The 1,085,156-nt window shown below is 45.0% G+C and overlaps 156 protein-coding genes, 2 long non-coding RNA genes and 4 other non-coding genes across 303 annotated transcripts; 79 read left to right on the top strand and 83 right to left on the bottom strand.

The window, feature by feature from the left end:
* Positions 1 to 10,784: 10,784 nt before the first annotated feature.
* Positions 10,785 to 11,570, bottom strand: LOC6609451. The gene is made up of 3 exons (XM_002034100.2): positions 11,296 to 11,570; positions 11,065 to 11,241; positions 10,785 to 11,010 (listed from the first exon to the last, which is right to left on the bottom strand). Exons 1-3 carry the CDS (start codon positions 11,539 to 11,541, stop codon positions 10,831 to 10,833), a joined length of 603 nt encoding a protein of 200 aa, XP_002034136.1. The 5' UTR covers positions 11,542 to 11,570; the 3' UTR covers positions 10,785 to 10,830.
* Positions 11,571 to 12,194: 624 nt separating this feature from the next.
* Positions 12,195 to 13,819, bottom strand: LOC6609450. The gene is made up of 4 exons (XM_002034099.2): positions 12,806 to 13,819; positions 12,563 to 12,739; positions 12,344 to 12,508; positions 12,195 to 12,278 (listed from the first exon to the last, which is right to left on the bottom strand). Exons 1-4 carry the CDS (start codon positions 13,061 to 13,063, stop codon positions 12,270 to 12,272), a joined length of 609 nt encoding a protein of 202 aa, XP_002034135.2. The 5' UTR covers positions 13,064 to 13,819; the 3' UTR covers positions 12,195 to 12,269.
* An 18,354-nt stretch (positions 13,820 to 32,173) lies between these two features.
* On the bottom strand, positions 32,174 to 33,700 carry LOC6609449 (protein mono-ADP-ribosyltransferase Parp16). The gene has a single exon (XM_002034098.2). The coding sequence runs from the start codon at positions 33,414 to 33,416 to the stop codon at positions 32,337 to 32,339; it is 1,080 nt and encodes a 359-aa protein (XP_002034134.1). The 5' UTR covers positions 33,417 to 33,700; the 3' UTR covers positions 32,174 to 32,336.
* Positions 33,701 to 34,795: 1,095 nt separating this feature from the next.
* On the bottom strand, positions 34,796 to 36,517 carry LOC6609448. The gene is made up of 3 exons (XM_032715840.1): positions 35,923 to 36,517; positions 35,545 to 35,759; positions 34,796 to 34,999 (listed from the first exon to the last, which is right to left on the bottom strand). Exons 1-3 carry the CDS (start codon positions 36,428 to 36,430, stop codon positions 34,892 to 34,894), a joined length of 831 nt encoding a protein of 276 aa, XP_032571731.1. The 5' UTR covers positions 36,431 to 36,517; the 3' UTR covers positions 34,796 to 34,891.
* A 7,215-nt stretch (positions 36,518 to 43,732) lies between these two features.
* On the top strand, positions 43,733 to 45,904 carry LOC6609447 (NADP-dependent malic enzyme). Its single transcript, XM_002034096.2, has one exon. The coding sequence runs from the start codon at positions 43,958 to 43,960 to the stop codon at positions 45,857 to 45,859; it is 1,902 nt and encodes a 633-aa protein (XP_002034132.1). The 5' UTR covers positions 43,733 to 43,957; the 3' UTR covers positions 45,860 to 45,904.
* A 669-nt stretch (positions 45,905 to 46,573) lies between these two features.
* LOC6609446 lies at positions 46,574 to 47,543 on the bottom strand. Its single transcript, XM_002034095.2, has 2 exons — positions 46,843 to 47,543; positions 46,574 to 46,739 (listed from the first exon to the last, which is right to left on the bottom strand). Exons 1-2 carry the CDS (start codon positions 47,434 to 47,436, stop codon positions 46,626 to 46,628), a joined length of 708 nt encoding a protein of 235 aa, XP_002034131.1. The 5' UTR covers positions 47,437 to 47,543; the 3' UTR covers positions 46,574 to 46,625.
* A 426-nt stretch (positions 47,544 to 47,969) lies between these two features.
* LOC6609443 (semaphorin-2A) lies at positions 47,970 to 93,024 on the bottom strand. 5 transcript variants are annotated; one of them, XR_004361381.1, is made up of 16 exons: positions 92,810 to 93,024; positions 79,915 to 80,507; positions 59,281 to 59,368; positions 57,912 to 57,963; positions 56,872 to 56,940; positions 56,501 to 56,611; positions 56,049 to 56,186; positions 55,492 to 55,624; positions 55,037 to 55,393; positions 53,716 to 53,944; positions 52,674 to 53,177; positions 51,804 to 51,956; positions 51,178 to 51,286; positions 50,888 to 50,981; positions 50,244 to 50,375; positions 47,970 to 50,144 (listed from the first exon to the last, which is right to left on the bottom strand). XR_004361381.1 is itself a non-coding variant. In XM_032715381.1 (15 exons), the coding sequence occupies exons 2-14, from the start codon at positions 80,240 to 80,242 to the stop codon at positions 50,895 to 50,897; spliced, it is 2,358 nt and encodes a 785-aa protein (XP_032571272.1). In that variant the 5' UTR covers positions 80,243 to 80,507; positions 92,810 to 93,024; the 3' UTR covers positions 47,970 to 50,144; positions 50,888 to 50,894. The 5 variants fall into 5 exon arrangements, 2 of the variants coding, with proteins under 2 accessions (XP_032571272.1, XP_032571271.1); XR_004361380.1 differs by having other exon boundaries at positions 47,970 to 50,127; XR_004361382.1 differs by having other exon boundaries at positions 47,970 to 50,127; positions 56,501 to 56,608.
* On the top strand, positions 60,394 to 62,454 carry LOC6609445 (NADP-dependent malic enzyme). Its single transcript, XM_002034094.2, has 4 exons — positions 60,394 to 60,610; positions 60,664 to 61,863; positions 61,921 to 62,215; positions 62,273 to 62,454. The coding sequence occupies exons 1-4, from the start codon at positions 60,440 to 60,442 to the stop codon at positions 62,437 to 62,439; spliced, it is 1,833 nt and encodes a 610-aa protein (XP_002034130.1). The 5' UTR covers positions 60,394 to 60,439; the 3' UTR covers positions 62,440 to 62,454.
* On the top strand, positions 62,428 to 64,813 carry LOC6609444 (NADP-dependent malic enzyme). The gene is made up of 4 exons (XM_002034093.2): positions 62,428 to 62,672; positions 62,734 to 63,930; positions 63,998 to 64,292; positions 64,369 to 64,813. The coding sequence occupies exons 1-4, from the start codon at positions 62,526 to 62,528 to the stop codon at positions 64,524 to 64,526; spliced, it is 1,797 nt and encodes a 598-aa protein (XP_002034129.1). The 5' UTR covers positions 62,428 to 62,525; the 3' UTR covers positions 64,527 to 64,813.
* A 4,449-nt stretch (positions 93,025 to 97,473) lies between the features above and the next one.
* On the bottom strand, positions 97,474 to 98,981 carry LOC6609442. Its single transcript, XM_002034091.2, has 3 exons — positions 98,764 to 98,981; positions 98,521 to 98,659; positions 97,474 to 98,459 (listed from the first exon to the last, which is right to left on the bottom strand). Exons 1-3 carry the CDS (start codon positions 98,953 to 98,955, stop codon positions 98,353 to 98,355), a joined length of 438 nt encoding a protein of 145 aa, XP_002034127.1. The 5' UTR covers positions 98,956 to 98,981; the 3' UTR covers positions 97,474 to 98,352.
* A 16,286-nt stretch (positions 98,982 to 115,267) lies between these two features.
* Positions 115,268 to 116,080, top strand: LOC6609441. Its single transcript, XM_002034090.2, has one exon. The coding sequence runs from the start codon at positions 115,361 to 115,363 to the stop codon at positions 115,919 to 115,921; it is 561 nt and encodes a 186-aa protein (XP_002034126.2). The 5' UTR covers positions 115,268 to 115,360; the 3' UTR covers positions 115,922 to 116,080.
* A 17-nt stretch (positions 116,081 to 116,097) lies between these two features.
* LOC6609440 (trehalase) lies at positions 116,098 to 119,806 on the bottom strand. Its single transcript, XM_002034089.2, has 4 exons — positions 119,648 to 119,806; positions 119,397 to 119,580; positions 118,037 to 119,317; positions 116,098 to 117,849 (listed from the first exon to the last, which is right to left on the bottom strand). Exons 1-4 carry the CDS (start codon positions 119,695 to 119,697, stop codon positions 116,224 to 116,226), a joined length of 3,141 nt encoding a protein of 1,046 aa, XP_002034125.1. The 5' UTR covers positions 119,698 to 119,806; the 3' UTR covers positions 116,098 to 116,223.
* A 4,341-nt stretch (positions 119,807 to 124,147) lies between these two features.
* LOC6609439 (testisin) lies at positions 124,148 to 125,197 on the top strand. Of its 2 annotated transcripts, XM_002034088.2 has the most exons (4): positions 124,149 to 124,381; positions 124,451 to 124,496; positions 124,566 to 124,720; positions 124,784 to 125,197. In XM_002034088.2, the coding sequence occupies exons 1-4, from the start codon at positions 124,180 to 124,182 to the stop codon at positions 125,170 to 125,172; spliced, it is 792 nt and encodes a 263-aa protein (XP_002034124.1). In that variant the 5' UTR covers positions 124,149 to 124,179; the 3' UTR covers positions 125,173 to 125,197. The 2 variants fall into 2 exon arrangements, with proteins under 2 accessions (XP_032571248.1, XP_002034124.1); XM_032715357.1 differs by having other exon boundaries at positions 124,148 to 124,496.
* A 5,435-nt stretch (positions 125,198 to 130,632) lies between these two features.
* On the top strand, positions 130,633 to 131,789 carry LOC6609438 (zinc finger protein 646). The gene is made up of 2 exons (XM_002034087.2): positions 130,633 to 130,670; positions 130,865 to 131,789. The coding sequence occupies exons 1-2, from the start codon at positions 130,667 to 130,669 to the stop codon at positions 131,743 to 131,745; spliced, it is 885 nt and encodes a 294-aa protein (XP_002034123.2). The 5' UTR covers positions 130,633 to 130,666; the 3' UTR covers positions 131,746 to 131,789.
* A 176-nt stretch (positions 131,790 to 131,965) lies between these two features.
* LOC6609437 (U3 small nucleolar RNA-associated protein 18 homolog) lies at positions 131,966 to 133,639 on the top strand. The gene has a single exon (XM_002034086.2). It carries the CDS (start codon positions 132,054 to 132,056, stop codon positions 133,572 to 133,574), a length of 1,521 nt encoding a protein of 506 aa, XP_002034122.1. The 5' UTR covers positions 131,966 to 132,053; the 3' UTR covers positions 133,575 to 133,639.
* On the bottom strand, positions 133,625 to 134,947 carry LOC6609436 (nuclear pore glycoprotein p62). Its single transcript, XM_002034085.2, has one exon. It carries the CDS (start codon positions 134,863 to 134,865, stop codon positions 133,684 to 133,686), a length of 1,182 nt encoding a protein of 393 aa, XP_002034121.1. The 5' UTR covers positions 134,866 to 134,947; the 3' UTR covers positions 133,625 to 133,683.
* Positions 134,948 to 135,300: 353 nt separating this feature from the next.
* Positions 135,301 to 138,185, top strand: LOC6609435 (alpha-N-acetylgalactosaminidase). 2 transcript variants are annotated; one of them, XM_032715754.1, is made up of 8 exons: positions 135,301 to 135,432; positions 136,125 to 136,354; positions 136,414 to 136,443; positions 136,664 to 136,711; positions 136,780 to 136,957; positions 137,019 to 137,590; positions 137,652 to 137,953; positions 138,013 to 138,138. In XM_032715754.1, exons 2-8 carry the CDS (start codon positions 136,263 to 136,265, stop codon positions 138,042 to 138,044), a joined length of 1,254 nt encoding a protein of 417 aa, XP_032571645.1. In that variant the 5' UTR covers positions 135,301 to 135,432; positions 136,125 to 136,262; the 3' UTR covers positions 138,045 to 138,138. The 2 variants fall into 2 exon arrangements, with proteins under 2 accessions (XP_032571645.1, XP_002034120.1); XM_002034084.2 differs by lacking the exon at positions 135,301 to 135,432 and having other exon boundaries at positions 135,923 to 136,354; positions 138,013 to 138,185.
* A 3-nt stretch (positions 138,186 to 138,188) lies between these two features.
* On the bottom strand, positions 138,189 to 142,700 carry LOC6609434 (hydroxymethylglutaryl-CoA synthase 1). 2 transcript variants are annotated; one of them, XM_002034083.2, is made up of 2 exons: positions 142,578 to 142,700; positions 138,189 to 139,986 (listed from the first exon to the last, which is right to left on the bottom strand). In XM_002034083.2, the coding sequence occupies exon 2, from the start codon at positions 139,951 to 139,953 to the stop codon at positions 138,556 to 138,558; it is 1,398 nt and encodes a 465-aa protein (XP_002034119.1). In that variant the 5' UTR covers positions 139,954 to 139,986; positions 142,578 to 142,700; the 3' UTR covers positions 138,189 to 138,555. The 2 variants fall into 2 exon arrangements, with proteins under 2 accessions (XP_002034119.1, XP_032571644.1); XM_032715753.1 differs by lacking the exon at positions 142,578 to 142,700 and adding an exon at positions 141,034 to 141,165.
* A 91-nt stretch (positions 142,701 to 142,791) lies between these two features.
* LOC6609433 (V-type proton ATPase subunit C) lies at positions 142,792 to 154,227 on the top strand. Of its 4 annotated transcripts, none has more exons than XM_032715749.1 (11): positions 142,792 to 142,951; positions 145,994 to 146,136; positions 146,222 to 146,375; positions 148,919 to 149,906; positions 150,405 to 150,778; positions 152,154 to 152,340; positions 152,404 to 152,502; positions 152,565 to 152,820; positions 152,883 to 152,980; positions 153,040 to 153,178; positions 153,246 to 154,227. In XM_032715749.1, the coding sequence occupies exons 2-11, from the start codon at positions 146,002 to 146,004 to the stop codon at positions 153,342 to 153,344; spliced, it is 2,529 nt and encodes an 842-aa protein (XP_032571640.1). In that variant the 5' UTR covers positions 142,792 to 142,951; positions 145,994 to 146,001; the 3' UTR covers positions 153,345 to 154,227. The 4 variants fall into 4 exon arrangements, with proteins under 4 accessions (XP_032571640.1, XP_032571642.1, XP_002034118.1 ...); XM_032715750.1 differs by lacking the exon at positions 142,792 to 142,951 and adding an exon at positions 145,454 to 145,639; XM_032715751.1 differs by lacking the exon at positions 150,405 to 150,778 and having other exon boundaries at positions 142,793 to 142,951; positions 148,919 to 149,080.
* On the bottom strand, positions 153,798 to 157,127 carry LOC6609432 (transcription factor grauzone). The gene is made up of 4 exons (XM_002034081.2): positions 156,988 to 157,127; positions 155,533 to 156,889; positions 155,080 to 155,470; positions 153,798 to 155,017 (listed from the first exon to the last, which is right to left on the bottom strand). Exons 1-4 carry the CDS (start codon positions 156,989 to 156,991, stop codon positions 154,811 to 154,813), a joined length of 1,959 nt encoding a protein of 652 aa, XP_002034117.1. The 5' UTR covers positions 156,992 to 157,127; the 3' UTR covers positions 153,798 to 154,810.
* Positions 157,128 to 157,191: 64 nt separating this feature from the next.
* LOC6609431 lies at positions 157,192 to 158,495 on the top strand. The gene is made up of 4 exons (XM_002034080.2): positions 157,192 to 157,339; positions 157,410 to 157,450; positions 157,505 to 157,753; positions 157,812 to 158,495. The coding sequence occupies exons 2-4, from the start codon at positions 157,427 to 157,429 to the stop codon at positions 158,196 to 158,198; spliced, it is 660 nt and encodes a 219-aa protein (XP_002034116.2). The 5' UTR covers positions 157,192 to 157,339; positions 157,410 to 157,426; the 3' UTR covers positions 158,199 to 158,495.
* An 88-nt stretch (positions 158,496 to 158,583) lies between these two features.
* Positions 158,584 to 163,018, top strand: LOC6609430 (inhibitor of Bruton tyrosine kinase). Of its 2 annotated transcripts, XM_032715748.1 has the most exons (9): positions 158,584 to 158,840; positions 158,907 to 159,172; positions 159,232 to 159,805; positions 159,854 to 159,981; positions 160,035 to 160,178; positions 160,235 to 160,833; positions 160,896 to 161,704; positions 161,764 to 162,649; positions 162,705 to 163,018. In XM_032715748.1, the coding sequence occupies exons 1-8, from the start codon at positions 158,673 to 158,675 to the stop codon at positions 162,643 to 162,645; spliced, it is 3,570 nt and encodes a 1,189-aa protein (XP_032571639.1). In that variant the 5' UTR covers positions 158,584 to 158,672; the 3' UTR covers positions 162,646 to 162,649; positions 162,705 to 163,018. The 2 variants fall into 2 exon arrangements, with proteins under 2 accessions (XP_032571639.1, XP_002034115.1); XM_002034079.2 differs by having other exon boundaries at positions 161,764 to 163,018.
* LOC6609429 (NADPH oxidase 5) lies at positions 162,829 to 169,769 on the bottom strand. 2 transcript variants are annotated; one of them, XM_002034078.2, is made up of 14 exons: positions 169,107 to 169,769; positions 168,198 to 168,292; positions 166,987 to 167,101; positions 166,708 to 166,926; positions 166,461 to 166,611; positions 166,191 to 166,401; positions 165,906 to 166,135; positions 164,611 to 165,838; positions 164,219 to 164,555; positions 163,982 to 164,155; positions 163,781 to 163,891; positions 163,520 to 163,725; positions 163,367 to 163,463; positions 162,829 to 163,304 (listed from the first exon to the last, which is right to left on the bottom strand). In XM_002034078.2, exons 1-14 carry the CDS (start codon positions 169,767 to 169,769, stop codon positions 163,107 to 163,109), a joined length of 4,035 nt encoding a protein of 1,344 aa, XP_002034114.2. In that variant the 3' UTR covers positions 162,829 to 163,106. The 2 variants fall into 2 exon arrangements, with proteins under 2 accessions (XP_002034114.2, XP_032571637.1); XM_032715746.1 differs by lacking the exon at positions 163,982 to 164,155 and having other exon boundaries at positions 163,107 to 163,304.
* LOC116800486 lies at positions 163,235 to 163,910 on the top strand. Its single transcript, XR_004361429.1, has 2 exons — positions 163,235 to 163,307; positions 163,499 to 163,910. It is a non-coding gene; the product is annotated as an uncharacterized LOC116800486 (long non-coding RNA).
* Positions 169,770 to 182,454: 12,685 nt separating the features above from the next.
* Positions 182,455 to 185,287, bottom strand: LOC6609426 (autophagy-related protein 9A). The gene has a single exon (XM_002034075.2). The coding sequence runs from the start codon at positions 185,172 to 185,174 to the stop codon at positions 182,637 to 182,639; it is 2,538 nt and encodes an 845-aa protein (XP_002034111.1). The 5' UTR covers positions 185,175 to 185,287; the 3' UTR covers positions 182,455 to 182,636.
* A 288-nt stretch (positions 185,288 to 185,575) lies between these two features.
* Positions 185,576 to 187,436, top strand: LOC6609425 (RING-type E3 ubiquitin-protein ligase PPIL2). Of its 2 annotated transcripts, XM_002034074.2 has the most exons (4): positions 185,577 to 185,689; positions 185,749 to 186,703; positions 186,758 to 186,909; positions 186,968 to 187,436. In XM_002034074.2, the coding sequence occupies exons 1-4, from the start codon at positions 185,658 to 185,660 to the stop codon at positions 187,380 to 187,382; spliced, it is 1,554 nt and encodes a 517-aa protein (XP_002034110.1). In that variant the 5' UTR covers positions 185,577 to 185,657; the 3' UTR covers positions 187,383 to 187,436. The 2 variants fall into 2 exon arrangements, with proteins under 2 accessions (XP_032570907.1, XP_002034110.1); XM_032715016.1 differs by having other exon boundaries at positions 185,576 to 185,689; positions 185,749 to 186,909.
* Positions 187,355 to 187,907, bottom strand: LOC6609424 (probable peptide chain release factor C12orf65 homolog, mitochondrial). The gene has a single exon (XM_002034073.2). It carries the CDS (start codon positions 187,882 to 187,884, stop codon positions 187,444 to 187,446), a length of 441 nt encoding a protein of 146 aa, XP_002034109.1. The 5' UTR covers positions 187,885 to 187,907; the 3' UTR covers positions 187,355 to 187,443.
* On the bottom strand, positions 187,835 to 188,283 carry LOC6609423 (MIEF1 upstream open reading frame protein). Its single transcript, XM_002034072.2, has 2 exons — positions 187,980 to 188,283; positions 187,835 to 187,925 (listed from the first exon to the last, which is right to left on the bottom strand). Exons 1-2 carry the CDS (start codon positions 188,151 to 188,153, stop codon positions 187,887 to 187,889), a joined length of 213 nt encoding a protein of 70 aa, XP_002034108.2. The 5' UTR covers positions 188,154 to 188,283; the 3' UTR covers positions 187,835 to 187,886.
* Positions 188,284 to 188,407: 124 nt separating this feature from the next.
* LOC6609422 lies at positions 188,408 to 190,370 on the bottom strand. Its single transcript, XM_002034071.2, has 3 exons — positions 190,073 to 190,370; positions 188,955 to 189,754; positions 188,408 to 188,777 (listed from the first exon to the last, which is right to left on the bottom strand). The coding sequence occupies exons 1-3, from the start codon at positions 190,307 to 190,309 to the stop codon at positions 188,495 to 188,497; spliced, it is 1,320 nt and encodes a 439-aa protein (XP_002034107.1). The 5' UTR covers positions 190,310 to 190,370; the 3' UTR covers positions 188,408 to 188,494.
* Positions 190,366 to 191,445, top strand: LOC6609421. Its single transcript, XM_002034070.2, has 2 exons — positions 190,366 to 190,706; positions 190,767 to 191,445. Exon 2 carries the CDS (start codon positions 190,789 to 190,791, stop codon positions 191,425 to 191,427), a length of 639 nt encoding a protein of 212 aa, XP_002034106.1. The 5' UTR covers positions 190,366 to 190,706; positions 190,767 to 190,788; the 3' UTR covers positions 191,428 to 191,445.
* A 58-nt stretch (positions 191,446 to 191,503) lies between these two features.
* On the top strand, positions 191,504 to 192,112 carry LOC6609420. The gene has a single exon (XM_002034069.2). It carries the CDS (start codon positions 191,558 to 191,560, stop codon positions 192,050 to 192,052), a length of 495 nt encoding a protein of 164 aa, XP_002034105.1. The 5' UTR covers positions 191,504 to 191,557; the 3' UTR covers positions 192,053 to 192,112.
* Positions 192,113 to 192,156: 44 nt separating this feature from the next.
* On the bottom strand, positions 192,157 to 196,154 carry LOC6609419 (dynein-1-beta heavy chain, flagellar inner arm I1 complex). The gene is made up of 6 exons (XM_002034068.1): positions 196,091 to 196,154; positions 195,337 to 196,038; positions 194,905 to 195,244; positions 193,330 to 194,848; positions 192,590 to 193,271; positions 192,157 to 192,536 (listed from the first exon to the last, which is right to left on the bottom strand). The coding sequence occupies exons 1-6, from the start codon at positions 196,152 to 196,154 to the stop codon at positions 192,157 to 192,159; spliced, it is 3,687 nt and encodes a 1,228-aa protein (XP_002034104.1).
* A 479-nt stretch (positions 196,155 to 196,633) lies between these two features.
* On the top strand, positions 196,634 to 197,932 carry LOC6609418 (isocitrate dehydrogenase [NAD] subunit gamma, mitochondrial). Its single transcript, XM_002034067.2, has one exon. It carries the CDS (start codon positions 196,691 to 196,693, stop codon positions 197,825 to 197,827), a length of 1,137 nt encoding a protein of 378 aa, XP_002034103.1. The 5' UTR covers positions 196,634 to 196,690; the 3' UTR covers positions 197,828 to 197,932.
* Positions 197,933 to 197,947: 15 nt separating this feature from the next.
* On the bottom strand, positions 197,948 to 198,666 carry LOC6609417. The gene is made up of 2 exons (XM_002034066.2): positions 198,266 to 198,666; positions 197,948 to 198,043 (listed from the first exon to the last, which is right to left on the bottom strand). Exons 1-2 carry the CDS (start codon positions 198,560 to 198,562, stop codon positions 198,011 to 198,013), a joined length of 330 nt encoding a protein of 109 aa, XP_002034102.1. The 5' UTR covers positions 198,563 to 198,666; the 3' UTR covers positions 197,948 to 198,010.
* A 456-nt stretch (positions 198,667 to 199,122) lies between these two features.
* On the bottom strand, positions 199,123 to 199,600 carry LOC6609416. Its single transcript, XM_032715741.1, has one exon. It carries the CDS (start codon positions 199,394 to 199,396, stop codon positions 199,241 to 199,243), a length of 156 nt encoding a protein of 51 aa, XP_032571632.1. The 5' UTR covers positions 199,397 to 199,600; the 3' UTR covers positions 199,123 to 199,240.
* A 1,512-nt stretch (positions 199,601 to 201,112) lies between these two features.
* LOC6609415 (protein lin-32) lies at positions 201,113 to 201,768 on the top strand. The gene has a single exon (XM_002034064.2). The coding sequence runs from the start codon at positions 201,202 to 201,204 to the stop codon at positions 201,766 to 201,768; it is 567 nt and encodes a 188-aa protein (XP_002034100.1). The 5' UTR covers positions 201,113 to 201,201.
* Positions 201,769 to 202,229: 461 nt separating this feature from the next.
* On the bottom strand, positions 202,230 to 207,360 carry LOC6609414 (putative uncharacterized protein DDB_G0282133). 2 transcript variants are annotated; one of them, XM_032716334.1, is made up of 3 exons: positions 206,885 to 207,360; positions 203,029 to 206,821; positions 202,897 to 202,975 (listed from the first exon to the last, which is right to left on the bottom strand). In XM_032716334.1, exons 1-3 carry the CDS (start codon positions 207,212 to 207,214, stop codon positions 202,971 to 202,973), a joined length of 4,128 nt encoding a protein of 1,375 aa, XP_032572225.1. In that variant the 5' UTR covers positions 207,215 to 207,360; the 3' UTR covers positions 202,897 to 202,970. The 2 variants fall into 2 exon arrangements, with proteins under 2 accessions (XP_032572224.1, XP_032572225.1); XM_032716333.1 differs by having other exon boundaries at positions 202,230 to 206,821.
* A 202-nt stretch (positions 207,361 to 207,562) lies between these two features.
* LOC6609413 (kinesin heavy chain) lies at positions 207,563 to 212,569 on the top strand. The gene is made up of 4 exons (XM_002034062.2): positions 207,563 to 208,186; positions 209,264 to 209,723; positions 209,877 to 211,756; positions 211,823 to 212,569. The coding sequence occupies exons 1-4, from the start codon at positions 208,040 to 208,042 to the stop codon at positions 212,261 to 212,263; spliced, it is 2,928 nt and encodes a 975-aa protein (XP_002034098.1). The 5' UTR covers positions 207,563 to 208,039; the 3' UTR covers positions 212,264 to 212,569.
* Positions 212,566 to 214,841, bottom strand: LOC6609412 (protein arginine N-methyltransferase 5). 2 transcript variants are annotated; one of them, XM_032714307.1, is made up of 6 exons: positions 214,390 to 214,841; positions 213,886 to 214,345; positions 213,667 to 213,832; positions 213,444 to 213,606; positions 212,874 to 213,385; positions 212,566 to 212,808 (listed from the first exon to the last, which is right to left on the bottom strand). In XM_032714307.1, exons 1-6 carry the CDS (start codon positions 214,763 to 214,765, stop codon positions 212,653 to 212,655), a joined length of 1,833 nt encoding a protein of 610 aa, XP_032570198.1. In that variant the 5' UTR covers positions 214,766 to 214,841; the 3' UTR covers positions 212,566 to 212,652. The 2 variants fall into 2 exon arrangements, with proteins under 2 accessions (XP_032570198.1, XP_002034097.1); XM_002034061.2 differs by having other exon boundaries at positions 213,886 to 214,330; positions 214,390 to 214,840.
* Positions 214,842 to 214,900: 59 nt separating this feature from the next.
* LOC6609411 (coiled-coil domain-containing protein 93) lies at positions 214,901 to 217,228 on the top strand. Its single transcript, XM_002034060.2, has 7 exons — positions 214,901 to 215,095; positions 215,151 to 215,359; positions 215,419 to 215,548; positions 215,605 to 215,904; positions 215,968 to 216,326; positions 216,383 to 216,496; positions 216,565 to 217,228. Exons 1-7 carry the CDS (start codon positions 215,012 to 215,014, stop codon positions 217,151 to 217,153), a joined length of 1,785 nt encoding a protein of 594 aa, XP_002034096.1. The 5' UTR covers positions 214,901 to 215,011; the 3' UTR covers positions 217,154 to 217,228.
* Positions 217,229 to 219,775: 2,547 nt separating this feature from the next.
* LOC6609409 (cyclic nucleotide-gated cation channel subunit A) lies at positions 219,776 to 236,481 on the top strand. 2 transcript variants are annotated; one of them, XM_032715962.1, is made up of 9 exons: positions 219,776 to 220,379; positions 224,172 to 224,387; positions 224,692 to 225,196; positions 231,048 to 231,299; positions 231,640 to 231,802; positions 232,630 to 233,169; positions 234,378 to 235,043; positions 235,286 to 235,436; positions 235,514 to 236,481. In XM_032715962.1, exons 2-9 carry the CDS (start codon positions 224,287 to 224,289, stop codon positions 235,662 to 235,664), a joined length of 2,529 nt encoding a protein of 842 aa, XP_032571853.1. In that variant the 5' UTR covers positions 219,776 to 220,379; positions 224,172 to 224,286; the 3' UTR covers positions 235,665 to 236,481. The 2 variants fall into 2 exon arrangements, with proteins under 2 accessions (XP_032571853.1, XP_002034094.1); XM_002034058.2 differs by lacking the exons at positions 219,776 to 220,379; positions 224,172 to 224,387; positions 224,692 to 225,196 and adding an exon at positions 229,707 to 230,040.
* A 1,135-nt stretch (positions 236,482 to 237,616) lies between these two features.
* LOC6609408 lies at positions 237,617 to 238,618 on the top strand. Its single transcript, XM_002034057.2, has 2 exons — positions 237,617 to 238,011; positions 238,068 to 238,618. The coding sequence occupies exons 1-2, from the start codon at positions 237,744 to 237,746 to the stop codon at positions 238,541 to 238,543; spliced, it is 744 nt and encodes a 247-aa protein (XP_002034093.1). The 5' UTR covers positions 237,617 to 237,743; the 3' UTR covers positions 238,544 to 238,618.
* Positions 238,619 to 238,674: 56 nt separating this feature from the next.
* On the top strand, positions 238,675 to 241,319 carry LOC6609407. The gene is made up of 2 exons (XM_032715979.1): positions 238,675 to 240,492; positions 240,563 to 241,319. The coding sequence occupies exons 1-2, from the start codon at positions 238,905 to 238,907 to the stop codon at positions 241,213 to 241,215; spliced, it is 2,241 nt and encodes a 746-aa protein (XP_032571870.1). The 5' UTR covers positions 238,675 to 238,904; the 3' UTR covers positions 241,216 to 241,319.
* Positions 241,320 to 241,923: 604 nt separating this feature from the next.
* On the bottom strand, positions 241,924 to 242,656 carry LOC6609406. Its single transcript, XM_002034055.2, has 2 exons — positions 242,373 to 242,656; positions 241,924 to 242,315 (listed from the first exon to the last, which is right to left on the bottom strand). Exons 1-2 carry the CDS (start codon positions 242,564 to 242,566, stop codon positions 242,060 to 242,062), a joined length of 450 nt encoding a protein of 149 aa, XP_002034091.2. The 5' UTR covers positions 242,567 to 242,656; the 3' UTR covers positions 241,924 to 242,059.
* Positions 242,657 to 244,817: 2,161 nt separating this feature from the next.
* On the top strand, positions 244,818 to 245,557 carry LOC6609405 (thyrotroph embryonic factor). Its single transcript, XM_032716050.1, has one exon. The coding sequence runs from the start codon at positions 244,875 to 244,877 to the stop codon at positions 245,451 to 245,453; it is 579 nt and encodes a 192-aa protein (XP_032571941.1). The 5' UTR covers positions 244,818 to 244,874; the 3' UTR covers positions 245,454 to 245,557.
* A 227-nt stretch (positions 245,558 to 245,784) lies between these two features.
* On the bottom strand, positions 245,785 to 249,617 carry LOC6609404. The gene is made up of 3 exons (XM_002034053.2): positions 249,531 to 249,617; positions 247,017 to 249,113; positions 245,785 to 246,886 (listed from the first exon to the last, which is right to left on the bottom strand). The coding sequence occupies exons 1-3, from the start codon at positions 249,564 to 249,566 to the stop codon at positions 245,867 to 245,869; spliced, it is 3,153 nt and encodes a 1,050-aa protein (XP_002034089.2). The 5' UTR covers positions 249,567 to 249,617; the 3' UTR covers positions 245,785 to 245,866.
* A 385-nt stretch (positions 249,618 to 250,002) lies between these two features.
* Positions 250,003 to 253,352, bottom strand: LOC6609403 (transferrin). 2 transcript variants are annotated; one of them, XM_002034052.2, is made up of 4 exons: positions 253,120 to 253,352; positions 251,909 to 252,276; positions 251,540 to 251,842; positions 250,003 to 251,475 (listed from the first exon to the last, which is right to left on the bottom strand). In XM_002034052.2, exons 1-4 carry the CDS (start codon positions 253,211 to 253,213, stop codon positions 250,096 to 250,098), a joined length of 2,145 nt encoding a protein of 714 aa, XP_002034088.1. In that variant the 5' UTR covers positions 253,214 to 253,352; the 3' UTR covers positions 250,003 to 250,095. The 2 variants fall into 2 exon arrangements, with proteins under 2 accessions (XP_002034088.1, XP_032571926.1); XM_032716035.1 differs by lacking the exon at positions 251,909 to 252,276 and having other exon boundaries at positions 253,120 to 253,200.
* LOC6609402 (major facilitator superfamily domain-containing protein 6) lies at positions 253,110 to 256,625 on the top strand. Of its 2 annotated transcripts, none has more exons than XM_032716038.1 (4): positions 253,110 to 253,199; positions 254,500 to 254,716; positions 254,911 to 255,056; positions 255,118 to 256,625. In XM_032716038.1, exons 2-4 carry the CDS (start codon positions 254,656 to 254,658, stop codon positions 256,525 to 256,527), a joined length of 1,617 nt encoding a protein of 538 aa, XP_032571929.1. In that variant the 5' UTR covers positions 253,110 to 253,199; positions 254,500 to 254,655; the 3' UTR covers positions 256,528 to 256,625. The 2 variants fall into 2 exon arrangements, with proteins under 2 accessions (XP_032571929.1, XP_002034087.1); XM_002034051.2 differs by lacking the exon at positions 253,110 to 253,199 and adding an exon at positions 253,586 to 253,801.
* A 434-nt stretch (positions 256,626 to 257,059) lies between these two features.
* LOC6609401 (lysozyme P) lies at positions 257,060 to 257,747 on the top strand. Its single transcript, XM_002034050.2, has one exon. It carries the CDS (start codon positions 257,205 to 257,207, stop codon positions 257,649 to 257,651), a length of 447 nt encoding a protein of 148 aa, XP_002034086.1. The 5' UTR covers positions 257,060 to 257,204; the 3' UTR covers positions 257,652 to 257,747.
* A 438-nt stretch (positions 257,748 to 258,185) lies between these two features.
* LOC6609396 (dnaJ homolog subfamily B member 6) lies at positions 258,186 to 276,397 on the top strand. Of its 6 annotated transcripts, XM_032716045.1 has the most exons (8): positions 258,186 to 258,307; positions 258,802 to 258,845; positions 273,703 to 273,881; positions 273,940 to 274,049; positions 274,184 to 274,438; positions 274,703 to 274,909; positions 274,978 to 275,290; positions 275,355 to 276,397. In XM_032716045.1, exons 3-8 carry the CDS (start codon positions 273,817 to 273,819, stop codon positions 275,437 to 275,439), a joined length of 1,035 nt encoding a protein of 344 aa, XP_032571936.1. In that variant the 5' UTR covers positions 258,186 to 258,307; positions 258,802 to 258,845; positions 273,703 to 273,816; the 3' UTR covers positions 275,440 to 276,397. The 6 variants fall into 6 exon arrangements, with proteins under 6 accessions (XP_032571936.1, XP_032571939.1, XP_002034085.1 ...); XM_032716048.1 differs by lacking the exon at positions 274,184 to 274,438; XM_002034049.2 differs by lacking the exons at positions 258,186 to 258,307; positions 258,802 to 258,845 and adding an exon at positions 269,460 to 269,627.
* On the bottom strand, positions 259,833 to 259,904 carry Trnae-uuc. Its single transcript has one exon. It is a non-coding gene; the product is annotated as a tRNA-Glu (tRNA).
* Positions 260,155 to 260,226, bottom strand: Trnae-cuc. Its single transcript has one exon. It is a non-coding gene; the product is annotated as a tRNA-Glu (tRNA).
* Positions 260,419 to 260,490, top strand: Trnae-uuc. The gene has a single exon. It is a non-coding gene; the product is annotated as a tRNA-Glu (tRNA).
* On the bottom strand, positions 261,196 to 264,823 carry LOC116800540. Its single transcript, XR_004361469.1, has 3 exons — positions 264,500 to 264,823; positions 261,676 to 261,948; positions 261,196 to 261,595 (listed from the first exon to the last, which is right to left on the bottom strand). It is a non-coding gene; the product is annotated as an uncharacterized LOC116800540 (long non-coding RNA).
* On the top strand, positions 272,103 to 272,174 carry Trnaq-cug. The gene has a single exon. It is a non-coding gene; the product is annotated as a tRNA-Gln (tRNA).
* A 404-nt stretch (positions 276,398 to 276,801) lies between the features above and the next one.
* On the top strand, positions 276,802 to 280,245 carry LOC6609395 (tyrosine-protein kinase Shark). Its single transcript, XM_002034048.2, has 5 exons — positions 276,802 to 276,946; positions 277,055 to 277,551; positions 277,614 to 278,135; positions 278,189 to 279,389; positions 279,449 to 280,245. The coding sequence occupies exons 1-5, from the start codon at positions 276,868 to 276,870 to the stop codon at positions 279,940 to 279,942; spliced, it is 2,793 nt and encodes a 930-aa protein (XP_002034084.1). The 5' UTR covers positions 276,802 to 276,867; the 3' UTR covers positions 279,943 to 280,245.
* A 53-nt stretch (positions 280,246 to 280,298) lies between these two features.
* On the bottom strand, positions 280,299 to 281,914 carry LOC6609394 (lipoyltransferase 1, mitochondrial). The gene is made up of 3 exons (XM_002034047.2): positions 281,340 to 281,914; positions 280,732 to 281,193; positions 280,299 to 280,671 (listed from the first exon to the last, which is right to left on the bottom strand). The coding sequence occupies exons 1-3, from the start codon at positions 281,895 to 281,897 to the stop codon at positions 280,501 to 280,503; spliced, it is 1,191 nt and encodes a 396-aa protein (XP_002034083.1). The 5' UTR covers positions 281,898 to 281,914; the 3' UTR covers positions 280,299 to 280,500.
* Positions 281,915 to 281,966: 52 nt separating this feature from the next.
* On the bottom strand, positions 281,967 to 282,612 carry LOC6609393. Its single transcript, XM_032716054.1, has one exon. It carries the CDS (start codon positions 282,340 to 282,342, stop codon positions 282,160 to 282,162), a length of 183 nt encoding a protein of 60 aa, XP_032571945.1. The 5' UTR covers positions 282,343 to 282,612; the 3' UTR covers positions 281,967 to 282,159.
* Positions 282,613 to 282,715: 103 nt separating this feature from the next.
* On the bottom strand, positions 282,716 to 283,277 carry LOC6609391. 2 transcript variants are annotated; one of them, XM_032716052.1, is made up of 2 exons: positions 283,062 to 283,277; positions 282,716 to 282,972 (listed from the first exon to the last, which is right to left on the bottom strand). In XM_032716052.1, exons 1-2 carry the CDS (start codon positions 283,191 to 283,193, stop codon positions 282,862 to 282,864), a joined length of 243 nt encoding a protein of 80 aa, XP_032571943.1. In that variant the 5' UTR covers positions 283,194 to 283,277; the 3' UTR covers positions 282,716 to 282,861. The 2 variants fall into 2 exon arrangements, with proteins under 2 accessions (XP_032571943.1, XP_032571944.1); XM_032716053.1 differs by having other exon boundaries at positions 282,729 to 282,972; positions 283,092 to 283,276.
* On the top strand, positions 283,275 to 285,466 carry LOC6609392 (ubiquitin carboxyl-terminal hydrolase calypso). Of its 2 annotated transcripts, none has more exons than XM_002034045.2 (3): positions 283,275 to 283,606; positions 283,698 to 283,945; positions 284,005 to 285,466. In XM_002034045.2, the coding sequence occupies exons 2-3, from the start codon at positions 283,753 to 283,755 to the stop codon at positions 285,225 to 285,227; spliced, it is 1,416 nt and encodes a 471-aa protein (XP_002034081.1). In that variant the 5' UTR covers positions 283,275 to 283,606; positions 283,698 to 283,752; the 3' UTR covers positions 285,228 to 285,466. The 2 variants fall into 2 exon arrangements, with proteins under 2 accessions (XP_002034081.1, XP_032571931.1); XM_032716040.1 differs by having other exon boundaries at positions 283,673 to 283,945.
* Positions 285,467 to 286,147: 681 nt separating this feature from the next.
* Positions 286,148 to 293,051, bottom strand: LOC116800537 (protein clueless). The gene is made up of 7 exons (XM_032716032.1): positions 292,502 to 293,051; positions 289,876 to 290,962; positions 287,504 to 289,778; positions 287,319 to 287,444; positions 287,041 to 287,256; positions 286,769 to 286,980; positions 286,148 to 286,700 (listed from the first exon to the last, which is right to left on the bottom strand). Exons 1-7 carry the CDS (start codon positions 292,713 to 292,715, stop codon positions 286,478 to 286,480), a joined length of 4,353 nt encoding a protein of 1,450 aa, XP_032571923.1. The 5' UTR covers positions 292,716 to 293,051; the 3' UTR covers positions 286,148 to 286,477.
* Positions 293,052 to 293,497: 446 nt separating this feature from the next.
* Positions 293,498 to 294,508, top strand: LOC6609390 (PRKR-interacting protein 1 homolog). Its single transcript, XM_002034043.2, has 2 exons — positions 293,498 to 293,751; positions 293,816 to 294,508. Exons 1-2 carry the CDS (start codon positions 293,578 to 293,580, stop codon positions 294,422 to 294,424), a joined length of 783 nt encoding a protein of 260 aa, XP_002034079.1. The 5' UTR covers positions 293,498 to 293,577; the 3' UTR covers positions 294,425 to 294,508.
* A 1,122-nt stretch (positions 294,509 to 295,630) lies between these two features.
* On the bottom strand, positions 295,631 to 300,786 carry LOC6609389 (lissencephaly-1 homolog). Its single transcript, XM_002034042.2, has 8 exons — positions 300,645 to 300,786; positions 297,504 to 297,611; positions 297,136 to 297,436; positions 296,915 to 297,071; positions 296,675 to 296,852; positions 296,474 to 296,609; positions 296,055 to 296,406; positions 295,631 to 295,986 (listed from the first exon to the last, which is right to left on the bottom strand). The coding sequence occupies exons 2-8, from the start codon at positions 297,539 to 297,541 to the stop codon at positions 295,913 to 295,915; spliced, it is 1,236 nt and encodes a 411-aa protein (XP_002034078.1). The 5' UTR covers positions 297,542 to 297,611; positions 300,645 to 300,786; the 3' UTR covers positions 295,631 to 295,912.
* Positions 300,787 to 301,288: 502 nt separating this feature from the next.
* LOC6609387 (phosphatidylinositol phosphatase PTPRQ) lies at positions 301,289 to 308,429 on the top strand. 2 transcript variants are annotated; one of them, XM_032716033.1, is made up of 18 exons: positions 301,289 to 301,432; positions 302,853 to 303,003; positions 303,127 to 303,262; positions 303,324 to 303,436; positions 303,500 to 304,012; positions 304,078 to 304,230; positions 304,290 to 304,577; positions 304,642 to 304,952; positions 305,015 to 305,183; positions 305,242 to 305,364; positions 305,419 to 305,736; positions 305,800 to 306,141; positions 306,213 to 306,816; positions 306,876 to 307,075; positions 307,152 to 307,222; positions 307,283 to 307,417; positions 307,475 to 307,849; positions 307,917 to 308,429. In XM_032716033.1, the coding sequence occupies exons 2-18, from the start codon at positions 302,874 to 302,876 to the stop codon at positions 308,232 to 308,234; spliced, it is 4,299 nt and encodes a 1,432-aa protein (XP_032571924.1). In that variant the 5' UTR covers positions 301,289 to 301,432; positions 302,853 to 302,873; the 3' UTR covers positions 308,235 to 308,429. The 2 variants fall into 2 exon arrangements, with proteins under 2 accessions (XP_032571924.1, XP_002034076.2); XM_002034040.2 differs by having other exon boundaries at positions 302,850 to 303,003.
* A 169-nt stretch (positions 308,430 to 308,598) lies between these two features.
* Positions 308,599 to 309,914, top strand: LOC6609386 (splicing factor YJU2). The gene is made up of 3 exons (XM_002034039.2): positions 308,599 to 308,722; positions 308,777 to 309,345; positions 309,406 to 309,914. The coding sequence occupies exons 1-3, from the start codon at positions 308,699 to 308,701 to the stop codon at positions 309,812 to 309,814; spliced, it is 1,002 nt and encodes a 333-aa protein (XP_002034075.1). The 5' UTR covers positions 308,599 to 308,698; the 3' UTR covers positions 309,815 to 309,914.
* Positions 309,915 to 310,312: 398 nt separating this feature from the next.
* Positions 310,313 to 333,368, bottom strand: LOC6609385 (leucine-rich repeats and immunoglobulin-like domains protein 3). The gene is made up of 9 exons (XM_002034038.2): positions 332,420 to 333,368; positions 314,455 to 315,472; positions 313,890 to 313,961; positions 313,616 to 313,825; positions 313,407 to 313,550; positions 312,519 to 313,342; positions 312,100 to 312,456; positions 311,756 to 312,037; positions 310,313 to 311,696 (listed from the first exon to the last, which is right to left on the bottom strand). Exons 2-9 carry the CDS (start codon positions 315,330 to 315,332, stop codon positions 310,600 to 310,602), a joined length of 3,864 nt encoding a protein of 1,287 aa, XP_002034074.2. The 5' UTR covers positions 315,333 to 315,472; positions 332,420 to 333,368; the 3' UTR covers positions 310,313 to 310,599.
* Positions 320,741 to 322,285, top strand: LOC6609384. Of its 2 annotated transcripts, none has more exons than XM_002034037.2 (2): positions 320,741 to 320,907; positions 320,981 to 322,285. In XM_002034037.2, the coding sequence occupies exon 2, from the start codon at positions 321,015 to 321,017 to the stop codon at positions 322,137 to 322,139; it is 1,125 nt and encodes a 374-aa protein (XP_002034073.1). In that variant the 5' UTR covers positions 320,741 to 320,907; positions 320,981 to 321,014; the 3' UTR covers positions 322,140 to 322,285. The 2 variants fall into 2 exon arrangements, with proteins under 2 accessions (XP_002034073.1, XP_032571935.1); XM_032716044.1 differs by having other exon boundaries at positions 320,959 to 322,285.
* Positions 325,709 to 328,009, bottom strand: LOC116800538. Its single transcript, XM_032716037.1, has 2 exons — positions 326,428 to 328,009; positions 325,709 to 326,052 (listed from the first exon to the last, which is right to left on the bottom strand). The coding sequence occupies exons 1-2, from the start codon at positions 327,935 to 327,937 to the stop codon at positions 325,781 to 325,783; spliced, it is 1,782 nt and encodes a 593-aa protein (XP_032571928.1). The 5' UTR covers positions 327,938 to 328,009; the 3' UTR covers positions 325,709 to 325,780.
* A 372-nt stretch (positions 333,369 to 333,740) lies between the features above and the next one.
* LOC6609383 (ATP synthase subunit s, mitochondrial) lies at positions 333,741 to 334,653 on the top strand. Its single transcript, XM_002034036.2, has one exon. It carries the CDS (start codon positions 333,865 to 333,867, stop codon positions 334,471 to 334,473), a length of 609 nt encoding a protein of 202 aa, XP_002034072.1. The 5' UTR covers positions 333,741 to 333,864; the 3' UTR covers positions 334,474 to 334,653.
* Positions 334,654 to 334,759: 106 nt separating this feature from the next.
* LOC6609382 (exostosin-2) lies at positions 334,760 to 337,390 on the top strand. The gene is made up of 3 exons (XM_002034035.2): positions 334,760 to 336,321; positions 336,384 to 336,543; positions 336,599 to 337,390. The coding sequence occupies exons 1-3, from the start codon at positions 334,830 to 334,832 to the stop codon at positions 337,098 to 337,100; spliced, it is 2,154 nt and encodes a 717-aa protein (XP_002034071.1). The 5' UTR covers positions 334,760 to 334,829; the 3' UTR covers positions 337,101 to 337,390.
* Positions 337,391 to 337,567: 177 nt separating this feature from the next.
* On the bottom strand, positions 337,568 to 340,230 carry LOC6609381 (cysteine--tRNA ligase, cytoplasmic). The gene is made up of 6 exons (XM_002034034.2): positions 340,052 to 340,230; positions 339,497 to 339,986; positions 338,755 to 339,441; positions 338,555 to 338,699; positions 337,894 to 338,492; positions 337,568 to 337,829 (listed from the first exon to the last, which is right to left on the bottom strand). Exons 1-6 carry the CDS (start codon positions 340,228 to 340,230, stop codon positions 337,704 to 337,706), a joined length of 2,226 nt encoding a protein of 741 aa, XP_002034070.1. The 3' UTR covers positions 337,568 to 337,703.
* A 337-nt stretch (positions 340,231 to 340,567) lies between these two features.
* Positions 340,568 to 341,309, bottom strand: LOC6609380 (DNA-binding protein SMUBP-2). The gene is made up of 2 exons (XM_002034033.2): positions 341,193 to 341,309; positions 340,568 to 341,133 (listed from the first exon to the last, which is right to left on the bottom strand). The coding sequence occupies exons 1-2, from the start codon at positions 341,197 to 341,199 to the stop codon at positions 340,655 to 340,657; spliced, it is 486 nt and encodes a 161-aa protein (XP_002034069.1). The 5' UTR covers positions 341,200 to 341,309; the 3' UTR covers positions 340,568 to 340,654.
* A 182-nt stretch (positions 341,310 to 341,491) lies between these two features.
* LOC6609379 (aspartate aminotransferase, cytoplasmic) lies at positions 341,492 to 346,552 on the bottom strand. Of its 3 annotated transcripts, XM_002034032.2 has the most exons (5): positions 344,923 to 345,271; positions 344,486 to 344,603; positions 342,996 to 343,103; positions 342,861 to 342,934; positions 341,492 to 342,800 (listed from the first exon to the last, which is right to left on the bottom strand). In XM_002034032.2, exons 1-5 carry the CDS (start codon positions 344,974 to 344,976, stop codon positions 341,841 to 341,843), a joined length of 1,314 nt encoding a protein of 437 aa, XP_002034068.1. In that variant the 5' UTR covers positions 344,977 to 345,271; the 3' UTR covers positions 341,492 to 341,840. The 3 variants fall into 3 exon arrangements, with proteins under 3 accessions (XP_002034068.1, XP_032571933.1, XP_032571932.1); XM_032716042.1 differs by lacking the exons at positions 344,486 to 344,603; positions 344,923 to 345,271 and adding an exon at positions 346,045 to 346,552; XM_032716041.1 differs by lacking the exon at positions 344,923 to 345,271 and having other exon boundaries at positions 344,486 to 344,883.
* A 122-nt stretch (positions 346,553 to 346,674) lies between these two features.
* Positions 346,675 to 360,087, bottom strand: LOC6609378 (protein spinster). Of its 4 annotated transcripts, none has more exons than XR_004361468.1 (9): positions 359,304 to 360,087; positions 353,111 to 353,468; positions 352,379 to 352,705; positions 351,906 to 352,167; positions 348,837 to 348,935; positions 348,600 to 348,773; positions 348,394 to 348,535; positions 347,898 to 348,093; positions 346,675 to 347,722 (listed from the first exon to the last, which is right to left on the bottom strand). XR_004361468.1 is itself a non-coding variant. In XM_002034031.2 (8 exons), exons 1-8 carry the CDS (start codon positions 359,707 to 359,709, stop codon positions 347,673 to 347,675), a joined length of 1,818 nt encoding a protein of 605 aa, XP_002034067.1. In that variant the 5' UTR covers positions 359,710 to 360,087; the 3' UTR covers positions 346,675 to 347,672. The 4 variants fall into 4 exon arrangements, 2 of the variants coding, with proteins under 2 accessions (XP_002034067.1, XP_032571927.1); XR_004361467.1 differs by lacking the exon at positions 351,906 to 352,167 and adding an exon at positions 351,317 to 351,578; XM_002034031.2 differs by lacking the exon at positions 347,898 to 348,093.
* A 202-nt stretch (positions 360,088 to 360,289) lies between these two features.
* On the bottom strand, positions 360,290 to 361,539 carry LOC6609377. Its single transcript, XM_002034030.2, has 3 exons — positions 361,254 to 361,539; positions 360,798 to 360,965; positions 360,290 to 360,735 (listed from the first exon to the last, which is right to left on the bottom strand). Exons 1-3 carry the CDS (start codon positions 361,465 to 361,467, stop codon positions 360,473 to 360,475), a joined length of 645 nt encoding a protein of 214 aa, XP_002034066.1. The 5' UTR covers positions 361,468 to 361,539; the 3' UTR covers positions 360,290 to 360,472.
* A 624-nt stretch (positions 361,540 to 362,163) lies between these two features.
* On the bottom strand, positions 362,164 to 365,669 carry LOC6609376 (venom carboxylesterase-6). 5 transcript variants are annotated; one of them, XM_032714726.1, is made up of 7 exons: positions 365,385 to 365,669; positions 364,289 to 364,543; positions 364,081 to 364,224; positions 363,822 to 363,972; positions 363,013 to 363,755; positions 362,550 to 362,839; positions 362,164 to 362,487 (listed from the first exon to the last, which is right to left on the bottom strand). In XM_032714726.1, exons 2-7 carry the CDS (start codon positions 364,508 to 364,510, stop codon positions 362,298 to 362,300), a joined length of 1,740 nt encoding a protein of 579 aa, XP_032570617.1. In that variant the 5' UTR covers positions 364,511 to 364,543; positions 365,385 to 365,669; the 3' UTR covers positions 362,164 to 362,297. The 5 variants fall into 5 exon arrangements, with proteins under 5 accessions (XP_032570617.1, XP_032570615.1, XP_002034065.1 ...); XM_032714724.1 differs by lacking the exon at positions 365,385 to 365,669 and adding an exon at positions 364,997 to 365,122; XM_002034029.2 differs by lacking the exon at positions 365,385 to 365,669 and adding an exon at positions 364,997 to 365,122 and having other exon boundaries at positions 364,289 to 364,531.
* Positions 365,670 to 365,766: 97 nt separating this feature from the next.
* LOC6609375 (esterase-6) lies at positions 365,767 to 367,829 on the bottom strand. Its single transcript, XM_002034028.2, has 6 exons — positions 367,629 to 367,829; positions 367,427 to 367,570; positions 367,220 to 367,373; positions 366,980 to 367,165; positions 366,076 to 366,925; positions 365,767 to 366,010 (listed from the first exon to the last, which is right to left on the bottom strand). Exons 1-6 carry the CDS (start codon positions 367,812 to 367,814, stop codon positions 365,851 to 365,853), a joined length of 1,680 nt encoding a protein of 559 aa, XP_002034064.1. The 5' UTR covers positions 367,815 to 367,829; the 3' UTR covers positions 365,767 to 365,850.
* A 99-nt stretch (positions 367,830 to 367,928) lies between these two features.
* On the bottom strand, positions 367,929 to 374,430 carry LOC6609374 (aspartyl/asparaginyl beta-hydroxylase). 10 transcript variants are annotated; one of them, XM_032714715.1, is made up of 15 exons: positions 374,261 to 374,423; positions 373,367 to 373,420; positions 372,996 to 373,181; positions 372,782 to 372,940; positions 372,391 to 372,728; positions 372,203 to 372,325; positions 371,947 to 372,127; positions 371,661 to 371,738; positions 371,037 to 371,144; positions 370,442 to 370,885; positions 370,051 to 370,145; positions 369,344 to 369,584; positions 369,180 to 369,285; positions 368,402 to 369,127; positions 367,929 to 368,345 (listed from the first exon to the last, which is right to left on the bottom strand). In XM_032714715.1, exons 1-15 carry the CDS (start codon positions 374,310 to 374,312, stop codon positions 368,195 to 368,197), a joined length of 3,042 nt encoding a protein of 1,013 aa, XP_032570606.1. In that variant the 5' UTR covers positions 374,313 to 374,423; the 3' UTR covers positions 367,929 to 368,194. The 10 variants fall into 10 exon arrangements, with proteins under 10 accessions (XP_032570606.1, XP_002034063.1, XP_032570605.1 ...); XM_002034027.2 differs by having other exon boundaries at positions 372,203 to 372,328; positions 374,261 to 374,422; XM_032714714.1 differs by having other exon boundaries at positions 372,203 to 372,328; positions 372,391 to 372,725; positions 374,261 to 374,422.
* A 469-nt stretch (positions 374,431 to 374,899) lies between these two features.
* On the top strand, positions 374,900 to 377,449 carry LOC6609373 (GTP-binding protein Rit2). Its single transcript, XM_002034026.2, has 3 exons — positions 374,900 to 375,267; positions 375,466 to 375,522; positions 375,611 to 377,449. The coding sequence occupies exons 1-3, from the start codon at positions 375,048 to 375,050 to the stop codon at positions 376,126 to 376,128; spliced, it is 795 nt and encodes a 264-aa protein (XP_002034062.1). The 5' UTR covers positions 374,900 to 375,047; the 3' UTR covers positions 376,129 to 377,449.
* A 191-nt stretch (positions 377,450 to 377,640) lies between these two features.
* On the bottom strand, positions 377,641 to 382,049 carry LOC6609372 (ras-like GTP-binding protein Rho1). 2 transcript variants are annotated; one of them, XM_032717149.1, is made up of 5 exons: positions 381,856 to 382,049; positions 381,033 to 381,196; positions 379,655 to 379,804; positions 379,048 to 379,128; positions 377,641 to 378,985 (listed from the first exon to the last, which is right to left on the bottom strand). In XM_032717149.1, the coding sequence occupies exons 2-5, from the start codon at positions 381,186 to 381,188 to the stop codon at positions 378,794 to 378,796; spliced, it is 579 nt and encodes a 192-aa protein (XP_032573040.1). In that variant the 5' UTR covers positions 381,189 to 381,196; positions 381,856 to 382,049; the 3' UTR covers positions 377,641 to 378,793. The 2 variants fall into 2 exon arrangements, with proteins under 2 accessions (XP_032573040.1, XP_002034061.1); XM_002034025.2 differs by lacking the exon at positions 381,856 to 382,049 and having other exon boundaries at positions 381,033 to 381,327.
* LOC6609371 (polynucleotide 5'-hydroxyl-kinase NOL9) lies at positions 381,514 to 385,438 on the top strand. Its single transcript, XM_002034024.2, has 5 exons — positions 381,514 to 381,743; positions 382,065 to 382,698; positions 382,758 to 382,970; positions 383,024 to 385,048; positions 385,107 to 385,438. Exons 2-5 carry the CDS (start codon positions 382,281 to 382,283, stop codon positions 385,370 to 385,372), a joined length of 2,922 nt encoding a protein of 973 aa, XP_002034060.2. The 5' UTR covers positions 381,514 to 381,743; positions 382,065 to 382,280; the 3' UTR covers positions 385,373 to 385,438.
* On the bottom strand, positions 385,404 to 385,831 carry LOC6609369 (39S ribosomal protein L34, mitochondrial). The gene is made up of 2 exons (XM_002034022.2): positions 385,736 to 385,831; positions 385,404 to 385,663 (listed from the first exon to the last, which is right to left on the bottom strand). Exons 1-2 carry the CDS (start codon positions 385,756 to 385,758, stop codon positions 385,441 to 385,443), a joined length of 246 nt encoding a protein of 81 aa, XP_002034058.1. The 5' UTR covers positions 385,759 to 385,831; the 3' UTR covers positions 385,404 to 385,440.
* Positions 385,832 to 386,175: 344 nt separating this feature from the next.
* On the top strand, positions 386,176 to 402,882 carry LOC6609368. Of its 4 annotated transcripts, XM_032714711.1 has the most exons (15): positions 386,176 to 386,618; positions 394,652 to 394,990; positions 395,328 to 395,522; positions 395,576 to 395,707; positions 395,783 to 395,925; positions 396,081 to 396,164; positions 396,248 to 396,308; positions 396,888 to 397,670; positions 398,298 to 398,534; positions 398,956 to 399,009; positions 399,084 to 399,409; positions 399,477 to 400,627; positions 400,684 to 400,884; positions 400,956 to 401,117; positions 401,174 to 401,295. In XM_032714711.1, the coding sequence occupies exons 2-15, from the start codon at positions 394,880 to 394,882 to the stop codon at positions 401,293 to 401,295; spliced, it is 3,762 nt and encodes a 1,253-aa protein (XP_032570602.1). In that variant the 5' UTR covers positions 386,176 to 386,618; positions 394,652 to 394,879. The 4 variants fall into 4 exon arrangements, with proteins under 4 accessions (XP_032570602.1, XP_032570603.1, XP_032570604.1 ...); XM_032714712.1 differs by lacking the exon at positions 398,298 to 398,534 and having other exon boundaries at positions 386,177 to 386,618; XM_002034021.2 differs by lacking the exon at positions 386,176 to 386,618 and having other exon boundaries at positions 394,880 to 394,990; positions 401,174 to 402,882.
* An 18,170-nt stretch (positions 402,883 to 421,052) lies between these two features.
* Positions 421,053 to 433,793, bottom strand: LOC6609366 (membralin). Its single transcript, XM_032715139.1, has 13 exons — positions 433,515 to 433,793; positions 433,371 to 433,453; positions 433,160 to 433,306; positions 433,009 to 433,101; positions 432,746 to 432,948; positions 432,522 to 432,687; positions 432,295 to 432,457; positions 432,180 to 432,237; positions 432,032 to 432,115; positions 431,830 to 431,962; positions 424,996 to 425,095; positions 424,023 to 424,695; positions 421,053 to 423,153 (listed from the first exon to the last, which is right to left on the bottom strand). The coding sequence occupies exons 1-13, from the start codon at positions 433,641 to 433,643 to the stop codon at positions 422,300 to 422,302; spliced, it is 2,886 nt and encodes a 961-aa protein (XP_032571030.1). The 5' UTR covers positions 433,644 to 433,793; the 3' UTR covers positions 421,053 to 422,299.
* Positions 433,794 to 434,201: 408 nt separating this feature from the next.
* On the bottom strand, positions 434,202 to 449,589 carry LOC6609365 (pikachurin). The gene is made up of 15 exons (XM_002034018.2): positions 449,357 to 449,589; positions 442,969 to 443,374; positions 441,185 to 441,301; positions 439,748 to 440,549; positions 439,421 to 439,539; positions 439,009 to 439,355; positions 438,762 to 438,951; positions 438,569 to 438,705; positions 438,290 to 438,507; positions 438,143 to 438,218; positions 437,930 to 438,082; positions 436,451 to 437,865; positions 436,289 to 436,390; positions 436,084 to 436,187; positions 434,202 to 436,023 (listed from the first exon to the last, which is right to left on the bottom strand). Exons 2-15 carry the CDS (start codon positions 443,099 to 443,101, stop codon positions 435,869 to 435,871), a joined length of 4,068 nt encoding a protein of 1,355 aa, XP_002034054.1. The 5' UTR covers positions 443,102 to 443,374; positions 449,357 to 449,589; the 3' UTR covers positions 434,202 to 435,868.
* Positions 449,590 to 451,483: 1,894 nt separating this feature from the next.
* Positions 451,484 to 453,140, bottom strand: LOC6609364. Its single transcript, XM_002034017.2, has 6 exons — positions 452,761 to 453,140; positions 452,561 to 452,686; positions 452,358 to 452,504; positions 452,156 to 452,273; positions 451,923 to 452,092; positions 451,484 to 451,780 (listed from the first exon to the last, which is right to left on the bottom strand). Exons 1-6 carry the CDS (start codon positions 452,957 to 452,959, stop codon positions 451,596 to 451,598), a joined length of 945 nt encoding a protein of 314 aa, XP_002034053.1. The 5' UTR covers positions 452,960 to 453,140; the 3' UTR covers positions 451,484 to 451,595.
* Positions 453,141 to 453,585: 445 nt separating this feature from the next.
* On the top strand, positions 453,586 to 456,970 carry LOC6609363 (FAS-associated factor 1). 2 transcript variants are annotated; one of them, XM_032714659.1, is made up of 13 exons: positions 453,586 to 453,672; positions 453,823 to 453,891; positions 453,983 to 454,211; positions 454,285 to 454,413; positions 454,482 to 454,671; positions 454,726 to 454,927; positions 454,991 to 455,198; positions 455,257 to 455,402; positions 455,460 to 455,614; positions 455,673 to 455,818; positions 455,880 to 456,154; positions 456,218 to 456,337; positions 456,394 to 456,552. In XM_032714659.1, the coding sequence occupies exons 1-13, from the start codon at positions 453,634 to 453,636 to the stop codon at positions 456,550 to 456,552; spliced, it is 2,067 nt and encodes a 688-aa protein (XP_032570550.1). In that variant the 5' UTR covers positions 453,586 to 453,633. The 2 variants fall into 2 exon arrangements, with proteins under 2 accessions (XP_032570550.1, XP_002034052.2); XM_002034016.2 differs by having other exon boundaries at positions 453,634 to 453,672; positions 454,270 to 454,413; positions 456,394 to 456,970.
* LOC6609361 (putative ferric-chelate reductase 1 homolog) lies at positions 456,923 to 463,727 on the bottom strand. 2 transcript variants are annotated; one of them, XM_032714660.1, is made up of 8 exons: positions 463,604 to 463,727; positions 459,155 to 459,642; positions 458,753 to 459,087; positions 458,542 to 458,693; positions 457,859 to 458,480; positions 457,685 to 457,797; positions 457,330 to 457,485; positions 456,923 to 457,274 (listed from the first exon to the last, which is right to left on the bottom strand). In XM_032714660.1, the coding sequence occupies exons 2-8, from the start codon at positions 459,625 to 459,627 to the stop codon at positions 457,155 to 457,157; spliced, it is 1,971 nt and encodes a 656-aa protein (XP_032570551.1). In that variant the 5' UTR covers positions 459,628 to 459,642; positions 463,604 to 463,727; the 3' UTR covers positions 456,923 to 457,154. The 2 variants fall into 2 exon arrangements, with proteins under 2 accessions (XP_032570551.1, XP_032570552.1); XM_032714661.1 differs by having other exon boundaries at positions 457,330 to 457,458; positions 463,604 to 463,726.
* Positions 463,728 to 464,324: 597 nt separating this feature from the next.
* On the top strand, positions 464,325 to 465,382 carry LOC6609362 (ER membrane protein complex subunit 7 homolog). The gene is made up of 4 exons (XM_032714664.1): positions 464,325 to 464,727; positions 464,789 to 464,935; positions 465,000 to 465,128; positions 465,187 to 465,382. Exons 1-4 carry the CDS (start codon positions 464,392 to 464,394, stop codon positions 465,310 to 465,312), a joined length of 738 nt encoding a protein of 245 aa, XP_032570555.1. The 5' UTR covers positions 464,325 to 464,391; the 3' UTR covers positions 465,313 to 465,382.
* Positions 465,371 to 466,513, bottom strand: LOC116800349 (exosome complex exonuclease RRP42). The gene is made up of 4 exons (XM_032714663.1): positions 466,391 to 466,513; positions 466,137 to 466,333; positions 465,920 to 466,085; positions 465,371 to 465,865 (listed from the first exon to the last, which is right to left on the bottom strand). The coding sequence occupies exons 1-4, from the start codon at positions 466,445 to 466,447 to the stop codon at positions 465,395 to 465,397; spliced, it is 891 nt and encodes a 296-aa protein (XP_032570554.1). The 5' UTR covers positions 466,448 to 466,513; the 3' UTR covers positions 465,371 to 465,394.
* A 137-nt stretch (positions 466,514 to 466,650) lies between these two features.
* LOC6609360 (proteasome subunit beta type-6) lies at positions 466,651 to 467,639 on the top strand. Its single transcript, XM_002034013.2, has 3 exons — positions 466,651 to 466,786; positions 466,850 to 467,324; positions 467,393 to 467,639. The coding sequence occupies exons 1-3, from the start codon at positions 466,742 to 466,744 to the stop codon at positions 467,545 to 467,547; spliced, it is 675 nt and encodes a 224-aa protein (XP_002034049.1). The 5' UTR covers positions 466,651 to 466,741; the 3' UTR covers positions 467,548 to 467,639.
* Positions 467,617 to 472,993, bottom strand: LOC6609359 (monocarboxylate transporter 12). Of its 2 annotated transcripts, none has more exons than XM_032714662.1 (4): positions 472,887 to 472,993; positions 469,364 to 469,479; positions 468,821 to 469,294; positions 467,617 to 468,762 (listed from the first exon to the last, which is right to left on the bottom strand). In XM_032714662.1, the coding sequence occupies exons 2-4, from the start codon at positions 469,439 to 469,441 to the stop codon at positions 467,899 to 467,901; spliced, it is 1,416 nt and encodes a 471-aa protein (XP_032570553.1). In that variant the 5' UTR covers positions 469,442 to 469,479; positions 472,887 to 472,993; the 3' UTR covers positions 467,617 to 467,898. The 2 variants fall into 2 exon arrangements, with proteins under 2 accessions (XP_032570553.1, XP_002034048.1); XM_002034012.2 differs by lacking the exon at positions 472,887 to 472,993 and adding an exon at positions 469,596 to 469,743.
* LOC6609358 (transcription factor grauzone) lies at positions 470,002 to 472,035 on the top strand. Its single transcript, XM_002034011.2, has 4 exons — positions 470,002 to 470,213; positions 470,275 to 471,218; positions 471,279 to 471,660; positions 471,717 to 472,035. Exons 1-4 carry the CDS (start codon positions 470,094 to 470,096, stop codon positions 471,987 to 471,989), a joined length of 1,719 nt encoding a protein of 572 aa, XP_002034047.1. The 5' UTR covers positions 470,002 to 470,093; the 3' UTR covers positions 471,990 to 472,035.
* A 716-nt stretch (positions 472,994 to 473,709) lies between the features above and the next one.
* LOC6609357 (ubiquitin-fold modifier-conjugating enzyme 1) lies at positions 473,710 to 474,497 on the top strand. Its single transcript, XM_002034010.2, has 3 exons — positions 473,710 to 473,930; positions 474,002 to 474,301; positions 474,363 to 474,497. Exons 1-3 carry the CDS (start codon positions 473,808 to 473,810, stop codon positions 474,432 to 474,434), a joined length of 495 nt encoding a protein of 164 aa, XP_002034046.1. The 5' UTR covers positions 473,710 to 473,807; the 3' UTR covers positions 474,435 to 474,497.
* LOC6609356 (transmembrane protein 131 homolog) lies at positions 474,481 to 479,684 on the bottom strand. The gene is made up of 3 exons (XM_002034009.2): positions 478,914 to 479,684; positions 475,143 to 478,860; positions 474,481 to 475,084 (listed from the first exon to the last, which is right to left on the bottom strand). The coding sequence occupies exons 1-3, from the start codon at positions 479,478 to 479,480 to the stop codon at positions 474,642 to 474,644; spliced, it is 4,728 nt and encodes a 1,575-aa protein (XP_002034045.1). The 5' UTR covers positions 479,481 to 479,684; the 3' UTR covers positions 474,481 to 474,641.
* Positions 479,685 to 480,172: 488 nt separating this feature from the next.
* Positions 480,173 to 487,620, top strand: LOC6609355 (ATP-citrate synthase). Of its 5 annotated transcripts, none has more exons than XM_032714656.1 (9): positions 480,173 to 480,259; positions 481,417 to 481,582; positions 483,187 to 483,372; positions 483,440 to 484,166; positions 484,225 to 484,548; positions 485,079 to 485,277; positions 485,346 to 486,579; positions 486,640 to 486,980; positions 487,052 to 487,620. In XM_032714656.1, exons 2-9 carry the CDS (start codon positions 481,424 to 481,426, stop codon positions 487,218 to 487,220), a joined length of 3,339 nt encoding a protein of 1,112 aa, XP_032570547.1. In that variant the 5' UTR covers positions 480,173 to 480,259; positions 481,417 to 481,423; the 3' UTR covers positions 487,221 to 487,620. The 5 variants fall into 5 exon arrangements, with proteins under 5 accessions (XP_032570547.1, XP_002034044.1, XP_032570549.1 ...); XM_002034008.2 differs by lacking the exon at positions 480,173 to 480,259 and adding an exon at positions 481,136 to 481,313 and having other exon boundaries at positions 485,130 to 485,277; XM_032714658.1 differs by lacking the exon at positions 480,173 to 480,259 and adding an exon at positions 481,136 to 481,313 and having other exon boundaries at positions 485,127 to 485,277.
* Positions 487,621 to 487,882: 262 nt separating this feature from the next.
* Positions 487,883 to 488,819, bottom strand: LOC6609354 (transmembrane protein 208). Its single transcript, XM_002034007.2, has 4 exons — positions 488,711 to 488,819; positions 488,490 to 488,645; positions 488,294 to 488,430; positions 487,883 to 488,236 (listed from the first exon to the last, which is right to left on the bottom strand). Exons 1-4 carry the CDS (start codon positions 488,714 to 488,716, stop codon positions 488,011 to 488,013), a joined length of 525 nt encoding a protein of 174 aa, XP_002034043.1. The 5' UTR covers positions 488,717 to 488,819; the 3' UTR covers positions 487,883 to 488,010.
* A 214-nt stretch (positions 488,820 to 489,033) lies between these two features.
* LOC6609353 (peroxisomal membrane protein 11B) lies at positions 489,034 to 490,062 on the top strand. The gene is made up of 2 exons (XM_002034006.2): positions 489,034 to 489,319; positions 489,373 to 490,062. Exons 1-2 carry the CDS (start codon positions 489,142 to 489,144, stop codon positions 489,924 to 489,926), a joined length of 732 nt encoding a protein of 243 aa, XP_002034042.2. The 5' UTR covers positions 489,034 to 489,141; the 3' UTR covers positions 489,927 to 490,062.
* Positions 490,063 to 490,123: 61 nt separating this feature from the next.
* Positions 490,124 to 491,780, top strand: LOC6609352 (palmitoyltransferase ZDHHC3). Its single transcript, XM_002034005.2, has 4 exons — positions 490,124 to 490,569; positions 490,786 to 491,007; positions 491,076 to 491,288; positions 491,361 to 491,780. The coding sequence occupies exons 1-4, from the start codon at positions 490,282 to 490,284 to the stop codon at positions 491,517 to 491,519; spliced, it is 882 nt and encodes a 293-aa protein (XP_002034041.1). The 5' UTR covers positions 490,124 to 490,281; the 3' UTR covers positions 491,520 to 491,780.
* Positions 491,781 to 491,993: 213 nt separating this feature from the next.
* LOC6609348 (myosin light chain kinase, smooth muscle) lies at positions 491,994 to 533,159 on the top strand. 12 transcript variants are annotated; one of them, XM_032714645.1, is made up of 28 exons: positions 492,007 to 492,572; positions 493,763 to 493,940; positions 495,751 to 496,042; positions 496,171 to 496,655; positions 496,799 to 496,890; positions 497,256 to 497,468; positions 497,533 to 507,398; positions 507,594 to 511,401; positions 517,643 to 518,353; positions 518,414 to 519,157; positions 519,283 to 519,990; positions 520,054 to 520,226; positions 520,591 to 520,678; positions 521,113 to 522,436; positions 522,500 to 522,632; positions 523,618 to 523,786; positions 525,533 to 525,578; positions 525,638 to 526,509; positions 526,574 to 526,985; positions 527,230 to 527,611; positions 528,940 to 529,248; positions 529,906 to 530,180; positions 530,240 to 530,758; positions 530,819 to 531,160; positions 531,222 to 531,323; positions 531,379 to 531,556; positions 531,654 to 532,353; positions 532,731 to 533,159. In XM_032714645.1, exons 1-28 carry the CDS (start codon positions 492,542 to 492,544, stop codon positions 533,102 to 533,104), a joined length of 23,526 nt encoding a protein of 7,841 aa, XP_032570536.1. In that variant the 5' UTR covers positions 492,007 to 492,541; the 3' UTR covers positions 533,105 to 533,159. The 12 variants fall into 12 exon arrangements, with proteins under 12 accessions (XP_032570539.1, XP_032570538.1, XP_032570537.1 ...); XM_032714644.1 differs by having other exon boundaries at positions 497,533 to 511,401; positions 531,654 to 532,200; XM_032714642.1 differs by having other exon boundaries at positions 497,533 to 511,401.
* Positions 493,366 to 493,764, bottom strand: LOC116800350. The gene is made up of 2 exons (XM_032714666.1): positions 493,525 to 493,764; positions 493,366 to 493,478 (listed from the first exon to the last, which is right to left on the bottom strand). Exons 1-2 carry the CDS (start codon positions 493,699 to 493,701, stop codon positions 493,374 to 493,376), a joined length of 282 nt encoding a protein of 93 aa, XP_032570557.1. The 5' UTR covers positions 493,702 to 493,764; the 3' UTR covers positions 493,366 to 493,373.
* On the bottom strand, positions 523,775 to 525,383 carry LOC6609349. The gene is made up of 3 exons (XM_002034002.2): positions 525,165 to 525,383; positions 524,903 to 525,096; positions 523,775 to 524,845 (listed from the first exon to the last, which is right to left on the bottom strand). Exons 1-3 carry the CDS (start codon positions 525,299 to 525,301, stop codon positions 523,809 to 523,811), a joined length of 1,368 nt encoding a protein of 455 aa, XP_002034038.1. The 5' UTR covers positions 525,302 to 525,383; the 3' UTR covers positions 523,775 to 523,808.
* LOC6609347 (probable cytochrome P450 4aa1) lies at positions 533,094 to 537,480 on the bottom strand. The gene is made up of 4 exons (XM_002034000.2): positions 537,287 to 537,480; positions 534,961 to 535,144; positions 534,509 to 534,892; positions 533,094 to 534,448 (listed from the first exon to the last, which is right to left on the bottom strand). The coding sequence occupies exons 1-4, from the start codon at positions 537,302 to 537,304 to the stop codon at positions 533,502 to 533,504; spliced, it is 1,533 nt and encodes a 510-aa protein (XP_002034036.2). The 5' UTR covers positions 537,305 to 537,480; the 3' UTR covers positions 533,094 to 533,501.
* LOC6609346 (cytochrome c oxidase subunit 6A, mitochondrial) lies at positions 535,786 to 536,909 on the bottom strand. Its single transcript, XM_032714665.1, has 2 exons — positions 535,926 to 536,909; positions 535,786 to 535,875 (listed from the first exon to the last, which is right to left on the bottom strand). The coding sequence occupies exon 1, from the start codon at positions 536,262 to 536,264 to the stop codon at positions 535,980 to 535,982; it is 285 nt and encodes a 94-aa protein (XP_032570556.1). The 5' UTR covers positions 536,265 to 536,909; the 3' UTR covers positions 535,786 to 535,875; positions 535,926 to 535,979.
* Positions 537,481 to 538,725: 1,245 nt separating the features above from the next.
* LOC6609345 (trypsin) lies at positions 538,726 to 539,622 on the top strand. The gene has a single exon (XM_002033998.2). The coding sequence runs from the start codon at positions 538,741 to 538,743 to the stop codon at positions 539,521 to 539,523; it is 783 nt and encodes a 260-aa protein (XP_002034034.1). The 5' UTR covers positions 538,726 to 538,740; the 3' UTR covers positions 539,524 to 539,622.
* Positions 539,623 to 540,149: 527 nt separating this feature from the next.
* LOC6609344 (myeloid leukemia factor) lies at positions 540,150 to 544,318 on the top strand. Of its 11 annotated transcripts, none has more exons than XR_004361529.1 (6): positions 540,150 to 540,303; positions 540,956 to 541,176; positions 541,235 to 541,763; positions 542,327 to 542,521; positions 542,880 to 543,191; positions 543,630 to 543,719. XR_004361529.1 is itself a non-coding variant. In XM_002033997.2 (5 exons), the coding sequence occupies exons 1-5, from the start codon at positions 540,248 to 540,250 to the stop codon at positions 543,748 to 543,750; spliced, it is 1,122 nt and encodes a 373-aa protein (XP_002034033.1). In that variant the 5' UTR covers positions 540,150 to 540,247; the 3' UTR covers positions 543,751 to 544,318. The 11 variants fall into 11 exon arrangements, 7 of the variants coding, with proteins under 7 accessions (XP_002034033.1, XP_032572617.1, XP_032572622.1 ...); XR_004361530.1 differs by having other exon boundaries at positions 543,627 to 543,716; XM_002033997.2 differs by lacking the exon at positions 542,880 to 543,191 and having other exon boundaries at positions 543,630 to 544,318.
* On the bottom strand, positions 544,269 to 545,392 carry LOC6609343 (thioredoxin domain-containing protein 15). The gene is made up of 2 exons (XM_002033996.2): positions 545,285 to 545,392; positions 544,269 to 545,227 (listed from the first exon to the last, which is right to left on the bottom strand). The coding sequence occupies exons 1-2, from the start codon at positions 545,310 to 545,312 to the stop codon at positions 544,368 to 544,370; spliced, it is 888 nt and encodes a 295-aa protein (XP_002034032.1). The 5' UTR covers positions 545,313 to 545,392; the 3' UTR covers positions 544,269 to 544,367.
* A 113-nt stretch (positions 545,393 to 545,505) lies between these two features.
* On the top strand, positions 545,506 to 547,913 carry LOC6609342 (death-associated inhibitor of apoptosis 2). The gene is made up of 3 exons (XM_002033995.2): positions 545,506 to 546,010; positions 546,394 to 547,429; positions 547,493 to 547,913. The coding sequence occupies exons 1-3, from the start codon at positions 545,639 to 545,641 to the stop codon at positions 547,579 to 547,581; spliced, it is 1,497 nt and encodes a 498-aa protein (XP_002034031.1). The 5' UTR covers positions 545,506 to 545,638; the 3' UTR covers positions 547,582 to 547,913.
* A 373-nt stretch (positions 547,914 to 548,286) lies between these two features.
* LOC6609341 lies at positions 548,287 to 557,184 on the top strand. Of its 2 annotated transcripts, XM_032716724.1 has the most exons (8): positions 548,287 to 548,473; positions 552,590 to 553,469; positions 553,533 to 554,719; positions 554,783 to 554,950; positions 555,013 to 555,292; positions 555,351 to 556,135; positions 556,206 to 556,441; positions 556,504 to 557,184. In XM_032716724.1, exons 2-8 carry the CDS (start codon positions 552,659 to 552,661, stop codon positions 557,030 to 557,032), a joined length of 3,996 nt encoding a protein of 1,331 aa, XP_032572615.1. In that variant the 5' UTR covers positions 548,287 to 548,473; positions 552,590 to 552,658; the 3' UTR covers positions 557,033 to 557,184. The 2 variants fall into 2 exon arrangements, with proteins under 2 accessions (XP_032572615.1, XP_032572614.1); XM_032716723.1 differs by lacking the exon at positions 548,287 to 548,473 and having other exon boundaries at positions 554,786 to 554,950.
* An 897-nt stretch (positions 557,185 to 558,081) lies between these two features.
* Positions 558,082 to 615,864, top strand: LOC6609339 (protein slit). The gene is given in 21 exon segments (XM_002033992.2): positions 558,082 to 558,579; positions 594,548 to 595,532; positions 599,544 to 599,615; positions 599,689 to 599,760; positions 600,204 to 600,275; positions 600,373 to 600,516; positions 601,309 to 601,544; positions 602,904 to 603,045; positions 603,128 to 603,271; positions 604,303 to 604,518; positions 605,801 to 605,958; positions 606,028 to 606,181; positions 606,264 to 606,482; positions 606,761 to 606,832; positions 608,222 to 608,590; positions 608,656 to 608,727; positions 609,362 to 609,505; positions 609,571 to 611,095; positions 611,158 to 611,317; positions 611,909 to 612,051; positions 612,121 to 615,864. Coding segments are annotated over 20 exon segments (6,477 nt in total). The 5' UTR covers positions 558,082 to 558,579; positions 594,548 to 595,212; the 3' UTR covers positions 614,164 to 615,864.
* Positions 588,962 to 590,001, top strand: LOC6609340. The gene is made up of 4 exons (XM_032716211.1): positions 588,962 to 589,311; positions 589,373 to 589,528; positions 589,580 to 589,747; positions 589,823 to 590,001. The coding sequence occupies exons 1-4, from the start codon at positions 589,258 to 589,260 to the stop codon at positions 589,979 to 589,981; spliced, it is 537 nt and encodes a 178-aa protein (XP_032572102.1). The 5' UTR covers positions 588,962 to 589,257; the 3' UTR covers positions 589,982 to 590,001.
* Positions 615,865 to 616,484: 620 nt separating the features above from the next.
* Positions 616,485 to 621,295, top strand: LOC6609337 (telomere-associated protein RIF1). Its single transcript, XM_002033990.2, has 4 exons — positions 616,485 to 616,704; positions 616,790 to 619,268; positions 619,330 to 619,616; positions 619,708 to 621,295. Exons 1-4 carry the CDS (start codon positions 616,603 to 616,605, stop codon positions 621,070 to 621,072), a joined length of 4,233 nt encoding a protein of 1,410 aa, XP_002034026.1. The 5' UTR covers positions 616,485 to 616,602; the 3' UTR covers positions 621,073 to 621,295.
* Positions 621,296 to 622,911: 1,616 nt separating this feature from the next.
* Positions 622,912 to 627,856, top strand: LOC6609336 (glycerol-3-phosphate dehydrogenase, mitochondrial). Of its 3 annotated transcripts, none has more exons than XM_032716208.1 (8): positions 622,912 to 622,987; positions 624,925 to 625,077; positions 625,148 to 625,301; positions 625,374 to 625,483; positions 625,559 to 625,671; positions 625,739 to 626,598; positions 626,737 to 627,440; positions 627,594 to 627,818. In XM_032716208.1, exons 2-8 carry the CDS (start codon positions 624,976 to 624,978, stop codon positions 627,726 to 627,728), a joined length of 2,178 nt encoding a protein of 725 aa, XP_032572099.1. In that variant the 5' UTR covers positions 622,912 to 622,987; positions 624,925 to 624,975; the 3' UTR covers positions 627,729 to 627,818. The 3 variants fall into 3 exon arrangements, with proteins under 3 accessions (XP_032572099.1, XP_032572098.1, XP_002034025.1); XM_032716207.1 differs by lacking the exon at positions 622,912 to 622,987 and adding an exon at positions 623,623 to 623,786 and having other exon boundaries at positions 627,594 to 627,856; XM_002033989.2 differs by lacking the exon at positions 622,912 to 622,987 and adding an exon at positions 623,821 to 624,029.
* A 235-nt stretch (positions 627,857 to 628,091) lies between these two features.
* Positions 628,092 to 629,950, bottom strand: LOC6609335. Its single transcript, XM_002033988.2, has 4 exons — positions 629,777 to 629,950; positions 629,137 to 629,250; positions 628,463 to 629,076; positions 628,092 to 628,392 (listed from the first exon to the last, which is right to left on the bottom strand). The coding sequence occupies exons 1-4, from the start codon at positions 629,946 to 629,948 to the stop codon at positions 628,150 to 628,152; spliced, it is 1,143 nt and encodes a 380-aa protein (XP_002034024.2). The 5' UTR covers positions 629,949 to 629,950; the 3' UTR covers positions 628,092 to 628,149.
* A 2,538-nt stretch (positions 629,951 to 632,488) lies between these two features.
* On the bottom strand, positions 632,489 to 636,408 carry LOC6609334 (protein N-terminal glutamine amidohydrolase). The gene is made up of 5 exons (XM_002033987.2): positions 636,326 to 636,408; positions 633,380 to 633,533; positions 633,100 to 633,248; positions 632,913 to 633,037; positions 632,489 to 632,854 (listed from the first exon to the last, which is right to left on the bottom strand). The coding sequence occupies exons 1-5, from the start codon at positions 636,382 to 636,384 to the stop codon at positions 632,724 to 632,726; spliced, it is 618 nt and encodes a 205-aa protein (XP_002034023.1). The 5' UTR covers positions 636,385 to 636,408; the 3' UTR covers positions 632,489 to 632,723.
* A 2,097-nt stretch (positions 636,409 to 638,505) lies between these two features.
* LOC6609332 (facilitated trehalose transporter Tret1) lies at positions 638,506 to 641,961 on the top strand. 3 transcript variants are annotated; one of them, XM_032716210.1, is made up of 5 exons: positions 638,506 to 638,800; positions 638,872 to 639,019; positions 639,763 to 640,261; positions 640,333 to 640,641; positions 640,934 to 641,961. In XM_032716210.1, the coding sequence occupies exons 3-5, from the start codon at positions 639,799 to 639,801 to the stop codon at positions 641,728 to 641,730; spliced, it is 1,569 nt and encodes a 522-aa protein (XP_032572101.1). In that variant the 5' UTR covers positions 638,506 to 638,800; positions 638,872 to 639,019; positions 639,763 to 639,798; the 3' UTR covers positions 641,731 to 641,961. The 3 variants fall into 3 exon arrangements, with proteins under 3 accessions (XP_032572101.1, XP_032572100.1, XP_002034021.1); XM_032716209.1 differs by having other exon boundaries at positions 638,506 to 639,019; XM_002033985.2 differs by lacking the exon at positions 638,872 to 639,019 and having other exon boundaries at positions 638,508 to 638,800.
* An 8,940-nt stretch (positions 641,962 to 650,901) lies between these two features.
* On the top strand, positions 650,902 to 659,180 carry LOC6609331 (paired box pox-neuro protein). The gene is made up of 5 exons (XM_002033984.2): positions 650,902 to 651,244; positions 654,429 to 654,893; positions 655,461 to 655,601; positions 655,671 to 655,750; positions 657,821 to 659,180. The coding sequence occupies exons 2-5, from the start codon at positions 654,881 to 654,883 to the stop codon at positions 658,862 to 658,864; spliced, it is 1,278 nt and encodes a 425-aa protein (XP_002034020.1). The 5' UTR covers positions 650,902 to 651,244; positions 654,429 to 654,880; the 3' UTR covers positions 658,865 to 659,180.
* Positions 659,181 to 664,823: 5,643 nt separating this feature from the next.
* Positions 664,824 to 667,252, top strand: LOC6609330 (transmembrane protease serine 9). Its single transcript, XM_002033983.2, has 8 exons — positions 664,824 to 665,029; positions 665,064 to 665,096; positions 665,149 to 665,312; positions 665,385 to 665,609; positions 666,083 to 666,382; positions 666,433 to 666,481; positions 666,561 to 666,688; positions 666,746 to 667,252. The coding sequence occupies exons 1-8, from the start codon at positions 664,827 to 664,829 to the stop codon at positions 667,111 to 667,113; spliced, it is 1,470 nt and encodes a 489-aa protein (XP_002034019.2). The 5' UTR covers positions 664,824 to 664,826; the 3' UTR covers positions 667,114 to 667,252.
* A 2,065-nt stretch (positions 667,253 to 669,317) lies between these two features.
* Positions 669,318 to 723,885, top strand: LOC6609327 (PDZ and LIM domain protein Zasp). 22 transcript variants are annotated; one of them, XM_032716195.1, is made up of 16 exons: positions 671,380 to 671,571; positions 682,881 to 683,007; positions 702,936 to 703,087; positions 703,158 to 703,314; positions 704,513 to 704,646; positions 705,317 to 705,411; positions 706,733 to 707,120; positions 707,857 to 708,051; positions 709,108 to 709,216; positions 710,906 to 711,997; positions 712,459 to 712,609; positions 713,177 to 713,383; positions 721,191 to 721,320; positions 722,638 to 722,821; positions 722,878 to 723,117; positions 723,185 to 723,885. In XM_032716195.1, the coding sequence occupies exons 2-16, from the start codon at positions 682,897 to 682,899 to the stop codon at positions 723,260 to 723,262; spliced, it is 3,423 nt and encodes a 1,140-aa protein (XP_032572086.1). In that variant the 5' UTR covers positions 671,380 to 671,571; positions 682,881 to 682,896; the 3' UTR covers positions 723,263 to 723,885. The 22 variants fall into 22 exon arrangements, with proteins under 22 accessions (XP_032572077.1, XP_032572079.1, XP_032572076.1 ...); XM_032716198.1 differs by having other exon boundaries at positions 671,382 to 671,571; positions 711,668 to 711,997; positions 721,002 to 721,320; XM_032716200.1 differs by having other exon boundaries at positions 671,383 to 671,571; positions 711,668 to 711,997.
* A 501-nt stretch (positions 723,886 to 724,386) lies between these two features.
* Positions 724,387 to 759,373, bottom strand: LOC6609325 (actin cytoskeleton-regulatory complex protein PAN1). The gene is made up of 7 exons (XM_002033978.2): positions 758,883 to 759,373; positions 753,893 to 754,793; positions 749,965 to 751,862; positions 730,410 to 730,594; positions 728,496 to 728,724; positions 727,824 to 727,916; positions 724,387 to 725,682 (listed from the first exon to the last, which is right to left on the bottom strand). The coding sequence occupies exons 2-7, from the start codon at positions 754,715 to 754,717 to the stop codon at positions 725,178 to 725,180; spliced, it is 3,735 nt and encodes a 1,244-aa protein (XP_002034014.1). The 5' UTR covers positions 754,718 to 754,793; positions 758,883 to 759,373; the 3' UTR covers positions 724,387 to 725,177.
* Positions 759,374 to 774,045: 14,672 nt separating this feature from the next.
* On the top strand, positions 774,046 to 775,122 carry LOC6609324 (CLIP domain-containing serine protease B15). Its single transcript, XM_002033977.2, has 4 exons — positions 774,046 to 774,289; positions 774,348 to 774,393; positions 774,454 to 774,590; positions 774,652 to 775,122. The coding sequence occupies exons 1-4, from the start codon at positions 774,061 to 774,063 to the stop codon at positions 775,092 to 775,094; spliced, it is 855 nt and encodes a 284-aa protein (XP_002034013.2). The 5' UTR covers positions 774,046 to 774,060; the 3' UTR covers positions 775,095 to 775,122.
* A 9,730-nt stretch (positions 775,123 to 784,852) lies between these two features.
* Positions 784,853 to 785,605, top strand: LOC6609323. Its single transcript, XM_002033976.2, has 3 exons — positions 784,853 to 785,041; positions 785,098 to 785,291; positions 785,347 to 785,605. Exons 1-3 carry the CDS (start codon positions 784,995 to 784,997, stop codon positions 785,454 to 785,456), a joined length of 351 nt encoding a protein of 116 aa, XP_002034012.1. The 5' UTR covers positions 784,853 to 784,994; the 3' UTR covers positions 785,457 to 785,605.
* Positions 785,606 to 785,706: 101 nt separating this feature from the next.
* LOC6609322 (serine protease grass) lies at positions 785,707 to 787,253 on the bottom strand. The gene is made up of 6 exons (XM_032716568.1): positions 787,135 to 787,253; positions 786,926 to 787,083; positions 786,660 to 786,873; positions 786,562 to 786,601; positions 786,243 to 786,436; positions 785,707 to 786,190 (listed from the first exon to the last, which is right to left on the bottom strand). Exons 1-6 carry the CDS (start codon positions 787,229 to 787,231, stop codon positions 785,781 to 785,783), a joined length of 1,113 nt encoding a protein of 370 aa, XP_032572459.1. The 5' UTR covers positions 787,232 to 787,253; the 3' UTR covers positions 785,707 to 785,780.
* A 1,067-nt stretch (positions 787,254 to 788,320) lies between these two features.
* Positions 788,321 to 788,769, top strand: LOC116800597. The gene has a single exon (XM_032716408.1). The coding sequence runs from the start codon at positions 788,416 to 788,418 to the stop codon at positions 788,551 to 788,553; it is 138 nt and encodes a 45-aa protein (XP_032572299.1). The 5' UTR covers positions 788,321 to 788,415; the 3' UTR covers positions 788,554 to 788,769.
* An 860-nt stretch (positions 788,770 to 789,629) lies between these two features.
* Positions 789,630 to 790,855, bottom strand: LOC6609321 (melanization protease 1). Its single transcript, XM_002033974.2, has 4 exons — positions 790,628 to 790,855; positions 790,528 to 790,573; positions 790,273 to 790,451; positions 789,630 to 790,210 (listed from the first exon to the last, which is right to left on the bottom strand). Exons 1-4 carry the CDS (start codon positions 790,845 to 790,847, stop codon positions 789,732 to 789,734), a joined length of 924 nt encoding a protein of 307 aa, XP_002034010.2. The 5' UTR covers positions 790,848 to 790,855; the 3' UTR covers positions 789,630 to 789,731.
* Positions 790,856 to 791,107: 252 nt separating this feature from the next.
* LOC116800693 (serine protease grass) lies at positions 791,108 to 791,967 on the bottom strand. The gene is given in 5 exon segments (XM_032717083.1): positions 791,108 to 791,400; positions 791,403 to 791,599; positions 791,601 to 791,648; positions 791,747 to 791,868; positions 791,962 to 791,967. Coding segments are annotated over 5 exon segments (648 nt in total). The 3' UTR covers positions 791,108 to 791,125.
* On the bottom strand, positions 791,857 to 793,047 carry LOC6609320 (transmembrane protease serine 3). The gene is made up of 4 exons (XM_002033973.2): positions 792,843 to 793,047; positions 792,745 to 792,787; positions 792,531 to 792,682; positions 791,857 to 792,459 (listed from the first exon to the last, which is right to left on the bottom strand). The coding sequence occupies exons 1-4, from the start codon at positions 793,030 to 793,032 to the stop codon at positions 792,023 to 792,025; spliced, it is 822 nt and encodes a 273-aa protein (XP_002034009.1). The 5' UTR covers positions 793,033 to 793,047; the 3' UTR covers positions 791,857 to 792,022.
* Positions 793,048 to 793,308: 261 nt separating this feature from the next.
* On the bottom strand, positions 793,309 to 798,118 carry LOC6609319 (transmembrane protease serine 9). The gene is made up of 12 exons (XM_002033972.2): positions 797,072 to 798,118; positions 796,971 to 797,016; positions 796,701 to 796,879; positions 796,211 to 796,635; positions 795,594 to 795,759; positions 795,495 to 795,534; positions 795,258 to 795,433; positions 794,854 to 795,193; positions 794,356 to 794,606; positions 794,249 to 794,288; positions 794,012 to 794,190; positions 793,309 to 793,737 (listed from the first exon to the last, which is right to left on the bottom strand). Exons 1-12 carry the CDS (start codon positions 797,286 to 797,288, stop codon positions 793,340 to 793,342), a joined length of 2,457 nt encoding a protein of 818 aa, XP_002034008.2. The 5' UTR covers positions 797,289 to 798,118; the 3' UTR covers positions 793,309 to 793,339.
* Positions 794,752 to 795,842, bottom strand: LOC6609318 (serine protease grass). Its single transcript, XM_032714731.1, has 4 exons — positions 795,591 to 795,842; positions 795,495 to 795,534; positions 795,258 to 795,433; positions 794,752 to 795,193 (listed from the first exon to the last, which is right to left on the bottom strand). Exons 1-4 carry the CDS (start codon positions 795,820 to 795,822, stop codon positions 794,796 to 794,798), a joined length of 846 nt encoding a protein of 281 aa, XP_032570622.1. The 5' UTR covers positions 795,823 to 795,842; the 3' UTR covers positions 794,752 to 794,795.
* On the top strand, positions 798,102 to 799,707 carry LOC6609316 (protein Cep89 homolog). Its single transcript, XM_032714730.1, has 3 exons — positions 798,102 to 798,340; positions 798,406 to 798,915; positions 798,972 to 799,707. Exons 1-3 carry the CDS (start codon positions 798,125 to 798,127, stop codon positions 799,674 to 799,676), a joined length of 1,431 nt encoding a protein of 476 aa, XP_032570621.1. The 5' UTR covers positions 798,102 to 798,124; the 3' UTR covers positions 799,677 to 799,707.
* Positions 799,688 to 804,349, bottom strand: LOC6609315 (importin-11). 2 transcript variants are annotated; one of them, XM_002033968.2, is made up of 2 exons: positions 802,130 to 804,347; positions 799,688 to 800,886 (listed from the first exon to the last, which is right to left on the bottom strand). In XM_002033968.2, exons 1-2 carry the CDS (start codon positions 804,245 to 804,247, stop codon positions 799,777 to 799,779), a joined length of 3,228 nt encoding a protein of 1,075 aa, XP_002034004.2. In that variant the 5' UTR covers positions 804,248 to 804,347; the 3' UTR covers positions 799,688 to 799,776. The 2 variants fall into 2 exon arrangements, with proteins under 2 accessions (XP_002034004.2, XP_032570620.1); XM_032714729.1 differs by lacking the exon at positions 799,688 to 800,886 and adding an exon at positions 801,986 to 802,073 and having other exon boundaries at positions 802,130 to 804,349.
* Positions 801,189 to 802,134, top strand: LOC116800355 (serine protease 7). The gene is made up of 3 exons (XM_032714732.1): positions 801,189 to 801,376; positions 801,434 to 801,615; positions 801,680 to 802,134. Exons 1-3 carry the CDS (start codon positions 801,318 to 801,320, stop codon positions 802,075 to 802,077), a joined length of 639 nt encoding a protein of 212 aa, XP_032570623.1. The 5' UTR covers positions 801,189 to 801,317; the 3' UTR covers positions 802,078 to 802,134.
* Positions 804,350 to 804,639: 290 nt separating the features above from the next.
* LOC6609314 (serine protease 53) lies at positions 804,640 to 806,600 on the bottom strand. The gene is made up of 5 exons (XM_002033967.2): positions 806,267 to 806,600; positions 805,470 to 806,206; positions 805,369 to 805,414; positions 805,165 to 805,295; positions 804,640 to 805,098 (listed from the first exon to the last, which is right to left on the bottom strand). Exons 1-5 carry the CDS (start codon positions 806,527 to 806,529, stop codon positions 804,707 to 804,709), a joined length of 1,569 nt encoding a protein of 522 aa, XP_002034003.2. The 5' UTR covers positions 806,530 to 806,600; the 3' UTR covers positions 804,640 to 804,706.
* A 341-nt stretch (positions 806,601 to 806,941) lies between these two features.
* On the top strand, positions 806,942 to 807,586 carry LOC6609313 (V-type proton ATPase subunit F 1). Its single transcript, XM_002033966.2, has one exon. It carries the CDS (start codon positions 807,027 to 807,029, stop codon positions 807,399 to 807,401), a length of 375 nt encoding a protein of 124 aa, XP_002034002.1. The 5' UTR covers positions 806,942 to 807,026; the 3' UTR covers positions 807,402 to 807,586.
* A 502-nt stretch (positions 807,587 to 808,088) lies between these two features.
* Positions 808,089 to 809,815, top strand: LOC6609312 (mannose-1-phosphate guanyltransferase alpha). Its single transcript, XM_002033965.2, has 4 exons — positions 808,089 to 808,453; positions 808,513 to 809,215; positions 809,276 to 809,540; positions 809,593 to 809,815. The coding sequence occupies exons 1-4, from the start codon at positions 808,206 to 808,208 to the stop codon at positions 809,691 to 809,693; spliced, it is 1,317 nt and encodes a 438-aa protein (XP_002034001.1). The 5' UTR covers positions 808,089 to 808,205; the 3' UTR covers positions 809,694 to 809,815.
* Positions 809,816 to 810,331: 516 nt separating this feature from the next.
* LOC6609311 (RNA-binding protein fusilli) lies at positions 810,332 to 829,675 on the top strand. 8 transcript variants are annotated; one of them, XM_032716467.1, is made up of 13 exons: positions 811,007 to 811,438; positions 814,667 to 814,960; positions 819,103 to 819,336; positions 820,973 to 821,249; positions 821,462 to 821,551; positions 821,615 to 821,669; positions 822,532 to 822,642; positions 822,776 to 823,046; positions 823,168 to 823,494; positions 823,588 to 823,734; positions 823,805 to 824,051; positions 828,140 to 828,378; positions 828,602 to 829,675. In XM_032716467.1, the coding sequence occupies exons 2-13, from the start codon at positions 814,832 to 814,834 to the stop codon at positions 829,037 to 829,039; spliced, it is 2,565 nt and encodes an 854-aa protein (XP_032572358.1). In that variant the 5' UTR covers positions 811,007 to 811,438; positions 814,667 to 814,831; the 3' UTR covers positions 829,040 to 829,675. The 8 variants fall into 8 exon arrangements, with proteins under 8 accessions (XP_032572356.1, XP_032572355.1, XP_032572358.1 ...); XM_002033964.2 differs by having other exon boundaries at positions 823,168 to 823,734; XM_032716468.1 differs by lacking the exon at positions 828,602 to 829,675 and adding an exon at positions 828,440 to 828,551 and having other exon boundaries at positions 823,168 to 823,734.
* Positions 829,676 to 836,535: 6,860 nt separating this feature from the next.
* On the bottom strand, positions 836,536 to 876,992 carry LOC116800604. The gene is given in 5 exon segments (XM_032716470.1): positions 836,536 to 836,829; positions 848,844 to 848,997; positions 855,980 to 856,023; positions 856,025 to 856,045; positions 874,078 to 876,992. Coding segments are annotated over 4 exon segments (240 nt in total). The 5' UTR covers positions 874,137 to 876,992; the 3' UTR covers positions 836,536 to 836,829; positions 848,844 to 848,881.
* A 38,372-nt stretch (positions 876,993 to 915,364) lies between these two features.
* On the top strand, positions 915,365 to 916,635 carry LOC6609307 (zinc finger HIT domain-containing protein 3). Its single transcript, XM_002033961.2, has 4 exons — positions 915,365 to 915,686; positions 915,742 to 915,902; positions 915,961 to 916,200; positions 916,266 to 916,635. Exons 1-3 carry the CDS (start codon positions 915,619 to 915,621, stop codon positions 916,161 to 916,163), a joined length of 432 nt encoding a protein of 143 aa, XP_002033997.1. The 5' UTR covers positions 915,365 to 915,618; the 3' UTR covers positions 916,164 to 916,200; positions 916,266 to 916,635.
* LOC6609306 lies at positions 916,205 to 919,933 on the bottom strand. Of its 2 annotated transcripts, none has more exons than XM_032715061.1 (3): positions 919,846 to 919,933; positions 916,622 to 917,701; positions 916,205 to 916,566 (listed from the first exon to the last, which is right to left on the bottom strand). In XM_032715061.1, exons 1-3 carry the CDS (start codon positions 919,867 to 919,869, stop codon positions 916,453 to 916,455), a joined length of 1,218 nt encoding a protein of 405 aa, XP_032570952.1. In that variant the 5' UTR covers positions 919,870 to 919,933; the 3' UTR covers positions 916,205 to 916,452. The 2 variants fall into 2 exon arrangements, with proteins under 2 accessions (XP_032570952.1, XP_002033996.2); XM_002033960.2 differs by lacking the exon at positions 919,846 to 919,933 and adding an exon at positions 917,771 to 917,883.
* Positions 917,959 to 919,852, top strand: LOC6609305 (cyclin-dependent kinase 5 homolog). The gene is made up of 4 exons (XM_002033959.2): positions 917,959 to 918,222; positions 918,289 to 918,476; positions 918,646 to 919,010; positions 919,073 to 919,852. Exons 1-4 carry the CDS (start codon positions 918,055 to 918,057, stop codon positions 919,234 to 919,236), a joined length of 885 nt encoding a protein of 294 aa, XP_002033995.1. The 5' UTR covers positions 917,959 to 918,054; the 3' UTR covers positions 919,237 to 919,852.
* Positions 919,934 to 919,986: 53 nt separating the features above from the next.
* Positions 919,987 to 923,089, top strand: LOC6609304 (flotillin-1). 2 transcript variants are annotated; one of them, XM_002033958.2, is made up of 8 exons: positions 919,987 to 920,264; positions 920,554 to 920,629; positions 920,847 to 921,201; positions 921,525 to 921,536; positions 921,652 to 922,122; positions 922,193 to 922,336; positions 922,398 to 922,562; positions 922,774 to 923,089. In XM_002033958.2, the coding sequence occupies exons 1-8, from the start codon at positions 920,213 to 920,215 to the stop codon at positions 922,789 to 922,791; spliced, it is 1,293 nt and encodes a 430-aa protein (XP_002033994.1). In that variant the 5' UTR covers positions 919,987 to 920,212; the 3' UTR covers positions 922,792 to 923,089. The 2 variants fall into 2 exon arrangements, with proteins under 2 accessions (XP_002033994.1, XP_032570951.1); XM_032715060.1 differs by lacking the exon at positions 921,525 to 921,536.
* A 392-nt stretch (positions 923,090 to 923,481) lies between these two features.
* LOC6609303 (solute carrier family 35 member F5) lies at positions 923,482 to 926,634 on the top strand. Its single transcript, XM_002033957.2, has 7 exons — positions 923,482 to 923,706; positions 924,229 to 924,549; positions 924,610 to 924,750; positions 924,807 to 924,860; positions 924,921 to 925,524; positions 925,584 to 925,995; positions 926,054 to 926,634. Exons 2-7 carry the CDS (start codon positions 924,460 to 924,462, stop codon positions 926,100 to 926,102), a joined length of 1,350 nt encoding a protein of 449 aa, XP_002033993.1. The 5' UTR covers positions 923,482 to 923,706; positions 924,229 to 924,459; the 3' UTR covers positions 926,103 to 926,634.
* A 193-nt stretch (positions 926,635 to 926,827) lies between these two features.
* On the bottom strand, positions 926,828 to 933,614 carry LOC6609302. 16 transcript variants are annotated; one of them, XM_032715218.1, is made up of 7 exons: positions 933,505 to 933,614; positions 933,348 to 933,438; positions 933,005 to 933,079; positions 932,884 to 932,947; positions 932,711 to 932,739; positions 932,552 to 932,651; positions 926,828 to 927,452 (listed from the first exon to the last, which is right to left on the bottom strand). In XM_032715218.1, the coding sequence occupies exons 2-7, from the start codon at positions 933,360 to 933,362 to the stop codon at positions 927,043 to 927,045; spliced, it is 693 nt and encodes a 230-aa protein (XP_032571109.1). In that variant the 5' UTR covers positions 933,363 to 933,438; positions 933,505 to 933,614; the 3' UTR covers positions 926,828 to 927,042. The 16 variants fall into 16 exon arrangements, with proteins under 16 accessions (XP_032571109.1, XP_032571116.1, XP_032571117.1 ...); XM_032715225.1 differs by lacking the exons at positions 932,552 to 932,651; positions 932,711 to 932,739 and having other exon boundaries at positions 933,505 to 933,613; XM_032715226.1 differs by lacking the exons at positions 932,552 to 932,651; positions 932,711 to 932,739; positions 932,884 to 932,947; positions 933,005 to 933,079 and having other exon boundaries at positions 933,505 to 933,613.
* A 5,883-nt stretch (positions 933,615 to 939,497) lies between these two features.
* LOC6609300 (putative cyclin-dependent serine/threonine-protein kinase DDB_G0272797/DDB_G0274007) lies at positions 939,498 to 945,113 on the top strand. Its single transcript, XM_032714557.1, has 3 exons — positions 939,498 to 939,720; positions 943,542 to 943,994; positions 944,056 to 945,113. The coding sequence occupies exons 1-3, from the start codon at positions 939,716 to 939,718 to the stop codon at positions 944,888 to 944,890; spliced, it is 1,293 nt and encodes a 430-aa protein (XP_032570448.1). The 5' UTR covers positions 939,498 to 939,715; the 3' UTR covers positions 944,891 to 945,113.
* Positions 945,024 to 946,771, bottom strand: LOC6609299 (translation initiation factor eIF-2B subunit gamma). Its single transcript, XM_002033953.2, has 4 exons — positions 946,544 to 946,771; positions 945,982 to 946,490; positions 945,786 to 945,926; positions 945,024 to 945,685 (listed from the first exon to the last, which is right to left on the bottom strand). Exons 1-4 carry the CDS (start codon positions 946,692 to 946,694, stop codon positions 945,119 to 945,121), a joined length of 1,368 nt encoding a protein of 455 aa, XP_002033989.1. The 5' UTR covers positions 946,695 to 946,771; the 3' UTR covers positions 945,024 to 945,118.
* A 174-nt stretch (positions 946,772 to 946,945) lies between these two features.
* LOC6609298 (V-type proton ATPase subunit D 1) lies at positions 946,946 to 948,015 on the bottom strand. Its single transcript, XM_032714558.1, has one exon. The coding sequence runs from the start codon at positions 947,909 to 947,911 to the stop codon at positions 947,171 to 947,173; it is 741 nt and encodes a 246-aa protein (XP_032570449.1). The 5' UTR covers positions 947,912 to 948,015; the 3' UTR covers positions 946,946 to 947,170.
* Positions 948,016 to 948,080: 65 nt separating this feature from the next.
* Positions 948,081 to 949,458, top strand: LOC6609297. Its single transcript, XM_002033951.2, has 3 exons — positions 948,081 to 948,737; positions 948,797 to 948,980; positions 949,034 to 949,458. Exons 1-3 carry the CDS (start codon positions 948,177 to 948,179, stop codon positions 949,405 to 949,407), a joined length of 1,119 nt encoding a protein of 372 aa, XP_002033987.1. The 5' UTR covers positions 948,081 to 948,176; the 3' UTR covers positions 949,408 to 949,458.
* On the bottom strand, positions 949,422 to 951,258 carry LOC6609296. The gene is made up of 2 exons (XM_002033950.2): positions 949,918 to 951,258; positions 949,422 to 949,859 (listed from the first exon to the last, which is right to left on the bottom strand). The coding sequence occupies exons 1-2, from the start codon at positions 951,121 to 951,123 to the stop codon at positions 949,500 to 949,502; spliced, it is 1,566 nt and encodes a 521-aa protein (XP_002033986.1). The 5' UTR covers positions 951,124 to 951,258; the 3' UTR covers positions 949,422 to 949,499.
* Positions 951,259 to 951,704: 446 nt separating this feature from the next.
* On the bottom strand, positions 951,705 to 955,888 carry LOC6609295 (nose resistant to fluoxetine protein 6). Of its 2 annotated transcripts, XM_032716312.1 has the most exons (6): positions 955,691 to 955,888; positions 953,889 to 954,246; positions 952,991 to 953,828; positions 952,560 to 952,925; positions 951,954 to 952,500; positions 951,772 to 951,897 (listed from the first exon to the last, which is right to left on the bottom strand). In XM_032716312.1, the coding sequence occupies exons 2-6, from the start codon at positions 954,217 to 954,219 to the stop codon at positions 951,772 to 951,774; spliced, it is 2,208 nt and encodes a 735-aa protein (XP_032572203.1). In that variant the 5' UTR covers positions 954,220 to 954,246; positions 955,691 to 955,888. The 2 variants fall into 2 exon arrangements, with proteins under 2 accessions (XP_002033985.1, XP_032572203.1); XM_002033949.2 differs by lacking the exon at positions 955,691 to 955,888 and having other exon boundaries at positions 951,705 to 951,897; positions 953,889 to 954,219.
* A 1,240-nt stretch (positions 955,889 to 957,128) lies between these two features.
* On the top strand, positions 957,129 to 974,598 carry LOC116800635 (kinesin-like protein KIF13B). 9 transcript variants are annotated; one of them, XM_032716629.1, is made up of 20 exons: positions 957,129 to 957,259; positions 957,986 to 958,246; positions 962,640 to 962,727; positions 962,894 to 963,057; positions 963,124 to 963,640; positions 963,775 to 964,351; positions 964,408 to 964,980; positions 965,039 to 965,353; positions 965,467 to 965,508; positions 965,631 to 967,293; positions 967,349 to 967,494; positions 967,902 to 967,931; positions 968,270 to 968,372; positions 968,434 to 968,532; positions 969,282 to 969,302; positions 969,901 to 969,963; positions 970,044 to 970,454; positions 970,511 to 971,104; positions 971,172 to 971,483; positions 971,546 to 974,598. In XM_032716629.1, exons 2-20 carry the CDS (start codon positions 958,192 to 958,194, stop codon positions 971,623 to 971,625), a joined length of 5,853 nt encoding a protein of 1,950 aa, XP_032572520.1. In that variant the 5' UTR covers positions 957,129 to 957,259; positions 957,986 to 958,191; the 3' UTR covers positions 971,626 to 974,598. The 9 variants fall into 9 exon arrangements, with proteins under 9 accessions (XP_032572520.1, XP_032572519.1, XP_032572524.1 ...); XM_032716628.1 differs by having other exon boundaries at positions 968,431 to 968,532; XM_032716633.1 differs by lacking the exon at positions 965,467 to 965,508 and having other exon boundaries at positions 968,431 to 968,532.
* Positions 974,599 to 974,773: 175 nt separating this feature from the next.
* LOC6609294 (polypeptide N-acetylgalactosaminyltransferase 1) lies at positions 974,774 to 978,717 on the bottom strand. Its single transcript, XM_002033948.2, has 4 exons — positions 978,665 to 978,717; positions 977,632 to 978,582; positions 976,114 to 976,635; positions 974,774 to 975,980 (listed from the first exon to the last, which is right to left on the bottom strand). The coding sequence occupies exons 2-4, from the start codon at positions 978,291 to 978,293 to the stop codon at positions 975,359 to 975,361; spliced, it is 1,806 nt and encodes a 601-aa protein (XP_002033984.1). The 5' UTR covers positions 978,294 to 978,582; positions 978,665 to 978,717; the 3' UTR covers positions 974,774 to 975,358.
* A 3,348-nt stretch (positions 978,718 to 982,065) lies between these two features.
* LOC6609293 lies at positions 982,066 to 983,850 on the bottom strand. Its single transcript, XM_002033947.1, has one exon. It carries the CDS (start codon positions 983,848 to 983,850, stop codon positions 982,066 to 982,068), a length of 1,785 nt encoding a protein of 594 aa, XP_002033983.1.
* A 617-nt stretch (positions 983,851 to 984,467) lies between these two features.
* Positions 984,468 to 986,187, bottom strand: LOC6609292. The gene is given in 4 exon segments (XM_002033946.2): positions 984,468 to 984,527; positions 984,529 to 984,821; positions 984,824 to 984,906; positions 984,908 to 986,187. Coding segments are annotated over 4 exon segments (1,716 nt in total).
* A 584-nt stretch (positions 986,188 to 986,771) lies between these two features.
* Positions 986,772 to 990,188, bottom strand: LOC6609291. Its single transcript, XM_032717079.1, is given in 3 exon segments — positions 986,772 to 987,532; positions 987,535 to 988,487; positions 989,047 to 990,188. Coding segments are annotated over 3 exon segments (2,856 nt in total).
* A 772-nt stretch (positions 990,189 to 990,960) lies between these two features.
* Positions 990,961 to 992,760, bottom strand: LOC116800670. The gene has a single exon (XM_032716916.1). The coding sequence runs from the start codon at positions 992,758 to 992,760 to the stop codon at positions 990,991 to 990,993; it is 1,770 nt and encodes a 589-aa protein (XP_032572807.1). The 3' UTR covers positions 990,961 to 990,990.
* A 371-nt stretch (positions 992,761 to 993,131) lies between these two features.
* On the bottom strand, positions 993,132 to 1,000,490 carry LOC116800468. The gene is made up of 2 exons (XM_032715629.1): positions 999,158 to 1,000,490; positions 993,132 to 993,621 (listed from the first exon to the last, which is right to left on the bottom strand). The coding sequence occupies exons 1-2, from the start codon at positions 1,000,465 to 1,000,467 to the stop codon at positions 993,132 to 993,134; spliced, it is 1,800 nt and encodes a 599-aa protein (XP_032571520.1). The 5' UTR covers positions 1,000,468 to 1,000,490.
* On the bottom strand, positions 997,208 to 998,868 carry LOC116800469. The gene is made up of 2 exons (XM_032715630.1): positions 997,444 to 998,868; positions 997,208 to 997,388 (listed from the first exon to the last, which is right to left on the bottom strand). The coding sequence occupies exons 1-2, from the start codon at positions 998,803 to 998,805 to the stop codon at positions 997,377 to 997,379; spliced, it is 1,374 nt and encodes a 457-aa protein (XP_032571521.1). The 5' UTR covers positions 998,806 to 998,868; the 3' UTR covers positions 997,208 to 997,376.
* Positions 1,000,491 to 1,002,943: 2,453 nt separating the features above from the next.
* On the top strand, positions 1,002,944 to 1,014,214 carry LOC6609290 (bromodomain-containing protein 4). Its single transcript, XM_032716143.1, has 5 exons — positions 1,002,944 to 1,003,049; positions 1,003,136 to 1,003,201; positions 1,010,259 to 1,010,610; positions 1,010,808 to 1,013,643; positions 1,013,711 to 1,014,214. Exons 2-5 carry the CDS (start codon positions 1,003,181 to 1,003,183, stop codon positions 1,013,904 to 1,013,906), a joined length of 3,405 nt encoding a protein of 1,134 aa, XP_032572034.1. The 5' UTR covers positions 1,002,944 to 1,003,049; positions 1,003,136 to 1,003,180; the 3' UTR covers positions 1,013,907 to 1,014,214.
* A 3,308-nt stretch (positions 1,014,215 to 1,017,522) lies between these two features.
* Positions 1,017,523 to 1,028,214, top strand: LOC6609289. 3 transcript variants are annotated; one of them, XM_032716446.1, is made up of 5 exons: positions 1,017,523 to 1,018,117; positions 1,023,991 to 1,024,403; positions 1,026,305 to 1,026,525; positions 1,026,662 to 1,027,230; positions 1,027,422 to 1,028,214. In XM_032716446.1, the coding sequence occupies exons 1-5, from the start codon at positions 1,017,913 to 1,017,915 to the stop codon at positions 1,027,817 to 1,027,819; spliced, it is 1,806 nt and encodes a 601-aa protein (XP_032572337.1). In that variant the 5' UTR covers positions 1,017,523 to 1,017,912; the 3' UTR covers positions 1,027,820 to 1,028,214. The 3 variants fall into 3 exon arrangements, with proteins under 3 accessions (XP_032572337.1, XP_032572338.1, XP_002033979.1); XM_032716447.1 differs by having other exon boundaries at positions 1,026,662 to 1,027,261; positions 1,027,473 to 1,027,563; XM_002033943.2 differs by having other exon boundaries at positions 1,017,524 to 1,018,117; positions 1,027,473 to 1,028,214.
* A 291-nt stretch (positions 1,028,215 to 1,028,505) lies between these two features.
* LOC6609283 lies at positions 1,028,506 to 1,083,806 on the bottom strand. The gene is given in 19 exon segments (XM_032716444.1): positions 1,028,506 to 1,033,536; positions 1,033,612 to 1,033,806; positions 1,034,594 to 1,034,689; positions 1,034,844 to 1,034,977; positions 1,035,649 to 1,035,864; positions 1,041,043 to 1,041,438; positions 1,043,537 to 1,043,692; positions 1,043,793 to 1,043,917; positions 1,046,538 to 1,046,594; positions 1,047,310 to 1,047,461; positions 1,075,552 to 1,075,698; positions 1,076,769 to 1,076,894; positions 1,076,967 to 1,077,146; positions 1,077,706 to 1,077,951; positions 1,078,261 to 1,078,377; positions 1,078,956 to 1,079,061; positions 1,079,128 to 1,079,236; positions 1,080,363 to 1,080,563; positions 1,083,027 to 1,083,806. Coding segments are annotated over 19 exon segments (5,886 nt in total). The 5' UTR covers positions 1,083,709 to 1,083,806; the 3' UTR covers positions 1,028,506 to 1,031,091.
* On the top strand, positions 1,068,680 to 1,072,915 carry LOC116800602. 2 transcript variants are annotated; one of them, XM_032716451.1, is made up of 4 exons: positions 1,068,680 to 1,068,740; positions 1,072,159 to 1,072,429; positions 1,072,483 to 1,072,606; positions 1,072,658 to 1,072,915. In XM_032716451.1, the coding sequence occupies exons 2-4, from the start codon at positions 1,072,241 to 1,072,243 to the stop codon at positions 1,072,771 to 1,072,773; spliced, it is 429 nt and encodes a 142-aa protein (XP_032572342.1). In that variant the 5' UTR covers positions 1,068,680 to 1,068,740; positions 1,072,159 to 1,072,240; the 3' UTR covers positions 1,072,774 to 1,072,915. The 2 variants fall into 2 exon arrangements, with proteins under 2 accessions (XP_032572342.1, XP_032572341.1); XM_032716450.1 differs by lacking the exon at positions 1,068,680 to 1,068,740 and having other exon boundaries at positions 1,072,050 to 1,072,429.
* Positions 1,075,773 to 1,076,626, top strand: LOC6609284. 2 transcript variants are annotated; one of them, XM_032716449.1, is made up of 3 exons: positions 1,075,773 to 1,076,224; positions 1,076,293 to 1,076,407; positions 1,076,464 to 1,076,626. In XM_032716449.1, the coding sequence occupies exons 1-3, from the start codon at positions 1,075,853 to 1,075,855 to the stop codon at positions 1,076,604 to 1,076,606; spliced, it is 630 nt and encodes a 209-aa protein (XP_032572340.1). In that variant the 5' UTR covers positions 1,075,773 to 1,075,852; the 3' UTR covers positions 1,076,607 to 1,076,626. The 2 variants fall into 2 exon arrangements, with proteins under 2 accessions (XP_032572340.1, XP_002033974.2); XM_002033938.2 differs by having other exon boundaries at positions 1,075,778 to 1,076,224; positions 1,076,284 to 1,076,407.
* Positions 1,083,807 to 1,085,156: the final 1,350 nt, after the last annotated feature.

Here is a 1,085,156-nt window from a genome sequence, read left to right as displayed (position 1 = left end):
ATCGACAGTTATTGTATAGTTTCGCAACAATTTATGTAATCAATTAATTCTCTACCGTTAAGTTTAGTCATCAAATTTAATGATTGTCCGCGAAGGACAGTTTTAAATTAATATATCCAAAAAAAAAAAAAAAAAAATCACAGTGGCACGCGAACCAGAAACCCCCAGCCTGCTGACAGTGCACTTTTTTCATCGAATCCCCCCGGGGGTTCGAAAATCGGACAGGTGGGCGGAGAAACTTTTTTGGACTGGACGGGGTACAACTATAATTGGCAATTCATGCAGGAAACAGGCCATTATGCCGCTGTTAACTTATTAGCCGGCCATGAAAACGGCTCTCCCGGTTCGATCAGCTAGTGCTGCGTCACTGCATCCGGAGCTGTCACCTCCTCGAGTGGAGACCCCGGAAGTGTCCGTTGCTCTTTTATCGAATACAATTAGCATACCGCCTGGAGTGGGATAGTGGGATAGGAGACCCTTTCCAGTCCACCCACAAAGCTTGCCCCAAACACAACCAATGTCTTTTGGTGAGCCTGCGGCTGCCATTGTACATGTTTCACTGTACAATACACTCGTACACAGGTGCCACTTAATTAAATGATGATTTCTCAAATTTTAAACTATAATAGCTAAAGTAATTTCTCAGTTAGCGATTAAGTATGTTTACACAAACAAATAATTTTATTGATAATTTGAATATTATGGCATGGAATGCTCGTGCCGTTAGAAACAAACGTATAGAACTGATCAAGTTCTTAGAAAATAATCACATTCACATAGCACTTATAAATGAAACGTGGCTGACTCATAGTGACCGTTTTAATATACCCGAATACACTATATACAGAAATGACAGGAAGGAAAGTAGGGGAGGCGGCGTTGCCATTGCAGTTAGTAACACATTGATACATGAACAAATACCCTGCATTAAAAGTCATGTTATTGAAAATGTAGGTATACAAATCAACACTGACTCTAATTCCAGTCTAAAAATTTACTCTATTTACTTTGCTGGAAATACTTCAAAATGTATTCCTAGTTCATGTGATTTATCTTGGGACCATAATCATTTAAAAAGTTTGTATAGATCTGATCTCCTTAAGATCTCACAAATAAATGGAAATTTTCTAATTTGCGGGGACTTCAACTCGCGCCACAGAGCATGGAAGTGTACCCGAGCCAATGGTTGGGGCAAAATTCTCAATGAACTTTCAGACCTGGGAAAATTCAGTATTTTGTACCCTACGCAACCCACATATATTCCGCATAACCATAAAGCAAAAGCATCAACATTGGACCTATGCCTCACTAATATCCCTAACCAGCTGGCTAATCCAGCAGTAATGCAAGAGCTTTCCTCTGATCACCTACCAGTGGTTATTAAATACTCTACAAATCTTATGCGCAATGTAAAAACATATCCGATTTTGGGAAGGGCAAATTGGGCGCTTTTTAAGAGAATTATAAATGAAAGGCTGATGGTTGAAGAGGTGGTTGTCAACTGCTCACAGATATCGACTTTGGATATTGATAATTTAATCGGCTCTTTCACTAGAGTAATCAATTATGCCTTTCTTAAAGCAGTCCCTCATAAACCTATACATCACTCCAAGCTTACACTCCCTGTACATATAACTGAATTATTTAAAACAAGAAATATTATCCAAAGACAATGGTTTAGGTCACGTCATCCATTACTAAAATCAAGATGTGATCATTTAAATTACATCATACGAAAAGAGCTTTTCATTTATAATAATGCAAAATGGAACAATAAACTTCAAAAGCTGGATAAATGCAGCAAACCCTTTTGGAATATAACCAAAGCAATTAAAAAAAGAAAACAAATTGTTCCGTGTCTAAGTAAAGCTGATGAAATATACGCTTCTGGAAAAGAAAAAGCGAATATTCTTGCTGATGTCTTTCAACTGAAGCATAATCTGACACATTCATATTCAAACCAAAATACAATTGACCAAGTCAAAATATCTTTACAATCTATAGCTGAAACCCCAAACAACATCGCAGAAATTTGTAGAGTCACTTATCCAGAGGTTTTTTCAATTGTAAAAGCTCTCCATACTAGAAAATCTCCTGGAATTGATGGAATACCTAATATATCCTTGAAAAACCTTCCTACAAGCGCCATTAATCATATTGTTAACATTGCCAATCACTGTCTTCAGGCAGGCTATTTCCCACGGGATTGGAAGATAGCAAAAATAGTTCCAATTCTCAAACCAGGAAAACCTCCTGATAACCCTGAAAGCTACCGACCAATAAGCCTATTAAGCGGATTGTCCAAGATTCTGGAAAAATTAATTAAATTGAGATTGGTGAAATTTTTGGACATACACAACACACTACCAACGGTACAGTATGGTTTTAGAAATGGTCTAAATACCATACTGCCGACCTTAAAACTAAGAAATTATATTAAAGAAAGTATCCAATCCAAACAATCTGTAGGGCTGGTTACACTTGATATTGAGGCTGCATTTGATACTGTATGGCATGACGGACTGTTGCACAAACTAAAGATGATTGGAACTCCCATATACCTCATTAAAATAGTTCAAAATTTTTTGACACATCGATACTTTAGCGTTAATTTGGACAGTAGTCAATCTGCTAGACGAATTTTAAATGCAGGTGTGCCACAGGGTTCTGTCTTAGGACCTACATTGTTTAATATTTTTACACACGATATTCCACAAGCTACAAACTGTGTACTTTCACTGTTTGCTGACGACGCCGCTGTCTACAGTGCTGGTTTCTCGTACAGCGAGATAAATCAATCCATGCAGAGTTACTTAAATGAATTAGACATATATTACAAAAAATGGAAAATTAAAATTAACCCTAATAAAACGAATGCTATATTTTTTACAAAAAGAAGGAAACCTCGTTATCTTCCTGATAGACAGTTGCGAATACTAGACTCTCCAATACAATGGGTTGACAACATTCGATATTTGGGTATAATTTTTGATAAAAAACTAACATTTAAATACCACATCAACAACACAATTATGAAAGTTAATAAAATTATTTGCACACTGTACCCTCTAATAAATCGTAAATCTAAATTATCAATATCCAATAAGATCATAATTTTTAAAACAATTTTTAATCCAATATTAATGTATGGGTCACCTGTTTGGGGTAGATGTGCTCAAACTCATATCAAAAAACTTCAAATATGCCAAAACAAGCTGTTAAAATTAATAATGAACTTACCTTATTACACAAACACTAAGTACCTACATATAAAAGTAGGTGTACAAAAAGTTCAACAAAAAATACAATATTAACAATCTTTTGTTTCAAGTCTTAGTTTTTTAAGTTAGTTGTAAGTCAATTAAGGTTTTTCTTCTCCCTTGTTTTCCTTAATAAATAATAAATATTGTTATACAAAAAACTAAAAACAGGTCAACTAGACATAATTAATAAATATTTCAGATGAAAGCCTTAGCTAAACACTGTAAATACCAAATTATACCATTAGCTTTAATGAAATGTACATATATATATAAGGGATAAAGCACAAATAAATTAATTAATAAATTAATAATAGCTAAAGAAATTAAATTATATGATATATTTACATGTATGTATAAATCTTTTTTATATATATAATATAATAAGCATTGTACGTAAAGGATAAATGAATCCAATGAGCTCGGAGACAGTAATTTAAATCTATAATCCTTAAAAATACTCTGTGGTTGAGTTCCCCTTGGGCGTGGCGTTGGAGGATCTTACGGGCTTAACTCTTTTTTTCTCTCTGTAACAATAAGCGGCTTGATGCGAATGCAGCTGCAACTGCAGCACCAACACACACACACACACAGGATCAGGTGAATACTTCAGGCGCTGGCATAAATACATGCACTCGGATTCGCATTAGAAACACGTCGTGTCGGAAGCCTGTTAATTACACTCGCAGAATGCTTAGGGCAACTGCATTCACATACCACACACCTACCACACACACCATGCTCCACCGCCCATTATCGCCCATCCATTATGTTATATAATCAAAGACTGCCTTCAGGCGGCTCTGTTTATGGCGCCATTAAGGAGCAGCGCCAGGGCACCGAGCAAATGCAGAATTTGCAATGTTTGTGCTGGAGCACATAAAAGTACAAAATCTTGGAGCCCCGAATTAGCAGGGCCCAAAATGCCAGGACATGTGCCAATTTCTGATGTGTTCGGCGCTGGCAGTTCAAACACAATAAAAATTATGCGTGTCATAAATCCAACTGATGAGATTTGCATTTGGCCGCGCCACCACCCCTCCCGGCCAAGCGCCCTTTTTGGCCAAAGTCGTTATGCCATCAAACTTGAGGAGTGACGATGGCTTGGCAGGGGCAGGGAAAATGGGATGTAGATGCCGTTTGATATCCAGCGGGTGCCATAATAATTTTCGCCTAATAATGATGCGCGTTATGGCTTGACGACAACGGAGGAACCTTCCTCACCGCCATAACTTTGCATGTCTCCCTGTTCCACGACATTGCAGGGAAACAAATGACGCTATTCAGCGCGGATGTCCTTTGTACACTCAGAAAAAAACCAGTATATGTAGCTTAGGAAATTCATAAGAAAAAGAGGAACAATGCGATATTGTCCTAGCATGCGTCATGATGCAACTTCCAGAACTTGATTTATTCTCATACCTTTTTTGGCCAAGTGTATGTGTGTGCAACAAACTCAATCATAATCTGTGGGCAATGGCACTCCCCTACTTGCGAATACGACGTTGTCATGACAACTTTCCGCTGAGGCAACGAACGCATTGCAATAACTTTTCGTTTTTTTGGCTGCTGGTTGGGCGGGTGGCTGCTCTTCTTATAGAGCTCTTCCCGGTCTGAATCTTCATCTGGCTTGTGCAGTTGATAATCAGTGGCATTGGCATCATAAACATATCAGCAGGAAGTAGATAAGACACTTGCCACAAACCCACACCCATGCAAGCCACTCTCCACTCCAATACAGTCAAACGCACTGGCTTAGCCTGCCGCCTCTTAATGGGCTTTTGGCAGTGGGCGGGTGTGTGTGATTAGGTTTCATGAGCATAAAAAGAGCGAATTTCCTACAATGTTTACTCACACACACACACTGCCAATCTGAGGAATATAAATACATGCATGTTGCGCAGCTCACTCAGAAAATAAATCGTTCTAAAATCATGATAAACTTCACAAAATCAATGGAAAAGCGATTCACAAGAATGAATTCATATTGAATATTACAAAAATCTCGAGAGAGGTTATAACGATTTTACATATCATAATATAAAAGATACTTAGTCTATATCCATCATTCCAGACATGCCAGATTTATAATATTACATTTTAATTATTGTAAAATATGTAATTACAAATTTTTTAGGCAGCGTTTTGAAATGTGTGCTCCATTACCACAATGTGCTCATCTTAGATCAACAATCTTAGTTTTCCTGCAGTGTGTTAAACTGAGTGTAGGATTCATTGGAGCATTTCGTTTTGGGCTAAGCATGGCAAATTAGGCTTCTGATTGGGGACCCGAAAATGCAGCCATGAATAATTTATGTCCTTGCTTATGCCTCTTGTGTCCATTCGACAACACCGCAAAAAGTTGTGAGTTAGGGAGACAGCACTCACTCTGCATAATTGCCTTTAAATGTCTGGCAATTTCAAGAAGCTAAAACATTCAAGTCTTTGTTTCGACCCACACACACATACTGTCGAACACACTTTCGGCCACGTTGTGCATTTCCCGTCCAGAGCATGTTGACAAGAAATTGCATAATTATGGCTTGCCGGACAAGCGGTCAGATCAACTCAACCGCAAGTGCTGTCTTTACACGACAAGGGCAAAATAGGGTAAAAGCTGGAGGGAAAGATACCAGGAAAATCCTGGGAAAAGCTGCTCGAAAGTCGGGGGGGGGGAAACACGGTGTAGCTGCCAGGGGATGCAACCATCTGAAACTGTGGCTCAGCTCTCAGTTAGGAGCCAGCAAACGGGGCTTTCGCCACAGGCAGCAGCTGGAGGCGACCACAGGTACGTTTAGCTGGCCGTAACAGGTGAACAGGTGAGCAAGTGTGCGGGTAAAAAAAGAAAGGATAACGCCGGCCAGGCCATGTCCTGTGTGCATATGCATATGCGGGCAAGGAAAGCCTTGCGCTGCCCTGCGACCGGGCAACTTGGGCAATTCAATTGCATAACATGAATAGAAATGAATTGGCAGGCTCTGAGAGCTGGCTTTTGCGGCTGCCCAGCGGAACTAGTTCCACGAATGGATTTGCATATCTGGAAGTGGAGTGGTGGGCAGTGCCCAAAACAATCTCGAAGAGTATTCACCAATGCACTCCAACTGCAAGTTATATCACACTTAATAGTAGATAAAGCTAGAATTTATTTAACACGATTAAACTCTAGAACTAATACTTTTAATTAAGCACTTCTTGCTTATGTTATTTTCAATTGTCAAGGAAAATGTTTAGTCGAACTATTAGTTTCCTTCAACTCCACACCGTTCTACATTTTGTTTTCAGATATATGTACATATATAGTAACTACCGCGGCATATTAAAGCACAGATTGGAGCTAAACTTTAAAAAGCGAATTCTTGGGGCAGCCCAGAACGATTTTCACACTCGATTAGCTGCATTTGTGCACGTGCCAAACCAAACTCGAATAATACCCAATATCGACGGCAAGCCGGGTAAAATAAAACAAAACAAAATTGAGGGGAAAAAGTGCCAGAGAAAAACAGAGAAAAAATTACAATAAACGTTAGATTTTCATTAAAAGCAAAGGGAATCCTGCGTGTGTGTGTGTTGCGTTTCAAGAAAACGTTGCCTACTTTGCAGCGCACACAGCGAAATGGAAAGTTAAGCACTTGAGACGACGACAAAGGGGATTTCCGAAGGGGTGGTTGTGGGTCCCCTGCACCCCCTTGCCAAATCGCACAATACACGACCCCCTTTCACTGAGCCCTTTGTTTGGGTTCGGTTTATTCGTTTTTTTTTTCTCTCTCTGCACTGAGCTGCACACAATAATGAAAATGTTGTTGTTTGTTAAATTCCAACAGCCGTTGCTAGAACACACTCCAGCGCTCACACACACACACGTAAAACGCAGCCACCCAGACACATACTCACACTCACACATATGCACGCGGCTACATTGCATTACTTCCGCCTCAATGGTAATAATTTTAAAATCAATACAATTCAATAAAGTTTTATTACTAACGCTGACAAGGGTGGCGGGCTGCCTCTTTCATTTTTCCGCAGAATCCAGTGAGTGCGGCGTGCTTGGGGATTTGGTTGGGTTAAGTCCGCTGAGCGATTAACCCTCGACTGCCGCCGACGCAACGAGAAGGAGCTCCACCTGCACCTGCTCCTGTCGCCGCGTCGAAATTGCTGGCAATTAGAATACGTTTTATAAGCAAATTGCCAGCGAACTTATGCGTCAAAGTCCAACGCCCATTTGTATGCAAATGGCGAGCAGGCACTTGGCAAAAAAACTTATCTTATTACATTAATAATTGATGAAGAAAAAGTTCTGTTTTGAGAGGGAGATACTCTGAGTATTTATTTTTTCCTATGATTAAATACATTATACATTACATCATATAATATACATATATCTTGCTTGTTTATTATTATAGTTGTGTTATTACTCGTAGGCTAACAGATTTTCCCAGATTTCTTTGGCAGTGCAGGTCAGCGGCTGTCGCAGGTTCCCAGCCACTTTCCCTCCTGGTGAATCAAAGTCATAACGTGGCTCAAACGGACCACCCCGCTCCTCCTCCTACTCCTCCTCCTCCTAGCTCGACGGTTACGCATCGTTATGCACAGCGGCAGCGGATGACTGTTATTAAAATCAGTTGTTCGGGGGTACTGTCTTCTTTTGGCCAGACAGCCATGGATGGTGATGGGATGTACGGCTGGTCGGAGGCTGGGAAGTGGGGGATTTGGCACAGCTGTGCCAGCCCCAACTTCATTATAAGCCAAGGGGCGGGGGACAGTGCGACGCATTCGTTTAATGTCTTAATTCTGCACTCAGCCAAGTGAAAAATTAAAATGGTGTGGCTCCTTTGTTCGGGCTGAATCCTCATCAGTAACAGCAGCCGGGCCAGGTGAAATGAGGTCCTGTCTTTTTTTGGCGAGGCATGAGGCAAGGCACAGTTGAGCACAGCGGTCATAAGTCTAATGTTTGCCTTGTTTAAATATTAATAAAGTCCGTGGAGAGGCCTTGGCCACAAATTGTTAAATTGAAGCTAATAAAATTTGGCTATTACGCTTGGCCAGTGTCGATTTTATGGCCCACAAATTTCATGGCGATTAACTGTGATGGTGGTGCATGCATCAAAGCTCCCCTAACCCAGCCAAAACCACCGGTTCGCCTTCATTGCGTAATTGTGGCCAAACACTTTGGGGCGAAGGAACAATGGGGCTTGAAAATATTTCTAAAAAAGATGCGGCAAAAAACTGAAATGAAATAAAGTTAAAATTAAAGCGCGCAAAATGCAAATGTGCGGTGGGGGAGGCGCTGGGAATGGGGGCGTGGCTCTTTGCCTGATGGGCGGCGGGCCGTGGGCGGTTGGCTCAGCGAAGCGTTTGTGCAAATTATGGTTTAACACCTCATTGAACTCGCTGGCTGCAGCCAGGATGCCAAGGGGAGAAGCTGGAGCTGCGAAAATTTGATTTTGAATATGAATTTCATATTCAAATGAGTTTTCAAAGACTTTATGCGGCGCCAAGCTGGGAATACAGTTAATTATATAAAAATTATGGCTTATTGTTTCCATTTCTGGCATGCCCAAAATATGCAAATTGGCCACACAAAATGCCATTTAATTTGAGACCAGATCAAAGTGAGCATAGCTAAGCCGGATGAAAAGTACTGCCTAGATTAAATCGAAGGGCTAAGACAACCGGCCAACTAATTGGGAAATTAAAAGGGCGGTATTATTATATGCCAAGAAAATCAACACAATCTCAAAAAAGGATAAAAGGATATATTATAACAGCTTATGAATTCTTTCAGCGAGGCTTTTGCCTATTTTGGGGTAATTTAATTTCAGCTCCATTGCAATGCGATTGCCCGAAGATTAATCCATCGATTAATGAGAAAAGGGCGCCGGCCACGCCCACTCACTTTCTGAGCAATTGTTTTACGGTTGGTGTGCATATGTAAAACCTAATTACAACTAATTAGTATTTGCACAAGTGACAACCTTTGACCCAATGTAAACAATGGCGGACAACAACAACAGCGTGCGGCGGGCAGTCAACAAGCCAAACAAAACCGATTCGACCAAACAGGAGCCGAAGGATCAGCAGGAGCGGCAGGAGGCGGAGCGGCATGACCAAATGCAAATAAACAAAACGCTTTGATTAGAAAATTTCATTACACCAAATCGAACGTTTGCCAATGGCACACACACGCACCAGCACACACACGAATGCAAATACAATCAGTGCCAGAGCAAACAAATAAATGCACAAAGGGGCAGATTCGGGCCGAATGCAGCTGGCCAAATGCATCAGTTCATTAAAATGCCAATGGCGCCCCTGCCAAAGTCCAGTCCTCCAGTTTGCAGCATCCGTTCGGTTCCATTTGAAAAACGCAATTTAATAACGACTGCAAATGAGCAACGCTTTGCCCAGCACTCGCACTAGCCCTCCCACTCCCAATCCCGCTACCAATCGTCGTCCTGGTCCAAGGACCTGCTCCTCATCCTCTCGTAATCCGGCACTGGGCCCAGTGTGTGTCCTGCGTTTGTGTCAAATTTTATGGCCAATGGCCCAAGGGCGCATATCAAATGAAATCGACAGGCCCGTTACCAGCTATTGTGCATATGTGTGCATGGGTGCACTGCAAGCAATGCATTGTGCATTGTGCATGGCAAAATCAATAAAACACGCTGCATTTGGGCACTTTAATACTAGGTATTAGCGGTTAAGATAATGTTTTATCTTGGCAATTAAAAATCACAATATATATTTCATACTTTTCCAAATTTTTCACTGTGTGTAAGTCGGTTGTAGTTGCAAGCTGCACTATGGACCCAACTCAATTTATTAATGCACCCGCACTGCCGACCTTTGGATGCAGCGCTGCTAAGTCACTGGGATTGCATTCACGGAGGATAACCAGGAAAGTGGCATCACCATGGTAGCAAATGGCGGCTGATCGCCGGACAAAAAGGGTTGTGGACCAAAATTTGCAGCTTCTTCGAGGCTTCCGGCAGAAATCACGGCTTAGATTTTTGGGCTGTGGCCCAGAGGCCAGGAGATGGCATATTTCATGGGTCGCGGCACCAGGCGGCCGCAAATGTTTTAACACTCAATTAAAATGCCAATGCAAATAATTGCAGCGCATTTAAAGGCTATCGCCGCGCCCTTCTGCACACACACACACATGCACATTTAATGCATTTTTGTGGTAATGGCAGCAAATTAAGCGGAAATTACATGGCCAGCGAGATATCGATACTTGCCGCATGGCAGGCAGTGTTACGTGCCACGGTGCACGTTGCTCAAATGCTACTGATTTATATATAATTTCTGTTTAATTTCATTAAGAAATGCAAATTGCACATTAAATGCAATAAATATTGATAAATGAATGCGCACCATTTGCGGGAATGCCAGCGAAAAATGGCAACCGGTGCGCAGAAATGAACAGTTTCTGTTTTGTACTTAAAAAAATTTTAGGGTATTTAGGTGACCTAATTTGTGATTTACTTAATTATAGAACAAAGGCCACAAAAATAGAAATATTAAGTTGTTCCAAGGTAATGCAATCGTTTTATTAATCATTTCCGTTTTAGCCAAAACTTTTCTTAGAGAACTGACCCTTGATTTCAAAACAAATTTCATTTGGCCTTATCTTTCCGTCTTTATCAAACGCCCTGAACTTCAAACGGATTGCATAGCGGCCACTTTGCAATGACATTCCACTGCCGAATTCCAAACTGATCGTATAGGTTTCAAATTCGATGACACTCTGCAACGAAAGGTGTTAGTTGTATCTATTACATTGTCTTGTATTATCACTCACCCCTTTGACTCTAAAGCAGGTGTCATTGATGTGTGCGGAATTGGTTATATGCTTACTATACGCATTGTACCACATCTGCTTCTTATCGAACAGAACGTGGCAAATGTTCTTGACCAACATGTTGAGCGTGGTCGGTTGCCAGGTGCCACGATCGTAGTGCTGAACGCTTCCTTGTAGCTAAAAAACACCCTTCTATGAGTAGTACTATAGTAATATGACGGATATTTATACTTCAACTCGATCTGTTGGCTGAATATCCCACACGACGGTCTTGTATCCAGATAGTGTCACTCCGTCCTCAGCCATTTCAAAGTTCATATTTGACATGTCGAACATTCCATCGATGTTCAGTGTTTCGGGAGGTTCGTTTTGGCAATCACTGGTAACACGCTCATCCTCCAATGAAAACTCGTAGTTCACTCCAATTGAATGTGGGATAAATGCCATCAGGACTAGAAGAAATAGCTGTTGATTCATCTTCGATTTAGAAAACAGTAATGGGTAATTTGGAGTAGGGTCACTTTTAACGCTATTTATATAATCCAGCAACGTAAATTTAATTATTATTATTGTATCAGCGCCGTTCAAAATCGTTTTCGGAAGTGGCGGACCTGTAATTAAACGCCCTTTTCATTTATATAAGCCGACAACGTACAATTTTCTGATAACAATCTTTAAATTAATTGTACCTACAATATATAAAAAATAAACTAAAAGATTACCGATAACCTTGAAAGAAAATACTTGATATAACTTTGTTAATTGACAATTTAAGCTTAACTAAATTTAATTTAAGCACATGTACTTCTAAACGAGGTAATCATGACAAAAATGTTTGATTTTATGTTTTGAGCTTGTGGAATAAAATGCGAAAGTATGTGAAGTTATTGTAAGTTTGACTTCTTAATATCTTTGGATAATTATTTTTACATATTTTTTATAAACTCAAATGAACCTTGTTCTAAACATGTACAGCCACATGTATATGTAAGCAAAAACAACTGAACGGAAAAGTAGTTCAGAGTTCTTATGATTCTTTTTATTTGTGTTTTAATAATAGCATTTAATATATTTAGCATGTTTTTAATTTATTAGTATACATATTTTGTTTTAGAAATAAACATTTAGATTTATAAAAGCAACAAGTTTACATTTTAATATTTTTTAATATATATTTCCACGATTTGCACAGGACATCGGAGTTCCTAGGTTCTCTGCAAGTACATTAATGGTAATTAATATAATTAACTATTTCGATATACAAATAATTCGTTCCCACCTTATAGAAACTTCCTTTAACTTCGTAGCAGACATCATTGGGACGCTTTTTGCCCTTCTGGTCATATGCAAACACCTGCACACGAATGCTGTAACGGCCAGTACCTAATGGTATGCCACTGCCAAAAACTAGCTTCAGTTTATAGGTTTCTATGAGGAATAGAGTCTGAAAAACAAAACATATTACACAATGCAATTATGGCCTTGATATGTTACCTACACCGGGCACCTTGATGCAGTTGTCCTTGATCTCATCGCTATTTGCAACGTGGGAGGACCAATCTGAGTACCAAAGCTGCTTTTTGTCATACATAACTGCGCAGAAATCGCGCACCATCATATTCAATGCGGTCGGTTGCCAGGCACCTCGGTCGAAATAGAGCAGGTTTCCAGTCAACTGAAATGAAAAATAACATAAATATTAATTATGAACTTAGATTTTGATATTACCCTAGGCAAAAACCTCGATGCGATCCGTTGGCTCGGCCTTAAACACGGATGTCATGTTTCCCGACACGGCAATTCCATCCGGTGTCAATGTGGTGGTGTAATTGGTCAAGTCGAACAGCCCGCTTATGTCGAGAGTTCCGGGTGGAACGTCGCTGCATTCGGAGTAGATGGATTCATCCTCAATCTCGAATTCGTAGCTGATTTGCATCGATAAGTGGACCACTTTCAATATCAGTATTAGATGCAACATCCAACATGTTCTCCACTTCATTTTTCGACTGATCTTCAAATAAGCTTCTATTTTCGATATGCAACCGCTTTTATTTCGTTTTATTGTTATAAAACAGCTTCTGATTAAAAAAAAACACGATTTTTCCGGGCTTATAAAAGCCAAACGTATAATTTGCAGATTGATTAAATGGCCATCACTACAATCACTTCTGTAGAAAACACATTTTCAGGTATATTTATTATTTAATTCTTATTTTCTATACAAGCAGATGTTATGATGATGATTAAACGTAATGTACTAAACTGTTGCTATATAAATTATTAAATATATTACAAGATGACCAGGAAAGTTATACTTTACATATTTTTTGCTTAGCCACATTATATTTTATATTTCTAATATGCGCTTGAATCAATTACTACTCACACACATGTGTTAAGCAAGCAAGATACTTAGTTATTATTATAATCTTTTTAATTGTAAGCAACGCTTAGATGAAAGTTTCAAATACTATATAACTGGCTTTAGACCCAAACCTTTATTAACATTATCAACTATTAATAAATGATTACCCCAGCAGAACAGGGAGCCGCCCTGCCGCCGACTCATGTGCGCTAATCTCCGACTGACCTCAACTACCAACCGCTGGGCTTTAAACGGGTTGCAGAGCTTGTTAGCCTGGTTTACACACTTCTGCGTGGCAAGGCACATTTGGTGTTTTATGGCTATTTGGGAGTCGAGGCGGCAAGTCGCAGCACCAGTAGATAACGCCCCTTGCTCAACACTTTGAAAAAGTTTAAATATAAATTTAAAAGTTTTCCCCCTTTTTTTTGTGTTGTTTTTGCAGCTGCATGGCTGGTGTTGTTGTTCTATTTGGTATGTATTTTATGTTCATGCAAAGTGAAAAGTTTGCTGGACGACATCGAATCCAATGGCTTGCTGGTTTTCGGGTGAAACGGAAAGGGGGATGGGAAGAGGGGAAAAAGGGGTTCAAACCCAACCGATCAGCCTAATGCCGCGGCAACTGTTTAGGCCATTTAATCCCCTACCAATTTCCGCACTTATTTCGTTGCCTTCAGCAGGCAATTTATGCATTTCTTCGGCCATTGTGGTATTTGCAATACATTATTGCTGTCAGATGAAGTTGTCCTTTTGCGAAATTAATTGCATCCTTTTTGTGGGCGTCATAGTAAACTGGCGGGCTGGCGGGCTGTTGGGCGAGTCTGTGGTCCTCTGGCCACAAGCAGACTTCAAGGCTGGCATTGTTGTAATATTTTTGTTAGCAAAATGTGGTCAAACTTTGGCTGCCATAAAGGCGCAAACAAGTTTGTTTGGGTGTGCCTGTACGTTTGCGGACTGGGGCTCGCCGCAAACATCTGACCGTAATGCAAACGCATTTGCTGCGTGCCACGCTCAAAGCCAAAGCCCATGGTACCCGAAAATGCTGACCATCTCCATTGCTTCAATCCTGCCAAAGGACCCCCGCTCCTCCACTGCCAACCCCCCTTTCGTCTATTTGCCGATCGTTAGCCAGCTTTGAAAGGCATCGCATTTGGCTGCTTGCGGCTTGCTTGAGGCACTCAACCTTGGGCTGCAGCTCCGAGTGCACTAAAAATCACTGAGTGTGTGTGCACTCAAAAAAATATATTTTTTTATATTGAAAAAATTGCTATATATACTTAAAAGACTTAGAAGCTTCAGAATTAGATTAAATATTATCAAAAACAGATTTTTAAATATTTAAAATTAGTTCATTGAGGTCTGAGGTTTCCCAATTTCCACACATGAATCTTTAAACACTTTAGTTTTTTCACTCCTATTCCTTAACGAGTATACTACTACTACTACTACTATATATACTACTACTACTTCTATTTAAAATCTAAACATTTCTAAATACTTCTAAGTTTTTCTTAGTGTCTGCACTAAATGTAATCTTTGACTGCGGTCATATATCTCCTTTGTAGCGGCTTTTACTTTGCTTTGCTGCTGGAAGCTCTCACAAAAAAAAAAGGGGAAATTAAGTTCAATAAAAGGAACATTCGTAATTTATTAGGGTGAACCAGTTGGTAACCAGCCTCCCCCATTTGGGCCATTCAATATTAAAGTTTTCGGCAGAAACCCACTTACTTTGCGAGTGCGAACTGCCATGTTGCTCGTTTCAGTTTTGACGATGGCACCGAGGAAAGTTATCATTTTGACAAGTTCTTAATATGCAATTCCATTAAGCTGCAACCAAAGTTGAACTGCTGGGCTGTCCCACTTTGCGATGCCATTCATTCGTTCATTTATTCGCACATTCAGTTTGCAGCGCATAAAAAAAAAGAAATGCGGAATAAGCGACGGGAAGCATAATTGCATTTCGTGGACAATTAATTCCTTTTCTATTGCCCATTTCGTCGTAATTTAATTGCAAATTACTTCCCCTTTTATGTGTATTTGTAGACGTAATTGTAGCTTCATTTGCCTTCAGCTTGTGCCTGGACACGCAAGGCGCTCCCAGTTGGCCAAGACTAGCTACGCTTTTGGTCAACATTGTTGGCCATCCCGCCATTCGGCGTTCGGTATTCAGCATTCGGTGCTGAATTGCCAAAGTTTCACGCAGCAGTAAATTCTGGAAAATTGCATGTGAGCTGCTGCAACTTTGCTCGGTGGTCACACGAAAATTTATTATTAAAATTCACTCCGCTCGGTGGAAAACCGGAGACGAGAGCCCCATTGAGCAGAACATTGAATCTCATTTGACAATTCCGTTCTTCTATTTGTTTTGTGTTTCTTTCCCGTTTGCCCGCTTCTGTGTTTTGCATAATTCGAAGCAAAGTAACTCCAACAGAGTGGAACGATAGAGGGAACTTTGGGTTTGGGCGAACCTTGAGTGGGAGTGGGAGTACTACGGTTGGAGTGGGTGGGAAATGGGCAATGGGCGATGGGAAATCGGGCTGGGTGGCAAGGGCGTTGGTCAGCTGGGTGACACGAATCAAACAAAAGCGTCAACTTTGCGCAGAGCAAATGGAAGCGGAAAGCCGGATTGCTGAAGGGGCGAGGTTGCTTTGCTTACATTGCCAACAAAGTAGAAAATCCGTAAGAATAACACAAAATTCTCGGCTCCTTCTCTCCATTCCGCGGGCTCTGTGTTTTTGGACCCGCTCCCTGTACTTCGATTATCCTGCGACGTCTTTCCTGGTGATTGTGGCACCTGAAAACGAGGCGGGCAACGGCAAGCGGGCCGTCATGTGGCACAGACAAAGTAAGCGCCCCAAACTGCAGTTTTCAGCTGCATCTGCACTCAGAAAAATGTACGGAAGTAATAAATTCAACTATTTTTTTTAATGTTGAGAATGTTCGTTCTTGACTATAATTCGATCTAGTTCGATCTAAGACTATTTTATTGTAAATATAAAAATAGTCTTTTAGCATATATTTAAAATATTTTTAAAAATTATCTCCGATAATTTTATTCATGTAATGGACATATTTTGATATCAACTCTTCTTTATCTGATTTTCCAACCAGTTTTATTGTTGCACCCACATTTTTGCGCAGTGTAATTTTGGCTCTGCTGCTGCTTCATCAGTGGCAATTGTTTAGCTGCGCTTTCTTGGCCATTGGATTCATTTGAAATTTATGCAAATTAAGTGCGGCACACAGCAGCAAAGGCAACAGCGCTGCGCAGCAGACTGCAGTTGCATAATCCTTGGAGCGCAAAGGATTTACACTTTTGCTTTTGCCAGATAATTATCTTAATTGCAATTTTCGCTGCTCTCTCGACTCGACTTCCTGCTGGCTAAACGGGAAATTTACAATTTAATTAAAGCTACGCAAAATGTTGCCAGCTAAACCAATTAGTCGTTCGGTGTGTGAGTGTAGTTAGCATAACAAATTAAATGGCAATTAATTTGCGAACGCTTTCCAAATACATTAATAAATGCAGGCCCCATTCATTATTTTGCAACCTGCACTTGCCGACCGAAACTTTCATTATTTGCCATCGGTTTCCGTTTCCTCTTGGCCCGTTCGGTTTGCAGGACTTCAGGGCTGCATCATTTTTCAAGCGAAGGCAAATGAAAGCACTTAATCTTGCTCCCTGAACTTTGCCACAAACTCGACTCAACTCAACTCAACTCGGCCCAGCTCAGCTCAGCTCGACTCGACTCAACTGAACTCAAACCGAAGCCAAAGCAAACACTCTGCACTCTGGTAATTTTAATCAATTCATCTTAATTTCGTTTGAAGTGCACATTAACCTAATGGACAGACATCCTGGGAGAGGCGTGGCAGTGGGCGAGGCCCCAAGGACCTCGCTCACCTACCCACTCGCCAATAGGTGGCGCTGCCCTATTAAAATGTTATCTTCTACTTGGGTAGTTGGGCAACAGGATGAAATATAAATACTGAATATATCTTGGCCCTGTCCTGTGGTCCTTAGGGCTGAAAAGGGCAGGCCGGCAAGGTGATGTTTCATTTTCACATTTCCCATTTATCTTGTTTAACCGAGAAGATGCCTCAAGGTGGCCAAGCTCTCCGCCTGGCAAGGTGTTCAAATGAATAACATCTGAGAAGGCATTCTCCAGCTTAATCTGAACTCAAATGGAATGTTCGCAAAACCTCTTGGGTCTAAAATCATGTATTGCTCTTGCGTTTCCAAAACCAGTTTTAATCCTCCATATGTGTTCAAAACTCTATGGCCAGATCTCTGGGGTTTCTCTCCCTAAATGGCAGAGTTCCGAAGGTTTATAAATCATACCTTTAAATATATATATATATATAAAATATATAATTAGGGCAGCCCCAGGTTAAAATATATATTCAATAAAAAGAACTTTACGGCTGTAAAGTTATACAAGCCTGGGAAATTTTCCGCAATAAAAGCTACTTGAAATATACACTTAATGCAACTTTCTTTTGGTTTTGGAAAATATGGAAATTACGGATGCATTTGTAAGCAATAACAAATCATTTTTTGATTAACTCATGCGTGTCAATTTGACGTAAATCAAATATTTTCCCAACACACACACTCAGCAAGACACACACAGACAGTTGCACAAATAGCTAAGAGAAAGGAGTTCGAGGAGGAAAATGCAAGGAGGAGGCAAAAAAGAAATGTGGAAATCATGCCAAGGAAATTGCAGTCAACAACTAAAAAAGCATTTTGCCTCCTTATTTGCCTTCCGTCTGAGATTCCCCGCTCGAGAATTGAACTCACAAAGATGTATGCAAATGCAGCATAAACAAAATTCAGCATATTTATTTCTGTGGAGCAAAAGGAGCGAGGTAAGACGTATTTTTACGCTTCATCGGAATAAAGAATATATAAATTCTGCTGAGTGGAGGAGCCAGCGCACACGGATATCCGGATGCATTGACAACGATTTCCGCTGAGCAGGAAGGTATGGTATTCCACTGATCCCAAAAAGGGAAGCGATTAAGGTGCATCCACGTTAGCCAGGCCTCACTGCACTGGCTTCGCTTACCGAACCTGGCCAAATCAGATCAAATTAAATATGCCCGCTGATTAGATGGCTGGGCTGATGTGAAAGTAGCACAATCTACGAGTACTACCACCCGCAAGCCAACTTGGCCAAAAGGAAGAGCGAGCGACGGCAACGTCAAATCTAAATGACGTTATAATTAAAAAAGTTTTCTTATTTGCTGTTGCTGTAGCTTCTGCTGTTCCTGTTGCTGCTGCAAATGAAGAAACAAGTAATTCGCCTAATAACGAGCTTATGTAATTAGCTCATAAACAACACAGAAGCAGGTCCAGCAATTGCAGCCGAAAAAAAAATTCAAGAAAAACAACAGCAGATAGAGAATCGTACCAGTCAAAATGTAATGAAAAAGTTCTGGCAGCGAAAAAAGTTTGAGGAAATTCGAAGGTAAGCTGAAAGCAGCGCAAAAACCTGTCGCCTGTCCTTCCGAAAAAAGTTCCGCAACGCCCACACCTACTTCCGATATGTATATATATATGGTATATAGATAAATATGTTCATATATAGCTATGCGGAAAATGGAGCCCAGTGTACATGTGCGATTCGATAATTCGTTCAGCGTTATTCAAGTAAGCCAACTGCTACGGAAATTATCAAATTGAAATTGGTTGGAAAATGTTGCCAGTTCTAAATGCGACAAGTGATTACTGATGAAAAAGTTGGAAAGTAGAGGGAAGTTTCTGAAAAGAAAATTGTAAATATGTGCAATAAAATATTTCAACTTTTCTTAAGGTATTTATACCCTATGCTTTGATTTATTCACAGTAAATTAATATTGAAATAAAATATTATTTAAATAAAAGAGTGAAAAACAAAGCACTTGAATTCTTCTTAGAGGCAAAAGAAAACATATATTATGTACATTTTTATACAATTTTCTAATGTTATAAATTACGACTTTCCCATAGCCGAAACATGATCAAATGGGGGATCACAATTCGTGGATTATAATCGCTCCTCAGGACCGACTGGTGCGACTTGAAATTGCGCGACCACAAAAGGCCCCAATTCCAACATAATTAACCACTACTGGGCTCGTTAATGCTCGTTACGGTCTCCTATATCCGGTGGCCCCATGGAAACGCTTCGGTCAGGCATGTGGAAATGTGGAATCACTTTTTCAGAGACTGTCTCCTGGCGGCGACTGGGCCCATCTCATCTGAATCCCCTGGAACCGCAGGCTGTGTGTGCGGCCAGCAACACTTCCGCTGACATTTCAATTACCTCCACCACTTAATAACCCTGGAAAGGAGTGCGGTGGGGGCGGGAGGAGTGGACAAAGCCTGTCCAGCGGCAGTTGACCAATGCCATTTGGCATGTGTGACTGACTAGAGAGGCAGGCCTCGTGGCGAGTAGCAGTTTTTTGATTAATGTGTCTGTTGCAAATTACAAAAAACGACCAGAAGGACGGACAATACGTGCTAGCAAATGCAAACCCATTCGCATCCGCACATGCAGCCACCGGATGCCCCCGTTGGGCGCCACGAAATGAAATGAAATAAACTTGGCTACTAATGTGGCAACACCCAAACTAAATCTGCAGACAACCCAATGTGATTTGTGCTTGGGAAAATTTACTTTATAAATTTCTGGCAAAGTGGCAAAGACAGCGGCAGTCAAAATGATTTTCTAATTAAATTGCCAGAGCAGAAAACTTTGGCGGAAAAACAAAAATATTTCGTCTTTTGGCTTGGCGAAAAACTTTAAAATTCAATTAAAAATAATGCGGGCTCTCTGGCAGATTGGGGGATTTTCCGATGTGGCAGGAGAGCGTGGAGCCGAGGCATATGGCATAAGCTGACTGGCCGCATGCAAAATGAAAAACAAGCCAGAGTCGAGCATTAAAAAGACTAGCAAGCTTGCAGCAGCTACTGTCTCGCCAGTAATTTTGTGCAAAATTGTACTAAAAATTACTGCCAAAGAAAATTTGCACATAATTTGATTAAAAAGTTACACGCATTTGCTGTGGCGTCAACGTCAGCGGCAACTTTGTAGCACTTTATGGGAAAACGAGTAAAAAAATTGGCGAAAATTAAAAGTGCTGCGGCTGCTGTGGCAAAGACTGCGGCGTGCGAGGCCTTGCCGCACAAACAGTTATGCCTCAAAAAATAAGATAAACAACGGATTTATATATCCTCGAAAATTTCAAAAACATCATAGGTCGTCTCATGCTTAAACTTATAATTTTGATGTTGGTATCTTAAAAAGATACGGTACTGCATAATTTGTTTGTAATATATATGCTTTAATTGCTACAATCCGGTTTCCCTGTATACATCTTACTTCGTAATATTTTCCCCTGCTTTCATATTATTTATAATATATCAGCTAGACTTATGCTAAACTAATGGATTCGTAGAAGCGGCTTTCTTTCCTAAATATATATGTCTGCGTAGAGTGCGGCGTCTGGAGACTTATTGCGGCTTTAACGCTTGAAAAGTTGTCTTAAGAAAACTTTCGAAATCATTTCCCAACTGAAACTCGAGATCTTGGCGAACAACGGCCTACTACACATTAGTTCGCCAAACTGCCAACTCTCAAACTCAGCTTAGGAGTCCAACTTTGCGAAAATAATTTGCCAGCAACTCGCACCGAGTGTCTCAGATATCCGAGTAAACATTTCGGGATCCAATCCGTAGTCTCTTCATCAAATGTCTGCCAAAGAGTGGCAACTCTGACAGGCGGGATCTGTCATAAAACGCACAAAAAAAGAAAATAGTAACGAAGAGCTTTAAAGAGTGGGAAAAGTTGGCAACTTTTGTCTAGCTAATCAAATATTTGCAGCCAGCTAGCTATGGAAAAAGGGAACATTTTCCGAGGGGCGCAGCGATGACAGAAGGCATTCGTGCGAGGTACGCTGAAGGACTCAAATCCTTTTAGGCACGTGTGTGTGTGCAGAGTACCGTTAATATGACAGGAACACCATGCTCAAGCGTGCGTATGTGTGTGACATGCAAATCTTGTTTGTCAAGTGCCACGTCACAGTACCCGAAAAATGAGTAACAAAACTCGCTGTTGTTTCGTTGCCCGGGGTTGAAGTGCGTTTTTTAATTGAAAATTATTACGGAAAAGTTGTTAATCCCTCTTATTAAGCGAGTTGGGTGATTTGGTGGGGGGATTGAGGAGTGTGCACTGAGAAAAAAGCATGCAAGAAACATAAATAAAGCCAAGGGATCTTACATAATTTAGAGTACAATTTTAGCAACATATAAAACTTAAAGCACGTGGGTTTAAATACGTTTTGAGTTTACACGTTTTTCAATATTTAAAATATTTGGAATATTTTTTTTCAAGTGTGGCATTTACTCAGTCACATTATTAGAGGGGCCAAAGGTGGTCGTCCGTATACAGCGGATTGATGTTGTTTAATTAAATTAAACCGCCACGGCGCCACACGTCTGCCCCATCATCGCATCATCCCAACTTTGACCCAGCTCCCAGCCCCAACTTCCAACTCGCAGCTGCCTTTGTTGCGGCATAAAGGCGTTATTAATATGCTTATATGCTGCGGATCGTTGCAGTATATGTATGTGTGTTTTTTGAGTGTGGGTCGCGTCCAAAAGGGTTGCATTCGGAGCCAGGTGCTTAACATAATGCCACACACATTAAATTTTAAGTGTCAATGGCGCCGCTTCTTTGTTGCCTTTCATTATCATAATGCTGCTAGCCATAAAAATGCTTAACTTCTCAGTCCTTTCGGACCCTCAAGTGTGAGTGGCTTTGTGTGGATGTCCTTATACAGTTTTATGCCTTGCAAAGGGGCCAACAAAATCCTATCTAATAAAAAATGTAATTGTCCAGACTAATTCCACTTGTAATATGAAACCCCAAATGATTATTACATTTTATAGAACAGATATTAAAGCGTTTATCCTTAAATTGATTAAAATACGTCAGTGACGCAATTAAACTCAAAATTAATTTCTTTGACCTAGTTAGATTGCCTAGTTTATATTTACAGAATCCTAAATTTTGTGAATGATTATTTTAACACTAGATGTGACCATTTTAGACAAATTTTGAAATGAAAAAAAAAGGAATTTTGACTTTTAATATTGACTAGAGAACAATGTTTGCTTAACATAATAGTTTGAACAGTTTTGGTAGCTTATTTTTTTTAGTTTCACATCAAACTGCTCCAAAACTTGTAGTGATTGAATATTGCATTCAAATAGCCAATCGATTTAGTGACTGTCTTGCAGATACATCCATTAACAGTGCACTCTAGTTGAGTGCAGATTGTTTACTGACTTCCAAGTGAGTGGTGCCGCTTGTCCAGTCTCCACTGTACTCCGATTGTTCGCTTGGCTGGCTTTGTTTGTTTGTTTATTTATTTGCTTGTTTGTCTATTTTGATTTATTTCATTTGGAAATGATGCAGTGTCTCCGTGGTCGTCGTCAACCCCTGAACTCAACTGAGTTTAGCTAGTTGAGGGTTAGCAACTGCTTGCCAACTCAAGTAGTTTGCCGGCATATGGCTCGGAGCTATTTTTATTTAATTTTTGTTCCAGCCGAGCTGCTCCAGTTTGCCAGCCCAGTTTAGGGCTTCTTATTTGTTCATGAAAATTGCGATTGCTGTGATATTTACTCGGAGTCCATTCGACATTACCCTCGTTGGCCAAAGGTACTCTCTTACTCTACAATAATTTCACATTTCTATTTCATTTTATTTGTTTATTCTGTTGTCACCCAGGGAATTTCATATCCTTGGTTTCGAGGGCCTTGGCAAGCTTCTTATAAGTTTTAAATACCTTGCTCTCAATCCCCTTTGGTTTGGTCAAAACTTTTTAATTAGCCTGATCTTGAATAAAAAGCGAAAATTTTTAATTACGCCCAACTTTACGCCAAAGAAAAACTTATTTGAAAGGAAAGTTTCCAGAGCGAGTAACGTTAAAAAAAAAAACAGCAAAAACAAGAGAGAACGTCATAGGTAAGTGTCGCGACTATTAGATACCCGTTACTCAGATAGTCAAGTGCTAGATATATAGAGAACATGCACAGCTGGGGGATACCCTGCACGCTGGGTATCCACTCAGCTAATGCTGAACAAGAGTATGTCTTCTCTACGTCTTTGTCTTCATACGGACAGACAAACGGCTTTACACGGCTAGTGATCCTGTGACATACTTCTTAACGAATCTAGTATACCTATTTACTTAAGGGTATAAAAATGTCACACAGATCACAGAGCTTCATATAGGAATTGTTTGTATGCATAATGAGCGTAATAGAAAGGACGAAAAGCTCAGAACTGCTGAAACAAAACATGACGCCATCCAAAATGAATTTTGAAGTCTTCGCACGTTTGCAAATTGCGCTCATTAAATTGCAAATTTAAATTTAATTAGTTATTTATGCAATTTGATATTTTCGCAGGCTGTTTTCTGTTTGTTTGCATTTTGCGGCCATTTCAATGTAAATTTCATCACGATTTGTTATTCATATTGAGTTGAATATTTTTTCGGGCGCGCATTAGTTGTTTTTACGCCTTTAATTTTCGTTTCGCTATTATTGCATTTGTGCGTAATTTTTTCTATAAATATTCAGTGGCCATTAAATGCAGTTATACATATTAAAAATTTGTACTGCATTTGTGATTTTTTGCATTTTGTCTGTGGCAAATAAATATTTGATTGCCCATTTGTCACACATTGACCCGAATGGAATAATTTCTGCGCATAAATATTAATGAGTTTCGCTTGGTCTGTTTAAACTTAGTGCTCATTTAAATGTCATTAGCTGGATGTCATATCTGTTTTGGTGAATGCAGTAATGGCATAATGTCAACCATTATCATATTTTGTGGCACTGATTCGAAGCTATGTAAATTTGGAAGTACTTATAAAGCAATAAACGTGGCTAAGTGCAAAATAAAATCATGTTTTGAACACATTTAACATGAAAGGGTAAATCTAAATTAATCGAGCAGCTTACACCATAACCATATTCCTCAAAAAATACTTAATCATTTTTATTAATTTTACAGCTCTAGATACTTGATAATACAATTATCACCCCAATTTTATTTAAATTCGGAGTCACTAGTTATTATTGCCACCGCAACAAAACTACCAAGTTGATAATAGAATTCAGAGAAGCATTCGAGTGTAAGTTGAATTCCACTTATCTGCTTCTTAAGTTCCATTTTAATTTAATATTTCAATTTGGGGCAGTCAATCGAAGATTCTCGGAATCAAGTCGCCCTTAAAGCCGCTTTCCCCGACCATAATCCATCCCCACTTATCGCAATCGCTTGTCATGTGCAAATTTGCTTGCGAATTTGTAAATAATTCCAAATTCATTCACTCGACTTTTTTCTAGCATCGCCATGCTCCTTTTTCTATGGCCACGCATCAAGTTGATTTATTTGCATGGAAACTTTCTTCATTCCCGGTCCGTCGGTTTGTCTGTCGTGAAATGATTTACATAGGGATAATAGAAAAAAATAAATTGATTTTAAATCATTTCAGCAGCGTGTAGGCAGCGCGCAAACGCCATTGCCAGGGTTGCCAACTCAGTCCGTCGCATTTGTATGCAAATACGCGTGAAAATAAAAAAAAAATAAATAAGGCAAGAATAACAAAAGGCAAGTTAACGAGTATTCAAAAACGAGATTAAAATAGGAGTGCTTCGTGAGTGCCGCCTGCTGTGATTTATACGCCTCGTTCCCATTTGGCATCCATCCTCCGACGTCCAACCTCCAAGCTCCATCATCCATCCTCATGATGTCACATCAGAGTTGCCCCGAGCCAGAAGGGCAGGAAAGTATTCAATTTTTTGCGGGGGATTCCCCCACAGCTGGACAGGGTAGCTCAAGATATTATTAACATGTTGCTGCACACTCTTTGGCCAAAATTGATTCGCAACTTTGGGAGTTTTGTGTGTGTGTGTGTGGAGGAGGAGTGGGTGAGTGGGTGCAGCGGAAGTCAGCTGTGCTCAACCCCGTTTACATTCTTGTAATCTTTGGCAAGAGGCATTTTGCCATTTTGCATAGTTCGACGGTGTAGAGTAGTCTGTGTAGTGTCGCCTGGATCCTGGCCCATGATTTACTCGCTCAGTCACAAAATATGGAAATTGCTCATGTCTCAGCCTAGGACATGTCACCATGTCCCACCTCGTTTCTCACCTGCAGTTGCTGTTGCGGTTTTTGTGACATGCCGCATCAATCCATCGCCATTTTGCTGTCTCTCGTGTTTGGGCCTCGATGTGGTGATGCTGCCTGCCAGGATTTGGTAGTCCTGTTCGATCTTTTACCAGCCATGTGGACTGCGATGCTCCTGCTCCTGCTGGCAAATTGAATAGATTGCTAGGTGGACCAGCCGCAGACGCAGTCGCTTGCTGGCAGCATTTTGGCCCGAATTTTGCATACATAAATATTTATGAATTTATTAAAAGTGAACCACACACACTCGCCCGCTCTTTTGCACGCCGGGGCATCCTGGCGGCTGGCTGGATGGATGAATGCATAAGTCAGCCGCTCACGAGTGCCGTGGAAAAGGGGTACAAACACTGAGGGAAAATATTCCGATTTGTCATTATAACATTCATCATTCTTCTCAGAAGCAACTTTATGTTTTATTCCTATACAATTTTAATGTTATTATATTATTTTCGACAAAATGATGTGACCTTACTATACTTTGCATGTCTAAATTAAGCTGATTTCTCAAAAGCGATGCTATACTTTACACTGCAATTTGTTTATTAAAATATTTTGCTAAATTTTTTCATAGTAATATAGCTCTCTGTAAAAGGGAAAGCCTTCTGACGTGCATTTGGTCGATGGTTTGCACGGCTGAAATGGTGAAAGGGCGTGGAAATGGGGGCTGCTGGGCCATCCAGCCGTCAGCGGCAACGCCTGCACACATGCCACAGGATCGGAATGACAAGGAGGAGGTGCAGAGCGGAGCGGGTTGCAAGCACCATGCTCGATGTACAGCGAAATGTTTGGTACATTTTTGTGAAAATTTGCACCACATAGCGCCATCAGCCGCCCGCCATCCCCCGTACACCTCGTCCAACCCAGGGGGATGCCCCCTTAACGAAAAAATGAACGAACTGCACAAACTGGCGCGTTTCGTTGGCTCTGGGCCTGGGCATTCGCGGGATAGGGGTTTTCTGTGGGGCTCCGGTCCCAAACCCGGTCCCGGAGATTCGGGGGGTCCATTCATTTGCACCAGAACAAGGCAATCGCATATTTGTGGGATGAGGACGGTGAACGAAATTGTCAAGTTTTTGAATGCTTCAGTGGCTCAGCGGCTGTCGCTGTCGTTCAAACTGTGGACGAGGTCCTTGGTCCTTGGTCCTGGGTCTGGGCCCATGGTGCATGGTCCATATGTCCGTATTCCCTGTGCCCCGGGGGCAGGCATAATGCATGAAGTTGTCATTATCAGGGCCAATTCAATTGAGAATTTTTGTGCCTAATTCGGCACAGAGGCGGCAGCAGCGGGTGCAACAAAAGAAACCAAATTTCGCATAATTGAAAATTTTTGGTGGCCCAAAAAAGGGGAAAGGCCACGTTGATTGCGAAAATTGTGTTTGACCATTGACGTGGCACTTGATTATACCCCTGCAACTTTCGAAAGTGGTTGTGTCTGTGTGTGGCTGAGTGTGTATGTGTTGCCAAAGTAATTTAAACTTGATGTCAAATTCAGCAGAGTCATTCAATTTCAATGTCGATGCATAATTTTGTGGGCCTTGGCGTGAGTGTGAAGGACACTTGAGGCTGCCAGTTACGTAATTACCTGAGGCCCTGTAATTGCCAAGGACGAGGGTTCTCCCGAATGACGCGTCGTTTTTCCGGCTCCTTACTCATCACTTTCGAGTCCCCATGACGGTGGCTTCCACGCCAAAAACCCCAAATTCGACTTGAACGCAATTTATGCAAATTCGCTGGGAAAGACAACGCACATGGCAATCAGCAGAATGTGTGTGTTGACAGCCGGGTCGGAACTGAATTCAACTGAACCGAACCGAACTGAACTGAACTGAACTGATCTGAGGCCGAGCCCCTGCCATCGGAATTCCTATTCTACGGACACGTCCAGCCTTGGCACATTTAACAAGGCAAGCCGCATCGAAATCCGCTCGATTAGCATAAACGCATTAAAAATATGCCACCCCCATGGAGCAACGCACATGGGCTATGTGGTTGGAAAATGGGATGGATGGGTTCGGGGTGGAGTTTATGGATTATAATGTTTGTTTTGACATGCTCGATGACAGCGCCGGTGGTCGTTTGAGTTTTCAACAGCAGGAGCATGGGAAAAACATCAACAAAATTTCCACTAAAGTCGAAAGTTTTTATATGCACCTTAAAGCTATGCAAATTGTTAATTATATACTTTTGAATTAGCTTAAAGATCTTTAAATGATATACGCCAGAGTTAAAAAGTAAAATATATGTATATATTTAAAATGTGGCGGAATCTACTAAATACCATGCAATCTATATGCAAATGCTGTACAATAATTTATTTTTAATCGGTTCAAGAGCACCATCAACTGCGGCTGCACATATATGTCATTTGCGAGAATATATCTATAAAACCAGAGAGGTTGAGAAACGCGTGTGGAAGGGGCAAAAGGGCACGGGGCACTAAATGCAATCATAAATAAACAGCACGCATCTAGAATACTTGCATGCAAATTGGGGGCCAAGAACCAAACCGCGACACAATGGGATTTTCCCCGCCCACTGCCCGCGTTGTCAACGTAATTTACCATTTTTCCTTCAACTTGCATCGTCTACGGTATGCATCACTCACTCACTTAGCACCCCACGCTCCCTTCTTTAGGGCCTTTGTTTTCACTGAGGAAAATAATCTGGTTCTTCTGTCAGATATCTCTGGAACTATAAGAAGTGTACTATGAGCATGGATGATGTTGGATTGTTGGTTTCCAAATCCCTCCCACGAAAACTACCTTTTTTATTTTTACTTTAAATTTTCAAATTTTTGAAAATTTCCTTTGAAATTTCCCTCAGTGTGATGCAAATTGCGTTTGCGATCGGGCTGCGCTGATGAGCTCTGTGCGTTGCATACTTCGCGGCGCAGACTTTTCAACCTGCCACGGACGCCGCCCATCAGTTATTTGACTCGCGTGGCATTGTTTGTCTTGCGAGTTTGGAGCGCTGCAAGCTCGGCAGCTGCCTCGTTCGCCGCCGCCTCTTTAATGTGTGGGTAAATGCGACAAAATTAAGTTAACTGCCCGCATTAATGCACATGCCACAAACCGAGAGAGCGAAACTTTCGACGCAACTCTGCCAACTAACTGGGTTTGCAGCGCAAATGAAATTCACCAAAATGTTCCTCCTCCGTCCGACAGCGAATTATGCTGCCATCAGGCGGATTTTAAATCAATTGGGTAGCCAAGCTGCGTGACAAATAAACCTAAGCGGAGCGACCACACTGCGTATGCGCAATCTGCAGCTGTGGCAGCTGGTCCATATGCTCCTGGCGATGCAATTAGTTGGCCCAGGCCATCACAAGACCACGACCCTTTGTGTCGGGCATTATCTGCGTGGCCACTTGAGCGACTCAAAGGGGCACTTTGATCTCAGCACCCCACACTTCCATCAACCTGAGATTCAACCAATCGCAGGCCCAGCACGACACCGAGCAAAATACTAAACTATTTGAAGAAGTCCATGATTAATAATAAATATAATAATTAATACTTAAGAATGCCCTCGACTAGTAAGGCATTATTAATTAAAGGAAATACATAAATTTAATTATTGTTCAGCTTACTTTAGTATCATACGAATGGCTACTTTTCTTTTCACTGCTTCATTCCAGTGGAATCTTGAGTGAGCTCGGCCGTCGAGCTCTTCATGTTGTGGTCACTAAGCAATGGATATGGACAATTGATTAAGGACCAAGTACTTGAAGTTTGCATTTGGCCATAATGGCGGATGCAGCTAATGCACTGATTAGCAAGGTGCACACACACGCGCTGGAGGTGGGGTATCCTTTGAGTTCGGTGCGAGTATTTCCAATAATTAAACAATTCCCCAATACGGAATTGGATACTCCCCCACTTGAATCCATTGAATCGCACCGACCGAATCCCATTGAATTGAATCGAAATGGAGAACTTGGCAGTTCGTTGGGGGAGCTTCCTGCGCGGGGCACGTTGCACTTCAGCCGGATTTCGCCGGCAGGGGTTTGTCGCTGCCCACTGACTATCGGTGGCCACACTTTATGTTTTTTTCTTTTTTTTTTTTCGTTAGCCACGTCGGTACAAATCAATTTATGCCCGGCCAACGTTTGAACAATTTCTGTTTCTGTTTCGGTTTCCGTTTCTGGTTCTCTTTGTGCAATTGACGGGCCAATAATTAAGCAGGAGCCCAGGGAAAACGCTCGGAAAACGCATGGAAAACTCATGGAAAACTCATGGAAAACTCACGGAAAACGGAATGTACCACTGTCCCTGCAGACCGGCTGTCTGGCCCGGTTATGTGGCCTGTTCTTATGACTCTGCTGTCGTTGCAAAGTCAATTTCCTTGCTTATTTAAATTTCAAAGCAAATGACAGAAGGTGTTGTTGCGCTGCCACAAACTGGATTAAATTTCGTTTAAAATGTAAATGGAAAAAAGCGTGATAGACAGGTTGGGCTTTTGCCGCCTGAATCGTATCCAAATTGCGTTTACAACGGCGTAACATCAAAAAAAAAAGGAAACGAAAAAAAAACCGAAAAAGAATCACCGAACGCTGGGAAAACTAAACAAACACCTCATCAAAGTACATCAAAGGACGCCCCCCAAAAATAAAAAACAGTAAAAACCCCAAAAATAACCAGGAGGGGAGGAAAATCAAAAGCGAGGCGAAGGAAAACGGTGGTTCGAAGAAAGAAAAACATTTTGCTGTGCACGACGCAGAAAATAAAATCAAGAATTTCACACCTTATCAATTTTGCTAGATTAACAAAACGAACAATGGGGTGGGCCGTTCACCACCCACTCCGGCCAGGGAAATTGCATCATCAACGTCCTTGCCGCATTGTGATCGACATCATCATCATCAGCTCCATCGTCTGGATGCAGGGAAGCCAACGTCACCACACTTTGTCATTAAGCAAGTCAAAAACTTCGACATCAAGCGGTGAACTGGGCAAAATCGGGGGATGCTACTACCTTTCGCTCCGGAAAAGCTCGGAAAATGGAGAGAGCGGTGGAGAAATCGGTTTGGCTTTGTGTGACAGCAGCGTTGACATTTATTTTGATTTCAGTTTCGAGTGCAGAACCTAAGTGGGTAAACTTTCTATTTTCCTTCATCTGTTATCCACTCCAACCTGTTCAACACCCCCCAGCCCCTTGATACACTGAGCAAAAACCAAAATCCTTTATTTAAATATTTTTAAATTGCCGAATTTTAGTATTTGTGAGATAAGAAAAAGTGCGTTATAATCATGATGTCAAAAAATGCATTTATTTATTATAAATAATCATATTTGAAATGAGGAAGTTGAACTTTACCTACTCTTACTTAGTTTTATAAAGCTGCAACATTTTCTTTCTGTGCTCTCATGCTAATGTGCATCTCGGCTTAGCTTTCTGCTCAGGGGATGTCCTTTTTATTTTGGTGTTGCTGCCACTAAATTGAATTTTATGTGGCGAATGCCAACTTTGATGTGTGCCTTTATTAATGGTAGCTGCGAACTGTCGGCTGAAGTGGGCTTAGGTTGGGAGAAATGGGGTCTAAATCAGCACTGATAGAGCGTCGGCTGAGAGTTTACGGTAATTGCAGCACAAACAGGGCCGAAAACTCCCTTCGAGCTCGGGGATTGTAAATTCAATGAAATATGGCTTGCAAAAATGCCTCGCACAAGCAACGCCTCAAAATGCCAGCAATGCGCCGTCCGTTCCTCCCGCCGACGAGCTGAACATCTGAACGGACGACCATGTGGCCATGTGACCATGTGACCATCTGACCAGCGGCGGAAAAGTCCGGCCATCGAACGGCAGCTTGGAATTCCAGGCATAACTTCTAGCAGCAACGAGCAGACGAGCATATGTAAAAAGCGGAGCCAGCCAGCGACACATAAGTACACACGAACACACATTGCTGGCGGGTTTCCATGGCACAAAAAAAAAAGAAAAGTGGGAAAAGCGTGCTAAAAAAAATGGAATGGAAAATCTAGCCCAGCCAAGTCTCTAAATTGTGTGGCCCTAAAAGTGTCCGGCGGCACATAATGCTCACAGAACGTGCACATAAAGCAAAAGTGATGGTGAACTTGAATTTAGATAGTGGAAATATGGAAATAGTAAGCTAACTTTGATAACTAATTTTAATAAGACCAGCTAAACATTGGTACAGGTAAATATTGCACTTTAAATGCACTTGTGCTTGCAATAGATAGTGTGTTATTTCTCCAAGTGCAGTGCCCACTCACACGCACACACACAAATCTGTCTGTGTCCTTGCCACATGCAACGTCTGCTGAAGCTGCTGCTGTTGCCCAATGGCCGCAAGGAATTTCACACAATTGCTAGAAAAATTGCAGAAAATTGAAAATGTGCGAGAGCGCATAAATTTTTACTGCGTCACTTGTGAATGCTAAATTGTTGTTATTTATGTGGCCACTGAAACACCAAGGCCAACTTTATCCCGCCCACCCCCTTGAAATTTCCACCGAGAAGATAGAATCTCTGAGAAGAGTTAAGACACAAATCGATTTCATTTCACACATTACAGATGCCTGTCACTGAGTCCTGTTGCCGACTGCAGTGGGATATCAAACTGAAGTCGGCAACAGAGATCTGCTGCAGTTCAAGGTCACAGGATATGGATAGTAAAAGATAACGATTATCACTTTTTGGATTTACAGAAGACCTCGCTTGAATACGTGGAAGCCAGTGCGAGCAAACAGGCGAAAGAAAGTGCTTCCGAAATGAGCCATCGAGGAAACGATCAGCAGGCCAACGCCCAAGGATATGGCTTTTTCGTGGTATCTTTCCAGCCAGATGAGCAGTTCTCGAGCTGGCTCCGCCATCAGCTTAACCTGCCGCTCCATTTCGTATTCTTTGCAGCTTTGGCCATACAATAGTAGATACGACACCTGCATGGTGTTCGCATCTTTGATGATCACTTGCTTCCTATCGCGGCTGGTTTCATTGTCCTGGAAGACGAACTCCACCAAAGCCACACATCGCAGGATCGATCCGCAACGGGAGCCACCCACACCAGCCTGGGGCTTACTCCTGGCCAGGGCCTCATTGATGTCGCAGGTTAGCTCCAGATACTTTCCATTGTCCATGGAATCCTGGGAATTCAGAAGCGAATAGACCTTCTCCAGCTTGCAGCCATAGAAGCCCAGGCGAACGGATTCCTTGTTCTCCTGCCGCAAACGGGCATATGCCTCCCCCTTCTCGTTGCCCTTGCCCGTTCGCACCTCAAAGATCTGGGTGGGTGACCGCTTGGGAGGCGACATGCCCAGGTGAGCGTACAGCTCCTCGAATTCGCAGGGTCGCAGGGAGCTCAGGGACACGCGATCGGCCTGATCCACCAGGATGTCCGTCAGCAAACGAACCACGTTGGGGGAGCAGGCCTGATAGTCGCAGTGCATGAGCTGCTGCTGCAGCACCTCCAGTCTGGGTGCATCAGCCAGCGTACTAAAAACCAAATCTATGGTATTCCAGTGGCTGGGCAATGGTCTCAGCCGCGTTCTGTAGCGATAACTCCAGGCGGCTGCCACAAAAATCGTCCACAGAGCCTCACAGCCTAGAAAATCCTCCTGGAGGCGGCGCTGGACGAGATGTAGGTCCCTCAAATGAGGCGTCACCGGTTTTAATGACAGACCTATGGAATTCGGCAGTAGTGCCGCCAAACGCCGCCAGCTGATCCTTTTCGCCGGCATTTGACTGGGATACCCCACCGAGGTGGCGCTCGATAGCCGAGTCATTTCCCCTGGATTTCGATTTCCTTCCCGAGACTGAAATTTGGAAATTGTAGTTCTGCAGAGTTTTCGGCAAGCCGTCGGGCATCAATCTAAGCCTCCGAAAATCTCGACAATCGAATGAAGTGTGTCGCTCAGGTCGCAGGTCGGATGATTGCCCCGGACTGGTTGCAGGAGATTGAATTTCGTCCTCGAATGCACTCGAAAAAATAACAATGGGATTTTGTATTTCACTTTAGCTGTAAATAATATTGGAAAAATAAACTTATACAGCTAATTTTGACAATAAAGTCTTTTTTATAGTACTCACTTCGAAGTCATTCAAGAAACTTCGCTTCGATATACTGATATAATGAGTATTTTTTTCGAGTGCATGCATAGTAACAGTTGGCAAGTGTGATCTCTGGATGGGTTATGGTTGGGTGGCTGGCTGGTTGGTCTGTAATTGATTAATGGAGCCTGATGTCGAATGCCTGATGCCTGCTGTCTGCCGCTTGATGGCTGACGCTCACCTTATGTCGGGGGTGACTTAACCTGGGTCGACCCGAGATGAGATGGGACACCCACCACCCACCCACCAGCTACCGACCAACAACCCCACTGCCTCGCCAACGGAGCAGAGATGGAATGGTCAAAGTTGCATCATAGCTACGCAGTTAATTGGATACTTTTTCAATACTTTTATCTCCGGCAGCAACCCCATTGGTTGGGTTGGCTACTCCACCTGCTGCTGCATGCGTAATTTATTGATATACTCGGGCTAAATTATGAGTCTCCTGGGGGGCGCGAGAAGGAAATAATTTTTTGTTTTACCCGCTCCGCTTCTCGCGCCGCCCGGAAAAGCGGAAAAGCGCGAGCCGGCTGCAGGTGTGGGTCTGTGTGGAAATCAGTTAACCGAAAAAGTTTGCAACTTTTTGCCGTGCTCGCTGCCTGTGAAATCAAAGTTGGAGTTTATTCAAATAAACGCCGACATTAAGAGAGTTGCAACTGTTGCGTTGCGCCGTTGAAGGCGTCTCCTGGCATTCGGCGGCATAAATCAGGGCCAACAGCCGTGGCAACTTTTTTCGCAGATAAACTTTTGACGTCATTTAACCCTCTTGTTTTTGCCTGCCTTTTCGGGGATGCCTGCAATGTTATTAATATGCCCAAGTTTCTTTTGGCGTTGTCAATTCCCCGGAGGCCCTCGAGCTTGCTGCTAAATAATTCCACTTCCCATCGATTTCCCGCCACCAGGACAAACGAATGTCTTTAAAGGATTCCCCTTCCGTTTATTACACACTAAATGGGGGCACATTTTCATATGCTCGTGGTGGGCAAAAAGTGGCAGATAAACGGGACACTCAGTGATAACATACTTACCAAATTGTTAGTCAACACAATTAGGGTGAAATGATAATTTAAAGTATATTCAGTAGGTCATATTCTTGAGTTAGTTTGTCTAATTCATACAGTTTATTTGCCACATTTAAGACTTAGGCAAACTAAAAACTGGAGATGGATAGATACGATTTTACGGACTCCACAATCCGCTCCACATAGATACTGTTGTTGTGCAGGACAAATAGCAGATTTCGCAGCGGCATTGAGTTCTGAAATGAAGAGAATGAGTCGTGAATCAGTGCGGCGAAATCAATTATCAGAAACACTCTCCATCGGAATGGCTGATAAATATATATGGTTACGGGGCTGGGAAAAATAAATATAAATTGCCTGCTGGCTGTCGATTTGATTTCATAAATATGTGCCTCACGTAGGCCAGCTCAATTGCCAATTAGAAGCGAGGCGAAAGGAAAAGAAAGCACTGGGAAAAGCGGCCGAAAAAAGCATAAAAAGAAAAGGCGGTGGCACTTGAAAATTCGTAGGCATCAACGGAAGTTGATTTGTATACGGAATCGCATATAAAGGTTGCCCACTTTTAACCTATACCTTTCTGGCCAAAACTCAATAAAGCAATCGGGAATTTTTCTCACGTCCCTCTTGGAAATTATTATGGTGCTGGCAGTCGAATGGCATTCCTTTAAACAATTTTCCCCCAACACACGCGTAGCCAGGAGTGGGGCCAGCGAGCAAACAAAGCGTGTCCCCTGGCTGAAATACAATTACCACATGGTGGACCCGGGATTTCCCAGCTCACCTGCAAACCGCTCAAAATCTTGGCAAACTTTGGACTGCTAATGCTGTCGACAAATGCTGCGAACTGTTTGTTGCTCTCAAACTCGTCGAAGAATAGGGCGTACAGTTGGTCCTGCGGCAGAATTTCCAGGACCCTCTCCACCATTCCATGCAGGCCAGTTTGTGCCTCTCCAGCGGCGGAGCTGCCATCTTCGGTGGTTGTGGCTTTGGTTGGCTCTGAAAAATGCGGAAATAGTACTCATTAAATTTCAGACAATAAGATAAATGGTTATTAAATATTTAATAGAAAATACAGGTTTCATTGTAAACTATCGTATTCATTTTCTCTTTTGTTGATGATGTGGACTTTAAACAGACAAACATTAATACTCATACGCACCGTTGACCGCTGCGGAGCTCAGAATGGACGGTTTGAACACCCCTGCCACCGAATGCATCACCTTGACCACATCTAGACCATTGGTACGCAGATAGTTGGTGAACTCCAGCACTTCCGGCAGCTGAAGTATTTTCCGCTTGATGTCCGCAAAATCGCTGCTGGCGAGAAAGGCATAGGCCCTTTGAAACTCCGCATCGTGGTGATAATAGTGGGCAGCAATGGACTGGACTTCTTGCAGGGGAATCAGTGCCACAAAGGCGCTCAAATCGACGGAATTGTTGGCCGGATTTGGCTTTTGGCGACTCAAAAATATCAAATCATCGGACGCATTGCCTTGGTCGCTTTCGTCACTCTCTTCGCTGGCGGTTCCGTCGAGCGTAACGAAGCCAATGCCACTCACGTCCGATTCGTCACTACTCGGCTTAATTAGATCGTCCTGGGGAAACCCCATCGAAAGGGAAATTGCAGTGGCAAAAATGGCCAAAACTAACAGCTGGCCGGGATTCATACTGGCGATGTGAGCTTCTGTACCGATTCCGAACTTCTGACAGTCTCTTCTCACGGTACTTTTTTCGCCCGCAGATTTGTGGAGACTTTGGAGACCATTCCAGACTGTGACAATCGTTTTGTCCGAGCGATTATTTAATTTAATCAGTAACGTTCAACGAAAACACTCAGTTGTTTGGGGGAATTCATGACCGAGGTGCAGCTAAGTGAGGTCACAACACTCGGAAAATAATATTCAAAAAATGTGAGTGCGTGTAGTTTAAAGTTATGAAACGAAATAACATTTAATTTATAAAAGCTAACAGAGGGAAAGTGCAAACATAATTAACTTTTTAATGTATTTTTTACTGCTACCAAATGTAATGTTACTTGCAATTTTTTAAGTGCATGCTATAGCTTAAGTATATAAAATATTGATTTATGTGGCTTATCGTTCGCTTCGAATAGGCCATAAAACACGACTGGCTGCCTTAGGAGCCCGCGGACTCGTAAATTATGGAAATGGGCGGGAATCCTGTGGGCGGTTTGGACCACTGCATTTCCGCCGATGCAAATCAAAGAAAAGCGCACCCGAAACACACCCCTATTTAGCGGGTGTTTGAGTGTGATACTACTCACACTTTGACAGCTGGCGGGAATGTCACCCGGTTAGTCACTGTGTGTGTGTGTGTCACTCAGTCATTTTGTCATTCAGCCAACCAGCCAGTCAGCCAGTCAGTCAGTCAATCGCTCATTCAGGCGCCCATTCAGGTCTCGTTTCCAGCTCGCTCGCTTGTCAAACTGTGCATAAAATATGTGAATACATGCATATGTGCCCGCACACTCACATTCCGGCTGATGTATTCATTTGCTCATTCAGCAAGTTAAGTAGGAATAAAATTGTCAATTTTCATGTCATTATTTCATGTCGTCGTCGCCGTTTGCCGTATGTGTCAACTGTGACACACTCTCCACACTCGTCGCAACGCGTTTTCAGATATGATTTATTCACTTGGCTTGATTTATTACAACCATCCCATCCCAACAGCCGCAGCCTGTAAATTGTTCTGCCTACAAACCATAATTGTATCCCATCGTCGTCAACGTCAGCCGGCCGAACTTTAGTTGCACCGCAATTTTTTACATAAATTATTTGACTAAGCCGCCAACTTGATTAAAACTTGGCCCAGACTAAGGCACTCCACCGACTCCACCGTAACGTATGACACTTTATGAATTTGGAGCGCAAAGTTTCGAGGGCTCAAACTTTGCCGGTGTCGGTTTGTCGGTGGGAGCCGTAAACAATTGGCCATGCCAGTTATCCTGCACTCCGAGAAATTGCAGCTAATTCGATTTAAGTCGCTCATAATTGTTTAATTAGTCGAGACCATGTGATCGTGATCTAATCCAATATGCTCCACCTGAGCTAGTGAAAAGTTGCATGAATAAATATAAATCAGTACAATTCAATAAGCATTCACAGGAAAGCACATATCTTTATTATCGCTTAACTATTTCATGTTAAGTTAATTTATGTATTATTTTTGATTTTTTAATCATCCCTTAAAATCCCAAATTCCTTGCTGATAAAATGTTTTGCTGGCTAAAATGTTAATTGGCTTAAAGAGGCTTTGTAAACGATAAATGCTGTTTTAAATTTATTAGGCACAGAATGTTTTTCCAAATTTAAGGCAATAAAAACCGATTTAAAAGACAATGCCATTTTAAGAGCTAACGTATTTATCTGCTAAATTGCACATATATGTATATATCCTAGCCACTTTAATAGAGTTTTTCCCAAGTGTGTCGAGCGGACCGAACTTATAAATTAATTTTGGCCCAACCAGAATACTTCAGCGAGCTCCTGGCATACCTCAGCTGCCATAAAGGTGGCTTCGGCCCAAGTTGGCGGCGACTTAATTAACTGCAGTCCGGCGAAGTCAGCGGTACACACGCACCTGGGGCCGTCGCAGAGGACGATGGGTATGGGTATATGGGCAAGGGTGCAGTGCATCCTGGCAGGACGCGGAGGCCAGTTAATTTCATGCTGCCTGGCTTTAGCCCCCCGACGCCATGTGTTTTAAAGTGATTTTCTTGGCCAGGCGCCCTTTGTTTATGTTGCGGCATAAGAGCGCCGCTTTACCGCAAGTGTCAACATTTATTTCCAACTTAACACTTTTGGCGTAACATGGCGCTTAATCCGCAGCGCCAAGTCGACTTGGCCGCGCCAAGAACTTGACTAATTTTGTGCAAAGTTCAGCATTAACATTACCGCAAATTAGCAAAAGTTTTCGCACAAACAGCCGCAGCGCAGGAAAACAAAAAACAAAAAATGAAATAAAATCGTGGAGCAGGGAAGAGTGGCGGGGCAAAGTGGTAAATCCGATTGCAGGGATTGCATGGTGGGAAGGCCCAAGGAAAATGGAGGGGAGCCAACCGGGCTGCAGGGAGCACTTTGAGTTGTGGCATCAGCAGACGTTGCCTGTAGTATCTGGGATGGTTCACTGACTGCCATAAATTAACTTGTCTAGGCCCGATTCCTTGCCGGGCGGCGGCCTGTCCCCAAAACTTCTTGCCACATTCAGCAGCTGGAGCAGCCGCATGCCTCTTTTATTTTGGGCGCCTTGTAATCTGTTTCACACTTAATGTTTTCGTTTGCCAGCTTGGCTTCCACTTTTGTTGCACGTCGCAAAAAGCGTTGTTTAATTGGGTACATGTCCCCGAAATCGAAACGTCAGCAGTTTAGTAAGATACTTAAAGCAAGATAAAGATACATAGATACAGTCGAATACCAATGCTCTTTCAATCTTACATAATTGCCTCTAGTAAGTTAAGTAAATGTCAGTAAATTTAATAATGTCAAAATAAGGAAGAGTTCATTATTATTCATATGCTTTGTGATGCATATGAATAACAGAGTTCATGCTACTTAAACTCCACCACCAATTGCATTAATTGATTTATTTTCTTGCGCGGTAGCTAACTTTAATAAATGCCTATTTATCTGTGACATTTTTCCCCGCACCGTGACGTTTTGATTACGATATTGGTTATTTATAGACGGACAGATCAATCGATATGCGCTTTATCCGCGCTTGTCCCACCGTCACTTGTCAATCAATATTTCGGGCTTGGCTTTGATTTCCATCTCCTGTCCCAGCGAAGGATGTCAGTAAACCGTAACAAAAACAGAAATTATGTCCTTACACACAGATCATCGGCGACTGATGACTGCTGACTGCTGCCCCCGCCTGCGCAACCTTCAATCAATTGGGGTTTTCGCTATTTTCGGTGGTAGTGGGCTATGCCAAAGTGGATAACTGGGGATGCCCCCATGCCATTCCATGCCATCCCAGTACGGTCCGGTCAGGTCCTTCGAAGTGGAGAGCAGAGTGTTCCGGCGCTTTTGACACGTTTGGCAAATATTTGAGCACGTCTAAAAGCGCGTTTCGGTCTCCAGAGCGCAGGCAGGCGTTCAATATTTTCCACGACAAGCGCCGCAGCCTCAGATGACCGATTTCCACCGCTTGCCACCGCCACAGCCAACTCAACCCCCCGCCCCCTGATTTTCCCCAACCCCTTCCATCGCGTGGCAGTGCGTGCTTTGCCCTTGGCCTGTGGCTTAATTAATTTTCGCTTCCGTTAACAATTTTTATGCGGACTTGGCTCCTTGGAAGCGCTTGGCATGCGCTGATTCCGTGTTTATGGGTCCTTTAATTCGCCACTAATGCGGCTCCGTTTGCGGCGGAATTATTTGCCGGATACATGCGATTAGTTTTGCCCAGATTGCGAATAGTTTTCGCTCTCCATTTTGCAAGCGTGCAACAAGTTAATTACATAATTCAGCCTGCACTCGCCTTTCCTGCTTTCACCCGCAATATTTATGGCGCGGGCATTGGGACTTCCGATATAAACCAAATAAACACTAAATTCCGTCTAAATAGGCAACGATAGCCGGCCACTCGGTTGCAGCGGAAACTTGGCCAAAAGAAGTATATAAAATAAAATAAAATGAAATAAAATAGCAGAAGCAGAAGCGGTAGCAGCAGCATCGAAAAGAAAGAGGGGACTTAAAAAATAAGCTAAAAGTCTTTTGAAGTTGCCAAAGTAAAAGCAGGGGTAAAAATGGGAAAGGAGGTTGGGAAAAGCGGGCATATAGCGCGATATAAAGTTGGGCTTTTTGGCTTTGACGCACGTAGCTCCCAATTTGAAAGTTTGTCGTGTGTGCTGCGTATATGTTTATATACACACACACATATATATATATATATATACATATATAGGAACAACAAGGAATCGACAGAAATTCGCAGCACTGCGCGCCGAGCATCGGAGTTTGCTGCATCGCTTTTATTAAGCTTATAAATTTTTTATTTAAGACTTTTCACTTTGAGCCGTTTGGTGCGAGTCCTGGGGGCCCAAAGGCAAACAGGAGCAGCAGCAGCGACAGTCATGTGACATTTATTTGAGTGTTGCGCCAGGAGCATTTCAATTTCGCATTTTAGTTAAATGATTTAAGCGCCAGACTTTAAGCCAACGCTTGCGACTGCCAACCCGTCGAGGCCCATAAATTATCCAAATTGTTAATGCCGAAATTGTGAAATAGTGTGACACATTCATTAAATGCCCAGAGCGCTGGATAAATGGGAATTTCAATAAAAATGCCAAAATGCACTGGCCACGACATGCGATGCGAAAACATTTGATAAACTGCAACAATTTTCCCAAGGGCTTACCACTTTTTTCTCCTCCCACTTTTTTCTGTTTTTTTTTTTTTTTTTTGCCTGTATTAGGTTGGCGAATATTTTAGCTGGAAATGCGACTAAATCCATATGGAGTTTATTCGATTTGATTTGTGGCCTGCTAAAGTTTTCAAAGTAAAAATTTTACCGATTTCGACCATTTCGATAATAAGATGCCGGCCAGCTTTTGTTTGTGTGCAAACACACGGAGAGAAAATTATAGCTGATTCAATATTAAATGGCATTAAAATTAAGATAGATAATAGAAGTTTACTTAATAAGTTTATGGAAATAAATATAAATATTATCAAGTATATATGCCACACTTTGAAGACTATTCATAAAGTCATTACCTAAAATGAATCATATAATATATATGTAATATATATTTTCAATTAGTTTCTAATATATTTTTATTTGTATTCTTTTTTGGTTAATAATTTGAAATAACCATTTTTTTTTGTGCATTTTGTGAGCTAGTGGGTCTCTAAAAAAGCGCCACGTGGTGCATATAAATTGCCAGGTCTCGCAACTTTTTCGTAGAGGTGCAAATTACTTTTGTTCTTTTTTGTTTGCTCTCGGCGTATATTTGCCTTTTTTCTATTTGGCTGACAACTGTCAAGCGTCGAATTGACCAGAGTTTTTGGCATTGCCTAAGCGTGCGTGTGAATGACCAAAAACTGGACATGGACATGGAAATGGACGCACAAGTATTTATAGCAGGACTATCGACTATCGCATGCACGGGTACTACGGGTATGTATGGTCAAAGGAAATCAATTTCCATATGCAAAACTTTTTTAGTGCACGTACTGGACGAGAGGGAGCCGAAATCGAATTTTGTCCATAAAATATTCAAATTGTTCGGTATAAACGACGCATAAACATTCTTTGTGCAGGACCTGCACCTGCAGCCCCACTCCCCACATCCCCACATCCCAAGTCCCCAAACTCACACCCACATTCACCGACCATTCCCATTTCGATCCCGCTCGAATCGCATAAATTTTTATGTTCAAATGCCAAAGGCCGTAGGCAGGCGATCGCTTAATGTGTCCCGCGGCAGAAATTCAATTTGTAGCACATCCGTGGCCGAAAGCGGAGGGATAAAAAAAAAACAAGCCACTGGAACTGCAAATGAGAAAAAAGTGCAAATGTCCGACTGGCCAAAGGACCAAGGACGCAGGAAGCAGAAGGACGAAGGAGCAAGGAGCAGGCAGTCAAATAAACCAATACAAGCCAGGAGCAAACGAATCCCCCAGGAGAGCTGGGAAGAACACAACCTGGCTGCTGCTGCTCCTGCTACTTTCCAATGCGAACGATTGATTGAAAATTGATTTCATTATGAACTTGTGATGCACATTCATTTACCCACCCAAGCCACCAAAGCCACCAGAGCCACCCCCAACCTCCGGCCCAACCACATATCCTTCAACACCAGCCGGCTTTCCTTTCCTTTCCCACAGAGTTTTGTGCATCTCAGTAGATAATTGGATTTCGGAAGGACTCCAGTCCGTAGTGTGTATTGTGCTTTTCCACTTCCAATTAGTTATGGAATTTTGCTGTATTTAAATTTTTGTATTCCCCCCAGTTAGTCTTATCGGAATGTGGAAGTGGGGTGTGGTGAATAGGGGAATGGGTGGCAACTGGGTGGCTGGACAACCCCAGATCCAGACATTTTCCCAGGAAATTAAGCCGCTTATGGCCGGGCCATTCGGTTCCTTTTGTTTTTTAATGCTCAGCCATGCTCCCCAGCTCGGTTTCTGTTCAAAACCCCCTCCCTCTTTCCGTTTGGGGCCAAAAAATATTACTCGGTTGCCATTCCACTTAAGATTCCGCTGGCCAAGTGCACTTCTGATGCCCACAAATGGCAATGGCTGTGTTGTCTGTCGCGCGTATTTAGCATAAAAGGTGCGGCCAAGACTTTGGCACGGTCTGCGGGCTTTTGATGTTACCCCAAACCCCTCCTCACCTCCCCAAAGCCCACGACATTGTTGATATTTTGCATCAAAATTCTGACAAACTTGTCCGTCACAGGGAAGGGGAGTGGCAAAGGGATGGGGGTCTAGATCCGAAGCGGAAGTGGCGACATTTTAGGATGTCACTCCGAGTTTGAGGTCGCCGCAAAGTGCGCAACACAATTTGCATAATGCCCGGTGGGTCGGATGGATGTGGCTGCGGATGTGGATGTGAATTTGGATGTGGATGCGGATGTGGATGTGGACGTGGATGCGGCGAAGCGCGGGAATGACGATGCTGGATGCGGTCTAGAATTCGGTCTACGTTTCGGGTTGCTGCACTGGGGGAAAATATAAATTAATTACATTTAAAGTGGTGATTCCATTACGAGCGTGCATTATTAAATCTTTCATTTGTAAAGTATGTTGATTGCACTTAATCTAGCTTTAAATAATTCATATTGCTAAGAAGATAATTAACTCAAAAGCTGTAATAATCTCAACTACAATAGGATTAGTTTGACTAACAAACTTTTGAAATGAAACTTTTAAAACTGAACTATTTCTGTTATTTTTAAAATAATATCCCTCCGCATAAGGACATTCTGGAATACCTTTGATTAGAAATGCTGACACCCGAAGGCACTGCAAAATACTTTGTACATTTATTTGCTCAGTGTATGCAAATGAGCGGGTGTTGAACAAGCAGGCGACCCTATCTTAGTCAGTATTGGTTCAGGTCTTGTTCGGACAGTAATAACCCACACGCAGACACCTCCCCGTTTTCGCTGGAGCCTAAATATCCAATAACACATCCCAGCCTAAAACATCGTCCTGCCCAAGGACACCATGCAGAAGTCGCCCAGGATGAGCCGCCTGTCGGACGAAAAAAAGAAAATGAAGGAGGATGAAAAGAAGGAGGAGGCGGAAGTAGACTTGGAGAAGAACAAGGAGCTAAAGTGCGTGAGCAACTATGACAAGACCGAGATACTCGACTATATGCCCCGATATATGGACACCTTCTGGAAAATGGACACCCGGCTGAGCGGATCGAAGGTGAATGGTCTATGGATGCTCAACCAGTCCAACTACAACAAGGGACTGGCCTTCACGCTGAACGAAAGACGTGTGCTGTCCATTCACGGACTACTTCCGGTGGCAGTGCGAACAATGGGTGAACAGGTGCAGGTCTGCAAAAATCTCCTCGCGACATTTACCGATAACGTGCAACAGTATATATATCTGACCTATCTGTCTCGTCGAAATAGGCGACTATTCTACTTCCTTTTGCTGTCCGATCCCGATCGCTATGTGCCCATGACGGATGCCTCGGGCTCGTTAGATCTGCTAACGGTCCACAGGATGCTCCACTCGATGGGTCAGGGTCTGTACATTTGCATTAAGGATCTGGGGCACGTGTCGCAAATCCTGTGCAATTGGCCACACCGCTGCGTTCGCTGCCTGCTGGTGAGCAATGGTGCCTCTGTTCTGAGTGTGGGTGACTTGGGTGTCGATGAGATGCCCATACTGTTCTCCAACTTGCACCAGAATGTGGTCTATGGCGGCATTCATCCGGCTTATTGTTTGGCCGTAATGTTGGATGTGGGCACCAACAACGAGGAACTGTTGCAAGATCCGATGTATACGGGCCTGAAGGAGCGCCGTTGCTCAGAGAAACTGTACGACCAGCTGTTCGAGGAATTCACACTGTCCGTGATGCAGCAGTATGGACCACGTGCCCTGATCCTGTGCAAGGACTTTGAGGCCCAGAAGGCCAAGAAGCAATTGGAGCTGTACCGCGCACGCCAGTGCATCGTGGACGTGGACTTTCAGTGCTTCGCTGCAGTTGCTCTGGCCGGCGTGATTGTCTGCAACCGATTGAAGAGAGTCTTCTTCTCCTCCAACGTATTCCTGTTCTACGGCGCCGAAGCCATAAACATTGGCATGGCTCGATTGTGTATGGTCCTGCTGAAACGTGAGGGTCTCATCGAAATGAAGGCCAGGGAGAAGATTTGGTTCTTCGATGCCAACGGATTGATAGTACTGGGCAGGAAGGACATACCGGAAGAGCTGCTGGAATTTGCCAACCAAAGGGATCCGATCCTCGATCTGGTTGAGGCCATTCAGGAGCTGAAGCCCAACATACTGGTGGGTGGGTCATCACTGCCGAATACTTTTACCCCCGATGTCCTGCGTGCCATGGAGAAGAGCGCCGATCAACCTGTGATATTTGCATTATCAAGACCCCTAGAGCAAGCCGAGTGCTCTGCGGAGGATGCCTTCTCCTACACGAAGGGTCATTGCATCTTCATCTCGGGTTCGAAGCTTCCCCCGCTGAAGTATGCCAACAAATGGTATCAGCCGGGTCATTGCACTAGTAGCTATTTGGTAGCTGGAATAAGTTGCGGCGTGATCTTGGCCGGATTCACCACCATTCCGGATGAGGCATTCTGCGTGGCCGCCGAGCGTTTGGCCAGCTTGGTCTGGCCCTGTGACCTGGAGAAGCGGAATGTGTATCCGCCGATGAGGAAGATCCAGTGCATCAGCCTGCAGATTGCCGAGGCCATATTCACGTACGCCTTTGGACGCGGCCTGGCCACTTTGTATCCGCAGCCGGAAAACCCAATGGAATACATCAAGAACTCGATGTACAACCCGGAGTACCGAATGAACATCGTTGACGTTTACTGCATGCAAAACCGTAGTATCGCCACCACGGAATCCCGCAAGTACTACACGCTTGATATCTAGGACCTGTACTTACGTTTAGGCCATTATTAAATGAACTAAACCATAGGGCTGAAGGCTGGGATTATGGGCCAGTAACTGGGGGTCAAATTGCATGGCATATCATGTCTAATAACAGTTGTTTGCCCTGTCTGCATATTGATTTCGATTCGAACCAAAGTCGGAGTACAAGTACGCCAGCGGGCAATTAATTGCATGCAATTTTCATGTGTCAACTCATGCTGTGTGACTAAACTCGCATATACTACGTACATACATATATGTATGTACGTATGCACGTACATGGTCTACGGTTGCATGTGTGGGTGGTGTTTCGGGATGGGTTTCAGAATTCTCGGGGGAGTGCATTCGAAACTATCGCAGTACGACAATAAAATAATTGAAACAACCACCATGAAATGGCAGGAAACATAGCCACAGCAAAAATGCAGACAAATTAAATTGCACGAGTGTGTGCGTCTGGCTTTGACAGGTGTGCGTCTGAGCGAAAGCAGCGATATTCCATTCCATTTATCAATACGGAAAATGAAATGCAACCCGGCATTGTATCGGTTTGCTCTTTGTCATATTGAATGATTTGCTTAGGTTTTTTACTGCACTTTCCGGCTAACGTTTATCAGTTGGCCCTTTGGCCAGAACGGAGCTCAGCTGGAGTTTTGGATAGCCACATATACATATAGTTTTTGTACTAGCCAATAGAACTGGACCGTTCCCAAGTCGTTTTAGCTTCACCGCAAAGTTTTATTGGCCTTAACTCGAAGGGAATTTCTCACACTATGTTCGGACCCCACGAGATGACTTCGTAGCCAATGGTTTTCAGATCCTGGGCATCGATGGAATGTCGCGAGAGTTCTTGAACGACGCTCTGTACATTGCTGGTTTTCTAAAATAAGGAAAATGAAGGAATTTTTAAAAAAATACTTCCAAAAAGAAGACATTCTTAAAGCTCATACAAGCAATATCTTATTTATATTATCTCATCTTACCCATGCCGCTTCGGATTTCGCCTTGAACTCTGCACTTTTCAATGCCTGATAGAACTTGGCGAATAAAGCACTCTTCTGCCGCTTTTCATTTATCAGGGCGACAAATCGATCACGGGGCAAATGCGTCAGTATTTCCTGCACGAAACTGGTGAACGAACTCAACTGTCTGACCTCTGAACCCGATTCGAAAAGCACCAAGACAATCTGCTCCCTAAGGTCGTGATAAAGCGACCTGCGAAGCCTGTTGTATGTATTATTACGAAACCAGTACTTCTCCACAGTTCTTTGGGTCGTGTCATTGAGGTGCACGAAATTAATTAGATCCACAACTTCTGGCAGAGATTCAATGCGCTGTTGCAGCCTCTTGAAATCGGAGCTGCGCAAAAACTTAATGGCCTTGCGGAATCCGGAATCCGTGATCATATGCTCGGCGACCACTTCGTCGATGGTAACCGTGGGAATCAGCTTTTCGAAGTCTTTCAGTTCGGCTATCAGCTCCGGGGAGTATTTGTATCTCCGGTGATAGAGAAACTTTCCCGAAACCAGCACCAAACTGAGCAGCAGGAATTGCAGCACCAGTCTCAAAGTACTCATATTTGTGGCCTTTTTACTTGTACAGCGGTTTGTTTAATACTACACAGTAATATTGAAAATGAGATTAAAATTTGTATACGGCATGCATATGTTATAGTATTGCTCTTACTCGTTGAAGTTTGGATTAGCCTACTATAATGAAGCGTTTGTCGCATTGGATACTACATTTTATAAACTGTCTAATAATTTTTATTCTTAATTTTAATCAACTTAATATTATATGATATATGAGCAAATGCAATGCTTGTTGAAATGGTTGCGCTAGTAGTCTCTTTAAAATCCTTTGACTGTTACTTACCAATGGAATCTATATTTGTAAAAGGGTATCAGAAAGTCGACTAGTGAAACACAATGTTCATTTCAAGACTCTCTTGTTATCGCTGTGACTTACTGCTCTCCAGAAAACATTGCTCGTTCGAAATGAATAAATGCTGTGTTTTATGAGCATTCGAAGTCGAATTCGACTAAGAACAGTTTCCCTTGCTTCCCCTTCTACAGTCGCCTCCCGAAATAAAAGTCCACACCAGTTTCAGTTTTGCTTATTAAAGAATCTTATCACATTTATTTACTGCATTTTACTTTTTATGTGTTTACACCTAATTTGTTTTCATAATTTCTTTCATTTTTTCTGATTTGTGGTTCTCCGAAATTATTTCAATAGTTCGGGAATCTGCGTTTGAAATGATTCAAATGGAACCTTGAACTTGGTATATTCGAATGATGGTTAAGCGCAAATCTTCTTTTATTGTATGAATACTTTGTAAAAGTCGTTTATCTATTTATGTATATATATATTTACCGCGAATATTTATTTACTTTGTTTTAATATTTTTACAGTGAATGTTTCGTTAAGTACTCAATTAATATTTATTTTCATTCTTAATTGCGCACTGGCAATTGGATTCATATTTTTTCCGTGTTTTTTTCATTTGTTTTTAGAGTTTTCATTCAATTTCCTCATTTGCTTTGTTTTTGTTATATTTTTTACTCAACATCATGTGATTGTCATACAAAACATTTCACATAATCTTTAAATTATTTACAATAATCGTCCAAACCAAAAAAACACTACTAAAGGCAACGCAAAAACATTTCATCCATTAAAGTTAGAAGCTCAGAGCCTTAGTAGCTTTTAAATATCTGTTGTTTAATAGTTATTTTTCTGTGGTTTCCGTTTAGTTCATTTACAATGGCAATGCCAGTTTGCAATGCTAAAATGTTTATTTTTTTCCTTTTGTTGTCCTAAGATGAAAACATTAAAAACTTTTGCAGAGAAAATCCTTAGAAAAATATTTAGAGTGTGTGTGGGTGAGAATAATGCTTAAGATTTTCGTTCCATTATTCCCCATGTTTTTATTTAATTTTATTTTTCTGTTGAACAAACCTATTTTAGATTCGGGCTGAGTGAAGCGTTTGGGTTTTCCTTGATTTTTGCTTTATTATGGCAGTTTTCGCGGATATAAATATGTTTACTAAATGCAACGAGTCGTGTTTGAGTTTTTTCAATTTTTCTTTTTGTTTCGTGAGAATGAATTTCTGCAATATTACTAAAAAAAAATTACGCGCCACACCAACTTACCTACGCTAAGTACGGGTAAGTAACCATGAGCATGTTGGTCTCAATGCAGTAACTTCATGTGTCCTATATTTATTTATAATTACGCATATGCATATATAACTATGTATTGCTTATCGTAAACATTAGGCCAACGCACAATCTATACAAGAGCGAGTTAATGCCGAATAGAGAATTCCAAATCATAATCGGAGCCAAGTAAAAATCAAAACTAACGCTGGTTCATACTTATCGTCTAAAGCTCTTCTATGTACAAGTCGCCCTAAGTTAATTAGTTTCATATCCATATAGCCGTTCATGCTGTGCGTCATTTGTTTTCCGAAACTTTATTTCCGTTTCTGGTTTTGGCTATCGTATTAAGTTGGTTCGGTACTTGTCTATGACCTAAACAGGGACTGCTAATCGTGTATATGTATATCTTAGGCTAGTTTAGTCGAACAAATATGGCTAAGTAATATACAAATTCGTTTAAGATCTTCCCAACCCCAAACCCGAAATGGCCAAGCGACGAGTTGCCGGAAACTGAACCAAATGGAAAACATAATCGAATCGTTGCGTTGCGCCTCATGAGCTTGGTAAATACATTGCCTTAGGTCAGATTCTCACTTAGGTGGTTGCAGTTCCATCTGTGTCTGTATCTCAATCTGTATCTGTATCTTTTTTCGCTTTCTGTATGCGTATCCATATCCATATCCATATCTGTATCCGTATCGTTAGATTAGCTTAACCTTAGCTCGAAATAGAAATAGTTTCTTCTGTAGGTGTGTCTTTGTGTGAGTGTAAAACCGTAATTTCCATTTGACTTATGGCAGGATCCTTTTGCTAGTAACTTTTCTCGTTTACTCCATCTTTGTATATCAGTTAGTTAATGTCGAAAATTATTCAGTTTGACGCTGACAACATCTCAAAACGAAACGAAAGCATGACCAAAAAACGCATCGAAATTATCAGAAATATTGTCGATTTTAAAAGCTTAAAAATTTCAGTCTTTGTAGTGGTTGTTTTTCCATTCCATAATTATTTTCTTTACTCATAGTTTTTCCTCAGCCCGGCTCTTGTCCCATTTTCATACTTGTTTTTCACATTTTTCTCGGTTGCTTACTGCTTTTCAGCGCCTGCAATCAGAATAAGCCTAAATAAAGCAAATATGTTTAGATATATGGAAAGTGAGATCGGAAAGTGGAGGAAAGGGAGGTTCGTGTGGGTTGTCTTACATGGGCACTCAACTTACATTTACATTTTAACTAGAAACTTTAGAAGCGAGCAAATATGGTAAGCACGAACACGAAAATGTACAATTTGCGGTGGGCGCTGGCCACGCCCTCCGTCGCCGACGACAAGAACTCAAAGCTGTACAAGTACTCTGGGCAGCGGCAACAACAACAAGTTGTGGGGCGCATCATCAGCAGGAGCAGCGGCCGAAGAGGGGTGGCGGGGGGGATGGACAAAGGACATTTTTGGTTAGATTTCGTCAGGGTCTACTACTGCTAGAACTACAACTACTGGTTGGTTATGCGGGGACAGTCGATGATGGGTGGGTGTACTGCGAAAAAACACTGCTAATATCAAGATTTTCAAAAATTATGTATGTAAAATATATTTACTTTCATTTAGAAATTTAAACAATAATTGTCTTTTAGTAAATTTAATATTTAAATGATTTAAAATGTTTCGAAAAGAGTGTCTAAACGTATGCAGTGCATATTTTGGAAGTATTCATTTTATCTCGAAATGCAAAATTCGGTTATTGATTTTTTACCTTACATCTTAAAAGAACTTATTCTTGATTTAGAAATGTTTTTTCCAGTACTCTGATTATGCAGGGACCAAAGATAGCATGTGTTGTCCTATTTTCTGTGACTCAAGGATACTCACTTCTGGGTCAGACCAAAGCATCGTTGCTGAACACATCATTCACATGCTTTCCATTGCTGCTGATTGGTCCTGTTTTGTCCTTGAGGCCGCATTGCTAGTAAGGCGCAAATCGAAAGAGAGCGAGAGGAAGGGGAAAAAACACTTAGATCTCTGCCAGCGAATTACAAAATAATTAAAACTCAAAAGGCACCCCCGCACCTGACGCCGAAAAATTAATTAAAACAATTAACGGCAGCTGGCGCCCAAGCCCAAAATATATATATATATATATATATTCCCAGGATACTCACCTCCTGTTTGGCCTGCCACTGCTTCATGGCCGATTTGTATTTCTCGAACTCGTTGCACCAGTGCGAGTAGATTTTCTGGTAGTCCTGCTTCTGCGACGGCGGCGAGCATCTGAATGGGAAAAGCGAACAATAAGTTTCTGACATTTCGCGGAAATTAGGCTTGGAGATGGGAGTGGGAAATCACGTGTCGGAAGGGTTGCCAAGTTGGATATTTTCCTTTCCGAACATAGCTTTATTCTAATATTAATATGGTTAAAAGTGCCTAGAATATGGTAAATCAATTCTGTGACTCTATTCATTCACTTTTTATACAACTAAAAGCAAGTGAATGAATTTGAATATTCAAATATTCATGATATCAAGATAGGGCTAATTTATTATTGTTTATAACTATCTTGTTATAAAATAAATTGTATTGAAGTAGTTCACAAGTAGATATTTTTACTGTTTTTATACTAGAAAGATATAGTTCAACTATATTTAATGTAAGCTGGTAATATGTCATTAGAACTCATGAATTTGTTAGTTTCTCCAAAGTATCTTATCATTGGCATTTCCAACCCCGTCTTGGCCAGCCCCAGTTGGCACCACTGGCCACCTCACTAGCGATTCCCGAGCTGACTCACCTGTGGGCGTCCACGGTGACGCCGTAGCTGCAGAGCAGGGTGCCGTCCAAGTAGCTGTCGTATCGCCCGCCGTCGCCCTCGTTCACCGCCAGGAGGACCAGACCGCCCTCGTTGGTGTCGATGTACTTGGTGGGGGTGTAGCGCACCTCGTAGCTGCCACAGAGAGAAAAAGAGATGGGAGACAAGAGATAGAGACAGATGTAGAGAGATGGCTTTTCAGATGGCTGCTGCGATAGCGCAGGGGATTTTCCAATTTCTATTCGCATTGAGAGGACGCACAATAAAAATCAATATAAAGTGTGTGCGCGAGACACACAGACTTCGACTTCAACTTCGACTGCGTCGACAATTCAGTTGGAAAGTTGAAAGTTTTTCCATTACTTGGGCACCGGCAGCGGCGAAAACGCCAAAAAGCAGACTTCGAGCGCATTTTAAAGTGTCAATTTACCGCAGCATTGGCGCGGCTAAGTGAGATGAAGCGGCGTATCGCTTACACATTTTCCCCGCCGTTATTCGCTTTCAATTTTCCCAGAGATCTGCGATTCGGATAAGCGCGAATGGTGTAGGGTTCCCCCAAAAATAGCTCCAAATACGATGGTCTTCGCGCTTTAAAGTTATTTGTGTTTGAAATGTTCCCTATTGTTGAAACTAATGGGCTTGCACGTCATGAAACAGTGTTATATTTGTCTCATATCATATTTCTAAAAAATGTTAGTGTTAAACAGATATCAATAGATATCAAAGAATGTGCCCCAAATAACATAGATCCTATTTAGATAGTGGAAATCCTGTGTAATCTTTAATAGCCATATACATTTATATATATATAGTACCAATACTATATGAAAGATGCTATTCCGCAATACTCACCGTCCTTTTTCGGTGGAGTGATGGTACCAGCGTGTCTGCTTCTTCCGCAGCACTTCCGGCATTTTGACAAAGCAGGAGAGGTGCAGGGTTTGGCCGTAGGAGGAGGTGACCTTCTTGCGCAGCACACTGGTGTCGCAGATCCCGGACGTCTCGTTGGCCACATCCTGCAGCAGACCCAGCTGGTAGGGTCGGCAGGCATTGACGTCCTTGTCCCAGCCGCAGTAGGGATCCGAGACGCAGCGGAAGCAGCTGTCGTAGCGGCGGGCGCACATGGCAATGTCGATCTGCTTCACCTGGTGATCGGTGGCCACGTACAGGGATCCTGTCTTGTGGCTGAGGGTCATCTCCCGGATGGGTTCGTTGTGCGGCGAGGCCTCGAATATGTCCACTAGGTTCGAGTGCCGCTGGCCGTAGTGCATGAACTGCACTATCTTGTAGATGTGGCCAGACGTCGTGGCCACAAAGTACACTAGGAACTCCTGGTTCAGCTTGTCGATCCGTATCCTGCGGCGAAAAAGAGCGAGGCGAAAAAAAGAAGACAAGAATGGCAGCGTCAGTGGAAAGCGCTTAGCTGAAAACGCATCCTGCGGCACTTTGTTCACAAGTTCCGGCCAAGACAAAACATTTTTCGCTGCCAGAACAACTGACAGCACACAGCCAGCCCAGGATGCTGTGCACTGAGAGAAAAACAAATGAAGTTTTAACATGTCGAGCTAAATAAATCTGCCAGAAGCTCAGTATCTTGCTAAGTATCTTTTAGATCATTTTGAATTTTTAACTGTTATATTTTGGATAAATAAACAAGGCAATAACTTCATTCAATTTTTGTGAAATGTTAAGCCTTACTGGCTCATGCTCCTTATGAGCAAATTATTATTACTTTTTTAATGAATTGATTTTTTTTGCTGTCAGTGCACACATACATTGGTCGGACGAATGTCAACAAGGATACGGAGTAGCCGTGCTCCTGGCTCCTTGCCAGACCGACCGACAGTCAACTGGCAACTGGCTGGCGGCGCTAATGAATACAGTTCTCACTTACTTGTCCACCACCAGCTTGGTGAGTATGACGTCCCGCTTGAAGAAGACCGGATTGCCAAATTCATGATCGACCGCCTTGTCCATTAGCGGATGCTTGCGAATGAAATTCAGTACGGAGTCCGGCAGCGTGGCGGTGTCGTTGTGGCAAGTGCCAGGACGTGGCTCCGGCACTTTGGAGTTCAGCACGGGCAGCCAGGCGCTGTTCGAGGTGGCCTGCTCCTTGAATTTGCCTGGATGGGGAGTGGAATATACGGAGAATGGAGATGGGCGCATCAGTACGGAGTTGAGTGCCGGGGAATGCTGCTCTTAATTTATGTGTGTCAGTACTGCGCGCCAGCTGATTTGTGGCACTCGCACTCGCAGTCGGTAAATAAAAATACAATTTAAGAGACACGAACAGTGCTTTAATGTTCATGCAACAACGCGGCAATCGGATTGTAATATTTAAAAACTTTTTCTGCCGCACATACGGAACAAAGTTTTTTTATAAACTTTCTTAGCTATAAAAACATGAGAATTTGATATATTATAGACAGCCCATTTACATAAATAAAATCAAAAAGAAAACGATTTTTTTTCCTACTGCACTACAAGTTCACATTTTTTCGTTAAATCTCGCAGTGTTTCCCTGTGAATATTTGCATATTATTATTTTCAGATTCCCGCAAGAGCATGATTACGCGGCAAGCATGGAATACAATTTAAGAATCACATTCTGGCCTTCGAGAGCGGCTCCATAATCGTTTGTGGCCATAATTAATTGCTGTGGCTTTCCACATTTTTTTTTATCACACTCGCCGTTGTCTGTACAACATGCCCGCAAACTTTTCGTAATGAATTTTAAGTGTATGCCAGATTTTTTGCACCACTTTGCCCGGTGGCAGTGTCTGTGTGGCAGGATCTGTCTGCCCGATTGTCTGCATGTCAGTCTTGGCACCGCTCCACACTTGCAGCCAGAGCCCGACTTTATGGTGTTAATGAACTTTCCGGGGCAAGTTGGGCTGGGCAGAGAGTGTTGACTGTACTCATTACTTGGACCGGAGGTCCTGCAGTTAAAGAAACTCAGCTGCCAGGCTGTTTCCATGAAAGAAGTGGGCGAGGGTGGGCGTTTGCGACTGCCACCATCAATTCAATGCGCACCATTTAACGCTCAAATTCCAGGGAAAGGCCTCCACCTGTGCGCGTAATTCCATCCGCATCCGTCGCCGGAGAAAAGGAATCCCGCCGGAGAATTATGGACACTGCAATAAATCACACGAGCATCCCACACACCCCACACACACACACACAGACACCGACCTATATCTACAGTGAATACTCACCGTCGAAGGCCGCATTGATATCCCGGATGTCGTAGCTGCACACAGCCGATCCAATCAGACCATTCGTATTCGTTGTGAACGTGGCATAGAACTTGGTATCGTCCGTTGGCATCTTGTAGACGGATTGTATCTCGTTGAAGTAGAAGGGAAATTCGCTGGAGATGCTGCAGTTCATCCGCGCCTTCAGATACGTGGCCCAATTCTGGCTCATCATGTACTTGCCACCGCGGTCGTTCTTGCACACCCGAGCCACGCGGGAGTAGACTGCTTTTCCGCAATTTATATACTCAACGGCATGTTCGCGGAAGAAGAAGTACACAAATTCACCAATCTCAAAGGAGCCGACGAAGTTGGGCTCTGAAAATGAAGCGAATAATGTGTGAGATTTGTTACATATTATTTGAATTTCATTTAAAAGTACTCTTAACAATATATGATTTATGACCACTACTTACTGTCCAGCAGCTTGGAGTCGTACTTCACGGTTCTCTTGAAGTTGGCCTCCTTGCGTCCATTCGTCAGGTTATACAGGTCCGAGCGGAATATGACGGAATCCGCTTTGGTGAACTCGGCATTTGTGCCGGCGTACTGCATTTTGGGTTAAGGCGGGGGAGAGAAATGACACAGACATTGTTAGCAAGGGGGCAACTGTTGATAAGGCTCGAACATCACGCATACGCCCAGTAAGCCAGGGCACGCACGCACACAATTACGCATAAAGTGTACGCACGTGCCTCCCTCTCTGAGTGAACTCATCTGCTCATGTGTATGTGTATGTGTGTGTGTGTGCCTTGTGCTCTAATTTAATTTGAGCTGCTTTATTGCTGCCTTTCTCTGTTTTTGCCGTCTTTAAAATTTTCTTGCCTCGTCCCAAACACAACTTTGCCAACTTCCTTCGTCTTTGGGCCCCGCTTTACTTTTGTAATTTTATTACAATTGACATTTTTCTTTTTATTTGCGCCTTCCTTTATCCGTACTTTTATTCCACTTCCGCTTTTCGGGTCGAACTTACCAGGGCGGGCAGGCCGAAGGGATTTCCGTTCTCCACATAGACGGCGGTTGAGTTGTCAGCAGGATCGTAGGGACACTTGCCAATGCCCAGGCCAATGCCGGGCACGTACTGGGATCTGGGTAAATGTGTTAAGTTTGCCTGCGGGTCAAATGAGCCGGTGGTTCAGTAGCGGGTGGATTGGGGAGAGAGAAAAAGCAAACGAACGAAAAGCGCATTAGTTGACTTTAATTTTGGTCGCCCGCTGGGCTGAAATGAACTTCAAAAACTTGACTGACATTCCCAATTAGGCACATTGATGAAGTCGCTGGAAAACCCCTTTTTCCCACATCGCGAAAAAAGGATTTTTAATTTATGCCAAAGGACTCAGAATGCCCCCAAGGTTTGAAATTCATTTCTTGACTATTTAAGCAGTCTTTAATGGAACATTATATCCATCTTTTCTGTGTACTTACGTTTATTACGTAATCCTTGGGATTGTGGGCGTTGGTCCCGCAAACATATAGCTTCTGGCCATTGAAGTTCATCGGCTGGATAACCCTTATGTGATTTCGGCATTCCACCTTCTTGTCAAGCGCCAGAAAATGCAATTGCATTCGATTTGTAGTTTTTTTGTTTTGTTTTGTTTTGTGTAATTGTAATAAATGTTAGAAAATAATAGCCGTAAGGAAATCATATGGTGGTTTTTGTGGAAATGCAAATGGAAATAAAGTGGGAAGGACGGTGGCATGAGTTAAGTTCACAAATTCGTTGATATCGATAGAAAATTTTGCACATGCTTTGAAAGGATTTTAATGGTTATAGAAATTGACGACGAGCCACTCACCTCCCGTTTTCCTTTTGACACACAATTCAGGATATCCGATCCGGTGGGCTCCAGTATGAGGACATCGCGCTGGAAGCATGAGAAATGGCATTCGGTTTAAATTTATGTTGGCCAAGTTTATTGAAAGCGTGCTGGAATGCGTCCCCGGCAATGGAGCATGTTCAACTGAGAGCACGCGCCACAATTTTTTGGTATACCCGCATGTCGCGTTTTCATCCCGATTGTATTGTGTATGTGGCTCACGTTGGACATTTGTTTATTTAATTCGATTCTTTCTTCCTTTTTTTATTTATTTTTTTTTTGGTCGGCACTTGAATCGACAAGGAATCTGCTTTCTGTGTTTGTATTGCTGCACATACTTTTGCCTAAGTGAAAGCCACAAATCAATGGCGGAAAAGCAAAAGCCATCGACTGACAATTTTTATGCTTGACATATAGACACAATATCCGGTGGCTCTGTGAATGCACTTTCCACTTTTATTTCCACTTGCCCCAAGTGTCAGTTCCTTTTGGCCGGCGTATAAGGTCTAAGTGCTGGGAATCGACTTGAAATGGCCCTCCTTTTTGCCCGCCGCTCGCCCAGAAGTCAGCACAAATAATTGCTGTTAAAAGCATTTGCTACGTCTCAGGAGGTGGCGATAGTGCACTGGGCTCCATCCTGGACTGCAGCTTCCAAGGACAAAAAAAAAAACGGCGGAAAACGGTTGAACGGACAGAGGCGGATATTGATAGTTGAAGATGGAATCATTAAAGAGCAATTGCGAGCTGTCAGTGACAAGTTGGTCACTCAGAAATGCAAAGGGTGGGTTTCAAGGCGTTTCTTCTTTTATCTCCCATCAATGGCCCGCGAATTTATCGATTTTAATATTTAAATGTAAGCAGGCTAAGTAAGTGTTCATTTATGGAAAAGTTTCTTTACTACCAACAAATTGACTAGCATTATATAAATTTGCACCTTCCTAAATACTTTTGTAGCAAGATTTCTATTTAGCTCCACATTTTAAATATGTATATTTTTAGTTAAATGCAGCATTTCTTACCTCACAAATCGATTGACTGATGTTGCGCAGATTGAGCCGAAATATGCGATCCCTGGAAGAGAAGGGGCAAATAAATGAATTAGCATGGTAAAGAGGAAAACTTTGTCATCCCCCGGCACTCGAGTTAATCCCCGAGTCGTGCCCCCTCATGCGATAAGTTAATGCCACACCAGTTGCCAGTTGCCAGCTGTCTGGCCCCGGTAAACTTCAGCTCATTGACATTTTTTCTGTGCCCGTCTCTGTGTTCTTCTGGCTTGAAAAATCGTTGTCAGCCGCACACACCTGCTGTGCACTGAGCTGTCAGGGGGCCTGCCAGCGTACTTATTGCAGTCAGTGTGCCTTGATTGATTGATACGTCGAATGTGGCAATAATGCCTGCCACACAGACAGAACACAACTGAAAAGAACAGAACGGAACTTTAAGCGGCCCAACGGCGGCACATCTCTCGCCATTTTCCGGCCACTCGAAACTTTTGTGGCGCCGTGGAAAACAAAAGGAAAACGCAAAGGGGCAGCGGCGGTCTAAAGTGTGTTTTATGTAGTTACTGGCAGAGTTTTTGGTAGCTTTCCCTCGACAACTGCGAGACCATTAATCTTCATTTCCCTGCCGGCTCTAGGAGCCCCACAATCGCTGACGAGAGCCGCCAGCTGTGGTTGCGTGGGGTCGTCGTCGTTGCTGGATTGCCGGTGGTTCGCCGGTTCGTTGGGATCGGTGCCTCTCAAGTCAAGTGGTAATTTTGGTTACTTTGTTTGCCCGCTTTTAGGCGCACCCCCGAATTTTCCTTGCGTTTTTCCGAAACTCCTCTCCCGGCAGCCGCAAAACTGTAAAAATGCGGCCGTGTTCAACTTGCCGCAGACAAATGAGCAGACGGGTGCGCTCCCTGTCAAATTGCAGAGCCCAGAACCTTCAGACTTTGCCCCCTCGTCGGTGGCATTAATTCATAATTATGTATGCCGACAGTGTGGCCAAGAGCTTGCTGGAAAAATGAAATATGCAGCCCCCAAATGCGTTCGGGTTGCCAAGTAGGGAGCCACATGCTGCCCCAAGCGGAACTTTCTAATTGTCTGCAACCGGAAAAGAAAGTTTCCCCAAATTATGGGATATTTCTCAACATTAAAAAGGTCTCACTAAGCCCTAAATATTTATTGCGGCCAGCTGAAAACTATTTGTGTTAATAATACATGGACTTGTTTCAAGATAAATGCCTTACAACTGAAGTGAACTGAAGTGAACTGAAACAAAGTGTAACTTTCAAATTCATTTTCATTTTATGAGCCATTTTAAAAGATTTCGTGAGTTACTTATTCTTTAGGGTTTATAAATATTTCATATATTTTCGAGTTTCCCAAAAACTCTAGATGTACTTACATGGCACCCACATACAGCGCATTGTTGCGCTCATCCATGTAGAAAGTCTTGTAGTGCAGCGGCCCGCAACTGAAGTCCTGCACATGTTCTGCAAAAGATGAGGAAAGAGACGATATTGAGTATACGCAACGTGTACTTTGTACATTGATTAACAAAAGTTGAGACAGTTAATTAAAGCCTAATGAAACTGTCAGCAGCAGTTGGATGGGCCAAAAAAGCGAAATGAACTAATTAAACTATTATAATTTCGGCTCAACAAACACAAAGTTAATTTATGGGGGCCTGAGTAAATACAACAGAGCATAAGGACACGGCATCTCGTCCTCATTCTCATCCATGTCCTTGCACATTTGACACTGACAGTGTCACGTACTCCAGCCAGCGATGTCACGTGCTCAAAGCCGGAGCTTGGACCCCAAAAAAAAAGAAGAAAAAAAAAAACAAAAACAAGTCGAAAAAGTTGCACCGCTGTCAATGTCATTAACAAAAGATTGAGGCATTTAGCTGAAATTTTTACGACATTAAGTTGTCAACTAATTTGGCACAATTAGTGAAACAACAAGAACACAGTGCACACAAACAAACCCAGTGAGACACACAAACACAGAGGCATACACTCACACACACACACACACAAACATTAGGACAAAGGAAAGGACAGTGGGCAAGGACAAGTTTTTATTTTTGGGCCAAAGCCCGAGCAAATCCTTTGATGGCCGCGCTAAGAGTCATTTGTGCTGACTTGGCCCGCTCCTTTGTCCTTCGGCCTCTCGCTCTGGTCATTGACAACCCTAATGGCCGGCCAACAACAATAGCAGTTACAAAAGTGATTTCCATAATAATGCATAATGAGTGATAGATACGGAACTGCCTGTGACCTCATGCAAATTAGCCCAGTGTCGCTTTTTTGGCGCAATTTACCCCGAAATAGCCAGGAGTTTTGTTGTTTTGTTTTTTGTTTCCTAAACACAAATTATTCCATTAGTTTTAATGGCTGTTTTATCTGGTGTATCTGCTGCTTTAAGGAGGTCACATCTAAAGAATTAAAATTAATTATTGCCATAGCTAAAAATACCAAAAGCGGCTGTGAATCAAAAATCATTTAATTTTCTGAAACTAAACTACCTGTAATTTTATTAAATTTGTAGTCCCTTTCAAGATGAGTCTCTTCAGGTTATTGAACTTTGGCATTTCACGAGGAACTTCGATGTCGAAGACACATCAATCAAATTGCGAGTGTAGTCCCAATTTAATTAAAATTCGTCCGTCATCATCCCACGACACAATCCGAGTTCCCATAGAGGTGGTGTTTTCCGACAAGTGCAATAAGGTAATTTATGCTGAGTTCCATGCTGACTAAGTCATGACAATAGCTCCTGATAGGCCTTGGCCTTCACTTTGGAGGAACGCCAGCGTTTGTGTATCCATGGACTCATGCCGGCCTGCGTGCGAACCTACGATGAGCAGATGCTGGCCATCGAGTCCAACTTTCACTCCTTCGAATCGAATGTGAGCAGATATCGCTATTTGAGGGCCCTGCGCCAGGGTTACGAGAGGCTGTACTTTCAATTCGTGTCGAAGAACGTTAACGCGGTGCTGCCCATTATCTACACGCCCACTGTGGGCTTGGCCTGCACGGTGTACGGCATGTTGTACCGCGGCATGACCGGGATTCACATTACCAAGCATGATCGAGGACACATGAAGCAGATCCTGTTCAACTGGCCGATGCGGAGATCGGTTAAAGCCATCTGTGTGACCGACGGCCAACGTATCCTGGGATTGGGCGACCTGGGAGCCAATGGCATGGGCATAGCAGTGGGAAAAATGGAACTGTACACAGCCCTGGCCGGAATTCCCCCGAGTATGTTGTTGCCAATTTGCCTGGATGTGGGCACAAACAACAAAGCGCTCCACGAGGATCCCCTGTACATCGGTCTAAGGGATGAGCGCTTAAAGGGCGATGAGTACGTGTGCTTTGTGGATGAGTTCATGGAGGCAGTGGTATCCACCTTTGGAGATCAAACGCTCATCCACTTCGAGGACTTTGCGACACCCAATGCCTTTATGTTTCTGAATAGGTATCAGAATTGCTACTGCCATTTCAATGACGACATTCAGGGCACTGCCGCTGTGGGCTTGGGTGGATTGCTGGGCATTCAGAGGATCACCAAGAAGCCGCTGGAGGAGCATGTCATTCTCTTCGCCGGAGCGGGAAGCGCTGCCATGGGCATCGCCTATTTGCTTAAAATGGAGCTGATGTCCAGGGGTCTCTCCGAGGCTGATGCTGCCAAAAACATATATTTTTACGATCAAGACGGGGTATTGACCACAACCAGGAAGAGCATACCGGACATTCTGTGCGTTTTCGCCAAGAACATGAAGGAAACCAAGTCCCTGGAGACGTTGGTCGAGCAAGTGAAGCCCTCAATTATTATGGGTGCCACCTCGGCACCAGGACTTTTCTCAGAGAAAATAATACGCACGATGGCGGCGAGTCACGAGCGTCCTGGCATCTTTGCCTTCTCAAATCCCACCATCAAATCTGAGTGCACTGCCGAACAGGCCTACAAATTCTCAGATGTAAGTGTTCTAAATACTTGCGGAATATTTCCCATTTTATTTTCGGCATTTGTCTAGGGAAAGGCTATATTTTCGGCAGGATCTCCTTTCCCGCCCGTGGAGTTCAATGGCAAGAGGCTAACTCCTGGTCAAGCTAACAACTGTTTTGCTTTTCCCGCTTTGGTTTTGGCCACCATGACTGTTTTGGCCACTCGAATGCCAGACGAGATATTCCTTTTAGCCGCCCACGAGCTCGCTGAGTTCCCAACAAATGAGGAGATACAGAGTGGACGTATCTATCCTCTGGTGAAGCAGGCCAATGAAGTGGCCTACAAAATAGGCGTGAAAGTGGCCAAGTTTCTGATAGAAAACGGTGAGAGCCTACACTTACATGTATGCCCATATTAATATCTTAATATGGTTAATTTAGGTTATGCTAAGCGCGCTTTAGAGCCAGAAGATGTTGAGGAGTATATCGAAAAGAATAGCTATGAGCTGACCTATGGAAGTTCGCTGGCTGAGACTTGGGCGTATCCAAAGATGAAACCGCATCCAAGTACAGCGGGTCATGAGAATAAAGATCAAAAGAAAAAGTAGGCGTTTCGGTGAAAATTTAACATCTCAAAATACCCAAATGAAAAAGTATCCATAAAAAATTCGGAGTTGCAAAAAAAATTTTAGCCATGGAATTTCGCCGGTTGCATCCATTGCTGCGCCTTGCATCCCGTCCCCTTTTGGGTTCGTGCAGGCGGGCCAGCGTCTATGATGACGAAATGGATCAAATAACAAGACCTGACTGGCATGTTGTTATGAATGGAAAGTATAATAAGGTGGGTAAGGATCCCTATGCCATGGAATGCCCAAAACTAATTGTATATATATGCCTTCTAGGGCCTTGCGTTCACCATTAAGGAACGGCAACGTTTGGGCATCATGGGATTGATGCCCTGCTCCGTGCGCTCCATGGATGACCAGATGAATGCCGCCCTGACGAATTTTGAGGCCAGACCCACCGATATCGCCCGATTTACATACTTGAGCGCTGTCCACCATCGACACCGGCGACTGTACTACCGGTTTATCAAGGAGAACATCGAGAAATCGCTACCCATTGTTTATACACCAACGGTGGGCGATGTGGTGGCCACCTATGGGCTGAACTTCCAGCAGGCCACCAGCCTGTTCATCAGCATTCACGACAAGGGACACATCCGGGATCTCATGCACAACTGGGTGGACGAGGGCGTTAAGGCCATCTGTGTGACGGATGGCGGAAGGGTCCTGGGTCTCGGGGACATGGGTGCCAATGCGATGGGCATTAGTTTGGGCAAAATGATCCTGTATACGGCTTTGGGTAGCATTCCGCCGAGCACACTAATGCCCGTTTGCCTGGACGTGGGTACCGATAATCAGGCCCTACTGCAGGATCCCCTTTATGTTGGATCACGAATACCGCGGGTCACGGGACCGGAATACGATGAACTGGTGGATGAATTTATGGAGTCGGCGGTTAAATGCTTCGGAAACAACACCTTTATCCACTTCGAAGACTTTGCCACTCCAAATGCCTTGAAGTTCTTGGAAAAATACCAGTACAAGTACTGTTGCTTCAACGATGATATCCAGGGAACGGGAGCCACTGGTCTGGCCGCGTTCATCAATGTGGAACGCATCACTGGCCGTAAATTGGAGGACACCGTATTCCTCTTCGTGGGAGCTGGGAGTGCGGCATTGGGTATCGCCAATATGCTGGAAATGGAACTGGAGGTACGCGGCATTCCTGCCGAGGAGGCAACCAAAAACATCTACCTAATGGATGTCAATGGTATTTTGACCCCGGAGTCACCTAATCCACCGGAGATGGGTAAAATATTTATAAAGCCCATGGAGCCCATGAAGGATATTATGGCCGTGCTGGAGAAACTTAAGCCATCCGTACTTGTTGGAGCCACTGGCGTGGGTGGTATTTTCAACGAAGAAGTACTGAAAACCATGGCAAAAAATCACGAACGTCCTGCAGTTTTTCCGCTCTCGAATCCAACTGCCAACTCGGAATGCACCGCCGAACAGGCCTTCACACACACTGAGGTTAGATTGAGTATCTGGGTGATGTGTCCTTTAATTATGTAAGACCTATGTTTTGTATTTCATACAGGGTCGCGTGCTCTTCGGTTCCGGATCGCCCTTTCCACCAGTGGTCATCAATGGCAAAAGATATCGCCCCGCCCAGGCCAACAACTGTCTGACTTTTCCGGGCATCGCATTGGCCGCCATTACGGCCAAGGCGCGATATCTGCCAAACGAAGTATTTTCCGTAGTGTCGCACGAGCTGGCCAGGAATACACCTCAGGAACTGCTCGACGAGGGCACTCTGTTTCCGCCCATCAAGGATGCAAACAGAGTGGCCTTCAATGTGGGCGTTGCCATGACTCAGTATCTAATTGATAATGGTAAGATATCTTTGGTCCTACAAACTGCGCCTAAATGTCCTTACTTATCCTCTGATTGCTAACTGTGCTCTCGCAGATCTTTCAAATATTTACCCAAAGCCCGATGATATCTGTGAGTTTGTCAAGAGAAGTCTGTATAGTTTCGATTACAGAAACTCCCTGCCAACTACTTGGGATTATCCCGAGGAACCGCCAGCGCCGAAACCCAAACCCAAATCGAAGCCGAAGGAATAAAGCACGAAGTGAACTTGGCCGGGATTCATTTTCATCGAACCCTTTTGACCTGATTCTCAGCCGAGAATGGAGTCCTGCGTATAATTAGTTGCAGATGCAAGCGTACAAAGACCTACATACACAAAGACATATACAAGCTGGCACGATAAATGCCCGACATTTTAACGTTATTATTGTCCTGTCAACGGGAAGCCAGTTGACATGCTCGTGCGCCTGTGTGTGTGTTTGTGTATCCAGCTGATTTGCATATAAAATAGGACGAAATGTCTGCTCACCAAAAATGTCAATCAATTTCTTAGCCTCCTTTGCGCTCCTTTTAGACATTTTTTCTCCTTTTTTTTGGGTGGTGAGGGGGAGTGATGGGGGCAGGACGAGAGAACGTGCATGCATTAAAAAGCAATTGGTGTTAAAAGAGCAGTCAGGCGGGAGTCGCACGTTGTCTGCCTGTCTATCAGTTTGGCATTGGCATGTGCCCCACCCATTCCTTCGGCTCCTCCTCGATTCTCCCTACGAGCTGAGAGCTTTTCCTCGGGAAACTTGCCCCTAGCCGCCGCTTTCCCCATGCAAAGAAGCCCCGGGAAAAAGTGGAAGCAACAGAAATGCGAAATCATTTCCCTCGACTGACAGCTGTCAAAATATTTGCTCTCTGTCGATGGCTGCGTGGCTTCTGCCGCTGCGTGTGTCCTTGTCCTCTGTAAATTTCATTTTAATATTCATTACTTCACACTTAACACTCGGCAAAGGAAATCCATGTTGACCACATTCGACTCTTTAATCGATGGCAGCGGGAAAACTTAAGGCTAAAACGAGATCTTGAGGCGACGGTCGGTTTCGTTACGGTTAGCCTGGCTTATGGAATTTAATTGGCCATAAAAATGTATGCGGCTTGTTGAACGTGGCAAGCTGTAGCCGTAAATCGTAAATTTCCCTCCTGCCAGTTTTCCGCATCGATTTACGCCCCACGATAGGGCTCTAAATTTAAATGCCAGCGGCAAAGGTTAAGGGTTTTCCTGCTTTTTTTTCCCCCTCAACTCTGGGATAAAGATTATATGATGCGTCACCATATAAATTATAGGGCAGATAAGCCAGATAAAAGGCAGCTAAACAAAGTCAGTTGAAGGGAAACTTAAGGTTTTTATGTTTTATGTTTATAAGCACGTTTAACTCGGTTATAAAATGACAAATAAATTGCACAAGGCAATGAATAATATTTGATATCGAGAGATTTACAGCTGAACAACAAAATAAATATTTATTTGCCATGCTTTCATTGTAATCATTGACCTCAAAATATTTGCTTGGCTTTTCCTGATAAGTGCAAACCTAGTTTAGTTCAATAAACGTTTTCAATGCCTTTCTTTGCGGTTAATTGAAGGTTTGTTTTTTTGCTCAGGCCTCCATTTGAATTGGTTTTGCCTAAGCCTCAGTGTTATCTATCTGGCCAAGACTAGGACCCAAATGGGTCAAAGTTGGGGGCCAAAGCTCACTTGACTGTGCTCAGTCGATAAGTAGCCCCAATAAACACAAAAGTCTACTCAGCTCGGCCTCTGTTGCTTTTCGCCGACCGCTACTTCATCTTTTTGAAGATTTTCATTTATCTGCTGGCCAAGATAAAACAGGCAGGCAGGCCAGAAATAAAAGTAAGGCAAGAAAAAAAAAATCGGCAGAAAGCACAAAAAAAATGGGAAGAGAAAGCGGCACTTAAATCCATTTAAGCGAATTTTTCAAGCATTAAATTTGCGTTTACGTTACGTATACTTAACTTCCAATGGCAACGGCAAATGGTGGGGTGGCAAGGATGCAAGGTGGAGGGGAGGGGATGCTGGGGCAAGGACGAAGGACGAAAGTCTGAGCCTGGCAGCAGGTAAATGAAAAATTTGCCTCAATTTTCGTGGTGCGCGGTGTCCAAATGTATTTTGCATCATTTGTCTTAGCCAGGCCAAAGATCTCCTTTCCTATCTCACCCACACCAAACACACAGCCACCCACCCACCCACACACACACATACATAAGCACATACATACGCAGAAAACACCTGCCTTTATGCATATGGTCACAGTTTTCGGTTTAACTTCTGTTTCACACTACCCATATGAAAATTGTGGTTGTACTCTCCCCCCTCACACACGCACACAGTGAAACGTTTTGTTTGGCTGCGACTTCCATTGTTGTGTTTTGCGGCCATGTAAATGCCCTGCCACGCCCACCTCCCGCCCACGCCCCGTGACGCCGCCGCATTGTTGTTGTTCTTGTGAAGCATTTTTTCTTATCTCCACTTTGCATGCCGCACACTGTTTTGCCTCCGTTTCCTTTTCTCTTTTTTTTCCAGACGAACTGAGTCAGCACTTAATTTTTATTTGATTCTGTCTCAGTTGCGTTGCGGTTGCTGTACTTGGCTTCACTGTACTGCGCTACACTTCACTTCACTCCACCGTAGATGGAAGCCGAGTGGCAGGCAGTGCGTAATTTTTTATGGCGTTAATTTAACAATGATTGGCTTTTCAACAGCCGAAAGGAAAGCAAATCTGTGCTGCTATGTCAGTTGTTTTCTGCTCTTGAGACAAATGAAATATACTTCTTATTTACGTTCGAGAAAGAACTAGCATCCTTCTTCAAAGGCAAAATAATCATCAGGAAGTACGTTAAATTTCGTTCGTGTGCATTATGTAGTTTTGTGGATCCGGAAATGTAAAGCTCGGGGTCGTGGCCATGCATCAAGCTTATCTCGCTTCCAGCAGCAGAAACTGTCGCACAAATCTCGAAGCCATTTGCCAATGTCCTGGCCGCAGCACCTGCATCCTGGCTACATATAAATATGTGTTCGATATTTAACAGCTTCCAGTTGAATGCGCCGGCCAAGCAGACTGCGACTGCTACTGCCGGCGGAGAAGTAGAAGGAGATCCCGGAGTCGCCGATGCAGACGAGACATATGTATGCAAAGTGAACTGCCGCCGCTGTTGGCCAGGCTTAAATTTGGCTCAGGCTTTAGGGCAAGTTTGCGCACAGAACTCGCCCAAAGGCCACGAACAAATAGCAGGCGCACTGAGCGAAAAAGTATAGCAAGTTAAGTGAATTTGCTTATTATTAGTTGTAAGGTATCATACTTTCTGGCATCATTCTGTTTGAGTGTTCAGCTAGCACACATATTTTTCTGTTTTTGGTTAAGCAGCCATGCTTAATAAGCTTACCAAAATAAACAATGCAATTACCACGTAGGTTGCCAGCCGCATTAATGCTACTGCACTACTACCATAGTTTTTTGTTCGGTGTGGGCTGTAAAAACCCAATAAGGTAAACGGCAAACAGCCTGCCATGCCACAGTGTGTGTGTGTGTGTGTTTGTGTAAGCACCTGGCATTTGTGTTGAGCACGTTCGTACCTTATGTGGGATTTAGCTTAGACTTCATTTTACTGGGCTGCGCTTTTGGTTTCATTCCGTGTGTCTCTTCAGGCCCTTCTTTATGCCAGTTTATGATGGCAGCGCCGTAAAAAAGCGAGAAAGAAATTGGGCACCGCGAAAGAGACAGAGAAAGAAAAAGAGAGAGAGAAGAAAGCGCGACACATATAGTACGGTGTGGTATAGTAAAAATAAAGCCATAGACATGGCTGGCACCGGCACTTGAGTCCCCTGCAGGCTCACCAGGACTCTCCGATGTCCTGGATAGCCAGACAATGCTGTAATCTAGAAACACAAACGTGCAATTCTCTGCTCACTGCAAATGTGGTTGAGCACACAGTACGTATACGTAATGTGCATGTGTGTGTGCACACTCTCGACCCGAAATGGCGTGGGAATATATTACAAGTTGGTTTACAAGGGAAGTGTGTCAGTGGCTTCGGGAGAAGCGAAGGGAAAAGCAAGGATATACCAACTTAAAGCACTCAACGAGCTACCATTTTTAAAGCCAAATCCCAGGGATATGCTCTGGGATGCCGAAGCTGGTCAAAAATTGAGGCAACATAATTCAGCGGATGAGTTTTACGACTCCATCGGAAGCTGCATGTTGCAACTGCAGCAGCGAGAGGAAACATTAGCAAGTCTAGACACCTACGTCATGCGTCAGCAACACTGGCAAGTGCGGCAGCGAAGTGCAGGCGGTGCGGCGGGGAAGGCCGAAAAAACGTGCAGCAGGACCAAAAGGATATGTACTCGAACGAAAGGAGCCGGAAAACTGAGAAAACTGGGAAAAAATGAGACGTCAAGCAGACGATGAAGTCGACGTGGTCTGACAGCCCGGCAGACAGCCAGCGAACTCCCAAAAGGATCTGAGCCAAAAAAGGAGCAGAAACAGGACCACGACCATCAGGAGCATTTGAACCTCTTGGCTTGTTTAATATGCTGAAAAATACGCGTCTCGACTTACTTCTGCCCGAATTTTCACCGCCTTCCCCTTGGCCCGCGCCACTTTCCTTCCACTTGGAATGCATTTCCGAGTTTTACATTTCCATTTCAATGTAACGACACATGTATTTGTGGTAAAAGCTTATGGGGAAAACCGTGAGAGGGCGTGTGGAGTAGCGGAAAATGGCGAGAAAAGCCGAAGAGTGGGCGCACTAAAATTTCCCTAGAATTCATCAAGCGATCTGCGCTTTGAAGCGTTTTTAATTACAGCGCATAATTGGAATTCGATATCTAACAACGTCGGGGTCACCACCTGAAATAACAACAAATACCAGTGCTACACCCCGGGGCTTGTGGTTCGAGTGTGTGGCAAAACTTTCCACCGCCATGATAAAAATTTTCCAATTACCAATTTTCCATATTTCAAAGCGCCCGCATAAATATTTATGGCGAAAATTTATGAAAACTAAACGTGAGAGCCACACAAAGTGTGGGTGCCTGGCATTCGCATAGCTGCAAGTCACACACGTCTAAGTACACTGAAACACAAAATGATAATGATGATATGTAAGGTATACTATATAAGGAAGTATTTATATATACCAAAATAAACAAATCTTCATTTAAACTTGAGTCTAAAATGCAGTTTTAATCTACTTTAGTACTTGATTAGATAAACCAAAATTGAAATTGTAGCGAACTGAATATTTTGTGCAGTGCTCAAATATATTTACATTAAGCTGCGAGTGCAGTGGATAAGCTTTTACTATGTACATGGGATGGAGGATAAATCTCTTGCATATTTTTTAGGTGATTTGAATTTTTTAAAGAGGGAAGGGGAATGGCACTAAATTTTGCCCAGCTTATCCCCGGGGCTGTGTGTCAGCGTGTTGAGCAAGCTTCCAGCTGAATATCTCTGGCCATGAATGTGGCCCAGAGAGCACTTTCCCTGCTGCCCACCAAATCCCTGCGGCCACGTGACATTGGAAGGCAATGCCACGTTTGCATGCCGAGCCAAAGGACGCCATGTGAGCTGGATGAGTGAAACGGGCGGGTGGGAATAAAAAAAGGAAAGCTGAAAGTAACCAGAGCGGCGGCACTTTACCTTGATTTCCCCAAAGCTCAGGCCAAGCCGCCCAGCAGCCCCGCCCATCACTCACCCACTGCGCAATTGGCCGCAATTTGTTTTCAGCTGCTAAACAAGTCGGCGGATTTGGGTCTAAAGGGGGCTTTTCCTCGACACCTTCGGTGCGTTGCAAGTGCCAATTAATCTTAGGCCAGGTACTACTACTACTTCAGCGATATGAAGTGACTGGAAGTGACTGAAGTGAGTGCTCACACCCCCGGCGTTCAGGATACAGGACTACTACCCCTTGCCCTGATGGCCATTAATTAAATTACGCAGAGGAAAAAGTTCAAAAACACATAAATCAGTCTGAATCATTGGGGCTGTCTCTACGCGTTCATGTCCTTTGGGCCAGATGGCTTTTTAGTGCCCTTGCGGGACTCAACATAAATATTTGTACTACTTTCCACTTTCCACACCCCACTTCCCGCTTCGCGCATCCCATTTGCGATCGCACACGCACTGATAAACTCATTTAAATGTTAATGCAGCGTCAAAAGTTTCTCGAAACGTAGGAAATTGCATGCATTTTATTGGCCATTATGTGTAGTCCGTATTGAGACGTGGTGGTGGCTCCGCATTTGGGTGGTGGTGCACTCTCACCCGGTTTGAAGTGCTTCCCATCTTGGTTTAATAACTGCAACATTGTTGCCTTAACCCCTGTCGTTGGTGTGGCAAGAGGCAAGCGGACGTGGGTCACGAGTTTGTAGAACGGGTGTGTGCCTGTCTGCATGTTAATTATGTGGCGAAAAGGAAAAACTAAACAACAACACACGACGAGCTGGATTTTCCACAGGGTCGTGTGCCAATAGAGATGTGCCAATGGGGGTCGGAAATGTGGGACAGGTGAGTAATTTCGTTACAGTTACGTATATACATTTAATATAATTTATACCATAACAAAATTCTTCTGCTATTGGCACTAGTGAGACCATGTAAATGTAAACTTTGTCCTTATTATATTTATTTATGCGACTTTAGCCTCTTTTGCACACAAATTTATAAACTATCCACTTACTAAGCGCACGTGAAAGTTTTGCTAATTAGTTGAACGAATGCAGATGCGGTTGAAACTTCACCCGGAAAGAACCGACAGAGCACCCTGCTCAATCCTTTTCACAATGTCCCGTGTGGCCCACTTCATGTTACTGTTTATAACACATTTGCTCATCATAATAGGCAACATTTTCGTAAAAACATGCCAAGACAGTGGCGGCGCCATTAACCCTGTTAATGCTGCAATTATGCGGCAAGAATTATGTTCGGGTAGCAGGTGAGCTGCCAGGTGAGGTGGCAGTTACCGGGGCCGCACTGTTACAGTGGGTAACAGCCATAAATCCACACCGCCTTGCCGAAACTTCGAGCGTCCTTTAGTGTGTGTGGCATAATGATAGCTGTCTGGGAGGAGCACTTGCAAAAGGAGTGAGCTCTCCTGCTGGCAACACAAATACAAAGTGAGGATGGAGATGAAGCTGGAGCTGGAACTGGAGCCTTAGATGGGCACTATATACATACAATGGCACCAAGTTGTAAGTTTAATTACCCACATAACTGAGACATGAAGTCGCAGGAGGGAGGCGGGGGTTAGCAGCTCTCGTCTAATTAGACAGACACGCTCTGACACAGTTGGTCCGCCGGCTTGATATATAGAAGTCCGATTCTCCTTTACGATCGTTTTATTGTGTTCGGTGTCCGTGCGTGCACTATAATTGCATTCGGAGCACCGAACTACTTCCACTGGCTGTGCTGCTACTGCTGCTCCAGCTGCTCCGGCTACTACCATCATATAAATCGTAAAAATGTTGAAAAATAATCATCATAAAAGACAAACAAGAAGCCATTCGGCACGCAAGGTGAGCTCCTCCACCTCTGTATCGTAGATATTATTTAAGTTTTTATGTCCTTTCTTCGGCTGGCGGGTCCTTCGTGTCCTTTGCCGGGTGAGCACATAAATCATTTGACTTGTTTGCCCTGCCCAGCACGGCCCTCTCTTCATTTACTCATTAGATTTGGGCCATTCGCACAGTGTCTCTGTTGGCGCCCGGCTCTCTCTCGCTTTCATAACACAAAGGACATAATAATATGCTTATTTCCAGGCTACACCTTTTGTGTCAACAATGTCCCCTGATTCGGTTACTCTCCTCCTGCGTCAGCACAATTTTCTCCGGCCAAATGGAAGCAACAGCAACTGGCCTCGACGTTGATTGGCAGCTTGAATTTGGGGGTTTTTTCGGCTGGTTGCCTGCTATTTTCTTAATTTTCAACACGTTCGCCGCTTTCCCTTTGAGGCATTTCTTTTCCGGACACGCCTTTCCCTTCGGGTGCTCCGACAAAGGAGTATCTATTTCGTGACAAAAGGCAACTTTAACTTTCCCCACTATAACTTCACTTTGGACCAAGACGACTACGACTACCTGGCAAAAAAAAAGGAGGAAAAAAGTATGCTAACGCCATGCAGCACGCACATGTCGTGGAGTGTTAAGGACGAAGTGGAGTATCCTTTGAGCCTTTTTGCGTTTCGTATGCGCATAACTTTGCACCTCGACCAGACGCCGCCAAAGTGCGTGCGACACACATTTTTACAGAGTGAAAAAATATCATACAAAAGGGTTGGCAATTCGATTTTATGGCCGTGTGACGTATATCGCAAAACGATTAAATAATAACAGAGAATTTTAATAAATTGCTTTATACATATAAATATTTGTTTTTATAAATATTATTTATGGTTTTATCGAACAATGTAATGAACTTAAAGCTACACTACACCGTGTTCGTTCTCATTTTGCTCAGATCTTTTTCTTCCTGTTGAACAGGACTCAAAGAATTTCCTTAAAGCAATCACACGCAGCTTCCTTTGGGCCTTCATCTTTTTCTCGGAATAAGGAGGATGAATTGGAAGCATTTCTTTGACGACGCGTGGCCTAAATTGTTTCAAATTACAGAACAGCACCTTGCTGCCCTAATCCGCAACTGTGCCGTGTGTATATGTGTGCGCTTGTGTCTGTATCTCTGCCTGTATATGTGTGTGTGTGTGTAGGTTTGCCGTTTCCGGCAGCTCATTTCCGTTTCACCTCAATTGGGTAGACCAGAAAAAATAAAAGCTTCTTCTATAAAACTCGTGTAGCACTAAAAAATCGTATAAAGGCAACTCCGAGGGGAGCACATGCAACGCAGCAGGTTGCGCCGTTGCTTTCAGAAGGGTGCATAAATTAGAGAGTTAGACGAGGGGGTGGAATGGGAATGGGGAAATGGGTGGTTTCTGTGTAATGGCAAGGTTGCAGTTGACCGTAGACAGCTGGCAGCAAGGCAGAAGGGCAGCAGGAGAAAACAGACCGGCGGAATCCACCCCCTGGGAGGAATATCGGCCAACACCTCAGCACTTATTTATGGTGGGGCATTTTAAATTCTACCCACCTTCGCTGCACACAGCGCAACACCGCGCCACTGCCTCCCCTTGTATCTCGCCTAATTCGAAAGTGTGGCAAATTGCACGGCGGAAAGAGACGGCCTCCGCTCCTCTGGCCCACAGAAAACGCGCAGCACCCCTGAAGGAAATTTGGCCCAAAAATTGCACGGTAATTGTAGCCGCTAAATTTCACTTTTGCTCGGGCTTTGCGCCAAAAGGTAGCAGCCAGCAATTGAGCGGTTACCACGGCGGGAAGCAACAAAAACAACGCACACACAAAAAGTGAATTATGCGGCAGACTGAAGTTTTCCCTCCCCCTCCACCCTTGTTGGAAAACCCCCATCCCACGGCCGCATCTCATGACAGCCTGGCCGGCAGTTTTCATTTTTAAATTGGCGGTTTTATGTGCAATTCGAAATGGCAATGTATGCAGGATGGCTCGTGTGGGTGTGTGCGCTGTGGCATGACTAATATTTGCACACACCCGCAAACACACCACTACAGAGGCATACGCACACTCACAGCCACAGACAGTCTGCTTGTTGTACGCATTAGCCAAATTTTATTGCATACTTTTGTGCGCTATTGCAATTTAATGTGCCCCCACCCATGTCCTTTTTGCCATCTGCGCTCCGTGTACGGTTTTATGCTCCACGCATAATTTTTGCGTAACAATTGAAATACTCGCAATGCGAATGCAAAATATCCACGAACCGAGTTGAGATTTATATTTTGCTATTAAGCCACATTTGCCGGGCCAAACAAGGCGCGTCGCGCGTCCCTTTCCCCCCCAGCAAACACACACACCTCTGCTCACCGCAGAGGGAAAGTTCATTTTTCATGGAAATGACTTTATATGATTATATGTGTCGGTCCTTATAAGCGAACGGTGCGCCACGCCGCATTGAGACGCTTTCAGTGCCAGCGGTCGATGGGTGCTTACTGAATTATTGGAATGGTTGTGAAGTTCTCCAAAAATTGAAGTATAAATCGGAAAGTCTTTTAACTTGTGAGGGTGGATATTATTCTGTGTTACTAATTTATATTTAAAGATATCAATCCGCTTTCCATAAATTTACGTCATGTGCAGTACATATAAGAACTTATAAATGTCCCATTTCATTAGAAGCCTGCCGCAGAAAATGTGAAAAGTATTTGTTTATCATAAATACTTTGTCTTTCTCTTTTGCGCTCGCTATCTCGTGCTCTCTCTTTCTCTCCGCTGCAAGTGCTGTATATACAGATGAAGTGTATATTTTCTCGCATTGATTTCAAATAGCGTGACTGCAGGACGCCACAGTACCACACGGCGTATGCGTAATAAATATTGAATATCCATATGAAGAAGTTGTTGTTTGGCCATAACTTTCCTTTGTCTGCTGCTTTGTGCGTGCGAGTGTGTGTGTGTGAGTCCTTTGTTTCAGGTTTATTATTTATTATAAATGACTGCACACACGGACAGGGCAGAGAATACCGCTTAAATACCGTTATTGAGTTGGGATCCGACTCCGTTTCAGAACCTTCAGTTAGGATTATCTGTAGCTGTATCTGTAAGGGAAACAGGTCAATCGATTCCATTCTTTTTTCCTGCCTGGTGCTCCCGTTTCTGTCTTCTCTGCCACTTCGTAGGCGTTTCATTGTGAACACAATTTTCAAACACAAACGCACGGACAAGCTGTGCTATCTGAGCATTAATTAGAAATGGGCTTTCCACCCACATACCCCTGCAGTGAAACTTCATCCGTCTGATTGCTTTGTTATCGCTTTCCATTGTGCGTCGATTAAATGATGTGTTAATTTTTCACCCCTCCCTGGCATTCCATCCGGAATACACATATATATCATGCAAAAAAGCTCCGATACATCCATTTAAATCAGACAATTCCCATGCAAGTCGAGTCCGAAAGGGAGAAAGGCTGCACTTAATGCAATTATTTGGCATGGCACAAAGTTATTTCTGTGTCATAAAAATGGACAATAAACCAATTTAACTTTTGCAATATGCTGGACAGCAGCAACCCCCGGGAAAATGCCGTCAGACCGCCCAGTCCCCCAAACTTTTACCAGCCTTATGCTTTCGGTCAAAATAGTTCGGTGTCCACTCTAAAAATCCAGCACAAACGAACTCGTGCGGCGGGTCTTCCCCCAATTTCACGCTATTCCATATATAAATTCCCCAGAAAACAGAAAAGGGGGCAACTCGACCAACCACCACCACCAGACCACCACATGTGCCCGGGGGTCAGGCCATAACTTTAATATATTTCACTACGAATTATTTCTGACGGACACACACACACACCCTCATCCCTTCTTTCTCTCTTAATGAATGAACATATTTCGGCTGTTCATATTATTTCTCGATGCCTTTGCCTTTTCCCTTGTTGTTATCCTTGTGGTTGGTGTATCTAAAAACGAGCAGATAATTGAAATCGAGTGTAAGTAAGTGCACGGAGAGGTGTTCGTGTGTGTTCGAGTGTGTACAGTGCTTAGCGAAACGTTAATGCCATGCCTGAAGATCAAAGTTTGCAATTTATGTCTAGTTTTAATGATTATTTATGTTCATAACATCCTGGCGAGGACTGAAGTTTCCAGTATGCTTGTAATGGCCATCACTAATGAGTGAAGGTCCTCGGGCGATACTTGTTGAGGTCATGCGAGGTCAAGATGCATCATGATAATAGCCAAAAATTGGGTCTAACTTAACCATTAAATGTTCAAGAGTGTAATTCTGTTCTATGCTAATACAAAGCATAATAATTACATTGGCAAGCCAGAATAGTTAGAGTTTCTGCTTAATAATTGCACTTTGAGATAGGCTCTTCTGTTAATTCTTTATAATTAAAAGCTGTTTAAGCCTCGTCCTTGCGGTTTAAAGTGTTTAATTAAAAACACACGGCTGACAACAATAGCGGCGTAATATTGTCAGGTCTGGTGTTATGGCCATCGGGCTTTCGCCCATCATGTGTCACCCGCAGCAGCAGCAGCAACAGCGCAAGTTGCAGCTGCAGCTGCAGCAGCAACAGCCACGGGAGCAACGTCGGTCGCTGCAGCAACATGGTGCATGCAACAAAAGCCGCAACGGTCATGTAAAGTTAATTAAATCAAGCGACATGTGTTTTAAATAAATTGAATAAACTCGGCATTAACATAAAACGAAATTAATTTTAATAGGCTTGCCGTAAGTTGTTAAACCAAAACTATAAACAAGTTGCCATTGTCGTTTGAAAGGCCCCAAAGAAAAGTTGAAAGGCCAAAGTTTTAATGCGTATTTGTTTGTTTGCTGTTTTTTTTTTCTTTTGTGTGTTAATGCGTACAAGTATAGCATCATTATGTTAACGAATTTATGGCAAAAGCCACACACTCAGCCACAGTCGGAGGGAAATTGGAATGGAAAACGTAAACTTTTATAATCAAATTTAGTGGCGCAGACATTTCTGGTTTAATTAATTTGTCGTCATTAACTCGAGTCGAAATGAGAGTGGCTTTGAAACGTGAGGAGAGCTGGCCGGAAAAGTCCTCGAGTAGGCGCATCCTTGGCTCCTCCTTTCGTTTGCGGTCGAGGAGCCCTATCCTTCGAGGTGTCGATTCACACACAAACAGAAACACATAAACACACACACACACTCGTCTGGCTTTTGTTCGTAGGGAACAAGAGACCGCAACCCGTGTGGGTGCTGGTGTATTTATATCCGCACCATTGTATCTTTGTATCTGGTTCTGCCGCATCTGATCCTTGGGAAGGTCACAGGCGCTACGACTCTGCTTTTTGCATTAAGATAAATTACACACTCTGTGTGTCAAACAAGCATTTGTACTTGCGGCCAAGCGAACTGAATTATGGCACTTGGAGTTGCAGTTACAGTTGGCACTGGCTGGCTAATGAATCCTCAGGTCGGAAATCAGGTCAATGCGATTGTAAATTATGGCTTAGTCGGCTTTGGATTTGGCCCAAAAACCCAAACACACAGGTGAATCTGCTATTTATGGCAGCTACACACATGAAAGGGAGCACAGACCTGTATTGATTTTCTTAAATTCCGGCCCCGAGCTAAATCATCCCCCCAAATTGCGTATACGCCCTGTTGGTGGCACATTCATTGATTGTGCTTGCGTGTGTGCTTTTCGTTCGCTTTTGGCCAATTGTACCTTCGACTTGACTTCAATTGTGTGAATTTGCTGATGGACTTATGAAATGCCTGGCAAGAAATCTTGCCAAAAACTTTTAGCCCTCCTTTGGCGCTTACAGCTGAAAATTGCTGCTTAATTGCTGAGCTGGGTTGGCTAATTTAGCCGACGATGGCTGCCCTCAGCTCAGAGTACTACATCCACCTGCTGGTCGAACGTAAAAGTTTCCTCGTTTTCGGCCCCAAAACAGAAAAAAAAGGGAAGTGCTGGGTGAAACAACAAAGTTTTGTTGGCTGCCAGCGCTAAATGCTCGAAATTCTTTAAGTTTACGAGAGGAATGAACATTTGTGAACAGTTTTCATTTCCCTGCTTTACGGCTCCCCCGGCCATTTTCCTGTTTTCCCGCTTTTCCTGTTTTTTGTGCTTTTTTTTCGGCTTTGCGTGCGTGAGGAATATAAGGAGCAAAGTTTCTGTGTGTGTGTGTGTGCCTTTGCACCCCTTTTGTGCTGTTTCTATTTACGCAATGTCCGCAACTTTGGTCCAAAAACCAGGTGGATATCGAGGTTGCGTCTGGGGGCTTTTCTGGTGGTCATTTCAGCGGGGGAGCGCTAATATTCGCCATTAAACTTTTGCTTGTTTTTCTTTAATTAACAACGCAAACATCTGATATGCTATCCCAACGCTTTTCGCCTCGTACTTTCCTTCTTGTTTTCCCTTTTCGGTTTTTTTTATTTGGTCTGGTTTTTGTTGCTTACTTTGGCGTCTCGGAAAACCTTTATGAAGTTGAAAATATCCCTCTTTCCCTTTTTTTTTATTTTTGTGGGTCGCCGGAAAAGTTTGAGCGCTTAAAACTCGTTTCTGTTTACATTTCTGCGGTTGGAAAATCCCTACCCAGATTGCAATAATTGTAAGGATGAGAATCTTTGCGTAAGCCCAAATTGTTTATGTAAATAAAAATGCGAGACAAAGGCGAATTTTCACACATAATAGCCCCGGCTAATCATAATTTCTGATGAGCATTAAAAAGTTTTGCATTGCTGCTGCGAATAGTATTTCCTGCACTTTGTTGGTTAAAGCGGATTACTTACTCACATTCATCCGATATGCGAAATGAGTTTTAATTATTCAGCGACAGCTCAGTAAAACGGGAATCTGTGTTGGGCTTAGCTCGGCTTTCAGTCCATAAAAAGTCCACTTGAAAACTAATTAAACACTAATAGTTGGGGTGCAGAAAAAAAAAACGCCGCACAGCTCGGGTAAAATAAAACACATCTTAAGTGGCGGAAGTGACGGTCAAGATGGGGGTAAGTCGGGCGGTGGGGCGTTGGGTCGGTTGAGAGGTCCTGCCGTTGAACAAACAACGAAACGAAGTCCGTGCAGCCGGGCAAAAGTTTTTAATTTTGCTCGAGTACTGGCGGAAAAGTAAAGTACAAGGAAGCACAGGCTGCTGCGCGCGAATGAGTCTATAAGTTCTGGAAAAAAACCCCCCCTACCTCGCCGATTCCCTGAAAGCCCCTATCGACTTCACACAATGCGGAAGAGAAATGTCTTGCCGATGAAATAAAACAATGGCAAAACAATAGCAATGCGAACGAGTTCTGGATGCCAAATGGCCAGAGAGCCGGGTGAAAAAGGATAACAGACGTCGCCGACGGAAGTGGACCGAAATGGCAAATCAAGAAAAGGAGCATGGGGCGTGGGCGGCAAATCCGCTTAAAGTGAAAATTATTCCTTTCGGCCATAAAAAGGGAAACCCCCGCGTCCCACACACACACACATACACACACAGACACTCGCAGCCACATCTATTTCGGCTTCTTGGCATTCGCGGCTATGTAAGCTGTTGACTTATTTCCCAAAACTTCGATTTCGGCCCTCAGCCCATTGTTGTGAATAGTTTTGTTTGCCGGGGCTTAGCTGGCTGGGAATTCGAGGCCGAACAAAGTGAGGAAAACGTTTAAGCCATTCTATTTGTATTTCGTATATCTTTGGACGAGGGCACTAGAAAAAATATCTCATTTTAACGCTCCTACAAGATTTTTTTTAAGGAAAATTGCTTGTTTGATGTTGCATTCTTTTTTGCTATGGTATGGTATAGACCACCTTGCACTATACAGAATAGCTTAAAAAAACACTGCCTAGTAATATATTATATTATATAAACTATGATCTGGAGAACCAAACACTCAGCACAGAGACTGTCTTTATCTCGCAGTGCAGCACGCAGTCAAAGTGAATTTAGTTGCCATATAAACCCACCCTAATCCGGCAACAAATTAGTCGGTACTCCTTAGCCTTGGCCACCACTTAGACTTACCTTGACTGAAACAGCGGGTTGAGATGGGTGAAGGAGGATGGCACTGAGTTACTGGAGGGACTTACCTTTGTGGTGGCGCAGATGATGGGCAGCAGATGAGCCCGTGCAGCAGGGCGGCTCGTAATATAGATTCCAGGTGTTCTCATAATCCGCCCCGGCGTATTCCACGTGCACTGTTTGGGCGACCAGGACGAGGAGCAGGACACTGAGGCTACAGAGCCTGTGCTTACCCTTCCCCGTGGCACACATGCTGCCTGCCTGCCTTTTGGCCTGGCTAAAGTCGGCAATAGAGTATTTTTGTTGTTTTTTAGCACAGCAGTTTGAGTCACTGACTTTCGCGGATTTCACTTTGTTCACTGATTGAGCAATCTTTAACTGGGCATTGAGCGGCATTGGCTGCGATCTATACGATCTATTCTAGATTCGGGGAGCAGAGATCTTCCCGTCACACACACATGTTCCTTCGCTTCCGTTTCCGCTATCGCTTGCGACGCACTCGTTTCCGTTTCCGCTTTCCCTCTTCACTGTGGCGCGCACTTCGCGAGCAGCAGACACGAACTGAAGGCTTTCGCCACGAGGAAGTGTGTTAAATAAACACACTCGCTTTGGGCTTCGCTCGTCTTGGCAGCGATGGTTCGGCTGTGAGTTCGGTAAAAACCTGAAAGAGCGAGAATGTCGAGAGCATTATTAGTTGGGCAATGCGACGCCGGCGCAGTGGGAAATGTACCGCGCGATGAGTGGATTTCCCAGTAATGTTTGTGTTTATGCCAAGTGTATTGAACTCATTTGCAACGGGCAATGTGCAACGTGCAACGTGCAGCGGAGTCTGCAGCGGCTACATTTTCAAGGGTAAATGCAGCAGACACTTTTGAGCGAGCAACTGAAGTGCATACAAGCCACCCACTGCCCAACTCCTGGAAAAACCGGACAGCCCAAAGCGAGAGCAGACGGCTAGACGAGTGAAGGGTTTTCAGATGGAAAGGGCACCGGGATCGGGAGTGGAAATGGGAATGGGTATGGGCTTGGTAACTTCAACCGGAATATAACAGAGAATCGGGGCTTTGAGCCTAGCAGACGCCTGCACTTAAAGTATGCTCGTGCATTATTATTTATGCATATGCCCGTAGTTCCGTGTGTTTGTGTGTGTGTCTGGGAAATTCTCTTCTTTTTTTCCCAATGCTCCGCATCGCGTAGCGTCGCGTGTTTCAATTTGCAATGCAACATTGTATGCTGCAAAAAGTTCTCTAAAGCCAGACATAAGTCACTCAGACAGGCCCTGAGGGGGCGGGGCGAATCGGTGCTGTGCGGGAAAAGCGGAAAATAGGGGGGCGGCGGTGGGGCAGGGGCCGTCGGCCAGACAGAGTCGAGCCCAAAGACAATTAGGCATTGTGTGAGTGTGCGGTAACCTTCAGACAGTCGGCTCTTTGGAATGTCTTGCAGCTTACTTTTGCTGTCCCAGCCCTTCGACTTGGTTCCACTGGCAGAGCAGTATAAATAGGAGTTAGCAGGGGAGGGAGTTGGAAACCAGAACTCTTGTCAGTTCTCAGGGAACGAGAAAGTTTTCAGGAATTTTCGGAGACTTTTGTTTGACAGGTTTGTCCAGCTGCACTGTGGCAAAGAATTAGCTTAACGGGAAGTCAAATATAGAATCATTGGAGTAGTAAATGTATTTGGGCTTACAAAACTATCGATTTAGTAATAAAAGAGATTTTAAACTTCCAAAATCCACATAGTACAACATTACATTTACTATTCAATGAATCACCACCCTGTAAAATAATGAAAGTATATTCTAAGTTGTAAAATGGGAAGGGCTCTTTAACTTTCCCACAACTCTTTTGATGTATTTGTTGAAAAACTAGCTAATATTCATTATGCCTTATACCTTCCTCTTTTCTTATCGCGCTCCTGAATGTAAGGCCACAATGCCATATGGCTTCAATGTCCAATGCAGCCGTCAAAGAAACGGGCCAAGTAGCCGGCACCCACACACACCTGTCGTGGCCAACGAAACGAGCTCCACAATTGCCTTATAAATGCCCTCAAACTTCGGCTAAGCCCGGCGAAAAACTTTGATTAATGTGCGCTTAAAGAGGAACCAAATACGTGGAAAAACCTGAACAGCGAGGTGGAGAAACATAGCGGCAAAAGAAAAGGCGGGCAGGAAAAACAACGACAAAAGTTTTCATAACTTAAAGCCAGAAAGCTGGAGGTGGAGTAGGAGTAGGAGCTGGTCTAAACGGCGTGCAGCCAGCGGCTTCTTAGCCAAAGCGCAGTACAAAAACTTCTGCAATCAAGACGGGTTAGCAGGGGGTGGCTGTGTGCCACGGGTTGGGGATTGCGGCTTGGATGGAGAATGCGGGGCTCAAGGACCAGGGACTGCAAAAGGTTCAAGGCGCCGCACAACAATGTCAGGGACCCGATGGCAGGACGAAGGAATCACAGCGCGAAAGCGTTAAAAAAGCGAATTGTAAAACAAGCAGCAAACAAACGAGCAGCATTCGCTCAGGGCTGGCACAACAGGACCCCCATTTAGCCTCAAGCCCTCTCCCCCTTTTCCACACACAAAGTAGCCACACGATCCCAAACAACCAGCCCGCCCCTCTTAAAGTTGGTTAATAGAAAATGTAATTCGATGCATTTAATGTTGGCAACGGTTGCTGAATGGAAATCAGTCTATGGCAACTGGTCGGGGAGTTTGCTCAACTTGCCACCGCACCCCATACGCCCCTGCTATCATTTTCCCACTGAAAATTGGCAGGCCATGTCTTTGTCTATTTTTATGAGTTCGCATTGCATCCTGGCTGGCTGGATGTCCTGGGCGCTCGCTCTTGTTTGAGTTGCTTACCTAATCCTTGCAAACAAGTTAAAAACGTTGTAAAACAAACAGCAGTACAAAGTGGGTGGGTTTGGTGGGTGGTATGGTGCATACTTTTTTGGGGTTACGAATGGAATGGGTTTACAGTCACAGTTCCCTAAGTTGAATTCTCTGCAGCTCTAACGAAAATTGTGTGGCAATAGCGTTTTATAGTTAAACTTTACAGACTTTTTTCACAGCATATAGATGTCCTTTAAACGTAATTTAAGTGGAAAGCTTGTGATCCATTTATTCCATTTAATGAAATTTCAAATGGATATGATCAAATGAATTATCTTTGAGTAAAAAAAGAATTTCAAAAATAATGTTTTTCGTAGAATTAGCTTTGTAACTCCCTAATCCAATGTGGTTCGATCTGTGCCAGCTTGACTGTTTTGAAAGTGGGGGAAAACGAAGCGATTTTGACTGACATCGAGTGCCATGAGAAATACAAACAATCAAGCAGGGCAGACAGTTGCATTCCCTCAGCGTTCCCCGGTCACCTTGCCACCTAGCCACCCCTCACCCACTAATTCACCCCTGCAGCAACTTTCGCAACCCCGTCCAACCCTTGGGTAACCTCAGCAACCTGCGGAGCGTGCCGCAGCAATGAAAACGAAGCGACAGCAATGCTAATAGAAATTAAGCGAATGTTTGTGGGACCAGAGAGGGGCGAGGAGAGAGGGTTTTCCCAGCAACCAACCAACCAACCAGCCACCAACCACCCCCACCCCGCCCAATGCAACCACCTGCACCACACTGCTGAAGGTCGCATTTGCAACGCTTGCTTTCATTTCGTTTAGCTGCTTTTTATTTGCGACTATTTACATTTGCTTTTATTAATCATAAAAAAAAGCATGGCTACAGAAGAACGAGAGCAATATTTCGCCGAAATTGCCAAAAACGTTGACGCGGCTCGTGACCTCCGTCGCTTCGCCACCCCGCTGCCCATTCCATACCCTCTCCACCCGATTTTCCGGCTTAGTATCCTGGCCTGTGCTGCACGAAAGTGCAATTTGATTTTAATGGCGGCAAAATGTTGAATTCTAGTCGCATAGCCAGACAGACGAAGAAACCCCTTTATCCCCGGTCCAACCGCCACATCCCCTTAGCTGTTGCTTCCTGCCTGCAATCAGGAGACATTTGTGTTTGTCGTTGATCCTCCTGGTGCAAGGCTCACGCACGTGCACTGAGAGAAAAGGATCAGGGAGTAAGGAGATGCACTACGACATGAAGTTCTTGTTGAAATTAAAGCCAAGAGCTTGAGCTGAGCTACTTCTAAGTTCTAATCAAGTGCACTCCAACATGCAAAGTTATAACTATAACTTGTACACAATTTTTCTTGCAGTGTACCTACACACACATGCATACACGGAGTCTTTCCCCATGGAGTGTCGTCTGCCTGGTTCCGTTTTGCATTTTGATTGTTTTTTATGAGTGAGTGTGAGTGTGCGTCGCACGGCGTACGTGCGTGCATTTGTTTGTTTGTTTGTTTGCGCCGAATGTTTGGTCGAGAACTGAAGCAAACAACCGCTCGTCACTGTCATTAACGTCATTGTGGCTCCGGTCAGGAGCAGGACTCCAGAGCCCACCGCCCACCATGCACCGCCCGGTGTCCTGTGCTCCTGATGTTCCGATGTCCTGTGTCCTGCGTCTGGCAATCGAACGGCGAGCGCGTCTAACAGTTTAAATTATTCAAATGACATTCTTCCACTGGCTGTGCCGTCGACTCTTCCCCTAATTACATTTGGCCAAGGTTTAGTTCAAGTTGTACGAGAGCCATGAAAACTATCAATAATTCATTTATTTTCATTTAATTGACTGAAATTTCAGGCGACACACGCACAAATGCCATTTGCATTGGATACTCCCATTTTTTTGAAGGCACGCCCTCAAATGAAATTTATTGCCAAAGCATTGACCTTTAGTTGGGGGTATAAAAATCAAATAATAGGTAACGCATAAGAGTGAAGTTGAAAGAGGGTGAACATATATTATTCTATTATTAAAAAGTGTAAAGGTTTCCATTCTTGCAAATTGTTCGACCACATTAAAGGATTTGCCCCACTGTCCAAGGAAAAATCCTAAGAGTGAGGTGTTGGAGTGAGCCTTCCGCTTTTGTTTGCTGATGTTTGCAGAAAGTCAAGTCGGGGTTGGACCTGCCTGGCGCTGTTGGTGAGTCCTTGATAAGGGTTTCCCAGCGGCACGCACATTTGCCCAAAGGACAGCGACCACCGACAGCCACCCAGCCACCCAGCCACCCAACAACCCAACCGCCCAACCACCCAACCACCCAACCACCCACCACCCCATCACAATGCAATGCTGTGTGTGCATGGACTGAGCTCTAGTTTATTTGTTAATGGTTTATTTATTAATTCCTGCGGATTATCACATCAGACAGACATTGCCAATGGCAATGAGATAAGGCACGAACGGACAACGGAAATCCATATGCCATTTAGTCGAAGTTGGAGGGTGAAATTGGCGAAGGGAAATGCTTATCGGGCTGGCCGGGCTAATTCACTCCCCCACCCCGCCACCCAGCGAATCTTGAGCAAATTGCAAATTTGTGTTGAACACTTTGGGCCGTGTATTAATAATGGATAAGGAGCAGACTTAGCTGGCGGAATAGTTTCCCACATATACTATATCCGCTTAAAAGTGCCAGAAACATGCGTAGACAATTTCCTTCGGTGCGGCGGAGTGGGCGGGCCGGAAATTTGAAAATTTTCAGCCAACTTCGAAAGGGAAAACTGCAAGGGGATTTTCCAGCAGTGCGTGTGACAGGCTCTGAGTGTTCAGGCGTGTGTGAACTTCCGCACATGCACACACACACACACACTCGCACGGGCACTCATTGAAGAGAAACTAATTTCCCCAAAATATGTACGCACATATACAGCAAATTCTGAGCAATTAGTAAATAAAATGTTTCAACTAGAATTTTACCAACCCCAGAAATCCACAAAGGACCCGGGAAACAGGACTGAAAATTGAGAAAGATTCGAATTTTCGGAACTGTATGGGGTGAAGGGGGAGGGTTAGTCGAAAAACCTTTTAAAGTATTCAATAACATGAAAATGCCAACCCTGCTCCACAAAATAACTCCCGCCACTTTCATTTTAACCTGATGGACGTGACAACAAATTGAATTTCTCACGCCTTCTCATTCGGTTGCTACAATTTTTTCGGTATTTTTAAACTCGATATGAACCCGGCGGCGAACCCCCTTAAAAGCATATAAATGTCATCAAGTTCATGTTAAGCGAAAGGTTATCGCAGGAATTTCATAAAATGAAAAGACATCCTAGAACTCGATTTTTGTGAGCGCATCGAATTACTGGAACTTCGGACTTAATCTTGAAATGGTTGGAATTTTGAATATTTAAACCCTGTCCCCAGCCATAATCATCAAAAATAAAGCCACTTAGCCCACGATCCTTTCCCCCCAACTCATAAAAAACAAAATTGAATGTCAAATTCATACTCGAGTTCAAATTCAAATTCAGACTGAGTCTGACATTGAAATTTGCATATGCCATGGCGGCGCTTACGTGTTTTGTTTGCTCTTTGTTTCTCTGTGCTCCCCATCCTCACCCACACCCCACTTCCCACCCCCAAATATTTTGCGATGGAAAAGCGTGGCGGCCTTTGAAGTGTGCCAGCATGGCGCTTAGCTGCTGATAATCCTTTTTAAATAAATTTGTTGGCACAAATCGTTATGCCAGCCCACTCAGAGGGGGGTTCACAGAACGCACCTTTTCTGGTTTTCAATTTTTGCAACCCCTTTTTCATATCTGCAATGCGTTTTGTAGCTTATTCGCTTCTCTCTGTTGTGCTAAGCATGTTAATACACAGGAAATTAAACACTTATGCGGAAGTCATTGAGGAGGTAACTCCTACACATATGCACAGAGAAAAATGAGGTAGTGAGTTAACATAGCTAACTTTGCCTTGTTTTAGATAATAATAGAATGTTCTATTGAATATATTTTACTATGCCGTATATAGATAGCTGATTTTTCACAATGTAACCATACATATTGCACCCCGGGAATTAAGTGGAATTTGAAAAGCGTCTGAGCATTCAATTATGCACAGGACAATGGCAATGGGGCCAAGGTAACGGCGGCAAGTACAACTACAACTACAAATGCAGCCACCACACCGATGGTAATGATGATCACAAGGACGTAACGATGATGAGAATGATGTCTGTCCTGATGTACATGTAGCACCCTTAATAGACACCCCCAAACACATTAACACACAGCCGACACAGAGCCATGAAAAACGTGGGGGGAAAAACAAAAACCCACAAAGCTAGAGCATGAAGAAAATTTCATTTAGTTTCCACTAACACGCTGTCAACAAAAAGGGGCGGCTGCTTTGGGGGGGCGGGGCAGCTGTGTGCTTCCCCTGCCGGCGAACTTAAGCGATTTTGCATTTCATTACGGCTTTCTATTTTTTTGCCCCTTTTTTTGTGGTAAGCTCTCTCTCTTTCGCAGCAGCGGCAGCAAAACAGAGCAGACAAAAACTGAAGATAAACACAAATACATAATCCAGGAGGGCAAACAAAAAGGGTTAACCCCGTCCCCACCTCTGGTCCAATCCCGAGCTACCAAATCCCATAGCCACTATCCGTTCTCCTTCAGCCAAATCTGTTTTGTTGGTAACGGCTTGAGTTACTTAAATACTTTGTGCGGCGCATTCGAGCGCAAAATGAGGCACGGATTGACCCCCACAGGATTGTGTTATAAGATAATTGCTTAAAAGGATCAAAATCCTTGGGCGGAGTGAGTCGCAATCTCCGCTCCGAACGACACCACCAGCAGCCCCATCAAGATGGACAGGCAGCGCATGTACATACATATATATGGAGCACTTCTGATTGCCGGCTGAATAAAGTTTCATTAAATCGCAAATTGCCATAATTCAACGCTTTACATTAGCCGCTCTTTAAAATCAGGGATCAGGAAACGGGGTGAAGTGTAGTGGCGTGGAGTGGAGTAGCGCAGTCAGCCCAGCAGCCAGACATCGATTAAATTGCGCAACAGAATGAACAGAATGAAGCAATAAACATTTAGGGGGCTCAGGACTCGGAGCTCGGGACTCAGGACTCAGGGCCCAGGACCCAGGACGATGTGAACTGGAGCCATGAGCAAAGCCAGGGCACACGACAAAGCAGAAAAATTATCGCAGAGTGTGTGTGCTGCTCACTAAAGTACACTGCTAGAAAATAAGCACACAAACTGCAATCTTGGCGAAAGCTATACCGAAACTTACATACCGTATATACGTATACGTATATGGACTAGACTACCTTTTGTTAATTATCAGGAATTTCTATAACTCGAAATAAAAGTTTTTTCATTTTAAGAAGTATCTTTTTTAAGCCATTTAAGCTGTTTTTATTGAGATACATTAATATCGAATAGTTTAAGTTTTTGAAAGTTCCAGATAAGTTCAGTTTCGAATGTTATAGTTTTTGAGGTATTTTCAGCCTGCAGCTAAAATTGACAGTCTGCGATTGAAAAGGTTTACAAAATGATAATATATATTTCCCATTTTTGATTCCTTATCTCTTGCACAATCTTTTTTTTCCGAGTGCTCCGTTTGTGTGAATACTTGCCAGTGGGTTAAACGTGTGCACATCGATGTCCGCATCAAATGGCCAAGCGACGTTTGGCAGTCGATAAAGTCATTCGGTGCAGCACGTGAATGCCGGCTAAGTTATGCATGTGTGCGTTAGCGTTTGTGTGTGTGTGTTAGTCCTCTGCCGTTCGGCCCCTCATTTTACGCTTTTGTGATAAAGTAATCAGCTGATGCCGTCGGCCAAAGTCCAGAGTCCAGAGTGCGATAGCCATCGATGGATGTCAACTGGGGCCACGACACTGACCGTCGGTAACCGCAAAATGTTTATTGATTATTTACGACACACACGCACGCACGCACACACACACACAGAGCGATGTGAAATGCATTTTATGTGGTTAAATATTGACGAAAATTGTATGGAAACTTTTAGATTTTATTTACCCAACAAATGGCAAATAGAAAAAATATGTAAAATAAATCAAACCGAAAGCAGTCATGCCGAATTGGCCAAAACAAAACCGACTGTAGCCAAATAATAGGAAAAATAGGAACATCAAACGATTGGTTCGGGCTGTTGGGCTGGCCCCCGAAAAGCCTCTCACTGGACAAACGCGGCGTCTAGACGGTATTGCATTTCGGCCATGGCCAATAAAGCAAATGCGAACATTCGTCCTACACTAAAAATTAACAACAGCGACGACACGTTTTGGCCAAAAACCGGGGGGAAAAATGTGGGAAAAATGGAAAAAGTGAGAGAAAGCAAAAGGCATAAACCAAAAGACAGACAACTGACAGACGGCCAAATGGAATAAGAAATGGCAATGAAAATAATAAAAGTCCCGAATGAAAGAACACGGTCGAAAAAGGATGAAACGGGAAACGGTGCGGCTATGAATGAAAATCGGAAAATGCTAAGCAAACAGACACTCACACATACAAGCACAGAAAAAAAGGCATAACTCCAAGTGGATTTGTCTGTGTGTGTGTGTGCGTGTGAACAGGTTGTGCACTGAAATAAAAACGCAACAATGCGCAATCATCATTATCGTTAAAAGAGGCGCTTACAGAACTAGACAAATTGCCACTTTAGAGAGCTGGACCAGGCCAAAAGCCAAAAGGCTCAAAGTGGCAACAGCAACAGCAACAGCAACATCAGCAACACTTGCAGATGCCACAACAGCAACATCAAGAGCAACAAGACCGGAAGTTGGCGGCCACAACGTGCCGAGCGGACCAAGGAAGCGTCTATAATGACCTCTGGGCAAATGGGCCAACACGCACACTCACACTCGCACTCGCACACACACACACTGGCACCGACCCCGCATAAAACCAAAATGGCGCACATTAGAGACCCTCGGCGCACAGAAGTATGCTACGCTCGGCCATTTCAGGCTATGTTGGCTAACCGAAAACGACCAAAGAGCAAAAGAGCAACAAGCCAGCTCGCAAAAACAGCCAGCAAATAGCAAATAGAAACACGAAACAAAAAGCAAAAAAATAACACTCATAATCAACTGCCGCCGAGTGAACAATGAATAGAATCAAACAAACCCAAATAGCAACCGAGTTCAGCAGCACCATCCACATCAGCGGCGGCAAGTTCAAGGTTCAGCGTCTCATTGCTGGCTTTTGTTTAGACGGTGGCATAGCTTAGGCCAGCACTTTTTTCCATTTCGCCTTTTTGGCCTTAATTATAGACACGCACACGAGCACACTCAGTCGCAAACATGAAGCGAACAATTATGCTGCCTTCTGCACAGCAGCAACAGTCGAGCGCAGCAGAAACATGAGCCTCAAATTTGTTGTAATGCACAGAAAGAAAAAAATATTTAATTTCAATTATAAAATAATGCATTTTGTGTAATATGTGTAAATAGCTATAATTGATTATTCAAAAAGTCAGGGCTTTGGAAAGTCTCAAACTGTGACAAAACTCTTTAGATTCAAAAATCCCAAGTATCTAAGTATCTTTTAAGTTTATAATATTTAAGTAATATCAGTAATTTTGGGACATTGATTTTAGGTAAACTTTTAAGTTGATTATTTTTTGAATATTTAAAGAAAAGTGCCTACAAGGCATTCATGAAATAGAAATCAGTACGCCATTTATTTATGTTTTTCAATCTACAAGAAACCATGATAAATGATTAGTTAAAAAACGTGAAAGAATTCCAAAAACGCATATTTCTGATTATTTTGCCAATTTATATCACATAAATACCCATTTTCCTTATATATAAAAACATTTTTCCCTACTGTATGAGTGCCTGGCAATTTGCAGAGGCATCTAAATGATTTCCAAGAGCTCTCATTAATAGGATGGTCACATGCCTACCCCCCGGCCATTTTCACCCTTCTTAAGGGCTCTGATTGCTGCTGCTGCCACTGCTGTTCATGCAATGGCGACGGCAATTATTGTTACAATTAAAAAACCATTAGGCGTAATTTGGTTGCTTTGTGTGGCTCCTTTTTCTCGGCCATGTTTTTTTTCTCTCGGAGTATGAGGATTTGTTTGATTGGGCCACACGACACTTCCGTTGGACAGGCGGCGGAGCACGGAAAACGCAATGAAAACATTAATTTGCCGCCTAAGAATCAATAAGAATAAAAGTGCGCAAGTAAAGTCAGGGCATAACTAATCCCCTGGCTTAGGTATTTGCCTCCGATTTCAAATATTTATGGTAATAACGCAGAAATTGCTTAATTCCATTTAATAAGCTGAAAATGTCTCTCTCTATCCGGCAATTGAGTGTGTGTACACACGGTGTGTGTAATTTACTGACTTTTCCTCGGAGAATGTAACCAACTTTGAAGTTAACTATTTATGAAATTGAACTTTGGCTGCCATTAGCGCATAATTTCCTCATTGCCTGGCCCAAAAGGGAAGTTCGAAGCGATTTCTGAAAACGTTTTCCCTCTTCTATTTTCCTTTTTCGATTTTCTCGTGGCTTTTGTTTTATTTATCCGTTTATTTTATCGATTGTAACACACATGCAACATGCCACACGAGGCAAAATGGCCGCAAAGTGATGGGCCTAGTCTGCCATTGATTGGCAGCTGTCTCACATGACCCACCAATCTCCTAATCCAGAAGACCATGCCCCCTTTTTGTGCCACCAGCTGAGTGTCAAAGGCGCTTAAACGCTTTGAGCCTGCCGCCTGCCCCGCTTCTTCTTTGGCCAACGAGGCACTTTCTTCTTTTTGGTCAGGTTCTTTGGCCACTTTTTTTGGCTCTGGCCAATCTTCTCAGGTTCCATTGTGCGCCGCGAAACGAGCTGAAACGCTTTTTGTGACCCCTGCATTTAATACCCTAACTGACTGCGGCAGAAATTCCATTGCGTTTTTAACCCTTTGAAAAATAATTACGCCTCTGTCTTAAACGGGGAATTTCATAAAAAAAAGTTTTGATAGTAGCACACTCTTTAAAAAGGCGCCACTCTTTAATTATATGCAATTACAAAATAAATAAATAAAATAATGCGGAATGTTTAATTGAGACACTCAAACATTATGAAAATAAGACATTCTATAAGTCTCTACGTTTTTTAATGGCGTCTTACCGATTACCTAGTAAATTGTCTGTATATAAATAGCTTAACTATATTTAGAACCAGCTTAAAGTATTTAGATCCGATAAACTATTAGTATATTAAATATATGAAAACATAAAGAACCACAATGAGTCAACCTAACAATTTTTTTTAGTATTTCAAGATATTTTGCTTTCAAAATGTTAGGTCATCCAACTGGCGACTTGGCTGCACTTTTTCTTGACCCTATGCTGCAGTTCTGCGCTCATAATCACCAAAAAACAGACGGAGGGTCGGAGTGCTTTTGAAGTTCTTTCTGTTCGCATTGTTGCTGGGCTCTTGGGCAACCCAAGGGGGGTATGCAGAGGCGTGGTGGGTCATGGAGGGGGCGGTGGAGGGGCAAGGGCATGCGAAACAACCTCGACATGCGATGCAATCGCCAGCACTTTTTTCAACCAGCTTTTGTGTCTTGGTGGTTCTCAATTTTATTTTTTTTTCTGTTGGTAGCCGCGAGTCGCAAATCGCGAATCGCTTGCTGCAAGTTGCGACCAGGTGGCTACTGTTACGGCCAAGATATTGCACACTTTGCTCGGAACGAAAAAAAGGCGAGAGAATTGCGCTTAGAGCTGTTCTAAGTGGCAATAACAATTTGGCCGTTTGCATTCGCAATTTATGTGCTGAATGGGCCAACTTGGCTGGCTGCACAAATGCAAATGGCAAACTGATGGCCAAAAATAACTCCTTTGTCTTCTTTCCACACGCTGCACTCCGCATTCCGCATCCGCACTCTTTTCTGCAGCCACGAAAGAGAACGGGTTGCAAACAAGTTGGGATCAACTGGTCAGCGCGGGTAATGCAAAGTGAAACACGCTTGGCAGGTAGCGCTCAGCTCAGGTGGGATTCTGATTGGATTCGGATTGGAGGAGAGCGTTGCACAGTCGTTTTGGGGATCGAGATTTGTATATTCACCTCACTGCTGCCGAGAGTTATGTTGCACACTTGTTCACTGAAACTGAAGCCTGTGTTTTTTATAAATATTTCGCATTTATTCTTCTTGTTTGTTGTTTCTGGGCACTGCTAGCGAGTTGCACGAGTTTTCTCAGCTGGGTTTTTCTGACTGCGCTTTTCCGCTTTTCCACTTTCCGGCTCAACATCCGCACACGATAACCGTTCGAGTCGCGATTTCAAGACAAACTGAACAATCCGTCGCTGTTGCTTCGCCGCCGCCGAAGTTTTCTCGAACTTCGTAACTTCGGCTTATTGGGCTTTCGGCTTCGCTCTCATTCGTTTGGCAGTCGCTGAAGTTCGTAGAAACAACGAGTTTCGAGCTGGCAATGCCGTTGCAACTGTTACTGGGAACACTTCTCAGCGCCTACCGGCATTTTTAACAGTTTGTTTTGCTGTTGAGCCTACAGACATGCACTGTGGGAACAGTCTAAAAAATGTTAACATTGTCCCTGAAAAATTGTTGGTTTCAAGATGAATTTGTTTGTAAAATATTTTTAAGCTTATTGTACAAAAATAAAATGAATATCAAAGAGGGGATTTTTAAAATAATGTTTTCTGACCATATTTTAGTTATTTTCTCAATTTATTATTGATTCTATGTTTGTAAGCTGTTAACAACTTTTTATCTAGACTAATACTTTTAGTGCTGATTTATCTCAAACTTGAATAATTGCAACTTAAACATTGATTTTAACAGTATACTTTGTTTTTAGCAGTTTTTATTTGAAATATACATATATATTGCGAATGCTGCTTAAAACGTATTTCATGTACACGGATAATTTCGAGTCAAAATCCAAATTGCAATCCACAAGGAAAAATGACAACTGCCGCACATTCGCAATTAGCCCTGGTTAGTAATTGATGTGGTGAGCTGCAAGAGTCCTTTCTCCAACACCTTCTTTGGCGATTATAGAACTTTCACTTAATTGACATAAATTGGAAGTGCCAATACGTGTTGCATTAAACTTTCAGATCCATTCGTTGAGCGGCCAGCCAATCAAGTGATTGACCACAGATTGTGCGGGGGCGGGGGGTGGTAAAATCGTTTGGAATTAGGGCATGTGGAATAATTTATGCTCGAATTAATAATGGCACGTAGCCAATCATTTGAATGCGATTTAATTAATTTCCCATGCCGACATTCACCTGAAACTGGTATCGTTCCGTAATGACAGGACGGCAAGGACTTAAGCCACTCGTTGGCCGAGATGGATATGCACTACTTACGCCCGCTTGTATATCAATAAAATCAAATAAATATATCGTTTGAGGCCAGGGCCATCCACCTGAGATCCGCACGCATATAAATAACCAATGATGCGGCATTTATCTGCCCGCCACTCCCACTCCTGCCACCAGCTCCTCGTATTCCACTGCTGGCCATCAGTCTCGGCTTACGTTCCATTTAAAATGGTTTTCGGTCCGTCGTGGGGCCCATTGAAACTAAAGACGAAGAAATTGTTCTTTCAGTGCACTGGAAAAAATCCGAGGCACTGCAAAATATAACTAAATATTTCTGTATCTTGTAGCCAAGTTGTTTCGAAACAACAAATATTCCAGAATAACTCACTTTCCTAATCTACTTCAACTTCTCTTTACGGTCTAATAAGAATAAGGATTTTACTTTATTTTTCTCAGTGTCTCGCCGCCATTGTTCTGCGGGAGCTGGCAGGACTCCTCCAGAGCCGAACTTGGGGCTAAAAGGGATAAACGTTTTTAGCATGGCCTGCACGATTTTTATGCAAGGAACGTGTTGTTGCTGCCCCAGCCCCTTTTGGCTCAGAGGCTCTTGGCCATGTCCGTGCGACTGTTTCGCGTCATTTGCTCTCTGCTGGATCGTAATTTTATGGCTGCCAGCAGCTTCTTGGGTCTCCAATTGCCGGGGTGGCCAAGTGAAGGCATAGCAGGCAGTCAAAGCAAACGGAAGTAAGCTGAAGCCAAAAATTCTCGTTTTTATTTGACGAAGCGTTCAGTTCACAGAGCATTCCTCCAGAAGTTGTCAAAACAAAGCGAGCGAAACTAACAATAAGTGAGTGGAGAGGCAGACATCTACGGCTGGCAAAGATGGAGTCGGTTTGGCCAAGGTGGGTTCGGGCCAACAATGGCCCAACTGCATCACCTGGCATCGGACCAAACGGCAGGCGGAGCCGAGAATATCGCTTACCAACTCGTTTGGCAATTTTTCTCAATTTTCACATTGAAAACTAAGCGCCGGAGGAACGATAGAGCCGCCCCTCAATAGTATCATCCGTCCCTAGCCAAACCCTTTTAAACCCCCTCCCCCCTACACACTTTTCGACTTCATATTTGGGCTTCCAATTTGAGTGGGGCCACGGGGAGAGGGGATGTGGGATGGTGCCTCCGGTGGGAGGTGTCAGCGGCACAAAGCCAACTGGATTTCCGCAGGCCAACTCGGTTTCGCTGGGCACTGGAATAATAGGTATTAGTGTTGTGTGCCACAAAAAGAGTGTTGAGTAGTTCAATGTTACTGAAATATTTCATTTTGATATCTGAGTTCCTAGGTACAAAGTAATTGTTGTACTTTTTGCCTTGAGTTCCTTGTGATTTCTTCGAGTGCATTTACAGTATCCACCTCCATCTTGATTCCGCTGGCCATGTTGCTGCTCCACGATTGCTCTTTGGTGACTTGGATTCCCTGCCACGCACACACACACGCGGCCAAACAAAGCACAAATTGTTGTATGTAATTGTGCGTTGGCACACACGCACACACACACACTCACGCTTGTTCGCATTAACACAACAACAAGTGGAGCAGCCACACGAGCTCACCTGCCGCTGCGTGCGCCGAATTCCATCGCATACTTGGCGGCGCCTGCTCCGGCATTCCTTCCCCTGCCACGCCCACCGCTGCAGGGTTACCTTTCGCCCAGAAAACTACGACCCTGTGCAAATAAAAAGTGATATACGCGCGACACTGAATGAATATTAATCGCTTTCTTTTTGCAGCTCCCATTCCGTTTGGGGGCACCTTTCTCTCGCTGCTCCCTGGCCTTTTGTTTGGACCATCTGGCCGGCTGATTTGGCAGCTTAAATGATTTCCGCTTCGACTCGACTGCGTGCGGAATTCACGGGAATTTATTAGTTAAGTCTAGCTGATTGTTCCTGGTCCGCCGTTTGGAATAACTCGGGCTTCCTTGATTTTCCGTCTGGGTTTCATTTCCTTTTTTTTAGGGGGAAAATTCATATTGTTTTTTTGCGTGGTCGCACTTCTGCAAAACAAAACACCAAGCGAATTAATATAACTAAGAACGCTATAGCCGTTACTCCTGGACAGATCTTCTCGGATATTGATCCTTATCAAGAATATATATATTTTACATGGCCGAAAACGCTTCTTCATTACCTGTTACATACTTTTCACCAAATCTAGTATAAACTTTTACTCTACCGGTAAGGGGTATAAAAATGCCTGTCCTTGCTCATTGGGTACACTCAAGAAAATTAATGAATGCTCAAGCATTGTTCAACATCATTGCCTCTAATACTTATTAACAAAGTTTTATCTTCTACTTTTATTTAAAATATTAATGTTCTAAACTAGTTTGTTTTTTTTTTGAGTGCACAATCCCCTTGAGCTCCAACTTGTCATAAAGGTTAACACCCTGGCTTGTTTTTTTTTGTCTCCCCTTGTATGTACTTAGCACCTTTGAAGGGCTTCACTGTACAGCCGAAAAAAAAACAATCACAAATTTTGGGCGATTCAATTTGGGTTCCCGGTGGATTCAAAGTTTGTTTGCTTTTTTTATTTTAATGAGTTTTTCGCATTAAATTTCGCAACAATGAATCGCTTTGTGTGGAGGGTTCGATGTCACCAAGGTGTTTGCAACGCTTGACACCTCGGCTGCTCGATTGTGCCCCTCCCCTGCCACCTCACCTGATCTTTCTGCACCGAAACCCCCACCCCCTGGTTTGACCCTCCTGAGTCTGTCAGGTATTTCCGCAAACATTTTTCCATGTTTTGCCACACAGAATTTATAGTTAATTTTCAATTTTGTTCAACAAGCTGCACAGACACTAACGCTCACAGGCTCACATAGATTTGAATGAATGGATTCCATTTTGCCGGCATGCCAGGTGGCTGAGGATGGGGATTGGGGTTCCAAAAGGGGGCGGATCTGGCACCCAGTGTCAAAGGCAAACTTTGCAGACAACAAAAGCCCATCGCAGACTGGGAGGGAAGATGCAAGGATCTGAGGACAAGAACACGACACAGGAGCTGAGAAGGGGAGGACATTCAAACTTTACGCTCTCCATTCTAATTGCCAGTGCTCCACACCCCTTTTTTAGGTGTCACTGACTACGCCCATGCGGCTTTTGATTCTCTGTGGTTGGTGCGTCTGCAAAAAAAGGCAACTAAATAATACAAAAATAAAACTCAAAAACATACTCGCAACGAAACTAATCTGCTAGTGAGCCCCAGCATGACACGCTCACTGGAAAAACCAAAGTTGCTCAATAAATGTAAGTTTAAAAAATGTTTTTTTTTTATAAGTTGAATTGATTTGGGTACCAAATCCAGAAAAGCTTATCAAAGTTTACGTATGCGTATTATCAATTAAGACTTTTTTTTTAAAGTTTTATGAAATTTATAAATCAAATAAATAATAAATATTAATCCCTCGTGAATGCGATTACTACCAATTAGCTTAAAAATAAACAATTGCGTTGTTGTGGAATAAATACAATATTATAACATTATTACTAATATTTTCTTACTTAAATGATTAATTTCATTCACAAAATAGATTGATAATGCTAGATTTTAAATATCTTGTTCTTGTATTTTGTATCTTGTTATTTATGATATATAACTTATTTTTCCCCTGTGCACTCAGCTCCCTGTACTCCAGTGTATACATAGAAAAGCAATTTGTTTGCGGCTCTCACTATTGTTGCATGATTATTGTTTGTTTGGATGCGTCTGTTTCCCAACCGAATCGCGCGACTCGAGTCGCCTCCCCAAATATCCGCCCATTTCCCGCCAGTTTTCCCCACCATCTTTGTCACACTTTTTTCCAGCAGCCGCACTGTATGTGTGTGTGTGTGTGTGTGAGTCTGTCCTTGCGGTGTATTTAACCTGTCTGCTTGTTGGATTACGACAACCAGTCCACAGACAGGCGGAGAAGGGGCTTGTGGGATGGCAAACAGAACAAAACGGGCAACAAAACATGTATCTATTCATACGCCACTTTGTGCCAAAGGGGGTGGGCCAATGGGTTGGGGGTGGTTTGTTGGTTGGGGACCGGAGACGGGTAATGCAATACGCATGCAACGATACCGCAAAAGCCCCAGAAGAGACCCGGAACCCATACCCACACTCCACCGACCAGTCTTCCACTGGGTTAGCAGACATTTTAACGCTTATTTTACTTTTGGCTACGAAAGCACACCCCGCAGCAAACACCATGTTCACACTTAGTTGCCCCATACACTCGGCTCAACTGCTTTTCACTGGGCTAGAAAAAAAGACAAACGCACTAATATTCCGTTTGCAACGACTCCATTATGGCGATGGTTCGATGCGATTGAGTGTGCATTTGAAGAAAGTCCCGGAAGACATCGTACATGAAATAGGACCAGAAACCTAATTAAAAACAGATTCCATAAACAGAAAAATTCTTTGTGAAAAGCCATAGGAAAAGTACCTGCAATGGATTGAAACAGGGGAACCACGAATAACACTCTGCCCTCCAGATTGTAGAAGTACACGATGGATTTGTACAATAGCGTGTAGATAAATATGCATGCTGCCAGCAGCCAGGGCAGGAAAAGCCAGTGATTACGCTGCAATTTTATTTAGTATTTTATTATTATTATTAAACTTATTATTTTAATAAAGAAATGTCATACCTTTTATAACCTTTTATAAAATAAGGTATTTGCCTTACCTTTGAGGAGCCCACGAATAGAAATATTCCACCGACGATCTGCAGCAGGCAAACATGAGGCCACACAATGAATCCCCAGCACTTATGAATCTCCACCCAGGTGGTGGTGAAGCCCGATATGAGGAGCGAAACAACTACGGAGGAGCCAGCAATGACCATCCGCACGTAGTTGGCATTCAGCGATCCGAACATTTCTCCAGCTCAACAGAACGCGACGAGCAAACCAGGAACACTGATCAAACCTCCAATTACAAAACACTCACAACTGGAAAAGGCTTATCTATAAGCTTATTCAAAGAAAATATAATAAATCGATAAGGGGTATATCGAATTCTACAAACAGAAGCCACATACCCTTGCGGCTTACATATAAAAAAAATATTTTATTTTATATTTTTAAACAGACAACTTATGAGAGATAACTTAAAGAGATAACTTATATTAACTTAAAATATTTGTGTGGACTGGAATCAGCTTGCAAACAATTTATGAGGTCATCGCAAACATTTACTTATCTGCATATTATTTTTATTTTCAGTACACTAGTGCTTCTATTTCAATTCTTTTGTGTCGTTGAATTACCGTGAGAGCTGCTGATGAGAAACTTTAACCAGAGTGGAGGTTATGGGGCTTGGGCCGCGATGAATGTTCCTCTTAAGTAGCTGAAGCTTTTCGCGTAAATTAGCGAAGTGTAGACTTCATTAAGTTGGGCCAGTAAATTAAGTGCTAATGTCGAAAGTTTTGACCGACAAAGTGCGCAATGAAACGGGCTGTAGTTGTTGCTGCCATCCGAGGCGATGTTGTTGTGCCTGATATTTTTGCGCCACTCCTGCTGCGGAAACAGCCAGCGGCGATGGGAAAGCAAAAGCAGGAGCAGCTTCATCCGAATCCTCATCCGCATCGGCAGCCTCATACCCATGAAACCGCAACAACAACAGCGGGAGCAACACCAGATATTAGGGTCAACTTCTGGCATCGAATGGTGCAATACCCTTTAAAGTGATTAATATCAAATAGCAGGAAAAAACCACAATACTGCTCAGTGAGTCAAACTTCAGTTAATCAAACTTCTGTAGTTACAACATGCTTTATATTATTCATTTAATATAAATTAAACTTACGATTGCTAACATTGTAAATCATCATCTATTTCCAGGGTATGCGAAATGGAGAAGTGGTTAGAAGGCTAAATTGATGATGTAGACCAGCGAAGGAAAATTGCACTCACTTTCCACGGCTGCCCCGGCCATCCCCTTACCCCCTTCTCGACCAAAAAATGAGAGGGCAGCTGCCACGCCCCCCAACCACCCACTAATTCTGCCCGTAATGTCTGCGTGAGGCAAAAACAGTCTGCAAATTTTTAATGCTTTAATCTTGATGCTAATAAATCTTGAAGTTCCCTGGCACTTTTACATTACTTTTGGGGCGCCAAAGGGTTGCCGAGGCGCTGGTGGCAAATACAATTAGACAGCTGCACGCTTAACGTTCTTAGTTTAAGCCAATTTGAATGCACTTTGGACCCCTTCCAGCCCACGCCCCTGGGTAATTGCAAGTGACACTTGAGGCGAGCGAGCGCCTTGCTGACATCGCCTCTAATCGAATTCCGAGCTGTTCGGTGCGTGCGGCCTGGCCATTGATTAACCCTACCAGTTTTCCATCAATCTATGTAGGTATGTATGTGGAGGGGGTAGGGTGGAAGAACTTTGGGCATAATTTTCCCTGGCAAAAGTTGGCCACAATGTCATCAGCGGCACTTGCCAGTTTTATTTTGCGGCAGAGGGATGGATGGATCACAGACTTACATACTTCCGGTGACACAGAACTGTCAGGATGGCGTGTGACAAATTTTCGTTATTAGAAGAGGGCAAAACTCGTTTTATTAACTTGAAATTTATGGCCAGCCATTTGGCAAAGACAAATTAATCAAAAAAAAAAGGCGCTGCTTGGCTTTTATTTCCGTGTACATAAATTTGTATTTAAAAATGAGTTAGACGCGGAGCTTTGGCTCAATTTCACGCCAACTCAGCGTCCCAGATTCTCCCACCTGCCAAATGCCAAATGGAGCCCATTTCTCTTCGCCCTTCCAGACTTTTCTTATTATGTACGAATTTGTCATTTCCCCGAGCTGAAATGCAATTTAAATGCTGCCGGTTAGCGAAAAGGAATTTTAATGTTCTCCATCTTAATGGCAAGACTTTCCAGTTAAACAATCCCGATGTCCTTGGAGTAACCAGCAAACAGCAACCAGTGCGCCTCCTCATCATCTCTCTCTTTTGTATTTGTCCAGCAGATGGAGCATATGTTGACCACTTTGGCTTCTGCTGGCCCTTCTTTATGAGGTGGACGCTTAGTTGCCTCACTTTATGCTGCAAAGGGCGGGGAAAAAAGTGCAAAAATATGTTGCACATAAATTCGTATTAAGTTTGGCCCGCTGTCACTTTTTCTTCGGCCGCCTAAGCAATGCGGGCAGACAGAATAACGACATAATCATAAATTTAAATATGCAACCCAGTGTTCCTGCCCCTTACATCTCTGCCAAAAAAAAAAAGAAAACAGAGCGGAAAAGAAAGGCGGCTGGGTAGAAAAAACGCAGAGGAAAACCTTGTCAGTGACAGTTTCACTTTGGCTGGCATAAGGAATTTCCCCGGCTTGCCAGGCACACATGTTGCCCCAGCTTTATGCGTCCTAAATGGAGTTGTTTTCCAGCCGTCGAGTTGGGAAACTGGGGACTGGGAAATCGGAAGCGGCACTCTTCGCTGAAAAAGGTCTTTATTACCCAAAGATGGAACTAACCTGGAGTCAGATTAAGATGGCCACTTGGGGTTCAAGTGTCACCCCTAATGTGCAAAAGGCAATGCCATTATTATATGTGTATATACATGATTTAAATTTTATGGAAAAAGTTATTCAATTTATTTGAAGCCTCTAATTCCTTTATGTTCATGCAAATAGTTTCTCAGTGCAGGATCTTAAAATTAATGATCTGAAATATACTGAGGAGAAACTTAGTCATCCTGCTAGGCTCCAAAATTCTATCTAGCTATGAATTAAATATTTAAGCAGCCCCTAAGTTGACAATACGCAATCGTAGATCTTGAATTATGGCCAACTGTGGCACTATTAGGCACTATTCCCTGTTCAATCAAGTAATTTCAAGCGATTTACCCAAGAAAAATGGCAGGAAAATCGCACGGAAAAGTTGGAGAAATCCAACACCTGGACACCCTTTTTTTAGTCCTTTTTTCCCCCGCCGACAAACCCACGACCCCCATCATCATCTTCATGCCGAGTCCCCAAAATCTGACGCAAACATTTTCGAGTAATCCGAGTGAGAAGGAGCTGGGCAGAAACGACAAATAAAATGTTTCGCAAAGCAAACTGTGGGCCAAACTGTGTGGATCTGGGACTGCTAGCATTGCCACTGGGAGGGGCACAGAAAGGAGTTGGCCCCAAAGGAGGGACATTAGTTTATTAGAGTGTGCGAGAAGCTTTAATGCCCCAAAACCTAAACATGAGATAAGGAGAGCGGGTATATGGGAATATCCTTGGCAGGACGAGACAGGTCAGAGAACAGAGAACAGAGCGAGTGACATGGCAAATGCATGTTATTGTGTGTACTTAAAAATAAGAGAGAGAGAATGAAATCTACTTAAATGGTGAAAAGTTGCGGACATGGAAGGTGCTTCCGGCTCAAGGATATACGCAAATAATGTTTGTAAACAATTTTTATTGCTTTCTGGTTGAGATGCGCCCCGTATTTGCTTACAAAAGTAAAAGTTGTTGATAGAAATCACAGAACATAAACACAACAGAGAGATGCCAGCAATAGATTGAGATACAGATACAGATCGGGGGGTGTGTGCACACAATAACATAAATTGCAGAATGTGACAAAGGGTTGTCCTTTGGCCCCGGCTACCCACTACCCACTTCCCACTTTCACAATCGGTTCTTTAAGTTGAGTGGGTCAGCAGCCCGAGGAATATAAATAACAAAGGCCGGAGAAATTCCCCCGCACTTCTGTCGATGACATCCGCAAACATTCGAAGAAATTGAAAATCCAATCCGAGTTGGCCACATACACGAGTAGTTCCCCAGCCACAACAGCGACTGACATGGCCAAAACCAAAGACAGCGCCGAAACCAGCCAACCAATTCGCCGGCAAAGTTGGGACTTTAAAGTTAAAGCCAAATCGGAAAGGGGAATTAGATGGTGTGGGTATACTCGTATGCACACACACACACACTCACTCACCTAGAGAGCAAGCCAGAAAGCAGACGAGGAGGAAATTGCTTGCCTTTCCTAACTAAAACTTGGGGAAATTATGAAATTCATACAGGAAGACAATTTTCTTCAACATCTAATTCGCTTGCTGCAGCCCCAAATATGGCTACAGTCAAAATAGTGAATAAACTACATAATTCAAGCTGCACAAGTAAATGTGCAAAATATTTAATCAGATCAGCGAGCTGATTACAGTACTATATAAAAGCTTATCCCAGGGCTTAAATAGTAATCGAACAATAAAAGTGATAAATTACCAAAATATTAAGTTGCTCTAATTCTTATAAAACAAATATTCAGATGTATACAATTTCAAAAAATATTTCCTTTTAATATTGATTTAACCCATATAGAAGATGTCCAGCTTAGCGAAGTTGCACCGTACAACTTTAGCTACATTGCATCAGCCCGAAATTTGTTTGCGGTCTTAGCCATAAGTTTGTCCGTCGACAGGCAACTTGTGGCGGCTGCTGGCTGTTGGCTGCTGCTCCTTGCGAGCTTTTGACTTTTGACAGCGGTAGCTATCCAATCCCGAATCCTGAATCCGGAATCCTCACGCTTTTCCCCACCGCCCCAAGGATTCCCTGCGCGAAATCTTCGGAAAGCCTTGGTAGTGAACACACTTTAGGGACGCGGTTGATGTGCTCAAGGGCTAAACTCGTTGCATTTATATACTTCACCTCCATTTAGCCTCGCCCGCGGCAGGATTTGCTTGTAAATAGATATGAAATCCTGGCGAAAGGATAACCAGAGTTCGTTGCGTGCTCTTGGCCTGGCTGTGTGGCAGTTTTGACGGAAATCCTTTACCGCTTGCCTTCCGCAATCCTGACCAATTCGGTTGGCTTTATTTAAGTTGCAATTTGCCAACAACTGATAGGTAGCCAACCGCCAGTTGGCCAAGCTCCGACATCTTGACTTTCATTAAGATTCTGCATATTTGGCAGTGTCTCAGTTTCAGTTTCAGTTGCAGTTCAGATAGCTGGCCGGGCTGCCTGGTGGTTGGCTATCCAGGCAACAGGTTTAATTCATTTTGGTTTTCCTTATTTTTTATGCCAACCATGGATTTCACTACGGCCAATGAGCAGGAGAAGGAAATCTAAAAATTACATAAGGGATCAGGGGAATTTTCGCTGGCACGGCCTTGTCGCACGCCAAAAGGAACAGGAGCCACAAAGCTCCTCGGCTAGATTCATTTGTTATTGTGCTCCGGCATCAGCATCAGCTCCAATTGCGACTCCATCTAGTGCTCCGGCTCCAGCTCCTGCTCCTGTGTTTAGCTGCCGGCCGATTCCCAATGCAATAACTTAAAAAACACGAAGACAGCCTGACAGCCGTGCTCCTCCAGCTCCTCGGGATTCTGCTCAGGATTCAGCATCCATTCCCTCCACGACTCCTGCAACAATGGACGGCTGGCAGCGCCTTTGGGCCGGAAGTGCCGCCATGACGAGCATAATTTAACAAGGCCAACGCAGCAGCCGTTGCCAGTTGCCATTTGGCCAACAAAAGGGCCAAAAGCAATAGCAGCACCGCCCAAATGGCCAATGCCAGTGGACACAACGGCCCAGGTCGCCGAGCTGGCAAAAAAAATCATATTTTCCCCCAGCTATTGACAGCGTAATCAGCAGAGTTGTAATAAAAATCCAAATACAATTTATTGTTGTACAGAACCAGGTAATTCATTACTTTATCGCTGCGAGTAGTTCACAATGCAGCAGCTGCGACCACACACTGAGCGAAAAAATTGCTATTTAAGGGTTAATAAATCAAGCACTCAAGCTTATTTTCAAATTCATCAAATATTAAGTTGATTCATCGCTATAAATTCCATCATGTTTACCTTGGGGCTCAAATAACTTAAATATTTGTAATTAATTTGCGGGTAATGTTATAATAGTTATTATTGCTTTTTTTTATTATTGCATTATTGCTTGTAATCCATATATGATTTATGCCAAAGGGATTATTTTCAATTTAATTTTGTAATATTTATGCTAGTGATTGATTCAGTTTTTGATTTAGGAATTCCGCTCAGTGTCCCCGACTTGCAGACTCCCACTAAAGCCGGAAATTTATGGTCTCTAGCCGGGCTTGTGTATAAGATGGTCTAGATTGTCGCAACCGGGGCGATGCAAATGGTAGTATTTCGATATTTTCCTTAGGCTCCGGCCGCAGACAAAGCTAAGACAAACAATCAACAAGCCAACAAACGGTGGACAGTGTCAACAGTCGTGTTTGGAGAAGATCAATAAACACCTCTGAGCAAATAATAATAATGGAATTTCTGGGCCCAGCTCTTTGTGAACAAATTATTGCTGATACCGAACATGTATATATTTTATATATAAATATCCGCATCCCGCCAAACAACGAGCACGTACCAGTTTCCTCATTTTCCTCGCTCTGTGCATGTGTGTGTGTGTTGGGTGCTGCCCGCAAAAGTATGCTACGGAAATGCGAGTGGGCGAAAATAAATAAGCATAAATGGTCAACCAAGCGAGGGAATAACAATAATGCCAGCCATAATAACAAAAGGCCAAGCAGCTTATGCGACAACCAAATCAAGTTAAAACACAAGCGGCCACAGCTGGTGAAAAAGGCCTGCGCGAGAAGTCTCAACTCAACTCGGTGAATATTTTAAAAATAATGTCGCCCGGCGGCCAATTGAAAATTAAACGAAAAACTTAAAAATAACTATGAAAACAAAAAAAAAATGAAAATTATTTGGGCCAAGGAAAAGTTGCACAGCTCGCCGCTGACCCCAAATTGTAGGCACAGGCGGTATTTTCCATTTGCCAGTTGGCTGTTGGCTGTTGTGCAAGTGTTGCCAACTTAATAAAATGAAGCTCAAACATGAAAAGTTGACCAGGCCAAGAGCGCGCGGTCCGCCGTTCGGGCAACAAGAACAACCCGCGGCCAACAAACGCGGCAAGTGCATGTAGAAGTTGTGCCAAAAAATATATTTTCCCTCTGTTGTTTTTCTTATTTTTGGGGACTTTTCCTGCTGTCACTAAGTTTTCCCTTACCCCTGTAAGTAGTCTCTGAGGTAAACAGATGCGGTAAATAATATATAATTAATTATAATATTTGTTTTATTTTGATTATTATGGTGCTACTTAATTAAAGTATTTTAAAGTCAATATTTGATTCAATGTCATAATTTTAAAATTATTTAAATTTAGTTAAATTAGTTCAAAACATTTAAAGAATGATTAAAGGGTCAAGTATTTGTGTTTATGCTACCATAATTTGTATTTCAGATTTTCCATTGGTACAAACGAACAATTTGCTTGTAAAGCAGCTATTATTTTGACCACAACTGTTGGCGTGAACACTGCCTACGTGGGTCAGGTCATATTTTTCAGTGGCTGCCTCCATTGTGAGTGCGCGAATGTGTGGAGCTGGAGGCTGGAGGCTTAGTGCCAGAAGTCTCAGCGGAGTGCCTAAATTGAATATCATCAAGGCTCAAATTAATGTCTTCAACAGCCAAAACTTTGCCACTTGGACCACCGGCCCATGGATCCGAGGACCACAAGGATTCGGCGGCTACTCGCCCGAGAAGTTTTCCACTTTTTCCCTTTGCGCTTTTCTTTTCTTTTCTATTCTTTTTATTCTTTTCTTTTTGCTTTAGGTTTTCTTCGTTCTTTTTCGCTTTTCCTGCTGTCCGCACATTTTGCGTTATTCCAAAGTTTTCGGGTGAGTTCTGACGCTCCGAAGCCGGAGCTTCTGGCTCCTGGTTGGTTGCCTCTTCCCGGAAAGTTTTATGCGCCTCAAATTGAAATATTTCCATAGAGCTTTGCACACACTAACGTTATGGGGGTACTTTCCACAAATGACCCATCCTGGAGTTAGAAAACAAATGCCAGCATATGATAGTTTTGGATGGCAGCTCTTTAATTGGAGGAAATTTTGTAGGTGTGTTCAAAGAAGTGTTAGTTTGGAAATTAATTCCTTAGAAAATTCTTTTGTATTCCTTAAGTCAAACTGTTGCCTTGAGTATTCATTAAAAGTGATTCTTTATGATAATTTATATTATGCCCCCATCTGAACGCAGTTACCCCACGCCTCGCATCATTCGTTAGAGTATCCCAAACTCATCCTCCATTAGCCAGATTCCCTTCCATCACTCTTGGCTAATTGCACGCATTGCCACCGCCGCCAATTTGGTCAGAGATTTGCCCCCTATACCCCCTAAGCCCCCATATATCCTCCACCGATTTCCGATTTCCAGGGGCACGCGTCGAGGCGTAAACCGCGCAATGTGTTATGCATCCCTTGGGCCGACCAAGGAAACCAAAACTAAAACCCAATACCTGCGGTCACCCCCTGGACCCCATTAGCCCCTGTACTATCCGGGTCGTCTATATGGGCGAATGCGTGTGTTATTAATCCCAGGCAATCTATTAAAAATGTAAAATGCATGAAGCCCGCCGAGACAATTGCAGTGCAGGGCGAGCGGGCAAAAGTCTGCTCACCAGGGAAATGTCTGAATGTCTGGCGCACCGCACGTAGTCTTTAAACAGGGTGGAACACTAGACCCACAATACACTGGCGGAAACATGGAATTAAACTATCTAGAACCCATCTAATCGTAATAGGGAATCAAATATACTTGTTTCGGACTTACAATGTAACAAAAAACCGGTCTTGTATAACTGGAAAACTATAATGGATTGTGTTAGAATAGTTTTGTATAAACTTCAATAATCGAAACATTTAAATATTTTGCTATTTTGAGTTTTAAGTAGTTCCATTGGAGTCAAGAAGATCTGCTTTAAAATGATGCTTTAGTGCATTTACATTCCTGAATGCCTTCATAGTTTGAAATGCATGATAAGGATGGGTATTTTTGGGCAGTGCATAGATGACTTCTCGGGGTTCCGGAGACGATCCGTGCGTGCTCGGTGACTGGTGACTTTCGGCGGGCGAACAGGCAAGTCAGTCGAACTGAGCAGCGTCTCCGGGTGCTGCATTATTTACGCGACGGTTCTTGTTTATTGATGTTTGTCTGTCTCGGTCGGTGGGTCGGGTGATTCTGGTGTGGTGCCACCACTATATCTTCGGTGCAGGCTGGTCTTGCTTGGCTGGGCAAAGCCCACCCCGAGCTAACGGGCTTAACGTTACTCCAAAGGTTGCCTGCCCACCTGGACGGATCTTCGTGGGGACGGCGTCACAGCGAGTGCTTACATATTCATGAGGGTTGCGGCAACAAAGTAGCCAAAAAACGTGGGGCAAAAGGAATGTTTTGGGGAAAAACGGAAATGTCTTAGCATGTATTGCCAAATAAAAATTGCGGTTCAAGTTCGTTGGCTGCGTTGTTGAGTCCTCTCGTTACCCTTGTTATCCCTCGGTGATGCAGCCACTCTGGGGAATTGAGCTCCTTCTTTGTTATTTTCCCTTTAGCTTTTCCCTTTAACCATTTTTTTTTTTTGGGTTTTGGTGGCGTCGAACCGTGTACATATTTGCCAATTGCGATGCAGCAATTTCATGTTTAAATATGCCCACTTAATTGAGTTTAATTGTGTGTGCGCTAAGCGGGCGGAAATATTTTACAAAAATTGCAAATGCCCGCTCGCATTAATTCTCTAGGAATCGATATCAAATAACAGGCTTACTTACGCCGCTGGTCGGCAACAAAAGGGCAGAAAAGAGCTTATTAAAATTTATACATTTAAATAGCATTTACCGCCCACCCCCACTCATAACCCCCTGTTATCCAATCCTCGAATCCCTTGCAATTTGCTGTGGCCCAAGGCGGCATAGATGAAAGTTTTCCAACTGCCCCCTCTCACACTTACCAGCGCTTTTTGCACATACTTCAGCGCTGAAATTGACAAAGGGGTAGTTGACACACACACAAGCACACACGCACACTTATGTACTTTGCAAGGGGCGGGCTAGACAGAAAAAACAATTTCACGGTTATTCCTGGCAAATATGAAAAGTAAAATGTAATAGCCCCAACCTCTGACAAACATGACAACAACTTCAACTCTAACTTTTGTGGGTTGTGGAGTGTTTGGTGGGTGACGAGGGGAGTGGAGGGGCGGAAGCCAACCCCCAGCGGGATATGGCAGCATCGTAGCTTGTCAAGCGGAAACGGAAGTCAGACACTTACATATGCGCGCGTAACTTTACGCCCATCGTCGTCGATGAGTTGTTGCTGCTGATTTGCCATTTCTCGTTTCTCCTTTGTGCTGATACCCTGAAGTAGAAGGGTAATCAGGATTTTGATGGAGCTATCACTGATCAGTTCTCAATCAAGTGTTATCAGCTCGAAATCAAAGCAGTATTTTATGAACTACGATGCTACGTTATATTCTTTTCCTCTTAAACTTCTAAAGTAACTAAGTTGTTTATTTAATTTTTGAACATTTCATATACATACATAAAAAACTCCCGAAAACTCAAAAATTGCATTTCAATTTCATTTGTGTTTATTTTCTTAAGTTAGATTACAGCACAATTTCCAAACTCCCCCAAAGCTGAAACTTCGAAAGGGTATTTCCCACTAAGCATTTCCAAAAACTTATTTCTCCATTGAAATTTTTTCGATTCCGTTTTCGGTTCTCGTGGCCCAGGGCATATTTCAACAGTTGCCAGTTATGTTGCTGCTGTCATAATATTGGCATGCATATATCATTCTGACGGTCTATAAAAGTATCCACACCCCGCCGAAGGAGGCCAAGGGTTGATTCCAGTTGTCGTCGCACTGTTGCACTTGTCATAGATATGCTATTTCAAAAGGGGCTGGGAAAATGGGGGTTCGCTCGTTTCATTCCCGCTCTTTGGAATCTAATAAGCCTCGATGGACTATCGCTTATTCCGATCCTAAGTGGTTGATAATAAATTGTTAGTGAAAAATGCGCACATTTCCCATTTTGGGGGTGCAAAATATGAGGGGTAGTCATCCCTTTCTCGCGTTTCGAAGTCATTCCAAGGATTAGAAAATCGGGACTAGAATGCCGACAAATCACGATGGATATTGGCGGGGCAGGCATTTTATTAGGCACGTTCTCAAGCCAGAGACACCTCCAAATCCACCGCAGACGTGCAGTTACCTGCAAGTCCCCGAGGTAGCGTTTTTATTAATATTTAATGCGAGTCTTGGCAACTTTCTCCTAATCCCCGCACATCAACCCTCATAAAACGCAACTTTTCGCACAACTGACAACTCAATTCAGCATCACTTGGAGCGCAAAAGCCCCCCATCCCCCAGCACGTGCCAAGTATTTTGGCCAATCTCTCAGTGATGCCCCATCCCCTCATGCAAAATTTGCGGACTCTATTAGATGTCACTCCTCTTTGGGTTTTTACTTCAACTGCCTTGCTTATTGCGTTGACTGCATAGCTGTGTAATGAAAAATTTTCCAGCATTCGCCATGGCCACGCCCACCCCGTGCCCAAGCCCATCGCGCCCACGGACCACAGAATTTTCGGGGGTGTCCTGCGATTCCTGCGATCTCGTGTCCTTGTGTCACCCCCAGCAGTCCAAAGGAAACTAAACATAAATCATAAATATTTTAAAGTTTCAAATTACCAGTGGCAAAAACAATCAATGCAGCCAAACCACCCACAGCCCCACCCACACATCCGTGTGCCCAAGGCCTTTTTAAGGGCGTTCCCCAAGCGCTGTCACACAGCTGTCAGCATTTGGCGAAAAACCCCCTTTGTAGCTGGCTGACTCAGTGGTTTGGGTGGCTTGGGGGGTTGGGCGGTGCGATGAGGTCGAGTGGTTGCGCAATCAGCGCTAATCTAATGAGTGTCACTGTTGCAAGCGCGGCAAGTGTGACTAGTACATTGTTCGCCATTGTTCAGCAGGTGTTTGGTGGCACCCAAATGGGGAAGCATTGCAGTACGCACTAGTTGTTAAACATACAAAATATAAGTAAATTTAAGTATGACATTACCATTGACATTACCATTTACATTGCTAGAAATTTGCAACTCTACTTTAAATATCTTAAAGATACTTTCAGAAATAATGTCATAATTGGGGTATCTCTTTTTATATGATTTGAAACTTAAATATTTAAAGAAGCTAGCTGTATATTTAACTACAATATTAGTAATGATTAAGCGAAATAATACTTATTGAATGAAAATTACCACCCATTTTTTAGCAGTGTGCTCGAGGCAGTTATGAATATTGCAGGATGCCGAAATGACATCTTGTAACTTCTCAAGTATGTAACGGGGCTTTTATGTGCAGTTACCGTTACCGCTGGCAACCGGGCAAGAAGAAGCAGCGCAAAAGGACGAAGACGCAGTTGGAGCTGGAGAATTCTGCAGAAGAGCGGCAAAGAGACAGCCGCCTGTCGCAGTCAGCAGTCATATAAAAATAATTGTTTGCCAGCGCATTCATTACCCATGACAGTCAGCGATCCTTGCCAAGGATATTAAAAATGCAATTTCTGGCCGAAAAAAAAAAGTGGGGAATGCAGAACAAAAGTAAAAATGAGTAAAAGAAATATATAAAATAAGGAATATGAGCAAGGGAAAAGTGCGTCGTCCACCGCAATTCGTGTGCATTTGCAAATTGGTTCGCCGGACGGATAAGGACAGCTCGAGTTGCAATTCCATTTAACGTCTCATCATTTGGCAACTTGGACGCGGACATCAAATTAAACGCTCGAAATGCAATAAACATTAATAAGAGCGAGAATCAAGGTGCTGCAGCCAGATCCAGATGGGCATGCCATTCGAATGGCATGGAAATGGCTCATAAACAAGTCCATCAAATAAAGTGCACACAGACGGGCCAAATTTTTTCGCTTCGCGTCGTCGTCCATCGGTGACTTTTGGCGTAAAAACCGCAGCACAATATTAACAATGACGCATGGAGCACACACGCACACACAGACATACACCCACACACAAGTAAAAAAAAACACAACAACAGACACACATGCACACGGAGCAGACTATCAAATTTTAATACGCCATCGTGGATGTGCCTTTATTTCATAAATTTTTAATGAAATTAAGCGGCAAAGCTTTTTGGGTTTTCGGGTTTTCTGCCGCTGGTGTCTGAATGTGGCCAGAGTATTTCGAAATAAATCATAAAGAGTGAAATACATAAGTAAGACCAAACATCCAGACATCCCGACATCCGGACAGCCAGAAACCCAGACGGACAAACATTGTTTGCATACCTTTTTAAATGGTTTTTCAACTTTCGGCTCTCGTTTTGCCAACCAGCCGCAACTAAAAGTGCGCCCAGTTAAATTATGAATTAAGCGGTTTTGTGCGTCTATATATATGTATATGCACACAGCACACATTCAGGATTTAATCTTTTGTTTTTAATGAGAGCGACTGCAGGCGCTTGAATTTTTAAAAAGGTCAACTAGAACACAATGGGCACTTCCGGCAAATCCCACTAGTGGTGAACAAAAACTACAAATTTCACTTGGCATTTGCCTAATGTGGTCTGTACATAACTTAAAATGCAGTTTGTTAAGAATAACAAAGGATTGGAATTTTTCTGCATATTATTATGTGGTTAACTGGGTTAGCTTTTAAGTTGCATACATTTCAACTGGTGGCCAAGTAAATATTGTAAAGTTACTGAGGAATCAAGCTTTTACAAGTATCAACAACCCTAGATGAAAATTCGTCTGAATAAAGAAAAAACTCCTTCGTGTCACGACCGCCGCGATCACGACTCACGCACCCCTCTCTAAGCCGATCCCCAAATGCACCCCAAAAAGTATGCAACGCCGAGCACAAAAAGGAAAATATAAAAAATAAGACACAACCCCCCAGAAACCGGAGGACATGACTGCCATATGCGAAATCAAAAGTTGTTTATGACTCAATTTGTAGTTTTGAACATGAATTATTGCAGCTGTGTGCGAGGGGCGAACGAAAAAAAAGAGACTTATACAGTGAAAACGAGAGAGAGGGGGAAGAAAGGAACGAAAAGGAGAAAATATCGACAATCACGAATATGTGGTGCACACAAATTTCGGATGAGGAAAAACTAATTTCGCAAAGAGGAAATTAAATATGGCAAAGTTTGACATATGACAGATTTCTCGTTGTTGTTGCAGCTGCTTCTGCCGCTTGTTTCGATTTTATATTCATTTTAGCATGCGAATAATTGAAACATTTCTGGTGGCAAACATGCAAATTTCAATTTCAATTTGCAGCCAAACAAAGACTCAACTCGGCTATCTGGATATATTCTCAGCAGGACAACTCAGGTGGATAGCACTTTTTGGCAGTTCAAAGTGAAGGTATTTGTATTTGAACTGTTGTCATCCGATATAATGCCAACTGAGCCAAAACCCCTCTCCATTTCATTTGGCTACGGTCTCATTTCATTTCATTTCGTTTCATTTCAATTCATTTGGATTCGCATAGTTTGCTTTGTGTTTCGTCTGCTCGTCTGCTGCTGGCCAATTTCGCATATTTTTACAACTTTAGCTTGCCACTTAATTTAGTCAATAACATGCAAATGATTCGCCCAGAGTCTAATTGGAAACGCAACTCAGCAGTCTGCGAAGTCGCTAGACTGCAACTTTTTCCACAGTTCCCGAGTCCTTCGGTTCTAGTCGCGGTATCCACATTAAAGGCTGCGGTGCGTCAAACTTATAATCAAGAGGGGATTTCCGCCGAAGGACTTCTGACGACTCGGCGGTGGCCAGATGGGCGGGGATTGGGAGTCGCACTACCCGAAGACTGATGAGCTACAGCATTTCTGCATTTCATCACTGCCATTTGACTAGGGACTCGGTTTGCCCACTCTGGGAATACATCAAACAAAAGTGCGTCGTACAATAGTTTTTGGTTTTATGAAGTGTAATAGTTACGCATTTACTTTTCTATTATACGTTTTGGAGTCCCACCTATGATATTTTGATTTATATAAAGAATTGTCAGTATCTCTGCTTAATTTATTTGAGGAAAATTCAACTCTAGCTTGTCACTTACCTATTGTCTGAAGGTGCGCGGTATTTTTCTCAGTGCCTCAAGTGGCATGTGCAGGCGCTGCCAAGGATGCTCACATTCTTCATCATCAAGTGCTGCTCAGTTGCACGTCTGTGATATGACTCGGTTATTCGGTTGCGGTTACGATTCCCTCCCTGAGTTTTCCCTGTTTGCCTGCCAGTCTGTCTGTCAGCCTTGGGTTTTCCTTTCGGGCGTTTCGCCTCTTATTTCCCAGCCCAAACTCACATACACAGACACAGAGTGCCGCGGCACTGTTGACACTTTCCACTGACAAATGGCCATAAGTGTATAATTGGATAAGAACTCGGAAGCGAGAGGCCATTGGAATTGGGAATCGGGAATGGGGTATCCTCCATTGCTCCTATTTAAGCTGCCAGGCGAACTCTTTTATGCATACCCTTCCAGTCGGCGCCCATTCAATCAAATTAGCGAGCAGTGCAATCACCGGGCGAACAAACTAATATCTGTGGCCAAAATGCTTCATGGCTGACTACTTATCGCTTAATCACATCAATGGAACCATGGCCTGCTATCGGCGCATCTGCATAAAACATTTAGCAACATCAAATCGTTACTCGCCCATCCATCCATCCACACACATCAAAGCCAATCAAAATGGCATTTCAATAATATCAGAGCCGTACAATCGCGTCGACAGGGGGCTTTCCGGGATGGGTGGGAATGGCATGGTATGGTATGTCATGTCATGGTATGGGGGTTCTGTTGTAATGGAGCGCGCATATTTCGGCTCGAATCTGTGTGGGTGAGCTTATGAGTCAGTGAGCAGCTGAACGCATATGTGTGAGTGTGTGTGTGTGTGAATACATCAATGAATCCTTCGCCAATATTACAAGCCTGAGCACACAAGCACACACAGCTAGAAAGAGAGCGAGATAGCGGAGTAGACGGAGACAGAAGCTGGCGGAAATTGTGTCAAAGGATACTTTCGCTTTCCCCCAAAATGTGTCCTTGCCCAAATGTACATACACCCATGTCGTTGGGCGGGTGGGCGCGTCATAAAGATATTGACAGGCCCATAAAGATAACCGTAGTGGATTGCGAATGACATGTCATGGAAGAAATTAGGCGATGTTTCTCTGAAACATTTTGCCAAGGGCCAAATCTTATCTAATAAGAAAAGATACATGGTGTTATCTGGTTAGCCCATTTTAATGACTATAACATTAGATCTTAGCGTATAATAGTACGACTCTTGGACGATGTGCGCAACTAACTATTTTAACTGGTTTTTAAAGCAGGCCACGATTGGTCAGTTTTGGTTTTTTGGCTACACAAACCCGTCGACTTCGAAATTCCAAATTTGACCCCGGTTTCGTTGACTCGGTGATCCTTCTATCGATGATCATGTTGGTGGCCACCTTGCAGCCAGAATATGTGCCTGTTGGTATTACGCCACTCTTGAACTGGACAGAGCCATCAAGTCTAAAGCACTGTGATGAGGATTATCTGATCGTTGTCCTGGCATTGTCCATGTGCACCCAGTTCTTACTGATGACCTATGTGAGCTTCGCAATCATGCAACCGTGTTCCATGCGAAGGAAGCAGTTGATTGAGCGCCAGCAAAAGACCTTCGCTAGCTTCATTTTCCGAAGGCTACTCTTTCAGTTGGACGAGGCATTACACCCTTCGTTGGGGGCGGAGCGATTGGACTGCTGCTTGAGGTCTAGTGAAAAGGTTATCCAGGCCATTCAACTGTTCCGGCGAGATGCTCTCAAGGTCCTTCAGCCAGTACATAATCTCTCATCCGCACTGGCCAGCGATTTGTACTATGTGCTGGACGAGGAAGAGGATGAACTGGATTCCAACGGCTATGGGTGCTCCCACTCAAATGTCGAGGTCACCGAGGAGCTATTGGTGTGCCTGCTATATCCGGAACGAAAAGTGTCCGGGAAGAAGTAATACGTCGGACTGGGGAACCTAACTTTTTGGCTCAAATTGATTTGTATTTTTGTATACCCCTCCGCAAAGTGCACTAAATTCATTAACTAAGTAACTGATTATTCGGATGCAACTTTTTAGATAATTTTCAATACTTAATAAAGAAAAAACGTCACTGTCCTTGCAGGTTTTAGTTTAAAAGTACTCCAAATAAAAATACTTTTTATTCAAAAGCACCACAAATTTGACACACTTAAATTTAGTTTCAGTTCACTTGGCCTTCGCATGTTCTTCCAGGGCATTGATCCATAGGTGAAGTGGATCTATTCCCCATCCTCCTTTTCGTCGCAGTTGCAGCATTTGTTCTTCTTGTTGGTCGCATCAGATGCTCGTTTCGGTGGACAAGCGTCGAAGTTGCTCACAGGATCCGCCAGTGGGAACTGCTTGTTGAATAGGGGCTTTGGTCCCTGGCCAGCCGGAAAATCTGCGGTCACGTGAGCCTTGCACGGAGCACACTCGGCACCGGCACCGCCGGCAGCCACCTTGCTGTGACCACTCTGTATACCCTTGCTGGCAAGCCCACCTAGTGGCTGACCCGCTGCTCCACAGTCGTTCTGCGGCCCCATGGTTCGATTGGTGCCTATTGTGTGGGTGGAAAGGAACGCTTCGGATGTTACGCCTCCACAATGTGGGCATATAAAGGTGGGCGGTGGTGCGACTGAAGCGGCTTTGCTCTGACTCTTACCCACCGCGCAACTGCAATCATCGGGTGCTGCAGGCAGCGGCGCTTTCGTCTGAGGAGCACATTCGGCGATGGGTGTCTGCTGTGGCTTAGCTACGGGACCGCAACCGCAGTCTTCCTGCGGAGGATCCGGGCAATCATCCCTGCCACAACCGTCGCATCCCGACTCCCTTTGTGGCGATTTGCTCTCCTGTTGATAGGCGTCATCCGAGTCCTTGTCGGCCACTGGAAAATAGTGTCCAGTTAGCGCGTCGTGCCGATCCTCATCGTCGTCATCCATGCATCCACAGCCTCCACTGGACTTCTTCAGATGCTGGGAGCAGTCCTGCGTCTGTGGCTTGGTGGTGCCACAGTCCTGTTGCTGTTCAGATTGGAGCTGTTGCTGCCGCTTCTGGTGCTCCTGTTGCTGCTGCTGCTGCTGCCGCATGCAGTCCTGTTGCTTCTGCTGCTGTTCCATCTGCTGCTTCTGTCGTTCGTCCATGGAGCACTCGCAGTCGGGATCGGTATCCGGCACTTGCCCTTGAACGACAATAAGTCCTGCTCCTTTTTGCTGTTGTCCGGCACATGGACAATCTGGATCGTGCTGTATCCCCAGGGTTCTCTGATTTTGCGATTGAGATTGCTGTAGTACTTCTTTCCTAGAGCAAGTACACTGGTCGTCGTCCACTTTTTGCTGAGATCTCTGCATTTGAGCTTGTGATGGCTGCTGTTTCTGGGATCCACATATTCCACAACTGGGGGCATCCTTTGGCTGCATTTGCTGCTGGGACTTTTGTGGCGCTCCTGCGCCACATGAACATTTGCCATCCTCTCCTGGTTGCGTCTGTGACCGTTGTTTCTGGGCAATGCCACATGAGCAAGCATTCGGCTCCTGCGGCTGTGTCTGCTGAGCAAAGTCGCTGGTTGCAGTTGTGGCAGTCGACTTGTGCGACATGGTTCCCACCGTGGAAGGAGCGCCACATACGCACCGCCTATTGGATGGCTGATCGTCCATATTGGCCTCACTGGTAATGATGTATTCGTATTTTCCGGATGGCTTTGATCCTCTGGATTTGCTCTTGCTGCCCTCGTCGCTGGTGTCGGCCAAGCTTATCTCCTTGCCGTACTTGCAGAGAAACTCGATAATCACGCCGTTTGTCCAGCCGTAACCCAGCGGAGTGTTTTCCGGCGAAGCTCCGCCGGAAGTGCCGAAGTCCTCGCAGTAGTACTGCAATAAGGTGGTAAAAACCGGATTAGGAAACTGCCATGTTCGTGCGAAATATGTTTTAAGGCCGATTGTTCACTGTCAGGTGTTAGAACCTGTATGACAATCTAGTAAAAGTTAAACTTGATGCTTGGGTCCTTAAATATATTTTTAAAAACAACGATACCAACACGAATATATAGTAACTTACCTTCTCGAACATAAAGCTCTCGTACTTGTATGCCGCATAGTTGGACTTGACCCATCGATGCGCCCATCGCTTGGACATGGCTTTGGCCGGCGGAGTGCCCAGATTCTCCAGTCCCTCGATGATCAGGAACATCATGGGCGGAAAGACATTGGGGTGATCCCAGTTCTGGCCCGACTCCTTATTCATCGTGTACGGCACCCCACCGTATTGCGCATCTAAGTCGTTGGTCTTGATGTACTCCATCACTCCCTTGGACACCTTCTCGGTGTCCACCAAGGGAAAGGCTCTGGCCCACAGCGGAGCAAAGTTTGTGCAGCAGAAGTAGTTGCGTGGCTTGTTGTTCACCAGATCGTAGTCCAACCAAATGCCGGCTTGGGCGTTCCACAAATTATCCCGAATGGCTTTCACTAGGACACATGCTCTATCTTGATACTCAACGGCTTTTTTGGTATTACCCGCTTTGCGATTGAATTCGGCCAGGATCTTGCCACTCCGGAAAACGATGCAGTTCAGCTCGACGGGCACAATGGCAGAGGTTTTGATGTCTCGAAAGGATCCTTTATTGGAACCATCGACGGTTACATACCAGCGGGAACTGAAGTTCGTACCCGATTCAGCAGCCGACTTGAGTTCGGTGTACATAACCTCTCGGACCACAGGACTCTTGATGCTTGCCACACACTCCAGATCTTCTCGGTAGGCCTCGGGCCTGGGTCCTGCCGAGGAATCCCGATACTGATACATGGTCCTGCCCTTCACCTGCACCGAGTGCTTGCTGATGAAGGTATCGTACTCGGTTTCCAGCAGCGGCAGTGCTTCGAGGGCGTACTGCTCGTCCTTGGTCACCTCCACATAAGCCTTTACCATCATGATCAAGAGTGGAGGGTTCGATCGACCCGAGCAGTATATCCGGCCACAACCAGGCACAAAGCCATACTGCTTAACCAATTCCAAATAGTTATCGATCATGCCACGGGCTGTTTGATGCATGCCACACTGCAGCAAGCCGCGAATGATCCAAAATGATTCCCAGTAGCGATACTCGCGGCAATTCGAGGAGGGAACAATAAAGGGATTCGGTACGTAGATTATGGAATACTGATCAGGCTTCTCCTTGACCTCATCCTTAATCCGCCGACCCAACTCCTTCCAAAGTCCATTGACATCCGAACCGAACTGCTTGATTTCCGGGTCACAGATCCTGGCAAGAAACGAAGGCTGTGCTTTCCAATCCGCCGGTGTCCAGTGTTCCAGCTCCGAGCCAGGATCATTGAAGTGCTTCTGCAGTAAGAAAATATTTCTAAAATTATATCTATCTTATAGTCAAATTATCTTTTCTTAGGGTTTTTTCACATTTTACCTCCACAAACATTTGCAGGAACCTTAGAGATCCATCGTTCCTGCGGCAATTGCTGAACATATCGAAGTCGGCCAAAGTTTGTTCGGGTGTAAAAATGCAGCTCATGTCCACAAAGTGTTTGCAGTCGGGAAACATTTTCGATCTCTGGACAGCATCCAGCAAGGGACCCTCGCAGAAAACACCTCTATCTCAGGCGGAATAGAACCAATCAGTAGAAATTCCAAGTACCAGGATCTGCCTCCAGGACTCACCTGTTTTCTCCGCCCAGGACCTCAGCACCGCAGCGGCACTTATTCGCCATCTTCGACGAGTTGTTGGGTTTTTTTTATACCGAGCGATGTTCAGGCTGAGTGACTGATAACCGGTCCAAATTCGGGTTTCAGCCTAGATGTGAATCCCAGGCGACTGTGTTTTTGGGGCATAAATCAAAAAACCGAGCAGCAGCAGCCTCTGTTATATTGACCATTAAAGCAAATTTGTCGACATTTGCCATTAAGAGTCAACAATGCTCGGCCATAAATCAGCGTAAATAGACAGGAAGCGCCTGCGAATCCTCAGCTCTCCTTCCCGGCCACACATTTATTTTAAATTACCATAAATGCCCCTGACCGAAAACGAAACCAAAACAAGAGCAGCGTGGCGAACTTTGCCTAAAAGCTATTGGCCCCTGTGTCCATTTGTAATTTCCAGACAATTTATCAAACCAGCAAAAGCAGTGAAAGCAGCAAAGGAACAGCAAAAGGCAAGGGGATGCCAAGTGCCGAAGGCCAGAAGTCGGAATGGAAATGGCGCAGAAAATGCGCTTCAAGTGGCCATGGCCATGACCATCGACTGGATGGCTAGATGGATGGATGGATGGATGGAAAACCGGGGGGCAGCGAGTTCAAATAAAGTAAAAATTCTTCGATTCCTGGACAATCAAATTGGGATGGTGGAAAATGGAATAGTGGACAATCAGCCGAGGGCGGGTACTTCATAAATTTCTTCGACCGATCCACTTTAATGCAAGTTTTTGGCATCGGCATCTGTGTGGAAACTTCTTCAAGTACGAGAATTCGAAGGAGTACGGAAATTAGCCTTGTCGCAATCGCATTCTCTGTCGTCTGCAAAGTTTCAATTGAATTTTCGTCCGGCATAAAAATGCCAGCAACTTGAACATTTCGCCGTGTTCGAGAAGCGATCATCCACCAAGTAATTAATTTTGCATATGTGAAAGTGCAGCCAAAGGATGGGCATGGATGGAAGTCCTGACACTTGTCGCTACCCCTTGACCCCTCGGCAATGTGATCAACTTAACGAGGTGCCGCCAGTGAGGAGTCATGGAGCCAGTGCACCGACAAAAAGTTAATAGAGGTGAAGGTAGAAGAAGATCCTGAATGCAATCTTTTCTCATCATCATCGTCATCCGCATTCGCAGCTAATTGAGTATTCTTCCCTTAAGTGGACACAGCCGCCGCTGGCGCCTTTCAGCCTCATTTGCAGGCACGCACATAAATCAATAAGTTGCATTCGGCCTTAAATTAATTAAAAGGAAAATTCGCAAAGAGCAGTTGGTGTAGTTTTCCGAGTTTACTTTACTTCCGGCTGGCAAATACGTTGCAGTCCTTGCACTTGCAGTCTGTGCTTAAACACTCCGCCAGCTGACAGCAATCAATCAAAAATTGCACTGGCCTTAGCGCGACGGGTGGCGCCGGATGTATCACGTCCCAGCACCACCCAACCAGCACCACCCAACCAGCACCACCCACTGACCACCCACTTCCAACTTCGACGGAGCAGGAGCATGATAAATTGTCAACACGCTGACGTTTGTCTGCAGCGATTTAAAAACTACTTAAAATGTAAATGTTGTTTCCCTGTTGCTGCTGCTGTGTTTCGGTTTTATGCACACGTCGCGCAGCGTAGACTGCGAAAATCATGTTGTTGACTTTGAAAAAATATGTGTAAAAATGCGCTATTGTAAATAACAGGAGCATAAGCCCCCGGGGTGAGTCAGGATGCGGATAGGGGCGCCCGGCGAAGTGCCTCCAACTTGACTGACTGTCTGAGCGAGAGTGATGACATGGCAATGTCAACGTTAGCTGGGGCAGCAACATGGGTGGCAACATTCGTGGCAGTAACACCACGCGTACAGCGACTCCATGAAGATGCCTCGCCTCTGTGATTGCATTTTTACACTTGTCATGGCGATTTGGACCCGTGTTGCCTTTGCTTTGTCAGCTCGAGTGTTTGCAGCTTACACTGTGCAACACACAAGCAGCAGCCGCAGCAACATCCTGCTTCCACTTTGGAACTGCTGCTCCCCAAATGAGTTATAAATTCAGCTGTCAAGTATTTTGACAATTGATTAATTGAAATCGACTTGGAAAGTTACTACAGTTGATAAGCGGGCGCACACACACACACACTCGCACTCAACCGCCGCCGGAGGAAACGGAAGTGGGCTGTCAATCACTCCGCTCACCCCGCAGCCAGCAGCAACATCCATGGATCATTTGTTGATGAGCTAAACTTTGACCCGGTCAGAGATCAAACAAAAGGGGCTAGGGACTACGGGGCAAGCCGCAGACGCTCAAATTAAGCAAGAGTCTAGTTAAACAGAAAAGTTTTGCACCACCCCACCCCACGATAGACATCTCCGGCTGCCCTTCGAGTTGACAACCTAAATTGTTAGTTGGCTGATAAGCCGCCAGTCGACTGCCGACTGCCCCGCCCCCCATTCGCCGGAGTGGGCGTATATAACATTTTTATTTATATCACTATTTTTTATACAGTGGGCCAGGGGGTGGAACCAAAACCGAACGGAACACGCGCCACATGCCAACGACAAACAAATAAATAAAATTCCTCTTTCGGTATGAATGCCACCACCCCGCTGTAACCAAGGTTTTTTTTTCCAGGGGTCAACACTGCAGAGAAGTGTGTGTGTTTTACAAGTCTATTAACTTGTGGCGCTTATCTAATGCTGACAGCAAGTTTTTCACTTTGCCAAAGTTTTGCCCCGGAAAACGCAACTTCCCCTTCGGCTGCGGGGAGTGGGAAAATTGTGGGAGGAACTGGAGGAGTTTCGAGGCAGCTCTGATGTCAATCATTTGTTGATCATTTTTCTTTTTAGCCCATGCATAATATATGGCCGGCATTTGCAGATGACCACAAACATCTCCTCGCTGCACTGCGAGGAAAATTATGTAAGAAGAGTTTATGAAAAAATAAAAATAATAAATATTTCCAAATGTAACGATGTACGAGTAACTACAAATTCTGTTTAATTAAAGTTTTTTTAATCTTAATCTTATTATTTCCTTGTAGACAACTTAGAAACCTCTATTCTCCAGCGGCGAAAGGAAAAGTGCCAGACTGTCGGAGGGAAACTTTTGCTTCGGAAAACTCTTGATTTCCTTGGCCATAAGGACAGGGAATTGGTCAAGCTAGTGGCCGCTTCATTAAATGCGACGCTAAAAAGTTGCATCCGTGGAGCTGCTGGAAATATTTATGAACTGTCCGACTGCTGCCGTGTCATATACTATATGGTATGTTGGTGTGCGCGGTGAAGCATAGTTCTGGCCAAGTTCGAGTGTCACACCCCACCTGGCCACCTTTTTTCAATAAACGTTAAGCATTACTGTTATTAGTTTCCGGACGGGCACATAAAAACTTCAAGCCAAGTCGAGAGGAGACACCAGACACGAGACTCTGTTGCCCGGCGAACGGGGACAACAACTTTGTGTTGCTACTTTGCCGATGCTATCGACTCATGCTGTTGCTGTTGCTGTTGCAGTTGCCACTCTGTAGCAGCAACATGTTGCAGATGGCGATAGGGGCTGCGTTGACTAGTTGACTATGTTGCCATTCTGGAAATGGCTGAATGGGACCTATGGAAATTACGGAAACCGTGATAATTCCAAGTGCATTACATCCAAAGTCCTTGCGGCAGTGACAACAGAAGCAGGAGCACCAGGAGCAGCAGTTGCAACAGCAGTACAACAGCAACTTATTAACGCGCAATCTGAGCTCTGCAATTGACCGCAATGGAATGGAGCGGGGTGCTCTTTGGGGGCCAGTGGCGGATTCTGAAGCAGCGGCGATGACGGCCACGACGACAGACGGAAGCGGAAACGGCAAATAAACGCACGAGCGCTGACGTGCGGGCACCAGCGTGTCAGCGTCCGTGTCTTTGTGTTGCCGCTGCATGTACGTGTGTGTGTGTGTGTGTGTGTATTTGCTGCACTTGTTTGCATGCAACGTGGCAACATGGCAACGACAATGGCAGGAACAACAGCAGCAACAGCAGCAGCAACGGGCATTTATCTGGCTGCCCAGACCTGCCACGCCCCTCGTAATACATTGCGGTCGGGATGTTGCATGTTTGTGGGCGCTCGCCTGCGTTTGTATTTTTTTAATACCCATGCATTTTTAGGCTGAAGGGCATGCCCTTTTTATAAATGCTTTTCTAGAGTATATTTCAAGTTATGACATATAAAGAGTAAATAGAAAGTATAAGCTTATTAATGGTCTGATAACATTTTAATACTCATTGGGTTATTATTAGCAAACATTACAGCTCTCGTTTAATGTACGTAAATTGAACATATTATTCACTTTAATCAACTTTTGTTTATATTTTTAAAAATAACCTCCCTTATCAACGCACTGTTTGTTTATAAAAGTTCTTAGGAAATAGTGACTTTTCTGTTTTTTTTTACTGCTCTTTTTGAGCATTCGACTTTTCGTTGAAATAAATCTTACAAAGTGAATTCAGTTTTGCTCCGCTGTTTCAATTGAGATGACGCCTGCGGTCGTTCTGCTGACTTTTTTAGTAATCCTAAGCTTCGGATCTTATGGATATTCGCAGCTATTGGATTCAAATTGCATTGCATCGCACCGAATGAGAATAATTGGTGGTCAGGATGCTCAAAGGACTCCATGGATGGCTTACTTGATACGAGATAACACTTTCGCATGTGGCGGCTCACTGATTGCCCACCGTTCGTACTTGCAACTTATTAAGTATTGTATTTATAATGGTTTTTTTATAACTTTTTTATTTATTTCAGGCTTTGTTTTAACCGCCGCCCATTGCACGAAAGTCAACGACAACTTGTACGTTCTTAACATTCTTTCCTTAACTTTCTGTTTACTAATATTGTTTTTTTTTTTTTTTTTTTGCAGATTTGTTAGATTGGGTGAATACGATTCTTCGAGGACAACGGATGGCCAGACTAGACACTACAGAGTTGTTTCAATATATCGGCATGAGAACTACATAGATTTTCGGAATCATGATATTGCTGTGCTCAAACTGAGTCGGAAAGTCGTCTACGATGGTAACTTACTACATTTCTATACATATACTCTATACTCAATCTATATCTATACTTAATTTACAGCTTTTATCCGACCAATTTGCATTTTTTTTAATTCCGGCTATCAGTCCTTTGCAAACAGCATACAGGACTTTATTTTAACTGGCTGGGGTCAGATGGCCCACAACAAGATGCCCACTACACTGCAGAAAATGTCCCTGCGTCGTGTTAGTAATGAATATTGTGGTGTTCCAGGTCTTTCCATATGTTGCTGGAATCCCTTGCAGTACGCCTGCTTTGGAGATTCGGGTAGTCCATTGATGTCAGTTGTGAAATACGGACAGAGTACCATATATGTTCAGTTTGGGGTCACTAGCTCCGTTACCGGAAATTGCGATGGCTTCAGCTCATATTTGGATCTCACGAGCTATATCCCTTGGCTTTCCCAAACCTTGTCAAGAAACTGGGCCTAAATAGATCTAGATTGAAAGTTGGAAAGTCTTATTTCTATTTTTAATGGGTAGTAACTTAGTCTATAGGGCAAGTTGCTGATTTTGTTGGAATTTTCCACAGGCGCCATCGTTCGCATGCACGGCAAGGATTTCTCTGCTTAATTTGTGGTTTTCAACCAAACAGAGAAACGATGGTAGCAATGGACGATGGACATTGGACATTGGACGTTGGCAGATGGCGGAAAAGTGGCGGACGAGTCCACAGCTAACCAACTGTTCAACGGCAATTGCAATTGCAATTGAGGTTGCAGTCGCACGAATGTTCCAGGAAACCCTTAAATATGATTATGGCATACGAAAGGCCTACGAGCAGAGCGTCACTTTTCATGGTGGCGCTGATTTTTGCTTTTGGCCATCTTCGCTGGAATCTTTGCGGCATTCGCTCGGTAGCTTTTTGGCCAAGAGATTTCCACGAACTGGATTTAATTGTCACACATTACGGAACCACAATTACATAGAAAAATGCGCCAGCCAGCCAGCGGAAATGGCAACAATGCAAATGCAGCCACTGCAGCAAATAATAACCACCGACTGTGGCCAGCAAGGACCTTCACCTCCTCCTCCTCCTCCTCCTCCTCGTCCAGCCCTCAAATAAAATGCGCCATTTGCAATTGTAGTTTATTTTAATACCGCAATTAGTGTTGTTCTCCGGGCGGAGTGGTGGAGTGCTGGAGTATTTGTGGTTCGGTGGGTTGAGCACGCAATTGTTGGAAAGGTGGAATATCCTGGCGGATCCTGCCACGTTGCCATGTTGCCACACCATTTGAGGTGGTCGCATAAATATATATATGTATATGATGTACGTATATAATACAAGGTATGCAAAGTTTTTCCGGTATAAATGTACGATTACCAGTCTTTTTGCACTAACGCAATTGAAAAGCTGTCCATTTGGAAGCTCGGCCATTTGGAATTATTTGTGCCGCAGCCGCTGTTAATTGATTTTTAAGTGCCAACTGCAATCAGGTACTTCGATATGCATCAGGTGACACATGCAGGCTCAAATTATTTTCATCCAGCCTCGGAAAAAAGCATTAATGTAATCAGCGAAGAAAAAAATGTTTGCACAATACCCTTTTTAAGCAAAAACGAGGTGAAAAACCTTAACGCTTAGCAAATGAAACCACTTTGTTATTAATCTCCACTAACATTAACTATTCAGTAATAGCTTTTTATGCTAAATAGATTTTTTAATCATGATATGAAATGCATAAAAATTAAGTAAAATGCTTAAAGTTAAACACAGCCCACATCTAAATTCTCTCTAAATTCTTACTATGATTTTCTTGTATTTTTTAAGTTACAAAGTTGGCTTAAAATTAATTATTAATTTTTCAGTGGTATATAAAAATCTCTTAGGATTTTGTAGCACTCCATATCATGAGGCATATCAATCCGATTGAAAGTTAATTGCTCACCTCGCTGATCCCCTCGATTGGTTTTCCCCTTCTCTTTTTTCCTGTTTCTATGTGCAACGGGTGTAATCACATTTTATGTTGAACGCACTTAATTTTTTGCCCCAACTAAATGCCAATTAAAATACGTAATTATTTTTTAATGGCATTTTGTGGTCAATATCGGGCGATTGACGATGATTGCACAGCGGTGGATCTGCGGAGTTGTGGAACTCCACTACGATGACGGGATGCCGTCGTGACAATCCACATTTATGACGAGCAAATGGCCAGTATCCATATCAATTACATGACTTGTCAAAGCGGCGCCCGCCTAAAAGAAAAGTGCCTCACATGGGGTCGCATGTGTGTGAAGGGGAAGGGTAATATCGCCAGCAATTGCAGTTCAAGCAAGAATTCGCAATAAGGACTTCGATGTCCTGCAGCCATGTTCCCTGGCAAATGAAATTCGAGCAATCATCGCCATCAACATTTCGCTTTACTTCAAAAGGGACACGGCAGCAACATGCCGCAAGTGACAATCATTTATATTTAATAAACAACTAACGCATGCAGGACACACAGCATCGGCCAAGAAAATAACACTCAAGACGTGAACGAACAAGTTCAGTTTAAGTTCAATTCACTATTTTAACGATAATATTTATATTCCATTTGGAAACGATTGGTTTTTATATCTTTTAGTGATAAAATTGAATAATTATGGCAAATTTATAGACTGTTGGTTTTCTTAAAAAAATATTTGTATATAAAATATTTTTCAATATATTTATTTCCCAATATGCTTTGTATTTTTATGGCTACTTGCAATTACAAAATAAAGGTAGTGAATTGTGAAGCACTTATTATTTTCCTTTGTTTTTAAGCTAAATAAATTCAAATTCCAATTGCTTGCGAGTTGCTGTAAGACCTGCGATTGATGGCGGCGGGAAAGTGGGGAAAAGCCGGTCGGAAAAACAACAGCAAGATGACGAGACTAAGCGGCCATTGTCTCCGCCCCCCTTCGACCCCCGCCCCCCTTTGCAATGGAAATTGTTTACCATGCATTTTGTTCGATTCCGAGTCGAGGCGTCTGAATAATGCAGCAGGTAGTATCCTCTGATGGAAAAGCGGAAAAGCGGGCGTGGAAATTGGGGGGCGGTCAAGTAAATAAGCGAGCATGAAAGCGAAGACGAAAACAAAATGGGGCAGATAACAACAACAACAAGAACAACAACAACGCCAAAAGGACAACAATGCTGCATACACAAAACCGCTTGGAATCGCTTTGGGCGGCATTCAAATTGAATATTGAAAGCATCGAGCACAAAACTGCCAAACGCTTGAATTATGCATTAATGATGTCTGCCACACTGGACAATATAGTGGGTGGGGGGAGGAGTAAAGGGGCAAGGATTGAGGGGCGTTTGCAGGACACAAGGGTTTTTTTTTTTGATGCCAGGACAAGAACAACGGCAATGCGTCGTCCTCGTCGACTGACCACCGCTTATTAATTTTTTATGCGTCTGCTATTTTTATGGTCGACATGAAAGCGTTGGCCGCAAGCCTTTTATTTTCCTGGCCATTTTCGTCTAGCTTTCAATAGTTTTTCACCGAAATTTCCATTTCAACCAGACACGAGTTTGCGTTGGAAAAGTTACTAAAACTTATCTTAGATGGGAGGTTTTATTAAAAGAGATATACTAGAGTTTAATGTCAAAAGCTTAGCAGCAAAGATAAGAATTAATCATGTATAATATTTATTACTTTATTTCTAGAATCATTAATATAGAAATGTCATAAAAGTTCTATAGTTACTTCTATAAATGACAGTCAAATACATACATGTACACATCCAATTAAAGCAATTCGAAATCGCATGGTGTGCTATTATTGCCATGTCGCGTACTGTCAATATGCATTGTTCGCTAATGTTTCGCCAACTAAGTATTACGCTTTTTGTCGCCAGATTTTCCCTTTGGCTTAATTCCGTTTGAACGACGAACGTTGCGTTGGACAGGATTTCGTCCTGCAAATAAAACGCGCCCTTGACAATGGCCGTCAATATGCCGATATCGGTGGACAGAAAGACGTTAATTACCAACATTACCTCGCGCCCAATTATCAACCGCACAAATCAGCGGTGATGTAGGTACGGGTTACCTGATGCACCGTGTGCGGGGCAATGGAAAACTCATTACATGCCACAGGAGCCATCATCCGGGATTCGAAAGATAGCACATAGTGGGAGAGGAGAACTTGGAGCACGGGGGCGGGTGGCCAGGCGCCACGCCCACCAGGAGCGACCGCAACATGCTGTAATGCGTGGCTCCATCAGCATTTGCATGTGCAGCTGGAGCTGGAGCTGGAGCTAAATGCGCCCGATACTTAAAGCCAACTAAAGGCCATATGTTAGCCTACACTGCCAAAGGACAAACTTAATGTCAACACGCTAATCTGTCAGTCGGCAGGAGTCGCAGCGCAGGATGCGTTATGCGGGATGCTGGGCGGGGGAATGGGGGAATCTGTCATGGCGGGGAGTTCGGTCGGGGAGTGCGACTGCAAAGGATCTGCCACAATGTCGGGCCACTTAAGGAGCGCTGAATCGCAGCGCCTCGCTGCACAGGAACTCGAGGATATTGGAAGTGGGTGGTGAATGGGCGGGGAACACTCCTAGAAAATGCAGCGATTCTTAGACGAACTTCAATCCTTGGAACTTGATTTACTATTATTACTTAAGGCACTGTAAAACAATAAAAAATGATTCTTCTTAAAGGATTTATAGAAAGATATAAGGATACCATGGTCACTTAATCTCAAGTCAACAGCTCTTAAAATGAAAGATATTCTTATTTAATATAGTTTACTTTAAATTAATTTAGTACTGAATATAATATCTTAAAGGCCTTGAAAAGCATATAATACATTCAAGAATAGTGCGTACTTGTTAAATATTTTAATTTCGCAATCTTTTGAGGAAATACCAACAACCCAACTTCCCGCTGCTTAAAATTAATAATAATAAGGATGTTTAATATTTATAGAAAATTATTTGCTAGTGTATCGCCGCCTGGATGGCGCAACAATAATGCTGGACCCTTTGAAATGACAAAAATTGGTTGCTCTCCGTGCGGCTTGACGCTTGACTTGCCAGGAGACACTCGAGGGCACCACAAATGCCAAGCCGTCACCCGGCTACCCCGCTATCCAAGCACCCAACTAAACACCCACTGCTCCAACAACCAACTCCCACCCCCCGCGAAGGACGCGTCTTATCAACTATGCAGGGCTTTGTCTCTAAGCGATTGCAGCCGCCCCCCTTTTTTCCCATCCCACCTGCCCCTGCCCCCTTTTCGTCCTCGTAGCCAGCGTCTTTTGTTGCGCTTAATGAATTTTACGTAAATTTTACGAGCGCTGATTTCTGGCAGCAGCAGCACCACCCCAGCTATTAATCCACACTTTGGCGAGAGCACCACCCCCAGTGGATGGGTAAATTAGTGGGTGGTTGGGTGGTTAGTGGGTGGATGGATGAGACTGGTGCTCCCCTGGTTGTGCGTGTGTAATGACAAGTTCAACAACAACTCGACATTGTCGACTGGTGACGAGAACGACGTGCTCCGACATTTGTTTGCCCAAGTTATGCAAATATTTTTCCAGTCAAGAAGTTTTTGTTTAATTGCATATTTTGACTCGCATTACGCGTGTCATAAAGCAGGGATCCGGAGCTTACCACAATGCCAGAAGTTGGGCGGGGATTAGGGGCACTCGAAAGACATGTTCCTGCATTTTAGAATTCAAAGTTCAAAGACGAACCCATCGCCAAACTAAACAATCAGTTTTACGAGTATAGATCTCATTATGCCCAGACTTGCAATTGAACTATAGCAATCTTCCTTAGAAATAATTCTGAACACTGACAAAATCATGGAGGAGCCTTCAATATTGTCCATAAAATATAATTTATACTTTGAAGCTGACTTCATTTATACAGCAAGCTGTTTAAAAATTAAATTAAACAGGATTTATAGAATGGATGAAACTTTCTGCTTTAGACAGTAAAAATGGGTGAAGATTGTTTGCTTAATTGGTTACACGAAATGATGGCTAAGTATATTACCACCTCATATATGGTAAACCAAATAAAACTTTTACTTTTTTCGGAAAAAAGCGATGGATTCGATTTTCATTGCCTGGACAAATTCAAAAAGTTCACATTTTTGAGGCATACTTATCGCGTATACGCTTTCCTTCTTTTCCAGCCCTGACAGTTTCCGAATATCGGGTATCGAGTATTACTTTCTACCTTTCAATGACAATGACCGGCGACTTTCTCACTTTCTTCGTACGCTTCTTACTGTCGGAACACAAGAGCTCACAAAGGATTATGACAAGTGCTGGCGACTGGATCGAGGAGCTGGAACAAGCTACTCTACTGTCGATTCAGGAGGATAATGGTATTGTTACCAAGGTGTACGTAGCGCCCTGTTTGCAGCCGAGAATAAAAAAGAATGTTTTCCCGGTGGACAACACGCAACTCTTCCACTGTCCGTTTTGCTCTATTGCGATTCGCACGGCCGGTCCCTACAAGGTCCATCTGATGGCCTGCAAAAGACGCTGGGCACGCATGATGAAGGATGCGCCGGACGTGTCCCAGCAGCCGTGCAGCATTTGCAAGAAAACCTTCTCATCGGTGGATGCCCTGGTCAGCCACAGGCTCCTGCATGGAATTCCATCATTGAATCGCACCTGTGCAGCCTGCAATGTCGAGTTCGAGACGGATCTGGAGTATCGCACCCATTTGGAGAGCCATCTAATACCGTCCGAGTCCACGGATGAGTCCGACGAAGGGACGTACACCATCACCAAGACCTTCACTTGCATTTTCTGTCGCACGGAATTCGAGGCCAGCTTTAAGCCTGGCCAAGTGACCCGCCGATACGGGTGCGACGCATGTGTCGTAAGGCTGAAGGCCCAGGAGGAGGAGAAAAAGATCTTTGGGAAGAGAAGGGCCCAGTTAAGCTGTGATCGTTGTGGGAAAAAGTACAAATATGAGGGTTTCCTTCACCGTCATCTGAAGATTTGCCAGATGCCGGATAAATCCAAAAGAAAGCGTGAGATTGAAATCAACGAAGCCAGTTAACCTACAGAGAATTTATACAAAGTTTTAATAATTGATTATACACATTTGCACATTTTAATTTTAAACTAAATAAATATATTTTTAAAATATAATATTTTTAATAATTTTCAAATTATGGCGCCCGTCCCACCGATATCTATTCCGATTTACTTTCGATGTGGTCACACTTATCGATAATTCCACCGTGGCGTGGTATTTTTGATTTAAAGCGTTAATCGATTTCCCACCCAGCTGCACGTGTAAATTTTTTTGCAGTCTACAGAAAAGTTCGTAAATAAACGAATTTTAGTGCATTTCCAGCGAACACGATGAGTTCAGACGAGTCCAGCGATGGATTTGAGGAGCTGCAGAGTCTAAAGGCTCTCTACGGCCAGCAGGAGAAAGAGAAACCGAAAAATATCAAAAGGGAACGCTATATCCCAAAGGCCTCGCAGGCCAAAGAGCTGAACTATGTGGAGGTGCCCATGGAAAAGGTGCTCTTCGGCGACAGGCAGCGACTGCTCACCAATCTAGCCAAGTCCGTGGGACACAAGTTACCGAACCATGACGAGGATGAGCAGGAGGGAAATCCCGGCCAGGCAAAGGCAGGCGACAAGCGAAAAGCCGCCTGGTCGGATTCCGATGACGAGGACCTGCAGGTGGGCGATGTCAAGAAGGCCACGAAGCACACGGGTCCACTGAATCACCTGCGAAAGGATAAATCGTACAAGGAGTACCTTACGGCGCGATTCCAGCGCACGCTCAACCAACCCAAGTGGGCCGAGAAGAAGGTCAAAAACGAGGACGACGAGGACGAATCCTCCGACGAAGAACTGCTGCGGACGGTTGGCTTCATCGATCGCAAAGCCCGGAACAGTGATCTGCCCCAGAAGACTCTGAATTTTAAACGGGTCAAAGACCTCAACAGGGCCACATATTCCGAGGGTAATACCACCAGCATTCAGTTTCATCCAACCAGTACTGCTGCTCTAGTGGCGGGCATGGACGGCCTAGCCACCATCTACGCTGTGGACGGGCAAAAGAACGAGAAGTTACACAATATGCGCTTCAAGAAGTTCCCGCTGGCCTGCTCGAGGATTGCTCCATGCGGCACAAGGGCGTTCTTCGGTTCCGTGAAACCATACTACTACTCCTACGACTTGCTGGAGGCCAAGGAATCCAAGCTGAAGGTGCCGGGTGCAATGTCGTTTATGCACCGCTTTGAGGTGTCTCCATGTGGCAAATATATCGTCACTGCTGGCAAGTATGGAGCCATTCACCTGCTCACGGCCAAAACAAATGAGCTGCTGCACAGCTTTAAGCAGGAGGGCAAAGTGAAGGGATTCACTTGGTCTGGTGACTCCAAGAGGATCCTCGTCTGCGGTTCCACTTGCAATGTCACCGTGCTAAACCTGCGCCAGAACCTCATCGAGCACACCTTCATGGACGACGGCTGTATACATGGAGAGTCCATTCAACTGTCTCCCAACCAACGCCTACTGGCCACCGGCACTCAAGAGGGCGTGGTCAACATCTACGACTACGAGAGCGTTTTCGCCTCCAAGGCCCCACAACCCGAGAAGCGCTTCATGAACCTGCGGACTGCCATCACGGATCTACAGTTCAATCACTCATCTGAACTGCTGGCTATGTGCTCCAGTGAGGCGCCAAATGCTTTTAAGCTGGGCCATTTCCCCAGCGCTACTGTGTACTCCAATTTCCCGGCACAGAACGAGAATGTTGGCTTTGTGACCTCCATGGCCTTTTCGCCGCACAGCAGCTTCCTGGCCTTTGCCACTAGGGGCAAACAGGTGCCGCTCTTTAGGCTTAAATACTTCAAGGGTTATTAATTGAAGGCGATATGATGTTTACAATAAATTCTTATATAAAATCATTACTCTTTATGTCGTTACAATAGAACCATCTTTATTTAAGTTAACAATTTAAAGGGACTTATTTTTAGAAAGGAGCTCGGAAAATATCGCGTTTCTGGGAGTCTTGAATCTTGCCAATGTCTTCCAGCTTCTTGCTGATGTTCGTCGACTGCGATTCGATCCACTGCAACGAATTCATATGGGCATTAAGGATTTTTCCGATCTGTATGATGGGATCTGTGGTGTCCTGGCCCTTGTTGGCCTCGTTCAAGTTGTCTATGATCTCCTTTAGGTCCTCGGACATCTGCTTCAGTTGCGTGTCCAGATTCTCCACCATCAGGTAGGTTTGGCTGCGTTCCATGTCCACTCTCGGGAGATTAACGAATTCCTTCTCAAGCGGTCCCAGGCTGTCCTCAAGCTCTTTTTGCTGCGTGGCTATAAACTCCAGCTCCTGGTCCAGCACTTGCTGATCGGTTTTCACTTTTTTGACGGCATCGTTAAGCTCGACGATCTTCTGGTTATTGCTGATGAGCAGTTTGTCCCAGGCGTTGATCTGAGTGGCCTGTTCGGTGAATACCTTTTCCTGTTCCTCGAACTCCAGAGTCCACTTGTTGATATGCTCCTCCAGTTGGTGGTAGGACAATTGGGATGCCGCGGAAACGGCCGATGAGTCTGTGGTCTTGGTCTCGGTAGTGAGATTGGCAAAAGCACCGCCAGTACTTAAAGTTGGGGCCGGTGCAGCTCCTTGCGTCGGCGCTATGGCCGCCGGAGCTGCAGTCAGAGTTGTGGGCGCAGCGGCAGTGGTCTTAGGAGCTCCCAATCCAGACCCGCCCAGCAATCCAGTTGTGGTAGCTGCGGTGTTCGGTGCACTGGTTGCTATAGTTGGCACCACAGATGCCGCTGGCTGAGCCGTAAAGCCTCCGAAGGCGGCAGGAGCAGCAGAGGTTCCAGTCGCGGTCGCAGAAGTGGTGGAAGCTGGATTTGCGGCTTGAGTGCCCAGCGTGAGGGGAGCTGAAGCAGTGCCGGATGCCAGGCCAAATCCAAAGGCCGGTGGAGCCTGCGCCTTGGCGTTGTCTGCATCTCCGCCACCGATACAAGCAGCAGTTGCCGGTGTTCCGAACGAAAATGTGGTTTTTGTGGCGGGAACCGTGGTTGCTGCTCCTGCAGCTGGTGCTGCGGCTGGTGTTCCTGTGCTGAGGCCGAACGAAAACGACGATGATGCGCCTCCGGTCGGGGCGGCGGTTGTTGTTGGCAACTGGAATGCCATGCTTTAACTTAAGACAAAAAATATAATTTCAATCAAACGAAAATAACACGCCAAAATCAACTAGTGTGACCCTTCCTTGGAGTTCTGCAATGTTGTCGGTGTTGGAAATCAACTAAATTTGAGATCAAGTTAGCTATTTTCAAGCCAAACTATTTGTAGTTTAAAGATTGGGCGGCAAAATTAAATTTTAAAATTCTTTGAAATGGGAATACAAGTGAAGTTCTTTGCTGAGTCAGCGATACATTTAAACTAAAACATGCTAGAAACCAAAACATTTCTGTTATTCTAACGTTTTCAATTACCTTTTACACTTTTAAAATATATTTAAGTCTGTGTCCGTTTTTTTTAACCAGCGATCAGCTAACTTGGGAAATCGACAAACAACACTGGTCGTGAGCTATGTTTTAGCTCCAGTTTTAGTCGTACATGGAAAATTCATTGCGTGCAACTTAAATAAGAAAACTAATGAAAATCAAATCAGAAAGAAAACGGAGTCAAACGTACAAACAAGTTGAGGACAAAATCAATAACGAAACACCGGCTTTAATTAGTCATATTTTGCTATCTGTAAGTGGAAAGGCGATAAGGTAACATTTGGGTCAAAAGAATTCAATTACAAGCCCAAAGTGCAGCGGCACTCAGTTCAGTAATTGCATTTTGCTAAATCAGCTAAACACATGTGTTCTTCCTATCAGAAGGTTCGTTCTGCGTACCTGTGTAGGTTCTCTTCAGAGCTGCGCCAGCCACAAAAGTAGAAAAAGTACCTAAGGTACAAACGACTTGCCGTACAACAATTACAGCTCGTCTTTAACCTTCGTTTTTTTGTTTTAAATTAAATTCTTTATACGATTTTTATAAGATCTAAGATCTGATCCTTAAAAACAGAAATTTTAAATTATTTTTAAAAACCAGTTCGAAATTTCTTAATCAAAAGACCATAGTTCTAATATTATGTTAGTATTTCCCATCACTCCAGTCTACTAGGCTCCCAAATATTTCCTTAACTTTGTAGGCCAGTGTAGCTGGCAAACAGCAGCAGAATTGAACAACAAAAGCATATCAGAATCAGAAGCCACTATTCTCGGTCTCTCCTCGATTTTCGCTGTTTGCTCCCTGTGATCGCTGTGAACTTGGCGTGATAAGGGGCTCCGGCTCCTCCTGCAATCGAGAAAGCCCGCTGTTTGCGCCACCCGGCGAACACCAATCAGTCGATGGGAGTGCTCCGCTGCAATAGCAATTAGCCACTAACCTTCTGCCAGCTCTTCAGGTGCCATTCCCCTTCCTCCAGCTCCTCAGGTGCCCCGCGCAAACAGAGTTATCTGGAGTGCCGCCCGCTGGAGAATATAAATTCCCTGGGTGCCCAAAGGCCAGGATTCAGTCGGTGCCACTAGCTCGCCATGTACGGAACGTGGGGCGTCTTTCTGGGCGGGATTCTCCTGCTGCAGGTTCTGCAATTATCCATGGGCCTCGATAATGGCCTGGCACTAAAGTGAGTATTAAATTTTGATTGGATTCTTGGCCACTTAATTGAAATTGTATCGATTTTAGGCCACCTATGGGCTGGATGTCCTGGGAACGGTGAGTAATCTTTATCAGCATCTCTCAACTAGATTAGATCATAAAGAATTATCATTACGTCTAACATTTAAAATGAAATTAAAGTAAAAATTAGGCCTTGGCATGAACTTTTACACGCGACCTGCACTAACGCATTAGTTTACTCAATTTCACTCACTAATATAAATATAGTCTATTTATAGTTTCTTTGAATTTTTCATTACACGTGTTTTACTTACAGCTTCCGTTGCATTACCGACTGTAAACTGTATCCGGATGAGTGCATCAGGTAAATACCCAAACCCAACTTAGCTCCTTAAGTGTTCCATTACTCCTTGTTCATTTCACCTGTTTCAGTGAAAAACTATTCCGAAGACATGCGGATCTTCTGGTTTCTGAAGGATATGCGGATGCTGGCTACGAGTACGTCATCATAGATGACTGCTGGCTGGAGAAGAATCGCGACAACGATACCCAGAAGCTGGTTCCGGACAGAAAGCGCTTTCCCAACGGCCTAAATGCTTTATCCGATCATGTAATTTATAATATATAACTCTAGCCCTCCAGGCTGCCATACTAACACAAATGACTTGCAGATCCACTACCAGGGTCTGAAGTTTGGCTTGTACCAGGATTACGGCACCAACACCTGCGCTGGCTATCCCGGAGTGATCAAGCACATGAAGCTGGACGCCCAGACCTTTGCGGATTGGGACGTGGACTACGTGAAGCTGGACGGCTGCTATGCGAATATCAGCGACATGGCCACGGGCTATCCGGAGTTCGGACGCCTGCTCAATGAAACTGGTCGTCCGATGGTGTACTCCTGCAGTTGGCCCGCGTATCAGGAGGATGCAGGAGAAATGCCCGACTATGAGTCACTCAAGCAGCACTGTAATATGTGGCGCAACTGGGACGACATCGAAGACTCGCTCGAGTCCCTCATGCAGATCATGGACTACTTTGCTAAGAATCAGGACAGGATTCAGCCGCATGGCGGACCAGGACACTGGAACGATCCCGATATGCTGCTGTTGGGAAACTACGGCTTGAGTTACGATCAAAGCAAGCTGCAGATGGCCATTTGGGCCATTATGGCGGCACCTCTAATTATGTCCAATGATCTGGCTGCAGTTCGTCCCGAGATCAAGGCTATACTGCAGAATCGGTTGGTTCAGCTTCGATATCTTATCTTTTTAGACTCATTGGTAAACTATTGCTCATTGCAGTGCGGTTATTGCTGTGGACCAGGATGAGCTGGGAATCCAGGGCCGTCGTGTTTTGTCCCGCAACCAAATCGAAGTCTGGAAACGTCCCATTACGCCAGTAACCAGGAGTGGACATCACTCCTATGCCGTCGCCTTCGTCAGTCGCCGAGATGATGGCGCTCCCTACAGGATCCCCTTCACGGTCAAGGAGTTCGGACTGACGAATCCAAATGGTTATAGTGTGCAGGATCTATACGATGTCAGCAACAAGTTGGGCATCTTCCAGTCGGAGAGTCAGTTCATCACACGCGTCAATCCCAATGGTAAAATCCGTTGCAAAACCTTATCTAGCCCTGACTTACTTAATTTTCCCCACCCCCAGGCGTAACTTTCTACAAGTTTACAGCGTTGTAAGCCCAAGATATGCAAATCAGCCGCTGCCATTAAATCGAATATGCTCTTATATACACACTATTTCCACATTGTCCAAGGACGTTGCATCGATGATCTGTGTAATAAGTTAATCCCGACAATAAATAACAGGTAATCACAGAAGAGTTCGACTTTGTTGATTTTTATTGTTTGTTAAACAATTGATTGTGTGCATTACACACAGGTATAAGTATTGTACAATTATAGGCATAGATTGCAGTACCGACGCTAGTTAAGACTTGTTCCATTATATAAATAAGGTCTGATTGGATGAAAGAGTTAATTCGCAAGCTTGTATAAATAAGAAGTGTAGTAGTATATACGCGACAAGGACCCGGATAAGAGCAAAAGGAATGCGATCCATTGGGATCACACCAGTTATAAATAGATACCATCTACAGCTACAGCTTACATGGGTTTGGTCGAGAGAGTTAGAGTTATTGTCAAGTTGTAGGCGAAACCGAAACCAAACCGAAGGAACCATAGCCCGGGGTTAGTGCACCCCATTGCTGATGGTCGGCGTGCGCTCGTAGGTGCGTCGATGCAGCGCATCCACATCCTTCAGATAGTAGGTACCGGGAAACAGTGCAGAGATGCTGCCCGTAGGCGTGTAGGGCGCCGCATGGTTGTTCTTCTCCCGCACCTCCATCAACGCGGAGAACTGCTCGGGCGCAACCTTCTCCCGTGAATTCAGCAATGGCTGCACGTATTCCAGCTTCGAGACAAACTTTTCGAAAGCAGCCGCATCCTGGGTCACGCTTATCGAGTACATGGAAGCAGCCAGTCCGGATCCGTAGGAGAACAAACCAATGCGCTTTCCGACCAGCTCATTGGCTGGTCCGCCAATCAACAGAGACACCAAGCCGGAGTACACCGAGGGGGTGTACATATTGCCCACTTGGTTGGCCAGCAGCAGCGATTTCTTGGTCTTGCTAGCAAAGATGTCGGCGGACTGCGTCATGAAGGCCTTCTCCACATCGCGATCGAAGTAGGTGCTCTCCAGGGTGGCGGTATTGAAGCGTTCCAATTCGGGAAACTGCTTTGTTCGCTCCTCCTCACTGCTCAGCAGGAAATCGTTGAAGCTCAGGCGACCCACAGATTTTTGCACCAACTTGCAAAAGGGTGTGTGGAATAGGATAGCATCGAAGGTGCTCAGGCTGGCCGGCTGCTTGGAACTATCCTTCTGCTGCTGGTCGAACTTCTTGCGATACAGCCTGTAGCAGGTGTCCAGAGCAGAAAGGTAGCACTGAATAGAGAGCTTTCCATCTACCGTGGGATATTCGGAGCTGAGGTCCGGCTTGTAAAAGTCGTAGGCGTGCTCCATGTGCGTGGCGCGTAGTCCACGATCGAGGATAAGCGGCGCATTTGGACCCACCAGCATAGCCACAGCACCCGCACCGCCAGTTGGGCGCGCTGCACCCTTGGCGTACACGGCGATATCAGCACAAACGGCCAAAGCCAGGCGGCCGTCCCAGCTGGAAGATTCCACCCAGTTGACGGCATTGAAGAGCGCCGCCGTGCCGCCGTAACAGGCGTTTGTGGTGTCGATGCCCTCGATGTCCGTGTTTCCGCTCTCGGCGAACAGCTGCATCAGCACGGACTTCACCGACTTGGACTTGTCCACAATGGTCTCGGTACCCACCTCCAGTCGTCCGATCTCCGAGTGGTTCACATGGTGTCGCTCCAGCAGGCGACTCACAACCGTCAGGCAGAGAGAGTTAACATCCTCGCGGTCCGAGCAGAAGCCCATCTTGGCCTGGCCCAGGCCAATTGTGTACTTGCCCGCGGAGGCACCATCGAAGGTCTCCAGCTCCGTCTGGTCCACGTACTGGGAGGGGAAGAGAATCTCGATGGCGCGTATGCCAACGTTCTCGGGCCAGTGGGATGCCATGATTGTATCCGGTTATCTATTTAATCCTGAGCTCTGTAAGAGAGACAATCGGGATACTTTTAGTGGAAGCTTTGGTATGAGATTAAATATTTAATTCAATATCTTTGTTATTAACAACTATAACAATCACTATTTGCGTTTCGAAATTGCTGCAGTAAGTTGAAGCTAAGGCCTTGTTTAATTTAATTTAAGCAGAGTTCTCGATGTGGCCCGAATTCCACTGCCAATTGGCATTGGGAAACTTTCTCCCCGCGCAATCACGGCGTATTTATAATGCTTACAAATTGTACGAGGCAGAGACAACCTGTTGCACGCTCGAGCTGCGTTGGACGTGTGTAAGCCAGTGACTTTGGCTGCGGCTGAAGAAGTCATCAAAGTCTGCCAGCCAGAGGCCCCCGTCTTGGGGGCCAACTGATTTCCCTGGCTGAGAAACTGAGCAGAGAGAGAGAGAGAGAGCCGCCGGAGCGGAGAAAGTTTCCCCCGCTCAGGCGAGCTCCACAAAAGAGAACACTAAACCGCTGTGAAGTAAGCCAAAACACACGCATCGCAATAAATGTAAGCCAACAAGACAAGCCTAAAGAGCCAAAGGGACAGGGGCGTGGATGCTGCGGCTACACGCAGAGAATTTATGATGAAATATATAGATTTTACAATAGATAATCATTTCTATTAAACTTCTGTTGTCGGAGAACAAGCTACAAAATATGTTTCCTTCAAGAGAAACATCTTAATAATTATTACTTTAGCACAATAACTCGTTTTTCAAAACCGCTTCCCTTGAAACTTCTAAATTTTCACACATTTTAATTTCAGTTAGCCGCAAATTCTAATTAAAGCAAAATTATAATCTATTACTATTATAAAACTATTATGTTTTTCAATCGAAATAGAATGGAATTTTGCTCGGTGGAGCATTGTGGGACAGCCTGGGAGCGTCTTCACCCATAAGTGGGTCATGCCCACCAAGCACCAAGCACCAAGCACCAACCACCACTCTCCCTCAATCACACGCGTCCATATTGTATAACCGATAAGAGGTGCGAGTGTGGCCCAAACCCGAAAAGCGGTTGACATGTTTACCGTTACGTTTAGCACCTGCGACTACTGGCCTATTGACTATAGGTTTTCACTTTTCGGCCCGGAACTTAGTGGATTTGTGGAAAAAAGGCTGGGTAGCGCGAAGCTCACTCGATCGGATCTCTCCGCGGACTGACGGCACTCGAGGCGCTGCACTGGCATATGAATATGACCATGACGACGGAATTGGCAGTGGAGAAGCCACCTAGCCACCGAGCAAACACAGAGGCAAGAACTTCGGGGGAATAGGCGCTGTAAGTCAATGCCAATTGCTGAAAGCGCTCGGCGAACAAATAGCGATCGTGCATAATTACGGGAAATATTTATCGCACAGATACGGCCAGCGAGCACGAAACACAATCGTCGGGGGCTAAGAAGCCGCCGGACTATATATGTAGATATGCACATGGATGGCCTGTTGCGATGGGGTAAAGATCAAAGGCTGACTGACCATCGCTGATAAGGCCGGAACAAAGCGGCTTCCTTAAAAATGCCACCGAATGGATGGGACACTATTTCCATTTCAGTGACAAAAGCTGGGAAGTGACTTCCACTAGCTTTTCTCGATTCATTACTTAAGGCATGCCTTTAGGAATTAACAACAGAATTATATTTATAATTAAAATCTACTAATTTTCTTACTGGTATAACCTAAATTGGATTATCATCTTTTGCGAACACTATCTTCAAACGTGATTCCAAAGCACATAAACCCAATTGGTAATTGATAAAATATTCCATAGAAATCACTTAAAATAAGTTCATAACAAGAAGTAATTGTGATATTACTTGAGTGGTAGTTAAGTTAATTAATACCGTTTAGTTAAAGTAAGCAAAATTAACAAATAAGAGAATATTTTGTCCTATTGTGCAAGAGTATGAATCATTATCTAAAGTCATGAAACTCTAATTTCAAGCAATTTGAGCCATTTAAGTCATTAATTCCTCGAGTGCCTGCGTGGAATAAAGCCCACCCGGTGTTCCTAAGCAGCCCGTGGATTTAAGTATGGAAATGGATGCACTGTTTATGCGGAAAAGGAGCCATCGAGGGGATGAGTAAGGGGCACTGTTGTGGTTTTGTGCTCTTATTTTTAGCACTTCGGTAATGGGAAATCTTTGAATAAACATTTCCTGGAACTGCTGCGCACTTGGCTAATTGTTTACTCTTGAGTCATTCTTTTTTTTTCGGCTGCAGGAGGGTGTGGAGGTGGGGGAGGAGGAGGTCAAAGGTCGGGATGCGCCCGACAGAAATACACGTGTATTTGAGAGCCGGGAGATAAGCATAGTTTAGGGGTCAGGATTATGAAACTGGTCTATGGGGCGAAACATATCACTGGAAGTTGATAATTTCCAGATCTACACTATTACACACGGCTGGAAAAACACTGTGAAACAGCTTTTCTCGATTTACAATAACCAATCCTAGTTGCACACATATTATGTTCCTCCGACTTCTGGTTACATCAGCGTCCAAGCTGACCACCTGCCACGCCCACAGCCCTTATCCAGCGCAACACGAACAGTACTCGCACTCGCAATTAACTTACTTGCTAATATCAATGGTCCAGGGCGGGCGATATGTTTAAAACTAAACTAATCTGGAATAAAAGTAAGCAATGAAACTGCGGCACCTTAGCCGCAGGCAGTGTTGGAGAGCGCGCGGCTCTGGAACAGCTGCTGGCGGAGTCAGCTGTTTGGCTCGCTGGCTAAGCAACACTGGCGCCATCACGTGAATCTCGTGGGCATTGTGAACTGTCACTTTTTTCGCCAGCGCTTTTCTCACCACACAATTTCGTTCGCATTTGTGGGTGGCGGCGGTCGATTTGCGCTGATTTTTTGGCAAAGAAAAACGCACTTGCTGTTTTCAGATAGCACAAAAAGCACACCAGTTTCGTTTGCAATCAACCAGAGTCGCTGAAAAGTAAGTGCCAACCGTAAGGAATAGTTAACTCGGCGGGTTTTCCACGTCGCCGTGAAAAGTGCAAAAGTTACCCCCCTGACTAAAAAAGACCGATTACTACATCGCAGTAGGTCTGCTGACCAGGGAAAGTGCGCAAATCTCTTGTAGATTATTGAAGATAGTGAGAAAATTAGTTTTTGCAATGTGGCTATGATTTTTTGTCGAAGCAGTGTGACCCTGAAAATAAGAGTTCGCCAGTTTGTTGCGATTCGTTCCACGGCAGATTGTCGCAAGGTCTGCGGATGTATCTGGAAATATCCAGCTGATGATCGTGTGGGCTAAGGGCGGGGAGTCGGGAAAATGTGTGAAAAGTGTTTTGGTTTTTGTGCTTAAATGAAAAACCCGTGAGCAGCGGAAAATTATCGATCGAAAAACTGTCATGTGACTGTCAACGAACAGCTGACATTGCGAGAGCAACTCACCACAGCAAGTGGTGAAAAGAGCGCAAGAGTCGATTGGTAATTTGAAAGAGAACACAAAATTCTCTTTCGCTCTTTGGGTAAACAAAATAAGTTGGAAAATTTTGTTTAAAAATTGAAATACTTTTCGGTTATTTTGCCACAAGGCACGTATTTCGCTGATTAATAGATCGTGTTGTGCGAAAACAAGCAAATACACTTTGATGCGCTGCACGAGGATTAATAAATAATCATATTGCGTGCAACAAGGACCTTGATGAAAACCAAGCACATTTATTCTACATGATATATATACTCTACGAAACTGTAGGCAAAACTCAAACACGGCCAATGGCCAATAAGGCGGAAATTCAAATGGCCAAACAGCTGCTGGAATTCCAGCGCGTGCTTATCTGTATGTCTGTGTGCAAGGTCTCCCGAGCCACCCACTTTCACCCACCCGTTGCCAGCCACCCACCCACATTCCACCCCCCGGCAAGCACATTATTATTAATTAATTTGGGCGCACACCCACTGCGGCGAGGATATCGTCAAAACTTTGTTTTCCTCCTTTGTTCCATTTTTTATTGTCTTTTGTTTTCGTCGCTGCAATTTCCTGTATTGGATTTGGACTACCCCAACTGGATGTGTATCTAGATTTGGATATGGGTATGAGTATGGGCTTGGGATCGGGATATGGATTAGGTCCTGGACCCCAGGCCCTCTCCATTAGCGCCAGCCGTTGGCCAGTCAGACTGTCTCCATTCGCCTGGCGACGCGTTGGCTGGAGCCCTCCGCTCATCGTCCCTCAGTCCTCTATCTTCGCATTTCCCTGGGACTCGGGCCAATCCACGTCATCAGTTCAACATGAACATGGCAGCATAACAGTCGGTAACTCCTGCTCGTCGTCCTCCCTATCGGCCCATATATCTATCTATCTATCTATATGTGCTTCCCTTTTGGCTCGCAGAAACTTGACTTGCGCTGCTAAAAATAAACATATGTATGTAGTTGTGCACTGGAAACAAAACGTGCCTAGTTGTCTGTCATTGCAATTCCGCAAGTCACCTTATGGAGTACGAGTATAATGAGCATATGTTACAACCTAAACATGAGGGGTTAATTATCATGGGCTACATTCTGCCATTAGATCATCACTACAGCCATTACTAAAATCTGAACTTTTATACCTAGATAAATTAGATAATAATATTCACATATCAATTTCGTATCATTTTACATGTCACTGAATATCCAGTTTGAAAGCATTTGGACCTTTGATTACGCTGAAAAGGATGCACCACATATATATATATGTTTATCTCCGAATTGAGCATATAAATTTATTTTTAATACATGTACCAAATGATCTTGCAAAAATGAACTTTTAATTTGACTGATCACCTGGTTATGTCATTCTTAACCTTCGTTTTGATCCCAAATTATACTTTATAGCCTCGGGTGATATTTTTTCTTTGCGTGTTTCCATATCCCATTTACCATTCCTCGTTGTCTGTTGCCAGGATTGTTGCTGTTGTCACTCCCGCCCCCTCCAGTTGTTGTCCTTGTTGCTACTCCCGACGCTTCCTGGGCGAGGACAATGCACTGCCTTGACTTTTGATGGGGCAGGAGGAGGAAGGCGGATCTGGAGACGGAGCCGGGGAGCTGGGCTGTTGTCACTCCTTGGGCTCGTGTTTTGTTTTCGTGTCTCTTTATGAAGGCCATCATGGTGGTTATGTAATAACAGTGCCGACCATAGGCCGAAATTGGGTAAAGTTAGATTTATATCTCGTGGCGTTTGCTGTGTGATTACTCATACGCCCTGTGGCAGGAGCAAACAGAGGAGTAGCGACGCTAGGAGTCAGCGACACTTGCCCAAATTGAGCACTCGTTTTGGTTTTGGGCCTTGGCGCCTTTTTCCTTTACTGCTTTCCGTGCCTTCCGTGCGGCTTCGTCATCACAACCGGACGGATTCGTGTTCGGCTGACGAACCGGATCGCAGATACTTCGGCCGTTGGTTTTTTCGACTTTCATGGCATCTGGTCGTTAGGCCAGCCGTCATTCGGCAACGAACCCCCGACATAGAAGCACGTCAGCATGTGGCACAACCGGAGAAAGTAGGAAAAACAAACGGAGTAGAGGAAAAGCCCAAAAAAACGAACGACGGCCAGGGAAAAATGCCAAAAAACCTGGTGGAAAAGTTCCTAACCATTCTGTTGAGACGCAAGGAGTGCTAGGATCAAGTGTTTGTGTAAGCAACGAGGCCTGTACAGTGTACACATGTACATATACACCATCGAAACATAGACAAACTGGCGCTGGACTGTCTGGCGCCAGAGTTTGGGGTTGTGATGGTTTCATTCGGGGAAATGGTTCCTTTGTCTGGGGAAAGTGCACTTTTCAGGGCTCGATCACATATACATATATGTACGATTCAGTTGCCCGATGGACAGTGTTAATTAAATTTTCATCGGCAGAAACTTTCGAGTCATTCAATCGATAGGAGGAGTTACATAAATTGGGAGGGGGTAATCGATTTAGCAAGGTCACAGACAAATTGACTCCGACTTTTACTCACTCCCCAATTTATTCACCCCTCAAATAGCCATCAAGATGATGTCTGAATACTGGATTATCTCGGCCCCTGGCGACAAGACCTGCCAGCAGACATACGACACGATGAACAACCTGACCAGCAAGCAACACAACCTGTGCAACAACTACAAGTTCCATATTCCAGATCTTAAGGTAAGTTCATTGCATAATTACGTAACGGTTGTGGAATATATTTGGATGTACTCAACATCTAACCATTATTATTAAATCATTAAAGGTGGGCACCCTCGACCAACTGGTGGGCCTCTCCGACGATCTGGGCAAACTGGACACCTATGTGGAGCAGATCACCCGCAAGGTGGCCAACTACCTGGGCGAGGTGCTCGAGGATCAGCGGGACAAGCTGCACGAGAACCTGATGGCCAACAACAGTAAGTCGTCTGCCTGCCACCACTTAAGTTGTATTAGCCTAGCTTAGTCTAGCTTAGCTTAGTTCCGTTTAGTTTAGTTTATATCGAATCTATATCGTTTTGGTTCTTTAGTTATTTCTAAGCAGTTCTTCTGACCGTAGTCACTTTTGAATCGGAATGCTCAGATATAATCGTACCATGTGTATTGCCCACATCTATTGTTTACCCACAACTATTCTGTACTAACTAACAAACAAAAGTGAGACCTTAATCGAAATCCTCCTTTCCCAGCCATCGAGGGGCTGCAAAGAACTCGGTTACTATGGAATGTTTTGATCTATCTATGTCTCCATGTGAGAAAAGCTCAACCTGACTAACACGAATACCGTCTATTTCAATCATAATAATATACCTTTCCAGTAGTTCAAGATTATGCGAGAAACAGATTTAAAAACTAATCGATTTTCAGCCGAAGCCCTTCGGCCCTACATTTATTTGGTTCGAGTTTCTAGTTTCTAGGCCTTTTACTTTTTTCGTTCCCTAACATTTATTTTCCTTTACACTCCTGGGTTTCTTTTGATTTTGATTTGATCCGTTTCGTTTATGTTATCTTTTGATTTCTATTGAACTCATGCGCACAATCATCACCACTGAAAAAAAGAAGGATATTTCTTAGGCATCTAGCTCAAGTTGATTGAAAAAGATACAGTGCCATCAAACAACAATGGAATTAAACTTTGCGGCCAACAAAAAACTACAAAATAGTTGAAATTGAAACGAAAGAAAAAAAAAGAGAAATGTTGAAATTAGCCGAATGGGAATTTGCGTTGTTTATTTTGTGTTGCGTTTGTTGTACAATTTAATGCGCACCGACCTCACACACTATATAAATCTAAAACTATTCTATACTATGCCAGCTAAACAACACACACAGATACACACACAGCGTAATTTTGACCCCACTCAAGGGCGCCCAAATCCCCGGTCAACTACTCGATGCGTTGGTCGAAGGTTGCCCCTGAAAATGAAATATATACATATATAATATATCAAAAACCATGACAAACAATAGAAATACACTCACTCACACACGCTGAAGGAGTACAGTGAACACTTTGTATATTTTACATGAATTGTTGTACGTTTCTTTTCGGTTTTCGATACGATTGAGTTGGACAAGTTATTTGTGGTTTTCCGTCATTTGAAAGCCCATTAGTTTTTAAATCATTCACCGCAAAAAATAGAACGATAAAAACGATACAATGAAGATGAAGGAAAGCTAATGTGTAAAGATATAGACCCATAAACTGCATATATAAAAATCTATATATATATATAAATACTTGACTATGAACTTTTGCGCGAGTGTCGTTCCCTCATACATATTTCTTAATTTTTATTTCGAGTTTATGATTTGTATAAATAACTTTGTAAGTGCGAGCGTCTTAAAGATGCCCGACTTTTGTACTGTACATATATGTTTTAACTATATAGACTGTTGTAATTGTTGTCTGTGTGTGTGCGCGTGTGTGCCTGCAGTGTGTGCGTGTGTGTATCTGTGTTGTCTCATTTCCTCACCTGCATCGAATCGCTTGGAAAAACGCTTATTTCTGTACCATTTTCCACCCGAAAAACCCACTCACACACACAGCCAAAGTGCGGAGATGCACCTCAAAGGACCTTTTTTCCGCCGAACAAGTGTGTGTGTGTGCGGGCGTCAGTGTGTCTGTGTGTGTGTACCCCTGCACCTCTTCATACGCCTTTCACATCCACCGCAATTCGCTAATTGGGAAAGATGGGAGATACTCGCAATTAGAGCTAATTGGTAAAGTGTGGAGCACACGAAAAAGTTGACAAAGAAACGCTTTTACACTGCAAACAAAATAATCGAGTACCAGAAAACGCCCAAAATGAAAGCACAAAATGAGACGCAAACATCTATCAGCCCTGGGATCACTGAATTCCCCCAATTACATTTTTTTTGTTCCACTGTTGTTCATGGGATGCCATTCACTTCCGTTTCCGTTTCGCACACATATATACATCTCCAAGAAAACCAAAACCCAATAAGCACACATGAGTTTCAAGTTATTTACATTTTTCTCATATGATTTTCCTTATTTATTTATACGATATTTACAAAACGATAAGTATAATTTTGGTTTCGCTTTTGGTTGATGGATCGTAACGATCGTAGCGATGATTACCCAGATATCTTCGATTTTAGAGTTATGTTAGCAGTTGATCGTGATATTAGATAGGCAGAGCGTGAGGTTTAGCCCCTAAATGTATGCTACATAGTTTTACTTATAATTTATTTCGACCGTCCCGCCCGAAAAATGAGCCGAACCAATCGGAAGGGAAACCCTAACTAAGACTAAGTCTGCAACCAAATCTAAATGCCTTGTGTTGTATTGTCTGTATCGGTAATCGAATCGCCAACAAAAAAATAAACGACACCCAAACATCATCTCAAACCGAAACCCGATCGCCATCCGAATGAATCCTGTGAACCGCCCCGAATTCCGGCACGCGAATCCCGAACGAATCTTGCGCGGATGCAGGTCCTGGGCCACCCGACGACAGCATGCCGTGTCGCCACCACCAGCGCATCAAGCATCTCAGCCTGCGACACCAGCGAAAACACCAGCACACGCACCACCAAAACAAACCCCAACACTACCATCACCACCACCATCACCACCAGCTGCCGCAGGATCTCAAGGGTAAATCCGCAGCCACCTGTTCTCCCGGCACTCCTCCTGCGCCTGCGTCTGCACCACCCAATCTTCCGCCTGCCTGTGCCTGCGATGTCCTTGCGCCAGGATCCCTAACCGGCGGCAGCCTGACTAACCTGTCCACGGGTCACGAGCCGGAGACGGAGCCGGAGTTCGACGCCTGTCCGTGCGATGAGTGCTTCGCCTGTGCCCCGCCCAGCACAAGTGCCACGGCCAGCACGCTGCTGGCGGATGAGTGCTACTCCCAGACGGCCTCCTCCATGCTCAGTGCCACCCGGTGTGCACTGTCCACGGTGGCGGCGATAGCCACTGGGAGCGGTTTGGGCAATGGCCCGAGCACCAGTGCCGCGGCCGCTGCAGCTGCATCCAACTCCTCCGGCGGCGGCGGTGGAGGAGGTCCCGCCTCCTGCTCGACGCTCTGCTCCTCGGCATACTTCTCCACGTCGGCGCCCACGACCAGCAGCTCGGTGCACAGCAGCATGTCCCGCTCTAACAGCAAGCGGCTGAATAACAACACTTGCAGCATCAACAATAACAAGCTCAGCTTCCGCAGCGGCAGCCATGTGAGCCAGCTGCATTTGGCCACGCAGCAAACGCAGCATCATCATTCGCATTCGCATCAGCAACCGCATACCAATCCGCTGCAGTCGCCCGCACAAAAGTCCATGTCGGAGGACGAGGGCGATGCGTCAAATGCCCCCGAAGATGGGGAAACGGACGAGGACCCCAAGAGTCCGCACAGTGTGCAGTCCGATCTGTCGGACGCCTTCGACTGGTGGTTCAATAAGCCCAAGCGTAACTCTAAGAAGAGCAGGTATCTTATCATCGCATTACCTACTTTGTAGAACGTTGCCAAATCGCCAGCACCCCAGACAAAAAAAAAAAAAACAAAAAACCAAACCAAAACCAGAATATGTAAAAGCCAGTCACCCGCTGTCATCCCGCTAAAGCTAAGCCAAATGAACACCACCTTCACAACCAACACCCAACTTATACAAAAGCCTCACACCAAACACCCTGTAAAAACACAAGATACAACACCACACACACACTGAAAACAATGGCGCACCCGCTTTGCCTGCCCTCATCCAAAAACTAAAAAACCAAACACCACACCACACCAGCAATATGAAACCCAGAAAATCCATATATGTTTGAGTTGATTAAGAACCAAGAACCGAGTCAAGTGCAATAATAATGTATTTCTTTTTTAAATCACTCCCCATCGACCATCGCACATTCGCATTTGCCTACCCATGATCACCATCACCATCGCCATCGCCATTTCGCCACTCGCAATCCACATTGACAGTGCACAACAGCAACACGAGACAGCACAGCTGCAACACCAACAGACGACACAGCAACATGCAACACCACTGACCCCACAGAACCACAATCAATACCAAAACCAATACCAAAACCAACACCTATCCAAAGCAATGACATTTTGGCATCAAGCATCGACCACACCGCGCTCTAGTTATCGCTCTTTCTTCAATTCTCTTGCCGATCAAATTTATAGCAAACGTTCTACACCGAGTCAATTAAATATAAACAATGGATTTAATTTAACACCAACACATAGATCGTCTCCAGTGAGTAGTTGTTGTGGCAGTAGTAGCCAGGGGCGATCCAGTCCGGACACGGATCCCGCCGAGCCGCCCGAGTTTCCGCTGAGTCCAGGTTAGCATGCCCCGGGTTGGTCTCGTTCCCATCCGAACCGAACCGACCCAATCCCTCTTCTAGTTACATATATCGTCTATGCAGATCTCTTGATCTCGACGTTGACATATACCTACTATGTGTGTACATGTTGATGTTGCCGTTGCTCTTCCGTTTCCGTTTCCTTTTAGTTCATCCTTATTTTCTCTGATTATGATTATGATCTGAACTGATTCTGATTTCTACTTATTGTTTGTTGAGCAACTTGATGTTTCCCGACACCACCACCTATCTGAACCACTCCACCTTCTTTGATCGTCGTCCACTGTCGGAAGTTAACTGCAAACGCAGACGAGTTCTCGTTTCCGTTTCCGTTTCAGTTTCGATCTTTTTGTTAAAGCAACTATTTCTCCCAGTGATCGTATCGAAGTTCTTCCTTCTTTCGCCACTTTTGATTTGCCTTTCTCTACTTTCTCTGTGGTATTTGCAAACGCCTTTTGTTTGCGCTTTCGTTTTGCTTTCCCGCGATTTGACTATGAATATTTCAGTATATATGAACACACGGATCTGTTGATTATTTGTACCAGTGTAAAAGTGTAAAAGCGATTATGTTGTTCTTTCAGTGTACGCTCACCAAATCACCAAATGTTGTTCTGCGCTCCACATCATAACAGCCACGACTAACGCCGATTCCCATTAAGCTATATATTATACTCAGTCAGCTATGTCACCTCAAAAACAAAATAAAAATCACGATAATAATTTCTAAAACTGCAGCTTTGCCCAGCGCCAATTGTTGATCAATCTCTGAGTTCCTGTTCGTTTTGTTTTTGCATTATACTTTTGTCTCTTGAGTGTCTATATACATATATATATATACTTGTCACAAAGCATTATGTTTTCAAAGTCCAGCTAACGTGTTGTGCCGTATGACACGCAAGGTATTTCCAATTGCGACTAATATGCGTAGTCCAAAATTCCCCGTAACCTCGTAGCCTATGTAAATGCATCCAAAAATTGCTCGTTCCTTGTTACTATAATCCTTATATGTATCCTGTACGTGTGTGTGTATGTGTGTGCCTGTGTGTCTGAGTAAATTAATGTATTTTATGTGTGCGTAATAACTAACTAATCTGCATTTTTCAGTTACCTTATTTACTTTACTTATACTTGTATAACTCTAATTTAAAATAGCTTTCGAGCCTAGTTTCCTTCAAACTAATTCAATACGATTTTTAGATCAATTACTATTACTATGTATTTTTTCAATTTCGTTTTGTACTTAAACATTAATTGAACAACCCGTTTGTTCAGCTAGTCAATTAAGAAAATTAGCGTTCTTTGTGCCAGTCAGACTTAACTAATACCGATTTCCCATCGCATCGATCATCAATAGCCGAACTACCCCAGTACTTGACCCGCTTCCAATGGGACATGGCCAAGTATCCGATTAAGCAGTCGCTGCGCAACATCGCTGACATTATCTCCAAGCAGATCGGTCAGATCGATGGCGATTTGAAGACCAAGTCGCAGGCCTATAACAACCTCAAGGGAAATCTGCAGAACCTGGAAAAGAAGAAGACGTAAGTGGCGATAAATAAGTACATAAACTTTATGTATATTATATTAATATCCGCGCTTTATAGTGGCAGTCTGCTGACCAGGAATCTGGCTGATTTGGTGAAGAAGGAGCACTTCATCCTGGACTCGGAGTACCTGACCACCCTGCTGGTCATTGTACCCAAGTGAGTGTCATACATATCACTCCATTATAAACTGATGATATTTATCACTAATTCACGCACAGGGTCATGGCTAATGACTGGCTGACCAACTACGAGAAGATCACCGACATGATCGTGCCCCGCTCGTCGCAGCTCATCCAGGAGGACGCCGACTACTGCCTGTTCAACGTGACGCTCTTCAAGAAGGTGGCTGAGGAGTTCAAGCTGCACGCCCGCGAGCGCAAGTTCATTGTGCGCGACTTTGTATACAATGAGGAGGAGCTGGCTGCTGGCAAGAACGAGATGACCAAGCTGATGACGGACAAGAAGAAGCAGTTTGTGCGTAGCCCACTGGGAGTGTGTGCCATGGGAAATCTGTTCTAATCTCGAATCCATTGCAGGGTCCTCTGGTTCGTTGGCTGAAGGTGAACTTCAGCGAGGCCTTCTGCGCCCTCATCCACGTCAAGGCGCTGCGCGTGTTTGTGGAATCCGTGCTGAGGTATATCATCGAGTTATAGCCATATTGCAATGATTTATATGTAATTTGTGAACCCACAGATACGGACTGCCTGTTAACTTCCAGGCCATCTTGATCGAGCCCAACAAGAAGAGCGTGAAGCGTCTGCGCGATGTGCTCAACCAGCTGTATGGTCACTTGGATGGCGCCTCCGCCGGCGGTGCTGTCAGCAGTGCTGATGTGGGTTACACTCGATACCCATTATTATCAGCTAAACTGACAAGATTTTATTCCATTCTCTCCACAGAACGTAGACATCCCCGGCCTGGGCTTTGGCCAGTCCGAATACTTCCCCTATGTGTTCTACAAGGTCAACATCGATATGGTGGAGCAGGCCAAGGTCTAAGATCGCCCGTCGCCCCCAACATTGCATACATCCAGCCACACAAAATACACTTTAATACAAAAAAAAAAACAACCAACTTAAAAATCAGCTGAACCATTCGCAGACATCTAATGAAACAAAATTAATAGATTACTTTAAATAATTTTAGTCATTGTTATCTAATTATTGTTGTTATTTATGTTGCGCGTTGCCGATATCTGTTTGAAATCTACTTCCGGTTCGAGAAAGCGAGGCGCGCCTAAATCAACCGAAATAAGTCCTTAAAGAAAAAAAAGAAAACTTTTGCAATAATCCCAGATCTTGTGGAACTTTCCGATTGTTCTTTTGTCCCCCCTTCAGTTAGCAAAGCAGTATTTTATGTTTTTCTTATGCCTTATATATGTTTATGATATGATGGAAGACCAGAGTGTTTAACCCGCAGCCAAATTTACATGCATTCTCCTTTTTTGTTCGTTTTTTGGTAGCTATACAATAAACATTTGAGTTACATTTTGTTTTACAACATTTTCGTCTCGTTTCGTGCTTGTGCTCCACCACTTGGTATCTGTATCCGTGACTAACAGCCAACATACAAACAACATGCCCAAAATAAATTTAAGCCCAAAAATGGTGTCGCAAATCGCAAACCGAACGTGCCCACGGAGCTAATTGTGCTAACAAATTTCCGATGCTATGGTACGTTTCGACTAAAGACAAACTAATAACCAACGGAAGTATTGTATTTATATAAATGTTGCCTAGAGATATCGATCGAAAATCTATAAGCAAAAAAATCTGCGCGCTGTTTGCATACATTAATCGCTGAGAAGATCCGCTCGAGCCTGTTTGGTTAACCCGGCGTGTGCGTTAGTTAACCCCATAAAACCCAAAAAAAAAAAAAAAACAAAAACCATCAGCAGCGATTGAGGGTCTACCACATGAGATATGAACAATAATATTCTATGCGTATGTAAAGTTTTTCAATAATTCCTATTGCTAAATCGAGAATTGTGTACCGAGTTGTAGGCGAAACGTGAGAGAGATACAGTATCTATATATAAATATTTTAAAGTTATGCATATTATGTGTAAAAATGAAACGAATGAAACCATGTAAATGTCATTGCGTTATATAAGGTGCAATTAAGCCATCCTTGTAAATAATTATAAAGAAAGAAAGACATTCCCAACTTTGTTTTGTTATCAATTATTTGGATCGGAGACGAGTCCAGTTCGCATTTATTATTTAAATACTTTCAGCTTAGGACTAAGGTACAAAACGCCCTTTGAATATCAACTTTCACAGATTTCATTCGAAAGAGATGGTTTATACAATACGTTTAACTCTACGTTTTATAGACAAATAATTAAAAACTGTTGTGCGAATGTGTCATAATTTATAATATTGGACAATTTGAATTCAACTCGAGCTAATTCTGTGAAAGTGAAGAAAGGCGTTCGAATATTTTAAGCAATTCTCTTTCGGTGCTAGATCTCCTGTTTCGGCTTGTTTTGCGTCGAGGCGTTGCGCGAAATTTTCAGGATGTTGGGTGGCTTGGGCTGGTTTTTGTCCGCCTCGTATTGGGCGCGATGCAATCGCTGGCGATGCTTGTACATGTTGGCGGAGCAGAAGAATGTCATCGGGCAGTTGGGACAGGTGTAGAGTACTTCACCCGTATGAGTGGATGTGTGTTCCTACAAGAGGGTTTATACAAGTTTATCAAATCCCTTCAACAGGTCATGAGTTTCGAACTTACCTTGAGTTCCTGCGGCCGCTTGAAAGCCTTTTCGCACATGGTGCACTTGAACTTGCGCTCGCACTCGTGATTGTGGTAGATGTGACGCCGGAGAGCCCTTGCATTTGGGGACACCTTGGCGCATATGTGGCAGCGATGCTCGCCGGCACTCTCTACGTGTATGCTCTTCATGTGCTGCTTCAGGCCGGTCATGCCCTTTAGCCAAGCGCCGCATATCTGGCACTGTTGCAGCTCCGGTTCCGGACGTGGCTTATCCGAGTGCATCAGCTCCTGATGCTTCTTCAGGATGATCTTGGTGCGCATCTGCTTGCCGCACTTGTCGCAGATTATAGTACTCTCTGGGTCGTGCATAGAGCTCATGTGGTTTTTCAGCTTGCGCTCGGTGAGGAATCTGTTGTGGAACAGTAAACAAAAGGTGAAAAAGACGTATACACGCTGAATGGATAAACCCACTTTTTGTTGCACTCGGAACAGGTGAACTTGAACTCGGACTTGGGCACATGCTTGTTAAGCTTGTGGTAGTCTATGGCCGTCTTGCTGAGGAAGGTCTTCGAGCAGAGGTCGCAGCTAAAGGTAAGTTTGACGGCGGGATCCATGTGCACCTGCTGGTGCGACTCCAGGTGACGAGAATTTTGGAATGACTTCTCACAGACGCTGCACTTAAAGTGATCAGGATTCCAGTGGACGAGTACATGCTCGGCCAGAACTTTGCGCTGCGTGAACTTGCGGCCGCAGCACATCATGTAGCCGGGATCCACTTGATGGGTCAGTCGGTGATGACGCTGCATCTCGGTGAAGTTGTGCACCAGCAGATTGCAGATGGCACACGGCAGTACGCTGGTAAAGAACTTAGCGATGATGACGTCGTATTCTTCCTGCTGCTTTTTGCGCTGCTCCAGCAGCTCGCGGGACATGCGGACTTTCGGCTCCGCCGGTTTCGTCCGCTTCTTGTATTTCTTGGGGCGTACTACTGTTCTTTTCGGCAGCACGGCAAACTCTTGCTTTCCATTGTCTAGTTCAAAGTCTGAGTCTGAGTCGAAGCCATCGCTGCCTCCATCGTCCTCGGAGGAGTTATCGCTAGGCACCAGGCATGAGAAGTCAGGGTCCGTCTCCTCATCTCCGAACTCGTCAAGCTCTTCTGCCTTAAGGTCAAGTTGAATGTCTTCTTTAGGTTTTTGGGGCGGGGCAACGGCAGCATCTGATTTCCTTGGGCGACCACGTCGCTTTTTAGGCGGCGCAGGTTCTGCAGTCTCTTCTAATCCATCCTCGTCCTTATCCTTGTCTACACTGGATCCATCCTCTGCCTTCAAACGCTTCCTAAGGCGTCTGGCTGCGCCCTCAAGTTGGTCCTGGTTTTCCTGGGTGTTGGCCGAAGTCTCCAGGATCTCAATGCGGGGAAGAGTATCCAGTTCATGTTCCTCAATCTTAATCTCTGGGTAAAAGAAGTTCCGACCGCCAATTTCCGGTGGTTCCGGTACCCCTTCCTCCTCCTGAGTTGCTAGTTTTAGAATCTCCGGAAAGGACGTAGTTTCCTGTGTTAGGGGATCATCCTCCATGAGCGCCACTTTTGTTTCCTGCAAAGAGCTCTGCGCTGCACTGACGAACTCGTGTAAAGTGTGGAAGTCGGAGACGGTTTTCCAGCAGCGGCCGCATATCCTTTCGTCGCTTTCCTTGGAGATCTGGACGGGGAAGTGTTGGTTGACGATCGTAGTCACCTCCAATTGGTCGCCGCGCGCGGAGTGTACATCTATATAGTCCCCCATCATGGCCGTATACTCGCACATGCAGAGTAAACAGCTAGGAGAGCAATCTATTATAAGAGAAACAAAAAGTTTAACAATTAGGACCACCAGCTTTAGGGGGAAATTCGATGCGGTCCAGTCGATTCCTTCACTGCCGCTAGCTTACCCATTGCGATTTGTAGACTTTGTTACAGGTAATAAAAATCCATCTAAGTGTTTGGGCGTAAAATGCTGTTTTTATTTACTTTAATAATTTGTTTAAAGCCGCAGTGCAATCAAAACGCCAGCTGTTTTGCAGTTCACAATATCAGTGCAAGCTGCGGGGCCTTTACCAACACTGCCGATAACGATAGGCGATATCGAATCGGATTGTGGTCACACTAAGCGTTCAGCATTAAAAGTTATTGTTATTATTTACAATTTCAAAGAAAAATGAACTGTTAATGAAGTGAGATTAAGTTTTTCCAACATAAATTATCAAAGAAAACCATTCTTAATCAATACAACACAAGAAGAGGGTGAGAAGTAGTACATGCTATGAAATAAACGAATCGACCATTTGTTTACGTTTTACTTTCTTATTTGCAGAATATCCGAATTCCAGCATGTCGGATTTGGGGAAAGATGTGGTAAGAATACTACAAACCGAATGAAAACAACTTGTAAGTCCTTCGTATCCTTAGGCGAGCGAAGAAGGCTCCAATGGAAGCAGGGAAACCATTTGGTACACCATCGGAGAGCTTGTGGAAATGGTCGAGTGTCCAGGTTGCGGAATATCTATGGTATCGTTCAAGAACCGTTTCGCCCACATCAAGAAGTGCTTCAGCATCAAGAGACGAGGTCCTTTGTACAGGATCCACGGATATGCGGAGTGCAAGTGCGGTTTCCTCATAGCAGACACGGAAAAAGCCCGGAAACTGCATTGTTGTTCGGTAAAAAAGCAGAGTGCATTCAACGTTAATAAGTAATATAAGGTATCTGTTCATTTAGGGAAAACTTCGCCCTTGCAAGCCAATCATACCAACTGAGCCAAAACTCCCCGCGACAAAACATGCCGAAGAAGTAACTACAACTAATAGGGAACAGGCTTTGCAGCCGTTGATTCTCAATTTTATCAGCCCCATCAAACAACAGGAGTTTCCATCTCTGGATATATCACATTCCAGCAATCCTAATCCTAAACCAACATCAAGGCCACGCGTCCGTAACTTTGATAGACCACATAGAAGTCAAGCTCCAAGGGAAGTCTGTGTGTACTCTATTATTCGGAAGAATGGGGCTATCTTAGTGACAGGAAGATCCATCGTTAGGTACCGTGGGGGCAACGAAAACGTTGCCTTACTTAAAAGGCGAGAGTTGAAAATGAAAAGCGTATAACATAGTTATGTATAAGTAAACTAAGCTGTAGATAAGTCTGAATATTATGAATGTAAATTAAGTCTCTTTTCTTTTTTTTGCCTTTATTCAATCTTACTGGTTACCTTATCTTATAGATAAGACTTATAGATAGACTTATAGATAAGTAATTTTCTTGATTCATTTAAACAAAAAAAAATTAATTTTGTAAATCAGAAGCATATAATATGTAATGGTTGAAAGAAACAAAGTAATAAGAAAGGAGTAGCACTTAGAGATAGAGTAATAATAAAAGTCTAAATGAAATTAGATAAAGAAGGCCATAATTTATGAAAGTTCTATTGCATTTTAAATTAAGCGCCACATTTCAGTTGAATTAAATTAGTTGGGTTAGGTTACAGTCACTTTTCACACCTGGCCACACTGCACTGCGAGCAAAACAAAATAATCCACGTAAAAAACGTAATATCCCGGCGTTCATTTTTAAAATATCCGATGTCAGCCGCCAGGACCCAGGAATACGATTGCACCGTCAAGTGCAGACACCGCCAGCATGGAAACGCCATTACAGCCGCGCTGACAAAGCGCTCCATTGACTACCAGAAGCTGGCGGCTTTTATTTTCAAGACTTGCGGAAATTTCGCCAATATTTTAGACGATCTGGTGGGTGGTGAAATTGGACAAGACCTAGAAGGCAATTCATATGTTATCTGCATCTCGAAATTCTAGGGCCGCTCGGCGGTGCACATGTCCGCCTCCACGGGCCGGTACGAGATTCTGGAGTGGTTGCTCAACCACGGAGCCTACATCAATGGCCAGGACTACGAATCGGGAAGCAGTCCGTTACACAGAGCCCTCTACTACGGCTCTATAGATTGCGCCGTACTGTTGCTTCGTTACGGGGCTAGTTTGGAACTGCTGGACGAGGACACAAGGTGTCCACTGCAGGCAATCTGCCGGAAGTGCGATGACGATGACCTCGCGACGGATTCACAGTGAGTGGGGTGCACGACGCTTTTGATTTCACCCACTTAACTTATGTATCTTCCCATAGAAACGATGTCCTAGTGTGGGGCTCGAACAAAAACTACAATCTGGGCATTGGCAACGAGCAGAACACCAATACACCGCAGGCGGTAGACTTCTTTCGAAAGTCTATCCTTTGGCTGGAACAGGTGGCACTTGGAGCTTACCACAGTCTGTTCTGCGACAAGAAGGGTCACCTGTATGCTGTGGGTCATGGAAAAGGCGGTCGCCTGGGGATCGGAGTGGAAAACAGTCTTCCAGCGCCCAAGAGGGTAAAGGTTTCGTCCAAGCTGAGCGGCGACTCCATTCAATGCATCAGCGTGTCCCGCCAGCACTCACTGGTGCTCACACATCACTCGCTGGTATTCGCCTGCGGCCTTAACACAGACCATCAACTGGGCGTGCGTGATGCCGCCGAGCAGCTCACGCAGTTTAAGGAAGTGGTCGCGTTGCGTGACAAAGGTGCCAGCGATCTGGTGCGCGTGATCGCCTGCGATCAGCACTCTATCGCCTACGGCAGCAGGTGTGTCTACGTCTGGGGGGCCAACCAGGGCCAGTTTGGCATCAGTTCCAACACGCCATCCATCACGGTGCCCACATTGGTGAGTTTTTAATATTGCTATACGTAGTCTCTAACCTATTTTTTTTAGATCAAGCTTCCTGCGAAAACTACAATACGCTTTGTAGAAGCCAACAATGCAGCCACGGTAATTTACAACGAGGAAAAGATCATTACCCTTTACTATGCAGACAAAACTAGATACATAAAGACACCCAAGTGAGTTTACTAAATTATAGAAAATTATATCACAACCATTTGTTGCACACCAGCTACGAAGATCTCAAGAGCATATCGGTGATGGGCGGCAATCTTAAGAACTCCACGAAGGGCTCCGCGGCAGCGCTCAAGCTGTTGATGCTCACTGAAACCAATGTGGTGTATTTATGGTACGAGAACACTCAGCAATTTTACAGGTAAGCCATTCCCGCCTGTTTTTTCGGTTATACTCTTTTCATATACTCTTTTGCAGATGTAATTTTTCACCCATTCGTTTGCCTCAGATTAAGAAAATACTCTACAAGTGCAATCAGGTTATGGTGCTTTCCGAGGATGGTTACGTTTATCGGGGAAAGTGCAATCAGATCGCCTTGCCAGCCTCAGCACTGCAGGAGAAGTCTCGGAGCAGCCTGGACAACTGGCAGGACAACGATCAAAACAAAACGGAAATCTCCCGGGAACACGTTATCCGGATCGAGCTGCAGCGAGTTCCGAACATCGACCGTGCCACAGACATATTTTGCGATGAGGGCTTCTCGTCCTTTGCCGTTCTGCAGGAGTCACACACCAAGTACTTTCGGAAGCCAACACTGCCACGCAGGGAGCACAGCTTCAAGAAGCTGCTGCACGAGACTAGCGACTGTGATGCTGTCCACGATGTGGTTTTCCATGTGGACGGAGAGAAGTTCGCGGCCCACAAGTTTATCATTTACAGTCGGGCGCCAGGTCTCAGAGATCTTATACGTTGTTATCTGGACAAGGATATATATTTAAATTTGAGCCATTTGACGGGAAAGATGTTTGAATTGATATTAAATCATATCTACTCGAGCTACTGGCCAACAGAGGATGGTGAGAAAAAAATAGTGTTAAAAAGTGATTTTCTTAAATAACTCCATAAATATCTTATTTAGATATTGACTGTATACAGCAAAGTTTGGGACCTGCGAATCCTCAACAGCGAACTCGCACCTGCGAGATGTTCCTACCTCACCTGGAAAAGTTTCAACTAGTCGAGCTGGCCAAGTACGTACAGAGCTACGTGCGTGACCATCAATTTCCACTGCCCAATGTTCGCAAACTTTTCAATCGCTTGTATCGCTCCGATCATCCAGAGTTGTACGATGTGCGAATTGTCTGCAACGACGGAAAGGTACTAGGGGCTCATAAATGTATGTTAGTGGCACGGTTGGAGTACTTTGAGATGATGTTTATGCACTCGTGGGCGGAACGCTCGTCTGTCACCATGGAAGGTGTACCCGCGGAGTATATGGAGCCGGTTCTTGATTACTTGTACAGTCTGGACAACGATGCTTTTTGCAAGCAGGGCTATCTGGAGACGTTCCTCTACAATATGATAACCATTTGCGACCAGTACTTTATTGAGTCGCTGCAGAATGTGTGCGAGTCTCTAATCCTGGACAAAATCAGCATAAGAAAGTGCGGCGAAATGCTCGAGTTTGCCGCCATGTACAACTGCAAAATACTACAGAAGGGCTGCATGGATTTTGTTTGCCAAAACTTGACCCGGGTACTTTGCTATCGCAGCATTGAACAATGCGATGGTGAGACTCTGAAATGCCTAAATGAGCACTATCGAAAGATGTTCAAGAGGGTGTTTGACTACAGACAAATAACTCCATTCTCAGAGGCTATAGAAGATGAGTTGCTGCTCAGCTTTGTGGACGGATGTGATGTGGACTTAAATTATAGAATGGATGCGGTTTGTGCTCAACAATTCTATCATTGATCTCGGTTTAAAGACAGTTTGTTTCTTTGTAGGAATCCAAGCTTCAGCAGGCCGCCAAACACAAACAAAAGGATATGCGCAAGCAAGATGCCCGGCACCAGTATGAACAGCAGGCCATATCAAGCATGATGAGAACTCTTAGCATAAGCGAATCGGCTCCAGGGGCAGAAGTGCCATCATCGCCCCAGGATAGCGCTCGCAGCGAGGACAAAAACTGGTCTCGTGTGGTGGACAAAAAAGATCAAAAGCGAAAACTAGCCGAAACCGCATTAAAAGTGAACAACACACTTAAACATGAGGATCCACCGACCCAAGTTCTGGTACCCATTGAAAGGAAGCCCCTGAAGGAGCAAACACCTCCGCCGCCATCACATGAAACTGAGCCCACTACACCATTGAGCAAAAGCTACAACCTCGATTTTAGCTCCTTGACTCCTCAGTCGCAGAAACTTTCCCAGAAGCAACGGAAGCGTCTTTCTTCCGAGTCAAAGAGTTGGCGGACTAATAACGCACCCCTGGTGGAACAATCCCCCACTCCAGTGGCCGTTCCGAATGCCTGGGGAGTAACAACCACTCCATCGGGTTCATTCAATGACTCATTTACTTCTCCATCCACTGGAAGCATCACGGATCCCACTTCATTTGCCAATATGATGAGGGGGCATTCAACCTCTTTCACCACACCCACGGACCAAGGCCAAAGCTTCTCGCGCATCTTGGCGGATGAAAAAAGACAGAGGGAATCCTATGAGCGCATGCGAAACAAATCTTTGGTACACACGCAGATTGAAGAGACGGCAATCGCCGAATTGAGGGAGTTCTACAACGTGGACAACATTGATGATGAGACTATAACCATTGCCCGAGTGTCCAGGCCCAGTGATATAAACTTTAGCATATGGCTAAGGCAGTAAATTGGTACAGGTAGCTTATTAGTGTGGAGTATTTGTCCTATAGTTTTTGTTTTTATTAGAGTGTCCGGACTGTTTGTGATTTTAAAGCGATTTACTGCGACCGGGTCATCAAATGTAGAACTCGGAGCCGCCTGCAAAGAAGCTCTTGCTATATATTTATATTCAAAACCAAATGCAATAGGATATTGGACGGCACATTGGGTAACAAAGTTTATTGCATGAGCATATAGATTATACAGATAGATATAGATATTTACAAGCTGGGGACACACTCAACAATGAGGCAACAAGACAAGTGACGAATAAATAGCCATCTAAGCTAAGCTAAACCGAACCGAACCCGAAATAAACCCGTTGCTTATGCAAATGAGAACACGATGAACGAAGGGGATTGACACAGAGCGAGTGGTGTGGAGATGAAACTGGACGAGAAGATGTGGGCGATGGATGTGGCGGCTTGTTCAGAAACACTCCTTACGAAAGGCAAATCCGTACTGATCGCACTTGTATCTCAACGTTTTGGCCAACTGTGGTGGGCCGCAGTAGAAGACGGTGACCTTCCCCTTTTGCTGGGCCTGTAGCTGCTTGAACACCTTATCCCAGTTGGGTCTGCCGGCATTGGTGCGGGTTTTCAGACCCGTGATCAGATCCCGCTTGCCCTGGTAAGGAAATTTAAGATTTTAGAATAGCACCGATATTGAGGCGTATGTTTTGGGCCTACCTTCTCGTGCAGTAAGTCCAAAGCTAGTTGAAGACCCACTGCCTTCATGTCGGTTCTTTGCAGCGCACTTGTTATGTACATGTGCATGTCCAGGAATCTGTGGATAATCCATTGACAAACTCGACACAATAGATACTTTCAGCTGACACTCACCGCTCCATGGCACCGCCCAGCTCTGCCTGCTCGATCTCCAGTTGGGACAGCAGATTGACGAACCACTCGAAGGATCTTTGATCCCTGTTGATCCAGAAGAAGTCTACCTTCCGCAGATTCATCACAGACTTGGGTATCTCGCTGGCCCATTCGAATTGGCATCTCGGGCAACTGTGCCGGGCTTTCCAGTACCGATGCATGATGGACTATTTAGGATTACACTGTTAGATGCGTTCATGGACTACACAAGATCTATTATACCTGCAGAATGGAGGCAAATGGTGTGACTCCAATGCCCGTGCCAATTAGCACCGCGTGCTGAGCGCCAAAGATGTGACTCGACGGTGCTCCATATGGGCCATCAATAAAAATCTGTGTGGAGAATCAGAAAGTTAGCATTAGGATTAGGTTAGTGGGTTAGCCCTTGTTGGCTTTTGGTATGTGTGTTGGTGTAACCCGCACCTCCATGACTCCCGCATCAAGTGTCACTTTGCCACCGCTGTTAGTTGTAGAGCTACCAGTTGATCCCCCACCACCTCCTCCGGTTCTGTTATTTATGGAGGCGGACAGGGAGCGCAGGAATGTGGGTCGTCGCAGAATAGATTTTCTGCTAGGCGATCCCGTCTGTGTTTGGTCCTTCGGTTGGAGCAATTAATGGTTTAGAAGAGTTAGTTGGTAGGTCAGTCACCGAGTACTTACCTCCAATGGCTTGGATGCCCCCTCGGCGGACAAGCTTAGCCTGGCCACCTGCAACTTGTCCGCTGAATCCATCTTCGAACCCAGTTGACCCTGTTCGGCTCGGCTAGCTGGACTTGATCCGTTGACTTCTCCTGCCGCCACCTGATGCTCCCGCTCCTCAATGCTGGGCGTCTTGAAGGCGATGATAGTGGGCTTGGTACGCATGTATCGGAAACTCTGCGCCAGCGACTTGTTTTGCGGACTGAGGTAGGCCAATCCCACGCTGTTGTTCCTGGCGCGGCGCACACGCTTCTCATCAAAGGCAGACTCCGATTCAGAACGACCCAAAGCTCGAAGTCTGTGGATTAGGATGTGAGTCTAGAAAATGTACCATATCTAAAGCATATACTTACGCCTTGAGGCGACTCCGCTTTTTGGTCTTCACACTGATGTCCGGCAGAGAAATGCTCTTCTCCAGCGGCCTCTGCTTCAAGTTGGAGTCCTCCCGCTCGCCATCAGCAATGAAAGCTCCGTTTGGGATGCCCTTCTTTGGGTCCACTGCCTCCTTTCTGGAGAATGTCCGCTGCAGGCTCTTCTTGATGCTGCGTATGCGGTTAACACCCGTGGCTGGAGTATCGGTAGGAGCTCCTGGCGCGGGCTTGCGGTTCTGGCGGGGCGGACGCACTGGCGGCACAGCCTGCACGCCCAAATTCTTGGCCAGGAAATCAGTTTGCGGCGTAGCTGATCTTTCTCCGGCTATCGCAGGGTTGCGAGCTTCGTTGAGAAGCATGAAACTGGGCGTGGGAATGGCGTGCATGTGCTGGGGAATCTCTTGCGAGGAGCCACTTTGCTGCAGCTTTTGCTGCTCCCGCTCAAAGTAGCGGTACAAGCGATTGGTCCACTCGCCCACGGTGCGTATGTGTAACCACATGTAGTCCTCCTGCTCGGGCGCAGAACTAATGGTAAAAGGATGCCACTCATAGTTGGCAATGGCCGGTATGTTCACGAAGACATAATCGCCGGGACGGAAGTTAAAGTGATGTGGTCGCTTGATCACCAGATGCACCACCTTGGAAGGCAGAAGCAGCCCGGAGCTGATGTACGTCTTGCCATGCTCTCCCCTCATCCAAATGAAGCGAAGTGCCCTTTCCACTATGTACACGAGTCCTGGGAGCATGAACCACTTCCAGAAGTTGGGTCCATGGAAGAGGCACAGTATCCAGAAAGGCACATAAAGCAGATGCGTCCAATAGAAGACTTCGAAGCTGCCTTTCCGCCGCACAAAGGGCTGTGAACACACGAACATCACCACCAGGATGGCCAGTAGCGCTACTCCCGTGGGATTGGCACATCCTGGTATCAGGCCAAACAAACCCGGACGATCTGTGAGTAGCCATTCCCCTATGGTGTAATGACCCGCGTTGATGTTTGGATCGTTGATCACGATGATGGAAAAGTTGAACAGATGCATTATCGTATGAACCAAGCTCAGTACGGAGATGGTGATGCCCGTCAGTTTGTGCAGATAGACGTGGTGATCCAGTGGCAGGTACGAGGACAACCCACGACCCCTGAGGTAAGTCAGTGAGTGCCGCAGCATTAGTACAAGGACCCAGGCACAGTTGAAGTTCAGGCATTGTCCTAAAAGTAAATTAGTAAGTGTAGTTAATTATATCTTCCTATCAAATATTTCCAGATCAGTACTCACCACAAGCTCTAGCTATGATGACGAAACCATTACTGGCACGATACTGGATAGCGCGGGATATGAACAAGCACAGGTTGACCGTGATGTAGAAGAAGAGGTATGTGACGAACACCTGGTTGTTCTTCATGTAGGCCAGCGAGAACTGATGTGGCAGGGAGTTCCAGAAGCCGCTCTTGGCTGCTCCTCCCGCCTGCCGATCCTCTGCGATGGGCACCAACCAGCGATCGATACTACGAAATGGAATTTAGTTAGTTAAAAGATATTGTATCTTCAGGCAGATCTCACGTTATGCTCAGATTCTCCAGTAGGCCACCGTGCTTATGGAGCTGGTTCTTTAGTGCCTCGTACGTGATTTCACCGCTGTTGTGCGGATCAGCATCCTCGAACATGGCGCTGGTGAGATCCTCGATCTGGTCCTCGGAGAACTCCATGCCGTTCTCCTTGATGCAGTGCCTTATAACATCGTGCAGCTCCTTGTGCTGAATGAGCCCGTCACCTGGTAGATTGAAGATGGATGGTTCAGTAGAGATTCTCTAGTTTATTCTGCAAACCCACCATCTATATCATAGACCTTGAACAGAAAGCGAATCTTGTCATCTGCCGACTGACCAGAGAACTGGTGTATGGCATCAATGAACTCCTGCAGCGAAATGGAACCCGAGTTGTCCTTATCGAAGATTTGGAAAACCCGCTCTGTGAAGAAAGGCTAAATAAAATGAAAATGGCATTAGTATTAACAATAAGCATTACTGTTAAAATTCATTTCAAATCACTTTTACATTGACTTGTTTTGCTAACTTACATTCTTTGAGGTAACTATCTTCTGGAACTCCTCCCGCCGAATCTCCTGCTCGTTGCCCACGGTAGTACGGAAAAGCTGTTCCAGCCGGGCCAGCGAGCTCTTGTCGAATCCGGTCCTTGGCCGGGAGTTGGTCAGGTGAGAGATGAACTCCATTACCTGGTTGGTGGATACCAAGTTGCTTCCATCCAACTCAATCAGGCGGTACAGCTTGTCAAGGATCTTGTCGGTGAATTTGGGAAAGGATCACAATAAATTCCGAGTATTGTGGAAACTACTTACCCCTCTGGTATGCCAGATGTCGCGGAAGTTCTTGAAGGAAACCCTCTTGTTCTCACCGCAGATCACATAGGCCACCGATTCAATTTGCTCGGCAAAGTCCATCTGGCGATCGTCCCTGCAAGATCCACAAGATATGTATACCTCAATATGGGTAAATATACATTGGTACTCCCACATATCTTGGCACTGCTACACAGAAAAAACATTTACCCAGAATACGATATTCTGAAAATCCATCAAAGATCATTTTGAGTCATCCTACTGGTTAATTGGTTTTCAAAACAATTAATGCTTTCATTGATAAGAAGCATATTAAACTGAATCACTCAATGAGATATTATCGAAAATATTACCGAGAGAACTGGATTTCACATTAAATTGTCTTCGCATTCAATTGCCTCCTTCCACTGATACATATTTTCCACCTATTTTCCATCTTTACTGATTCCATTTGCTGATTTACATGTGTACTCCATCAGCACTTGGCAGTCGCGAATGCCAAATTATTTTGATTAGTGTTTGCGTTGAAAAAATTAATATATTTACAAAGTGCGATGATGTTATTCACTTCGATGATGTCGTATTGGGCTCTTAATTGTTTAAAGCACTTGATAAAAATCCGTGTCAGCGGTTTCGTTATTTTCTGTGCACAAGATACGTCGGCTCCCGATCCCGATACCGATCCCCATTCCGATACCGATCCCTAACCCGCATCCCCAGATATCGCTGCTGCTCGCACTATATTTGTATTTGAATGACTTCATTACGACAGGCAGCCAATGACAGTTTCTGGCTGCAGAGCCGTCCAGGTGCCCAGTTCCGATCCAGAGCCAACTTTAGAGGCTGTCGAGGCACGCGGACTATGTTAGCTGTTGTATATGTTAACACACGGCGCAGATAGCATCGCCATGGGCAACGTACATCGGCATCGTCTGGGAACGGAGCTGGCATCTGGCATCTTGGCCTGCGATGTGATGTGGCATGGGGCTTCTGGTCGGCGCAGCTGGAATGGAATGCCTGGAGCACGCCAGCCAGGTGCGTGTGTGGATCGGACTGGATCGTATGGCTATTTTTTCATTATTTTTTTTTGCTCTTCCGAAGGCGAGCTAATTGTTTTGGCACCGTCGCAACATCATCAGCAGCGATCTCAGAGGAGCAGGAGGATACCAAGGAAGCAACTCCACCTCCGCCACCAAGCAACCCACACTTACGTTAGCCGACCCTTGAGGTGCTCGATCCAGCGATCTTGCAGGAGATAGCCATTCCGCTCGAGATCAAACAGCTGGAAGAGCTTCTGCTGGAATTCCTGTAAGCAAGACCGAAAAACAAGTTGTAAACCGCTGGGATTTATGCGTCTCCCGTTTCTGGGCAAGTGTTAATTAATTTACGTTCGCATTGTTTGTAGAAGCATTTGTTTATGCCCCGCACCAAAGATTTATATACATACATGTGCACGGAGCACAGTGTTTACCCAGTGGCTGACCCACGTAATGAGCATAATCAAGAGTGTTCTGGTCCCACGACTGGGAACTATGGGATTCGAACTATGGGAATCGAACTATGCGGCAGTGATGAAGACGAATGGCATAAATTAGCCGCTTATTAATATCTTAATGGCATTCGAGCTCACGATCATGAGCGCCCAGCATTGTCTGCAAATCGAAGCGCAGCACTGGGTCTTTTGCATTTGGTCACAGTTGTTGTGGCGATCTCCCATCTTCCATCCCCCGGCGATGATGAAAAATGTGCATATTTAACGGATGAGCCCTGACTGGTTAAACGGCTTTCGGGAAGCCCATAAAAACAAAATAAACACCAGCTCACCAGCCAAAGCTGAGCCCATCAAGCAACCCAAAACGGGTTTGGCGATCGACCAGCGATCGGGTAAAGGACCACAAAATAAGTGGCACAAGGTCAGGGCGCTCCAGAGCGTCACTTTCCGAGACCCATATCCATTACCATTCCCATAAACTTGCATCCATTCGATGATGTAATTAATGGCGGAGCACACGAAACCAAGTTGCCCCAAATGCTTTTCAGCAACAGAACATAAATTTAATTAAAATGGTAAAAGGAAACAGAAAGTATCAACACCATAATTTTGACTCGAAAGGACTCACCTCGTCCAGGAATAGCTTGCGGAAGGCCTCCCTGGTGTGTTTGCCCTCGCCCTCGTCGAAAAGTGCACTGCACTCGGATATGAGGAGCCAGCGCTGCTTCTCCCGGCGCGCCTCCAGCTCCATGGAGCTGCAGTTCTTATCTAAATTGAGGTTGTATCGTTCCATGTACAAATTTGATTGCCGCTGATTCGGATTCGCATTTCCATTTCCATTTCCATTTGCACTGCCAATCGCTTCCTGCTTGCCAACGCTGGCAACTAGAATACTTGGCGAGCTGGACACGATTGGGCCAGCATTTGCCGCCGGTTCATCAGCACTTGCATCCAGTGCATCCAAATCGAGAACGGCCGCTTCGCTGGTATCGCTGCTATCTCTGATATCAGCTCTCTCACCATCTGGCTGCACTTCCTCCGTCTTTTCCTCGACGGAATCGCGTGCTCCATGCAAACGCTCCAGATACTGGGCAGCCTGCTGGAGCACGTGACTCACAACCGTGGACGCTGGCTGCTGGTTAATGGGTTGCTGGGCAGGAGTTTGCGACTGGGGCAGCTCATCTGAGAAGGACACTTTTTTGGGCGAACGCGAGGGCGTGGCGGGAATCTCCAGGGAACGACTGGACGACACTGAACCGCGATGGTTGTTCGACTCCTGGTCCGCGTCCATGTTTTTCGAGGGGGGGAAATAAGCTAGCCAAAGGGGAATCACCTGAATCACGTGACACGCACTTTTAACACATGCCAATGAAAAGGGCTACTTATAAGGACACACGATTACATAGGAGCAACACCGCGATGAGATTTGGGTAAGTAGCAACTCCAACTTGGCACTCAAGTACTCCACCAGCCAAAGGAGAGGCAACTATATAATCTAGACACTGCTTCTAGGTGTTATCCTCGCGTCGGGTTTTAAGATATAGCAAGGAGAGTATCGCACTTCACTTTCCAGCTCACCACATGCCAAAGGTGTGGGAGTGTTCACTAATGGGTGGGTGATCCTTGCGTCGGAGTTCGAAACACGGCGGCAACACGACGACGCGACACAGGTAAGAAGCAACACCAATCGGCGGCAGCGGCGAGCAGCAACTGAAAGCGAAAGCCAGGCAGGTGAGGTGAGGGCCTCGGATCGGATCGGAGCGCTGTGGCTATGGGTCCGCTGTATTGGTGAGCGGGACTGATCGCTCGGATCGGACTGAGCCGATCGGTGGTGGTCGACGCTTTGGAAAACGCGTTTGCCCAATATCGGTTCAATATTTCAGGCTTCTGCCAGCCAGCCAGCCAGCCAGCCAGCGAGTTTTAGAATGGACATGCAATGTCCCAGCCGACACAGTACGCACTATGTGCGAGTGTGTATCTTTGCATCTGTATCTCCATCTTCGTACGACTCATAAAATGGCTGCTCAGATAGATGATTGCCCCGAGTGTTTGCCAGTGTGTGTGTGTTCGTATGCGATTGATATTCTAATTTGGTTTTTGCGACTCATACCGCGAGTTGTGTGTACTTATTCGATAAGGGCTGCAAATAATTCAGGTGTCGCGATCTCGACGTCTTCATTTTTTAATTTCAATGCCCGTGTTTCGTAACAATCAAACTTGTTTATGTGCCGCAGCTGTCGAACGTGTCTATTTCCGAATTCCCGCCCAGAGTGCACGGCACATACCGCCGCTTGTGTTACGAACTGCAATCGGAATTGGGTTTAAGTTGGGCTTGCGACTTGGGATTTGGCACTCCTCATCGCATAATGGGTCAATGGCAATGGGTCACGCCAGTCGGTTGGCCAGGAAGTGATTGCGTGATTGGGCCAACGTAGCCAGCCACTTGTGGCCAATTCAATCGAATTCGAGTGCTCTACGCGGTCAATCCGGCCCAAGGTCGGGCCAACACTTCCCCACCCGACGAATATTGGATACTTTCAACATCTTATTGTTATCGAGTCGTTGAACTGCCTCCTCCCTTCCCACCGATTCCCCCACCCACAGCGATTGCAGCGCCTTGAACGCTAGTAAAGTTGAAGTTGAAGTTGATGCTGGAGCTGTGAAGTCTCCGCCAAAGGGCAATAATATAGATACTTTGTAGAGCAACAGCTATGACTCGTGTCTTGTTTTCCTAAATGTTGCTACTTTGTTGCCACACCGAGAGAAAAGTTGAATAGCTGGCATATGAATGGTTTCTGGAAGCCTTTCAGTTGGAAAATATACTATAATAAAGCTCGTAAATGAATTAAGATATGTATTTTTCGAACCTAATTCAATATTACTGAATATAACTACCTAAAGGTTAACTAATAGTTATTTTGGTAGCAGTAAGCCATAATTCAACCGAACTTAATTTTTGCTGGCACTTGAAGTTTTCTGTGTTCTCTTATCTGTTTATTGAATGCTGTTGGAGCATCTTCAACAAAATTATAGCACAGCAATTGTTATAAATCATAAAGCCCATAAAACTGATGACTAATTAGGCAATATATTTTTCTGCGTGCATTAAGCGGGTCGATCTGCTGATTAATGTTCGACAGCGGCCTTTGGCTTTTGTTTACGGGTTAGTGCCCCACACTGAATCGGATTGAGATACATATTTAGCATCGAATTCGGATACGGACTCAGATTCAGATCGTTTCCGCCTCCGCTTCACACTCTGCTAATCCACGGTGTGCTGCATGTGTAAGCCCCATGTATGCGGTATCTGGTATCTGGTATCTGGTATCTGGCGAGTGCTATCTGGTATCTGAGATACTTAGTATCGCACATCCGCTGCGCTTAAGACGGCTTTACTCACCTGTCGGCCAGGCTTTTATGGCCATTGTTAATTGCTGAAATTGGCATTCCCAATCACAGCGGGCGACACTCTTGGTCAGCAAGTCGCATTCGATGCCCGCTGGTGGCCAGGGAATTGGCCACTGGCCATTAGACATTAGACACTATCCACTGCCATCCACTAACCACTTCCAGCCACTACTGGTCATTGGTCCCTCATTGTGATGGCAGTGGTGGCGCTGCAATTGACACCGCGGCGGCCAATTAAGCCCGCAGTTACAGCTGCAAAAGATACAAAGACAGAGACAGGAATAGAAACAGAGATAGAGACGGAGACAGAGACAGAGACATCCGCGAATTCGTGCGCCGGGTGGTCCATCTGCAAAACGAATCCCCGACTGCTGGCATGCAGATTGATTTGCTCGGCAAACGTTCGCCGCTTGTGGGCAATTTTCCAAGTGGCCGGCGACGAGAGCAGTGTCATCAATTTAAATTAAGTTCCAGCTTTTTATCGCCACTCGGCGGACCAGTCTCCACGCCATTCTCCAACTCCAACTCCAGTTGCCCAGGTCTTTTGCAGACTCCTTCTCCAGCACCGTCATCATTATCCAAAACATGTCATTAGGCGGCCGCAAGATGCCCGAGTACCAGAATCCTGTTCTGCCGGCGACTGTCTTCGCTATCAACTTGGAATTCCAGCTCCCAGCTCCGTGGCAGCGACGCCAGCGGCGGAGCAGCAGCGCAGCAGAGCGTTGCGTGCAGCGGAAATTGGCCAGATACAGATACACTTCAACTCGGTTTCAGACTCCGCAGAGCCGCAGACGCGCTTACATCGATCGGTTTCGCCTAATAAAGCGACCGCGATCGCCACGCTAATTAAAATAATTGAAATTTCTCACGGGAAACGCGCATCGCGACACTTGCAGGGCATCCTATGTCCACTCTATATATCCCCATACCCATTCCCCATACCCCATACCCCATTCGCCATCCCAATGCCAATTCCCATCCCCATTCTATATCCCCATCCTCTGCGATATCCGTTGCTAGTGCGGCTAATTGCAAATTGCAACATGGACATGTGGACATGTCCAACAATCGAATTGACAGCTGCTTTACCCCTGGCACATTTGATGGACATTAACATGGATCATCGTCCGTTGTCCCATTCGTGCTCCTCCGCTTGCTGGCGCTGGCGAGGATTCCAGCATAAATGCATAAATTTCATTAGTCGCTGACAGGACGGTTCCCGCTAGTGTTGAGTCCCTAAATTAAGTGGACGGGTCAACTGAGTTATTCCTAGCGCTGATTTATACCATTAACCCATTATTGGCCATATTCCTGGGCATACTTATGCATTTAATATATTTAAACTTTCATTTAATATTTTAAATGGCGCTATTTATTTATGTCAGTAAAAGATTATTTTGAATCAATTGGGGTTGAGGAAAGTCTTAGTTTCTTCTATATCCTGTGAATATATAAATAACAATAAATATAAATCAAAAGTACCATTTTCTGTCACTTCCATTAAAAATATAAAAAAATATATATGGATAGTAAAAATGTTAATTAAAATATTCCTAATAATCTTTTTTGATTTTTCTCGAAAGAAATTCTGAACATAATAATAACATAATATTATTATTAACGAAAAGTGAGCATTAGTATATTGTAAAGGAAGAATTGGTAGTGGAATATTGTTCAAATAGGCTTCAAGGATTATTCTACTTCAGTGTGTTTGTTTTGAAACCAAATCTCTTTAGTTCTTCCCTCAGAAAATGGGTTAATGGTGCCACAGGAAATGGCGACCACAAATAAAAGTAACTAGCGCAGAGTTCCACAAAATATTGTTGCCTGCGATCGTGGATAGTGGCATGCGCACTCTGATCGAGATCGCAGCGACAGATAGCGGAGCAAAGTTACGATCATACATATGCATATAGAGTGGTGCCTCGATGCCCCAAAAACCCCACCACCTCCTCCATATCCACGCCTCTGGGGCCGTAAAGTTGTCGAAAATGATTTGCAGATCAAGATTTGTGCGCACAATTTATGTGATAACCCACTAAGAGCAGTGGAGTAAGAAAAAAAAAGTTGCAATACCATGGTCCAGATCGGTCCACTCCCGAGCCAGGTCCTGCTCCTTCCCATCCTCCGACAGCGTCCAATTAGTGCGCGGACACCAGCTTCATTCGAAATTCATGGACAATTGTTAGTGCCTCCGTGTAGCCGCTAATAATGACGCCTTTAAATGTGCAATAACAATTTTTGAGGCGCGCAAAAAGTGACTACTATATATATTATTATATATTATACACTGCATTCGTGTGCGTGAGCTTAAGTACCGCCCATAGGCCGGCAAACCAGCTACTGCTGCAGTGACTCCCCCTCAAAACCCCCCAACTTCGCGTTCCAGGCGATCTACAAAAAAGTTGCTCATGAGCTACGTGAGTTTTTTACTGATCAGCTAGCCGAGACCAGAAGATTAACTTTGATCTGTTGGTGGTAATGGGTAATGGGTAATGGATAATGGGCCAGCCTGAGTGCACTTTTCACTTAGCCTGGCCAATTGGCATCCCAAATATGACTCATAAAGTGTGGTATCTACAAAGTCGCTTAAGTCACGTTACGTATACGCACCGTGTGCCCACAAACATCTCAGCGGAATTCAATGATAATATGATAATGAGCACGTTGATAGATTGCCTTGACATTTTATCATCGACTCAACTTCAAATGGAGCTGTTAAGGAGAGAACTTCATTTACTCGAGATTTTGTTAGCAGATTGCAAAATCAGGGGGAAATCCATGCAACAACATTCAATGTAATGCAGTGGGTGGAGTAAACATGGGCTGTCATGGGAATCACACCACCCACGACTATTGATAAAAGTTATCTGCGATAATGATGAATCCCATAGGAAATTTCTTTGTTCCCTGCTCACATTAATGGGAATGTAGTTAAGTCATTGATTGAACCTTTCAGCATTGCTAAACAGAGAAAAAGTACAAGAATATGTGACGTTAAGTAGTAAGCATAATTAAACAATATCATGCTGTTGTAGCTTTATAAAAAAAAAAACGGAAAATGAAAGGTAAATAAATTTGTATAAAATTGTTGTAACCTTTTCTTCGCCCTGAAAGATTTATGACCGTGCTCCAGTCAAATGAACTGCCAATCTTGCGGTCGTAATCATTAATCAATTTAATGCACTGCGTTTGGCTGATTAAAATTGGGTGCATGTCGCCTACAGTCAACCAAATTAAGCCCTTGGGAGTGGCCCCAGCCGCCCAATTGAAATGCCAACTCATGTCCGGGGACATGGGATTTGGAGTTGGAGCTGGACCACGAGCTTGGAGGTTGGAGCTGAAAAGCCAAGACCGCCCGGTCGACAGGCGAACAAAGTGTGTGTCAGTTGCAGTCAAGTGGAGCCATAAAGCTCCACGATCCCACAGATCGACGGTGGCGATGTCAGCTACTGGCGATCAGTCACCGGCGAACGGGAATTGGATTGGGATTTGGATATGGATATGATTGTGGATTTGGTTTTGGATTTGGATTCGGTTGTGGGCGGTTGTTCGGTTTTGGATTTATGGCCTGCCCAACGTCAGCCTAATGAGCAGCCTGCATCCATAATGCCGGCCCAAAGAGACGTGAGCATTGGAAAAATAGAGTAAAAAATATATGGTTAAAATAAAGAAAAATAAAGAAAAATAGAGAAAAAGTCAATTGGATTAGATTAGACGGCGCAGCTGTCGTGACAGGTTGAGCGCTGAGTTTGGAGCTCGGAGCTTGGAGCTTGGAGTTTGGGAAACGGGCACGAATGAGAATTTATGGCCAATGCCAGCCGAGCTGGATCTTGGCCAGATTCAGAGCTCTGGCTGCGTGCAGGGAACGCAATATGTTATAATGACTTCATTACACACAAAAAATAAGCAACAGGAGTCGCAACGGAACGCTGGCTGGAAAATTGCAATAAAAAACGCGGCTCTATTTTGACTTTTTCCCTGCCAAATTTGGCCGCCTTGATTCGTCGCATAATTGGCAATTATCGTGGCAGATCGAGACGTGGGCGATATACCCGCTATCCTCCATTTCAATAGCTCTTTTTTTTTGCAGCTTTTCCCTCGATATAGGTGGCACGCAATCCCTGCGGGTTGTCTTTGTATCTGTCAGGATTTATGCACTAATGCACTACATTTCGGCTCATTGTTTATTGTGGCTGTGGGCATGGTCAGGTGCGGTTAGCGGCCATTTATTAATTGCAAAACCCATTCACTTTGCCTCCAGTTGCGCCGATTTAGCTTTAGGCCTCCAAGTGAATGGGGCCGAAAAAGAAAAAAATATGCAACCAAACTCCTGCACGCACATTTGCATTTTATGGCTGAAATTAGCGTCTAATTGGAGTTTACACGCTGCATATTTTATTCGCAAATAAATTGTGTTTTTGCAGCGCCCGCTTTTTGGGGATTCGATTCGATTTGATTTGATTTGATTTTTCTATTTCGCTGCTTTTTGCCTTTGCCAATTGCCATTTGCCGAATTTGTGAGCGTTTCTCGCTCTCTCTCAATCTGAATAGGCCCCAAGTCAAGTGCTGCGGTCCGTTCACCACGCACCAATATTACTAAATCACAGCGCAAACACCTGCAATGGCTGCTCGACTTTGGCCTATGCGGCGTATGCGTGATTTATAATTGCGAGCCACTAACACCACTGCGACGCACACACTCGCGTGCATTTGCACACACTCACACACACACCTGCACAGGTGCACGCAGGTAGGCGTGTTCATTAGACGGCCTTAAAACGCACACACTCCAAAATGGCGACCATATCGCCATCGTACCCCACAGCCAACTTATGAATTGAGCAACCAAGAGCCAATCTCGCAAGTGACACAAATCGCACGGGGCGCAGGTGGCTATTGCCCAGATTCATTCGATGAGATCACCACAAGTTCCCAGGAGTCCAATCGGATTCGCATTCCATTTAAACTTTATTGAATGATGATCTTAAATAGGTAAAGAAAGATTTAAGTCTAGCCTAAGTCTACTAATAGAGTTTTCAAGATAAAGATCAGCAAAAGCAGATTTTCGAACGAACTTAATTGTTTAATATTATTTAAAAATATCATACTAAAAGTATAAGTATTTAATGATCCTAAAATTCGTGATATACAACCGAAATCCAATGCAAGAGACTATTTAGTTTAAACTTTTTGTATTGTATTAAATGTTAATTGGTTAGCACATTAAATCCATTCAATTCTTAGCATTCCTTTTCGCTGTTTTGAAAGATATATTATTTAAAGTTTTTTTTATTGAAAATTGCCAGGGCTTGCAAAGTATCTAGCTGGAATCTGGAATCTCAGTTGGTTTCATGAGCACTACAGTTATTTGTGAAATTCAAACTCAGCTACAAGATACAAAGATACATTTATGGAATTCGCACCTGCACAACGTGGATGTATTTCAGAGATATTCCCCCGAAATCGGATACGTGGCATGTCGCCAGCAGATGGAGGCATCTTAAGCATCTCCAGTTACTGCTGCTCCTGCTTCGCTTGCTGCATGTTGAACAAGTACTTGGGATTCGCAGTGAAGTGAAGTGGAGTGCATTGGAGTTATCTCTGAGCTGTGCTTTCGGTGGCTTCAGTTCCACTGGCGAGTGACAGGCGGTGGCTACCAGCGGGCAGCTGGAAATTCGATACGCCATTTGCTGCTCCGACTAATCCCGACGCGATTCGGGATGCACTGCCCACTCTGGGCTGGCATTTTCCAATTAACTTCGCATTAGCCACCGCCCAAAGATGGGTTCCTCGCAAATATTCATATTCCACTGCTGCCGGCTGTCAGTCGGAGACATGTAACGTCATCCGGGAACATGACAGACGCGGGCTAATCCCGCATCCGCGCCAGCGTTTGACCAGCAAAATTATTAACGCCATTAACGGCAATAGAAATATTTGTGCAGGCCACTCGTAAACCCCCAGCCCCCCATTCATCGCAGACCCCCCCGCTTAATAATATCCAAACGAGTTCCTCGGAGGAAGGAGGAGAAAATTACAAGTCATGGCTACAAGCGCCTGCGACTGTGGCCCACAAATGTGACTAATGGCATTTCTGAATGCAGATTCAGCCGGGGGATATTCGATGGTCGCCAAGGGGGTCGGTGCAGCCAACTCCTTTGCAGTTCTTTAAGTTTATAGGCAACAATTTTTAACGCCTTGCCAGGGAGACCAAGGTTACACTTGCAAAAAACTATGGAACTTGCAATGTTGTAGAAAATGCAGATAGACCGGAAAGACTTGAAGAGGTTCTTAGGTGACCAACCAAAATATTCGACTTTATCCTTTGAAACCAATCATCAAATACAACTCACTCATTTAGCATACTTAAATTCATATATTCATTAAGGTCAAGTAGTTTCTCCCAGTGCAGCGGAATCCGTGTGCGTGTGCTTTTCTGCAGCGTCATTAATTTTGCCATGAATTGACAAAAACATCATAAACTACTTGTTGAACAGAAAATCCACTTCGGGCGACAGCATCCCAGCATCTCGGCAATCCAGCCCACGCGCCAATGGAGCCAATATATAGGCCGGCGAAGCCAGAGATCGGGAGTTGGGAGTTGGAAGTTGGGATTTGGGAGGTGGAGATGGGAGATGGAAGATGCAAGATTGGAGACTGTTGCCGCCCGGCAGGCTCATGTTCGACGCTCCGTCTGTGGGGAGCGGCTGGCTCATAAATATGCCAATGACTTGGCCCCCATCCGCCGACTCCTCCGATCTCCGCCAAGTGACCTGCAGCTGGAGGGCTTATGCCAAATTAATGAGTCCAAAGAATGCAATCTCCGCCAGATCATCGTGCTGTGTTTCAGGGAAGGAGTGGAGCAGATTGCGGTAGTAAATTGGGCGAACCTATAAATGTAACTTACAGTCTTACTTACAAATAAGTATTTTGAATCTTTGTATCTTTAGCTTTTACTATTTAAGGACTGAAAAGAACACACTGCCTTAAAAAACCCTATCTATGAATACCATAACATATAACTGAGTATTTACATTTCGAAAACCATTTGAGATAACCTATCTATAACATAACTTTTTATACTTCGATCCATTAGATTTAAGATGCAAATTTCACTGTTTTATGGCAGTTGATTAGAAATATTAGTGCTATTTTAATGTGACTTCATTCGCTTTGCACAAAATAAACCATTAAAAACAAACGCTTAGATTAATGTGCTCTAATTTGCATAACTCGAGGATCCAGAAGATGACCACTTGGCCGAGCCACACGATCCTGCTGACCCACACGGCGTATGCTCAACGTTAATTAACGTAATGATGGCTGGGGAAACAAACGCAGCACAATTTAAGCCAACAAACATTTACAAACAGGCAACAGCAATTGGATGTTTAATGGATAGCGAGCTGCGATCAATACCCTTGTCCCCCAGCACCAAATCCACCGGCGGATCCCCAAATCGCATCTCGAAAAACAAGTAGCCGACAGAGAGTCGGGCAAAAGGTAAATCGAAGCCGAGATTAATAGCGATAAGGCTATTGATTAGCATTTTAGCCACCGCCATTAGGAGGAGGAGCTCTGCCAGCGGAGGCAGCACAAAATCTGTGGCCGTTGTAGATGCTATCTGCTCCTGGACGAGAGGAGGCGGGATCGGTATCGCTGCATCGCTGGATCGTTGGATCGTAAGGTGTTGCAGGCATGCGATGTGGAGATAATTCAAGCGGATGCTACATAGTCCAAAAACCCGACTCCCTGGCTGATCGCAAAATTAAGCGCATGCCGGCAATTTGCATAAAAGCAGTATAATGTTTAAATGTTTTATTGAATCGGGGCTCGATTACAAGATCAGGGGGAGAAAGCAGCAATGGAGGCGACTCTAATTTGCAATGCAAATACAGTGTTGGTGCTGCAACTAAACCATTTGAACCGAGCCCAATCCAATGAGATCCTCCAGTCGCGATGGCTATTTGTAAGGAGCCATCGCAAGCCGGTTTTTTAATTATGAAAAAAAACAGATAAGTTATCATGGGGAGAACGTGCATGCACCAAAAGTGGGAAACGTTGCTCCAAAACGCTGATCAGTTGTCAATCAAAGGGGACGCTGATGCTTCACACTCGAATCTGGAGGAGATCGGCGGGGAGGGTTGGTGGTCGGAGGACATGGAACCATCATCATTAGTCGCTGCCGGAGACATTGAGACACGTTTGATAGCAGCCGACGTGCAGCAGCAACAGATGCAGGAACAGCTCTAATTGCGGAATGGCAGCTGCGATCTGGAGTCTAAAGTCTGGAGTTCGGAGCTCACAGAGCGCGCTGCTCCAACTCCAGCTCCACATCGCAGTCGAAACCTTATCCAACTGTCAGTGGCAGTCAGCGGCGCAAAGTGACGCCTGATCTTGAACTGGTTCTGCTGGCCGAACGCTACGCGGTGGTCCACGGCCATCAGAATCCCAGACAGCCAGCCGCATATGCAAGTGGCTCCCGTCGCCGCACGATCATATCCAATCCATATCCATATCCATTCGCATTTCCATTCCCTCTTGGCCATTCCAATTCTGATATTTCGTTACCAATTTTTCTGGCCCTGCTGTGACCAATTGCGTATCGAGTGATCACCAGATATCCAGAGATTCGGGGTCCGCCGGGGTCTACCACATGCAGTGTCATTACTCGATTGGCGCAGGAAATCATAAATTAAATTCGATTGTTTGACAAGGCTCGCGAAATGTTTCCATTTGAGCCATAAGCGTCGCCCCACTCCAATGCGTTTATCTACACCGAGGAAAATCTATTACCATTAGTTGGGAATTTAACAGAATTATTACTCATGTACATATAATGGATATGGGCAGGCATATAACGTTATCAACTGATAAGTGTACCACCATTCACACGATATCTATCTATCTATCTATCTATCTATCTATCTATCTATCTATCTATCTATCTATCTATCTATCTATCTATCTATCTATCTATCTATCTATCTATCTATCTATCTATCTATCTATCTATCTATCTATTCTATCTATCTATCTATCTATCTATCTATCTATCTATCTATCTATCTATCTATCTATCTATCTATCTATCTATCTATCTATCTATCTATCTATCTATCTATCTATCTATCTATCTATCTATCTATCTATCTATCTATCTATCTATCTATCTATCTATCTATCTATCTATCTATCTATCTATCTATCTATCTATCTATCTATCTATCTATCTATCTATCTATCTATCTATCTATCTATCTATCCATCTATCTATCTATCTATCTATCTATCTATCTATCTATCTATCTATCTATCTATCTATCTATCTATCTATCTATCTATCTATCTATCTATCTATCTATCTATCTATCTATCTATCTATTATCTATCTATCTATCTATCTATCTATCTATCTATCTATCTATCTATCTATCTATCTATCTATCTATCTATCTATCTATCTATCTATCTATCTATCTATCTATCTATCTATCTATCTATCTATTATCTATCTATCTATCTATCTATCTATCTATCTATCTATCTATCTATCTATCTATCTATCTATCTATCTATCTATATGTCAATCTATCCATCCATCTACGAATCTATTATCTTATCAATTGTCGAACTTATGGTTAGACTATTTCAATATTCTTCAAAACGATGATACATTTTTTCTCTCTGCCGGATCGGATATCGCGGGCTCTACAATTAGTACTACATGCAACTGCAACTGCATCTCCAACGTCCATCGGACTGCGAGAGTCGGAGGATGGATCCAAAACGGGCAAGTGGCCGTCTAGCAGCTCGTACATTCGTGTAATGTTGGCCAATGCTCCCCCCAAAATTGGCGTGCAGCGGAAAAATGAGACAACGTGATCCAAAGGCTCTCCAGCGATCCAGCCTCAGATTCCAGCCAGAGCTACAGCTCCAACTCCAGCTCCATGCAGCACGCACATAATTCATAAATGTTGCCACAGCTGGCGGGGATCGGCGGTATCTGCATCTGTATCGGTGTCTGCCGGCTTCGGAGCTTCATAGCCACGCACTTGGTCGGTCCACTCTGTGCGCCCCGATCTCCTCCAGTCTTTGGTCTCTGCTCGCCCCATTGGCCATCAACACCAATCGCCAAATGGCGTTCGTGTGTGGCAAGTGACACACGAGGCGCTGCAGCACAGCTGGATGCGTTCTCCACAGCCACTCGCATCTGGATCTCTGGACCAGGTGGATGTGGTGTGCCAACAATGCCTACAAATGGGGACCATCCATCAGTGCTGATGGAGCTGGCATTCCCACATCCCGGAGAGCTAAGATCGGGATAAGCCGTAAAGCCATTAAATATAATCTTCACAATGAAAATGGAATTCTTTATGGTGTCTCCTTTCAGTTGTTGTATACAGGATACACAACGGATGCAATTTCAGATTTACAAACCATTTTGGATAAACCTTGAAGATAAAGTAAGTAAATAGTTTATATATATAATGGGTAATCCATTTACACACTAATAGATTTAGTAAAAATCTAGCGAAATTTCCTTTGAAATAATAAAGCTGATCAATAATGCATTTATGTTTATTGCTTCTCGTTTAGTTTAGCTTAGTTTCAGATTAGTTTAGCTACGCACTAGACGACGTCGTTCGCTCGTTCGTTCGTTTACACTTTAAAACTTAGGTTAATCACTAATAGCAGAATGGGTGGTCCTTAGCTCTACAAGTGGTTAGATCCACTCTGGCCGCTGCTATGAGCGGATGCTACCCAAAAGCGGCGTGCTCTCGGCAGCCTTTGAGGTAATCACGGTATGGCGGGAGCCGGAGCCAGCAGCAGCCGACGGAGCAGCCGGTGGTCGCGGTGGCCAATGGCTCGGACCCGGACGCTCGTCCTCGGCCTCGTCGATGCGAGACTGACGCGCTTGGCGCTTCTGCTGGTTCAGCTCGTGCAGATAGAGGGCACTCAGGCACATGTCGGCCACGCCCACGTTCAAGGGAGTGCTGCCCACGCGCGGGTCCACTCCACAGAGTCCGTAGAGCAGTGTATCCGTCGGTCCTTCCAAGCGGCCTTCAGCCCGGCTGAGGCGCAAGCGGCGCATACTGTCCAGCGGGCCGACGCTGGCGGACAGATTCTGCTGCAACATCTGGCGGAAGTCGCTGGCTGCGACGGGGAATCCTCCAGATACCGGTCCAAGACCCGGACGCAGCGACTGCGAGATCTCCAGTTGATGGGGCGTCACCTGAGCGGTCAGCACAGAGTTCGCAATGGAACAGTAGTCCGCTCCCATGGTACCAAATGAGATGAGGCTGTTGGTCAGCGGGTTCTCCTGCACCATCGACGTCTTGGCCTGGACTAGTTCACCCACGGCGTGCTCCCTGACGCCGCGCAGGAACTGCTTTGCCTCCTTCGGCATCTGCCACTCGGGATTGTTCAGGGTGAAGCGGAGAAGCGACATCTCTGTTTTTCCGCCGGCCAAGCTTTGCTGCTGTGGCTCCTGCTGCGGCTGTTGAGCTGTAGCCCGGGTCATCTCCTCCAGCTCGCTGGTTAGCTGCCAGTCGGGATTGCCGTGCTTGCGAACATCCATCTGGGCAAAGGAGCATACGTTGCCCACTCCTCGCACGGATACGGTGAACGTCCTGAAGAAACGCACCAGCTCTATGGCCTTTGGCCTGAACACAAAGATCAGCACGAAGGGTGTGACGAAGGGACTGAAGATTTCGCTGAGTAGGTAGCCAGCCTTAAACTGAAAGAAGTTGCTAAACTCCTGGCGTACCTTTGTCGTGTGCGCCTGCTGCCGCCATTCGGAGGGCAGGTAGTGAACGTGCGCCAGAATGGCGGTCATTAGCTGCTCCGGGCACCAAACGAGATTCTCATCCGGTATTAGAGTTCTGCAGACCACACCTATGGCACCGAGGCCTGCAAGGATGACAAGCAAATGCTCCACTTGGAAGACGTGCTCCTCGTAAATGCCCAATGCAAGGATTAGAAGTAGTAGACCTCCACTGATAAAAAGCAGGTTTTTGGCTATCACAGCGGCCAGTGGCGAGAAAAAGGAGTTAAGGTAGCGGTCCGCGTAGTCATATGCCCGATTCAGCCTGGCATCTAGTTCGTGGTCCAGCTCATTAAAGTGGCGCAGGTAGAGGCGTCCGTAATTGGACCATGTACGCAGGCCAAGGGCACCAGGCTCCTTACGAAGAATGTTCGCATAGGAGAAACTGAAGTAGATAAGCTGCCATACGAAGATCACAGGCGCCAGGACCAAATTTAACAACGCCACTCCCAATATCAGTTTGGAGAGTCGCTGCGCCAGCTCCGTTTGGTTGCTCCTTACCGCAAACTCATCGCGCAGCTGCCAGTTGTTCTGGAAGGGAGATCCCGGGCCGCGAAAAAGGATGAAGTCAATGTTGAACAACATACCTCTACTCAGCGAAACTACTTCGCCATACAGCGGTATGTGGAACCTTACAGGCAGCAGTTGCTTGTTCATCAGTGCCACTAAGTAGTTCTTGAAGCGCAGAACTCGGTGATAGATGTCCAATTCCGTGAGCGACTCCTTGTCGATGCACATATGCTGTTCAGCCTGGACGCGACGAATCCGCTGTTGCACCTCGTGCCACGTAAAGTTGTCCAGATCCGAATCCTCGATATGAAGCGCAGAGTTGTAGAATCTCCTTATATCGGCGTACTGGGTAATATGGTACACCATTTTCAGCAGCCTTATGCCCAAGTAGATAGCGGCTATGAACACAACCAGGTACGTAACCCAAGTAAAGTTGGCTAAGCACTCCCCTGTGGGGTACATCACATCGGATAGAGTTGTCTTGTTGGGATTAGGTCCCCCTGGAGGGGTATCCCCAAAGAGCACGTCAAAGCGGACGCAGTGCATTACAAAGGCAAGTAGCCAGACGACAAAGCCAAACTCCAGAACCTGTAGCATTTCGTCCACTACAATCACTGTGAATCCGTGCTTCTGCTGGTACTGATACATTCGCGAGAAGAACGAGTCAAGGTCCTCGATGTGGTTCCACCGCGCACGCCCCGTCTCCGGAACCATGTGGATCATGACGCCACTGTTTCGAGGCGTGTCCTCGCCCTCATGTTCGGTGTCGTGCTCATCCAGCGGCTGCTCCAGCCCGTGTTCACCGAGGGGGTCTAAATGCGCAGCAGCTGCGTTCGCTTTTGCGTCTTGTGTTTTGGATGGGCCTTGGCCTGTGGAGGGATGGTGCTCCAGGAACGGGCTGGCCGCCTCCTCGGCCAGGGAGCGGTAGTTGATATGTGGGCTAGACATCGCCCAACGTCAAGGTCAAGCGTTCTGACTATTTATATCGCTGTATAGTATAAGTTGGAAAATTCTTTGTTGTTTGATTCTGCTGAACCTTCTCAGCAAACAGCTGACTCTCCTAAGAGAAGTGTTGGCCAACGTCAAAATACTGGTTAATGAATAAGTAAGGCGGACCTCTGGCAGTGCCCAAAGTGCAGTGTTCACACTTGCAGCGCATCACTATATAACACATGTAGGTGAAACAGAGGTACTTTACATATGAGACTGGATTTATAAATAATTAAATTAGCATTTTTCTTGTTTTTTCGTAATTATATATTCGTTTATAACTTTTTGAAATACTCGATACTTTTGCGCGAAGTGTGAACAGCCTAGATATCATTCAACATATATCTGCACAGAGTTGGCAGTTCCCTACCGCATTTGTAAACAAACTATTTGTAGCTCTTACTTTATTGCAAATTAAATTAAAAAAAAAAAACAGTCAAGATGGGTAAAAGGCAGCATCAAAAGGATAAAATGTAAGTATTTAGCACATCCAGCGGGTTATAGAAACAAAGTCTACCCATTGCTTTCACAGGTACCTCACGTACACGGAGTGGAGTGAGCTGTATGGCGGTAAAAAAGTGGAATCCTTGGAGAACGACCATGTCAAGTTCAAGCGGCTGCCATTCGAGCACTGCTGCATTACGATGGCGCCATACGAGATGCCCTACTGCGATCTACAGGGCAATGTGTTCGAGTACGAGGCCATTCTTAAGTTTCTCAAGACCTTTAAGGTGAACCCCATCACCGGGCAGAAGATGGACTCCAAGTCATTGGTAAAGCTGAATTTCCACAGGAATGCCAACGATGAGTACCACTGCCCCGCCTTGTTCAAGCCCTTCAGCAAGAATTCGCACATTGTGGCGGTGGCCACAACTGGAAATGTATACTGCTGGGAGGCAATCGACCAGCTGAACATCAAGACAAAGAACTGGAAAGATCTGGTGGATGACACGCCATTCCAGCGTAAGGACATCATCACCATACAAGACCCTCAGAAGCTGGAAAAGTACGACATCTCGACCTTCCATCACATTAAGAAGAACCTACGAGTTCTGACGGAAGAAGAGCAGCAAGAGAGAAAGAATCCAGCCAGCGGGCGCATTAAGACTATGAATCTGGAGACCAAGGAGACGCTGGAACAGCTGCAGCAGGACTATCAGCCAGCGGAAGAGGAGGCCTCCACTTCGAAGCGTACAGCCGACAAGTTCAACGCAGCTCACTATTCAACTGGAGCGGTGGCGGCCAGTTTTACGTCTACCGCCATGGTGCCCGTTTCCCAAATAGAGGCGGCAATCATAGATGATGATTTGGTCAAGTACGAGCGGGTAAAAAAGAAGGGCTACGTTCGTTTAAATACGAACCTTGGCCCTCTCAACCTGGAGCTATTCTGCGATCAAACTCCTCGAGCCTGCGATAACTTCATCAAACATTGTGCCAATGGTTACTACAATAATGTTATGTTTCACCGGTCCATAAGGAATTTTATTGTGAGTACGATCTCTGTTGAGGAAAACCTTAATTTATTATGGTTTTTGCTGCAGGTGCAAGGAGGTGATCCCACTGGAAGTGGTTCTGGTGGCGAGTCCATTTGGGGCAAGAAGTTTGAGGACGAGTTTAAGCCAAATCTTACGCACACGGGCCGAGGAGTGCTATCCATGGCCAATTCGGGACCAAATACCAACGGCTCTCAGTTGTAAGTACCAAGAAGTATAATTTTTTCAATGCTTTTGCAAGTATACAATATTTTGTAGCTTTATCACCTACCGCTCTTGCAAACATCTCGACGGCAAACACACCATCTTCGGAAAGCTTGTCGGTGGATTAGACACTCTTCAAAAAATGGAGAACATCGAGGTGGATAACAAGGACAGACCAATTGAGGACATCATCATTGAGTCCTCACAGGTATTTGTGAATCCATTTGCTGAGGCAGCTGAACAGTTGGCCAAGGAGCGCGAGGAGGAGGCGGCCGGCAAGGAGGAGATTGTCAAGAAGGAGGAGCAGCAAAAGCGAATGAAGGAGCCACTGAAGGTGTACAGAGAGGGCGTGGGCAAGTACCTGAAACTTCAGACAGTGGCTAAAAAGCCAGAGGCGCCACTTACATCCGCTCAAGGAGCCAAGAAGAAGAAACTGGCGAATGGTTTTGGAGATTTCTCCAGTTGGTAAACCCTTGTTCTCCAAAAATAAAAGTTTAAAAGACAGTTTTAGAAGTAAAAGTAATTCATAATCACTCTTTATCGGTAGATTTGGTTCCCCCATCTGTGCGCTCTCTATCCTGCCAGCTTTTCTTCATTTCCTGCAGCTTTTCCTGCCGCCGCCGCCGCTCAGTGGACTTTCTCTGCTCTTGTGCCTTGATTTGCGCGGCAATCGAATGCTCCCCGTTTAGATGCACGTCCAGTTTTTCCAGTAGAAGTTTACGAGCCTCCACTCGATTCTTTGATGCTAGACGATGTGTGTGACACTTGACCGTGATATTGGTGGGTAGATGGCGCAAGAACACGCAGTTGGAGGTCTTGTTTACAGCCTGGCCGCCAGGACCACTGCCGCGCATGAAGGTCTCCTCGATATCGGACTCCTGTAGTGCGGGAAAGCGGGAGTAGTCCAGATTGGACTTGCAGCGCACAGCGGGCGGAGGCAGAGCCAGGAATCGCACCAGAACTCGCAGCATTCCTACAGAATGCGTCCCTTCTTCAGCAGGGTCTCTCCGCGCTGAAATATAAGCCCATTTTGTTATCTGTTATGAAATATGAAGGTGGTACTTACCTTAAAGCTGAATTCCACTTCCACCGGATTTGTAAGGGAACGGTTGTCCCGAAACTCGTGGCGAACTCTTCCCAGAAAGTAGTTCTTGTCGGTCAGCTTTAGGTGATTGCCGTAACGAATTAAATGCTTGTATAAACGCAAGATTTGCTGCCGCGAAGGTTGAACCATTTTCATATTTTACTCTCACATGTGTGGCAGTGTTTGTTAACGCAGAACTATAACAGGTTGGCAGTTCAGCAAAAACACAATCAGCTGTGGCTTTGTGCGATCAAAACAAAAGCAAAAGTTATAAAAATAACATTTGAAAAAACGCAATGATAAGATTAAAAATCTCAAGTGGCCCACAATTTAAGCTCCCCGCACAACTGTTAAAAATTCCTAGTCACGGTTATACAGTGTATTAATCTCTAAATAAGTAATGCATGTCATTTTGACATATCTACTTTATTATCTACGGTTACGCTATACCTGAAATGCCTGATTACTTTTACATCCACGGTTAGAATATCAATTGATTACTCCTTGGGCAACTTGTCCAGATCAATGCCGTCATCAATGGACACCCCTGTCGCCTGGCTCAGCTCCAGCATTTCCTTAACCTGGTGGGCAACCTCCCTGTCCACTACTTCTCCGCCTTGATTCATGGAACGTTCGATGATCTCCTCGTCAGACCATTGCAAGGCGAACATCTCCTCGGGCGAGATGTCCAAGGGATCCACCAAAGTCATGAGGAAACTGGCCGATATCGATAAGCTGTACGGCAGGAAACGCACGTACTCCTTCAGAAGCTCACCGCGACTAAAAATTAGCATAATTAATATCATAAAAGATAATGTTTTGGCAGTATAAAGCTCTACAGGATTATCTTATCTTATCATTTCGAGCAACTAATGAGCATTTTTAGATTTATGAATTGCATTCATATCGCTTGTTTGACGAAACATTACATTAGAGTAAACTAATTTTAAAACTCACCTTAGGAAATCCGGAACCTCCTCCTTGGCATGCTCCCTATAGCTATTATGAAGCGCCAAAGTATATTCACAGAAGATGGCCTCGAAGTTTGGATCGCGCACCTCGGCATAAATGGACACGGCCAGGAAGACGTTGAGATCGACCATGGGAGAGGAGACTCGCAATGTCTGGTAGTCGAACATCATGATCTCCTGCGGCTCCTCCTTGTCATCGTACCTGTAGGCCACATTATTCCTCACATAATCGCCGTGGCACAGAGTGGCCAGTGGCTCTCTGGGCGCCACCCGTTGCCTACCGTAGTGCGTGTAGTCCCAGATCATGAAGCAGAACTTCTTTACAAACTCCTCGTCGATCTGTGGCTGATAGGTGGCCACCGCCTTGGCCGCTCGATCGATGCTCGCTTTCATAATCAGCTTCCATTCCGGTTGAATGTTATCATTGGCATAGCGAGATTCCTTCAGATTGTCGGTCAGCTGGGCAAACTTCTCCGGGTTCTTGTGCTTCATGGCGTACGCAAAGCCATGGAACCTTCCCAGGTAACCTACGGCAATCAGGGCGTGCTGCAGACTCAGACCCACACGATCCTTGGTGACCCGCCATCCCTGCTCCACGAAATTCTCCAGAATGGCCACAGCCGAATGCTGGTTCAACTCACTGTAGTAGTACTTGGGAGCGGCAAACTTGCCATCGGTGAACTTCTGAATCTCTGGCAGAATTTCCGTATAGAAATTGATCTCGTTGGTAAAAAGGGCCCCAAACTGTATGGATTCATAAATTTCTGGTGGCATCGCTGGTGTTTTCTACAAAAAACAATTAAGTATTGGTTTTCTGGCATGTCAAGGTAAGCTTCATCATTAGATGTGATCTATTTTGGATTCAAAATCAATTCCCTTTGTTCGTGTGTTGAGATGCCTCCCCTTATTTCACAATGTTTGCCATGAAACCCCCACTCTTGACTAAGCTATCTGAGTTTGCCGGAAAACCAAACTGGTTAGTAGTACGCAGTTACGGCAGTTATATAATATAATTTAAATTCCGCGACTATAGTTAATCTTCTCGTTATGTTTTAGGTAGCTTTTCTAACATTTAGTTATACTATGTGAATGGTATACACGTACCTTAACCACCATTTTTCGCTGGAACTTTTGGCCGTCGTATTCAAAGTTAATGGTTGTCCGATAGCAAAAAGTCAGCATAAAGGCCTCCGAGTGGCCAATTACATCAATGTCGATGTCGCCTACATGGAATGAGTTCACCTTGGACTCGCTGTAGTTGTCCACCAGACGCCCGTTGCTCAGAATCGACGGAAGAACCGTGTATCTCAGCCACTGCTTCTCAGCCTCGATCTTCTCCATTCCGTCGCTACACTGGATTGCTTGACGATAACAACCGCTTCGCTTCTGGATAGCGAATGAGCATAAACAAGTTCATATAGCGTATTTTGTACTCTCCGAAAGCTCATTCGTTGTTAGAGATTACACGATAAGAGTGAATTGTAAATGAAAAGCTTTCTAATCATTAAAAGCGCTTTATGGTTTATAGAGAAACAATATCTAATGATTAGCATGATGCAATTTGGTATGTTAGAATGATATGATATGATATGATATCTTGACCCAATGATAGGGATACCTTAATTTTGTATAGGGAGTTTTAATTTGTTTTTTCTTTTTCTGTTTATTGTGTGTTATCTTCCATGTACATATACTAAAATGATTCCTTTGGAATAAGTTCAATTTCCCATAATCACAGGTATCGATATATTTTTAGTCAAAATTTCCAGTTTTCGAAAAAGTTATCCTACCGTTGCAGTTCGACTAACGACCAACTACCAATGGGCCTCAACTGGTATTTACTAAAAACGACCGGGTCAATGACCAGGGTCAACACATACGTTCGAAGGTTCACGAATGGATCGCAGCGAAGCCGAGATCTCAACATGGTATCCAAAGTGCCAAAGAGGACAGATGCCCCGATAAGAATCACGGATTTGGATACCATGTCATATATGTCCTCTTCTTCACGAAAGGCCAAAATAACGAGCGGCCGACCGTCGAAGAATGCTCAAGACGACGATGTCGTCTGTCCAATGCAAACCAGTAGGAAGCCCATCGAGGAGCCCGCTGTTCGGGACTCGCCACAAATGCGCGAGTTCTTCGAGGAAGTGCGTCGGCGAAACCTCAAGGATTACTATCTTCAGATGAAGGCTGCTCAAAGAAATACAGCGATGTCCCATATGTGTCCGGATTGTGGTTTTGTGAAGCGGGATAAGAAGGATCTCAGCAAGAATATTTACTGCACGGGGGATAAAAGATTGAGGATAAAAGATTGTGATCGGCATGGGGATCTCACCTGGCTGTGGAACTCCTCCGCCGCATATCCATACTCTGCACTGAGTTGTGGATGCAGCAGAGGTGTCTCCAGCCACTTGGAAATTTTATTCAAGCTGCACAATATAAAATGTTTAATTTAAAATTTGTAATTCTTGATATCTAGTTGCCAAGGAGTTTGCTGATAATCCATCCGTTTTTCTCCGAGCTTCAGTTTCATTTTGCAATCCAAATCGTTCGTACCTTTTTGATTTGAACCCCATTCTTTCCACAATGTTTTCCGATCCCGCCCAGGAGTCGGTTGCCACGCAGACGGAGGCACAACCGATTCCGTCGCCCATCTGCACCCCACTGCTGATGGTGGACGAGGATGGACGGAAGCGGTACTGCTACCATGGTGGAAAATGCAAGTGCGCCACTTGCGCACAAATTCGTGCAGAGCAGGCAGTGAAACTGGACCAGGAGCTGCTGTCCTACATACCACACTCGAAGCTCCACCTTGAAGTTCCGATGCGCATGGCCAAGCCGAAGCAGTATCGCCTGGAAGCTCGACGGGCTACTCCCGAGCTGGCTAAATTTTTGCGGGAGGACCACGAGAGGCTCAGGGCGGAGTATCCAGCGTACTACCTTCCGGATCGGTACTTTGGTGTGAAATTCTACGAGTTGCCAGGACCGCAGCACAAGGAGACCCAGACGGACATCCCGATTGGGCGATACGGCATCGATGGTTGTCCCTGTCCCAACAAATCGCTCTGCTATGACTTGTAATCCTGGGCAGGACTCAATTGGGCATAGAGGGTTCAATAAAAGTTCGGAATGTGAGAAGTATTCGTATGTTTTACATGTAACTTATGATAATAGTTATGATACTCCTATTTCTTGGGTAATTTGGAGTAGAAATCCTCCAGGAATTCCTTTAATATCAACTTGAACTTTTCGCCGTGCCTGGCCAATAGCAACTTGGTCTCACTGTCCTCGTTGTCCAGCATCTCATCCGCATTCTCCAGCACTTGGAGGTAGTGCAGCCAAGCCGTTTCCAATCCCATCACCTGCTCAAATGTTTCCTCGCTAAGCTGCACCTGATATTTGTGCAGCAGAACGAAGAGTTCCAACATCGGAGTAAATGCAGACTGCTTCACTGGCACATCCTTCAGGAGTCGTTCAAGGAGCTGTTTGGCAGCCACCGTTTCACGGATGGTACGAGGAACCTTCATCACATTTCGCTCGTTGCGTTGCATGTATCGGTAAACAGCTAAATTTAGATGAAATATAAAATAGATCCCAGTATGTTGTTGATGTACTTACCACTCATCAAATTGCTACCATGATCCAGCAGCATTTTAATATTGAGAGCCTGCCACTTATCGATCCAATCCAGCATGGTGCTCTTCAGCGCATTCTGATTGATCAGGATAAAGTAAACGTTGGTGATGGCATCCTCGAAGATGACCTCGTCCGCCAGGGCACTGTAGTGTTCGATCCCGCCTTCAAAGACGCCAGCCGTCCGAGACTTGGACATAAGGCGTTGCCGGAATTCCTCCTCTGTCGTTTCCCAAAGGACACGATTCTTATTCCACACCGATTCGTACTTAGCAAGTTCCTCCCGCTGAATGCCAATCTCCGCTTGAATGCTTCTCATCAATTCAGAGCACTCCTGATCCTCCCGGAAAACGCTAGCGAATCCCTGGCGTTGCTGCTTCTTTGGGAGCTTTAGTTTATAACCCAATCGCGGAAACTGATCCAACATGCTGCGTATACTATCCACAATTCCATTGATCATATCGCCAATGGCATCCATGTCGGGAGTAAAGACAATCCGACCATCTTTCACATCCGATTCGACGACAATAATGGGAGCGGATGCCATATCCGCATCGCAATGAAGGGCCTCATAGAGCTTGTTTAATGATCCACGAGCACTGGTCATCAAGGAACTGGCTAGCATGTCATCCATATCGTTCACATAAGCAATCCACTCCGCAGACATCTGGCATATAACTAAGTTGATAAAGATATTCAATTTTACTATATTTAAAGCCACTGACCTCGTCATCCACTGATTGAAATTGCCGACTAAAGGCTGAAAGTAGCTCCACTACATGGCTGTAGTACCTCCTTAAGATGTCACCGGAGGAGCTCAGCCTGCTGGACAACTGCTGCTGGAACACAGATATATCCACGGAGCCGGAAAATGCAAAGTGCAGCAGGCAAGTGCCGCAGATCTTCTCACAAATCCTGGCCACGCCGCGATTAGCTCGCTTGAATATAAGAACTAACTCCTGGAACTCCGCAATGAACTCTGTGCCATCTTCAAAAAATTCCTCGTTGAACTCGGAGCCATAGGTGATCTTAAATACCCCAGGAGCGAGCTGGCGATCACACGCTTGGATCAGAGGACGAAAGAGTTTCCGTTCCCTATCGCTCAGAACAGCCAGAATGCGATTGTGACTTAGGGCCAGTTTGATTATACCATTGTATAAGGATCTTATAGTATCGTATCTTTCGTAAAGTTTTTTCATTGTGCTGGGAATGGCGAAGCCCATTCGCTCAAAATGCTGGGCTTGCTTACACAGTTCCAGAACGGAGGCATCGATATTGCACTCCAAGAGTCCCTTGAATTTCTTACTTCGTACCACTAGATAGCGATCCAAACGCTGGCAAAGGTCTCCCGAGAAGCCACAGCACTTGGCCACCCAGTCATCGTAGGCCAGTCGAATTTCCTTTTGAAATTCGAAACGCAGTGCATCAAATTTGGCCAAGGCCGGAGATGATTCCTTTACAGCCGGCAACCATTCGGAGTTCTTCAACCGATCTCTTAGCCATGTCAGGCGTTCAAGATTAATCCGATAGCCGAGAGCTATGGATACGTGTTTTGATAACCAAGATTCCCGGCTTTGCTCCTCTAGCAATTTTCTCGACGTGGCATCCATTTCCTTGGAGAACATCCTCCACAGACTGCTTGTTTCCTTTAGGTATGTTTTTCTCAGGGTTCCCCTCTGGCGGTAGGAGTAGAATAGCATGGCCTGCAGAGCCTCCAACATTTCCTCAACATTGGACACTTGCTGGAATACATTGAAGATCAGCCTCTGGACAGTCTCCTCCAGTTTCTGCATGTTTTTGCGAAAGGTTGCCACATCCGCATACCAATCCGAACGATGTACATTCAGGATATATGCCTGCGAATTTTGCTGAAGCTTGTTCAAGGTGTCCAAAAACTGCTCCTCCACACTTTCCGCAATCTTCTCCAGCTCCTCGCCACAGGTCCCGCCAAAAACGGGCTTGGATATGCTTCCGTTTTCATCCAGTCGGCCAAACACAATCATGGACTCACAAATGTCAATCACATCATTGAGACGTTCCACAAAGGCGTCGATGTGGTTGAAGATTAGTCCCTCATCCAGCTCCCACGGCATTTGTGTGTGTTTCTGGGCAAGATCCTTGGAAATTGTATCATAGATTCCCCTGTAAGTCAGGCAGCACTCGATAGCCACGTTGCATATCCTAATGCCGAAACGTGGTTTGCCCGAGAGGATCTCCTCCACTTTGGTTTGCTCTGTGCAGAATCTGTAAGGAGCAATAATGTATATATTATCCACTTGTGTGATTCTTGTTATACTCACCTTATGATCTGATTACTCAAATTCCGAAACAATGCAGCAATTAGCCTAGTTGTATTGTAGTATTCCGAATTCAGCCAAATGAAACGTATGAGGTGGATAATGCCAGGTAAAAGTTTCGTCAAGTCCGCCGGGCTTGTGGCCGCATCGATTTTGGAGCAGGGCTCAATCAGCAGATGAAGGAACCTAATGTTCGACAGAGATTTGAGAAGCTCCTCCCTGGCCCTCTCAATAAGTCCATCCATTTGTGGCATGTGCACGGATTGGGCATTGTGCAAGAGCAACAAAACCTTCTGGACATCCGAATGAGCCAATTGATAATTGATTCCTTGAAGGACTTCATCTAAATTGGAGAACATGGATGAATAATTACGAAAGTTAAGTGGATTTACTTGTTTGAGACCACCTTCAATTTATATACAGATATACACTTACAGCGATATTCCCAGAACTCAAACTCATCCCGCACAGTGGCCAGATCATGTGGAACCGTCAACGTATCGTCTGCCAGCAAAGTTCGAATCTGTGTGGTCCAGTAGAGAGCGATGCCCTCAAGGCTGCCGACCAAGTACCTATCAACGGGACCAGCCGTCAACTCCTTGATGACAAAGGGGACGTACATCACGGACATCCCAGCGATTTGATGGTGCATTCCGCTGAGAAATGCCAGGAATCTGTCCATGCTGGAACAGAAACGGTTCCGCACCGTGGCATTCCATTCGAGATAGTTCCGGAAGAAGGGGACGTACAATCGATCGAGTAGCTCCATCAAGCAGCCATCCACATCGCTCGTCAAGGTGCCGAAGTTGATCTCATCGTGAAATCCCTCCACGCTGAAAATCTCATTCGGTTCGCGGCGAAAGTAACTTAGATCCGAGACACACATGGTGGGCGGCATGCCCAAGCAGGCGGCTAGGCCATCCCTGTCGTAGTAAATGGTTAGCAGGGGCTCGTGAACCTCCAGTAGCCAGGCGCGGATGATGTCCAGAGTTCCCTCCTGCCAGTCCCTGTGATCCAAGCAGCTCAACACACTCATCCGCTGAATGTAGCAAACCAGTTGGTTCAGTTCCTCGTCGCTATACGATGGCTTTGGGGTCTCCGGACGGAGCTCCTCCTGACGAGGTTCAACGCTGCGCTCTGGGATCTAGGATTAAGAGGAGTTCTAGGGGAAATACTGACACAAACTCACCCTCATCGTCGGTTAAATCGGAATCCGTTAGATGCTCATCTTCTACAGCGCTGGAGGAGGCCATTTCACGGAGTTTTCACTCACCAAACGTATAGAAAACTTTATGAAAATCCATGGCAACCGGAAGCCGGCCTTACCGTTACTTTTAGTTTGAGCTGAACAACTGCATTTCCGGCGGGCTTTTTAAAAATATAATGAATATTGCAGTTTAAAATACATTTGCAATGATTCTTTTATGGTCTTAAAAAATGTTTAATTCAAAAATGTAGATTTTGAAAACTTTTCTACATCATTTTACATAGCCACCGGGCTATGGCCACATAAGTTCGGTGGTGGAATCTTAGGCGATTTTTGGGGTAGAAAGCCCTGGTCACACCAATCTGATACGAAAGCGGCGCTTAGTTCAAAAACAAGAGAGAATGATAAAGTCGAGTGCATCGACTATCAGATACCCGTTACTCAGCTGAAAAATAGCAATAAAAATTGCATTCTTTGAATCTAATTTAGGAATAGGCTCTCTAAATATTTGTGTATACAGTTGCGGGGGCGATTTGTGTCACTTAACAGATAGATACATTCTTAGGATTCATCTTTAAAACAATGCTGAGATGCCCAAAAGTGACCCAGTCGATGCTGGCCAGGATCAGCATCCGTCACTTCGCAGACGATATCCACGGCAGCGTGCGAGCGGCCTACGCAAAGGGAGACGCTCGAGCTGATCCGGTCAATGTGCTGCCGAAGTCCAAGTACGGTGGAATCAATACGGTCTCCCTGGTCACGGGCACCACCATCATTGGCCAGCAGGGAGCCCAATTCGTGTCATCCCTGCTTTCGAGCAGCCGCGTCCCTGTGGAGGTCCAAGTAATAGAAGCTGGCCAGGATGACGAGTACTTCCACTCGGTGCTCCGGAACAGAACTGCCGTTCATGTGGACAATCAGGCGGACGCGGAAGCCAAGCAGAAGGCGCTCAAGATCTGCAATGATCTGGACTTGTACGTCTTCAAGACCCGGACACGCAGCTTTCCCGGCTTCAAGTGCCGCTTTCCGGACGTGGATATCCAGTTAATCGGTCAGAACAACATGGGCATTTTCAACGAGCTGGAATATTCACCCGTGGAGGGAGTGGTGGAGGCACTGTCCGTCGTCTCCCAAAAAGCCAATGACAAGTACCTGCAGTACGCCTTTAAGGCGGCTGCAAAGGCGGGTCGGAAACGGGTGACGCTGATCAACAAGGCCAAGGAGTGGGCCATTAGCGATGGCTCACTGGTGGAAGCCGCCAAGCGAATGCACTGCCACTACAAGGATTGCCTGGAGCTGGAGCTCATGGAGGTGGAGGAGGCCATCAGCCGGCTGGTGACGGAGCCCACCTACTTTGACTGCCTCTTCGCCAGCGAGCGCTATGCCACATTCCTATCCGCCATCTGCAGTGGAGTCTGTGGCGGGGCTAATCTCTTCAGTGCGGTGGAGATCGGAGATCACCATGCCGTTTTCAAGCCCCTCCAGACGAAACTATCGCTGACCAACTATGCCAATCTAAGTGCCTACGGCATCGTGTCCACCATTGTGGATCTCTTCGAGCATCTGGGCCACGATAAGTGCGCCGATGCTCTGTGGTGCGAGTTGAAGCGCACCATGGACGAGGGCATTCGCACCAAGGAGTTCGGTGGCCAGGACACCGGCGAGTACGTCATTTGCAACATCATCAACCAGCTGCGATGCCGAGCATTGGGTAAATAGAGATCCTGCCATAAAATATATGAACGAAAGCACAAAAGTGTTCTAAGAATCTTATTAAATTGCCTGTGACCATTATTTTTCGAAAATAAAAACCAACATTTTTAAACGTTTCGCTCGAAATACTTTTTACCAATACATAACAATTTATTTGCTTACAACGAACAATAATTTGAAGGGGAATTGTCAGTAGTTGCGATATTTTTGGGAGTTCTTCAGCTAAAATTTAAGATTAAGTGAATAATTAGATTGTAATATAACACACTGAAAATATAACTAAGAATAAATCTGATGCATTGGAAAACGTATCAAAAAGTTAAAGGCCGCATTTTATTTAAATTGTTCTAGTGAAACTAAAATTTTTGATAGGCTTGTTCAAATGCATCAGAAATACGTGGTGCCCGAGTATCGGAAATTGGACCTTAGCATCCGTAACCACACCTGCTCATCCTCCGACCGGAGCCTGCTCTCGCTCATCTTCATCTTCCAGTTTTCCGAATAGGTAACCAGCTCCACCACCGCCTTGAAGGTGACACTTTTCAGTGGTTTAACGCATTTCAGGAGTTTTGCCTTCTCTTTGTTGCTGGGGTACTTCATGTAATCGTACTCAGCCGCCTGATCCGCTACCTCATCGATGATATCCTTTTTGAACTCGACCTTTTGAGTTCCCTGATCTTCGTCCAGCTTGGATTGGTCCAGGTTCTTGGGTTTCCGGTGCTGTTTTACTGGGCTGTCCATGTTCAGAGGAGAATTTGGTATGATTTTGTTGTTCAGCTATCAAAAATTGATCAAAACTTGAGTTGTGCTTGCTAAATATCAAATTTTAAGTGCCTGCTGCGGGTGTGTGTAATAAACATGATGTCCTCCCATTTGCACGTACAATTTGAATGGATTTATGTTCCATGCCGGCGGCTGTAAACAACTACATAAATACCGGAGCAGGACCTATGAAATGGATGGGGGGGGGGGCAATAAAAAGGAGCATATTTGCAGGCGCCAAAAACAAAAGCCCCAACACACAATTGCCCAGCATGTGGGCATGGAAGGCCCCCAGTCGATACTTTATCATCATGCAAATGGGCATTGTACTACTACCCATATAATCCCCTCCAGGGCTAATAAGTACCATGAACGGAGTCCGCCGCACAAAAACAAAATCCCACAATGAAAGCTGAAGGATAAACAGCAGCAAAAATTCCTGCCAGCCCCTTTGGCCACATCCGTGCCGTGGGCCATCTTGAGTTATGGCTCAATTCCAATGGGCCAACCAACGGGAGGAAAAGACAATCCTTTACACGCACATATGAGTTGTAATTTATTCGCCACTAGAAAAGTTGCCTTTATTAAATTTTACACACCCACACCCACACACACACACACGCGCGCATCCTTTTAGCAGCACTCCTGGTGTCCTGGTCATTGCTCGAGCTCGTTGGTGGGTCCGTGTGACAGCTTGGCCCTCATGGAGCCGCAGACCATCATGCAGGCGAACAGGGACAGCTCCAGGACACGGCACATGCAGTAGGCCACCACATCCAGCAGGTGCTCCACCACTCCCAAGTACAGACACATCCGTGGCTGGGTGCTTCGCTAGACCAGTGATTCCCTTGCTTATTTCAGTTACTTCCGCTCCTAACTGAGCTATCCACCAATGTGTAAGCTGGGTGCACTCCTATATCCTGATAAGCTTAAACCTCTTATGCTTAAGTTCACCGTGTTCACAGGCGACCAACTCTTTTCTTCAAATGATAACACTGCGCTGCTCGGTTCACCATATATATTTAATCCTGTTGCTGTATCGTCCGCGTCTCGTGTTTACCCATAAAACCGAATGGGAGCCGAACACAAGCCGCCGAGAGAGAGAGATTTCCATGCAAGGAGTGTAAGGATAACATGGAGATGGGGTTCTGCCACAGACAATTGCCTATGCTTTAAATATATTCAAACTATAAAAAACACTTAAAAATATATTTTCATTTTAAATAACAAGCCGCTATTTTTTGAATGAGTGTTGAGTTGAAAAACTACAGTCAAAAGTAAGTTTAAGTTTATCATTTAAGATAAGCTTAACTGATCTTAGCAACACCTTTAATTACAATCATTTAATCTTTGCATAATCAAAATGTTAAGTAAGCATTTTTAAAATAAGAGTTTATGCCAAAAAAACTTAGTTTCGCTCAATGTGCAGTGTTGGTACATGCGCAAACTGGTTTTCAATCCACAGAAAAGAGCCAGAGATAAGGATTAAAATTAAAGGATATTGAGAGCAGAGAAATATCATATTTAAGATTTTCGGCCAGCAAACAATAGAAATTACTTTGTACTAATCATACATACTCGTTTTCACATAAAGGTTATAAGTATTTGTATAATTTTGGCGCACATATGTAAAAGTTTTGGAAAAACTCACTTTTTAATTAATGCAATAATATAAAGTTGCCTTTCGAAATTAATTTTATTCGACATATGTACGAAGCATGTATTACAATCAATAATTGACAATTCTTTTAAAGAAGAAACAGAAGATAATATATATGGTATTATTATATTATCCATAGCCACTTAAAAGTTATAGTAAGATCTGTTTGGTCGTCAAACATAAGGCAATTATCAAACGCATCTATGGAATATTTTTCATAGCCACTTAATAGTAATGGTAAGATCTGTTCAATTCGAATTAATAGTTTGATTCGACAATTGGCTAGACGGCAAATGTCGTGTGCCTGCCAAGGACTCCGAATTTCCAGGACCAAAGGCAACCACTGAGTGCCATGGGCATCGACCATATGTTGGTTCCTAACCGAAGTCGAAGTCGGGTCGGTGCAGCACTGCACAGCACAGCAGAGCAGAGTACAGCATATGGTCACTAGACGCGAGCCACAATGCAGTTCGCCAGCGGGTTAATTGATGGCCCATGCCGACCAGTACAGTAGCTCATCCTCGCGAGAGCCGAGCCCCCCACCCCTCCACTCGCTCGTGTGCCGTTGAGCGTGAAAGTCACAAATTATGGGCGACAGAGAGAGAGGGGAAGATCCCATGGCATGATAGTACCAATTTGGCAAGATATGACGCGTGCCTGGCGCGAAAGAGATGGCAACAGGCGAAGTGTAGGCGTTTCACCACCGAGCGAAAGGGAGGGAAACACATCTAACCCCTAAGTCACCCCAGCTCCTCGAGGAGATCCTTTGGCCGGGCCATGGTAATAGCTGCGAGGATCCTGGGGCCAGGGGTCATTTGCGGGCCATTTACACAAACTTGGTCAGAACGGCGGTGAAAATATTTGTAGAATGCATCTCGCGGGGGTTGACCGTAGTCAAGTCTGGATCCGATCGGATCGTTTCAGTTGCATCGAAACTTTCAAGCCGCGCGGATCTGCCATGAGCTACTACTACTCGTCTGCCTCCGAGGAGGATGGCAGTTCCCAGTACCTGGGCAGCCCCAACTACAACTTGACCCAGCTGCCAGTTTCTGGCCAGGATTACGGACAGGGGGCTTTCTTATCGCCGGAATGGCAATTCCTGGATGCCGCAGGCGGAACTCAAACGGAACTAGGACCCATCATGGCGGTGCAAGGACAGCACACCCAGCCGCAGACCAAACGGCGGAGTAACAGCTCCACGGGATCGGACGGAAGGAAGAGCAGTCCAGAGCAGACCAATCTCAGTCCCACGGTCCAGAAGAGGAGACGACAGGCCGCCAATGCGCGGGAAAGGAAGCGGATGAACGGATTGAATGCGGCTTTCGAGCGGCTAAGGGAAGTGGTGCCCACTCCGTCCATCGACCAGAAGTTGTCCAAGTTCGAGACTCTCCAAATGGCCCAGTCCTACATCCTGGCACTGTGCGATCTCCTCAACAATGGGGACGTGGAGGTGGATGCCGCTGCATACACCATCTTCGGCGACAGCGATAGTGGATTTGGATTGAGCGGAGGATCCTTGTCATAGATGGATGATACTAGACTAAAGTTATGTGATTTTCTTCTTACTGTAGATTAAGTTAAATATGTAATGAAATAAATGGAATATTAAACAAAATTGGTCAAGTTAATTGAATGCAAAAATAATTTCAATTTCAAAGGCATTATTCATGAAATGCATCGCTTGATTATGAACCAAGTGATAATTCCAAAATGAGATACTCATTTAAACCTTTCTAGCAATTATAACCAGCCCACTATTCCCAGATCCCCAGATTCAATTGGCCATCGGATCGTTTGGCTACGCCTCAATGGTTTCGAAAACGATCATAAATTAATTACTCAACAGTTCATTGATAGGCGTACGTCAAGTTTTGGTCTAACCCCGAACAATTCCGAAACTGCGAAGCCACCACAGTGGGCGGTGAAGCGTGACACCCCTGAACTCCTGGCCAGAACTCCTCTCATTGAATAAAAAAGGCAGCTGAGTCCTTCGGCTCCGGTTGGGTGCTGTTTTTTATATGACGAGCGGGCAAGTTTGTGTGAGGACATTACAGCTATGGATTGATCACCGATGTCCTTTTGGGTTTTGTGGGCGGCGTGGGAGGCATGGGCTTCACAACGGTGTCTTCGTTGGGCACTGTGATGTGCTGCACCTCCACTTCGCCCTTGCTGAAGGAGTTTTTCGAGGGTCGAAATCCGGGATCCGGCGGATGCAGGACAATAACATCACGATTGTGATCGCTGAAGCTTAGGTTTTGAAAGGGATTGTTGGTGAGCAGCAGGGTCCTGTTCTCCTGCAGGATGGGAGCATTAGCTTTGTGGGATGGACGAAGTACTGGTCTTCTTGGCCTTGAAATCGGTCTGGTCATAAGAATGCGACGCATCCGTTTGGGTGGATATACCGCTTCTCTTTCTCTGGCATCTGGATTTTGAAGAACGGTATTCCTGTGCAGATGATCTTTGATGATGCCCAGCGCTGTGCTGGCCAGCACTGGTGGAATCCTAAAGGAGCCCAGTATGGAAAGGCCTCCACTCGCCTGGGATTGCAGAGGTGGCTGGGATCGGGTTGCGGTCACCGAATCGTCCCAGGACAAGCTCTGAAAGCCGGAGCACTGCCTTGGGCAGTGTAGCTGCTTCACAGACTCCTGTCCTGGGGCCTTCCGGTGGCCATCGGGTGTTTCAATCGGCTTCTTGGGCACCACGAGCAGGTACTGATGGTTGTTACCTTCATCCTGTAACTTGCAAATAAAATAGGCGGCAGAATTTAGATCAAAGGGCAACTTGCTGTTGGCAGCTGCATGAGTTTCCATGGTTCTCTTGGCGGCGTTCTGGACAGGACTTCTATTCGTCGCTCGTCTCTTGATCGGCTCTCCTGGCTGGATCTTCGGAGCTCCTGCTTGGCGAACGGGACTGGTGGATCTCGATTGCACTCTGGGGGATATTCCAGTTTTGGCGCGGAGATTCTTCTTGGCGGAGGACGACTGATTTTCACTGGTGGATACTAGCTTTGTCTTGCCCTCCTTTTGTTCCCTCAATCTGTTGGAGGCAACTAAAGATTTAGGTGCCATAACCGTTGGTTCTGCAGTTTTCTTGGCTTTTCCAAATGACTCCGTCTTATGTCCTTTGTCTTCCACTGATGTGCTTAGATTTATGCATATACTGCCAGCCTGATTTCGTTTTTCCGGCCCGGTTGACTTCGGATCTTTCGGATCACTTTCCACGTCGCAAATACAATCATCGTCAGGGACTGGGCTCACGATACCTTTATGATTGAAGTCCCTGTTGTCGTTCTTGGAATATTCACCTATGTCGTATGCATTATTAGGATTTTTTATTTTTTTTATATCCCTATTCGAAGGAAGAGATTCCGGGGCCCTGTCACTATCCCTTGGTTCATTTCTTTGGGATTCGATAGTTTCGGATCTTCTGGATCTATCTTGTTTTCCATTTTTGGCAGGACCAGATGACCTGCGATCATTTCTACTCGACCGAGAGCTCCTATTTTGTGTTGCGTGGGGGATTTCCTCATCACTGCAGAAGCAGCCATCCTCTGAATTGTACGGATCAGTTTCTCTGGAATAGGATGGATTCCTTTTCTGGGTTATATTGTCTGTATTATGATTTCGATTAGTATTTTTGCCATTTGACTTAATGTAAGGCACATCCTCGCTCTCCGAGTTATCATACTTCGAGGGCCGTTTGGGTCTTCTAGAAGATTCTTCCCTATTGTACTCCATTGGTGCATTTCGGTTTCGATTAGCGTTCTCCCTTCTAGGATAGGCATCATATGGATTATTGGCACCATATTCATCAGATTCAAAATCGTCACAATAACAATCGTCTAAAGTATGGTATTCACCTCGGTAATCTTCACGAGGTCTTTCAGCATATCTAGGAGCTGAATTTCTGTCCTCCCGTGTGGAATTCTTGTTTCGCTTTTCTATAGAAGTACGATATTCAGGTTGATTATCACTATAGCGATTTATATATCTTCTCTGTCCATATTCCTTGTAATCTGAATCATTATCAGGATCTCCATTTTCAGCCGGCTCTTCTCTTCTTGGTTTCCTATATTTATCGCTTTCTCTTCTATAGCTTTTTGCGGAATCTTCATAATCATCGTTTTCCTGCCTTCTTGATGAGGATTCACTCCTATATCTCCTTGCTATTTTTTCCTCCTCGTCATTCTCTTTAGAATAAGATCGATCGATATGTTTTCTCGTCCTGGCCATGTTAATTTCCAAGGAATCGGCATATGGACAAGTGTCATCATTGCACGGATCTTCATTATCTCTTCCTTTGGAACGCAGATTCGTTCCATTGCCGTATCTAGAGTACTCCCTTTCCCCACTATTTCTTGTTCGACGTTCGGATCGGTTTTTATTTTGCCTAGAGGAAAAGGCCGCAAATTGACACGTTTCGTCATTGCAGGTTTCATCGGATCTTCTTTTCGATCTTTTAGTTTCTTCATTTGATTTTCTCTTTGTCCTAAAATTATCCTCCCGACCATGACTACTGGATCTTTCCCTGGGACCCTGCTGCTCTTCTTCATCGTAAGTATTTCTCAAAGGACTGCTCCTCCTAGACTTGGAGGTTGGTTCATTATTCTCCTCGGAGTAGCGATTTCTTGAGTTCCGAGCTGTTCTTTCTTGTCGGTGTCTTGGACTAGGACATTTTAAATGGGGACATTCCTTGGGATTACGACGATCATACGCTGGACATGCCATTAACTGGGAGTCATCTGTTTGAAGTTGGAAAACTTTTTGATTTTTTGCTTCATCGGCATAACCTTTGCTTCGTCGTGGGGGAGGTGCATCTTCATAATTGGAATTACGGTTACTACCAACTTTATCATCGTTGCGAGATCGCCTTTCTGAAGGACGCTCCTCGTTTTGACGCCGTTTATTAACTGGGCAATTATCATCTTCACATACATATTTCTTCTGGTCAGGGCGATCAGGATCGTCCCTGCGAGATCGTTCCTCATTTTGAATCCTTCTTTGGTTGTAATTGCCATTTTCGGATCCGTAAGATTTTCTTCCCACGTTAGATCGTTCTCCTTGATCATTCGATTTTTGCACGATCCTTGATTGAAATTCCTCTGGCATCGATTTAGTTCGCTCAGTTGAGATAAGATTCTGTCCAGACTGCTCATGCTTTTCTAATGCACTAGCTCTTGAAGGATATGTCTTCACTGGATCCTGAGGTGGCGGTGCTGTGCCACTGCCTTTTTTGGCTGGCTGAAGCGGCCGAGTTGCCGTTTCCTGATTCCAAGACTTTGAGAGCGGAGCCATGGGCATCTGGGATGGGTTATTAGAGGCATCTGGAGACTGCGTCTGTGCCCACACATCTGTGGGCACATTCTCTGCATTGATGCAGTACACATGCTGTTGCTCCGGATACATAGATCGTCCGTAGTCATTCAGGTAAACCGTTTCATCATATGGAGCGTCTGGTGAAGCTGATCGAGAATAGTTTCTGGCATTCTGATCGACATGCTGCGGTTGGTAGTAGTTACCGTGGGCAGGAGGCACAATTTGATTGCAGTAAATGCACTGGCATCCATGGATATTGCAGCGCTGTACTTCTTGATTTACTTGGTTATAAGTGCAGTAACAACAGTTTGGAACTGGATGGCTAGTGTTATAGTAAGTTTGATCCGACATCGGTTGAGTGTTGCTGTATTGATCGGTGGTAGGATTGTTTGCATTATTCGAAAAATTCCGATCCCTGTACTTCTTCTGCAACAGCATCACGTTTAACTGATCCTCGCCAGACTGGCGGCGATTCTTCGTACAGCCGCAGTTTCGGTTCCGAACGGAGTCTCCATCGTCGGAGTAACTGCCGGGTTGGTTCTGTTGCTTGGCCAACTGGTCTAGAAGCCTCTGGCACACGGCATTGTTATTTCGCTTCCAGCTGTCGCAGCACGACTTCCGATATTCCTCGCCTATTACTTTACGGTATCTGGGCTTCCACTCTCCGCGTTTTTGGGAACATAGTCTGGGACCTGGCCACCCATCGCTACGTAAGCCATTGCCGATGGACTCGTCACCATCCCAGTTGTCAGCACCCATGTACACACCATTTTGTTGTGTTTGCGATGAACGCTTTTCTGGATTGCCTTTCGAGGGGCATGAACATGGTTTCCCAGTTAAATACTGGTTGCTATCACGTTTTTGGAATTTCTTTGACTGATCCTGTTCCTGATACTGATTAGATATCCTTGGGTTGGTACTGCTGCTTTCTCTGCCTTCTAAAGAGCTCTTACTTCCGGATTGGGGACGACTGCTTTGACCTCTTAGCTCGCACGCTTCACAGGGATCTTCGTCTTCCTCGGGCTTGCACCGAACACAGTACGCAGTGGGATACCAGCGATCATTGCCGGAAGTAGATCTTTCCTTATGTCCTTCTAAGTACTCTTCATTTGGTGGCTCAGGTTCTAGAATCATTTTGTAGAAGGTGTACCCGCACTTGGTTTCGCTGCAGCAGGGACTCAAGAAAGCTAGCGGAGATATGAATGTGCCATCAGAAAAATTGGGTGGGAAATGTCCTTCCTTCATGGCACAGTTATCTTCCTCCTGTGTGAAAATAGTAGTTAATGGCTTACTATTCAATATCTAGTGCAAAAACCATCCACTCACCTCCAAGTTTCCCAAAAAATGCAAGTCCTCGAAGTAGGAGTATCTTGGATTGTAACTATAGCCCTCAAGTTGACTATTTCGGATGGCGGCCAATTCCTTGGAGTAGTAGTGCCGCAGACCGAGCACCTGTAGCTTCACCTGGTCAGGAGTCAGGCCGCAGTTCATCCGCCGGGTGATTCGTCGCCAGGCGTCATCCTTCGCAGAACCACTGTGGAATCCAGGTGACTTCGGATTCCAAAGGCACTCGTTCGATCGATAAAGTCGGATGAGCTTCTGCGTCTTCTTCAATCGCTCCAAATTCAAATAGGACGTAATATCCTTCTGTGCCATCTTGCCCCTCACTTCTCCACAATCCTTTCCAGTGACTCGGTGATCAATCTTCCATAGCGTTTTCCTATTGAACCTACAGAGGTTGTATGCCCAGTTTGGAGCTATATATTGCACCCAAGCCGAAATATTTGGACAGGAAAAACAAAACTGACAACAAACAATCAATTTTGAATAATTTTTGAATGATTTTTAAACGGTATTAGTTAATTAAGAATTTTATATGCCGTTACCATTTATAAGATCTGCAGGGTGTCTCATGCAAGAGAAGCTTTTGAAAGTATTAATTCGGTATTATTGTGCAGTGAAATTGCGATTGGTATTTGGCTGGAAGAGAAGAACGGCCACACTGGCGCCCAGTAGCGAAAATAATAGTCGAATAATAAAATAGTTTTGAGTGCATCTAATTCCGACCCACTAACGTATGCGAGTGCATTTAGCGGCTGCACTTAATCATTCCGGGCAAAAAAGTGCAAACAAAACGACGCGGAGCAGCCAGAATCGAGATTGCGCTCCAGCGATATCGCCATTTGACCAATTCGACTTTTGTGTCTGGTATAACCACAAAATTTTCACTGCATCTTCTTATTTGAGCCGCCCCCAACCCAATTTTCGCGAGTGTGTCGGAATCAGCAGAGAATCGGAACAAAAGGAGCCAAACGGAGTACCAGAATCGACACAAGCACACAGTGAGCAGCAGATAGTGCGGACGATAGTGAGTCGTTGATTATCCACGTAAACAGAGAGCTGCATGCGCAGAGGTCGCGCCCAGAGCTGCAGAAATCCAACAATCTCCGCCAGAAAGATCCATCTCCGCCCCCGTAAGCAATGTCCGCGGAACGAGAGATTCCCGCCGAGGACAGCATCAAAGTGGTCTGCCGATTCCGACCGCTGAACGACAGCGAGGAGAAGGCCGGCTCCAAGTTCGTGGTCAAGTTCCCCAACAATGTGGAGGAGAACTGCATATCCATAGCGGTATGTGTTCCAGATCTATAGTTTTCGCCAGACCCCACTGCCTTTTCCCTATGTGTTATGCATTAATCTCGGCATGCCGCGCCATGACGTCATGCCTATTAGCGTACATTACCCTTCCCCAAAATTGCCGACCAATTGGAATGCTAGGCGATAAAAAGAGAGAGGCACTAAAGTTACCCATGAATAATTGCACAAAACAAAACTAGATGTACATATACATATGTACGTATGATGAAACCAACTAACTTTACTCCAAATCAATATTGCTTTGCACCAAATTGATTTTCCCCCAGTCGGAAAAGAATAGGGTGTGTGAATCGAAAGAAGCGCGTTGACGGGGTGGAGAAATGCCACCCACTAGACGGTTTTCTGCTAAAAGCGGGTGTTCCATTCTTTTGGGCCGCATAAATATGCGCTTTTCTAGAGTTTCCAGTCCGCCTTCAGTGCTTACCTCACTTACATTTCCACACAAACACATACACACTTTGACGGTAGCCCCCGCTCCACTTCCACTCCTCTGCCCGCGCGCCAATGAGTCATGCACGCAAAGCATACAAAAAAAAATGAAGGAAAACAATAAGAGCAACTTTGGAGGCAATGGAATTTGGCTGTATTGCCTTTATGCCACATGAAATGTTATTGCTTTGTATGCTATGCTGAGTTTCCCGCTTTTCCGCCAGGTCTAATCCGTCATTTTCCTGGTAAAGCTTGGGCAATTGAACCAGTTCCAAAAAAGTCAGCACTAATATAGTGCCTCCATACACAGACATTATCATTGCGCTCTGCCTCTCCCTCTCTCTCTCTCTGACTAACTCTATCTATCTCTCTTTCGCTGTGGCTTTCTTCTGGCGCTCGTTATTCACTATTCTTCCCCCTTCCACTTAACATGTCTTAATGCTCATAATTACAATCTGCTTCGCGGCCATGCGTTGAAAATGATTCAAAGGCAGTCAGCGGGAAAAGATCGGGGACAGGGGGAATGAATCTCCGAAAGAAATTTCACCGCAACTGACACTAGTTTATAGCTATGTACTACAAGAAACACATTATACTAACCCTAATCTCCACCGTCTGCAGGGCAAGGTGTATTTGTTCGACAAGGTCTTCAAGCCGAATGCATCCCAGGAAAAGGTATACAATGAGGCGGCCAAGTCCATTGTTACGGATGTCCTGGCCGGGTACAATGGAACGATATTCGCATATGGTCAGACGTCCTCCGGAAAAACGCATACGATGGAGGGCGTGATCGGGGACTCCGTAAAACAGGGTATCATACCGCGTATCGTCAACGACATTTTCAATCACATCTACGCCATGGAGGTGAACCTGGAGTTCCACATCAAGGTCTCCTACTACGAGATCTACATGGACAAGATTCGCGATCTGTTGGACGTCTCCAAGGTGAACCTTAGCGTGCACGAGGATAAGAACCGGGTGCCGTACGTCAAGGGGGCCACGGAACGGTTCGTCTCGTCGCCGGAGGATGTTTTCGAGGTGATCGAGGAGGGCAAATCCAATCGTCACATCGCGGTGACAAGTGAGTTCTAATTGAAATCGATGGTCAGGACAAGTTCAGCCAAACATGAAATCTCAAAACCATATATCAAGAGTTATTCCTGCCTTCGCTCTGACCTCGATTGTAGTTTCATCTTCCAGATCACCTTTTATAACGATTTATCCATCCTTTCAGACATGAACGAGCATTCTTCGCGATCACACTCAGTATTCCTTATCAATGTGAAGCAGGAGAATCTGGAGAACCAGAAGAAACTATCCGGCAAACTCTACCTGGTGGATTTGGCCGGTTCCGAAAAGGTTTCCAAGACTGGAGCTGAGGGAACCGTCCTTGATGAAGCCAAGAACATCAACAAGTCGCTGTCGGCCTTGGGCAACGTAATCTCTGCACTGGCGGACGGAAACAAAACGCACATCCCCTACCGTGATTCAAAGCTCACGCGAATCCTTCAGGAGTCGCTGGGAGGTAACGCACGCACAACCATCGTCATCTGCTGCTCTCCAGCCAGCTTCAACGAATCTGAAACGAAGTCAACGCTGGACTTCGGTCGTAGAGCCAAGACAGTGAAGAACGTGGTCTGCGTTAACGAGGAGCTTACTGCCGAGGAATGGAAGCGACGCTATGAGAAGGAGAAGGAAAAGAACGCCCGACTAAAGGGTAAGGTGGAAAAGCTGGAGATCGAGCTTGCGCGCTGGAGAGCTGGTGAAACCGTTAAGGCGGAGGAGCAAATTAACATGGAGGATCTCATGGAGGCCAGCACGCCCAACCTGGAAGTGGAGGCAGCACAGACGGCGGCGGCCGAGGCCGCTTTGGCCGCCCAGCGAACGGCTCTCGCCAATATGTCCGCATCGGTTGCCGGGAACGAGCAGGCAAGGCTGGCTTCAGAGTGCGAACGCCTCTACCAGCAGCTGGACGACAAGGATGAGGAGATCAACCAGCAGAGCCAGTACGCCGAGCAGCTCAAGGAGCAGGTGATGGAGCAGGAGGAACTCATCGCTAACGCTCGACGTGAGTATGAGACTTTGCAGTCGGAGATGGCGCGAATCCAACAGGAGAACGAGTCCGCCAAGGAAGAGGTTAAGGAGGTGCTCCAAGCTCTCGAAGAGCTGGCTGTAAACTACGACCAGAAATCACAGGAGATCGATAACAAGAACAAGGATATCGATGCCCTCAACGAGGAGCTGCAGCAGAAGCAGTCTGTGTTCAACGCCGCCTCCACGGAGCTACAGCAGCTCAAGGACATGTCCTCACACCAGAAGAAGCGCATCACGGAAATGCTAACCAACCTACTGCGCGACCTCGGCGAAGTCGGCCAGGCCATTGCCCCCGGTGAGTCCAGCATCGACCTCAAGATGAGTGCTCTGGCTGGCACGGATGCCAGCAAGGTGGAGGAAGATTTCACCATGGCGCGTTTGTTTATCAGCAAGATGAAGACGGAGGCCAAGAACATTGCCCAGCGTTGCTCTAACATGGAATCACAGCAGGCTGACTCCAACAAGAAGATCTCCGAATATGAGAAAGACTTGGGCGAATACCGGCTACTCATCTCACAGCACGAGGCTCGCATGAAGTCGCTGCAGGAGTCGATGCGGGAGGCAGAGAACAAGAAGCGCACGCTTGAGGAGCAAATCGATTCGCTGCGGGAGGAATGCGCCAAGCTCAAGGCCGCCGAGCACGTTTCCGCCGTTAACGCCGAGGAGAAACAGCGGGCTGAGGAGCTGCGCTCCATGTTCGATTCTCAGATGGACGAGCTACGCGAAGCCCACACCCGCCAGGTGTCCGAGCTCAGGGACGAGATTGCCGCCAAGCAGCACGAAATGGACGAGATGAAGGATGTCCATCAAAAGCTTCTCTTGGCGCACCAACAGATGACGGCCGACTACGAGAAGGTGCGCCAGGAGGATGCCGAGAAGTCCAGCGAGCTTCAGAACATCATCCTCACCAACGAGCGACGAGAACAAGCGCGCAAAGACCTCAAGGGCCTGGAGGACACGGTGGCCAAGGAGTTGCAGACGCTACACAACCTGCGAAAACTTTTCGTTCAGGATCTACAGGTAAAGTTTAAGCAATCTTTCTATTGTTGCTTAAGACCCTAAAATGTATTTCACTTGTGCCAACAGCAACGAATCCGAAAGAATGTCGTAAACGAGGAAAGCGAGGAGGACGGTGGATCACTCGCGCAGAAGCAGAAGATTTCCTTCTTGGAGAACAACCTCGACCAGCTGACCAAGGTGCACAAGCAGTTGGTGCGGGACAACGCCGATCTGCGGTGCGAGCTGCCCAAGCTGGAGAAGCGTCTACGCTGTACCATGGAGCGGGTGAAGGCTCTGGAAACAGCGCTCAAGGAAGCGAAGGAGGGCGCAATGCGGGATCGCAAGCGCTACCAATACGAGGTGGACCGCATCAAGGAGGCGGTGCGACAGAAGCACCTGGGCAGACGTGGCCCACAGGCACAGATCGCCAAGCCGATCCGCTCCGGCCAGGGTGCAATTGCCATTCGTGGTGGTGGCGCCGTTGGCGGACCATCCCCGCTGGCCCAGGTTAATCCTGTCAACTCGTAGATCCAATCACCACCTGTCGCCGCCCAGTTCAGCTCCGCTTTAAACTAAACTAAATGGATTACGTTATACATACTTAACATAACTGATAATTGCCTTCGCTTAGATGAGATGTGTCGCGATCATGTGCAGCGCTTTAAATATACATACATATAATTTAATTAAATAAATGAAAGGAAACCGGAAATTAACTAAATTTTACAAACCGAAAATAATAAAACCCACAGATATGTAAGGACATCTATATACGTTAAGAGTATTTATAAACTTTTCAAACATAAACCTAAATAAAAGTCGCAGACAAATTAAGGTCTCTTTAGTTTGATTCTATTTGCAATTCAAAAAAAATTTGACAATTATTTGGCTATTGGTTGTTGTTACATCGTCTGCTGTTACAATCGCATGTTGTAACCTGTCCCGCCTGTGTTATGGTGCTCCCAATCGTCTGGAGAATTGACCACCTGCCATTCGTACCACACTTTGGTTGCATCCACGCATCGCCAAAACTTGATGGATATAGTCTGTCCCTCCCTCAGAGTTCGTGGACGCTGAGTAGTAAAAGTATATATTAATGTAGCAGTTATCAAAGGCAAACTAATCACTTCACACTTACCGTTGGGAAGAACATGGGGAACCAGGAGAACATGCCAGGCGTATGGGTCAGCGGATTGATGCTCAGGCAGATGTCCTTGTACAAATGGGTATCAAAGTATCCGCCGATTCCGTGCAGCACACAATCTTTTTTGACTTGAAATGAAATCGCCTTGCAGCGGGTATTGTCAATATTTTCCGCTCGATTAGGATGTTCGAAATCAAACAGAGCCTGCGGCTCATCAATATGGTAAATATTCTTTAGCAGCGACACATAGCCGTAGTCGAAGGCAGACTCGGTTGGTAACGCTTGGCAGACATTTTGGTGCAGCACTGTTGACATCAGTGGATTAATGTAGGAGGTGGATTTGTAGGGTATGCTGATTCCATCCGGTTTGAGCAGTTTCAGTGCACCATCAAGGCACTCGGGCGAAAGTTCATTATCGCCAAAGGAACCAAGTAACTCCGAAACCATGATGTCTGCCAGCTCTGGAGGGGAAAAGTCTCGCATGTCCTTCGAAAAAATGTGAACATCTGAAGAATATGTTCCGGATTAGGACTGGTTCATGGAAGTTATTTTTGTCATTCTTACCCTTATCGGCCCAAAGCATCTTAACCATATTGGAGAGGGTACGAATGGCATTGGGATTTTTTTCGATGATGTATAGGCGAACTTTGCGCTTCGACAACTCGGCAGCATTGAATACAGCCCTCGCTAAAGGACCTCGTCCTCCACCCAGTAGCATTACAACTGTCTGTAGGTTTGAACATACAAATGTTAATATATATCTTATAGGTGGAGAAGAGCACCTTACCAGTTTCGTTTTAGCCTCCGCAGCGCTCACTCGATCCAACAAGGCCGCCTGTACGGCATCCTGGTAGAGTCTGTACTTAACAGGATCGTTTTCGAATACCTCATAGGTATACGAGTCCAGATTTTCGCAAAGAGGCTGCAGTGGAATTTCCAGCATGTTTTCATAGCTAATGGAACAATTTATATTGGATAATTCACGAATCTAATGCATTGAACCAACCTTTTTAGCGCGTGCTTGTCGCAATTCTCATTAATTAGCTTATTAACGTAATCCGCGTACTGGCACAAAGCCTTATCGTTGGGGTTCGTGGAGATGATGATGTTGGCTCGCACCGAGATGAAGTGCCCGACGATGATCTGCCACTCCTTCTTCAGCACACAGTAGTTGGAGCGGTTCCTGACGAACAGGGACGATGGAATGATGATTGCCTCGATGGGTTCGCCCAACCAGCGACGCACTGTTTCCTTGCAGGGTCGATCCGCATCGTTTAGCTCTACCACAACTTTCAATTTGGTGCTGTGTTTGGTGACCATGCGCAGGTTATTCCACCAGTTCCACGGGTCATTGGATTCCGTTTCAGACACCTCCTCGGCGGTGGCATCCTTTCGGTGCTCGAATGTGGCCAGCTCTGGATTGGTGATGGGCACTTGGATTAACCATCGCCCTAAAGGAAAATCATCTAATAACAAATTTGAGAATCCACTTCTTAATTTAGATGCCTACCCTTTGTTTTGGCCAGCACGATGGAGGCTAGATTCTCGTTTTCCGGACCGCGCAGTCGTACCATCACATTGCCCATATTCTGCAGGTGCTCCGCCCAGGTCACGTCCCGCATAAGTACCTCCTTTGCGTGTTCGCGCAGTTTGGCATTCGGCGAGTCCACATTCACGTCGGACAAGGTAAATACCACCTTGGAATTCCAGTCGCTGGCGCTCAAAATTGTGGCCGGATATGTGGGATCCGATTCGTGTGCTTCGAAGGGCAACATATTGGCGTTAATAGAGGTGGACACTGCATTATAGTTGTTTGCGAAGGCCTTTTCGATAAACTTGGGTATACTACTAACACCCTCCTGGTGCAGACAGACGTAGTAATTCATCTTTCAATGCAAACACCACCTCTTCAAAAAGTCCAAAAAATGCGGTGACCGGCAGCAGTGTGACCGTATGCGGGGGCAATTCAAATGGACCGATTGGTGTGAACGCAAGGTAATTGCCGAAAAATCACACATTTTAGCCAATGTTGTTGACAATTTTTGTGTCGCTTGCCAATTTTTGTGTTTTCCCGACTTTGTAAGATAAGCAATAGCTTCCGGGCCTTTAATAGCATGTAATTGTGATTGTTCATGGCTAACCGCGATGTATTCTCAAAGATCCTGCCAAATGTCAAGTTGGGCACCCGCTACGACGAGGATGGGCGTGAAGTTCAGGTGAGTGCATCCCATCCTGCTGGGAATTCCCAGCTCAATTTGATTTCCATTGCAGGTGGAACGTCGCGAGGACTCGGATGCCACGGCCAAGGAGCAGGACACCTTCGACATTCTAGTGGCAGCCGGATATTATCGTGCCCGCATCAAGGGCTTATCCGCGTTCGATAAGGTGGTGGGCGGTATGACCTGGTGCATCGAGTGTTGCGACTACGATGTGGACGTGGACCTCCTGTTCCATGAGAGCCTCTCCATTGGGCAGAAGATGTAATGTATTTCACTGTAAGCTTAAGCATATCATTATTTATATGTCCCCATATCTACAGTGCCTTGGTGGAGAAGATCGTAGCCGTTCTGATTGACATGAAGTGCCCACACAGCCTGGAACCCCATCAAGTGCAGGGTCTTGAATTCCTGGCCATATATCCCGTCATCCAGTGGCTAGTTAAGACCTCTGTGAGTAGTCGGAATAACGTACACTTCGGACGATATAATGGAAACTCCTTATTTAGGTGGAAAACCGAGCGGAGCGTGGGCAGCGCTTGAAAAGATTTGCCATCGGCCAGTTCCATAATCACTATCAGTACAAAAGCGACAAGGACAATCTCACTAAAATACGCCTGGCCTCCACAAACATTAAGGCTATACAGGATCTGTACGGCCCCAGGAGGCTGTACGAGCGCCAAGAAGCTCCTGGTGATGATGATGTGTCCAGGGTGCGTCTTACTCTTTTAGAATACGGAGATCCAGGACCGACCTTTAAACGCAGCGCCGAAAAAAAAGCGGAACGGGGTCCTGGAGAAAAAGATGAGGTGGGTCTTAGTTTAAGGTGCGCAATATGCATATACATATGTAAAAGCATTCTTAATTTTCAGCTCGATCTGGAGGAGTATCTTCGCAGCTTATCCCTCATCAAAGATGACCCAACGGGCACTCAAAAGCGCATTGATCTCGATCCTACAGCACGGCAAGAGCTTCAACAGCACTATGCTGAATTCAAGCTGGAAATGGAGACGGATGCCCAAGAGCTGAAATCACAAAACCAACAAAAACGTCTCGAGGCGGCCAAAATTGCTCTGGAACATAAGATAAGACGTTACTGCAAGGAAAACGAACAGCTGCAAGATGCTGAAAATGAGCAGAACCAAAAGACCAAGGAAGTGGAGGACCAATTGAATACCTTAAATACTGAGCTCAAAGCACACAAAGATACACAGGATAAAGCCGATCCACAGTGAGTTGATTACAACAAGATATAGTACAGTCTTTTAATTTAATGTATATTTTAAGGCTCCTAGAAAAAATACAAAGTTTGCTCCAGCAACATGAAGAGCTGAAGAAAAGCGAGGCAGAATTCAAGGAATCCTGTCGCACCGATTTGGCCAACCTACAGCTGCAAATCGAGTAAGTTTGCAATATTTACGTAACAACTAATTATATATAACTAATTATTATTCTCTTGTTTTTCAAAGCGACCTGGAAGCATTTAGTGCCCAAGACGCGGAAGCACAAGCTGCGGCATTGGCCGGTGAGGAGCAACGTCTGAAGGAGCTGCGCCTGCAATTGGCCAAGAGAAATCGCGGAATTGTGGCCATTGAACGAAAACTTGATGCCATTCCTGATCGCACAGAGCTGGCCCAATACCAGCGACGCTTCCACGAACTGCACAACGAGATGAGCGGCAAGCATCTGGAGACCAAGCAATATTACACCCTGTACAACACACTCAACGACAAAAAGCGCTACATGGAAAAGGAACTGGCCCTACTGAACTCCATCTGCGAAGCGTACAACGAGGGCATGATGAGTCCGCACGGTCGCGAGGACTTTATCCGCCAGTTCGAGTCCATCGTGGACGGCGTAAAGAGTGCCCAGGACAAGGTGCGTCACAAGTACAACGAGGAGCGGATGCGGCGTGACGAGCTGAACGAGGAGCTGCAGTCGCTGCTGGAACTGCAGCGCCAGTATGCTCTGGCTGTCAAGCAGCTAACCCGCGAGTGCCAGCGCTGCGAGCAGCTGCAACTGCAGCTCAGGTCAATTAGGGGCAGGACCCAGTCCTAGCCCGTTTTAACTATTGATTACTAAACACGAAACACTCTTAGCGAATTCGTTCAATAAATTATAACGCTCCAAATAGCCGTGCAATTATCCGGGAATCCAATCAAGCAATCTAAGGTTAGCCAAGGATTTCCTTCGAGCTCGATTCAAGTGCGCACATTTGTCAAGCTCAAGTTCGACCTTTAGCTCTCTTTTGACTCTCATATATTTCACGTTCCAACATATTCGAGTATTTATGGAATTCCTGTCAGTGCGCTGGGTCAGCAGTTTATTTCCATATAGCGCATGCACATGGTACTCCCACTGGCACCTAGAGAAATTTGCATATTTGCGTTGCTGGCGGCAGCACACTATATTCCATTCCATTTGGTGCTCTAATTAATATGCGGCCCGCTTAGTGGCATGCCGAGCAATCAGAGCCACTTCAGGATCCCCATGGTCCAGGGGACTGCAGCTGCTGCTTGCGGTTAATTAATGTCCTTGCACCTTAACATTGAATTCAAGCTGAGCCAATGCAATTACTTTTTATTGCGTGGCAATCAATTCCATTCAACAAGTGACATTGAGACGGGTAGCATCAGCATGAGCATGAAAAAAGCGTTGGAATTGCGGCCCACTTCCTGTCTCCATTCGTCCACTCAGCCTTCGTCCATTCGGCCAAGATGAATTTGCACCGTATGACAAATACTTAAAGCGCTAGACCTTCGGCAAAGGTTAAACCGCAGTCCTTGACAGACATTTCACAACTAAGTTTATGAGAACTCTGCTCCCGGCTGCCAATGCCTGCTCATTCCACGACCGAATCGGCCTTATCGAACTGGAAACAGACCCATATAGAGCCAGTCAGGCATTCCGCCCATCTACTATATAGCCAGTATAAATATGTGTAAAGTGGGTGTTGGTGGGTTGGGTGGTTCGTAGGTTGGGATTCCCCGACTCTGGATAAAAGTGAAAGCCCATATCCCCGTATCCCGCGTTTCCTCATTTGTATTTGCTTTGGCATTTGCGCCCCTGCAGCACCCAAAGGATGAATGGGAATGGAAATGGGATCGAATGGGGATTGATTGGGGATGCGACAAAGGGGCCACGCACATGAGCCTTGACAAAAGTCAATCAGCATATTTGCTCGATTGGAGGGAGCATGCCAAGCGTATAATCGATTCGCAATGTGTTTGAATAACAAATTACTGGAAATTGTGAATGCGAGAGTCATTGTAGCGACCCCAGGCACCTAAATATGTAGTTCCATCGAACATGGAGTACTTTTTCGGCGAAATCGAGGGATTAAAATGTATATGCAGCTGTCAGTGTCGCCGGATTTCGATTCCCAGCAGCCCGACATCCCAACATCCTGTCATCTTGGAAATCCCGATGCCACTTGTTGGCCTCTGCCATCTTGTTTGGTGAGTGAACTTGCGACTCGAACTATTGAACTTTGGGCTCAAACAATGAACTTTCCTTACTATTTGCTCCTTCCAGACTCTTCAGCATACACTTGAAAAAACTTTCGAAATTTTAGTTTTATAATAGAACTGTTGGAAATAGTAGTTGGAAATATTGAAGGAATTTGATAAAGCTTAACTTTATTGTACTTATTAAAATTAAAACATCGAGCTGTTATAAAATTCATATTTTAATAAAAACTTTTCTAAAAATTCTAAGATTATTTCCCAATAATTTTCATATTTAAGAGTGCTAGTAAATAAAATGAGCTCATAAAAATTTTAAATTAGGAATCATCCAAGTTCCATCATATTTTATACTAGTTTCCCCAGTTTTCAAAGCATTACTTGATATTAAACATTTTAGATATCTCTAACCTGCCCACCCAAGAATTCGCTGAGTGTAATAACACCAAATGCAATAAACTGTGAATCCACAGATGTTCGAGCAAAAACTTTATCCCCCAAGTTTTTAAGTGAGGGGAGCAAGCCAATGGGGCAAGCTCGACCAAATAATGTTCTGGCCGAGTTTAATCTAATTTCTGTGGCATGTGTATAATCGTGCCGAATTAGTTGTGTTCGATTTGGTCAGATGTCAGTGCACCTACATATAGTGTCAACAAAGAAAGTGCCCCATCCACATGGTCGCATCCTTCTGCTTGGAGGACAACATGTGTGGCAGACAAGTTTAAATCACGGCAGAACAAAAAGCGAGCACTGCATGCATTAATCAACTTCAGCAAATGAACTAAGCTAGCTCCGGGGCCGAAACCCAAAACGGCACTAGGAATCAATGACCCTGACCCCAGAAGAGCCCATTCCCACATCACCCACGACCCTCAATTTGTCAATGTGTCACATGATCAACCGAAACGAGCATCGGAGCATTGATTTAATTAATTTATGTTTCACGGGCCCCACGGGCCTGGCAACAGTCGTCTCTGCGAAACTCTGGCCAGGATGCCGGCCAGTTGGCGTCCTGCTCGCCACCCAGGACATATTCAACAGGTTGGCCAGCTTCCGTGGCGCGTGGAGCATGAAGCGTTGAGCTTTTATGCGGGAAAAGCTCAGCCGAGCCGATGGCAGCACACTCATGAATGAAAAGCAGACGGACGCGGACTCGGCTGCGAGCAGCTTCAGTTTTAGTGGTCGCCTCTGGTTCTCGTACTCGTTTTCTCGTTCTGGTTGTGCTTCTGTTTTCAGTTTCCGGAGCTCTCATTGCGCCGCCAACCGGGCTAGCGAACGTACACGGCGCGGACTCCTCCGTCGAGATCCCCAAGCACATAGGATAGAACACGAAATCCTCTCGAGATCCCGTGCGCGGCTACGGCACCATTCAAATCGTGGCACACCGAACCGAAAAGGGACAGCCGTCACATTTGATTTGAATTTTAATTCAATAAAAAAAAGTGCAAAGTCAAAAAAAGAAAAAAAGTAATAATAATCGTATAAAAAAGGATATCGCAGCAGGCAGCAACAAATGTAAATGCCTGTCATTTCGAGTCCTCCCCCAAGTTTTCTGTGCGTTGTTCCTCTGCCGTGCGGTGTTTTGTGAAGTCGCGAGGCGTAAAAAATATTCAAATTTCATGTTGAAATTACTGCACGCATTCTTAAATAATCCAATGCCAACACAAGTGTGCAAAAAGTAAGGAGACTCGACTCAAAAGGCGACGCCAAGCGTTTGCTAATAGGATTACGCATCATCAACTCCCCAGCTGACAGGGTCCAGGATTAGCAGGATCCACTCGCGGCAGAGCGGAGAACACCCATACCAAAGGATAGAAAAGGTACAGCCGACGGGCAACAGGCTGTAATAACAATTACCGAACTCCAATCCAAGCCACATCACATCACCACACGGCGTATGCGTGATTTCCATGCCCATTCCGATACTGATATCGGTCTGCCTAATTGTTAACTACAGCCATAGGACACACACAGAGCGGCGAATTAATAACGAACTTGGTGCCATATTAATTGGCATCCACGGGGGAGGAGCAGCGATTGGTTGGGGGGTTGCTTCGAGAGGAGCAGTAAACTCCATAAATATCACATTTTATTAAACAAAGCCCGAATCCATTTGCGTTATTGCCTTTACGTGCACGAATGTTAATTGAAGTCACCTCACCTTTTCGGGATGGTGCCAGGTCCACCTGTGCCCCCCGCCCCGCCAGCCACTCCATAGCCCCCTCTCCTTACGTTTTAGCCCCCCACTTGGAACACTTATCATCATGGCAGCAAAACCACCAAAACAGATTAGATAAGTCGATGGTTGCGGGAATGATTAGCGAACAAAGGGGCTTTGCTTGGATTTGGTTGGGCCTGTGGATGTGGAGGTGCCTCTGCAGGATGGGAGGAGGAGCACTTGTATGCGGGAAATGAATATTCATAATGAGGCGCCAGTTACACATTTCCCGTCGAAGCATGAAAAGCAAATTACGCACAAAATAATTGACATTAGCATATTTTGTGCATCGCGTACATTGAGTGTATGTATCTGTATCTGTGTGCGTGCGTCTACATCCTGTTTTAGAACATTTCTTTCAACTTGGTTTTTTATTTTCTATACTGTTCCGTTCTGTTCTGTGCTCCTCCTTTCGGATTGCCCCATCGTTTTGATTGAACTTGAAATGCTCCCCTGCCGCAGCCACATGGCGTATACGTGATGCGTCTGAGAGGATTAAACTCAGCTAGCTGGCGAATGGCAAACAGGGGGTGCACAATATATAATACAGCGCTAAGTGTTCGGAGTGGGAGCACCGCTTCGCTATACATATTGAATAAACATTTTTATTCGTTTTTTTTTTTTGTGCTCTGTGGGAAGCTCCTTTTCTAATTGATACCCCCAGCTGACAGGCGGAAATGGACAGAAGAGGAACGCAGCGAAATTTGTTTTCAATACGGACATGTGTTTACTTATTTAGGGCTCTTGGTCCCTTGCATCCTCGTCTCCAGCCACTCGGACAATATCATAATCCTGCGCCAGGGGAGCCGGGAGCGAGTGCCCACGATTCCATGGGGCGTAAACTTCACACGTTCCCTCAGTTTCGCTTTACTCGCCCCCATGGTGCCACTAAATCATTTCAAATAAGACACATCGATGCAGAGGGAGAAATGGTACAAATTGGCTGGAAATTTGGATTAGAAATGTGAAAAATGGGTAGAGCCTTCAAAGTACTCAAAATTCCAAAAAACGCATTTATGTCTAATGTATTTAATAGAAAAAAACTTAATTCCATATGGATTGCTCTTAAATGAATTAATGCTAAAAGTAAATAAAATATACTTATGATTTCCATTTATTTCTTTCTAAACAAGCTTAATGACCTTTTATGTGAATAAACTTTGCGCTCAATCTGTTTTGATTACAATTAATTTGGTTGTAAAATACTTTAATGCTTTTTTTTCCGTGTGCACACACAGTAGGCGAAATTTATGGCTCGTTAGCAATTTATCCCTTGGAGGAGTCGGAGATCGGGGAAAATTATGCCAAGGGCAGGACGAAAAGTTTGCCTAATTTTGAAGTTGCTGCCAATGCGGTTGCGTTTGACTTTGAGGTTCATGGGTTAATTGCCAAGATATTTTGCTGCAGGACGAGATCCCCTCTTCATCCTGCCACATTTGATTCGCTGGCAGAGGAGCAAAAGGATGATGCAAACATCTAAAGTGGCTTTCCAGCCACATTTTATCAAAGTCAATTCTTATCTGCACGAAAAATTGTTTGCAGCTGAAGTTGATAAATGGATTTACTTTGATTTCATGGCTAAAAATCGATGCAGCCCGGTTGGGTAGCCAGCTGCCACGGTACAAAGTACTTGTGCTATTTGAATCCCTTTTGGCCAGAGTCAAATTCGAGACAATGGACCACCAAACTGGCGGTCAAAGACAGTGGGACACCCCTACCCTACTCTGACTCATCGAAGGATGCCACTTGTGCTGGCCAAAAACCAAAATTGCACTTAAAATTGAATGCTTGGCTGGAGGAGCGTGCAGCTCGCAGATAATCTATGACATAAAATCACGCGACAGTAAGCGCTCCGTAATGCCAGACAAAGGAAAAGGACAAAGGATCAAGTGCAGCTTGTCTATGTCCATGTGGATACATACCTTCTTTGTGGCAGCCACTCGACTGGAAATTACATAAAAAAAAATGTTCGCATTGCCGCTACGTTTTTGCGCTCGTTTTGATTATCAGCCATTGCATTTGCATTTGCATTTTCATTTGCAGTCGCGTTTGAATTTCCATTTCCATATTCAGTGCGAAAAACCCCCATTCGTTTTTTTTCATCTTTTCGTGACTCACAGCTGCAATTTATCCGCAAATGTTGAAAATCTCGCTAGTATTTATCATTTGCGCATCATTAGCTCGCCTTTAAACGGAATTCCTTTTATTCTTATTTATTTGCCTTCGTTTGCCGAGTGAGAACTTTCTTTACTTGGACAGCTGCTGCTGCTGTCCTTTGAATCCTTGCAGCTTCTCAATTAACACTAGTTGAAGTGCCACGAGTTTGGTGCTAAGGCATTCAGCTTGATTCGTATTTGTATTCGATTTTCTACGAAACAAATTTAAGTTTTTCCTAGAAAAATAGTTACTGGGCACTTTAAATGCATCTTTTAATGTTTGGAGAGTTGATTTGAAAATATATTTTATGTATAAAAATGAGCAATATTTCAATTTACTTTTTACTTTACACACGTAAAACTTGTTTTAATTTTATTACATTTATGTAGTTTCAAAAAGCTGTTTATTTAAACGTCATGAACATAATTAAGCCAGGGCTTCCCCAATTTATTCCCAACTTGCATGTGAACTGAGTACATACCTAAGTACTGTTGCCAATTAACACTTTACGCAACTAATTCAAAAAGTTGCCCATATTGAATGGGTTTCCCAAAGGGTCGAAAGTTTTCCAGAACAACAAAAAAAAGCCAGCAGCACACGAGTCCCTTGAGTATTTAAAATGTGTAAAACAAGTAGTTCCCTAAGCATTGCCCATCAGCATTTGGGGCTCCTCTCTGATTACCTGCGGATAAAGTTTTATGCATCAAGCAGCTTTGCCAGGCAATCCTATATCCTTGTTGCTTACCAAATCCTTGCTCTGCAACTTTTGCACATAAGCTACGAGCAGGAGGCGTCCATTGAAAAATTTCTGTTGCCTATCTCGAGGGGCAATGTTGAAATTGGGAACCACAGGCTGTGTGTTTCGTAAGCCAACAATTTTGCATTTAATTGCTTAATTACTGCAGCACGGCAGACATCCCAGAGGCACAGCCCCGAAGCCCAGAATCCGACTCCTTCTGCTGCTCCTCCTCCTTCTCCTCCTCCTCTTGGCCACTAAGCGGCTGGCATTTATGTTAACGTCTCTCCAAGTGTTTTATGGCCGTGCAGAAAGAAACATTTATGACTGCTCCGGTCCCCGGAGGTGCTGCCTTGGGCCTTTTTCCAGCTGGAGTGGGCGTGGCCAGACCACAATTGCCGCCAAGTGGGCGTTTAGGCACTGGGGCCACAAAAACAACTTAAATTCTCGGCCGGATATGAGTGCAAAAGTTGAACTCCTCCTCCTCTGTCCTCCTTGCAGAATCCACCACTTCCTTCGCGTCCGCTGCTCGTGGTGATGATGGTAGTGATGGGCTCGTGCCTTGCGTAGCTGCATTCCCATCCATCCCAAGTCCAGACGTCGCTCCAAGCCAGCTATGTGGACCTACATGATGGCTGCCGCCCGCGGAGATCGGGTCAACACGATGATGTCCAACAGGCGACGCCCCGAAACCGAGTCTCCAAAATATGGCTACAAGTAAGTGGGATTCCATTTGCATGGAACTGTTCTGGGAGAATTACATATTCATTGAAACCATGTTACCTACAAATTCTATACCTTACTTTAGAACTCCTACTTTCTTTTATTTAACACATTCCAAGAACCTATAGCATTAGCATAGTTAAACATTTAGAGTAGATAGTATTCAAAGATGCTTCTAGGAACTACTTTATTTCGATACTTAGTACGTTTTCATTTATTCCCCTCATGGAATGCAGTAAGCTTTTACTATTGTTAAACGACATTTCATCTAATTTTACTCGACACTTATCCCTATTAGCCTCTCCAACCGTCCCATGTACCGCACCACCCGATTGGTGGGCCCCGCCTCCTCGGCGCCCGCCCAGCTGCAGTTGCCCTGCGGCTCCCACCAGGCGGCGTTGGGCGTGGCACCACCGCCGCTGGAGGAGATTAGTGGCGGTCTGTTCGCACCCTTCGCGCCCACGGCAACAATAACGGTGGAGCAGGCGGCCACCTCGATTCCAATGGCAGTGGATGGCGAGGTGCATCACCTGCACTATCCGCGTCGCAGTTGGCAGCGAAAATATCGCCAGGGGATTCATCGCCAGCCAGGTGGAGGAGCCGAGGAGGATGAGGACGAGGAGGAGGACGACGACGACAACGTCGACGACGAGGATGACGAGGATGAGTTCGGTGCTTCCGTTTGCGAGGATAACCCGGAGGAGGCCATTGCACGCGCTGACCACGGCACGCAGCAAAAACAGCACTACCAGCCAAATGCCAGCGATTCCAGTTATGTGGAAAATGGCAGGAAGCTGATACAGGTGAGATTGCTAAACGGTGGCCAGCTAAACTTTTCAGCAGATGAGTTCATTTGGACCAGGTAATATCCCTTTAGTTTTTTAAAGCCATCACATTACTGTGAAAATAAAGTACTCTTTTTAAGGATATTAAAATATTCATTACAAATATAATAAAGCGATAGTGTCGCGTCTGCAAATCAATTTACCTGCGCGGCCAACGTGGCGTATGCGTAATTTGATACAAATTTGATAAGCTCGCCGATAAACTATGGCCAATAACTGATACATTATGCTCTGGCCGTGCTGTCTCCGCTGTCCCTGGCCACATTTCAATTATGTGGAAATGAAATTAAGTAATTGCTCTAATTGATTGACGCGCCGTCCGTCCTCTGGAGGCGGAATTGGCCCAGTTTTTTCCGAGCTGCGGGCCATGGCAGCTCCGCATTGTCTGCATAGCTCCCCGCAGACTTGGCCATTCCAGGCCATTCTATTCCGCTCCAGACAAATGCAAATGAACTGGGCGGACCTTCATAAACTTGACCTTGCCGTAAATCGCGTTTTAATTACTTCCTCTATTGTCACGTAGCCGTGCCATCGCCCCAATAAGCCCTTGGGCCCCCCAACCAGCTGAATGAATGCCATTTTTGGCTACCCGCAGAAATTTTTATTAGCACGTGTCAATCGACTTAAAATACGCACAACAAAAAAGCGAAGGGAGGCTTTATATGGAGTTGGGGTATTCATTTTGTGGTCTAAACAGAGCTTGGAGTGATAAGATTTGTGTGGTTTAATTTAGCAAAGTTCATTGTTCTTTTTAATGGTTTCAAAGCATTTTTTTAAGCATTTTTAAGACATTTTAAATTTAATTAAGTGCTCTCTGCGTTGGGATTGAATATTTAATAAGGCAAAACTAATTTTAGTTGATATAAAGTTGGCTCAAAATGAAGGCATTATCTCAATCAAGCTGTCACAACTGATAAATATTATTAGAGCAGCTTTATGCAAATTCCTAATAGGCATTTCCATTTTCCACTTTGAAATGCAAAGCTTTTGGAACAACAAGCAGCTGAGCTGGTGTCCTTTGACTTCCGTATCTTTAATCTCCAACTAGCTCCAACTCTCGCCTTTCAAATCCACTCCCTCTCTCTTAAGTTTTGCTGCACTTCTCGCTTCCTCTGCAATCCTCATCCTCATCAGCAAGTCGGAGATCTCTCATGTCCTGTCGAGGATAATGGCATTACTTAGGTTTCCTTATAAAAAGCAAAGAGAGAAGGAAACCAGACTTATTCCGACCCGCAGGGCTATAAATAAGTGAGTGTGTATTTCGGTCAGGGGAGTTGGGTGCGCTTAGCCGGTATGTTGGGGGGAACTCATCCTCCGCCATCGACAGTTGGCCAGCTGGAGCACCCACTAGTGGTGCAAATGGAGGGGAACCGGAGCGCCAAGGGCGCCAACCAATTTGATAGATAAGAGACTCGAACTCGAGAGTTCCTTTCGCCTCCGCTCAAAGTGAATGAAACCGAGGGCAGAAAAACCAGCAACACAGCACTGTTTCAATGTCATTTCATAAATGACAAGAGCAACAGCAATACCAATACCAGTACCGAAAGAAAAAAACAATGAAATAAATACAAATGAAAGGCCCTCGAAAAGCCCCAACCCCCCCAGTAGTGTGCCCTCCATTTCCCGGACTTTTCCACTTTCATTCCATGCCCGCATATCGTTGTGGTTGACAATGTCGATGGCGATGGCGATGGCCATGGCGTCCAAATATTGGCTTGGTCGCTTGTTGTTAATGCTTTTGAGGTGTGTTCCGAGTGTTTGTCCAGCAGCAGCGGCACAAAAAACAGCACAAACAACACAAACAGCTGAGGAAAAGCTAAAGGAAACCCCAAACTGCTGGCATAGTCATTATATAAACGTCCATTACTCAAAAATTGGGCTGGCAGGGGGCGGGGGGGCAAAACTTTATAGAATTGGCATTGAAAATATGGCAAGTCTCGTGCCAATCCAAAATAGTTACAAGACCTCGAGTTGAACAGCCCCGATGGAACGGCGCTGTGTATCCTTGTCAGCTGGTTCGTCCAGTCATTCAGTCATCCAGTCGTGCCATTAAACCGATTAATGAACTCTATTTGCCTGGCCATACCTGCGTACGTACACTGCGCGAAATGGCTTAACGAGAAGCAGTTCATTCAATTCGAAGACTAAAATGAAACAAAACATTTACATACATATGTACTTCTACTTCAATAAAAAAGAATACTGAATGCGAATACTTAATATTTAAATAAAAAACCATGCCACTGAATGGGTATCTCCTCGTTTGCCTACACTGTAAATACATTAATTGTTAAATTAGTCAACGATTTTTCTGCCAGTGTCGATGTTGGTTCGATTGTCTTTGTCGCTGTGCAATTTGAGAAGGCGGCAGGACACTCAACACGATGATAATGGCAATTGGAGAAAGTGCGGGCGGGATGGGAAATGGATAAAGTCAGGGAAACGGGGGGTGGAGAAGGGCGAATGGTGAGCGGAGAAAGGAGAAAGGAGCGAGAACAAACAGCGAAAGTGCGGTCTGTCTGCGGACTTTCCGCTTATTCAAATTTTTTTGCGCCATCGGCAGTTACGAAAAAAACGCGTTCGCAGGCGGCAGCTCAGCTCGCAGGCAGTAACTTTGCAATAAATAAATTTAGTAAAGACAAAATAAAAAAACAGAAACAATGCTCGTCAACTAATGCGTTCGGTAAACAATCCAAAAACAAGGCTTAAAAATTGAAGCGGCAATAACGGAAAATAAAGCAAAGAAAAACCCAACAACGACAATTGGGTTTCCATGTTGATAAGGGTCACTCCCTATTCCCCTCATCTAACTTTTGAGGCTAAAACACAACAATCAGGACAACGGATTACACATTTTGGCCAGCATTAGTCAGTTTATTAAACGGACCCTGTTGTTTTCGTTTGGTCCCCCGATAAACAGCCAGCTTATGGTCATCGTCATCCAATCTGCGCCGCAATTTGCATAATTTCCCACGATCCCATCGAAATCACAATCAATATGAACAAATATACAACTAACGGCTGTATCAATAACAAACTAGTAGTGATAAAGTGCAGGGGTTTCGAAAAAAGCAATGGAGTTAAGACCATTGAATCCATCAAGTGATAAGATATCGATTTGCTGTTGTTCATCCCAACGCGTATTGAATTTCAACCATTTTATCCCCGGAAATAACTACAAAGCGTTTGCTTTTAGTTTAGTAGAAAGTACACTAACGATTGGATTTCGTAATAACATAAGCTAATCAAGTAATTTGATAGCAACAAGCTTGAATGCAGATCCTAAGTGGAAAGTTGCCTTACAAGTGATATAGTGGGCTAAAACCCATCAAAAAGCTCTTTTCCATTAAAATTTCCTTTAAAAGTAACTTCCAAACGAAGCGTAACCCTTTAATAACACACGTTTTACAACACTGCAGCTTGATTTCCTCGATTACGGGTCAGTTATTTGGCCGTTTCCAACTCGATTTTTATGGTGCAACACCTTGGCTAAGCAATGCTCATATGGGCCGAGCATAAAACGCCGTGGCGCGTGTCATAAACGTTTGATTTGCTTAGCGTGGAGAGCAGCTACCTGGTCAGGTGTTAAATTCCAGTGGAATGGGAGATTTCGGCCTAACGGACTTGCAATTATGGAAATTTATTGTGAGTTCCACGCGGCGCCATGCCACATGAATGCCAATCAGGGCGATGGTTGGATGATAATGCCAATGCTGCTTCGCTGGTTCAGTGTTTCGATTTCAAGTACAAGCGAAAAGTAAAAAAAAAAATAATATATAAATAAATAAATACGCCGAAAAGCCGTTCGAATTTTGTGCATAACCTTGCAACTGGTGAATCGCAATCTGCTGATGATGAGCTCATTGAAAATCAAAACTATCGACTGGCTATCAGCAGAACTAAACGATCTAACGCACCGGCTATCCGTCAAATTAATTGCAATTAATTTATGGCCAACGGTAGGAGCAATGCGTCGCCTATCAGCCTAATTGAAACCGCGTTGCCATGGCCAATTAAAAAGCGTTTAGACCAAAAAACGACAAACGCCGGCCGGCATCATCAATCTTGTCGATTCAGTTTGCCACCAACAGCTGAGGCAGCTGAAGGACCAAAGTCACTTGAGATTTCAACTTCATCCGCGGCGTCGACGGTGCAAGTTAATTAATTAAAAAGCGGCAGCGCGATGAGCGGCGATGCAAATTAAGAAAATTGCAAAACAGCATTCCGAATTGAATTGACAACGCCAGCTAGCAAACAAGCCACACGCTTTTAACTATTGTGCGGTACAGTGGAACTTGCGCAACACGAACTCATTACTTTGCTCGCATTTCATTTATAAATATAATGAATATAAGAAAATTCGTCTAAAAACGATTCTCTTAAATTGTCAGTTTCCCCAATCACTCGTCACAGTTCGTGCTACGCAGTTTTCACTGTACTTTATTGTGTATGGATGTCGTGGTTTGGTCAGTGGCGACTGCGCTGCCGGCGTCGCTGCTTCGCCTTGGCCAAGTCGAGTGTTTTGGCGGCAGTTATCAGTGCGGGCAGTGTGAACAGTTTGAGAAGTCCGTTCGACGCAACGCAGCGCATGCGCGACGCTGTTGACCAAAAAAACTAACCGTTATTGCCGCCCGTTATTGTTATTTGCCGCAGGCCAAAATCGGAGGTTCTAAGGTGCAAGTGAGAGGGAAGAAAGCAAAGAGCGCAGCGAACGCAACTCGATTTGTATGCGACATTTCAAAGTCAAAGCCATGGTGCAGTCGCTGGATATATCCGCCATAACGGGACAGCAAACAGATGCGGTAAATCCACCTACTCACACACACACACAAGCACATAAGTATGTGGCCTTCGAACCTACTCACATACTTGTATACACACACACACACACACATACGCAGCGGGGGGCGTGGCATTGCATTGTCATTTGCCATTCGCCGCTCAACGAGGCGTATGCGTCATATTTTACCCGCTTTTCCCATCCCCTTTCCACCGCATTTTCCCTTTTTTTTTCTCGAACTAAAGATGGCTTAATGGATTAACCGCTGCCGGCAACTGATAAGCGTTTATTAGACTGTCAAGCACACGCCCTTAATGCACAGAAAGTGGGTGGGAAACTGGAGCGCAGGCATCTTGGAACGTTTAGACTAGTTACACTCCTGGGGAGCATTTTTACATTTTATCTGATGTGTCCTTCAATGCGATCAGTTCTCTTTAAAACCAGCAAGAAGAACCAAAAAATATTGAAGCAATTTATCCCACAAACTAGATATACTTTATAACTTATAATCAATTTGCATGTTTTTTAGGATAGTTGAGTGAAAACCTTAAGGTAGTTACTAAACTTTTAGTACTGATTTCAAGTGAATACTATGAGTGCTAGTGCATTCCATTAATTTCCTTTGCAAACAGCATGAAATCTGTACATTATTGGTTTTCCAGTTGGCTTTAAATACTATTGCCACTGGCAGACATAACATAACAAAATTTAAGCACCAAACTTGGATGCTGACCAAGTTTTAATGCGGTTAGAGGTTAAGAAGAGCCAGAAAAAAAGAGAGAGATACCCATAACCCGAGCACTAAAACGCTTCAATTAGCGAACGTTCGGCGAAAGTTTTCGCCAAACTTATGCCAGAACGGCACGCCCTTAAACTACACACGAGTACACAGAGAGAAATTCCGAGGGCATTATGCAAGTCTCAAAATAAAGAATAAATACTAATATATTTTCATAAATATCCCTAATTGTCATACATATTTTAAATTTTGTAATTACCTTTATTTTTGAAATATTTTTCACCGTGTAGGAGCCAAGCAAACGGAGCAAACCCTCCGCTTTAAGACGCACTCTGCAGGCACTGCGCCAGCGTCTGACTAAAAGGAATCGCCCCAAACCGCCGGACTGGTTCCTCGAGAAGTTCTCCAATACCACCAACACGGACAAGATTGGCAAGGGTTGTCCGGCGATGGAGGATGCGGCGCTATCCAGCGAAATACGTGGCTCCAGTGTCCTGTGCAACCGACTGTCCGTCGATCCCACCCTGCAGTCGCATTACAGAGTGAGTGGAGCTTCGGCACAAATAAAAACTTACTACATTGCCATGCTTGATTCCTTTCTCGTAGTCGTAGGTAATTGAGAAAGTTGGCATGCAAAATATAGTAAATATATAAAAAAAAAAAACATTAAATAGCTTGAGTTCAATATAATTACAGTTTTATACGTTCTCTTTAAGTAAGTAAAGGCTAGAATTAGCCCCAAACTAACTTTAAACTCGCCTAAGTGCATGCAACGAAATATTTCCCTTCCAGACATTTTAATTAGTTATTTCTAGTCTCTAGACACTTTAATTATAAATGTATATATTAAGTCATTATTTTTAAATGCACATCTTATTTTAGTGGCTGGCCATCGTTTCACTGGCTGTGCTTTACAACATCATCTTTGTGGTGGGACGTGCGGTCTTCTGGGAGATCAATAAGAGTGCTCCCGCCGTTTGGTACACGCTGGACTACCTGTGCGACTTTATCTATCTGCTGGATACGCTCGTCCACATGCACGAGGGTGAGCCACTGACATCCACATCCACATCCCTCCAACCCCTTCCCCCGTTTCCCCGCTAAGGGATCTAGATTTTTGCGCTTTACCTATGCAAATGAGACCCGCAGTAAGCCGCCTTCAGACAATAGCAAGCAATGCTGTCGACAAAGCCATTTGGCACGCATGCGAGTCCCATATCTGTCCATGATTCCACACACACACAAACGCACACATACTCACACTTACACACACATATGCTGGTGAGCTCTGGATTGTGGGTGTGGTCGTGCTGCCAAATGCAGGGGATAAGCCAACCTTGACATTTTGTACAATAGCAACAAACGCTCTGGTACCGCTTAGTTTCATACGCTACTCCAGCATGGTGCTCCTCATCTTGGCAGGGGTATGTGACAGGATGAAGGATATATGGGGATTTATTACATCATGCTACAAGGAGTTGAAGCTAGTTGTCCCAAACTTTTGCGGATGGTGGTGGTAGCAAACTAACTTGGGCAACTGAAATCAATACAAGCAAATCATCTGAAGATATAATCTGCTATGATTTTGACAGTTCTATACAGTAATTTATGCTTTTCAAACAGAAATAACATTTGTATCTGCTACGTAGATATATCAAGATATCAAGCCAGTGATTTCTTATATAGGGTACTCCTGTTCTGGCCAGCAACCCGTTTAAAATCCAAAGAGCAAAAAATAAACGGTCGCCAAATGGCGTAGCCAAAAGCCACCACTGAGACAAAGCCGTAGTCGCCACACGGAGCAAATCTCTAGGTCACCTCACAGCCATAGAACTATGTAAATCTCATTGTTTCCGCTCTCATGCTCCGCAGGCTTTCTGGACCAGGGTCTGCTCGTGCGGGATGCCTTTCGGCTGCGCCGGCACTACTTCCACACCAAGGGCTGGTACCTGGACGTGCTGTCCATGCTGCCCACGGACTTGGCCTACATCTGGTGGCCGCCGGAGACCTGCTCCAGCCTGTACCTGCCGTGTCCCGTGATAGTGCGTCTAAATCGTCTGCTCAGGATCAATCGGCTGTGGGAGTGGTTCGATCGAACGGAGACGGCCACAGGATATCCGAATGCCTTCCGCATCTGCAAGGTGGTGCTGGCCATTCTGGTGCTGATCCACTGGAATGCCTGCATGTACTTCGCCATCAGCTACGAAATCGGCTTCAGCTCGGACTCGTGGGTGTATAATCTGAATGGAACAAGGAACAATACGTTGCAGCGGCAGTACATCTATAGTTTCTACTGGTCGACGCTAACGCTGACCACCATTGGCGAGACTCCAACGCCGGAGAACGATGTGGAGTATCTGTTCGTGGTGGCCGATTTCCTGGCCGGCGTCCTAATCTTCGCCACCATTGTGGGTGAGTTGTGAATGGAATGGGTCAATTAACTGGGTTGATAACCTAGAAAATCCCTTTCGGGCTCCCTCAGTTTGCTCGTGTTTACGCAAATATTTCGCCTGATCGTTTAATTGGTTCCAGAGTGACATCTGTGACATCAATGGGTATTAATTTACAGCCACGCACGTCAAGGACCCACACGTACACCCCGACCTTCGCCGACCCACCGACCCACATTATTCATTACGCCTTCAGTTGTGTCCTCTTCGGTGGTTCCATGCCATTTTGTTTTGTTTTGCCGGGTTGATTTGTAGCCGTCACCCGCCATCCCTGGAATCATCATCTCCCGCCCATTCTGCTTCTGTTTTTTTTTTTTTTTTTTTTTTTGGCAAACGTGCCTTTTTATCATTTTTGTCGTCCTCCTTATCGCCGCCATTACCGCCGCCCAAATGGGCTAGCGATGTCAAGGAGTAAGGCACATTCCCGCATTCCCAGCAGCTGCTAGACTCCCCAGATCCCCATCATTTAACTGCCCCATCCCATCGACCTTTCTCTGGAAACAAATTTACTTACTGTGATGAATGCCGAGTTCGTTTGGACAGGACAATTTGACGGGCACACTCGAAGAAATAGATTAATAATACCAGGAAATTAGGCAGGAAATCACAGAAAAAAAGTATTAGCTGATATGTGAATTACATAGGCACAAATCTATTATTAAATCTATTTTAAATCAAAACAACTTTCTTAGTACATTTGAATTCCAAATAATTTTTGTTGTGCTAAGTAAAGCCGTTCATAGCAGACGATTTTGCTTTTAATAGCTCCTTATGTTACTCATTATTTTATTTTATCATGCCAAACATTTATGCAAGTCAAAAATATGACTCAATTAATTAGAGCCTTAAAGTCGACAAAGTGAGATTGAAATTATCTTGAGCTAGGGATTTGTTTTTCGCTGAGTGCCCCTAGGCATCTCCGCCATTTCGTGGAATCGGGCATGTGTGTGTGTGTGTGTGCATTTGACTCCGGCACCGGAAGTGCCGCCATTAGTCGCCTTTGTGCCACGTTATCCGCACGCCGGAATCCATGAGTGAAGCTCCGGCCAGCTTCGGTTTCACTGCGTACCAAGTGGGCGGGCGAACCGGTTATGAAATGGCCAAGATGAATTGCTGCCGCTCCGCTCGTTCATTAACCAAGTTTCCCTAACACACTGCGCCCATTTCCAGGTAACATTGGCTCCATGATCTCCAACATGAATGTGGCCCGCGTGGAGTTCCAGAATCGCATGGACGGGGTCAAGCAGTACATGGCCTTCCGGCGAGTGGGTCACGAGCTGGAGGCCCGGGTGATCCGCTGGTTCGCCTACACGTGGTCGCAAAGTGGTGCGCTGGACGAGGAGCGTGTGCTGGCCGCCCTGCCGGACAAGCTGAAGGCGGAGATCGCCATCCAGGTGCACATGGACACGCTGAAGCAGGTGCGCATCTTCCACGACACCGAACCGGGTCTCCTCGAGGCACTGGTGCTGAAGCTCAAGCTGCAGGTCTTCAGTCCCGGCGACTACATCTGTCGCAAGGGTGACGTGGGTAAGGAGATGTACATCGTGAAGCGGGGCAAGCTGTCCGTCGTCGGCGATGATGGCATCACCGTGCTGGCCACCTTGGGCGCCGGTTCGGTGTTCGGCGAGGTTTCCGTGCTCGAGATTGCGGGCAATCGAACGGGCAATCGGCGCACGGCCAATGTGAGATCCCTGGGCTACTCGGATCTCTTCTGTCTGGCGAAACGGGATTTGTGGGAGACCCTGTCCGACTATCCGGAGGCCAGATCCACGCTCACTCAGCGAGGATGCCAGCTGCTGCGCAAGGATGGCTTACTGGATGAGCAAATATTCGCTGGTAAGTTCGATTGCCACATGTATGTATCAAATATTACGTATACGTCATGTTGTTCAGAATGTAAATAGAAGGTACTTTAGACTCCTGATTGTTTCTGTTTACACTGCAATTCGATTGTTTAAATTACAATCTTAAAATTATCACAAACACTTTTATCCTTTAAGATTCAACATAAGCTTAAATATTATTTAACTTTAAGATACCTGAAGATTAATATAAATTCCAACCGATTCCACTTCCAGATTCGCAAAGGGTACACGACAGCATCGAGGGTGGCATCGAAAAGCTGGAACTCTCAGTGGAGAACCTCAACATGCGGCTGGCCCGCCTCCTGGCTGAGTACACGGCCAGCCAGGCCAAGATCAAGCAGCGCCTCGCGAAGCTGGAGATGAAGTGAGTATCTATGGCCATCCTCGCACCTTAAACTTTATCCCTCCAACCTTAACCCACCCCCTCTCCCCCCTTTGCAGTGGCGGCCCTGGCACGTGGCGATTGGAGTGTGAGCCCCAAAGTCGGGCTCGCAGCGGACGACTCTATTCGCTGCAGCCCAAGCGGCGCCCACGTTCGCGACCCGACGCGACTGCCAAAAGCACCGATGCTGCCAAGCAGAACACGCTGTAAGTCGCCGGAAAACGCGCTGGAAAAGGCTCCGAACCAGTTGCCTACCCCCGCCGCCGCCAGTTCATATCTCCAGCCGAGGCCGGAAAATAGTGATAAATGCATTAAACTTGCAGGAGTTGTCTGGGCGGGGAGATAACCCTTTTGGCCCGCAGCCAGCAGTTTTTTGGGCTACAAAAAGCGGGTAAATCAATTTTTAATTTTTACAATTAGTCTATAGAGCTATAAAGCTGGGAATGAAAATGGGGTGTGGAAGTGGTGCGAGGGAGTTGTTTGTTGCAAACTTTATAAATTTATTAGATGATTCAAAACTGAATGTGCCTCAAAAAGTGTGTGCGTGTGTAAGAGTAAATGGGGTAAATTGGTAAATTGGAGCAGCAGCAGATTATCCCCAACTGCGATTCAGTGTATGTACATAAGTTAAGCATAGTCCAATTTTACATACCTAGGCTAGGTTGATTTTTACACACACCGAACCATGACCATGGATTTGGCGCACCACGATGCAACCAACTGACCGATCCGACGAGTAACATTTCACCTTAACTGACCAAGAACCGATGGACATTGCTGAAATAATTGAATAATGGGCGCGGGTGATGCACACCACAAATCGAGAATCGAAGAAAGAAAACGTTAACAACCAAGCTTCCAAAGCTTCCAAACAAAATGCAGAACGCGAAACACAAGGAAACAAATTCAAGAAACAAATGAAATGTATTTTTATATTAGTCCTAGACATTGAGTGTACGATGTATTGTCTATGTGTAAGAAAATCTAAAGCTAACGCAACAGAATAAACGAGAATCGAGTCAAATTATTCGGAGCACTTGTGTCAGCGAAATTCGTATCCGCCGCAAGACTTTGCCCATTTCCACATTTTTCCAGGCGGCGCTTTAATGCAAATCGCCCACCGGCTCCGGCCACGCGTGTTTCTTTCCAAAGGATTCTCTTCACAGGATTCCTTTTACTGGCTCTAATGACATCTTCGAGGGCGTTCGGAAAAACATATACCGAATGGGAACCAGCACCAGCAACAAAGTCAATAAGTGCAGACGCATTGGGGAGAATGACAGCGACACGCGTTGGCTTTTTAGGTGCGACTTGCCTTTCTTTGTGCGTACAACGCGGCGTATGAGCAATGCCAGTGCCAGTGTTAAAAAGGTAAAATGGGGCAGCAGAGGTGTTACGTGGCTGATTTTACACAGAGAAGTATGTGCCAATACTTAAGTATTACATATTGCTTAGCATTTTTAAATAAATTATATTTTGTTAGAAGATTCTAATGCATTTAAATGGTTTGAATTTGACTTTGCTCGCATTAAATGCTTATTTGATCTGATATTATATATAATAATATTAAGTTGCTCGCATTCTAAGCTTCCCACTGTGTATGGGGCACACGGAAGCATGTGGAGCCATGTGGAACCCCAAAACGGTCGCATCATGCCGTAAGTGCAGTAAAAAATCAATTTTGACAAAATGTTGAAAAACACACTCAAAGCATTAAAAAAAAAAATGGAAATAAGTGTAGGCGAAGTTTGGCCCCTGATGAAAATCATTTGGGCGTTGGGATAAGGGGGCGTGGCACGTGAACGAAACCGATTGTGCGGATGAAGGGGACGGCGGGGGGTGTCGGAAAATGACTGACAATAAAATGTTGACGCAGCCAAAGAGCATTATGGATACAGGGTGCTCGAAGGCGATTTGATTAAGTCGACAAGTCCACGGTTGGGTGGCTCAAGTGGCCCCACTCCAAAGATTCCATTTCACAATAGCACTGGGGATACCTGCTGTTCTCTGCTGGTCTTTATTGAAGGCGGGAGAACCCATATACCATATACATTGGCTTAAGCTGATTGATGCCGAGGGTTTTTCAATTCACACATCTGCATAAAATAAATCCTAATGCGTGTGTGCGCCGATGTTGGTTTTAAGTTTATGGAAAACGAGTGAGTGAGCAGTTTTCCTTCAAGGATTCTCGCATCAAAAAAATAATGATAACAGTAACAAAACCCATTCGTCGTCTAATGTTTTCCACTGTTGTAAAAGTATCTCTAGAGTTATAAAGCGAATAGGGCCATGTCCCAGACAAATCCGAAACCAAGTGATACGCAATCACTGCGTTGTTTGCACTGCATGAAGGTGATCCGTTGCTCCCGCTACGACACCAGTGAACTGGTGCGCCACATCGAACAGGATCATCCGGAGATATACGCAGTAACCACGGATAAAATCAAGAATCTGCACAAGCTGGCCGCGGATCACGGCATCAGTGAGGAGCGGCTCTCGAAGATTAGCAAGATGACGGGTCTGTCCGAGTCCCAAATGGCCGAAAAGGCGGAGAAATGTGAGAGTTCTTTGCATTTGCCTATGATTGTCATTCAGTAACTTCTCCATCGATAGATATGGCCAAAAAGAAGAGTTCTGGTCGCAGTGGTGGGTCTGTCGCCGGTGACCCTGCTGCCGGCAGTGAAGCCTCTTACAAAGCTGAGAAGCCCAGCTGCTCGTGTTCACGGCCGGTGGAGAAGTCGATGGCGCATCGAAGGAGCTGCTATCGCGCCTCCATCGAACGCTGGACTCCGGCGGAGGGGCGCATCTTTTGTCCGTGCTGCGCGAGCAGCAGGCGGCCGCTCATCAAGGCTGCCACGGAGATCTCGAACAACGGCTGCTGTGCCGCCTGGGTGGTCTCCTGCTGGCCTCTGTGCTTCCTGCCCTGCCTCATTTCCGCGGACAACAATGAGTACCTGTACTGCTCCAATTGCCGCGCCTTTCTGGGCATCTACGATCGCGAGAAAAGCTGTGTCCAGCCCAGCAAGGAGTTTGTGTCCTGCAGCAAGTCGGTCACGGCACCGCTCAAGAGTCCCACTGAACACCTGTGAAAGGACTTTGAGTGGGCGTAGTACTTATTAAATTGTTTGTGTATACATTTGGCTATGTTTTTTTAATAAAAACAAGTTATTCGATAATATCTACGTCTTAGTATGCGTGGTTTTTTATAGAAAATTAAACTGAAAACCAAACTTCATTTGGGAACATCTGAAAAGTCGATGAAATTGTTGAACAGCCGCCAAATTCAAGTAAATTAGCCAATTCACCAACCATACCATCGTCATCGACCACGCATTTTGTTAATCGAAGCTTTCATCGCCACAACATCTGGCAACGCTTGCCTTCTCTTCCTCTTGCTTCTGCGCGAAGAATTTTCTTTAAATTGTTTTCGTGTTAAATTGTTTGTTTAACATGAATCTAGAGGACATTTCGATGATAATGAAACTGTTTGATAGCAACATGCACAAGCTTCAGGGGAATCTACGCTCCTATCAAACCGAAGTCCATCAAATTCACACGGAGCTCACAGAAAAATTGTCGCATGCAGATCCGCAGTACAGGAGTCTCATTCCGCTGCACGATCACTTGGTGGCCAGTCTGAGCGAAGTGAATGCACACGTAATGAAGCTGAATCTGCAACTACACATCAACCGCCAGTCTGCCAGATTGGGGGACCATGAATATTCCGAGAAATCCATCGACAATCCAGATTCGAAGATTCGCTCAGGTTTACAAGCGGATTGTCAGTCCTCGAAGCCGGCCTTCGTGGAATGTCTGCCCTCCTCCGCTTCGGAGGACTGCGTGACTGTGCAGGAAGCCTCTTCGACAACCCAGCTCGACGCGATTACAGTAGTCAATGAAAACCTCTCAAAAGAGTGTAAGGCTGCTACTCCGCAGCCTTTGGAAAGTTCCAAGAACATGGAACTACAAGTAAAGGAGACTATGCCTTTTCACAAACAGCTTGATGAGGGTCGTGGTGGTTCCCAGTCTATTGAATGTGATCTCCTCCAACTACAAAAAGAAGAGATCCCAGTGGGCTCGAAGATTGTCGTGGAAACTTTAAAGACTAACAATACAGTGCGTCCCGAAGCTTCCGCTTCAGAAACTTTTGACAATCAGTCCCTTCTGGCTGCGAAACAAAGAACTCAAAAGATTGGAACTGGTATCTGCAACAAGGTCCCCAAGAACACCACTAACAGCAATCCTCCTGAGGTCCCTGCTGCAGCCATCGAAAAAGTTCACGAGCAGCTCCCAAAAACTCAGAAAAACCTATTCCTATTGCCTCCCAAAGGCGGCACTGAGACGACCAGTCGTGGTATCTACAATCAAATCTTGAAGAACACGGCTGCATTTCCAGAGAATACTGTAGTTAATGCCGTTTTAGTGCACGTGGACGAAACGGATAATTGCGTCTATGTGGCTAAATGGGATTCCACTTGTGAAAGGATTAAGAAGCTGCTCCAGCGACAACGGCCATTGAAGGCGTTGGACCAGCTGCCCGACTACGGAGACATTTTTGCTGTTTACGACAGTACCGACAACATCATTTTACGGATCACCATCAACTCAAGTAATGCGGGTGGAGGATATGATGCGTACCTTATCGACTTTGGCAATCACATTCACCTTGTCGGCAACGAAACAATATATAAACTGCCGAACGACATCAAGCAGTGGCCGGCACTGGCCATTAGATGCGATTTAATCAACTGTGATATCGACAATATGCATCGCTTCGTTAACACGTTTATTAAGATTCGAGTGCACGAAAACAATGATAATACACTAGTGGCCGAAATGGTCATGGATAGATTATGCAGACCTACAAAAACAACCACCACTAAATATCGCGCTGGAATAACCGAGGAAGACATAGCCATGCTGAATGAAATCGATGAGAGCACCAGTGATCCTCTGAAGGCAGTTCTTGGATTTCGTCCCAAGGACGAGCAACGCATTTGCCGGCACTACGATCCCAAGCTGAATGGCTGCTTTAAGGGTAAGTTACAGATAATGAAATGAAAATTTGGTTTAAAAGGTGAAGGTTTAATTATTTGCTTATTTGCAAGGTAACAATTGTCGTTTGGCTCATGAGCCCTTTGCTCCAAATGGCGCCACCAAGGATGTGGAACTAGCTAGAGCTCTTCCGGAGACAATCTTTGATACACCAGTGCCTGTTGAAATCGGCAGCACTGTCAGCATCCAGATCACCTTCATTAATGGACCCACCGAGGTTTATGGCCAGTTTTTTGACGGATCTCCGCCGTTGGTGTGGGACAGAAAGGATGTGCCAGTTAACAAACGGACCTTCAAGTCGAAACCGCGTCTTCTCGACACTGTACTTGCTCTCTACAGTGATGGTTGCTACTATCGCGCCCAAATAATCAATGAATTTCCCAATGAGTACATGATCTTCTATGTGGATTACGGCAACACGGAGTTCCTGCCCCTGATCTGCTTGGCTCCATGTGAAAACGTGGACAGCTTGAAGCCCCACCGCAGCGTTAGTTTTCACATTGAGGGAATTGTAAGGTCAAAGTATCTGACACACCAAACGACAATGGATTCCATTGAGTATCTCAAGTTAAAGCTGCTAAACATGGTGTTGAATGTACACCTGGTACAGCGCCTGCCGGATGGCTTCCTAATTCGCTTCCTGGACGATTGGAAAGATATACCTAAACAGCTAGTGCGACGCAACTACGCCCAGGCTAGCAAATAAGTCGTGACGATAATGTTAATAAAATGTAATAAAATTTTGAATTATCGCTACTTCGGAGCGATCCCAATAAACTGACTATGTTCCAACATGTTATCCAGATGTCACATGGCTTGATTAATGTCCTATCTTGGGGCTGGTTCAATTATGAGCGCGGAACAGCCATTGGCAAATGACAAACACAAAACTGTCTCGGAACTAAAACAATAAAAATAATTGCCTTTAATGTGCAAAAGCAAAAAATCAAGGGACACCGTTTTTTACGTGGAAGCGCGGATCTGTCGGGTGGGGTGCTAATAGATTATGCCGCAACGATTAGAGAGGCAATAAATACCACCTGGCCGGGATCCCATGCGTGTTTGCTTCGCGGGCGCATATGCAGACTGCGATGACGACAGGTCCTCCTTGTGTCCTCCATTGTCCTGGTGTTGACAATCTAAACGGTTCGGCCAAAAGGGTAATGGGCCTGACCAAGGGTCACTTTGGAGCACAGTTCGTCGGGGATGTACTCCAGATCACAAACAGGGATAGTTGGCCTTCACAATGGTAATACTGAAATCAGTTTCGGAAGCATTTCCCCTATAAACACCTGCGACATTCCAACCCCTGACAATAATTAGCCTGGTTAAGTGTCAAAAGGATGGCAGACCCCGCGACATGTGTTCCCAACATAATGATGATTATGACCACCCGTACTCAACTACCCCGAAACTTGGATTTGTAAGCATTTTACTAGACGATTACAATTTGGAAGAAGTGTGGACTGTGTGTAGCGCGTTACTCTGCTGATCTGTAAGGAACTGAACTCAATAAACGAAATGGTGAACACAACAAACAGCGAAATCATTTAGTAGTTGGCTCCGCGCTGGGTGCAGAGTCCGCTGGAGATGGATCCCGCCTCCAGGCTCGGACAGTTGACCTTCTGCAGCTCGGCAATGCGCTGCCAGGTCATGTTAAAGTGGCGCGTTGAACGGGCATTGGAGAGCTTGGCGATGGGTCCCAGTGTGCGGTATCCATTGGTAATGAAGCGTATGAATCCCTTGGCCGTTAGGTCCAGCAGAGCGGTCTTCACCTGCGACTCCAGATCGCCACAGGCGAAGGGTCTATTTAGATGATTAGCATTACCATTACCATTAAGTGCATTACTCGATCTGTCTTACTCCTTTTCCAGCATCTCCAGGATGTGCTCCTCGTGGATACCATTGCTGTACTTGGGATGATCCTGGAAGATGCGCACCATGTCCAAAATATAAAGTGGCAAATTGATGTGGTAGCTGTTGAAAGGAAGCCGCAAGGTGGTGGGCTCACATTCCCTGATCGATCCTTCGTCACACATTTCTTTGCTTATAAACATACGATTTCTTTGTACGGTGAATACTTGTTAGGTGAATTCTATTCCGGGACAGGCTGAGCGAAGCCTATTCCTATGACTGTATGATGGGGCAGGGCCCACTTGGTCATGCCCCAGGCCCTGGGTGCTAATGTCATCCAATTAAAGGTGTCATTAACGGTTTGTCCACCGCGAGTCCCCGAGGTTTGCTCCTCAATTACTGACCAAACAAACATCGAAGCAATAACGTTTTCTACTGTCTAGATTACCCGGTAATTTGTCTAACGCATAAATAGCCTGTGTCCAAAACGATCCTCCCAATGCATTATGGGTCCCCAGGGTGGGTCAAAAGAAGTTGTAGTTTGGTGGTTTGGTAATGCAAACTAATTCAAACCGATTCCAAAACGTACTGCTTGTACATATGTACAATGTATTCCGAATCCATCCCACTCGACCCTTTGATGGATATTAGACTGCCTCTAATTCTCCAGACATGTCACTCCGGCACGCAATCCATTATGTCCGGGCTCAGCTCTCAGTTGGGCCAAAACACCATAAACGACAACGGTGGCATGACAGTCAAAGGGTTAACTATGTATGGCCCAAACTTTTGCCAACAGATAATAAATTAGCGCATACATTATGAAGCGCCATAAGGATGCGACTTCCGGTTGCCGGAGACGGCAAGGACTCCGTGACCCAAACTGCCAATTTGCCCCCGGCAAACAAACAGGTGACACTTTCTCAACCAGAAACGGAACGGAACGGGTTGAAGACGACACACGGAGTTCATTTACATGTCGATGGTTGTTGGCTGTGCGGGTTCTTGGATGTCGTGAGTGGGCATATTTGGAAATTTTACGATTTTGAAGAATCATGCTTGATCAAAATAAAGTTGGTAACAACTTTTTGATGTCTTAATAATAGCGGATTAGGCAAATTGCAACTTTCTGACACTGCGGTTTTTTTGCAGTTTTAGCAAATTAAATGCAAGAGTAATACTCGAATGATTTTATAGAGATAACCTTTGAAAATTGATAATAATAATATGATAATATTAAAACATCTTGGGCTGAAGGACAGAGAGAGAGAGAAAGATAGTCGTATTTAAGTCATGGGATCTACATAACAAGAATTTAGGTTAGGTTACAAATATTGAATAATATTTTTATACATTCTTATGTAAATTTTCTGTGCACACTCTGAATATACATTTGATTCACAGTTAGCTTATTATACTTTGTCTTTAGCACAACTTAAAATCGTTTTTTAATTCATCTCATATCAGCAATTTTGCAATGCATGTCGACGCCTGTGACGTTCATCTTACGCCATCCGGCGGTATCGATACTTTTGGGACACCGATAGATTCCTCCAGGCAGCAGCTGCCTCGGAAATGACAACTCTTGGATTTAAGCCAGGATATTTTTCACGATAATATGCTAAAAAAAAAGGAGGGGAACCTATTCCTCTGAGGACTACTGAAATCGATTGGTACACGCTGGAAAAATCCTTTAAGACTGAAAATCCTTGGAAATAAAAAGTTCATATAGATCAATTGAAGATATGGCTAGAATAACTGATCACGTGCATTGAAGTGATTGGAATTGACAAGAACTAACAGTTTAAGGATCAAGGATAAGTAATAGAATATCTATAAATCAATTTATTGGTTAAATTTGGATCGATTCATTTTTATGTAATGACTAAAAATGGTATATCCTATGTTTAGCTATATAGTAAGATATTCTAAAGGATTACTTTCAGTGAGTGCAATTACTTTTGGGCCTTCCACCACGCCTATTTCAGACTATAACCGCTGTTATCGTGGAACATTCGTCCACAAAATGCCGGTCGATAGCCAGGGTCACTCTCATTGGTCAGCGCATGGACAATAGGTAAGCCTTACTATCTCCGCCCCACCACATAACAGTTGGCCAACTCCAAGGGCCAAGAAGTGGGCGGCTGGCGGGGTGAGGGAGACTGGACTGGGCTGGGGCATGTAATCTGGCTAACCAGTTATATGAAGTCCTTGTAACCGGGCAGCACAAATAAATGCCATGCGGCCCCGGCCAAGTGTCATGTATTTGACGAATAATTACAGTCAACATTGCGTGATTGGTTGAATCAGCCGGCGATGGAGGGCTGTGGCTTGCTTAGAATTAGCCCCAAAATGGGGGTGTGTGTGTGTGTGTACGTGGGGGGGGAGTTGTGTGACAAGAACCTATAATTACCGCGGCAGGAAGGTGGTCGCCAGTAGCGGGCTCCTTAGCCAGGAGCTGGATTCAGATATAGCCCGGCCGTCGGCGCGAACGGAAGTCACCGATAAAGGATGCACTCGCCCGCCCAGTCGCCCATCCTGGATGTCACCGAGACCATATCGATGCACTCTGAACTGGATGCGGAACTGGAGTCCAAGAACAGTCCGTCCTACTCCATTTCCATTCCCCAGAATCTCCGATTGACCGGTCTGGGCTTTCCTGGCATGATCGGTGCCAAGAGATCGTCGGAATCTTTACCCGCTTTTGAGTACATCGCACCACCAAGTCACGCTCTCCAGGCCCTGGAATTTCCGCTGATGGAGCTCAATCGTGTGGGCGTGATTGGAGGCGGCATGTTTCCGGGTTTTGTGCACCGTCGCGTCCGCGGCGAAAAGCGACCCATTCCGGAGGCTCAAAAGGATGCCAAGTACTTTGAACGGCGCAAGCGAAACAACGAGGCGGCCAAGAAGTCCAGGGATGCTCGTAAAATCCGCGAGGATAGGATAGCATTCCGAGCGGCGCTGCTGGAGCAGGAGAACTCCATTCTGCGGGCGCAGGTCTTGGCGCTTCGCGATGAGCTGCAAACGGTGCGCCAGCTCCTCGGAGCCACAACAGCCGGCGGCATGTTGTCCATGGCCAGGCAGGTGTGACTTGTCGGATAAGTTACCAGGTTGCGGGGGCAGATGGAAAAGTGTACATATCAATGAGGGAAGCTAGTGAGATTATTTAGTTTGATGTTAATAAATGTTTAAAATAAATACTAAGGATATTCTGATAATATAGTCATATGTGTATATATGTATACTCATATATGTATATGCAAGTGCCCCTTGAAAAAATATGTTATTCAGATATATAAATATTGGCCCATCTACTAAGTTAAGGAATATATTCCTAAATCACAATAGTGCTATAAATTCATATATATATCATTTATATATCACAAATTGTGCAATAGAAACCATTAAAATTGATTAAAAGTGAGTAGGACTAGTTCGAGTTTATTTCATTTTAGAAAAGTTTTCAACAAACACATACAAATAATTAGAAAATATTTAACAAGCTAGTAGTCCAGAGTGCGCGACTGCACCTTTCCAGCCGAGTCCAGGATGAGCAGAACCTGTTCCTGTCCAGAACTGCGAGCACCGGCAATGTCCGTCACCTTGAGGCGAGTGTCCATTGGCTCCTCCACGGGTAACTCCCTGTCGCGATAGAAATCGTAGTGACGCACAGTGCCATTGGTGAGGGCAGAAAGCTGCCAGCCGTCGCTGGAGAGGATCAGGGCCTGGACGAGATGCTGGCGCAGACCGCTGCCGCTTAGGAGCAGCTGCTGGTCAAAGACCCTCATTTCGTAGGATCGTCTGGGTCGCTCAATCAGCTCCAGAGCTGTGTTGGGTCGGGCATCGTACGATGGATTGTGATCCATCTGCTGGTCAAATGATCTTCGCTCGTTGAGTATGATGTTTTGAATAGCACACGATTTGCCCGTCTCGGGATCGGGCTCATCCGTGGCCGGCGGAAGTCCGGTCTTGGGCCTCTGCTGATTCCTCTGTCGCTGCCGCAGCCGCTGATTGCAGTTGAGTATCATCACAGATCCATTGGACAGACCCACGGCCACATAGTTCTCATTGGAGAGCACACACAACGAGGTGGGGAACAGGAAACGACTTTCGTTCACAGCGATCCTCGAGAAGCGCTCCGTCTTTAAACTACGGGTGCAGCAGAGCACAAAGTTCCGATTGGTGCACACGTAGATGAGCTCACTGCCCGTATCGATGCTGGTGAAGCGCAGGCCCTGCAATCCCTGTCCCTGGAGCGCCGTGGTCAGCGTTTGCGTCTCATTCAGCTCGCGCAGCACATCATCGCTGTATATGTTGCCCTGGAACAGGGACTTGGTCTTCTCGTACGCACTCTGATGGCTCTTCAGGAGGCGTCGCTCCAGATAGCTCCTCAGATCACAGCTGCCACTCTGCAGGAGCTTCACCCGTGCCCATGGCGAACTGAACTCGTTGCTGTTGCTGGACAAGGCGCCCTCCACCAGGGTCCACATGGTCAGCAGGCCGGAGTCATTCAGCGAGGCGTACTGTCAAAGGATTGCATATATGATTAAATTTATGTATCCATATAGATCTTTATAGTTGTTGCAATATATATATATGTATTTAGTTAATTGGAAGAATAAATTAATAAATGTATACTAAATTAAAACCTACCTGAACTTCCTTGTACGTCGTCTGCAAACCACTAGTTGCAGCTACTCCTCCAGTAGTCAAGTGTGATCTAAAGCTGCGCACATCCACCACAGCGCCCAGATCCATGGCATTTACCTCCTTGTCCTGCTGCTCCGGCATGGGAACCACCGATTGTGTGGCTGCAAAATGGGTTAGATGGCCATCCAACTTGGAACAGTAGCTGTGCGTCTCGCGCAGATCCCACATAGCCACACTGCCATCTCTCAGTCCGGCCACCACGATATCCTGGGCCTGTCCAGAGAGTGCCACACGACTGACTTCCGCCCAGGTGGAGAGCAGGCGCAACGGCTGGCCGGGATTGGCCAGTGACCACACCATTAGCAGGCTGGCAAAGTCCTCCTTATAGACATTGCTGTCCGGAGGACACTCATGCACGGTGACCACCAGGTGTCCATTTCCGGCACTCCCAAAGATTCGGCGCACAGGCAGAGCGTTCAGCAGTCCAGTCTGAAGTGGTACATTTCGAGGACAGTTCCCCTGGCCGTGGTTTTTATTGGCCTCCAAAACCAGTCCCACGAATCTGCCGGCCTTGTGAAGAAACGAATTCAGTCGCTCCAGATCCGTGCTCTTGGCCAATCTCTTTTGCTGCAGTTGCTGGGAGCGCGTCTGCTCCAGGCGATGCAGTTGCTCCAATTGAGAAATGCTAGCTTCGTATTCATCTGCAGGTTGCTTGCTCCATGTTTCATCCAGCTCTGCATCGACACTGCAGCTGAGGACGCATTGCCCACCATAGTGCGGTGGATGCTGGGTCCAACTGCTCCGACTGTGCACCTCCAGCGTCTGGCACTCGCCGTCCATTTGGGGTGACTGCGTCTGCGTGGCCACTTGACTGGCATTCAGCTTTCCATAACTCTGCATGAATCCCTCGTAGCTGAGCGGTTTCATCTCGAACAGGTGGTAGTTCAGTTGGTCGAAACGCAATTTGGCCATCAGCTCTTCGCCGCGACGACTGATCACGGGATGGGAAACGAATCCCGAGTAGCCACCGTAGTACACGTTAGCCTCTCCACTCCGGGGCTTTTCCAAGCCAGTGGTGCTAATGCCGGAGTCCAGTTGCTCTGAGTTGGCCATCGAATTGGTATCGAAGCTATCATACTGATTCTGAGTGGACAGACTGCTCAAGGGATTCCTGCGCAAATGCATGTCATAATGACCTGAGTCCAATTTCCGCTCATGATCCTTGTCGCGTTGGATCACCGTGATGGGATTTTGGGTGGGCTCCGAATCCTCTTCCTCCCGCTCCTCCTCCACTTCCGCATCGGAGGATGAGGTTTCCTGCGCTTCATCGGATTCCTCCTCCTCGGGCGTGCTGGCATCGGTTTCGAAATCCGATTCATAGGACTCAAAGTCATCGGAGTAGTGATCGGACTCTGGTTCTGTCTTTTTGGCTTCATCGAACTTGACTTCAAAGGCCACTGGCTGTTTTACAGGCTCTGATTCCTTCGTCTCCACTTCGCTCCTTTGCTTGGCGGATTCACGCTTAAGGATAACCACTTCCTCGGGATCCAAGGTGCGGGTGTAAGTTCTGGATCTTGCTGGAACAACACGAGCATCTCCCTTGGAAGGAGACGGGGGCTTGTGCTCCTTTTTAGCCTGTGCAACAGGGGAATATTCTTTTGATGAAGGCGTGGGCGATTCCTTCTCCTGCTCCCCCTGTCCTCTGCGCTTTTGCGGTGGCGAGGCGACGGTAACACTGTGATACGTGTCCAGAACTGCATTGGGCTTCGATTTGGCCACGGGCTTCGCGGTCTTGGTGGTCTTGGACTGCAGGGGTGGGTTTGTGGTCGTGGCTGTGTGTCTGGTGGTGGCACGCAATGCACCTGGGGACGGAGTGGTCCTCTTGCTAAAGGACTCCCTTTCCTTGTTTTTCCCCGTGGCTAATGGCTTTTTGCTGGCGGTCGTAGTTTGCGCTGCTGTTGTGGTTTTCCTCGCAATTTTTTCACCTTCCAAGCTATCCGGTTGTTTGGCCAGTGACCTTCGCTCCTTCGATTCCCTTGTGGTGGCCGGTACACTTGTTGCTGGTGATTTGGTGACCTTCCTTGAAACTTCCGTTTTGACCTGCAATTCGAAAAGATTTTTGAAATCATAACAGCTTGTCGGGGTGCTCAGCACTGTTCCTTAGCATTTTACAACACTGACCCAATCCTAAATTTTTTTTTTTGTGTGTGGCGATCGGTTCGTTTATTAGTTTTAATTGAATGCTATTACATATGTGCTGCGCTATTAAAATGCTAAGGTGTGTGCTATTGGGCAATAAGGCTTTTATTGCCATTAACTCGAAAACTAAGCTGTAAATCTAACAGTGCGCCAGGTGTAAATGGTAAAAAGTACGTTTGTTTGGTTTTGTGAGCGAGTGAAATTGATGTGCAAATAAGTGAAATCGCTGTTGGCTGCCAATCAATGGAAAGGTGTATATATTTGTGCTTTTAATATATATATTTTCTGCCGTTTTTAAGTGCCTTTCTCTGGGCTTACGTTTTTGCTGCTGGTTCGCCCAGCATTTTTTGACATTTTAGAAGGAATAAATGCTGTTTAATGTGCTTAAATACACTGCGAATTAATAGAAGGAAATGCCGTGTGCCACGTAAATTTAATCAATCGTAATGCAGCTCAGTTGTGACATTTTTTCCTGTTTCCCTGGCAACCAAATCCTTGTACATAGCAACAACAAAGAGGCCAGCAATAACACAATCAGCTGATCCGCCAGTGCTGAAAAGAGCTGGCATGCTTAAATGCAACTGGTAGGTATTAAAAAAAGATTTCATTAAATTTAGTTATTTCTTTTCAACGTTCATTACAATGTGATGCTTTAATTAAGAGCGTATAACTCTGAACTGTTTAAATGCATTTTAAACTTAAACCACCTTTGATTAGCTAATGTTATCGATTCTTCATCCGATATTTTTCTATCGACAATAACCGCCCTTTTTCAAATTTAAAAAGTACGTTTGGGTGATAAAGCTCGGTTTGAAGCCATTGTTATTCTTAACTTAAGTTTAGCGTAATATCACAATAAATAAGATTAGTGTTGAGCTCAGGACTAGGCAAACAGCTGACCCACTACAAATAATAAGCAGGCAAGCAATTTCCCCAAGTTATGACTGGATTTCGTGGCTCCACTCTCGTCGAAATTCCTGTAGTACTGGGTATTGGCATACCGATCGTAGATGTGCTCCATCACGCGCTTGGCATTGTCGCGGTGCAGCTCCTGGAGGCCCAGAAGCCCATCGGTGTCGTCCCGGAACAGCACATTGTTCCTTTTATCAAAGATGCCGTAGAGGGTAAATGGACGCGTCTCACTCTTGTACTTCCTACCAAACAACTGATCCATATCGCGCAAAGAGTTATAGATCTCATTGCGTCGCGTCAGCGAGGAGTTGTGCGTCATCAGGTGGCCACGGGTGGTCCAATGAAGATAGCAGTACTCAAAGTGGGAGCGCTTCTCAATGCCGCCGTATGGGCACAACACCCGGAAATCCTTGTGATTACCAGGAGTCAACCAATTCGAGGTGAGGTTGCCGGCCACATACTTCTTGTACACATCCGAGCTGAGAAAGGCCACGTCGGCGCCCTCGGAAAGGCAACGCAGGGCACCTTCGTCGCCCTGGTAGTGAAGAGGACACTTGCGGCCGCTCTGGGGATTCCACAAACAGGAGTCGCGGTTGAAGAAAGAGTGCAGCGATTGCACCTTGCCAGTGGCATTGACAATAGTCTCCTGAACGGACAAATGGGCAGCTCCCTCGAAGGATGGCAAGCAGGCTCTGGCTCCTTTGAGATCCTTAAAGCTCTCGAGCTTGGCATCCTTGTGTACGAGCGCAATGGTCACATACCGATCATGCATATCCGCTGCGAACTCGTATAGCAATGGCACTAGATTGTAATCCCGCTGAGCTTTCATGCGCATTTCCTGATCCACCAACACCACATCTGTTTCCTTGAACTTGGTATTATCCAGGCACTGTTTCTCATCTATGGTGCGGACGCACTGAATGTTCGGTTGCACACCATAAACTTGAGAAGCCTCCTGCAGCCAGGAGCACTTGATGTGCTGGATGATGGAAGTGGTGCAGAAGACAATGGAACGCGGCGGATTGCATTCCGGGAAGCTGTAGGCGGACTGGAATGCGGTGGCCTGGTCCAGGTAGTCATCAATAGCTATGACATTATCCAGTGGCACAGTGAAAACGTGGTAAGTCTCCAGCAGGCTGAGCAGCGCATGCTGCCAACTATCTGGCTCGTCGTGACTGAGTCCAGTGACCAGACGCTGTACTTGGGCGGCATGGGTACGACGGGCAGCCACCACGGGCCACGGCTTGGCCACCCAAACGCATGGTTGACTGGCGTTCAATGGCTGCAGATGACCATTCGGGCAGAGATAGCTGAAGTCCGAGGGATTCGACTGGGCCGGAATGCCAGAGAACTACAAGAAGTCAAGATGTTTTTTCAGAAATATTTAAAGCAAAGATTGCATGCATCAAACTCACTCCAAAATGACTGCGCACATCATCCAGACGAGCCCAGGCCACGTTGCCGCCACCACTGGTCAGACAATAGAGAGCTCCGCGGCGTCCCCAGTGCTTGTCGGTCTGGTCACAGCTATCCGGTTCGTAGCACATCTCGCACAGCGATGGATATCGGTTCTTTAGGATGCGGTCCTGCTTGGGATCGGGCACCCAAGGACCAGCCTTGCAACTGGGACCGAAGTACTTGGCTGTGGATGCTATCCGATCTTCCGTGACGGTCATTTCGGGATCACAGGTCTTTGAGACGATGGCAGCTTCAAAGTACTGTAAAGGAGTCATACACAATCAGAACTGGAGTATTTTTATGAGTTAGCCATTAAGGTGACCTACATTAGCCAGGACCTCTGTCCAGTGATTGCCCAGACCGTAGCCAGGATGGCACAGCCTTGCACCCCGAAGATCATGAACTGTATGGATATTGGCGTTGTTGTCCACCACCGCCACAATTTCGTACTCAAAGTGCGACTCGTGGGAGCGCAACTCGCTGGCCACCAGGATCTCCACGCTGGCCCAGCGGGCGGCCACCAGATCCTCCGAGGTGAGCACTCCAAAGTGGGCGGTGCCCTTGTGGATACGCCTCACGCAATCCAATCGATCCACGCCAATGACGCACTCGATGTTGCTCTTCGCCTCCAGCAGCGGACAGAACTTGGGGGTTTTCCGATAAACGCCACGCGATTCCACCACACAAACACGCACTGCGGGAGGAGGTGGAGGAGGAGCAAGTTAATCTTTGTATAAAGTTTGGACATCTGCTTAGTATACGAGCGGCGAAAAACCAGTTACCAGCCGCGGCATTAATTATGATTGTGTTTATTTTGAAGTATCTTTCGCATGCAGTTTTTCGGAAAAGATTATTATCTGAGCGGGGTATTTCACCTGTCTGTTTTAAATTAAAAATTCCCCTCAGGGAATTTTTTTTTTTTTAAACGCAGTTGTCGGGGAAAACCTGATTAAGTCGCTGCATTCGCAGAATTCGCTTAGTGGTGCAAACTGGAGACAAGTCAGTTCTGCCCGGACGCTTTTTTGGGCAGTGGATCACGAGCTCCAAGGTCGGGACAGGTTTTTTGAACGGCTGTCTCTAGCGGATTTTGATTACACCCGGTGGAGTGCCGAAGGTCGTATGCTCTCCCGCATTGCATTTCGATTTAAAGATACATGATTGGTGGTTTTTGAAACGGTTTTTATGAACCTGACTGTGTAGGAATTGCAATTAAAAGTTTGTTTTTACTCTAAACCACTTTTTAGACTGACTAACATTGTTGCTTGAGAAGATAGCATATATATTTGAAATATAATCAGCTGCTGTCAGCCTTTACAGCTTCTTATTTCATAGTTTAATGCCTTAGATGATTGGTATACTTCTTGCTAATAATTGAGATACATCTTAGTTAAGCTTTAACAATAATTTTAATTACAATCACAAGCTCATCTATCACTTATCGCCATCAGTTCGTTTACTAATTTCGCCCAGTTTGCATACTTTTTTATTTGTATTTCCAGACAAAAGGCAATACGCCCCTCATCTTTGATTGACTTACATTTTCCATCATCGGGCGGTTGCACAGCCACGCACATTGATTTTGATAAGAACGAGGCAAACAGCACCACCAAAATAAGTGTAAGCCACTGCATTCTGAGCTTCGATTGCGTCAACTGCTCGTTAATTGTTAATTCTCACTGGAGATCGGCTAATAGTCGGGATTAGGTTAGTTACTCAATGACTAGTTGGCTTCAAGCCCGAACCACTCGCATTGGAAGATCGACGGCGACTGAAGCCCCAGCCCTCTCCCAGATGCCAGCAAGTAAAACCAGATCCGAGCAAGCTCCAAGCTCCGGCTGCAGAGCGAGATCGCCAGTGGATAATAATGGAATACAAAGCAGCTACGCACAGCTGATGATGAGTCAGGCGGGGTTTTTTGGATAGCTCTCTGATTGATTAGCGCCTTTTGGGAGAGAATCTAAGCGGGGATTACCTGTTTACCTGTATAAACAAAATCATTAATCCTATCCATTAAGCAGCTGACCAGTCTGCGCTTTATCAATTATGGTTGGTATGTATATACCCACCATATGATTGACGGACGCCTTATCGGCCAACTTGACTTATCAGTTTCCATACGAACTGCATGCCTTTCGGCATTGTTTGCTTGCCTCAGTCTCTGACCGCAGCTCTTGGCGTCCATATACTCGTACAACTTGATCTCAGGGAAATCGTCACTTGTGGGTGGATTATTTTAATCTAATGAACCTAATTGCTCGACAGATAATCAATACACTTAATTAAAACTGTACACAGTCGTGCAATTTCATTGTATTCAAAACTTTTGCTCATCACAACTAAACGTAGTCAAGTGAAGCACTTCTATGGCTTCCCGGTTAAAACTTGAGTTAGCATCATTCACGCACCTTGGGTTTTTTTCCGTAACTCCCCTGCTATTTCTACGGATTTCCAAATTGTGTTTGATTAATGATCAATCTACGAAAGTTGAAAGTTGGTGCCAACGATTATTATTATTTCGGGTTTGGCAAATGAGCAATTTTTTCTGTGTCAAGTTTACAAGTCATTTGGTTTTTTTTAACAAAGTATATATAAGTTATATGGAACTTACACAACGCGCGCAATAACTAATTGAGTTGAATGGCACAAGTGGGGATCCTGGATCTTGGGCATGCCTCAAAGGCATATTTATTATGGCAGGCCCTAAAATCTTTATCGCACATACGGTCTTAATCAAGATAAGATTCGTTGTTCCGGAGTGTTATGCTCCTTTGGCTATCTCAATAGAACTTTTATGCAGCCGACTACAGACTTCTATATAGTCTGGACTAGCATCTTATCGCGATGTGATTAGATATAGTTTAGCATTCTCTGATTTACATCCATATGGCTGTGACTATTTAAACACTCTCACCACCAGACGACAGATCCCTTAAGAACTTCGAACGGCGAACGGCAGACGTGCGAAAATTATGATCTTAACTGGGTAGAAGGCACCTCCTCACCCGGCATAACCAGAGGATTGCATGGAGAAATCCGAACTGTGATACACTAGCCATAACTAACAGACTGGACAATGGTGCGATTGAACAGGCGCCTGCTGCCCATCAAGGCACATTTCTTCTTTTTCATGGCGGGTGAGTGTAAAGTTATATCTTAACAATCCAAAATTAGAGCCGATTTCGCAATTCTTGTTATACTTTCGAATCAAAATCTTCTTATCGCTGAAATTATCGAATATACGATGGTAGAATCTGCTGCAATTTTAGGAAAATTTCTTGGAAATCAGTCGAAACATTTATAAACTTATCTGCAAATTGTCTACTTTTAGCCATGGGACCCATACTGCCGCAACTGTCGGTGATCGGCAAGCAGATCGGTGTTCCACCGGATGTTATGGGCTATATTACGGCCGCCTTGCCCCTACTCTATGTTTTAGCCAAACCCTTGGTGGGTTTCCTAGCCGATTATTTCACGGTGAGCTTAATATGCATAGTAACTTATAATATAAATACTAAAACTAAAATCTCCCTTGCAGAGCCTGCGCAAGTTCATCTTCATCGCCCTTATCCTCATCATGACACTGGCCTTCGCCGGCTTCTATTTCCTGCCCGACAACTCACATTTCATTCCATTGGACGAGGGAAGTGCCCAATGGAATGTAACTTTATTGGGGAATCCAAACGATTGCAATGCCATTATCCAATCCTCCAACGCATTTTGTCAAACCACGCACCAGGCAAAATGCATTCAGGAAAAGGAAGCAGGCGAATTCTTCGCTCTTATCGTAGCCAACGAGTCGGGCCTTAATCTCAACCAGAATCTGCTTCATGGCAAAGAGAGTTACCACATCTGCCTCACGCAACCTGCAACCATCGATTGGATCAATGCATCCTGCGAGGTGCGCCACGTAAATAGCTGCATCTATGGAGCTGGCAAATTCTGGCTATTCGTATGCCTGCTCTGCATTGGAATCGTTGGCTTCAACGTGACGAACTCCATATCCGATGCCTGTTGCTTCGACCTTCTGGGCGATGAGGAGCAGGAAAAGTATGGAGCACAACGAGTGTGGGGCACCATTGGTTTTGGAGCCACTGCCATGCTAGCTGGAATCGTCGTGAACTGGTGGACCACGGATGCGGTCAAAAGTCTGACACCTGCCTTGATCATCATGTGCGTGTTCAGTTTGCTTGACCTGTTCAGTGTGTCCAAGCTGAAGCTGCCGAAACTGGGTGGATCCGAGTCCATCTGGAGCGATGTTTGGCAATTGGTACGCAAGCCACCCATTCTGGTCTTCCTGTTCTTCGCCACGATGGCGGGCATCATTGACTCCTTCATCATATACTTCATGTTCTGGCACTTGGAGCAGGTGGCTGAGGCCACTGGTTACATGCACCAGATCAAGTTGATCGAAGGTCTGGTGGTGGCCGCCGAGTGCCTAGCCGGCGAGGTGCCCTTCTTCTTCTACAGCGGAAAGATCATCAAGAAACTGGGCTATGTGCACTGCATGAGCATGTGCTTTTTCTTCTACGCTGTGCGACTGTCGCTGATTTCGTGGATTCCCAATCCCTGGTATCTGGTGGGCGTGGAGCTCTTTTTCCAGGGCATTACCTATGCCTTGTGCTACACGTGCATCGTGGCCTACGCCTCGGCGGTGGCTCCTCCGGGAACATCGGCCACCGTTCAGGGATTGATGGCCGGCATGGACGATGGACTTGGCTTCTCCATCGGATCCCTAATCGGCGGACTCATGTTCAAGAGCCTGGGAGGACGAGAGAGCTTCAAATACTTTGCCATAGCTGCCATTTGCACATGCGTAGCCCACATCGTTATACGTCCCACCTCCAGGAAGAGGCAATTCCTGCCGAAACAGGGATATGCACCGCCCACGGAACAGGAGATCAAGCAGCCGCCCGCTCAGGAAATGGAGGAGATTCGTTTGGGATAGACATAGTAACATCACATGCCATTTTTGTTGCATATTTTTGTACGCATTTTTTACGAGAAAAAAAAAAAGAAAGACAAGTTGTCCAAAAGTTGAATGACTTTGCTCTCGGTTTTTGTTTGTTCGATTCGATTGTTGGCGCACACGCGATCTCAAGTGCTCCGGCCCCTCCAGCTGTCAATATGGTTATATAATACCCGAGCATCGCACAAAAGAACCCATTGAAAGTGAATCTTGGGCCAGGCAGATGCCTCGCTTAAATGGCGAGTGATTCCCACTCCATATATTAACGAAACTGGCCCGATCGGCCTGTTCCAATGATCGAGAATTGAAAGTCTGTTACGGGTTTGACACTCATCTGCATGCTTGGGATTTCAGTTAAGTTATAGAATTATAGTTCTAGATTAACAACTTAAAATATACATATTTCTACTGATTTCTCAAAGAAACCTTTCCGAAATAGCTAAAAAAAAATGAGAGGAATTAAAGATTGTTTTGGCTTCCAATCTTTGTCGCCTAGTGTTCATTATTTATGCTCGAGTGTGGGCCACACTTCAGAGCTGTCCAAATGAGTGCTTGTAAAAATTAGATTGGTCCAAGTCGAGTTCCGAATCTCACAGCAAACTCGATGGCTATATAAGCTTCGAGTTACCATTATAAGCCTGCATTGTTTCTAGAAGATGTGGCCCATTTGGCTGCTGGTGCTATTATCGCTATCACTGGCCACTGGCCGCCAGGTGGGCAGATGCAGTTTGGCCCGGCAGCTCTATCGCTATGGAATGGCCTACAACGAGCTGCCCGACTGGCTGTGCCTCGTGGAGGGCGAGAGCTCCTTCAACACGAAAGCCATCAATCCTTCGAACGTGGATGGATCCGTAGACTGGGGTCTCTTCCAGATCAACGATCGCTACTGGTGCAAGCCGGCGGATGGGCGTCCCTCCAACGATCTCTGTCGCTTGCCCTGCCGCCTGCTGTTGAGCGACGATATCCGGTATTCCATTGCCTGTGCGAAGTACATAAGGAAACAGCAAGGATTCTCCGCCTGGGTGGCTTGGAACAATAGATGTCAGGGTGTTAAGCCCAATGTGAATAACTGCTTCCGGCGGCGCCACAGAAATTCGGGTTGAGCATCGGTAATTAGGATATTAATTTGGTTAACCATGGTTAAACACATTTATTTACTAAGCTTTTAAGTTGATCCAATAAAGGGATTTAAAAAAATACTCATGTTCTTTATAAGTTTATATATATTAAATATTTTAAAAGCTAATACAGCATTCAAGGAAATAGACGAGCAATATTTTTTAAAACGAAGCTTAAGAACCTAAATACAGAATAAAATATTATAATATTAAAGAGCGATATATTTAAGAGCATTAAAAGAGCGTGCAAATGTGGTGCGATATATCACTTGTTAAACAAAAACAGAAGAAACCAGCCAATTTTCTTATTAAAAAGGTACCTTTAATTTGTATTCAAAACTAACTGCCAAGTTTTTAAAATTAAATGTAAGTCGACATGTAGAAAACATATCCAAAGGGGTGTAGCTAAACGTTATCTTATCGATAAAATTTTTGAATTTCAGCTCGGAACCAGTTCGATTGGCAGAGCTAGTTGCTCCCCTACCTGGGTCAAATCGATAGGCAGGCGACTGGTAGTTGTCGCTGCGCTTTATCGCTTAGGGGAAACAGCTGTGGGAAAAGCGCGCTTGGCCAAAAGCAAAGTAGCGGTTGAATTTTTTGGTTCTCAACCAACGAGCGCGCGGATGTGTGCAGATTGACGGGTAATAAAGTGCAGTTAAATACTAAATTCCAAGTACTAAATACTGCTAAAGAAAACAAAAATAGCCGAAGCAATAAATAGAAATACAAAAAAGTGAAGTTGACATTGAAGTCGCATCGTATGTGTGTCTGTGCGTGAGTGCTTAAAACTTGTGCTGGTGTGCGAAATTCTTTTGTGCTCCGTTTTGTTGTGCATTAAATAATCTCGAAATACGCTGGAAGTCGAGTTTCAAATGCAAACGGCACGATTCGTATCCGAATAGTTGTTTTGTAAAAAATCAATAAAGCGCCGTAATTGTCGCCGTTCTGTAGTTGTTGTTGCTGCGACAGGAGTTTCCGCCAACAACTCGCGTCGTTCTCGCTCTCACCGACAGCTCCTCTCTCTCTTTCCCCACGCGGTGTTGCTTATCTTATTTGCTCACACTTTACTATATCTCGTGTTGGATTCGCATTTGTTGGATACTTCTAATGAAATTAATTGTTCGCTTGTTCGCAGCAAATGAAGGAGATCATTTCCAGCTAAACAACCAACGCAAAAGGGTAAGCGCAATACCAAATAATAAACAATCTAAGCACCGAACGCAAACAGAGAAATGCGGAATTTAACAAGTTCAATAATCGAAAGTGCCTCTATTGTGCTCTCTGTTGCACGCACGCACGCGGCCGTATGCTAATTACAACGGTTCAGTGCTCCGCTCATCGAGATTTTGACATATTGTTGCTGTCCCCCTTTGACATGTGGCGGCGTGCTTCCTCAAAAGATAATGCAGCTGCCTCTGCGATACCGTTAAACCCGTTTCTGACTCAAAATGCCAATTGTTTTTCGTTAACGCTTACTTTAGTTTGTCTTTTTTGGCCAACTCGCAATTTGCCTGTCCCGGAGCTCTCTCAAATTTGTTGCAATTAAAAATTGATTTTCCGTTTGCCAAGTCAGCTTGTAAATAACAACGATAACAGCCAAAAAATTGGTTACTGCAACAATGAAAAAGCAATTTTCCGTATCTACTATAAAAAAAAAGAAACTGAAAAAACGTTCAAAACTCAGTCAAGGCATTGTGCCCGTTTTATTGTTGCTGCTTTTCGCTTGCCACACGTTTTGCGGCAGGCTATTGTCGTTGTTGCTGTTGCTTCCAGTACATGTTGCAATTCTGGGCATGCCTAATTTTCGGTTTAACAAAAGTTAAGTACTCTGGCTCTTTGAGCTTTTGCCCGTCGTTAACAAAACCGTTTTTCCCTCCTTTTTCTTTTCTTTTATTTCTTTCTACATAAGCACAAACATCAACAATTGACAACTTGGGGCAACGAAAAGCAACGGCAATAAAAAAGTCTCGAATTATTTCGTAGCGTGTCCGATTGGCATCAATTGGTGGCGCTAGGCAATTGCAAAAAAATAAAACACACTAGAAAAGCAAAAACAAACATAAATACAGAATTACCGATTGCAATAGACTGCTCAAAATAATTCAATTATTTTCCCGGGCTGAACGCCAATTTGAAGCAGTAAACAAATATAAAAAAAAAGTACTCTTCCCATACCGGGAATCGAACCCGGGCCTTCTGGGTGAAAGCCAGATATCCTAGCCACTAGACCATATGGGAGGCTGTCTGTGTCGTAGCAAAGACTCGTTTTGTTCGCCAACATTTGTATGAATTGAATGCTTGCGTTTATTTGTTCCATTATTTTGCTTAACCCAGGAAAACTATAAAAAAAAAACGACAAAATTGAGATATGGAATGAATACATATGTAATGATCAGTCAATAAGTATACCAACCCCTTTAACAAAGCCTTAAATTATTAACCCTATGATGGTAACAAACAAAAAAAAAGCAAAATTAGGCAAAAAAGTTTCCCATACCGGGAATCGAACCCGGGCCTTCCGGGTGAGAGCCGGATATCCTAACCACTAGACAATATGGGACTTGTGTGAACGGTGGCTAAAGTCTGTCCTTAGTCTGCCTCTTAGGACATGTTGTAAAGTCACCAGAGTATATTTTCTATTTATAAATTCAAAAATTAACAAGGCATAAAATTCCTTATAAAGTACACGTACCAATTTTAACAAGGAAAATATACAAGAACCATTACATAACTAGGAAGAATATAAAACATATCCCATATGGTCTAGTGGCTAGGATATCTGGCTTTCACCCAGAAGGCCCGGGTTCGATTCCCGGTATGGGAAGTAATTTTTTTTTTATTTAAATAAATCAATTACCCCGTTTGATAATCCCCATCGATCAAGCTCCTCCAGCCACTTTCCTCCAATAGCATCACACAAAGGCATCAACTGGCTTGGACTTGAAAATCAGACAACAACTCCACTTATTGACCTGCACTTAGAGGCGGTATAACACGAATCGTGGTTCAAGTGGTGTTTTAATGAGTCTCAGCTGGGTATGATCCGGCTCAACGAACTTCCTCTCGCTCCCTGCCAACCATTTCCATCAAAAGCTGCAGCTGCAACTCAATTTTCCAAACCCCGACACTCGATGGAAAAAACGGCTAATTCATCAAAAGTGTGGCAAAGCCGAGAGCCAAAAAACAGTGAGCCATTGTTGTTGCCCATCACGCCCACTTTTCGCTGGGGCTCGCCCCCCTTTGAGGCATGCTGGCAGTCGCTTGCCACTTTCCAAGTCAATTGAAAAACTCGTGTAGCTTTTTATATGCCATCATCTTGAACGAGCTTATGTATCGTATCCAGACATTAGAAGCGCGTGTGAGACATACGATTGAGCAAGAAGCGGAGAAAAAGGCAAAGCGTACAAATTACCATTTTTTATAGTTTCTAAGTGAGTTTGTATATTTTTTCCCTCAAAGAAAGCCAAGCCCCGACAATCGATGGCAGCGCATGAGAGAAGCAACAAAAAGACGGTAACTTTTTCGTTTCTGTTGAACGTTCAAGCAACGCCAACGCCGCCTGAGCTTTGTTTTTATTGTTAAACCAGTTGATCAGTTGAGCGACAGCAAGAACGAAAGACGCCAGCTGCTGCTGGCTATATGGCATGGGTATATGGGTATACATCTTCGACTTGCCAGCTACGCTGGCTGCATATTAAGCGCCCCCGCTGCGCGCCTGCGCGTCCAACGACCGCATTGTTGTGAGTTGTCTAAGCTCTGTTTGTTTTGTTTTCAATCCGCATCAGCCAGCCGGACTAGCAGGTAGGAACCAAGTCGTCTCCGCTCGGGCTCGATCGTTCAGATGTGCAGGAGGAGCCAACTTAATTGAATTGTTGGGTCAGCCTCGATCGTTTTTGTTCCGCTTCCAGAGGATTTGATTGCTTAACACTCTGAAAAAGAATTTTCAATGAAAGCAGTTTAGTATAAAGATTGTATTAATATCTTATCCACTTTGTTTTTAATCCCTTACATTATATTTGCTTTAGTTCCATTGTCTTCGCCAGGCTGAGAGTCACAAGCTAGTAATGTTAATTTGTAGAAAATGAGACGGCGACACGACTGATAAAAAAGAAAATTCCAATGAACTCAGTAATGGGGTTTTAGACTTTTAAGTGTGCTTTGTCGTCTATCGCCACCATAAAGGCAATTAACATGCAAACTTTGGCAAACAATCAATCAGCTAAAGGAGCCTCACGCACTCCCCATTTCTTTGTTCAAGTCTCGACTATTTCGTGAGTTGCAGCTGGAAAGAAAAACGTGTAAATTTCGTTTAACAGTTGACAGTAGGAGAAGAAAAAGCTGAAAACAGGCAATGCTCTTTTGGGCAGATGGTCAATGCTCTCGACAGTCCGAAATCGCAGTCGTAGTTTCACTTCACCCATTTAGCATGACAATCAGGAGGCCATAGGATGGGACACTAATACGCGGGGTCATCCATGCATGGTCTGCAGTTGGAATCGACGAACACACCTCTTTTGCTTTGTGTGCTGCAAAAAAAATCGCAGGGTTGGGGAAAAAAGACAGAAACTCAAAACGTTTTCACTCTTAATTTTCATTTTAGTGAAAATCCGCTTGGGACACGCCCCAGTCTTTGTATCCCCGCCCCAGTCTTTGTATCCCCGCCCCAAATAAAAATGAAAGAAGGGCCCCCCCAAAGGCCATTGACACACATTTTGGCACGGCTTTGCGTGCTTGTGAGTCCAAGTCCAAGACCGAGGCCAATATACTGGCGATTTCTGGTCACAACACGACACATGTTGCTATATCTTCCTGAAGTTCGGGCAACGAATATAAAGAAAGTGTTCGAAAAACGATACGATGCCGAAGACGCATGACCAATAAATAAATTGAAATATTTACGCTTCGAAGGAAAGAAAGAATCGTCTGGGAAGACGAACTGGTTTCGGGGAAGGCTTAGTCCCAAGTCTGGGTCCCTATAATCGCTTCGTTTGCCTCGGTGAGCCGCAGGCTCCACTACAGATCCACAGCTGCAGCTGTGACCCACTCCCAGTTGTGTCCATTTAAAGCGGCCAGACGACGCGACGCGGTCTGTAACGTATCTGCGCACATTTATCGCCATGGCAAGCTGGTCAGCTAGCCAGCTAGCCAGGCCGGCACTTTTTAGGCATTTTGCGGCAGTGGTTCGCGGGTCTAATGCCAAAAATCAGAAATAAAAATTTCACCTCCGGTCACACGCTTGAGAAGACACACTCGACAGCAACGGCAACGCAAACTGGCGGAATGAAAAGAGCCAAAAGGTATTGTGAAAATTGCAGGCTGGTTAATTAAACAAACTGCGCCCATGGCACATGAAATTGACTGGAGCACGGTGAAAATGGGAACGGATGAAATAAAGCAGTCGATTTGTTACTGAGATCTAGTCTAGAAAAATATGGGCTTAACCAATTGAGCAGAGTAAAATTTATTTAAATAACAACTAAGTTAACAAAGTACTTCAAGTTTGTTATAACAAGCCGCTTTCTCTTAATCAAAAATCTATCAAAACGCACACACCTTTAAGCAATTATTGTACATAAATGAGATCGACTGGAAATTAGACAATAAGCCAGAAAGGAAATGAATTTTAAACAATGAGAAATTTCCAGCCTCTTTGAAACTCGACTGAAGCGCGTAGGCTTTTCTTAAGTGAAAAGCAGGCATTCAAGTCGATTCCACCATATCGCAAATAATGCATTACCTTATTGGGCTTAATTCGACGTGGTGCCGTCGATTATTATTAGCTTTTAGCTAATCCAACAGCAATTCAAGCCGCTCCATTTACTTGGCTGCGCATTTTGCGGCTGATGAGTTTTCATTAATTACCAAAACGGGTATTTGGCCATTGAGGCGATTTTGTTCAAGTCGTTGTGGCTTCTTTTCATCGAGCCCATGAAGATAAATGAATGAATGTCCGGATGCACTTGATGCGCACATAAAAATTGTTGCCTGTCAGCGTCATTGAAACTGTGGATCGGATCCACCTAGTGGTGGTTGGTCAGTGGAAATCGTCTCTTGTAAACTTCAGTTCGTTTAGCTTACTAACTGTATGTGGTAAATCAATCATTGAGTCTGCTTAGCTTCAGTTTCAGTCTCGTCTTCGTCTCCCCGGCTATTTAAATTAACCGGTTCGCCTTGTTTGCTGTCCGCCTAATGAGCGGCACTTGTTGTCCGCTCAAGAGTTTTTTGAGAGATTGCATCCACTAAGCCGCAGACATGGTCTCGCGGCCAGATACAGCTATCAGCATAATCATATCCCGTGTCCATCTTCATGTTACCGAGCTAGCAATGCTTTCTCTACGGGGATTGTGTGGGAAAGCCTAGGGCCTATCGAATGATTAGTGTGTTATCGCTTACACGTGTCGCGGAACGCACAAAATTTAATTTATTAATTGTGTTAAGTGCCGATGGTGGTACAGCTCGTTAGGCCTTTATAAAAGCAGCGGGAGTGAGGAACTAGATCGATCAAATTTAAAGATGAAAGAAGATATCTTAAGATCTTTACACGTGCGAGAATAATATTAGAGATTTTGGGAGTGGAGCTTTTCAATTATAATGTAGTTTCAAGTACTTCAAACCATTAGCTAAACACGTTAAAAAGTTAACAATAATATTGGCATAGGTTCCTGGAGATTCGCAATAAGCAGCTTCTAGTTTTTGGTACCAACTGCTTCTTAACAACTGAAAATGATGTCATTAAAAGACTTTGTGCTTATGTAGCTCTTTTTAAAGCTCCGCTCATTTGTGTATAGAGCTCGATTCTTCCCTTGAAATTCGAAAGAATTTGGCATTGCAACCTGATGATTACGGCAATCGTATTTCCAGTGGACTTGGCTCATTAGCAGCCTTGCTTTGCGATCGAATTCATTTGCAGCTATCCACTAAATTTAACCTTAGCACGATATCGCTGTACTTCGTATTTATGGAGAGTTAAATGCTGGCGCGTGTTACGCATCCAATGGATACATATGTGTACTGATACATGAATTGGATTCGTTTCGATTCGATTTCCGAGTGAAGCCAAGACGAAGACCGAAGGTTTTCAATGAGGCGCGGCAATTTGACCAAGACTGAGAGTTTCCATTGCTCAATGTATCTACATATCTGTAGCTCTATCTCTAGCTGTATCTATTTCCATTAATTAGAGGCAAGCGATGATGCGTCAGTCGGGTATCTTTTGTTTGAAACGGGCTTCGAGGCAATAAGCAGCTGGCAGGAGATATTATAATAATTTATATGATTTCGCATTGTTCTGTTGGCCGCTTCTTCGCATTGTTTTTTTTTTAATTTGCCAACTCAACTTTTTCGCTCCGATTTGCGTGTCATTTCTGAGATGCTTTTACCCCTGACTCACGTTCAATGTCGCGGTGTGCTAGCCGTGCTTCTTCATTGCAAATTGGCCAGCACAAAAGTAAGAAAAAAACTCAATGTGGCTAAAAAGCATTTTGCACCATCACTTAACGTTGCAGATTCCACTTAAAGTGGCAGTATGGACGCCTATCAACATTGTGGATTAAATAAAATTACCTTTCAGTGCGACAAGCAATTACTTCTCAATTACAAATTTACTATCTTGACTTGACGCTCTCCTTACTTTTTATGATTATTGCATTCAATTAAACTAAATTGCTTTGGAAATTGGTCTCGTTTGGCCACTTGCAAGTCGTTTCACTGCGGGCGCCATCACTCCGCTTTCATTTCGCTGGATGGCTTTAATTCCCAACTATTTATAATAATTACTAAAGCAAATAAACCCACACAAAACGCAGTCGTAACTATAAAAAGACTTCGTTCAGCGTGAGCGGCAGAGATCATTGGGGCAGGGTCTCAAACTGGGACGCCTGTGACCATTTCCAACTGACCAAGTCCGCGAAGACGAAAAATAAAAACTGCCTACGAAGACGCGGCGTCTGCCTCGAATTTTTCATTCCAGCTGAGCAAGCAACTCGCAGAGTCATCGCCACCGCCAGTTGACCCCAAAGTTTGTTGTACCCCAAGTGCTTGGAAATTCAAAATTCAAATGGGTGAAAGGGGTGCCCAGAAGTGCTTCCAAAGTTTTGATGAAGTAATAAAGAGAAGAGGAAACTGTAGGAGTTGCTGATGTGCTAATGGAAAACTTTGAAATTGTTTTAAAGTCGTCATCGAAAGGCACAAATTTACGTTTAATGTATGAGATATTGTATAAGATTTAATTAAAGAGCTAGTATTCACTTAAGTTGAAGCCATAAAACAAGAGTTCTGATGAATGAGCTTCTTTGGATAAGAACTCTTTCAATTAAAGAAACTCATCTGAAGCTTTAGTTAATGAGAAATATAGAATTTCAAGTGCTTAAATCAAACATTTTATTAAGCTCACAAATTATGTTAAGATGATCTTAAACCAAAATTGGCAATTAACTCCTATAAGTAATGTCATCCGGCGAACTCCAGACGTTGAAATCTCTTTACGTGACTGGCGGCTCTTAAGTCAGCAGAACATTGAACACCTGTGGCTATACACACACATTGGATTAACTAAACCCATCTTCTTGGGCCAACACTTTTTGCCCGGCTAATTGGAAAAATGTTGGCAATCTGCACGTTAACTAAATCCATTGAGCTACTTGCTACAAATTGGGCAACTCAAGTCGAAACAACTCGCCAATTAAGGCGATCCATCATGCTGCCCTTCAATTTCGGCGCTGAATTGTGTTGATGGGGGATTCCAAGTGAATTTCTACTTTCGCTAATAAAAAGTTGGTTTAGTATCAGGTGGATTTATGGAGTGAACTGGTAAGACGTCTATTTTGACGAGCGGAGTACGTTTTTTATTTCACCCAGTGCCTAGTGCAAGCTAATCACATGTTTCCGTTGCTGAAAAAGAAAAATAACCTCAGGTGGTGGTTGGCTGCGGTTTTGCGCTTTAATAACTTTATTGTCAATGCAACAAACGCTCCACAAAAAAAAAAAAAACAAAAGCAGGCAGCCAGGCTTGACTTCTCGCTGTGGCATCCAGTGGAAGTCCATTGTCGTCCAGCGGATTTGATCTAGATGCACCATGTGCAGTGTCCAAGTACACAGAAGAAAATCACAAGAGTTAATGGTGCCTAAATAACCATAAAACATATAGTAGTTTTGTTAATAATATTTGGAAAGTTCTAACATGATTATAGGTATTTTTCTTTGTTGCTATGTTTAATCATTAAGTTTTGAACTATAATTGATGGGAGAAAACTGTAATCTAGTCCAATTTCTTTTGGTTCACGCGCTGCACAGTAGCTCGGGATGGCCGAAGGAGATGGCTATCAATTGTGGCTTAGATTTATGGGTATTGTACATATATATGTACATATCGCCTTAGGAAGCGTTGAACCCGCGAACAGAGAAGTCGGGCGTTTAAGATCTTCTTAGTTGCTGCGATGATTCCACAAATCAGACGTCGTCGTCGGGCACATTGAGATCATCACCACCAGCTGTCTGTTTGATCGGACTACAGGTTTATTTCTCGATCGATGGTGGGTAGTTTTTATGTGACCGAACATCGGGGGAGGGGTTGGGGGGTGGTTTTGGAATTAAACTTGACTTGCCTTATTTAGTTTTTGGTGTTTTATGACTGCATGACTCGGACACGACCGTTTTTTACACCCGCACAAGTGCGGTGAGTTGAATTTGCACATTAAGGCTTGATTATATTAGATCACAGTGCGCCTCAGCTTCTTGACTGTCGGCAAATATTTATCTGAGCACATATAAACAAAGTGGATGCTTGTCTGCAAAATATTTACATATTCTTCCGAGTATCTTTTCGTTGAGAGTCTGCTATATACGTATCTATGTATCTATTGTGCTCTATGAAAACAGGGTATTTCTCGGAAACGAGTCCTATGAATATGCAGCGCAGCAGTATAGTTACTAATAAGTTCGTTGTACATTTAATGTTTATCCCCTTTTTTATGTCGGTCGCGTCACAAGTGTTTTTCCCAAATGAGCAAACGAAATGCTCTCTACGGACATAAAACAAACATGACCACATAACCACGCCCATAGAACATATCCGTAACGCCTTCTTTTTCGGTTTGGAACCGCAGCAATCTAACAGCGGCCACAAAAATTACACAGATCTTTTCGAAATTTACATTGAAATGATTTTTTATTTATGCGGGGCGAACAAACAAAGGAAGGGTGTTGGAAAGGGGCATTTGATTAGATATGGTGCACTGTACCCCGCCCCCCGACTGCTCAAGACTAGAGGGCAAGCCCCCCTTGGGCTGTAGATCCAATAGATCTGATGATATTACAACAGTTCCAAGTCTATTAAAAATCATTTGGCCAGCGGGAAACCGCCAGCTGCGGATGAATCAGCATTGGGCATTCGAATGTTTGTTGCTTTGCTTGTAACACTTACAACACTTTTTCATGTTTGTTTCGTGTGGTGGGGGAGCTGCGGGCATGGAACCTATATACCTATATCTATCTATCTATCTATATATAGATGGATTCCCACGCCCACGTGTCTATTTCTATGTCTTGGGTGTGTGGCTTTTCTCAGGTCTTTTGTCGATTGCTTCACATGGCTGCTGGCATTGCATTGTGGATGCTGCTTTTCGCTCTTTTTCCTTGAATTGTGCAATTTGGCGAGTTTCCACCTTGGCTTTCCTTTTGTTTGACTCGCTGTTTCGCCTGCTTTCCAATTGTTTTCCCTGCCTGCCTGCCTAATTTGTGTTATTTTCCCCTAATAATTACTGACCGTTTATCCGCTGTTCCAATTTCGCCCAGTTTGCTTGCGATTTCTTTGCACGTCAATGTTTTGGCTTTTTCGCTGCTCTGCATTAATATTTTCCTTCCGCAATACTTATGACCAATTCGCTCTTTCCACCCAACTAAAAATATATTCCCACACATCGAAAATGTGTTGTGTTTTGTGTGGTGCTATATAAAAGTTGCAATTTATAAACTTTTCAACATTTTTCGCAAAACAATTTGCGCACCTCCCTCGGTTCTCATCCACCACCTGCTGTTGTGTCCGCACAGTGGGCTGAAATTGTGAGAGCTGTGCCTCTGGAAAATGTGCTAAACCGCTCATTTCTGTTACATGATTTTCTCTGTTGAAATCAACTCATTTAAAAAGTTTATACTGTGTTTGTATAATATTTTGTTAGCTTTGAAACATTGATTTCGACCACTGTTGAACGGCCTAAACGACTCGTGGTGAGAGTTCTAAAATTAAATATTTAAATTTGTCGTTACATTTTTGGCTTCGCTCCGTCGTCTTGAGCGTTATAAACTTTGGCCATAAAACTCATCTTTATTCAAATTAACATGGCTCGCTATTTGGATTTGGAATCAAAGCGGGAATGAGTATAAGTCTAGGTGAAGGAGAAACGATTTCGGCGGAAACTGGAAGATGAATCACGTTGGTCAAAAAGGGGACTCAAACCGTTGGTACAATCGGCCTCTAATATACGGCACTCGCTGATAACGAAAGTACCCGAAAGATAAATGATAGCGGCGAGATAGCGCTTCAGGAATCGGCGTAACAACTTCCGGTGAGACACAACAATAACAATGAGTCTCGATTAGTTGCAAAAACTGAGAATCTCTCCGCAAAAATCACTCTCCTTTTTCTCTCTGCGGTTGTTCCCCCACCACAACACAGAAAATGATGCATGGCAATGCCGTCAGCTGGTTTCTCGCTCTCTCTCTCTTTTGATCACCGAGTTGCTTCGTTTCTTGTGCTTTGCATTCAATTCTCAACGATTCATTGCCGCGTACGGCTGCAAAAGTTTTTTTCGTTCATTTTAACATTTCTTGGCTCGCTGCGTTTTCCGTGTTTTTGTTTTATAATGTGCAGCTTCGAGTCCGCGTATAAACGTAGCATTAAGTTAAAAACGAGATTGGCCTTTGCTGGTTAACGACAACAACAACAACATCGAAAAAGCGAGCGATGTAAATATAAATGCATTTATAAAAAGTACGAGTGCATCGCTCATTGCGTGACTTTCCATCGAGCTCAATTAAAATATAAATGCGCAGCGTTTTCTTATCGCACGCTTGATTGTGCCACTGTGTGTGTGTGTGTGATTGTGTGCGATTGCAGCAGAAGTACAAGTGTGTATGTAGGTTATGGCAAAATTAGCACCGAAACCATTTACCATTTCAAAAAAAAAAAACTAATAGAAAAGAAAAGAAAATAAAAAGAGAGCGAGGCAGACAACACGCAAGCAACTGTTGATGCTTCCTCTTGCCGCTTCTTCCCACCTTTATCCAACTTTATCGCTGTTTCCCCGCCTTCTTGTTTGCTTATCATCGATGCGGTGTGACACAATTCAAGTTTAATCGCAGCGTCAACAAATCGTATCCAATAAGTGAATAGTGTGTGTGTGGAAAATCTTGGCTGCAATTCGATGGTGATGTAATTTGCATAAACAACAATATCCAAGCTGCGAAAACAACAAACATTCGGCTTTCTGCAGACCGCAGACTAAACGCATACATAATTTTTGGAGTCACTTCAGGTTTCAAACTGCGCCATGTAGGCAGCAGCTCCATGTGTGTGTTGTTTTTGCTCTCTGGCAAACACACTTGTTGAATGTGTGGAGTCCCCTGAGTTTGTGATTAAAGCTGCTTGAATGCGATACGACTAAATAAATGAATAAACACTGGGTGGTAAATATTGTGGGGTATAGATACACCGAAAATAACCACTCAGTACGCACATAAAGCTGCACTGAGCACTCTTTAAAATGTTTAAATGAAATGCGATTGAAACTGCTAAATGTTTACTCTCTTAACAATATATTCGTCACTTAGAATTCTTATCTTTCGTCTTCTTGGCAAAGGAAATTACAATCTAAATTAAAGGAGCTCAGGGCTAGCTAATACCAATATTTGCAGTAATTATATTTAACACGCAGAATAATGAGTGAATCAGCTTAATACATTTCTCTAAACTGACTTCGTATTGAGCAATATTTAAGCAGTGATTTTCTTATTTATCACTGGCGTGACCTTGCACTTATGACTTCGTTCTGTAAAGAACAATCTGAAACGGAATGTCTCAGACTGTGAATCATTCCCTCGATGAAATGGGTTTGATATTTAAAAACCAGTTACGATTAACGTATTCGTATGTAGCTGCGTTAATTTCCTCATTTGTGTCTGGAAGTCTCGTAAAATTGTTACATCTTCTTTTTTTGTATGTAAATCGAAATGTTATAATGTCAAATTAACATCATATCCTCCTAAAATCGAACATTTCATGCCAGACTAACGCTGTTTTTTTGGGGTTTAATGTAGTCGTTAAGCAAGCCATTAAAATTAGGCAATTGCTTTGTCGTGCAATCTGATTTTTACCCTTTTTTTTAAGACGCTTCTTTTACTCTTTATGGGGTTTTAAAAATCTGAAAGTTAAGTCTATAAAACCATATGCTTCAGCTAAGGCATTTGTCTGCTTAGAGGAAAAAGCGATCTTCGGATCACTAGCCAACTGAAAGATCAGCTGAATGCCTTAAATGCCACAGACGCCCACAAACCGATGGCAAGGTGCTGAGTGCTGAATTCTGATTTCTGACTGACTGCCACGAGATATGGTCTCGCAGCTAGCCACTGCTTCCAATCCGACTTGAGCCAGTGAAATCCAAGCCAGAGCGAGCCGGTCTTCTGCTGCCTCATTACCCATTACCTGCCCCTGGGCAGCCCGTCCATCCTGCTCACCTGGTGACCGGGCTCCTCCTATCTCGACTCCTCCGCTGACGTGTGTGTCATGCGGATGGCTGGCCAACCAACCAGCCAGTCAGCCAGCTAGCTAGCCAGCCATCAGAAACGTCAGCGGCAGTCGCGGCGTCGTCGTCGTCATTTGCTGCTTTTAGACAATGCTACGAGTTCCTACACCTACGACCTAGAATTTGCCGAATATGTCAACAGGTATATACTCTATAGCTATAGCCGCAAAGCGTACAAACTACGCGCACACACTCACACAAGCCGGCAATATCTCTATTTCCCTATATACGCTATATAGATAGCTCAATGTTCGTACATGTTTGTATAAATAAAGGGGGAATTCATTCAAATGTATATATATATTATTTTGTTCTTTTCCCGCAAAATTCATTTTCGATTTGTATTTATAATCGGGGGTGTTCTTAAACCTATTGCCACATGTAAGAAGACTAATCCCAAAGAATCATAAGATATACACACCTATTTGTAGAATAGGAAATGCAGCAAGTGAAACGGAAAGTGTCAAATGTTTCGATTCGAACTTGCATGGGAAATTGCGCGCAACGGAAGTTCAATTGTCTGTGTAACGGTTAACAGAAAGTCCTTACAGCGCTAGCCATCCCTTTCGCACCAGTTTGCAGCATGCGCAGTGCAAATTTCCCGCGCAGAAAAAGGAAAATGGCCCAGGACCAATACGGTGGTTCCATGGTGTAATGGTTAGCACTCTGGACTCTGAATCCAGCGATCCGAGTTCAAATCTCGGTGGAACCTGAGCCTGACCTCTTTCGGTGTCCTTATTTTATCACAGGTCATCAAAGGATGTTTAAAATTTAAATTATCCTGGGAATTTACTTTAGTTCATGAACTTTTAATCCTGTTATTAATAGATTAGTGGTTTTGACGGTTAAAAGTGCACAGAAACTATTGAATGCCTTTTCGCAATTTATACAAAGCTTAATTGCAGTTAATGTGTCACAGATAAATAGTTTTAATTGCTACTATTTTAACAAATTAAATACTTAAATGTTAAGCTATTCAGTTTTTAGATGCATTGTAGCTATTCGACCGCTGCGCTCTTTAAATAATTTGCACTAGTGTATATTTAAATACGTAAAGTATATATCTTTAATCCATTTTGCTCCAACACTTGTATTTTCGTGTTAATAGACAAATTTATATGACGCCACGTACACGCAACCCATCGAAAACCATAAATTAGATCTCTGAAAAAATGTGAGAAAAATCTGAGAACACGATCAACTTGGGTGAACCGCCCATAAGAACCAAATCTCGATATTTTCAGCCCACATCAAGAGCAACATAAACACAGCCCATCGATGTTGGTCAGTCGAACAACAAGTTTTCAAGTTTTGAAGTTCGGTTCAGTTCAGTTCGGTTTGAGATTGTGTAAATGCAAATTGTCATGTCACTTGGCCGCAGGGCTAATTTATCCCAAGCACTTTCCTCTTGCAACAACAGCAAAAAAAAAACGTAAAATAAAGGCAATTGGCCGCTGTAATGTGTTTGATGAAAAACACTCGCGCATGAAATCAAGCCAAATTGTGTCAAGGGGGCTGCATGACAACGGGCGGCAGCAACAATACAAATTAAATAAAATTAGCGACTATTTTGCACGGGAATTAGGGGGGATGGGGGGTAACTGAGGTTCGAGATCCGAGATCCAAGAGGGGCGCAAAACGCTTGAGCAACTTTGCCCCAAAAGTTGATGGACGGCTAACTGAGCGCCCTACACATGCGCCATATATATACCCCTCTCGCTCTGTCTACACGGAGAGAAATTGGCACTTCTAACACTATATTATGGCATATACGAAAGGTTCCATTTTACTTAGATTGTTGGTATAACTTTACCTTCTAATAAATGTAAATAATTGCAATATTCCAATATATATTGGGTAATCTTCGCTTTTTAATCTTTTTTTATCGCCGTGTACTTTTTCGGTTTATCTTGTTCACAGTTTGCGTGTGTGGGCGATGGCATAATGGGGTTTTCGAACGACATTGAACTCGAAAAAATTGAAAAGTGTCGGCGGCCCATGCGAACCAAGCTGTCTTTGACTTTGCTTTACACGAAATCTAGTTTGTCTGTGTTTGTGAGTGTGCTCCTCTATTTGTTTATGTTTTCCATTTCGCCTTTGCTTTTTCAGCAACAACATTCCAAATTCAGTTCTGTCTAAATCCGATTCTAAAGGTAGACATTTCTCAAATATTCCCACATTTTCGGCTCTAATCCCTTGACTAATCATATTCTGTTCCCGTTTTTGTTCATCTTTTGCAGAAACAGAAGCCGGAACAGGATTCGACCAAAAAGTAAACGCATTAGATTGCAATTCGTGCTGAAACGATAAACAGCGAATAGAGACCACCAAGAACTCGAAGACACATCGCCAACATGGTTGACTACTATAAAGTTTTGGACGTGGCGCGATCCGCCACCGATAGTGAAGTGAAGAAGGCGTAAGTAACCCATATCCGTTCTATAGCTGTGCTTCACCACAACATTCACCACCCGCAGATATCGAAAACTGGCACTAAAATGGCACCCAGACAAGAATCCCGACAACCTGGATGAGGCCAACAAGCGCTTCCGCGAGCTGTCCGAAGCTTACGAAGTTCTCTCCGATGGTAAGTGCCGTGCTCAAGCGCAGATTTCTTCGATCCTTAAAAACAATGAAATGTGGGTTGGGGATCACGTGATCCGGGTTCTGTGATCCAGGCTGCCTGGCGGTGTCAATGCTAAGTCTTTATTGTGTATTTAGCACGTAAGCGCAGGATCTACGATGCCCGGGCCACGCTGCACAAATCCTCGAACAGCGGAAGCAGCAACAGCAGCTCCTATACCCGCTACCGCAGCGGCGGCAGCGGTGGATCCTCGTCCTATGGACGTGACTACGACTACGACTACTATTCGGGCTCGGGGTATGGGTCTGGTGCCGGGCGGCGTTCCGGCAACCGCTACCAGGCCTTCACGTTCCGCAACATTTTCGAGGGCACTCCGTTCCACAAGATGTTCGGTAAAGGCGAGAGGCTAAAGCGTTGCAATTGTTTTGTTACTATGCTGACTGACATCCTGGCGCACGTCGTTTTGTTTTCGTTCCATTCAATCTGCAACTAAACGCTGTTTTTGTACAGTGATGGGGGAGCATTCATAAGCGTTCATAACCTTTCCCACCACTGTTTCCATGCTAATCCTCGCAGTTCGAGCGTTTATTACTAATTGCATTTACCTTCCTCTTATTTCGCATTCCAACTTACCATTTACTCCCATTTCTTCACAGAGAAAAAGCGCCGCATATACGATGAGTATGGCAAAGATGGACTGGGCGATCGTGGTCAGAGTCGCTCGCATACCCGCCACCACTACAGCACACACGATTTCGATGACTTTGATATTATGGGCGGCTTTCAGTTTGCATTCCGCCCGCCCGAGGAAGTGTTCCGTGAGTTTTTCGGCATCCACTCGCCCTTCGCCGACTTATTCCGAGGTAAGTGATTAGATGGGATGGGGCAACGTGTGTAGAGAGTGCTGACTTTTGTGATTATCGTTTTGCAGATGCCAACGGTTATTCGAATGTCAGCACGAGCGGCTCGAGTGGCAGTCGACGCAATGGCGGCAGCAGTGGATCATCTCGCCACCATCATCATCACCACCAGCACAAAGTGGCCAGTCCGTTCGGGGCACCAATGCTTAACTACTCAATGATGGACTTCTTTATGCCCACCAGCGGCTTCACCTCGTTCTCGTCGATGACCAACGGCAATGGCAGCAGCGGTGTCACCCACATCTCCAGCGGACCCGGTGCCAGTGTCAAGCGCACCTCCACTTCGACGGTGTTTGTGGATGGCAAGAAACTGATGACCAAACGGTATGATAACCTCTATTTGGCCATCATAGAATCGTTCCTTATCGATCTGCATTTGCATTTTCAGGGTCGTCGAAAACGGCAAGGAAACTGTCTTTTCATATGAAAATGATGTCCTGAAATCAAAGACTGTGATGGGCTCCCTTCAATAGCTAATTAATTAAATTCACACATAATATATATATAAATATCAACATAAATCAACAAAGGAAAAGTCATAAATGTAAAGCCGAATGAATATTAACTAACAAGCCCAAGAAGAACTCGGAATTCGTTACCGCTTCGAAATATGATACGTTTAACCACTTTGTTCTACACTACAATTTAGTTACTTTTAATGGACCGAACAGCAGCATAAATGAATCAATCAGCCAGCGAAGGACCAAGCAAAAGTTAATCAACAGCAGAAACACTACCAGCAGCGATATCCACACCAAAAATATTGAACTGGAACGGCCATTAAATTAAATCATAAATCAAAATTCCCCGTAATAGCGAAGTATCGAAATTAATTTATTAAGCATTTTTGCATACAGCTGCTCTATTACAAAATTGGACCGGTGGAATAAAGCCAGCACCATCGACACGAGAATCAATTGAAGACCCATACTGAAAATTTAGCCAATAAGTTCTAGGGGCCAGACTTTAAATGCTGTTCGGAGCGAGTGTGCTTGGGTGTATATCTTTTGGGGGGGGATAATTATGTATTCTTCGTGTATGTATCGTTAGTCTCTTAAGTTGCCACAATACTTACTAGGAAATCGAAAGCTGAGAAATGCAATCTAAGCAATGAAGCGGAATTAAAATAGGCTTTGCGTTAATATTTCTTTTACATTGTAAGGGATATGAATATGAATATTCTAAACGATGACATTTAATTTTTATAAAAATTTCATAACCTAGATTTCTCTATTAATTTCGATGCTGTATGCTAGCGTATAGTCGTTCTTTTAATGCTTAAGACTATTCTCACATAACCTGCAGAGCGAAAAGAAAATTAATCGTAACATAATCGCCAATAATTTAATACTTTGTTAAGTTAAAAATTTATAATGAGAATAAAAGAAAACACATGAGAATGAAAATATACAACAGAAGCGAAACAATTAACTCAAGTGTTTTATTACTACTTCAAATATAGTTTCATTTAATTAATTCGTTGATTTTCTGCGATGCAAGCTGATCGATGATAATTCTAAAATAATATTAAATATATATAGGTGTTTTTATATAAACAATTATAATCACTTATGCGAGCATTTATATTGATTCATCAGTTCAAAGTTGAATCGAACTCGCTTTTAAGTTAATGAAATCATGAAATTTTAAATTTTCCCGCCAACTTGATCTCTCATTGGTTGGCAACGCGACTCAGCGAACCCACTGGCAGTGCTGCCAACTCTTTAGCGTGAAAAATGAAAGAAATTCGGGATTCCACAAGTAAAAAAGCCAGAATCAAGTGGAACCAAGCTAAATTGGCAACACTGATCTCTGGCGGTATTTTCCTGCGATCCAACAACGATCACACTTACCCAAAATTATTAACAAAACGCAGCAGGATCGGAGCAAATGGCCCAAAAATGAGTCGCGATTGTGATCCCATGAAATGGTACCACGGCAACCTGTCCCGCGAGGCAGCCGACGATCTGCTCAAGCAGGGTAAGTGCTGGCGCAGGGCGCCAATTGGCCTGTCATCAGTGATGATCGCTGGGATGTGGGCGTGGTGGAGCACAATGATGGGTAATTGGTATGGCAATCAATCAACAGGTTACGAGGACGGAACATTTCTGGTGCGCGAGAGCAGCACAGCGGCCGGGGACTTTGTGCTGAGCCTGCTCTGCCAGGGTGAGGTGTGTCACTACCAGGTGCGGCGACATGGTGGCGAAGACGCATTCTTCTCCATCGACGACAAGGTGCAGACGAAGATCCTGCACGGCCTGGACACGCTCGTGGACTACTATCAGCAGGCGGCCAATGGTCTGCCCACCAAGCTGATAGTGCCCTTGATCCGCGATCTGCCGCCGCACAACACTCGCAGCCACGGAGTGACCAATCTGCTGCATCGCGCCACAAGCAAAAACGAGAGCAAGGTGGTCTTCGAACTGCTCAAGTGCGGCTATCGGAATTTCGATGCCAAGAATCAGGATGGGCAGACGGCACTGCATCTGGCGGCCCTGCACTCGGACGAGGATATACTGAAGCACCTGTTGAATGCCAAGGTCCAGGTCAACAGCTCCGACTCCTTTGGCTGCCAGCCATTGCACGTAGGTTAACCAACGCACAACTATGCATAATGCTCTCTATAACCATTTACTTTCATTCGCAGTACGCCGCTCGCTCCAAGCCGACCAGTTTCATACGCACACTCATCTCGGCACAGGCCAATGTCCAGGGCAGAAACATCGATAATGGCTATGTTCCGCTGCATGAGGCTGCCAAGCACGGCAACCTGGAGGCTGTGCAAGAGCTGCTCCTGGCTGAAGCTCCGCCGTTGCCAAGAACAAGTTCGGGTGAATTTCCATTCGATCTGGCCAAGGAAGCGGGCCAAACGGCAGTGGAGGAATTCCTGCTCAACTACAAGCTCCCACCGGCAAATACCACAAGAGATCAGTGGTACCATGGCACTCTGACCAGAGACGAGGCCGTAGCCATACTAAAAAAACATGCCAAGGAGTTATTAGCCAAACAACCGGAAGTGGATACCTCCGGTTGCTTTCTGGTTCGCTATTCCGAATCGCCGGCGGCCTCGGGATTGGTTCTAACGTTGCTTAGTGATCAGGTGGTCAAGAATTTTCGTATTTCGCAAGCGGATCTCTATCAGAATGGTGTCAAGGTGCAGTCCGGCGGGGTAAGTTATCACCGTACTTTAAATGTTCTCTTTAAAGAAACGTCTGTTTGCAGTCCAAGTTTCTGTACATTGATGACGGTCCCTACTGGCCAAGCGTGGAACATCTAATAGCCCACTTCATGCGCTTCTCTTACGGGTTGCCAGTGAGCCTCAAGTATCCGGTTCCGCCACAGCCCAAGCCAGAGGTGCCCTCGTTTGCCACAATACCTCGATCATCGGTGAAGCCAAAAGCTACCCCGCCCACTCCAGTATCGCCACATTCGCATCATCAACACTCGCACGTTCCCGCCCTGACCATAACGAAAAAAAAGCAGAAGGAGAACAGTAGCTCAATGTTCAACACTCTGCGACTGACGAGTCCGAAGAAATCGCTGTTCGACATGAACAGCCTGCGCAAAAGCAAGTCCAAGGGCAAACGCAGTGAGTCCGAGAGCACTGTTAGTGGTTCTCTGGCCAGAACGGAGCAGGAGCTGCAGGCAGCGGCACCCATGCTGAAGAGCCTGTCGTTCTCGACGGAGTTCTCAACGTTTAACGCGGATGGCGGAGCTGGTGCTGGCGAAGTGTACAACGTGCCCAGGAACAACACGCCCATTGAGATTGACCTGCCACCGATTGCCCAAAAGACTGAAGCCGAAGTTGAGTACTTCACGAAGAGTGATGTGGCCATAGAGCGCGAGCGAGCAGGCCAGTGGATTGCCAACGGTTACCAGCCCACAGTGGACGTGCTCTCCCTGTTGGATCAGCAGATCAAGGCGCCCGCCGTGGCACGACTAAACTCGGTTGGTCCGACCGCATCGACGGAAAGTGAGATGGCCAGCTATCTGCATCGCAAGTGCAGCGGTACGCCCAGCACACCAAGCGCCACTGAGGTGGAGGCCGCCAAGCTGAGGTTCTTTATTGAACCAGATAATCTAGTGCTGGATAGAGAGATCGGGCACGGGGAATTCGGTTCAGTGCACAGTGGATGGCTGCTGAGGAAGAGTGGTGCTGGCGAGGAATCCCGCATGGAGGTGGCCATTAAGATGCTTAGCGACGAGCACAGCAACAAGCAGGAGTTCCTGCGCGAAGCATCAGTTATGATGCGGCTGGAGCACAAGTGTATTGTGCGATTGATTGGCATTTCGAAGGGTGAAATGCTCATGATGGTTCAGGAGCTAGCTCCGCTCGGCTCCATGCTGCAGTACATACTGGATCATGGTCATGAGATCACGGCCAATTCGGAGCTGAAAGTTTGGGCGTCACAGATTGCGTGTGGTAAGTCAAACTCAAGACAGTTGGATTCCATTTAATTAATAAATTAATGTTTGTACCAGGCATGCATTATCTGGAATCTCAGCATTTTGTGCACCGCGATCTGGCCGCCAGAAATATATTGCTGACCGCACGCCACCAGGCGAAGATCAGTGACTTCGGCATGTCGCGATCCCTGAGGCCCGGTAGCACGGAATACCAATTCACCCAGGGCGGACGTTGGCCCATTCGCTGGTACGCACCGGAAAGCTTCAACCTGGGCATCTTCTCGCACGCCAGTGATGTGTGGTCTTTTGGCGTGACCATCTGGGAGATGTTTTCCTTGGGCGCACCGCCATATGGGGAAATATCTAATGTCGATGCCATCAAGTTGGTGGACAGTGGCGAACGCCTGCCGCAGCCCAATCTCTGTCCAGCTTACATCTATGCCGTGATGCAGAGCTGCTGGAAGGAACGACCCAAGGATCGGCCGACCTTCGTCTATCTCACCGAGTTTTTCGCCCGCGATCCTGATTACCAAAACCTGCCGGAATTGGTGCAAACGGTTCACATTTAAGCCAGTTTCCATTTTCGACTTCTTCCGTTCTGAGTGCAATTTTCTGTAGCTATTTCTGTAATAACTTCTATTCCGTTTTTAACGTATTAACGATCTGGAAACCACAGATCACTATTGTTGTCCCCTATCCTAGTATTCATGTTTATAGCTTGTAATATATTTTTTAATCATATGTGTACAACCAATTTGTGTCAAAAGAAAGCGAACAAGTGCCTTAAAAGATTTAGCATATAAACTTTGTATTCATTTTTACAAATTCATTTTGTTTCATTGGTTATACAAAATAAAAAATATTTTTATACACACTGCGCTTTTAAAATGGTTTTTTATAGTCTTAAATAATACGGCAGTTTGAATTAATATTCAATGTTTAAACATTTAATGCAGTTCTTTTATATAAAACGTGGTAACAAAAGTAAATAGTTTGTTTGTAAAACGCTTAAATACTAGGTTAGTAATATGGTTTCTTGGAAAGATTATATCTACGTTAGCGTGGTTAGTGCTCTAAAAAGGATTATATATTTTTTTTGTTAATTTTTCGAGGTAGCACAACAGTAATCAAGCTGATCCATTTATTGCCTGCTTCACATTCGATGCGCTGACGAGCTTAAGGGCGCCAAGTATTCCGTTCAGGTTCTCCTCGTTGTAGGGCTTGCCCTGGAGCGGAGTGACCACCGGGACGAGCTGATCGCTCTGCGGCAGCTGGATGCCGATCTCCTTCATTAATCCCTACAAATTTGGTAAAATCATAAGTGATAATTCTCTAAAACAAGGCAAAACAAAACATACCGCCTCCACTTCCACGCTTAGTTTCAGTTTCATGTCCTGCTCATCGCCCTTCACCTCCAGTTCCTTCTGCACGGTGAACTTGGGAGTCTTGCCGATGACCCAGTCCCAAGAGCTGTAGTTGGAGCGCAGTTCCTCAATGCCGGGGAACCATTTCTCTGTGGGATTGACCAGCTGAAAGCCGCGCTGCTGCATCGTCTGTTTGCTGCCGCCGTCTTCCAGTGTGGTTGCAGCCGTCCTCAAGTACTCGTAGCCCACGGCGGAGCGCAGCTGTGCAACGTTCACTGTGCGATTGACATCAACCAGGTTGCGGATGGGCGACGGCACCGAAGCCGTGGCCTTGCTTATGTAATTGACCGGCTCCCGCACCAGAGATTCGCCCAAGTGCAATTTGTTGGCGCTGGCCAGAATAGTGCAATGATGGTACGAGTTCGGGTGTCCCAGCTTGGCCGCAGTACCGGAAATCTGTAATTGAACAAGGGCATACTCGTTGAGTGGGCAAATAAAGACCAGATGCACAGCCCCAGCTGTTGGTTATATGGGCTGACGCCAATGTGAGGGATCAGCCGGGGTCGCATCATTCCTTGATAAGAGCCACCGCTCCTCCTCACCTTCTTATTCATCACTACAATGTCGTCGCGCTCATTTATCTCCGCCTTGATGGCCCACTCGCGGAACAAGGCCCTGGTCACGATGTTCAGGTTGTACTTGCGATCGTAGCGCTCTCGGGGCGAGAAAAAGGTGCAGTTGAGGTTCCCAAGATCATGGTACACCGCTCCACCGCCACTATTGCGGCGAGCAAGTGTAATGCCGCGTTCCACCAGCCGCGAAACATTGGCCTCGGTGAAGGGATTCTGGTGGCGACCAATGACCACGCACGGATCGTTGGCCCACAGCAGCAGCACATGGTGGCGGCTGAAGTCAAAGTTTTTGTACAGCCAATCCTCCAGAGCGAGGTTGGTGAACACATCGCTGGACTGCGAGATGAACACAGACTTCTTGATCTCCGAATCGGGCACTACGGGCGGTGGCTGGCGTCTCTGCTTCCTAATCTCCTGCTGTCCAGCAGATGGTGGCTCCACTCCGCTGGATGCCAGGCGCGTGGCCTGAGCGGCGGAGGAGAGGAGCAGCCGCAGCTGGCTGGAATTGCGTCGCAACAGCATGCTCATGGCTTACACAAGGAAGTGGGGCGTGTACGGGTGTGTGATTTCTGTTGCCAGGTGATCTGAGACACAATGCGCTTGCAAGCGAAACAAGGTCAATGGTGTCGAAAAAAGCTCTTGACGGGTTGATTGGTTGGTTGGTTTCTACGGTTGTCGTCTGCCCGGTTCTATGTGGTCTCTGTGTGCGCTCTTCTTTAGGTTATGTATGGTCTACTATCTACGCTATGTATTCGTTTTGGTCTTTAAATGGCTTTGGTCGCTCTGGACTTTAGACTGTGGCGTTCTTAGTGGTTCGGGATGTGTTTGCAGCCACGGAGCTGGCCGAGATGAGGTATTCGTGCAGGTCGGGCGTCTGATGCAGCCACTTCCAGGTTTGATGCAGACCACAGACACGCTTACGGAGACCCAGGCAGTCCTTGTTGGCACAGTTCACTGGCATACTCACACCCATCCAGGTGGGGGATACAACGAATCCGGTGTTTACGGGGGGCCGCAGCGTTACGGGGCCCAAATAAGATGGCTAAAGGGTTTCCTTTTCAGCTGACACCAAAATTTTCCACTCTTTGTTCGCGGCGCACGGGAACTGCGGGGGCGGGGGCAAGGCGGATGATCGCAGTGGGCGGGGGTAGCAGTTATAGCACAAACAAACGAACGAACACAGAGCCGATTGAAAAGCAGCTGCGCGTGTGAGAATATCACGACCGATTGGCTTTCGTTTCAGATGAGCAGTGGTGCTCGCTGCTCTTGTTCTTCCTCGACGGTCCCCAAATGCCATTCGCAGCGAACGACGAAAGCTCCGGTCATTACAAAAACAACAACGGCACTCTGGCGCCGCAATTAATTTATTTTAATCTTTTTAATTCGAACTTGTATAATTTACGCTAAACATGTGTGATAATCCGAGACGTCTACAACAGCTGTGACATTAACATGTGTTATATTTTATGAGCAGCACACTTTGGGAGCCCCTTCACTTTGGAATACCCCCATTATTGATGTACGCCGCCTCTTCGGCATCAATTGGCTTGCGGGCAAAACGTGCCGGCAGCTCGTAGTCCTCAATTGCTGGTCCACCGGCCAACTAAACGTAGAAGAGACAAGTACGAAGTTTAGTTATGATGCACAGAAGAAGCCGTGGTATTGTGTAGTAATGAAATGGGCTGGGTTAACCTTTCTGCCTCCTGCTGCCTGGGAACTTGCCTTCTGGTTTGCTGTCTGGGCGCCCGGCACTCCTGCTCCACCCTTGCGGAAGTGTATGAGCGGTACGCGCTTAGCCAGCGCAACTAGTGTTGGTCGAACCATAGCAACAGCAATTGAATTTCTACCAAAAAGCCAAGAGAAAAGTTAAAGTTACGTGAATAACAGCTGACTGTAAACTCAAACAAACGCTACCAGATCGTTGAAGTTGTATGCCATTCGCCGCGCACCGGCTGAATATCGTTGTTGAAATTTACGTGGCCTTGTGAATGGCAAATGCAGATAAGAGGAAGCGCAAAAAACTATTTTGTTCCAAATAGGCAATATTTTTATATTTAAAATGAATTGGGGACAAAAGACAACCTGCAGCCGACGGGCCTAACTTGCGGACGGTTATCGCCAGTATATGGCTTGCTCCGAAAACTAGAAAACCAACGTCCTTATGCTCTATGCAACAATAAATGTTAGCTGCCGCATACGAAAACAAACAATTGAAGACGTTTTTATGAGTATAACCGGTAACTATTTAATTTGTTTATTATATTATTGCCAAAAACAAACATACGTTAAGATTTCTTTGATAGATTTTTATGTGTATTTCCTTCTCAGTGCACAAAAACGAAATTAAAGTAGCATCTATAGCAATTGTATAAGCCATACAAATATGAACGCTGCTGGAGGAGGTAGTGGCGCCCAGGCGGCCGGAGTTGCGGCAGGCAACATCAGTCTCAGCCACAATGCGCTACTTTCCACGGCTTCAGGAGCTACGACCATGCCTATGGCCCAACTGGCGGACGGTTGGTTGGAGCTGGAGTCCGACCCAGGTCTCTTCACACTACTTCTCAAGGATTTTGGCTGTAATCTATTGGAATATGTTTTGTTCCACACATCCTATTAAGATACCTACCATCCTCAGGTCACGATGTACAGGTGGAGGAGGTGTACGACCTACAGAAACCCATCGAGAGTCCATATGGCTTCATATTTCTCTTCCGCTGGATCGAAGAGCGACGTGCCAGACGCAAAATTGTGGAGACAACAGCTGAGATATTCGTCAAGGATGAGGAGGCCATTTCCAGCATTTTCTTCGCCCAGCAGGTAGTCCCCAATAGCTGTGCCACACACGCCTTGCTTTCGGTGCTCCTGAACTGCAACGAGAACAATCTTCAGCTGGGCGACACCCTGAGTCGACTAAAAACTCACACCAAAGGCATGAGTCCGGAGAATAAGGGACTGGCTATTGGCAACACTCCGGAGCTGGCTTGCGCGCACAACTCCCATGCAATGCCGCAGGCTCGGCGCCGACTGGAACGGACAGGAGCTGGCGTCTCAAGCTGCCGCTTCACCGGTGAGGCGTTTCACTTCGTTAGCTTTGTGCCTATTAATGGACAACTTTTTGAGCTGGATGGCTTGAAACCGTATCCCATGAATCACGGCGGTTGGGAGGATAGCGAGGATTGGACAGATAAGTTCCGACGTGTGATGGCTGAGCGACTGGGAATAGCGACCGGCGAACAGGACATACGCTTCAATCTCATGGCCGTTGTGCCAGACAGGCGGATTGCCATAACACATAAACTTAAGATGCTGCGCACCAACCAAGCAATCGTGTCCGGGACACTGCAGAAGCTTCTAAAGGCCGACGAGCAGGGCGAATCGGGTAACGGAGACTCACAACGTCCGGACACACCCACCACATTATTGGAGCCGAGTGCTTTCACCGCACGTGATCTGCAATCGCTTCTCAAGAACCTGGACACGGAAATAGCCATCAATGAGCAGCACCTGACCGACGAAAACGATCGGAGGCACATGTTTAAGGTGGACGCCAGTCGACGCACTCACAACTACGATAAGTTCATCTGCACTTTCCTCTCTATGCTGGCCCACCAGGGCGTCCTAGGCGAGCTGGTTAGCCAGCATTTGCTTCCATCGAAGAAGGTCAGTGGTCAGGGTGCAGCCAATCGGATCAGCAAGCAGAGCAACACCGCGAGTGCGGGCGGAAGCACCACAGGAGCCAGTGCATCTACGCCCAAGACTCAGCAACAGCAGGCTGCGGCCGCTAAGAATGGCAAGTCGCCAAGCAAAACGCCAGGCAGGAGGCGGAAGGGACGCAACAAGTGCAGAAAACGGAAGTAGGCGTACAGCATGTACATGTTTTTAAGAATACAGTTTGCATTTTTAAGACCATTCATTCCAGTATTGTTTTTCTAAAATTTCCCCACCAAGAAGCACCAATTTACCCATAAGATCGGATAAGTTTAGTTTTAGTGACATTCACAAATGCGTTTCTTTTAAATACGAAATCAACTTGGCAGCTTCATTTTTATTTGATCGCACTTCGACCTTTTCAATAATAAAAAACCATTTTGTTCGTACGAATCGATTTTCTTGTGGTCCTTGATAGACTAAGGACCCAAATGTGTATGCATTACATATGAATAATATATATATATTCTGATATATATCTATATGATAGTTGTATAACAAAAACGTAATCCTTCAATAATTCCTCGGGTTTCTTTTTTCCAATCGGGTGAATCCTAACGTTATTGTAAAATATTTAGTCGCACTCGTTGTAAAGTTGATTCAACAAAAACAATGCATAAAACAAGAGAACGCTATAGTCGATTTGCTCGACTATCATATACCCGTTACTCAACTAGTTGGAGCCGCTAGGAAGATATCTCTGAAATTTATTGGCATAGCGGGGAATATTGTAAAATAGTATAGAATGTTTTAAAATAACTAAGCGTGACAAGAAGCTAGTTTCTAGACAGACGGACGTGGCTGGTAATCCTGATCGAGAATATATTTTCCTGCTACAAACTTTTCAACGAATCATCTAGTAACTAAGAGTAACGGATGTGATTACGTGCAATTGATTACAAACTATAAAAGGCATTTGACGGATTTGCAAATGGTTTGGCAAAACATACATGTGTTAGAGCTAGACGACGTTTTGCTTTCAAAAACAAGTCAACTTTTAGTTAGAGCTGATTTTTGGGTGATATCGGGCTGTAGGTGTTGGATAGGATGCTTAATAGTGTTGCTGATAGTTTGCTTGACTAAGTCTAAAAGTACTTTATTGACCTATGCCATAAATGGTTATAGGACGTTCTATGCGTATTCCTAAATACGACGCGATGCGATGTGTGTGAGCAGTACAAGAGCAGCCTTTAAGAAAAACATATACAATTATGTTTTATTACGATGTTGGTACTTTTTGGTGGTAGGTCATTGCTGTAGTAGTTCAAACATGAATGCATTCATTTTGCTCAGTCCCAAAATACGATTAACGATACGGCAATGCAATGAACAGGCGGCAAATTTTGTGACTTGTTGGGATTTTCGATTTCTTTTTGTTAAACATCGCCCCTGGGGAGCGTTCAACTTGAAGTCGCCTCAGTGGCTGCCGCCTTGTCGCCATTTGTTAGCTGCTTGCATGCTTCTGGCTGCTCCTTGACATCCTTGGGGACCGAATCCTCGACTTCACCATTGTTGTTAGCAGCAGCCACAATGGAGTTGATAGCATCATCCACCTCGTTCTCAGTGCTATCGGTCTTGAAATGCTTTTCAATTTCACTGCGCACCTTGACAATGTCTTTTCGGCTATGATTACAAATTAGAATGCAAGTTAGAAAATCCCCTGTGAAAAGGCAACCCATTGAAATTCTCACCTAATCTTTACGAACAGAATGCCATTGATGGTGTTCAACATGTCCAGGACCGAGCCCATCGACGGTGGTGTGATGTGGATGGGCGGCAGGTCACTGGTCAGTTTGCCACTGGAATAGATATCGTTCATCTTGCGCTGCAGCAGCACAGCTTGCTGGGTCAAGAGACGCAGGCACTCGGCCGAGTCCCTGGTCTTCTCGTGGTTCTCGCCAAACTGTTTAAAAAGTATAGTATTCAGCTTGATTTCTCGAGAACTAGCTTAGTGTGCACCCACCTGAGACTTGTAGAAAGAGTACGTTTCCTTCTCGTTATTCAACGCTGAGCGGAAGTCGCCCATGCAGGACTGTGTGCGGGCCATCAGGTGATAGCTGAGGGCCACGTGCATATCCTTGTCGCCAAAGTATTTCAGGTTCAGCTTGAGGGCATGCTCGATAAAACGCAGCGACAACTCGTATTCGCCCAGCGCATGCAAAATCAAACTGATGTTGCTCTGAAAATAAAGGTAAGTCGGTTGGATTTTAATCAAATTTTCAATTAACTTGGTAAACTTACATCGATCAGTGCCACTTCCGGATGATCTTCACCACAGATGAGCACCATCAAATAGCGAGCTCTGTATAGCAGCTTAAGGGACATTCCCACGTGTCCGTTAGCAAACGAATAGAGTGATAGGTGTGTCTAAAGAAGGAGGAATACAGATATTAATTGAACTTAGAAGGGGCAGCAAAGGCACATACGTATTCCAATATGGTCGATGGGTGGTCCATGCCGTTCACCCGCTCGCTCATGATCACTGCTCGCTGTTGGATCGCTAGAGCATCTTGGGCATCGCCCAAAAGGTAGCTGAGCCTGGCCAGCATGCGCAGGCAGGATCCGTTTTCCTGGTGCAATGCGCCAAATACGTTGTTCAGCAGGTTGAGTGCTCCGCTGATTAGTTCATAGCCCTCCTTAAACAAGCCCTGTTGGATCTTGGCCTGGCCCGTGGTGTAGAAGTTATAGGCGTCGGTTGCCCGGGGACTAATGTGCTTCACAATTGGGAACACATTGACGATGTCGTCGTCGCCAAAGGTTGGCTTGTGCTTGGACTCGAAGTTGTACTCTCGCAGCAGTACCTGAATACCAACCTTCAAGCAGAAGGCGCGCATCAGACTGATACGCTGGATGCCGAACTTGGAGACCGCAGTCTCAATCGAGTCACAGTCCAATTCCCAGTCCCAGTAGACCTTGGCCTCCTTACGAATTTGCTGCCACAGGGATCGGGGCGTCATCAGAGTCCAATCGGATGCGGATGAACCATTGGAGGAGCCAGACGAGCTGCCATTCTGATTGCCTGTCGCCTGCTGTTGCTGCTGACCCTTACCGCCCTTGGAGGACTTGTGCTTGTTGTGCTTACCGCCGTTCCCGCGTTTCTTGTGCGCCTCCTCGCTGCTCACGGCCGGGTTGACGGGTCCATTGGTCAGCAGACAGTTGAGGAAGTGGCTGATGGCGGCAGAGAGGTGCAGCGGCTCTGTATTCTGCATGTACGTATAGTAGATGTGCTTGGTGGCCCGTACGATCAGCTCGAGGACAGCGATCCTATGTAGGTAATCCATGCGAGGCATATCTTTTAAAATTTTAATAACCTTGCCCAAATAACGCACGTTGATGCCGTGACTGTGCAAGGATTCCGTTAGACTCTGGCCATCGATTGGTGACGATGAATGGGACATATGTTCCTTGATAAAGGCGGGTATCTGCGTAAGGACGAGGAACTGAGCTGCTTCCTGCACGAGCACCTTTTGTTTGGCCAGCGAGCTGACGGTGCCCTCCTCGCCATCCACGTGACGAATGCCGGGCGAGAATACGTCGGGGTTGAAGCGGAAGTCGAACTCTTTCTCCTTCAGCGATCCAACAGCGGCGCAAGCCCGTTTAACTACCTCGGAAGCTTGCACCTCATTCGAAGAAGCTACGTTGCACTGTGCCTCCCGAATGGCATTAACCATGGCGGCGGTCCTGGTCTCGCCAGAAGTGGACCTATCCTTCTTCTCCGTATCTTCGGTTTTCTTGTCCTTGTCATCGGGTTTTTCAGCTCCGTTTACTTTAATTGCCGCCTCTGCTCCTTCTAAGGCTGGAGCTGGATTCGCCTCCGATTTTTCAGACTGCTTTATGGTAGTAAGCTGCTGAAGGTGCGCAGCGGCAATTCGGATAAAGTTAACATGTCGATCCTCGATAAAAGCTTCCAGCAGCTCTTGGCGCAGGCAGCACAACTTGTGCCTGTGCTCGATGGGGAAGCCCATATTAACTAATTCCTTGCACAGCTGCACGTCCTGAAGCTTCAGGAAGTTCACGTCTGGCGGGAACGTGCGCAATAAGTCAAGGATGTAGTGCCGGCCATCGTTTCCAATAATGCCCTTGCACTCTACCGAGGAGCACAACTCCACGGGTTCATCCCGCTCGTTAAGCACTACGTGTGGCAAGATCTTCAGATGCTTACCGGCTTGTCTAAGAAGCTCCAAGTACTTGGGATGGCTGAGCACCGTCTTTCCAAAGTCAATGGAGCCGTAGACGACGCTTTGCTCCTGCTCCCGCTCCAGAATTCCGGGAATAATAGATTGGGCGGTAACACGGTAGCCGCGATAATCAACTACGACGGTTCCCAGGGTGTATAATCCTTCAATATCAACGGCATTGTAGACACGCACGCCGTGCAGATCGTATCGAGGGGCAACAAAGGCGGCTGCATCGCCGCCCAGTTCCTTGTAATGGTCTCTTACGTCGAAACCCATCGAGAAGAAGATATTGTTCCAAATGAACATTTGCATCTTGGTGTCCTCGCCGGGATTAATGGCCAGCACATTGCCGTCGATAACGGCCATGGCGCCCCTTGTGGCGGCAGTCACGAAGTCTCCGTGCACCTTGAAGATGGCGCGCTCGCGCAGCAAGCGCTCCGGCAGTGTCTTACGTGGCAGTTCCCGCGTCGTCTGCAGCTCTTCGTTCCAGTCGCGTGTCTGTCCGGGGATGTGCTCTTCGTAGCTGTGACATGGAAGGATCAGGTGTACAAATTAATAATTAGTATTACTTTGTCAACATATATGTAGGTATACTATTAAAATCTTTTTGCTCAACCTACCCCAATTTTGAGCTGAATGCATCCTCGGCGCGAATAGCGTCCACTGTGTGCTCCAGGATGGGAGATGCCCACTGGTACACTTGATAGGGCGTGGCTACCCGCTCGAATGCATGACGCATGGTGCGTCGCTTCTGGATGGTCTGGAAGGCACGTCGGAACGATGGTGATATGTGGGAAAGCAGATCGATCAGCGAGTGGCTGAGGTGGCTGGGATTGTCGGGCTTCGGGTTAAAGGTGTCGTCTGTCGACTGGTTGATGTAGAAGCCCTTGGAACAGGCTGAGATGTGGAATCGTTTATCCTCCATGGTGACAACGTACAGATACATGAGGTCACCATGCAGCTTGCGAGGACCGGGTGGCGGGTTCCAGGCGGATGTCGTCAGTACCTTGAGAGCCTGCGGTCCCTTGGCGTTCTTCACATTTGGATGCAATGGCAGAATTGGCGGATCACTTACACCCGGAGTCACATACTCCGGCGGAGTGCAATCCACAGAGTCCGGTCGCGTCCTCTTCTTGTCCAACAAATCACCCTGAGTGATCGTGTTTAAGTAGGTCAGCGAAGTACAGTCAATGCCATTGTAGGCGTCGGCCGGGTCAAGGTTTTTGAGAAGATCACGGACATGGCGCACATGGATACGGGCCTCTCGCATGGTGTACGGCTCCTCTACCACCTTGATGGTCGAGCCCTGCTCCAGGTTACTGATTGCCTTGAGCTCGGCGAAATTGTCGAGCGTCACGTTGTCCAGCTGCAGCGAGAAGCATGTACGATGGCACGTCTCCTCGCGGTCCATCAGCAGCTGGTGGATTTCCTGCACCAGCTCCATGCTAGACAGCTGCACGCAAAGCAGATCGGCGCCGGGACTGCTGATGTTCACCGTGATGCCAATGTCCTGCAGGGCGTCCAGGTCAATGTCATCACCATCAGCCTCAGCATCCGGTGCTCCTCCATCCTGCGGTTTCTCAACATTGGCATTGGCATCGGCATTGTCCTCAACTGCATCCACCGCTGTGGGCTTCTCGACGTGTCCGTTGCTCAGAGCGGCTTCGGTTGTGGGTTCAGGTGGGCTTTTGTTGCGGTTCTTCTTGCCTGCATGGGGCGATGAAAAAGTAATTTGTTAGTCATTATTGGGAAAGGCATGTGGAGCATTGTGTAACCTATTCGATGTATGCGGAGGAACGTGAACTTTGGACCGACTTTTCTTTCCATGTCCCCCAGAAGAATCTTGTATGAATATATTATTTAGACTACCGACCTGATCTTGAGTCGCTCGCAAAGGTTTTGTAAGGGTTTTGATAAATCTACTTGTTCAAAGACAATTTGTTATAACACAAGTAGGGTTTTTTATTATGTTTTTATTGTGTTTAAGATAAGATTATTATTAAGATTATTCTCAAGAATTTAAATTTCCAAGCATTGCTTCCATGTTTATGTTAGAATTTAATGTTAACCATTCTTAATTTATAAATAGTGGCTTTAATGATTAAATCTTGCTATTATTTGAAAAATGTTGTTAGTTAGCAATCAGGGAATTAAAGGTAATGCAAATAAGATTTCTGTTCTATAATTTTCTGACAGTATATAATAATAATTTAAGAAAGAGGTGCGTATTCGTCTCTATCTCCTGGTTCCGATTTTTACATAACAATACTGTTCGCATACTTTCGCCGCTCAGTGTGACTGTGTTCGCCGGCAAGCTGTGTTCTTGCATATACATATGAAGGTATATGTAAATACATACATTTACAACAAAACAGCAGAAAAACAAACAGAAAGAGACAAGCGAGCTGATAAGGCCAAAGGGGCCGGGTTCGTTCGGAGTCCGTACGAACAGTCCACCGAATAATCCAATCTCCTTTCGATCTCTCAGGAAAACGGAATGGGTTTAACACGACCATGCTAATTTCAACAGCCGTATACTAAATTACAGCACTGTGAGATACACAGGGATAGAGCTAGAGAGAGGGAGAGATAGTGAGAGAGGCAAAGAGAGTGAGAGAGGAGAAAGCAAAAGTGATAAGTACAATGTTCATTAACCGCAAGGAAATCGGAGAGAAAGAGACATAGTGTAGAGCGATGCGTCTACGGATAGAAAACATGATTTACATAATTGTCGAACAATTTGCGTGTGTTAAGTGCATGCATTTCGGGCCGCGCACGTGTTAATTGTAGGTTAAACGCAACAAGAAATCCGCCCGGGGGGTTAATGAACATTTCGCCGTCGTTGCCGGGTTAATAACATGTGCGTTGCCATGCCAAGAGGAAGAGAGAGAGTGAGAGAGGTAGGGAACCTACACTTGCAGTTCTCACGCACGCACTTAACTCCAATACACACACACACATTTACGATTGCAATTGTAACACACGCGGTTTCTGGGGAGGGGGAGGGCTCGTAAAAGGGGGCGGAGGGGCAAGCATAGACAACGGGCGCCGCTTTTAAGGCATTATAGGGGAGAAAAAGCCCATTACGTAATGTTAAAAATGTTATGTGATTGGCTTTTGTGGCAAATAAAATATTGAGGCAGTTTCCAAGGCAGCAAAACTAAGGGGAGGTGGTGATGGGTTGGTGAGTGGGTGGGTGGTCGGTTGGTTGGTTGGACGTGGGCGTAGGCGGAAAGTTAAACGCACCTTTCTTCTTCGCAGCCGGCCCGTCGGCAGCCGTGCCATTGCCATTGACCAAGTTCTGATTCGAATTCTGCTGATTCGAATTCGGATTCAGGTTCTTTTTGCCGCCGGCCGTGTTGTTGTTCTCCTTGGCCTTGCCGCTGGCCTTTGTTGCTGTTGCTTTTGCATCGCCCGTGGCCGTTGCATTTGAATTCTTCGCCTCCGTTTCAAGCGCCATGCTTCTGCTTCACCTGCTCGCCAAAAACTCAACAAAACCAGCGGAGAAGACACAGAGTTCTAGTTCACGTTTTTTTTTTGGGCCCGTCCGTCCGTGTTACACAACTCTAACAGCTCGCCGAGCTCGGGGTGATTTCGGTTCGATTTTCAGTGTCTTTCTGGTCGATAGCGAACGTGATTGTTGTTTCGTTAACGATCTCGTACGCATTTATGACAAGTGGGTCTTTGCTAGTTCTGTTCTTTTCAGCACATTACTTGTCGAGGATATAAATCGGCCGATTCGCTAGAAAATAACGCGTTATGTTGTTAACGGCTGAGAGTGTGGCCACCGGCTGAAAATTTAAATATACCGCTGGCAGTGGCCTGGTTGCAGTATTTAGTATTTAGTTATTTGCTATGTACAATTGGAGATGGTCAACAACTAGTGATGGGGATGCACATGCCAACACGATACCAATATATATAATTACATTTATTTAAAGGTAACAGGAGTTAACAATACCAACTTATCTTTATTCAAAACTAAATTTTAAGTCTTTTTATAAAGTGCGTCATTTTAGCGTCGATGAGGAACGGTGGAATGTGGAACATGGGAGGGTTTTCCATTTTTTCGTTATTTGGAGGTGAATTCCAATGCAAAAATGTTAAGAAACTGTCACTGTTATGCCATTATCTCAATAATTAAAGTTTTCCTGAAATTCCATCGTTTCGCCATCGCCGCCAACTTATCGACGCTAATTTGACGCACATCATATTATAGAACAAGCATAGTCCCCTTTTATTTTTTTTTTTTTAATTCAGCGTGCATTTTTTACGACTTGCAATACAGCCACACATAAAATACTGTTTTTAACTAAACAAACATGTCGCTTATAAAGAATTTGGTAAAAGAGCCCGAACAGAAGGCAAAGAAAAAGAAAAAGGATGCGGGATCTGGAGAAAGCGATTCCGATGAGAAGGACAAGCCTCTGCGGCCATTCATCAAAACCGCCACAGATCTACAGAGGCTGAAGCTGGAGAAGCTCATGAAGAATCCGGTATGTGTTTGCATTGGATAGCTAGCTGGGTGGACATTCGCATTAATCAACCATTTATTGCCAGGATAAGCCCGTGGTCATACCGGAGCAGCGCCGCGAACGGGACTTCATGTCCTCGGTGCCCACGTTCGTGCGGAATGTGATGGGAAGCAGTGCTGGAGCGGGTTCCGGCGAGTTCCATGTGTACCGCCACTTGCGACGCAAAGAGTACGCCCGCCAGAAGAACATCCAGAACCAGAGTGCCCGCGAAGCAGCAGATGAAGCCTACCAGCAGAAGTTGGACGACAACAAGCGCGCGGCCGAGGAAAAGACGGCTAAGAAACGAGCCAAACGCTTGAAGAGAAAACAGAGGGCGAAAAAGCCGCGGGAGGACAAGAAGCCACTGGCTAAGGAAGCCTTAGAAGATAGTAACACAGAATCCGAGGAAGAGCCCACGGAAGAAAAGGCAGAAAGTAACCCCGAGGAAGGACAACAGGTGGCCTCCAAGGAATCCGACGACAATAGCACCCAGGGAACTCCGAATGAAGAGGCAGTGAATTCAAATACAGAAGCAAGCAGCGCAGAGTCTACTGCCAACAGCTCAGAGGACACAAATCCAGTGGAATCAGTTAGCACTGAAGCTACAAAAGAATCCCAAGATGTGGACCAAGATCAAGACAAGGCTGTGCCGTAGTACCTCCTGTTCTATTCCTATAAATAAACCTATCTAGAGTAATAAAACACAGTGCGGTTTTATTTATAGTACTTTTGTAATATATATATTAAGCGATTTCTATATATCGCCAGTATCTAGGGGTTTTCATCTGAGGCCATCTTTTATCTTTCTAAAGCAGTTTGGTTGAGAAGAAAGCGTTTTGCGAATTATGCATTGAGTTGTCGTGGCTTTAGTGCGCATTTTGTTTTTTGCTGTCTTACATAAGGTGCATCAAATGTTGCATTTTCGAGTATAATAAATGCTTTCAAAATTTGACATCGAAGGCAATACAAAGTCAATACATTAATTATACCCTTGACAGAAATCCACCGTTTTAAGTTCTGGGTATATACATATTTTTTTCTGGCTTCTTGAAGAAGCAAGTTTTTATTGTTTTCAATAATTAGATTTCTTTGAATCCGAAAAATCGTTTCTTCTAATTGATGGATTTTTCTGCGTTTCGTTTTTGTTTTCTCAAATACATCTATATGATTTCTCGGTTTTCCACAAATAATTATTTATAGTATATTTATATATAGGTATATTTCTTGCTGTTGCTCTTAAATAAACAATTACAAATACATTTGCAGCATTTTTCTACTATGTAAACCGTAAAAGTAAATTATATTTTGAACTTAAAGCCAACTTAAATTTGTAAGCATTTTGAAAGATATTTGTTTTTGTTGAAGATCCTTTCGCGAAAAAGAACACAAAACAGGAATTGTGTAAAGTGAATACGGTTAAAAGAAGCAAACTGTTATCGTAAAAACTACCTCAATTATGATAAAAAGCATGTTGCACTCCTCCAAGTAATTCTCATTAACAAACTTCTCTTTGTGAGTACAAGTTTTCTTAGATGTTCAAATACTTTCTTGCTTATATATTTTTTCAGCGAATTTAGCTATTATTATGCATACATTGCAAACACTAAAACACATCAACGTCATTGAATTTTTTTCAAGTGAGTGCGAGTGCTCGGGTACATTTGTGGATGAAAAAACATTTCTGCGCCACATGGTACACATGGTACTAGCCGTCGAATGAAATACATTTTACCATTGTAAATACGTTTCATTCTCATCGAATTCTACGACAAATTCAAGTTAGGATGCATGTTTGTTTAGCGAGCCAGTGCTGGTTTATAGTGGAGGGGACGTCTTTAACTTTAAACGATAATCGTATGTACGTATTTTTTGGGCATTATGTTTATGTACTTTGTATAGTAGGTAGGTAGTTAGTTTAGTTAGAAGGTCGTACAATTAAATAAATAATTCGTTTTCGCCAGTTTCATTCAGTTTTAAAATACAATATGTTCATTTCACGCTGACACAGAAAGCGTCTGGAAAATAAACTTCCGCGGAGGTGGCCGAGACTGCTCGTGTGTGTGTGGGTATGTGATTTAATATATTAGCTTTATTTATGTTTAAATTGAGAAGTAAGCAGAACCCTTGCCGAGTCTTCCTTAATTTAACGACATTCCCAGACCTTAACTGTTTGATCTACGCTACCGCTAATTACGTACGGATGCGCTTTGTGAAAATCTGCAAGGAAACGACGGATGGCAATTAAAATATATAGTTAATATAAACAATTGCTTGTGTGAACCCACCTATGGAGGTGCAGAAATGCTGATGCGCGTATAGCGTCTTCATGCATCGCTTGTTGCGCAAGTCCCAGACCCGAATGGTCTTGTCATCGCTGGCCGACACCAAGTATTTGCCACCAGGATGGAATGCCAGGCCACGCACCCAGTTGTCATGGCCACTCAGGGTAAGCAGGCACAGGCCGACGCTCACGTCCCAAATGCGAATGGTTTTGTCGCGAGAGCCGGAGGCCAGGAACGGGCCCTGGTGATGGCCCTTCTTGTTGTCTGCTCCGGCTGCCTCGTTTATCGCAGAGGCTGCGGCTTCCGGCGCCCAGGCAATGCACTCCACAGTATGCTCATGATCGCGTAATTCAACCTGCAGAAGAATCAAACCGTCGTTAGACTCTTCATTGCCAGCAGAAGCTGCACACGGCAGTGCTCACCTTGCAGTCTTTTGAATTCGTCAACCAAACACGTATTGTCTGATCATTTGAGCATGTGGCAAAGATGCTGCCTTCGATGTGCACTCGCACCATTCGCACCCACTCTCGATGGCCTGTGTAGGTTTTCACACAGTAGCTGAGGATGAAAATCACATGTTGGTCATGTTATCCCTTAAACAAAACGTCCTTTTTTCAACTCACCCTGTGGCCACCTCCCACATTTTAATGGTGCGGTCCCGTGATGCAGAGAGTACATAATCTCCGGCCGGCACAAAGGCCACCGACGAGACATTGTGATCGTGACCATGCATGGTTTTGATACACTCATAACTCTGCTGGAAATCCCACAATTTTATGGACAAGTCTGCGCTGCAGGAGGCTGTTGCAATTAAAGCAAAATTTAATGGGTTTTCTTTATATTTTACTATGGCATAATCTTACCCAAAAGCTTGCCCTGGGCATCGAATGCCACATCCTGCACCGAGTCCGTGTGTCCCTTCAGGCTGCGCTCGTACTCGCCAGTTTCGAAGTCCCAAATCCTAATGGTGGCGTCTTCGGATGCGGAAACCATTAGAGCAAAGATGGGGTGGAAAATTACCTGCAATTATAAAATATATGTATATTAATTTGTTAACTTCGTAATCTATTTGACGCGAACTTACCCTCGTTATGCTGGCACGATGACCGGTTAGGGAGAACTTCTCTGGCGGCCGAGGTATCCACTCGCCAGGCGTCCGTTTGTTCTTTGTCGGCGCGCCCTCGATGACCTCCTTCTCAGCTTCAGTGAGCTTAGCCTCTAATTCCATTACTTTCTTCTGCAGCCGAATGACGGACGTCCACTTCTTCTCCAGCAGTCCGCCAAACTTCTTTTCCACTTCTGTGCTGAGATCGGCCTCCTTGCGGAAGGTCTCCAATGAGTCGGCGTAGCCATTTGAGCCCAGATAATCGGCAATCGCTTGGTTACTGATGGCGAAACAATTAGAAGGATTAGTTTATAGAGTATTGGTTATATAAGAGGACTTGGACTTACAGCTCCTCGCGCTGCCGCTGCGACAACACCATTTTCATACTGTTTTCCGATTTGGCTTGTTTTGCTTCTCTCGTTCGATTCGATTTTCCGCCTTCAACTCGTGCAATTCTGCAATGGAAAAGGTAGACATTCAATATGTGTACAGCAGTTCTTCCCACAGTCAGATACAAGATATATTTCCTATATACATATCTCGCAATCCATTTCATTAGACCGAGCAATGTATAATTTGTGGTTCATCTATCGAACTTCTACTGTATAATCTTATGATGAATTGCTGTACCGGGGACAGGAAATTGGTTTCGCAAAACTTAAATGCCAAAAATGCCAGCAAGTTTCGTTTGAGTTCTCATGGAGGGCAGGCAAGTCACCCACATTTTCTTGGATTTTTTTGGCAGCAGTATTTCTGTTTCCTATGCTCACCTTTCGTCTAGTCATTATACTGTTTCATTCTCCTCTCTACTCCCAAAACCCAAAGCGGAGCATCATCATTATCATCGTCTTTGGTTTCTGGCACACATTTTTGTGTTGCCCGTGTCTCGAATAAGTGGGCAAAAAAAAAAAATAATCGAAACTTTGGTAAAGCTTAAAGCGAACAAGCAGCAGCATTTGGTAACCCGGCAATCGAACTGCACTCGTCATCAGTGAGTTCAAGGTTCGATTTCATATGGAATTGGTCACTAATCATACGGGTGCCCGTGTTTTTTTGGACTGCAAAACCTATTCAATCAACTCAAGGTGGCCAAATCACAGGTATAGCACGCAATAAAACATAGCAGCAATCGGAAACAAATAGCAAACGCATATCTCGCGTACTTGATAACGATGGACAACTGACGCGTTACCAACGAATACTAGCGAAGGAAAATCCACAAGGCAAAGCCAATTAGCCGGACTTAACGGTAGTTCAAGCAACTTCTTATAGGTAAATAAGGCTGCGAAAGAGCGTGCGAGCGAAGAAGCAGAACAAACACGGACACCAGAGGTGCAATTGATAGCATCAAACAAAATTCAACTTTCGTTTCAACTGTTTCGTTTATTTGTGCTAAATAGTTATTGGCTATTTATTATACGATCATGAATGAAAACATAAACAAGACCTAAATATCTCGAATTGATTACTACTTTCATAGTCCCACCTGTGAGAGACACGCTCACACATCACGGTCTAGGAAATGACGTTTCCAAATTATTTTTGGCCAAATGATATTTAACGATTTTTTTGAACTAGCAAATATGGCAAAAAAGACAAGCAAAAACTGACCAAACGGGTTCGCAGCCGAATCCGATTCGGAACCGCCACTCAATATAGCCGTGAGTCATGCGACTGGACGCGACTTGAACTACTCCTATAGGGCTTATCAGCTGTATTCGAGCACTTGGCGCTCATCATTTGAATATTGTGGGTGGATGTTTGGCTTCTCGCTAACTGCGCATCTAAATATATCCCAGGAAAATCGATGAAAAGCGTTGCGAACGTCATGAGTATTAATGGAAAAGTGGAGCGTGGGCAGCAAAGTGGGGTTAAGATAGTGGGGGGTCCCTTAAACCGCCGGAGCACCGAACGAAGTCAACACTGCTTGTGTTGTGGCAACCAGGCATTCCGAAACACAAAGCCCATGCGCATTGTAACCGTAAAGCTGTGGGTGTGTGCCACATGGGGGAAAGAAAACAATGGGAAGGGGGCGTTTGGGTCGCACGCCACACCAGAAATGTTACTAAATCAGTGAAAAAAATATGCGATTCTCATTGTTGCACTTGCTCAAGTTAATTTAATATTTGAATTTTAAATGGTTTCGGGTGGGCGTGAGAGCGAGATAGTTGGCAAGGGGAATATACCAGGGCTACACAACGTACACACACATTAAGGTCTTGCATTTTAAGGATCCTTTCTCTTCCTCTCACACCCCCTTTCGTTTGGATTCGCTTGCTTATTCTCTCCCTCCCGCTCTGGCAAACAGACCTTGCACTTGCCTTTGCTTGTTTATTTGCGTGTTTCATTGATTAGCACACACTCACACACGCGCCGGCGAGCAAATGCAACTGCAATTTCAAGTGCAAAAAGAGAGAGGGAAAAGGAAAACAATAGCCAAAAAAGCTTTGAACTCCAGCTTTAACCCCACGACGGGCATCGAATGCAGGGAGTAACCGTTAAGTGCCGAGACTTTTTGCTTTGCCTTTCTTTAACCCACTGCTGGGAAGGTGCAAAAAGCTCGTCACTAGATAATAGAAACAATTTGCAGTGTCAGGAGCGCTTTCCACACATTCTGGGAAATCGCAACGGGTCTTGAATACCTAAAAGAATGCCGCAGCAAAAAAGCCCAAAACGGAAAACTGTAAAAAAAAAAAAAAAAAAAAAAAAAAAAAAAAAAAAACACAAGCTCAACGAAGAAAATAAAACGAGATTTCTTGTGCATTGGCAGAACTGGTTTGCCCAGTAATAGGTGTTGTTGGCCTATGGGGGAACGGGAAGTACATATATGCAAGGAATCGGCCAGTTCGGGGACTCGACTTGGCTAAAAATCGATCAATTCTACTTTTGGCGAGGGGGAGGACTCCAACACATGCGCGAAAATCCACAGACATCGTCACTGGCACACACACACACACTCGCGCACGCACACCAACGCACGCGATGTGTCATCGCTTTCTGGTGGTTGTAAATAAAATGTAATCATAGTTCGTTTCTCCACTTATTTACTGATCGCCTTTTTGTTCAACACACTACTTTTGTGTGCATAATTTGCATAACTCTTTCGCTTGTTTTTTCATTCTCTTTTCAATAACAAACACAATAACAACAACAGTTTGAACGAAAATACTGTTACGACGGCCATCTTGGATAGAGGGGGCCAAGAGAAAGAAATGTCCCAAAGGCACTATGCATAATGGGGAAAAAGGACAAATATCCAATCGCACATATAGTATATTATATTTTCCGACTGCAACCGACAAGCTCGGTACATTATGCACGCACTAACACTCTGCCATTGCCAGTTTTGTACATATGACGTTTTTTTCTTCATTTTTCCCAGTTGCCCATTACACAGGTTGGTTGCGAAAAATCCATTTTGCTTGGGTGTTCTATTTACAACGCGACGACTCGGCGTTTGCTCTTATTAGGCAGCGGACGTTACTTACAACAATTTAGTATTTCATATATTTATAATTACGCTTATTTATTTATGTTTAATCGAAATATACGAAAAGAATTACGCAGAAAAGTGAAGAGCGGACGAAAATGCTTCGATTAGTGTGACCGCAGTGGAAGCAGCTCAAAAAACATCACAGGACTATCGATGACAGAGATTAGCTATCGATGTGAACTAAGAATGTAGAAAAATTTTAATAAGAATATGTATAATTACTTCTAAATACTTTTTATATCTTATATAAAGTTGAAGGACTGAAACCATTGAGTAACGAAGGAGATTCCATAACATAAGCCCTACTTCTTTGCAAGCGCAGTGTGAACAGCTTAAAAAATTGGCGCGCTATTTAAAATACTGATAAGGAAATGGACCTTCGTCAGCTTTTTTTTTGCGGAACCACAACGCTTATTCGTTAGTGAACAAAATGGATTTCCAACTATTTTTGCCATATAAGTACTGCCATTTATTTATAAAACTTCCCAATTCGATAGTCAACACTGCAGTTTGCTAATTGTAAACCGATTTTGTTGTTATCTTACACACACACATGCGATGGGAGTAAACTTTCCTTATCACCGCTCCACACAGCGCCAGAACAACACAACCGATTTGTGGAGTGCTCCCTTTGGCGCTCAGTGTTTGAGAATCGCTCAGCGGAAACGGTTATTAGTTTACTGATTTTCGGGCGATACACCACACATTCGTTATTCATAGTATTCCGCCCAAATATTCGCGAAACAGCAACAACAATTAGCAACCATCTGTCTTCTGTCACCTGTGAGTGCAGCGTATCGTACACAATCTCAACCGCTCATTGGGAAAATTGCCGAATAATGTAAATCATTTGCCAAATTTGGGCACTCGTCGTTGTGTGTTATCAGTGCTCGAGATTTAATCAGCCATTTGTACGCATTACATTATAGCAGTATATCGGTCAATTCTATGGCCATATAGATATTTGTGCATATGATTCAGTTTCGCAATGCTTGCGCTAATCCTGCGGTAGCCGATCCTGCTGGCCACATTAGCGTTTGACTGGCGAAATCGAAAGCCATTCATGAGCCAGCCATATGGGTGTTATCAGAACGACGACTCTGATTATATGCCGATGATAAAGGCCGCGCTTGTTCGTGTGTAACCGTTAAATTGTTATTATTGGCTTACTTGGTGTTTTGGAAAACCTCGGCGCGCTGCGATTTGTTTAAACAATCGGGCACAGACATTGGCAAATTGTCAACGTTCCATTGCCACACTTTCTGATAACCACACCGTGCGCCATTAATAATGATCGGAAAGTGTCATTTTTTTATTTGCTTTTAAGAAGAGCTGTCTTCTTCGCCTGCTTCCGTTGAAATTAGTAATTAGTGCTGCCAATTTCAGGGTTCGGAATTCTTTCGATTAGCGAGCTCTTCGATGACGCACTCAGCGAATCGACAATGTGGTATAGTCTATATATCTATATCTATTGCTATACCCATTCCATTTGCGACTGCGTGATGGGATTGCGAATGGAGCGGCGATTAATTGCATTCGAATTCGAGGATCGTCGGCGATTTTCAGCGAATATGTCGTTCGATTATTATTGGGTTGTCAAACAAGCCATATTACTATCTGTATCTATATCTGCTGGCCACTTCTCCAGCCTGTGAAGTGGCTTGATAAGATTCTAGGGATCCAAAAAATGAAAAAAAGGAGGCAATATTGCGACATGACATTGCTGGCTCCATTCCATTGAATTTCCGCTGCCTTCAAAGACCCAATACTCCACTTCATGGATTTGGGTGCAAGCCACGACATTGAGATAACCCCTTTTTTTTGGTATCTCGACCATTTCGTTTATTGTTTACATTTTCCAATTACGTGTGGTATTTGTGAAATTATCATAAATCGCTCGCTGGGAGTTTATGTATTGTATTTAATTTTTGTTGCGCTGGTCAGCAACTCGGAGATCCAGAATCGTTTCCCACATCGCGAGATTTGCAAAAGTTCGGCGGCCACTAATTGTTTATGACCAATCACCACGTCCAGTGAACTCTTATTTGTTGTGCTTTGTGTTTATAAACAAATGAACGGTGTGCAATTGGGCGAGGTTAATGCTTCGCGGAAAATCCCGCGCAGGAACCGGTTGCATTAGCTCCCCGCCGATAACCATTTGTTATTAATAATTAATAAAGCATTACTCACTCATAAACAGCAGCAGAAGCAATGAGGTCCTAAGATGGACGCCACAAATTGGAAGCAATCGTTCGGGATTCACGCACTAATCCTTGTACTGTGGATCGCTGGGGTCCAAGGACAAACCGATGGTTTCCTGGTGGCAGTGAGTGAGAGCCAGGAACTGGCGGAGAGTAAGTAGTACTATTTAGCTTTTAAAAATAAACATATAAGATACTGGTACAAGATACTTTTCAAATCCCAAGTGCATCCATTTTTGTATTAGCCTATAATAAGCTATATAACCAATATTCCAGAGGTGGATGTGACTGTGGTTTCTACGGTCTACACACTCGGCTTTAGCATCTCCAACGAGGCGGAGTACTCCATCGATAAGGTGACCTGTCGCAATGGATCAGGATCGGAAACCGAGGCCAACGCAGCGCACGTGTGGTTCGTAGAATGTTTTGGATACATTGATCTCCCGAACTAACATTATGCCTATGATTTCCAGCGAAAAGCTTAATCCTTGCACCTTCTACACGTCGGTGGTTTCATTCCGATCGAATGTCTCCGGCAAACCACCGCCTACTGACCAAACGATCTATGCCTACACTGAATATAAGCGTGAGTTAAAATAAATATGGAAATGCTAACTATGGATGTAACTCATATAATCTTTAACCGCAGAGCCCAAGACCACAGTGACCTCAGTGGTGGCCACAGCGAACACCATCAGGGTGACCTGGCAGACGACCGACCGCGCCTGTGTGGAGTCCTTTGGCATCACGGCAAAGGCGCCAGACTACACCAAATCCTTTCAGCTGCTGAACGACAAAAGTGATCAGACATTTGTGAGTTTGAGCGCCTGCCTGACGCACACGATCACCCTGGACACGCGGAACAATGCTAGCGTCGTGGTGGACACGGATGCCACCGATGTGGACACGCAGTACGCCGAGCCCGGCGATCTCGTCATGAACGTAACGAATCTAGCCAGTGGCATCACGATGATCACGTGGGGAGATCCCTCCGAGAAGAATTGCATCAGCAACTATGTCTTCAAGTGGCAAAGCAACGATTGCGGAACGGATCAAAACCAGGATACCACCACGGAAGAGCCCAGTACGGAAACCACGAACGACATTGACTACGTTACCACCACGCCAATGGAGACCACACCAGAACCGCCCAGTGACGGAGGTAGACTCTGGGGTTCCCCTTATAACCTCTTTTGAAACACATATGTGTTTTATTCTTCCCAACAGTTGAGTGCGAGTGGACCGATGTCTCCTCCGATGGCAAGCTGAGGGAGTACCTCCTGACCGATCTTCAAGGATGTGAGCTGTACACCTTTCAGGTTTTCATCAACGAGAACAGCACTGCCAAGGCTTCTCAGAACTTTACTTCGGCGGAAAAGTGTGGGTACAACTAGATAACCACCTGTCCAAGTAACCCATAAATCCCTTCAAATGTTTAGTGGTCAGTGCCGTCAATGAACCCAGTCCCATCGCCTATCCCACCCAGTTGCATTGGACTTGGTCCTCTCCCCGAAATCATCCCAAATGTGTGGCGAATTACAAAGTAACGCTGACCGGACCCATCCAACGATCGGAAAACAAAACTATGAATGTGATCACAGAGGAGACGTTCGCTATTTTCGACGACCTTGATCCGTGTGGGATATACTTGGTGGAGATTGTGCCCAATCAGCTAAATGGAAGCGCTGGCACCAAGTACCAGGAGCAGAGCACCGTGGGCGAGGATCGTAAGTACAAGAGCTTGAATGAGTATTCAACATCTATCAATCTACTGTGATTATCTTCTTGTAGAGCCCTCTGTGATTCAAGATCCCGTCGTGGAACCAGAAGCCTACTCCATGGAGGTTAGCTGGAAGACACCCGAGTACGCAGATCTCTGCATCGATGGCTACCGTTTGTCCGGCTGGATGGAGTACGATAAGCTGATTGAGGTTGAAGCACTTAGTGTTACCACCCAGAACACGTCGGTGGTTTTCGACAAGAATCTGTTGGCCTGTCAGGTGTACATCATCCAGATAATCCCATACACCAAGGAGAGCCTCGATGGCCAGCTTAGACAGGTCGGGGTGGAGACTAAAGCAGCTATAGTCGATTACACTAAGGTACTAGGGATTATTTGTACCTATTTGTCCATTTTTTGCTGACTGCAAGCATTTTGTTGAAGGTCAAGCTGGAAAAGACGAAAGCTGGCTCCGAATTCATCGATTTAACCGCCTTCAATGCGGACTACAACAACTCCTGTCCAACGATCTTTGCGCTCTTCACCTGCAATGCCACCACCCAGGTGCGGAATCCATACGCGGAGCGTTATGTGGAGGGACATAGCAAACAAGGTGGGTACTGGCTCCATTCGGTATCCATTTAGCTATGCTAATCTTCCTCCATCCTCAGGTTTTAATGCCAGTCTCAGTCCACTTTCGCCCTACGCCACCTACGTCTGCAGAGTAATACTCTACAATGTGGCAGGACCTTCCGAGGCAGCTGTCGTTGCTGATGTGCACACGACAACCTATTGTAAGACCTGCATATATATACGAAGTCCATATGTTAGTTGAATTCCATTTGCAGTTCCCGAGCAGCCGGAGAATGTGATGCTGGAGAAGAGCACTGTCAGCAGCCTGCTGTTCAACTGGCAACCGCCCACCTACACAAACGGACCCATCAAGTACTACCAGGCATTCCTGATGCGCCACGAGGCCAGCTACTTTGTGCCAGCGGAGTGCGCCGAGGTGGAGCAGGACACCAAGTCGGAGACCAAGGGCGATCCTAGTGTGAACTTCACGGGTCTAGCTCCAGCGGTGCGGTACGTGATGCAGGTTGCGGCACAGAATGACTTCGGAATGGGCATCTATACAGCACCCGTAATTGGAATCACTTTGCCCGCAGGTGAGTTAAGATGAAGATTAGTTGCAAGTCCATATAGTAATGTCAATATATCGAACCTTGTAGTATCCGACATCGTGACCCAGTTGACCGTACTGTCCCAGGGTCCGGTGAACAACAACGCCGTGTACGGAGCGAACGTGACTATCACGTGGAAGGTGCCCTGCAAGTCCAATGGCGATATAGAGTATTTCCAGCTGGCCTTCAATGGCACACGAAAGAACTTCGCTCCAGTCTCATTTGAGCGGCAGGTGGAACTGGACACGGGTAATAAGCAGGGACGGATGTCCTACACGGAAACGGAAATGCAGCCGCAGTTCGACTATACGGTTGAGGTGTCCGTGAAGAATCGCAATGTGGAACAGTTGAGCAGCAGCGTACCGGGTAGCTGGCAGTCGCCACCGGGACGTAAGTATCGGAATTTGGGGCACAAGCTTAACGGATAAGTAATCCATTGATTCGTGTATCTTCTCTTTCAGTGCCCACCATTCCGAGTGAAGAGCTTATCAAGCAAATGCGTGCTAATGTCGAGGAGACGTCTAATCCAACGAAAACGGCCATTGTCCGCCTTCCAGCCGACATCATGACATCCGAATCCGGCGACATCAAGTGGGTGGCACTGATGGTCTCGCAAAAGAACTGTGCTGGAGTCCCACATCTCAGATACGATGTTAGCAGCGATTGGCCAAAGGTTCTATCCTACCAAGAGGCCGGAGCTGACGGCACAGGCGACTGCAGTCTGGAGTACCAAACCACCGAGGAGCGCTGGCATCCCCAGCCCGTCCAACGTCAGCGAAGGGATGGAAAGCTGACATCCGATGAGGAAATTGTTTTTACCATCGGAGTGGACAAGTGCTCGGAGATCAAGAAAACGTACTGCAATGGACCTCTGCTACCCGACACGGACTACAACGTTGTGGTGAGACTGTTCACCGCGTCTGGTTATAGCGATGCCGCCGTACTGAACTTCAAGACCAAGGCGGCCATCAAGGTGACCCTGATCCTGGTGAGCGTTTGCAGCTGCCTGCTGCTGGCCTTCGTACTTGGTTTGACGGTTCTCTGGGTGCGCAAGCGATTGGCCTGGTAAGTCAACGATGACAATCTTCTCCAGAAAAAAAACGGCTGAACTTCCTTTGTTGCAGGAAACGTGATTCTGGTCAGGGTATCGAGGACCCATTCGGCAATGTCATTGCCAAGAACTTTGCCATCTTTTATACCGAGGTTGCCAAGCCGGAGAAACTGGCCAGGGAGTTCAAGGAGATCACCGTTGTGGCCTTGGAGCTCAGCTATTCCGCCTCCGAATTGGGTTGCCACAAGAATCGCTATGCGGACATATATCCTTGTGAGTCACTTCAACTTTAGTTCAACAAATAGTAAAAAACATTATGGTAAACCAATTTTTTTTTTCTATTTAATAGATGACAAGAATCGCGTGATTCTGGACATCGATGCGGAGGGATCGGACTATATCAATGCCTCCTTCATAGATGTAAGTAGTTGTTATAGCTAATCTTTAAGGAAGATCATCTCAAGTGGACCTACTTCGCAGGGTCACACGCGTAAGAAGGAGTACATAGCCACCCAGGGACCAAAACCAGAGAGTGTGATGGACTTCTGGCGCATGATCCTGCAGTACAACGTGCGGGTTATTGTTCAAGTTACCCAGTTTCGCGAGGGCAATACGGTAAGAATGCACATGATTGGGTACTCGAAATGGAAGCTAAACCTTCATCTTCAACAGATCAAGTGTCACGAGTACTATCCGTATAATGTGCGTGGATTGACTGTGACTATCAAGTCCAAGGAGGTTCTGGAGCTATACGATCGAACTGAGTTGACTGTTGTGCACGACAAGTACGGACTGAAGGAGAAGGTGATCCACTACTATTTCAAAAAGTGGCCCGATCACGGCGTGCCCGAGGATCCCATGCATTTGATTATGTTCGTTAAGAAGGTGAAGGCGGAGAAGCGACCCAGTTACTCGCCCATCGTCGTCCATTGCAGTGCGGGAGTGGGCAGGACGGGCACCTTTATTGGTCTGGATCTGATCATGCAGCGATTGAAGAGCGAGTCGAAAATCAACATTTTCGAAACGGTCAAGAAACTGCGATTCCAGGTGGGTTTTTTTTCAGTGGTTAGTTGTATACATTGTGGATATATCTTATTACTTCTCCAACTAACAGCGCATGAAAATGGTGCAAACGCAGCAGCAGTACACGTTCCTCTACGCCTGCACCTATGAGCTGGTCAAGCACAAGATTCCCAGAGCTGCCTTGAAAATGGAGGGGCGTCCCAAGTCCGTGACCGAGCCCGACATTCCCGCTCCCAAAAAGGTGAGCTTTCCGGACGTGGATGTCGGCAGTGAGTATGTGTCATCCGCACCGATGATCGATGCGGAGAACGGTGTGCCCATTCTGCAGCTGCCTGCTCGGTTCTCCGGACAGCGGAGGAGTAGTCCACCGGGCGAAAACGATGGTCAAACTACGAGCAGCAATATGTGAGATGAGCTGTGTTTTTGTAACTTTTGTATTAACGATGTGTTGACAACGCAGCAGCAATAATAGCCAAAGAAATATGTGTCTAATGTGTATATTAAGCGGGAAACGTGGATATCAATTTGGTAATTGCATTTGAAAAACTGTTTTTGTACATAAATGTTATTTATAAAGAAGCGCATGTATAGCAGAAAACTATAATTTATTGAACTTATTGAATTTATTTGTTAAAATGAGCAATGAGTAATGAATTTACAAAAAAGATGTCGTGTATAACAGTTTATAAGTGTTTTTATTAAATTCAAATTAGGCGGTAAACGCAACTAGAAAAGCGAAAGAGCGAGACGACTATATTTTCAGAACGTCGGAGTTCGCCTTACAGCACTGTTTACTGCACACATTTTACAGCACTGTTAGACAGATAAATAAATTTTATTTATTTTAGTAAGAAATAAATCGTAGTCTTCAAAATGTCCGAGCGAAAGGTCTTAAACGTAAGTAAAAACATCTTAAGCTAATAGATCGCCAACTGACCGACTCGTCTGCAGAAATACTATCCCCCGGACTTCGATCCGTCGAAGATTCCGCGCATGAAACTGGCCAAAAACCGGCAGTACACGGTGAGATTGATGGCTCCATTTAATATGCGCTGCAAAACATGTGGGGAATACATATACAAGGGCAAGAAGTTCAACGCTCGCAAGGAGGACGTGGAGAACGAAACATACCTGGGCATCAGGATCTATCGGTTCTACATCAAGTGCACGCGCTGCCTGCAGGAGATCTCCTTCAAGACAGATCCGCAGAACACGGATTACGAGATTGAGGCGGGGGCCACCAGGAATTTCATGGCCCTCAAATTGGCCGAGGAGCAGGCACGTCGCGAGGAGCAGGAATTGCGCGATGAGGAGGCCAACAATCCGATGAAGCTGCTCGAGAACCGCACCCAACAGTCGCGCAACGAGATCGAAACGATCGAGAGCCTGGAGGAGTTGCGTGACCTCAACCGGCGCCAGCAGACAGTGGACTACAACACACTGCTGCAGCAGTACAACACGACGGAGACGGAGAGAGAGCGCCAGGAGCGGGAGGAGCGCGAAGACGAGGATTTCATCAAGTGGGTTCATTGCTAAATATTCTATTTAGTCGGTGTATTTAACGCATAACATTTCCCTAGGTCCGTAAACTTTAAGAACAAACCAGAAGGAAGCTCCCGTGTTGTCGCTGAGGAAATCATTGAGGAGATCAAGGATGAACCGTTGGACACACTGCCAGCTCCACCACCAGCCAAACAGGCCAAGCCCAGCGCGCTTAGTGTTTCCGCCACATCGTCCAGCAAAGTAACCGCAGCGCAGTCCCTGGTTAAAAGGAAGACACCATTGGTGTTGGTTAAACCCAAGGCAACAGCAGTAGCAAAGCCCACGGTAGCCACTGGAACGACGCAAGTTGAATCCAAACCAGCCGCAACCAAGCCCTCAGTTTTATCTGCTCCACCGGAAACTAAAGCTACAAATCAGCCAGCTGCCGCTCCAGCTGGACTTTCCCTTTTGGCTGCCTACAGTGACAGCTCAGAGGATTCCAACTGACCAAGCATTTACCTGATGACACATCTTAGAACTCTAAGACAGATTAAAGGAAGTCCAAATAATAAAAGCAATCGATGGTTTTATTTTACTGAACTTGAAATATGCGCAGCATTCCACCAAATACCCATTGACTGAAAATTCCGAAAAGTATTGGAATAATGCGTAATTTTATTAAATATTTTGACTTTGTTTCATTTTGTATTCTTTCAAATTTTGTCAAGGCCAATCAATCATAAGGCAAACAACTAATTTCAAATTCACACAGAAAATTAATCAAAGCAAAAGGTAACTGCAAACTATTCTATGGTACACTCCCACTCATTTGGAGCTGTCATAGCCGATTTACTGGCAACCATTTGATATCGACTACAATTAAAGGCTAAGTGATATATACAGTGGTGAATGTATTACGTCTAAAACTCGGGCAATCAAAATAATAAATAATATCACAAGCGAAAGAAAATTATAAATATTCATATACGATAATTAAATATTATGCATTACAAGTTAATGATAATCGATTCTAACGATTAATTTCATAAATTACGAAGACACTGGTATGTTTCTCTAGCTGTCCTATTTCCATAGCAAAGGCATCAATAAGGCCGCCTACCCTATGGTCGTGGCCAGTCCAAAAGTCTGGACCACCATCTACGAATTATAATTACGAGTTAAACAGTCTTTGTGTTCGTTTTGGGGGCGGACTGCAGTTGGGGTTACGGTGCAGCCTCCAGTTTTTGGTATATGATCCTGATGTCATCATGCTCATTTGGTTAAGCTTCCGCTCAAATGTCCACTGTTGTCCACTTTTGGATGGAGTTGTAGTTGCTGCCGCTGTCACCAGCGCTGCATTTGCGGAGCATCGCCTTGGGCACAATTTTGTTGACCCCACCTTCATCGCCACCCCCGCCACCGTCGTAGTTGTGATTGTTGTTCTGCAGAAAGTGCTCCTGCTCGGCTGCAGCATGATTCACCTCGTACAGCTCTATGTACTGTAGGTCGTTTTCTCCATCCACCTCCACCTCCTCCTGCTCGTCGTCGGTGTGATGCTTATGACTGGGCATGGCCACCGCAAAGTCCTCCAGACTGCGTTTCACAGCCGAATCCGAACCGGTGCCCGAGTCCTTGCTGGACAAATGATCCTGCTGGGCCTCCGGGACCGTCTGAAGCAGATAGCTTAGGGTCAGTCCCTGCTCCAGGCAGCGCTGTTCGTAGGAGGGCGTTGTCGTCACGATGAGGCGACTGTGGTTCGCCTCGCCATCGTCCAAGTCCGCACGGCTTCGCGGGCGTAACTGCGTTTGCTGCTGCGTGGGAAGTCCATCTAGGACCAGCTGCGATTGGTGTGGTCTAAGCTGCGTACGATTAAGCGTAGTCAGCTGCGTCTGATCCTTGTCGAGAGTAGAATGTAGACTAGCGTGCGTACGAGCCGCCAGCCTCTCGGCAGCCATGCTCATGCGTAGTTTCTTTTTCTGATAGCGCAGAGTGCACCAAATGATACAGCAGTCCACCACAACACAGATGACGGTTACTGTGATTATGCCCATCAGCAAGACGTCCCAGTTAAGGTTCTCCTTGACCACTACCAGCTCCGACTGCAGCGTAAACGTTCGCGAGTTGTCCGTTATCTCACAGCGAAAGTGTCCAGCATCGTTGGACTGAGCATTCAGGATCACAAGCAGTTCCTTGTTGTTGGAAAAATAATAACGATCGCCGTCCGGAGCTGTTGGCGAAATGTGTATCGGTTTGTTCTCCTTAAACCACTCGCGGTGCGGATGTTCTAGCTCAAAATCAGCATTGGCCGTTTCGCTAAGACACTGCAATACACATGTGCGACCCACAACAACCTCCTGGTGCACCAAGGGAATACTAGGCTGCGGTTTGTCTGCATTGAAAAGAAGAAACATTAGTGAAGAACGAAGAAAAAGGCTTAAAGGAACCTACCATTTACCACCAGCGTTGCATTGACCTTAATCTCGCCCGCAGCACTTAACGCTGTGCACGTGTAAATTCCAGAATCGCTGGGCTTAGCGTTGGTTATCAAAAACGCGTTCTCCTCGCGGATTACTTGCAGCCGACGCTCGGTTGCCGCTGGAAACTCACTGCCGCCGAACTTTTGCAGCGCTATCTCAGGTGTGGGATCACCGCTCGCCGAGCAGACCAATCGAGCCATTTCGCCAGCGTCTAACGTTAGATTCGACGGCACTTGCAAAAAGGTGGGATGAACTGGGGATGTAAGGATAATTATTAATATAAATATATATGGCAAAGGCGATGTGTGTGCGTACTTCCTATAGATATCTTAAACTTCTGTGCATAGGTGGTTCCAAAGGCATTCGATACCACGCACTGATAGCGTCCAGCGCTTTCGTAAGTCACATTCGTGAGCCTCAGATAGCCATAGATGGAGGTCTGATTGGTGCTCAGATCATGGCGGATCTGCGTTTCCGTGCTAGAGCCGTCGTGCACAGCCGGTCGCTCCTGGACATGCTGATTGTCGTGGCGCCATTTGATCTTCAGCTCATCGGCGGCGGCCAGTGAGGCCGCTGTCGGAGAACTGGCAATGCATTCCAGAGTGATGTTAGCTCCATTCACGGCCAGCATGTCGTCCGGTTCTTGTTCCATTCTCGGTTTCGGGGAGTCCACTTGAGGAAATAATTAACAGCGTTAGTAATCCAAACATTAAACATTACAATATCACACTTACCGCACACCAACTCAGAACTGCTTAGTGACTTTAGATGCCGATCTAGTAGATGCTCCGGATAGCCACACACCGCGTGCTCGGCCTGCTGGGGAAAACGATTCTTCAGCCACTGTTGGAACCAGATCAAATCGCAGTCGCAGATGAAGTTGAGCGATTTAAAAACCAATTTATTTAGGCGAAGCATGTGCTCAAAAGCGTTGACCTGAATGCTGGCCAGGGCATTGGAACCGAGATTGAGTATCTCCAGGTTGTTGAGACCACTCATCGCCTTAGTGCTGATCTGCTTTAGATTATTGCCATGCAAGTCCAGGCGTCGCAATTTTCGGAGCGCTTTGAACGGAGCCGCCGCACTCTGATCCTCGATGATCCAGGACAGACGATTGCGCCGCAGGTTCAACTCCTCAAGATTCTTCACACAATCAAAGGTGTTATCCTGCAGATATTGCAATCGGTTGTGGGCTAGGTTGAGCGTTTTCAGGCGATGAAGACAGTCCAAATGCTGTGGCTTGAACTCATTGATGGCATTGTTCGACAGATCCAGCACTTCCAGCGACTGAGTGAACTCCCAAGTGTCAACCTCAATGCGTGAAATGGCATTAAACGACAGGTTGAGGTGGCGCAACTTTGTCAGATTGAAGAGACCCTGGCGGGAAAGGGAACTGATCTGGTTCATGGCCAGATCAATGGTCTCGATTTTATGCATCACATAGAAAACGCCGTCCTGCAGCGCACGGATTTTGTTGGACTTCAGTTGAAGATTTTTCATCGACTCCAGGCCACGGAACGTGGACCAGTTGATCTCCAGTTGGTTAAAGTTGAGAGCTCTGTGGTAAAGTGAAATATAAACATTGTAAGTCGTGTTCCATATGCAGTATTTTAATAACTTACAGCTTCTTCAGTTGGTTAAGATTTTTGAACACCCTTATGGGCAGAGTGCTTAGGCGATTATTACTCAGCTCCAGGTCTGTTAAGTTGTTTAGAGTCGCAAACGAGTGCTCATTCACATTGGTTATCTCGTTAAAACTGAGTATTCTGTGGGCGAAAAGAGAATGCGACGTTAATATTTGCCTAAATCAAGGAACATTCAGGCGACTCACAAGTGAACCAGGTTATTTGACTTCGGAAACGAGTTAAGCTCGATGGTGTGCAGCTGATTCCTGGACAGATCCAGCGTTCTCAGCAGTGGCAAAGCTGCCAGCGCCTCGCTGGAGATGCTGGTAATATGGTTGTTGGCCAATACCAAGTGCTTCAGACCGCTGAGGCCCACAAATTTCGGGATTACCTCCAATAAATTTCGTTTTAATGAACTAAAATAGATGTAAAATATGATAAGTTTATAGTATTCTATGGATAAGCTTCTGCTTCACTTACACTTTAGTCAAATTCAACAGATTACGTATCTCCAGGACGGTGGTGTCGTTCAGTTTGTTGTTAGCCAGATGCCTGCGAAAAAGATAAAAGTTAATTTACGCCATTTGTAAAGTCCTTGGCTAGCTCAATGCACCTCAATTATGTCGCAATTATCGATGCAAAGCTACTGATAAAAACCGAACGACGTTTGCATAATTTTGGCATGCATTAAATTGATTAAAAGCGCAACGATAAAATCGCAACCCCCCAAAAAAAAAAAAATAATGCTAAAATTGAGGCCAAATGTCGATGTGGAGGGTTGTGCCACTCTGTAATTTATATTCGCAGAGAATATCTGATGGGGGTGGCTCGCCATTTCATCCCCCAGGAATTTATGGATTTGAATAATGTCGAATGTTTCAAACCCCCCGTATAGCGACTCTATTTTTCTCAATTTGAAAGTTTTTGAAGAAGAAAAACCACAATGACCTTAAGTTAATGGGAAGCTGATCAAATAGGTTTAAAATTCAAAAGTTTTTGAAGCTCTGCCTAAATATTCCTCCTCTATTTCTATCTATATACTTACAAAGTTTGCACGTAGCTGGGCAAGACGGGCACCCGTTCCAGATGCAGCTTATCGCAGTCGAAGAGAACATTGAGGCACTTGCAGTCCTTGGGGCAGTCGATGTTGTACTTATTACTGGCCTTGGCCGCCGCCGCAGCAGCCTCCAGTGCTTTCTGGGCATGCTCGTACTGTCCACCATCGTCGGCCACGAAACCGTTTGTCTCCAACGAGCCGGATTGTATGGAAATGCCGGAGGAGGAGGAGGATCCCTGAACGCCAGCCGGTGGATGTGAGGCAGACAGCGGGTAGTGCAATGCAGCCATATCCTCCTCATCCACATCCGCATCCGAGTAATCCTCGCTGAGGGCCATGAAGTGCTGCCTGGCGCTGGTGTAGCCTCTGTTGCCGCCACTCGATCCCGGGCCCGACGATCCACCTCCATTCCTGGTCAGCATGGCGAAGAGCTGCTGTTGCGGCAACTGTTGATTGTAGGAGGCGCCACCGGATTTGAGCAGCGCACTCAGGGGGGATCCCCCAGTGGAACCGGATCCTCCAACTCCACCGGCATTCGATGATGACGGCGACTGGGCGGCGCTTTGACAAATTGTGGCCGCTGTTATCAGCAGCATGTACGTAATTAGCAGCAATTTATTGATTTTATTGAAATCATTGGTTGTAAAATAATTGCAATTATCATTACTGCGACTTTCAGATGCCGCATTGTTTTTGCTGCTGCTGCTGTTGTTGTTGTTGCGCCGCCGACGCCGACTCCACGACATTAAATATTTGCCATTGCCACTCGTTTTGATGTCGCAGATTCGATAATTACTAATGACCATAGGGCTATCATCATTTGACTCCCTCGGCGGCTGTCGGCCTTTTATGGCTGAAACGTGCATTTTGCGACTTTTGTTAAATTCGTTGAGTTTCAAGCGGCGGTAAGAAAGCGCCGTTATTTCCAGTGAACATCACTCGCCGTCGGCCAGTGTTGGAAAGCCCCTTTCGCCAGCCAAGCATTCTGGTATTCCTTGCATAGTTCCTTTGAAATGAATGGAAATGAAATAGAAGATCAGATTTCGGCTTATACTTCCTCTACAAATATTTGAAAAAAATAGATACTTAAAGTTAAATGGAAATTAAATGGGAATAATACCTAATCTAAGTCACACTAGTTTCTTTAATAAAAAAAATACATGAAAGAAAACCATTTAAAACATTTTATGCTTTTATATACCGACTGTATATATTTGCCCAATGCCTTTTAAATATATATAAATAATAATTGTGCAGAAAGTGCCAGTGTCTCTGGCCGAGCAGAGAATTTATACTCATTAAATTAAAATACGACCGGATGTTTTGTGCGAAAAGAAAAAAAACTCGCAGAGCCAACGATTTTATAATGAAAACAAAAAAGCAACCGAGCACCGCGCACTGCCGTGGTTGCAAAAACAGCAAAACATATCATCTCATCATCATTTCTGTGGCGACGACCACGAGTACGAGTGTCTACTGCCAGACGGAGGCCCCCGGAGGCATTCGGAATGCAGAATTCAAAAACTCAGACGTAATGTCTTCATCTTGCTCCAGAACTGTGCAGCGTGCGCTGGATTTATTTATTTTGTATACATAAATGCGGAGGGCGTTGCGCTGGGACCAAAAAGCTCGCCAAATTCGGTGACAGTACGGCGGAGAGATAAAGTACGTTTGTATGCTGCACAGTTTGTGGTCGCTGCTATCACCTTTTTGGTGGCCCCCGGATGCGAGCAGAAATGATGCTGGAGCACTTTCCCACCAGGCCATATAGACACACACACAAACACCACCCACAGAAAAAGGACAGCTGGAAACGAATTAAAGAAAATAGTCGGCAATTACCGCAGTTGAGCAGAGCTGGCATACAATGCCATACCATATAGTATGCTACATATATGGACAGGCTACTAAGAATGGTGTGGTACGAACACAGCTACAGATACAGATACATTTAGACACTCGCGTAGAAATGCCCAGACAACCAAATTTAGTAACACACCAGCGGAGGCAACTAAAAAAAAAAAAAAACCAAACAAAACGAGCAGAAACAACCGCTTACTTTGGTCTCAAGATTTTCTTCAAAGACTTTTCTCCACATTTCTCACAGCTCCATGCCTATATATAGTTATATATATGTATATATAGCTACATACTAGCTGGCCAGGGAAAACCTCAAGTGTCCGAAGTGAAGAGGCTTTGATTAGTAGTTCTGTCGAAGACTTGGCCCCGATTCCGTGGAGGAGTTACTCCTATCTTCCTATCTGTATCTCCAAAGATTGTCGCACGTTTCCCGCTCTACATTTAGTGGGTTTTTTTTTATTTCTTATTATTTAGAGCCCTCTGCAATTATCTAATCAATAGGTTTGCACTGTCTTCGATCGCGGTATCTACAGAGGAAAATGTTTATATTTGTTGATATTTGTACAGATCGGGGCAAATACACACTTCTTGGTGGGGCTGCAAGTGCTTGCTTGGTTTTATTTGAGGTGGTAAAAACTGGAGCTAATCAAAGGGTTTACCTTGGGATTGAGGAAATTGGCCCTATTAACTATGTACATATTAGCTGGCATAGGGGTTCCAAGGGTAAAAATGATTACAGAGATAGGAAACTTAACTATTGCATACTTCACATTGCTCTCAATGAAGTGTTGCAATACTTTTTTCCAAATCAGATACATTTAGGTTCCAAAGATCATCATTTGGCATTAACTAAGCTATTTTGCAATAAACTGTATCCAAAGTAAGCTGCCAAAGTTGGCAGTTCAAGCGGGCTTATGGCTATCGATCATCATCCGAACAATATGTCCGTTTTCGCACCTATCGATCGGCAGCACTTTGATGAAGGCCGAACCGGAGCATCCTAAGCATGATGCGGGCCATTAAATCACTATCTTTGGGGGCTATCTGGCGATCTGGTGGATCAATTTTCACACACCAATCAGCAGAGAGCGCTAATTTCCTCTGCCCACCGATGTGTGCCACCATTTTGAATCGATTTGCATGCATAATCATTGGCTAATTCGCATATTGATAAGCCGCAGAGTTCTGTTTACACCGAAAAAGGTTAAAGTCGGGGGATTTGAGGGAAAAACCCAAATATTTTTTTTTTTTTTTTTTTTTTTGGAAGGGAAGTGGGCTTTCACTCTGAACTCATTTTCGGACAGCTTACAGACAACAACAATATTTATGACCAAATGCAGATTTCCTACACCGTTTCTTGTTTAATTTTTTAGTCTTCAGTCGGTTTTATGTTTTCTGCTTTTTTTTTTTTTTGTTCTTTTGTCAACTCCCTCACAATTTATTAGATAACGTTCGAATTCGGCCCCGGGTATTGTCTTCTTATAAAAACGACAAAATGTCCACGTTGTCGCCTGTCCGCTGGCGATGATGATATGATAATACACGCCCATTGATATATGTACACAATGCTCCCAGTTGGAACTGTGTGGATGGATCCACACATATGTTTATGCTACACGCATGTGCCACACATATCCCAAACACAGCGCAGTCATGATCAACGTGTGTATCTTGCGATGATCATTAGGAACGACATCGGCAATCAGTTTTCGTTGTTTATATAATTATCGTATCTGTGCAGTCGGGTATAGCGTACACACAGTATCTACTTCTTTATTAGCATTTTTACTTCACTAAGTGCCTGGGCTGCATTTTTATTTGGCTTAGTTTTTAGTGGCTTTTCGCTCAGCCGTCGTCGATACGGATTTTAGCATTTAAATTGGTAATTTTGTCTTGGCCTTTTTTTTTCACTCATGACTTGTTGTTGTCGCCCACAGCTTTTTGTCATGATTTGTTTTCGGTTTTCGATTTTCGGCTCTCTGCTTTTTATTTTTATTTTTTATTTTTCTTTGCGAAAGCATTTTGGTTCGCCCAAATGATTTTGTCTGCCGTGTATTTTGTTTTTCTATCTGATGTTTATTACTTTTGCCAAACGAATAAAAATATACCATACACAATATCACTGTGAATAAGCTGACTGTTGTATTTGTTCAAGTGTTTTTTTTTATCTTCTCGCTGTCGTTGGCGTGTGTATAAAAAAGTCAGGGCAAAAAAAAAAAAAAATAAAAAAATAAAAAAAATAAAATGAAAATAACAGAGTCAAAAAGCAAAAGGAGAATAAACCAAAACGCTGCCAGTGGGCGGTCGGAAAATTGAGGTGAAAAATGGGAGTGGGGGCGGAGGTGGCGGTGTGGCAAGCAGTGGGTGGGGTGGGGTGAGGTGGGGTCGTCGAGCAGCTGCAACTCAAGCGATGCGATGCTGCCAAAACCCACGGCACAGTGGAACAAGCACGTTGGTTATTGGGCACATATTGCGGATGGCCAGTATAAAACAATAATAAAAAAATAAAAGACAGCTGTAAAACTAGATTTAATATAAAAAAAATAGTAAATATGCAGTCCCAACACTGGTTCTTTTACCAAAATGCAAATAAAATAGCGACTAAATAGTTTTATTCTTTTAAATCTTTTTTTTTTTTTATAAATTTAAAACTTATTAATAACTAATCTCTTATAAATTCTCGTTAATAAATTCAATTCACGTTACTTTATAAGAAACTTGACTATTTTGCCCCACTGTGACCGTTAGCAAGACAAAGCCAAATGCAGAAGCAAGAGGAAGACAAAACGTTGAAGCTGCACTTTGTCGCGTGTTTATTTGCGGTCTTTGCATTTGTATCTTTCTGCTAAGTTTTCTCTATCGTCGCTGCCGCTGCCTCTGCTTACGGCGCTGCTGCAGCGCTGCCTCCGCAGTGGTGATGTGTGCAATATGCATGTGCGTGGGCAGAGAACGGAAATCGAATGCAGTCGCCGTCGACGTCGCTGCCCGTTTGTCGTAATGTGTTACGTCAAAGCGACCGCACACCACTATAAATACGTAAACTGTAAATGTGTTTGTGTACGTGTAGCGCTAAAAGGTAAAAACGTCGCGCTGTCTGCGGCTACTAATTAGTTAACGTGCCAGCAGCCAACTAGAAACAAGAACAACAACCACATCGGGCAGAACCCATGATAACAGTGGGCAGCGACGCAAATAGCAACATAAATTTCGCACACTTACGTTAACGCACACACACACACACGCTCGCAAGCTCGAATAAAAATCCAATAAGAAACAAAATTGCCAGGCTGTCTGGCAGCCCAGGTCCGTTGCTCTTGTTGTTGTTTTTGCCTCTCTTCTGCCTTTTCCCTCGTTTTTTTTTTGTTCAAAAATAAATTTAATTTTGTAGCCATTAATTTTCCACTCTAGATACGAGAGACGTCGTTCGTATTATTTCAGCCTCTCCGCTTGGGTCCGCTAATTAAATAACTTAAAAAAAATAGAGTTCATAATTGCGCGCTTTGTTCATTTCACAGGCCAACTTTTCTGCTGTTAATCCGACCAAAATGAGCAGAGTTGCCGGAGTTAACTCGACCGCAAATCGGTAGTCACTTGAACTTTCGTTCTGGCGGAAAATCACTTGAATTTAGTAATTAAATTAAAATGGAAACAAGCCTTTATTATGAGTGAGCAAATGAACATAATATAATTAATTTAATAATATATTCCATGTGGTAATCTGGTAACATTTAAAATTTTAATATTACATTTATTCGTTTTTAATAAAATGCTTATCAATTTCTCGGATATTTCCTTTGATATCAACTATAATCTTTAAGTTCAATAGCGTTTTTTACTGGGCAAACAGACCAAGAACTCACTCCATAAGTTTGTTGACTTGCGTATTTACACATTTCACATTTTCAAGTTCAATTTTGCGCAATTAGTAAACATTTATTGTTATTATTATTATTTTCTTTGGCTCCGAACCGTTTCTTCAACACAAATGTGAGTGCTTTTCTCGGTGTGTGTGCATAATAAATTAACGTATTTTTTATCGCTTCAATGATAAACCGTTTTGCTTGATTGGTCTAAGGCGCATAAATAAAGAGTAAATAAAGCGCAACAACTGCTTGTTGTGTTGTTGTTGTTGCTCCATTGTTGTTCGTGTTCTTTGATAAGCGTGAGGCGTGTGATATCAGTGATATCATATGCCAAATATCGTATCCTAACCGTATCTACCTTATTTTGGGTGTGGTGGCCAGCAGTCAGGTGAATTTGCGTTTTCCCTTAAGCTCAGCTGGTCATGAAAATACGCTTAAATGTTTACTCCATGGAAATAGTTTGTATCTTCATCTTTCAGCTTTTATATTCGTTTCGAAATTGCTTAGCCAACATTGAAAAACAAAGATAGTATTTAGGATACAACTCAGTAGCTATTTAAATAAGCTTCACAACCACAAACAGACTAGGGGCTCATATCAAAATATACTTCAGTGCGTTGATACACAAATCACACAACAAAGTAAAAAACAATTAATTTATAGCAACAGCTTTGTAAACAAATGTGTAAGCAGCAGAATTGTCTTTAGAAGAGCTGAGGTAAGTCTACAGTAGAATTGCTCGATTGCTGCATTTTGAATATAACTGAAGACCTCTCCTCCAAATATTCCAGTTCTTTCAAGAAGTCAAATACACATACCATACAAATGAATCTAAGGAAGTATAACTGTCCAAACACTATATATAATAAGTGTCGCACTTTAAATTGTGATAAATTGAGACCAGAAAATCAGTACTTGAATTGCGTTGATGTTAGTGGCAAGCTTTATAGCCTATACAACCTTTGTGAGGACATTGAAGCTGTGAAATCGCCAAAAAAGAATCAGTCCAAACGAAATAAGCGTCTTAGAATTAGACCTCTTCGATCCAAAAAGGATACAAAAATATCGAACCTGATAAATCCGAATATATTTGAACGCAAATCGCGAAGGCAATTAGCTAAGAATACTTCTGATAAGGGGCTAATGAGTTCTGACGTAGATATGGAACCTCCACTATGTGTGGATCCAATGGAAAGGATCAGCGAAGCCGAGCCTAGTCTGGAAACTGAGAAACCACGACGACCGCGCGGAAGGCCCAAAAAGGTTGTGAAATCCTCTAGTCTTATTGCTTTAGACCATGGCAAGGAGAATTCTATGGAAATAGATGATGAGCAGGTGTCTCTCGCAAGGATATTTAAGGAAGTAAAGCACAAGGTCAGCAAATATTTTGAGGACATGGAAATGGCTGCTGGTTTACGGAAGCACAAGAAAAAGTCGCAGCAACACGGTTATCACCGAAAATTAGGATTAGCTAAGCAGCGTCAACCAGGACGAATCAAAAAGGATTCGAGTAAAAGAAGTACTGATTGCTCAACAACACTGGTATTACGTCGAAGTGCGGGGATTCCAGCAGCAAAACTCAAAAAGGAGCAGCAGCTATTGGAAAGAAACTTGCAGGAGGATAAGAAGAAACAGAATTCCAGAATGGCAGTAGATTGGAAACATTTAGATAGGCCAGAAAAGGTCAAAGAACCAACCATTGTATTACGTCGCAGTGCCCGGATTCAAGCAGCCAAACTCAAGAAAGAGGCATTGGAGGCAGCCAATTTGAGAGAAAGCAAACAGGAGAAACCCAGTACTAGAAAGGTATCATCGAAACCTAGAATCAATCAACTAGTAATGTGTCGTTCATGTTCTAATTGCAACTCGATTACCTATCCTATGCCGCAGTATTTGAACACCATCTTTGAGTGCGCCGATATAAACGGGCGGCTCTATAAACTAAATTAAAATTATTAATGATATTGGATATGGGCACTGATATTCGAAGGAAACATAAGAAAGTAGAAGAAACATCTTTTCGGTGAGGATCTAAACAATATGGTTCATATAATACAAAATTTTCGTGAACAAAATGCATCTTCTTATCTTTGAGATTTTTATATGTGTCCATATTGGTTATTTATAATATAAATTCATAAGTAAAACAAGAAATCGAGTTTTTGTATGTTTTTTTCGGTACTTTGCCCGTTTTGGGCGGCGCTAATCTTATCCTGCACCAGCTGATTTCCCAGAAAAACCTTTGCAAAGTGTGTTCGGCGGTGATATCACGCCTGAGTACGACGAGTGAAAGAATTGCACCGTTTTTACACAAACAGTCAGGCCTTCCGAAATGCGCGGTTATCAGGCAGATGATAAACAAATCGCCCCCTGATATCGCGCTTTTTTACGCTTTATGGTGTTTGTCAAACTGGGAAGGCCTCGTCGCCCAAGCGGAGTACACCTTGGTATCGCCAGTTAGTTTAAGAGACATTGGAAGACTGACGTCTAAAGCTGGATCGCTCACCTTGAACCAAAACGACGACTTGTAATCCCCGCGACTTAAGCTGCTCGTATATTCGAGTATCTGTATCTGTATCTGTGCATCAGATAAAAGCAGAAAAGCCGCAGGAGGAGAGCTCAAGCAGCGCGTTCAAAATTAATCTGCGGCGGCAATAATTTCCGATTTTTGTGCTCTCATGAAAATCCGAAGCATGTCAAATTGTATTCCATTCAAGATGCAAAATAAAGAAAGAGAATAAAAAAACTAAAGCTGGCGCGAAAGACAGAAAAATGCTCACATTGAGCCGACTGTCAAGGGATCTTAACGCAGCGAAGGAAAAAGTAAAGAACCGATCCTGCTTAAGCAGTCTTATGTTGGTATGGAACATGACATCGACTATCTGATGACCTGTACAGAACATACTTACAGATACAGTTTAGGATCTTATACTAAGCTGGTACTAAGCTGGGTGTAGTTTGTAGTTTATGTGCTCAGTAGCTCATAATACTTTACTTTTTTGCTTTATATTCTTACTTTTTTATAAATAATATTTAGATGAAGCTACCGCATACCCTCGTTTTCTTCAAGTTCCTGCTATGAAGTTTCAAAAACTTTGAAGCTGTCAGTCGCTGTGGTCCCAGAATCGCGGCCCACGAAATACAAAAGGCCAGCCAGCTTCGGATCGGGCCAAGTGAGAAAACCAAGCGCGACACCAACACCAAAAACCGGCTGTGGGAAGAATATACCCCCATCCCCATTCCCCACCATCTCATGTCGCGCTCTCGCTCTGCCGCCTTCGGCCATCTCGCTCGCACACTATACAGTGCATTGGGGGCCGCCATTGGGAATTGAATTGGATTTGCAGTCAACGTTGAAATTTCAGTTTGGCTGCCCCTTGCCTTCTTCTCGAAGGTGTGAAGAAAAAATAAAAACACAAAAGGCAAAATAACAACAGCAACAACAACAATAACAACAAAAAAGCGGCCCAGGCACAGCACAAAATTCTGAAAAACTCCAGGAACCAAAAGCCAAAACGAAATCAACTCAAGATCTGCAGGCAGCTACGGAGCAGAAAAACAGAGAACAGAAAACTGGATTGGGCCTCGTTTTCCAAAGACGGCGCAACAACAACTGCACAACTGGGCTGAAAGAGGAAGGGATTCTGGGATTTCACTTGCATTGTTACTGGATATGATCGGTCAAATATACGTATATATATATATATATATATACATGTGTAGGGACTCTATTCCAATGTGTGCGTGTTAGAACGGAGCATCTGTTTCTCGCAAAGAAGGGTCTTTTGATTGGGATTCGCTTCGGGTTTTTCCTCTCAATTCTTTCGAGCGGATTGGGTTGCCCTCTTTTTCTGGAGTTTCTGCCACTTTGGAAATTAAGAATTCAGTGTTAGAAGGGTGTGTGTGTGTGTTTGAGTGTGGGAAAGGTAAAAAGTACTTGGGGTAAATAATAATAATAGAATAATAGACCATGAGCTTGACTTTTTGGGAATGTCCTTTAATCCCTGCTATTGTGCATTCATAAAATCGAAATGCATCGTATAACAATAAACTATTCAACGATGCAGTTTGTTTTCAATGAATGAGAGTTACTGAATAAGCGTGACACAAAGGATATTTAGAGAATATAACATATTTTACATTTACTAGCTTTGAGTTTCAATGGTATAGAGTGAACTTGTTTAAATGGATATTTCCCATACCGATCTTATCTTTGGGATCTCTTAAATGGCATCCCTTTTGAATCAAAACTATTTCCCATTTGCATATAAGCCGAAAAACCCTTAACCCAAAATTGACTTTGACATGTTTGGTACATGGTTCTTATGCTTTTCTTCTCTGGAAAGTGATCCAAGACCAAAGACACATATCCCTAATTCAAGTTACAGCTGTGTAGGTTGCACACTCAACCGCACAGACAAGTAGATAGTGCCAGCATAGATCGTTGCAGTGACAAAGATACGCCGCACGTAGCTACAAGATATACATATGTATGTACGTACGTACGTACACATAATTCCGAGCACCAGAACTATTCAACTTCGAACCGAATCTGATTTCTGAAACTGATTGTGTGTATGCGTTGCCTTCGTTGTTGTTGTGGCCCTTTCTGTGGTGTTCGGGACGTCAGTTAAACGAAAGCCGACAAGAAGGTAGACCCACGAGGAATCCTCCGCTCGCCACACCATATGTACACTGGGGAAAAATCCCTACGTAGTATATGTATATGCTGATCACTTTTAGTACAGATTGTTTCATCATATAAATGCAGCATTTCTTGCTTCTTTTGCTCTTTGCATACCAAATATAATAACTATAAGACTAATTTCTTTGTTTATAATGTAAATGGAAGTTGTAAAATCCCAAATAAGAAGACTTTACTCGTTGAGTTTTTGTAAGAAACTGATTTTATTTGGAAATATCTTCGGTTTAACTAGGTGACATGAGAATCGCATCTTAAAGTAAATGGCCTACGCAGAGGCCTAAGTAAATAGTCCCGGCCTTATCGAGGTCCCACGCTCGGGCACATCTGCCTATCTTGAGCGGCGAGGACCTTATCTGTGGTCTCCCACTAAGGGACTATTTTAGGAGGCGGGGAACGATCTCAAGTGACTGACTCATGTGGTGTGCACATGTTTTTGAGCAATGCACCCATGTCGCCTTAGATAACAAAATCCTAAATATAATTTATCGCTCTCGATTCATTTACATAAGATATGAACGGAGCCCAAAATTGTAAGTCTTTAAATATATTCGTGTTCATGTGTGAACATTCTGCCAAAGGGCCAGCAAAGCTGAGATGTACATTAGTATATTAGTTGCATTTATAACAGTAGTGGACTGTATTTATTTGATATATGTTCATTTATTTTGCAACTAAGATTTCAATGGGCCTAGTTTTTCTGGCTTTTAATTTTATTGGATTACAATTATGGTTTATATTATTTTTAATTCAACAATTTGTACTCAATTAACTTATTTTAAACATTTTGCTTTTTCTATGTAGAAGTACATTTTCTATTAAACAACGATATAGTGGACTGTATATTTTTATTTGTTATATTATTTTATTGTTTATTTACTATTGATATTTATAGTACTGGCAACGGACCTGCAAAGGTTATTGCTTGCATTCTTTGTTGCACAGCACATTTCCGTATGAAATATATTATTAATACTATCATTAGTATTAAAGCAATAATTAATCCAGCATGTCCGGAAATATGATGGAAATGTAAATCTTTCAATTTTTGATGGTTCTCTTTCATAAATTTAATTTCATTATTCAATCGTTCAAATTCCTCAGTATGATTTAATATTGATAGTTTCAGCGGATCCCAAATAATCTTCGGCACTTCACTAACTTCTCCTATATAAGGTGTTGATAATAATTCTTCACTTTCGGACTGAATGTTATGGTGGGCAACTAGAATTTTATCGTCGGTTCTTGCCGTACAATATGGCGCAATGCTTAAAACTCCTTGCTGAGGCAAATCAAACAATTCAATTTGAGAGCCAGTACATTGCAGACGGACTTTTGAATTCGCAGGAACCTTAAACAACCAACTACTTTTCTTTTCTAACTCTACCCAGCAATCTTTCTTCATTTTTTGGATAAGTCTCCACCTATCCAAATTTCCGATTTTTTCATCTTCCATTGGTTCGACTATTTCTAAAGGTGGTCTTCCAATTAAAAAATGACCTGGTGTTAAAACTTCTTGTTGGTCCTTCTCACTAACTATAGTGTATAATGGCCTTGAATTTAAGCATGCTTCTATTTGACATAAAAGAGTTGACATTTCTTCGTAAGTCAAAATAGTGTCGCCGATTATACGCTTTAAATGGTATTTCATTGACTTAACTCCAGCTTCCCAAATACCTCCGAAGTGAGGTCCTGCCGGGGGAATAAAATGCCAATCAATCCTGTCCTTTTCAAGCTGCGCTGCAATCGTTATATTTTCTTGTATTGCATTAATATTCTTGTTATTATTAATCATTTTCTTTACAGGTTTTACTTCCTGTGAGAATGATGATATAGAATTGAGCCTTTGCTCTAAAAAGTCCATGACATCAGAAAGTGCCTGTATTTCTTTTGTCTTTTTAACATGGCTTTCATATAAATTGAGTGATTCTTTATTGAATTTCCGAAGAATTATGTGAGCGAAAATTGCATCCACATCTTCTGGTAATTGTGCCTTTAATTTTATAATATAAATTGACTCGTTAATCGTGTCAATAAATGTCTTTATTTGCTTATTGGATTCTAAATTTAAATTTGGCATATCCATAAGCCTATTCATATGATCTGAGAATATGTTTCTTTTATTCTCATATCGCTTGGTCAAAAACTCCCAAGTGGCTTCATAATTTTCTCCAGAGCCGAGCAGTAAATGAGTAACCACATTTCTGGCTTCTCCTTTTAATGCTGACTTTAGATAATTAAATTTGAGAGAAGGACTGAGATCCTCTCTCACATGTATGAGCTCTGTAAAGAGTTCATTAAAAAGATCCCATTCTTTGGAATCACCAAAGAAAGTGGGAATCTGTATTTTAGGCAGGGTTGGTAACTCCTCCGCCTTAACAACCGTCGACATTTCAGCTTTATTTATTGTGCCACTGAGTCGACTATTAATGGCTGTAAGAATATTTTGTTTGTCAAATTCAAGTTCGCTAATTTCTTCTTCGAATAGCGAGCTCTCAAAATGACTATTCACCTGTTCAATCAGGTTATCTATTTTATGCCATAAAAATTCAATTTTATTTTTCCTTATTTTAAGGAAATCTGGACTACTGTCTATTAGTTTAGACGTATCTTCTAGATATACTCGAAATTGGCCAACATTATTTCGAAATGCCTGCTCTACTTTTAAAGCGTTGTTTTGTGCTATACCCTCTTTTTCAGGGTGACCACACATTTCAAGGTTTAATGTAGGGGGAGGGTTTGATTTAGGGACAGTGTTTGATTTAGGGAAAGTGTTTTCTACCGACTCGCCCTTAATTTTTTCATTTTTATTTTTAATTTTTTCTAACACCATCATTATTAAATCATACTGCTTCGCGTTAAAATATTCATGATCGACAACGCCGATCTTTAACAAATTGCTATGATTAGCAATGAAACATTTTTGAAGCTCATTTAATTTTAGAATTTCTACATCTGCTAATGTTGGTTTTACTTCCAACTTTCTAATTTCCAAAATAATTTCGGACTGCTTCTTAAGGAATTGAATAGTCTTTTCTGACATCATTTTGAAAATTTTTTGTAATTTCTTAATATATATAGTACGTGTATATGTATTTTATATGTATTTATATATATATGTGTGTTTGGATAAACAGAAAATTCTTGTTTTGACTTAGCTGATGTCGTTGTTGTTGCTGCTGCTGTTGCTGCTGTTGTTGCTGCTGTTGCTACTGCTGTTGCTGCTTCTGCTGCTGCTGTTGTTGCTGCTTCTGCTGCTGGTAGAGGCTCCTTTGAATTTGACTTCCTTCTCTTCTTTAAGGCTCCGTCGATGTTTAAAGATGATTTTTTTTTTTTTTTTATTTGGCACGTTTTATTATTTTTGTAGTCCAGTCAGATTTTTTGTTTTTTAGCCATTTATTTCGGCATTTATGCTCTTTTGGCATATACACTGCACTCTATTTATGAGCTGATTTAATGCTATTAGAGCATTTATAAGGCACTGTTTTCAGGCACTTTTTATTTAATTTATGCTCTTATGGCATATACACTGCACTCTATTTATGAGCTGATTTAATGCTATTAGAGCATTTATAAGGCACTTTTGTTATGCACTTTTTAATTTCACAATTGCTGATGTATGGCCTCAAGCACGCCTTACCACAATTTATAATGGTACACAAAGCAACCTTTAGCTATAGACTATAAGGTGCTTGTTTTAAAACATAAAAGATTCTTTTGTATCTTTTTGCTTTTTATATTTATACTCTGTTCCTTACCTTTGGTAGGGGGAAACAAGAGTCACTTATTTTTGCTACCTTTAGCTGTAAGATGCTTAAAGGAGCTGGCCTTTCTCTGAGTTCCTTACCTTTGGTAGGGGGAAACTGCAGAGTCGATTAAAGGCTCGAAGGACCAAATGTAAAATCCCAAATAAGAAGACTTTACTCGTTGAGTTTTTGTAAGAAACTGATTTTATTTGGAAATATCTTCGGTTTAACTAGGTGACATGAGAATCGCATCTTAAAGTAAATGGCCTACGCAGAGGCCTAAGTAAATAGTCCCGGCCTTATCGAGGTCCCACGCTCGGGCACATCTGCCTATCTTGAGCGGCGAGGACCTTATCTGTGGTCTCCCACTAAGGGACTATTTTAGGAGGCGGGGAACGATCTCAAGTGACTGACTCATGTGGTGTGCACATGTTTTTGAGCAATGCACCCATGTCGCCTTAGATAACAAAATCCTAAATATAATTTATCGCTCTCGATTCATTTACATAAGATATGAACGGAGCCCAAAATTGTAAGTCTTTAAATATATTCGTGTTCATGTGTGAACAGAAGTTATACTCCCTTTTCTGATAATTAAACCTATAAGATAGATGCAATTGCTCTTTCCATACCAAATTTCATATCTATCAAATCTGTTACTAAGTTGCATACGATGCCAAGAAGATGGGTCTCATCTCTCGATCGGTGTGTTTTTCTCTCTGTACGGCATGGTGCATGCCCCACACTCCTGCCACACACTTTAAGCCGCCTGCTTGAACGTCGGCTTAAATTGGTTTTTATTGTTGTTGCACATGATGTCCATTGTTGGTGGTGTTGGCCCTCGTAGCTTCGTTTTGACCATATTTCTTGTCCGTGCTCCGCTTGCCGTTTTACCTTTCTTTGAAGTCGCATTTAATTCTTTGAGTTTCTTATTCTGTTTAGTTTTTTTTATGTTTTTTTGTTTCGTTTATTTCTTATTTTTTTCATGCCAGACCTTTGAGGATTGAAGACGACGACGACGACGTTGGGTTGTCTGGTCGAGGTGTGAAGAAAAGAATTTTTCTGCGCAATAATCTTGATGCCTTTTTAAGATTTGTTGCTGCCGTGGAGCTGTGCTCCTCTCCTTTTTGGAGGAGACTTGCGGCATCCGAGGGGAGCTGGGCGAACTGCATACGTTATTCTGCTTGGGTTTCTTTTTTGGTGCGATTCGTTTCAGTTGAATAATGGTTTGAGTTTAAGGAAATTTACGCCATAAAATGCTGAAATAATTGGATACACTCGCACAGCCCCGGCATCTCCGATCTCGCACCACACTTCGAGTGCATTTCAAATTGCTAATGATGAGGAGCCGGGCAATGGCCATAGCTTGCCTCCATCATTGCGAGATGCTTTCGTGAGACAAGCGACATGCCATGGTCAAGTCTTTGGCCAGTTCCCCAGGGCCAGCGCACCACCATCAGCCCATCATCCATCCAGACCATCCAACCCAAGCAGATCCAGAGCCAACCCAGGAACCCCATTCACTCCATGCGACCCAGCGGAGCATTAAATGCATTTATTTATGAGACCACCTGATGCAATCTACGACTGAAATTGCACAGCACATATGCATATGATGCGATGGTGATACTGAATTTAGCTAGAATTCACACCTCGCTTTGACCAGGCGGTTGCATAATAATATATTATGCTCAGGTACTGAATCTAAGCTCCTACCTCTTCTGCTACTTGCAACTTGTGGGCTGAAATGCCATAAATCTTCAAAAGAAGTTTTGCAAAAGCTGACAGATTCTTAGAAAATCTAAACCATTTGTTTGAATTTTAAAGGATATTTTTTGCTTAATGTGAGCTTTTATATATTAAAACATTTGCCAACTAAAAACTGTACGTTTAGCATGCCTCATTCTCTATTAAATACATTATGCAAAGTAGAATCTGAAGAGCCATTAGTGCAAAAATGATGGGGAGAACCGCCTTATGACCAAATAATCTCGATATTTCCCTTTTCCAGGGGCCATGGAACCCAAAATGCAGAGTTGGGGAAATTCCTGCTGCTTGGACTTGCTTATCGGGCCAAGTAGAATCTTACAAATACAAATTGCATCGACGCCTTGCTGTCCGATGGGGCTTTTGTGTACCTAATCGCTTTGCCCGCCCCGCCTCCTCCTCCTCCTACCCCCATCCCACCTTCTCCATCAGATTTTAGACGGCCCTTGTAACAGAAAGAGCAGTCAGATGCAACAACACGAACTAGTTGCACTAATCATAAAATCCCCCATCAATGTTAAAATGTATAAATGCAAAAATGGAAACGGCACGAACAGCCATCTGAGGAGCTCACGAATGTGGGCACAGAAACAGAACCTCATAACTAAATTGCATTAAGTGTAATTATAACTAATTAGAAAACGGCAGAAAGCGGAATCTATATAAAAAAAAAACAAGAGAGAATGCTATAGTCGAGTTCCCCGACTATCAGATACCCGTTACCGTCATGCGGACAGATGGACATATCCATATCGACACGGCTATTGATCCTGATCAATAATGTATATACTTTATATATACATACACGGATAAAGTCGGAAAGTCCTTCAGCTTGTTACATACTTTCCAACGAATCTAGTATACCCTTTTATTCTACAAGTAATGGGCATAATAACTCAATAGCCAACCAACTGGGCGTAGAATAACTGGCACAGCGCTAAAAACAATAAGGTATGTAGAATGTGGAAAAAACATTTTTTTGTTTTTAGAAATTGCCACTGGAAAGTTATTAGAAGCAGTGGAAATGATTATTCCACGATTAGTTCCAGCGAAAAACAAACGTACACGAATGCGAATGCCATTAAAATCAATCTGCGAACTTTTCGTGTTATTGAGGAAATGTCAGTTGACTCAGCATGTGAATCGCTTGTGGATAATAATGCAATAAAAACATTGGGCATATCCGCTAGATATTAATTATATTATATTTTCGGAAAATTGTGAAACTATAGAAACAGAGCACAAGTAAATAATATAGTATATAATATAGAAAGCTTAGGTAACTTTAATTGAACCTTTTCGGGACTGGAAGTAGACAAAGATCACATCACATCGTTTCCTCAACGTGTTCTTGATCAATTCCACAGTGTTTTGCTCATGTTTTCAAATTGATTGATGGAATTTAGCTGCCCATTTCCAGTCTTAAATTGTCCGGGCTCTTTTATTGCGATCTCTGTGGCTTTTTAGGCGGCTGGTTTGGCCTGCCAGCCATTTACTCTATTCAACGTATTCAGCATTTACCTCCGACCCCAATCTGCGCCACAAATCTGAATGTGAGATACCGCAGATTAGCGATCGAGGGGGGCGAACTGGGTGGAAGAGGGGTGTGGGCACAATGAACTCGGGGGATCCAGCGAAATAAATCATTTAATATAGCGCGCCATTTATCATCTAACATGGCCATACCCGGTATATCGGTGTGAACCCAACTTTTTCTGGAGCCTATTTCTGGATACTTGAAACATTGGACTGGACTCTGCTTGAGTTCTTTTAATAACTTGAAAATTGTATAGGGAACTTAGTTATATGTTGTCTCTGTTTAACTTACTACATATGAGTATTTACATATTTTAATAATAATATATAATAAACCTATTTAAGCTGCACTGCAACAATTAAAATCAATTATATTATAGAATAATAGCCAACTAAACAGGAATTAACAAAGTGAACGTAGAAATCGGCGAAACTCAATTGGTAACTTAATTAGGCGGCGGAATGCGGCATTTACTTACCTATTCAAAGTGACGGCGAACGGTGAACGGTGGGCGGGGGGTGTGGGCGTTTGTGTAAACAAGCGGGCGTGAGCGAAAGAGAGGGACAGCTAGCGAAAGAGACAGAACAGAGCCCTAGTGTCTGCGGCGGCAAACTATTACGTACGTCGCGCTTATACACACATTTGCGGCGATGTGCGAAGGAAATGTACAAATGTTTGGCTGTCTGTTTTGTTTGTCTATCTCTTGCGTCGATGATGTTGATGATGATTCCCGATTCTGATTCCTATTGCTATTCCGAGAGTCCAAATCCAAATCCGAATCCCGCTTGTTGTTTATTCGTCACTTTTAACACGTTCGATTCTAAACGACGACGTCACTGCGCGCACACGCACACATGCACAGCTTATTTTTATTTGCCGCCCATGTATTGGTGTATTTTTCCTCAATTGCGGTGGCGGCAAGCTCACACACACACACACGCATACACGTGCACGCACACCCGAGCACTCATTGACGAGAACAACAACAGTGGACGTAATGCGTGATTTTCGATGGAGTAGAGAGACGGAGGCGGGGGGGCCTATTTGTTGCTACTTTGTTTGCTGCCTCTCTCAGTTTTGTTCTAAAACCGCGATTTGTTCACTTATCAGGCAAAGGCTCGTTGGCGTTTTAATCGTTGCCACAAGCATATGTATGTTGTTTTCTTTATATTTTGGTTTTTTTTTTTTGTTATTGCCGTGATTTTATGTTCACACACGCTATCTCCGTCGCTCGCACGCAAGAACTTCTGTGGATTTGAGCAGCGCACTTGCAATTGGCGCACGGAAACCGATTCGTATTGGCTTTGTGGCGGCGCACGCTTTGATCATTTACCAAAGTTATTTACCCCGATCTTGTTTTCAATTAATTGATTGCAGCAGCGACGCGCACGAACGAACTGCTTGCCGTGAAAATTGAACACAGAGTGACCGTGATTACAGAGTGGAGAAATACGTAGCGGTGGAAACGTGCTATAAATAACCACACATAACGCACTAAATAATCACTACAAATTGAAACACTTACTTTAAAACTGCAACTACATAGAACATAAATAATTTTATTTATTTTATTAATGCAGTATTTTTAATTTTTAAGTAATATTTAAGCCTTAAGCACTTTATATACAGTGCTGTAAAATACGCCCCTTTTGCCGGCACGTAATGTAACGGTACTTTAATTACATTATGTTTATATACATTTTCGTTACATTTCGTTTCAAGATGCTGCGCTATCTCATCATAAAGTTGTTAACACACTACAGCGCAATAATTGTCAAATAAAGCTGATTTTATGTAATAAGTTAAGCAAAATGAAGTTTAAATACGAAAACGTTTTAATTCTTTCCAAATTGACAAACTGGTATCCCACAACATAGTGTTGCAAAACAACGGACTGGCTCAGCTGTTCCGCCCATCGCCAAAATGTTATTAAATAAGCTGCCCAGGATAACGCAACTACTCGCCAGGGATCCCAAGGATCAGCGAGGCATCTGGGGCTATGTGGCTGTCGCCTTCAACCAGGTGGACGCGGAGCGGCTATCAAAAGTGGGCGCCAACCGCCTGTGCGCCGAGTGGATTATTAAAAACGGAGGCGGAGTGCGCTTTGTGGAGAGTCCCTCCAGGCTGTGGAAGGATTACAACTCGTTGCCGGGAGAGAATACACAGTTCTGCATCAAAGTGGTGGACGCGTCAAATTCGTCAATCATGAAAATAGGACTTGAGCACTTAAAGGACTGCCAGAGCATCGACACAGTCATCTTCCACAATTGCAAGCACTTGGAGAACGATGGCTTGGAGGGTCTTCATCACATCAGCAGCTCCCTGCAGCGACTCCAGGTCTCCGGTTGTTACAACATCACAGACTCCGGCCTTGCTGTGATTGGGGAGCTCAAGAATCTGCGACAACTGCTCATATTCGATATGATTTTCGTGAAGAACATGGAGGCTGTAGCCGCCTCTCTGAAGAAACAGCTTCCCAGCTGTGATATCAAGGCTACCAAGATGGGCCTAACTCTGAAGCCCAAAGAATAATCCTCAGCAGAACACGAACTTATTGGTTTGGTCCAATGTTGTCAATAAGTCCTTTTGCAGTGTTGAGAAAAGATGAAAAGCTATGGCTTGCACAGTGGGTAAAAATTGGCAATATGTTCTATAAGTTTAATAGTCATAAAACTCAAATAAAATGTTATTGAATAGAATTAACTCCTTTAATTCATAAATATATTTATTGACACATGAGCTATACTTTAAATATATAGGCTTATTGCTATTATTATATTATTGGTCAATAGCCAACACTGTCATATCAGTATTTTTGGTTGACCGTTATACGGTCATGTTATCTTTGGAATAAGAGGAAAAGGACAATATGTGAAAATAGCAGTAAAATGACAAAAATAAAGAATCTGCTGAGTTTTGTGACCCAGTCACGGGCCATATCGCACACCAATCCCAGGGAACATTTACTTAACTGCCTGACCTACGGGCTACTGGTGATTGTAGCGCTCTGCGCGGGTTTTCTGCTTTGGGATCTCTCCAGCAGCCCACGGGATGCATTTTTCCATGGGAAAAGGGACTCGCACACGTTGATTCTCGACCTGGAGCACATCCAGGAGGTCGGCGTAAATCCGGAGGCCGAACAGCGGGCACGGAATGTAAACTGCACCTTCTGGGACTGCCTGAACATCTACAAATGCGAGCACGACCGCCTAAAGGTCTACATCTATCCGCTGCAGGAGTTTGTTGACGAGCAGAGCGACAAAACGGCCACCACCCTGTCCAGCGAGTACTTCCAAATATTGGAGGCGGTGCTCAAAAGTCGCTACTACACGTCCAATCCGAACGAAGCGTGCCTGTTTCTGCCCAGTTTGGATCTGCTGAACCAGAATGTCTTCGACAAGCACTTGGCGGGCTCTGCCTTGGCTTCCCTGGACTTCTGGGATCGTGGTGCCAACCACCTCATCTTTAACATGCTGCCCGGCGGTGCTCCATCCTATAACACTGTGCTGGACGTGAATACGGATAATGCCATCATTTTTGGCGGTGGCTTTGACTCTTGGTCTTATCGCCCGGGCTTTGATGTCGCCATTCCAGTCTGGAGTCCACGATTGGTGCGGCAACATGCACATGCGACGGCTCAGAGGAAGTTCCTATTGGTAGTAGCCCAGCTGAACATCCTTCCGCGCTTTGTGAGGACTCTGAGGGAGTTATCACTGGCCCACAGCGAGCAGTTGCTTCTTTTGGGTGCCTGCGAAAACTTGGATCTCACAATGCGCTGCCCTTTGTCGCAGCACCACAAATCGCTGGAGTATCCTCGGCTGCTGTCACGCGGTAAATTTTGCCTGCTAGGTCGCAGTCTTCGCATGGGTCAACCCGATCTAGTGGAGATTATGTCTCAGCACTGTATTCCCGTAATTGCCGTGGACAACTATGTGCTACCCTTCGAGGATGTGATTGACTGGTCTCTGGCCTCCGTTCGTGTACGCGAAAACGAGCTGCATTCCGTAATGCAAAAGCTAAAAGCAATATCGAGTGTTAAGATAGTTGAAATGCAAAAGCAAGTGCAGTGGTTGTTCTCCAAGTACTTCAAGGATCTGAAGACTGTGACACTGACTGCTCTTGAGGTGCTGGAGAGTAGGATCTTTCCGCTGCGAGCCCGTAGCAGTCGCCAGTGGAATACCATTGACACCAACGCTCGTTCCACTTTCAATCCTCTTTTCCTTCCCTCGCTGGCACCAAAGTCACAGGGCTTTACCGCCGTCATCCTCACCTACGACCGCGTGGAGAGTCTGTTCCTGCTGATTCAGAAGCTCGCTGTGGTGCCATCATTGCAAAGCATCTTAGTCATTTGGAATAATCAGAAAAAGTCCCCCCCGCACTGTGAGTTCTTTAAAAGTCCTCAACTAGAACATAAGTAATAATCCCTTATATTTCTTGATTAGTATCCACCTTTCCATCTATATCGAAACCTCTGAAAATTCGGCAAACCAAGGAGAACAAGCTATCCAATCGTTTCTATCCATATCCAGAAATAGAAACGGAAGCTATCTTAACCATAGACGATGACATCATAATGCTGACCACTGATGAGTTGGATTTTGGGTAAATATGAGTTGTATTTCAAGATAATTCGCGACTAATCATTATTATTTTGCAGCTATGAAGTTTGGCGAGAGTTTCCTGATCACATTGTGGGCTTTCCCAGTCGAATTCATGTTTGGGAAAATGTCACGATGCGCTGGCACTACGAATCGGAGTGGACAAACCAGATATCAATGGTTCTTACCGGCGCTGCCTTCCATCACAAGTACTGGAGTCACATGTATACACATGCCATGCCGGGAGATATCAAGGATTGGGTGGATGAGCATATGAACTGCGAGGACATTGCCATGAACTTTCTGGTGGCCAACATCACCAACAATCCGCCCATTAAGGTTACTCCTCGAAAGAAGTTTAAGTGCCCGGAGTGCACCAATACGGAAATGCTTTCCGCCGATCTGAACCACATGCGTGAACGTTCGGCTTGCATTGATCGCTTCTCCAAAATCTACGGCCGCATGCCACTTCGCACGGTGGAGTTCCGAGCGGACCCTGTGTTGTTCCGGGACAATTTCCCGGACAAGTTGAAGCGCTACAATGATATTGGTAGCTTATAAGGGTTCTTAGCTTTGAGGCCAACATTCCAGAGGAACCTATGCAGATATACCAAAGACTTCTGAGGATACCGCTTATATCTAATGGAAATCTAATGTTCGATTATATCATAGCAATACCTTAACGGATAAAGAGGCCAACTTATTTGGATCTCGCTTAGAAAATCAATTTGGTCATTGAGATGTGATAGATGTGACTATTGGAGGCAGGTCCGGTTTTATGTTTGACTTCTCATTGGTACTCAAAAATCCAAGTGTTCAATTTGGATTCTCACATAATTATCAAAATAGTTTGAATATTCTTTAGAACAATTAATTGAATTAACGTCCGTTCTTTGGACTTACTTTAAGTTATTATTATTGTAGTTGTAGGTCGTTATATTGGCAGCTTATATCTAGACTTTATTTTGATTTCAAATCAATAATTTAAAAAACTAAAACTGGTCTGTAAATAAAAATTAAAATAATCATATCATAGAAAAACTATTTTATTAGATGGATTGCTTCAAGCTGGGAACTGAAATCTCTTGCATTAACTAAATGGTACGAAGGTTTTGAATCGGATAAATGCTAATATCATTAACATGGTGGCTCTGATCTTAGGTCTCAGGCTTTCTCAATTGATGCCAAATACTCTTTGTAGCGCTGTTCCTGCTGCTGTTGGAGTTTCTGCAGCTTCTTGATCTGTCCTTTGCTGACCTCTTTGCCCTCCTTGTCGTGAGTGGGAAGGCCCTACAAAAAATTGTGTAAAATGCTATCATATTTTGAACTTGGGTTTTAATATTGCATGGCTTACATTTTCGTCGAACGCTGAGTACTTTTCGGTTTCGCCCAGGAACATTTCCTTGGGATTGACACGTCGCTGGGCTTCTTTGGCCGCAGCAGCCTCCGCAGCCGCCTGCTTTTTGCGCTCCTTTTCTGCTGCCTTCTCCGCTTCGGCAGCCAGCTTTGCCTCCCGTTCTCGTAAAAGTGAGTCGCGATCGACCAGCTTCACGGCGTACTTTCCAATATCCTTGTCCTCCAGTCGCACGCCCAAATTTGGCAGCACATTGTCGCGTAGATCATCGCAGAGCTTCAGGATGTCAAAGGCCTTAAGGGTTTTGGCTTGCTCCCGCACCAAGTAACGGAATTCAGCCAGCGATTGAACGTAAGGCAAAACCGTAGTTTCCAAATCTGCCCCGGCAGCTTGTGCTCCTGAGCCACCACTGACGGGGAAGCCAATGCCACCGCGAGGACCAGATATTGCGCCAAACACGTGCAACAGATCCGTGATATATGTGGCCACGTTTCGGAGCAGCAGACAGTTGAGTCTAGTCTTGTTGTCGCGAATGTAGACATTGGACACAGTTACCAGATCCCGAATGGCGTCAAGGGCGCTGCGAGTATCAATGTTGTCTGCGAGAATAGATTGAACAATATTATATATTTAAGGGCGATTTAATCCATTGATTACTCACCGCACAAGCTAGCATGTACTAGGACCTGAGCATTGGAGAATTTCTTCTGCAAAGCCGCCTCAACTTCTGTCCAGGCATCAAACTGCCGGCGGGGCTCTTCGGAGAGCACATGCCTAGTCAGATCCTTGACATTCAGGAAGAACTCCTGCAACAAATACAGGTTAAATCAAAAACATAAACTCAAAATTACTTCGTCTTACATTGAGGAACTTTTCGTATTGGGTGGCCATTTCCATGGTGTTTTCTGAGTAGTCAAGCGTATCCTTCCATGAGTGCAGCAGGAATGCCAGTCGCAGCTGAGTGGCGGAGTGTTTCTTTAGAGCTTCCTGGATGGTGACAAAGTTCTTCAGCGATTTGGACATCTTGCAGCCAGCGATGGTGAGGTGACCCGTATGCAGGAAGTACTTAACCCACTCCGACTCATTAAAAGCGGCCTCTGATTGGGCCAGCTCGTTGTCGTGATGGGGGAACTTTAAGTCCACACCGCCAGTGTGTATATCAAACGTGGACCCAAAGATATCCGAGGCCATGGCCGAGCATTCAATGTGCCAGCCTGGACGGCCCTTGCCCCACGGGCTATCCCACCAGGGTTCGCCGGCTTTGCTCGCCTTCCACAAGGCAAAGTCATTGGCAGAACGCTTCTCAGAGAGCCGGTCCTCCGCGACGGACAGATCGCCTTCACCTTCCTGCAGGGACTTGGTGTCGCCATATGCTTCTGGCACCAGCTTAGCATAATGATGCTTTTCCCTCTTGTCGAAGCCATTTACATCGAAGTAAACGGAGTTGTTGGCTGCATAAGCCAAGCCGTTGTCGATAATCTTTTGAATGAAGGTGACGATTTGTGGCACGTACTCCGAAACTCGAGTTAAAACATCTGGCGGGAGAATCTTTAAACATGGAATTAGCAAATGATTCAACTTTGTTAGTGCTGCGATGACTCACATTCAGCGATTTCATGTCGTTGTGGAACTGATCTTCCCAGTAGCGCGGCAGTGCCTCAAATACTGCATTATCATTGATCTGAGCGCCCTTTAGCGAGTCCAACCAGTCGGAGATTGGATCCTTGGCTTCGTTAAGGTAGAGCAGCCGCTTCTCGGAGATCTCCCGCTCATCGCCCTTGCCAACCGCCTTGGTCAGCGCCTCCACTGCATCGTTCATCCGCTGCAGTGTCTTGTCGAGCATAATCTTCTTGTCGGGATCTGTATTCTTGGCGCATGTATCCTGAAACCGCTGCAGTACCTCCTTTTGCTGACCCAGCAGCTCATCCAGGGGCAACTTTTGCGCCTCAGCAGCGTACTCCTCGAAGAGATGATTCTGCCGCGCACGCCTTATGATCTTGTCGTCGATGTCCGTAATGTTCATCACATAGTGGATGTTGTAGCCAAAATAGTCGGACAGAATGCGCCGCAGAATGTCGAAGGAAATGTAAGATCTGTGTAGTACGTCGGGGGAAGATAAGATTAAATGTACAGATGGTGATGTGGCGACCAAACCTACCTGGCATGCCCCATGTGGGAGGCATCGTAGACGGTGGGTCCGCAGCTATACCACGTTACATTATTTCCGTCCAGCGGCACGAAGTCCTCCTTCTGTCGCGTGAGGCTGTTGAACAGCTTCAGTTTCGGCCGATCCACCGCCTCGGGAGCTTGCCACGCCGGTTGCCCACGTTTCGACATTATCTTTCCGTTCTATATATGCGCACGTATAAACAGTCAGTCGCTTCTGCACTTGCAAATGCGGCAAAGTTTCATCAGCTTGTGAGCAACAGCTGGTTGTTGCCAGGTGGCAGCGCCGCAGGGAGTTGCCACACTGGCTATGTATTGAATGGATTTCTAACGGTTTTTATTTTATTTTAATAACCCAGGCATGCTCTGCTACGTCAGTTTCAGGAGGAGATTACTAGTCCTCGAAGGCAGGCGTTTAAGGATGTGCAGTCCAGTTTCGTAGGAAAGGAGGATGCGGAAGCGATTATCTGAGCAAAAAGGATGGTAACAATAAGAATATCAGAATAAATTGAACACGATACTGATATTATTTATAACACCTTTGAGAACATTGGATTTTTAAGGATTTAATAAACTAACGTAATCAGACTCCTTTCTATTTTGCGTTCTTTTTTTTGGAACCCCCGCCGGTGGCTTTTTGAGTGCGTCCCAACTGCATTTCCTTTAACTTAGCATCCAGCCGCTTTTTCGCATTCTTCACATCCTCCTCCTGCCTGATGGTTTTTGCAGGCTTCGGGTGCAGGAACTTCTTGCGCTCGTCCCGCTTGATCTCCTCGCCACATCCGTGCACCTCTGGCAGTCCGTGCTTGAAGCAGAATCTCTTCTTGCAATGCTGACAGTCCTGGCCCATCAGGCTGGTTTTGGTCTTGCAGCGCGGATAGTCGCAGAGGTTATCCACTTCCTTGACGGCTGTCAGCACATCGTCCAGCTTGAGATCCACCACCTGGCTGGGAATCCGCTCCAGCAGCTCCAATGTGTTGTTTGTCCCATAGTCAACTCGTTTTCCTGGTTTTGCGGGCGGGAACAGGGGAGCATCTTCAGTTTTCGACGAGGTAGAGGGTTTGTTTGGATCGTCTGCGAAAAATCATCTCATTAATGACCAAAACTTAAGCATTTATTGCGACAGTTAGCACCTGCCATTGAAAAATCTCTCAAATTCGCCTAATATTTATGATGTTTTGCTAATTTCGTTTAATTTACATTTAAAGTCTAGAGATGAGAGTTGCAAGTCGTAAACAGCTGACTGCTAATCGATAGATCGATTGAGACCAAGCAGTGCAAGCAGGTGAATTTTAATTATTTGACATCTTTTAAAGATATTGCAAAGCTACTATTTAAAATAAATCATGATAAGCTTTAGAAACATGTTTTTAATGTGAAATTATTTTCCCACTTTAATACGATCCACAAAAGGAATTAAACACCCCACAGATTAAATACTTCAGTAATGTTATTGTCGATTTATCTAGTTACTACACGCAGGTCAATAAACTTTATAAAGCTTAAATTATTTAACCAATCTTCGACGGCTTTCAATAGTGCGTAATTTTTGTAAACTTTTTACTTTAATGTGGAACATTCATTTCCGGTGTATAATATGTGTATATCCATCTAAAAGCCGCGTATATACGTTTAGTAATTGCAATTGTTGTTGGTTTGATTTAAATGCCAATGGTGCAGACATCTGTGATCCAGCTTCGGGATTCCTAAATCGCATGCCCAATATATGTACATAGCTAGTCGTTGTACGTATCTATCCAATGGTACGTTCTATGGTACGATTACAATTTGTTGTCACAAGGACAAGCTGCGCTTTCTCCTGCTCCGGTGATCGCGGCATGGATCGCCTTGGCCACATATTCAACGTTGCCCGTATTCAGGCCACTCATGCTGATGCGTCCCGTCTTTAGCAGGTAAATGTGGTACCGGTCGATCAGCACGCGAACGTGGCTCTCGTTCAGACCGGTGTAGGAGAACATGCCGATCTGGTTGACAATGTGATCCCAGGTGCCGGGTGTGCCCAAGGCCACCAGCTTGTCACGCAGAGCCGTACGCATCTCGCGGATGCGGCTCGACATAGCCTGGATGGAGGCCATCCACTCCTTGCGCAGCTCCGGTGTGTTTAGGACTTTGGAAACGATGCGAGCTCCATACGCGGGCGGATTCGAGTACTGTCCACGAATGAGCAGCGTCAGCTGAGAGTGAACCGCTGCCTTGGTAGCGCCATTCTTTTGCACCACCGTCAGGTTGCCGGCACGTTCGCAGTAGAGACCAAAGTTCTTGGCGAACGACTGGCAGGCGAAGAGCTCGAAGCCACGCTGCACGAAAAACCTAACGGCCCAGGCATCGCGATCGGGATCACCACTGGCAAAGCCTTGGTAAGCCGAGTCGAATAGCGGGAACAACTTCTTCTTCTCCATCAGATCGGCCAGCTCGGTCCACTGCTCCTGGGTGGGATCAATGCCGGTGGGATTGTGGGCACAGGCGTGCAGAATGATCACAGCACCGGGCGGAGCATCGTTCAGATCGGCCAGCATGTTCTTGAAGTCCAACTGGCGTTTATTTTGGTCCCAGTAGCGGTACGATTTCACGGTCGTAAAGCCGGCATCGCAAAAGATCTTGTGGTGATTCTCCCACGTGGGGTTCGAGTAGTAAACCACATTGCGATTCAGTTGTGTGTGCAGGAAATCGGCGGCAATGCGCAGGGCACCCGTGCCGGAAATGGTCTGCACTCCAAAGGCCTACAAGAATAAATCAGTCTAATAAAAGAGTACATATTTTTAGGATGAGCCCCAACTTACGCGATTCTCCTTGATGGCAGGGGAATCAGCACCCAGAACCAATTCAGTGGCCGCATTGGTGAATGTCTCGAGTCCTGCAAAACAGAATCATTGTGTTTACTGATTTACTATGATGAAATGCTTGCATTTACTCACCAGTCACTGGCAAATACTCGTGGTTAACCTGCTCATCGCTGGCAATGCAGATTTCCGTCTTGCGCACCACAGGCAAAACCCAGGGAACTCCAGCATCTGTCCTGTAAGCTGTGAACGAAGGAAACCACAGATCCAATGAGTAACCCAAATCATTTAAAGTCCACTGATTGCTCAAGAGTTTAGGGAAATACATAGGTCAAAGTTCTAAAATCCGTACAATACCTGTATATCTGAGTGCTCTTAACAAGCCTAATCAATCCGCATTGCTATAGGCCATTTGATAGTGTTTTCATGCTTTGTTTCTAGGCCAATTTATTTATTTATTGGCGCAACTGAAAAACACTGGCGTTGTGTTATTCGAAACCAATTGAATGAATTGGTCTGGTAATGTTTATACTGTTGCAGCATTGTAAATAAAAGCGAAAGCGTGATAAACAAGCCATAACGACAATCAATTGACGGAAATGAGAAGAATGAGTATATGAGCTCATTTAAACATCAATTTGCTTGAATTAATAATATACCACGATCGAATCTAAGTTTAAAGATGCCTTTTGTAAATCAGCTGATTTATGTACTGAATATACATATTTATTAATTCTAATGCTACTAAAATAAAAATACTTTGAATTAATTGGCATAATGATTTACACGAGCAAGGGTTAATGACTCTTGGCTTCGCGAGCAAAACAAAAATACAATAATCAGCAACTCTGCTGGTGGGAATTGTTATTCAAATTATGCAATAACATACATAAATATAGAAAAGGTGAAGTGGCCACCGTTCAAATCAGCAAAATTGCTCTTGGACGACCCGGCGGCAACATTGTTATTGTCGTTCCTTCAGATTGCCGCTGGTTAGGCCAAGTGGAGGAATTGGATGAATGTGGTGTACCTGCCAAGAGCACCAAACACGAGTGGCTTATCATTATCCGCCACACAAAAACATACATGGGCAATAAATAAATACTGTGTTAGCTGACGTCAGAAGAAAATTTTGAACAAAGAAAGTCGCAGGAGAAATTCTCTACTAAGAAAATTGGATTCCGAATTAAAACATTCAAAATTGTATTGAGCATCTGATACAAAATAGCATATGCAAAATTTGTAAATAAGTAATTTACAAACGTGTCGCAATATTTAACCACAGAGTAGAGTATTTGACTTGTTTACACACACAAAATCCATAATTGGTTATAAGCCAACTAATTGGAAAGCAAGAAGGATGGAAAAATCTGTGCAATTCATATGTCACATTGACTTCCAAATGACCTCCAGCAGAGTGGCCTGTTGGGTGGGAACGGAAACGGGCGTTCCAGCGGTGCGGGGGGTGGAGAAATGCAAGGGCGAGCCAACTAACAAATGATAGCAAATTGAGCCGCACACAAATACAGCCGGCTAAGTAATACACATACTTATTATATACATATGCACATACACATATGTACTTCATTCTGCGAGGGGGGGTGTAAAAGAACTTTAGAACTTACCGCCCACCGACAAATTGACCTTGTTGGGATTGCTGTCGTCCTTGAAGGCCTGCGTCAGGGCGAAGACCTCGATGGCGGGTCCTTTTGGAACGTCGGCGTAGATGGACATCGCGGATTGCTTGGGAAACAGGTCCAAACGGAGCGACAATAACAAATAAATTAATTTGGAATATTGTCGGTAAAGACGGCCAAAAAAAGTGTGGCTGCACTTGTCTAAATCAAATTGGCTAACAAAAAGCTCAGTCGATGTAAGTAATCGAAATTATCGATATTTATACTAAAAAATCACTGAAAAAAATTATGACACGGAACTTAAAAAAAAAATTATGAATGCATGAATTTTAATTTAATGGCTAAATAAAATGCAGTTAAAATTTTAGCAAAATCGATTTTCACGTTTCGGGGCTAATGCACTGACTTCAAAGAGCTGCTCCTACCTGCAAGTTCTGTAATAAACAGGGATAATTAAGTCGTCTTAAAATAATAAACATTTTTGAACGTTTTGCTTAAAATTTTGAAGCAACAATCTCAGAAGCAGTAAAATGAGTATATGAGCTCATTTAAACATCAATTTGCTTGAATTAATAATATACCACGATCGAATCTAAGTTTAAAGATGCCTTTTGTAAATCAGCTGATTTATGTACTGAATATACATATTTATTAATTCTAATGCTACTAAAATAAAAATACTTTGAATTAATTGGCATAATGATTTACACGAGCAAGGGTTAATGACTCTTGGCTTCGCGAGCAAAACAAAAATACAATAATCAGCAACTCTGCTGGTGGGAATTGTTATTCAAATTATGCAATAACATACATAAATATAGAAAAGGTGAAGTGGCCACCGTTCAAATCAGCAAAATTGCTCTTGGACGACCCGGCGGCAACATTGTTATTGTCGTTCCTTCAGATTGCCGCTGGTTAGGCCAAGTGGAGGAATTGGATGAATGTGGTGTACCTGCCAAGAGCACCAAACACGAGTGGCTTATCATTATCCGCCACACAAAAACATACATGGGCAATAAATAAATACTGTGTTAGCTGACGTCAGAAGAAAATTTTGAACAAAGAAAGTCGCAGGAGAAATTCTCTACTAAGAAAATTGGATTCCGAATTAAAACATTCAAAATTGTATTGAGCATCTGATACAAAATAGCATATGCAAAATTTGTAAATAAGTAATTTACAAACGTGTCGCAATATTTAACCACAGAGTAGAGTATTTGACTTGTTTACACACACAAAATCCATAATTGGTTATAAGCCAACTAATTGGAAAGCAAGAAGGATGGAAAAATCTGTGCAATTCATATGTCACATTGACTTCCAAATGACCTCCAGCAGAGTGGCCTGTTGGGTGGGAACGGAAACGGGCGTTCCAGCGGTGCGGGGGGTGGAGAAATGCAAGGGCGAGCCAACTAACAAATGATAGCAAATTGAGCCGCACACAAATACAGCCGGCTAAGTAATACACATACTTATTATATACATATGCACATACACATATGTACTTCATTCTGCGAGGGGGGGTGTAAAAGAACTTTAGAACTTACCGCCCACCGACAAATTGACCTTGTTGGGATTGCTGTCGTCCTTGAAGGCCTGCGTCAGGGCGAAGACCTCGATGGCGGGTCCTTTTGGAACGTCGGCGTAGATGGACATCGCGGATTGCTTGGGAAACAGGTCCAAACGGAGCGACAATAACAAATAAATTAATTTGGAATATTGTCGGTAAAGACGGCCAAAAAAAGTGTGGCTGCACTTGTCTAAATCAAATTGGCTAACAAAAAGCTCAGTCGATGTAAGTAATCGAAATTATCGATATTTATACTAAAAAATCACTGAAAAAAATTATGACACGGAACTTAAAAAAAAAATTATGAATGCATGAATTTTAATTTAATGGCTAAATAAAATGCAGTTAAAATTTTAGCAAAATCGATTTTCACGTTTCGGGGCTAATGCACTGACTTCAAAGAGCTGCTCCTACCTGCAAGTTCTGTAATAAACAGGGATAATTAAGTCGTCTTAAAATAATAAACATTTTTGAACGTTTTGCTTAAAATTTTGAAGCAACAATCTCAGAAGCAGTAAAATAACAAATAACTTAAAACGAAAATATCAAGGCGCCTTTAAAAAAGGTTCGTTCCGTTCCCAAAAAAATCGAACGAAATAAAGGAAAGTGATTTTAAATGTTTCTTTATTGCCCCGGATGATTTCCTTAGTTGCTAAACAATTAGTTTGGTTTATTCTTAGCCAAATATCGATGGACCAATATTTGATTGCTCGCAGTCTTTATGTCTTCGCTTTCAATTTGCGTTCCAATTAGGCTAGCATTCGATTGAGATTCAACAAATAAAAAAAGCAAACTCGAGGACTGATTGGTGTTGGTTTTGATTCAAAATAGTTTTGCTGTAATATTCAGTAATTGCTGAGGGTGCACACATTTCTCCAATTCGTTACACAACTAACTAAAGCTATGATTAAAATTATGTTCAGTGTAAAACTAAGGCGTTATGATAAAATTGATTAAATAGACTACGCACTTATACAATGGCCCGGTGCTTATCTATATTTACAATTCATATTAAATATACATTCGTTAATATAAATATCCAAACTGCACGACCCACGCATTCGATGCCTGAGATAATCTATTTACATTATCCGATCTGAGGGAGCACTTCTTCGAATGCGAGTGCGCTTGAAACTCTTGCTAACTTTGATTTAATCTAAAATACCAGAGCTAGACCTATCTACGACTACGTGGATGAAGCAAGGTATCCTGGGTACCCAAGACCTTTGACGTTTACAAGTAAAATGATCTGTGTAATGTTATGACTTGGTGAGTGATTGAGTGCCTGGGTGAGAGTTTTTGATTTTGTTTGTATATATATCTACAAATCGGTGTGGCGTGCTTGAACGTGTTGGCATGGTGGTCCTTTCCCCCATTTCCTCCTTCCTCCGATCCTTCCCAATAGGAACATTAACATCGGGGACTTGTTAGCCCAACTGAGCAAGGTGTCCCCATCCCCGTAAGCTCCCAGTACGATCCGATGCGGGATGTGCGTGGTGCGAGTGACCGTAAATTAAATTAAAGATGGTTTTCAGTCAGTATCAGTTCACCCGGCATGCCATCGGAGCTCTGAGCGCGCAGCATCACCTCCAGAATCGGCTGGTATTAGGCAATCTGACCGCGCTCATCCCGCTGCTGTTGCTGAGCCGTGGTATCTAAAAGGTACAATCAATACACATCCATTAGAACCATGTTCCGCCAAACGAAGCACACAGAAAGCCATGAAGAACAGGGTATGGGTTAGGGTCAAGTAACTGAGATTAGTACAACGCAACTATGGAACGCACGCAGAACAGAACGGTTTAACGAAATTTAGAGCATTCCACCTACCGGGAACTGGGCCAAAATAAAGTAATCATTTGGTGCCGCGCACCAGAATACATATTTCATATTTTGAGCTATCACGTGCGTTCGCGCAGCGCGATGTCAGTGCACAGGACCAGGCAGTCCGAGTTGAAGGACTCGACGTCCTTTTGCCCGCTGGCCAAGGCAACTGACGATCGAACCGCCCGCGCTCCCTGGTCGCCTGGCAATATCAAACGGAAGACAGTTGAGCCAAAGAGTGGCAAATAAGACACCTTCTGATTAAAGAGTAGCCATTGTTCTAACAATTAACTTTTATCAATTTATATACATTTTAGCCATTGTTCTAACAATTAACTTTTATCAATTTATATACATTTTAGCTTGAAACCTAGCCAATAGACCTTTGTTTTCTTTAAACAAATTACATTTGCTCAGACTTTTTGGGTTACTTTTTAATCAGAAAGCTAATAGATAGTTGAGAAAGGGGCATTTAGAGCTCAATCCAACCCATTGTGCTTACCTTGCAGTCCTCGCGTGGCATTGTACTTGTCTTTGATGATGAAGCAGGCGGTGAATATGAAGAAAATGCCGCCCAGCACCTCCACAAAACTGGTGGAGAAGAGCGCATACTGCAGTCCCTCGAACTGCTCCACATCAGAGTACTAAAATAAGCAAAAACAGGGAGTTAGTCAAAGTGAACTCTAAGTTTAAGAGGATTTCACCTACTTCTTGAGAGGCTGCCGAGCGCGCTGTCTCGATCAAACTGGTGGTGGCTTCCGTGATCACCTGGGTGGCATTGCTGATCGCGGATCCTGCCACTTGGGACATGCTTCGCAGCTCGGTGGTCAGTCCAGAGTCGCTGGGGTTCTTGTGCAGGTGCTTCATGATGGCCTCGGAGATCTATGGAAATGGGTTATTTAGTAACTACTACTTTTGGAGTATAGCAATCCTTTGAATACTTACTGCGCCCACCAAATACGGACTGCCGGCATCGCCCAGTGCGTGTGAGATGAGGATTTGGAAGGCCTCGGCTGTAGAACGCCGCGTGGGAACCACCACATACTATGTAACAAAAATGAAAGGGTTATTAAGGTTTTGCTTAAATTCTGGCGCCAAAGTGCAAGAGCAACAACAAAATGGAAAGCAAATAATGAAAGCAAAAGCCACAACCGATTCTTAAGCTACGACTATCGATGAAACCATCTATCGGTGCAGTTGAAGATACATTCTTGGGGCGACTAGGTGTTAAAGCCTTATAGGTTCGCTCCAGAAAGTATTCTACATTGCGACCGAAACTAAAGTAATTGATTAAAAACGAATTAAAACAAAGTGATTAAAGCGATAATGCGTGTGTAGGTGTAGGTGTGTGTGCCAACAGCAGATTCAAATTTGCCAAAAGCTCGCCAGAGATGGAGCCACTCAAGAATTTCGGGAGCAAACAAAGAACAGGTTCCCAAAAGAAAAGCCACATTTGCATTGCGTTCTCAGGTTGGAGTCTAACCAGATGGGAACAGTTGGCGAGCCTGGCTGGGAACACTGTCAGAGCACTCTGCTTAGCGAGGGTGGATCGGTAAGTAGTGAGCTGATATATTTAAATTGAATCTGTGGCAATTTGTTGTCTGCTTAACTGTTGTTGGCCACATTAAGTTTTTACTGTTATAACTACAGGTAATACGATGCGTGTGTGTGTCAGGCAGTGTGTTTTGTGTATAATGCGGAAAAGCGAAAAAAGTTACGCAAAATACGTATGACATTACAGCAGTTCCCTTTTACCTTGTGCTGATCTTGTGGAGCTGCAAAAACAATGGCTACAAAAGTGCCCAGATAATGGCAATCTCTAATCACGGTACCGCTTATCGTCGGCACCAATTAATATAACGCCACCAAGGTGGGCCGATCGCCCCGTTTTTTTTTTTTTTTGGGTTAGATAATCGAGTGAGTTTTTGGGTGGCAAGCCAAATCCGATTGCTTATTTCTGTCACGGAATCGTTTGCAATGGCACACAATGGTCACAAAAAAAAAAAAAAAAAAAAAAAAAAAAAAAAAAAAAAAAAACAGAAGAGGAACCAAGTGCGTGGTCAAAAAGAAATGCATTAAAGGGGGCGTGAGTTGGGGCACTATATGCATATATACTTATATATGTATATCCGCACGTATGTGTATATACTGCCTGCTCTGACGTACTACCAAATTTAGAACAGCCCCTCGTACGTACAAAATACGTACGTATCTATCGAAAGGAATTACGTCCACGTCCATTTCCATATCCACTATCTATATCTAGTCATGAGCTGCTTCTATATATGTGAGATATGGTATAACTTCCAGCTACTTACAGGGTTTACCCAACATTCCGTATCTTGAGAAACCTTCGCAATTGAATGGGGTCATTCTATCAATCTGGGTTACTTAATCAGTTCATTCCTTTTTTTAATGACATAAGCTGTGTATTATAAACCCTATTTGTTCTAGCGTGGAAACTAATTCAATTTAAAAGCTTTTCATCTTTTAGTTTATGATTTGTTTATACTTTCTCAAGTTTACCCCAAAAATCCTGTCTAAATGCGATAGTACAAATATATATGAATCACTGTTTTGGTTTTTTAATTTCCTTATCACTTATCACTGGCTTATCTCCGCGAAACCGACAAACGTGACTACCCCGGAAGATAACCCCCGAAATTATGTGAACCAGACAAGAGAATCCCATATGAATACGAATATTTTGACACTACGTCTCGTGAAATGGGACTGAAGATGAAGTGCGGGTTGGTTTCCACTGCAATTTGGGGAAGTGCGATGGTTTAATAAGAATATACGACCTCCACTGGGGGTTGAGTGTGGAATTATTTGCACACTGCAAGTGTTTTCGGGGGTTGGACACTCCCTCCCCCCTTTGCCACCCCAAAAAGTGGGGTCCATGAGGGATGAAGTAACATTGATAAGATGACAAACTCTACGTTGATTACATTTACAAAAAGCAATAAGGCGATATAATTTGGTCTTATCTCGTGGGATTACATGACTTGTAAGGAATGATAATCTACGGGGGCCTTCGGAACTTTAAGACATGTAACTGCCCTTAAAGTTCTTCGGTTTACTAAACTCAAAAAACCGCACCCAAAAATAATGAAACAACCACAAAATGGAGTATCAGATGACCACCACCAGTTGTAAAAGATGCGGGTAAAGACAACATAAATAATTTAAGTAAACTAAAGTTAAGGCAATTGTGAGTAGGCAAGCTGTGTGTGTGTGTTGCTGGGTGTGTTGTGTGTGTGTGTGTTACTCATTATAACAGTAAAAAGTTAATGCTATAACTAAGGTTTTTCTGTGTGTAGTTACAGTTACGATACTCAAACAATACGTGTGGGTGCAAAATTACAGAAAGCATTTTATATCCGGGACTACAGGTGTCTCCCGTTCTGAGGAACTTGGCTTACCAGCAGTATGTCCGCAACAATTGCCCAATTCAAATTTAAAGCTAACTGCCCGAAAAATATGAGTGCATAGGTGCCAACCGAATTGCTGTTGACCAGGAGACAGGCGCCCGTCAGCAGCGGCGCACTCACGAGCAGACCAAAGGCGCAGATCACCGGATCCGCCGTGGGATAACGCTTAACCAGGTACTGGGACAGGAACGAGCCCAGCGGCACGCCCAGCAGGCCCGCCAACATGGTGATGACTCCGAAGTTAAACGCAACACTAAGGGCGGGGTTTGGAATTTCGGGGTACATTCGGTTAGTTATGCCAAAGCTTAAGAGCCCCGACATACACAACAACGTTCTTATCCATCGCATGGAGCTCCTAATCATTGGGAACACTAGCTCCAAATGGATAACAACGCTTTCGTGCATTCTGGGCATTAACAATTAAACGAGCGTTGGGGGGTTAGGGCAAGTTTTGGGGTCTAACGTAGAGCTCCCCTTTCAAGAATGGCTTTCAATAATCGGCTGGCTGGCTTTTAGCATTTGATTTCTGCGCTTTCATTGCTTCTGCTGCAGCTGCTGCATCTTGTTTCTGCCATCTTACCAGTAGGATGTCGGCCACAATGGACCAGCACAGGTTCAGTGCCACCTGGGCCACGAAAACGAAGAAAAAGCACAGGCTCTCGCTCGTCTGCGGCACCACGAGAGCAGCGAAGACCATCGGAGCCGAGATGAAGAGTCCCACCGCACAGATGTACGGATCACAGTTCTCGTAGCGACCCCTCAGTCGCTGGGCCAGAAAGGAGCCCATAGGAACTCCGATGAGTCCGGCCAACATGGCCACCAGACCAAACTTGTACGAGATGCTTGACGACGGATCGGAAATCATTGTAAGGCGCACAGCTCGATATTTGGGGGTTGGAGGATTTTTGGGGGCTCGGTGTCAAAAGCATGGGCACAAGCCCCATTTTCACGATTAATTTGTTTACAGACATTCAAGGCATCGAAACAAGGTTTTTTATATGGATCAAAGTCGTGAAAATGGGGCTTTGGGTTACCAAGGGCGGGTACACTTACTCGTCCTGGACAATGTTCTCGTTGCCGGGCTGCATCTTCATGCCTAGATAGATGAAGGAAGGTCCCCACCAGGCCAGAGCTCCGGCCACGAAGGCAACGCACGTGAATCCAGCCGTGGAGAGCATGAAGGAACGGTTCTTGACCAACGCCTTGATGTCCTGCTTGTAGGTAGTGGCCTCCAGATTGTGCGATCCCTCGCTGTGACCCCGCACCGGATCCTTGATGAGCAAGATGAGGAAAACGGCCACAATGCCCAGAATGGGCGTGACCCTCAGAGCCCAGCGCCAATCGTTGGCCAGGTGCGCCGTCTTGGATCCCACAATGTATCTATGTTTGGAGAACAAAACAAAGGGGTAATTGATGAGACCGATCCTGATGAATTGACTCTTGGTCCGCGCGCTGCATTGGCACCCAATTAGACGTTGCATAATTTCCAATCAACCCGCTCAATTGACCCAGCACTCTAATTGAATTAGAGAACCTTCAATTGTCGGCATTCCAAAAGTAAATCAATTTCAATTCCAATTTACAAAAGCATGCAGTCACGTGTCTCCTCTCACGCTTCGCCAGTGAAAATTGCTGATTATCATCCGTCCTCAAACTTTGGCCCCCATCGCCTGTTGCCGGCAGATGATAAGGCGCATTCGTAGACGGATGATAAGGGCCCATCCTCCCGGACTGTTGATCATTGACCTGGACATTGGCCGGCAATGTCAAGAGGGGTACACTCACCCCAGACCGGATCCCACAGGTATGGCAAAGTAGAACAGTGCCAGCATCTTGGAGCGCATGTCGTGCACGAACAGATCCGAGATGATCGTCGGTGCGATGGTGCTGTACGATGCCTCGCCGATCCCGACCAGCGCCCTGAAGGCGATGAACCAGCCAAACTGCTTCATGAACGACCCCAGTAGGGTGGTGGTGCTCCACAGACCCACGCCCACCGCCATTATCCAGGGGCGGGAGTAGCGATCGCCCAGATAGCCGAAGATGGGGGCGCACACCATGTACGAGATAACGAAGACCGTCTGGAGAAGTCCGGCACTGTCATTTCCAATATCGAAATCAGTTCGGACATCTGTGAGGACTCCTGGAAGATGAAAGGATAAAGCGGGTTAGATCCTTTTCGAAATGTTCTTTTTAGAAAGGTGGTATCGGTGGAGATGTAAGGGAACTTATAGTATTTTGTATTCCTCGGTTATTAGCATTATGTATTAGGAATTCGCGTGATGTGTGATATACATTGTATACATTGTACTTCGTACATATCAGACCATCCTCAGCGGGAGTTGTTAATTGACAAACCAAATAAATCGTTAATACAAGTCTGCTACATTCGAGTGTTTTACGTAAGCCCCAAATTGTTCAGTTTAGCAGGGAGATGGATATATCTATAATTAGCACTCCCCAATCATTGTAGCCCCACCATGACGGCGAGAAAATTCCGGATATGTGGCGTGTGCTTTTATGGGTCATCATATTTTCCCCAGACGGCCATTAATTAACCCATCGATATCTATTAAAGAGCATCCTACATACGAGTATATATGAAAAGATAGTACCAACTTTAATTGATCAAAGCTGATACAACGCCCATTTTTGGCGTTATTTTTGTTCTGGTAATATCTGCAACCGATAATCAAGGGTGTGACAATCTGTTGGATTTCAGTGTCATTATTTATCTTAAAATAACATTGACAATGTAAATATATCATAATCATGCTGTGAATAGTCTCGAATAGTAAGTACTGATAAGATCAGCAACTTTTTATCAGCTGAAGGATAGCTTTTCAATTGGTAACAATCGAAGTGTTGATCAATCTTACTATTTATCGCTACATATCGTTCTAGTTATTGCGTAGCTCCGATAATCAATGTATCGATCTAATGCATCGTCATTCAAATCTGTGTCATGATTTGAATATCGATCGCTGCGATCACCTTCGCACACATTTCCTCAGGTTTGTGGGTATGTATTTCCTGCACGTCTCGTCTTCAGCTTTTCGACGTTTAAAAATTCATTAACAAACGGATGTGCAACTAGCGAATTAATTGACAAACGACCTTCGTCAATAACTGTTAGCCGATATAACGCTACTTCCTACATTCTACATGCAGCTCAAAATAAAAACAAACACCGCTATTAAGCTCCTATTTCTATGCGTCTCTCTTCGTACATTGGCCTTTGCGGAATAGCCAAAATAAAATAACTACCTAAAGTGCTTGAGTACCCAAAAATAAACAACGGCCCACAAAATCAAGTGGGCGAGGGAGAGAGTGGGAAGAGAGAGAGAAAGAGTGTGTCTGAGATCAGAAGCCGGCAAATGCAGCAGCAACAACAATGACACACAGAAAGCTCAACAAGTTGTGCCCCAAAAAGAGAGAGCGAGAGAGAGAGAGCCGCAGAGAGACCTCAAGAGACAGAGAGCCGAAACTCCACGAACCCCCGCGAACCGAAGCGAAACGTGGCACGAAGCAGCCAAGTTGCAGTGAATCAGCCTTTGCTTTTTAATTATTCCATTTTCTGGGTCTTTTGCTTATTTCGCTTTGAGAAATTTATCGTACGATGTTTTTCGACCAATCAGCGTGTTTGTTTGCCTTGCCTAGTGACGTAACGGTTGGGGGACGCCACGCGATAAGTCTGTGTGCGTGTGTGTGTGCGTCTGTGTATGCACTGCATTGCGATTGTGGGCTGAGAGTGGAGAGCGGATGGTGGTGGAGAGGGGGGCACAGTGGGGCTGGTCTGGGTGAGGCATTCCTTATGCATATACATATATATAAATATATATATTGCTATCTCGTACACTCAACGGGTAATCTCATTCCACGCAAGGAATTCCGTTTGTTTATGGGCAATTCTTGGTCAAAAACAAAAAAAGGGAAAAAGTCAAAGCCACTAGGAATACGTAGGTACATACCTCCCTCCCTTTACCAATTTACAAGTTTCGTCAACGTATTTAGTATTTGCCGGCTGTCGCATTTTTAGAACCTGTTTATCTCTCTGTCCGCATTCTCTCTTTGGTTTGTTCTCTCTTGTGCCCAATAAACGCGACAGTGGAATTCGCAATGTTAGGTTTTATTACAAATAATATTTGGACTTCCCCAAAAGTCGAACTTTCTGGAAACCAGACAATGTCAAGTGGCAATTACTATAAACTGAAAATAATTTCTATTACTTGAGCAATACAAATTCCAGAAGTCCAAATTCTGAAGTACTAGTTATGTAAATCCGTTTTGAAGACGGAAAATTTTATATTATTACTATGTTATACATATGTTTTTAAAGAATAAACTTCGGGTTGAAATAAGTGTTTTATTTTCCGATTTCAACGAAGCTTATCACTATCAGAACGCACTGTACTATGGCCAGAGAAATCTGTAGAACGTTGATCCGTTTAAAATGCCAATATTTATAACCAGGCAACTGCAAAAGCCACAACAACAAAGCCGGGACTCTCATTACCATGAATGAAAAAGTTGTTTGCGTCCGAAAGTGACTGTTCTCAGTCACTCTCTCCCTCTCTTTCGGCACAACAGCAGTCTATCTCGCTCTGCCCCCCATGTTCTGTGGCGTCTGATGACGTCGGCCTTGAAAAATCGCGCGATATGCAGCGTAAGCTTTAAAATCGGACGATGAATAAACGATGACAGATATTTCGGCCACGAGTCGCAGTCAAAAACTAAAGAAAACCAAAACCAAAAAAGATAAAAACTCACTGAGGCTGTGACTTTCGCTTGGAATGCATTTGAATGCTTAGCGGAGCACTCGAATTGTGTTTAGAGAAAAGCTTTCTTGCTTTCTTTTCGGCGGGCCAGGTGGAAATCAATTGTGAAAGCGGCGGCGCCCATAGAAAAGTGTTCCAACCATCGCGTTCCAGACATTCCCAACCTCAACCTTTTTTCTACTATTCTACGGATAGTTTTTTATGTGTTTCATTTTACATTTGCCTTTGGTTAATTCAATTTGTTGCGGCAAAAAGTGTGCACTGCACTTTGCGTAGGTCGTTGACCAAAAAATATACATATGCACACGAGGATGTACATATAAACGTATCTTGAATGCAGAATAGAACCATTGACGTTGAATGTGCGCGCAAACCTCAAACAAAAATGCAAAATACGCTAAGCAAATGCATTTGTTACATCCAAGCGTTTTGTGTAACCAAAGAGCCTATTCAAATTTGTGGCATACGTAAGTAAACGATCCACACAAGTTTGTTCCATATTTATATATAAATTTGCTGTGGAATTGATTCAGTAAAGTCATTGTGAGTAATTTCACTCAGTTGGCGATTATTTTCCAAGGGTATTGACAATTTCGATTTGTCAAGGCGGCATATTTTATATTTTCCTTTCATTGTTATTTCTTTCCCCAACTGCGATGGCAACAAAATGGAAAGTTTTTATGTATCTTTAATAGGAAAAAAAAGAAACATTTAAAGCGAATATATAAAAAAACCGAACTCAGTGACTTTTGGGTTTAAACAAATGCAAAATATGCACAAAACAAACGTTGAAAAAATGGCACAAAAAAACAAGAAGTAAAAGTGATTGCAAAAGACTTGAAAATAGCCAAAAACAGATATATGCCACCAAAATCTCAATTCGATCAATTGACATAGACCATTATTGTGATCGCTTGCTTTGGATGCGGGCCAAGAAAATTACGTCGGAAGCATAGCAGAACGGCAACTTGGTCTATATATCTCAGCCCACATATCTGTTGACCAAAATAAATGCCAGTTCTCGGCCCGATGATCAAAGTTCGCTGTCGGTGCAGAAATTCAATTTACTGTCAACAACAGAATACGATCACGATCATGAATGAAGAGGGGGGCACATCCCATTGTTTTTTTTTTTTTTTTTTTGACCAAACGAGGTGGTTATAAAACATCACAACACTACCACGTCAGTCGGTTGGTTTTAGCTTAAAAACCCAGGCGAATTTCAGCAAAGTCGGAGGTCGAAGCCAAAGGCCGAGACGCACTTAAAATTATAATTAAATGCATTCCATTAGGTTGGCCAGACATCAGCTGATACACGTCTATGTGCGCCAAATAAATACATGCATATGTATGTGTATGTACATATGTTCGCTTGTATATAGGACGCAAACGCAAACGTGGCAAATGTCGAAATTCGCATTAAATACAAAAAGGGTCCCAAGCAATCAGAGCAGTCAGAAGCTAAACAAATAATCGCCAAGTAATCTAATCACTGCAAAAAGTGGCCCAAAACTCCACGTGCACTGCAGCTGGTGATCCAATGCAATTGATTGCGCAGCGCGCGTCTGGTTTCAACCACTTCTTGATAAGGCCCAAAAAAGTGTGGGGAGGGGGTTGATAATGATAACAATGCCACTAGCAGAAATGCCAAAACAAAAACCTTGAGCCACCGACCATTGTTTATATTAGTTTTCTATTTCGCCTTGCGCTCGCAGTTTTCTCAAAATAAACAATCAATTAGGCGCCCATGGAAATTATGAAAATATCCGAGTGCGAGGAGCAATATATGTTTATATTAAATTTAATATGGAAACAGCGATTTTGTTTGGCTCGGTATGTATGTGTTATTATCAACCCTTTTGGGTGAGTAATTCCGCTTCCTGTTCTGTTGGAAAAAAGTCGTATGATGTTTTTTTTAGTCACTATATCCGCTGGCTTTACGCGAATCAAAAGCTTATGATTTGTAGCCGCAAAAAAAAAAGGGTGTAAGATCGATTTCCAATTGCCGCTGAGGCAATCAACTGATAACTAATAGCCAGTGATTTATAATTGCAAATTAATTGCAAGTGCACATACAGTAAAAGACATTAACACATGGCCTTGAGTGGAAAAGTTCGGCTGACTCAGGAAGAACTGGCTGTTCAGGTTCACGAAGAAAATGGAAAACTATAGCTATAAATATACAATTATTTATAAATGCATATTAAACGATCGTCTGAGGCGGACTGGTACATATAATAATCAGTCACAACTTGTTTCGCCATGTAACCCGAAACAAGTTTCCAATCGATTTGCACCGCGTTTTGTGTAACTGAGATGTCGCCAGTCGAAGTGCAAGTGCAATCTGTAGTCATCTCATTTTCCAGACACAAGTAAACAGTGAAAAGAACTTCTACAATCAACAAGTGTCCAATGAAAAGCCGCCCGCATGAATTAAGATCCATTTGCTTCGCTAATGTTCTTAATAATAATAAACGCACTAATTATGTGGGCAGTGTGTGTTGTATACCCGTCTGTATTTAATTTATGGGCTGAAACATGAGAATACCCTGTAATTGTCACGCGGACGGGTGACTTTCTGATCGCCGATCGCAATTACCATTACTAAGCTAAGCAGGTCAGGTGCCACCACCGCCGGGCTCACTCACTCCATTTTATCGCACCTGAGTGCTAGAAATAATATACATATGTTTAGGTTTAGGCGAAATGGGTCTTGATTGATTACCACCCAGTGGAAATGTCCCGAGTTTCCGTGCAAAGCGTAGCGAATGATAAAATGCTCTGTTTTGAATATTTTTGGATCGCGTGATTCACTTGTAAGCCGATTAGTCACTAAAGAATGGGGACGACTCGCATTGTCGACGATGAGGTAGTAATTTTTAGTATTGTTGATTAGCAGCTGCTAATTAATAACATTATGATTTTGTCACCACATTTTGTGCAATTTAAGTTTTTTCATTTTTAACAATGCGCGAAAATTCTAAATAAAGTGCTTTCTATGGTTCTTATCTAATTTTATAGATAATTTTATAAATTTTGGCCTGCCTAATCTTTTGGTCACATAAAAGTTGAGATTTTTACAGCGGTCTATAGCAATCTTCTTCAATAGTGTCAACAAATATTCCTATCTACTGCGGCAACAAGCCCCCAAAAACATATGGAATGCTAAAGGAGACCCAACGAAGGATAACCGAACTCACCTGCGATCGTGAAGCGATCCATGTAGTTGATGAGGTTGACGAAGCATAGCACTGTGACGGTGAACCACTGCGATCTGCCCACGCTGGAGAGACGCGATGGCACAGCGGCGGATGGTGGTATGCCCGGGATGTGGTGGTGCTCGCCCAGTGGGTGGTGGTGATGGTGGTGGGGACGCAGGCGGTGGCGCTCCTCCTCCATGCTGTCCGTATCCGAGGGCATCAATTGCTGTGACGAGTAGGTCGTAGGCAGTCCGAGCGGCGAGAGATTGGCCACATCCTCGCGACTGCCGCCCTCCTCGGAGGAGCTGCTCCCACTGCTACCGCTGCTCTGGATCATCGCCGGGTTGTCCATGGCGGCCGCCGTTGGGAGCGGTTGGTAGGATTGCTTCTGGTGTTTCAGCGACATTCACCCGATCACTCGATCCTCTCTTCGCGCGCTCTCGCTGTCCTCTTTTGGTTGGAAATTCGCAGCAGGCGGACAACGCGGCAAAAAGTTATTTGCACACGCTCTTTGCTCACGCACACAGAGAAACGGCAACTCGCGATGAAAGCGGTTCAAAGCGAATGCAAAAGAATTTGCTCTTGGCACACCTCCGCGCTTCTCTTTTATAACACTATTGCCAACTTGTAAGGCCAATTCGAATGTCTACTGAGACACTTCCTCTAATCGCGGTTGTACTTCAAATGTAATCAATGCATTTGCAGTGCTTCTCGCTGTTTTTCTTTCTTGTTTCTTCCGCGACGCGAACACTGTTGCCCTTCCAATTGGAATAAGTGCAATAAGTGTGACCGTCCCGCGACCGCTAATATATACCTGTATCCAATTGGCGATAAAAATATCGATTGTGCTATCGATAAGCTAAGACCAGCTGTGTGCCTATCGACTAAAATTGTCGATAAATACATTTAAAACAATTTGAAATATAATTTTATCACATTTGATGCATAAAAATAAACAAGAACCTATATTAACAAGCTAAGCTGCGTTCTATTATTAATTAAAGAATTTTTATTTTGCCATAATATTCTGAGCGTTATCGATATCACTTATCTCTAGAAAACGGTTTCCAACCGAATTTTAATTCAAATTTAAACGATGATTTTCTGGTTATGATTGTGATGAGTAAAATGCGTGCGTTACGAAAGTATATAATGATGAAGAGTGATTTCTATTCAATATCCATATCATCTAAGCGCCCACGAACGCGATTCTTGCGCTTGTGTTTTTTAGTGGGCGGCGGCAGGAAACTCTCCAGAAATTCAATGGTATTCATAATCGTTTCCGAACTAACGTTTCCAATGTAATTTTTATCAAAGTAGACGACCGGTACTGGTGGCTCCGTTGAGAGCAGCAATTTGTCACAATTGCAACTCTGTCCCTGAATTTTCGCATCAAGCGTTTCCACTTCAACATCTGTGTTATTTGATTTGTCTGGAAAGAGGTGCTTAAATAGGTCATTCTATTTCTGAACTCCATAATGAGTTGCAACCCACCGAATAAGGGACGAAAGCACTCCTTCACCTGAATCCACTTGGTGCAAAACTGTTTGATGAAACTGTCGTTCTGGTTAAAAAAGCTTCGAGCTGCATTATCAACTCGGTATTTCATGAATCCTGGCACATACGGCCACTTGCCCTTCGCGGCATAGAAGCAAATGATGTCTGAAATATAAAAATTTAAACAATTTGTTATAACACAAAGTTTAATAATGCTAATGCGGTTTGTTTATTGTTTCCTTGCAACATAGGATAAACTTTTAAACTTTAAAAAAGTATAGCATACTTTCAGGCTTAACAGTATTCGTCGATGATCTCTTTTAAACTTGAAAAGAAATAGCTTAAAAAATATATCACATAAAACATCAAATCCAAATCCTAGTTCAAAATACAGAGATTTTGATATGGAACATTCTGGTTAAGTGGAATTGCAAAAAGGATTGCTCAACTCACAGGGCACATGAAAGAGGTGAAGAAAAGTGCGCTGATGCTCCAGACTGGAAATGAGATGAATACCACTGGACCGCCGATTGGCCAGGACCTTTCTTCCGGCAAAGGGAATCTCATCCACGCGGACACTCTTCAGATACGCCTCGCCCATGGTGAATAGAAATATGGCTAAAAATAGGGGCAGAATATGCAGAGTGATTTTCCGACGCAGCTCCATGGTCGAACTTTTCACTAGCCAGCAATAAATGCGACTGACGAATGTCCTGCAGGAATTGTCAGACACCTGAATGATTTCACTGTGCTCTCTATTGATTTTAATTGTGCTCGAGGTTGACATAAATCCAGGCAATGGGGATACATTGCATGTGCTAACCCAATTTGCCAGTCGCAAAAAGTTCATTGCACTCAAAGCTACATATGTACATGTGGAAAATATCATATGAATTCTACACAACAAAATTAAGTCACAGGAAATGCATTATGCAAATAGACAGTCATTAGCTAATATGTAGATTACTCAATATAGACAAGATAATAATCAGCAATTCACTTGATCTATGAATAATCAATCGATTTACAATTGCAATCCATCTGAGCGAGGAAGAACTACTGAACTATTACGAACTGATTTCTCATTGCCGCCACGCGGCGTATACTTAATTTGCGAAACCTGCTTTTATTGCACGCTTTTTCCCCCATCAAAACATTTTTCGAATGCCGTAATATAGATATAACCCACGTGTTGCAAATTCATTCTATGGCTTATCAAGTTTGACACGCTTCGAAATAGGAAAGCGCGGCGAATTTCCAAACAACTATTAAAGGTAGAGGTATTTTTTAGAATTATGTAACCAAAAACGCTAGATCCAAAATAGCAAAAAAAAAACAAATAACTAACTAAAACATTGAAATGTTTGTTCTTAAGTATTGGTAGTAGTTTATTTCCTTACAATAGCTGCATTCTAGCTTACTTTCTACGACTTTTTTCAGTACCAACCGTGCATATATGTACATTATTTAATCGGTTGAGCATAGTTAAGATCTATTTTACTTTTCGTTGAGTATATGCGACCATAGATTCACCCTATTCGTCTGGAATTCGCTGGCCACGTGAACCTCGAAGCCTTGGAAGGCATCTGGTGCATTTGCGAATTCGTGATAGTCGCATATTCCGTCGGGACGTGACTGGAGCACCTCAATGGAACAGGGGGTCAGTGACTCGGAATTCCTGGGTTTCCTGCGAAATGTGTTGATTCATTATAGTGCCCAAACAATCCATACTATCAAACTTAGACTCACCCAAACTTGGCGAAGTGCACGAAGTAATCCACGAAGGAATGTATCACCTTCGCCTCCGTGGAGAATCGATCAAAGTCGGCAAAGAGCAGTGGACTACGGAACAGATAGAGCAGATCATCGCAGTGCACCACTCCGTATTTTCCGGTCACGTTCGCGGATGTATAGGCGGAGGCATAGCTCAGAGGACCACGATAGTTGAAACTATATAAGTAGATGGGATTCGGCGTGTGGCAAACATTTTTGCGAATGGTATTGAATAGGGGCTGCTTGAAACCCCTGTCAGATATTAACTGGAAACCAAGAAAATATTTATAAATAAACTACGTATAAAAATAGAAAAAAAATCTAGAGATTAAATTAAGCTATGATTAATGAGAAACTGATACAAATTCATAAATTAAAATGTAGTTAACTTGATCATATTAGCTTAGTTAACTGATTAGCATGAGCCCCATCGACTTACATTCATAAATCCCTGAACGGTCAGCTCGTTGACTTCATGCTGTCCCTGGAAATACACTTCCACTAGCAGTTCCACCATCTTTTCGCGCCTATCCTGGCTAAAGTTGGGCGGGAATTCCATCATCTCCTGCAGCAGCTCGTCGAATCGCGAGTTGAAGCTCTGGCGTAGCGTCTCATTGCCCAGGATGTTCACCACCCTGACTGCACCCTCACCCGGAACAGTGCCCAGAAGCAGGGGAACGGATGTGGGCATTCCTTGGGCCAGCATATCCATGGGATGCTCGTTGAGAAAGGCATCGCTTTCCAATCCCTCCTCGACCACTGGGCGGAAATTGGTAATGTGATCCACATCCCAGTACTTGAGACCATCGCCGGCATTCAGCAGTTTGGTGGCATTTATTCGACGCAGTGCCTTGGTTAGCTTTACCGTACTCAGATTCCTGGCATCTGGCACGTCTGCAAACTCCGCCAGAAGGCGAGCCTGCTCCAGAGGCTTCTCCGCAATGGCGAAGGGCACATTGGCCGTGCCGCTCATGCTGATCACTCGATGGAAGAGGCCCTGGGATCTGGGACTCAGCAGGTGCATATGGGCAGCCACTCCGCCGGCACTTTGGCCGAAAATGGTCACCCGCTGAGGATCGCCGCCAAAGAAACGAATGTTGCGCTGCACCCAACGCAGTGCCAAGTTCTGATCCTTTAGGCCAAAGTTACCAGACATCACAGCATCCTGCGTCGATAGGAATCCTTTGTGTTGAACGAGAAACTCAGGAGTTACACTGCTTACACTTTGTTAGTTATTTTCGAACTCACCAAAGGGTCCTAGTCTGTAGGCCATGGTCACCAGAATCACTTCACCCGAGTCCATAAAGTATTCGGGGCCAGTTACTCCTGGTCCTGCAGAGCCGCCAAAGAAGCCGCCGCCATGGATATAGACCATTACAGGTAGTGCGGGTTTTCGAACCTAAATAAGGCAATCATTTAAGCTGGACAGGATTTCACAAAGCCGGGGATCATCACTACTGACCCTGTACTTTCTTAGATCATCCCTAGGAATTCGATTTTATCTCACCTCTGGCCTGTAGACATTCAAGTAGAGGCAATTCTCATCGCCGTAGACAACTGGCGTCGGCAGCAGATAGTTCTTCTGGATGCAGTCCATCTTGGGCGCACTGGCATCGTACATCCCCAGCAACTTGGGCATTACCTTGGGATTCTGGAGAAGAAGTAGCTGGTTCATAGATGGAGTCTCTTTATCCAAAGATGCACAATTCACTTACACTGAATCTCAGATCTCCAATGGGGGGCAGGGCATAGGGAATGCCCATGAAGGCCTCGAATCTCTCGGACTGATAGCCCTGGAGGTAGGTGCCCTTCAGGCAGCCCACGCTCGGCGGGCACACGGTGAGCTGGTCCACAGTGGCCAAGGCCGCGCCGAAGGGTCCAGGGCCAGCCAAGAGCTGTCCAAGAAGCAGCAGCTGTAGCATGCGTTGTTGAATCATCGCCGGCGGTCCACGAAATCACTGAAAATAGAGCTAATGGATCGTTAATTATGCAAAACGATTGGTTATTTATGATCAATTTCGGGGGGCTTCCTATGCTGCGCGTTAACTGGCTCAAGATGATGTCAACTTTAATTCGGTCTTTAAATGGATTAGCTGACCATTCAGCCATTAGGCCCACTATCCTGGTGGAAAAGCTCACTCACTCACTTAATCCCTCACTGGCTGGGGGAAAATCGCTGGAAGAACCTACCGCGACAGAGGCCCAAATCGATCTGACGATTTGTTCAGTTGACTCGTGAAGAAAACTTTTGCTCCGTACCAAGTGGCTCTCTGCCCACAATCTTGACAAAATGTGCGGTGGAAAATTTATAGAGATCAACGCGATTTAGCCAGCTGGTTGGGATCGTTTGGAGAACGGTTCACACGGCGTATGCTTGATCGCTCCGAATAGGAATTGATCTGGAAATGCAACTGGCATCTTACCAGCGACCTCAACCGAATCGGGTTAGGGTAATTTGAAACACGCGCCAGAACGAGTAGAAAGTGGCAATGGATTACTTATACCCCGATCCGTCAGAGTTGGCGACTTGCGATCAACTGCGATCGCTTCGTATCGAAATGTTCGCTTTTATCCTGCTTTTTTAATGCATTCACACAGAAAATAAATCATGGTGCAGATGTCACTGGAAAAAGTAAGCTACTATTGTTGCTCCCACAGATCAATAGCTAGCACTAACTAGTTGGAGCAACTAATAAATACACAATTGTGTTATAACAACACAGCTTATACAACTTGAATGTATTTAAAGATGATGCACGCACACTTTTACTTTCTATCTTAACATCTGAAACCTGGATATTATTTACTCACTTTCGCTTTTATCCACAGCAACCCCACAGAACGTCACGGTTTTCACTCTCATGGATCGTGCTCCACCTTAAGATAGCCGATCTTGAGAAGTCTCCAAGTCGCCAGAGGTTTCCCCTATCGGGCGAGTTTTACTGCGCTACGGATCGACGGCAATCTTATCTCATCGCATGTCGTCGGGCCTTTTATTCGCACTTAATCTCATTTCTTGCACATTCTGCATATGTAAATTGACCTTCGAATCACAACTGGGGGATTGGATGGAAAATGGGATGTGATGCGATGGGTTGGCTCCAGCCCAGCAGGCATTTATGAAAATGGAACGCACTTACAATGCCTCAATGAAAATCTGGGGTATCTGCCATGGTTCCCATTACACATTCTGTTCCATTTCGCAAATTAATGGGTTTTATTTATCGCGGGTTCATTCTTAAATTAACCCAAAGTAGACATAATCGGATTGAGGGAGCTATGCCAACAGCTTCTTCCATATGGGATATGCGGTGAGCGTTATGCTGTTTCGAATATCTTCCAGATACTTTTCTTTGTTGCCACCAAAGTGGAGATACTTGCACATTCCCTGATCATTGAAATCCGAAGCTTTACAGGTGGATTCTTCGTGGAAAACACTATAGAGATATAAAAAGTAATAAATATAATATAAAGACATCTTGTTATCTTGTTCCTAGCTTACCCCGTTTTGGCGAAATCCGTCATCAGCGAAGTCAATCGTTGGATAACCTTGGCATCTTCGGAGTCCTTGGGAAAATCATCGAAGCTAATCGGAATGCGTATGGTGTGCAGACCGTCATCCATGTGAACTGCTCCAAGCCCATAGTCGTCAGTGGTGCCAGCAAAAAACTTAGTTATAGAGCTTAATCCGACAAACTCAAAGATATAGATGGACAGTGGATTCTCTTCGAGATTGGCATAGGTGACGTACGACGAAATAGTTTCATAGATCGGATAATAAAAGTTGAAGTCACCAGAGATCTCCGCCAATTTCCACATGGTATCGTTGTTAAGACTGTCTCCTTTGAAGTCGTACGCATCCAATATTTCGCTGACCATCTGGACGGGAGTTCCCTCGGGCAAGTTAAGCAGCAGAGCCATATGTTCCAGGAAGTTTTCATTGAACTCTGCCCGTAGCTTGGGATTAATGAAGGCACGCATTAGGAACAGGGAACCTTCTCCAGCTCGCGAACTTAGGCTTAGGATCCAGGGCACCTCGTGAATGCGACCTGCCCGATGGGCATCTAGCGGATCCTCGACCAGGAAGGCGTCAGGAGATGGAGCCTCCACCACTGGGAGACTGGTGACGTGGGGCATGTTATCCCAGACCTTTAAGCTGTCCACACTGATAAGAAGTTTTTTATGACACACTTTACGTAGCGCTTCCGCCAGATCCTGGGTACTGAGAGTCTCCGCTTGATCAATGGACAACTCCTTGCCCAGACGCCTTGCCTGACTTAGGGGATCTTTGAGGGTCTTCATGGCCGACAGAAACATGGTGCCAGTCAAGGACATGGAGTTTTGGAAAAGTCCTGGAAACAAGCGAATGACTTATGTGCGATCAAAATTTATCCATGAAAACTAACCCTTTGAATTTGGACTAATCATGTGCAAGTGTGTAGATATTCCTCCAGCGCTGTGACCAAGGATCGTGACCTTTTTGGGATCTCCTCCGAATGTGGCTATGTGTTTTTGTATCCACTGCAGCGCCAATCGCTGATCCTTGAATCCGAAATTCCCTGGCATGTGCTCATCGCCAGTGCTTAGAAAACCTGCAACATTTGAACTCGATGTGAGTGGTGTATTGGATAATCCCTACAATTTACCGAAGGGACCAAGGCGATAGCTCATTGCTACCATGACCACCTTGCCGGTATCCATCAGATACTCTGGTCCACTAACCATGGGATGGGCAGAGCCGCTAAAGAAACCGCCTCCATGTATGTAAACCATTACGGGCAACTTATCCTCAGCCCGATTCTATAAAACCAAACCCATCAGGACTATCTAAGGATGCTTGCAAATCTTGTAACCTTCGGTCTGTAGACGTTCAGATAGAGGCAGTCCTCCACTCCCATCAAACCCCATTCCTTCGCAAAGTAGCTTCTCTGCACGCAGCTGTCCTTCGCCGTTCCAGCATCGAGTACTCCCTCCCAAGGTTCATTCGGCACAGGATTCTGAAAGCATTCAATATACGTAATCCTTCTAAAAGTATCAACGGCTAGAACAATCCACCTTAAGACGCAGCGGTCCAACTGGCGGCTGGGCAAAGGGAATGCCCATGAAGGCTTCGAACTGTCCGCTCTGATATCCTGGCATTACAGTGCCTCGCATGCAGCCCATATCCTCCAGGCACACATCCAGGGAATCTCCGACAGCAACAGCTACAAAAAATAGTACTCCAACTCCAACGAACAACATTTTTGTTATGATATCCATTGGGAAAACAATAGCTTACTTTTATACTCCATCTCTCAACCGAGAGCGGGATATTTGCAAATTCAGGTAATCATGGGTATAAAATAAAAACCACAATTATCGACTCCTAAAAGGTTTTATTTCTGTCACGTAGAAAAGCGAGGGTAAGCTGCCAGCCAACGCTAATCGTATATGATACACAGATGAATTGACGTCTACATAGCCTAAACACGCATTCAAACCGAACTTACGACTAAGAGGTATAATTACAATGTCTATACAACATGGCGATTTAACTAACAATGAACGATGCGATTTGGAGAAATTTAACTAAATTGCAGGCCTAGGAACCGGAACTATTAATAGAACTTAGAGATTCCCGGTCATATTGGTGTTAAACTGCGGCGCTGGGCGGCACTCAGTTGCGGATGCCACATATCCAGGATGAGCACTAGGCGTGGCTGGCTTCCGTTGTGCCACACCTCGTGTTCGAAGCTATCATCGAATATGAACAGTTCTCCCTCACGCCAGGTTCTAAAGCAAATGTGGTTAGTCAATGAAATTTTAAAGGTTTTCTCGTTTTTCCTCACCTTTCCTGCTCCGCCACGCGGAGTGAAGTTTTTTCCGGCTCCGGAGCAGCTAGCGTGAGGTGTGCCCTCAGTCGGCAATTGGTGGGTCCACAATGCGGCCACACATGTGTCTTGGACTCCATAACACTAAACTTCACTTGGCCACGTCGACAGCCGGCGGACTCGGGAAATTCCTCCAGCAGACTGCAGGTGATTGGAGCCCTGCGGCAGTTGTCCTTCACCCGACGACCCTGGGCATATAGCTCATACTGCTGCCACACTCCCTTGTCGCGCAGCAGTTCCGCTTCATCCTCGAAGAATCCACTTCTTCCCAGCAGCGCTAATCCCTCATCACGAATGGCACGCCAATTGAGCGTCAGCTTCTCCAGCTGCCTGTCATAGCCCGTTTCTTTGGGCTGCCAAAAGGGCTGTGCTCTCAACCTGGGCTCATTGTACAGCGATCTCTGATAGAGGCTGGCAAAGAAGCCTTTGGCAACACCTTTACTATACACCTCCAGAGCTTCTGATTTCATGGACAGGCGCTGCATAGTCTCGCCGAGCGACAAATAGAAGAAAGCCTCTTGCGTGCCCTCCTCTTCAGACTCCACGGCATATTTTAGATAGGGCAGCGCCTTGGGGTAGTCAGCATGGAACTGTCTGAGCGCCAGTCCATAATGAAGTTGAGCCACTGCATTGGTTGGCCAAAGTTTCAGGGTTTCCACAGCCACCTTTTCAACCTGCTGAAGACTGGGAGACAATCATAAAGTATTTCTAACTCAAAGTAGCCTGTCTTACCTACTTGTTTACCATAAGATAGGTGAGTGAGAGTTGGTTACGAAGCCGTGGATCCTCAGGCAAACGTTTGATGAGCAGCTCGTGGATGTTAGTTGCCTGTCGGTGGTGACCTAGAATTCAATAGGCAATGTAGAACGCGAAACAGATTAAAATATATGTTTAACTTACCCAAAAATCTCAAGTTCTCTATGCAGCTTTCGCCGGCGGTTTGAAATTCCTTATTGCTGGCTACAAGCTCACCAAAGGCCAAATATCTTTTGTAACCATCGATGGCTTCCCACAGGCGCTGATTGCTGCGCTCCTTCTTGGCTAGAAGTTCCAGAAGTCGGGCTCTTCCCAAATGGGCCGATGGCTCGTGGGCAAAGTTGGTGGTGAGCGTGTTAAAGGATCGCAGGGCTTGGGCATAATTCTTTGGGGTGGATATTAGTTCGCGATTCGCCAGCCAAAACACAAAAAAAAAAGGGTTAGACAAAGTACGAAAGCATGCAATTAGTATAAAATCATTCTCTCAAGAATTGAAACGCAGTTGACAGGAGTTCCAAGGATGAGCCCGCGACCAAAGTTTCCTCCAAGTGGGTGTGTAGTTTTTGGAGTAAGTGGTCGTGGGTTCATCCAAACCATATGTGTCTCCTGAAAAGAGCGTTTCTATAAATACATGAATAGGGTTAAATCCTATGGTTTGATTAATTATCATTTGTTGTTCTTACATCACTAAGCTGTTATATGATCTAATGAACTTGACAAGCAAACATAAACTAAAGCTTTGTGTTTTTTTGTTGTGATGTTCTTTAGTGATTGTTGAGCTAGAGATATATCGAAGATATATAGTTCACGGGTTAATCCAGGTGAAGGAGACACCTTTGGTTGCGACATACCTCCCTAATCATCTCCTCGTTCGCCTTGCGCAACTCTTGCTCGAAAGGATCCTCTTTCTCTGCGGGAGCAGCTGCAGCTTCTTTCGGCTTTATTTCTATTTGGAGATTAAGAATCTGAATTAGAACACTATTTCGAGCAAAACAATGGTGTGAAATTTTGAACGGTTACGGCCTAGATAGCTCCACCTTGTGTGAGGTGTCGGTTTGTATATCCTATGGCTAACACTTACGATCTGTTATGTGTAAAGCGATCGGTTTTTGGTCGTGTGTCTTAAAGTAGTGTTGGGCCTATGATTGCGATAGCTTATGTGATCGATCGAAAGTATGTTGGATGGAGAATGGAGTCGGGTGGTCATCGACAGACGTGGTGATTTGTGCGTTTAGTAATTACGTGTCCAGCTGGGGTCGTCAGAGTCCGGATCGCTCTCGAACTCCTTGACGGGCAGACGACCGTATTTGGCTTCCAGCCGGTTCATCAGATCGGCGTCGTCCACGTCGGAGATTTCGTCCTCCTCGTCGGTGATCTCCTCATCGCTATCTCCGTCATGCTCGAAATCCTCGATAGCCCCATCTTCGTATTCCACGTAGATATCGCTGTGACCTACTGGCTTTTCCGGTTCCTTTTCTTTCTGTTCGGGTTTGGGTTTGGCATCCTGTGCAGGCTCCTGGGCGTACTTGTACATGGCGCTCAGTTGCTCAAAGGTCTCGGGCACATAACTGGCCATGGAGGCGACGTTGTCGTCGCTATCGTGACGTACTTCTTCCTCCTCTTCATCAATGTCACTGATTTCCACCTCGATCTCCTCTTCGATTTCGATTTCCTCCTCGGAGTATTCTTTTTAGACAATGGGATATGACTGATGTTAATACTCTGGTCTTGGCCAGGCATATCATACAGCATAGGCTTCCAGATCACTTGTCAATCAAATGATTTGGAAGCAACTTCGGCTAGCCGAAGTTTGCAATTAATAACTCATATCTCCAACCATCGTCCAAAAGGGGCAGCTCCTCCACATCGTCCGGTATGTGATCCTCAGCAGTGGCAATCGTCAATCTTCGCCTGAATATAGTCTCTGGTGCGGGCTCATCCTCAGCTAAGCATTCACCACGGAAGATTCGAACGTTATTCGAGTTAAGAGATTATTAATCGAGCAAGAACAAAGCCATTCAACAATTTCCGTACATACATACATTGGTGGAATAATAATTGGAACAAAGCTGTGACTACAATCAGATTAAAGAAATAATATAAAATCATAATCAAAATAAGCTAACTGAAGAAAGTGCAAAATTTGGACTGGGCCCATGGATTCTCATTGTTGAAACCAAAAAGAGAGGCCATTGCCCAGAGTTTGTTTTAGTTTTTGTTAATACATCGAGAATAGATCACGAGACAATGAGGTCATTTGCTGATTTAACCAACTTAACTTGGTGGGTTAGAACGAAAAGCGGCGCTTAGTAATAGTTACTGAAAAGTTTCCCCGTCGTATGGATTATTTGATTAGCATAACATTTGGCGTGCTTGGCGGATATGATTGATAGAGATCAAGAGCAGAGAGCGGAATACAAAGAGCGGAGATTCGGGGAGCAGATCAGCATTGAAGACTCACTTGTATTTGGACTTTTCCTTATCAATACAAGGCGTGAAACTAAGGCAAGTGCAACGCCAACGCCAAATTTAACGGCAACTGTAAATGAGTCAGGTTTTAGTATGAGAAAACAAACAAATGCCTTTTGCACTTTCTTGTACAATTTCGGTTTCTAAGTTCTTGGTTGTGTGTGGTTGTGCATATTCTTTCAGTTTGGTAAGGTGGAGCATTTCAGTCGGTCAGTTCTTAAGGTTCTAAGCCTGCGAGATCCGTTAACCGTTCAACTATTCATTCCTTTGCTACTTACGTGATGCCAACCAAGAGGAGCCCTCTTCCTTGGGCTCCTCCTCATCAGCCTGGTCCTGATCCTGCTCCTCACTCTCTACTGCTTTGGCTGGCTCTGTATCCTCGGGATCATTTTCAAATTGCTGATCCAGGGACTCGAATTCGTCGTCATCCCCGTCATCTGCATCGTATTTGTCTTGATCCTGCAATAAACAAGTTATTTAACAACAAATACGAAGACCAATTAAACCCAAGAAGCAACTAGATATTTTACTAACATCATCATCGTCGTCGTCATCATTAGTATCTGTTGCGGGAGCCCTTTGTGTCGCAGATTGGGATCTTGGCGGCTCTACTGATTCTTCGACCTCCTGCTCTTCCCCATCCTCATCATCGTCTTCCTGCTGCGAACATAAAACATTAATTTTTGGAAATACACAATCTTTTCACAAACTATAGATCATACCTCCTCAGCTTTCGACAGCGGGGCTTCAGTGGATTCTACTGCTTCATCATCTGCTGCGGCTTCATCCTCATCATCCTCTTCATCTTCTTCAGCTTCATATTCGCCAGTGGCTTCCGTAGTGGCTTCAGTAGTAGCTTCCACAGTTGCCTCTACGGTGCCTTCATCATCGTTATCCTCCTCCTCTTCCTCCTCATCCGCATCCTCGGCAGTTATGTTTTCACCCGCATTGTTCTCCTCATCTTCATCCTCCTCATCATCATCTGCCGCTGCCTCATCCTCCTCAGTTGGCTGTTCCTCTTCCTCCAGTTCTTCTAATTCTTCTGAGAGTGGCTCTTCTTCTGAAATGTTTTTATTTATTTATAACAGTTTATATTAATTTATATTAACATACCTTCCTCTTCATGATCATCATGGTCGTCGTGTTCATCGTGATCATCTAACGCCTCTCCAGAGGGTTCCTGCACATCGTGACCATCATGCTCATCCCGATGTTCGTCTACCCAGCCATCAAAAACTTTCGAGAACCTAGACTCCGACAGAGGAGTGTCCACTGAAATAAACATGTATTAAGTACAATTTAAGTTTCTGAGAATTCTATAGCTTACGATCCTCCAGTCCGCGGTTCTCCATGATGATCAGACCCACCAAACTTAGAAGCACTGCCATCAGGGCGAAGAATATGATCTTGGCGCACCAGTGACCGCCAGTTCCGTGATCGTGGTGCACGTGCAGGTGGAGATCATCGTTTCCCATCTTTGTAATGTGAACGCCGTGCGAAGATTCGTCGTCATCTGAGATCCGACATTTGCATGATAGTGAATAATAAAAATAACACATGTGATTACAAGCAGTTTAATTGAATCCACCTTCGAGTGTTTTACTTGGATTTAGTAACTGAGCGAGACATTCAATTAATTTGGCAAAGCATTCCGGGGTGTGTTGGAATAACTACATATAGGGGGATCTATTTCTCTACCTTGAAAACTGGACTGACGCAGAACAGTCACATCGCCCTCGGACTTGCGATCATCTAGACGAAAAGTTAGTTACAATGAGACATACTATACCGGCATTACAAGCTGATAAGACGGCGCCGGGCGGGGGGAATTGTTTATGCCTAAATATGCGCAACGATAAACAAAGAAGCCGCCAGTCATGCTCTTGGGCAGTTGGCCAAGTGAAATTAAATGGCTTTACACATTTATATCTACATATATGCACCATCGTGGCTACTTATTTCGGTGCCGTGGGTGTAATGGCCCCAGAATCTTTACGGAAGCATCATCATCTGGTATCTAGTATCTACGTATGTAAATCTCGATCTCTGTTGCATTGGAATTAATTTGCCGACGAGGTGACGAGCTCTCCATTCTCCAATGAGAGAAAGATAACGCAGAGAAGAGAGCAACAAAAGAGAAAGAGTGGCAGAGGGAGATAGCAATAAGAGGATATCCCAGGGACAACGAAACATCTGTGTTTGCCTTGGGAAAAAGATAAATAAATCTGGGAAAACCACTCTCCTTGTTTTTTCTCGATTTTTGCACACTGATTCAATGCCCTTTTTTTTTGGCTCCCGATCGAAATACCCACTTTATGGTCTACCTCCCGCCTTCCCCGCCCGCACACTTGTCATGCATATATATTTTCCTGCTCGATCGGCACACGCATAGCGACAGAAAACAGGCGAGATGTATAATTTTATATAATAGGGCAAAGTTATTTTTAAAGGCACTCGACAATATTATTATGCTAATAAAAGAAATGAACTGCTTGCTACGCGGCAGCGGCGAAAAGACAAAACCGATTTTCACACCAAATAACGGTCCATTCGAGAATGATGGTAAGTAAAAGTACCGTAGCAGGGACTTACCGCGTTTTCGGCGCTTATCCTTGCGCTTACGCGGCTGCACATCGCCCGACATTTTGCTCGCTAAAGGCACTAAAACCTATTCCAATTCAATGGAGAGTGTTTGTTTTTCCTTTTCGAGCGGACCGGGCAAAACGGGCGATCTAGATCGACGAACAGCACGTTACTAAATGAAAATACCGCTCGCACCGTGGGAAAATTATTTATAAAGTGACACTGGTGTTGCCAGATCCGGCGGGAATGATGGAACTTAGAGATGACAGCTGGGCAGTAAAGGCAATTTTATTGTTTTGGATTAAAACTCATGACAGCTCTCCAAAAATAAATTTACATAATAAGTATTATTTATAAATTTATTTAATTCTCATATTTATGTTTTATTTTAAGTAGTGTTGTGCCAATAGATTGAATTTAATTTTAACAGTTCAGCAACGCAACAATTTAGAAAACACAAATGTAATTTTTTCTGTTACTCGTGGAATTTTCATATTGTATGTCTATGTAGCGCATAGACACAATCACAATCGTGTACAACTGAATTAATTTATTTCAAATGTATTTTCCTCAAGATATTAACTTTAAGTAAAGAAAAAAAAAATTAGAATATTAGCTTATTTTAAATATCGCATTCGTCACGCGCCCATCTCGAAGAGAACCAACCCCGACCAAGAAAAAAACAAGAAAATAATACACAATTGGCGACGGCGGTGCAGAGGTTCTCCGTGTGATCCGATCGAACGGGACTAGGACCGACACGGACCAGGTCTAAATCCGCGAGGTCAGCGGTATTATGGCCGGCGACATGTCCATCGGCTGTGCGGCCCTGAAGCGATCCAGCAAGCTGAGGTCCTGCACCAGTGCCGCCGACACGGACTCGATGCGGGTGCCCAGCGACCACAGGGACAACGGGAGCCTGGTCAAGCCGCCTCCGGTGCCGCCGCAGAATATGCGCGGCGGTCTGCGGGTCTACAAGATCGTCATCCTCGGCGACGGTGGCGTGGGAAAGTCAGGTGAGCTACTCTAGCAATGGATTAGCCAAAAGAAAATGCCGAGTTATCACTGCGCACTTTGATTGGGGCTGCGAAAAATCAATAAATTATCTCAATTTCTTTTACGCTTTGTTTTGACCCCCGCACCACCGACACCCACGAAACTCCAACAACCACCACTCCCAACGCCCTCTGAAAACGACGACGAAACCCGAACAGCTGTCACCCTTCAGTTCGTGAGCCACAGTTTCCTGGACTACCACGACCCCACAATTGGTGAGTAAGGCACAGGGTGCGCAAGGCGTCTAAGGCGAAGCCCCCACATCCCCACTAAATGTATACCGGTTATTTTTTTTCGCCGCAGAGGACTCCTACCAGCAACAGGCGGTCATCGACAATGAGGCCGCCCTGCTCGACATCCTTGACACCGCCGGCCAGGTGGAGTTCACGGCCATGCGGGACCAATACATGCGTTGCGGCGAAGGTTTCATCATTTGCTACTCGGTCACCGACCGCCACAGCTTCCAGGAGGCCTCCGAGTACAGGAAACTAATAACCCGTGTCCGCCTGTCCGAGGACATTCCGCTGGTTCTGATTGCCAACAAGGTGGACCTGGAGTCGCAGCGACGCGTGACCACCGAGGAGGGCCGGAATCTGGCCAACCAGTTCGGCTGCCCGTTTTTTGAGACATCGGCTGCACTGCGTCATTACATCGACGAGGCATTCTACACGCTGGTCCGCGAGATTCGGCGCAAGGAAATGCACAAGGCCCTGGGCACGGACTCCAATTCGGAAAAGATTCACACGGGGCGACGAAGTCGCTGGTGGCGCATCCGATCCATTTTCGCATTGGTTTTCCGGCGCAGACGAAACCTAAACTAGACCTGGATGCGGATTCCTTGAAACGAGTGCAATATTAACCACAAAACCAAGTAACTTTTGTTCGCTATATTTTGTATATAGCACATACCCATCAGATACAACATACAAGAGAGAAGTAACCGACCGATAACTAATTGTTAATGGCCACAGTGGTTTATTTATTATTTGTTACGGAAACTATTTAAAGTACTTGTTGTTGGCCGGAAAGGATAGCGAGGCAGTAGATCAGCGATAGAGTATATCAATACGTTTAAGCACCGATCCAAAAGATACATATTAACAATGCACGTACATATGTTTATGTAGTAAATATTACTAACGTTGATTCCTAGACGAGAGCGATTAAGCAAGTGTGGCAATTGGCTAAAGCTCAAAAGCATTTAAATTCAGCAAGATCGAGGGGCAGTTCCCCAACTAACAATCTGAACAACTCTGAATCCTAGCCAGGAGATTAACCCAACAGCCAATTGCCAGGTGCGAAGGGCAGAGAATTTGAGGATTTTTAAACTTATGTATGTACGTATTTACCCAGAATACACGCACATGACATACGCGACACGAGCCACACATTTAACCAATCGAATAAATGTTGAATTTAATGTATACTAATATTATAAATCGATCGATCGACCTAAGTATGTAAAACGCGGGAACATTGCAAATTATGAAATATGAATGAGAATGTGCGTTTGTTCAGATCCAAGCCCAAATTGATAATTTAAGTCCACGACAGTCGATGCATTTGTTGTTTAAGTTTGAGAAGAGTTTATTGTTTACATTGTTAAGTACACACGTGTTACGCCTAAGTTTATTTATTATTAGTTTAACGAAATCTGTTGATTACTTTTACCACAAGCAAACCACACATCACGTTCTCTAAGCATTCACCATGAGTTCCTCTCATCAATGTTAACTGCATCACCAGAAACAAAATACTAACACGGCTTTAATTACTCTGTTTGTTACATGATCCCAAAAACAGTTGAATGGACTACCCATAATTACTAATAATTAATTGTTATTGCGAATCCTGCAACCGTTCGAACCAAACAGATCGACTGACAAACAAAAAAACAACAGCTCCAACACGAAAACGAATCAAATGCGGGTAGAAATATAATAGAAATGCTTTCGCAGAAAGTTAAGCGATTAAAAAGTACGTTTTAAGAGAAAAGGCTTGGGAACTAGATGTTCAAAGCAATGTGTCGTGTCCATGTTGTTTCGAAAACGACATACCTGTTCGGGAATAATATTGAAACCTAATACCTAATCGATGAAAAACCAAAACATTTTGATTCATAATGTTATGTACATTTTAAATGTAAAAAAAAATGAAATACAAAAGCACAAAATAAACAAAAACAATACCCTCAATAAAGATTTTTTTAACCCCGTTAAAGATGTGTATTTTGACTTTAAAGGGCGGGTATTCCCCGAAAAAATCCATTATCTTACCAAGTCCCACGTTTATTTTTAAATCGCCAAATAAAACCAAGTTAGTTAAACCAAGAGTAGATCAAATGTACTGTTTATTCATAAGTATAATATAGTTTGGTTGTATCTGATGCATCTTCGAGTTTTTCAACTTCTGTGTGAGAATTACACGATTGACGGTACAAAATACAAAAAAGAGACATACACATATGTACTGTATAGTATAATTATATGTATAAGCGTATTTTATAAAATCATAAAATACTCTTCATATAGTTGTTTGGTTGTTTTGTAGTATCTTTTTTTTATGTTTTCCACTCGTTTTAATGCAAAGTACAAATATTAAAAACTCGCTTAATGCGCTCGAAATAGTTTTTCACTTCATCAAAAATTTTCCCTCTTAGCATCTCCCACGCGAAAACTGAATGCATCTCATTTGTGGCTTACGTTTAGTTAAATAAACATTTATCGTTTTTGTTTTGTTTTGTTTTGTGTTTAGTTCGGCTCTTGTAATATAGTTTCGCTTCCAACTCGTATTGGCGGCGTGGTCTCTCTGTATCTGATAGATTTAATGGGAACATAACTCTCATCTTGACGCCTACGACCTCCATGGACCCCTGGATCCAACTTCCGATTCTGTTTCTATTTCCACTGATTCACCTGACTCACTCACCCTCGCATACGACACAATCTCGTCCAGCCACAGCCGACTACACTTGACAACACAGTTAACGAAATAATAACATACATCTAGGAGGAGGGGGTGGACAGAAACGGACACAACTTGAATATGTTTACATATATCGATATATATTTCGCTTGCAGTGGCTGACTGATTGATCTGCTCTGCCCTAGTTTTACAAATAATAATGCCAGAGTTATTACTGTTGTTTACTTCGGTTTATAACTACACTAGACTGTATATAAAATCAAATCCGCATTTGACATTCTACTTGGTGCTGCCATCCCTTATATCTCGCTGCATCCCTCCTCCGCTGATCTTCTAGCTCAAGCTCTCTGTTTTCTGCTCATGTTGTTGTTGCTGTTGGGTGGTGGTGGTGCAGCTTCGTGTATCCGATGTTCTGGTTGTTCTTGATGTTGTTGTTGAGTGGTTGTTGTTCAGCTCGTTATTGTTGTAAAAGGTGTGTATGTGTGTGTGTGTGTTTATGCTGTTGTTGTTGCTGTGTGTGTGTGTGTGTGGTAAAGATTTTCATGTTGTTGATTTGCTCTTTTAGAGCAAAAGGCATCTGGTCTTCTTCCTCTTTTTGACTTGCAGCGCGGCCCTAGTTGCCGTCTCGAAAACATCTCGCACACCCTCCTTGGACTTAGCCGAACACTCCAAATAGGCAAAGGCATTAATCTTCTCGGCCATGGCGCGACCCTCCTGCGGCTTCACCGGCTCCTGCTTCATTTTTGCTAGATCCTGTAAAGTCAAGTTTCGATTAGTGCTGCGAGTTCAACTCGTTCAACAGTGCGTATACGTACCCGAATTGTGTTGGGATCATTTCGCAAATCTTTCTTATTTCCTACCAAAATGATTGGAACATTTGGACAAAAGTGTTTGACCTGGAAGTACGTAGTAAGGATTAGTATGTTTTCATATCAGATGCCATATAGTCGAATTGCAAAAACAAGTAATTCCTAATTGGGAACCCTTTTTCTTTATTCTTATCTACCATTATAAATTAAAAGCATTTATGAGAAGTAAGAAAGTGATTCAGAAAGTCAAAGGAAATTTGCTCATAGCAGACCATTTAATCACCAACTAGTAATAAGCTATAATTCTATCGATCTATCCTCGTTCTATACCAAATCCAGTCTTTGTCACTTTGATATTCAGATAGCTTCAATGACATAAACAACAACAAAGAGATGCGTTGTCTTAAAGATTCCATATCCTAAGCAAAAAAATTTCAAAATTTTTTTTTAATATATTTTAACTGGAGTTAAAAATTCTATACTATATCTGTTGTATACCTATCTATATATATACCTATCTGTTGTCTATATTTCTTAGTTCTGTATAGCATAGTACCATTACTTGTTTACGATCGACTGATAGAAACGGTTCTGTAATTGCATTTGAACTCACCTCTGGGGTCCATTTTTCAGGAATATTTTCTAGCGAATCGGGTGAATCCACTGAGAAACACATCAGTATGACGTCAGTGTCGGGATAGCTCAGCGGTCGTAGTCTGTCGTAGTCCTCCTGCCCGGCCGTATCCCACAAGGCCAGCTCCACCTGGAGAATCGGATGCGGATTTTGATTGAGAGTTACGCTTGCAGTTGCGGTGTCGTAAGGGTTATAGATAGATGGGGGCACGGGGCGGTGCGGTGCGGGTTCGGCGGGAGATGGGACAAGTTCGAGTTGAAGATAGCATGAGTGCGAGTACGAGAGTGTGAGCAAGGAACTTGACGGAAATGCCAAACGAATTAATCACATCGAAGCGAGGCGAAGTGGTATGACGTGAACTTGTGTGTATGTAAACGCTATCCAAACAGAAACTGAAAATTGAAAACCCGCCATATTGCGCAGCAAAGGCAAACACAGTGTTTATTTCGAAAAAAAGCGCCTGAAAATACTGTAGATCCCAAATGGAATATATGAACGAACATATAGCCAAATCATGACTTGATGCCCCAATGGAAATCGCACATTACATTCCGTAGAGTAAGGGAGTGCGCGGTGGAGCGGGAGAGCGCTCCCCCCCTTAGAAGAGAGTACAGGTAGGCAGGGAGAAAGAGTAAGAGTGAGAGCGCGCGAGAGCAGCAGCAGAAAGAGCGGGGGGCGGCGCAACGCATTAAACTGTATGTGCGCAACGGACTTGTATAAGACAAATACAAAATAAAAAGAAAAGAAAACGAGCGGAAGGGAGGGAGCAGCACTACTTGTGTGTGTGTGTGCTGCCAACTCTCCGTTGAGCATGTGTGCGTGTGTGTATGTAAGTGTGGGGAAATGTGGCCAAGTGTGACTTAATCACTGCTATCAAAACTTTAAATTCTTCGGAATAATCCAAATTTGCACTCTACTTAACCAAAAATGATCTTAATTTTTCTTTTGCTTTTCCAGACACCTTTATTTATGGCTGCGTCTGTTGGGCATCAGGCGATATTGACTCATTTCATTTTACAGGGGAATAAAAGGAAATACAACGACCAAGGTGTGGGTGAAGTTGTGGGTGGCACAATCAAGAGAACAATAAACACACACCCATGGGAACACACACCCGCACACACACTCACACACAGAGGCGGGTGGAAAGTGTAAGGAGGATACGCGCACTTGAAAAACGGAATGAATTGAGAATGCACACAAATTATAAAACGAGATCAGATGATTATCACTTGGGTGGCAGGGTGGTGTTATCAGGGGGAAGGGGGGTCAGCCGCCGGTTGGGGGTGGCATTCAGAGTGGTGGACGGGACGGGAAGTTAAAGGAGGGGCGGGGCTGTCCGGGAAAAGGGGCTTACCTGTTTACCATCCACCTCGATGTCGGCCACATAATTCTCGAATACGGTGGGCACATAGACCTCGGGGAACTGATCTTTGCTGAAGACAATCAGAAGGCAAGTTTTACCGCAGGCACCGTCGCCGACAATTACCAATTTCTTGCGAATCGTCGTCATTGGAAGTTCTGCAAAAGGCAAAATCAAACTGTAGCTAGATGCAATGCAAGTGCAGCGGATGCCCGAGGATTCCGAGTCCGATTCTGAATCCGAATACAATTGTCGATTCCGAACCCGAGTCAGCCGTTCTGTTTTATATATTCGCGAAAACTGAACGAGCGCCTGTTCAAAAAATTATCAAAATGAAAAAGGCACACACACACTCGCATACAGTCACACGCACACTGGTGGACACACAGACACAAATACACTCGCGCGCTCGCTCTTTTCCGAATGCCCTCTCCCGCTCGCGCACACACTTAGTCATACTTGCGGCTGGACGGCGATCTAATAGTATAAAGTGTGGGGTTCTTTCTTATCTGGCCATTGTCCATTGTCCGTTAGCCGAGTTTTTCCCGTTTTTCTTTACGGTTTTTCGCATTCGCATTTTCATTTTGGTCGCGTCATAGGGCCGCCCGCTTCTCCACCCCTCTCTCCAACACTCCAGGAAACTCCTCTCTCCGCGCCCCGTCCCGCTCGCACTTTATTCCAAAAACATCTCATCATCCACTCTCGGTACGTATGGCTGTGTGTGTGTGCGTGTGTCTGTGCGCCTCTGGCTGGGCGTGCGTGCATTTGTGTGCGTGCTGTGTGGAATTTTTTCACTTCTGCTCTTTCGGCCACTTACAATTTATATTGGTGATTTCACAACACTCAGCACGAATTCGACACTTAATTTGCTTACAAAATGGCACAAATTTGTTGATTCTTATGCGTCTACCGTTTAGCTATATCGTATAAAAGTTAATGCAATTACAAAAATTCGAATTGAACTCGACGATTTTTTCCCATGCAAAATGACGATGAACAATGTTCATCCGTTTCATTTCTCGGTAGCGGGATGAACGCTCGATGACCAACCAACGCCTTCGAGCGCAGGGCTGTTATTAACCCAATCGATAGTTCTCATCGATGGCAACTCTGTGCGCGTTATTCCCATAACCGACCACGACTGGTAACACCGCACATATGTTATTCTTCCTCTTCTTCTTAAATATGCGGTCGCATGGCCCGGGAATTAAGTGTTGGTAGTTCAAGCAAAAACTGAAAGGAATGCTTGACGAACATATTCTGAAAGAAATGCAGCTGAGCTTCCAGCTCACCGAACAGCGAGAAATAGCCTCTGGCCGCCGTAAGCCGGAAAACCCACAGCACCGACCTGCTGCTCCAAAGAAAAAAGTTATTTCAAAGGTGGCCAGCAAACCTGCAAAGATTTTGAAAGCAACGATTCAAAAAACACAGATGGAGTCGCCCAAAAAATCCAAGAAAAATAAGGCAGCCGGCACAAAGCGGCCTCTTTCCAATAATGTGTCGAAGCCAGACAGTTTTCCATCCCAGAAGAGGCTTAAAAAGGATGATACCCTACCTAAAAAGAATCCTTTAAATAAATCCTCAAATGTTGCAGCTAAAAAATCTGCTGCAAAAAGCAAAAGTGCTAAGCTTCCTCCTATTCCCAAGGTTCATAGGATAGGTATGCATTAGTTCTAGAATTACAACCTGAATTTATTTTAATATGTATATATTTTTCAGAATCAGTTCCTAAGAAAACCAAAGTTAAGACGTCAAATAACACAAAAAAAGCAAGTTTACCTAAGAAACAAAAGGTAAATGGAGCCAATAGCTCAATAAAGGTTGTACAAAATGGTAAAATAGTCGAGATAATTGACAAAGCGGAATTAAGTGACACTGAAATGAATTCATTAGATGATTGGAGGGAAGAAAACGATTATTTAATTGAAAGTGGTAAGCAAATTTTAATATCACACTTGTTTCTTAAATTAAACTATGTTCTTTAGACTCTGAAAACGATGTAGTTGAAGAAATAGACAAGACATTTCTTAAACACCCGAAGATTTTTAAGGCCAAAGGCAAAGGCCCCGAATACAAAGTATCAGATATTCTTCCTCCTTTTGAACACGAAGAATACCAAGGTCTGTTGTTGAATGGCGATGGCAGCGGAACAGTTCGAAAGATTGAGGTGTTTAAGAGAGCACAGGAAGGAACTGACAGCGACGAAGATTATGAGCCACGAGATAGCGACGACTCTGGATCTGAGGAATTTGACAGCCAGGTGTCTGACAGTAAAGACACAAGCAGCGCAGACTATGATAGTGATGGAGATTTCTACAGTGAAGATAGCGATATGGAGGATGTTAGTGACAGCGATAGTGAAGAATTCGGAAGCGATTTCTTCGACAGCGACGACCTCGATTCAACTTATGAGCCACCTGACATAGAGGGATTCTTTGATGATCAACCTGTGGAAAAAAAGCAAGAACTTATAAAACAGTCAAGTTCTGTGGAGATGGTTGTAGATCACTTAATCAGTGAGCCCTCAAAGAAGGAGTCTGAAGCTGCCATTGAAAACGAAGAGAATGTCGAGGTATCACTGCCTGAAGTTGTAACACCCGAAAAGAAAAATGATCTCAAACTAAGCGATGCCCCGTTTTACAGAAATACGCAAGCAACTCCCACTGAGCTTAGCGTCTTTGAGAACAGTCTGAAGAGCAATCATGTGCTGGCCGTGATTAAGGAGGACCTTGAAGTTTATGGCACACTAGTGCTGACTCTACTCTGCGGTCAAATATCAGTAAATGGTTACAGAGCACGCAGGCAGGAAGCAATCACCATTTATTCTCCTAAAGGCCTTAATTGGGTATCTATTTCGCCAACCAAGACTAAAAAACCTCTAAAAAATGAGGTGGATTGGGAAGAACTCAACAAGAACTTCACACGCGCCCAGCTAGACAGGATTAAGACCAGCTTTCAGCGTCAGACGAATGCAATAGTACTGCTCCACCGAAACACAAGTGCACAGCAGCTCGTCGACACCTTTGGCAAGCACATGGCGCAAAATGTGTTCCCACTGGTCAATTCTTCCAATCGACCATTTAGCCAAAGTGAAACCCTGTTGCACTGTCTGATTCAATCGAGCGATAAAATGCGGACTCTGCAAGTTCCGCAGGTTTGGAATAAGTTAAAGATGCATGCAACGAGCCGGATAATAATAGCCGGTGGTAAGGGCGTCGGAAAGTCTAGTTTATTGCGTTACCTCATCAACCGAAATCTGGGTCAGTTCCCATCCATGCTGCTCATCGACCTGGACATTGGTCAACCGGAAATATTTGTTCCCCAGACTATTTCTTGCACCCTAATTGATGAGCCCCTTTTGGGACCGGGCTTCCTGTACAACAGGCAGCCGGAACATGCCATTGTCGTGGGCCACACCAACATTGTCTTGTGCGCAGAGCAGTATGCCCGAGCAGTTATTCAGCTAGTCCAAAACATTCAGAACGATGCCAAGTATTCAAATATTCCTTGGCTGATAAATACGATGGGCTATAACAAGGGCTTTGGTATGGAATTGATGGCTCTGCTGGTGGATCGCATTCGTCCCACGGATCTTGTTCAGATTGCCAGTCCAATTCCAATCAATAACTTTGATTCTGCCCTCGACCATAGCAGTCTGTCGCAGATAAAACCAATTATATACTGTGCGGAGGAGTTCAAGATCAAGAAAATACCAAAATACACGCTCCATAAGCTGCTCAGTGCAGTGCCTGCAAAGGAAAAAGGAACTTGGAGTCTTAGCGCAAAGGACATGCGATACTCCAACCTTCTGGCACGTCTCAGTTCGTGCCTGACTGGAAATGCCAAATCTTTCACAGACTGCGAGCCGTTGGGAGTGTCTTTGGAATCCCTGCAGATCCAGCATCCCACCAGCAAGAGTTACTCGCGCGAGGAACTGATTCGAGGCATGGAGGCTAATGTAGTATATCTGTGCCATCACGGGGAAGGTCTGGCCCAATGTTTGGGAATAGGTTTGTATATATCCACGTTCTTTTGTGGCTTATTAATTGAATTCCTAAATTCTTCTAGGTGTGGTTCGCGCCATCGACTACGAGCGCAAGGAGTTATACCTGGTGCCAGCAATGCCGCTACAAAAGATGTCCCTGGTGGATTGTCTTATCCTCGGCGGAGAACAGGTCCTGCCGCAGGGTTTCCTCCGGGATCAAGGTCAAGGTGTGTCCAGCAGTGTTCCCTTCGTGTTCATACTTGAAGATTCGAAATCTTCGAAGAGTATCCAGCAGATCTACCATCGAGCGCCAGCCTTTCTGGGAGTACCAGCTAATCAACGAAACTAAAACTGAGCTTACTGAAGCAATCGCAATCGGATAACTTTGTAAATAAAGTTAGGTTTATTAACAGAAGTCTAGTGTGACAAATTGTGGCGTCCTTTGAGGATCCGGTTCATCAGCACTCGTCGTCCCTCGGGCGTCGACATCCTTGCATCCCAGCCGTGGACATTGATTCTCTTCACCTCCATGGGTTTCGGAAAATGGCAGCGTACTTTCGGTTTCAGCACCGCCCGATTGAAAGCGTGCTTATCCCGGACGATTAGAGTTTGTGCGGTGCTGACAACCGCCAGGCAGGTCCTGCAATGTCATTAATTGTTATTATACCACTCAAAATACATGGTTTATTCATTATTATTATTATTTACTTGCCTTTGGAGCATTCCCTGCAGCATGTTAAGTAATTTCCAGTTAGTATGACCGCACGAAGTCCGAAAAATACCGCCTGAACAGCCGGTAAGCCGCTTTAACGTTGCCAGATCAATGGGTTCGAAATTTCGAACTCAGCTGCAATGCCACTTTACATAAACATGTAAAATGCATTACATTACATTTATTGCAATTAAAATAAAAGTCATAATATTGGTCAAATGGAACAACAGCATACGAGGACAAATTAATTAAAACGTTTATTATTGAATGGATCGGAAAATGACTAAAAACAATTCAACTATGGAATGAATATGTACGGTTACATATATCGAATTGTGCCATCTCTAGCTACCCACGATGGTTGTGGCAGCGCAGCTGTTGCAAGTGAATCCGCAAGATACATTTCGGTATATTTTCCGCCACGGATTCTTTTCCACCCTCAGTTGCGGTCACACTGCCCAGCCAACAACAACCACAACTCGGTGCCGTTAGGGCTGCGTTTGTTTTCTGCTCCCATTCAGCTGCAAAGAAAAGAAAGAAAAGTGAAAAGCGTTCGGAAAACAGGCAGCATGTGAAGCACAATTACTCCACGCAATTACTATCTCAAACGATAAAGCTCTCGCCGTAAGGAAGTGCGTGAAAATCGCGAGTGAGTTCGTGAAAATAGAATAAAAAAGCGCTCTGCAATTGAAGAGAAACATTGCTGGAGTCGTGTGTGCGTGCGTGTGTTTGTGCGTGCGAGTGTGAGTGTCGCTCTCTGGACGCAATTTCCTTGGCCAAAAGGGAGGGGAAGTGGGGCAGGAGAGTCCCGAATCGAATCCCCCGAAACGGGGAATCCGAATCCGAATCCCCGAGTCCGGTGCATTAAAAATAGCGCAACGAGGTGAGTGAAGATGCAAACTGCAGCATTCAGTTCACGAGCTGATGCAACAAAAAGAACTCCAATTAGCCATGTCTGCAGCAAGCCAAAAAAATAATGAAAAACGGCACAAAAAATACAACAAGAAAATCGATTTTCCTGAACTTACAATTTTCTCCGCCTCACTGGGCAAAAAGGGGGGCGAAATGGAGCTTGGGGAGCCGGCTGCGACTCCATAAAGTATACATAAATTGAATTTCGAAACACGGAAGCGAAATGTATGCACTGAACGAAATAATGAATACATTTTTTTGATATCCAAAAAATATTATAGGTAGAACCATTTTTGCTGAGAGTCTCCAACGAAAACCATATTTTGTAGCCATTTAAAGCAAGAGGTTAAACAAAAATGCATTAAAATGTTTTTGGATTAAATTTCGAAAGGCTATACTTTATTTCTCTGCGTGTAAATGGAGGCAGGAGGCTGCACACGGCTGTTGTTCTTGTTTTGTTTGCTGGTGTGTATGATGATGGAAATACTTGCATATGTGTGTGCGTTCTGCACAGAGGGATATTTCAAAATTGAAAAATCTTACCAAAAACAGGACCCTCCGACTTTTGGGCCAGTTGTCATGGCCACCGCACTTAGCAAATGATTTTAGCGGCCACTTTTTCCCGGATGCGAATGGGGCAGCTGTCACTCCGTTTGCCTCCTCCTCCTTTTCTCCTTTTTCTGATTTCATCTGTCTGCCCCTTTCTATCTTGCTCTCTCCCCATGTTCTCCAATGTGTGTGTGTGTGTGCGTATTTTGATGACGGCACTCAGTTTCCGCCCGCACTGTGATTTTTGGCCATACACGGCACCAATGTTTCAGTACAGTGAAACCTGGTGCGCAGGAACCAAATGAAGTTAGGCTTAAAAATGCATTTACTGAGACCATTTAAGAAGTTATTTATATGAGTTACATTTTAGGTTCTTTTCAATTTGTTGCAATGTGAGTAAACAATTTCTATATATAAAATTTTCTATATGTAAAAGTCACATGTATATACAATTTTTGCTTGGCAAAGCAATAAAAACATATTACTACCATAAAAATAAATAGGTCGACATTTTCAGACTTAAGAACGCATAGAATGTGTGAACAATACGTACAATAGCTTATTTGCACAATATTTAGCATTTAGTGGATTAAGTCATCAACGTTGGTTTTTGATTGAATGTGATATTTTATCTATCTATGTATACTTTATTTCTCTGTATATTATATTATATATAAATTATATATAATTGCAATCAACAAAATTTATGCTTACCTGCTTTGGTTTATTATACGTTTTTTCCATTTTGCGAGTGCATACTGTAGAAAATCCCGGCATTAACACTCAGTTTTCGGCACTCTTTTGCGGATGCTGCGTACGCAAAAAGGGGACGACGGCTGTTCTAAGAGGACTAGATGTTTCCTTTTCACTTCCGCCAGCACCCCTAAATTACGTATCTCTGTGTTAGTGTCTCTGCACGTGTGTGCGTGTGTCTCGAGTGCAAGTGTGTGTGTGTTTGGGCCAACAAAATTACTTTTACGAGCGTTTAGCATAGGTTGTTGTCCCTTCGCCCATTTCCCGGTTTCCCTTCGCCATTAGTTGGTTTTATTTTGATGCGTTTTTAATCAGATTGCGTCAATTTGTTGCTGGCCCAACGATGAGGGCGGTCCCGGTTTCCCGTGGGAGGGTGTGGGGGGGTGGTGTTTGTCCTATTAGGGAGTGAGCGGCCATTTCCCGGGTTGCGTGTCAAGTGCAGACCGTTTTTCGCCCGCTTTTTTCACTAATTATAAGAATGTCTGTTTTTGCCTCGCATCTGGATGATGGCTCGTCATTGGGCTTACATTCTCGCTTTTGATGACTCAAAAGTGAACTTTTCACTTTTGCAATTCTCTTTGTGGCACCCACGCAATTAATTGGATTTATAAATTGAAAATTTTTTTTTTAGAATTTTAGCAAATTTAGTAATACTCGAATTATTTTATAGAGATAACCTTTGAAATTTGATAATAATAATATGATAATATTAAAACAACTTGGGCTGAAGGAGAGAGAGAGAGAGAAAGATAGTCGTATTTAAGTCATGGGATCTACATAACAAGAATTCATTGGAACTATGTTTTTTGTTAACAAGTTAGGTTACAAATATTGAATAATATTCTTATACATTCTTATGTAAAGTTTCGCCTTTTCTCTAAACTGTAATATCAGTTAAATTTCAAGTTTTTTATTCTCTTAGTAAGGGTATAAACACTTCGTTGTTCGCTCCCCCCTTGTTTTCTTTAGTACCAATTCTTTTTGCTTTTCGCTTCTCTGTGGCCCGTTAAAGTACAGAAATACTTGGCCAGGCCGGCCGCAGTACGAGTATCGTAGCTATCATGGCGGCAGCTGTCCAATTCTCCAACCAGCCGGCACTGGATCGCTGTTTGTTGTTGCTCTTGTATCTGCTGTCTGTCGTCTTCATCAACGCCTTAGTATCTGTGTTCGCTTGCTTGTTTGCTTGTGTGCGAGAGTGAGTAAGTGGCGCTCTGTGTGTGTGTGTGTGTGTGTGTGTGTGTGTGTGTTGGTTTGAACTTTATGGCATTGCGTTGTTTTATGTTTGTTTTTAGCATTGGCCTGTGTTGCCGTTTTTTTTCTGTTACTGCAAGCACACACATAGACAATTTAACGAAACATCGGCGACAGCGAGCAGATATACAACAGACGGCATCATTATGCATGCAACAGATCTTGGAGCGCATTTGATCGCCAACTGCGCGCTTGGCTCCCAACGCAGCAGCAGCAACAACAACTGTTGCAACTCCAACGCCGCCACCATTTGGCCAAAATGGCGGATGCCCTGCCTGTGCGTCCCGCTCCCCTTCCCCTTCTTGGCGGATGCCCTGCCCAAGACCTCAAGTCCCCAAGCATCAAGTATTAGCAGCAGACATCGGCCCCACGCAAAAATGTCCGCAACTCAGTGCACTGCGAGAAAAATGTGCACAGTTGAAGTTGTATAACTCGAAACTCCGTATGTCATCAAAGAAAGTCTAAATTTTGCAGTTCATATAAGCTAGTTTATATTGGCCATAAAAGAAGTTCGACTTCAACTTTTTGGCCAGTGTGGTGCAAAGTACTGGGGAGTGGAGCAATGCCCCCAACCTGTAGGTGCTCCCCTGGCACCACTCCACCACCGCCACTCCTTGGGCCACGGACTTCTGGGAACTTCTCCAGTTTCGCTGAAGCGATAATTGCCGCGTGATTTCTAATCAAATTACATTTAGACTACAATTACTTCGACTTTGTGCGCATTTAGATGTTATCCAATTTAGCCATCGTTTTGTCATGGTTTGTTTGTCTTAATTGGAAATCGGATTGCAATTGCCCCTTCTCCCTGGCGCCGTAACCCACTTCAATTATGCATATCACCAAATTGGTCTTCATCATCGTCATACCCTAATTACACTCAATTAAACTCTATGAATTACCGATACATATGTATATATGGGCGCATCTGTGTCAGCGACAACTGCCCCCCAGTGCATCACGTATGTACGTGGCGGGGATTTCGAATCGGCTTAACACCTTTTTGGGCCCGCTTTCCACGGATCATTGGGCTCTTGGGCAATGTGCCGGAAATTGGGTTACACCTTGATGGTTTTCTCAATTTTTTATTCGTTAGCCCCCCTTATCGGATATGCATATCAGCCTACTTACTAACCACTCTTATCATATCTTTTGGTTTTCGGGCCAGCGGAGCGCTATCTGTGAAAGCCATGCTAATGCTCACCATGTGTTGCGCTTCCAGTTGATTCTTCGGATTGTTTTTATTTACGCAGAAGAAACGCGTGAAGCGGACTGGAGAATATGGTAAAGTCATAAGATCCACGCATGACATCATAGGGTATTCTCAGTTGGGAAATCGAATGGATGGGTTTTCGGAATTCGGGAGACTATGCGTACTCTGCTGTCGTCAGATATATTCGCATGTGATAAAAGATCAGCGGAAGCGTTTTCGAAATAAATAGAAACTGCTTTAGATACTTTTTAGCAGCTGGAAATATCGGATACTGGAAGATAATGTACTAAGAAATGCTCTTTAAGTACTGAAAAACCGAATATGTTGCTGAGTTCCAGCTGGTTTTGTGTATCGTTAAATAGAATAAAACAACAAACATCTCTTTGGAAAGTGTTTTCAAAATCGCTCTTTCCACTAACGAAATTTGTTTTTCGAAATGCAAGGACTTACGAATTTTTAAAAAATAAACCCATACCTAAAATGGGTACATAAATGAACATTTTATGAATATTTTTGTTTATCATTAAAATGAAGGAAACAACAAACGAGGCATGGAAAAGTTTTTTCTGACGTATCGCTTTGTTTTTCATTTGAGTTTCCCTCGTTTGGGTTACAATTTTTTTGCTGAAGTCATTATAAAGTATTTTTTTCTTGCCTTTCGTTTGGTGTACTGGGCTTTTAATTTTTTTTTGGTTTTTCTTTTTTATAAAAAATCAGAATGCGACACGCCTTTCGTGACCAGCCCAGATATCCCATTGCATTGGTTTCCAATGGGCGGGAACCGAAAAAAAAAACTCATAGCCAATGTGCGTGGCGATGATTGAGTGGAGTCAAGAGACTTTGGGCTATTTTTGGTAATTGCATGGCCTGCTTTCCACTGTATAGAGTTGGGTATTTCCAACGCTCCCCAGCCAAATTTTTTAAGTTTCCAGTTCACTGGCGATGCGTGCAACAAAGCATATTTTCAATAAGACTATTTCCAACGACAAGATTGTGGGTCAAACGCCGGGCAAACGAGCATATGTGTACACAAAATTCGTACTCGTGTGCGTTTTCCTGTGTATAACAATTTTTCAATCGGCCAGCATCGTAAACAAAATACAAGCGGCAAACAATCCATTAGTCCAATGCCTGGCCATCTCCAACCCACACCACAACCCATCCCCCAAAGAATTCATCGTGCTCATCGTCGGAATTGTGCGCCCAGTGCGGCGAATCAAATTAATTAAGGCTGTTGTCCAGATCGAAGGGGTAACTTAACTGATGGTGAGGAAAAGAAAGCATGGAGGAAAGCTGGAACAATTGTGGTTTATTATTTCACAAGAAATCCAACCGAATTAATACGGGAAAGATGAAACCACACAGAAGACAATATTGAAAGCTAATTGAAGATGAAACACTCTTATTGTTCGAAAAGGGAAACATATATGGAGTATAGATTGGTTGAAAGGGGCTAGTTTCTTTCATGAGTCAGCAAAGGTCAGTTCTAAATGGTATAAAATCTTATCAGTCAGTTGTTCAATGTAACAAATTTCTAACTTTGTTTGTTATTTAAGTGAATAATAGTTTTTATTCTAGAAAAAGATTTCATAATGAAACCCTTGCATAAACCCAATAGGAAGTTAAAGTTAGGGAATACCATATAACATATCTTCAGTGCCAAAAAAATGTCATAAAAAACTTTGGGCCACCAAGTGAATGCGACCCAAAACCATGGGCTCGGATGAGTAATGCGTCTGGGTGCAGGGAGAATGAAAATAAATTTGTTTATGCGGTCGCTGCATTCTGTGATGAAAGAATTTCTTTGTTGCACTGCCACTGCCGCTGCAGAATCAACATCTTTTGTGTCACCTAGTTGCAATAAGATGATGATGCAGTGGAAGCCACCTTGTGTGTGTGTGTGTGTGTTAACCAAGGCTAATTGAACTGAACTGCACTGGGCGCAACCTCTGGAGACGATTAATTGCCCGCGGGAAGAGCTGAAACGATAACACAGAGTGGGGGGCATCTATCGCAAAGTGCCGGCTCTAAATGTAGGCCCTGTTCTCTAATCACATAAATGCCACAACAATGATGGCGATGCATAAAAGTCGGCCCACTTGAAAGGCTCGCGATGCGTGGGCGGTGGCTACACACTGGAAAAAAGGGTTCTATGGTCGAAGAACTGGTTTCGGAAATGAGATATTTTAAAGGTATCGCTTTAAGATTGATTGCTTCCCTAAAACGTGTGTTAACGAACCCAAAAATCCACTCGATGCGCATTAATAACGCATGTTATCTATATCATGAAATATAGTATCGTACCTTTGAGTGGATTTATTTTCTTGAAACTAAAGCTATAATTTATGTGTATCTTATGATTTTTGTTTGATTTTTCCCAGTGCAGCAGCATCAAGCACATCTTCATCCTCGCCATCATTATGGCTCTTTTCTATATTGTTCTTGTACCTTTATTAGTTTGCCTTTGTGTCGGCTCAATTTATGTGCTGACCCTCGAACCCCACTGGCGGCAGCAGTGAACCAGCATGGATGTGGCCATCATCCGTCCACTGGACATGCAGACGCCACATGCAGCTCCCATCTGAAGCGTTGCATTCACCAGGCTGAAACAACGGAGAAACTTGTTTTGTAATACCGCCTGTTAAGTTATGTTCTCTCATTGCTCCGGCACCCACTACGTATGTATGCCCTGCCCCCCAGCTCCTCCGGTGATTCTTTGGTTTTTGCATTTGGCGCAATGCTAATTCATTTGCATACCCAGCAAATACACTACACACTCGGCTCGAAGCCTCATTCTCATTCATGCCAAAGAGCAGGGAGCATGGAAGGGGTGATCCGGGGCATGGTGCTGTAGCTGGAGCTGGAGAGGAGCGGAGCGGAGCGGAGTGGAGTGTTCATGGGGTATAACGAACGACTGATGGCCCCGGCATGCTTGGCTGCATTTTAAGTTCATATATGGTGGCATATATATGGTGTTTGGCAGGGAGAGGACAAGAGGTCTGTATCGGTGGCATATTGCCGCCGCTTGACACTTGGGCCAGCTCCTCCAGCTCCTCCTTTTCCCATTTCTCATTTGCTATTCCAGCTGGGTCTCCACGGACGGAGGTCTTCAATTAAATTTAACTAGAAAGCAGGCAACACACAACACACAAATACGAATCGATGGAAAAACAAATGATATTTTAGTTGCGCATGCATAAGCAATTATAATTTCCATTATTTATGGCATTCAATAACTCAATAGTAGTAGTCGATGCTTGAAGAAGACATTCCTTTGATATCGATTGCAAGTGACGAACCCTATGCAGTATATGCAATATATTGCTTAGTGCTTTGTAGCATCGCACATTTAATGCCTCAATTAAGGCATTCCCATGCACTCCACTTCCCGATGCGTTCTTAAATGGCAAGTCACAAACGTTAACCCCATTCGGCCGGAATGCTGCAAATTGTGCAATGTTGCCCCAATTTCTGTCGTCTCCCCGCAAGTGCAACACATGGTCGCATCATTTGAACCCGGAGCGAAAATGGTATGGGGTTTTGTACGGCGATAATGCCTGCGTTGAATGATTATCGAAGAGTTATTTGGGGAGTGGTTGGTCGAATGCGTAGATGGTCGAAAAGCGTAGATGGGGATGCGTGTTCAATGAGGGGATTAACAATTTTATGGCGCGTACTCCATGAAGTGGACTGGAGCGACATGAAAGGGTTGTACTGATTCGTATAGGATGCTGCTCACTTTGGAGCAGAGTGCCATTGTTCCATTTGGGGCGCAATTGAATGGGTAGCTTCTATTAGTATTACGTAAATAATTCATAATAATAATTCATAATCAAAGAGCAATAGTCTTCGCCTTTTCGTCCATAGTTGTCATAAGTGGTGGCTTAATTAAAAGCCCCTTTCAAGTCGAACTTTCCATTTTCTTTGGCTGGTGTCTCTTCAATTATCGAAAAAGATCATGTGCATCACGTTAATTAAGCGTTAATTTTCCCCACAAATACCGGAAAAACAACAACATTTGACGGTTGTTTATGTTAATTACTCGTCGGGGGAAAAGTTGCAGCAACATAGACACAAATGCTCGAAGCACAAATTGGGTTTGGGTCACCGAACCCAGTCGACAATTAATTAGCATAGACCATGTTGGATGGCACCCTCCTCCCGCTACTGCTCCTCCTCCTCCCTAAAAGACCTTGCGCCATAAAATATGTCTAATAATTCCCCATAAATTCCACTTGCAGATGGTGAAGGCGCTGCTAACGAAGATGATGATTTAAATGCCGCATCGACGCATCCCCTTTCTCTTCTCTCTCCAAACGAAAGCGAAATCCCAGCTGGGAAACTGAAACCGAACCAGCAACCAAAACTCACGACTGCCGCCTTGGATTTCGTTGGACTGAAATCAAAACTGCATTCTTTGGACTCATATTTATACCACATAACGACACATATCGCCGACGGAACCGAACATGAGATTCCAGTGGTTCTTATCGGCCAGTGCCAGCCTGTCGCTGTTCCTCCTCCTGGATTTCGTCGCATGGATTCACGGCGAGCGGGACTTCAATGTCAACGACTCCCAGGTAAGTTGTTTACCATGTGGGTCACAAGTAATCAAATTGGCCTGGAAATTGCAAGAATTTTGATTAATGATGAATGGGTTCTTTTTTGGAAACTACTTAATAAGCTAGCCATTCTAGAAATTAGATTGCTGTCGGGTTTTCGGCTGTGCAATCTATATTGCTTACTTTCACCTTATCTCACCTTATCTTGCAACTGAAACTACAAATTCATTAATAAACACAACTGAATTTCCTTAATTTAATTTATTTTTGTTCATCATATGTAGCTTTATACATGAGTTATCTATGTATTATAGTTTGAAATACTTTTTCACACCCCTATCATTTTCCATTCAAGGTCCCCGTAATTGAGCCAAAGGATGTGCCCGCCTACAAACAGGATCCGTATGTTACAGAATTGATGAGTTGCCAAAATACTCCCAGTGAAATTGTGCTTTCACTTTTGCTGAAGAAGCACGACTGGAGTGAGCTGACGGCCACGAAACGAGCTCATGTCCAGGCCAAGTTGGCCAAGTTCTTTGCCATACCCAAGGTTTGTGCTGCCAAAAATGCTTTAAAAGGATTAGTTAAAGTATTTCCTTGTAGGAATTCATTTCCCTGGATTCGGTCTCTAAACGGGAACTGAGATCCATGCACAAGTTGGCCATGAGGAAAGGAGGCAAGGGCAACAAGAACATCGAGACCCTCAATCGTCGCCTGGGACGCGCCAGTTTCATGGTTTGTATTATATTTAAATGAATAAAAACATTTCCTTTTAATGATAATCTAATCTTATTTTATTCCTTTCTACAGATCGGCTGTGGTCCAAGCTACTTTGTGATGGGTGAACCGATAGCCAAGCAGATTGCCCACCAGATGAAGGATGGCACCATTGGCGCTTTGACGGAGGAGAACTTCGGGCTTTGGTTCATTTGGCGCAAGGAATTGAAATCAAGGTGAGAAAGAAGTCAATGATGCATCGGGCTTATTAAAGAGGAAGTTGTTTTGAAAAGTTAAGTTCTAAATATAGAATTTACTGATAACAAAGTCGTTAACCGCATATCTGATTTCCTGTTAATGTGGCTCACCAATCTCGTTCCTTCAACTCCAGATCAAACCGCAAGCGACGTCAATCCGAGGGCTCTGGTGCCGATGAAGATGACTACGACTATGGGGATGACGATGAGGAAGTTGCGTGAGTATCACCCGTTCACCCGAGTGTGGCACATAACTGATAATTTCGAATTTCTTTCGTATGCCATCGATGGATTGGTGCAGTGAGCCCAGTACGGAAGTGCCGCCAGTGACCACACATGCCCATCGACATCATCACGGAGCGGTGAGTGTGTTGAGGCCAATTGTTTTGGAGCCAATTCGCCATATTTGTTTCGGTTTATCTGGGTGTTTTCTTTATCTGATACATACGTCTAAATGAGAATACCCGCGGTTCATACTTGTTGGTTAACCACACATGCTGACATATGTATGTATTACGTGTATCATCTGTATGGATCTGTATGGATCGCGTTGGACTTATTGTCTAGATACGTTTTTGATTTCCGGAAGCTACATATTTGGTTCTGTTTGTTTTCACTGCACTTTGTTAATAACCGCAATTTGGAATAATATCCAAAAACCACACTGCACACACACCCACACATGCATCTAAATGGAACACACACAAACAAAAACACCCACATGCGTACACTGAAAATAACTATAATTCATCATACGGTGTTTATGTTTTTTCTTCTCTTTTTGCTATCTTCCTCTCGTTCTCTCACTCTGTGTATATCGATCTAATTGTGTGTTAATGTTATCAACCAATCAACCAAATATATTGTAAAATATGTAAACCATTTCGAAATCGCCTCGACAACTAACCAACTCGACTCATTCGCTGTGACTAACCCAAAAGTTGGAGGTGTCGGAGAAGATAGTGTCGCCCGAGTCCGTCTCTTCGTCGGCTGTTCCCCTGGTTCCGGACGTGGAGGAGGAGATCGAAGAGAGCGTCTCCAAGTTGGAGTCCGTCATCAGCAAGACGATTGAGAATACGAAGAATATCAAGGAGCTGCCCGTTCTGGGCGAAGCCGACGATGGTGAAGATGAGGAGGAAGTGGAACTACAGCAATTGGGAGTTCCACTGGCCGCGGAGATTGTGCCAGACGAAACCACCAGTGCGGCGGCCACACGTGCCACGGAAATGGTAAAGCCCGTTGATTTGGAGGTGCAAGAAATTTCGGTGGACTCCGGCGCTGTACCGGCTATCGATGTGGAGGCCTCGGCCACGCCCACGCCCTCGATGTCCGCTCGCGAAACACAGAAGCCCTTTTCACCCTATGACGCCACCTCTTCGGTGTCGTCCTCGTTCGCGCCCGTCGCATCGATTGCATCTGACAGCGAGGCTGGAGAAGATTCAACTTCGGTGTCGACCCCTCACCTGTCCCCAGCTAACTCACCCACGGTCATGCCCACAGAGCTAGACAGAAATGGCCTAGCCACCACATCCTCATCATCTCCATCTGCCTCACCTCCTCCATCGTCATCCGTTCCGACACAAGCCACTCAGCCAACCACATCTGCATCATCATTCTCACCATCAACAATAACAACAAGCACAACAGCAACAGTCTCAACAACAACAACAGCATCATCAACAGCAACAACAACTACAACAACAACACTGTCTGAATCGCCAAAGGTAATGATGTCGCTTCTGTGTGTGTGTATAATACGAACGAGTGTCCTTTTGCCTCGCCGTTGTACGTGTGCGTGCCTCATGTCCGTATGTCCTTGTTGTCCCCTGTGTTGTCACATGTAAAACGTTCTCTTCCACCTCTCTCCACCGGCGCTTTGTGTCAGGAGTTAGTTTAGCTCACGACTCTCTTTTTACATACATATATTGATATTGTGTTTTATTGTCTTTGTGCTGTGTAAACGTAGCGTCCCATAAAAAAAAAGCCAAACTCCACAAAATGACAGGACATTTACGTAACTGCCGTACAAGATTTTAGTGGAGTTGGCAAGTGCGAGAGCATAAATGTTAGACTGACTAGATAGCAAATAGTTATAAAGATAAGTGTACATAGTTTTTGTGTAGCTGCAGTTAGTTTTTTTTTGTAGTGAAGGATAGGAGGATGTATATATATGTAACTATTTATGGTGTAGCTTTTGTATGATAGTCTTAACAAACGTACGTAGTACATAAAGTAAGATGGTATGCAGGGTTTGATTTGCTCAGGGACTGCGTAGATACCCGCCCACCTTTCGCCCCTTGGAGAAAACCTACTCATATTTGTTACCAATTAAACACCAAAAAAAAACGCAGCCAAATACTGTGCTTAATGAGCTCGAGCTGAGCACACAGCTGCCCATCGACGATTTTGAGGGCACTGCTACTGCAACACAGCCAACTGCAACTGCAACTGCCGTTGCAAGCACAGCAGCAGCAGCAACAGCAGCAGCAGCAACCGCAACAGCCACAACTGCCAATGCCTCTGCAACAACAGCAGGCGAAAGCGAATTTCATATAAAGTCCACAACGCACCGCACGATTAGCTCTAAGGTGAAATCTCGCAATCGCAATCGCAATTTAGATGTTAAGCCATAGATTTGCACCTCCACCCGCTCTTGAAAGTACAATACCACCATTCCGGCTCTCAACAAAACCCATCTCCACCCGATTGTCTCACCGTATATCCCGAATCCAATTAGGGGAAATTGCTTCCAGCCAAACGCACTTAGCATGTAAGGGCAGGCAATTAGCGAACCAGAGCTCCTGCATGAGGTCCTTGGTAATTGCATGTCCACTATGGAGCACTTACTTGTATCCGTACCGTATCCGTATTGGTTGTACTAACACTAACACTCGCTAACACACTCACTCTGCCTGCCTCCTCAGCCGATGACTTTGCAGCATGACACTTAGCCAGCCATCTGTCGCCAATTAGCCATCTCACTGTTAATAATTTTCCTGTAATTCCCAGGAAGGAGAACCCGATGCCATCAGCAGCGGCAACAACAGCCTGGCCAATAATGAGGTAAAATCAGCCATATTCTCCTGGCAACGCTGGAATCCCCACTAATAACATTAAACTTGGATTTTTGCCAACAGCTGTCGACGCCCGCCACGCCCACATCTTCGGTGGCCACGACCACGGCAGCTACTCCGGAGTCGAGCAGCAGCAGCAGCACTTTCGTCTCCACCGACTACATGGAACCGCAGCCGGAGGAGAATAGCCCGCCCATTATTAAGACACGCCTGCAGAAGCTGGCTGTCACATCGGGCAAGGCCTTCACCTTCCATGTGCTCCCGGAAACGTTTTACGATGCCGAGGATCAGGGCAATCTCCGCCTGGCGCTCACCGACAAGGATGGCCACGAGCTAAAGGCGAACTCTTGGCTGCAGTTCAACGCCGACAAGAGGGAGCTATATGGCCTGTAAGTAGTTGGTTCACCGAAATGTATTAATACGGATTTCGATTTATAAAGCCCATTTAATTTATAGGCCTCTGGACGACACGGTATCCCGCTGGCAATATCGCCTGTCGGCCACGGATTCGGGCAATGCCAGTGTCACGGAAACCGTGGAGATAAGTGTGCAGCAGCATCGTGCGGTGAGGACCATTAACCACGAGATCAGCGTTTTCGTACGGATCAACGAGAAGCCGGGTCACAACATTGATTGGCAGTTGAAGCTTATTAATGCGGTGGCCAGAACCTTGGATGACTCCACCAACTCGGCGGTGGTGGTGCGTGAGATCGGACAGACGCCTCACGATCCGCACAGTGCTACCTTCGTTTATTTTAACGAAACGCTGCCCACCAGCGAGTGTCCTGAAAAGGAACTAAAGGATATTATTGCACGACTGGATGCCAATAGACTGAGTGATTTGGTTCAGCCACAGTTGGGAATCAAATCTATAACCGGACAGTTAATCGGATCCTGCCAGAAGGATTTAACTCAGGTGAAGCCCACACAGCATATGACCAAGAATGTGCCGCCAATGCCACGCAACCAGGTGGATCGCGTTAACGCCAGCTTGGGCCAGCTGCTGGTCTACAAAGTACCGGCGGATACCTTCTATGATGCGAACGACAATCAGTTGACTCTTACCTTGAAAACCAGGGATCACCTTGAGCTGAGCCCACGCCACTGGCTGCAGTTCGACTCCAAGAACGAAGAGTTCTACGGCATTCCGAAGAGCGGCGACATTGGTTCCGAGGAATATCTCTTGGTCGCCGAGGACAGTGGTGGCTTGAGTGCCCACGATGCCCTGGTCGTAGTGGTCAGTCCAGCGCCCAAGCGTGACTTTGGGTTCTTCTTCAAAGCGTATCTGTCCATCAAGCACGAGCGATTCAACGCCGATCTGCAGCGCAAGTTTGTAGAACGTGTGGCGAAGCTGAATGGAGATCCTACTACTGGCCAGATCCAGATCCGTTCGATAACCACACACCACGACTCCGATGGGACCATAGTAAACTTCTACAATACCACGCTGTACAGGAAGCACAACAGCTGTCGGGAGAAGGAAGTGGCCATGACCAGGAGTGTCTACCTAAACAGTGACCTCAGCCTGAGGGAGGCAGCCAAACGGGCTCTGGGACCTGAGCTTAATCTGACCAACTTTTCGGTGGTGCCCTTCAGTATTTGTCATCGTAAGAATTGCATAGGTTACCATTTGATTATTTTTAAAATTACAATATCATTATAGATACCGAGAACATAGACACCAACCAGCTTGATTACATACCTAGTCGCCCTGAGGAGCCTACTCATAAGTCCTCTTTCGGCGAGGATTACATGATCACGTTCGTATGGCCCATCGTGATCATTGTGGCGATGCTTGTGGCTGCCTCAATCATTGCCTGCTGCCTGCACTGGTGTCGCCAAAGGAGCGGCAAAATGGAGCTAGGTAGGCCGGCGAAACTGACTTAATTCATATTTCACTGCTTTACGAAATGGATCTCTCGATTTGCTTTCTAGGCGACGAAGAGGAGCGCAAGTCCTTCCGTGCCAAGGGTATTCCCGTCATCTTCCAGGACGAGTACGAGGAGAAGCCCGAGATCGGCAACAAGAGTCCTGTCATACTCAAGGACGAGAAGCCGCCACTGCTGCCACCATCCTACAATACCTCAAACATGAATGGTGCGCCCACATCGATCCGTTTTATTTATAATATGCTAATCGTGTACTCCTTGCAGGTGACAACGACGTGGACGATTATGTGCCACCACCGTCGGTGGTTGTGGGCGGCCGGGAAGTGCGTGGCAAGTCGCCAGCCACGCCCTCCTACCGCAAACCACCGCCATATGTGTCGCCATAAATCAGTGTCAAGAGCAGCAGGAAAGCAGCAAACCAGATTGGAAGCAACTGCAACAATAATAACAATCGCATCGTATTAACCACACAATCTACATAGACATATATATATATATTTAACCGATTTGGCACAAGTTATATGCAACTAAGCAAACTCTTTTGTATATATCCAAGTGCAAATTGGTTTCTTTGGACACCGTATTCGAATTGAGGGAAACTGGATCGCAGCCGAGAAGTATTCGCCAAGTCGATGGAGTTTTTTTGGATAACGTTTTGTATTAGCCGAGAATGGAGAAACAATCATGTGCTAAATTACTGGCAAACATACAGCCTACACCGTAGGACTATCGAGTATCACTAACACAAAACACAAATCGATGAACTATGCTGCATATTATTTATTTAGTATGTACTCTAATTTATATGTATACCACGCGAACACGAGCACATCCACAAGGACACAAATGGTGTTTGGTAGGAGACAAGCATCGGAGCTTGAAAAAACACACAGACACATGCACATGAGCCCATTTTAAGCATAGCATTTAAAACTCTTTGTACTAAAATTAAGTTAAACGCGAGAAAGTAGGCACACATGTCCTTCGTCTCACGTCCCTCAGCAGCTATTAGACTTTCAGCTTGATTTGCTTAAGCTGAATTGTTTGCATGTTTTTTTTTTAATCATTGGACCACTTTGCTGCATATTTCCATGAAAGGATCAGGGGAACCGCCGAGGCAGGCCGAGCACTTGCCGCTGGTTGGTGCCCAATTGAGTTTAGTATCTTAGTTGTTTTACCATTGGCTTAACTTAATGGGACGTCCAGCGAAGGACATGTCCACAAGGAGCTTGATTATTTTACATTCTAAGAAGCAATCGAACCCACAATAGTGCTGCCAATAATCCAGGTACTCGGATCGAACTAGCCGTTTGAATACCAATCGATTCCTAATTGCCCACAAGTGCTTCCCACAGACAGACAAACCAACAGACCATATCCACCAGACACACACAACATACAACACTCACACACACAAATATTTATACGAAAATGGATTACTTAAAGTAGAATCTAGTTTTAAATGATTTTCACACGCTCCCCTTTGGATACTTCTATGTGAAATGGTTAGATTAGTTTATAGCTGCTAGTTGGGCAGTACTTACTACACTACTACCTACTATCTACTATCTTCCCCACCCGTCCCTTATCCCTGAATCGAACTAACACGTAGTGAGTAATGCATTGATTTTATATGAACTTATCGAGGAAGTCCAGAGCCTAAGTTATATAGTAGTTGCATGAAGGGAAATGAAATTGAAATGCAAATTGAACTTGAAATTGAAATTGAATTACTTTACGAGAGGACACTGATTTTGTCGTGTGAAAAAAAACGTGCGCGAAAGTGCTACGCAATTGCCTATTAAACTAAGTATGATTAACTAATTTGTGTATTTGCATAAGCTCAACCGCTGAATTATTTACATTATGTAATTTGTAATCGAGCAAACAGCGGCCGCATTAGCAACAACAACAACAACAGCAATAACAACAAACGGTATCAATTTATTTTGAATAAAAAAATGCCAAAGATACGATTTTAGTTGCATTATTATTTGCCATTATTTGCGAATATTTTTTTAGACAAACAAAAACACAAACACACACAGACAAGTAAGTAAAGAGCTGGAAAATTGTAATTTTTCTCCAAATCAAATAAATAATTGTGCATATTTGTGAAAAATCGACCGACTGGCCATGGTCGAGTTGCACGTTTAATTAACATATATATATAGTATATATATATATATATATATTCAGTAAAAATCAGAGAAACTACTGTATATTTAATGCAATCTGTTTGCCATTTGATTGGCTTCAATTAAGCGAGCTGTACCCTCCACAAATACACAGGCAAACCAATAAACACATGCAATAATTATAATAATTATTGAGAATAACTAACTGCGTGAATATAGAGTTACATACATACGTGCGTACGTACGTATGTACATACATATGTCCGTATAGGATATACGTATGCATATATACATGGATTCTAATAAACATTTATATATTTTGATACAAAAGGAGCGAGTGTTTTATTTCCTAATTGCTGCGTCTCAACTTCCACGTTCCATTAGTAATATAATTTATGAAAAATTCAATTTATGGAAATTCCATAACGAATTATGGAATCAAAGTGAGCAGGAAATCGGGAGTGGGTGGTGGTGGGTGGTGGGTGGGTACTATGTATGGGATTTTGTATGGGCAAAAAAGTCAAATCAAAAGCATTGACATAATGAAGTAATACAAATTGGTTTTTCTTGTCGCTTTTGCCGCCTAATAAAGACATCCTTCCCCGGCCCCGCCCACTTTTCGAGCATCCTCGCAGGCTATTGATTCCCGTTACTTTGGCAACCAATACGCGCCGGATGCTGCCACACACACACACACACATACACACTTACTCCAACTCGCACATATTTGCTTGGCTTCGTTGACGCCAGCGGGGAATATTTTCTATCGCGTGTGTGTTTGTGTGGCTGCACTGCGAGAAAATGCGGCATGAAAGCGATTTCACAAATTAGCCTATATAGATGGGATATTCTGAAAGAATTTGCAATGTTTTTATACAAAATCGAGTAAAAATATATTAAACATTGCCCTTTTTAAGTTTGCAGGAAAATAATAGTACATAAACCAATATATATGATTGCTTTTAAAATTCAAATAAAAGGGAGCAGTATATTACTGGATTTTCTATTTTTAAGCAAAGATTTTAATGCTAAGTCACATTTTCAGCGGATTTCCATACCCTTAGCTAAACTGCCCACAAAGTATAAAATATAAAGCTAAACTGCCCACAAAGTATTTATGCTCCATAAATGTTACATAAGCTCACATCCGACTTAAACCCTGAAGCATTTGATTATGATGGATAATAATGAAAGCAATGATTCCAGGAAATTAGAAACATTTTTTTATTTAAAGAAGTCAAATTCAAGTAGCATTTTTCTGCGTGTAAGGACCCATTGGGTTGGTGGGTGGCATTATTGTTGCTGCTACGGTTATTGTTATTATTATGCAACGCAGTCATTTAATTGGTAACAAATTGTATTGTTTGCCTCGGCAGTCGAAACGACATTTCTTGCTTGTTTCGTTTGTACGCTTTTACGACTTTCCCAGGGAAACGTAAATAGCAGCACTTCTTCTTCTGCTCCGTGTGATCCTGCCCCCACATCTTCGGGTGTGTGTGGAAAATCCATGTGTTCCTCCATGGAGCTTTAATGCCGCCCCCCAGGACACGCCTGCTCGGAAAAACACCTTACACCTGGCTCGACTTTTCCGGCAGCGGTGGGAAAACAACAAAAAAAACTTTTGTTATACGGCGAATGTTTTGGCTTTTAAACTTTGCCCGCTGCGAATCATTTGGCTGCGCTGCTCCGGATTCAGGGGATATGCAAAATATACATATTAAGCGCTCGTATGACCCGCAATTACAAAGTTAAACCGCCAAAAGCGGCACTTGTAATGCATAAAATAATACAAACTACACATGTAACTAGATTAGTTACATTTTCACTAATTATTTTTACGGTTGCATATGAATGTTGTTTTGTCTATTACGAACTGCGGGAATAATTTTAGCATAATCAAGAAAAGAACTTAATGTTTCCACATAGGAGTATTTAAGCTCTAACCAACAGACTTTAGTCTCTGATTAACTTGTTTGGAGTATATTTATCATTTGCTAAACAGATTTGATTGTATAACTAGATTCAGTTTCATTCGCTGGAACTCTCTCTCTTTTGCGAGAGCCGAAGTCCTTTGTCACCAAACCAAACCAAACAGCTGCTGACATTGAGGTCCTTCCCCCCTCACCCTCCCCGCTCGCTCCGATTCCATTACATTGCGTTGCCATAACGCTCATTATCGCCACCGCCATTTGAGCCCCAAGCCCCAACTGCGCCGGCAAAATTTCTCTGTGATTGCTGAAAAGCCTTAGCCAAGTTGCCAAACAGGCCGTAATCAGTTGACCTTTTTTTTTGCTGTGTGTTTTAAGTTACCGTGCCCAGAAACAACAAAGTCTATAATTAACTTATAGTCTTACATGCTATCATCAAATGGGTGCAGCAGTGTCTATTCCACGTGCAGACGGTATGTTGTGTGGCACATTGTTTTGGAAAAGGCAAATCCATCAACTGCCTAAAATCTGAGCTCCAGTGGCACGTGCATTGCGCTTTGGCCTTTGTCTTTGGACTTGGAACTAAAACCATTTCCGTTTGGCATCCTGCGAGGAAGGGTTTGCCACGGCAAGTTTAAATGACATCAAATGCTTTGCCTTCTCGGAAGTGAAATCCACACCGCCATTCCCGAGAGAAATCTGTCGGCAAGTCGGCGTAAACAGCCAGGCATCTCAACAAATTGAGATTAATCACAAAACAAACCCGGGTCAAAAAGCTCAAAAGGTGACAAATGCCGGAACAAACAGCGGAATGCCGAGAAGGTAACAAATCGATGGGAAATATTTGTAATGCCTGGGCAAACCTCATGATTTGTATGTGTCCACATGTCCAGTTCTCTGCCTTTGCTACATGTGTGGCTCCACCCAAACAGGTTTAAGTTTCCTGCAATTGAACAACGGGCGGTGGCAACGTGGGCAACAAAGAGGAGTGGAGGAGCGGACAGGACACAAATCAATTATGTTGCCACGGGACAAAGGCGAGAGCGTCGAAAAAATAATGGCAATACAAAAGTGGAGTAGGAGGAGGAGGAGGTGGGGGTGGATGAGGAGGAGCAGGAGCAGGAGGAGGAGGAGGTGGAGTTGGAGGAGCTAGCAGAGCACAAAAAGAAACAATGGCCAACATTGGCAACCTGCTGCGCTAATGCCGGTCTCAGACAAACAAACCCCCCGCCGAATCACCCACATCTAGTGCCGGGAAAACATGCACTGAGAGAAATAAATTAGAGCCAGTATTTCGATTGATTCATAGTTAAATAGTTAAAGCCGGAAATCAACTTTTCATGTAATTAGAAAAAGCAGAAGAAAAAGCATCTTTAGTCCTTTTTTTTAGCACTCCTTTTAAGAACACACCAGATATTTTTGACAGTGTACACTTTGTGGCACACGTATGGCGACACGCAGGAGGTGATCTCAAAGGAGCCGAGCAGCCAGTCCTGTCAGCCAATTGAAAGAGCTGCGAGGGTCGGATACTCTGGACTATGGACTCTGGTCTATGGACTCTGGACTTTGGACTGTGGACACTCTATTGGGGGCTTTAGGTAAATTGCTTTTATTGCACACAGTTCGTGTCGGCGTTCGAATTGCACTTAATTTCAATCAGGCGCCCGCTGCTAAGCCACTTCGGCTAATTGTTTGGCTTTTTGGGCCTCGGAATAGAGGGGCTCCATTCCCTGTGTGTTTTTTTTGGGGTAATCATGCCAATCTGGTAGCGGGCATCTCCAGCACTTCAAATCTTGAGACGAGAGAGTGTGGAAGCGCAAGCTAATTTGCAAATGCTGTGCAAGCTGCTAGGAAACATGGCGTCCTCGAGATGGAGGACTCCAACATCTCTAGCCTGCTCAGCGCGACTTAAGCTGGCTTAAAAATCAACTAAAGCCGGGGGGTGGGTGGTGGTCCGCCACGAAGGTCGTGGGTAATAAGGAGCAGGACTTGCGTGCCATCCTGCAATGCTCCGAAATTAATTGTAGTGGCTGCTGCGCTCTTTATAATTTCACTCGACGCTAGTGTATATCATTAGCCTCGGAACACTCCCACTAATCCGTGGCTCTTCACCGACTCGAAAGTCAATCTTCTGCGGCTAATGGAAGTTGCTTGTTGTGGGAGTACTCAGCTCCTGCCTGCCTGCCACTCATCTTGCCCCAACTCCTTCAGATCTCTACTCCCCCACTGCCGCACAGTTGCATACTTTGAGGCGCGTGCCCTGGCAACGCATCAATAACGCGTATCCGCCCCGTATTCAGATTACGCTCGTCTCCTTCTGAAATCCAAAACGCGACGCTAAGAGTGCCGCGCCACTCCAGCACTTTTGGCCAGCACAAGCAGCTTGGGAGCTTCAAAGGCGGCGGCACGCAGTCAAACCCGATTCCCATATGGCTGGCGACTGGTGACCTCATTTTCAAATCGAAAACTCAGCCAGCGCAAAGCCCCAAAGGATGCTCGATCAACTTGGATTTAATAAAGTTACAAACGCAGCCAGCAACGTACAGCATATGGAGCCAGGCCAGGGGTTTTCGACTGGGCCAGACTGGCTCGGCCCAAGAGGTTTCCGGTCAGGGAGCGGAGGGAGTTCCCTCGGCTTCAGGTTGCCATTGAAGCGGCAACAATAAGTAAATTAAAACTAGAGCTAGAGCTGCATGCCGCACGCGCTTTGAATACGTTTAAAGGCGACTAAATTAAAATGAAGCATGGCGGAATGATTTTTACACTTGCCGCCCCTTCGACGAGGAGGTGGTGGAGTCCTGGTCCTGGTCCTGGGGTCACAGGCACATCCACTTGTCGTTCACGCATCCGCACGCACAGCTGGCGGAGCAGCAGACTGGCGCCAAAATTGTGGCTGACTTCACAGATTTCGCGCGACGATGACGGGCAAGCCGATGCTGTGACTTCAGTTTTACACTCGGAAAAAAGGGGAAGGAATATGTTAAGTAAATTGGAGTTATTTGGGAAAGATAATATATAATATATAATATACATATAATATACATAAATATCTAAAAGCTTGCTCTATTCTTTTAAATACATATAAAATGCCATTTTTCCAGACTCAAATGAACTATGTAATACAATATACAGATATGCTTCAGCGAGTGGAGGCGTTGGGCGCAGGAAGCTCCACATGAACTGGAAGCTGTGGCGGATGGGGGGCACTGGCACTGGAACCCGGCTGGCTGGACGTTCCTGCTCGTTAATGCCGCCAGAGCGTCGCAGGCGCAGTGTGGGATAGCTCCAACTATTCCTGTTCACCTCGATGGCGGTGTCGGGATGTGACCCACTGGGTGTGTGTAATTGTGTGTGTGTGTGTGGATGACATGTTTCTGTTCTCCGCTGCTGACATGCCGCAGTCATCGTTGGCGCCAGCTCATCAACTAGTCCTGTCCCGTCCCTCCACGGTTATCCTGGCAACGCGCTGATCCTTGGGGAGTGTAAGTGGGGGGTCCTGGCAAGTGTCATTTGGGGGTTGCTCCTGGCTGTTTTGTTTTCACTTGTCGCCGCATTAAAAAATAGAGAGCAGCCAACAGCAACATGCTCCATATGGAGGCTTTGGTGCCGCACAGCGCCATGCCACGACCCTTGTCAGCTGGAGGACTCCAGGCGGAGGATTGCAGGCGGGGTTGCTAGCTGGCACAGACGCTTGTGCCAACCCTCGCCCGCTGGTGAACTCTGCTCGTTTTCATAATCGGGCGGTAATTGTACACCAATTTGACTTATGAATATAAATTAACTGCGAAACGTGCGACAGAGTCATGTGCCACTGTCCTTATCCATCTCTTTCTATCTCCGTGAGTTCCTGGAGTTGGTTGAATGGATGAATGGACACATATATATATATATATATATAGACGGAACGGAGCTGTCTAGATCATTATACAATATTGTGGACAATTGAGATTATTGCTCTTTGACAGCGGGAAGTATTCAAAGGGCAAATCCCTTGCATGTCGGAATAGAAGCGAAAAGGACATAATAATTCTTCTGAATGAATTTGAAGGATTAGGGAAACACTTTCGGATAGGTACTGCAAAAGGAAGCTGTCAAATAAGCCAAGCTAAAATGTAATAGATTTATTTAATATTTGGGAACCAGCTTAATACCACTTTACAACTACAGTGATATGTGAATATTGACTAGGTATATTCCATATTAAGACTAAAGAGTCCATTTACATTCATGATTAGCAACTTCATTTTGGCATGACACATTTCACGACACAAATCCACCAGATTGTCACATCTTTTGTGGGCTAACTGCATTACGTATACGCCATGGGTGAACTAAGATAAAAGGAACCCATGAACGTAATTACACTCAGCCAGTTGTCCAATCGAACGACGAATATCTGGGCGGGATAACACATGTAATTGCCACAAATTGTCGCAGTGTCCATTTCTGGACACGCCGGCTAAGCTTCTCCAGTTCATCTAGCTGCAAACCGGCTTGGCCAAAAAGAAAATAGAATGGCGTGGAAATGGAAAAGTACGGACACACCGAGAGAGATTTGCATTCGTAACTCGATTTGCGGTGTGAGCTCTCATCGCCACTCTCAGTCGGTTGCCCAGGATCCTGTGGCATGCAAAATGACAGCATCAGATGGGGCAGAATGGAATGGCGGAGCAGGGAGGTTGGAGGATGAGCCGAGGCTGGGCAGGACATAGATAGATGTCCCTGGAAAAGAAGGAACAGCCAGCGAGTGTGCGTGTGAGTGTGTGCCATCGCTGCGAATAAATCAAGAAAGCCAATTTATATTTGGTATATGGCCCATTAAATGAAATCTTATGAAGTTCGGATGACAATTACATGAATAATTACATGAAAGGGTAGACGCGAGCGTGTCTGCTTAGATTTTCCGCCCCGCACATGGACTCGGGTGTGGGTTGAAGTGCCATCCAGCCATCCCCCCATCATGTGACCATGGAACCAAGTGGCAGTCTGAGCCCGAGTCTGGCTTTCTGTATTATTTATGTCGCGCACACGCATACCGCAAAAACCGAGCAAGGATATACAATTGCACTTAAAGCCTGCTCCATATGTGGCGGCACACCATTCGCCTTTTGGCCCCGGACACAAGCTGTAACTCAATCCGGTTGGGTGTGGGGTCGTCCTGTGCGGATACTGCTGGCTTGTCAGCGTTGCGTATACGCCCCGTTGCCAGCCTCTGGTTTGGCTTTACGCCCAGGATGCTTGCTGCTCCCTGTGCTCTCCGTGGCACCCTTGCTGCTTGCTAGCTTGTCCTTCTATTCCAGCAGCACTTGAAATGCGTTTCATTTACAATTTCCTTCCTCGTCTTATGCGTCCGCCGTGCGGCACACAATGGCACACAAAGTGCAGCGCCAGGAAGCGTGGGGTACGCTACCCTGTTCACTTTGGCTTTCATGTCATTGTTATATGCTTATTGTGCCCATTGATGCCATTTCTCCACCCGCCTGTTGCGCACTCCTGGCCATTTTTTTGTGCCATTTTTTTGTGCTATTTTTTTTGCAACGGCGGCTTCCCGTTTGCCGTTAAAACCATTTGGCTGCAATCGCAATCGAATCACGGCGGCTGTAAAAAGATGCAAATGGCAACAAACCAAAAGAAATGCACCCACCTAGACAGGAGTCACAACGGCATGCCCATGCCCATGCCCATGCCACCATCTGCATATCAAATCGACCGGGACACGCCAGCAGCGACACTGAAAAAAAACTCAATTTAGTAATATAATATAATATATCATTAAGGATATTGGCAAGCAAAGTTGAGTATCAGAAAACCTTTTATTAAAGTTAGGCAGTTGGTCTTACGACTATAGAATCAGCATGTGTAGTTCTCTTTAAAGGACACGAGTCCTTAAATCTCGGTGTATGCATATTAGAGCGATGGAGAGGAGAACGCAAAAGAGGAGCAGCTGTTGCCAGATGGGCGTGTAAATGTGTTTAATGCCAGACAGAGGCTGCCAGGGGAGTTCCCTTTCGTCCTCCTGCCACACTCCCCACTCCCCACGAATCGCGTCATAAACAAAGTGACGGCGATGGGAACGAATGGGTGGACCAGTGGGTGGTACTGGAGCCAGGGGGTGGCTATTGGCGGCGCGCAGCAGCGCACAAAAGTAGGCCAAACACTCACAGACAGAGCCGCACACACACACACACACACGTGTGCAGCAGCACACCCATACATGCATACATTCACCCACACCCAGGAACAATCGTGGATTTCTCGACTGGATCGAGTCCTGTTGCTTGTTGTTGTCTGCTTTGTCCGCCGCCTCAACGAGTTTATTTAATTTTTCCTGCGGCTCCGGACAAGGATTTGATTTATGATTGTGTTGAAGATTACCGAAAAGTCCTGCCTGTATCGTCGCTTGAGTCCTTGGAGAAAAGAAAGCCATAAGCTAAAAGACTTTCTCAGTTGAGGCAGCTCTTCTTTCAACGCAAAATGTTTCCTAAGTGAGGCAAAGCCACTGGAAACATTCTGCATTTAGCGCAATAGCTTCCATTCAATATTCTAAGATGCTTTATAGAAAATACATATTATATATATATATATATATATATATATATATATTCGAGCACATATCTAACATTTTCCAACTCGACATCCCATGTTTAATTCAAATTTATGGCTCATAAAACTCTATCTTTCTTTTAGTGTCGCGACTCTTGAGTATCATCAAGGAAATTCGCATGGCGGAAAAGCGCGTGAGATTGGAAAACAGGAGTGCAAGGTAATAGGATAACGAAAGATGGAGCTTCGATATGCACAAGTGTGAGTGGGAAATTGGATAACCAGCTATGTAACGACCCAATGCAGGAATCGGAAATATAAGTACTGGCACATGGCATAGAAGTATAATTACTTCTTTAAAAAGCAATCCATTTAGCTGAGAAAAGATCGCTTAAGGTTAATCGATCGTGGGTAATTATCCCTTCAGAACTTTACCCATCACTTGCCACTCCTGCAGCCGGCTAATTGCTTCTGCCGTAACTTCTTTTGCCACTCCATTGCGAAGATCCTGCAGCAGCTAGCAAACACTCCACCACCATGCCACCTCGCATCTCCGGTTGCAGCCACAAGTTGCGGCAAATTAAAGTCGCTTAGCAAACTTCGATGGCTTTGGCAGCAACAAGTTTTCGCAAGGACTCCACTGCGGAAAAACTAAACTCATTGCCGGATACATCCAAACAGATTGCATGGGTGTGGGTCCAGATGGCTTCTATGTGTCGCTTCGTTCGCAAAGTTATGCAGACTCGCCTCCAAAGCAGGCACAAACAATTGACTTTTGAGCATCGACTGTGTCGCTCGGTCTGTCTCCAGCTCCTCCAGTTCCTTCAGCTCCTTCCTCTGCTCCTTTCCCATCTTCTCGTTTTTTCCTGCATCCTTGAGGTCCTTGTAGTTGCGCTGCCTTTGGCCCGGCTAAGTAAAAGGCAGTGAGCCAACATATGAGACATACTTGTTACTATAGCTCAAAGACTCGCAACCACCTTGCCACCTTGCCACTTTGCCACCTTGCCACCTCTTACCTTGCACCACATACGTCTATGGTTTTTGGAGTGTGGGTGGAGCGACCGCACTTTAAATGCCAGCTCCGCCCCTCTTGTCTTGTTTTTTTTTCTGTTTTTTGTTTATACAGCTTCTTTAATATATGTTAAGGCAAAGCGAAGAAAAAATCTAAGGTAATATCTAGTCGTTGATAAGCGAAGTTAGGTATACACTTACAGTTTTTTATAACCTATGTTTAAATTATCAAAGATCACATTAAAAAGGATAACAGCACTAAACAGGTTATGTTTATATAGAAAAAGTGGTTAAGGAGTCTATAACTTGTATAAAACATCCTAATAAATCTTGCTTTTAATAAGTTATTATGCTAAAGTAATTGACTTTCCCATCGATTGATCGTGATAATGTGATTGTGAAGACCTAACTTATTTGATAACTAAGAAAAGTATGGATCATGTTCCTTGAAGCCCAAAAGACAATCCCCTCAGATGATGAATGTACTTCCATCTAGAGTATAATTAAGCATAATAATAAGTAGACGAGCGGCGACCAAAGCTCCTAACAGCTCCGAACACACCCGCAGGCACAGCCAAGCCAAAGCCAAGGCAGCAGATCCTACTCCGACTCCAGTCCACAGCTCCAGCTCCAGCTTCAGCTTCAGTTTCCAGCAAGTTGAGTTTTTTGCCAGAGCTGCAGAAGTTCGAGTAAAGCTGGGAAAAAAGCGTCGCCAGCTGCCCTGTATTTCGTATTATTATTACTCACAATCGCACTGCCATCGTGCCTCTCGCTCCCGCCGGCCAGTGCTCTCTCGCTCGCACTTGTTAGCCGACTGTTGCTTTTTCCTGCTGCTTGTTGCTTCACTTGTTGGCTAAAATCGCGCATGCGCCCTGTGGGCGGCGGCAATAACAGTTGGGTAAATGGAATCCACAACCCCGCCGCATATCCAATCCATACACACACATACACACGCAGTGCGGTTGTGTGTTGTGTGTGTTACAGGTGGGTGGCATTGGCGCCTGCAACAAATGCAAGCGGCTCGTTCCGATTTTTTGTGCCGCACAGGAGGTCAAGTGCTGCCCGCCCTCGATTTTCCATCAACTGGTTGCCGTTGTGGACTCCATTTTCCGGCAGCAGCTGCGACTGCGACCGAGGCAGCGACTGCGACAGAGACAGTGGCAGCGACTGCGGCAGCGGCAGCGGCAGCAGCCTCAACAGGCTGAAACGCTTTTCATCCCTTTTGGTGTACCGTCACCGCGCCCAAGTTACCATAGATACCAAGTGCTGGCGGGGGGCGGGGAGTGCCACCCACTGACATCCACCGCCATCCACCGCGCCCACAACTACCCCACTTTTGTACCGCCTGGCTTCGCCGGAAGGTGACGTCGACGGCGGCTGCGGCAGCGGCGGACCGGCGTTACCTAGACTTGCTGCCCGATAAATTATCAAACTTCATAACAGTCACAGTCTGACTGCCAACGGTTCTGGTTCCGCTCCTCCAAGCCAATAGTATTCCATATGAAAAGCCAGTGTCTCTCGCCCACAAAAGTATGCCTCAGATCGAAGTCAATCAGCGGTGGCCCATCGTTATAATATCCATTGAAAACCAAGTTCGAGAGTGACGCCAACCAAGTTCGCAAGTGGCAGCTGACAACGTGGCGTATACGCAACGCCAGTGCCATATGGAGTCGAGCCGTTTGGCAGCCAAGGCGCACATAGCAAGAGAAGCGGGTTGGACGAGATGGTGGCCCACCATATGGTCGGGTAAGTAGATAGTACTCACGTTATTGCCAACGCTTTTATCGTATTAAATAATAAATGCCAGCCCGCTTATCGCACCTCCGAAGGAAGCGGAAGTGGGCTGCCCCAAAAAAAAATAGAAGGGGTGAGGCACACAGAAAAAGCAGAAACACACAAAAATGCCAGCATATGGCAGTTGAATTTATGACACAAATGGGTGGAAGGAAAAGAGTGGAGCTAGCACACAAAAATGCCAAACAAATCAAGCTGCAAATTGAATTGCACCGAAACCTTGGCCACAAGCAATTTGACATGTCCTGCCTGCTCCTTCCGTTTCCCACATGTCCATGCAACAGTGCGAGTGTGTGTGTGTGATTGATCATAGTGATATATCGCCGACTGGCGGCAGTGCTAACACCTAGACGTCAACTTTAATTAATGTGCTCCGGAGGAGTGCGGCCAGGATTGGTCTTTGTCCCTGACATGGGTTGTGGTCGAATTTAATTTCGTTTAAATTAAAAAGAGACCAGCAGGCAGGGCTAGAGGGCAGAGCGGGTGGGTTTGGGCTGCCTCCGGTGTTGGTTTAGTGACAGATAAGCCATAAACAAGGAATTGAAACCCAACACCTGTTGATAACCCATACGACCGCCCAACCAGCCAACCAGCCAGCCAGTCAGCCTCGTCGGCCTCATTAATTGCGCTAAACAAACAGGAAAACGAAGGCAACGAATGTGCTGGAGGAGCATGAAGGTGGGTGAAGGTGCCAGTGGAGCAACTGGAGCCCAACGAAGGCCAGTTACTACTGGGTGCAGCAGTGACTGCTATTTGCCCTGGGCTGGCTTGGCAAAATTTATGACCAGCTCATATGCAGCCGGGTTGGCAAGGACGGAGGCGAAGAGTGTCTGGCACTGCAAGGACCAACAGGCAGAAGTGCAGCAGCAGATATTGACTTTTTATGCTGACTGCAGGGCAATAAAAAGAGGGAAATTATTTACCTCTCGGCTTATGCCACAGACAGCAAACACATGTGTGGGTGGGTCCCGGGGTGGAAAGCCATTCCGGCCAAGAGTCGAATCTAATCCCAAAATACAGCTTAGGTTTAATGGTCTCAAATTTAAATATTGAAGTTGGCAGGCAGCGATAAAGGGAGCTAGTGAGACGTCTAGGAAGTGCACATAATTCGTAATTGAACTGATGGTAAGTGATAGAAATCGTTGCTACGTGCCACGTAAATCCCTTGCGGAAGGAAGTCTTCACGTTGGAGTACAATAAAATTCCATTAAATGCCAGCCGCGCCGTACAGTAATCCGCCTCCAATTAACCGCGCTATCTATTCACAACCTTTTCCTAAACTGAGCATTAATTTCCATACAGCGGCGACTTTTGGCACCGCCGACAACGCTGCGTATGCGTAATCTGCGCCAGGCGATGTAAGTGAGCTGCTGCGCGTAAGTATTCCACCAAGATTATGGCTTATAAATACATATATATATATATATATACAGCCATATATATATGGCAATATCTATAAAGCCATCGATAGTTACTTTTTTCAACTTTACCCCATGATGACATGTGAAAACATCAAAATTGTTTAAAAAAAAAAAAAAAAGTATAGCTTTCAGCCAGTCAGTAACATTAAATGCCTTTAAGTGCCAATTAATGTTTGACTTACAAGGGAACGAAGGCGGCGGGACGATATGCTCGGATGAACGAAACATGGGCACAGCATTTGCCACTGGGGGGTTGCTACTCATCCATCGTTCTCGTCCTTGCATTGAGCACGATGGGTAATGTCCCAGCTGCCGGACTTATGACAAAAGTATGTAGTATATCGCCTGCGGCTCCATATTGTTGGCACATACTTATCGTAACTTTGGGAGCGCGCAGTAAGACTTTTTAAACATCAATTATATTTACGTATCGGAGCGTATTAATGCGACCAACCCATGGTGGTGATATATATATATATATATATGTATCTATATATGGAGTCTGGGTACTTTTGGCCTGCATGGACACACCTGATAAGCAGGCATCATCCTCCCTGGGCATTTACTGGCCAAACTCATTTATGACTGGAACTAATTAAACAAAGCCACCTCAGTCAGTCCTTTCACATGCGGATTTTCTCCTCCTCCTCCGCTCCTTTCATTTCGGGCACTTCGTTAGTCAAGGAGCTCAATTTGCTTACACTTGTTTCGCATTCGGTCTCGGTTTCAGTTTCAGTGCCACTGACATCTCCACTCGTAATTAAAAAGGAGTCAAGCTGGCATGGAGGAAGAACAAACTCTTGATTAAGTGGGTGCAAAGTGTCAACAAATTATTCATTTACTCTGTAGCTGCTGCACCCAAAAAAAAACCAAAAAAAGCAGCAAAGTATAAACAAAAGCGTGGGTAAGATAAAAAGTGGGCGAGTCTGGTGGGAAAACTGAATGGAGTTTTAATTAACAACACCACCGACAGGAGCAGACAAAGCTTTAAACTTAATCCCCTTTACTGTCTGCCGTACTGTGATTTCAATTTGCCATTAAAAAATGCACACAAATGTCGAATCCTAGTGGCTTTTATAACGCCCACTCCTCTGTTGGCCAACTTGAGTGGAATTCCCATGTGGAATTCTATGGGGCAATCAAAGTGGGCAACTGCTACTAACCCAACGCATCGACAGGGGTAAATATTTTAGGAAAAGATCAGAAAATTTCAACCCCGTCATATGCTATATATGGTATACCCACTTTTTTTTTTAAACCCCAAGCCCGTATGCGTATCCCTCAATCCCAACCAAACAAAATCAAAGTTCCTTTCTTTCACTTTTCCCACACTTTGTTTACATTTGCAACATATTTTCTCAATTTTTCATTTTTCTTTTTTTTTGTTGTCCATCGGCGCTGTTATTGTTGGGCCAGCAATTTTGTTTGCATACATAAATTTGGAATGAAATCATGTGTCACATTAGCAGCGGCATCTATGCGCCGCCATTGCCATCAGGACCTCCATTATTTCGCACATAGCGATGCGATACTGTTGACACACAGCCATCTATCCATCCAGTTTGATTATTATCATTGGTGCGGCGCGGTCTGGTGTGGTCTTGTGGCCATCTAATGTCATTTTCCAGCGCGCAATTTGATTAAAAATCGAAATTAATAATGCTGCGAATGCATTTTTCATGTACTCTGTTTTTTTTTTTTTTTTTTTTTTGTGGCTGCCAGGACATTGCTTAATTAAGTTCAGCAAATGATTTTTCAATTAACACTGACGCCGGGGCAAAAGAAATGGAAGCGGAATGAAAATATTTATATTTACACAACACAGGAGGGGCAAGCGCACAAGGCGGCTTTTCCTCCTCGGGGTCCGGGATTCTGGATTCAGGATCCAAGGACCTGGTCCACTTGCAGTCCGCCCACGAAGGAGGCACGGAATGGAACGGAAACGGATGCGCCGCTGTCAATGTTGGCACAAATTGTTTGTCACGCAGTGCAAATACTTCGTGCTGTTGCTCTGGTATGCGGTATTATGCGCGATTTATTTCTCTGTCTGTGTGGCAGCAACAGCAGCAACAGCAGCAACAACAGCAACAGGAGGAGCAGCAACAGCACAACACAAGGAGCAAGACGAAGACAGCGGCGGCAGCAGCAACATCTGAGAACAACAGTGCCCCGCAGCAATGCCAGCACACAGCAAATTTGATATTTGTTGATTTTTCCGTTTTCCTACGCATTTGACCCAACCCAGGCACTCCCCCCTTCCCCTCCCTCAACAGCACAATTAAAACCAGAAAAATGTGTAATATTAGACTTAAATGGTGAATAATGTTATAAGCTTCGAGGGAAATCTGTCAGCTTATTAACTCAACTTTACCTGGCTTCGAAAATGAACAAAAAAAAGGAAAGCAAAGCACAACTTTTAATGCATTTTTATGAAGTTTTAGTAGAGAACGCTACCCATGGCAGGGGACTTCATTTTATTTACATTTCGCATTTTGCGCTCTAAAGTTTGCCAAAGTAGTTGATTGGCTTTGCCTGCCACCAAATTGCAAAATAATTGCCACGGCAAAGAGGCAGACGAGGCAGTGGCGCTAGGTGGCAAGAACGATTGCGAAACAAGCTAATTTCATTGAAAGTGATGCTCGTTTGTGGCCTGCCACCACATGGGTGGTGGTCCATTACAAACACCACCCAACACCCACCCCAAACTCACTTGCAACTTGCAACAACCAGCGCAACAAAAGCAACAAAACCCGCTTGTGATGACGGCAAGTTTGTGTAATGTAATTAATTAATTACGGCGAAACAAGGTAGTTACATGTACAGTTATGGCAGCAGGGAAAGTGGCTGGTCGGGGTCACCACCCACCGGAGAACCTCAACAGAGCGGCGATATTACTTCCGTTTTATTAGCCAGCCAGCTAGCCAGCACAACCCTTTCCCCCACCCCCTCCCCCTCGACATTCCGGCACGCGTAGTTTTGGTGTCTGCCCGGTGACTTAATTACAAATTATAGTGCAATTAATTCTGCTTCCTGGCATTATTAGGCGCATCGGACGCGGGCGTAACACAAAACCAAAGGAGCAGCGAAATGCCAAAAACACCAGGAATACCTTTGGTGAGTAGATGAATATTAAGTGGAATCTGAAAACGGGTGCAGAAGTGACCGACCGTCTCCGATTACGGCCAGTGAAAGTGGCAGCTGCTCCAAGTGGATTACGATGGCGTCGCCAATCTCCAATGGCCACGTGTATGCTCGTAGCTATAACCTGAAATCCAAATGTTATTGCTTGAGAATACACGTAGTTCACCGAGATTTGTTCAGCAATCAAAAGCGAGGAACCCGGTTAAATGAGCTGGAAAATGTTGGTGGCTAAAAGTTAATTAATTTAACAGGTTATTTGTTTTATGCAATTAATTGCACAGGGGCCTTAATTAAAGCGATTTTCTTTCTAACTATTGCAGCGAAATACTATATTTTAATTAAAGTCATATTGCTATTTATTTGGTAAATACCATTTAAGCTTATTTGCTCTTCGCGGGAAGTTCTTAAAAAAAGGATGCTGATATAATCATTTTTTTTCTTAATTATGCATTGCGTATTTTTTATTTTGCTTTTTAAACCGATTAATGCCAATTAAGGTTGCAGGTCAATTGAAGTTGAAGAAAGTGAATTGAATGCTCGTGAAAAATGCCACTTAAGTAAGTATTTGTATCTCAATATAAAAAGAATTTAACTACAAGTGATTTCTCACTCAAAAGGACTCAAAACAGTTGAAAGTAAGTACAAGGACATATCAAAAGCTTGATTTCTTTGAACTGTCAGTTGTAGTTTGTACCATTTTAATTGCGATTCTCGAGTATATCAGAACTTCCCGCAGGCGAAAGGTAATTGATTTAGTAAATAGGTGTATATATAGCTTAGGTTTCTGGTCAGAGCCTTGAGGAAATATTTGCCGAGAATATATGTACATAAATACCCAATTAAAATGTTGTGCTAGCAATCACAGCTGAAAAGTAGGCAACACTTTGTTTGACTTCTGATTAACAACATCCTTGGGGCTTTTCGGTGGGATAAAAGGGGTTGGGACGCATAAGGATGACGCCGCGGGGTTGGCTCTCATTCCCCCGACTGCGAATGGGAATTGACAAGCCTTTTAAAACATGAAACACAACGTGGAGGAGTAGATATATACATAGATATGGGTATCTATGTAGGTATGTGTGTGATTTGCATTAATGAGATGCAAATGATTTGTTTATTTTTTTTTTACTTATTTTTCGCTGTCAGTTGCCAGCTTCTTTATTGAAAAGTTGCCGGGCGCCCCGCCCACTCCAGTCGGATGAAATGAGCAAATAATAAGAAAATATTGATAAAGATGTTAATCAAAGAAAGCTCACGTTGCTCATATAGGCAGTCGTCGAGTACTTGCGACATAATAAATATGTATGTTTTTTCCCCCCCATCCCCGCCAGCGTCGACCATCGGCATCTACTGATGCTATCGCTCCATGTCCCCTTATCCATCCAGCTCCGCATACAAGAAGTGCTCCACGGCTGTCAGGGCTGTCTGGCCCGGCACACCGCCACTCCGTCATCGTCGTCGTGATGTCCCTGCTCCTGTCTGAAGTCGGCAGTCGGCACATGCTGTTTATTATTGTAAGTCACTTGGCTTGGCTCACATCAGCGAGCTGGAAGATATGCGCAGCGACAGCACAAGTTGCCACCACCAGGAGCCGCATCAGCAGGAGCAACTTCACCGGGAGCAGCAGGCGAAGGTGGAAGTTGTTCAGACCATTTGCATTGTTTTATTAGCATATTGTAGCTTCAAAGTTTTGGCACTGCTCACAGTAGCATAGCCATGTCCTTGCGAGTTGATGACACAGGACATTTTGACGTTAATTTGGACAAGGATTACCATCCACAGATTAACATTCGCGTTCATTTTATTTATTCATTCACTTAAATTAATTTTAATGTAATCAGCGCGTGCTTTTTAATTGCTAAAATCATAAGCATAACTTATAAAGAGATTTTATATCCATTCAACCCCAATTTGAAAATCCTGTTCCGGAAAAATGATATCCATTATATGACTACCCCGAATTGGTTTCGCTCAGTTTGTTTATAAGGCGGAAATATGCAAATCGAGCTGCTACTTCTGATGTTGCATAATTTGTTTGTGTTCCAGTCAAATTAAATTGCCATCGCTATTAACATTTATGTAAATTGCACAACCATTTTCGGATTCATTAGACCCAAAAACCAAGTCCAGCTGGAGATGTTCCCCGCCCATAAATGAAAGCGTGCACTTAATTTATGTCGTATATATATTTATACACATTTAGAAATAACATTTTTTTTGTTTGTTTAGCAATAGCAAAGAGTCATAGCTACTAGTTTTAGTATTTAGTACGTATAATTAAGAGTTATAAACCGTTCGCGAACTTCGATTCCGACCGCCATTGCTTACCAAATAGTTCTAGAAACACGTCGCCACATTCACTCAATCGCATCTCAGATTAATTACCATGTACAAAGTAGGAGTACGCTTAAAAACATAAATGAAAGCAATAAAATTACAATAAAGAATTTTACATTTTTTTTTTTTTTTGGCCAACAACAGGCAAACGTTCAACGACAATTTCTTATGAATATTCACAGTGTGTTTCCTTTGTGATGGCTTTTTTCGGCCCGTTTTTTCTTTCTTTTTTGTTAAAATGATGTTTCGACAAACAAAATATATTACAGTTGACAATCCTATGGTATTCCATAAAGCTAAAGCAAAGAGCTTGGGCAAACAGTAGAAGCATCAGCGCAGGCATCGGATCGGGCTTGGTTATCGGCCGGAAGGGCTTACGGCTGTTTGTCCGTCCGTTTTCGGAGGCGGAGTCCAAAACGATGAGGCGGCTGGCGCTTCGTGGGTTGAAGGCAGCTCGGAACGGAAAGTTAATTAAAAATGTTCAACGCATTTTTCTCAATAAAGGCGCAAACAAGGATGGGCAAAAAAAGTTAAGTTTAAAACGCGACTAGCTTGTGTGTGTGTGTGTGTATTCGTACATGTGTGGCTGCTTCTCACGTATTTGGCTAATTAAAAAGCCGTGCAACATTATTAATATATATGTATATGTATGTATATCCTGACTTTTACCTGCAGGTGCAAGCAGGTCAACTACGCGTTTCCGTCACTCCTTTCCTGGTCGAAGCTCAAACACGCTCTCACACCCACTAACCTCCCCCACTCGGAAATCTACCATCTACCCAGCTAACCATACATCCATTCAGCTATCCATCCAACCATCCATCCATCTACCACCCATCCAACCCAGACACATTCACACGGCACAAGCACACATTCGAATCGGAGCGGGGGCGTCGTGAGTCGTGGTTGATCTCCGGACATAAGTACACCAGACAAATTATCTAAAATTTACTAGCTCCTTTATGTATGACATCTTGTTATGTGGGTAGCTACTTTCGGTTGGTTTGGGCTTGAGTTCGGATTCGGAATTGGGTTTGTGTTGTGTACGTTTCTGGAGGCTCGCCACTAATGCCTTGCTTATTCTGCTGATGTTTCTGCTGTTCCCATTGCCGCTGTTGCTCCCGTTGCTGGTGTTCCTGCTGCTGCTGCTCCTGTTGCTGCTGCTGTAGTTGTCACTTGGTTTGATGTATGTTGTGAAGTTTTCATTAGCTGCTGCTCCTGTGCCTTGTGGTTTGTGCCAGCATTGAGTTGGCAATTTGCTGCTGACGTTGGGCTGTCGCCTTCTATAAAATCAACTGTTTGCCTGTCATCCATCATTGGCCTGGCTGTTGCGTCGGCTCCTCCTGCCGCTCCTACCGCTCCCACCTCCGTTGCTCCTGGCCCAGAGGATTGTTTTGACGTGGCAACTGCTGATGTTGCTACCGTTGCTGTCGCGGGCTCGTCCGGTTTGTTTTTCTGCCTCTGCTGCTGCTGCTGGTCATTCATAATGCTGGGTGCTTGTAGTGGGCAGCTTTGCTTTTCACCTGATGCCGTTGCTGCGGATGCCCCCTCAGTTTTCAGCAACTCTGGCAAATTATTTTCTAATTGCCTCGCCTTCGGCTGAGTCTGATGGACATGGACGTGGGTGTGGATCAGGGTCTGATCTGGTTGTTGAGTGCCGTCCGTTGGGGGCGATGCTGCTACAGTAGTTTCATCCGACATATTTATAATATCCGCCGCAACGAAATTTAGATTTTCCAGCGTCTTGGACATGCCCGCTATTTGCCCATCCCCATCGCCATCGCCATGCTGTAGCTTTTCTTGCCCAGAATGCTCGACCACCTCCACTTTCTCCTGGCCGGGCTTGTCCTGAGCTCCTTCCGCTCCCGTTGCTACTGCATCATTTATGCTCGATGTTGTCGGCTGCTTGCGTCCCTGATTTGTTTCGACATCTGAAATATGCAGGGAATTTGAAGGCAGAGTGAAAATAAAACAGGAAATGACAAGCGAAACATTTACAGTGAACATTTTCCTGCGAATTGAGAAATAATTTCATGCATATTACGATTATTGTATACAGACAGAAAGACGTTAAGAGTGGCTTTGCTGCTCCACGACTATTGAAAATGCTTCAAAATCGAGGGTTCCTTGGTTCCTTGGATCCATTGCTCCACTAACTCCCACCACCACTCGTGCCAATCCGGCAGTGCTCTCGTTGGCATTTATTGCCACCGAATCTGTTATTTGCTTATTTGTATTGCTTGTTTGGTTGTTACCAACTCACACACGAGCTTCCGGAGGCGAAAGGGATTTCCCGTTTGTCGAGTGGAATTCAAATTTGAATTTATCTTCCAAACGATTTCACACACAGCCAAAAAGGACTTCGTGGCAACGAAAACAGCTCTGCCATCGCAAAAAAATGGGAAGGTACTGATGTAAGTCGAAGTTCGGATATTCTTTACACTCATATGACAGATTTACACAGGTGAAATCAGCAATCTGCTTAAATGCAATCATCATAATCGCATCAACTAATTACACAAATTCTTTGGCCTGGCTCATGATAATTGCACTTATTTGCGTAATATAACCCGAGGCTAATTGTTTTTCTAGCGAAAGGATGCAATTAAAAGCACCAATTGTTGCGGATTAAATGAAAAGAGTTCTTGTGAAAAAGCACTTTTGATGCACGCATTATGCCCACTGAAAAGGGTATGCAAATGGTTGCCACAAAAGTTAAGAGTTTAAGCCCTCGTTGCGAAAGTCAATGAAGTGTGCTGGCCCCACTCAATTAAGGCGAGGGAATGTCGCCAAAGCTCACCTGCTACATCGTCCGCTGCTGGCGTTGCTGTCGCGGCTGCTGTTGCTGCCACATCTGTAGTTGCAACATCGCCGCTGGTGGGTTCATCTGTTGCTGCGCTCTGGCCCCTTTGGGCGGCCCCCGCTGCTGCCATGGCCGCTGCCACCTGGTTGCGCAAGCCAGGTATGTCAGCGACGTTAATACGCTGCAGACGCACCTGCATCAGCCTTGCGTTGCCGCCGTGTCCCAGGAAGACGCGACGCACGGTGGCGAATTGCTCGCGGCCCTGCAGCCACTGGCCCACCACGGGCAGTCTTCTCAGGTTGGCCAAGGCCACGCCCACGGCGGCGGTGGGTCCTGGCGGGCGTGGTTGCTGCTGATTTTGTTGCTGCTGCTGCCCCTGGCGCTGTGCTGCAAGTTGGCTGAAGAGTCGCGTGACTATGAGACGGGCACGTTGCATAGACGCCTGCTGGCCAGCACCGATGCCGCCTGCTCCTGCCCCACCAGCTTCTTGCTGTCCTCCAGCTGCAGCATCTGCTCCTGCACCCCCTCCTGCTGCCTCTGCTCCGTCCGCGCCCGCTGCCGCTGCAGCCGCTGCTGCTGCTGCTCCCTGGTTGCGTGTTATGATGAAGACCTGGTGCTGGGCCATGATGGCTGGCAGCTCGAAGCGATGAAAGAAGAACACCATCGAGTGCTGGAAAAAAGAAGGGGCACGAGTGTGAATCTCAGACAGATATATGGAGCAGATAGGATGAGATGTTTTGCCACGGTCGCCGGGCACGTGAGACCGGTTTCGGTCTGCACGTGAGCCTCTGGCCCGACTGGAAACAATGCCACAATGCCACAAAAGGCCAGTGGAGAATGGCAATTTGTCATGCACTTGACAGGCGTAAACATGGCCGGAGTTCGTTTCCATCATTGTCGCAGCGTCGTTGCATAACGCATTCATTATTCGCCATGGTTACGCCATTTGGCCACGTATAGCACTACCCACCTGGGTGAATAGGTACGAGGAGAGCAGGGCCAGCGTCCTGTACTGTCCACTGAAGCGATAGTGATACGCATAGAACGCAAAATGGTACAGGTAGAAGAATCTGCAAGTGAACAAACGAAACGAGTTAGATCCAGACTCAAACAATTGTCACCCGAGAGGCAGTCACATCCGTTTCACAGTCAATTGTTGGAATAGGTACAGTCTAATAGATTAAATAGTCAGATCTTAGGCGAACTTTAAACCTAAAAAGATGGATAGATGGATGAATAACTAAATGGATTTTAACGAATTCATACCTTGAAACGAATCATTCATTCATGCTATATCTCAGTTTAAGTGAGTAAAACATTTACCCCATTTAAAAGTGGTGTCAAAAGTGTCAGGCACTTAAGAAAATCGAGACCCCATCCTTGGATAGAACATAATAGAAATAGCCAAACAATTTGCTCACATCCATTTTAAAGCTGCCAACAAAAAAAGAAAGAAATCGTGTCTGGGGCTTCGAAACCCACATCAAATATCGGCGATCATTGGGCGGAAAGCATGATTACCATTCCACCAAATGGTATTTAGTTGACAAAAATAAAGAGCAAAAACATATTGGTTTCTGTTTTTCTATTTTACTGCCATTCCAAGCATAAGCGGCGGAGAAATGGGTCAGACGTGTGGCGGATGGCGCACGGCGGATGGAGGAGGGAGGAGCGACCCTGGGAGTCCGGGCCATGACATAAGAGTAACAAGTAACCGTAGCCGGGGCGGGCAAATATCAAACTGCCAAGACAACAGCGGCGGCGGCGAGAAACCGAATGGAAACGGAAACAACAATGGCCCCATGGATGAAGGGGCAGGAGTAAGCGGGGGCAAAAAATAAAAAAATAACACTCAAGAGGATTTAATAATATAAATAATTGCTGGCGCTGTTAGCTGAATTGTAGCTGGCCCAAAGACAACAAATAAGAAACACAATGGATGGCCGTAACAACAACAGAAGCAACAATAATGACGGGCGAAGGCGACTCATTGATAAGCAATGGACAAGCGGACAAACAGCTTGACAACCGGACAGAGGACCTTTGGCGTGGCCAGCGGAATTCAACTTTAATTTATTTTTACAGCCATCGGGGGGTAGAATGGATACGAATCGGAAACGGAATGGGGATGGACATGGTGGTTTGGGGCATGGCCATGATTGAGTTATGTTATTGAATTTAATTCGAGTTGATTGTGTGCACACACACACACACACCGAGTAACCCAGAAGTATCCGCCATCTATATCAACAGCGACAAATGAAGACACACGACTCTTATTTAGCAAGCCTTTCCAGGGCATTGCGCAAGCTGAGGAGCACTGAGCGTTGAGCATTATGGACACATGCCCGCCGAACGCTTGCCAGCAATTTCCTCAATTTCCCTCGCACTGACACATGGCCACATGGACCCATACACACACACACACACACACACAGAGAAACACCCGAATCCTCGACGCCGGGTGGCTGAAAAGGAAGTGCGGGCTGCAGGCACGTAGACAACACTTATCGCCCGTTCGTTTCCGTTTCATTCGCTTTCCTAATGTAGCGTAGCGTTGACAAGCAGCAATGCCTCGTCCCCGCTTCCGCTCCTTACCCTTTCCTACAATGCCACCCGTAACCCGTACCCTTGCCCAGACAATGCTCCTCCTCCTCCTCATCCTCATCCCACTTGCACTGCCAGCGGACGCACAGTGCACTGTCGTCAGTGAGTATGTCTTGGAAATACTTCTTAAGGAGCAATATCGTGTGGACACTCAAAACATCATTGTCCGGACAAATCTCTCTTGAGCGGACAAGTCTTGAGAATGGAGAACATGTTGAAGTTCCATATTAGGGAAGGATGGTTTGAATGCAGGAATTTTCGATATAGATTTATATTGATATGAGTTTATAATTTGATTATGGTAACATAATTAGAATATTTTTTTTATTAAAGTGACTCAGTTATTATTTGTAAACCAGGTATACATCAATATTACGAACTCAACAATTGATTAGAAATACTTTCTCTAAACCAATACAATCACAGTCATACTACAAGACATGAATCTTAGAACTCTTTGCCTGCAACGAGCAATCAGTTTCGATTCACCATCGACCAAGGTGCGATGTGGCAGGACGGATGTGCGCCAGCAAATACTGTTGGCTTTCATATCCTTCGCACCAAAAGCGGAAGTGGGCGGGACAGTAGCAGGATGGCAAATAGGACAACTGTTGCATGTGTCTGGGGGGGGGTTAAATAAGCACCTCAGCTCAGCTCAACCTGATGGCAAGTGTGAAATGCTGCTGTTGGTTGTGTCAGTTTTTGCAGCAACGATGATCCGATCTGCGTCATAAGTGTTTATTTGTTGCAGGTAAACACCGAGGGGGCGAATTAGGACGAGCAGAAGGAGCCATGTGGGCAATTCGTAATAGTTAAAGTGCTCAATGAGCTTGTAAGCTCCTCTGTTGAAATGGCTGCTTTTAATAGCATTTGCATACACACATATGGGATTGCATATCTTTGAAGGGGTGGACGGGGAACTATGGTTCCCCACTATGGTTCACTATGGTGAACAGGAGAAAGGATATCTCTTTCAACAGATGTAAGTATGGGTTCAATGAGTTTTTGATTCGGAGGTAGAAACTCGAAAGCGGAGTGCCGGTGAGTGAATGCAACTCGAAACTTAATTGAAATATCACAAAAAGTGAAGTGTTTGCCATGCAAACACCACGCATTCCATTGCTCTAGCTTTCTCCTCCTGTTAAATGCGTGAAAACGACCCATTTTCGTGCATAAATTGGAACAGAGTTGTCGCATATGCAAACAGCAGACAAAGGCACGTTGCGCATACGCCATGTTAACAAACAAAACAAGCTGAAACTGAAACAAACAGAGTACAAACACACACACATCAACTGGCACACACAACAATGAAGCGATTTTGCCTCGTTATGAGCACTCATCAACAGCACCTTTGAACAACACCCGCCCAGCGAGTATACGCCCAGTTGCCACCCATCCAACCATCCACCCAGCAAAGCACCCCCCTTTTTGAGCCACTTCTGTTGATGGGGGTCGCCGCCCGCGCGGTTGGACAAAAGTTATGGCAGAAAAACAAACTTGACGCAATTATACTTTGCGTAACATGATCTCAATCAACACGAAAACAGCCAAAGGAGTGCAAAGCGAAAGGAAAATGCCAGCCCATTTCCTTTCCCACCAGTTTTTCCGGGGGCTTCCTTCACCATGGTTGCCAATGCCGTTGACGTTGAGGCTAACCCGCCGACACCGTGGCCACCTATTCAGACCGTGAAGCGGCAACAATGGCAGGCGAATATATATGTTATATGCTCCCCACCTATCCCCTATATATATAAATATATATATATGTGTATATATTCGCTATGTTTGTTGGCGTAACAAGCGTGTAAACAAGAGGACGAAAGCGGAGACGAAGGCGGCTACTTGAGGCGCGCTACTGTAACCGACCTGAACCCATACCCCTTTGCCCAACCACTTTGGCCCCCGACTCCGGGTCCCTGGCATTTGCTCTTTGATGCTTGGGTCCTCAGCTTCGTCAGCTTCCTCGCTTTCAGCGTTCAGCTTTCGCAACGCGACAAACAATCTGCGCAAGACTTTGGATTCGTAGCCAGCAGCAGGCAGCAGGATGAAGTGGAGGCCAGCAATGGCAGGTGTTTCTTTTAGCTTTTCCTGTGCGTTTGCAGCTCATTTAATACGTGTCGTCTGCCCGTGCCTGGCAACCAGATTTAAGCACAAAAGAAGCATTACGCGCCGCAAGAAGCCACAGGGCAAAATAAGAAGGCCAAGTGAAAGGGCTGCCGGGGGATTGGGGGTAAAGTCCGGGTGTCAGGGGCTTATTATGCTCCTTCCGTGCGAATATATACGTATAGTGTAGTCAGGGGTGGTAGGTGGTAGGTGGGGTCGGGGTAGCCTCGTTAAACGGCGATTAAGAAGAGCCGAGACAGCCGCTCCTTTGATGACTTTAAAGTCAATTAGAATGAATTGAAGGCAATTGACAGGAAGTTCGCAAGGTTAGAGTTGGGCTGGATGGCTAAAATGAATGGAGATGGAATGGAGGCCGGAGCAGCAGCTGAAGCAGCAGCTGAAGCCCGAGGTTTGCCACTTGACAGTTTTAAGCTTCCGACTGCCATCTGCAATTGCCATTTGCAATTCACGTTGATTGCAACTTTTAGCAAAGTTTAAGTACACAAATTAGTCTATGCAATGAAATTAATACCATTTGGCGGACTGCAAGGGGCGGCGCTTGAATTGGAACGGCTGTAGTAGTTGCTAAAAAGCAAAAAGCGCCGCCAGCTTGTTTGTGTTCTATGCTAACTTCAATGCCAGCCGGCTTGCTTCTTAGCCGACTTGACTGCCTGCCTTTCGCAGACCAAGTTAACCGCAAAAACAGGCGAGCAAATACGGAAGCAAGAGGAGCAGAAGGATCGGGCCAGTAAGCCCCACCACCTCGGGCACGAAGGAAGGAAGTCAGGAAGGAAGCAGGAAGCAGCAGCACAAGCAATCCCGGCCCTGTAACCCATAACCGCAGGACCCACAACAGCGGCGCCAGCAAGAACAAGAAAGAATTCCTAACTCGCCATAATGAAATTTGTAATACCCTAGCAAATAAGTGGACTTATAGCCAAGTTGTTTACAATATATTGTAATTATGTTCATTTAACAAATGTAATCATTTACAATAGATTTCTTTTCTAATTATAATATCACTCAAAAACAGTTGCCTTACGCATGTTGTTTAAATTTCGTTATCAAAAGCCGCTTTCTACGAATTATACACCCCCATGCAGCTAGGGTACAAATATACTGTTCCGGAAACCCCTTTCACCGCTTGGGGCAGTCAATAACAGCAAAATTAAACCGTAGGAAAGCACACACACTCGAACCTGCCCCTCCCCAACCAGAAAACACACCCTCCAGACACACAAAACACTCACAAACATGCTGTTATGGTTCCGGTGGAGCGTCCTGGCCATATGGCATATGGATGTGCCAGGATTCCGCACTGAATTAATTTCACTTAAAGCGAGGAAGGACCCAAGACGAAAGCTCCTTGGACTTGGACTTAGACCAATACCCATGCCCATACCCAATCATTGTCCTTTATAGAGCTACCTATGCGAAGCAACATCAGATATTGTTTGCCATTCAATTGCACAGAAAAGGATTCGCCCGGTACGATGCAATTGGATATTTTTTCATTCAAAAGTTTTGCAAAAAGTTTGACAATCTGGGCGAGCAAATGATGAGTTATGCGAAACTCGAAGGAGCGCATCAGACACAAAAGATATTCCATTTGGCCAGGTGCACATCACAACCTAACAGATTAGTAGCGTCGTTGTGGTCTCGCAGAGGAACTATCATCGCAATCTGGACTGCCTTTTCATCTGTGCTGGGAGAAATGCGAGACAAAACGATGCCTTATGCCTGCTTCCCATGAATTTTTAATTTGTGCCCCAGTAAATTCACGTAAGGTGTAATCTTGTCCAAGTTATGCTTTTCGTCTGGCCGCTTTCCCAGCTGCCATTTCCATAGGAATCCACAGGACAAGCTGTGAAGCTGTGGGCAAACGAGGCGAGCACATTTAAAATCATTCGCGGCAATGAATCTTTAATGAATATAAATATACGACAAGTGGCCCTCGAGGAGGCGACGACGAGACTCTTCACTTGCCAAAATTTTCGGGAGCACTGATAGCCTTTTAATTCGGCGCAAATTACGCAAAATCAACACCGCAAGGCGGTGGCGTGGCCAGTGATTGAGGCTGGATGCAGGCACATGAATTCATAATCAAGGCGTGCGGACCTTGGCCCTCGCCGAAAAGGGAATTTTCGAGTGTCTTCTTGAATTATTGATGGTCCGTTCAGCGCATCGTGGAAATTGATGTCCGGAAAAGTGGCCGAAAAAAAAAGATGGAAATAATTTCTTGCGGCGGCCGCTCTCAATTATGCAAAGTGCGCGTAATAAACCGCAAAGTAGCTCTGTTTCTGGCAAGGATGGGGTTGTCCGCTGTCCTGACGTGCATGGTCATTAATGTCGATCGAACAACGGGAATGAGCAGCTCTAAATTTCCATAGCTTTTTTTCTTCGAATTTTCCCCCTTTTTTTCGTTTTCCGCTATGGGGGCAGCGTGTTTATTTAAATGTTTGCTAATGGTGCGGCTCAGTTGCTTGGGCCAGTTGGTCAGGAGCTATATGCATGATGGCTATATGGAGAAACGGCGCTTGGGTTACGCTTGTTGACTTAAGTGATGAAATTCTCTGTTTGCCGGTGTCTGTGTGTTTGAGTGGGTGGATGGATGAGAGGGTAGAGGGAAGGACGTGGAGGTTGGCGAGGGAGGGGCCTGCCCCGCCCCCTGGCGAAGGGGTGGCGGCCACTGGTCGATTTGTTCCGGCCCCGGGGGAGGCTTGCGCAAGCCAAGTTAATTTTCAAATAACAACCGGGACGCCGGCGGTTGGATTGGGAGAAGAGTGCAAAATACCCGGACTGAGACCAAAGAGAAGGAAAATCTGCGAACCGAACGAAATGAACTGTTAAGTGCTGATGACTGAGGTGGGTTGGGATGGCCAAGATGCCGGGTGGAAGCTATTATCTATGGCCGGGCAGCGGTAACACATAGATGCTGGAAAGGATTGCAGACTTAATGTAATTGAATTTGTCATTTGTCCGGGGCACGGACGATTTCACAGTAAAAACAAAAATAAACATGGCCAGAATGGGGATACTCTGTTGGTCTGGATACGTTTGGGAAAAGTAACGATATCGAACTGGTACGCACCTGAGCCAATGACGCTTGGTGATGCTCGTGTGACAGCAGATGGCATCGTATTGATCCGCGATCCAGACAATCAGTATGATGTAGAAGGCCGTGGTGGTGTCATTAAAGAACTCCGACATGATGGCTTCCATTCCTGAAGAAAAAATACAAATACAAGCGTTAATGGGAATGCAAATGAATCATTAGGCAGAGTCTTCCACACCTACGAGCGCCAATATGACAGTGAGCAACGGTGCGATTGGGAACCGGGCGGACACATTGTACTCCAGCATCTGCAGCAGGTCGACTGAAAGAGAAAAAAATGTCCTTAAAGTATATTAAAGCTTGGGTGGGTTGTGTGAATTTAGTACCTATAAACACAAAGATCTGGTGGTGTGAGTAGCGCAGCAACATCGACACTGAGAAGGTCTGAAACACAAACTTATTTTAGTAACTATATAATCCCCGTGATTTCAGTTGACTTACGAATAGTAACATCACACAGAAGGCAGCCGGGTAACTGCTCCAGGCTGCCCACCACATGGAGACGAAGCGATAATGTTCGCCGGTTATAACATTGCGCAGGTAGCCCTTATTCTCTTCCTGCTCGGCTATAGTTCGTACGGATGCCATTAGTAAGTCATCATAGCTATAAACGAAGGGAACATAGTTACAAAATGCAGCTGAGCCTTAAACGAAAGGTTATTTCTTACCCTAGCAAACGTTTGAGCAAATAACGCGTCAAACTGTCCCCAAAACACTTGTCCGTATTGGGATCCAATTGGACAGTGAGCACGGGAATGCGTAGACGCTTTCGCGTGGATGAAGACAAGCGGAGGTGGCCATACTCCAATGAATACTCCACAATGTACTGCTCTTCTACAATAGAATATGCTCATTAGGAAAAACTATATAATTTATATTTAGAATTTCCAACCATCATCCTCTTCGTTCTTGAGCTGTATTGCATTGGGATGGTCGTAGGTGTCCAGGATGTTGATGGCATCAAAGTAGTAGTACAGGGATTCGTTACTGTAAGCGAAGGTTGGTCGGACGGGCAGACCCAGTTTTCCCAGAATGGACTCGTACCGTTTAAGCGTGTCTTGATTTTGCCGAGTTTGGGGTCCAATGCCATAGTAGCTGAAACAAATTAGTATACATGAATGTACCCCTTTATTAAGGAATGTTTTGTATGCTCACTAGGAATCCTTTAGGGAGCGCACTATTTCTTGGTCCCTCTTGATTCCCTGCCAAATTGCTCGCTTCTCCGCCAGGTGAGGAATGATCTCCACTCTGCAAAGAAGTACTGGCTTAACAATGATTGAAAATATGTTCCAAAGGTAATCCATGCCTGATGACGCCTTCGCGCGGCCAGTTCTTAACCTCCTGCAGGCAAGTGCAGGGATTCTTGATGAAGGAGTTGTGCACGTAGATGAGCGTAAAGAAGAACAGCAACGCCTTGGCCAGCAGCAGGAACTCAATGGTCAACTGCACCTTCCTGGAAATGGAAAATCATATGCGGGTGATAAGGGTGGGCAGATAAGGGGGCCAATGACTCTTACCTTGGAACCAACTCCGCATAGGTGGCCGCCGCCCGAAAATATATGGCATGGAACAGTCGATCCCGCATATTCATCATGTTGTTCTGCAAGTCGGGAAAAAGATAAGAGTGTTGTGTTCTAAACAATCCATGGGTAATTACATACCTGTCCACCACCACCTAATCCGCCAGGTAGCACCCGATTGCGCCCGTTCCCATTTCCATTCCCGTTGATGTTATTGATTGCATTGGCCACCGCGATCTCGGCCGCGTTTTCCGGCAGCACAGCGGCCATGGCTGGAGTTGAAGGTTGTTACTTCCGCGTCTGGTTGGTTGGCCCCTCTTCCGCAGTCCGATCTGATCTCAGTCTACGGATATTTCTCAATCTTGATCTCAGAGAGTTGGCTAAAATTCACTTGGCGGACCACAACAACAACAACCAGGTCCGCAGCAGAGGTGACCAGCGAGCGATAGTAATTATCGATATTTTAGTGAAATATTCATGTTTTGGGGAACAGTAACGGTTCAGCTGATGAAAATATATTACATTACCAAGAACTTTATTTATAATAAATATGAATACACTTTACCATTATATCAGGTCCTTTTATTTCGTTTTCTAAAAATTTCCTTATAATAAATCGTATAATGGAAACATTAACGTGATTTAAAACTAAAAACACTTTAGAACTAGTTCTATCGGCTGACCGCTAAACGGAATAAAGCTCAATTCGGAACCAGCGTTGGCAACAGTCCACAGATGAACCAGCTCAACCGGTTAACCGGTTGCTAAATAGCGGGAAGTTCAAATTTGATAGGCCGCATCAGTTTAACCAAAAGCAAGAAAACAACATTTATAATCCTTTTTTAATTTATTTTCTGCAAACCAATGTACGAAATTAAATATCTCAATGCCGCGATCTTCATTTGTTATATAAATAAGCTACATTGAATGTCGTTTAATTTAGTTTTACATTGATTGGTGGTTGTGATTTCTTTATTCATTTTACGCCATTGTTTCTATAGTTTCTCATAGTCATATATAGTTACGCATATGTGTTTATGATGTATATATAACTACATACGTGGTTGTTATCTCATTAAGCTACAAAATTATATTCATAAGACGAATACAAACGATTCCACCTCCTTAGTTAGTTATTTTTATTTACCATTTACCATATACCATACTTTGTTCGCTCTTTTACAATTGTTTCAACAGGCTATTCGGATTAGTTGTTTGTCTCGCATTTAAAAATTTCGCTATGGGATTGTTAAATTGCTTTGCGTTCGTTTTTTGTTTGGTTTCCATTAGCTAGTTGTTCTTGTTGTTTTTGTTTTTGTCTGTTGTTTGTGGTTGTTGTGAGTGTTTTATTGTATAGTATAAATTGTTAAAAATCGCCCACTAGTTTCAATTCTGACTCAGCGCTTTTTCAAGTGTTTAAATAGTGTGTTTGTTTTGGTGTTCTTACGTATGTCTTAAGTATCTTTGGTGTCTTTAGTATCTTACGATTTTGATATAAAAGTTAATATAGGCAGGCGTGTGTTTGTGAGTGTGTTTCGTTCGTGTGTGTGTGTGTGTGTGTGTTAGTGTGCCGACTTACAAGCTAGTACACGCTACACATTTATTAACTTACCACTTAATATGTTTGTTTCCTCATCTCATCGCATCCCACTTCCACCTACATATCGCGATTTATCTCGTTTCCGGTCTTTGATTCGTTCGTTTTTGGACTGGACCTTCCAAGAAGTGCCACATAGTACAGAATGTACAGTTATACAGTTTACAGTTTATAGTTTAAGGTACAGCTATGCGAAAAACGAAAGAATTGCCAATTTGCATTTGTAACCGTGTTAGTTCTTCTGTGCTTGTAGTGTGTGTGTGTGTGAGTAGTCGTTGTGTGTATATGTGGTACAAAAAGATGGCAGCTCTGCATGTAAAGCGTAACGGTTCGTTCAAAAAAAGCGACCACACACTAAAGTATCTCTTACGCCATTCGTTAATTCGTTAATCGTTTGTCGTTAATTTCGTTAAGTTCGCAAATCGCTCCAAATGGACAGCTCGGTTACTCCGATTTTTCCGATCTTGTTTCATATTCTATATGAACTACGCCTCCGATATAAATCCTTTGCTAAAGTTATATATAAACTATTCCGATCTGAAGTATTGACAGTCACAGGCTCTATAAGAAGCGTGCCTTGGTTTTTCGAATTGTTTTCCTCTGCTTTAAATATATATGTATATATATATATATCTATGTATGCCCATTTGTATATACTCAATATGCGTGTATATAATATGTAGTATGTTTCCCATCTAGATTTAGTTCGTCTCTCCTCCGTATCGTGGTGTAAAAAAATGTTCCTCATCCTAACTCTGCAATTTCGATTTCTCTCTGTTTTTTTTTTGGTTTTAAAAGCGTATTTGTACAAACACAAATCGACGAAGGACATTTGTGTGGTTTAACATATAATTTAAACTAGTCGATATCAAAAGTCTTGAGGCGTGCGTGCAGCGTTTCATAGGAGGCCCGTCTCCACATTGTGCTCCGTTCCCAGCGTATTTGGATCGAAGTTGAGTTTCATTTCGCCGGCCAGGACGATTTCCGAGATGCAGCCGACAATGCCGCTGAAGTAGCGCTGGTGCGTGAAGTAACCCACATCGGGCATTCCACCTGTAACAAGGACATCCCTTAGTATACCGCATAGAACTATCATGTCTCATAGATACTCACCCACGTACAGACCGGTGTCCGTGTTAAGCTGGCGGAGTTTACCAGGCGCCCGCAAAGTGACTGTCTTTCTGCCATCCACCTCCAGATAGCCCTCTTGAGAGTTTCTAGAAGTGTAAGGGGTTTGGTTAGGACTAGTAAGTTTCAGGTATCAACGTCAAGGCTTTTATCCTTTTAGTTCTTAGAACCTATAAGATTTAGTGCTCACCTTATGGCTCTCACGCGATGCCACAGACCATCGCTGACCTTGGTGCCATTGAAGCGGATATCAACCTCACCAGATCCCAAGTCATAGCGGAAGTGTAAGTACCTGTTCGGAATATATATTGTATAAGTACATGCGGAATGGAGATCCCACCCTTCCACTCACCCCTGTTCGATGCCCAGCGAGAGGTAGTCGTCGTGTTCCTCCGTCGTTCCCTGGCGTCCTGTCCACAGAATCACGCCGTTCTCCGAGTGCGTCTTGATGCGCAGATTGAGATCGATGCTGTAGCTGATTACCTGGCTCATGGTGTCCGCGTCATTGTAGTGGAAATAGCTGTCGCTGCCGGCGAAACAAGCTCCGAAATTCTTGCGTACGCCCTGAACCTGCGACTGGTGCTCGGCGGACAGGTCGAACTTCTTCAGAAGACTCCAGTCGGTGTGGGTCTGCGGTGTGCTGGAGGCATGCGGTTCCAGCTTGACTTCCTCACCGCCCTGCATAACTGGCGTCAAAAGCTCATCATCGTTGTAGTCGTCGCTGTACTGAGAGGTGTCTTCGTTGGGGGAAACCACTTCTTGACTACCTTGAGGTGGAAACTGGACCTCTGCCTTCTTGTGACTAGAGTGCGCATTCGAATTTGACATGATGCGCTTCATGTCCTGGGCCAGTTGCTTGCGCTGGTACTCCTCCGTTCCATCGGAGGCGTCAAAAAGAGACTCATCGAACACAAAGGCGTTCTCGTCATCTTCGTTGTTGTCACTCGACCTGGGAGTACCGGGGCTTCCATCCTCAAAGGCCAATGGCACCTGACTGGCCGCCATGGCATCGTCGTACTCCTGCTGCTGCAGACTGGTCACCCAGTCATTGTTGTCCTCGAAGGTGAGGATATCGCTGTCGGGGTTCGTCTGGAAACTCTCGTAGTGGGTGGGCAGGCGACTCAGCTTGCGGGTGAAGGCAGCATTGGGCTTCTGATGGTGCTCGTGCTTGCTGGCATGGTGCTTCCCTGAAAGCCTGGGCTTTGCTTTAGGTGGACCACTGGATGTGGCTGAGGTGGCTGGGGCAGTAGTAGTCGTCTGCTGATGCTGCTTCTTGAGCTCTTTCTGCTGCTGTTGCTGCTGCACAAGACGGAATATAATATCATCTTCGATTTCCTCGTTGCTTAGCGCCCCCGCAGTGGCTTCCTCTGTCCTCTCAGAAGGCGCTTCAGTGGTCGTGGTGGTGGTTGAGGTGGTGCTTGTGGTCGTGCTCTTGGCAGGGGTTGGCTTATGCAAATTCCTGTGCTTTTTGGAATGCTTCTTGTGCGCCAATCCAGACACCTTCTTCGCCGCCTCCCCATTGTCCTTCGCCTCGAGGACCTTGGACTTGTGGAGAGCCAGCACGGGCAGCTGCTCGGGCGGCACCTCGGCGGCCTTGTTGCAGCGCTCATTGTGGATGCTGCAGCGGCACTCGTAGCTCTCCATTTGAGGCACGCACTCCGCCAGGGGGCCGCAGGGTCGTGCCACACAGGCGTGGGGGCAGTTGCCGATGTTGCTGCCACCCAATGCCTCCGCCACAATGCCCAGCGAGTGGCCATTGATGTCGATCTGTGAGTGGTGAACAATGGTAGACAATGGGATTGAAAGCGGAAACGGGATGTGTACCACTCACCCTCTGGATGCAGCCAACGAAGAAGGGTTTGTACTTGAGGTCCAAAGGCAGACGATCCACGTGGTTAACGCCACCCACAAAGAGATTCTGGTCCAGCGACAAGTGCCAGAAACCGTTCGAAGAAATGGTTAAGACCTCCTGATGTTTATCCACCTAAGGAATGGGATATAAAGAATGGGTAACGGAAGTTGAAGGACAGTAAAGACTTCCTACCTTGAGCACCGCCAGTCGAGCTGTTCGCGAGATCTTGATGGTGTGCCATTGACCCAGACTGAGGGAATGTTCGCTCCTGGAAAGAAAACCCGTATAGTTAATAACAAATGTCTCATAAATGTGACCCAGTTTGGGTGTTATGCTCACCGCACTAAAGCTGGACCACTGCCGAGATCAAAGGCGAACTCCACAAAGCCGTCGTTGAGGTAGAGGGCTATAAAGTCACCTCGATGCTCTGGACCCGAGTACAGGATCAAGCCATCTGCTTGCTCGGGCTTAAGGGTAACCTTTAGCTCCAACCAAATGAGGGCACTATCGCCCAGTGGAGCGTAGCGCAGGAAAGATGAGCCATTGAAGGCGGGAACCTGAGAGATGGTAAGTACATGAATAACCGAAAGCCTGTAAGATCTTTCAGAGAACACCCACCTGTAGATCCATTCGAATCTCACACAGATCTCCAACAAAGCCTATTGGACATAGGCATATGGCGCCTTGGTCTGAAGGCAGGCACTTGCCACCATGCTGGCAAGGATACCTCACACACTTGTCGGTGGAACAGTCCTCTGTGGGAAGTTATCAATATATTACTCTGTTTGAAACTTCATAAGTCACATCTTACGTATATCGAATCCATTGATGACATCGCCCAGGGGATGGTCTGTGAACTTGTAGTCATGTTCGTTGGCCACAAAACGACGAATGCAGCCGGCGAATCCCTCGGCCAGAGGTAGACGCTTGGCCAATCCAGTTATGTTGCCAATTCCACCCAGAAAAACTGGTTCCCGGAAAGTGATGCGTGAGAACAATCCCTGAAAGAGTTTAACTCATTTATAAAAAGTTTTCCTAACTCTAAACAGCGAACTTACATTCGATCTTCCCTGGACCTTGGTTCCATGATTGAGTACCAGCCAGGCATCCCATCGATGCCGGTAGATGATCACCGAGTTCCATTCGTTCAGCAGGATGGTCTCCCGGGATCGAACGCTGCCCACGCCGGAACCACAGTCAAACCAGAACTCCACGAAGCCCTTGTTTAGTAGCAGGGCCATAAAGTCACCGGTGAGGTCATCGCGCTCTCCGCTCAGCAGGATAATGCCGTCAAAGGACTCTGGACGGAATTCGATGCGCAGTTGGACGTGCTTGTAGGCGCCATGGAGCGCCGGAAATGCTAGCCAGGATCGCTTGGCGAAACGCGGCACATGGGCTCGAATATCTGCGCGTTTATAAAGTAACCATGTTAAGTTCTCTACGAGTTGGTCCTTTGAGTCAAACACTTACCTTCCTGACAGCCAGTGCCCGTTTTGCCAAAGGGACAAAGACAACGAGAACTGGCGGCAGTTGCCTCCAAGGCACAGATTCCATCGGAACCGCAATCCAGATTGCATGTGGGAGTGCTCCTGCAGTGGGATAAGTTGATTAAAGTACATTAAATTAGTTTTAAAGTACTTTTCCTGCTTTGGCAACCATCATGTACGCATCTGCATACCTGAGTTCGTTCGACATGACCAGCAAAGAGATCCTTTTCCAAAGGCCAAAGGATTTCGCCCATCCAAATTGGATGAGGAATTCAACAACCCCCCCAAGCAATACGTTTGTGTGACCCACCTGTCTGTTGTCATGGCTGCTCCCACGACAGCCGGTTCCGCTGCTGATATGTTCTCAAGTCGGTTGGTCTCCCTCGTGATATGCATTTGGACCTTGTTGCTGGTTACGTTGGGGTACTTCCTGCGGTTCTTGGCCGTGTTGGTATTGCTTGTCTTCTGATATGTTTGCGATTTGCTGTTGCGTCTTAAGTTTAATTGATTATTGTTGACATCGTCGTAGACGGACATGTCCGACTTATAGCTGTAGCTATAGTCATCGCTGCCATCGCCCTCGCCATAGTCCACATCCACGCGCTGCTTGGGCGCCCTGGTGGGGGATCGCCTTGTGGTCGTGGTCGTCGTGGTTGTGCTGGCGGTTGCCCTTGTCGTGCTTCTGCTGGGCGTGGAGGGCACTGAGCTGGGCAGCATCGTGCTGGCCGCCTTGAAGTCGACCACATCCTGCTGCTCCTGGCCCTCGGACTCCGAATTGAAGTTGATGCTCTCCGCTGATATGTAGTAATCGTTTGAATTGACTTTCTGTTGCTGTTGCTGCTGAAGATTCAGCAATTGCTGCTTCTGTTCCTGTGTCTCCGAGTTGCTGTCCTCCAGCTCGCCGTAATCGTAGCTGTCGCCCTCGGATCCGGACTCATCCTCTCCGTTTTCGTTGCCCGCCGGCGAGGCGGATAGGGTGAACGTGGACTTGGCCATCGCCTTGCCACCATCGTCGTTCGCCAACTTGGCGCTGAACGAGGCGCCCTTCTGGTAGAGCACATCCTCGTCCGACTTGCCACGCCCATCCAAACTGTTGGAAGTGGCGTTAATTACTGGAAAATCGAAATGGATCCGGTTACGAAATGCAACCATTTTAATTAAATTCAGCGAGTGAGCGGGCAAAATTAATGATATTTAATACTTTAATTCCCCTATTAACAAAGAAAAAATTTCGCAAAAATTAAATATTCCCAACTCAAAAGTTACGGATGAGTGGAATAAAAACGTGATCTATATTATTTTAAATTAGAACTAACTGATTGTATGCCATGTAATTTTTTCAACACATTGTCGAAAATAACACAAATTACATGCAAAACATAGGCACATATATAAATAATACGGAGTAACAAACACAAAAATATCAATTTGTCTACCAGCCGGGGGACCACAAAATTTCGAAGCTTAACAATTGCAAAATTTCAAATTCCCCAAACAAGTCGTTGCCAAAAATAAATAACACCAGAGTATGGGGCATTCCACATGTAATCGGGTGGCTCATCCCGCCCACTTTGCGATGCCAGTGCCATCCATTACACGTGATTTCCAAATAATAACCGAAATGCCAAATCACTTTTGTGGCCTGGCGTTAGTGAGCTGCATCTATGCATTCACACATATGTATGTATCTCCAATCCCAACCCCAAACCCAAACCCAATCCCAATCCCAATCCCATCCTGAACGCACCTTGACAGCTGTAACCGTTCTTGTTCAGCTCGTAGCCCTCGATGCAGTCGCACTCGTACATTCCATCGTGGATCTCGTAGCATAGTTGTTCGCAGGGGCTGGTGTGTCCACAGTGGCCTGTTTTTTGTTGGGCGGAGCGGGAGGAGGTAGTGGGTTTTTAGTGCGATTGTTCAGTTAGCATTGTAGCATATAGATGGGAGATAAGGGGGCTAAGAGAGGGTGAAAGGGGGACTAAAAGGGGACTATAAGGGGGAGATAAGGGGACTAAAAGGGGGCTAAAAGGGGACTATGAGGGAGCAATAAGGGGCAAGGCAACTTTCGGTCGAGCCGAGACGTTTCAGTTCGGTTCATAATTTCAGTTCACTTCAGTTGAGTTTAGTTGAGTGTACCCGTCTGTCTACGTCCATGTCTCCTCCGTTCATGTCCGTAACGAAGTGTGTGTGTGTGTGTGAGTGTTCCTGGGTGTGACCGACGTGTCCGCAATAAATTCTAATAAGCTTTAAGGACTTTGGGCCTGGTTTCGTTTCCTTACGTTCCGGTCTGCTCCTGACTTCGGTCATACGTTTTCCGTAATTTACTGCTGGCCATGGCAGCATTTCAAATGCACCACTCCACCCCACCTCTCCTCGTCCTCCACCGCACAAAATCATAATTACTACTTAAATAACTCGGTTGGCCGATAGTTCTGCTTGGCTGTTTTTAGTCGACGTTAATGGAAAAGTTGTTCGTACCCAGTTCGATGGCAATTTAAATGCAAATTCCATAGGCAGGCCGGCGGAGGTGAATCAAAATCACAGCCCATTCGTGCCTGTGCATTCTGGTGCCGGCTCACTTGACACCGAAATTTTGTGCCCGAGCAGAAGGAGGAAATGGCTGGGAAAACGAAAACATTCGAAAAGGGAAAGGAGAAAAGTAAAACATTACAGGCATTACGCATACGCCCGAGTGGCCCGGCACTTACGTCACACATTGTATTAAATGGAACGAACGCAGTGGCACTTTCTGAAGATGGAGACACGAACACGTCAGCTACTCTGTTAAAGTGCCATCAAAAGGAGGAGGATGGAGAGGGGACACGGGGCGTACATGGCAGGATTCGCCGCTCTGGACATAGCTTGTGCATGCATGCAGGCTTGCTAGTTGATTAAGCAACTGTGTGGGAACGATTAAAGTGCACCGGACACAGAGGACGCCAGCACACAAGCCCATTTGCATATGCACACACAAGAGAGCTGGCTGCCACCCAGGACCTAACCATTCCCATTCGTTGAAAACTCCTTTGCCCGCCGGCCATGCGTTGCGTATTCAAATTGAAATTGAAAAATCGCATTTTGTATGCAATTGAAATCGAAGTGTCAGCAGCACACACATCAGCATCGTCGCCAATGACAGATTCGCCCCCTCATTGGTACTGGAAATTTGACAACAGCCATTGCATAACTTCCGAGCCCTCGGCCCCGCTCTCGCCCTCGCCCTCATCATCCGTCGTTCGTTTGGGCTCGGTTTTTCTGGTTTACTGGTTTCCTGGTTTTTGGCCCCTACGCTCACGCATAATTAAGTCGCTCATTAATGTCAAATGCCGCACAATAGTGCCTCGTTTATTGATATGTCAAAAGGGATGGGTGGTGGTGGGCCGGGATAGGTAGGACACTTCAAAGTTGAAATGCCCGTGCCAAATATCGAACTTGAAAGTGCCCGAAATTTTCAAAATTAGGCACTTGGCACAGTCACAGGGGGAGGGATTCATTGGGGGGAAGGGGGGGTTTGGTTTCTGTCAAACGCACCTTGAAAGGCCGCCTCCTCCGGCTCCGGGATTGCACCCACAGCGATGCTGGCCGACGATAGTGATGATAGCACCAGGAGAAGCCACACGCAGACGACTCGGCAATGGTGTTGGTGATGCTTTGAAGTTGACATGCTGCACTCTGTCCACAGGTGGGCGCAATGGGGCGTATACTTGATGCGGCGCAGTGTTCCCTCCGCTTTCTTTCGGCGCTCAATTCAGTTGATTTCGTCGACAGACGGTAGTGGTGCTCTGCTCTCTGGCGTTCCAGTTCCGATTGCGATTGCGATTCCGAGTCCTTTGGCCATCAGCCAGCGGCGAGCATGGAGCGTGCATGCGTCTCGACGTTGCCACCGCGACTGTTGCTCCTAGTCCTGCCGCCAGTCCTTGTGCCCGAGTTCCAGCACCTGAAAGTACCAGAGCACACACACATACAAACACATACACGCACAGGAACGCGACACAAGCGCGCAATTAGTAGGCGGCAAAAGCGGAGGCAAGAGAGCTCAAGCCGACGCAAACGCAAATCAAGTGGTCATTATAATATAACCACAAATTGCTAAACACGCAGTGGCCAACAAATGGAGCACCGCCGGGGAACCAGGTTTCGTGGATTTGGGTGTATGGGGTAAGCAATGAGTGTACACTAAAAAAAAATGATAGGAAAGTGGAGTTTAAAGCAGTCGAGGTATTTTAGGGAGTTACGAAAGCCTAGTTCCCAAGCGGCATTTATAAATTATGAGATTTAATAAGCTATTATGATATTATTTTATATGGTTATGTTGTTAGTAAATGGTGTAATATTGCATGGATATAAACAAAATATAAAATAGAAAATAGGAGGCATTCGAATTATGCTAAATATCTCTCAGTGTAGCCAGTGTAGGCTTGAGCTTTGGCATGATTCATGGCGTTAGTAAAATCAATAGGAGCCACCATGGCAACGCCGCCACAACAAACAGACAAAGCCCCACATCAAGCGTGGCCACTCCTACACATTATCCAAAAACAGCCCCACCACCCATCAGGCAGCACCCATTCCGCCCACTTCAGTCAGCCCACCTGCCAACTGGCGTCCTACCTTAAGCCAAATACTGTGTGGCCAAGTAATTAGAAATCAATACGAGCACAATTCGGCAACGTGTCTACCTTGCATAGCAAAAAGACTGGGCAGGGGCATGGGCATGGGCATAGATACTTGCCACAGGCAGCAGTAGTTGATGGAAAAATCGAAGACGCAAAGAAAATCCAAGTTTTCTTTGCCCATTTTCGGGCCTTTTCGTTGGCCAATTTTAAATTGAAATGTCAGATGTCTGCAAGATGGAAGGAAAATGCGTGCAAATGTTGTTAGGCTTTGGTGCCACACACACACACATGCAAGCACACACACACACATCTCTTTTCTCACTCTCGTTTCCCCTCTCCTGTCTCACTCTGCCCCCGTATGGCTATCTCTTTCGCTGGCATCGCACTTAACTCGTGCTCGAGAAATGTGTAGCATACTTACTGGGGCAAACATTGCAACCGCAGCATCTCCGCTGTTTCGGTTTTTGCTCTGCTGCTCTGTTATGTTCTGTTCTGTTCTGTTCTACTCTGTCCTATTCCTTTCGCCTCACTCTTTGTTTTTCCGACGTTATTTATTTATACTATTTGGTGGCCCACTGGGGCGTGAGGCATCCAGATTCAGGAAGTCCCCCAGACGACCGGATGTTTGATTTGATAAATTAAGCTAAACCAACTGGAAGTTGCTTCTATTAACTGTTTGTGCTGATGTTGCTTTATTTCGGTGTTTGATTTATTTACAATGTACTCGGTGCTAGATAAAAATAGATACTAATAGATGCATGTGATGCATTGCTTTTTAGGAAGATTGGGTTTTCTTTAGTTAATCATTCAGAAGATACAAGTTTCATGACCCAAAAACTTGGAAAGCGTTTACTTTAGGGCCTATTCTATATATAGTCATTACCAGTTTGATAAATTTTGAAATTATATTATAATTAATATATTATATTTTCATTATTATAAATATGTTGTGAACATATAGTATAAAATAGATACTATAGCTAGGATAGATATTATAGCCAGTGTACGAAAAGGTCAAGAAATCAATAGAACCACCTTACTTATGCATATCCTATATGAATTCCAAATACCTGCAACCAAAAAAAAAAAACAAAAGGTAGTGTAAGCCTGCAATCGCTGTTGGAAACCCCTTGTAAGCGTACTATATATTTTTATGGCAATTTTCATATGCCTGCGCTTAAAATCGCGTTGACTGCCAGCGGCCTCGGGAGGTTTTCCCCAACCTCCACCTACCCCCTATCTACCCCGCCCACCAGCCGCTCCTTTCCCTTTGGGGCTTTCCTTTGCTGCATTAGTGTGTGTGTGCGTATGAGTGGGTAAGCACTCGCAATGGTTGTGCGTGCAAGAAAACTTTTCGCTTTTTTTTTATAAGTTTGACGTATGGGCTAAAAAACCCATCGCCATTCCGCACTGTCTCAAGTTGAGTCAGTCGAGGTTTCGTTTTTCGCATTTTATTTATTTACTTTTTTTTTTTGTTTTTCGGGGGCGACCAAATGTTGCCGTATTCATTTATATCGATTTTTCCACCTTGGCTATTTACCCACACTCCCCTCACACACACACACAGACAGCCGCACACACAAACACACACGCAGACGGTGCAGAGAGGTTGACATACTAGCCACATACTTCTTTTCTTTTTGTACGTTTGTATATGCACACTCTGTACGTTATATTTTCGCATTTCTTTCATTCGGGATTTCCCCACTGCCAACCCGTTTTTGTAGTGGTTTCTCCATTTTCAATTTTTTTTATTTATTTTTTTTTTTTTTGCATTTTTATTGCGTTTTTAATGGCATTTCTTTCCGGTACAACGCCTCCGAATGGCCAGCAATGTAGAATGTGGAAGCCCGTCGCCCAGAATTCGCTTTTGTGTGTGGTACTGGGTATTCCCCGCTATCCGTGCGCCGCTTTTCCCATTCGAGAGCTCGAAATGCATGCCGTCGATGTGTGGATGGGAAAACTCATTATTCAGGTAAGCAGCGGCGGCACAAAAACGTGAGCTCATTTGCCTGGAAAATGCGACCTCAGGAACTAATTAGAACGCATGGATATCGAAGTTCATAATGGGCAATCGTTCGAGAACGAGTGGCGCCCAACGTTCTCGACAATCGTCAATATCCATTGTTAGGTTTCTCGTTTTGAGAATAAGTTGATCCACCCAATTAGCCTAATGGACAAAGATGAGTGCTCCAAGTGGCAGTGATTTAATTACACAATTAAAAGCTCATTGGGCAGCGGCCTTTCATCGTCGATTTCTGATATCTGATAGCCGATAGTTGGCTGGAATCCATATTCGTTGCGCGGCTCATTTATCACAGATTACCGACGACTTTCATTCGAGTCGAGTGAAAGCTGCGGCATAAAGTTTATGCCTCGTAAATTCAAAACTTTCGCCCACTAGATACTACGTGACCACCAAGTGATGCGGAATTTTTCGTCTGTGGGAATACCAGAGTTTCAACCAGACCATAACAAATGATCAAATTGCTCTGGAGAGTCGCAAACTTTTGTCCACAGATATGGCCGAAAACTATGGCGTTTGCAGTGAAAGTGAGCCGGATAAGTGGTAAGCGAATTATTTGCATGCACATAAAGTGTTGCCTGCTTTTGAGCGTTCCGGCCAAGTGTCCTTTGTGGCTAGAAAAGAAAACAAAAAGGCAGGGGATAAACCTAAGCTCCCGCTGCTTTTCAATTATTAAGGAGCTCTGCTCTCGATGCCATGGCTAGTTTATTGATTCAAAAGGCAAACAAGGCCAAACAAAATGGCTTCCAGCGGAATAATATCCATGGCTGATGTCACGCAAAAACTTTATACAGCAAGCCAATAAAGGGGAAGTCCCCGAGCGCACAGAATCGCAATCGGAATCAGAATCACAACCTCAGAGCGGAAAAGTTAAGTTGGAAATGAAACGAGACGAAATAAAACAAAGCAAAACGAAAACTGAAACTGAAACTAAAACTAAAAACAGCAACAGCGAAATACAATAAAAACCTGGCCCAAAAGAAATGGAAACAGGAGCGGAAAACAGAAAACAGAACCCGATTCCTATACAGCAGCCAAACACAAAGGGAAAACGTTGGTCCGGCAATAAATTGTGTTTTTATAAGGCAGGTAAATAGAGCACAAAATCCGTGGAGGGCCAATTGGGTGGCCAGCAACCACAGAATACACGGGATAACACACAGAAAAAACAAAGGCGCTTCTTAAGGGTAGCAACTCGAATCAACTCGATTCACGCATGCCACACTTCCGATTCCCCGAAACTGGCCAAAATGACAGGCAAGAGACAGCCGAGCGACCACAGTGGAGACACGCTAATTGGGCAAATCATCGTCGCTATTCCTGCGCACGGAGGCGGTTTTATGGGGAAGCCCTAAGGGTACAAACCATTTAAAGGGGGGGTGGCAGAGGGGGTACAGGTAAATTACTCTGTAATTTTATTTTAACACGAAATCTGATAAAGGCGACCTTCTTAACAAGCTTTTTTTACAAAAAAAAAATATTACTTAAAAGCACGAAGTCTTATGACCATTAACTCTAGCCCAAGAAATTATATGGCATTCATAAAAAAATAGTACTAAATTCATTGCAATGTCAAATATTGAGTATTCGATTCGTTTTTGTTGAGTTTCGAGCAATTAGCGAATAAATTCAAACCAATTGCATTCAAAAGTTGCGCGACTAGCAATATAAACTAATTGACAACTTTTGAACGACATGGAGCATTCGTTTTTTATTAACTTGAGCTACTATCTGCAATGGGTGGCTTAATTAAGCTAAAAAATTCGATTACTAGAAGCAAATATATTCATGAATAGCTCGCATATATTGATTTTTTGTAAAAAGTTCTTACGCTTTTTACTAATCAAATAAAAGCTATCCATAAAATCAAACCAAAATCATCGAGAATTTTGTGCCATGTTGCTAAAAACGAACATGATGTTTTAGAAGTATTAAATAAATATGATTGTATGATGATTCACTAGCCGTGTAAACAATATCGGTTTTGATAAGCAAGCCATGTTTGCAAAACAACAAAAATATAAATGGAAAAACAGAATTTCTGTTTTCTGAGAGTAAAAACAAAATATTTTAAGTCAGCCTGCCCCACACACATGAATCAAATATGTTTCAAAAACATAAATAAAATGAATATTTGTTTCGTTTTTCAGATGCATGAAAAATCAATAAAACGACATGTGTTAGTTAAAAATTGATAAGAATGTTTGCCTTTTTTGGCTGTCGTTTTTCTTAAGCTTAAGCTTTCTTTCGTGCCAATAAAATAAAAGTTGGTTTTAGTTTTGAGAAATGTGTGGCTTGGAGCGCACTATCCCTAGTATCCACTGTAATAGCCTTGAGGTTTGGCGCGTTTTTTTCCATGGGGCTTATCCTGCCTGCGCTTTGAGTGCTTAGACATCGGCCCATCGTCGCATAAATATATATCCTCCTATATATCCTGCTATATGCGGGACGCGGGCCTAATTTATGGCGAATTTGCAGGTGCGCGTTTTACTTGAGAGCTGTCAAAGACCGCGTTCCTTGCCACAACGACAACAAAGCCAACAGCAACAACAAAGTAATTTTCCCCGCAAGGACCCAAGGACTAAAACAAAAGCACACACATACACACACTCAACTCAACTCGAGGGCGCGTGTGTGTGTGTTTGTGTGCGAGTGGGCGATTTTATGTGAGTGCTTCTGTGTGCGTGTGGGTGGAAAAGGGGAACTCCCCCAAAGACTTTTGAACTGCTGGCGATGTGAACGAACTGGTAATTATCAACATCATCATTGCAACTTTAGTTTGACCCAAAAATCGCAATAAATAAATAGAAGTGCTGCATGTACATATGAGTGCGTGAGTGTTTGTGCTTGTGGTTGTGTATGTACATATGTGGGTGTGAGGGCAGTGAAGTGGCCACTTGAAGTTCGCTAGCCACATAAATTTCCATTATTTCATTTCGCAATTTTACGTCTCCTTAAAGTACACTCACACACGCACACACACACATGCACAGATGAAATCCTTACGCTTGCTGTTGCTCCTGCTGTTCCTCTTCTTCTTGCTCAACTGCCTCTGGCTTCGTCCTCGCTGATTTCTGATTCCCTCTCCTCTCCACTCCTCCTGCGCCTCTTCTTCCACTGGCCTGTGCTTTATTTTTCGGCGTTCAGCGATTTTCGTGGTATTTACATTTACACACTCCTGCACACCCACACACCCTCTCACTCGCTGGGGAGACTCACTCACACTCACACTGACACATTCAGCTGTCGTATAAGCTGACTTTCACATTGCACTTACGATTTTTCGATCGGAGCACATGAAAATCGAGAATTATGGTGGAATTTCGACGCTTTGGCTAGTTTCCTGCAATGGCTATATGGCTTATTCGTTGTGCGACGGTGTGTATATGTATTATTTTGGTTGTATCCTGCGAGCGGATGTCTGATGACGGCGGATACGGATGATTTCTGGCGTTTCTAGCGATTCCGTTTGTTTTTCGTGGGAGCGTAACGTTTTTACACTCTAATTGACGGGAGACTACTGAGCGTATGACTGTCGATTCGGAATGGAAAAGCCACTTGCCAAACGGAAGAGAGATTGAGAACCAGAGAGTGCGAGAGAGCGTCTAGCTGTCGCAGGAAAAGAAAAAAAAAACAAACCCACGCAGACATCGCAGAGAGCGCCGGACACGGAGTCCTTGGTCCTCGTTGTTGTTTTTATATCCGCTGTCCGATTATCCGGCCATGTAAAGAGGCGCCAATTCAATTCACGCAGTTAGCTCAGCGAATAGGGTTGCAAGGATGTCTTCTTTCGAAAAGGGTTCTTTATTAAAAACGTCAAGTTTTTTACGTTATTACAGTTATTTTTAAAGATAGTTTGTAAGCCAAAGTTTTTGCACTAAAGATATATATTTAAACTTAAAATAAACTTAAAATACATTTTAAAATCAAGCAATTGCTATCTAAAAATGTTAATAATATAGACGGCAAACTGCAAAAACCTTTATTTATTAATATTTCTATTCTTTTGGAAACATTTAATTGTTTATTCCAGGAGAAAGGATTTCTATGCCCACCTGGCAACTCTAAAGCAGCTCCAAAAGCTCCCTCTTTCCCTTACTCACCACCCCATCAAAGTCCAGCCTGGTGGGCGCTCTCGCAGGTGCCCTGCCACGCACGCATGCGCCGCATGAGAGCGAGAGAGGCAAAACAAAACGAGCGCAGACAAACATTCCGGGCTCGCATTACAACAACAGACAGGCGAGAAGCTAACGGTGAAAGATGTGTGGCGCTGGAGAGCCGGAGAGAAATTTAAACAACATTTTGTTGTTGCCGCTGCCAGCGAGCTAACAGTTAACAGCACAATAAACACCTCCGGAGAGCCACATAGCCACACTTTAAGAGACATAAGCCCATAATGAACTCGACGACACGCGTGTACAAAAACAACCCGTGACGCCTGCTACTTGCGGGGAGTGGGCGGGTAGTTTGTTGTTATTTGTGCAGTGGCCAGTAAGTCAGCTGATCAGGTTGCAAGGGTTGACGAAGGGTTGATGTCGCTGCTCGCCCCTGCCGAAAGGAATGATAAAAAATAGGAAAGCATACTGGAGAAGGAGCAGGCATGTCCAACGGGGCCCAGGACCCAGCCAGTGCCCAACACCCCGCATCCTCAGCCCACGATGGTAACCGAGACTTGGCAAGTCTGTTGTCGGCGTTGTTGCTGCATTGACAAGTCGACGTTACTAATGACCCATCGCTATTCATGACCCCCGACAAAGGGAACGACATATGACATGGTTGTTTGTGTGTCTGGCTGCACCTGGAGAAATGCCTGCTTTAAAATGGAACATAAATCGATAACAAGATTTAGATATAGCTGGTATACAGTGAGCAAAGGAACAACAGGTAAAGAACAAAGTACGCCTGTGATTAGGGAGTAGGAAGGATATAGAACCTTTGCCAAAGGTATTAATTTTTCGCTCAGTGCAGGCTTGTTGCAGCCTTGTTGGCTGCATTCCCCTACCTCCTTGTGCAGTGCCACCCTCGACAACATTCAGCAAATGAGGCATTAATATCCAGCCGGGGACCTCCTGAACCCAGAACCCAGAAGCCAGAGCCCAAAAGCCAGGCGGCAACCCCTTTTCCTTCCGATGGCCTCCGGGCTTCGCAGCTCCGGCTTCCATGTTTTCGAGTATGTCAGGGCAAATATTAGTATTCCACTTCAGAGTGAGCATTTTGTAATGGAAAGTGTTGTCGTCGCAGCTCTCGTCCTGCTGCATATCCATCAGGCGAGCAACCAAGCGCAAGTAATGTGTCACATTACAAATGTTGTTTCCGTTCCAAGCGAAGTGCACCACCACCACCACCCCTCCCCTCATCACTTCACCACGATGCAGTTCAATAACAAAAGTATTAACCACGCCACTTGCTGAAATCGACACAACCATAAAGCAATAAGCGCCACTTTATTAACTTATCAAGCAGAAGCAGAAATTATGGATGGGCTTGGTATTGGGGTTGGGGGAATGTTCCATAGATTAGTGCAGCAGCAGCAGTGCATTTGTGTAGAAGACCAAGGCCAAATCGCTTATGTGCTGACTATCGCCGTCATCAGCCAATACATCCATATCCTTCGGCAAATCCCCCTCCAGCCAGCTGCCAATTTCCATTACGTTGCGCCAGTTGACAAACTCATTGTAGCCAAACAGGCCACAGATGGTGGCTGCGATGTCAGAGATATGTGGCAAGGCAAAGATATATGTCAGCGATAGCCCAGCAAGGATAGCCCATAGAACAGCAGTAGCTGCAACAGCGATAGCAGCATCACCATCACCGCCATCACCGGCCCACTGAACCCTGCTCACCTTGCTCCAGATACAGATCGCGATATGCGACTGGCAGCCCCAGGCTCCGGATGGCGTTCTGCTCGCGTTCCACCTCATCGCACTGACTCCTGGCCAGCAGTTCGTACACCTGCGGTGGGCTGAGGTGGGGAGCACATGCCTGATGCTGCAACACGTAGAGCAGCAGGACCCTAGATGGAGTTATCGTCTACCTTTAGATGTCTTAAGCAGTAGTTATGTATATGTACGCTTACTGATGGGTTCTCTGGTATCCGTAGGCTGGTGCATCACTGGCCAGGAGTTCCAAACATTCGCCGGAGAGCAGCTTGCAGTGGGGTGGCTTCAGTTCCACAATGTCCCGAAGGCAGAGATCTATACACAAAGGTAAATCAAAGGTATTATTATTATATATACTATACTATATTGACTATATATAATATATGACCCCAAACTCACCGGACTGCGTCCTGTTCAGCTGTCCCTCGTTGACCACTTTCGGGTAGACCTCGGCCAGCTGCTCGTACTCCCCATTGGCATTCAGTTCGCCCAGTTTCAGCGAGGGAGGCAACAGCAACACATTCGCCTGAAAGGCAATGCTGAGAACTAACCAGAAATTAGCATAAACAATAATACGTTAGTTAGTTTTGTAGCAAGCATACTCTCCCCTTGGACACCATGCGCCCTGGACACCAGACCCGATGCCCTCCTGATGTGCTCCATCCTGTGCAGCAGATGGTAGTAGAGCTGGCGCTCGTAACGTGTGGGCGCCACGTAGCGCAGTTTCTCTGCAATGGACGGGGCATAAATAAATACGCACATCCGTCATCCGTATCGCGAGTGTACGGTTCATTGGGCTCACGTTTTATCAGGAACTGCGAGAGCAGCAGGCCGAATGTGGAGCTGGCACTCAGGCGGCGTCCTCCGGAGAGGCCGTCCAGTAGATGGTAGATGCGCTGCGGCAGGACCTGGTCAGTATCCGATCCTGCTCCATGGATTGGCAGCAGGAAACAGCCGGTAATGGCCAGTAGAAGAGCGCATTTCAGGCCCACGAGCAACATGTTGTCGGCTTACCAGCCCGGAGTCGTCTACACCACAGCTCCATCCTGGCCATCTAAAAGTCACATCGGACCGCGTCTTTGATTTCGCCACTTCATGAAGATTAATTGAGCCGCATTTGTTTCGCTGGCTGTGCGGAGGCTCTTTTATTCGTCCCCGGGGTGCGGAGTATAAAGTTTCTCATATTAATCACAATTTACAGCTGAATACATTTCGCAGATTGAAGGATTGGCTTTCAGTTTTTGTGGGAATTCAGACTTTTCTTTGCGTGGGCAGCTCATATCCTTTGAGTTCTGATGTGGCAAGTTTTCCCGCCTTTCATTTTGAATTTAACATGACTGCAAGCGAGTTAACAGAGATGTATGTACCAGCTGCAATTGTATGGAAAGTAAATGCTATCCGATTGTCAGTGTTTTATTTGTCGTCCAAATTAATCAATTTCCAATGAGCATAGGTTGAAAAAATTTAAAAAAAAGTAGATGAATATAAAAAAGGTTTGAACAAATTTAATTCAAAGTGCTGTTAGCAGCAGTAGCGCTTCTGCGCATAAATCGCTTACTCTCAACTGGCCACACTGACTAGCCACTTTTTTCTTTGTGTAATTTTTTTTAGTGAAAATCAGTAGAGTTTAAAGAAGAGTTTATCGGCCAAACAAAGCGAACCACAAGCGTTTCCAATGTCGGAGAACAAGCAAGAGACCTTGACCAGTTTTCAGGTAATGCTCTTCATAGATCTCCCCCGAAATCACCCTCAATTTCGATGCGCACATTGCGATGCGTGTGCGTTTTTGGTGTATGGGTGACTTTGGCAGATAGCTCCAATATCGAACTATATGGTACTAAATGGTTTTTATGCTCATCCGCAGAGCATTACGGGCATCGACGATGTGGGCGAAGCCTTTTCCCACTTGGAGGCCGCTGACTGGAACCTGGTGGTGAGTGTGCAGATTCTTTGTTCAATTGCTCTGTTTTGAATCCCCCAACTCCGCAAATGCCTTGTCATAACACTACGTTGTCTCTTTGTAGGAGGCTCTGAGTCGGGTGATCCCGCACGAGGATGCGCCGCTGACCAGTCCCCATCCTATCCTATTGCCAGAGCAACCGGTCAGGAATCCCGTAGTGAGCACGAACGGCTTCCGTCCGCCTGGCTATGATGAGATGCCCGGGACCTCGAACGCGTCCGCTTTCTTTGCGGCCGCCTTGCAAAACCAGAACCAAAACCTAAATCAGCCGCACATCCAGCAAAGATTTCCAAGTGAGTTGAACATGATAGCGCCGCTTTTGTCCCTTGACTTGAAACGTATCTACTATAGCGTCACAATTGCTAGCCCAGCTGACGTCCAGTATCAACCTGGACCCCGCGTCCAGCCAAAACAACAACCAGAACGTGATCACCTTCAACATCCACTTTAACCAGCAGCTCTACCAGCTCCGTTTACCATCGGAGGCCACAGTTGGTAAGGATTTCTACTGGATCTTGATCTCGCGCCACCTGAGTCAACTAACCAATACATTTCTCTATTAGAACAACTTAAACGCAAAATCTTTGCCGAGACAAGTGTGCCTGTGTGCAGGCAAGCCATTCGCGGCTGGCCACCCTCCAAAGCCAGCGATGCACAGCAGCTGGGCACGCGTTTATGCAACCTAGATCTCTCCCCGGAGAACGAACTGATCCTGGTGGACCTCACCGAGGACGGTTTCATGGACACCGAACAGTGAGTCCGCTCGAAAATACTCCTCAAAACATTGTACTCACAAATCTTGTATAGGGATGAAGTGGCGCAGCGCGTGGACAAGGACTTCACCATTTTCATACAGTTCGAATCGGACCCGCCACTCACTCTTAGCCTGCCAGGACGTATGACAGTGCAAGAGGTAAAGATGAACGTGTTCGACATCAAGAGCATACCAGTGCGCCACCAGGAGTGGACCGGCTGGCCCAACGGTTGTGACAATGACACCACTCTGGCGGTACGTCGATATAAGTAATGTCTGATGCTAGCTTAATCCTATCTGTTCCTGCAAACCCTTTAGCAATCTGGCATTGGACTGTCGCATAGATTCGCTGTTCGCAGCACGGAGCGTGTAGCGCCAACAAATTCCAACCAGCACAACGCATTCGATGTGGTGACCGTGGACAGTGAGAGCTCGACAGATGAGTTCGAGGATGCCACAGACTTCAACAACGCCGAGTACATATTCACTGACTCGCCACCCGCTCAGCCCCCCAACAGACACTTAAGTGAGCATTATAAATACCTTCTATCTAATGCAGTAGGTAAAGTTATTTACTTTTCCAGTACCAAACGACACGGATGATGAGATAAGTGGCTCCACGCAGTTTGTCGAGAACTACAAGGCGCGTTATGGCGAGCCCTGTCCGGAATTTTTTGTGGGCAGCCTTGAAAACGCCAAGCAGCTGGCCTGCCTTCGATCCGCCAAGGAGGTAAATTTTGACTAATTCGTCTTATAAATTATATTACCAATTGGCATGTGATTTTAGCGCAAGCTGTTGGCCATTTACTTGCATCACGGCAAGAGCATTCTCATCAACGTTTTCTGTGATCAACTGATGAAACATGAGAGCATTATCCAAACTTTCAAAGAGAAGTTCGTTCTATATGGCTGGGATATGACCTACGAGAGCAACAAGGACATGTGAGCCGTTATTGGTGTATTTCATGGTTATTTTATTGACAAGTTATGTGTGCTGCAGGTTTCTCTCCTCGTTGACGGCCTGCGTTAGCAGCAACGCCTCTCTGACGGCCAGAAACATTAAATTGGACAAGCTGCCAGCCATCATGTTGGTGGGAAAAAGCCGCCAGCTGGGCAGCAATTGCGAAGTTTTATCTGTGATTCATGGTATGCCCACTGAAAACTTTAAAAAAATATTGTTTACGTATTACAATTCCATACTTTATAGGTAACATTGGTCTGGATGACTTGCTGTCGAGGCTCATTGAAACCTGCGAAATGTTTGAAGAGCAGCTGCAGGTGGAAATACGTCAAGAGGACGAACGCGCTGCCCGTGATCAGGTGAAGGCAGAGCAGGACATGGCCTATCAGGAAACTTTGCAAGCCGACATGGCTAAGGATGCGGCAAAGAGGCAGAAGGAGGCTGCCCAATTGGCCGAGCGAAAACGAATGGAGTCCGAGCGGGCCGAAGAAGATGCTAGACGCGAGTCCATTAGATTAGTTGTAAGATCATTCTGTTTTTTCTTTCTTCGCGACAAACCGCTTATAAAAACATATTTCGCCCAGGCTCAACAATCCCTACCTCAGGAGCCGTCCGAACAGGAAACGGGGACTTCAAAGATTCGAGTGCGTAAGCCCACTGGTGATTTCCTGGAGCGGCGCTTCTTCACCAACAACAACCTACAGGTAAGTATTGCCAAGCCACACTTGAATTGACTGTTGACTGTTCTCTGTTTGACCAGGATCTGCTCAACTTTGTGACGGCCAATGGTTTCCTCATCGAGGAGTACAAACTAATCAGCAGCTGGCCGCGGCGGGATCTCACGGCCATCGAGAGTAGCCAAACATTGGAGTCGCTCAAGCTGTATCCGCAGGAAACGGTCATCCTGGAGGAGCGATGATTCCGCTCGTAGTAACTTTAAGGCCGTTTCGTTCGATTGGATTTAGTTTTTGCATTAATATCTGAAAATTGTAGATCTACCTATAATTTACGTACTTTAATTAAGCGGAGCAAGAAGCAACAAGTTTACGAAAGCATACACACCACATACATACATATATCCCTATATCTAAAGATAATGATCATTTCTAGCTGCAATTAAGAGTCAAGGTTTTATACAAATCCATACTAAACATAGGATAATCCAACGCAATCCGATCGATCAGCACTCACCAGCACCAGATACTACCGGTAAAACATATATGCATGTAGTGCAGCAGATAGAAATTGAGCATAGCAGCAAAGAAGAGAAAGAAAGTACTGCATTTATGTTGGCTTGTTTTATTTTATTAATAATAAATTATATAACATGTACTGAACGCTCCGCCCCAGGTTACACATGCGCCTAATTACACTTAACAACACAAAGCTGAATGGGAAACGGATGGGGATTTGGGTGGTGGGCAGGGCAGAGCCGTGGGCGGAAGGGGTTAAACAATGAGCACACAAAACTGACACGAGTATTGGAAGGGGACAGGTTACAGGACATCCGAATTAGGGGGCCTAGGATTTTCCCAGGAATTGTTCGATGGGCGCCAGCACCACCAGCAGGATCAGCACCGCCACGAAGAGAAACAGCACCACGCCGTAAACTCCAAGCAATCCCTTGCGCATGCCCGCATACTGAAATTGGGAAGTCACAGGATGAAGAATATGGACAATATAGATCACTACTTACCGGCGCATCCATCTTCCGCTCCATGCTCATGCCATTCCGCATGGCGTGCTGCTGATGATGGGACATGTCGCCCATTTGGAAGGTGTTCGCCCGCTGGCTGAGATGACGCTCCGAGGCCATGCCGCCAATCTGCCAATGATTCAAACACAAGCCGATCTACACATTAAGGGACGTAGCCACCAATTCTCGAGCGGATGATGGGTGACAGATGAATTAGTATGGAATGAATGAACGTTTAGGGACACAACTAGAACCACTGTACAGGCAGGCAGGCGATGCTGGGTCTAATCTTTATACACTTCGGGGTCACATGAGAGGGGAGAAACACCCAACCACTGCAGTACGGATCACTTACGGAGAATATCAGGTGGACGAGCACATGCACCACCACGAAGCTGACCAGGATCCAGTCCATCCACTCGGGCAGCTCGGCCTTTGGTAGTTTTACAGAAAAGAAGATGGTAACAACTGCAAGAAAATTCGGGAATAAGACATATATATTTGGATGATCTCCGACTGCTGAACTCACTTCCCAGAATATGGGCCAGGTTACCGCCCAGCCAATGACCCCAGTTGAAGTATGGCCGCTTCTTGTCATTGGGTCCCGGTCGGAACAGAGCTCCAATGGGTTGAATGAAGCACAATATCACTGTGATCAGACCGATTATCGAATGAGCATGCCACACAGCCCGCTTCAGCTCCACCCAGATGAGCACGTAAGCGGCCACGGTGAGCGACCAGGTGGTGACCATGAGAAGGCGATGCCAGGCGAACCATTGATCCTTGCCGCAGCTCTGGCTGCCAACCCACGTCTGCTTAAAGTAGCGCGCAAAGATAATGCCCAGCGAAGTGGTTCCAATCCAAGCGGCAATCATGAAGGCACCATGGAGCTGGATGAGCAGCTTGCTAGATCCGCTCAAGTCTTGCACCTCCGCCAGATTGATCGGTTGTGCCGAGGGCAGTCGTCCAATGTCGTGGTAGCCCACGCTGTTCTCCTTAAGGCTGCTGCCGGATGCAACCAGCAGGTGGTACTTGCCACTGCGAAGATCAAAGGTGCGTCCCTGGACATTGGTCACTGCATCCCTTTGCACACGGCAGTAGATCACTCCGTCCACAATGGAGGCGTCCAGCAGGCGGGCGGAGTTTTGGTTCTAGAAAGAGACGTATCCATTAAGAGGTAAATTCTGCATTTGATATGTGAGTCAAACTTACCACATTGGATCTCACTGCCGAGTAAGGAGAGGCCGAAGTCAAGGAGGAATACAGGTTAACCCGGCCATTCTCTGGTACACACTCAGTGGTCAAGTCGTCACCCATCTTGGCGTCATCGGAAAGACCAACTGCCACGTAAGCAGCATTGGTTCCTAGAAACGGCGATGAAAATGAAGCCCAATTTGGTGAAAAAGATACACGAATGACTCACCTTTGCCGGACTGAATCTCAAACTCGAAGACATCTCCCCGCACCGTGACCACAGTGATGGATGTACAGCTCTTCGTCGCCACACAACCGTCGGGGAATCCAAAGCAGTTTTTGCTCTGTCCACAGCCATTATAGATGGGATCCGTGGAAACGGCAATCACGTTGTTTGGCGCCACATAGCTGGGCGGCACATAGGGAGCACGGGTGGTGCCCGCAGTGGCAGATGGACTCAGTGTGGGCAGTGGTGGAGCAGCGGACAGATCGCGACGTACTATCTGAACGGGCTGAGAGGGCACGCCCACCCAGAATTCATTGTAGCTCTGGGCAATGGTGGCACTGTGATGGGTATACAAATGAAAGATAGAGTTATTGATCCCTGGCAATTAATTTCCCCGCTACTCACTTGAAGACCACCTCGCCGAGGAAGTCCACTGGCGATTGCCACTCCAGGATAACCTGCTGCTTGTTCCCGGCATTGCTATGCGTGGCTGAATTATTCACGGAGTTCTCGCAGTTCATTAGCTTAATGGTGCCATCGCGGGCGGGTCCAAATTGTCCGATGATCTGATGCGGTGGATTCCGATTACGGGCCTGGATCATGTAGCCACCGAAGCTCAGGCCCGCCGGCACACCCGTCAGATCCACGCGAAGCGTCTGACCCTGGCCAAGTGTCGAGGAGGAGGTCTCCACGCTGAAGGGCGACACACTGTTCTGGGGCAGCACACTGCCGCCGGAGTGGAACGGCAGCATGGTGTCGCACACGGTTTCCGGAGCACCTTGCGGCAAACTCTGGCCCGGATCCGGCCAGATGACCACCGCCAGCAGCGCCGTCACCAGCATCGCCAGCCAACTCCGCATCGTCAGCGGCTGCATCATCTATGGAGGGAGAACCTGTCGTGGTAGACAATGCCGCTTAGAGTTTTGCTTTTCGCTATCGAATGGTAATTGAGTGATCAGTAGCGAACCGTGTCCCGACTTCCGTTCCCCTTTGCTTCCTCCTGACCCCACAGAGAAACCGTATATATGTATGCATACGGTATCTGTATATGTACGTAGCTATCTGAAACCCTCGTCAAACATTCGTCATTTCCATCTTCTGTCGTCTGTTTAATTACCATGGCATAAATAATTGCTTTCCCGCTTATCGGGGGCACGTTTTCAGCGAACCCGCAAACAAGTGAATTGCGAATCTATCTGTGCATCTACATATTTGATAACGATCGAAGTATCTACAGCTACTGAGTGGATGGTACTTCAAGTTGCAACGTTGGTTCCATGATGATATAAATGTTACATACTCTATAGGTAGCTCTCCGAAAATTTGTGGTTAAATGTTTTTGTGCAAGAAGTTATAATATATATGTATCTTTGTGTAATTTCGCTTGTATTTAGGATTATAGTATAAAATACAATTAGCCAAAAACCTAAAAGTTAAAGTTAAACAACCAAAACATATCCAAGCTTCTCATTATGTTAAGTTTTTCATTTGCTGAAAGTAATACTAACTAATTGGTTACTATTCATAATGCCCAGACTCCAAAACGAAATGCTGTCATTTAATTACGAAGGCGACCGATTGTGGTCGAGATTGTGTTACCCCGATATGGATATAACATATTTGCCGCGGACGTATCGTTTAACACCGTTTAGCTTTCAGATTGCCCGGCCACTCGGCGCTTATCACTTGGGGAATATCGCGGGTCGTCAGGCATCGCTGCGTATGCGTAATATTCCACCTGACTGCAAATATATATTACGAATACGCCTATGAGTCGAGCTAATTACTCGCCAGCTGGGCTATAAATCAACGTTTATTGTACTTAAGCAAATCGGCACACTAGCTGGGATTTACGGGTTACGGGTGCCACTTTTATTCACACACTCGCAGGGTTAAGAAAACATTAACGAGGTCAGTACCCCCGCGAGTCACCAGATGACTTTTGCTTTCGTTAAAACCAAGATCAAGATCAATGAGGAAGTGAGTGGGTAGAATATGTTATGGGCCTGGGACTTTCCCATGTGCGGTGGTGGGAATACAGACAGCAGTGATTCATCGACAGCAGCATGGTTGTTTGTATCTGTATCTGTAAGTCCTCTATATTTTTATCCCGCTTCGTGTCAAGAATTCGAATTGAACTTGAATTTGAAAGCGTTTACGATTGACCTTGGCGGGTTTTATAGCGCATGTATCTCACAAAATGCTGGCTTACTTGTTTTTATACATTTGCCTTTCTTTGAGGTGCCAGCTAAATGTTAATTAAAGCGCGGCTTTAGCTCGATACAGTCATTGTTTACACCAAATTTTGGCAGCTGGTTTTGGCTGAACCTCTGACCACTTCGAAGTCTTTCAAGAACCGCACAATGGGTGTTCGCATTTGGTTAGACCTTGAAAGTCAAATATCAATACATTTGTGAGTGATTTATCTAAAAAAAAAAAAAACATTCACCCAGACCTTCGCAAAGGTATCGCTGCACATATCTACATCGTTGGGGTATCTACCCAATATATAATATATACATATGTATCTGGTAGTACGCAATACGTCTGTAGAAGGCGAAGTGAAAACCGAAAGAAATTTCACCTGCCGCCGTGGCACAAAAGTAACGATAAATGCTTTCCATTAAATTCTTGGCACATTAATAAGCGTTTCGCGCCATATAGCCATTGGCCTACCCATACGACTATAGCCCTATAACCACGACTCGACAACCAAACTCAACTGGAACTCGGCTTTTGTTTTCTGTGAACGTGGGACAAAACTGATTAGCGACTTTTCCGACAGCAACAATGAGCCATTATGTGGGCCCCCTTACCTCCATTGTAACTCCATTGTAAGGGGCATATATCACACATATATATATATATATATATATATATAGTATATAGTATATACTGTACATAAGCTTGTCGTGCCCTTGCTAAAAAGCCAGTTTTAAAACTCGTACACAAAATAATCGCAATTTGAATGCTATCGGTGTGTAGATACTGCACGAAACATATCCACTTATACGTTTTTGACACACCAACTCTAATTGCTTCGATCAATGCGAATGGTATGTAGATCGCCGCCATCAGAAAGGTAAACGACTTGGTAAAACCCACCTTCTTGGACTCGATGTCACTTAAGATCGGTTGTGCTGAATCACCCACTTCTAAAGTTGCGTAACGCGATCATAATTGGCATATGCCTGTAAGTCGATAATATTGCACTTGACTTTTGCTAGTCCGTTAGATTATGGCCCAATCAGGCGGAGAAGTAGGTCTATATCTACTTATTTGTTCGTCGTATCATCCATTAGACATGTTGGGTTGACTATTCCGAAGTAGTTTGTGTAGCACACGCCAACTATTGGCTTTTGACCCCATCCAATGAGTTCAAAGGGGTTGGTGGAGTGACCAGGGGGATGGGGTCTGGTCAAGGTGGTCGCCCAATTTCCTTGCACCGCAACAATCTTGGCCGGACATCGCGTGCCAGAACCTGTGTAAACTGGGTTAACTACCTGGGCCTGTGGTGCGCATTTCCAGGCAACCGAGTACTAGACCCTTCCACCCATTCGGTTGGTTTTTTGGAAAGGAAGCATGGATACTGAATTTTCAGGCTAGCTCTGTGCATACCGAATACGATTGATCAACATTTGCACTTGGAACTTGAGTGGCATGTGTCAAAGACGGGGGCCTAAATTAATGTTTAACCAGGCGATAGACAACAGGTCGTACGACTATAGATCGATTTTAACTACTAATGGTTAGGAATAATAATGAAATGTACTATCTATAGCATAACCACCCATCATATGTCTATGTATTATTAGTAACCAATACAATCCCTTACAGTAACTTCCCTCCAAACTAAGTGCAAATTAATTGATTGAGATCCGAACAGGTGTTCACTGTAAACTCTAAGTAGAATGCGTAAACTGTGCCACAGTCGCGGGGCCGAGAAAAAGGCCTTAACGACTCGAATATTGATTCGATGTATTCACATCGAATGCCCATTAGATGACATCACATCGCGCACAGATCGAGGAAATCGCCTCGCCAAGTGGGGGCAAAAACTGTAGCAAACTGTACTGTCTGTCGTCATTAGTTGAGCGACACTTATGCATGGAAGTGCATTTGTGGAAAGTGACAGTCGCCGCTGATTAATCAGCCATCGAATTGCGCAAGCCACTGAGCTCGTGGCCGCGAGTGTGCCAATTCCTATAAAGGGACCAGGGCACGTCCCGAGATAAACCCGAATAAGTTGGTTAACATAGTTGCGACTTGTTTACATCACCATCTACTTTGCGCAGGCGCGACGCTTGACATCACTCACTAGCTTTTGTTTCTATTTTCGAGTGCCTAATTAATTTATTATTATTAGCCATTGTGATCGTAACTAGAAGACTTGCAGTGCGTCTTGCCATTGAAATGTTGTGTGCGAAAAAGAAAGATAAATCTATGCAAGCGTTGAATTGAATGAGTGATGGGAGGGGGGCGGCGGAGGTAGGGGTTTGTGTGATCTCAGCATCATTAACATTTCTGAAACCGGTTTCACTGTACATGCGACACAGTTCAAGTGGATTGGATACAAAAACACAGCAGTAACTTTGGAATTTTTATGTGCTAATTAGGGGATCGGTCTCAGATTTGATCCAACGTTCATCCCATTGACATTGCCCAAAAACCACAACAAAGTTAAGATTGCGCTTCAGGCTGAACTTGATGTGTGGCCTGTTGCACGCTGCATGTTGCAAGCGCGGCATGTGGCACTTATTGGCCATGGGCACACCTGCACGCCCAGTAGAACGCGAACGCCGTCGCCATTCATCGCGAATAACTCAAAACCCGTTTGTCAAAGCACGCACTAACCTAAAATCGCCGTCAACAATATTCGAAAAACACTCCGAGCAGCGTTAGCTCCGTACTTCTTGTCCAATCGACAGAGTGGATATGGCAAACCGAACGCAACGAAATGCCGCCAACGACTGAAAAGTCCGCGGAGAGCGCTCGAAAAGTGCTGTGAAGCATTTGAAGTGGGTTTTCAGACGTGTATCGATAGTAAGCCAAACCGCCGATACCGCCAGCTACTGAGCTTTTTGGTTTTAAGTCAGCGAAACTGGTTTTCAAAATCAGTTTGATAACAACATTTAAAGAAGGCCCCATTTTGGGAGGTTTATTCTTTAAAGCTAACATCCATTGTGACATCTTAGGCATTGCAACATCTAGGGGTCTGCGCTTTTAAGCTTTATATAAAAAAAGGTACATTGAAATATCGGTTCATTGAAGTTCACAAATCATTTTCATAATTATAAGCAATTTTGATCTGCGCATTTCGGACCAAGCATTTCAATGATATAATAAATGCAATATTCCATCTAATTATAACATATTTGGGGAGGTTTTGCCTGCCGATTGTCTTCGCATCGATTGGAATGCTATATTAAAGGTTTCTCAAACATATTCTGTAAATATTTCAGCAAATTTATGTAAGACATGTTTCTTTCATTGCTTACACACATTTAAATTTCCCGCGTTGCCGTAACATTTGCGGAAAATTGTTGCCAGCCCTGTTATTGGATTTTACACAATCTCACAAGCGGTCACATAATCGGCTGACAATTGGAAAATTGGAGAAAAAATTTACTTTGACCCGAATAATGTGCTTAAAGTTATTTGTTTTTACGGCCCTTCTGGCCATTGTCAGCTGTGAGGTTATCATTGGCCAGGACGAACTGGTGGACGAGGTGTCTGGCCTGTACACCATCGAAGGACGCGTCTCCCCGCCAGATTCCATTTTTCCACCTACTCAAGGAGGCGGACGAAGTGCTCCGGTGAACAAGAATGCGCCGAAGTGGCACACGGAGATCACGCTGTCCATCAACGACGGCGAATTTAAGGGATTCGTCCGCGAGGATGGGCAGTTCATGATCAGCGGAGTGCCATCCGGCAGCTATATCCTGGATGTCCACCACCCGGATGTGTTCTATGAGCCGGTCAGTTAAGGAAATCCATTCAAGATGATGCCAGAAGCACTAAACGTTTCTTCAATTGCAGGTGCGCGTCGAGATCAATCCCAAGGGAAAGTTCCGCGCCCGCAAAGTGAACTTTGTGCAGCCCGCCCAAATTATGCAGGTGGCATATCCACTACGCGTGAAGCCACTGATGCCCTTTAAATACTTCCAGACCAGAGAGCAGTGGAAGGTCATTATTATGTTGTCTCAAACATAAGAATCACAAAACTTACTTTTGCTCTTGACCCACACAGATCACCGACTTCCTGTTCAGCCCCATGGTCCTGATGATGGTGCTGCCTCTGCTCCTTATGCTGGTGCTGCCCAAGATGATCAACGATCCCGAGACAAAGAAGGAGATCGACAATCTGCAGTTCCCCAAGGTAAGCCGTGAGGATCACGTATAGCACTTTGGTATTATATAAAGCATGCTCTCCACAGATGGGCAACGATATGCCCGAGATCAGCGAAATGCTGACTTCACTGCTAACGGGCAAGCAGCCCGAGCCCAAGGAGAAGAAGCCTGCTCCGGCCGTCAGGCAGGCGAAGAAGCGCAAGGACCAGTAGTAGTTGGCCACCAGATAGCTTTTAGTATTAAGCCTAATTGGAGCGATTAAATAGTAAATTTTCATTATAAGACTTTGCCGCTTTATTTAAGAAATCCTACTATTTGCGGCCGCTTGAGTCCGACGCGCTCCTGCTCCAGATTTAGCATTTTAGTGAGCAGCCGGTCCAGTTGCTCACCAATGGCCAGACCCAGCTCCAGACAGTTACGCATGGTGTCCCGGTGCATGGCCCCGCCGCCGGTTAAGTGTGTACCCGAAAGGAATGCCTGTCCATTCCGCATGGAAACTGACACAACCATGCTCACTGTGCTGCAGACCTCCTCCTCCGCCGAAGGATCCACTAGGACATAGTCACCGATCTTGCAAACTGTGACCAACAGCGGAACCGTCTCAATGCCGATGCGTGTGCAGTCATAAGGATTGTCCGATATGATGAGGTCTGTGATGCCGGCATCCAACATGGTGGCCGTCACCCTGGGCAACTTTGTGTTGAACAGAGCCGCTTTGGCGGCAAGCGACACTGCGTCGTGTAGATTGCCGCCACACTCTAGAATCTGCAAGAACAGGCATTAGCATGTTGGGCATACTTAGGCACACTAGAGTCTAACCAAGATGTCTATGTACAGCTTCCAGCACTGCTGACCCGGAATGAGGCACAACGTGCGGTAGTTGAAGGCCAATGGCGATTCGTAGGCGTTCTTTAGGGAGAGAATAAGTTCTTGGGCCAGATCCGAACCCCCGCGTCCCTCAAACTCCGGGGTGGCATTAGCAGAGCTGAAATGTATATGTTATGGCATATTCTTCGAACTTCAGTTGCATCATTACCAATCCACAAAGAACTCCAGTTTACCAAACTCGGGCGTCAGCGGGTTGGGTACATCAATCTCGGTTTTCACGCCCACCAGTATGTCTGTGTTCGCCAGCCGAAGGCGGGCGGATCCACTGGCATTGCTAACCAGTCCGGTTTCCAGGTCCATGGGCCGGTAATCCCGTCGAGAACGCCCATCGCAACGAAAGTCATCCTGGAAACGCATCGATTAAGGAACACTCTATATTTCTTGCATATCCTTTCAACACACCTCCACGCCGTGTAAAATATATGTTTTTTCAGCATCGCTCAGTGCAACGTATGCCATTTTTAACTTAATTTAAGAAAACAAATATTCAAAACAAATTCAACATGTGCAATGAACCCACATCGATACTATCGATATACCGCATACCAGGGAGAACCAGGGCTGCTGGCATTTCGTTTTTACTCTACACAACAGTTCAGTGCGAAAGGTGTATTTTTTTTATTTGGAGCACAGTCATTTCGCCTCGCCATCTGGTAACACTTATCCAAAACAAGCCAGTCATTTCGTGTTCGTGCGGCTTTTCAACCAAACATCAATTGTAAATTGTAAATTGTAACAAATTTAAAGATCAAAATGCAACCCGACTTTGATTTCACCGACACACCGGTCAGCACTGGTGTAAGTATGAAGAGCATCAACCACATAACTGCGTACTAAGAGCACAATCCTACCTATTTTCAGACCACCATTATGGCCGTAGAGTTCGATGGCGGAGTGGTCATTGGAGCGGATTCGCGCACCAGCTCGGGCGCCTATGTGGCCAACAGGGTCACCGACAAGCTGACCCGCATCACGGACAAAGTGTACTGCTGCCGCAGCGGATCGGCCGCCGACACCCAGGCAATTGCCGACATTGTGGCCTACTCGCTGAACTATCACGAGAACCAGACCAACAAGGATGCTCTGGTGTTCGAGGCCGCCTCAGAGTTCCGTAACTACTGCTACAGCTACCGCGAGTCCCTGCTCGCCGGCATCATTGTGGCTGGGTGGGATGAGCAGCGCGGCGGCCAGGTGTACAGCATCCCGTTGGGCGGCATGCTGACCCGCGAGGCCTGCACCATCGGCGGATCGGGATCCAGTTTTATCTACGGATTTGTTAGGGAGCACTACCGCCCCAATATGGCGCTGGAGGATTGCGTTACATTTGTCAAGAAGGGTGGGTAATCCCAAATAACAAAAAACAGTTTCCTTTCAAACTAATCCCATTTAAACCTTCTCCAACAGCTGTCCAGCACGCTATTTACCACGACGGCAGCTCTGGTGGTGTGGTGCGCATTGGCATCATCACCAAGGATGGCATCGAGCGCCGCATCTTCTACAACACGGAATCGGGCTCATCGACTGTTTCCAGCACTCCCAGCTTCATTTCGTCAGAATAAATAGTATACCTACCCAAATAAGATCGATGGAGAAAGAGTTGCAAACTCGTCTCATGGTAATAAACCTGGTTTTTGTAATATGGATACTTAAATTTGTATTTTGGCTCTTATGGCAGTACAAAAGTTAGGTCTAGGGGCTAAAATGGTAATAAATAATCGAAAACCTAAGCCTAAGATGCAGTCATAAAGATAGTGCTATTCCTGACACTGGTCCTTCCTCACAACTCAGATAACTACTGCGGCGAGAGTGGAATGTTCCCCACAGGGAAGTCATTCCACCGCCTATCACATGACAGTCAGTACCGATATCCCTCGCTTAAACTCTAATCCAGTCAAGTAGTGAACAGAGATTTAGGAGTTGAGTTTGGCCACTTCAGCTGCGTCTATAGACTGCGTCTCCATGGACTTGTTGGTGGCACATCGCTGCCTGCGGTGGCGGTACAATATCTCCGGTGTCCAAACAAGAACCACCACCAGCAGAATAGCTCCTTGAGCATACAGGCATATTAGGTAGGAATCGGCGTAGTCTCGCACCAATCCCAGGAGCTGACCGACTGTGATTACAATAACGCCCTTGGACATCATGCTCAGTCCCAGGCCGCCGGCCAGTTTTTCCGAGCGGCAATGCGCGGATATGGTGAGATTGTTGTTGATTACAGTGGCTGATTTCATCATGCCTGTCAACACAGACATGGTGATGATCACGGGCAGCGCTTGATTCTCGGCAAGCACACAACGGGCGACAAAGAGTCCAACAATGCCGATCAGGAACACTACACGATAGGGGATTCTAAGGTGATCTGTGACGATGGGTAGCAGCAAACGGCACACAATGTCGGCTCCAGCGACAAGGGACATGCAGAAGGCCACCATTTGGCTGTTAAGCTGTGCTGTTTGTCCAAGAAAACCAGGAAAGATCATCGTAAAGTTTATGGTCGCCGTATAGACTAGAGCCATGCCCACAATGATGCTCCAAAACACTAAATCTTTGAGCAGCTCCAGATCCATTGCCTGTACCAGCCGCTGTCCCATTCGGCTGCACAGAGTATCCACATTTGGCGGGCTACGCTCGATCTTGCTTTGGTTAGTTGGAACAACCACTACTTGCAGGGGACTAGTCTTCTCGCCATCGGCCTCGGTCAGGAGTCGAATGTGTTTGCGGTTGTTGTGCTTGGCAGGTGGGTTTAGCGGTTTCAGGAAGGCAGCACCAAAAAGCTGTAAAGTACTCAGGCTGTAATCATTGGGTCAACATAATATTATATTCTTAACTTACCCCAAATAGTGATAGGGAAGACATGGATAGGACTGCGTAGCGAAAGCCGTGGTTATCCAAGAGGTACCGCACTAGGTGAGGGATAAGCACCTGGCCAAGGCCAGCGCCTGCCAATGAGACACCCACAGCCCGTCCTCGTTTAGTGGTAAAGTACGAGTTAATGGCCATAAATGTGGAGGGCGAGATGAGGCCCAGTCCAAAACCCACGAAGAAACTGTAGCCCAGAATGAAGTGCCAGCTTTCAGTGGCAAAGGCGCACAGAGCCAGGCCCAGGGCGACTAGGATGCAGCCTGTAGCGGCTACATTTCGGGGCTTAAAGCTCTTGATCGCGGGTCCAATAAAGAGGCCAGAGAAATTGAGAGCCAGGCTGTTTAGATTCGTGATCAGGGCCGTCGTAAATGTGTCCTCTTGCATTTTCTGCAGCTCACCCACAAAGAGCTGGCCGAACACTGACAAAATGGATTGGTTGGTCATCTGGATGCCGGCATATGCAATAAATATGTTTAGGTTTGGGTATTCATTTCAAGAGTATTGAACACTCACATTAATCAAGGCCACGGCGGCCACCACAATCCATCCGTAGCCACCATCGGGGACAACGCGACTCGATTGCACATCCATGACTGTGCTCTGCGGGTTTCTCGTCGAGATTAAGCTGTCTAAAAATATGTAAACAGCGATAAGTGGACTGTTATTAAAACGTCTGGATTTGTTTATGGCGTCTAAAGACAGGTGTAAAAGTGCGTTCCGATAAGCCTGGCGAAATGGCATTTACCCAGCGGAGACGAGGTGAACGGCTCGTCTGTGAGATTTCCCCAAACTGCGTGGCCATTTCGTAAGCAACGTTTTAACAAATTAAGGCGAATTAAAGCCTAAATTAAAATAAATTAATCCCAAAGTCACAAAACTTTGAATCAGTATGACCTCTCTGAGAATGCCATAAAATGTATATTCTGAACTATTGCGCACTTCTAGAGACTGCGATATGCACCTTCTTATTAAGTGCGAAACTGTCAGTACAGATTCCTTTAATAAAATATTTAGGGTTTACTTTTCAAGATAGTGCTTATCTAAGCTTATTATATGCAAATGAAAACAAATGACCCCAAGTTGTTAATTAAAAAACACGACTATGGTCCCACTATTCTGGCGCCGCTTATCGATTGCCGGTAGCGATGACAGTAATCAGCTGTGCTTTGCCCTGTTTTTATTTGTAAAATAACACGCATTTTTAATAATTTCGTTTGTATATATTCGCGCGTCTCTCTCACAAATGCCTTGTTTCCTGTGCACTCAGAGTGTGGATGATGCGGTGGGTAATATAGAGTTTGCCTCGGAGGAAGCCGATTCACTGGGCCTGCGGTGCATCATCGAGAAACACTTCTGGCTCCAGGTAAACAAACAAATCTAACCTGTATTATAATTATTGTTATTGAAGAGCGGCCTTTTTTCAGATCCCTGCCTCAAGAGCCGGCTATGTGTGCGGCCCCTGCTGGGAACAGCTTCTGCTCTTTCACAACTTTTACCTCAATGTGGAACAAGCCCACAAAGCGCTGGAGCAAACTGTTTTGAAGGAGACATCTCCGCCAGAAGTGGTTGCTTCCGCTCTAGAAGAGCACATCGTGAAAAGCGAGCATGACGAGAGCGTAGCCGCTGCCGTCAAACGCCGACGTGGACGTCCTCGAAAAGTCGCTCAACAGGATGCACGCGAGGAGTTGAAGACCGTGCTGGAGCAAATCAATTTAAACGAAATAAAAATCGAGTTCCCCGAAGCTGACTTGACAATTGCCGATGTGCTTGAGGATCAGGAGGAGCAGGATTTCCTACCCGACGACTGCATCAGCAAGGAGGGAGCAGAGGAGCCAGAGGATTTGGAGAAGAAACCGCCGACGCTTAAGCGAAAGGTTAGCGAACGTTCAAGAGGTCGTAGACGTGTGCAATTTGCAGAACGGGCCAATACAAGCTGTCTGCCTAAAATCCAGAAATCACAAGAGTTCAATGAATATATTCGCGAGCACTATAAAGTTCAGTGCCACATCTGTAACTTGCCAATGGAGGGCTTCTCCGAGATGCTGGCCCATGTACGACGGGAGCACAAGCAGCGCGGCTATGCAATGTGTTGCAACCGAAAGTTCTTTAAGCGGGGCGTTCTGGTGGACCACTTGCGCCGCCACCAGGACCCTGAAACCTTTAAGTGCTCCATTTGCGAACGCGTGATGGGCCACCGTCGAAGTCTTGAACTGCACATGCGCATGCATGAGATTAAGACGCGCGGACGACTATACCACTGCGAACAGTGCTCCAAGAGCTTTTACAGCGCCGTCGTCTATGAGCGCCACAAGCTGACTCACATTCCTCGAGAGCAGTGGCAGGTCAAGTGCACGCACTGCGAGAAAACGTGAGTGACCGAAAGATTGGCTCTTTCTCAGATTGTTACATTTGTATTGGTATTTTTCAGTTATCCCAGTCAGTATACGATGCAGCAACATGTTAAGCTGGTCCATTTGAATTTATATGCCAAGATCTGTGATGTGTGTGGAAAATCGATCAGAGGACGCGAAGCCTTGGCCAGGCACATGGAGGAGCACACGGGAGGACCGCAGGCAGCAATCAAATGCCACTTGTGCGACTCAATGCTAACCACCAAATATGGACTGGCCCGCCACATAAAAATGATGCATACCGCTGAGAACCTGCAGCCGATGCAGTGCGAATTTTGTCTTAAGATTTCCCCCAGTCTACAGGCACACCAGCACCACATCAAGTACACCCACAACACAGCGCGTAGTCATCAGTGTCCGATGTGCGAAAAGGCCTTCAAGAGACCAAACGAACTAAAGGTAATTAGTGAAGTTAGTGACTGAAGAAAGCAATTGGTTTTGAACTGTTCTTGCAGGAACACATGACAACCCATACTGGAGAGGTTTTGTACACATGCCCCCATTGCCCGCAGACCTTTAACTCAAATGCCAACATGCATGCGCACCGCAAGAAGGTGCATCGCAAGGAGTGGGAGGAGAACCGACACAAGCGACTGAATCGTCCTCGCAAATCAGACACCATCATCGCCGTCAGTGTTCGCAAGACCACAGAGACCAGGCAGGATGGAGGAGGAATGGTAACTGCAGAAGCGATAGTAACTACCAGCAGCCCTCGAGCAGAATGCTAGCCCTAGGTGACCTTTTGACGCAATAAAAACCAAATGGGACACCGTACCCCTATTGTGATGATTACAGCGGCGAGCGGGTTAAATAAATTATGTGATTATTAATTGAAATCCCTGCGTCGATGGGAACAACAGGCTGAAACTGGTTTGTCCATCTGCTCCCCGATCATCTCGAACTGGTAAAACGGACATCGGAGCTGGCGTTATCAGCCATTAAGGTCGAATCTGGTAATTCATAACACATATAGACGCATATAGCACATCGAAGACCAACCCGGGATGCTTCAGCGGCTCAGGCAGACGGAGAAACCAGTTTGAGTCGGTTTAGAAAAGTGGATTCAATCCTTATCAGCGAATTGGCATTATCATGGTATCAGTTCAAAGGTATCATCAATCGGCGTGTGTGTCTGTACACATTCTAGTCTTCTGCGGAATCCTGAATCTGTACCAAAGAAATGACTATGCAAGTTACGAAGTTTTGTTTTTCCATCTGTGGCAACATCTTATTTACCAATGGAATATTTGGAATGTTTTGCAAGCCACACATGTTGCGACGCAAATCTGCCATGATCTATTGACCTTTTTTATTTTTCCATCACCTCTTTGTGGGCTGTGATTCCCATTGGTTTAAGTGATTCCCACTGATCTATACCTAACTTATATTTATGAGTAGCTATTAATTTAAATCAAGAAATGTAATCTTCACATTTTTGAAATAAGGTAAATAACATTTATTTTGCTGCAAAATTAATGAAGGCCTTCTAAGAGTATCAAGCAATATTATTTGAACTCAAAGAAAACCTTTACTTAAAATCTAGTAACAAATATTGCATTCGACTTGTAATTTCGCAATGTTTTTGAAAGTCAAATATTATCTCACATCAAAATTAAGACACTCACTTGATGTAATTAGGTAGTTCAAATATTCACAGTCAATGGAGCCAAATTGTTTGCCTTTTGAGACTTTGTTTAATTTCACACTATCACCGTGCCGGCTCGGTTCTTTTAGATTTAGATTTGATGCTTATCGCTCGACTAGCGAATCTTATTTAAACAATTTGCTACTCCAGTCCCGCCTTATATTACGAGTAGTGGGCAGTGTTGCCAACATCTTTCATAGGATCCGACCAGATGATTGTATTTTGTTCTTTTCGTTTTTTACAAATTCATTGTTTACTCTGCTCTCAGATGCGCTTGGCTATATAGAGTTTGCCTTGGAGGAATACTTTTGGCTCTAGTTACACAAACTTTATGGGAAGTTCCCATGTTCATAATGTGGAACGAGCCCATACAGTGCTGGAGATTGATCCTTATATCGGGCTACGTAGAAATATACAAAACACTGTCCTACATAGAAATAATTCGCAAGTTCTTTTTTATACTTAAGCCCATCAGCTGCCAAACTCAAGGCCCTCAACATGAATTTATTTCGAGAATAAATGGTACTGACAGTGGCTTCATTAAATTCGACCATGGGTGTTAATTGTGTCGAGAGAGAGGAAGCCGAGAGCCCTGTGCCTGTTACATGTTTTTTTTTTACTATTTTAGTAACGTACTGAAGAAGTTGGTAGAAATTACATAATGTTATGTCGCGAGACTTCATTTCGAAAACTAAGTTGGGCGCCAAACTATCGATAGGCAACTCAACAGTTGTTTTACCCACACAATCCGAACACTTAAGAAACGGCTTACTACGCCACTGTCTGCACCTCGCTCAGCTGTTTCACTTGTCTCTCTCGCACACCTAATCGTGAACGTGTCAAGCGAAGGCTTTTGTTTTCGTTCCGCATTTTCCTTACTTTTGGCCATTTTCCGGACGAGATGGTGGACGACAGCACCCGAAAAACGTTGAGCAACATTCCCCTGCTGCAGATTCGCGCTGGTCCGCGCGAAAAGGATGTGTGGGTGCAGCGGCTCAAGGAGGAGTACCAGGCACTAATTAAGGTACATACATCCATAAACAGATTGCGATGAAGTTGGGGTCCATGGAAATAGTAATGTTTTTTTGTTTGCAGTATGTGGAGAACAACAAACAGTCCGGCAGCGACTGGTTCCGACTGGAATCCAACAAGGAGGGCACCAAGTGGTTCGGAAAGTGTTGGTACATGCACAACCTGTTAAAGTACGAGTTCGAGGTGGAGTTCGACATTCCAGTGACGTACCCAACCACTGCGCCCGAGATTGCCCTACCGGAACTTGACGGCAAGACAGCGAAGATGTACCGCGGAGGCAAGATCTGTCTGACGGATCACTTTAAGCCACTGTGGGCACGCAATGTTCCCAAGTTTGGAATCGCCCACGCTATGGCTCTGGGTGTAAGTACTCTAAATATACCACCGCCTTCGTTGGATCTTCTTCATTAATCCTTTGTTACAGCTTGCTCCCTGGCTGGCCGTAGAGATTCCGGATCTCATCGAGAAGGGAATCATTACGTACAAGGAAAAGTAGCTAACTCAACTAGATAAAATTACTGACAAGAAAACAATGAACAAAGTTTGATACGAAAGTCAATTATCTTTGCGTTTATTAGTCAAAAGTCAAATTGGAAAAGATCATTCAGCGTTCCTCCATCGTCGCGTATCCTAGGTGTCTAAGTGGTAAGAATTTCATTTGGTTGATTCGTTTTGATCAGTGAGCTTGCTCCTCGTCATTCCCTTAGTTCATGTGGTTATGGTTATGGTTGTTGCGCTGTGATGACTGACGCCACGTATCCGACCAGATTGAGCTTGGCGAGGTAAAAGGATCGTACTGCGTGGGTAGGCTTTCGCCGGGTAGTGCAGCTCCAGTTCCAGATGTCGGTCCCGCTGAGACCGGTTGTTGTGCAAGGTTGTGCGTCTGACGTGCGCTCTGCTCCAGGCCTGGAGGAGGACGCATGACACCGATGCCGGCTGTGGCGTTGGGCCAGTTGGAGTATCCTAGTGGTGACCAGTTTGTGGCCCAGTTGCTCGGATCCATATTCGCCAGCAGCGAAATCTTCTCCTGCTGCCTTTGCTGAAACTCCAGTTTCTGGTTCTGCTGAAGAAGTAGTTGCTGTCGCATGACCAAGTCGCTCCGCTGTTCCCACTGCGGCTTTTCCCGCTTCCTTTGTTCGTAGATAGCTGTTCGAGTAGAAATACATTAGGGAGTTGTGAGCTTATAATCTTTATAGCGACTTACCATCTGGTGTTATGAAATCCACCTCGGTGTTGGCGAACAGCGAATTACTGGCCGTAGCTGAAAGTGGCTCCCACAGCGATGTCACCATCGGCGGCGTGGCGTTCTTGCGGTTGTCTCCGATCGGTCCGAGATCACTCGAAGACGTCGCATGGTTCCAATCGAAACCATTATCCGTGGGCGCCATTTGAGGAGTCCGAAGCACATCCCGGAAGGAGACGCGACTGCTCGTCTCCCAAGGATTGCTAATGCATTTAAGCGCATCTGGCGACTCTGGCGGCGAGGTGCTATTCGTGGTCTGCCCAAAATTCAACTTCTGGCGCTGTTTTCGCTCTGGCTTTCTGAATCCCACTCCAGCCCCCGTGCCATTGGTCAACTTTTGATCCTTCGAGCGGCGTTCTCTTTCCCGTTCTCTGCCTGGTGTTTTTCCCATTTTCTTGGCCGATCCGTTCTGTTCCTTAAGCACACGCGGTTCTGGTTGCTTGTTGGGCTTGGGCGATATATTCTCCTGCTGTGGTGGACTCGATTTGGCCAACGACTTTTCTTGCTGCTCCACAACGGGGGTCGATGCTTCCGGCTTGGATTTGGTTGTCCCAAGGACCACTGCAGGTGTGGGTTTTACTTTCTTCTGGGGCCGAACCAGAACTGATATAGGAACACCTTGAGGCGATGGCGTCGAAGATTTCTTAAGGGGCTTTGCCTCTGGCAAGGGGACAGGAGCAGCAGCAGGAGCACTAGCAGCAGGAGGGGTAACTGGAGTGCTTACCACTGTCTTTGGTTTGGCTTTTTGTAGATGCTTGCTTAGCGCATTCATGTCCATGCTCCATGGTGACCATGAGGACTTCGACTTTGACTTTGAATTCGTGGAATTCACTACTGTTCGCTTTCGCAGCTCCTTCAGTTGGCCATTTTTGACCTTCTGCTGTTGCTGCACAGTCTCTGCTTTAGCTGCTGCCTCCTCCGCCTGCAGTTTTACTATATTCCGTAAATTAAACGTAGGCTGCAAAGGACCCTTGTTTCTGGCCGCATCGTAGGCATTCTGTTGAACCATTATGGCTTTTGCATCAAAGACAGCCGCTACCAAAACCAGTCCAAAGCTGGCCAGTAGCACTACAAGGGCGGCGTTTTTTAGGGAGGATTCCCAACCAGGTCGAACCAAAAGCGAGGCACATAGTTCCACACTTTCCGCTGGCATTTGTGCTAGAAGCATATAGCTTATATCGTAGGTAAGGTTCGTTATCAGCGTAAGAGATCGTTTTACCCTCGAGGTAGTAAAGTCTGCGCTAAACGCTATCTCCACTTTTCTAGTTTCATTCTCGCCCAGATCGAATCCCGCGCAATCCATCACCTTAAAGCCGAAATCCTCACACGGCAGCGAGCCAACGAGGAAGCCCTCGATCCTTATTGGGATGACACCCGAGTTGCGGGCCGTAAAACTTCGAGTTACTACCACTGCTTCATTGCCAGACTGACAGCCCTGAAATTGATCGGTGGCCATCTCAAAGAGCAACGGCGAGGCGGCTCCCGGGCGCCGATTTCCAAAACGGAACTGCGACTGCACGGCACGAGCCTGTAGCCACACAGCCTCATACAGCGTAAGATTGCTTCTCACATGCAGCAGGGTACAGTACTTCTCCGGCAGCTGGGCACTGAAAGTGATGGGGATGGTTAAGCTGGCGCCTCCAGGCAACAGAATGGGATCCCCGGCTTCAGGCAGGGAAAAAACCGCTCTATCTGTCAGATAGCAACTTGTTGAGCTCACGTCAATGACTTCGTGGGGTAACGATAGCTGGGTACGTCGTGCAAAAGCCGGATCCGATAGAAAGTAATCAAGCAGGAGCGGACTCTGCGAAGGATTCGTCAGCGTTATCCACTGGCGCTGCACCTGGCCAACCTCAATAGCCGGAGTGGGCGGAATAGGCTGAAACTGCACCAGTTTCGGCCACTCAATCGTTATGGAAAAGTCCAACTCCAACGGCGGTAGCTCTTCGCTGTGCAGCGTGAGGGACATAGATGACAATTGGCGTCGCAACTGCCTAAAGAGTTCCGTGCGTTGTCTCAACTCCACTCCGTCATAGAGGAGATTATTGTTGATAACGCCACCGTTGCCATTCCCTCCACCTGGAACGCTGGGGAAGATGGCTAGATCATTGGTGGACTCTCGTATATAGCAATTATTTCGACACACGGACGCAGGGTCAAAGTAAATGCGTCCAACCTTGGTCAGCGTTTGCGGAGCAATCGTAGTGCCCTTCGCATTAAAGTCCTTAAAGCGCAGTCCCACCGGAAGTGCAAAGGATATACCCTTCACGTGCACCGGGTGTGTGAAGCTTGACCGGATGCTCAGAACGGCAGTGCACATTTTGCCAGGAAAGCAGTTCTTAAAGCTGAGCTGCTCCTGCTCAATCTCTAAGTGGCCCACAGAGGCTTCGAACTTAACGCGTACGCGAATCACTTCGTATGGCGTCCAGACCTTGAGGGTTCCAAACGTTGCATCCGCTTCGTACGTCTGAATGGCCACTTTAAATACGGCGCTCTCACCGGCACGAATCTCTCTGCATAAATGCCATCCCATAGTCTCGTTCTCGACACTTACCGGATGTCCGATGGCCGTGGCGCGGCAACCCAGGAAGGTGCTTTGCGAGTATACAGTTTTTGGATGCTTGAAGAACCAATTCGTTATTCTAACGGGCACTGGATTGTCGTTCCTCAGGATCACGAATCCGTCGCGCGACATCTCAGCGAATGGCACAGTTCCCAGATCTAGCTCCAGGTTATATGCCGCTTTCTCCAGCGATTCCTGGCGAAAGTTAAGCACAATTGGCTGCGTGGAAACGTGTAAACGTCCACTGCATGATACCAATGGAAGTTTAAAGACCGTGACGTTCGTCTCAATCCTCAGAAAGGATTTAAACGCCACCTGGTCGTTTAGCAGGTTTAGGCGCAGGAGCTCAACAGATTCGCCCGGCTGAAGTAGTATTCTTGGATCGCCCACTAGGGCTACTTCCAAAATGGATTCATCAATGGGCTCTGTGAGACTCACGTTAAACAGAATGAGGGGCATTGCGAATTTGTTCCGCACCACCAGCGAGCGTTTTCTTTCCAGCGGTTCACCCTCACCGCCTTCTTGCGAATTGGTCACAAATCTGGTGGCATTCCTGTCGAAGGAGAGCCCTCCATGGAAGATTTCTGCTCGCACCAGCACTGTAAACGGCTGATCCGCACCAGGACTGGAACTGGACTGGTTACTGTTGATCACCAGCAGATCGTTGATGGTTTCGTCGCCTTCGAATAGGCTGGCATTCAACACTATACTTGTGTTGTTTGCGTCAAACGAAAGACCCGGAATCTGGCGAAGGTAACTGCCGAAGAGTTGGCGGCTCTCGTCGTCTCGAACATCCAGCTTGAACTGTAATGCATCCGGAGCATTTAAAGTGGCCACACGGCCAAAGTCTGCCAGTGGATTGCGGGCGTACGCAGAATGCCGTGGCAGGATCTCAAATTCGACAGGAATAACCAGGACGTTCTCCTGGCCGAGATCCAGTTCCTGTTCTGCGATCTTGATGCGTATATAGGCGCTGTGATTGCCAGCTGTGCGGCCGTGAAAAGATATCCTAATGACCGGCTTTAAAGTGTGTGGCGGAATCTCCCACAGATTTTGTGGGCCCTCCGAGCCACCGCTGGGCAACTCTAATTGAAACTCGCCGCCGCTGCTGTATATCTAAAAGACATGGTTATGAGTATTATAACTAAAGAGTGTTGATTAAACAATACCTCAAGTATCTGCAGCGGCCGCTCGTGCGGGTTGTACATGTGAATCTCTGGCGTGAGTGTCGCATTCATGGGCGCTTTGATGCCCACCAATGGCTTTAGGCGGTACGGGCACTCACTGCCCTCGCCCTGTACCGCCAACTCGGCCTGGCCGAAGGAGGTGTGAATGAGAAGGTCGGCGGCAATGGCGCCCAGTTGCCGCGGTAGGAACACCACGTTGAAAGTGGTATTGCCTTGCGGCGGCACCTCTCTCGTGCCCAGGAAGCTGCTGTAGAACGCCGAACTTGGTCCGGCCACCGCGTTCAGCTGGAGCGTTCGATTGGAGTGCTGATTGAACAGTGTCACCGTCTGAGAACGCGCCTGGCCGACGGACCACGTTCCAAAGTCTAGACGGGACGGCACAAGCCGAAGGTCCCCCAAATCGTGGATTGGTGCCTCGTGCAACCCAAGGAAAGTCTCCTGCAGGACCTTTTCACCTTTGGCGCCCAAAGTGAGAAGGCAGATTAGGATGAGCAGGATGGGTTCTGCGAATACTCGCAAAAGCGGCCTCATCTGGACTTGTGTGGGCATGGCGTGCGTTCCCTTGATCCTGGGATGCTGTGTGTGTGTGTGTTCGTGTGGGCGGCGATGACGCTGCTCCTTGTAACCGACTTTCTGTCCAGCTGCTAATCTAAATTGGAGTTTCCTTGGTGCTGGGCTTTATTTATATTATCCAATATCGCTGGCCAAAAATTATTATCGCTATTCGGTGTGACCGGCGTGGAATAGATAAAACATACCATCCGGCACTCCGAAATACTAATCATATGATCATTTTAAAAATATACCATTAATGCAGAGAATCCTTTTTTAAGGCGCATCAGGTGGCTACATAAATTGTTTGATTTCTTTTTTAATTTTTATTAATGGAATCGCGTGATAGTTTCGACATGATCTGCCCATGATTATTCGATTTCAGTTGTCTTGCTAGTAGTTTTATTTAATGGCATGATATTAAATAAAACATTGTTTTTTAGCAGATTATTAAAATAATGATATATATATATATATCAGAAACGAGATATATTCAATTTGTGTACCATAAAAGTTATTAATACTGGGAGCCTAATATTCAGAGCCTCCCGCATCCTTTAATATGACATACTGTTGCGCAGTATTTTAAAACGCGCCAAAAAGTATGCTGGAAATAAAATGAATAACAAAATGTATCGCCATGTATTCGAGGGAAAACAGTGAAAGAGCTATCGAAACTTGGCCATCGCTAGCTAAAGAAACGACAACCAAAAGAAAGTTGCAGTTTAGTTTACGTGTTAAAATTAATCGCAGGTCGTGAAGCTGATTTAACTAAAGTGAGTGCCCCCGTCGCCCGTCAATATACCCGCGTATATACACCCACAATTTCATTGAAAAGTGACGAGTACAACGGAAAACATGACCAAATGAAATTTCGCACAGATCGTTCGGCTTGCTCCACGCACTTACACACACTTGCATTCGCTCACAAACACACACACACTCACACACTAAAATCACATATTCGCTGAATATTGCAGAAATATTAATGCGAAGATTAACAGCTATTTGACCCACGAACGGTGATGCAACAGCCCTATTGATTTTGCCCACTTTCACCGCTTACAACATTTTAGTTTGGGGTCGGTATCGGTTTCGCATTTAGTTTTTTAGTTTCACCAGCAGGACAGCCAATTTGCATACGCATCGGCAAGGCGTGAACTTCGTTTCCAGATGTAAATTAGATCGTGTGTACTTGCAAAGTCATCAGCCCCCTTTAAAGTGCGCTCTTTATCGAATTAGATTCCCTGGCATTTCCGATTTGCTTAGCCATTGGCTCTTTATGTATTTTTGGGAGAAAGTTCGGCCCTCAGCCAAAGTGACCCACTGACTTGACTAACTAGGCTTGATGTCCAAGCTGCAATGATATGTTGATAACCGGTTCTGCACAAGGTGCTTCCCCCCAGCCAACGCAGGGTCCAGGGCCAGATCCCGTTGCAGACCTAATCTCTGGGAAACAACCATCTGGTTGAGCGAGAGCCATGTACACATACTATCAACACACAAGCCGAAAATTCTAAAGACCCGAAGCCGTTGGAGTCGCGAAGCTTGAAAGCCGAGGCTGCGCAACGAAATCGAAAACAGAATACGCCTGTTGCTGGCTCATTTTCATGGCTGGTGCTGTCGCGCATTCGATTTCAGTTTACTCCCAGACCCGACGACGTGCAGGTTGATTAGCTAGCTGCCCAGCCTGTAGCTACCCAAAAGCTGAAGCCGCCCAGCACGCACACTTTGAAACGTACTCGAAACCTATTGCACCTGCACACAGTCGCGCTCTAATCAATTCTAAGTAAATAAATCAAAGTTTGAAAGTACAGGCAAAGTCAAACGGTACGCGCGAACACACGAGACCCTCCTTTATTTGTTCTTGAAAGAAGGCTGTATTAAATCTTAATTGATTTGTTTCTTATGTTTTTTTATATATATTTTGTAGCTTCATCATGTCGGCGAAAGCAATCACCGAGGCCTCCGGCAAGGACATCCTGAACCGCCATCTCAACACCCATGGCGCCGACGCGGCCACTTGCCGTTTTGCCACAGTAAACTCCACGACAGATTGGTCCAAGCTCGCTGTTGACCATCCCTGGCTGCTGACCACGGTGAGTGCCAGTTAAAAATAGCCGCGGAACTCGACGATTGCGAATCAGCCGATATGTAGGAACAACAATTGGGCCAGCAACAACAAACGCTCGGCGGGATTGTCATTGAACTTGACCTCGTGGTGGACGCTTCAACCACCACGCCGATGCCGAATGACTAAGCGCGGCTCCTGATAAGAGCGAATTGTGCGCCAGTCGGTCGCGCGAGTTGATCGCTGGAATCTGCGGAGTAGACGGACGGACGCGGGCGCAGACAGACAGCTCACCCCATGGCGCACTCTGGTTTTTATCAGATTGCCGGAGCCCCAGTCGTAGGTCGCGTGGCATGGCGTGGTCTTGGCCCGTTTGGTTATCCGCCGGCGGATCAGGCTCACCTCATTTGCGAACACGATAAGCGTGCGTGGAGATTGGGATTCTCGATCACGCAGCTATCTCTGATTGACCTTCCGATCGATAGTGGAAAGTTTGGCTGTAGCCATGTACTTATCTTGAGCACTTATTCAGGTTGAGTGGGCAATACGAGGAAGCAAAATTGTTCCGCGTTTTATTTAGGAAACCTTTATCATCGAAATCCATATGTTCGAAATCTTATCATCAAGTTATATGTTGATTTTGGAGCGTCCCAATTTATGGGCCTTACCTAGCATTGTTGCGCCGCCTGAATTTCTAAAGAATAATTTCAATTCAGATTTGCACGTACTGCAGGAGTTTTTAAAGTGGCGAAGTGTGGTTGAGTCGAGTGGGGGATTCAGGGACTACTCTACCATCTTTCAAACAATTTTCGCAAAATAATATGTTCCATTGAAATGCGATTAGTTAACACTTATCTATAAGTTGTTTGTTGACTTTAGAGGGAGCGTCCCTATACTAAGTCATAGTATTCTAAAGGTAGGATTGTGAAACTGTCATCATCAGGAAGGTGTTTTAATTTATGCCATGTAGATAGAAAGTTTTAGCTTTTTTATTTATAAATTCTTCGTTTCTGATTTATAGTTTATTAATAGCCTTATTGTCTTGTTGTCACCTTTTTTGTTTGAAGTGCATAATACTTTTATTGCGTTACTGATTAAGATGTTTACCCCACTGAATCCAACAATCACACACAATATAACTACCTATATATACATAAGTAAATGCAGATTAGTTGCCTGGATTTCACTTAGCTATTTAGTTTAATATTATTTACTCGTAGTTTTTTATGCAATTATGATAGAGCCAAAATTCAGTGAGCAATAATAGGAGTTCTTTCGACTTTAATTACACGACAAAGTGAATCGCCTGATGGACGTCTCGGATGATATTTCGTAGTCGGACTGTTTGCTCAATTTACACTCGTACGATCTTCTAATAAGCATATGAGATGTGTTTTTGTGTGGGCTTAAGTACAAGTTCGGGTAAGGGTACGAGCACTGGCATTGGCATTGTCATTGCCAATGACGCGGGAACGACCCCTGATGTTATCGGCTGATCTTTTCGACAGATGCTGATCGTTGGAACCGGCTTTTTTACTGACGCGCCGAGATCAGAAGGCACAAGTTCAACGATTTGTCGCTTATTTCATTTATATTTAGCATACATTTAATTATCACCATCCTTTGTTGCAGCCGCTGGTGTGCAAGCCCGATCAACTTATCAAGCGCCGTGGAAAGCTGGGACTAATTGGCGTCAAGAAGAATTTCGAGCAGGTGAAGCAGTGGATTGGCGAGCGCCTCAACAAGGACCAGAAGATCGGAAATGCCGTGGGAAAGCTTAGGAACTTTATCATCGAGCCTTTTGTGCCCCACACGGATGTGAGTTCTTAAATGGTATATTTTGTGTATATATGTATACTTAACAGAATTACATCTCATCCAATAGGCTGAGGAGATGTACGTGTGTATTTACTCGCACCGCGCCGCAGACACTATTCTTTTCTACCACCAGGGTGGCGTGGATATTGGCGATGTGGACGCTAAGGCCGTGAAGTTGGACGTACCTGTGAACTCGTCTCTGTCGTTAGCCGACGTGAAGAGCAAGCTGTTGAAGGAGGTCAAGGACGCGGGCACCAAGGAGCGCATTGCCAAGTTTGTCAGCGCCTTGTACACGACCTATGTAGACCTGTACTTCACATATCTGGAGATTAACCCTCTGGTGGTGACAGCCGACAATTTGTACATCTTGGATTTGGCGGCAAAATTGGATTCGACAGCTGATTTCATCTGCCGTCCCAAATGGGGCGAAATTGACTATCCCCCTCCGTTTGGTCGAGATGCATATCCCGAGGAGGCCTACATCGCCGACCTGGACGCCAAGAGCGGAGCTTCGCTGAAGCTGACGATCCTTAATCGTAATGGTCGCATCTGGACGATGGTGGCGGGCGGTGGCGCCAGTGTCATTTACTCGGACACCATCTGCGATTTGGGTGGAGCCTCCGAGCTGGCCAATTATGGCGAATACAGTGGAGCTCCATCGGAACAGCAGACGTACGAGTACGCAAAGACGATTCTCAACCTGATGACCTCCTCGCCAAAGCATCCCGATGGCAAAGTGCTGATTACCGGAGGTGGCATTGCGAACTTTACCAATGTGGCTGCGACCTTCCAAGGTGAGAGATTGATACCGTATCTTATCAGCGATCAATCTAAATGTAATACTCTGTGCAGGCATCATCACCGCCCTGCGCGAATTCCAGCCGAAGCTAGTCGAACACAATGTATCGATCTTTGTGCGACGCGCTGGACCCAACTATCAGGAGGGTCTTCGAAAGATGCGCGACTTTGGCAGCACCCTGGGAATCCCACTGCACGTTTTCGGACCCGAGACCCACATGACCGCTATTTGTGGAATGGCTCTGGGCAAACGACCCATTCCTAAAACGGCAAGTGTTGAGTTCTCGACGGCAAACTTCCTGCTGCCCGGTGGACAGCAGGCGCAGGCCGATCTCAAGGCGGCCAGCGATGCCTCTGAGGCGTTGGGCTCCGGTTCCGGTAAGTAGAGCGGAATGAATTGTGAAGTAGTTGGGTGATGTATAAGTTTGTGTGCGGCTAACCTGGGATTTCACTAGTACATTTTAGCTGTAATTCAATGAACTTTTTGTATCCCGCTAGGAATTGCAATGCATAGATCGACCTCACTTATCTGATCTCTCTCTTTTCTCTCTTTGTATTTTGTATGTTTGCATTGCTCGCCCTCGACTACAACGACAACGAAATTTGTCGCCACACTCACCAAAAAATTATAAAAATATCCACATAACCTCCACCAAATTATTAACAAAACCAAATATAAAACAAATTTGAAATGCTCGTTTGGCCAACCGATCTGCACTTGATCTGATCCGATTCTGCACGGTCTGATCCTTCATAACCCCGTGTTCGTGTAATGTGTGTGTTTGTGTATCGTACTGGTTTGTCAAACTTCTACACGTCCTGATCTCGCTCTCTGCTCCTCCATCATCATCCAATCGATTCCCGACATCGATCTCGACTCGTTTTTCGACTCGTTCCATTTGGGATAGCTCTGAGCCCGACCGCAGCTAAACCGATTAAACTACCACCTATCTCAGCAGATGAGGCCGACAGCGCGGGCATTTCCGGTGCTCAGCGCAACGGATCTAGTCTGAACCGAAAGTTCTTCTCCAACACCACCAAGGCGATTGTGTGGGGCATGCAGCAGCGGGCGGTGCAGTCGATGCTCGACTTTGACTTTATCTGCAGGTTGGTCAAATTCTCGTTATAAATAACAAGCCCCCATACCATATACTTATAATTGCTTATTCTCTCAGACGCGATGAGCCTTCTGTGGTGGCAATGGTATATCCTTTCACCGGCGATCATAAGCAGAAGTACTACTGGGGTCACAAGGAAATTCTGATTCCTGTCTATAAGAAAATGTCGGACGCCATTCATAAGCACAAGGAGGTTGACGTTATGGTCAACTTTGCTTCCATGCGCAGTGCATACGAATCGACGCTAGAGGTGCTCGAATTCCCCCAGATCCGGACGGTGGCCATCATCGCTGAGGGAATTCCGGAAAACATGACTCGCAAGCTTATTATTGAGGCGGATAAGAAGGGAGTGGCAATCATTGGACCAGCAACCGTGGGTGGCGTTAAGCCCGGTTGCTTTAAGATTGGCAACACCGGCGGTATGCTGGACAACATCCTGCACTCTAAGCTCTACCGTCCAGGCAGTGTTGCGTACGTTTCGCGATCCGGAGGAATGTCCAATGAGCTGAACAATATTATCTCAAAGGCAACCGACGGCGTGATTGAAGGCATTGCCATTGGAGGAGATAGGTACCCAGGCTCCACCTTTATGGATCACATTCTGCGGTATCAAGCCGATCCGGAGACCAAGCTGATCGTCCTTCTGGGAGAGGTTGGTGGAACCGAGGAGTACGACGTTTGTGCCGCTCTGAAGGACGGACGTGTTACAAAGCCTCTGGTGGCCTGGTGCATTGGTACCTGCGCCAGCATGTTTACTTCGGAAGTCCAGTTTGGACATGCCGGATCCTGCGCAAACTCCGATCGAGAGACGGCAACAGCCAAGAACAAGGGCCTGCGAGATGCCGGTGCCTACGTTCCAGATTCGTTCGACACGCTGGGTGAACTCATCCACCACGTGTACGGCGAGCTGGTAAAGACTGGTCGAGTAGTGCCGAAGGAGGAGGTGCCACCACCAACTGTGCCCATGGATTACTCGTGGGCCCGCGAGCTGGGTCTTATTCGCAAGCCCGCGTCATTCATGACGTCGATCTGCGACGAGCGCGGCCAGGAACTGATCTACGCAGGAATGCCGATCAGCGAGGTCCTTAGCAAGGACGTCGGTATTGGCGGAGTGATTTCACTGCTATGGTTCCAGCGCTGCCTGCCTTCCTACGTGTGCAAGTTCTTCGAGATGTGCCTGATGGTCACTGCGGATCACGGTCCCGCAGTTTCTGGGGCTCACAACACCATTGTGTGCGCCCGTGCTGGAAAGGACCTAGTGTCCTCAGTCGTTAGCGGTCTCCTGACCATCGTAAGTTAATTCATCCACATTTCCATTTGCAAGTAAGACCAACTCTGCTTTAACCTTTAGGGGGATCGATTTGGAGGCGCTCTGGACGGATCGGCTCGACAGTTCTCTGAGGCATACGACACCAACCTGCACCCAATGGAGTTCGTAAACAAGATGCGCAAAGAGGGCAAGCTTATCCTGGGTATTGGCCACCGTGTAAAGTCCATTAATAACCCCGATGTGCGTGTGAAGATCATTAAGGAATTCGTGCTGGAGAACTTCCCGGCGTGTCCACTTCTCAAATACGCCTTGGAGGTGGAGAAGATTACCACCAACAAGAAACCGAATCTTATCCTCAATGTGGACGGTGTGATAGCCACCGCATTCGTGGACATGCTGCGTAACAGCGGCTCATTTACCAGGTGAGCGAACGGCGCGTGTATTGAACTTAAGAACAGCAACTAACTAACTGCTAACTTACTTGCACTTTCAGTGAGGAAGCACAGGAGTACATAAATGTCGGCGCAATCAACTCGTTGTTCGTTCTGGGCCGCAGCATAGGATTTATTGGCCACTACATGGACCAGAAACGTCTCAAACAGGGTCTGTACCGTCATCCGTGGGACGACATCTCATACGTCATTCCCGAGCAGTACAACTAAGGCGTGCAGATGGAGCCGCGAAGATGTTATATATATATTTACGTACATACAAGCATATATATTATTCGGAAATGATGTTAGGCAAAGTGGTCACCCGCTCCACTGGCTGGAAGGATCCATTGCGGTCTATCCGCTCATGTGACTCTCCCCAGATCCCTTTCCCTCTCACTTAACCTGCATTTAAAGTTCTTAAGTTACCATCATTACCCCCGTTGTTTTTGTAAGTGCTGCGTGTCCGGAGCCCTTTGGGGTTTTGGAATCTAGACCTAGTGAAATCTAGTGCTCCGAGCCGCGCAACACACCAGTACCCCCGGCATAACATTATTTGATACTTTTATACTTTAGTTTGGATGCTCACAATTGTCTAGACAACAAGAGAATAAATTGTTGCAAAAGCTTATTTTTATTTTCGTCACCCTTCCTTTACTATTTGTTCTTTAAATCCCACGCTTCCTTTGCCAGCATCTCGAAGAGAAACGGACACTGCACTAGTTCCTGCAGCACTGAAGCACATTTATTTATAAACAATTACACGAATATTTACAATGCACAAAAAATGAGAGGCAGCCTTGAGGAAATGCAATTTCCCTCGCAAAGTTTGCGTCTTTAAAAATTCACCGCAATTAAATCGCACAAATGCTTTGACTAACTAAAACAATGAATTGTCTTTTGTCTCGAGCAGTTTAATTTACTGAACAATTAACAAATTGGAAACGCACACACAACTAAGCGTAGAATCTCATTAAAACCAGGAACCCCTTAACCACCAGACCACCTCGGAAAGTGGCTTCTATCTCATGCGACGCATTCTGCGATCCATCTTTTTTTGCTTTTTCTCGTCCACCTGGGGATTATCGTCCTGGGCGTTGCGCTGCGACAGCCACGGCTGGATGATGGAGCCCCAGAGCATCCATCCAGCTCGGACGGGCGCCAAAAGCAGCACCAACCAGAAGTAGTTTGAGATGAGGGCCAGCAGCAGGGTGCCGGAAGTAAGGATGATCAAATCCTTGACGTTTCTGCAGGGAGAATCATGTGTAAGTGGATTGCTTCAAAGCATCAGTGGGTGCACTTACTCCGCGATGCCGCCTTCCATATTTAAGTCGTTGCCGGAGTCCAAAAGAGCACCGCTCTCAGAGTATTTGGCCTGCGACATGAACGCCATAAACTGGTAGGAGCTCCCCAGGATCAGCAACGACAGAATGTGCATAAACTAATAAAGAACGAGAACCTGATGATTGAGTTCATTGAGGGGGGTTTTCGGCGGCCTACCACTGAGGTTTTGGTGACTTCAAAGACAAGGAAACTGAGGAGCAGAGCGGGTGCAGCGCATCCAATGGCCATGTTCCGGTAGAAAGTCAGTGTAGTTTTGTTTTCCTCCACGATTTGCTTGGCGCCCTTCGTGCCTTGTTTACCCTTTTGTTGGGGCTGGAAGTTGGAAAGCGGTTTTATGTAATCCTCGAGAGCGTTATCCCTGTGCTAGTTACACTTACAGCCATGGTGGGATTGCCAGTTGTGTGTCAGCTATTTCAAAATCTAAAATCGGACCACTATTTACGTGGCGACGTCTTCAACTGAACAAAAAGGTGTTGAAACGACAGTGTTGTGAAACGTGCGCATCATTTATGATAAGCATGGCCGTAGATAGAAAGTGGTATAAAGGGTATTGCCTTTAAAACTGTAATGAAAAGGTGCTTAAGCTATTTAATTATTTTAATTTGCTCGTACATTATTTATTACAAATTGTTGCACATACAATATATTCAATCTACGCCCATGGTGCTGGCTAATTTAAAATATAACTTGCCATTCACAGCGAAACGGCAAAACTGCTGCTGGGCCCTCAGCCAAACAATCGACCTTTGGATTTTGGATTTGGCTTAATTTCGTGTTTTAGCTGCCCCACGAGCTGTGCGGTCACAACATGAATATGGATCAACTGGTGCAGTTGAACAATCAGGCTGGCGGACGGGACAAGATCGCCCGACTCATTCAGTATGCCTCGCGTGCAATGTGGGACTCGCTGGAGTCCGCCAATTCCAGTCCCGCGCTTGTGGACAACTTCAAGACGATTGAATACATCCTGAGCACATTCCGAAAATGTAGGTATTCTAATGCACCCCACGAACACGAAGCTAATCGCATTTCAACTTAGTACTCCGCTTTGGCAAGTGCGTTGATGTATTCTACGGCGCTCTGAAGACCATTCACCATCCGGATCTTAACATCCGTGTGACGCTCACCTTGAGCAAGCTGTCACAATCGCTGTTCCTCTTCGCCGACCACTTCCTCTGGCTGGCCAGGACGGGACTGACGGCGGTGAACGCCAAGCGCTGGTCCAACATCGCCAATAAGTACTGGCTCTTCTCGATCATCATGAACCTATGCCGGGACTTCTACGAGATCCTGAGAGTACTGGACCTGCATCGATCTGGTTGCAAGGGCGGCATCTCACGCTGCCGCATCCCTACGAGCATCAACTCGCCGGAGGACTTCAAGCGCCTTGCCCTGCAGTCCTACGTGCTAATGCAGGGACACAAAGATATTGTCGTGGACACGGTGAAGAATGTGTGCGACTTCTTCATTCCGCTGACCGCTCTGGGTTACACAAGTCTCACGCCCCGGACAATAGGACTCCTGGGGGCAATTTCATCGCTGGCCGGACTCTGGGCTCTGCTGGAACCGAGGGCCAAGCTAACGCCTGCATAACACCTGATATTGAAAACCTTGTAGATAAGGGACTGTATTTCCTTGCATCTATTTTAAGTGTTGTATGTATTGTATTTGTATTTGTATTTGTGCTTGGATTAAGCTGAATGATAAACGAACGATTTTATTAAACCGCCACCTTGCTTATCCTCACTCTGTCAGCGCCCCTGGGCGAATGGCAAACAGCTGACGCCATCTCCGCGGACGCGAATGGCATATTGCTAGAGTAGTGTTTTTTTGCTACGCGTTTGCTGTTTATCAAACGCCTTTTGGCTAATGGTCCGCAGTCCGGTGGCGTTATCACGGAATTGACGAGACCGATGCGTCACCTGAGCGTGGGCTGCATACGGACACCATGAACTACTCGTACTCCGCGCTGTCTCCCGGCGGTAGCGGAGGATTCGGTGGCGTCGACCAGCACAACCGATGTTGCGGAAACAAGGCCTGGTGCGTCAAGGACATCTGCGGCATTGTGTGCGTGATCATGACCTGGCTGCTTATCCTGTTCGCCGAATTCGTGGTCATGCGGCTGATCCTCCTGCCTAGCAACTATACCGTCTTCAGCACCATCAACATGATCATATTCCAGGCACTCGCCTTCCTGGCCTTCGCCTCGCACATACGCACAATGCTCTCGGATCCGGTGAGTTGCTGGCCAGTCTGGCCATGTACTTCATATTGCCTTATCTATGTATGTAGGTGGCAAAAGTGCCTAATGAGCATGAGCTTCGAACATTATTTTTCCTATATTTTCGGTATATATGTACAAATACATACATATATTTATAAAAAGTATAAGATTTATATATTTATTTATAAATTATTATATCTTAATTATCATGTGCTCCATTAATTATAGGGCGCTGTACCGCGCGGAAATGCCACCAAGGAGATAATCGAGCAGATGGGCTACCGTGAGGGTCAGATGTTCTACAAGTGCCCCAAGTGCTGCAGCATCAAGCCGGAGCGGGCTCATCACTGTTCCGTCTGCCAGCGCTGCATCCGCAAGATGGATCACCACTGTCCGTGGGTGAACAATTGCGTGGGCGAGAACAATCAAAAGTACTTTGTGCTCTTCACCGTAAGTACATCTCTTTTACCTCTTTCAATCGCCCAGTTAATGCCTCTTCTTTGGCTGTCGACTTGCAGTTCTATATCGCTTCGATCTCCGTGCACACGCTCTTCCTGGTTCTCACCCAGTTCGCGGAGTGCGTGAAAAACGACTGGCGCACCTGCTCGCCGTACTCTCCGCCGGCTACTATATTCCTGCTGCTCTTTCTCACCTTCGAGGGCCTTATGTTCGGCATATTCACCATCATCATGCTGGCCACTCAGCTGACGGCTATCCTAAACGATCAGACGGTGGGTGCTTTGCTGGCTCTCTCTCTGCACGTAATTGTACGGATAACATACTCGCATTCCTCTCTCCAACAGGGTATCGAACAGCTGAAGAAGGAGGAGGCTCGCTGGGCGAAGAAATCGCGCCTCAAGAGCATCCAGTCGGTGTTTGGACGCTTCTCGTTGGCCTGGTTTTCACCATTCACGGAGCCCTCGTGCCGCACAAGATTCAACTCGCACTTCTATTCGGTCTGAGGAATGCGATTGGAATGCGGATTAGCTTAATCGAACAATACTAACCAACTAACAAACGTACAAGGCAACAAGTTATTGCTACTTGTTGCGCATCTGAGTGCAATTTTGTATTTTGCAATTGCTATTTTTCGATCAATTGTCAACTATATATTTACTACAAATCGTACATATGTTTGTGTGTGTTTAGGCCTAAGCGAAGGAATTAAATATCCATTTCCGTGGCCGGGTGAAGATGTGTACTTACCTGACAGCCCTACTAAATGCCTTGTGTACATTTTGTATTTATTATCAAGTGAGAGTCGCCGTGCCAGAAGACATGCGCCGCATCTCTGATCATCCTCAGGAGAGCTTGCTCTTTCTCGGGGCAGCCAAAATTATACGACATGGACAGGCGAGGCTACTGCTGCTGCTGCCGGTGCTGGTGCTGATCTGTCTGCTCAGTTCAGTTCGGTTCAGTCTGAGAAAAACGATCGGAGATCCAGGAGGTGTCTGCTGGACGTGGTGTGCGCCATTCGAACCGAACGCCGATGCTGTGTTGTACATATTGTTTATATATAGAAAGATAGAACATCGCTGTGTTCCCAAAGTGTGAGTGTGTGTGTGCGAGTGTCTGGTGGATTTCAAATTGGAATTGGAAGAGGAATACGTGTGTATATGCGCTGCACCATCAGCAGCAGTTTCAAATAATGCCACTGGCTGAATATATGAATATATCCTAATTACACATTTTCCGATCCATTGTGCCCGACGAATACGCGTAATTACCAGCGGAAAATTTCATTTCAGTGAATCGGAAACGGAAAAAATTCAAATTTTTACCGTCGTTTGTGTGCGGCGTTTGTTCTAAATATAAATAATAAAAATAAAAAAAAAATAAATCGCTTTCGGCTAATGCCGCCTCGAAAATACCCATCCGACAATACTGCGCCCTAATCCTACACAGCAAGTCCTGCCAGTCCCATGCCAAAGTGGCCCGGTTTCGGCTAATCGGCTAATTATATAGTGAGACCTGAGACCCGAGCATGGAGAGATCGCCAGCAGCCAATGCCGCGGGTAAGCATCATCCGTCCAAGTGCCCAGTTCTTGGTGCCCCGGCGCCGGGAAAGTGAGAGAATCTCCTTTTTTTTTGTAGCTCCCGGTTCCCGGTTCCGAACCGAGTACTTAATGGCTATTTGTGGTGCCATGTATTTTTATGGCCAGGCACGGGCTCCGTCTCCGTTTTTCTCCCCATCTCCTTCATGGGCTCTTGTACGGCCACAGTGCGGTTACGTAATTGTGAAATGTGTATGAGAAATTTTCATAATTGTACATTGGAATATGCGCTGGTCGGGTGTCACTATCGTGTCCGCATCCCGGCGAGAAGCGAGCCATTCCCAATTGCCTGAATACTATTCGTGAATCACATTTGATTAGGGCTTGCCCATGCAGAAAGATTCGACATGCTCGCAAGTAGCGACTGCCGCTGGCGCGTATGAATAATATTTGGAACTATTTTTAGTGAATATTCCGAATACTCGATGTTTTTGTGCAGGGTATGGGCGATGTGCACGGGACAAACGAGCTCTTCAGTGTAAACACAAACTTTATTAATACAGGAATTATGGTGTTTATGGCATTTGAATTTATAATCAGCGATTGTTGATATATGAGTTAAAGATTTTGGGATGTTTGCTTTGAGTAGTATCTTCGGTTTATGAATCAAATTTAACTAAGAGTTCAGTCTTATTATTTTTAAAAATTAAACCAAGTTTCAAAACATGTTTGCTAGTAATTTTGTATTATAAATTATATTTTCCAATGACCAAGAAAGTTGATTGAACTATCGAAAGACAAAATTTGTGGCGTAGGAAACATTTATTTGTATAAACAGAACCACTTAATATCACAAATTAAAAAACATATATATTTCAAAAGCGATTTAAAATAAATGTTTTTGATGTGAGAATAGGATATGTTTGGCTGTGGGTAATCATCGGGTGTTATGTCTGTGCAGTCAGTTGATTACATATGTACTCTGCTTAGGGTATCCTGAATGCGAGTTCACTTTAAAGTTCCGACTCTTTGCCTTCCCTGCCGGCATAACTACATATGTGTGCTCATGTCTGCCCGCGGATGCGGGGCCATTCTTGACATTTCGCAAATATTTATGATTATTTGTTTGGCGGACGGTTTCCTGCGGCATCGTAACTTATAAAGCGATTACTCATGCTTATAATTAACGCACCGTGTTACCCACTTTGCAGAGCCTCCTGGCGAGGATGAGGTGCCAGCAGCGGGCCACCGACCACCGCCTCGCATCACGTTCAGCGAGAACTCTAGTTCCCTGATCCGCTGCATCCCCAACGAACGGGCCACGTTCTTCGTGAAGATCGACTGCGCCGAAGAGGATGAGCCCGAGCTGCTGCCCTTCAAATTCGAGTGGTAAGTCATAAATCTGTCGAGTGAAAATTTATATATATATTTTCCTTGGCTCACCTGTGCACTCGTTCGCGGGTGTGTGAATCACCGTCCTTGCTCCGCGCGTTCTGCCGTGCATAATGCCAAAAATTTGCGCATTAACATATGACTTCTGCGCCAAGGAGACCGATTTGCTCAATTGAGCGGACCGAGAGCACAGATCCACCAAAGAGCAGACCAGCAGCATTAGATGTTTAGGTTCCCAGTTTTCGCTTGTTGCTCTGAGTATTCCGCCGCCATGGGCCATCCAAAAACTCTTGAGCGGCCAGTTCCACATCGACGATCGGCGCATTAACATATCCGTTGCCCAGCGGGCGGACATCAAGAATTGTAGCAGCGGCGGCAGTGCTATACGAAAGTTCTATATATACTCGTACACCACTGCGTATACGTACTGGTTCGTGGAATTCGGGGGTGTGCACGCGGCGTATACTCAATAAATCACCTGCATATCGAAATCAATCAATTGTGCGCGAGCATTCCTGAGGGATGTGGCACCTGGTAGTTGGAGGTGTCCGATCCGCTGGCCGAGTTCTGTAACGAACGTCTAATTATAGCCACATTAACAAATCGCTGGCTGTCGCGTCCGCGGAACTTTCGTCTGCCTTGGATTTCGTTGTTTTTTGGGGGGCAGTGCAGGGTATGGAATATCGGCGATGTGCGTCAAAAACGTTTCCATTTAATGCCCTAAAAGTGTTGAAAATAGTTTTTCTCAAACGAAAACGAAAATTACATAATGCCTACACATAGGTGGAGAGTGCGATCGGATCGGATTGAATCGGTTCAGATGTTTGGCAATATCCGAGCGTGAGCAACAGACAAATAAATAAACCGATACTACTGGGCTACACAAAGGAAACAAGAAACAATTTGAAAATTCTCGAACTCGGGGAAAACGACAGCGAAACAACAAGTTATTAGCGCTCAACATCAAAAACACACGCATCCCAAAAATAAATTGGCAATCGCGTTGTTGTCTAGCTAGCGTTTGAATTATTGCAGTCCGCGGTTTTCGGCTTCGGCTTTTAGTCTATTCGAATAGCTAAGCAAGTTCAAGCATTTATTTATAAACATTCGAAAATATTTTTGTCAATTTTCGCTTTCGCATAGTTCCGATTATTGTTTGTTTTCGGTTTATTGGTTTATTATTGCGGCACATAAACAAATAACTCTTGAGCAGCAAAATGTTTGCACGTGCAAGCTGAGTAATTTGGAAAACGCTTTCGAAAACAGAGAAACGTATGTGGTTTTTTTTATATTTATATATCCCAGAATTTTGACATACATATTCTTGGCGAAGACAGGTGGTAGATTAATGACAATAGGTTAAAATCTTATATTAGTTTTTCTTTATTTATTTCAAAGTATCCACTTTGACGTTTTTGTATTTTTTTGAAACAGAACGATTATTCATATAAAATTAAAGCTGGAGCATCTGAAATGAGTATAACATTCCGAGGGGCTTAAATTGAAAATTATAGTAAATTCAAACGAGTTCTAGCAATCGAAACGAATTTCGGTTAGTGAAATTTGCCTTTAACCGCAACCGATTGCAGTATCGGTTTTAGATTAAACAAAACAAAACGCCATGGGCAACGGATGTTCCAAATGCTGCCAGTGCAATGAGCACAAACAACTCAACGGCACACTCTCCTCGGCCTCGTCGGTCTACAGGAAAAGGTGATCTATTAACTGCAATGGTTTACATAGGGATTCAAGTGCTTCATTTGGGCGCCCTTTTGGGTGATTTAACCCTAATCCTCCATACTTCCAGGAGCCGAGGTGAGATTCCCATTGAGAACTCCGACCGCTTCCGCATCACGGCCACCAGCAATGCCGTCCAACTGGCCGTGGAGCATGTGCAGCGGGAGGACGCCGGCCACTACACGCTGTTCGCCCGGACGAAGAGCCAGGATGTGGTGCGCAGGCACGTCGAGCTCATCGTGGAGGACAGATCCACAGGCGACGATCCGCCGGTGTTCCTGCGCCGCCTGCCCGATCTATCCGTTAAAGTGGGCACCCGGACACGCCTCCTAACCGAAATACGCAGCTCAACAGATCTTAAGGTGAGCATGGAGTCTATTAGGTTTCAAATTATTCAATTACTTAGAACTGCTTGTTATTGTAACCCATATAATAATTGTATTTTAAATTGTTTTATTAATTTATTTATAACTATTTTATTGTTTTCTAGCTCACCTGGTACAGAAATGACCGGAGAGTGTGCGCAAACGACCGCATCACGGAGGTCAATGAGGGCACCTTTCACTACTTGGAGATTAGTCCCGTGACGCTGGACGACGGCGGTCAGTGGATGCTAATGGCGGAGAACTTTGGTGGACGCAACTCCTGCCTGGGAACGCTGAATGTCCTGGTGCCGAAGGCCTACAAAACACCCGAATTCGTGGAGGAACTGCGTGCGGTGCTCACGGAGCAGGGAACCGTCTCGCTGGAGTGCAAGGTGGTGGGTGTGCCCACACCTCATTTGCGCTGGTTCAAGGACTCCAAGGAGATCAAGGCCGGTGACATGTTCGCGCTGACCGCCAACGCAGATGACCCCACCTCGCTGGGCACGTACACGTGTGAGGCGCGCAACTGCATGGGCGTCACCTACTCCAGTTCCAAGGTGCATGTGGTGGGACGTGGAAGTCGCGAGGGATCTCTCAAGCCAGCGGACAGGTGAGCAAGGTTTTCATTACTCATACGCACTGTTGCCGTTAATTTTTTGTTTCTCTTACATTTATTTATTGATATGAATGGCTTATTTAAAAGAGCATTTAATGAGATTCTCATGTTGTACGGATGTTTCTATCTTTCCGCAGCGTGGCAGGCAATGCTCCGCCTCCGATATTCACGAACGAACTGCGAGACATGAGCCTGCTCATCGGGGAGACCATCATTCTCGGCTGTCAAGGTGAGCACTCGGAGTCTAGTGAATCTAGCGAAGATCTCCTGCTGGCACCGGGCCAACGTATTTTTTTTTTTGTTTATCTTCTCTCGGGCACTTGGGCGTGCTGGCGAAAATTGGTCCAATTCTCGCCGGCGCTTGTTGTTTTTAGATCGTGCTCTAGAAACTTGAACTCGATCGCACGGTTCGGAATGCCTCGAATGTTGAGGTGGGTCATCAACATTTGCGATCAAAACAAAACCGCTAATTGCCCGCCAGAGAGAAGAAAAATAAAGACGAAAAAAAGTAATACATATAACGAGAAGCAGAGATCGGCGTTCGAGCAGATTGTTTACATGATCTCACACCTGATCTTTCCTCCATTCCCGCAGTGGTGGTGCCGCCGTGGCCGAAAAGCGTCTGCTGGTACAACGCGAGCGGAAGAGTGGAGACCGCCGAGCGGTACAAGCTGATCGAGGACGGCCTGGGCGTCTACATGATCGAGGTGAAGCCGTCGGAATCCTGCGATGCCGGCGAATGGAAATGCGTGGTGACCAGTTTCGACGGCAGCATGGGCATTTCGACATGTTCCGTAGCCATGGACAGTGAGTGGAGTGCAATGATCCTATATTACTGGACCAGACCTTAACAAAACCTTTATTTTTTTAGTACCTAGGAACTATCGCAAGCCCAGGTTCATGGAGAGTCTGCGCGCCGTGCTCACCGAGGAGGGACTGGTGTCCTTCGAGTGCAAGGTGGTTGGCTTTCCCACGCCCGTGCTCAAGTGGTTCAAGGATGGCCACGAACTGAAGCCGGGTGATGTCTACCAGCTGACGGGCACCAACTCACTGGGCACCTACTGCTGCATTGCGCGCAATTGCATGGGTGAAACCAGCAGCACTGCCGTCCTCACCGTGGAGGACATTCAGAACCAGCTGACCGACGAGGAGAGACTTGTCTTCACTCAACAGAATCAGAACCAAGCGCCAAAGTTTCTAACTGGACTGAAAAGCACGGATGCTAAGATCAACGAACCCTTTCAGTTCAAGGTGGTGGTGAAGGCCACTCCGGATCCAATACTCTCCTGGTTCCGGGACGAGCTGCCCATTGATCCGAACGAAAGATATAACCATTATCGGGGTGAAAACGAAGACTGGCTGCTGGACATCAAGTCCGTGGAGTTTGTGGATCAAGCGGAGTGGAAGTGCGTGGCCGTGAATGATTTCGGCACCAGCATCACTTCCTGTTTCCTAAAGCTGCAGATACCGCGGCACTACAAGAAACCCCGCTTCCTGGAATCCCTGCGAGCTGTGCTCACTGAAGAGGGAGCCGTAAATCTGGAGTGCAAGGTCATCGGAGTTCCTCAGCCCGCGCTCAAGTGGTACAAGGATGGGGTGGAGCTGAAGCCGGGCGATATTCACCGGATTATTTCTGGCCAGGATGGCACCTGCTGCCTGGGCACTTACACGTGTGAAGCGAAGAACTGCATGGGTATCGTGGCCAGTTCGGCCTCGCTTCTGGGCTTCGAGGATGCCCAAAGAAGTCAGCAGCAAAAGAGCGAGCAACATCACGAGAATGAGCTACAAAGGAATTATTCCCTGTCTACTATCCAGGAGGAGCGCACCTCTCAGCTGTACGAGACGCCAGTCGGTGATATAACCATCGATGAAAAGGGCGACGTGTCCTTCTCCTTCGACGGCAAGGAGGTATCGGTTTCACTCTACGAGACTCCCGATCTCACGGAGGAGGAAGCCCTGAAGATTGTGGAGATGTATGCCGATCAAATTTCGGAGCATGTTACTGAGCACAACATCGTCGAGCTGCCACCACTGCGGTTCGTCAAGGAGACCTCGCAATCGGGAAAACTCCTGATGGAAGCGGTGGTCATCGACATTTCACCTGAATACTTTACAGTCGAGGACGATATGCGAACTGAGGCTGATATGGATGACATTTCCATAAACGAGATTACGGTACACGGCTCTTCCGGAAGAGAAGGCCGAGTGGACAGAGAGACCGAGCAGTATGTTCAGCAGTCCTTTGACAAAATGGAGGAAGAACTGTCGCTATCAGCTCCAATTCGAAAGCGAAAAAAGTCCAAGCCCACGGAAACGGATGAGTTCTTTAGCTTATCCAAAGCCTCCGGCAGCCAAGGTGAGGAGGAGACATCCGATTTGCAAACCTTTGCCAGTGCCCAGATGTCCGCATCACAAAAAGCCGCCTCTGGTGCACAGACAAGTCCGGAGAAGGACAAGGATTCAGTGGCACCGCCAAAGCGCAAGAAGTCCAAAAAACCCACAGACACCGATTCCTCCAAGACAACAGAGGATGATGCTCGTCTGCAGGATATTTCGGGAGCAGTGGGAGACGGACTGATGGTAACAACATCCTCCCATGCAAAGGTTGTTTCCGATGAGAATGAGATCAATAAAAATCTGATTGCCCTCGTTCCGCTCGCAAAGTTGCTAAAGGTTATCGACAATCATTTGAGTGCCGTCGAGAATGAGGTGATGGAACAGTCCACCATGATGATGACCCCGTCGGCAGCGGATCAGAGCATAGCCATCATCCGCAACATAATCGAGCCCATCAAGCAAATCGAATCGAAATTAAGGGTATACTCTGGTGAGACCCAAATCGACGCCCTCATCCAATCGATGGATGAGGATATCCGACGACTGCACATGGGTCTCCAGGTCATTGAAAAGTGCGTGGAGATCGACGAGACTGGAGCCACGCTCATCCAACGCACCAGTGTCTGCATCATTGACAGCGTGGCGGAGCAAATGAAGAGAGCCCTGGAAGAGCTGAAAATCGTTAGCAGGAAGTTCGAATCGGAGTGTCTACGAGCCCAAATCGAACTGACTGCCGATGACATCCAACAGGGATTAGAGATCACGCAGGGCACGATTAAATCGCAGGCTCTTCTGCAGGAGGCGCAAGAACTGGAGGCAGCAAAGCATTTTTCGGAAACGGTTGAAAAAATGCAAGAAGTGCCCGATTCCATGTCCTTCGCCACCATATCGGAGGCCAATCTGCCCAGCGAAGCAAGCGCTCTAAAGGACATTTGTCAGCCGGTGGCAAAGATACAGGAAGCCCTGGAGCGTGTCGAAATGGAACTATCGCTGGAGGAGTCCGAGGAGCAAATCTACAAGAAGGTGCACCAAAAGGTGCTGGAGAGCATTGTGGAGCCGATTAAGCAGCTACAATCCACTCTGCAGTCCATTGAAGATAAGACTGAGTCCCTCGCAGGATCCGAGTCAATTGAGCAAAAAATAAACATGGCCATTCTGGATATCGTTACGCCCCCTCTTTTCGAGCTCAAAAAGGGTCTAGAAGTAATCCTTAGTGAAAAATCAGGAAGTGTGGAGGGAGGAATGCTGACAGTTAGCACTGTGGAATCGATGGTGCCCCCCTTGCAGGAGATTCAAAACGGCCTGGCGCAACTGGGCCAAGAACTGGAAAGTGGTCAGGACTCCGTGCCTCAGGAGCAACTGCGATCTGAGCCAGTAATGGGTGTTGCTGATACCCAGAAACTCTTACAATCATTTGCCCAGGCTGTCTTACATTTTGAGACGAACATCGAGAGGATCTCTGGCCGACTCTCCCCCAACGTTAAAATTCGCTTGCTGAACCTAAAAGATGAACTCTCTGCTCTAATTGGCTCAATTTTGGAAAGGGAAATTACCGGACATCATGTTGAATTGCTGGACAGACTAAAGCGACCCGTCGACGAGCTAAACTACTGCTTCCGTCAGACAGAGGTCAAGAATATGACTGGGTCCTTAGCCGACCTGATTGAACCACTGAGTATGCTACAGGAGAACACCCAAAAAGGTCACCAACGTTTGCTAGTCGCTCGGGAACCCGATCAGCAGGCTCTTCAGACGCTGGACAACATACGCAGTCTCATTCGCAACGTGGTCATCGATATAGAAGAGCACGAGTTTAAGATCCTACAGCAAGAGATTCAACAGGATGAGGAGCAAGCGTCACAGCAGCAGGACAAATCTTTTAGCGCACTGCGAAAAGTGCTGGAGACCAAGGTGTCCCTGGAGGAAGCAGTTGGGAACATAGAAACGCTGCAGGAAGCCTTAAACAAAATCAGTGAAAGCCCCAAGGCTTCTGAAAGAGTGAAGAGCTCCTCAAACGAAGCACAAGTTTACCTTCTTCGCATCCTGCAAATTGCTAAAGGACTGGCGACATTTAGTGAGGCAGAGACAACACTCGACGTCAACGAGGCCAATACGACTAGAATTCTCTTCGAGTGTGGCAAAAGTTTTGCTGACTTGGCTAAAGCCCTACACAGTCCCGAATCCCTGACTGAGAGTGAGTTCATAAATGCACTGAATCAGTTTGGTGACATTGTTGGCCAACAAAAGGAGTCTATGGATGAAAAGCTATCCATTGCCAGTCCGCTTTCCAGTCTGATTCATGTGCTCCAAAATCTGAAGCCCCCGCGAGCTTCAATGGAGGACTTATCCACCTTGGATGATGTGTCAGTGCTTAAGTCAGTCGAAGAGTCTTTGCCCACTGATCCGGAAGCGGAAGTGCCTAAAGGTCCCGAGAAACCATCGACTGTTGCTGTCCTACTGTCCGACTTGAACCAGGGAATCACATCGGTTCTTTCGCATAGCGAAGATCCTGACGTTGTTTCCCTATCGGGAACAGCTGCACAGCAGGTACAGGCAGCCCTCGTTAAGATGCAAGAGCTGCAAAGTAGCTTGGCGGTGGTTCAGGAAACCAACTTGGTGGAAGCGGCTCACTCGATGTCAGAGGCCAGTCAACAGGGAACCTTCGCCGAGGCACTCTGCAGCTTGGAGCGCTGTGTTCTTCAGGTGGAGGAGTGCTTGGCCCACAGTGGCGTCGAGAGTTTGACCGATCTTGAATTGTCCAAGCTTAAGACTTTGGCCACTCCATTGCACGATGTGAGGCAATACTGCGAGCAGATCGATGTGCAACTCTTGGAAAATGTCATTGATATATCTACTCAGGGAGATATCTCTGAACTTAAGAGCAGTGGTCATCAGCAAACCGTATCAGATCACATCCAGGAAGTAGCCGTTGTGGAGGAAGAGCCGCAAGTGGAGGTTTTCGATATACAACAAGGTGTCGCCAGTGGCATCAAGCAATTAGAAGCCTGTCTGGAAGTTACCCAGACAGATGCCAATAAAGAGCTACAGCAAGTTGGCAAAATAATGGAGCAACTGAAGTCAGATCTGGAGAACATACAGATCGCCCTTGTCACTGATACCGTGCAACAGGAAACCGTTCTGGCCCAAGCGCAAATAGCTCGCACCATGTTCAGATTGAAGGAGTGCTTGGTGCACACCTATGAATCTGGCTTGGTGGACTCCTTGGAGAACGTAGAGAGTGCCTTTGAAGACATACTGCTTTCGTTACCAATTCTGGAAACTCAGTTGGCCGAGGAAATGTTCGCCAAAATCGAAAAGGCATTCGCCAACTTTGTTGCGTACTGTGAGCGCCCAGAAGCTGTGGACTATCAAAAATTAAAGACTCTAAAGCAACCTATTGAGAATCTAGTAGGTTCCATTGGAGCTGTAGCCGCCCAGCCCACCGTAGATGTCGACAAATCATCTTCGGTTGTTGTTCAGCTTCAGACTAGTCTAATGGCTGCTTTCCGTAGCATAAACGATGCCAGCGAGCAGATTAGTAACGAAGTCTTAGGTGGTCTTTTGAAGACGCAAAGCAGCTTAGTAGCTGTCTTTGATTTTATTGAGGGCAATGACAATACAATTCGTGTCATCGAACTTTTACAGGAAATGGATTCGATCACTGCGGAATTAAAGGCATTGTCCGAAATTCATGTTGAACCCACGGTGCCAATCGATATAGGCATAATTATTGAAAACGTTTCGTCTGGAAAGGCGTTCCTTACCGAAATCGTGGAAGGACTTCGAGCCAATAACCCGACATGTATTCTTTTGCTAGATGAAAATACGGATGACATTGCTCAGTTAGAGGCAACTCTTGTGCAAATAGAGAATGAAATCCTTTCTCAACCTCAACTCACTCAGATAACCACTAAGCAGTTTGCTCTCATAGATGCACTGCAGCTGCAGATCAGTAATCTTCAGGAAAAACTTAACAAACTGAACGTGTTTCTTTCCGAACTTCAAAGTCAATCGGATGTCTCTTCTCCTGAATCTGCGCTGGATACTGACATAGATATTAAAGAAGGATCAGGAAGCCAGGAAGACATTGAGCCCGAGGCTAAAAGACCCAAAATGCTGGAATCCGAGCAACAACTGGATTCTTACAAACAAACCGAAACTCAACAAGAAGTGCCTAAGGAAACGGATGATGAAACCAAGAAGGAGATTGAACCTGAATCAAAACTACAAAACCAAAAAGAGTTGGTTACTAAAAAAGATGAACAGAAGGCAGATAAAGTATCTGAACCTCAAGACAGGGAACAGCAATTGGAAAAAGAGGTGGATGATGCACAAAAACCAACTGAAGTTGTGTCTCAAAAGGCATCCCCTGAAAATATTTTGGAAGCCCTAACGGAAAAATTATCCCAATCTCCTAACAATGCATCGCAAAATGATGAAATTAAAACAATCATGACAGAATGCCAAGATATTTTGGATAATATTGATAATATCGAAAAAGTCTCAAAGTCTATATTTAAGTTAAGAGAGCACATTGTTCATACCTATGATGGCAAACCACCAGAGGAACAGACCGAGAAGGAACTTGTTGAAGAACTTATTGAATCCCTCTTTGAATCCTGTCCAGAAGCCACTGAGCTCGTTATTCAAACCTACATTAAAGAAATTAAAACCAACATTATTTTAACAAAAGCGGCAATTCAACTTATTGACGATAGCAACATGTTCACAAAGCCGTCTCTGCTAGTTCCCAAAATGGTAAATCTCGAAAAACTTTCAGAATTAACTCAAGGGGTGAAACTTGTTGATAAGTCATCGAAAGAAATGATTGACTTGCAACAGAATTTAATGAATATATTTATTATACTTGATGACCTTCTGGATGAAAGAACAGAAAAAATTAATCCGAAAATAGAGGAAATAAAAAAAATATTACTGAGTGAATATGACTATATTGAGAAAAAAGATGGACAACTTCATACTGCTGTGGTTAATGGAAAAATAAAATTAATTACTGAAAAGATTCTTGATATTTGTGAAGAGTTCAAACAAATTATTGAAAGTCAAAACCAAAATAAGGATGCAGCAGGAGATATCAAAAAGTCTGAAACTGAAGATGTCGTTGACCATTCAATACAAAGGAAGATTGAAGAATCCAAGATATCTGAAAAAAAGGACTTGGATAAGCAAGTCCTGGAAGAAAAAGAACTAGAGGCACGTGCTCAAAAACAAGGTGATCAGGATGTCGAAAAGAAGTCCGAGAAGCCAGAAGTATCTGAGGTCGTAGCTGAGAAGATATCTGAAGAAAAGGTTGAAGAACCAAAGAAACCTGAAGTAAAGGACACTGAAGTTAAATCAGAGACAGCCACAGCCTTGGATAAGCAAGTCCTGGAAGAAAAAGAACTAGAGGCACGTGCTCAAAAACAAGGTGATCAGGATGTCGAAAAGAAGTCCGAGAAGCCAGAAGTATCTGAGGTCGTAGCTGAGAAGATATCTGAAGAAAAGATTGAAGAACCAAAGAAACCTGAAGTAAAGGACACTGAAGTTAAATCAGAGACAGCCACAGCCTTGGATAAGCAAGTCCTGGAAGAAAAAGAACTAGAGGCACGTGCTCAAAAACAAGGTGATCAGGATGTCGAAAAGAAGTCCGAGAAGCCAGAAGTATCTGAGGTCGTAGCTGAGAAGATATCTGAAGAAAAGATTGAAGAACCAAAGAAACCTGAAGTAAAGGACACTGAAGTTAAATCAGAGAAAGCCACAGCCTTGGATAAGCAAGTCCTGGAAGAAAAAGAACTAGAGGCTAGTGCACAAAAACAAGGTGATCAGGATGTGGAACAGAAGTCCCAGAAGCCAGAAGTATCTGAGGTCGTAGCTGAGAAGATATCTGAAGAAAAGATTGAAGAACCAAAGAAACCTGAAGTAAAGGACACTGAAGTTAAATCAGAGACAGCCACAGCCTTGGATAAGCAAGTCCTGGAAGAAAAAGAACTAGAGGCACGTGCTCAAAAACAAGGTGATCAGGATGTCGAAAAGAAGTCCGAGAAGCCAGAAGTATCTGAGGTCGTAGCTGAGAAGATATCTGAAGAAAAGATTGAAGAACCAAAGAAAACTGAAGTAAAGGACACTGAAGTTAAATCAGAGAAAGCCACAGCCTTGGATAAGCAAGTCCTGGAAGAAAAAGAACTAGAGGCTAGTGCACAAAAACAAGGTGATCAGGATGTGGAACAGAAGTCCCAGAAGCCAGAAGTATCTGAGGTCGTAGCTGAGAAGATATCTGAAGAAAAGATTGAAGAACCAAAGAAACCTGAAGTAAAGGACACTGAAGTTAAATCAGAGACAGCCACAGCCTTGGATAAGCAAGTCCTGGAAGAAAAAGAACTAGAGGCTAGAGCACAAAAACAAGGTGATCAGGATGTGGAACAGAAGTCCCAGAAACCAGAAGTATCTGAGGTCGTAGCTGAGAAGATAACCGAAGAAAAGATTGAAGAACCAAAGAAACCTGAAGTAAAGGACACTGAAGTTAAATCAGAGAAAGCCACAGCCTTGGATAAGCAAGTCTTGGAAGAAAAAGAACTAGAGGCTAGAGCACAAAAACAAGGTGATCAGGATGTGGAACAGAAGTCCCAGAAACCAGAAGTATCTGAGGTCGTAGCTGAGAAGATATCTGAAGAAAAGATTGAAGAACCAAATAAACCTGAAGTAAAGGACACTGAAGTTAAATCAGAGACAGCCACAGCTTTGGATAAGCAAGTCCTGGAAGAAAAAGATCTAGAGTTTAGTCCACAAAAGCAAGGTGATCAGGATGTCGAACAGAAGTCCCAGAAACCAGAAGTATCTGAGGTCGTAGCTGAGAAGATATCTGAAGAAAAGATTGAAGAACCAAATAAACCTGAAGTAAAGGACACTGAAGTTAAATCAGAGACAGCCACAGCCTTGGATAAGCAAGTCCTGGAAGAAAAAGATCTAGAGGCTAGTTCACAAAAGCAGGGTGATCAGGATGTGGAACAGAAGTCCCAGAAACCAGAAGTATCTGAGGTCGTAGCTGAGAAGATATCTGAAGAAAAGATTGAAGAACCAAAGAAACCTGAAGTAAAGGACACTGAAGTTAAATCAGAGACAGCCACAGCCTTGGATAAGCAAGTCCTGGAAGAAAAAGAACTAGAGGCTAGAGCACAAAAACAAGGTGATCAGGATGTGGAACAGAAGTCCCAGAAACCAGAAGTATCTGAGGTCGTAGCTGAGAAAATATCTGAAGAAAAGGTTGAAGAACCAAAGAAACCTGAAGTAAAGGACACTGAAGTTAAATCAGAGACAGACACAGCCTTGGATAAGCAAGTCCTGGAAGAAAAAGATCTAGAGGCTAGTTCACAAAAGCAGGGTGATCAGGATGTCGAAAAGAAGTCCCAGAAACCAGAAGTATCTGAGGTCGTAGCTGAGAAGATAACCGAAGAAAAGATTGAAGAACCAACGAAACCTGAAGTAAAGGACACTGAAGTTAAATCAGAGACAGCCACAGCCTTGGATAAGCAAGTCCTGGAAGAAAAAGAACTAGAGGCTAGAGAACAAAAACAAGGTGATCAGGATGTGGAACAGAAGTCCCAGAAACCAGAAGTATCTGAGGTCGTAGCTGAGAAGATAACCGAAGAAAAGATTGAAGAACCAAAGAAACCTGAAGTAAAGGACACTGAAGTTAAATCAGAGAAAGCCACAGCCTTGGATAAGCAAGTCCTGGAAGAAAAAGAACTAGAGGCTAGAGCACAAAAACAAGGTGATCAGGATGTGGAACAGAAGTCCCAGAAACCAGAAGTATCTGAGGTCGTAGCTGAGAAGATAACCGAAGAAAAGATTGAAGAACCAAATAAACCTGAAGTAAAGGACACTGAAGTTAAATCAGAGAAAGCCACAGCCTTGGATAAGCAAGTCCTGGAAGAAAAAGAACTAGAGGTTACTGCACAAAAGCAAGGTGATCAGGATGTGGAACAGAAGTCCCAGAAACCAAAAGTATCTGAGGTCGTAGCTGAGAAGATATCTGAAGAAAAGATTGAAGAACCAAATAAACCTGAAGTAAAGGACACTGAAGTTAAATCAGAGAAAGCCACAGCCTTGGATAAGCAAGTCCTGGAAGAAAAAGATCTAGAGGCTAGTTCACAAAAGCAGGGTGATCAGGATGTGGAACAGAAGTCCCAGAAACCAGAAGTATCTGAGGTCGTAGCTGAGAAGATATCTGAAGAAAAGATTGAAGAACCAAAGAAAACTGAAGTAAAGGACACTGAAGTTAAATCAGAGAAAGCCACAGCCTTGGATAAGCAAGTCCTGGAAGAAAAAGAACTAGAGGCTAGAGCACAAAAACAAGGTGATCAGGATGTGGAACAGAAGTCCCAGAAACCAGAAGTATCTGAGGTCGTAGCTGAGAAAATATGTGAAGAAAAGGTTGAAGAACCAAAGAAACCTGAAGTAAAGGACACTGAAGTTAAATCAGAGACAGACACAGCCTTGGATAAGCAAGTCCTGGAAGAAAAAGATCTAGAGGCTAGTTCACAAAAGCAGGGTGATCAGGATGTCGAAAAGAAGTCCCAGAAACCAGAAGTATCTGAGGTCGTAGCTGAGAAGATAACCGAAGAAAAGATTGAAGAACCAACGAAACCTGAAGTAAAGGACACTGAAGTTAAATCAGAGACAGCCACAGCCTTGGATAAGCAAGTCCTGGAAGAAAAAGAACTAGAGGCTAGAGCACAAAAACAAGGTGATCAGGATGTGGAACAGAAGTCCCAGAAACCAGAAGTATCTGAGGTCGTAGCTGAGAAGATAACCGAAGAAAAGATTGAAGAACCAAAGAAACCTGAAGTAAAGGACACTGAAGTTAAATCAGAGAAAGCCACAGCCTTGGATAAGCAAGTCCTGGAAGAAAAAGAACTAGAGGCTAGAGCACAAAAACAAGGTGATCAGGATGTGAAACAGAAGTCCCAGAAACCAGAAGTATCTGAGGTCGTAGCTGAGAAGATAACCGAAGAAAAGATTGAAGAACCAAATAAACCTGAAGTAAAGGACACTGAAGTTAAATCAGAGAAAGTCACAGCCTTGGATAAGCAAGTCCTGGAAGAAAAAGAACTAGAGGCTAGTGCACAAAAGCAAGGAGATCAAGATGGAAAATCTCGAGAAGTTATTATTATGACATTGAAAGATAGGCTCACAGAATTATCTAAAGCATTAGGCTCTAGTGCCGATGAAATTTTGACAGAAAGTCGGGAAATTGTGAATAACCTTGAAGATGATGAAGTAGTGGCAAAACTTTTATTCAAATTAAGAGACCATATAGTTCACACCTATGATGGAAAAAGAGGAAAAGATAATAAAGAAAAAAAACTCTTCGAATCCTTTATTGAATCGCTGTGTGAGGCCTCAACTGAAGCAGCTGAGCAAGTAAAACTCAACTATCTTAAGGAAATTAAAACCAATATGATTTTAACAAAAGCTACTATTCAACTAATCGACGACTCTAATATGTTCACCAAACTGTCCTTATTAATCCCCAAAATTTTAAATTTGGAGAGAGTTGCTGTTAAAATTCAATCAGAAACATATGTTGATAAGTCATCGGAAAAAATGATTAGTTTGCAACAGAGTCTTATGGATATTTTCGTAATTCTGGATGACTTTTTAGATGAGGAGACGGAAGTTTTAAAACCAAAAATTGAAAATATTAAAACTACGTTGCTCAGTGACTATGATTATATTGAAAAAAAAGATGGACCCCTCTTAACGGCTGTAATAAATGGAAAGATTAAAGTTGTTTCCCACAATATCTTAACTATTATTGAAGAAGTGAAACAATTGACTGAAGGACACGCCCAAAAGGATCAAGACGAGAAGCGAGAAGAAAGCCAAGAGGAGGAGGTTAAGGACTCTGAGGCCAAGCCCAAGAAAGCGAAGGTTTTGGAGAAGAAATCAATCGAAGAGGAGAAACTTGGAGACAAGAAAGAAAAACAGACGGAGTCCGCTATTGATAAAAAATCTCAAAAGGCTGAGGTGTCCGAAACTGTCTCCAAAAAGATTACTGATGAGACGGCAGAAGAAAGCCAAAAGGAGGAGGTTAAGGAATCTAAGGCCAAGCCCAAGAAAGCGAAGGTTTTGGAGAAGAAATCAATCGAAGAGGAGAAACTTGAAGACAAGAAAGAAAAACAGACGGAGTCCGCTATTGATAAAAAATCCCAAAAGGCTGAGGTGTCCGAAACTGTCTCCGAAAAGATTACTGATGAGACGGCAGAAGAAAGCCAAGAGGAGGAGGTTAAGGAATCTGAAGCCAAGCCCAAGAAAGCGAAGGTTTTGGAGAAGAAATCTATCGAAGAGGAGAAACTTGAAGACAAGAAAGAAAAACAGACGGAGTCCGCTATTGATAAAAAATCCCAAAAGGCTGAGGTGTCCGAAACTGTCTCCGAAAAGATTACTGATGAGACGGCAGAAGAAAGCCAAAAGGAGGAGGTTAAGAAATCTGAAGCCAAGGCCAAGAAAGCGAAGGTTTTGGAGAAGAAATCAATCGAAGAGGAGAAACTTGGAGACAAGAAAGAAAAACAGACGGAGTCCGCTATTGATAAAAAATCCCAAAAGGCTGAGGTGTCCGAAACTGTCTCCGAAAAGATTACTGATGAGAAGGCACAAGAAAGCCAAAAGGAGGAGGTTAAGGACTCTGAAGCCAAACCAAAGAAATCGAAGATTTTGGAGAAAAAATCAGTCGAAGAAGAGAAACTTGAAGACAAGAAAGAAAAACAGACGGAATCCGCTATTGATAAAAAATCCCAAAAGGCTGAGGTGTCCGAAACTGTCTCCGAAAAGATTACTGATGAGAAGGCACAAGAAAGCCAAAAGGAGAAGGTTAAGGACTCTGAAGCCAAACCAAAGAAATCGAAGATTTTGGAGAAAAAATCAGTCGAAGAAGAGGAACTTGAAACAGTCTCCGAAAAGATTACTGATGTGAAGGCAGAAGAAAGCCAAAAGGAGGAGGTTAAGGAATCTGAAGCCAAGCCCAAGAAAGCGAAGGTTTTGGAGAAGAAATCAATCGAAGAGGAGAAACTTCAAGACAAGAAAGAAAAACAGACGGAGTCCGCTATTGATAAAAAATCCCAAAAGGCTGAGGTGTCCGAAACTGCCCCCGAAAAGATTACTGATGAGAAGGCACAAGAAAGCCAAAAGGAGGAGGTTAAGGACTCTGAAGCCAAACCAAAGAAATCGAAGATTTTGGAGAAAAAATCAGTCGAAGAAGAGAAACTTGAAGACAAGAAAGAAAAACAGACGGAGTCCGCCATTGATAAAAAATCCCAAAAGGCTGAGGTGTCCGAAACTGTCTCCGAAAAGATTACTGATGAGACGGCAGAAGAAAGCAAAAAGGAGGAGGTTAAGGACGCTGAAGCCAAGCCTAAGAAACCTAAGCTTTCAGAGAAGAAATCAATCGAAGAAGAGAAATTGGATGAAAAGAAAGAAAAGCAGACGGAGACTAAGGAAGTTACTCATACCAAATCCCAAACGGCTGAGGTTTCTGAATTCGTTTTGGAAAAGATATCGAAAGAGAACACAGAAGAAAGCCTAAAGGTTGAACTTAAGGACTCTGAGGCCAAATCAAAAAAGACGAAGGTCCTGGAGAAGAAGTCAACCTTCAAAGTGGAACTTAATGAGAATAACCAAAAACAGAAGGAGGACGGTGCTACTAACAAATCCCAAGAGAAGGTTGCCGAAATAAAAACTCCCGAGTCTAAGGACTCAAAGGCTAAATCTAAAAATTCGGCTGCACTGAAGAAGAAATCAGTTGATGAAGAGATACGTGGTTCAAAGGAGCCAAAACCAGATGGAATTCCTGCCGATGAAAAGAGTCACGGGGCTAAGATTCTGGATTCTGTAAAGAATGAAGCTGAGAAAACAGATCAACTTGCAGCAAAGAAACCAAGTGTTCTGGATGAGGATCTAGTTGTTCCAAAACGAAAGCCATATGAGGCTGAACAAATGGCAGATTCTGTTAGCCTGCAAACGTACAAGTCCATGGACTCCGAGTACAAGGACCGAAAGGAATCCCGAAGTGCCAAGCGGAAGCCCACTGTTGACATCCAACTAACCAATCGAAACACCGCGTCTGGCAGCGACCTCAAGCTGACTTGTGGGCTATCGGGTCACGAGATGAATGTGCAATGGTTCAAGGATAACTGCCCCATCGAGAATGGTGCCAAGTACAGGAGAACATTGAACGACGGACTGTCGTGCCTTGAAATCAAATCGGCCGAACTGGGTGACTCTGGCATTTACCGATGCATAGCGTCCAATCAAAATGGAGAAGTCGAAACTAGCTGTCTTGTGACTATATACGAAGCACCTTCAAGTAAATTTGGCACTCCGCCCATATTTACACGCAACATTAGAGGTAAGTGCCAATTGTGCCCCATCTACCTAGTGATCCAATGCCCGAATTTCAAACTTAATTAGTGCTGCATTGCTTTGAATTCGCATTGTGCACCTTGCATTTGCATCTCTAACTATATATGTATATATATAGTATATTTTCGTAGTATATAGCTAGTATATAGGAAACTAGTTCGTAAGGCTAGAATAAGTCGCGTACTTTATGATATGTCGGGCTAGTAGCAATACTTGACTAACAAATCGGTTCGCACTTTCGGTTCGCAAATATGGCAAGTGATCAATGATTAAGGTAAGCGATGCACTTTATCATCGCATTTAAATAGAACCGCCCATTAAAAATAGCTGATTGAATTCGAATGGATGCGGTGCTCACACTTATATAACTTCGTTTACTGACTGCATTCAATTAAAAAGTGCCTGCTACTTAAATAGAATCGCATTTTGGCAATCAATGTTGCATGCGTGTGTGTGTGCGACGTCGGCAGCGAACAAAACAGAATTCGTAAAATTGTTTTTAGCATTAACAATCGATTTTGGGGGACTAGGGATCGATCGATTCGAGAAGAAGGAATGTGTTTTCGAAATTTTCACCACGTTCGGTGACAGTCGTGAATCTTCTTTTGCATCGAACGGACGTCTCACGTCCTAAAAAAAATCTCGATCGAACCGTTGCGGGCTATATATATTGATTATCACAGTCATACATATACGACTCGGACGGATAAAATTCTTTTCGGTTCTCATTTACGAATTATATCCTTCCAAAACCGAAAGAGACCGTACGAAAACGATCCGAAATGGGAGAAACCGAGAACGGAGATATCGAGCCACGGGCCTCCGCCGAACCGGAGGCGGCATCCGCCCAGGATACGCTGCAGGTGCCAACGCAAAAGAAGCGCAAGCTTAAGTCCCCAACCCCAGGAAGCCTTCGCGGACGCAGTGCCACGCCCATTCACGGCCGGAGCCAAACCCCGTTTACGCTGTACATGACGCGGCGCAGTGCCACGCCCTCGACATGGCGCAGCATTACTCCGTTCCTGAAGCGCGAGGAGAAGGAGAAGACACCATTCGAGCTGGGAAGGGATATCAAGAGCCAGACCACCTGCAACATCGCCGTCTTCGATCGCGCCCTCGTTATGGATATTTCCGAGCCGTTGGATGTGCAAAAGCCCGTGCGTTACATAACTTCCGATTTGTCGGTGATCGATCGCGCTGCCGTAATGGATGTGTCCAACGTTGAGGTTATCTACGTTGTGGAGGAATACGAGGAGGTCGAGGAGGAGGAAATCATTGAGGAGGTCAAGCCAAAGAAGAAGGAGAAGAAGGCTAGGAAGCCGCGCGCCCAGCGCAAGTCCATTGACAAGGACATGAGTCCTTCCGCAGCCGAAGATGGCGACGATCTGGGTGACTTTGGCGGCGATGACAGGGAGGACAGCGTTGACCTGGACGACGGCGATGAGCCGGTGAAGAAGGGCAAGAAGAAGGCACCGCCCAAAAAGAAGGAGAAGAAAGAGAAGTCGCCCAGTCCGAAATTGACCTTGAAACTGGAGATCGGCGGTGGCCAGAAGGCCAGCAAGAAGATGTTTGAGCAACAGCAGCAGCAGGCCAAGCCGCCGCCAAAGAAGAGCAAGATGGTGCTCCAGATGGAGGAGCAAGCAAAGGCGGCTGCCAAGGCCGCCGAGGAGGCAGCTGCGAGGGCCAAGCCCAAGGGCGAGACCTTTGAGGAGCGCCAGAAGCGTTTGCAAGCCGAAAAGGAGGAGCAGGAGCGCCTGGAGGCCGAGCAACGGGCCCAGGAAGAGGCTGAGGCGGAGGCAGAAGCGGAGGCCGAGGAAGACGAGGAGGATCCATCTGCCGTCGGCGAGGAGGGTGATGAAGGCACTGAGGCCGGATACGGAGATGAGGATCAGGAACAGGAATATCCTGATGACGAAATCGAAGCCGAGCCTGAAGAGGATACCAAGAAGAAGGAAAAACGTCGCGGCAGCGACTCCTCGGACGACTTTGTCCGCCCCGATCCCCACGAGGAGGAGCGCTGGCAGCGCATTGCCGCCGTCGAGGGCGAGGAGTTCATGCAGCAGATGCGCAAATATAGCCAGGCCAAGCGGATCAGTGAGAAGGAGCGCGACGCCGACTGGCAGCGTCGCCGGGAGCAGGCCCGCAACCCCAAGTTCATCAACTTCCTGTCTGACCGAGCCGTTGAAGCCGGGCAAAGTGTGCGCCTGGCCTGCGCCGTGGATGGTCCGGAGTTGTCGGTTAAGTGGTACCACAATCGCAAGCAGCTGGAGCGCGATGGATGCCATCGCATCATCAATAACAATAACATTCTGGTGCTGGAGGTGCTTAACACCACCATCTTGGACTCCGGCGAATACTCGTGCGTGATCTCGAACCAGAACGATGAGACGAGCTCGTCTTGCATTGTGACCATCTATGAAATTTTCAAGGACGAACCCAAGCCCCCCTCCATTCAGTATATCAAAGGTATTTGTCGGGATTTGTCGCGATTGCTGACCTCCCTAAGTGCTTAAAATTGACCATTTCAGAGTACTATCATCTGCGCGACGATGAGCTGACCATCGAGTGTCACGTGCACGGCTATCCCCGTCCTGTGATCACGTGGTGGCGCGGCTGCTTCCAGGTGAAGCCCAGCTACAAGTTCACCATGCTGGAGGAGGCGCACGGTGTGTGCAAGTTGCTCATCTACAAGCCGGGCAACAAGGATGGCGGTATCTACACGATGAAAGCCATCAATTCCAGTGGCGAGGTGCAGATCAACCACACGGTTGAGGTGGCACGTAACCTGCACTACCACGTACCCGGCATCTTCCATGCCCGCGACAACATCCAGCTAGACAGTTTGAAGCAGGCCAAGAAGGCCATGGAGGCGGCCCTCAAGTCGAAGGCCGACTCCGACCAGAGGCGTGCGGAGGCGGAGGAGGAGCAGGCGCGCCTGCATCCTGTGAAGGCCACGCCGGAGAGATTGGTGCCCGCCAAGCAGAAGCTGGCCTTTGCCACTCAGCTGCGCGATCGCATGGCGCTCGAGGGCTCGACTATTAAGTTTGTGGCCACTGTGATTGGACCCGATCCCAATACCCGCTGGATGAAGGACGACAAGTGGGTAGTTGTTGGTGGCAATATCAAGAACCTGTCCGAGGAGGGCAAGGCCATCCTGGAGGTGGGCAACGTAACATCCGCCGACTCCGGCGTCTACAAGTGTGTGGCCAAAAACGATCTCAGCGAGATCGAGACCTCCTGCTACTTCAAGGTGTACGCGGCACAGGCGGATGGTGATGAATCTGAACCCATTTTCGCCCTACCCCTGCGAGGTATTTCAACCCAATTCTGTAGATATGTGTGTGCTCTGTGGCCAAGTGTTATCGGTTACACGATCCTCAAAAAGACCCCCGTACTTCTGTGTGTCCGACGTTCGGTGTTTTGTTGCAATTGAGGTCGATCGCGTACGAAAATAGCCAAATTGATTGATTGACTTTGTTCTCAGATGTGTATCATGCCTCGCAGAACGATCTGATTCTCGATACGAAGGTTCGCGGCAACCCCCGCCCTGAAATCTCGTGGACCAAGGACCAGATACCCGTGGTGCTCGACGATCGTGTAGTTCAGATTGAGCACTTGGACGGCATTTGCGAGCTGATCATCAACAAGCCGACGATCAATGACAACGGAATCTATGTCTGCACCGCCAAGAACAAACTGGGCAGTCAGTCGACCACCCACACGGTTGTCGTCGACACCACCCACACCTCGCGCAGATCGAGCATCCTGTCCGCCATTGCCATGCAGGAAGGAGGAGGAGGCGGAGAGTCAGTCGATGCCAAGGCCAAGGGCAAGAAGAAGAAGAAGGAGGATGAGCCGGAAGGTGGCGATGGTGGCTACGAGCGACGCAGCCGGATGCCGGATCCTTCGCCGAAACAGATGTTGTACTTCACGGTCAACCTGTCCAATCGCTACGTGGCCGAGGGATCCAAGGTCAAGTTGCAGGCTGTGATCGGTGGACCCCAGCCGATGATCAAGTGGTTCAAGGACGACCAGAATGTAACGTATGGACCCAACATTCGCAACATGAACCGCGACAGCCTGGCGGTGCTGGAGTTCACCAATGCCAAGGTGGAGGACTCTGGAACCTACTCCATTGTAGCCCAGAATGAGTCGTGCAAGATCACCACCTCTGCCATGCTGCATGTGTACGAGACCAAGGTCAATACGGATGTGCAACCCGTCTTTATTCGCTCTCTGAAAGGTAAGATATTGGGTATCGGATGAGTGTCCGTGATCGATCGAATCATCTATAATTAGCAATGTGTATAATTGTGCAGTGCCATTGACTGCATTCGTTATGCAATGTTATTTTGGCAACGTTTTTATGTAACCAGTCTCGGTGTTTCTCTCTCTCAGAGACCTATCACCTGAACACCAACGAACTGATCCTGGAGACAGCTGTGCGGGGTCAACCTACACCGGCGGTCCAGTGGTTTAAGGACAGCATTGAAATCCAGAGCGGTGGGCGCTTCCAGATCATCGAGCACCAGGACGGCACCTGTGAGCTCATCATCGATCGGCCGGACAACAAGGACTCCGGCAAGTATGTTGTCAAGGCGGAAAGTCGCGCCGGCAAGATGGAGATCTCGCACTACGTGCTCTTTGAAGGTCAATCCCATCACATTGCCGAAAATATCCATGGTGTGTTCCATGCGGACAAGAGCCTGTTGCGTCCGAAGGAGGTGGAGAAACCGGTGGAGAAGAAGCCGGCTCCTGCTGCCGAACCGGAATCCGAGGCTGAGGACGGCAAGGCGAAGAGACGTGCCAAAAAGGAGGAGGACGATGGAGCATCCTCGGCCTATGCCACCGACTACGCCTCCGATACCGCCAGCTTGTCAAGCAAGCGTCGCGAGAAGAACATTGCGATCCACTTCAGCACCTCGATGAGAGATCGCGTGGTGGCCGAGGGATCCAAGGTTAAGATTTCATGCTTCCTGGAGGCCAAAGAGCCGCAGGTCAAGTGGTTCAAGGACGGCGAGCAGATCCAAAACTCACCCAAGATCAGGGGTAGGTACAGTGAGGGTCTGTGTCTGTTGGAGGTCATGAGCGCCACAGCGGAGGACAACGGCGAGTACAAATGCTGGGGTCGCGACGAGACTGGAGAAGCATCCACCTCATGCCGACTGGAGGTTTACGAGAATCCCGGCACTGGTGATGTTCCACCCACCTTTACGCGCAACATCAAGGACACGATGCACGGCAAGATCAACGAGCTGCAGCTGGACGTCCATGTGCGCGGTCTGCCCACGCCCGCAGTTACGTGGGTGAAGGATGGCGTCAAGATTGAGAACAGCGACAAGTACCAGCAGGTTGACCACGATGACGGCACCTGTGAGCTCTTCATCAGTCGCCCGAAGGCTTCGGACAGCGGCAAGTACGTGTGCCAGGCGGAGAATCGCGAGGGCAAGACCGAGATTGTCCACATGATCACAGTGGAGCCACGTGTGAGGGCACCTCGCATCTCGCCGACCAGGGAGGGCAGACCTCCACGTCCGACCGGCGATGAGGAAGCACCCGCTGCTGGAGAGGAAGGAGCCGAAGGCGCCGCTGAAGGTGAGGGTGGCGAGAAGCGCCGCAAGAAGCCCAAACCGGATGAGGAGGAGCAAACGAGCTCCAGACGCGAGGTACCACCGCCTCCGGATCTAAGAAAGCGCTTGTACTTCCGCAACTTCCTGTCCAACCGAACCGTGAAATCGGGCAGCAATGTCAAGTGGATGGTGAACATCGATGGGCCGGAGCCAACTGCCAAGTGGTTCTTTGGTGACCAACCGATCGCCTTCGGACCGAGGAGCAAGATGTCCATGCAGGACGGCATCGCCTGGTTGAACCTCGTGGGCGTCACTGAGGAAGATGCCGGAGAATACACTTTGCGGGTCAGGGGTAGCGAAAACGAAATCGTGAGCACTTGCAATTTGTTTGTGTACAGCACGGGCAAACCGGAGGTGATTCCGCCCACATTTGTAGTGGGCATCAAAGGTAGGATTCTCTATGTGCTGGCGGGAACTGTCTAACTGAGTGCGTACAGGTGAATGTCCTTGTATCTATGAGCTAAGTGTATCCGTATTCGTAGTCCTAGGATTACTTTAAGAGAACTAACCACCTTGTAAGCCAACTTCCTAAACCTCTTATAGTGTTTTGTCTTATGTGTCTTGGGTTGTGTCTCTCTATCTCTGTCCATGTTCCAGATGCATATCATTCCCAGGGTAACCAGCTCACATTGGAGTGCAAGGTATCTGGCAGTCCAAAGCCACATATTTACTGGCAGAGGGATAATACCCTACTGCCCATTGAGGGCACCAAGTACCAGTATGAGGAGCAAAGCGACGGAGTGAAACTCCTGACCATTAACAACTTTGGCAGCAATGATTCCGGCTTGTATACTTGCTATGCGGAGAGTGAAAATGGCCAAATGAAGATCAGCAAATTCGTGCAGGCCTCTGATTATGTTAGAGAGAGAAATGTCGATAAGAAACCGATTGACAAGGTCATCCAGGAGATCAAACGGGATGAATCCTCCAGTGCCGCAGCGAACGACACTGCAGCCGCCAAGGCCAAGGCTCGTGAGGCAAAGTTGCGACTGAATCTGGAGACCAGCTTAAAGACCATGACCATCGGAAGTAGTAATAAGGCTCAGCTCATCTGCTATGTGACTGGCATCATCGAGGATGTTCACTGGCTAAGGAACGATGAGCGGGTGACGAAGGATGCCCGCCACAAGATCTACAACATAAACGGAGCCATCAGCCTAGAAATCTATGATGCCCGGGTGGAAGACAGTGGCCACTACCGATGTGTGGTGAAGAACAGCCGGCAGACGGTGGAAAGTGCTGGTCAGCTAAGTGTGCTGGATCAGTCCACGGGAAAGTTGCCGGAAAGCTTCTCCAGTGGTATTATAGGTAATTACTAAGACATCCTTAACCATACATCCTCTAACCTTTTTATTTGGTTCCTTTTAGAATCCTACGATGATCAGCGTAATGAGATCGTTCTTAGTTGCCAGGTGATTGGACGCCCGAGTGTCAGCTGGATGCGTGATGATCACTCCATATGCAACAACCGGTACAGGACAATAGAAGAACCAGGTGGTGTAAGAAAGCTGGTAATACGCAATCCCATATCCTCCGATTGTGGCATCTTCGCCTGCTATGCAGAGCACGAGGATCGGATTGACTCCATTAGCGTCACCATCAAGGCGGCCGATCTTAAGCGCCTGATTAACGTCAGTAAGGAGGAGATTCCAAGCATCGGCGATCATGAGAGCACGCCTTGGTCACGTAGCCAGTCGCATTTGAGTTCCGGAAGCCAGGTTAACGGCAATGGAGAACTTCATCGAGCCGGAGATCGTGTCCTGCGCAGCGTGGGCAAGGGAAAGCCACTCTTCCACACTCTACTGCACGATCGCACTGTTTCGGAGGGAGCCAATCTCCGGCTGCTCTGCGCCGTATCCGGAGACGAGAATACCCATATCGAGTGGTTAAAGAACCACAAGCCTCTGCCCAGGAGCGACAATCGCTATCAGACACTCTACCTGAATGGAGAAGCCTCGTTGGAGATCTTTGCTGCGGTGGCCGATGATAGTGGCAACTATACCTGCTGTGCCACCAACGATTTTGGAGAGAGTTTAACCCATGCCCAGCTGCGGGTATACAAACACTTCAAGGAAGCCCCATTGCCAAGTACTTTTACGCAGCCAATCCGAGGTATTACCCGTCTAGAAGGAGCTACGGATTCCATCTTCGCTTGCACATCCTTAATGTTTTAACCGCTTCTGTTGGCCCCAATTTAAATTTAAAGAAACCTACTTACTAATCCTTACCCTTTGCAGACACATATTCTCTCAACGAGAATGAGTTGGTTCTGGATTGCCGCGTACGTGGCCAGCCGCGTCCCGAAATCCAATGGATCAAGGGCACGGAGCCCATCGAGGCCAGCGAGAAGTTCAAGCTGAGCGATCAGGCCGATGGCTATGCCAAGCTGGTCATCGTGAATCCCACAGAGAAGGATTCGGGCATCTATTGGTGTGTGGCCCGCAACGAGGGTGCGGAGAACAAGATCTCCCATCAGGTGGACTTCAAGGGACGCCAGCACTACTCGCTGGAGAAGACGCACGGATTCTTCCATCGCGATCCCAACAAGCCGCACTTCCTGCTGCCATTGGGCAACCAGACGGTCTGCAACGGTGGCACCGTGGCCATTTCCGCCGAATTCATGGAGACCAGCACACCCATCGAGGTCAAGTGGCTTCGCGATCGCAGGGTGGTGGATGGACCCAATGTCAAGGCCCTGGCCGATCGCGGTGTCTACACGCTGACCATCATGAATGCCGGTCCCGAGGTGGAGGGCACCTATACCTGCCGCGCCTCCAATGCCTTTGGTCGCATCGAATCCAATGTCAACGTCGATGTGGCCGTCGGAGCCGAGAAGGATGAGCGTCCTCCGCTGTTCCTCTCGCGACCGGACACCGAAATGAAGATCGCCGTCGGTGATCCCTTCTCGCTGTCCTTCCGCATTGCCGGCGATCCGAAACCAAAACGTAAGCCGGATATACCAACGATGGTGTGGAGGTAACCTCTGATGTACGATCCTTGTTTTGCAGTGACCTTCATGAAGGGCACGAAGGACATTACCCAGTCGGATCGGGTCAGCAAAGAGGTGTCTGATGACTACACAAGATTCTCAGTGCAGCAAGCCCAGATCTCCGATTCTGGCACCTACTTCGTGGTAGCCCGCAACAACTTTGGCACCGACAGGATATTCGTCACTGTGACGGTAGGCTGCGTGTCTATATCTGTGTCCTTATGCGATCTATACACTATATGCTATATGCCATATATACCAGTTGATCTGTTGCTTGTGGCTGTCCCTCTATCGCTTTCGCTCACTAACCACTGCAATTCGTTCTCTCTTCTCTGCTTCTCTTTTTCCAGATTAAAATACCCAAAAAGAAAGAAGAATAAAGCTTATTAATACAATACAATTTATTTTGCAAATTTCGAACGCCTCCCTCTCCAGCAAAGCACCAAATACAATTACAATTATATCATACTTAGCCATCCTTAATCTTCTTTCCTGACTGACCCTATGTGTTCACTCCAACCAATACAATATATCGTTCTGACTACAAAACTTATAGGTAAATCCGCGCGCTCGATCCGCGACGCCAACGCAACCACGCTGGGGTCTTCCCCTGGACAGCTATAGCGACACCTCGTACTTCAGAGGTAAGGTTATAAGATACCCCGTACCATGTGTAGAGTCCTTCCATGTCCGTTGCGTTCCGTGTTGTCCGTCGTAGTGTCCGTATGTGTCACTCAAGACTAAGCCCAATCCTCATTTGCAGATCGGTTCAAACGCCCCAACAAAACCTCAAGCTACAAAAGAAATTTCCTGCGAGATCGTAGATACCCAACAGATACCCATGAACTATTCCTGTATTTATCTTTTGTTAGTATTTCTGAACGATTGACTTAATTACTTTTATTATAAATAATGTATTATATAAAGCACAGCAATCCAGCTTATACATTTACGTAGTGGAAACAAGAAAATAAAAAATATTTCTCCGGGGCGTAAAGAGTTTTACTTGAGGTCACCTAACTATCCACGCCCATTTGAGCCTCGTTCATTTATCAGTTTTCTCTCATCCATCCCTCAGATCCACCGGGTTGCATTTCCACCGAGCCACTGGTCGTGGATTCCGGACACACCCACATCTCGTTGTCGTGGGGCAAGCCGGTTAGTGCCAACTCTGCTCCGGTGATGGCCTACAAGGTTGAGGCCTGGGTGGTGGGTCACGAGGGCGGCGCCTACTGGCGGGAGTTGGGTCTAACGCCCATTAACTCCTTCGACGCCTTCAATCTGAAGCCCAACGTTGAGTACCACTTCCGAGTGACGCCCAAGAACCGATATGGCTGGGGACCCACCGTCCAGACCAGCAGTCCTCTCCAAGTGGGCGGTGTCGAGTGCCTGCCGGAGTTCGTCAAGATCCTGCCTGGTCAGGCCAAGGCACTCTTAGGTTCCTCCTTCACGCTGCAGTGCAATATGCGTGGAGCGCCAAGGCCCCAGGTCACCTGGTTCAAGGATGGCATTCAGCTGAGCAGCAGTTCGGAACGCGTCAAGATCCGGCAGATCGGTTCGACCTGCGCCCTCACCATTGCCACCGTCAGCGAACTGGACTCGGGTCGTTACACCTGCGAGGCAACCAACTCGAAGGGCAGGGTTTCCACATTTGCCCGCCTCCAAGTCGTCTCTGATTCGAGAATCTATGAGGCAGATTCACGTCTGAAGGAGATCGCCCATGGTCGCAACGTAGCCGATGTCGGGGACTCCCTCCCTATCTTCACCATGCGCCTAAGGGATCGACGCGTCCAGGTGACCTACCCGGTACGACTCACCTGCCAGATCGTGGGCTATCCCGTACCAGAGATCTTGTGGTACAAGGACGATGAGCTCATCCACACTGATAGAAAGCATCTGATCAGCGCCGAGGGACAGTTCTTCACGCTGGAAATTACTGCAACCACGCTGGACGACAGCGGCACGTACACCTGCCTGGCGAGAAACGAGCTGGGTTCCGTATCCTGCCACTGCACCCTGGTGGTGGACAAGGGCATTCGAGCGTACATCTCACCCGATTTCTATGTACCCCTGGATCCCTTCTATATATTCCGCGAGGGATCCGAAATCCGCCTGTCCACAAAGGTCGAGGCCTATCCATCCGTAGGTGTCACCTGGCATCGCAACGGAATGCGCCTGCGACCCAGCCGTCGTCTGACCGCTACCTTGGATTCCAATGGTTATGTGGAGCTCATCATTGCCGAGGCCACGGTGCGCGATGCCGGAATCTATGTGTGCGTTGCATCCAATGTCGTGGGCAAAGTGGAGACCATCTGCCGTGTAGCCATTGAGGAGGAGGAGAACAAGGCGGTGGCTCCGCAGCGATCCCTGGAAATTCCCAGCATTAAGACTGATGATCTGCCGTGAGTATTGCATTCGGCATTGCAGTTAGAAAGCTTCATCTGATAATCCTTTTTCCCCCCTAGTTATTCCAAGGAGCCCCTGTTTGTGGTCAAGCCCCGATCCAGCGAGGCCTACGAGGGTGACAACGTCATCATATTCTGCGAGGTGGTCGGCGATCCCAAGCCCGAAGTCGTTTGGCTGCGCGATTTTCTAAATGTGAGTATTTGGTGACGTATGGCGAGACTGGCTTGTTGCACATGCGCAGCTCGATGTTAGTCAGTTGCATTCGCGGCGTCAGCAAATGTGGGTCGTTCCATCCACAACCTTCTCTCGATTGCAAACCCGTTGCTTTATCAGCGCCTCAAGTTTAGGTGAACCAGCAACGTGGGCCCTACCGGCATCAGGAAGTTCGAATTTAACTTCCGCTCGCGTTAACTATAAATAGGTAACTCCCAGTGGGCCAGACACTTTAGTAGAACGTTTTTTTTTCGAGTTGCTTCAGTTGCTCGCGCGGATAGAATTCGTTTTTGATTGATCCGCGAGCGCGAACAAAGTGTCCAAACAAGCGGAGCATCGCATCCCTCTCAGAGGTAACCAGGCGGACAGAAACCGATCCGCAAGCAAAGTGGCTACAAAAGCACGTGAAGAATAGAGTGAATAGGGTGCTGGGGCAGCTGGCTCGGATTACGGACAAGTGCGTCATACTGAAACGGTGCAACGGCGTTATACAAGACCACTGGCACTCAGACAGATCTTACAAATCCGATTCGCTGTCAAACTAATTCAAGTTCAACCCATATCAAATAACAGGCTTGTTCGCACAAAAAACAATTACGCAAGCCAAAAAGGAAAAAAATACAAAAAAATATTATTAGCCACTGTCGCGCACGAAGTCGACCAAGGAAGCGAGCGAGCAGGCAGGCAGGAGGAGTAGGAGGTCAGGGTGGGCAACGTATACCCATTACCAGTTTTCCTATTCGACAGTCTCGAAACTGAATTTTGTGCTTATATGGCCATAAGCTTAACACAATAATAACAACGTCGGTCGAGTCAGCGTCAACGGCATCGACATTTGTATAAAGACAGTCGTGATTCATGATCTGCGACAGCCGCACAACAAGTCCTTATAGTCCAAGCACATCGCGACGTGACCTTGAGCAATTCGACCCACTGATCGCCGAACGTTTTCTTTCGCCCGCAGCCGGAGTACTACAAGGACGCGCCACACTTCCGGCGAATTGGAGGCGGACCCGAGTACAGGCTGGAGATACCCAGCGCCAAATTGGATTTCACCGGCACCTATTCCGTGATAGCCAGCAATTGCCATGGCGAGGCCAAGGCTGTAATATCGCTACAAATATTCGCTAAAGGTAAGCAGCACAATGCATTTATTTATTGACCTGGGCACTGGGGGTAGATATTCAATAGGCGGGGAAAGACCACGTCACGCCAGAAGTCTTCGGCCATGCTCAGCAAACTGCTCACGAATTCCGGATCCGCTTGTACCCAAACGTAGTGTAGAGCTCCATTGCTCTCGAACGTGGGACTTAGAACGCAGTAGAGCGCCTTTTTTACATTCGCCGCAAACATCTGGATTTGTATTTGGGCCATGTACTTGGGTGCAATAGATTCGCGTGCCTCGAGGTACTTCTCAAAGTCCTCGTCAGTCTTGGGCGATTTGATTTCGACAATGTGATCGTCCGTGATGCCATCAGGGGCGGCGCACAGGAAGGGGAAGCTCTCGTGCAGGATCAGACCGCATTCTAAGTAGTTCTTGTTCTCCAGCTTCTCAGTCTGTTTCAATATGAAGCGCTTGTGTTCCTTTTGCTGCACCCGATCCTCGTTATTCTTGTCACGTCCTTTGCAAAACATCATATTGAAGATTTGATCGTCATCCTCGGAAGTTTTGCGGTTTATGATCATTTGCATCATGGAGCAACGGATGCGCATATACTGCACCTCCACCCACAATCGGGATTTGTATTTGTTTCGTGTTGCCTCGTACAGAGTTTCGATAATTCCCGTATGTGCCTGTGCCTCCATGTGTTGCACATAGCTGGGCGGATCGACGACATTGTACTCATTCGCTCGGAGCAGCACATGGTGTACGAACATGGGCTCGAACTCATCGGTGGTCTCCACACATTGCCGGTAGAGCGCCGAGTCCCTGCCACAGTCGGCCAGTTCATTTAGAATGGTCACTAGGAAAGCCTCTCCCTCGCTGGCGCTAAGTTCCTTCGAGTTTAGCTCGCTCTCCATTCGCACCTCATCCTTGGGTATTATATCACATATTCGAGTAGCAGTTGTGGGCTCCGGTTGCACCAGATTTTCCAACTCGTGGCCCCAAAACTCCACCACAGCCGAGGGATTTCGATCTGTGCTCTTGTTTAGCAGCCAGAAGGTGAAGGCCACGATGTGGGCACAAGTACCTGTAATAAACTACAGATTAGCAACTAGACAATTGTGGCCAATAAAGTCATTCTCACATGCTGCGGTGCACAGGCTGCATTGCCCGTCCATGATCATCTGCGCACTTTCAACGACCTTGAGCGCCACATTGGCGTGCGTTACCGTGTTGGCGAAGTCGGTGGCAGAAAACACGAGTGCCTTGAGTTCGCACACGTCGCCATGTCTGCGCACCTGGACGTAATCCGTCAGGAGATCATTTCTATCCGTTTGTCTGTTGGCAGAAAATCATTTTTTAATAGAATACACAGTAGATATATGTGCGAAAGGGATGGCACTCACATTTGTTTTGATTTCTCAGAGGCGCCGGATAGGCAAAAATTGTACACCATTCCGCTGTTCAGAGCAGGTATATTGTGTATGTCTGCTTTGCGGAAGCCGGGTTCCAGGTCCATGGGCACAATGATCATGCCCCTCATTTAATTTTAATCAAAATTTGAGTACAGAAAGATGAAAATTCTATGGTGTGCTAAAAATAAACATTAGGCCACAGCTGGTATCGATTATCGATAGATTCTTATATTCTTGACAGAACTAGCCAAGACACGTACGACTACTGCTTGGCAAGCAGTTTAATGGGCGCCAATTTCGAAATGCAATATTTATTTACTCAGTCAAATTGCTCAAGTATATTATCTTGTTTTCAACAGATATACTTAACAAAAGCCGCATGGATAAAGTGCATACGAGACATGGGTAAGTTCAAGCTTATTATCAAGATATGTTGTCATTAACAAGCATTAACAATTAATCAGCAACATCGAGACCCTTCCCCGATTCGTTCGCAACTTGCGAAACCTGCGCTGTTGCGATGGGGATGCGATATCGCTGGAATGCCACGTTGAGGCCGATCCGGAGCCATTCATCATCTGGGAAAAGGATGGGCATGTTGTGCCCAGCGATCGAGACTACGTGATGTCCTTCGATGGGACAAAGGCCACGCTGAGCATACCGCGCGTGTATCCGGAGGATGAGGGCGAGTACACGTGCGTGGCCAAGAACTCGGTGGGTCGCAGTCTCTCCTCCGCCTGCATTATTGTGGATGTGCCCGAGGAGAAGGAGAATATGCTGAGCAGTCAGCTAGCGCGACCCAGTGGCCTGCTATCCGCCCACTCCACTCCCCGTTCCACGCCAAGATCCACGCCCGCCAGAAGTTTCTCTCCCCTGCGCCTCTCATACCGCACCAGCAGCATCGATCTATCCGGCGTGGCGGAACGCAGGCGTAGTGATGCCCGGAACGCCATTACGGCGCCCAAGTTTCTCGCCATTCCCTACAATCGCGTCGTCGAGGAGGGCGACAGTGTGCGCTTCCAGTGCGCCATCTCCGGACATCCCACACCGTGGGCGACATGGGACAAGGATGGCCTGATTGTGACACCCACGCCGCGCATTGCCGTCAAGGAAATCGATGACCTACGCATCATAGAGATCGATGAGGTGACCTTCGACGATGCGGGCCTGTATCGCGTCACGCTGGAGAACGATTTCGGGCGTATTGAGGCCACCGCTCGCTTGGACGTTATCCGCAGCTCCCGCTACTCCAAATCGCCTTCGGTGCGCAGCGTGCGTGCCTCATCCTCCCGCCGCAATGCCCACTTGTATAGGCGCATCATGGGTCCATCCACAGGTGGGTGCTGCTCCTTGCCCAATTTTCAGCTTAACTAATTCATTTGATACCTTGGCACCCACAGCAATTGGCGGACGCATGGCTCTGGCAAGTGGCTATCGGGGTTCCTCGGTGCCCTCGGTGAGATTCTATCACAACGACGTGGAGCTGGACGCCTCGGAACGAGTTCACATCCTGCTGCAGGACTCGATGGCCCTGCTCATAGTGGACAATGTGACGCACGAGGATGAGGGCCAGTACACGTGCATCATAAGCGGCGACCACGATCCCCTCATCACTTCCACCACAGTCACCTTCCACGACTCGAATACGGAGATTCCCAGGCGTCGTGCTGTCATCACGGAACCACTGCCCGAGATTACAAAATCGCTGGAGGGCGAGGTGATCGATCTGTGCTGCTCCATCGATTGCGATGAGCCCTACACCTACGTTTGGTTGCGAAATGGCGAGATTCTGCCGGACAGCGATGAGTTCAAGTGAGTATCTGATGGATGCATCTTCACTACTTTTAAATGATCTCAATCTTTCGTTCATTGAAGCATATTAAGTTGTAATAACTTGAGTTCATAATTAGTTATAAAAACATTATTAAATTGTTTTATAAGCACTCAATTTCCAGCGTTCAGCTTGGATTGAATAACAAAAGCGCATGGGTTCCCTTTGTTTCCACCAAAATGCGAACTATGCCCATACTTATGGCACTTTCATTGCTCACTGCAGTTACATTGATCACGGCAATGGACGCCTCTGCCTGCGTATCAACGACGTCTTCGACATTGACTCCGGCACCTACAGCTGTCAGGTGTTTACCAGCGACATCAACGACTCCAACTCCGACGCCACCTTCGACTACCATTCGATCTGCAGCGCCATCAACAGCGGATGCGATTGCAGCAGCAGCGGTGAGCTGTGCGTCCTGGAGCGGGATCTTCGTGGCCAGGACGAGGAGTGTGTCCAGCTGCTGAAGACGCCACTTCCGGTGGTCTGCGCATCCGGCGATGAAGCTCTCTTCTACGCCCGTGTTTTTCCCTGCGATGCGGAAGCCGACTGGTATCTCAATGGCCAGCTTTTAGCCCAGCCGGATGACTCACTTAACATGACGGTGCGTATGCGTAATAAACGTAATAAACTTCGGAACGGTGTCTTTTTTGGCCCCAAAAAAAACCGAAGCCGAAAGCAAAAACAGTGCTCTTCATTTTCACCGCTTGCCTTGCCGCAGGCTGCTTGTTCGCACTTTTGGCGGCGAAAACAATAATAATAATTGTGCATATATATATTTATGTACATTTCGACCCGAATCTGGGAGAGAGCATGCTCATTTGCATAAGCCGCACATAGGAGGAGCTGCCAAAAGATGCGAGCTGCATGCCAACGAAGTTGCTGCCCGGGATTCATTCGTTCATCGGCGCTCGAGCGGTGCACATCGCGGTGCCATCGGTATCTCAGCCACACACACCCCACCACCCCATCCAGATGATAGGGCAATCGCAGAGCCCGGCTCAAACCGAATCAGAATCCCAATCGATCGGCACAAGGGCGTGACAAGATGTCACAGGTAGGCGATGGCGAGCCAAATGGATTGCAAGTATCAATATCGCTGGCGTTCGGTTTATGATAAGCCCCCATAGCTATTCCCATTCCCATTCGATAAGGAACGCCGCGTCGTTTGTGCTCCAATGAAAATGAGAGCGGGCGTGAAAGTGTCATTGTCACGATCACCCCGCTTCGTCCGCTCATGGAATTCCGCTCGTGGCGTAGTTTGTAGCTCCCATCCGTTCCCGCTTCTCGCTTAATTGGTGCGTGCCACGGAGAGGGTCGCTCAGTTCTATAGCAACCTCAGTCCGATCCGCGTCGCGTCACCAGCACTAGCACCTTGCTCCGGACTCGGTTCGCCCGGATTCGAATTCGGATTCGGATCGCTCCCCCTCTCCAGACACTTGTGCACACAGTATATAATTGTTTACCCATGCGAGCGAGGCGTACACCGCGAGAAAAGTAACCAGTAGTTCGTGAAAAAGTTGAAAGTTTTGTTGGTTAATAAGTCATCAGCTCAAAGTAGCTACATGGAATATATTTAGATATATATATATATATAATACCATATAATCCAAAGCATAGCTATTTTTTTTTGTATGTTGCACTTTTAGCTTAATAAGCAACAAATGGAAATAATTTAGCTTTTCAAATGGTTTTTAATATCATCTCTATGAAGAACAAAAAGTTTATCAGAAGATTTCAATCAACAATGTTTATGTTCCAATAAAATTTCAATTAACAAAGCTTTCGAGAGTGCACAATAATTTGGCTCACTTAAAAAACAATAATTCTTGAATTGAAACGTAATTACAAAAATAAGTGGCAAGCTTTTGTCTCAGTGCATGTGCGATTTTCAGCTAATTTTGCACATATATCCTCCCTCTTTTTTTCCAGTTGGAGTCTTATCCCGAGAACGGCATTCGGCTTCTGCGCATGCGTGACGTGACCGCATCGAGAAGCGGCGAGATCTGTCTGCAGGTGAAGCATCCCCAGGCGGAGTCCCGTCGAATCCCGACCACACGAACCTACACCAGCCTCCTGGTACTGCCCGCCATCCGGGGCAACAGCTCCAGTTCCTCGCTGGCGGCCAGAAGCTGCATTTTGACACGCCCCGAGGACTGCACCGCCCTGATCGGTGGACATGTTCGGCTGAGCGTTCGCTACGAGCCATTCCCGGGCACCAAAGTCATCTGGTACAAGGCGGTGAGTACAAACATAATACCCTGTATATATAAATAGCCACACATCTCGATGAGGCGGTACTCGGCTTATGGTATAACTGGTCTGCTGGTGTTGTGCAATCTTGACCTAATTTGGATGAAGCAGGCAGCAGGCAGCTCAGAGGATTACGGATCCATATTCCATATACCACATTCTTTATCTGCCATAAGCCCACTTGGCACCCTATCTCGATAGCCCCCACTGTGTCGCCTTTGGGCATTTTTTGGGCAGAGCCCAGGTCTCTCGCTCCACGGTGACTGTGTCACGATCAGTTTGCGGTGTTGTTCGCTTGGGTTTGCTGGGCCAGTTGGGTTGCTCGGGTGGTGCTTGGGTTGCTTCGATTGCCTAGCCAGTCTACGTAATGGTTGCAAACCGCAAATGCTGGGCGAGTCGCACCAACGAAGGTTGACTACGTCGATGCACGCGAAACAAATCAGCACCAAATTGAGCTATACGTCATTCATAACTTAATCTTGAAGAGACAGCCGAATTTATCTTGTTTTCACACTTCAGGCTACGTAAACAATAAGATATACCATTTGTATATTTCCAAAAATGTATTGAGGAAACTTAGGCTTATACCTGTTTCCCAGTGTAATCTATGCACTTCTCACACAAATCTCTTTCTTCGCTTCACAGTGTCATCCCATTGTGGAGAGCTCCAATGTGACGATCCGGACGACGAGCCAACAGTCGACGCTCTACATCACGGACATCTCGGCGGACGACAGCGGCAAGTACACGGTTGAGGTGATGAACGACTATGGCGTGGAGGCAGCCGCTGCCTCGGTGGCAGTGGAAGGTCCTCCGGAGCCACCAAGTGGCCAGCCCAGTGTATCGCTGGGTCCAGATCGCGTGGCAGTGGCCTGGTGTGGTCCACCCTACGACGGTGGCTGTATGATCACAGGTTTTATGTGAGTATCAACTGTTTACACTTCCACTCAAATTGCTAATACAAGCCGCCTTCCTTCAGCATTGAGATGCAGACCATTGGCGATGAGAACTGCGATGAGGACAGCTGGCAGCAGGTGACCCGAGTGGTGGACAGCTTAGCGTACACCGTCAAGAACCTCCAGCCGCAGAGGCAGTACCGATTCAGAGTGCGTGCCGAGAATATCCATGGACGCAGTGCACCCGGCCAGGCCAGCGAACTGGTACAGATAACCAATACGCCACAGAGGAGCACATCATCTGATGCCAGCGATCGTTTCGGACAGGCGACAGTTAGCGTGCAGTCTGGTGGAGATTTCAAATCCCGCTTCGAGATCATCGAGGAGCTGGGCAAGGGACGATTTGGCATCGTTTACAAGGTGCAGGAACGCGGTCAGCCGGAACAGCTGCTGGCCGCCAAGGTGATCAAGTGCATCAAGTCGCAGGATCGGCAGAAGGTGCTCGAGGAGATCTCCATCATGCGCGCACTGCAGCATCCCAAGCTTCTCCAGCTGGCTGCCTCCTTCGAAAGTCCCAGGGAGATTGTCATGGTGATGGAGTAGTGAGTATAACTACACATATCTTTAGAGGATCACCATTGACCAGTTTTCGAATTCCTTAGCATCACTGGCGGAGAACTATTCGAACGTGTGGTGGCTGATGACTTCACCTTGACCGAAATGGACTGCATCCTGTTCCTGCGCCAGGTTTGCGATGGCGTGGCCTACATGCACGGCCAGAGTGTGGTGCATCTCGATCTGAAGCCGGAGAACATAATGTGCCATACGCGCACTAGCCACCAGATCAAGATCATTGACTTTGGTCTGGCCCAACGACTGGATACGAAAGCACCCGTCCGGGTTCTCTTTGGAACGCCCGAGTTTATACCACCAGAGATCATTAGCTACGAGCCCATAGGTTTCAAGTCCGACATGTGGAGTGTGGGCGTCATTTGCTACGTGCTGTAAGTGGAGCATTTGGAGCATATTATCTCTATGGGATTAACTTTAACTTTATTTTTGTAGACTCTCGGGTCTGTCGCCTTTCATGGGCGATACCGATGTGGAAACCTTCTCGAATATAACTAGAGCGGATTACGACTACGATGACGAGGCCTTCGACTGCGTGTAAGTTGGTATATCTTTATCCAAGATTCCTTAATCCTAAATACACTTCACGTAGTTCGCAAGAGGCCAAGGATTTCATCTCGCAGCTACTGGTCCACCGGAAGGAGGACCGCCTGACCGCCCAGCAATGCCTGGAGTCCAAGTGGCTGAGCCAACGACCAGACGATAGTCTCAGCAACAACAAGATCTGCACGGATAAGCTGAAGAAGTTCATCATTCGGCGCAAGTGGCAGGTTAGTAAATGCTTCAAGATCGCTGCTCCCAAAGATCTTAACCCTGCTCCTGCTGCTTCTGCTGCTCCTCCTGCTGCTCCTGCTTCTGATAATCCAGAAAACCGGAAATGCCATCCGTGCTCTGGGTCGCATGGCCAATCTGTCGGTGTCGCGAAGGAACTCAGCCATTGCTATGGGAGTACTGAGCAGTCCAAGGCCATCGATATCAGGTCTGGGCATGCTGACCGCCAGTGCCATTGGGGGTGGAACCAGCTCCCAGATGACATCGCTTCACGAAGAGGAGGATGACTTCAGCGGCGAGATGCCGCCAGTGGAGAAGCGCACCGTTCTCAAGCTGCGAGATAAATCCCAGTGCAGTGAACGCAGTGATTCAGGCTACAGTGAGTGTTCCAACTGCAGTGGAGCCCAGGAGACGCTGCTACTCTCGCTGGCCAAATCCAAACTGGAGGCTATAGCGAAGGCGAGCACCTTGCCCACGGTGGTGCACGATACGGAGCAACCCGTTAGCCTGGAGCTGCCCACCAAGGGCGAGGCCATCATGCGCTCCGACTTTACCAACACCATCAAGATGCGCAAGAAGTCACTGGAGGACAGCGCTGCGCGGGAGAAACCCAGGTCCAAGCCCCAGGTCAAGCCGCTCCTATGTGAGTCCAAGCTGAAGGTGTCCCAGCTGAAGGACAGGTTCCAGGTGTCCCCTGCTCCTGCTTCTGCATCTGCATCCGCTGCTAACAAACCTCCGCTTGCCTTTGGGCCCTTCAAAATAGCCAAGGTGGCGAGTGTGGGACGCATCAGTAGAAGTAATCTTTGCTTGTGACCCCAAACGGATCTTGAAGTCTTGCTAGGATTCTTTGAACTATAATTAAAAACATTAAAATAATCTTAAAGTTACTTAAACTTAGCGAAATTCATAGAACGCTCAACTAAAACCAACTGATTTTAGCTTTCTAATCAAACGATCTCTATGAATTTAACTTAACTAAAGCTCAGCTATCTGAAATAACACCTATTTAAACAATTAATCTAAGGATATTTTAGCATGATAGGATAACCAAAGTCCTGCCAACTGAAACCTAACTCTCCATATATGATCATAAATATGACTTTAGGATCCGTTTAGGGCTTGTTCTTGAAAACAAACGTTTGACTAACCGCCTGATTGTTTTCCCCTTTGCAGCAGAGGAGTCGGGAAGGAGCGGTAGAGGCACACCCAGTGGATCTGGCAAAGGCAAGCCACCCCAGGTGCGTTCCATGCCCAGCTCTCCGCTGCCCCAGCGATCCGCCACGCCGACGCGGCTGATGAGCCAACGTGTCCGCGAGGCGGCCGAGCGTCTTGCCCAACAGCACACGGTGGTCAGTGCTCAGCGGCACTTGGGCAATGGGAGGGGCACCGGCACTGGCAATGGAAATGGCAACAGCAATGGCAATGGCAATAGTAATGGCAATAGTAATGGCAATGGTAATGGGAACACGGCGGAGACGAATCGCGAATCACGCGCGCGACGTCTCATCAAGCGATTCAATAGCGAAACGCAGCATATCACGTCCTAGTTTAAGTCGGTTAAATGCCGACGAGCATAACTTTATTACAGATAAAGCAGATATAGCAGATATAGCATTGTTTAAGTAAAAAATATATATATACCCCAGAGAAACTCTACGAAACACTCGAATATGAATGCGACTGCGGATCAGCATCCCACCCACCCAGCAACCTGGATCGCGGATCCATAATCCACAGACCCGCACACACACACACCCACTCACAGTAGGATACATATGTATGTCTGCATTCAAGCGGATGCACTCCCTCCGGTCAGAGGGAACTGTACTTAGGCTAGAGGAAGCTAAGTGTTTAAATTATTGTATCGATTTATATACATATTTACCATACTAATTAAAGTTAATGTTACGAAACGCAGGATCAGTAATCTTAGTTCAATGGGAATCAATGTTCGATTAGCGGATGATCGCGCTCCTTGAGGCGCACCCACAGTCCGCCGGAGGCTCTCAGCGTGATCCGGAAGGTGGCCGCAACGGTGGTCTTTCCGGTTACGGGAAGCAGCTGGTAGCTACGCAGCAGGCGCGACACTATGGTCTTGATCTCCATGATGGCGAATCGATTGCCAATGCAGTATCTGGGTCCAGCGCTGAAGGGTAAGAAGGCGTAGGGATGACGGTTCTCGGAGTTCTCGGGCGAAAATCGCTCCGGCTGGAACTTCTCCGGATCGGGATAGATGTGGGCAAGACGATGGGTGGCATAGGGGCAGATGAAAACGTTGCTGCCGGCGGGCAATGTGTGCTTCGCCAGGCGAACCTCCTCGCCCAGTTTACGGGCAATAAGCGGGACACTGGGATACAGACGCAGTGCCTCCTTGATGCACATCTCCATGTAACGCATCTCGTGCAGATCCGTCATCGTGGGAGCTCTATTGCTGTCCTCAAATATGGTCGCCAGCTCCAGGACACAGCGATCTTGGCACTCGGGATTCTGGGTCAGCAGGAAGAGAGTGAAGGCCACGGCGGCACCCACCGAATCCTGGCCAGCCAGCATGAAGGTACAGGCCTCGTTGACGATATCCTCCTCGGTGAAGTCCGGATTGCTCTCGGAGATCTCGATCATATGGTCCAGCAGACACTTCCGCTCGCTATTACCATTATTATTGTTCTGGATTTGGCGACGTCGCTGGATCATTTTGCGTGTGAAGTCGTTGAGGCGCTTCTTCTGGTTAAGCTCATCGTTGGCCATCTTGGTCCAGTGGTAGATCCCGTCCAGCAGCAGCCAGGGCTGCGTGAACCGCGCAGGCATCATGATCTTGCCCTGGCGGAACGGCGAGTCCTCCATCATGGCCACATCCTGACCCCTTTTCTTGATCGGCACACCCAAAACGGCCTCTGCAAGTCGTTCAGGGATTAAGTGAGGAATTATGGCTTGCTAATCCCCTAAAGACTCACCATTTAGTATGTCCAGTACGCAGTTGTTCACGTACTTGGCAATATTTATCTCCGTGCCCACGGCTTCGGCATCCAGATTCTCGTACAACGACTGCGAGGCATCCACAAAGGTGTCAATGAACTTCTCCAGCAGATTGTGATGAAACGCTGGCTGGATGAGCCGACGATGGTTGCTCCACTTGGAGCCACTGCTGGTTATCAGACCATCACCCAGGAAATTGTGCATCAGCCGGTAGAAGAAGACCTTGTTGGTGTGCTTCTTCGAGGAGAGTATCACCTGCAGATCCTCCGGCTCCAAGACAGCAAAGAAGGGAAACAGCAGCACCCAGATCCGCACCAGAGATCCATATAGATCGAAGGCCTTGCCGGCACATCTGCGCATCACTGTGAAATGGGATTCATATTTAACTTGAAAGATATCCTTCACGAAAAGGTTTCTCCAAGGATCTTACAGTCCTTATCCGTTACCAGCATGCAGTTGCCCAGAAATGGCAGCGATGGCGGACCCGTGAGCCTCAGCGAGAGGAGCACCGATCTCAAGTAGGTGTTCAGGGTGGCGTAGAATGTGTAGATGCTCAGGCTGATCACCAGGAGGATCAGAATGGAGCACAGCTCCAAATTGGTGGTGCGCTCCAGCTGTGGGGACGAAAGCAAACGCAGATGCATTGGGTCAAGTCGCGTGGATAATTGCCCGCCTAGGTCAATATTTGGTTTGCTGTCGAGAACGCGGAGCTCTTGAACGCACTTCATCAGCTACGCACTGCGCTCACATGGAGTCTAATTAACTGGGGGATCTTGGAGCACTTAGGCATTCGAACTTGGATGCGAGCACTTGCCCTTGCCGCGTGTCGCAAGTTTTCGGCAAACACACGTTATCGTAATCGCAACGAAAGTATAAGTTATGTATCTAACTGCGGTGTGAATTGCTTGGGCCAACACGGCGTATGGGCGATGCTATAGGTACGTGTGTGTATCCATAAGATCGATTAAAGCACCACACCGTCCATGTGTACGTGTTGCTTTGCTTTTTTTTCTTTTTTGGGCCATTCGCGTCGATGTTTCGTGGTGCAACAGGTTACACGATGAGCACAAAACATGACAAATGATGATCACCGGCCAAAAATCCAGGGACAGCCTTTTGTTGCCCACTTCCCACACCCTTCCTCCACTTACCCCCCCAAAAAAAACCCCTTTGTTTGGTTCTGGACGAGAGTGAGAGCCCCAACACCATTAGCCAAATGCGACTGGCTTCAGGGCCAAGTGAAACCACCGGCTGGTTAACTGACTCAGATCTCAATGATTAATTTATTACGGGCAAGGAATCGGCAGACGATCGCAGTTGGTCATCATAAAGTTTATCCAAAAATCTATGGGGGACATGCCATTTAGTGGGAACTAGCAGCAGGAATGATCTTACCATCGGTTCCTAGTAAACTAAGTTAAAGAGTAAAATAATAGGTAATGGGCGCTGCTAATCCTCCTCAGCAACCTCATCCTCGTAGCCCTCGGGCAGGGCATTCACCTCGGCGTTGTGGAACAAACTGCGATTGCCATCTCCCCATGGGAATCGCTTGGTCCGGCGCCTCAAGTACTCGTACTTGGCGAACGGCTCCCGATCCACGTGCTTGTGTCCGGTGAAGGCGTTCGCGGCGCACAGGACGATGGCCGGCAGGGCCAGCAGGAAGGTGACACGCTTCCACAGACCAGCGGTATTGGCGGGCATATTGCCCATGAGCCGGATATCAAAGTTTGGCATGTATCCGCACAATAACTCGACTTATTCTGATGCCTGGCTGGATGGCTAGCTAGCTTGAATTTGAATACTCGTACTGTGGCGATTTGAATCTGATCCGTAACACCCACGCCTGCTGCCCGAAACTATTGTCGCAATTAGGAACTCTCAAGGGGATCCGAGCCAGCGCCACAAGGTCCAACAACCCGCGTATCTTTGTTTAATCAGCCCAATATTTGACCAGAAACCGCTGAAGCGTCCAGAAGGCTTGCGCTCCGCTCCAAGCGGCTACTTCTACTTTTTTTTTTCCTCTTCATCGAATATTTCTTAGTTTCTATAGCTTTTTTTTGGACACGGCGTATCCATCCATCCATGGTGCGAGGTGTGCAGAACCCGCGCCGTGTTTGCTTGCCAATTGGCACCTGGCCACTAATAGATATACATCATGATAATTTCCCACTAATTCCATAAGTTATCATAATGGTCTTCCCAAACGAGAGGCTGCTTGTCGAGGCACCAAGACCGCCCAAATCCAACGATCCATTGAGATTGCGGTTAAAAATGATTCAAATGCAAGCAAAGTTACTAAAATTGGTGAGCAAATCTAGTTCAAAACTTGAACTTGAAAATGTGATTTTCATTAAATTATTCAAATTGGTGGGTTAATATAATTGAAAACTTGCACTTGAAGCTGAAGATTTTATATATTTACTTAAAATGCTTCATTGCTCATTGATAGATAAATGATAATTAAATAAAAAGTTATAAACCTAAATCATTTCACTTTAGTAATGAATGAATATGAATGAATGAATGAATGAATAGGTAATAAAATTTAGGTTCAAAAATTCTCTAATATTTGCGATCCTTTAGGAAATACACGTTATAAACTCTATAAAAATTCTTTAAAAAATCAGAAACGTAATAAACACCATATTACATATTACTTAAAAGTTTTTCCTTTTCGTTTTTTAACTTTAGCTGTGAGTAATCCTTTTTATTCACAACAAATTGCGTTTAAAAATTTTTATATTTTTTTCACTCACCACTTTTTCCACAAACATTTTAGTCACGTATTTGTATTTTTTATCTTTAATCGTTCACACAAGAGTCCTTGCCACAAGCAACACATAGACCAAGTTAGTGAGCTCCACTTCGATTTGGAGTATATCCGTATTTTGGTCTTATTGGCCAGAGTCACATCCGGCGACTGATGAGCTACGAGTGCGGGACCTCCGCCGGTTGGCGTCTATTTATAACCGATTTGGCCCGATCAAGCTCGGCTTGAACGCCGCCGAAAATGATGTACGTGCTAGCTACGTCGCTGGAGTCCCCGGATACCCGCATCCCCGAATCACCAAATCGGTATCGGCTAGATGCCCGAGTGTATCGAGTATAGGTAGTAATTGCCAACTAGTCGGCACTCGAAGTGCTAAGTAGCTAGAAGTGGAGATGGTGCTGGATGCTGGATGCCCCCTGTCAAGTGGCATGGCAATCAATTATCCGTTTGCTGCTTGTTTGATGTATCCAACGCACCTCTCCTCCTCCATGGAATGGCAGACCCTTTGGGTTGCCAGTGGCACTTCGCGCTCAACGATCGGAGTGGTGGGAATGGGGGAAGTCAGCGGGAGATCTTCAGACGCGTGCCAGTGGATCGAACTTTGAGCGGATATTCAAATGGCGCAGACGGGCCTCTTCACGTTGTTGATTACATCAATCATTTATGTTTACAGTGTAGTCGTCATATTTTGCACATTTACATTTACTGGTGCTTTTAACGTCATCATAAATTCTACAAAATATATTCGGGATTTATTTCCGCGAAATTTTAACCTTTGCTAATCTTCAATTGTTTACTGAACACAAACGAATAAGGTTTCTTATTCATTCATTCATCATTCAGTTAAGATCGTTTGCGTTATAGGTTTAGAAATCTTAGAAATCCAATAGCGCATTGGTTACTGATTAAGAGTTATTATCAGTAAGAATATTATTAGTAATTATTATTATGCCAATCAGCACGATTAGACTACCACTTCTTGTACTTTTGCTGCGGGTTCTCGTGCACCACCGATTAATATGGTAAATAAATCCCAGACTGCTTTTCCGACACCACTTATCTGAAGACACGATTCCATGGAGCTTCGACTAGACGTCTTCGTCATTCGGGACGAGTAAAGTTCAGTGGCAAATGAAATAGAGTCGATCGATGACTCAACGGATCGCTTTGCTGATAATCCCCATTTGGGTTCACCTTAGCTGTCCAGTTGGCTTTCTGTCCAGTTGGGTCTTTAGAAGACCACCGCCCAGTTTATAATGGATATAAAACGAATTGAGCTGCGAGTCGTATAAACTTTACGATATCATTGCAGAAGTTTATGAAAATCCAAAATACCAATCATGGATGATCGCTAGATTCGCCATTTTGGTGATAAGTGATAAGCTGGCTACTCCAGCCCTATATAAGAGGCCCAAATCGAACCACATTTCAAGTTTAACCATGTCGCTACGTTTGGGTTTGTGTCTTTTGGCTGCACTTGGTGTGGTAATCCCCACGGATTCCGCCTCCATAAGCACCCACATTGTTGGTGGCGATCAGGCGGACATCGCTGACTATCCGTACCAGGTGTCCGTTCGCCTGGAGACCTACATGCTGCTCCACATCTGCGGTGGTAGCATCTATGCACCACGGGTCGTCATCACTGCCGCCCACTGCATCAAGGGACGCTATGCCTCGTACATCCGGATCGTGGCTGGTCAGAACTCGATTGCCGATCTGGAGGAGCAGGGCGTTAAGGTCAGCAAGCTGATCCCCCATGCCGGTTACAATAAGAAAACGTATGTGAATGATATCGGTTTGATCATCACTCGCGAGCCATTGGAGTACTCCGCCCTGGTGCAACCCATTGCTGTGGCCCTGGAGGCTCCGCCGTCGGGTGCCCACGCCGTCGTGAGTGGTTGGGGCAAGCGGGCCGAAGAGGATGAAGCTCTGCCCGCCATGCTGCGCGCCGTTGAGCTGCAGATCGTCGAGAAGAGCACCTGCGGTGCCCAATATCTGACGAAGGACTACACGGTGACCGATGAGATGCTCTGCGCCGGCTATCTGGAGGGCGGCAAGGACACCTGCAAAGGAGATTCCGGTGGACCCTTGGCCGTGGACGGAGTCCTGGTGGGTGTGGTGTCCTGGGGCGTGGGCTGCGGCAGGGAAGGATTCCCGGGTGTCTACACCAGCGTCAATTCCCATATCGATTGGATCGAGGAGCAGGCGGAGGCATATCTCTAAAAATGTGGATAGCTTCACAAGCACAAGGCGAACAAATTAATCAAACAAATTATTATTTTACCACAATAATAAATATCAAAAGAGCATTTAGAAAACATAGTTTATAAAATATTTACTAATTAATATACGGCGTTTAACTCTTCATTTCAACTTGTTTTTCTAATCAAAAACATTTTTTATCTGACCATTACATTGGAATCTATAAGCCATTCTCGATGATTTATTTAAAAATAAAATTATTATCTAATTGCCATAGGTAAAGGTAGTTTATCTGGAGGTAGGGAAAACGTACAACTAACCATACATTTTATACTTTACGAAGTCGTTTGATTGCATCATTTTAGAATAACTCAATGCAGAAATTAAGATTTTGAAATATAAGTAAGTGTGGCTTGAAGTATCAAAATTATTTATTTGTGACATTTATATTTGGATTTATCCAATTAAATATCCACAATATTAGTAATTTACCGTTTGCATATAGTTTAACGTATTCAAGTTACATTTGTTTAAATCTTAAAAAATTCAAATAAATAAGAAGATACTGTTTTTAAATATTAACGGCATGTGGTATTTTTCAGAGCTAGTATGTACTTTGGTGGTAGACGTCTCTGGTATTTAAGCCAGTAAGATTCAGCCACACTGACAAAGAAAATATTCGTGAAAATTCTGCATACGGAAAGAAGAAAATTCGAGCAACAGAAAGCCAGCACAAGCCACAAAAATGTCTTTATTCGGAGCGTTGATGGGCGATTTCGACGACGATCTCGGCCTTATGAAGTAAGTACCAAATGGTGTAAAAAAAAACTAAATAAATGCGGCTCGCCCCGCAGAAGCCCCATTTATTTCCATACGTGTGCAGCTAACGAAGCCCTTTTGGGGCGTGCCAAATAATCGCAAAAAAAGGTGTAAATCAATAATCGGCGCATAGGCACACAATTAGGCCAATTAAACATATTTACGTGCCCAAAAATTAGCAATAAATAGCGTGCCAAAATTAACAGTAACCATCGGAGTGTGCGGTTTGTGTGTGTGTGTGTGTGCAGCATGCGTGAAGTGAAGACGTAATAATCGATAATTTGAATCGAGCGACCGCAGGGAAATGGAATTGGGGAAAATCCACTAGCAGACGTTATTTCAAAGGTTTCGCACTGTCACTGGGCCTTTAGATAAGGCCCAACCGCAAAGTGGCCCATGTATAGGCTATCAGACCCTATTTTATGTATATACGTAGGCTACGCTGCCTTTATCACTGTGCTTCAATATCTTGCCACAAGTCATTCAGTTTGGATTTGTTTGAAACTTAATTTCGGCTCAGTTTAAAATGAAACGAAAACGTAAAAGCAAATCAGTCAGTACCCGTGCACAAATGGAGCTCCAGTAACTCGCGCATCAGTCAAGTATCACTAAGTTACTCATCTCTCGTTTGCAGCAACCACATGAACCACACTATGAACGCGATGAACATGCAGATGCGCTCGATGAATCGCCTGATGAACAGCTTCATGCCCGATCCCTTCATGCAGGTCTCGCCCTTTGACCAGGGATTCCAGCAGAACGCTCTCATGGAGCGTCCGCAGATGCCGGCCATGCCAGCCATGGGACTCTTTGGTATGCCCATGATGCCAAACTTTAATCGCCTGTTGAATGCTGGTAAGTATTCAATGGTCTTTTGACGTTAAGAGCACCATGCAAAACAATTGTATTTCAGATATTGGTGCCAATTCAGGCGCATCCTTCTGCCAGAGCACCGTGATGACCATGTCATCGGGTCCCGATGGGCGTCCTCAGATCTACCAGGCCAGCACTAGTACCAAGACGGGACCGGGAGGCGTTCGTGAGACCCGCAAGACGGTGCAGGACTCGCGCACTGGAGTGAAGAAGATGGCCATTGGTCACCACATTGGCGAGCGGGCACACATTATTGAGAAAGAGCAGGACATGCGCTCAGGACAACTGGAGGAGCGCCAGGAGTTCATTAATCTGGAGGAGGAAGAAGCCGAGCAGTTTGACAGGGAGTTTACATCGCGCGCTTCTCGCGGGGCTGTGCAGTCCAGACATCATGGTGGTGGCATGCAGGCCATTATGCCCGCCCGTCCAGCGGCACACACCTCGACGTTGACCATTGAGCCGGTGGAGGACGACGACGATGATGATGACTGTGTAATCCAGGAGCAGCAACCGGTTCGCTCCGCCGCGGGACGCCATTATTCCACTGCACCAACGGCACCGCAGAACAGGTGAGTGAGAAGGGATTAACGTCACATCCACACCCGAGTCCCTGTTCCGTGCGCGTGATTGTGTAGGATTAGCCGACTAGCATTTGCTGAAGCCCGCCCGATCCGAAGATTCCCCCAACTAACCACACCTCCTCATACACAACTGTTGCTAAATTGAAACGTTTGTATTTACTTGCAGATATAATTACTAAATCTAAAGTCAATACAGTATATTTTACTAACTATCCGATAAAACAGAAACAGAATTGCATACTATAAATTTCTGCTAATTACATTCCCAACTGCGTTCAAACGAAACGAATATCGAATCGAAATCATAAAATGCACAGAGGTAGGCGGCAACTTAAGCTCTCAACATCTTTCGTTTGTTCAGTTTTCGTTTTGCCCACGACTCCTTTCGTTCGCCATGATCTCACCCACTCACGACGTACAAATGCTTCGCGTTGATTGAACTGGATCGCCAACTAGCATAGTCCCGATCCCCAAAAGTATTGTTGTAATCTTTTTCAACTTTTCTTCGACTCGATTCCATACTACGACAACTACCTACGACATCGACGCAGTGGCAACATTGCAACAGCAGCAGCACCAACATCCTCGCCAACAACCTACGATACAAGCAACGGAAACAACAATAACTACGTGAGCTCTCGTCGTTCGTACCTGCGAAATGGGCATGGGCATAGCCTGGCCACGCCGCGCCGCCCACTAAGGACACCCCCATCATCGCCGCTGGCTACGGTGTCCACTTCTCCAAGGTTTGTTCAGTTGGGATCGGCAGGAGCCGGCAATGCGGGATTAACCTAGTTACATAGACTATGTCAGCTTCGAACCTCATTTCTATCTGCTTGTATAGTCCTAACCGAAAAACGTCTTCGGACAGCCGAAGTTTGATGCCGGGGTTTTGTGGTCCGACAAATGGTTGACCATGCTTTTGTAACAACGACGTTCATGATTTATTGAAACCAATACTGCTTATTCTTTTCGAACTCTACATAGACTTCATGGTTAGCAACGATCTTGATCTTGTAATATACCATTTACCCAAGTGTATTAACGACATATCGCTCTCTCTTCTCTTCTCCATCAACATTTTGTACTTTCCAAATCATGCAGAGATTGGCGTATTTATAATTCGCGGTACCACCGCAAGTAGAAGCGGATACAGTACCAAATACATAAAATGAAACCTATGCTAATCCAGTTAAATATCATAAGTAATCAAGTCAACAACGAGAAACACTCGACATTCGGCTGTCTTCGACGTAACTACATGCACTCTACTAACCGAAGGCGCCACCAACGCTACGATCCGCTCCGCTCAGCTCAGCTCCGCTTCATCGCCACAAGTACTTCGAACTTCGAACAGCAGCAACACCACATCTACGTGCCGTGCCGGCAGCTCAAGACTACGGCCGCTAGCTACGTGTAAGGCCGCACCTTCCCATACACATCTAAATCTCTGTCTGCATACTCGCATTTTGACCCGCCCGAAAGAGCATCGCCTGCCTATCCGTATAGCATGTAGACCACAATCTGCGAGAGCCACACTCGACGATTTACCATCACACTACGCGACGCCCAATTGGCCATCGACGATAATCAAAATTTGAACTATGTTGCTGCTGCTGTTGCTGCGCCACCACTAAACGACACAATGCGCGAATCCTACGAATCCATCACTCGCTTGCCCACATCATCCATCAATGCTCCCTTTGACCTTCTCTTCCTGTTAATAAATTTTCACTTGCGTTCGAATTGGCCTTGTACGAATGATTATTATGTGTACCTTTTGTTTTGTATTATGCCTATTCTAATGAATCGTTTCTGTTAATTAATGAACATTTGTTTCTGCTCCGCCAGCAGCATACATCCACATCCCTATGCCGCCAATCCGAGGCGCCAACAACGTGCCGTAAAACATAATCACACGGAGGACGAAGCGGCCAGCTCCTACAAGGCGGGCAAGCGCGGCAAGAAGAAGTAGTAGAAGCGTGATCATCTGTATGCCAACATCTTCCGCATCGCACACTCAAAAACACTAGGAAGCAAGCGTTTGGCACTGTTCCATAGCAGAAAAAATAATTTAAATATTTTTAACACACACAATTCTTTACCAGTTCTGTCTTATCCTGCGTGAGTCGACCACAACGCAACACTAAAAAATGTACAACTTCAAGATGCTATTGATGTGCACGCAGGATACAGAACAATTTGCTTAAACTTGCTTAAAACAAATGTGACTATTCAACGCCGGAATCATTAAAACACACTCTCTCACACCTAATCGAAAAATTCAATGAAAGTAATGGAATATATATGAAATCGTAATCATAAGTTTGAATTATTTGATTAATTCTCAAGTTTTTAGATTTTGTTAGCCACTAAGCTTTAAATTATGGATGCCAGTTAGTGTGCAAATGAACACAATTGATTTGAAGGCTCCGAACGATAGAAAACAACAATTACCAATTCCCCAAATACATGTAATTCGTAAGGCCTAAGTAAATGTTAACGTGAATTTAATTAAATGGTAATTACATTATAATAGTAAATCCAGTGTTCTACCTATGCGACTTATAGAGAATTAAACGTATTAACTGACTAGTCCACCATCTCCATGTGCGTCTCCTCGGATTCCCGCCAATTGCGCTGCACCATCTCCACCAGCTGCTTCCAGAGCGCCGTCTGACGCAGGAAGTTGGCAAGGCAGACGAGAATAAAGGCCCAAGCCAAGCCTAAATAGTAATCCGTCTGCACAATGGGATTATTAGACAGCGGCTCCATCTCTGCGCGGGTGAGGATGATCGGATCAATAGCCTGCGGATTCACAGTCTTCATATTGGTGTGACTCATTATGAAACTGGCAAAGCTGCGCTTCGAGTCCTTCCACCCGGGTTCGAATTTGATTAGCGGCCTGCCCTGGTGGAATAGCATCAGCGTCGGCAGCGAAACGATGCCGAATTCTGCATTGAAACGACCAAACTCATAGGCATCCACATAGGCGATGGGTAGCGTGGGAAAGAAATGGGGCAGCACGTTCACCATCGAAGCCACACGAGCGCACTCCAAGCTGGATGCGGTGCAGAAATGGACAAGTACACAGTTGCCCGGCTCGTGGCGCTTGGTGGCATTGCCTATGGGCTTGAGCAGATTCACTATATCCTTGGCACTGCGCATTATCAGCAGTTCCGGCTCGGATGCTGTCTCATTCTCCATATCCCGCTGCAGGCACTTCATCATGAAAGGTGGCTTTCGAACCGGAGGCAGCTGGTTCAGGTGCAAGATGTGCTCGTCATCCGGGGCACATGTGTGTCGCTCCTCCAGCAAGGTTTCGAAGCTATAATGGCACTGGCCCCGCGAAACTCCCAGGGAATGCACCGTCAAATTTGAGAACAGTCCGAAATACTGGAGGGCACTTAGTAGTCCGGAGAGTTCCGCCTGGCCCTGCGCGGCGCAGAGCACTGTGTAAGTAGTACAATGTTACTGCTTGAAGAACTCGATATAAATAAATAACGTACAAAATACAAACAAGAGATTTTTGTTCATTTTATCCGTTGGTTGGACAGCTGTTGAAATAGTTGGCTGTTATATGGCACTCGTTAAATACCTGGAAACTTCTTGGGATTGGATATACCGAATAGCAACGTAAACTGCTTGCCTTGGTTTTTGTAAGCAGTGCCCATTAGGTTGGTATTTTATCGATGAAACATTGACGATGTATCGAAAATCATCGATGCTTATTTTTACATCGCTACAATAAGTTTATATTTTTACCTTACCTTATTTTCTTTTTCGTCTGCGTTCGCTGGTGATTCCCTTGGTGGCATTACATCATTGGTGGATCCATTCGGATCCAAATCAAACGCGCCACGATGACGGAGCTGTGCATGGAGCTGGAGAGCGTTCGCCTGGCGACTTTTGGGGAATGGCCTCTGAATGCCCCCGTTTCCGCGGAGGATCTGGTCGCCAATGGTTTCTTTGCCACGGGAAACTGGCTGGAGGCCGAGTGCCATTTCTGCCACGTGCGCATCGACCGCTGGGAGTACGGCGATCAGGTGGCAGAGCGCCATCGCCGCTCCTCGCCCATCTGCTCAATGGTTCTGGCTCCCAATCACTGCGGCAATGTTCCCAGGAGCCAGGAGAGCGACAACGAGGGAAACAGCGTAGTGGACAGCCCGGAGTCCTGCTCTTGTCCCGATCTCTTGTTGGAGGCCAATCGCTTGGTAACTTTCAAGGACTGGCCGGTGAGTACCCTGAGCTGGTGTCGCTCGCTTCTGGTGATTCACCAAAGCGGGTCTTTGTAATCACTATAGTTTCAGTTCCAAGATCACTATAAGTACATATGTAAGTACATATGTTTGCGTAGTTAAAAAGTAGCGTAAATGAGGCCAGGGAAATCCCGGTCGAAAGTATCACTGATATTTTTGTATACAAACAAGAAATTTCTTGTCTTGCCTCAATTCAGCTGAATGTTAATTGAAAATCAATCCTACGAAATTAAGCTTAAATTAAGATATACAAATGTCATTATGAACTTCAAATGAAGTTATTGCATTGTATAATTTCAAATGTTTTTAATGACTGAATAAGCTAGTTCAACTTTAAGCTAAAACGTCTTCCTTTGTAGAATCCCAACATCACGCCGCAGGCTCTGGCGAAGGCAGGTTTCTACTACCTGAAGCGTCTGGATCACGTGAAGTGTGTTTGGTGCAACGGAGTGATTGCCAAGTGGGAGAAGAACGACAACGCCTTTGAAGAGCACAAGCGCTTCTTTCCCCAATGCCCTCGTGTGCAAATGGGCCCCCTTATAGAGTTTGCCACCGGGAAGAACCTGGATGAGCTGGGCATCCAGCCCACCACTCTGCCACTGCGTCCCAAGTACGCCTGCGTGGACGCCAGATTGAGAACCTTCGACGATTGGCCCATTTCCAATATTCAGCCCGCTTCGGCTTTGGCGCAGGCTGGCCTATATTATCAGAAAATAGGCGACCAGGTGCGCTGCTTCCACTGCAACATTGGATTGCGCTCCTGGCAGAAGGAGGACGAGCCGTGGTTCGAACACGCCAAGTGGTCGCCAAAGTGTCAGTTCGTTTTGCTGGCCAAGGGTCCAGCCTATGTTAGAGAAGTGCTCGCGACAACAGCTGCCAACGCCAGATCCCCGCCAGCAACTGCTCCGGCTCCAACGCTCCAAGCAGACGTACTGATGGATGAAGCGCCGGCCAAGGAGGCCCTAGCCTTGGGTATCGATGGAGGAGTTGTGCGCAATGCCATCCAGCGCAAGCTCTTGAGTTCCGGCTCCGCTTTCTCTACGTTGGACGAACTATTGCATGACATCTTCGACGATGCCGGCGCAGGAGCTGCACTGGAGGTGCGCGAGCCGCCGGAGCCAAGTGCTCCTTTTATTGAACCATGTCAGGCCACCACCAGCAAGGCGGCATCTGTACCAATACCGGTGGCCGATTCCATCCCAGCCAAACCACAGGCAGCTGAAGCAGTGGCGAATATATCGAAAATCACAGACGAAATACAAAAGATGTCGGTGGCCACGCCGAACGGAAACCTGTCGCTGGAGGAGGAAAACCGCCAGCTGAAGGATGCACGCTTATGCAAGGTATGCTTGGACGAGGAGGTTGGCGTAGTGTTCCTGCCCTGTGGCCACTTGGGTAAGTCCCTGAACCATACCTTGATTGCCTTGAGCTGTAGCTAACTTCCTGTTAACCCGACAGCCACCTGCAATCAGTGCGCCCCCAGTGTAGCCAATTGTCCCATGTGCCGCGCAGACATCAAGGGATTTGTGCGCACGTTCCTTTCGTGAAGAGCATATCGACATCATTGAGAGTTCACCAGCTAGTTAGCAGTTAAGCAAATCGATTGATTGCACCCACACAAACTACTACAGCGAAGTTCAAATTATCCGGTGATTAGCTAATATAATCGTCTACTAATCGTCTACTAAGTAATTGGCCAACTGCAGCTATTCGTTTTTACATTAGCTACGGTTGTGAGTTGTCGTTACTAACTATCGCATTGTGTCCGAGCGCATCCCTTATAGACCATACATTACGCACGCTGAAATGACCTTATATAAATGAGCAGCTCCATTTCCCACTGAAAAGGGTATCAATGCTCCGGCACGACCGCAGATCACATAGATATCTTGTTATAGTACTCTTATTAACACATGTATGTATTTTTGTTGATCATGTTTATAGGCCGCTGATAGTATGGTTTACACACAACTATATGCATTCTCCAATAAATGTATATTTAAATGTTAAAAATTTGTGTTTCAATTGCAAAGATTCTTTAAAATAATTTATTTATTTAGCTAAGTTTTAAATCCAAACGGTTTTCAAGTGATGTGCCCCGAGAGATTAGCCTATTAGCTAGCGACAGTCTGTTTCCACTGCTCACAACTATCTCGATATCATCGCCATTCACGGTTCGATACTATCGATAGTAGCATCGATGTTTTGACGGCTCTACTCAAAACTACCAAAATATTGGTATCCAAGCAATCGTTTTCTGCTCTCCGCGTGAATTCGTGTGCGCTGCTCGAACGGCGGCTCCAATGAGTTCTGGTCGCGAAAAACTCGCAAGCTCCAACGCCAAGAAGTGCAGAAGATAGTGAACAAAGTTTAGAAGAACCGAACCGAAGCTACGGGAAATTTTATGTGTGAAATCGAAATTTCCAAACGCGCGCTCGTGTGAGTATATTCTGCGAGTATTTCGAAGGAAGAGTTCAAGTGTGTGTGTGTGTGTGTGTGGTGCTGCTGCTGCATTTTATGGAGTGTGGGTGCTTTATGCACTTTATAGTGTGGTTTGGCAAGCAGTGGCCATTTCCACCCGCTTCACCAGAAAACCCTTCCAGTCCGCTACCTTTCCATTTTGGAATCTTCTTCGAAAAACACTTTTTCGTACGGTGAGAAACAAAGCGACGCACGCACACACACGTTCAGCGAGCGTTGCTTAGCTAGATTGTGAGAGGGAGGGCGGGGAGAGAGAGCGCGACACGTATCTGAAAATATCAATCTCACAAGTACACACCGTAATTTCGGTTGTCGAGCGTGCTGCGCATACGCGCTTGGCTTGATACCATTTCTCACATTTTCCATTCGGGTCAGTCGCTGGAAACAGCTGTGGGCTGTCCCCCCACCCCTTACCATTCCCTTTTAAAGAAAATGACCAATCCACCCATTAAGGTATTCCCCAGCGAACCGCAAAAGCCCAATCAGCGTTTATTTTTTTATTCGGAACGATTATTCATTTAAAACTCTGGATTACCTGTATGTATGGATGCGTGTGAGTGTGTGTTGGCAATGTTTTGCAAATACATACAATTTCAACAGCGCATAAAAAAAAAGAAAAACAAAAGCAGGGCGGGCTTTTTACCGTTCTCTTTCTCTTTCTTCCGCCTGCCAGTGGAGAATGCAAAAATAAACAAATAACGAATTCCCGCTATCTGGACTGCGAATGTGTTCAGAATTTCTATATCCATATATGTATCTGTACCCAACGTTTGTTTAGCAATTGACCCAGTGCTTCCCTTAAATATTGAACTCAATTGGAGGCGCAGTTGCACGCGGTGGGCACTTTATTGACTGCATTACTCATATTCAAGTCCCGAAATGGGGGGATCGAATGCGAATGCCGCACCCGTACTTGCTGCACTTATCTGTCTACGAAGAAATTGCATAAAAACGTGCCGATCTCAACGTTTGATGTTTTACAAGAGTAGCTGGCATGGTGGTAGATAGCTGAAGTACAGTGAACTGGCGCTAAGCGAGTCTTTGCTTGACCCACAGAAGTTACTGACAAAACTTTGCTTATAGATTTTCATTAATCACTCGTAAAGTTCATTAAACCCATTTAGGCTCATTACAAGTGAATAAGGTTTTAAGTGCCCTTTTAGCTTAACTCATATGCCTAATACATTTTGTACATCATTAAATCACAAAGTGGTCCGAATTATGTTTTGAGCTACTTGATTAAAGAGAGTAATCCCTGTGTTATTATGTAGTTTTTATTAATGCCAGTTACTGTTAGCCGGTTTTCACTGTGCCAGGGCTGCGGCACCTGCACGCATCGCAGATCGAACCGTTGGAAGCCTCTCATCTCGCGATCAGCATAAGTTGCAACCCTAGTCGCTCACTAACATACACACACAGGCAGACATGCTGCTCACGCACAATGAAGCCAGCTCCGCAGTTTGCGCTCTCGTGTGTGTGTGTGTGCATATGCATACGTGTATGTGCGTGTGGCAGCATTAACTAGTTTTATTTGCCTGGTGAATGTCAATTTCATTGTAATTGCACACTCCGAGTCTCTCCACGAATAGAAAAGGAAAACAAGTTGGCCAGCGGGCAGCGATGTTTGGTGATTAGTGCACCACACCTGGGAGTTGCCATTTTAGCCCCAACATTTGGCGAGGTGACCTTCGCCAGAGTTGCCGATCGATTGTGAGTTGCACTTGCTGCTGCTGCGGCGGCAGCTCTAATTGTTTTGTTTACATTTCTGTGTGCGATGCGAAAATGCGAGAAATGCCAGAAAACGAGAGCGCCAGCGAAATTTAACGGTACGTGTTTGCCTGCTATATACGTACGTACGTTTGTATGTATGTAGATGTATCGGTTTGTGTACATATGTGAATTTGCGATCAATGGCGCTGCTTCGCTAAATAATTTGACCTCTGGGCCACAAATTAATGTGTGGATGCTGCCCATTCTATTACCACCACACCGCACCATCTGCCCATATCACATTCGCATATATTACCAAAAGGTATTACCGAAAAGAAGTGCAAGACTGGTTGTGCGCGTGCGTGAGTTTCGGAGATTTTATGGCGGCTACGAAGGTCACGGCTAAGCGTATGCAAATTAAAATCAAAGCTAAACCAGACTCAACAGACTCTGTGATTCAACGAGATCGCAGACCAGCAACTGATAAGGCAAGTTGGCCAAGTCGAAGCTCAGATGCTCTAGTATCTAATAATTTTATCACATAGCCCACAATGTACTTTCACTTGATCAGCACACATCTACTTTCATAGAATCCTTAAAATCACAAAAGTTTGCTTAGATGTATAACCGCTTTACAGATTACAAACTGCATAAACTTATGCAAGTTAAGTTTGCCGGTTTCTATGGCAACTATGTGCTGCTTTTGATTAAACACAACATTTCCACGTGCAATAAAAAAAAAACCACCACCGTTTGCCACATTTTATTTGCTATCCTGGCCACAGGACTACGTTTATATCGAATCACTGGCTGATACCGCCGACAAGTCGGAAATGTCTTCTTAAATACTAAATAAACTCCATAATTCAAGGGTATTCATACAGGTAACAAAAAAACGGCGAATATAAAACAATATTGACGTGAATCGAGGTAACGTGCCAACGATCTCCCCCCTTTAAGGCCTAGACACCAGCACTCCCTTTCCGAAATGATTGTTTATATCGTGCCTTAAAAAATTATTAACGGAAGTACATTCACCTGATCAGTTGAATGAACATGAGCTCTGCTCTTTCCTACTGTTTTATTTATTCGCTTTTTTTTCTACTATTCAACATTTTTTCCATATTTTTTCTCGACCATTTGACAGCAGCTGGCGTAGATTGTTTTTTTTTTTTTCATTTTTTATAGACGCGATTCACTCACGTGCAAACAATCGTAAAAACGCCAGAGCACGCGCTTGTTTGCATTTGATTGCATTTTAACGCAGAATGAAAAGTGATCTTTCCACTGACCTGTCCCAATCGGTGGTTCTGATTTGATTGTGTTTTTCCCGGGCCGGGTTTCATCCGAAGGAGGGCATTGTTATCATCGCTGAACGAAACTCGGATTTCCCGAAAAAATAAACAACATATTTGATTTGACGCAATCTGTACTTTAATTGGTGCAAGCCTTATCATTTTCGTGGTATAATTTAAATTCTATAAAGCTTTGAAGTCCGCGAGAAGGTTGGATTACTCATAAAGACAATTTGAATTTTTCTGAATTTGAATTTCATTTGAGAATCATCGCTTTATTTAGCACAATTTTATTGAGATTCTTGTTCGCTAATTATCGTTTACCGATTCGGTTATTAACTTGTATACTTTCAACGAAATAACTCGTTTGAATTAGTACTAGCTAGTTTGACCGTTTTAGTAGGTGCCTATATTTGTTAGTTATTTAACTAAATTGAGAAATCCGTTCAATCAATCGGTTAATTTAATGCAGATTAGTCATTCTCAAATTAGTCACCATTTAAGGAAATTTCTCAATGTGACACAGTTTTTAAGTGGTTCCTTGTTAGCAATTGGGCAACTTTCACTGTTAAAATATTCCTTATGCCTTTTATAATTTACCAGAATATTTCGTTTTATTTTAAACGAATTTAAATTCATATGGCTTGAAAGATTTCATGAGCTAAACTTTATGACATAACTTTTTGTATAAGGTTTAATCAGATTAATATATTAATATATTCTAGTTAAAATTTAATTCTGTTAACCTTTTCACACTTTTCAAACTTTTACCTGAAAAATGTTTTGCAATTAACCGGTCGGTTAAAATGCTGATTTCACCTTCACAGTTTCCTATTTAATTCTTAATGCAATTAAATAAATCAGAACTACACAGCTTTTTTGTAAGATTCAACTTAGTAAGAAAACTAGCAAAGCAAAGAGACAATGAGTTAATTGCCACTTTAAACCAACTGACTACCTTTATACTTTTTCTCCAGATTTTTGGATCTTTATTCTTTACTTCAATTTTCTTTATGTGTACCCTTTGCAAATTTTTGGCCTTAATCAACACCATTCATATCCATTGCAGGAACGACTTAGAAGCTTTTCAACACTGCCGGCAGGACAAATCAGCTGCGAAATCCGGCAATGCACCAAGATGAGCAGCAAGGAGCAGCAAGCAGCAGGCCGGGATTTTAAGCGCAATTCAAATGCCTACTCCAGTCTGCCGCCTTCTGGAACGGGAGCGGCATGCTCCGGAGCAGCACTGGGATCGGGAACGGGAACTGGCAAAAGAGCTCGCAGCAAACAGCATCAGTTGGAGCATGAGCAGTTTGGACTCTCGAACAGCCTGTCCAGCGAATCGATACGGCAGGCCTGTGCCTACTACGACGACGAGTTGAGCGACGAGGATCTCATCGAGATTCAGCAGACGCCCCAAGCCTTCCACCAGCAAACAAAACAACCCCTCCAGCTGCAGCCAATCAGCTTCAGACTGGGAGATGAGCTGGGCGACGAACGAAGTGCCTTTTGTGGCAGCCAGGAGATGCAGCAGGCACCATTGAGCACGCCAATCAAACAAGCTGCTGAAACAGATGAAGCATTATGTGTGCTCAGCGAACTGGATGCTATTCTGGATGTCCACGATGTCTCGCAGCTGAATGGCACCTGCTCGAGCGGATCTGTGAATTCCGCCATTGACGATGACAAGGTAGAGGACTATCTAATGGATCTGGACAACTATCTGGAGGAGATGGATAATGCCTTAAATCGCGAAGATTCACTCATCATCATAGACGGCCACACCAGCTTAAAACGAGAGCCGAGAACTAGAACTCTGCCTTTAAGTAGGAAAAATAAGTCAAATAAGAAAAAGAGCGAGGATCAGGAGACGGCACAAGGTGATTTCCAAAGAGAACATCAAATAAGGAAGACGTTCAGCTGTTCATTAAGGCCCACAAGCCAAATAGGTTGGTAATCTCTTAGCTGATAAAAATATAATAAACAATATACTAAACTTTTCTGATTTCTAGCTTCCTCTTCCGGATCATTGGAAACTTCCACGGAGCCCGCGATGGACGTTTGGAGGCGACAGTCCATGCGTCGAGCCCTCGAGCAGGAAGACACCAAAGCTACAGTGGCGACGGAAAGAGAGGAAGACGATATACCGACCTTATTGGTGGAGTTGCCACCGAGACGCGATGCGGAAATGCGTCGCTGTTTCTCCCAAGGCGATTGCCAAGCTTCGGCCGCACCATCGGGTGGCTCTCAGATGCTTACAGAGGCGCACATCTTCGACAACCTCCTGCAAACAAACGCACGAGCATCGAGCGAAGAGCCGCGACCCCGGCAGTATGGTCGCCGCTTGGAGGGACCTCCTACCCCAGTTCGCTCCTTGATTCTAGCCCAGAGTCGGCCACAGAGCGCTCCGACGCGCGTGCAGATGAGGGAACCACAGCTGCAGGAAACGCCCACGCACCCAATTATGTCCACATGCTCGGAACTCAGCTCGGCGCGCTCGTCACGAATGCCCAGCCCAGTTTCCCTGCCCTCGGACAGCAGCAGCAGCGGAAGCAGCTCTGCTGAACACGATCAGGAACCGGATCCCGTGCAAACCACGACCATGTGCAGCGCCAGCAGTACGACGCCCCTAGAATCGCTGCACCAACTGCAATTGCTGCTGCGCGAGAAGTGCGGTTTCAATAGTCAATGGCCCCATGCCGGGAGTCGTACTCTTGCACTGATCGGATGCACTTTGGGTGTCTTTAATATGTGCCGATTTGCCGTGCTCACCATTAACTTTGGTGGCAACTTTCTGCTACAGTTTCTTCTGCTCTCGGTAATCTTTGGAATCCCACTTCTTTGGCTGCAAATGTGCTTGGGTGCCAAAATTCGTGCTGGTCCCGTTTCCATGTGGAAGATCAGTCCGATATGCGCAGGAGTGGGCATAGCTCTGGTGATGGAGCAGTGCTTCCTGGCCTTGTACTCAACGGTATCGGTGGCCTGGATTTTAGTCTACCTTAGGGACGTATTCCCGACAGCAGCACGCAGTGGATATCGCTGGCAAGAGATGGCATTCCCCTATCGCTATGATGCATCGAATGCAACGGGGAATCTCACGCAAACAGTGGCCGAGTACTTCAACGTGGTGGTGTTGCAGCGACTGCATTTGGCCAATCATCCTGATGCCAGCGGAATACGATTCCACGTTAATGATCGGGTAAGTTCCACCTTCCCCACTATCCCGCTTCTCATCTAACTGACTCACATCCAATTCCTTCAGCAGCTGGCCTTCTATCTGGCCCTCATCTGGGCGGCAGTGTTCCTCATCCTCTGTAAGGGTCTCAAGTCCTTGGGGAAGTTGGCTTACATTATCTACACTCTGCCGCTGGTAGCTCTGGCGGTAGTGACCGCTAAGTTTGTCTATGTCGTGGATCCCAGTAGGATACAGGTGAATTTGTTACCAGACAACAAAAAACTCTTTAAACCATCGATATTCTGGAATTTTTGTAGAACATCTTTGCTGCCAGCGATTTCGACGACTTTCTGGTGAACTCAAATAGCTGGACGGCAGCCACGCAGGAAACGTTCCTTACTTGGGGTCTCCTAGGCGCCTCCGTAATCGCTATTACGAGCAGAAGTCACAACAATGCCAACAAGGCCGCTTTGAGGAGGGATGCGATTCTCCTGGTATTGTTTACCCTCATCGGATTGGGTTTAATGGCACTGCTAGCGCTGTGTTGTGCACAGATTCTTTGGCAGCATGGATACGCTTATGTGCCAGGATCGTTTGGTGAGTTTTAAACCATGTCTCTTTTTTAGTTTCAAACTAATTCTATTATGCTTTGCAGAGAATCCCGATTGCTACACGTCCATTTACTCGCTGCAATCAAACACCAATCCTTATCTGCTTTCCTATCCGCGCTCGCTGATTCCGCACTACTCCTCGTTCATTGGCGAGACTTACAGGAGGAATCGCACCATGATTCACGTGGAAAGCGGATTCCAGGCACTGCGCTTCATCTCAGAAATCTTTCCGGCCGTGCTCTCGCTGGCCAGTGATAGCATATCGTGGGCTTGGGCTGCAGTGGCCTTTGCAACGTTCGCCGGATTCGGTCTAGCGCAGCTGTGTGTGATGTGGAAACCCATCTCAAGTGCCTTAGGTAATTCCACGAGCTCGGTTTTATTGAGCTGCGTGACTGGTCTGCTCCTCAGCATTCCATTCGCCACAGAGATGGGCATTTCGATCCTGTACTATGTAGATTTTCTACTGGGCGGCTCCTGGTTCATTCCGATCATCTGGACCGCTCAGATTTTCGGCGTGTTTCTAATACGGGGGCGTCCGTACAACGGAGATGACCTGGTGAATGACCTAAGGCTTTGTGGGTCCATGTCGGCATTCCTGGCATTGTCTTGGAACGTTTTGCTGCCCATTGGCCTGATCACATTGTCAGTCGTGGACTATAAGGCTTCGTTGTCGAATCAATTTTACTATTGGCGTGGAAAGTCATACTTCACGTATTGGTCCAGGAAGATGGGCAGTCTTATCCAAATTGGAGTGCTGTTAGTCATTCCCGTGACTGCTATTATTCAAATCTACCGGTATCTGGCGCACGGACCTCCCGATATCTTGGAGGTGAGTCTATAATAATATTTGCCTTATTGTTTGGCACTTTCAATAATATTATTTCGGTTTTGCCTTTTAGCGCATTCAACTGCTGTACCGACCGCCCGAGGAGGGAGAGGAACCACGTCGTCCATCCGCTCGACAAACGGGGTCCCAAAGTCGCCGTAATGCTTTTGGCCAGGCCGCGGAGGGCGGCCAACACGATGCACAGAACGATGCTCCGCCAAAGTACACACCACCTCCGTCCTACACAACGGCCACTGGAGCCCGCCTTGCCAAGCTTCTGCGCCAGAGCATTCGACGCAGCGTGAGAAGGTACATAAAAACCATCCCTTAATAAAATCAAAAATTTATTTATGACCAATTTATCCACACAGGGTTCTGGGAGACTCCAGTCGAACGCGACCCGTGCTCTCCCTCGATGCGGAGTCCGCTTCGCCAGCGGCGCCGCCTGATTACCTAACCATACTGACCAATCCGGCTGGCAGTAGTTTCAACGCGGATCCTTCGCCAGCTTCCAGCAGCAGTCCCGAGTCCATAGAGATCGACCAGCGACCCGTTGGCTACGCCCAACGCTCGCAATCGCTGGGCAGGAAGCTGCATCGATCGGGGGCTTCGACACTGGAGAGGCGGCCCTATACGGCGGAGGATGTGGTGACCATACTACGCTCCTCGGTGCGACATCGCCAGTCGCAGGGAGGCGGAAATATGGTCACTGCCAGCACCCTGCCTCGCCCCCCAACCGCCGCCATGTCCACGCACTTGGAGGACGCCTCATTCCGATCCATAGAGAATCTCGTGCTGAATGCCGAGCCACCGGACAGGACGCCCGGCGTGGAGCCGGAGCTCGAATTGGAGGCTGGACAGGCGGAGGAGTGCGCGCGAAATAATACATCTGTGATTTAACTGACTAATATCGTACCGTACATAGCGTAACTCTTATGCGATCCACATATCCGCTTGCTTTCTTAGACTTGATTAGCGCTAGTTATCTAAATACGAATATTAACTTGTAGTTATGCGAATAATAACGAAAACAACTAGTTGGTACTCCCAAGTGTGAGCTCTTTTGATCCCTACAACCGGTATTCCCAGTTCGATCCAACCCACCCCATTGCATTCCATTTCACATATTTTAGGCTTACGGATCGCGCCTGTCTGCGCAGTTGCCCTAAAAATTATCCCAACAAAGGAGGAGGCCTACGTGCCCAGCTCTCGAGGGCCAGCTTTTTAAGGGAAAACGTACTTGGCCCTAAGCCGATTAACAAACGTGACCAGTTGAATATAAAAAAAAGTGAAAATAAGCGGAAGTCCAGGATGGCGTAGCCAACAAAGGCGCCTAATGCGGCGGGCCAGGAAGTTGCTGCATATTTCGATTAAAATGTCACGGCATTTCTTGTGTTTTCTTTGTGACTTGCATATTCCAAAGGGATTGGCCTGCAAAAAAGTTAATCCGCGGAATTTTTAAATCAGCACGAATTGGCGGTTAATATTTTAATATCTGGCAGCGCTGTTACAAAGATCTAGTTCAAATGGGTTGAGTCTCGACTAGAACTTTTGTGAAGTTCAAACAAAAATTGATCCGAGATACCGTTATTTTAACTTATAATTAGTAATTTTAATGCTAGAAATACCTTAATAACAATGGAGACGTATATAAAGGCAAGTGAAATGGTTTGTTAAACAAACCAATGTTTGTAGTAAAACTACTCTATAATTTGGGATGATAGTTATATAGTATTAAATAAATAAATATTTTCACGAAAATATTATCCACACTTCAATAGTGAATGAGTATTATGAGTCTTATTAACCATAATGTTTGAAATTTAAGTTGGAACCAGAAACTTTTAAACTGATTATGAATGCGGTATTTTTTAGGCCCTTCTTGCTAGGTGAAGTTACTTCTGCATCTGGTAACACTGCTCGACAGCGAAACAGAAACATAAAAAATTCGAACGGCGACGAAAGCGGTCGGACGCACGCATCACATTCAACCGCGTCGCGTAGAGCGTCCAAAAAGAATTATAGTAAAAACCAAGAGTGAAGATTCCGGAGAGCGAAGAATTTGCAATTGCCAAACTTAAGCAAAAACCATAACTTGTGCATTGACAATTCGAGTCGCGCGTCCACATTTGCACGGCCATTTTAAAGCCAAGTTAAGGCCAAAGTTTTCTGCCGCGCCGCCTTCGTAAGTCGCAGGTCGAAAAGTGCTCAAACGAGATTTCCACTTGAAATTCCTGAATTTCGTTTGTCTGCGCGAATCGCATCGAATCGAATTGAAGCACAAATCGCAAATCGCAGCAGCAGCTGAAAAGCGCAAAAGTCGAATTTAAATTCCGTCTGCAAAGTGCCGAAAATTAGTGTCCTTGTTGTGTTAGTGTTTTGTTCCTTTGTCTGTGTGGGTGTTACGATTACGATTGGATTAGCGGTGTTTTCGCCTGATTAAAACGGTAAGTGTCCTTGCAATAATCCTGCGCGCAAAGTTAGTTTGCTGGTGCCAAGTTCGCCACTCACACACTTCCACCGCCGCCACTCGCAACTTATTTTGCCACAATTTGCTCTAGTGTTTTGTATTAGCATTTTTATGTCCCGCCTCGCCAAAGTTGACAAACAAAAACGTACACACACACACACACACACACACACGCACCGACACGTAAGCGCACGCACACAAAGGATTTCATTACATTTTGGGTGGACCTAACGGTAACGTTGAAGTGTAACGTATAACCCTCCCCTCGTTCTATCTCTTTCCCGCCCAAAGCCCCGAATGCTGTGCTACCGAATTTGTTTTCGCCTTCGCTCAGCTCTGTTCTCTCCTGTTTTTATTTATTTTGATGGCGTATTTTGCCATTCCGCTTTGTTCGAATTGCGTAGCCTGTCGCCTGCGCTATCCTTCTACAGTCCCATCTGGCTAAAAGGAACTATCGTGTGTCTCACTCACGTGAAAAATAACAAACTTAACTAGGTATTTGCTTTTTGAATGTATAAAGTCCCCTTCAAATTGCTAATTGAAAAATATATACAGTCATGTATTTAATCTTATTATATCATCAATTAGAACCACAACATCTTTATTTTCCAATTAGCATTTATAGTAACGTTTTCTGAGCCCAGTGTATCCTGTTCGTCCCAGTTTCACTGTACATTTCTCGCTGTCAGCTTTTCTTCCTAGTTTCTGCCAGCATTGAAATGAGTTCGCAATAAATATTGCCCAATGTCAAATAAAAGGGCGATGAGCCAGCCTTTTTCCGCCATGTCCCCTTTCCACCACGGACCGGCCTATCTCCTCCATTCGCTCTAATCTCGGGGGACACTAATGCTTTACGACAATTCCTATGCCGTGTGCCGCCCAGTACAAACTTAATGCACACATCAATGGCAAATTAGATATACTCCACAGCAAATGTACTAATAACAATCATCGAGTGTGCGGGCGGGCTTCCGATTCATCCCATACCATGCCATAAGATACGATACCATCCCGAACCATACCATCCCACACATACGTCCTCTCAAGACGATTGTTTTGTTGATTTGGCTGTTACTTCCAATACATTGGCATTTAAGGGGCAGAATTGGGATCCACTTATGTGCCTGCCTTATGTCTCATTTGTCGTCGGGCAAATGGAAATCGTTTTGTTTTTGCCTTGTCAAGTGACAAATTTTCATTGTCTCCCGCCACTAATCGCTTACTTAAAACAAAAAAAAAAAAAAACCAAAAAAATAAAGAAGATACCACGCCGAATACTCCAAACAAGAAATAAGACATAAGACAAGTGTAAATAAACACTTGAGGAGGGAGCGTGGGATCGGGGGTCACGACTAACCGATATCCTCTGTACAGTGTGGGCGGGGGCTTATACGCAATGACATTATCATAAAAGGTGCACATGCCAGAAGTTAAGTCGCGACAACTTTCCGTTATAACTTTCAATAACCTTTGTTGATTGCTCCAATAAAAGCATTTTAATCGATACTCTCGACTTGTGTCAATCCATTCGGATTTGTTTTTGGTTACTAATGGATGTAATGTATGGAGTTATTGGGGCGGCATAAATTAAGAACTTATTTCCTTTGTGAATTTCACGTTACTAAACAGTTGGTGATGTGACGCAAATGAATTCCTCATATAGTTCTAACAAAAGGATATTTATATATGTGGTATTCTTTTGCCTAACTATTTATATATAGGTTTTCATATTTATAAAAAGACTAAAAGGCCATTCATAATTTATATGGCGTGAAGGCTAATTAGAATTTATTAGAGAGAATATAATTAGCCGTTAAACATTCCTCTCCTCCATCGCACATACCTTTCGATACCCTGTAAATTCCAGTGTATGTACTTAGAGTACGCACACGTACTTGCCTCTTTTGCTGACATTGCCCGCGGCACCTTCACTTGGCGCAGCTTGCCTTAATTTCCAGCGGACAAACCACTTTGTTATCGCCACGCCGAGGGCCCTTTAATCTCTGGTAGTCCCTGGTTGGCTGGCCAGACCCACCTCCTTCTCCGTCGCCCTGTCCATTGATTTACGTCTCTATTTTCCGAATGTAGTGCAATCGATTTAGATTGATTTTGTTTAAACAAACTGCACAGCGCAGCAGAAGCAGCAGCAGCAGCATAAAAGGCACCAGAAAGTGTAATAAATAATTGGAAACGGAATCGTTGGGCTGATTTTAATGCCAGCGTTAATTGCGAGAGCCACCCAATTTCATTTCCATTTCCATGCCCAATCGAAATCCAAATGCCATTCCCCAACCCTCCCCATACCTTCAACATTTTCATCGCCGATGTAGCGATGCCCTATGCCAATTCCAATTCCAAATCCAATTCCTATTCCTATTCCTATTCCATCGATGCTTTGGTAATTAGTTGTGAATTGGATTGGGGATCACATAAAAGTGTTGATTACACACTCCGATGGCTGCGCCCCCTGCCACGCCCCCTTCCCGGCTGGGTGCCAAGTGTTTTGTTTGTGTTTATCTCGTCTTCGACGTGTCTTTTTGGGTTTTTCGGAGGAATTAGGGTTAGCCGTGCGTAGTGAAAGTCGCTGGGACTGCAGCAGGTGTTGGGTCCAGCAAATAAAGTTGGTCAGCAGGAAGCGCTCCAATTAATCGCATTTATCGCACGGAATTTCAACTACGCAGCCAATTAATTGGAGCAGTTTGAGATGCCAGATACTATAGATACAGATACAGATACAGATACAGAAATTCCCACAGTTAAGCGACTGTAATTGAAATTGCACTTGGCCACACATTCAAATTATACAAATGCCTCTCAGCAGATTTGATTAGCAGCGCAGTGAATTCTGGACAGCGTAGGGAACCCCAAACATAAACCATTTTGTCAATTACAAAAATGCTGAGCATTTTCCTTGCAAGTCATGGTCGGGGGTGACCCCAGCGGGAAACATCTTCGCATAGTTGCAGCAGCAAAAACATCAAAGTCATTTCATGTCTTTATAAATTCGCCCACCAAAAGGGCAAACAAAAATGTTTTTAAAAAAAAATGTAAGGCGAGGAAGACCTCAGCTATCTTTTGCTGCTGCCTGTCCCTTTCTCGCTATTTCCATCACTTTTGGCTAAGTGAAATGACCTGCCATTTTGTAAAAGGCTAAAAGAAAAACACGACAACCCCAAAACAAAAAGCTCAAGTCACAACTAATAAGATTGAGTTAAAAAGAGGGGACTGTGCGGAAGAGAGAGAGAGAGAGCGATCAGCGAGGGAAGGTTAATGTCTTATCGACATGCTGCAATCTATGTATTTAATTGACTCGACTGCAATTATAGGGTACACTATATATATATATAGTGTAGTGTCTTCTTCCTGCAGATAAAACGTCGTAAAATGAAAGAGAAATACTTGCCCATAATGATTTCGCATAAATCGTGACTACTCGCCAAAATGAAAGGCGAGAATTTATACTAACAGTGTACGAGGTTGTATTTGTTGGAGCTACAACAAGTTACAATGTAGGCAACGCTCCATTCGCAATTCAGCGTGGAGTGGAGTGTCGGTCGATGTCAGAGGCTAGTACCCCCAGTGCCCCCCAACCCCCAAATCGGCTCCTCCGACTCCACTTCGCATGCCAATCGTTCGACGTTTCCCGAGAGTCAGATGCTGAAACTGAAGCTGATGCTGGATTTTTCGCCGGGCTCTGATGCCTTTGGTCAGCCAAAGTCAGGCAACAAAAATCCGAGCCAAAAAATAAAATAAGCGAAAGACAACAGATCAAGTTGAGCTAGTCAAGCCGAAGACTAGATACACTACAACTAAGAAAAGTAATCGTAACATACAGAAAAAGTGTATACCGTTTAAAGTGCATACCTCTTTAAAATGCCATATTACAAGTATTTGTTTACTCCCAACTTTTGAGCAGAACAGTTATACCCTATAGTAGGGTATATTTATATATAAAAGAAAAGGCAACGAAACCTGTAAGCGGCCACAATTCGCGGCCAGCTTCTAGAGATGCGCACGTGACTTGGTCATCCCAAAGATTCCCTTTCTCCTCGCAGTTCGACTGACTCCCCCTCCCCCTCCCTCCACAACCGATCACGTTTGCCAACAAATTGAAATTTATTTGTGTTGTGCCACAGCAGTTAATGCTTATTTATAACGCCAATTAATCGCCCGACATAGATAAAGCGAAGGGTATGGCTGAAAAAATCAGGGCAAGAGGAGAGTTGTTTTATTTTTTTTTCGTGGAATTTAACAACGAAATTAAAAGCAAATATAAAATATGACAAACTATTTGCATATTTAATTTGTTGTAAGAAAATCCCCGCGCCCAGTGCATGAAATACATGACAAGTTTATTGGGGCCCATAAACTGGGCTAAGTTATGATTTATGAGGGTGGATTAGGTCATATATGTACGAGTATATAGTAGGAGTGTCATTTCCCACGCTCACGCCACCATCTCTAGGAATCAAAAGCTGCAAAAACATTTAGCCACGTTGGGTTAGGGACACTCAGGCCACCAGACAGACAGACAGACGGACGGACGGACAGATGGATCCACAGACGAGGCACAATGTCTCTGGCCATTGCCAAATCGTTAGCACTTGGCACTCTTGGCATCGCATCCGCCAGATACTCGCTGCCTCATCATCGCCAACGTCATCGTCATCATTGAAATCCCCGGCTCTCGAGACACGGTTCGTTTCGGGGCTTAGACTTTCAAGTGTGTAATGAAATAAAAATATGTATTTAAACTTTATTTGATTGTCGTTGATTTCGGACGACAGCTCCCCGTTCCCGTTCCCATTCCCAATTCCCGTTCCTAATGAAAGAATGTAATAAACCAATTTGGTTTCTCTTTTCCCCCGCCATTTGCATTCTTCCGGCCATCCAGAGGAGGCGTTCTTCTATAAATTTTGGAAGCTAACCAGACGCGACATTTCCCCGGGGTCCACTACCACTACCACGTCCACTGCCCATCATTAGGCCTGACAAAAGTTGTTCTTCCAACTCATTTGTACAATGGAAAATCTTCCCATAATTAACGGCAGTGCTTGGACGGACAACTGAATCCGGAGCAGGGGGGAGTCGGACTTGGAATTTCTATGCCTCGCTGCACACAAATGGAGGGAAGATGGCCGGATCCAGGGGGGTTCACGGGCAGCTCAGACGAGGGACACTCAGACGACGGGCATTGCAATTGGATTGCCTGGAGTATATTCCTATTGTTATAGTTTGTCATTCCGATTGCCGTTGTGTGTAGGTGACCATCCGTTCTCCGGTCCCTCGGGGCGCAATTATTAAAAGTGAGCCAGACAAAACACCGAGAGTCGCCGGGGGTGGGGGGTGTTAGTGCGCGGATTCACTATAGGGAAACAGAGCGGGACAGATGCAATGGCCAGTTCGAGACTCCCGACTCCCGTTTGATATATTGCAGGCATCCGGTAGACAACGTTGACGTAGACGTGATGCTGCAATAAAATCTGCGCCGACTCCTCATTATACATAAATACCTATGACCTATAAGCAGGGTATGTTCATTAACGCAAAGAAGAACTTTTAAGGCGCAGTTTATATTCAAAATATACATTGTAACATATCTTAATTATGTAAATATTTCCAGCTTGAAGTTGTTAAAATTAAATCATTTTATCTCTTAAATGAATAAAAATGAAAAAGATTTGAATACCAAACAAAAGAAAGTGAAACAAATGGGCCAAAAAATGATATATGGGCACTTTACCATGCCCATTTGATAGTTGTAGAAAAGCCAGATATATCCTTTTGTATTTTCCCATCCATAGGGTATTTCCACTTCGATTCGAATGCTTTGGGAACATTACTCTCTTTGCAGCAGCCCTGTCATTGTTGTGGTTGTCACATTGTCGCCATCATTGTCTCCATCTCATCGTTTGAAGCCTACACACAAACTCACAAACAAACCAATAAAAATAGTTTGGGCCCCATACCCCCGTCCGTTTTGGCCACGGAACAGCTTCTTTTTCTCTAATTTTCGTTGCAACCAAATATTTGAGCCGCAAACAGTTAAAGACACCCAACAACATGCTACAGCAGACATCAGCCCACGTTGAAAGCCTGGAAAGTTGGGCATTTCTGGGGCTCCTCACCTTCCGCCTCATTTTCCCGATATGTGTCGTATCGTTTTAATTAAATATTTTCAATTTTATGGCCTTGTTTGCATTTGCATTTAATTTTCGTCTCGGTTTTGGTTTAGTTTTATTTTCCCTGTGGTCCACAAAAATGTTTCTATTTATTTGTTGTTGATTTGATTTCGGTTTATTTTTTTCCGGATTTGGTCAGCAGAAGCAGCGACCAAGAAACAACAATGGGAAACCGTGAGACGGTGACACCTGGTGGTCTACTCCCAATCTTGGGACTGAGACTGGCCTGATCTGCATTTACATTCCCATTCCCATTCGGGCAGCACATTTTCCATTTTTCATGTTCATCTTCTGTGTCGGTTCATTAGTTAGGATTACTGGACAATTATGTCGCATTTTGGTGCCGCTAATAGTTGTTTATTTATACAATTATAAAATTGAAAGCTCACATAAATTTTGATTTTCTTGTGGTGGGTGTGGGGTATTAACATCATCAGAATTTTCATTGTTGGAAAGTCTTTCTTGGCAACGAGTGAAAGTTCTCAAAATTGTAAATTCTTTTAATATGAGGGAAGACTTCCTTTTGAATTCACATTTTTGGAAGGGGGGATTGAATCGACTTGGAGATCGGGGATGCCCGCTAATGGCCCCCAATCGGGTCTTATAGCGGTGGCTTAAATCGAATTATGTCTTTCATTTGCTTTGTATGCCTCTGTGCCGCATTTGAATTGATTTCAATTTGGCTTCATTTAAAAGTGATTTTAAATTGTGAGTCCTCGGCATTCGGCGGCATCCATTTGCGCGGTAAATTAGATGGAAATGTGAATTAAATTATTCAACATATTGCATTTGGTCGGCTTTAATTGTAGAATTTCCCAGTTTGTCATCGAAGATTAGAATATTTACCATTCCCATTCAATTGCACCCAGATAAGTTATCAATTCCCATGCAGGATTAAATGCCGCATTTTTCGATAAAACTGCTGGCCAAACTGATGCACGATCCTTTAGATAGGCAAATTGTTTGCAAAGCTCACAGAATTCCCATAAAATATGACTGCATATAGGCAACCTACTATTATATCTATTCGTTTACTTTGGCTATCAGAAATTAAGTTTCCCAAGCTCTCTATTAGATTCCTCCACCCTTTTGTGTTTGTGTGTTCAGAACTTTAATAATGTCAGGCTATCGAACAAAAAACAAACACCGGAAACGTGGGCAATATTAATCGGTTCCCTCCCAAAGTTTTATATGTGCACTATATATATATTATGAACTTTATCGAAACCCCAAATCAATTTATTTATGTGCGTCGTGCGCTTTTGGTGGAGCAATCCAATGGGAAAAGCTTGGGCTTATCTTCAACACGGTCTTTAGCGTCTGATAAGCTACTCCCACCACTTGGCCCTTGAGATGCATTCAGTCGAAACCAGCTCAGCTCGCAAGACTGAAACCCAACCGAGCGTGTTCCCTACTCCTCAACAATTGAACTCTACCCCCATCCGTTTCTCAGGCTTTCTCCGCTTTGCTTGTCGGTTGTTGTTGATGGTGGTGGTTCTCCGCGATCCCGGTGCAATAAAAGTACAAAAAGCAAATAGGTTCGACCCATGGGTAAATATATACACATCTATACGGTTATGGGTTATGGGGTACTATCGTACTATGTTATACTCGGTGTACAGACGAACGCAATGAATGAATGAAATGTGTTTCCGCTTCGCCTTGCAATAATAGTTGGGAAATTGGTAAAATTGTGCCTGTCCTCCGTGGGTTGGGGGGATCCGATGTTAAATGTGTCTCATTAGGCGGCTGTCGGAATGTGGGCGTGGCCGGGCTAAGGGCTTCACCGCCAACGACCCCTCACAGCCAGCCCGCACGCAGATCACTTTTCAGAATTTTCAGCGAGTGCGTGCCATGAATTGTCGTTTAAATTAAATTAAAGCCAGTTGACTAGGCGCAGGAATACAATATATGTATAAAAGGCAAAGGGGACAGCCCACGGAAATTGCAACTGCAACCCACCACCACCGCCGGGTGGAAAACGACGATGAGGATGAGGATGAGCTTGAGGATGCGGATGAGCCACCCCATCCTTGGGTTCACGGATAAAAACAATCTGTTTGCTGCCTGTCACAAGGCAAACACGGCGTGTATGTAATAGGGGGAAAATCGGAGGAAGGCTGCGAAGGAAACTCATAAAAATCCACAACGATTTGTTGTCGTTACGGGCAGGAGACTGATGACGAAAGACGACCGACGATTCACCGTTATGTGGTGAACCTGATGGCACAGTGGGCCCAACTCCCAAGTCCCGAGGGATGAATCCCATAGATCGTATTGCTAAGGCCCAAAGGGTTGCGGGGAATTATTATTTCTTTAATTAATTATTTGTATACATACCAGTATATTTGCACACGCAGTATCCCATTTCAGGCAGTTGTTGTATTATAACCATAATTGCTAGGCACATGATCTGTAGCCGAATTACATGGGGTTCTAAGAGATTCATCCATACCAAAGGAATCGGTCACCAAGGTAGTTTTGGATTTCACATCAGTTGCTTAGTTGTAATAACTACTCAAAAGTAAATAAACTAATTTTGTGTTCACCATAGCATATCGTCGCGATCGAACACTCAACGAGTGCAGACGTGCCTGCGGGCCGCGAGTTATCTGTGTTGTTCACATAGAGCCCGCATTTTAGCAATTTAACACAGCAGCACCCACGTGCAGTGGTTGGTACCGACCAGCTGTACCCAGACACCGTCCCCCCCCTCCCCCCCCCACGATCCATCCCCCCTCATCATGGATTGGCAGGCCACCCCCTGCGCCCACAAGCCAGGGAAATCAACCCCCTGCAAGAAGGCCCGCAGAGTAAGGGAATCCAGCCCGAGCAGCGACTCCAGCACCTCGCATTCGGAGCCTGGCAAGCGCAAACCTGTGAGCAAACCCACGCCCAACATCAGCGCAGCCTATCGTCGAAGGTTGGCAAACAGATTTGCCATTCTCTCGAACGAAGAGGACGGCAATGACGACGACGAACAAGGCATCCAAGACGGAGAACCTGGACCTGCTGCCACCAAAACCCAGGGCAAACCCAAGACTACTCTCAGGACTTTCAAGCCACCACCAATCTTCATACCGGATGTGACCAATATCAAGGCTCTCACTAATAGCATTGCTGGAGTACTTGGCAATGATGTGGAGTTCACACTGAAAATGGCAAGCAACAACAACGTTCGCGTGATGACCCCGGACAAGGAAAGCTTCTCCGCCCTGAAGGACTTCTTGGCCAAGTCCAATAAAAGGTTTCAAACCTTCCAGCCCCGAGACGAACGTGCCTATAGAGTAGTCATCAAAGGTCTTCACTACTCAACGGACCCAGAGGAAATTCGGGATGGGCTAAACCGTCACGGACACAAGGTCAGAGACCTCTACAACCCCACCCAAAGAAGTACCAAAAAGCCACTTAACATATTTTTCGCCAATCTCGAGCCGGCCAAGAACAACAAGGAGGCCTATAAAGTTACGCGACTTTGCAGATCAGTGGTGACAATCGAGCCACCGATAAAGTTTAATGACGTGCCGCAATGCTATCGCTGTCAGGCATTTGGACATACCCAACGGTACTGCCACCTAGAACACAGGTGTGTCAAGTGCGGAGACAGCCACCCAACCGTTGAGTGTAAAAATAATAATAAGCCGGCCCATTGCTTGCACTGCGAAGGACCGCATGCAGCCTCATATAAAGGTTGTCCCGCATATAAGAAGGCCAAAAGCATGCTCGCTCCAAAGCTGGCTTCAGCCCCACGCGCCCATTACACTGTGAGCAGCAGCAAGGTTACTCCTAACGTTAGTTTTGCCAACGCTGTCAAGCAGGCAACTGATGAGACACATGCCATCCCTCATACTCAGGCCAATTTTGACAACCTGATGGAAACAATAATGGGCAGAATGGAAGCCATGTTTGAAAAAATGATGGAGAAGGCGATGAGTCAAACGAATCAGATGATGGAGAAGGTAATGAGTCAAATGAATCAGATGATGGCAACCGTCTGTAAGTCCCTATGCAATCAGCACTAGACATAACCATCTGGAACGCAAACGGCCTGATCAACAACAGGCCAGAGGTCGAGCTTTATTGCAAGACCAACCAAGCAGATATTCTCCTCATATCCGAAACCCATTTTTCAGACAGGTCCTACTTCACCTTAAGGGGGTATGACCTCGTGTCAGCCATCCACCCTAATGGTTCAGCACGCGGCGGCGCCGCCATCCTTATTCGCAGCAGCATCAAATTCGACACCCAACCACCAATTCAAGAGGATTGGGTGCAATGCGCCCGAATATCGGTAAGCACCACCCACGGAGACATTACCTTAGCTGCTGCCTACTGCCCACCCAGATTTAGAGCCACGGACGATTGCTTCTCTTCGCTTTTGGACAGCCTCGGCCCCAAATTCGTCATAGGAGGTGACTTTAACGCCAAGCACACTTGGTGGGGTTCCAGAGTATGCAATCCAAAAGGACGCGCGCTATGCAGGCAGGTTCTCTCCCGCAACCTCAATTGCCACGGAACTGGGACGCCAACATACTGGCCCACTGACCCTGCAAAAACTCCAGACATCTTGGACTTTGCGATCTCTGGCGGCCTGGACCCGGCAAGAATCCAGACCAGGGAGGTGGAAGACCTTCTCTCGGACCATAGTGCCATTGCCGTTTCGGTCTACGCCTCAGCCATGTTGAGATCCGCGGGTAAAAAGTTAATCTTCAAAACGTCCGACATCAGCAAATACCACCACTGGCTGAACAACTCGACAGTCACTAATCCACCATTGGATACCCCTGAACTTATAGATGCGGCCGTTGTGAACCTCACCTCGCAAATTCAGGAGGCAGCAACTTATGCTGCTCCAAGGTTCTCTAACCAAACGAGGGACAGAAGTAGAGACGTCCACTTTTGGAATCCTCGGGTTAATGAGCTCAAGTCAGAGAAAAGGCGTCTCCGACGGGTTTGGTTCCTCTCCAGGAACCCTAGAGACAAAACAGCTCTCAACAGAGCCACCAAGGAGCTGAAGGAAACTCTGGTCAGGCTAAGGAAGGAGGCCCTCGACAGCTTTGTTGGTAATCTCGCGCCGGGTGATCCCCACCACAACCTGTGGAATGTTACCAAGCGCATCAAGAGGCCACTGAAGAGGATCCCGCCCATCAGAAGACAAGACAACTCATGGTGCAGAACTGAGACCGAAAGAGCCAACGCATTCGCCGAGCACTTGGAGGAAGTCTTCACACCAGCCAATCGATGTTCCCCAAATGAAGCAGCCGAAACAGCCAGGCTCCTGTCAGAACCTCTCTTTGACTCCGAGTCGATACCCCAGGCCACGGAAGAGGAAATCAGCAATTTAATAGCGGCAATGGGTAACCACAAGGCTCCAGGCGATGATGCCATCAATGCCATTGCTTTAAAGCTCCTCCCCCCTATTAGCAAGTCACTAATCACGACCATAATAAATAAGTGCTTGCAATTGGGGCACTTCCCTTCATCATGGAAACGCGCCGAAGTAGTTATGATCCTGAAGCCTGGTAAACACGAAGCCAATCCCGCCTCCTACCGCCCGATCAGCCTACTACCAGTACTCTCCAAGATACTCGAAAGAGTATTTTTGACCAGAGTATTGCCGGTGATTGAGGAGGCTGGTCTGATCCCTGATCACCAGTTTGGCTTTAGGCGCCGCCACGGGACACCAGAGCAAGGCCACCGAGTAGCGCAATATATCCTGGACGCCTTTGAGAATAAGAAATACTGCCTAGCAGTAATGCTGGACATTAAGCAAGCCTTTGATCGTGTTTGGCACCCCGGTCTCCTCCTAAAGCTCAAAAACGGCCTGCCCCAGCCATATTTCAAGTTCTTAAAATCGTTCCTGGAGGGCAGAAGATTCGCCGTCAGGTGTGGAGAAACGCGCTCAGAAGTCAAAGAAGCCCGTGCAGGAGTTCCCCAAGGAAGCGTTCTCGGTCCGCTCCTCTACAACGCGTATACGGCTGACCTGCCGGTGATACCGAGCCAGTACATTATGGCAGCCACTTACGCCGATGATACTGCGTTCCTAACAACAGCAGATACCCCAGCAGAGGCCTCCCAGACTATGCAGGAGCAACTAGATCTACTGAACACGTGGCACACGAGATGGAATATATCGGTAAACAGCGACAAGTCAACCGCTACCACCTTCGCAACTAGACGCGGCACTTGCCCACCAGTTAGTTTCAACGGGTTCCCAATCCCAGAGGTAGCCAATCCAAATTATCTTGGCTTTACACTGGACAGGAGACTTACATGGAGACCACACCTGCTAAAGAAGCGGAAACAGGCGGAGAACCGAGTCCGTGAATTCTACTGGCTGATGGGCAGACAATCTAAGCTACCGACTTCCACTAAGCTCCTTATCTACAAAGCGATCATAAGGCCAATCTGGACGTATGGCATTCAACTGTGGGGCACTGCATCGAAAAGTAACATCAACATTATCCAGACATTCGAAAACAAAACGCTCCGCACAGTCACAAACGCTCACCCTTTCCACGATAATGCCACTATACACGAGGTCCTCAGCTTCCCCTGGGTGAAGGATGAGATTAAGAAAAGCAGCAGGCAGTACATGCAGAGGCTTCAAGACCACCCAAACAACCTGGCACAAGACCTGATGGACACCAGTCAACGCACCAGGAGGCTGCACCGATCACACCCTTTGGACCTCTCTGGGATTAGACACGCAAATTAAATTAAATTATACACATACATTATTATATACTTCATACATACAATATCGACAGTTATTGTATAGTTTCGCAACAATTTATGTAATCAATTAATTCTCTACCGTTAAGTTTAGTCATCAAATTTAATGATTGTCCGCGAAGGACAGTTTTAAATTAATATATCCAAAAAAAAAAAAAAATCTTTACGGTAGTTATAGATGTAGATAGATACAGATGAATACGGTAGTTATAGATACAGATAGATGCAGATCTATACAGTAGTTATAGATATAGATAGTTATAGATTTATTAGTCATGAAGACCAACTTTTATGGAACCAACATAACTAACATGTTTATTTTATTAACCCAATCAGCCCGTTGTCGAGTAAAGAGTTATGGCATCAGTTTAACATCCTTGAACCCGAGAACCACAACGCAAATCCCTCGTGTTCCACTGTACCACCGTGGTTGATGTGTTTTTTGTGGGTTTTAATTTTTTCCCTTTCGCCCTCCGCCTTTTTTTCCGGGCAAGGTTATTGCAATCGCAACACCTCAGCCGCCGGCATGGAACGTCCTCCCCGACCCAGGAGCTCCGTGCAACAGCCCAGCCCACGCGGACCAGCCCATCTCATCCAATCTATATATCCCGAACCCCCTTCTCTGGGCATTTTTAATGCTTTTAATTTTTGCTGCGCCAACGAACAGGGAAGCACGGAATGAGCACTAAAAGTAAGCCCAAAAAACAAGAAGCCGTGGAATATATGCTGGATATAACGCTTTTCGCTTTTCGGGGGTAAGATGTTCAGTTCAGTTCGGTTAGGGGTTGCAAATGTCCTGGAGAGTGTCGAAGTCGGTGTGTCCGTGTGTGTGTGAGGGTGTGCATCCTTTGATTGCGTGTGTGAGTGGGTGAGGGCAACCGAAAATGTGCAAAAAATGGGCGTTGCTCGACGCGATATATCTAATGGCTTTGTTTCCGAGAGTTGTCGCCCCAACTCCGCGCACTTCTTGTTGCTGCTGTTTAATGCATGTTGGCAAATGTTGAAATGATGTACTTGCCACCACTCTGCACCAACCTCCCCCTGCACCTCCCCCCGCGGTGCGGCGGCATATGCCCGACTGCTAAATATGCAGCTGTTAATGGCTCAAAAATTAAAACATTAAGGCAGAGCACTCCTCATCGTCGTCATCATCATCACAGTCAACTCGACTTTGATTGGAAATGTGTTCGGGCTTTCATTTAACCACCCGAACCTGAACCATAAAAACCACCCACCGCCCACCGCCCTGCTCATTTTCCTGGAAAAGCGCTGAGTAATGGGAAAAGTGCACCTTGCATGGGAAAGATTTGGACGAGCAGATAGAGCTGGCATTGGAAAAAAGGGAACCCGTTGGCTGACTAAATAATTACACACGTGCCTCGTACTTCCAAAAATATTTCATTAGTGCATGTAAGCAATTATTTTACATTTATGTAAAGATATGATTTGTAAATATAGTTGATATATAGTTCTCACGCTCTGATAATAGTAAAAAAAGAGTAGATGACAGATCAGCGTGATTAGTTTCCTTGCCCTTCAGTCTTTTCATTTGTTTTTCTATTTTTGTAAAGGGTCTGGAATCTTCGTTGTGGCCTACTTTGATTTTCTTATTGTGTTCTTCGGTTCACCTTTGTTTTGGTTATTCTTTTGAAAAGGGTTTTTGTGGGTCACTTGCCCCCCAGTACAAAGGGTTACGTTTGTGGAATGGTAGGGAAAACGGAAAAAAATGGTAAAATATGTTAATTGAAGTAGACCCACCAAGTTCATAGCGACTGGCGTTAGAATCCATTTACTTTGTGTGGTGAAAGTTCAATTACCTTTATCCGATCTGAAGTTTGACAGCCGGTCGAGCACTAAATATAGTTTTCTGTGCTCATTTGAGAGATAAAAAAATCAATTGAAGGGGGTTCGGGGTGGAAATATTAATTAAATGTTGTTTGAGAAATAAAGTCCATGGGCAGCAAACTCAAAAATTAATTTCCGTTCATACCGAACCGATGTTTCTGACTGATTTCCTCTCAATGGCCAGACATCCGAGGGAAATTTCCTTGAGAAAATTTTGTTCTATTGTGGCATTTTCTCTCTCTCAGCTTTTCCCCTATTCCCACCCCCCCCCCCCCCCCCCCCCCCCCCCCCTTCGTTTACTCTGGGCAAGCAAATTCATCCTTTTCATTTTCGGGTAACTTTTCTTGGACTTGACTCAATTCCCCAATTTTGTTCCATACACAAAGGCACACACACAGAAACACAATTCCCTTGGCTAACATTTCCGAGAAGCAACAATGCACCACCCACCACCAGCAGCCACCCAATTTCCCCCCTTTTCCCCGACTTTCCTAGCATTTTCCGGGGGCAGACAATAACAACGTTAAACAACATTGAGGCATAGACAAAGGCAGGCTACTTACAAGCCGCCAGCCGCCGCAAGATGGCCAGAACTCCCTGCCTCACTCCCTGGATGCCCAACTCCACCTCCTCCTCCAATGGCTCCCCCCGCTCCAAGCACCAAACTCCAAACCACTCCTCACCTGGCACATCTTATCTTATCGCGCAGGTGCAGGTGCACGCCACACGGCTCAAAAAGCGACAAGGCAGCGACAGTCGAGCCGAAAGAAAAAGAGCAATTGCCCTGTCCCCAGCACCTTGGTCCCCCCTATACAAACCCCCCACCCCTCTGAGAACGCTGCCCATGCGCACAGTGCACGACATGAATGGCAATTCTTTGGGCAGCGGATATTTATGAGGCGGCCTCTAAGAACAACCTCAAAGATTCCTCAAAGCGACAGAGACATACTCGTAAATGAGAACCACATAATTAGTCATTAGTGCGGTTTGTTGCCTCGCGATGTCTATATATTTTTGAACTTAACTTAAGAAATGCCATATTGCAGCAGTCTGTAATATAAAGTTATGCAATATAGGAAGTCGCACCTTTCACCACACACAACTTTTCAAAGTGAACGAGATTAATTGCTATCTTTTTTGGTCGCTCCATTTTAAAGTTCATGTTGAAACCTCTATGGATTTGTATACTCAAGCCAATCAACCAGTTTTCCCCCGTGCAGAAACAGAATCAGAGTTTGGATCATTGATGGGGAATGGGAATGCAAATCACTTGAAGTGAAAACGAAAATGCCTGGCATGGAAAGCACTGCTATGCACTATATATATGGATGTGGGGTATATAAATTAGCGTGGCCGATGGAGAACATCAAAGGCCGAGACAGTCTAATGAGGAAAATGCATTATTTGACCCCTGGCCTCACCGAATTAGCCTACTCCGCTGCTCGCGTGCTCCGTGTGGACCTATGTTTCTTGGCAAATGGGGGGGGGAATCGCTTTCAACGGTGTGGGTGATTGCGAGGGAACCAGAACACCAGGATGAGGCGAATTTATCAAGCATATTTCAACATGCGCCGGAAAATGTGTTTCTGATGATGCTGATGGGTGGAAGGGAAAGCCAGCAGCGGCAGCTAATTAAAATGGCTTATAATTTTCATGATTTACACTTGCTGGCTGGTTTTCACCGCCCCCTTTTTTTTTGCTTTTTTAAATCTTATGTTTGTGTTTTGGGTTAAAAAGCTCATAAAATTAAAGGCCCTACCAAAAAACATGGCGTGGGCCAAAAGGGAGAATCTTTAGAGATGTGAATGAAGGAAATTTTTATTTCAGAACAATGGAAATAAGATGGAAATAAAATGTGCGAATGAAATGATGTTGAAATGGTTAAAGAATGTTTTTATTTACCTAAAGTTCGCCACTATTTTGATTCAAGTGAAGGAATCAAGTCGCAAATAAAGCTATCGAGGCATGTTTTTGGGGCTGGGTCTTAGGTACAAATGTCCATGAATTTCCATAAATTAATTATAAATTCAGTTAAGTAATTTATAATCGCCTGACTTCTTCTGGCATTATTTAGTGTCACGATTTCCATTCCTAGCAAAAACTTACTTAAGCTTTTTGATTGTGAAAAGGCAACAAGAACTTAACTGAAGTCAAAAAAAAAATAATTTCTAGGCGCACATTTGGTTTTTATGCTATCCGGTGCACAAAATATAATTCAATCAACGCCAAGTGCCACGCCCCCATTGCCGCCACTCCATCGCCAGTGAGGGAATTCATTTTCTATTTTTTAGTTATTTTTGACTCTTGCATGCCGCACGTCAGGCGTTGGATGGCGTGAGGGGGTGCGGGGGCATGGTGAAGGTAGGTGGCGGAAGAGAAATGTTCCTCAAGATAGTATATATCGTCGTATATATGAAAAATATGGCATATGAGCTGCTGGTACCCGACCCCCAAGACCAGATGATGGTCTTCCGACGACTTCACCTCGTGCCGCTGCTGCCCCTTTTTTTTGTGAGTGGTAGGGTGACGGGGTGAGGAGGTGCTGGTTGGTGGTGCCCCTTGTATGAAGCATGAGGATGTAGGGGCATTCCAGGGGTGCTAGTGGTGCTGCTTTCGGTTCTGGGGTTCCGGAGTTCTGGGGCTGTCAGCTCACGGCGCGCGCAGCAGCATAAATCAACTTATTTCATTGGAATTTATGTTTTGTTGTTGCGCCTGTCGTTGATGCAGTTGCAGTTGCTGTTGTTGTTGTTGTTGTTGCACTGCGTCGGCTGCGGCATTGGCATAGCCCCGTGCAACAAACACTCTGACGACTGACGCCACCATCATCATCCTCCAGCGATCCGGCAATCCAGCAAATCCACGAGGGGATTACACTTGCTTCCTTCTAGAATACCCTTTCCAACAGCTGATTTGTTGTTGCTGCAGCGAGGATTTCAATTTGTTAGAGATAACAAGATATTTTATTCAAAGTTTAAGTCTCTTCAATATAAACTCTTTAACATGCAACTAAAAATTGTTGGTTCTTGTCTATGAAATCTTATGTGAATGCATTATATTTTATTGAATGAGTTTTAAAATTATAAAATAGTGTAAATGTAATTATTTTTGGCCCAGAGTATTTAGACTTCGATTAGATGTCAAGTGTATTTTCCATGAGTATTTCATGCTTGTTGGCTGGTTGTGTGTGCAATTGCTTCATTTGCGGCAATGTCTTCGAGCGAAATGGAGGTCTCGGTGGGAAAGTGAAGTGAGAGGAGCACGGAGGAGGTGGTGCTGCTGGTGGAGTGGTAGCAGATTCAGAAAAGTAGGAGTTGAACGAGGAGGCGCAGGCCGCGTGTTAAAATGTACACTTTGCATTTAAATCATTCCGGGAAGTTGGGTTCGTTATATTTATCTGTTGCCATTGCCCTACACACACCATTCCAACCTCCCTGAGCAAGTGCTCCATGTGCAACTGGCGGAGCCTTCGGCAGGAACTCAATCAGCAGGGCCAGTCAAATAAGCAGAATTGAAAAGCTAAGCACTTTCTTTCCTCGCTCATATTCTTATCCGACTCTTGCTGTTGCTGAAGCTCAAAGTGCTTAGAATGCGGCCGACTTGTGGCAGGAATATCCACTCTATAATCCGGAGAGTGAGGCATTAAAGGCTCGTACTAAAGCTGCCACATAAATTAAACCTACTGAGCAGTTCTGAGGCATCTTTGGCCTTGGCAAAAGTTGAATTTTTTTCACATTTCCATGATTTATAACTGAGACTAAAATTTTTATTACCCTTTATTTATTTGCAGGTATGTTGAAGATTGTGGCCATAAATACGACTGGGTTGAGTTGGCAGAAGTTTTTCAAGAAAAGTGAGTTCTATGCTACCATATGGAAATTGAGTTTTGCCATTCTAACTGCTGGCTTTAAGTTATGTCTTGGGTTGAAAAGTGGTCACTGTGACCCAGATTGATATAACAAGTTACTCAATTCGTGACATTTGATGGATGAGTCGAATAATGTGATATATATAATTCCTTGGTAACCCTACTGCTGAATATTTCGAATAGAGTTGTAGCCATATTTTTCAACTCTGCATTATTCACTCTACACATCATTTCGTTTTTCCAAGAGTGCTGCACTTATTCCAGACATTTTTCCTGGGAATATTTCCCTTTGACTGCATAAATGACTTTGTCCGGTAATTTGCCCCCCGATGTTGTGCAGTTCCCAGTCTCATTACTTGTGCTCTTTTCTTTTTTAGGGGATTCCCACACCCCCGGTTTTTTCCACCGTGTAGCGGATAATTATGCCATGCTAAACATTGTCTCACACTCCGTCGTTTTGCTCGCCCACACTTGGATTTATGGAATACTTGGCGAACAAAGTTGTGAATACAAAAAGCGTTTCCCCTTCCAGCAATTAGACGCCATTTCCATTAGCGTTTAACCATTTAATATTTTTCTTCTTTATGACCACGTTTTTCTTTTGCTTTTTCGTTTTGGTTTGCCTAACAAGTCTTCACACCTGCCCATATCCTAAGCAAATATATTCGAGTTGCGGGAAAAGGAAGAGTAGTTGTTTAGGAACAAAAAAAAATCTTGTCACTTGTTGCCAATTAAGAGGCAAAACAACGAGCATACCGATGATCGTACGTACATCAAGTGGTGGTGCCTCCATATATGTCCGTCTGTCTGGGCTCCCCAGTTCTCCACATCGTGAGCTACTCAGTTCTTGGGAGGACCAGAGGCGGTCAACGTCTGACGCTGGCGGCGCAGCTGCTTCAATTAGCTCAGTCTGTTTATTTGCAGATTTTTTTTTGCAGCTTTTGTTTTGATTTTCCCTTTTTCTCTTTTTTTTGTTTTGAATGTGCAGATTTTTTGCCTGGCTTGGCACATGTGAAAAAAAGCAGAGATGGCGATCCGAAAAGAATCATTTCTTTAACTGTTTAATTGCAGTTGCCTCTGCTTGATGTTGTTGTTGTCTGGCTGCCTGGCTTTTGCATTTAATTACTTTGTTTATGGCCCCGGCAGCAACAATAAAACTTCAATTTATGTGTGTTTCTCTTTGGCACCCAGCCCCACCCCATTTTCCTTAGCCCCCTCCCCCACTCCACCCCCTTCCCGCTGTTGTAGTCGAATTCCAATGCACCAATTGACAGGCATCCACCCGCCACCAACCCCAGCTACTCCTTCTCCTGCTCCTTTTCGCTGGCCTTTGTTATGTAAACAACGCGAACTTTAAATTTTTTGTGTCGACGCTGCAATACTAAAACCAACTTAACTCAACTCGCCGCCCTGCCACCCAAAAATGAGGGAGGGGGACGGGGAAATGGGTTGGCGAGGGGAGTGGAAAAGAAAGGGAAAACCACCCACAATTCGCATTCTAACTGAAGGCAAAAGTTTTTCCTTGCACAAATAACTCGACTTCTGCGACTCAACTCGCTTTGAATGCTTTGCAATTTCCGCTCTTCTAAATTTGTTGAAAATATTTCTTTCCTACCCACCTCCTCCCCCCCGTTGCCCGCCAACCCCCTCGAAAAGCGAGAAAAACTTTTCTGCTTTGGGAATAACAACAACAACAACAGCAACAACAGGGTAGCACAACCCATGACTGACTGCCCAACCTTGCGTAATATTTTAATAAATTTTTGTCGCCAGGCATTCGGCTGACCATTTTCGCATTGGAGCGAGTGAGCTAGATAGCAGGGGGGTGCGAGCGAGAGAGCTCCACACAATAGCAACTCTGATTGCTGCCACTAACCTTTGTCCGATTTCCGTTCGCCATTCCTGTTGTGCGGCGCCTGCGTCCTAATTAAAAACGCTGGCAAAATGTAGGATAAAAGCGGCAAAAGTGCGTCGAACCTGTCAAGCCAAAACGGGAATAAAACACGGAAAGAAACAGGTGAAATTTCAAAACTATTCACTACACTGCTCTTAACTTTCTAGAGGCAAGGTTGGATATGCCAACTCCACAAGGAATTTATCATTTCAAACTGCAGGCACAAATCTAGACTAATTTGAGTTTAAATATTGGATTAACCATTAAACGTGACATGGTTAATTCAATAAAAATGAGTTTATAATGATTGCAAAATTGTATATACCCACTTATATATGCTTACTTCACTCAAAAGCTAATAAAAGCGATAAAAACTAATTTTGGTTAAACAAAATGACAGAATTGTGATTAAGATGTCGGATGTCTATATTCTATATTCTACTTCCTTCGTAATATGCTTTTCCCGCTGTGCAAGGATCAGCTAAGCAGCAGGACATGGCCTGTCACTTGATTCCTGCGACGGAGTGGAGTGTGCACCGGTGGAATTTCCATGTCAAAGCAGATTTTCTAACTGATTTCATGTCCAGCGATTTGAGGCGCTCAACAATTTTCAGTTTGCCATCCAACTTGCGGCATCCCGCTCGCTCCGATGTCCTGTGTTCCGCTGTTTCTACATATTCCTTTGGCCGTTGTTGTTGGTCCTGTTCCTGGGCGTACTGGCTGATGGCTGATGGCGTTGGCGGCGGCGCCCACTGATGTGGTAATAAACACCCCTTGTGCAGTCTAATGGACCGTAATTAACTCGTGCGCCGACTGCGACTGCGACGGCAGCGACAACGGCGACAGCGACGTCGTCGTTGTACAAGCGATGAATAATAATTTTTTGCCAAAGCCACAGAGCCGTAGAGTCGTCCAATCCGTGGACAACAACAGGACCCATTCCCAAGCCATGCCACCACACCACACCACCCTCTTCCCATGCCCCACCCCCAACCCCCAGTTGTACTATATGGCCAGGCACAGTGGTAACGATTGCCGATTTAATGGCCAATAATTTTCGGGCGCCCGATCGCCGACTGCATCGCATTTACATATGTAACTAAACTGGCCAAGAGGCGAACCCTGTCCAGATGTTGGAAATTACTTATCGCCTGTCATTTCGGGTAATCGCTGTCCCACATATTAGGTTCGATTATGATTGTGTGTTAGCAAGTTGTTGATTGTGTGTCGATTTGATCCATATAGTGTCCATAATATCAGGATGAGATATGAGTGGGTTTTATGGCGCAACAACAGATGTGTACTAAACTGAGAAGGTAATTTGAGCAAAGGACGTGCGATTAACAGATCAGTTTGTCGACTTTTTATGGATTGCACACATTTGTCCAAATATCGTATTAATAGCTGTTGCAATGGGATGAGCCTATGGTATAGGAGTTGGTCCAAAAAAAAAAAGGCTTCGAACAATGGAATAGTTTCGAGAGCAATCGAACTCAATTATACCGCCACTTGTTGTCATTTTCCGCTCCTTAGAAACCCTTTGAGATAGCACTACTACTCATTGAGTTTTTTAAAAACTTGGCGTGTCATAACCCTTTTCGGAGACAATTGGCTCTTCTCGCGGAATCGTTTCCTACCCATTGTACCCTGTGGCTCCAGATTACCATTGTTGTTGCTGCTGGTCAGGGTGTTGCTGTTGCTGCTGCTGTTGCTGCTGCTGCTGCTGCTGCTGCTGCTGCTGCTGCTGCTGTTGTTGTTTGCGTGACGGATATTGCCTTGTCACTTGCATGTACGAGCAATGTTAAAACGTGGAGCCGCTTGGCTTGGGTTTCATCGGCTTTTGCCTTTTTTCCTAGCTCTTTAGCCCCGCACATCGGTGCGGTCCACTCCAGGTCCTCCGCTCGCCGCTCCCCACGACCCACCGCTTGTTACCCCCTTTTTTTTTTCCAACCAGCGACCGCAGCAACCGCAGAGCGGCAATCAACGCACAGCTACATTCAACCAGCCAGTGCTGAGTTTTTGTACCGTTCGAAAGTTGTGCTAAAATTTAATTAATTTCGCAATTTGCCTAGACGCTGTCGATTGTAGATTGTCAATTGCAGGCTCGTCGACCAATTTCTATCTTTCCAGCTCACCCCATCGATGTTTCGTCGATTTGCGCTTTTTGTGCTTCTCCTCCAGTGGAGCTGCCGAAAAATTATGATGATTGCCATCATCATCATCATCATACTCATACTCATGCCGCTCGCTGCGTTGCAGTGCTTGCACGTAATACCCATAGACGAACTCGAAATACTCCAGAGTAAGCGAGGGGCGTGGCAAATGGGCGGCGATTTAGCCAGGGCCATTATAAATACCAATTTAATGAGCGCAACATATGCAACGGGCGCAATACAGGAGCGCGCTGGCCACCCGGAAAAAGGGGGGTGTGAAGCAACAGCAGCGAACGTTTAATGCGATTACATGGCAGCGGCACATTTGTCATCGGGGGTAGAGTCGCCCAGTAACGGGCGTACACTGAGCCAAATTCGAAACGGGGATTAATCGCGGCGATAACTCAATAAGAAATTATTAATGGGCTTAACTTTGAATAAGTTGCGGTTGAAACTGAACTTTTGGTTATGCTGTAGTATTAACAGGGTTTTAAAAACAATCTTTCTAAATTGAAGGAAAGTATTTCGTATCCTGTCAGCGTTAAAATGCATTATTGATTTATAGAATCAGGTTATTATGCTATATATATTAAAATTATTCTTGATAATATTGCTTAAGAAGTTGAAAAAGGCGTTTGAGTTAGAAGAATACGATTGTTTTCTAACGAATCCTATAAATATCTAAAAGGATTATGCACCTATTTTCTGCAAGTGTTGTAACTACTGCAGTGAATTTTATGTGCATTGCACTGTGTGTTACATTTTGATTTATGTAAGTTTTGTTCATTTATGATGTTACATTTCATGCACTTTTTATGGGCAGATTTTTAAGGAGATTAAAGGCATGTTTCTTTTGACGAGATTAATTGACTGTTTATGTAAGTTGAACCGATTGAAAAGTGATAAGTGGCTCCAAGTGGCGCCCAGAGTTGAATGCAATAATGGCTTAATCCGTGAAAGAGTTCTCCTAATAGGCGTATAATTGCGCAAGTGCAGTGGCCCCCCGTGAACTTCAACTTCAACTTGAACTGCAACGAATGCAACTTGCATCAGCATCAGCATCATCATCATCAGCATCTGTGTCCGTGTGTCAGCTTAAACAAATCAAGTCAAATTACTGCAGTGCTAAACAACAGCGAGTAGAGGAAGCAGAAGTAGAATATGTGGCACAAACAGGCAACGAAACGAAATGTAACGAAGCAAAACAAAGTGAAACTGGCGTACCAGCCGCAAGGTTTCGCATCCGAAAGATAGATTTTGCTATAGCAGATGCTACTGCCGCTACTACAGCTACTGCTGCTGCTGCCACGCCAATTGCATGGCCATCGTGCATAACTCCAGCTGGATTGTCTCTGGTCTGGGGTTCTCTGGTCTGCAGTCGTCCCTGGTACCTTGTCCGTCCCAATCTCTCTGGTTTTCGTCCGGCATGCGGGCCACTGCAGTAACAGTAGCACATCACCACACCGCACCGCAGCGCACCACGCAGCAGAGCAGCGGTGGAAATGGCAGTAAGAGGAGCTCCAGTCGCCGCTCATTAAGTGCCACTCCACGACAGTTGTCGCTAATGCCGCCGCACCGTCCCAGTTCCCCGGGTCAACGTAAATTTGCAAATATTTGCTGGAATCAGACGAGTGGAGCAAGTGCCACCATGTGAAGCTGCTTCTACGGCTGCCGCTGCAAAAAGGTCTGAAAAATTCCAGGCATATTTGCCCTGCGCGAGCGCAACTTGAGTGTTAGACGAACGATGCAGATGCAGATGGGGGGCAGGGGGCTTTGCAAATAGGTCTGCCCTTCATCCCCTTGAAAACCCTTGCTCCACGAAGAAGTTTGGCACTTTAAATGCCAAATGCCAGCCGGGAAACCACTCGCCACTAATCCAGTCGCAGTCGCAGTCGCAGTACCAGTGCCAGTTCCACAACCAGAGTCCATCATTCTCCAAACAGTCCGATGCAATTATCCCCGCCTTGCAAACCCACCTGAGGCCATCGGTGAATCTCTTTTTCATTTCCTTTATGGGCAACCGCATATGGTATGGCCGTAGCATATAGTTAGTGCCGCCGCCCGCCCTCTTTGGAAAATTTCCAACAATTGTCATATTATACTATTAGGTTCTATTCACATGGTTCACTCCATTGTCCTCCTGCGTTCAAGTGGCCACTCCCTGGTTTCCCTTTTGATAACCATGTCGGCGACGGGCGCCACTTGCACCCTGTGTACCTGCAGCTGCAACCTGAAAGGTTCCACGGCGAGGAGTGCTCAAAAGATATGGGAAATCTGAACAAGACAAAAATATGGTTTATTTTCGGACTAGTAATGTTCATTTAAAAAAAAAAACATCTTAAATTTTTACCTATTTAGGAGCATTCGTTTGGAAATCAATACCAAACACTCCATATTCTAAATTTATATAAAGTGCTCTACAGTTCCAGTTCCAGAAAATATGCATATGGATCCTCCTGAACTTCTGAGTAATTTGATAACTTCTCGGCGTTTCACTTTTGAGAAGGGTGGCCACCAAATTGGGGTCACCTTTTCAGGGTGGCATCCTTATATTGCAAGTCTTCGTTTGCCATGATCAATTTTATAAGCAGCTAATTGGGTCTTTCACTTCGTTATGGAGGTCAGGTTAGATCAATTTTTAAAAGGGGCTTTCCTTCTCCTTTCTTGTTCCACCGCATATGAGAACATTTGAGTTGGTTGACAGCCAAGTGTGAGAACTTTTTATGGCCTCGACGGGGGGGCGACCACGATGAATAGAATATATTCTACCACTTAGGATGGGGTCATCTCGTGGAGGGAAAAGTCTGGCCACTTGGCTAACTGTTAAGGTGTCACCACATGGCGGGGTCACCCCACAAATGGGGTCACCAGCCAGCACCAACAGATATTTCTTTTAGACATTTAAAGGTGTCAACTCACTTGACTTGCCCGAAAAATGTAAAAAAAGAACATTCCAATCCATGCCGAAATGTGAAATCATCCCCGCTTCTTGAGCAACCCTCGCATGGACTAGGATCAAAACTGCCAGGGTTTTCCCTTCGAAGCAGGGCGGTTAATGACCATTCATTGTCTTACCTGACCCACTTGTTCCACTGCCACCCGAGTTACGAGTTACGAGTTCCTTGGCGCTCGGTGAGTCAGAGCCTTGGTGTATAATTTGTATTTAAAATGCAACAAACCACAATTTTAAAGTTGCCGCTGTGCGTGCAGTTTGTCAAAAAGGCAGGATGGCCGGTCTGGCATGATGATAAAGTAGCTCAAAGAAGCTGGGTTCGGAAAAATCGAATTTTTGAAATTTAAAAGCTGGAATCGTTTGCCCATTTTTTGCCCATGTTTGCCCACCAATTAGTTTTTTTTGCCCACGTCCAGTTTTTGAGATATGAATTTTCGAACAAGTTCGAAAATTTTCGAAGATCAAAAATTTCACTTTTTTCAAAATTTTTTTTTTTTAATCGCAATAACTTCGTTTGCCCACGTTTGCCCACCCTTTAGAATTTTGAAATTTTCGAAAATTTTCGAAGATCAAAAATTTCACTTTTTTCAATTTTTTTTTTTTTAAATCGCAATAACATCGTTTGCCCACGTTTGCCCACCCTTTAGAATTTTGAAAAAATTTATACTTTAGAAAATATAAGACATTCAAGTTTACCTCGGTCTACTTTGCCCACCCTTCGAAATTATTTTTTTTCGTTTGCCCACTCTTAAAAATAAAAAATTTCGATTGCCCACCTCTTAAAACTAAATAATTTCGTTTGCCCATCCTTTAAAATTAGTTTATTTCGTTTGCCCACCCTTTAAAATTAGTTTTTTTCGTTTGCCCACCCTTCGAAATTAGTTTTTTTCGTTTGCCCACTCTTAAAAATAAAAAATTTCGATTGCCCACCTCTTAAAACTAAATAATTTCGTTTGCCCATCCTTTAAAATTAGTTTATTTCGTTTGCCCACCCTTTAAAATTAGTTTATAATGTTTGCCCATCGTTTAAACTTAGTTTTTTCATTAGCCCACCGGATCGGCGGACCAATTATCAAATTTTCTTAATCATTAATAAATTTCATGCAAGTGTTGATGAACATACATATATATAGTTTTTTGTATATATACATATATATTTATGTACATACATACATATATGTGTTCATCATAATCAAATAATATTAGTGCTTCTGTCCGCCGATCCTAAGATACATATGTAAATTGGCGCCACAACTTACAGTTATTACATACATCTGTACAAATTTGGTTTTATAGATGGAAAATCGAAAAAACCATTTTTAAGGGGTGGGCAAACGCTTTTAACTGAAAATATATATTTTAAAGAGGTGGGCTAATGAAAAAACTAAGTTTAAACGATGGGCAAACATTATAAACTAATTTTAAAGGGTGGGCAAACGAAATAAACTAATTTTAAAGGATGGGCAAACGAAATTATTTAGTTTTAAGAGGTGGGCAATCGAAATTTTTTATTTTTAAGAGTGGGCAAACGAAAAAAAATAATTTCGAAGGGTGGGCAAAGTAGACCGAGGTAAACTTGAATGTCTTATATTTTCTAAAGTATAAATTTTTTCAAAATTCTAAAGGGTGGGCAAACGTGGGCAAACGATTTTATTGCGATTTAAAAAAAAAAAATTGAAAAAAGTGAAATTTTTGATCTTCGAAAATTTTAGAAATTTTCAAACTTCTAAAGGGTGGGCAAACGTGGGCAAACGAAGTTATTGCGATTAAAAAAAAAAAATTTTGAAAAAAGTGAAATTTTTGATCTTCGAAAATTTTCGAACTTGTTCGAAAATTCATATCTCAAAAACTGGACGTGGGCAAAAAAAACTAATTGGTGGGCAAACATGGGCAAAAAATGGGCAAACGATTCCAGCTTTTAAATTTCAAAAATTCGATTTTTCCGAACCCAGCTTCATTGAGCTTGATAAAGTGGAGGCAGGAGGCAACCTGCGGTGCGACTGAAGAAACGGAATGAAATTATTAAGTATTTGCCTGGCCCCGGCAGTTGGAGAGACAAAGGCCAAAGCTTTTAAATATTTAATAAGTATACAAAAATGGAGGAGCACGAACGGAGAGCGAATCGCAGGGACATTCGCCTGTTGTTGAGTCATGTCAATTGACTGACTGAGTGCCCCGCTGTGGCGGGAGAAATGGATGTGGGAAGTGGGAAGTGGGAATTGGGTATGGGAATGGAAATGGAAGTGGAGGTGGAAGTGGAATCAATACCATGGATGGCCGCCTGCAGGGTTCCCGAGTACTTGTAAGGATATACACACACTCTCTGACGTACTCTAACGGTGACAATAAATGAGTAAAAATGACTTCAACGAAACGAAAATGAAACGACACAGCGACGAACGGACAGACGGACAAAATCTGTCATCAACACGCCGCCAGTGAAGAGCAAAAGATATGAAACGAACCTGGATACGACGAGGCACTCACAGATACCCACGCACACCCATGCGGCAGCCATGAAATTTGATACGATGCGTGTGCGTCACTTGGTGTGTAAACGAAGGGGGGGGTGGTGGTGCTGGGGCAGAAGGACACGGGGACAGACCGAAGAAATTTCCATTTAACAATATCGGTCGCATGTTCTTGGGCATTTTCCGAAAATAGTAATTTAGACTTTTAAATTGAAGTTGAGAAATATGTCTTCTTAATGCGCTTGATTTTATATCAAAGTTTGAGTGTGCTTTCTTCTGAGTTCTGTTTAGGATATTTAGTAAAAACCATTGGATTTGAAAATACCTTTAAAATATTTCTAAGGCATCGCTGCAAGTGTCCAAAAGAGGGGTGGTTCGATGGGTTATGACCTCCAGATTAATAGAGAGAAATTTATGTTTGTTTTGCTGCGTCTGCCAGTTCTCGAAGATATTTACTTTATGCTTCGCCTAAGAATTAATAAAGAATAACTTGATTTATGTACAGCCATGGGCGTTGGTTGGGGGGCCTAAACTTACGCTTTATTGGCCAGACATATGACGGAATGAACGTACTTCGTGGTTATGTTTCATTTATGCTGTTGTTTTTATTGAGCCTGGCAAAGTATGAACCATTGATGGCATTTTATTGTTATTAGCAGATAAACTCCGGGGTTTCCTTACTTTTGGCAAATTTAACCATAATTTTAGTGCGTTGCTATGTCACAAGGTATGGGAAATTATGATGGTTTCATTATGATATTGGTTGGTTATGTCATTATGACGTTTTGTTATGTTATTAATTTGGTGAATTTATGCATTTTTCTTGACGATTTGTTTACCCTCCTTGTGAGATTACTTGAGGGCTATAATTTTTTGGTATACCCTTATTCCTTGCTGGAACTCGGGTTTCCACATTTACTCGTCAACCTTTTGACTCCCGGGGGCGACTCCCGTGGCTGGTGAAATTTACAACCTTACCTGTCCTAATCCCGGTGATGCAGCTACATGCTCACAGCAACATATTTCACTTCTCCTGGCGAGAACAATGCGAAGGCTTTTAGGGGCGACGCTCTACCTGACCCGAAATGCGGAAAACAAAAGCCGGAGCAGAAACAAAACAACAACATCGCAGAGAGCTCAACTGCAACACGCATTGCACCTGGGATTCTGGTGGCATGGCATGGAATGGAGTAGAGTGGAATGGCATGGGATTGGACAGGGGATTGGGTGGACCTAAGCGCACGCCTCAGATTCTTTACCTTTCGGTTTTTTTTTATGGATTTGTGAAACATTTTATAACTTTACATGGAAATGATGTGTGTGCGCGAATGGCGCAGGTGGGGCTGTTTATTATGGTAACCTCGAAAACAAGTTGAAACCGGAGACATGGCGACAAACTAAATAATGCCCAGCTTTTGTGTTTGTCCATTTCGAAGATGAGCCCACACAGTCGAGATAGAGATAAATACGAGATAAATGAAGATTGCGTTTCGGCACTCGAGGCGCCATTGTAATAATAAAGCCACCAAAAGTATAATAATAAAATCCAAGCCTAAATCAAATAGAGCATAATCCGCTGCAGGGGCCGTACACTTGATCGTCATCATCACTTGTTGTGATCAAGAAAACGAAAATGAAAACGAATGCGTGGCACAAATTGAATCTGATTGTTCAAGTAGTCCCCGAGTCTCGGTCTCTGTATCAAATGTAAATCAGTGACTGGCAACCGCCACCAGCCCCTGCACTCGCTCTTTATTCAAATTCAACTCAAAAACAGCTGCTATACTTCATTACCATAAGGTTCGCCTTGGCCAGCACACTCCCAATCACCTTCAGTTCCAACATCACCGAAACAAACCAAACCAAACCAAACCGACCCGAGCGCCCCTCTCTGGCCCGACATGCAATTTGATGTGTGATTATGCCTTTTTGTTGCTTATCAAAATGAAAATTCAAATTCAACTATAACAGCACATTGTTTACAACGCCCCCGAACCCCTTTCGCTGGGACACTCGAATGGCATCCCAAACAAAACCCGGGGCACAGGCAACATCAACGGCAGCAACACTTGGAGAGCTGCAAAAGTGACACTTCCAAGAGATTAAAGTGACATGTAGTGGTCCGTATATTCAGGCTATATAGCGACGGATGGCGGCGGATAGCGACGGACTGTCTGACGAGGAGACGGACCCGCTGCCAACACCTTCCACCACTCGAGAGTGGGGAAAGTTGGGGGCGGGCAGGGGCATTGCGAGTCGAGTACGAGTATTTGTTGGGCTCTATGCATAGATTAATAAATTATAAGCCGCTTCTCTGAATGGAGTCGCTCTGATTACACTCAAAGAAATTTGGTGCACAGCTAACTTTAATGTTGAATAAGTCGTAAAGCCTATGTATTTTAATGTATAAAAAATGTTCCAATGAAGTCAATTAGATTTCCAAATTGTAAATACATTTTAATTGATTTGATATGAATTACATGATAAAAGCATACTAGTATTAGCCTAGAGCCACGCAATTGAAAATTAGTTTGAGCGTGATCACCGATGATTTAGGATGTATACAAAGCTTTTGCTTACTTTCTGGCTAACCATGCAATTTGTCAGCAAAGTAAGTAGATATGCACTTAAATCAACACTAAATGGTATTTATGAGAAAACTTACATTTTAGACAACTGCCATGCTTGAGTTTAAAAACATAAAGTGTGAGTCTGTGGATAAGGAATTTTCCGAGTTTGAATACTGCTATCTAAAGTCTGTGAACAGGACATACAAGTATATTTCGGTTAAAATTAAATTGCTACAATTGCCAATAACCAATGTTAAGGTATGCAAAAATTGAATGCCTCTTTCAAAAAACTTTAGAGTTGTGACTTAGGTTAATGGAGCACTGTACCAACGACTCAATGGATACAAGCCCTTTCTGTACAACATAACAGTGGATTGTTGCAAGTTCCTCAAGAATCAGAAGTACAGTCCCATTGCTAGCTTCTTATTCGACACCTTCAAAGGATTTTCGAACATAAATCATTCCTGTCCCTTCAATGTAAGTAAATTTTTGAAACTTTGAGAGCAGTAAAGAAACTTATATTCCCGATATTGGTTTAATATTTGATTTAAGCATGACATAATACTGGATAAACTAACTGCAGAGTCGGTATATCACCGTTTTACTAATATTCTACCTTTTCCCGAAGGGGACTATATGCTTCAATTAAACTGGTTTACATCTGGCATCAATCGAGGCATATTTAAAGTTTTTGTGTCACTCAAAATTTGAATATTTCAACGATAATTATAATGTAGAGAACTTGTGGATTTCAATTATACGTTTAATCCTTTGGATGCTACACTAATAAAAAACATCAGTTTTGAAACATGTGAGTTTGATTATTATTTGAATAATTCAACTTGGCTTTCTTTCAGTGCACCTTTCGCTTTCTTTTCCACTCAAATCCTGGGGGAATACGACAGTCAGTCCCCAGAGCATATGTACGCCTCCTCCTTCTCCTCCTCCTGGATCCCCATCCATCCATCTGATTTTCCTACCCCGCCTCCGCATCAGAATGTGAACGTGAATGTGAATGTGGAGCAATTAATGTTTGTGTTTTGTCATTTCAAGCCCGACATTGCCCGCTGCTCCATCGTCTTGATGGGGATGCTGTTTTTGTTGTTCTTACATTTTATGCGCATAATTAAGCCGGTGTATCCGTAAAAGTATGCGACACTTCCGGCTTGGACAACTGTCGACGAGGAGTCCCTATTGGAACTGGGCTTTGTACGGTCTTTTCCTCTGATTTTATTATTATTATTTTTACTTTTGCCCCACGGCTTGTAATACAATTCATTGACCATTGAGCATTGAAGCACGGAACTCTTTCTTTCTTTGCGACATATACCTCAGCATGGTATTCTTTGGGAGCGGGAAGAAAAGAAGCTGCGGAAATGCCAAAGCACAAATGGGAAAAGATGATGATGATCAGATCATCGGCGTGGAGAAAGGCTGAGAAGGAAATTGGGAAAATATTTTGATGTGCTGTAAATTGTCGATTATATCGCGCCGGTCCCACATCAAGAGATACAATCTCGATTATCTACGCTTGAAATTACCATTTACATTTGACAGATATTTCCTGTTCTCAGCCCGTAATTGATATTCGCCTCTTGTATCTTCTTTGTTTTAATGATAATTATCATTTAGAGTCTACGAGTAGTATAATTATGGGTCTGCTCATTTTTTGACATTTCGTCTCTGTTTTGTTTCATCGTTCAGCATTTTATAGATCTATAATCGTTGGATACTTGAGCACTAATTGAGGGTCTCATGTCGGGGCTTTGAAATTGGCTTGCCCCACAAAAGCTGCCCATCGAACAGTTTATGTTTTTTGGTGAACCTGTTTTGGGGAGTGGGCACACATTCCGAATCGTTGTCTGGGTCTTCATCTCCGGCTCCATCTGATATATTGATTGTTTGCACTTTGTTTCTCCGTTTCTGCTTTGTCAACTGTTTTCCCCGTACTCATTGTGATTTTTTGTGCTCCCATTGATTAAGACCCCACGACATTTACTCCATCTGCAGCCCGACATGTTTGACTTTGGCCACGCTGACTTCAGCCTAATCCCTCGGATGGGTGGGGGTCGGTAGAACTTTGATATGGCTTATCTCTGTGTCTCGAGATGGGAGTACAAGAGCAGAGCGATTTTGACACATGTCATAGGCAATGGACAAACAGAGACTACCTCCCCAAGTGGGATTCGCTTCCAACTAGCTTACTGCTCGTGTAAGCCACAAAAAAACAAATCACTTGGGGGCAACCCCACCATCTGGTCGGGGGCGACGGGTGGTGGTGGCTCCCTCAGACGACTTCCCTCCCAGTGGCATTATTTGAATTAAGTGCATACTTAAGCGTAATTTATTGGAAAATCCACAAGAGCCTCCGGGCGGCTCACTCGGCGGATTGAGCTGGGCGCCTCCTCCATCTACCATAAATCTATTGTTTCAGTTGGTGCGAGGTCGCGTCATTAATCTGCAGACGACTCTCTTAGTCCAGTCGGAGATTTCTGAGCGGCAGATGACATTCTATCTATGTGTCTCGGGTTTATTTGTCCTCTGCTGCTGGCCAGCTCTATTTGAATAGTTCTCTGGCAAACTCCACACTCCGCGCTTCATCCACACATCTTATCGCCTGGTGTCAGGCCAAATGGCAGTAAAAAGAGTGGAAAGTGGGAGGTAGTGTGGGTGATGGGCAGGAAAATCGTTGGTTCGGGTACAATGTGCGGATGGAATGTTTATTGGGATCGGGATTTCTGCAAACGACATCGATGTCATTAAATATGCCAAGTAGCCATTCTAAAATCGTGTTAACGGTCATTGCTTATGCATTAAAGAAATAATTTCGGCTCACAACAAATGGAATAATCATAAAATCACTGAAATGGGCCGCCACCATTAGTGTGTTCAATGAGAAATTAAATTTAATTCAGAACATATTTTAATTATTTCTAAACAAATATCTAAAGCGAATGCGAGTATGCATTAGTTTACATTTTGTGATTGAGAGAGAAAAATGGGGTTATATTTCAATCTTGTGTGAAATTTGCTCAGCATTAATGGTCGAAAATTCAGGCATTGTGTAGAGTTTAGTCATTCTGATATTGTTTCAAGACAAAACATTAGCTTATGACTCTTGTTAATATGGAATTTATGTGCATTAGGCATCCTCACTTGTTTATTTAGCTCGTTTCTAACTGGAAATTTCCCAAATTGCGTTGCCCATTTAATTTGCAAACACAAATCACTTTCCTGTTATAACTCTCAACTAAATTGATATTGAGTGCTTTGGATTCTTCTTGGTATCAAATTATTGTTGTTTTCCTACCTAAGCTTAATTCGTCGGCACTCTAGACCAACTCTAGTCCACTTGCCATTTCCAGTTTGGAGCGACTTGGAGGCAGGCTTCTTACTGCGACCACTCCACCGGATTCTTAGGCTTCCACATCTTGGGCACAAGAAGAACGAGTTATTGGCATGCATTGAATTTGCTTCGGAATTTGTTGGGCTAGGGGGGGGGGGGGGTTGGGGGCGTAGGGATTGGGGGCTGTAGTATGGAGGAGTAGTCGAGCAAAAGAGTAGACAATCAGTGGCATGTATAGAATTTCACTGATTTATGTTTCATATGAGCCGACTATGAGGCAGAGATTCCCTCAAGGCATGAGCGTGGCATAGCCAGGGACTGAGCAGGATGAGCTGCAGGATGGAGGAGCAATTCTTCGGCCGGGTGACAATGCAGTGATTACATCTTTTGAGCATACATATAATATATACACACATACGTACGTACACCCCCGCAATTTCCGTGATGGGGGAAAGGCATGCCTTTGCTGCCGTTCAAAAAATATTTTCTCCAGAGCTTTCCAGTTCCGTGAGAAAACGGTTGGAGAGGGGCGAAGAGGGGGCTATATGATAAATTTTTGATTAAAGGCCCCCATGCCTGGTCTTGATAGGTTCTCTACTCGTACTTTTTCATGTGTGTATAATGTGCATTACGTTTGTATGGAGCAAGGCTTGCTCAAATTACGTTTGACATTCAATTGAGTTTAAGTTGATTGCCAGTTAAGTGAAACAGAGGAAGATATATCTCGGCGAAAGCGATTTTTGACAGTCCAACGCTGATTACTCCAGTTATCCAATAACTGAATATGCCTCCTGCATTCGGAATCAATCGCGGCTGTCATTTATCCAAATGTTAATTTAAACAATTAACATCAGAAGCAAGCGAGCGAGCGGGATGGAGTGCCTTAACATGTCAATTTGCAAATTAAGTACACAACATGACAGACCAGCAGCGGCGAAAGAGATGCCACGATAGCGAGCGAAAGAGATAGTGAGATAGCCAAATATAGATCGAATCTGAATAGTGTTAGCCTGGGGAATGTACATATATGAAGACTGGCACTTGAGCGGAGAGCAGGAACGGCGGGCGGCGGCGGAGGAGTCGGGTCATTAGAAGAAACCAGAGATTTAATTGGGCCAGAGTGCTCTTAAATATGATTTGTGAGTTCCCCAGAGGAATCGAACAGCGGAAGCCCAGAGATTACAGATGCGAGTAATTACTAGATGAGCTTCCAGATAGCATAGTTCCTCAGTTCTGTGGTAGGTTGGGGCAATGTAGTCATTTTAAATGGAAAACGAGGTCAAAGAACACTCTTATTTCCATATCAATTTTGGCCTACAGAAGAATGTAATTTTGAGTTTGTAAGAGGATTTTTAGATTCATATAATTATTGCACTTCTTGATTGTGATCAGGTAGGAACTCATAGCACTGAAAGTTTTGAGTAGCCTAATCATTCAAAATAAAATGTTTATCCAAAAGAAAACTCTTTTCTTAAAATTCCCATGTTTGCTTGTTGATAGGGAGTTTTCCCCAGGGAAAACATACCATATGCTATTCAAACAACTGATAATTGTAGTTTTCTGGAGGTGATTAGTGGTAGTTGCTACCGCTCAATCCGACAGGTGTTTCGAGGGATGGTTTTTTTTCATTGAAAATAAAAAAGAGAAGCTAATTTGTGGCCAGGCAATATATCATGGCGTTACAGACGACAGTTGAGTTTTATATGTATGAATGTTCATGCCACTTCTGCCACTCAACTTCCTCGGGTATATCTACCATATATATTTTAAGTTTTAAGTAAAATAAATATACATCGTAAAGCGCATAGGTTTATATTTAAACGCTCAGTCAATGGCAATTTCCTGCGGTTGCCGCTGCGATGTCTTGCCGAATTTATAGATAATTTTTCATGATTTTCCCGACACATTCTTCTTTCCCAATCTCGTTGCAGATGCGCTCAGCAGGTCGCTGCGATGCCTTCGAGCTGGTGCTGCCGCCTGTGCTGATGATGATGATGAAGTTGCTGCCGCTCCCGGTCCGCTGCTTTAGCTGCTGACAGCCAAGTGCAGTATCCGAAAGATACCAGATACCAGATACCCGAGACAAAGGAAAGGAAAAGTGCATTTCCTGCTACCTAACTTGTGCGTGCCGTTCTACCTACATAGCCGGATTCTACCTACGATTTCGGTAGGGAGTTGAAAAAGAGAGTAACTCGCCGCCGATACTCTCTCGCTGCTCGCTGCTCGGATACTCGTTACTTTTGTCGAACGCTCGACGGACAGACATCTGCTCAGCCGGGCCACTCAGTTTGGTCAAGAAGAGCGTTCGCGACGGCTGCAAAAAAACGTACCGCCGTAGGAAAACCCCGAGAGAAAAGTGCGCCGTGGAGCGCGGGCGGACATTCCTCCAACCCAAAACGTCTCGAACTCGATATCGAATCGAAAGGATTAATCCAGTGAAATCAGTGAAGTGAAAGTGCCTGCGAACGCATCATCAATCCTTTATCCTTTCTCCCTCAAATATTTACCCAGTGGTGATTGCTGTTGACAAAGTGGATTGGCATACGGGGGACACTTTCAATTAGGCACGTTGCCGCTGCTTCATAAATGTGCCACAATGGCCGCGCCGTCCAGGACGACGTTGATGCCACCACCCTTCCGGCTCCAGCTGCGGCTACTGATACTACCCATCCTGCTACTCCTGCTCCTGCGCCATGATGCGGTCCACGCGGAACCGTACTCCGGCGGATTCGGCAGCTCAGCGGTATCCAGCGGTGGACTAGGGTCAGTGGGCATTCACATACCCGGCGGCGGAGTGGGCGTCATCACGGAGGCCCGCTGCCCGAGGGTGTGCTCCTGCACCGGATTAAATGTGGATTGCTCGCATCGAGGACTCACCTCCGTTCCCAGGAAAATCTCAGCGGACGTGGAGCGACTGTGAGTATTTTATTGATATAAATACATTCGAATGCGGATTACCCTTTTGTGCGATTGAGGTGCTTGAATGGGCCAGAGGCTTCTAACAGCTGTATCTATTTGTCATATTCTGTCTATGGCTCCCCTTATAGATTTCTATTTAAAAATCACTTTGCTAGCTCCAGCATTCAATTACCACTCCCATTCTTAATGCAGTCATAAATCAATATTAAATTCACAATTTTATTAAAATGCCATTATGCAAACAATCTGAGCAGACATAAAACCAACAGAGAGACACTTCCCCCATGGCACAACAAAGACTTCCGACAAGTCCCGCACCAATGCCATATCGATACTTTGCCATTTCCATCCGTTTAGTTAGGATCTCCATTCAGATACTTCCTTCTGCTGGGCAGTCGGGAAAACTGCATGACAAATTCCAATTATGGAATGGGCCATTCTTTCGCCATTTGCCCATTGCCAATTGTTCAAACATTGAGCACACTCTATTAAAATAATAAAGCCGGACCCGGGTCCGGACGCACACGACCCGCTGCTGGCCGGGATTGGTCGGTACGATTTGTATTTATTTAAAAATCAGCATAGGCAAACAACAGCAGCGGTTCATAGGGTAGTTGGATTGTGGAGTGCGGGGAAATAAATAAAGCCGTGACCATGTCGTCGTGTCGATAGCGATAAAGGAAAAGGGTCTCCAGGGTCCAGAAACCAGGAACAGAAACAGGACCAACCAGCCGGACAGCCAGGCTACCACCGTACCCCAAGCCCCAAGCCAACTTGCAGCGAGCTGCTTACATTAAATCGCCATTAAGTTTATTAATTGTCGCCGAAGGAGCCGCATAAGCGCATCAGTGGCAAGGCGGCAATAATTGTTGCATGTTGCGCAGAGTCGAATGCATTAAGCCATTGTGGCTGTGAATGTGACTGTGGTTGCGATTCCAATTCCGCTTGCCATTGCGACTCCTTCATCTCCAGCTCCATCGTCTGTCCTCTGTCCATCGCTCACAGTCGCCACATAAATTAACGCGCCGGCAATTAGCAAGTGTATGCAAAATACCACCTCCCAGCCACCCAGCCATCCAAGCTCGGCATCCTCCAGCACTCAACTCCAACCTCAGCGGCCTCAAAAGCCTGCTGTCGTGGCGGCAGTTTTTCTACATAAATTAATAACAGATATCAGCAGCGGCAGTGGCAGCATTAACGTTATAGCATTATAGCCCAGTTATAAGCAGTCGGTCGGTCGGGCCAACTCGGTTGCAAGTTGGCTGGCTGACTGGCTGGTTGGCTGGCGACTGTGCTCAGGGACACATTTGGCTGCTGTTATTTGCGCTCTTTTTTATTTGTGTTTTTATTTTTTTCTTATTTTGTATTTATTCGTTTTTAATGCTGCATACAGAGAGTAATATAAAACACAGAAACCAGCCAGCCAGCAGTGAGCCAACAGAAACAGAAAACATATCAACATGCACGACATATTTGCATTTTAAAATAGAGAACCGAACCGAACCGATGCGAACCCAACTGAACTGGGCACGATATATATGCCGTACTATACTATACTATATTGTATTATGCACAGGGTGCCTCAGGGCCCACGGATCAAATAGATATATGTCCCATTTTTGTGAGTGACATTCCATGGGGAGAGATGAGGTTCCGGGTGTCAAAGTGTGTGTGTGTGCGGGAGAATGTGTCAAGAGTCTTAAGCTGAGCTTAAGTGGGGCAGCGAAAGAAGCAAAATACCATAAGCGACTGGCAACCAGGTGAGGATGTGATGGAAAGGCTCTTGGGGGAATTATGATTTCAACAGATTATATAGTAGAAGCGGGGGAATTAATTCCCAAAGCCATCGGAGGGGGGGGAACTCTAAAGGTGAAAAGTACTTTTGTTTCAATGAAATTGAATACAGTCTAAGTCGCATTGTCTGTGGCACGTTTGAGTTTAAGTGACTTACCTAGCTCACATTTCATTATCTTATACTCCAGCATGGTAAGCAACTTAAATGCTGGAAAGCGGAAATCCAGCTACCTAAAAATTGCTAAATACTTTTAGGTATTTTATGGTAAAACAAGCATAGTTCCAGTCTTTTGAATTTGATTTTAATAGCCACAGTAATTAAAAAGCTTCCATGACCAAACTTGTGGCACCCTAATGCTGAGCTGGGCAGAACCTTCTAACCCGGCGCACAAGCATATATCAAATATTGAACATGCCCACAACTATTGGCCCCATGTCCATGTGCACCGAACGGGATGGCCAACATTGGAGCTCAGATGTACGTATGTATGTATATTCATGGGAGAACGAACAAAAAACAATGCCAAATGCAAACTGGGGCTCTCTGGCAAATTGTGTTCTTCAACCTCCCCCATCTCCTCGCTTTCGACGCCCATGTCCATGTCATTGCCATTTAATTACAAAGCCCCCGGGCGAAGAAAGGTGGGGTGGTCTGGGTGAAGACCTCGAAGAGGAGAGCTCGAATGGAAGAGTTCTGAGCTGACAGGCTGCCAGTCACCCACACAGTTGATTCAATTGACACGACAGCATTTTTGCATATCTAATTTGTGGAAAACGGGTGTCTTGGCTGCTCGGCTTGGTGGCCCTTCACACCTGAGAACGACTAATTTATAGCTGAGGTAAACGAGGTGGCAAATGCTTTTGATGTTCCATGGTTACTCGGTTTCTCGGTACCTCTGCTCCTCGTTTCCGAAATGGAGAAAAGGGCACCTGGCCAGGCCACAAAAGAGCAAACCCCAAGATGGCATCTAATTGGCAGCGGAGGGCGAAAACCAACAGAATGCTTTTATATCGGGCGGCCCCACCACACGCATCTAATGAAGTTAAATGCTTAATTATAAGCCAGTGGAAAACGGCAAAAATTATGCATACGGCCATTCCAACCAAAAGTGATTTAAACAAATTACTAAAAACCAGCGCCAGAAGCGTTTGAAAAATGTTTGGCAATTAGACGGCGACGAGCAAGACTTTTGTTTTTATTTTTCAGCCAACAAAAGCAAAACAAAGCATATTGAAAATCTTGCTCGACCATCTGATATCGCTGAGCTACACAGAAAAAAAACAAGGGTACTTAACTTTAAAAGAAAATGTTTTTCTCGTGCAATGCAAATCCCAGCTGAATTATAATGTAAATCTGTTTTGATAGCGAAGAGAGTTTTCAGATTGATAATCCCGCTTAGACAAGGAATATAGTTATGTTTTTTTTTGCCGTGCAGTTACTATGGCCAGTCTGCTGTAATCAGTGGGATCTGAGCAAGAGTTGCCCACATCTCGAAGAGACATTAAGCTCATTAAAAAGACATGTGTGTGTGTGAGTGTAGAGAGCATGGATGGACTGAGGAGCAGCAGGCTACACATGTCTGTTTGTATGTGAATGGCCACCGCCTCATCATCGGCAACTTGATGCGAGATTCATTAAGGCTTAAGCCGCACAGAAAATATCTTACGTCTGGGTTGCCGAAGGTCTTACTACCTGTTGTTTGGGCCCACAAGACCAAAAACCCAGAGACTCCTCCTCCAGCTCGAACCTTACTCAAAAAGTGAGCAGCTGAGACCAACTTGTTGTTTGTAGATGGTTGCGCGCATGCGCACTCGGTTAACTGAAGTCTTTTGTATCTCTCTCGGTTGCATTTCATTGTTATGACATCTGCAGGTAACAAATTTTTTGTTTCTGGCCAAGAAACGAGTTCTGGCCTCGTTGGCGGGTCTCCGTGCTCCGTGCTCAATGATTAAATATCATATTTTCGTTATCAGCAACGAGGAGCAGAAAAAATCTCCGTCTTACTCCTACCCGGTGGATCCCCCTTTCGATTTTCCCCTTGCCAGCTGCATTCATATCTCAGATTGCTGTTGTCCTCTTGTCTTACAAGCAATTAAAAAAAATTATCGCCCTGTCTGTATGAATGCCTCTTGGGTTGCATCCACACCGCAGCGACTTGCAACATAATTAATGCAATTTCTGTAATCGTAATTTCTTTATCTATATTTTCGCAGCGAGCTGCAGGGAAACAATTTGACCGTGATATACGAGACGGATTTCCAGCGGCTGACCAAGCTGCGAATGCTGTAAGTTAAATTATGGAACATTAAATCGAAATTGCCCGATTAACTCAACTCTTCGAACTTTGAATTTCCACAGCCAACTCACTGACAATCAGATCCACACGATCGAGAGGAACTCCTTCCAAGATTTGGTCTCACTCGAGCGACTGTGAGTAGTCCTTAACTATGGAGTATAACTTGTTTTGCAGTAATGCTAGTTGCATGAAATACTTTTGAATATTGAATTTGAGCTCACTACTAACCAATTTTTGATGATCTCCACACTGGATCCTAATCTTAATTAATCAATTGATATATTTTCTTAGACTTAGAATATAGCTAGCTAGCGTGCAAATTGAATTTAGCTTGATGCCAAATTTAGTTTGAATTATTAACATTTTGTATCTGATTCCCGTTTTTGTTCTTGTTTATTTTTATTGCATATCTCTACCGTTCTTTGTCTCTCTCTGCTTTCGTTACGTTTCGTTTTGCGTACCTAAAATGTTCGTCTCTACACCAAAAACCAAACCAAAATCAAATCAAATCAAAAACCAATATCGAAATCGAAACACCAAAAACCAAAAAACCAAATCCAACACTGTAATCAAACAGACGCCTAAACAACAATCGACTAAAGGCAATTCCTGAAAACTTTGTGACAAGTTCAGCGAGTCTTTTGCGATTGTAAGTAAACTCCAAAGTAGCCGATAGTAGTCGACACTTGTACTCAGATCGCACTCGATATCGGATCATTTAACCATAACGTCTGATAATCCTGCAGGGACATCTCCAACAATGTCATCACGACCGTGGGAAGGCGCGTCTTCAAGGGAGCCCAATCGTTGCGTAGTCTTCAGCTGGACAATAACCAAATCACCTGTCTGGATGAGCACGCCTTTAAGGGATTGGTGGAGCTGGAGATACTGTGAGTACCACTGACCAGATTTAGCCAAAGTGAAGGGAGAATTGACCAAATTTGCTAGCAAATCAATGGAGCTTCGTGCCATTGCGGTCGAGTAATTAATCAATGATTTAGTGCCTTTTGTTAATCAATCAAATGGGAATTAGTGAATGAATTAAAAATCAATCAGTTAATGCTCTGGCTAAATTACATAATAAATGGTTAGGCTTTATGGCCAGATAAGCCAATCGCAGCCGAAATGGAGCTCATATATCAAGTGATTAGAAGGGAGCGAGAGGACCAAATTGATAAATGGCAAGTTGCCATTTGGCCAAGCTAAGAACGAACAGTTTGGCCACATAATGTGTAAATCGAGTGTAATTCAACTTATTGTAATTTGTTGACAATAAACTAGAATTTGATGTAAAACCAAATCATAATAAACCAATTTTGATGAATAATTAATTAGCTGCACGAAGCACACTTTTTATGAAAGTAAAGTTTACTAAGAAATCGATAAACCAAGTCCGTTGAAAACAAATTGGCAAGTGCCCTTAACTTTCTATTAAAAGGGGATTTCAAATTAGTGGCCTTTAGAAGATAGAAGGCGATTCCACATGTAGGATTTCACCAGGAAGCTCGATAGTTGCTAACCATTTTAATTAAATTTTGATCGGCACCCGATTTGTGCTCTTTTGGCCAGGCCAAACCCTTGCTGCCATAACCATAACTAGCCAATAGATATAGTTGCTTGATAAGGCCGGATCATCTGCTCCACTCACTGACCATTTCCTTCTCTCCACTTGTATTTTGCAGCACGCTGAACAACAACAACCTGACTTCCCTGCCGCACAACATCTTCGGCGGACTGGGACGTTTGCGGGCACTCCGGCTGTCGGACAATCCGTTCGCCTGCGACTGCCATCTGTCCTGGCTGTCGCGGTTCCTTCGCAGTGCCACCCGCCTGGCGCCCTACACCCGCTGCCAGTCGCCATCGCAGCTGAAGGGCCAAAACGTGGCGGACCTGCACGACCAGGAGTTCAAATGCTCGGGTATGTAATGGCCAATGGCCAATGGCCCGGTGCTTTGTGCAACATGTTGTGGCAGCTTCCACTCCCTGAATGCTACCAAAAATGGGCAACATTTGGCCCCTCCTACCCCCGTCACAATTCGTAGTCGAAATTAATTAGTTTTTTATGCGAAAGCGAGGAAAACAAAGCATTGCGGGTATAAATCATAAGCAGTCATATGGGCACACCCCCACTGCCCACGAAACAACCCGCACCAAGCGTCAGCAGCTCAATATCTGGCAAGAACCACTTGGTGCTTTGGTGGCTTCATCCATTCGGTTATATCCCCCGTTTCCTTCTGCAGCGCGGTCGTGTGTTTGCCAAAACGTTTAACGCCGTCGAAATCATTGCCTGGTGTTTGTATTTTTTGGCTTCTCCTCTTACTGAAAGATGCCGATGCAGATGCTCGGATGCGAAGGCTTAAGACCTGAGCACGAGATGGAGATGAGGCTGCGGGCCAAGTGAATGGGAATGGGAAGTGGGCAAAACGAAAACCAAAGCTGAAGACTGAGCGTGAAGCGCTCAATGAAGCGGAAAATGCGCCCCAAAACGATGCAGCCATGAAACGAGTTTCTTGGCTCAACCATTTCTGCCGAATGGTTAGGGTATACCTCATTGTTTTGCGTTGTGGTTGGTTTTTCTGGGGAGCCTGTAATCGATATGAGTATGCAGATGAGCTGATATATCCCTGGATGACCCGTGTCAAGTTGGATAATACTTTAGTGCCTATAATATGATGGGAACTCTGGGGGCTCGGATTTCTAACGCTTTGTTATAAACGATATTTCGGGGAATTTTCCTAGGATAGGCAGATTAATGAATAGATTGATTCCTCTACGATGAATGATTCAAGTTCTCATGCTTGTTGTTTAACTTAATATTACATTTTCTTCTCAATCGTTCATTTCTCGGTTTCACTTTATTATAAATAATAAATGTTTATTATTTAGCTTGCGACTTAAGATTTTCGAATGGATCCATCCATCAACAAAGTGTATCTAGAGTTTCACATTCACCTCAAAGTGAACTATAATTCCGAGCTTGTTTGACTTTCGTTTTGTATGAAATGCTATGGAATTATGTGGGTAAACATTTATGACCAGCGGCTGGTTAGAGTTGCACCTCCCCAAAACCCATTTCCCCAGCTGCTGCTTCCCCTTTTGCCCCGCCATCGGAGGAGCGGCTGTGCAGTAGCATTGATAATTACGATACTGCTGGTTGCAAAGCAAGCCAGATCCAAATCGGATGCTCGTTTTCCCAGCTACCGGAGCTCGAACCGGAGCAAGACTAAATTCGCCAAGTACTTATCCCAATCTCCCAACCATATTGTTTGTCCATCAGGTCTGACGGAGCACGCACCGATGGAATGCGGGGCGGAGAACAGCTGTCCGCACCCATGTCGCTGTGCGGACGGGATCGTCGATTGCCGTGAGAAGAGTCTGACCAGCGTGCCCGTCACCTTGCCCGACGACACCACCGAGCTGTAAGTGGTGCATCTTTGGATTTGAATGGCGGTGCTTCCCTCTCACTTGGCATCACTAACCCTCTGATTTTTTTTTTTTCAGCCGCCTCGAGCAGAATTTCATTACGGAACTCCCGCCGAAATCGTTCTCCAGCTTTCGACGACTGCGACGCATCGACCTGTCCAACAACAACATCTCCCGAATTGCCCACGATGCACTAAGCGGCCTAAAGCAGTTAACCACTCTGTAAGTAGATAATACCCGGTGGTGGAGGTGTTGTTGCCACTTTACTGCAGTGCAACAAGTAGCCTTTGCAGAACAAAATGTGCACTCACTTGAGCTGCCCTGCGGCTGCTCCCGCACTCGGGTAAACCCACCTGAACCATCTTAAATGAGGGGAATGGGCTAACAGTTGCCTCTGGGCCAGGCCAGAAGCGAGCTAATCGACCCACGCTTAGCGTTCCTGCCAGCTTACAACGCAAGGCATCGGGCCGGGCATCGGCTTACCTTACCCATGTGTGGTATCCTCCTTCGCCCTGTCACCCAGCTCCTGCTCCACCTCCTCCTCGTCGACGAGCACGTGTGTGATGGAGCTGAGAACGTGACACGCACTTAATTACTGGTAGCCACATTAAAGGGGTTTTATTTTCTGCATTTTTAATTATGTTTTTGGGGCTGTGCTTTTTCCAATTAGAACTCCTGCATGAGAGAGTATGGTACTTTTTGTGTCAAATGAATCGAAATTAAATGAGTGCTTCATTAAAAAGTAACTTAAACTAAGGCACCAGATTAAAGAGATTTAGTTATTTTTCAGTTCGCGTTTGTATGTTATGAGTGCAAATTATTAATTGTAGTATTACTAAGATTATTTAAATGAATTTTAAGAGTTAGATGGAACAGCTTTTCAAACTTTAGCATTACTTTTTACCCAGAACATTTTTGCGTGTCACGACTCAGTTTTTGATCGGGGCTAAGGGAACCAGTTGCCGCCCGCAACAGCAACATCAACAGCGACATCCACATCCATATCAACAAAAAAGAATGACAGCGGCAACAAGAACTTAACCACTTTGTCTTTGCCCGCAGAGTGATTTTGTATTTTTTGTAATTTTTTGTGCCACCTCCTGGCGGGGCTTGTGTTTTCTTTAAGCTTTTTTCTCTTCTTTTCTTTTCGAGCTTTGTTAACATTCGTCGTGTGTTCTATTTGTGTTCTTTTCCATGTCGGCTCCACCCATCGTCAACGTGGCCATTGTACCATCGTGGCATCATCCCATCAGCGTGCTGTACGGCAATAAAATAAAGGATTTACCCTCGGGCGTGTTCAAAGGACTCGGCTCGCTGCAGCTGCTGCTGCTGAACGCCAACGAGATCTCGTGCATACGCAAGGATGCCTTCCGCGACCTGCACAGTTTGAGCCTGCTCTCGCTGTACGACAACAACATCCAGTCGCTGGCTAATGGCACATTCGACGCCATGAAGAGCATCAAAACGGTGTAAGTACATGGAGACCCACTCCTCCATTCCTCCACTGCCTTACTCCTCGACCTCTCCACGTCCGCTGAACGCCGCCTGCTCAACGCCCACCAAGCACTCGAGTGGGGAACAGGCCCATGTCGGGATCCCATCTTGAATGGAGCAGGCACTTTGGTGTTAAACCTCTGAAGTGCATTTAGTAGTTGCCTTTGACTCAGCCCCGCCTCCCTCGCCCACCACGCCTTCTCGTCTTGAGTCCGCTTCAGAGTTCGCGTTGACATTTGTTTAGCAGCAAACAAGAAGCATCTCCCGCCCCCTGACACATCATCCAGTACCCAGCACCCAGCACCTACTATTCAGCATCCATCCCCTTCTCTGTGAACCGTGAAGACTTTCGGCCTTTCCAGCGAACAAAAGACGAAGGCTCCGAGAAGAATTCTCCGTTTGGCATCGATAAATGTACGCTCGGCTATGGAGCTGCAAAAAAAAGGGAAAAACTGAATCTTGAATGGTCTACAAGATTTGGTTTGGGTGGGGGGTGCCATAAGTACGGCTGCCAGAGGGATTTGTATGCTTGAGTGGGTTAAGTATTTGCCAGGGTTGTCGGCTTTCCGGTTAGTTGCTCACGCATAATTCAGTGGATACTTAAGAGATCTTTCGGTCCTACGCAGCGTTGATATGCTAATGATCATGTTAATAAATGGGCATACCGAATTGGTGCATATGTTACTCTTTAAATAATTAAAAGATCATCAAAATGAGAGCAAATTTAAGTTGTTACCATATGGATTTTATACAAACCGTAAAAATACTATATATATAATGGAATAAACTCTTATGGGCCACAACCTGCTCCATCCCAGAATGCATAAAAAGCATTTTAAATAGTAGCCAATAAAATCGATTGAGTTGCAACTAGCTAACAAGCTAACCTATTCCTTGCGGACCTGCCTCCCTAACTCAATTGAAATACTAAAAACATTTACTATTTGCGCAGTCCAAAGGCGTTTGGCAACCCTGTCGGGAATCGCTTTTAAATAGTTGCAGAACAACAACGGCGAGCGAGGGAGAACAACAACGGAAATGTCGTAGCCACAAGGCTGGTGCACTTTTAAGACGTCTCAAGACTCCACGGTAGCCCCATCCCTTCGGTTGCCCGGGCAACAACGTCTTGGTGCCCCAATACCCTCCTCAGAAGTCCTGCCGCATAACCGTTTCAGCCATTCAGTCGAATGCTCAATGCTACTTTCTTTGCTTACTTTCTTTCCATTTGGGCACGCACACTCGCACACCCGTACACAGACATCTGGCCAAGAATCCTTTCATCTGCGACTGCAATCTGCGCTGGCTGGCCGACTATTTGCACAAAAATCCCATAGAGACGAGTGGAGCCCGCTGCGAGTCACCGAAGCGGATGCATCGTCGTCGGATTGAATCGCTGCGCGAGGAGAAATTCAAATGTAAGACTGCTGCTAGCGTCCTTGTACTTAACCAGCCAACTGAAGCGATCCCCCTCTTCCGCATTTCAGGCTCCTGGGATGAATTGCGGATGAAGCTGTCCGGCGAGTGCCGCATGGACTCCGACTGTCCGGCCATGTGCCACTGCGAGGGCACCACCGTGGATTGCACGGGCCGGGGCCTGAAGGAGATTCCGCGCGACATTCCCCTGCACACAACTGAGCTGTAAGTCCACTTCCGGATTCCATGTCCCTGCATCCTGCTCCCCGCATCCCTAACTCGCAATACATATTATTTCATTTGGCAGTTTGCTCAACGACAACGAACTGGGACGCATCAGTTCCGATGGCCTCTTTGGTCGCCTGCCGCACTTGGTGAAGCTGGAACTGAAGCGCAACCAGCTGACCGGCATCGAGCCCAACGCCTTCGAGGGAGCATCCCACATCCAGGAGCTGCAGTTGGGCGAGAACAAGATCAAGGAGATATCGAACAAGATGTTCCTGGGACTTCACCAACTAAAAACGCTGTAAGTCCATTTAAATTGTAATGGGATTGCTAGAATTGGGAGGAGTATAATTTGGTATGTTTGTTTTTGACTTTATTGTGTCGTATAACTATAAAGTATGGATTTCTTAGCTTCAACAATGAAAGAAACAAGTTTTTACGATAAAAAAATCTTTAATTGCAAACATATTACCATTTAATTTCCTATTCAAGCGCCATAAAAACTTGATTGCCCTCTAATTAGCGTATCCACAACCTGTAAACGAGTACCTGACATTACGTAAACTCTTTCCGTTGCAGCAATCTGTACGACAATCAAATCTCATGCGTTATGCCCGGTTCCTTTGAGCATCTCAACTCTCTGACGTCGCTGTAAGTAACCAGATTCCCGGAATCCCAGATTCTCTGCTTGGCAATGCTTGGCAATTAAAACTGTGCCAAGTGCTCGGGATGCACTTCAATAGATAAATGATTTGGCTTAAGCATTAATTGGCCAGCGGATGGATTGATGAGGGGCAGCAGCATCTCGCTCGTAAAATGAGGTTAATGGTTCTGATTGTTCTCCAGTTGAACTCTGTCTGATGTGGCTGCTTTGGTCTGCTCCATGTGCTTCGTCTGCTGCCATCAAATCAGTTTTGCTTCTTGATGCCAGCCACCAAAAGCACAGCAAACTATTGGATATAATTCAATTGAACTTCAATTTATAGCATGGCTTTCTGCTCCTCTGTGTGTGGGTTTCTGTCTGCACTGCTGCTGCGATAACAGATACCACTAGCTCCTCATTCTTTCCCGGCCATGTGCCCCATGCGCCCCATGTGCCCCGCCTTTGTTGCCTGTAAATCATCCCCCAAGCACACAAAGCCAAAACGGAGAATACACACTGCCATGTGTGTGTGTGCGCCTTCGATGATTTAATTAATTAAAATTGAGTTCAATGGAGAGCGCCCAAGCCAGTCAGCATGTAGGATGTAGGAGAGGTACATACATAGAGGTGCCGTGTGGTCCGCTGGGTCTGCTCGCAAATTATTGTAAAATTCATTTAAGTAGCTAATAAATAGCATCAATGAAATTCATTAAGTGCTGTGCACCACATGACACCCACCACCACATGCCGCCCCACAACCACCGCCCTCCCATTTTGCCACCTTCAAAGGTGTTGCGTGAAAGGAGCCCAAAGTGTTAGTTAGCTGCCTGCGGCCCACACACTCTGTTGCACTGAGAGAAATACTTCGAGGTTAATATTCAATGAATGAAAGATGGTCGATGGTGCTATATCCTCTTATGTTCATAACACTTGTAATCATGAATCATAAAACATGAAGGGTTCCTGCTTCATATTTTATATATTTATTTAGTAATGATTTGTTTCGAGTGTAGACCTTCTAACACATGCACATGTAATAGGGAGCTGGCATAGCTGGTGGCATGACAAAGCAGAATTGCTTATTAAATTAGTCTGGACTCGGCTGCAACTTTGGAATTGCCAATGTAATTTGTGCGCCATTGTTTCACTTACTCCGCTCCTAAAGCCCCTGGTCCGCATAATTAAAGTGCCTGGCATGGATTGGCCAGGGAAAGTGGAAAGGGGATCTGAAGGAGTAACATATGTATGCTGACTATGGCACCAAATGAATACGGAATTAATTTATCAAACGCCCATGCGGCTGGGCGGGTAAATTGAATTATAAGAACCCTTTATCAACGCCGTTATCGTAATCGTTTTTTGTGGCCCATGCTGTCACATTTTTTATGCCCTCGCAGGAACCTCGCATCGAATCCATTCAATTGCAATTGTCATTTGGCCTGGTTCGCGGAATGGCTGCGCAAAAAATCACTGAACGGTGGAGCGGCACGTTGTGGAGCCCCGTCGAAGGTACGTGACGTGCAGATCAAGGACCTGCCCCACTCGGAATTCAAGTGTAGCAGCGAGAACAGCGAGGGCTGCCTGGGCGATGGCTACTGTCCGCCATCTTGCACCTGCACCGGCACCGTGGTCCGCTGTTCGCGTAACCAGCTGAAGGAGATACCGCGTGGCATTCCCGCCGAGACATCGGAGTTGTATCTGGAGTCCAATGAGATCGAGCAGATTCACTACGAACGCATACGTCATCTGCGCTCCCTCACCCGACTGTGAGTATCTACATTGTGCAGCCCAAAGGCGTTTGCTAATTCGCCACTTGGCATTCCATTCGCAGCGATCTCAGCAACAACCAGATCACCATTCTCTCCAACTACACCTTCGCCAATCTGACCAAGCTGTCCACGCTGTAAGTGCAACTAGGCCTAATGACTTTTTAATTGCTCCGTCGCAGCACGGAAACCACGAAATAACAGCAAAAGCAACGCAAATCGAAGGCACAAGAGGGCTTGACACAATTCTGCGGCAATTGCATCGTTTGTCGACCTGGCCATTGCATTGGGAGTGGGATTGGGATTGGGTCTATGGCCTGGTCTTTGGCTCGAGGTCTGCCCCTATGTCCAGAAGGCAGTCACCAACAAAGCAATGGAAGCCTAGGGAGCGCAGGCACGAAAATCATTCCGAGACGTAAAGTCGAAATCGTGAATCGTGCTTAAGCATTAGTCGTTGACGCGGACTTCGACGCCAGCTACAGTGGTTCCTCGTCGAACAAATGGCTACAAAAATGCTATTACAATCATAATTCGTTCGTTTTTGTTCATAGAACACCATCTTGGATGCTGTTCGTCCAATGTGAGCCCACTGTCTTCGTTGATGTGCGCTATCCACAATCAAAGCTTAGCCGTTATTTCTGGTGTTTCTCCTCCGTTTGCGAATGGAAAACGTTTTGCAATTACTTTCATTTCTTCATCAATTGCCGCATGTGTCTGTTTTGTGCTGTGTGCAATTTGTAAACGTTTCTTCGGTCTTTCTGCCCTTTGCAGCATCATCTCATACAACAAGCTGCAGTGTCTGCAGCGGCATGCGTTGTCTGGCCTGAATAACCTGCGCGTGCTTTCGCTGCACGGTAACCGCATCTCGATGCTGCCGGAAGGCTCCTTCGAGGACCTCAAGTCGTTGACCCACATGTGAGTAGATAGAGACATTAGCAACCAAATTGGACAGTCCATTGAACCCCTTATTTCTTATACAGCGCACTGGGCAGCAATCCCTTGTACTGCGACTGCGGTCTGAAGTGGTTCTCCGACTGGATCAAGCTGGACTACGTGGAGCCGGGAATTGCACGTTGCGCCGAACCGGAACAGATGAAGGATAAGCTGATCCTGTCCACACCCTCGTCGAGCTTCGTATGCCGCGGACGCGTGCGCAACGATATTCTGGCCAAGTGCAACGCCTGTTTCGAGCAGCCGTGCCAGAATCAGGCTCAGTGCGTTGCCCTTCCGCAGCGAGAGTACCAGTGCCTCTGCCAGCCGGGCTATCATGGCAAACACTGTGAGTTTATGATCGATGCTTGCTACGGAAATCCGTGCCGCAACAATGCCACCTGCACGGTGCTGGAGGAGGGTCGATTCAGCTGTCAGTGCGCTCCGGGATACACAGGTGCCCGCTGCGAGACGAATATCGATGACTGCCTGGGCGAGATCAAGTGCCAGAACAATGCAACTTGTATCGACGGAGTGGAGTCGTACAAATGTGAGTGCCAGCCGGGATTCAGTGGCGAGTTCTGCGACACCAAAATCCAGTTCTGCAGTCCAGAGTTCAATCCCTGCGCGAATGGAGCCAAGTGCATGGACCACTTTACCCACTACAGCTGCGATTGTCAGGCAGGTTTCCATGGCACCAACTGCACGGACAATATTGACGACTGCCAGAACCACATGTGTCAGAACGGCGGAACGTGCGTGGACGGCATCAACGACTACCAATGCCGCTGTCCAGACGACTATACGGGCAAGTACTGTGAAGGCCACAACATGATATCGATGATGTATCCACAGACGTCGCCTTGCCAAAACCACGAGTGCAAGCACGGTGTCTGCTTCCAACCGAACGCTCAGGGTAGCGACTACTTATGCAGGTGTCATCCGGGTTACACTGGAAAGTGGTGCGAATACCTTACCAGCATCAGCTTCGTTCACAACAACTCGTTTGTGGAACTGGAGCCGCTGCGTACACGTCCGGAGGCGAACGTGACGATAGTCTTCAGCAGCGCGGAGCAGAATGGAATTCTCATGTACGACGGCCAGGATGCTCATCTCGCAGTGGAGCTGTTTAATGGGCGTATTCGAGTTAGCTACGATGTGGGTAATCACCCTGTGTCCACGATGTACAGCTTTGAGATGGTGGCCGATGGAAAGTACCATGCCGTGGAGCTTCTGGCCATCAAGAAGAATTTCACGCTGCGCGTGGATCGCGGATTGGCCCGTTCCATCATCAACGAGGGCTCCAACGACTACCTGAAACTCACGACGCCCATGTTCCTGGGCGGCCTACCCGTGGATCCTGCACAGCAGGCGTACAAGAACTGGCAAATCCGCAACCTTACCAGTTTCAAGGGCTGCATGAAGGAGGTGTGGATCAACCACAAGCTGGTCGACTTTGGCAATGCCCAGCGCCAGCAAAAGATCACACCGGGATGTGCCCTGCTCGAAGGGGAGCAGCAGGAGGAGGAAGACGACGAGCAGGATTTCATGGACGAGACACCGCACATCAAAGAGGTGGGTTACCCTGTAATCACCCCTGGACAGGGCTTTAGCTAAACAATTTTGTCCGCTTTCAGGAGCCGGTGGATCCTTGCCTGGAGAACAAATGCCGTCGGGGCAGTCGCTGTTTGCCGAATTCCAGTGCCAGGGACGGCTATCAGTGCAAGTGCAAGCACGGCCAGCGCGGCCGCTACTGCGATCAAGGTGAGGGCAGCACTGAGCCCCCAACAGTCACCGGTACATACATCTATCATGCTTTTGCTACTCACAACTCACACCCGGGTGTACATCATTCTCTACTAACCATAAAAATATGACATATAGCTTTTGAAATCTATATAGGTGATCATAAAAAAAGGTGTTTCGGTCCCTTTTTTATTTTGACTGTGAATATGTGGTAAAAATAGATGGGTATTCAGCTTAATTTTTTAAAAGGAAAGGCTTAAACGTTGAAAGAAAACAAAACCAAACAACCTAATTTCAAAAAACTTAGCATTTAGGTACTATCAGAATCGCAATTTCATAAATAGCCATGAAACACGGAGGAGGTGTTCACCACACTCTTAAGCGTTAATCATATGGTGGCACATGCTAAATATTAATACTGTACCAGCAAGCTTTAATTATTGACACATATAAGCACACGCATATTCATGACATTCGCTCTTCACGCTACTCATCCATCAAAGGAAAACATCGTGGGGTTTTCGGGGAGGCGGAGGCGCCACTGTGCACTTTGTTAGTTCTAATTATCCGACCGCAACTCACGTTGCAGCCACTGCCTTAGCTCGCCGACTAATTGCGTTCTGTTGACTCTTTCACACACAGCGGCGTCCACCTGTCGCAAGGAGCAGGTGCGCGAGTACTACACGGAGAACGACTGTCGCTCCAGGCAGCCGTTGAAGTACGCCAAGTGCGTGGGCGGCTGCGGCAACCAGTGCTGCGCGGCCAAGATTGTGAGACGGCGCAAGGTGAGTGAATCTGGAAATAGAATATGGCCTGGTGTTCAAAACTAATCAATCTGACCGTTTTGCCTACAGGTGCGCATGGTGTGCAGCAACAACCGCAAGTACATCAAGAACTTGGACATCGTGCGCAAGTGCGGATGCACCAAGAAATGCTACTGACTGAAAGATGCGACTACCCAATTGCTCGAACGGAGCAATAGCAGCTTAGATGTTAGTTTAGGAACAGGTTTAAATCTAACTTATAGTAGTAATAGTAACGATAGTCTTAGCCATAGCACTAGGGATAGCACGGATGTTAGGGGGACGAAGGATGAAGTGGAGGAGAGTGCTGACGCGGGGGAGACAACAGAGGAGGTCAGGGAGGAGAGTGATGATTACCCCACGGACGGCATGCAGTCCGATCTCTACGACGACACCATCGACGACGACGATGACGATGGTCTCGATGATGATTATTCAGACGAGGAGGATGGGGAGGAGGACCCAGAGCAGCTTCCCGATCCCAAGGGTCTAGTAAGTGTGCCAGATGAAGAGGAAGACATGGGTTACGACGAGGATGACGAGCGTATCGCCATGGAGCGGCCAAGAACTGTTAGACCCAGGCCCGACGAGGAGCATTTCCTCAACGAAGAGGGCAGTGGCTTTGGCGGCTTTCGATCGCGATTCCGGCCGAGCAATAGCTTCCGCGAGACTCAGCTGGAGAATATCCGCAAGAAGCTGCTCACAGAAGCGCAGGCGGCTCCGGAAGCGGCTGTTGCGGTGGCCGTGCCAAGCACTGCGATAGATCTGCGCGAGAGCAGCGGCCACTTTGCCAACGATGACGAGGATGGCGAGGACGGCGATGACGGCGTCGACGACGAGTTCGCCGACACGGGGGAGAGCCAGGGGCGCGGCTTCTTTGGCTCCCAGCAGCAACAGCGCAAGAACGGTCCGTATCACCGCAAGAACAGCAACGATGCCATCAAAATCATCTCCACGCCGCTGGGCAAGGTGAGCATTGTGTACCAGCAGACGGACAAGGACCAAAGTCCGGACAAGGATGCGCAACAGCAGCAGCAAAAGAAGCCGGCGCTCACCGACTTCGACGCCCTGTCACCGGACCCCGAGAGCAGTCATCGCTTTCCGTCGCCCCACCCCAAGATTACACCTGTTCTGACGCCCGATGGCAAGGTGGCGCTGCTCTATCGCGGAGACTCGGAGAGCTCCAAGTACGAGCCCATACGCAACCTGACGCACAAGTTTTCGGGACAGCCGGCCAAGGAGTCAAAGCCTAAAGCCGAAGATTCCTCCTCGGCGGAGGACTCTGTCTACACGGACAGCGAGGATGCCGAGGACAGTAAAGGTGAAACGAGTGCTGGAAAGTCCCCACCAGTGGCTAGCACGCCCAAGCCACTGCAGCCAGAGATTATGGAGCCTCCAGATAACGTCCAGCCAGGAGGGTCCTTTATAATTCGGCCCACCTCCGACTCGCTTCTGCCCATGATCAACAGGCCACTGTCCGAAGTTCTGGGCATCAAGAAGAACCAGTTCCAGGAGACGCGGGTGCGTGACCAATTGCCCACGCAACAGCCTCCGCCTCCACTGCCGGAGGCCACGTCCCGTAGTCCCGCTTCCGGACATCAGTTCCTAGCCAAGGTGAACCTGGCTGAGTTCCCGACATCCGGAAGAACGCTCCAGACGCCGCTGATCCCCAGCACCCACGACTTCGATTTCAGCCGTGATAACACGATGCTGGACGAGCGGTCGCGGGTGCGTGAGTTGGAAAAGCAGCGGGAGCGGGACAAGGAGCACAACGAGGCCACCAGCAAGGGAGCCACCGAGGCACACACCATAGCAAACGAGCAGCTGCTCTCCAAGACGGAAGTCATCAATCTGGCCATTGTGCCACAGTTCGACGAGGACTTGGAGCGTCTACAGCGGCTGCAGGAGAATGGTGGTCGGCGCCACCATAGGGCGCGGCATCGTCATCGCCAACAGTCGGAGGAGGAACTGTCTGGCATCCATTGCATCATGCAGGTCATGATGGGCGTGGCCGCCGTGTCGACGGTCTTCGGCATGCTGGGCACCTTCTTCAAGCAACGCATCCTCGATCAGCTGCGCATGATGCACTGGTAGTACAACAAGGGGGATTCGATGTTCGGTGTCGAATGCCCCACATCCCCCCACCCAATCCCCGTTTCCTGCATCGTCATGATCATCATGCATTCTATGGAGGCTGGCTGCCTTCGGGATGCGAGGTCCTTCTTCTACTACTAGCACTCATATACTCGAATATATACTCGTACTCGTACCATATGCCATATATTAATCGCATAATCTATGTAACACAGCGGCATCGATTTGCTTTCGTCCCCTTCCGCTTCCTTATATATATTTATATATATACATTTATATATCTATCTTATCCTTCGGCATTGTGCCCGCAAATGTGGACACTTCCTTGCTACACATGTATTCTATATATTCGCATATATCAATTTACTAGTGCAAGCTACCCAGGCGATGTACATAATAACAGAACCATAATACGGCGATCGATCGATCCGGATATCTATGTATTTATGTGAGACGCAACTGTAGCCCCTGCCACACTCCGCCGGAAATTAGCTGACCCACGTCACTTCTTCCCCGTTCCTTCTTTCGCACGTTGTGTGCCCTTTTTCCCCCTCCCATGTAGGACATTCTCAATCACATCAGCGTATACAAGCTTTAAGCAAGTCATTGCATGTGCCACGCCCCCTCGAACTGAACTGAACTCAACGCCCAACCCGCCCAGCATGAGCCCCGCAGCAAATACATTCCCTCCATCCCCCACCATCCGTCATCCGCCATCCGCCAGAGGAACCAGTCGAGGAGCTCGGAAATTGAACGTAGAACAGATTCCTTTTGTAGATAGAAAACGAAACAGTTGTTGGGAGATGGTAACCAGACGAATGTCGCATGACAAACGATAAATAATGATAAACTAAACTAAAGTTCTAAACAAAACAAAACAAAACACAGTAAAATCGCACAGAAGCGCACGCATTACAAAATACAAAAGCCTGCAACGGTCGTTTTAAACGCTCCGTTCAGGGGTCTCAAAGAAACGAGTAAACGATAATAAGTGCATAACGAAAACCTTCTTTAGTCTAAGTTGCTCAAAGGATAAAGTATTTTAATAGAACCGGAAAGGATCGAGAAACAAACCAATAAACCACAAAGAATCGAATCGAATCGTAACGAAACAAAGGCCCCAAACGTGTAACGAATTTCCAACAAATTGTTGCAAGTGTTTTCCTAGAATTAGTCCTAATTAAACTAAATGTGTGCAAATCGAAGCGTAACTAATATTACAATTAATCTAAACTAATTGAGGAAACAGAAACCTAAACATAAATCGGATAACAACATCTAAGCTGGGTAGTCGCATGTAAATCTCTAACAATTAACAATTACCGACCTAAGTTAGACCTAAAAATCGAAACAAAATCGAATCGCATTTAAAGAAATATACATAATAATAATAATTTATACTAATCTATATATACTTATATGTATGCTGTATGTATGTATGACCCTATATGTATATGTAAAATGTTTTTGACTATTTTTCACTATTTATATTCATATATATTATATATGCATATACGATACATGTGTAATAGCCCCTTTTGGTCATTTTAGTTGTCTTTTATATATATTTAATACGTGTATTATTTTTATTAATTATTCAAGTATAACTATGCGCACCAATTACACGCATACCTTATGTATAACCTATTGACAAATATATATATATATTATGTGTAATAGCTGTTGCTAAACCAAGTTTAATTATCAGTTTTTTATTTTACCTTTTTCCGGCGAAGCTTTCGACGGTTCACAGCCGCAAAATTGTGTTCAGCTAATTAATTAGAAAGAGAACGTGTCCCGATCAATAATGGGGGAAATGACAATTATAATATTCATTTCTGTGTGTAACAATTATTTCCTAATAAAATTGACAAAGAAAAATGTTTAAAATTAAATGAATTCGTGTTTTGTAACTATGTAGATCCATAAAAGGTGCAGATTCCGTAGGATTTGAAATTCCACTTTTCGAATACTACTTTTTAGCTTGTAATTAAGGAGTAATGAAATGTTTAAAAATCCAATATCAAATTGAGTCTGGTTACAAGCTTATTTTCAAAAGAAAAACTGTAATTACGTAAACCAGTTGAGGAAGGCGGTTCTTGAGCTCTCCAATATAATTTTTATCTATAGGTTTTGCGTATTATAAAAATAATAAAAACGCTGTTGCTTTGTGATTTTGCCAGGATTTAAGATTTAAAGTATTTTTAACTTCCGGCGTTGCACAAGTCTGGCAACTCTGAGTTTCACAATTTTGGTAGTTTTGTACTGTCGACGATAAGTTATCGATGACATATCGCCCTACTTTTGCCACCTCTAGCCATTGCAATTCCCGCGCTTTTTTCTTCGGCCGTCTTTAAATCTGCGGGAAAATAACTTGTGGCGTTCGCAGGCGGAAGAAAAAAATATTATTAAATAAGCATATCAACCAGCGTACAAGCCATGGATATAGACTTCGGCGCGGAGGCGGGGCAGTCCTACCGCACGGTGCAGCTTTCCGCGAAAGAAGTGCTCGCCGCTGGCCGCCGTCAGCATTATTGCAACGTAAGTAGGGCACCCAATTGCAGCGCCAAGTATGTATCTTACTAGAGCCTCCGCCCCCCACCTATATTTCCATGTGCGCCACCAGATGATCGACTTGTTGGCCAGCAGCTGCAAAAGCTCCGGTTTGATAGCCACTTCCTTTACGGACGACGAACTGGTGGAGTTCTGGCTGGGTGACATCCTGCCGCTTATGTTCGATGCGGACCGAAAGATCCAGGACTGCGCCGTGGCAGCTCTTGCGGAGGCATTGGTGGCTCTTGACGTGTCTGCTATCCACTCGGCCAAGTGCTGGCCTCAGATCCGCGGTGAATTCGTCGACAAATACACCACCATCATCGGGGAGATGCGCGATGCTAAGAACTCGAACTGGCACAAAATATGGACGCTGCTGGTACAAATCATGGACGAGGATCTTCTCAGAGGCTGTGTATATATTAACAAATTCTTGGCTTTGGTTGAATTGGGCTTCCGCAACCCGGATAATGGTGTGCGGTCGGAGGCATTTCTTTGCTGGCGCGTGCTCATCAAGATCTTTGCCGCCTACGACGAACTGACATCAGCGAAGAGGCTTCGTTTGCTGCTGATCCCCCTGCGCACTTCACAATCGCGATCCTCCCATGTGAGTGGCATCAAGTTGCGAGTGTGGTGGTATCTGCTCACCTGCCTGGACCACGAGTTACCCAAGTCTTTCGACAGCGCCGTGGAGCACTTTTTGGCTTTTATGCTAGGTGGAGGTCCACGAAATCTGCCCACGGGTCTGGCGCACAACTACCAGACGGCTCGGGAGTTGGCCTTGCCCTGCCTTGTAGCCCTTTGGGGCGTGGAGTCCAGTGAACCGTTGCAGCGTCTCATGAGAGAGCTACGCTTGGAGACCTTGGTCCAGCCCTCGCCTCTGATGAGCGTAGAGGTATTCCAACAGCATTGGAAGCCACTTCTGGCCGCTGCCGTTTCCGGTTTGAAGTTGCTTACCGAGAACGATACCACAGAAGCGGAACAGCTCCTGCTGCAGTTGCTCGTGCGGAACCTGTGCCTTGCCATGTTTCGGTTGGCAGTGGCTCCCTTCAATGTGGCGTGCTGCAGTGAAATCGAGAAGATCCTGCAGACTGAAGATAACTCCGGTGGCCGAGTTGTACGCGCACTGTTTAATACCATAGCCGCTGATAACTTGGTAATGGAGCGTGTGTCTGGAAGCGACCATCTGGATGTTCTGGAAGCCTACTTAAAACTTGTACTGAAATCCAAGACAGAAGTTCCGGCAGCCATTCTGCAGCGGAGTATTGCATGCATTTTCGCAGTCGACCGTATCGAGGCGAGCAATCAGAACGAGTTCCGGATGCTGAGCTCTTTCGCTGAGCTTCTGATGCAGACCAACGACGAAGAGGACTTTGAGGGATTCGCTTTCAAGATGCAGGTGTGGCGACAGGTGTCGCACGCGTTGTCCAACTATCTACGAAACAATGCGCTTGAATACCGTGTGGCACACAACGCTTCCCTTTTGGACACTTGGCTCTTATGGCCACTTCAGACACTGGCTGCCTTTGCGGGACGGCGTGCTAGCAACTCCTTCGATGCCTCTTTTTGCGATCAGTGGCGCCAACTGGTAAACGCAGGTCAAAACGCGCCGGGAAGAAAGAAGTTCTTGACAGACCTGAAAGCCGCACTTACAGACCTTTTAAAGAGTAAAGACGAACCGCTCTTTGCAGAGCTCTTCGATGCTTATGTGACCTCCGTTATCAAGCTTGGACTCTGTAAGGAGGCACCTCTGTATAAGGACGTTTTTGGCCTACTTCAAACCATTTTCGAGCAGCCCTCCTCCCAGAAGACGCTCGAAGCCTGTTTAAACACCCTCCGCAACCTGGTGGTGGAGTTGCGGCAAAACGAACTAATGGTAGTGTTCGATTCGTTGAAACCAACGTTGTCTTCTGGCATCCAGTGCTGGAATAAGATGAAGTGCGAAGGAGGATTCTTAGAGGAGTGGAAGCGGGGAATTCAAGAAAAGTTTCGCAAGCTACCCATGAAGACGATGGCCAACCAGCTCAAAGAACTCTTTAAGACGGATGATCTCTTCGTGATCATCCCATCAGTGTGGAGTCTGAATCCAGAGAAGCTGACGGATCGTCAAAAGGAGCGCTTCGCTGAGAAGTCGGACATTCCAGCTCTGTACAATGATATGTCGCAGTCTCAGGACTCGGCTTCCATAAAGCCATGGACCCCTAAGAAGGTGGTTATCGCAAAGAGCAAACAGGGTGAACTGGCCTTAACGGGCAAGGATGACAACGACGAAGTTATCGATATAACGGCCAGTGAGGAGTCTGAGAAGGAACCAGTGAGAGTTGAGGTAGTTACACCCATCCGAAAGAAACCGGGACGTAAGTCCCAAGCTCAAAAAGAACTCGAGGCCGCTGCCAGAGCCGCTTCTCTTACGGAGGAGCCGCCAAAGCGTCAGACGCGAACACGGGCGGCTCAAAAAGAAACAGAACAGGCGGCGCCGCAGACAGCTGTTGAACCACAGCTCAGATCACCAAAGAAATTGCCACCGCCCCCGGTCGTTCAATCTACAGCAGGTAAGTGCAACAAGTAACAGGTGGGCTAGGGATGTTAATCCCAACACTTGAATTTTTGCAGCTGCCGGTAAGCAGACAAAGGTTGCAAAACCCACCCCCGTTGTTGTAATTGCGCAGAGCGAGGATCTTTTCCCGGAAGTCGCAGCTGAGGAAGAGCCTCAGCCAGAACCGGTTAAGAAACCCGACCCTGTTCCTGAAACAACACAACTGACCCCGCCTGATATACCCCTGGAAACTGTACCCTCTACCCAACTGCCGGGAAGCAGCGGAGATCCTGCCGCTTCTGCGGCTGCTGTGGCTGCCGGCGAGATGTCTCCAAAGAAATCCGGCTCACGAATATGCAATTTGGTAAGTAAATCGCATTGGAATTGGTTAAACTGGTTTCCACTTGATTACAATGCTTTTATGAACTTTTATGACTTCCGCCTTCTTTTCGCAGAGCTCTCCACCTGATCGCAAGCAGACAAACAACTCCTCAAGTCCAACTCTGCGGCCCAAACCCACGGGACATCTGACTGGACGCGGTGCCCAGCTGATCAACATGATCCGCAACAAGAAGCTGGACGCTGCTTCCGGCTCGCCTTATGCGTGCATGTCTACATCGCGCCTGGTCCACCAAGTAACGCCGGCCCGTGTCCAGGATCGCGCCGAGCAGGTGTCCACGCCCACCAGCGAGCTGAACGAGCTGACGGGCACGGATCATACTTCCACACCGATTCAGGCACCTCCCTCGAAGGATCTTCTGGTGTTTTCCAAACGACTGCCATCCCCATCGGCCAGTCCCTCGGTAAGCATCCTGAAGCGCAAGCTGCGATGCGAAAGTATCGATGATGTTACTCTGGAGTCGCCGGCTCTAAAGCGTAAGCGTGTTAGCTTCCACGACCCACCGGTGTCCGTCACCAAGGAGTACCTACGCGATGCTGAGGAGACGCGGAGCAACTTGAAGCCCAAGCGCTGCCTACTTATGGACAAGGTGGCCCAGACCACCGAGATGCGCCAGGCGCTGAGAAGGCGTGGTCGGTTAGACAGCATAATCGAAATAGAGCGTTTTGCCAGCGAACAGACGGCCAGAACAGCGACGACGGACAAGAGCCTGGACAAATCCACTGGGGAAGCACCCGAGGAGGATGCTTTCACCAGCTTGAAGTGGAACGACACAGGCAACGCGCACAACATTAGCATATCCGAAGAGGCCGTCAAGGCGATGGAAGTGGAGTCTGAACTCGAGCCAGCAAGCCAAGATCTAGCCATCATGGATCCACAAGCCGCTCTTGATCTGGCGGTGGCGCAATTACCGCTGGAGTCGGTTTTGCAGCGCTACTTTGACAAGAGTTCGCTGAAGAGCGCCGGCATATTGGCTAAGTTTCTGTCCGCCCAAATGGCGGCAAACGAGAAGCTTAAGACCAACGTGCTGGAAACTCTGTCGGAGAACCACTCCAAGGACTTTCTGGACCACGCTGTGCGCGAGAATCTGTCGACGGTGGTGTGCGACCGCCTGAACCCGAACTCTGTGCTGGAGTACGTATGCGCCAAGTCGAAGATCAGCGCAAGTTGCCGCAACGGGCTGCTGGCCCAGGTACCCGAAATACTGAAAAGCGGCCCACGCTCCGATTCTGAGCGCCTGGCCTTCGTGCAACAACTGATTGTGCAGTGCAGCCCCGGTGACGACCTGCTCCTCGATCTCATTGACCTTCTGATGCGTACGCGTCGTGAGCGGAACAACAGCTCCTCCAAGGGTGTATCCGCCGTTGGAAGCCCTGACAACGTGGCCGAGACTGCGGCCGACTCCTCATCAAACTTATGAATTGGACCTGACTTGAAATTATGAATGAAATATTAAGCACTTGGCCATTGAACTCGATAAAGCATGAGAGTTCGATTGTAACTAGTATGTTCTAGATAGTTAAGTTTAAATTGCATTATGTTTAAGATTTATATTATGCCCGTTGGTGTATCATGTTTCGCTGCAAAAACTTGCTTCATATTTTCACAATAAATTAAATATTTTATTATTATACAAAATAGAACGTCATCAATCTTTAAGATAATATGATAAAAGGTTTGGTTGATGGGAGAAATTATTTATTTTTAAGTGCATCGATCATAATTCCTATAGATAAAGGAAAACAAACAAAAGGGAACGAATGTGATAAGAAATCCCAAACGATAATTTGAACTTGCAGGCAGATATACTATTTGTATTCGAATTAAAATTAGTGTATTCAAGTCTGGGATTTTATATACTCAAAAGTCCACAGTGCAGACAATGTTACCTCACAACGTAATCGATTGCCATAAAAACTAGGGAAATCTTATCTATTCCATGATTGTGTTAATATTTCAATAAGTCAATAGTGACGTGACAGATACATTTCCCAACAGGCAGATAAATAATTAGGATTGTGATAACTTAGTGATTCAGCGAGTTCAATGGTAGTCATTGATTAAATTTTGTCAGGTTACCATGATGGAATTGAATCGCATATTCTGAGTGATAATGTGGTGTATTATACGTATTATTCATAAAATGCTTTTAAGGTAATCCAATTGGTATAGGGCATACCAAAGTCGTCGAGTTGCGCTTCATAGGTGCTTGTGATTATGCTGGATACTTTTTGGGGGTCAGGCAGTGGCACCTTCAGTGGAGGGCAAGCTCCACGTAGGAACCTCCACTGGTGCCGGCCCAACCCTATCTGGTTGATTTGTTGTTCTGGTCGCGGCAAAGTCAAATTACCCCGCCACGTCCGCCGCGTCCATTGATAATGTTCACGTGCTAGCAAACAACGCGTCGTCGCAGATAGAGATACGCATCGGCAGATAGAGATACGTCGACTGGCGACGCCGACGATCTTTAAAATATATATGTGTAGGAATACGTCTACCGCGACGTCTTTCGCTGACATTTGTGCAAATACTATAATATTATATTCCAGCGTGGGCGGAGCGCTCTGCACGCCGCGGATGCGTGTTAGGTGCTCCGTCGGTGCTCCCACAAAGACGTTGGATACTTTGTATCAGTTACAGGCGGCGTGATAAGTGCGCTTTCGGCACAATTAGCCAGACGTTTTAATTTGGGAATGCCAAGGTCGTTTGTAGGTCTGTACTTAACACTGCTGCTCGTAGGATCCCGATCGCCAAATCGGCGGGTCTGGCCGCCCATATATATATAAATAGCGATGTAAAGTTCATGCCCAATTGCGCAAGTGAAACTGACCTACCTAACCCAGGCCATCTCGTGTACGATGACGCAGTGCGTCCGTACTTGAGTCTTCTGCTCCGTCTGCTCTCAGTCTGCGGAATCAGGCAGCCAGTCAGCCAGTCAGCCGATCGAGAGCACAGTCAAATGTGCCTGACCCCCCTCGCAAAAAAGATACTACATATTCATACGCCCAGTGGACCGTTCGTATCCATACATATGTGATTCATTCATAAGCCGGGTGCCCTCGAAACGCGTAAGGTACTTGTTAAATGGCCTCTCTTATCAGGCGGTTAGTTCCTCAATCGATTTCGATGTCGCGCCGTGGAAATTCACGGAAGAACAGCCTTGTTGGCCCGCGTTTCCATCAGCAGCACTCACCGCATAATTGAATAATCTGAATCTGCCGAGCGAAGAGCGCGAAACAATAAAAATATCAGATACGCTGCCCGTCCGCCGCCAGTTACAGAACAAATTCGCTCCGAACACAACGTGGGCGTATCTCGCAGGTGCCAAAAACGAGGTAGAACGACGAAAGCCACCTACATAGAGATCGGTCTATATCCACATATGTACATATATCCGTCGGGTAGTTTGCTTAAGTTTCGATGAAACAATTTGTGACACGGAATAAGCTTTTATAAAAAACTAATGCTTATCGCATTCTTGGATAACACTTTCCAAAATAAAATACGGCATGTGTACAAAGTGTTGAAATGGCAAATTTTTGGCTGTGCTGACATAATTGCCTACATTAGACTACATTTATTTATGGTGAAGTGATAAAGGATTACATTGAATTAAGGCTGGTTAAGCCTTAAAAACTACTGTTTGCAAACAAAATAAAAAAGCACGATATTCAAAACCACTTGATACTTAAATCAAAACTAATTAAATGGATATATCACATATGCATTTTGAAACGAAGGATATTGCCGTGACACTTTGCGCTTGAAATTCAGTTGAGCATCTCCTACACATCTCATGCAAAAAAGCAAAATCGAGAACAAGTAGCTGCTGCAGCACGAGAGTCTAGCTAGCATCTTGAGATCTGCCAATTCGCCAATTAGCCGGGCCAAAACGGGGCGGATGGGTGGGCGGGCGTGGCCCAACAGCTGATGGCGCCGAGCACGAGCCACAACGAAATGCAGCAAAAGTTTTCTCGAGCGGAAAAAAAAGCTGCATGCAGTGCAGTTTTCGCAGAGCAACAGCAACTGGCGAACCAAACGGACGAGACTCGCTACCAGTTCTCAGGTCATCAGTTCCAGGCCCGGAATCGAATTCGGATTCGGAATCGGATCAGATAGCATCCAGAGCACTAGGTGAGCTCAATAACCGATTTGCCTTGGCCGAGTGCGGATGCGGGTAGCGGCGAAACGACGGCGAGTGTCGCGGAAAAGTGACTCAAACTCTGATGTAATCATTTTCACATGCCATTACGGCCGCCGCTAAAATCGTTCCGTTCGCATTGCCATTGGAATACTCATTCTAATTCTCGCTGGTCGGAAATCGGGTGACTTCGGCTTTTCTGTGTTTCGCATTCAGTCTGTTGCTGAGGCGCAAAGGTAAACATGGTCACGATTCTACTCGAATCGGGTTGGATTGGGATTGGCTCGAATCGAAACGAATCGGTTTGGAGTCACTCAAATAGTGCGTCCAGCACGCAGCTGTGCGGACTACGTTTTGTTTTGTGTCCAGTATTCCGGATCCCAAGTTTCGTATCTGCATCTTTATCTGGCCGCCGCAGTATTGATTTAACACACATTCGGATTCCTATAGAACGATAGTTGGCCAAAAGCTTTACGCAAAAGCTTGCATCAGCTGTAAAAAAGCGCGCCAGAGAGCCATTGGATATACAAACGAGACAGCAAATGAGAGAGAGCGCAAAATAATTCGGAACTTAATTTGCTGTTTAATGCCAGATTTTATGGTGTTTGTGATATCATCAAATTCCTAAAGACCAAAGAGAGATATTGGTAAAACAAGTTTTAAGTTGAAGATTCGCAACTATTTGTGTCACGACAATATCACAAGTGGAAACAGTGAATAGTGCTTATTTTATAGTGCTCTCAAATATGGAATCCTTCCTACAGAGCTAATTATTCAATTCCTTAGCATTCCGTCAAAGTTATTTTCATACAAGTGGTTTTATTTTAGAAAAAATGTATGTTTAATAATAGTAATTGTGCAATATTTAGGGCCATTGTTTAAAAACAATATTTTAAAACAATTTTAATATAAGAATACTGAAAATCTTGATATAAATATAAAATTCAAAAGGACAATAATTAGTATCTCGAATGAAAATGTTCCACCCTTTTGTAAACTAACGAATTGGTATCTCACCAAGTCAGTAATTGAATCTGTGCCATCATCCGTGTTCGTTTTTATTGCATACTTATGAGCTGGGGCGCACTAAAAATAAGTTAAATTGATTGCGATTGCTTTGTACCTTTGCAGCACAATATAATACTCGATCGTTTCAATATAGTTTCGTGAGAGATCACCGAGATGACCTCGCGAATGTTCAAGTTCGGCGTAACAGCCGCCAGCGCCTGTGTGGGTTCGGTTCTGGCCTCGTACACCCTTGACCGCTGGAACACCCCCCATGTGGTACGTAGTCCTTGAATGTCCTCTAAATGCACGTAAATCACTCTATTTCAATCCCGTATCCCTCGACCAGGTCAACAATGCCACCGTGCCACCGAAAAGGAAGCGCACGCTTCCCCCGCGAGCGGATCAGATCAAATCCTTGATGAGCGGCGAAGAGTTCGACGTGCTGATCATCGGCGGAGGAGCCACGGGAGCCGGATGTGCTCTCGACTCGGTCACAAGGGGTAAGTGGAAGAGGATTCTTTCCACCTGGAACTGCCTTTTAACAAACGCTTTGTCCTTTCTTTCCATTAAAGGTCTTAAGACCGCCCTGGTGGAGCTGGATGACTTTGCCAGCGGAACCTCTTCGCGCTCCACGAAGCTAATCCATGGCGGTGTGCGATACCTGCAGAAGGCCATTTTGGGCGTAAGTTATCAAACTCTAGACCTTCGGCTAGAACATCTCCCATTGTAGAGTGCTAACTATCGACTGCCATCTTAGCTTGATCTAGAGCAGTACCGCATGGTGAAGGAGGCGCTGGCTGAGCGCGCCACCATGCTCGAATCGGCGCCCCACTTGACCCACCCTCTGCCCATCATGCTGCCAGTTTACACGTAAATTGAAACATTACCTCTGTTCCATATCTGTGATTTTGCTAACCACATAATCCTGCATCTTTAGATGGTGGCAGGTTCCCTACTACTGGGTGGGCATTAAGGCCTACGATCTGGTGGCCGGCGATCGCAATGTGAAGAGCTCGTACTACCTCTCCAAGAAGGATGCCCTCGAACTGTTTCCCATGCTCAAGAAGGACAAGTTGTGCGGCGCCATCGTCTACTATGATGGCCAGCAGGATGATGCCAGGATGTGTCTGGCGGTGGCGCTGACTGCCGCTCGTCACGGTGCCACTGTGTGCAATCACGTGGAGGTGAAGGAGCTGCTGAAGAAGGACGACGGCACTGGCAAGCAGGTACTGTGCGGCGCCAAGGTCAAGGACCATATTTCCGGCAAGGAGTTCACCGTGAAGGCCAAGTGCATTGTTAATGCCGCCGGTCCCTTCACGGACTCCATCCGCAAGATGGACAATCCCACGGTGAAGAGCATCTGCTGCCCCAGTTCCGGAGTTCATATCGTACTGCCTGGCTACTATAGCCCCGATCAGATGGGTCTGCTGGATCCCTCCACCTCCGACGGCCGCGTCATCTTCTTCCTGCCCTGGCAGAGGCAGACGATTGCCGGCACCACCGACCTGCCCTGCGAAATCACCCACAACCCAACGCCCACCGAGGACGAGATCCAGTTCATCCTCAGCGAGATCAAGAACTATCTGAATGCGGACGTGGAGGTGCGCCGTGGCGATGTGCTCTCCGCCTGGAGCGGCATCCGCCCACTGGTCTCCGATCCCAACAAGGACGACACCCAGTCCCTGGCCCGCAACCACATTGTCCACATCAGCCCCTCCAATCTCATCACCATCGCTGGCGGCAAGTGGACCACCTACAGGGCCATGGCCGAGCACACCATCGACGCGGCAATCAAGGGTGAGTCCTCTAGATCACTTGAATTGACTAATTTTATGATGGCTGGATAAAGATGTCTGTTGATTTCTTTATAATCGGTTGCAAACATATCATGCCCTAACTTTGCAATTATGTTATCCACGTATGTTTAAATTGCAGCCTGCAACTTAAAGCCAGAGCGCGCCGAGGCAGTCACCTCCTATCTGAAGATCGAAGGCGGCCAGGGCTGGACCCCGACCATGTACATCCGTCTGGTGCAGGACTTCGGACTGGAGTGCGAGGTGGCCCAGCATCTGGCCAAGTCATACGGTGACCGCGCCTTCGCCGTGTCCAAAATGGCTTCGCTGACCGGCAAGCGTTGGCCCATCATTGGCAACCGCATCCACCCCGAGTTCCCATACATCGATGCCGAGATCCGGTACGGAGTGCGAGAGTACGCCTGTACCGCCGTCGATATGATTGCCCGTCGCCTGCGACTGGCCTTCCTCAATGTGCAGGCGGCCCAGGAGGCGCTGCCAGTGATCGTTGACATCATGGGCGAGGAGCTGGGCTGGTCCAAGGACGAGAAGGAGCGCCAGATCAAGCACGCCACCGAGTTCCTGGCCAACGAGATGGGACACACAGTGAACCGCACCTCCAAGGAGCGCATACCCATCAAGCTGTCCAAGGAGGAGATCCAGACGTACATCAAGCGCTTCCAGCTGATCGACAAGGACAAGAAGGGCTACGTTTCCATAAACGATATCCGTCGCGCTCTCAAGAGCTTCGGCGATGGCGACGTCTCCGGCGAGCAGCTGCACGAAATCCTGCGCGAGATCGATACCAACATGAACGGCCAAGTGGAACTGGACGAATACCTTCAGGTGAGCTAGGGAGAGAATATCTCACAGATTGGGAAACTTGGGAAGCATTCCCAGGACCAAAACATCTATTTAATGGCACAAAGTACATTTTTGGGTTTACCAAATTGGCAAAAAAGTTACACGTACACAATTTAAATTCATTTAAAATTCCAGATGATGTCGGCCATCAAAACGGGCGACGTGGCCTACTCCCGATTTGCGCGCATGGCGGAGCTGGAGGAGCAGAAGCACGAGGCGGCCAATCTGAAGCAGAAGATCAGCGTGGACCGATCCGGAGGCGGCCTGTAAAAGCACCAGCGACTTAACAACGACGACCACATCACCCGGCCATCGGAGGCAAGGACTAGACTTAAGATCGAACGTTTAAGATCAAACTTATTTTCATTTTGCTGTTAATAAAACTCTTTCAACTCACAGATGACCGCCAACACTTCCCCCTAAATGAGGGCGTAAGAGCCTGGGTCGGCCTTCGTCTTGGGCTCCGTACCATTCGCATCTGGATTGAAGTTATTTAGATCGGTACGCTTCTGTTTTGGTTAGGTCAAGCTTCTCCTGCTCAGTGGGATTTGGATTTGCTTGGTTACAAACAGCTGGCTTCTTTTCATAGGCAGCCTCCAAAGGCTTCTCTTGTTCATTAGGTTTTGTATTTGCTTTAGGTTGAGGATCGGAGCATGCGGCCACTTCGTTTATTGATCTTTAATAACAATTGTTACAATTTGAAATTATTTGTGGCGTTCATACTGAAGGAGCAGTGCACATTGTTTTCGGTGCAGTCATTCACATTTCCATCGTCTTTGCGGAAGGTGTACTCGCACTTCCTGAAGTGGTTGAACAAATCCGTTCGCTGGGAGTCGGTTAACTCGGCAAACATGTCTAGTTTGGGGTCCCAGAAAAAGGGCAGCTTGCCCTTCCTCGGCGTCAAAGCCAGGGAGTCCGCCAACTTGCCCAACATCTGTAATGATAGAACGTCAGCAGTGGACATCACACAATCATCAGTGTACGAAATTGTATTTATTATTCACCTCAATAAATATATCTTTTGGTGAATTACTCCAGTAAGTGGCATCCTGTTGGACAACCTGCCACAGGAATAACGTCTTGATGTGGTAGCTCTTCAGGTTGGCCTTATTTTTTACATTTCGGTTTTGCTTAAGCAGGCGGATGGCGGGCTTGAGGAACTGCTTCCCGAGGAGCAGACTGCGCTCTGCCTCATAAAAGGAGGCCCTGAAGGATGCGTTATCAGTTTTGGCTGGCTTCATGGGCTTCGGTATGGCATCCCAGTAGAGCGTGTCACCAAAATGTCTCCTTTGCTCCGGAGCCAAGACCACTTGTGCTGCTGAAAGCCTGATGGCCGGAACAAAGTCCACGGAGTACTCGCAAGGCCCCTTCACAAAGATCGTGTGAGCGGGGCCGCACTTTTTGTATTCAAGGCGCGAGATCCTGTCTGCCACCTCGATCTGATTGCCCATTTTGTTGAGCGTCTGGGTCATTATGCTCTGTAGTAAGCTGTTCAGCTTGTCCTCCAGCAGCTGCTTTTTCTTGTTCACGATTTTCTGAAGAAGATCAAACACTGGCTTGTTGTGCTCCTGACTCCCGATAATCTCCATCACCTTGGTCATGTCCAGAATGACATTGCCTATCCAAAATGGCATTGTTCCACTAAACGAGTAAAATTGTATCTCAGTATTCATCTCACCTTTCTTACTCGCATCGGCCTTGACAATGATTTTGTCATTTTCGGGAAACTCCAGATGGATCAACAAGTCGAACTCATCGGGCATTGATACCTTGAGCTTATCGCCATATCCACCTAAACAGTGTGTAGTCTTTCTTGCAATTAATGATTCTATCAACCAGCAAAGGTATACGTGAACTTTATTTACTGAAGGATTTCGAATACAGTTTGTATTCTAGGAAACTAGCGACGTAAGTCTGAAAAACCTAATACTCAAAACATTTGAGTATCTTGAGTATCATTGTATTGTATTTGTTTGTTTGTAATAGGAAGCTGAGAGTCTCGTTCATCTACGATGTAAGTACGAGAAATATGAATACACAGATCAAGGGAAATCGAAATATGAAGAAAGTGTAATACTACTATGGTCTGTGCTGACGTAAATGAATAATATTAATTGAATAGCACTTTCCGGTTGCAGTTTCTATACGCTGCTTCTTATCGCAGCTAATCAGTGACATCAGACACACATTACACATTACGCTTCCGAAATGTAGGTTTTTATTGCCGGTATTGACTTTGCTATGACTGACACTTTCGTTTTTTCACACATTACACGTGACAATGGAAATCGGAGGGCCAATAGGCGGGCATCACATACCGCAAAGTGTGCTTCCCTTTAGCAAGGTGCCTAGAACTCCTGATTCCTTCCACTTCGAGTACACCCTATCCCTCAAAGCGTTGTAGTGGACGGTGTACGGCTCGCGATGCTTATCAATTTTAACATATTGGGCATTGGCCTGATTAACCATATTTTCCAAATTCCTCGCCATAACTGAAAAGCTTCCGTCGTCGAACGCGGACGAATGATATCTGATCGAAAACATAGACGCCGCTCAATTCCAATGCCCACAAATCTACCAAAACTGTCACGTCTCCACTTCTGCACAATATTTTTTTGATATTTACTAGTATACTCACTAGTATACTCTCCACTTCTGCACAATATTTTTTTGATATTTACTAGTACTAGTCACTAGATTCGTTAAAAAGTATGTAACAGGCATAAGGAAGCGTCCACTAGGAAGACAGGATCGCAATATATATATGGATCAATCATATATTTATTAGTCTTGTAAATTTCTCTAATAACAATGAAAGAAAGCAATGGGAAAAGAATGAATAAAACGCTTTGTTTAAAATGCAATTTCAAGAATATTTTATTGATCGGTATTTTTAATTTATGTGGTATTCATATTGATTTTCCATTAGCGCTTCACATTTGCAGAATTGAGAGAACAATCATAATTCATTGATCCATAAATTGAATGTTGTTATTACACTTGGTTTGACATTGGTTTTGCTAGCTTGCTTTATGTATTCACGTATAAATACTAGGGAATTGCAAAAATATTTTACAATAACAATCAAAAGTTTGATCGATAGTTGGTACGTTAGATAATCGATAGTTAAATAGATTAACAAAGGCTTAGGCCAATAAAGCAAGGAATCTGTCGTAATCTTAGTTCTCAACTAATGTGTGCGGGAGGCATTTTGGAGGGTTTACGAAGAACAACCCATGGATTTGAAACCACTTGCAGCTAACGGGTTTGAAAGCGGATTCCGGATGGAGGAGGAAGATGAAGTGGTACTCTGTCCTGATCTGGCCTGCTATCGGAGGTTGACTTCCCTTTGCTTTCAGATGCATCTGAATCAAAGGCGGCTGCGGGTTACCATTGTTTGCGTTTATGCTCAGTTGTGATTTTGTTCAGTTAAATATAAATACTTATGTAAAAAAGAGTAAAAAGACGCTCAGTTTTCACGCTGGCGCCAAAACTTAATGATTAGCTTATAGCTATATATATATCTGCCCGTTAAATATCTATGTATTTTGCGCAAGATGCCCAATATTGTTAATATGCCATGTTATCGGGTGGTAGTAGAAAATTGGAAGAGAAAAAGAGTGGCGCATATGCTTAGTTGCACGATAAGTATGCTCTATCTATGTGTCTAATTATAATTGATTTTTACACACATAATGCAATCGCTTGCTTGGTGTTCCTTTTAGCGATAAACAATTGTCGATGGACGAAAGATTGCCATCGATAAATACAACTCATAAATATAAGTATCTATCTAATCGCCGATACTTTAAGAACATTGAGAAACGTTTCGAGTTTTTGGTTGTTTGCTATAGTTGTATAATTAAGAGTTTAGGTTTAACTTTGAGACTTTTGCACAGCATTTATTTTTATACATTCTCGTTTATGATCTAGATATTTAAATGTCTTTATGGTATACCACATACAAGTACAAATCGAGTAAAAACCTCTCTATACGAATCAAAAATCAATGTGTAAGCCAGAGAATCATAAATAAATGCGAGTTTCGTTAACTAATCCGAGTCTAAAGGTTGGAAGCCGAACAATAAACAATCGAAAAAAGTCTACAGGGACACTCGAGGGACTGGGAATTTATAAAACAGGAGGAGGCTTTTGAAGAGGAGCTGCAGCTACCGTAGGGCGTATAATGAATCAGTCTTTGCGCGTCACAAGTCATTAATCGAAGGGGAAACGATACGATAAGTATATCGAAATCAACGCTAAGCGGGGCTCGTATTTCCGGATCGGGTGTGGGTACTCTAATGTGGATTCGGCTGGGGATCCTCGGGCATACAAACCGTACAAAAACTAGCTAGATACAAACATACAATACAATACAATACATTATTAGTATTATCATCGATTCGATTCGATTAGCATCGATTTGCTTTCCGTTGTATACAAAGTAGATAATATTCGAATTACAATTATAATTGCGGTACGAGTACGTAATTAGTGTAAGTACGATAAAACAAGTTAACAAGCTTTAATGCAATTATCCGCCTCGAATTCGAATTCGATTTCAATTTCGCTTGGAGACGAGGCTAACGTGAGTTTTGAGTAGAGTGTAAGTTACAGTTAGGCGTGGGTTAGCTTTGAGCCTAGCCAAAAATGGAGTTACATAAACGAGAGCGTAGCGTAGTATGCAAAGTGGTAGTAGATCCACATCCATATATATGGTGGAACGGCGCATATGCGATCAGATTTCCGCCGGGCGCCTTGGTGCTTTTCCATTTCGCTTACGCTTAGAGTTACAAAAAGTACACGGAGGATATAACGAATAAAAATGTCGTCTCTGCCCTAGGCTATCATATATGTATGTGTGGTGGTTGCTTTATAAAATACAATACAATACGTACAATAAAAAATGTATAATTAGATTTATAATTTCTTTAGACTTGAAGTTTAATGCATATGAACGCCAAGAGCTGCGTGGCGCCAGCGTTTTAACCCTCTCCTGCACTTGATCTCTGTTAACCTGAATACAAAAATACATTATCATAAATATATTTATATGTTCGCGTGTATATGTATGTATGTATATGTATGCAATTGGTAATTAACTGTCTGGTAACGACAACGACAAAACGATTTCGATACGGATTTGTATTTGCATTTGGATGTGGTTGAGTTGTTGGATGCGTACTGCATCTGTGGGCTGTTGGATGCATCGAATGCACGATCCGGCACTCTAGATCCCCTATCCAGGATCCTCTGGCCCTCCATCTACTTGTTGTTCTGCGCCATCACATGTGGCGACTTGTAGAAGTTTTGCACGAACTCCGACAGGCTGTAGACTGCTCCTGGACCTTTTCCTGCACTCATGCAGATAAAGTCTCCTAGACAGTGCATGTTCGCTATTGGGAGAAACGCATATTAGTCGCACAACCATAAATGTTTAACCTAAATACGTACAATTGGAGAGTATAGGTGGATAGGAGGGCGGTGGCTTGATCCAACTGCCATCCGGTCGACGCATGTGACGCCGATCCGACGAGAACTCAATGAGATATGTGTCTGCGGGTATGACTCTAAAGAATCTGCTTAACAAATACACAAAACTGATGATCACGCTCTCTTCGGCATCCTTAAAGTGGCTCACCTGTGGTGCTCCGGACGCAGGGCCAGATCGGAGCGAAACGTCTCCGTCACGTACTTGTGAAAATATGTGGGAAAGGGCAGTGTGGTGTCCAGATCGAACACCAAACAGCGATTCAGCAAGGGATTGTGTATGAAGAAGACGTGGTAGTCCTAAAAGACAACGAGATTCCATAATTTGTAGATGAAATACAGAATAAATAATGCATCAGATACTACTTATAACTTTCTTACTTAATATTGTGGCAGCATTCAGATTGCTACGTTATGGTTCATCCACTTACCCATATCACAACTTGATCGTCGCCGCGTCCTGCTTTCTGGCGCCACAGGGGCACGGTGCGACCCTCGTTGGAGACGAAGACGGCGTAGCACTTGGACAGCTCCTCCGGCCGCGTCCGCTTAACCTGCTCGCAGAGCTTCCACACGTTCTCCTCGCTGCAGGGGAAAATCAAGGGGCTTACTAATCGATAGATGCAAGATGACTAAGAGCGAGATTAAGTCCTAGTCACAGTCCGAGTTCCAGTTCGGGGCTAATCCCTGCACGAAATGTCAAGTGGCTTAACTGATGCTAATCTTTATCAGCAACAGGCCGCCCCGTTGGCATTATAATAATCGATTTTGCTTGGCACGCGTCTGACTCTTGGCCCGTGATTCTTGCCAGTTTAATGTTTATGGCTCTTTCGAATAAATTCCAATCAATTGCTGCCACACAATGTTGCTCGCATGTTGGCGGCCTCAGGTGCATGTGAGTGGGGCATTAAACTAGGTGGCACAACAAAGGCAGCCATATCAACAGTAACAGGTATAACAAGGACTCGAGGGGGTGGTGGATTGGGTGCTCTGAATTGTTCGCGTGGAAGGAGGCAAGAGGCAAGAGGCAGGTGGCACAGCCCACTCAAGTGGCGCGGTCAAAAGTCGAGACTGAAAGTGGCTCCCGGCAATATCGTGAGCTGGCGTTATTAATGCCGCCAGGCTGAGATTGCTTCAAAGTGCCGGAAAGGCAGGGGTTCTGTTGGTGGTGGGCGCTGGTTTAAGCCAAGGCCCAATTTGAGTGACTTGCTCAAACCCACACAGAAAGAAATCGCGCCATTGCCATTTTACCTGTGAATACTTTAGATAAGAAGGCAAGAAAAGGATATTTCGGCTGGAATTTTAAAGACCTCAGAACCCAACAAATTCCTAATAATATGTACAATCAAATTTCTTTAAATAATGTTTTCAAACTATCTATTCATGAGTGCGCAGTGGCGGAAATGCCAAAGGACAGTGTCTGAAACTTGCGAGCCGCTGCAACACGCGACCCACAGATGGCGCTGCTGTGGTTTATATGCCGAGGAAAGCGAGGCAAACGAGAGCGGTGGGTTTTCCAGAGTTTCCCTGGAAGGAGAGATGAATCTGAGTGCAAATGTGAGTGCGCGAGCAGTTACGAGTTAATCAATGAACATGTCCTGCGGGAGAAGGGGCAGGGTGCTGGCCGGATGGGCGGTTAGAAGGCTGAAAGTTGGGTGGTATGAGGTCAGAGAACGCAACGACATTTTATCTGGCCATGTAAATGGGTATGCGTGTGTAAAAACTTTTTTATGTTCTGCGCCTTTTACTTGTTATTTTTTGCCGCTTTTTTTTTACATTCGTGTGTGTGCGGGTGTGTGGGTGGCAGAACATAAAACTCATATCACGCGCCAGGATAAACAAGTCCCCGCCGCCAATTCATCGGGGGACCGCCTGCCAAGTTGCCATTACTTAGTTCTCGTCGCCGCCATTGCCGCCATTTTTGCAATTAGCATTTTAAATATTGCATCAACACAGGGAAATGCCACATAGCACATAAGTACATATACATATGTATGTCTGTATGTATAGTATGAAGTATTATAGTATGTACATACATATGTATATTGTTTAATTTTTGCTTTGGTTTTTCGAATGTTTTTGTTGTTGGTCGGTCGTTTGTTTTATAGTCGAAACGCGCCTCTCGCATGTGGCCATAAAAACGAACCCCCATCCTGCGCCCGTCCTACCGCACACTCACACAGATACAGCGACCACCAACACAGTGGCACGCTTTTCTTGTTGGCAGACATGACCGTTTGACCTAATTTCTAGAGCTGCGCATCGCCAAACGGCGCCGCATCAGGATTCTCAGAAGCAGGATTCGAATTCGGGAAGCCAGAGGTGGAAGGGAGGCGGCGCACGGATGCGGAGTCGCAGGACTCACAGGAGTGAGTGGGTAATGAGCGAATTTGAATGCAAAGCGGAGCACGCCGACGACCGAGGAGGAGGTGGAGCCACCAAATAAGCGATGGAATAATGAAAACCATCCGAAAAGGAGGCGGCACAGGACGAAGGACATAGCAGCGCCGAGCGGCGAATGTTGTTGCCAAAAGAGATAACGCACAAAAATAAAATATACATAATTAAAAGTAGAAACGCTCGTCCGCCGGGACTGGCCAGGCAGGCATGAGATAATCATTCACACAAGTGGGCAAGGCAGCTGGTATCATTTGCATCGGGCACTAAGTTCGCTTAATGCTACAAACAGTGGTCTCTCGCTAAGGTAACCGAGTTTAACTTTACGTACTAACAATTTTGCAAGGCTAATTTAACAAGATACTAGATACTAGATACTATTCACAGGCTGTGTTCAAATATTAAAGAAATTAGACATCATTGCTTATTTTATCTTTTATATTAATATATTAATATAGATTAATATAAACAAGTTTGGAAAGAGCTAATTCATTTTTTGATTATGCATTGCAAATATAATTTATTAGTGTATTTTATTTAATATTAGCGTACTTTTTTAGCATATTTGTTTTGAGTTTTTTTTTTTTTTCTTACGATTTTGAGATATTTGACTATAGTAATAAGACTCCACATGTAATTTTTTCTAGATCGAATGGAAGAACCTGATTAAACGTCCCACCTAGCGAGCGACCACTGTGCTCAGTTTATTAGGCTCAGGCGTATTCTCCGCAGCTTTGGAGTTCCCCTGGGAGGTAGCCTACATATCATGGCCATGAGCTGCGCTACCAGCGTGTTAATATTCAGGTGCTGAAGGCTGGGTGAATGATTTCGGCTGCCTAATGAAAAAGTTTTCCATCTCCGTGCGGTGCTCTTGTTCTTGTTCTTGTTTTCGTTTGTCGTTGGCTGTTGCTTTTGTTCCTGCCCATGGGCATGGGCATGGGTATGGGTATATACATTGGCATGAATGGCCATATACTCACCAGTAACAGGACACGTAGGAGCAGTCCGCTATTTTGGGGAAGAGGAAGTCCGTGGTCATCTTGATGCGCTTCGGGATCTGCGATGCTGGTCGCTTCTATTGGTATTGCGACTGTTGTTGTGGGTGCGGGTATCCTTGGGATATGGATATGGAGACGGAGATGGAGCTAATTGTCACTGGGGACTGGGAGAATGCACGAGACCTGAGCGGAGCAGTCACTAATCACTGCATTATGCGCCGCTGCCTGGACAAAAGCAGGGTGTGTGTATCCGTATCTGTAATCTGTATCTATGTCTATGCGGTGGCATCGGTGAATGGTGGACGCTGGCTAATCCTTATCCCGATCCTGCTCGTGGCACTGGCACCTGCTCAGCGACATTCCTCCATTCCCAGGGAGGCTGCGATGCGATGATGGCCCCTCTGCTATGTTTTTATATTTTTGTTATTTATCCTGTCTTTTTCTGGCTTCCAGGATGCTGCTCACCCACACACCGTCACATACACATACACATACACTGGGGCTCTCTCGCAAAGGAGCCGATTTCTCGCTTTCGTTTCGTTTCGTTTGGTTTCGTTTCGATTTTTGTGAATTAAATTATGCTAAGGAGCCAAGGAGCTAAGGATGCTGGAGCTTTTATCCCAGCCTGCTGCCTTGCAGCTCCTTTTCACTCGTTTCGGGATCGCACACCTGACCAAAAACAAACGCGCTCATCCCCCGCAGATTTTTCTGTTGCACTGCAGCGGGCGAGCGGGCGAGGATGTGGCGGCCTGACCAGGTTACTGAGCCTGGGGCAACACGCACTCAGCGACTCGTGGAGCTTGTATCTCGGCGGAACACTATGCTTGTAGTTCGATCTTAGCCAGACGTTGGTCTGGGCACAGGAATCCTTGGAGGCTGCAACCTGCGTGCGTTTTTCGTGGGCGCCTCTATCAGTTTTTCGTTTTCCCTTCCACGCTCTGGTGGTGGCTTTTCCGCTTTTTTTTTCTTTTCTTTTTTTTTTTGCTCGGCACACTCCGCTCCGTGTGTTGTGTACGCGTTCCCGAGTTCGCACAGTGTGACCCACGTTGGCGAGCGCCACAATTCCAGCACAAGTTCTGTGTTTGATGTGAAAAATGAACAAGTTCTGGTTTCCACTGAGCCGAAAGTAAAAGCGCGCGCGATTTGAAAAGCGTAAGAAACAGTTTGACGATTTAAAAAAGTAATGCTTAGCAGAAACAATACATGTACAAATATAAACTAAAGAGCGTCTTAAAATTACTAAATGAATTTTTAACTTGTACATAAATATAAAATAAATATTATTAAGGGCTGTTTTTTATTCCTGTTAAAAAGGGAAACGCATGATAATAATTTTAAATAAAAAAATATTTTCTTATCCAATAAGGAAATTCCAAGCTTTTATTTTCCAATAAGCATTTATTCTTACTAGAAATGAATCAATCAGAATCCGATTGAGCGAACAATGATGCCCATCGCATACGCACAAAAGCTTTTAGCTATGACGCACGCTGTGAGCTGCTCACTGCTGTGATGCTCCGAGCTAGCTGACAGCTGGTAATTGCTACAGCCAACGGTTTTTTGAAACACTTTAGATGCCACTAGCAAATATTTGTTGCTAACACCTCCGTTAATAATCGCTATCTAATCACACGTGATTGCTAATGCCCAATTGATGGCACACAATTTGGCAAAGCCAATTAGAATTGTCTCATTCTTACGGCACTTGACAAATATTGCGGCAGGCAAGACGAAAGACCTTTCGACCGATAAGATAAATCTGAAATCTGCGCAGTCTGTTGGGCCATTGTAAATGCCTCTTGAGAACGCTTCCTACACACCCAGGCGACGAACGCATCGCGAGTTAATCGGCGAAACTGATAAGCGGCATAATATCTGTACTATATATATGGCAGGTTGACTTAACCCACCCAGATTGGCCACAAATGACCCATCGGCAGCCTATGGGCTGTTTAATGGTTACTTAATGTTTCGTGCCCAACAAGCCGATAAGGACAAAGTGCATCGGCATATTGTCAACCCTTTGTCCATTCAGAAGTCCAAACCGATCAGCTGTATTCATTATCACCGATCAAACCGATCGTGACACACATAAAGGCAAATCTATCGGCCGGATGACGTTCCTAGATGGCAGTATTCCACCAGCACCCTATGCCGCTTTATCGCCTGTCTGTGTTCGTGAGAGAGAGTGCGCCGATGAAATCCGTATAGTTTGGGGACTCCAACGTGGCAAGCGGCATTCAGTTGGCTCCAGCGCTTTACCGTCGACGGGTTCGCTTGGCTCTGATCCGCACCGTGTTGTAGCACTTCAGATTTAAGCTCGTGGATCCACACTTCGAGTCACGACTTTTTTTTTGGTGAGCGTCGCAGAACCTGTTTTCCCCAGCCTCGTGGATTTTTGGGCAGCAGGTTCTCGAGCATCCAGTGAAAATCCAATCGAAAGATCTCCATACAGAAGTAAGTGTTCCCGAATGAAATTGTTTGCCATGCGGATTCATTGAATCGTAATTGGCATCGATTGATCAAAGCATTGCGCCCCAGACTTGCGATCCACAAACAAACGATCACACAGCCCCCATCAGCTGTGGCCCAGTCCCACTTTCCATCCCCAGTGGACATCGCGGGAGCAGGGTCAACAATCGCCGCACTTCTTATCGGCTACACTTCTATTTGTTGGTACGGGTATTAGCTACATAGCTGCCGATGGCAAGGCCATCTTCGAGGCACAATTATAAAAGTAATAAACAAGAAAACAGAAGAGGAACGTTAGATGGACGCACCGAACCGACAAATACCCTTCTAGAACACACGTGAATGTTGGATTCGACTAAACGAGGGTGTAATCCGGTTATGTTCGAATAGGAGAACAAGTTTATTTTCTTATCATCGGATGATGCTCACGCTTTTGTAATCCGCCGTAATATCCAGTGATAATAAACAAAATATATGTTTAATAGTCATGCATACTCATTGTTCTTTGATATGTTTGCATAATACTAGTTTGTTTTTGGGTTACCATGTCGTTTTGTGATTTAAAATCTAAATAGCCGGTGTCTTTAGTTACTTTTGATTATATTGCGCGAGCAGTCTGGCCGTAATCTATTGTTTAGTTATAAAGTTATAAAGCAGCTGAGCTAGTTAAATAATAAGTCCTAAAGTTTATACTAGTCTTGTAAAAACTAAGCTTTATGCAAAAGACAAGCAACGAATGAGTAATCAAAAATGATGAATTGTTTGTTTGCCTTTCCCGCAACTACGGCATTTCGAGGCAAATTTGCATTAGCCTTTGTTAGGGCGTGGGACATAATAATTCGCTTAGGGCCAGTTATCTGAGAATGCCAGCCCCGTGAGAATGCCAGCAAATGGCCGGGGTAAAAGAATTCAAAATATTGCCCATTGAAACTTGTCCTCTCTTTCAGCTGAGATAAGCCAAATCTTGCCCGCCAACAAACAAAATGGATGAGCAGCATCGGAACCTCAATCAAAATGGCAGCGAATCCAATGGTAAGCAGGCCAGGATCGTTTCGGGACTGGATCGACCGCTGAAGACTCCTCCGCCTGGCGAACAGACAAGGGCAGTGCGGCGTCAAGTGATCGCTGTTATCCTGGCCAACGTGGGTGTCTTCTCAACGGGTATGACCCTGGCCATGCCCACCGCCACTCTGCATCAGCTGAAGGACACCACGGAGCCAGTGCATCTGAACGATTCGCAGGCTTCCTGGTTCGCATCGGTCAACGCTCTGTCCGCTCCTCTGGGCGGCTTGCTGTCCGGTTTCTTGCTTGACAGGATTGGAAGGAAGAGATCCCTGATCGTGCTCAATGTACTAACTATTATTGCATGGATTCTGCTGGCAACACCCAGTGAGAGCGACCAAAATGCCTTCTTTTTGCAACTAATTGTCTCACGATTTTTGCTGGGTAAGTCTAACATCCGTTAACAATTATTACCTCTGTAGAAAAAGTATTATTTGATGCTTGAATATTTACAGGTGTTGGTATGGGACTGGCCAGTGCGCCACCAGGAGTCTATGCGGCCGAGATCAGTGTGCCCAAGACGAGGGGCAGTCTTATACTGGGCACATCCATTTCAGTGGCCGGTGGCATAACGATTCTCTACGGGATCGGTTACTGCATCCGCGATGATTTCCGACTGATTGCCCTCATCTGCTGTGGCTACCAGTTGGTGGCACTGCTCTGCGTGCTGCCACTTCCGGAAAGTCATTGCTGGCTTCTGTCCAAGAAGCGTGTGACGGAGGCGAAGAGATCACTTAACTACTTCCGTGGATTCAACAAATCGGGTGAGTTCTCTGCTGACGTTGAGCTTGATGGGAAACAAGATAATGCCTGTGGAATATTTATTACGTTCCTTCGGAGGTATACTTTTTTAATGACTTGTTGAATGGCAAAACAAATCAAAGTCAAGTAGAGCCTTTTATCAAATCGCGCGATCAAATTATGATAGTCCATGTGTGGGACCTCGTATAAAATTAAAATCGCTCAAGTGCTTGGAGTTCCCGCCTAAAGTCATTTCAATTAATGATTAATATACCTTATAGAACGGTTTGAATAATGTTATTATTTTTCCCACAGATGAAATCGCACATCCCCAAGTGCTCGAAGAGTTCCAGCTTCTGCAGAAATCCCTGCAGCAGAGGAACGCCGCGGTGAAGGAGTCCTTTTGGCGTAATCTGCGCGAACCGGAGGTCTACAAGCCATTGGTCATCCTGATGAGTTTGTTTGCCTTCCAGCAGCTAACCGGAATCTTTGTGGTCATCGTCTTCGCCGTGCAAATTTCCCTGGAGGCGGGCATCGAAATCGATCCCTTCATGTGCGCCGTGCTCATTGGTTTGGCTCGCTTGATCACCACCTGCCCCATGGGATACATCCTCGAGTTGTGGGGTCGCCGAAGGGCAGGGATTATCTCCACCTTGGGCATGTCCGTGTGCATGTTCCTTTTGGCGGGACACAGCCAAATCGAGTTCCTCAAGGAAGTCCCATATCTCCCGGTGGTAGCCATCGTGGGCTTCATTGTGCTGAGCACTCTGGGTCTTTACACCCTGCCATTCTTTATGATCTCCGAGCTTTTTCCGCAAAAGGTTCGAGGACCCGCTTCAGGACTCACCGTGGCCGTGGGCATGTTCATCTCGTTCGTGGTCCTTAAGACCTATCCCGGCATCAAGGAATACCTGGGAATGTCGAACTGCTTCATCATTTTCGGGGTCATGGCTCTGTTTGCCCTGATATTCGTTTATCTCGCCCTACCAGAGACACGTCGTCGAACTCTTTTGGAGATCGAGGAGCAGTTCCGATCGGGTCGCAGTCGCAAGTCTCAAAACCAGGCTGATGTTGAAATGAAGGAGGTTTTTGTTCGAAAGCCCGAGGAATAGTTTTTCGAATGAGATGAACTAACTTAAGTAGATCCCGTGAGGTGCTTAGTACTGTGATAGACAATAAGCAACCAGACAATAATAAAAATAAGTTTTTAACTTATGATGAACAGCTGAATTTTCCATTGGTGCTAGACTAAAAAAATCGTAAGAATCTACAAATAAGCGTTTGTTATGTTTCTTATATACATATAAGATATTAAATTAATTCTAATAAACGTATCAAATAAATGTTTCAACATTATAAATATAGAAAATGTTTGCTGACATAACATTAGATTTGTTAGCAACTCGAAATTAATTCTCGTTTGTATTTTAATAGATAATATTAAGTGTAGCATTCCTTGAGTATATTTTGTTTACTTTGAGTAAGCGGCGTGGAATCAAGTAGATTAAGTCAACCCAAACGAGGGCCGTTCGCTGATAAGAGACTGGTAGGCAATTTTACCTGCTCACAAACACATTCTCACTCACTCACTCACCTTAGCAGACCGATATTTTCAAGCACCTGCTCTCTCTATACGAAGTGATATAAATTAGTAGCACGCATTCCTATTTCGTCTCGATCTAAACTCTCAATCATACACGGAACTCAATCAGAACGCTGCTCACTGCGAAAGTCAAGTTCGTGTCCAACGTCATTCGTTTCACGATCGAAGAGACGGAGAATGGAAATCAACTTGAGTGCGAATGAGAGATAAATAAAAAGCGTAGCTGACTGTGTGATTTCGATTTCCATATTAAGACTAAACGAGTATGCAAACTTTTGTAGGCGCGTCCGATTTACACAGAAACGAATACAACATTTTAATTAGCTAGGAAAAGAAAAGTATTAATAAATAGTTTCAAGAACTTTGAAATCGAGGTGAGCTTTCAGTATTTTACAAACCAGTCTGCTTCGACGTCTGCCTCCCAATTGAAATGTTTAAGTTTAAGCTTTTGGCTGGTAATTAATTAAAGCGTAGCAGATGCAATTGCTATCAATTAAGTGCCGATCTGCTTTATGGTAATGTTAATGGTAATGGTAATGTCGATAATGACGACTGCTGCGGACAACTTGCTGCAAACTGGGCCTTAAAAACGAGCCATACATTATGCCACGGGCATTCAAGAAATGATGGAAAAATCTGTTCTGCTTTGCTCGTTAACGAGCAGGAGTTTCGGCAGATTCTTTGCGATGCGTGTGCCTCGAAATTCGAACTTGCTGCAAGGAGCGCGTTAAAAGCGCATTCTGCACAGGCATCCGCCTTCCAGTTCCTGCCCCTCTCTTTCCTTAGACCGATTCACATATCAACACTCGCAGAAAAACTGTGTCTACAAAGAGCAACAAGCATTTCAAAATTTAATCACTTGTGAGAACTATAGATGGGAAATTGTTGAAACGTAACATTTCGTTTGTTAAACTACATAATTCCGAATAAAAATATGATTCTAAAAGGATAAAAGCAGACGGAACTTGCAGAAACCGGAACTTTCCAGCTATCGAAAATTTTACGGCCGGACATGGAGATATGACTATATATGACTATATACAACAGATCTAGAATACCCCTTAACTCCACAAGTAGCTGCTACAAAAACAGAGTTAAGTTAGAATTTAATGTTTTTCTCAGTGCATCACGTGGTTTGCTTGAGGCGTCGAGGCGTACGTTTATGTAATTATAATAAGTTTTCAATTTTATGGCTTAATAATGCGGTGGGCAGCGGGCACCAGGCAGGCAGCAGTTCCACCTTCCCCTCCACCGCCATCATCTGTAGATGCCTGGTCAGGACGAGCAGCTCGAGGTGCATCCATCTCCGGTTGGAGCTGCCCCGTCATTAGGCGACAAGCGTTTAGGCCATGTCAGAAGCGGAGCAGCCGAAAAACGCACAAATTGTTTTGGGGCGATTAAGTCAACAAGACGGCGCTAACATGGACATGGACATGGCAGGAGGAAAGGTTGAATGAACTGATGCTGGACGGGATAATGCCGAAAATTGATGAGCTGCAAATGTGCGAACATTAAAGTTTCCGCTGGCGATGCGCGGCCCAACCTTCCGAGCTCGAGCTCTCGATCCCTTCCAGATTTCGCTCTCGTGGTAATCCAAACAACACCTGCCGTGAATTTCGCACTTGGACGCATCAATTATCGGCTGGCGCATAGATATGTCAGCAGTTAATGGCACGTAACAATTGCTGTGCCAACAAGGAATTGGACAATCGGTGGAGTGGAGTGGGGTGGAGTACCATTTCCAACCGCAGTGACATATGCGTAACTCGAAAACAACGGCAATCTGTGCGGTTTTCCGAGGATTCATGCTCATGGATATGCCATGGGCAGGGGTAGCCGGCTATTCAGCGATGTGTAAACCGCATCGGGATGGTGGTGTGATCATCCTGGGCATCCTTGACGATCATCCCATTGCTGGCTTCTCGGATCTGTCATCATTATCCTCACCGAACGCAGCGGGACGCGTGTTCGGGGTGGCGGCTTTGTTTTGTTTTGATTCGAATTTGATTATGTTTATAAGGCAATAAATTAGAAAATCAGCACCACAACCGCTCGCTCGGGCACAGTCCCAAAACTATGACTATAACCGCTTTGTAGCGCTTTGTTCGCAGCGACAATGCGTCGAGTCCATTAAACGGGTAATTTATGGTTGGCTCGGGTGCCGCAGTGCTCTTTTAGGCACTTGGGTGGGTCCTGATCTCTTGATCTACCCCTTAGCGGCCAGCACCACCTCCCCCTTCACTGTAAATGACATTGTTAAAACGCCCCAAGTGTCTGCAATTTGTTGCTGCACTTAATGTAGTTATAATTTTTAACAGCACTGCACTTTTATCCAGGATCCACTGCGAGCAATAAGCCCTAACCCTTCGCCTGATCACTGCGGCTGATTGCACACCTTGAGCGCCCAGCTCGTCAGCAAATTACAAGTACGCCAAAAGGGGATCGATTGGAGGTCCGTGGTATCTGCGGATCTGGGGTCTCAGCAGCTGCAAGTTCAGCGTAAAGTAAGTATCGCAAATTTGTAGACTGGTGAGTACCTGGTAATGTTACACTTTAGCAGAATTTTATGGTTCACAATATAGAGCAACAACTTAGCTTAAGTCGTTTGTATTACAGTTTAAAATATCACTTTTATAAAGTCTAAGAAACTGTTTTTAAAGGTCAACTAGAATATTTTAATCTTTAGCGAATGGTTTTTGCAGAGCAAAAGTAATTAATTTTAATTCTCTCGAGTGAAAACATTTTAAATAATAGATTAAATTTTGTTTGTTTGAATTAATATATATTCAAAGATTTATATGGCTATGAAAATTGTCATAAGTACATAATTTGTCTCAATTTTTGCGGCCGTATCATAACTCTAAATAAACATGACATACCCTTTTCGTTTGCCAGTTACCTGCTATAAAATATACACACTCCCAAAACCGATCATCGCACATCGATCAGCGAGGTGGGCAAAAACCAGAAGTGATTTTTGGCAGCATTACAAATTCGGCAAAGGGTCTTGGCCAGAACCGGTGTTTACCTTCGATCCGATAATCGCCTGGGCAGCCGGGAGGTTTGCCCACACTTTTTAAAGTGTTTGGCAAGGTGTGCGGACTGCCACATTAGCGGGTTTGGTATGGGCATCTTCAGCGGTGGAAGTCCACTGAAGGTGGTATGCGATCACACCTAGCCAACTCGGCAACTTGGTAACCTGGCAACCTGGCACCTAGTCACCTAGCTTAAGGTTACCCCATTTCGAAACAGATCGAAGGGGGGCGATGAGATGGACCTGGGAATGCCGGAAGATTTATGAACGAATGGGCGGTGGGCGTTTCCACCTCAACTGCTGCCCGGTGTAAGTACTTTGGCCAGACTTTAATTTTTCAATTAGTCGAGCTACCGTATTTGACTTTTGCTCCTCGCCAGCCAGCCGACTTAGCCATCCAGACGACCACCGCCAAAGGGGCCAACGAACTGAATGATCATCCTGGGCTTTTGGGATTGCGATCGTACCTCGGAATCGGACTTGGACCTCACTAACTCTGGGATTGACTGGACTGGGTCGTAAAAATATTGCATTTAGCAGGCAGAGCGGCGGACGCAAACGCTTTCCGCGTTTTACGATTACGATGCAGCAGCAACAGCAGATGCAGAAGCAAGAAAAGCAGGAACGGATTCGAAGTGCCAAAGTTTTATGGTTACTTTAACACTTTTGCTGGCCTGGTACTTGGGATATGGGAACTGGCATCCGACAACGGGCCATCAGGACCAGCAGTAGTTGAAGGAGCAGGAGCATCTGAATGAAGAAGTGGTGCGGAGGCCAGGAAACGGACGAAGCTCGATGGCCTAGACAAGCGTATAATTGATTTGGATTCTATGATGTGTGTTGGCCGATTTCCAGAGGCGTTGCGAGCCATAAAACCATAATTACAGTCACACACAAGTGGAAGAGGTGAGATCAAGGAGTTGCAGGAGATGGGTTTCGAATTGGGTACGTTCCTCTGCTGCTGGAAGTACATAAAAAGCCATGGAGTTCCTTTTAGGAACTTTCAACATGTTTTTGCACATACTACAGACAATCAGAACATTTCTCTCTGGCTAAAAAGAATGTTTAAACTTTCTAATGAATGAAAGAGCTTTAAATTTAAAGTCTAATATAGAAAACTTTTTAGTAAAAGATGCATTCTTTTCCACATCCCGAAGAAAAGAGTTCTGTTTCCAAGGTTCTTTGACTACGATTTGACTTCAAAGGGGTTTGCGATTGAGTCCTGGGATCTCAATTAAGTGAATATTTGGAGCACCCTGTTCCCGCATCGATTATAGTGGCTCAATCTATAATCTGTATGTCCTTTGGCACACATCCTATCATTAGCCTGTCAGCGGTTCGAGCTTCGCTGTTTGCCTTTGCCTCTGGCGTGTTTATTGTGTTTGATCAAATAATTTCTGTTTTTATGGCACAATAACTGTCCTGTCCCTCTGCCAGCAGAGTCCTTTAAGTGCCAAGTCTCCCTCTCCCCATCCCTTATGTATTTTGTAGCCAGCTCCTTGGTCTTCTTCTTGCCTTTTCAATTTAGCCATAATTATGTCAGACATTTAATTTATCGCAACCAAAGGTTTTCGTCCTTCCGCCGCCTCTTCTTGCACGCAAACTTTTGTAGCCAGGACTCACCCTCGGTGGATGCCTTTCTTGGCCGGGGCAGAATAACTCTCTCTCTCCGCCTTTCGCGTCGGCCATTTTGTGAGTGCGTCAGGGTTCAGTGGAGCGCAGGACGAGCAGGACGAGCAGGATCCGTCTCTTAATGTGAGAAAATGTTACAATTCCAGCGCCGCCAGCAAAGTCCTGTCAGAGTTTCTCCCGTAATTGCTCATTTTGCTTATCGGCCCGCCCAATCCAAGGGCTCTGCTCTGCAGGTGTGGAATGTCCTGCTCTAGGGGGATCAATAAAACCCTGTAAACTCTATAAAAATTTCGATTTGTGGAAATTGCGTTTTTATTAATTGGCTCTGACATGCCAGTCACTGGAGTGTCCCAGTTTTCCGTTTTCATTTTTATGGCACTCGAAAATCGCGTGCCCTTTGTCCACCTACACGTCGTCCTTTTGGATGGGGGCAGAAATTACTGCTGGTTGTGCGACTCCTGGAAAAGGTACATTATCCTTAGATCATTTTTATCTTATCGTTTGTCGGCAAGTGTTTACGAAATTGCCCGATTGTTTTTCGGTTTCGTTTTGGGCCACGCGCCTCCTTGAAGCAAGGTGCAACAGGATCGGAGAATGCGAGGATTCGGGGATTCGGGAATTGGGATTCAGGAGGCGAGGCTGCAATGCAACCTGCCTGGCTGCATCCATCATCGCGTGGCAGCAATGCTCATGATTTGAGGCACATGCGTAACCTGCGCCAATTTGGCGACCCGCACACACACTGAAATCGCCTTTGTCTTTATATATAAATATCTGTTCCTTTTTTATGTCCCTTCTTCGGACAATTTTCGGGACTTGGCTTGCATCTGCTGATTGCAAGGAACGGGTGCCCCGAAGCGAACCCTCAATTAGGCAGCCCCTGCAATTAGAAAATATATTCCATACCAGGCTCCGTTTTTTTTTACCCACTCAGCGTCTTAAAGAAATGCAAAAAGAAAAAAATAGCAGCAGCTAATTTGCCGCCGGTTTGGGGCAACTAATTTCATATTAGATGGGCGCCCACGCTACAAAATCGCAGTTTTTGCTCGTTTCCCAGGCGCATTCCTGCGGACACCGCTCATTAATGACCATGAAATCTAGACTCTGCCCCGGAGTCATTCCCGCAGACTGACCTCCAGGCACGAGCCGCCCAGAAACACGGCTAACAGCTAACAAATCGGGAGCAGCTTCTGTTCACCTCGTTTTTTTGTTAGCATGCCACCTAATGATTCGGTGGCACGCATCTTGGAATGCGACGCCTTCGGCTGGATGGGTTCGCCATAATTTGATTAGGCAAAAACTTGATGTGGGTGTCAGTCCGTCTAGCTGCCTCTCTTCCAGCTTCCCTCATTCCAGCGAAAACCGGACCCAAATCATACCCCAACTCGAACTGGATTCCATTTCAATTACAATATAAGCGAGTGTAAGTTCTGCGATTGCGATCGCATTTGGGCGCGTGGTAAACCAAGTCAATCGGAAGAAGTTAAGCCGATTGTCCCGCCCCTTTTCATTACAGCTCGTTTTTTGCACCCCTGGCACCCGTCTAATAAAACCAGAGCAAACCCACTTCCGTTGCTCATTTGAATGCCCTTTGATGGAGGGTATGATGAATTATTGCATAGACTGGTAACGTAAACTTTTACTTTAGAAACTGTCATGAAAAATGTATCTATAATGTATTTAATGTTTCAAAACGTGCTAAATTTATATAGCTATTAGTCTCACTGGGTATAGCTATTAGTCTTCAATTAGATATTGCCACAGTATTTGATAATACATAATTAGTTAAGTTTCATGTTTGGTTGGTTTAACGTTGATACTCGTAATTATTATATTTAAATAATTATTTTTAAATTAATTCCTTTTTTATAATTTATTGAGAGTTATGCATATTAGAGATCTATTTCCAACGAAAAATCCTTGACCTATTTGATTTATAGGGTACTTTCTCTTCGAGTTGTATCCTTCATCAGCTTTTTACAGCCCAGCTAAACGCACTTCCCACACAGATTTGTGTGTGTGCGCCTTAATTGGGGCGTAGTTGGCTTTTTGGGCGCGGACCCGGGGTTTGGGTAATTGCTGCCACTTGAAAGGCTCCGGGTCGCATAATCGCCTTGTCAGATAGGGCAAGACACACGTTGAAGGACCCGCGGAGGGGGTGGCCCATGAACAAGCTCACTGGGCGTTGGGCGTGGCGAGTTGGGTGGGCCAGAGGACTGAAGGACCAAGAGGACCAAAGGACTCTGTGCCAAAAGAGACCGATAGGTGTGTTTTGATGCCACCACGCACGGCTGACTCGCTTGATCTTATTACGCCGCGCTTGGTTGCCTGGGAAAAGTCAGAGGCAGCTGCTCGGATAGCTCGGTTGGCTGGTAAATGGCAAATGGTTACCGGCAACCCGGCCTTTGTGACAGTTTTATCTCTGGCCAGCAGAAGCTACAGCCAAGCTCTCGCCATCCTCCTGCCATAGGAAAGCCACCGCGCTGAGTGGGCCTAAGAATTTTGCATGTTTTCGCACAGGTTTTTGTGGTTTTTGGTGGCAAGTGGATTTGCATACGCCACGCGGCTCCAAAAACGGGTTAGGCTTTAGCCAGTCTTGGTGGATCAGGAGTTCCCCCCTGCTAGGGACCATTGATTTCCTAGTCATGGCAACTAATTTCCATTCATCATGTTCGGTGCCTCGAATGGATCAATAATCCGGACTCCTCCCTCGGAACAATCACAAACAATGTGACAGCTTTATCTTTCAGCACCAGTCGCCGTCGCAGTGGAAATCCATTTCCAATTGTGAATGCCGAGCGACAATTGTCGAATTCAATTAACGCTGGCGGCACCACCGAGCGTTACTTAACGCCGCCACCCACCCAACGACCTCCGCCTCCTGCCGCTCCTCCTACTCCTCCTTCTCCCTCCTGGGAGTTTCCAGCGGGTGGGCAAGGACGAGCCGTAGCTGTGGCCGTAGCTGTGGCTGTTTCGCCAGGGTAACGGCTATGCAGTGTCACAATGCGGATGTGGATGTGGATGGGGTCCTTGGAGTGGGGGAGATACATACACTATCAATATCTGTGAACCACACGATGAAGGACGTGGGCGGGGGCGGGAGTGAGAGCGTTTGCGTGCTGCGTTGCCTCCGCCGATTGGCCGGAACGCGGCTGCAACGGCAACGCATCGGCTGCGGAAACGGCCACGGATAAGGCTACGCTCTGCCGCAACGCTCTCTGCCCGGATATCGCCGACCATCCACACCGACTTCGACTACCCCCAGAGCGTTCAAAGAGCGAAGGCGGGCTGCACGGACGGCATGCAACCGCACAGTGGAGCAAAAGTTGCAAGCTGGGATGTATTGAAAACCAACTTGCTTTGTGTTTTTGCTCAATCCACATATCCCACATGCATTAAGTTTGTGTACACTAAACTACTAATTACTATTAGTTTTAGAGCAGGTGGCTCATTCTTCACATTAGAAAGTAGATTTAAAGAAAAAGTCCATTTAAAGAAAAAGTCCAGATTAGCAATGTTTATCTACAAACGTAACTTCATATTAGTCACTCTCTTAATATAGTAGCTTTACGTAATTACCCCTAACTTCAATGTGGTTTTCCATGATGTTGAAATCGACCTAACCCACTAGCCTCTTCGCACTTGACCCACTGTGCCCGTGTCGATTTCGCTCCCGGAGGACGTGTCACCTGACCCCAACCCTCCTGCCGACTCTGGCCAATGGCAGCTCACCGTCGGCGCAGCGTGCGACGCATGCGCACCGGGCCAGCTCGCTGATTGGCTCTCATTGGCTGGCGGTGGGCCAAATGGGGCTGGAACCGCTGCGGACGTCGCAGCCGTGAAAAACCGGTTACACCAGAAAAACGGTTCGTCCGTGAGTCCGTGAACGCTTCTGTCAGTGTGTGCGGGCCGCGAATTGCGAGTGTGTGAGTGAGCGGCGGCTTTTCGGTGGCGTTTTGGGCCGCTCTGCTTGGCGGTGCTTCAGTAGAAATTGTCGGCTGATGGACCGCGGGCGAGGCACGAAGCCAACTCTCAATTTCCACTGCTACCACCGCCACTGCCACTGCCACAAAAATTGATCGAATCGATGCGCCGGTCCCGCGATTCGCGTGCAGTTAGTCGAATTTTTGACGGTCGAGTGACAAGGTGCGTCGCGTTCCGAACTCCCAAATAAGAATCATACAGAAGCCATTAGCCGTCGCGCCTCTGAACTGAGTAATCGGCCATTATCCGCGGAATAAGCCACACGGGCATGCAAAACTGAAGCGGAAAGTGTTGTGCTCAAGTGATCAAAGGATTTGAATAAAGTTGTGGCCAAGTTATTGGATAGCCGGCGAATCAGTGCTCTAAGTTTAAGGTGAGCACACCTTTTGAATTATATATTTCAAAAGTATAACCATATAGGAAAGCTACTATTCATGGAAGATTATCCGTTTTAGTTCAGGCTTTTTTTTCCATCACGAAGTTACTAAATTGAACATCAGTTCAATTTTTAAAATTGGTAAAGTTCAAGTGACCATTTGCTATCTAGATTAAAAAAGATAGAACATTATTTGTAGATCGAAAAGTTTTGGAAGTACGTTTCTGATTCAAGGAGAATAGTTCAAGTATCTGTTATAATGTTCCAAAAACCGTTTATAAAGAATTGCCATTATTTTTGGCATAAATTAGTTAGTTCATTTGCTTGGATCTGTAAATAAATTCGAGCTTTTATTTGAATCTGCTTCATTAAATGAAATTAGATGACAACTTTATTGGTTCACTGACAAGCTTTCAGATTGCATATTTTGTTGGTTTGGATTTTACGCCAGATGTGCTATCTGGTTTTCTACTCGAGACCAGATAAGCTTAATTGAACTTGGTGAAAAGTGCACACATTGCATTTTGAGTGCAGACACATTCGAATCCGTAATATTATGCCAACACTTGACAAGAAGCTAACGACGATGACTTATCGGCGTCTTAATTAAGACCTGGTCGCATCCATCGACCTGCCCATAATGACCACCATAAACGATCGTAATCAATTTGTTTGCGCATAATTTGCTTTCTCAACAACTAAATCATTAAATCGAGTCGCTCCCGATCAGGTTGCGGCTTTTTTGAAAGACTTTAATAACGATATTTGCTTATCGTGTTCGACACATCGGTCTCAAGTCCGACCTCGTCCCCCCAGACCCAACGCCCTGCCATCGATCGGCTTATTTCTTAATGAACGACGATCTCGTCTAACGGATCGAGTCTGAACGGAACCAAACGGGGCGATCTCCATTCAACCGGCGACGTTAGTTTCGGCCAAGATTCGATTCCAATAATATTCGAATAATATTCATGTTGTGAATGAAGTGAAGGAAGATGCCACCGGATGGCCTGAATCAAATTTGCAATGCAAAACTACGGCCAATTGAACTTCCGCCGCACCGAGATAACTCATTTAAAGCGGTCCAATCGATCGTTGGCCAGATCGATGACTGCCTTTTTGGCCAGACTTTAGTTTCCCACGACCACGGCGAGCGACAAAAGTCAAAAATCGTATGCTAATTAATTCTTTGTCATGCCGTCGTTTCTGGCTGCCATTATGGCCCATTGATTTGGATGCTTTCTAAGCCAAAGTTAAAGCCACCGGGTTTCGGCTTTCGGCCATCGGCAACGAGGCAACGAGCCGTCGGACAACTTACTTAAGCGTGGTCCAGAAAGAGCAAGCTAATCATATTCAAATGGTGAAGCGTACGTTTTATTATAATTTTTTTATTTTAATTAGCGGCTGTTAATGCCCGGTTGGCTCTGGGGCTCCGATCGATCCATTGATCTGCGGGGGGGCAGCCAATGATAAAAAATAAAATCAAGGGAGAGGGTTCCGAAACAGAAGCTCGGCCAACCTGTCGGTTCCACTTTCGGTAATCGCACGAATTTAAATTATTGTATGTTTAACTAATTTCTATCGGTTTTTATGTCTGTTCCGCTTGACATGTGCACGGAGCTAATTGAGACTTACGAGTTGAGGACTGTGGAGAAATCGGTAGCACTTGGGGGAGATACTTATAATACTCGTATATTATCCCCACTGAAAACCAGAAAGCGGTTCTCGAGAACCCAGATTAGCAACATCCCTATATATAACTCGCAATTTGGCCTCAAGATCGCATTCAACATTTAAAATTGTAGCCGTTGTAGATGTGGAAAAAAACCTTTTCTATGCGTTTACATTTTATAAGTTCTCTTAAAATAAGAGGGGATTTTTTGGTCTCGCTTAAGTAGCAGATACTTTGGATCATTGGATCACTGCTTGTAAGTATATGAGATAGATTTCCAATAGTAATACCCCAAATTTAGCTTTTTATGTTCTGCAAGATACATTTTCCTGCATTCTTAGGCTGAATAGCACCCAATAATTGATAATTAATACGTATATAAAAGGCAAGGCAAGTGGAATCGTGGAATATTTCTGGGGGTTGCTACTTGTCCGGAACTATTTAGTTTTGACTGCTCACTGGCCTCGATTGGGCCACGAAAAATTCCAGAGAAATGGGCGAGTAGCACGCCAGAGGGGAAATTAACCCTTTCATTGCGGCCAAATTGGATTTGGCCGGAATGTCTATTTCACTTTCTACAAAACCGAGTGGATTGCAATCCTTATCGCACTGTCGGTCAAATCGTGGCCCCTGGCCAACTGCGAACTTTATGGCCTTAACGGCCAGCACGAGTTTCCCGTTCGCGGTGAGTGGTAACCGAAAAACTGAGACGGAGACTGAGAAGGTTCGAAAAAACCTAATGAACAACTTAATTTCGAGTTCTTTTTTTCTCGTTCTGTTTGGTGTTTTTTCTGTTTTTTTTTTTTCTTTTTTGAATTTTGAAGGGGAGTGTGTGGTGCGTGCGGTGGTTCGGTGGCTTAACACGCGCATTTCGGTGGTTTTACGAGCTGAAAAGCGGCAAGGGAGCTGGGCGAAGGACTCCCGGGCTCGGCAATTAAATCAAATGTGAATTCCATAATAACATGGCCATGACAAAGTGTGGACCGTCGGCCGGCAGTGGCAGTTACAGTTTTTGATTTATACGGTTCTTCAGCGCGTTTTCATGCCTCTGACAGGCTGGCGACAGGCTCAAATCCTGGCCGAAAAGCATTAAGTAGAAAAAAAAATAAAAACAGGAAGCGGAAACCACCGGCCGCAAGTTGGTGGTGCTGAAAGCCCATTTGCATATCTCTTTTGGGCCGGTTGCATATTTAACGAAATGAGCAATTGGCCAAAATTCATTTAATTGTTACCCCTGCCTGGCTAACTCTATACTTAGGACTATAGCGACCTGGCCTAAATGGAGGGGGCACCTTCTCGATAATGGGCCAGCAGTTCACGCTGCGCTCGGAATGTGCCTGATAAGCAGCTAATTTGAGATACTCCCTGGCACTGGGCGCTGGGCAATGGCCAGTGGTAACTGGTCACTGGTCACTGGACATGGCCATTGAGCACATAAACCACTGCACATTAAACCCTCGGCCGCGTAGTTTTATAAAATAATTAAGTTTTATGTATTTTCCTTACTAGATTTTCACTGGTTTTTGGTTTTGGTCTTGGATCGGATCGGTTCTTGCCGGGCCTGGACGCCGTCCGAATTCGTGGAAGCCGTAAAAAGTCTTCGGGGAGTGGGCCGCCAGCATCATCCAGCATCGGACATCAGTTCGAGCAACGCCATTCGGGCCTGAGACTGAGCATCCTAATAGCCCGGCGACCACGACGACATCCATCAAAGCGTTTTTATGACGTTCTTGCTTGAAATTTGATTAAAATTCAGCGATTAACTAAGCAGCAGCAGCAACGGGACGAAAGACAAAAAATAAAAGAATTAAGACAAACCAACCAACAGCAAATAAACCAAAATACTTTACGGAGGCTAAGCGACTGCAAGCGACTACCGATCGCATCGGATCGTATCGAATCACTTTCGGATTGAATTGGATTGGATTGGCTTGAATTGAATTGTTGATCACATTTCAGCCATGCCGCATACAGGTGAGTCCCGCTAATGAACTTCAAATGGAAATTAAACGAAAGCATCAGATGCCATCTGCAGTCCCAGTCCCCCATTTCACGTACTGCCCCCTGAAAACCCAAGATTCCGCCACGGTTATTACTGGCGCACTTTTGCCGCCTGCGTTTGCGACCGCCGGTTGGTAGGAGGTGGGGAAGGTGGGAGAGATTAGCCAAGTCAACAGGGCGGTTGCCAAACTGCGGGTATTTGGCCCAGACGCGTGTGCTCACTGTAAATTTTCTAGACTTTATTTGGGAAGCTTACGCGCTTTTAATTCCCACTAGAAGCTTCATTTGTCTAGCAAACTTTTCTTCCAAATATATGGCTCAACATTAACAGTTTAAGACAATACTTTCTAAGTATCTGTAAGGAAGCTGCAATTGCTGAAGTTGTTAATCTTGTTCAAAACGAACTTAAAGATCGTTCTTTTCAAAGCTCTTAAATGTATATTAAATGGGGTAGGAACTTAGTACTGGGTCTAAGATTTTCAATGCAGTGAAGATAGTTTATTAATATCTAAAAATATCCTTTTCCTTTCAATCCTTTAGGTCAAGCTGGTGTCAACCAACTGGGCGGAGTTTTTGTGAATGGCCGTCCTTTGCCGGACTGCGTCCGTCGGAGAATCGTCGACTTGGCTTTGTGCGGAGTGAGGCCCTGTGATATATCCCGCCAGCTTCTGGTTTCCCATGGTGAGTTTATTACATAGGACTTCCTCATAGTTCAGATAAAGTAATATAATTTGTGCTTTTCTCGCATAGGCTGCGTTTCTAAAATTTTAACTCGCTTCTATGAGACGGGCTCCATTCGACCGGGTTCCATTGGCGGCAGCAAGACCAAGGTAAGTGGGCTCCAAGCGGGAACGGTATTGTGAATGGGGGATGGTAACAAGATCTGGGGGGACGGGAAACCACATGTGGTCCGCTGTGGTGCATGAAATCAACAAACGATTATATAAAAATCAATCGCACAGCAGTAAATCCATAAAGTATCACAGATACACGGAAAGCAGATAGCCCAGATAAGCATTGTAACCAGCAGCTAGTTTACATGTTCTCGACATTCGATGACAGCCTTTATGGCCACGTGTGGGAGTGGAAGTTGGGTGGACGGTGGAGGAGTGGGCGTTCGAGTGCAGAGAGCGCAGCAAATCAATCTCGCCTGCCCAGGTCGAGGATGATAACCGGGAAGTGGGCTACCTGGATGGGGCTGGCTGGAGCCACCTGTGCGGTTCGCACGCCCAATCAGGTGTGCCTGCTACCGTTTAAGCCGCTGCTGCTCGCTTCACGGCCCCAAAAAGTGACGACAATGGCACGAGGATAGTGCTGATTGCACTGGGCCATGGAATCAGCGATTCCGTGCGGAGCCACGCGATAACACCGAATCACGACCCATACGCACCATACTAAACGCTTTTCAGAAGGGTATTGTACATATATATTGAAGCATTCTAAGCATTAGTTTTATTGAATATTATTATATTTTCTACAACCTTGCAAAAATGTAGTTCAGACACGGTACTATGTCCATTCGCTGCAGCGATCTTTTAAAGTAGTTATATAATCGGTGGTAGGCAAGTCAAGTGTGACTAGAATAAGATAGTTTTCAAGTGGGCCCGTCTCCAAAGTGATTACTATAAAGTAGATCTTGGGATCATAAAATCGATTAAGCTAAGGGAAATACATTTTCTTAAATTAGGTTGCCGGTTTTAATAGTTTGTTCTATATGGTTTTGAAGGGATATTGCATGGACAGTAAGGACATTTCTCCAGATAGAGTCCGTGAAACTACCCCATCCAATGCGACTCCCCCTCGATTGCGCAAACAGTTGTTCAGGTGCGATATTTACCGACGGAACATAACGCCTAATTAACGGTAGTTGCACCGCCCACCAAGTGCACAATGTACCCGGCGGTAGGCGCCCCAACCCCAGCATGTCGGTTACCCACCGCTTACATGGTGATTCAATAAGCGCTCTGCACTCGCTCGAACAAAACGCGCATTTAACACCTACGCTGGGTCAATAAAGAAGTTGCCCCCGCCCCTGTCCCGTGTGCCCCTGTGGCATGCATAGGGAAAAAGGGGCGGGGCGGGTGCAAGGACAGTGGCCCGCAAAGAGCGAGCGCGCGTGTAGATTTCCGATAAGATCTGGCATGCAAGCTTGCCGCGATGGAGGGGCTTCCGACCCCTTGAAGTCCGCCCCACTACCATTCGATAAACCCCCTTAAGCGTATTTATGAATTTTTAATGAATTGCCGCGTCACACGTGAAAAGTGGGCGCCAGTGAAAACGGGAGGAAGGTCCTTCCTTTCAGTCACTCGTACAAATTAACATATGCAAAAGCAGCTACAACACGGATGTGGGTCCGATGCAAATCTTCCCGCGAACATGACAGCTTAAAGGGGGCGTGGCTGTGCTCGCTGTCGGCCGCTTTTGCAATTGTTGCGAGTGCGCCGTGGTTTATTTTAGTGCACAATTGAATTTCACGGCAATTAGTCGTCGTAGGCCACAAAACGGGGGTAACCAGAGACACCTGAGAATAAAGGGGTTTAAAGCACCTGGCTGGCTTATATAACCATAAATATACAGTCACGCAACAGGCCTGTAACGTTTATGTGATACCATTCGCAAGTCGTACGAAATATAAATTTAAATTTAGGAAAATGACTTTCTTTGTATGCACTTTATCATTAAATATTAGGAAATACATATATTCCGAAATCCATTAAAGTAAATTTGGAAACGGGCTGGTGCAAGCACTAGTATTTAATTAAGCTATATTCTTTGTTATCCACATAACATAAAAAGCACCTATAATTGCTAATTGAAGGGTTATCATATGGAAAAACTATAACTTTCAAAAAGAATTCAAAATTTCAAACAAATTTAAATCATATTTCTTCTCTTTCCAGCAAGTGGCCACGCCCACCGTGGTGAAGAAGATCATCCGGCTAAAGGAGGAGAACAGCGGCATGTTCGCATGGGAGATTCGCGAGCAGCTGCAGCAGCAGCGCGTCTGCGATCCCAGTTCGGTGCCCTCGATCAGCTCCATCAACCGGATTCTGCGCAACAGCGGTCTGTGGACCGATGAGATGACCTCCAGTCAGCAGAATGCCGCAGCTGCTGCAGCTGCGGCGGCGGCAGCGGCTCATCAGGCGGGCAGCGGTCCATCGAATGGATATGGCGCCCAAGCTCCGCCCCCTCCGGTGACCGTGGCCCCGCCCACACCGGCAGCCACGCCCTCCATCGCACGCTATGCCAAGCCGCCGGCGTTGATGATGACCTCCACCGGCGAGATGCCCATTAAACCCGCTCCCAAAATGCCGCCCAGCATGGGACATGGCCACAGTCACGGACTGAACCCAAATGTTTCGGGCCTGGACTTGAGTTACTCCGCTCTTCACAAGCACTGGCTGTGGAATCCCTCCCTGCTCTACTACACCCAGGCTCACATTCAGGCCCAGGCGGCTGCGTCGGGTGGTCAATTCCTGCCCTATGCCGGCGGCTATTTGCCCCATGCCATGGCAGCGGCGGCCGCATCTTCCACATCCGCCTTGGGTGGTTTCACCAAGTCGGAGAGCTCCATCGATCTTTCGACTCCCGGAGCGGCTGGTGATGCGCTTAGCGACTGTGACTCCGGTAAATCCTCCCCGGCGGCGCTTTCACTAACCGCTTCTGGAGGTGGAAATGGCGCCGGATCAGCTCCAGAGGCTTCACCAGGATCGACACTCAGCCACAGTCGCAAGCGGAATCCGTACTCCATCGAGGAACTGCTCAAGAAGCCGGAGAAGCGACTACGACTCGATAGCAACCGTCTGGAGTGCCTGGAGTCCAGTTCCTGCGAGAGCAGTCAGGATAGTCCAGTTGCTCCACCCTTGGAAACACCAGAGGATGAGGATCCCGCCGAGGGGGAGGAGGAGCAAGAAGAGGAAGACAGCGTTGAGGTAGTCAACTAAATCCACTGAGTGCGCCTTGCCACTGACCCAGTTTTGATCTGTGTATATATAGAAACGTAATTTAATCGTAAACGCCCCATTCAACCAGTACTAATTTAAGCTAAGTTGGAACTCGAATTGATGGAATTTCTGTGGTCACACTTTCTTCTCTCTTAAACTGGATCTCCGATAATGATGTCTTAAACTGAACATGCTGGATTTATATACCCGTGAAATTGTATTTATTCAAGTTCCATCCACATTGATTGCTATGAATAATGTTGCAAGGGGACGATAATATAATAAAATATTTAAATAAAACAATACGAATACGTGTGCTGAGTAAACCAGTGTGTTTTGCATTATGGTTCATGGGTTTAAAATACCATTTATGTTTTAAAAAGGTTCCAGAAATGCTGGAAATAACCAACGGATGCAAAAGTTCATGCTTCGAATTTCGTGTAATAATATACTTTATTATGCGAAATTTTCTGCTACGAAATTCGTGTAATTTGTACCCGAGATGACCATTTAAATGATAAATGAAGTGTTTTTCACCGACTCGCCGGTGGTCGTCGGCATCTGCGGCTCTCGTTCTTAATTAACTTGCGCGCCAATGAAGTGTCAACAAGTTGCCAACACGCTGGATCCGCCGGAGGGGGAATGGCGAAATTACAGGATGTCTGACACGACCATAACTATCGATCGCCCGCGGAGGAGGCAACGGAGGGATCGCCCCCAGAAGGAGGCGACAATGGTTGCCAACTGCAACTGCAAGTGAAGCGGCGACTGGAAGTGCGAAAATGGCATTGGAATCGGCATGGTGGCATTGTGGCATCGGTTGGCATGGTGTGGCGGCACCGGCAGCCAATGTGAGTGGAATTTTAAAGCAGGTGCCCGGGGGAGCTGGACATGGCCATCCTGGGCGAAGGTGTGAAGTTGTGAGAAACTTTCCCAAGACCACTACTCTGAATATGCCAACAATAAATCAGTGGCTAAAAATAATTGCCGCGACAATTGCGCGCAGTTAAATTATGCAAAGCGCGCAAAAAACGATGCGAAAAAACACGCTGCCATAATTGTATCACGTGCACGCCGCGATTCCGCATCCTGGCCAATATCGCCAATATCGCTCCTTGCCACTCCACTCGAAACCAATGCACTCCACTCCACACCACTCCACTTCATAAACAATGCTAAAAGGCGTTGAGGATGCGCGCAAGGAAACTGACGGCAAGGAATGCACAGCCAGCAGGGCATATGCCGGGGTATCGGCACAAGAAGCCTCCTGATCATGGCCAGATTGGAATGCCCTGGCATGACTATGACTGACAGCATCTCAGGTCACCACGCAAAAACTGGGCACGGAGAAAAAACACACAGGCATTTATGAGCTTTAGGAGTTTAGTGTTCGAAGGTTTATAGTAATTATGATGATTATAAAAAATTAATAATGTCATAAGCATTTAGCATCCTTGAAATATATTACCATCCATAACCAACTTAATCCTCTGTTTACACATAGTTCCTAAGAATGGTTTTAAATCAAAGATTTGCAAAGAAATATTAATATAAAATATTATTACAGGAATCACATTTAAATTTATTTGTTATATAGCTTATATATATTATTTCTCTCAGTGCATTCGACGAAAGTCGAAGAGCTCTGAATCGCCGGATCGATGATGATGATGACGATGATTTCTGCTGATCGCTGATCGCAGCGACGATCCCGCTCGGGCGACACTTTTAGGCCAGGCCAGGATTGGAATCAGAATCAGAATCGGAATCGGAATTGGAATCGGGATCTCGGGATCTTGGGCCGACAGAATATTTTTATACGCTCGCGCTCGAAATATCAATGAGGCTGGACATTCGGAGAGACACAGAGACGCGTTTTTGCTTAACACATTTGGCGCGGCAAAAAACGCGCGCGCCGCTCGCGTTTGGATTTCGCGCTCGCCTTTTGGCCTTTTTTGCAGTCCATGCTAGCATAGCCCAGCGCTTGGTTGCTCCTCTTGTTAGCCGGCATTCGTGGGCCGGAGCTGAACGAGTCGTATCTGGAGGAGCTGGTAGCAGTAGCAGCCGGAGCAGAGCGCTGGCATGGATTGTTGCAATGTTTCGTCGCGCTGTTTGCGTTTGATTTGTGTTTTTGGTTTTTGCCCAGCTCGCCTCTGCATTTTCGGCATAAATCAAAATCCAGTTGGGGCATTGGAAATTGGACTCGGACGTAGATGCGGAATGGGACAGAAGATGTCGTCGTGTACGTTTCACCGATCGGAGGCCCTTCTGTGCGACAGATATTATGGCAGAAAATTTATTTTATGGCGGTAATGGTGTTATGTTTTACGCGATTAGCAGATCCAAATGTTTGACATTGCGGCGACATCAGGCTGGGAATGGAATCGCCAAGCGGATTTGCCCAGCTGAGGATGGGAATGGTAATGGTAATGGTCATAGTGATGGCTTGACAGCAGCATGCACCATAATTAATGTCATTCAATTACGGATAAACTGTGTGGATTAAGATGGTGGACATGGAAACAAGCCGAAACAAGCAATACATATACGTATGTAAGTAATAAATGTGAATAGGATATGTCGTCTGCTAAAAAAGTTAATAAACGAAAATATATTACTCTTATTTATTACTATTTTATTATTTTATTTTACCAAAAAAGATTCGTCTGTGATTCATAAAATACGATTTTTCTTTTAAGACCTTAATAGCTACTTCTAATGAAGTTGTAGAGGAGCGGGCTGAGACTGTTCCTCAGCTTTATGAAGCCACATCTTCCGTTGTCGCCTGACTTCCTCTTTCTCAATTAGCCTGAAATAGTGGGTCCAGAGCTTCCGCTTTCTAGGCCAGAACCTCTGGCCCCCCCAACCCAAAGATGTGACCCAACGTCACTCTGGTTTTCTCCGGCTGCCTTTGGCATTTGGCTTCTTCTGCGTTGCGTTTGTACATTGTCTGGGTTGGTTTTTAGTGCCACACTGCCTTGTTAAATGAAGCAATTTTTTATGGTTAATTTCCTAAAGGTGCACTTAAATGCACCTCGGGGTTCGGGGGTTACTCTGACTCCTCGCAATCTCTGTGTGCTCTTCGGTCGGGGACCTGAAATCTCGAAATGCTCTTGGCCTGGCCTCACTTGTCAACGCATTTCGAGATTGATTTCTCTGTTTTGTCTCTGGTCGTGGGCACAATTAAACCGTAAAAAGCGGCAACACGGCGAAGGGCCATCACATGGCCACATGGTTGGGGAGGAAGGGGTTAATTGGCGGTGGCAACAGAAGCAGTTATGTTCTCATTTAGAACGCTCCCGACAACAGGTTAGGACCCAATGTGAACTAATAAAAATTGAAACGTTTCGAGACCATTAAATTGTGAGTTTTGAGCTCGTTTCGGAATCGGAATCGAAATCGAAATAGGAGTTGAAATACACATCACAGTGGGAATCGGTATGGGAATCGGGGTGGGAAATGGAAATGAAAATGGGAATGGGAATCGATGGTGGACAGTAGCAACTGTGTGACATTTACATAATTAACCTTTATTGTGACCATTGATTGGGGCCGCAGGGGCGGAAATGAACTGGCCCTGGGTGTGAACCGGCCGAATTCGAGAGATCTTTCGCAAACGAGGCAATCGATGGTTCCGTGAATCGCGGCCAAGTCGAAGCCAATGACCCTTCGGTGGTCCAGCCGCCGACTGTGCGGCAATAAAAGTCGAGTTAACAACTTACAGGAGCCAAACACGCCACACGTTGATGGATATCTTTGCGACTCCCTGCGCGGCTCTCCTTGGAACAGCGTGGCCGCTTCAGCTGGAACTAGCTACTTTTAACTATTCCAAACTGTTCAATCCAATATGTTTATTGATATTAAAGAACTTGCAACTTTCTCTTGCTCTTCAAAATATCTCATTGTCCTCCTGCCTTAGAAAACAGTACAATTCTTAACAGAATCTTTTTAAAACAATATAACATATGATTTTACATTTTCATTTGAGGGTGCTAGAATTGTGTCAGCACTGTCCTGCATCGCTGATTCTGCATCTCCTTGCGAAGCTGGGACGTCGCCCGCTGGGCCGCCGAAGTGGCACCCTCCGCTGGATGGATGGATGGATGGATAGATGGCAGATGAAACTGCTCCCTGCCCCGGAGATGCAAATGAGCCCCCGGTCGGATGGTGTCCGAATTTGGAATCACGGGCTCCTCCTCCGCTGGGCGACGCAGTTAATTGGGAGCTTGTGTTATGACATTCTTATCGCCGAATGCGCGTCGACCCCACCTGGCGGCTCATAAAAGCGAGGGGAGCGTTTGCGTTTGTGTTTAGGTGATTTAGAAGGCTTGGGCAATTCAGGCGATTCAGGTGATTCAAGCAGCTAAGCAGTTGAGCTGGGCAGCTGCCGAGAGGCATCCTAATTGGCAGCACTTGGGCGGGGGAAAGGCAAGTGCTCGTTTCGGACATTCTATCAAATGCGGATCGGATCGAAGGCGCTGCGAATCGGGCGAAATGCGCATACTTCCGCATTTTGTTGGCCGTTCAGCGATTCACCTGCTCGTCAGCCAGCTTGGCGCGTTCTGGCCACATTAACACGGCCCGCATTATCCTTGGCCATCATTAGTTGCCGGCTCGGCAATTACGCCACTCAATTGTCTTTGACTTGGCACAGGATCTCAGCGCAGGATCAGCAGCACCTTACCCGGCCAATGGGTTCTTGTTCCTGTTCCTGGTCCTGTTGCACCGCGGTAATGGAATTATAATTATAGCCTTGCTTCCTCCGCTGCTAATGTCGTCAGCGAGCACGAGTTTCTGCCCGATCCTAAGTTTCAGTTTCGGCACTGAGTAAGAGTTTTCAGTTTCGGAACTGCAGCTTGACGACTGTCGCCACATTAAATTGTCAAATTGTTTGGCCCCCTTATCGCGATGTCCTCATGGGCACGTGCCCGGCACTCCGGGCACATCATCCTTGTGTCCTTTGCCGCTCATAACGGCAAACATTAAGTAGCCGATCGATTTATCAGGTGAATGATATTGGAGCGAGTACCACAAAGTGCAAAACAACACATATTTAACAGGCTATTTCCTAATTCATTTTACACCATAACATAACAAATGACATAAATACATTTTCCTGCACACACATTTACTTGCAGAAACACATGCTACTATAAGTAACAAAAGTTTTAATTTAAGGTATTTATATTCTATTGGAAAATAGTATTATGAAATGTTATATGTAGTAAAAGATGCTCCGATCTAAATTCAAATTTATACATAATTTTGTATACAAATTTTAAAGGTTTGCGTTACTAGGCATCCAATGGATACACATTTGTTTAAATACATACTCGACCAACCAATATAATCTTCCATATTAATTTAGATTTAAATTACATTTAAATAAAATAGACTACTAGACTAGTTTGATTACTTTTGTCAATCATGGACATGTCCGAGCTATCGGAGTGTGGCAAATTTCACTGGTTCCAAACTATAAGCCACATTTGTAAAAATACTGTATACTAATCATACCTACATGTATTTTACAAATGGCTCTACATATTTATCGGAATGTTGTAAAACGTGTACCAAATGAAAGGCCCCCTTAGTTCATGTAATCACCGACAAGAGCGCCACTTGGAGTGTACATCTTTATTACACCCTTTACTTGTAAAGTAAAAGGGTATGCCAGACTCGCTAAAATCATGGAAAGGCAATAAGTTGACGTTACTGACCTTATGAAATATTTTTCTTTTGATTTTATTTTATTTTTTTCTAACAGTCGAGAAACTCTACTTGTTTCCCTTGTTTTATTTCTGCGTTTTCTGAAAAAAAGTTATATATTTTATAACATAAATATCTTTCCAGTTTTAGAAAATGTGTAGCATTGCTGATAAGGCACATCGGTGGTTTCGCTTGTATTTGAAAATAAAATATGTTCTTGATTCAGTCGTACAGGGTAATTCCATCGAGAACAATGTCTCATGTGCTCTCGTTAGCTCTGATCGGGTTGGTGATCTGTCAGGGTTTAGCACAACTTCTGGATGAAAAGTGTCACGATCCAAAAATTTCAAAGAATATCAATTTCAATCATGGTGCAATTGAGGCAGCACCCTGGATGGCACGCATTTACAATAATAACCAATTTATCTGCGAAGGAACGCTTGTTCACAAATGTTAGTAAGAAACCAATTACATAATTCCCAGCAGAAAGTTCCGCGAGTTGCATATTAAGAGATAGTCAACTGTAAGTAAACCTCCAGTGCTAGCTACATCGATTGAGTTTTATTTTTATGAAGGTACGTTCTTTTGGGGATGTACAACCAACAGAACAACGAATCGCATTTCTCTAACAACGAACAATATGGAGTGGCGGTGGCTATTCAAAATTCCATGTCCTATCCAAACAATGGCGTAAATGATATTGGTCTTTTAAGACTTTACGGCGAAGTGACGTATAATGGTAAGCCAACAAATGTTATTTAATTAATTTAATTTAACTATTCATTACTTTATATATTTATTCCACCTATAGCCCACATCCGCCCGATTTGTATAATATTAGATCATGTGGTAAGCTCAGCACCATTTGAAAGACTTAAGGCCTTTGGATGGCTACAACAGAGAAGTGAAGCATCCAGCCAAGTGAGGCAGACCGTATATCTCTCCCAGAAAAAGCCATTTGAGTGCCATCGAAATGGCCAGTTGTTGCCCATTAACGAGGGGCAATTCTGCGCCGGCAATAATGATATGAGTTTTTGTGAGTCTTTGACCTAGATATGTGCGACTAGGTGAGTACTATATATTGTGCAATGATCGGCAATGTTCTGACCGGAATTGGCTAGCTGTGGTCAAGGCCGTAATCCATGTGGACTTCAAATTAAGTAGAATGTTAAATGATATAGGTCTGTTACAACTGCAGAATGCAGTGAATTACAATGGTGAGAAAAAGGCACTCTGGATGGGATTTGCGGATTAATAATTGTGTTTGTATTTCCTTTCTGCTGATAGCCCACATTCGGCCCATCTGCATCGTTCTAGATGAGAAAATCAGTTCAGTAGGAATCGAAACATTCTCGGCATTCGGATGGGGCAGAACCCATCCAGATAATCTGGAATCAAGCCCAGTCCTAAACACTGTTTCCCTTGCACGCAGAAGTGCAATGCACTGCTTACAAAGAGGCGATATAAGGGAATTGTCTGACAAACTGATCTGCGCTGGAAGTAATGTAGGTGACACCTGTGGCGGCGACTCCGGCGGTCCTTTGGTGGCAAATTTACCATACCGCGGAGAATCAGTCGCCGTTCAAGTGGGGATCGTGAGCTACGGATCAATGGAGTGCAATAGTAATGGCGCCTACACCGATGTAATGCAATACAAAGACTGGATGCGAGCGATAATTGCACCAACGACAAAGATTCAACAACTTTTTTATGAGAAGTGCGGCAGCACTTGGAGCGGAGGAATCGATGTGCTCCACTTTGAAGTTCCCGTAATTAATCGTAATTTTACCGGCTCATTGATCACAGATCGTAAGTAATTCAAGTAAGTCAAGCATATAATTGGAATTTAATTTTCGAAGGATTTGTCATAACTGTTGCAAGCGCTTTTCTCAGAAATCCCATTGAAATGTAAGTAGTAGATCTAGCATTTACTTATAGTCTTCTTATCAGATATATATTAATAGTTATTTATTTACATTATTTTCAGAAAAGTAAAGTCCGTATATTTTACGAGCTTTGACGTTAAAGCGGTCATCAGGCACCGCGAATTCGGAACATCTCCAATGAAGGACAACATAGCTATAATGGAACTGTCTAAGCCTGTACCAATTTCACGTAAATACGAATATGTTTAGCCCATAAACTTTTTCTAACAATAGATTTGCACTATAGATTTCATAAGCACGATCTGTTTGGATCTAAATATGAATGCCAGAACGTCGCTGACTGCCATTCTCTACAGTACAAATAAAGACGTACTCGGTGCTCAAAAAGTACATTTTGATCAAATTAGCAGTTCTGAATGCTCCAAAATGATTCAACTGCAACTACAACCTTCTCAATTCTGTGTCACGAAGCCGAGAAGCGACTTTAAATTTCACTTACCGGGCTCTGTTTTGGGTACATATGATACTATCAACAAAGACAAAAAGTTCCTACTGCTCGGTATGATAAGCTTTATTAAGAACGATTTGATCGTTTTTACTAATGTTACGAGTTACAAAGATTGGATACGATTAGTAACTAAGACCCAACAATAACATATATTGAAGATAACCAACCCACCAAGGACTTTACCAACCCCACACAACCACACCACTAAGCATATAAAAAATTCTATAATTTCCAAACAACACAAACTTATATTATCGCATTTAAAGCTATTTTATCACAGCTACACCACAGGAATAAATATAAGCTTTAAAATAAAGCTTTAATAAATTATATAAATTAAATAAAAAGTTGCCAGCTAAAAATTTTGAATATTTGTTACCACTTTATGAATCATTAAAACAATTAAGAATGGTTAAATAACAAATAAGGAATAATTAACATCGATACATTATACCAGTATGAATGATAGGCCTTATATATGGTATTTATCACATTATATAGCAAAAAATCTGAAAAATAAATAAAAAAGAACCATAGTTGACCCTTAAAAAAAAATAAACCCAAGTCTGCTGTTTACATCTTGCTATTCAGTTAAAAAGATACTTTTGTTTTACTGTGAGATAAGTGTGCTACTCAATCCATAGCTTATAGCTGTGCCCGCATAGGTGGCGCTTCATTTGTGTAAAATTAATGTAAGCTATGAAGGTTCCGTAAGTCAACGCTAGGTGTCCAACACACAGTTTAAAACACAATTATGGAGCCCAGTATGTATAGTCTTGGGCCTAAATAAAAACTTAACTTAAATAAGCATTGTTAAAAAAGTGTTTTCAAGTTTTTTGGCTTATCCATAAATGTTTTTTTGAAATATTTGTAAATCGCTAAATAATAAATGAAAGCTGTTGCCATGATAATACATTTTGGCACACAAAATAACGGGTACTACCCTTAAGCAACAATACACATTTTCATGTCTTTTGCGGCTTATTCCCAGGCAATTTCTTTATTTAAGCGCTCATTAAATTGTAAAGCCAAGTGCGTCCCCCCACTAGATTATATAGTTGGCACATCCTCCTGGCCTCCTCGCACATCCTCAATGCAATTACGCGCATGCCGACAGCGCATGCGTGACATTTTCAGAGTGACTGGGCGATGTCGCTTCCTCTGGCCGGGTTCTGTTGGCCAGTCTGTCTGTCTGTCTTTGGGCCAGAAGTCCGTGGACGCCGTGGACTGATCAAACAAAATAGCTGGCAAATGATTTACTACCGCTCTCGCGTGCATTAGCCAAAGCCATGGGGCTAGCACTTTTAGTTTCTGTTTGTTTTTTTCACCTCCAGTTGCTGGGAGACGAGGTTTTGTTGGCCCGCTTCTCGCTCTTGGTCAACAATATCACTGCAAAGCAAAGGGCATGAAGCAGGCGATCTGCAAGTCGGCAACCGGTTTCGGCCAACTGCGCAGTTTGATCGCTTTTTTCATGTCTTTCTTTTTTTTTTTTGGGAGGAACTGCATTTGCTGAATTGTTGCCCTCACATAGGGTTTTTGCGATTTGGTAAGAAAGTTGCCAGTTTTTGATTTTTAAATTGAAAAATAATCATGTAATTTGAGGAGTATGTATTTTGTTTCGATATATAGATATGCTGTATAAATCAGCTTTGATAAGCAGATTAAGTTGGCTCATTGATTGCAAGAAAAATAACAAGTTTAAAAGGTTTAGAGGGTGTGCGAAAATCGCAGCTTTGTCGACTGTTTTGAATTTTTTTTTGGCGCTAAAAAGGAAAATCAGACTTTGTGCCCGTCCAGAATCAGGGTGTTGTGTTGGGGCCGCTGTTGTTTTGGGTTGTGTAGCCGTCACCCAGATTATCAGGAAACTGGAGGAACCAGTTTCGGTGCTATGTGGCATGCAACCTAAATATAGAATTGCAGCTCGCCAAAAGCCGCGCTATTTGCTGCAAATTAGCTTGCTCAAATTATTGATCCAGGCCAGTAAACTGAATTTATGGCTCGAATGCCATTGTCACTGGCTGCGAAATTCATGGCTTATGAGTGCGCCCGGTGTTTGTTTATATTTGCATTTGCTCTATTCGGCTTTTTCGGGCCTTATCTTATCAGCAAGTGCCGCACACGAGTGTCACACATGCACAGGTACAGATACAGATACACTGGCCGATACAGATACGGATACCGATACATTTGCGCACCTTTTGGCTAACCACTTACCTGTTGATTGAGCGGAGGAGAGAGAGAGTGAGAGCGCAGCGTGCGAATGTGTGGGTGAGCGGGAGTATCTGTGTGAGTCGCTCGTCTTACAGTGCGACTCCAAACAACCCGTCGTCGTCGAGATCCCGATCCCAGCCCTCATTCGCTCGAACGCAACGATCGCGCGCGGTTGTATCTCGCAGAACAACAGAACAGAAAGATATAAACCCGGAACGAAAGATATAAAACCAAGTAGTGTCGAGGAACTCAAACGTACTCACTCAAGTGCTCAAAACATCCAGAAACAACTCTCCCGGTCACGGTCCCCAAACGCTTTTCATTTTCGGAGATAGAGAACGTTACGAATCCGCTTGCGAATCCAACAAGTGCGAGTGAAGGAAGTGTAAGTGTCTTGGCCAGTTTCTTGGCGATTTGTTGTTTGTGGTTCGTTGTTTGTTGTTTGTGCTGGCCTCCTGCCAAAAAGTTTTCAAAAAAACGGCCGCGAAGAGCCGGTTTCGAGCCACAGGGCTCGATTGTGTGATTCATGGCTCCGAAAACTTGACCGTTGACTCAGCATCCCCGAATATCAAAGACAGATTTAAGCAATTAAACCGCATTGGTGTAAAAAGCAAAAGTTTTAACCGCAAGTTATTGTGTAACTAACCGTTGTCATCAAAACATAAAAAACGAAAGATCGTCGAGATGCGGTCTTTAAACTTAATTACGCCCGTATCTCGGTATTCCGTATCTTAATCGGCTCACCGAAATGCGTAATAAAAAACCGCAAGAACAGTGTTTTTTGTTAGTGATTTTGATTGAATTGCGCACAGCGCTAGATTCTTTATTATTATTTTTGCCACTCAACATGATTTAATTAAAAAGCCGAAATGTTTTTTTCGGCATAGTTAGGTGGCGGGCTGGGGTTTATTATTATTTGTTTACTTGTTTGCTGTTCTTGTTTAACCCGCCTGAGTTTTTTATGCCACCCGCAATGTGCTGCGATGTAGACACAAATACGCGCGGTATAAAAGATCCAAATATTATATTATATTATACATATTTATCTACATAGTTGGCCATGTTTTCCTGCGCCTTTTTTGTTTTTTGGTGGATTGTTTGCCTCGATTCGATTCAATTCGTTTCGTTTCATTTCGCTGCTTGATTGAGCACATCAGCGCTGGCAAAAACATATTTGCGTTTATTTTTGTAAGCGTTGCGCTATGGCTACATTTTAACATATTAATGCTTTATGGCTCACTTTTCATGCACTGGAAATTCAATTTAGGGAAATTTCGATTTAGCCAAAGTATGTTTTTGGACCTGCGATCTTTAAAAGCAGTATGAGCGATGTGTGACCCCGACGGAATGATTAATCGTTTATTGGGAAATGGATAATGGATCGGATGGATCGTAGCTCGGATGGAGTCACCACCGCTGATTCACGCACTCAGGATCTTTTGTGACCCAAATTCCCCAGATTATTCGGGGTTGTTGTTCCCATTAGTTAGACACTTTGTTGTGGTTTTGAGGAAAACAGATCACGGGAAATAGTTCAGCAGCAGAAACTGAATAGCACCTGCACTTGTATTCAACTTCAAAGAGACGTGCCAAATGTGCGTTTCATAAGCATAATTCATTCATGGCAAAAAACTATAATAGGAGATCTTTGAATCTTTAGGTACATATATACTTTATACTGTATATAATTTATTTATTCATTTGTTTTTGGGTTATTTAAGCCCTTTAATAAATTGTTTATCACATTTAACTAGATGTAATTATAGGATTATGAGTTGATGAGTTACAGCCCCGAAACGGACTGATTGCACATGGGCATTTGGCTGGCTGCGCCGTTAAAAGCTTGGCTATGAAAACAAAATACAAACAATTAGCCAAATAACAAAAAGTATAGCCCGCACTAGGAACAACAACAAAACAGTGGGCCACAAAAGCCAGACAGACATTGGCAGCCGTTGCCGTCGCCGTCGTCTGGCGTTTGTAGCTTTGCGGCTCTGCCGTCGAATCGGTTGGGAATTGAGAACCGACAATGTCTATATAGATGCTATATAGCCAGACTGTGCCACTGCCACTGCCTCTCGCACGGCCAAAAGGCAGCGACACCGGCAGCGACGTCGACTGCGACGGCAGCGATGTGGTTGAAAAGATTTTTGTATTCGAAAACGGCACAAAATGCACATAAAAATTTTCGGTTTCGGTTTTTGCTTTAGTTGAGAGAAAATCGTCGCTTAGTTAACGTCGCCCAAGAACTGAACTGGCAGTGCACCACAAACGCCACGAATATACGAAACCGAGATCCAAGTCCAAATCAGTAAAAATCTAATCAAATCGAAACCGTATCGAATCGAATCGAATCGAGTTCCAGCAGAAAGCCACCCGATCGGAATAAATCGGTCAGTACCAAGTCGCATGTGAAATCAGGGTAGAAATCAGCTGGTTATACAATAGCCTGCCGCAATCGATTCGCCAGGATCGCTGATGAATCAGAATCAATATCAGAGACAGCATCCCCCCTCTCATCATTTGTCCCCTAAATAGTGACTTGTGTGCATTTTGTGAAGGTTAACAACAAGTAAAATCCCTTACGAAACCGAAGACTCAGCGCGAATATAGGCGATTGGTAAATAATTTTCTTGGCACGCCGATCCAGGGAATTTCTTTTGACGCATATATCACATTTGTTGGCCAGAGTACAGATACAGAGATACAGATACGTCGTAGATCTTCGGCTCGTTGAAATTGAATAAAATTATATAGTCAAAAAGCGAGAAAATTTTTAGAAACTTTTCAAGGTGAGTTTATTTTTAGCTCCTCGAAATGGCTGCGCGGATTGGATTTGTTTCCGAATACTCTCGCTCAGTTAGTCAGTCAGCGCCGTTCGCCAGCAGCCATCCGCCAGATACAATATCTGTCAGATACAGATACACAAATTGCGAAAGTGCTGCGGATGTGGCGGCCACCACCTCCTGCGCCTCCTTCCTATGCTCGAATTGCTGCAATTTGGCGCCACGGATTCTGAGACATTTTCAAAACGTTTTGAGCGCTATATAGACTATATATCGGCGACAGCATAAAGCATCGCATATTAATGAAGCCAGACCAGATCTCTAGGTCGCCTCCGCGTAAAAGTGTCTTTCGTTATCTTGGCAATTTTCGTTTGCGATTTTCGTGGCTGCTCTTCGGATTTTCTCTTCGCCTGATCTATTTTCAGCGATTTTCAGCCATCGCTCTCTCCTTTTCTCTCGCTGCCTACCACGCCAGCTCTCGCTCACTCTCACTGTCGCTGACATCACGTATAAGCAGTGGTTGCTCTCCATTTCCATTTGCCATTTCCAATTCCTGCCAGGCCACCAGCAGTCCGCCTGTGATGTAATTTAGCCATGACCAAAACTTGTTGATACTCGCCCTGTTCTTGTGTCCGTTTATCTGCTGGGTTTCTTTTAGCCTGGGTTCAGTGAACCCCAAGAAAACTACGAAATCGATTAATCACCCACCTTGTTATCTAGCGATTAAACTAATGTTTGGTCACCTCACCAATAATAGCTGTAAAGCAATCCGCCACTTCGAGCGAATCAATCTTACAACGCCTCACAACATTCGTGAATCAATGCCCGATAAGATAGTGGTTCTATAAACTTGAATGAGCTAATGGCCATTGCCACTGACCACTTTTCCGATGAACGAAATGTCTTTGTTTACACTGGGGTTTATCAGTCCAGGGCGGAATTAATTACTCAGAGGATGATGGGTGCACTAGAAAATACATCGAAAACAAAGAGCTGACTGTTTGTTTAATTATTAAGGAAAAGTTTGATGAGTGTTTTTTTTTAGCAGTCTTCAAGATAATATTATGAAAATGTATAAGTCGGATATGCTATACTATTAGCAAACAGAATTGTATCTAAATTTTCTCTTACTGCTGAAAAATACCAGCAAATTCCTCCTCGACCGGGGATCGTATATTAAGGCCGTCGCGGAAATGTAGCTGAGCTCATTAGAATGGCACTTCTCGTGCACATCCTATTCCTATCCTATTCCGTTCCTGGGTGCGTGACAATATTTCATGGCTTGGCTTCACTTGACTCGGATTCGTGCACATATTGCAACCATCGCCGGGGGGACAGGGCGATGGGGCGAAAAAGGGGAGACATGCTCTACAAATTTCAAACAGCTTTGCGTATATTTTAATTAGTTCGCTCTCTCATTGGCCATTTGCTTTTTGCTCTGCGGTCTTTACGCTTGCCACCAAATCATTTCTCAAGAATTTAACCTTCGTGAACTGTCATGGTAGATTGCATTCTCTTTCCTTTTGCTGAGACAAGCACTTCTCTCGTATCTTTGTATCTTTGTTGATTCTTCGGGGTTCGTATGTCACTCACAGCAAAAAAAAAATAGCTGGCGAAACAACGCGAAACCAGACCGATGATAATGATTCAAGAATATTTTAACAGACCTTAATGTGAGGTTCTTGCCTGGGAAAGGTTATGGGAGTAGACTGCGATATGACCCCTTTCGGCCTTCTATCTTGAATCTCATATGCTATATGGCTTTAAAAAGCACTTCTATAAAGAAATTTTATTTAGATAAATAGTTACAAACACATACAGTGCTTGGCTTTAAGAAAGAAGGTGTGCTATTTCAGCGGATGATATCATCTGAGCAAAGAAAACCATTTATCTAAATGTTTACTTCCAAATATTTCTGGTATCTTACTGCCTTAAATACATATAACACTTCATTGAATACATTTATTGGGTATAGTATACTATACTTCTATCGATTTACTAAGTTATAGTGCTCTATATTGCTCCCACTTAAAAAGCACTTGTGAGGTGCGCAACCCTGACCTTAACTTCTGCCAACAAGTTGATCACTTTCGCCTGGCCAACAACTGCGATGGCACACTTTCGCACAGATATGAAATCGCAAGTGGAGGAGGCGAGCGGAGTTGAGCGGAATTACACAATATTTATTCGAGCGGCAATTTGACTAAAAGTAATCACGTATCCGACGCCTCGCAATTACATAACCGCAGTGCGTTGAAAATAAACGCCCACAGACGCGAAATCTTCGACGAAGAAGTGCAGACTCAACGCAACTCGAATTGTTGAACTCCCCCCTATACCCCTTTTTTATACTCTGTGCTAAATGGGTAATGGGTACCACTGCTGCCATTGCTCTTTCTGCACCACAAACGTGACTGGCAAACAATTTTTGGTTTCATCGCCGCGGCAAAAGCCACAGAAGCCCATCGAGAGATTGCGATTGAGTCGGCACTTTGGGATAGGGTTTTAGTGGGGAAACCCGCATGGCATCCCATACCCATGCCATTCCATCCCATCCAACCCAGAGTTTTGTTTATGAATTTAACGAAGGGAAAATATTTATTTTGGCCATGCACGTTGCGCTGAACAAATTATAAAATCTCGTGCGGCGCGCGCTCATAAATCACAACAGCATTTACGTGCATCTCTTTTTCGGCATCGAGATCGGAAATTAATTGCCCGACATTTGGTGGCGTTTAAACGGGCGATTGGTGATTTTAAATATGTATGTAAGCCAAGACATTCCTCGCGAGTTTTCCTTGGAAAAATAGTTCAAAACGCTGGCCTTCCGCCCACCGACGAACCAATATTCGAGGGGCATTTCTGCGCCAAGTCTATTTCGATCGACAGCCCCTGCAGACAGACGTCAATGCCAAAGTCACAAATATCAAAAAAAATATATATGATTGGCGAAAGCGAAAGGTAGGGCGGCATCTCAATGAAAATTACTTTGCCTTAACCCCTGCTGACCAAACTGCAGCTCCAATTACCCCAAAAACGAGAAGAAAATAAAAGAATAAAACAGCCGTGTCCGTCCGTCACCGAAATAGTTGCCTCGGCCAAATGAATTATATACATTTCTGAAGTATTTTTAAAAGAAGAATCCGCCTGTGACACTTGCCTCTGTCCATTACGAAGGCTGACAAATTGTTTGTTGAAACGGGGTGAAATGCAAATGCTAAGCATTTTATTTAGTCTTTGATTAATTCATATCCAACAGATACTTGTTAGCTTGCCAGCCGAACGGGCTGGCGGCCAGGGGTCTTAACAAATTCATTCGGGTGTGTTCGCACAATGTTCCCAGCATCCAGGAGTCGAGGTGGCATCGAGCAGCCGAGAAGGAATCGAGGAGCCCAGGAGCCGGGCACTTTGTCAGCCCTAATTGCAGCACTTTGTAAACTGTCACCAGGGCAGGCCGTTCAAAGGGGGCGGGGCAGCAACAAGTGTGCCTCCTCCTGGAGTCCCCATTTTTTGATGGAGAATTATGGCCGACCGTCCTTTGTGTCGACTTTATCTGCCAGTTTCAATCTGCCGCCTGTCATTAGGCCAAGTGAATAGGGGATATATGCAGGCGAGATATGCTCTCCAATCATCCGAATGAGGAAAAATTTGCATTTCGCAATTGCATTTCGCTTAATCGCATTTTGTTAACCCATTAAAGCCCACCAATTATGCACAAAAGGTAATTACAAACAAAAAAAGGGGGGGAAAAACAAAGAGACAATGAAAATAGTTTTCAATTAATTTCATTTTGTTCATTAATGTTAAATCAAATGGCAAATCCATTCGCTGTCCGTCTGTTTCTGCAGTTTTCAGTCCGATAATCTTATTGACTGCATAATGCGTTCGGTCGATTGGATAGAACATATGTACATATGGTAGATATCTGCGAAGAGTGTCTTTAAAAATGACTACTTCTAAAATGAATGGTTCGATTTTTGGGCGAGAATTAAATTAAATTACCGCACAAACAGCAGCAGATTGACAAGCCTGTTAAATTGACATTATATATGCCACACACAATTTGTAGACAAATTGAAGAGGGCGATGGAGATGGGCGACTGATTGAGGGCTTTGTTCTGCGCACTTTGTGCGGCTAATTAAATAAATGCGTTGATAATTACGCTTTATTAGCTCAAAACAACTAATATGGCATTAACTATTCCAGTGACAGATTTAAAATTGCATTATTTTCACTACTTTTTTTCCCCCAGCAGATGCACTTTTTTTTTGTTTAGCTGTTATTTGTTCAATCGCCAAAGCCGTCAGTGCTTTATGCCGGGAGTTTAATTTATGGGATTTGCTTTTTTGATTGTTTCTATTATATCTATTATATCTATTATTGGCCATTGCCCTTAACAATCCCGCTTTTAAATCCGTTTACTTATCGATATCGAGACGGATAAAAACGAGAACTAAAAGCGGCAGTATTTGTATCTTGTGTATTCGCCCAAAAGCATCTGTTCTAAAATTTGTTCGGCTTCAGCTTTAAAAGCCGGTTTTTGACACACAATTTAATAAATATTTACCTGTCAAATATTTCATATGTCTATGTTGATTTACTCGAAAATCCTCCGAAAATAGGTGAACGCATGGAAATTAAATTTTTGGCTGACCGAAATGGCCATCGAATTATAATATCTCTGATTAAAATTTGCACTCGCATTGCATCTCACGTTTCTCATAGAAAGCATTCGGGAAATATTAATCAATTTTGTGCACAGCCATCGCACAATTATAAATCCCGTATCCAAGTAATCAAATTGCCGCATAAGCTCCCCCATTTGCCAGGGTATGCTGTGTGTTTGTATCTGCAGAATTTACATATTTTATTTGTGTAAATTTATGCAACTACAGGCAAATATTTGAAATTGCCAATTGAGAAAAAATGTCGATAAAAATTGCTCTGAATTAATACGCACATATGTAACCATAAATATTCGATTTATATAATGGAAAAAGAGTTTTTGGTTTATTAACGTGGGGTATTCCAGTGTGGTATTGAACTTTTTGGCAACTAAAAAATGCGACTGAAATCGTATCTGTACCTGTGTATCTGTATCTGTATCTGAATCTGAATCTGAATCTGTATCTGTGGGTGAGCGGGAGAGTTTTCCATGGCCGGCGGAAAATTGCCGCATTCAATGTCACTTGCACATCACTCTCTTTTTCTCTCGCACTTGAAAAGCAAAGAAAATAATCACAAAAGAAACGGCAACAATGCATGCAAAGTGTCACTTTTGTCAGCTTTTCCCTCGCTTCTTGTTTTGCCATTGCGCCTAGTGCAAAAATATTAAAAATATCATACAAGCACACACGCAGCACAAAGAGAAAAACTTTTCCCCTCCTGTTGTTTTTCCTCATTTTTTTTCCTACCACACGTTTTTTTTTTTTTTTTTTTTTTCAAATACTCAAGTGTTTTGATGCACTGACAGTTGCAGACGTGTGCTGGTGTGAGTGTGATTGTGAGTGAAAAACTTTTTTAGCTTTCAGCGCTTGATAAGCGCCGCGAGAAAATATAACAAAAAATACAGAATACGAGGGGAAAACGTGAAAAAAAGGAAAAAGTCGAGTCGTCGAGCCGTTGAGTTACGCCCATTTAGCACGCGCATTGCATTAGACAGACTGAAGAGCAACAGCGTCGTCATCATCAGCAGGGGATCGCGGGGCGGGCTTTTCCCGGTGGAGGGGGCGGGGCTTCCAGGCGGGAGGAAAACATGTCCTGTTAGCCGCAAGCACGAGCGCACACATGACGTCACGTCACGTCACATTGCATCAGTGCGGCAACGCTTAGTTGATAGGTTAAGCGACTAGGAGATACCCTGTAGCGCAATTAATATGGAGAGTGAACTACCCTACTTTAAATATTTGAGCTATAATACTGTATAATTCGATTATAACTCAATAGGTATATAAAAGTGCATTTAATTCCATATCATTGTGCTTTTTGCATGAAATATAATACTCTTTAGCTGGTAAATATAGACATGTACTGCAAATCAATAGATATTTGATTTAAATGTATACCATCAAAATGTTCTTTTATTTTTAGAAAAATCTTTCTTGAAAGCTATAAATTATACAAGAAACTATAGCAAAGATACCTTAAGTATATTAAATATATATACAAAGTTTGTATTTAATTCATAAAAGCTATTCTTTTAAATACATATTTGTGTTCCCACACCTTCGACCTCTTTGCTCAAAAACTATCCAATTAATGGTTGATCTCCACCTCGGTCACCCCGCTAATCCGATACGCCCGAGTTGGAGGCTGTCTGAAAGGTATTCAGAAATCACTCGGCCCCAGGCAGAATTTCTACTACTCGCCAGTTTCCCCGCACCCATTCGAATGTCCCCCCTGCATTTCCCCAACGGCAACTTCAGTTTCACTCAGCAAAGTTTAGTTTTGGCCCGGCCAACAAAAGCGCGTCTGTGGAAAAAGCCAAACAACGACAAAAAGAAGAAAAAAACGCCAAAAAAGAAGAACTTTAAGAGTTAGAGAGCGGGGGAGCCACGAAAAGAAAAAAAATAAAGACGAAAAAACGTTGAGCAGTTTGAAGTGTACGTGAAATTTGCATAAATGCGAAATCAACGCGTTCACTACTTGGCGCTGCCCTCCGCTTCGATTCCCCGGAGGAACTACCAAGCACTTTGCCACACATATGGATATGGATGTGGATGTGGATACGGGGACATGGGGATGCTGGGATACAGGGATACAGGAATGTGGAGGCCTGGCATGGCATTTGCATGGCTTGTTATTCCCCGACAGATGGGTCTGCTGACTGCGTTTTTCCACTCCTAATTTCAACCAACTTCTGCCAGTTAGTGGGTGAATATGTCGCTCCGGCTTCACTTTTGTTTGGCCCAAAGAGCCAGCACATCAACAGCAGAAGCAGGAGCAGCAACAGCAGGAGCAGCAAGATCTTTGGAGTAGTTTTCTTGGGCCTCGACCGACCACTTGACAGCCGGCAGTCAAATGGGAAATGGTATGTGGAAAATGGAAAATGGGATATGGGAAACGGAAAAAGCTGTTGCTGCCTCACTCGAGTGGCTTTTAATGAGCTGTTCCCTTATGCAGTTTATTAACGTGTTGAAATGGCCAGCTAACCAAATGCACAATGTTTGTCTGATTCCCGATTTGTTTAGAGTCTGCCGCACGTAATTAGTTGGCTCATTACAGATTGAAGCTGTTCCGTTTGATAAACAGATATGCCAGAATAAACACCACACCAGAATCTATGTTTCAAAAGCGATTCCAATTTCGATTCGTGCTGCACGGTGTTAGGATAGGCATTTGGAATTTGAGGAGAGTTGTACAAATATACGAAAATTTAAGAAAAATAATTCAATTGGATTATTTGCGTAGAATAAACAAGAAATTAACAGCATGGTTTAAGTAAAAAAAAGAAAATCTTTGTTTAAAAAGCGATAGTATATATCGAATATCTTAGGTTGAAAAGCTAGTGAGTTTCTTTGCTATTCTACTTCTAGCTACTTTCGCGCAGTGCATTTTAAAGCAACGTGCGAAATGGCCAAATCGAATTGTCGACCCCAAAAACCCCTGCTCCACCATTCCGCTTCGCTTTTTCCCGTACTATGCCCACCATAGCCACCATGACATCATCTGTGGCAGGCAGCAGCAGCATCATGATCACCACCATGGCCATCATCGCCATCGCCATCGCCATCGACTTTGACTGCTGATGGTTTCAGTTTGGCTTCGGTTTCGCCGTTTTTTCGCCGTTGTCTGCTTTCTACTCCACTCCACTCTCTGTTATTATTCTGGCTTTTATGGCGGGGGCCAAACTGCCAACTGCCAACTGCTAATGATGCTGTGTGCTCTGAAATCAATTTGATTCCTGCTCACTTTCTGCCTGGCAATGGGGTAATGGCAACTCATGAGCTGGCCGTGATTCCCATTATGCGGCTCTTTCGGCGACAGGAAATCGGCTTAGAGTGCCACGCAGAAGAACTCTTATAAATTTGGGATATTTTACAGTTTTTGCATACCAACCAGCAAACAAAACGAACACCACGCCCTCCGCTCGTTCCGCACAAAATGTTGGCCATAAATCTTTGGAATTACCGCATGCAAATTGATTTGTTGCTCTCACCCCGAATCAAATGCAAACTGCACTTCAAGGGGGGGAGGCCACCATCACCGGTCCATAAATAAATTGTAATTTGCCAATTGTGTGTGTAAAAGTTATGAGCGATAACTCGTTTTTTGACACTGCCCCAGCAATGGTTTAGTGTTTGCTCTCAATACCGACGTTTTACTGTACCCGGAAGCGGACTACATTGGTACGTGTCCCCACGGCTTTTCCAACCTCCCCGCACCCTCCCTTCAGAAACGCACCCATCCATCCACTGGCATTTGGTTATTAGTCATAAAGCTGCAATGGGATTGCCAACTGGACAACTTTGTTAATGATACATGGTTGACCAAGTTTGGATTTTGCTGGCGCTCGTTGTTGTTTGTGTGGCGTCAAGTTGATAAGTTGCTGGAGCAACTTGCCTGTTTGAGGATCAAATAATTTGTTTACAAATTGCTTGCATATGGAAAGTTTGCTCCGCTGATTGCCCAAGGCCGACCTAAAGTCCAAAAAGTGGGTCAGCTCCCCTGGCAGGATGAAGACGGAAAGGGTTTCAAGAAAAAGGAGCAACCTAATCCTGGGCCAAGCAAATTTCACCATTTGTTACAAGCTTCTCGAGTGGTTCTAAAATGAAAGTTTGTCAAAGAGATAATGTATGGTATGGAAAGTAAAATTGATATTGCCATAAGCAAACCAGAAGACCAATAACATTTTCTGAGAATTTTAAATATTACCAACTGCTACAACAGAAGCAAGTCTTTAAACTAGAAATATAAAATAGGTTTAAGGATTCTTAGAATCTATAAAAACTTGATATATATGAGGAATATAAGATTTTAATGATTTCTAACAGAAACCAATATGCGAAAACTCAAGTACCAAAATGGTGGGAAAACTTAGGCCATTTAATCTTACAGTGTGCCGAATCGTCGATGACGTTTTGTCAGCCGCATTGCATACTTGTGGCAAGAGCATTTGAGCCAGTAATTAGCCAGGACTCCAAACGGCGCCTTTCGCAGCGGAACTACCACGTTTCTCCTTCATTCCCATCGTTACGCTTTTAAACTGGAGGGAAGCATTGGTGTTTGCCTTCTCGTGTTGTTGCGCTTTTGCCCTCTTTCAGTCTGGCACTTTGAATCCGTGGTAGAGTTGGCCGCCTCCGCCTCCACCTCCGCCTCTACGCCGATCCACCTCACTCTACTCCACTCCGCATTTGTTTAATATTTTAATTAAATTATTCCCGTGCATGTGCAGTTGGTTTGTCGGGGCGTCTAATGGCCCAACTTCATGGCGTACAAAGTATTTACATGCAAATGCCGTCAACGTGTTACGGCCTGTGCTCTTGGCCCCTTACGCTTCTTGGCGGGAATTTGAGCCAGAAACCTGAATCCTGCAACCTGGACTCGAGATGGAGCCATTACCACCCGCACTTAACGTTAATTAAACTGCTGTGTGTGCTAAAATGTCTCTTTTCCATATGTGTGCGGATATCCCAGCTCCTCCGCCCCCTTGGAATACCCATTCCCCACCGCCAGCTGCTGTCGTTTTAATAGCTTAATGTAGTTACTTCCACTTTGAGTGTCTTCGGTGGGAAGAGAAAGGGAGCGAGCGAGAGAGGGCAGTTGCGGAGTGAAAGAGACGAAACGACACGGGGCAAATGTGTCTTTGCTAATAAAAAACACAACACTCAGCAAAATTGTTATGCAGCAAACTAAATCAACAGACTCCCATGTCCCGCCCACTTTTCCATTTTCGCCTGACCCCTTTTCTTTTCCCACCCCCTCCTGTGACGCACGTACAAATTACATAGCTATGACGGGGAAAAAAAAGTGCGGCAGGACATGGAGTAGGACAGGATAAAAGAGCATGGTGGGGGAGATGGGGGTAGTTGAGTACGGACGCACAGCAAGATGGGAACCCGTGTAAGCCACACTTACAACACGGCTCCATGTGCCGTTCAGGGTGCGTTTACAGCACTCACTGTGGCCAGGACGAGGGATGCAGCGGGTCCTTCGAAGTCCTGGTGCTACACTGAGTCTCCTCTCCGGGGTGTGAGTTTCTGTGTGTGCAAAAAAGGCGATATCTAACAAAGTTTAACTCGTTTTATGTCCAGCACCCTGCAGAAATGGCAGGCAAATGGGATATGATGGAATTGTTCGAAAGTTTGGTGGACACCCAACATTTATTGTGTGATATTCTTTAAAGGAAAAACGTTGGAAATACAACATATAATACATTTAAGTCCCTGTTCTGCTTATGTTAGATGTAAGTTTGAGAACTATATACGAAGATATCTGTCTTTACATTTCTATGCTCATGTTCTGTGCGCCTAAGTCCCCAGGATATCGCCCAGTTCGATCCTGCCCCTCAACTACTCTCCTGACTGCCTGCTGCATTCAGTCAGCCGAATATGTTGGCTCAGTTTGGCACACAAAACGACGCAGCAGCTTTTCCGCATGCAGCTGCATCTGGCAACCGGTTGTGGGTGGCACAAAAGTGGGGCAGGGCCGCTTTAGGGATTCCATGATTCGGGCTGGTAGGCAGGGTGTGGGGGGGTAACCAGGGAAGAGTCGTCTGACAGTTGGCAGGATTAGCCTGGACATGCCTGAATAATGTCTTTATTAGTGGCCTAAAAGGAGCAATCCGCACTCGTCTGTCTGCGTTGTTTTTCGTTGGTTTCGTGTGCGTCGGGGTTTTGATTTCATTAATTAGTCGCCTACGTGATATCAAGTATACGCCGTGTTATCATGATTATTACTTCTCGTTTCGTTACAGTCAGCGCTAAAAGAAGATGGCCCAACCACAGCTGCTGCAAGTCAAATTGTCACGTTTCGATGCCCAGCCCTGGGGATTCCGCCTTCAGGGGGGCACGGACTTCGCCCAGCCCCTGCTGGTGCAAAAGGTAAGTGCGGGGTAACTTGCCCCACCCACTTATATGAATATACGTATACATATACGTTTGCATTTCCCAACTGGCCGTCGAGTAAACATGTGGGAAAATCAGAAACAATTCGCTTATCGGACGATTGACAAATGGAATTTGCGTGTTCGGAAACGCTCTCCGAAAAATGAAATTAAATTTACGCTGGCAACAAACGCGAGAAGCGAATATTAGTTGGCCAGTTAATTTATTTATGTGTTTAAGTGCTTGCTGGTCTTCTTTTTTTTATGTTTTCATGTTAAAAATAAATCCGTTGATATAAGTTTCACTTTTTGTGGTGGCGTTTCCGTGCGATTTTTGCGCACGTTACCCAAAACAAATAAAAGTCGTATTTTTCCCAATTTTCAACAAATTTCCCCTCGCCATACAGCATATATACAACTATATATATACAGACACTCCGGTACATAAACACACACAAATGTATACAGCACTCACACACAGACAGGGACCAAACTAAAAATTTGTTAAACATTCATAACAGATCTCGAAACATTTTACATTTGTGGCGACACGCAACAACAAAATTTGCTAAATCATTTTGACAAATTTATGAGCGCTTGTGGCGCGAAAATGTCGAAGTAATAAATGAATACGCCTAGTTCTCTATTGATGTGCAGTGCGATTCGAAACTGTAAGGCTGTAATTAATTAATGCGATTTTAATGGATACATTTTCCATTTGGGCAAAAGTTATATACTTAGCAGGAACTGTACTTCTATCTAATCTAATTGTTGTTGGATCCGTTTAACGATAATATCGCTGAGAGTAACAAGCCCAACTCTTGATAAAGTAAGACATGAGCTAATATTTTAGTTAATCAAGTGGAAATGATATTCCCGAGACTTCGAAATGAAACAAATTGTGAATCATATAGCAAGGCCAAGGTGGCGACTTCGTTTGTGACTCAAACTCACTCTGATAAGAACCTTTGTTTGTGTGCGAGTCTAATCGGTAGCTAAACATCAGTTGAATTCTTATATGCTCGCATAAAGTCATAAAGAGAATTGCTTTACTTATTGGGACCAAAACAATGCCCCAATAATTCGGAATTATTGATTTGCGGCTTGATAGCTGAGGCAAAGTCCCCTGAAAAGAATTTGTAAATATTGTTGTTCGTTCGAAAATAACACGAATTCTGTGCGCTCTTTTTATCTGTTTGTTTTCGGCTTCGAGTGGGCGGTACGTGGGGGTGGGCGTGGCCAGCGCTAAATGCGCAATTTCTATTTAAACAGCTGTGGATTTGTGTCAATGCTATGCGGCTTCTCTCTTTTCCGAGCTGCACTGGGCTATTTAAAACAGAAAATAAATAAAACATCACACAGCCAGTGCGGATTATCACGGAATTGAGCTGTTTCGATTAATTTAAATGGGCTAAACTCGAGCACTTCTGTCAATTAACAATTATCAACACAGCCGCTTCTAGCCAAGATGAGTTGAGCCGCCTCGCGGCGGTGCGACATCTCCTGGCTGGATGCCTTTTGCCTTTCGAACACTTCAAGCCCAATTGAATTTGGAATGGCGCACTTAAGCCGCATCCTCGTCCGCAGGATTTTGCGTAAAAACTTTGCTCGTAATGAGCCACACAGGAAGAAACGTGTACATAAAAAGTTTAACTTTAATTAGTTATATTTATATAGTTCAAGCGAAACCTTAGCTTAAATCCAGTAAAAAGGGATTTGTCTTCTATTGCGTACCAATACATATACCACACCATTCATGATATTTTGAGGAAGCTAATGAAATCCCGAATATACGTAACATAGATCATTTTGCCCGTGAAAGAATGCCATGCTGATGAAACGTAGCTAGGCTATTTTTCGCCGTGCCGAGCTGAGCTCCTTGGCTGCCAGGACACAAGCTGTGCAGCGGAACTAAGCCCCGAACGAACTCGAATGAACTGCGCCACTCTGCCCAACTGAGCACTGGCAGTCGAGGGCTCTTCTACCTTGACAACGAATCATCATCTTAGTCATCGTCAGCATCCAATCATGTCAGCTTCCTGGCTCTTGAGCCAGTGCCAAACAAATTGGTCTCCTTTAAATGCTGCCGCAACTCATCAGGATGCAACACATGACATGGCCAGGAGTGAATCTACCACCGCTTTCATCGAGCAACAAAAACTGCTGGTTCGGAGTTGGTTGGCATAAAAATAAGCTACTGAGCTGCTTAAATCGGATTAATTTATGATTTCTCGCAGCGAGTTTCTGTGTTCAGTTCTCGCACCCCGTATACAGTATAAAGTCCTTTCCCTGTTTCTTCCCTGGTTGTCCGGAAGTCCTGCGCCCTATGTCCTGCATCCTGTGTGTGTTATAAGCCTTATGCCCACGGATTTTTACCCACTCTCGCATAGAACCCACGTTTATATATTTCATTATCAAGTGCAGGGTTCGTTTTGGGGCCACAAAAAGCGTCGCACAAAAGGCCAAAGTCAAATAAAAGCGAAAGCCAAGCAGCGCACAAATAATGGACCAAATAAGTAATACAAGAGCGCAAATTCGGTTGACTACAAATTTCCGGCTTTCTGACCAAAGCTCTCGGTCCACATACCATATCATAACAACCAAAGAGATAAAAAAAAAGCGCCAGTGTCGGCTATTAGCCAACTTAAAGTCTAGACAACCACGGGAACACTGGAGAGGACAGTGCATAACAAGCTACTGACGGCATCCAAGGCAACCGACGTGGCCGCCAGTCCCACACACATGATCCTCCAGCCCAGTATCCTTTTCCCGCCGAACTCCGCGTTTCGCTCATGCAAATCCGCTCATGACTCGCCTTTTTCGCTGCCCTTGCTAAAGGTATATCTGTTTTATTCCTTTAAGTTAATATATAACACTCACAACATTAACTTTGCTGTTTCGGGTGCGCTTCGTCACTACGTTAAATTTCACCAGCAGTGAAATCCTGCTAACAACCCTCAAATGATATTTAGATTTTATAAATACGTATTAAAAACAATCAACAAAAATCTTTTACCCAATTTGTGATTGTCTTGACATTTAATCGCTCATGAATGGAACTTTCTTTTCTGGAGAAGTGTATTCAAAACAGTTGACCTTCCTCTCGAGATTTTTTCTGCTTTCGGTTCGTTTCGGTTCAGTTTCTGTTGTGTTTTTGTTCGTTTTAAGCTTGTTTGTTTGCCTTCCCCGGTTGGCCATTAATTATTTGACTCCTGTCTGGGGGCAGCCTTTGTGTTGGTAGCCGTGTTTGCCTTTGTCTTTGACTCAAACGGAGGACTTTTCATAACTCGCAACTGCTCTTTCATTTCGAGGTATATCAGTGCCGTTTGCCATGTTCTACTTATTTTTTGGCGTACCTGTCGAAACAGGGTATCAATTGTTTGCTTTTGTAAATTCTCAAGGTCTTCGTTCTTAGTGATTTATGCAAGTGAAATAATAGAGGCAAATTTCCTTTGCTTTGATTACGGGCTCTTGTGTAATTGAATCAGGCGGAGGCGACACCCTGCTGTGGTCTCCACTCTCGATTCTTGACTCTCGATTGCAGTTTGCAGCTGCTGATTGAACTTGCACTTTTCTCGACCACATCGTCAACAGATGAGGGGCGAAAGTGGGGAAAGTGCATCTCGGTCTGCGGTTGCTTTCAATGCACTCGGACATTTTATTAATTGAACAATGCCTCAAGAGCAACTGTTGTGCCAGCCTATTAGAAGCCGAGACATGAAAATTGCATTTGTGCACTTGGCAGGCAATGTAACATTGTTTCAGAAAGTTACCTTGGTTTTGACCATGCCCAGGAACCACAGAAGTGTGCTGATTATGGGGCCATAAGCCGCACCTGATCCACACGCTTTTGACTTGAGTCGCCGGCTAATTCCACACCAATTGCCAGAGCAACGTTAATTGAATTAATAAAGAGATAGTCGGCCGTTGGGGTAAGCAACTTCTCTCGATGCATTGCTGATTTCCCGTGATTCATCTCTGTCAGTAGCCAAAAGGCGTAATTGATAAAAGTTAAGCCAGCGAAACAAAAAGGATAACCAGACAGTGATTAAGTGCCTGGCTGCGTCAGCGCCGCATTTGATTGATTATCAATTTTACCGGGCCCGCTTTAACGGACCCATGACTACTGACTCCGCACTGGACGCCATGGACATCGGTGCATGCCACTGCCACTGAAAGTGCAGCGCATTGCCAATTTAAGAGTGCTGAAATTTATTGAACGAACCCCATATACCCATAAACCTGGCTGCTTCCTCCGGTAGCCCCCATATCCACTTCCGCTCCAGGGAATCGAGTGGCACTTCCGTTTTGTTTGAAGGGAGTTCGAGGGGATATGAGTTCGTGAGCCAAGCCAGATCATTTTGTATCAAATGTTATTTACATTTTTGTGGGTTCAGTGATCCTCTAACTTTTGTTAGGTTATCAAACGATAAATATATTAAGAACTATCTTAATAGTGTTTGAATCGATTCACCTCTTTAATTGCATGTTGCACTTTTATAGATCACTGGTAATGTCTAATACTACCTTGCGTCATATCTTTTTATAAATGCACTTCAGTTGTGATTAGCTATAAATTCATTTTACAATAAAGCTTGGTATCAAAAATTTAATCTTTATAGTCTATCCAAATTGGGTGCTGTATAATTGCATTTAGTCGGTGGCTTAATAATGATTAGCAACTTGTGTTACTGTGATTCGTGTTTGGACTCCGCATTTTCATCCGCCTCACGTGCTCATCTCTCGTGTGGTCAGGTAGTTGGGAGTATCTTTAGTCCCTTTAAGTTCACTTGCACTTCATTGCACAAATTCTCTGGCTGATGTTGCATGCTCCAGCTACCTTGCTGCATAATAGAGAAGATGGAGGAGCAGGAGGAGCAGGAGGAGGAGGAGGAGCAGGAGGAGGAGGAGGAGCAGAAGGAGTAGGCCAGGCGGGAGTCGAAGCACGTCTTATTTAGATTTATCCTGCCTGCTACGCTTCAGTTGAGTTGTCGAATTCGTGCCTGCTGGTGTGCGCCTGTATCTGCCGGTTTTCCCTGCTCCTTGCCTTTTGTGTGATATCTCTTTCGGGTTGCTGGCTATATCTTTAATATATTATTGAATATTTTGTGGCCTGGACCGGAAATTGTACTAATGTCTAGCCAGTGCGAGCCACATTCTGCATCCTGATCCAGCCCACATGCAAAAGTCACATAAATTTCAGCTCCTTTCTGCTGCAGACTCCCATTCTCCTTGTGGCCTAATCCTTGCGCTCAGCATCGCCGATTGTTGTACCGACTGCACAAGAAAAGTATCCCGCATAAGAAAAGTTTGCCGCTGCTTGCGTCCGCATCCCTCTCCTCAACCCCCTTCATCTCATAGTGCTATCTCTCGCTGTTGTCCTTGCTTTTAAGTTGCATTTCAGCGAGCATAAATCCTTCAGTGGAAAATGCTCGCTTCGCTGCATCTGGAGCACACACATATCCCGACATTTAGCCTGGGTCCCAGTTATCGCAGAGCTGTAAGCGGAGAAATTATTGGCCAAGCTCAGCGCGCTGCATTATGTGCGCCATAAATATTTATAACTTCTAAGCGTAAAGAGCAAACGCTTAAAGCGGAATCGATTTTGGTCTGCTTCTGGAGTGGCACGGACTGGAGCGGCCACTCTTGAAGGCACCGATTAGTCAGCTAATGGTAATGCTTGGCGACCTCTTGTTACCTGCATGGAAACGATTGGGAATGATTCACTTCAGGTAGCCTTTGTCTTTGTTTCTGTCCTCCAATCCTCAAATTAATGCCTCTGAGTCACTCCTGCAGCGCGGACTTTGATTCGTCATATAAGAATGGATATTATACGACATTCCAAATCGATTCATGAAAACGTTTACTATTTTTAGTATAGTTTAACAGCATCTTCCGATAGTTGGTAAAGTTCGTAGACGATTCCTTACATTGTTTATGCTGCGTTCTATGCTTTTATCTTGCCGAGTTGCTCTCGAGAGTCTGTGATTTAATTGTTGCTTAGTGGATTTTCACAGCATCAGCGCTGGATAAGGGCAAACCAAGCGGAAACGGAAATTGCGCGCAGCGCACACTTATCTCTGGCCCTGGTGCTCGACCCGCACTCCCGGTGCTCCTGGATATCTCACTTCCTGTGCGTGTCCGTGTGCTTGAAAAGGATGTGCCCGGCGCAAATTGCGTGCTGCGGCGTAATCGAAATAAATTATGAGCTGCACTTACATTGCGGCTGGCTCTCGGGAGCCGTGAGATCCGGATTGAGGGCTTTTAGCACTCCAAGCGGCATTTGTTTGGCTTTAATTGGCGACCGGCTTAGGCGGCGACAGGAGAAGTTTGTCCGGCAATTAGCGGCAGGTAATGGCTCCGCCGACATATGCTATTATTCGGGTTATTACTTTATTCCAACCTATTATTTCCGTCCATGTGGCCCCGGCGGGCAAACGCATTTGCCGTAAATATATGTCATTGATTTGCAGTTAAGGAGACGGAGCTCCGGATCGATGTCATCCCCCTGACAGCCATTACGCATCAGTGTCCTTCGAAGCTGACTCTCCATCTTCGTGTCGTGTCGTCAGGCGCCTTGGGGCCATGATATATTATGGCCTGTCGCCTTGTCTTGTTTATTTGCCGCACTTTGGGGGAAAGTGCGGGAAATGGGATGCTTCTTTTTTTTTATTGTTATGACGCATATCTGCTCGGAGAAATTGAGACGCTCTTGATTTCCTGGTGATTTATTGTCCATCCAAATTGATTGAATATTTACTAAACGTCTACGGCATCGTCGGCTAAATGGTTTACAGCTGCGCCTGCTCTCCATCGATCCCAAATTGAAATCGATTGGCGAGAAGTCTGCAAAAAAGTCAATTTTGTTAATCAACACGAACGACTTAATCCAAATTGAATGAACTCGAACCTGGGAGCGTTGCCAAAGCGGATCAGCCGCTACACATCATCCGGGCCAAATGCGAAAAATAAAAGCGGGCGCAAATTTACACATTTTTCGCATTTCTGCACCAGATTCCGCCCCGTTTTTCCTCCGAATTTTCCTCCGTTTTTCAGCTACGAAACATTTGCCAATAAGTGACTGAAGCGACCGAACTGAACCAAACCAAACCAAACCAAACCATACCAAACCGAACCGAACCGAAACAAATGTGCTCAAGGTTCAGGGCTCAACGAGCTCAGGTGAGAGTTTGCAGGCCTAAAAAAGCGAAAATTGAAAAACGCAGCTGCCAGGGCCATAATAAAGCCCCAAAACACGCAGCAAAAACCGAGAAAAGGGGAGTCAGCTGCGGCCACTGAACTTCAGAATACTCTAGGCAGGTTGGAAATTTAAGTTTTATTTACTAAATCAATTTGGGGGAATATATTTAATTCAATAGTGATAAAGCCAGTGGTAAAAATATAATGAGATATCAACAGTTGGCTCTAGAAAACATTAGATTGGAACTCAATACTTAAGTTGAAATAATTCTTATTTCTTATTCTGTATAGTAGCTAATCTAATGTTTAATCAGATCAACTTGTGATATGCTTCATAAGATCAAATCTTTTAGGAATACATCTTCAAAGCAATGCCGACTTATACAACATAACATTAAAAGATGATGGTTCAGAATCATGCATACAGGTATAAAAGTGATCTGTTTACAGATTTCTAGATTTCAGATTAGTCCTAAGCTCCAAATTACTTATCATACTCATCATAAACCCTAAAAGGGCAACCTCTTTGGGAGATCTACTTTGCATTGCAGTATACAAAGCAGATGTAAGAATCGTAATATCCTTCGAAGGGAAGGGCATGTACACACACACACACACAGTTCCTTTGATAAAGAGAGAGGGAGAGAGTGAATTGCGTTTTGTGGACGGGCCAGTGTGTGTGCGGGTGGGCGTGGCACTGCCCACAGCCAGCTCAGCCACGCTTGAGGTGATAATGTAATAAGCACTTTTTATGACCCTGCCGGATTTAGACCTAAAATTCCACTCAACTCGGAATCCGAAGGGCATTGTTCTGTCTGTAAAGTTCGCTAGATTTTCGACGACCAACAGGCACATCCGGAAAGTTAGACCCCCCCACCCCGAAATCCCTCCATCATCACTCCACCATCCTCATCCGTTCTACTGTTTTTATTGGACGGCAAGGATTTAGATTCTAGCCTGCAGTTGTTTGGGCTCAGCTGAACATATTGTCTCGCCATTTCCATTTTTTTGGGGGAGCAGGTCTCTACTAATTGGTGGCATTCACCATGCTCCAAAAAAGGGGGCTCCAAATGGTCGTTCGTGCAGGTGCGAAGTACAAGGGCATATGGAAAATATGAAAATTTAAGACTTACCGCCTTTGATTTTGGTTTGTTGCTGGATTTTTGCCTACCTGTGGAGAAACTTTAAAGTTAATACTAGACTTATAAACATTATATGTGCCGTATTACCTGTCTTATCTGCTTCTTTGCTGATCAAATCACTGGTTACACTCACATCAATCACTTCCCGGTTTTGTTTTGAACTACTTGCATTTTACACTCACGAATTAAAGTTAATTTAACAAATATGCACTTATCCATTGAAGATTTGTCAACAAAACAAGATCAGTGATGAGCTTTTCTAATCCTAGCGATGACACGAATCAACTATCGGTTAAGCACTGAGCTGATTAAAATGCATGCTATTAATTTAAAATTGAAACCAAAAACACACGTTATCTATTTTGAACTAATTTTTGGTAATTGCGTTTTCAAATTAGCCAACTGCAATTCCGACACACGCTGCCGAAATTAACTTTTTCACCAGCATCGATTGCCACGCGATGCCTGCTCCCCCCATCGATAAATAATCGATGACTTGACTAATTAGTGCAATTTTCACGTTTCATGTTCGCAAATATTCAGAGTTGTATTTCCACGGGTATTAAATTGAACAAAACCGTGACATATTCCACCGACCAATTGGCCATTAAGTGTACCCATATGGCACAATGTGTTTTTTTTTTCGCATTTAAGAGTCTTAAGTGATTAAGCGAGCGAGACGGAGTTGTAAAGGGACATGCATCAAACATACTGTCATTAATATAAAAATGAAATTACCTTGTCCAGCACCAGATGCCATTAAAAAAGGAACGGCAGAAGGAAAAGCGCTCGGACGGGGAAAATAAGGACGAAAGTGCCGCCCACACGGTTGTTTGTTGTTGCTGTGCATCATCAAATTGAAAAATGTCAGCGATAGAGAGGAGGAAAATGGGAAATCAGAGAACAATGCGGCACTGGACAGGTAAAACGCAAAGGTAAAGGTAAACTGCCACGCCCCGGGGGCGTTCTGTTCTGTTGTTGTCCCTGTTGCTGCATCAACTTGTTGTTGTTGCTATTCTGCTGCGGACGCGGCCCAGTTGCATTGACAATCGACAAATGAGGAAAGATAATGCAGGCATTAATCTTGCTACCAGCAATTTGTCAGCGTTGCTCCATCCCGCTCCATTCCGTATTGTCATCTCTTACCGTTCGAGATGTCAGCTGCAGTTCGAGTTACTCGATTCCAGGGGCTGCCTGTTAGGGGGGTCTAAAGTATCTCACAGTGAGAGTATTGCACAAGATGTTATATGAGTTTATGTTATGGGTTTACAATTTTGAGGTTAAGATCTAACAAATGTAATGTACCCTTCTGAAAACTTAAGATTTCCTTGCTATGTTATGTAGTTATTCATCTCTATATTGTCTGAATTATTCATTCTTCGCACAAATGAATAGCCCAATCCCTGTCGAATACTTCGAGCGACCGCCCTGACATTCCGAAGTCCGAGAGTTGGTCCCTGCCTCTTCTAAACGCTGGCTTCATCAATTAATTTACAATTTGCCAGACGTTCGTGTCCGCATGCACAGTCTCCAGCTTCAGCTCCATCTCCAGTTCCAGTTTCAGTGGCTCGTTCTCGTCCTGGCCTCTGTTATCCTGCGCTATGCGGTCAGCTTGGCATACTTTTTCTATTCCACTCGTGGCCCGTGGCCCACTAATGGCCATGTCCTTGCATCCTGGCACCCGTTCCACTTCACCCATTTCGTCGGGCTCTGCATCCGTAAATTGCATTGCTTGCCAACTTGTTGAAAGGCGGAGCGAACTTAAATGCTTTTCAATGTTTTTCCATGCCGTGGTACCCACTTAAGGTCACAGATAGTTCACTGGAAAAAAGGGAATTGAAATACTTGAGAAAATATATCGCACTCTTTAGTCACACCAACTGTACTTCGATGTTACTAATATATTATATACTAATATATTAACTTGCCTATCGAATGGAATCAGTTTTTCTTTATGTGTAAGGTAGACAGTGGCGTTGTGAACCCCATTTAATGGTCACAATTTAGCTTTTAATTAGATCGGCAAATTTGTTTTCGTACCATTTTGCTCGCTCGTGCGGAGGACGAATGCGGAATACGAATTCGAAGTTGTCGGGAAAGTGCCGCCCGTTTTCCGCCCGGAATTAGAGTGCTTACGGTTTTTCATTTTAATTGTTTTTGTGCGGCGAAGATGGGGCCCTTTGGACCCCCATCCTCCCCAGAGTTCCTCTGCCGTGTCGCTGATTTATTTATTTCTATTTGCTGTTATTTAGCTTGTTCTTGTTGCTTTTTGTTCTTTATATCATTTTATTCTATTTTGTTTTATTTTATTTTATTTTCTTTCACTTCATTTTATTTTCCGCCAAACCAAGCGAGCGCAATTGCGGCCGCTGAGCGTCTGCCCCCCTGTCCCGATTTTCCCCATTTTCCGCCCCGCGGAATGCCCCTCTGCAGCTGTCTGCGTGCCATGCTCTAGTTTTCTATTTTTGCTTTCCCGGCCGTAATGGCAACCTTAATCACGTAATGATTTTGAGCGAGTGAGCGAGCGGCGCGGGTGTCCAAATTCCGCCCAACCCGCAGCTTTTCCTACTCCACCCACGATTTTCCTGCGATTTTCCTCCAGCTCCTTGCTGTTTGCTCATTCATCGCGGGTCTTGTTTTTTTATTCCGCATTTCGCAATTGGCACAAATCTCGGCACTCGCCACGCTAATGGCCAAATGCTGTGGCGCTAATTGAAATTACATTTCTTAAAGTTAAATATTTAATTGAGAGCCGCCAAGCCGAGCGGACATCATCAGTCGTCCGGCGAAGGCTCAAAAGTTGCTCGAGTGCACACAAGAGTGTGGGAAATTGGGGAAAAGTTTTGGGGGTGTGGGTTTTGGCGATCATTTCCGAAAGCCTTCCATCTGGAAACTTGTGCATTTAATATGAAAAGCCTTTAAAAGTTTTATTGAGTACGCTTGTTTCAGGCGAAAGCGTAATAGAAACTAATGGAATACTGTGACCCAATTCCCATATTCAATATAAAAACCCTACATGGGTTTTATATAAAACAAGAACTCAAAATCCCTTATATTGGCAGATCTAGTCCTTTAAACAAGTATTTTCCATTTAGACAATGTGTTTACTGAATGACCCAATTAAGAGATTTCACTTGACTATGCCCTAAATGCTATGATACTTGGCCATACGTAATTTTAATGTCAGAATACTATTAGTTATTTATTTCATGATAAAGAATGTGTTTCGGTAAACATGAATGTGTGTTTAAAACTGTCCATTCCATAGTAGTTTCCCCTTCTGTTTGGGACAGTTTTGTGCAGTTCACTCCATCCTCTTGGATCGATATTTCGGCGCCTTTCATGTCAAATCCCCGGGGACAAACTTCATATCTGTGCCTCAGCCTGGGCTTGTTGCATTTTCCCCTGGGAAATGAGAGAGGGGACTCCGGCAGGCGGAGACCCGAAAAAGAATGACGATGTGGCATGCTTAGAATGCCCGACACGAAAGCGTCGCCAAATCCTAATTGCATTTGTCTGATTGCACCCGTTGCAGCTGCAACTTCTCCGATATCTGCAATGCTGCATTTCGAGAGGCCTATCCAAAGTGGAATAGCTGTAGCTGAAGAGCTCGAGCAGAAGCTGAAGCTGGAGCAGGAGCTGGCTGATGATGATGCTGATTCATTAAATTGGTTCCCTGCTCCCCTTTCGGCCTTATGACAGGAACATGTAAATGCCATTTACTGTTTCCATTTCGAATTCGGTTTCTGTTGCCCCGCCATTGTCTTGTCATCGTCATTGTCATTCCCAGATCGCAGGACTGGTGGACTGTTCGATTTGGGGGACTGGCGAGGGAGGGGCCCAATCGAAATTCCATTTAATGTAATTTGAGTGCCATCATTCATGCCTCGAATATCTGTGGCAGCAACGGTTGGTGGAGGTGGAGGGTGATTTTTGGTTAGCCTGAGATTACGTTTAACACGATTTCACGGCTGTCAGAACTGCGTCCAGGATTGATGGATGCCCGAAGAACATATCTGGCATTTCCAGGAACGAGATTCCCAAATATCTTCGCCGACCTGCTCCTCTTGGCACTATTAAGCCATCATGTGTAACTGAAACATCAAACAAGCAGGCATTTCCTGCGCTGCCATAGAGTTTATTTAAAGGCTGACCCAAATATGCCAGACTGCAGTCCAGTTGCAGTCATAGATACCAGATATGTACCATGTACACGAATGCAGATACTTTGGCAGCTGACTCACATGCCTCGCATTTCGACACGTCCGTCGGCAGTGCGTAAACAATGGCCCAAACCATTGGCCACCATCGCCGGGAAATTGGGCGAGTTGCTGCGTGGCGGGAAATGCGAAAACACATTGCGCCGCCCAGCAGGTAGCAGCAGCAGCAGGTTGGGAAAGTATCTCGTTCCCGAAAATTTCCCAATCCACTGTTAGCTTGGCTCTACCATCGTGTGGCCCACACGTCTTGGTTATTTCCCGCAGCCAATTTCGGGCTTCATTAGAAATTTCCCCGGACCCGCAGAAAATATAATTTATGCATGCTTCTGACACAATACACAAAGGGTTCAAGGCAACCGCAGCCACAGCCAGCTGAAGAAATAACAAACGGATTGGTTGGTGGTTCGGGAATCCCGAATTGAAAATACCCAGTACTTGTGATATGTCAGCTATTCAAAAAATCACGGACATTCCCAAACATAACAAACATACGTTTTTCCTGCATAAGCATTTTGATTTCAAAAAAGCATGCTAGTATCCTGCTTCATTTCAAATGAAACAGTAAAGATAGGGCATCATATTTACGAGCAGAAAGCGCACTTAATTCGCATTAATCTACTGCAATTACCAACAGCATACCCTTTTAATCTCAAATTACTGGGTGCAATCAGCAACAAACGACAACGTCGACGCTGACGACACTAATTAAAAATGTTGGCCAACCCTTCAAATGGCCCATGCGGCGACTGACAAGCGCAGAGCTCTCTGGTCAAAACCAGGAGCTGGAGAACGGTGAGGAGCAGGAGGAGGTGGGCAGGATCTGGAGCTGCGGCTGTGGCTGAAATTGAAAAGCTGGCTAAGCTCCTGGCCGCAGTCAGTAGAAATCCGCTAAATTCCCAAACAACAACCCGTCGCACAAAAACAAACAGCGCGGATTGTGGGTGGGGCAGGACACCTTTCGACCTTGCGAGCGGCGGCCCATTGATGATGTTGTTAATGGAAAAAATCTCAACACCCTTTCTCGCACACACACAAACACGCACACAGTCACAGCAGGATAGAGATGGAAATCTACTGGGGGACGCAGCCAGAGCGAGATGGAGCCAAACAATGGCGCGTAATTTTGCGAAATTTACATTCCTTAATTAATCTTGTTTGCGCTGCGGCAGTTGGCAGTTGTCTGCGAGCGACGAAAACCCCTTTCCACCGTCGCCCCTGCTGGGTTTTTGGGGTTTAATCCGCCGGTGGATTCGCCTCTGGGGGCAACTAACACCAAGCCACGCTAATGACATTCAAGGCACAAGATGTCAGCCGAGGTGGAACCAGCACACATCCTGTAGCTACTATATACATATATCCTGCCGCCTTATTAACCCACATATATATATTTGTGTGCGGGAACTGGATATCCCGTTGCCTAATGAACCCTTCTTGGCCCCGGTGTTCTGGATCAGGTTCAGGTCGCTCCACTCCACTCCGCTCCGCTCGCTTTAATCAACAATTTGCGTACGCAGGCAGCGCGGACATGTGACATTTATTGAAATTCTAGTTTATCCTGGCAAGAGGAACCCGCGGCATCAGCTGAGAGCAATTTAAACTCAATTTCCAGACTGAGACGGAAAGTAGAAACTGGTGCCGTAGTAAATTGCTCCACGTAGATGAGCCGCCAGATGAGCTTGTGTGAACAGCAAGTGGGGATGATTAAATTGGATCCGAGATGGGGGCCTGCTTAAGGAAACTATCTTAGCGAGCGCACCAACTGGTAGTTAGCGATAGAAATTAAAAGTAAGGGAAATCACAAACCTATTACATCAATTTGTTCGTGTACATTCTGAAAGTTGCAGTTGAACACTTTCCTCGACGGACCATAAAAAGTAGCAGAAATTACAGAAATGCCATGCGTGAGTGGGCATCGTTTAAATTGTATCTCGGACTGAAGGAAAACCTGTCCCCGAAGTAATCAGCGAATCTATCACAAGCTCGTGCGTGAGCGGCACTTTCACCTGGACTTATCTTAGCTTAGCTCCGCAAATGCAATTGGCAATTGCAATTTCTCACTCGTTTTTAGCCATTTTGCTGCTGTCACAACTCACAAGTGTCCAGTGTGCATGAGCTGTAGCCAAAGCCAAGCCCCTCAAGGCGATTGTCGTTTCTCGGGAGGTGTTGCCTTGGCTGTCCAGGAAATCCACACACGTCAGCCCCCAGATCCGCAGATACCAGATACAAAGATACATCCATCCTCGCCATACACATGTGTGTATCCGAATCTTTTTCTCAGACCTGCGAGCGAGGTCCGGCATTAGCGGTAGATTAATGATCGGCATACTGGCTGCGCCCACGCAGCGGACTAGAAAAATCCCTGGGATGTGAAGCGGAGAAACGGAATTGGATTCCGGCCGCCGGCAGTGAGTGCTCCACATGGGAATTCCTCCGCCGTTTGGCCAACATTCATTAGCCGGGAGCTGGCTGCCGCAAAATGCGCGGCATTGTGGCAATGTTTTTTCCCATTGCTCCTCGTTATGAATATGCAACATTTATATAAATTGTCACGTTTATTGCAGTCAGACTGTGTTTTACTCTCACGCTTTTTCCGCCTTTCGCCCATCAATTTTCTGGCTGTGTGTGAGTGCGACTGCATCTGTCGTTCTAGCAAATCAAAAAGCGGGATCTAGTTACAAAACACTTGCTTATGTTGTAATACCCTGACTGAAGTAGATTTGAAAAAATTTGAATTGCATATGTTTTGAAAGACTTGGCACTTGAGTACTTATAAGATACTTAGAAGAAGAAGTATCGAAGCTAGTTGAAAACAAACTCTTCAAGCTTCCCATCAATCAATTGACATTACAATTTTCGCAGTATTACAAACTATTATAAATTAGACTTGTCATATACTCAAATGATCAATCGAGTCTAAGCGTCTTATATTTTGTTTATGCGGAAAAGGGAAATGAAAGTATTCCCAATTGGGTTGCTAATACCCAAAAGTTATAGAGTATAACAACCAAGTTACAACGAAGCCAGCCTTCTGATGGTGGAACGCGCTTTTGTTGAACGTTGATTGCAATCATAATTTATAAATGTTGCCGACAGTTTGGCGGGTGCCACGATGTTGCAGTTGCTGCCGCCCATATTTCGCCATCAATAAATAAATATTATTTGTCTGTCCGTCTGTCTGTCCGCCTGGCTGACTGGTCAGCCCTGTAAAACGGAGCGATGATGATGGTTAGAGGAGCGACGTTCAAAGCCGAAGCCATTAGCAAGTGATTTGGTGACTTTTTCCAATCTAATTGAATGTGCATGGGCAGGGGACGCTACCATGTCGAGGGCTTAAAGCTGAAGTGTGGTCCAAATGGAGGGAGCAGACAGAGAGTGGAAAATGGCAAGGAGCACTTTAAACTGCCAGGCAGAGTGAATTGTTTCTGTAGCCGGTAGTTTGCTGTTATTCATTCACTCTTTGGCTTGTTTTAATCGCTGCCAGCTCAGTCTAGTTGCGAACTGTTTGCCCATCGGGATCCAGTTCCCAGTACCATAACCCATACCAAACCATACCATACCCATCCGCATTCGCGCTGGTCAAGTGTTGTGGTTGCCATTTGTTTGTGCCAGAAAGCGCAGTGCCGGAGTTCTCGGGGACTCCAGTGATTTACTAGCGGGCGAGGGCATCTGGAAGGAGGGGCGAACGTGGCGTATGAGTGATGCAGCATGCATATTCATACACATTGAGATTCATTGTATTTGCCCTGCATTTCCGCAGTATTTTGTATTTTATCTGCTTTGTTCATGTTCGCCCTACTTACGACTTTTCCGCAATTTCTCTTTTCGCCCTTTACGGCCCTCGAGGGGCAGAGTGATAGTAGAGGGGGCGTGTGTCGCTGTCATATTGCTCGCCTCAGCTGGGGCTTTAAGCAGATTTATTTTCAATTAAACAAGCTCATAACTTGGCCGACAACTTGGCAGAACTTGGCTGTTAGGCATCCACTTTAGAGTCCTGCACGTGTGTATCCTGGCTCTTGGTTCTGGCTTAATTTACGCCACAAATTCAATTTATTTGAGATACACCTAATCCACAAAAGCAAACTTGATTTATCAACATAAATATTTTGCATACAATGTGTGAGCTTGGCCCAATCTTCCCCCCCCTCCGTCAGCAGAATGCATTTCGGTTTGGTTTTTGTTCCATTGTTGTTGTTTTTGTCTCCGGTACATCGATGTGTGCGTGTGTGTGCTGAACGAAATTCAATTTTAATGCACTTGAATGGATTTGAGCAGCGCTTAGTTGACTTGATTACGGGCCTTTGGCTTTGGCTTTGGCTTCGGTTCGGTTCGGTCCACAGAATTTCATTTGCTTTATGGATTTTTGATGCTGGATGGCCGAAACCATTTTTCCCTCGACTCCGGCAAATCAAACACTTCAACAACTCAGCAACGAAACGAGACGAGATGAGACGAAATTCTTCATACTTTTGTGGAAATGTTTGTCAAGCTGCCAGCGCCAAGCCAACATTGCCACGATAGCCACTTCGACGAATCGGGGCGTATTTGTCATAACGCATATAATTTCAAGAGCTCCTCTCAAGTGGGACCGTCGAAAGAAGCAGAGAGCATACATATGCAGATGCCGAGTAAAATGCTAAATACACACAAGCCAGCAAAATGCTGATGATAATGCAAATGAAATTATTTTTACAACATTTACTCTCAAGCGGGCATGTATATGTATATGTATGTATCACCCTAGCTCTGTCCACTCGCTATATAAATCATCATTTGCCTGCTGCAGCTTTCCCCCTGGTGAGCACCCACACACATGTAATGTGCCAGGACACCACATTAATGTCCTGCTGAAAGAGGCGTGAGGATATGAGCTGTGTGCGGTGGGTCCCTAAAAACATGGCATTGCTTAGTGGGCGTGAAGTCCTAGCTTTTGGACTCTATGAGAAGCGCAGAGAAGACTTTAAGTGCAGAAAAGAGATTTTTTGTATTCCTGCATAAAAACTAACTTTATATTCTACTTTACTCTACACTTTACTATATGGAACTCAGATAAGGTCTCCGTGTGACAAATGCTCTTTGTCGGTTGATATACTCCACATGGGATATGTCGTCGTGGGTTTCTCATAACAAACAATGTCAAATGGGCAGCGAGCTCGACCTGAGGGACCTGTGGAAAGTGGCAGCAAAACTAATAATGCGACCCAGGGCGGGGCCAAAGCTCCTGGTAATGCCATTTGGGCCTTGTCCATCTACTCGTACATATGGTCCGCTCATAAGTCATTCGAAAGAGCAAAAACAAATGCTCCGTCAATTGTCGGCCTGCCGCAAATGCTATAAAGCTGACAAATGTCGAACGGGCGCACAGATAGATAGATAGATATTCGCATGGGTTGGGGGATACAAACACGGATCGCAGGTACTCATAAAACTGTCCAAATGTCAATATCCCAGAGACCCACGTTCCCAAAAACGAAAAAAAAATACTTTTCGAGCCGCGTTCGCTTTGATTTCGGTTGGCTGAATGATGAGGGCAGGGGAAAGGGGGTGATGAGCCTGGGCAGGACGAGGAGCCAGGACTTATTTGTTGCTGTCTGGAAAACACCTTGGCCAAGCAATTTCAATTTTACCCACAGCCGACAACAAGAAAATGAACATGTCAACGGCACACGTCGGATATGGACTTGGATTTGGCTTTAGTTTTGGTTTTGCCATTGGGATTGTGCGTGCACTGCAAAAAATTGCATATAAGTTGCAATCAACAGAATAATAGCTAACAACTAATTCAAAGTAATTATGTTATTTAGTATACATTTTTAATAGATTTTTAGACGAACTGAAATGTTATAAGAAAAATGTTGTATATTTCCTGTTACAAGACTTCACTTCAAAGATACGGAATTTACATCTACTTTATATAGACACAATCTTTTTCGTTTTTTTTCTCTGTGTACATTTTTGTGGCTCGGTTAACCTGTCGGCTCTGCTCGGCTGCCCCGATTCGCTGCGCTTCGATTCCATTCGATTCGGTTTCGGGGGGAGGTTCGGCGTTTTTTTGGCAACTTTGTAAATATTACAAAATTTAGGTGTCTCGCTTGGTGAGTGCGCCAATGAAATATTTATGCTCACACACACACCGATGCGGCGTATCTGTGTGCGAGTGTCTCTGTTTGTGTTTGTTTTTGCACGAGCGTCGCCCGTTTTGTGCAAATATAAACCGACCACAGTCAAAAGGGGGTTATGGGGGTTTTCAGGGGGGAGCAGGCTTTCAGGGGGCTGGCGAGCACTGACTGACTGGGCCTGCCAGTTGTCTGATAAACAGACAATTTGCCAAAGTGGATACGTGCATGGCGCGTATAATTTTGGGGCACACCTGAGCCCCCGTTCGGACCTCCTTTCGCATCAGGTCCCCCCAAGCTTTTGGCCTAGACCCCGAGTGGAGCAACAGGAGCAGTGGAGCCCCGCCCTCCGCGCTCCTCTGTGGCTGTATTTTGTGGTTGTGGACTTCAGCCTGATGAGTGTATCTATGTGTGCCAGGGATTGAGTGTGTGCTTAGTTGGTTAGTTTGGCTGATGAAGCGACATTGACAGGCCAAGTGACTTTCATACTAAGCGGCTTTAAATTTGCCCATCGAAGGCTGAGTTTAAATGGAGCTGAAGAGCTAAACCGACGCAATAATAAATGTTCAGCAAGGACTGTAATTACAATTTGTCTAAAAACATACATATTACAATTCATTTTCTGTAATTTATATACATTTACAAGCACTGTTTCCACAAACAAAACTTGGAAATGACTAGTTATTCGAAACCCTCCGTGCTTGAGTCACTGCCTGCCATTTCAATTTTAAGTTTGAAATTTGAAAATTCTCTGACGGCTGTATGCGTCAGTGCCGCCCACACAGCCGCTGGCCATATAGAAGAATCTCCGGCGTAACTTTTACGATTTTAATCGTGCAAATTTATGGCATTTTCCCGCACGATTTCCCCGTGGACGTCGAAGTGCCCGAAAACATGCATATATTCGGAAATAAATTAATGATGAAAACAAATGCCCAAAACGCACACAAAGCAGCGCCTATAAAACTAAACTTTGGCCAACAGTTGCGGGCCACAAAAAACACAGAAATATGCATATATATGTATATATCTTTATCTGCATGTTTCGATGGATATATGTAGTCGGCTAAAGTCAGCGCGAGTTCGGAACTCGGAGTGCCGCTCATAATTTTTGCAGTTGCAGCATAATAAATTTTAAGCCCAGTTCGGCCAACTAGGCATTTTCAGGGTAGTGAGTTATGGCCATGGCAAATCGATGTTGAGTTGAGTAATGGTTACTAACCGGTCTTGTTTTTCTCTGATTTTTTCCAGGTGAACGCCGGCAGCTTGTCCGAGCAGGCTGGCCTCCAGCCCGGCGATGCGGTGGTCAAGATCAATGACGTGGATGTCTTCAATCTGCGTCACAAGGATGCCCAGGACATTGTGGTGCGCTCCGGCAACAACTTTGTCATCACAGTGCAGCGGTAAGTAGATTGAACCATTTGCCAAAACAAACTGCTCAATATTATCGTAATTTTGCTTGTGATCCTTTAGCGGTGGCTCCACCTGGCGGCCGCATGTGACACCGACTGGCAATGTGCCGCAGCCCAACTCTCCGTATCTGCAGACGGTGACGAAGACCTCTCTGGCTCACAAACAACAGGACAGCCAGCACATCGGCTGTGGCTACAACAACGCGGCCCGTCCCTTCGTGAGTGTACTAATTTGCAATCACGCAGAGTATAGCCCCCTTCCCCTGCTCGCACCACATCATTTATAAAATTCATAAACTGGCAGCCCAAAGTTGGGAATGCGGAAAGTTTTAGTGGCCCAGCTGATGCCGACGTCCTGATGATGACCAATGATGTTGATAGTTAGTCCTTGACTGGCCGCACTCCACACCCCACACACGCCTCACACTTTGCGTTTATTTTGTTGTCTGTCTGTGGCTTTTCATATTCATTCATTTCATTTCCGGTTGTTGGGCTGGGATCTCTAACCCCTAACCCAAAAATCCCGTACACCCGTAGACCCGTTCACCCCGAATCCCGAATCCCGAATCCCGAACCCCCAAACGCTCAGTATGAGTTGACAACATTTGCATTTATACGATGTCTGTCTGTCTGACGCTCAGTTTGTTTGTGCGTAGTTTTGAAAAGTGTCAGAATGAGTAATGAATATGAGTGCTAGGATTATTTGCCTGGCAAGAATTAATGTGCAAAAGGTCTCTCTCACACACACATAGCCTCTCACACACCCACGCATCTGTATCTATGCCATGCCATGCATAGTAATGTCTCTTTTGGTGCGTCTGTGTGTGTGTGTGTGATATGCATACATTTACGTATATTTTATTTTTATGAATTTGTATAATAATAGCTGCAGCCAATGACAACGGACATGAAATTGATTTGGGATCATTTTATGTGCCAAGTTTCAGGAACAATATTATGGAAAGCATAGCAACCTAATTTGATTTAGGAGCATGTGAATGATCATAGTTGAAATGGTACGGAGATACTGCAAACACCAATGGCGTTAAAACATGGTGTTGTATTAAAGTTCCTTTTCACACACATATTTCAGTATTCAAGTTCCGAGGCAAACGGGTGCACAACTCAATCTGGCATAGAAATGTATTCCTACCAAAGACAATATGCTGATAATTGATTCTTTTATTTCGAATGCACCATTGATATTTTGAAATTTAATTAGTCAGGCTCTATTTCAGTTAGGTTCGCTTGGTGAGAAGTGCAGAGGAGGGCTCAAACATGAAGTACAATAACTTCCAATTACAATAAGTGCGTGGGCGGACTCCGCTTGTCTGTTCATTCATTTCACCAGTAACTTTGCTCATTTCACACTTTCTGAGCCTCATGTATTTCCTACAACTCACACATGTTTTTCAGTCCAACGGCGGCGATGGCGGCGTGAAGAGCATTGTCAATAAACAATACAACACCCCGGTTGGCATTTACAGCGATGAATCTATTGCGGAAACACTCTCGGCCCAGGCGGAGGTTTTGGCTGGCGGTGTGCTCGGGTAAGTTTTTCCGGGGAAAGTCTGGGCGAAAAGCTGGGCAAAAGGCAACAAACAATTGTCTGGGCCGCAGCCGTGACAGTGCAAAATATCAGGAAAAGTTTTACTTAAAAGTGTTCTTTCCCTGCTCTGCTTTGCGCCGAACCGCTGAAGAAGACGAAAAAAAATACAGACACAACAAATTTAGCAGACTGAGAAAGCAGAAAGCAGAGCGAGCGTGCGAGGAACCGCAGGCCGGTGGAAATGGAGAGTGCAATTTGGCAAATGATAGCCGTTGCTGCAGAAGTCGGGCCAAGTGCTTCGGCTTGTGCCAGTTGTCGACTTTTGCGGGCCAAAACGCACGCGTGGGACCGTGGCCCGCGCCTTTAGCGCTTAATTTCTTTGGGGGATTGCTGGCCAACGCGGCGGATGCGTAACAATCTTGTTGCCGGCACTCACTCACTTAGTGGAGCATACTTTCGGGCTGCGCTGTGTGCATGCCTGAAAGTATGCTACACGCTGAGCTCAAGGGCTCTTGGTTTCATTCACTCCTGCGTTTCGTGTTTTTATCCCAATCGTTAAGCTCACTTTGCTTGCTCTGAGATTCTGGTCTTTTTTGTTCATGTTCCAAGTGTTTTCGTACAGCATCCTGAGCATTCTTAGTAGAAGTTTAATAAATTTCCTCTGCTTTCAGCGTCAACTTCAAGAAGAACGAGAAGGAATACCAGGGCGATCGCTCCGAGGTGCTGAAGTTCCTGCGCGAGGAGGAGACCGGCCAGTCCACTCCAGGTAATGACGCCAACTATGAGCTGGCCCGCCTGCTGCTCATCCTGAACGACGGTGCCAATCCGTTCGTGAGCGATGTGTGGGGCGATTAGCAGGGAGGGCGAGGTGGGCGGGCAGTCTGCCAGATGCTAGCCAATGATTTTTTTAAAACGCCCAGCAGGGACCTTGAAATGGGTGATATTACGAGACACGAATCCAATGTAACTAAATTGTTCTGTTTTTTTGTCGTTTAACCCATCAGACCAGCAGAAGGAGATGGACTTTCGTTTTCTCTATGTGAAGACACATTTCTAGTGCCCACACACAGTCATGTCTATAAATATATAAATATTTATATTAACCAACAATTTCAAAGTCACCTGCACGGATTAAGTCGTAGATAATAAAGTATTATTTTTAGTGAGGAACAATAGGTTTTGTATGGGCAGTCCCTATGTAGTTGATCAATAGCAGGGGTCATGTAGTTTAGTTATCTGATTAGTTTCGATTAAAGCATGAGCTCTAATTTTGTGTCTTGCCAGCTGATTTCTGTCTTCCATTGACTGCTAAAGAAAACCCAAAGACACACCCATTGCAAATCTAACTTCTTTCTATCTTTCTGTCTAACTCATGTTTGTATTTAAACTGTTTTCCATACGCACCAATACAAACAACTATCGTCAACATGGCCAACACCAACACACACATCATCAACAGCATTCGGCAATAGCCACTACGAGCATGATGCACCACAGCAAGTGCAACAACAGCAACAGCCACAACAGCAATACAACCAACACCAGCAACACTATCACCAGCAACAACAACAACAGCAATCGAGCACTACTCGCCATGTCAGCGCCCCCGTGAACTCCCCCAAGCCCCCGAGCACCGGCGGACTCCCAACTGGCCAGAACATTTGCACCGAATGCGAGCGCCTCATTACGTAAGTGCCTCCGATTGGATATCACTACCTTGTGAAAAGAATACGGGGTATTAACCAGGACTGATGTGGTGATAAATGGTCGTATTCCAAGATCTAACAGATCTTTCGTAGAAGGAATTCTTTCAAGATTTCACCTTATTGGACCGATTTATCATAATACCCTCTCTTTTGTGTGTGTGTGTGTGTGTGTAACTAGCATTTGTGTATGCACATTGACTAACAGCAAGCAAAACAGCGATGCTATTGCATTATTAACTGATTTCCAGCAATTAGTGGGGTGCCTAGAGGGTTCGGTTTCCTGGAGCAGACTTTAGGCAGGTTGTTGCACATGATTAAACCAAATAACTCACTGAGCTTTTCCGCTTCAATCGAAATAATGATGCCCGGCTGATTGCGTAGAACCACACAGTCCCGCCAACTTTTACTGGACACAGAGCCACGCAATCGGCGGCAACGAGCGACGCACTCCATTGAACCACCAGCAGCCTCAGCAGGATGAGCGGATTGGTGTACCATTGCAGCCAAATTCACTGGCGCCGGAGGCGTCACACAGGCCCAGCTTGCCGGTGGCCCCGAAGGATAACGAGGAGCAGGCCAGACAGGATCAGCAGGAGCAGCCCGATCCGCGCATCATTGTGCTGCCCATCTGCCCCGGCCTCCAGGGGCCCGAGTACAAGGCCGAAATGGAGGCGGCAGAGGCGGCACTTGCCACCGACCAGGATGGACGACCACGTCCATTGGCCGCCAGCGGACATCCGGCCTGCCAGCTGTGCGGCGTGGGCATTGTGTAAGGATATGCGTTGTTCGCCGTTCAATGATAATTCATGCGTCTGCTGTTGCAAATCCAACCCCGCATCCCCACCCCGTGTGTCTGCACTTTAATTCGCATTTATTACACGAACTCACGGCGGCGAAGTCAATTGTTTGCCATTCACGCCATATACCCAAACAACACCTGGGCTCCAGCCTCAGTTGCAGCTTCAGCTCCCGCAGCAGCCAGGAATAAAGCTCATGTTCCAGACCAGATCCATGGGAACCATCATTTGTATTAATTTGTATGCCAATTTAATTGGCTCGCCGTTCGGGAGCTTAACTCAATAATGCATTATAGCTTTTTACATATTTCTCGCATTACCTGCAACACGGCTAACTGATTGCCTTTGGGGACTGTTGCGATGTACACACACAAATGCACAGAGAACTCTATCAGTAGTAATCCAGTTATCAAGTGCTTTTCGATCAATCATCGAGTTCAGTGTCTGCATTTGAGGGGCTCTTGTATGGGATTGATGTGAAAAAATTAAGTAGTCAAACTATCAGTAACAATAGTAACTATCTTCATGGCGATAATACTTGACATGAGTGAAAGGATACCTTTTTTTTTCTTGATAAATAAAACGAATCATTGTGTGTATTTTCATTGGAGATAAGACTATCATTGACCCATGAAGAGCTTCTCGAACCCACATCATTCTGAAACTCGCGCTAATAATCCCAATTTTTTCACACCAATTTTTTTTTAGTGGCGTTTTCGTGCGCATCAAGGATAAGAACCTGCACGTGGAGTGCTTCAAGTGTGCCACGTGTGGCACCTCGCTGAAGAACCAGGGCTACTACAACTTCAACAACAAGCTCTACTGCGACATCCACGCCAAACAGGCCGCCATCAACAATCCCCCCACCGGCACCGAGGGCTACGTCCCCGTTCCCATCAAGCCGTAAGTGATCGGAGTTATGCCCAATATTTTATCAGATTTTTTGTGGCATGCGCCTTTACACGGCCAATTGGTCGGTGGCGGGATAGGTGAAGTGGGCGGGGCGGGTAGAAGGTCCTGGGCTCACATGAAAATGAAATATAAATAAATTCAGCGTATTCGCATATGCCAAAATACAACTGACATGACGGCGACGAAAAATCGCCCATGCTCAACAGAGAGTATTTACAATGGGAAATACTCTTTTACGAGATATTTTGGATTGAAAGATGTAAATAGTATAGTTGGTATTAAAACATTCCTATATTTTCCTAACGTCTTGGATCTTTAAGGGGGCATAATATAGATAATGATCTAGTTTACATTAGTTGCACATCCATAGATAAATACTTGGTAGACTTATAGTTAGTTTTTCATTAGAACTTCCATTAGATTTTCAAGGCTGAAGACCCTTACAAAGTTCTATGGGTACGAAGGGTATTAGCTCTTCGGTTTCAACTATCCAAGCGTTTTCATTGCCTTTTTTTATTTTTGGCCAATCGCCGCTTTTGGAAATGAAAGAGGCGACACTGATTGCTCTGCTGACGTGTCATCGGCTGTGCCGCAAATTTTTAATAAATGAATTGGCAACATATGTGTGTGCCGCATACTTTGCATGCCAACTAAAACGACGGCAAAAGAGTTGGGAAATCGCTTTCCCCACTTTCCCAGCAATCGATTGGGGTTGTAGGTTGTAATATGAACACACATATATAGCATATGTGGGAAAAACGCCTGAGGAGGGTGTGCGATATTGCTGGTGTGTCAAAAATGCACAAACGACCAGTGACAGTTGCAATTTGCATTTGGCATTTGGAATTTGTTTCGGGTGGTTTTTGGTGGTTGTTTGCTTAATTTAAAACAATGTCGTTGGCCAAACCAAATTAAAGGTCTAGGCACTAGGGGGCCAATTAGGCGAGTGGCTGTTGACAGCCAATTACCGCTGGCAAATCTGATTTATGTGGCACTTGTCTAAGATATATTCTAACTTTTCTATTATTTTCCATTGCTCTCGTGCAGCAACACCAAGCTGAGTGCCTCCACCATCTCGTCGGCCTTGAACTCGCACGGATACGGTGGCAACTCGAACGGCTACTCCAATGGAAACTCCACCCCTGCTCCGGCACCGGTAAGTACCGATTCCGCCAGGTGGCATCAGAAGTCCCACCTGTCAGGTGTTAAGTGTTCCCTGCCGTGGCTAAAACAATGTCAGACACTCACCGGAAAACACAGTTGTATCGAGATAGAGACACAGCCAAACACACAATCAGAAGGCAAGAGCACGGGGTCGAAGGAAAATATTCAGAGGGTATTCCCCAACCCCCAACCCCAAAACCCCCTTCCACCTGAATCTCCTTTTGCAACATTCAATTCTATCATATTGCTAGGAAAAATGTTTGCTTAAACTCAGCACATTTCGCCGGAAGCGCCAGCATCCGACATATGCTAAAATGTTAAAAATCATCTGCAGAACGGAGGGGGCGGCAGAGAAAAATGCAATATAATGCAAAAAGTTTTTACCAGCAAAGAAGTTCAAGCATCTCGTGCAATTTTATCAAGAAACGCTTCTTGTTTACTGTTTTCTTTGGCTGCCGTTCCGCACTTTTCCACTTTTCTACTTTCCTGCCCACAAAGCGATCAAATGAAAACGCAAAAGTTGTATGCATTTGCTGGCAGAGAGCAAAACTATGTGTAGTTATTTCGGTAATTTATATTAAAACATCAAAAGCATAATTTGCACATGCCTTATCAACTGTTGTTCTCAAGTATTATTGATCAAATGGTTAATTCATTTAAACTGATTCGACACGTTGTCATGCCATTTTCCTTGTTTATCTGTGTGTTTGTCTGTGTTTCCATTTAGTTTCTCTGTATTTTTGCGTGAGTTCTCTGCTTGCCTTGCATGGATTTTGTGTTTATGTTTGTTGGATCGACCTACGGCTGATTGGGTGAGCAGATCAAGGGCTTGGAAATCGGGATGGGTGTGTTTTCATTGAGAGATTGAAGACTTCCCCCTTGGCACGGACTGTCGAATCAATCCGATCGACATGGCCAGATTGATTGCGCGGCGGTATAAATAGTGTACTATTTTTCTGTTTTTGCCGCGGCCAGCGCATTTCGCGAAAATGTGCAATGGCTGCTAGAAGCTAAATATATATGCCAAGCGCTGCTTTTTACTCATTCGTTCGCGGCTATTTATTTTATTTTTTGCCTTTTGGCCATCTATAAAAAACACATAGCTGCAGCGCGTTGGCAGCTTTTTGGCCGCCGTGGCCGCAGTTTCTTTGCGCCCTGTGCTCAGTGCGCATCTCGTTCCCAGCAACGGAGTCTGTGTGCGTGTCCGTGTCCGTGTCCGCGAAGTGTCCGTAACTGTGTCCGCAGCGAGCGGACAACGGAGAAGGGATCGCGGTGCCCACGGAAAGTGTCCAGAAATCGGTTTGCGTACAGCACTCCAACGATCGACGATTAGCGAATCAAGTGAAACGACTCTATTTCAGTGACTTCAGCAGAAGAACACACTTCTAGCGAATCGGATTTGCAAAGGTTGCATAATCACCCGAGTGGATTAACCAAGGAATATGGCTCTTTATTTTCAGCATTCCTCTATGGGAGTGATGCTTTTATTTAGCCCGCCCATTGACCTTGACCTATTAGCCATTTTTAGAACACCAATACAACCAAAAACACACACACAGAATAAAGTATACGCACTGGGGTTTTAGTTCATCAGCCGTAGGTTGTGCTCCACTTGCAACGCTCGCGCATTTTAATTAACCGCCTTTGTTAACCCCCCGCCTGCCCGCATTAACCCATTTAGCCTGAGTCTGAGAGCAGCCAGGAGTTGCCCCTGCCACCGCCCCCCTCGCCCACTCAGCTGCTGCAGTACGAGGCGGAGCAGCAGCAGCATCAGCAAGTCCTCCCGGAGCCACACATGTCCACCATCCAGCCGCCACAGCAGCAGCAGAAGCTGGAGCACACTCGCACCCACAGCAGCCTGTCATCCATTTCCAGTGGCTCTTCCTCCTCCGGAGTGGGCGGCAGCGGCAGTGGGAGTGGCAGCGGTAGCGGCGTGGGCCAGAGCCAGCAGAGTTACTCCTCAACTCTGTCCCTGGATCGCTTCGGTTCGCCCCTGCACTCGCGCCAGACATCCGGCTCCTCCACGTCACTGGAGGTGGCATTGGCTGCTTCTGGCGCTGGCCAGGGTGATAATTACATCATGACGCCGCCCTCCCCGCCGCCACCACCTCCTCCGCAGGCTCAGTCCGTGACGAATTACAGGCTGCAGGCTGCACAGAACGAGAACGACATGAATACGCAGAACAAGAGCCCCAATGCGTACAACCAGCTGCTGAAAGAGTACTCCAACAAGCTGCAGCAGCAACACCACCACAACACCACACAGCACACGACAGCGACAACAGCACCCTCACTGAAACACAACAACACGGCCAAGCCATTTGCAGTGGCGGCAACAAGCACACCCCAACAACACCTGCCACACCAACAACACCAGCAACAGCCGCTTGTGGCAGCGCTAACGGCGACACTTGCTAATCAATTGAAATTTAACCCACATCAGGTTGCAAGCTCTCAAGCAACAGCAACAGTAGCAACGGTAGCACCATCCGCTGCAACAGCAGCAACTGCAGCAGCAACACCCCAAGCAGCAACAGCAACAGATAGCCCAGCTGCAACAGCATCATCATCAGACAATATGTCGGCCTACGTGGCAGATGAGCCCTCTTCGATTTATGGCCAAATTAGCGCCGATTCGGTGGCCTTTGCCCCACCACCACCACAGCCACCCACAGCCGGCGGTGGCGATCAGCCCTTTGAGTACGTCACGCTCACCGGCAACGTCATCCGCAGCGTGCATCCTCCCGGAAAGGGGGCGTGCCCAAGCTACAAGGTAAACCATCCCACTCCGCCCCCCAATATGGACACAAGGTCGAGGTCAATGAGCAACAGGGAGGAGTTCGATTTAAATGGGCACTTGGAACGAGATAACTTCGTTAACCCAAAATCAATGCAGCATTTAAAATTGTATAACAAAATCTCGTACTTTAGGCATCAATTTATAAATGTAAAAATTAGACCACATTTGTAGCATTTTTTTTATCAAAAATATGTAGTGACAACCCTGCTGCTCACTGACCTTGCCCCAATTGAATGACCATCGACTAGTCCAAAACGTAAGTACTTCGCACTCTGCTCCGCTCAGCTCGCGCCGCAGCTCGCTCAGATCAGGCCCAAAAAAACTAATCGACCCGTGTTAAGTGTTGTAATGTGTTAGCCCCGAATGAAATCGAAGTTAGTGTCTTTCAAAGAGAGCCCCACTAATAGCCCACTTCCAATTTTTCCCGTCCAAAGGTGAACCAGGGCTATGCTCGTCCGTTCGGTGCCGCCGCTCCCAAGTCGCCGGTGTCGTATCCGCCGCAGCAGCAACAGCAGTCGCCGCGTCCCGCTCCCGGTGGCCAAAACCCGTACGCCACCCTGCCCCGCAGCAATGTGGGCCAACAAGGTAAGGATGATGATGACGACGGCTGTCTGTCAGAAGGTGAATGGGTCTAGTCGCTTAAGCCAATTGGGATTTTGTACCATATCTTTGTACCATATACCGACCACCTGATATAGCCCGCTATTTAGTTCCTTTTGTTGTTAGCCTGAGAATATATGAGTGATAGACGAGGCAGTCGATCGATTGTTGTATAGTATTAACCGGATTTCTGTTTTGTAACAAAAATGAGTTTTATATATATATATATCTAAATACGTTTGTTTATCGAAATAAATTGCACATGACTTAACCGTAAAGCCGTGGACCAAAACGAAAAGAACTAACCAACAACAGTCCTCAGATGATCGAAATTATCGAGATGCTTGTGGCAAAATTTACTAAAACCATTTTCTGCTCGTTATACCCCGCCCACGTCAGCAACTAAATGAAAACTATTTGGCAAATGTGGCTGCATAAAACATTTAGCATAGCTTAGGTTACTCTACACCCTGCTCTAAGCATATATATATATATATATTGTGTGCTGCCCGTGTATATATACCGATTTCTCTGTGCTGTGTACATATGTAGGTCGTAATGTAAGGTACCAACAACAACAGCAGCAGCAATACAACAATCAACAGAAGCAGCAGTATAGGAACTCTTACCCCATGGGATCTAATTATAGCACCCCGAGTCAGTCCCCCTACATCACCTCCAACACCAACAACTATAGCAGCAGCAACAGCTACAATAACAACAACTATAGCACCTACAACAATAATAATGTGTACCGAGGTAAAAATGCAGCCGAAATGCAACATGCAAATCGCATTGCCTCGCAGCCAAAAGTTCTAGTTTGAAATTCACTGCCGTAGATTAACTCACTTGTTGAGTACTCGTACCCGTACGATATCATCCGAAAGTTTCTGCTTTAAAGAGTTCTGCCATATCACATGCCCGCATAAAGCCCATATAAGCCCATTCAGGTTGAAGCACACAAATGAATTTCATTAGCAGGATCGATTATACGACATCTCAACCAACGACCGAATGCATTAATAATGGAAACATTTTGTTGACAAACTCAATCAATAGGTGGGGCAGCATTTTAAAATGTGTTTATCATTATTATGGGGCCCAGACGGGAAATTAAAACTGACAATGGCCGATGTAACCGCGGGTCGGAAAATGTCGGTGGGGCGGGGCGGGGGCGGTGCTATCGGCGGTTTCAATGCCAATGCGATTGCCATCTTCCACTTCCGTGTGCCAGTCGAAAGTGCTGAGAGGCGAACTGCGAATGCAGATGCGAAATCGAAGGGAAGGGGGGTAAACGCGGGTGCAGCTGTGTGGAGAAACCCAACCCAACACAACCCAACCCAACAAAACCCCAAACCAACCAAACCAAACCGATCCGAAAAACCAAACCAAATGAAAGCAAACCAAAGCGATACGCTGCGTATACGTAACGCGTTGCCATTGCAACGAAACGGGACCCATTCATGTTCACAGAAATAAATGATATAAAATGTATTTGGTTGCCGCTGCAATTCCTGCCTCAGCCTGCGTGGCTGTTGCCATTGTGGTCGCCTCCTCCGCTCCTTTTCAACAGGATAGGGCTTTAAATGCAGCGCAAATATCCCAGCGAAATGAAGAAGGTCGCACACAGTGGGTGGTAAAAGTAAATGGCCAAAAAGTCAAACTAAGGCTGGGAGATCATGGAAATCAATGCCAAATATTGGATTGAAGTATCATGAAGATTCTAAATATCAAAAAGTCAGTTTTGGGATATTCATTTTTACTGTCCAATTTTAAATTCCTACTTTTATATTGTGCGTTTGATTTTCTTGCTCACTGTGATTCTGCGGCTTTAACAAGAACACTTTGGGATCTCTCGTGGCAATTTCTGGTATTTTTTCTTCGCCAACTGCACATATGTATATCCTTGCAGCTCCGTGTTTGTCTGTTTGTTTGTTTGTTTATCAATTACCGCGCTGCCATGCTGGCTGTCATAACGGAAATGAATTAACAACAAATATGGCCGCGCCAGCAATCGCACTACCAATTTATGGGCCAATTTTTGCAGGGCCGCGCATTCGTTAAGCACTTAAAAATGCAATTAGCAAGGGACGCGAACTGCGAAGGCTCCCTCTGCACACATAAATCTTCATTTGGCCAGGAATCAATCTCCTAATCAAGGCGAAAATCACGCACAACCGCAGAAATCATTTGGGGTTTTCGGTTTAGGGTTTCGTTTGTCTGCTCCACGCCCAAAAAAATCGAGTGGCGGCATATGAGCAAATCCAGTTCCCAATTGCTTGGAAAGGGTGGGGCTAAGGAAAAAAAACCAGAAATGTGCTGGCAAACAAATGTTTGCCTTGCACAAATGCCAGCACGCAGCACAGGCATCTTTTCCCACACGGAGCGGGAAATGTAAACGAAAGCAGATAAATTACCAGCCATTATTATACGAACAAGCATCCGCCTCAGTTTCACCCAGGAATTTTCCGGACTTTTCTTGGCGAGAGCGGCCGCATATTGAAGCGTGCCAAGGGGCCATACATCAAATGGTTGGCATTCGTCAGTGCGAGGATTTATCGAGGGCACTTTCACCATCTAATTTCTGTGATCGGGCGGAACTATTGTCCCGGGCCGGGCCCCCATTAGCCATTATCCCACGAATAACTTTTGTTTTGGTTTCTGATTCTTTTAGGTTACGGTTACCCCTACACGTATTAGAATATCCCCCAATGCCACACCCACAAACACACTCAGCCGCAAATGAAAGGGCGTGCAAAGTTGGCGAAATACTGGAAATTCTACGAAATACCTAAATATTAAAACCTTAAATTGATTGGAATACTATGAGTTTTAAGCAATAAACTGCCAATCTATACTTCAAACTACAACCCTCATGAAGATCTTTATAAGAACCATAGTATAAATGCTTCGTGCCTAACCGCATACCGCTTAAAGCGCTCTAAGATATATGGTATATTCTCAGATACATATCTGTGTCTATATACATAAGTACTAATCGAACTGTGTCCCCTGCTATTCTAAGAAATTTCCTTTCTTGCACAACTTTGCATGCCTTTTGTCTAAAAAACAAAAAAAAAAAAAAGAAAACAATAGAATGGGGGTGAAAACAGGGCCAAAAATAATAAACATAAAGAAGAACTTTTGCCTCTTATTATGGCCGAAAAACTTTCTGTTGCTGCTGCCAACATTTTTGATATGACAAAATATTTGCGGCAATAATTTCGTTTCGTTGGCCTGTTTGTTTTCCGTTTTGTTTCTGCCACAGAAACGGTCCTTTGTCCTCGTGTTGGTCGTGTGTTTCTGCCATTTTCAATTTCTGCGAAATTACAGCCAATACCGAATTATGCATAATAAAATCCAATGACTACCTGTCGACGCCATTTTCCCAATGCTGAGCTGGGGCGCCTCCATTTGTTGTTGTATATTTTCGTTTTTTTTTTTTCTTTCTTTTTTTGAGGGGGGAGTCAGACGTGGTCCCATAAAAAATGGAAGTAAATATGCGTGCCTAGCGCGGCGAATTTCCCCGCTCCCTGTGTGTATGCGCGTGTGTTTATTGTTGCTCGCCATGAAAATGGCTCTGAAAATAAGAAATAAAAAATTTATTTGCCCCGGCTTGGTGGGAGGGGGGTGGGGGGTCATAAAGCGACTATTGTTGAATCGCATTTAATATTTTCCCTCTTTATACGGCCAGCGATACACCGTTGTTTGTTTGTCTGTCAACAAATTGCAATGGGGTGTGTGGGGTTGGGCGTGAAACTTTTCCGATCCACTCATTGCTTCGCTTCGATTGAGTTGCCTGACTTAACCGTCTTCCTGCTCGACTCTGCGTGCCCTCAACTTGACCATCCATACACCACTTGAGACACTCGAACCACTCCAGGGACCATTACCCACACTAAACACCACAAGCTGAATCACGACTGAGTTGCTTTAGTTTTTTGCCGCCAATTGCCTTGTAGTTTTTAGAACAAGTTGTGTATATAGTCTTAAATCGCCTTCGAATCCGCTGCCGCTGTCAACGTTGCACCACCACTACTGATCCGAACCACCGAACCACTGACCACTGATCCAACTGATCCAACACCAACGCTCTGCCGCTTTCTCAGTGCCAAGGACTAACAAGCGCTTGTCTTTTGTTTCTTTCTGCTCTTATATTTGCCCTGTCCGCCAAATAAAAACAAACAAACCAAACTAACCATGCTCCCTGAAACACACAAATGTACCTGCCCCCAAAAACACTTGACCCCTGCTGTCTGACCCTTCCATCGGAAAGGTGGAGGGGCTGTGGAGGAACTGCAGCCGGAATTCGAGGAGGAGGATTGCTATGAGATGGACATCGAAGTGGCCCTGGCCGCAAGTCGTCAATCGCAGCGTGGCTCTAGTTTCACCTGGCCACCGCCGCAGGATGATAGCCACTTGGCGCCCACCGCGGCGCCACTCTATATCCCCCCACCGGAGACGCAACATGTGGTGGTTTCGAATCCGGTGCAGCAAGTGCCTCCATTGCCACCTGGAGGTGCAACTGCTCGACTAGATCCGCAACCTGAAGTTGGAACCTCGGCCAATGGAGCTCCGCAGTGGCAGAGTTACTCCGCACCACAACTAACAACCGCGAGTGCCCACCAATTGGCGGAACAGGAGTCTAGCTCGGATAGCTATACATCCACCTCGACCACCACGACCACCACTTCGGAGGAGTATCAGCGAATGTACGCAGCCCAGGTGCAGGCCTATCAAATGCAGGAGCAATCTGGCTCAGAGTTCGATTACCAGGTGGATTACGGCAGCACCCAGGATTCTATACAGGACTATCCGTCCGGCAGGAGAAGTGCCCAAGAGTGCGTGGACTCCCTAGCTGTGCCCCTGAGCACCTACAAGCTGGTCGATATGGTAAGGGAGGTTACACCCAGTCCCGTGACCACGCCCACTCAAACTCCTGCTCCTGCTGCTCCCACGACCCGTCGCGTTGTGTTCAACGATGAGCCCGAGATCAAGGAGTTACCCCAACTACCCGTGGAACTGGAGACCATACCGGAAGCCTCCGAAGCTGTAGAAGATCGCGAGGGTCTTGTGATCGAACAGCGATGCCAGATCCTGGAGAGCGAACGCAAGTTCCAGCCCACACCCGAGATTAAGATTGAGATTGCCCCAGTGCGCCAAATACCTCCGACCAAGATTCCCAACCCAATGCCCAAGGAGTGGATTAATCCCATGATTCGAGTCTTGACCACAGCCCCGGAAGTTCCCTTCCACCTGGTGGAGTGTCCTTTTCCCCGGCCTTGTGGTGATGATTTTGAAGCGGAGGCAGCCGCCGCCGAAGCTGCCAAAGCTCAAGAGGTTCCGGAACCTCTTCCTCCACAAGTTTCTGCTGCTCCACCGGCAACAGTTCCCGTTGAGCCATCACCTGCTCCCTTGAAGGAATCTCCTCCCCGGGGATCCCGACTCAGCCAAGCTATGGTTACTGCTCCCGAGTTCGAGCTCAAGTTCGCCCCTCCCGCTGACCAGGGCATCCCACTTCCAGAGGAGACCAAGCCCTATATGCCACCACCCATTGACACGAAGCCCTATTTGAGGGAGGATTACCGACCCAAATCACCATTTGTGAGTGCTCTAACCACCGCTCCCGATCGTCCCTTTGAAGGTCACTTCGATAAAGATGTGCCCATCCACATGATTGACCTGCCCACCCCCAAAGAGCACCTGAACATGTGTGATGCCCTATGCACCGCCCCAGAACGTGGTTACACTCCCCTGAATCCCGAGAATGCTATGCATCGCGTAGACGAGGAGCAAAAGCAACAGGAACTCAAGAAGCGTGAATTTCAGGTGCTGGATCACGAGGAAGAGCTGGGAATCCGACCGGAGCCTCCTCAGTCCGTGGAATACTACGAAACGCGGAGAGATCAACCACGGAAATCCTCCGCCTTTGCGGCTATGCAAGCATTCCAGCCATCCCGTGAACCCTTGTCCTCGAACACGGCTTCTAATGCTGGAAGTGTGGCCGACACCCCAAGAGCCTCGATTGTGTCTGCCTTGAAGGAGGAAACCGATCTGGAGTACCAGAAGTACCTAAAGGCTCAGCAGCGCAACCAGAAAAGATTGGACTACTTCCACCAGAAAGAGGAAGAGCTCTCGGGTCTGCAGGGGCAGCAGCTAACCCAACTTCAGAGGGAGCTCTCCAACCAGCAACAGAGTCTCCTGAGCCAACAGCAGCTGCAGCAATCAAAGTTGTTGCAACTGCAGCAGTGCGTCCAGAGCCAAGAGTTGAAGCAACAGATGCAGCATCTCACCCAGAAGTCACAACAGCAACCTCCTCAAGCTAATCAACAGCAGCAACAACAGCAACAGCAACGGGGTACCCAACAGCAGCAACACTCCCAAGTAACCCAAAGAACCCAACAGCAACAGCAACAAGTGTCCCAACAAGTAACCCAACAGCAACAACAAGAACACTCTCTGCTATCGCAAACCACACTCGCTGAGACCCAAACCCTTCAGGCCAATGCCCAGTCTCAGAGTTCCGCTTCCTACAGCTCCAAAGCGACTGCTTGCTCTAACTCCTCTTCCACAGTCCCACCTGCCAACACCTCTACCGCTTTCGCACCTGCTCCAGCTCCAGCTCCCACCAGCATACCTGTCCGCCCATCAGCTATCGCTGTACAAAGTAGCTACTGCAGCCAGTTCGATGCCCACGAACTGATCGAGGAGACCGCCGAGGAGCTCGAGCACTCGGAGGTCCTGTTCCCGCCGCCTTCCCCGCTGAGCCACCTGACCAAACAGGGCAAAGCCGTACAGTCCGGCCTGCACAAGGCGGACAGCATCCCCAAGTACCAGCGCAACTGGACGGTGCTGCCCACCCAGAGTCCCATTCGCACTCCGGAACCGCAGGAGCTGCGCGAGAACGTACCGCTGGCATTCGTGGATGCTCCAAAAGCACCAGTTACTAGTGACTCTTCCACTGTACATAGACCCATTGCCCAGGTTGCTGCGCCGACAACTGTGGTTGCTCCTTCTCGGGAACGGGAGAAGGAACGGCGGCCCCAGCTGTCGGTGCCCATTATTGTTGAGGATCGATCGGGTCCAGTAACGATGGCTTTCCAACCGTTAGACGAACTGGTGCGACCGGATCAGGCCCTGACGCCCACCAGGCCGTACACCCCGTCGCTGACCAACAAGCCGGCTCCAATTGTGCCCTTCTATCAGACAGAGGAGAAGCTCGTCTTCGAGGAGTGCTCGGCCACCCATGCCAGGAACTACAACGAACTGAACGCCTCGCCTTTTCCAGACAGAACACGTTCTCCGGCTCCAGGACCACCGCCAAATCCGCTGAATGCCATTCGAGCACCGAGGATGAAGGAACCGGAAACCAAGTCCAATATTCTGTCCGTGTCTGGAGGTCCTCGCTTGCAGACGGGCTCCATAACCACTGGTCAGAGCTACCAGGGACAACTTTTGGCCCACTCCGAGCAGAGTTCCCAGTCGGCCAGTCAGAGCTATAACCAGCAACCGGAGAGGATTACGGAACAAAGGGTGGGCAACCTGAACATACAACAAAGGGAGCAGTCATCTCAGCTGCAGCAGCAAGCTCTATCGCAGACTCAGAGTCAGACACGCAGCCAGGTGGGAAATACCCAAATCGAAAGACGTCGTAAGGTCACCGAGGAGTTCGAACGCACCCAGAGTGCTAAAACTATTGAGATCCGAACTGGCTCCCAATCTGTCAGTCAATCGAAGGCCCAGTCACAGTCCATCAGCCAGGCCCAGACCCAGGCTCAATCCCAGTCCCAGAATCAGTCGGATACAGAACGTCGCTCTTCGTACGGCAAGACGGGATTCGTGGCCAGTCAGGCGAAGCGTCTTTCCTGCATGGAGGAAGAGATTAGCAGTCTGACCAGCCAATCGCAGGCTATTAGTGCCCGGGCCTCTGCTCTCGGAGAGGGCTGCTTTCCCAACCTGAGATCGCCCACCTTTGACTCGAAGTTTCCACTTAAGCCGGCTCCCGCGGAGTCTATAGTTCCGGGGTATGCAACTGTTCCGGCGGCCACAAAGATGCTAACGGCACCACCACCGGGTTTCCTGCAGCAGCAGCAGCAACAGCAGCAAAGGTCTGCCTTCTCGGGTTACCAAGCCACAACTTCATCGGTGCAGCAGAGCTCATTTGCGAGCAGCTCGAAAGCCACCACCTCATCGCTCTCATCCTCATCAGCATCTGCTTCAGCATCAGCATCCGTCGCGAGATCGTCGCAAAGTCTAACCCAAGCTTCTGCTATTACTACCACCACTAATAACCAGGCCACCACGGCCTACAGGAGCAGCAATGGCAGCATTACCAAGCCTAATCTGGCCTCGCGGCCATCCATCGCTTCCATCACAGCTCCAGGATCAGCAAATGCTCCCGCTCCATCGGCAGCTTCAACCAAAGCTACTGCTCCATTCAAAGCTCCGATTGTTCCAAAATCGGTGATAGCGAACGCCGTTAACGCCGCTGCTCCGCCTGCGCCCGCTGTCTTTCCGCCAGACCTGAGCGATCTGAACTTGAACTCTAATGTGGATAATTCCCCAGGTGCCGGAGGAAAGAGCGCTGGCGCCTTTGGAGCCACCTCGGCGCCCAAGAGGGGCAGGGGTATCCTGAATAAGGCAGCCGGACCCGGAGTGCGCATCCCACTGTGCAACAGCTGCAATGTGCAGATCAGGTGAACAGAGCATCCTAGAGTTTGTTGTGTTCAAAGTTTGATTCTAATGTTAACTGTAATGGTTGTTATTTATTTGCGCCCGTTGATGATTCTAATCTGCTTCCCAAAACCTTTAGATTGATCTTTGATATGCCACAGTTATATATCTTAAGTTTATTATATATATTATATATATATTATATATTATATATTATAATATATTTTGGGATCAGCTTCCTACTGATAAGCTTGATACCCGCCAGCCGTACTAATTGCCTGCCACCAATCTAACATATACGCTTTTTTGTGTTCTGTTTACCCCCATTTTGTTACAGTTCCCACAGGAGCTCAAAGTGCTACCAAGTCCACTAATCTGCATGCTAGTCCTCAAACTTTTGCCACCTTGCCACGCCCCCATCCTCAGGCAACTGACATATCCGCCCAGGAGCTGCAAAAGGATAACCAACTGGAATCGGACGCCACTTCCATGCTGGCTGAATCCGTTGGAAAGATAAATATGGGTGACAAAACCCAAGCATTTATGCAGGAAGCCGGAAAAATCATCACCAATATGCTGGAGGCACGACTTGCCAACAATGGTGGACAAAATGGTCCACTTTCCCATGCGGGTAGCACTTTAAGTCTGCGCAGCAATAGCAGCTCAAATCTCTCAAAGAGTCCAATGATCGTTCGCAAGCGCTTAGATCTCGATGACTTTAAGAACCTGGATCCCACACAGCCGGTTGCACTACAACCTGTTATAGCCGTACATTCCCAGAAGGATCTGACCACTGAGGTGGGAAATCAGAAGGCACAACCGCAAGCTCCTCGCTTGGAACAAACCCTACAGATGGAACTTCCAGCCCAGCATCCCATGGGCAAGATACTTGATCTCTGCGATGGTGGCAAGGCCATCGACGCACCCGAACCGGTGGCATTTAGGAACAATTTAAGACGCACTGGTGCCACGCATGCGGCTGATCGAAGATCCTACATAGAACCTAAGCAGGGTGCTACCAATGCCACCTCTGTAATCACTCAAAATGGTAATCAGAATGGCGGGCAAGCGGGAAATCAAAATGCCAGTCAGGGCAGCGCACCTACATACAGTGTTTCCGTTAAAGCCTTGGGACCTCACAGCGAAGATCAAACCACCATGTCGGAGGAGAACGAGAGGGCCGTAAGTCAGTTGCTCAAGGAGGGTAAGCGACCCGTTTGTTGTCAGTGCAACAAGGAGATCACCTCGTAAGTACAGCTTGCCATTTGTTCGTTCTTTTTGTTATTGTTTTATAAAATTTTGAATTTCCAAACTAATTTGTCGGTATCTCACATTCACAGAGGACCTTTCATTACGGCTTTGGGCCGCATCTGGTGCCCGGATCACTTCATCTGCGTGAATGGCAACTGTCGTCGTCCGCTGCAGGACATTGGATTCGTTGAGGAGAAGGGCGATCTGTACTGCGAGTACTGCTTCGAGAAGTACCTGGCGCCCACCTGCAGCAAGTGCGCTGGCAAAATCAAGGTGAGTGTTAAAGCTAAACTCTATTGGTTAATCCAACTAATAATGGTATGGCATAGGGTGACTGTTTGAATGCCATTGGCAAACACTTCCACCCGGAGTGCTTCACCTGCGGCCAGTGCGGCAAGGTCTTTGGCAACAGGCCCTTCTTCCTGGAGGATGGTAATGCGTACTGCGAGGCCGATTGGAACGAGTTGTTCACCACCAAGTGCTTCGCCTGCGGCTTCCCCGTGGAAGCTGGCGACAGATGGGTGGAGGCCCTGAACCACAACTACCATAGCCAATGCTTCAACTGCACGGTAAGTAGTCCTTTAATAAATTTCTTTTCATAACGATTATTAATATAAAATTGTTACTATTTAACAGTTCTGCAAACAGAACCTGGAGGGTCAGAGTTTCTACAACAAGGGCGGACGTCCCTTCTGCAAGAATCACGCGCGCTAAGCCGCAACTCAGATGATTTTGTTCGACTTCAGGGATCACGCACACTAACCAACACCAACTATCTATCAGAATCTTCGGATTACTTGGATACGGGAGCTTGCTCCCAACTCGTATCTAATGCTTATTATTGCAATTGTCAGAGTGAATAATGCGTAACTATTATTATTTCTATTTGTTTTTGAATTGTGCACACAAATGTTATCCTAATTTTAACTGATGATCGATTCGCTCTAAATCAAAACAGTAGCTGCAAACGACACGAAATCGAATTAGCTAGCAAATTATATGTCCCACACAACTATTATTTATTCAAACATCGTATCATAACCGAACTACCGAACCCCAGATAACTATGTATGTACTGTGGCCAGAGTTAATTTACTTAGTTGAGCCTGAAAACTGTTGATCAACCCGTAACCAAAAGCTAACAAATCGCGCGAGAGGATTTCCCAAACCGATTGGCAGCGTAGAATCGGGCTAATCAGAGATGTCAAACGAGGTTGTCAGCAGGCAGTTGCTTACTTAATTTCTAAATTTATGTTGTAAATTATCCATAATTCGATTGTAAATTGTAAATGATCAGCAAGTGAATAAATTTCGAAATCTTTTTCGCGTTTAAAAAATGAGTTCTTTTCTCTTGTGATGGTCGTAAACAGCAGTCATAATGTACTCGCCGTGTAATGTCATTATCGTTGGCAAGTTCCGGTTTGCTGCGCACACGAATTCCACAGGCTGCCTGAAAGTATGCAACAGTTTTTGTTTTCCGACCGTACGACCATCGCACACACACACTCATACTTACCGCCCACCGACACATGGGCACGCACTTCTACATCAATTTCATGCTTAACCAACTTTTGTTGGTTTCATTTGAGCCTGGTATTTTATTTTTTCGGCTCTCGGCCTAAGGTGTGTGAGTGAGTGGGTGATGGGCTGTGCTGTGCTGGGTGTTAATCGCTGGGACTCCGAATACCCCACTCCGAGAAACTCGGATTTTTACCCTGCTCTGAATACCAAACTTCAGAGGCCTGGCGATGGCAGCAAAATTCACGGTAGATTAAGCAGGATCAGGACGTGGAGGCATGTGCCACGCCCTTCGTGCGAGAAAGAAAAACAATTTGGGGTTTTGTGGCATTTTTCAACGATTTGTTGGGTTTTATTTCTCATGTTTAGTTTACGTTGCCTTGCACATTACGGTAAAGGACTTTAAGTTAGTTTTCGAGTGTGTGTTTGGATGTTGTGTGTGTGTATCTGTGTGCGTTGTACTCGTGCAGGACACGCGTACAATTAGTCGTAACTTACATATCATTAGGGGTAGGTCTACCTATTTTGTTTTTGTGCGAAACGCATTCAGAAATCGAAATCGACATCGAAGTTCAGTATTCAGTTGGATATTCGTGGTTTCCGAAAGTGCGCGCCAAATTTGTCACCGTAGCGTTCCGTTGCGAGTTATGCATATCCCGAGGATATTCATACCTACATACACTATATACTTAGTATTTGCTCTTCGTTTCTGGCCTGGTTTATAGTTTAGTTGCTGGAAATGCGTTCGAAATTTCGTCGTATTTACAGTTCAATAGTCGTTGGCTGAGCTCAGAGTTTCTCATGTTCTAATTTTAACATTTCTTTCATTCGTTTTGGATACTTTAATACTTCAATGGGTAGGCGTATATGTATAATTGCAAGTATCTAGAATTCGTAATAACTACGCTGCGCATCTGCTTAATGCTTACAAAAATAAATTCAACACATTCAAGTACAACAAACATCTTACCAGCTAACGCCGCTTACAGATACAGGTTACAGATAGGGGTTACATTACATTCATTTAGGAGCAGCTTGAGTTCCGTACAAATAAATACCTTTGGGTTAACGAGTGTCTGAATCTGAAGTATCCAACCGTTCAGTTCGATCGCTACAGATGCGCCAATATATCGATCTGATCGAGTGCGCTGGCCTGGCCAGCTGGATTTTGCGTTTCAGTTTGCGTTTGGCTGTGGGTGCTTCCGGGTGACTGGGATATGGTCACAATGGTCACCAGATCTTTGCTTTTGCTCATCGCCGCCGCACCATTCGATGCTCCGGCCGTGGTACCATTGGATTCCCTTTCCGGTATACGATTGGATGACTCTATCTCCACGATGGCCGACGTAAGCAATGTGTTCGACTGCAGCGCCGTGTACTCCGGCAATTGCTCCACCACCGACGGCTCCGGCAACTGCAGATCCTCGTTGGCCAGCAGTCTACCGGACGGAGCCGTTTCGATGTTCCGCTCACTGCATACGAGACTGGCGGGCGTGGCATTCCTCGAGCGGTAGCTGGGCGGCAAACTGTACTCGGAGCCGCCCATGCTGCTGCTGATTGTTCCCCCGGCGCCGCCTCCTCCGCCCATTCCGGATCTCAGGGTGGTCAGTGGAGCCCTGGAAGTAAGTGAATCAAAGCATGAATTATTTACACATGAGCCAAAGTCAATCCGGTTCTGTTTGCCCTTCTCGGGTATAAGAAGATGGCAAATATGTTAACCAAATGCACAAATTTGCATCCATGAGATAGAGTCTCTTCAAAGGGGAATTTCTATGAGATTTGTCTATTCGAGTGCACTGGCCAATAATTTTAAATTATCTGTTATTCAATTTAAATAAAATATTATAAAGTTATATTAGTTAATGTATTTTGTTTACTTACTATAATTATTAGTTTTTTAAAGATACTTGTATACTTGTACGAATAACAATAACTAAACATTAAATTCAAAATTTCTTTTTAAAAATTTTGCACAGTGCAGCCAAACGTTGTCAGGCTTAAGTATGTATAGGATATATGACGACTCCGTTCCTTTTCAAACACATAAGCGTGTGTGTCTATTCTCTATATTCTCATCTTTGTCAATTTAAATAACAAAAGGCCGCTGTGGCAATTGTTGCCATGTGCATGGCGATAGGTAAAAAGATTTCAAGGGGAGGATTTTGAAAGGAGCTATTTTTAGGTGAGGGTTCGTCGGGGAACTAAACCCAAATCACAGACAATTCACACTTCAGTCGGCAGAGCACAAAAGTCAACACTCAAACGCTCATCTGCACATAATGGCCTGCCGAGTGCCCCAAAGGGGGCGTTTCTCTGTCTCTGTGGGCGTGGCTGGTTGATTTCTCAAAATTCGAGAAGCTGGCACAAATTGTATGGAGCAATTTGGAGTATGTAGAATTGCATTTAATTGTTCCGACAAAGACGCCGGGCGAACGGAAACAGCAAAATAAGTCATCGTCCAGGATTTGTCCTGGAATCGGGCCTATCTATATGTTGGCCTCCATTGTCTGGTCTGTGATGTGATGTGATGTGCTGTGCATAACAGGCAATTTTCGCAGCACTTTGGTCGGCTCTTTGTTGGTTTAATTGACTTGGCCACCAGCAAGGACAGTTTTCCGTCCTTGGAACGCAGGACATCTTCCCCTTTACCTCTTTCGCCCTTTTTGCCCCCTAACCTTCCATCTTTACGGGCTGCTTGTTATGCGGCTTGGCAGGCTCTTCAGATGTGCGCGCGTGTGTGTAAATATTTTGCAAAATTTCCCTGAATTCTTTGCCAGTTTTTCCCCCCGCCACCAACACTAACGTCATTTGAATACGCAACTCAGACACACACATTTACCCTGCCTGCCTGCCTTGAAGAATGCTGTGATTTCTTGCCACACACTTTGCATAAGTTTTGCTTTTTGACATACTTCCCCTGGCTGCTTCCTCTTCCTTCCGTTTCCGCTGACATTTTTGGCTAACCTAAGTGTGCGGGGAAGCCCCGAAATCAGATTTCCCTGTTGCCTTTCCATTTGCATTACACACATTATAAATATTCAAGTGTGCGAGTGAAGTAAGTTAATTTGACATAAATACGTTACGGTTTGAATGGCAATTTTCTAAAACGAGCTGCAAATAATATTTAAATTCCAAATTCAAGCTGTCTTTGTTCTCTCCTCCAGCAGTAATTTGTAGGCCATAAAAATCAACTTTTCTCATTAGCCCAACATTATGCGTTCCGGGCGATAATTATTCCAGCGCCACCCACTTTTCGGAAAAGTCCTTGTCATTTAAATGGCCTTGGCCTGAGTCATGTTTTTTGGAGGGCGAAACGCAATCAGATTGCTCATATATATTCAGGGTGGATTGCTTTATCTCTTCAATTAGTTGTCGAATCAATTGGAGAGTGTTTGCTGCCATCATCAGGCTATCTTTCGATTCAAATCTTCTGCTTAAATGGGAAAAATCGAAAATTACTCGAAAACTTCTACACCCGAAAAGCAATGTGTCAATGTTGACACCCTTGGAAACCGCACAAAAGCCAAACCGCCGAAGCAGAGTTACCCCAGATCCCAGATCTCCAATGCTCCCACATTCTACATCCCCAATTTTCCTTAACGCGCTCTCCACCTCCTTGGCAGTCTGGAAAACATTTTGCGGTTTGGCAGGCGCCAAACTTTGCAAATAACTCACGAATGGCGGAACGGAGTAGTCGAAACGGAGGCGGTCGGGCAGTAGTTGCAGGGAGGATTGCGCCGGAAACGGAAGTACTTACCTCAGCAGGCTGCCCGCATGAGATCGATAAGTGGGCGGCGGCGAATTTCCACGCACCACGCCATTCTGGCGATCGCGGTCCAACAGCAAAAGTCTGCGGGAGAGAAGCGGGAAGGATTCGGGTGAGTAGCTGTTGTAGTTGTGTGGCATGGCACGACAGGAAAAAGGCGGCCAGCCAAAGGGTTAAGGGTGTGATGGTGTGGATGTGGGCACTGACAATAGATACACTGACCACCAGAGAGGCTACCTACGTTTCCAAAAACAATTTTATCCTACAACTATTGTTTATAGTTGTCATTTACAACAAACAATAACTTAACAGAAAGTTTTCAATTATTGGTTGAAAAGTACAATTTTATATGACCAAGATTGTTCTTTTAATTTTATTACAGTGTTAAAGAGTGTTTTTGCTTTTGGAAAAAGTTTTAATAGTTCTCTGATTTTTTAAAGATATCGAAATATTTTCGATACGAATAGTATAGTCTCAGTGTAGCTACAAATCGCTCTGGTTGCTGCATAATTATGCATAATGCAATTAATTGCGCCAGGACATGCGAGTGGCGGACGAAAGCCGCAGGTCCGCCACCAACTGCTGTCCTTGCGTGTAATTTATGCACCAGCAGTTCTAGTAGTCCTGCTACTCCTGGTACTCATGACACTCCACTCAACTCACCTCAGCCGGTACTCCTGCATGCTGGCCTGGTACGAGGGCGGCGGTGGGCGGTGCTGGAACTCCGGATAGAGCAGTCCGTGCGGTGCTCCCCCACCGCGACTGCAGGGCCTCCGGCCACATCGTCCAAGGTCCACGCTGGTGCCCAGGCCGATTCCCAGGCAGCTCTGTCCGCCCGGCGCCGTCATCCGCCAGGCGGCGCCACTTACAGTCACCAAAACGACGCCAACTCCTGCAATGAAAGAGAAAAAATCCAAAATGAGAGGTGGAAACGGACTTAATTTTAGAGATAGAGTTCGGTTAACGCCCCTAAGTGCCCCCTCCCGATTATCCATTTAGCTGGAGCATTAATTAGCCCACTCCCAAGGGGGGCGTGGCACGCAATTACAGCTCCACTTAAAGCTCCAAATCCAGCCTAGGCCTAATCATGCCGGCCAGACTTTCACTTTTCCTCCTGCCGGCCAAACGAGCCATTCAGTGGAGCATGTCATCATGGCAAATTTGCCAGCTAGGCATACGATTTTATTAGCGAAAATTGTCATGAGCGTTGTGACATCTCCGCACAAAAGCCGAAGACCCCAAAAAGACCTCGCCCATCATCGTGATGTTGATGTTGATGATGATAATGATGATGATGGTGGGACTCTACCAGTACCAGCTCCATTATGTGCCTGTACATAGTTGGAGATTTGCTGACTGGCTGGCTTGATTGCCATTAAATTATGTAAAATGCTGCCGCGCACATACATATACTGTAGAGACTGTGTGGACTGAAAACTTTTCGGTAATTGCCACCGAAAATGGCGCAATGTCACGCTTCGCAAGCGCTAAAACTAAACGCGCCGGCAATTGATTAGACCAAAACTCCGACTGCAGACTTTGCACATAAAAGTGAGTAGTCAAGTAGTAGAGCTCTGCACTTGGCCCCGCTTTCGGCAGTGATTGCGTAATGAATGATTCATGAGTGGCCCGAAAAGTTGGCAGACTCGGAATCGATGACATTTTAATTCAGAAAAGAGCTTTCCCAAGTGCATTTAATTCGGAGTGGAGTTGGGCTGGGGTTCAACTACCTGCGCAGACCTGTTGATCACACCAAATAGAGCGCTGGCATGGCCAAAGAAATCGCAGCCGGAACTAAATGCTCTGGCAATATTGACAGTTGGCTTGTCTGGCTGCAAATTTGTTTGTTCTTCGAACTGGGTCAGCAGATGCACGAGGTATCGCACAAAGCCAGATACTCAGGTACACACACACACACAGTGGGATACAAAGGTGCTCAAATAGACACTGGGGCACCTCCTCCGCCGCCCTTTGCAGCGTGAAAGAAAAACCCAGCAGCGAACGACGGACAGCACCGAATGGCATTTATAATTGTAACAATTGTGAGCAAACACAGGCCTTTTCGCCTTTTTGCCATTTCGCTGGCCAGGGGGATTTCCAGTCGTTCCCGCGACTTGTGTAAACATCAGTGAACATCAAAAGGCGCTCGTTGCCGCCTTTAATGCCTTTTTCCCTGCTCGATTTTTGCCAGATTACGTAAAGGCCTAGTTCGCTTTGAGCTCAGAAAACTTAAATGGATATGCATTTTCAATAAATGGGGAGAAGTCCCCCTTGTTTGCTAAATAACATTAAAGCTGAAAGAACAAATTTGCGACAATAAGTACATGTTTACTTTAAGCGGTATCATTTCAGTTGAAAAAATAATATATTATGATTTTACTCAGAAAAAGTGTTTCACTACTCCGTACTTATTTGTTTGATAATAACGAAATTTTTTTTTTGGCCCAAAACAAAATGTAAATTACTTTAAGGGCGATAAATATGTTTGTCCGCGCCCCATTATTCTTTAGACCTTCAATTTTTCCCTTTACAAATATGAATACTACTGTTATGGAATCTCATAAAAGTCTCACTCACCAATCATTAGCAGGGCGGCCGTGAGGTGGGAGTTGGGCGGTCCGGCGAGTCCTGTGGCGCCCAAGGCCGCTCCGCCCAGGGCGCAGGCCACGCCCCCCAGGGCGACGACGGCAATGAGGGCGCGCAGCGGCGGTCCGGCGAACCACTGGCCACAGCAGCCCTTGCCCGATCTCTCCGAGGGGGATCTGGAATTGAGCAGTATGGAAAACAGATTTTCAGTAAGGCAGCTGGAAAATAGCAAGGGGCATAATGGTGGGAGACAAAATGGTGGCATGGAAAATTCGTGCAGCGCAGGTGGGATGGCGAGGACAACAGATGCTTTGCTGCGCAGCAAATTGGCAAACGGCAACGTCTCGCGCCAGTTCCTTTTCCTTTTATCCTTGGGTTTCCCTTCACAAAAGCGCAGCGAGTGCGCAATTGTTGTAATTTGATGATTTATGAGGCAAAAGACCAAAAATTTGCGCACTACCCGCCAACACGAAACAAGCTGAAAGGATCCCTCCGAATATCCTTGGGCATCCTTGGTGGCGAGGCAGCCAGGCAGGCAGACAAGCAGACGACGTAAAATATTTTTGCGGAGGAAGGACAATTTATGCGACACAGACGGCGACAAAGGCAAAAAGGACGTGTGTGCGTAAATTCATTAGGATACGGCCAGGCGTTTTCTACACCCGGCAAGACGAAGCAACCGAACCAAACCCTTGCCAAACAATTAGAGGAGAAAATATATTTATAGTCCTTGCTGATGTTGTTAGAGGGATGGAAAAGCGTCTGGCGCTTTTGTTGCTTGTGTCATCGAAGCCGCTTCACAAAAAGATGATAAATTGTTGGAAAATTACGTGCACAAACATACATCCGTAAACAAGTTGGGCAACCGGAAATTTATGTTTAATAATTTGCTGCCGTTCTCGCTGGCAAAGGATTTGCCGTATTTCGTGTATTCGGGATTTACACTTTTATGACGGGCCATTAAAGAAGAGGTTTGCCCTTTCCCCGCCAAAAAAGGTCTGAGTCCATGGCCCCGAGGTCTCTGACTCCGGTAATGCGGCGGCATGAATGTTTCATCAGTTGTCGTGTCATGATAAATTTGATCTTTTCAGCTCATCATCGCTCAGGCCCTCGGAAATGAGCTCGCAGAAATGCCAAAAGGTGAGTTCAGTCCGAACCATAACTATGTATTCTTTGCCCTATTCAAAAGTTTCTAACGACACGCATCCCCAGATTGTTCTTTATTCTAGCAAAACACCCCAAAGTTCCCACACAGATCTCTCAGATCTCAGCACTTTGCGGCATTTCAATCACGACCACATGCGGTGACAAAGTTCAACTACATCGATGTATCTTCCCCAGCTGCAGATAGCCCCCCATCGTGATTGAATGTTGCTAAGCATCAGATGATTTATTAAACACTAATTAGGGGCGGTCCAAATCGGAGAACTGGAACCCATTCCCATTAGCATTTGCATTCCCATCTGGGGTCTTATGAAAATCCATTGCATGCGAGTAAACACAGCAATTGCGCACTTGCTATATGATGAATAGAGAATATGGAATCTCAACAACACGGAGCAAAAGTTCAGGTAGATGTACTGAGGAATATTAAGTACACTTTTATGATCAGTGAAGTAACAGCAGTATATTCCAAATGAAACCTAGTAAGGCACACCATGAAATTTGCTGCACATTTGGTATAGAAATGTTCCATTTGTTTTCCTCAGTGCATCTAAATCCACACATGTGTGCGATGTGTATCCGAAGTAGTTCAGGGTCAGTTTTCGCTTTATAAGTCTAGCGAAGGCTTAGAAGCTAGTGAACTAGTAACCGACGGACAGTAAGCCAGCTGAGCGCTCATTCAGTCAGTTCGGCAGTCAGTCAGTGTGGCAATTATTCAATCGGGCGGCTGCATTTAATTTTCATTTATTAATTGCAATTTGTAATTGCCAACATTGACACAGTTCCATCGGCTGAGCGTATTTATTCATTTTCGCGCTCGACGCGCACTTATCGCTGAACTTTCATTTCTGCGGAGTTTCCATTTAAATGGCGTTTCCGTTTCCTTTCCCTCTGCTTTCCGGCATCTGTCAGTTTGACATTTGCATGCGAGTGAACAGTTTCCAATTGATTAAGCAATTTTCAGTGCGTCAAAAAAAAAAGCCGGCTTCATTACGATAAGACTCAGTGGGGATTTTATATATGTATTTATTTATCAGTCCAACATCCGCCAACAACTAGCTACATGGAACAACGAACAACTCCAGCAACAAGAAGAGCGTTGATTCATGTTTTTATGTAAGCTCGTTAAACTGAGACATTAATTCCGCTCGCACCCGCACGTCAATTAGAAGAAGAAATAGAAGGAGGCCTAATCAAAGTTTAATGGAAACTTAATTTTATTTATCAGGCAATTCCCCGAGCAGCGGCTTTTCCGTTCGCTCGTGAGAAATCAAACGAAGGCAGTGGAAAACTAATTAAAGGCGAAGCGGCGGACAATGAGAGCGAAAATCGCGTTGAATTCAATTTACATGTATATTTGATAATTTATTTAATTCATTGGTGCTTTTCTTTTTCTTTTCTCTGCGCTCTCGCTTAGTTTCAGTTTCAGTTATTGTTTCAGCTTTAGTTTTCCTTTCTTTTTACCTCGACTTATGTAATTAAATGTGGAAAATGAGGCAATCACCGCGGGCGCAGCAAATGAAAATAATTAGCTGGAAAAGCATATTAACATTGGCACATTGGCACACACACACACACACACACACACACACACACACACACACACACACAATCACAGCCAAACTTAGCCATAGCTTTTCTCATTTTGGCCCACTGACAAAGCAAATTTTTTGGCTGCAGCTGCCGGCTGAAGGACGGATTAGGCCACAAAACCCATTTTCAACTTTCAATCACAGCGTTTCCCCTTCTCCCCGATTTTCCATTCCGAATGGGGCCATAATTACAGCGCGCTTTTCAACTTTGCCGCAGTTCTGATTTGTAATACTAACTTTTTTTCAGTTCCCTCATTGTTTTGCGAGCTTTTGTTGTTTTTTTTTTTTTTTTTTTTTTTGGCAAGAAGGGTTTTTGGGGCCTGAACTACGAGCTGTGTTAATTTGGCCAGACATTTGGGATTCTCTGGCTTGTTCTTCGGGCTAAAGTTTGGTGATTTGAGTTCACAAGATCTGTGCTGCACAGAGAGAAATCTGCGAAATATTTCTCTAAGATTCTGTTCTTTTAAATAAATCGTTTAAATAAAGTTGACGGCACAATGATGGATTGGATTCTACAAAATGTTAGAAACAAATTGTGGTGTCTTTCTTGTGTATAGATAGTTCTGTTGAAGGGGAAACTTCCATAAATCTCTCCTCCCTCCATAAAAAGAGATGTGCGAGGTGTTCTATTAAATTCCATGGCACTTAGAAGTTTCAGAATTCGAAAAGAAAAGGCAACTGAATAAATGCCCAAACATGATTCTATTTTTACGAAAAGTGTGTGTGTGGGTTAAATGGAAATAAAATGAAAACCAGTAGCAATAGAGACTGCGACTCAGAACATGACATTCACCCGGCATTAAAATCGCAGTTGTTGTTTCTTTGCCGCGATGTATATAAAAATGAAAGCAAACAGCGAGACTCGCAGACGGCAATAAAATATCCAAGCGAAAGAGACAAAGTCACGTTGGGTGTATAGTACTTGTGCTATATAATTGTGTATATATGTATCTAGATATATACAAACGTATGGCGGAGCAACGATTTCACACACAGCCGCAGAAACTTCTGACCTACTAACTGCAGAAGACGGAGAGCGAGTCTCTAAACTTGGGCAACGTTTTTCCAGTTAACTGCAAACGCTTTGACGCTTGACTGATGCCGGAGCTCCGAAACAGGCAAACTCCGGCCAGCTCCAGCTTTAACCCAGGGCCCAAGCTGCCACCTTAAAGAGCCCAACTGGGTGGCGGTGTCTGGGTATCTCAGTATCTTTTGGGGGGCGTAACTCGAGCACACGACTTCGAAAGCATCCCCCATCCACTAAAATGGAGTATCTGCAAGTTGAGTTGTCAGAGGAGCTCTCCTCCGGCGGCTGACAGGCTCCACTCCCCCGCCCCTATTCTGTCGTGCCAAGTGAGCTCTTAATGCGGGTGTAAAAGATTATATGGCAAACTTGGCGCTGCCCATTGGCTGCGGAAATAGCTCTACACTCGCAGAAAATGTCAGGTTTCAAGTGTAAGAATGGTCTGCCATTCGAAAAACATACTATTACAAACATAACTATTATGTTTATTCTAACAAATCATTTCTGTTGCAATAGTAAATATTTCTTGTAGAACAGCATGGTTACAAAACGTTTACAATTTCTTTCACAGTAGGTACAGATAAATGCAATACCATTTTTATTGACAGCATTTTTTATGACCATCCACGTTTTTATAGGTGCCTTTTATTAAAATCACTTGGTTTCCTAAGGAATTTTGGTGACATTTACATTTAAAATTCTATCGCGATTTGATGGAAAGTATGTCCAGAGACATAAAAATGTAAAACAAAGTGGCATGCAACTTGTGCAAAATCTGCGTGGCAAGTGCTGGAACTTTTGTTTCAATGCAGACAAAGTTTTGGCCAACGTTTATTGCCAATTTTTGAATGCATAAAACGCAAGAGTTGCCAGCAATTGACGCCCACGCATGGCTCCCGGTGAATCCTCCTCCTGCTCCTCCGGCCAGAAGCAAATCTGGAATATAGGGCAGCATGCCAAGTGTGCGGCCAACTGCAGCAGACAGGCGTACGTATATCCAAAAAAAAAAAAGGCATTAGCCACCCACGTATGTACATATGTGCATATGTGGACATGTGGGTGGGTGGGAAATAAATGGGTTGCTGGCAGGGAACAAGTGCCAAACATCGTGACGACAACGACAACTGGAGTCGCACTGGCATTGCGTCTCAGGCATTTCTAATTTGAGATCCGTTTCTAATTTCTGGCTTTCATGTGGCACAGCCAGGCAGCCAGGCGGCCAGGCAGCCATGGCCATGGAGTAGCAGCATCCGGGTTGGCAATTACTTTTACATGTTGCCGACGCGACGCCGCAGTTGTAGCAAGCAACATTGCTGCAAGAACCGCAGCCAATGTGGCGCGCTCTCTCGAAAAAACACACACACACATAGCAACCGCTTAAGTGGCTGCGTCATTAGGCTGCGAGATCTCTACTGTTGCTGTTGCTGTTGCTGTTGGTGTTGCACGTTGCATGTTGCTGTTGGTGTTGCTCCTGCTGCAGTGCCAGCATTTCTCGAACTGGGATTGGGTCTGCCATGTATCTGTGTCGCTATATGTACGTACATAAATTAAATTCTTAAATTGCTCGTTAGCCCATCATGAGGTTTGCTCATTCATTCATGCAGTCGTCGATGTTGTTGTTACTGCTGCTGCTTCTGTTGCTGCTGTTGCAACGTGGCTGCTGTCGCTGGTCTATGATGGGCTGCAATAACAATAATCACGCTGCCAACAGCAAAAACAACTTCTCAATGTTGGCCACAATGTAGGTCACATCGCATCCCAGTCCCCTGGCCACTAACTATTTCACTTTTCCGCTGCCCAGCGATTTCCCTCGAATTCTATGCGCTTTTAATATCGCGCAGTGGCATCTTCAAGTGATTTAATTTAGCACCCAATGGATTCTCTTTGGCGGTCGCTTTTGTCTCAACGAAATGCGAGGGGTCTTTGCTGGAAAGTTGTGGACAAAATTATGTGCGCCAGTGGGGAGCTATTATATTTATATTTTTATTACCCACCGAGATGCGGGCTCTTCAACTAGCTCAGTTTCATCACCCATGAGATGTTATCGGGGAGTTGTCATTAATTAGAATACATTAATGCCCCGGCGAGCAGAAGACAGCACTAGTGCCCAGATAGTCAGCTTTGTTCTTTGTCGGCTGAAATACTGAATCAGTTGTGAGTCAAATTTAACGATACAAAAGTATCTGCAAGATACTTAAGCGAACCTCTGTGGAATATCTGATTTACGCTCACAAAAGCTGAGAGACTTTATATTTATCGCGAGCACACCATAATTGGTTGGGTTAAAATCTTTAAAAGGGAGAAAAGGTGTCTTATTTATAACACACTTTAAGAGACTTTTGGGAATATTAAATTCCTAAGTATCTAGGCGCACATATCTGTATCACCGATTAAACAGGCATTTTAATTTGTCGCTGTAATTAGCTGGTTGGGAATAATTTGCAATCAATCGAAGAGCCAGCTGCTGAACCATTTTGAACTCTGATTATTACGCGAATCGTTTCCTTGGTAAGGGAATGTGTGTGTGTGTGTGTGAGTTTACCCCTGGCAAACAAAAGAATTTCGCAACAATCGCCGTCGATTCTCGGCATGAGGTCAACAACTCATTACGGTGTTGTTTAATAAACATTTCTGGGCCGCTGGCCTCCAGATCTCCCAGCCCTTTCCTCCCATTTTGGCCTTACCCCGTACAAACGCCTAATTACTTTGCCGTTTGAAGTGGAAGTTTATTTGATTATGACACCTGATAACCTCGGGCTGTACTCTGTGATGTTGTAAGGTGTGAAAAATTGGATTATCCCGCTCAGGGGCAGGAGAACTTACCAAGCAAATGTAGGAAATCTATAACATTGCATTGGCCAAATTGAATTTCGATTTCAGAAATGCAAGAAATGCGCGGCGAAAGCCAATAACAGCCATAGTCTCGAGTTATGCAAAACCAAAAACAAATACTTTGGCCGGCAAGCGTGAGCAATTTATGGAAGAATTCGCCCGCCAGGAATTCCAACTCGCCGCCCCCGCAACACGAAGGTCAACCGAAATGGCCAATGAAATGAAATTCCAGAGCCACAGACAGAGCCAATAAAAATGCAAGCGATTCCAAATCGTTGACAAATCGAAGCGCCCAGTGTCTTGGTTTTGCGGATTCGAACCGGGGCATTACGGCGGAAAGTTTTGCAGTTTAGGGATGGATTTTCAACTGCTCAAACGGAAATTCGCTGCGTGGGGCAGCAGCAGGAAAACAGTAACACCGTAACTGGCTTTTCCCACCTCTTCCCTACCGCTTTTAGTGCTGCTCACAGTAGCTTCCAATTGAGTTTTTCCTTTGTTTTTCTCGGCCATTGCCAATTTGATGCGGCGGATTTCTGGAGTTTGTTTTTACGACGAGCCACTCTGCCATGTAAAGGCGGCATTTTCGTTTTGGCTCCTTTTTAGTTTTTTTCGGGTCGCTTCGGAAATTGCTGCCATCGATAGCTTAGCCATAGCCACCCCACACCGAGCCGCTGTCCACCCACTCGAATCGGATCCTTTGGCCTTTGCAGACGACACTTTGGCAATTTATTTCCATTCCTTGGCTGAGATTTGCATAAGCGCCAGTCAGACTCATGCTTCTGCCTACACGCGAAGAAATTTTGCATTTACATTTTAAAATGTAAAATTAATTCAAATTGAATTGAACGCAAATCCAAACGCCAAATCAATCAATATAAATAGAATAATCCAAAAAATATTATAAAGTTGAGCTGTCTTTGTTTCAGTTTGTTAGGTAAAGATTTTCGTTGAAGTTTTCTATTTTTAGAAGTTTTTCCCCCGTGTATCCGTCGATTTTCCATCCGGAATATCCAGCCATGAAAATGACACGGCAATGGGGAGCCAAAAAGAAGTCACGAAGGCAGAAACGAAAAGGAGCAGATTAAGACAAATACAAATCAGTGCATAATTTTTCTATTAAACAATTTGGAGTGGGCCGTTCTATTCTCCCGTCCCGGAACATGGAGGTGGACCCAGAGGTGGACGTGGACCACCTGGCTCTAAATTCTCAGCTTCCAACTGGTGGCATGCTGATGTTGCTGCCGGGTCACGTGCCTGCCATCTATAAGCACGGACTTTTGTCACAGTTTTGCGGATGCGGCGGACACCCGAACAGCAGGACATCGGGACATCAGGACATCGGGGCACCAGAACACTAGGACATTCCCGGAAAATCCGGACACGTACCGTTAGAACAGCTCGACTTTTCAATTTTAACACAGTTTATATTCAATTTCGGGCCGCTTTAATTCGATGCCCATTCAGATGACGCTTAGATCAAATGGCGTTGTCATAGTTTCCCGCTCTCATTATCCAGACATTCGAAAACAAAACGCTCCGCACAGTCACAAACGCTCACCCTTTCCACGATAATGCCACTATACACGAGGTCCTCAGCTTCCCCTGGGTGAAGGATGAGATTAAGAAAAGCAGCAGGCAGTACATGCAGAGGCTTCAAGACCACCCAAACAACCTGGCACAAGACCTGATGGACACCAGTCAACGCACCAGGAGGCTGCACCGATCACACCCTTTGGACCTCTCTGGGATTAGACACGCAAATTAAATTAAATTATACACATACATTATTATATACTTCATACATACAATATCGACAGTTATTGTATAGTTTCGCAACAATTTATGTAATCAATTAATTCTCTACCGTTAAGTTTAGTCATCAAATTTAATGATTGTCCGCGAAGGACAGTTTTAAATTAATATATCCAAAAAAAAAAAAAAAAAAAAAATAGTTTCCCGCTCTATAGTATCGTTCTATCCGTCTCTTTCGCCAACCATATTTCGGCCTCTTTCTGCGGCATATGCAAATTGGTGCTCGGTGCGCGAAAGTCGCGCCAAATGAAAAGCAACAGCCGAGCTGATTGAAATGAAATACACGGCAGAAATTAAATGAATACGTGGGACAAATGTGCTCATATTGTTGCTGTTGCTGTTGGTGTTTCTGTTACTTTTGCTTTATTTGCAGCCATGTCTGCTTTTTATATGTCATACATATTCAATAACAGACAAAATGCAAATTTGCAAATGTCGAAAATGGAAAGTGATGGCAGAAACGGAAAACAAAAAGCAGCCAAACACAATCGAGACGAATGGATATACCGGTTCCGGTGGGGCGAAGTCATAACCCTTCGTTTCCAGAATCATCAGAATTCATATGCGGATGCATAGATATATCTACATATGTCCTACTAGACACCGAACATGGCCAGCATACGAAGTCAATCGCAGGGAAATAGATTTAAATGTCTGTCATGGATACAAAAAACAAATGTGAATGATTTATCAGGGAAAGTGTATTCTTTATAGCAAGCAATTTAGTTTAAAAAGCCTTACAAATCTAAAAAATCTTAATTTATTATTGAATTTCAAGTGTTTGTTAAAACGCTAGTTTGCAGATATGTAGATAGCCCCTAAAGCTCTGAGCGACTCAAGCCACTTAGAAATGGCTTTAAAACAGTGTTCATGAAAAATCTGTACACTTCAATATAAAACGTAATTGATGGCTATTAAAGAAAACGAAACCAGGGAAATAAAAAACGAAATGTGTGTAGATAAGTTAGCTGCCAGCTGCTCCAGCGAAATGCAACTGATCATAAAAAAGCACATGGTTCGCACTCAAAGTCAAGCGTATATTTACCTTTTTCTTCAGCCATGGCCAAACACAATTTGTGCTTCAAACGGAAAACCTGAGCAAACACAGGTATCGCCTGATTTTGTGTAAGAAATGATTAGGCCACATGAACTCTCCACCTGAGAACGATCGTTCAGCTCAATATCACATCAATTTCGAGGCAGACAGACAGCCATGCATATTCATAACTGGACACGAAACAATAAAAAACCGAAGACCAAAATCCAAATTGTGGCCAGGCGGCACTGGCGATGATATCAAATATCAAGTGCTGGCCATAAACAACTTGACCTTGTGCACGTACCGCAGCATTTTCCCCCGAGCTCTGGATGGAAGTAGTAGTTGCCTCAAATAGCATAGAAATAGCCAGGCCAAAAGCAAAGTCGCAGCCATGCCCAATGCTCATCGATTACCAATTCACGTTCACACGTTCAGTGCGCTTCGTTCGTTCAATTTGAAAAAAAAGAAAAAACAGAAGAAAAATCGGTGGTACTATGGCTATACCTATGGAGCCATTGGTGGTAGTGTGAGCATTGTGGCGACTGTGAACTGTGGCAATCCGACTTGGTCATGCTCATAAATGTGGCTAATTTGCAGCGAAGCTCGGGCTCTGGACGCGATTGGCGATGCTTCTAAGACACCTTGCCCCCGGCACGTTGCCGGATTGTTAGCTGTTGGCAGTTAGCTGATTGAAATGCTGCTGGCCCGGCTCGCTTTCGGTTTGCTTTCGTTTCGTTGCGGCCACAAAAGTGTACCAAAGTCGTGATTCAGCTAAAGTTTCCTTCAACTCTTTTTGCTGGTCCGGTGATAACCTGCCGAATTCTGCTGGCACCTTTAAGTATTTTCGGCACGCAACTGGCCCATTACCCTTGCCATTAACCGCTCTTTTGGCAATTAGTTTTTGATTATTTGTGGGCTGGAAATTGGGCTGCATCGATGATGGGTCGTTTGGTGTTAAGGACTGGCATAATCGTCAATGGTTTTCCATAACGATTGTATACCTACGAGACTGGCTTTAAACGGCACATGAGAGGTCGTAAGACTTTAATAGAATTTCCATAACGATAATGTGCATTAATGAGCCATTTGGCAGAGTGGAAATGCAATATGTACCGGATTTACCATTATCGTCACCGGATCAAAATGCCAGCGCTCACTAATTTGCGTGAATTGAATCAAACCGATAGCCGGCCTGTCAGGCAATCGAATCAAGCGAAATTGGATAATTTGGGCAGCGGGCAGCGCGTTTGGCAATCCGGAAAAACACATGGCTCTCGCCAATTACGCTGGCCATAATTCTAGCCTGCCGCCATTCAAAACTCGGGCTGTTGTTTCTGCTGCTAATGTGCAAACGAACTCAATTACGTAGATAAAATACTGTGCCGGGCAGCAACAAGCGCACAACAAGACAACAACACCCCATCATCCAGTTGAGCCGGGCAAAAGCCATAAAAATGCGCATAAAGCGCAAAACTGATTGAGAGTTATATGAAGACACACGGTATACAGTGCGGCACACTCGCATGTATCCGCCAGATACATATGAACACGCAGATACAGATACGAGGGCTGAGTATCTCGGACCGACCGAGCCAAGGGACATCACGCCACAGCGCATTAAAGGAAATTGACGCGGAAACGAAGCGAATAAAAGCTACCCGAGCTGGCCGCAGAAAAGCAATCTGCACTCAGAAAAACGCGACAGTTGCCAAGTTGCCAGTTGCCATCTACATGTCTTCCATACCACAAATAATCCCTGGACTGCATCTACAATTACATCCTTAAGAAATCATCCTTTCTGAATGGGAAATAGCTAAGATACGTTCATAACATTCTAGAACTTTAGAGAAACATTCACATAATTTAAAATTGTGTTTAAAGATATTAGCAACGTAGTTACAATACATTCTTTAAGGATATTATGTGTGTCATATTTGCTATATTATCAATAAAAGTTAATTTGACTTGATCAATAGATTGAGGGGGTATTTTGCACTGTGTATCAGGGGGAGGTTGGCAAAGGGGACGTCCGAGTTGTCTGTCCAACAAGCAATTTCCAGCTATCAACACAAGGCCCTTACCATACCATACCATACCATACCATTCCATACCATACCCACACCACTCACTCCCCCCTGATAACCGAAATCCCCTTTACGCAGAAAGTGCTTACTTCATTACGCATAATTTCCTGAGCCTGCGTTCAGCAACATTTTCATTTTCATGTCCATTTCCATGACTCTTTTTTTCGCCACCCGAATGACACAGAGAACTGCGAAGTGGTCAGTTTTCTGGACCCAGTTTTAGCTTCGGACTGTGACTCAGAATGATACCCCTAGGGGTTGGTTGGTTGGTCTGTGATGGCCATCCGCCTTATCGAGGGTCTGCCAAATGAACTATGGGGCCATGGCCATGAGATACGATGAGGGTGTTCATGTCCAGCTGGCCACATGTTGTTTCCTTCGTTTCGATTCGTTTTTATGTGCGGCTGGGCAAAAATTATATGCTGATTGCAGTTTGCCGATAAGCGGAACGAAAACCAAACGAAATTATGACCATGCGGGTAGTATCTCTATCTCCCCACCGCTCGGAAAAGAACGAAAGACCCCGCGAATGTGGAATGGAGGGGATTTCGCGGGGCCCAATGTAAATGGAGACTAACCGCAGCTGTGCGAGATTTGCAAAACTTGCTTTGTGAAATGCAAAAATTGCATCCACTTGGCCAAGGGATTTGGCGGTGGAAAAGCGAGGGGAAAACTGCGGCGTGTCTGCGTGTGAAAAGTCGTCGCAAGTGTGCGTTTAATAGCTCTGCGGCTTGGGGAGCAGGGTTTGCAAGGCAAGATACTCCCGATCCCGAAAGGGGTAAGACCCATCTTGGGCTCCTCAACTTGTAAAGTACACAAACATACACACACACACACACACACACACACACACAGCGACAGCAACTCATGCAGATGAAGCGTTTAGCCGAGGAGAAAGTTTTCTCTACGTCTTGGCTTTTGTGGCTAAGAGATGAGAGTTTGCTTTGTTTCACTTCCACTTGCCTATATCTCTACCAATTTCTTCGTATTATTTTTGTTTTTTCTCTGCTTTTTTTTTGCCCATCGCCCTCTTCTTCTTTTGTTTTCAGCTGTTTGGCTACGCTCTTAGTTATTATAGCAAATTATTTGTTTTGACTTTTAGTTGGGCCGTCAACTCGCAGTGGCCTTGTTTGAGTGTGCGTGTGTCTATATAGATGTGGCTGCAACAGTTGCTGCTGCTGATGTTGCTGCTGCTGCTGCTGTTTCCCAGCTGAGTCAAATTACCGCCTTTGTCTCGTGCGGTTGCCCGGGCCAACGTTTCCCATTTCTCATGTTTACCATGCGGCTGAGGCGGTGATTTTTCAGCATCTTCTCCATTAGTTTGGCTTATGAAAGTGCTCGTGCTTGGTGCTCTCTAATTATGACCCCTGGATCCCATTCCATTCCCTACCATCCCGCCCATCTCCAATCCTTTCCTTTCGAACTTCAAGACATTTATAGTTGTCAATGGCAACGTGTTTGCAACCCTTCCACTTGCAAATATCACGCATACGCCGCGTGGGAGGCCAAGACAAATTGTAAGTCTCTGTTTGCCCTTGTCCTCCATCCGTAAATGCTGTGTGTATGTCTAAGTAATTATGAGAAACGCACACGCAAAGGGGTTTTTGGGCGAAAACACGAAGGAGTAACATAAATTATGCATTTTATTTGCTCAAGTGCTGAGGAGGACACACAAAAAGGATACTGGAACTGGAATACTCGGCAGCCACTCGCGCATTTGTTAAATGTTTTAATTAATTTGCGAAACGCGCTTGTTTCGTTGCCTTTTTGTTGCCGGGATGAAGCTACAAATAAAAAGACCCCAAAAAAAAAAGAAGAAACACCAACAGCAATGAGCATTACATTACAAGCAAACTGTGCAAATGTTTCTGTCCGTGTGTTTTTGTATGTGGCAAGCAGATTTGCAGACAACGAACAAATAAGCTTTGGCAACAACTTTGACGGCAACAACACAACCGAAACTACAGCCACGAAACTGCAAAACTCATTGCACTTTAAATTGAAATCAGTGCGAGATACAGAGGTCACCCCATCTGACTCAACTCTCGAACTCTTTCGAAATTCGTGGCATCCTGCTGGAAGCTCTCTTTTTTTTCGGTTGTCCTTTTTTTAGCGCGCGCATTTTGCGGTTGACAGTTGACACAGTGCTGTGTGGCAGAGTGGCAATGGCAGGACCTCAGTATCTGCAGTCAGGGAAAAGGAAAGGGAGATTCAGACATCTCCTCGCTGCCTGGCAATTGGTTTTTGGGTAAGCGCCACACTGTTTAAGCTAAAATGCTGCCATTAAAATGCGCTTTCCCCACTCAACTTCCTGTACGTCCTCATTACACTTGCGCATTTGGTATATATTGGTTTTAAATATTTAAGCACTGGCATTTGTTGTGAACGGTAATTGAAGCCAAACACAGGGCGAGCGTCAGAGGGAATCGTAAATGGATCGTTGGCGAGTGGGAGTTTCTCCGCTCGATAGGCAAATGTGCCCACCTACTGACCATCGATCAAGAGATCCACAGAGATCTACGCAACAAGCAAGCTGAGAAATCGTTAACTTTCACCCGAAAAACTGTCGGCCAAACAAAACTGGTTCGCCAAATCAAATATTACCTCATGCCGTCCGTAGCCAAAAGGTTGAAAAGCCAAAATGAGGGGCTAATTATCGAACTGGCAGTTGTGAGAGCCTTAGGTTTAATTGCAGCATGTGCCAATACGGCGATTATCCAACCAAATTTGTACAAACGTCGGGGAAATGCGCCCACAAATCCGGCCATAATGCGGGTCAAGTGGTCTGCTCCCTGAGTCATCAGCTTTAATGCCAATTTTAGTGCATTTCCAGCACAACTGAAGTTAGCTGAATCCCCGCTTATAAGGTTTATAGCATAACCCCTCCCCAAATCAATGCCACACACGCCCAGTTGCCAATCCCATCGAACTCAGTTTGTTGCACAAAAGTCTGGCCGCAGAAACAAAATAAAATTATAAAAAACAGAGAGACAGAGAGAGGAGCTTAGCCATAACATAAATTATGGACTTTTGTTTAAAACCGCAGCAGCCACAAAAATAAACAAAAAAAAAAAGAATACAGTAAACCTAAGCGAACGACTCGAACGGGCGATACCCCAGGTGAGGAATCGAAAGAGGAAACCACTGGGAGGGGCTTCAACCCGAGACATTCTCCATCCTGTCACAGAAACCCTCGTCACATAGAATAGCCACAGAAGACACGTGTTTACCAGTTAGTGTATTAAACTCTGGATGCGCTGGTTTTTAAACTCAAATGATTATAGTTTATTTATGCGCTTGCTTTAAAATGATGCCCATCATGGGAATAATTGTATTGTGCTCGGCACTACGAATTTGCATCAAACGCCGCCATTTGTTTGGGCTTTTGTGCGAAGTTCTGAATCTGAATTTACAATGAGCTGGCCGGGCTTTGTTTTCGGCGTTGCCCAAGGCATTGAACTGTAATGGCCAGAACGTACAAGTCAAAAGAAAGCAAACCAAGAAACATCTGAAAATTTACGGAAAAAAAAAGAGAAAGAGTTGACAGTTTCCCACTGCTCAAGGCCGGGCTCATTAATGGCTGTTAAAAAGTTATTAAAACAATTTGACCACAGTTAGCAAGACTTAATTGCAGTGGCACAATTACGGCCGAGACCCCATTAGATTTGGCATTTTGCGGTTTCTGGGCCACAGTCAGCCCAAATCAAAGCGAATCGACTCGCTTCGAATCGAATGCACTCGGGTGACAATTTAATAAGCCAGAAGATTGGGCTGTCTCTTCTCGGCCCTTTTGGCCATCGTCCGACAACTCTCTCTCAATCTACTTTGTTGGCAACTTGCTTGCGACTTGGCCCGTCTATTTTGTGATGTGGTGCTGCTACCTCATCCAATGTTGCTGCTGCATTTTGCCGGCTCATTTCAACTTGGCCCGAATGCATTTTCTATACAAACACAGACAGACCCAGAAGCTGAGGCACAAACAGACGGAGCTGAAGCAGACAACCGCAATTCGGTTGGGCATGGGTATGGCCAGAACACTGAGAGAAAAATCAAGCAAAATGGTAACCACTTCGTAAACTAGTAAGCCTAACAACCAAGAAAAATATGAGTATTTTTATATGTAATGTTCCTACTGATTTAAAACTAGTTTGTTAAGTATATTTTCGCTTAAAACATCAAGCTTGGTACAATAAATAGTAACATTGCTTTTCCATTACTATTTCGGCTGTGCAACAAGCCCTCTCTTTACCCATATCATTTCGACTGGAGAATGGCAACTTTTTGGTTTATTGACTTTATTGACTTTTGGTAAGTTCTCTTCCCGGTTGACTTCGTTTCGTTTCGATTCGTTTTGTGGCCAGAGCTTCTTGAACGGGGGCGACAAGTTTGTTCGTTGGGTGGTGGAGGGACATCCTCTAAAGGGTATGCCGGCAGTCGGTTAGTGTTAGTAAACTCCTCTGATTGCTGGCTGTGTTTATTCGCTTATAAAAATAAATAAACCCAACACGCCGCCAAATCAGTGAGAGAGTAGGACAGCAGGAGTCCAGGGCCGAGCAGGACAGAAGCTGGCAGTTGCAAGACCGTAAAACTGGAAAGTTGTTTGGTCAGTTCTACTGACAACAGCCACCACCACCAGCGGCAGCAGCAAGCGGCAGCAGCATTTAGTGTCGAGTGCTGGCTCTTGGGCTCTGATTTTCCTGGTGCCGAGATGCGAACGAACATTTATGAAAAATCACTCAATTTTCCAGCTGCGGAAAAGTGTGTCATCCCCCGAAATGTTGCAGAATCCCCAGACAAGATCATCGAGTCTCTTTCCTTAGACTCTCCACACGGAGTTGCAACTCGATCTTGGCTGGTTTTACCTGGTTGTTTTCGGCTGAAATCTGGTTTTTGTCTCGAGCCCGCTATCTCTTTCGCTCCCGGTGCATCTGTCCCGCTCACTGTTTTGTTTCTTATTCTGTTTCTGTTTCGTTTCCATTTGCATGGGTTAAGTTGAATCATCGATTTTGATATCGAGCTGGCGTATCTGGCAGATACTTTTGCACTTATCCGCAAAACGACAGTGCAAATGCAAATGCCTGTGTATTTTAGCCAGTTTCGGGGTATTTGGACTCTGTATTTGGCACTCGCCAGCAAACTGGTTTCCCTCCCCCCTCCTCCACTGTCGTGAACAGGACCGATTTCAGTGTCAGCTCAGCAAAATCACCATCAGTCCATCCATTCCATTTGCAATTAGCCGCAGCGCCATAATTAATAAAGGAAACACGCGTCCAAATGATGTTAACTAAATTGTTTTTGATTTATGCCTCAAGTTCGAGTTCATTTCGCTTATGAGTGAGTGAGTGCCTGGATAACTTTAAGCCAAATTTATGATAAGCTGTTGGCCATTTGGCCTGCGTTAACCTCAGGCCAGAGATTCAGATTCAGATGTAGATACAGATACAACAAAAATAAAAATAAGAAACTAAGAAAACCGAATGCGAAAGTGAAAGTGGTCGAAAAAAAAGACAGCAGTCCTCGATCTCTCTCTCTCTTTCTCCTTCCCATCCCGCATCGTTTGTCTCGAGTGATTTTATTACCGCCTTTCTTGTCTCTGTCCCACTCTCCGTGTTAACTTGGCTCTTGTTTTTGGCTCTGTCGGAGTTTCAAAATAAAATTAAACGCTAAGAAAAACAAAACAACAAAGAAATGATTACACCGATTTATACGTGAGTTCGGCATCACGTTTCCTTTTTATTGCTCTCTAAATTTGTTATTTTTGCTGTTGTCATTTTTCATTTTGGGTTCAGTTGGCTGGCTGTGTTTTTCTCCCTCGGTTATTTAATGATTTCCAGATTATACACGGTCCACCAGGCGACCCTTCTACTCCTGGTCCGGTCGGCACAGAGTGCTCCTGCTCCTCCTTATCCCCCCAAAAAGCGGAGGCTGAAAAACTTTCGCTTTTTTTACACCTTTTGGGGCAGGTAGGGTAACAAAAAAAAAAGCGTTGTGTAAGAGCATGTTAATTTGGGACGAAGGCAGAAGGTGTTAAAATTGCAGATAATGTCTGCGGTTTGTTGTTTGGGCTCTCTCTTCTCGCTTAAGATATATATGTATATGTATGTACGTACATAAACCCTTTCATTGAGTGATGCTGTTCACACTTCACTGCCAGGAATCTCCATTAAGCGACCCAATTATCTGTGAATCTTTTGATAGGAAAGGTAAGCGGCTTAGAGCGAATATCCAATTTAAAGGTTGGTTGTAGGACTAAAACCGCTTGATATGTGATAAATCGCAGTAGAATTTAATAATCACCTAACCTTCATGTAATGCCACCCCTGCCTAATTCGAAACAACAATTAATTTAATGGGCCAACTTTGAACTCGAACTCGTTATTCATAAATATGCTAATCAGACGGCGAACACGCCTCCAATTTATACAAAGAATAGCTAATTCTGGCGCTCAGTTCGGGCTGACACAGTTTTGCAATTATTCAATGGGCAAACATAATTAAAATTGTGAAACACGATTTGCTCTTGACGGGAGCAAACAACGTCTGTCGCAAAATGTCAAACGTTCAAACGGTGGAAGTTTGAAGTGGTTGTTGTTTCATTTCGAGACGTTTAGGGAGTCCATTAGACAGATAGCGCATCCGTCAGATACGGCAACAGTTACATTAGCCGACTCAGAAACTGAAACAGCAAGACATACAGATACAAATGGCGAAACAGAGATACAAGTTCGAGTACACGCGGCATCGATTATTTGTGTGTCGGGCTCAAATGAAAACTGGTTCTGCCAGTGCCCAACTATAGATAAGTGTTTCACTGTTCCAGGCAATAAATGCGTGGGAAAGCGACTAGGCCAGTCCGATCTGCCAGTATCGCAGAATTATGGCCAGTCAGCCTAGCACAAAGCCAGGCTGCGGCGCTAGATCTGCAATTACAGATAAGCCCGAACTCATTATAATAAAAATGAGTTATTAAAGCCCCAAACTGAAGACCCAAAACTTTTCGCCGAAAACTAGCCGAGAGTAATGGCCAAATGTACCGACTGCTGGCGAGTTTTTTTTTTTTGGTTTGGCCTCAACTTTAAATTAAAGCCACTCGCTTGCTCTATTCTCTGTCGTTCATTCATTTTTCTACATTTTTCTTAATTTCTTGGAAGCTGTCAACGTTGAGAATTAATTTTTACACCACCGAACCGACCTGGACCGGCCTGGACCTGAACCCGGTTTCCTGGTCTGGGGTTTGTTCCTCGCCGAGTTGGAGAATCAAATCATGCAAGAAATTTGTTACTGACATAAAAATTACCATCATTATAATGTCTGGCCCCGTCTAACACGAACACGAACACTCGAAAGCAGGAAGAGCGGCGAAACAGCCAGTATGTGGTAATAGAAAATGTCGAAATGGACACTGGGAAAAATACCAGGAATCGCAGGTGAGCATGGGATTCAAGTAATTAAAAGTAGTGCGAAATTTAATTAAAAAATCTAGTCAAAAGAGAAGAGAATAGCTTATATCTTTTATATAGGGACATAGCTTATATACTATTCTCTTTACCATTTGAATCATATCTTATTTTACTTTACATAATTATTTGTAAAGGAATATAGATATTTCTACCAAAAAAGGTGCATTTCCTTTTGAGTGTTTTCAAGTGTACTGTACTTAAAGACGCCTTCAAAATGAACTCAAAAACTATTTCGGCAAAACATATGGAAACATGTGTATGTATAACGTGAAAGGATTTTCGGTATAACAACTCTGTTAGCAAATTCATGTTAAGCAATAACAGAGGTCCTTAAATCGGATTTATTCTGTTAACCTTAAAACGTGCCCACATTTTCCTCAGTGCACTTTTCACCGGGCTAGGAAAACGAAATTCGAAACTGTCCAAAGACGACAAAGGAGTGCCGGGTCGAACGTAACGGGTCGGATGAGTGATCGATGCTGTCCGGGAAGAGAGTTGCTCTTGGGGATTGGGGGACAGCTAGTGGGCTCGGAACTCACCTGCGCATGATGGGCAGCGGCAGCGTGAAGCGTCCGTCGTTCATGAGGGGCGCTGGCAGCGGACCCGGCAGTGGCACCGTCGATATCACGGACGTCAGCGCTGGCGGAGGAGCCGGACTTACATGTGCCGGCTGCTGTGCCGCCGCCGCAGCAGCAGATGCCGCAACAGCAGTCGCCGGGGGCGGCGCAGGCGGAGCGGCGGACATGGCCACGGGCACGGGCAGAGCGGTATAGGGCGGCGGGTAGTGGGCGTGCAGGATGTCTGGCAACAGAGCGCGTGCCAGTCCCATGGCGGCCGGATGAGGGTGGGGAAGTGGGTGGGGATGTGGGTGGTGCAGATGCGGTGGTGGGTGTAGTTGGGGCGGAGGAGGTGGGGGCGGGTGGCGTCGCGCATGGTGCGGCTGAAACTGTTGTTGCTGCTGCCGGCGTTCCCGCCGCTCCTTGCGACGTTGCTCGCGTGTCCGGATCTGCTGCTGCTGTTGCAGATTGGATGATGTACTGGCTGACAGATCATCCGTTTGGCATTCCGTTGAGGTGAAGGTGCGTGGGTGGTTATTATTGTTGTTGCTGCTGCTGGCATTCACACTGATTATATTCACACTGTTATCAGGCTGCACATGATTATTATTGCTGGCCGTGGATGCAGCAGCAACATGTTGCTGATCCCCTTTTGGGCAGCTGCTATTATTATTGAGCCTATTTTGATTTTGAACACTTGCACTAAACACTTTGGTTGCTGGCACACACTTATTGATTTCAACCACGCTGTTATTGTTGCTGATGTTGCTGTTGGTGGTGTTGCTTTTGCAGCTGCTGCTGCTGCTGTTTTTGTTGTTGCTGCTGCTGCTGGGGGTGTAGCTGCAGTTGACAACGCACACGCCGTTGTTGTTGTTCACAATGCTAGTGGGCGAAGCCACCGAGACCCGATTGCCGTTACTAGTACCGTTAGTGTTGCCGTTGTTATTGTTGTTGTTGTTCACTTGGATCGTTAGGCTCGGCTGTCGCTGGCAGGACTTGGAAGTGGCTGTTGTTGTTGTTGCAGTTGCTGTTGCTGGCAGCACAGCAATGTTGCTGATGCTCCTAGCCTCATCGACAACTTGATTGTCGCCGCTATCGGTGCTGCTGCTGCCGGACACATTGAGGAACACACTGCTGCTGCTGTTGTTGTTGCTGCTGCTGCTGCTGTTGCTACAACTAGCAACAGTGTCTGCTGCCGCAGTGGCTGGCACATTTAGACGCATTTCGCTAACGGTGTCGGTGGCGTTGGCGTTTTCAATGTCCAACTGGCACTGGCTCAGACCCCGCTCGAATCTGCTTTCACTCGCGCGAAATTCGGCATAGAGACGCTCGAGTTCTGCCAAACATTTGTTGGGCCGCAGCACGCTGCTGCTGCTCGAATCGTACAGTGGGCGATAGTTGCTGCTAGTGCTGCTGCTGCTGTTGTAGCAATTCCGGTTGCTGCTGCTCGCGCTGTACAGTGTTGGCCCGCCGAAAGTTGCCGAGAGACTGATCGCTGAGCGCTCGCCGCTGATGTTGCTCGCGTAGCTAATGTTGCTGGCGCTGCTGTTGCTGCTGCTGTTCGTGTTGCTGGCTCTCAGCAGCTCTCTGCGCTCTCTGGCGGCACAGGAAACAGGTTGACTGACCTGCACTGCCACCGAGCTGGTTTCCTCATTCTCTGCCCCTGCTGCCGCTGCGGCAGCTGCTGCTGCTGATGTCGCTGTTGCAGTTGCTGCCTCATCTCTCTGTTCATTGATAATGCAATTCGCTGCGCTGCTGCCTCGGTTTTCCTCGCTTTGTTGTGATCTTGCATTCGTTGCTGGGCTTTGTGTTTCCGTTGCCGTTGTCTCAGTGTTGCTGTTGTGCTGCGTTGCAGTTGCTGGCGTGAATGGATCGCAATTCTGCGGGAGAGAGGTGGAGAAGAGAGGGAGAGAAAGATAGAGAGAGAGAGAGAGATGAGCATGAGTACGTTTTGCATATAGCGAGTGACAAGATTTACGTTTCCAGTCGTAATTAATGCTAATTGCTGGGGGATTACCCGCTGCCAGTGGGTCTCATTTTCCACCAGCATTTTCCCGCCAAAAAGGTGGCGAACGGGTACCCGTTTGAGATCCTTCGGGCGAAGCATAAATGCGCGCTTAATTGAATTAATTAAGCCAACGCATAAACATAAAACCCTCACAAGTAATTGCTGGTGTTGTTGTGGCTGCTGCTGCCTGCGAAGTGCTGATAAAGCTGTTGGTCCCTAACCGAAACCCTAACCCATACCCTAACCCAATCCCCATCGACATGATGTGGGTTAAAAGCCAAATGCGGATATACACGCATCTCTGCTCGGTTCTGTGTGGGTTCTAATTATGTTACGCTGTGTTACTTGCATTAATTACGTCACAGAAATATAATGTGATTTACTGTTAGCCATCCACCCAGCCATCCCCTTCGAACCCGCTCGAATTTATTGTTCTAATGCTGCTCAGTCTTGTGCACTACGATTGCGTTGCTCTCGAGTGCGTTGCAATCACAGCAGCAACATGCGTTGGGCGAGGGGGGTTTTTCCAAGGGGGGCTGGGTGCCGAAAAACCAAACTCATCCTCGGCTAACGGTGCCTGCCAGTTGGAAAAGCTCCGGCAACTTCATTACGTCTCGTCCATAAACCTCTCGTCATGAGTCAGTCGTCAAAAGCCACGCACATAAGCAGTGATATGTGCCGGAAAAGGGGGAAAATGTGGAGCACCAGGGTACACGAATTGAAGAAGTAGTCACTCTGAGCCATTTGTCACTGCTTATTAGATTCGGCCAGCCATGAACATCCATGGATTAGAAATACCAGAGTTCTGAGAACATTGGATGTTTCATTTGGAAACAGTTGTTTCTTTAATTGGATTACGTGTACCAGAAAAGAAACTACATAAGAGTGTAGGGTATATCCTTGTGCCATTCAAAAATCCAATCGATTCTCCTTGCATACGTAGGTACAAATTGTAAAACCGTTTAATGTTATGGCATTTTTATATGTTGTTTCGTGCAATTGTTACGACTCCACGTATTTTGATAGCATTATTAGTTTTCTCAAAATGAAAACTGATATATTCGTTTTTCCCCATCGCCCCGTCCCCTTTTGTGAAACCATTGTCATGCACTCTCCCCACCCCATTCTCAGCCCACCACCGCCTTTGTTGCTTGTTTGTCATTTTTGTGCGGTCAATTTTCCGTTTCGCTGACGCCACATAAACAAATTATGAAGTGTGCACAGAAAACACAGCCACATGTGAGCCCCTATGCGAGAGTACTTCATGCCGTTCTTTATGCATATGCATATAAAATTTAATATGTGGAAACAAAGCCCCGCCCCCGTCCCTCTATTTCGCAGACCGCCCCCGCCCCCTCGGCGGACCAAGACCAACATTCGATGCTGATAGGCAACATATGGCGCTTATCGGCGAGGGATGCTAGCGGCACTTAAGGGCCTAAGTGAAGCATTAGCCCTTATCGGGGTTACAATAGGATGGTAGCGGTGCTATGGGGTGCGGTGCGGGGGGGATATAGCGCGGAGTACGGGGCTGTCAATGAGCTCGATAAGGCGACAGTTCGACTTGGCGCTCCCATTTCGCGCTCGAGTCCCACAGTTTCCCATTGGCGGCGCCAAGTAATTCATGCTGAGCCCTTGACATCAAATTTGATGGTGCTCCATTAAGCAGCTGAAAGTATCGGGAGGGGTGGTATGGATATGCTATTCCATTTGCACATGCAGAGGGCGCTAGGTGATTGCTGAAAGGTAAGCATAATCTTGGTATCTCCAAAAGGAGTTGCACTTAATGCCTCATAAAAAGTGACACTTTTAAGAGTGCACTAAATAGAAACCAGGTCATACTTTATTAAGAAAGAGTCCTAAACACTTTGATTGCCTTTGAGGAAAATGGATTGCACTTACCTGCGAAATGTAGTCATCCGTAAAGGAGCGCCGTAGACCCAAGCCAGCGGGAACTTTAGCCGTTAGTGGTGCAGCCTTGGATTCAGTCTCATCCAGATCCCGACCCTGACCCTCTCCCTGATCCGGATTCTGATCCTCTGCTGCTGCATTTGTTGGCGATCGTTGCGATCTATCACATGGTTCGAGAGCCACTCCCACTTCCCCGCTGGTCTTGAGGATCAGAGACGTGGCAGGAGGAGCTCCAATCTTCGAGCTGGAGGCGTTGTACAGGGAGTCGTAGGAGGGTGGCTCCTTGATCGAAGTAGCGGCCGTGGAGCACCATTGAGTTAATGTGCGGGTGGGGCTTCCCTGGTAGGCGGGGAAAGAGTAGCGGTTCCGCCGACCACCCACTCCTCTGGCGGAGAAGCCCACCTTGGCCAGGGGATCGAAGCCGGCGATGGCCGCGTCGAAGGCGCTTAAACTAAACGGGGGAAACGAAGGCACGGGGGGCAAAAGCAGGGCGGATCCGCTGTCCAGCGCCTGCTGGTGGTGGGCGAAAAGCGGGAGGTGGGCGTGGTGGGACTGGTTCAAGGCCGAGGCCTCGTAGCTGCTGTGCGACTTACGCAGCTGGCGATTGAGCCGTTCGTCATCGTCCTCCTCCTCGGCCTCCTCCTCCGATGAGCTGGGCAGGGGTGTGCGCTCATAGGGCGTCCAGAGCATGGATGAGAGCGCCTCCTCCACGTCCGGCGGTCGCTGGCGGTGCATTCCACCCGCCAATCCCCCTGACCCACCTCCTGCCCCCGCTCCCTGCCCATGGCTGGGTGTATTCCGTTCCGACAAGGACATGCTGCAGTGGTGGTCAGATTTTGACGCCTCATCGCTCCGCTTTGCTCCACATCAGCTGCTTACATGGTGGGATATCCTAAAAGAAAAAATATAATATTTATGTTTAAGATTTTTAGTAGTTATTTGAATATAAGCTAGTATCATAAGTTAAGAACATAACTATGTAAACTATATTTACATTACTATTGTATTCACTGCATCGGTTGAATAGAAGCCATTTAGAAGAAGCAAGCCTTTATTGAAATATTCATTTTTTTTCTCATTTTTCCATTTGCTCATATCAAAGGTTTTTTTTGTTAGCCTTCGTGCCCCTTCTCCCCTAAAAAATCATGTACATCCTTTCTTAAATCCTTGCGAATATCTCATATGCATATGAGTCTGCAAGCAGACTTTCAGTTTTCTTGTCGATAGAGAAATTCCTAAAAAAAAAGCCAGGCATGTAGCAGCTCGAATTGTAAATGGAAACTGAAAAACTTTTAACTAAGCAAATGGCTGACAAATTAAACGCTTACCATGCCCCAATTTCGAGGCCAGAAACTTTTCAGCCCGACTCGGCCTCTTCCAATTTGATAAATTGCGATTAAAGCATTTGAAATCGGTAGAGCTGGATGGAAAGAGGTTTTCTAATAGAATATGCCCGCCGGCGGGGGGTTTTCTTTTTGCTGGCAAAGGGATGGGCTGGGGTGATGAAAATAAAAAACCTAAAAATGGAAAACCCCAAAACGAAATAAGCCAGCAGACATGAAAAACAAGCATCCGTTTTGTGGAAAATATATGCAGAAAAGTTTGCGATGCAAAGTTTTTGGCAGACTCGTCCTCTCTCGATTTTCCTCCTCTTTTGCCACGAAGGAGTTAGGGAAAACTTTGCCGCACAGTGTGTGTGTGTGTGTGCGTGCTTAGGCCGTGCCAAGCCAAGTTTAAACTGGCATCGAGTGGAAGGGAATGGCTTGACTGCCATACGACTAAACGGGAGACATCGAAACGGAAATGGCTGGCCATCCAGTTGACTGTTGCAATGGCATTGCCACAACAGCAAGTGCACTGAGAGAAAATGCAGCTAAATAGGTCTAGTTTATAACTTCTGAATTTATACAAAAATTAGGACACAGAGGCCAATATTATAAGCATCATATATATGTCCTTTATTCCACAGGATTCACTAACCACTCTGCCAACTGATACATTTCCAATAGCATTCAAAAGTTAACCACAAGTAGGAAATTAACTGTGCCAGTGCAGCAGTGGGGCAAGTTGAAGGCCCTTGAAGAAGTCGCTATTCCAGCTATGTGTTGCATATCCCGGGGCGCTTGAGTGTTCTAATTTTTTCACTCGCCACCCGGTTGGCCCCTTCTTCCGGCCCGTCTTTCAACCATTCTCGGCCTTCTTTTCAGGGCTTCACTGTGTTTGTGGGCTCCCACCATTGAATTGGGTGCTTTCTGCCGTTCTTTATTTTTTGTCGTGTTTTTTTGTGTTATGCTTAAATAAAGATTTGTGTTAGTGTGTTTCATTGTTGCTGTTCATCTTACTCTCTTTGTTGTTGCTGGCTTGCGCACTTTCCTTGTGTTTGTTTGGCAAGTTTATGTGTGCAGTGGCGTCCTTCATTGTTATCATGCTCAATGCTCGCCATTGCATTGTTGTGTCGAAGGAAAAGGAAGCCCCACACTCACACTCACACTCACACACACACACACACCCACAATGGCATTGGGGCCGAATTAATAGGTATGTGCAACAATTGAGAGTGAGGCTGAATGAGTGAGCGTGTGTAATATGCATGTTACCTACTTTTGTGAGCTTTTAATTAACAACAATCCCCGCACAACAAACAAAGGCGAGAAGAAAGGGGCGGCAGAAAGCCTTGAATTCCAAAAAGACCTTGTTTGCGTGTGTTTCTTTCAGCTTGTTGAATATTTTATTTCAATTTGTGTGGGATTTGCAGGAGCCTTAAATGACATTCTCCAATTTTCGCACACTTTGAGCACTAATGAGGCCTAATTATATCGAAGTTCTGAATGAATATTGCAGCCATTTTGTAAGTTCGCTTGATTCAAAGAGAAAATGCCACAAAGGAAATAAATAAGCAGAGAAATATTCAAATATTTACGCAGCGGAAACTCAGCGAAAAGTCTGCGGAAAACGTCGTCCAAATGAGCACTGCACCATTCAATGGAATTATGTACATAAATATTCACAGAGCGACCAAGTTGCTGGCATATTTTATTTTTTATTTCTATGTGCCATTTTTATTTGACTAGACGTGCGTCGTCAGTCAATCATGCTCCAAAACTTTCTGCCGCTGGGGAATTTTTATTTCTGCCTCCCCCCAAGCCCTAGAAAGATGGAGATGTTGCTGAGAAAAAGAAAACTTGGCAGCAGCAGCATCGTTGCCATCGACAACTGAGCACAGTGGCAAATTGCTGCCAGTATGTTTGTAATGCAAACAAACTTTATCTAATTAAAGGAACACGTGTTACCCAACACGCCCCCTTTTCCGTCTAGGGAGCATCTTGCCGTCGTCTTTGGGGATCGAGGTCTATATCTCCGTCCGAATATTGCTGGGATGCCAGCAGTTGCTTTACATTGATGACGAGGCACTCGAAATGCTTTTGATGTCTCACTTTGCATTTGCCGATTCGACAGCTTCGCATGTGAGTGTGTGGGTGTGATTGTGTGAGTGTGCGCGTATGAGTGTGCGTGTGTGCGTAACTTCCGTTTCCTGTGCCCCCTAGGCTGCCAGCGTTACGTCCCCCTCTTCCGGCTGACTGAGCGTCGTCGTCTCTAGTCTGGCACTGTCGAGTGCCTTTTGAGTTGTTTGTCAATATGTAGACCATTATTCAATCAATATATTGACACACATTTCATTTCCTCTCGACAAACGCCCGCCATACTGGCAGTCCTTTGAATGGAGGCCACCATCTTCCCTCTGGCCCATAATCCGGCCAAGTGCTAATCGCAAACAAAGTAGTTTTTGCTTGAGTTCCATTTCAATTTCTTTTGACGTCTCACCCGCTCATTTTGGCCCATTTTTATGGCCCGTGGCTGTTTGGTTTTCGCTACGCCTGCGTCGCCACTTCCTTGCGAATCCATCCAATTCGATTCGATTGATTCCTTCGTCTCAGCTTTACGTACTTTGACACACTTCCAAGGCTCCGTGATGCCTTCGCCCCCAGGGACTTACATTTCCGCTTAACTATTGTTGGCAGGGCAGGAGTTCTTAGAGATCTTGCGGAGGGGATGGTGGCAAAGGAAAGGGAAAGCGGAGAGTATACTCCTCAAATTGAATTTGAAGCCGGGTTCCCTGCTCTGTTATATGCACACGAGCCGATATTCCACTTCTTTTGCCTTCCCATTTTTAATTTAATTCGGCATTCGGCGCCTTTTGCTTTGGCACTTAAAAAGTTTTTCCCAGTGCCCGAAAGTAGGCAACGAATCCCGACCCGTATCCGATATAGGAAAAAATCGTGTCAGTTAATGCACTGTGAGAAAAATAGTGCACTTATTCAGCAATTTAGGGAAATAATAGTTTTAACTTTAAAAGTACCCTTAGTACTTTCCTTTCGTTTGATAAAAACAAACAGAATTTACATTAATATATAGCACTAACATATAGATTGGTTTACTTAACAGTTCAGAAAACACAGTATTACGAATTTTAAATCATTTTAAAATTGCATTAACACAAGACCAGCAGACATGTTACTCAAAACTAACTAAATTTAGTAAAATATTTCATGCTTTTAATTTTGTACTATTTTTTCTCACTGCTATGGCATCGAAATGCGCAAATGAATCGAGTTGCTAAATCAAGCCATTAAGCCATTCAAGTTTCGTTTCGATTTTGAAGCGAGGCAAGGAACAGGGAATTTGTGATAGAGAGATTACTTCTGTAGTTGGGAGATTTGTTAGGGAAAGCTGGAGTATCAGTGCTGCGGATTGACTTCTGAGGCATGCCCCAATAATCCGCACTGAATTTGGGTCTTTTCTTTTTTTGAGAAGGGGATGGATGAATTCCCAAGGCCCGTGCACTGCATAATTAAGTGCGGCAAGTGCGGTATTCAATTTAAGTTTTTCCTACTCCTCCCAGGGCTTCAATTAACGAACTAAAACAAGCTGCTAACTTGGTCAAAACAAAGAAGGGCTGCAGCACAAGGTGCTCTTCACTTACCATGCAATTCGCCTGCCCTTCGGATCCTACGGATGTGAGGGGCAAATACAAAACAGGACTTTAAAGCTGCTTTGACTGGCGGCTGCTCTTCAAAGTTTCAAGGCTCTGGCCAAGTTTTTTGTCCACCTCGAGTCCTTTGCGAATGTCAGTGGCGACGTCGGCGGCGGCGGGGGCGTGGTGATGCGCTTAATTATGCTAAAAGCAGGCAGCAACTTTGCCAGCTACAGAAATGAATATTTACACCTGCCCGGATGCAAATGTGGCGCCAATGTCAAAGCCATTCAGTGTCGCAGTGCCAGAGGTAAACAAAACTCCGATATGTATCTTTTGGCACTATTCAATGCTAGTGACTTAATTTAGTTAACGTATTTCACAAATCACTTTCGAGCTTAAAGTTTTTGGGCTGCTCGTAAACGCTTTTAATGTTCTCAAACACTTTTGTAAGCCGCAGCCATTTCTCACTTCTTACGACTTTTGGGAATTGTACCGTTGAAGCCCGGAAAAACACTGGATTCGCACAGGCTTTTGCGACGGAAAACGCGAACGAACTGACTGGCTGCGAAACTGAACAATGGCTTTTCAATGCTAGCTTGGCTCGGCTTGGAAAACTCAACACACGGACTCTCTGCCATTTTTGGTGAGTCTGCGCACGGTTTTCCGCGCTCTGTTAATCTGCACGTGCATTTCACTTCCAGGAAAATCGCCCCGCATCCGCTACCCAACCGAAATGTGTGTGGAAAATGTTTGTTTACATTTGGCAGAAAGCAGCTGGAGAAGGAGGCGGAAGGACCGGGGAATCAGGCCTCAATTGGATGTTGCCTACTTTTTGGCCCGTGAAATATGACTTCTGCAATCGAAGTGGAGATGCAATTGCATTTGGCCTAAAGGCCTGCAACCAGCTGTTCCGGAAGCGTTAGTAAGGCTTGTAAGCCGGGCTAAAACCGATTGCCGACACAGCTTTGACACAGCCTCCATCCGTCTAATGAACTGCCGCCTTTCGCCGGCTGCTGATGGACAAACTTTTTTAATTATCATTAATGAACTCGCAGGGCGCAATCATTGGCCAAGTTGTGCTTTGCAATTATTTTAATGTTCAATGAGGTTGCTGCAGCAGTCATCGCCAATGATTTATTACCGCCCCCTTAGCTTTTACGAAGGCCATGACCGTCGGAGTCCAGAGTCCAAAGCCCAAAGTGTGTGAGTTGCCGGCATTGGCAATTAGATAGCTGGAGGGAGGGTAGGTCCATGAAACAGCGTTTATGTTTAATGCGTTATAATGGCCGTTGTAAGTGTACATAAGTTGATATAAAAGTTTTATGGCCCGGGCGTGAGCAGCCTCCGGGATCCGATATGGAAAAAGGAAAATGCGGGACGGAAAAACCGAAGGGGCAGGGTAATGGGCTGGATAGTAAAACCACAATGGAGCACAGCCAAAACAAACAAATCGATGAGTTATTCCCAAAGTTAAGGCAATTGAAATTTAGATTTAATTTCACTCTCGACACTTTGGTCAGAAAATAAATTATTGACTTTCCAATTGAATTATTGCCACTGCCGGCTAAAGCTACAAATTTATGATTTTTTGTTGTGTCTCTTTTTGGCTGGAAAACCCCAAAGATGGGCACTTTTTGAGGTTCTCGATCGGGATCAAGCTGGAACATAAATAATTTAGCCCAGACCTTTTATTGAATTACTCTGATATTGCCAGCCATAAATTATGTATATTCAAAAATTTTCCATAATTTATGCGTGCTTCAAAACAATTTAACCCCCCGCCCGCCGCATGAAACACATCGATAGAAATAATTTCAATAGAAAGACCTAAGCGCATGAGGCGGCCAAACAAACAAACACGCACGAATGCCTCCCCAAAACACGCACACAACCACACACACGCACACGCACTTTCAACCGCCCACGCACACAGCCACACGCGTACGTGTGCTTAGACAGACATCCGTATCTATAACTGCCTCACAATTGCAGCGCACTTGCCGCGGAAAGACCGATAAAAGAATAAACAAGGAACGATGTTTGAATTTGAGGTACTATAGTCCATAAAACACCCTTTCAGTTAGAAACTTGCAGTATTCTCACCCTAATTCATTAACTATATTAACTAATTAATTATATATGTTTTAATAACAACGAGATGCAAGATACAAACTTTAAGCAAGTGAGATTTTCTTGCATCTCCCATATTACTTGATTAAATCATCATAGAACTTTAATCAAACATGTTTTAAATATAAGATCAAATAGGTTTCTTAGCAAAGAAAAGGAGTATCTAGTAGGTGGGTGTTACCCCTTCATAGGGCAGTGCCCTTAACCACTTCCATTTCGCTTTTACAACCCTGCCCTTGCAAGTGAGCCGAAGGACCCAGACCCCATTTATGACATATGCGCAGGTCGAAGGGCAGTGGTGGGGGAGTAGGGCCTGCAGCCGGCAGACTCGCCAGGACAACTCCAATCCCCTTTTCGACCCGCTCCTGGCCGATCCAACCCCAATAGCCCCTTCTCCCCAGCCACCAGAGGCAGTGGCAAAAAATCTTCGGTTTAAGCGATTTCGCCTGGTTTGGGCAAGAAGTTTTTCCTTTTGATGCCGCTGTCGCTGGCGTTGCATGGAAAATGGCTGTATATGAATCGGAATCCGCAGATCCACGCTTTTGCCCCCATTGGCAAACTGTGGCAGTTGGAGAAAGTGGGGAAAGGAGGTTGGGGCAGCTAGGTAACCGTAAAATAGAATGGAAATGGGAATGGGGCCGCTGGAGTGCTGGAGCGGGGTGAAAGGCAAGAATTGCAATAAAACATAAAATTGCTGACTTCCATTCGTTTGCCATTTAGGTTTCGTTTTCCATTTTTTTCCATGGCCCATCTGGGCCATCTGACGTGCGTGCGTGTGTGTGTTTGTAAGTGTGTGTGTGTGTGTGGGTGGCATAAGGGTGGGTGGGCGCGTAGAAGGGCGTGTGGCAACCTGCGTTCGCCCCTTTATATATTTTATTAGGTTTTATTTGATTTACACTTGTTTTGTGCTGAAAGCACTTCGCCCACGGACTGTGAGTGCATGTGTGTGTGTGTGAAGGGAAGAAAAAGAGTGAAAGGAAAGTGGGAGTGCGAAGGAAAGACTTCCGCTTTTGAGTTCAGTGTTTTTGTTCGTCTTCTCTCCATTTAAATATAATAATTTGTAGATCTATGCTAGAAATATTAAAAGATAAGCTTAGTTTTTGACAATACTAATACTATATAACATACTAATACTGTATAACATAAACCTATTAAATTTGCAAAAATATATATTCAATTAGAAATACCTTCTAATTAAGAAATATGGACAATCCAAAAATTGGGTTGCTTTAATCTTTTAATGCTCAATTATCTCCTAATTAAACATATAATATTACTTAAGAATCCTATCTGAAATAGCCATTTTTGGAGAGAACACTGTAGAAGCTATAATTGAGTATCAGATACCCATGAGTCATTAAAACTCAATTGAAAGATTAAGAAATTTTAAAATAAAAAATATCAAATATAAATGGGGGCAAAAAAATATGAAAGCGAGTGATAAGTATTCCTTAAACGACTTCCTTACCTGTACCTCCCAAGCGAAAATAAAACCCTTTCTGTCCAGAACTGTATAAAGGCAGTTTATACGCAGAAGTTTTCGTGCTGAGAATGAAAATCCTTTCTGCCGCTAGCAGCTAAAGCACAATTAATTAAGCACGCACAGTGGAAGCACAAAGATTTTAATTAAAAATTTGCTGAAGCTTCACAAGTGTCCTGCATCCACCACCCACCCACACCCCTTTCATCCACTGTTCATATAGCATCCTTTGTCGAGCCATCCGAGTTGCACTTTGTTTCATTATTTCATTACATGCCTGAGCTCCAATTGTAAGGCTTTCAATTTAAGCCGAAAACTGATGAACGGCAATTGGTAATTGCCAATTGACAATTGTCGATTGGCCATACAATCGGCACACTACCTGCATCCATCCAATGCCACCCACGATGGCGCCACTTTCGCCACCCATTTCTCCATCGACACCCTTGACACACTGAGCGCTAACAACATACAGCTATTTTTGCTCCACTTCCCCGGAGATAACCTTTATCAACTTATGGGTTAACCCATCCATTGGAGCGGCGACTGTCTGAGCGGGAAATTCTAAAGAGCTGCCTTTGGGCCATAAGGTGTTAATGAGTGCGATAAGATCCAAATTAGAATATTCATAATTCATCGTGTTTGCGGGGCGCTTTTCAATGCGAGCTGCTCTTTGCCGGCCATGTTTGTTGAGGGCTGCAGGCCATTTTCTGTATGACGGCCTTCTTAAATCGTTTTTATGATCCGTACACGCATTCAATAATGTTTAAGTGCATTTGGTAAATAGAAACGGCTTATTTCCACAATTAGTTTGATAGTGAAATTAAAATTTAAAACCAATAAAGCTTTAAACTCAATCCATCTCTTTGTATGTACGCATATTTATGTCATACATGTAATTCATACTTGATGGCTTGCTATTGATAATAAATTTATTTAGGCCTTCACCGTATTTAAGAATGCTTAAATTTATTAATATCCGTAAATGAATTGAGGCGAGCTCGATTGCATAACCAACTTAAACTGACCAACTACCTGAAACTCGTTCTCCTACCCGTGAACACCTGTGTTTGCTTTTAAGCTTAGCGCCAGCAGTCCCAAAGACAAAAACAGCTTCACACGCTCAAGTCCTGTCCTTAACTGTCCGTGTCCGGAACCGTGCTCCAAGCACCAGGCCCCCAACTCCAGTCCACCGTGCTCCATGCTTGTGGGTCCGCAGGTATTAAGGTCAGAAGTATAAAACATGCAAAGCTGCCGGGCAGCCTCACCTCGAATCCTGGCCAGAGGGCAGAAAACGCAGGCAGTCCATCACAAAAACAAACACCCGGCGAGTGTTAACCGACTCGGACTACGATTTCGACCAGGGGTTTAACCCGGAAGCGAGATAGCTGCTGAATCATAGTTTTACAGCGCAGTGCAGTGGTTTTATAGTGACTTGGCTTCTGGAAAATGGAAAATATATACTAAAATCAACCTAAAAAATGTTTTTTTAAAGTTATCATTCAAATTTTATAATTTAATGTTTTCTAGTTAATTCTTTATTATGAAAGATATATAAAGTGTATGCATATGTATTGAGAAACTTTGATTGCTTAAAGTTCAGTATGTATTTACCTGTTTTTACTATGCCCTTTCTACTTAGACCATTTCTGAGATACCACTTCTGATAGGTCATCCCCCGAAAAATTGCGTTTGAAGAACCTAATTAAATACCTTTCACGAAAGATGGCAAAAAATCTTTGGCAAAGCGTCAGTGTTTTGGCTGTGACTGTACTGGCTCATAGTCTGGAATTTCTCTTATGTTACGCCCATAAATATGCTACACATTGGCGTTGGCTCGTCCACTCCTTAACCCTCCAACGGGCCCCAACGCCCCTTTCGACCCCCTCACTCACGACCCCGGACTTTGATGTTTTCGCTGCGTAGGGAAGCAGTTTAGACGGACATACTCGCTTGTCATTTGCGGTTGCTCTGGTTTCCGGTTAACACGCACACACACCAACACACTAGCACTTCCACACACACTCAGCCATGCATATGCATATGAAAGTGTTCGTGTGTGTGAAGTTTGGCTTGTCTGTTTTGATCCCTTGTTAATAATATAAATGATGATTTATGACCCTCGAAGGAGGTCCAGCGGAGCCACGGCGATTGTTGGCCGTGGGGTCAGCAAGGGGTCACTGGTCATGGACGTGGTGTTAGGGGATCCGTGAGAGACAATGGTCTAATGAATTATTGATCAACTTAAAGATGGCCACAACTGGCAGCCTAATTGTCAATTACCCACCCAGACAGTTATGCGAACTTCAAGCGGTTCATGTTTTTCATGCCTCCCAGAATATTTCGCTTAGCCAAACAAAACATAAAGCGTTTCCACCCCGCTTTTGGGCGAATAAAATATTTAAAGCATTTGCCAGCACATTAAAATCGAATTTTGCATAGCAAAACAGCGAAATAATACAAAAAATTGAAACCACACGGAGGGAGAGCCGAGCACAAGGAAGCGCTTGGAGGGCATAAAAAAGCCACAGGGCTCGGTTCTGTGACCCACAGCACGAAACAGTAACAAAAACAACGAAAATTTATGCAAACGAATTAAATTGGCAGGCTGGCGGGAAGCCAGAAGCGGTCTGAATCAGAAACACAGTACCAAAACCGGGACCAGGATCAGCGCCCACCCGCTGATTGCGCCCGCCCGAGCATAATGATATAATACATTATTTTTCCAAATTTAAATATTTACCCGAACTCACCTTCGCACGCGGTCGAAAACAATTCCACTTACGGCCGATAAGCGCAGGCCCCACGGTCCCAAACTTTGGCAATTAGCCCCCAAAAAAAAGCGAAGAGCCAAGCAAATCGAAGCCCAACACGAGGACCCACCTAATTGGTATGCCCCCAGAGTTCAAATCGTTTACGCAACACACACAACGGCCAACAACACACGACGCCTGCTTATGAAATTGAAAATTGCACAGAGCGACAATAATTCATTTCCTCGCAACGAAAGCCTAGACTATAGCTATAGCTATGGCCATATCATAAGTCAGAGTCAGCCCAGAAATATAACAACAGACGACGCATGCCAAGCACATATATCATACTGCCAGTGGAGCGTGAATCGAAATGGAACTCGAGCTGAAGCTGGAACTGGGGATGGGGATGGTGCTGGAAAACGGGTGCCAAAAGGCGGGATGGATGCAGCGAAATGAAAATACACAAGCCAAAAAGCGATTCATGGCGAGCAAAAAGGTTAACACCACACTGAGGGTCAAGGATCAACGCATGGGAAAATAAGTAATACAAAATTGTTTAAAATTTCAGAATTAGCTCAAATATATCACAATTCACTTCAACGCATTAGATAATATTTTTGATTTTCTTTAGAATGTCTGTACTATACGTTTGTAGAGTTATAATATCAGATATCTATTAAGTATTTTAATTTAATTAATGGTAAACATATTTAAATATTTTATTACGTTATCAAGCTATCTATTATTAAATATTAAACCATTTGTTTACAATTAATTGTTTATCCTTAGTCCTGCCAACTTAAAGGTCTGTATTCCAAAACGTTTTCTTTATAAATTCTGAAAGCATTTAATATCATAAATACCCCTGCATGCTGTTCCTAGCAACTATTAGAATGCTTTCCGCTGAATGAGTAAATTCCGCTTCGGTCTCCTAGCTACCCAGCTATTTCTTGGAATAAGGAACTGACTCAGACCCATGGAGAATTCCGCGGCGGGAAGTTTTGGAGTGAATGAGTCAATGACAGGGAAGTAGCCCGCTGTGCTCCAACCCCCCAGCCACCCAACTCCACCGTTTCCCGCACCCTTCGCACGTGGCGAATTTCCATTGTTGGCAACAAGGCAGTGTCCTTAGGCCAATGCATTTGATTGTGTTTGTTAGCCCACACAATGGTGGTGTGCTGGGTAATGGTATTGGTGGTGTCTGTGTCTCTGTGTGCGTGTCGTTGTCTTGACTTCCCGGGGAATTGTTGCTGCCGTGTTCCCATTTACATGTACCCCTGGCCTGTCCTTTCCGGCGGCTCCTCTTCCTCTTCTTGTGGCGGGCCCATAACACGGTTATTGCATTAAGTAAAGTTGTAGCCTAGATTTGAACGCCACCCAAACGCCCAGCCATCCAACCGCCCATCCGCCAAACCATCCCCCATCCAAGGACCTTCGCTTTGTTTAAACATTCAACTTTCATTACCTCTCCTTTTGGCAGTCCCATTTTCCCACACCACCCAGCGAACGCCCACTTTTGCATATTTAATAAAGTTTTCAGTTAATTTTCATCATTCGCATTATTTTCGCGGCACATGCGTGTTAACAATTTATTCCGCGACGCCATCCATTCATCTTTTTTTGGCCCGCAGCATCCTAAATATTTATGAGCCAGTTTGAAGCTCTTCAGAGCGGTAAATATTTAAAGGGGCATATATTTTTCAGCCGGCACAGCTTTAAAAGTATCTATTATAGTTCGACACACGCGTAATTTGCCGTCGAATAATGCGATAATAATAATTGGATGCTCGACGATGATATAATTAAAAGTGACAACTTTTCGAGTTCATGGCTAAAATGCTTTAATGTGAACGGCCAGCGGGCTGTGGGCTGTGGGCTGTGGCCAGTGGGTGGAAAGGGGTGGACTCCTCCATAAATGGGGGTCGTGACACGACAAAGTCATCCAGGCTGACACTAACAAGCGAACGCGGCATTGTTGCTCCCCGAAATACCAAATACCAAATTCAAACCCGAGTGGAAGTCCCGAATCGCAATGAAAACATCCCATGGAGCAGTGCCAGTGCCACCAGAATGCATTCGCCACGGAAAAAGCGAAAAACGAAAACAATGTCAAACACATCAAAGTCAAGCAGCGATTTCCCAACCCGAAAAACGCCCACTCCTATGCAAATGGCAGGCAAATCAACTGAAAAATCACAACAAAAAGTGGCAGAAGAAAAAAAAATATATATATGTATGTACGTTGGTGCGGAGGAAAACGATGGCGGCGAAAAAGTAAAAGGCAAAAATGTCGAGGGAAAAAGTGCAGTTTTGGCAAAAATGGAAAACGATGTCAAATGCAAATTGACAGCTTTCAATATCAATTCCAAAACAATCGGCGAACTGCACGCGAGGGAAATGAAATGCCAGCGCGAGCGAAGTAAAATCAATTTTCCTCGTCACGAGTGCATCAGACAGAGAAGACATCCTTACAATCTCCCTCTCTCTCTCTCTCTCTCTTACATTTTCCCTAGCAGAACACTTCAACTTCATTCGATTGAAGCCATTCAAATGCAATCAAACGGCTTGACAGGTTAAATTAATTAAACCGGATTTATGTGGATACTTGGGACATCTGAAATGGACAATCCATGGCTCACTTTGCTGTGGGTTTGGGCAGTTGCTTTTGATGCGGTTTCCCTGCGTCTTAGTCGCATTTCTCGAATGCCAAAGGCTAAAGGCCAGGGACCAGAAGCCAGCAGCCAGGAACCAAAGCAAAGCAAAGTACCAAAGGTCCTGCGCCATCACCAAGAAGGATCTCATCATCGTCGTGCGGCTGATGTGTGCGGTTTGACTACATTTCGCAAATTACCCTTGTGGTGAGCTCTGGCCGTCAGTGTTTGTCAATGGAATAAGTATTTAATCGCAAAATGAGTAATTTGCATAAATTAACTCGGCTCACTGGCTGAACTTGGACTGCATTTGCATTAGCAGCGATAAGGATGTATCAGCATTTAACAACGCCCTTTCAAACCCACCCCACCCCCCATCATTTTCCCGCAGGACTCGTTATCTTGCTATCCACAGCAGCACCGAATTCGAGTCGAGAAAATTGCGCAGCTTGGTGCATTTCAACGGCAAATTATTAAACCTGCCGTCGAGCAGGCAGCAGGCAGGCAGGCTCTAAGGAAACGAGGAAAAGCGGAAAATCGGACCGAGGAAATATAATGCGAAGGGGCATAAATTTCAATGCCCCTTGTGCGCATTTTTCTTATCGTCAGGAAATGCCATGTAAGAGTTCGCAGACGAATCGAATCGAATCGTATCGAACCGAATCGATCCGGACCATGGCAACGTTATGAAAATTATGAGCGCTCCACGGGGACGAGCCATGGATTTTTGCTCAAGTTCAGGGCGGAAAACATAATGGCGAAATATAGCTGGAAAAGTCAGTCGAGCGGCTAGCCGTAGATTTGTAATTACGGGATTAGTCCGGCTCATAGTCGATTGGCTCTGCCAGCCGATGTGCAAACACAGGCGACCACGACACGTGACCTCTGGAATCCCGGAATCTAATTTGCAATTAGATATGTTTTTCAACCAACCCCGACCCCATGGGCGTCTTTGAAGTGGCTGATAAATCCAGTTCTTGGGGTGTACAAATTATGACTTCCCCTTGTCTTTGACGCTTGTGGCCATCAATTTGTTAACAAATCGCTAAAACAAATCATCAAACGCATCAGCTCACGCGATTTAAATGAAGTGGACGCAGTTTTTAAAGCACCAAGTGGGGTTGGGTGAGATATGTACATCTATTTGTATTTGGCTGGCACTCGGAAAACTCTGCTTTCCATTCGAGTGAATTTCCAGAGACGCAGCAGCCAGCCATGACGAATGCGGGAATTTGGGCCGCCTCTTCATCCGCCGCCGCGGCTGTGGCTCGAAAATTCATGAACAACTTGGCTGCCTTTGAGGGTTCTTTTGGGGAGGAGGGATTGAAGCCAGAGTCTCTGCATCGCCGTTATTCTTTATAATTGCGCATATGACCCCGATTAATACAGTTCGCTGAGCAATTCGCCAGCCAACTTAGCCGAACTTGGCCGTCTGTCGTCTTGGCCTTGTCTAAATGCTAAGTAGTGGGCCAGTGGGTCGAAGAACACGCACCCGGATCCCAGTGACAATTGATGGCTTAATAAATGACAATTAACTGACATTGATGTAGCGGACTTTTGGAGTGCAAAACTACTTTGCGGCCATAAATCAAAGGCATCGGTCTCTATCCATCTTTTCGACCGACTCATTTGATAAGAGCCATTTTCGACACAGGTGTGTGTTTGGGCTTTTCGATTTTCCTCAATATCTTAGTGCTTTTTCTACAGAGAGAGAAAAACTGATTAATAAATTGGCAATTGAACTAAAAGAAACAGACTTCCAAGTCTTAATACTTCATACGATTCGATATAAATATAAAATTTGCAATACACTTGCCATTTTGTTACCCACGCTAATAGCTTGCTTTTTCCCCGGTGTGGCCTTGGCTCCATTTTAATCTGGTAAGTGAATGTGTCAACTTTTTCTCACTTTGTTTGTTTGCCCTGCACCACGCAGACCCCAGGGACACTGGGCAGAACAAAGGCATCCAGCCAAATACTAACAATGGGTCTCATTTGGGTTGTTTTTCTTGGCTCACAGCGTTCTATTATTCATTTCAATTTGCGTGTGTGTGAGTGGGCCGAAGGTCCTTCGAAGGTACGAGTAGATTTTTCATCAGAGTTCATAGTCCAGCCCACAAAGGTCAGTGAAAGTTTGTTATTCTTTTTCGCCAGCTCGTTTATTAGATTGTACGTACGTCCCAGTGTGTTCCCCCCTCCGGCTGACACATCAAAAACTTGCCAGCGGCTGTTCCTGACAAGTCGATGTGAAGTGGCATCAATACCCGGGTCCAGGGGATTGTCGGAAAAACTGTAACTGAAACTGGGGCTGGAACTCATAAACACGACAAAGTTTTTCCCCCTTTCCATTTTGCGGCTATGCTGTCGAAGCTGATCCGTCGAGGGGAGTTCATTATGGCCAACTAGCTGCTGACCACAAAGGCGAGCGGATGATCCGACCCCAAAAAGCTAAGCTGGATTTTTTCATTTTCCTTTGCGTCGCGTGCAGCTCACTGGACTCGTATTAAGAAGGGCTTACAGCTAATGTCTTTCTAATGGTTATCCTGGTGCTGAGGAATATAAGGGGATTGCCCATCAATTGTGGGCAAGTAAATATTTTGTTAACATAATTGCATAAATCACAGTCAATTTTTCATATCGTGCGATAATTTCAGCCGGCACACATGACTCCCTGACTCCCACGGCAAACCTTGGCTGGCCCCGGTAATGATGGCGTTGGGTAAATAAACTGTCAGTTTGCATGACTGCCGCCATCACTCATACGCCCCCATGGCTGGCTCAGATTGTGCGCCCAGCGAATTGCCACGCTCGTACGCACTTCTGGTAAACAGCAAAAGCGGCGGCAAGAGCAACAGCAAAAACAGCAGCCAGACAACAAATGAAGTTTGGCGCTTCCGTTTCCGCTCCCCCATCTCTCTCTGCTGGCCCGGGTCATATGCAATCATAATGAAGACATTTCCGGCTCATTGAACACCCAAGATACAGCTACGTTCAACGACGCAGCCTAATGAAGCCATAAGCGTTGCACATGGGATGGGGTAATTTGCTACCAGTTCAGTGCATATTCAAATAACTCGAGCTTTCTTTTCGGCAATCGACAGCTTAACAGTCGAGTACATTGCTCATCAGGTGGCAATTGGTTAGGGGTTCACAGGAAATTAAATTGACAGGGAAAACAAATTGATGCTTACTTGAAGCTATTCGATTATTATAATCATAAAACTGAGATAAAACGTTTTGCCTTTCATTTTTTGTAGAAGCAGAAATCAAATTAAGTGATTGAGCTTACTATGAAGAACATGTAACTAGAGAGAACCCATTGAAAATAAGGCCATATCCCATGTTCGCCTATTGGAATAATTGGCTTGGCCACTGTCAGCGCCGCTGATTTCGTATGCAGATTGAAAAGTGTTCGATGCAGACCCGCCGGACACGGTCGTCGACAATTGTTGCAATTCCATGGCAGACAATAAATATCTGCGCAGGCTTCCGGAGAAGCACTTTAAAATTGATTCTGCTGAGCTCTTCCCTAAGCGCTCCCTAGTGCATGCTACCTATTTTCCCTGTTCGCCTCTCCATTCTAGTTGGCCAAGTTGCCCATGTGCTGGCCCAAACAAGACACGACAAATTGCCGGGAGAATGCCTTTGGAAAATTCTACCGAAATGGGGATGAGGCGGTCGAGAAAAAGCCTGGGAAAACTTATGCGCATTGGGCACAAGTCAAATTGCATTTAAAGTGACAAATGTGGCTAGCTTGTAAGTGGGTGGCCGTATGGGTGGTATTTGAAGGAACAGAAATTGACCAAACACGTGCTAAAAATATTTCCTTGGCAAACAAAAACCAAATGCCAGTTAACTTCCTTTCTTCATTCATTTCGCCGGCAAAACAAGGAGCAGGAAAAACCAAAGGAAACGAAAGCATTTTTCATGCTTTGGTCAGCTACGCCCACACTCACATACGCCCTGGAATCGGAGGCGTGGTCGCTGCCAGTGCTGACCCGGCATTAGAATTTATCGCTGTCAGCACTTGTGGGCCCAAAGGGGCGGGGAATGTCCTACCGCCGCTGCTGGGTTTCCCTTTTTTTGCTTCATTTTTTCCCCAGTTGGAAGTGAAAAGCGAGAAGCAGGAAAAACTGTCGCTTCATGCGGTATCCAAAGTGGGCGAAATCGAATCCGGCCCATACCCATGCATGTGACATGTGAGTTGGGGATTTCGGTGAGTAGTACGGGAAAAAAACGTAGCAGAAAGCCAGAACCTGGGCGAGCACCTTGAGGGCGCTTGATTAATGGCATTGTTCTCCTGTCTGTCAGCGAGATCCATTTGGGCCGACATTGATAAGGCGCGGCGGCTTAAAGCCAACTTTGCTCGTAAGTATCCGCATTAAGCACCAATTAGCTGGCGCCCAACGTGGGGCATTCAGCCCATTCTGCGGCTCTATAATTTGGCTTATTAACAGTGCGTGCAGCGTGTTCTGGCAATTGTTATTGTTATTGCCAACAAAGTTGCACACAATACAAAGCGCAGCAGCAATGGCAATGCCAATGCCAATAGCAATGGCAATGGCAACAGCATCGGCGGATGGAAGCGGGAGCGGATGAAGAGCCAAAATGATGCTGGAAATTAACTCAGAAATCTGTTGTGAGCTCATTGTCAGCAGCCAAAAGTTTTCTCGGGCACGAAAGTTGGCCCAGCAACTTTGCGAATGCAAAAACTTTTCGGCGAGAATTACAATCGTGATAAAAATTATGAAAATATTTGGAGTGCTCAAGTTCTTGAGCGACAACTTGGCGTGGCCACGTTGACTGGCTGACTGGCTGCCTGCCTGTAAAATGTTTGCAAATCAAATCCAATTAAATTACACAAATGTGCAGAAATAGGAGAGCGCGTTTTCCACATTCCTCCTATTAAATTAATATTTTCAACTCGAAAAGAGAAAAGCCGAAAGAGCATTTCCACCTGCTCGAATGCCAGGAATGTTCAATGGAAAAACTTTTGTAATCAAACTATTTGAATTGAACAAGCGTACAAACGCACACACACAGGGAATGGGAATTCATACAACTATTTTGTATTTGAGAAACTCATAAATCTAAAAGAAAACTATTCCAGCCGAGGGAATCGAGACAAAAACTGGGACTTCAACTGCCTTTGGGCTGGAAAATCGAGGAAAACCGAATGGCGAGGGGAAAACAATGGCAAAGTTATTTGCTTATTTATGCAGTGTGCATATTGAACTCTCGGTGGCCTCGTCAAAATGCAGCTGTCTTCTTTCCCCCGATTTGCACCAGTTTTGTGAGTCGAGTCGAGTCCTGGAAAATTGGAAGACAGAGCTCAAGGGCCAACGAACGCACTTAGCGGCCAATTAGAAAAGTTCTCGAGGAAATCTCAGCTCAGCCGGAGATGCAACTCGAGATTTTCCGGGCATATCAAGCCGACTTGATGTCTGTCGCAATATTTAAACGTCTGCTGTAAATATTTGATGCCTAATTGAATCATTCATTCGGTTGCCGTTGCCGTTGCTCATTGCTCCGCCCGCGCCCCTCACCGCCTTGCCACGCTCCGAATTCGGTTCCCCTTTTCGCCCCTCGAACGAGTTGATTTGAATAAATTTGAAATTCTGCTGAGTCTGCCTGTGCCAGCATTTAGTCTGTTTGTCGCCCATCGCAATTCTGTTGGCTGTTCTGGATCTCTTTGCAGCTGCATCCGTTTCTGATTTTCCGCCAGTGGGCGTGGCCGATGGGCGGTGGGATGTGGGCGGATGGCTTGCCAGGCGTGGCATTGACTTGGCATGGCATACTTTGCGGCGCATTATGCGGCGGAACGCGAGAATTGTGCAAATTAGCGGAGCGCGTTTGCACTTGCTAGGCACTCATCAATATTTGCACTTCAATTAGTGACGATATGACAAAAAGTGCTTACACATCCGAGCATTTTCAAGCTCTGCGTTCGATTAGTCAGTGCAATTGGAGCTGAAAAGAGAACAACTTATCAGAATATATACTTTAAACAATTAAAGAAGCGAAGAGCAAGCATCTTCTACAATAATAAATGATTTGTATACTTTTTTCACAGCATTTATAGCTGATAAGCTAATAATACGAGATTATTACCAGTGAGTTCGATGAAGGAGCCACCAGTACACTGCGTATTCTGAACAAGAGAAGTAATGTTTGTGACTCATCCGGTTATTTTCACGATTTTCAAGATCATTTTGCTCTGGTCGGGTGCTATGTCACAGTTCCTTGAACCGAATTGTGGCTACCCTGGCATTAGCCCAAAAATAATGCATGACCAGATTGCAGAAAGCGGAACCAATCCTTGGATGGCATATATATTCAAATATAATGATAAGGATGTAGCTGAGCTCGTATGCGGCGGAACTCTCATTCACAAACGTAAGGCAAAAAGATTTGATAGGTTCAGTTTTCATTTCACTCTTAAATTTTCCTGTAGAGTTCGTTTTGAGTGCAGCCCATTGCATCGAAAGGGATCAGACACTGTGAGTTCTATTCAATACCAACAGAAATATCTTTCTCATGTTAAATTTTCATTAATTTAGTGCCGTGCGTCTTGGAGAACACATTTCATCCAGGTATTTTGCAGTGACCAAGGCCTTTCGGAACAAGTACTTTACAACTAACAATTATAGTAACGATATAGGCATACTTCGTATACGACCACAAGTGAAGTTTAACGGTAATTTGGGCACACCAATTCTTCTTCAAAAAGTAATTTTCTAAGAAGTTATCTCACAAAGCTGTTATCAGGCCCATTTGCATTATCACGGATCTGACAAAAGTGCCAAATGTCAAAACCTACAAGGCTGCTGGCTGGGGAAAAACAGAAAACGAGACATTTTCGAAGGTGCTTAAAACCATAGAGTTAAACGAACTCAACGCATCCGAGTGTTACAATATGCTTTGGGTGAATATAGCCGAGAGCCAGATTTGCGCAGGACATCCGGACGGGGATACGTGCGCGGGCGACTCTGGAGGTCCATTGATTCATCCGGTGTACATGGATGGATCCCTGCGGTACGTGCAACTGGGAATCATCAGTTTTGGAAGCTCATTGTGCAGCAGTCCTGGGGTTTATACCCGGATATCGAGCTTTATCGACTGGATACTTATGGTGGTAGACAACTACACGGTACGCAGCCCACCGAAGATCCAGTATCGAGTATGGCCTTTTGGCAAATAAAGCATGAATATGAATCTTACTTTGGAAATTTTTGCGATCTTAATTCATTCTACGAAGGTCGAATATTAGGGGTTTCAAATATAATGCTCTTTAGGGGAAAAAACTACCCGATTGATGAGCAGTATTTTTTTTTTGGCACAAGTGGAAGCAGTCAGTTGCAGCTAGAAATTTCTCATAATTCACATTTTTATTGCCGGCCGGATGGTCAAAACTTTGTCCATTTCCTAAACTGAGCTGCAAAAGTAACAAGTTTTTTGGGCCCTGCTTTTGTCCAGGCTCATTACCGTATTGCGTTCCCCATCGGTTTCCCTCTTAACCTACCAAGTGGGGCAGCCTGCCACTTGCCGCTGGCTGCTTGTTTGTGCCGCAAATGAACGGAAATGGTGAAACTTTTAATTGAAACCATAAATTTTGCGTGGTTTCTGTGCCCACGGAATTTGTCGCACTCCGCCCCCCCTGTTTCGAATAACCTCCATTTCAGCCACCTTCACCCTGTTAAGAAGTGCAATTAGCGCTGTCCTGAAAGAGGCCAAAATCCCTGGCCTGCCACCATTTTGACCAACCAAGTAACCCAGCAGCCAGCCAGGTGGGATGCTCAAATTGCCCTGCGAAACTTTGCCAGCTCTGCAGATCGAGATCCTGGCGGAGATTCGTTAGTTTCGTTAGCTCGACATATTCGACGGTGTATTTGTGCACCGGAAATGGCGAATGATTAAAATGGGCGTGCCATAATTTCCGCCCTGCTCCAACGAACGGGAAATTGTCGAGATGAGTGCTCCTAATTGAAAAGGACGAAGCCACTGAAGGGACGCTCCCGACTCCAACAATAAGTTTTTGCCACAGATTCGTATCATCCATCCAGCGTTCGATGAGAGCATTTCAAAATTCAATTTCCTGCACTTAAATGGCTTGGCAGTTACTTTGGAAACAGACTTCAATGTTCAGTATCGATGCGATTCACTATTAAGTTGGCTGATTGATCGCAAGTGGAAGGGACGAACGTATTTAATTTGTTTAAATTTGTAAGAGAAGCACAACATTACCGAACGACCTAAATCCATAGCTCACTGTTTTGGATGTAACTTTCCACAACTATCATTAAATTTTCCATTTACTGCCTTTGAATAGAAGATATGAATCGAATGCTGGGTGATATGGAGCACCGCGAAAATATTTGGGTCTGGCTAATATTTCAAACATCTGACTCGCCTGCTCTGAAATTTCCGCTTCCTGCTTTTCAGTTTTTGTGTGCCACTTTCGATATTGATTTTGTTTGGCATAAATATGGTATGTTTGCTCATTTTTGTTGCCACTGTTGTGGCTGCCACTTCCACTCTGGTTACGTTTTTATTATTTCTTCATCTTCTTTTTTTTTTGCCAGTCGAGCAGCGTGCGGCGCGCCCCTTCCGCCCCTGTGGCAATATTTTTAATTTGCCAAATGGCACAGTCAGCCAAGTGAAAGCCATACCTATACATGATACTTCGGCACGGAGTGCTTGTGGTTTTGTGTGTGTGTGGCAGTGGCATGTGGGCAAAAAAAAAAAGAAGAAACCACAGCAGGAATTTTAATAATTCTAATGCGAGCTTTGCTAGCCATGCCCGCTGTAGCAATGACAGTAAATCGATATTTCGCCTTGCCAATCGAATGATTTACGAGGACAATCGAGAGACCCATTTCCGCCGGATGCAGACGCGCACTCCACACGCATCATCGCCTCATTAGCGGGAATCAGCGGAAAAACCGCAAACTTTTATGGCACACACTGGAAAATTTAATGCGCATAATTCATGGCATATTACCAACACTTCATTTCGGGCTACGCTTAAGCTTGGATGCCTGTGTTTTTGGCAATAAATTCGACGAGAATGGGAAAAATCTGAATGGGCGAGGACAAACTTTTGTTGCTTAAGTAAACTTGAAAAGTTTCAAGACATAAAAGTTTGTTGTGAAAGTCACACGAAAGTTGAATGCAATAAATCTGCACGTTGCTCTGCCACCAAAGCGAACCGAAAAAGGCATCTCTCTAAAATTGTGCAATGCGCAGCCTTCTCCCCGAACCAAATCCGTTAAAACCCGTTACCATTTGCCCACCAAAAAGTGGAAAAAGAACGAGCAGCATAAAAAGAATTCACTGCAAGCTGGGAAAAAATCAAAAAACAGAAAAAAATTCAACAAAATTAAAAAAATTATAGTGGAGAAGGGACGGGAAAAACTTTCAGCGCATTCTTGGCTGATAAATGGGCAGCGAAATCTTGAAACACAGGCGCAGATTTCAGCCAGTACGAGTACTATATATAACACATTCCGTGCCACGTCACGGCCAGAACTGCAATGCAGGATGGCTCTTGACCACGCCAGAATGCCAAATGGCCAGCAACGGGAGCTGAGTGCTAATTATTATTAAGGCCGGGCCATTGCGGATGGTTCAGGTGCGTGGGAATTGAGATCGAGTTGCTCGAGCTGGTGAAAATGTGCCACCAACTTGGCTGCTTATTAAAACTTTTGACGGCACATATGCTAGCTGCAACTGCCTCAAACTGGCGGCACTGCAAGCAATCAAAAGTTGGCAACATTGCCTTTATGCCTGACAATTGAGTCGAGGCATTTAACCCGCCACCAGGCGATGGCTTTAATTTTCACGGGCCATAACGATGGCGGTAACCCAGTTAGAAAGCCAAAAGTGTCCTTGTGCCACATGCAAAATAAAAAGAAAATAAAGCCCGTGGGGACTGGCAGCAATCTTGGCCGTAACAAGCGAGGGAGTGTATTCGTTGGGGCAGGCAGGCTTAAAACGCAGTCCATCACAGAGCTCTCCCTCCTTTGACCCCCTCCCTCCCCTCGCCAGTCGCCACTCCTTTATGCCAGGAGGTCCCTCTTTTTATCATTATGTGGCAGTTGCGGCTTAATTGCAACGAAAGCGCACGGCTTCCTCCAGCAATTTGCAGTGCGGCCGAGACTTAATCACATGAACGACACGGCGCCACATAAACTTAATCTCTGCGCCAGGTGAGCGAGTGCAGGACGAAACAGGAAGGACCCTTTTTGCCAGGACTTTTATGAATGCACAGCCATGCACATGCCTTCTCCTTGATCATTATCATTATTATTATTATTATTATCGATGCAGTTTTCTTACCAAGCTCGAAATTTCCTGCGAGCTTAAAGCTGACTGTGCTTCAACTAATTAGCCTCGTTTAAGTTACAGTTTTCGAAAGTTAAACACGCTCTCTGATGCAATTAGCAAGCTTACCGAGTTTATGAAAGTTTTGCCAACACTCCTGCCGCTTTTTGCACCTAATTAATTTGCCTTTCGCAATAAGGAACTTCACAGTGACGCGGACTGTGACAGCCGGCGAAGCAGTCACAGTCGCAGTGCCCGAGTAGAGGCATATTTACGGTAATGTGCTGCCGAAAAAAAGTAGAGCGAAATTAAAAACACAGCTTTTGAATTGATAATTTTTATGCGGTCCAACCCGTAATTGGAAAAGTTTTCCCATTTTAATTAAAACATTTAACTTAATGCAAAATGCAGCACAACAACAACGAAAACATCCAAACAATGGGAAAAGTTGCGCCGGCAAAATGTGCTGGACATTTTGAATGACTTTGCTTGGTCGGCCAAGCGCAACGCATCGCTCATACGCCCCGTGTGCGGCGCCGCACACTGCTGGTTAATTATGAATTGCCTGTACAGATTGGGCGATAGTGCCTGCCATAAGCATTAAACACATTGCTCATACGCCTCGTAAAGCACTTACACTGCCCAAACGCCTCGAATAGCTCCTGGACCATTACTCATACGCTCCGTATGCCACTCAATAGGTTTGCCATGCAAAGATGCTAGATCTCAGCTCGGCTTTAGCTATGTGGCCGCATTCCGGATTCCGCTCGCAGCTTATGCGATTTAGCCGACAAGACAAATAGTTCCATGTAATTTGCTTGTATGTCAAACGACTCGCATATGTCAAATGTCAAACGCTGTCCCACAGCCATTTTTCTCCATCTCAGCCCAACTTTCTCCTAGCCTCCCACTGCTGGTGTCGACATGTGCGAGCTGCTGGCAAAGTTTTGCAAACAATAAATTACTATTACAATGACAATTCGACCCGCAGTCGCAGTCGGGCATTTTTTACGCTTCGGTTACATTTCCGTTTCCGCTTATCCGCGTATGTGAGATACATATATCTCGTGCCACTGATCAATGCGAGATCACGTTCAGATTCTTCGGGATTAGCCGGCAGCCAGTGCCCAGAGATGTCTATAATGCAAGGAGACTGGAAGAGTGATGTCTGGAAACAAAAACAGGATTCCGGTTAGCCGGATGTCTGGCCAGCTGGCTGGATTAACACTTGAGTTCCAAGCAGAAAAGGAAAAATCCAAGGCAAATAAACCAGCAGCCCAGACACATCTACTTGCGCTAGACTGGGCAAAGAAAATATTGTTCCTGCCCCGCCGGCTAATGCCGAAATGTCAAAGCTTAAAGCCGGACGTAGTCCGGAGTGTCCGGGTACGGGTCCGGGTACGGGTTCGAGTCAGAGTCCGGGTCCGGTAATGCTGTGTTTTTGCTAGCCCAGGCCTTGTGTTTTAATCAGTCAGCAGACGTCAGAAGTAATTGAGTGAGCCTGGAGCAGGAGCTAGTTGCTAATTGAATGAGCTTACCTCGGCCCGTTTCCACTCGGCGTTTATTTGATTTATTAATTTGGCCAGGCTTCACTGACGCAATCGATTACCTAAACGAACTCGGACTCGATCTCTCTTCCGTTTGCGGTAGTCCTTTGCCAAAGGAAGTTTGCGTCAGCTTTTATTTACGCAAACCGAAACATATTAAAAATTTACGGCTCGTTTACTGCGATTTGTTCAATTAAGTCGATACGTTTCCGGGACCTCTGAACACCATCCCGCCCGCTCCCAACCCGTTTCACCATCGAGGCCGTGGTCCTTGCCCCATCCTTCCACTGCCTCCATCAAAGTTGGATGGCAACTTCAATGTGCTTCGTCTGCTTCTCTTGGCTGCCACTTTTAATTTTCTTCAAGTTTATTTGCCGCTTTCCTGTGATTGCTTCATCCCTTTCATTCGGTAAGCCCCTTGCTTCCCCTACCCCCTCCCCAAACCCCTTCCACCACCCACCTCAGTAGCTTTCCTTTTTAATTTTTATTGAATTGGCTCTTGTTAATGCTTAGACTTTGGATTGAAATTAAACGAGCGTGGTTTATGGCTGCAGTCGCCGGGAAGGAGTGAAATTTAATCAAGTTATGCACTGCTTGCTGGGCAGGGTGGCTGCCAACAAAGAAAACAAGTCTCGAGTGGCCGGCCATTGTTTAAGCCAAGGCAAAACTTTGCCAGCTCCAAACTTAATTAAAAAAAAATCGAAGCGAGTCGCAAACTCACAGCGCCTGGATCATTCCCTTGGGCCAATATATATCCGCTGGATAAGCACATATTTGATGGCACCGAGCCCACTGCCGAGCGCCAATGCACAAAGCTAATGATGGCCAGGACCGCGAAATTGCGCGTAACTTGGCATAATATTGACCAATATGGCTAATTGCGTATACGCCATGCTGGACTCGAGTGCAGCAACTACTGACTGCCGACCGCAAACAGGCAAACACACGTGAAGCAACCGCTACAAAGGGAAGCCGTGCACATCGACGTAATAATTGTAATAATACAAATGCCGACACTTGCGGACAACAACTGCGTCCTGGCACAGAGCCAGGCAGGCAGCAGGTCAACAAGTAAGTGGAGTAAGTATGTACATACATATATATGTACGTGTGCACAAGTGCAACATCTCCATCATCGGCATCATCATCGTCGTGGCCGGAGGTTGCAGGTCGGAGGTCGGAGGTCGCCAGTCCTGCGCTTGATAATGCTGTTGCGTCAGGAAACTTGAAATGAATTTGCATAAACTTCAGGCCCCGTCGTCCTGAGTCCCAAATTGAAATATGCCAGGCTGCCAAAACAAAAGCCAACGAACGGCAGCAGCAGCATCAGCAGCAGGTAAAGGAGGGCCACTCCTCGCACTTCGTCCTTCGTCCTGCGCCCTGTCGACAAGGGTTAAGAAATAGGTTTTAGGGTTGCCACGTTGGCAAGCTGACTTTATTTGCAATATGGAAATATTTTTCATTACCTTGTCTCCAACGGAACCCCAGTTTAGTGCCCCTTCCCCAACTCCTTTCCATGTCAATCGCTGGCTGTCAAGACGCTGGAACTCGTATCTGCACTGCTTGTGGTTCAGCATGCGGATGTGGATGTGTATGCGGATGCGGATAGGACTGCGGCGCTTGTCTTGGCATATTTTATGGCAATATTTTTGATATTCCCTGTTAGTCGCTCAACCACTTATATGCCAATTTCGCAGCCAAACTCGGGTGAAGTGAATTGAAGCGTAGCCAAATCTTCTTGTGTCTGGGCTTTAACTTCCAGCAAACAAAGGACACTCTTAATGGAAGTTTAATCCATAGTCATGTGAAGTGAAGTTGAAGAGTTTCGTGCTTAAAGTACAAACAAAATAACTATTAAAGCCCAAGCAATCCATAGATGTCTGAATGCATCTTTCTGAACTAAAAGTTCAAGCTAAAACGGAAATGGTTGGGTATAATAAGCGCTTGTGAGTGTACTCAAAGGTTCTGAGTACAAATTAAATCAAATCGTGGACACATAATTGCACCCATGTTGCATACGTCCTTTAACTCTCTTCAAGCTCTTTAAGCTACGGTGACCATATGCCAACCCATCGATCCCGCTTAATGACCACTCGACCTGAACTGACTGCACTCGAAGTGCCCTTGCCGTTGGCTCTTCTGGCAGATGCGGATATGCGGATGTGCGGATGTGCGGATATGCGAATATGTGTCGAGAGGGCTGAGAGCGAAAGTCACAGAGGCTGGTCCAACAATTGAGCCATTGAGTACCGATAAAGTCATTCCCGGAGCATTGGCATATATGCACTAAACTCCGGATACCAGATATATACATACATGCATACGAGCGGCATTAGTGGTAATCCCTAGTTTGCCAGATTGCGCTTATGCCACTCGTTTAAATTGAATTGCCACGGCGCTGCGCCAGCGACTTTTAATGCGTTCCATGCAAATAGAGGCGCTCCTTCAGCGCCAACTGCCGGGCACGGACAACAATTACGCGCATTATCCTTTCGACTGGACTCGGACACGGACACGGACACGAATCCGGATCCGGACGATAACACGGCGTTTGCTTAAACAAGCATAAATGCGAAGCGCTAAAAGGACACTAACAGCAAAACGGAAGCGAAACTGCTTAGTTCGCTAGTCGACGGATTAATGCTCTACCAAAAATCAAAAGGTAAATTAAATTAAATTAAATTTGCAATGATTCCTGGACAGAAACTCATTACAACACAAGTAAATAGGTAATACGTAAGCTATCCTGAAGAATGCTTGTTTAACAATATATCAGATATTTTATTCAGCTCATTTGCTAAGTATCAAAATAATTTATAACTTTTAAAAATGTAGATATTAGTATAGTTGTTTCGAATTAGCTCCTTATTTATGTAGCCCAACATCGTGCAGCGCATAAGTGCTTTGAAATTTTAATTTGGCTAAGTAGCAGCCAGTGACAGACAGTGGCACTAGGATGCGAATACCTTGTTAGGGGGAAGCGCTCTGATTCGACCCACAGATACCCTGCATTCCCCAGAGAATAGAGTGCCCTTGGACTTCATTTCGTGGCCCAGAATGACCCAACCTCTCATCGCCCTGCTACCCAGCGTAGCTCGAAAAAACGCTAATTTAATTTTAACTTTGTGCATCCTTTCCTCGGACCTTCAGCAGAACCTTCTCCGCAGCTTGTCCGTTTATATATATGTACTTTGCCCACTCCAACCGACTTGTGTTTGATTTCGCTGTCGGCGTCTTTGGCACACTTTTGCAGCGCATTAGAGGGCTCAACTTTGCGGGAGTGGGGCGGAAAGTTAAAGTCAGAAACGGAGACGGTATAAAAAAAAATGAATCTCGAAACGGACGCGAAAGAGTAAAAGTAAAATATTTGTCCTGCCACGGCCATTGAAGTGAACAGCGCTGATTGCGGCACTAAAACGAAACGGGTTCTTGTGCGACGATAAGATTTTCAGCATCACCATCATCCGACTACCAACTGCCAACTGCCAACTGCCCTTTTCATTGCGACTCCCAACTTAATCGGTCCGAAGTTTGGCCATCGCCGTCTAATGTGCTTGGCCAAACTTTTGGGCCCGGCTCAAAGGCAGTTGGCACCTCGGACCGCTTTCAGTTATTTACGCAGCGTCCCCTGAACCTGACAATCAACAGCAATTTGCCTCAGCGCCTGGGATCCGTACTCGGGTCCCATCCCACATCCACATCCACATCCGCATCCGAATTCTTATTCTTATTCAGAAAGCATCCGATAAGCATAACAGTTGTCGTCGTGCCGCCGGCTTACACCTTAGAATCGGATTTTTAGGGTGGGTTCAGCGCTAGTGATGAGCAAATAAGCTAACAAATTAAATAAAAAAAAAAAAAAAAAGTACTGTTATTTATCACAATAATTTTGAAATATTATTTACGAGTTATTGTCCTAATTAGGCACATATTAGTTTTTAAAGAGCGTCAATTAATAGGTCATACTTTAAGTTTTTCCTTTTGGATGGTATTTTTTCTATAGCTGAATGGATTTGAAATAAGGATGAAAAAGGATGTATTGGCACCACCTCTGCTGGCTTCGGTGGTTTCAGTGGGTGGCTGGTGGTCTAACGACGGTGCGCTGCTGCCAACAAATCGTCGCCAGATGGCGGCGACAATAAAACGTTTTACAATGTAACCAAGGCGACGGCAAGGAGGCAGGATCCGTGTGGCCATGTGTGGACAACAATGTGCAACAAAGTTCATAATTGTTTATGGCGACGGCTTCGATTTGATTTTTATGTCTTCAGGACTTGGGGCAGTGATTGAGTGTTGGTCTCATGCCACAACCAAGGGGGAAAAAGTTAAGTTAAAGAAACCTTAGAGTCTTTACATGCACTAGAAATTCAATTAAACAATTGTAAAGTAATATATTTAATGGAAACTCACAACTAGTCGTTTCACAAACTTTCGAAACCATTTAAAACTTAAATACGTGCATAAAATGAGACTTTAAATTCACCCTCATGCATTCATGGTATCTAAAGGTATTACATTATGACACATAAGTTGCTTTTCGTTTTCTATTTGGCTTAATGGCATAGAAACATTAGGGATGAAATTTCAGACTATAATATTCCCCAACCTGCGGGCCCCCAAACCCCGCCAGTCCGTTGGCTTCATTATATTGAAACTTTGACGTCGTTATTTTGCATAATTTACAGCTCGCTTGAATGCAGCAGCCAAGGAGATTTCTATAACTACGCCGGAGATGGGCGGAAAATGCGGGGGAAAACTGCGCGTGTCGGTTGTCAACGCTACCTTGGCACATGCGAAACGTGAACTTCGAGACATCGAGTTAATGATTCGCACTTGTTCGCCCCCGCCACGCCCCCTTTCGACGGTTGCGAGGCAGTAATGAAGTTGATTTATTACATTACACGACTTCTTGGGATCTTCGATTTCTTCTTCAGCTCAACGCACAGGGCATTGAACTCGGCATAGAAAATAGATACGAAAATAGACGCATTGTGATTGCAGAAGTAGCCGGCTGAACTCAAACATCTGTTCCGCTAGTTCCGCCGGATCGAACCATTTCCTAGATGGCTATAAATAGATCATGTACCGCCCTAACTCCAATCTCAGACACGCGTCTGCGATCGTCAGCCGCGACTAAGGGCTAAATTTAGAATGTGGAGAAGTAGGGCCCGCCGCCAGCCACCCAAAAACATTAGTGTGGAGGCTCCAACTTCAGTTTCCTCAGGAGCGCCATGGAGTGCAGAGCTGTTCCCATTCTACCCACCTATTCACAAGCCTGGTTCGTAGTGCATAGTAACGGAAAAGCAAATCTACTAACTAATTCATATTCAACAGTGGTACTCCTATGCCCCGGAAAACGTCCCTCTGCCGTACACTATTCGATTATGGTCCTCTGAACGATCCGGTGATCATACTCATAACGCTAGCCGTCGTAGTTGGATCCTTTTGCCTGCTCAGCGGATTCATTTTACTGTGCGTTGTCTCAAAAGCCTGGCAGGATGAGACTTCCGAGGCCATTCTCCTAATGGGTGAGTAACAGTGCTATTAAATTCATGGTTCCTATGATGAACTTTCGGTTTCTAGCGATTGGCTTCTTCATCACGGCGTTGTCCTGCGTATCTTGGAAATTGACGCGAGCTCAACGAATTTCGCAGTTGGTGGATGACCTCGGCGTAGATACTCAAACCATTTAGCTTAAGTGTATCTAAAGTAAAACATTTGAAAACTACGAAGTTGCAATTAGTTGCAATATACCTGATAATCTCTAGAACGTTCAACAGTAAGGAGCAGTCCAAAGTAAGATTGATCTTAAGTTGTTTTTCCTATCCGCTTATGTTAAAGTACATGCATTATCTTATCAATGTGACCTATTTAATAATCTTGTTTGCTTTATAAATAGCTCTATGGTAAATATATTTATAAAAAAAATTCAAGGTAAGGAAATAAAGTGATACAATATTATATTTATGCGCCGAAGTGAAATGTGAATCACTGTAGGTCTAGATATCTTGGCCCAGCTAAGACTTTATATTCTGGGTTATCCAGGGCACAAATCTGGTAATGTCCGTGTAAATGGCTGAAGATCCAAGGCCGCAGTACTTGGGTCCCTTGCTAACGATTCCCGTCTGGACGAATCGTTGTTGCCCACGGTATAAATACGGATACAATAGAGGTCCGCCGGAATCACCCTGGCAGCTGTCCTTTTGGAAGGCACTGACGCAAAGTTGGTTACCAATCAGCAATATATTCCTACCCATGGAGCATTGGTCGAGGCTCAGGCGGGTCACATCGCCCTCCCTGGGCACATCGGATAGCACATTCTGCTCGTATATGCCCCACCCGGTAACCTTTTGGTTTTGTCTTCCTTTGTCCCAGATGCTCTGCCTAACCTCCTCGTAAAGGGGCAGGCATATGGGTTTGATGAACTCTGCAGTGAGGATTTAGTAATATTGACACTGGTAGGGGAGTAAGAAACTCACGGGTTAACTCGATAGATCTTGAAAGGCGGAGAAGCGCTATGTCATAGTGAAGCGTGTCATCATCGAATCCTTCGTGGACAACGGCTTCCTGTATAGGAACATCCTGGTAAGGAGGCAGACAGATTACTCTTGTGGCATAAGTTTTACAATCTTGTTCCGTGGAGATTGTGTGCTCTCCAAATCGAACTGAAATCCTGTGGAGGCATGGTATTATTTAACCATTTTATTTTATTATAAACACAAATTGTAGATTCATGTTTTGTATCTTTTGTATAATTGGATCAACTTTGTTATAAGCGCAATCTAGTTTAATACTTACAATGAATTCATCACGCAGTGGGCGGCTGTCAGGACGTAGCCTGCTCAATGTAAAATATTAACTGAGACTCCCTGCTTTCTGATTTACTAAATACTTACGAGGGGTAATCAACATGCCACCGCACGCTAAGGATAACCTCTCATTGGGCTCTGAAAGATTGAATTGGAGCAAGGCCACCCAAGGTCGAGATCCCATTTGAATCTCGCTCCCTCCTGTGACCTTCTGATCCCCGAATTCTCCACATGAACTCTCACTGGTCTTCAGCAACTCCAAGCCCGAATCGTTGATGAATTCCTCACAACAAACTATTTTCTTTGGAAGATTGGAGTATCAGTATATGTCGCTTTGTTGAATGACCACTCACTTTAGAATTAGAAGAACAAAGGGAATTCCTCTTTATTTCCAAGTCCTTGGCGGTCAGCTGGCTCTTTGGCTTCGAAACTATTTTCGCGATGTACTGACATTCTCTGTAGTGTACGCATTTGCCTGGCTTCTGATCGTAGGTGGTGCAGTATGTTGGATCTTGTGAAGGGAAAGATTACTACAGGTTGCCACTCATCTGCTGGCACTTACAGGGCTTCTCCGTTTGGTTTCCCAAGGCATCTGCTTGCCGGGATTGTTGACCCAGTTTAAGGCATATGGCCAGGAGCAGCAATCGCAGAACCGTCATTGCGCCACCAAGCTCTGATATGAACTGAATGCAGCTTCTGAGGAATCTTCGTGGATTATCTGGTTGCAGGTCGCCTAGCTTGATTGCATATTGCAGTGATTAAAGTTACAGAGAAACAAATAATGCTGCAGTGCAGGATAGAGAACATTAAATATTTATTTCAAATATCAAAAAGAATGAAGTATTATTGCGTTGATACCTTTGCTATCAATGTGTTTATATTCGGCTAACACAATTGTATCTTAAAGCTAACTATCTAATATATTTATTAATAAATTTGCTCTGCACTACTGCTAGATGTTTTCGGTTAGATACACATATTGCGAATTGTAGGTAACCAGAATTTAATCCTCACTCCATCCTGCTCTTAAGGACATGACATACCCCTTGGCATCTGCAGGCGCGAAGAAAATGCAGCTGCTTGCGCCTACCTGAGATCAAATTTTCTTTGATCCTCAGTCCGAAACGAGAACTCATTGAGAGATGCCGCACTTGCAGAACATCGAGCGGGATTTTCCCCTTAACTGGACCTTGAATCCCATTCGGATCTCGAGTAGTCTCGCCGTAAATACTCTTTCCTTATATCGAAAGATCTCGCAAAACATGTGGCGCAGTTGCATTCAATTTTGCCATAGTCCCAAGTTCCAGCGATATGTTAGGTGAGTTTTTAGACATACATATATCAAAAGTGTTCCTAACCTAATCGATTCTTCCAGATTCCTCGAGTCCAGTCTCTGTCAGTTTTAAAGAGCAATGATCCAAGAAAATGCGTCGTCGCCTCGTCTTTCAAACAGATTGCTTCTGATTTGCAATCTTGGCACGTTGACGATGCCAAATTTGTTAGTTGAATTCATTATAGCGAAACGCAGAGAGGCAGTCAACGATCTCGTTCTGAGAGACGGTTTCGCTTTGTTGTGACTGCAGAGTTCTGAAATACAATATTTTGTGGCATTTTAAAGTGCTACGAGCACCCGATTGGGTTTGGGGCATTTCCAAGTTGGCGGCTGGGAAACTACCCCTGCCGCGGCAATTCCACGATCCAACCTTCAGCAGGGGGAAAACACCTCGTTTGGAGCTGCAATAAATTCCGGTCGCTATCAAGCCAAGCGTTCAGTAACGTTTCAAAGCCAGACGCGCTAAGATTGCTAATTCCAAAGCTTCGACCAGTCGACGAGCATCAGAACATGGAGCACATTCGATTTGTTGCCAAAGTCTTTAGAGCCGTGATCGCCAGCACACTGCTAATCCTGATGACCGCCATTTACCGGGAGGACAACAACTCCGGATCCCACTACATCCACCCCAGACACGCCATGCAGTAGCTCCATCGTGGTCTACGAGGATCGATTCACCCTAGTCCGATGCAATCGAATCGCTCGAAAATGCGGCAGAAAAACCGGTTGTGTATCAACTAACTGCACAAATAATGTTAGGATTTAGAAACATAACTATGTAAAACTCATCCCCTCGTAACTAATCTAACTTATGTGCTATAGAAATTAGTTCTAGTGTAAAAATATAATATTAATTGCAATGTATTTAATGTATTTCGCTTATCTTGCATATAACATGGGATCGGGAGGGGTCTGAAATATCGATTAGCAAGCTATTCGCACTCTCCGCAAAACGGGTTGCAATTTCATGCGATCCGAACTTGTTTATAAAAAACATTTTAATGGGCACGAGTGGGCCAATTTCAGACGACTTTTGCACGAATATCTTTCTTTGTCCCCGGCATACACTAGAAGCTGACCTTAGCTAATATCAGCAATAACGTTTTGGTTATTGGAACAAGTGGTTTGAGCAAATTAAATTTTCGTGCAAAATAGCTACAACTGATATGAAGAACATTGGTGCATACGACTTAGTTTTGCGGTATTTCAGTATTTTAAAATTTGTTTTGATAAATAAATAAGAAAATTACTAGAAAATTTATTATCAAAAATAACAAAATACATACATACATACATTTAAACAATTTTTCAATCTACGTACATATGTAAGTATCACCATAATTTTACATCACCAACGCTTAGCCTGGCTTTCAACCAACGAGGTAAAATCAACGTAAGTTTTTTCTACATTAAATATGACAAATATGCGAAACTTGGCTGCGAAACTTGGCTAAAATAGAAACTTTTGGAACTCAGATGGATTCGGTATATAACAAAAAATAATCAATCAACAGAGATTATGCCCATAAAATTTTAAATTGGAAAGGAAAACAAGTTTTGTTGAGTTTAATTGGAGAGAGGAGCGATTCTTTGGTTTTTAAACAAAATCCGTTTATGCAAATATACTTGACAAGATTCACTAGCTAAGTCGATCTGACCATGTCCGTCCGAATGGACGACGATTTCTCGGGAAATCTCATTGTTAAGATTAGATGTTCTCTCTGTTTCCACTTTAAACCATTTAATTTATTATATAGTATAGTAGTACATATAACTGTTTAAATTTAAACAAAGACTAGCAATAAAGGCTTACTATTGATGTTATATTATTTCGGGTAGTAAAATTCTGGCATTGTATCGAGCCATTTTTTATTCCTCGATGAAGGGTTCATATCCGTGGAGGATCCGTATTGCTGTACCACCCGTTTGATCCAGTCTGCGTAGCTCAAGAGATCTGTGAATATGCCAGCGATCTGGCACTGGCCCTTCACCCTGCTGGCAATGCCCAGTTGCACATAGCGGTCTGAGCCATTGTGCCACATTTTGCGCATCTGCGGAGCCCCGGAGTCGGTGCTGCAGAGTTGACTCAAGGTGTTGCCGGCGCAGATCTGTTCGGATGTCGTATTCCTGTCATAGATTTCGGAGCACGTCCCTGTGGGTTGGCGATCGATGTTCATGGTCTGGAGAACTTGGCTCGATGCGTTTGCGGCGGTTTCACGCCAAACGGTGGTCGTAAACCAGGTGAGCTGGTCTATTAGATTCTTGAAACGGTTGCTTGCGAAAATGCAAATGGGACGTATGTGGCCTGCATATATAAAATCCATCGATATTATAACAATGTCGTACTCTTATTCCAACTAGACCCACGTAAGTACTCCACCCTCCTTCCGAGTCGCAGCATGCCGATGTCGTTGGTTTGGTCATTCGCATTGTAAAACCTATGCCTGAAGGCCAAGTCCACATTGTACTCCTGGAAGGGTTCCTGGCACATGTGGTTGACACAGTCCACCTTAGTCTTCGTGTTGTACTCTCCCAGGCGAACGGTTCTTTAAGAAAATAGTTTAATTAGATTCACATTGAGTATAATCGAAAGATATAAATATGTTTTTAATGAGTAATTACATTTGCAAGTCGTCCGGAATACAGTGAGCTGCCGTTAAGACGAACACTGAAACGGAATCGTATTAAAACTGCATGACAAGCATATCATTTGCAAACATACAGTGATTAATTAGAGTGCCAGAGCAATGGAATCCCTTTGATGTTTCCAAATAGGCCATCCAAGGATTCTCCATCAACTTTGTATTCACACTTCGTGTAACAATTCTATGCGGAACCCCGCAATCCTCTTCCAGGAGCATTTGAAATCCTTGCACGCGAGGCCATAGGCAGCAAATTACTGCGATTCCAATGATGAAGCTGCTCATTGCTCGGAGGGTCATTCTGATATACTGAATACTCGAGCAGCCTCTGCTGGTTTTATTGGCTTCACAGAGTGGAAACCTTATCGCTGGTGCCGTTCGGGGAATTGCCGACAAGAGCATAAAATGTACCAAGCAAAAGAAGGAACTTGAAAATATTATTCATCATTTTATTTTTGCTTTTACTACATCTTGATCTGTACGCATCTTTCATCTTATTTCATTAAGTTAAATTGTAACTTGCATGCCCAATAATAATCATCCATGTATGTGCAGTTTATTAGTCTTAGTATATGTGTTTATTTTGGTTTGGTTTTCTCACAATAAAAACTACATCGTATCCCATCGGTGAAGTATTTTAGCTTTTTGATCCATTTGCCATATCGAACCACGTCCGTGAGAATGCTAACTCTGTTGCAATTTTCATACGTGTAGCTGGCGATGCCCATCTGGACGAAACGATGCTCGCCGGAAATCCACACGTACCGACCTTGCGGACCACCGGAATCCCCACTACAAAGGCTAGCATCATCATTTCCGGCACAGATCTGTCCGCTAGGAAAGTTATGTTTTTTACTTCAATGAGAACGCGGGATGAATTGGTATTCGCATCGCCAGACCTGAGCCCCCAGCCAGTGGCCTTGAACCAGGTGAACTCATCCAACACCAACTGCATACGTCTATGATGGAAAATGCAGATGGGTTGGATACGAACTGCAATCGAAATATACATCATAATTGGAAAACCTTTCCATCATCCATCATCACACTTACAATTCCAATCCGTCTTCAATGCAATGAGCCGCCGTTAACACAAACCCTGAAAATGTTCAATTAAAAGAATGAAAATTGAATCATGAAATTATTCGGAAATCATAAAATTTTTCTAATTAAAAACAAAATTATACATAAACGAAATGTGATTGATAAGCGATCCGGCCATCCACGAATATCTTCCCAATCGCGCCGGAGTGCCATTTATGATTCTATAGGATATGTGAGGCACTACTCCGCAATTCTCCTCCAGGAAGTCTGACGAAGACTATTGTGCATTAATAAGCGGGAATTGTATTTCGGCGGCAGCAGTATAAGTGATACACATTTTTTAGAGTTCAGTTTAATAGCTTTAGTATACATACATTGTGGCATTAAAAAAAATCGAAAAAATATAGGAAGTTTCCGTTTCCGTCCCGAAATCAGAAGTCTTCATTAATATAATCATCTACAACATAGCTCTGATTAGTTGAATAATGATTGAACACTGACACCACATCCTGGATCCACCAGTAGAATTTCAAGACATCGGTATAACCCTGTGACTCCTTGCAACCCATATCGTTCACAGTCGCGATGCCGAACTGAACATTCCGAGTTTTGGACAGATACCTAGAAGTCTGGATCAGTGGCGAGCCGGCGAGGCCGTCGCAGGACCTCAAATTGCCCGGGTGACCAGCACAAAACTGGGTGTACAAGTCAAGGTTAATGCACATCTGCGGCTTACTCTGGATGAGAATGGGTCCGAACTCCTTGGTTAAGGACACATTGCTGTCTTGCTTCCAGGCATTTCCGAAGAATCGACTAGTCGATACCTTCTGCTGCGGGTTAATAATAATGCAAACCGGCATTATGTAGGCTGGGAAAACAAAAACATGCGTGGTCAGAAACTATTTGTGTGTACGGCCTTAAATATAAACAAATACACACCTTTAATCTGCACTCTTTTGGTTAGTTTCAGTAGACCGATGTTATTGGCTAGCGAGTCATTGTTGAAAAGTCGGTACCTCAGAGAAAAGTGCACCAAGTGATCTTCTGCCAATTCATCGGGAAATCTGCCAAACTCTCCCAAGCGAACTTTACTGCGAGCAAAAGAATAAGTTTACTTTAGCTGAATTAAATTAAATTATATTAAATTACTTACACGGCACTTGGTCTAATACAGCTCGCTGCAGTCAGTATGAAAACTGGAAGCAAATTATTTATATAAATATGATTTGGTAAGTTCCATGTGGTGAATACCATCAGTTATTAGTGTTCCGGCGCAAAAGATACTTCCATCCTCGTGCAATAGAGCTGTCCAGGGGCCCAAAGATTTTGAAAGATCATCTCGCATAAGACCGCATTGCTCGTGAAGATAACTCGCCGATCCGGAATAGGAACATATAACAAGCAGACTGGCGAGCAACGCGATAGTTAATGTGGCGTTCATTCCGATCGAATCAGCGCATTCATACTAAAATTCAAAGAAATCTTTTCGTATTGAGCGCTTTTTTTCAAACCACTCTCAGTTTCTCTTCAGGCTTTATCAGCGATTCGAAACGACGGCTTATGAGGTCGATTCCGTGAATCACTGGAAAACACAACAACAATTTACTGCGAAAGATTGCTTACTGAATTTATAGAATTTTAAGTAATTAAAGTGTAGTGTAAAACATTTTTATTTTGAAAAATCAAAAACATTAAATCACAGAAAAGGAGTTTGCCGAATAAATACGTCTTTTATTCTTAAAATGCATTTAATTTCCATTAATAAGCATTGCCCTCCGAATCCAATTAATGTAATTTGGCACATATGTATAGACTCCGGGGCTTTGGCAATCCGTGGGGCCATAGCTCACGATGCCCAGCTGCAGGTAGCGTTTGACTCCGTCGAAATCGACCCTGGTCACCAGAGGTCCGCCGGAGTCGCCGGCACAGGTATCCCGTTCCTCATGGCCGGCGCAAATCTGGTTTCCGGTCATATACGCACGTAAACTCCGGCTGCAGTAAGCGGCTTCGTATGCCCTAAGTTCCGTGGTCTGCAACAAATGGGGAAACCCATTTTTTTTGGTCTGTCCCCAGCCGAAGGCCTGATATGTAGCCACACTGGGCGCACTAACGGGATTTAGGAGTATGCAAATGGGCTGGATATGAACTGGGTAACAGAATCATGGTTAAACAAGAGAGACAGCTATAGTCGAGTTACTTGACTATCAGATACCCGTTACTCGGAGAGAGCATCGATATAATCGATAGAAACTGACAACTCAAATGATGCGTGCTTCCTGTGGACGTGTGGCAACTTTCTGAAACAAACAAATCTGTATCCTTTCAACTTTCTAGCTTTTATACTTCATGGAGATCTCGACGTATACGGAAGGACAGACGGACGTACGAGTAACGGGTATAATTATTCAGGAACAACTTACCATTGAAATTAATACTCCTGTCCACTTTCAGGAGAGCTATGTCGTTGACTTGGGTGGCAGGGTTATAATATCGATGGGTTATTGCGTTCATGATGCCATACTCCTCCGAACGGGGAGAGCAATTCGATCCCTGGCAGTCGGGATCCGTTCTTATATTGTGTTCCCCCAGTCGCAATCTCCTAAATCGCAAAATCAAAAGCTTGAGTAAACAATGTTGTGTAAAAGCCGGAAACTTACAGATTGGGAAAAACGCAATGGGCGGCAGTAAGTATGTATCCTTTAATAAGTTTAATTAGCCATTCAAGTGTATTATATTTAAGTATATGTATAACTAAATAACTAACTTGAGTTTAGGATCGATCCTCCACAATGCGCTGTTGAATTGTTGGTCACATAGACCATGAACGGTGCTGATCTAATCACAGCTTCCTTCCCGTTCACGATCCTCATGGACGTTGGGGATTCATATGTAACCCCGCACAGCGGGTTTAGGAACTGTGCGTCCACCATCCTCTGCTGGAGGATCAGGCAGATGGCGATGACAACCCAAGCCGGAGATGTCTTCATTTCGTGTGACTGTTCTATGCCTACTGAACTGAGTGCAACTGACGTTGATTGTTAAGTAAACACCATGCTGTTCTTATCAGCTCATTAATGGGAATCCATCATCATCATTCCAAGAAATCTATGTATGTACATATCTCTTAAAGTGTAATGCCATTATGAGTAAACAAAGCTCATCGGATAACAACCATTTTTTATTAAGCGATTTAGAATAGTTTAATTAATAACCTTTTGACTGCATAACGTATTGGATCCATCTAATGTAATTCGGAACATACGTATACACTCCCGGACTTTGGCACTTGTCGTCGCCAAAGCTCACGATACCCAACTGCAAGTAGCGCCAAACTCCGTCGTAGTTCACCTTGGTGACCAGAGGTCCGCCAGAGTCGCCGGAGCAGGTGTCCGATCCCTGAAATCCGACGCAAAGCTGATTATTTGTGATTGGCATGGACAGCACCGAGCGGCAGTGGCGGTTGTCGTAGCGGGTGAGATCCGTGGTCTGCAGCACATTGGCGGAGTGATTGGTTTCGGTTTGGCCCCATCCGAATGCCTGGAATTCGTGCACATAGGGCGCTGATGCCGGATTGAGAATCAGGCAGATCGGTTGTATGTGGACTGCGAATAGAGATGGTCATATCAGTTTAATATAATTGAGCCATATGTGCATATCCACACACACCATTAAAGCGAATGTTCCTGTTCAGCTTGAGCAGAGCAATATCATTGGCCAGAGAGCGATCGAAGTGCTTGTACTTCGTGGCCATAACGATGTCGAATTCTTCGGCAGGGGGAGAACAAGATCCGCCCTGGCAGTCGGGATTTCTGGTAATATCGTGTTCCCCCAATCGCACCTTTCTAGATCGGATTAACCAAATCTTGTCAAGCTGAGACATCAGTACAAATGAGGCATACTTACAGATAGGGCCTCATACAGTGAGCTGCAGTTAGAATGTATTCTGCAATGGAATGAATCTTAACCAAGGTAGTCATTAGATAGCTGCAAGATACGAACTACTCGAGATGATCGTTCCGCCACAGTGGATCTCGGAGCTGTAGTACAAATAGGCCATAAATGGAGCCGATTTCAGCATGGCTTCCTTGCCGCGAACTATTCTAGTGGCCACACTGGACTCATAGGATACTCCGCAGGACGGAATCAAGAAGTTGGCGGCCCCTTGCTCCTGGAGAACCAGGCAGACGCACATGTAAATGTAAATGGAAGTCGATGCGAGAAAAGTGCTCATTTTGCGAGACGGTATCTTGGTTACTGAATCCCCAACAACTGGTGTTAATCAATAAATGGGAATGAAGCTGCATTAATCAGTTGCAATTCCTTGGAATTAATCGCATTACACAATGCACAGCAAAGAATATTTCCAATTAAGTTGTTTTATATTTTAAAAATATATATTTTACATTTAAAAAGACAACAGCATTGAAAATCAGAGGATCTATAGGTGTACATTTAACACTTTTTAAGGACCTCCAACTTTTTTATCTGAGGTGCATATAAAGTGGAAATATTTTCGATCTTATTTTTTGATTACATGTAGACAAAAAACACAAGCACCCCAATAAAAATTACTCTCTATTTTACAATTAGGTATTAATATTAATTTAAAATTAAATTTTTGACATTATGGGTGCGGGCACATGGGTGTTCTGCTGCACCACGGTTGCGATCCAATCGGTGTAGCTGTACACATCCGTGTAGACCCCGATTCCGGAGCACTCGCTGCTGCCGTAGCTGACGACTCCGAATTGCACGGGACGCTTCTTGTGCATGTGACTCACAGTCTGGAAGAGCGGACCGCCGGAGTCTCCGTTGCACGTATCGGATCCAAGGTGTCCGGCGCAAAATTGGTTCTGCTGCACAGGCCTGCCAAGGGCTTGCCAGCAATAGAATGGATCATAGCGCTTTAGTTGGGTGATCTGCAGAGTACCTCGTGTCCTGTTTGTTTTAGTCTCGCCCCAGCCGGTGGCAATAAACCACTGCATGCTATCGACTACTTTCCTCTTAGAGGTATCCAAAATGATGCAGATGGGCGAGATGTGAGCTGCAAAACGATACTGAGTATTTGGACCAAATGGAGTCAAATTGGAGTCGTCCAATCAATCACACCTTTGAAAGTCACAAAACTGGCCAAGCGAATCAGCGCGATGTCGTTCAGGTTTCTGCTCTCGGAGAACTTTCCATGCCGGATGGCCATGTCCACGTCGTGCTCCTCAGCCCTTGGGATGCAGATGTTTCCGTCGCAGTCCTCTGTCGTGGTATCATCGTACTCACCTAGTCGCACCTTTCTGCTCAAACGAAATCGATTGGAAATAGCTTATTCATATTAAATTCTATATGTTAATAATTATAAATAAAAAGAGAGATGGCCATACTTACATCGCATTTCCTTCGTTAACACAATGCGCTGCTGTCAGGACAAACCCTGTTGAAGGAATCTATGGTCATGCTCCAGTATTCGACTATCCGCACATACTTACGCTGGGTAATGAGAGTTCCTCCGCAGATTAATTTGGTGGAGGTATGGATGTAGGCCATCCAGGGATTTGAGTTTATGATCGCATCTCTGCCACCGGTTATTTTAAAAGAGAGTGTATTAGCAGTAAGCCCGCATCTTGGTTCCAAGTACTCTCCATTGCCCAGAGAACAGAGGACTCCAATGGCCAGAGCTGTGATCGCTGCAATAGCGCCCCACATCTGTACGATCTGTCAGCAAACTGCCCGAGCTGACCGTGGATCGTTTTTATAGGTACATTAAATTGTTAAAAGCCTTATCTCTACAATTCATAATTCTTTGTCGAGGAAACACAATGTCTGAATACTCTTATTTTTATAGGTAAACAATATTTTTTGTCAAAATCAAGGATCAAGGTCAGGCATACATTTAGCTAGTTCTCAGCGTTTTAGAAGAATTAAATTTAATTTATATGTACATATGTGCATTTATTTGAGTATAAGTTATTATACCCGTTGCTTGGAAAGTTAGAGGGTATAGTAGATTCAATAAAATTTACATTCGAAAAGAATTTAACAGGTAGAAAGAAGCGTTTTCAATATTTATTCTTGATCAGGATCCCTGGTCCGTCCGTCGGTCTGTCCGTATGAAAGCGAGTATGAAATTTAAATATTTTAAAACTGACCAAATAGAAACTTAAGAAAAAACCACATGATAATTATTTGTAATTGTTTGAATTGTCTACACATTTACATTTATATTATCCAGTGTCCAGTGACTCGACTATTAGATACCCGTTGAAATAATTAGTCACATTTCTTAGTGTCTTTTTTCAACATATTATGAGTGGTGAATAGTTTCACAATAGAACAGGTCCCAAAACAGGTATTTTTTGGGGGCGCGTTACCCTTTGCGGAAGAGGGTGGCTGTCAGGGTGGCCAAAAAACGGGGTCAAACACCCGACCAGGAGCCATGGCAACGTGGCCAGGACACGGGCTTCAGTGCGGGTGTGGTTTCGACTTTGTTTACAAGCAGCCCAGGCAGTAAATGTCCGGATTCGGATTGCAAAGCTGTCACAATGAGCACTCGAAATGTGATGATAACGGACCTGGATCAGCCAGATCCGGAGCAGCAGCAGCATCATCAAAATCCTAAAAAGAATCGAAAGGTTCTTCAAACTCTGTCGGGCAATTTTAATCGCCGCTCACGAAGCGTGGAAGTGGAAGTAAAGCGACAGGATAACTTGGGTGTTGTCCACAAAGATCGCAAAAAGGATCGCTCTTTTAACTCGCTGGTAAGCTCACAGGATTGCTCCATAAATCCCCAAATAACCCTCCTGAAACTATGTAAATGAAACAGTTGCAAGCCAAGGACCAGCAGTTGGAGCAACTTGTGCAGCGATTAGCCACCCTGCATCGTTACAATGACCAATTCGCCAAGGAGAATGACCAACTACGCAAGGACAGCGGCCAGCTGGAGCAGCGTCTTTCGGAGGCGGAGCAGCAGGTTGCCAATTGCACCCGCTGTCAACAGCTCGGCCATCGTCTGGACACCGTTCTTGGCCAGAATCGAACATTAGCCGGCGACGTGGACATGCTCAAGACGCTCGTTTTCAGGCTGAACGTGCAAATTGAGAGTTACCAGGATCAACGGCGTCTCGGTGAGGGTGCTCCTACATGTGGAGGATCAGCGAAAGTTAGCTCCTCATCCGCTCCGTATCCGCCACTGCCCACTCACACGTTGGGACCACTCCTGCAGGCCTACGATGAATCTCTAAGGGATAAGGACGCTCTTTTGGCTCAATATAAAACTGAGTTCGAGCACTTCACCGGGGAACTAAAGCGAGCTCTGGAGGAGAACACAAAGCTGGTAAGGAGTTGAAAATCCAATCCAAATTCACCACACCTAAATGTAATTCCCAACAGCTGCAGTCCCAGGAGCAACTGCGTCGTGACCTCGGCGGCTGGCGAGAGGAGCGAGTGTGTCTGCAGGCCCAACTAGGAGTATGCCGCTCCAAAGCGGAGGCGCAAACTCGCAAGACGGACTTGGCCAAGGAGAAGCTGGTGGAGGTGATGCACTGCTACGAACAGCGCATGCAGACGCTGCTCCTGGACATGGACCACCTGCAGGCGGCCTATGCGCGAACTAAATCCGAACTAGCCGCGCTCAAAAGTGCCTCATCGGCTGCGCCCGCTGCGGTTGCTCCTCCTCTTCCCTCCGAATCCGATGCACTGCATCAGTGCAAAGCCCTGCTGGAGCAATTGCGGCAGGAGCATGCGAGAGAGCGAACTGCCCTCCAGGAACAGCTGCAAGCCACCACCGCACGGGCAGCTTCACTGGTCCGCAGCACGGAGAAAGCCAAGCACAGCAGAGATCGGCTAAAGGCTCGTCTGAGAATGGCGCTGCAGTGGGCCCAAAAGCTGGAGGCAGGGCAGGCTGAGGTGCGCGATACCTACGAGGCGGTACGCCGCCTGGAAGTACTTGTCCAGCACAAGGAGTCACAATTGCGCGGATTGCATGCCCGGAATGCAGAAGAAATGGACAAGTTGCGTCATAAGTTACAGCAGAAGGAGGAAACGATATGTGCGCTGCTCAGAGGCAAAATGGAGCGCAGACCGGCGGTGGATTAACGCTTAGAACATAGTTTTTAACAATTAAAAATATATAATTTCAATACAAAATACGTTAATAACTTAGCGTAGAAAGCTTTTAAAGCACAGCAGTCCGGAATCAGCCGGACTCCACCTGTTCGGAGAGCGTCCTGTCCGCTGGCGCCCCCGTTCCGGAGCCGGAGCCCGCGCACACCACACAGGCCTTGGGCACAGTCTGCTCTATGTACATGGTAATCCTTTCCAGTACCTCGGGAACCACGGAGCACATTACCTGCTCGTATCTCTGGGATCCCAGCTGCGCCTGCAGCGACTGCAGCTGCCACTTGAGATACTCGGTAAGGGGGATCTTGTAAACGGGATCTTTGAGCACCAACTGCCGGTGTCGGTCGTCGTGATAGGTCTTGGCCGGGTAGCCCTTGGTGTGAAATTCCTCGATGACGCCGCCGCCACCGCCCAGCTGCTGCTGCAGATCGTCCAGCTCGTGTTCGTCATGAATGACCAATGAATCATAGAAGCGAGGCGTGGCCTTTGACGCACCCTCCTCGGTGGCGGCGTACTGCTTGTCCATCACCTCGCCCAACGTTTCGTCCACCAGCTGCAGGATATGTGGCAGGCGAGCAAGCAGCAGCTCATTGCTTCCAAAGATCGAGGCGAAGGCCAGGCAGAAGAGCTTTCGCTTCTCCGCGTGCGTGTCGGGAACCATTGGGAACATCTCGATCCAAACGTCCAGGATGCGGGCTAAAGCATCCGCTTGTGGCAATTGCTGCACCACCGACATGAAAACAGACTGGTCAATGAGCAGGGTGCGGGCCACGATGGTCAGATACCATCCCATTGTCATGGGATACTCCTGCTTAAGGCACACCTGCTGGAAGACAAAGGGCAGTGCTGGGCGCACCAGCCGCAGTCCTATCGCCGCGTCCGTTTTCAGGCATGTCTCGAAGATCCGCAGCATGGCAATTATTCCCTCCACACGTAGGTCCTCAAAAGAGCGCACGCAGTAGGCCACGAAACCCTCGCCGTAGCGACTCAGATAAGCCTGAGCGTCCAGCAGTATATAGGCGTGAATCAGCTGCAGCACGGTGCGTAGATTTTCCGATGACATCTCGATGATAGGCAGAAGGTGGTCGCACAGACCAAGTAGCTCGGGCGTCAGCGCAGTCGAGTTCCCAATCACCGCCAGCCAGAGCATGATACCATCTTCGATGAGGTAGACGTGCGAGGGTTGCTGTCAGAAAAGAGGTCGGGTATAGTAATTCATTACGGTTTCATAAAATTATATATTTTAGCTTGTTTTGCTTATATGTGATATTATGTTATTAATTGTATTATTTGTTACAGATAAGATTATTGTGAAAGAAAGAATGCTAAACCATTAAAAATAATCAGTACAGCGAGTGTTGACCTCAAATCGCTGTCGATTGCTAGTTTCGCCTTTCTGGTTTTTCTGACACCGAAGCTAAGAGCCCAGTTTATTGATCCCGATTGTGGAACTACCATCGATCTGCCGCCCAAATATAGAATCGTTGGAGGTAGAACTGCAGATATAGGATCTAATCCCTGGATGGCCTACTTGCACAAAAACTCGTCTTTAGTTTGTGCAGGCACATTGATCACAAAAAGTTTGTACCTTCGAAATTTTGTGCATTGTATTTAACAATGATTTTCCTAGGGTTTGTACTCACCGCAGCGCACTGCCTGCACAACTTCCATTTGTTGTTAGTATAAAGTATAAAATCGTATTTAATTTTCAAACTAACTTAATTCTAACACAGAACGGTTCGCCTTGGGGAATACGACACATCTACACGCATCGATTGTACATCTGAGTTCTGTATTCCAACGTATGAGGAGTACAGCGTAGTGAACGTCTACATCCATAAATTCTTTGATGAAGGACAAAACGGTCGGAACGACATAGGATTGCTTAAACTAAATGGAAGCGTCGTTTACAAATGTTAGATGCCACCATATGTACCCATTAGTTTTTATAGTTCCCTGACTATTATTCTTTTTTGTAGTGTTCATTCGACCAATTTGTCTGTTCCGGGTTCCAGACGAAGTACCCTATATTTCCACCTACAAGGCCGCTGGATGGGGTAAGACTGATCTATTCAACACCGCCACAGTTCTGCAAACAGTGAATCTGATCAGGCTTGACCAAAGCGACTGTGAGCGATCCCTGCGCACTTCGCTTTCATACGGTCAATTCTGCGCTGGACAGTGGCGGGCGGACACCTGTAGCGGTGACTCAGGTGGTCCGCTGTCGAGTAAAATGTCAAATGGCCGCATAACCCGCACCGTTCAGCTAGGTATTGTCAGCTATGGTCACAACGTGTGTCGAGGGCCAGGAGTCTACACAGACGTTCCAAGTTTTACGAACTGGATACTGAGTATTACCCGCTGGACTCAAAACTGATTTAACAAAAAAAATGTATAGCATATTGAATTAAACATAAAAGATCACTTACCTGAAGATCCGTGCTCAGCTCGATCACGCTGTAGAGGAAGGGCTTCATGGGCTCTGGGACATCCCTTATCGTTCGAACCAGCTGCTCCAGGGTGCCAATGATGGCGCAGCGCAGAAGGTCGTGTTCCTCGCTCTCGCGCCACAGGAGGGGTAAATACGCGATGAACTGCAATGCCTGCGGCTCGATGTACTCGCTCATCTTCTCCACAAGTAGCGTCATCGTACCCAGCACCACGATCTTGGTGTCGCACTCACCGGCTTCATGGAGCAGCAAGAAGAGGGCCTCAAAGAGGGGTGGAAAATACGGGTGGAACGCTTCCGGCATGAACTCAAAATCGTCGATCAACAGATTTAACGTCCTGGCAGCGGCCAGCCTTGTGGGCATGTCCTCTTGCGGCCGGAGGAGATGCAGGCAGGCTTCGTAAGCCAGCGGTCGCAGCTCTCTGGGCAGCTGGACGCCAACCCAATGGCCTACCATCCAGATGATGCGACGCCGTAGGATCCGGAAGTTGGGAGCTTCCACGCGCAGCTCCGCAAGCAATTGCGATGTCAGCCATGCACCAAAGTCCAGCTTGTTAAAGAAATGAAAGGCTGCCTGGCCTACGGCATTGTAAATGGCGTCTTTCAGCAGAATGGCCTTCAGGTCAGATTCCGGGGTCAGCTGCAGCTGCTGGGCACGTCTTACGAAACGGAGCACCTCCTGAATCATCACTTGCGAGTGCTGAGTAAAACAGGTGAAATAAAGGGTCTCCACGCTGGGCCTTAAGGCGTACTTCCAAGCATCACCACCACCGTCGTCCTGGTCATAGCCCTCTGGATCCTGCTGCCACTCCTCCAGCTCCTGTTCAGTGAGCAGAAAATAGTGCGTCACGATCTTCTCACAGATGTAGCTCACTCGCTCCGCTGTGAAGAACTTGGCGTGGCTTTGAGCAGCGCTGGCTAACAGCTCATCCTCTATGGAAGCTCCACCTTCTGGCGGTGCACTGATGCTATCGTTACCGCTCTGCATGATTCCTTTCAGCATGTTCAGCGCCTGTATGGCAAAGTTTTTAAAGTTAATACGATCGCCGGCGTCAAAAATGAGGGCGGTACCCTCGTGGAACACATAGTGGAAGCTGAACTCCAGGGCCACTGGGACGAATCTCGCAAAGGACACAGAATGCCGCTCCATCAGTTCATTGAGGGTCTTCATCATCTTAATCACAAAGCGCTCTAATTCGGTGAGTATCGTGGCAGTGCCAGGCGTGGCCGATCCCACTTTCAGTTCATAGCGCAGTTCGAGGCACTGTCGCAACCGCTGGAAAAGCTGCTCCACAAAGTTCATGTGATCCGTGGACTTGTACGGCTTGGCACAGCCGTAGACCACCAGCTTGCGCAGGGATCTCATCACCACATATGCACGTTGAAGAGCATTGAGGGCCATGGCCTCGTCCTTTCGGACGAGTTGCAAAAAGCGCGTCGTAAGTGGTGCCCAAATGTCCCACGCCAGATATCCAAATATCTGCAAGCCCAGCTCCTGGAAGGCCCGCTGCTCGGCCATCAGTCGCCGTGAGGCCAGGGCCTTGAGGACATAGTGTAGGACAATAAGAATTCGCTGCTGCAGGGCCGAATCGCCGTCCGTACTGCAGGACTGCAGCTGCTTCATGAGTGTCGGCAGCAGATCCGGCCAAAATCGCGGGTAATCCGTACGAGCCAGACGACCCAGGAGCACAGCTATCTGCAGGGCTACCTGAGGCACCTCCTCTGCGTCGTAGTGACGCAGAAGTACTTCCCGAATCTGCTGCTTTTGCTCCGCGGGCAGCTCCTGCCGCGAATTGGGCCGCCAATAGCGCTCCACGCCATTCTTTAGGTAGACAGCCGCCATCCAGCGCACCTTCACCTCGGAGTCCTCCGTACTGGACACCACGTCGCCGCCGCCACCTCGTCGCATACTCAGACGTGCAATCGTGGGAAAGAAGCCAGGCTGCTGCTCCCACTCGCGCAGCTGCGCCTCCGCCTTCTGGACAATCTCATGGCTCGGATTTGTGGCCGCCTGCAGTGTCTGGGCTACCAGCTGCTCCACTGACGCTCCAGCACCCGCTGCGGCTGCTCCAGATACTGCTCCCGTTGCCATTTCCATCACACGACGCCTCCTCTTGCGACGCTTGCGAGGACGAAAATTATTGGCAAATTTCTGCGGCGCGTGCTGCTTCTTGCTTGAATTTCAGTGTGACCGACTGTGAATGCTGGAAAATACTAAAACAGCAAATTTAAATATAAATCATTTTGCAAAAAAATTTGCAATTTTTATTAAATGGAATTTTAAAAGAAATTGCAATAAATGAAGTTTTTGATATTATTTTTTTAATTTAATAATTACTACTACCAAAATAGTATTTCTGAATATTTAAGTAATTTTGTTTACACTTTTTGTTATTGCAGCTTATAAAGTTTTTTGTGAAATGGAATATAAATTGAGTTAACAATATATGAAGTTTCTGATGTTACGGTTAACTTTATCAAATAGAATTGTTTTCATATCGCAGGACTCAATATATTTCGACGTAAATATGTAATGGAAAACTATTCGAAAGATTCTCTACGCCTTAACCAATTTCCCGATCCATTCCAAGTGTTCGAGTACATTGGTGTAGACATTTGGAGCGAAAGGCTCGATCCTGCCGAAGCTCGCCAGTCCTACCAGGCTGAATACCTTCCGGTTTCCGTGGGTTAGAGGGTTTACCAAGGGACTGCCACTGCCCACGCGCAGGAGATGAGGAGCAGGGCTTTCAATGCACAACTGTTGCTCTACGATCTCCTGGTGATCCTCCTGGTAGCACTCACTGGCATTTGCCCGCCGCACCGCCACGTTAGTCCGCGTACCCCAGCCAATGGCGATGAGATTCTGGCCGGGATCAGCAGCACGCTTTTCGAACTTCTGCTGCTCCGCTTCGTTGCTTGGCGAGGGCAGGCAGATCGGTCGAATCGATTCTAGCCGCATAAAATATACAGATTATGATTATGAAGCTTATCGTATGGCCTTTGGAAGACACTCACCCGAGTACTGCACTTCCTGGCCCAGTTTAAGCAGAGCTATGTCGTTTTGGCCCCGGCTAACGAATTCGGGATGCTTGTGGACAGTTGCGACAGCGTAGGTGTGCTCGTCACCTTGTCCCAGTTGAGCCTTTCTAGAAGTATGTACATACAATTGAACTGACATTACTTATCATCCTTCTCCTCCTGAAGGATCAAAGTACTTACAATCCCGTACTTTCGGGGATCAACTGTGCCGTTGTCACCACGAAAGCTGCAAGGAAAACACATTAGTAATCTTTTCGAAAGAGGATAGGAAAGATGCCAACTTTTCGAAATAAGTGCGCCGTATGAGATCATAAAGGAGTCCATGTAGACCTCAGCCAACCATTCGAAGGACCTGATCGCATCGGGACCATTTCTATACCAGCTGTGCAACGTGCCGTCGCCCAGACATCCAGCATCCAGTAGGTCAATATGGGGTAGCACCACCTCAATGTCCGCATCCAGGACAACTCGCTCGATAAAGTCAATATGGGCCATTACGTTGGTGTAAACGCCGAAATCTCTGCAATGTGCGCTGCCAGAGCTGACGATTCCCAACTGTGTTACTCGCTTGATGTCATCGAACCACATCTGTGTGTACAAGGGTCCACCGGAGTCGCCTGCGCAGGTATCCTTGCCGTCCGAGGTGCCGGCACAGAACTTTGTGTCGTCCGAATCGTACCAATACGATGTCTTACATGTTTGCCTGTCTATTTTGTCGATCTGGACCATTTGAAGCTTGTTACTGCTTTCCCCGCTGTCCGTTTTGCCCCAGCCGACTGCAGTGAACTGCTGGATGGCATCCGTTTGCGGCTTGTGTTGGACGTTCAATAAAATGCATATCGGTTTGATTTGTGGCTTGTAAACGACGCTTCTTTGCAACCTGAGCAGCGCTATGTCATTGCTGTGGGTTTTTATCTCGAAGGAATCGAGCAAGTAGACCCTCTCCACGTTGTATGTCTCGTGGGAATGGTCGCTTTCACTCGTCGCCAGGAGATGGTACACACCCAATGTAACCGTGCTGCAAATCATATTTAATCATTCAGTAATATTATATTATTTATCTATTTAAGGTGCTTACAGCTGAGTGTAATCACTATCGTAGCAGATGCAATGTGCGGCCGTCAAGACGAATTTGGTATTAATCAGCGATCCTCCGCAGATGAATTTGTCTTCGGTTTTTATGAGGGCCATCCACGGATTCTTCAATTCCCCCGCATCCACTCCACCTACAATCTTCGGTATTACCTGCACCGCAACTCCGCAATCCTCCTCCAAAAGTCGGGCCGATCCTGGAACCACCGTCAGCATCCAAGCGAATAAAACAAGCCATGCTCTGCACATTTCCAGTGAAAATCTTTAAACACACTGAAAGTGAGCTGCTGTGCGTCGTGAATTTTAAGAGAAGCTTATCAGCTATGAGTATGATTTTCCTGTTAATATTTTTACCCTTATCAAAAAGAGCGGGATTTATAGATATTTATTTAAAAACTCGTCGTAATGCCTGGAATTTAAAACACATTTAAAACTATTAACATAACTACGCTCGATTAGCAAATAAAAAAACATTAAATAATAAATTTATTATAAGTATTTTCATTTGTTTAAAAAGCACAAAGAACACTGTGCCTTACGGTCACACCTCCAGAAGAGACCGTTACGCTGCAGTACTAAGACACCTATTAAAAATACCAAATACGGTGCTGTTAAGCGCCTTCCAGTGCTGTAAACCGCAACTGTGTCATGTGATAGAAACCAGCTGACCCGTACATTTTCCAGAGTCAGGTTTTAATTTCGCTGTCCACATCGCTCGTAAGAAAAATTAGAAAAAACCAATCGAAATGGCTCTGCACTCGGCAATTAAGGGAAAACTGATCAGCGTTATCGGCGACGAGGACACCTGCGTGGGCTTTCTGCTCGGCGGAGTGGGCGAGATCAACAAGAATCGCCATCCCAACTTCATGGTGGTCGACAAAAATACGGCCGTCAGCGAACTGGAGGACTGCTTCAAGCGTTTCCTTAAACGGGACGATATCGACATCATTCTGATCAACCAGAACTGCGCCGAGCTCATTCGTCATGTGATCGATGCCCATACGTCGCCCGTGCCCGCTGTTTTGGAGATTCCCTCCAAGGATCATCCGTACGACGCCAGCAAGGACTCCATTTTGCGTCGCGCCCGCGGCATGTTCAATCCGGAGGATCTGGTGCGCTAATTCCTCGAATTGTGCTCGAGGACACTGTTTCGTATTTCTGCAACCGCCAGAGTATTGCTTTACACCCTGTAAACAACTATCCATAGATTCAGTGCTTCGCTTTTGTTCTTATCGTGTATTTAAAGACATTTATTAAATGGTTTTCGTTGTATAAATAGATTAAAATCAAATTGTTCCACATCAAATACTGGAAGCCTGATATCTGGAGGTTTTCCATCGAAAGGTATTTCCAGCTATGTCAGGTAACAGTCTTCCAGCATAGATACAGTGCGCATTCGCTAAGTTAAATATATGTTTAGCCACTGAAGTGGTGTTCATTCTTACAACTCTTATTGGTATATTTGTAAGAAGTCTAATTGTCTAAAATGGCATGACCATATTGGTTCTTTATTTATCAGTTACCAGAATACATTTTTTTCCGGTAGATAAGAAACTGGATTAACACTGCCACGCAATAATAAAGCGGTACCGAGAATTTTTAAATCAAAACAAATTAGATATTAAATTTTGAAATAAGATTAGCTGTGTTAACTGTTCCATCAATTTTCAATGAGTTTTGTTAAGCCATATGTTTTTAAATTTGGTCTTGCTGTTTTAAAGAATACCTTGTATAAATGTACCAGATAACAAAAAGTTCAGCGTGCTGTAAAGTCTGTTATCAGCTATTCCAAGGGCTGTTAGCGCAATCAGCTGTTGTGGAACGGTATTTTCTAGCTGGCAACGTAAACATAAAAGATATCTTTCTGAGAACCTGGCCACAAGTTGATCGATCGTCATTAGTCATCTTACCGCTGCACGCACACCATGCTAAAGGCCGTTATCCTGATCGGCGGTCCCCAGAAGGGCACCCGCTTTCGCCCCCTTTCGCTGGACACGCCCAAGCCGCTCTTTCCACTGGCGGGTCGACCTCTAATCGCCCATCATATCGAGGCCTGCGCCCAGCTGCCCGATATCCGGGAGATCCTGATCATCGGCTACTATCCGCAGACCCAAATGGAGGGATTCGTGGGCGACATGCAGGCCCTGTACAGCAGCAGCAACATCAACATCAGGTGTGAAGAGGGGATTTGAAAGAATCTTAAACTCTGAATTGACACACCCCTTATAATAGGTACCTTCAGGAGTTCACTGCCCTGGGCACTGCTGGCGGAATGTACCATTTCCGGGATCAGATTAGAGCTGGTAATCCCAGAGCCTTCTTCGTATTGAACGGAGATGTCTGCGCTGATTTTCCGCTTCAGGAACTGTGCGACTTTCACGAGAAGCGCCCGGCGAGTGCTCTAGTTACTATCATGTCCACGGAGGCGACACGTCAGCAATCCTTGCACTACGGTTGTCTGGTTTTCGATCGGAGTAGCGGAGCTGTTTCGCATTATGTAGAAAAGCCCAGCTCCTATGTGTCCACCTTTATCAACTGTGGGGTGTATGTCTGTTCCATGGATATATTCACAGTGTTGGCACAGATTTTTCACTCGAGAGGTCAGGAGTACAGCTGCCAGGCATTTTGCAATGGCAACGGAAATGGAAATGGACGAGAGCAGGGGCACATCAAGTGGGAACAGGAGGTGCTTACGCCCCTGGCTGGAACCGATAAACTCTTTGCCATGCCAGTGCCCAACTGGTGGTCCCAGCTGAAGACTGCTGGATCAGCAATCTACGCCAATCGTCATTACCTAGGCCTGTACAAGAAAACGCATCCCGAGAGATTGGCCAATGTGGGGACCAAACGCGGAGAAGGCGATGGCAGCTTGATCTGCACAGTGCATCCCGACGTCTATGTGCATCCCAGTGCCACTGTCCATCACAGCGCAGTGGTTGGTCTAGATTAAACTTTTTTTTTTTTGAGTGCTTCTAACAAAAAGGTCCTGTTCCAGCTGGGACCCAATGTGGCGATTGGACCTGGAGTGACAATTGGACCAGGTGTGCGCATTCGCGAATCGATTGTTTTGGAGCAGGCACAGATTCTGGACCATACGCTCGTGCTGCACTCGATCGTGGGCAGGGGCTCCACCATTGGAGCTTGGGCTCGAGTCGAGGGCACACCCAGTGATCCCGATCCCAACAAACCCTTTGCCAAAATGGAGAACCCACCGCTATTCAACAACGAGGGCAAGCTAAACCCCTCGATCACCATACTGGGTAGGTGTTTTGAATCAATGTTGACATTCTTCAACCCTAATTTCTATTTTAGGCTGTTTCGTGCAGGTGCCCGCCGAGAAAATCCTGCTGAACAGCATCGTACTGCCGCACAAGGAGCTCAGTCGCAGCTTCAAAAACGAGATCATCTTGTGAGGATGATTTTATTTTTTATCTTCGCTCTTTGTCCCTATCAGTATGTCATTTTATATGTTTATATTGTGCTATATTCCAAAAAAAAAACTCCCTATTAAATGTGTCTTCTCCTCTGCAGAAAATTTGACTACTTCTTGGGCCCGGTAAGGTAAACTGCTCGGCTATGTCGTGTTTTTATGATTGGGCTTAGCACTTTTTAAAGATGGGTATCTGATAGTCGGGAAACACTCTGTCGAATTAGGTACATATATCCGTTACTCGTAGAGTATATTTTCGTTCGCACTCCCACTAGCGCATTAAAGGGTATCTTTCAGATCAAAAAAATTTAGTAGTGATTGGTATATATGTTTAAAAAAAAACAGGTAATTAAGAATTCAAACATTAATATTGTTTTTTTAAGGAAGTTAACTTTTATTTTAGTAAAGTATTTATGTTGCACCTTTAAAAGGGGATTTTACATTCTGATATCGATAAGTGCAAGTAGTTGGGGGTCGTGACACGGTTGCTCCTCAAATAAGCGGCCCACGCATACCAACACCTTACCTGTGCGCTCCCGATGCTTTTCCCACTCTCTCTCTCGCTCGCGCTCTTATTCGTTTTGACCAAAACGCGTTTACGTTGCTCGGTTGTCAGCCAGTTAGTCGCCGTCGCCTGTTGCTTTGGATCTGTGTATTTCACCCGCTTCTAAAACAGTGAAATTTACTACTAAGTATACTTACCAAATAATGGTCACTAGCTGGAAATGATGATTCTGGCCAAAAGGTAAGGTAACCAGGTAAGCAGTCTATTCTACGTGGGCATTTACCGTTCTCCGTTGGTAATTGAGCAAGCGATGAAGAGGAGAAGGAAGAAGAAGAGCAGAGCAAACAGTGTGCAGGTGTGTGTATGTGTGGTGGAGGACGAATGTGTTGGTGGAGCAGCACAGGTAACTTCTATGCGAGAGGGAGCAAGAGAAAGAGAGAGAGCGAGAGAGAGGAAATGCGCGGGTCATGCTCACTGAGCGTAACTGTCTTGCGCAGCGTGGGAAACTAATAGACTAGCTCTTTGCTTTAAGCCAAGCTTTATTGGCAGAGTTTGTGTAACTCTCTCCCTTGAGCTCTCTGTGTCTCACTCTCTCCGCCGAGTTGCCAACTACCGCAAGGCCTATTGGCAAACTCATACCTGGTCATGTTGTTGTTTTTGCTGGTATGTGCGTGATGGAATCTTGTTTGGTCTGCTCTCTCGCTCTCTGTCTACCGACACAGAGAGAGGTAAGCGCAGCTCACCTTAATTTACCTTCGTGGTTACCTGCGTTTTGCTGGGGCGATCAGTTGTTTTTCAAACTTGAAGCCAAGCGGATGCGCGACGGGTTAAATAAGTTAATAAACAGATCCGACACGCACACACACCGAAACGTTTGCACGCACACTCATACCAATTCAAAAACTAGAAAAAGACAACAAGACAAAGTGGTGGAAGCAACAGGTCAAAAAGAAGAAGAAAATACTTGTTTGCTGGCTTCAAATTAAAATAGTAAACTATTCAAAAGGCCACAAAACAAAAATAGCTGGCGTTTTATTAAATGTAACTGTAACACATATGGTCTTTTCGAGTTTGTGTGCGAGAGAAAAGAAAGTGCAATAAAAACCAAAATTTGTGAGAAGCCAGCAAGTGCAATGTATACAACGTGTTGAACGGAAAAAAAATCATAAAACAAGAAAACAGTAAAAACAGTTAAGTCGCCGCGCTGAGAGAGGGAGAAAAAAGTGAGTAAGAAAGCGAAGAAACAGAGGAAGACGAGCAAGAGGAAGCTGTAGATATCATTTACCAACAACCTGTGGCATCCCACAAAGATCAAAAGAGCGAGAGGGTGATAAAGAGCGCAGTAAAGTGTCGACGAGGGAGAGGGAGGGAAAAATATCCGATTGAGAACCACTTGTTGTTGCCGTTAATCGAATAATCTATTAAATATACCAAACTGAATGAGCGACATTAACAAAAACAATAGTAGGCGATGCGCTAAACAAAGTGAAAACAAATTTACAGTTAGCGGAGCCCAAAACGAAGATGCTGAGAGAAAGAGAACACAACTTGTTTATGAATACCCTGCACAAGAGAAGTCTACAAGTTTGTCAAGAAACGAAGGCCTAATTTTAAAATGATTATGGAAAATTTAAATAGAACAAAAATGATTTCGATACATTATAAGCCGATTGTTTTTTTTTTTTTTTTGGAAAACATTCCTACTTAGTAATTAAAATCGGCCAAGATAAGATACTAGCCCAATTTGATACTCATGCTGCTTAGGAAAAAACCAGAACGGTATGAATTTTAAATGCACCTGCTGAAGCGTATTTGAAGATCGCCTAGTGCTGAATCTGTTTTCTTATTTGCAGAATCACAAAACAGCAGCAATTTCAGAGTTGCACTTGTTGCTTGCGTGAGATCCAGTTAAAAGAGGGGACGAGATAAAAATCCAGATAGAGCGAGAGCCCAAAACATTTTCCTTCGTTTCTTTTTTGTTGTGCGAATAACTTTGGCAATTGGCATTTCTCGCCAGCAATTTTTGCGCAATCATAGATTTCCTGTTGCTCCAACAACAACTAACGGCACACGCCAGCGACAACAACAAAACATATTTGCAAGCGGGGAACAGTGCATAAAACAAAAATCGTAAAACAGAAACTTGCGCAATTCATAATTTAATAAGCCAGTCCGAAATACAACAAATACAATCGGCCAACAATGAAAATCTGCTCACTTTCTGGTTTACCAATCGGCAGGTAGCAATTCATTAATTGCAATAGTTGTTGTCGCTGTTGTGGTATTAGGTTTTTATTGCACTCCTGCTGCGCCTGTCACTAATTCGAATTTGATAACGGCTTGATGGTTTTGTCTTTCGCACAGTGTAATAAACGAAAATCGATCTTCACAACAGTTAAACCCCTCAAGAATCTAAATTTTTTAATATATTCAAATATGAGTATGATTAACATTGGTATGCATATTGAGACATCATGAAGATGGTTGTTTTGATATGAGATTTAAATCTATTTAAATTTTATAACATACAAAAATTACAAGATCAAGATAGGCAGATCCCACTGTACTGTGATGTTTATTGTTTGGCGTTTCTTATTTTTAAGGACGGCCGCAACGCTTTCCCATTGTCTATTTGGTCATTCTTTATTTTACTTAATTGGGCGACTCGCTTACCGTTATTCATTCATTAACGAGTAGAGTACCTTTTCCATTTCCATTTCCATCTTGCCATTGAGTGACCAACGAAAGGGAAACGTATCAATGCGTGTCTGCCCTTCTGTCATAACCGTATCTTTTCATAGTTTCCATTGCAATCAATTAAAAGCGCATAAAGCCTCTCATAAGACCACAACCCATGATATATGTATGTACCACTCTCGAAAGGTTGATGTAAATCAACAGGCTTTAATGGGCTGTAAGGGCTTAAGGTCTCTGAACAGGAAATAGGGCAATTTAAGGCAATAGTAAACGCAGCTTTTCGGTTTAACTAACCCCGGAGGTCGACAAAAGTGTCAAAATCAAGAAACTTACGAACCAGTTTAGGCTTTTTGGTTATGAAAGCCGAGGCAGTTCTTTTGAGGAGTAAGAAATCGTGGGAACCTGTATTGATGATGACTTCCTGCTAACGGAAAAAAAACGAGCCAAAGGGCGGTGCAAGATGCAAAAAAGTCAAACGTTTAAAACCCATAAAAAGCAAACGTCATAAATTGCACAAGACGCAAGATTATAACCGCAATCCCTCATTACCACACGGTCGCTCTTCGAGATGATAAAGCCCCTCGAACGAGAAGAGTTTCAAGTGTAGACCATAAAAGCGGGGCATTATGCTACAGTCCAACTTATATAAGTACAACATTTCATTTCATTCTAGAAATTTGAAATTATTTTTATTTTCTCATAACGCTGATGTTAGCTCGGAACTCTATAAGTGGGTATATCTGTGTGATTAAATTTTAAAACATTAGACTAGAAATAGACTTTTTCTAAAACATTTATAATATGACATTAAAAAGCAAACTTTGTTCAAAAATTGTTTGGTATTTTGGCGTTAAAACTATGGTTCAATGTGACGAGGTTAGACTGTAGCCAGCTTCCCTTTCGATCTGATCAGATCCGACACGAGGAGCACTTAAAGTGGCTCAATTACGACAGGCTGGCCTTTTTGCACGTATGAATTATTTGAAATTTTAATTACGGCAAAGAGCAGTCATGACAACTACAAGCAAACAGTGAGCGACTTGCGCCTGCGCGCCCGATTAACCCACGAACGCCATTTTTGTTTGAACTCTGAGGGTCTTGTGTTTTCATTAAGAGTAACACTTTTCACATTAAAAATGCTCATTAAATTGCACTGTATTTTCTCGTACGTTCTCCGTATGCCATTTCGCTTTCTAGCCTGGCGGGGCGAAATTAAATTTCAAATCGCCAGTCCGGGGGTTAATACTTTAATTTCAATTTGACCCCTTTGACGTCAACGGTCTTAGAAGCTCCATTGCTCGAGCCGATTACAAATGCAGCTGAAAATCGGCAACGCGACGGGAAAACTGGCAACGTCACGTGGGTTAAGTGACGGACGGAGGGACAAACGGACGGATGGACAGACGGACGGACAATGGATTGCATATGCAAAGTGTCGCGATGTCAAGCGTTTTGCCAAGTCTCGCTCAAATCACCGGACTTTGGCTTTCTTTTCGATTTTTTAGTGCAAGCACACACAGTACACATATAGTATATACACATATAGTATAGTCTATCTTTATAGTGGTTTTACTTTGGCAAACTTTGACTCTGCCACAAACCGATTCGCTTTGTTTGACATTTCTTGAACGCACTCGTAATTAGTGCTTGCTTAATATGCAGCCAAAAGTCCAAGTGTGCAGTTTTTTGCAGTTTTCCGTTTGCCATATGGATTGCGTAATCACTGATCCCCCACTATTTTCTTTTATTTTCAGGCACAACCGCTGGCGGTGCAGCCCTGAAATGCAGATCATCCAAAGCTAGTCCTTAGGCTTCAACACAAGGAGCATAAACTCTAGCAATAGATTTAATCAAGGGATCTAGATCCAGCGATCCAACTTCTTCAGTCACATCGATCATCACAGGAAGAGATTGACAAAATGCAGGTTCCCGAGCACGTTGTTTCACTGTACATTGCGACCTGTGGCCAAAATGGAGCAGGTCTGGGATCGGACGAGAAGGAGATCATATTGCTGGTCTTTGTCCTCTTAGAGGTGTCAACTGGACAGGTGAGTTAACTTCAAATTTGAGTTGTCAACTGGATTTATATCAATTTACTGGTCTTAATAGCGATGTAATCTCATTTTTTAAGTACTATAAGTTAAGATCAACATTTAATTGCTCAGTTTAAGTAATGGTCTATTATTATTACTAGGGGGCAGTGAGTATGCCTCATCTGTATATGGGGAAAGCTCGTCTGGCGCCGCCCACGGACCACCATTTTGTCGAACCGCTCAGCTCTCATCTACTCTTTAATTAATGAATGCTGTGGCGATAACAGACCGCACTCACACACAGAGAGAAATACGCGCTGCACTTGCAACTGTGTGGAGCGGCGATCGCTTATTATGTTACAGCTCTCGATTTTGATTCGCCAAATGTTCGGGATGCTCAGCGAGGGTCAAAATGGGGCAAGCTATTATGGAAAGACTCTCAACAATATAAAGATACAAATATGATAAGTGACAGATACTTTAAGGCTTTTGGAATTTCTTATGTTTATGCATTCCAGTTTAATGAGTTTGAATGCTACAACAGAAACATATTAAATAGAGTATCGTTTTATTATTATGGTGACTAGCATTAGCCTTAAACACACTAATTTAAAATAATGTTGAGATTGACACTTCCTAACACTGTCACTTCGTAGATTTTTTCAGCTTCACGTGTCGTTCCCTGCTTATAAGTGTTTATGTTTTTTTTTCGGGGAGATCCCTACCAAGTGGGAAACTGAGAGGCCTGCACATTGTATATGGGTATTTGCATATTTTGAGTTTGCCAAGCGATTGACACTAATTGTTTGGAAAAAATCTTTAAACATCCGAGGTGGCTAAGGGCAGGCCAACAACCGAGATTTGCAGTCTCGTCTGAAGCCCTCAACGGAGCTGCGCTCTATGGCATTACGAAATTCCCGCGACAAACTATCGCCTGCCATTAAAATTTATTTGTCAACCGGCAAAGTGAGTTTTTCCAAGAAAGTTTTTTAAATTGGAAATTATGTAATGCTGCTGCAGTATGGCAATCATTTGAAAGATATTTTACAAAACAGTACCTTAATGATTTCGAAATATTTTAGATGATTTAAGTCACACTTTAAATACGTTCTCGTGATAAGTCTATCGTTATCATTCATTTTCTGTAAACGTTTTGGAATAAATTATTCTTCCCATTATCGGTTGCATTGACTCGTTATTCGATTTACCCAATTCGATGCATTTCGTCTTATAATGTCGCTTTCAATACGCAATTTTATTTGCCCAATGCTTGACAATCTCAAGTGCACACAAAAACCCGTATCGGATTGTATCGTATCCCCTTCTAGTATCGTCTAGTATCTGGGGGTTACGTAGGCGCTTCGATTCCGGCGGAGGCTGCGTGTTCAGAGGCACCGCATCTGGAAGGCATTGCTTATATACTTAGATGCATATGTACATATATAGTGGACGTTGTTTTCGCACCGACTAGAACTGATGAAGGAAATTGCCGGCCATTAGAGATGGGTCTGTGTGTACCTTCGGGTCGGGGCTCTTGAGGCTATTTGCTGGCACTGGCCGGGGGTATTCGAGATGTTTGCCTGACATTGTCGCGATTTTATGACGAGCACGCAACATTTTAGTAAGTACAGCCAGCTACTCCCAGCCCGTCCTGCCTGCCTTACTGACTGACTGACTGACTGCACACTAGCCCACCTCCGCGATGATCTTAAGTGGCATTTAATGGCGACATTGAGGATCCGCAATTACGAACGCTTCCATTTCTGTGCGAGATCTTAAACCCAACCATCCAAGGCCCTGACCCGCTGTCAGAGCAGTTAGCTTCTGTCTGCGTTCGGCTGCCAAAATATTATGAATTAATTACCAAAGCTTAAACTCTGGCTTCCAGCTAAGTGGCTTTCGCAAAACGTTTCGGCTCTGGGGCCAATTTTTATGTTAATCGTCTTCGCGGTGAGTCCCCGCCGCAGAGATTATTGGTAATATTGTATCGCTTTTCTCTTGCTATTTTTGGCCAGGTCACGGGGTCACCGGCAGACGCTCGAATTTCTCCAAAATCCTTCCCTTTCTCCGCTATTCCTCGATTAGATTCAGACCCCTCTAACGAGGAATACCCGTATAGACCAGACTTTTATATAAAATATATTATAGATGTCGTCGCATATCTGAATACGAAATTTAGTCTGCGAAATATATGCTAATATCGGAGTCAAACTGTAAAGATCCAAAGTTTTGGAAAGTGCCAATATTATAGTAATGTCACTATTTGTATTATTTAAACGATTATTAAATATGTTGATTACCAAGCCTTCAACTTGAATTTATGTATTAAATTAACGCAGGTCAGCAGACAAACGCGTGTTTGGAAATAGGAGATGCGATCATCTGAATAAAGTTAAATATGCCATTTATTGAGCAATAAAAGCAACTCAATATTATATTTATTGGTTATTGGTTACTATTGAAAGTTAAAATTTCGACAGATCCGCTGCTATTAACAAAACTAATAACCGTATTAGATTTGACTGTCATTATGAGCCCGATTTAGTACCTTGCGTCGTGATTCTACTGACAGCAATTGAAATCGAAATCGCATTTGAAGGCCTTCTGCCATACAAGTAGACATCGAACTATAATAATAATTGCCAATATGCTGACCGATTCTGACTGTCATTTGCCTGCCTAATGGAGGGACTGTTGGGTCTTCTTTTTTTGGACAGCTGAGGGGGCAAACGACCAGACTGTCAAAACGGATCGTTTTGATTATAGCGATGGCTCGTGAAACGTGATAAGAGAATTTACTGAGTGTGCTGCCTGCACGAGCAGAGGCAGACGACTTTTCCAAACGGAAACATCGTTTTCCGTCTCAGTTGATCCATTTTCATGTCAGCTCGATCTGAAATTGATTTTCACTGTTATAGATTTCTTGCTGGGGAGCAATTTCCTTGATTTAATATAGAAACACTCGCACACTCCGCTGACTTACATATACACATGGAGTAATTGGCATGTTAATTACAGGCTAGTTATGACTCGTATGGCAACAATTAAAGTTAATTAACATTCGAAAACAAACTGCAAAAAGCCGTCTAAATCGAGTGCCGAGGGGCTAGACGGGCGATAGGTGGGCTAGCTCTTAATCTCTTGAACCAATTAGAACTCTTAGTTGGCTGAACTTTAATTAATCGGCGTTTCTATTGAGCTGAAATCAGTGGGTTAATGGAAATTCTAAAATATATATATATATATACATATATGTGTATACCCTCTCCTCGGATATATTGAGATCCCCACGCTGGCATAATTAGGGGTGCTCTTAACCCCCACTCTCTTGTCCGTTGAATATAACATGACCACAACTCATGCATTTTTCATTTTCTTCGGACTGCCGTACTGCCACATTCCCCTCGTTCTTTTTTTTTTACTTAAACCTCCAATTCCAGTATTGTTCTCACATTCAAAGCCTATGTAAATCGATTTTGGACGCCAACAGAAATCGGAAAACAAAGAAAATCGCCATGTTTTTTTTTAGTTTTCTTCCTAAGGCCCAATAGATTTGCATAGCGCCCAACTACCTGCAGAGAACCCCGATTTGGAATCGGATCGTAACTTCTTTGCATATCCGCTGACGCAAGCACCACTCTTTGTTCCCTTGGAAATGAAATTGGGAGATGGCGGTTTCTGGGTTCCGAAAGATTGGAGGTTTCCGGAAAGACTCCTAGGAAATAATTTTCCAACAGGAACCAGAACGTTTTTGCGGTCTGAGTTGCAGGTGTACTCCACTATCGGATGGTAGTGATAGCTAAAGTTGACTCGGTTAAGAGCGGTTTGTGTGCCAGGTGATAAGACTGGGTATAGTCATGCTTAATGTTTTTCCGATTTTCTGAAAGGTTTTCTTGAGCTCTTAGGTAGTTTTTAAATGTTTTTAAAGTGATTCCATTTTAAGGATGGCCTAAACTTGACCTCAATATTAATAATGTTATGTAAGATTGTTACTTAGACTTGTGATTTTGCAAACTCGAAAGCCGCGTACATAGGTGTACTCTTTGAAAGGGTATTTCCATATTATAGCTTGTACTGCCCCTATCATTATTACCGACACTTATCATTGTCAAGGTAAACTAATGACTACATCTCCCCATCCATATTCTCATTTTCAGATCGTGGGCACCAAACAAATACTCGTGCGGCCGGATGGCTACTTCATCAAAGATCGCACCATCTCGGGCTCCTCGGACAACTCGAGTGTCACCAACAACACTGCCAGCTCCCCGCCCCTGGCGATCGGGGATGCCAATAATGGCAGTGGTAGCCTGGAGAACGGATCCGAGCTGATTCTACCCATTGCTGAGGCCCAGGCGGCTGGCAAACCTTTGAGCGAGGCCATCGAAGAGGTGCGTATAATCCAATCTGATCCGTGCGGTAATCAGAGCACGTTGTTCGGGTTGTTTTGGTTCGTTTCGATTCAAGCTGGTTATCAGCTGATTACGATAAGATTACCCTGCACTATGCCACCAGCAAATGCACATGTTGTAGGGTGGTATGCGGATGGGTCTATTTATGGAACGCTCACTCTCTCGAAAGAGAGGGGAACGTTCTTGGTCCTTGCCCCGAGTTTTATGAGGCCTGTTGCGCGGACCCTTATCAATGGGCATCGGATTACCCGTGCTGGTATATATGATACAATCAGATACACAGTGGAAATTTGTGCTATATTCAAAGAAAATATTAAAGTACAGTGAATGCGTTGAAGTATGAACTGTGTTCTTAAGATTTATAGTTATAAAGTATTCAAGCTATAAATTTCCAATTCGTAAAGATGAATCACATTAGAGCTGCACATATAGAACGACTTCCGATAAGCCAATATCGATGATCTATGTAGTTCTGAACCGAGGGAGTCATGGTGATTGGTCGAGTTTCTCGCGCAGTCACGACGGGTTGCATTATCCTCTGAAAAACTTTGCCCCAGCACAGATTCCACACCCATTGCCAACGCCAACCCCCCACTCCTTGAGCGCTTATCTGACCCACTGATAACAAAAAAACACTCCAGGCAAGCCCCCGGTTCCACTTTTAGCTCCATTCGGTCAGAAGAACTGGGAACCGGCGCTCTGCAAACAAATGAGACACACATTGTTGGCTGCTGATGCAGATAGAAGATCTTGATATGAATGGGGAAGATTTTGTTTGATATGTTGGGTTCATCACCAATTTTAACTACTTCAAACATTTGATGCCCTTTTAACCTTGACTAATCAGTTAAGAGTTGTACATATAGTACAAACATTAAGCACAACATATAATTTGAACGAGGGCATTTAATGTGGGTGATTATTGATCGTTTATGAGTTATAAATGATTGTTTCATATAGATCTGTATATTATTGTAAGCTCAAAATGCTGCTGTTAATCTTTAACATTTAGTTAGCAAAGCTTAGATTTAATACATCCATATAATCTTTTCTGTGTGATATTCCATTGGTCAAGGCATTTACTTAGATTGGCTTAAAAGTGCATCTGGGAACCTTTGTTCCCTGGCGAGATTGGCGCGTGACGCACAGGGAAACCGGCACAAGTCTGGCATGCTAATTGGCCAAGTCAATAGGGCCAATAAAGCCATTGCCCGGAGATAAAGCTGCACTCGAACGGCGCAGGGTGGTGGCTCAAGATTAGTGATGTCATCTAGATTACACTCCTTGCTCTGTCGCGATTTCGAGCTGGTAATGCGACATTAAGCCGCGTGTTATATTTACCCACCATGACATGGCTGAAAACTGTTCACTTAATTGGCCATAATTGCCGGCCAGCAAACGGGTTTAAGCCATTGGCATTGGGGCGAATCTGGGGAATGTGGCACTATCAGTGACCCAAAGTAACTACTTTTCTCCTCGGGCCAGTGGAATGTTTGGCGTATTTTTCCAAATGCTATTATTAACCTTTGGCCCACATCCTCTTTTCCATCGCCTGTCTTTACGAGACGTGCTAATTGGTAACTAAATGTGTATCTCCCGCGACTCCATCCTGCAGTTCGATGCCTACCTGCGATCTCTGTCGCTCCACGACACGGAGATCAAGCTGGTCACAGACGGTCAGCTGCCCCTGAGGCAGTGCCTCCATCGGGAGGCCAGTGCCAAGGATGTGGAGCTGCCGGCGTACTACAACCGCTTCAGCGATCTGCGTAAGGAGTTCCTGCGCTACAAGTCCGGCGACCTTGCCCGCGCCCTCGTTCCCGTCAAAGATGTGAAGAAGATGCTCCAGGCGCCAACGCTGCCCATGCCCCAGTCCATTGCCGAGATGCTTGGAGGTAAGTTGCGATTGGTTTGAAATCTTTGATTAAAAAAAATCAATTCAATAAATGCAAAATACTTGGTTTGTATAATCTTTAATAATTGTTACCGAATGCATATTGAGTTAATATGCGTTTAATTAAGCTGTGCTCATTAAACGATTACTATTTGCCGGGTTTGATTAACTGAACACGGTTTTAATTAGTTTTTATTACTTTCCCCGCAACAGAACTCAATATTTCATCCGTGGAGGACAACGACTTTTACATTCGTGAATCCCGCGACATGGTCACTGTGATCCAGACGCTGCTCCAGGCAGGTAAGCTATATAAAGTTGGGACCTTTTCTCCGAATTGTTGACTAACTGGAGCTATTTTTACAGGTCACAAATTTGCTGCAAACGAATTGGTCAACCTGGTACTGGAACCTGGAATTTGGTGAGTTTGTAGTAGTTTGTGTTTTGGGTTCGTCTGAACTGGTTCCTCGAAACCCAAGTCGACTCAAGCCCCTCTCAGCTGATCCAAGCACTATTTCGAGTGGGAATAACTCACTCAAAGAACTCAAAGCGATCGCCAAGCCCACCAAGAAATCACTCGAAAACTGCGACAGTGGAAGAAGGCCCCAACAAATCCGAGCTGGGAGCGTCGCTCTCGTCAGTCTTCGTTTGGATTGGGAGACGATAAGAGCTCGATCGTAGAGCCACATAGTCATAGTGTTTCCACGGGATCGGTTCTCAGCCGATGGCATCGAGTGGTATCGGGTGGCATCGTAACGGATCAGAGGCAACGTGAATGCACGGCTCTTGTTATCGCCAGATCGCCTGGAAATATTGAACTACCTACGGCTCCTAGAGATTGGGGTCTGTTTTTTTTGGGTCCAATCACAATAAAAGTTTCAATTAGCAAGCGACAGAGGTATTCCCCTTCCCGGAATGGCAATTTTCTGAAACTCCTTGTTGTGTCCAAGTTTGCCAAGTCTGATTATTCATGTTTTTTATTTGTTCGCGCAGCTCGTTGGGTTTTATTTTCTTGTATTTTTTTTTTGTATTTTTGCTTGGCCCATTTATACATGACATTCTGTTTTATTTGTGCGAGTGTGTGTTTGCGGGAGAGTCAGCAGAAATGTTTATGCGACTTGGTAATCGTCAAGAACTTTGGTTGCACATCGGAACGTGACTGTGACGCCTTTTTCTCCTTGCCCAAGAGGAGGGCCAAACACGTGTTGCATAACCCCCTGATTCGGGATAGGTGGTTTTCCAAAAAACACCATACTTACGGATTTTCCCATTTTCCTCCACAGCTCCATAGACGACGAAGTCGACGGTAACTGCATCGTGAGGGCCAGAGGATTACCCTGGCAGAGCAGCGACCAGGACATTGCCAAGTTCTTCCGCGGCCTCAACGTAGCCAAGTGAGTAATATGTGGTGTATTGCCCAGGCCAACCCATTGATAAGACGGTTCAGGGGTCGACCGTGTCGAGATTACGAGCGACCCACTTTATCATTTACCCACCCGCTAACCGCTCCCCTTCTTCGAATTCCAGAGGCGGCGTGGCCCTCTGTCTTTCTCCGCTCGGTCGTCGTAACGGCGAGGCTCTGATCCGCTTTGTGTGCCAGGAGCATCGCGACATGGCGCTCAAGCGGCACAAGCATCATATCGGCACCCGCTACATCGAGGTGTATCGGGCATCGGGGGAGGATTTTCTGGCCATTGCCGGCGGAGCCTCCAATGAGGCGCAGGCTTTCCTTTCGAAGGGCGCCCAGGTGATCATTCGCATGCGGGGATTGCCCTACGACGCCACAGCCAAGCAAGTGGTAAGTATAGGCAGTTGTCCAGGAGTTCATTGTAACTCCACAACTGGATGCGACAAATCCATATGCAGCTTAAAGAAGAATTATTAAAACTCATGCTAATTTTTATAATTTTCTCTTTTAGCTGGACTTCTTCACCACTGGGGATACTCCGCCCTGCCACGTTCTTGACGGGAATGAGGGCGTGCTGTTCGTTAAGAAGCCGGATGGACGGGCCACGGGTGATGCCTTCGTGCTATTCGCAAACGAGACGGATGCGCCCAAGGCGCTGGGCCGGCACCGTGAATCCATTGGGCAGCGGTACATTGAGCTATTCCGTTCCACGACCGCCGAGGTGCAGCAAGTGCTCAACCGGTCGATGGACCCCAAGAACTATGAGTCGGGCGGCGGGCATAGCCAGCCGCCGTTGATTGCCCAACTGCCCACGATGCAGCTGCCGCTGCTGCCGCAGGTGGGTGCCCACAGCCTCAGCCACAGCCTCGGAGCCAGCCCCGCTAACCTGTGCCCCCCCGTGCCACCTCCCGCTCTCCCTCTCCCCACACAGCACCTCATCACCTCGGGCACCACCAAGAACTGCATCCGACTGCGCGGACTGCCCTACGAGGCGATGGTCGAGCACATTCTGCATTTCCTCGATGACTTTGCAAAGCACATCATTTACCAAGGTGTCCATATGGTTATCAATGCACAGGTTAGTTGGCTTAATAGTATAGAATGTAGTACATTTAATGTTCCAAATCCTTTGCTTCTTGATATTTCAGGGCCAGCCAAGCGGTGAGGCCTTTATCCAGATGGACTTGGAGGAGTCAGCGCGTCTGTGTGCTCAGCGCAGGCACCATCATTATATGATGTTCGGCAAGAAGTACCGTTACATCGAGGTGTTCCAGTGTTCCGGGGACGACATGAACATGGTCCTAAACGGAGGTCTGGCCTCTCCGGTGTCACAACCACCGCCGCCTCACCTTGGTCACGCTCACAAGCAGCAATCACTGCTGGCCGCCACTACGGGTATGTTCAGTTCGGCGGGTCAGTCGCCGACGACCGTAGTCGCCGGTACCGCTCAGTCGCCGCTGGGCGGCACTCATACACACACTCACCCGCACTCTCATGCGCACGGCACGGGCCACGCCCAAGCGGCAGCCGCCGCCGCCCACCACGGATTGTCCGCCTCATCGGCTATGCTGCCGGGTCTTTCGGCTGCCGCTTCCGCATCCGGCCTGGCCTCCTTCATGTCGGCCGGCCAGCAGTCGGCAGCCGCAGCTGCTCATTCCGCTGCCTCGTTGCAAAATGCCGCAGTGGCCTTGGCACCTCAGGGCTACGCCCTCAATCCTTTCTCGCTGCCGCCGCCAGGATCTGCAGCTGCTGCAGCAGCATCCACACCCGCCCTGCTGGCCCAACAACAGGCTCAGTTCATAGCCCAGCAAAGTTTGTTGGTGCGACAGCAGGCTGCAGCTGCTGCCTTGGCCGCTGAACAGCAGCAACAACAGCAGCAGCAGCAACAACTATATGCCAGTGCAATGCTGCAACAGCATCCGCTGTACCTGCAACAGCAGCATCAGCAACAGCAACTGTATGCCAGTGCCATGCTGCAACAAGGTCAGCCGCAATTCGTGCTCATGCAGAGGCCTTCGGCCGCCTACTTGCCGCCCTTTCCGCTCAGCTATATGTCCGCTGCGGGGGCGGCATCGGGCGTTGGAGTGGCGCCAGGAGCAGCAGTTGCTGGAGCGGCAGCAGCCGCATCGCCTTCCGCCAGCAACTCATCGCTGGGTCAATCGATGAAGCGCTCGTACGAGAACGCCTTTCAGCAGGATCCAGCGGGAGCGGCAGCGGCGGCCAGTGCTGCTAAGCGGGCCTTAACCCGGCAGCCCAGCAGTGTTTACTCGTACTATAATTCGGGGATCTAGCTAGACCCTAGATCCGTAAAAACAAATGAAACATTTTCCCTGAAATAAGAGTTTCAACTCCAGCACTTCGGGCACATTCCGCGAGTGGGTGGGGCGTTCATATAATACCTACATTAAGGCGCACACATAACCATATCATGTATCATCATGGCCACACTCACACACAACGCATACCAGGCATTCTTTAGAGCTTAATAATTACCGATTTGGATTGTAGACTTAAGTACTTTTCTTGTATGGAGTACTCGTAGTAGCCTAAGCATACTTGTCTATGGTCTAAGCGAATCATACTTACTATAATTAATATACAACGAGACACACACGCGGGCACTCACACACACACACACACACACACCAGAAGGCACTGCTCACCCATACACGCATAAGTACACCAGCTAACAGAGGGCATTTCAAAAATGATCAAGGTATCCTGATCACTAGTGTTCTATTAAGCATTCCATAACAACAATGAACTTTTATTTGTTTATTTCGATATATGCTTGGTGTGTGTGTGCGTGCGCGCGTGTTTTTTAGGGGCAGGAGGAGAAATTATATATCTTGAGAATATATATCTCCTCAACTGTCCCCCTATTCGAAGGCAATCAACAGAGGCTAACGTGGTTCAATGGGGCAGGGAGTTCTTATGGGTGGCTCGGTGGCCACCAAGCTCATTTAGTGCAATCTAATTTTAGTGTTTACCCTTTGTAATCCTGTTTATAATATAGCCATTCGGCGCCCTCCATGAGATCCCCTCCCTCCGTGAACCACGTCAGGTGTTGGCTCAAGCGCAAATTACAACTAAATTTGAGACGAAAATAGTAACCCGCAACTGTTTACGGGATAACACGAGTAAAGCGAATATCACGAAACCCTGTTTTCTTAGACAAACAATTTGGAATAACCATCGATGGGTGGAGTTGTGTGCCTATCGACTTATACATATTTATATACCTACATTTATACACGCTAGCCTTAAGTTTGTGCGATTTGTGAAATGGGATTGCATTTTAATTCTAGCGGCGATCTTTTCCCGTGTCTCTCCATGGCAGCTAACAATCAATTATTAATAATCTCATCGTCTGACTTGCAATATCGTACACCCTATAAATACATAGTGCCTAGATCTATGGTGTAGCTCTTAAGTGTGCGTAACTGGTGTTAGTCGCAAATGGGATAGTTCTCTCTACTATATCACTCTCTACCTCTTGATATCAATACCTCTCACTGTTTGTGTGTTCTCTGTCATCACTAATTTAGTCGGGATCAGCTAGATCTATAGTCTAAAGCTTGTTGTAAGTTGGGGCGCTTTAGTGTCTATATACATATATAGTGTGACTAGTCTACATAATCGGATAACTGATAACTGGTTACTGGTGACTCGGGCTTACAATCCTGCAAACTGCTCGTTAGCTTTAAGACTGTCTTAACTCTTGAGAAGCAATTATTTAGAAACGATATGATAATGAGAAGTCAACAAAATTAGAATATACAATTCGGCGTAGCTCACTAGGTATTTAGAACTCTGCAATATATGATAAGGAACATCTCTTGAGTTAGGATATGAATTCAGTTAATGAGCATTTTGCACAATTCTTACACAAACAGGAGCTTTTGTCAGTGTCTTTCGGATTCCGAATTCCGCAAACCTACCGGATCCCCCAAAACAAAAATCCATATATCAACCTCTCTCTTCTCCTGCTGCGTCTAACACTAAGTTTCGCTCGGCTTGGGAAGATCGAGCTTAGCGAGAGAAAGGCATGGGAAAGATAGTCTGCGCCTGGCCTAATCCTTAGCTTAATTTAACCTTTAGTCTTACGTAGAATGGCAATCGAGTGGCTTCCGAGCGGGTTAAACGGCCACTTTAAAGAAACAACACATAATCAATTGTATCTACTTAACTAGTTTGTACGCACAGCAGTTTTAATGTTTTTTGGAAATTTTACGATTTTTGATATTCCATTCTTTTTTACCACTAGATGTTAGTGAACAATCTTTGATTAATTTTTTACATCAATAAAATACGACATACCGCCTAAACTAAGCCCGCTCTCTCTCTCTCTCTATCTCTCTCTCTCACACACTGTCACCATCCCTTTCGCTCCTTTGTGTGTTGCCTGATGAGTAGAGGATTATTCCTAGACCTACTAATAAGCAATACAAGATCATATTGGATTAAATACCTTACTAACACTGATGCCTCCAAAACCGAGAAGAGAACCCGTCCCGCCAAGATCCCTATCCTTATTCCTTACCCGCACACTCTTCCTCCATTCACACACCTTTATGTACATGTAACTGGGATATAGGGCTTGGGCTAAGCTTTACACTCGATCGCGATTTCAGCGCCTCGTCCACGGGCCAAAACGTTGGGAGTGGATATCCGGAATCGGCATTTGGAGTTTGTTTGGTTTTTGTTTCCGTCACTGTTCTAGCCACATAAATACTATCGTAACTCTAAGTGGAATGTCCATCGTACATCGTACTAGTCATAGTCGCATCCTGTATGTAACTCGACGCAGTTTGTTCCTTCGGGCGCATACTATATAATCAATTACGGCCTGCGAGGGCCTGGTGCTTGGATTAAACAAAACAATCGAACGAAACATCAAACCAATAAAAAAAAAAAACAAAAAAAAAAAACAGAAAACAAATTAAAATTTCCAAAACAATCGGCCAAACATGTTCAAAATTTGTACTCGTACTTGTGCGCAACTGTTTCATGGTCTCTGGGTGAGGTGGTAAGATACTCGTTCCAAAATACCAACTATATATGTCTCTCCTACCATTTGCAATGTCTAAACGGTGAGTGATTTGAATACAATTTTGCCCCTACTAATCGACTAAACTAACTGGCCAGTTAATTACGGAGATAAGATCACTAATTAACCTAGTAACAACTAAAACGTGAGGTTGAACCACAATCCAAGAAAGTGAGTGGCTAAATTATCCGCATAAGTAAAGCTACTGAAGCTGAAAGTTCGGCTGATGTACACCCGTAAGCCACGCATATATACCTGTATATCTTGTATATGTCTGCTGACCCTCGTCCTTACCCTTCAACAAGCAAATGCCATAACACAACACTTATTACCCAAGAGTTCCCAGAGTGAAACCCGACCCTGTTCTTTTTAGGAACCCCTTCACTGTATGAACACTTCAGCGGAATAATACTCTTTATTTATTTTCAATTAGGTGCCACAGTTCTAGGCGCCCACTTTGGCGGTCCCTTTCCGGCCTACGGAGCGGCCCCGCCACCACCGCCGCCGCACACGCCCCTGCTGGCCACGCCCCGATCGCACCATCATCCGCACCACCACCCGGCGTCCGCCTTTTACCCGCCGCCGCTCGTCTACTGGCCGTACCCGAGTCCGCCTGTCTCGCCCACCACGTACTACAGCCAACCTGGGGCGCACTCGCCCTCGCAAGCCATGGTAAGAGCCACACGCCCCAAGAATAACACTCCCTGATAAGCTGAAAAATTTGCGCCTCTAGATATAGAAAATTATATTATAAATTAAAGAAGCAAATAGAACCTTGGAATCCTCTTCACGGAATTTTACAGAAATTAAATGTATTTAGATAAGTGTGGCTTAAAGCCCAGTAATCATTTTTAAAACGAACATTTAAATGTTAACTTATTTCTGTATGTTGTAGTATCCGCTGGACTTCTTTCCACCGTCGCCCCTTTCGCCGCCCAACGTGTCCATTCCGAACACAAGTACTGGCCTGATACTCACGCCCACCAAAGCGGCCGTCTCCTTTGTGCCGCCCAAGCAGTTTTCGCCCTCTTCTGCCGGAAGCGGAAGTCCCAACTCCAGTTCCGTTAAGTTGGCCGGTCAGGCGGTGCCAGCGCATATGCCATCGATCGCTGTGAATGGGAGGACGGAGGGTGCCACATCCGCAGGAGCAAAGGACACTCCATCGACGCCTCAAGAGACCTCTGCATCACAAACGCTGCTCAGCATAGACACGAACCATGGCACACCCACAACAGCCGCTGCGCCCCCGCTGAAGACGGGGAGTCAGGGGTCGGCGGGGCCAGCTGCCCCGCCCCTTGTGAGCAACTCCTGCGTGGAACTATACATCTCGTAGAGAAGCGAACGAAAAGCCGAGCTTTTTTTCTTGCCAATCGAAGAAACCTATCTGTTAGTCTAGTTTAGAACCACACGGCCCCCACTCTAGCCGAGTCTCATACCCGCGTGTTGAGTTTCGATGGCAGCGAAACAAAACTCGAAGTTTTAAATTTGAAAACGGGACGACGAGCAAAGCAATGGAATCTCGCCGCCGCCTCATGAATTTCTATATCAGATAATCCGCTAGTACTAAGTAGTTAGGCTGCCCAGTGCAACTCATTCGATGTTATATTTATTCCGCTGCTGCATTGCATTCTATCCAAATATACACATTAGCCAATTAGCAAAGAATCGAAGCAAATACGACAAATTTATCCCTAGTCAATAGTAAAATTATTTATACAATTATCTATTTGTAAACGCATGTTAATGTTATCGAAGTCAGCGATTTTCCATGTTTTTATCCGTAGGCTACACCATCAAATATTGTTATTATCCTTGTGCACTCCCAGAAAGCAACAAAAAAAAAAAAGAAACCAAAAAACATAAAAAACATCAGAAAACAAACGTCCCCCTTTGCAATCTGTTTTGTTTGTTAGCCCATTCGCAATGAAAAGATATTATCGTTTGTTTAAATTAAATATATACAAATAAATTTTATTTGAAATGCATAGTCGTGCTATATAGATTAACAGCGTTGGGGTTAGCGGCTTAACATTAATTCCGGAACAGGATGCAATTACGAATCAATTAATGCCACTATCGATGGACGGCAGGTGCAAAACGGCATCATAAATAATTCTCGAAACGGACACTGATAAATCGTTGACAAATGGCGTTACAAACGGACGAAAGTCCCACCGACCCGTTTAAAGGACACGGTCGTTGTGAACCATCATCCGGTCGCACCGTACCATTACTATGGTCTCGTATCACATTTAAAATAGATTAAAAGTCGTCGCAGGTGACCGGGTTAGTTCTATGCAGCATCATTTGCTGCAGCTGCCAGCCGCATCCTGCCACTTCCTCCGGTTCCTGACCCTCCGTCTTCCTGTCCTCCGCTCACATGATAATTTATCAAGCGCTGGCGCCGCTGCAGTGGACACCACTTCCTCCCTTGCCGGTCGCCGCTTCCTGCAGCGGCCAGCGGGCCTATCAAAAGGACATTAGGCGTGCCGCTCCGTTGACAAGTTGGCCTGCGAAGTGAGAGTAGTAAATGAAAAAGCGTCGGTTAATGCGCCAAGGCCAATGGAGAAATATGAGGCCAGCGGTTGCAGAAGTAACTCCTAGTTGCCCCTACCATTTTTCGGGTTCTTTATGGCCGCACACTTCACTAGGCAGCGCCGCCCTGCACTTCCTCTAATGGCTCGGAAATGGCCGTATAAATCTCATTTGTAATCGCAAAGCCGAAAAAACTATTGCCAGACAACGCCTAAAGTAGGCAGCCCAAATAATGGAGAACCGAACTTGCCGCGCAATAGTTGCAAACTTTGCGCCACTGACACTCGAAACTAAGTCAATAAAAAATATAACCCAAATGCCAGTCGCTGGCGGTGCAGCGGGAATGCAATAACAAGGATACCCAATTGGCGGCGGCATATTTTCGACGACTTAGCGACTGTCGTCGCCACTGTCGAGCGGCGAAAAAAGCGCTTCCGTTTTGGTATTAAGCCATCGAAACTTTTATTGATTTAGGGGCTTTCGTTGCGTTTCAGCGAGCATTTCAGTTGACAGGTCTGCTGGAGACAACAACGAGCTTAAAAAAATCACTTTGCATAGACCCAAATTTAAGTGCTTCACTAGAAAATTGAGTCCTTAAATTGTGGAAAAGGTATGGAATTTATAGGCACATAGGCATGTAAGGATTATGAATATATAAACTACAATTCAACATGTTTTTTTTAAAAAGTATGAGCTATATAATGTTTGCAAATAGATCTTTAAATAATTATCCTTGAATACTAATCTCTAATCCGTTTTTTTCTGTGCTGTATGCCCTGCTTTCGAGTTCAAATAAAAAACAGTTCCCAGCATCTGCGCGGCAATTTTTGACCAAATATTTGCCGAGTACCTTTAACAACGCCGCCCCCTTCGGCCAATTGTGTCTCCTGTTTTGTTGTCTGGCCCAACAAAAAATCAATTTCGGGCACATTACCAGCCTGGCAACTTGATTTTATTATTTACTCGTATTTGCCGTTTGACAGATTCGCCTGGCTGCCCTCAAAATTTCAAGCGCACTCACACACTCGCTAACGTTTGGTTTTTGGGGAAAGGGGGGCGCAAATCGGAAAAGCGAGGGGCTTTTAAATTGCCCAAGGGGGCCCAAGTAAAATGACTGCAGTGCGCCTTTCGCAACGAGCAGATAAATCGAAATAATAAGAAAGAACAAGCTGAGCAAAATAAAAAAAGAAAGCAAAGAAAACGAAGCAACGAAATCCATGTATGTTTGCTCACAAATCTTGGGCAAATAAAGCTGGAAAATTCAGGAGGGAAAAGTGAGAAAAGCGGGTAAATGCGGCTGGATTTTACGTTTTCATTAGAGACTGTCTCGGGGAATCCTTTGGTGGAGAGTTCCAAGTTTACTGCAACTTTATCCTATTTTACAAACTACTTTAGGCAATTGATTGTGAGCGAATGCAAGTGTGTGTGTGTGTGTGTGTGCGAGTGTCTCAGCGGTGAGTGTTCGAGTATCTGTGAGTGCGAGTATCTCTGTATCTGTGCATCTAAAAGGTGCCGGCAACTGAGCCAGCGCTTTTTGATGTCCCTGCTGTGTGCTGTGTGTGCTTCCTTCACTTTTTTCCTTCGCTGCTACTCTTTGCTCTTACACGATTTCATTTACTTTGTGCAGCACAAAGCCTAAGCACTCTATGTGTGGGTGTGAATTGCCGGGCATGTGTGTGTGCATATATATTGCTGGGTGTGTGCGTGTGTGTCTCGGAGGCAATGAAGTGCATTTGAAGCGCACTTGATGCACGTACGGCACGCAGCGCCTTTTTAGACGTATTGTAAATGACTGCAGTGGGCGGTAAAAGGGGGCGTGTGAGGACAGCGCGGTTCGTTAGTTTGACACACACACACACACCCGCCCACGCACACGAGCAGAAAGGATAGAGTGCGAGAGAGAGAGAGGTGGAGAGCTGTACAGACAGACAGGAAGTGAGTGTGTGTGTGGGCGTCTGTTTGATAAGTGGTAGCAATTTTTTTTGCCCCCCGTCAGCTCTTTTCTGTTTTTTCTTACTTACTGCTGCACGGAAAGAAAATGTCACCGCAATTGAGCAGCGATTTTCTATCTTATGACCCTAAAACGATTGAGGTAAGATCATCCATTTTCTTACAGAATGGTTTATCTACACTAATATGACTTTTTGATTTAAAACTGAATTCCTTCGCAAGTTATTTTCCATTATTAACTTCAACTGTTCTGATCCTTCTTGCAGTGCACTGCTGTTGCTCCTCGTTTTTCTTTTCTTCGGCTGACACTACGTCATCTCCTTCAGCCATCCTTCAGCATTTCGTATACAGCATCCAGCAACCAGCATTCAGTCACCAGTCGCCAGTTTTCATCCTTCGTCCTGCAACGGGGACCACTAATGAAATTGTTAATTTTTGTTAGCAAAGTCACGTACACGATGTGTTGATGACGCTGAAGAGCCGTCGACGCTGACGCCGCTGGCAATTGGCCCCGGCCAAGGAAGGAAAATAAGGTGGCCCAGGGGGCGGATGGGCAAAGGGCAATGGGACAGGGGATGCTTAGCGGGGATGGGCCTACAGCACTCATAAGTTAAATGGCCCTTGTAGTTTTTATGGCCAGCCTTCGACAAATTGCTAGCTGGCATATTTATGAGCAACAGTTTTCCATTAGCATTCGATTACTTATGGGGCTGTTTTTGGAATCGGAACAAGGGATATCCGTAAAGTTTCAAGTGATTTGTATATAGTCGCTATATACAGGCACACAGACATACGGACGTGCACCACGTGCAACATACAGCAGAAAAGACATCAACAGCCAAAAATCGAAAAAGTCGCATTGCAGTTATTTCTGTTACGCTTGCCAACTGCTGCCAAAAAGAAGGTCCTGCCATTAATACCGTTTACCTTCTGGCCTTCCTTCCCTCTCTCTCTCGCACTCTGTCTCTCATTCGCTCTGGATCGTCCTTTTTGCTGTCCCTGTTCCGCTGCCTTGGCACGTAGCCATTGCAATTGTTGTTCGTGTTGCTGTTGCCCAAATGCGAATTACGTATACGCCAAGTGGCCCGCTGGCTGCTTGCCTGACTGTTTCGCCTCAGCTGAGCTTGGTTTGCATTTGTTTGGCACTGCATTTTATTCGGGATTCTTTTCCTTTTGCCATAGTTTTTTACTTTCTGACTCCCCTGGTTTTTTATTTCAGCCATTGTACTTATGCACAAGTGCAGAACGAAACAAAACTGAAGGCGCAATGTGGCCAGCAACGGCGGTCCTTTGTTAGGTTTGCATAAATTAGAATACATGAAATTTCATTGCAGAACCACCGCACCAACAATTAAGTGGGATTTGTTGAGCATATGAGCTGGGGCGAATTTGAATTTTTATGGCACACTTGCAGGCGGGGATTACAGATGTCGACGTCTTGGTTGGCTGCCATCTCATCAGTTTACGCTTTTTTTCACCAATTTTTTCGCCTTTTTCAATTTTGCAACCTGCGTAGCTGGCCATTAGGATGTGGGAGTCCTGGTGCCTTTCACCGCTCCCACGCTGCTTACACGTAATCTGTTTAAATACACAATAAATAATGGCATGGAAATTTGCATGAAAAGCCCAAGCCGGAACAATGTGCGATATATGGACGAGAGCGAGCGGCGAAGGGAGTGGTCGGTCTCACGTATTTTCGGGGCAATCATGAGCATGCCATAATGCCTGTGACCACGACTATTAAATCAACACGCGGCGCCAGGCCAAAACATTGGCCCAAATGGGCAAAACGCTGCCAACAATGTAGCTGGCCATATTACACATACGTCTAGTAAGCCATGCATGTGCGTATGAGAATATATATTTGCCATGATTTATTATTATTCCGTGCGGTTGTTCTTCTCTTTTTTTTCTTGTTCGCTGTATTCTGCTATTATTTAAATTTTAAATAGCTGCAGAGCACACACACACTAAAGCCTGGTACTCGTAACTCCCACTAGAGTATATTTCGTTGTGGCCATTAAAACGTTTGCCTTTTCAGCTGCTGCTGCTACTGCTGCTGCTGTTGTTGTTGCTGCTGTTGCTACTTTAGCTGCTGCTGCTGTTGCTGTTGTGTCATTATTATTATCGTTCATTGTTTGCTGGCATGTTGTTGTTTGGCAGCCATTTTTTGGTAAATAGAGTCGTTTAAATGCATACACACACACAATCGCCGCCTCAGCTAGCGAGATTTTATAATAACATTCATAATGCAACGTTTGCATGTCATTCGCAACAGCAGCAGCGAAAGGCAACTGCAAGTGCAACTGCAGGCAGTAAGGACACGCAAACTCTGATTCGTGTAGCATACTTTCCAGGGCACGGCCACTAGCTCGTCGGTTAATGCAATCAGAGTGGCAGCCGCACGACAACTAATGGATTCAGCCGAGTGCCATGGATTTAAAGAAAACTATGCAAAGTTAAAGATGCCGACTCAAATTCAAATTGAGACTGAAACTGCGACAGCTTTCAGCCCGTGAGCTCATTAGATGTCAAGCCGCGATGAGCATGTGTCTTGGGTGCTTAGCGGATTAGGATTTTCCGCCTGCCATGAACCAATGAGCTCTATCGATTTTCAAGAGTTATTAGCGCACCAAGATGGGGCAAAAGAAAAAAAAGGAAATAAGCAGATTCCGGTAGATTTCATTATCATTCTACATTCGGTTGTTAGCTGCATACTGCAGCTGCGACTCGAGCTGCAGTCGTGCAGCAGTCTGGGAAATCAGGCCAGAACAAAAGTCGCAAGCCGGCAGCCAGAAACGTAAAATGAAAACTGAGGCGGAAAAATAAAGGAAAATTCAACGCAAATCCAAGAAAAGCAGCAGCGTTTTTATTTTAGCACGCTTCGCTGAGAGACGCGGAAAAGGGGCTCCGGATGGCTCCGACATAACTGCCATTGTGCCGAGGCAACGAATAATAGAATGGCGAAATAAAACAAATAGAAATTTATTGCCTGGAATTTATGACAATTCGCGTTCCGCCTGCACCCGTTGCACTTGCACTTGCAACGGCGGCATGTGGCCTGAAATCAGCTGTTTAAAATCACACAAAAAAATAGAGGAAGAAAATCTACAGGAGCTTTCATTATTAGAACACTCAAACTGAATGCAGGCAATTTAGAGAAAATAAAAAATTGTTTTGGATCAGAATTCGATTCAATCGAAATCTGAATGAAACTTACGAGCGTATAACAATAAATTTTGAAAATAAAATCTTTATATGAAAGCTGTAAAAATGATGGCTTTGTTTGTTGCAAGTTGTGAAAGATGATAAAACTGGCATGAAATTTAAGTTTATCGAGTTCAATATTGACATACATAAACACGATATCATTGGATTCGTAAAGATTGTGTCAAAAATTTAAAAGATAGCGACAATATGCAGCATGATTTTGATATTAGAAGTGCTTATTAATATACTTTTGATTAGAACTACAGGATTCATCCTGCTGATGAAATCCTTTTATGCCACAAAGTTTAAGACTGGACCTGCACAAGTGAAACCTGGCCGATAATTACGGTGGCCATCGCAGACCTTAAATCTTTTTTCATTTCGAATGGCATTCAAGACAGCCGCCCTGGCGCAGATTTGCTGGCACATGTTCAAGTGCTATTCCCTTGGCCCGGGGTGTGCCATTCTTTTTGTCTTTCCGCTGCTGGTGGCGAATTCAGCTGCCAAGTGCCAAAGTTCTGCCAGGCGGCACTTAAAAAGCATTTTGCTTCTTGGCCAGTGCCCATCTACCATATTCCGTCTACCAGCGCCTGGGGTTGCGTCTAATTCGATTAAAATGTTGTAAATTATTGCACTCGCAACGCAGTCACAGCCATGCCACTTGGATGTGTGGGTATAGGTCTTGGCCATATTATATAATGCTTTATTGAATTTGCAATTCGAAGTGTGCAGAGTGTGGGGTGATGAGAGGGGGTAGGGCCAAATGGAAAATGTGTTTTCAATGAACGTTTTTGTGCGTTCGCCCATAAATCTCTGCCGTTGGCCAGGCCAAAGGACATCCATAACACACATGCTCCTTGAGGAGAATGCATGGCGAAATGGAATTGCAATTCCCTGGCATTGGCAGCCGAAGATCGCAGAAACGGAATGGAACGGGCAACCGTCTACGTCCAATTACCAAATAAATGCGTATGGTCGTAACTTAAAAATCAATTTGGACCCATCGCAGCAACGGCCGGCATACATAATGCATCCATTCATTTAGTCATTTACGCACTCGAAGTGTGACAGTAACGACGATTTCGGGTACACGAACGCACATGGAGAATAACAAAATTGTTCTGAGCCCGGCAATCAAATGTGGTAATTTCATTTATTGTTTATTTGCCATGAATCAAACGAGGCAATCGGTTTTGCGGCCGGGCGGAAGTAAAGATGGAGCATCTGCCGCAGGCGAGTTACCAAAATGAACTAAATAAATTATTCGTGTCCCTGCTGCAGCCAGTCATAAACAGAAGAAGTCGAACGGGTCGGAGTCAAATTGATATTAATGATTGTTTGCTCAGGCATCCACAGGCATCCTTGGGGCAATTGCTTACCTGACTCCTGAATCCAGAAATATTCTCCGCCGGACGAACGAAGTCTTATCTGCAAATATCAGATTGATGGACAAACGTAAATTAGTGGAATATTCAGTGATTACAGGCATCGCATTAAGCGGACAGCTGCTTTTGTTGCGGTCATCCATCGAAAAGTCAATCAACTTAATTACAAATAAATAAATATTTTAATTAAAAATCAATCAGAAGCGCGGGCGCCGAGAGTGGAAGTTAAAATTCAATTAAGTGCGACAAAGGGTATTTTGGTTTACTTTTTTTTTTTTGCGAACCATAGGTGCCAATAATACGCATACGCAGCGTTCGACGCGTTGTGATTATTCATGTTTCATTGAGCAATTTTCAAGGAAAATATTGCATGCATAAATCATTGCATTGTTTTTAGATACTTGCACCTTGCCGCAGTCGCAGGAAAATGCGAGCACGTGAGCTGGCGCGTATAGCATAATTGTATGCGTGCACAATATTTATTATTTATCGCCTCGGCCAGGACGCGAACGTCCTTTGTCGCCACTGTCCTTGTCCGCAGCTCGTTGTCCTCGCCGCTGTGGGCGATAATGGGAGCAAGTAACTTTTAATTTTAATTTAAAATGCAGTTTGCCATCGCATGTGTGCGTGTGTGCACACCACCCAGTGCACAGCCCCCCACTTGTCTGTGTTTATTCACGAAATGAGTTTTAAATTAATGCGATTTTGTTATTTATGAGCGGGTGCCACGCGGCGTATACGCAATGTTAACTTAAAGCTGCCTATTGACTTGGCCATTGCGTTTGAACCAGATTCGGCCCATTTTACCAACTCTGTCTGGCCACACACACAAACAAACAATTGAACTAATTTCCCAGCAGGCCTTTCGAAGCATTCGCATCGAATTCGGATCTAAATTGCAAACAAATCAATTGCTGGCCGCAAACAGGAAATCAGCAAATGCCATGAGCGAGAGCGAGCGAGATGCGACTATAGAGTGGCAGAAAGAGAGGGCGAAACGGGGGCAGAAAGAGACGGCAGGTACGCACACAGAGCCGTCGCAAATTGCATTGCATTTCATTTTCTGTCTGAGTTTAAACTCATTAAATATGCAATAAATATCCAAGCTGCAAAGTGGAAATGAATACATTCGCTGCCTTGACACTGTCCTATCCAACATTTGCACCTCTCTTTCCCTCTTTCTCTCTCTGTCTCTCTCTCTCTCTGTAGGTCCTCATTTGAAATTCTAATTGTTTTGCGAATTCATCAATGAAGCGAAGCCCCGCTCTTTTCTCATCTCGCCCCTTTCGATTACATTTCCATTGGATTTCCGCAATTGATTTAAATGTATTACGTAAGCTTTCGGTTCGAACTCTTTGTTTGCCAATTGATAATAAATTGTAGCTGTCAGTAATTTTAATACCGTGTGTCTATCACACGGCCACGCCCCCTGACACACCGCCTTTGATGGATGTATGAGTCCTATGAAAAAGAAATCCTTTGGTTTGGTGTAAAAAAACGGTTGAACATGTGATGTGATTATACAAAAAGTAAATTTTATGGTAAAGGAAGTATTAAGCAGAACACCATGAAAACAAACAAGAACTTCTTGGAACAACTATGTAAAGAAACAGAATTTTACATGAAGTGTAAAATTCGTTGAACTTTGAATTGATTTGTGTGCAGCAATCTTATCCTTGACTTTCAATTTCGACATCTATCCTGATTGATAGCTGCAGTTCAGTCTGGCAAATGCAAATCGGGAGCAGCGGCATAATTGAGGGTGCCGCAATGCCAAGTTTCACTCCGCGTCATCCCACGCACATCCGGTGACGAAAGGCCAAGTGTTTGAGTGCGGCACGCAACTCGTGGCATGTGGCAGGCAGTGGGGCGTGGCCAGCAGGATGACAGGCCTCGAACGCCTCGAGCGGCACAAACTGAAACGGGAGTCAAACGCTTCAGTGCAGCTGGTGCCCCATAAATCCGCCACGCCTCCTTCGGGGCACTGGACATTTCCGCTTCCGGTGGCCGAGACAAAACGCTTTCAGAGTCAACATTTAGCCGGCCATTTGATAAAATCAATGCTGTTGGCCCGGCGCAACGAAAATAAACCAAATTGAACGGATGGGTGCCGCTCGCCCTCTGCGAAATCTCTTATGTATAATCGTTCACAACGATGCGATGGGCCCAAGGAAAATTCGGAGGAAAAACACACAGCACAATCCCGAAGCTGTTTGCTTATGGGGCCTTTTTGGCCATGGGCGCGGTGGCCAAATTATATGGCACTTTAATTTGCGTGTGCCCAGCTTGGGGCGTGTTTAATGATGCGTAAGGGAGAAAAATCCACAGTCAACTCTGGGGTAACCCAGAGTAACTCGGCAGTCAGGGCCACCGAATGCCTGGAGACACGTGCTGGCGAAGGGAAATTAATGAAGCCGCCGGTTTACAGGAGCTTGCACTAATTAAAACTGACTTGGCCCAAAATGCAAAGCCAAATAATGCGCTTTGCCTTCGTGTTGCCGAGCAATGGGGAAAACTGTCGCCAGCAAGCGGCGCCGCCTTGGATCCTTTTGCCATTAAAATAAAGAAATTAAGAAGAACTAGAACCCCTCTCAGCTTTATGCAATTATGATAATAACAATGAGGCGTGGAGCAACGCCTCTTTGTCTACCGGATTGTTGCTAAAGTTTGCGAGTGCATAATTTCGAAAAAGAGCCTTGGAATCCGGGATCTGGAATCTGCAGTTTGCTTTGGCTATGGCTTTGGCTTTAGCTGGTTTGGTTGTCTTGACTGGCTTGGCTGGTCTGGCTGAGCCTCACACATAATGAAATAATTGCAGCGACAGCCAGGCCATTCGCAAATTCGCAGGAGCCGGGCAAAAGATTGCCAACAATTTTAATATGGCCGAGCAGAAAAGTTTTCTCCATGCACCGCCGACATAATTTAATAAACAGTCTGTGCCACCGACTGCTACTGCAGTTTTCGTTTGCCATTCCATTCCTTTCAATTTATGTGGCATGCGGAATATTCAATTTTCACACACAGCCACACTCAGTTGCACACACATTCCTCGGCGCCGAGCAGCCAAAAAACTTCTTTTCGAGCACATTCTTTTGGGCGGCTTAACTTAATTGCCGAGATCTGCAGACCATAAACTTCAGCTTATTGGCAGCCGGATAAACTTGGCTTGTAATTGAGCCCCGAAAAACGCCCGGGGGCAAACAGATAAAAGCGGCCCTCTTGAGTCGGCCATTTGCAGCTAATAAATTGTGGATGCGATAGAAGGAACACCCTCTACATATGCATTACATGTGTAATTTGTAACGAAATTAGAAGTTTGCCTTCTGCGGCAAAAAACGTTACGAAAAAAGAAAAATAACGAAGAGGATTGCAGTGTCGGGGAAATGAACTGAAACTACTGCACACACGCGCATATTCTGAGCCTCTTCACTTGGCAAGACGGATGGCAAAGTTGAGTCTCTGGCCAGATTAACTTGTAGCCGAGCAAACATGGCCATCCTCCCTACTCCGCCCACCCCTACTCCGAATGCAGTTGAAGAAATTGAAAAACTTTTCACTCGTTCTCCGAGATACGTAGTGCACTGCATTCTCATCCGTCAGTCGGGCTGGGAAAATTGTTGAAAAGGAGATGGAAAATGAGAAGAAAAAAAAATAGAAGGAAGAAGTAATGCCAGTCAAGGAACAACTACTGCATCTACGCCCCTGGCCACGCCCACTGCTGCACTGGCAACATGTGTTGCTCAACGCCTCTGCTTGTACAACGCTTCGTATACGTTATGTGCCGGGCGATGTACGTTTGGGTGCTGAAATTACACAACTTGACTGCTATAAAATTCAAATTAACTCCTCGCTTAGCCAAGGCTGCTTTTTTGCCTTTCCAGTGTGCGAGTTAGCTTTATGCGCCACTCGGGGGATGAAAGGTCAGTGGGTTGCGAGAGGGGGTATGGGGAAGTAAGCAAGGATTCACTGTAATATGAAAAACGAAAACAAATCTTAATTAAAAATTATTGTTGACACTTGGCGCATCGCGTCCTCTGCACTTTTTCCCTTTCAAAGCCATTTCACTCGCATATCCTTTTTATGTCTGCAGCTACAGTTGCTGGCAACATCTTAGTTAGATGTAGGAGTTAAAAAATATATTTTCGAGGAAATATGAAAGACTTTGAAAAGAACCTTCAAGAAGTAAAATTAAATTATTTAGTCTATTACTTCCGTTAAGCACTAAGCAAATGAGCTACTTTATAAAGCATGCTTCTATTTTTGCGCCCGCAGCTGTTTGTGGCTGCGTAATCCAGATGAGTGGGCGGCAAACGAGGCGGCGAAGCAATTAAAAAACCAGGCAGCGCCTTCAACAAGTGTTCAAACGCTACAACCACTCACACCCAAAACCCACACACTGCCACATTAGCCATTGAATAAATACGCAGAGATGCGGAAAATGAGGAGGAAAAGTCGGAGAGGCCGTGCCTAATGTTCCCCCATGGTTTTTATGGCGTCCCAGAGGCTGTGCGAATTGCCGAAGCCGGGCCCAGGTAAATATTTTATGGCATGCATAATGTAAGTGACTCGAATTCCGTCATAATTCGCAGGACAGCTCCCCGGAGGAAAAGGCCAGCCGAAAATATGATGGGTATGCGTAATTCGTAACTCGTAATTCGATTGGCGAGCCACAGAGAACTTAAAGTCAATTAAAGCTCTAAGTCGAAAATGGTGGCCATTTTGAATTTGAAGTCAACTCTATCCACCACCCTTAACCCTTCAGCGCCCCCGCTGGATTCCCTCTGGTGGGGCAACTCAAAAGTTTTGTTGCAGCAAAAGTTTTGTTTAACTTTGTTACGCTTCTATTTTTTTATGTGATATTAAGAACGCGTTTAACCCCATGCCCTCGCTACGTTTTCCGAACAGCACAGAACTTTTGGGGCACACTCACACACACACATATATGACATCATGGTATGGTTTTGAATATGTGTGTGTGTGTGTATGAATGTAGGACGCTCTGTCGCATGCAAATAAACATTCAATATACAAGGAACAAGCAAGTTTGGCTTGTCTTTGTCTTTGTAAATGTCCTTGTTTTCAATTGGTTTTTATCACTGCATTTTGATTTTCTTCCTCAATGAGTTGCTCAATTGTTTGCCATGTAGCAAGCAGTCAACTTGCAACTACGAACTTGCAACTCGAGGAGCAAGTTTACTTTTATTGCATTGTCGTGCGGTTGCAAGTCGCCGAAAGTATGCTTTTAATTTTCCTGCTTGCATGTACGTAAGCGAGATACTCAAGGGTTAACGGCGAAGGGGAACTGGAAGCAGTCGAAAAAGTTAAGCCATTTCGAGTGGCGTGGAAAACTTGCAGCTGATTAAACTCTAAATTATGTGTCACCTAAGGATGCGTTCGCAGGTGAGATCAATTCTCGTCCTGACTTCCCAAACAAAACTCATTAAAAGCCAGCGCGAAAATGGCGTGCAGTTGAGACCATTACATTTTGCAATTAAAAGCTGCCCAGGATCTGAAAACACGTATCACATAATTAGTCTCAGCATAACTCAGAAACAACAGCAAAAAAAATTCCTGGCAACTGCGTGATAAAAGTTTTAGTGCGAATTGTTTGCCGTTTAAAGGCAACTAATTAAAATTAATTGTTATGTAAAAATGGCGAAGCATGCTAATCAAATATTTAACCACTGCCGTGGGCAACTAGCTGATCTACGCTGTGTCCGCTAATCTGCAAATGAGGTTGAAATAATAATTTTAATAATTCAAGCCGACGAGGGAGGCCAACTGGAGGAGAGCTATTTGCATAAATATATATATGTACAAGCGCATTTCTACGCAGGACCTTCGCCGGTGGGAAAATGTAATATTTTTCCGCTTTATTGGCTTCCAAGTGCATGACTTTGGTTTGCTTTCGCATGGCCTGGCCTAAGCTGCAAAACTTTTCCACGGGCGCTTTTCCGACCGCTTTTCCGCCGCCAGCCGATGGCCATAACTGTGTGTGTGTGTATAGCTATGTAGTAGCGACCTTCGGTGGTGTGAGAAAACGTGCACCTTGCCAACTTGCGAGTGGCACGAAAATAAAGAAAAAATAGGACAGGCACAAGGCAAAGGCAAAAGCAAAAAATAAGAGGGGGTGAGGAGGTTATGCAGTTCTCGGGTGCGCCTTAAGCCCAAATTGAAAACTCTCGATATGGAATTATTTACATAATGCCAGCCAGGCGCATCGAGTCAAATGGAGCCGGGCTCATCCCAGCAGGATCCCCGGGAGTCCCAAAAAATGTTTTGCATCCAGCAGACAGCTCGCGTTGTTGATTCGCCGAGCGTGCTCGTATTTTACATAACAATTGCTGCGCCACACTCCTCATCCTCCACCTCCTGCCCCTTGTTGCAAGCCCCTCTGGAGATTGGAACACAATTGATTTAAATGTTTGCGCACATGTTCCGAGCAGAAGAAAAAGCAAGCGAAAAAATAGCCGAAATTTCGCCAGGACCCCCAAAAGGACGACTGCGACGTAATAATATGCAAAATGCCAACGGAGGCGACGATGCGGATGCCAATGCGGCAGCGGGGCTGCGGATGCAAATGCAGATGCAATTGTCGCAACATGTCGCCGCTGACTGTTGCAGCTGCAGATGCAGCAGTAGCAATTGCAACTGCACCACCGCCAGTTGTATGGGCACGGCGTCAACAACATTTTTCCAACTCAATTACCCGGCCAGTCGCGACGTGTGCGGCATTTGAAAAAAGCCAAGTCTCAGGCGGCAAAAGTTGCCAAGGATATTGAATTGAGGGGCGGCAGTCGAGTAGTTTCAAAATCTGAGGCTTAAAGACACCCGAACTTGTGCAGCTCAAACCTTGCTATGTCGCATTATTAAACAATTGAAATGTTTTAAAATGCATTTCTTTCAAATAACTTTTCAAAATTCAAGCTCTGAATCATGTTACGTTTTAAATTCAAGTATTTTTAAGCTTACAATATATACAACTTTATATCTTTAATATATAAAATAATTTAAATACAGCCTGTTTTTCTATGTTCGTTGCAATATAGTCAGGGGTATAATTTAAACAGTATCTTCAAGTTGCGGCACTATGTTGCCAATCCCCGAATCTCGGCTGATATTTACCTGCCACAAATAGCATACAAACAACACCTTGCTCTAATAAATAAACAGAGTCCCCCCAAGTCAACCGACTCCGAAACGCCCAACTCGCAGCTCGCAACTCCCACTGGCTAATCACTCATATAAATAAAGCTCCCAACAAAGGCGCACCTGCAACTGCCAGAACGGCTTGCAACGTTGTTTGTTGCAAGGACGACAGACAGGATATTTGCACAGGCTCCCAGGTAACCCGGTTAACCCTTCACGCTGCCGTTTGGCATATGTAAATTATGACAGTGCCAAGTCAGGCACTTAACTCGAATCCGTCTGTGCGATATGTGTGCGCCTGTCCGTGTGCACGGATGTCAGTCAGTCAGGCCGGAATATTTGTGCTCAGGCCTCGCATCAACATCAACAACATCAGGAGCAGAGCATCCGCATCAGCATCAGCATGAGCATGAGCATCGCTAGGATGCAGGAGCAGGAGCAGATGCATCCTCGCCTGCTGATTACAAAAGTCAACTGGGTGAGCAGCCAACCCCAACTCGCTCCTGTGGCAACCGCACGTTGCAAGTGTTTGCTGGCTGCACTCGAGTGAACAAATACTTTATTAACACAGTTTTTTGGCCAACGAGCATGCAGAGAGGAAAATATGTCGTAAATTTTAAGTGGCCAGGGCCGCAAAAAAATATTTGTACTCGTGGAATACTTTAAAAAATGTATTAAATGGGAAAGTTTTTGGTGGAAATTTCAACAAATGGATAAAGCTTACAATGTTTAAATTCCTTATGTAATCCCATTTTCTCTTATTGACTGAAATCTAATGAGCAGCCAGCATTTGGTTTTCCACTGCTCGAGTGTTCTTTGCTGTAGTTATAAGCCGTTTTCTCTAGCAGATTGGGGGAAATTCTAATTGAAACAGAAGGAGCCAATGATGGTATTAGGGAACATGAGACGAGCTCGAGCAGATTGCGATGGAAAGAGTAAACGGTATGAGGGCTCTTGGCTGGAGTGTCCTTTGAGGAAGTCCCCAGTACTCGGTCCCTTTCGATCTTGTGTCAGCTGCAGCCGCTTCTGTTTGCTTTCGTCCTTTACCCTTCCTCCTTTCTCCTGGAATGTTGTCAAATTTTTTGATTGCCATTCTTGTTTGCATGTGGGCCACGCCCACGCCGCCCCCTTCTTTGGCGGAGTCCGTGTCATTTTGCGAGCGAATTGTTTGGCGTCGCTGGCAGTTAATAGCGTAGTATATCGCCTGACTCCATATCGGATGTCTATCTATATATCAATCCCATCCGTCTATCCAACCATCCATCCATCCGTCCATCCATCTGCCCGTCGCGCCCCACTTGCCCTACTCCACCCCATTTGTCCGGGTCATGTTGATTTCTGACATAATATTGACAGCTAAACAAATCCAATTATGCCCCACTCCGCTTTAATCTCTGTGTATCGTTACGTGTCGTATCGCTTCATATCGTATCCTTGGCACTGCTCAGTGGAGCGCTTTAAACGTCCGCCTTTCCAGGGCATTAACTGCTGACCAGAAGGACCTCCGCTTCGCTCCGCACACCACTCCACTCCACTTCACTCGTTTGGCGGAGGTGTGCAATTGAATTATTGCACTCAATGCACAAATACCAACACCCTCGGCAGAAGCCATAAATATGAAATTTTCAGCACAACGCAGGAAGGCATCCTGCCAGGCGATGCAGCGCCTAAAAGCGTGCAGCACCATTTTGGCCAGCAGCCTCATTCGCCCCATCTCTTTCACTTGGCCCCCATTCCGCCCTTTCTTTTATCCATCTGCATCCATCTCTTTCTTTTAGCCGCTGGCCATCTCTCTCGCTGGTTGCTACCATTTTACGGTTTATTTTTGGGCATTGAATGCAAATATTGGCATAAATTTCGGGCATTTGCGGTCACAGCAGCAGAAACAGAAAGAGACGGGTAGCGGGCAGGAGAAAGAGACAGAGACACAACCAAAAACATACACACATGTGTGGCCCAGCATTGTTTGTCCGTTTGACTGACTGACTGTCGGAATTCTCTCGGATTTTTGGTTATGGATTTGACTTTGCCCAGCGCCAGTGTTTGTGTTTTGTGGCTGCAGCTTTGCTCAGTTGAGTGGAGGCGCTTCAGTTGAAATCAATTGGCTCTTTGCAACATTCTGCACCCGGCCACCTTCATTCTGTGGTCGTATCTGTGCTGCGGCAACAAATTTAATAACATCTACATGGAAACAACCTGCTGGCAAGGGCTGTACACATGGAAAAATAACAAAAAACATTGGACATTTGAAAATATTTGAAATTAAAATAGAAATTGGGATGAATATAATTTGCCTTAAGCATGAAATTTATATTATTTCTGCTCTCAAGCACATAAATATTTCAGCATATTTAACAAATGGTTGTTTTTAGAAAAGAATAATATTTGCTTTCCAAATGAAAGCTCCCTTTTTTAAATATTTATTTTAAAAAAATATACGACGATTCATGCGATAGCACTTATTGCAATTTTTGCTTAGTCCTGAAGTGATGCAGGGAATATATATCAAGCTGGCTGAACTGAATGCATAAGTTGTCACTCCGACACCGCATTAATATGGCTTTTTCTCCGCTCCGGAGCTAGTGAGTTTACCGACTTTGGCTTGTCACTCGCATATGTTTGAGTGCGGCCAGGCCGGCGAGCTTTAACTACTTGGATGTCCTGTCTGGGGGATGGGGGATGGGGAATGCAGGATGTGGGATGGGAGGTGGGGATATATCAAGTCCAAGTCCCAGGCCGAATCATCCTCCTGCTTCCCGCCGCCTTATCCACACATGCGTGTGATTTATGTGCTTGTTTTTGGCTGCCTGCTGCCGGACATTTATCAAAAGGCGAGGACAAAACAAGCAAAACAATGGAGCACACACAACAGAGAATACAGGACAACGGCGGTAAGGACACAGGACTTGGGAAGATTTTTCAGTTAAATTTACTTAGGCTCCTCGGTGGGTTTATTTAGTCGATGTTTAAATTCCACTCGGGAGCCTTTCAAATTCGATTCGTTTCGATATCATTCGATTTCGGTTCAAAGTTCAATTAAGCGCACATTTGCGGGCTGATTTTGATGTTCTCGTTAAGCCCTTCGAATGCCATTTGGGACAAACGTATAAATTTGAAAACAAACAGACAAACCACCATTTGGCCCCTCGAAGTTTGTCTATCTGCGGGCCACCCGAATCAATAAATTAAACGCCCTCGATATCCTTTAGCCTTTAAAGTTGGCCTCGCCAAAAACTTTTCGACCACCGACTGTTTTGCCTATTTCGTTGGAATTTTTTTTTTTTTGTGCCGTAAATTGTTGACGGAAATTGGCAAAAACATCAGAAAACTTTCGGCTGCCTAAAACTATGCTAATTTCCGACGTTCACCATTGTCTAAGGTTCGTTTTTGGACGCCCCGAATTGGAAATTATAATTCCTGCCACAAGCAGTGGGGAACTTCTCACACAAATCTTGTGGCTTGTGGAATGGATTTCTGTTGGCCACGTTAAGAAATTGCTTAAATATAGCACACTTTGCATTTAAATTCCATTCTTTCTAAAGAGAAGAGCAGATAACTTGCAATAGTTTAAGACTTTTTACAATATCACTACATAACTGCACACAATTTCCCATTTCCCCCGACATTATAGGAATGAAAAACTTTTGCCCAACCACAATTCATCTTCATCTTTTGGATATTTAATTGCCTCTCGACAATAATAAATCTCTATTATAAATAACGCTTCAACGTTCGTGTCTATTATACAGGGAATTATATCCTTCTGCTTATTATCGTGCAGCAGCTGATGTTGTTGTGGTAACTCGACTACTTACAGCCCTTTGAGTCCGTAAAGTGTGGCATAAATTGCAAACTCAATTCGCGGACTTTGGCCTTGAACACATTTTAATTAGCTATCACGTCCGTGCCATGCCAACAGCTTAACAGTCACCTGCTTTCCCAGCATTTTCCGCTTTCCCCGCATTCGGCAGATGAAGGGCTTGGCCCCGCCCATCGCACTTCTGCCGGTTACGGGCCCTTTTCTCACTGGTTTTTGCCACTCTGTTGCCATGTTCTCCGATTCCAGTTAACAGGCTCAAAGAGCGCTACAGATTTGTACGTATCATTTCGTTTGCTTTCTACCATGCCGTCATTTATAGAAAAGCTACTTTGGCACGACTTTCAGCCGGCTCGTGGGAATCGAAAAAAAAACGAGAAATATTGGAAGTAAGAGGTCCTGGAAGGACGACAACAATGCAAAGCAGGATGAAAGGCAGTCCGACTGATGTTTAGTTGCAAAACAATTAAGCTGAAAGCAAAGCTGTGTATTGAAGTGTGGCTGTGAAAGGAAGTGGTCCGAAAAACAGATATAAATATATATCTATTGTATGTATATACATTGTACCTTGTTGTATATATGTAGATATATACAAGAAAGCCGACTATTGACAAATGCAGAGAGACAGAGCTGAGCAGAGCAGACCAGAACAGGATTTGATGGGAATAGGGCGCACACACTGATGGATGAAGATGCTCTGACATTAGCATTAATAGAGCGACATTAATTCTGCGGCCAGGATGGCAGCTTTAAGAGCCCGAATGGCAATTATCCGGAACAGGAACCTCTATTAATTTTGCAGGCCCATCCTGCGCTCTGCGCCCCTCCGCTCCTTGGCTATCCACTTCATGCCTTTAAAATGCATGCGAGTATAAACCCATTAAGGAGACGTACGGGATGGCTTCCTGCTCGTGAGGAGTCCACTTGACAGGCGCACCTGGCTTTCGAGAGAGAGAGCTGGGGGGAGGCGAACAGGCGAACAAATGTTTGCATATGTCGGCCCCACCTTGCATAAATAATTAATTTAAAGCATCCTTTTAGGCGCCTTCCCGTAAAACTGTAGACAAAACTGCTTAAATATGCATAATTACCTGAAGCGTCCGACTCGAGTTGCGCCGAGATCCCGGAGTCAAGTTGGTTCAGACCGGAGGATCCAGCTGGCAGGAGTCGGGCCATCCATTCCGGAAGTGCCTGGGTTCCCAAGAAGTCCTTTCATGTGTGTGCGTGTGTGTATGAGCTGTGCTCCTGCAATGAGAGAAAGGGCCACAAATTAGTTGTAGGCTGGCTTATATTCATGAGCGGAATTTACACAATTGTTGCATACTTTCGGGCCATTTGCAAATGTTAAATTAATAGCCCCAGCCATGTGCAACTGGAACTGGAGTGCCTCTACCTCAATAAAAATCAGTTTAATATGCTGCTAATTCCCTTTAAGAACTGGGGACAGCACGCAACATTGTCATGAGAGGCCCCTGCCCCCTGCTACGTCTGAGCCTCAGTCCCCCAAGCCATTCAAATTCGCATTCCCATAAATATAATTACAATAATAAAGGAAATATTTACAACAATTGTAAATACCTCGACTCGAGTCGAGTCGAGTCGACAACTCGACACGCACGGCCTCAAATTAATAAAGTCCAATTGGTGCCATTCCAGTGCCATTCCGACCCTCCCTGCCTCTTTCTCCGAATGTCCTGATTGCCGTGGCTTCCTGATGAGCGTGTGAGCCCGTAAAGACTTCCTGCCTCCGGGCCAGGCCTCTGTGCGTGAGTGGGCCAAATGGGAGTTGGAGGAGGAGGTGGAGACTGGCAGGATGAGGACGATAAGTCCTGGGATCTCCTAAACTGTGACACTCGCCGCCATTTCAGCTGTTACTTTTTATGGCGTCCTTCCACCCAAAGCACTTTGTGCATAATTGCACTGTCCTATGGTAAATCTGAGTTGGGATTATTGAAAAGCGGGGACACAACGGAAAAAGGCAATCAAATCGAATGTCCTGTCAATTGCTGATATTCCGTTTTCCCTTAAGTAAGGAAACCGATTTAATATACATCGCTAAAGCGGAAATGTAAAACTGGCGAATAAAGAACTCGTGCATACTTTACATAACACAGAAATAATTTGATTTAAATAACCATTTTCTCTAAGTGAACAAACAGTGTCCAATTGGGTTAGCCGCCTCGCACTCTTTATAGCAGTAATATCGTGATTAAACCGGCCACACGCCACAATGTCATCAAATAAAATGTAGTTAAGAGGTTAAGTCCACTTGACAGCAGTTCGCTTGGCTTTACCGCCCCTCGGGGGGCGTGTCGTTTCAGTGGACAATGCCAGCAGAGATCCAGCTGGAAATTTATGATTAAACCGGAGCCAAGCCGAAAATCTGAGAGTTGGCCAAAGGTAAACCTCTCTGGCCTCTGGTTATATGCTAAAGAGATCAGTGCCTGCGAACAGTGGGGCAACAATGGACGACGTTTACCGCAGGCCAAAGTGCCACACTTAAGTGAATTACAAAGGCAGTTGGATGGAGGGCGGAGTAGGAGGAGGAGGAGGGGAGGAGTAGACCAGTCAACGCGTTGACAGCCACAACAAGCGGCTTAATCGCATTAGTGCGGCAGTAAGAAGATAAGGAGTCCTAGCTGGGGCAATGGGAACTGGCAACTGGGAAAGCAAAGGGACCTAGGCAAGTGCGAGCTGTGAAAACTGATTGTGTGGCGCCTCCAGCTGTGGAGGAGAACCAATCCTCCGCTCCCACTCTTGCAACCACTGCCATTTCCATTCCGGCTGAGCAGAGGCATTGTGAGCGTCACTATTTATACAAAGAGGGAAATGGGCGGCTACAGTTACCAGGATTTGGATCTGGAACAGGAGCTGCAGCACTGGCCGGGGCAATCGTCGGGACACAAAGTTCAGAGGCGGCACAGGGCTGGCAGGAAATAAAAAATTCGTATTTATATTACACAAAAATGTTTTTTCCCAGGAGGAGTCAGTAGGAGAGATGTTGTAGCTCGAGCTCGAGCTACGAACACGAACCCGTGTGCCTCACCCCAAAAAAAGCAATTAATCTACGACACAAGGCAAGGACATGGAGGCCAAAAAAAGGAGCAAAGGACGAGGCCTAGTCGCTGGGCCAGAAGGGCAAAGGCAAAAAGTGCATATTCCTGCTTCCTGCCAGCAAATCCAATAACTTATCTTGATTTTATGGTTATTTCAACAAAGGCCGGAAGTTGTAGGTGCAGCCACGTCGAGGGGTCTAAGGACGAGGACGAGGACGAGGGCGTGGGCGAGGCCGACAACGAGGACGAACAATTGGCGAAAAGTTCTGTGGCGTCCAGTTTTGCATTTTGCACTTGACATGTCATTGTGTGCCAAAAGCGAAAGGCACCGGAATGGCGAACGGGATAGGGCAAGGATCTGGCTGGTTGGCGAAAAGGACTCTGGTTGTGACTTGTGTCTGCCATCTTGTTTATGCGACCGTGTGCAACTGCAATTGACATATGGCTTCTTTTCATTTCGGCTCTGTGAGTTGTAAATTTGAAATGAATTATTTTATTAGAGCTACCGACGACCTCATACATCTGCTCGAATTCCCACAGCAGGTGATGGGCGATTATTGACTTTGTGGTTCAGCCACGCCCCCACACTCACACATACACACGCACATATTTATAAAGCTGACATCCACAAGATTAATTGTGCGAATCGAGGTGCGTATCCTGCTGCCTGTGACATTTATGAGCCGCATAAATCTTGGCTACGACCAGCATATTTAAATGCAACATAATTCTCCTGCCACTAATTGATTGGACAGTCCACTGGCACTTAAAGGGTCCAGTTGGCTGCGAAAAGCCGGCCCAGATTAGTCGGGGATTAGCCTACGGCTGAGTCAACAAGTCCCGCAGCAGGCACCACCAACCCTGTGAGCTGTTTCAATTAATATTTAAATTCCCCATCTCTGCGCGTCGCGAGTTAATAATCAAATTATTTTTTATGCAACCCGCCAAGTACAGCGTCAATTACAAGTTGAGATTGAAAAGCGTGAGGAATTTTCCGGGGGATTGTTGCCAAAAATGTGGGCTGCGATGAAGGAGCAGCTGCCAGCAGCAGAAAATTCCGGAGCAGATAGAAAGCCGCTTGATAAAGCTTTTTGTTACAAGTCAAGTTTTCGTGGATGGGGGATAATAAGCGCAAAAGTTTTTTCGCTCGGCCATTACATATTCATTAAATTGGAACCCGGAGAAAACGGCGAGAAAGAGAGTGCCGAGCTGAGCTGAGTTGAGCTCAGGGCGAAGCCATTTCATCTAATTGGTAATGGGACAAATATACTCTCGACCCTGCCCGCAAATGGATTTTGTATTTGCGTGGCAAATAATTGAAACAAGCTCAAAACTCGTTTCGCTGCCGAGAAAACTGTAGCGGCCGAATGACGCAATTTGGACTGTGATGTCTCGCATCTGCGAACTCTGAACACATCGGCAACAATATGCTCCACTGATGTCATTTGGCTCACAAAATAATCGCAGTTGATGTTGCTGCGCATTGCAACTGCATAAATTGCAGTGGCCCACCGCTAATGGCCAATATTTTCTAATTATATGCAATTAATGGTCTTTCGTGGTTTTTTTAGCAACATAATAAAATCCAATAAAGAGCAAACATGGCTTAAAGCCAGCCAATAACCGCGAAAATGCAGAGTGCGGGGGACCCGCATATATATATATATATAAATCATACGCCATGTTGTCACAGATGTTTTGCCAGCGATTATATATATATTTTTTTTCACGCACTTAGGGTTTACTCTTTAAAAGGAAGGAAAACGCCAGTCGATCAAAAATTATGACCAGGCAATTGCGCAAATATTATGAAAATATCAAATACCAATTGCAAAAAGTCAATTTAATGCCATGGAAACGCAAACAACGGACGCAGGATATAGCATAAATATAAAATGTAAGCGAAAATAATTGTCCACCGATGCAGAGTGATTTAAATGCGTGTTGACGAAATCACAGAGGCTAATTTTTTAACCAAACAGTATTGAAATGCATACAATAATACAATGGCATATTTATTTGTACACAATCGAGTTGCACACTCATGGGTTCATCTGTGTGTGTTTGTGTGTGTGGCCAACGGAAACTGATCACAAAATGGCCGCAATTAAACAATCAGCACGACAATTACAATTGTCGACACGATGCAGGCGTAGGAAGTGGCTATCGCTGTATATTGTATTCAGCCGCCGTGGCAATTAACTTTTCAATAAACTGCATTACTATGTGGAATGCCAAGCTCTGCGGATTTATGGCGCAAGTTTAGGCGCGCTGAAAAATCATGGCCTACGCTCGTTCATCTTTATCTGCAGCTAAATGTTTGCTCGGAAGCGGAAGGAGCTGCTATGCTACGCTACGTATGATTGATATGTTAATGCAGCACGTATACGCCGCGTGTGCCGTCATCTCTGCGCCTTTGCTCCTGCGCTCCGCGCCATCATTTGCATATAGACATAATATGCAAATATCTGCCGCAATCTCACGATGTGTGTGCAGAACGCTGGCGCTGGTGGGAGTGGATGATGGAAGCTGGATGAGCCAGAAAAGTATCTGGCAAGTTGTGAATATGCTGCAGATGTTGACAAAATGTGTGTAAGCATAAATTTATGCATGTGCCACATTGGATAAACATTTGCCACACCCAACCAACGCTTTTCTTTATCCAAGTGAAACGGCTTTGAATTGGCTTATTAGACGGCAGTCCTTTAACGAAACCAACTGCAGGTGGGCCAGGACCTGGCAATCCGTTGCTCTGACGCTGATACATCCTTTGGATTGCAGTGACATGCGGAATGCCGTTGACAATGTTGCACGTTTTTTAGCCGCTTCTTGCCGGGATTTTCAGCAACCAAACGCCCCTGCCTCCCGACGCCCGCCGCCTTTTGTCTGGCCGATTTGCGCCTGATTTGTTGGCCCGCCAGTCCATTGGCTTGGCTTTCCGGCTCGGGTCTCTTTGGGTCAGAACTCATGGACAAATAAAAAGCCGCCACACAAAAGCCAGCCACCGAATGTGGGAGTGAGCTTTGCTTTCATGTCAGCCGGCATATGTCCTTTGTATTAGTGGTGCTGTTTTTTCCCCAGTTGCTGGTCCTCTTTTTTCCAGCCTAAGCTGATTTGGTTTGGCACTGCTTTTTTGTCGCTACAAATGGGCGTATGAGTGATATTACTGTGTTTTTCCCTGCGCGCCCTTTTGTTGGCAACAATTGATTGATTGATTGAACGTTTTGATAAGTGCTGTCAGTGGTTTAGACCTGGTCGTTGCTTTTCCAAAGAACTCTGGCCGATAAGCCGGCTGCAGTGGGTCAGCCAGCAGCCAGCAGCGAGGGGAAATGGAAATTGAAAAATGGGAGGAGCCAGTCGGCCAGACAGGACACTCGAAGAGAGCACACTCGAAGCCAGTCGGAGCTCTCGAGAACTTCCGTCAAGACAAAGACGAACTGCAGCCTCCACTCGCACTCGAAACGGATTTCCTTGTTATGCACACCAGCTACGTCCAAATAACAATGTGGCATCCTGGCGCACCAGGATATTCTTGGCACGGACTTCAATGCGGAGTCGCCTCGCAATTAGCACGCATCAATAGGCACGCTCCTGCACTCCAGCACAAAGCGACTCAAATGGCTAAGGCGAATGCTAATCAAGTGGAGAAGAAAAGTCATCTACCTTGGGGAGCTGCACTCGGGAAAAATCTGTGATGGAAGCTATCAGGAAAAGGAGCAAAACCCGATACTAACAACTTTGTTAGTCCTTACTAGAAATGTTAGAAAAGGTATGGCAGAATTTATGTATCCAATCGGCAACCGTAAAAGCAGTTTTAAGCTGTTTTGAATACAGACTTTTCTAGTTTTCTGCAAACATAAGTTCTCATTCATGTTTATTATACATTTTCTTTCTGATCGCAGCCCTAATTTTCTTTAAGTGTCCACCCCGCCCCAGCCCACTTTCACACATGCCAAGTGCTATAGATCATAGTCAGTTCCAGCTGAGGACCAAAAAAAAAAAAAACACAGGAGAAAGAAATTGAGTATACGCCACTACAAACGTCGGCACTACAAACGAGAATGTCCTGAGTGTGTGCTTGTGGCAGCCACCGCAGGTGGCACAGCAGGTTGGTGGTTTCTGGCCGAAAGTTTCGCCACAATTAATGTGAATGGTGAATATGTTTAATTGTCGACAGGCATGCCATAACCAAAAGGAGCAAGGACGAGCACGTCGGAAAAAAAGAACCCAACGACATGCAAATTTCCTTGGGATAAGATTAAAGTTTTCCGCCTCCCCGAGGAGGACAAAAGTGCCTTGTAGAGCATAGCAAATTGCTAGTTTGCATAACTTTGCTTTCTTTTCGCTGTCAGCTCCGGTTATTTCACGCTCAAAAGCGTGGAAATTAAGCTGGGGACACAGCGGAGAGTTTTAAAATGCCCGAATAATTACGGGCAATTTAAGGATTCGCCGGTTAAGCTGCTGCTGCCTTTAAGCGCCTTGGCCGGAGTTAGGTTTAATTTACAATCAATTATGGCGGATACTCCTCGCATTGTTAACCTGTCCGACACATTTAAATGCAATTTAATGCAATTTATAGCCCGCCCTGGCCAGCGGACTCCCAATCCAGAGAATTGGCAGGCGGCATGCTTTATTATTATGCCCGAGCATATGCAGAACCTTGTTGCAGCGCCGCAGCGAACAACGACTCTTATTAAAAGCGGAAACAATGCGCACTTCCGCTTCAATTGTGCGTGCAAGTCCGTAAGTGTGCGTGTGCGTGTGGCTTTGCATATGCGAGTGGCAGTGTGCATGTATTTCAGAATTTCAGGATTTCAGGCTTTCAGGACTGTTCCTGTTCGAGCACGCAATGCGAAAGTGGGCGGTGCTCTGCCTTATTATTCATGCTGCTCCTGTTGTTGCGGCTGATAAAACTTAACAATTTATAGCGCCCGCCTGCCGGCCCCCCTTCACAGAAGGGGGCGTGGCCACTCGCAGTACAAAACACTTGAATGCACTCAAATAACGAGGCCCATAAATAAACAAGCGTTCAATTAATAGGGTCAGTCCACGTTGCGTATACTCAACGCAGACCCCTTGTGCAAAGGGTTAACGTCCCACAACGAGTAGTAGTGCAAGAACTTTTGCTTGCTAAGCGGAAACTTAATACGGCAAGAAACTCAGCCACTTACCTCGACTTCCATTTCCATTCGTTTGGATTAAGATTTCCATCTTGCCAAGCACGACCCCAAAAACATCTGGAAGAAATAAAGGAGAAGAACGCACAGAAAATATTAGAGTAAGCTCTTTTCCTTGGCTCCCCGGCAGAAATCAACATAAAATTCACATTTGTCACCCAAGTTTTAAAGCAGCGCGCAGATATATCAATCTGCAGTCACACGAGGCGACTGCCAGCCACGCCCACTTGTAAGACACAGCCAAATGGGTGTAGCACTTTCGGCATTTTGTGTTGTGATTTATTTTAAATTGCGTTTAGTTCTGCTCGATTTTTCTCTGCTGGCTGGCTGGGTCAGAAGTGACTGCCGAATGTCTTCCTAAGCTTATTTGCCCGTTTTTAATGTCAATTTAAAGACATCCAACTGACAGCAAGTCTGAACTGAACGCAACTCAACCTGAATCTGAACCGAACACCCAAGCAATCGGAAGCTGGACCGTGGGTAACAAAATATGCTGTCATCACGATTATCCTTAACGTCGTATGGCTGCCAATGGCAGTTGTTTCCTTTTCCGTTATAACCCTGACCAAAACACACAACCGAGCACACATGTGATTCCATACCGGATGTGTAAGAATTTGTAAAACGACCCAGAAGCGAGATGGAGGACAGAGGGGCATAGGACACAGGACGTAGGACGCAGGACATGGGACCCGTTTGAAAAACGCACCAAGGACTCGCTCTTCGATAAAAGCCAAAAAAGCAGAAGGCAAAAGGCAGCAGGACACAATCATCTCGGCTGGGAAAGTGCGTTAGGTACCAAGTGAAAAAGGGTGTCCTTCGTTCGCCTGACTAGTCAGGATGGCAAAGAAAACGAAAAAATTTGGGAGAAGAACGATAGAGAGTCTCTTTGTTGTCTGCTAATTTGGTTTCGGCATTTTTTGCCGTTTGCAGATGTCTCGAACTTCTCTGTTTTTTCTTGGCTTGCATAATTTTTTCTTTATTTTTTCGCCGACTGCAAATTGAAATTTAAAATTTATGCAAATTTTCTCAGCCGTTGCTGTCAAGTCAAAAGGGTTGCTTCCGCTTCGTTTTTTCGGCGAAACTTCAATTTGATTTCATTTTTGATGGTGTTGGTAATTGTGCCAAAATGGGACCAGCGAAAAATCAAACAAAAAAAAGGGAAGCAGAGAGTTGGGAAAAACACAATGAGGAAAACTCTGGTAAATTAATCGAAATGAAGTCCGAACATTTTTATGGCATACTTGAGGGCGACGCCGCGCCTAGGGAAAAATGGGAAAATCGGATGAAAAGCGGGTAGGCCGGGGACTTTATCTAAAATCTCCTGGCATGCCAACGCCATTACAGTCTGAGTTTCGGCTCGCTTAATCACTGTCCAGCACGCAGTCCCTTTGCTTTTCCCCCGAATTTTCCCGCACTTTTCCTACTCATTTCGGTCACATATGAGCTGCTGCTGCTGCTGCTACTGGCTATGTTGTCGGCCACATCGTCATCGCCAGCGCGCGTGCAATTAATTAAAAACAAACAAATTTGAAAATGCACGACAGGCTCAGCGGGTAAAAGGGTACAGGACCCAATTTCTCTCCTTCTCTCTCTCGAGAGAGAGTGGCAGAGTTCGCAGATTCGGCAGAGGAAGCCAAACTGTCAATGAACAATGCCAGCCAGCAGGACACTGGGCTCTGGACACACTGGACACCCAGGACACTGGACTGCGTACACTGGACAGTCGCCTGGCAGGCGACAAAGTTGCTGCCCTAAGCGTTTTTTAATGCACAGCGCAGATTTCCTGCAGCTGCCCTGCCCTGCGCCCCATTTTCCTCTCTAGGGCCCTTTGGTAATTTCGTTTTATTATTTTGCAGTTTTCTGTTGCCAGCTCCGCTCCACTTTGTAAATATTAAATTATGAGAGAAGAACGGGCACAGCAGCAGCAGCAAAAAAAAATAGTGAAAAAAAAGAAGAAACGAATCAACGAACTTCTGAAATTTCCCAAATGGAAACAGGAACACACGAACACGAAAACGGGTCCGGGCACAAAAACAGATAACAGTTACGCTTACGGCCGTAATAACTGCAGTCTGCCGTACGGAGCACCGCACTCCGGCCAACGTCTGCAGTTGGCAGTTATGACACCAGGTGAGTGCCCATCCCACCGACATTTCGTGGCTCGGAAAAGGGAGTTACTTTCGGGGTATTACCAAAGTACTAAGAAGTTTGCGGGCTCCGTTAACTGGATAAAGTATATAAATTATTGAAATACGCGTAAGTGTGGAGAAGGGTTTGGCCTGGATACTTAAGTTTAACTTAGAAACTTGGTATTTAAATTGAAATTTTTTAAATAATATGTTTAGAGCTTGAGCTTTCAAACTATTTCGTATGATCCTTTATCCCAAAATCAGACCTCTTTGCTGACTAACCCATCAGTCCTTTAATATTTTGTAATTCGACACCAGTGCTTATAACCCTCAATTTGAAGTACCCAAACCAGAACTGGATGTGGCTAGATTACCCAAAAACTCGATTTACTTTATTAAATCTGTGCCGGGCCTGCCTTTCTCTGCAGTTCTGTTTGTTTTCTGACTTCACGGCCGCTTAGGCACCGAAAATCCTCATCGCAACGCTGCGTAACCATAATGTGTGTATGCCAACTGCTTCTGCGGATCCTTTTCGCAGCTCTCGTCCTGCTGCTCCTGCACCGTTCAACAATTACATGACGCCTTGCCCCTGCAACCAGCGCCATATGCAGCAAATGGCCCTAGTGCCGGAGAATGGGCTTGAATTCATACATGGATATGCCAATGATGGTCATCGTGCTAACTGCTTTAAGTGCAGACAGAGAAGGATAAGCCAACGGAACGAAAGAGAGAACGACGGGCACTTCAGTGAAAAATTGAAATTGAAAAAACGACAAAAGTTTGCGGCCGCATCCGGAGCAGAGTCCTCATCTTCCTGCCCGCCTGCTTCCTGCCTTCCGTTCCAAAAATCTACAGACCATCCCATCATCATTCGCATTCGTGTCCTGTGAGCCTGCTGCTGTCGTTTGTCGCATGCAATAAGTGCTAGTTGAGTGGCGGCACTTGAAACCAGAGCCACACATTCAATTGGCCGTCTCTGGAACCCTTTCCCTGGCCTAGCCTGGCCTGGCCTGGTCTGGTCTGTCCTGGTTTCATTCCTACCATGTCCTGCCGACTGCCCTTGCCAACTGACTCCATGTGTTTTCCAGCGGCGCTTCGGATTTCACTTTTGGCCCTGGGTGTCGTTGCTGGCGACCTGACGCCGCCATTTCCGCCAACCAGCACGGAAGTGGCAGTCGTGCCCGTGCCCCTGGCGCTGTCCGCGGACCCTCCAACTCTCAACCCCTTGACGATCCTGCGGATTTGCTGCCGCGGCCATTGCATACGAAATGTGTTGCATACATTTGCGGGTAGTGGTGGCGGCTCGAGGAAAAAACCCGAAATACACAGGAAAAAAAAACAGCAGCGGCAATCAAAATGGAAATAAACGCGAGTGGAAAACGAGACGGCCAGAATGAAAATTCTCATAATAATAGTCGTGCCGAAGGAGCGTTGGACAACGGGCAGGACATCAGGCGCTTAGAGGACGTAGCTTTTCCATTTTTATTCTAAAAGGTTTTGTCCAGCCGGCTCAAAGCTGCCGCTTTCTATGCATACAAAAAGGTAGCATGTGTGCAAAAGCGAGAGGACCCAAAAAGCTGGTAATGTCCTTCAGCAGTGGCAGCCATTTGCCAGTTTGCGGTTTCCGTTTCGCGTTCTTTCGTGGTGCAATTTTAGTTTTAGTTGAGTTTTTAGTGGCGTCCACAACTCGGGCATTTAAGCACATTTGTCGTCTCATTGTCCTGCCAACCGCCAGCACCACCAACCCTCCTCGTCCAACCGCCGCTGACAGTGTGCTAATTAGAAGTCCTTGTTGCTTGTGGCCACAACAAAACAGACGTCGTCTACAGGACACCACTACGTAGGGCAGTACAGCGCCGGAATGGCACATAAAACCGAGGGCAGGGAAAACAATGAAAACTACTTTCAGGCCAAAGTCAGAGCGGGCCTTCGTTTTTCGGCCATAAACTGCATGGATGTCCTGGCCACTTGAATATCCTGGCACGTTTTGCGTGGCCTGCACATTTTTATTGTGCAGCTCCTTGCGATGTGTGACTTTAATTTCGAGCTGTGGGCTAAGGTACTCCCTCCCATGGAAAACCCGAAAAACCGCAGGAGAGAAATGCTCAGCCAAAAATATAAATAATTGCTTTGCTTGCTCAACTGTGAGAGAATGTGTCCAGGATATGGGTGGAGGATACTGGCTGGTTGCCTGCCTGGTTGGTTGGTTGGGGCTGGCTGACTGCCTGGCATTGTCTTCCAGTGCAACGCACATTATTTCTCGTCTCAGTCGACAAGCCCCCATATAAATACGTATATATACGTATATATATACAAATATACATATATATATATATATATATATATACGACTCTGAGTTTAAGGGGGCTTAGGGTCTCGGACCACACGACTTCATTTTTCCCCGGGCCGGAGAGCATTTATAAAATAAAATTTGTTTATTATGAAAATGCAGCGATGCGAGATAAGCAAGTGCCAGTTGCGAGCCACAACAAAGTTGGCCACTTGACTGGCCAGCTATACAGCTAGCCAGCCATTCACCATTTTGCCCCCCACTTTTACCAACTTTTCCCAGCCATTTTCCCTTCCTTATCCTTGTTAATTGCTGCGGTTTCCGACTGCTGCCTTGCCGTCGTGCCAACAAAAATAAATGAATATTTTTGCGCCAGCTTAGACATGAGTGCAGAATAAATTGTTTGGCATCTTCTGCTACCTGAATTGCACTTGTATCTGCAACTTGTATCTTTTGTTGGCAAATCATGTGCCGGCAAGACTTGGCTGACTAATGGCCACGGCATAAATAAGCCACCACTCTTTTGATAACCCAATGAAGTTTTATGACCGGAAACGGAAATGCGAGCTTAGCCATCGGCATGAGTAACTAACGGAGCACAAAGCACTTTTGATGGCCGCATAAAAAAGCTAAGCGACAGCATAAACATTAATGAGCCCACTCCGTAGAGGTGGTAAAAAATCGATTACCAGTATATCGACTACAGTATATCCAATATTGGCCAACTCCTTGAGAGCCCGGCTTTTATCTCAATTCTGATTGTGATTCTGCGTGGCGCCTGCTACTGTGCATAATTTATGCTGGCCATAACTCAGAGCTGTGACGGCGAATGGTTAAAAATGTCTTCCAACTGCAACCATAATTCCTGCAACTCGACGGCAATAAATCACAAAATTTCCTTCTTCAATCTGCTTTGGAATCTTTGGCCCTGCTCGCCAAAGGATGGAAATGCATTGGCATTGCCTGAAAAAGTGGCAGCCACTTACACACACACACACACACACGCGCGACATTTACGTGTGACAGACGCCGGGGAAATGGGGAATTTCCCAGCCCTTTGCCCGCACCTCTGCCCCTACCATTGCTGCTGTTAATTTCATTCATTATTTATGGTTTACCTCAAAAACGCATCAGTGCTGCTGCATCGAAGGGCAGATGGCAGTTGTAACCGGCAATCCAGCAACGTGCAAACTGCCACCTGCAACATGCACCCCCTTGGCCAAACCCATTCCCCCAAAATGTACACTTTTAATTAACAAACGCACGAAAATGCTATTTTGCAAGAGGCGTGTTCAACTGGGGGGGGCTGTCAAGGGGAGTGCCATAAGGGTGGGGTAAAAGCTCGTTACTTGGGGTAGAAGTCAAACAGATATTGCATGTGTGAACCCTAATGCAAATGGGCACACTAGAAAATAATAGAAAGGAAACGAGGAATAAATAGAATACGAAAATATAATGGCTTCGATTAAATAACTGTGTAATAAAATGGGTTAATGGTTACTTAAGTAACTATAAAAAAGACAAATGAGTAAACAGATATATACATTTTAGTGGTAGAAAATATGTCACTATAATGTAGAACTTATTTTCGCTAGTCAGAAGAAAACCACTTTTTTTGGAAAATAAGAACTTAAATATTCCAAAATCGAATATGTGTTTGTGCTTAGATTTTCCAAAATATATATTTTTCACCTACAATTCCTGATATCCTCCACTGTGAGTAATCATCGCTGCATGCTGCATTCCGCTATTTCTTTTGCGGTGAGTGCATTGTTGTGACACCCCCTCGATGCAATTAAGAGCTGGCATTAATCAACAGGCTCAAAGCCCGTCTTGCCCCCCAAAAAGCGTTCGGAACTATTACAGTTTTGGCCAGCTCCTTGCCCCTTTTACCGTCCTCCACGTTTTTGGCCCACAGAGGATGCTTTAATTTATTTAGACCAAATACAACGCAAGCGAAAAATGGCAAACGACTGAAATTTATCTCCTGCACGCCTTGTCGCATAAATTATGTCGAAGAAGAGAGAGAGTTTTCCCTGCCCCTTCCGCAATTTCCCCGCGTCTGGCGAAATTAATGAAAGCAACGCTGCGGCGGCGAAAAGATGCCGAAGCAGCGTAAAACACGAGACAAAAGACAGTTAAAATGAACTAAAATCAAATGAAATGTGGCCACCAGGGGCGGCGAAAGGGGGCGGCGCCTAATGACAGCTACAGTGGGGGGCTGGGCCAGGAGGGGGTGGAGGTGAAGGAAAGAAGGCGAACGGCGAATAGGAAGCGGAAATGAAAGCAACGATGCCGAAGGACAACGCTGAAGATGCAATGCAATGCGATGCGATGCGATGCAGTGCGACTGCTGCATTGGGAATGCAACAAATCAGAAGTGAAACAGCAGCAGCCGCAGCAGCAGCAGCAGAACGCAGCAAATGTTGCATGGCAAATGCGATTGTCAAGCAATGACCTCATTAGGGAGGCGTGGCCAACGGAGGCAGGAAGTCAATGTTCATCCTGGCTGCCAGCCGTGCCACGCTGCCGCCCATCCCCGCATTAATAACTGCCAACCGCAAACAATTACGGCGAGAATGGAAGTGGCAACTTTGGGAAAACAGTGGCATGAGAAAAGAGCACTGAAAAAAAGTTAAACAAATTTTGAACTAATATGCGTTAAGCATGAATGGAGGTCTTTTTAAGTGTTTCTGCTTTCAAGGAGAACTCCTCTTTTAGCTTTCCCGTTTTCCCGCAGTGTGTCTAACACCTCAGATGCAGGGGGTGGCAAGTGTGGCGCAGTTGGGGAAGTGGCAAAGCCTGCCGTAGGCGAGCTGTCAGCAAGCATACAACGTCATATACGTCAACGGAATATGCTAGTGCGAATGAGGGGAAAATTCAAGGGGGTTTCAGCCTCTAATAATCGCGATATAATCAGTGCTAACAAAAAGCGACAAGAGCAGATAGCGAGCGAGCGAGAGAGAAGAGAGGAGGAAGAAAGATGGAGATAGTAGGAGCTGGAGAGACACGGGAGCCACACAAAGGTGACAAAATGTGACAGCACTAAAAACGGGACAATGACATGGCCACGGGAAAACGGTTTCCTGTCAGAGCCCGAAAAACGCGGCCAGCACACATACATAGACGCACACCCTCACAACACAGACACCCACAGAGACACCTGTCAACCGCACTCAAGAGCGAACTGTAAACTGTCATATCCTTAAAGCGGGCTAAGCCATAACCAAGACAACCAAGAACAAATTACATCGCATTTAAGTTTCATAATATGCTTAAAATGAAAACGCACAAAAACTTTTACTCCCCCTCTTCACCCAACGCCGACAGCCATATTTTCTTTTGAGTATTGTCAGAAACTAAACCCCGAAAAGCACCTGGCAAAGGGGCAGAACTCACCTGGCAGACCACCCGTCGGGTCCTTGGAGCGGCAGATCCTGTGAGTGGAGTCTGTGTCCAAGACAATGGGCACAGTGCACAATGGGACAAGTGCAGCAGTCTATAAAAACGAACGAGCTGAGGGGGTGGTGAGACGTACACGGTTGGTCGGTCGGACGGTTGGACAAAAACTAAAAACTTGCAAATGCACAACGTTGGAGCTTTCGGAGCTGGAAAACCGCATGCTCGACATGGAATTGAAAGAATAAACTAAGAACTGCAACTACAGGAACCACATCTCATTGTCTGGGTCTTGTTTCGCCTAGCCCACTCCCCTTGAAAACTTCGCTTGCATTCTGTGCTTAAAAAGGATTGCAACAGCAACAGACAAGACAGCGAACAAAACATACAATTGTGTGTGTGTGTGTGTGGGAGTTTGCTGTCTACATGGCCATTGATGCTCCTTTTGCAACACTGCACCATTGCACCAACCAAAAAAGGAAAAAGAAAAAAAAGTAATGGAAAAGTGTGGTGCTGCTGGCGACTGACAGCTGTTGGCAGCGTTTTTGGACAGCAGTGTTATTTACACTTTATTGACTCGAACTCAACTTGAAATCATTTGCCCCATTTATGTTTAAGCAGCTGAACAGGTTGTTTTAATAAGCCAGCCTGCGGAAAAATACAACGGATTTCGTTAATTTGCTTTTCGTGCTCCGTTCCTAATACAGTTGAACTTTGAACTCTCGTTGAGTGGTGTCACCCGCGGCATTTGGAAAGCAAACTACTGAGAAAACCGTTTCATTTCAGCCTTTCAAAAGGTTTTCAAATTCCACGGCAAAACAAATTTCACAGCAGTTTTCATAAATCATATATAAGGAGCGTGTACTTGTATGGGATAACAAACATGACCACATGCAGTGTGGGTCACTTGGAAATTATGACAACCTGGCCAAGAAAACACACATAGCGTACAGCCAGGTCGTAAGGAATGGCAGGACATGTGGGTATGTGCTCTTGTTTGCTGGGAAATTCATGGGCTCTTGGCAGCCGGCCTGGAAAAGCCAGAGGTGGAAAAACAGCAGCAGCGGCAGAAGCTGAGGCAGCAGCAGCAACCCACGCCAATTGGCAGAAAACAAAACATGGCCCGTAGGCAGGGGGCTGCCACTCATTGCCAAAAATTCCTGCCTCACCTTGTTGGCATGGGCGTGGCCCAGTTTTTGCCAAGGACTTGGCCCCTTTTGGCCCCACCAGCAACGGAGAACCCTTTTTTCTGTTTTTTTTTTTTTGGCAATCAGCTTCATCTTCTAGTTTTTTGGCTGGGGTGGTGGAACTTCTTGTTCTTGCTCTCGCCTTTCATGTTTGCCAAACGGAACTTTGGCTCGTTAATATTTTTGTGCACAGCGGGCGTAAAAAGGATTCCACTGGCACCAACAACAAAACAATCAAACGAACGAAATCAAAAAAGTTCGGAACAAACGATGGCAACAAATTTTGTAAATCTGCATAAGCAGCTCGGCGTACCAATTCCTCTGAAAGGTATTTGCAATATTAATTTCCCATGCAGCCAGTGACTTGGCCTTTTGTCAGTTAACAAAATGTGTGGCACATAAAAAATTCATTCGCCAAACGCTCAAAAGTAGGCAAAGCCAAAACGAAATATTTTCACGGCATAAAATTGTCGAGTAATGGAAATGGATACTCAAAACGTAAAAAGGACGGCAAAAAAGAAAACGCCAGCAAAAAAAACAAGGAATGTGGGTTTGAAAGGGATACAGCAGCTATGCTAACAAAATAAAATGGTGCATAAAATTTTAATGCATATCAAATGATTTAATTTGACGCCACATAAAAATGGACACAAACGGGCGGCTGGTTGCCAAAGTGTTTAAACGGGCAGTTAGGGCGGTGGGCGTGGCCGTGGCATGCGTGTGTGTGTGTGCGGTTGTTGGAAGGGGAACAAAGAAAAAAAGGAAGGCAAGCGAAGTCTCGTAATTACTTTGATGAAAAATGGCAGTTTCTGTGATTAAGCAAAGCCTGAAAGCAGCGAAAAGGAAGTGGATACACTTGCGTTAGTGTGTGTGCGCGTGTGTATGTGTGTGTGTGGCATGTGGCACCATTCACTTGATTACACATACGCCATGTTGTGCGAGAGGCGAGAGCAGGAAATTAAGCCTGTGGACTAGGCGGAAGTGGCCAAAGTCAAACGATGTGCCAGCCTGGAAGTATGTGAAAGTACACAGAGAAAAACTCTATATACTATATGGTACATGATAAGCTTTAATTATGGAGGTCAAGTAGTTTAAAAGAACTAACTATTTGTTTAAGCGTTATTTAAACCAAATAACAGGTTGCTGAAATGCCATAAGTGGTATATTCAATGGGGGATTGCTTCACACCCAATAATTTTACGCCCTTTTAAATGTTAAGCCAATATGTACCAGTGTACCATATTCACTTCAACGTATGTGTGTGCGTTTCTGCATGAGCCTAATGATGTCAGCGGCAGCGAGAACACGCAGTTGCCGCATTAGTTGTAATTGCCGCGCCATGTTCGCCAATGATCGCCGCGATTCCTTATCCAACCTACAAGGACCTGCAGCCATAACTCAGCGCCCTGTCCTTTGTGAGCATTTAAGTAAATATCGACGAAATATGCTCGGCCACGCTCGCTCGCTCGGCGAGAAAAAGAGACCCGCGAAGACATGAAAAATCTAGCGAGAAAAGCATCTTGCCATAAAGAATGTGCAAGAAAAATTGCCATTGCGATAGCGGCATCAGAACTGCAACAGCAGCAGCAGCAGCCGTGGCAGCCGCGCCACCAACAATGACAATAAATTGCAGCAAAAATGAGCAATGAGTAATTCATATGGTGAGACAGAAGACCGAGGAACGGGCTCTGAAGAAGTCGAGGGAATAGCCGCAGAGCGAGCAATTCAACGGGCCATCAATCTTGACTGCTCTGCCATCCCAATTCCACTTCTCCTGCTCCATAACCATGGTCAAAAGCTGAATCTGCTGCCGCTCCTGGCGCCACTGAGTCTGCATCAATTTGGCAGCCACGAAGATTCGAGGGGCTCAGCAGAGCAGCAAAGCGGCGGACAATACGGACATTACGGACACACGGACGGAAAGCCCACGGACATGACGCGCTTTATGTGGCTGCTGGGAATTGAAGAGTCGGAACAAAGGGAAAACAGGGTGGTGGTAAGAGTGGGTAAAGCTCTGTACGTGCGGGCTGAGCGTTTGTAATATGCTTGTAAAATGCAATAAATTTTGTTAGCCCTCGGACCAAGTCAGGACACAGCAGCAGCAGTGGCAGCAGCATCGACGATGGCAAGCCATAAAACTCGTTTTTGATTTGCCCCAAAATTTATGTGGCCACATTAAATGCGAGACAGTCGAAAGGAAGCACCAGCACCAGGCCGAGCAACAGATTGTTGAGCGTCATTATCTTCGTGTGTTATCAGTCCAAGCAACACCAGCAACATCGCCAGCATCAGCAGGCAGCGACAGGTGTTGTCGTTATGTGCCATAATCTTTTTGACAACCCGCTGCATATTAAAGCAACGCCCCCGATGACAGAGTTGATTGGTGTTCCTGATGGCTGCCACCGGTGTGATGTGGCAGCTACCACTGTAGGATGTTGCTTGTTGTTGTTTTCAGCTAGTTGTTTGTTGCTAGTTGCCACTAGCTCTAGATTTATGTTTGCTTTTTGCTGCCGAAGTCAGGATGTTGCTAGTTGCTTCAGGCTCTAGATTGATTGTTGCTTTTTGCCTCAAGTGTGACACTGATAATAACAGAATTTAGGATAAATTGTCTGTCTAGAGTGGCTTCTTGCTGTTATATAATTCTGTTTTTTGTTCTATGTGGCAGCGATATGGATGTTGAACGTATAGTTATAGTAGCTAAAAATCGTAATTACCTACTAGAAACTGTACTGTACTTTGATACTTTGTTGATTTATGGTGCTACCCATGTATTTTAGTGATTTTAAAGCTGCTGGCTACTGATTCTATCGCAATCTGACCACGATTTTCCCATCTCACTTAGCTATTTGCAGTTCCGCCTCGATCTCTGTTTACAAATCGGTTAGATGCTCTCGCAAATCTCTCTACGCGTTGCTGGTTGCGAAATCTTTGTTTGTTTATGGCAAGTTTTATGTATTGGCCGCTTTGCGAAACGGCAAACATGTGGGTCTATCTCCACCAACATACATATGTATAGTATGTGCCGGCCGCTAAAATCGGAACATCTGCGTATGTTGACGTAATGCGAATGAAAATAGCCGCCGTTTATTCGTGCTAAACATTTCAAACTCATTGTTTATGGGCCCGGCATCATCTTTGGCTTGGCTAATGCTCACTATCGGTATGGGAATTCGGGAATTGGAAAGAGAGCATCTCTCGGCCAATTGAGATGCCGACCAAGTTGGCCAACCCATAGACTTGACAAGACAAGAGCTAGGGCCGGAGCTGTGCTAGGACTAGTAATGGATTCGCAATTCCCCAGGATCTCACTCTGAACTCCCCGGCCATCGATGTCAATTAGGGCTTTTCGGGCTACAAACTGAAATTGCAATCAAAGCCTCCTCCCGGACACAAATTGCACTCCGAAGGCTGCGAAATATATAGAGTGCAGCATGAAAACAATTGGCCCGGATCGGCGTGGAATGGCATATTTATTCAACTCTCCACGAGAACTTGAACCGAATATCATGCAAATTGTTATACATATTTCAATATTTTATTAGCCCAGGGATACGGAATCCAAATGCGAATCCGATTCCGATTCCAATGCCGATGCCGTTGCCGAATCCTCGCCATGGTCATAAATTGCAGCAGTTGCTGGTTCTAGGAGTCCAAAACGAGTCGGCAGGACGAAGGACTTGCTGGCCATAAATATCGCAGCCATTACACAAAACACAACTGCAGAGGGGGAGGGGAGGGGGCGAGACAAAGGGGCGACACAAACACACATAAAGATAGAGAAACATGAATGGCACAATAAATAAATCGGGGTAAGCGGCGTTTTAAAACAAATAGAAAGAAATGGGTACACAAGCCGAATAAAAAAACAAAACAATTCCAAATGCACAACTAAAGCCGGGATGAGATAGGCATTGAAAGAGGGGGCATGCGGATGAACCAACCCCAACCCCTCCCCATCGGAATAGCGAAATAAAATTTGCATTTTTTGCGTTTAAAGCTTCGGTATCAGCAAAACTACGAACCGAATATAAAACAGCACAACAAATTCCAAAACGAGACGATGCAAAGTCAAAGTCAGCAGAAGCGAAATGTTATCGGTTATTGAACAAGTATCATTTCGATGGTTGGGCGGATGTGGGGATCCATTTTGGGGGGATGTGTCGTCGAAGATGCTTTGTATGTGCATGTTCCATATACCGCTGCTCACTGTTGTTAGGCCTTATAAATAAACGTGTGAGGCTCATCGTTATGTATGTATGTACATATTTCTGTCCTCTGGAGTCGACTGTAGGTGCGCCGTATGCTGATTTCTTTTTTTTTTATTGCTTTGCGTTGCTGTGATAGCACATATTTGGCTTTTAATGAGAGGAAATTTCCTTTTCGTAGCAGTGACAATGCGGCGGATGCGTAATGTTATCATAGCAACACCGGAAACTGACCATCTGCATGCAAGACTTGGGCAGCGGAGAATCAGTCGGATATAAAGTTACATTTATTTAACAATTCATTTAAATTTCTTCAATAATCTAACTTGACTTTATAATTTCGTAGCCCAACTTTATTCTCTTAACACCATCCTACTCCTGTGCTTTCCCTCTCCTTGTGTCCTTCGTCCATTCGAGGATCAAAAATCATTTGATGTCCCTGGGCTCTTTCATGTGACTCGAAAAACTTTGCCGGAATCGAAACATTTTCAATACATTTGATTAAACCGGGTCCGGCAACTGACCCCCTTCCCCATGGAATTTCAACCACCCGCCCACACTCTCATCATCGTTTCTGATGGCCAGGACCATAAAACGTTTATCTCCCACACTTTGCTCCTTCGCTCCCTATCTCTTTGCCGCTTTTATCGCAGTATCAATAAATTAATTTGAAAACTTTGTCGCTTCTATTTGATTCTGGGCGGACCGACCACCCGGCATCCTGGCATTTCTCTTTTAATTTTTTTGTGCAAATTTTCGTCTGTTTCAAATTCGTTTCATCGTCGGTATCTTGTATCTATAAGTTAGCATCGCTTTCTGTGCCGTTCAGCCGCTGGCTCCGTGTAATTTGCTCTCAGCCTTCCCCCCTTTCGCCGCTTTCTCCGAAACCCAGAGAAGCACTCACCACCCCATTTTCGTGCTCGTCTTTTACTTTTTGGGCAAGTCCAACTACAACTAGGACAACTATGAGTTCAGTGCGATGGCAGTTTGCTCGACAGGCAGTTAACATGAAGCACCTCCGCCCCCTTTTAGCCCATTTCCAACCAGCCAACCAAACCATTTTCCGCTCCCATGTGTGTGTGTGTTAGTATTTTTTGGCTATTGAATTGGTTTCATGCTCATGCATTTTATATGAAATTGTCTGCATGTCTGTCTGACTTTTTGCCCATCGTGTCACGCCCACACGCCACCCAAACTTGTAATCTAACCCAGACCCATGGCATTTTCCCTATTTTCGGGGAGCGCAAAAATTTACATCGCTTAATTCGTTAGCCGAGAAAATGTTTTTCGCCTGCAATTAGTGGACAACATTTGTTAGCCAAACACTTTTCCAACGGTGGCAAGTTGGTGGTGGGGGTTGGGGGGTTCTGAAATGGGCAATAGGCAATGCAGGTAGCAAAAGTAGAGCTCTTATCTTTATTACAAAAAACGAAAAACTGCCAAAAAGAAGGAAAATGTGGGCACAAAAAAATTGCGACCAGCAAAGAAATTCGAATAAGAAAGAACGAAGTAAAAAATGTGGAGAGGCAGCAGTGGAAAAAAAAAACAAAAAAAAAAAAAATTTGTGAAATAGAGATGGGAATTTTTTTCTACTTGGCTCGCGTATGCACGACTTTTATTTGAAGTTGAATTTTAATCCATGGTTTTTTAATGCGGGCGATAAACTTTTACGGCAATTGTCGACGGCATTAGCGAGGGTGGATTGAGAAGTGGCGGGGGTATTCTTCTTCTCTTTTTTCCCTCCTATTTCGCTGATCAGCAGGGCTTGACTTAACTTAGCGATTCAGCTTTAAAGCAATGGCATTGATGGCATCATCGCCTGGAGCCTTGTGGTTACCCATTGCCGCTATTAAATTGCTGATTTCCTCTTCCGTGGCCTGGGGTATCGACTCGGAGTCAAAGAGAGGTTCTGACAGGAGCCTGGCTGTTTCGGCTGCTTCATTTGGGGAACATCGATTGGCTGGTGTGAAGACTTCCTCCAAGTGCTCGGCGAATGCGTTGGCTCTTTCGGTCTCAGTTCTGCACCATGAGTTGTCTTGTCTTCTGATGGGCGGGATCCTCTTCAGTGGCCTCTTGATGCGCTTGGTAACATTCCACAGGTTGTGGTGGGGATCACCCGGCGCGAGATTACCAACAAAGCTGTCGAGGGCCTCCTTCCTTAGCCTGGCCAGAGTTTCCTTCAGCTCCTTGGTGGCTCTGTTGAGAGCTGTTTTGTCTCTAGGGTTCCTGGAGAGGAACCAAACCCGTCGGAGACGCCTTTTCTCTGACTTGAGCTCATTAACCCGAGGATTCCAAAAGTGGACGTCTCTACTTCTGTCCCTCGTTTGGTTAGAGAACCTTGGAGCAGCATAAGTTGCTGCCTCCTGAATTTGCGAGGTGAGGTTCACAACGGCCGCATCTATAAGTTCAGGGGTATCCAATGGTGGATTAGTGACTGTCGAGTTGTTCAGCCAGTGGTGGTATTTGCTGATGTCGGACGTTTTGAAGATTAACTTTTTACCCGCGGATCTCAACATGGCTGAGGCGTAGACCGAAACGGCAATGGCACTATGGTCCGAGAGAAGGTCTTCCACCTCCCTGGTCTGGATTCTTGCCGGGTCCAGGCCGCCAGAGATCGCAAAGTCCAAGATGTCTGGAGTTTTTGCAGGGTCAGTGGGCCAGTATGTTGGCGTCCCAGTTCCGTGGCAATTGAGGTTGCGGGAGAGAACCTGCCTGCATAGCGCGCGTCCTTTTGGATTGCATACTCTGGAACCCCACCAAGTGTGCTTGGCGTTAAAGTCACCTCCTATGACGAATTTGGGGCCGAGGCTGTCCAAAAGCGAAGAGAAGCAATCGTCCGTGGCTCTAAATCTGGGTGGGCAGTAGGCAGCAGCTAAGGTAATGTCTCCGTGGGTGGTGCTTACCGATATTCGGGCGCATTGCACCCAATCCTCTTGAATTGGTGGTTGGGTGTCGAATTTGATGCTGCTGCGAATAAGGATGGCGGCGCCGCCGCGTGCTGAACCATTAGGGTGGATGGCTGACACGAGGTCATACCCCCTTAAGGTGAAGTAGGACCTGTCTGAAAAATGGGTTTCGGATATGAGGAGAATATCTGCTTGGTTGGTCTTGCAATAAAGCTCGACCTCTGGCCTGTTGTTGATCAGGCCGTTTGCGTTCCAGATGGTTATGTCTAGTGCTGATTGCATAGGGACTTACAGACGGTTGCCATCATCTGATTCATTTGACTCATTACCTTCTCCATCATCTGATTCGTTTGACTCATCGCCTTCTCCATCATTTTTTCAAACATGGCTTCCATTCTGCCCATTATTGTTTCCATCAGGTTGTCAAAATTGGCCTGAGTATGAGGGATGGCATGTGTCTCATCAGTTGCCTGCTTGACAGCGTTGGCAAAACTAACGTTAGGAGTAACCTTGCTGCTGCTCACAGTGTAATGGGCGCGTGGGGCTGAAGCCAGCTTTGGAGCGAGCATGCTTTTGGCCTTCTTATATGCGGGACAACCTTTATATGAGGCTGCATGCGGTCCTTCGCAGTGCAAGCAATGGGCCGGCTTATTATTATTTTTACACTCAACGGTTGGGTGGCTGTCTCCGCACTTGACACACCTGTGTTCTAGGTGGCAGTACCGTTGGGTATGTCCAAATGCCTGACAGCGATAGCATTGCGGCACGTCATTAAACTTTATCGGTGGCTCGATTGTCACCACTGATCTGCAAAGTCGCGTAACTTTATAGGCCTCCTTGTTGTTCTTGGCCGGCTCGAGATTGGCGAAAAATATGTTAAGTGGCTTTTTGGTACTTCTTTGGGTGGGGTTGTAGAGGTCTCTGACCTTGTGTCCGTGACGGTTTAGCCCATCCCGAATTTCCTCTGGGTCCGTTGAGTAGTGAAGACCTTTGATGACTACTCTATAGGCACGTTCGTCTCGGGGCTGGAAGGTTTGAAACCTTTTATTGGACTTGGCCAAGAAGTCCTTCAGGGCGGAGAAGCTTTCCTTGTCCGGGGTCATCACGCGAACGTTGTTGTTGCTTGCCATTTTCAGTGTGAACTCCACATCATTGCCAAGTACTCCAGCAATGCTATTAGTGAGAGCCTTGATATTGGTCACATCCGGTATGAAGATTGGTGGTGGCTTGAAAGTCCTGAGAGTAGTCTTGGGTTTGCCCTGGGTTTTGGTGGCAGCAGGTCCAGGTTCTCCGTCTTGGATGCCTTGTTCGTCGTCGTCATTGCCGTCCTCTTCGTTCGAGAGAATGGCAAATCTGTTTGCCAGCCTTCGACGATAGGCTGCGCTGATGTTGGGCGTGGGTTTGCTCACAGGTTTGCGCTTGCCAGGCTCCGAATGCGAGGTGCTGGAGTCGCTGCTCGGGCTGGATTCCCTTACTCTGCGGGCCTTCTTGCAGGGGGTTGATTTCCCTGGCTTGTGGGCGCAGGGGGTGGCCTGCCAATCCATGATGAGGGGGGATGGATCGTGGGGGGGGGAGGGGGGGGACGGTGTCTGGGTACAGCTGGTCGGTGTACCAACCACTGCACGTGGGTGCTGCTGTGTTAAATTGCTAAAATGCGGGCTCTATGTGAACAACACAGATAACTCGCGGCCCGCAGGCACGTCTGCACTCGTTGAGTGTTCGATCGCGACGATATGCTATGGTGAACACAAAATTAACTTCGTAAAAAAAAAAAAAAAAAAAATGAAAATCACTGAAAAAGATGAAGAGCACACTTCTTGCTTGCTTTGATTGATAGCTAATTCAATATGTATATTACTTTCAAATTTAATTTAATTGAATCTTAAATATTTCAACTTAATAATAACGTGTTTACTGAAACGAATTTGCATACAATTCGTTATGTTTTTATACATCTATTTATTTTTGCTTACCCGCACTTCCTTATCGCAGCTTCTCCACCCCTCTCCCTCTCTCCCTCGTATTCGATCATCTCGAATATTCAGATGTTTGCCCATTCAGAATTTGTGTAGTGGGTTTTTGGGTTGCGGCATTTTTATGCTTTTGATTCAGTTGTTGCTGGCTCTGCTTGCTTGTTATAGCCATAAAAAAAAACCATTTCAGCCGGGCCAACACGCCAAACCAGTCGGTCAGAGTCGCCGAGTCTAGCGTTTTGTTATAAATTCACGACTTCACGGCAACGCCAGCCAGCCATCCAGCCAGCCGGCTCTTTCTCGCTCGCTCGCTTTCTGCTCCCGTCTCTTTCTGGTTGATGGGACATCGGATGGCAGCAGGAGCGACCTTAGCCAAGGCTGAGATTGAAAAAGATGACAAAGATGGCTGCAACATCCGGTTGGCCATGTGTGCAAATGGGCGTGTGGCACACGGTGTCTAAGTGAGTGTGTGTGTGTGTGTGAGTTCGCATATGGGCAATACGAATTCCAGACAACTCCGACAGCGGCGTCTCAGTTTCAGCCGCAGTCTGATTTGAAGTCTGTTTCAGTTTCTGAGACTGAGACTGAGTCCGAGTTTGGGGCTGAGAACGAGACTGCGACTGAGACTGATAACTGCGTGGCGCCCCTCCAACTGCGCTTTCAGTCTGCCTGCTGTCTGCCAATCTACACTGGGCGAAAATCGTTGCAGAAATTCGGTTTATCACAAGGTGTCATTGCTTTGTCAGACTCTTCGTACAAGCTTTAAATGAAAGCATTGCTCTTAATTCATTCGAAACATTTTGCATTTGAACTTTAGAACTTGACATCTTAATAAGTTGGGAGTTTCATATTTAAGCTAGATACTCAGTATCCAAGGGCCAAGGCGCCATGTACTTTCTATTGAAGTAGTTGAAATTCTAGAAACTTGTTTCAAGTACCGCACTGCGATGCTAACTTCTCGAGCGCCTTAGTCTTAGTTCCGATCTCTTGAGCTAAATCTCGGTTCTATAATGCCCAATCCGGGTGTATGGGTGCGATGTCTGGGCCTGTCGTTCGCACTTTGTAGCTGCAACTGTGCGAGTGCGAATGTGAGTGCGAATACTCGTGTCTGTGGCGATAGCTCTTGTTGCCGGATTGAGCGACTGCGGGAATGACGCATTGGCTGGGCCCCGCAGTTTTTCGGCTGATTGTTCACTTTTCTTTTTCTTTTTTTTTCTCGTATTTTATTTTGTCTGGAATATTTTTGTATGATTTTTGCACTTATTTAGCTGGAGCACTGTGTTTGTTACTGTTTCAGTGTGTGTTTGTTAGCTTGTGTGTGTTACTGCCTTTGTCTTTGTTTAACATTTCCACTGTCAGAGTGTGAGTCTGTTTGTGTGTGTTTGTGGGGGGAGGGCGGCAGGCGGCTGGGCAAGAGAGAGAGGCAGGAGAAAGACAGCAGACAACCGGCACAGGCGAGACGCGCAGCACGAATGAATGGAGTTTCGCAGCCAGCGAGCGAGCAAAGCTATGGCCGACCGTTCGGCGAACCGAAGAAAGCCGACGGCGCTCTCTTCGCCATTGCTCAGGCGTGTAGGTCGTCTAGAGGCCGTTGCGAGCCGGGTCTCTCAGTGTTGGCCCGAAGCGGCTCTCTTTGTTGGCCAAAACTGCAAATCAAAGTCGAGGTCGTTGTACGAATGAAAGAATGTCGGCATGTGATTGTTGCCGGCGTCGCTGCCGCAGTCGGCGTAGCAGCTGGCATCGCAGCCGGCGTCGCAGTCGCTGAATGATGTTTAATGCCTGGCCCGATCTGCCACCCAACTCACCAGCACCACCCAACCCCCCCACACTATCGCTCACTCTCTCGCTGCTGCATTATGCTGCCATGTATCTGTCTCTTTATTTCGCCCGTGGGTTTGTGTGAGTGTGTGCATGCCTTAACTTGGCTTTCTTTTGAATAATGTTGCTTCATGCTTTCGCAGTCTTGGTCTTCATCTGTCTGCCGCTCCCTCTCCCGCTCTCTCCGCAACTCTCTTCCCGGCCAACCTTAAGCGCCCTCTCTGTCAGCGTCTACACTCAGAAAAGAAATGGGAGTGTATTTGCATTGCACCACACAGCGTTCAAAATGTCTATGGTTCTTTAGCCCAGAAAAGAAACTAAGTAAAACAGTCTAAGTGGTACATTCATTACATTTTTCTATTTCATCTCTGTAGGAACTTAAGTTTGTGAATCAAATATAATAATCGTTTATCAACAACTGAGTACAAGCAAATGCACTACTTTTTACTTTGAGTGTAGGCAAAAATGCTGTTACTTTTTATGTGCAACCCTTACGCCGCTCGTCCCCTTTAAGCCACCCAGAAGGAATTCAGTTAGCCTCGCTCGCTTTGCCCATTTTTACTACCTTTTCAGCTACTCCTTTTTCATTTATTTTCTATTTTACAATTTCAGTCTTCTTTTTTTTAGTACATTTTCGGATGCCTAGCCGCTTTCGCGCTTTTGTAATAAAAACTCGTTATAAGTAGAAATTCTTTTCTTTGGGCTAGTTTCACCTGTCCTCCCCTCGTCCACTCGCCTTCTTTAAGCACTCTTTGCGGCCACTTTTCTTATTATGATATTCTATTTTTTTTTTTTTGCTGTTCCTCAGCTTTTGGCCATAACAAATGTGAGAACCGCCCGAGGCTGCAGCGGCTTAGGCCTTTAGAAGTTCGAAGTTAACGCCCCCAATTCCAAGTTATTTGCTCGGCGCTTTTGGCCGGTTTAGCTCAATTAGAGCTAATTTGCTTATCAGCAGTCGGCGGGGTAGCCCGCCAAATGGAATTGTCACTTTCGACCAGCTGATAAGGGCGCTGAATTCATGCGATAAGATAACCGCTCACGTGTAAAGAAATTAGTTCTGCGGGCTCCAAACAAACTGCGAATTCATTCCGGCCACGGACTATTTAACATCATTTATCGTGAGCCGCAAACAAGGCCCAAACAGAAGGGCAGATGAGCGAGAGCGACGCATGATTAGGCACAAAGTGATTGGCAGTGTTATTGACCAACAACCCATTATTTTGGGCAAGGAATTTGCATGGCCAACGGGAACGGAAAGCGTTGGCTGGCTGCTCGGGAAAAGCGTGGCAAATGTGCTGATGAATCGGGTCGCTTAGATTGATGACTCGTTTATTGCATTGAGAAAGTACGCAAAGAAATGATGGCAAAAGGAAGAATTGTTGCAGGGGGTTTCTATAGCACATTCCTAGCACTTCCTGAACTTGTTTTTTCAAAATTGTCGGGCTTAAAACTTGAAAATTACTGCTTACTACAATTTGGTAGTTGTTTTATTATCGTACTATGCAAGTACTTTGTCTAGTGCCCAAATACAAAATCCCTTTATATATTTCGCACCCATGGCGGATACTTGATATTTACCATATAATATCCCTTTATCTTTGAATCTCCACCCTTTACCACTTGTCACTTGATAATAATAAGTGCCCCCTAATGACAGCTCACTCACCTGTAGTTTTCCGGCTCACACCTGTCATATTCATTTTCTGGCTTCCCATTCAGTTGCTCTTTGTATTTGTTTGTATCGTATATTTTTGGGGAGGTGGCGCGTCGCATTAAGTGCAAATGGATTACGGCGAATTGATTATGCCCGCGTCGGAATTAAATTACACACGATAGCATTGGAGCCGTATCAGAACTTGGCCAGTACGAGAGTACAACACACAGACACAGCAAAGTGTACTTAACGGTTTCAGATTCCGCTAGCTGATCACTTGATTGCTTAGAATTTATGTTTCTCATTAATGCTTTTCTTTCGGTTTTGGCAATTTGCTAAGTTCTCGATGGCACTGAGAGCACCTGCGACTGCTTCGCTGGAGGCTCTCGGCTCGACTGTCGCTGCACTTTTGCGGCCCAAAGGCCAGAACTTGGCTTTGGAAAGGGTTCCTTGGGCTGCTGCCTCGCAAACTCTGTTTTTTTGTTTTTGGCCACTCGATCGAGTGCCGCCAAGTGGAGCCGGGCAACCTCGACTGGCGGACGTTGCGTGGCGACTGAATGCCAACTTATCGGGGACTGGCTCAACGAGAACTGCCGTGAGCTCTCTGCTCTGCAAATCCGTCGCGTCGGCAGCGGTGCGACAGAGAGATCTGCTGTGCGGCCGACGCGCTTACTGCGCTGCAACGTTGCAGCGGTAAAAAGGGGCCGGGAAATGGGGGCGGACGTCGGACCAGACAACGAGTGCATTGGCATAGTAAACTTTTGCACGAGGCGCCAGTGCCAGTCTCCCTCCCTCTCGCTCGCTTGCTCTCTCGTTCTCTCTCTCTCTCTGTCGCTCGCTGTGATGCCGTTAGATGCGCACTTGACGTCTGGCGTGTCGCAACAAGTCGGCGGCAGAGCAGTCGACTGCGACAGAGGCTGCAGCAGCGACGTCGCTGTCTGTCTCGCCTTCGTTTTAGTGGAAAAAGGGATTCCCGAAACTCAAACGAAGCGTGCCGAACGCCATGGAACCGAACGGCAGCCGAAAAAGACCGAACACCAACGGCGCCAGCGAAGTTTTACACATTTTTTTTTCGCATTTTCAGTGGCTGCTTTTTGGCTACGATTAACTAGCCGAATATTGGGAGTCCCGACTTTGAAGTAAAGATATTCTTAAAAAGTAATACCTTAAGTATGGGTACAATCAACAAATTAAATACTAAGATAATCATCAAATCATTGAGGAGAATATTTAGTGGGTATAACATTTAGCGAAATGCATTGTCACTCGCAGCGAGAGTGACAAGCATACTATTAAACAAGGAAAGAGGATAATTTGAATAAAATTTAAATAACGGGACATAAATGTATAGGACCTTATGGAGTTACTTTAAGTTTATATAGAGGTGGTACCTAATAAAAATGACTTGATTATATATTTATAATATGTAGTTTTTTTTACAAAAAACTTACTTTATGATATGTGGGATATGTGCGAGATCGGTAAATGTGGCCAAGAAAGCGTACGCAAAAGCAGGACTTACAACACAGAAAATAGGCAATGCAACTCCCCAAAGTTATGCCAGTTGTAAGCCGCTCGGGTATAGATTACAATGCAAAACTTGGCTGAGCCAGAGAAAACTGATGCGGGGGGCAGGTGGAAGGGGGTGCACGGAAGCCTCGAATTTAGCCGGCGTTTTGCAGTGCATCCGCTCGGCAATCGGCAACGCACAGGGTGGATTGGTCTCTCTCTCTCTCTCCGGCCGAAGAAGGCAGAAGAGAAGGGCCAAAGAGCGCAGGACTTAAGAGTGCCACGACACTGGCTTTTTTTGGGGCAGGTCAAGTCGGGCGGAAAAGCCAGCTGACGGACATTGGACAGCGAACGCGGAAGCGGCGCACAGAACGAGGCAAAAGGATGCGTCGCAGTCCCAGCTCGTTATTAGATTCATCTTGTTTAGCGCTTAAGCAGCTTGGAGCCGGGGCACAATCCCCAACTGACCGTAAACTCGGCTCGGCTGCTTTGCGGCAACTCCTCCGCCCGCTCCGGCCACTTTTCTCATCGTTATGCCAGCTGGATTTTTATGTCCGGCATCTGCATCGTTTCATTAAAATGATTATTAGCACATCTTCAGAGCTACGACGACGACTGTGAGTGCACTAGGAGCACAAGTGGTGTTTTCTCTTCAGGATTCCGGGCACTGTGCCGGGCCAGCATCTAATTATATGCATCTAATCAAGCTGACGCCTGATTAGGCCGAGGGTTCTTGGCCAATTTGCATTGTCCGCTAGCCGCTTTAATTCCGTTCGGTTTAATGCCATTCATTCAACTACTATTGGCCGCACGCTAGACGACAGCAATTAAATTATCAAACAATTTCCCAACTGCAGAATTATTATTAAATTTGGTGTCGCCATCGCACGCACGCATCCATCCAATGCCACCCGCACACACCTACAAATACTTATTGGCATGAATATACATATATGAACGTACATATACATATACATATATGTATGTAAATGTCCAGATTTTCATCCTCGCCCTCTCCGAGGACATTCTGCACACATGTCGCCTATTAACCGCGTACAATTTTCATATGCAAAATTGGCAAAATTTTCGATACGGCTAGAAAATATGCAGGCGAATATTTCTGATACGGAGGTATGCGGCTAAAATGAACAGCTGGTGAAAGTGGAATTGCAATACATTGATGAACAACTTGATGATGAATAGATTGATGAACATATTGATAGCTTCATGATAGCTTGATGAAGACCGAACTTTTTGGGTTATAGGAACTTATAAAACAAGAGGCATTTACCTAAATAATAAGAAATACTAAAGGTTTATTAGTTTATTTACCATTCGAATTAAAAGCATAAGTAGTAGATACTAGTCTTCTATAATTATGATATTTATTTTATATTATTCAGCCATTTTTGGCAATGCGCACTGTTCCAAAAGCTGTGTGGGATTTTGCATTGCACCCCCGCTCGCTTCGCAAAGTTTCAAACTGCATTTTAGGCATTTTGTCGCTAAATTGAGTTCCGGTTTTAGATGGCTTTTGTGTGGGTTTTGGTCCAGACCCCGCAATCCCTGCGATCCTTCGGCTTCCCGCAGCTCGACCCTTCAATAAGCTGTGTGTTTGTCTGCTGCATGTTTTTCACATCTGTTTTTTTTTTTGCTCGCTCGTGTGTGTGTGTGTTTACTTTATGACCGTCGCAGTTTGTTTTACAAATATTTTTATGCCGGCTAAATAAATTCGCATAAAATTTTGCGCCTCCCGTCGTCGGCGAATTGCCTTGTAATTAAACCAGAAATGCCACTGTTTGCTGCCAAAAATAGCTGCTAGCCGTAACCATTGGCCAGTAACAAGAAGTTGGCAGCAATTAGCGATGGACACAAATAAATTATTTAGAAATTTCTGCGTTCGCCATAAACAATCCATAATGCAGCAGCCACGCAGTGGGCTGCTAACAATTTTTATTTAAATGATTTTGAATGGCGCAACATGAAGCAGATAGGCGGTAGGATGGCAAGTTATGGCAGTAACCACGAGAGCTTTAATTAAACATTAAAACGATGCTAATCAGGCATCCCAGGGCAATTGCAATTCAAACTAAAAGCCTGCATTAAAGCGGCAAAACGGTTGGATTGCAGTATACCCATTAGGTGGACGAAATAGCAGTACAGAAAACAACAAAAAAAGAACGAGAATATATATGCGCAAAATATTCAAATGCATCTAAATAAATATGAAAATTTTATAATATTATACATGCAGATAGGCAGGACTAAAAATCATTGTAGAGCCACTAGCCAACCCACTTTGCCCGCTCGAAAACCTCACTCACTCTTTCGCTTTTGGTAATATTGAAAAGGATTAACTTTGATTGGAATTGGCACTGGGAACAGGAGCTGCCACCGGACAGGGGCACAAATTAAGCTAATTGCGCGCCAGATATGCAAACACACTCAGCCCAAGGGGTCGCAAGTAGGTGGCTAGAGGGGTCAGGGGTCGAGGGTCTAGGGTCGAGGGTCTAGGGTCGAGCGCATTAATAGTCGCATTTGCATAAAGTGCACTACACCAGCCCAGTTGTATGGACGCACTCATTGTCAGTCTCTCTGGGCCCGATGGACTCACTTCGTCCCGATGATGAAATGTCCTGTCAAACTGACAGCCAACAAAAATCCATCTGTCGAACTGTGAGTGCCGAGTGCCAAGTGCCGAGTGCGGAGTGCCTGTGCCTAATGCCATATACACCAGACAATATGTTGCCTGATTGACGGGTCAAGTCAATCGAGGCTCCACTTGAATTATGCAAAAATACCAGCCACATTGGCTGTCCAAGTCGAGATATCATAGCGATATAATTCACAGATCTGGCTGCCAACTTTACGTTATCCCAGCTAGCCCAGTGGGCCATAAATTCGGTGCTTAATGCCAAGTGAATCCGGCTAATTGATTCCCGGATTCTTTGGCTCCAACTTGAAGCACTCAATTACCAGTAGGTGGCAGCTGAGTGAAAACTTTTAAGCTGCCACATTAAATGAAGTGTGGCGGGGCAGAGGCGAACGCAACTTTTTGCTAATTCTAACGGATTTTCAGGCAGCTCGCACTAATTGGTAAGGCCAATGCCGCGTACCACTTGACGTATACTTAATCTTTCTGACACACAAACAACCGGGAGTCATTGTGTACATGGGGGTGTCAGGACATCTCAAATGGGTTAACAGACAAGCCCGGAACTTGACACACTCTCTACTAGCTGGGCAAGATGCAAAGCAAATATAAACAAATCAGCGGCCAACGAGGAGAGTCAGCAAAAATGGCAAACACCATACGAGTCGAAGGATGGACGATGGATGGTAGTTGGTAGTTGGTAGTTGGTATATGGTGGTATGTATATGCTACATGGCTCGTTCGGACGATTGGGTTACTTTAAAACTTGCACATCAGCAGAAACCTGCAGCAGCTGCCACAGCACACGAAACATATGGAAATTAAATTTCTTCTGCCCGAAAGGAAACAAGAGCAAACGGAAAATGCCAGATTTTGTTGCACCATTTTTGGCGCAGCCTGAGCCGAAAGGTATGTATCTTTGTGTTCGTATTCGTGTGTGTGTGTAAGTGTGGGTTTTTAGAAAATGAAACTTTGCACGGCCATCGAGAGCCTCCGCCCAAACAGCCAAACGGTGCAAACCCCGAAAAACAAGCCCTGAGAGCCCAGAAAGCCGAGAACTGAGAACCCTGCCCACACAACTGCGGCTGCGAAAGCACTTAATCATCTTAAACCGTTGTTTGCACGGTTTGCCGCAGACGTGGCTGCCACCCACCACGCCCCCTCGTCCTTGCCGCCCCCTCGACTCGGCCACACCCCCACACGCAGGCTCACTTTCAGTCCTACACGTGTTTTCATATGCTGCGTCGCACGCAAAACAAAAACAAAAGTCTAAAAAAACATAAAACAAAAAGGATAACCAATGGGACAACTCAGATTCAAAACGAACAGCGAATGATCTACTTTGTAGGAACTTCATTGCAGGATTTTAGATCATATCCTTCCGCAAATGTAGAATATTTCTCAATCTAAAATTTAGTTTAGCTTCGATAATGGAAACATGTTCTGATCATACCAACAATATTGGTAATAAGATATATAATCGTATATACTTTCGTTGCCAATCCAATTTCCCATATATTGCCCCATCATGTGGCATTCCTAAACCAAAAGTGTCTTTACCCACTTTCGGGACGTGACCAGGTAAAAACCGAAAAGAGTTGGCCCAACAAAACCGGATATATAACATCCAGGATGGAGGAGGACCACTCCTCCACCCACCAGTGCTGCGTTCTATCTGCTGCCACCTCAGCGGTATCCCCAGACCCCGAACCCCGTTTTACCCCAATCCCCCGCTGCCACCGCCACATTGACCAGTTGCGCAGCAAACTAAACACGTGGCAGCACCTGTCCAACCAAGTTTCGCATCCGCACGCCCCCGTCGCGCCCCTGGCGACCACATTTCATACAGTTTCCAAAGCTAAACCGCATTTAGCGCGCGTTTAGTGGTCGCCATTCTGTTTGCCATCGCTGCGCGTTATTGCCCAGATTTATGCAATGGAAATATGCCACTGTCTAAAGTTTCAAGTGCCATTCAGACCCTGTTACCGTTGCCCCAACAGCAACACCAACGCTTTGCCCCCTTCGCAGTGGCGCCTCCGACGCCGCCACACATGACAGGGTAAACAGCGGTAGTGGCTGAATGCTTTCTGCCACGGAGAAGTTCGCTTAGGTTTTTGGTAATTAAAAAAATGTTTGCTTATATGCAAATCAATTAGTGTGAGCCAGTGCTGGGGTGGCGGATATAAAGGGAAAGCCCTCGAAAGCAATATAGGGCTTTGTCGTTGCCCTCCTAATTTGCATCTCTGGCAACATTTGGTGGCACGGCCACAAAGGCTCGAAATTGAAAGGCATATGCGATGCAATACTTAGAATCCTTAGCTGATATGAGCCTAGCTCCAGACTGATTTGCGCAACAATTTGGATCCTCCTCGAAACATCGACAGTTGGTGCACGGGGAAAAATTAATTGATTACCTCGGCGAAATTCTAGCCATTTAATATTTAAACTAATATAGTAGGGGGAAAACCAAGATCTTGATTTGAACATTCTTTTCATATATGCTAGACGCACCATCATTCTGAATTAAAGTTTAGCTAGCAGTCAATACAATTGATGGATTATTTGGGTAATATTTTCCTCTGTACAGCTGTGGGAAATGGCGAAGATGGAGCCTCATTTGATTGCCGGGAGCAGCAACAGTTTGCTCTGCACTGCGGCCGTGTCCTGTGGCCAAAATGGATGGAAAAGCGAAGGATGAACGGGGGCAGGATGCTTTGCATATTGTGTACTTAACTTGTTTGACTGCCTGAGGGGGAGTTGGTAATGGGTAGAGGTTAGAGAAGGTGGGGGGGAGCTTCGAAACTAGCAGAAAACAGCGGCAGCAACAAGCGATGAAGGACAGAAAGTTGTAGCTACCCCTCTTCTCACACGACTCACAACTCTTTGAAGCCAAAGGGCAGAAACTTGCCTCGGCTCCTTCAATTTGCCCCCATCCGATTTCCCTCCCCCCAAGAAGCCAGCTCGCATTTCAACGGCAAGAAAACAACTAAAAGTCAAATAAACAATTCAACTTTGCGCTGTCAACGGGAGAATGCAGCCACGTCGGTGGATATGCAGAGGGGGGGCGAAGGGGTAAGGCGCAGCAACATCATCATCGCTCATAATAATGCAAGGAGCCGCCGAAGGAGCCAGCGAAGGAGCAGACCGAAGGCAACCTTCCACCATAGTTTCTTATTTCGTTCGTTCGTTGCTTTGCATCTTTTATTTATTGTGCTACCATCGCTCGCTTTTCCTGCCTTTTGCCCCCAGAAATTTTCCTTGTGTTCGCTCGTGTCGCCAGCAAGAGGTTACAGCTCTTGACTTTAATTGTTAACAACTTGACTGCTGCGAGCTTAAATCATTGAGGACACCTATGAAAAATGATGAGACCATAATTCACATTTTCGCCAAGGTGCATAGATTCTCCTTAAGGACGATGATGATAAATGTCCCGATCCTGATTAGGTAAACATTAAGAGGCAGCAGCAGCACACGGCGGCATTCGCTCGTAAGTCATCATCAGCTGGTCAACACGGCGTATGCTTAACACTCGTCAACGCTGCGTATGCGTGACAAATGCCAAGGGATTCGTTGTGGCCTCAGGGAGCGAGCAGCACGTGTGAGCCAGTGTGGCAAAGGCAACGAAAATGGAGCAAAAATAATTAATACTTTCCGGGCAGAAGTTTGCCTTGAATGAATCATGAACGGACGAATGCAAATTGAAGTGGCCAACTTCGGAACTGGCCAATTGCTCTCGAGAAACAGGGGGGAAAAAAAGGAAACAGAACAGAACCGCCCGGCAATCGGGGCGAATCGGATTTGAAATTCAATGAATTTCGTACCCAGGTAAGAGGATGAATGGCCAAAACGATTGGGAAAACAGCGTGGGGGCCAGCCAGCCTGACAGGAGACACGGTCCTGTCAATTGGACGCCTCTTGAGCCGGGGCGAAGGTAGGATTCAATGCATCCGCCTGCAGCTTGGAGGTGCTGCCACGCTCTGCATTATGGATGACTTCGGACGACAAATGCGCCCGTTTGCATTTCCCATCCGGATTCAATTTGTGACAAGTCGGTTGAGCAATGTCCCCGGCCAGTGCCATAAATTGTGCAGGGATTTGGGACTTGGGATCCGGTGGTCACTACAGTCACTACTGTCTCTGCCCTGCTGTCGCTAATTATCAAGAGTGCCCCGCCCGACGACGAAACGCATTAAAAATGTGTGCAACTTGCAGTCGTAACTCATGCGAATCTGTTGCCTTTATTTATGGCCAACGGGGATTATTAGGGGCAATTAAAGGCGAGGCAGCTTCGGAAGACAGCCACTTGTTTACAAATGCAAATCCGCTTTAAATTTTAACACCAATAGTCCAAATTCAGAAGCCAATAAACAAATTGGCCTCGGGGAGTTGGCAGCTCAACGAGCAGCAAGTCAGATGACTACGACTACGCAATAACAATTAGGAAAAGCTTGCAGGCTGGAAAATTCCACAAGGATCAAGTTGCAACAAGCTGCAACAAATCGAAATTAATTTGAAACTCCGACAGCCATGCTGCCGGAAAGATTTTCGCCCGGCATCTTGAGCCAGACATCAGTCCCCAAGGACCCGAAAGTCCAAAAGGATGTACCGGCCAAACGAAGTGCATTGGACAGGACAAGTTGTCAAGTTGGCCAATTAATAAATCCATTCGTTTACTCGCATTTAATTTTGTATTTATTGACTGTCACTTATCGGCTAGTAGCAGCCAAAAATCAACAATATTCATTCCGCTGGCAAAACCAATCAAATTGTATCAATTAAGTTAGTGCATATATCTTAATAATTAATGCTTAAAATTACTTTAAAACGAAAGTGTGCAGATAAGCAAGCAATTAACTAATTATGAAAATTTATTTAATAAGAATACCAATCATATGTCAAATTGCTAGCATCAATAAATCAATAAGTTTACACTACATGTGCACTAGGATTAAAAGTTGCAACTCAACTTGAATCTCAGGCAAAAATAAATCTTAAGTTTACTATTTTTAATTACACATTTCCGTACCTCCAGCGCATATGTACATATGTATTTACGTTAAGTGGGCTTCTAGTCTTGGCTACACAGGAAATTTAGTTTGGGAAACCGAGATGGAGACTAGGTCGAAATGGCTTTTTTTGGAAAGAGGGGGTTGGGGGGAATTGGTAAGGGGCCTTAGTGGTTTTAGCGGCAGCGGAGTCTTGTTGCTGCGGTTGTGGTAATCATGCAAGACACGCTCGACTCGTGGAGCAACCGCAAATACATAAATCATGCGGCTATTTTAAGACCCCCGAAAAGCGAAAGAAATCTGGAAGAAGGGGTGGGGGGAGCGGTACGGAGATGGATTTGAACAGTTAGGCTAGTCCATGCAGGTAAATGAACTAAAAGTGCGAAGCGGCGCGTGTAGAGCGACAACAATAGCAACAACGAACAGCAACAACTGAAAAGCGGTAAGCGATCGCCGAGCGAAATGAGATTGCCACACTTTCGGTTCGAGTGAGCGAGATGGGGCGATGTGGGACGCGGTAATCAACGCATTTGAATGAACAGCGCTGCCCGCACGCACACACACACAGCCATTCATTCAAGCCACCGAGCGAACAAGCAGACAAATAAAAAGTAAATAAAACCAACCAAAAAATTAACGCTTTAAACAGCTGACGGTGCGACCGGAGCGATGCGGCGACGCAGATTATGCAATCGTTAAAACTCTAAACGGTAAAAGCGCACTGCCCACTGGCCAGCAGGGGCAGAGGAGCGGCAGAGGAGCGGCAGAGGAGCGGCAGAGGAGCGGCAGAGGTGTTAACGGATCCGCGGAGCGTGTCCAGAAGTCTGGAGCCCACTTAACCTGCACTCCACCAGACCACAGAAGCTCCACGCTTGTGGCATACGGACTAAGCGGATTTATTTAAAAGATACAAAAATAGAGAAAATTGCAATGAATTTAAGGTTGGTTCCTCAGAAATTAAGGTTCTTAAACAAATAAGCTCAAGTTTCAAGTTGCAGATACTAATATTTCATATACCAACATTCTAAGTTTATGTTTTTTAGCCTTACGATTTTTTTTTTTATTCTTGGCTGCATTGTGGTTTGTCTAGTTCTAACCAATGCTGAATCTGTGGCTTCTGCCGCTGCTTCTTCTGCTGCTGCCGCGCTGGCTGCACAAGTTGGCCAACAAAAGCCGCCATCGCCGGCTTCGTCGCCGGTGGAATGTGGAGAAAGTAGGCCGCGATCGTCTAAGCGCTGGCAGAGATCGCTGACTCTTGCCGTGGCGCTCAACGTGGCTGGAACTGCACAACCGGGCTTAGAGACCGTCTGAGAGCCAAGAGTCGCGTGCATGCAGCATTCCATGCGGCAGCTGATGTCGATGCCAATGCCGCTGCTGCTGCAGCTAAAACTGCAGCAGCGGACTAACAGTTAGCCGCCCGTTGCAGTTCCGTTTGCAGCAAGCGGATTTCTGAGCCACACTAATTGGTCTCAATCTGTCTGGGAGAAGTGGCAATCGGTGAGCGGGGGGGCGGGAGGCGGTGCGGTCTGGTCGGCAAGGTTGTTGCACGTTCGAGTTATTAGCGCAACATTGTTGCAGGCAGTCGGCCATGCAGCTAATATCTTGGCCATTAGTCGGCAGCCTAAATGGCCGGCAGACAGAATGGGGAAAGGGGTTTTCGAGCTGCTCACCCAGGCCGTGTAGGTCTCAAGGGAACTAATGTGCTCTACGCTCTAAAGTAGCCGCACATTGATATGTAATTAGCTAGCAAAGCATCGGTACATAAAATACAATGTAATGCCATTTATTCTTTATTTACCTATCGTGTACTATTTCCGTACGAAATGCTTTAAAATATATTGTTAGCATGGAAAGAAAAATATTAAAATGAACCACGGATACTAAAATGAATTTCTAGTTCATCACACAAGCTGAGTTGTGATTATACAAGTTGTTGTTTTAGTTCTGAAAACGTTATCATTAAAACTGCATGGAATATAGAGATCTGATAATATGCAAATAAATGAAAGAGAGAGGGAGAGAGTAGAGAGAATACGAAATTTCAGTTAAGGCCACAATCTTTTTTCTTTATCACATTTACGGTGCTTCCAGCGAACCGGAAGTTCGTTTACCTTTCCAAAGATGCCTCACACTGCACACTAGTGACAGAGAGGGAGAAAGGTAGTAGGAGAGAGGATGAACGCAAGTGATCGTATTTAAGAGCGCTTTTCCCATCTCTTGCGTCCGGAATGTACCTCTTCGCTGTGCTCTTTGGAGTGCTACAAACGAACTTGACACACTGACGCGTTTTTTTTTTTTACCTTGATGGGGTGGTTGGGGCGTTGCGGGGTTTTGCGATCTTCGCATTAACTGTTAAGCGAAATGCCTGCGCTGCAGTCGAAGTCGACAACGGCAGCGGCGCTTTCTGTTTGCCGTTTGATTTATTTGCCGTTTGCACTTGAATTTGTGTTCTCAGCAGCTCTCTTTGCCTCTCTCTTAGTCGCTGCCTGCCACTTGTCTACTGCACTTGTCTGCCGTCGGGAATAACAGTTAGGCGCTTCCGTTAAGCGTCTGATCTCACACTGCAAGAAAAATAAGGACGTGTGTGATCTGACCTTAATAAGATAATATATTTTTGTAATTTAGAGTTTGATTTTAGTGTGTAATTTATATATTGTTTTAATGAATTCTAACTATGATGCTTATATTTTAAGATATTTTAATATAATATAATATTAATTAAGAAAGAGGAAGAATTAATATTTTCTGGAAATGAAATGTACGATTAATAAATTTTAAAAATAACAATTATTTCCAGCCTTTTTTTTCAGTGCCCTAAAAAGCAAGTCTAGTAGCTCCTAAGATCTAGTTTGAGTGACAGCCTTTTTGGTCCGCTCACTGGTCTAGAATTAACTCCTGACCATTTTTGGTAATCGCGTTGCTGACGCCCCTGACGTCACTCGGTGAATATGGAGGGCAGCTGAGAAGATCCCTCTTAAGCCTGTGCTTAATCCTCTCGATATCCAATAACCACTTCGTCCGGCGCATTATGGGCAAAAATAAAAAAAAAACGCGAGCAACTTGCCACGGCTGCCGTTCGCACAATAACTGACCGCCATAATTTACAGTTTTTAATGACAACATTCACCGCAGAATACTTCACTTCACTGCTGGACGCCCACAAGCCCCCTTTTTTTGCCTGCTACCCCCATCCATGTCGTTGGGACACATTGTTGTGTTAATTAAATGTCAAACGTGAGAAAATTGGCGCCATATTGGATTTTATCTGTGGCGAGGCAGGAGCAGTGGCGTTGCGGAAGGGAGTGGGGGCGGGGGATGTTGCATCCGCGGGGTGGCGCCTCCTTTGCATGTGGGCAACTGCAAGTGGAGCTGCGCTTATCTGGCTTTGGCTTTTGGCAAATTAATGAGCCACCTTCTCTGGTTGTTTGGGCGTCCGATCCGTTGGCACCCCGGCCTGCGGAAGCCTACTCCCCCCACCCCCCCCAGGACACCCTCGGAAAATCTGCTACCAACTTCGGTTTGGTTTTGTTTCGTTTTGCGCCTTGTGGCCGGGCCAACAAACTTATAAGTAAAACATGTAATTTCAATTTTGTGGCTCTTCTTCTTCCACCGATTGCAGTTGTTGTTGTTGTTGCTGCTGCTGTTGTTGTCTTTTATTGATGTTTTTGTTGTTGTTGCAGCACATCACGTATGCAGCGCAGGTTCGCTACTGTTTCATTTTTTTTTTTAGCCCGGCCAACCTTTTTGTGGCCCAGCGAACGACGAACGCCGACAACAAAATTGAAGTTGATAATAATGCAGTGCGATTTCTTTTGCGGCTACCGCTCATGATGTAAGCAAACAGTGGGGGCGCTGGGCGTTGGGCGGGGGGCGTGGCAGCGTTGGCGGCTGCAGTTCATATGTCAAATTTTTGGCACATGTCCAACAACCCCACAAAAGGGGGTACAGAAAATAAACAAAAAAAAAAAGAACGCAGAAGAAATACCATCCAAACTGGATGAGAAATGTGATGGGGGGAGGGGCGAGCACAAAAAACTGGGCGGCAGACTCGTAAAAATCAACGAGCGGCGTTACGGAAGGGGTCCACTTCCTCCGAAATTCTTAGTGAGTGTTGGAAAACGACGGCACTTAGAGACAGCCAAAGGTGGAGAGAGGGGGAATAACTACCCGAAACAAATGGACAAAATAGATCCAACCCCATCTTCCATTTGGTTTTGGCTTGGCTTTTCGGTTTTTCGGTGATGCAACGGAAGCGGATGTTCGTATTTGCACTTTTGCATTTTCGCTAAATGCGCAATTTTGTTATGCGCCACTGGCTAACGGGCCACGCCCACCTGACCGCCTCATCGACAATATATGGACGCCCAGCGTTACCTATGCTTTTTTCTTTGTTGAGGCTGCTTTTATCCTCCGGCATATGCGGCGTATGTGTAATATTTTTGTAGGCATGCTTTCCGGTAGATTTCAAGTATTTTTTTAATTAGTTGAAAGCTTGGCCGAATGGCTGACTGAGTAACTGAAAAACCAGTCGGTCGGCTGTTATAAGTTTTTATCGAGATGCCGCTGACGATGTTGACGACGATGATGATGATGATGATGCAAGTCTTTAGACTAATGAACGAGCATTGGCAGGCAAAGACGGTAAGGGCTGGCTGGAAAAAGTTAGACAAAGGAGACTCAAGTTTTGCCTGCCCCCCAATAATCAAATTGCATTTTGTGCAATCAACGCAGAGGCGGGGAAGTCGGGTAGCATAAAGAGACCGAGAATATGACAAAAATTTAAAATGAAATACAAACGTTCTGGCTGAATGGCTTGGACATGGACTTAAACCGGAAGCGGAAACGTAAACATTACTTTCAATATTTGGGGCCCAAAGTGGACAGTGCCAGTTGTCAGGATGCGAGGGGCGGGCGGGTCGGCGGGGAGCGGTCCGGCTGGCAGGTCCTGTGCAACGAGCGTATGAAAGCTGGGGCCCAGCTCCTGTGTTCCGTGTCCAAAAGTCCGGCCATGTCCTTTTTCGGCATGTCCTGTCAGACCGCAAAACGCAAACTGCATACCAAATGCGTGTGTCGCAAAAAATATATGGAGAAAGGGGCTCGGCTCTGCGGGGGGTGGGGGTTGGATTTTGCTACAGCAGAGAGGGGAGCCAAGGATAAGGCAGATCGGGGGCCAGAAGAAACTAAAGAGGACTAAGGCCAGTTGGGCAATCTTTTTGCTGGACATTACAATAAATCTAAAATAAATATACAACAAAGGAGGGAACACAGGGGCAGGCGGGGCGGCATGCCGAGGGGTTCAGGCACGGAAAATGACTTTTACCCCCAGCACTGCCCATTTGCACTCCTCTTTTTGCCAACTCATTTCCTCGGGGCCGCCTTCGAAATTAGGTGCAAAATGAGCACACAAAATAAATTTTCAATTGCGGCCCCACTGCCATTACTTCCCAAATAGGAAAGGGATAAAATCCACAGCAATGCACAGGAGCGGGAAAAACGGCTGGTGTGGCAGAGGGGGCGGGGGGGAATCAGAGGGCTTACCTTAACGACTTGCCATATTTAAAGGCGGCTTACAGGCATCGCATGCTATGTGGCCGAGCAGTCCTCCCAGGTACTGGCATAATTGTTTATCGAAATATGAATCCCAAATAAACCAGAGCACTGCACACCCAACGTATGATCGTTTTCCCCCTCTATTCCCCTTTCATGAACATATAACACATTTTAGAAAAATGCTGAAAATAAAAATATTGAAACATATTATAAATTGCATAATCATAGTTTGAATTCCTCGCTTACTTGCAGCTCCCACATTGCATAATCAACACATTAATCGAGAAAACCCGAATGCATCGACCAATTCCGCGGATATTTGGCCAGTGCACCACGTCCACCTCCACCCATGGCCATAAACCAGGCAAACGCACCGAGCCGAGGACAGAGACATCTTTACGGTTGCACACAAAATTTATGCGTGTTTAGTGCATGCAAATGCATAAACCAGGAGCCCTTTCTACGTGACGCCGTGTGTGTGTGTGTGTGTGTGTGCTGAAGGTGGGGTAGGAGTAGTGTGGCAGGATCCAGGATCCAGGATGCAGAATCCAGTGCAGTGTAAATGCGTTAATCTGCAGTTTAGGCATCGGGCGCAACCCGAAACCCGGTAACAAAACAATTAAAACAATATGCAATTTTGATATGTTTATTCGTTGCAGCTTGTCTGCTTTTCGGGTTGGGGCAAAGGACGAACAGGACAGTTGGCCAAAAGGCAACTGCAGTTAGATTACATTAGAGGTTTGCACTCCTTGCTGGCATAATTGCATTTAGCTTCAGTTTTCAAATGGGAAATGAAATTGAGGAATGTGTTGTTGTCAGTCGAAGACCGAAATTTGACATACAGCTCGCCTCAGTTTCATGAATGTGCATCATCCTGCAGGAGATGGAAAATGGAAATGGATATATTCAGCTGGTGAACTTGGGAAACAGTGAACGAAATTCCTAAGAATCACAAAATTGTCTCGTTATTTCTGGCTATTATCCGTGCACACAGGATTTTGAGTTTGAATTATTCTGCAGAAAATGCAAATGGATATTTTAATCTGTGGAGAAAGCTCAGATTGGTTTATTTTTTCTTTTCTTTTCATGTGAGAAAAGTGAAATAAATATGAAGAATTCTTAACACTTAAACAATATATATACAAAGTTGTATTAAGATATAAATATCTTTAATCAACAAGTTTCATTTTAGGGTCTTCACTGTTACTTTCAAGACTTTTCCCAATTTTCCCAGTTTGAATTAAACCCTCTAATGGCCCCGCCCCCTTTTTTCGGGGCAGCTAAGCCTTGTGGCAATATGAAATGTCAACAAATTATCCATCCACTTTACCCTTGGCTTTAAATTGTCCATTCAGCTGATTGCAAACAACTGCAGCAATTTGCAAAATTTCCAAACTATTTTGCACATCATTTTTGCGGTTTACTGCAAGCAGGCTTCTTCCCACACGGCGATGGCGACCAATAAAAGTGATTAACTTTCGAGTTTCCCAGTATGACGATTGTGATATGGTGATATGGTGATATTGTGATGGTGATGCACCACTGCGGTTGGGTGGTGCTATGGTTAATTGTGGTTTGCTGTCGGCTGTTGCGGCTCCTGCGGCAATTTGCAGCTTTTGCAGCTTGATTAAATGTAAATTAAAGTGAGTTCACTTCGCAACTGTATTTTCTTTGGCATAATAATGGACCCTCTTTGTATCCCTGCTAGTTATGCTGCCCTCGAAAGTATGCTACAAATTTAACTCAAGCTGTTGCCCCTTTTTTCGCTCCACTCACCAGTTCTTCTCACTGTTGTTGGCAATTTAACAAACATATCCGCATTAAGGTTAAAAACTTTTAATTGTTTGCTTGTTGCGAGACACTCAGGCACACACACAGGGGTCACAGATGGCGGATCATGCAGGACGAGGGTTTTGGTGGTTGGGGGGGTCAGGACTTAAGGGGCGGGGCAAAGTCCGCACTAATTAAAATTCGCGCGCATTTCGCGTTGGTCAACCGAAAGGCCGAAACGGCAACAAGAACAACTTTAGCCCAAATGGCGTTTCTTTTTCGGATCTTTTTGCCCAGCGCGGTGGGGCGGGGCGTGGCGGCGGGGGGCGTGGCAGTGTAGTAGCCGCTACAAATGCCCAACAGCGCTTTTCGGGTGTTTTCCCTTCTTGGCCTTCTTATTTTTTTTTTTTTGCTGCTGCCCCTGGCTTCTGTTTTGGGCTTGTTATTAATTTGACTTTTTTAGCTTTTTTGTTTGGACTTGGAAACTTGGCCGCTGGAACCCCCTCCCCCCCTTTTCACCGGCCCTCGGCATTCCGACTATGCGACTTCCATGTCACTCTTGTGTGATTGTTCTTGCTGGTCTACAGTGGCAATTGTATATCTTAAACTCTAGGACCAAGCATTAGTTGCAAACAGGACATCTTAACTATAAGCGTTAAATCTTATACTTAATATTAATTATTAAATATTAAATCTTTTATTTTCTTAGACTAATGCATGTATGTTTATTTAAAATGTATCTAAGTACATAAGGACTTTCTCTTTGCTTGACTTACGTCAATTTTAAGTTGAAAAGGTACTGTACCTTATATGGAGGTTTGATTTATGCAAGCCTTACTGTACTCAGCGCCTTTGTTGTTGCTGTAGCAGCCGCATTCTAATGAAGTTTACCCACAGCAATTGTGTTTAGGAAACGTGCCTTGGCCTGCGTTTAAACGATTTTTTGTCAACGCGCGCACAAAAATGGTTAAGAGCAAGGGGTCCTGTACGGCGAATGGAGTATGGGGAAGGGTGAAGGGATGGTTGAAGGAGGAGGAGTTGGGCAGGAGATCATTGTTTGCCTTGAATGTAGTTGTAGTTGTTTGTACTGCCATTGTGTTGTGTGCATGTTTAGACTTCTCCGAGCAGAAAGTTGTTTTTGAGTTTATTTCTTGTTGTCGTAAGCGTAATTTTTTTTTCGTCCTAAAAGCCAAACCGCTCCGCTGGCCTCTTCTGCTTGATTTAATAGAATTTAAAGCTGGCGAACAGCGACACATTTGCCAACTGGCCGTAAAAATAGCTGAGAGAAGTCGGCGGTTCGAGTGTCCTTCTTGCGCCAGCTTTATGTGCGACAATAAACATGAAAAGAGCCATAAATGCTTTTTCGCTCCTTTTTCAGCCAATTCCCGGAAAAAGGCTTCAAATCAAATAAAACCAGAAACAGCACCAAAAAAACAAAACCAAAACCCAAATATTGCCCCCCAGCAGGTCGACCGGAATATACACTTTTGATACGCCCGATAATGTCGCAGTCTATGGAAAAAAAACGCCCGATTTCGTCGATAGTTTTATTTTATTGAAAATTCATTGGAATATATGGTGTGCCTCGCAAAAACTTATTTGGTACGCAAAATTATTGCATCTCCTTGGGGAGAGTATCGGCAAATTTTACATCTGTATGCGTACACTACTCTTCATTAGTGTAAGACGAATTTAAGTCAATAAAAGATGTTTATTTCTCATGAATTAGGTGCGATAATCGACTCCGAATTTGATACACAACACACCGAATGCATTTGAAATGAATTCAATAGTCTGGTAGTTATACTACTTATTTGAAGTGCTGAACTCCTAAATATAATATGTGCCAAATAAACACACTTCTAAATTCAAACACTTAGCTAAGTATCTATTTATATATATGCAATGTGATATTGCTCATTTAATACTTAATTGTTAGACTTAAGTACTTAAACAGAAGCCAAAGCTGCAGGCTGATCATTTTAAGTCATAATCTTATCATCATTGCCATGGGAAAACCGCTTGTTTTATGGCGCCGTCACGCACTGTACGAAGTTCAAAGGGCAAAAAAATTGAAACATGACAAAAACGCAATAAAGTGTAAGTAACGACAATGGGAAAAGCAGAGCGTACCAAGGAGTTGGGCACTTTTTGTCGAGGGCTAAGAGCGGCGTAGACCACGCGGAAATAGACACCAAAATATTGGCAGCTTGTTTAAGGTTTTTGGCCATTTGGCATTTGGCCTGTTGTTGTGATGTTTACGACTGTTATTGTTGTTTTGCAATGCTGGTCCACAAAAATGTTGCGGTTAACAACACAGTGGTCAACCACAAGTGGAAAAGACAAAACATAAAACATAAAAAAAAACATAAAAGCAACAACAAATAAGTAAAACAAAAGCAACAAAAAGGAGTCGAGTGGCATGGAGCAAAAGTGGCTGGCAAAAGTTTCATTTATTAAAAAGTTTGTCACGCGTGTTTGCCATTGTTCCTTTGCTTTTGGCCAACATTTTTGTAATGAGTGGCAATTTTTCACGTGTTTGCCATGACAATTGCAACTGTTCGCCATCTCCTTCTCGCTCGCTAGCTCACCCTCTCTTTCCAATTAGTAAGCACTTGGCCTGCAACTCATTTGCTGTTTACACTGCCAAAGACAATTTATCTTGGCATAAAGCGAAATTGTCGCTGCCACTGGCTGGGCGTAGGCCACATTCAATGGAAACATGCCGCAAGTTCATAAATTCATCCCCTGCCCGTCGGCCGTTCAACATTTTCCCGCAACGCAGCTGTAAATTTGCCGGCGCGCATGTGATTTATAAAAATGTTGATTGGAATTTTCGAGCTGTGTGTGTGAGGGGGGGGGGGGGGGGGAAATTCAAGTGAATATCGATAGCCTGGCACGATTTTTCATAATTTTTTATGCCTTTTAATGTTGCCACGCATCCGGAAGCAGCAGCAGCGGCAACAGCAGAGGCAGAAAGGCTGGAAAAGTCGGAAAAGGCGGCAGCTGAGCACCGTGCAATGCGGCGTATGAGTAATATTTGTTATTTATGCAAATGAAGTTTGCCCAAGTGCCGCTGGAATGGGCTTTAAATGGTTTTGGGATGCAAAAAATGAAAATCAAGAGGGTGGGAAGTAACAGAGCTTAAAGACTTCCTTTGTGTCAAACACCGAAACATCAAAAGGCGCTCGGCAATAAATTGCCCAAGTGACAAAATGCATTCGCTGGCGACAGTCCTCGTGTAGCAGCAACAACTATAACAACTGGCTAGTTTATGGGCCTGGCCAAAGAAAAGGCAAACAGTTAGCAAGTCTTTCTTCCTTTTTCGTGCTCTTGCTTCTGGTGCACAGCTAAAAAACGATAATACCATTAGACTTGATTATTCGCATATCGTTTTCTTTATTTCAATTTTATAGATATATTTCTTAGAAAATGTTTTCTTGAAAGAAGTTAGAGTTTCAAGGTATTTAGGGATTATAAAATTCATATTCATTGTAATGAGTATAAATGATATATATTTAAATTATATATCTAAGCATATATTGCTACCCAAGACATTGCTTCCAATAACTCCTTTTTGATATCCGAAAGTCCCAAGGTTTTAGGCCATTTCTTTGATATTTTTCGCCGTGTTGCTGCTTCTGTTTTCCTCGCGGGCCATTGCTTGTTGCTTTGTTTTTTGCGCCCTTAGTTATGTGCTGCAGATGCACTAAAAAATGCCAAAGTAAACACGAAACGAAACGAAACGAAGCCAAAGGAATGGCAAGACAAGGGGTGGAACGGCGACCACCCCCGTGCCCTAATGTTGCAGCTCCTTTTCCAGGCAACACGACTACGTGCAACATGCGCCACGCAAATGGAACAACTGCAACTCCTTGCTGCATGCGAAATTGGCGGCGTATCTGCAGCGTTAAGTGGGTCGCAGGACAACACTTGCCACCTCGCTTTCAAGCCTCTCATCCCCTTCCCCTAACAACCCCTTCTCGTCCTTCACACTTGACTCGTGTCCCTGCCCATTCAGCCGTTAAGGATGCACGCAGTCCCTGCGAGGGCATGGCCAAAAGGGTGGGATAGTGACACTAACACCAACTTCCGACTGATGTTGCCCGTTACCAAAAAACTTGTACGGCCTTAAGCGCCATACACCACCATAGCACCCCCCGCTGATGACTTGCCGCAACTATTTATCAAGCGAGACGCAAACGAAGGCAGCCAGCAAATTGATTATGCTAATTACAATAGGGTCCCCCAAGGATATTTCCAAACTGTCAGCGGGTTTGTTAAGTGAAAAGAAGATATGTTATGGGGGCTACAATATTCTATACAATTTATTAAGATATTTTTATACAGTGCAGATACATTTGAATATAAATGTAAAATGTAAAAAATGTGAATGTTAACGTAAAAAAGAAAAACAAATTGACAAAAGTACAAATTACACTGTTTTAAAGGGTATTTAGCCATTGCAAAACTCCAAAGAAACTCCAAGTATCTTTTTTTTACAAGTAACCTATTAGGGACCAGTTAATGATTGTCATTATGTAATGACAGCCAAGGTTTTTCCAGGCCCGCCACTACCGCTGCCGCGATGGAAAAACTAAACGAAAATTGTTGGGAACATTAAATTTGCATAGAGTCCCGGCAAATTGGGAGATGGGTGGGTGAATCCTTGTCGTGGCGCTGTTGTGGCAGTCGGATGTCACCAAATTCGCTGACAGTCCGCCAGTCAGTCAACGGAGTTTGGAAGCCGGGGAAATCCCCGCCCTCGTCAATTGTTTACTTGCCAGAGATGATGACAGCAGTTTTGTTTAATTTCAGTTTTAGTTTGCCCATCTCTTGGCAGTTCCACTCCTCAGTTTCGCTCATCCTACTCCTCCTCCAACCGGTCGAAATAAAACAATTTATGGGCTGCAGCGGCGAGGGCCTGGGCAAATTAAAAATTTGTGCACAAATATAAAAATCGGCAAAAAGTTTTTGTTGCCACTGCTGCTGCTGTTGCATGGCACCAAAAAATGTTGTCAACTTTTATTATAACTTTTTGTGTGTTGCCGGCGACAACAACAACGATGACACTTAATTGATGGTGGCAAGCCGTGATTGGTGCCATCGGGCGCAGGGAGGCTATCAAATGAAATTGGCGCGAAAATCGTTTTAGCAATTGTAGTTTTAGCTCGTTTTTCTCGCCATTAAAGCGGCCGAATACAAAAGCGCCATGGCAGCGAATGCATCAATTATTTAAATGCTCAAAATGCCGTTGCAATTGAGAGATAACATTAAACAATGCCCTGCAATCCGAAATGGTTTATCAATTGATATTTGTAGTGTTGAATATTTAATTGAATTTATATGCCAGCCATTCAGCTGCATATATAAATCAAAAATATAGATTTATGTATCGCATCTGCTGCCTGATTTTCTACCAAAGAAATTGGGTGAACAACCCAGAAGGAGCGATCGTTAATCAAGCCGGACAATCCGCACACCTGGCGGGCTGCTTGGCCCTTTAAATTGTGCTATCATTGAGCCGAATGCAATTAAGCCACGATGGGCCTACGGTGTGTCAATCAGCGGGCCATGAAGCCAGGACACCGTCAGTCGAAAGGCTCAATGCTTAAGAAGATAATAAAGCAGGCAGACAGCAGGCAGCACCAGGATGCCAGGACACCAGGACATCAGGACACCAGGAGATGCAGGAAAGTGGAAATTGGGTGGGGAGATGGGGCGACTGTGGAGATTGCTGGGTGGGAAGACGAGGCACGACCACGAGTGCCACGAGCAGGGTTATCATTCCTGCGGTAACCAATGGCACTCACTCGCACATGCATTTAAGCCACGAAGCGGTGAACTGCTAAAAAAATTAGAAGATTTATAAAATATAATTTAAAATGAAATGCCAAAAGAACTACTGATATAAGCTTGAAATAGGCAACTTTATTACTCAACTATTTTCTGTGTCATTTAAATACTAAATTATGAAACACTGCATTGGCAATAATACATCATATTTACATAACTAATTTCGTATATATTTAATATCGCAAATATTTTTTTGCAGTGCAGCTGAAAGCCTAGAGAGCCCCAAATTGACTTTTGCCATTCTCCAATGCATTTATAGCGTCAGTAGAGCCATGACTAAGGGGGTAACCCCCCTTCAGATTCATATGCGGATGCGGATTCAACTGGCGTTGCAATTGCCACGAACACGACACATGGCGACAACTTGCAAGACAGCGGACGAAAAGGGGGCGTGCCAGAAGGGCGGTGGGCGTAGGGTGGTGGGATGAGGGGCTGCAACAGGATGAGGCAAGCGAGAGGCAGATAGTTGCCTGCCTCACGCACTCGAGTGTAACGTGATAATTTGTCTGACGTTACGTTGATGCCGCCTCGTTCTCCGAGTCGAGATTGCCGGGTCCGGGCTTGTTTTGGTTTTCCACTTGGTCCTTATATCCTTGCAGCCGCCTGGAAATTCCCTGAACCACCCTGAACCTCCCTGCAATCCCCGCTTTTAACCATTCGCTGTCGCTGGCTGCCATTCAGCAATCTGTCACCTGAGTAACAATTATAGCTGCTGGCATTTTAAGTGTGCGATTGTAGGGGAAATCTGGGAAAGTCTGGTCCTCTCTGTGTGTGTGTGTGTGTGTGTGTGAAGGACCCCGCTGCATGTGTTTGTTAACTGCAGCACACTTGACTTGCCAGCTTGGCAGCTACTGTTGCGCCTTCCTCGGGACCACAGTCGTCGAAATCAATCAGCTTTGCCAATTCCAAATTGCTGTGCAAATTTCTTGAATCCCGAATTGACTTTATTAAAACTTGCACAAAGGCTTGCCAGCTGCTGGCTGCACTGCATATGCGAATATCAATATTCATACGCCCCGTGGGATCAAAGGGAGTCAAGGACTTGCCTTCGGCTGTCTGATGTGTCTTGTAACTAATCTGTGAGTTAACCAACAATTTGCTAGCCATGGAATAAACAAGATAGCCATAAAATCCCCTCAGTTAACAATCGATGGGCTGTCGATTAAATCACAGAGGCCGAGACGACGGCAGACATAGAAAACCGCAAACGAGCGGCATAAATCAATTGGTTTTAATGCCGTAGCCGGCTTCCTCGAGACTCAGAGGCCGGAACGCATTTTCGATCATAAATTATGGGTGGGCCACGGGATACACTAGCCATACACGCCGTGGCGACAAATTCATGCTGCCCAAAAACCTAATTAAGCCAGACCAGGACTCAGCCAGAGACTCGGCCGGAAATGGCCATTGTTGTTGGCCATGTTGCTGCTGCCGCTCTGGCGCCGCTCAAGTGTTGCTTTCGTGTTTAATGCTTAAGTAATTACAATGCCTGGCCAATTAACTATGCACAGGCATGGGGCCTAGCTGATGCCGATGCCAGTGCCGATGCTGATGTTGCTAATGAAGCCCCCTCAAGAACCGGACATGGTGCATGCAACCAGCAACAACGCGGCCAGAGTTTGCCACAGCTTGCAGCTAATTATCACACTTGAGCGACGGAGTCACATAGCTTTAGGTGTCCAGGAATTAAGCTGAGATCCACAGGTTAAGGCCTTCACATCCATTCATTACTGGCGGTAGCACAAATTTGCCAAAGCGGATTTTTATGGAAATTGATGTTATGAACTCATCGATAAGCGGCATCGATCTCTCAACTCAACTCTCACTTGATTGATTGACGCCTGGCGTGAGCTTCATGCCCAAGTATGTCCTGTCTTCCCCTCAGCCCAAGCCACATCCGCTCTACTTATACATTACCACCAACACTCTGATCCCGACCCCAAACCCCATCGCGGAATAGCGCCAAATCTGACAGAGGAGCCCCCATCGAAAGCCAAAGACTTTGCCGCAGACTTTGCGACGCTTCGAGTGCGGCCCATGATTATTTTTCATGCACACAGCCCATCAGCAGACATCTTCATACTCTTGCCAAGGATACGCTTGTTATCCTTAAGAAATGAGCTCATTAATATTCAAAGGATAATATGTTCTAGAAGCATTTGTAATGTCTTCAATATATAATAGTTTTCATTGTCAAAGTATTTAATGGAAGTTAACAAAAGGCGATATCTTAAGAGTGTCCTGCGTTTCGGTTTGCGATCTCAACTTGGCCCCTGGATATTCTTTATGTTACTTGCAAGTGTTGTTGCCGCATGTTTGTTGTTCGTATGCCCCTCGCCATGGAGCTGGCCAGCATATAAGCCACTTAAGTTTTTGTGGAACACGCGCCTCGGCCGCAATTTAGCGCCAAGTTTTTCGGGGCGTCATCGATGCCGCGGCGTCTGCCAAACGCATTTGCCAGCCCATCGGAGGGTTAAGGCGCAAGGGGGTGGGTGGTGGCAAGGACACGGAGCGGGAGGGTTGAGCGGCAGTGCTGCATACTGCATACTTTAAGGAACTTCTGGCAAGGCAGCCGTGGCACATAAATTGCCGGGGCTGCAAAGCGGCTTAAACGAATTGCCGCAGCCCGCAAGAAGTTGGCTTGGCTAGCAGTTGCAACTGCATCTTCCTACGCGCTGTCCATTTGGGCCCCACTCCATTTTCGATTGCCCTTCTCGGACACTGAAAACAAATTCGTTATAAGTTAAAAAAGGAACTAATTCAAGGTATTTATACTTCATAGCAGCAAAAACTTCTGTTGTCTTAGCTGTAACTAAATACGAATATTTAAATGTTTTTTTTATGTATTAAGTTAAACTATATTTAATATTTTTCCCAGTGCACAGTTCTACCCTCTTTCGCTTGGCAAGTTTTCGGTTGGTCTTAAGTTCTGCGCAATTTATAAATAGTTTGTTTAGTTTTAAAGTTTCGCCTGCATTTCAGTTGCCCCTGCCTCTGCTGCTTAGGCATTATCTGCTGCTTGCCGCAAAGTATCTTTTTAAAGTTGTGATAGTTTGCTCGATACGAGCTTGGCCGCCCATTCTAGCCAAGATGAACAAAGGAATTTATTGGCAAATTAGATTTGGCGCAGAAATGTGCGCAATGAGCGGAGTAATTTATGCTACCCGCCTCCTTTCTTCTCGTTCAGTTTTGTAAGTTTACTGCGCTTAAGTCAGGCATACTTTTCATACAAATGTAAAGAGGATCGAATGGGTATAATACTTAAAAATTATTTTATAAAAATTTTATTCGCTATATAGGTGATTTATAAGGATATCATACAAATATAACATTGTACAAAAGTAAACTTAAAGTAGCTAATTTGCGACATATCGATACATTGACAATTTTTCCACCTTAAATTTGGATAACCCTTTACATAAGCCATAAAAAAACATTTAAATGTTTAGTTTTCGACTTATTCGATATGGTTTTGTGTACTCCTCACTCGCTGGGGGATATTTTCCACCATTTGAATGTCACAAATATTTGAAATATTTGGCCAGCGCCTGTAACTATGCAATTGGAAAGTATTCATCGTGGCATTCGATGCCTTCAAGCTGTTTTGGCCCTTATCCTCGCATTTCGGGGAGCGTTTGACAAATCTGACAACGCGACTAAGCGACGCCTTGAAAAGGCCTTGCCCCCCTTCCCCCTGCGGCCCCCTGGGAAGTGGCATGCTTTTAGCATATTTTACATGCCAATCTCTACTGCGACTCTGACTGCATTTTTTGCGGGGCAGTGGAGAGCGGGCGGGGAGCTGGCAATGACTGCATTTATGCAAGTCGTAAGTAAAACTTTTCGCACGCAAAACGCAACTCGTAAAGTAAACACAGTCGAAAACTAAGTTTTCTCTGCCCTTCCATGGGGCGAAATGGGCGGAGGGGTTGGTTGGGCATGGCTGAAATGGGGGTGGCGGGGCTTTTGGGGTCTTTCTGGGTCTTGCGCTCAATTTGCGCATTTTTTGCGCGCAATTACTCAGTGAAGGCTTAAAGTGCAGCCACGCTTTTCTGTCTCTCTCTCATTCGCTGGTCCTCCTGCTTTTGCATGGTATTATTTATCAAGGGGTAGTGCTAATTTGGTACGTTTTTGTAAAATATTATCATTAAAAATTGTATAATAATGTATATAATGAGAGAGGATACCTTAAACATTAGTATACTTCCATTCCCTTTCACTATGCAGATCTTCGATCTTAAGTGCCAACTTTTAGCTATGCTAGCTATGAGATACAGGGTATTTGAAGTTTCGGTTGCCAGAGTTGTCTTTCTATTGCAGTTCCCTCCTGCGGAGAACCCTTCGTTCGCCCCGTTTGCTGGCAGCCAAGACGACAGGCGAGTGAGCCCCGGCTTTGGCACTAACTTGGCTTCCCTCCCGTTCGCGTAAGCCGTCTAAAAGGTGCAAAAAGTAACTGCCTTAAGCTGCTTTAGAACTGGCCTTGTCCCCCGCTCCCCTCTGCATTCTCCTCCGCTGCCGTCACACCTGCATCATTTTTTATGGCTGGCGAGAGGAATTATATTGTTGACAGTTGTCACATGCGGCGTATGCGTAATTTTTGGTGCAGCAAAAACTTTGCTAAGACTTTTGAGGCTGAGTTGGCGCTTTTCATTAATTGCTTTTTAATTGCCTGCCAGCTAGTGGTCCCTGTCCACATAAATCTTTGCAATAGAGAGAATGAGAAAGAAGGCAAGGGGGCATGGTCACAGGACACGCATGCCACTTGTCTTCCACTTACTCGCTTATCCTTTTGGCTCCTGCCTCCGGCCAGTCAACAGCTTGTCAAATCCACTTTTAATCTGCTGCATATGGCCAAGACCCAACTGGCCGACACTAATGCCCACAGACACCCACGGTAGCATCCACATTCTTCGGGTGACAAATGCCGCACGTTCATTAGGGAGGAGAATGCACAGAGAAAAGTTATTACATCGACTTCGAACGGTAAGAACCTCTATCATTGTTAAGTAACTACTTTTTGGTAATAAAGTAAGCATCTAAAAATTTATTCAAATTTCTTTTATATTTTATGGTTGTTGACCTTTTTTTTACACCTCACAAAGCTGCTGAGCTACGCAATTTTGACATTCCTCCTTCAGCCAACCACTTTTTGGCCTGAAAAGGCGATTGCAGAACTTCCGATCTGAAGTGTTTGGGTGCCTGAAGTAGTGAATCACAACCGGACACATCCCAGGTGGAGAATCCTCGAGCACTCCAAGCCTTTCCGGTCAATCAACCCGTGCATGTGTGATCAAAGACGCTTCCCGTGGATATCCACTTCCGGCGATTCAATGACAAACAAGCTCCATAAAGAGCAAAATTACAGGCGACACACGGCTGGAAGGAGGAGGAGTTGCCAAATTTATGCGCTTGTTTGTTCGGTTCTCCGATCTGGGGCCAACATGGCCTGGTATTCATTTAGCGTTTTATTTATTGCGCATTTCATTGCGGCCAACGGCATGTCGTCAAGTAGTTGCCTGCTCCTTTTTCCTTCGTCCTGGCTAATGGATTGCGGCACACAAATCTTTAAAATTACCCGTGAAACTTTGAGATTAGTCCGGAGCAGAGGCAAATGGCCATGGATGGGCACCAGACTGGCAGCGGTCCGAGTCGCGTCCCGGCTAATTTGTAGTTTGAATTTTGATCAAAGGCCAAGTGCAGGCAGGACCACTGATTGACCACCAGTCGCAAGTAATGGGGTAAACGAATGAGGTAATATTAAAGGAAATTGCTTGACCGTCGGATTCCCATTGAATTGGGCTTTCTTGACAAATTCAATTTATATATCTAAGATTAAATATTCATAAGCGCTTAAATATAAGTGGGCTTATTCCAAGCTATAGAGAAACACAACTAAGCTTTCTAAATTTATCTAGAAACTTGGCAATAATTTTCTGCAATAAATATAAATCCATCTAGTTACTTTTCAAGTTGAACACACCCCATTTCCCCATATGGTACTGGGTAATATAAAATATTCGAAAAATGTGTAGCACATGTTCTGGCAATTTCGAGTTCTGTATGTCTGGTCCGCAAATTGTTTGTCCTTAAAGCTCAAACGCTAATTGAAGGCCAGAAAAGGACTGACTTGACTGGCCTGCAATGGCAGGGGGATATTTTTTGTTGGGTTTGGAGATGGAAAAGAAGGTGTTGGGGATGGGTCTAGAATGCATAAACCATCGCCCGATCCAGACAGATCGGCTCAGACTCGATGCCTGACAGGCTACACAACTTTTGCAAGCCCCAAATCGCAAAATCCCAGGCATGTGTATGCGCCTATAAAAAAACCAACTGCGAATAAGTAACGTAAAAGTCCTGGCCCACACACACACACACACACACGTGCACAAAGAACGTAACGTAAAACGTAAAATATTCCTGAATGCAATTCCCATGCAAACCAACACCGAACCAAAAGCGAACCCTAGTGCATGTATTTGTGTGTGTGTGTGGAAAAAGTCAAACTACAGCATTGCGGATGTTTCAGGACATTCAACTGCACTTTGACCCATATTCCATTCCATTCTGTTGCAAATACGAGTAGCTGGCTGCAACACCACCATCAGTTGGGGTGCTGCGGGAAGGGAAGGGGAGGGGGCAATGCCGCGGGCAGGGGCAGGCGGCAAAGGGGGCGGGGCAGCCTCTGCAACCGCAGCTGGGGAGCTGCTGGCAGGCTCAGGCGGCGACTGCTGCACGTGCAGGCCATGGCAGGCGATTTCGGTTTGAGTTATGTCCGCCGAAGCCCGGCAAAAACCACTCGCACCTACACTGAAAAAAAAAGAAAGCACGATCAAGGAAATGTACTTAAAAACCCTGGGTTAATATACTTGCTACTGTAGAAAGAAACTTCGTTGTTAAATTATTTAAAATTAAAGAATAATATTTCCCCCATCATTCACTACTTTTCCCACCGTGTAGAATAGCAGGCAAAGGGATTGCAGGGGTGGAAGTGTGGGCTCCTGCTGAAAGGTATCTTCTCCTAATCCCAGCAATAAGTAAGCAGCATGTGATTTGGCCCACAGAGCTGCAGAAACATGGCCAAGGCTAGGGAAATACTTGCACGACACTTTAACTCGGTAACCCACAAGGATAACCCACACGGTGACCTCTCACATACAACGGGCTGCATTTGGAATAAAAAAAATTCTGCCTCTGCTAAATATGATTTTATTGGGAAACTATTTGGATTTATGTTCTCGGCCAGGTATTAAAACCATTTCTAATTAAAATATTTTCCAAATGAAATATGACTAACGAGCGGAAATGGACTCAGGCCTTAGTTTTTGGGGCAATTAAAAATACTAAAGCGTGCACTGCATCCACCTGGGTCCAATCGCAGCCAAAAACTGCAGTCCATGCTGTCCACTTTGGCGAAACAAACACAATCATATTTCATCAAACAAAAGGCCGAAACGGACGGCAATAAAATAAAAAGGGTGAACCAAGGAGAGCCAGAGTCTGAGGCCGGAAAAGATAAAACACTCGCCATTGACCCGGCCAGGCCAGACCAACCCAGTCCAGAAACTGAGGACCATTAGAGCCACGTTATGATCCGAGATCCGAGATCCGCTTCCCTGGACGCACCGCACATTACAATTTGGCAGCCGTCGCACACATCCGCAGTGCAAGGCAATAAACCAAAAAATACGTCAACAAAGAGGCCAAAAGCAAGCGTATTGGGGGTAGTTGTTCCGCCCACCAGGACAACAGGACGACAGGTCCTGGCTCCCCAAACGTGACAGGTAAACGAGGTAATTTTAATTATGGCCAGTCGATGTGTCGTCTTGCCGGGTTCATCAGCATGCCGGAGCAGCTTTTAGCCCCGTTTCCGGCTCGTTATGGATGTGCGCCAATTCGACAGTCCGTGGTGTGTGTTTGCCTCTTAGCCAAATTACATAAATTAGCCGCTAACGTTCGTTTTTTCCGCCTAGTTTTTCGAGAATTTCATGTTTTTTTTCTCTCACTGCCCTCTCCCAATTTTCCGCTCGCCAAATCAAAGCCGGGTTATTTAATGGACTCCAGTGTGCAAGATTTCAAAGGGACGCACTCCAAAACAAACAGTAAGCTGGAGGCAATACGTGATGTTTTTTCTTTATTTTGGCAAGGTGGCGGGAAATGGTCCAATGCTACCTACAGATAGCAGGTTTTCCACCTCTCGGATTCTTTTTGGCCACGGCTACATTACTATTACTGATTTCATTAGGATCCATGGCCAGAGCTTGGCTTGCTGGTTTTCCCCTTTCGCCCGCTGTCTTTTTTCCAGCGGTGCACCACTGCGTATACGTAATGTTGCAGTCGCAATCGTCGTTTGGCCTCATCGTTGTCTGCGGCTGCGGCTGCGACTGCTGTTGTACATTTTTGCTGCAGTTTGGGAATTGGTTGGCCCCACTCCTTAGCCCACCTTAAACCCCAACCCCATCCCCGCCTGGTTGAATGTTTTGTGCATTTTTGCGCATACCTTTGGCATTTTGGCAAAGTCAAAGGTCGCACCACCAGCACCACCAGCCCCACCAGCACCATCGCATCGCTTCCTTGTTGCGTTTCTTTTGCGGTAATAAAATGGAGCCAGCCTGGTCCTGGCAAAATATGGGCCCAGTTCTGCACTCCGTCTCCTGCTCGCACATCGCATCGAAAGAGGTAATTTAATTTATGATGCAGTAAAATTGAAAATCCTCCCGGGCATTTCTGGTTGCGGTATGGGCATGGGCGATAGTATCTTCTGCCTTTTTGGTGACATGCTGCTCACAGGCGACGGTGAGTTGGGGCCAGGTAACCAAGCAGCAGCCACCAGGTGACAGTCGCAGATGCCCCAAACTTGTGTTGGCCCGGCTTAGAGATTTTGCATGAGAACGCATGCGGCTCGGGAACTTGGCTTGATGGCCACCGGGATGTGACTTTTCACGATGAAAATACCTTAAGGAAGCTGGTTTGAACGCAAACTTTTATTTATGACTTATGCAGTGCAAAGGAAACATACTTATTTTCTTATTTAATGGTTTTGAACTTTTTATCAATTTCTTTGGGCTATTGGCATATATTTCTTATATGGCATTAATAAACATAGAAATATAAAGGAGAACTTTTATCTTTAAAGTACTTCATTTACTGGCACTTTTCATCTACTTTTAATTTTTGGGTAGCAGACTTTCGAATGACTTGAGATCATTTTCAGCAGAAACCTATCCAAAGTCAAACGTACACCGCTAGCATAAACTGGGAGAAACTTTTATAGAACAAATATTCCCACAGGTCGAGCTACAAAAAAAGGCTTAAAACTGATAACAAGCTGGCCGCCACAAAGCACTGTATCGCATTTCCTACCATCGAACACGACTCCTCCGTCTGCCGCCTCCGAACTCAGTTTCATTTTCAGTTGGGTGGGGTACGGCTGGGGATTTCTGGTGCATCTTCCGACATGTGGCAGTGCATCCATCTGCGGCTCAGTCGCTCCGCGTGGCTTTGCATATTAAATATGCAGCGGAGGCACGCGCGGAGCTCAGCTCAACCGCGACAAGGCCATAAAGTACCTGGGAAACGCCTGCCGCGACATCGCGACACACGCAGTTGCAGCAGCAACAAAAGTTGCAGGAACAACAGCAGAAGAAAGAGCACGTCGAGTGCCACGACCATCAGATACCCATTATTTTCAGACCTCTTGTAGCTATCAAGTGTCAGCAATGACCGATATGATCTTAGCTACAGAGCGCTATTCCATTCGATATCATAGGCAGTATGTTTTTGCGCTATATGTAGTGATAGTGATAGTAGATAGTGCATACCCTTCCCACTTGCAATTGTAGGATGTTAAAACTGCGCCTATCGCAGACTTCGTGAAAGAATTACGAGCTGGCAACGGTTGCAGGGACTGCAGATGAAACTGAAGCTCGTTGCAGGATACTGAATGTTGGATACTGAATGCTGGATGTTGGATATGGGTTGGGGGTTACTCGTAACTGGGGGCCTGTAGATATGACGTGCATCCAATCATTTTAACGCAAATAAACCACAACAGATGGCGCTGCGTGTGCCTTGTAAGTTGATGCACGAGTGGGCGCACGGGGGCGTGGCCGGAAGTGACAGATGAGCACAGGTTGCGCCTGCCACATGGCAGCTTATCACGGCATCCTGCCCTGCCCTGACCATTTTTTCGCCCGGCACCTCGTAAGATGGTCTGGTTTATGCTGCGGTCACTTGTGGCATCCCCAATCTCTGGCCAAGCGACCCGTGTGCCCGCGTGCCACGCCCCTTTGTTTGCGCCTTGCAATTGGAATTTTTGTCGCATTTACCAAAGTGCAGCGAAGGCGAGCGGCTGCTGCAGATAAATCTCATGAAATAATTACACGTGTTACTGTAAATGCTGTTAAATTGCCACCCCTTTGAGCTCGCCGCTCGCCTGCAACACTCATCGAAAATGGGGGGCAGAAAGGGTCGGTATTTGGAAAATATTCACAAAGCCCATGACAGTAGATTCATTTTTTAATATGAATATATATTTTACTGCTTAGAGTACCTGGGAACAGGTATGCTTAGACATTTAACAAAGATATTGCATTTAATTGCTGAATATATTTGGAACTGATAGCTGTTTCTTAAACTTTGATATTCACAAATGAGTAGATACTCTTATATTTAATCATTTTAAACTAAAGTAAATATATTTTTTATTAGTGCCGAAGCTTTTAGCCTCGCCGGCGGCCAAGTTGAAGCCGTGCCATGTAAATGCATTCATGAGTGAGTGGACTCCGGGTTGCATAAAGGCCGGCAGAGACGAAAGGGATCTGCGAGTGTTTCAATTTGCGCACAGACGGCGAGGGGGCGTGGCATTCGGGAGGCGGCGAGCGGTGGGCGTGGTGGGCAGGCTGTTCAACCGCAGGACTTATGCCCAATTGGGAAAATTATGTTGTGCCATTGCGGCAGGGGTTAAAATAAAAAAAGAGCCAGGAGGAGAGTTAATAACGCGGCAGTTGGGCCGTTTTAAAAATAAATTGAATATCAACTGGACGGCCGCCTCATTAGCGGTCGGCGCTGCCAAAGAGTGTTGCCTACATTTCGGGGCAAGTGTTAATTGCGAACGCGGGCTGCAGCATATTTATGCATATTTATTTTCGCCGTCGACACGCTTCGACCGCAAAATGTGTGCAGCAGTGGCAGGGGCAGGGGCAGGGGCAGGGCAGGGGCAGGAGTCCTGCCAGTACTTCAAATCGCTTTTATATACTTTTCCGACTTTTGGCGCAACGCCGCCGCATTGAAGTAATCACATAAATCACGCAACGCTGCGAGGCTGTAAAAGCGTCGCCAGTTACCAGTTGCCAGTACCCAGCTCCCATTATGAGTCGAAGATAAAACGCCGACATGGATGCCACTGCCACTGGCGATGCATAGAAATAAAAATAAAGACCCAGTGGCAGTGAGTGCTTTATTAAGCATAATGCGGCCATAAAGCCATTCGAGCCAATCGAGCCAGTCGAAAGTCCTGCTGCCTGCTGCCTGCGTCCTGATTTCGGGATGGGCATTACAGATAGCCGGGATTTAGACGCAGAGCTGAGCACTCCGCACTCCAAGGGCGAAGCAAAAAGGATTACGCCAAGGTATGGACAGCTCCTAATGATTGATGGGCCATTGCGGCCAATTCTTGGCGCTGGCTTTGTTTCGCCTCTATTGCATCCGCCGCTGCCTGTGGCGCCTCTCAATAAACCGAAGCCGTAGAAACCGTAAATCATGCTCCGTCCATTGCGTGCCAAGTCATAAATAGCCCGGCGGACCCGCTACTTGCCTGCTCCTCCTCCTCCTCCTTGTGCTCCTCCTCTCACTTCGCGGTGCAACTTCTAAAGCGGCCTGCAGCTTTTTAATTAAGGCACCGAGCGGCAAACAAAAAAAAACGGCCAAAATCAAAATAAAAACGTGGCGTATGTAACAAGTTGGCCAAGGCAGCGATTAGTTGCCCTAACAGTTCCTGGCTCCATTTCACTCATGGGATAAGGATTTAGAGGTGGATGAGCTTGATTAATACTAAGCTAATATTTTTCAATTCCCACTATCACTTTTTAAAATCAATACCAGGTATTCTATTGAAGCTTCAGCTATAGTAAATTATACTGAATATTCTACATCCATAATCGGCTAACTCAGCCTGTTCCATCAAACTCCGCCAATGAGTTGAGCTACCCCTTAGGATGAGCAGCGTTATCTGCAACATAAGCTCGAGGAGATGGGGCTGGAGGAGCAGCAGGATCGGGAACGAGAGCAACTAGAGCCGCAGCGGCGGAAGACAAATGGCCAAGGCGCGAAGTGTTTGACAACAGCAACGGACTGCAGGCCGCTGCCATCCATCAAAGCGGACTCGCGGGGAGCGGATTCTGGACAGCGGACAGCGGATTGCGGAGCGGGCAAATTGAAATGACTGCCATTGCAATTATCGCCTCAGCATCGCTGGGCGTACGGGGTGGAAGCCACCCATCCGAGCTCCTCGGCCGCCAAAGGCCATTTCCCGCTAGATTAGGCCCACTGACAATACATAACCGAATTAGCGCCACGGGGTCGCATTTTTATATGACAATTTTCGGGTATCCCCTGCTCCACCGGACGGCCACTCCATCTGCCCACTTTTTTTTCGCCTGCCAGTCATGCATCATTCCCGACTGCAGCCTGTAATTTCAACACATTTCGCCCCAAAGGAACTATAGCAAACTCCATTCTAGTGGACTCTAGGACTGCATCTTTTCGTCATGCAGTTAGATTTATGAACCTCCGGAATCGCTGTGCCTCCGGCCATTCTCGTCCCGGTCATATTGTAAATCATTTCCAAATTATTTAGTCGCTCTCGTTTCATATATATATTCATATTTTTGGCGCCTTTGCCTTTGCTCGACGCCGTCGAATGTGGCACGTGATTGCGTTATAAATTACAAGCCATTGGGATTCATATAGTCCTCGCAGCCCCATTCCATCGTGGTCTCCTGCTGATAGTTAATGTTCCCCGCCATCCGTTCGGCATTTCGAATTATTTTCGAATCCATTTGATGACCCACTAGTCCACTATCCAATACTCCGGCGAATTCCAATCGAATAGGCTGACAGATGTCGCGTTTGCATGCCTGCCGGCACCCAATATGAATCCAACTACCTGGAAGGACTACAGGCGATCTTCGATATACGAGAAATAACCATTATTAAGGATCAAGAATCTATGGGACATACAATCTCCACAATTTGTGGTTAGTATGATAAAAAACTGATTCCACGGAAACCAAACCTTTTTGAAAAGTAAATTCACGCTAAGGAAGTTCGACTGCCAAAGCCATATGTGTTGCATGTAATTTAATATTCATTATATGCACTATAAACGCTGTGCCACTACGATTGCATGATCTGTCAATCTGCCCAATTGCCAGGACTATCTGCCCCCTTTATTTTCCACCTTCCAGTGTTTTCCTCGTTTGGCTTTTCGGGCGATAAAAACGAAGCGAAAAGTGCCGCTATCTATTAATATCGCTTTTGGCTTTTTCGCTGGCGGCTAGCTGGTAACTGGTAGTTGGTAGTTGGTATTTGGTAACTGCGAAAAGCTGGGAATGAAAAACGCTGAAAACTCCTAACGAACGACACCTGCCCTCGGAAAATGCCACTACTGCACCCCGCGAGAAACTTTCGCCCCATTTGGTGGCGTGTGTCTCGCTTTTCTTCTTGCTGTTTGCATTGGTCGCCCCTTTTCCTTTTGGCGATACACTGCTGCTGATGTTGCACGAATGTTGTAAATCAAAAGTAGGCGAGTCACACGAAGGGTCTTCCTGCCCCCCAAAATCCCTGCCACCGCCGATAGCCGCTGCTTGCCAGCGCCTCTGCTGCTGCGCCTATTTGACTGGCAGGCCGAGCGGATAACGCTGGCAATTATCGCGCTTGTGCCTCACGAACAGCGGAAGCGGCAGAGGCGCCACATCATGTTACCCGGTCCGATTTCCCAGTCCCACAGCCCCAAACTCTTTGTTAGCCTGCATCCTTTGCCTTCTTTTGTACCACTCGTTTTTCTTTGTGCAATCCAATTGGTAGCGCTCACAAAACAAAGCAAAAACGATTGAATATAACAACAACCAGTCCCGGCTACAAGTCCCCCCAAAAATATGGTAACAGAAACAAGAAGAAAAAACGATTCATATACGAGTATAGCCATGCACCTAGACCACCCCATCCGGTCAGTCAGTCAGTCATTGAAGTCATTTATTGCCACCAAAAGTTTTTCGCTGTTTGCCATACCCTCGCAGAGGTTATTATGGCTCAGACTATGAGCAGGACACGAAGGATCTCAATGGGTTAGTTATAGTATACAGGACTGTAAGCCCTATTCTTATTCACTCATTCATTTCATAAGTTATAACCCAAAGGAATTACCTATAGGTCTATCATTATTATCATATACTTAATATACATCTAGAAGTGTATATTTCATAGCTGAATGTGGGCATATAAATGGGATGTTTCTCTTGCAACTAAACCTACTTTGCAGGACTTAATATTGCACGTTTTCATTAAAAAGAAAGCTCGATACTAAAGGGCATTCCATGCTTCGGTTAGTCAATCGAGCCTCACTGTTGTACTTATTTTTACTTCTGGCTCTTTGGAGCTGGAGCGGATCTGGACGACTCCTTCCCGGGAAGGACCGTTCCGTTTCAGTACGTTCCGTGTGCAGGATATGTTTACAATTTGCGGACACGACGACCGTCATTTGATTGCTCCCCTCGTGCTTGTCGAATTCTCGGTTAATTCGCCAGGTGGCTTCAGACTGCGCATTGCCAACGCCGGCGGGGGGGAAAGATTGGGGGGCTTTGGGGCGGAAAAATGGGAGGGCCATGATAAGCGTTCCTCGTTTGTTTGCTCGGAAGCCTCACGGAAGATGACGTGCCCGGGATGGCCCATAAATGAGACTGGCCAAAGCAAACAGACCGGATACACAGGATACATACAATCAAATAAGGCAATCCTTAACCGGAAACGGGCAGGACGACTCTATGTCTTCCTTAATCTGACCAAACACTCCGCTAATCGTAAGGTTAATACATACCTGTGGATAATCTTTAAACGTTTTCAGTATGTAAGTCAGTGAAATACAGCAAAAAGCATATCTCAGGAGTTAAAAAGTAGATTGAAGCTTTTTGACTATATATAGTATTTATTTATTTATGGTGAGGAGTCATGTCTAATTTGATTCCAAAGTTTTCCATTTCGCTTTGGTCAAATTGCGATAATGCAATCCCCATACAGTCAGAAAAATGTTCCCAAATGCAATGATTCTGAAAAACGAGGATCTAAATAATGTTTAAACATTTTATTCGCTTTAGCAAATTTTTCAAATTCAAATAAAAAGTAATGGCGCCAAAGATAGAATTTATCTGTTGACGAAGGCTACAGAACGATCTACCTAAGCTATGGGATTCGTTTCAATGTGTAACACATTCGCCGTAGAACTCCACTAGTTTTGTTTTCTCACTAAATTAACATGCAGCCACGCGATCTTATGCGTATTTTTATATTATTCTGCTTGAAGTTTGCATTTAACTTTTTGATTCTCTACCGCCAAAAACAGAACGCCGTTCAAGCGGACCAAAAACGGCTTGGAACCCTTGATAGCGACAAAAGCTGGAGGGTATAAAACTCGCACAGCTGAGTTTTATTTTGCACGCGACATTGAATTTGACGATATGGAAAGATGCATTATTTGCGTGGATAACTTGAGAAAATACAAGTGCAGCAAATGCTCGGCACCCTAGTAAGTAGCTATTCCAACAGTTCACTAAGGAGATAATAAATGTGGCAAAATGTAGCTGCTCTGTGGCTTGTTATAAGGCACACAGTGAATCGCCCCAATGCGCGACAAGGGAGTACGAGGTTAAAAAGACTGAAGTTGGCTACCAGGAGGAACCTACGCTTCATGTGCCCTTCCCCACCGACGACACAGTTCCCGCGGAGAAGCTCCAGCAACTAGGTAGGTGCTTAAATTCGCAATTATACACAGTTCTCACAGTATGATGGTTTCCGTACAGAAAACTGCCAGGAACTGCGTAATTTGCTCCACAATCCCCACCTGCGTTCTCTGCTCCAGCAGATTGATGTGGCCATCAATGCCCAGTCGGCTATGATGGCCGCCATGCAGGAGCCACTCTTCGTGGAGTTCGCTAATGCCTGTCTTCAAGTCGTCGAACCGATGACGGATGCGGAGCGCACTGAATTTGAGTTGTACTCCTGAATTGAGTTGTACTCCTGAATTGAGTTGACACACAAACGTAATTCAGTCTCAATAAAACTAAGCCTATATTTTGTAACTAATAGTACTGTCAATCCTTTCCAGCTTCTTGGGGGGCTTGCATTGAAGAACACCTGGAAACTCCTCATTGATGTCCGCGGGCAAGGATGAATCATCTCCATACCCAATTTACAAACTAATTATTTGGCTCGGCCATTTAAAGTTATATATCTCAGGAGCTAGCATATCAAATTGGACGTCAGTCTACAGCTTTGTTCTTTGGCAATCATACTCAATCAAAGTAAATTGAAACTGTATCGGAGTTAAAAGTGATTTTTGGATGCTCCATGTGCAGATTGAAAAGACTATGTTCCCCTTGCACTTTCCAGGTCATGGGGATGGCATCCTGTAAAGAAAAATATTAGAAACGAAAGCTAATATTAGTTGTGAAATACTTAAACCTTATTAGAGCTGAGATACGTGTTTAGTTCCACATAAATATTAAGTGCTGTAGTACGGTTTTCCCCCAGTTTCATTGCATCGAATGTGAACTCCTTGAATCCGAAGGTGCAGCGGTATAAGCCCAGGACCTCGTGTTTGTTTAGGTTTTCTATTAAGGTATGAAACTTACTTTCGTCCACACAAACCGAATATTGTATATACAATTCATTGACATTAATGTGAAGATGCTGATACGCATGCATACCGAAATTAGCCACCTTTAGGGTCTTAATAGCCACATTTAAACCATAAGTTTCAAGAAAGATGGATATATTTTGGTTTATCTCGATCATATTTATAGTGTTTCTCTTTGCAGCTATAAGCATCTCTCTCAGAAATCCGTTACTAACGTGACCACAAAGAAATAGCTTCTTTAAGTGAGTTAAACGTTCCAGTTTCGATAGGAACCACACCGTCATTTCCTCGTGGTAGCACTGCAGCTGCTCTAGGTTTCTAATCCCATTCCAGGGCAGTTCTGTATTCGAGATCTGGTCAGTATCAAAGATTCCCAGCTTCAGGGATTTTATTTTTCGGGTTTTCAGGATCTGTATCAAGTTGGCGACTTTGAATTTGCTACAATAGGATACCGTGAGGTTCTCGAGGAACTCCAATTCTTCAAAGTGTATGCCAGTAAACTTTCCATGGGGGCTAAAAGTTGTCAGATTTGGAAAAGTCATCAACATTCGTGGGACGTCCGCATCGTTTAAGGTAAACGAATGCGTTGAAAATCGAAAATCTTTAAGATTTGGAAATCTATAGCTGGTAAGAATTTCGAAGTTAGATCTTTCATTCATTTTAAACCGCAGGGTACTGAGGGTTTGCTGAGTACTTTCCAGGAAGTATCGCAAATCCTTGTCGCTCAGCTGCATTTCAATCAAGGATATATGTGCAGATTTGTTATAAGCACGCCACACGTACGGTATTAAGTTTTTAAACCGGAAATGAAAGTGCTTCAGTTTTAGTTGATTCTTCAAGTCGAGATAACTTAGAATTATCATTAGAACATCATCGGGCAGGCATAGTAAGCCAGAGTTGGTATTCTGCAAGGGGCAAAAGAAATTGGAAAACTTTTATACTTGTATTTCTGCTACATTGTTGCATTGCAGTACCATAAGATCGCTGTCTATCATTGTCGGTCTATATTCTAATATTGCTAATATTGTGTCAAAATAAACTAATCCAACTACTTTTAACAAAAAGTTTTTAAAAAAATTTAAAATGATATATTTGAGTATTTTTGGTAACAGCAAACTGTCAGCTGCGCTGTTGGTTAGTCACCGCGTGCTGTAAGCGGATAACAGTGTGCTGTTAGGCGCACGAATCCCTGGCCAGCAAATACAATAATCCACGGAGTTTTCCATCTGAACGCAAAATAATACACACCAAAAGCAAAATGCTGAAGTACGATAAAATGGAGAAGATCGGGGAGGGCACCTACGGCACGGTGTTCAAGGGCCGCAACCGCGACACCATGGAAATAGTGGCCCTGAAACGGGTGCGACTGGACGAGGACGACGAGGGTGTGCCGAGTTCTGCCCTCCGGGAGATCTGCCTGCTGAAGGTGAGTCGGACGAGCAAGAAGTGATTCCAGCTTAGAAACTAAATCGGCACATTGCCATCATTGCAGGAGCTGAAGCACAAAAACATTGTCCGCCTCATAGACGTCCTGCACTCGGACAAGAAACTCACCCTGGTCTTCGAGCACTGCGACCAGGACCTCAAGAAGTACTTTGACAGCCTTAACGGGGAGATCGACATGGCCGTCTGCAGGAGCTTTATGCTCCAACTGCTCCGCGGACTGGCCTTCTGCCACAGGTATACCTATATACCTATCCAGTGTATCAGCACTGGATTAGGTCTTATCTTTTGTCGGTTATAGTTAGAATATAGTGTTATTTGGAGTAACTTCATCTGTGGCACATTTCCGAATGATATCCATTTTATAGCACTGAGACTTAACTTACGCTACATTATCCCATTTTAGCCATAATGTCCTGCATCGCGATCTGAAACCACAGAACCTGCTGATCAACAAAAACGGCGAGCTAAAGCTGGCTGACTTTGGTCTGGCTAGAGCCTTTGGCATTCCCGTGAAGTGCTACTCCGCAGAAGTGGTGACCCTGTGGTACCGACCACCCGATGTACTGTTTGGAGCCAAGCTTTATACGACCAGCATAGACATGTGGTCGGCTGGATGCATTTTGGCCGAACTGGCGGACGCTGGACGACCGCTGTTTCCCGGCTCTGACGTGCTCGACCAGCTGATGAAGATCTTCCGTGTGCTGGGCACCCCCAACGAGGACTCCTGGCCAGGAGTTTCGCATCTCTCCGACTACGTGGCGCTTCCATGTAGGGGTTCTAGACGCATTTTATTGTTTCATATCAATATTGAAAACCCGTTTACATTTTAGCTTTTCCGGCCATCACCTCGTGGAGTCAACTGGTCCCTAGGCTAAACTCCAAGGGACGCGACCTGCTGCAAAAGCTGCTCATCTGCCGGCCAAATCAGCGAATTAGCGCGGAGGCCGCGATGCAGCATCCTTACTTTACGGACAGCAGCTCTTCGGGACACTGAGGTCGGAAGGTTCTTTCCAAGACACTGTTTTCACGACCTTTGATTAGACTTAAGCCGAAACGCGAGACTTTGTCCAGCAAAGATCTTTTAATTATATATGTATGTCCTTGCAGTATAATTCGATTATAGTCTAAGATAAAATATTCTTTATAATTTCATTAGTTTGATTTACCAAAGCAAAAGCATAAGGTTTGATTTATGACAATCCCTACCAATGTGACACTTAATATAGCCATTTTAGCTGCCAAATTAACATTTATCTATAAAACACTTATTGATTCTGTAAAATCGTTTTATTTTTTAAAATTGTGTTATTGAATGTATCGTTAAGATCAGAAAAATGTTTCAATTCCTAGACGATATCTACTGTTTGTGTGAATGTGAAAAAAATATTTGAAATCCTAGTTTCTGTTTTCAAAAACTAAAAGCTAGGCAATACTTCTGGTTTCCAAATTTAATGAGTGGAGCCTGAGTATCGACGATTTTCTTATTAAATTTATTGTGGATTCCTAAGAATTTCGATATTTCTGAATGATATGAGTCATTAAGTAAATTAGAATCAAAAAATTGAGATGTAACCTAGATTTTTAAACCAATAAAGACACTTACCGCAGCACTCCGTCGTCGCAGCATGATGAATATTTTGAAGTGGTCTCCTCAATCACCGGCACTCAATAGGGGTTAAAGTCGTTCTGCGCACTCGCGAGTTAGAAATTGAGAACTTTACAGATTGAGAGATTTTTTTATTGTGCTACGAATTGCTAACTGAACCGGTCGGATTTCTGAATCTTAAGCACCGAGTACCTCGGAAATTCTTTTATACATATTATTAGACGGATAAACAAGGCTACCTGTGGATCGGATAATTCGCTATATAGTTAATAATCGGAAAACAGTGTTAACACGCAGATAAAACCAAGGCTTTTATCAGCAGCACCGCATTTTCTGAAATAAATAACAAAAAAGTGCTGCAAAAATGACTTGGGGATTTGTAACCTGCGGCCCCAACGAGGCTTTAGTTGTCTCTGGTAAATCACACGATCCTTATATGCTCAAAATAATGTCAAATCGATTAAATAAATAAGTCGGTGAATAAAAATGAAATTGTCACGCACACACACACACATATACACCCCACCCCGAGTGACGTCACTATCGATTTTTGTGTACCGCAAATGTTGTTGGGATAACAGGAGAAGAAGCTGAATATGCGGCAGTCCGAAGCCATGCGTGCGCATTCGAACGGCGTTGCGGTGCTGTTATCCAAATGCTGCAATGTTTTGTAAACAAAGTGTTTTTTGTTTGTTTTCTGCGCAGGGTGCTGCTACATGAAGCCGCTTTTGGTGCCGGGAGGACGAGCATTCGTTTGGCCAGTGGGCCAGCAGGTTCAGCGGTGAGTTTTAACCGGTTTAGATCAGGGGTTGCAACGAAGTGACACAGGTTAGGAAGGCGTTATTATTTAAATCTATTAAAGAGATAAGCTCTTAAATTATGATACAATATTTTAGGTTATCAGATAAATATCAGTTAATATTTGTGGCTTCGTATCTGAATCCCTAGTCTTAAGATAACAAGCCCTCAGATGTTAAATGTCCGCCAATCTTTCCCAGAATTTCGTTGAACACGATGACCCTGCAGGTAGAGAGTCCGTGCGTGTACACCAGCCAAGGAGTACCCATCTCGGTGACGGGCATTGCACAGGTGAAGGTCCAGGGTCAGAACGAGGACATGCTGCTGACCGCCTGTGAGCAGTTCTTGGGCAAGTCAGAGGCAGAGATCAACCACATCGCCTTGGTCACCCTGGAGGGGCATCAGCGTGCCATCATGGGTTCGATGACTGTGGAGGAGATCTACAAGGACCGCAAGAAGTTCAGCAAGCAGGTGTTTGAGGTGGCCTCCAGCGATTTGGCCAACATGGGAATAACCGTGGTTTCCTACACCATCAAGGATTTGCGTGATGAGGAGGTGCGTAGTTCCAAACGATTACTTTTAACCACAATCCCCGCCCAACTAACCCAATCATCAGCAGTGATGGGAATGAGTTCTGTATCTTACTATTTGCTAGTCTTGCAACAAAGAGATATATATATTTATACTTGAACAAAATTTATTTACCAATTCTGCAGCGATTTATATATATTCAAACTTATTTTCTATTTTAGATTTTCTTTATTTTATTCAATTTTCCCATCACTGTGTACCAGCTTAGAGCCCGCCTTTTTTCAAATAACCTCTTGTATATATGTGAATATATATATTTCTTGCATGTCCACATGGATCCTCTGTAGGGCGACTCAAAGGTACGTATGTCCGACCAACCGCCTGTGTGTGGAATCGTTGGGACACGTCCATCAAATTCTGCTTCTTTTCTGACTATCGGTATACTGACTCAACGCGCTCAATTTCCTTTTTCAGGGCTACCTGAGGTCACTGGGTATGGCCCGCACGGCGGAGGTGAAGCGCGATGCCCGCATTGGCGAGGCTGAGGCTCGAGCGGAGGCCCACATTAAGGAGGCCATTGCCGAGGAGCAACGCATGGCCGCGCGGTTCCTCAACGATACCGATATTGCCAAGGCCCAGCGCGACTTTGAGCTGAAGAAGGCAGCATACGATGTGGAAGTGCAGACCAAAAAGGCCGAGGCCGAGATGGCCTACGAGCTGCAGGCGGCCAAGACCAAGCAGCGCATTAAGGAGGAGCAGATGCAGGTGAAGGTGATCGAGCGCACGCAAGAGATTGCCGTCCAGGAGCAGGAGATCATGCGCCGCGAGCGAGAGCTGGAGGCCACCATTCGCCGACCGGCCGAGGCAGAGAAGTTCCGCATGGAGAAATTGGCCGAGGCCAACAAGCAGCGTGTGGTCATGGAAGCCGAGGCGGAGGCTGAATCGGTTAGATACCATCTAAATATTTGCGTACAGACTATGATTAACTGAAGCATTTACATATTCTTGGCAACAGATCAGGATCCGTGGTGAGGCTGAGGCCTTTGCCATTGCGGCCAAAGCTAAAGCAGAGGCCGAGCAGATGGCCATGAAGGCAGAGGCCTATCGCGAGTACCGCGAGGCTGCCATGGTGGAGATGCTCCTGGACACACTGCCAAAGGTAAGTCGATGGTTAGAATAAATGAATCCATAATTTATTCAATGTTGAATCTTATTCGCAGGTTGCCGCTGAGGTGGCTGCTCCACTGTCGCAGGCTAAGAAGATCACGATGGTGTCCAGCGGAACTGGCGATATCGGTGCTGCCAAGCTGACCGGCGAGGTTCTGTCGATCGTCAACAAAGTGCCAGAGCTGGTCAAGAACATAACCGGCGTGGACATTGCTCGGGTACGTTCCAATTCTGAATTTATCTAACTTCGGAGCTAGTCGAGGTGAATGAATGACGACCCAATCGAAAACAAAACAAATGGCAATCAAAAGACTTTGTAGACAGGAGGACGCTGCTTTCGTTTGCTACCTTCTTTTGATTTGAGCCTTGTTTTGCGATATAAATTCCCTGGTTTCGATTCACTTTACGTTTCCTTTCTCTTCATTTCAGTCTGTGCATGCTGGCTAAAAAAGTACCCAAAAGAAAACCAAAAACACACAAAATTATGTACTCTTCAAAACGAAAATAAGAAAAAAAGAAATAACGCTATATTGAACGATCGAATACTTCTAAACTGAAATCGAACGCATTTAAATTTCTTTATAATTAATATATAATTGAATCTTTGTGCTAACCCGACAAATTTTGCAACATGTTTTACACACACACTCAGAGAGAGGAGCAAAAATATTTTGTATTACATGTATAATGTATTTATATAAGTGTATTGCACAAAGCGTGGAATAAATATTCTTCCTTGAATCAACAAATGGAGTTTATTTTATAGGGCGGCAAATATAAAGGAAGTTGCAAATTTTAAAATACCAAAGGTTTTGGCGGTTATTCCAAATTGCCACACTTTTCAATGGCGCACATGCGCTGCTACCTTTTGATATAAATACGTTGGGCACCCAGCGTTGCCATGCCTTTTAATTAATCAACAACCGATATGTCTTAAGTAACGTGGGTTAATTTGTTTAATTAAGAAATTTAAATCCTATTTTAGTATTTATATATTAATCAGCCAATAGATGAAGCCTTCAGAGAAGTTGGCTTCTCTCAAATAATTTCAGCTTTAGTGAAAGTCAAGAATAGGAATATATCTAAGAAGTTGAATACATCGATAGTTTCAATAGGTTGGTGTTGTGCCATCACTAATAACAGCTCTGTCCAGCTGTGCGGATAAAAAATCATAATCAGAATATCAGTATTATAACGCACATTACTCCCGAGAGTATAATCTGAAAAAATACCCACTTGAGTTAAGACAATTCTTAGTAAATAAAAAACAAAAACGACTGTTTCCGCTCAACAAACACACAAAGAAAACATTTGCGGCAGTGGGAAGGAAAAAAGTTCCGTCTTCAAAAGAGGAATCAAGTGGTAAAAACTGCATAAATTAGCCAAGCATAACCGCAGAACTGTTGATAATATCTCAATTAATTGATGACCAGTAGACTTGTTGACTTTTTCAGACTCCATATCGCTGCCTGTGTTTATTGATTTTGTTTTTGTCCCGTTATCAACAACATGCCGCCCACTCCGCCCCTCCCCCGCTTATTATATATATTCTTATTTACCCAACAAACAATTGGTTTCCCAAGCCACATATCTTATCAGTCAGTCCCCCCGAAATCTTGCTAATTTGTTTATACTTAACTGATCACAGCGATCGGCGATAATCCCTAATTGGATGGAGATATCGGCTGAAGCAGATGTTAATTGACGGATGGCTTTGTTAATCGAATTGCTGCTACCTAACAAAAGCGATTCGATTCAAACGTGTTAAATAGTAATTTGCGCCTTGAATAATGCCGCACCCACTCGTCAACAAAAAAAATCAATAAATGCAGTTCCTTACCAACTTTATGCACTCACACACTCCCTCCAATTTTTCCATTCTAGCTGAAATGACTACCTAAAGTCCAAGGTTTATCTGTCTAAAATCCACGGACCGCGAACCTTTTATCACTTTTGAAAGCAGAAGCTGAAGACACCGCAACAATGAAACTAAAACGCTGGCGGCACAAGCGTAAATAGTTATTTGCCAACAGATAACCGAAGGAGCAAGACATCCTCCAAGTGGCGGGAAAAGAAGCTAAGTTCGTTTGGAAAACAATCGAAAAACGAATAATCATGCTAGGTCGCACACAACGACTTCTGTTGGGCATATCAATACTGGTACTAGTCGATGTGGTTTGGGTCTCCTCCAGTGAGCTGACAAAGGTGAGAACTGTGTACTAAAAACCTTTGGAAATTGGTTTTGACTTTGATTTACTTTACTAGTTCCTGTACAATGAGGCCAACTTTGACAAGCCCTTTTTCTGCACATACTTCAAAACCTCCATGTTCAGCATTTACCTGCTAGTCATCGGTATCCTGGCTCCTTGGAAAGAGTCATGCGAGCGACAGAATGGAAACTATGCTGTAAGATATTAAATAAACCATATATTAACCCTACTAAATGATTCTACTTCCCTTAGATGATGGAGCAGAATGCAGACGACGAGAATTATTACTCCAATCAGGCTGTTTTGGTAGGCAATCATAGATTTTATTATGTACAAAAAGAAGTAACCTATGTTTATACCTACTAGGGAGACCCAACCTATGTGCCCATCAGATCGCCCCACTTAGGAGCCGCAGCCCAAGCCAATGGCACCTCTAACTCAATATCGGGCACCGAAAGCGATGATTCCAGTGTGAGGAGTGTGCGCTTCAGCAAGATGGCCGAGGTCAGAGAGATGTCTGCCCACGAAGCCACCGATGCCTTGATGGCCAGGCTTTCGTATGCCGCCAGCTTGAGAATTAGGCGCCAAAAGACCCACCACAAAACGGCAAAGACGGCGCTACTCTTTTGTCTGCTCTGGTTTGCGGCCAATTACTTCTTTCAGCTGGCCCTGGAAATGGACGAGGCGGCCATGATAACACTGGTTAGCTCAACATCGTCATTCTTCATTATCTGCCTGGCAGCCGTGTTTCCCTCGGCAACAGGTGACAAGCTGACCATCACCAAGGTGATTGCGGTGGCCATGAACATTGGCGGTGTGGTGGCCATCACCATGAACGACCTACACGATACCAAGATGACCAGAGGCGTCCTTTTGGCCCTATTCAGCGCTTTCTTCTATGCCGCCTATCTGGTTTTCGTGAAGCGAAAAAGCGATACGGAGGAGAAGGTCGATATACCATTGTTTTTCGGTGAGTAAAATTGCTATATTTTGAGTTTGATTGTTGCTTATCTTATGGCTCTCATTCAGGTTTTGTCGGTCTATGGAATATGTTGCTTTTATGGCCAATATTCTTTATTCTCCACTTCACCAAAATAGAAACCTTTGAGCTGCCCAGTCAAGGGCAGTTTGCCCTTCTGTTTCTGAATGGCTTAGTTGGCACTGTGCTGTCGGAGGCCCTTTGGCTGTGGGGCTGCTTTTTGACATCCTCACTGATTGGCACGCTGGCCATGTCGCTACAGATTCCGCTGGCCATCCTGTTCGATGTCCTGCTCAAGAACGAACCGTATTCGCCGATGTTCTACATGGGCTCGATACCCATCTTTGTGGCCCTGGTGTTCGTTTCGCTATTGATGCGAAACGACGATTGCGATCCCCTGATGAAGCTCTTTAGGATTGTGTATAGAAAAGTCTGCCGGTGCCATAAGCCAAGCATTGTTAGGTGAGTCTGGTGTTCTGGCAATATGAACTGTCTTTTAACAACATAATTTCTCGCCTAGGGTCAACGATGACGAACAACAGGAGTCGCTGATAAGCAACAGCGATTAAACAATAGCAATAATCACGAACGGAGGCTTTTTGTAAAAATTGGGCTTCTACAAACTTTGAATGTTGCTCATTGCAATGCAATCTAAAACTTGGCTGTTCACGAGTTCGTTTCGAATCGTTCTTAAATCTTATTGGGACAAGTCCTGCACAATTTCCCCTCGGCCCTGATTTGTGTTTCTCATTTGTGCATTTTTCGTTGGATATTATTGTGTTGCGAACTTACGTACAACTATTTATTATAATCTTACAAGTGTATTTATTCTCTGTAAATAGCTTTAGATTCCACGAATACCGTTTATCTATGTGATAGTCTACAACGTTTTGCTGAACTCAACCTATAATTTATTTCCTCGGTATTCACACTGCGCTTAGCTGTATAATTGTTGACTTCTCAATACAAGATGAAAATAAGAAAACATATACACATATTGATAACTAATTACAATAAATAAAACTTGTCTACCGTAAGCTTTAAAATCTGCTGAATAGGAGGTTAATAGCCATTCGGTGGCAGCGATATATCATAGGTAAATCAGTTTAGATTATCTGAAATCATTACCTTTTCATTTTTAATTAATGCCGATTACAAGATTTTTTAGTTTATGATTCATAGAACTTATTTATTTTTTTTTATTTTACCATTAAGAACAGATTTTTATTTTTATGATTCATAGAACTTATTTTTTTTATAATGTACCATTTTCCCCCAAAGGTAAAAGTCATTATTTTCAATTAAATAATTCACTTTAATTTTCATCCTATGTCCTAAAAATATGTATTTACAATATGCGACTCCTAATGTCTAGAACTTAAATAGGTATGTACTCAATAAGATCACACAAGTTCATTTCTGTACTGAAAGCGCACACAAAGTGGCATCTGTGTGGCCCAGAGTGGCACGGCGAATGCTTCAGTTCCATTTATCCATGCCTCCGACGGATCACACCGCTGTCGTTGGCAAAGGAGCAGGAGGACCAGATCCGGAGCTGGATGGAATCTGTGCCGCGCGGGAGGTGGATGGCTCCATCGGTTCCATTGCGATGACAGTGGGCTCTCCGGCTGACGAGGAATTTGGATCAGTCTCCGAATACGGTGGCGCCGGCAGCGCCGCGATTCCAATGGGACTGGGTTCGCCGAGGGGTGATTGGGGAACAGGCATTCCAGCCGCCGCTGCTGTGGGAGTTGTCAGGTTGCACATGCGCATCACCTCGTCGTAGCTGGGCAGATCCTTCTCATCCTTTTCCAGTTGATCGCGAATGCGGTTGGCCTCCACGCTGCCAGGCTCTATAAAGAATATGTCGCCATAACGGTTCGATGAAGGATCCTCCTGGGCGTTGAATACATTTCGTTCTGCAAATAGTTCAAGAAAAATAAGTGAGTAAGAGTCTTTAAATATATAACGCATAAGACGAACGATAAGAATTTAATTAAAGATTACTTGATTAGATGATGTCATTTAAAGGAGAGTAGTTTTATACGTCATACAATTTAATCTAAACTGTAGTTTAAGAATGTATACAGTTCAATTAATATTGGAAACACTGCTCTAAACACGACCTGATAAGCACATTTAAAATGAGTTTCTAAAAGGCTGTTGATTAGCACTTCAAATTTCACACAGACAAAAACACTTTTGAGGACAATTTTTCTTCCAGTGTGACCCAAATGGGCTATGTTCCATACCAGCTTCTATCTGGCGGCGATTTTGAACCATTGAGTCGTGCATTCGCTTGGTCAGCTAACAAATAGATAAATCAGTTATTGGCTCCTTTGCTTCAACGCCATTAAAATCAGCTCAGCTTGCAGGGTTAACTACATACCCATATCAGGGCCAACGCGAAAATGGAAAACACAGAGCCCAGAATAGCTGTCAGCGCCATTCCGCGATTCTCGAAGACTGGCCAAAAAGTAATCGCCCGAACCTAACCGATTAGATTTGCTTCCTGCCTACTTTCGGATTGGCACACGTTACCAATTTCAATGCCGTATCGCTGACGATGGTGCTCTGGAATCATCTGCTGACGTCCACATCGCGGCTGGCAGATCTTGGCCAGAGTTCGGCTCTCAACGCGGATGTAGTAGCAGGCCAGTGGTAGCACGCAGAAAAAGAAGAACACCAGGGCCAAATAGATGGCTATGTGCAGGCCGAATCCGCTGCCCCAATCCAATGTCGGCTCCGATCCGTGCATCGTGAGACTTAGAACGACGCGGAGCAGGAATCAATGCTGAACTACAGCCACCAACTGCGTTTTGTAGACCCTAGTATTACCCATAGTTCGCCGTTCAGCACGCAATTGATTACTCGCCCAAGATTAGATTGTCCGCCATGTTTGGTTGGCAATACCCCATAAATGTTACTCCATATATCAGATATACCATATATACGGTCCGGCGTTTTGCACACACAAACCAAAGCCAGTGTAACTTACGAGGCCCTAATCGAGGGTTTCGATTTCTATAGCAGCAGCACTTCAAGATCCAAACAACAGCGAGCTTTGGGGGAATAAGAACAGAACTTGGTTACCAATCACCAACAGTGGGATATGCTGGATCTGAGGATCACCTGTAGGGCTGCATAGGCCACGATGCCGATCAGCAGGAGTGTAAAGAAAGTGGCTAGGAGTTCCATTTTGCAACGAGCTCTCCAGAAGACTGACCCCCAAAAAACAGATTTGCAATATTTGCAAGACGTTCGAAATCAGCTTATCACGAAAGTCCACAAAACAAAAACTCCAGGCTTTATGGATTTATGGTAGCACTTGATCATCAAACCCACCTACACAGACTCACTGTTTGTCACAGCATATCAGTTACTCAATACATATATCAAACCGTCAATACATCAAGCCATCAGAGGCAGTTCAAGCCATCAATACATACCAGTACGCTGGCGTTGACGTTGTCGTCGACGTCGACGTCTTACCGGATCTTGAAATCCCCGAGGATTGGTTCCACAGCACTTGTTCAGAATAATCCATAGTATAAACTTTTGGGGGAATATCAAAGAAGTGATGAGTGAAGGACTAAGGAAGCAAACTTATATCCCTCGCTTAAAGTTAGGGTATCAAAGTTTTCGATATGCAAAAGCAATACAAAAGACTCAGTTTTGAAGATTTGTCAGGAGTATATGGTTAATAACTACATTAACCAACAAAAGTTAGAGTTTAGGCGAGGGACAGAGTCAACAATGTGGTACCTGAAGAGCGAAATAGACCATGGGCATGATCAGGAAGAAGATACAGAACAGCCCCACATAGAAAATAAAAAAATCCATTGTGTCAATCTCCGCCAGAAAAAAACACACAATCGAATCACTTGAATGGCGAGTTAAAACTGAGAACTCTGCAGAGCGAAATTAGAGCTAATCTTATCTGGGCCAAGGAACCCATCTGATTGGCCAAGTATCTATATATATTATATATACCCTCCGATAGCCACCGAAAATAAGTCAAATTTGGCTTGTTTTGAATGAAGCGTACCATGTCTGCGTCTGCGACTCCTGGAATCCCTGGCCTCGAAGCACACCCAAATGCAGAATCTCAGGCAGCAGAAGGTGACCGCACAGGAAATGAAGGCCAGGAAGAAGAACACCAAGTAGGGCGGTATATTCGACATTTTGTGATCCGAGAATTCGGTATATCCACGTGGATACGCGAGCACCGGCGAAGTTATTCGCTCCATGAAAAGGCCTTAGGCCAACTGTCATAACATGGCGCGTCGCTGGCTTTTGGCCAAGACAAGAGCGCGGATCGCGGGAGCGGCGGACAGGTGTGTCAAGGGCCATGTGATAAGCGCTCGGCGCACAGAGTCCGATAAGATACGCTGCGCCACTATCGCTGTCTCACTCGGGCGTTCTATTACCTGTGTGCCAGCTGTAAAAGTATCTGTATCTGACAGATATGCGCATAATTGCGCTTTGGATAATGTCAGCCGGGCACGTGACTTGCGAAAGTAGCGAAACTAATTAAGGAAGCAAATGTCACATAAATCAAATGTTCTAGATTATACTTCTATAAGCACTTGAAAAATATATGGATCGTTCGGAAAACTTATTTAATAAACAATTGTAATTTTCTTGCAGTGCAAGAACTAGTGTGATTATCAGATTTTCTGTTATTTAATAGATTAGGGTAGATAAGATTTAATTAAAATTATTATCTGTAGAAGGTATACTTAAAGAAAAACTTTTTAAAATATCTAACAAGTATCTAATAAAAAGAAAGAAAAAAAGCTAGTTTTTTTATGATATTTTTTAAAACCCGAACAGATTAGTCTGCGAATGGAAAATTAGTATTGAAATATATTTAGAATTTTCTCTCTTTAAATTCGCTCAAAGCCATGTTCAAAAAATTAGTTGACACTTCGAAATCTTCCTTATTAAGTAATTTATTACAGTCGTTGCATAATAACCAATGCTCCTTTCTCATGTCTTACAACGCATTATTGTAAATAAGAATTATAAGGCATTGACTTTAGCCAAGCGTAAAGCAGCGAACATGGTTGAATGTGTAATTAATTCATCGCTATTCATTTGTAGCCAGACAAAGGAACATAATTTAAAGGGCGGAAGAACATTTTCGCCACCAAAGTGAATGCCACAAATCACTGCGGACCACCTGAGCTGCTCACCTGGCGTCCAACTAAGACGACTACTCAATCCCGGCGACGAGGGACACGAGGAAACGAATCTGCTCAAGGGCGGGCTAACTGGCAATCTCCTTCGGCGCTTCTGGGCTACACATCTCTGCAATTATCTGGCGGATTCACTTCCATTTGCATTGATAGCCACTGTTTGGGCCAAGAACTCACACTGATGGAAAAGTATAAAATCAACAGGAAGAAAAGCAGCAGGACACCGAACTCGCACCAACGGAACCGATCGCCCATTTTGCGGAATGGATACACGAGTATCTATATGGCCGAGCTGCGACCGTACAACTGAATAAATTAACGCTACTGTCGAACATTGGTAATCTAACAGAACAACCGAACCCATCGATAAGGGAGGCACCATAGATAACCTTATCGGGAAACGCTTGTGACTCATGGCTGCTCACCTGTGCTGAGGGTTACTCCTGACTGATCGATTCTATAGCTGTGCAGCACCCTTCCGGGCTGTCGGTTTGCTGGATTCTCCCCAGGACCAGGACCTCGTCCTGGACCACGACCACTTGAGCTAGTTGGACTACGAGTTTTCTGTGTGGCGCACAGACAACAGGCCTACAAGGTCAATAGCGGATCGTTGGCATGAGACAGAGGTTCAAGTTTTGTGATAAATCACTTGGAAACTTACTCGAATCAGTATGGATACAATTGAGATTACGAGGAACCAGCCAATCATCATAAAAGCGTAATAGGGCATTATCAAACTGAGAACTTAAGACCGGAAGTCCAGAATAGACAACAGCACCGATTTACCACCGTTCGTCGCGCACAAGATACCTTGCTGAAATGGCAAAGGCAGTGCCACTCATTGCTAAACAGCCTAATCACCAAACAAAACCAAATCGCTCACAACCCTTATCAATCGGCATACAATTTTGCGATTAAAACTAGGCATACACGCGCACAGCCAACACAATCGGTGGTCTCAATCGTGCTGAACCGGGACTTACGCACCTGGGGATACGCCCCCTGCCGAAATGCTCTCGGTATCGTAATCCCCGGAATTGATGTTCCTTCTGCTCTTGTAGCACAACTATTGGGGGTAAAGACGGTGATTAAAGTTATAAAACACACCCTTCAAAATCAGGAATATAACTCTATTACAGCATATTTTGATCTTGAACTGCACTTCGAAAAAGTAGAAGTAGAAAATCTTCATTATAAGAATATTTAAGCTTATTTAAGGTTTATAAATCTTCAATAGTAATAACGGAAAAACCAGAGATATGGGTGTAGTAGTTTTTATAAAATGTGTGATACAGCATCTGACAAACGACTTACGCACCTTGAGATACATTACTCCCGACTTGGGAACTCCCAAATTCCATATTATTCCTCACATTGTAGCACAACTATAATAGCAAAAACAAACGGACTTAATCAATTGGAACAGAAAAGTGCCAAAGGATTCTCAGCATTTAGAGGATTATGTAAATATTTAAAAACATTTTCAAAATTTGTGTGCTTTTTAGTTGTTAAAGGAACATAAAGATATATTCCTGATTTTGAAGGTGCAGACGACTCACAACAAACACCAGGAAAAATAAGAGTGAAATGTAGAATATGTCGATCGCTTCCATTTCTCGAGAGCAGGAAACTAGAGTCTTGTCAACGATGGATTAAATAAGACTGTTGGGTATTTTCGAGAAACGACGTAGAATGCGATTAAAGTTGTTGGCCCATATCTTGGAGAACCCCCATCAAATAACAGGCATTATCTTATCGGGGAAGCTTTTGCAGCTTTTTTTCGCCAAGTTATATAGCCAGAAAAGCATGGATCTTACCTTCCATGGCCAGGCGCAACATCATCTCATGGCGCAAAAGTCGGGCATATACTCGCATATTCCACTCGTCGATCTTCAACTTGATGAACAGATAGCACTCCTTGGGATTGGGGTGATTTGACTAATGATTATCTAATCAACGTTGGGGTTTCAACCTACCCGAGCGAGTAGCAATACGAGAATGAGCACTATAAATGCAAAGAAACAGACCCCTGCATACATTGGACACAACTGGACCCTTACTGCTGATTTTGATTAAAAAAACAACAGATTCTCTCGAACTAATTTGGAAGACTTGACTAATAGAAGCGGAGTTACTTGGATAAACTCACCAGATTCGTGCCGATATTGCAGGCAGCAGACGCACTTCCACTTGTGATTGGGACAGATATAGGCCTTAATAAATGTGGAATTAGGCAAAGTTCTACAGGAGGATATACCAGCCACACTCACCCTTATCAAAATAAGGAATATCAGAATGAAGGATATGAAGTAATACACCTCGACGAGATCCATTTTGAACCGAGTCTGGGAAATGTGTGGCAGCAAATGAGTCGAGGACCACGGGAATACGAAATTAAGACACGGGAAAATTGTGATAAAGCTATTTCGATAAACAGAGATAAAGTCAGCGTTGCATCAACCTGACAGCTTGGGTAATTCTGTTGGGCTATCAGATAAGCAAATCAGAGCTAATTATAGCCAAAGGCAATAAACCTGGCATGTGCGACCAGTTACGAGTTAGTTATCAACTGTATCTCTAAGCCTATTTGTTTACTCTACAGCTCCCGCTCACCATTTCGTGTGTCATTGGTCCGCTCCGATCTAGACCTGTAATCACTGCTCAGGCCAGCTCTCTTGGCCTTGTGGTAGGCATTCGAAAGGAACTGTTTTGGGATAAAGAAACGTATATCCTGTAGTGGCAACTTCCGGCTCGAGCGTTAGCTACTCACGACTATAATGAGAATGATGATCAGAAGCACCACGGAAAACGAACTGAACTCTGCCCCCATGACTTTGGCAGTCCTCGCTGAACAAGAGCTTTATGACAACTGACTAGCTATCGAAGCCCGCCGATTTCGGTGCCCCAACTCGATTGGCCATTATCCATATCTTATCATCACATTACCGCTTTTCGTAACGCAATCGAAGCGCACTTACCTCTGCGGGATCGCCTTTTAGCCGCCGTACAGGCAATCTGTAAGCGAGAATTTGTATTGAAGCTACCGAACTAATCTATTCATTTAACTCACCTTGATAAAAACACTTGTGGCTAAGAGCAGAAACATCATGATTAAGAAAAAGGCTACAGTCATCTTGTCCTGCTTGATGAGCCCCAAATTAGATGAGTGCGGAAAGCCAACTGAAAACACATTCTCCAGGTCGTAGCTGCGAGTAGAACTTTCCCTAATCAATCTGCCTAAACGACAGTTTCATCTTTATCGGTCAAAATAATAATAGTAATATAATGTTAAAACCGATCGTGGAGTGTAGCATCTGCCTTGGAAAAGACAACTCTTGGCTTTAAGCCACGATTTTTCTTGCGATAATATAGCATATTATAGCATATAATAAAGCATATTAAGGGCTTGTTTGAAGTCTTTCAAATTGAGAAATATATATATTGAAAATATACATATGTCCTTTGTCTATGTACCTGGTTAATATCAGCATGCGAATATAAAGTAATAAATTTCTAGGAATTGGGAGTCAGATTAGGGGTAATGACTTTTAAGACCGCAGAATGAAAACCCCCATAAGTCGGAAATTCTTTATCCCAGAGCGGCAATATTCTCGCCTCGATTGCGAGACCTTGAAAAAGAGTAAAGCTAGTACTTACTAACACAATGGAACCCAGATAACAAGAGTGGTGAAATAGGCTTGTTGTCCAGAACCCACCTACTTGCCGTGCAAAATCGGAACACTCCCACCCAAACTGAAATGCCAAACCCTCTGAACTCAAAAACATAGTCATGATCTCCGTATACCCTTGCATTGTATTTTACTGCTCAGCGCACAATTTCAATTTTCAAGTTCACAGCAGCAAAGATACCCAAAAAAATGAGGAAAAAACAAAAAACCCAACTGCGACTGACCCATTTAATATATCTGAGGCAATTAAAGCGAACCACTCGGGTAATTATAGGGCGGTCCGGCCAGAAAACAAACAGACTTTGCTGAATTGTGATAATTAATAGTTGGCCCGGGTAGATCTTGCCCTCGGACACTCGGAGACTCCCAGCTGCACCCAACACAATGAAAATGGTAACAAAATTGCGAACTTATTTTTGTGTGCTCGTTTTAATTTTATCTCGCGTCTGCACTTCAAGTATTTTATTGTTACAAATCGGCAACGGAACGAGCGAGTTTGCGTAAAGTTAAAAAAAAAGTCTTTCGATGCCTTGAACCGAAATTAATGAGCCCGCCAGTCCCGCCGAATCAGCTCCAAATCGTAGCATAGTAGAGTGTTAGCCCCCACCCACCATCAAAATACCTGGGTAGACCATGTAGCCTCCCAAGTCCAAGACCGCGTCAGCATTTCTTTTGTGGCGCTCCGTGGGACCGCCAATGCAGCCAGCCATGCCCAATTGGTTGGTGGTCGTGGCGGAGGAGCTCATCCGTCGGAGCTGGGGTCCACAGCCGCCATCAGGTGGCTGCTCCATGGGCACGCTTCATGCTTCAAGTGCGCAACAATTGGACAAAAGCGGATTTGGCTTGCTCGGTTTTGGCGCTCGGCTGTTGGGTTTTTTTTTTTTTTATCAATACCCATTTCCAATTGTTGTTCCTTTGTTGCCACTTGTTGCCTGAGGTTGGCGTGGATTGGTAATTTGTTAGCGAAGGCATTGCAATTGATTTCGATTGAATTACGCACCAGCTCGGACACTCGAAAACCAAATATGTTCATTTCGAATCTGGCGGTAAGGTTGCTTCGTTTTGATTGATTTACCTAAGCTGAGTTTCTCATTAATGTGAATAATATATTGCAACTCTTTCTATGTTTTGTTATTTGCTATAATAATAATGTTATAATAAAATATGATTATATTTTAAAAACTAGCAAGTAAAACCTTTAAAATATTTGCAATAATCCTCCGCTGTAATTATCAGAGAATGAATGAACTATACTAATAATTCATTTAAGATTGTTTCATTTAAGTTGTTTATGCAAGCTAGCTAAAACTTAGTTCCGATTTAACTTCCTTCCGCTCTACTATCTCACTTTTTTATGTGAGCTGTGAGAACCGATCGAAATTTGCATTTCTTTGGCTCCGGGGCACGCCCCCCCAATGTCAAGTTCACAGTCACTTCCGCACCGAAAACGGAAAATGCAGCGACGTGGTATCAACACGTAACTTCCACCGATCAGATACGATCTGATTTCGAGTGGCAAAACAATCTAGTTGAAAAACTTACAAATCATCTGGCGGACGGGTTCCGGCTTTGGAGTTTGGCTTTATGGTCTAATACTTGGCCATTGTGGACTTGGCATAAACGATGGTTATAACTTTAATGACGCCGTGAATGTGCTGGGAAATAATCGCAACGGTTTTTGGAGCCGACTGCCCGCTAATTGTGGGTGTGTGATTGCCCGTTGATGCTGGCGGGTGATGTCAGTTGTTGGGTCTTTAATCATCTATTAAATAACTTTAAGCACATGGCTAATGCGAGCCAATTAACTCCCAAAAGTCCCGAGAGGAAGCACTCATAAACTTTATAACAGAGTCGAATGTTAATTGCTCTATGGAGAGCTTTCAAAGGAAAATGCAAAAAGGAAAGCCAATGGAAATTGACATTTAAATCTAGTTTTAAACATGTTAAATATTAATAATATATATATGAAAGTTCGAGGAAGAATATTAAATATAATTAATTAAGTTGTTCTGTGTTCCAAAGTAAAGCAACTCCTTAAAAGACTCAGTCAAATTACTCAATCCATTCGTGTGTTTAATTCACAAACGAACTGCTAATCTAAAACTGCCAATTTCCAAAGTCATGAATAGAGTGCTCAAACAACGCCCAGACAACAACTTCGATGTAATTAATTTCGATTCGCCACTCTTTGAGCGTAACCTTGAACTTCTGGAGTGACGTGTCTATTAGAACGCTAATGGATCCGTTCCGAGCTCAGAGTTACTTTCGCTTTTACCGTCAAGATACATCGCAGTTCTTGAGAAATCCCGCACTGAGAGTTTGAGATTGGCAAGAGGGAAAACCGGGTGACATAACCCGAACTAACGCACTGGCATCTCGCTTGGAAAATATGTGGAGCATTAAGCATTGAGGCTAATTAGTTAATAAACAAAAGAGTGGACCATGGACACATGCAAAACATTTCGCCACCGTTTTATTGTCTTTCTTTCCTTTTTTTATGTTATTTCGGTTTAGTTTCATTTTAGGTGGCAAAGTCCGCTGCTCAATTCTCAATTGCAGCACTAAACTGGCAGCACTGAAAAGCATTATGCTAAGGTCTTTAAAAACTATATGCCTGTAATAAAACCGCACTAAGGAAAGTTAAAATAAGAGTATAAATGTTTTAAAGAGCTCTTAAATGTTTATTTAGTCTTCCCCTTTTCGCCATTTGAACGCGAATTTTAGTTGTGCCCAAGTGAAGCCACAAAATCGGACCAACTGACAAAAGCGCATTTGTAAGTGGTAATAGGCAGTGGCTAATTTCCAAAATCTTTTCGCCAGCCTTGCCCAAGTGCGATTTGAGTTTTACAATATTTTTTCCAGTTTTATAGTGGCCGCAATGTCTATAATTTCCCCCAATGAACCTGACCGTCGTGGTTGTCGTTGTTACTGGCATACAACCATTGTTGTGGTAGTTGCTGATGGGGCAGCAAACACAGTTATGATTATGAGTGGCTTTGTGACAATCAACTTCCTCGAAACGTGCCGCTTTGGAATGGCTTTGGCATGGAGTGGATCGGGCTCGGGCTTGGGCTTGGAATGGACTTGGACTTTGCATAATGGCCAGCAGTTGGCCAGTTAGCCAGTTAGTTCGTGTAATGAATTTTTTACCCGTGTTATTAGGGGACAATCGTTGTTGGGAGTCAGCGACATTGCAGTTACAGGTGCATTTCGGGTGTTCGTCTTGGCAAGACCTTTCTAAACAGCAAGCAAATACCTTCGACCCAAAAAATACTTAGCAAACATATAATGCTATTTATCTATACATTAGGCTAACCTATTTAATTTTAAAATCCAATTTTAAATAGCATTCTTTATCAAAATCGAAATGTAATATCTATATAAACGCATTAAATACCAATCAATCATCAGCTTAAATGATTGAACTACCACCTGTGGAAGTGATATTTCTCTGTGTACAACTTGTTTACCCTTTCGCTGACTAATCCGGCAAAACATTTATTAATTATGCCTAATAATTGCGGCACCCGCCTGGGAATAATTTTGATTAGCTGCCACCACTGCAATTATGCCCCGAATCGTGGAGCTGTTTGCACGTTTGCTTGATTTGTTTGTCGCTCCTGATGCATTGCCAGTCGAAGTATGTAATGTGGAAAAAAAAGAAAAGAAAAGCCACCAAATTATGTGAACTTGTTATATCACCTGGCTGAAAATCGCAAGCTTCAAACATTTTCAGTTTTCTTATTCGAGCGGCGGCAATCATAACAACAAGCTGCTGCTGCACTTTCTTTGCGTTACGCTTCTTTGCATGCATTGCCAAATCGTTTATATATATATAGATATACATTTATATATACGTATATAGACACGCCAGATATCTGCGGCTATATGCAAGCGGTCAGTGTCCAGACATTGAACGCCAAGCAATTGAAATGCTTGAACGCTGTCCGCCGAAAAGAGATACAGATGCAGCAGACTCAGATTCAGATGCAGATGCAGTCGGAGATGGAGATGGAGAGGCAGATACATTTGCAGTTACAAGTGCAGCACAGAAACGCAAAAGTTCAACAGTCGGAGGCGATCACCATCCCCACACCCTCCCCCTCACTTGTAGGCGTTTGCAGTATTGTAAATTAATTCATATTAGCCAAACAAATGCAGACATGTGTGTTGGCCGAGTGTGTCGGTGAGCAACAGCTAGCTTTTAGCATTTCATTCGGCGCATGAGATGAGACGAGACCAGATGAGCTAAGATGAGATGGGATGAGTTGCCGCACAGGTTTCGTTTCTGTGGTCTGAAGTTCGTTGTGGGAGCATCGCAGTCGAAGTCGCAGCCTCGTTGAAGAAACCGGCGCGAATGATTTTTATTACTTTTTTATTTGCTGCTGATGCTGATGCTGCTGCAACTGTTTTGTTGTTATTGTATTGAAAATAGCAAACATGCTAAATGCGCAACGAAGGCTGAGAAAATCAACAGCGAAAATGTTAATTACACTATATCTGAGCAGCTTCTATCTGCCCGTTCGACGGCCACTTAGGTGTATCTGATGGATGCAAATGTGCAAAGGCCTTTTCGAAACTGCAAGCTACAGTTACAGATCTCAAGATATAAATCTGAATGCATGAGTAATATCAATTGGTTTATGACTAATGGGCAAGCCTAAAACCAAAACCCTGTTAGCGGACACAGTAAAGATTTTCGTCGTCGTATATGTTTTATATTAGTAAAGCAACATCGAATTACTCGATGAGTAATTTAATAATATTAAATATATTCTAAAATTGTAGCACTAATTGTATAAATAATGTACGATCATAATATTTGTGATACTAAAATAAAAAATTTCTTATGCTGCAAGTCAAAAGACTTAGAGAACGAACTTGGCTTCAAAGAGGAAAACTCCACTCAACGTGCACGGTCTTTTGAGTTGAGAAACGAAGACTTTGGCTCAAAGAGAGAAGCCCGAGTCATAGAGAGACCCAAAGAAGTGGCTGTTCTCTCGGCCAGTCCTCTCAATGGGCGGCTTCGGCTGTGGGGGTACTTTTTGGTATAAAACATAAACAAGCCAAAGAAAGTCATTCATTTTGTTGTTCGAGCCAGGCGAGTGAACCGTTAGCAGCAGCATTAGATAGAAGAAGAGCCGAGCTGCCGAGCAGTGCAACACAGTGATAAATATAAAAAAGCCAATAGACAAACACGCGAACATAAAGTGATTCCCCCCCAGTGAGTGCAGTGTGTTATCCAGAGCCAAAACTATTTGGATTATTGGGATACCCATCGAAGCCATCGCCATGCAGTAAGTTCTATAGCCACCCACTGCGCATATGAATCATAGTCCGAACCTGGATCTGAACCTGGACTTGGCCTGCCTCGCGGCCACAAATTCGTGCTGCAGTCGCTGCAAACGATAATTAACATTTTCGGTATTGTCTCGGTCTCCGGGGTTCTCTCGGCCCAATTTTTCTGGGCCGCTTGGCAACCACAAAATATTCTTTTGGGCGATTTCAAAACCCAGCAGCGACATACGTAACACAGACTGTGATAGAAACCCAAGCCCAGGCCGTAGTTGGTCTGACTTTTTCTTCTATATCTTTCTGTTGGATTTCTGTCTGTGTGTGTTTTTGGCGTGGGAGTTTTCGCTTTTGTTTGCCGACAGTTCATTGAGGCAGCTGGCTTAAACACAAGGGGATACTTGTACTTATTTATATGACTTGTTACACGGAAAAAAGTTAGGACCTTTTACTGGAAAACATGGTATTAGAAGGATTTAAATGAAGTATAGAATTATCGAGGTTCTTAAATGCTTTAACATTTTGAACATGAACAACTTATCTCGAAGATCTCTGTTACTATATTTTTTAAATATTGTTATAGCTGAAGAATTAGTTTTCAAAAATAATGATTTTTGGGTCCTGTTTCTAGAATGCACAAAAACTCCTGAGATTTTTCCAAATAGTATTTCATTATCACGGCAAAGAGATTTGATTTTCATGTTACTTTTCTCCTTTACATATTACCCAATCTCTTGATCTTATGGCTTCAATTTATGTTTGCTTTGTGGCAATCGAATGTCCGAGAGTAGATTAATCGATTAGGACTCGGAACGGTCACGCCTGCTGGACATGGGGAGATCCAATCTCCGTGACAGATTGCATCACAAAGCTGGTCCTTTCTAAAAGTCAAGTCGTGTGGATTACTCATGCTCTGTCCATTATATAAGTGACTGCAAATATGAGCGGCAATTGTATCAAATGCACGCACTGCGACGCATGTGGCGTATACGCAATATATCAACGTTTGGAATTACAGCGACGCACAGATATGCGCAATTGCCCAAGCGTGCTGCCAGCCACGCCCACTGCCTTGTCGCCCCCCGGGTGTAATTGCTTTCGATTTTCTGGTCAGTTTTGATGGTGTGTGTGTATTTGGGGGGGCGCAATTAATAAATTGCCATCGAATTGATTTTATTTCATTCACTTTTGCCTTGGTTCGTTCGATTTCGCCCGTCATCAGGCCAAGCAAGCGAACACACCCACTTAAGACATCCCGAGTGAAGGTCACAGATTTGTGAAAATTACCGCAGCATAAAGAGGAACAAAAGAGAAAAACGGTGGAACATAAAAACCATTGCCAAGCCATTACAAAGTCACATTATCCAGATGCCCGAAATCAACCAAACGTAAATATCCAGCACATTAAAAACCAAACGCCCTAACTGCACGCACATTAACAGCTCTTAATTTGTATCAAGCAAAAAGCAGAAAACAAAATAATGGATAAAGTGAAAAAAAGGAAAAAATTAAAGCAGTGCAATGTAGTTTATTTTTTTGGGCTTTCATGTTTCACACAGTTTAATGGCATCGGGATTTGTGTTAACGAGCCAGTGTTTAATTAAGCACTCGAATAAACCAACTACAGCAAGTGAAAACAAATGACTTAGGCAACAAACTCGAACCGATTACACGCTAAAGAGTCGAGAAATGGAAATGGAAATTGAAATTGTAATGAAGGAAAAACAGCGGGCAGCCCAAGCGATTGTGGCACTAAGTGGGCTTAGCTCTTAATTCTCTGCCAACTCCCGCGGAAAATGCGTTCGTTATATGAGTTATACAAGAAATTTACACTCTCGTTTTCCCGAAAAACCAGCACACTTATCGAAATGCAGGTGGTTGCCAAATGTCGTAATCTTAGACCGGCGCTTATGTCACCCCAAAAATGTCCGCCTAACATGACTCACACCCAACATTTAAGGAAATCAAAAGCAAATATAGTCCGAGTTCCATACGCAAGAAACCCCAGTGGCTCACAGAGAAAAACCAACTCAGCTCAAATGTGTAACGAAACCGACGGCTCAGCCTGTCTTGTGGTTTCCAGAAGTGGGTCCAAATCGGGCCAGGGGATTGGGGTCGACGAAAACCATCAACATCAACATCAACGCATCGCCTCCATGGCTGCTCCACTGCCATATGCTATATGCTATGTGCTCTATGCTTTAGCTATATATGCATGATGTAACTGCAGTGCGATAACGTCTGCATCTGGACCAAAAGCAGAGACAGATCCCGACACATGCAACCAATTCCCCATTTATGGCAGACACTCTGGCCATTGCGACTGCGAAAGTGGTGCTTGTGTGCCGCAAGTGGAGCACTCCAGGCTGCGCTGGAATGTGCACAGCTATTTGCATGTGTTGCAGGCGGGATTGGAATTGGGATTGGGATGGAGGTGGCGATGGCGCTGAAGGCAATTCCTTGGGGCAGATTCCCCGGATTCCCATGGAGGTTGCGCAAAAGGTTCGCTGACAGTGACAATGCAACAGGCAACAGTGGCACTCTCAGCCAGCTCCTAAAGTTCAAAGGTGCAACTTCCAACTTGCAACTAGCAACTCGCAGCTGCCAAGCGAGTGGCTGACAAATTGCCAGCTGGAAATTTCGATACTTGCATAAGACGCTCTCCAGATTTATTGGCCTGGCCCAAATCAATGGAGTCCACCGCGTACTCGGGTTCAAAGTCACTAGCAGCCGGACACTCGTTTGGCGTGAAAAGTAAAAGTCCGGACCGACTTTTGCTTTTGCTATTGCTTTTATTACAATTCTCTCGCATATTTCACCTTGCCCAACTATTTGCAACTCTTACTCGGGCTTTGACGTTATGGCCCCAATTAGATGCAGGCACGTAACATTGGTTAATTGGACTGGCCGGCAGCACCGCCGGATCGGACCGTTGGTTTCCAGGCCAGGAATTCCAATCCCATTCGCCCCGCGACGGGGGTACATATCATGCGTATGAACAGCAGTTGACATTCAGCCAAGTCGAGTCAGCGAGTGGGTCTCGGGTAAATGGCGTTCAAATTGAACCCGCCGCAAGCTGAGCATCCTCCTCATACTCACTGGTCTCGGGGTATATCAGCTATTAGATTCAAGCAGCAAACCAGTACATATATAAGATTATCTTAGATTGACATGATACAGACCTCACGTTTTCTATTTCAAATAGAAAGTCGTATCTAGAATATATCTTAACTTATTCTTTAACTTACTCACTTAATATGTTGATTAACACATGACTTGGTTTTAATGAACAAATGCAGTACAATAATGTCTACTAGTAACTAATTCACGGTCAAGTGACGAATTGAATTTTATCTTTTGAAAATCACACTTCAATTTCCCATACCATTTCCAAGTTAACATTTTATTTTGGTTTTGGATATTGGTAGGCTGGGGTAACAAGCGTATGCCTTGATCAGTGATTCCCAGCGCCCAGCTTTCCTTGCCTTCCCAGCCGCAGTTGCATCTCCATGCAGCGAACTCTGTGGCCCGTTTCGATCTTGGGGGACTTGCCGTGTTGCCTATAACAAGTTTTCTGGCCTGTCTGGTCTGGTATGGTATGGTCTCTGGTCTCTTGCATAACTGGTCGCTGGGCTGCCGATGCCGATGCCAATGACGATCTCCGATGATGCTGCCTTCTTTGGCTGCAATTTGGCGGCATCTTCGCGAAAAGGTTCGCAGAAATATTTTCCCGCGTTTTTGTTGGTTGATTGTCTGGTTGCCACAGAGTTTCCCATATCATAAAGCAGCCTGACTCATCAAATGATGGCCATTGCATCCATTGCAGCACCCCGTCAGCCGTTCTTCTAGTCCTGGCTGTGTCCACCGGCCTGTGGGCCTGCTGCGTGGAGGGTGCATCCACCGGATCACCGTCGGCCACGGCCACCACCGCCAAGCCCAAGGGATTTAAGGCACGATCGCTGGACGTCAACTCCAGCGGAGGCGAGGAGGAGCTAGACGACTTCGAGACGCAGGCCCAGACGCATCTGGCCTACCGACAGCAGCCGCAGCAGCAACGCCAGCTGTACGAGTACAGCGAGGAGGATCAGGAGGAGGCACCGCGTCCGGTGTACGCCAACCGAAATGCCAAGCAACAAAGCAACTACCTGAAGATCCAGGGACAGCTGAAGAAGCCCCTCAGCGAAGAGAGCGAGGAGGAGGAGGAAGAAGTGGAGGAGCCCGATCGTCTATCCACCCTGTTGAGCAAGTCCTCTTTCAGCTGCACGGACAGAAACTCTGGGTGGGTACAATCGTCAGAAAATATTCAATTACACCAAACTTAAGCTAATATTTAATCACAGATACTATGCCGACGAGTCGCTGAGCTGCGAAGTGTTCCACTACTGCCAAGAGAGCCAGAAGCACTCGTGGATCTGCCCTGAGGGTTTCACCTTCCACCAGATCCATCTCATCTGCATGCCGCCCTCCCACGACAACATCTGCAAGCAGTCCTCCAAGTACCATATTGTAAACGACTACCTGTACAAGCCCATCAATCTTCAGGAGCACCAGAGCAAGCCAAATGTGACGCTTCGCTACTCGGAGCGTTACTTCCCGGAGAACTACTACGAACATGAGCGTTACGATGACGAGGAGGAGCAGTTGCCCGCCGCCCCAAGGCCACGCATACAACATCACCAGCAGCAACACCAACAGCCCCAGCAGCAACATCGCCAAGTGGTGGCCTACCAGCAGCCGCAGCAGCAGCAGCCCCAAGTGAGGGTACAGTACCAGCAGCCACAGCAGCACCAGCACCATCAACAGCAGGCTCAGCCGCAACCACAAGTGGTGACGCAGATCCGCCACCAGCCGCAACCTCAGCCGACTACCCTGGCCTACCGGAAGCCACAGCCAGCGACCACAGTCCAGCCCCAGTTGCAGTTGCATCAGCTGCACCAGCCCCAATTGCAGCTGCACCAGCAAAGGCCACAGACGTTGGCGCCGACCGTGACGCCCGCGCCGTACCGATTCTTCACCGCCGCTCCCCAGCTGCAGCACTTACAGCAGCAGCAACAGCAGGTCTTCCGCACGCCCGAGGAGATCAACATATCGCTGCAGCAGCGCCGGCCGCAGGTGTTCATTGCCACAACGCCGAGGTATTACGAGGATGAGTACCTCTACGAACGGAGGAAGTAAGGAGGATTGCAGTGGAGTGAGCAGTAAACAGTCTTGTCGTTCCCTCGGATCCACCTCTCGTGTATATTCCCCGTCTAAATAGCTTTAAGCTCTCGCCCCAGCTCTCTGTCAGGCCCGAAAATCCTTGCGCGAGTTTTGTGTACCTATTTGTAATATTTAATGTCCTGCTAGAAGAATCCGCCTTCTAACTCAATTCGTTAATAAAGGAAGCCACATTAAGTTAGCCGCTCACTGTATATCTATCTCCATGAACTGATCTGCGTTGGACAGATGCACTGCCTGGCTGTGAGTGCCCTCCTCTACTACGTAGTTGGGTCCAATTATGCAGTTCTTTAGGACGGATCCGCTCTTCACCTGTGCTCGGTGTCCAATTATGCAGTTGTCGATGTTGCAGCCCTCCTCCACAATCGCATTGGACATTATAAGCGAGTTGGCGACAATGTTTTTGGGACTGATGATGCAGTTGGGTCCGAAAACGCTAAAGTTCAGTGAGGTTTTTTCGGACAACTTGGCATTGTCGGCCGCTATGATCTCCTTTGTTTGGGTTGATTTTACCACGGCTCCGGGAGAGATCAGTGGGTGCTTTTCGCCACACAGATTGTTCCAGATGCTGGCTAACTTGCGATTGATGGCCAAGAAGCTCAAAGTGTTGTTCACCCGCACACCGATGGCATCTTTGGGCGCCTGAATGCCGTAGCAACGCACAACATCGCCATGGTAGGGGGCTTGGGATAGAGATTGGTTAAACAGTGAAGTCTGCGTGATCTTCTGGTCCAAAATGGTGTGGCCTACATACTGAAAGTTAAAAACAAAATAGGATTTTAGATGGTATTTTTTACGGGATATAAATTACTAAAGTTAAGCTGTTAATACCAAGTAGAAATGTTCTACTCACATGCAAAACATGATCCTCATTCTTGGTGACCACTCCCACTTCAGATGTGGTGTCCTGCACCGTTTTAGGAGGTCGTTTGGAGTGCTGCTTCTTTATCAAATGCGGCAGAAACTCGCCCTTAAAAGTTGATATATTCTCCTTCTGCAATGATTGAATATTAGAAAACATTTTACTATAGGGACATATTAAAACTAACCCTTCGTAGATAATCGATAACCCATTTTTTCAGCACATAAACATGAGCATCCACTAGTCGGCTGTATACATCCAACCTTCCGCGGTTCTTGAGCAGATGTCGCTGGATGTTGAGTGTTTCCTCGCAGTCACTGGCGGCGGACACGAAAGCCAATCTCTGAGTGGCCGAATGGATGCCAATCAAATCCCTTTCCGGTTTGTGCTTGCTTTTAGGACCGGGCATAACCACGTCCGACTCAAATCCGCTGGGAAATAGGAGCATTGCAAGGGCGGCATCATGTTCCCGAAACTTGTTGATCAGCGGATATAGGCTGACATTGCTGACCAGGTCACAGCTGACCACCAGAAAGTCCGACTTGATCTTATCGTATATGTAGCGCAGACTGTCGGCAGTTCCGAAATCCCCGTCACTAGGAATCGTGGCATAGTCCAGTCTCAGCTTTAAGGGAGTGTTTTCCAGAGCAGATTGGATTTCTAGTTTTTCTTGCTCCAGTACCACAACGATGACCTCTGGAATATTTTTCAATTAAAACCGGGTTTTTAATTCAGACTATCCGAATTACCTGAAAAGTTGTGTTGTTGCAGCAGATTTAAGGGATACCAAATCAGGGGATATGGACCCACCGGCAGCAGGCATTTGGGGGCATCCCCCAAGACCTCGGGTAGACGAGTGCCACGCCCAGCGGCAAAAACTACGGCCTGGAACTCGGTCATTGTTTCACAAAAATATAAATAATTTCGGCTAAAAAGCGTGTGAGCACAGAAAGAGCCACGCAAACAGCTGATCCAATGCAAGCGAAACACCTGAGCGCGCTGTCCAACACTGCTTCCAATCAGACATATGTTTGCTGTCATGTGACTGTGCTATTGTTTTTGTTGCTTTTGCTATTGTATAAAACAAGTCAGATGACCCTTTTTACAATGAAAATTCCCTTTTGCCACTTAATTATTACACAGAATGCACATCGTATGATACAACAAGACTTTAATGCATGATTTGCGCAGCTTACACTACACTACAAAAATGGAATACATACTTTTCTGCTTATTGGAATAGTCTACACACTTTTGCTACATAGGTACAATTAAGTTTGTGGCTTGCCCTTTGCGAATTACAATATGGAAACGGATACAGAACAGAAAATAGTTTAACAATAATATTGCTGGAATTAACACATCCAAGGTAATACTTAGAACAGCACGTCGTCATCGCCCTCATCCAGGATATTGGCCTGCTGGCGCACATCGATGCCCTGCTGCAGCAACTCCGCCTTCTTGGCGTCGGCCTTAACGCGAGCCTCGCGCTTCTTGTCCTGGATCTTCTTCAGCCGGTAGAACTCCTCACGCTCGAGCTCGTCCAGCTCCGAGATGATGTAGGCCAAAGTCCTATCGATTCGGGGGATGATCACATGCTCAATGGCGTTCACACGACGGTTGGTGATCTTGATCACCTCGTCCAGGGTGACGAATGAGGTCTGCAGCGAGGCCAGCTCCACGAGCAGTTTAACGGCGCTCTGGTAGTTCTTCTTCAGCTTGGCCAGCTGCTGACCACCACGGGCTAGACCCGCCAGTTCGTAGGTGTCGGATCCGTCCTGGTAGGACTCGAAAACGGGCAGTGTGACACCAGCCACGTTGTCCTTCTTGGTGCGGATCTTGATCTGGGCCTTGGTGACGTTCTGCAGCACCACCTGGTTAATGTCGCCAGACGTGAATTTGGCCTCCGCCAGCGAGAAGGCTGCCTCTTTCATAACATCACCCATCAGGGTCTTGGTCTCGATGATTTTGCCCAGAATCAAACGGAATCGCATCTGCAGGGCATCCGCCTTCTTCTTGAGCAGACCGTGACCTTTCTGGGCTCCAGCCAGACGGGCCTTCATCAACATCTGGGCACCACGGGACGGGAAAATCGGTAACCTATCTTTTCCGGACATTTTGCTGTTTTTTTTCGGATGGTAATTGGCTGGACTAAACAATTTTCAACTGCGTATCAAGAAAACTGCAACCGTCGCAGCACACTGAAAAACTCCAACTGGAAAATGACGGATGACAGTGTTGGCTACTGCCCGTAGCCAATCGATAACCAGTTGGTGCTGGGTAGTGCGCTTATATACAGTACTGCAAAATACGTAGCCACAGCTGATTTTGCATTTAAAAGTAAACAAAACTAATAAATTGCATTTCTTTATTGTATTTATAATGCTTCTGCAACGCTCGTGGTTGCCGCATCTACGCCAATACGCGAAGAAGTCGCGAGTCCACATCAAACCAGCCACGGCCGTGAGCATGCGTATGGTCCATCAGGAGATCCTTCATTATGTAAACCCCTTTGCCAGGATCAACGTGAAGTCCGATGTTTTCCTGCGCATCCAGCCCGCGGATGTGCATCAGTATACCAACGGGGATGTGTTTATCGCCCAACTTGTGGGCGGCCAAGTCAAGAACTCGAATGTCTCGCTCGATGTGAAGGTAACCGATGAGGACAAGGTGGTCAATGTGGTGGTTAAGCAACTCGCGGAGCAGCCCACAAAGCTTGAATGCCATCTGCAAATACCCGTGCGTTCCGATATCTCTGTGGACGCAAAAGGTAGTGTGCGAGTGGAAGGCATACAGAGTGAACTGCTGCAAGTCAAGGCAAAGGAAGGCATCCTTACCAAAAACATCAAGGCCACCCATATAAACTTGTACAGTGAAAATGGTAACATCAATTGCCAAGGCACATTGCTGGGCAAGATTACCCAAATAGAGTCACATAATGGGGTGAGAAAAAGTTTACTATCAATCTGATCTGGTTTTAAACCTTTATATATCCTTTTCAGAACATTGCGATGGATAAGTTACAAGGAGACAGCTTGAATTGTTCCACCAAAGCTGGCGGTATTGTAACTGATTGTTGCTATGTGGAAAAGTCAAAGTTTCAGACACAAACTGGGCGTCTGGAGCTCAAGAATGTCCACAAATGCAGCCAAGTGCACGTCCATCAGTCATCGGATCTCAATATGAGTAGGCGAAATAAGGAAGAATGAAACCATTATGCTAATAACTTTCAATTTCAGCTGGAGTACATGGCAATCTTCAAATAACTACAAAAGGAGGCAACTTAAATGTCCAACTCTCTGAGCTAGTGGGGAACAACAAAATCGACGCCGAGAACTTGTTAGAAGAGGCTATCATACACATTTCCCAAGCCATAGAGCAGAATCTTCACATCGAGGTAACAGCCCCCGAAGTGAAATTGGAAAAGGAACTGGAGCACGTAGCCCATGCTCTCAACGAGAGCAAGAACAAATTCGTGCTAAGCAATCCAAATACAAATCGACTGGAAGTAAGCAGCACAGGCGACAAGGGCGTGCGCCTGGGAAAACAGTCATGGAGCGATATGATGCGTAATAAATTGAAGGCTACCGGTACCTTAGACGATTTACCATAGCTAAAGACAGAGACTAACTAAGTTAAGAATATATTGTGCTGCAAGCTACAATCTCAGTCATTTTTGCTTCATCCATCATGGGGACATGTTGTTTAGGCTTGGCCCGACTTCTTAGCCACTTTATCGTTCACGCATTCGAGTGCCCTTGAGAAAATGGCTTCTTCCTTTCCGGCTTTGAGTGCAGACACAAACAGCTGCACTTTTTCATCGCCAATCTCTTGGAGATCCGAGTTTTCCGCTTTTATCACCATACATGCCAACAGGCGCAGCAACTTCAAGGCGTTCTCCACATACTGCTCCTTTGGAGCGTCATCCTCCTCCTCTTCGTCCTCTTCGAATTCATTGACGTCGGGATCACTTCCCCCCGTGTAGTTGTCAATGTGCTGTTTAAGTCTATACCACAATTCCAAAAGATTTAAGAAGGCCTCCTTGTGATAGAAGTACTTCAGGCGCTGCAAAAATAAATATTTAAATAGAACGTCGAATATTGAGTATATTTTCCAAACTAACACTCCAAATGTGCGCCAGATCCTCGAGATACTCCTCCTGGCGTTCGCCTAATGGAATGAGTTGCAGAGGCTGCTGCAAAAACTGCAGTATTCGCGCCAGACAACTGACTATACTGGGTGCATACACATCCATAGAGGCTTGCGCCTCTGGCAGTTGGACCAGAATGGTGCATATATTGAGGTAGGTTTGTATGATCTCCACATCACAGGTTATTTTCGGTCCGCACGAGTCGTAACCAACGTCGGCATCTTCATCACTGTCCTGGGCCGCTGGCACTTCTACATCTTCGTTGTCCTCGCCAGCTTCCTCGTCGGTCAGCTTTGCCTGATCATCGCGCATGAGTCGCAGAAACGCGCTATTGACCCCATCGCAGAGTTCTGGCACTAGGAAGACCTTCGCAAAAGGCTTGAGATTCAAGGTGGAGTTTGCGTTTTCCTCCTCCACCAAGGCGCAACTGGCCAGCACAGCATTTGTGGCCTTCAGTGCAGCTACTAGCAGTTCATCGCTAACAGACAGTTGCAATATCCTGCCCAGGTTTTGCGCGGAGTTCTCAAAGGCGGCAAAGCAGATGTACCAGTTCACAGCGAACTTCTCCTTGCCGCTAAGCACATGGGCCATAATGTACTGAAAGAGTCGCATTAGCTGTATCAACATGGCGGTGTCCATGCAGTATGTCATCTTGAACAGGGTTTCCAACGTGTAGCGGTCACTGGCCAATAGCTCGGCGCACTCCACCTGGGCGCACATGTTTCCCAGCAGTCCGATAAGAATCTCGTAGAGCCGCAAATCTTCACAGCCCGCCACCAGAGTGTACATGATCGGATCAATTGCGCCGTTCTCCAGCAGCAGTGTAACCACATCGGGGGACACCGACATATCCCATACTTTGCACAGGTCATCCTCCAGTTGCTGATCGAGTGTTGAGTGCCGCAGCAAATCCCCCACCCTCATCACCGTTTTCAGGATGAACCGACTGCTGTACATGGTGTTGCCGACTGCATCGCCGCGCATCCGCTCCAGCAGCTCCGCCTCCTCGGCGTCTTCCTGGGCGGGAGGGGGCGTGGTCGAGGCGCTACTGGCGCTGGCAGAGGCGGAGGCGTATGCATCGCTTTCCTTGTGATTCGCGTTTTCCGCGGTTGGCACATCGTTCTGCTTGTCGGCCACCGCAAGACCAATCGCCGATGGCTCCGCTTCTTCCTTGGGCATTTCGATCTGGGTCCGGGTCTGGGTAAACTGTTTAACGGCTTCGTTTGGCAGACCGCGGAATGGCAGTGGTACTAATCAATATATTTTGGACAAGATCTTTTTTTTTAGACGCTGTCAGTGGGTCTGTCGGTTCTTTCATAAAAAATACTTTAAGCGTTGGAAAAATTAGCGGAAAAGCTCGCTTTCTAAATCACTTTTACATAAGCAGGTCACACTTCCTCGCACTTCGGTGGGTTGTTCGTTTAAATATATTCTCCAAATGTTTCATTTTTCTGCACTGGGAAAGTTAGTCAGCTGGTTAACAATACCAGTTTTCAACTTAAAACAACCAAAACTACCTTTAACTACTTTGAAAGCAACCAAAAGTGTGGATTTCTTTAGTTAGCGAAGCTGCAAACCTAATCAACTCCACGCGTTGTGGAATCCAATGGAATCCACAAAAAAATTTAAAACAATGGCGCCAACACTCATTAAGTATCGTATGTTACTAAATTCAAAAATTCCAACAGCAATATTACTATTATATTATTCTTTTAATATTATATCTAAATTCGAAAATTCCAATAAAAGATAACACTATGTTATAACCATAACTTTATATTAATAAATGACTTAGATGTAATGCTAACAATGAAAGGTAATCACAGTTTATGAGGTTTTTGGTTTTCCCTTGAGCAGCAAATTGGACAGATTGCTGTAGGGCAGCTCAAAAGCCAGCGAAAAGGCGATGGAGGCCAGATAAACGATCATCGTAAACCCGCAGCAGATGACGCTCTAAAGAAACAACTCAAGATTATAACAAAGCAACATCAAATGAAAATGCAACTTACCAGCAGAAAGGGATCAACTGCAGAGCTTGTACTGGTGAGACTGTAAACGAGGGCAATCACGAGAGGATTCAATAGATATATGGCGTAGGACAGGCGGTTCAGATGCTGAAAGAACTTGGCCTCCAGCAGGCGTGACCACCAAACGCCAGTACCCGATGCACTGCCCACGATCATCCAGCAAATGGTGAGGGAAAACAGAGCGCGACCCAGAACAAATAGCGATATGGTGATAAGGTAACCCAGATCCCGCTTCACCGTAGAGTAAATGCAACCCACAAACACCTTGAGACTGAAGTGCCACCACCGGCATATCCGGCGTTCACTCAGTTCACTCACTTGGAATCGCTGCTCCTGGTAATACCACGCGGCTATGGCTCCCACGATATAGGGCAAAACTCTTACAAAGGGACTCGTGTATATCTGGGTGCCAGTCGCATAGGTGGAGTCGAAAGAGAACTCGAACTTCTTGGCGATTCCAATGCCGTAGGACCACGTAATCGTGGCCATTAGTCCAGTCAGTGTAATTCCCTTGGCCAGCTTTGGATGCCTGGATAGAAATATAATCCAAATAATGATATTTCCTTGCGATTTTGAGTCCAAACTCACTTGGCATAAATGAAGAGCACGATGTTTGCCAGCAGGAAGAACTGCATGTCGCAGGCGAGGCTCCAACTCCAATTGGCACACATTTCGCGGTGATCGAAGAGGTTCTGGATGAAGAGCAGGTTCCTCCACCAGTGCTGCGGGCACAACTCGTCGAATCTCTCGTTGATATGGAAAACGGAAACATCTCCAATGTAGGCGAAGGCCAAGTCCACGCTGCCCATCACCACTAAGTAGAGGGGACCCAATCTCAGGTAGCGATGGAACAGCAGCTTGCCAAAGAGCTTCACATTCCCCCATAGGCCATTGCGACGCACTGCGTCCAGCTGCTGCTCATTTCTCAGGAAGTTGTACGTTTGCAAAAAGCCACTAGACAATTTGTGTTATCAAATGGATCAGCAAAATACTTTAGATAATCGAATGGTTATATTTACCTGATGGTAAAGAAGACGTCCACTAGAAGTGGAGCTGTGGAGACGTACTGGAAGAAAACCTGCTCCGCATAGGATATCAGCACCGTTTTGTTGTGCACAGTGAAGTACATGTACCACACCACATGGAAGATTAGGATCCAGATGGCACACACCGATCGCAGACCATTCATGATGGGAATCTCGCCTGGCTGGTTCTCCCTCATGGCGGAGATCTTCCGCCAGTTATTGGCCACATCAAAACAGGACACGAAACTCTGAAAGGGCTGCCACTTCAAGAGGGTATCCAGTGCCTGCCACAACTCCGATTCCACCGGAGCCAGGCCCGGATCCGGCCCATCGGCCCTCTTGGCCACCCGCACTTGTTGGGCGCAGAGCATTAAGGCACCGGTTACCAGGATGGCGGCCACCACCAAACGGAAGGTCAGCCTCTGGTAGAAGCGTTCGCTCAGCTGGAGATCCTTCATGTAGAGCACCTCCGGCTTTATATCGAACATATCATCCTCGGCGAACGAATCTCCGGCCACATAATACCTGGCCAGCTGCTTCACCTCCTCGGAGCTGCAGGAGCTGGGCAGGCACAACCCAATGTGGAGCACCTGTTCGGACATCACCTTAATCTCCACCTGCCACGGTGAGCGGTGGCGCATGTATATCACCCGGTAGTCCATGCCAAAGGGAGCAGTTTGCGTGAGGATGCTGTAGTGCATCACTCGCTCGTAGTTCCGCGACAAGGTTATGCCCACGGGCCGCCGGACACCTTCACATCCATCCCGACTGCCCAGCCAGTAGTTCTGGCCGAACACGAAGCCAGATGGCTTGGTTCCCGACGCATCTAAAACTAAAGATATTCGGAATTTAATATATATTAATATATCAACTAATAGCTCCAGTCACTCACCCTTCATCGCCCATGGTTGCCTACTGAGGATTCCCCGCTGCACTTGCTTCAAGTGGGCGTGGCAGCTGGGACTCACATTGCTCTCGTTGGCCATTTTGGTAAGTCCAAAGATGACAGAGCTCCTGGTGAGATGGGGTTCATGCGGGGATTGGATGGCAGCTCCTTCTTTTTCTCGAATATCCGTGGAGATAACATCTGTGGACAACTCCAGGCTGCCATTGAGAAATCCGTATTCGTAGCGATGCCGTCGCAAAGTGGACTCATTCACGGCTGCATTCGCCACTAAAATCCAGATGCTGATGATCAAAACCGATCTCCAGTGCTTTTCCATGCCGAGGAACCGCTAACGAAGCGGCAGCTGGAAAAAATAAGAGGCGTTTAATTGTTGACCCATCAATACGAACGCACTCGAGTTACGAAAACCAAAAACCGAGTTGGACCTTAAGATACGTCTACTTCCTGCCGGAAAAGATTTACGAGACGCGTAACGAAGTAATGATGTCTTTGAAGTTAGTTAACCCTTTAAGATCCCAATCAATTTATTTCCTAATATCTAACCTTCTTTAAAATCAGCATCTTTGAAGAAACCAACTTTCACTGTTTGTTCAAATTGATCACGCAGGTGACAACGAATGTATCTTATGGAAATAGCTATCCAAAGAATGCGTGATTTATTCCAGATTCATAGCTTTAATGGGCTTAAGATGCGTATTTCGTTCAGAAATATTAAGAAAATATATAGGTTTTCTTATATCTAGAACTTTCTTTAGAAATATGTAAATATTTAATGTGAAATTGATATTCTTTACATTAAAAGTGTTAAAAAAGGAAAATCGCAGAATCCAAGTGGAAGACTCTAAATATCAATTAGCCGCATCCGAACGGTAAGTGCGTCTCAATGTCAGCTCCAATGTATCGGATTAGTTCGATTCACGAGAAATTCGTGAGATACAGTATCTACAATGAACAGTCACCCGAAGGTTTACGGATGCCCGAGGCGAAAATCAGTCCAACTTGTCACTTGCGCGCCGAATCATGGAAACTCAATTGCCAACTATTGAAGCCACCAAGTTCAGTGTTATTACCACTAAATGTCTGCAGAGGTCAACGACTATGGCCTGGTACATATTGTTACGATCATTTCGGCTGCTGGTGTCTCCAGAACTCACTTGCATACATTAAGTTTAACCACGCGCATGTCATCTTATTGTTATTTGCCCAAAGTACTCATTCCAAATAAAACGTTGTTTGCATTGGCTGATTGAGGTAGAAATTCGAGAATAAGTCTCCCCCAGGCGATTTGCCAATTTGTCAGCAGGCGTGGGCCAAAAAAAGATCGAAAATATAAATATAATATGGCCAATGTTTTCTTTGCTCTCGAAGACGTCGTCGAGATTCGCAGTTGTAAGTCCCCAGATAGCCAGTTTGCATTTTATGACAGTTAATGGCTTTTGGATGAAACCATTTCAAGGGTAAATCGTAAATCTGCGCTTGGCTTCGCATCCACTATTATATTATTTTCCGATTTTGCCTATGCAAATGAACCTTCACCTTAACTTTGCGGATCCCGATCGCCCAGTTTGGTTTCTTTTTCCCCTCTTTTTTATTGGACAAACGATGGGTTTTGTAACAAATATTCGCGAACTGGCTCTGGTTTTGCCATGTTTGCTGCATGCTGGTTTTTAATGGAATGGCCGTAGGAAAAATGGTGATTTATATTTTGACACTGCCTGCTTATGGTCGCGTTTGGGGGTCAAGGATCGATTCCAATCCGGGATCTGCAACTAACCAAAGTGACCTACATTTCAAACAATAATCCAATCAATATAGAACTGTCCTTGGCACTCGCTCGTATTCCAAACAATTTTCGTTTGCCACTTTTTTTTTTTGGCTTGTTTATTTATTTTTGTAATATTCGAAATAATCGAAACTATTTTTTAAGCTGTGTTTTTTTATTTAGCGCGACACTCGCAGCTTCGCGTCTTTCGCAGATACTGTGACCCTTTGCGGCGATTCCAAACCTTTATAAACTCCGTGAGCGCCCAAAACGCACGTGAACAGGTATCAAGCGGGTATTAAGTTAAAAAAAAATAAAAAACAGCAACAAAAACTGAGATACGAATGAAAACAAACCGAGCAATGAAAGCGAAACTGCTTTTCGCTTTGTTTATTTTTGGGAATCGGAACGGCCTGCATTTGCTATCGGCTCATTTTTTTTTAATTCACACGTATACGTCACTAGGGCGGGCTCAAATTGCCGGTCTTGAGTTCTCGTTTTTCACGCCGATCGATCGCGTTCATTGACTCCGCGATGATGGGGAGGCGTTCTTCCGAGTTGAAAGTCACTCCCTTTATGAGGCAGTGGATCCTTGCTTATGCGAAACTAGAAAACAGAAGGAACTACATTTTTCTTCTTCATTTTCCATTAGTACCTTTTTTATTCGTCTATCAATATATTTTACGGAAAAAGTAAAACCCAACTGATCAAATAGCAAATTTATGCGACCCAACTTCAGTTTTTTGGCACAAAATTGGTTTTACTGTACTGAAAATCAGCATTGCAAAACAGGAAGTGCCACTTAAAATGCAATTGCAAATGGAATGATTCCACCAGGGAACGGTTATTTTCCAACAGGGTCAAAATAAATTACAGGAATATACAACGGAAGAAGCCGATATATTACCACATTAAATTAATATAAGATAATCTGAGGGTTGATTTTAACCATAAGTGAAACAAGAAATAAAATCTTAATGACTAAAATAAAGTAAAATAATATCTAGGAACTAACAAATTTATATGTTAGTTAACTATCTATCAATAATTAAAATAATTGAAAGACCTTGTTTACATTACTTTAGTTTTGTGTAAGCTTAATTAACGAAGCTCTTATTCTATTTCAATAAAAAATTAATTAGATATTATATAATTCTTTATTTTGAAAATACTTCTAAAGTAATTGTACAATTTTATTTTTTAAAAAGGATTTATATATCGTTTTAATATAAAAACGTGAAAGCGTGCAATTTTTAAATATATCCACATTTAAATTTGAAAATAACGATAATTTATTTAAAGGTTATTTCATCTTATTATGAATGGTCACACTAAATTGCAATTCTAGAACTTAGCGAGTTCACCCACCCAAACTAGAATTAAGCACATAGTTTTTGGTATTTTTAGCAAAGAAAACAGTGTTATTTCTTGGGCACCCTGCACACGGTCACACTCATCGATAGTCGTAAGAGCAATCGATGATTCTGCACCACTAGTAAAAATTGCTGAGAAAAACGAAAACGCGAAAAATGAAAACGCAATACAGAAAATCAAAATTGAAGTGAAACCAAGTGCGAAAACAAAGGAGCTAAAGGTGCGGTCAAACGATAAGCATACTCCAAATGAAAACCGCGCGAGTGTGCAGCCAAAATAGGCCCCCATTAGAGTTGCTCCCCCCGAAGGAAAAAGAGCCATAAAAATCGATTCTTCAAAGAAGTCGCACACTACGTTCGAGACTTTTTTGCGCGGGCGGTGGAGCCTGGCGTTGCTTTTCGCCAACTTTTCGTGGAGCTCGTGAAGTTTTTGCATTTCGCTGGGCTTTTGAGGGTTAAAAAGAGCTACCTGTGCAGAGTGCATACCTGCTGATATGTGTGTGTGTGTGGGGGTGTAGTTGTGTGTGAAAGTGCGAAAAGAATACCAAGTCTGTATGTACATATTCGCATTTATTTGGACAGCCCTGAAAAATCGGACAGGACACTATAATCACATTCTTAATTAGCTAATTTCCAACAAATATTTGAGTGTGTCTCGCGTAAATAACGGAATGCCAGCACACGACAATAAAACGTATCCGTTTGCGTGTGAGTGTGTGTGTGTATAGTAACAACAAAGCAAAAAAGCAAAAGCAAAACAAAGTGAATGACAAACAGCGAGAATGAAATGGAAAACCACCCCCCGCACCACCCATTTACTGTTAGACATGTGTGCGCGTGTGTGCGTGGCGCTAATTGAACTCACACAATATATATAATTTATTTTTTTTGGCGCTCCACAAAAGCCTTACTTGTGAGTCAGCTTACGACTTCCACCTGCCTTCCAGATTGCGTGCTCACAACTCCCGCGAGGACGACAACTACTGCTAACAACCAACGGTCATAAAAGTCAAAAGCAACGCAGCTCGAGGAGAAGGAGCTAGCCACGCCCCCTGCTGCAGCCCCCGCTTAGGGAGCCCCGCCCACCCGCATCTCCATCCTGCTCCATCTAAATAGAGTTTCAAAAACAACACCCGCTGCATCCACATCCGCGATGGCTAGTGATAAGATCAAAGTCGCCGTAAGGGTGCGACCCTTCAATCGCCGAGGTAAGTGCCGATTTACATGCCCCACATAATCCCCTACACTCGGAGAAAAATTCGCCAACTTAAGGAGTTTCGAAATATAAATGTTTCACAATCGATATGAGCACAATAATGAGCAATAGATAAACATAATTTCTAGATTATTCATTATACAAAAATGTTACATTATCGTAAATTAGAGAAAATACTTTTAGACTAAATCTTAAAAAATACAGATTTATAGCTTAAATATTCGCCCTTAAATTTCGTTTTGTTGCTCATATTTATTTATTGTTATTTTAAAACTTAAACTTTTTTTTTGTATAATAAAGTAGTTTTACGGTTGGGCGTGAGAGTGCTTAAGCAATTTCTATACATTTATAACATCAGATGCCAGGCACTCCATTTATTTTGTAGGAGTTGATAATGTAGTTCATAAGGAGTTGCCTTGAGTGTCCCGCACTTTCCATTTTCCCCACTTTTCCACATTGTTTCCCAACAATGGCCAACAAGCACTGCAGTTGCCTGCAATCAATAATGCAAACAACCAGGCAAGCGACTGCTTTTTTAGGCTAACGAAATTTACATGGGCTTCCTCGCTTCCTTTGAAATACGGTTTCGTTTTTCCACTGCTGCGCCAGCGGATTTTTCGCCGGGCTTAAGAACTGCAGCGACTACCTACGGGATGGTAATGGGATGGGATGGTTTGGCAAGGTCCCTGGACTGCTCGTCTGACAAACGATTTGCGTTTCCAGCTAATTTCGCGTTTCCCACTGCTAGCAACCAAGTGTGTTGCAAGTGCAAAATAACAAAAAATAAAAAACAAGCAACAACGCCGTCAGCGTTTCCAATGTCAACACTGATCATTCATTTGGCTCATCCATGACTCACACTCGCGGCTGCGGCGGAAACGAAGGATGGCAGCGGAAAAGGGGCTCTACGACCCAGCCATATGCCAAAGATACCTATGTAAACGCATATAAGTGTGTATGCTTGTATTTATGTGCCTGTGCGTGGGGCAAGGTCCGCTTGGATCCCCTGCTGTATTGATTGAATGGCAAACTTTGATTGCACATTTATTTATATTTACATAGGGCATTGAATCAGTTACATTTATTGCATTTTGGTGCACCCTCTGTTTATAAATTGGCGTAAAGTTGGATTTCATACACATATAAACAAACTGCAGGCTTAGAAAGTATTCCATTTATATCGGTCACGATCCTAATTGATTGAATAACAAACCTACGCCGATGACTGCATGTTTGTTTATATTTACATGATTCGTACAAACCATTAAAGCACATTTCTGTTGTTATTTTGCAGCTTTTTCATACTTAGTTTGTCATAACTCGATTAGATGGACTCTAACCTATTATATCTTTATTTATAGCGAAGCTAATGGATGGAATTAGGATAATTGCAATTGCATTCTGGTTTTAGAGGTAGTCGATGGGGAGCATATTACAAATTAAACACAAACATGTCTTGGTAGCTATGGAACTTGAAAGGAATGAACTAAGCGATCACAGATGCCAATATTACTACAAATAAGTTCGTAATTTTGTCAGATTTTGTACCACGCTAGTGCCAGCTACTTGTGAAACTAATTAATTGTATCCGAAACACTTGTATATACTTGTTTATTGGCTAACAAGCAATTACTTCTGGTTATCCATCATAATGTGTCACTTGTAATATTTTCCGGCCAAGTTAGGCGTACGCATTGACTTAGTAACCGCGTGTATTTTTAGAAGTTTGACCGTGTATCGATGTTGTATGTTGTCGTGTTTTTAGGCGTGTTTGTGGAGCCACTTGATCCGTTGCCGTTTTGGTGACTGAAGAGAGTAGTAGTCGTAGTCACCAGAAAGTCTGCGATAAGCGGCACAGAATCGTTATCACTGGCTGATAAAGGCTTGTATTTTGCGATACCCAGCGTGTTACACACTTGCAGTGACTGGCATTAGTCAACAGTGTATTTGGGCCATGTCCGTAACTGGTGACCTCTCCGCGTTGAGCTGGCCAGCAGAGCGTAAAATGAAAACAGAAAAGGCAATTTCAAACGCAAAGACACGGCAAAGGCAGCTGAAAAGTCAGGCGGCGAAACAAGCTCGAAATGAAGTCACAGCTCTTTACTTCTTACCAAAAAGCTTAACCTGTTTTCACTATGCCAGTGTATGCGGAGTGTATGTATGTTAATTTCAGCGCTGGACAATAGCGAAGTGAAAACCGTTTGAGGTTATACGAACTCGCCATCAAATCAACTGACCAGAACTACAAATGAGACCATCAAATAATTTATGGCACGCCTTCGTCACAATCGAGACTTTGGCCAAGACATGTAGCCCGTAGCCATCAGCCGGTAGGGTCAGCTCGTTGCTCCTAAGTCCTTTGCGGCTTTCATTTCCATGTCATGTCACGTTCTCGGCTGTGTAACATAAACCGGAACGGAAGTTCCAAAGGCCAGGCAACACTGTAAATACACATATATGTATATATAATATATACCTATACTTTTAGCCCAACCATTCCATCCCGACTTGTGCTTTTGTGTGGGCCCAAATGTGTCTGTCCGTCTGGGTTTGGCTTTGACGTCGCTGTTTTTCCCCTGCTCGTCATGTTTTGTGTGCCAGACGTCAAAGAAGCCCGTGCAGGAGTTCCCCAAGGAAGCGTTCTCGGTCCGCTCCTCTACAACGCGTATACGGCTGACCTGCCGGTGATACCGAGCCAGTACATTATGGCAGCCACTTACGCCGATGATACTGCGTTCCTAACAACAGCAGATACCCCAGCAGAGGCCTCCCAGACTATGCAGGAGCAACTAGATCTACTGAACACGTGGCACACGAGATGGAATATATCGGTAAACAGCGACAAGTCAACCGCTACCACCTTCGCAACTAGACGCGGCACTTGCCCACCAGTCAGTTTCAACGGGTTCCCAATCCCAGAGGTAGCCAATCCAAATTATCTTGGCTTTACACTGGACAGGAGACTTACATGGAGACCACACCTGCTAAAGAAGCGGAAACAGGCGGAGAACCGAGTCCGTGAATTCTACTGGCTGATGGGCAGACAATCTAAGCTACCGACTTCCACTAAGCTCCTTATCTACAAAGCGATCATAAGGCCAATCTGGACGTATGGCATTCAACTGTGGGGCACTGCATCGAAAAGTAACATCAACATTATCCAGACATTCGAAAACAAAACGCTCCGCACAGTCACAAACGCTCACCCTTTCCACGATAATGCCACTATACACGAGGTCCTCAGCTTCCCCTGGGTGAAGGATGAGATTAAGAAAAGCAGCAGGCAGTACATGCAGAGGCTTCAAGACCACCCAAACAACCTGGCACAAGACCTGATGGACACCAGTCAACGCACCAGGAGGCTGCACCGATCACACCCTTTGGACCTCTCTGGGATTAGACACGCAAATTAAATTAAATTATATACATACATTATTATATTCTTCATACATACAATATCGACAGTTATTGTATAGTTTCGCAACAATTTATGTAATCAATTAATTCTCTACCGTTAAGTTTAGTCATCAAATTTAATGATTGTCCGCGAAGGACAGTTTTAAATTAATATATCCAAAAAAAAAAAAAAAAAAAAAAAATGTTTTGTGTGCTGTATAGATATAGATATGGATATATAGTATGCCTTTGCCATTTCGCTGTTCTCTGCCATTTGGATCCGTTCCGTTTTGTTCGCAATGAATGAAGTATGCGAAGGACACGAGGAGGCATCGGAACTGAAATATTTCCACGATTTATTAGCTGGCACTGTTTTTACCAGCCAGCCAGGATGAATGGAATAATCAACCCGATAAGGTCACCTCGATTGCTCGAATTAAATGCTGCATTTAAAGAGTGGACACCGTTGATAAAAACATGATAATATTATTAAATTTATGAAAATAGGCAAGAGAAGTTAGGAAATATATATCGCCTACTTTAAATCGTTGATTGATAAAATCAAGGGCATTCAAATTCGTTTTGAGAACTATCTAATCGCCCATTGTTTTATTGCTGCTAAAATATTTATTACATGGACAGGTTGGGCAACTTAGTTTTCAGCCTTTTTTCGTATGTTTACAATTTATTTGAAAGGTTCCCTCCATTGAGATTATAGTGGCATTGGCATTTTATACCCAACATGCACATTTATCGCCCCTCGCTCTCTACGAATCCATTTTCGCACTCATGTACGAAAAACCCAACACACAGGCTACTGTGTGTTATGTGTGCAGGGTATAGCAAGTGTATAAAATTAAATTGTTTTTGCCACTTTGAACTCGTTATCACCCCAAGCGCGGAATAAAGGCGAAATTATCTCAATTTCACACATAACATATAAATATATTCCGGAACAGAGGTCTAAAAGTGATTTCGTTTACTTACAGAAATCGAACTAGATACGAAATGTATCGTGGAAATGGAAAAACAGCAGACGATACTGCAGAATCCGCCACCACTGGAAAAAATAGAGAGGTAAGTGGCTTAAAACTCAATATTTTGATGTGCGTTTTGCTGCATTATTTAATTCGCTGTATGTTTCATAATCAATTTAATTAAACAGCGGCCTATAGCCACACTGTAGTGCCTTTTTAATGCCAAACGGCTTGCTTAATGCCTTTCAACCTTCGTTTTAATACAGAAAACAACCAAAGACATTCGCATTCGATCACTGCTTTTACTCATTGAACCCCGAGGACGAGAACTTTGCGTCCCAGGAGACAGTGTTCGATTGCGTGGGACGTGGAATTCTGGATAATGCATTCCAGGGCTATAATGCGTGCATATTCGCTTACGGCCAGACAGGTAAGATCCATCATGTGTGACTCACCATCTGTGCGTACTTCATTAATCTTTTTTTCAAATTTTCAGGTTCTGGCAAGTCCTACACGATGATGGGCACCCAGGAGAGCAAGGGTATCATTCCACGTCTGTGTGACCAACTCTTCTCGGCCATAGCAAACAAATCGACACCCGAGCTTATGTACAAGGTGGAGGTGTCCTACATGGAGATCTATAACGAGAAGGTCCACGATCTGCTCGATCCCAAGCCGAACAAACAGTCGCTTAAGGTACGCGAGCATAATGTAATGGGGCCGTATGTGGACGGACTGTCGCAGCTGGCTGTGACATCCTATCAGGACATCGACAACCTCATGACCGAAGGCAACAAGTCACGAACTGTGGCCGCCACCAATATGAACGCCGAGTCGTCGCGCTCCCACGCCGTCTTCTCAGTGGTCCTCACTCAGATACTCACGGATCAGGCGACGGGAGTGAGCGGCGAGAAGGTGTCCCGCATGTCCCTGGTGGATTTGGCTGGCTCCGAGCGGGCTGTGAAAACGGGAGCTGTTGGCGATCGTCTGAAGGAAGGCTCCAACATCAACAAGTGAGTAATAATTAGCAAATAATTATTGGTTTCTACCGGCTATGTAGGTCATTAGAAACGAAATTGAATTTAAATCAGTAACAAGAGGCAACTAACCTGTTGAATGTTCTAATTAAATCTTGTGATTGTTTCAGATCTCTGACCACACTGGGCCTGGTCATCTCCAAGTTGGCCGATCAATCCAATGGCAAGAAGAGTGGTAACGACAAATTCGTTCCCTACCGCGATTCCGTGCTCACCTGGCTGCTGAAAGACAATTTGGGTGGTAACTCCAGGACTGTTATGGTAGCAACAATCTCGCCGTCGGCAGATAACTACGAGGAGACGCTTTCCACACTGCGTTATGCAGATCGAGCCAAGCGCATTGTCAACCATGCTGTTGTTAACGAAGATCCCAATGCCCGCATCATTCGTGAGCTGCGGCACGAGGTGGAGACCCTTAGAAGTATGCTGAAACACGCTACTGGCTCACCCGTGGGCGATGTCCAGGATAAGCTGGCTGAGAGCGAGAACCTAATGAAACAGATTTCGCAGACTTGGGAGGAGAAGCTGGTTAAGACGGAACGCATTCAGAACGAACGGCAGCAGGCTCTAGAGAAAATGGGCATTAGTGTACAGGCCAGTGGCATCAAGGTAGAGAAGAACAAGTACTACTTGGTCAATTTAAATGCCGATCCGTCCCTTAACGAGCTGCTGGTTTACTATCTGAAGGTAAGACCCAACGAAAAACTAAGAGATTCAAATATATTAATACATTCTACTCTTAGGATCGCACACTGATTGGCGGACGCAGTATCAGTGGCCAGCAGCCGGATATACAACTTTCCGGTCTCGGAATCCAGCCCGAGCACTGTGTGATCACAATCGAGGATAGTGGACTGTACATGGAGCCAGTGCAGGGAGCGCGCTGCTTTGTGAACGGATCTGCTGCTGTCGAAAAGACACCACTCCAGAACGGCGACCGTATCCTGTGGGGCAACCACCACTTTTTCCGTGTCAACTCGCCGAAGAGCAATAACACTAGTATGTGCGCCTCGGAGCCCCAGACGCCGGCGCAACTGATTGATTACAATTTCGCACGCGATGAGATTATGCAGAACGAACTGAGCAACGACCCTATCCAGACGGCCATTGCTCGGCTGGAACGTCAGCACGAGGAAGATAAGCAGGTGGCGCTTGAAAAACAACGGCAGGAGTACGAGCGTCAGTTCCAGCAGCTACGCAATATTCTGTCGCCTAGTACTCCATATGCACCTTATGCTCCTTACGATCCACTGCGCATGGGCAAGATTACCCCAAATACTCCTACTTCGCAGATGCGAGTGGAAAAGTGGGCTCAGGTAAGCTGTGATCACTCAGATCTTGTTATCTTACTTGCAATATATTTCAAAATCTTAGGAACGCGATGAGATGTTTCGTCGCAGTTTGGGTCAGCTTAAAACGGATATTATGCGTGCGAATTCCCTGGTCCAGGAGGCCAACTTTCTGGCTGAGGAGATGGAGAAGAAAACCAAGTTTTCAGTCACTCTGCAGATTCCGCCAGCCAATCTGAGCCCTAACAGAAGGCGTGGGGCATTTGTCAGCGAACCCGCCATTCTGGTGAAGCGCACAAACTCCGGTAGCCAGATCTGGACGATGGAGAAGCTGGAAAACAAGCTGATAGACATGCGCGAGATGTACCAGGAGCACAAGGAGCGCGTTCTGAACGGACTGGTATGTTGACTTCGAATCGATTATTTTTCATCAACCTGTTGCCATTGTGATGTGTACTAACCATTTATAATTGTATCGATTCACACACGCATTCAATTAACCCCTGACTACAGCCCCTTATAGAGCCATTCTCAGAAGACGAGTTTGATGACAAGGTAATTAAGACACCACACCCCCACCACCCCAAAACATGAACACCACACACGTTTAAACTATGATGTAGCTAGTATTGTTTTGGATCACCCAGTCAATGTTAACTAAATTCGGATTTCCACAGGACGAGGATAATGCCAAGCCACAGGATCCATTTTACGAGTCGCAAGAGAACCACAATCTCATTGGCGTGGCGAATATATTCCTGGAGGTTCTGTTTCATGACGTCAAGCTGGACTACCACACGCCTATCATTAGCCAGCAAGGCGAGGTAGCGGGACGGCTTCAGGTCGAGATCGAGCGGATTGCCGGCCAGATGCCACAGGACCGCATGTGCGAGTCAGTCTCAGAATCCTCTGGCGATTCACGGGATGAGTACGATGACCCTGTGGATCCCACATTCAATCAGATTACCTGCCGTGTGACGATCAAGTGCGCCAGTGGACTGCCATTGTCGCTTTCCAACTTTGTCTTTTGCCAGTACACTTTTTGGGGTCACCAAGAGATGGTTGTTCCGGTTATCAATGCTGAATCAACTGCGCACGACCAGAACATGGTGTTTAAGTTTGAACACACCCAGGACTTCACGGTTACAATAAACGAAGAGTTTTTGGAGCACTGCATAGAAGGAGCTCTGTCCATCGAGGTGTGGGGCCATCGCAGCGCCGGCTTCTCCAAGACAAAGGGCTGGGAAGTGGAACAGCAGCAAGCCAAGGCCCGTTCCCTGGTCGATCGTTGGGCGGAACTCTCGCGGAAGATCGAGCTTTGGGTGGAGATTCACGAGCTTAATGACAACGGCGAGTATTCGCCAGTGGAGGTTACCAATCGCAACGAGGTCTTGACCGGTGGCATTTACCAGTTACGTCAGGGTCAGCAGCGGCGGGTGAATGTACGGGTGAAGCCGGTGCAGAACTCTGGCACCTTGCCCATTATCTGCCAGTCAATTGTGAACGTTGCCATTGGCAGTGTGACAGTGCGATCTCGGCTGCAGCGACCACTGGATTCTTACCAGGAGGAAGATCTCACCGTGCTGCGCGAGAAGTGGAGCGAAGCACTGGGACGAAGGCGACAATACCTTGACCAACAAATCCAGATGCTTATAAAGAAGGAGGAGAAGAACGAACAGGAGCGCGAGAGGGAGCTAAGCTTGGTTCATCAGTGGGTCTCGTTGACGGAGGAGCGCAACGCTGTATTGGTGCCAGCTCCTGGCTCGGGCATTCCGGGAGCACCTGCCTCATGGGAGCCACCGTCCGGAATGGAGCCACATGTGCCCGTCCTCTTCCTCAACCTGAACGGTGACGATCTGTCGGCACAAAACACCAACGACGAGCTCTCCATCGCCGGCATCAATTCCATTCTGTCCAAGGAGCATGGACATAAGTTCTACACGCTGCAAATTCTGCAGCACCTAGATAAAGATGTGTGCTGTGTGGCCAGCTGGGACTCTTCGATGCACGACAGTCAGGCCCTGAACCGTGTCACAGAGGCCAATGAGCGGGTCTATCTTATTCTGCGCACCACGGTACGCCTCTCGCACCCAGCACCTATGGATCTCGTGCTCCGCAAGCGACTAAGCATAAACATCAAGAAGGGACAGACGCTAACCGACCGCCTGAAGAAATTCCGACTTGTGCGGGGAGAGAACGCCATCTGGCAGAGCGGCGTCACCTATGAGGTGGTCTCTAACATTCCAAAGGCCTCCGAGGAGTTGGAGGACCGCGAGTCCCTTGCGCAGTTGGCTGCCAGTGGAGACGATTGCTCCGCAAGTGACGGCGAAACCTACATAGGTGAGAATGCTACTATGAAGGTGCTTAGAATCATACTAACATTCCTATCCCGTAGAAAAATATACGCGCGGTGTTTCGGCGGTGGAGAGCATACTGACTTTGGATCGACTGCGGCAGAATGTGGCGGTCAAGGAGCTGGAAACGGCTCATGGACAGCCGCTCAGCATGCGCAAGACCGTCAGCGTGCCGAACTTCTCACAGGTAAGGACGAGTGCTACTTGGAAAACCCATACTGCTCATTCCATCGAGCTGCTGCTGCTGCTGCGCCGCTTTCACTATTCGTCGCTGCCGCCGCCGCTGCTGAATTATGTGCTTCCACTTACTCACCTAACACACTCGAGCAAAATTAACCAAAAACGTCTGACTAAACGCAAATTCTTTCTCTTTTCACACTTTTTCTATGCGCTTACACCAAACTAACCCCCAAAATTTTGTGTTTAACCACCGATAAAAACGACAAAATTAACAAAATCCAAAATTCGGCGCGCACTTCCTGCAATTTTGAATTTCCCTCTATGTGTGTGTGTGTGTATTGGTTTTACCTGTCTTTATGTTTATGCTGTGTACGTGTGTGTGTTGCCCCAAAACGCTTCTCACTGCGCACATAGGCGGTCAAAGACACCACCAATACCGGGAGTGTAAGTAACTAGTATCCTCCTTTCTGTTTTCTGTATTCCGTACTGTGGTTCCTTGTATCCTGTGCCGAGCACTGTACAAACAGCTTTAGTAGTTGGAGTTTTCTTAAGTTCCCTCTTGACTATTCTACTACTAACTATCTTATAAACCGCTTTTGTGTGCGCCCTTCAGTTAGCCATTTTTTGTAACGTTTGGAAATTTTATGTCTGTTTTTATTTGTTTTTGTTTTTTTTTTAATTCAATCATTTTTGTTTCATCCTGTTGAATAACATTTGTTCCTTAAAAAAATGTACGCATATCACATTTATGATGCAAGCAACTCATAAATAAACTTACGCAGATTATGCGCTTCGATGCATCGATGGAGTCGCTGCTGAATGTGGGACGATCCGAGTCCTTTGCCGATCTCAATAACAGCGCTTTGGGCAACAAGTTTACTCCAGGTGAGCTTTTTTTTGTATTATTAATATTGATTATATTTAATACCTAATATTCAAATAGCAGGCCATAGTTCAGCAGGAGCTGGCGGAGTCATCCGAAGTCGCCACAGCTTTGGAGGCAAAGGAAGCAGCGATGATTCTCCCGGAAAAGCCTTTGGCATTGGTGGGTATTTTGTTTGTCTACGCGAGTTCGAAAGCCCAACATTTTTCTTCTATATACTCACCATTAATATTTGAGCAACAATATTAAAACTATAATCCATATAACCGAGTTATTAAACACACTATATATTTTTCTAAGTAATTTTGCATATGCTTATGCGCAGGAAAATTTATACACAACCTAGTTGAAGCCAAGCTCATGAGCAAGGGATTTATCTTTGTTTCAAGTTTTGGTTCTCTTACAGAATCCAAAAAATTTGTAGATTACTTTGTACATTACGCAATTTGTTACTTGTAGTTGTACTTAGTACAGATAAATTGACATGATCCTATTGGCAACAAGATAAATCCTTGTCGAACTGTTTGTTTACCTATGCTTTCTTCGTGCTCAAGAGCAACTCCCTCAATGGCAATTGAATCCAACTCTGTGAACTGTCGCATTGCTTAGTTAAACATTCAAAACCCAATTTGTTTGCTTTGCTTCGATGCAACACCTGCAGCAACCAAGCAATTAGCAAGAGTAACCGCATTAACTCGATCTGAGGACTCGAGCGATTCTTCGTCTTAATGCACACGACTGTTCCACATTCCATTGCTTATCATATAAATTGACATGCATCCATGAAGACATAACCATACCGAACCGAGCCCACATAGCTTATCGTACTTACTATATGGTTTCTCACACTGTCCAACTCTTTTCTGTGTTTTTAACATAACGTTATCTATATGAAATTCCACGGCCAACAGGCTCAATATCTCTGCTGTCAGGTAAAGGCCAAACTTATGCCCCAATCAAATACGAAGGTGCATTCTTGATTGCTATGCATTGATTGTTAGTTGAGTTTCATTTTGTCTGTCTCACAACCCGCTCATCTATACACCCACTCATCTGCAGACATGTATCTTTCATAAACCCATGACCCCAGATGAAAGGAATTGGTTTGTGCCCAATTTAGAAGTGTTTATATGTAGTTTTGTGTTAGTTCTGTTTGCTGGTAAATCTGTCTTTAATTCATACCCAAAATTCTCTCATCTAAAAAAGTCATCGCGACATGAGCTGTACATTCATCTCCAGGACATTCAATCCACTCCATACCAGCCACCCACGCAATCCGGTGCACAAATCACACAGCAGCAAAGCACACAGCACGAGATCTTAGCACGAGCCGCGTATTTGTAGAGATTATTATCCCTAGAATCTATACCTTTGTTTAATTTTCCTTTGATGTTACTATAGTGTGTTGCTGGGGCTGCGAGTTAGTCGCATCCCTCGCTAGTTTGATCACTCATCGAAGTCTGTAAATTGCATTGTAACTTAACATAACTCATAATCATTGTCTTCCCTGCCCCCAAATGTGGAATGCAGCGCGTCCAACATTTTTGAATCTCAATTTGAACTTGAACACTTTGAGAATTGCGCCAACGAAACGTATGTGGTTTGTCTAGCAATTAGCTTAGAGTTTCATTTGCAAAGAATCCATTGACCATAGCATTTTGATATCTCCACAGCTTCGCCAGCTACTAGTAAGCTGCTGGGCATGCGCATGACCACGTTGCACGAGGAGCCACTGGGTGGACACAGATCTCTCGACGAAGAGCCTGAGGACAGCTACAGCGACTCGGAATATGCTGCCGAATACGAACAGGAGCGGCAGCAAAATAAAAGCATGGCCACGCGATCCCGCCTCACGGCTTCCAAGACCATGGACTCATTCATGGACGTCAGCAGCCATTCGAACCAGAGCTACTTGAGCTACACGTCCAGTGCCAACGCTAACATGAAGCACCTGACCGGCCTGGCGACGCTGAGCATGAGCTCATCCACCAGCAGTGGCTACGGTTCCCAGGCAGTCTCCTGCAATAATCTCAGCAACGAGGATATTGCTTCAATGCGTTCCATGAGCATTGATGAGACACCAGGTGGTTTATTACTTTATCTATTCTTACCATATGATATTTATAAATGTATTACTTAGATTTCGATCGAGTCAACTCGAATTCGCCACCGAATCGGCAGGCACGAGTTAACCCCTTCCTCAAGGACATGCCCAAAGCTAAAATACAAGAGAAACCGGAGCCGCAGGCTAAGAAACTGCAGGAAGCATTCACGCATCCGTTGGAGCAGCTGGAGTCCAGGGAAAACGCACAAAGCGACGATGATGAATGCGCGCAACTGCCAAAGAATAATAACAACAACGAGGACTTGGTAAACGAACCGAAGCAACTTCCAGGTCAAACGGAGCTGGAGGAAGCTATGTCGCAACCTGAATCACAAACGGAGTTTGCCACAGACAATCAGAACGGCAACAGGTCCTCCGACGAGTTAAGCCACAGTTCCGAGGATCTGCTCGAAGGCGATGGCATCGTCCGGGAAGAGTTGCCCGCTGGAAAGGTGGTGCGGCGAAAGAAGTCCAACACGCAGCCCCCGAGCAATGGCAACATCGCACATAACAATAACAACAGCACAAGCCAGGCACCGCGCATCAATCATCGGGCATCGTTGGCCAAAATGGAGGGTCTAGCCGCATACTTGGACTCTAGCATTATGACTAGCAGCACAGAAGTTGATGGTGAATATTTATTTTTATTTATTGTTCCCGTCGCTTTATTTAATTTAATTTATCTTATGCTTTCCAGAGGAGAGCAAGGATGTGGAATTGGTTCTGCCCGAGTGGATTGTGGTGGGAGAGTCAGTGTTAATTCGACCCTATAACACCAGCGGCGTCATTCGCTTTGTGGGCACCACGGAATTCCAACCCGGTGCCTGGATTGGCGTTGAATTGGACACACCAACGGGCAAAAACGACGGCAGCGTGAAGGGCGTTCAGTATTTCCAGTGCAAGCCCAAGCACGGCATGTTTGTGCGCTCCGACAAGCTGATGCTGGACAAGCGTGGCAAGGCGATGCGAGCCTACAAGGCCGCCGAGAAGAGCAACAGCATCAGCAAAGGTGAGTGGAATGGCATTGGATATGGATAGCGATGATAAACTAATGCATTTAATTCGCCACAGAGATGAGTACCTCGATGACTGGCTCGATGACACGCTCCAAGAGCCGCGGCGATTCGCTAAATCTTTCAGCGCGTAAATGATTGTACCCAAAGTGTTCGCATCAGCTGCAGCGTTGGACTAATTGCAGGCAATCGACGGTAGCCACCAGCGCTGCCAGCAGCCAGCCGGCGACCTGCCACAGATTGCGTGCAACCAGCGGCGCTGCAGATGCGAACAGTCATGGCAAGAAGTGCTATGCCAATCGACGCTCGACGGCCTTCTAAAGCCGCCACCCAAGATGACAATGTCGAGAACGAGGTGGACGGAGGAGAAGAAGCGACTCGACAAGCAACGAACAATGCGGAGCATACTCCTCATGCCAACCATATTCTAGCTTACTTAACTATTCTCACCCCATGCCGCAAATGAAATGCCGTACACTTATCCACACGCTTCTCTAAGTAGTTTAAGGCGGTGTCTACAGCAGAACTAATTATTAATCTAGCTAAACTAAACTAAATGAAACGAATCGATACTAATCTTAACTAAGCCGGGTAGGCAATTGCGTAGTTGCAATATTTCGAACACTTGAGCGAGAGCGTAAAATTTAGCAACCCTTCGAATTATGTATGTATGAAACAATCACTTTTGATTCCATTGTTTTGTGTTCGTGTAGTTAATTGTCGTTTTTTGCGTTTCGATTTTTGAATGATATATTTTCTAATGGTTCTTTGCCTTTAGTTTAGTTAAATTGTTTTTGATATCAATGTGACTTGTTTAACGATGAGCTTATATTTTTACTTGTTATTGACTATATTCAATATATTTGTATATATTTATAATTAAGATCTTGCAATAATTTCGTCTCCATATGACCTTTCCTGAGCTCATTTTCTTTTTAGCGCATTTATATACAATTACCAATACAATACGATGTTAGTAATAATGAAAGCAACATATTCTATATAGCTGCGTCTAAGCAATTGAAGCATCCTAAGATTTTCGTGTCTTGGAACTTACTCCCCGATTAAGTCGCTTCGCACCGTCGCAGTTAATGTGTAAATTGTATTATTTTGATGTGATGTATTTATAATTTCCCTTTATATATGCATATATACATATATATATATAAATAAAATTTATTTTGCCGTATACGTAGCTCATTACTTATGATTTCTTTTGCTTTCTTACCCCGTCCGGAAAGTGCAATATAAGTGTTAGGATCTTTAAGTTGTATTTATCAATGTTGAAGGTTGTGTGACTATGTTTGTGAGGCGTTTTAAGTACCATCAACTTAGCACCGAGCCAGAAGTTGGTGTAAAGTCCAAAAACGAAAGAAAGAAAGCAATAATTGCATTAAATATTCGATTTTATGTTAAGATACTTTAATAATCGTACACAAAGATGATTGATAACGTGCCGAAATAACGTGGGAAAGTTAATGATCAAATCTGGCACCGGCTAAAGAACGTTTGTACGTAAAACCGTAAACGTATCCATCCATCCATCCAACCAACCAACATCCAAAGCACTCCAAAACTGAGTCTGAGATAAATTGCAATTTAAAACACAATAAGAGCGATTTACACTTAGAAAACCCAAAAAAAACGAAACTGAAACTGAAATCCAACAGAAAACAGTTGGGGACGTGTCAAAGGTCAAGCCCAACTGGAAGATCTACAACCATTCATCCAGTGTATACAAGCATAAATATACACCACTTATATATATATTAGGTATATATTTTCGAACTGTTTTTCTACTTGCGTAAAAGCGAAAAGCAACTACCAAAATATACTTGAAAATACGTCCAAAATTTAAAATCCAAGGTCAAGATACAACTATGATATATACTTACAACTGCATGGATATTCATGAATATAAATATAAATTGCATATTTACCAATGATAAACCTAACTGAGACAGAACTAATTTAAATATTGAATGCTCCCTGGGGGGAATCCCGAGTATTAATCCCAACCAGGGGCATTTGTTTGAGTATGTGTGTGCATTTTGTAGACGCCGCAATTCAAATTCAAATCGGTTGAGCATTACAATTCAGAATTAATTTAATCACATGAATGTACATAGTGAGTGTGGCATTATGAACGGCAAAATCACCCTCAAATTAACGCATTTAACTAGCGCAAAAAATAACTAGTGGTTCAATTAGAGGTTGATTGAGTAACGTAGTCGAGTCCCCGATCGAAAACGAAAGTTAGCCGCAGCCCAGTCAGTTTATTTGTAAAATAGATCGAAAATCCATAGTTGTAGGCAGTGTGCAATGCAATGAAAAATTAAGTAGCCGTAGAGATCGCGATTGGAACGCCGACAAATTGAATCGTACCTTGACGTTATTAAAGAACTAATCATATTTTTGTGCAGTCTAGTGCAGTTATCATGCAATCAGCCCCGCAAAGGAAATAGTTTGCCATTGCATATAGCATCTAGCATCTAGCCTCTAGCGTAACGGAATGTTAGGCACACACATATTAGCTATATGGGATATAGGATCGGAAGGCAGCCTTCGGAAAGAGTTTACTCGTAAGTTTGCGCACTCTTAGAGCTTTTAGCACGGTCAACGAATAAATGTTATTACACCACAATTATAGCTCGACTTCATCAGCCGTTAAATAAACTATCCAAGAGTTCAGTCACGAGTTAATGAATAAACTAAACCATATGCTAGACCTGCTTTATCATAGTACACAAACAGACGCACCAAGCAAAAAACACCATTGTTGATGAATTTGGTTCGGTTCGTTCGGTTTGTAAGTACGGATATGCCAGTTTAGTTCACTCCACACTAGTAGTTGCAAATGCAGAACAGAACAGAATAGACTAGAGTGCAGAATATAGGTGTCAGCAGCGGAAAGCGTAAAGATAATTCTAGTAATTTACAATTGTTTTACTCCAATTTAAGTATTTTAATGCAAACACGCCAGAGAAATTAAACAAAAAACACACGCGTAATCAGCAAATTTGAAGAACTTCAACAAAGCAAAACAAAATAAAAGAGAATATGAAATATGTACTTATATCTATAAATACAAATATACAAACATGCAATGGACATTTTTCAATGGAGTTGGCTTTAATTTCACAGCTGGGGGGTAAATGTGGACCTGTAGCTGCTGGGTCAACAAGCGGCCACTGCGATATTAACGCTGAACTCGGCCTTGACTGCTACTAACTGGTTACATTTTGTTGGCCCAGCACCTTCGACCCAAGGCAGAGGCTACTAATGGTTCGTTTGAAGATGTACATCCTCCAGTCGGAAGTTTTTTTATTCATGAAAACAAATGGCAAAATGGTTATGTTAGTAGATAAATGCTTACAACACTTTTAGTTTACAGTTTACATAGTTGGTTATTGCTGGGTGCTCTCACGCAGGAGAGCTCCTTGTTGAATCCCTGGCCATGGAATGCAATCGTTCCACACCTTGCCTTACATCCTTACACGATCACATGGCGACTATATCATTTACATAGGATGGTTCGACTCTCTATTCTTACAACTTGCTCTATTTATATTTATACACACAAAGGACACAACACACAGTTAATTGTTATTAGCTTTCCAAATGACTCGTTTGCGTTTGATTTGCTGGTTTCCTATTTTGATTTGATTCCTTTCGTTTTGATTTGCACTAGCTACCACGTCTCTTCTTAATATACACGATTTGTGGTACACAAATATATATTTCTAGGATTCGATTTAGGTATTTACAAAAGGTTGTTCTAATTTGAATTCGAGTTCCGTTCAGTCGGCGTTAGTCAGTATCTCTCAGTTGCTTTGGTCCCCAACCCATTTCCCCGCTACTCCTTATCTCCTCAGTGTTCAATGGTCCATCGTTGGGATTCGCTGTGGGGATCGCAAGGCGCCACCTGGGCGTCGTCCAGACTCTTGAGTCCCTGGTGATCCAGGCACATGCCCGTGTTGCTGTGAATGATGTGCTGGTGCTCGTATCGCCACTGCTCGTTGAACTCATCATTCTCCATGCAGGGCACCATCACCACCCGGTACGGTGGGGACTCGCTGTGCTGGACTGTTGCACAGCTCAGCTCGTTGCGCAGAGCATTTGTGTTGGTGAAGGAGAATAGCTGCGACTTCTGCAACACCTTGCCGCATGGGTACAAGCCGGCGTTATAGGGCTTTTCATTGTTCTGCAGCAAATCGTCCAGACATAAGTTAGCATTCACGGCGTGCACCTTGCCCCATCCCTGCACGTCCTTGGTGGGCACAAACTTCTCTGGATAGATGTTCTTCAGGTACCACTCGAAGCTCTTACAGCGGAGCTTCTTGCGCAGCATTACTCGGTGGGTGACATCTCCAATGTCCGCGTGGAACTTTAGATCCGGCCGATTGAGGAAAAATATATTGATGTACTCATCCATCCAAACCAGAGCCATGCGGGCAGTATTAATACCGTGTGTATCGCGATCGTTGGGGAATCTATAAAGAATTTAAATGAGTTCATTATAATACAGCAATAGATAATGGGAGATGACAATAAAGTTACTATAGTTCGCTTCGAAGGTCAGGTTCATCATAAATTATAAATATAATACTAGTTCCTTTTGCTTACTTGTAAGGATGGAAGTCGCGGAATATGTGTCCAACGCGGGAGCAGGGAATAGTCTCGATAGTGCCGCCGCACTGCCAGATGCGGAAGGACATCTCCAGGTTCTCACCACCCCAACCGTCCATTTGTTCGTCGTAGCTGCCCACTTCCCAGAAGTAGCGTCGATCTATGGCAAACAGTCCGCCGGCCATGGTGGGACTGTATGCTGGACAGATCTCCCGCTCCTGCCTGCACTCGCGTCGCTGGCGCTGCTTCTCCCGCTCCGGCAGATTGATCCAGTCAAAGTGGCCATTCCACTGGAATCCGCCGACCTGGAAGGATTTGTAGCCATTTGTGCTGTACTGGAAGTCGTTGGCATCGATGACATCGATAATGGGCACCAGCACGCTAGTCCGCGACTCCTTGATGCGCTGCAGGAGTGGCTCGCACCAGCCAATGTTACCCTCGCAATGGGCGTCCAGGAAGATGAGCACATCCCCCGTGGCGATTCGCGCTCCAGCCAATCGGGCACGAATCAAGCCCAATCTGCAAAGAGACGGCCGAAAACTTTCTTTAGCTATGTGAAGGGCAAAACAAAAGAAATTTATTGGGTCATTCGAAAACCTTCGATCGTCTGCCAAGCACGATTAACACCAACCTACATGGCATCCACCGCGTGAAGTCATCCGAAAGTCTGCAAAGCTCACGGGCTGACGAGTGTAATGCACGCAGAAACCGAGTCTGGGAGTTACAAAAAGTCAAACCCAACACACATAATCGTAACTTGACGAACTGGTTTTCTCTTCATTTTTTTCGGTTTTTAGTTTTTGGTTTTTTGAGCGTTTGTCGGTTCTGGCCAAAAAGAAGATGCTCCATGCGCGACTGACATGGCAAACAAGTTATTCAAATGAGTCCAAGTCGTCAGCGTTTCGATTAGCCAAATTACTGAACTTTTCCTAGCCCATAGGCAATAATGGAAATTATCTAGGTGTCAAATTTTAACCTTTTATGCATTGTTGCACTTATGAACAATAATTAAGAAACTTGTATAAACACTTGATTTCGATTTTTAATATGCAAGTTCTTATTTAATAAATTCATAGCTAAACTAATGAGATAGATGCTTCGAATTGTATCTCAAAAAACACGAAAGCATGCCTTAGGTTTAACACCTCGTATTTGCATATGCCAAAGGTCGTATTGAAAGTGAATGAGCAAGTATAACTACTAAATTCGCCACTAATCAAGTCTATAATTTCTTGAGGGTTTTTAAAGTACTGAAGTAGATGAACACTTTATCACATAAACAAGTTTGAATTTCTATAAATTGACCTATAAAAACACAATTTCACTGGAATTCATTTCAATTTCTTTTTATCTTGTGGTAATAGCTCACGAATTCTTTCCATTCTAGATTGGGAAAAACCGAACACCTTTTTCTGAAGTCTCTGGCGCAAACAGCTATTTCAGATACATTTGTTCTTAGTTAGAGTAACGGCAGTTCGACTTTTATAGGTCAGACACCTTGTGGCTTTAACTCACCGGTTCTTGAGACGCAGAATGGTGACCTTCCTCGCGGGAATCCGGGTGCGAACATAGTAGTCCAGCTTGGCGCCCAGTTCCACGTTGTCGCTACCGTCATCCACCAGAATGATCTCCTTGAGGGCCTTTTCGTTGCAGGTGCTCAGCGTGCTGTGCACTGTCCTCAGCAGCACGGAGTAGGGTTCGTTGAAGAAGATGATGACTACACTGGCGGTGGGCAGGGACTCAGAATCGAAGCGTTGTTTGGCGCACAGTGGATTCCGGTGGTCACCGACACTCCGGTTGTAGGTCAACTGCTCGCTTAGCTCCTCGTTGAGGGCAATCTTCTTGTAGATCTCATCGCCTCGTTCCTTGGCGGCACCGGAAAGATGCACTGCCACGCCCTGTTCGCCGAGTCCCGCCTTCTGCTTCTGAAGATCCAGTTGGATGATTTGTTCATACGGCGACTGGGTGGCGGGTCGGGCTATTTCGTTCTCACTGTCGCTATACGCCTCGAACCGCTCGCGCCCATGACCTCGCAGAGCGGCTGCCCGGACGGGTGGCGCCACAGGTGGCTCCTCTGGTGAACCATTCTGCTGCACCTTGCTGTAGAGGATAAAGCAGAGGGCGACTAGGATGAAGATGATCAGCTTGCCGTAAAAGGAACGGAACCGAGGCAGCATGTTGGCTTAAAATATCTTTTGACTGGGACTGTTGGTATCTGGGATTCTGAGGTAGCACTAGCTTCACTTCTCCACTCCAATCTGGCTCTGCGGATCGGATCGTGTGCGTCCGCTGTCCGATTTTACCCGCTACTCGATCATTTAACTCCGATTCGCTGGCGAAAAATCCAGACACTTTGTAAGTATGATTCGTGGCTTCTCGGTTCGCCCACAATACCACAATTCCAGTTTCTTCCCGCTTTCCGTTTAGCGCCGCGCACCGCCGCTTTGTGGAGTGGCTTAAACTAGACTAAATGGCAATATTAATTCTAAGCGCGACTGCCACAACAACAAATGAAACACAACAACAATAAAAAACAACGAAAACTTACTCGGGCATGTTTTCTATACGCTGTTGCTTCAAGCGTTAGTCCATTTTGTGGTACTTTTGCAGCAACAGCTGTTAAGTCGGCGCTATCCAGCACTGCCACAGTGGGCATTGATTGAAAACTTATATTTCACTGTTATTATTTAAATATAATATATTTATAATAATAGTTCTTATTATTTGTACAATCCCGGTAGTAGCAGAACACAGATGTAAAACAAAGTGAAAAAGTACAAAATTATATTTAAGTCTTTCGTTTTTCCTGTAGACTTAAACAGAAAATTGTATTTTATTAACACAGATTTGTGATTATATTTTAAAGAAAACTTACTCATATATTTTTGTTTTTTGGCAAAATTTTACATTTGTGTGCTTCGGTAACCTTTAAGCAGATGTAAATAACTTCTAGCAAAGACTTATACCACGTTCCAAAAAGGTCTTATACAAGGTTTTATAACCAGTGACTCTTAAACCGGTCGTTAAAGTAAGACAACAAGGTTGCTTGGACAACAAAATACATTTACTTAAAAAAATGTAACAATTTTATATTAAGAAAATCTCAATTGGTTGTAAGCATGCGTGGAAATTATCTTTAACAAATTTGGATATAAGAAATCTTGAAGTTTTTAAGAGTCTGACAAATATTTTTTTTATAATTTATAATTTATTTGTATATGAACTAATCCTAAGTTGCATTATCAAAGCCGATTAGTTCTTCATAAGACATGGTAACTATGCGCATAACAGTAATTTATAATTGTATACTATCGGGAGCAGTGTCTGCCGTTTAGATTGTACACAATTTAATGTGTGAGTATAAAACTAATAATTATAATTTATAACCAACAGGCATGCCAAGCCACATAGTTGTCACATCAATTGCGAAAAAAGCGGAAATTTAAATCACAAAGCTTCCTGCCCTCGAGTACCGTTGAAAACGAAAGGGACTGACCGACTGACTGTCGCACTTGACACCTTGGCCGGCACTTAATGCACAAATGGCATGTTCATTGTTGTTAAGGGGCAACAAATGGGTTTCCCATTAAAAACTTGTTGCTACGCCTCTTGGTCCGAACATGCAACCAAGCACCACATGTTGCCAGTGGAATTTGTCTCTGGTGGCTTGTTTAAATCTCATTTGAATTCTAATTGAGATTGGTTCTCATCGCAACTTTCATTTTGTAATGCTTCGAATTGATGCCAACAAGATTGGCCCCATTTCGTTGGGTCTGTGATTAATTTGGCTAATTAACGTACGACTCCAAAGTGCCAGTTGCTGTTTTTAAGTGAGCTCTTGGACGCATAATTAATACGTTACGTATACGCATTGGTGTCGCTGCGGGAGGCGCCACCGGCCACCAGATCGGCGACCCAGCAGCTAAATTAAAGTTCAAAGTGCTCCACAGCCATGGTAATTCGAATTTCGGAGTTGTGGGAAGCAACCGTTGAGTCGCTGAAAGGTGGCAACTGTTTTGCCAATCTCCGCTAAAACTCCCTAATGGCTTTAAGCGACAAAAACTAGGAAGGAAATAAGTTACTCTCTGGCCGGGGCTCAGTGGGATGGGGCCTTTGTTTTAGTTGCCGAAAAAATAAAGAAAGATGGAGCAAAAGGGGGAGATATATGCATATACACAGATACGTACGACGTGGAGCCAGACGAGATTTTGGAATTTCATTTCGTGTGCGACCTTAAAATACTAGTTTGTAAAAATGCAGCGAATCCGGCATTGAAACAGATTAGTTTCTTCGGTCGAAAAAATTAACACCTCTTAAATTTGAAATACTCTTTTATTATCGCCACCGAAAATTATGCATTTTCAGCACATTTGTGAAATGTTTAATGGCCTGAGGGCGAATTAGTTGGCTCTTAAGTGTTATGAGCCGCAACCGGATTGAAAAACGCGGCCCCCCTTCAAGAGTCCGCAAATATGTTTTTGTGTAAATAGCAGAAGTGCCTGATAAATAATTTTTTAAAATTACTCTATTCAATAATGAGTGCTGCTGAAGCCCCCAACGAGGTCTCATTAATGCGCGTACAATAAAAGTAAAGGGCCACAAACAATTTAACCACTAACAGACATTGTTCCACATGTGAGTCGACGACTGCGGTTAAGGTGCCTGCCATAATGACTCGGGCCACAGAAATCTATTAAATCTAAATGACCCTGAAGATCACACAGGCAGCCAAGAAATGGTCGACTAACGATCACCATCCATCAATGGAAATGGGCAGTCAACGGCGGATAATAACAGAATTGGGATTTGGGATTGCAATTGAAAAATGTCTGCCATAGATTTTACGGATTACAGTTGGGTCTGCTACTTTCGTTTCGCTTCGAAAGCCTTGCAAATGTCAAAAGGTTGGGTAATTCCGATGATTGCGTTGGGGTTTCGTCAGCGCCAGAGGATGAGCACAGGTCGGTCGGATCTGATCGGATCGGCACTGATAGGATTATGCCGGATCAGAGCTGGAGCAAGTCCACGACTTCCCATGACAAATTGATCAGCCTGGGAAGCGTAATGATGCCACATTATCATACGTTTTCCAGCGTGATTTATGATCCAGTTCGAGCGATTTTAAAAAGGGGAACTTCGTTTACAACTAAATCGAAAGTGAAAGATTTCACGATACCGGCTTGGCAATGACAATGCCAACCCATTGTCTCACCCACAACATCGCTTGGGGGTTAACCGGTTACCCAATGCCCCATCCCCATCGCCAAATCGGATTTCAATTTCAATTCCAGTGCCCTAGGTCCAATCAGCACGCGTCAAAAGTGGCGCCAAAGTGACGAACCAAATTATGATTCGGATCGTATATGCACAAATATCCATCCAAATGAGCACAAACTAAGGCGGTTTTATGGCGGTAGCCAGTTGGGGTTTTGCATAATCCCCGGTTCCTGCTGAGACACCCGCATTGTGGACTGTTTATGGTAGTATTTATGTAAGAGCCAATTATGTGAGATGTCATCAAATATTTGACCAGTTTATTGGTTCGCCTCATCATACCTGATGGAATGCACATTTTCATCCGCGGGGTTTTCACAATCGCATCGCAGATATACACAGATAGGGCCGATTGTCTCTTAAAACCACATCAAAATCAATATCGCCTATCGTTCAACATCCAAAATTGAGCATTGTCTCAATGTTCGCAACCTCCGATGTGATGATTCGGATACATTTGAATAACAGCGCCAACAATAACCGCTGCTTCTCCATATCCGCTATCATTTATTGTGCGGAGGTGGCTAATCCCAATTCAACATTTCTTTGTTTGCTTTATGGCTTTTGGCGAAGGTTGAGCAGATTGAGTTTAGCCATGCTAGCGAATCTTTTTATTTAACTATGGTGCAAACATTGCGATTTCAAAACTGTCAAAAAGCTATTAGGATATACGATTTAATTTCTAACCCTAAGCCAATTGGTTAGCCTCAAGAGTCGCGTCCAACTTGGTAATCCCAGTAGCTCCAATCCAAAGCAACAGCAACTGATGCCCAGTCCGGTGAAGTACATGCCAAAAACCCAGAAAAGATCGCTTACTTCGATATAATCATCCAGCCGTGTTGGACTGAAATCCTTCATGGTTGTCAGTTTTAGTCTTACCATATCCGAGAAGCTCCGATCGATCCAGTACTTCGATAAGCCGAACTCATTTTGTTGCATCATATGTTCCTCAAAGAGATCGCGATAGGGCAAGTGTCGTCTTACGGGAAAACTAAAAAAACTGATGGGTTCTAAGCAGAGTTTCTCTGAATAGTAAAACAGTGGGAATGCGAAAAGCTTCTGTTGCTCCTTGAAGGCAATCCAACTCAAGGCGCTCATCGGGTACATATGGTTGTCATCGAAGGAGTCTCGCAAGTTTTCCAGTTGCTTGGACTCATCGAACACCTCCACATGATCCATGCTCACGTTAAACGGTCGCAGAAGCTCAATATCGTACTGTCGTATGGCCAGCTTGTACCTGGAATTCTCTAGATCGGCAAAGGAACACATCTTTGGATCGATTGGAGGACCCCACATGAAGGACTGCAGGTACGACGTATACATTGTGGTGGTGATTACACTGAAGAAGCAAACGAGCATGGAAATCAGTTTCAGTTTTCTGTTGGATTGGCGGGGAAATGGAAAGGGCTGAGCCAAAAATCCCCTCAAACAGATATCGTTCATCAGAACATTAACAAGGCTCAGTCTACGCCACGAGCTTTGCTTGATATAGTTTAGCATGACTGAGAAAATACAAAATATGGCAATAAGCACTACCAGGACCGGTGGATCCACAATGCCCATGTAGATCTCACTATAGGGCATCGTGTCCGGGAGGGGAACCATAAAACAAGTTGATGTCATCAAGTACGGATATGAGATCGTGTCGAAGTTGGTCATTTCAAAGTAGGCGGCGTAGCTCATGCCAATATCCACCAGATCTTCCGCGGCCCATTTCGTAATATTGTAAAAAGAAGTTTTCTTTCCAGAATCATGTAATTTCACCTGCATATCCAAGGTAGCATTAACTTTCTCAACAAAATTATTCAATAAATTGGCTACATATCCAATATATTTCTCTTGTCCAGTTTTAGGATCCCTGTATGCCATAGATCCAGGAATCAGGTTGAATGTGATTGATTTCAGCATTGCTCCTTGCATATTTCGAAATTGGTCTACATATATTGGATTACTCTCGAATAGATACACTTTTTCATAGTTTCTTTCCTGAAATAGCCGACAGGCGTATATAATCCCGACCTGATGGAAATTGTTGTTCACCATGGCTATATTGTATTGATCCTTCTTAGAATAGAAGTCGCATACGGCGTCCGGTCTTATATTCCCATTCAGAAGGATCAGTCGCCTGTTCATTTGCAGCTTCTTCAGAGTTTGATAGTTCTCCTCCCTCTCGGCTAGAAACTCACAGGTGAGAATAAGTGCTAGGCTACTGTAATTCCATTCAAAGCTGGTGCTACCCGAAGTAACCAATATTGTGGGGACTTGCAATCTCCTTGACAAAGAGCTAAACGCGCAATCTTCTCCATAAATTAATAGAGTGTTGAAGAATTGCTCCTGTTGCAATCTTAGAAGAAGGCTCAGAAGTCGATCCTCTAAATCTGTATGATTGGTATTGGTCCCATCCAAGATCCGAGCCTTTGTATATCCAAGGCAAAGCAAAATTATAATAATCCGTACCATGGTGCAAGAGTTACTATTGCATTTTCGAAGCGAACATTATATTTTGTACTTTAAACGTCCAGTGAATGTAGATCAGGCATGCTATTTGTATGTTTTCCATATTGTGTTAACAAGGCTAAATGTTAAAGGTGTAGCTAATGGCCCATTTAATTTGTAGTTGCGTTAAAAATACATACATTTCGTGGAGTCGACCAAAGAATAGTATTTTAATGTCTCAATTTTTATCAACGCCTCTGACTTTTTTTCTCCTTTAGTATAAGAATACAAGGCTATTCTACTTTCTTTGATAAGATCTATGAAATCACAATCCGACCGTACAAATATTGGCATGGTTAAATATGGAGGCGCCACTGATCCCAATTAAATGAGGAATCAATTGTGTACAGATAATGGTTAAAAGCCGAAAACCCCATTATCCTTTCTGTTTTTAGGTGGTTTATAAAAGAAATATTTTCAGTGGTGCCATATACATTTATTGAGTGAAATAATTATTATAAATTGGTTTTCGTATTTAAGAAAATATTTTTGGGTGCTGAACAATTTATGACGTAATGTACCAAATTTACGACATCTGTGCCAGAGTACATTTGAATTTGATAAGATTAATGTATTACAGCTTACTTAGCTAAATTTTTTAAGAATGCATAGCAATATTCGCATTTGATTTTGCAGTTTTGTCCAGTATCTCAGAGGTCTTAGAATCTCAAAGATAAAAAAACATAAACCCATGCCCATTCCAACGAAATACATGGTGAAAACCCAGTAGAGATTGTGTACTTCTATGTAATCGTTCTCGAGGGGCGGACTGAAATCTTTGAATGTTGTGAGATTTGCTTTTATCATATCCCTATAGCTCTGATCGATCCAGTACTTAGTTAACCCAAACTCCTTCTGGCGCTGCATGTGCTCTTCGAAGATATCGCGATAGGGCAAGTGCCGTCTCATAGGAATACTTAATATATCAAACTGAGACAGAAGGCATCACAGTAGTAGAAGATTTTGTACTTAAAGAGTTTCTGTTCCTCGTTGATGGTGAACCACTGCAAAGCCGTCCCCGTCCTCCAGGCTCACGTTCAGGGCCTCCAGAAACTCTGTTTCGTAGATGTTAATGGCCATCGTGTACCTAGACTTTTTTACATCATCAAATGAGGTCAGACGCGGTTCGATGGGAGGACCCCATAAGAAGGCCTGTAGGTATGCCGTATACATTGTGGTGGAGATTAAACTGGAAAAGCAGACTAGCATGAATATCAGTTTAAGTTTTCTGTTGGACTGGCGGGGAAAAGGAAAAGGCTGAGCCAAAAATCCCCTCAAACAGATGTCGTTTATCAGGACACGACGGATGCTCAGACTACGATAGGACCTTTTCTGTATGTAGATAATTAGCACGGAGCATAAGCAGAACATTATTAAGAACATTATCAGGATACTTGTTGCCACAATCGCCATGTAGACGTCACTAAATGGCAACGAATCCGGCAGTGGAGCCATGAAACAGTACGAACTCATTAGGTACGGATACGAGATGGCGTCGTAGTTGGACATTTCAAGTGTCCTAGCCTCGCATATACCAATGTCCAGAATGTCATTCGAGGTAAAATTCGTAATGTCCACAAAAGATACTTCCTCGTCGTCCTTGATCAAATCCTCCCGTATTTTCATAGTGGCGTTAACCTTCTTAACGAATTGGCTTATCAACATGCCCACATAGCCCTTAAACTTTTCTTCGCCGGTCTTACTATCAATATATGGTATGGTTCGGGGTGGCTCCTTATCAGATAGTGGGGCTCCATGCATATTTCGAAATTGATCTTTGTAAATCGACTTGCCATCGAAGAGATACAGTTTTTCATAGTTTTGATCTTGAAATAAGCGACATGAGTATACCACTTCAAGCTGATAGAAGTTTTCCTTCACCATGGCTACATTATGTTGCTCCTTTTTAGAATAGAAATCACACACAGACTCGGGTTTTATATGTCCTTTCAGACGGATTAGGCGCCTGCTAGTTTGCAGCTTCATCAGTGTTCGATAATTTTCTTCCCTCTCGTCCTGGAAATTACAACTGAGTATTAGTGTTAGGCTGCTGAAATTCCAATCAAAGTTGGTGCTGCCCGAGGACACCAGCACTGCAGGAACTTGCAATCTTTCAAATAGAGAAGAAATGGCACAATCCTCTTCGTAAATTAAAAGGGTGTCGTAGGACTTCTCGAATTGCAATCTTTGAAGAAGGTCAAACAATCTGTAGTCAAAGTCTAGATAACTGTTATTGGTGACATCCAAAATTTGAGCCCTGGAAATTCCAAGGAAGAGAAGAATGATTATAAGCCAAACCATGGTGCTAATGTGACTAATGGAATTCTTGTGCATTCATCACATTTTGTACCCAACACGCCTTTGAATTGGCCCAAAAGTGTTGGCGGGTCATGCAATTCTCGTGTCTCACGTTTTGTGTTGACATGACTAAAAGTTCAGAGCACACCCCAAAGTCTACGTAATTAGTGGGTGGCTGGAAACAACTATATTTCGTGTGTGAGCAAATAGAATAGTTTAAATGTCTTAATTTACTTTACCGGCCTAGCAGTTGACTCCAGTCTGATTTGATATATTTTCAAAAACATTTCTTTTGATTAAACAAAATTTATTGTTATGTTATGATGAACGATCTTTGTGCCTATTTCCAATCCTAAAATGAAAGCATTTACTAACTTTAAGTTACTAATATGAAACTTTTATTCTCTTATCTATTCGCAGTTTTTTTTTTCACCTTCTTCATTAATAAAAATTTCTTTGTCCCATTTTTTTGTAATAAAGTATTTTTTTGTGCCAATTAAAATAATGTTTTTACTTTGAGTCCGATTGGTCAGCTTAATTAAGAAACTCTTTCGAGTCACAAAATTTATTGAGGAAATGAAATAAGTTTAACAGGTGTTTAGAATTTGTAAATTTCGGAATTTCTTCCAGCGTTTCCACTTGTCCACTCCTATTTCCAACAAGAAGCAGAAAACGCAAAGTACAATGGCAGCCAAATAGATTTTCATTATCCACGAGATGTCATCCATTAATAGGCTTGGAGTGTATGCTAATGGCCTACTTAGATCCTTGAGAGACGTTAGACCAAGTCTCACCATATCGAAGAAGCTGTGGCTCATCCAATAGTTCACAAAACCGAATTCGTGCTGCTGCATCATGTGCTCATGAAAGAGATGACGATATGGCAGGTGTCTGCGCAGGGGAACCGACAAGAAGATCAGTCTGGAGAAGCACAAGTCCCTGGCAAAGTAGAAGACTGGCTCCTTGAAGAGCGTCTGCTGCTCCGCGTAGGTTCTCCAGCGGTCTCCAGTTACCACATAGTTGTAGCTCAGGTTGAAGGCATCGCGCTGCTCATAGCACTCCGGCAAATTATCGAAAATTTCTAAATCATCCACGTGAATTTCTCGGAAATGTGAATTATTGGTCTTGATTAAACCATTAATCTCCAGTGCAGGCATTGCAATTCTTCGGTTATAGCTACCAACATCTTGGAATGAGCAGATTTCTGGTTCTGATGGCGGGTTCATAAAAAAGGATTGCAAGTAGGCTTCGTACATCGTAGTTAGCATAATGCTTGCAAAGCATAGAATGGTAAATATCAGCCTCAGTTTTTTGCTAGCATTCAGAGGAAAGGGAAAGGATTGGCCAGGAGACCTCGCAGGCTCTTATCATTAAGTAATATGTTGGCCAAGCTCAGGTCCTGCCATGACATTTTCTGGCTATATATTAGCAGGACAGATAGCAGGAGGAACAACATAAAGATTATTCCCAGGACGATCGGATCTATTATCATAGCATATACCAAATTGTACGGCAACTTTGCTGGAACCTGAACCATAAGGCAGTACGATGTCAGAATGTACGGATAACTGGAAGTTTCTATGAATGTCATTCGAAATGAGGATTCTAGGGTGATCCCGATGTCCAGCTGTTCGTTTTCCACCAAAACTAAAATTTCCTTTACTATCAATTTGTTGGTTAAGACTTCTAGTTCCAAGGTCGCATTTACTCTCTCAGCGAAAGTGTTAACCAAATTGGCCACATAGCCAGTTGTTTTCATATCACCGGTCTTTGGATCCATATAAAGCATCGAACGCGGAGATAAGAGATCTGCCACTGCTCGAATGGATTTTCCGTACATATTCCGGAACTGTTCTATAAAAACTGGCTTACTATCCAGTAAACTGATTTCCTCGATGTTGGGATCTTTAAAGTGGCGACACGCATAGACAGTTTTTGACTTATCAAAGTCTTCTGTTATCGTAGCTATGTTGTATTGTTCCTTCTGTAAATATCTTTCGCACACCGAATGCGGTTGAATATCGCCTCGTAGATAAACTAACCTCCTGTTTCTTTGCAATTTTGCGAGCGTGTTGTAGTTCGTTTCTTTTTCATCTTCAGGACTACAGCTTAGTATCATGGTTAGGCTGCTGAAGTTCCAATCAAAGTTGGAGCTGCCCGAGGACACGAGCACTGTGGATACATTCAAGCGCCGAAATGATGAATGAAAAACACAATCCACTCCATAGAGAAGCAGTGTATCATAGAACTCCTCCAATTGTAATCTCACGAGTAGATCAAAGACTTTATCCTTTAACTGTGGGCTACTTTTATGAATATAATCCAGATATCGTGCACTTGAATTCCCAGCGCAAAGAAGAAGGATAATAAGCCACGCCATGGTTTCTGTTTAACTGTGGCAAGTCCTGTGCTTCCCTGGCATTTTGTTCTGTAAATATAGATTAAAAGTTGAACAGGTATGCACTTTTCATGTTTTTCATATTGTGTTAACATGCTACTGGGGCAGTTTACAACTCGTGATTGGAAAATTACCGGTTGTATTAAAAAAGTCATAGACTTCAGAAACTAAATGTTTCTCTTTTGCTAATGGTTTTGAACAACGCCCAGTTTATTCCCCAACTCCCACGGGTGTCACATATTTTTTACAACGAGTAAAGAAATTGATACCTATTAATTAATAATATCTTTAATTCTCTTTAGATTATAATCGTTAGCATTAAAGGTTTAATAAAAGTAAGCGAGATAAAGATTTAATTTCTAAAGATTTTTGAAATATATATTTTATAGCGATTCCAGCGACTTGAAGATCCCAGAATCTCCAGTGCAAAGCAACAGCAACAGATGCCCAGTGCCAAGGAGTACAAGCCCAGAATCCAGTAGAGATCATCCACGTCGATAGCCAGTTCCACTGAAGGTTCGTTCATGTCCGTATGTGGTGTCAGTTCTAACCTCAACATATCCAAGAAGCTGTGATCGATCCAGTGATTCAGCAACCCAAACTCCTTCTGCCGCAGGATGTGTTCCTCGAAGAGATTGCGATACGGCAGGTGACGTCTGATCGGAAAGCTAAGAATGTTGTCGCGACTAAGGTAGATATTCTCGGAGTAATAGAATACGGGATTAAATAAGAGCTTTTGTTGCTCATCGTAAGTGCCCCAGCGCACACTGGTTACCGGAAAGACATAGTTGCTATTGAAGGACTCCCGCAACTTAACAAATTCATGGTAGTCCTTGATGATTTCGACCCGCTCGTTGCTCACGTGCGGAAGGATTCGATTGTTCTCGAATCTCAGCATATCCATCTCGGCCCAGTTCATGGCAATCTTGTACCTGGATCGTTCCAAATCGCTAAATGTACGCATCATCGGCTGTGGTGGTGGACTGTACAAGAAGGCTTTTAAATATGCTCCATACATTGTGGTGGTCATTAGACTAGCAAAGCATAGAAGCAAGCACATTAACTTCAGTTTTCTGCTGCATTGACGTGGAAACGGAAATGTCTGACACAGGAAGCCCCTCAAGCACATATCGTTCATCAGAACACTGGTCAGACTTAAGGACCTCTTCTGGATGTAGATCAGCAGAGTCGAGAAGGTGCAGAATATAAGAAAGAGCAGGGCCAGGACACCGGGATCTATGATCACCCCGTACACCTCGTTGTAGGGAATCTTATCCGGAAGTGGCACCATGAAGCAATAAGAGCACATCAAATAGGGATACGTGAACGTATCGAAGTTTCTCATTTCCCACGTTGTGTCCACGCTCATCCCGATATCCAGCAGATCGTTTGCAGTCCACTTCGAGATATTCACAAAGAAAATTTTACCCTCCACCTCGGCCAATTGGGATTGCATGGCCAAGGTTGCGTTTACCTTTTCAATGAAGTTGTTCAGCAAATTGGCCACGAAGCCAATCCATTTCTTCTCGCCAGTTATCGGGTCTATAGTTGCCATGGATCGTGGTGCTAAGTTGTCGGTGATCGTTCTGATCGGTGCTCGCTGCATGTTTCGAAATTGGTCTATGAATATGGCTTTGCCATCATGGATATTAACTTCTTCATATTTTTGGTCATGAAATAATCGACAGGAGTATATTAAACCCGATTGCGGGAAGTTTTCTCTCACCATGGCTATATTATATTGCTCCTTTTTTGAGTAGTACCCGCATACAGATTCTGGTTTGTTATCCTCATGTAGGAAAATTAGCCGCCTGTTTGTTTGTAGCTTTATCAGTGTACGATAGTTCTCCTCCCTCTCGACTTCAAGGCCACAACTTAGAATAAGTGTTAAACTGCTGTAATTCCAATCGAAGTTAGAGCTTCCCGGTGAAACCAGAACGGAAGAGACTGGAAATCTTGCGGATAGAGCAGAAAACGTGCAATTATCTCCATAAACTAAGAGGGTGTCGAAGAATTTTTCCAATTGCAGTCTCTGAAGAAGGCTCAATATTGTATCCTCAAGATCTCGATTACTATTACCGACTACAGCCGAAAGCTTTGCCAAAGCACTCCCAGTGCAAAAAAGTAGGATAATCAACCAATCCATGGTCTAATTGTGACTGTTGGAATCCTCGTATGTATTGCCAATTTTGTATTTCAGCCAGGCTACATCCTTTCAATCGGTCACGCAATTTTTGTGTTTAAATTGTGTTAGTATTCTAGGTAGTTCAAAACGAGTGCGGGTTGCGTGTGATCTACAAATAAAAACTTTCATACTGGTATATTATGGTGTGTAGGCGGTATGGACAAGGATCATATAAATCAGTCCACTTCTTTTATGAGGCTAAGAGATAGTTAGTACGGCTTGTTTATTTTCTCGAAAGCCGCCAGTGTTTCCATTTTACCCATCCTATTTCCGACGTAAAGCAGAAAACACTAAGCGATATGGCGACGAGATATAGTTTCATTATCCAAGAGATGTCCTCCATTAGAAGGCTTGGATTGTACATCTTTGGCTGACTAAGGTCCTTGAGAGGCGTTAGACCAAGTCTAACCATATCGAAGAAGCTGTGGCTCTTCCAGTAATTCACCAATCCGAACTCCTGCTGTCGCATCATGTGCTCATCGAAGAGATGTCTATAGGGAAGGTGCCTACGTAGGGGAATTGACAAGAAGATCAAGCGCGAGAAGCAGAGATCATTCGAGTAGTAGAACAATGGCTTCTTGAAGAGCTTCTGCTGTTCTGCATAGGAGCTCCAACGGTCTTCAGTGACCAAATAGTTATAGGTAAGGTTGAAGTTATCACGCATCGCAAGCCAATCTCTCCAATCCTCATAGATACATAGGTGTTTCTTTGGAATTTCCAGAAATTGTGTATTGTTAGTCCTAATCAGCACGTTTGCCTCAATTTCGGTGATGATAGTCTTATGACGAAGCTTACCAATGTCCTTAAAGGAGCGAATGTGCGGTTCAGATGGGGGATCCGTGAAAAAAGATTGCAGATAGGCTTCGTACATCGTAGTAAGCATAATGCTTGCAAAGCATAGAATGGTAAATATCAGCCTCAGTTTTTTGCTAGCATTCAGAGGAAAGGGAAAGGATTGGCCCAGGAGACCTCGCAGGCTCTTATCATTAAGTAATATGTTGGCCAAGCTCAGGTCCTGCCATGACATTTTCTGGCTATATATTAGCAGGACAGATAGCAGGAGGAACAGCACAAAGATTATTCCCAGGACGAGCGGATCCACAATCAGGGCATAGACTAGATTGTATGGAAACTTTTCTGGAACCTGAACCATAAGGCAGTAAGATGTCAAAAGGTAAGGATAGCTCGCCGTCTCAAGATTTGCTGTATATAATGAGGCCTCTATGGTAATGCCCATATCAAGCTCATCGTCCTTAGCCATTCTTGATATCTCTCTAATGCTCGCAGAAGGCTTCAAAAAGTCTAGCTGCAAGGTGGCATTCACTTTTTGTGCAAAGTTAGTGATTAAGTTTGCCACATAGCCAATCAGCTTAAGTTCACCGTCATTTGCATCCTGATACAGCATGACTCGAGGTGGTAGTAGATCTGGCACAATTCTTATAGCTTTTCCCTTCATATTTTGGAATTGTTCTATAAAGATTGGCTTCGTCTCTGATAAATTTACTTGGTCCACGTTAGGATCTTGAAAATAGCGACAAGTGTATATGACATTTGACTTGGGAAGACTTTCTCTCACCAAGGCTATGTTATACTGCTCCTTTTGTGCGTATATATTACAAATATTACTTGGTTGAAAATCTTCTTTTAATAAAACTAGTCTCCTGTTCCGTTGCAGCTTTAAGGAAGTACTATAAAGTCCTCCATTTTCTATGTCAGGTCCACAACTGAGTATCAGAGTAAGGCTGCTGAAATTCCAATCAAAATTCATGCTATCCGACACCAGCACTACGCCAACATCTACATTTCTAATCAGGGAATGAAATTCACAATCCTTTCCATAGACAAGCAATGTATCGTAAAACTCCTCCTTTCGCAGTTTTAGAAGAAGGTGAAGTAACTCGTTATCCATGAGGCTCTGGTTTTGAACGGAAATATCCGCTATGTGGACTGCAATATATCCCAGGAAGCAGAGTAATATGACCAACCATGTCATTGCTTTCAAATAAACTGTTTTAATACTTGAGTTGTGCTCCCTTTTGTTTCATTTATCATTCATATAATTGGTTTTCATATTGGTGCCTTACATATTTGAAACTTGTCCCAACAATTTCCCGTGATGTTAGCCTTGTAAAAACTGTTTATAAAAATGTTAGTTGGAAGGGCCAGCAGTTTCAAACCATATCGTGTAAAAATCTACAGGCGTGACAGGTGGTAGTGTAATTTGTCTTCCAGTTTTCTGTTGTAAATTAAAGCTGTTGTTCTATATCGAAATGGAAAGTTGTGTCGGCCAGGTTGTCCAAAACTTTTACACGTTTGATTATTTTTGTAAAACATTTAAAGCAATTTATTCAATATTTTGGATTTTTACCATCTGCACCTCCATAACCGTTTGCATCTCTTCACGCAACGCAATATCTCCAGTATAAAGCAAATACTACTTATAAACATAGCTCCACAATAAAGCTTAAGTATCCATGAGATATCGTCGAGCAAGAGGCTCACCCCAACATTTGTCTTCTTAGTAAGGTCCTCCATGGATGCCAGGCCAAGTCTGACCATTTCGATGAAGCTTTGACTCTTCCAAAAAGTCACCAGGCCAAACTCATGCTGCCGCATCATGTGGTCATCGAAAAGGTGCCGATGGGGCAAGTAGCGTCGCAACGGGGGACTGAACAACATAAACTGATTAAAACAGAGATTGGTGGCCAGGTAAAAAGCGGGCTCAGCGAATAGCTTTTGTTGCTCTTCGTAGCCATTCCATCTATCCACAGATACCGGAAATATAAAACTTGTGTTGAAGGAGTCGCGCAGGACTAGATATTCGGAAAGGTCGTCGAAGATCAGCAGATGATCTGTGGACGCCGAAAAATGAATATACGTACTATATCTTTTAAATAATCTCACAATTCCTTTATTCAACTTTACTCATCAAGCGCACGCCACCCAATGACGCGTCTCGCCTATTCCTCTTTTTTCTATGCTCTCTCAAGTGTGTATGCGTTTTTCAGTGAGCTATGTATACATTCTTATCTCTTAATGCTAGCTTATAAGTAAGAGCGAGATCACAATAATATTCTTATTCCTAACGGGGATATGATCTGCCACTATGGGCTTCATACCTAAAACTATGCTATTACATGGTACAGTGGGCCTTATGAGTGTTCATCCTACCACAACTCGGCCGTCCTGACTAGCTGATCCCCTGATCATGGTTTACATTGATTGCTTAGTTGTATGATGAATTCTTTTACCTTATTTATACATATTTACATACTATATTAATCTGTTATTATATTGTTATTATTGTTTAATTGTGTCTTCGTTTATTTTTCTTGTTGCCTATCCAATGCTTAATATTTTGGATGCTCCAGACACCTTGGTATGGGTTACGAGATATCTGAAAACCTTCTACGTCTTTTAACAAGAATCTGTCGTTTCTTAATACTTTAGATATCACATATGGGCCTTTACACTTTGGAATCAATTTTCTAGAGATGCCTGCTGTACTGTCGAAATTTTTTACCATCACATAATCTCCTTTTTTGTATTCTGATGGCTGTCTTGCGGTCTTGTCATAATGTGTTTTATTATACGCTTGAGCCTTTTTTTGATTATTCTCAACTTCGCTTCTAATTTTTGCCAAATCCCTATCTTCTTCAGTATTTTCTAATTCCTCTAGTTTTTCTCTTAATTCGTCTACTATTTTTCCTCTTTGCTCTAACCCAAAAAGAACTCTGCTTGGAGTTTGCTTGATGCTGCGGTGCTGTGTATTATTTAAGACGTGCTCAACTTTATCTATTACTGTATCCCAATATATGCCTTTCTCTGGCTGTACCAGTTTCGCTATCATTGGACCTAGGCTTCTATTGACTCTTTCAACCTGTCCGTTTGCTTGGGGTGAACCAGTCGCAATCTTCATATGCTTAACATCGAACTCTAAGATAAAGTCATCAAATTCCTTGGATGTAAAACAACTTCCCCTATCTGAAATGATGCATTTAGGCTTGCTGTATGCTCTAAAATAGTCCTTCAGGGCTGTAATGACTTCCTTTGTATTAGTGGTTTTTGTGGCGTATAAACGTACGAACTTCGTGAAACCATCGATGACAACAAAAATATGTTTTTTGGATCTGCCTGAGTCGACTGGGCCGTAATGATCGATATGTATTAGTTCAAACGGTTTGCTGCCCTTCGGAATGCAGTGTAGAAATCCTTCCTTGCCTGTCTTAGGGGAGAACGCAACACATTTTAAACAATTTTCTATATGGCTCAAACATTTGTCTTTGGCATTGGGAAACCAATAAGATTTAGAAATAACATCTAACATTTTGTCTCTACCTATGTGTCCGATCTCATTGTGATATTTATATAGAATATGATCTTCCATGTCTGTGGGAACATAAAATAAAAGTCTGCCGTCGTTACACTTTCTATAAATTATTCCGTTTCTCATTTCGAACAACTTATGTTCATTTTTTTCCAGTAGTTTCTTGATTTCTTGAACTTTTTGATCCTTGCCTTGGCAGATTACTAAATTGTCTTCAAACGTATTTGATTCCACTATCAAAATATTCGTGCACCTACTAAGAGCATCAACATGCTGCATCCTTTTACCTTCTCTATGTATGAGCTCATAATCGTAGTTCTGGAGCTCTAACGCCCATCTAGCTATTCGCGGATTAAGTTCAATCTTGTTAAGCGTCAAAGTAAGAGAATTACAATCAGTTATAATTTTAAAGCGTTTTCCGTACAAATATATTCTAAATCTTCGCAGTGCGTGAATAATTGCCATTGTTTCCAATTCGAAACTGTGATATTTTGCCTCAGCGACTGTTGTTCGCTTTGAAAAATAAAATATTGGGTGTAATTTTCCATCCTCTTTTTTTTGACATAACACCGCACCGAAACCAAGAGCGCTTGCATCACAGTGCAGTTCTATTTCGTCTTTGAAATTATAAATTGCTAAGACCGGTGCCTGCACCAGCTTTTCCTTAAGAGTTGAGAAACAGCTCATTTCCTTTTCTCCAAATTTGAATTTTTCATTTTTTCTCAAAAGGTCATATAAAGGTTTCGCTAATGTTGAAAAATCTTTTATAAATCTACGGAAGTATGAACATAAGCCCAGAAAACTTTGAACGGCTTGTATTTTGTCTGGAACTGGAAAATGCTGTATGGCCTCTATTCCTTTGTCATCAGCCTTAATGCCTTCACCATTTATAATGAATCCTAAATATTTAATATTTGTCTGAAAGAACTCACATTTATCCATTCGTAATTCCAATTTATTTTGAGCTAATCTGATGAACACTTCCTTTAAGGTTTCTAAATGCTCCTCCGAGTTCTTGCTGGCAATCATGATGTCGTCCATGTATACAATTACTTTGTTATCCCTTATAAGATCCTCGAAAATTTCGTTTACAAACCTTTGGAACACCGCCGATGCAGTTTTTAGGCCCATTGGCATTCTGAGAAATTCGAATTGCCCTAACGGTGTAACAAATGAGGTGTATTTAACTGATTCCTTATTAACGAATACATGAAAATAACCGTTTTTTAAATCAAGCTTCGAAAAAACTTTTTTGTTGACTAGCTTGTCTAAGAGGTCATCGATAAGCGGTATCGGATAATTGTCTTTAATTAACACTTTGTTCAGTTTTCTAAAGTCTATACATAGCCTTATGTCTCCTGTTTTCTTTTTGACTAAAACAATTGGTGAAGCATACTCTGATTTACTAGGTTGAATAATTCCCTCTTTTAAATAGTCATCTAATAGTTTTTGTAATTTTTCTTTTTCTGAGTAGGCAAGTCTTCTTGGGGCGCAGCTAAATGGTTTTGACGTTTCTAAACAAAGTTTTATTTCGCATTTGACTAAAGGCTCGGTAGGCTTATTAATGCTCAGGTAGTTGCGTTTAATAATCTCCTTTAACTGACTGTTTAAGGCTTGGTTATAGTTTTCGCCGCACATGAAGTTCATTTGCTCATCCTCTAAGTGATCAATGCTACAAATTTCTCTAACAGCTTCTTCATAACTGGGCACAACCGCAGCATAAAGTCCGGAATCCGTCGTGAAGTTGGCTAAAGGCATAACTGTTTCGATGATCGTTTTGCTACCTGCCTCGTTAACAGTTTGACTAACTATACTACTCGCTTCGTTGGCTGTTTTATTAACTGTCTTATTAACTGTTTCATTATCTATTTGACTAACTGTTTCATCAACCTCTTCGTTAACTGTCTCGCTAACTGTTTCACTAACTGTTTCACTAACTGTTTCACTAACAATATAACTGACTGTTTTACTGTTTGCTTTTCTATATTTTTTTCTATCGACTGGGTTGACCGTTATCCTTCCCAAGGCGTCTGGATCCAGTTTCAACTGGCACGCTTCCATGAAATTTCGCCCAAGAACTACATTATGACTCATAGACTCGTCTGGGACCACGTACAAATAAAAATAACATTTAATTTTTTCTTTTATAATGTAACATAAGATTTTTCCATGTATTGTCAGTTGGCTTTTATTCAGCCCGAAATAGGTTTCTGCAGCGGATTCTAAATTAATTTCCTTGGATACATTGCTTAATTTTGTAAATGATATTGGACTCCCTGTGTCTATGAGGCATTCTGTAATTAATGGGATTTTATAGCTATTCTGAAAAAAAATCTTGACAAGTCTTACATAATTGTTGATATTGGCGCTCTTGCGCTCCGCGCATTGTCCGACGAAGTGTCCAAATGCCCCACAGGCATAGCAGGATCCGGGCTCCCTCTTTGGCTTGAGACACTCCCTGGCGAAGTGCCCTTTGGAGTTGCAATTGGCACATCGTAAGTCCTTATTGGTTGCACCTCCTCCAGCAAGGCGCTTTGCTGAACCGCTCCCTGTTTTGTGCTTCGGCAGGCGGACTTCCGAGAAAGCCCGTAGAATTTGCATCGGCTCGGAGAAACACTGTATGCGCGCCTGGTTGCGCAACGCTGGTGCTGGGATTCCCTCAATGATGTTTTCCAGAAGCTCCTCTAGATCGATGTTGATGTCGTTGGCCAGCATCACCTTGTCCTCGAAGTAAACAGCAAATTTCTCATCCGGATGCCATTCGCGTTTTTGAAATGCATTCCTCAGTTCCCCTTTTGACATCTTGACCTCGAATGTCAAGATTAACTGTTCGCACAGCTGGTCGGTAGATTCTAGGATGCGTGTGGCGCTTGCGTGCAGCCAGCGCTGTGCGTCTCCTTTTAGTTTGGCAATTAGCAGCATGTGCATGCATCCGTCGTCCAAATTGTAAATTTTTCCGATGTTCTGAAACTGCGTGACCCAGTTGCGCGCACATAAGCTGCCGTCAAACTCCATCGTTACCTCTTTAGCCAAGGCAAGGGATGTTGCAGGAGATTCCAGAAGCTTGTTTACAATTCGACTCTGGTGCTGAACAACACTACCAGCGGTTTCTTTTCCAACACTGGTATGTCCCATATCGATGTTGTCGGCGGCGATAGTCACCTTGGTGCTGTTAACCTTGGCGTCGATGCTGTAAACATTGGCGTCGGTGCTGTTAGCGCATATGTTAACATTGTCGCGGTCTCCGTTGCTGTTGTTCTCGATGACGTCATTGATCTGGCGAGCTTGAGCAGACTTGCTCTTGTTTGCGTCGTCGATATCCGCTTGGATCCTCTGCAGCACAGCCATGTTTGCCTCTATCTCGTCCCGAAGCTTTTTTAGAGTGGCTCTCTCTGTATCCACCAACGATAGCTGATCCAGGTCGAGGTTCTCCAAAGATTCTGACAGCAATGACTGCTCGTCGAACGGGATCGCGCGCGTGTCTCCACCCTGTGGCTCCTTCTGCTTTGGCCAGGCTGCAGCTCCATCCAATTCCTCCACCTCTTCTGTTGCTGATCCGTTATTTGGCGGTGAATCGCCACGCGTTTCTGGGGAAATGGCCTGCAGACGCACTATTAATTCCGCTTTTGTGCCGGAAGTCTGGCGTCCCAGAGCTTCCAACCACTTCTTTAGTTGGGTCACTGAGAATTCACTCCATATAATGTCAGGCATAGTGGGTAATGACCACTTCTGATGTTGTGGACGCCGAAAAATGAATATACGTACTATATCTTTTAAATAATCTCACAATTCCTTTATTCAACTTTACTCATCAAGCGCACGCCACCCAATGACGCGTCTCGCCTATTCCTCTTTTTTCTATGCTCTCTCAAGTGTGTATGCGTTTTTCAGTGAGCTATGTATACATTCTTATCTCTTAATGCTAGCTTATAAGTAAGAGCGAGATCACAATAATATTCTTATTCCTAACGGGGATATGATCTGCCACTATGGGCTTCATACCTAAAACTATGCTATTACATGGTACAGTGGGCCTTATGAGTGTTCATCCTACCACAGATCTTCACTTATTTCCCGAAAATGTGAGTTGTTCAGGGAGGTGAGGACATTCACTTCCATCATACTAATTGCCATTTTAAGCGAAGAGTTTCCAATATCTTGAAAGGATCGAATATATGGCTCTGATGGAGGCTGAGTGAAATACGACTGCAAGTAGGCCTCATACATGGTGGTGATCATAACGCTGGCGAAGCACAGGACAAAGATGATCAGCTTGAGATGCTTGCTTGGATTCGGCGGAAAAGGAAACGATTGACCCAAAAGGCCCCGTAGGCTCTTGTCGTTCAGCAGGATGTTGGCCAGGGTGAGGTTCTTCCAGGACAAATGTTGGGTGTAGATTATCAGAACGGAGAAAAGACACAACATGACAAAGATGATGCTCAGAACCAGGGGATCCACTATCATCGAATACACCAGATTGTAGGGCATCTTGGCAGGAACTGGTACCATTAGACAGTAACCGGTCAGTAGGTAGGGATACCAGACGGAATCCATATTCTTAAACTGCAAGGAACTGGCCAGTGTCGTGCCAATGTCCACAATATCCTCCTTCACCCAGTTCATTATGTCTAGGACGCTGGGCTTTTTGACCCCCAACTTCTCTGTATCTATGAACTGCAGTTTGGCATTCAGTTTCTGGGCATAGGTATTTAACATGTGTGCCAGGTAGCCCAACATCTTAGTCTCACCAGACTTTTCGTCTCGATAAACGATGGTTCGGGGCACCAAAATATCTGGCACCGTTCTTATAGTAGCACCACGCATATTCTGAAAGTTCTCAATGTAGATACGTTGGTCCTTGAAGAAGTGTCCTTCTACATAGTTGGGCGTATGAAAGAGGCGACAGGAGTAGAAGATATCCGATTGATCGAAGTCCGACTTAACCATGGCTATGTTATGCTGCTCCTTCAACGAGTATCTCATACAAACAGATTCGGGCTCACTATTGTCCTCTAGATAAATAAGACGCCTGGTCCTCTGCAACTTCAGTAGAGTGTACGAGTTCTCTTCATTTTCCGCATCAGATCCACAGCTTAATACTAGTGTTGCTGTACTAAAGCTCCAATCATGACCAGTACTTCCTGATGGTACAGTGACTGCGGGTATCTCTAGTTTCCTCAGTAACGAATGAAACACGCATTCCTTTCCGTAGACCAACAGGGTATTGTACTCTTCCTCTAGATTTAGTCTCGAGAGTATTCGTAGTAGTCTACCTTCCAGCAATTCTACATCTTTGCACTGAGTATAATTAAGTATCTGTGCGCTTAACTGTCCAATGCAGCCAAGAATAATTACTGTCCATCCAAGAGCCATCACGAAACTGTTGACAATCCTCGCAGGACGAGAACTTTTTGTTTGCCTTTCACAAATGTGTCACAATATTTCAACCTCAATTCATTTAAATGGCATTTACAAATCGTGTTAAAAGTGTATACCAGGTTATCATGCAATTTCCGTGTTCAGGTCGAACCAAGTATGGCAATTAACGGCTGCACTTTGAAGTGTTTGGCTGACATTTATGCGGGACACAAGATTCATTTAACTGAGAATGTCCCCACCTGGGGGTAAGCCCAAAAGTGAAAAATGTTTTGGCCTTGTGCGTGAGATTGCTCCATTTGAATGGACTGGAAAGGCCTTTAACAACTTCCGCTGCAGATCGAAAATAAACTCGAACACCAAGTGCATTCCCATTTCGATGCATGTTTTAAGAGCTCTGGGAAGACAGACAATTCGATTGCTAAAACGAAATTTTCCGGCAATTTGAGCCAAGTCAAGCTCATTGCATTCGATTTTGTGACTCGCACTGGGTCCCGCATGGAAAGTGTAGAAACGCAAACATTTCGTTTTATGCTCTTAATTGCAGTGCAAGTGGATTTCAATTATTCAAATGAGGCGCTGCACTTCCGAGCCGCCACAAACTGGTCGGAACGCCATGCATTTTTGGCCAACAGACAAGGTACGAGGGATTTTTGGCGGAGAGGGCGATTTGTGGCGACACTGAAACTGAATTTCTTCTGCTTCATCATCATCATTTGGCTGGCTGATGATATCGCGGCTTTATCTCTTCGGCCTGCCTTTTGCCATTTTGCTCTCCGCCGTGAATGACGTTTCAGCGAAAGTTGTTACGTTACCATCGACAACCAGCACCACCGAAAGCCTATGCAAAACCGGTCGGTCATTGATTTTTGGTTGCTGCAAATTGTCTGGCCATGACCAGCTGTGGAGCACAACTCATCTCCGCTGCAACTGCAACTGCAACGACAACGGCAACGCCAACTGAAGCCACTCGAATGGCAGGCGAAAATGCTTTGTTGTCACTTGGCTCGATCCACACTGCGTATGCTTGATTTGCTGTAATGGCTTTTGTGCGTGCAAGTGTGTGGCGAATTTCGATGTTTATGGCCGGTAAATGTTTACATTGCTAACCAGTTGCAGTGCCAGTCGAACATTGTTCAATATCTTTCAAAGAAAATATTTTGTTAATAAACACACTTCAAAGGAAACCGCTGAAGTCTTCGTTTGGTCTCCTATGGAGTGTTATTAAATAGTGTATATTTTCTTAGAAGTTAATTAACTCGTAATAGTTCAAAAATTATTATTGCTATTTACACGTTGTTAATTGAACGAATTGTGTATGTTTGTTTTTGTCTAACATGTTTTCAGTGTGTTTTTGGCATCTAAATAAATGACAGTTAACAAAATAAGAAGTACCCTCCCTAAGAAATATGTGTAAATTTTTAAACGAAGTAGTTGGTTGTAATTAAAATTTGTTTATTTTTACTTATTCTTAGGCCAGAATATATAAATACAAGTTGCTTAAGTAGTATTCGCTTATTTTTCGGTGCAGTTACCAAATTGTCGTAAGTTAAAAATTTTGTAATATGGCACTAGCGTTGATTACAAAAAAAGACCTCCAACTCTTTTACCATATTTTCAGTTTAAGTGTTTGTAGATATTAAATTTTTCTTGAGTTTCAATATGTGTAAGCTATCTGTAAGTCTTAATCTAATATTTTAAGTTAACTGTTGTCTTGAGCTAAAAAAATACGAAAAATAGCATCATTTCCGACAAGGGCCATAAAAATGCTTAGCCCATTTAATTTGCCCTACTATCCCAAAATATGTTTATCGCATAAGAACGGCTTATTATGATAATTTCTCAAAACTGGTTGCACTTCCTTTCACTCCCTACTCTTTTGTATGGCTTGTCAAATCGCTGGTAATCCAAGGAGTCATAAAATAAATAAATGAGATCCCAGAGCCACTGAAATCTGCACAAGCTGTTCATTAGGTATTCGATTGTGTTATTGTTTTGGGCCATTTGTATGGGTTGTTGTTGCCCAGGCATTGTATTTTTGGCGTGGCTCTCTTAATGTGCCCACTTTTGGGTTTGCTTGTCCGACATTTTGCCGGCGATTTTAACACACATTGACCAGACAGCTGGCGGCACAATTTCAACTTCGGTTTCATTACGGGCTACTCTCTTTCATTTCCTCGTCTGAAGCGCTTGCCATTGAAAGTAAAATCGACCGGGCTGCTTTTGTTTTTGTTTTTTTTTTTTTTTTTGCTGCTGGCATCCAGATTCACTTTCGATGCTTTGATTGAGAATACTTGAATCTGGTATCGGAATCTTTAAGTTGAACCACAAAACCCACCACGAGGTGAGAGGAGGGTCCATCTTCATGACGAAGAGATTGCACCTCTCTCTCCATTGCGTTTCTCTCTTTCGCTTGCTTCGTCTTCGTTTTGGCCAAGTTGTTGGCCACATTCGACTTCAAGTTTCAGTTACAATACGGCAGCGACTCGGCCTGGTTGCGATTCCCACAATTGCTCCGCGCGTGTCCCCCAATCGTGAGTGTGTGTCCTGATCCGCGTTGAAGGATAATCGCCAGAGAAGTGGGTGCAGTGCAATTTCGACTATATTTATTTTTAAAGTCAACTAAACGCGAGTGCTTATTAAATATAGTTTTGATTTTTAACAGCTGTTTTTTTGCCACGGACCCGGGATTATATTGTATCCTGCCGCGATGAGAACCCTGCCATTTTTGGTAAGTGTGTGGAGCTTAACCATCTATTTTCAATGCTAAGTGGCTACCTATGTAACCATCTAAGGCTCATTTATCACCAGAGGTGTCAACGCTAGCTTGACCTGCGATCTGCGACCCCATCTTCCCCACCGGTGACATTGACAAATCGTGTCATTTCATTACAGGGCACAAACAAAAGTTAGCGAAGTAAGCCAAGTGTAAATTGCCTTCCGGCTGCCGCGACTCCAACACTTCAACTTGGCACTTGTTACGCGAAGAAATGTCGGCCTATCTCATGGATCTCTTTATCCATCCGACTTGCTCATGTGTGGATTTGCCCAGAAAATTGTCTCATTGTTTCCACGACTCTTGTTAGCAGTGCCATTGCCTGATTTGCAATTTTCCCTGATTACTATATTTGTTTTTCTTTTTACAAATTTCTTGGCCTCTAATATGATTACGGGGATTTTCTACCCACAGATTTTTTTCTTGGAATTGGTTGATTATTGATGTAGTCTTTCCTTGCATACACAAGACATCTGACAAATGAGCATACCATACAGAGATATGGAAATTAGTATTGGTGGTTTTATTAAGTCCCTAGATTTGTTTGGTTTGATTAAGTCAAAAGGTCTTTTATTCTTTAACATCGAATTCAATTTGTGGCATTGAGAATTGAAACTTATGAAAGAATTACGTAAAATATCCATAAATCACACTCAATGATTGATTTAAAGGGGAAATGAAAACGTGTTTCTTTATATTCTGCAAAAACATATCAATAACTCTTTCCGTCCCCAAGTTAAACATATCAAGCTATGATCAACTTTTCGTAGAAATGCGGAATAGCAAGATTTTCAATAGAAAACTTACAAATGATTTTTTTCCGTGCTGCTCATTATTTACACAATCAACTCCTTTTGCAATATGGAATCAAATGCAATCAGCCACCTGCTGAAGAACCGAATGGGCAGTTTCTGCGCTCATTTAACGTCTTCATCTGCATCATCAGTAAAATCAACACGAGATCTGAGAGCATATCCAAACTGTCCTCCTTTCGATTGCTGTCTGCAAGTCTGTATCTTTGTGTTCGTCTGCCTTTCAAAATCGAGGCGCCAAATGGCCATCAGATGTGGCTTTTGCAAAAGCACCCAGAGATGACTCTAAACTTTTGCAGCCAAAAATCCCCGTGATGATCATTAGTGGCTGCTATTGCTATTTGGATCATGATGTGTGTAACCTTTACAAAAGACGTGTAAGTGGCTTCGTTTATTGAACTTCTTTTCTGCTCCACACATTGAATGCAATTCCAAATAAATGCCAAAGTGGAACTGGCCCAGAAAGTAATTATTCGGATTGTAATGAAAACTGCGAGCATTTCATGGCTAATTTTCAGCCGAATGAAAAAGAAAATGCTGATTGTCATTGCGCATGTTTGTTAAGCCAAGAAGAATGGACTTTCTGGCTTTCAGCTTGGGGCTATTTGGCCAGCGGCTATTCACGACACCCATTGACTTCAGCACCTGTTGTGTTTCCTCTGGGCCAAAACTAGTATTTCCCCAAATAGGCCGAGGCTGAGCATATTTTAATATGCTGCACGCATGCAAAGTGCCCATTTGTTGCTTGTAGTGTAGAAAGTTGATTGGATTTATTCGTCTCCGTCTTCGAATTGGGATTTGGATTTTGATTTGGATTTTCATGTTGATTCAATTATTATAATGTTTATGGAATGGCTGCCGAAAGTTTCGGCAAGTGCAGCCCTGTTATATTTTTTTTTGGACGCAAGGAATGCACCTTTCACTTCTCATTCAATTATTTCCTTGCTGGCGTCGAAAGATGCTCACCAAATAAAAGGAAACTTTTGCAATTGAAGACGAGTTGCCAGTGGCCAGTTTTTCGGCTCTCGCAGCGGCCAGATGTGAATGTACTGATGTACCGATGTGCCATGGCGATGGGGATGGGGTTGCGGCGACACACGAATTCATATTTCGGAATGCGGTTTTCGACCGCAGACAATTTTCTGTTTGGCGCGCAATTACACTCGGTCGAGTATCCGCAGTTCGGTGGTCATCGCGCGGGCTTATATTTATTTAATTAAATGTGTTGCTCAAGCGACCAGCATCTTGAACTGCAGACTGCACGCATTCCCCATGAATATTAATGGTGAACCGAAATTGCTCGGATGTCGATTAGGCAGCAACTAATTTGTGGCGGTAACATATTTGGGGGCCTCTTAATTATTTGTATTTTCTTCGACGATGAGAGGGCGAAAGAGAGCATTACGTAATGCGGTCGTGAATGCGGCCAGAGTTCATCGCGGTACCGGCTGGCTATGAGCGACCTGGCGACCAGGTTTGTTTAATTTATGCGAGCTTTTTCTTGGAGGGTTACTGATTGTTTATTTGATTTTTATTTATTTTATGCAACGACCTTGCTCATCGCTTAGCTCGTCACCACAGTTAAGTAATTAAAGGCAATACATTAAAAACCAGCCGAGCGTCTGCCACTGACCGCCCTCAACAGAAATGGGTTTTGGAATTGGTTAGTTAATTGGGATTGTATCATTTGATTGGCTGCTAAATTAGGATTTACCTTTCATTTCCAGTCGTCCGCAAGACGAGCCTCGAGTTCGTTGCCTAAGTCTTTTGTTTTCGTCCCCCTTCGGTGGCAATATTTGCAGTGGCCAATTGTTTGTGACCACCGATGGGCATACTCTAGGTGTTGTGTTGGACACACCAACTGTGCCTGGTCACTCGTATCTTACCAGCTAATTTGCTTGATTTGTCGCCGTTTGCATAACGCTGTTGTCAGTGACAATACGCAATATTTGTTCGATTGCCTTTCAATTTACTCATTACCCGGTAATTTGCAATTGACACATTGCAAAAATTGCACAAATGATAGAAATATGTGGTGAATTGGATTGGTCAAATTACAATTGAGATCTCTGGACTCTTGGCGCCCTCATTTGAATGAGGAAAAGCCTGCAATCAAGTCGAGAGCTCCCCATTCGTGTTCGAGATCCCTTGGAGAGTTGTGGAACAACTTTTACATTTGTTTTGGCGTGCACCGGATTCCATAGCCGTGCAGCCATCTAAGCCATCGTTCGACAGTAATGCCCATTATGCAGATCAGCTCGGCTCAGCTCGGCTGGCGGGGCTCACGCACAGGTCCGACCTGCCAAGAGCGCTTCCCACACCCGCTGGTGGAGCTCGGTTTCCACGGGGCATGCACACGAAATGTTGCCACTTGTCGGCACAGGTGGATCTTCTTCTGCTGGCCAGCTTTCTCGGGGCCAATACATGTCACGCTGGGATATACATGCGCAAAAATAGCATCCAAATTGGTCATTATTCGTGGTGTTTTCTTCACACCACAATAGCTCCTATCAGCAGGTCGTTAAAAAGCTAAACTTATCATAATAATTACACAGAATTCCCTGTATGCGTAAGATATAGATTTATCTCGTTTAATAGTAATTCGATATTCATTTACATACGCCTTCAAAATCTTTACAAATCTGTTGACAAGTGGACAAACACTGCAATGGTTAACAACATAAGAGTAAACAAATGGGATTCAATCATTTTTGCTACCTACTTTCAATCATGTGGGTTTATAATTAAATTATGAAGGAAATATCTAATTGAACTTTTATTAAGGCAACTAATACATTGACTTTCCAAAGCACTTAAATATTTGTTTGGGAATGATTTAGCATAAAATCCAAAAATTTAAAGAGTTTTCGTCTGAATTTTTCTCTGTGTGCCCTTTAACCGGCGGAGAAGCATCCACAGCAGCAGAAGCATAAAAACACTTTCATTTTTCATTTCATTTAATAATTCATCATATTTTTCACCTTTTGTTTCTTCGCGCCGTCATCGTTTTGGCGTTATCTGAAGGGCCGCCCCCCAGCGAAATGGTTTATGGCCTGGTCCACATTTTCCCGACTGGCGTGTCGCTTACTTCCGTTTTCGTTGATCGTGTGGCACTTCTAAGACACAATGACGGCATAAAAACGATAAATGTTTTATTTTCGTACACGGGTTTTTTACACCATTTAGTTCGGCTCTGCGAAACAGGGGGTCTGTGATCTGTGCGCACAGCTCGCATGCCAAGTTTGTCGCTGCAGTCTTTCGTTTGTTTTCGCAAGTCTCACATTTTCTACACCTCAATTTGAGCACTCACTTCCTTTCTTCATTCCTGTTGGTCGCGCTACAGTTATTCCACTTGGACAGCTGCTGGCTTATGCAACCAGGGTCTGAGATTTAATTATAAGGATTTGCCTGATTGTTGGCAATTTCGCGAGAAAACGAACGCGAAAGTGACGCATTATTTACATCCGCCTCGGTTTCTTTTCGCGATGATTTATACTATATTTTTTTTTCGGTAACGGGAAATGATGTCAGTTACAGCTTAGTGCCGTCTAGCGTATAATGTTCTCAGACATTAGGCTTTGGCAACATTTGCATCACTTTGCGATGACTGACGTTCCTACCCACTCGAGTAATTGGCCTGCAGACAAGTTGCGATTCTGGGCTAACTGCTTATGCGGTGGTTCTCACGAAGATGACTTTCAAGTTGTTGGCCAGAATAATTGTGCCGTGTCACAGGCACGGTGTGTGTCTCTGCAATCTGCAATCTATTCACATGACAGACAGCCTAACAATGGCAGATCAACGGGCACATATCATAACAGTGCATCATCAAGTGCAGGCGGATTTTTTTCTTTTTTACCTTATGATTTGTCCAACCAGACAACAAAGCAGCGGAATATAAACACTGTTTACATGAGAACTTCCCTGGCTATTTGTCAGTTGCAAATTTAGACAAGTTGTCGGGCAGATTTCACTTGGCCAATCGTCTGGTACACCAACGTAAACACCAAAGCAAGCAAAAAACCAACCGCAGAAACGTGCCGACCATCAGTTGTAGCTGCCACTTGGCGCACTTAACCACATGCCACAAGTTGTTAGTCCTGCGGTCAACTGGTTATCCCCACCCCCAGCCTCCATCTAAGCCACAATATTCATCCCATTTGGACCATTGCACAACAGCAGCAGTTAGAGAAGTGCCTGCCGTTGATTTACACTAGCCCACTAAATGCTTGCCAAAGATTTTCGGGTTTCTTCTGCTTTTTCATTAATAAGTTTTTGTCTTGCCCCGGTTGCGTAATTCTGGCGTTTTTGGCCTAACGAAGGAAAACTCTGGCTGACATCAGATTTATTGGCTTGTAAACATTTTCGTTATGTTAATGTGCGAGTTCAGCTGTCGAGTATTTTGGGACTCTGGCTTGAGATGAATTTTGATGGCTTTTTACTGAGTGCCATGGTGTGTAACTTTCTCCCATTGTTAGCATCTTTCTTTTCATGAACTGCTTTTGGTTGTTCGCAGACAGGGCTCTGTCGATGATGATGTTGATTTGATTATTTCTCTCTTTTTGTGTCTTTATGTGCTTCATATTTTGTTTGGCTTTGTTTTGGCAAATCTTTGACATTTGCCCATTGTATGTGGTCAGCGGAGTGTGCGAGCTGCAGCAGCTGGACTACGCAGCGTCCAAATGGACTTGGCCATAGGTCAGTTAGATGGTCGGGTATGGTAATGTGACAGTTTCTTTTGGGAAGTGACTGTTGGATAATCGGTTCGTTTGTGTGGGCTTTACTGATTAGCATATGTGGCATCGCAAAGGTTGTGGCATAACCCCCCTCCAAATAGAGCGGTGACATCACTGCTCCAGTCAGTAATTGCAATTAAAAGAGCTGCAATCATTAAGCTGTCAAAATGTCTGCGTTAAAATTGTGAAAACAAAGGAACAGGCTGTCGGCTGGGCTGTCAAAACACGGTCTCACAGCTTCCGTTTTGACATGACACTGCAGACGCGTCCCTGCAAAAACAATGCGGCCGAGAGATGCCATAATCAGGCGAGACTACCGTGTGATTGCGAATACGCCACCGATCGACAGAGCCTCAACTGGGCCAAGCCCCCGATCTTTATGGCAGTGGGTAACGCTCATTGTCCGTATTGTCCGTCGAGTGTGTATTATTTTCACTTCACTTTCTGCTCAGCCATCAAAATGTGTTATACTCGCACTCGTACTTTATTATTTAGATACAAATCAAATGTCAAGCGCCCACACATAGACTCACAAGCACACCGGTTTGACTCGACTGACATTTGCAGTCCAAGTGCAGTTTGGAAAGTTTGGTGAAAAATTCAAGACAGAATTGAGCTTTTCTTTTGTGTCGTTTGGCATTTTTGCGTGGGCGTGGCCAGAAAGCGGCTCCCGCGGTCAATTGAAATTCGTCGCCGCGCTCCATGGCAACTTTCACGGCTAAGCCAGAAAGGCACGGCTGCCTCTTCCGCCTTCTCCGCCCGTTGATGACGGATGGATGACTCAATGGCCCCCAGTTCGCCGATTAACCGCATCGCGATATGCCAAATTAAAAGGCGAAACCGGGCCGAAATGAAATGCTTGAAATGCTTGCCTTGCCTTGCCTTGCCTTGCCTTTAACCCATCAAGTTACCAAGCTGGCGTTGAGTCAATTCTGTGGTCAACAGCTCAATCTCAGCCTCTCCATTTCATATCCATCTCCAACTCGCAGCCCCAACTTGACATTGACCCAATGCAAAAAAGTGAAAAAATAGACAAACACGTCCATATTTTTGCTGCGGCTAATTTGTTGTGGTCTTGTTAACTGAAGATCTTCGAGTTTATTGCGCTTTTAATTCGCCTTTTTTGGCGCTCACCAATTTGTTTTGCCATCTAATATTTCGGCCGGTAAAAGTTTCTTTTCGGTTTTGGGCCTTTGTCGGGGTCTCGACCTTGTCCACCAAATATCAATTAAAATATTTGTTTCCAGGAGCCATGTGTTTACATGGCAGTAGATTTATCTGGAAGATTTATGTTTGCCTTTCAGATGTTTTGCCTACCAACAATTTCACCCGAATATACTTCGCTTCCAAGGCTGATTAGTATCTTTGGCTATGGCCTAATCCAACCAAATTCGAGTTCCACGAAGTTTTAATTAAAATATTTTGGCACCAGTACTAATCCAACACTTTCTATTCACTTTGCAGTTGGCGCTGGCGCTCTTGGCCTTTGGAGTTGCCTCATCATCATCCTCCACCACCAGCACCACCACCTCGGTGAAGCCAAAAATCGCTAATCCAAAGGCTGAGTCCGATAAACCCACCAAGCAGCCATCGCCATCCGCATCTCCATCGCCATCTTCCAAGGCCACAAACACCTCCACCACCCGACAATCTAAGGCCTTAAAGCCGGGCGAGAATCGTGGCAAGAGAACGCTCTATGACTTTGGAAATGCCGGTTATCTGTATCCGGAAGTGGCATCACGGAGGGCTGGCTACGTGGACTACGCAGCAAGCTATTATCCCCAAACTGGTTACTACAATGGTCAGAGTGCAGTTGGTAAGTTAACTGGGCAGATTTAAGTCCCTAACTGGCACTAGTTTTGGCAAAATACCAATATTAATTTTTGTATAAATAATTCGACGATTTCGTGGTACTTCATTCAAAGTAATGAAAGTGTTTCATGAAAGTGAAAACTGCAGCAATTCGATTTATTATTAACTCCAAGACTAAGTAATAACTTTTCCTAATTTCAGCTCAATATCCCGGAAGCTTTGGACCCGCCTATGCTCAATATCCTCAGTATTTGGAGGCTCCAGAGCCCATCATCGAGATCATCATCAAGGATGCCAATGAAACATTAGCGGAAGAGCCCGCCCAGCCGATTGTGACCAAGAAGAAGAAGAAGAAGGAGAAGGTGCACGTGTTCTATGTGAACTACAAGAAGGATCAGAACAACAAGTTGCATCTGGAGTCGCCGATTGCTTCGCTGAATAACGACGACAACGAGGAGGAAGAAGAGGAGGAGGAAGAGGTCATCCAGTATCCGGTTACGCCCCTGCCCCCGGTAAAATCCACCACCCTGCGTACTATTATCCACCCGGACTCGGAGAAATACCACAGTAACTCCGGTATTCATGTGTCGTTCGGAGCGGAGAACAAGCACCAGACCGGTCACATTCTGGAGGAGCACGATGCCGAAAGCATTCAACGCCAAGTGGTGGCACTGCCGCCTTCGGTGTCCTCGAAATCGGAGGGCAGCTATGTGAGCAATACCCGAGCGGATTACGGACGAGAGAACAACTTTGGATCCCGGCCAGGACCTATTTCCAATATGCTCTTTGGCAGCAACTACCAACAGTCGGGTATCAACTACCAGCAGCAACAACAGCAACTGCCCACGCAGCACAGCAACAACTACTTCAGGCCGCCATCGGCTCTGGTGGGTCCTCCCCCCAACTACCCGAAACCAGCGCCCGAGCAACAGGTTCAGCAGCCCCATCACCCCAGCATCACCCAGCAGCAACTGCCACCCACTTCCTCCCATACCATTTTCAACAAGCTGGTGCAACAGTCGCAGTTCTACATCAACCACAATCAGCAGTACCCGCAGCAGCAACATCACCAGCAGCAGCAGCACCAGCAGCAGCACCAGCAGCAGCACCAACAACAGCACCAACAACAGCATCAGTATCAACAGCAGCATCAGCATCAGCCGGCAACGCAGCAGCATCAACATCACCAGGCACCACAGCAGCATCAACAGCAGGCCCCGCAGCAACAACAGTATCAGAAACCTCCGCATAAACAGGTCCAGGTGCCATTCTTTCCAACCATTCCGCCTAAGAGCGTGACCCCTGCTCCCTACCAGCCCGTCAAGTTCCGCCCCACACCAGCACCTGTGGCCCCGGCCAAACCCCTACCTCTGCCCGTCAAACTGGACAATGCGAACTACCAACATCAGCAGCAGCAACACTATCAGCCGCAGCAGCAACAGAAATTGCCGCATCAACAGCAATCTTATCAATTCGTTCGTCAACCCCAATTTGTGCAGCAGCCACAGTTTGTGGTGCGTTCACCCACTCCACCCCCAGAATACTACTCCAAGCAGAAGCAGCAGGCGCAGCAGCAACATCATCAGAGCGCTCTCAACTATTTTGACATCAAGCCATCAAAGGAGACGGAGCTGCTTAAGTCCATTCCCAAGTTCGAGCAGCACATCACAGAGACCGTACAGAATCCAATTGCTGCGGCACAGCAACCACAGCAGCAATATCATCAGCAGCAGGTGCAGCAACAACAGCAGTTTGGATATAGCAGCACCAGGAATGAGGTGATCCACGATGTACCTGCTCCCAACTTGGGACCCACGGCACAGCAGCACATCTCTGGGCACTATATAACGGCAGGATCATCTGGTGTCCAGCAATCGCAATTCGGCAGCTTTCCCAGTGCAGCCCCAACGCAGCCTCCCGTCTACGCAGAGTCCACTCATGGCCAGAAAGTAATGGTAGTGACTCCAGTGCCCCCATCCTCCAACTATGTGACCTATAGCCAGTACTCCCAGACCGCTAATGAGCCTGTGGTCCACATTAATGCTCAATCTGCGGCTCTGCAGGCTCAGGCCAGCACCAACTTCGCCCAACAGCCCAGGCAGCCCGCCTCCTCGGTGATCAGTGCTCCATCCGCGGATAATTCGCCCTTCAGTGTATCCACCTACCACTCGGACGTGTTCAAGGAGCTGGAGCAGCGCAACCAGAAGGATAAGAAGGTGCCACAGCAGGTGCAGCAACAGGCTCAGCAAATTGCTGCAGCACCGCCTTCTGCTTCTGCTCCCGCTCCTACTTCCACTCCTGCCACTGCTCCGAATGGCAAGGCCTCGCAGACCTTACTCCAATTGCCCGACGAAGTGCCAGATGATCTCCGGCAGCAACTTTTCTCCTCTGGTATCCTGAACAATGCCGATATTTCAATTTTGGACTATGACAAGCAGGGGGATATTGCCCTGGAGAACCTGCCCGCCGAGCATCTGCAGCACTTCTATGGAGCCGGTGGTGGTGCCCAGATTGCCGAGACCAACAAGGTTTTGACCGTGGTCAAGCCCAATGGCGATAAGGTGGCCCTCAGCGAGAAGAAGCTGGATCGCGTGAAGCAGACCAACTCTCTGCCCCAGAAACAGGATCTCGATGTAAAGGTGGTGCGCTATGATGCCGCTCAGGGTCAGAGTGTGAGCGATAAGTATGTGCGCACCGATGCCACCGTGGTGACCCCGGTGGATTTGGCCGAACGGCAACAGTACAACCGCTACCTCCCTCTGAAGATCAACGGAGCACAATTCCCAATTCCCGACAGCGAGGAGCTGCTGGGCAAGCGCATTGTCAGCGTGGTAGTCCTGGCTCCCGTGGAAGCCCAAAATCCTGGACAGGCGGCTGGTGAGGCGCGGAGCGCCGATGGCAAAGAGGTCAAGTTCCTGGGCGGTGAGCTCATTAAGACGCTGGTGAAGAAACCCACTAAAGAGAACTTCAAGCGCTGGCTGGAGAAGGAATCGCGTACGGACTTGGAACTGCAGTCCGTCGTGCTGCTAGTGGCAAAGTAAATAGATTACCTAAGAATTCACTTGGACTGGAAGTAATCCTGATACTCATTTTTTTCCTTCTAGATCCACAGATCCATCCGCTGAGCAGAAGATCTTTATGTACGACATTGGAACGGGCAGCATAAACCGCCTGAACGGGGAGCTATCCAGCACGTTTGTAAACGTGGCCGAGGAGAACGCCAGCAGCGAGGATCTGGAGCACGCCGCCACATTGGACCACAGTTCGCTGGAGTCCATGATGCATCTGCGCCGCAGATAGACATCGCGATCGAGTCGAGTCGCCGCAGTCCAAACAAATGCCATTTAGCTACTCAACTAGACATGATCATCGTGTGCCCCTGAAAGACCCTCTGGACTTTAACTTCTTCCTTAGTTTTGTTTCTTCTCTTTTCCTAAACTGTCCTCAGGTTGCACAATTTCCCTGAAAAAGAAATCGTTTCATTGATCACGGCATTGCATTCAATCCTCTCGTAGTATTTCCATTTTGTAAATATTCTATGCTGATGTTACAATTATCGTAATTTAAGTTAATTTACGTAAAAATATTAAAATATACAAGAAAACTTACAACAGGTGTATTTTATTATTGCACGGGACATCTTTTGAAGTTTAAATGTCATATATAATTCATGCTATATTAAAACTTGAATAGGAAAATGTTGGCTAAAGTATGCAGAAGTACTTATTTAAATTGTTGTGATATGTGCGCAAAGAAGTTTATAATATCATGGTAAAAGATTATATTATTATGGAAAAGGTTGTTTAGAACTATGTCAGGTATAACCAATGTTTTTTTGGTTAGTTTCTTTTAAATGTTAAAAAAAAGATGATTTGAAGACAATATTATTTATTACTTATTTGCATACGTATATGTTTTCTACATGCAGCTACCTTGATCATTACTCCATAAAACATTTAGGAATTACAAAAATTTATCTTTGATTGATTTTGTTAGAATTCCCAATTTTTTAAATTATTTTTTTTATATTTCATTATTCGAACGTCAAAATTGATGTAATGTATAGTAACGACAGTAAATGTAAGTTACTCACCGTAGTACCAGAAACGTCCGCATCTACTGACTGCGCTAGTGTGCATGTAATTCTTATGTAAAGTCTCTGTAAGGTAATGTATACAATAAATTGTTTTGGTATAAGACTAGAAAAACATAAAAGAATTTATACCTATGATGAAATAAATTCCTGACAAGTTAAGCTCAATTATAAGATTCTAGACCATTATTTCCATGCAAATCGAAGCTAGTTCTAGTTGTTTACAGTTTTACAATCAGATCAGGCGACAATTCGAGGGCATCAGCGACTGGACCGAGCCCCTTATTGGGGCCAAGGTCAGCCAGTGGCCACCGCAGACTCCGCGATGCTGGCCAGCAAGAAGTTAAACGTGTCTTGATAGCAGGACCAGATTTCGCAGCGCCCACCAGTCACACGCATACGTGATTTGACCCAGCTGTACGCTTTTATACATATGTATATGCGCCGATATCGGATCTGGTCCACGGCGGTAGACGTGACTAGAAGCTGCCGAAGAGAGTTGGCCAAAATGGGGGTTTCTCTTACGATTGGGCCTTAGGCCGCTCTCTCTCGACTTGGCTGACATGGCTGGTTGTTTTGACGGGTTTATTTTGTTTTGGGTATGGCCGTAACCACTTGGTAGGTGCAACAAGTCGTCGCGACTATAATTACATGCTGTTTATTTTTAGCTCCGCAACTACGCACGCCAGCAACAACAACAGCTGCCCCGGCAGCAACTTGCAACTAGCAACAAGCGACCAAAAGCAGCAACTTGCTGCTCGAAGCTTGCGAAGACTGGCCAACGGCCAAATCCAACGATAACAGCACACACAAAAACTGCAGTACACAGTCTAGTAAAGCGAAGCCTGGTTTTTCACGTTGGCCATATGCGCATGTAGTGCTGGATATGTACCGGCCAAGTTGGCGCTGCTGTTGCCAAGAGTGCGTTTTTTGACATGGGGAGGCACGACGGGTCGGGCCATCCGTTTTGAATGTTTATTTGGCTTATGCAATGGGCTAGCGTTTTTCAAAATATGTTCGTCGTAAGATAAACAATGCTCAATAACTTGCAGACGTCGCGAAAGTTGTAAAATCTTCGATAGATTACAGAAGCGATACTTTTGGTTATAGGTAAGGTACTTACGATAAGGTGCTATAAGTAACTACCACAATGTCTAAGAAAAAGTACGTTCTTATGGTAGAATATGTCAAAACTATAACAATTATTATAAAATTTAATGAAGCTTTAAAGTATAGTCGCAAGCCTATTGTTTTATCACAGTGTTTTTGCATTTCAAATACATTACGTTTAAAGTAATTATTATATTTAAAATTTGATAATTGCTTGTGTTCAAGACCTTCTATTATTAGGTCAAATGTTGTTAAAAATAACTCAATTTGTAACGCTCTTTCCCCGACAAGGACAAGAGATCACTGCTTTGTTCCCGAAAATCCCCGTGACATAAAACTTGTATCTCGCTGCGCTGCCTTTAAAGATTCACGGGGATCAACGGGGCTTTAACCCAATTTCGAGTCGGTTGGCCTTGGGAGGCGAGGCGTCCTGTCATCTGGGCGGGTTTAAGGTAAACTCCAATTTGGCCCAAACACAGATGCACACACCCCCGGGGACCATGCGGCGTGCATTCATCTCGTTGGCTGGAGATGTATTCCGTGCTCATCCCTTTTGACACATGTTGTTTGAACTGCTTTCGATTTTTGTGTTGCCCCACTCGAACGAACGTCTTTTGCTGTAATTTTCGCATTCTGTCTCCCACATCCAATGCGTCTTACTGATTTTTGTGATTTTTTTGCTTCTGTTTTTTTTTTTTTGCACACTTTGTTCTCTTCGCATATCGACTTGACTCGTTTTAAAATTGGGTTACATACCCCCGCTCCCGAAAAAAAGAGAAAAAACGCAGGAAAAAAAAGGGGGCCCGCAATTTAGCACACGGCCACAACAACACAGACTAAAGCAAAAACATGCAAATGCAAAAATCCGTTTGACGCCATAAGCTCCCATGAGTCAGAGCAGAGCGGCAGCATTGTTGCACTGATTGCTCATGCCTGATGTTGCTGTTGTTTTTGTAGTAGGTGGCAGATGAAGGAGAACCTCTTCCCTTCCTCCCCCCTCCTTAACCTCCAGCTCTTCCTCCTACTCCTCCTTCACGATTTCTCTTTTGGCTTCTTCCTTGGCTCGTGTCTTTCAGTTCGCTTTGTTAGTTAAATTGCAGAGTTACAGTTGTTTACGAGCTTCGCACAGCAAGAAATAGTGGGTGGCTCAAGGATTATATGCAATGCAGGAGATCTTTGCCACTACAATGACCTGTGATCATACAAATTATAACAATTGATCAAAATAATGATAACATAGAAATAACATAGATAGAAATGAAAATCAGAGGATTTGTACAATCGAATTTTTGAACCTATATTAGCTTTGAATTTGTATAAAATCAAATAAATATTTCGTCGTGTCACGCAAAAATTTTAATCGTTTTTGTAGCCACGTTTTACAAAATAGATATATTTTTTCCCCAGAAGCCAAACAATTGTATTTCCCTATTGCGTATTAGTCACCTCAGATTTATTGATTTCCAAATTTATATATTTAAAAATTACTCATCCGACATGATGTATGTTGTGGTGTTTTAATGTTGTGGTCTAAACATATTTATATTATAGACATCATTTGACTATAAGTACATAATTTCTTTCAGTGGACTTGTCACTCTTTCAAGTCGAGCTCTCCACAAAGAGAGTAAGTTTGGGCTTCCGCGCTTGGGTCTCTCTGAGACTGGCGGCGGCAGCGGCGTCGACGTCGCCGTTGGAGTCTAAAGCTGCGATCAGTTCATTTCGATCGGTCGTCGCAGCAGGTTCGCGAGTTCGAGCAGCGGCGCAAAGCGAGACAAAAGAGCAGCGTTCCAAGTCTTCGGCCCCCAGTCGCTGAAGCCGAGGGCGGCGCAGAAAACTTGGCTCCTTGTTTTTCAAGAAACCACAAATAAAAGGGCGCGCGAGTGAGATCCTAAGCGAACTAGTTTTAGATTGCGCAATTTCAATCGACAATATCGCAAAAAGCAACTGTTTAAGTGCCCGCCGCCGAGTGAAATTGGATAGATAGTAAAGGCAAAACGCAAAGCCGAACGACGATCGGCGGCTCTGAGAAGCCGTTTTAAAACACAAATACGAAAAAATATACTGAAAAACAGCTATAAACAACGAAAACAACAGACCAACATGGCGACCGCCGCCTGCGTCCGCTGCGCCCAACAACAACAACAGAAGCAACAACAACAACAGAAGCAACAACAACAACATGAGGCGCATGCGCAGCAGCAGCAGCGACGCAACAGCCCGCGGATTCTGCACATTTACTGCGCGTGGGCGTTGATCACCCTGTTGGCCGCCAGTGCCGCCATGGTCCAAAGTGCAGCAGTATTCGGTTAGTTGCGAAAAAAGAATGTATGAAAATGTGCCTGGGAAATTTAAGTGGTGTGGGGACTTAATCAGGCGCCACTGCGCTGCATTGTGTGCAAACGGTGTGAAGAAAAGAAGTAGAAATGGTGAAATGGTGGGAGGATTAAAGATGATAGGATGGGCTACATAATGGTTGAATTGGAGGATGGGGAAAAACCGGGTACTTGAGGCAACCCAAGTGCTCGTCGCTTTGATAATTACCGGTTTCGAAGAATCGGTGCACAGTATCGGGTCACAAGACCTGACCAAGAGAGGTACTCCCCCACGCGCACGAGACTTTTAGACTTGGATTTCACTTCTTGCTATACAGTCGAACATCTAAAGTAGGAACTTTCCTCAAATTAACGGTAATTTCGAGAAAGTAAATGGGTAATAGGTTACTATTCATAAGAATTACATGGACATAATCGGATTTCCTAGTAATGATTGATTATAGCATGAAATGGGACATTATTTCCTTAATTATACTAACTTATTACCAATTGAATTTAAGGTGATCATTCATGTTTTAAGCCCGAAATTATAAATCTATTCTTGTTTGAAGTTATAGCTAGAAATCGCATATTCCCTAAATCTACTGTAGTTACAGGAATCGAACTTGAAAAATAACAACTTTTTAAGCTGTTCAAAACCTGAAATTTGGCTATATGCTAAGAGAACACATAAGTTAAAGGCTCATGAGTATGAGTTTTGGATGTCACACTAGCCAAAAAGCTCACAGCCGCTGACCGTAGTTTGCGTTCTCGGGTATTGACTGTATTTAACCACTGCCTTTCTAATCTCTGCCATTATGGCCACTTTTTTAGTCACCCATCCCATATCCGCGGCTATAGAACGCGTTGTGAACCACTGTCATTTGTTGTGTGTGCTTTTAATTTTATCACCGATTATTTGTGCTGTTTCTGTTTGGGAAACCGGTTGTCAATTCCCCCACTCACTCGATCTTAACCGCATTTGACCGATCCCGCCGTGCACATGGCTTCGAAAATGATTTGGCTTTAATTTCAGCCGAAAGGCCAAATTCGATTGCTAGTCACCAAAGCCTACTGATAAGCGTGAAGTTTCGTGAATCATTTTCGGCACGGGTTGCAATAAAAAAAAAAATAAGAAACGCGTCTAGAGCGCGTAAATATATCATGCGGAAGTTTTACCGCATGAAATTAAAAGTTAAAAAACAATGTAATGCAAATAAAAGAAAATACAATTTATTTTTAGTGAAACTTGAAACAGAAACAGAAAACTCAGAAAACACAAAGCGGAGAACGGAAAATAAGAAAACGCAACCCAACCGCCAGACGACCTCATTGTCATTGAAATACAGTTAAGGCTCGAACAAAGAGGTAGATTGGCAAACTACAAGTCTGGATCGTCGGCGTTGCAAAAAGGGGTTAACTTAAATGTTAATGGTTGATGATTCTCACAGAGAACCCAGCCAGGGCCAGTGTTCCATTGACCTCTTCAAATGGAAAGTTTGCATCAGTGCGAAACTGGATGAACTGAAATGGGATCTAAGATCAAACATACATATCTACATCATTTATTATAATAGCAATATAATCAAAAGAGCAAGATAAAGTTTAAGTGCGACAAAAGCCTAAACATATGTTCTTACTTACCAATTCATAAGAATCATGAGCGACAATAATTTTGTGCAGTGCCCAGACACTAGCTTCTCCCCAGAATCTAAATCGAAATCTAACACCGAATCTTGATCTGGAGTAGTGTTTACTCTATTCGAACTTTTTTTGGCTAGCACAACAAGCCGCCAAGCGTTATTTATCCCGTCATAAACATTCATATGTATATTTAGCCATGTACATGTTTGCAAACTGGTTTCCAGTTCTGTTTTGCCGTTGCTGTTGCTGTTGTGAATATCAAGTAGAATTAACATATGTTGCCAGCAGCCATCTGTGGATTGGATTTGAGAAGTTCTCCCAAGTCTGGGCTTATATGGCTGCTGTGGATGGAAGCTGCCTGCTGCGCGACTCGAAAAAGTCATCTGGGTTCAATTAGGTGGCACGGCTCCACGCCCACCCACCCATTTTACAATTCCAATTCAAACTTTTTGCCAGAGCGGCAGCGATAAAGCATCTGCCATCGCTTAATTAAAATGCAAATTGTTCATAAAAAACAAACACAAAAAAAAAAACAGAGTGATAGGAAAATAGCTGGCACTCAGCTAGAGTAGCAATGGCAATTTCGGGCGTTTGTGCATTTTTTTCCTTCAACATTTTCAATACGGTTTTATCTGCCAAGTACTGAAAATGGGGCTTTGATTTATGTATGTGGCCATTAGAAGTCATGTTCAACTGGCTTCCGCCTCGACCCGCCGCCATTCCGCTGACTGCTTGGCCAGTTAAGCAGCAACAGTTGCCGTTAGGTCTGCCAATGTGTTGCACGCAACAGCAGCAGCAGTTGAAGTAGCAGCAGAAGCAGAAGCAGCAGCAACATGCAGCAGCTGCAGCAACAAATGACCAGTTCCTTGGCCATTCGAGTTGCTTGAGTTCTTGTTTATTGTACAATTTATTTATTTTGTCGTTCTTTAGCTGTGCAAACAGACAAATTACAACGACAACAACGACAGTGGCCAAGAGCAGCGGCAGCAGCAACAGCAACAGCAACATGATGACACATTCGCTTGACCTATTAGGAAAATTGGCCAACGGGAAATGTAGCGCGCTGTCCAAAGTCGGCCGCACTTTGGTGGTGATGGGAAGTGGGGGAGGTGGTGCCGTGAAAAGCGTTAGAAGAAAGCTGGAGAGCGGGAAAGCTGCAAGGCCAGATAGAGAGGCACACAAACGAAAAGAGATAGCGTTAGAGACAGCGACAGAGACAGAGATAAAGGAGGGACAAGCACTTAACCCTTGCCATTCTGACTTTGATAGTTGACCCAATTTCAGCTGCTTCACACAAAAAAAATAAAGGAAACGGAATGATGAGCGAAAAAATGTTAAAATTATTTAAGGGGGTGAAGGAAAGGGGCGGTAGTGTTTATGATTTGACGTTGAGAAATTGATTGGAGCAAAATTCAAACACTTTGCTTTAAGTTAGATACATAAAAACATTTCTTGTCTATTTAAGTCATAATTAATTGATAAGTAAAACTAACTGACACTCTTTTGAAGACAAGGACTTTCCGTTGCATGCATGAGTAAGGAAACCTTAAAGGTACTAAGAATATATAAATCATTCCGCTTGCCTTGCAGATAACCTGTCGATTCCTTAATTCGATTGTGAAACTTAACAAGTTCGATGAAGGGCTTGTGGGTTTATGGCAGCCCCCTGTGGAGAAGAGTGTAACAAACTGCACTTGCAGACTGTTTTTGTTTGTTTCTGTTTGTGCCTCGAGTGGCGCTCACTCCGCATGTGTGTATGTATGTATGTGTGCCTGCCGTTTGTGTGCGCGAGTGTTGTGTAATTTTTAACAACAACTTTTTTTCGAGTGTCTCTCCATCGTGCGCTTTTACTGTTCCGCTTGCCTCCTTTCTTCCCCGCCGCCTTCCGCAGGCAGCCGGGCGTAATTATGACGAGTGAGCAGAGCCCAGTACCCAGCATCCAGCATCCATCCATCCATCCAGCATGCAACACGCGTCCGCATCGCGTGGCAGCCACAGAATTTATTATGCCCAGTCGCCACTCGAGAAACAGAACTCAAAACTCAAAAAAAGCTGAAAAAAATAACATGAAACCCTCTAACCGCTTGACAATCTCTGCACGAGCAGTTGCAGTTTGCTCTTGGCCAAGTTCCGTTTTTGTCTAAATCTGAATCTGAATCTGAGTCCAAACAACGGCAACAACAACTCGAAACTGGCCCACTCGACATAGGGGACTGTATGTAGCACAATAACTTGTGGATCGGCATTGACAACGCATTTTAATGTGCCCTTTTCAAATTCAAGTGGCTGCTGCTGCTTGACCTACACACAGATACGCACGCACACCAAGAGCCAAAGATACACATCGCGAGATATTGGCAGATATATAGAAGTACACTGAAAAAGCGACACTACTTATTACATTGGCTTCTTAAATAGTAGTTCTACAATGCTGAACAAGAAAATATATCTAATCTAGTCATAAATATAGTTTATTTAAGAACAGCCTTACTAAAGCTTAGGATTTCTCTTGGGTTGGAGTACTGCAAGCCTACAATTTTCCTCAGTGCTCAACAGTTGACTGCTAAGTGTTTTCCATGTTTGTCTGTGAGTTTGCTGGCAGTTTGTTAGCTGTTTGTCTTGATGTTTATCTGTGTAATCGAGTCACTTAACCTGACCTTGCCCAAAACGAAAATGCTGGAGCCATTTGGGCAGTAGGTACAAGCTTAACGGACTGTTTTGGATAGCCGCCTTACTAACCTGAACGCGACTTTCCCTGGGAAAGCGAATTGCTTTCCCAAAAAAATCTCGGTAAAACTCGGTTCTGCTCTGAAAACGTAGACAAATTATTAACGGCATATTTAGTGAAAAAATTGGGTGGAACTGTCAGCCCTTTCTTTCTTTGCCCGCTTGGCTGGTTGCCCGGATCGTAAACCCACTTCTCTATGAACTCCCCGCACTAACCCCAAACAAACCGAACATAACTTGTGAATTCATATGTTTATTTGGCTGGGAGTGCTTGTGCGCTTTTAACCCAATTAGCAATGACGCTGTGGCTTTAGATCACTCGGTTGGCCATCAAGGGAGCCTTAATCATTACTTAACTGTATGGAATTCATTGTATTACAGTGCTAATGGCTTTTCATTCTGTAACAATTGCGACTAATTGAAGATATTGTGTGGGAAAGCTGAATAAGTATTACTTGTTCGACTTTCCCTAGAACAATATCTGAATCGATTACTCAAATCAATCATAATTGGCCCATAAAGCTGACGAAAACCTGTCATTAGCCCAGTTCTAATGGGTGCATTTGCCAAAATGATGATTGAAAGTCTGGTAGCACGTGTGGACAGCTCGGACCGCTTGGCTATTAATGTCAAGTTCGAAATGGAAATTAGCCGCTAAATTGCACTCGCACAGACTCACACGAGCAAGTGTACTTGGGTGCATGGAGCAAATGCAAATTGTTTAATAAAATGTTTAATAGTTCGCAAAAGCTGTTTGGCAATTGCCCAGTGGAAAAAAGAGCGAGGGCGGCTGCAAAAACACAAACAATAAGTCGGTTGCTGCAACAGCTCGGGTAATAATATAATAATAATGATGGTGTATACACACGCGTATGTGGTGCAGTCAGTGACCCAGAATATGGATGTGTGGATGTGGCTACCTCTCAGCACAATGCAAAAGTAGTTTTCCTACACGCCAGTGGTTCCACAACCATACGCTTGCGTATTTGTATTTTATTAATTGAAGTACTTAATAGTGCTTGTGTGAATCTTTAACCTTTGCGCCGCAAAGTTCGAGATCGAGTGCAAAATAATTGAACAGAGGGGCTCTCGCGCTGTGTTTTTAGGTAAACGTAGTCATTCAATTATTAATTGAATTTTCAAAACTGTGTTTGGTTTGGTTTCATCATCCGAAATTGAAGACCCATCCATTTCCCTGCCAATTCACACGAAATTTCTATTTTTGGAGTTGTCACACCGCAGCTTTGGGTTTATTTTTATTTTTTTAGCTATATTTTTGTCAAGCTGTGAGTTATTTATTGATTGACAGCTCGCGAATCTCGTCTGCATGCAATGCGTTTAGTTGGGATGATGAATTCCGCATACAAACGACCGCAAAGCGCTGACCATCCATCAGACTGGCCCATTTGATGTAGAAATTAACAGACCCGTGTCAATTTGAGCCCAAGGCATCTGCTCCATAAACTGATCCGATCCGAAACTCTCCCTTTTTCAGGCGATCTGCTGTCCCATCCTACTTTCAAGCCACTATGCAGCGCTCAGCACGAGCATTTCATCGAGAGCGATGGCAAAGAATCTAGTCTCATCATCGAACTGAAGCCGGGACTCTATGGGGCGGATCACGCCTCCTGTTCCCGCATCCTGAGTGCCCCGCCCAACTATGGCTTCATAGTGCGCCTCATCCTGCCAAAGCTGCCGCACGGCCAGCCGCTGGATGCGGCCACCACCAGAAGTACGCCCACGAACATTATGGCTGCCGCAGCCGGAGGCAACAACTCACCCGAACTACGGCGCACTGCCAAGTCGGGCGAATTGACTACTAACTCCTCGGAGCCACTCAACACGACGAGGGTCATCGTCTCATCGGCGCCTTCGCGGGTGTTGGGACGCACCTGCCCTCTGAACATAGTAAGTGAACTCACCTTAGTGGCCATTTGTGGTGGCAAGGTTGCCTCTGATTAAGCACACTTGAAAAAATAGTAGATGGCATATATTCTAGAATGTGTCGGTATTGTAATGTAGATAATAATTGTAATTTTTTCTTCAATTTGTTTTCCAAGTGTACTCTTTTTCACTGATTAGTGTGAGCTCGCCATTTTCTGCACCTTCCGCACGAATTATTTGCCAGTTTCTTTGATCGCATTCATCTGCTTTAAAAATATACCACTTGAGTGCGCATGCGCAGCGCTCAAGTGTGAGAATCGGATCAAGAAGTTCAAATAGCTGGGTTCAAGAACAAGTAGCCAGTTATTTTCCGCAGCTCAGGATTATTCTAAACTTAGAATGTAAAAAAATGAAATGATAACTATTATGACTTCATCGGTAATTACTTTATGCCACTTCTATATTTGCTCAAATTTATCCACAAAACGTAGAATATATCACGATTTTTTTCAAAATTGCTGCCAATTCCCATTGTCAAATAGATTAAGTTTGGCAGGCTGCATTACAAGTGGTTCTCATAAGCGGACTTATCGAGCGTATATATGTATACGTTTAAGTTCTCGATTGACATTGTTACTTTTTTGTGGCTTTCCGATGAGACAGTTTGACATCTCAAATTGGGTCCAATTACCGGCAGGTCTCATGCGAAGCCAAGCGTAATTCGTCAGCTGATCGTTGACATTGTCAAGGTGTTCTGTGCTCGATTAAATAAGAAACTTTCCATTAAGGCGCTGTTCATTGACATTGAACTCCAGCTGGCTGGAATGTTTCACTTTCTGCGGCGCCAAAACTCCTCGCCGAAACCAGAAAAGTTTTGGTATTTGCATAAGCACGCCAATTTCTACCATATTGCTGGGCATTTTTTTTTAGCTCTATTTTTGGTTGTTTGGTCTTTTAGGTATTTGAAACACGTTTGCAGCTTTTGGCCAGGGAAGCAGCAGCAACAGCAATAGCAACCGCAGTCCCAGAGCAACACTTTCGGTTACTGATGCGTCGCGTCGCCATAAATCCGTCGACTTGGGCTGACTGAATGACTGACTGAGTGACTGACAGTTGGCGTCGCCATAAAAGCAAACTATGCTACTGAAAACCCATGGATATGGGTTGGGGACTCGAGGGAATGGACGCATGTCCACATTTGCATGTCCAGAATAGAGCGTTTCTTTGTTCCGTCATCGTAGAATAGGTGAGATGTGCAAATGGCTGGGGCGCATAATTACCGCAGAATCGTCTTCCTAATGAGTCGCCGACTGGAAAATCTAGTAATCTAGTGTTTATCACTTGGAAAACTGGTTTAACCGTTCTCGATGCGGACACTCCTCTGGCTAATTGTTGTTTACTACGAGTGTACTACAATGGGCACTACCAACCAACAAAAGTCGTCGCAGTTATTGAACCTGAGAGTACAAAGCGGCCTGAACCCGTATACATTTACTATACTATCTGTATATATATGCATATGTAGATGGCATATCAACGCTCTGCACGTGAAATGGCGCCGATATTAATGGATTTATTTTTATAAACCCCACTATTCTCATACGAAGCGTAGTTATCGTTTCTGGCGTGGCTTTCACAGCTTTTTGTTTTTCGTATTTTTCCAGCGTAAATATTTAATTTTGCATTATATGTGTTTGCATTCGCAGTTTTGATCGTTGATTTTTGATCGTTCTGTTGAACTTGGCCATTCAAGTCACGTCAACGAGTCGTGGGCTTGGCCGGGGGGTAGAACATAAGCGATTAGCATTTCGATCGTGTAAACTGTTTGCTCGCACGTTTCGCGGCAAATATTCAATACGCACTTAGGCCACGCTTTTAGCCAGCCCCCCATAATTAAAAGGTTCTATTTGCCTTCACCCCAACAGTTTAGCTCGCTCGATCCGCACACGGCCCAGTGGCGAGTGGATCCCTGCCAGCTGGAGGACACCGCCTCCGAGATGGAGGATCCGGTGAGGCTCTTCCATGGCCGCGTCAAGATCGTCTGGGAGCATGGCCAGCACGCCCTTCGATCCAAGCTGATGGTCACGGTGCTGGGCAAGGGCGAGCAGTGCAAGGATGGCAGCAAGCACCAGTGCTTGAAGATCGGGTGAGTCGGATTACACATGTCTATTCCAAACTAGCCTTAAATAGAAAAATACATAAATAGATTGAAGAGCACTGAAACCAGTTTGTACTAGAGCTGATTTAATGAGATTTGCATTCCGGCTATTATTGTCTTTCAGTGATGAGCCCATTCTGTGCATCTCCAAGGAACTGTCTTGCGACGGGATCCGCCATTGTCCGTACAGCAACGAGTACGACAGCGATGAGGACTACGAGCTGTGCTCGAAGCACCGTCGCCCGGGTGCCGGTAAACTGGCCGCCGGCCTGGAGTCGGATCTATTCGAGCAGTTTGCCTTGGAAGTGTTTCGCAATCTGTTCGCCAACGATGCTCCAACGGCACCAGAGGATCTGCCGCGCAACGGAAGCGATGGAGCCGTAGGTTTGGACAATTCAACGGCCACCTCGACGACCACGCTGCGCAAAGTGCAAACCAAAGATATGAAGAAACCCGGTGGCGATGGGTCACCGTTCTTAATTGACCCCAAAATGCTCACGGAAGGGGATCAGCAGAGGCCGGATAACGATACGACTGAAATGGGATTGGGCACTGGAGCTGGCAGCGGCTTCACTCGCAGGAACTCAACGCGCTCCGGCCTGCACTCGGATCTATCGAAGTACGGCCCGTGGGGCTACCTGATGCTCGGCATGCTCCTGTGCGGTGGGGCACTGCTCATCTGCGGCCTCTGGGGTACGTTAAATTGCACCATAGTCTAGTCAAAGTAAGACACTGTCATTTTGCGATGTATTTATGCGAGTTTCCCACTTGTTCTCTTCCCCGCACATGAAAAACCGAACCTACGACTCACGTGCTGTGCTATGACTGTGTCTAACTCTTCCGCAATCCAAATCCAACTAATTCCAAAACAACCCAATCCCCAGTTCTGTGTTGTCGCTTGAGCTCTCACATTGAATCCATCCGTTCCCTTGCAGCCTCCGCATCACAGCATGCGGTCAACAACGAGCGGGAGGCGGCGCTGGCCGCTGCCAATGGAGGAGGAAATGGTGGCGGGGACCACCTGGGAGCCACCTCGCCGCCCAACTATGAGGAGCTGGATCCGCCGCCGGCCTACTCGGTGCTCTTTCCTAACCAAAAGGCCGCCAGTAGCACCACACTGAACCTGGATGCCACGGCGGCCAGCACAACAGCAGCTGCAGCAGCAGCGGCTGCCGCAGCAGCAACAGCCGCAGCAGCCACTGCAGCAGCAACAGCGCTGGCAGGAGCAACCCCCAGCGATTCCGCGCAGCAACATCAGCAACAGGAACAGCCAACAAACTAGCCCGTAAGCCTGACAAGAAGGTATCGCACCTGGAAAACGTAGATCTTAAGGTCCCAACATCTCTCTGACTGACTCTGATGCAATTAGCTTTTAACCAATTTAGTGATAGCTTTAAGTGTGACTTTATGTTAAATGTTTGACTATGTATATGTATGCTAACGATTTACGAGATACCATTCCCAGCCGTCCTGTCAACGCCACTGACGCCTTCGCCAGACGGCAGAACCAATTTGCTTCCGATAATTGAAAATGTTATAACAATGATGATTGTAAAGGAAAAACTGCAGCTGCAGCAGCATTAACTGACGAATCGACTAACTTTTGTAATTCTGTTAATTTAAAATTTAATGTGATATAAATTTAAAACTGAATAAAAAGCAATGTGTGTAAGTAGCGGCGGTGAAGCTTGTACTTTTTGAAATATGGGGATACTACACTGCATTCTTTATAAAAATAGGAAAATATACAAAAAGTTACATTATTATTCAAAATGAAATTCATTATTTCTATTAAGAAAACTTCGGTTTAGCTGCAAGGTTTTAATTGAATATCTTATTTTTTCTATTATCTATAAAGCGCCTATTTTTCTTCAGTGCACTTCAGTCGTAGTGTAAAGTTTGCTGCCTACTTTCGGGGCGGAGTGAATAAATAAACCAACCCACATCCAAACACACAGAACACAGTTGTTGTTTTTTTCACATCGAATTGAACATCTTTTTATTTGCAATTCAGGTAAATTAATGGGGACGCGTCGGAGAAGCGGGGCTGGGATGAGGGAATTGTGTTGTTTTTCACATTCAAATTGCAGGTAGTAGTGCTAAATGAGTGGAGTTCTGTTTGCCTCTGTTATTTTAACTGATATATTACGTTGCACTGATATTATATTGTTCCATTTTCTAGTTACTCTTGTTGACATGCACGTGTGTATGTTATTCGCTAGCTACCTGCAGGTGCGCCAGGTGCATCGTCATGCTGGTCACCTAATCGTACATATGTGAAACAAAACTTACGCTAAAAACCAGAAGCTGTTTTGCGAAGTTGACCCCACGAAAAGCGAACCCATTGACGGGCTCTCGGGGACCTTTGACTTGCACAAATGTCGCGCTACGTTTGCAAGTTCAGTTTAGTTTAGTCGAAAATTCTACTAAGTTGTACCATACATATGCGGTGTGTATACCTAAATACTTAAGTGCCAATTTCAGCAGTTGAGATGACCGCCGGGAGCGGTTATCCTGTTTGAATTCAAGTTTTCGGCTTTGCTTACATACTCATAAGATTTGGGCGTTTTTCGTGTTCGTCGATTCCATTCATTTTACAATACAATACAATTCATCCTTAGTTCCTAGACGTGATCGTAAATACTCGATACATATGTATATCGTACACTTAATTGGGTGCAGTGTGTGAATATTTCATAGATTGGGTTTTGTGCAGAATTCCCCGTGTTCTCCTGTCTTCTCAATTATTTTTTTTATTCAGTGTTGTGGTCTAAGCGGGGCTTGGAAAACACTTTCTTATAACTAACTCATAGGCCATAGGGTACACTTAGCAAATAGTTGTTGTATGTTGTTCGAGGAAATGTTAAATAGGTAAAAAACGATCTCTGATAAAATGTCATTTTCATAGTTACTTCTTGTATTCAAAAGTCGTTAAAAATAAATTCAAATTCAAAATCTTCCTGCACAAGGAGTCTCGCGCTAAAAAGTTATCTCCATTTGGTTTGGTTTGTGTTTTAATTAGCTTACGCACTACAAAATACTCGATAGTTAATCTACTCTCGATAGTTTCGATTAGCTTGTCTAGAGTCCTACAATAGTTATCATGTAAAATTGGACGCCAAAAAACAATTAACAAAAGAGACGCAAAGCCCTAAGCCTGAATCTTAGTGAAAATTCCATTGTAATTCTCAAGTTGTTTTTCTGGGATCTCTTTGTCGCTCGCTATGTTCTCGTGTATGTGTGTGTTCACTTGTGTGTGTTTTGGGGTTCAGCTCATTGTTTGGTTACTTCTCAATAAATAAGGCCAGTGGATACGCATACATCATAAAAGTACAATTCATGTTTATCATATTCAATGTTTCACATTTCGATACAAATCTAGTTAGTTTATAAAAAGCGCTTCTATCGAGTTCTCAACGCACACCTATCCGTACCGCACCTAATCATATATATAAATAGCATAGGCATGCCTTCGTATAATCGCTCCTAGTAGCCGCAACTTATGGGAAAAGCTCCTAGCCTTATCGAGCATAGCAATTTCAATAACTCCTCCCGTTTAGTTGATTCAAAGTTATTTGGTATAAAAAATAGAAAAAATTTGATGACAATAAAAACGGTTCGCCTTAGTTTTCATTTGCATCTCAAAATTATCGCAATATATTGAGGCCAAAATAAGTCTCGCTGACACTCACGAGTCTAGGTATGTATGTATGTATTCTCCCAAATCTTCAGTACTAATAAAATCCGTTTAGCTTTCTACAGAGAGTTAGGGTATACAATATGCGCATACTGAAATATGAAACGCGCGATATGAACAACTTAATACTTAACTCTTCCGTCTTAGATCTACTCTTTGTTCTATTGAATACGCTCTTGATTGCTTAAAAGTTGCTCGAAAATTAGTGAATCTGTTGTTTAGTGGTTAATCGAACTGCAACGCGATTTCTATAGCGATTCTAAGCGAATTAAAAGCACGTTGATTGTATACATATGTTTGTGTCTGTGTCCATTGTCTGGGGTGAGGACTGTGTGGGCTTATCCTAATCGATCCGCTGATCAAAACTTTACTAGTACTTGCACTTTGACCTCCATCTGACATGTGGCTGTTGGTAGATCTGTTGATGTTGTCTTTGTCTGTAGTGCTGTTGATTTCCAATGGTATGGCTGTAGTTGCTGTTGTTGTTCGAGTGGTTTCACGTTGCTGGAGTGTCAAGGATGCTTCGAAGGAACACCTGACCAAAGCACCTGCTAAACCAAAAGCAAAATGTGCGGATGGACGACGACGACGACGAAGACGGCGAGTTGGTGGAGTGGAAGGTGGAGGGTATCGGGTAGGATTCTGATTAGCTGGCCACCTCCTGATCTCGATGCTCCTCCGATGGATATCTGTTAACGTATGTTCATCTTCCTCGGCTGGACCCAGTTTTTTGTGCGTTTGGGTTGCTGTTCGCTGCTCGCGAGTCTTTTTTGGGGATAGTTGGATGGGTGGAAGCCCAACTAACAATAGTTGCCATTGCCATTGCCATTGCCATACCACGGAAAGGTCCAGCACCATCAGTGCGGAAGCATCAGAGGCCTTGCCGTGCTACTCAGTCTGTGGTGCGCCTTCTCGCCACCTCCACCTCCGCCGTAGTCCTCGTAGCTCAGCAGAGGCGAGATCTTTAGCCCAGTCTTCTCCGGAATGATCTTAAAGTGCGGCTGATCGGCGCTTACCAGCAGCGGTCTCTTCATCGAGGAGTGCATGTAGTCGTGGGCAGGATACGGATGCGTGGCTGCTCCCAGGGGCCTGTGGGTACTGGGCACATTCATCTTCTTGCACGGTTCCGGCTTGCTCTCGTAGTTCATCTGGCAGTTCTCCGGTGAGTACTTGTTGGGCTTGTAGATTGAAAATATGTTGTTGATCAGACTGAGCGCCGAGTGACCGCCGGCGGATGGATGATGGATGCCAGCTGTCGGCTGCTGCGTCAGCACACTTCCTACAGTTGGATGGCTGTGCTCGGGATAGAAGTTGTTGTACTGGTACGAGGGCAGCGTGTCCACCGTGGGATACACCTTGTGGCCATAGCCCTGCGGTGGTCCGTAGGCCGGATGGTGGTGGAAGGCGGGGGCAGGCGCAACGGCGGGAGCAGTGTCAAAAAAAGGATAGCCGCCCGCATTGGTCGAGGACTCACTGGAGTCCAGCTGCGGTGGCGAGGGCATCCCCTCGAGCAGCGATTTCTTGATCATCAACCGCTCATGCTCACGGTCATGCAGATCGATGGGCTGGCCATTGTTGTAGCACCGGACATTCACGTTTTTCACCTTGAGACTGCTATGCATGTTTCGCCGCATGTCCATGTTGATGGGACTGGGCGGCTTGTCCAGCTGCTCCCAGTATTTTTCGAGGTCAATATTGAAGTCCTCCAAATCGATCTCTGTGGTGTCCGAACAGGTATCCTCGTCATACAGAATGGTTGGCGGCTGCATCTCCAACATTGACTTGCTGCGCGGAGGCCGATGATAGTTTCCCGCCGGATACCGTCTGCCAGGACTACGCGGAGCCGGAGCAGCAGCTAAATACCGCTCATCATCGTCCAGGAACTTATCCTGCAGCATGAGGCGCTCGCGCTCGGCGCGTATGAAGTGCTCCAGGTCGGTGTCATAACGGCAGTGCATGTGCTCTTCCTCCTCAGCGGCGGGATGATGTCCGGGACATAGGGGTCGTGATCTTGGACGAGCGGGAAGTGGCGGTTGCTGCTGGCGCTGGCGGTGGCAACAACAATCCTCAGCCGCAGAGCAACAACAAATAGCCGTTGGAGCAGCGGGCGCTCTCTGCCTTCCAGTCCGCTCCTCGAATAGCCAATCCGCCGCACTTAGATTTCGATTGCTGCCCGCCCCGGTTGCCCTTGACCGCATCCTCGATCCCGGGTAGATGTCCTCCAACAGGCAGCGGGCGCTGGTGCACTGATCCCGGGCGCAACATCGATCCAGGCTGCTGCTGCATAGGGCATTCATGTTCCGCCTTAGAGCCTCCTTCTTTTCCCGTCGCGTATTCGAGACGGGAGGCAGCTCATAGTCGATGATATCAAACGGCATGGTCTTAGTGGTGGCACTGAAGGAGTATGACTTGGGAACACCTGCTCGATTCTTCAGGATGGAGGTGGTTGGTGGGGGAGCACCGCTTGAACTACCGCTCCCGCTGGCCACACCGCCGCCAGCTTCAAAAACATTGCCCTCGAAGCACCAACTCTGTGATTTGGGATACTGGAACTCTTTGCAGCTCTTGGAACGATGCAGGGCATAGCCGGGCGATCCTTCACCCTCAACACGACGCTCTTCCGTACCCCCACTTTTCTCGTCCAGCTCGTGGATGTCCCTCAGTGTGCGGAAAGGTCCGTATTTCAAGCAATCAGGCACGTAGTCCTCGTCCATGTCATCGGATCGGTTCGAGTAGATGTTATCCGTATACCAGGTGGAATCTAGTTGTTTGGGTCGTGGCTTAGCTTGAAGTAACTTGTCCCGCTTAGACTGGCGATAGCTCTCGAAACAAATACCCTTCATCTTCTCCAGCTTCTGCTCCCGGATGCGCTCCCAGTTCTCCCAGTTTTTATCGTTCTTGTTCCGTCTCCCAGACAGGATGAGCACCTCGCGGTCCTTGTCCCAATCGGCGCTGCCCTCATCGCCGTAGTCGATGTTTAGCCGCTTCGTCTCGATGTCGGATTCCCTTGGAATTTGGTGATGGGTGGTGGTGTTGAAGCCGGTTGTGGGTGGTGCAGGTGCAACACTACTAGCAGCTACGTTGCGGTTTTCGGACACTACGATTCTAATCCTACGCTTGGTCTTGTCCGCGGTTCGCGACGACGACGTCTGCATGGACGACTTGTGCGGTCTGTCCCGCTCGTCGGAGGGCGGCTCGTCCTCTTCTGGCTGTCACACCTCCTGCAGATACTTTATAGGGCAGTAGCCCTGCCCGTGCTCGGCGGCTCGGATCATCACCATGCCGTTTACTTCGTCGCCGGTCTTGTTTGGTAAATGGATGACATGTGAACAAAGTTATGGGAGAACGAGATGATGGGTTAGGGTTGTGGGTCTCACCTGTATGACAATCTGGTCCCTTAGAAGGGTGAGATTCTCGCCACGTTCACTGTCCGACACCTGGAGATTGTGGGTCACCTGCAGTGGCTTCTCGTTGGCATTCAGACGCACACAGTACTTGGATGGGAAGTATCCAACTCGTCCCAGCACTTTTCCCTTCCACCAGTCCGGATCTGAATTGTCAATGACAGTCACCTAGTTTTCAGAAGTAAGAGATTTCAAAAGTTTAACCCAGTATACTCTTCTAGTAGCTAATTAATTAGGTAATTATGTTAGCTGGTGCTCGCTATGACATAAATTTTTCGTATTTGAAGATACAGAGGATATACAGTATCCTTTCCCGAAGTACACTACTATTAAAAGATAGTACTTAAAAAGTTTGTGCTAAGTCTCGGTAAGCTATAAATGTATTTGCGAAATATCATATTTTTGCGTTTTAAGTGCGGCTATGAAAATCTCATATCGATCCGCGTAGTAAATCCCTAGCGGCCTGGGAATGGAGCTCAAAGTTTGACTCTATCCTGCTCGAATGGAAAACCAGCTCGCGAACAAGGACGCCGTCCAAACAAAAGCTAATCTGTAAATATTGAACACTTTGCCGGCGGCGGGCAGGCACTCGCAATCAGGGAATGTACACAAAAAGTCGGTAACTATTATTATTTCTTCTTATTCACTGTTTATTTCGCCATGTTTACGCAGTGGAAAACGAGCTTCCTCCATATGCTCGATTGTATGACAAATAAACAAGTTTTTCGCTGGCATTGTTCGCTATTCGTTTTCATATTGAATGAAGGGCCCTGGACAAACACACACTAGTACGCATATATGTTTCTGATTTAGTTAACCATTTTCCCTGGCAGCCATTGTGCAAACTAAGTACACCGCTTAGCGGATTAAACAAAGCGCTTTGTTTATTATTCATAAGCCCATTCATTTATAAAGTGGGTGTTTGGAGTAGATAGTCCCCGTATGATAAGCTCACCTTGTAGCCAGCCTTCAGATCCAGTTCATCGGCATGTCGCGCCTTGAAGTTGTAGATGATGACATACAGATTCGTGGGCAACAGACGATGGGTTTTCTTGAAATAGGTGAAGTGTGTGTTGGGATTGGGTTAATACCATGGCCAGGCTAATGTGCAATCAATCAAACGAGCGGATCAGGCGAAATAAATTCAAAAACAAAGGGGTTGCTAGTAGGAGGAGTGGAGTGGGGTCTACCTGGGGATGTCTTACGGGTGAGAGGCACGGCGAGGTGCTGGCCGAGGACTGCGACTTCTCCATCTCGTCCGGCAGATCGACGCTGCCACCACGCATTCCACGGGTGGCATACAGTAGCTTGCGGCCCGGATGCGAGGGGCTCGATGGTGCTGTAATGGTTTTGGATGCGTTAGTCCCTGCTCCAGGACAGGCTCAATGGATACGGTTTGTTTTGGTTTGGTTAATCGAATGCAAGTGGATGAACGAAAAATCAGAAGAATATCCATGGAAAAAGAAGATATAGATATTGTACAGATAAATTATACACATATACGTTTAATAAAGTAGATCAATGGGAGTGTGGGACTTGAAGGAGATTGAAGATGTGTGTCGGCAGATGAAGATACTTAGTTTACGGTTAGCATGTATCTAAAAGCTGCAATTAACTACTAGATAAAAGGTGAACGAAATCGAACTACTCAACAAATGTTTACTTTACTCGACTCGTACTCTGGCAACGTATTTACATAGTTAGTTAAGTAAGTATAGTTGTAAGTTTAGTTAAGCAGTTAAGATGGGTAGTAGTTGTGGGTGTCATACATACATTCTAGTTTCGGAAATTAGACTTATATGAACTGAGACCCGTCAGAGGTGCCTGCTGTGGATGGGTAAGTGGTGGTGGTGCTGGACTAGTTGGATTGGTAAGTGGTGCAGCGTACGTCGTCGTCCGGAATCAGGTTCGTTATCGGTATCGGTTTGGGGACCGGGAACCAGGAACCGGGGATCGGCCGAAGCGGGACCGGCAAACCGGACCGGAATCGTTTACTGGGTTGCTACTTACAGTGCAGACGGCTGTTGTTCGACGGCGGAGTGCTGTGCTCCAGGTGGCCTCCGGACCCACCGTGGTAGTAACCGGAGCCGGCTGATGTGGAGGCGCCTGTGCCCGGCAGTTGGGTTCTACGCCTGAACTGGCCGTGCAGCTCCGACGATTCTGGTGAGTCCAGGCTCAGGGATTTCATGCGTAAGTTCAACTTTTGGCGACGCGGTGAGTGCGGTGCTGTTGTTGTTGTAGTTGTTTATTTGGATTTTTGATTTTGATTTTTTGTTTGGTACATGGTCATATTGGTTGTCGTGTGTCGGACGATACACAGTTGGCAAAAAAAATGGCAATAAGATGAGGAATAAAAATTTGTTGATTTTAATTTCGTTTGTTAAGCATTTGGTAACACCATATTGGAAACTAGGCGTCTACAGATCTAAACAAAAACCCAAAATAACTTAGAAATTAAACTGAAAAGACGTTGAACACTTAGTGGCCTTTTGCAAGGACATCGATAGAACGTTTGTAGCTTAATCAATGCAATTCAGAATTTTTGTTTCGTATTTAGATTGTAAGTTTGCAACAGAGCAACATTCGACACGTTCAGGAAGAGACAGCGAGTGTTTTTGGCATGTTTCAGTGTATTATTAATTCTAGTCATACCGTTTCAGTTGCCACAAAATCAAAAGCCAACGTAAGAATACTGCTGGTTGTGTGAGTGTGTGTATCGTGCTGGCCAATTCGGATTTTGACTATACAAAACATAGATATATATATAGAAAATCATAGAAAACTCGTTTCCATCGCCCTGTGCCAGATGAGCGTGATTGTGTTTATCCTCGGAGTGAAGGAAAGCCAAATATCGTTTTGCTTTTTATTCGTGTTATTATAGTCATTCGTTTGTGGTTTACGTGTGGGCTTGGTGCGGTATTTACAACATTCGTACAACATTTAGAATATAATTGTGGTGTAATCAGAAAAGACTTAATACTTTAATCGTAATATACATTTAACATTGCTCTCTGGCTCACGCACATTCGCAGGACCGAAATTAACTAAGATACACGATAGATAGCTATAGGTATAGGTAGGGGGTAAATTAAACTATGTGTGGAGTATTTTATAATAATTACTGTGCTGCAATAAGAACATCAATTGGGCTAGGTGTCTAGGGTATAATGAAATCAAGAACTTAAACCATAAATCGCTCTAGAACTGTATTAAATTAGATTGTTAAGTGTTCCGCCACCCTCATCCTCATCCTCCTTCCCATCATTATCCTTATTCATCTGTGTCCTCAGCGCACTCGTCGATTGCCCTTGGACTCATCCGGATTGGATTCCGTGCTCTTGAGGAGCATCAGTGGTTCGCCAAAGGGTCGCGTTGTTTCGGACTTCGGATTCGCTGACGCTGTATCAAGTATATACCATATATATCGCTTGTAGTTTGAGTCCTGGTTATTCGTTAGTTGATGGTGGGGTTAGTAGCTTTTCGATCGATTAACTGCCTCGCTGGCGGAGGCAAACGCTCTCTGACTGAATCGCCGAGAAATATGAATTAAAACTAATTAAGTTAAATGAAGGCAAGAAGCCCGAAAGAAAATATTAAACATTAAGACAGCGTTCATGCATAAAGCAAAGCAAAACAAGCCGGAGGACGCCCAAAAGAAGACCGGCAGAGGAGCGGAGCAGGACCATAACCAGCATCCCTGGCCCAAGTAATAGAGCAGAAACGTAATCCTCGCAAAATAAGTGCAGAGTGCCCCGCTAGAACTTGTGACACAAGGAAGTCGGGACCGGCAACTACGAGATGGCAGGAATGCAAGGATCCTGGATGGGGATGGTGGGGATCCGGGGAAGGCCAAACGAAAGGCAGACCCAAAACGGAAAGTAAAATAAGGAGCGCAAAAAGATTGTGTGTCATAACAATTTTTAGCATAATTAGTTCGGCTTGGGACCAACCTCGGCCCCCAGCCATCCGCCCCAACTGCCTCATCCCCCCGTCCAGCCCATCCCCCAGCCCCCTATCCGCCCTTCGACAAGAAGTCAGCTCTGGCCTAAGACAAAAAAGTTGGCAACGCGACTTTAAACTTGCGTCGCTTTCTCTGTGCGAGTGGCATTAAAAATGCAGCAAACATTAAGCACAAATGAACTCGCGCCTCGGCTAAAAAGTTTGTGGCCCGTATGCAACATTTGTATGCAGCGGCTTCCAGCTTCCAGCTACCGCCCACCCAACCCCACTTCCAAGTTGTGCGGCTGAATTTTTGCACAAAAGTTGACAATGGCTTGTAATTTACACGGCAACTGTAGTCCTGCACTGGAGCTGCGGCATAAACAGTGGCAGTGTGCAAAGTCCCGGAAACGGGCATACAGTGAAAATAAAATCAAGTAACAAAGAGCGCTAATGTTTAAATGTTTTGTTCTTCAATAAGTTAATGGCCAAGCGCGAGACTCGGACTGAAAACTGAAATTTAAGTACGAAGGAAATTTGACTTCGGGCTATTTAAAAGCAAATCAGCTTGGAACTTACTAAAATTAAGTTAGGAACTTTTAAATTATGTTCTAAACTTTAACTTAATATCTCTTATTCACCCATTATTTTTACGATATGCGGCATTACACTTAAAAAAGTTAGAAGTAGTTGTCAGCAGATATATAAATCAAGTTTAAATCTTTATGCCTTCGAAAAGAGTTACTAGTGTGGTTCTGTTAAAGAACCAAATATTTCAAGACCTGTAATGCCTTTCTAAAAGTGTACGAGGATAAAAATCCCATCACCATGGAGTAAGTTTCCTTCCATTCGACTCCAGCCGAGCTGAAGGCTGATGGAGCTGCTTTCAGCGCGAAAGGAACTCGGCCATGTATACAAATGATGGCGTTGCAATTGCTTTTGGTGCTGTTGCAGCGGAAATGAGCCATTTGCCTGAAGTGTAAACTGGGTTAAGACTAATTGGCATTTAATCCGACCACTGTTTTAATGGGCGGAGCTGAGCTTGCCACTTGGAATAACTAAAACGCATCCATGCCATCTTGTCTCTATATTCTTTGGCAGTGGCCAACAAACACGCACTTGTACACATACATACATATGAATGACGAACAGACAGACAGATACAACTTCTGTGGCCCACTACACGGGAAATAAATTGAAAAAGATACACAGAACACGGTAACACAATCTAAACATCGATGTCGAGTGGGAATCAAATGCAGTACTGTTCCAACGAGAACTCATGGCTATGATGGGGTCTATAATGCTATTATAGGCATCCCCGAAATATGATGTTGATGGTGTGGTGGCTGTTGTTGTTGTTGTGTTGCTGCTAGTGCTGGCTGGGAGATGGAACGATTTCTGCATCGGCATGACAGTGTCATTGTGGAGCGGTCTGTTGTGATTGTTGCTGTCCCCACTGCCTCGCATGTGCTCCAGTGTGTCGTAATTACTTTCTGGCAATGAGATCGACCGGTGCTGCGAGGATCTCTGCTGCCTCAATCGTCCGAACACGGACAATGGCCGGATTCCGGCGAACAGACGCCGCCGGAGTCCTGGATCGGTGGTCGAGTAGTTGATGCTGCTGCCACTGGTGCTGCTCCCGCATTGTTGTGGCTGTTGTTGCTGCTGCAGCTGCTGTTGCTGGTGTGCCGGCGAGGTTCCTGCCGATATGGAGGAGGATGTGGCAGGTACCTGTTGCATGTACGCCACCTGCTGGGTGTTGCCCGTGTAGTAGTTGATGCCGATGCCATTGCTGATGTACGCCGAGCTGGACATGTTCGATACGGGGGCAAAGAACTGGCCGTATCGCGGTTCTTGGTGTGTTTGTTTGATGTGGTTGGTTGGTTGGTTGGGTTATTGGTTGGTAAATTTGAGTTTGGCAAGCGAACGAAAATTTGGCAAAAAAGATATGAACACGAAAGAATATATAGATATATATGTGTTTTTATTTTAAGCGTAGTAAATCAGTATGTTTATCATATATGTGAGTTCTGTGTTCGCAATCTGGAATCTGACATTTGGAATTCGAATGGAACTTAACTTACAACTAATCAGGGTCAGGCCAAGATAGATGCCACAAGAACTCGTGCAACAGCAACAACAACCGCAACAGACATTCTGCAATCAATCAGTACGCTGCTGTATTCGCACACTGCTAATTGGAATAATGCAGCTACAGACCGCAGGGAATTTTGCAGCTACAGCTGCCTTGCTGCAAGTTGCCCATTCCATGTTGCAGATGGCTGGTTGCAGGTTGCCGGATGCAGGTTGCTAGTTGCCAGTGTGCAGCGCCAAGAGCTGTGGCGCTAATTATGTGCGCACTTGCCAAGATTTAGGGCACTTTGCGGCCAAAGGGGAGCGGTCTGAATTGTGGCCCTAAGTAGGCGACAAAAAGGCAATGTCATGTTGCCCTGTGATTGCTCTGGGGGCCACCAGACGAATGGAGACCAGACGAGGAGACGAGACGAGACGAAATGAAACAAGTAGACCATGTATTTTAATTGAAGCTCATTCGCGTAGACAAACACACTTGCCCCTCCATTCACACACTGCTGGTTTGTTGATTGTGTGCTGGCTGAGCTCGATTCAGCATGTATTTGTATATTTGCATAGAGAAGGCTAGGGAAATCAGGATGTTTAAAGGAAAACAAAGTGTTTGGCATACACAAATTAATTACGTTCAACTAAATATGATACGTAGATGCTACATGTGTTTGCGTAAGCTATAATTGATGTTGGCTATGCTACAAAACACTATATTTCGGCAACTGCTTCAGTCAATAGCGATTCAAATTCAAATTCAAATTTCAACTCTAGAATAAATTATATACAAAATGCATATATATAGATATATATGTGAGTTATTAGCTATTAGGTATTTGTGTGGCGTGTTTGTGTTTAAAAGCTGGCCAAAAAATCCAGCAACTTCATAGCGAAGCAATGGGGCGTATGAGCAATTATTTGGTTAGCGCAATGTGAGTGAAATTGAAATTGTTTTGCCAAATCTAAATATGCTCGCAAAGGGAATGCAATTGTGTGTGACTAATGTGGATAGTTATGAACTACTACTATCTGCTCTACGATTCGGGTGCAGAAAATGAGAGAACGGTAGCCCGATACTATATGGACTGGTGACATTTGGTTTTGGACAATACGATGGCATTCTTTTACTTTTGGTATGCAGTTTGATGATGTTTAAGCTGAGGCACTGAGACGGGATCCGGGACTCGAGACATACAAAAAGTAGAGGAGAGGTGGGTAACCGAAACCGAAACCAAAACCAAAACCGAAACTACAACCAAGGATTCTCAAAATAATTGCGAAAATGTTAAATGAGCGAAAGAATGCAGAGATAGAGAGATAGAGATTTTAGGTAGAGAATAACACAAACTACTTCGTCGGCAACTTGGCGACTTGTCGGACCTGAGCTACTAGATATATCTTGGCTGGGCACCGGCAGTCCGCCGCGCTGCTGCTGCAGCTCCTGTTGCTGCAGCTGTACGCCCAGAATGGGCATGGCTACCGGCGGCGGACGCACACCTCGTCCCGCCCGTACCGCCGCCGCCTGCGCCACCGATGCCAGACTGCGCTGCTGCTGCTGATGTTGCTGTTGTAGCTGTAGCTGTTGCTGCTGCTGCTGCTGTTGTTGCTGCTGCTGCTGCTGCTCCTGCAGGGCCAGCTCCGAGACACTGACAATCGGTATATCCGGCGGCGGAGCTCGGCCCAGTTCGCGCTCCGAGAGAACCGGAACCGGAAGCGCCGATCCTCCCGCGACGCTGCCATCCATTTGCTTCCCCTGGACGGATTTGTCGGCGCCTGCTGCAAGATGCCCGGATTTGAGTTCGCCGGCTTGTTTCAGCACGCGGTAAATTTGATCGATTTCGGTAATTTCTTGATTTGATTTTGCAATTATTATTTTTTTTTTTTTGGTGCCGAAGTAGGAGAGTTGACATTGACAAGTTGGTACGGTTGATGAAGGGCCAGTTTTTTTTTTTTGGTTTTTCGGATTGGTTCGATTCGATATCGTTTTCAAATTGTCGGATTGGGATGATGTTGATGTTGTTGATGCATTGTTGAAGTGCATTAGTACAAATTGCAAGTGGTTTCAGGGGCGATTCGATAATTGGGGATGAGCTTGATGTGGGGATCGGTTACTCTTTTGAATTCATATAGAGTGTGTGAGAGAGATAGGTGGGTATGTATTACATATAATAACGATCAGCTAGGCTTGATGTTACTTTACTCTAGGCCGCTTGGTGGGCATGTCCTTGATGAGCCAGATGTCTAGGATGTGGCACCCAAAACCGATCCAAACTCAAGTAGCCAACAACACGTATGCGGTATGAGAAGTGAGGCAATTTCTAGTGAACTGTTTGATATTTACTGAATACTGATTACTGATTACTGAGTATTGCGGCTATAACATGCTCCACTACTTGAACTGATTTCGTTGGGTGGTCCCCCAGCTCTTATATTTTGTTTAACAGGGTTCGCGATTTGCCGGATACCTTGTGTCCCTTGTGGTCTCAGCATATCAGTATGTGTGTATGGTGTGTGGTGTGAGCTGTGTGTGCTGAGTGGGTGTGTGTGTTCGATATACTTTGAGCTGGTTGTCATTCGCTGAATATCTCGCTAATTAGGTGGGTCAAAAGCGCAACAGTCAAACACAAAGTACGAACAAAATCATAAGGTCAAGCGCATTTCAATCGAGTATCTGGCGCATACTATACGAGTATTAATATATTGATATTGATGTTGGATGTACGTATATGGCACATACTAAATCGAATAATACTGTTTATTTGGATACCTAGCTGCGCAATGCGATGCATGAAGGGCGTCTTTTGACGGAACTTCGCATTTGGCACATTCAACTGATTTGCGCTCGGATTGGTAATCGTATTCGTATTCGTATTCATATTCAGATTGGGACTCGGATCATCCGCCTGATCTGCTGCAGCTGCAACAAGCGACTCCTGTGGCGAGGCTAGTTGTGTTTCGCATAGTTTTGTTTTGGTGTGGTTTTTGTTTTGTTTTGGGGGGAAGGGAAGAGGATTTCATATTGATTTAATCACATTAACGTCTAGAGTCGGCAAATTTGGAATTTGTGTGCTTGATAGATAAACTACGTGAATGGCAGCGTCGCACCCGCAAGGTATGCAACAGATTCTAGTTTCCTCAACACAATTGTTTACAGTTCATTGGGCAGGAAATCATCATCATCATCGTCGTCGTCAGTCGACGTCTATGAAGCTCAAAGGACATTTTACAATGCGTTTGGGTATGTTGCTGTGCATGTGAGAGGGTGTGTTGGCCGAACGGGTGTGGGTAACCGAAGGAGCCAGGGAAATTGCTAAAGTTCTTGCTCGCTGAGGTCTGGAGAATTGCGACACAAATCACAAGTGCCACAATCTGTCTACCCCACGAGTGCCATAAATCCATTGTGAAATCAACTGATACACCAGCCACTCCCATTCGGCATTCTCTTTTGGCCAGCTCGAATCAATAAGTGTTTTTGCCAAGCGACAAACAAAATGTCGCTGATGCGGTCTGGCCCAAAAGGATAAAGGTAAGTGGAGTGCAGTGGAGCAAAGTGGAGAACGAATCGCATTCGCTTGGACTCCCATATTCAAGGTGGAATCCTGGAGCAGGACATGCTAATGCCACGATGCATACACAGTTCGGGCAGGGCCAGTCGAACAAATTGTTGGGGAATTTCGCTTGCCAGCACATCGCATTTCCCATGCAAGTCGTTAGCCGGCCTCAAGCGGTTTGTTAGTATGTAAGGTATGTGGGCTTAGCCTGTTTCGTTTTTGCTTCCAGCTTCTGTGTATTTCTGTGCTCTTGTACTTCTGTTTCGTGTATCTTTTGTTTTCTGGGGCCATGGCTGTGATGCTGGTGCGTGCCAGATACTCACTTTCTTCCTCGATATCAACGCGATTCTCCAGCTCCGAGGTGCTCTTCTGTCGCCGCAGCAGCTTCTGCTTTGGCTGGCAGCGCGGCAGATTGGGGGCGCAATCTCCATGGGCGTTCAGCTTGCAGATGCGGCAGCGCAATCCCTGGCGAGTGTGCCCTGCAAGCGAATAGGGTTAGGAATGTTTGCTTATAAGGAGCGGGAGCAGTCCCTTCCAGCCAGTGAACCAAATATCCTAACTACTTTTCCGCATACCCACCTCTCAGAATCTGGGAGCAGACGTCGCAGGCCGTTATCTTCTTGTAGGTGTACTCCTGCAGGTGGTGGCTGCCATCCAGATTGGGACGCAGAGGCTCGGAGGCTGTGCTGGAGGCTCCATTGCGCCTGTGAGGGAGATGCAACCGAAGGGCGTTAGTGAGTGTACCCGTTAATGGAGTCGCAAATGTTGCACTTTCCCCAGGAGCCAACACGAAGCGCAGTTGGCCAAAAGCGGCCAAATGGCTAAACATATGCTCATAAATCGCATGAACATACATTGCATTTGAAGGCTGCTCTTATGCTATTTTATGTTTCTGTATATCTATACGCTATGTGCACAGTGACAACAGCAAACAATGGCGAATGAACAATGGTGTGTGGACAATGGACAACGGACACCGGACGGCGGACAAAGGACAATGCACATTAATCAGACCGATGGTGCGTATGTGTGAGAATGTTTGGACAAGAAACACATTAAAAAGTATTGTGTTTAAAATAAACGCACACATTCACAGGCTTTGTGCGGTACTTAACCTAATTGGATTCACAGGAAATTGGTCGATTAATCACTGCCCCGAGTATTTTACAATCTCGTGATCACGTGCTTTGGCCCGATCTCTCAATCCTTGGTGTTTATGCAAATTATTGTGTTATTTATACTGTGCATACACATCGAATTCATTTCAGCAAATTCGTTTCATATTTATACAGCGCCAAAGAGAGAGATACAGATACAGCCAATTGCAAGGACTTCCCGCCGCTCCGCCCCTCTGGCACTTTTGTTTTATTTACCAGAGAAATACCCGAATGGCGGAGTGGAGGGCCGGCAGGAGCAGAAGGACTCACAATGGGGCAATTGCTGAGCACTGGGCAGAATTCAGGCTCAGAGGCCTAGGACTCGACGTTGATTGTTTGTAAGTGGCTTATGCACACAGATGAACACACAGACGGCTGGCAAATAAATTGTGCTGAGGACATTGCCACAATATTTATAAAGTTGTTTGTTGCAAATGCGTAAAGTATACAAAAACGTCAGATTTCGAAGGCGAATGGGCTGGTGGCGGTGGAAAGTGCAACTTTGTGCGAATTGGCAGCTACAAATGAACACTGACACGATGACATAGAATATATTCGTAAATTCTTAAGCTAAATATTGATCTAACTAACTGATAGACTTAGCCAACAAATAATACCCGAGGTTAGATTATCTCGGACATGTACAATTTACAGGTATGTACAATACAGTAATATACAGGTTTATACTGGGATAATTACGATTAATTGGTAGACTTAAGGGTTCTATGGTTGGAGTTTAATTGGGGCTAATTTTAATTGATTATACTGTTTATTTGGAGATGTTGGTGTGGCTTGATTCGGGGTGCAGCTATGGCAAAATGCTAAAACAAAACGGAAATACGTTGGTCATAAAAGGGGCAGCATGAGTAATGGTTTAATAATAATAATTTTCATAACATATTCATTAGTTGGTTTGTATGCAACTTAAAACATTCATTTGCCGGCCAAATAAATGCGCTCAAATACAAAATTAAATACCGAAGGAAAGCCATAAAAAGCAGGACCATGCCGTAATGAGTAACTGGCTCGCTTTTTGCAGGGGGCAGGCAAAAATGGGGCGGTTGTGGCTTAGTTTCGGGCTTTCAGTAATTTCAGGCGAAACTTTTGCAATATAACATAGCCCAACTTTTAACTGCGATTTTCTTGTCACGTTTGCAAATGTATATATAAATATATATACGAGTGATGCTTATGCTGGGTATTTATACCCAGTGAATGCCCGCCCAGTGAGTGGCGAACATTTGGAAATGAAGTTTGAAGAGATAGAGCCCACTTAAGCACCCCTTCGCCCATTCACTAAGCCGAGAAGATTTTCCGATTTATCATCATATTGGCAGGCCAAGCTGCACGGCACGGAACTAAGTATTGTTGCCACTGGATGTTGCAACGTTTGCAGTTTCAGCTTGCAGCTTGCAGTTCCCAGTTCACAGTTTGTAGGTTGCAGATTCAATGGTCTGCGTGTCCATGTAGGTGGAATGAAATGGCTGCAGAATTTATAGTTTTGCAATTTTTCGCATATTTTTCAATGCTCGGCTCGAATGGCGTCGAGTGGAATTTACTGGGCGCAGCCGGAAACTTGGCCGGAACATATGGAACAGAAAAGCCAGACAGACGGACACAGCGACACATTTATCCGTAGTTATCGAATGGAGCAAAAACTTTTGTTACCAGACTTGGACCAAATCCAGATCCTGCATTGTCTTTGCGCCAGTTAAACTAGCAGCTATGGATTTCGATTGTGCCCCTGCAACATGCAGCCATTTAATTGCCGCCCCACCACTTGATTGATGACACTTTCACTGGGCGCAGGTGGCATTTACGACGCCCGAAGACAAATTAAATGTGTGTTCGGAATATGTGTGTTAAATTGAAATTTAAATCGATTTACAGAAAAACATAGTCAAATTATACTGTGTCATGTGCAGCAGTTGATGCGTTCTTTGAAACCAATTAGCCGGCATCCAAGCGGGGTTTATTTTCTCAGCTAATTCTACATTTGCGTGCAACATTACAGCAACCTTTGGGATTTTGGATCGGTTATACGTAGGCATTTAGCACATATGGATGTCTGTACAGGGTATGTGGTTACACTATGGGACTATAGCTAGATGCTAGATGCTGGGTGGATGCGGTTTTTCGTGGTGGTTCTTTGGTGAATTTCGGTTACCTCAAAGTCAATACGGTTGATACGGCGTGGTACATTTGATTTTGTCGGGGTGGTTGGCTGATAGTTCGCGAATATACGAGTATATCGAAACATTTTATTTTTTTGGTTGGACAAAGCATTGTATTGAATGCATTTAGTGTTCGAATGGATATGGTATATACGTAAATTTATATAGAGAAGAAGTGGAGAGATCATTATTATGGCAGATATAACTTAGCTTAGCTTAAACTAGAGTAAAGTGCCCGGCTTATGCACCTGAATGGAATTATCTTGTAAACTGCGAGTGCAATTTGCTGCATTGCATAATCCGGATTGTGCAAATATTAGGAATTCTTTCCGTATACTATATGTATTTTATTGCGAATGGGAATGGAGGTTCTTTGGTTAGTTGGGTGGCTGGGCGGATGGCCGGCTGCTGTATCCTTGGATGCCTGAATAATTTTTCGCGTTTTCCGCAAGCTTTTAGTCATATTAATGTGCGGGCGGGCCCGTTCCCGATTTATCCGCCCTTTACTGCAATTCTGCAATTCGCCGCACTATTTCATTTTGTATCTGGAGGGGCTTCTTGTCCCCCCCACCCATGCCACGGATACTAGATACTCTCTGGAGCGGTTTGTATTTGACTTAATGGGCCTTGCTCTATGCCCGATAGTTGTGTAACAGCGGGAAAATGGGTGGAAAGTGGGTGGGTGGTTAGAAAAGGACGGGTGCTGGAGTCGAATGGAGTGGAGTGGAGTGGTGTGGGATGAGGTGGTAAAAGCGCCGTACTCACCTATCTGCTTGTTGTGCTGAACCAGAACCAGCAGGCTTTAGGCTCTTAAATGCTTTCAGCCACTTTGTTTTCATCGATGGCGCTGTGGCAGCGGAGAATTTGCGTTCGTTTCGCGGCGACGTCGGCTCAACTTTGCTCACGAACAGATCCTTCTGCAAAATACGAAAAGAGAAAGGGGGGAGAAAGTGCATTAGCCAAAATGCAATTTCCACTTAAACGTCTCACGTTGCCGTTTAATTACAGGCCATTAACACTCGCAACTCGTTGCATTCCGTTTGCAACTTTGTCAGCAGTTATTTGCCAACATTTTGATTTCAGTTTTGTCCACATGCACACATATTACATGCACGGAGAAAATAGATATGGTATCTCAAAAGTGAGAATCTTAGGTATACAAAAATATCATATTCATATTAATGGAAAATACCAAGCAAATGTGTATTAAAAATTGTAACCCTGCCACTAGTAAATTTACTTAAGAATCTTATGTAGCTTTCAGATTTGGTTTCAGTGTACGTTGGCAGACCCTCGTTATGTCGTAATAGAGCCATGATCACGGGCCTAGTATTTAGGCAAAGGAATGCCGAAATATTTAACTGATACCATGATGGGCCACGCATTTGTGTCTGCTGCCAGGCGTTGAATAAAGCCATTTTAATTAATAATCAACACTTTGCCGAATGCCACAAAATGTAATTACACCCAGGACAAACGCACATAGGCTTCAATGCCCAAATGCTCGCACTTGCACACACACAGTCACACACATGCACTCACACATCCTGTAACAATAATTAAAACCACGTGTGACATGAGGTCACAGTTTAGTAAGCCTAGTGGTCCTTGCCATCCTTGTTATCGTGCTATGCTGGCAGTTCAGTTTGGTTGCCATCTGTCATGAGCGTTGCATAATTAGATGAGCTTTGCAATGCATTTAATTTGCTTTTTTACCGCACAAAGTGAGTGGGGCATTATGAACAGGTAGTTCTGTGTGGAAAAATCAGAAAACTGTTCATCATGACACCAGACTATGTAATATTCATTGTTATGTCAGTTTTTCGCTCACTTCCCTTTAAATGTAAGCTTTTGTTGGCAAAGCTATTCATAAAACCAATGCCGAATTACAATAAGCATTTATTAAAAATTATTATATTACCTGTGGTCATTCAGTAATTATTTATTTAAAGTTATTACCAATATGTGGCCAATGACCATGATGAATAATTTAAGGTTTTAGCCAATGGGTAATAATGAAATTTCAAATTTGAACACAGACTAGCTTTAATTTATACGAAAATATTGACTATTTTTGCTTCTGCCTCTTAATTTTCTGACGTCAGTCAATCCCATTAAATCCTGGGTGCTCGTCGTATCTCGAATTCATTTTCGCTTCTCGCCCCGAATTTTCGAGAGACAGAAGTGAAGCGCGATTTTATGATGTCAGAACGTCAAAACAAGTTAAAAATCATTGCAATCAATGCAATTGCGGTATTTATAATGCAGCAGAACGCGTTCGATGCAGTTCGCTTTGCTTCCAGCGATTTTCGGTTTCTGATTTCGGCAGGTTTTCCAGCTTGTTTTTTTTCCCCCACCCCTTTTTTTTGCCATGTTATTTTTAGCACTTTGACAGCACGACAGAAGTTGGGGCGAGGTCGCTCATACGAAAGGTGGGCGGTTGTGGGTGGTTGGGTGGCTGGGCGACTACTAGCTGACAGGCAGGATATTAAGGCTGCCATATGGCGCAGCGAGATATCAAAATCAATGTATTGGCGCGTCTGACAACAAAGGATGAAATTCACTGGAATGCCATTTAGTGATTGCGAAGAATTCGCCGCTACAAATTAATTCACTTGCAGCGATTGCAATTAAAAATTAATTTTTTCACACAGCAAAAAGCGCTCATATTTAATGAGTTATTAATTTTTACGCAATTGCTCGGCGCCGTGCCGGAAATGAAATTGAAAACAACGTTAGCATCAAAACCCAGACTAAATGCGACTAAATGCCGCACCATGGCCAAGATAAGCAGCCATTCTTGAGCCTTTGAGCCATTCGGTGGCCTTTGACTTTCGGTGTCTGTGGCAGCCGGACGACCGACAACCAGCACATTTAAATGTCGGGAGCCGGATGGCCAGGATGCGACGCCTGAGTGGCGACGCCACGCTACCACCAGGGCAAGTCTGGCCATAATGGACATGTGCCTGTCATGTTGCCTTTGTCATTGTCGTCGCCATTTGAAGGCGGGTCCACTGGCCATAAATTTATGCATGCAGTGCATAAAATTCAAATTAAAGGAGCTGCAACAGCAGCAGCGGCATCAGCATCAGCACATCCTGCCAGCGACAAGTACACGTTTTGACACTTTACAACAGGCCAAGTCCCATCCAAAAAGGGGACGTCAAAGCCCGCAGCCAGCTGCTTAATGGACAGGGGCGTAGATGGGGGCGTGGCCATGGAGGATGTGGGCACCCCCTATCGTCCCCTTTTACCCTTCCTGCCCTATGCAGTGCAATCAGCAGCAGCTGCTGCTCCCGCTGCACTGGCACTGACTGAAATCAAATGTTGCCTTCGCCAGGGCTAAAAAGGCTTAAAGTGCTGCACAAGCCAAAACCCACACCACCCTTTCTCAGTTTGACATAAATTGCGACCTAATTGATTTCACTTGGCTTTTTAAGCTACTTTCCAAAGTGAAACAACAAGTACAAGTCAGCTTAGAGACCGTTGTGTGTGTGAGTTTGGTTCATTTCTCTTCGCTGATTTTTTTCCGGCCACTTTAATTATCTGCTATCTGACGTCTCGGAGGAGAAAACCCAAAACGAAATTTATGGCTGTCACAATTTTTAATTATGTTGCCCATTGCTAGATTGAAACCACAAAGGTATCGTAAATTGCCAGCTCGAGCGCAAGCTGGCCAATGGAAATTTCCTCATTAAGGCCGCAACAAAGCGCGCTGGCCAACAAAAGGAGCCGCATCCTTTGTGATTCCATGCCTGATCTGCTTAACCACAGTCCGCCGATATGCCAGATACGCCAGATACGCCCCCATCCTCCCTGTAATAAGCATTTCAATTGGTCCACGATGGCCCATTCGAGCACTGGCAATATGAAAGCATATTTTATTGCCACTTTGATGAGCTGCCCTGCTGCTTTTACGCGGCGGGGGGTTCGCTGGGATAAAAGGAGAAAAACCCAGCGTATACTCAGTTTTAACCTATATTTTTCTAGCCCGCTGCTGCCTTTGTAATCTAGAGTAAGTGTAAATGTGTGCAGGACACTGTGGCGGTGGGAGGTGCTGCATCTGCCTCCCACTTCATGGCATTTTCCCAGCTCCAACTAATTGCCGTAGAGTAGAGTCTGGCTAAGGAGTCCAAGAGCTTTGCAAACATGGCTAAGACAATTTAGCCTACAAGGAGTGCGGCTATATATACCTGTATACATTCAGATATGTTGCTATATATAGTGACAAGAAGAGGAGGGGGTGGGGGGGAGCTGAATGGACAAACACAACATTTCCGTAAATTACACGCATTTGTCAAAACGAAACAATGCGCAAAGTGTTTATTTGTTTTAGTGAGTGCTTCTGAGCGCAAAAATGACTCTACACAAAAACAGGACGACCGGGGGGTGGTGCGAGGGGGTTGTAAAACTGTTGCAACTTCTAATGGGTTTGCTTGTTGCTGCTCTTGCTGTGTCATTGTGTACGAGTGTGTGTGTGTGTGTGTGAGGGGGTCCATGTGTATCTGTGTGATCAGTGCAGCGCGCAATGTGGAACAGCGATTATGCAACCACATCACTCTCACAATGCATCATCGATCCAATTCAGGATGCAGCACATACGAGCACACACTCAAACAAACACGGACCCCTTGGCGTATGCGTAATGCAAACGAACACTTTTCAATTTTCATTAACTGCGACAGCAAATTGCTTGTGTCATCTGCAACTGCAACTGACACTTACAGCAGCCAAAAACAGTTGAGCGACGCAAGGATACCCGGCACTTTCAAGGCAGCTGAGAAAATTGCTGCATACTTTAAGAAAAGTAAGACTTAGTTACTTAAAATTACGTAGCTTTTAAAGGTGGACAACTAAAAGGTATATATTTGTTGTATAACAAACATAGTACTATATTTAAGAGGACTATCCTGGCACTTGTTGTTTTTATCTGCTTTGACTACCAAATTCATAAGGCAAACTATATATACCCATAAGCGTTAAAGCTGCAGGATGTAAAAAGAGAGACACAAATTCTGAGGCGCCACAGTTTGTGTTTGACAATCAACAACAGCCGCACCGAAACCATAACAAATGCCACTGCGATTGAGGGAGCAGAGATCGAATGCCGACGGATGACAGATACAAGTCAAACCTGTCCGGCTTCGGTTGGATTTGCTCTGGCCTGGTTAACCGCAACTCGTGCCATTCGTGCCGGAGTTTCCCAGCACTTAATAAATGTTTAAAGGCGCAATCGTGCCTCCGGACGGATGTGAAATTTATTGGCCGCAATTAAAATTGCAGGCAGAATGCTGTTTGCTTTGGCCACACGCTGTGCAACTCGAGCTGGGCCGTCCGATAAGTTTAATCGGCTCAGGCTGAAACTCGTTTTCGGAATTTGGAGGCCACACTTCGAAGACCTTAACCATTTGCCAGCCAGGTGCCAGGTTTTGTTCACATTTTCAGTGGGTAGTGCGTGGGCCACGCACCATTTTATTTTATGACCACCTCCCTAAGCTGCTCTTACCAAAATAAAGGAGAAGCAAAGGACTTTCATTAAGCCGAGGTGGGTGAGCTAAATCCCCAAGGGCGTCGGTTAAGCTGCGTGAAATGTCCTCTGATTCTTCCTGTAATGACCCTTGCATCCTCACATCTTTTCCATCTCCGAATGTAATTTGCATCTCTGTCCCACTCGCCTCGCATTTTACTTTTTACTTTTATTGCTGAAAACAAAACGGAAAACGAGGGAAATTCCCATAGAGCTTGCCCACCTGTGCTGGAGCTTTTCCTTTCTGCTCGTGCTCTTGCTCCCTCACCTACGTGACTGCCATCAATTTTCAGTGGCACTGCCGCATCATTTTGCATACAAACAGGTGAATGGCAGTGGGCTTGGGTCCGGTCGTCCTTGTCCCCTTAACTCGATTTTGAAAGGGTTTAAAAAGCGCTATGTGCGACGACTGCTGATCACACACCTCAAAGTGCTGGTTGCTGCCGAATGCGAGTGCTGAGTTTCGCTTTTCATGTACTTTTATTATTATTGCAAGTGTTAGGGCGGAAAATGGCATGTGGGCGGTGCCACAATGTCGGATATTTTCTGTGAATGCGAATCTGACTGACTTCCGCAGCTGTTGCAGCACAAATTGATTTTCAATAGCTGAGTGGTTTTTGATTCAATAAAATGACATACTCGGTTTACTCCCGAAGCCCCCAGAAGTTTCGGATACGTGCTCGTACCGTTCGTCCTTTGCGTCCTGTTCGTCCTGTCAGAGCCTGACTGCTTTGCGGTTGAGAAAAGTTTTCGGTTTCCTGAGCACAGCTTAATTCACTCCGATGTAATTAAGATTGCTTTAATTCAATTTGCATGCGGAATGTGCAAAATGAATCACCACTCTGACCTTGCCAATCTATCGAATCTGTTTTTATTGGCCTGCTGATAAATGGCCAGGACGTGTCAGCCTAAAAGCGATTTATCAACGGCCCTCTTCTAATTTCTGAGTTTATTTTCGTGCCATTCCGGCTGCCTATCAATCAATATGCAAAAAGGAAAACAAGAGCAGCCTGGGAAATGGGGAATGCGGGTACACTCTTTTCCAAGGCGCCTTTCGAGTGGGCGCAAGTCAAGTCAAGTGAGTCAGTCAAGCGGGGCTTTCAGAAGTTTTCTGAGGCTGCTCAACTAGGCGCATGAATTTCTAATTAAAACGCCGGCAAGCCTAGGACCTAGGAACACGTACTCCCCGTAGACCCACACTCGTAAATACTCATTTGAGGCTGAATCACACCAACACACGTATGCATATGCATACTCGTACATGTATGCAAATGTGTGCGGGTATATAATGTACGTATCACGTATACGCAGTGAGGGCCCACATTGGCTGCTATCTACTTAATTACTTGGTGGGGCGAGCGGGTGAATTATATGCATAATGTAAAGTGCATGCTTTTCCCAAGGCCCCGCAGAGTCCATTCCCCCCTCCTCAACGCTCCACCAGCCACCGCTTCACACCTCCTCACCCCGCTGACTCCTTTCCCAGCTGATTAAGCCGCCGGCAGCTTGAAGCTCTCCGTTTCCTGTCTTCTGGGCAGCACAATTCACACGCAAACTTTTATTGCGCTGACAAAGTGCCGCCCGCTTTGGCTTTTCTCCACAGGACCAGATTCATCCTGCTCCCCCGCCCACCTCCCTCTTCTCCACCTTTCTTTGCGGGAAATGGAGCGGAAAATATTTGCGACAAGCGGGACAAGCCAGTGCACACAGCACCTCGCCACGCTCCCTCTCTCCCCGCTTCTATACCCCTGACCAGCATATGTGCCCAGGCGAATTTCCCACGTTTTTTGTGCGCCCCCAGAAAGGAAATCAAAATATTTCCGCAACTCAAATTGAAAATTGTCAATTTTATCTCGTTGCGGTTTTTCATCACAACGAAAAACCCTGTCATTTTCCCACTCCAAGCGCAGTAGGAATTCAATAACTGAAACAACTATCTGCAAACGCAATGGCCTATGAACATATTCTAAATGACCTGCAACAGTCTAGTTACAAAGAAGCTCGACAGATTTAAGGAAATACTATTTTATGAATTTCTATAAAAAATTTTTAATAGAACAAAATTCTATTTTAATTCCATTTAAAAATTTTTAATTTCGGAACTACTGCAGATGTTGTTACCAGAATTTTTTCCCAACTCTCTCATCGATTATTTAACATTTTCCCATAATTACTTTTCAATAAAATTTAACGTGCTTGGCTTTCTGTCAAACATGGTGGCGCTTGATGGTTTGATTTCCAACGAAATTTCATTGTATGCCACCATCCTTTAAACTTGCATGACATGGGCTTCGATTTATGAAAGTTTGGGTTAGAGAATTTCAACTGTGTTGGCCTCCAGGTGAGTTGGCTTTGTGTATGTATGTGTATACCCAGTGTTTTGTTACCCCAAGCTGGCTGCTAATAAAAAATCAATTAACTTGGCCTTGGCTTGTGTTCCGAGCTTCCTGCCTGGCTGACTGCCTGCACACGAACCGCGTTACTCAATGACAAGCTAAGCCAACTTCATGGATGGAAATCGATGGCCCGGCTCACGTACCTCACTCCGGATGAGGAGGTGGTGGCCTCCACCCATTGCTACGGCTATGGCTTTGCCTAAGGCCTGGTGCGATAATTGATGTCAAATGCTCGTCACATTTGTCTCACTGCGAGTGTGTGTGTGTGAGTGCAGTCGTTAATCATATAGGCCCAGGTGGGAGGCACACCTGACTAGCAATCGACAGTGAAACTTAATAAGCACAAATTCTGGCACCGATAGAGACGTGAAAAGTGCCGTTTATGTTCCTAGAATTCAGATGTACAATCGCATTTTCAGATTTAGTGCCACCAAATGGGTTCTTCACTACATGCGACAAATTTATTGAAAGCTTATCAAAAATGCAAAGTTGTAGTAAGTGCTTTTAATGCGTTTGGTCAGTAATGAAAAGAGCGTTTGGATTTGACCTTAGGTTATTAGAAATGTAAAGCTGACAAAAAAAGCTTGCACAAACTATATTTGTATTTATTGAAAGAATAATTTTGATGAATTTGTTAATAGCTTACGCTTTACCAGTGCCACCCATTATTCAAGTTTGAAATATCATTCTGTTTGCCAATAAATCAAGTTCCCTCCCAATTCGCATGCGTGTTTACCCTAGTTCGCCATTCGCCGAGCTACATCCCGCCCATTTCTAGGTGAGATGTGTACTCCACTTACTCCCGGCTTATCCCCAACTGTATCCTGCCTGATACGTGCATAATTAGTGTGTTGGCAGGGAGCAAAAGTGGCTGGCAACCGGCTCCGCTGATTGAGTGGCACAGATTAACAAATTCGGAGGCCCTGGGCTGTGGCGCCGAACAACAAACAACAATCACAGTTGCTGCGGCATGTTTGTGCGTCAAAACACAAAATACACTCGAGGCGAACAATTTAATTCGTTTGGTAAACAGGACACGGCCGGATGGAAGAAGTACTGCCGGATAGGTAAAAGTCGCCGGACGGCGGGAGGCGGACGGCCGGGATCCTGTCTGTATAAATAGAGGCAAGTGTTGGACCCGACTGCGTGGTAAGTAGCCGAGACCACTTCCTGTCAGGACGTAAGCCAAAGCCTCACCAACACCAAAACACTTTGGCACACACACTTATTCAAGGGATGTCGCACCTTGCTAAGCACACCGGCAGCCTCCAGATTCCGCCCACCACTTTACCTGTTTCCATTGCACGGAAAAAAATCAGATATTTATGCATTGTCACGTTTTCATACTAGAATTAATGGATAAGTATCTCTCATACAACAATAAACTGTATTCACGGCGAAAATGGCTGCGAAATGCCATAAAGCTGCAACAATTTGCATTATTAAAATCATTTTAAATAGAGCTTTAATTACCGAGAATAATTTATATAGTTTATGATGGAAAGCATACGGGTAATGCTTTTTGGCTTTAGTATCGAAAAGTAGTATTTAATCTCCTTTTGAGGAAAACTTAATCAGATTATGCACGGGTAAAAAAGTGCCTTTCTGGTTGCTCCACAAAATGTACCAAATATTATTGCAGCGGAACAAAAACTTTTCTAAAATAATCAAAAAAGTATATAATTTGATTCATGAAGAACCTCCTGTTCGTTTTCTTCTGTGCTTCTGAACACCCGCCTGGGGTTTCAGTTCGTCCGAGAAGAAACTTTTAGTGCTCTGCCCGCTGAGCCGTCGGGGTCGCGGCCATAAAAGTAATCATTTGTCATTGTCAAACGTTGTGCAAGCTGTAGCCAAGGAGTTGGCGGGAAAACACCTCTTGTCGCCTTTTGGTCACCTGCCAAATCGCTTTAACCGAGAACCCTTAAAACGTTTTGGCGAACGCAACGGATCTGCTCTCATTAATATGCAACACTATCAGCGAGCGGAGTCCGCCTGTCGCACTTGCAACATGGTTTTCAATTATTTAAATTTTCATTAAAATTCCAGCAAAAAACGAAGGTGAGGCGGCTGCCAAAACTCAACCCGGATTCGGTTCGTTGCCGGGTCTCTGGTTTTTGGTCTCTGGTATCTGGCTGAGCCTGAGCCAGATCCCGTGTCCTCTGCCAATTTCGTGGCCTACTCGGAAATTTCGAAAAGTGTTAAAATCAGCACAAAGCGCAAAAAGTAGCAGCAGAAAAAAGGAGCGAAACAGCAGCAGAGGTGGCTGTAGAATAGCCGGGCGGAGAAATGCTGCCCGGAAAACTGCTGAAAATGCAAAGCTTGGTGGAATTTATTAAAAGGCCAAGCCAAAGAAAGTGCAAAATTGCTTTTGATAAAAAAGCGAGAACGAAACCGACGACAGCTGCCAGCGGTGTAGCGAGTATCAAGGATTCGTGGACGAAAAAGGACGAGCCATGGGATGGGATGCGATGCGCCCACTCGTGTTGCTGAGTTGCCAATATTGCAAATTGCATAAATGAAGTATTTCTGGGCTGGGGCTCTGCTCCTGCTCCAAACTCCCCAGCCGCACTATTTGAATTTCCATCTACCTGATCTCTCCAGCTTACCCAACTTGGGTTCCCGCCGGCGGAGCAAAAACTTTCCCTATTCCCTGTCAGCCACACTCACACACTGCGTATACGTAATGGCTTGCGAACGAGCAGCTCCTCAGTGGTTCGGCTGGGAAGTGCTCGCCTGGAAGGCATAATCCCAGTGCCAAGTGCCAATAAGTCAGTTATAAATTTGATGTAAAATTAAGCAAGAGGCCAGGACACACAGGCTTCGGCATTACCACCCCGGCACACAAATTGCTCGCAAGGACTGGCTGGCATCCTTCATACATTGTGCTCGGCTTTTGCCTCAGACGAGGGAGTAGAATGTGCGGAAAAGGTTCACACGGTCCATACACTAAACGAAATCTGTCCAGGCAGTCCTTAAGAATTTTTCCAAACCTTAACATCAAAATTAATTAAAAAATTTAATACAACTGGTGCGTTTTGGAAAACACATAAAGTTAACCGAAAATATAAGAGAGAGAGCCTTGTTTGAAAGCGCATTATGTTTTGAAAATAATGTGAGTCTCAGCGAACGAAAGAAAATTCTCTTTTCCACCATTGCAGCTCATTGTAGAAACTCCTTAAGTGCGTTGCTAAATTGAAAGAAGTTTCTAAATTTCAGGACTTGTTCGCCAAGTGTTTTCGGCCTGCAGCTGCAGCTTGTTAGCGTAACGAAGCCAAAAGGAGAGGCCACGGAACACACATTCCGGGCCAAGATGTGGACGTGGACGTGGCCGGAGCACCCGCATGTGCACGACTACGGCTTTCACGGGTATCTCTGCCTGTGGGCCCGGCAAATACGTCCTTGTCGGACTCATATTTTGGGGCATCGTTACGAGTGTGCTACAAGCAGCTCACAAATATTTGTGGGTCGCCATTCAGCACACACATACAGCACACAAGATGCAGCTACCGACTGCAGGCGATTGTGGGTGTGGGTTTAATAATAGTACAATTTATTGATTAAAGTTGGTGGGGCTGAGGGATGGGCTCGGTTTCCGGGCACGACATAATATTATTATATGTTAACTCAGTCCCGTCCCTTGCTGACAAATTGTTTTTGGTCTCGGTGTGACATATTTATGATGTTGTCCAGGGTCAAATAGTTCTATTTACACTTTCTGCTAGTCATTTCTTTTTATCGATTCGCTGCCGGAAAAGCGCCTGCCAATGGCAAGTTTGTTTTCCCCAAAAGTTCCAGTGGCTTGTAGTGGGAAATACGAATTACAAATTTATGGACAACAAAATAGACTTTTTGGACTAGTCAGATTTGAAGAGATAGTGCCCGCAAAACTTTCTCGGTCGAGTTCTTAATCGATTTCGTGGCTCAGAAAGCAATTTGGGAATGGAGTCCTGCAACTTAAGATGATTGATTAAATTTCAACGAGGTGAAGCGTAGTGCAGTCCAAGTTTGTGCCCTTGGATTGTTTGCCTTGCTGAAAACAGATATTTGTGTGTTAATAACAGTAGTGTTCATTTGATTTAAGCATTCAGGTTTATACAAAATTGTTAGGGAATAAAGCCTTTAGTGTGCTAAGTTCCATCTTCGCTACTTTAAGTTTAAGTATCTCTTCACACACACATTGTTCTAGTGAAACGTTTTTCTGCGAGCGCTTTTCACGCTTCTCCATTCGTTTTGCCATTTTCTTTTTATTCCACCGACCAACTTGCAGCATTAGCGCTTTGAAATGGATGCGGCAATTAAAAGCCATCATCAGATATCCCTGGCACTCCTCCGCTTCTGCTCCAGTAGAAGCAATTGGTAATCAAATAGTTTGACCATGGATGTCTCCATCGTGGCACTTCCATCTCCTGCACCTCGTCCGGCTGCTGCCTTTGTTTCAGCTGCCATCTAATGGCACATTCTGCTCCGGCGAATGGCTAACGAAACTATATCATTGACTGCCAAGAGGAGCCAGCGGCATTGCCATTAAAACGTAAGCTGATATAACGCGCAACATTCTAGCAAATGGAATGTTTTCATCTTCCTCACTGCCACACTTGCACTTACTATTGCCATCAATTCCCCTGTTTATGGCCCTGCGGGTGAAAGCGACAGTGAAAGTGGGAACGAGAGTGTCAAATTTCCGCTTTCAGCGCCAGCTGCATCGGCTGCTCGAAGGGATTTGTTCGGTGGGGTTTTCGGTTTCTGGCTCTTTTGGCTTCTTTGGCCAGGGGGTGCAAACACTCTCTACTAAGCAAACAGTTGTCAATTTCTGGTGGCGCAAATATTTTTTCCCATTTCGCCTTTTTTCCCTCCAAGAGGCTCACTTGGCCCGCACTTCTGTTGACTTCTATTCCATTCTTCTGTCAAATGCTAATGGTTGTAGTTGCACTTCTTCCTCGGACCACTTCAACCCGCCCACTTTGGCTGCAGCTGCAGCAGATATATTGGATTTGGCCAGATATTGGCAAAGTGAGCAGCCAGGAGACAAGGTGACAACGGGCAAAAGTTTTCCGCTTGGCGGCCTGAGTGGCTTCCGCCGGAAGTGCAGCCGCGAAACATTGAATTAAAACATGGCCAAAATCGTTGTCATAATCAAATCGCTTTTTGGCTTGAGGCAGTAAGGCGCTCGAGCTTGACGAGATGATTGCAGAAGCAGTGAATAAGCAGAAAATGGCTACACAGGAATAAAATTTCCATATAATTATTCAAAATTTGTGTATGGTTCTTTGCCATACAATTCAACGAAAAATAATTTCTATTCCCTTAAAACCGTAATCACAAGACATCCCATCAATTAAGTAAGCAGCAATATAAAATCAATTATATAGATTTCAGCTGTCAAACGAAATTAATAAATTTAAATTAATAAAGATAAGATAAATTCAATAATGTAAGATGTTATTTATGATTTTGGCAGGCTGTCAAATGCAAAAACGGAAATATAAAGTGCACTTTATATTAATTATGACACATTGGGAAAGTAGATAAAAAAGGCAATACTGAGAACCTGTAAAAGGTTAAAAAAAAAAGTTGCCTCCGCTTTAACTTTTGTGGAGATGGTAAAAGTTATGCTAATGAAACCAGAATGCGCGAAAGTTATATCGTTACGAGTTATGGATGTCTTGCGGTGAATGGCAAGTTTTTTTTTACAGTGCACAGGACGATAGATGGGTATCTTACATGGACGCATTCAGCTGTGCAGGTCTCGCACTGACAACACATGTTCAAATGTTCAAGAACAATGACACTCAGAGCCACTCAACTGGATGTTTGTAAACGTTGCTCAGGCACAAGGCATAAGGCACAAGGACCAAGGACCTCTCTGCCAATAAGCAAAGCGGGATGAGCAGTAAGCAAAAGGCGGAGGATGGCAAGGAGATGCATGAGGATAAGGAGAAGGAGGCTCGGCACCAGATCAAGTGCAACAAGGGGAAACAATACGAAAAGGCGGCAGCCAGAGAGATAAACGCATATAAAACACAAGCTCAGCCGGGAGAGAAAGAAAGAGCAGCTCGAGCTTCAGTGCAACGCACTCGACACATCCTTTCCCTGCCTCCCAAATGTCCTATGTGTGTGGGCCTGGCTGTGGCTGTGGGTGAGTCATTTAGTGCAACATGGGGCACTCGGAAGCGATGAGGTTGAGGTTGGCAGGACTAGCAGCTGGATGGCAGCCTGTCAAGCTGGTTTCACCATTTTTTTTTTGTTTTTTCGAGATTGTGCGATATCCGGCATGTGAAGGATGTTTGCACTGATGCTTCAGCCCCTTCCCGCTCCCTGCTCCTTGGTCCTTGGTCCATGCCTTCTACTTCTGGGCCTCCGCTGTTAGCATGTTAAGTTGCGATTATAGGCTGTTAGTGTAGCTGGCGATGACGAGGCCTCATCCCGCCTGGCCGATGATTGAGCAACAGCAGCAGGAGGCAAGTCCCAGCCACTGTCATAGTTGGTAAGACCAACAAAAAAATTGGTTCTGTGATGTACGAACATCCCTAAGACTTTGGCAGCAATTTAATTAAAAATTTTAATTTGTGTGGCATGATTTAAGTCTTGCCACAAGCCTTTGTGCAGTTAAAAGGGAATGATTACACATTCCTTCAGCTGGTGTTGATATTTTTAAAATGAGCAAAACGTTTTCTCTAAGTGCAACTGGGGCACAGATTTGCATTCTCAATTGGACTACTGAAGAGTCGACAGCATGTTTGTTTTTTCTGCTGCAACCGCTGCTCCTGTTCGTCCTGTTCGTCCTTTTCGTGCTGCTCCTGCTGCTGATGGTGGAAAGTGGAATGCGGAAAATGGATCAAGTGTGACTGACAAAGGACCTGATCAGGAGCCCTGCCAACATTAGAGGCGAGTCATTTGGCCCAGCCATTTCACTTGCCAAGCCCAATCTCAATTAGTTTGTTTTAGCATTCGATTGGCGTTCTGTGTGGCTGCTCAACTGTTGGCGCAGCAATTCATAACCGACTAATTAGGGGCTTTAAAAGTCAATCCTTTCGACAACATCGGTGCGATTATGCACCGGAGTGGAGGGGGCGTAATGTGGGCAAAACACTCATTAGCTATTCATTTATTAATCGCATTCGCCACTCGAGCTCGATTGCCGATTGAAATTCGAATTTATTCGCTTCGTTCGCCGCTTCATTGTTAATTTCTCAATTTAATTTAGTCCGCCACTTGGGCGCTACAATGGCCAATGCAGATGTCAGCATAATCGCATTGAGTTGTCATTAGTGTGTGACATTAATTAAGTTAATCGCCATCAGCGACGGCAAGAGCAAAAACAACGTCAACAGGGCGACTTGCGTGCGTGAAACAAGTAGAAAATCGAAAATCCAATTAGAGCCAGTCCATCAGTCAGTCAGTCATTCGGTCATTTCGGTATTTAGTCATTCACTCATTCGGTCAGCCAGTTGACAGGTCAGTTATTGGGGCTATAGCCCGATTTCGAGTCCGATTGCACCTCATAAGCCCATCAGTAATTCACATGCGAGTGGTCGGTCTAAGGGTTTAGATACAATTTATCGTGCCTGCTTTCCAATATTAACCCCACTTAGGCACCACTCAGATGTAATCATAATAATAAATAATAGTAAATAAGCAACAATTTGATTGCGAGGCCCTGGGCACATGTGATTTATGTGCTGTGCAGGCGCCTTCTCGACCTTGAAAGTTGGAGTGTTTGCCATAATTTCACGGGCAATTTGCCTTTTAGCCAGCCACATAAACTCAATTGCGCGTTAGGCTTAGGGTGTGTGTAAAGTAATTGGATTTACTTATATATATAGGGCTTTTGCGTTCAGCCAGAGAGCTAAGACCCCACTTAGAATAGCTCAAGAACTGTGTCAAATATATCAGTTAATTTGAACGCGTCTTAACCCCAACGCACAGCTGCCAAATGAAATGAACTATTCGGCGACATGTTTGCGGTTTCATTCAATTATGCCAAGCGACTGCATTAATATTTTATTCATCGCTTCTGCATCCAGATTCCCGAGCATTTTGCTCTTCTCCTCCAGAGTAGCTTAATCAATAAGAACTGATGCAGCTGCACACGCATGAGGATTGAATGGTGTACACAGGAAAAATAATCTTGGTTTAAGCTAACATACTTGAAAATAAATACTTATTTTGGCTATTAATCTTGAGAAGGTTGATAGACTTCATATTTTTGCTAGCAACTTTCTTAACTTTCTCCCGAAACTTATTTTATTTATTATCTTACAATTTGAGCAGTGCAGTGAAAAGTTGCGGATAAAAGCCAACACGAAAAATCGAGTTTCCTCCGTCCTGCGCATTCATTATTCAGCCCGAGCTGGCATAAACGTACCCAATGCTGGCTGCATATGGCCAGTGATCCGGGCTCGCAGCCCAGAAAAGATTTCATATGCAAAAGGGGAAAACTTTTTAAAGTCAAGACATTTGGCAGGCGAACTTAAAGTGAAGCTTGGCCAAGTAAAAAGCAGAATAAATAGGAAAAGGACAGGCCAAGGAGCGTCAAGTCCATGAATATTTCAAGCCGTACAAAGCACACTCACACACATTTGCGTACATAAGCGCACACACACGCACACATGAGTGGAGCGCGCTCACCCACACATGTGTGTAATCTTGGCGCTGAAAAGTATGCAGCAGGAAGAGCTGCCTCGCTGTCGTCGCTGCTTAAGCGCAAACAAATCATACGGCACTTTTGCCGCAGCAGACAATTGAAAGTGTGTGGGTGTAAGGATACGGCTTGTGCGTCTGTATGTGTGTGTGTAAGTGTATATGTAGCAGAGATGATGCCACAAAGTGCACTCGAGCATCAAGAAATGAAAATACTATTTAAGCCATTTTATCAACATAATCGTAAATCATTTTGCACTTTTCGCATAAAAGTCGCCGTTCTCGGTCTCGTCCTCGTCCTCGTTGTCGCTGCCTTTGCCGCTGTCGCAATAAAGGACCAATTGTCTAGTGCATATAATTTGTTATTGGATTTGAGCAGCTGCTCCTCGGGTCCTGGTTACTGGGCCCTGGTTACTGGGTCCTGGTCTTGGGTGTTGATTTTGCTGGCTTTGGCCATTGTTCGGCTGCGTGTGCGTTATGTGCATGTATTTTTAGCTTAACACTCGCCAGCTTTGTTTTGCTCCTTTTGTCATACATTTCACGCTTGGCAGGACCACATCATTATACACACATATGTACGTACGAGTGTGTGTGTGTGCTTGGCAGGACACTCTCCACGTCCAAAGCTCGTTTATGGCCTGCCAATGTGGAAATAGAAGTTGTTCGTGCCTGGACCCAAAACGCCCACGACCACGCCCCATAAAATATGTGTTGAGCCAGGGGATTATCTTTGGCAGCACAGCGTCTGGAACAACATTGAAATATTTTTCGGCAAGCAAAGCTGCTTAAACTCACTAGCAGCCCGTCTCTCTCATTTGCGACTACATATGTTTATGGCACATAGTTTTCCTTTTAGCCAACACGTGGCCCCGGTCAAAAATCATCCAATTAAAATTCCATGCCAATGCATTTGCCGCACGAATCGTTTATAAATTGAGCAGAGCTGAGCGAGGGGAAAGCACGAACAATGTTTTCTTTGAAAATATTTTCGCTAACACCAGCCAGCTGCATTTTCCACCCACAATTGCCACCCCCTTCTGGCCATTGTGCGCACATCCAGAGAAATTGATATTTAGGATAATCAAATTGATTTTTAATCATTTTAACAAGGTTCCATTGTATATCGCTAAATAAATTGTTTACCTCGGCCAGCGCAACTACATAATGAATTAGTGTATACCATCGGCAAGAGCGATGGACTTTTTTTCCAGTGTGCTGTTTGTGTTCACAGGCAAATGAGCAGCGAAATGAATGGGAAATGAAACGATAACTATGCCAGACATGTAAACTTTTCCTCTGCTGATCTATAGTACGCCAATCGATGACGATTTGAATCCAATTAAAGCCACTGGAAACTATAAAATTCAGCCACTCGGAGATCTCCGATTCCCCGTGCAATTAAGCAGTTTCGCTATGGGAAAACCCCACTTGCTTTGGCCTACATTTGCTGAAAAGCCAAATCTTGCATAAAATAGGTTTATGGCTAAGACCAAGAAATATATATAAGTCAAATTACGGCCGCTGTCGCTGGCACATTTCAGGGTAAAATAAAAGAAAGCTAAGGCTGGAGAATGGGAAGAGCAACTATTTCCTTTCGGCATAATAAGCGATTTTCCGCTCGTTTTCTATTAAAGCCACATAAGATGGTAGACCCCAGGGCGATTTATGCGGCTTAAATGCGACACGCCCACACAAAAAGCAACTCAAGCATACACACGCACACACACACACACAGATATTCGAGTGTGCTAGTAGCACTCGCACATTTCCGAACGGCCATTGAAAGTGCTAGTGCGATATGGTACTATACCAAACCATACCATACCATACCATATATATGTATGTGTGTACCTGAAACCAAATGTATAAAAGAAAGCGCCACGTTCTGCGCTTTGTGGAAAAACATTCGGCCTTGTACCAGTTGCACTTACTCGTACCTCCGCCTCATTTATTGTATTTCCAGCATATTTTCATGTGCGATAGGAGCTGGGAAATGGGATTTCAAATGAGACTAGTGCCGTGCACTTGGCCACCGTAAAGTTTCCCCCAAACGAGGCTTTAATTGCAGCCCAGAAACGTGCCGCCAAGTTTTTGGCAAGCCAAATGCAACGGATTGGAGCGGAGTGGAGCGGATTACTGCCACTGCGAACCCAAGCGAATCAAATTGCAGCGAACGATCCGAGTGAGATTCGCAATCAAGTTGTCACGACGTCAGCGAAAGCAGAGATTAAATGACATGCATACTTGCAGCTCAGCCATTTTGGCCGTGCCGTGGCCCATTGATTTATCGCAAATTGATGGTGTCACTCAATTGGCCCCCGCGCTTTTCATTTGCAGCCGCGATCAATGCAAATCCGTTTGTCTATGCACATCACGTGGCATCGTTTACCATCCGCCATTCACCTGAAGTAGACGGAGTGGCTCAGTCCTGAGAAATGCTACGGATGGTGTAATGAAGTGCCTGCTCCATAAGGTACTTCAGGCCGAAAGGAAGTGAAATGGGAGTAATAGCAGTGATGGAAGTACTTCGTTAGGGGAAAATGAATTCACTGCACTGGAAGAAAAGTGTTATAAGCCCTATGCATCGTATTGGAATGGAAATTGTCAACTTAGAGAGACATAACATTTCTCTGTAGGAAGCCCGCTTGAGAAATAACTTCAACCTATTCAACCTCAACTTCGTCTAGTGCAGCTATTCATTGATTTCTCGGCACACAAATTTGTGGCAGCTCCTTGGCATATTTCAAACGCTGCAAATGAGTGCGGCACACGCTGCTCCTGACGAGCAAAGGGGCAGGGAAAGGGGAATGGGAATAGGAAGTGGGGAATGTGTGGGCGGCACAATCAGAGGCGCCATCACGGGCACAGGACACATTTTGCAGCTGCACAGCCGCCTCCTAATAATATATGCAAAGCACTAACGACAGCAGTAATAAAAATGCATGAGGCTGTGGGCAGGCAAAAAAATTGCAACTGCGCTAAAATGCGTGAGTGTGTGTGTGAGTGGTGGGTGGGCACATGAATATGGAAATTTTTTGGCATGACTGCCTGGCTGATGCAGGGGCATTACAAAATGCTCAGGCGCTCGAGTTAATTGCCGAGCACATGGCGTATGCGTGATTTCTTCGAATTTGCCTCAAAGTATGCAATGGCCATTGACCACAGAAATGAACTGCCACCCCGTGGCAACAACAACTACTGCTGCTGCCAAAAGCAATAAAACCAACAACAAAAAATGCCAGACGGCAGGGGAAAAAAGTTCAAATGCACAAAGTTCGCAGTTCAGACCACAGAAATGCCAGTTGGAAAAAAATATTGAGGGAGGGAAAAGTTTAAAATTCAAACAGCAAACTAAAGCTCACATGGCACACAGAGGGAAAAGACAGTGATAATTAAACTTTCGACAACGAAGAGCAGACAGTATCACTTCTGCCTGTGCCATTGCCTTTTCCTTTGCCTCTGCCATTGCCATTTGCCATTATTCAACTATTTTACTGACACTCGTAACACTTGTCGTGGGCGGCCAGCCGTGGCCAACATCTACATGCTGGCCTGGCCAAAAAGAAAATACAGAGAAATACAAAAAAATGTACAAAAAATAGACCAAGATGAGCACATACTATATAGAGACAACGACAAAGGCGGCCCAGATGGGGGCGGAGTGAGTAGTAAACTTGTAACAACATCCTTATGCGATAACAAGCAGCGGCGGGCAACAATGGCAGGCGAAACTTATTTGCATAAATAAAAATTGAAAAAGCGGAAAATAAAAAGCGAAGAAAGCGCAGGAAAATGGCAGCCAGGGAGGGGAAAGTAAGAGTAAGTGTGAGGCAAAATAAAAGACAAGTGCCAAGCAAATAGTGCAAAACTTTTCCTTTTGAAGGAGAAATGCAACTCGCAAAGGAAAATACACTCATGTACTTGCACTTGCACCGCAGGAAGAGACGGACAGAGTTCCTATCCGGAGCGGAAAGAGAGATGGATATAGATTATGCGGCTGGTAAACGTTATTATTCTATTTTCCTGACGGCCAAAGTTTTGCTTATTGAATATGCACTGGCCAAATGAAATTATGGAATTTATTTAGACATCTATTTGGCTCTTTGGTCCAACTTTGGCCGCAACTATTTCTGTAACCTTTTTTGCCAGATCAGAGAAAATATATGTTGATGAAAAAGGGCTTGCAAAACTGTTTCAGTTGTGATTCACAGCTTGTGAAACATTGCCAATATCAAAAAGCGAAATAAAATAAGATTTTATTTAATGACATTAATTTATAAGTAGATAAATAACCAAATTTAGACACAAATCATGATCTTGGTATCAGTTTTACCCATAATGTATATTTATTTGCGAACCGGAAAATATGCGCCGATTCAGATAAATACAAAGAGGAAAGGCGGTGAGTGAGTGAAGCCGCAGGCGTAACCAACGCCCGCTCATTAAATATACAGCAGAGTGAAATGTCAACGTGGAAATTAATTAACTCGTCGCGAAAGCCAGGACTCCCCACTGCCCCCTGCCCATCCACCACTCGCATCTCCACCATTCCAGCGCGGTTGAGGTCACATCGCTGGCAGTTCCAGGCTCATATTTCAATCAAAACTGCGACAGCTGCAAGCCAGCGGCATAAGCTCGAACATAATTTTGGCAACGGTCCATCAACGGTTTTGGCCCGCTCGGTCTGGACCAGATTCGCCTCCTTGCCACATCGCCACCTCGTGGCAGCCGCGGCTCATCAATATTTACAAGCGGCGAGCCCCGAATTTGTCACCCCAACGTTTTCCAACGGGGCCGGAAAGTTAATTGCCAAATGACACAATTAATGCCGGAGCAGTGGCAGTCGGAAAAAGGCCACAGGAACACACCCACACAAACCGGCCTAAATTGACAGTTGGGGGCCAAATGGAGGCGGCTTAACCTCAAGATTAATGTACGGCAATTAAACGTTTAAGTGTTGATTAATGTGACTTTCTGTTTGGCCAGGATCAGCGGAGCCACGAAAGAGGCAGGAGGATGCAGCGGAGATGGCTCTCGGCCAGCTGCTCTGTCAATCTCATCACCGAAAGGAGAAGAAAACTCAAGCAGCTCGGCCTCGCGTTTTTCCATTTTCTCGGATTGTTTTCCTTGTCGCTTTGTTTGCAATGTTCGTCTTTCGGGTGGCCATAAATTCCTTGAGTAGGCACTGCAACAACTCAAACTCAAACGGCAAAGACATTCGCATTTATCATCTTTACGGGTTAACTGCCAAAAATGCTTTGAGGCGCCCTGTGGAAAGTAGAAAGTGGGTGGAAAGTAGCAAGTGGGTGGCAGTACAAGCGAAACTGAGTGGAATTGCTCCATGCCTCACCAAATCCACAAAGTCAAACAATGTTGTATGCTTTACTAGTTTTATCATTGCTCCTCTGGCTCATCGTCCCACTTCCACCTCCGCTATCGTGGTTTTCCCTGTATCCTAGCCATATTTTTGCTCATCTTCCTTTATCCCATTTCACCCAGGGAAATTCGACTGCGTTTATCTTGTTGAGTAAGGTGAACAGAACACGGAGCATAAACTATGAATGTCAGATAAACAGCCGTCAGCTTCGCAGGACCAGCAAAAGCTGAAGGATCTGAAGGGTTCGCATTAGAGGGTAAGCGAATTTTAAAACCATTAGGTCCTTTTTGCTTTTCAAACCAAATCCTTTCCGTCCATAAAGAGTGAACTTTATTGGCTTGGCCAGCATGGCATACTTTTGACGCAATCGTAAATTCCACTGAAATCGCCAAGGGAAGAATAAAAATGTTATTCGATTTGCAACGACAGCGAGCGAAAGCAAACCATTTCCTAGTAAAATTAATAATGGCAACCCAAACTGTTATCTAGTTCAACTTCAATAAAATTCACTTTAAAGAACAGGCAAAGAAAAAATTGAAGCTTTCAAAAACGAAAAGATTTCGTAAAGCTAGCATATTAAAATTCTAATCACATTAAATATATAAAAACACCTTAGATTCCTAATGTTCTAAGGACGAAGACAAATCTTCTTGTTATGTCTCTATTTCACGTGCTTACTAATATTTAATTTACATGTAATGCGAGTGAAACTTAGTTTGAGCTTAGTGCTAAACTCGGCACATGTATTCAGTTGCAGACCAGATTTATCTCTCCAGCAATAAAATATTCAAGACACAAGCATATCAACTTACGATTTGCCTGTCCTTGCACTTTTTCTACCAATTTCACAGATTTCCATCAACTTGGCTCCTGCTGACAGGCGAATATTTCCCTTCCAAAGAAGCAGCTATCCGAGGGGAATACAATGGCAAGTTCTCGTGGCTGGCAAAACAAATGACTAGAAGAGGCTAGAGCAGCATATCTGCTGATTTTCAAATGAAATTTTAATGAATGCAAACACACCCACATGCAGATATGCCAGATACCAGATACCAGATACCCATGGCGAATGCCAGGAATCGAAACTGAAACTGAAAACTGAAACTGTTTTTCGTGCCATTCGTGCGTCAACGAAATGTGAAATCTCCAGAGCGCCAAGCGGCTAAAAATCTGTCTGTCCAAGTGTCCATCAGTTTCAGCCAAACGACCCCAAAGGCACTCCCACTTGGCCCCCAGTAAAAGTAGCAGTGTACATCTACAACTTTTTTAGACCCAGCATTTGGGACATTATGTAAAGTAGTTGGCTTTTCGAAAAAAATCCTTAAATTTTTTACTAATTTTTTTAAAGTAAATGTAAATGTATTTAACGCCGTGGAGCATACTTCGCTTGACTTAAGATACTTTACACATTAATTTATACAGGGTACCACCAAGTCGACTCACTTGACTGACTCACGCTTTTTAATTTGCATTGGTGGCTGTGACCCTGCCACTTAATTATTTATCAGCCAACAGCGAAAACCTTCAGTGTAAAACTGCAGAACTGCAAAACATTTTCTCCTCGTGTTCATTCACTAAATTAGTTGAAGCATACATCCGTTAGATACGATTCTGATGATGAATGGGCGGTCGGTTAATTGATATCGAAATTCGCAAATGAATACCCATTGTTCATTGTTCGGCGCGTCCTTTTTGGCCGCTTGACTGCTGAACAGGAACAGGTAGTGGGCAATTAAAACGGCTGAGGCTATGGGATTTGCTCCCTGATTCAGCGCCATTGTGTGTGAGGCGGTGCTGATGTCTTTAATTAAATTTGCCTTTAGCCGCAAATCCTTTTATGCCGCCGCCATTTTGCTGGGGCTTCCTTTGGTATTTGACTTCGCCTTCGTCTGACGCTTTCCCAGTGTTTTTCTGTGCGGATTCCAAGGATGCAACCGCAGTTGCCCCCGGGCATCCCCAGCTCCTGGCGAGCAGCGGCGGCATCTTGTGATTTATTATTAAACATGAATATGAATTCCTGGATGGAATGTGCTAGGCGAAGGCTGCAGGGGATTGAGACGCGAGAACTGAGCAAAAAAAAAGAAAGCGCTGCCAGGACCTGTTGGCATTTTTATGCCAGCGTTTTTATGATTAATTAAAATTTATGCCCGAGCAAATTATGCTTCCAAATACAAAGACCCATAGAGCCATAGACCCATGGACCTATAGAACCGCATGCGTATAAATATTCCTATTCAACGCGCGGGCATCAATTCCTTGTGGCCATCAAGTCGCGTGATTAAGATTAAGAGGATTGTCATAAAGAAGAACCCAATTTGGGCAACTTAATTGGTGGCCCTCGAGGGGCGAGTGGTGAATGGGGAATGGTGAGTGGCGCGAAAAAAGCAAAACTATGCCGAATGTCCGGAAAAAAGTAAGCGCATTTCATATTTATTAAAGCAATAAAATAAAGTAGGAACCAACACGGGCGTCGCCCAGATAACGTGTCAGGACCCATAGAAATATCACCGTGTCACCCACACACCAGCCTACACAAGCACTCGTCACACACACACACACGCGTAGAAAGAGACACTCCCACGCACACACTTACACAAATTGGGAGGAAGCCATTGTAGCTTTGGTTGCGGTTAACGTGCAAATTTGTGTGGTCCCGTCACGATTGGCCTACGGATTTGTCGTAGGTCCCTGGGCAAGGATTCGACTCGAATAAGTTAGTGTGGGCAGGGCCATAAATTTAAAATTAACCCTTTACAAAAGGAGCACAGCTTTTGACCTTCAGTCGACGCGCTTAACCATAAATCCTAGGGACCGAAAGCCTCTTCTCGAGTTCTGCGAAATTAATCTGCTTTGCAGGTGGCCCGTTTGTGCATTTTAAATCGGTAAAAATAATTCCAGTCACAATGCGATTAATTAATTGAATGAGTTTCCACTCTCGAGCCAAATGGAATAATTCAAGCATATTGGCTCGGATGGCAACCGATAAGGGATATTCGCAGCAAATTGTCATTGCAGTAGCAGCATCAGCAGCACGCCGTACAATAATAAATAAATGGGAAACACGACTTGGCCGCGGGCATTTTTGAAACAGGGCCGAAATGAAACTGAAATGAGGGAATAAGGAGCGAAGGTCGGGCGGACTGACACAAGTGGTTGCTTCGCAGTCAAGACAATTCGAAAAATGCTTTTAAAAGGAAATCAGTAAGGGAATTTCGCTTATGGGCAACTGATTGTGCCATCGGGCGGAACAAGTTGAACAAGTACCGGAGGGTTTGGCGGAACAGGAAGGAAGCGATTTTTTGTTGTCCGCTTTTGCCATTTTTGTTTTTCTGTTTCTGGCTGCCACACTTGGAAAATTGAATTGTTTTAGATTTTCCTTCACTTTGGGGCTCTCCTTGCCGCAGCGTATAAATCAAATTGGATTTTCTTGTGCACTTAACTCTGATTGACCGAATCGGAGGAAGTAAACCCAAAACTCAATCACAGGCTATCGATAAAAAGTTCATTAGTAGGCTGGCAACCAATTGTTTAGCGGCATTTATTTCAGTAATCTATTGAAATCGGTTGAGAATGGCGTATATTCGAAATTTTCTGAATTCCCCCAATGACTGGACCCGACTTAATGAAAATATCAATGGAATAAAGCCACTGAATAGCTGCTTTTATTTCTTCAGCTTGAAAACGGGCTGCACTTTGATTGCCGGATTCGAAGCATTGGTAAATGTGCTCCAAGTGTGCAGCATTTACTTGTCGGAAATGGAGGTCAAGACCAAAATCACAACTACGGAGTCACCGGATTCGATGTTGGTCACTAGGGAACCGGATGGAGATATGCTGGGACCTAACATTAGGACGCCTATGTTTGAACCTAACCTGTACTTCCAAAAAGCACTAATCTCGTTGACTATCTTCAGATCCTTGCTACTTATTGTAGGTGCAGAATGGGTAAGTAGCTTTCATACAAGTTCAAATAATACATAATACTATACTCTTCCCAGAGTCACATATCCTGTCTCGTCCTTTGGATTTGCATTACGGTTATAACCTTGTTAATTAACACTTGTAATAATATCATGCAAGATGACGAGCTGCTGACTATTCTTTTTTCCACCATTTCATTTTGTGAGTAAAGAAGTAGATTATGTGTATACCACTTTTTAACTCAAATTTCAGTTCTCGAAATCTATTTCTGCGCAGTGGTTGCCTCCTTGGTTTCGAAATTGCAGCAAAAATTTCGTCGTAACGTGCAGGAATCGGAAGTGCTGTTCACACGAATCGAGGAAGTTTAATTAAATGCAAGATAATTGAATTATACTTTTAAATTTTCAAGCTCCTACTTAAAATTATTTAATTTTTACTTGGGTTGTTGCATTCCCAAATTGAAAAAGCATGTACTCATAATAATTTGGAATAAATACGCAATACACTGCACTACTTTGTCATTTTCATATCTAAAACAAGGCTATATAAAGCTGACATAAAAGCGTTTTTAGCTTAGTTAAATGGTAAAGCATATGGTAATTCAAACAAATATTTCATTGGTAGTTAAGTTATAACATGCCTGGCCACTACAACCAATTTTTGAGCTACATATGTATGCACAGATTGCTACTTAAACATGCGTTTATTGTGGCTAAGTAATTGCATTTGCATTCAAAATCATGAAACATACACGGAGCGGCGCGAAAACTTGCACATTTGCATGGGAAAATCCGGCAAATGTGCGCACTGAAAATATAAAATATCTCAAAAATTGATTGCACTGGCAAATTGGACAGGAAACAAAAGGCTGAAACGCTCGTTATCGCGATAACGAGTATTTCATCGTCGAAAATTGAAACCAAATATTGAGAGTATCGAGTTTAAATTCAAATTCTTACTTTTGCGTACGGCGATTTTTTGGGCGGTTCTCGCGAGGAGGTGGCCGCTGCTGCCGTGGGCGTGCCGCGTTTGTTGGGTCGATTCTTTTTGAGAACGATAACGCGCATGATGTGGCAGATATATATATATTTATTTATGTATATATTTTGTGAGAGGGGGTGTAACGTGTGCGTGTGGCTCTCGGCTACTGGTATTTATTTACGCAAAGTGTTTTTAACAAACAACAATTTCGAGGTGTCTCTCTTTAAATTTCTCAAGTGATGGCCGTTCACAAACGGGTTTCCACTCCTCGCGACAACGAAGTCGGATTTAGATATATCTTTCGGATTTGGATTCGGATGCGAATTCAGATGCGGATACGTATGCGAAGTGTGTTGTGGGTGGTTGGTAGTATTTGGTGGTTACAAGTACGTGTACGGGTGCTATTGCGACTGCACCCACATTCAGGTGGTGCGGTGCAGGCACAAAGGTCACGAAATTACAAAATGCAAAGCGAGCCGAGCCTCTAGCTCTAGATAGATTTTTACATAGTTGATGTTGCAATTACTGAGTAAGAATAGTTTAAACTACATCTAGATTAGCAAAGAGTATTGGTTATTTACAGTACATACGAGCTAGCTAGATTGATTGAGTTGTGTTTTATTGGCATTAGTTTGCACTAGCTTCTGATTGGTGAAGTTAAGCACTTGGCCACGAATTTCGACTACTTGGCTAGAAATTTGTTGTAGAAGGCAGGCAAAAGATTTGAAGTAATTCTGGCAGTGCTACATTAATTCGTTTTTTTTTTTTTTTTGTTGATTTATATTCTTTTCTATTTGTTTTTTGATTCGAATTCGTTGGGCGCACGGTGCGTATGCGTGATTGGTTAATAAAGCTAAGTTATTTTACATGGACTGTCGACTAGTTGGTTGCATTACTATTTTGATCATCGTTTATTTACTTACGCGCTGCACTCAATTCAATTTATCTTGTGTGTGGCTATCAAAATAGAGAACAACTCGCCTAGAAAAGCCTGCCCTGAACTGCGCTCTAAAATTATGCATATATATTAGGAGGATATATATATATGAATGGTGTCTGTTTTCGGTATATATATATATTGATATATTTCAATTTTATTTGGATTTAAGGTTTGTGTTTCGTTTGCTTTGGTTTCTTAGCTAGCCCCTCCAGTTGCGCGATTGGCAGCCAATCGCACCTCAGTCGCGACGAAGAACGACGACGATGGCGCGTTTACGGATACGGATACGGCTGCGGAAGTACGGCTACGGCTACGGCTACGGCACTACGGCTACGGCTAATTTGTCGAACGGATCACCCAAGAGCGGAGCTGGCGAACCGCGTTACGTATACGGCGAAGTGCAAGCACGTGACTGACTCGGAGCGACCGTTGCACGCTGCTTTTATAAACAGCGACATCGGGAAAAGGCTCAAATGTCTGGCAACGCTTGGCATGCAATTTTCCGCGCGCGCTCTCACTCTCTCTCTCTGTCTCTCTCTCGCTCTCTCTGAACTGGCTTTTCCGAGCCCTGTTCGGCAACAGCTGATTCACTTGCAGGCCCAGAGGTTGAGGTTACAGTCAAAAGCCTGATGGTTTTTCCCAAACTCACACGCCGTAATAGTTAGTCACACCAGAAAATACAGAAAATCGCACAGCACACGGGATAATTTTGGCTGAGTTACCCTCCTTGGAGGACCGCAAAAAAACAGGGAACTAGCAAATGCAGGACAAAATCAAGCCAAACAGCCGCACTGACCACGCACAAGCTAATCTACCGCAGGACTAAGCGAAAGGCGAAGGACGAACCTAACCCACAGTTGGCTCCTGCTGGCGGCTTTCAGTGCTCCAATGAGCGAGGGAGATGGCGAAACGCTTGGGTCACATGCGCAGTCGCCAATCAGCTGTTTGACCTACATACGAGCGCCAGTTCATCTGTACTTTCAAGCGTGCAAACGGGGGGCGTGTCGGGCGTCCCGACCCCGCCTAATGGAACTCATTAAATCTCGGCCATGAAAAGTTCCCCCAAAAAGCTGCCAGCAACAGGTCTGTGGAAAGCTAAGGGAAAGCTTTTCCATGGCATAAACTTAACTTCGAAATGGTTTAATTTGCCGCTTTTCCAGCTTTATCGTGGTATATTATCCCGCTAAACTTTAGAGCTTTTCACCCCGACTAAATCGAAACTCACCTGAGCCTTTATGGCCGCCAAATGGATCTGCTTGGCTCGCAGGTCGAACTTCTTCATGGACAAATCCTCCTGCAGCTCATTGACCTTGTTGTACAGCTGGCCCTCGATTCCCCGGGTCTGCGTTCGATTTAGAGCCTCAATGGAGTCCTGCGGGAGGAAATTAACCAGTCACATAGATTATTTAAATAAATAAATATATAATATTATAGATCTACTTGTAAAAGAAGGCTAGTTAAAAGCTTTCATAGGCAATACCCCAAATAACATATATTTGACTATCATTAAAAACAATTGCCCGAAAATGTCTTCTAATGAAAATTGCCAAGGAAGTCGCCGCATTTCTGAAAATCGCCATTGGAACAACAAATGGCGCAGTTGTAAGGCCATTCCCAGATTGAAGAGCTTCTTCTACTTCTTCGATTTGGAAAAAGGATGCAGGATAATAGCGGGTTTTGAGGCTTTGGTGAGCGTGATACAGATATGCAGTATATATCGTGTATCCAATCAATCAGTGCCAAGTTATATGTTACCTGATCCCTTTTGGATCACAAAAATCGACAGGGAAGGAATAATCAAAAGAAGGTTGCTATATCATACAAGTCATCGCTTTTGCATGGGACTCGGATTGGTTACTGTTCTCAATTCGCTGCTGTTGCTAATTGGAAGCAAATGGGTGAGTGTCGACAGATGGTATTCGAATATAAAGGCTAATACCCTTTCCTTTTCCTCAAGGGCCACCAGGCTTGCCTCTTTCTTTGGATTTATATAACGGTATTCACTACTCTCATATCGAATATAAATAATACCTTAAGGAACTCAAATTTTGCACAAAATTTTTTAATAGTTCCGTCTTTGAGTAAGTGTTAAAACGTGAAGTCTTCGCAAAAATATAAACAATATAACCTCTAACAGCTCTGGAGGGCTATTTCACATTAGTAGTTGCATCATTAATTTGTAAATTCAACGAGAAGCGAGATGAGAGTAACTCATACACCGAAATGCACTCCTCAGACGGCAAAGAGCTCAGTTCTATGGAGAATACCGAACAGATATAAGCGGTTTTTTGTGAAATTTAAAGGATAATAGAAAAAACGATTGAGTTATTATATAAAATCTTTCGAAACATAACAAACAATTTTTTTAAGTACCAACATGGCTGCGATATCGTACTGTGAGCTTTTATTATTTTGTGTATTATTGTGGATTATTCATCTCACCTGCAGCTGACGTATTTGCAATTCCAATTCGATGGCCTCCCGCTTCAGGGACTCCAACGCGGAGCGTTGTGACAGTGTGGAGTGCCGGTCGAAGACCAACTCGTTCCGCAGGCAGGGCGTCATCTCCTGCGGCGGACAGGTGCCCACAAAAACAATCATTTAGTCCGCCGGACAGGTGTTATATGCACTACTACTCACATTGTGGTCGCCTGCCTCCTCGCCCCCCTCTGCTTGCGGCGATGCAAAGAGTCGTCTGGGAATCTTCTGGGCCTGCGATGGTTGGGCCAGGAGTCGGACGAAGTTCACCAGATCCTGTTGAGGTGAGACAGCTGCGCACTGGTTGGTCAGGCTGTTGTACCGCTTGGCTTGGTCATTGGCCTGCGGAGGTGGACAAATTATTATGATTTGGACACATTTCTGGCACAGATATTGTGGTTCCCTTAAAATGCAGTTGCATGTAGACTATTTACATATTTATGCTATCTTTATCTAGTACTTATCAAATTGTACAGTTCCAATGGCCTTAAATTTTATAGATATCCAGATCCTTAAGCCCTTCTTCTTTGATTTGCATTTCTACTATCATTGCAAAAATTTTATTCCAGTATATATTGTTCTATATTTTATCCTCGAGCTACCAATGCATATATTTTTCCATTTACCTCATACCCTGTATACCCTACACCGATAAAAAAAAAGTGTCACAATCATCAGGCAGGACCTGCCCACGCATTGGGCAAATTACCAGGGCAAATTGCTACCCCGCGCAATTATAATAATCGCGTACAAATTACTGTCCAGGAAACAAAAGGTGCTGCAGAAATTAACTCGAATTCGAGGTGCCACTGGGCCACTACCACTACCACACTATACCATGTTTATGGGGTGCGACAACCACCTGCTGCAGTGATAAATCACTGGTCGGCGGGGCACTCACCTTGCCGGCAATTACTTCTGCGCCCTGCATCAGCGAGTCGGACACAATGGCGACCAGGTCGTTGTGGATCTCCTCCAGCTCCTGCATCTGCTGGGGCAGGGTGTCCGTGTGGTAGGCCTCCAGCATTCCATTTGTGGCATGCAGCTGCTGCACGTACGCATTATGGGCGTCGATGTATTCGGTGAGCGAGTGCTGGCTGGGATTCTGTCGGTGGGCCAGGTGGCACTGCTTGTAGTCCACACGGCACTGTGGACGGGGGGAGAATGGCAATGGCAATGGTAATGGCAACCAACAAAAGGAAGGGGATAAAGGGACCCAAGGGTTGGGTGGTCAATTTATGGGTAATCACAGAAAAGGGTAAATTGGCACACGCACAATGGACAGAGCATTTGACGGGCAATTGGACCGGCCCACACTGCGTATGCAATATTTTCTGCTCGAACAGAATTTTAAGGCATCTTAAATTCCTGTTCGGTAAGATTCCTTCTGGGACTTCAGGACCATCAGAACTCGTGTTAATCAACGTTTTTTCTTTTTTTTGTTAATTAAACTCACCTTTGACAGCTTCTCTTCAGTCTTTGCGATAATAGTCTCAAAAGACTCCCTGTGTGTAAATATTTTACGGCTTTGAACTTTGCGATGAAAGGATTTATCCAGCATTGGTCGCGACACCTGAAGAAAGGGATAAATAAATTATGTATGGCATATCTTTTTAGTCCCCTGCCAGTTCTACGGAATGAAAAAAAGGGCAAATCATCGTGAAAAATGAAAATTAAATGTGTAAGCCAAATAAAACCAAGCAAACGCCGCGGCAAAACAACATTATTCGACACTCGAAAAACACATGTCATTTCCCAGGGCCCCGCAGCGCCACGCCCCCACTAATTAACCATAATTAGAGTCTGCCTTTTATAATGCAAATTGGGAATTTTATTTTTTGTGCCGCCTCAAGGCCACAAACACACATGTGGCTAGCCCATCCGATCGATGTGGTAACGGGTACAAATAAAATTATTATACATTATTATTAGTATAAATCTGGCTATTGTTTCAATGAAAAAGTAAATCAATGAATTCCCGCATTAAGTTAATTAAAAATCTTTTAGGGCAAGTGCACAACAGCCATGTACGTATAGTTCTATTTTCAGTGAAGGTAACAACTGAATATTTAACGCGACACGATAATGCCATTAACCCATTTGGGTTTCGCCAACTTTTTCGACGAAAACCGTAATTTAAGGGACTCTCACCTGGCGGGAAAGGACGCTGGCCACGTCGTTGCAGGCCTGTGAATCGGTTTCGACCTCCTGCAGGAATGTTTCCCATGCCTGAAAGATGGCCAAGTGGCAGGCGGGTCTGCACGCCACTCGGTTGGGTTTTTGGCAACTGAATTTGGCTGGGAAAATCGTTTGGGCCACTTACCTTTCTTTGCGTAATTCGGCATTCTTCTTGCGATAATTGGACACCGCAACTTGGAGGGCAGTTGCGTGTTCCTCGTACAGACGGGATAGTGTTTCGTTGAAATCGGATACTGTAATTGAATTAGGTTGAGTGAGCTTTAAGGTCAAATAAAACTAAGAGGCAGTCACGCTTTATGACGAGCCACAAAGTGCATTAGACACAATGAAAGCACCGGAAACGGATATGCCAACAGGGGAGAGGTGGGCACTTCCGGCTGAAGTCTTTGTGTTTTTCTCCCAAGGCAGTACTCAAAAAGTGAGCAAAAAATACCTTAGCCAATAAAATGAATTTATTTATTTACTTTTGAAACATTTAAATGTTTTAAAAACTTTTTACGAGGATGATTTTTTCACATTTCCCATATTTTGTTTTGCCTGTAACAAAAGCAGCCAGTTTATGTGCAGTAAAGCACAAAAAGTCAGCCTCTTTAAAAGGAGTGACTGTCTGTTGGATAATCCATCACATTTACGATTACTCAAGCAAATATGAATATGGATGTTCGGCTTTTAGCCACTTAAGCTGCCAGTTTATGGTCCAATCGTTTTATGGCCTGCCAGATACGCGATTATAGCGTCACGGCAACAGGTTGTCAAATGTGTTGAAACTGAAAAGTTTCTGACGCTGTTGTAGGCAACTTTAATTTAATCAATAATTTTTTATTCCAACTTCTCTGATTTCACATGCAGTTCACAGCAAAAATGTTATTAAAAACTTTAGAGGCTACACAGAACTACTGGAAACTCTGCTGTTCGCCAGTGCCAAAGGTGCCATGCGCTGGGACAACTTTCTCCGACAGCGCCGTAATTCAAAGTCAAAGTTATGTCGAAAAGTTGCAGCTGTGTCAGGGGATGTTGTTCGTTGGGTAAACATACTCATAGTTGGGATAGCGAATTTACGAGGCTTTGCTGGCTGAAGAGGCTCTGCCTGAACTGATTTATGTCTCAATCTGACGAACCGACAAAGACAATCGGCAATCGAAATCAATAAGCCATAAAAGCGAGTACGGAAACTTATCAAATAAAATGCTGCCACATAAATTGCTTTTTGTTTTCCCTTTCAGGGCGCAACCCACGCCCGCTGTTTGTCACTTTTTTGGCGAGCGTGTCAGGTGTGAAAGTCTAGCACACGACACGTGTACTCCCATGTGGCGGAATGGGATAGGAGTTGGAAATATATTGGCTTCTGGTTTAGCTCACCTGTTTTAATTAACTTAAAGTTGACATTGTTCTGGGATTTGAAAGCCTCGTTCAAACTGCTGTGACTGTAATCCTTGAGCACGCCGTTGTAGGACGCCATGCTGCCGCCCTGGGGGCTAAGGGAACCACCCCGTGGTCCCCTCCACCCGAAGATCCTTCTCCTACGACTTCTTCGACCACTTGAAGATTTTACCGAAGAACCTGCCGATGACAATATCGTTATCACTCACTGCACTTACAACAAATGTAATCCATTTTTTACTCAAAACCAAAAATTAATCAACTCGTAAAACCAAACAATTAAATAAGGAAAACAAACAGAACGCAGCGTAAATTCCAAACAAAACGAACCGAATTGAAAGCAAACAAATGAGAATTTCCAAACGAAATGTGATTTGATTTCGGGTGGTTGGAGTAAAGTATCCGTCAGGCAATGTCAGGAATTATTTTGGCCACGCCATAGTAAATACACAAGTCGGGCCCTCCATTCCCGCAACCCCTGGCCAATCAAACAGATCGCTGCCTTTTGTATTTATGCATAAATAATGAGTGGAGGCAGCTCCCCATTTGCCCCCCCCCCCCCACGGTCTTTCACTTTTTCTATCGCTCCTATTTTCGTTTTGCGCCAAGTCGGAAATTCGAGTATTTCAGTCCAGGACAGCTCCTTAAACCCGAGCCCCATTACCAAAGTCAACAAAAGGACTCAAACAACAGCGGACAAAATGGTGGTTCACCCCTTGAATACTAAGCAGTAAAAAATGATTAGCTTAATTATTGGTCATTTAATTATAAAACTTTAATTTTGTATTTATCAAACCTAAAAAGTGCTATTATACCATCTCGATTAAACCCTAATAAAAATGAGCTGTTATTCGTTTTAGTCCTATATCTTGAAGCACAACTGTATGTAGGTTCCTCTGACTTGCTGGTCTTTGGTTCCTTCTGCTCTGATGTTGGGCGCCAAAGTAAAGGTCGGGGCAGATGGAAGACCCCTCATTTAAAATTCAATCAATAAATGAAGCGTAATTTCATTGCCGCGGCGAGAGTCGAGATTTCGTTAGAACACATTCGCAGCTAAAAAGACTCGGGGGTCCGTTTGTTTGGTATGTCTGGTGATTGTTTCACCCGGACGCCGCACTCCAACACTCGACCCCTTCTAACCAAGTCCAAACCCACTGTCCAAAGTGTCTGTCGTGTTTGTTTGGACACGCTCATACGAGGCTCAATTACTGTCCGACTGGTTGGCCCAATGAAATATGTAGGAGCTGCAGCGGATCGCCCAAGAAAGTGTGCTTTAGAAATTATTAAAGGACTCGGCTGCATGAAATGTTTGAAGTAACATTGCCGGAATAAACAGGGCGTGTCCGAGATTTCCAGCGATCACGTAGCTCTTGATTTACTTTGCCGCTGGTCATCAAATTTGCCGCGCTGTGAACTTTGAAATGAATTCCAGTGGGTGGTTGTACTGCTGGTGGTGCTGGTGATGGTTCTGTTGCCGGTGGTTTAGCAGGATCTCGGCCGGCTCGAGCTCACGTGCCAGCTGCAAGGATGTCGTTATCGCTGTTGTTGATTACACTTCACGCGCTGCTAAGCTGACATTCATTTCGGAACGCCAGTCTTAGCTGGATGTGCTGCTCCTTTTGCTTTTGCTCCTGCCCCTACTCCCACTCCAGCTCTTACTAGTTTTCCAATGGAATTATGTGCGTGCCTGCATTTGGAGAATGCGCTCCAGGCACGCAACTCAGTTGTAGCTCCAGTTGCACTCGCAGTTGCATCCACGGGCACAGGTAATCCAATTATGCATGCGAGGAGCAGCTGTGGACCCCACTCAAGCGATAAGGTGGCACGATGGATATGCAGATGGGAAATGGGCGGGCGAAAAGTCAAGCATCCTAAGCACTTTAAGTTCGCCTTTCGCCTTTGTGTGTGTTTAGTACCAAAAGTTAACCAAGCTTAACTAAGCGAGGACGGCACAAGGATGGGTTTGCGAGCATTGGCAGGCCAAAGGTTGAGTATCCTTGGAAAAACTGCGAACTAGAAATCTGAGAGTCCATTATGAGGATTGTGGTCTTAGTGTGCAGGAATTGAATGAGTTCGTAATGCGGCTAATTGAAAGGTTCAAGGGCAAAAAAGGGCTGAACAATAAACACAATCACTCTAAGTATTTGGCTTACTAGCAGTCTAAGTATAAGTTAATAACCAGGTCTATTATACCATATGGCTTCAATATGAAACCGAAATCAAGGTACGATGTATTTAAATATAAATCGGACACATGAAAACTAAGCTTATAAGTCACTCCAAATATTATTAAATATTCCAATCCAAGGATACTCTATTTAGATGCATTGTTTAAAGGCATTCTCAAACTATAGCATAACTCCAAACAGTGAATGAAAAGTTGCTTTAAACTAAAAAGGAGTTCCAGATTTTTCACATTCCCAAATCTTGATGGAATTCTATTTGCTTGGAAAGTTCAGAAATGATATGGTGAAGAGATTCCCAACTCAAATTGAATCCCATCAGACTACTTGAAAGCGAATTCCGGAACACCCCCATATGCTGCATGTTATGGCGATCAACTCGAGGTTGTTTCTACGAGACGCGCGGCAAACAACTGTAAACGATTCGATTAGCAGGTGCAAGAGAAGACTTGGAAGGCACCTGTCACCTTTGGAAGGCGTTCCGCCAGAACTGGCCCCGCCTCCGCCGCCGCCGCCCGCCGAGTTGGATCCCCTGGCCGCCGCACCACTGGCTTGTCCGCCCACCGCTCCGTCGCACTGATCCGCACTCCGTGACCTTGCGCCGGCCATTCTTTCCCGATCCTCACGCGGTGATCGCGCAAAAAGGCCGCCACCGCTTGCGCCGCCCTTGCCTGCAGGACTCCTCGTCCTTGGTGAATCGTAAACACCCGCATAGTTCTCCAGAGGTGGCGAGTAACCCCTCCCACTGCCATCCGCTGGAGCCGTGTGAGGGGTCTTTGGATGAAGCTTGATGACCGGCTTGCGGGCCTCGAAGAATGCATCGAAGTTGTTCTGGCGCAGATTCTCGCTGCTGAAGACGGGATTCTCGACGTGCACATGCACATCCTCGCGCAGTCTGTTGCTCTCCCTCGTGTCCGAGGAGCTCGAGCGGCCCAATCGCCCCAGCGGAAGGTGGAGTTTAGGTCGCAGACGCGACTTTCCAGTGGGCGATTTGCTGCCGGATGCGCTGGCCGACGATCTTTCCGGCGGCAGATCCATAGGCGACATTGGTCGACCCCATCCTGGTCCGAAGTGGGCGTGCGTGGGATCCGGCGTGGGTGGTTCCAGAAAGATGCTGGGGCTGCGTGAGCGGAGATCCCCATAATGTTCTAGTGCTCCTCCAGCTGCCGAATCCTGATCGATAGTTGCGCTGCTGCGCTGGAATGGTGCTCGTCCTGGTCCAGTGGCACTGCTCCCCTGCATCTGGCTGGCATCATTATAATCATTATACATGGACGCAGCAGGCGGCCGCTGGGGGTTCCTCCGTAGGCTGCTCCTCTTCGTGGAGCCCTGGTGCGAAGGATTGGAGTTATTAGAGTGAGTTAACGAGGCGCGTGATGTGCGACGGGTAGGCGTGGGCGGCAGACTCTGAGATTGGCACTGAAAAGCCGGTGGCGGTGCTGCCTCCTCGAAGTTAAAGAAGTTCGAGGCAACAGGTGATCCCGGGAAGGTGAACGGCGGTGAGGCTGGCGGAGATCCTGGGTAGAAAGAGGCTAGTGCTGCCGGAGCGGTTGCTGGCTGGATGGCAATGGGCGGAGTGATGGCCTCGAAGTGGACGGCGGCGTTAGTTGGGACTTTGTTGGTGTTGTGGCCGGCGAGGTTACTGGTGTTGGTGGCTCTGGCTGGATACTCGATGGGCACGAGCGGCTCGGGCAGGCAGTCGAGTGAGGGTCGCGGTTTCACACGTGGCGCAAAGAAACCATAGGTCATCAAGATGAGCTCATCGGCGGGATATATTACGTACATTCCTCACTGTCCCCATGTGGCATGGTGGCACAGCGCTAAGTGGATCTCAGCTGTTGGCTTTGTTGGGATTGTCTCTTGGTTTCTGGGGGATTCTTGGGGATAACTCTAATCAGGGTTCGGTGGGTTCGGTCTAGTTGGGTCTTATTCGAGTTCCTGTCTTTTTAGGGTTCTCAGTTAGCAGTGCTGTCAGCTGTCTGTCTTTTTTGGGTTGTCCAACTAAAGTGCTTTAAGTTACCAAAACAATATAGAGAGTATCTAGGTTCGTTTACAACTAGGGCTTAACGTACTTTCTGCTAGTCGGGTATATCACAAAGTGAGTTCAAGTTTAGTTCAATTCTCGGGGACGTGCTGTCATTTGGATCGCTGCATGTTGTCGATACTTAAAGACGATGCTAAAACGATAAGAAAGAACAAAACAAGTCAATGATTAATTAGTCGTAATTACTGAATGCTGCGTTTTAGAAAACGAAACAAAAAAGTTTGACCGCAAAAACAAAACAGAGCTCAGCTTGTGCCTCATTAAAAATATTCCTTTCTGCTGGTCGCTCATTCGTGCGAGTCTTTTTGCTCATTAAATTGTTCCGTTTCCCTGGAAGAACAGAAGTTACCACTCGAGGGCCAGAATTTGGGTCAAACTTTGGCCACTCCTTCTCTCTAAGTTGGTAAACAAAGTTTGACCGTGGGCAAATTTCTGGCCAGGTTTGCACGCCAAGACCAAGGCCAAGGCCCAAAGATCTCGGGGGCCATGTGGCAAATTGTCAGGGTGCCAATTGTACAATAGGCACCTATTTTTTGACTAATATGG

This window comes from Drosophila sechellia, chromosome 2R, assembly GCF_004382195.2.
Source record: "Drosophila sechellia strain sech25 chromosome 2R, ASM438219v1, whole genome shotgun sequence".
Taxonomy (NCBI): domain Eukaryota; kingdom Metazoa; phylum Arthropoda; class Insecta; order Diptera; family Drosophilidae; genus Drosophila; species Drosophila sechellia.
Note: the sequence above shows the minus strand (reverse complement) of the source record. Positions and strands in the feature narration are given on the sequence as shown.

Coding starts and splice junctions, on each gene's coding strand:
- LOC6609451 (XM_002034100.2), bottom strand. CDS start 11,541: ATGAATCAACAGCTATTTCTTCTAGTCCTGATGGCATTTATCCCACAT. Junction 11,242..11,295: donor AGCCAACAGATCGAGTTGAA/GTATAAATATCC, acceptor GGTGTTTTTTAG/CTACAAGGAAGCGTTCAGCA. Junction 11,011..11,064: donor CCTGCTTTAGAGTCAAAGGG/GTGAGTGATAAT, acceptor CTTTCGTTGCAG/AGTGTCATCGAATTTGAAAC.
- LOC6609450 (XM_002034099.2), bottom strand. CDS start 13,063: ATGAAGTGGAGAACATGTTGGATGTTGCATCTAATACTGATATTGAAA. Junction 12,740..12,805: donor AGCCAACGGATCGCATCGAG/GTTTTTGCCTAG, acceptor TTTTCATTTCAG/TTGACTGGAAACCTGCTCTA. Junction 12,509..12,562: donor ACTGCATCAAGGTGCCCGGT/GTAGGTAACATA, acceptor TTTGTTTTTCAG/ACTCTATTCCTCATAGAAAC.
- LOC6609449 (XM_002034098.2), bottom strand. CDS start 33,416: ATGACTCGGCTATCGAGCGCCACCTCGGTGGGGTATCCCAGTCAAATG.
- LOC6609448 (XM_032715840.1), bottom strand. CDS start 36,430: ATGAATCCCGGCCAGCTGTTAGTTTTGGCCATTTTTGCCACTGCAATT. Junction 35,760..35,922: donor GAGCTCCGCAGCGGTCAACG/GTGCGTATGAGT, acceptor CGCATTTTTCAG/AGCCAACCAAAGCCACAACC. Junction 35,000..35,544: donor AGATTTTGAGCGGTTTGCAG/GTGAGCTGGGAA, acceptor TCTTCATTTCAG/AACTCAATGCCGCTGCGAAA.
- LOC6609447 (XM_002034096.2), top strand. CDS start 43,958: ATGCAGAAGTCGCCCAGGATGAGCCGCCTGTCGGACGAAAAAAAGAAA.
- LOC6609446 (XM_002034095.2), bottom strand. CDS start 47,436: ATGAGTACTTTGAGACTGGTGCTGCAATTCCTGCTGCTCAGTTTGGTG. Junction 46,740..46,842: donor CGAAATCCGAAGCGGCATGG/GTAAGATGAGAT, acceptor TCCTTATTTTAG/AAAACCAGCAATGTACAGAG.
- LOC6609445 (XM_002034094.2), top strand. CDS start 60,440: ATGAGTCTCTTCAGGTTATTGAACTTTGGCATTTCACGAGGAACTTCG. Junction 60,611..60,663: donor TTTCCGACAAGTGCAATAAG/GTAATTTATGCT, acceptor AGCTCCTGATAG/GCCTTGGCCTTCACTTTGGA. Junction 62,216..62,272: donor CAAGTTTCTGATAGAAAACG/GTGAGAGCCTAC, acceptor TGGTTAATTTAG/GTTATGCTAAGCGCGCTTTA.
- LOC6609444 (XM_002034093.2), top strand. CDS start 62,526: ATGGAATTTCGCCGGTTGCATCCATTGCTGCGCCTTGCATCCCGTCCC. Junction 62,673..62,733: donor TGAATGGAAAGTATAATAAG/GTGGGTAAGGAT, acceptor TATGCCTTCTAG/GGCCTTGCGTTCACCATTAA. Junction 63,931..63,997: donor AGGCCTTCACACACACTGAG/GTTAGATTGAGT, acceptor TATTTCATACAG/GGTCGCGTGCTCTTCGGTTC.
- LOC6609443 (XM_032715381.1), bottom strand. CDS start 80,242: ATGCCGCTCAATGCCCAGTTAAAGATTGCTCAATCAGTGAACAAAGTG. Junction 59,369..79,914: donor TCATCTGCGCCACCACAAAG/GTAAGTCCCTCC, acceptor CATCTTTTGCAG/AACATGTGCAGGACTTCAGT. Junction 56,941..57,911: donor TCAGTCAATCGATTTGTGAG/GTAAGAAATGCT, acceptor TCATGCTTCCAG/CGCGATGTCCTCATACTGGA.
- LOC6609442 (XM_002034091.2), bottom strand. CDS start 98,955: ATGTTCGGATCGCTGAATGCCAACTACGTGCGGATGGTCATTGCTGGC. Junction 98,660..98,763: donor TATTCGTGGGCTCCTCAAAG/GTAAGGCAAATA, acceptor ATAAAATTGCAG/CGTAATCACTGGCTTTTCCT. Junction 98,460..98,520: donor CCTGTTTCAATCCATTGCAG/GTACTTTTCCTA, acceptor GTTTTTAATTAG/GTTTCTGGTCCTATTTCATG.
- LOC6609441 (XM_002034090.2), top strand. CDS start 115,361: ATGATCATGTTGGTGGCCACCTTGCAGCCAGAATATGTGCCTGTTGGT.
- LOC6609440 (XM_002034089.2), bottom strand. CDS start 119,697: ATGGCGAATAAGTGCCGCTGCGGTGCTGAGGTCCTGGGCGGAGAAAAC. Junction 119,581..119,647: donor GTCCTGGGCGGAGAAAACAG/GTGAGTCCTGGA, acceptor CGCCTGAGATAG/AGGTGTTTTCTGCGAGGGTC. Junction 119,318..119,396: donor TCCTGCAAATGTTTGTGGAG/GTAAAATGTGAA, acceptor TTCTTACTGCAG/AAGCACTTCAATGATCCTGG.
- LOC6609439 (XM_032715357.1), top strand. CDS start 124,180: ATGACGCCTGCGGTCGTTCTGCTGACTTTTTTAGTAATCCTAAGCTTC. Junction 124,497..124,565: donor ACGAAAGTCAACGACAACTT/GTACGTTCTTAA, acceptor TTTTTTTTGCAG/ATTTGTTAGATTGGGTGAAT. Junction 124,721..124,783: donor TCGGAAAGTCGTCTACGATG/GTAACTTACTAC, acceptor CTTAATTTACAG/CTTTTATCCGACCAATTTGC.
- LOC6609437 (XM_002034086.2), top strand. CDS start 132,054: ATGAGTTCAGACGAGTCCAGCGATGGATTTGAGGAGCTGCAGAGTCTA.
- LOC6609436 (XM_002034085.2), bottom strand. CDS start 134,865: ATGGCATTCCAGTTGCCAACAACAACCGCCGCCCCGACCGGAGGCGCA.
- LOC6609435 (XM_002034084.2), top strand. CDS start 136,263: ATGTACGGAACGTGGGGCGTCTTTCTGGGCGGGATTCTCCTGCTGCAG. Junction 136,444..136,663: donor GGCTGGATGTCCTGGGAACG/GTGAGTAATCTT, acceptor TTTTACTTACAG/CTTCCGTTGCATTACCGACT. Junction 137,591..137,651: donor AAGGCTATACTGCAGAATCG/GTTGGTTCAGCT, acceptor TGCTCATTGCAG/TGCGGTTATTGCTGTGGACC.
- LOC6609434 (XM_002034083.2), bottom strand. CDS start 139,953: ATGGCATCCCACTGGCCCGAGAACGTTGGCATACGCGCCATCGAGATT.
- LOC6609433 (XM_032715749.1), top strand. CDS start 146,002: ATGATGTCTGAATACTGGATTATCTCGGCCCCTGGCGACAAGACCTGC. Junction 149,907..150,404: donor CGTAACTCTAAGAAGAGCAG/GTATCTTATCAT, acceptor CCACATTGACAG/TGCACAACAGCAACACGAGA. Junction 150,779..152,153: donor CGAGTTTCCGCTGAGTCCAG/GTTAGCATGCCC, acceptor GATCATCAATAG/CCGAACTACCCCAGTACTTG.
- LOC6609432 (XM_002034081.2), bottom strand. Junction 155,471..155,532: donor TGTTCCGAGTGCAACAAAAA/GTGGGTTTATCC, acceptor GTTCCACAACAG/ATTCCTCACCGAGCGCAAGC. Junction 155,018..155,079: donor AGCGGCCGCAGGAACTCAAG/GTAAGTTCGAAA, acceptor ACCCTCTTGTAG/GAACACACATCCACTCATAC.
- LOC6609431 (XM_002034080.2), top strand. CDS start 157,427: ATGTCGGATTTGGGGAAAGATGTG. Junction 157,451..157,504: donor CGGATTTGGGGAAAGATGTG/GTAAGAATACTA, acceptor TCGTATCCTTAG/GCGAGCGAAGAAGGCTCCAA. Junction 157,754..157,811: donor GGAAACTGCATTGTTGTTCG/GTAAAAAAGCAG, acceptor CTGTTCATTTAG/GGAAAACTTCGCCCTTGCAA.
- LOC6609430 (XM_032715748.1), top strand. CDS start 158,673: ATGTCAGCCGCCAGGACCCAGGAATACGATTGCACCGTCAAGTGCAGA. Junction 159,982..160,034: donor AGATACATAAAGACACCCAA/GTGAGTTTACTA, acceptor GTTGCACACCAG/CTACGAAGATCTCAAGAGCA. Junction 160,834..160,895: donor CTACTGGCCAACAGAGGATG/GTGAGAAAAAAA, acceptor TATCTTATTTAG/ATATTGACTGTATACAGCAA.
- LOC6609429 (XM_002034078.2), bottom strand. CDS start 169,769: ATGGACGCGGACCAGGAGTCGAACAACCATCGCGGTTCAGTGTCGTCC. Junction 166,927..166,986: donor ACATCTGGCATACCAGAGGG/GTAAGTAGTTTC, acceptor TTCACCGACAAG/ATCCTTGACAAGCTGTACCG. Junction 163,726..163,780: donor CATTTGCCTCCATTCTGCAG/GTATAATAGATC, acceptor AATCCTAAATAG/TCCATCATGCATCGGTACTG.
- LOC6609426 (XM_002034075.2), bottom strand. CDS start 185,174: ATGTCTAGCCCACATATCAACTACCGCTCCCTGGCCGAGGAGGCGGCC.
- LOC6609425 (XM_032715016.1), top strand. CDS start 185,658: ATGGGTAAAAGGCAGCATCAAAAGGATAAAAT. Junction 185,690..185,748: donor CAGCATCAAAAGGATAAAAT/GTAAGTATTTAG, acceptor TTGCTTTCACAG/GTACCTCACGTACACGGAGT. Junction 186,910..186,967: donor AATACCAACGGCTCTCAGTT/GTAAGTACCAAG, acceptor AATATTTTGTAG/CTTTATCACCTACCGCTCTT.
- LOC6609424 (XM_002034073.2), bottom strand. CDS start 187,884: ATGCTGCGAGTTCTGGTGCGATTCCTGGCTCTGCCTCCGCCCGCTGTG.
- LOC6609423 (XM_002034072.2), bottom strand. CDS start 188,153: ATGAAAATGGTTCAACCTTCGCGGCAGCAAATCTTGCGTTTATACAAG. Junction 187,926..187,979: donor AAGTGGAATTCAGCTTTAAG/GTAAGTACCACC, acceptor CTTATATTTCAG/CGCGGAGAGACCCTGCTGAA.
- LOC6609422 (XM_002034071.2), bottom strand. CDS start 190,309: ATGGAGAAGATCGAGGCTGAGAAGCAGTGGCTGAGATACACGGTTCTT. Junction 189,755..190,072: donor AGCGAAAAATGGTGGTTAAG/GTACGTGTATAC, acceptor TGTTTTTTGTAG/AAAACACCAGCGATGCCACC. Junction 188,778..188,954: donor GAGGTTCCGGATTTCCTAAG/GTGAGTTTTAAA, acceptor GCTAATTTTTAG/TCGCGGTGAGCTTCTGAAGG.
- LOC6609421 (XM_002034070.2), top strand. CDS start 190,789: ATGGGCCTCAACTGGTATTTACTAAAAACGACCGGGTCAATGACCAGG.
- LOC6609420 (XM_002034069.2), top strand. CDS start 191,558: ATGTTTTCCGATCCCGCCCAGGAGTCGGTTGCCACGCAGACGGAGGCA.
- LOC6609419 (XM_002034068.1), bottom strand. CDS start 196,154: ATGGCCTCCTCCAGCGCTGTAGAAGATGAGCATCTAACGGATTCCGAT. Junction 196,039..196,090: donor CGATTTAACCGACGATGAGG/GTGAGTTTGTGT, acceptor CCTAGATCCCAG/AGCGCAGCGTTGAACCTCGT. Junction 193,272..193,329: donor TTCAATCAGTGGATGACGAG/GTCAGTGGCTTT, acceptor GTTATATGCCAG/ATGTCTGCGGAGTGGATTGC.
- LOC6609418 (XM_002034067.2), top strand. CDS start 196,691: ATGCTGAGATGCCCAAAAGTGACCCAGTCGATGCTGGCCAGGATCAGC.
- LOC6609417 (XM_002034066.2), bottom strand. CDS start 198,562: ATGGACAGCCCAGTAAAACAGCACCGGAAACCCAAGAACCTGGACCAA. Junction 198,044..198,265: donor TCCGGTCGGAGGATGAGCAG/GTGTGGTTACGG, acceptor CTTAAATTTTAG/CTGAAGAACTCCCAAAAATA.
- LOC6609416 (XM_032715741.1), bottom strand. CDS start 199,396: ATGTGTCTGTACTTGGGAGTGGTGGAGCACCTGCTGGATGTGGTGGCC.
- LOC6609415 (XM_002034064.2), top strand. CDS start 201,202: ATGAGCTACTACTACTCGTCTGCCTCCGAGGAGGATGGCAGTTCCCAG.
- LOC6609414 (XM_032716333.1), bottom strand. CDS start 207,214: ATGGCACAGAAGGATATTACGTCCTATTTGAATTTGGAGCGATTGAAG. Junction 206,822..206,884: donor ATTTTTTGGGAAACTTGGAG/GTGAGTGGATGG, acceptor ATTTTCACACAG/GAGGAAGATAACTGTGCCAT.
- LOC6609413 (XM_002034062.2), top strand. CDS start 208,040: ATGTCCGCGGAACGAGAGATTCCCGCCGAGGACAGCATCAAAGTGGTC. Junction 208,187..209,263: donor AGAACTGCATATCCATAGCG/GTATGTGTTCCA, acceptor CACCGTCTGCAG/GGCAAGGTGTATTTGTTCGA. Junction 211,757..211,822: donor TTTTCGTTCAGGATCTACAG/GTAAAGTTTAAG, acceptor TTGTGCCAACAG/CAACGAATCCGAAAGAATGT.
- LOC6609412 (XM_032714307.1), bottom strand. CDS start 214,765: ATGAATTACTACGTCTGTCTGCACCAGGAGGGTGTTAGTAGTATACCC. Junction 214,346..214,389: donor CGTGCTGGCCAAAACAAAGG/GTAGGCATCTAA, acceptor ATTTGTTATTAG/ATGATTTTCCTTTAGGGCGA. Junction 213,833..213,885: donor GACAAGCACGCGCTAAAAAG/GTTGGTTCAATG, acceptor TTGTTCCATTAG/CTATGAAAACATGCTGGAAA.
- LOC6609411 (XM_002034060.2), top strand. CDS start 215,012: ATGGCTAACCGCGATGTATTCTCAAAGATCCTGCCAAATGTCAAGTTG. Junction 215,905..215,967: donor GTCCTGGAGAAAAAGATGAG/GTGGGTCTTAGT, acceptor CTTAATTTTCAG/CTCGATCTGGAGGAGTATCT. Junction 216,327..216,382: donor CAGGATAAAGCCGATCCACA/GTGAGTTGATTA, acceptor GTATATTTTAAG/GCTCCTAGAAAAAATACAAA.
- LOC6609409 (XM_032715962.1), top strand. CDS start 224,287: ATGTGGACCTACATGATGGCTGCCGCCCGCGGAGATCGGGTCAACACG. Junction 231,300..231,639: donor CCCTGCAGTCGCATTACAGA/GTGAGTGGAGCT, acceptor ATCTTATTTTAG/TGGCTGGCCATCGTTTCACT. Junction 231,803..232,629: donor GCTCGTCCACATGCACGAGG/GTGAGCCACTGA, acceptor CATGCTCCGCAG/GCTTTCTGGACCAGGGTCTG.
- LOC6609408 (XM_002034057.2), top strand. CDS start 237,744: ATGTCCCAGACAAATCCGAAACCAAGTGATACGCAATCACTGCGTTGT. Junction 238,012..238,067: donor GGCCGAAAAGGCGGAGAAAT/GTGAGAGTTCTT, acceptor CTCCATCGATAG/ATATGGCCAAAAAGAAGAGT.
- LOC6609407 (XM_032715979.1), top strand. CDS start 238,905: ATGAATCTAGAGGACATTTCGATGATAATGAAACTGTTTGATAGCAAC. Junction 240,493..240,562: donor GCTGAATGGCTGCTTTAAGG/GTAAGTTACAGA, acceptor CTTATTTGCAAG/GTAACAATTGTCGTTTGGCT.
- LOC6609406 (XM_002034055.2), bottom strand. CDS start 242,566: ATGTTTATAAGCAAAGAAATGTGTGACGAAGGATCGATCAGGGAATGT. Junction 242,316..242,372: donor CTGGAGATGCTGGAAAAGGA/GTAAGACAGATC, acceptor TCATCTAAATAG/ACCCTTCGCCTGTGGCGATC.
- LOC6609405 (XM_032716050.1), top strand. CDS start 244,875: ATGCACTCGCCCGCCCAGTCGCCCATCCTGGATGTCACCGAGACCATA.
- LOC6609404 (XM_002034053.2), bottom strand. CDS start 249,566: ATGTCAAAAAATGCTGGGCGAACCAGCAGCAAAAAC. Junction 249,114..249,530: donor GGCGAACCAGCAGCAAAAAC/GTAAGCCCAGAG, acceptor TTCGAATTGCAG/GTCAAAACGGAAGTTTCAAG. Junction 246,887..247,016: donor CGACGTACAAGGAAGTTCAG/GTAGGTTTTAAT, acceptor ATCCTTTGACAG/TACGCCTCGCTGAATGACTC.
- LOC6609403 (XM_002034052.2), bottom strand. CDS start 253,213: ATGCAGTGGCTTACACTTATTTTGGTGGTGCTGTTTGCCTCGTTCTTA. Junction 252,277..253,119: donor ACCGCCCGATGATGGAAAAT/GTAAGTCAATCA, acceptor CTCCTCCCGCAG/TGCGTGTTTGTGTGGTGGAA. Junction 251,843..251,908: donor GGACAGAGGTCCTGGCTAAT/GTAGGTCACCTT, acceptor ACTCCTTTACAG/TACTTTGAAGCTGCCATCGT.
- LOC6609402 (XM_032716038.1), top strand. CDS start 254,656: ATGGTGCGATTGAACAGGCGCCTGCTGCCCATCAAGGCACATTTCTTC. Junction 254,717..254,910: donor TTTCTTCTTTTTCATGGCGG/GTGAGTGTAAAG, acceptor GTCTACTTTTAG/CCATGGGACCCATACTGCCG. Junction 255,057..255,117: donor TCCTAGCCGATTATTTCACG/GTGAGCTTAATA, acceptor TCTCCCTTGCAG/AGCCTGCGCAAGTTCATCTT.
- LOC6609401 (XM_002034050.2), top strand. CDS start 257,205: ATGTGGCCCATTTGGCTGCTGGTGCTATTATCGCTATCACTGGCCACT.
- LOC6609396 (XM_032716045.1), top strand. CDS start 273,817: ATGGTTGACTACTATAAAGTTTTGGACGTGGCGCGATCCGCCACCGAT. Junction 274,050..274,183: donor TTACGAAGTTCTCTCCGATG/GTAAGTGCCGTG, acceptor TTGTGTATTTAG/CACGTAAGCGCAGGATCTAC. Junction 275,291..275,354: donor AAGAAACTGATGACCAAACG/GTATGATAACCT, acceptor TTGCATTTTCAG/GGTCGTCGAAAACGGCAAGG.
- LOC6609395 (XM_002034048.2), top strand. CDS start 276,868: ATGAGTCGCGATTGTGATCCCATGAAATGGTACCACGGCAACCTGTCC. Junction 276,947..277,054: donor CGACGATCTGCTCAAGCAGG/GTAAGTGCTGGC, acceptor ATCAATCAACAG/GTTACGAGGACGGAACATTT. Junction 277,552..277,613: donor TTGGCTGCCAGCCATTGCAC/GTAGGTTAACCA, acceptor TTTCATTCGCAG/TACGCCGCTCGCTCCAAGCC.
- LOC6609394 (XM_002034047.2), bottom strand. CDS start 281,897: ATGAGCATGCTGTTGCGACGCAATTCCAGCCAGCTGCGGCTGCTCCTC. Junction 281,194..281,339: donor TTGTAGTGATGAATAAGAAG/GTGAGGAGGAGC, acceptor GTTCAATTACAG/ATTTCCGGTACTGCGGCCAA. Junction 280,672..280,731: donor TAAGCGTGGAAGTGGAGGCG/GTATGTTTTGTT, acceptor CCAAATTTGTAG/GGATTAATGAAGGAGATCGG.
- LOC6609393 (XM_032716054.1), bottom strand. CDS start 282,342: ATGGGTGTGAGTATGCCAGTGAACTGTGCCAACAAGGACTGCCTGGGT.
- LOC6609391 (XM_032716052.1), bottom strand. CDS start 283,193: ATGGTTCGACCAACACTAGTTGCGCTGGCTAAGCGCGTACCGCTCATA. Junction 282,973..283,061: donor AGGCAGCAGGAGGCAGAAAG/GTTAACCCAGCC, acceptor TTCTACGTTTAG/TTGGCCGGTGGACCAGCAAT.
- LOC6609392 (XM_002034045.2), top strand. CDS start 283,753: ATGAACGCTGCTGGAGGAGGTAGTGGCGCCCAGGCGGCCGGAGTTGCG. Junction 283,946..284,004: donor ACTTCTCAAGGATTTTGGCT/GTAATCTATTGG, acceptor TACCATCCTCAG/GTCACGATGTACAGGTGGAG.
- LOC116800537 (XM_032716032.1), bottom strand. CDS start 292,715: ATGGCGCTTGAAACGGAGGCGAAGAATTCAAATGCAACGGCCACGGGC. Junction 290,963..292,501: donor GCCGGCTGCGAAGAAGAAAG/GTGCGTTTAACT, acceptor CGCCCCATGCAG/GCAAGAAGAACCGCAACAAA. Junction 289,779..289,875: donor GCATTCAGCTCAAAATTGGG/GTAGGTTGAGCA, acceptor TCCATGTCACAG/CTACGAAGAGCACATCCCCG.
- LOC6609390 (XM_002034043.2), top strand. CDS start 293,578: ATGTCGCTTATAAAGAATTTGGTAAAAGAGCCCGAACAGAAGGCAAAG. Junction 293,752..293,815: donor AGAAGCTCATGAAGAATCCG/GTATGTGTTTGC, acceptor ATTTATTGCCAG/GATAAGCCCGTGGTCATACC.
- LOC6609389 (XM_002034042.2), bottom strand. CDS start 297,541: ATGAAAATGGTGTTGTCGCAGCGGCAGCGCGAGGAGCT. Junction 297,072..297,135: donor ATCGTGCCAGCATAACGAGG/GTAAGTTCGCGT, acceptor TTATAATTGCAG/GTAATTTTCCACCCCATCTT. Junction 295,987..296,054: donor GCATTTCTGCACCTCCATAG/GTGGGTTCACAC, acceptor GTTTCCTTGCAG/ATTTTCACAAAGCGCATCCG.
- LOC6609387 (XM_032716033.1), top strand. CDS start 302,874: ATGGACGCCACAAATTGGAAGCAATCGTTCGGGATTCACGCACTAATC. Junction 303,004..303,126: donor GAGCCAGGAACTGGCGGAGA/GTAAGTAGTACT, acceptor CCAATATTCCAG/AGGTGGATGTGACTGTGGTT. Junction 305,365..305,418: donor TGTGCACACGACAACCTATT/GTAAGACCTGCA, acceptor TTCCATTTGCAG/TTCCCGAGCAGCCGGAGAAT.
- LOC6609386 (XM_002034039.2), top strand. CDS start 308,699: ATGTCCGAGCGAAAGGTCTTAAAC. Junction 308,723..308,776: donor CCGAGCGAAAGGTCTTAAAC/GTAAGTAAAAAC, acceptor ACTCGTCTGCAG/AAATACTATCCCCCGGACTT. Junction 309,346..309,405: donor GAAGACGAGGATTTCATCAA/GTGGGTTCATTG, acceptor ACATTTCCCTAG/GTCCGTAAACTTTAAGAACA.
- LOC6609385 (XM_002034038.2), bottom strand. CDS start 315,332: ATGCACGTTTCAGCCATAAAAGGCCGACAGCCGCCGAGGGAGTCAAAT. Junction 313,962..314,454: donor CCCAGCTACGTGCAAACTTT/GTAAGTATATAG, acceptor TCTTTTTCGCAG/GCATCTGGCTAACAACAAAC. Junction 313,826..313,889: donor CTGTTGAATTTGACTAAAGT/GTAAGTGAAGCA, acceptor CATCTATTTTAG/TTCATTAAAACGAAATTTAT.
- LOC6609384 (XM_002034037.2), top strand. CDS start 321,015: ATGAATCTAAGGAAGTATAACTGTCCAAACACTATATATAATAAGTGT.
- LOC116800538 (XM_032716037.1), bottom strand. CDS start 327,937: ATGATGTCAGAAAAGACTATTCAATTCCTTAAGAAGCAGTCCGAAATT. Junction 326,053..326,427: donor AAGGCCATTATACACTATAG/TTAGTGAGAAGG, acceptor ATATAGGAGAAG/TTAGTGAAGTGCCGAAGATT.
- LOC6609383 (XM_002034036.2), top strand. CDS start 333,865: ATGTTATTAAATAAGCTGCCCAGGATAACGCAACTACTCGCCAGGGAT.
- LOC6609382 (XM_002034035.2), top strand. CDS start 334,830: ATGACAAAAATAAAGAATCTGCTGAGTTTTGTGACCCAGTCACGGGCC. Junction 336,322..336,383: donor GAAAAAGTCCCCCCCGCACT/GTGAGTTCTTTA, acceptor TTTCTTGATTAG/TATCCACCTTTCCATCTATA. Junction 336,544..336,598: donor ACTGATGAGTTGGATTTTGG/GTAAATATGAGT, acceptor ATTATTTTGCAG/CTATGAAGTTTGGCGAGAGT.
- LOC6609381 (XM_002034034.2), bottom strand. CDS start 340,230: ATGTCGAAACGTGGGCAACCGGCGTGGCAAGCTCCCGAGGCGGTGGAT. Junction 339,442..339,496: donor ACGACATGAAATCGCTGAAT/GTGAGTCATCGC, acceptor CCATGTTTAAAG/ATTCTCCCGCCAGATGTTTT. Junction 338,493..338,554: donor AGTACATGCTAGCTTGTGCG/GTGAGTAATCAA, acceptor CTATTCTCGCAG/ACAACATTGATACTCGCAGC.
- LOC6609379 (XM_002034032.2), bottom strand. CDS start 344,976: ATGTTTATTATTTTAAGACGACTTAATTATCCCTGTTTATTACAGAAC. Junction 344,604..344,922: donor GTTTATTACAGAACTTGCAG/GTAGGAGCAGCT, acceptor CTGTTTCCCAAG/CAATCCGCGATGTCCATCTA. Junction 342,935..342,995: donor CGAGTATTTGCCAGTGACTG/GTGAGTAAATGC, acceptor TCTGTTTTGCAG/GACTCGAGACATTCACCAAT.
- LOC6609378 (XM_002034031.2), bottom strand. CDS start 359,709: ATGTCGCTGAAACACCAGAAGCAATCCTACCAACCGCTCCCAACGGCG. Junction 352,706..353,110: donor CCTGTGGGATCCGGTCTGGG/GTGAGTGTACCC, acceptor CTCCAAACATAG/ATACATTGTGGGATCCAAGA. Junction 352,168..352,378: donor GAGAACATTGTCCAGGACGA/GTAAGTGTACCC, acceptor TCCGTCGTCAAG/CATCTCGTACAAGTTTGGTC.
- LOC6609377 (XM_002034030.2), bottom strand. CDS start 361,467: ATGGAGCTGCGTCGGAAAATCACTCTGCATATTCTGCCCCTATTTTTA. Junction 360,966..361,253: donor TCACCTCTTTCATGTGCCCT/GTGAGTTGAGCA, acceptor TTTATATTTCAG/ACATCATTTGCTTCTATGCC. Junction 360,736..360,797: donor GTGCTTTCGTCCCTTATTCG/GTGGGTTGCAAC, acceptor ACCTCTTTCCAG/ACAAATCAAATAACACAGAT.
- LOC6609376 (XM_032714726.1), bottom strand. CDS start 364,510: ATGATTCAACAACGCATGCTACAGCTGCTGCTTCTTGGACAGCTCTTG. Junction 363,756..363,821: donor CTACAGACTAGGACCCTTTG/GTGAGTTCGAAA, acceptor TTCAACACAAAG/GATTCCTATCGACGCAGGAT. Junction 362,488..362,549: donor GTGCACTTCGCCAAGTTTGG/GTGAGTCTAAGT, acceptor CACATTTCGCAG/GAAACCCAGGAATTCCGAGT.
- LOC6609375 (XM_002034028.2), bottom strand. CDS start 367,814: ATGTTGTTCGTTGGAGTTGGAGTACTATTTTTTGTAGCTGTTGCTGTC. Junction 367,374..367,426: donor TGAACGTCTACAGACCGAAG/GTTACAAGATTT, acceptor TTGGTTTTATAG/AATCGGGCTGAGGATAAGTT. Junction 366,011..366,075: donor ACGGATTTCGCCAAAACGGG/GTAAGCTAGGAA, acceptor ATATCTCTATAG/TGTTTTCCACGAAGAATCCA.
- LOC6609374 (XM_002034027.2), bottom strand. CDS start 374,312: ATGTCGGGCGATGTGCAGCCGCGTAAGCGCAAGGATAAGCGCCGAAAA. Junction 371,739..371,946: donor CTCCTCTTGGTTGGCATCAC/GTAAGTAGCAAA, acceptor ACTCATTTACAG/TTGCCGTTAAATTTGGCGTT. Junction 369,585..370,050: donor ACGAGGAGATGATTAGGGAG/GTATGTCGCAAC, acceptor TCCACCCCAAAG/AATTATGCCCAAGCCCTGCG.
- LOC6609373 (XM_002034026.2), top strand. CDS start 375,048: ATGGCCGGCGACATGTCCATCGGCTGTGCGGCCCTGAAGCGATCCAGC. Junction 375,268..375,465: donor CGGTGGCGTGGGAAAGTCAG/GTGAGCTACTCT, acceptor AAACCCGAACAG/CTGTCACCCTTCAGTTCGTG. Junction 375,523..375,610: donor CTACCACGACCCCACAATTG/GTGAGTAAGGCA, acceptor TTTTCGCCGCAG/AGGACTCCTACCAGCAACAG.
- LOC6609372 (XM_032717149.1), bottom strand. CDS start 381,188: ATGACGACGATTCGCAAGAAATTGGTAATTGTCGGCGACGGTGCCTGC. Junction 379,805..381,032: donor TCGAGGTGGATGGTAAACAG/GTAAGCCCCTTT, acceptor CCGATTCTCCAG/GTGGAGCTGGCCTTGTGGGA. Junction 378,986..379,047: donor ATGATCCCAACACAATTCGG/GTACGTATACGC, acceptor TTGACTTTACAG/GATCTAGCAAAAATGAAGCA.
- LOC6609371 (XM_002034024.2), top strand. CDS start 382,281: ATGCTTGACGAACATATTCTGAAAGAAATGCAGCTGAGCTTCCAGCTC. Junction 382,971..383,023: donor CGATTATTTAATTGAAAGTG/GTAAGCAAATTT, acceptor TATGTTCTTTAG/ACTCTGAAAACGATGTAGTT. Junction 385,049..385,106: donor GGCCCAATGTTTGGGAATAG/GTTTGTATATAT, acceptor AAATTCTTCTAG/GTGTGGTTCGCGCCATCGAC.
- LOC6609369 (XM_002034022.2), bottom strand. CDS start 385,758: ATGCTGCAGGGAATGCTCCAAAG. Junction 385,664..385,735: donor CTGCAGGGAATGCTCCAAAG/GCAAGTAAATAA, acceptor ATGACATTGCAG/GACCTGCCTGGCGGTTGTCA.
- LOC6609368 (XM_002034021.2), top strand. CDS start 394,880: ATGAGATTCCAGTGGTTCTTATCGGCCAGTGCCAGCCTGTCGCTGTTC. Junction 400,628..400,683: donor GCCCTTCAGTATTTGTCATC/GTAAGAATTGCA, acceptor ATATCATTATAG/ATACCGAGAACATAGACACC. Junction 400,885..400,955: donor GAGCGGCAAAATGGAGCTAG/GTAGGCCGGCGA, acceptor TTTGCTTTCTAG/GCGACGAAGAGGAGCGCAAG.
- LOC6609366 (XM_032715139.1), bottom strand. CDS start 433,643: ATGGCCGCTGTGCTGCCGGAAAACGCGGCCGAGATCGCGGTGGCCAAT. Junction 433,307..433,370: donor TATGCGGAGTTGGTTCCAAG/GTAAGAGTCATT, acceptor TTCCATTTCCAG/GAAGGTGCAGTTGACCATTG. Junction 433,102..433,159: donor CCGCGCGAAGGCGTCATCAG/GCATGGATTACC, acceptor ACTTCTTTGCAG/AGTGGAGATCATTCCTCACC.
- LOC6609365 (XM_002034018.2), bottom strand. CDS start 443,101: ATGTCAACTTCAAAGCATCACCAACACCATTGCCGAGTCGTCTGCGTG. Junction 440,550..441,184: donor GAACGGTTACAGCTGTCAAG/GTGCGTTCAGGA, acceptor TCGATTTTCCAG/TAATTAACGCCACTTCCAAC. Junction 438,508..438,568: donor AGATTCGAATGGATCTACAG/GTGGGTGTTCTC, acceptor ACCATCTCTCAG/GTTCCCGCCTTCAATGGCTC.
- LOC6609364 (XM_002034017.2), bottom strand. CDS start 452,959: ATGTTGCTCGTGGGCCTGAAATGCGCTCTTCTACTGGCCATTACCGGC. Junction 452,093..452,155: donor GGATACCAGAGAACCCATCA/GTAAGCGTACAT, acceptor AACTCCATCTAG/GGTCCTGCTGCTCTACGTGT. Junction 451,781..451,922: donor CGATCTGTATCTGGAGCAAG/GTGAGCAGGGTT, acceptor CTGACATCGCAG/CCACCATCTGTGGCCTGTTT.
- LOC6609363 (XM_002034016.2), top strand. CDS start 453,634: ATGTCGGAGAACAAGCAAGAGACCTTGACCAGTTTTCAG. Junction 454,212..454,269: donor CATCCAGCAAAGATTTCCAA/GTGAGTTGAACA, acceptor TATCTACTATAG/CGTCACAATTGCTAGCCCAG. Junction 456,338..456,393: donor TCACCAACAACAACCTACAG/GTAAGTATTGCC, acceptor CTGTTTGACCAG/GATCTGCTCAACTTTGTGAC.
- LOC6609361 (XM_032714660.1), bottom strand. CDS start 459,627: ATGATGCAGCCGCTGACGATGCGGAGTTGGCTGGCGATGCTGGTGACG. Junction 457,798..457,858: donor CCTGGCCCATATTCTGGGAA/GTGAGTTCAGCA, acceptor ATTTTCTTGCAG/TTGTTACCATCTTCTTTTCT. Junction 457,275..457,329: donor AGCGGAAGATGGATGCGCCG/GTAAGTAGTGAT, acceptor TCCCAATTTCAG/TATGCGGGCATGCGCAAGGG.
- LOC6609362 (XM_032714664.1), top strand. CDS start 464,392: ATGTGCTTAAAGTTATTTGTTTTTACGGCCCTTCTGGCCATTGTCAGC. Junction 464,728..464,788: donor CGGATGTGTTCTATGAGCCG/GTCAGTTAAGGA, acceptor CTTCAATTGCAG/GTGCGCGTCGAGATCAATCC. Junction 465,129..465,186: donor ACAATCTGCAGTTCCCCAAG/GTAAGCCGTGAG, acceptor TGCTCTCCACAG/ATGGGCAACGATATGCCCGA.
- LOC116800349 (XM_032714663.1), bottom strand. CDS start 466,447: ATGGCATACGTTGCACTGAGCGATGCTGAAAAAACATATATTTTACAC. Junction 466,086..466,136: donor CTGGAGTTCTTTGTGGATTG/GTAATGATGCAA, acceptor TATACATTTCAG/CTCTGCTAATGCCACCCCGG. Junction 465,866..465,919: donor AGCTGTACATAGACATCTTG/GTTAGACTCTAG, acceptor CTGTTCTTGCAG/ATTCTAGAGTGTGGCGGCAA.
- LOC6609360 (XM_002034013.2), top strand. CDS start 466,742: ATGCAACCCGACTTTGATTTCACCGACACACCGGTCAGCACTGGT. Junction 466,787..466,849: donor ACACACCGGTCAGCACTGGT/GTAAGTATGAAG, acceptor ACCTATTTTCAG/ACCACCATTATGGCCGTAGA. Junction 467,325..467,392: donor CGTTACATTTGTCAAGAAGG/GTGGGTAATCCC, acceptor CTTCTCCAACAG/CTGTCCAGCACGCTATTTAC.
- LOC6609359 (XM_032714662.1), bottom strand. CDS start 469,441: ATGGATGTGCAATCGAGTCGCGTTGTCCCCGATGGTGGCTACGGATGG. Junction 469,295..469,363: donor CCGCCGTGGCCTTGATTAAT/GTGAGTGTTCAA, acceptor GCCGGCATCCAG/ATGACCAACCAATCCATTTT. Junction 468,763..468,820: donor CTTCCCTATCACTATTTGGG/GTAAGTTAAGAA, acceptor AGTACTTTACAG/CTTTTTGGTGCTGCCTTCCT.
- LOC6609358 (XM_002034011.2), top strand. CDS start 470,094: ATGCCTTGTTTCCTGTGCACTCAGAGTGTGGATGATGCGGTGGGTAAT. Junction 470,214..470,274: donor AGAAACACTTCTGGCTCCAG/GTAAACAAACAA, acceptor GCCTTTTTTCAG/ATCCCTGCCTCAAGAGCCGG. Junction 471,661..471,716: donor AGAGACCAAACGAACTAAAG/GTAATTAGTGAA, acceptor CTGTTCTTGCAG/GAACACATGACAACCCATAC.
- LOC6609357 (XM_002034010.2), top strand. CDS start 473,808: ATGGTGGACGACAGCACCCGAAAAACGTTGAGCAACATTCCCCTGCTG. Junction 473,931..474,001: donor AGTACCAGGCACTAATTAAG/GTACATACATCC, acceptor TTTTGTTTGCAG/TATGTGGAGAACAACAAACA. Junction 474,302..474,362: donor CCCACGCTATGGCTCTGGGT/GTAAGTACTCTA, acceptor CCTTTGTTACAG/CTTGCTCCCTGGCTGGCCGT.
- LOC6609356 (XM_002034009.2), bottom strand. CDS start 479,480: ATGCCCACACAAGTCCAGATGAGGCCGCTTTTGCGAGTATTCGCAGAA. Junction 478,861..478,913: donor GGCCGCTGCAGATACTTGAG/GTATTGTTTAAT, acceptor CATGTCTTTTAG/ATATACAGCAGCGGCGGCGA. Junction 475,085..475,142: donor GGATTTCATAACACCAGATG/GTAAGTCGCTAT, acceptor CTACTCGAACAG/CTATCTACGAACAAAGGAAG.
- LOC6609355 (XM_032714656.1), top strand. CDS start 481,424: ATGTCGGCGAAAGCAATCACCGAGGCCTCCGGCAAGGACATCCTGAAC. Junction 484,167..484,224: donor TGTGGCTGCGACCTTCCAAG/GTGAGAGATTGA, acceptor TACTCTGTGCAG/GCATCATCACCGCCCTGCGC. Junction 484,549..485,078: donor GGCGTTGGGCTCCGGTTCCG/GTAAGTAGAGCG, acceptor CATTTGGGATAG/CTCTGAGCCCGACCGCAGCT.
- LOC6609354 (XM_002034007.2), bottom strand. Junction 488,431..488,489: donor AAGTCACCAAAACCTCAGTG/GTAGGCCGCCGA, acceptor GTTCTTTATTAG/TTTATGCACATTCTGTCGTT. Junction 488,237..488,293: donor ATGGAAGGCGGCATCGCGGA/GTAAGTGCACCC, acceptor TTCTCCCTGCAG/AAACGTCAAGGATTTGATCA.
- LOC6609353 (XM_002034006.2), top strand. CDS start 489,142: ATGAATATGGATCAACTGGTGCAGTTGAACAATCAGGCTGGCGGACGG. Junction 489,320..489,372: donor CCTGAGCACATTCCGAAAAT/GTAGGTATTCTA, acceptor ATTTCAACTTAG/TACTCCGCTTTGGCAAGTGC.
- LOC6609352 (XM_002034005.2), top strand. CDS start 490,282: ATGAACTACTCGTACTCCGCGCTGTCTCCCGGCGGTAGCGGAGGATTC. Junction 490,570..490,785: donor GCACAATGCTCTCGGATCCG/GTGAGTTGCTGG, acceptor CATTAATTATAG/GGCGCTGTACCGCGCGGAAA. Junction 491,008..491,075: donor AGTACTTTGTGCTCTTCACC/GTAAGTACATCT, acceptor GTCGACTTGCAG/TTCTATATCGCTTCGATCTC.
- LOC6609348 (XM_032714642.1), top strand. CDS start 492,542: ATGGAGAGATCGCCAGCAGCCAATGCCGCGG. Junction 497,469..497,532: donor ATGTTCCGTAGCCATGGACA/GTGAGTGGAGTG, acceptor TTATTTTTTTAG/TACCTAGGAACTATCGCAAG. Junction 511,402..517,642: donor ATTTACACGCAACATTAGAG/GTAAGTGCCAAT, acceptor TCCATGTTCCAG/ATGCATATCATTCCCAGGGT.
- LOC116800350 (XM_032714666.1), bottom strand. CDS start 493,701: ATGCCGCAGGAAACCGTCCGCCAAACAAATAATCATAAATATTTGCGA. Junction 493,479..493,524: donor ACCCTAAGCAGAGTACATAT/GTAATCAACTGA, acceptor GATTACCCACAG/CCAAACATATCCTATTCTCA.
- LOC6609349 (XM_002034002.2), bottom strand. CDS start 525,301: ATGAGGGGCATGATCATTGTGCCCATGGACCTGGAACCCGGCTTCCGC. Junction 525,097..525,164: donor TCTGAGAAATCAAAACAAAT/GTGAGTGCCATC, acceptor TTCTGCCAACAG/ACAAACGGATAGAAATGATC. Junction 524,846..524,902: donor CAGCCTGTGCACCGCAGCAT/GTGAGAATGACT, acceptor AGTTTATTACAG/GTACTTGTGCCCACATCGTG.
- LOC6609346 (XM_032714665.1), bottom strand. CDS start 536,264: ATGCCAAACTTTGATATCCGGCTCATGGGCAATATGCCCGCCAATACC.
- LOC6609347 (XM_002034000.2), bottom strand. Junction 534,893..534,960: donor GCTGGTAACGGATAAGGACT/GTAAGATCCTTG, acceptor CCCATTTCACAG/TGATGCGCAGATGTGCCGGC. Junction 534,449..534,508: donor CGTACTGGACATACTAAATG/GTGAGTCTTTAG, acceptor AACGACTTGCAG/AGGCCGTTTTGGGTGTGCCG.
- LOC6609345 (XM_002033998.2), top strand. CDS start 538,741: ATGTCGCTACGTTTGGGTTTGTGTCTTTTGGCTGCACTTGGTGTGGTA.
- LOC6609344 (XM_032716726.1), top strand. CDS start 540,248: ATGTCTTTATTCGGAGCGTTGATGGGCGATTTCGACGACGATCTCGGC. Junction 540,304..540,955: donor GACGATCTCGGCCTTATGAA/GTAAGTACCAAA, acceptor TCTCGTTTGCAG/CAACCACATGAACCACACTA. Junction 542,522..543,626: donor ACGGTGTCCACTTCTCCAAG/GTTTGTTCAGTT, acceptor CTGCTCCGCCAG/CAGCATACATCCACATCCCT.
- LOC6609343 (XM_002033996.2), bottom strand. CDS start 545,312: ATGAACAAAAATCTCTTGTTTGTATTTT. Junction 545,228..545,284: donor AAATCTCTTGTTTGTATTTT/GTACGTTATTTA, acceptor CTACTTACACAG/TGCTCTGCGCCGCGCAGGGC.
- LOC6609342 (XM_002033995.2), top strand. CDS start 545,639: ATGACGGAGCTGTGCATGGAGCTGGAGAGCGTTCGCCTGGCGACTTTT. Junction 546,011..546,393: donor TAACTTTCAAGGACTGGCCG/GTGAGTACCCTG, acceptor CTTCCTTTGTAG/AATCCCAACATCACGCCGCA. Junction 547,430..547,492: donor CCTGCCCTGTGGCCACTTGG/GTAAGTCCCTGA, acceptor TTAACCCGACAG/CCACCTGCAATCAGTGCGCC.
- LOC6609341 (XM_032716724.1), top strand. CDS start 552,659: ATGAGCAGCAAGGAGCAGCAAGCAGCAGGCCGGGATTTTAAGCGCAAT. Junction 553,470..553,532: donor AAGGCCCACAAGCCAAATAG/GTTGGTAATCTC, acceptor TCTGATTTCTAG/CTTCCTCTTCCGGATCATTG. Junction 555,293..555,350: donor TTATGTGCCAGGATCGTTTG/GTGAGTTTTAAA, acceptor TATGCTTTGCAG/AGAATCCCGATTGCTACACG.
- LOC6609340 (XM_032716211.1), top strand. CDS start 589,258: ATGTATACAAAGCTTTTGCTTACTTTCTGGCTAACCATGCAATTTGTC. Junction 589,312..589,372: donor CCATGCAATTTGTCAGCAAA/GTAAGTAGATAT, acceptor CTTACATTTTAG/ACAACTGCCATGCTTGAGTT. Junction 589,529..589,579: donor TGCCAATAACCAATGTTAAG/GTATGCAAAAAT, acceptor GTTGTGACTTAG/GTTAATGGAGCACTGTACCA.
- LOC6609337 (XM_002033990.2), top strand. CDS start 616,603: ATGGATATAGACTTCGGCGCGGAGGCGGGGCAGTCCTACCGCACGGTG. Junction 616,705..616,789: donor GCCGTCAGCATTATTGCAAC/GTAAGTAGGGCA, acceptor GTGCGCCACCAG/ATGATCGACTTGTTGGCCAG. Junction 619,269..619,329: donor GGTCGTTCAATCTACAGCAG/GTAAGTGCAACA, acceptor GAATTTTTGCAG/CTGCCGGTAAGCAGACAAAG.
- LOC6609336 (XM_032716207.1), top strand. CDS start 624,976: ATGACCTCGCGAATGTTCAAGTTCGGCGTAACAGCCGCCAGCGCCTGT. Junction 625,302..625,373: donor TCTCGACTCGGTCACAAGGG/GTAAGTGGAAGA, acceptor TTTCCATTAAAG/GTCTTAAGACCGCCCTGGTG. Junction 625,484..625,558: donor TGCAGAAGGCCATTTTGGGC/GTAAGTTATCAA, acceptor CTGCCATCTTAG/CTTGATCTAGAGCAGTACCG.
- LOC6609335 (XM_002033988.2), bottom strand. CDS start 629,948: ATGGCGAGGAATTTGGAAAATATGGTTAATCAGGCCAATGCCCAATAT. Junction 629,077..629,136: donor GGCCGATGCGAGTAAGAAAG/GTGAGATGAATA, acceptor CATTTTGGATAG/GCAATGTCATTCTGGACATG. Junction 628,393..628,462: donor CAAAAGATATATTTATTGAG/GTGAATAATAAA, acceptor CTATCATTACAG/ATGTTGGGCAAGTTGGCGGA.
- LOC6609334 (XM_002033987.2), bottom strand. CDS start 636,384: ATGACCACGGACTTCCTCTTCCCCAAAATAGCGGACTGCTCCTACGTG. Junction 633,038..633,099: donor CTGCGTCCGGAGCACCACAG/GTGAGCCACTTT, acceptor TTTGTTAAGCAG/ATTCTTTAGAGTCATACCCG. Junction 632,855..632,912: donor TCCACCTATACTCTCCAATT/GTACGTATTTAG, acceptor TTCTCCCAATAG/CGAACATGCACTGTCTAGGA.
- LOC6609332 (XM_032716210.1), top strand. CDS start 639,799: ATGGATGAGCAGCATCGGAACCTCAATCAAAATGGCAGCGAATCCAAT. Junction 640,262..640,332: donor TGTCTCACGATTTTTGCTGG/GTAAGTCTAACA, acceptor GAATATTTACAG/GTGTTGGTATGGGACTGGCC. Junction 640,642..640,933: donor CCGTGGATTCAACAAATCGG/GTGAGTTCTCTG, acceptor TTTTTCCCACAG/ATGAAATCGCACATCCCCAA.
- LOC6609331 (XM_002033984.2), top strand. Junction 655,602..655,670: donor CCAGCTTCTGGTTTCCCATG/GTGAGTTTATTA, acceptor TTTCTCGCATAG/GCTGCGTTTCTAAAATTTTA. Junction 655,751..657,820: donor TTGGCGGCAGCAAGACCAAG/GTAAGTGGGCTC, acceptor TTCTCTTTCCAG/CAAGTGGCCACGCCCACCGT.
- LOC6609330 (XM_002033983.2), top strand. CDS start 664,827: ATGTCTCATGTGCTCTCGTTAGCTCTGATCGGGTTGGTGATCTGTCAG. Junction 665,030..665,063: donor ACGCTTGTTCACAAATGTTA/GTAAGAAACCAA, acceptor CCCAGCAGAAAG/TTCCGCGAGTTGCATATTAA. Junction 665,313..665,384: donor CGGCGAAGTGACGTATAATG/GTAAGCCAACAA, acceptor TTCCACCTATAG/CCCACATCCGCCCGATTTGT.
- LOC6609327 (XM_032716186.1), top strand. CDS start 682,897: ATGGCCCAACCACAGCTGCTGCAAGTCAAATTGTCACGTTTCGATGCC. Junction 703,315..704,512: donor ACAACGCGGCCCGTCCCTTC/GTGAGTGTACTA, acceptor CATGTTTTTCAG/TCCAACGGCGGCGATGGCGG. Junction 721,321..722,637: donor AGCTGCAATGTGCAGATCAG/GTGAACAGAGCA, acceptor TCACATTCACAG/AGGACCTTTCATTACGGCTT.
- LOC6609325 (XM_002033978.2), bottom strand. CDS start 754,717: ATGTCCTTGTCGGAACGGAATACACCCAGCCATGGGCAGGGAGCGGGG. Junction 727,917..728,495: donor ATGCAGGAGTACCGGCTGAG/GTGAGTTGAGTG, acceptor TCTCTCCCGCAG/ACTTTTGCTGTTGGACCGCG. Junction 725,683..727,823: donor CATGCGGGCAGCCTGCTGAG/GTAAGTACTTCC, acceptor ACTTACTTCCAG/GGCTCCACTGACCACCCTGA.
- LOC6609324 (XM_002033977.2), top strand. CDS start 774,061: ATGTTTGTGACTCATCCGGTTATTTTCACGATTTTCAAGATCATTTTG. Junction 774,290..774,347: donor CGGAACTCTCATTCACAAAC/GTAAGGCAAAAA, acceptor ATTTTCCTGTAG/AGTTCGTTTTGAGTGCAGCC. Junction 774,591..774,651: donor ACCACAAGTGAAGTTTAACG/GTAATTTGGGCA, acceptor TATCTCACAAAG/CTGTTATCAGGCCCATTTGC.
- LOC6609323 (XM_002033976.2), top strand. CDS start 784,995: ATGGAGTGCAGAGCTGTTCCCATTCTACCCACCTATTCACAAGCCTG. Junction 785,042..785,097: donor CCCACCTATTCACAAGCCTG/GTTCGTAGTGCA, acceptor CATATTCAACAG/TGGTACTCCTATGCCCCGGA. Junction 785,292..785,346: donor CGAGGCCATTCTCCTAATGG/GTGAGTAACAGT, acceptor TTCGGTTTCTAG/CGATTGGCTTCTTCATCACG.
- LOC6609322 (XM_032716568.1), bottom strand. CDS start 787,231: ATGACGGTTCTGCGATTGCTGCTCCTGGCCATATGCCTTAAACTGGGT. Junction 786,602..786,659: donor TGGCATGTTGATTACCCCTC/GTAAGTATTTAG, acceptor TACATTGAGCAG/GCTACGTCCTGACAGCCGCC. Junction 786,191..786,242: donor AAGATCTATCGAGTTAACCC/GTGAGTTTCTTA, acceptor TCCTCACTGCAG/AGTTCATCAAACCCATATGC.
- LOC116800597 (XM_032716408.1), top strand. CDS start 788,416: ATGGAGCACATTCGATTTGTTGCCAAAGTCTTTAGAGCCGTGATCGCC.
- LOC6609321 (XM_002033974.2), bottom strand. CDS start 790,847: ATGACCCTCCGAGCAATGAGCAGCTTCATCATTGGAATCGCAGTAATT. Junction 790,452..790,527: donor ATTCCGGACGACTTGCAAAT/GTAATTACTCAT, acceptor ATTTTCTTAAAG/AACCGTTCGCCTGGGAGAGT. Junction 790,211..790,272: donor AAGGAGGGTGGAGTACTTAC/GTGGGTCTAGTT, acceptor TTATATATGCAG/GCCACATACGTCCCATTTGC.
- LOC6609320 (XM_002033973.2), bottom strand. CDS start 793,032: ATGAACGCCACATTAACTATCGCGTTGCTCGCCAGTCTGCTTGTTATA. Junction 792,788..792,842: donor CGGAACACTAATAACTGATG/GTATTCACCACA, acceptor ATTTGCTTCCAG/TTTTCATACTGACTGCAGCG. Junction 792,460..792,530: donor CAAAAGAGTGCAGATTAAAG/GTGTGTATTTGT, acceptor TTGTTTTCCCAG/CCTACATAATGCCGGTTTGC.
- LOC6609318 (XM_032714731.1), bottom strand. CDS start 795,822: ATGAGCACTTTTCTCGCATCGACTTCCATTTACATTTACATGTGCGTC. Junction 795,535..795,590: donor CGGAACGATCATCTCGAGTA/GTTCGTATCTTG, acceptor ATTCCATTGCAG/AATACATTCTAACTGCAGCT. Junction 795,194..795,257: donor CAGGAACATTCGCTTTAATG/GTGTGTGTGGAT, acceptor CTCTATTCGCAG/TCCACATACAACCGATCTGC.
- LOC6609319 (XM_002033972.2), bottom strand. CDS start 797,288: ATGTGGGGCGCTATTGCAGCGATCACAGCTCTGGCCATTGGAGTCCTC. Junction 796,636..796,700: donor CAGTTTTGTGACTTTCAAAG/GTGTGATTGATT, acceptor ATCGTTTTGCAG/CTCACATCTCGCCCATCTGC. Junction 794,289..794,355: donor AGGATCGATCCTAAACTCAA/GTTAGTTATTTA, acceptor AACTTATTAAAG/GATACATACTTACTGCCGCC.
- LOC6609316 (XM_032714730.1), top strand. CDS start 798,125: ATGAGCACTCGAAATGTGATGATAACGGACCTGGATCAGCCAGATCCG. Junction 798,341..798,405: donor ATCGCTCTTTTAACTCGCTG/GTAAGCTCACAG, acceptor TAAATGAAACAG/TTGCAAGCCAAGGACCAGCA. Junction 798,916..798,971: donor TGGAGGAGAACACAAAGCTG/GTAAGGAGTTGA, acceptor AATTCCCAACAG/CTGCAGTCCCAGGAGCAACT.
- LOC116800355 (XM_032714732.1), top strand. CDS start 801,318: ATGATTTTCCTAGGGTTTGTACTCACCGCAGCGCACTGCCTGCACAAC. Junction 801,377..801,433: donor CTGCACAACTTCCATTTGTT/GTTAGTATAAAG, acceptor ATTCTAACACAG/AACGGTTCGCCTTGGGGAAT. Junction 801,616..801,679: donor TGGAAGCGTCGTTTACAAAT/GTTAGATGCCAC, acceptor TCTTTTTTGTAG/TGTTCATTCGACCAATTTGT.
- LOC6609315 (XM_002033968.2), bottom strand. CDS start 804,247: ATGGAAATGGCAACGGGAGCAGTATCTGGAGCAGCCGCAGCGGGTGCT. Junction 800,887..802,129: donor AGCTGAGCACGGATCTTCAG/GTAAGTGATCTT, acceptor CTTTTCTGACAG/CAACCCTCGCACGTCTACCT.
- LOC6609314 (XM_002033967.2), bottom strand. CDS start 806,529: ATGTGCAGAGCATGGCTTGTTTTATTCGCTTGGATGCTGACGGTGGTT. Junction 806,207..806,266: donor GATAGTGATTACACTCAGCT/GTAAGCACCTTA, acceptor TATGATTTGCAG/CACGGTTACATTGGGTGTGT. Junction 805,415..805,469: donor CGGCGCACTTATTTCGAAAA/GTTGGCATCTTT, acceptor TTTTCCTTGCAG/CTTTCGTGGTGACAACGGCA.
- LOC6609313 (XM_002033966.2), top strand. CDS start 807,027: ATGGCTCTGCACTCGGCAATTAAGGGAAAACTGATCAGCGTTATCGGC.
- LOC6609312 (XM_002033965.2), top strand. CDS start 808,206: ATGCTAAAGGCCGTTATCCTGATCGGCGGTCCCCAGAAGGGCACCCGC. Junction 809,216..809,275: donor CTGTCCATCACAGCGCAGTG/GTTGGTCTAGAT, acceptor GTCCTGTTCCAG/CTGGGACCCAATGTGGCGAT. Junction 809,541..809,592: donor CCCCTCGATCACCATACTGG/GTAGGTGTTTTG, acceptor TTTCTATTTTAG/GCTGTTTCGTGCAGGTGCCC.
- LOC6609311 (XM_032716465.1), top strand. CDS start 814,832: ATGCAGGTTCCCGAGCACGTTGTTTCACTGTACATTGCGACCTGTGGC. Junction 821,670..822,531: donor GTACTGGAACCTGGAATTTG/GTGAGTTTGTAG, acceptor TTTCCTCCACAG/CTCCATAGACGACGAAGTCG. Junction 823,735..823,804: donor ATATGGTTATCAATGCACAG/GTTAGTTGGCTT, acceptor TTGATATTTCAG/GGCCAGCCAAGCGGTGAGGC.
- LOC6609307 (XM_002033961.2), top strand. CDS start 915,619: ATGGAAAGATGCATTATTTGCGTGGATAACTTGAGAAAATACAAGTGC. Junction 915,687..915,741: donor AGCAAATGCTCGGCACCCTA/GTAAGTAGCTAT, acceptor GGCAAAATGTAG/CTGCTCTGTGGCTTGTTATA. Junction 915,903..915,960: donor GGAGAAGCTCCAGCAACTAG/GTAGGTGCTTAA, acceptor GTTTCCGTACAG/AAAACTGCCAGGAACTGCGT.
- LOC6609305 (XM_002033959.2), top strand. CDS start 918,055: ATGCTGAAGTACGATAAAATGGAGAAGATCGGGGAGGGCACCTACGGC. Junction 918,223..918,288: donor GGGAGATCTGCCTGCTGAAG/GTGAGTCGGACG, acceptor CCATCATTGCAG/GAGCTGAAGCACAAAAACAT. Junction 919,011..919,072: donor CGACTACGTGGCGCTTCCAT/GTAGGGGTTCTA, acceptor TTTACATTTTAG/CTTTTCCGGCCATCACCTCG.
- LOC6609306 (XM_032715061.1), bottom strand. CDS start 919,869: ATGCTGCGACGACGGAGTGCTGCG. Junction 917,702..919,845: donor TGCGACGACGGAGTGCTGCG/GTAAGTGTCTTT, acceptor TGCCCCTTGCAG/AATACCAACTCTGGCTTACT. Junction 916,567..916,621: donor CGTATCTCAGCTCTAATAAG/GTTTAAGTATTT, acceptor TTTTCTTTACAG/GATGCCATCCCCATGACCTG.
- LOC6609304 (XM_002033958.2), top strand. CDS start 920,213: ATGACTTGGGGATTTGTAACCTGCGGCCCCAACGAGGCTTTAGTTGTC. Junction 920,630..920,846: donor GTGGGCCAGCAGGTTCAGCG/GTGAGTTTTAAC, acceptor AATCTTTCCCAG/AATTTCGTTGAACACGATGA. Junction 922,337..922,397: donor TCCTGGACACACTGCCAAAG/GTAAGTCGATGG, acceptor TCTTATTCGCAG/GTTGCCGCTGAGGTGGCTGC.
- LOC6609303 (XM_002033957.2), top strand. CDS start 924,460: ATGCTAGGTCGCACACAACGACTTCTGTTGGGCATATCAATACTGGTA. Junction 924,751..924,806: donor GACAGAATGGAAACTATGCT/GTAAGATATTAA, acceptor TACTTCCCTTAG/ATGATGGAGCAGAATGCAGA. Junction 924,861..924,920: donor ACTCCAATCAGGCTGTTTTG/GTAGGCAATCAT, acceptor TATACCTACTAG/GGAGACCCAACCTATGTGCC.
- LOC6609302 (XM_032715218.1), bottom strand. Junction 932,948..933,004: donor TATTCCTTATTTTGATAAGG/GTGAGTGTGGCT, acceptor ACATTTATTAAG/GCCTATATCTGTCCCAATCA. Junction 932,652..932,710: donor TCGTATTGCTACTCGCTCGG/GTAGGTTGAAAC, acceptor CCCAATCCCAAG/GAGTGCTATCTGTTCATCAA.
- LOC6609300 (XM_032714557.1), top strand. Junction 943,995..944,055: donor TGCACGGACAGAAACTCTGG/GTGGGTACAATC, acceptor ATTTAATCACAG/ATACTATGCCGACGAGTCGC.
- LOC6609299 (XM_002033953.2), bottom strand. CDS start 946,694: ATGACCGAGTTCCAGGCCGTAGTTTTTGCCGCTGGGCGTGGCACTCGT. Junction 946,491..946,543: donor GCAACAACACAACTTTTCAG/GTAATTCGGATA, acceptor AAAATATTCCAG/AGGTCATCGTTGTGGTACTG. Junction 945,686..945,785: donor ATGAGGATCATGTTTTGCAT/GTGAGTAGAACA, acceptor TTTAACTTTCAG/TATGTAGGCCACACCATTTT.
- LOC6609298 (XM_032714558.1), bottom strand. CDS start 947,911: ATGTCCGGAAAAGATAGGTTACCGATTTTCCCGTCCCGTGGTGCCCAG.
- LOC6609297 (XM_002033951.2), top strand. CDS start 948,177: ATGCTTCTGCAACGCTCGTGGTTGCCGCATCTACGCCAATACGCGAAG. Junction 948,738..948,796: donor AAATAGAGTCACATAATGGG/GTGAGAAAAAGT, acceptor TATCCTTTTCAG/AACATTGCGATGGATAAGTT. Junction 948,981..949,033: donor GTCATCGGATCTCAATATGA/GTAGGCGAAATA, acceptor TTTCAATTTCAG/CTGGAGTACATGGCAATCTT.
- LOC6609296 (XM_002033950.2), bottom strand. CDS start 951,123: ATGCCCAAGGAAGAAGCGGAGCCATCGGCGATTGGTCTTGCGGTGGCC. Junction 949,860..949,917: donor ATCTGGCGCACATTTGGAGT/GTTAGTTTGGAA, acceptor TTATTTTTGCAG/CGCCTGAAGTACTTCTATCA.
- LOC6609295 (XM_032716312.1), bottom strand. CDS start 954,219: ATGGAAAAGCACTGGAGATCGGTTTTGATCATCAGCATCTGGATTTTA. Junction 952,501..952,559: donor GTGCTCTTCATTTATGCCAA/GTGAGTTTGGAC, acceptor ATTTCTATCCAG/GCATCCAAAGCTGGCCAAGG. Junction 951,898..951,953: donor CAGTTGATCCCTTTCTGCTG/GTAAGTTGCATT, acceptor TTGTTTCTTTAG/AGCGTCATCTGCTGCGGGTT.
- LOC116800635 (XM_032716628.1), top strand. CDS start 958,192: ATGGCTAGTGATAAGATCAAAGTCGCCGTAAGGGTGCGACCCTTCAAT. Junction 967,294..967,348: donor TGACGGCGAAACCTACATAG/GTGAGAATGCTA, acceptor CCTATCCCGTAG/AAAAATATACGCGCGGTGTT. Junction 971,484..971,545: donor GAGCAACAGCATCAGCAAAG/GTGAGTGGAATG, acceptor AATTCGCCACAG/AGATGAGTACCTCGATGACT.
- LOC6609294 (XM_002033948.2), bottom strand. CDS start 978,293: ATGCTGCCTCGGTTCCGTTCCTTTTACGGCAAGCTGATCATCTTCATC. Junction 976,636..977,631: donor ATTCTGCGTCTCAAGAACCG/GTGAGTTAAAGC, acceptor GTCTCTTTGCAG/ATTGGGCTTGATTCGTGCCC. Junction 975,981..976,113: donor CGCGACTTCCATCCTTACAA/GTAAGCAAAAGG, acceptor AATTCTTTATAG/ATTCCCCAACGATCGCGATA.
- LOC6609293 (XM_002033947.1), bottom strand. CDS start 983,850: ATGGTACGGATTATTATAATTTTGCTTTGCCTTGGATATACAAAGGCT.
- LOC116800670 (XM_032716916.1), bottom strand. CDS start 992,760: ATGACATGGTTGGTCATATTACTCTGCTTCCTGGGATATATTGCAGTC.
- LOC116800469 (XM_032715630.1), bottom strand. CDS start 998,805: ATGCCTGACATTATATGGAGTGAATTCTCAGTGACCCAACTAAAGAAG.
- LOC116800468 (XM_032715629.1), bottom strand. CDS start 1,000,467: ATGGCTCTTGGATGGACAGTAATTATTCTTGGCTGCATTGGACAGTTA. Junction 993,622..999,157: donor CATTTTCGGGAAATAAGTGA/AGATCTGTGGTA, acceptor TTCGGCGTCCAC/AGATCATCTGCTGATCTTCG.
- LOC6609290 (XM_032716143.1), top strand. CDS start 1,003,181: ATGAGAACCCTGCCATTTTTG. Junction 1,010,611..1,010,807: donor CAATGGTCAGAGTGCAGTTG/GTAAGTTAACTG, acceptor TCCTAATTTCAG/CTCAATATCCCGGAAGCTTT. Junction 1,013,644..1,013,710: donor GTCGTGCTGCTAGTGGCAAA/GTAAATAGATTA, acceptor TTTTCCTTCTAG/ATCCACAGATCCATCCGCTG.
- LOC6609289 (XM_032716446.1), top strand. CDS start 1,017,913: ATGGCGACCGCCGCCTGCGTCCGCTGCGCCCAACAACAACAACAGAAG. Junction 1,018,118..1,023,990: donor CCAAAGTGCAGCAGTATTCG/GTTAGTTGCGAA, acceptor TCCCTTTTTCAG/GCGATCTGCTGTCCCATCCT. Junction 1,027,231..1,027,421: donor GCTCATCTGCGGCCTCTGGG/GTACGTTAAATT, acceptor CCCAATCCCCAG/TTCTGTGTTGTCGCTTGAGC.
- LOC116800602 (XM_032716450.1), top strand. CDS start 1,072,055: ATGGCGTATATTCGAAATTTTCTGAATTCCCCCAATGACTGGACCCGA. Junction 1,072,430..1,072,482: donor TTATTGTAGGTGCAGAATGG/GTAAGTAGCTTT, acceptor TACTCTTCCCAG/AGTCACATATCCTGTCTCGT. Junction 1,072,607..1,072,657: donor TTTTTCCACCATTTCATTTT/GTGAGTAAAGAA, acceptor CTCAAATTTCAG/TTCTCGAAATCTATTTCTGC.
- LOC6609284 (XM_002033938.2), top strand. CDS start 1,075,853: ATGTCTTCTAATGAAAATTGCCAAGGAAGTCGCCGCATTTCTGAAAAT. Junction 1,076,225..1,076,283: donor TGCTAATTGGAAGCAAATGG/GTGAGTGTCGAC, acceptor CTTTTCCTCAAG/GGCCACCAGGCTTGCCTCTT. Junction 1,076,408..1,076,463: donor TTTAATAGTTCCGTCTTTGA/GTAAGTGTTAAA, acceptor AACCTCTAACAG/CTCTGGAGGGCTATTTCACA.